At 44.2% G+C, this 892780-nt stretch overlaps 1 protein-coding gene and 1 long non-coding RNA gene across 3 annotated transcripts; both read left to right on the top strand.

Annotated features, from left to right (window-relative positions):
- Nucleotides 1–154735: 154735 nt before the first annotated feature.
- Nucleotides 154736–792660, top strand: SLC2A1 (solute carrier family 2 member 1). 2 transcript variants are annotated; one of them, XM_085603948.1, is made up of 10 exons: nucleotides 154736–154989; nucleotides 769879–769971; nucleotides 776903–777063; nucleotides 780176–780416; nucleotides 780982–781144; nucleotides 783631–783818; nucleotides 786302–786406; nucleotides 787573–787674; nucleotides 789424–789627; nucleotides 790412–792660. In XM_085603948.1, exons 1-10 carry the CDS (start codon nucleotides 154855–154857, stop codon nucleotides 790622–790624), a joined length of 1605 nt encoding a protein of 534 aa, XP_085460074.1. In that variant the 5' UTR covers nucleotides 154736–154854; the 3' UTR covers nucleotides 790625–792660. The 2 variants fall into 2 exon arrangements, with proteins under 2 accessions (XP_085460074.1, XP_085460073.1); XM_085603947.1 differs by lacking the exon at nucleotides 154736–154989 and adding an exon at nucleotides 743986–744354.
- A 52034-nt stretch (nucleotides 792661–844694) lies between these two features.
- LOC146867280 (uncharacterized) lies at nucleotides 844695–890667 on the top strand. Its single transcript, XR_014966083.1, has 3 exons — nucleotides 844695–844861; nucleotides 888359–888518; nucleotides 889956–890667. It is a non-coding gene; the product is annotated as an uncharacterized LOC146867280 (long non-coding RNA).
- Nucleotides 890668–892780: the final 2113 nt, after the last annotated feature.

The raw sequence follows: 892780 nt of genomic DNA, 5'->3' as shown, positions 1-892780 counted from the left end.
CGTCTAGCAGCAGCTAGTTATGTATAGTGACAGAAAAAACGGTAATACTTTTTTTGTATTCATATTTAGGAATGCATAAATGCAAAACGTTGGTCTCTTTTAGAACTCTCTATGTTGTCATTCATACCTGCTACACCAAAATCTGGGAAGATTGACAGCTGTGAGTGATGAAAGGAACCTTAAATAACTACAGATATGCAGAATTGTACTTTAATGCTAATGCTTTAATGTGAGCATTGGTGTATTATACGTGACTCCTTGTCAACAGGCATCCATGTTTTAGGGCACATTTATTGGTTAAATAAATGCGACAGCAGTCTAGTGCACCTTTCTCTTAACACAGAACAAAAATAAATATGGATAAATACCGAAAGGATGAGAACCAATTAAATATAGAGGAATACGGACGGAAATGTCAAAAAATAAATCCCAATAACCCTGCAGCCCTCATTATGAACCCGCACACTGTGGCTGCGGAGCACTTATCCAGCAGAGGCTCTCTGTGGGTAAGGCACACTTTTATCAGACCCCTTAGCATTTAGTGCGCACGCAACATCTTCACAAAAATCCCTTTTACTAAAACGCAGCCTGGCCTCTTGTTTTCAAAGCAGGCATGAAAGGCTATATAATAGCCTGTTTACCACACTGCCACTTTGGCATGGCTGTGTGTGCCTCGCAGTCATTGGCTGCCACATTAGTCAGGTTTGGCTGCACACCAGATGCACCACAGAGGAGCCCTGTGGCGTTAATGACCCACGAGCTCCTCAATCTGGTCCTGGCATAGATCACACGTTAGCTGTGATGTCGTTTCACGGCTGCGTGAAGTTTCTTTGGGTGGCAAACTGAGCGGAGGATGCCAGAAGCCGGAGTGAGGAGGGACCTGTCTCCTGGGCGTCCTGAAACCGACTCAACTAGGAGCGTCAAAAGGAACGTCACAGAGATCGATTTAAAAGAAGTGGGGGGGCTAACCAAGTTAGGCAATAGGCAGTATGCAAGTGACATCGCAGGTGCCATCACAGGAAGTGACCTCACAAAGAGTGCCATCAAATATTAAGAACTCACACATATGTTTGGCAGGTCTATCATGAGTGCATTTAAGTGTGTTACGAGATTTAACAAATGAGATTTTGTGTAGGGGTTGTGCCAAAAAAGTAGTGCAACCTGACGCAAAATCTGATCTTCAACTAATACATTAAAAACAAGGATTTACAATGCAATGGTCTCGGCATTGGTAAAGTTAGAGCTATTGGCATTGCTCATGACATTATTTTTGTTTATGTTTTTGTTTTTAAAACATTTAACCCCTTCGATGCTGCGCAGATTCCGCCGCTGTGCTGACGGAATCTTGCGCGGGTGTGCTCATGACGGAATGGTTCCGTCATGAGCACAGCTCAACCGTGGGTCATGACGGAACCATTCCGTCATGAGCACCGAAGGGGTTAAAGAAACGGCATTGTTATTTATAATGTCAATAGCTTAATCACTCTCCAATGCGAGACCTATTGCATTTGCACCCACACACAGATTAAGCTATTGACATTGTAAATAACAATGCCGTTTCTTTACATGTTTTAAAAACATAAACAAAAATAATGTCATGAGCAATTCCAATAGCTCTAACTTTAACAATGCCGAGACCGTTGCATTGTAAATGCTTGTTTTGCGTGGAAGTGGGCGCTTGGTGAGGGGCAGACTGCCTCTTAGAAAGCACTTGACACCAGGAACCGCCTCCTCCAAGGCACCGCCCCTCCTCACACGGTGAGGTTAGTTTATAAATTGGCAGGCATGCCTCTTCCCCCAGAAATAAAATCATGACAAGGAATATGCGCGCAATGACTGATGTAATTACCTCAGCTCTCTCAACAATGAAGGAGGGTACCCTAATGATTGCGAAAATGAATATTCATCCACTGTTTCGCTGCAACAGAAGGGGCTAGGAGGCTGTGTCACTCAGCCTACTGTTGTGAGGCAACTGGTGGCCGACCCTTGATGGAAGCTCGCGGCCCCGCCCCCTCGCAAGGCGTCACAAACGAACTTTGCTAAATACCCGCCCCCCACCCCATATGATCTCCCCACAGCACCGCCAGCGGGCAAGGTACGGTAAGAATAGCACAGTATGAAAGAACATCTGATGGACTCTTCCAAGCCACCTTAGTTTGAATTTTCTCAGTAGCAGCGTCATATAAAGTAAGTTCCTAGCAGCAAGGTTTATAAGAATACTAGTTTGAAGAAAGCTTCGCGTTTTTTTTTAATTGGTTCATCACGCTGTCATCCGCACATAAACTTCTCGCATCTAGGAACGCAGTAACAATTCTGTTCCTCTAGTTACTTTTCCCCTTTATACCCAGTACATATTAATTATTCAAGTTGAACATACTGATCTTAAAATGTGTTACTTCGGCTTCCTCACGATTTACAGCTTTGCCTACTGCCTACACGACGCTTCTCAGAAGAAACACTCACAGTGTTATGCAATCTGCAGTTCGGGTGGCAGGACGGGAAAAAAGATTGTTTCCCCGCAGCCCAGCCGCAAACAAACACTGTTCCTTGAAACGTTAAACTGCACGTTCAAGGAAATGTTCCCAACAACAGGGATTACAAGAAAATAACAAGGAGGAAGCTGCGAGCTGCACGAACCTGATGCTGGACACCACCGCCTTTCTCCGAGGCAGAGCAGAAATGCCTCGGAGAAACGCTGCGGCATTTTCGGATTCGGGGGCGTGTTTTGCTGTTATCTCCTCCTTGAGACTTCTTGCAAAAAACACGCCTCCCGATCCGAAAAGGACGGGGCCTAATCGGAATGACTGACCTCTTCTCCAATGGCTGGCCAGCATTCAAGAGGCCAGCCAATGGAGAACAGGAGAGAAGAGGGGTGGGTTCAAGCCCCTCTTCTCCAAGTCATTAAATCTCGGAGCTAGACTGCGCAAGCACAGCCTTCGCAGCCGAGACCTAAAAACAAAAAAAACTCTGCCATCAAAGAAATTGGCAACAAGGAGAAAGTTGGCATTAGATCTGTTCTGCTTAATTGCAGTGGCGTCACTAGGATTGGTGTCACCCGGTGCGGGTAACTCATGGTGTCACCCCCTCACGACTTACCGCATGGACCTCCTCCGCCCCGACTCCGCCAGTGGACACAGTTGGCAAATAACGGGACTATACAGAATCCTTAGTAACGTTTGTAAATGTAGGTCCTATATTTACAAAATGTGCCTGTTAACAACAGTGTGATAATGATTCATTAATCAGGTTGTACAGTGGGCTACCTGCTAGTCAACAGTTTATTGGAATTTATAACATCATAGGTATGGTACTTTTTACTGGTGTGGTGTTCCCACTATCCAGCAACACGATATATCAGTGGTCGAAGTGGGGGGAAAAAAGTAGGGGAACTGTGGGCAGAGAATCAGAGGGCAGGAATAACCCAAGGATTGGATCAGTGGGCAGAGCCGGAGGCGTGGCCAGAATGCGCAAACATCCCAATTTTTTGTATTTGTTTGGTTTCACTGCCCAGTTTTATCAACCAATGGATACACATGATTATTTAAGGTTATAAAGAGTTATTGACAGTAAAATGTGTTCACAAAGTGGGATATGCTTCTAATCACAGAATGTCCCCAAATACAATAAAATGTGGAAGCACAAGCCATTTGTCTCCGAGCCATGGAGTTTCTGTCATCAGCACTTCTCCCTTTTCCATAACAGTAGTTCAAACATGAATGGCTAAAAATCCTAGTTTGCAAATGTTTTCTAAATAATAATGGCTCTGCCATATTTGCCTCATAATGCAAGATCTGCAGCATGATCTGACCATTTAAACTAATAAATTGTTTGTAGCTCAAACGTATCAAAAGTTATTAAAAAATGTGACTTGTGTTGCTGAGGAGTAGATGACAGTTAATAGCTCACTGTTCTATGTTAGGATTATAACTTATAAACTGCAAGTAACAAAAGGATCTCTCTGACAAAAGCAGTAGCCCACTGGCCTATTTACATTATGTGCACTTTGTGATCTGCATGGTACATGTTCTTTGCAGCAGGTACATTAACCCTCTGAGCTACCTTTCCATGAGTCAAATCTTTCATGAGACAAAATACCGATCTCTCTCTAGGAAGAACATTAATCACCAGAGTCATCATGACATTTTTATTGTTACCGAAAATTACTGGAGGCCAGGAAGGAGGCAGCAAGCGCTTTAGAACCATAATATACTTGCAAAAATGATGCCTCCACCTAAAGTGAGCATCTGGTGCGGTCACACCGGTTGCACCGCCCTAGAGCTCGCCCTTCTCAAGGGTCCTGTGATCTCAGTGACAGGGTCACTGTTCTAAGGTGTACTGCTTCATAGGCCTGCCCGCAAGACTGGAGGTGAACTTCAGTATGAATAGTGGTGGACAAGCCTTGAAGGTTAACCTACACTTGTCATGCTAGGGTCCACCTGCTGGTGCTACGACACCAGGGCTTCTAATGTCTTGCGAAGCCTTCTAAGGTCTAGCATGAGATAGTGCTCTCTCAGGAGAGTGGTCTGGCGGACTGGTTATTAAGGCTGAACCTGGTTCCCCAGTTCCAAATTCAGCAGCTCTGGCCATAGTGCCACATCCTCTCCCCCACTGAACACCATACTGCCCCACTGAGAAAAACTCAGACTGTCTTCAACTACAACCCAATTGTTGCCAGCTATAAACACCTGGATGCGGGTCAATGTAAATTACGCACTGGGAAAGAGCAATATGTGGCCTGCAAAAAAAAGTGAAAGCATCCTGGAAAAAGCAAACAATCATAGGGAATGCAAAATTTTGCAAACCATGTGAAATGTAAGCAGGAACAACATGGTTACCTTAACACTTTTACACTCACTGTTCTGAAATCAGTGAGTGCTTTTGCCTGAAAAGTTAAGACATGACAACAGGGCCCTGAATGGACCCATTTCAATGGCCATTGCTTATATCCTTACAAAACGTAAGCAGTATGGTAAAAAAAGACAACATCCCTAGATACAGAGCAGCAGTACAAATTTTGTTTTTCAATCCTCACATTGCAGTACCTCCAGGATTGGTGCACTAGTTCCAAGCCCAGGGAAAACAAAGCCAAGACAACAAAAATAGCGCTTCACTGGCAAACTCTATAAAAGTGGCGCTAATTTGTTTGGGTGTGAATAAAATCAATCTGGACAGTTTGCTACCACTCTGTCTTACTTTATTTAGTTATTTATTTTTCATATTTTTAATCTTTTATTCCCGATGCTGAATTTTGGAATTAAATGTCAGAAAAATACGACATTGATTTCCAGCAAAAGTGATTTTCTTTTTTGGATCCATTTCACAGGGAAGCAAATAAAAGGAAGGAGAGGAGACAGTGCGCTCTGCAAAGCTTTAGGTTAGGTTGCTCTGCGCACAACGGCCCTGTTGGTGTCACCCATGTGAGGGTGTCACCCGGTGCGGTCCGCACCCCCCGCACCCCCATAGTGACGCCGCTGCTTAATTGGTTGCAATGTCTGCCTTCTAAAATATCTGATGGGGTTAATGCACCTGCTGCAGAGATCTTTTTGTGCCCAGTAAATCCCAGGGAATAATACTAATGGTAAGATAACTCTGGAGCTTAATGAATCTGCTGAAGAAATCTGTGTTTTGTATAGGCTCAGTTTTGAATCAAAGTAGCGTAGAGGGTTAATGTGTCACCTGCTAACCACATCATGTTACATGCGAATGACAGAGTTTTAGGTCTCGCCTGAGCAGGCGTATGCACTGCTCTAGCGAGACATTTAGTAAGTGGCCTTTAAAAAGTCCGACCACATGCTTTTGCTTGTGGCCTAGAGCTTGAGGTTACGTGTGCGGTTATGCGCACAGCCGCCATCTGGCTTTTCTCTCGCACAGGCGCCATCTGGCTTTCCTCTCTTGTGCGCGCCTCTCTCCTCGCCGGCAAGTTGCGCGAGCAGCAGCGTGGCTGGGTGCCAGCTGCATGCCTCTTATTCCTTTCGTGGCCGCGTGGCTGCGCTTGTTCTTTATTTGGGCTTTTGCTGCCAAAGTTCTTGTTTGCGCCTTGCTGCGGACTTTCGACAAAAGAGGCTTTATTGGAGAAAGGGCTCCGAAGGAAAGTTGGATGCAAATTGCCTTCAGGCGCGTCTGAGGTGCTGCTATGAGGCTCACTCTGCTAATTCGCGCCACCGTCAGCCTTCAAGAGCAGACAATGGGCAGAGCTGCCGCCTGAGGACCCGGGGAACCCGCTTGCAGTCTCGGCATCGGCTCAACATCCTGTGATCCTGGGCAAATCAATTAATATCTCGGTGCCTAAAAAAACGAATGAATGTGTCCTTCTGTAATGTAACTGGTGAGCATGTAACGCGCTCCAATGCTTTCCGGCACAGGATGAGCTATATAATTGCATAAATAAAAAACAAATAAATACACCTCTCCCCTCCATAGCCGTGCTACCTCTGACGTCATGTTCGAAATCTTTCAGGTCGCAGGGCTGCCCCCGACATGGTGCTCTCACAGGGCAAGTAAAGTGAAAGCATTGTACAAAAACACAGTTTAACGCTTCACTGCGCTATCTCAAAAGTCATAGGGCTGTGTTATAAAATTAATCGCAGGTTAGTGCCACACTGGCGTCTTGGCGCTATTTCTATCTTTAAATCCACGCAGAGGGAGTACCCGTAATGAACAGGATGCGTGCAGTGCAAATGTCGTACAACGTTTGGTGCTTACCCCACTCGCCTCTACAGATATTTAAACAAATGCCACATTGGAAAGCTAGGTTAGGTTCAACATCCTGTGATCCCGGGCAAATCACTTAATATCTCGGTGCCTAAAAAAACGAATGAATGTGTCCTTCTGTGATGTAACTGGTGCGCATCTAACGTGCTCCAATGCTTTCCGACACAGGACGTGCTATATAATTGCATAAATAAAAAACAAATAAATACACCTCTCCCCTCCATAGCCATGCTCCCTCTGACGTCATGTTCAAACTCTTTCACGTCGCAGGGCAGCCCCCAACATGGTGCTTTCACAGGGCAAGTTAAGCGAAAGCATTGTACAAAAACACAGTATAATGCTTCACTGCGCTATCTCAAAAGTCATAGGGCTGTGTTATAAAATTAATTGCAGGTTAGCGCCACACTGGCGTCTTGGTGCTATTTCTATCTTTAAATCCACGCAGAGGGAGTACCCATAATGAGCAGGACGCCTGAGGTGCAAATGTCGTACAAAGTTTGGTGCTTACCCCACTCGCCTCTACAGATATTTAAACAAATGCCACATTGGAAAAAGCTAGGTTAGGGGCCACAAATCATATATTCCAATGAAATCCTGTTGCATTTTCAGGGAAAAAGAGCGATGTATTTTTGGGACACATTTTACGTTTTTCTTCATTTGGGCTTTTGCTGGCAAAGTTCTTGTCTGCGCCTTGCTGCGGACTTCCGACAAAAGGGGCTTTATCGGAGAAAGGGCTCCGAATGAAAGTTGGATGAAAACTGCCTTCAGGCGCTTTTGAGGCGCTGCTATGAGGCTCACTCTGCTCCTGGGCGCCACCGTCAGCCTTCAAGGAAAGACAATGGGCAGAGCTGCCGTCTGAGGACCCGGTGAACCCGCTTTCAGTCTCGGCGTCGGCTAAACATCCTGTGATCCTGGGCAAATCACTTAATATCTCGGTGCCTAAAAAAACGAATGAATGTGTCCTTCTGTAATGTAACTGGTGTGCATGTAACGCGCTCCAATGCTTTCCGGCCCAGGACGCGCTATATAATTGCATAAATAAAAAACAAATAAATACACCTCTCCCCTCCATAGCCGTGCTCCCTCTGATGTCATGAACGAACTCTTTCACATCGCAGGGCAGCCCCCGACATGGTACTCTCACAGGGCAAGTTAAGTGAAAGCATTGTACAAAAACACAGTATACAACTTCACTGCGCTATCTCAAAAGTCATAGGGCTGTGTTAGAAAATGAATCGCAGGTGAGTGCCACACTAGCGTCTTGGCGCTATTTCTATCTTTAAATCCACGCAGAGGGAGTACCCGTAATGAGCAGGACGCCTGCGGTGCAAATGTTGTACAACGTTTGGTGCTTACCCCACTCGCCTCTACAGATATTTAAACAAATGCCACATTGGAAAGCTAGATTAGGGGCCACAAATCATATATTTCAATGAAATCCTTTTGCATTTTCAGGGGAAAAAAGAGATGTATTTTTTAGGACACATTTTACGTTTTTCTTAATTTGGGCTTTTGCTGCCAAAGTTCTTGTCTGCTCCTTGCTCCGGACTGCTGACAAAAGAGGCTTTATCGGAGCAAGGGCTCTGAATGAAAGTTGGATGAAAACTGCCTTCAGGCACGTCTGAGGCGCTGCTATGAGGATCACTCTGCTCCTCCGCGCCACCGTCAGCCTTCAAGGGAAGACAATGGGCAGAGCTGCTGCCTGAGGACCCGGGGAACCGGCTTCCAGTCTCGGCGTCGGCTCAAAATCCTGTGATCCTGGGCAAATCACTTAATATCTCGGTGCCTAAAAAAACCGAATGAATGTGTCCTTCTGTAATGTAACATCCTTGCGGCGTTACACTCTTTTCTTTATTACTTGGTGTTGGCATTTTTTTCATTTAAGTGAAGCTGCTTTCACGTTGCTGTGCATTTTTGTGTTGTGTTCATTCCTGGCAAAGGAAGCGCCCACTGTTCACCTATTGCTCGAAGAATAAGCCATGGACAGATTATTACCTTTGGGGCAATACGCTACGTGTCCACTGGAATAGGGCAAGCCATAAGATAAAGAGGGAGCTACAAGCGCACAGGGAGACAGAGCAAAACAAGCATTGGCATAGCCAATAGGTCTCGCCTTGGGACCTTATAAGTGTTAAGCCATGCAACAGTTAATGTTGTTGCAGTAAGGATAGTGTGCTGCATAACTAAATACTTATAAGGTCCCAAAGGCGAGACCTATTGGCTATGCCAATGCTTGTTAATTTATGTAGTCTTAACAAAGAGACCCTTTTGTTACTTGCAGTTCATACATTGTAATCCTTTTAGTTTAGCACAGTGAGCTATGAATTACACATGACTCCTATACCCTGTAACCCTCACAGTCCTATATAACACATCTTGTAGCTTGGTTTACAAATGTACATAATTTATTGTCAATGTATAATGTTTATGTGTGATTTAAAGTGCTCTGACACCCTGCGTTGGGATGAGTAGTGCTGTAAAAGAAATAAAATAGTTGTATTTAAATTCTTATTTGTGTAAATACGTGAACAGATCAACACATCTGACGTTCTTAAGGTGCATGTATATGTCTGACATACAGGGTCTGAACAAAGCCAAAAGGTTGCCTCTCTTAAGTACCTGTGAAGTGATAACAAGCTGGGTACATTTGTTTTTGTCTCTTGCATCCAGACCACACCCATCCAGGATAATATTGGATCAAAAGGAGGCCTGATGGCCCCTTAACTTCGGAATCCCAAGTACCTGTTGTTGCTACGACAGTGACAGAATCACAAAGGAGCTGGGAGCCTGTATTGATCCATGAAACAGGCTAAAGCGGTTTCTCAATCAGGTTTATTTAATGTAGAAATAAAGGTAATCACCCCACCGACAGAAGCTCACTGTTCCTCTCCATGGCAGGACCCCAACTGACCTGGCTTCAAACCTCAGCAATCTAACAGCATCTTCCTCGCATGACCCTCGACGCAATCACCATGGAAGCTGGAAGGTCCAAGTGAGGAACACTACTACAGAGCCAGAATCTGCAAATTTACCTCACTCCCAAAGGTTCTCATGCCTAGAACAGGTTAGTGTCCAGAACAATGACAAATAGTTTCTAAAGTACTTCTTGTTAATTTTTTTTGTGTTGTCAGAAATTGCATGTAATTGCTTTGAAATCACTATAAAAGCTCAGCCCACGTTGATTCATTTACTGACATTTTGTTTGCTCATGGTTCTTTGCCTCTGATGTATTCAGCCTCACTCTCCTTCTTGACACTTACAAGTGAGAATTCACAAATGACTAGCTCAGCATTTGGAAGTTTACATATCTTGTATCTTTTCAAAGGCGCTTTTTAGGTCTCGCCTGACCCAGCGCATGCGCTGGTCTGGGGAGACTTATTGAGAGGGCTCCAAAAAGTGCTACCAGGCCAGCCTAGAGCTACAGTGCATGTGCGCGGGCGCTCGCGCCACTTTTACCGCGATTACTTTCACTTTAGCTTTGATGTGTGATCGCGATCGCAATCACTTTCACTTTCGCGGCCGCACGGCCGCTTTGCATAGCCAGTAGGTCTCGCTTTTGGGACCTTATAAGTATTTAGTTATGCAACTGTTGCATGGCTAAACACTTATAAGGTCCCAAAGGCGAGATCTATTGGCTATGCCAATGCTTGTTCATTCTTTTCATGGGAAAGATGTGCACCGGCTGTCAGAGTTTCGGTTTCTGCCACTGGTACTATTGCTTGAAGTATATATGAAGAAAATCTATAAAAACTCCTGTTATTTGGGACGCGGTTAGCATTAAATGCTCATAGCTAACGGAGGGGACATGCTGCTTCTTTGCATAATGCTATTTCACCTCACTTGTTTTGCTGAATAAACTAGGGCAGACATTACACATGGTGCAAGTAGTCTGTGTTATCTTTGACCGTCGGATCACCTTGGAAAGTGCTATCCAACAGAAGAGCAAACCTCTTGTTAAACTACTTGAACGCCCTAGGAGACAAGTCTGGGAACTAAAAATTCTGCCCATCGTATCCCAAACCAATGGGCTGATTGAGTGTTGCAACAAAAAACTGGGGCAGCCTACAGGTGAATAACGTGGACAACATTGGGATTGTAGTTAAATTCAAGAATGCCTTGATCATAAAGTAGCAGTCATAGAAGGCCATTTAAATCCTGATTATCAGAAGACATTTCAAAGCTCTCAAACAATCCGGTATGATGCACTTGTGCTAAAATCTCCTTCCTGCTATCAGCTCTTTCTGGTACAGATGGATTCTTCAGAAAAAATATTTAAAAAAAAGTATTGGCATTGAAGCAGTTTAGGTTCATTGTGCTTGGGCCCTGATTCACTTTTCAAACAGACCACAAACCCCACAAGTCCCTTTTTACTGTGACGCGTAAGAATCCAAAGCTTTTTTGATGGTTCATTTCCTTAAGTGAGGACTTTAATTCACTGTGCAACACAAGGCAGAGACATCACATGTTAAGTAAAATTACATTTTGAAAAGATATACGCAGTCAGATTACTGGGACTCTCGCGGCCTGTGGCATAAAATAAGCCCCCTCAGCCCCTGTAGTGCGGGGGGCACCCAAGCTGCTCAGGGGGCCCCCTCAGCAAAAGTGGTAGGTGGTGGACTTGAGAGAGGGGCCCCCCACCATGTACTTAGCAGGAGACCCCTCAAGTTTCTTTATGCCACTGCTCGCGGCGCAGAGTAATTCATTACTCAACGGACCTGGGAGGAGTTTGTTTTAGCGAAATATGTCTTCTTCTCACACTGTGGAAAGCTATGCCCTCCTTCCCTTTTGTTGTTTCGCCCTTCCTTTCTGACTGACATTGGTTTATGCATTTCCCCAGTTGGCTCAATTTATATGAGCCCATTCAGGATACGCCATGTGTGTTTTGTGTTACTTTGACAGTAGAGCATGAAGCTGTGATGCATTAGTGAGTCTCTCAATGCACGCCCCCAACTCATAGCCGAGGACGTCTACTAACTCCTCAGTAGGCTTCGGGGAGAGTGATTGTTGGTAGCATCTGAGATCCTTGTAAAAAATGTACCCCGCAGAGAGGCGCCAACAGCTCATTCTGATTACAATTTAATCAGTACTGCATCACTGTGGTTGTTCTGTTCCCCATAAGTGTGTGGTGTGTGTTTACATTCACATGCTTGATTCATACACACTATACACAGCATTAAATGTGCCTACAACAAGATCAAGATGGTTCCATCATCAGTGTCAGGCCAGTGCATCTTCCATCTGTGGAAGCAGCCTATTGTTCTACACAACTGAGACCATCCTGTTTCCCTCTTCTTTGGTTTCTGTCTGCAGTACACATTTAGTCCAAAGCTGTGCCTAATCATTCATTCATTCATTTATCTTTATTTCGGTCGCTCAGACCATAAAAGAGTACACAAAAGTACAGTAAAATCATGACAATAAATAGGATCATATTTCAGTTAAAATTTGAACTTTGCAAAATTAAAATAAAACAACACATTAGTTCATCTCCTGTAGCAGTTTGAGGTGGCGCATACGAGTAAACCACATAGACGTCAAAAATTTAGATACAGCAAAGGCGATTGGGGCCGAAAGATCTGTCTTCAATATTCTAAAAGCAGGGAAGTACTGTCTAAAGCCCAAATTTTTAAGAAGAGGGCGGAGCCAGTAGATCCTTGCTCTTCGGTACGCTGGACAAAAGAATATGGGATGCAAATCCGTCTCTTGTGTGTGTTTGCAAAAAGGGCATAGGGCCGTATGGTCCGAGTGTACCCAAAGTGCCGTGTGCGCCCTAATCACAAAAGACCTCCTGTGAAAATCTGTTTCCATATCTGCTTGGAGATAGCTTTTCTCTGATCAGGGTAACGTACATCACGTACAGCTGTTTGTGACCCCTTCCTTTGGCGCTCTGCAGAGCAGACCTTTCACAACGTAGTGACACAACCAGGGCCGGACTGAGAACAGCAACCAGCCCTGGCAGATTGCTGCTCGACTGGCTCCCTCTTTTGTTACTGGGGGCCGATATTGCAGCACTGCTGCAAAATCGTCCGCCAGTGACAAAACCGGCAGCTACGGGCAAAAACCAGCTCCCACCCCTCGGGCCCACCGGGGAAATGCCCGGTACCCACTACAGCCAGTCCAGCCCTGGACACACTTCAAGCAGTCTATACTGCTTCTCATGGAAGTAACATTTATTTTAGTAGCTGGTTCCTATCATTCACCTTCTTTGTGAAAGACGTGGAACACAACCTTTGCAAGACAGTGTCACTATTCTTGGCCGGAGTTATAATTTTTTCATCCGACAACCTAGCTTTTTTGGCCACGGCTTCCCACCAGTACCTATAGCTCTAGTTAAATACTGGCTGCTGGGACCAGTAGACTGCGCTTGGCTGAACTGCGGGAGAAGCATTGCTACTTCCACACTGAGGGACATCATCATTAAGGGGACTCTGGAAGTTGTGGTTTTCCTCTAAACAGAGAACAGGTCAAGGTCTCTAAAGGATGGCTTGATTCTGTGATGCTCCCTATAAGAAGAAGACACTGTCCTGCCTGGTGTGAGCATTAGGTGGTCCCAGGTCAGGTGGACAAAGAAAGACCGAACATAATGAGTAACGTTAAAAGTCATCTAGAGGAAGCGAGTCATCCAGGGGTCATCAGAACTTTGCAGCTGCACAAGCCTATACTAAACCCAAAACAATTGCTTAACAAGAAAATCAAGGACTTTAAGAACCATTACAGGACTTTTACTGTGTTAATCCGGCATGAGAGTCACTCAATGCGTACCATCCTTAATTTGTAAAAGGCAATATTACAACTTTCCTTGCAATAGGAAAACATGGGTTTTTCTGTTCCTAATAGGCGCTAGGGTAGTCTCAATCAACTGAGATTGATAACCCTGACTCAGGAACGGTTTGATCCACCTTGATGATTCTAGAGACATTGGAATTCATTACGAGTGGACCTTTAATTCCTATAGACAGGGGAAAGGGAGTTCCCGGGCCCATCAGAATTATTAGTTTAGGAGGAACACTTCTGCTCAATGGTATTCCACCTGGAAATTTCATCTGCTGTAAACATGTAAAGTCATTGCATTTCTGCATGCTAGCCCCCAACATATAATATTTTCTGTTATTCCGCCTCCCCTTGAAATTACTGGGGACTCTGGGGAGGGGAATAATGAGGATTTTTATGGGTCACCCATTATTAAAGCCTTTGTGGTCTAAGGGTGGGACCACCAAGATCAAACCCCAACTTTATTTCTTGGAGCCAGAGTGTCTTGTAGGTGCTACAGGTTCTGCTTTGCCATCCAAAGGTTTGACTCCCGCCAGCTGTTCATGAGATGCAGGACCCTGGCGTTTATCTGCACTGAACATTTATCATCATGCATTGCTGTTTATGTATGCAGACCCCTAAATTTGTACATGATATTGGGTAATTGGTTTTTCTAAGACCAGGGTCAGAATATGGCATACAAATGTGTTGCTAAATCTAATTTTGGGATAGTTGGACAGTTACAAATTCAATGTGACACTTGTGGATTTTTTAACATTGATGCGGGTGAAGAAATGGTGTAAGAGACTTTCACATGGCTCACTTAACCCTCTGTAAAATTCACACAGAGTTTTCTTGTCTATGCAAGTTTTTATAGCTATTTCCATTGAGCCCTCTATCAGACAATGCCTTCAGGTATTCCTTTGTTATGAAGACAAGTCCTGCTTGATGGAGCTCAGCATGAAGTGTGCAGCCCAATCCTTCAAAGAACTGAAGAACCGTATTACTCGTGCTCCAGTTCTGCTCCACTGAAAGTTGAATGAGATGCCTCAGATTAGTCATCTCTCTAAGGATTCGAGAGATAGGGTAATGTTTCCCAAAGTGTGTTGTGATATCAACTTTGCTTAGAAACAAAGTACTCTGCAACGACAAATCAAAACTTGTAAAAGTTGGATGGGGGGCTTATTTGGTGGTGCAATTTTGGTTACAGAATCCTAAGAGGATCCTCCGCTGGTTCTTAGGAGGACACTTCGGGGCTTATTATGATGTCGGGCGGAATCACTTCCACCCGACATTGACTCAGTCATGGGACCGACCGACGCCCGGTCGTTGGTCCCAATCACCCCATTGTTCGGACGCATTCCTATATTTCACTATGGGAGCAGACATTACGGCCGTAAACTGGCCATAATGCATGGTCCCATAGTGAAATGGGAGGTGCAGTTCATGCACCCCGTGGCAGGCACCTCAAGGTGCCTGCCGCAAGGTGCATGGATCAACAGGGGGCACCATAGGTTCCTCCTCCGCCTCCAACCGGAGGCGGTGCACCAAAGGGGGCTCTGCTGGGGGCCCCCTAACACGCTTTCTGACATGGTTTCCATTTCGGACAGACCAGCATGGAAACCATGTTGGAAAGCGTGCATTGTAATCTCAAGGATGGAAAGAGATTACAAGTCGCATTCCGACTGGCTGACGGGCTCTCCGAGCCCGTCGGAAGCCAGCCGGAATGACCGGTCAGATTCCTTTCCGACCGCCTCCATCAAATGAAGGTGGTCGGAAAGGAATCTGACTGGCCAATTACGATGCAGCCCTACAGGCTCCGACCAAAGGTAGCTGGAGAGCTGACAGTAGCTCACAAGCTACTCAATGCAGAAGCCTGCTCAAAAGGTATGTTCCCTGGACTTTGGCCCACCTCGTACATACAAAAGTTCAAAGAAGAGAGAGCACTAGACAAAGAAGAAATGGACTCCTGGATAAATGGAAGATAAACAGGAGCTGTCAGTGCGCAAAAAAAGTAGGCTGGCAAGAGACACAATTTGATGATCGTATCATGTGACTGTGATATTAGTAGGAAATTTCACAACTTAATGAACCCTACACTTATTAGCTGGATACTTTTATAGTCACAGGAAAGGGTTCAGGGCGCACCTTCTAAAGGATGGTGACAGGGCCATAAACAATCTAATGAGAATAAGAAAAGGAAGAGAGATTTCAGAGAGTGAGAGAGAGAGATAGAGAGAGAGAGAAAAGAAAGCAAGGAGCAGGAGGGGTTTGAATACAAAGTATATGATATTGGGGCTAACGTCCCCCATGCTGTACATTATAACGATATTGCAAGTCACTGCGGAGTTCCATAACTATAAAGAGGAATGAGGCCGAAGGCCAAGTTTCTTTATACGGTTATGGAACTCGGAGGGGACTTGCAATAGCCTTATCATGTACGCCAGGGAGCACTTTATCCCATTTAATACATGGTCGCACCATCACCTTTCCCATACACCACTTAAAACCTTGGTGCATAGCTCTTTCATATGAAAGAGAGAGCATGTATGCAAACATGAAGAAAAAAAAATAGAACGTCTAGTGCACAATTAAATGCATAAAAAAACATTAGATATTTGTTTAAAAAATATGTCAGAAAAAGTTCAATACAAGTTAGTTGTAAAGCTGCAGTAGCTCGTAATATGTAGAAAAATGCTAAAAGATTCAAACTTTTCTATAATTATCCAAGGAGTGAAAAAATAAACATATTCTTTCTACTTGTCACTGTGAGATAGAAAAATAGGACAGGAGGAAGAAAAGCATGTTTCATTTTAGTTGCTTTAAACAGTTACTCCGTGACGTGACCTGTCTTTCACCTCAGCTGCTGGGTCTGGCAGCAGGCACTGTAATATCAGAACGCGACTGTAATAACTTATGAAAGTTGAGTTCTGACAATGTTTCTGTCACGGTAGTCCAAGCTCCTCAGGATCAGGGTGATGCTCATATGGGTCCACCTCCTGATTTCCCCACACTCTGACTATACAAACAATTACAGAGCATAGAGGTAATCAAGCGAGGGATAGGGTAGGGAAGGAACTGCAAGGGAAGGGATACTTGAAATGAGAGAAACAAAAAGGTTAGCAATATAATGTTCCCTGACTACTCTCATTTCATTCTCGCTAGGTCATTTCCGTACCATAAGCAGTCTCTTTCTCTGGGTGTTAAATCTCTCGTCAGTCGGGCTGATAGTAAGATGCGTCTCTCACCAATGGGAAGCTGTAACACACAAAAGGCAAGGTAGGTGTTAGTGACTGGTCCTTCCAACGTTCATGCTAACAGTGGACCCTTATGCCCTCTCACACGTACCACATTCCTACCCCCGATAAAGCCTAGAAGATCTCAGCCAACTCCAAGAACCAAGGAAAGGAAGACGAGGCCCCCACTGCGGTGGGAAATGATAAGGCAAAGTTTTGAGCTGGCTATTGAATGATGACAAAAATGGGTACTGTAGTTTCCAAACACAAATCCTTCTTCAAGTGTCCCAACACCACAGACCCTTTAATGGTTTCAGCAAAAATGGCCTCGTAAGGCAGAAGGCGAACTCTCTCATAGTTCGCCCGTGTATCAACACAGAAAAGCTTGTCTCTTTACCTCCTCACCGGAAGCATAGAGGCGGTGATCAAAAAGTACAAAGGAAACGCTACGGGTTTCTCTTAACCTTCTTGGCAGACGTTAAGAGGCTTACCGATCTTTTCCACGGCATGCCCATTGGTCCCGGGCTCCCTCCGGTATTCGCTCCTTACAAGGAACAGGGTCCCCCTTGGTATGTCTCTTTCAATCTGGCGGGAAACTGCTTCGGACCCGGGCGTATATTTCCACATCAGAGGAGGGGGGCAAAGCAGATGGTCCGCAACATCGGCAGAGGACACAGCGGTCTCAAGGGTCACCCGACGCTCAGCCGAGCGACGGGTCAGCAAAAGTGGCTCCGCAATGAGCCCAGGGTTTGCGATTTCTTCGCTCTTTGAGTTCGCTCCCAGAACACAGAATATCCTCGCCAACGCGTCCTTGCGACAAACTAGTCAGTATCACGTACGACGCTCCCAGCGCCGTACACGATTATATTCACATGGCTCCTCCCCTCCGGAGAGGGTCACTGGGAAAGGTAGTTCTCGCATTACTTTTGGGGTAGGCGTGGCTCGTCTTGTCACTGCCTGACAGTACGCCCCCCTCCCACGCACCTCCTAGCACCTGGTTTGTTCGGATTCCGGGAATAAAACAACCTCATTGCACGGGGGCATGGACACCTGAGCACAGCTCCCAAGAATCATCTTCCGATTGGTAACCCTTCCATGACAGCAAGTACCACAGGCATCCGAGGCGGTACTTGGAGTCTAAGATGCGCTGTACCTCATACTCCTTTTGCCCATCCACTATCACTGGTGGCGGTGCTCTGCGGTGTGCACTTCTTGCCGGTTTCAGCAAGCTGCAGTGGAATACCGTATGCACTCTCAAGGACCCTGGCAATTTCAGTTTATAGGTCACGGGATTAACTCTGTGCAGGACGGTATAGGGACCTATATACCGAGGGTGAAATATGCTGCAATAACGGAACCGTAAGTTCTTTGTGGAGAGCCAGACTCTATCGCCCTCTTGGTAGGTTGGACCCTCCTGTCGATGTCGGTCCGACCACTTCTTGTAGGATGCCTTGGCCTTTTGTAGATGGACTTGGATGCGCCGGTGACTCTTTAAGAGGGCTTTCATGTGTGCCGATGATTCTGCACTTCGCTAGGGATGGCCACGGGCAAGGTGTTTGCATGGAAACCGGTATTTGCCCGAAAAGGAGTTTCTCCTATAGAACAATGCCACGCATTGTTGTATGACAGTTCGGCCAACCACAGCAAGGACACCCACGACTTCGCTGCTTCGTTGGCATAGCATCTTAGGTATTTCTTGACTGTCTGGTTCAGCCTCTCAGTTTGCCCATCGGTTTGCGGGTGGAAGCTGGTGGACAGAGCGTCTTCCATTCATAGAGCCTTGCACCACATGTGCCAGAACCGGGCCACGAATTGGGGGCCCCTGTCGGAGATGATGACCCTAGGAATTCCGTGCAGCCGAACTATATGGGTCAATAGTAGTTGCGTCGTTTGATTCGTCGTAGGCAGGTTCTTACAGGGGATGAAGTGGCCCATCTTCGTCAGACTGTCTATAACTACCAAGATGGCGTTACATCCCTGATCCAGCGGGAGGCCCAAGATAAAGTCCACGCTGATCGTCTGCCACGGTTGCGATGGAGTGGGTAGCGGCATTAGCAGTCCTTTGCTCTTGTTCTGTTCGCTTTTGGCTCTAGCACAGGTTTCACATTGTTCTACCCACAGTTTTACGTTCTTGGCCATGTTTTCCCACCAGAATTGCCGTTGCATCATATGAATGGTTTTCTTGTGTCCAGGGTGGCCTTCTATAACCGCGTTGTGACACCAGTTGAACGCCTTCAATCAGAGGGCGTGGGTAGGTACATATAGTCTGTTCTTGTAAAGGGGGATGCCATGTTTGGGAATTCGACGAACATCCTGCGCGGCCCACTTTGGCCACTGTTTCTGTGATCGGTTATTGGTAACTTGTTCCATGAACTGGTTCGCGGATATGGTACATAAGACTCGCTCAGGGGGTATGATCGCTCTATGTTCTTCCTGTGGGGGTTTCTCCGCTTCCCCCTGCCTAGACAGAGAATCTGCTTTTTTATTGTCCGCCCCTGGTCTAAAGGTGATCACGAATTCATATCCCGCAAAAAACAGCATCCACCTCATTTGTCGTTGCGAAAGATGTCGTGCTGTTTTCATGTACTGCAAGTTTCGGTGGTCCGAGTAGACGGTTACGGGATGTTGTGCTCCCCAAAGATAATACCTCCACTCCTGGAAGGCTGTTTTTATGGCCAGAAGTTCCTTCTCGGCCACCGTGTAATTGACTTCTGCCACATTTAGTTTTTTGGATAAGAAAGCCACCGGGTGTAATTGTCCTGTGTGTTTATCCCTCTGTGATAGCACCGCCCCTATGGCCACATCCGAGGCGTCTGCCTCCACTATGAACGGAATATCGGGTTGAGGATGTCGTAAGATGGGTGCGGTACAGAAAGCCCTTTTCAACTGCACGAAAGCCTCCGTGGCCTCGGAGGTCCAGAGAAAGGGGGTTGCCTTTCGTAGCAGTCTGGTTATTGGAGAGGCCACCTGCGAGAAATGAGGGAAAAACCTCCTGTAATAATTAGAAAACCCCAAAAAACATTGCACCTCTCTCACGCTCTTTGGAATGGGCCAATTCTGTACTGCTTCCACTTTCCTCTCTGCCATTCTAAACCCCCGGGGATTCGGAATGATTCCCAGGAATTCTACCTCGTTTACACTGAACTCACACTTACTGAGTTTACAATATAAACCATTGTCCTGTAGTGCTTGTAAGATGTAAATGACGTGTCTGGTATGTTGTTCCTCTGTGTCCGAATAGACCAAGATGTCATCGATATATAGACGATCACAAACCGGGCCACAAACTCTTTTAAAACATCATTAAGGAAATACTGGAAAGCCGCCGGGGTGTTACACAACCCGAACGGCATAACCAAGTATTCAAACAAACCAAAATGAGTTTTAAAAGCCGTCTTCCACTCATCCCCGTCCCGGATCCTCACCAGGTGATAGGCCCCTCTTAAGTCCAGTCGGGTATATATCCTGGCCTCCCTTACCTGATCCAACAACACCGGAATGAGTGGAAGAGGGTATCGGTTTCTCACTGTGTTTTTGTTTAGTTGCCTATAATCGATACACGTTCGTAGTTCACCATTGGCTTTCGCCGTAAAAAAAAGGGGGGACGCCGCGGGTGAACAAGAAGGGCGGACAAAGCCGATGGAACAGAAGTGATCCAGGTATGCCCATAGGTGCCTAGTTTCTGGTTCTGATAAGGCATATACCCTGCATGATGGAATGACTGCGCCTTCTATTAAATCAATACGACAATCATTGTCGCGGTGTGGAGGTAGGTTCTCCGCCTTGGCTTCACAGAACACGTACCGATATTGTCGGTACTCCGCGGGCAACGTAACGTCTTTTTCGGCGGCTGTGGCTACCTGGTAACCCTGAACAAGGGACAAGACATGTGAGGTATGCTCTTTCATACAAGTAGACAAACAGTCTGGAGAGTTGAACTCAATGGTTTTCTGTCTCCAGTCCATTGTGGGATTGTGTTGCCATAGCCAAGGCATGCCCAAAATTATTTCATATTGTTGTGCCTCGATGATGTTCAGTGCGAGGTTCTCCACATGGTCCTGTGGCGAGCCCTCGAGCACCAACTCTAACACTTCCGTGTGCTCGGTAATGGGACCGGATTTCAACGGCTTCTGGCTTGTCGCTGGGCACTATACTTAGTCCCAGCCGCTGTACCAGCCCATAATCTATAAAATTTCCGGTGGCTCCGGAGTCAATCATTGTCTGGACCAGATGTTGCTGCAGCCCGGTTCTAAGAACCATTGGCAGCACTATGTGTGCCGCTGCCCCCGGCACCCCTGAGACTTCCAACGACGGCACTCTCCACTTGTATTCGGTTTCCTCCTCTCCGTTGAACTCCCCGGTTCTACGTTCTTCGGGCTCCGCTCTTACGGTGGCTACTTGTTTACTTGTTTCCCGGAGTAGGAAACGTTCCTTTTCTTGGGCTTCACGGGACAATCCCGAACATAGTGGCCCTTCTTTCCACAGTACATGCAGAGCCCCTGCACCCGCCTAGATTTGCGTTCGGTTTTGGACAGTGGGGGCCTCATCGCTCCGACGTCCATGGGCTCGGGAACTGCTTCGTTCGAGGGTGGAGAGGAACGGGTTATTCTCTCTATACCTGCCGGCCCTCTCTCCCTTCCCTTACGGTCCCCACCCCTTTCGGACATTCGGTGATCTAACCGCAGTCTGAGGTTTATTAAGTCAGTACAAGTGGTAGGTTGGGGGTCTATTTGAGCCAGCACGTCCTTGATTTTATCCCGTAACCCTTGGTAATAAAGGGCCATTCGTTTTTCCTCGGGCCATGCAGTTTCTCCCACCAACCTATTGAAGGTAGTCATGTAAGTAATCAAATCCTTTCTACCTTGACGTAGCTCCAATAATTCCTGATCTGCACTAAGGGTAGTGGCTCTCCTATCGAACACCCTCTTGAATTCTCTCCTGAACGCTGCCCAATCAGAAAGTAGAGGATCATCGTTTCTGACCAACGGAACCGCCCAGTTGGCGGCGTCCCCGGTGAGATACGATATAGCAAAAGCAACCCTAGATATGTTTGTGGAAAAAGAGGCAGGCCTACAAGAGAAATGTAACGTGATCTGAGTGAGAAAGGTTTGTATTTTGTGTGGGTCGCCGGCGAATCTTTCCGGACTAGCCAAGGGTATCGGTGGTGGAACCGTCACCTGTATCTGCGAACTGCCTGCAGACACATCAAAGGGGTTTCTAGTCTGTCTATCCAGTCTCTCCTTAAGTTCCGCATTCTCTGCTCGAGAAGCGGCTACTTCCTGTTGGACCAGACCTAGGGCTTGTAACACGTCCTCTAACGTAGCCATCACTGAGTATAACCCTGACCGGGAGGAGACGGTTTCGTGGGTACGTGATTCTGTCAATGTAGTCCAAGCTCCTCAGGATCAGGGTGATGCTCATATGGGTCCACCTCCTGATTTCCCCACACTCTGACTATACAAACAATTACAGAGCATAGAGGTAATCAAGCGAGGGATAGGGTAGGGAAGGAACTGCAAGGGAAGGGATACCTGAAATGAGAGAAACAAAAAGGTTAGCAATATAATGTTCCCTGACTACTCTCATTTCTTTCTCGCTAAGTCATTTCCGTACCATAAGCAGTCTCTTTCTCTGGGTGTTAAATCTCCCCTCAGTCGGGCTGATAGTAAGATGCGTCACACAAAAGGCAAGGTAGGTGTTAGTGACTGGTCCTTCCGACGTTCAGGCTAACAGTGGACCCTTATGCCCTCTCATACGTACCACATTCCTACCCCCGATAAAGCATAGAAGATCTCAGCCAACTCCAAGAACCAAGGAAAGGAAGACGAGGCCCCCACTGCGGTGGGAAATGATAAGGCAAAGTTTTGAGCTGGCTATTTAATGATGACAAAAACGGGTACTGTAGTTTCCAAAAACAAATCCTTCTTCAAGTGTCCCAACACCACAGACCCTTTAATGATTTCAGCAAAAATGGCCTCGTAAGTCAGAAGGCGAACTCTCTCATAGTTCGCCCGTGTATCAACACAGAAAAGCTTGTCTCTTTACCTCCTCACCGGAAGCATAGAGCCGGTGATCAAAAAGTACAAAGGAAACGCTACGGGTTTCTCTTAACCTCCTTGGTGGACGTTAAGAGGCTTACCGATCTTGTCCACGGCATGCCCATTGGTCCCGGGCTCCCTCCGGTATTCGCTCCTTACAAGGAACAGGGTCCCCCTTGGTATGTCTCTTTAAATCTGGCGGGCGACGGGTCAGCAAAAGTGGCTCCGCAATGAGCCCGGGGATTGCGATTTCTTCGCTCTTTGCGTTCGCTCCGAGAACGCCGAATATCCTCGCCAACACGTCCTGGCGACAAACTAGTCAGTATCACGTACGACGCTCCCAGCGCCGTACGCGATTATATTCACGTGGCTCCTCCCCTCCGGAGAGGGTCACTGGGAAAGGTAGTTCTTGCATTACTTTTGGGGTAGGCGCGGCTCGTCTTGTCACTGCCTGACAGTTTCTTTTCAATCGATGACTGGGAGCGTCACAAGTCGTCAATTATAAAGAAATTAGAGACAGGCCATTTATACGTGAATTATAATAATAATAATATTAAGAAACACTATAAATAATAAATACTACTTCTACTAATATTTTTAATGATTATTATTATTAATACTTTTTACAAGAATATGTGTGTGTGAGTATTATACTACTAATCTCTACAACTTCAAGTACGGGAACTCTAGTTTCCTCTGCTGGTTAAATAAGAGTAATGAGTGTGTCCCTTGGGGAGGAAAACAAACTCGGATTCACACAGGCTAGATTTCAATCACATTCAAAGGCCCCAAATGGCAGAGACTGCACATACACTAAGAGCACTCAACTGAAACACCACCAAGCCCAAGAATGTAGTGACAGAGTCTTTATTTATAAAATCTTAAAAAACAATTCCTATGATAGGTAGCACAGTATTCAATTAAAAACCTAAATTGTCTTGCACTTCTAAAAGAAAAAATGACTCTAATGTACAATCAAAACATTTCATATTGGGCACAGTATATACAAAGTATGTTTGAAACCAGCTTATTCCTTATGTTATGACACATATACATCCTATAAGAACAAATAGCCAAAAATAAAACATTTAAAACAAGGAACTACAATAACAGAAAAAATATTTTTCATAGAGAGAATTATGAAAACCTAGTAGGGAGACCCTATTGCACAGCAAAAGAGGTTCTGTTACAAGGCCTGATCCAACTTATTGCGTAGAATTCATGTCTTTGTTGCTGTCCATCATTGATTTGGCAATGTTCTTTCTCGTGGTTGGATTCAGTGATTTACACAGCGTTGATGCATTTCGGTGGTCTTTGCACTATAAGCCCCACCTTCTCTCTCTTTTCTTAGAACCGAGGATATAATTTAACCATACCCGGTAGAGATAAGAAGAAGCACTATATTTTAAAACTTTTTACCGCAAGGATCACTTGATGCCATTTAATAACACATCACCAATTTTTGGTGAGTGTAGTCTTCTTACATTTTGATAAAATTGATTGAAAGTAGTGAAGTGGAATTCTGAATCCGTTGTAGTCTTTTCATGGTCGATAAAGGTGATCCGTGGTAGAGGCTATTGACGTAATCGAGTTTGGACAGAACAAGGGAGATGGTAGCTTGGACCTTGTGTGGAAATCCCAAATGAGGGAAAATTCATTGCAGAGTTTTTATAGTGGCAAAGCTTGATCTTGGTGGTATGTCCACTTGGGCATTCATCGACAGCTTGGAGTCCATTGTCATTCCGAGGTTTCTTACTTCCTTCGATACTTTAGGCGGTGATCCCAGTTCATTAGGCCAGGCGGCAAGCGGGTCGTAATGTTTCCAATCGCCACACGTGAGTATTTCCATTTTTGAAGCATTCAATTTGAGATGGCTCCAAGTCATCCACTGATCCACGGCTCAGAGACAACTGAAAATTGGGGATTTTTTAATGTCTTTGGGGTATTCCAGTTGAAGGAGTATTTCCGTGTCATCTGCATAGTTATAGCACGTGAGGTGAAATTGATTGATCAGTACCAGTAATGACGTAATGTAGATGTTGAAAAGCATGGGCGAGATGATAGAACCTTGAGGGACCCCTGCTTTTGTGGAGTATGGTTTGGACGAGAAAGGTGGGGTATGGATGACATTAGTACTGTTTTGAAGGTAGGACATGATCCAGTCTAGAGCAGTTCCCTCTATGCTGGCTTCATAGAGTCTTTGTTTCAGAGTGTCATGGTCAACCGCGTCAAAGGCAGCTGAGAGGTCCAAGAGGAGTAGCGCAGCAACCCCGTTGCGGTCAACTGTATTCTTCAGGTCATCTCAGATGCCAAGGAGGGCAGATTCAGTGCCTCTTCCTGGACGGAATCCTGTTTGGAAGTCTGAGAGTATGTCATTCTCAATGAATTGTGACACCTGGGTGGATGCTGCTCTTTCTATCAGTTTGCCCAGGAAAGGTCCATTTGTAATGGGTCTGTAGTCGTCAGGGTTCAGCGGGTCCAAGTTTGTTTTCTTCAGTAAAGGGCGTATGTGTGATTTTTTGAGTTCTTCTGGAAATATTCCGGTAGTTAAGGAGTCGTGATGATTCTTCTTACTGGAGTGGCAGCAGAGGTTGTTAAAAGAATTGTCTTGAAAGTTTGTGGTGGACAGGTGTCAGAAGGGCTGCTGGCAGTCCTGCTTGCTTTGACCAGGTCCCTAAATTCATTGTGTGAGATGTGTTGGAAGAAACGGAGAGGCAGGGTTAGAGTATTCTTGGATTGTTGTTTTGTACAGGGGTTAGTGCTGGTGCTTTGTTTCTGTTTTAAGTACGAGTCCAAGGTGTCTGCTTTGTCGGTGTAATGATTTGCCAGTTTGTCTGTGAAATCTTGAGTAACAGGATGAGTTCCTTCTAGGCAATTTGGTTTGCGAAATTTATTGAGTATTTTATAGAATTCTTTATTTGCACATTTAGCATTTTGAATTCTGTCTGAGTAGTACCTTTTCTTAGCTTTTTTGATAGCTGACTTGTATAATCTGTTAATTTTTTTGTAGGTGAAGTTTGTCTTGTTTGACGTTTGTTTTGAGCCAGGTACGCTGCAGCTTTCTAATTTGTTGTTTTATGTCTTTTATTTCTACATTTCTCCAAGGCGCTTTTTTTCTTTTGTGCTGTTGTGTGGTTTTGAGTGGTATCAGGATGTCAAAAGCTTCCTGTAGCCACTCATATAGATTTTGAATCGAAGTTATTGTTTCCAGATTTGTACTTGATGTTAGTTGTGTTTCTAAGTGTTCCAAATTGAGTTTGTTCCACGGCCGATAGGTGGATGGATGTAGGCTAGTTTTAGGTGAGTCCCTTAGTGTTGTTTTATGTTGGAAAGCAAGCAAGTGGTGGTCTGACCATGTGACTGGAGTTATAGTTTGAAAGGTAACTAGTTCAGTATTAGCAAAAATGACATTGAGGATATGTTCAGCGATGTGTGTGGGTTTGTGGACAATCTGATGCAGGTTCAGTGCGTCTAGGCCAGTGATTATTGTTTTTGGATGGGTCAAATTGGGTTTGACAAACCAAATGTTGAGATCACCCAGAATGCATAAGTTGGAGTGTATATTGTTATCAGGCTTGAAACTGTGTATAGAAGTGCATCTGGGAATGTCACCTTGCTAGGTGGAGGTCTGTAAAGGAGCAGGAAGTGACAGGATGAAGACGGTGTAGGATTGCATTTTGTTAGAGGAGCCTCACAATTCTTTATGGTGATGTCATCAACTTTAGTGATATGTAATGTTTACCTGAACACAACAGCTAGACCACCTCCTTTTTTGCCTATACGTTTTTGGGTGATTGTTTGATAGCCTAGAGGAATGGCTTCAGGCAGGACTGGAGCCATATTCTCTCCCAACCACGATTCAGTTATGAATAGTATGCCTGGTTTTGCATCAGTGAGATGGCCGTAGATGTGATGTTTGTTTTTAAAGAGGGATCGAGCATTTATTAGTAGACAGTTTAGAGAATGGCCTTTGGTGATAGTGAGACTTTGTTTTGTAGTAGAGTGAACAGTATTGTATGTGTTTGTAGCAGGTGTGTTTTTAGTGCTGGCATTAGCTGTATCAGGATAGTAATTGTGTAGCTGTTCTGTATCATGTTTCTCATCCAGCATGCTAAGAAGGCATTTTGATGGGTCTGCGTGTGTATGTGGTGGAGATGGTGTTTGAGATTGAGTTGGTGTGCTGTGTTGTTTTCGTGGTGTAACATTGTTGTGCAGTAGACATGGGGAAGCAAAGTTGTGAGGTGTGGCACTTTGCTTATGTTGTTTGTGTGTGTTTATGGCGGAGGTGTATGAGTCAGGGGTGGTGGTGCAGCATGTGGGTCATGTAGTAAGGTTCTAAATTGTCCAATGGATGAGAGGCGGTTAGAAGAGAGTTGCTGTGTTGCTGTATCTGTGTTAGGTGTGGTGGAAGAGAGAGAGCTTGGCATTGGAGTTTGTTCCATTGTGTGGTTTGAAAGGTGGGTGTATGTTTGTTTTTTCTGATGGTAAGTATTTTGACGTGTTGCGCTTTGAAGATCTTGTTGTGCTGGTGTGTGTGATATGTTTTGTTTTTGAGGAGTAGTGAAAAGGGGTGCTGGTGTATTTCTTTCATGCAATGTATTTGGTTGTATAGTATTGTTTGTGAGAGTAGGTTGTGAGGTAGAGGGCTTGGTGATGTGTTTATGAGTAGAGTGTATGTTGTGTGTAGGAGGGAATGAAGTAGAGGTAAGAGTGTTTGTCTTAGACTGGTTTGTTGCAAGAGTTAAAAAGTGTGGTGGTGTGCAGTGTGTGTGTTGTGCGTTAGTGTTATTATGGTAGTAGGGAGAGGAGGGTGTTGGTTGGACAAATGATGGAAGGATGAATATATGCGTGTTAGTGATTAAAGGTGGTCTATTAGGTGTAATTAGAGCAGGGGACGTGTGTCTGGATGGGATGTAGTTATGTATGGTGTTAAATGGGGTTGTGTTAGTGATGATTGGATTGGTTAGTGGTATAGGATAGCGTTGTGTACTATTTGTAAGTGATGGTGGGTATGTGTGGTACTTGGGATAGAAGGGTGTATAGAAGTGGTTTGGTTGGGTTTGTAGTGCATGCTGGTATATTGGTCCGTGCATAGGTGCGGTGTACATTTGGTGTGCATGTGTTACTATGTTTGTGGATGGTGTGGGGTACCTATTGCTGAGTGTGGACATGGGCAGCATTTCTGGCCCGAGTACTGACCAGAGTTTGTCATACCCCTTCCTTGGGTATAAAGTAGGAACCCCTGACTACAGGACTTTAGATTTGACGTGGACTAAACTCTGCTACAGAAACCAAGTACTTTGACGATCTACACTACGTTGGATGACTGAAGAATCTCCCTTGGAGTAAAGGAGTTACTCCCCTGCAAGGCAGGCACCTTTAACGCATCTGACCAGTTTGCATCTCCCAAGCTCCTAAGGACTCTGAAGATTTCTGCAACACAGGAGGTGGGTTCCTGAGGTCTCTGAGGTTGATCTGCTCTCTCAGCAATTCTGAGACCAGTATCCCTTGTGTGTTGGCCGTGCAACCCGAACCTCTGTGCACCTCGTACTTTTGCAGCAGCATATGCTTTTTGGTGATTCCTGAGGCTGTGCTTTGGTCTATGTGTAGTCCTGATCCTGAGCAATATTTCCACTGAAGATTTCCGGTCTACACTCCACGAGTGTTCCATGGGCTGGTATTTCGTGATTCAGCTCGAGGTCCCTTTGCGATTCCTGGTCTGTTGGCCTGTGGGTCCCTGTGAAGGTAACTTTGACTTTCCGTGGGCTTTCCTGGTTGCTCCAGATGAACCCTGACTCTCCATAGCTTGGAGAGTCCCCAGGACCTTGCCGGTCCTCACCGAAGCTGATTCCCTCTGCCAGCATGGGTTGCAGTTGCCAAGGCTTGTTGGTGTTCGATCCGGACACTGACCCCCCCAGCAGTCGACATCCTTTGTGGCACAGCTCACCTCTGGACTTTGGTAATCACAGACGTCTCCTGGTCCCCGTGGCTGCAGAGTCAAGCATCGTATCATCTCACCTGAAGCACCCGACATTGGTGGGCATTCGTCTATCGTGCCCCTGGTCACCCTGAAGTGACCCAGACTCTGTCCCCTCTGCTTTCAGGCTCTTCTCACCTCGGATCCAGGCTTGAATTCCACGGGACACTTTTCATCTTCCTGGCTGCAGCACTTCTTCGCATCACGCCATTGAAAACGATAAGGGTATCCGACACCAATTGACCCCTATGCACCGGGCTCCTCTGGGATAGGTAACACGGGTACCTCGGTACTCACAAGGGTGCTGGCCTTAGAAACTTCTATGTTTGAAAGGGTTTGCTTGAAGTCCACTCCGAAGTGTCCTTAAACTCTAAAATTCCAAACGCGACTTTCCCATAGAGTTGTACGGAGCTCGCGCCTGTGTTCACACACTGCACCCATCCTCCGTGGGTTCCCTGTGTTACTACTTTGGGGGGTTCCTTGGGGTCCCAGCGATTCTACGTGCTCCAGGCACTGTGTCTAGTTGAGTCATGATTGTTATATCACTTTCTTGGTACATGGTTTGGTCTCCCCCTGGAGCCCACTGTGTATGGTGCTATTTACAGTCGTTCTAGTGATTTAATGTTGTGTGCTTTGTGCTATAATCTCATAAAGAGGTTAGTAGAGAGTGCTTAGTAATAAATACATATATTTTATATATCTCTTGTGTGGTTCTCCTTTCATTTGGACATTCAGGAGGTTCTGATCTGGTAAAACAAGCTGCTTTACATTCCTTCGAGACTTAGCCTGGAGGCTGCTCTCCATAGCTACCACTAGGATAGGTTTCAATAAAGGTTGTCTTTAACCTCATCATCAATAAGGGTTGGTTGGACTGGTACAAGGTGGCCACTATAACTAGTGGACAGCATATACCAGGCCAACTTCTCACACAACTAATCACAATAATAATAATACCATTTCATATTATTGCTGTTATTATCTTCATTATTATTATTACCATATTCACAAATGCTGCAGCTGCTAGAATGGGGAGCCCTGGCACCCACTGAAGCTTCCCCGCTATGTACTAGATCCCGCTGCACCCATCTTATAGCCAATCCATACCTCATCTTGCCGCACCCATGAGCCGCCACTGATTGTATTATCATGCTGCTGGGCACTGGCGTAACAAAAAGTGAGGGGGCCTCCCTGCACGGTACGTGGAGGGGCCCCCTCTGGGCTCAATCAGGGGCTCTCGGGCCAGAGTGCAGTGCCAAGGGGACCCCTTGGAGCTTGGGGCTCCCCGCACCGCGGGGGCTGCAGGGGCCTGTGTTACGCCCCTGCTGCTGGGTGGCTACAAGCTCTGAAGCTCTGCCTACTTTGAAAGTAATATAGCCCTGAGGCCTCGATGGTGATACATTTGTTACTAATAAATTATTCATATCCATTAAACCGTATTCAATTTAAACCAGATAAAAGAATACATGCGGCACACAAGGCTTTGGTATTTTTCTCATTTTCTGTCTGAATTTTATCATTCAAGGCACATTAATCACTTCTCTCTTAGCACTAGCACAGCTAATTCTTGCGTCAAAGGCCGCACTTCACAAGCATCATACTCCTGGGTATCAATAAAAGCCAGAACACATGAGAAGAGATTGCAAATACTGTATTTTATGCAGAATAAAAGATGCACGTTTATATGAAAGCATAATCCTTACATTTAGCCAGTAATAATCAACTGTTCTGAATAACACCAAATGGGACTAAAGAGAAGCAGGAAATATATATTTATGTTAGCTCATTAACATTTTTTAAGCTGACTTTAAGCATAGCTTGAACGGCCATCACATAAAACCATGGAAAGATAACTGTTTCTAATGTTACCGACCGCCGTTGTCTGGACATAAATAAGCATTTAGATATGGTGCCCTGTTACACATCAAAGAGGATGCAATAAAGGAGGGGAGAAAAAACACATTCATATTGTAGAATCACACACACAGGGTCGATACTCATCAATAAGGAATAAATAATGCCATAGGGCATAGCCATAGCGTGGGACCCATATTATTACGATAGACGCATGTTTAAGTCATTAATGTGTGCAGTCCCTCCCCTGCACCCTTCCAACACATGCTCGCCACGAGTATTACCGATGCTCGGCATAAATGAAATGAGATAACCAGCTGTGCTCTTTATTGGCTGCTGTCATGGCAACCCGGGAAGCGGGCGAGGAGTATTGGAGATTGTGGTCCAATTTCTTTAGCCCAATCCCCCTCCCGCCATTCTCGACGGAGCATCATGGAACCTAAATGTATGCAAATGTGGGCCCCTGTCCAGCGAAACCTGATTAAGTATGCGCTTCACGCAGCCCCTTAGTGTCATCTCCGAAATCATCTTGGGGGGATGGGGGAGAGGGCAAGTTATTAGACGGGGTGGACTGGAGCACATTCAGCCACTTGAACCATTACGTTTCCCTATCAGCGCAGGCAATGAGGGGGAATGGTCTTTTGTTGGGGAGACAGACAGCTGGCAGGAGGGGCGGAAAGGGCTGAGCAGGCTGCCCGGCGTTTAATGAGCACACATCTGCCGGGCACACGTCATCACGTCAGCACACGGCTGCTGAACGCCTGTCAGCCACGCAGCACGCAGTAGAGAGGATTCACTCAGCACGCATCTACTTAGCACCAGCAATCTACTGGGGGCTCACCTAGTAAACACAGGTAAATACGATCTACTCAGGACACATAACAGCTGTATTTGTAGAGTGCCCATGCACCCCAGAGGAGTGTGTGAGTAATATCGAGAGGTAAGAAGGATAACTGCTATTTAGAGCAGTATTTCATTTGAGCCGGTGGTTTCCTGTACTCTGCACCAGCACTTAATTGTCAACACTGGCGCTTGTGACAGTTTTTCACAAGGTGGCGCTGTCTGAGATGACCACAGCAACAGTCAATTCGATATACATTAAAAATGACTATTACTTGCCGCCCAAGCCATTCTTATTGCTTCGAGGTCCTGGAATAGTCAGAATTGTTACACTCACAGGAGTGTGATGGTTAGTAATTGTTTTGTTACTATTATTGGCAGCGAAAATGTGTGGTGCAAGCAGCAGTGGCCTCCTGACGAGAGCAGTGGCACCTATGTTTTATTCAAATTAAGCACTGATGTAGAGTTAGCCAGCTCAACGGTGCTCATTTATCAGCCTTCTAAGGATGAAAGGCTGAGTGGATTTGCTGGGATTTGAACCTGTGACCAGGAGGTCAAGCATGAACAGTTCCCTCCAGTGGATGCATTAGTCGACTGAGCCACAGACCCAGGTCCATCGGATCTCATATATCATACACTCAGTACACATCGCTCAGTACGCAACTACTCAGTGCATGTTGGTCCGATCATCCACTAAGTGCAATCTACTCAGAACGCATCTGATCACTACAAATTAGCCACTCAGAACACATCTTTTCAGCACACATTTCTACACAGTAGTTATCAACCACTCAGGGCACAGTAGACAGCATCTGCTCATTGCATATCCACTGAGTATGTCATCCACACACCTCCCAAGTTTTACAAAATATCACCATGTTTGAGGAAGGAGCAGGTCCTTGGAGAGGTAGGGCCTTGTTCCAAGCACCGCCAACTCTTACACCAAAAAAAACAATCGCTGGTGTCCTGTGGATGTTTCACATCCTGTAATGGACATTGACTGTATCGGGCGTCAAAAGATGAGCTGGAAACTCAATCTGTTAAGGGTTTTCCATCTCATCTTTCTTCCACCGTGTGATATCAGCTGTTGACTGGGAGACCATGTGAAGGAGATAATATTGTGTAGTATCTATGAGCTGGCATCCACTTAGAATATATCTACTTAGTATATATCATATTGGCAGGACACATCTACTCAGTATGTATCAATCCCCCGGGCCCACACATATCATCTACTGAGGACACATCTCATCAGCACATATCATCCACTATAATTTACTGAGGGCATATCTACTCAATATTTATCACCAACTCAGTCTAGATGAACTTGGTACACAACATCTATTTCAGTGCTGCCCAAACTGTTTTGCACCACAACTAACTTTTTAGACTGCCAAACTTTCCCAACCTACCTAGCTTTAATGGACATGAGGCAGATGATTTTTTATGTAACTAAAGCATCTTTTGGTAGCATACTGTCATGTACGGACTGCATATTTTTAATTGAAACAGCCACTAAATTTCCAGGGACATAAGTTTGACTGATTAAAGTATATTTTATACAAATGATAATGAGTGGACAGGGCTGCCTTTTTTTGTGCGGGCGAGCTGTGCGAAGGCCCCACGTGCCAAATTTCAGAGGGGTGCATGGAACTGTTTGCATTAAAGTCCTTCAGACAGCAGCGTCCCACTTACTTAACTCCATTGATTCAGACTAAACTACTTGTAATCCTCTTTACTTGCTGTTGGTGCAGTTTTACACATCATTAATCCTTCTTCTACCATCTCCCTCTCACCCACCTGCTGACACACACCAACACCACCATTCGCACCACCATCAACTTGGCACCAGCATAATTGAACTACTCCATGAGTGAATCAGAATGTTTGGAGAAGGTGCCGAGTAGTTTGTGTTCAGATGTCAGTTAAGGCTTTAATGTGTGAATGACCTGTAAACAATTAATCAACCCCCTGCTACCTTATTTTATTCACCAGCTGCAGGGAGGGTGACACACATCTTTCTGCCCAGTAGTGGAAGCCGCCACAAACAAAAAGTGGTGAGCGGGTGGGAGCGCAGGGGGAGTTTAATAAAAAAAGAAAGGAAAACCTATCTGAAGCTGCCGGTCACCTCCCATGTCGCGCGTAGGTGTTCTTCTTCCTGGTCCCAGCAGACACTGGGACAGCATCACAGACTCCCTGTGCAATCCCTATGCTGCACTCATGCTAGGAGAGCAGTGCGGGTATTGGCCTGAGCGGGCTGGATTGACGCTCCGCTCAGGCACAGGAGTCTCTGCTGTTTCTCCAACTTGGCTGTTCAATACAGCTGGGTTGGAGAACAGCAAGAAAACACATCTAACCCAATTCATGACTAACTCACACGTTTTTTAAAAGTATATTTCAATTAGATTAACCATTAATAGTTGCTCTTATTTTAACAGCCCTGCAAAGCATCATCCAAAGATAGATAGAAGCTTTATTCGATACAAAATATATCATAAAAGCAGAATCAATCCTTATACAATTAATGGAAGTAATTTGATATAGAAATAGCAATAACAATTCATTTACAAATTAAAATTAAAAGATAAAATCCATTTTATATAAAAACGAAAAATAAAAGAAATGGGGAAAAACCCCTAAAATTTAAGTATCATAAAAGTAATATACATCAGTATAACGCAAAACAGTTCGTATAGGCCTAATCCATATTTTTTTGTGTCAAAAACTTTGAACGTAGCACCCATGCGCATCCCAGGTATTTCGCCACCCCGCAGATCACAGTGAGGGAGGTAGTATCTGTCCTGAGAACACGTAAAACAGACAGATAATTTCTTGAGCCCAGCAATATACAAACAGGTCTTAACCACTTGCTTCTGATGTGTCTGTAAATTGGGCAAGCAAAGATAAAGTGGGCAATGCACTCGGTACGAGCTCCACATCCTGGGCATGGCGCTGCTGCTGTTACAGATGCCAATCGATCGATCCCCCTCCAGCTCGCTATTAAATCATTAATAGGAAGAGTTCCGATTCTCAGTTTCATATATGGGGACCTATCTCTAGGAGTTTGGATAAAATCAAGATATGCTTCCAACTTCCGAACAGGCTTGTATTCCATGAACCGCTCAGTGAGGTTTCCCCTGTCCGCATTGGTCTCTTGAACCCCCTCTACCCAATTCCAATAAGCTTTTTTTATAACCTGTTTGGGAGGTGGGGTCTGGCTAACCCATGCCTCCCCTAGACCTATGTCAGATAATAAACGCCTCACATTGGAGATCCATTTGACCCTCTGGCCTATGTCCGCTTGGATGATATCGCTAAAGGCTGCTGCATAAAAGGACAGCTCTGGGGTCGATCGGATACGGGCCCAAAAAAGTAGAGGGCGGAGGCGTGCAATATCTTTGATTGAACGTCTGCCCAGATCTAAATACAGGGGCTTTATGGAGTAGAGATTGGAAGGGAAACCAGACCTCTAAAAAACTTGTTCTCCGATCTCACTAGGTCAGTGGTGTTCTCAAAACCCCAGAGTTCGGCCCCATACTGGGCTGAGGGGAGTGCTTTACCTTCATAAACCACAAGGGCCGGGGATATTGGTTTGCTTGCAGAGAGTTGTTGTTCTCTTAAGATCACCCCGGATACCCGCTTGTGGTTTAGAAGCATTTTTGTCAAATGGGAACTCCACTTCATATCACTAGTGACCCGCATACCCAAATAGTCAAAAGACTCAGCTAGGTCTAATGGTTTTCCTTCAAGGGTGATGTTATTTCTAAACCGCTTCGAGGGGGATATAGTCAACAATTTTGTTTTAGCAGTATTAATGATTAGGCCTCGCCCAGAACAAAACAGGCAAAATCTATCTAACAGCCTCTGGAGACCACTTGGGCTTTTTGACAGCAGGAGGGTATCGTCGGCGTACAGAAGGGTCGGGATTTTTTCACCCGCCAGGACTGGAGCGTCGGCGGAAACTCCCTCAAATGGTCTACCACCCCATTCACAAAGAGGGAGAACAAGGTCGGCGCCAATACACAGCCCTGGCGTACCCCCCCTATTCACCTCGATCCTCTCTGTTAGCTGTCCCTGAGTCCCCACCTAATCCTGGCATAGTTGCCCTCATGGAGGCGTCTAATAAAATCCAGAACCATTGGAGGGGTATCCAACTCACGCAACACCTGCCAAAGCCTGGGGCGGGGGACCAGGTCAAAAGCAGTCTTCAGATCAATGAAGGCCAAATACAAACTGCCTTTCCCTATGACCACGGTCTTCCAATAGATCATAAAGAATCTAAAGACCTGATCCATCGTACCCACTCGCCCCCTAAAACCAGCCTGGAAGTGCGACAAAATATCACCTTCCTCCATCCACAGCCTTAACCTCATAAGGAGCACCCTGCCAACCACCTTTTGTATCACATCTATTAGACTGATCGGCCTGTAGTTGGCAGGGTCCTCCCTATCCCCTTTTTATAGATCACAACCACCTCCGCCCCCTTCCAGGATTCAGGGACTGCATGGCCTCTAACTATAAGGTTCATCAGCCTTAAAATAAACTGTGCCCAAGATTTCTGGTCATACAAAAGGAGATCGCCAGGTATGCCATCCTGACCCGCTGCTTTTCCGGGGGCTATATTTCCTATTGCCCGGGCTACCTCCTGTAGGTCAAAAAGTTCTACCGATAAGGAATCTCCCAGTGTATAGGGGTGATGTTCATCTTCTATATATGAAACATCCACCTTACCAGAGTATAGGTCATGGAAATGATCATACCATTGTTGCCCCGTAATATGGTTGGGTACCGGCTCAGATCCTTTACGTGTCCCCTTATTGATTATCTCCCAGAATAGCATTGGATCTTTCTGTCGTGCAGCTGACTTAAGCTCCTGCCAGTGGGCCTCTTCCCACTCGCGCTTTGCTGCCACTTGGGATCTAGCATAGTCCTTCCTAGCCATTCTAATTAAGCCCACATCTTTCCCTCTAAGGGCTATAGATAGCGCCTGCCTCTTGTCCCTGCATGCAACCGAATACCAAGGATTCTTGGGCGATATTCGGTTTCCTTTCCCTGTTTTACTGACCTTGATGGTAAAAAAATGTCCCAGCCTTATAATTAAATTTTGGTAAAAATCAGGAAAACAGGAGTCATGAGTTATTTCTAAATTGTCACCTATCGAGTCGAGCTCCTTTTTCTTGTGGTTTAACAATTCAGTTATGCTGAAAAGCTTGTCATCCTGATTTGCAACCTTGCGCCATTTAAGCCGACGGTTACAATTAGAGGGCTCATACTCTTTCCCGTTACCAATCTAAGGGGCTCCTTCGCTTTAGAATCATTGGGTCCCCATTTATTTTTTATTTGCATACAGAGTGGATTATGATCGCTATCCAGGGTGTCGTTTTACTACCATATCTATGAGATCACCCCATAGATGGGCGCTAATCAGGATATAATCTATGCGTGATGGTGAACTGATTCTATTAAAAGTATTAGCCCCATGCTGATCTGAGGGTGTCCTGCCATTTACTGCTCTTAGGTCATATTCAAGCGTTAAGGCGTTCATTTGAATAGCCCTTTGGGACCACTTCTTGATAGGAGCTATATTAAGAGTTGGGATATCCCATTTGTTATCTGCCTCATTCGTGCCCAGCAGGTCATCACTACTCAGTGGTTCGAAGGTGCAGTTAAAATCTCCCGCTACAATAATATTAGCAAGAGGATAAAGAATTGATAACTCTCGATCTAGAGCAGCAAGGGTTGAGGATAATTGGGCCCCAGGAGACCCTCGAGCATAGATATTAAAAAGCTCCATTTTTTTATTCGTAGTTGAACCTTTAATCAATAAATGTAATAAGTCTGCTGAATTGAGATTACCCTTGGCAATTGACCAATTCAGAGAAATATTAATCCATATGAGAAGGCCCCCTGATGGACGGCCTTTCCCTGACCAGGAAGCTGGAACAAAAAATCAAGTATACCCAGATTTGTATAGGGGAACCGTGCTCCAGGTCTCCTGGAACATGCAGACATCGTACTTCTCGATAAGTTCATTCCACTCAGGAAGAGCTAGTTTGGTTTGAAGGCCTGCTATGTTCCACGAGAGAACATGGGTCACCCTTGAGGTGTGTCTATTAGTCCCCTTCTCTTTAGCCTCGACTACCCCGTCCATCGGCTCAACAGTTCGTATAGCCATCTCCATTCTATTCACATGTAGGCTTTTTGAATGGGAACCCAAAACACCCCAACTGGCATCTGACCCTATATTGAACTTTGTTTGCTGGGTACCCTTTTCAAGTCAGTCTATGGCAATAATCCCAGACTCAATTCCCACCTTGCCCTGTTCGATCAACCCCACCGAGCTTGGCAATGTCCATACAGTGGAGGATCTGATCTGGATTGCAGAGTGCCCTGGGGCAGAGGTGCGATATTCCAAAGCCAATAAATTCTCAGCTAATCATCCAAAGCATGGCAGGTCTCAGGGGCAGACAGCATTTGCAGATAGAAAAAAAGCCAGTCAACAGCTAAAACATTTTCACATTTCAGCAGAGGCACATAATATCTGGATAATGCAGCTCTGTAGAAGTGGAAGGCCAACATATGATGAGTAATGCCCATAGTGACCTTCTTTAATACATTCCTTCCATATGTGTCAAAAACCAGACCCAAGTAAGTCTGGTCATTAAATATCTTCCTGGTGCACAACTACTCATTACATATTGCCAGAGAACACATTTATCCAGTTCACTGTATATTTCTGCGGGTAACTGATCCAGAATTCAACCTACTGTGTCTATATGCAGATATCACATCAGTGCTTGACATTTTAATTCCCTTCAAACTAAACAAAGTGAGATCTAAACCCTTAGTAGGCCACCGGTAATACACATGGAATAAAGATCATTGACGAGAACTGTCGAGCCCACAGATGAGCAATGGAAAAAGACCAGAGGGCTCCAGAACAAAAACTGTTGCCTTCTGCAAATGAGATTGTACGACAGAATGTTTGAGGTATTAGAAAGACCTCTACATATGTCCCATCAGGCAGGCCAGTCACTGAATGAGCAAACGGTTTAAAACCACAGACCTGGTGCCCTCTGAAAACAAATTGACTTGTTTCCCTCCTGATCACTGTGAAGATCTCTCATCAAGCAATGAAAATAAGATTGCAATTACTCAGTGCATAGTTTGGCCCAACCCAGAACAAATAGACGTTTAAGTCCCTCTAACTACTGACCCTCAACCTACTGTCACTTCCCAACCTCTTTAAAACCATGGACTAAAACCAAGTGATCCTATCAGATATCATATTAAAAGACTCTAAAATCCTAAAGGATCCAGTCTCAGCTTCCTTTGTCAGGCACCACATTGGAACACTGATGCCTGACATTGCAGAAATCATCATTGTGCCCCACAGAAGGGATCATTTCCTGTTATCCTAGAATATGTGATTTAACTGAAAACAAGCAAGGAGCTGACCCGAAAGTCCTTGATAACTACTGGTGAGTATCCAACCTTCTATATCCCAGCAACATCTTGGAAGGGAATGTCATGAAGCAGGTTCAAAGCTTCAATGATGCAGGCCAAAAATCAACATTCTGTTTATCAAGATGAGGAAAACTACCCAGATTGATAATAGCGCAGCCCCTCTCAAATCTCCAGGCAAAGACACTCTTGATGCCTTAGTGCCACATGACTTACAATGGCCTACAATACAGCTGACCACAAACTCCCTCTTGGGACACTGTATACCTGGATGTGGATGTTGGCACACTTTTTCTTCTTTAAATATCATTCATGGAGCACGCCAACAACTAGGACTGTGAGCAGTGTAGTCCCGATACGGACGTTGGTACTCCCCGACCGAAGTCATCTCCTACTATGTTTAGGTAGAATTCACATAGATATGCCAAAACATTCTCTTAAGAATGCAAACAAAGGTTGGCGTTTCAGAGCTTTATTTTAAGGAAAATATGCAAATTACAATAAATATGCCATCAGAAAGTTTAGCACCAAAGCGTAATTCATAAGTACAAACAATTCAGTACAGTTCTAAAACACATCTGGCATAGATTTGCCTTCTAAATAGGGGTAAAAGGGGCTCTCCCAGTTACAGAAATCAATGTCCTTTTCTAGGGCTCTAGACAAAGCTCTCATACATTTTGTAGGCATACAGGGTTATCAGGCTGTGTACCAATAGGGAACAAGCTAGAAGAAACACTTGTACTGAAAAATACATTCAAGAATTCTCTCAGGGTTGAAATATATTGAGATTCAGTCGTTCCCACAGCTTATAGATGAACAATTGAACAGATATATTGTTTGAGCAGGAGCCGAGGAACAATTGGATACGTCTTTGATACATTTCAGCGAGAACTCTCTCTGCCTAGTCATGCGAACATTTATAATACTTTAATTAGAACAGAAATCAGCAGTAGTCATCATGTGGCATACTGTGACGTGGAGGCAAGATGGAGAACTGTGTAAACACAACCTAATGTTAGCGTAAGCTAGTTTGCGATACTCTTGATTAGCAGAAAATGTACTCTCACATGATTAACAGGATCTGCCCTGATTTAATTTTGCTTATTGTTTTGCTAATCGCGGTCATTAAATCAGAATGAGTGTCACCTTCTAGTCAGCTGAAAACGATATAGGTGGAGTACCATATGCTCTATATTACTACCAATCTTGCCCGACTATTACATAGGTCTCTTGACAAAGGCATGGGAGAACATGCAAATCTACGTCCATCTGAAGGCAGGACAGAAATGTACTACAACCTCATTGAGTGTCTGAACCACTTCCTAATCTGGATGATGGGAAATTACCTCTGCCTCAGTGGTTCCAAATCAAAGATTTAACTGGCTATGAGGTCTGCAAGATGTGACACTATAGTCTAGACATCAAATAATGGCCCGGTAACTATCTGACTGATCTCTTTTATCCTGTAGACCAGTGTAATAGTTAAATCTACAAACTTCCAATTATTAGTGCTCGAGAGAGTACTCCTGCTGATCCAGTCTTTTCATCTGGTGTAAATCATTGCAGTAATTCTATCAATCCACGAGGACTAATGCAGCAGTATCTACACCCCAAGCAAAGTAAAGATATTTTCTTGGATTTGAAAAAACACAACCAGGTTGGCCCCCATTCCCAAGCTCACCAACTCCTGTAATCTCGTCACTGGTGGTCGGTGACTAAAAGAAGAAATTCTAATAACGTGTGTCCCATATTCAAAGCCTGTGATGGAGCATAATCAGTCTACTACCAGAAACTGGTCCTGCTACATGCATTCAGGGCATCTTAACTCCAGCAGTTCCAGATTAGCCCACCAAGGCATGTTCAAACAAAACAATATGGAGCAGTGATATCAAACCTGAAGGAAAAAGAAAGTAATCAGAGCATCAGCCACCTTCACTATGTTCAAGATGAACCAGAAAATTACTTTCTTCTTGGAAACCTGTTGCATTGCTCTCCTTCAGGACTGTGTGATGGTATATTTGGAATGTTCATATGGTTGACATGTGGAGTGTTCGGAGTTTGGAATCTGAGAGCATTTGAGAAGAGAGAGGAGAGGCGTGGTGATGGCCATTTGCCTCGGGGCTCCCCAGACAGTTTCCTTCTCTCTACAACTAAATAAATGTAATTGATCCTGTGGAATTTTTACATTCTTGGCCATCATTTACTCACCGCATTTGGCGATGAGCTGAAGGACGTTCCCCATTGCTGGCTTGTGTCATCTTTGTGTTCTTAATCAAGACAGCAACATTACTGGCTGCATCACGGCACAAGAACACTGGAGGTATGGAAGGAATAGGCAGCGGTGGGCAATAACCGGTCTCGACAAATGTATTGTCTATTGTAATCATTTCCTCATTTCTGGTGGTAACACTTTAATGCGCATTTCAAATCCTGCTGCTCATTGATCACGTCATATACGCGTATTGCGTGACACCATTTTGTTGCCTGTTTCTGTCTTCAGTCTGAAGTCAGGCAACATGTTCGTATTTTATGACTCATTTTGTGGAGCATCACAATTCATTCAGAGGCAGCTATCAGGCACAGATTTCTCCTTCATTGCATGTTAATTTACCAAAGGACATTACTTCATTATACAGTGAATTAACAGTTCTCATTTTTTCTCTCATTTCAGTAGTCTCCTGAGTGTTTACATTCAGTCATGCAAGCCCTCTCTCCCCCAACACCTTTTCTACAGTTGCTTCGTGAGCCGCTGATTCCTTGAAAGGAACAGTTTAGAGCCTTTAATGCATTTTAGGGGCAATTGATGGATTCAAATTTAAACCTGACAGGAAATGATGTTTGTTAGAACATTTTTAGTGATGAAAGGAAAATATATTTTTGCACATTTACCGCCTATTGTAGTCGAGGAGGATGAGGAAGAACGATGAATATGATGAAGCAGTGAAATGCTTAGAGAATCATTCTCCTAAACCTCCTAACCTATTGGTACGTAGGCATGCGTTTGTTTTTCCAGGGAACACGTCACGGAAACTGTGAATAAGTCTGTAGCAGCTTTAAGAATACTTGCTGGGAAATATGAATTTATCTCTTGTATGGATCAATTGATAAGGGATCAACTTGTTACGCTGTATTTCAATATAAAGATCCAAGAGTATTTTCTTATATGTAAATATCTTTCTCTTGATAAGGCCATTGACATTGCAAACAGCATCCAAGACTCTAAAGTATCAGTCATGGTCCACAAGAAAACCACTAATTAAGGTATTTGTGTAGTTAAAGAATTCAAGCCTGTTGTCAGAAATAAGTCACAAGGTGGTGGAGGTAACATGCGTTACTGGTGTTGATCGAAATTTCACTTGGCATCTCACAAGCAATATCCTGCTCTTGGTAAAGAGTGCGCAAAGTGTGGCATTAAAGGCCTTTTTGCCAGAGTCCGCAGGAAAACCAACATTTCTGGTGCTGTAAATACTGTATTGGAGGAGAGCAATTATGGATTAATTACCAGCTTGGAAAATTTAATATTGACAGTGAGAGTAAATGAGAAATATTTCCATCAATCAAAGGATCTCATTAAGGATTTTTAAATCGGCGATAAATGAGTTCTACTGTTGACGGATTCTGAAAAGAAGAGTTTTGAAAATAAAAAATAAATTGATGTTTCTTGCCTGTACCTGATGTGCATCCTCAAGGGTACAATGGCTCATCCACTGATTTGGAGGGTTGTTTTGACACTGTTGAAAGATTTAAAGACAGAGAAGTGGAAGGGAAGGTCTACTTGTCTAGGGTTGGTCCTGACATACTGAGTTGGCACCATCAAGGGAGTTTGGGTTTAAGACTTAAGCCTGGTTGTCCTCAACAAGATCTGTGTATAGTGGAAGATACCAGAAATAATTTTTGTGGTTTGCTGTGTACTTTAAACAAGCAAAATATGTTTTTAGTGAGAGATTGGGGAAGCTTTCGGGGTTTGAACATATCATCAAGATCAAGGAGGATAGTATACCTATCAAGCGCAAGTTGCTTGGTGTACCGATGAGTATCAGGGAGAGCATGAATGCGTTGTTAGATACAATGTGTGTGGAAGAGGTGATTGAACTGATCGAGCCATCTCTGTGAATATCTCCCATAGTGATAGCCAAGAAAAGGAATAATTAATTTAGGATGTGTATTGATCTCAGGAGTCTGAAGAAGGCTATTTGGGTGGATGGTTTCTCGCTACCAAAAATGTAATAAATGATTGTTAGGTTAGTTGGTGCAACTTTGTTTTCCAAATTGGACTTGCATTCAGCTTATCCTAAAGTAGTGCTGACTGAGGAATAAAGGGGCATATGTATCAAGCCCTTTTCCCGTTCGCAAACGGGCCGGTTCTCAGAATCGTCCCGTTTGCGAACGGGAAAAGGCCTTTTGGGATGTATCATCCCAAAACAGCATCGCAAATTAGAGAATCGCAAAATTTGCGATTCTCTATTTTGCGATTGCACTTAAGGAATCTCAAATTGCGATTCCTTAAATGCAATGTATGAAGCACAGAAAAAGTGCAAATTGGCCGTAAGGAATCGCAAATAAAGTTGGTGGTAATTTGCGATTTCTTTGAAAAATGCAGTTTTTGGCATTTTTCAAAGTGCCATGTGACGCACATACAGGCCCTTAGCGCATGTATGTGCGCCACATGTGCACACATACATATTTCAGGGGTGCAACAGGGTGTCCTTTTGACACCCTGGCACCCTTGAAATTGCATTCTCATTTTGCGATTCTCAAATTGCGAATCGCAAAATGAGAATGTCTTCCCATTCATTCCTATGGGCCTCCTAGCCCATAGGAATGAATGGGAAGGTATTCCTTAATTGCGATTAGCAATTTGCTAATCTTAATTACGGAATGCCAAGGAATCGCAAAACACTTCTCAAATAGCGATTCCCTAAAAATCTCTATTTGAGGATCGCAATAACGGAATTTGATACATATGCCCCAAAGACACCTTGCTGCTTTTGTTACTCCTAGTGGGGTCACCAATTTTGTAGGATGCCTTTTGGGCTTGTTGCAGCAGTATTTCAAAGAGTTATGAGTGATGTTTTCCATGGCTTACATGATGTGTTGATTTTCCAAGATGATATTCTTGTGTATGGCAAGGATGACATTAAGCATACAGAAAGAGTGGATGCTGTGCAAGCTATGGAAAACAGGGGCTTGCGGTTAAAAAGAGATACGTGTCAGGTTGATGTGGTTGAAGTGTTGAGGTGTTCCCCTGACAGCTGCCTTTTGTCTGCAACTCAATAAACTTAATTGATCCTGTGGAATTCTTGCATTCTTGGTAATCATTTACTCCCCAGAAAATCTTCACCATCTGAGCTAACCACACAAGCATCAAACAATCTTAACTCTTTAAACCTGATAGATTGCTCAATGTCTGGGGTCCAATCTCTCAAGTTAATCTTCCAACAGAAAGGGATTGAACTGTAATTTACTTCAAGCGCAGTATTGAGACATTTTACATGCAATTGACACTAATCCCTGATAGAAAGGGCTCAAACCGTATACTCTTGTGAAGTCAATTCCAAGCATAGTAATAACTCACAATGATCTCAGCCCGCCGAAATGGCTGAAATAACAATATGCATCTGCCACATAAAATATAAAAATAAAATAAATAATATAATAATATACAGACTCAGATCACCTTAGAAGCTGCCAATTCATCCGCAAAAGCTGTTGTTGTAGCTGGGGGAGAGACTGCATCTCCCAGCTTCCATCTGTCAAACCCAGGAAGAGGGGCTGCCAAGAGCTGATGAGCACGTCCTGCACATTTCAACGCGGGGACCTTAGAGGCTGCCATTTCACCCGCAAAAGCTGCCGCTGTAGTTTGGGGGGGGACTGCATCTGACAACTCACTATAGATATGTTCTTTTGAAGTGGGAATTGTGTGATGCTCATGTAGAAAAGAGATCCTGTTAAAGGACGAGAACCTCACTCACCCAAAGGTGACATGCTTCATCTTTGGACTCCCTCCGCACATCGGGCCCGCAAGGTCCCAGATGTGGGCTACAACTCCCCACCTAGTGTAGTTGGTGGAGAGCAGCTCAGGTGTTATAAGGCAAAGGGATGCCACAAAGTAATTATGGTGAGTGAGGGACAGAGTGCAGTGAAAAAGTGCATGAAAGGTTAAAACTATCTCAAGGGCTCAAATGATTTATTCGGTAGTGTCCTTGGATAGGATTAAAAAAGCAGAGGACAGGAGGTTCAAAACAAATATACCCCCTAAAAGGTCAACATGTTTCTACCTTTCTTAGACTCCAAACAGAGTTCATAGGCATTCCTCAGGACCAAATATTCGTACTAGCCACTCTGTACAGAATATATATATCCTGATAAAAGTCCCTGACTAATGCACATTAAAAACAGTTTGAGGGGGCTTGGTTAGACAGAGAGGGGTCTATGGATTTACCCGGAGAATATAGCTGGGTTTTCCAAGAGGGATCTTAAGGAACATGTACTGAAAAACAGTAGAGAAAAGGAACCTGCCAGACCAAAATAAGTTAACTGGGGTAAGATACATGGAACTGAATGACCATCAAGGATGCCAACAGGATGTATGTCGTTACAACGCACACTTTTACAACGCATGCACTTACAACGCATTTTTTACAACGCCAAATCCATTACAACGCATTGCATTACAACGCATGACACTACAACGCATTTTTAAAAACTACCTTTACAACGCATTCCATTACAACGCATACTACCTTTACAACGCATACCATTACAACGCATAATATTAAATTGCATTTAAGGTAAGTATTAGATAGTATAGGGGTAAAAATTACTTTTCTAACTCCAGGGGGTGCAACAGTAGGGTAAGTGTTGGATAGTATAGGGGTAAAAATTACTATTCTAACTCCAGGGGGTGCAACAGTAGGGTAAGTGTTGGATAGTATAGGGGTAAAAATTACTATTCTAACTCCAGGGGGTGCAACAGTAGGGTAAGTGTTGGATAGTATAGGGGTAAAAATTACTATTCTAACTCCAGGGGGTGCAACAGTAGGGTAAGTGTTGGATAGTATAGGAGTAAAAATTACTATTCTAACTCCAGGGGGTGCAACAGTAGGGTAAGTGTTGGATAGTATAGGGGTAAAAATTACTATTCGAACTCCAGGGGGTGCAACAGTAGGGTAAGTGTTGGATAGTATAGGGGTAAAAATTGCTATTCTAACTCCAGGGGGTGCAACAGTAGGGTAAGTGTTGGATAGTATAGGGGTAAAAATTACTATTCTAACTCCAGGGGGTGCAACAGTAGGGTAAGTGTTGGATAGTATAGGGGTACAAATTACTATTCTAACTCCAGGGGGTGCAACAGTAGGGTAAGTGTTGGATAGTATAGGGGTAAAAATTGCTATTCTAACTCCAGGGGGTGCAACAGTAGGGTAAGTGTTGGATAGTATAGGGGTAAAAATTACTATTCTAACTCCAGGGGGTGCAACAGTAGGGTAAGTGTTGGATAGTGTAGTGTAATATTATGCGTTGTAATGGTATGCGTTGTAAAGGTAGTATGCGTTGTAATGGAATGCATTGTAAAGGTAGTTTTTAAAAATGCGTTGTAGTGTCATGCGTTGTAATGCAATGCGTTGTAATGCATTTTGCGTTGTAAAAAATGCGTTGTAAGTGTAGTGCGTTGTAAAAGTTGCGTTGTAAAGGTTGTTCTCCATGCCAACAGTATATTCATTTAACACTAAACCCCTACCACAGATTCCTCCTCACCTGTTTCAACTTCCTTATTATCCATTGCATGGCATCATTCCCAAAGAGTGAAGGATGGGGTCAACTGACTCAAAAATGCACCTGTGATGACATAGCTGAACAATTGACTCAACAAATAACGCTTATTTGTAGTTTTTATCTGGTACATAGAAAGTGATATCACAAAACCCTTTGTTAAAAAGAAGATATATATAATCACAGTGAGGTCTTCCAGTATTTATATGAACTAAAAGATGAGAAAGTATGTTGCCACGTGGCAATGTTTCTAATAAAGGTGCTTCACACTAGGAGAAATTCTGTCTTGTATAGAAACTCAGAAATTAAACGACCTAGCGGATACACCTTTTTGTTAAAGTTCAGCTGGAAGTGAGCGATACCGGGTTCATATCAAGATTATCTTACTGAGTTCAGTACAGTATTTTTACCACTTTAATTGTGCTTTATTTTAATTATCGTATTTAAAATACTATCATGATTTTTCTTCTGTTTATATCTATTTAAATGCAAAGATTTGGATCTAATGATGTGATACTTTTTTGGTTTACCTATAAACCAAATAAAGAAATAGAACTGAACAATATGCATCTGCCATATAAAATACCAAAATAAAATAAATAGTATAATAATATACAGACTCAGATCATATATACATAATTTACGATACAGGTTTGTGATAGAATGATTAAAATCAAGATTAGTAGCTACTGGGCCTCGATTTCAAGAGCCACATTAATTATTATCACCTTTGCCAATACCTGTTTAAGCAGGGTCACAGTTAGAAGTTAGTCAGAGTTTACAGCACCCAATAATTATTAGGTGCCATAAAGTCTGCATCCCTGATCAATTTAGCAAGTCAAACTTGCTGAAAGATACCACAGCAAAATGGCCTGGTAAAAACCTGAATAGGCAGATTTTGATGTAGAAAGTACCAAGATCTGCACGTTATGCTACATTTTTTGGGTTAATCTTGTAATAGGTGCTATTAATTGCACTAATTTAATTCTAAATCCCAGGAAATTGGTTTGTAATGGTGCAATAAATATCACCTACCCCTCCGGGACACTCAAAATCGAGGTCCTCTACGGTTAGTGGTGCATGGGTATAATAATGGCAACATTATGCTAAATAAATGACCTAACATAACATACAGGCATACAATGTAAGAGCTTAGACATAAAATCAAATACACACACACAGCAAACACATAGAACATCATTGTTAGTAGAAGACAACACGTGTGAAAAGCTGTTAACACACCATCTTACTTATTCAATGCTTTATTTAACTAATCAGCAGCAGAGCAATCTATTATGGAAAGCAGGCATTGCTTATACTGTTTGGCAGAGCACCACATGCATAAAAAACAGCACAGATACACCTTATATTTAGGTATCACAATGCTACCTATAGCCCCCAATTGTGAGTAATTCTGCACATCTACCGATTACAAATCAGTCCTCTTGCCCTTCAGGACCTCCTAGTGGTGAGAAGAGCCATGCACAGCTTCATTGGAGCACCTCTCTGTTGACTGGCTTGCAGTCTCTTTGTGTTTTTTGCATTATTATGCTTCGAGGATTTGGCCTAACGGCTAGAACGGTCGACCTTAAAGCTGGAGAACCGAGTTCGAGCCTCGATCAGGACAGCTCAACATCTCGTGATTCTGGGCAAATCACTTAAACTCCCTATGCCTTACAAAATAAATGTGCCCGTCTGTAATGCAACTGGTGCTCTTGTAAAGCGCACTGATACATTCGGGTCAAGTTTGGGCTATATATAACCAGAGGTGGTTCCTCTGTGGGAGTGGAGGAGGGTCGCCCCCCTCCCCCACACAGCTACAGAAAGCTGGAAAAATAAAATGGTAATTAAAGGATTTTATTACCATTTTAGTTTTCTGGCTTTCTGTCGAACCGAGAGGGCAGGGCTTGGCCAGTGTGTCATTGCGCTGATGGGCAACAATGACCAGTGGCCCTTTCAGTGTGAATTACGCAAGTTGATTTGGCCGGCTAATTTATTACGGTCAAACAGACATGTGCAATTCAGCCTCTCCAACCCGGCTGTCATAGACAGCCAGGTTTGAGAGCAGGCACAGGCCTTCAGTGCTCTCCAGAGTGCTGAAGAATCCTGATCTAGCCAATCCAAACACTTATCTCATGCAGCATGAGAGAAGTGTCTGGATTGACTAAGGAGCTGTATGTTCTTACGCTAGGGAAGTCGGGAGCTGGCTGGAGAACACAGAGGATGGACTGCAGGCTAAACAAGCATTGAAAATGCAATAGGTCTAGCCTTTGATTAAGTTAAAGCCATTTGCTCTGCTAATGGTATTGTATAGCAAAGCAAATGGCTTTAACTTAATGAATGGCGAGACCTATTGCATTTTTAATGCTTGCTTTGTTTTGCTGCCTGCAATCCACGTATTGCACAATAGCACATGCTGTGGCACACATAAGATTTATTGTATTGTAATTGCATTTATATAGCGCTTACACTGTCATAGTTGCAAAGACAGAAAAATATAATGCAGCCAGGGTAGCATATAAAATCTTAGTTAACAAATGTAAGAAGGTGGTTCTGGCATTTTGCAAACGGCAATGAACAATGAGACGAGTGATGTTGTTCCGCTAGTACCACTGAATCGACATCCATCTGGGCCAAGCTGATAGCGCTAACGAAAACTAAGTGTGGGAGCCACGTGGACACAATTCATCTTTAAAAACGGAGTCAATAATGCATCACTCACCGCGCTTGGAACCCATTGCGCCAACATGAGGTCACATGGGGCAGGCACCATGGTGGTTGTGGTCGTGCAGTCTCCGACCCTCAAAGGTTTAAAATGCATAGTGGTCCTGCTGTTAGGGTAATCCATGGCAGTAATTCTGTTCCTGTTTATATTTCACATGCTCTACTGAATCTTGCATTCTCCATGTCGCGATCACGAGGACACTGCCAAAAAACTACATTACCCAGAAAACCCTGGGGCGAGTCGGAAGGACTCGCGTCATCTATGTGTGCATTCACCGGCTCCATAAAGGACCGCCTCCTCCTAGAGGAGGCGCTTGGCAATCTTGAGCCCAGTTCCGTGTTGCCTACGAGGAAAAACCCGCCGCGAGCACCGTGTGTGCCTTCGACCACCGACATCGAAGCAACGGAGAAACCAGACGCCTTTCCCCCGAGACTGCCGCCGAAGGAAGGAACCGTGTGGAGATAGGCGGGCAACGGAGACTGTACGACATTTACAGGTAACCCGCATGGTTGCGGGAAAGAGAACTCTGACCCCACAGGTACTGGAGTGCTCCCGCTGTGCAGGAACAGCGGAGGAGCGCAATTGAGAAAGTGCTATTAGCTTCTTGAGTGCTAGAGAGCTCCCGCGGTGCAGGAACAGCGGTCGAGCACTTTTGGTGGAGCGCCAGAGCTCCTCGTATCCTTGGGTGCTCCCGCTGTGAAGGAACAGCGGTAGAGCACATCATATCCTACAAGAAGTAGGAACATACTGCAAAGAGAGGGACAAGATGCAGGATTGTAGGGGGCCGGAGTTCCCTCCCTTGTCCTCTCTTCTTTGATTTTTCCCTACCTCGTAATTACCGGGGTATTTCTTGTTTGGACTTCCACCCTTTTTGATTTTGCCACGCATTAGAGGGTCATCGGGCCTGGATACAAAACGAGGATCCTGACTGTCATACGGCTGAATACCTCTGCCTCTTGGCTGTGGGGACCTACACTCTGATAACAGTAAGTTCCAGATAGGGGAGTTAGGGTGGGTAGGATTTCCTGTAAAACTGGTGCCTCGTTACTAGTCTCCTGTTTTCTTGCTCATAGTGCCCTGCACAAGAAAACCCATGAACATGTCCCTGACCTGCAGTCCCGACGGATTTTACCTGCTCCACTACTCCTGCCGTGAACCTTGTTCTCCCCCCTTTTCTCCCCCACCTGCTTCCTCGCACTGCTCAGGTTTTCTACCGTGGTGAGCGCTAGCGGAAGGGGGAAGAAGGGGGACAGCCAACACACGCATCGTTCCTGCTGGCCGGCTCAGGTTAGTGGGTTGTTGTAATACTGCTGACACTCTGACTCATCCGCGACAGATTGCCAAGCCCAAGATTGCATCCCAGCCCGAACGATGGATACCAACGTTGTTCTCGCTTCCCTTCTGGAGAGCCTAGCTGCTCTTCAGGTAGAGGTACAGGCTTCCCGCTCTGAAAACCGAGACCTAAAAAACGAACTAGGTACCCTACGTAGAGAAGTAGCGGGTTTATCCCGCCAAGGCAAACCCGAATCAAGAGGAGCGGGTGGTTACATAAAGGAATGGACGCTCCCTCCTCCTGGTATGGGACACAAACCGGAACAGCCAAAAGCGAGTGGAGTCTTTTCCCCTCAGGGCCTTAATCCCGTCCCTGAAACCGTCCCCACTGTACATGTGTTACAGAACACTAGTATACCACTGGCACCCCCTGAAAGGTTCTACGGAGATCCGAAGAAGTTTGAGACGTTCCTCAATCAGTGTAGATTGCATTTTCTTTGTAAACCTGCGGTTTTCCAGGATGAAGCGGCAAAAACAACGTTCACGATGTCCTACATGGGAGGGAACGCAGCCAGTTGGACCATACCCCTAATGGGAAGGAATGACCCAGTGTTACATCGCTTCTCAGACTTTTGCGTAGAGATGAGGAAGCTGTTTGATCGAAAGTCACACATGCTTACACTGAACAGGGAATTAATGACGCTGAAGCAGGGATCTCAGGATCTCCTTACTTACATCACCACTTTCAATCGTCTTGTGGTTGAGACGGATTGGCCTCAGGAAAAGCGCACCTCCCTTTTTTATCAAGGGTTGAAAGGGGTGTTAAAAGACGTTCTTTCCCAGGTGGTGCAACTCCCTCCAACCTGTGAGGAATTCATCACGCTCACGGTCCAATTGGAGCATCGGCTCCAAGAACAGAAGGGAGACAGAAGTAGGGGTGAAAACCGCCTTCTTTACGTCCGACCTAAGCTATCCTCAGATGACTCTCATAAACCTACGGATACCTCGGAACCTATGCAGATTGGAGGGATCAAGGGACCCTTAACCACAGAAGAAAGCGAAAGAAGACGGAAGATAAGACTTGGCCTCTACTGCGGTAAGAGCGGGCATTTTATACGGGAATGCCGAACAAGAACAGGACTCCCTGAGAAAACCAGCAACCTAAGAATGCAAGTGTCCTCTGTGCACCAGGAGGAGACGTCGGAAAACTAGCACACCCGAGTCAGGAGGAGATCCCTGGACCGGGTGGGAAACAAGCAGTGATCTCCCCCGCCGTCGCTAATACCATCCAACCTGCGGTAGCACATCTCAACGTAGGGATTACCCTCTGGGTTTACCCCGAAACCCCCTTGGGCATGCCTGCAATGTTGGATTCGGGTGCGACAGGAAATTACATGGACCTAAAATATGCCAATACCATTGGGGTCCCACAAGAAAAGAAAAAACACCCAGAGGAAGTCAAGGCCGTGGACGGCACTGCACTGTCCTCTGGACCAGTCTTATATCATACGCCACCTCTTCTCATGAGATTCGGTAGTGACCACTACGAATACATTCGTTTTGATCTCATTGACGCACCTCACTTCAGGCTCATATTAGGTATGCCCTGGCTGACCTTGCATGATCCCGTCATTCATTGGGCTGCACGTACCGTCTCCTTGCAATCCGCCTATTACAAGGAATATTGCACTAACCAAGTCGCTTGTCAGGTGGAGAATGAAAAGACACAAGCTCGCCTTCTGGCGTCCGGTTGCGCAGAGACAGGTTTCTGCTGTTCCATCACCTTACCTGATGTCTACCACGACTACCTCCAGGTGTTTGATAAAAAGACGGCCACGCAACTCCCTCTGCATCGCTCCTATGATTGTCGAATCGACCTAATTCCTGGAGCCGCAATACCGTGCAGTAGGGTATACGCTCTCACGGAGCCTGAAACAAAGTATTTACAACAAAACCTTGCTGAAAACCTGGCCTCCGGATTTATAAGGCACTTTTCTTCGCCCGCTTCGTCCCCGCTTTTTTTTATACAGAAGAAGGACTGCCAGGAGCTCCGTCCGTGTATTGACTTCAGAGCAATAAACCGAGTCACCATCAAAAACCGATACCCACTGCCATTGATACCAGTACTGTTGGACCAACTCAAGGGACCAAGATGGTTTACCAAACTCGATTTAAGAGGGGCCTATCACCTGGTCCGAGTAAAAAAGGGGGACGAATGGAAAACAGCCTTTAGAACCAAGTTCGGTTTATATGAGTACCTGGTGATGCCGTTCGGGCTGTGTAACGCTCTGGCAGCCTTTCAGTATTTTATGGACGAGGTACTACGAGGCTTCCTGGAAACGTTTTGTGTGGTGTACATCGATGATATTCTGGTATATTCCACCGCACTAGAAGACCATGTGCAGAACGTAACGGCGGTATTGGACAGACTACGACAACATTCATTGTTCGCAAAATTGGAAAAATGTTTGTTCTACACAGAAGAGGTCGCCTTTCTAGGTTATATCATCAACTCCCGGGGGTTTCAGATGGATCATGGCAAAGTACATGCTATTACAGAGTGGAAGGCACCCCACAACGTCAAGGCAGTACAGAGATTCCTAGGATTCGCTAATTATTACCGACGATTTATCAAAGACTTCTCGAGAATCCTAAACCCCATATCGAGGTTACTGAGAAAAAATATGCCCTTTCAGTGGGGAACGGAAGCTGAACAAGCTTTCCAGGCTCTGAAAGACAGGTTTACACAAGCCCCTATCTTAAGGCACCCGGATATTCAACTCCCGTTTATTGTTGAGACGGATGCATCACAATACGCCATAGGAGGGGTGCTATCCCAACGACAGCTCCATCCCGTGGCCTATTATTCTAAAAAACTAACCCCTTGCGAGATCAATTATTCCGTCACTGACAAGGAGTTGTTGGCGATTAAACGTGCTTGTGAGGAATGGAGACATCACCTTTTGGGAGCCCGCCACACGGTCCAGATCTTCACGGACCATCGTAATCTCTTATTCCTTAAAACTGCAAAAGCCCTGACGCCCAGACAACTGAGATGGACACTTTTTTTTGCTGATTATGATTTTGTCATCAAATACCGCCCTGGAACTCAGTATGGGAAGGCAGATGCACTGTCAAGGGTTGATGAGCCAGGATGCGACACTGAGACGGAAGAGAAGGAACCTCCTTTTATCCTCCCAGACAAGCCGGTATCCGTCAAGACAATCGCACAGATCGCCCCGCAAGACTTCTTGGAAGACCTGAGAGTAGCAGTGGCAGAAATAGACGCACAGGCATGGATCTCAGAACACCCTGAAACTAGAAAAGAAAAGGACTGTCTTCTGTATCACTCCCACGCTTTGTATATTCCAGACCCTCTTCTCCAACAAAGAGTGCTTACCTGGACGCACGATACACCTTTGGGGGGTCATGTGGGTATTTACAAAACCATCTCGTGCCTAGAGTGATCCTATTGGTGGCCTACGTTGAGAAAAGACACCCATGAGTATGTGACGACCTGTTCAGTCTGCGCTCAAAGTAAGGCACTTCATAGAAGACCCGCGGGGTTCCTACGGACTGTTCCTATCCCCCCCTCGACCATGGTACACGATCTCGATGGATTTCATCGTCGAAATGCCCCCCTGCGAAGGGTATACAGTGGTATTGGTACTGGTGGATCATTTGACGAAAATGGGGCATTTCATCCCTTTGAAAAAACTCCCCTCTTCTGCAGAGCTAGCTCTTGTTTTTCTTCAGCACATTGTTAGGGCACATGGAATCCCTAGTGTACTAATCACGGACAGGGGATCCCAGTTCACTTCCCGGTTCTGGAAGGCTCTCTGTGAATCACTCTGCATCGAGGCACGAACATCTATGAGTTTCCATCCACAAACCGATGGAAAAACAGAACGCTTAAACCAGACGCTTGAGCAGTACTTGCGTTGTTTCACATTGCAAAACCCCACACATTGGTTTCCCTTACTATGGATGGCAGAATTCGCGTATAATAACGCTGAACATTCCACGTTAGGTTGTTCGCCGTTCTATGGCCTATATGGATATCATTCCAACAAGCTCCCTTTTGACTGGCCCGTGCACTCCAGGCTTCCCAGCATCCAGGAGCATCATGCTCACCTCCGAGCAGTGTTGATTGATGCCAAACATAGTTTGGCTTCTGCCCAGGCACATCACAAAAAATGGGCAGACCGGAGGAGGGAGGAGGAACCTAAGTATAAAGTGGGAGACAAGGTATGGCTGTCTACGCGAAATCTCCAGCTAAAAGGGGTGGATAAGTTAAAGCCCAGATACATTGGACCCTACAGCATAGAAAGAATCGTGAACCCTGTGGCAATGAAATTGTCCCTACCCATTGCTTGGCACATACATCCCGTATTCCATGTGTCATTGCTACAACCCTGCCCTGTCAGCATGAGGCTCCCAGACAGGCCGCGTCCCATAGACATAGAGGGCCAGGAAGAGTATGAAGTACAGGAACTACTGGATTCCCGAATAGTAAGAGGTCGAGTCCAGTACTTAGTGGATTGGAAAGGGTTTGGGGTCGAGGACAGGACCTGCCAACCAGCACACAATCTCCACTGCCCTGACTTATTGGACTTATTCCACAGGGCACATCCTGGGAAACCGGGACGACTGCCGGGACGGCAGTCCTCGAGAGGGGGTTCTGTTGCGATCACGAGGACACTGCCCAAAAACTACATTACCCAGAAAACCCTGGGGCGATTCGGAAGGACTCGCGTCATCTATGTGTGCATTCACCGGCTCCATAAAGGACCGCCTCCTCCTAGAAGAGGCGCTTGGCAATCTTGAGCCCAGTTCCGTGTTGCCTACGAGGAAAAACCCGCCGCGAGTGCCGTGTGCGCGTTCGACCACCGACATCGAAGCAACGGAGAAACCAGACGCCTTTCCCCCGAGACTGCCGCAGAAGGAAGGAACCGTGTGGAGACAGGCGGGCAACGGAGACTGCACGACATTTACAGGTAACCCGCATGGTTGCGGGAAAGAGAACCCTGACCCCACAGGTACTGGAGTGCTCCCGCTGTGCAGGAACAGCGGAGGAGCGCAATTGAGAAAGCGCTATTAGCTCCTTGAGTGCTAGAGAGCTCACGCGGTGCAGGAACAGCGGTCAAGCACTTTTGGGGGAGCGCCAGAGCTCCTCGTATCCTTGGGTGCTCCCGCTGTGAAGGAACAGCGGTAGAGCACATCATCTCCTACAAGAAGTAGGAACATACTGCAAAGAGAGGGACAAGACGCAGGATTGTAGGGGGCCGGAGTGCCCTCCCTTGTCCTCTCTTCTTTCATTTTTCCCTACCTCGTAATATCCGGGGTATTTCTTGTTTGGACTTCCACCCTTTTTGATTTTGCCACGCATTAGAGGGTCATCGGGGCTGGATACAAAACGAGGATCCTGACTGTCATACGGCTGAATACCTCTGCCTCTTGGCTGTGGGGACCTACACTCTGATAACAGTGAGTTCCAGATAGGGGAGTTAGTGTGGGTAAGATTTCCTGTAAAACTGGTGCCTCGTTACTAGTCTCCTGTTTTCTTGCTCATAGTGCCCTGCACAAGAAAACCCATGAACACGGCCCTGACCTGCAGTCCCTACGGATTTTACCTGCTCCACTACTCCTGCCGTGAACCTTGTTCCCCCCCCTTTTCTCCCCCACCTGCTTCCTCGCACTGCTCAGGTTTTCTACCGTGGTGAGCGCTAGCAGAAGGGCGAAGAAGGGGGACAGTCAACACACTTCCTGCTGGCCGGCTCAGGTTAGTGGGTTGTTGTAATACTGCTGACACTCTGACGCATCCGCGACACCCCAAGAGTGCTAGCTATATCCAGCATGTGTGTTTCTGTATTTCATTTCACAGCATATTACTCTTGGATGATGCACCCTTTGTACTGAGTCACCTCCAGGTGTTTATAACAGGCTACAGTTGAGCATGTTGGATTTGAGGCTGCAGGCAGTACAACTTTCACACTGTGCCTGTCTGTGGGTCAAAAAAGGGTTCAGATTACATGACCATTCAAAATATGGCCTCTCTGCAGAGCACAAAGAGCAATGGTCCTGCATTGCAGTTGTGATTCTATGCAAGTGTGTGTGAAGGAGCTACTTATTTGTCAAAATAACAAGGTGAAAGTAAAATCATATATTGTAGTTACTCATTTAGCTTAAACTGCTAACAACCATTGACAAAACCCAGTCGTGGCCGGCATGAGTCGGCCGCGTCTGCGTTTTGTCAGTGGTTGTTAGCTGTTAATTGTGGGGGCGGGGGGTAATTTTAATTTAAAGGGAAAAAAAAACGTTCTTAGCCGGCCCGATCCGATCCCGCGTCGTGTCTGCTTAGGGGCCTCACATGTTCCTATTCTGCCCGTGGCCCCCAATATCCTAGGACCGGCCCTGCTTTTACCATAAATAATTATGTATTCCCTTAAAATGGATGACTTTGCACTGACAAATTTCGGGCAGGATGTGGATCCTGTCTGTACTTTAAATTACGCCCAGCAGCGCTCTCCGCCTTGGCTTTTATTGCCTTGGACGGTGCCAACCCTGTTACAATCTGCACTAATTGAAGGAAAACAGAGAACTGGGAGTGCTCGGGGGGGGGCAGGAGGGATGGGCTGGGCACCCAATGTGTACTTTGCACCATAGGAAAACTGAAATCTCCTAAATTTGCACCAAATAAGAGTCGAAATTTACTACAACGTCTGCGCATTCGTGACATTTTTCAGGGAGTGCTGACAGTGTGCCACTGTGATCCTGTACAAGTTTATCAGCGGAAATGTTGGGTGGCGTTTAAAATTTGGGGGGCGGGCGCAAAGGGTCTCAGAGAGTCTGAAGACATGGTCAGTGTATGGGGGCCACGGAGGGCCCTCCGAAGGAACATTATTTGCCACTAAAGGCGGAAGTCTTTGAATGGGGAGGGCCAAAGCACGGGAACTGGCCCCCCATTGTGGTCGCGAATTGTAAGAATAATGTTGATGCTTTGCATCCCTCGACATTCCAGAGCCCCGGTGCTAATGCACCTGCTGCACTACTAGAAGAGATGTCCCATCCCATTAAATGACATATGGGAGAGACTCTGGAATAATGAGGCTAGAATCTTTAATGTGGTTTATTTAACAGTTTTCCGCACAAGGCTCGGTCTTCCAAACAGAATGGCCGCCTTTTGTCGTTTTCTGTAAACTCTCACCCCTGCTGGCCGGGGAGAGGATGTGTGTCCGGGGTGACTTTAAGCAACCCAGAGTGGGGGATTGTAGGGCGAGAATGAGACCCGCTGCTGCTGGAGATTGTGGGACATCAATGTCACAAATCCGCACTGGATGCGGAGCAGAAACACCCCACGGGGCCCTCTTTACAGCGTTAACTGTTGTGGAATCAACGGTACTCCCAAGACATAAACGCGCACCCTTACATAGGCACGATGATACACAGCGCCCTGAGGTTGGAGGAATACCAGAAGGGGCCGTCCTACACATTGTGGAAACCAAAACAGAAAAAAATAAATGCATGGCAAGGTGGAATCGTTTGTCACACTTAAAAGGGCAATAGCTGCACAGGGAATACATTGCATTCTAGAAGTGGCAGGGGGTCAGTATGTTTATGCCAAAAAACACGTTGGGAATTGTCAGAATTATGTGTTAGTTTGTTTTATGTAAAGGGCCGTGTGGCTAAGGGCTTTCCTTTTTGGCCTCTCAGTAGCCACTTGTGTACTCTGAGAAATATATATGGGATGTAGGCATGTTTAAATATGCACATAACAATATGAGAAGTGTGCACAGTTCAAATGGGCTGTAACAGCAAGAAGGTGTATCTTGGACGTGTTAGAGATCCTTGTGGTAAAATCCGGGAGAAGAAATTGTGGCTGAGTCGCCCAAGTGTCACCAGTAGAAACAGGCGGCCCACTGTCCAGTCACACGTGTTCCAGAATCCCTACCTGCATCGTGTGATCCTGTGCAGATCAGCATTCTCTCTCTGTCTTGACCCCTTCTCCCATCGATATTTGAAGCCAGAGGAAAAGCTTCGCCCCTAGCTCTGGGGGTGTTTATTAATTAATAATACTAGGCCCGACAAAAACATGCATCGCCCTGGAGAGGGCAACCCGCAGTTCGGTTCCCATGTCCTGTCCTTTGCACACAGCTGTGAGTGCCCAAAACCCGAGTCTAGCCACTGAATGCACATCCGGTTCCACCTGGAGGGGCCATGGTTACTGGGAGTGTTCCTGCTTGTAAGGGAGAGTACTACTAACAGCAACAACTTGATAACAGCGCTCTTGTCACGTCTAAGCGCTGTAAATAATCGGCGTTACTGTTACTCAATGTAAAGATAACTGACCGACCTCAGAAGGATGGTCTGCCCATGACATCCGATGTCAGCAGCGAGTGTTCAACTCTCTAAGCCACCTAGTACAGTGATTGTGAGGTAATTCCACGGTTCTGAGTGCATGCATTTACTAACAAAGTCGTTAAAATTCCAGGTCTAATTTTTAACTCTAAGTTAATTTCAAGGGGAACCGTATTTTTCGTATAGTGGCATGAATATTAACGGGAAGGGTCACATGAAATTCTGTGATGGGCGACTGGCAGTAACAGAAATGAAGGTTTTGCAATAAGACATTCAGTCTCTGTTAAATGTTTATCAAATTGCCTACGTTTATTGACACTGTTGAAAAAAAATGGACAGGGGACATGCTCACATCTGCTGATATCACGTGTAATCCCCCAAAACCGCCGTGCTTTCGCCCCCAAAAAAGTGCCTTGTGTCACGCCGCCAGTGAAGCCTCCAGTGTGCGCGTGCACATCTTCTGTCTCTCGGCGTGCACATCAGAATCGTATTGATTCTAAAAGGCCCTTGCATGGCGAGGGCAACGTATGCGCGCTGCTAACCCCAGGCGAGACCTAAAAAGGTAAGTGAAACTTTTTTTTACATGCTAAAATATAAATGTTTATTCCTATCTTGTTTAATTGTAACTATGCCGATCTACCATTTTTGTGGGTCACGAACCGCGACTGAACAAACCCTCCCAATTTTCTTTTTTTATTGCAGTCTAAGGACTACATTTTTTTATATAGAACCAGAAGACCTAGTTTCTAATGGAATCTTCCCAACTTCACTCATTTTTTTTCATTATTAAGCAAATTGTTTCTTTTTCTATGGACCTTTAATTTTACACTGTAACAGTTGTATGTGTTTTAGAATGTTTTATGGACAATTTTCCAAATAAACGTGTTTTCTACCTACGTAGCTCAGCTCTCTTTGCTGCCAGGTGTAACACTGCTTGAATTAGTCTCTATGTACCTCTTTGTTTAGCCTTAAAGCACACATGGAGGGGATTCAGAGTGTAAATTACTCAGTACTGCTCAGTAATTTGTAGCACCCCAAGCTGCATCTGGTACGAAACACCCTTCAGCTTTTCTGTACTTGTGGCTCCCTCTGCTGTCCTAGTAAAGTACATCCCGAAAATGTCCACACAATCCTTTTTAGGACGTATTTAATATTTTTTTTATTTTCTATATTATCTATTTTTATTTATTATATCCGGCGGTGGTGATACGGCAGCGGAAATCCTATCGGAGGAAAGATGGCATATTCCTATATTTTGAAGACAATGCAGGGGAGATAGTAAATTACAAAGGAGACATGAAAGGTTCTGCAATCACGGGCCCTGTTGCAAAGGAATGTGCGGATCTTTGGCCGAGGATAGCCTCCAACGCTGAAAGCATTGCATAAACGTTGACTTCCTGCTTCTAAAAACAAAGTGGTTCTACCAAAAAAAATAATAATAGTAATTTTATTATTTTACAGTTTTACTGCGATACTTTGATTCAAGGACATTAGAGCACTTTATGTGCCCACCAGATTACATTTCACCAGCCCGGATTTTTTTTCAGGTAAGGGGAGATGTAGATTTCCCAGAATCTCGAGATATTGGGTGGACGCCGGACGGGAGTGTGGTTTCACACATCCGCACTCCGCAGCTCTGGTCGTTAGACCACATCTACGTCACCCGGGCTTGACTACTCTCAAAGCATGGCGGATACATCACCCTGAACAGCCTCAGTCATGTCCGTGATTGTTATACGTACGTTACGTGAGAGTGCCTTCTCTTAGTATCACAAAGGCACAAAAAAGGAACATTATTTTAGTTACGATTCGAAGAAGTGAAGCTAAAAGTTGCTGTTTCTACGTGGAAATGTGAATTGCCACTTCCTTTACCAGTACTGGTATATCAGACTATGTGCCGGGATACAGTGCTATATTGGGACCACATGTTCAAAGATAAATATTTTTTATACTTCATTTTGCCATGTCTGTAGTTCCAAGGGGCATATAATCAAGGACAGCGTTAAAATGATCGCTGCTTTAGCGGCAGAAAACTGCCGCTAAAGCGGCGATAATGGGCTCGATAATATGCCTTTGAGAATTCCAATAGAAGACCATGTTCTGGTGTCAACATGGGCTTCTATTGGAATTCTCACGGGCATATTAATAAGCCCATTATCGCCGCTTTAGCGGCAGTTTTCTGCCGCTAAAGCGGCGATAATTTTAACGCCGTTTCTTGATAATATGCCCCCTTGTTTTTAACATTTAGCAACCCTCCGAGACAATTCTACACTTCGAACAGACGCACTCAACTCTGAGTTGAGTCACCAAATTCATTTCCTCCAGGCAGCAGCCCATTTTTTTTATTGTTTCATTAAAAGAGCGAAACAATGCAGATTATCCTAGATAACATGGAAGCAGAGGTCTGAGTTTAATAAAAACAGAGGATGTCAAAAGATTGCAGTCTTTTGTTTTGTTTTTGAAAGAGCACAATTGCCATAACCCTCCTCCTCTGGGCAGGAACTTATTAATACAAATAAAGGACATCCCCACCTATAAACAAGGCCACTGGAGTTATGTGGCAGGGGAGGACCAAATTATGTGGCAGGGTTGACTAAATTATGCAGCGTGAAAATGCAGAAAATTTGACCAAATGTAGCAAATTTTGTGATGGCAGGGCAGGACTAAATTCTAGACCACTGGAGTTATGTGGCAGGGCAGGACTAAATTCTAGACCACTGGAGTTATGTGGCAGGGAAGAACCAAATTATGTGACAGGGTTGACTAAATTATGCAGCACGAAAATGCAGAAAATTTGACCAAATGTGGCAAATTTTGTGATCACTTTACTTCATATTTATACACGTCAACACTGTCTGGACAATGGTTTTACCTCTATATTACCAGTATCACAACCAAATATAGTAATAAGCAACTGAAGGATGGCCAGTCAACCTTTGCATAGGGCCTTACACTACGTGGCAGCGTGGCAGCATGGGCCACAATGATTTTAGTATCTTTTGATCTGTTTGACTAGAAACAATATTTTTTTGTTAAATTCTGCAGATTATGCAGCAGATAATGGATTATGTGGCAGATGCAGCAAATCCAGATTTAAGCAGAAAATGCTGTGCCCGAGAATCAGAGCTCCAGTCGGTCTGCCTACAAATAGCAATAATGCATAGACCATTTCCTCTTTTCTTGACAAGTAAGCGTCTCTAGCCCATGAAAAAAAAAAATCACAAACAGTAACAGAAAACCAATAAGCAGGCAAAGAACTACGGGCCATATTATCAAGGAACGGCGATAACATTATCGCCGCTTTAGCGGCAGTTTACTGCCGCTAAAGCGGCGATAATGGTCTTGATAATATGTCCTTGTGAATTCCCATAGAAACCCAGGTTCACACCAGAACCTGGGCTTCTATGGGAATTCACAAGGGCATATTATCAAGCCCATTATCGCCGCTTTAGCGGCAGTTTCCTGCCGCTAAAGTGGCGATAATGGGCTTGATAATATGCCCTTGTGCATTCCCATAAAAGCTCAGGTTCACACCAGAACCTGGGCTTCTATGGGAATTCACAAGGGCATATTATCAAGCCCATTATCGCCGCTTTAGCGGCAGTTTCCTGCCGCTAAAGCGGCGATAATGTTATCGCCGTTCCTTAATAATATGGCCCTACTTTCCTTTGGGCATTCTTGCCCAGGACGATTGTTCAACTTGCGTTGAAAGATATTGTTCAGCCAGATCATGGTCAGAAGCTTGAACCCATTGCTTGACAAGTCAAGTTTGGCACAAGAAGTAATCAAACAGATATGTTACCATGAACCATGGGGAGGGATAACTAATATCAGAGGTGGGGTAATATTTGCCTCCTTAGTCTTTAATAAAATCCTCCACTATTATCTCAGAAAATCTGCAATTTTACCATAAAATAGGAGGCTCTATTATGCAAGTTTATAGCATTTGCACAACTGCTAAACCTGTACACTCTATAGATTTGCAATTGAAAGTTTTAAATGTGGATACCCTTGATCAATATACTATTCTTAGAAAGTATCCTCCAAATAAAAGCCTTAGAAGCCATTGCACCCCGAGTGAGCCCCGAAAGAATCAGTATCTTCCCCTGCCATGACCATTATGCTTCTAACCCACCAACTGAGAGTAGTCGAAGATAAATACTTAAATGGCTTAGGCAAAGGTCACAAAAGTTGCGGATCAGATGTCCTCAAACTCTCTGTTACGTGCATATGTTGCTTAAGACATCTGACCACACACAACTTAGGTTGCAGAGGAAAGGCAGGGAACTTGATGGAAGCAGAGGCTTTTTAGTACGTCTTGATATTGTAAAATGAACCCCCATAGGATAAAAATGCATGGCAGGAATATCTAGTGCTCTAACATCTGATGCCCTTTGAAAAGAAACCAAAACCAACAACATTGCAAATTTTGCTGACAACAGTTACAAACATAGCCTCTCATTGCCCTTCCATGATAGAAAAACCTGCAAAACCACCTCTACATCCTGTAAGGAAAATACCTAGGTTTAAGTCGATGCATATACCTGATACACTTCAAACCGGCGTGCCTTCAACTTTCTGATGTCCTGCTTGTACAGCTGATCTATATGCATTAATAATTCTATAAGTCTCCTCCCCTCTCTTAAGGATGCCAGAAGATATATCTGCATGTTTTTTGATTGCTACAATGCCAAGTCCATTAAGCAATAACAAGATAGTAACCATAACAATGGATGAATAATTAACTGCCCACCACAAAGAGGAAAGTCTCAATGTAATACATCCATGCTTAGCTTACTGAACACTAACAATTATTTTTAAAAACATCTCCCTAGTGTTTTACAACAATTCTTTATTCAAGTTTTACAATGTATGGTGCACAAGCGCAACATTGTGCTGAATACCAACAGAGTGTAAACATCCCACAACCCTACCCAATGGAGCAAATTAATGTTTTTGTAATCAGGGAACATGAATTCTGCAATTGCATGCTAACACTAGGGGTCGCATGTATGACCATTTCATTTTGCGAGTCTCTATTTGAGATTTTTTGCAACTCGCAATTAGAGACTCGCAAAACGAAATGTACTACTGTGTCTCAGACACATTAGTATTCCCAATGGGGTCGCAATTTACCTGCCTCAACAATATTCATGAGGCAGGCCGCACTCTACGACCCATTGGGAATGGGCAATAACACAGGGATGGTGGCCTGCTGGGGTCAGCAGACCACCCTGTCTGTGTTTGCTTTTAAATAAAGCAACTATTTTTATTTTATTGCTGCCCATTTTCCTTAAAAGAAAATGGGATGCGTTTCAGAAAGAAAAATAAAACTTTCTGTTTCATTTTTTTAAGAGTAGGCAGTGGTCTGTGGGACAACTGCGTGCTCTTAAAAACGTTTTCACTGTCAGTCACAAAGGAGAAGGGGTCCCCCTGGGGACCACTTCCTGTTTGCGACTGGCTTACCACCTACTTGAAGAAGTCGGTAAACTGCGATTGTTTTGCGACTGCATTTCAGTCACAAAATAGTCTTACATGCCTTTGCGACTCGTACTAGGAAGGAACTCCATTGGCATGCCCCTTTCTAATAGTGATTCGCAAACCCTATTCTGCGAGTTGGTAATACGTTACTGACTCGTATATTAGGGTTGGTACATTGCACAGGTCGTTTTAGCGGTTGCAAACGGGCTGATTCCCCGTTTGTGACAGTTAAGAACAATCGTGCATGTGCCCCTAGGTCAGTTATAAGTTACCACCTAATGGTAGTCCTCATCTCAGGTCTGTCACATCTGTTCTCTTGCAGAAAATAAAAATAATGAGACATTTCTTAGAATGAGTTTTACTGCTGTATTCAGCCTCCCAGCATTAGTCCGACCTGTCCTCCTTACCCATAATCCTCCCACCCTCCATCAACTAGTTACTTACTTATAAGCAAGTACACAGAAAAAAAGACAGATGTGCCTTTAAATGGCATTCACAAAAATCCAGGCAGTTGCTTGATAAACACACGCAAGCATCTGCCGTGTAACAAGTAATACAATGTATCAGACCATGAAATGAATGTAGGCAACCCTTACTAGAAGTATAGAAGGGTTACAATGTAATTCTTCACACATGGACCTTGAAAAGAGTCAAATTCGACCTTAAATAAAGAAAATAGTCACAGTGCATTGAAACAAATTAACAATTTCACACACAAACCTTAAAAGAAGGCACCCTTGTGAAATTGACTCAAAACAAAGTAACAATTTCACACAGAACAGAAAGTAGGCACCTGTGTGAAATCAAAAGCTAAGCTTAAACGCCAAACAAATAACAAATAAATCTACAGTAAATCACAATCCAATGATAAGAAATAGCGGTTTTCTGATGCAGTTGTCTCCAACAGCAAGTAAAGAGGAAATTATGTATGGACTGCTGCTATTTACAGGCAGGATGTCCTAATAACTTCCGGCCTATATGGGCAAGATTACAGGAGTTGTAGTGTTCTTTTATGTGCTGTACAAAATAAAGCAAGAAGAGAGACTACATAATAGAGCTTCCAGTCTGGTAACAAAATTACAGAAATAGGTCAAATAAATGTTACCCTACACATATATACAACGTGTATAGTATTATATGGTTAAAGTACTAGACAGCATACAGCTGCAGTTGGTTGGGCGCACACCGTGACACAGGCAGAACCTGGCTGCCTTGAACTGGGCAGCCAGGTTCAAGTTCCCATAGTCAGCTCAACATCCTGCGATTCTGGGCAATCACTTAATCTTGATGTGCCTAAAAAACACAACAACAAAAAACTATGAATCTGATTTGTGTCATGTAATCTGGTGCTTGTGTAAAACACTTTAATGCCCTTGGACTAAATTCATACAATATTTACCTGCAAGAAAATGAATAAAAACATACACATAACATATAATGAGGCACCTGAGTCCACGAATTTGTGGACAAAGCAATCATGAGAATCAGGTATCAAAAAGTCCATCAGGATCTTTCTGAGGTGCCTGCTTCTTTAGATAGCTTCGAAGCACCTCCTAGATATCTTCTATATCTATTTTTTAGAGGCAGAGTATGGCATGTTAATTAGTGTTTACATTACACTATTATACATCAAGCACCCATTTGCTGGTTAATGCTTGTTGTTTTCACATGGTTTTTAATAAACTTTATTGTGTGACAAGCTACCAGGCCCTCGTCAATCTAATAAAAAATTAGCTAAACTCAAAACTAATTTTTAGTCTTTAAACGTACACCTTGCCATAGTTATTTCTGGCACTTAAAAGAACTGCTTAGTGCGTGGATGTGCTCCTTGTGTAAAAGGCAAAAAGCTGTCACTAACAATGAAATCAGCCAATGGCTAAAGCGGGATGACATATTGCCCTCTGTATGTTGTGGTGGCAGACGAAAGAAGTGCATGATGCAATAACAGGCCAATGGGTGAACAGGGATAGCTGAAAGCCCCTCTGTGTATATTATACATTTAATTTTTACAAAATCAAAAGGCCTTGGTTAATGCCTGATCTAAAACCCCTGTTACCAAAGCGAGCATATCCTAAAAATATGTTTTGCTATTCAAAATGGTCGAACTGGTTAAATCAATATTTATAAAGTAGTCCATGGTGAACCTAAAAGTTCAGATTTCTACTGATAATTCCTGAGCCTTTTTTTTTTAGAAATAAAGTTATTACTTGAACCATGAGCTCTAGCAAAACAACCAAAGCCCTCCGTCCCTTCTTAATAATGTCATGACTAGGTCTCCACCTCCAATTTGACCTGCTACTGCACCTTAGCACTGACATGTGTCACCCTCCTACTGCAATAAGACGCCCCGTCCAGCAGATCGACTTAATGTACTCAGTAATGGTCTGTGGAGTTTTTCAGTTAGGGTATTATAATTTCGATAATGATCATCAGAGGTATGTGGCCTAGCTGTTCCGGCTGCACTTTTTCTATTGGAGGAGGGCCAACAATAATTTGCATATGGTTGACAGGCTACGGGATGGCATGGTGTAATAATTCAAGATCCCAGGCGGAGCAGGAATCATGCAGAAATAAATGTAGGTTTCTATTCCTTACTTCATTTTCAGAATACAGACAGAAGCCCCCACAGAAGCTAAACATATATTGTCCAGTCTCCAAATCTAGACTCCTGGGCCCACCCTTAACTGATAACATCAGCACGGAGGGCACATTCAACAAACGGACATAAAACACTTAATGCACCAACTCAGTCATGCAAAGAACCCACTGCATACCAAACCCAACAAGCTAAAAACAATGTTTTGGAATGTGCCCAGAATAGTTATCAGAGGTACAGCATTTATCATTTATTTGATGGTTATAAAGCACATCTGCCTTTGGTATAGCCTCTAGCATTGTGCCCTGTCTGGAATGCGCGTTTCCATTGTGTTCTATGCTGTCTCATAGATCAAAGCGGTGAATGTCGCCTATTGTTATGTCTGGTCTACTAAGAGTGTTATTGGGCATGTTGGGTGGTTATGTACAGTGTGTCCATTGTGCATGGTCCTTTATGGTGATGTAAATGCCTAAGTATTGATTCTTTTTATTATATATTGACTGGCTAGGGCTATTTTTTCAGTCAGTGTGTGTATACTTAAGTGGCTATGAGATAAGCTGGGGGATTGTACCGTTTGGCTTCTTGTTCATTGACAATTGACCAACACCTCCAAGGTAGGTTAGGCTCTGCACGAAGCTTATATCATAAGAGAAGAGAGTTATGCCTCCCTACCACTACCCACAATGTGAGAAATACATTTGGATTTTCTGTATAAAGTATATGTCTTCACTTTATAATACTAATTCGTTCTGCTCGTCATGGTAATATTTTGAACAGTACATGTGTATAACATAGATAACCAAACAGTTGTTCATTTTTCAACCATCATGCAAGGAATGCTTAAGAAATGTTTCTGTTAGGAAGTTATTCTTTAAATTGATACTTTATTGCTTACAGCTTGTTGTTTTACTTAGTTTCTTCATGATTTACAGCCAGTACAATTTGTGCCCTAGTAGCTGGCATGTTTGGGAAATTTCAAGGCTATTGATATACATTGATACAAGAATTTGTTTTGTGAAAATGTTTTTATTGGCATTTATAATCACAAAACAATACATTCGCCCGGAGAAATTCAAAATGTATCACCTGCGAAACATAGTATATACAATATCTATCTATTTGGGCATTTGGGCTGTAGCAGGATATATTCCGTACAGTACAAAGATAGGCCTGTGGTTAGTCAATGCAAGCAATTGGTACACCTATTACTCCATGTGCTCTGTCGTAGTGTGTGAGAAGGGTGCTCCCCTCCCATCCAATATTTTGATGGTACCCATGCTACAACATCAGTTTCCCTCGCCATCCCTAAGGCCTGGCAATTACCAATATGATATAGGCAATCTATAGTCGGTCTTACTGAGAGCCAAGGTTCATATGCCAATACATAAAATAAACTATTAAACTGAAACAGAACTAAACAAAACCAGTTCTCACATATCCGTCTCTAACATTGCTACTCTGTTTGTGGGGGAGCCGCCCTCCATCAGTGGCCCTGCCAAGGGGGTTCCCCAGCCTTCATCAGGCCAGGCCTATTCTCAGGTGTTGTGAAAAAGGGGGGAGGGGGGCACTTGTGGGGGGGAGGGGGACCACCCAGGGGAAGCCCCTGCAGAGGGAGACGCGGCATGGGTAAAGCGGGCGCTCAGGGGCAGCCAGGGTCTATGTCAGAGGTCATGGCATTGCCACTCCAGCATTCTTCCGTCCTCCTCCCTTTATCCTCCCACAGCTAGGTCCTTTAGGTTGGGGTTGTCCACACTCTTCCTCCTCGCTATCGGAGCGGCTTGGATGCTCCCAGTTATACAATACCTTGCTCTAGGCTTCAGCAATAGGGTGTTTGCGTATGCCCTTCACTTCTTCCCTATGCAAAGCCCTGCCCTCATTCGCCGCCCAGCGCGAAACATCCAGGACCAAAGTCCTACATTGCGGCCCCATAGCAGATTTCCAGGTGATCGCGATACGCCTCTTGGCCAAGGTCAGGGACAAATCAATAAATCTGCTGCCAACCTTTCACTTAGGCAGTATGGGATATAGTCCCAAGAGGAAGACTTCAACCGATTGGGGCAACGTGCTGCCCAGTACGTCATTAGTTTTAGTCACCAAATGCCTCCCAGAACCGTTGTACCGGCATGCAGCTCCATGTCATGTGGAGAAAATCTGCATCCAGTTGCCGACACACGCGGGCACTCCCTGGGCTCACCTCCAAATGCAGTCTGTATATGATGTGGGGTCATATATGTCATGTGGACATAATTAAACTGTAAGTATTCGAGGCGGGAATTATGGGAGAACTTCTTGGGAGATTCCAAAACTCGCCCCCACTCAGCATCAATAAGTGTTCTATTAATTCCTCTCTCCCATTTTCCCCGTAGGTCTGTCAATGGGTACAGGGATGTCTCCAGGAGTGATGCGTAAAACCACTTAATTTGATGCCTGGCTGAGACCAGCATGAGCACTGAGTGAAGAACCCCATGTGTCGCCGGCTCCTCCCACCCCGCACCCCACAAACACTCAAATATCCTCACCAGTGTCTCATATAAGAGGAACTGACCAGGAGGTAACCCACAGCCCTCCACCAGCTCCACAAAGGGGAGCAGGCACTTGTCCTGATAGCAGTCCCCTGTTGTGTTGATTCCTACCGCAGTCCAAGCGGACAGCTGTTCTGCCCCATGATCACCTGGGGCTATCCATGAGGCAGCCCCACCAGGGTCAATGCTGGTGTGTATCTCGGGCCTGCCGGCAGTCCGGCCATGCATCTCCTCCAGCATCTTAAGGTGGTGGTTTGCAGCGTCGACACATAGGGCACTTTCGTGGCCGGGTTCAGTAGTTTGGCCAGCAATAGTCGAGTATGCTATCCTGGTTCCACTAGGTATGTGCCTTTCTGATTTACCTCCTCCAGCCACTGTGCCAACCACTGCAATTGTGACGCCGCAGGGTCCACAGTGTGACCCTTCTTCACCCATCCACCCTGATAAGGTCAACCACCAATGGCTTAAACCAGCCCGCAGCATCATAACCAGTAAATTGGCAAAGAAGTACAGTAAGCTGGGCAGCATAACCATCTTCTTCAAAGAGATCCTGGCCATCAAGGGCAACCACAACGAGCTCGAAAAACGTAGTGAGCGCACTGCCTTCCCCAAGTTGCCATCCCTTACATCCTCCAGGTAGTGGAAGATCTGGATGCCCAGGTATCGAAAGGAATCCGACATCCAGTTATACTCATCAGGGAGATCCTGGGGTCCAGGCGAGGGACCGGCCACCGGGAACAGGTGCGTCTTGCAGTGATTCACCCGTAAGCCAGACAGGTCACCAAACCTCTCTAGCAGAGCAAAAGCAGAATCTGCCCCCCTGGTGACATCATTAAAATAAAGCAGCAGATCATCTGCGTACAAGGAGATTGTGTATGCTCTCCCGCTCAGCCGTATCCCCAGTCCCTCACCTCCCACACGAAAAAGCGCTGCCAGCGGTACCACTGCCAGTGCGAACAGCAGCGGGGATAAAGGGCTTCCCTGACTGGTCCCACGGGTTATTCCGTATTCCGAGGAGGTGGTGCCTCCTGTCTTAGCCCGTGCTGTTGGGGACGTATACAACAGCTGGACCCACTTCAGCCAGCCCGCACCCAGCCCCATCCTCTGCATTACCTCTAGGAAAAAGTCCCAGCTGACCGTATCAAATGCTTTCTACAGGTCCACTGAGAGGAGCGCAGCCCGAGGCAGATCCCTCACTTCAGAGTGGTATAGGACCGAGTACAGCCAACGTAAATTAAATGACGTGTTGCGGGAGGAGACAAATCCGTTCTTATCCGGTTTATTCAGATGCTTCATGTGAGGGAGAAGCCGGAGTGCCAGTTGATACAAGAATGTTGATCTAGAAAATTAGTGGGAGTACTGGTACTTCACATCACATGTGAATCACTGCAAACAGGAACACTCATAATATTTCTTGTTCATGAATGTCACAAATTGACAGACTCCGTTACCTGCTGCCGCTGAGGGAATCGCTCACACCATCGCCACGCCAGCGCTGCTGGCGCTGCTGTCTTGGGTACTCCTTGCTGTTCGCCTCCCCCGCCGCCGCCATCACCATACTTGCGGTCGATAGCGGGGGGAGACTACAGCCCCCAAGCACCCCTGCGGCCGCTGACGCCGCCAACGCGCCCGGAGGCGCTTTAAAAACACGCGCCTTCCACGGAGGAGCGGGGGAATTGACAGACTCTGTTACCTGCTGCCGCTGAGGGAACCGCTCACACCATCGCCACGCCAGCGCTGCTGGCGCTGCTGTCTTGGGTACTCCTTGCTGTTCGCCTCCCCCGCCGCCGCCATCACCATACTTGCGGTCGAGAGCGGGGGGAGACTACAGCCCCCAAGCACCCCTGCGGCCGCTGACGCCGCCAACGCGCCCGGAGGCGCTTTAAAAACACGCACCTTCCTCCGCGTCGCGGGACGCGCGCGGGACGCGCGCGGGCGGCGCCGGGCTGAGCCCGGGCAGAGGGCGGGCCGTCTGTGGCCGTCTGGGGCAGGAGGAGGCAGGGCAGGGCCACCCCTCTATCATCCGCATCTCGTCTTGGTGAGTCTAAAGAACCTTTTAAATATGGAGTCTGTAAATGTTGGTATCACACAGGATGATTTTCCGTTCCCCCCTGCTACATTTGAGTCCCTACTTGAAAATGCACTGAACTTGGTATCAAGTGAAATAGCTGACACTGAAAGAAGAATGTCCATGAGCTGTTCTCACAATATTATTCAGTCGACATCACTGTCAAATAGCCCTGGGATTCCTCTATCACCAGCTGTTGTAATTACAAAACCGGTATTAGTACCACCACCACCCGTATCCCTGTTGTCTGAAACTGCTCCTACTATCACAATTGCCTCCCAGGATGATGTCATTACTGTGGGACCCACTGACACTAGTAACAAACAGGGAGGGGAAAAACGCAAAAGGGGTACTACCAAACCTAGTGCCAATAAAAGGAAAAGACCCCCAACGAGCAAGAATCAGCCGACGCCTCAGTGCCTGTGGAATAAACAAAAATTCACTGAGGCACAAATTGCTCATGTTGTGGACAAAGACATCGTGGTTGCGGATGAGGATACTCTTACCGCAACCACTGTTGACTCAAGTGGGCCTTCTAATACTATATGGACCCAAACAACACTAATGGGAGATAATTATCATCTCACGAAACAGAATGGGAACCTTATAGAAACCATAGTGGACACTATTTTTAATCGACTAGAAAAGTTAATGATCAATCAGTTTAATAATGTTTTTAAAAGACTTGATAGATTAGATAACCTGGTTAAGAACGAAGAAGCAAAAAGAAAGGGATCTGTCATCCTGGATCAAATCAGAGCTGACCGTCTCGTAAAACAACTTGAATCTGTAAGCAACACTATGTCACTAAAGAAACAGGAAGTTTCCATCTTACCGGGCGGTGGCACGAGTAATCCTGGAACATCAGCCCACTCTCCTGCACTACCTACAATCCAACCACGATCTGCTAATGGAGGGAAGAATCTGACAAAATCCAATTTACCTCCCAAATCTACCCCAACTCCTGCACCTAGACAAACTGCCCCTTCTGTTAGCATTAATAAAAACGCCAGCAACCTTAAAAACGTTCCGATCTACCCTATAACAGCAACAAGACCAACTGCTGATAACGATAAAGGTACTGGGCATGTAGGGACAAACAAGCCTTTTAAACACCAAGGGCCCGCCTTACACTTGCCACCGGATGCCTGTCCCTACCTTCTAGTTCTTGCAGGAGTACCACCGTTGAGGGAGGACCAGGGGGAATCATGGGTGCAACTGCAAAATAAATGCATAGACTGGCTAACTAAGCATAAAGGTGTTGGATTTGATATTTCCAGAGAGATTCTATCGGCTCGTAGGGTGTCCTGGGTTGGCCCCTTAATTAAAGATGAGGAAGGTGACTGTATTGTTCTCAACTTCAAAAACCCTGGTACCGTAAGATTTTTGCTCAACAGGAATGGTAACGGTTTTGCCATTTCTACAGTTGTATCCATGTTACCTTTGAGTTACTTTTACAGACAACCCACAATGCAATCACGGCCACCCTTAATGCAACACCAATTACCACCAATGCATTTCCAGTCACCCTTTACACAATTCCAGCCAACCCTACCTCCGCTCAATATGTTTAACAGATTTGCACCTTTGTCAGATTTGGATACGTTAGACTGACCCTCATTGACTAATTCAGCCGATTCTTCATCATTGGAATCAATTGCTGAAATCATGGAAGTCCCACAACCTCTATCTTGGACTGTAGAGAAAGAAAAACCCACAAACCATAGACTATTGTCCCAGGATTCCGAACTATCTTTTGTAAGTTGGAATATAGCAGGACTTAATAATAAAATGAAAATTAAAGAATGGTTAGAATGGGTTAAAAATAATTGTGACATACTGATGCTACAAGAGACTTGGTGTACAACTACACCTACAATGGAAGGTTTCTGTTGTTATAATCTAAAGGCTTCTGTTTCAACCATGGGTCGCCCCAGTGGGGGTTTATCTATTTGGACTAAAATAAAATCCGGGGTACAAACAAAATTGATCCCTACCCCGGGTAAATGTTTTATGGCTATGAAGTACACTAACAGGATGAAATTATGTTTAATCAATTTTTATAATAATGATTTTGTTACTCGCCCCAATGACAATTTTCTGTCATTGTTTAATTTTATTGATGAAGTTATGGAGGGGCAGAAGTATGGGTTTTTTGATGGCATCTGCATCGGAGGGGATTTCAATGCTCATATGTATCGTAACAGTCCCCCAAGTAGAAACGGTGAAGAGTTGAAAAATCATCTAGCCTCCCGTGATTTAGTAAATGCAATGGAAACTGCTGGTTCTAGTGTAAACAATATATTAACACCTACATATATAGGCCAGGGTTGTGCGTCCACGATAGACTATATATTTATCTGTCCCTCATTGTGTGATATAATTTTTAAAGCTGAAGTCATCTGTTCCGCATATAGTGATCACTATCCTCTTAGAATATGCTTAGACAATCCACAGACCACGAAGGTTACACTGAGAGCAGAGTTGGGGGAACAACATTTGGATCTATCCACCGATAGATTAAGATTAATATGGAAAGGGGTGGATAATAAAGATATTCTAGCTAGAGTAATCAAAAAGCACCCTATGATAGTAGAGACCTGTCTGTCGCATACTAGCCCAGGCGATGATGTGGTTATTGCTTTTGGTAACCTCTGTGGGGCTATTAAAAGAGAATCCTCTAAACCAGTTAGGCCTAATATAGATCACGGCTTCCGATGGTTTGACTCCTCCTGCTCTAGGGCCAATAGGGACCTGAGGGCTGCCTTAAAAACCAATCCGAGGGATGATCAATTAGTGAGAGAATTAAGATCAAAATATAAATCCGCGTTACGCATCAGATCTGAGGCCCTAGTGATTAATCACTGGGAATCTCTCACGCGCTTTGCCTCACTAAAAGACACGACTGGTTTCTGGAGAGAAGTCAAGTCCCTCAGATCTTTTGGTTCTAACATCAAACCAATCAATTGCAATATAACTAGTGAAGCGTGGGTAGAGCATTTTTCTAAAATCTATGCTATATTACCCTCTCCCCTAGATATTGCCTATTCATTTAACACCATTGATCGATTGAATTTTTTATTATCTGAGGTGGAGGACGCTATACTTGAGAGCACTGGTAATAAAGCCCCAGGCCCGGATGGTCTTTCTATCGACCAGATTAAATCTGAAATCAATTTTTGGGCCCCCCTATTATGTAACCTATTTAATAATTTGGCTGACAGCTCAACTCCCGATTCCTGGTCGAACAGTGTCATCGTACCGATATTCAAAAAAGGTGACAGGTCGGATCCTGCCTGTTATCGTCCGATTTCACTGATCGACAATACGTTAAAAGTTCTTGGAAGGGGAATTTTTAAAAGAATACGAAATTGGGCTGAGGATAATAATGTTCTACACTGCAGTCAACTGGGATTCAGAAGCCATGTGGGTACAGTTGAACAATGCCTTAATCTGAATTTGATTATGGCTAAATATACCATTGTTAAAAAGTCCCCGCTTTATTTAGGTTTTATGGATCTGAGTTCCGCATTTGATTTTGTTAATCGCTCTAGGTTGTGGTCACTTTTGCTTGATTATGGTTTAGATAGTTCACTGGTTTATTTTCTTTCCTATTTACACAGGGATCTAAAGGCGAGAGTACGTATTAATAATGATGGCGAATTATCAGATGATATTTTTATCAGCAGAGGAGTAAGACAGGGCTGTGTACTCGCCCCACTGCTTTTTATTTTATACATTAACGGGTTGAGCCGCTCTTTGAGCATGAACACTAAGGATGTACCAATCATAAATGGTTCCCCCATTTCTACCCTTCTGTATGCGGACGACGCAGTACTAATGGGGCGTACTCCGAATGCCTTACGCATTTTAATCACTGGGTTTGTTGCCTTTATGTCTGATTTGGGCCTAAGTACTAATTTAAAAAAATCTTTCATTATGAACTGTGGACCTAAAAAGTATAATATCACTTCGATAAAATCAGGGGACAATATATTAAAATGCACCAGCACCTTCCCTTATTTAGGGTTATTATTCTCTAATACAGGCTCATGGCAGCCACATGCTGCCTATGCGAGAAATAAAATTGGTAAATCGATTAACTCAATTTTATCTCTCCGACAACCCAAACTGGCCGATGTCATTTCCCCCTTGCTTAACATTTATCGTACCCAATGCCACCCAACTGGGACATATGGAGCAGAAGTGTGGGGTTATTGTAACAGCACTTCTCTCCAGCTGGAGGAAAATGGATTTTGTAGAAAGGTACTGGGGGGAGTTCCCTGTGCGCCCACATTTATTTGTCATAATGAACTTAGGCTGCCATATATTGCCGATTTTATTAGGTCAAGGCCTGCACTTTTCTGGATAAAAATTTGGTCCAACCCAGCTGCATCTTCAACACGCAGCATAATATCTGATTGTTTACTACTTGAAAGCTCCCACCTCATACCTTGGTTAAATGCAGTTAACAACAGCCTGTTGAGTGTGGGTCATGGTCTTCTGTTTAGCTCCCCAAATATCATTGCCCCTTCTCATAAGAACGGCGTAAAACGGGCACTGTTTGACTTATATAAGGAGGAACGTAGGAGATCTGAATTGGTAAAACCTGTTGTTATTAAATATCTGCCACTAACTGATCCAGACAATGATAATCTAAATAAGCCCTGCAGATACCTGTCGATTCCAACTGGAAGATGGAACCGGAGCCTTTTATTTAGGTTCCGGGAAGGAAGTATTGTCAATTTACTAAGCTTCCCCCTTGGCTTTAATAAAAAGTTAGAAGAGCTGGATTGCCCTTGTCCAGAGGGGGGAAAACAAAGTTTGTTGCACTTCTTTTTCTTCTGCGGCCATTATAAGTTGTATACCCGTCAATATCTAATGCCGATTCTTCGTAAACATAACTTAAGGGACTTTAATCTGGCATTAAGATTCTTACAAATGTTGCCGACAGACGAGGTTATACACACGGGAAACTGCTTTATAAAAACCTGTATAAGATCTAGGGCAAGTATGGAACACACATAATGGCCACTGAATGTACATGGCACTTTATCATTTTATCATAAATAGTATATAGAATTAATTATACGTGTGTTTGGATCTGTATGACTATTATAGAAGTGGATAAGGTGGAATCTACAACCTCATATATTAATAGACCATGTATGTCCTTATTGTGCACCTTGCACTTTATGCTATATATGCTGCTAAACCCAATTGGAAATCTTGTTAGACTATGTATATCCTTTCTATGCACTATGCACCTTACGTTATATATGCTGCTCAAACCCTATTGAAAATTTAGTTTTTAAAATTTTTTATGTGTTTTAACCTGGATGTACTTTTATGGATGTATGAATTCCGAATAAAGATCATTTGACTTGACTTGACTTGACTTGAATGTCACAAGGCATGATTACAGTACAAAGTATGGTCTAAAGTGGTGGTGTAAAGGTTGAGAGATTTGCAAAATAGGGGCTGAAAAATAATGTTGGAAAAATATAAAATACATATACCCTCCCTTGTGATGAGTATATTCTGCCTGTGAAGAAGATACAAAAATGAGTACACCTTTGAATTAATTTTAAAATATAAATTGGGACTGTCCACTCGAGATCCACTTATTGGAGATCCATGCATTTAGAAGACTCTGACAACCTAATCCAGAAGGCAGAGACAGGAGCAAACTCCACTATTTTCTACAATTCTTGCTTCTTTTTGCCAGTCCACCCAGTCTACAGAACAGGGCTATGCTTACTACACAGTGATGAAAATGTACAATTCTACGACATGAAACTAAATGGCTATAGTATATTTGAAATAGGTGTAAATCAGAATGATTACTAGGATTTTAATGGTCTTTAAGCTGGTTTAAAAACGACATAGCAGTTCAGCACTAATAACTAACAGTGCATGTTTTTTTACTGGTTTTGTCATTAGTACAACATTACAACTTCACAACTTCCCCACATCCCCCCTCACTTACCAACCAGGAGAAAGAGAATGCCAAAGCAGTTGCATATTGTTAACTGTTTGTATATAGCATCCCGACAGTACATTAAAGCATTTAGATTCAACATGCAAACATTCTGCACTACATCAGTTCTAACTCCATATCTTACAATCACCCATCTACAGGCTCTTCATCTTGCTCCATCACAGGACCCTTCATTTCCTGCTGTAAGCGAACCTCTACCATGTGCATGTCCCATTCCAATGTACACCAATCTGTGTCGCACCCCACATTCGTTAAACAGACATCTCGCATATTACCGCAGTCATTGTTTCCAGGTGGGTAGCCGATTTGCCAACCAAAGTAAAGCTAAGCATTTCTTGACCACAGCAAATCCTAGTTCTAGGATCTTCTCTGCATATTAAGTGTGTCACCAGGCCCAACAGGCAGAGCTGAATCGTGAGTTGTAATGATAGCTCGGTCAGGTCCACCCAGTGCCTTGATCAACTCACCCCAGAATTCCCTAACCCCCGGGCATGCCTACCACCTGTGTATATAACTCCCCACTGCGATCCTGCATTTGGGGCAGTGCTCAGATTTAGAGGGGTCTAATCTATGCAGCCATCATGGTGTCACATGTAGCCTATGAACACACTTGTAATGAATCAGCTTCAGTCACGCATTGCTTACGACCCTTCTGCAATTATTTAGGACAGACACCCAATTGTGTTCCCACAGTCCTACACCCAAAGATCCTTCCCATTGGAACCCCACCGTTGCCATGCATGTGGCAGTTTTGGGAAACGGTAATGTATATAACCAGGTAATTAGTTTCCCATCCCCCCTATGTCTGGTAGGGTTTAGTATGTGCATTTCTGGCTCCTGTGGGGACTCTACCAGGCCTTACGTATAGCTGCAACCAGACCAGTGTAATCCAGGAAGCAGCCACCAGCCACCCCCCATTTGGTACAAAAGTCTGCATAGCCTACCAGACGACTATCCTCATATAAATCTCTCAAATTCTGTGGGACATCTCCCTCTACCCTGCGTCTTAAAAAAAAGGCAACATGGGACTAATTACCGCATAGCAAGGGATCAGTTGCTGCATGTAGACATATTTTTCTCCGTCGCTTTTGAATGCCTGACCCCAAATATCTAACAAGGTCCTGACTGGTAGCGGTAAGGTTGCTCTTTTCTGTCTGGGAGACAGAGGTAGCTCTAAGACCTCCCATGGCTGGATCAAGCTTGCCAGAATCCCCATCACAGGGTTAGTACCCCCCCTCTAAGTATCACTGTACCACATGCTGTAAGTGGGCAGCCCAATAATAAATTTGGAAGTTTACACACATTGCCATGTGTTGTAACACATACAAAACTCTGGGCAGCACAATCATTTTACTGATTGCTATGCGCCCCATCAGGGATATCGGGAACTGTAGCCACTGTGCACACTCCGTTCCAAGCTATCAAGCAAGGTACCTACATTGGAGTCATATATTTCAGTCATATCAGAGCTCAAATACACCCCCAAATATTAAACTGGGGTAGTCTTAATCCTTATGTTAGGTAGATCCTCATGCACAGCACGAGCCACCTACATGGGGTAAGGCACTGATTTATCTGCATTCAACCTAAACCAGGATTGTGTCTTTACCTCAGTTATTGTAGCGTTGACTACACATCAGGTAGTCTCCTGATTCTGCAGGGTCAGCAGGATGTCATCAGCATACAGCAAGATGACCTCCAGTCTGCCTCCCACATTACGCCGTCTTCTTCAAATCTAGTGTGTATTACCAAACCAGAGGCTCGATGACCAGAGCAAATATCAGCGGTGAGAGAGGGCACCCTTGTCGGGTCCCCCTCTCCACTGGCCAGCTTTAAGACACTCTATTGCCTTCCTTCCATCTCACTTTTAGTGTATAGCAATTTCACCCACTTTAAGTAATCTACTCCCAGATGACAACGTTGAAGTGCTTGCTCCATAAACACCCAATCAACTGTATCAAAGGCCTTATGGGAGTCCAAACTGGTATAAATACAGGGATTCTCCCCTTTCTAAATGTGCTCCACTACTAAGAATGCCGTCCATATGTTAGTAGAGGTAATACGCCACTGACAAACCCTTCCTGTCCTGTTCTGTTTATATGATCTCCTCTGCTGCTTTGGCCAATCGTTGTCGATATGATTCATAATCAGTGGGGTCCCTACCTGGCTTAAGTAGGACCACTATGTTTGCCTCCCTAAGTGACACTTTAGATTTGAAAACCTCTTTATACATGGCCAGCAATGGTAAGCATAAGAGATCCACATACGCTTGATAAAATTTAACTGATAGCCCATCGTTAACTGGTACCTTCCCTGTGTTCATTGCCTTATAGCCCATCTGATATCTGTTGCATCAACCAGTGTGTTCAAAAGTGCTTTCATATCCTCATTCATCTTGGGTAGTTGTGCTTCATCCAGAACTGAGGTTATGCCCATTGTGTCACTTCGGCCCTGCTGTGCATTCAATGCTGAGTAGAACTCTGCAAAGCGACCCAGGATATCCTTCTGAGCCGTGAGGGTCATCGCATTCCCATCTTTAAGAGAGACAATTACATTTTCCCCCTTCTCCCTGTTAACCAGCCACGCTACTAATCTACCAGGTGTATCACCCTGGTCATGCTTGAATTCTGTGTATGTTTTGTAATCGTGTTTCCGTGTTTCCCTGATGTGTCCCCGGCCTCATCCAGCTCATCCTGTTATCTGTGTCGATCTTCCTAGATTACGTCCATATGCGGAGCCGGCCTGTTTATGTCCTCTATCTGTTGTATTAGAGTCATCACCATGTGCTCCAACAATTTCTGTCTCCCATCCATACAATATTGAAATGTGCGTAGGGCACCAAAAGGCGCATCACTCCTTCAAAGAAGCCAGGTGTATCTATATTGGGTGCATACATCACCGTTGGTTTTCCGCCAATCTCTCCCACCCCCCCTTATATAGCGGCCATTAGCTGCCTTTAATTTAATGTCCAGCTGGAGGGGGACACTGACATCCACCCATAACAACACCCCGGACGCCGAAGAAGTGAAACTAGCATACCATGGCTTGCCCACCCCTTTTCGTCCGTATCTTCTTATGCTCCTGCAGTAAGAGATGCGTCTCCTGTAACATCACTTATCTTGCCTGCTGCTTACGCGCACATGACCATATTGTCTGCTGCTTAATAGGATTGTGTGTCACCATAGTGTTCCAGGATAATAATACCACTCCTATGCGCGTATGGTGTGTTCCTCTCTTATCTCATGTCCTGCCCATGCTAGTGAGTGACAGTAACTCCGATAGCATAGCCCAATAATTGTAGTATCCCCCTCCCCTACTTGTTTGCCCCTCCAACCTGACCTCCACAATCAAAACACACAATGTTGACCCAACCCTTCCTGAATAGCAGTCAAACATTCTCAACACAGCACGTTGTTCCCTAGGTCTGGGGTGCTTCAAGAACAGCACCATTATTAGTCACACTCATACCAGAGAGCCTCGGTGTACCCAGACACCAACCCTCCCAGCCCGACTTGCGTAACATACTCAATCATCTGCAGCTCACCACCCCTCGGTTTTGTAATGGTTTTCATTGGCATTCCCCTCCCCATTAAAGATAAACCCATGTCCATAATATTGTATCCTCTTCCATGGAACTGTTCAGTGACTGTTAAAAAACTGCGTAGCGTCCTCAGTGTGTTCGAAAAAATGCCTATTCTCCTGTAAATCCACTCGCAGACGCGCTGGGGGCAAATAGGCATAGACCAGTCTGTGATCCCTAAGCTTCCTATTTACTTCCCTAAATGATCTACATCTGTTTTGGGTTGGTACACCATAGTCTAGGTAGAAGGAAATCCTGTTCCCATTGAATTCAACAGCACCCCGTTGACGAGCCTCTGCCAATGTACCCATTATATCTTTGTATCTCAGCAATCAGCATATACAGCGGTGTACTGGGTTTGGGTCTGCCATCCGGCGTTCTGGGTGCTCTGTCTACATGCAATCCCCCTCCGTCTGCAACCCTGGTAGTACAGTAGAGAGCCATGATTCCAGGAACTGCTCCACTGGCGTGGACTCAGACCCCTCTGGTAACCCAATGTGTGCACGTTGTTACATCAGGACCTGTCCTCCAAGTTGGGCAGCTTGGTCTTGTGATGCTGGAGACAGCTCTCCTGATCTGCCAGCTGACTAGTGTGGGCCCCCAAGAACTTATTTGCACCGTCAGCTCTAGTGCCCAGGTACTTCACACGTTTCCTTATATTATCCATATCTTGGTGAAGCAGCCCCACTGTGAAGGCTACACCATCACCATCAATCTTTTCAGTGATGGCCCAGTAGTACGTTTTTGATATCCAGGTGAGATGATGGCGCAGCCTCACCCAGTACGGGCCCCTAGCCTAAGGGAACAGATTCCCCGATTAGCCTCCTTGGCAGCCTTCAACCTTCCCTTCCTGATAGGAACGGCATACCTTCTTTATACATAGTCTTTGCGGGGGCTTGTATGCTGGACCATTATCTGCCCTCAGTCCCTCTTTAATTTGTTTTCCCACTGGAGACCAGAACTTATTTTTTTTCTCAACAAACTTCGTGCAAGAGAGAGAAAAACACAAAAGGGGGAAAGAAGGAGAAAGAGAAAAACAGTGACAAAAGAAGAAATCAGTGGGAAGAGAATCAGCAAGAGTGAGATCAAGGCACTGGGAGTGCCTGGCAGTTTATTAAAGAGCTATGAAGTAGATTCAAGGCTAGCCATCGTACTAGGCATCCCAGACTTATATATCACGGCAGCGGGGTTCTGAACAAAACTTTGGGACCTAGCACGTATAATTTCACAAATTAAACACCCAATGACATTTAGTGGAGGAAAAATATATTCTTTGCTACACAGACACTGCTACTAGCCCTCAGGAAACTTCATATAGTGTAATTGTACGTGGATTTATATAACGCTTACTACCCCTGACGAGGTGGTGAAGCACTTTCGGCAAGTAGCACGCTACTCTGGTTTGCATTTATATAGCGCTTGGTTCCCCTGATGAGGCTTCAAAGCGCTTTTCGGCGAGTAGCACACTACTCCCGAACCTAAACAGGATTAGTGGTGAATTAGTATAGGGAAATATGAAAATAATTTGAGCTGTGGACATGTGAGTCTGTTAGTTGGATTGAAAAGGATAGTGGAGGAATAGAAGAGAGAGTGTTTATTTGGAGCTCATGGCAGCAGGAGAAGGTTTGGGATGAGTAGATGGGAGGGGGGAGAGTTAGAGGGCAGGGTTTAGAGAGGCTTGTTTGGGAGGACTGAGTAGTAAAAGAGGTTGGAGAGGATGCATGGAGGGGAAGAGGAGGGAAGAGTTATTTTGAGGATCATAGCAGTAGAATGGGGATTTGGGTGAGTCAGAGAGCGGATGTAGAGAGGATATATTGAGAAAGGTATAGGGTGAGATATAGGTTAGCTCATTGGAGAGAGTAGTAGAATGAGGTTTGAGATGAGTCAGGGAGTGGATGTAGAGGATATATTAAGAGAGGTATTGGGTGAGATTTAGGGAAGTGCATTGGAGGTGCTGAATTAGGAGTAAAGTAATAAATATACATATACATACATACATGGAAGGTATACTAGCATCTAGCACTATGTTGTGCTACACAGTCACTTGTTAAACTCCTCTAGTGCGAATACTAAGCAGAGGCAGCCGGTTGCAGTTATTTCAGTCAGAAAAGGATGTCCAAGCGTAGGTCATGCGCTATGCAAAGGTGTTTGGAAATCAGCCAGCCATTGATTGATGAGGCAGTGTTGCCATCTACTGGACATTCGGAAGAATGACTGTATGTGCAACTAGAGGCTTGACATTGGAATGGGAAATAATAGCGTGTAGTTGGCAAATGGATTCAGTCATTTGACTGACAGATATAATGGCAAGGACCGAGCAACCAAGACTTTTGCGTCTTCTTAAGCCAATTATTGCATCGTATTAAAATATGATAGTCCCTGGTTTGTCAAAAGCGGAAGACACACGAGCATGTATTATAAAATGACAACTTTCATAAAATATGTATGTGGGATAAAATATACCCACATTATAAATTGAGTGCAAGTCACCGAGGCGTTTTATAGACCTATAGACACAAGGATGCAGGGAAAGTACTGCTACAGGTTCTAGGAACACCGGGGTCACTTCCAATATTCTTTTTATGTACAGTTGGGGGTATTTTATTCCTTTAATATAAGGCCTCAGTCTTTCCATACTTGCCAATTTGCTAAGTGCCTGCCCACGCTTTTTAAACAAGAAAACCGCACACTCTGGAATTGTTAAACTCAAATGTATGAATTCAAAATCTAAACTACATGTCCCAGAATGCACCATGTTGTTTGCTAAATGTCAGGGTGACATTTCAAGGTGTTACATTTCATATGGAGACATAAGGCAGCTGTGAAACAATAGCTCCAACCTCAAAACTAGCAGCACTGTCAAAGTGTGCATCCGAGCAAGAGTGTCAGGGGCACTCTGAAGTTCTTTAGTGTCGTTGTTTAAATTCTTACATGTAGTTGTTCAGAGCCTTTTAAAATGTTCCTTAGGAAAATAGCTAGAAGTTATTTTATCACACTCCAATACTGTTTTAACAAGCATTTGCAATGCAATAGGTCTCGCATTTGCAAAAGTTTGACCTATTGGCATTGTAAATGGCAAACTTTTTATCTATGTGTTGGTTTTGAAAACAGATAAATAAATGGCATTGTCATTTACAATGCCAATAGCTTAAACTCTTGCATTGTAAATGACAATGCCTTTTATATATGTTTTAAAAAAACAAAACATAAATAAAATGCATTGTCATTTATAATACCAATAGCTCAAACTCGTGTAAATGCGAGACCTATTGCATTGCAAATGCTTTTTTTGTACTTTGCTTATCTGATGGCAATAAAAATCCAGCATAGTGAAACACTAACTTAAATGCTGATCCTTCTTCCCAAGACCAGTTCCTGCAGAGTCTCCCAAACAATTACTGGTTCTTATCTGTACTGGATATTCTTCCCTTTACATCCTTTTGTGGGACACTTGGAGTCAGAGGGGCAACTAGAGCCAAATTTCGGGGGGTGGGGGGGCTACTAATAATGTCAGGGGGGGCTAATTCTTCCAGCAATAGGCAGAGTGGAGATGAAGGGGTGAAAAAACAACAAAGCCTCCTTAACACGTAAATCGTCTTTTAAAGGCCTGTGAAGTACCCAGGTGCGGCTGCAATAAGCTCAAAAACTGTCTGTGTGTGTGCCCAGGAAGCTGTCTCAGCCCGGGCTGACACACACAACAGGGGGGGGGGGCGAAGCCCTTTGAGCCCTATGGGCGTTGCGCACCTGCTCTGAGTTGTGAGTGAAAGTGGTGTATTTGAAATCGAGATGGTCCTTCTGGACTCTATGTTTCTGGTTCTCCAGGGGGGTGCACTTTGAGGTACAGAGATGGCATTTAACTCCCGGGCAGTGATGCAGTAAACTTAGGAGTTGGCAGAAGTTGTCAGAACACGTGAGAAAGCATGCATTCGTGCTTGCTGTAGGCTATATTTCAGCAGTGAAATGAACAGTAAAAACCAGAGAACCAGAATAAACAGACCCACAAACAGCCAAAAAGAGGCCCACACATTGACCTTTGAGGCCAGAGCTTCTGACACTGCTGGACTGCCCTGTGGCAAGAGCCACTCGAAATAAGGGAATTTGCTGCTGCGACTTTTTCTGCATAATTATGGACGTGCCGCATGTACAATATAATGCATAATATACTGAATGATTGGCAAATTTTAAAAAAAGTTTCTAGGTCAAGTTACAAAAAACGCAGCAACACATATTGACATTCGCAAAGATGGACTGGTCATCTCTCTGTTGCTTATTGCTGTATTTGGGTCTAAAATGGTAATAATAATGGGGATAAATTGACAAAACAATTAGGTAATACTATCACAAAATGTGCTGCATTATTCAGAATTCATTGCCTTGTCTTGCCACATAATTTAGTCAATCACCCCACATAATTTGGTCCTTGAGACTGGTCTACGTGAGAAGACAGCTGCTGGACTCCAAGGTGTGCTGTAAAGTCTGCTACGGCCCACGAATGTATTTAGTTGGTTGCCAGTGTGCTTTCTGGAGCCCAGCTGTGTCAGGGCTGATTGTAGGCCGGGGTGCTTTTTAAAGCACAGAGGTGATAGCGGGCATCTTGTGGAAAAGTGGGTGCTATAAAGGTCCATTCTCTCTAGCACTCACCCACCACATGTTAGGTGTAACTGGCACACACTAGTACGCTTTGGACGAAAATGTGTGTGTGAAATGTTATCCCGAGGGGGTACTAAAACGGAAGCTGTTGTTAGTTGCTCTTGAGACCACGTGCCCCAACGACGTTCAGAGTCAATGGACGTGAAGGTACTGAGCAAAACATCACAGGTCGCCATGTCATTTGGCGCATATCACTGTACCTAACAACGTCACTAGGCGCACAACATCAATGTACGTAACTCACTTAGGGGCAGATTTATGAGCCCCTTGTGCCACTTTTGCGTCACTTTTAACATGGGAAAAGTGACGCAAAAGTGGTGCAAGGGGCTCATAAATCTGCCCCTTAGTGCACAACATTACTGTAGGTTACTGAGCTCCACGTCACCTCGGTGCACTACATCACTGGACGCCATCAGGGCACTCGACGTTCAATGTCACTGGGGGTCAAGTCACTGCGCAAAACATATCTGTACGTCAGGTCACTCAGAGTACAAAATCACTTCTCAGACCAAGCCATAGAGGACACAGTGATGATAATGTTGTGCACCACTATGCACCTATAAGGCCAGCAGCCAGTTATCACAAATGTACATCTAGAGACCAGAGTGCCTACTTCGAGGAAAGCAGGGGTCCGTCCTACAGGCAACGACTGGGGTGCATTGATAGATCGGAGTGCAAGACTCATATCAGGTGTGTTTTAAGTCACGACTGGGATGCATTTGTTAAGCTGTATCTGGACCTCAGCACTGGAACGACAAGAAATACTACAGGGAAAGATTGAGGTGTATTGCCAGCGCTGTGTGAGGACCCTATTATGGAAACAGCAAAGGCTACCGGGGGTTATAACTGAGGCATAGCGCTACATGCGGATCTCCGTCCTAAAATTCCAGGAGGGTTGCGTGGCTGTGGAAGTCTGTCATGGAATAACGGGAAACGCTGAAGCTCGCGTTTACATGACTCGAAGATGTCTGAGGTGAGGTGGAGCCTGTTTAATTAGAAGTGCGTGTGTCTGATCTGGAATGGAAGGGGTCTGGAGGTCAAGAGTGAGATGACACAATAGAGCGGAGTGTTGCACGAGTCTTATGACACGTGCACTCACAGAGATTACACTGCAGCGCCTTCGGTGTACCCTGGTGTTATGGCCAACTCACAGAGGCTTACACTGCCCCAGCACTCTCCGCATTCAAAGGCCCCTCTCCCACACTGTCCCGTGCTCCCAGTCCCCTCTTTCTTCCCGCGCACCCCTGTAGTGCACCCCTGCAGCAGAGGGGCAACTGCGAGTGTAAGGGGACTGGGTGGGCTCCACCTCTGGCCGGCGGGAGGAGAACCATGGAAAAGGATCTCTGGCCGGCCCTGGAGTCAGCTTACAAAAGCTTCAAACAGCCCCTCCAAAGCTTCCTCGAGTGGCTGCAGCAGAACAGTGCGATTCCGAGCCCCGCCCCTCTCGGAGTAAACGTGTCACACGGCATTAAGTAGCTGCGTGGTGGTAACTGGGCTCATTGAGAATTATTTTCCACAAAGGCCAAGTTCACATGGTTCCATACGGTACCTGGCCCGAGAGGCACAAATGCAGCATACCACCTACAGAGTGCAACCTTTCATTTCACTGGCACGTTGGCAACGGGCAGTGATGTTACATGGCAGCACCCGGCTCACTTGCAAATACAGCCTTTGCTTGCGAAAGGGGAAAACGATTAAAGCACGATTGCACCCACTTGGTAAACGTAAGGGAAGGTTTCCACTGGGTCCACAATGGTGAATTGCAGGTCGTGGCCTGGGGAAAAACAACACAAGCACGGAGTCGAAACCAGTGGTGCGCGCACACCACAGAGGAGCGGGGGCGAGGGAGCGCGGCAGCAAAGCGAACACGTGCTAATTATAAACACATGTTTATAATTAAAACCAGATGCCGCTGCTGCGCGAAACAAACACCAGTAGGCCATGGGCGGTTACATTTCTAAAGGAAGCTGGGACATGCACCCGCCTTTCACCAATTGTGTGCTGTCTTTTTTAAAAAGACGCACGCAAAAGCCAATTGCAGCTGACAAAAACAAAAGCACACGCACAAGCGTGTGGTCAGCTTTCAGAAGCCCCTACATGAAGTCTCGCTGCGCACTGCAACGCTAGGCGCAAGACCTAAAGAGGGACACACTTCACTGTTACACATAACGAAAACAATCTGACGCATGTTTGCATTATCTGCCTCCTCTTCATGGATAAAATACAAAAAGTAAAAGTAAACATGGGCCAGTAACAGATTCAATCCGGATTTGGACATATTATGTAATTTAAATGAACAAACTTGCTTGTATTAATTTTGTAACCCAAACCGTAGTTGGATTCCCTGATGACCAAGACACTTTTTCTTGCGGTTGTACAGGTCTTGCAAGGCTCAGGACTATGACACTAAGGCGATGCATCAGGTTAACGAGGTCTTATTGACTCCAACATTGGAACTAGATGCTATTGACTTCTGACACCAAAACTATGCCTCTAATTAAGAAGCTCTTGCAAGGCTCAGGCATTTTACAGCAGAGCTGTTCTTCTGGTTAAAATGCACTTATGAACTTGAGCATCAGCAAGCAAAGTTGCGATTCATGTGGCACATATCTTACATGCTCAGAATTAGAACAGAAAGGCAACGCCTCAGGTTATAGGACGCGTACCGGCAGAGGCCACTGAGTGCCGAGAGAGCTACCTTTAGGGTTACAAAGATCCTGAATGTTTAGGCTGAAAATCTGCACCCATGGTATGCGCTTCCTGTCGGCTGTCCAGCATCAGGGGCCGTATTATAAAAAGTGCCCCCGAAGTGAAACTGTCTACTTCATGAGATCCTAGGTCACTTTGGTATTAAAGGGGCTGAAGAGGCTTGTGATAAAGCTGAAAACTGTTACTCAAATTCTACCACATGAATAGAAAAGACTATTTGGTGGTTAAAATGAACAACCACAAAATCAATCACAATAAAAGTATCACACATGACTAAAATTGGAAAATAAAAGCGTCAGCGATGACAATTCATTATGATCAAAGACGTCACTACAAGAGATACACACTTAAGATTACTAAAAGGCTGCCAAACAGTCTCCATAGTGTTCATTACAGCATCAGGAAGCAATACTTTAACGTATATTAATTGCTTTCGAGATAAAAAGTACAACATTAAGGCATACTCTAGAATCATTCAGCTCAAGCAAATATTTTAAGGCAACGATATATGAACTGATATCTTGTGTAAGCAGTAGCGGTTTTAAATAATAAGACCTAGAATTGAAATAAAAGACACAGAACAGCATAAAGTGCATGGTGCTTTATTTGCTCTGGCCGTCACAGGACATGGGGTCGTATCAGGTGGGCACGTTTTCATATAGGGAAAGGCAACTAAATGGTGGACAATCCCTAATCTAAATCTCGTTAATAACAAAGGTGCAATATATTTGAAACATGGGTCAAATAATTTGATAGCCCTCCTTCAATGCAAGTGAGAAATAAAATGCAACAGTTGGTTTCCCTCTCGCTTCTAATCCTGGCTCCCCTTTTATAATACATAAAATTATCTTTAATAGACCATTTGGAGAGTGTTAATATCGATCGGGGTTTAGGCAGGATTGGCATCTTAAACAACTCAATAGGGATGGAATTAGTGTAACCTAGCCAGGGAATGAAAAGTGCTTTTTTCAGAGACAAACAATCTTCTATAATTGACTTAGTAAAACAGGTCTCTTCTTTTGTCCAGATAGCATGCCAAAGCAACAAAGAGCAGAGTGCGGTTATATCAGCTAGGTACTGCAGCCCAACCTCGCTATGTATTACCTCTGTAGAGACGGACGTAGGGAGGCACAACAGGCATTTGAGGAACCTGTTTTCCTCAGTCTGCAGGACCTTACTCTTATAGTGGCACCCCGCCCCATATGTGGCAAAAGCCTATACCCTAGCCTTATAGAAAGCAAGCATGTCCTCTATGGGCCGGGGGCCTAACTTTGCTGAGAACCTTAAAATTCCATAAGCCCTCCCACTCACCTTACTCCTAACATTAATTGCGTGTGACCATGAGCCATTTCCTGCAAAGGTAATACCCAAATAGCAAAAAGTGTCGACTGTAGCTACCGGGGTATTATCCCAAAAACAAGTTCAACACTTCTATTGCTTGGCTCTTCAAATCATAGTATAGGTTTTGTTCTTGTTGACCACCAGTTTTTGTGCAGCTATGAATTCACCAAAAGTATTCATTAGAAGTTGTAGGCTCAGCAGGGTCTTGGCCAGCAAAACAGCATTGTCCGCATACAGTAGGACTGGTAATGGACTCCTGGCGACTTGGGGGGTCATCTGCATTTATAGCTTTTAGGGCCTTCTCCACCCCATTTATAAACAAAGAAAACAACAAGGGGGGCAAGAACACAGCCCTGTCCAATACCCAGTGGCGTAACTAAAGTTGAGGGGGCCCCCTTGCAAGGTACATGGAGGGGCCCCCTCTACGGATTTAATCGAGAGCTCTCAGACCGGAGTACTGAGCTGAGGGGGCCCCCTGCAGCTCGGGGGCCCCCGCACCATGGGGCTGCGGGGTCCTGTGTTACGCCACTGCAAATGCCTCTCTTGACCTTGAAGTTTTCAGTACATTTGCCTTGTGGACCAAAGCGGACAGTACTTGAGGGGGGATCATAATTAAAAAATAAATAAATTTAAAACCTACCTTTCCTCCAGGTCCCGTATCTTCACTACTTCTGCTCTCCTGCTTTCCTGCCTCCGACAGAAACAGAAAGCAGGCAGCTAGACTCCCTCCCCTAAGCAAGCAGCGTTGAGATTGGCCGGGACGGCGCCCAGCCAAGGGCTAGTGGGGTAGTCATGTTCTCCATGCAGGCTACAATGGAGAAGGGCAGAGTGTACATGACTGGTTTGGGTGGCCCAAGAGAGCCGACCAAACAGTGTTTGCGCACTCAGGAGTTGGCAAACCACTCCTCCCCTGCCCGACTCAAAGAGCAGAGCAGCCCCACTCACCCAACCACCCGCAATGTGCAAAGCAAACATAAAATGGTAATAACTAAAAGTTATTACCATTTTATGTTTGGCTTTCTCGCACTGCGAGAAAGCAGTGGGGTGACACTCCTCGACCCTTGTGGAGGAGCCGCCCCTGCATTTACTGTGGGACTAGAGGGTGAAGATGACGGACCATCAGAAGACTTCTTACTATTGGACGAAAATGATGAAATGCACCTGTTTTTGCAACATGTTTAGCTGCTTTCTATACAGTACGTGTTCCTAGCTAGGGAGCTCAAGACTCTTTCTGTACCTCCTTATCCTGCCATGCCACTTGGCACTTTGCTGTGCGCCCCCCACTTGCCATGAGGTACTACTTAAGGTGATTCCTTTGTTTTCCTACATATTGTGAAGAGAATCTTTAATTTATGCTAGTCATAGCTACTGCTGTGATTCTTTCCTTCTCTCTCTCTTTATAAATGATTGCCACCACAATTGTTAGGAGAACTCGGCTGAGTCTTCACCACAACCCTTTATGGGGAGTTTGATCTGCCTTTTAGCTATTTGAATATGCTTCGAAATATACTTGCTCTTTTCCAGAAATAACTCTTTATGGGTTCTTGGTAGGGTAGAATAGGCCCTTTAGTTTAGAATAGGGGCGATTTTCTGAATGGAAAACACTGATTTATTTTTCTGTGCTTGTTTTAATCAATTTTATTTCTTATTATTTCGGTATTCAATTTGCCACTAATTTGAACAAAAGATTAAAATCGACTAATCTACTAAATGAGAGAATGAACTTTTAAAACTTCACCAACTCTCTCTTTGTTGACTAAACATCAAATGTAATTATTGATGCCTTTTGATGCGTAATGCTCCATTCGAAAATGGTGGCAAAGATCCATTGGTCGAGAAAGGCGCAGGAGTTCCAGGTTCTCTAAGTAAGTTTAAGGTAACATAATTTGTGGTAATGTGTTCAAGATTTCCACGCTGGCACTTGTGCAGCCTCTTCTGTAATATTGATAGCGCTGTCACACTTGTGCTAGCATTATCTTCAGAGGGTTACCTCGTTTGCATGGGGGTGTAGCCTCATGCAACTGAGGGAATCATTTTACCTTTGCCAGTGCTGTATTGTAGAAGCAGGTTCAGAGGTAAATAGGATTTTAGGAGGTGCACTGACAACACGTCACAAAAACATGTTGCACTGTCAGTGTGCCTCCTTAAGACACACCTCTGTAGGTGGAAAATGGAGTCCCATGGTCCTCTTAGACATCACCTACAGGCAAATGCAGTTACTTACTGCACCCTCAAGCTAGAGGATCTCTCCCTCCTCTTCAAAGTGCAGGCTTGTTGCCGCCTGCACAGAGAAAACAAAGAGTGGCTTTGAAGCAGCCGCTCTGTATTTCACTGAGGCCACTGCCCCAAGGGCAGGTGCATGTTTGCATCTGTGCTGAGGGCAGTGTAACGATTGTTATAGGGCTCACTGTCCCTGTTTGTGCTAGGCACAACTGCTTAAAGGTGTGCTGTCATGTTTGTAATATGGACCCGGGCCTAAACTGTTATTCGGTGGTGATGGAGTGCGGGTCACCAGCTCTGGTCACACATACACCTAATACTCACCTGGGCCCAAACCACATTCACACAGTAAGCTAGTAAACCCCGCTGGCATCAATGTTTGAGTAATATATATATATATATATCTGTAATTTAGTTATTCACCTTTACCAAGTCTTACCAATTCGATAAAGTTAGTTTCCTTTCCTCGATGAATCAGGTTGCTGAGATAGTTTAAGGTAGAGTGACATTTACCTCTTTATTCTGAAAAACCACAGACTCAAGAAGTTTTGAAAACCTTTATCTAAATTGATGTGTGAGTCAAAATTAAATTACAGTAACCACCTTCATTTCAAGAGGCAGAATACAATAAATAATTTCATAGCAAACTAAAACGATCAATGATGACGGTACCTGAAAAGGGAAGAAGGGGGAAAAGGAGAGAACAGGCATTAAGGACAGATTTGCAAATTATATTTACCAATTGGTCAAGATGAACCCAACTCTGTAATGGATGGGGGGCCAGATAGAATCTCCAAAACAGGTCACAGGTAGAGGAACAGGCAGATTCAGATCTGGAAGGGTAACTTCTTCTAAAGTAAAACTCCAGCGTTGCACCCCTCTCTGGCACTACTCTCCTCGGGTGTCCCTGTTCCGCAATCCCTCTAGATGAATCGATTATTGATCAGAATCTCAAACTCTTGGACAGAGTTTCTGGCAGCAGCAGGGTCCGAGAGAGCGTCTCGGACAAAGACTGGAGCAGCATATGCGTTGGGTCAGTGACGAGTCGGAATGACAGATCTGACAAGTCGGACGAGGTCTCTAGCTATCTTACCTCAATTATACTTTTCTTGATTCGTGTACCACCCCCCATGTATCGATTCTTATGTTTTCCCCTATTCTGATTGGTCAGGATGAGGAGGTGAGTTCATCACACCACTTTGAATTTAAAATTTTCTCCATGAACATTGTTTATATGCCCGCCCCTTAATTTTCTTTTCCCATAGCTTTATTCCCACTCGCATTTCTCATTACTCAGTAAGTTAAACATTTTATTCAACATTGTTGCTCTCGCAGGGGTCATTAGTTGAGTTTCTCAGCCTTCTTCATGCAAGATGACATTGGCTGAGTGACACGGGAGCCATCTTTATTTCCGGCCTGTCTCTATGCGCATGTGCGCAGTTTATACGAGTTAGGGATTTCAGTTACCCTCCAGGCCCAAATAAAAACTATTAATAAAGTCAGAAAAAAACCCCACATTACAACACAGAAACAAATGATTTCACTGTATTCCACTTATTTCTTCTCTATCCCTATTCACTTATTTAAATCTTTTGCATTAGTGTTTAATTAAATTTACGAGGTTTAGTTTTAGCAGTAGCAGGTGCCATTGCGCAGCTGCAAAAGGTTCACACCAAAAACGAAAGAGTCATACTACGTAGATGCAGTAGACACATGCGCAATAGAATTCCCGCGTTTTGGTCGGCCATTTTCGGACATTCAAGTTACGGGTTAGTAATGGACATATAAAAGCTTCCCCTGGATAAAAGTGTTTGTGAAGTATTGCAGTTTTAGTATTCACAAAACAGATTGATTACATTGTTACATGTTATTTGAGAGGACTGAATCCAAGCAAGTTTTGTTTACGAATCCTTGCTCCATCAGTGGGCACAAAACCAGGAGGAGGCAGGGATCAGCCACACATTTGGAAGTCCTGTCTGTGCACTGGTGCTGTTCTGTCCACTGTCTGGGCAGTAGCATAGCTAGTGGGTCATTGGTCCTCATGCATGGAAGGAAATGGGCCCCTTGGCTACTCTTTGAATTATGAAATATATAGCAGTAAGCAGAGTTCTGTGAACCTCTTAGGCCTCTAGGCCCCAATGCCACTGCACCTCTGGCACCAATGGAAGCTATTTCACCTTTTTCAAGCCTGGGGACCCCAACCCCAGGGTCGCATTTCAACTTTTATGTTCCATTTTGATGGGCATAACTTGTAACAAGTGATAATTATTGCACCTTTTCAGTTCTGATCTTTGTGGTATATAGCACATTGTAGAAGATGCGATAAACTTCACGTCTCCGGCAGGACCCCTCTTAATGAGGGCCTAAATGATATACAGAGGCTGGCAAGTTTTTCCCCTGGTGGTACTACTGCCTATCTGGGTTACCATGCACTTTTCTATGTGGGTCTTAGTGTCTAGGTTGGTCAAGTATGCCATTATGTTTGTGCCTCAACGTGATATTTTTGGTTGATGAGTAGAAACCATTTAGAGGATCACCAATCAGTCAAAGCATTGCTTAGAATCCAATCATGTTTTAAAGCACCTTTTAATTTAAAGGGTGTTGCACTTTCCTTCTGGGCTTCCCTATTTTACATTCAGGATTTTCATCTAGCCGCTGCAGACTTTCTGCAAACTTGCTATGCATTTGTCATTTTGATTATCCAGAGTTCTTTTTGCAGTGTGCATGGAACCAGTCAGTACAGATAGTCTGTCTCTGTCGGCTGAGTTCCAGTTTCCACCATCTTTATAATGTTTAGGTGTTTTGTTATCTTTTAATTGAATTATTTATTATGTTGATGGAATCATGCCACCAGTATCCAAATGGCAGTGGTTGTGATCCTCTATTACAAACTGAAAGTACCATCCCCTGCTATTTCACATGCCATTGCAGCTATTGCAAGTCAGCTGTACAGATACAGCCTTTATTGGTCTTACATATGTGATTGTTGGTGGGTGTACTATAGGACCAGTGCTGTATTTTGCAAAGTAGTCCCCCTTGTTAATCTTCCAGTGCTATATATGTTTTTATTTGGGGTTTTATATAACACTGGACATTACAGTGCTTTACATAAGAACCAGTATTGATTTAGACACTTTTTTTAGGCTGGGGAATATTAAATGACTTGCCTAGAATCGGAGGACTTTGAGGAGTGGCCAGATTTGAACCTGGCTCCCTAGTTCAAGTGTTTTGCCATTGTGCAACATTCCGTCCATCATCTTGTGTGTTTTGCTGTTCACCCTATGTGGGAAGGGTATGCCCAGACGTGGGTCCCGTGCTCACTACGCCACTGGAGTCAAGCTGTCCTGGCTGATGACGGCTGATAGCCAGAAACCGGTCCTAGGATGCTTGATTCCGGTCCAGGGAAGACATGGCTTGGCAGTTCGGGCTGGACTGTTCCCATGAGGCACAGGGTCAAGACTGATTTGCATATGGCCATGTCTGAACTGGGGTGGTGTGGTGAGCAAAATAACGATGGATTAAACCCAGATCTGTGACTGGGAGTGAGTGTTTTGCCTTTGTGCAACATTTCGTCCATCATCTTGTGTGTTTTGCTGTTCTCCCTAGTTCAAATGTCAGCCGCTCTAGCGATTAGGACATATTGTAATTGTATGTATATAGCGCTTAATACCCCTGGCGAGGCATCACAGTTCTTTTTGGCGAGTAGCATGCTACTCTGGAACCCAACAGGATTAGTGGTGAATTAGTATAGTGAAATATGAATCAATTTGAGCAGTGGACATGTGTGTCTGTTAGTTGGATTGAAAGGATAATGGAGGGATAGAAGAAGGAAGAGTCTAGCAAGTGTTTATTGGGGGATCATAGTGGCAGCAGGAGGTGGAGTCTTCGGGTGAGTAAAGGAGAGATGGAAGAGGGAAGAGTCTCTAGGGAGCTCATAGGAGTAAATGAGGTCTCAGGTGAGCCTATGGAGGGATATATGAGGGGAGAATTTAGAAAGGGTTATTCGGGAGATTTTAGTTGTAAAATGAGGTTTTGGGTGATAGAAGGAGAGTTACAGGGGGGAAGAGTTTTTAAATGGTTATTTTGGAGATCGTAGTAGTAGAATAAGGTTTGGGATGAATTATAGAGTGGAGGCAGAGGATATATTGAGATGTATAGGGTGAAACATATGGTAGTGAATGGAAGAGACTCCATTGATTTTACATGTATGAGGAAAGTAATATAGCAATATGTAAGTTGTGTTTAATAAACTGAGAATTTCAAATGTTGCTGTATTTAAGCAAATGTATTTGTGGGATTTTCCTTACTTTATTTTATTTTTGTTATTAAATATGTTTTCTGTAATTTAATATCCCTATTTAATTCAATTTAATATTTTTATTATATCCCTGATTAGTATAATTATTCCACCATTTGTGATTCCACACTTGGAGGTCAAAATGAGTTACTTTTGACGACTGTGCTTTTGTGTAAACGTCGCTCCCTCACAAGGTCGCCTGAGGGATGAATGCAGAGAAAGGGCTGACTGTGGAAAGACTCGTGCTTTTAAAGGAATGCATGTGACTTCCAGATTCACTGTGCAACCCTCCCCAGATGGCCAGAAATAATTTGAAGCCAAGGGCTGCCATCTTTTGTCTGTATTAAAGTGACATTTGGCATTGGGATTGAACGCTTATCGGGGAAGAAATAGGAGAGAAATAGAGAGATTGAAAGAGACAGAAAAACAGAGGAGAGAGTAGCAAGCAAAGAGAGAAGAGGGACAGAAGCGAACACAGAAAAGAAGAAGCATAGCGCTAAAAAAGAGGGAGAGACAGAAACCAAACGGCAGTGTCACTCTCACAGTGAAAGAGAGATTGGGAGAAACATGAGAGAAGGAGGGGAAAATGAGAAGCTGAGACATAACAGAGAGAGAGAACCGGCACCTGTTTTAATTAAGAGGTAAATGCAGAGGTTATCTGAATCTTAATTTTGTACCACCTAGAAGGATGGCAGAGATTTGATGGAGTGATGATGAGGCCTGCCTGGCCTCAGCTCGTTTTGCTTAACTATTTGTATGTTCTGATAGTTCTGTTCCCATAAATTGCACATAATCGTCCCTCAGCGCAGAACTATTTTTTCCCAAGGGATCAATGGGGCGGCTCTGCGGGAGTAAACAAATCCTACCAGTGAAAGACGTGATGCAGTTCACAGTAACCTTATGTCTATAGTAACATATATCTTACTGCATCAGCCATGCTAAGTTTGTTCATCTCAAACCCTGTCTTGGGACAAGAGTTGACATTCTTTGCTTCTCATGTGGATTTGACCTTAGTGAAAAGTCAGTGGGGCAGGTGGTGTCATTATAAAGCGTATGATATAACGCATGAGAGAAATATGACAAGAACTACATCGACTACCACTAGGCCTTTAAGTGGGCCGGGTCTCACCGGGTCTGAGCAAAGGCAGTTTTTTAAAGGAAGCCTCAAAACCAGTCTTTATCGGGCTCTGTTTTGTGCCCTGACACAAACGGTCCGTTTTTAGGTCATGCCTAGCGTTACAGCGCATGCGCTGCTCGCTCTGTGAGACATATTGTGGTAGAGGAGATTTCAGAAGGGGACTTGAAGCCCCTCCGATTGAAAATGAGGCTTCTTTGTTACCGCCCTGTCTCCTTTTCGGACGGCCCATCTGGACTGGATTGTTTGCTTGACGGCTGTCATGAGGGTATTTCTTATCTAAAGGAGGCATGTAAGTGTGACGTGAGGGTATTTGTAATATAAAGGAAGCGTGTAAGTGTGAACACATCTGTTTCACTCGTCTTTGTTCAAGGCAGCCGCATGTTTATTTTTGCATCGCGCTTTCACTCAAAGTGAAAGCGCGATGCAAATATAAACAAGCGGCTGCCTTTTCGCAATGGCGAGCGCTTGTTTCTGTCAGTCCCGTGTTCTCTCCCGACCACCAGTTTCCAACCCTCGTTGCTCGTCAGTGCCTGCAGCCTCCTTAATGTGTTCAGTTCAGCACTGACCTCGTTTGCCTCTTTTGTGTTTCTGATGCGCTCGTTACCTGCCATACATAGGTGCGAGAAGTTGTTAAACTGTCCCCAGGGGGACAGGACGGAGCCGAGATCAGCGAATTGGCTGGGGAAAGAAATGGCTGCGCCGTGCAGTATTGGCTTTAGACAACTGGAATGGCCTAGCTCCAGATCGCAAGTTCCAACAGAAATTTTAAAATAATAGTTAGTTCGAAATGGCCTTAGCTTAATTTTGGTGTTGCTGTAGGCTACTTTTCGAGAGATGCATTCTTTTCATCACCTCTGGTAATTCAGTTCATGTTTTGCTGTGCAAACAAAGGCCAGTCTAGCATACAGTAATACGAGATTGTGAGAGGGCCTTCTGATGCCCATTATGAACGAACCCGTCCATTTATGAAGAGCTGCTACGCCCATCCCTAGTTTATAGCGTTCAAGTATCCGGAGTTCAAAATGGATTCCTTTATGAGCCATCATCATAGTTGCTTCTGACCCTTTAAACTTCCTTTTAGCGCAATGCAGAAATTTCACAAGATTGTACCTCCTGCTTCTCTTCTCCTCACTCTCCATTATGAATGATTCATGCGGCTCTTCTCCTCCTCACTCTGTCCTTGTGCCTCATGCTGCTCTTCTCCTCCTCACTCTGTCATTGTGCCTCATGCTGCTCTTCTCCTCCTCACTCTGTCCTTGTGCCTCACACTGCTCTTCTCCTCCTCACTCTCCATCCTTGTGCCTCAATCTGCTCATCTCCTCACTCTCCATCCTTGAGCCTCACGCTGCTCTTTTCACACTCCTTCCTTGTGCATCACGCTGCTCTTCTCACTCTCCATACTTGTGCCTCACGCTGCTCTCCTCCTCACTCTCCTTCCTTGTCCCTTGCCCTACTCTTCTGCTCCTCACTCTCCTTCCTTGTGCTTCACACTGCTCTTCTCCTCTTAACTCTTCTTATTCTTCATGCTGCTCCACAACTAATACAATCCAATCCACATAATTCCACTACACATCGCAAACATACACTCCATAACACATGAGTAAAATACATCACCATTTACAATGCCAAAGGCTCTAACTCAAACAAATGTGAGACCTATTGCATTTCCAATGCTTGTTTTCCGGACTGCAGTGACAGCAGGCACAGCATGTGTGTGTGCTCACACTGCTCAACTCTCACTAGTGGAGAAGAGACGGCATGACGTCATGCCAGGTGAGCTTTGTAGGGGAAGGGAAATCCTTTAAAGAGAATCATTTTCTCTCTGGATTTCCCTTCTCTTTTTGAAACTCAGGAGCAGCAACATTTTTGTGGTGTCACCAGGGCTTTAAGTGGAAGCTTTTTCAATATTATATACAAGCCATAGTTGCTGCTTATTTATCTTTTGTAACTAACAACCATTGACAAAGCCAATAGTCCTGACTTGTTTTAGGTATGATGTTACTTGTTGTATTATATATCTAGATGAAATGACAGAAACAGCAAAATACAAGTCGGGCCGCACACTATGCTAAGCACAGATATTTTAGATAAGTGTTTTTTTAAGCCACTCCCTTAATTACATTGGCCACGCCCCTTTGAGAGACCCTCCAGTTTTTTTAACCCACTTAAAGCCCTGACTACCACTATATTGTCAAATAAAGTAAATGTAGAGTTAAGAATAGTAAATCTATGCTTATCCAGTCATGCTTATCTTGACACTATAGTGGTAGTTGATGTAGTAGAAGCAAAGGTTTTTGCAGGTTGTTACTGTCAACCTCGATATGGTGATATAAAACTCTTCACCATTAAAAAAAGTTTCAGTGTCACACCTTGATGGTCGCTCTATTACTTGGAGCAACCCATTGCTTAGGTTCAAAGTGTTTATAAGACCCAACCTCCATTGCGGACAAATGCTGGGGCTGACAAAGTACAAGGATGTCTAGTCTTGATTCCACCTCATTCCTCTTTCCTTCATCACCTAAAGGCTATGGCAGGACATGGTTCTCCACCACAAACGCAACAGAGTACTCTGTCAGACAAACTAGTAGTTTACCAGCTCCGTTTCGATTTGGGGAACCCACATAATTTTGCCAGCGAAGCCTTCACTGGCTCTGCCAGTAAACCTTCAACTCACAACGTGACTGACTTTGGACGGCTTATTGAAGTACATCAGACCGTCCACCATTTTTAGGACGGATGCTCCTATGTGTTATTTCTCTGTTTGGCACTGCCAAGGAAATCCTGCCAGGCCTGACCAGGAAAACAAATAAAAGACTATCTTCTTCTCAATCTTTATTTCGACAACAGTCATAAAAGTACAAACAATTAACAAAGATACAATAAATTGATAAAATAAATAAAACAGCAAGAAGCAATAGAATTTGATTAGAATTACTATAAAAATGCGTATGCCAAATATAATATCAGCAAGACATGACCCACGCTTGTAAAACATGCCAATAATAATAATAGTCAATGCAGAGTACCTACGTGAGGAGTATAAGTTATTAGAAGCCCTTGTCTGAGATGGATAGCGCAAGCTAAATACATGAGCTTCAGACAAAATTAAGGCAGGTTCTTCTTTTCCTCCACATAGCTACGAGAAATGATGACATAGCAAAGACTATTATAGTAGTTAAATCTTTTTTAAAAACACGATAAGCGTGCATACAATGCGTAAAACCCAGGTTTTTACAGAGAGGAACAATCCAAGACTTCCTGCTCTTTTTCATTAAAAAAGTTTGTGTTAAACAAGAAGATTGAGATTTCTGAATAGAGACAGTAAGTTTGAATTCATAATAAGAATTAGCCAAGTGCTTTCCGGAGACACTAAAACAAGCTGTCTCAGGATTTGACCACATCTGTGAAAAGGCCTAGTAGCCCCAATCCCTCCTTCACATACCTAAGCCAGGGATGTTTCCCTGCTTTGGGTAATCCCATGACTTCCATAAGTTCTTTTCTATAGACCTGAAGCTCTGGGGTAATCCAAAGCCTCTGCCAAAATATTAAAGGTTTAAGGCCCAGTTCTTCATCTATGGGTCTGAGACCCAAATCAAGTCTCAATGGGAGTGAGGGAGAACTGGAGGGTAGGGCTACCAGTTGTCTTAAGAATTTACTTTCTATGGCAGTGATCTCTGGTCGACAATTAGTGCCCCAGAGTTCTCCTCCATAGACCAGACCTCCCCTTGCCTGTAATTTATATATTTCAAGGGGTGGGGCAGTCGGTTTTGCACATGATCTGTTAAAAAGTTTTATAATCCCCCCGACTGATTGGACTAATTTTAATTGTGCCCTAATTTGGTGTGGAGCCCATGTCATTGTCTCATTTAGGGTAAGCCCCAGATACTCAAAGGTCTTAACCCTTTCCAGGGCGGTTCCCCCTATGCACAGATTTGAACGAGTTGTCGCTGGTGGGTTAAAAATCATATATTTGGTTTTAAGAGTATTGATTTCTAATCCTCGTTCCAGACAAAATGCCTCAAAGCCATCCAGGACTCGTTGCAACCCCATCGGGGACTTCGAGAGTAGTAAAGTGTCATCTGCGAACATAATCGCAGGAACCCGATGGCCAGCAAGCTTGGGGGCATCACTGTTGATGACCTTGTTCAGATGTGAAAACGCTCAGTTTTCGTAGAGACAGAACAGTGTTGGAGCCAACACACAGCCCTGTCTGACTCCTTTGACAACGGGAAATCTGGAAGTTAACCCCTTCAGTGCCACGCCCTTTCCCCGCCCTGTGCCGGCCGTTACATTAGCGGGCGGGGTTTATGACGAGCTGGACTCGTCATGGGCACAGCGCAACCGCGGCCCATGACGAGTCCAGCTCGTCATGGGCACTGAGGAGGTTAAAGCCCCATTTTTGCCACACCTGACTTGTGCAAAATTCCCCTTGTGCAAACGAATTATGATATTCAACAAAGGAGCGGGGATGCCCAATTGTGAAAGAACGGACCACAGTTTTGATCTGGGAACCAAATCAAACGCTGCACGTAGATCCACAAATACAGTATATAGAGAGCCACCCTCCACTTTGACAGTTTTCCAAAATAGCATGGTGAGGTGGAAGATTTGGTCCAGAGTGGAGACATTCTTCCTAAAACCCGCCTGATAGGGGCTCAGAATGGAGAACTCCTCTATCCAGTCCCCAAGGCGGTCTAAAATCAGTCTTGCAAAAATTTTCTGGGGTACATCTATGAGGCTGATAGGCCTGTAGTTAACCGGAAGCAGAGGTAAGCCCTTCTTAAAAATTGGAACTATCTCAGCTCCCAGCCAAGTACAAGGTATCGCCATGCCCTTCTGAACTGCATTAAATAGGGCCGTTAAATAAGGAGCCCAAACCGTCGGTTCGTTTTTGAAAAGGTCACCGGGAAGTTTGTCCAGCCCAGGTGCTTTACCGGCTGGAAGATTGTATAATATATCAAGAACTTCTTGCTCCCTAAAATCATCACCATATTGAACAGTGATAATTTTGGGTGGTGTTGCCCCCTGGTCCTTATCATTGATGATAGTATCACTACCATATAGGGAGGAAAAATGGTCTTCCCAGACGTTTGGAGCGATGTTGGGTGTTATCGCTGATAAGGGTTCAGACAAGCCTGTATTGACAATTTGCCAAAACTTACGGGGGTCTTTTATTTTTAATGCAGCAGATAGATTATCCCAATTGTGATTATCCCACTCCAATTTAGCATGGTGGATTAAATGCTTATATTCCAATCGTTTTTGTCTAATTAGCGCCTTGTTAGTATTGGACTTTACAGCTTTGAGAAGTTCTGTTTTTAGTTTCCTACAAGCGGCATTATAGCAAGTAGGTATATTGCCACTCCTTCTCTCTTTGGGCGCTATAGGATTGAAAACATTAGCCAAAATAGCATTTAATTCGAGATTTAAAACCTCAAATTTTTTAAAAGTTTCAGAGGTAGGGCTCTGCAATGGTAAGGAACCAACAACTTCCAATACCGGGATTACCTTCTCATAAAGTTCTGGCAGTATCGCCGGATAATTGACTAATTTTTCCCACCTCAGCCTACGCTTATTGCTGGATAGATGGCACCCTATATCTGGGTCCTCGTTCATATTACATTGGTCTTCAAATTTCCCTGGGGAAAGAAACTCAAGGATCAGTGAATTATGGTCACTATCTTCCCTTGTTTCTATCCTAAAATCTAAGACCTTTTTCCAAGCGGAACTCTCAACAAATATATAATCCAGCCTTGATTCTTGGCCAGGTTTATTAAAAGTGCACTTAGCGGGGACGTCTGATTTAGAACGACCATTACATGCCCTAATTGAGTGCTTTAAAGTTAGGGCCATAATTTGAACAGCAAGAGGGGACCATGACCTCGGAGATGGGCCCACAACTGGGGGAATTGCCCAATATTCATCCTCCTCCTGGGTATCGCTGTCCAACAAACCCGAAAGCGGCTCAAAATGACAGTTAAAATCACCCCCAATTAAAAGGGTGGTACCCTGAGGAATCGTATTTAAAAATGTAGAGAGCTCTTCAATAGTGTCGGACTCCGCTGTAATGTTCACAGGTCTAGAATAGACATTAATCAAGGCGAGCCGAAAATCATTTGGCCATTCCAGGGTCACACATTGCACATCCTCTGATGACGTATCCACAACCGTGGCCTGACAGCCCAGGTGGGTACGCACCCAAATTGTCAAGCCCCCGGATGGTCTACTCCTACCGCCCCACCTTGCCGGGATTGAAAATGAAGCAAAGCCACTCCGATGATATTCATCCCTGGCTCAAGTTTCCTGAAAGAGGCATATGTCGTTTTTATCTATGAACAAGCCCCACTCAGGAGACATTATTTTATTGGCAATCCCTGCTAAATTCCACGATAGAAGTGTCAGAGAAGCCAGAGGAGGTGGCACCACCAGATTTAGCTCAACATTACCCTCAATAGGCGTTACATTCTCGACCCCATAGACATTTTCTACAATCCCATTCCCCTCAACTTGAGAAATTACGGCAGGAGAGACTCGGGGTAGAACCCTCTTAACTATATCTGTTCCCCCTAGTCCACTCCTGCTCACACATATGGATAGGCGCTCATTGTGGGTAATTTTGTTACTGCTAATGGCACTGGCTATCAGCTGACTCTTTGAATTAGGGTTACTGGATAGTCAGTCTATCTCGTTCAAGCAGCTGAACCTATTATAATCCAGAAAGTGCGGGGTCATATTAGAGTGGTGTAATTTATTTCTTAACCCTCTGAGAAGGCTTCTACCACCCACCCTCGTCCATCCCAATTCCAGTGCCTCATCAGAAAACCTAACATGTGGTGGGTAGAAAAAGGCCACCGGTAATGTCCGGATTAATGACTCATCCTGAGAGGGGGGACAGCTAAGAATATAAGAAACTGCCCCAGGATCCCTAAAATTTACTACAACACAATCACCCCTAATACTTTTCTTAGTTGCTCCCAGCCATGAGACCCTTCTAACCATCATAATCTCACCAAAAGACTGTAGAGGTAAGGGTCTATGCTTATTTAACCAACTTACTACTTTATTCTTTAGTGAGACAAAAGATTATTCTTTTGTATTGGTGAGTTCGGGAACCACAGCTAGGACAACTGCCAGCGGGGCTGCTTCCGGAGGAAGATTTAATATCTTATCCTTCCTCAAACTATTGCCCTCCTGATTTTCTTGCTCTACATTAAGAACGGGCTTATCCACCACCAACCTAGAGGAAAGAGGGGGGTCAGAATGTATAGTCCTTTTTGAGGCAGCTTGCACTTGGGGAGGGGAGTTTGCCAAAATTGGAATAATTGCTGAGGAGTTGGAGTTAGGTAAACACTCAGCTATTGAGGTGGCAACCCTTCCCTCTATCCTAGGCTCGATGGCCCTCTCTATATTTGCCAGCCTAAGATCTATTAGGTCAAGTCTGACTAATAGAGGGTCCAGAAGAGATTTCAAAAGACTTAGTTTGGAGGCCAGCCCTTACCTCAATGTTATCATTATTGGTCAAAATGGAAGGGTGATCTACAGAGGGGCTGTGGGCAAGAAGAGTAGCAGAAGAGATGCAGGAACATTTGCTACGGAGGGAGTCGCCTTGACTGTAATCCCGCCTAAGGAGCTAATACGGGATACAGAGGTAGACATCCTTGCCTTTTTCCCGCCACCCGCCTGTGCACCCCGCTTTCTTTTTGGAACAGCCCCCTCCCTATTACCTCGTTGTCGTTTGGTACTATTCACTGTTCCCCCGGCATGCAGTACATTAGCTGGGGGAACAAGATTAGGGCTGTTAGACGTTAGTAGGGGATCCGTGTTGTTGTCGAAGGATCGCACCGGCTCCGATATCATAATTAGCTCCAAAGGGTCACTAGTCGGTGCAGAATCGGAGAGCGCAATATGTCTCTCAGGTGTTCTTGCCTTAGCTATATGACCAAGAGACGATCGTTTCACATTATCAATACCCTGCGAGAGACGGCGTTCCAAAATGGTGATCTCATTAGAGATCAGAGAATTGGTTCTTAGCAGAAAACAATCTAGGGATCCCCCCATAGTTGCGCTAGAGGAGTGAGCTTTGCTTATAGTCTCCCTAGCCAATATTTTCTGAATAAATGGCGTCGTTAGGGCCCTAAAGTTTCAGATCGCTATACAAAGTAAGCAAGTTAATCAAATACGAACAGCCAAGAGAGATGGCCTGGTCCGGTCTTAAACGGTCTGTAACGGGCTAGAACGGGCCCGCCCTTTGCCCGGGCTTCGCCCGCGCTGCGTCCCGCGCTGCGTTTCTGTAGTCCCGATGTATACGTCCTGATAAGGGGGCGGAGTCGCTTTGGAAGAGGCAGCAGCTGTGGGATGGTGGGCTGCTGGTCCTCGCAGTCCTTTGCACTCTCAGCCCCAGAAATGGCAACACCAAGTAAGGCGCCCGCAAGTGGCACCCGCGAATCGGGGGCCGCGAGGCGTTTTCAAGTGTCCTGATGGGGGGGCGGAGTCGCTTTGGAAAAGGCAGCAGCTGTGGGATGGTGGGCTGCTGGTCCTCGCAGTCCTTTGCACTATCAGCCCCAGAAACGGCAACAGGTGATGAGAGAAACCCCTCTGAGTGCTAGGGATAATTATTTTTTTGTTTTTAAAAAACAAACTCCCTGTTTGGAAGTTTGTTTCTGAAAACGAAAGCTCCTGCACAGGAAAGCTTCAGCGCCATCAGACGGCTGTAGTAGCAGCAGCTCTTCTGATGGCACAGAGATGTCCACCTACCCAGCGGAGAATTCTAAATATGGCGGTCTGTACTCCGCCAGGCTAGCAGAGCACATCTCACTGCTGCCCTTTCGGAATGAGTACAGCCTGCCATATGCTAAATAATCCCCTGTGTGTTTTTATTTCACTCTTTTACCTTCATGCTTTCTCACGCTTTTTTTTCATTCTTTCTCCATTTTTTCCATTTTTCTCTCTTGGTTAAAATCCTGAATCGCCAAAAAAAAGTGCATTTTGTCCACCACCCTTAACTACTGGCAAAATGTAAGCACACCCTTGTATTTTTTTTAATTAAAAATCAAAATTATCTTCATTTTCTATGTTTAACCAGGCATACCAGTAGTGGAGGCTGCAATGGATCCGAAGCAGTGGAGTGGGGGAACAGACAAAATAAATAAAAATACAAAACTTACCTGCCGCATTGCTCCTCTCCCGATCCTGATGCTGGTCCGGTCCTGGGCTGATCGCACTGCGCAGGCTCCCAGATGCCAATTCCTGATGCTAATCTCATGCTGGAAAAGCTATTATCAGCATGAGAGCAGCACTGGGATTGGTCTGAGCGCCCTGGTTCTGTGCTCAGACAGAGACTGAGTGCCTGTGAATTTTCTCCAAACAGCTGTATAACACCGCCTGGTGGAGAAATGCTAAGTGCGCATGATGGTTTGACCAGCCGAAGACGGCCGGGCAAACAGTAATGCGCACTTAGTAGTTCCCGTCACCCATCCTCCCCACTGCTGTTGTAGAGTGCATTGCTCCACCCTATGACACACTCGATGCCAGCAGCAGGTAAGAAGAAAAATAAAATTACTTTATAATTAGTTTATAAATATTTTATTTTCAAGTGTTTACCTCTGCTGCCACCAAGTGGAGTGACGCTCCTCCACCATAATGGAGGAGCCGCCCATGCCTACCAGTATGATCTTGGCCAAAGTTTTCAAGCAGAACCTCGTTGCTTGTTAGTGTTTCGGTTTGGAATTTAAATTATGTGTTCTACCTCATTTTATAAATGCAATCAAGATTAGTATTAGGAGAAAACAGTCATGAACATACTTGCATCTTAGGTGAAGCCTGAGCCCTGCTGTGGAGATAATCATCACACTGTACAAAATACAGTCAATATAAATGATATCTACTCACCAATAGAAGTAACACAGAAATAAAGACATTTCTCATCATTCCACTTTTTCAAAACCATTGTGTATTTACGCAATATGAGACAAGGTGTCATGCATGGACCTCCTTTGGGTATCAACTGAAACAGGGCATGCGCTGTCGCTTGCAAGATCTTGTGTTAACTTAAAGGGGCGCCCACTACTTACCATTGGTTGGTTTCATTGTCACTTTCATTTTCTTGTTTCTTATTGGTCAAGGTGTGTCTGGTTCACTTTCTTCTTTGTGTGCTTGTCCCTTTGATGGAGTATGGACCAAGTACTGATTACTTGCTTTATTTCAGTCCTGCAACGGCTTGCCTCTGAGTCAGATGACCTTTTTTCTTCGTCAAATACAGTTTTTGTTAAAAATACAAAACTCATGGTGCTTCAACTTTTGTATTGGAAGGACATTTTCGATGACCAGGATCTCCGGTTGAACGCCTGTAATCCTCTGCTAATTACCTCTACACCAAATTTATCTGGAGCGGCTGGGGCAGTGTCCTAGATGTGGGAAAGCGGAGGCTTCATTTATTCATGTGGTCTAGCGCTGTCCGGAGCTTCACTCGTACTGGACTGACGTCCTGACTCTGTTACGAGAGGCGACAGGGTGGGATATATCAAATGAGACCTGGGTGGTACCACTTGATTTACTACCTCGACCTAAGAATAAGAATCCGAGCAGGAAGTTTGTCCTCTTGAGATTGGTTTTGGCAAAACGCCGGATAGCCATGTCGTGGCTGAGTCGCAGACCCCCCAGAATGCTGCAGTGGGTACGAGACATGAAAGAATGGGCGACAGCCGAGATGATTCGAATGCAACAGACTAGACACAACGAAAGTTAGAGGATGACCTGCAGGCGTGGAGAGCTATGATAGGGGAGCTACCAAACAAGGGGACAGATACCTAAACACAAGAGAAGATCAAGGGGACTCCACAAATGGGCAGTGGTCCAGAGGGTAACTAGAGGAGGGAGGAGACTGTTGGATGAGCTATACTAAACAGTGTAATAACATGAACTATAGGGGTAAAGGCAGGGAATATCAGCACATAAATGTATACCAAACATGGAAAAGAGGGTGGGTCTTAGTTGTGGATGGAAGTTGGGATTCCTTGATACAGGTTTTGTTTGTTCAGAAGTCTCGGGGACTAGACTCAGGTATGATAACCCCTGGGGATGAAGCTTAATAACGGAAGAATTTAAGAGGGTGGGACTAAGCGTACACTATGTGGGTTAATACATACGTACAGCATGTACCTAGTCCACTGAATACTGTAACACACAAGATTTGATGATCCTAATTGTATGATCCTGAGACTTTGCACATTGTTTTTGTTATATCTATTTCAAAATGTCAATAAAGATATATATTTTAAAAAAGTTGAGTTAGTGAAGAGAGATGGTTTGTCATCTGGGAACAGGGGAATTAAGTAATTACTTACTGGCAATCTTCATTACCCATCAACCATCCTCCTCGTTCCAGTCCTTACTATTGAGTGAATAAAAGGATAGGTCCAACCTATAATGGTTCATTAAGGTTTGTGGGGCAACTAGGTGGTGGCCCTACAAATCTTGATCAAGGATGCTTCCTCTGCTTCCACCCAAGCTGATAAAATGGCTCTGGTAGATCACCCCTGCACATTGTTCAGAGGTTTCATGTGTGCTGATCTATATGACTTGCTTATAGACCACTTTAGCATCTACTAAGTGTTGGAGTTGATACCCTTTTACCTTGATTAGCTGATCCAAAAGACACAAATAGAGGGTTGTCATTCTAAATGACTTGTATGATCATGATAAACCAAAAAGCACCTCCTAACATCTAAAGACAATATGTCTGAATGCTGCACCTCAGACTTGAAGGCTGGGAGGGCTATCTCCTGCAATAGGTGAAGATGTTTGGCACAAACTTGGGGTCTGGTCGTAAAACTAATCTATCAGCCAAAAAACATAATTAGGGAAAAGAAACAACCAAAGAATTTACTTCACCTAGTCTTCTCGCTGAAGTAATGGCAGTTAAGAATGCAACCTTAGAGGACAGCCAAGAAAAATTAGCTGACTACAAAGGCTCAAAAGGCGGTTCTTGGAAACTATTAAATACTATGAACAGATCCCATGTAGGGAGAGGGTTAGGAACCACTGGTTTCCTGAGCTTAAAATTCTTCAAAACAACTGGCTAACAGTAGGATTATGGACAAATCATCTGAAGGAGCCCTAAGCTCCCTAATCGCTGCCCACTGAGCTGCGATAGTAGCAGGTGCAAGGCATTTAAAAAAGCAGACCGTTAATAGATGCAGAATCCTAAAAAGATCTATAGTCCTTGGATCTGCAGCCTTGGCCAAACACCACAAGTGGAAAGAATGCCAGAGTTTTATTATATGATGCCAAAGTAGAAGGCTTCCTGTACGCTTGAATTTTAAGAGCCACCTGACTAGTGCAATCTAATTATTCTATCTTGTCCCTTTCAGTGTCCATGTTACTAAGTTGTGGTGGTAAAGAGATTCTGAATCCAGGTTTGGAAACTGAAGAGGAGGAGGATGTTATGGTACTTGAAAGGGGTTCTAGATTGACATCTGTAGGAGAATGGGTAACCATGGCCTTCATGGCCAATATGGAGTCACCAATATCAGTGATTGCCTCTCTTCTTGAATCTCCCGAAGCACCCTTGGGAGGAGGGGAATCGGAGGAAAAGCATACAGGATTTTAAGGCTGGGACATATGAAAGAAAGTGTTGCATTGCAGGGTATACAAACAATAGTTCAATTGTAGGGAGTTGGCGGCAGTTTTGGAAGCACTCCTATCAATCCAGGATCAGTTAGAAAGGGTGAATCTCATTGTGCCAATAGACATTCTTGTAGTCAGATGTTACCTCAACCAGCAAGGTGGGACAAGGGATTGGAGACTCAACGAATTAACAACAAAAAATCTTTGGTTGGGGAGAGCACCATACCCTTGCAGCCAGGGCACTCTGTGAACAGGGCAATCTCAACTTCCAAGCATGCTCTTTAAGTCACAATCTGTCATCGTCAGTGCCTATGCACATATCCTGGTCCCACTTCGATCAGATATGTGCCCTATTCGGGATACCCAAAATAGATCTGTTTGTATACCCTGCAATGCCACACTTTCTTTCATATGTCCCAGCCTTACGCATGGACGTGTTTTCAATACATTAGCCCGAGAAAATCCTGTATGCTTTTCCTCCGATTCCCCTCCTCCCAAGGGTGCTTCAGGAGATTCGAAAGGAGAGGCAGACAGTGATATTGGTGACTCCGTATAGGCCATGGGTTACCCATTCTTCTACAGATGTCAATCTAGAACCCCTTTCATGTACCATAACATCCTCCTCCTCCTCTTCAGTTTCCAAACCTGGATTCAGAATCTCTTTACCACCCCAACTTAGTGACATGAACACTGAAAGGAACAAGATGTGTGTTGACTTTGTCGCTGGAATGCTGTTTCAGTGAGAGCCCTTTCATGATCCATAACAAAATTATGGCCACAAAGATCCAATGCCTAATCTATAAAGCACTTCTACGGGTTCCCCTTGAGGGCAAACTCCCCTTCGTTTTCATAAATGTTGTTTGAGACAGCATGTTGTACACAGTGGCCAAACCTATAGCTAGGAGACCACAGAAGGTAACAGCACAATTTTGCCAGCATCTGACCGATATATGAGTTTACCATTGACACTCAACATTGTGCCTGAGGTTAGGTAGTATGTGGCCTAACAGCTAGAGTGGTTGACCTTGAAACTGGGGAACCGGTCGGACTCTGGGCAGGGACGCTCAATATCCTGTGATTCTGGGGAAATCACTTAATGCTCCTGCCTAACAAAATGAATGCATCCATCTGTAATGCAAATTGTGCTCATATAAAGCACTCTGATACCTTCATCGAGTTTGCGCTATATGAAACTCCCCAAAAAACAAAAGTGATACCGTTTTCCAATCTGATGCATGGGCAGACTGTCTAGGAGTATGACAAATTATCTATATATAGTTTTGTGGGTAACGTGGAAGCGAGAGTTAACCACTTGCAAAAATAAAAGCAAGCTCATGTTGAGTTCAAAAGAATACCTGGGACATGTCATTATGGGAGATGGGTAAACCTCAATATGGCGCTGGTCAATAGAACTGAACTTGGATAAGGGGCAGTGCTCACAATGAGAGTTGGCAGGTATAGGTTTTACTTCCAAGTTCTCCATAAGGATGTGTGTGTGTGTGCTACTCCATCCTAGTGTACAACACGCTCGCCATTTTGTGTGCAATAAGGAGGTTTAGTTTCTTTTTGTGGAATGTTATATTTATCACTGCTCTCCTGGTTCTAGAAGTGGGGCACTAGCATGAAAGTACAAGTGCACGACATGGAGTATTTTTTTGTGCTTGCAGTGGGTGAACTCTGCGGGCGTTCTGTGTTCCTGTTAAACTCTTAGGGCCAGATGTACGACAATTGGGATTTGTGACTCGCAAATTGTGAATCGCTATTTGTGAGTCGCAAATCACAATGTACAACAGTGTCTCAGACACTGTTTAGGATTCCCAATGGGGTCGCAAATTGCATGCCTCATGAATATTAATGGGGCACTCGTAATTTGCGACCCCATTGGGAATGGCTGACCTTCCCAGGTATGGTGGCCTGCTGGGCTCAGCAGACCTCCATGTCTGGTACTGCTTTTAAATAAAACAGGTTTTTTTAAATGCAGCCTGTTTTCCTTAAAGGAAAACGGGATGCATTAAAAAAAAAAAAAAAAAAAAACGTTTTCGTTTCATTTTTTAAGAGCAGGTAGTGGTCCCTGGGACCACTGCCAGCCCCTAAAACATATTTCCCCCTGCATTCACAAAGGGGAAGGGGTCCCCTGGGAACCCCTTCCCGCTTGCAAGTGCTTTACCAGCCTTCTGAGAAGGGTGGTAAACTGCAACTGTTTTACAACCGCAATTACGGTCACAAAACAGTTTTACGTAGGGTTCAGACTCACTATTAGGAAGGGAAGCCCTTGGAACGCCCCTTCCTAATAGTGAGTCGCTAATCCTATTCAGCGAGTCGCAAATAAATTGCAACTCGCTAAATAGGGTTAGTACATGGCCCATTTGTATTTTGCATGCAAAATAGGGTCGTACACCAGGCCCATAATTCTGATGGGCCTGGTAACAACTATCACTGGCCCCATGAGAATAAATGGATAGAGACAACTATTGACTCGTCCTTCCACTGAAAACCCAGAACAAAGCCACAGGACATCTCCATCAGCGCACTGGTATACGGAGGACCTCACTCTAGCAAAATAAGCTGCCCGAAACGTTAAAGGAAGTGGAGACACACCCAACACAATTCTGCTGGCAAAACATTTCACCAATGTGAACTATGCTCATGTAAACAATTAGCACAAAGAGCTCATGCTGCATACTTTCGTTAGTGTATTGCATTTGCCAACAACTCTGCCGATATGTTTTTTTCTTTTTACAACGCCCCTACTCAGCCTGAGGCAGCTTCTACTTCTGTAGTTTCCTTGCAGCTTCTCTGCTCCCAACTCTGACTCTTTTCACAAAAAGATATCGCAAATGAAAAACGATATCGCAAATCTTGAGTTCTCTCTCTCAGATAAACACATAGCGTCACCGGATTAGTTACCCTTCACTTTACCACTTTCCGGCCCCTTGATCTTGTCATGGACAGTTATGGCCCGCTTCATCAGGCTTATATTATGGCCAGGCTTAGCAATATCTCCTCTGTTCGCTTGCTGCATGCATCTTCTACTCTCTTATGTCTCTGAAATATTTCTATTTCCTCCAGCATGGTACCAGATTTGTAGGTTTCACACACTAGACAAGCTGTCTGTTTGCAAAACGACGTAATGTCAATTTATAGTGTGCTTAGAGCCTGCCTTTGTTTACCATTGGTTGGTTTTACTGCCACTCTTGCTTGCCTTTTATTTGTTAGCTTGTGTGGCCTGCCTTCTTCTTCTTGTGTTTGTAACTCCTTCGGACCATGAAAGCATTGCTGGTGCCCTTCCACTGCTTGCTTTTAAACTCTTCTTTTATGAGGGATTAAGCAGTCCATGAGGATGCATGTGTTTTCCCGGTGCCTTCCTCATGTATTACTCTCCCCTGGCCTTCGGCTCAGGCCTTTAACGCTGGAGTGGGCCTTTAATGGCCAGTAGCACCCGCTAGGTCGGGCTCCAAGGCTATATTAATTTCTGCAGTGGGTTCCGGAAGATGACTCATGATGCTATTGAGGCCTCTTCCTGGGTAAGGGTGGGAACGTATAAGACTGAAGAGGGTTTGATTAGTTAGCGGGGCTGGAGTGAGTGTTTTCATCTCTCTTAACCCCAGGCTCTCCTATGGATAGGGAAGAGTCACATTGATACTCCCTCATTTTTACTCTCACGCTTAGATCGAAAGTTATTTACAATGATGTGGATGGGGATGCCACTGCCACCGTGGCATCCTAATTGCCGGTGCAGGGCCGCCGCACCAATGGCGGCCGGTCCCAGCACCGCAGGGGTATGTCTGCCCGCCATCCTAAAAGGCCCCAAGGTCTCTGCTAATTTAAAGCTGCATTGGGCCAAAGAAAGGGGTTTACTTATAAGGAAATGGTGCAGCACAGCAGCACATTTTGCAACGCTGCATGATTTAAAAAACACAGGGATGCACTCTAGTTACAAGAATATGGCACACCCCTGTAGTTTCCCTTGCACTGGTGCTACAAATAGCTAGCTAGCGTCAACACAAACACCCTTGAGCCATAGTGCAAGGGTGCCTGCGTTGCAGGGATGATATCCTGCAATACAATCACCAGTGCAAGGGTACCTGCATTGCAGGGAATCGTCCTTGGAGCGCAGGCACCCTTGCACCATGGTGCAAATGTGTCTGTGTTGCATGGAATAATTGTTATGTGCAGGAAGGGACACCTTCCTGCACATAAACAATTTTTAAAGGCGATTGAGCAAAAACTAGGAGAAATCCAAGTATTTATCCTCATTGCGACATTCTAACGACAGCTCTTGCATAGCGTTAGTTTTTGGTGCTGCTTCAGATTTACAGATCCTTGTAAATCTGGAGCAGCATCAAAAAGCAATTGGTGTTGCAGTGAAACGCCCACAGCAACATCCATTGCATGCTCCTTTCATGCAGAAATCTGCGTGAAATTGGTACTATATTTACAAAGTAGCATTATGCCACGCAAAGAGGCTTTACGCGGCCTTGCAAATATGGTGCAGGGCATTGCACCACCGGAACGTCGGAAAAAGTGACGTTCCGGTGACGCAATCCCCTTGTAAATTTGCCCAAAAGTTTATAAAATGGGGTCAAAGAAACACTGTGTCAATTTGCCTTGCCCATATAAGGATGAAAATGTGTACTGTGTGTATTGCTAATGTGTTAACTGAATAAAAAGTGTTTGGAAAAAAAGAAATGTGCCTTGAGGGGTGTGGGGGCTCAAAAATCCTTAAAATGACCCTGAGCAAAGTGAAGTACACAAAGGTCGGATTCAGAAGGTTGATTTTCCCATAGACCCTCTTGGAAGGTGGGGGCCTTAAGCAATTGCCCTTGCCTGAGCGTCTCTAACTGCGTAGTTCCACGTGCTGTGCATGATGTTGTTTGAGAGCATAAAGCTGGTCATGGGGCATGACCAGGGGGCTCTGTCTGCTCTTTGTGGGCTGGCACAGACTATACAATCGGTCGCGCTGTCATCTCCTACAGCATGAACGGGATCACATCGATCCCCATTATCAAAAACAAGTCTGCATTGTCTAATATCAGACTGCTGGTTTTAGTGTTAAAAAACTTAGCACATGTGAAGGGTTCAAAGCTGTTAGGAAGACTAACACATCTAATGAACAGAATGTCTTTCAAGTTGATCTACTGAAGACATGGTTCATACCAAGCAGGAAGACTCTGTTAGTGGGATATTTCATTGGTCGATGAAATCCAAATAAAAAGTTATGTAGTTTTGTGATGAGTACATCCCTTGATGGTACAACATTAAAATCCACCATGTTCTGGCTTCCTGTTTCAAGGTCGATAGGTAGGACAGTGGCTTGGTCAGTGTGAACCAAAGAGGCGGGTAGCATTGCACTGCTGCCAGTAGCTGGGGTTGATGAATTCATGTATGGAGATGCAATTGGATTAAGGGAAGAAGAAGATGGCTCAAATCCCATTGCATTGGTTGCAGCGTTGAGAGGTTGGTGCATGATTCCTATAGTTAGCTGAGGGCTGTTTCTGTCGTTATTAGCTACAGGCGACAGTTTGCATTTGCCTAGATCCTCTGTGCAATGATGCTTGTTTCTTGCATGGTTTTTTTGCACCTTTCTTGTTATTTAACACATTTCGCTCCATTGTTTTTAATGAATATGTTCCCGTTGATGCAATGCCTGTAGATGAAGCAGATGCCATGCTGCAAGTCTCGGCCTCAAGGAGTTCATTGCAGGATTGGTCCTTAAACAGGTTTTTAATAAGTACATTGTGTCCTCAGAGATTTGTTTCCTTTTCTTTGCTGAACTTTACCTTAAGGTTTTTTTTTAGTTTTCAGTGACACTTGGGACCTTTTTACGAGTACAGCAGTCCACAGGAATGCCGTATTCGTGGTGGCGGTCCGACCACTGTCACACTGCGGGCCTGCCCACAGTAATATGAGTGTAGTGTTGGACCGCCACGAGACCACCAGCTAAGCTGGGATCAAGGATCCCGCTGTGCCAGCAGTCTGGAAATGGGCATTAGTATGCTGGCGCTGCTGCTGTGGCACCATCAAGCATATTATGAGTTGCCTGACCACCGCCCATTTTATGTCAGTGAGCCCACCAGGGTGTCAGAGAGGCAGCTAAGAGGGCCCTAACAGGACCCTGCTGCTCCTGGGCCTGGTGGTGCCCCTGTAATTGAACTCTTGTTCCTGCACACTGTGGCATGCATGCCACACCGTGCAGGTACGTGCTGCAGGCACTGTCACAGCGTCAGGCTGCATGTTAAACTCTCCTATGAGCCTAACAGCCCACAGCCATGAGACCACAGCAGTGCCACCCGCCTGCCCTGGATTCAACTCTGAATCTGGTTGGCGGGTGCACCATGGCCATGGCGGTCCTCCTGTGGACAGAACAGTGGCTGTGTCGCAGGAGGACCGCCAAAGTCGTAATAAGGCTCTTGGGAGCATATTATCAAGTAAGGCATTAAAAATTATTGCCGGTTTAGCGGCAGACAACTGCCGCTAAAGCGGCGATAATGGGCTTGATAATATGCCCTTGAGAATTCCAATGGAAGTCCATGTTTTGGTGTGAACATGGGCTTCTATTGGAATTCTCCAGGGTATATTTTCAGGCCCATTATCGCCGCTTTAGCGGCAGTTTTCTGCCGCTAAACCGGCGATAATTTTAACTCCATCCTTGATAATATGCCCCTTAGTATTCATTGCAACTGGCGATTTAGTAGATGTGAAAACTTTGAGCTTATGACCAACCAGCTATTGTTATCGCTATTATTTATTAGTAAAACAATTGTATTGACATTTATGTGTAGAACAACGTTTATCAGCAACATCCAAGCAGTGTACCCTCCTGACGTAGCATATGGTGATACAATGCAAAAGCAACAAGGTTCATCACTAGAAGGCAAAGAGGGTCCTAGTACATGTAAATGAAAAATCAACAATTATGCAATCTAATACAAACATGTAACCAACGAATTCACTTGATATTGGTGCAATAGTGCTTAATATAGGACTGTGATTGCCTAGTGCAGTTGTCAATGTGCAGATAACTGGTAAGCCTTAGTGCAATGGGGGCTCGGAGTTTCCGGCCTGCCAGTGGATACGAACCATGGCCATAGCAATTTATTAGTGACGAAAAATCTGAGCAGATCTGACTTGAGGTGGAAGTTGTTACCGCCTTCTTGCTCACAGTATGGGGTTGCAGTTGGAGTTGACTGTGAGCCCATGGGTTGTTAGAGCTCACAGTTTGTGTTGCTTCGTGCTAACTCCCAGGGTGGCTGATCATGTGCTATTTGGGTTTTTGCTGACCAGGACACTCAATACCACAGTTATAGTCGAGGAGAGATGATTGTTCCCAGTTATAGTGTGCTCTACCAAGGGCAAGCTGCAGGTTAGGATTATATGTATTGCATGCATGGCCACTGAGGCCACTTTGGCCTCACCACAGTTTTAAATGATGGATAAATCAGGTAGTAATGGTCTGATAGAAAGATTTGACTTGGCACCTAGGGCATGAAGAGGCATATCCATGACTATTGATGGATGCTCCCTTCTTATAGTAATCAACAAAATTATTTATTTCATGGGAGAAAATTGTGACAGAGTGATCAGCCCGTGGCCACTGGGGGACAGAAAAAGAGCTGGTATATCGGCAGGGAGACGAAAACGAAGGGACTGCGTCATGAAGCGTATATTCTAGCATCTGTGGGAAACTGGTCAAAGGATGGATAATGGCTCCCTATTAGAAGCTTTTAGATCCCCTGCAGGATTCAATCCTTGGCAGCCTATTACTTGAATTGTAGCTTTACTATCAAATTGTTGCTTACAGCATTGTTTTCAGCTAACAACACAAGTACACCGTGTTTGGGGTTAGTGCCGTGAATTTGGTATTGTTTTGAATGGACTGTATCTACCAAGTCTATACTGCCGGTATGAGTAATTGGTTCTAAGTTTATGTTAGGAATTCCCGGCCTTTCAACATTTTATGTGGGCTTCAAGGTGCTTCAACAGGTTTGAAAAATAGGCAGTGAAGATGTTGTTGGTGGGTTGCAGTGACGTCCAAAGAAAAGTGTCTATGTCTGTGGTTGTGGGTACTTGCAGTTTGACTTTGGTCACAGGTTTGCAGGAAAGGGCATTATCTTGTTAAATTACTCTTTTTGAACATCTTACCGGAAGCCTGGGTCATGATTTTACGATGATCATGCCATTACAGTGGTAAGCAGAGTGCTTTTAAGATAGTTTGCACTGTAAAAGAAATTTGTATTGCAAACAGTAAAACATTGCAGAAATAGATACTCTGGTGACCACAGTGTTTATTTTAAATCTAAGAACAAAATTGTAATACAGCATTTACCGTATATATGACAGAATGCCCGCATTCATTGATTTGCTACTGTATTGTGACCTGCAGTGAGAAACACAGGCAAAATATAAAGGTATTCACTGAAAAAAACATAGGTTTTACAGACGTTATAGTTAGGAATTAGCATTTAAAAACCTTTGAAATTCACAAAAAAAAACATAGGTTTCAGGGTCGTTATAGTTAGTTGGACATTTGACTCCTATAAAACCAGAGAAATACGCCTGTTATAGTTAGTTGAGCTAATTATAACACACGCGCCCGCAATGCACTGCTGATGATGTCACATATTACATCACTCATGACATGGCCAGTGACATCACTGATGACATCACTGATGACATCTCAAATGACAGCACTGATGACATCACTGATGACATCATCCAGTGAATGTGTGTTTCTGTAAAGTTTACATATTTTTAATATATATCTATGCCAAGGTGTACTGAAAAATGAATGCATTTGCAAGTGCCTGAAGGAATTATTTAGTAGGTGTGTGACTGACTGTATTAGCGAGTGATTGAAAGTGTCTTACTGAATGCATGGGTTAGTGACTATACTGTGTGAAAGTCTGTATTAGCCTCTCAGTTGGAGTGTAAGCAACGGCATGGGTTGCTGAATAGCTACATGAGTATCTATATGAGATATTGATTTGTTGTCTGAGTATCTGTATGTGTCCCTGAGTGTCTGTATGGGTGGGTGGGGGGGTGTATGACTCTGTGCATAGATGTCTGAGTGGGTGATTCACTGGTTGTATGGATTCAAAAGCGCATCTGGGAAGGGCTGTATGGATGAGTTACTGTGTGTATGGGTGTGTTGGTGAGTTAATGAATGTCTCAGTGGTATATGTGTGACTAACTACATATGTTTTAAGGCACTATATGTGAGTGTTGGAGTATATAAATGACTATACATGAGAGTAATTTATTTGAAGAGTTTGTGTGTAAATGAGTGTCTACTTGTATCAGTAATTGTATAAGACAGTAAATATGTGTTAGGATCTCTATAAATAAGTGATATGGTGTGTCTATAAATAACGGACTTGGTGTGCATAACTGTATACATGAGTAAATGGATATGTGATTGATTCTTTGCATTACTGACTAGGTGTGTGAGTAACTCTATGGATGAGCGGCGGAGTGTGACTGCATGTATAGATGTATGAGTGCATATTATACTACCGAATTGATGAGTAACTACATGTATAAGTGAGTGGATGTGTGTATACCTAGGAAACAGTGATTGGTATGTAGTATATGGCATTGTTGTGTGTATAGTTTCAAAAATTGTAGTCTGCATTTTAGAATGGGTGTATCAAAGTTTATATTAGGGCATCAGATGTGCATCAGATTATCACGTGGATGATGTCATCAGTGCTGTCATTTGAGATGCCATCAGTGATGTCACTGACCATGTCATGAGTGATGTAATGTGTGACATCATCAGCAGTGCATTGCGGGCGCGTGAGTTATAGTTAGCTCAACTAACTATAACAGGCGAATTTCTCTGGTTTTATATGAGTCAATTGTCCAACTAACTATAACGTCCCTGAAACCTATGGTTATTTTAGTGAATTTCAAAGGTCTTTTAAATGCTAATTCCTAACTATAACGTCTGTAAAACCTATGGTTTTTTCAGTGAATTTCGAAGGTTTCTTAAATATTAATTTCATATTTTAATGTTCATAAAACCTATATTTTTTTTATGTTTTTTGGTAATATTTTGGAACTCTATTATACTTCTTTTTTTTTTACTTTAAAAATTAAGTAATGTTTTATATCTTCCTCCAAAAATATGTATATCTTTTTTTTTTTTAAACTGCACTCCCATACCGGTAGTGTACCAAGCTCCATCACCAGGTGAATCACATCCGCCATATTGCTAAACTCGTAAACGATGTGCATTTTGTATTCGACGGATTCGTGGCACCGCGTCCCGCGTAACATCATATACGTATGAGTTTGCGCCAGCTGCTACATAGGTATCTGATGGGTATGCACTACCAAGCCACGCGTTACGTCATGTACATATGGGGCTCGCCCGCTGTGCGTTTTGTATGCGATGAGTGCACGCTGCCAGGCCCTGTGTTACATCATAGACGTATGGTGTCGCACCAGGTATGCCATTCCCTCAGTTTTTTTATGTCTCAAAACTATATCTAAATAACTTTAAACTGTATATGAGAGCAAGCGATAATCTAAAATAGTTTAAACATTTATATATTTCTAACTGTAATAAACTTATATTATGATAAATATATTTTCTCAAAATCTTGTCGGGTGCGGCCGCCCTGCGCCCTCGATGCGCGATTGTCATGTGACCTTAAAAACAAGCATTTGATTAGTTCATAACATTTCCAATTGTAACAGTTGGAGGACCCCGCCCATTTTAGTCATTCTCTCTACAGCGTTTGATGAGGCACACCCCTTCTGCTTAGAGAGCTTTTTAAAAAAGTTTTTTTGCTGTGTACACATATCTTCTACTACACACAACATGCAACGATCATCTTGATCAATATTCATGGTCTGTACATTAGCCTTCCACGTGTGATGGCCATGCATCTCAAACGTTACATCAAAAATCAAATGTGTGCTACACGATGCCCCCGGTGTGTGTGTGTGCACATTATTGTGCTGCCTTTAGGCCTGGGTATTGCTGGCCCAAAGGGGTATCATCAGCCATGGGCAGAGTGCACATCCTAGATCACATGTGACAAACAGTAAACAGTAATGTGTACATTTGTATTGCTGTATTCTCTGTTGTCAGGTTTTACCAGTATAGTAGTGTGTCATATGTGAGACTTTCAGATTCACGTTTGGCATGCATTGCTTGACTATAATGAACGTTATCACTATTTATGATGTAGCCTCACTGCTGATCCTCCCTCCATCCGAGCACATTCACATGCGTGCGCTTCGCGATAGCAACACTTTCAATAATACCGCACATCATTGACATGAGTGTCTGCGCATATCCACAATCTTGACAACGACATGCGATGTTGGCCATTCAATGTTTTCGAACAGCATCTCATTAGCGATAGTTGTCGCCCTCCCGGTACATGCTACATTAATGTAAATTGCGCCTTCTGCGACGTCAAAACTGCAACAGAAACACACATAAGTACACTTCCTGGCCAGGCAGGAACTGAACAACGCCCGGGTCCCTGGAACTATTATTCACACCCCTACGCTCACCTGGCGTATGCAAGCCCAGCCTACTTTGCGTACGTATAAATAGGATAACGATGACGCCACATGTCCCAGTTCTTCTACACTGCCTCAGGTGATATGGCCGCATCCACCTTGCATATCACAATGCGCAATAAAAAGGGGATCCATAAGGTGTACACCATCGTCGCAATCAACACTGCACCTGAATTGTGAATACTGCTGCCTGTCGTGTTTTTATACACAACAATGACAGCAGGTGAGCAGTGGGGCCTGGGTGCACAGGGGCTGCAATTGAGCGCGATGCTGTGGGAGGGGTGGGGTGCATTATCCTGGGTGCGCAGGTGCAAACAAGCAATATTGTCCTGCTTAATAATGTGTTCTCTGAACCTCATTCAGTCACATGTCTGTCTCATTTTAAGGACCTGCTGGACCGTACTGTAGGCCTGAGCCAGCGGGCAGCGCTGCCCTACAGACACGTGTTGAGCGCAGTGCTGCGGGAGGGGTGGGGTGCATCAGCCTGTGTGCAAAGGTGCAAACAACGGATGTTGCCCTGCGTACCGATGTGATCTCTGACCTCCTGCAGTCACATCTCTGTCTCATTTTAAGGACCTGCTTGACCGTACTGTAGGCCTGAGCCAGCGGGCAGCGCTGCCCTACAGACACGTGGCGTTGGCTTTTGGGGCATTGTAGTGAGCTGATTACTAAGTGTACATGCACACAGGCTTCCGCCACTGCATTACACCCGCACATTATGCTTCTACAATGCGCTCTGTTCCTTTGTATGTGAACGTTGGCATAACATATTATTATTTAACCTTGTGTAGTCTCGTGCACTCCAACTCCTCTTTGAACCACGATTACCACTAACAGTTCGAAGATCGTACTTCAAGAAGGAAGGATGCACTCAACTGGTGTTCTCTATTAACGTTGAAAGAACCCTTCATTTACCTCAAGACGTTTCCAACATTATATTTTTTCTCCCTTTTCAGACACTGGGTTAGTGGAGGCAAAATGGGCGGAGCTGGTGCTCACCCCGTGATGATGCCCTGGACATTCTGACGCCTTCCACTGTGGTATCAAGACACCATCCCCTACCGGAGACCTGCTGGGCCACCCTGATAGCGGCACCCCGGATTTGGAGCTCGCACCAGCACGTCCTTGGACACACCGGTTGTGGCAGGTGAGCAGTCAAGCCTCGGCGCACAGGAGCTGCAATTGAGCACAGAGCGGAGAAAGGGGCTGGGGTGCAGCAGCCAGGGTGCACAGGTGCAGGCAAGCAATGTTGCCATAGATAATAATGTAATCTCTGGCCTCATTCATATCTCTGTTTCATTTTAAGGACTTGCTGGACCGCACTCTTTCTCGCAGACCCCAGCGTCTCAGACACACGGGTGACGGGAGGTGAACAGTGAGGGCTGGGTGCAGTAAGCCGGTGCTCTGTCTCCTCCTCCCTCTGTTCTTTTCAATCTCCCTCCCCTTCTCCCTTCCACCCACTCGCTCTCTGTCCCATTCTCACTTGCCTCTATTCATTCTCACTACTTTTCTTTTTCTCTTAGACATGGCACACATACTTATGTTTCTTTTTTGTCTTGCAGGTTTTGTACGCTTCTTCCGGAGGAGTCCCACCCACTTCTTTCATGTTTTACTGTTGTTTGAATAAAGTTACATTTCTATTTATTTGTGTTGTGTTAATAAAAGTAATATTTTTTTACCAATAAATAACTGGGTGTATGGGTCTTCTTTTTCTGACAACACTTGTCTGTAGTTTATTGTGAAAATCGGCGGTTGATAGTAGGTTATAAGGGAAATTTTGTTTAATTTTCCAGTGCACCTACCAAATATAAACCAACAGACTATTACATAAACGAAGCCTGGGTAATTGTACAATGGCAAGAGTTCTATGAGTGTATCACTTTATAACACCATGAGTACTGCCCGTGTGATTTCAGAACCAATAAGGCACTGCCTAGGGCCACCGAGGCTTCAAGGACTGGCGAGGCCCACCCTGCATATTTAAATAAAGCCCCAGAGGTTGCTGATCCCCGGTCTTGAGTTGGCCTCGAAACCCCCCGAACAATTCATAAACAATATACCCGGGGAGGTGTTGATCCCTAGTCTGCGAAACGTCTCTGTGCCCTCCTGCGCCTAATTTACATCTGAGATTAAGATCCCCAGTGCTGCAGACACCCCGCAATATAATAATAGGATTGGCCCCGGAACATTACCCACCAGTGGGCTCATTTAAATGAACGGGTGAGACCCCGCTTCATTTTTTTTCTCCATTTTTCCATCCGGTTCTGCTTTATTGAAACGATACAAGGTTTTCCTCCTCTCGCTTCAACGAGGCAAACAAGAATTTACTATCACAGGGTGCAAGCAATGCTCCCGCCCTGTAATAGCAAACATAAATGTCCCGTGATTGCACACCCCGGTACATTGTATGACCCGCGCCTGGGAGGTGGCGCTCCATGGGACCATGATGCTTTGTTTAATGCATAACTACAGAATTAGTATAAACGCATACTAAAACTACTTGCACACATGTGGTACAGCAACCAGAGTGTAGTGAAGAGGCAGAGTAAGCCCAAAATCAAAAAATATAAATCCTACCAGAGGTAGGATCACATAGTTCGATCAGCCGACGACCCTGGGATGAGTAGAAACAAATTCATCAAGAAAACGGGTCTTCAGCACACGAACCTGGGATGAGTAGAAACAGATTCACCAAGAAAATGGGTCTTCAGCACAACGCAAGCAAGTGCAAAATCTTGGTGAGTGCTGCCTTCTTTTCACCTTCTCCCGCTCGTCGCCAAATTTATGTAGTGAACGGGAAGACAGCAGTGGATCCGATAAGTAGATTTATTGCAGAAAAAGAAGACAGCTTAAACAGCCACCAACAGGACAAGACACCAAGGTATCCGTCTTCTCCAGCACCGTGTACAAACTCCCCAAGATTCCCCTCATGACAGCCCTACATTCTAACAACACATACTTACATTATAGTATCATTACATACTAACATTGTACTATGACTTACATTGAAATAGTACACAGAGCACATCACTTTACAGCAATGAGCTCACGGTTTAATCCCCAAATCTCCAGACCAGTAGGGGTGAGTAGTTTGCTTCCCACTCCCTGTATAGTATAAACGCATACTAACACTACTTACACTTATACTACAGCGGCCAGTATGCTACAGCGCCCACAGCCCATCACTTTACAACAATTAGCTCGGTTTGATCCCCGAGTCTTCACACCGGTAGGCGTAGTACTTCGCTTCCCACTTCCGGTATAGTATAAACGCACGGTAGAGCTCAGTAGTTCACTTCCCACTCCCTGTATGGTATAAACGCCTACTAACACTACTTCCACAGGTATCCTACAAACACCACAGCACATCACTTTACAGCAATAACCTCCCGATTTAGGCTCTAGGTTTCATACTCGACTGTAGCAGCATCTCATCTCAGCACCATGTCACTCTGAGCAACACCGCACTTTCAGACCGGTAGATGTGACCGCTTCGCTTCGCACTCCCCCACAGAGGTTACAGTGCTCCTAACCTCCTGTTTCCTACTCTTTTCGCCCTTTTTCCCCCTTACTCGCTTCAATGGAATCACAAAATGGCGGCCAGCACTTCCTAGTTGCAACCGCTCGCAGTGCTCACAACCAATAAGCAGCAAGCTCGTGCTCGTAACGCCTCAGCCAATCAGATGGCAGAATTCCCAAATATCGATATCTGTAAATTTCGATATTTCTCCAAAACTACTGAGCGGATTTACACCAAATAAACAAAAGCATGCTTTCTAGACCAAGACCCTTCTCCCTGCCAAATTTGGGGCAATTCTGTTCACCCGTTCGACCTGTAGCCTTGTCTAAAGTTTCCTATGGAAATTAACATGGAGAAAACACGTTTTGGGACCCCCCTTGTTTCTCGGCCCCCCCTTGACGAATCACCCCCAAACTACCCACATAAGAGCTGATATGAACAAAGAATTAGTTTGGAAAATGTCATGAAGATTCATCGAACGACGCCAAAGTTATAAGAAAAACAAAAAATGCTCTTCCTATGGAAACTTGGTCCTAACTATAACTACCTACTGGCGACCGCAAAATAAACAAGAAGGAGGAATAGTTATAGCCAATTTGAATTAATATAGACAAGCTGATATGTTGATTGCTTAAAGCCTCAGTGATGTCACCTCATGAGCACCTTGTTGCTCCATAACTTAATCTCTCTGCCGAACATAGCTGGCTTCAACTCAACTTCCTTGCCATAAGGCACAACAGACACCACCTTCTGACCTGCCCTGCATACCAGCCTCTTCCCTTGTACGAACCGGCAGGAGAGAAAAGGGGGTGGCCATGCTTCCTGCACCTAGTCCCCTTCCATTCCTCATGTTCTGGTAGCCTCCAGGAGAGATCAAGGCAGAAGTGGGAAATTTTGAAAATTGTTAGAAACTCATTTGTTTCCTTTGTAGATTCAATGTCAAAGTTTAGTTCTCTACCACTAGAACATCCAGCTTCAGTAATCACACACTTTATAACGTGACCATATAGCAACTTCTCGGGACAATCTGCATTGATTCCTACATAAATTGGATGGTGAATTAAAGATATGTAGTTTAATGCAATCTTGTGACTCTATTAACTGAATTTTAAATGATCAGTTTAAGAAGCAAGCATTCGGCAGTTCTCACTACGGAAGCAAAACTGACATTTTACCTGTTTGACGTTTTCTGCTCTGTCCTCAGATTTTATTCTTTTTGAGAACAATTACAAAAATTGAAATTGTTGAAAAGGTTACAGAAAATAATGGCATAATCATACCCCCAATACAGCAGAAATGTACTGCAAGATTCTGATAAGCTAGAAGAAGCTCACAAGAGTCTACAGGAGCAATTTAAAAAACATATGATACCCAATGTTTCAAAATCTGCTACAGGCAAACTCCATGCAATTTTCAATTTAAAACTACTCATAGCAGAATTCGAAAAGTAACACGAGAAACACCTACTCCTGCTAGAAGATTTTAGGCTATAAATGTCCCCAAAATATAACCTTAACAAACACAGAGGACACTTTCTTTTTAAATGATAATGTCAAAAATGAAAGAAGAAGAATTATATATTCTAATAATAATAACTTATTTACATTTACTCAGACCAACATGTGGATGATTAACAAAATGCTCAAATTGTTTCCTCCACCATTATAATATCAAAACACACACATACAACTAGTCCATACACTTTTACCAAACAAACAAAGTGCAATGTACCACAAACTATTGAATGGAATAAAATCCAAAACTGACAATTACAATCCATAAAAAAATTATTATAGGCTTTGAGCAAGCAATAATTTCAACTATTTTAAAAAATACAGCCATTCAGAGTTGCTATTATCATTTTATTCAAAGTATCCGGAGACGCCTCCAAAATCAGCATTAAGGGGCCGATTACGATCCGGGTCGGAAGGGCACCGAACACGATCTGGCCGGAAAAACTACACGCCGTACGTGGGTTTTCCGCCCGACTCGTACAGCTGTACGAGCGAGCAAGTACGATGCGAGCTACATGAAATTCACCGACCGACTCGTTTCCGGGTCCGAACCGCTCACATCTCGGTCGGAAGCTAACTGTGGCGTGCAATGGATGCGATTCACGACCACGCCAGTACAATGCACGCGTCGGACAGCCTGGGCGAGCCGGAGTGTCCGGCTCGCAAATCGTCCGGGTGGTTTTCTTTTGGGGTCTGCGTCGGACCCCCTGTCACCCGCAGCGCTACGACTCGGACACAAGTGGAGACCCATGGGTCTCCCCAACACAGGCATGTATGGTGCAGATGGCACCGACGCGTACTCACTGTAGGGGGCGCACTTGTCCGTGACGTACCCATTCAGTCAATGGGAGCCCATGTACGCGTCGTTCGACCGGATCCCATTGACTTCCATGGCGAACCGAGTCCGACAGCATACGGCTGCATCGTGCTCGCTCGGTCGGACTGCAGGACCCTGGCTCGGTCAGAAAACACTCCGGATCCGGCTCGGTCGGAGTGCTTTTCGTCCCGGATCGGAATCAGCCCCTTTGTGTAGAAAACTCAACAAATTCTTAATTTGTCCATGAAATTAAAAAACTATTTGTCCTCACATACGTGCCAGTTTCTGAAGTAGCAAAACTCTACAAACTAAGAATAGAGTCACCCTACTACCAAGGTCATGAACACAAATTAAGCCCCTTATGGGACTACTTTGCAAATACTTGGGTTGGCATACTGTTCTGGTCAGAGACTTCAACCCAAGTACCATATACCCTAGTGGAATGTCTATGACTGTACCATGGCAAAAAGCAAGCAAAAACCAGCAATGGAAGAATGTTACAATTCCTTTCAAGGAACATTAGGACACACCCACCATATGCTATGACAGTTTTTAATAATTATAAAAAAGAACAAAGTTATCAAGAATTAAGAATCAAAAAAGCAATAACTGAAATGAAACCTAAAGTCTCAAAACAAACCAAACAAATCCATGACATTTTAAAAAACAAAGTATGACTTCTTGCTAACAATCAAGGACTTTCATACCTAGACTCCATATCAAGAACATTACTCTAATAAACCAAACCCAAAAAACACAACTGACCAAATTTAACCCTAAACAAAAAAAAATTAATTATAGCAATATATAAATGTATGTCTACTATTTAATCAATTTTAACAAATCAATCTTAAATATATATGTAAACGTTCAACATAGTCAACCAAGATTAAACAGTAAACATAATTTCAGTAAATATTGATAAATAAAAATTAAACACTGCAAATAAAAAACTCTAACAACCACAACACAAAATGCAAAATACAATAAAAAACTATAATGCATAAAACAATGATAATGCTCAGCTATATTTAATACATTGCAAAACAGTAACATTTCCCACTACTGAAAAAATAAATTAAGCATAACTGTTTTGAAGCTGAAGGCACCAAACTGAACAATAATGCAAACGTCAGTGATCCTCCAAAAATACAAAAACAAAAAAAATGCAAAATACTCAATAATGAAAACAAAATTCCAGTAAAGTAATAGCAATCCAAGGGCACCTTCCCCCCCCCCCCAAAAAAAATACTAAAAAGGCTCCAGGAATACTGAAAATTCAATGCAATTAAAAACAACTGTGGTTAAAATATAAGCACATTAGTTTCCTTGGAAAACAATACAAAAAATTGATACGTACCATGAACAAAATGAAAAACCTGTGGAAGATGCACAGGCACCACATAAAACCCCATACACATTACAATAGAATAGATACGCACTGCACAAACACAAACAATCACTAGCACAACACAATGAGTTCCACAATCAACTAAATAAACTACAATGATCTTCTAACACTAACAAACAATGACCTGTACTAACTAAACTAGTCCTAAACACATTTCCCCAAACACTAAAACCCTAAAAAGTAATCTAAAAGTAATCTTACCTGACTCAGAGAACAGGAGTGGAAAACACAACAGAATAGTATCAGGATCAGCTGAAAAAAACAATTATAGGCTAAAAAACGTCTAAAGTGGTACAAAACAAATGGTCAGAAAATGAATAATAAAACAAACCTCAAAGTCCATACAATACAATGCAAAATAAAAACATATTACATGTTAATATTACGATTTAATTTATGAACAATGTTTTAAAATGTATAGTGATGTAAAACATTTCTATAAGTGAAAAAAGTAAGCATATATTAAAAAGAGCCATGTTTTTTTAAAATACCTTATTGTAATTTTTAATACATTAAAATGGTTCTTACTGCAAAATGCATAAAATAAATTATATGTGCAAAGAAAATTGGTCTATGTTTACAAAAAAAGTGTTAAAATCTATATCTATATAATCGAAATGTGCAAATATGAAAAGACCAACATATATGTTAAAACATGTAAAAGATACAAAGGTTGACTAACAAATTAAAAATATATATATAAAAGGGGTATGTGTATGAAAGTTTTGTTAAAAAAACATGTGACAATATATGTTCTAATACACATACAGATTAAGGGTAAAAATACATGATAAAAAATATACAACTGTTTGTGGTACAAATATGATCAGATGTGAAAAATGAAACCTACCCTTCAAAACTATGGACCTGATTGCGATGCCGGTCACAGTGGCGGAAGCAGGACCGCCCCACTAGAAGTCGGCGGGCCCGCTGCCTGCATTACGATGTGACTGCCTTCACAGCGGTTGCACTGTGTATACTTTGCAATGCGGCGTGTGCTGCAGGATGCAGCACACATGGTAGCACAAAATATACACATTTTAAACATCCCTGCACTATGTGGCAGGCACCATTCGCTGCCTGCCACATGGTGTAGGGATATTTAGGGGGGCACCATAGGTGCCCCTCAGGGCCCATAGCGGAGGTCCAGGGGGGTAAAGGGGCCCTGCTAGGGGCCCCCAAAGTTACTGTCCACCTGTGGACTAACCGCCATGAAAGGGTTGGCGGAAAGGGACATCCCAATCCCTATGGTGGTGCCTGAGCAGGCACTGCCCCATTGTAGGGAATAGGAGTCTGACTGACGGGATCCTTGATCCTGTCAGACGTTGCGGTCTTCCCCATCCCAGCTGAGATCCAACCGCCTGCATCCTAAGGCGGTGGTCGGATCCAATGGGGTGGATGGGGGTGGGACCGCCACTGACGGCCTGAAAGTAGTGCTCCAACAGCCATTGTAATCAGGCCATATATCCTAACTCTAACTACAGAATGGCAACTCCCATTGTGTAATTAACATAAAAATAGTTGACCTTTGCTTTTTTTCTGGGAAAATAAATAAATATATGTACTTTAAAAAATACAACAGTAAAGACATATTTTTTGAAATACATTTAATTTAAAATAATAACAGGAAATTAAATGTGTGAAATAAACATAAAAGTATTATCACCTTATACAATTTAACAAAATTACAAAAACTGTATTAATAGTAATGAAAATTATAAAAATATATATTGCAAAATATAATAATGTATTAAAGTACTAGAATACAGATAAAAAAGTGATAACAAATTCAAACATTACAGAACATAAATTATAAAAAAATAAAAACAAACAAGCTTAAAAAACATTACAAAAAATAATTAATATAAATGCAATTTTACCAAGATAAGGGAACGTATTCGACTTGCATGGTGTTAATTTACTATTCCCACTCCAATCTAAGGGCCTGATTACCAGTTTGATGGTCTAACCACCTGAAGACCGCAGCAGTGAGAACACCGCAGCGCTGGCTCTCTTCTGACTTCCGTATTATGAGTTGACTACGGGGTCCGCGGTGTGGCTGTGGTGGTCTTGTGGCGGTGGGCAATGGTTTTTCATGTCTATCAATGCCTGTGTGTATATTTCGAATACACATGTGTCTACTGCACACATATGCATGACACATGTGGAAAAATATCACCTACCCATTGCTGGAGTTTGACCCATATGTGGTCAGTCCAGGCAATGGGTATATGGTGCAAATAGCACTTACGTGTGTATCGCCACAAACAGGTTTGTATTCCTTGGGATGAAGATGCTGCTGTGAAGGGGGACCTCGAGAATGGGAACCACATTGAACTCTGATGGAAAGAACAGGAAAGGGGTGAGCATGCACCCCAAATCTTATGTTTCTGCCGACCATTAAACGGTGGTCCCACCACCACGGCCGGCTTGTCGGAAAGCCTAGTCATAATACGGACAGCAGTGTAGATCCTCTGTACTGCACTATGGCAGCTGTTTCCCCCGACCACAACCTCGGTGGTCAGCAGTGTGCTGCCGGTGTCGGTGGTTCAGCCGCAGTCTTTGTAGAGGCAATTGTACCATCTCATAATACGGTGGCCGGACCACAGAGCTCGCGGCGGCCGGACCGCGACCACGGGTATGGAGGTCCACGGACCGCCAAACTGGTAATAAGGCCATGAATTGGAAGGGATAGATTTACTATTCCCAATACACTCTACGTAAAAGTAGGTGAAGTGTTGAACTTCAGAGACGCTAGGTTTACAATTCCCACTTCATCTAAGCAACAGCAGGGAACGTGCTGGCCTCCGGAGGGGTTAGATTTAATGTTCCCATTCCAGTCTAAGCTACAGTTGGGAAAGGGTTGGACTCCTGAGGGGTTTGATTTACTATTCACACTACAGTTTTAGCTACAGTTGGAAAAGTGTTGAACTCAGAGGGATTAGATTTACTATACGTCCTTCAGTCTAAGCAACAGTAGGGAAATTGTTGGGCTCCTGAAATGTTAGATGTACTATTCCCACTCCAGACTAAGCAACAGTAGGGAATGTGTTGGACTCCTGAGTAGTTAGATTTACTATTACCACTCCAATCTAAGCAACAGGAGAAAGGTGATGGACTCCTGAGTGGTTCCTACTCCATTGTACTGAACAGTAGAGAAAGCCTTGGACTCTGGAGAGGATACACACTTGCTATTCTAACGCCAGTCTAAGCAACAGTAAGGAAATTGCTGAACTTCATAGAGATTACATAAAATACACCTAATCATTAAGTAAAAAGAATGTAATAGCCTATAAAAATTAATTATTACATCATTTTACATAGTACAATATACTGTATAATTTTACCAAATAACAAAAACAAACAAATAGAAATTATTCTTGAAAAAACAACTTTAAATTCATTAAAATAAAATTCACTTCCTTACCAACATACAAAAAAACATCCAAAGGCAGAAATAAAATTATAAATACAACAATATTGAATTCATAAATAAAACCTACACAAAACCAAAACAAATAAACAATATGTTTTGCAAACATTATTTCTCAAAACATTTACCATTAATTTAATATATAGTTCAAATTAAACAGACCATTTACATAATAAATGAATAATTGAAAATACACATAATTAACTATCAAATAAGCTATTAAATATGATTCACAATTATTTAATGTACTATAAATATAACTTTAATAACAGCCCATCCTATCTTCATATAAAACCAACAACCCAGTATTAAAATATAAATTCTTAATGCAAATATAAACATTTAAAGATAAATAAAAAAAATATTAAACATCAATTGAACAACTGAACAGTCTACATAAATAATAAACAATAAAATATTTAGTTTACATTAAAAGATTCATTAACATTACAGTTCATTTAATAAGGAATTTTCCTACAAGCCCAGTTACTTAACCCCTTCAGTGCCACGCCCTTTCCCCTTCCTGGGCCGGGCGTTGCACTAGTGGGTGGGGTTCATGACGAGATAGTCTCGTCATGGGCACAGCGCAACCGTGCTCCATGACGAGACTATCTCGTCATGGGCACTGAAGAGGTTAAATAAAAATAACTAACAAAAATTACACAATTTAAATATACATTAAAATTAACAAATTAAACTTAATTACATAAAATAGCAATTAAAGATTTTACAGAATTAATAATGAATACAATATTTAATGAATTAACAATAACATGTAATTATTTATAATTTATTTCACTTCCCACCATATTCCAGTAAAAACACAGCAACCTATTAAATAAAAATTACAAAACAAATTAAAAGGTTAAAATATCCATAGAAATTAACAAATCAAACTTAAATACCCAGTATAACAAGTAAACAAATTAAATAAGTTACAGAAATCATTATCAACTCCTTATTTAATTTACAATAAAAATGCAAAATAAATTCATTATAATTTAATTAACTTACCTCCCTATTCCCTACAAACCCATCAACCCAATACTACATTATAAATTACTAATTACATTTTTAAAAAATAACACATTTTTATTTACAGACTATATTTAAAAAACATTATAATTATACTATCAACATTAACGCCTACAATTAATATTCTAATATACTACATTGATTAAAAGCGTAATTTTTTAAGTAAACAGTATTAAATACACAATGTTATTAAAAATTATATAAGAAACGATATTCTTGGCTATGATATTCTGCTATACAATATTTTCCTAGTAACAATATTCTTGACGTGATATTTAGGTAACACAATATTTATGCATTTGTATTTGAATCATCAACGGATGAGAGCTGCTTCTAGGTCCTACTCGGCCAATGCCAGAATCGCGTTTATTTGTCCTTGCTGCAAATGTCTAAAATCTCTTAAGATTTAAGTATGAAAACACTCTACTAACCCAGTAAGTGAGCTCCTGGTTGGTGGAAGGATAAAGGCAGAGAATTTCTGAAAGAATGCGAAAAATAAGAGGAATCTAAAATTGTTCAGACAAGACTGATGCTACTAGCGGCACTGATGATTTCTGGCTAATCACTTCAGGTGAAGGTATAAGTGCCATCAGCATCACCATCACTGTCGCTATGAGAAGACAACAACAGCAGCCTGATCAAGCACAGATGGATGTGGAATTTCATTTTCCTGATGAAAAGATCCAGGAAATTGACAAAGTAGATGAAATTTGCACAATCCATACCGAGTTCAACTCAAGAGGGAAAACTTGTGAGGAATAAATGTTTGGCAGAAAGGGAAGCAGCATGAACCATGAAGAGTTTGTGATGGCAGAAGGACATTCAGTGACCTTCAGCTTAGACCTCTGTTGACAAAGTGGATGACAGAATTTGAGAGCAATAAACTGCAAAACAATGGGATGACAATTTTATGAAGAATGGCATCCAGTGCAGCCCATATGGGGTAATAGTAGGCAGCCATGAGACCCAAAGTCATTGCTTACTATCTCTCTCTCCCTCATAATTACCGGCTTCGAAGGAACATTACATAGAAGTGTCACAATTTATCTTTTCCCGGTATTCTGCACTTTGTTCTCCAACTTTTGAAACTCTTCTTTAAAAACAAGAATCATGAAAGCCGCTAAGTCTGGCACTGACTACCACCTTTTGATTTTGTAATTTTTTGTTTTGACATGGTGTTTGTAAATGTTGTCATGTAGCTGCTAAGCACTCAACAATCTAAAAAAAAAAATTGACTAAAAGCACAAATGTATTTTTGGTCTCAAAAAGCACACATGCAATAGTACTCCCTGTCACTTACGGGAAATGCATTGCATGTGGATGTGCTCCTTGTGAAAAGGCAGAATGCTGTCACTCACAGTGAAGTTAGCCAATGCTTCAAGTATGCTGACCCAATGCTCCATGATGTGATGCAACAAAAGACCAATGAATGAAGAGGACGAGCTCAAGCCCTTGATAAGTATGTATACTATTTATGGTGTTACTAAAATCCAAATGTCTAGGGATCTAAATAGAAAAACTGTTTGCTTTTGTTTTCTTTTTGATTGAACACAAAAAAAGAAATCACCAAAAAGACTACAAAAACAAAAGTCACATATACTGGTTAAAAATAAAACTCAGTTTACCTTTTCTTTTGACTTTATATTTTATGTCTTTATATATAGGACCCTGGTTGTAGCCCCCTGACCCACAGCAACAGCTGGGCTTGGCCTTCTGTCAGAGGCCATAGGCTACCGGTTCTGTAGTCACAGTGGCTGGTGCAGGTCGTGGCTGAAGGCAACAGACTTAACTCAGAGCACACATTGTGCTTAACTAAGCAAAGCCTTGGCACAGTGGGTTCTGGGGCTGCAAAGGCTGCACTTGAACTTATAGGCCCATGTTCATGTTAAAATGCCAGGAGCAGAGGAGGCTGGTTTCATGGCGCTGGCTGAAGGTAGAGCCAAAGGCTCCCTTACATACCCCTTGTTAATGGAGCACAAGCGAAAGCCGCATGCAGTCAGTTTTGGGGGCCTGCCTGGGAATAGGGCACTGTTGAAGGCGATTCCTACTGGCCAGAGCATCCTGTGCATGATTAATGGCCCCGTTGTAAGGCATTTCTACTTTTTTTTCCAATCTCTGCGCGTGATCATAAAAAATGGGACATAATAAAAAAACACTTCTTTTCATTAATACATTATAACGCTTTTACTGCCCTTAGCATAGAGCAAGCCTCACAGAGGGTTTCAAAATGTTTCTTTTACTTTATTCTTGGCAGCCAAAGGGGATGTCACAGAGCTTTAAATAAATATTCACTGTTTCCCAGCCTTGCCCACGGGCTAGGGGCGGTGGGTGTGTTATTTAAGAGTAACAAAAAAAATTAACAGAGCAGCAGATGGCTGCTCTGGTCCCCTGTTTGCAATTACAACTGAGCACACGGACTGAGGTCTCCTGTCCTAGGCCCACTTCGTACTTTCACTCATTTTTTGGGGGTTGAAGTGGGTCTGGTAGCAGTAATAGCAGCTCTGGTGATTTCTTTGCAATTTCCCTATCAGTCCTTCTTAGCCAACAGTCCTTCTCAGGACAAAGAGGTCCGGGAAAACGGACATTTGAAACTGAGCAGGGCACTGTGGAAGCTGTGATGCAGAGCTCCGCCCCCCTTCAGGTGGGCAAGCATCACAAACAATGGTTCCGGCCGGAAGGAAGTGACCCGATTAGGGTCACCCGGGTTACTCATGACCACCTCTCTGCCTTCCCAATAAATAAAGAGTCGAGAAGACAGTAGAGAATACAAACCAAACAAATTTATTAGAAGTGCGCTTCAGTGGAGTTCGGTCTGACCAGCCTCATAGGATAGCTGCTGAGGGACTGACCCCCGTCTACATGGTAACACAAAATACACATTTCCAACATCTCTAAAGTCCCAACCAAACTGGAATTTTCTAGCTCAGGCCATGGTGGACAAAGAAGGCAAACAAGGATGAGCCATGGCACAGAGCTGGGTACATGCTATCTCGACCCCAAGGCCATTCGGCCGGTGTCTACCATTCTAAGATGTGGGAACGAGTCTATCTAACAGCAAAGGCATGCAACAATAGATAGTACATTCATTAGCGCAGCGAAGCTTCAGCCTTGAGAAGTTGTTGCATTGTATTCACATTATATTTCCTATGTATCTTTTTCTTTAATGTTGTTGTTTACTTATGATTGCAGCGCATGCTGCTCTGTTAATGCATTCCATTTCGAACTGTAAGTATCAACAGTTCTCCAGGTTATTCTGCTGGAGATCTTGATAGAAGAAGTACTGTGCCTCACTTCATTAAAACTATTTTTCTAAGTTTCATGCTTGGAACTCTTTTGAACTGTACAGAAGTAGAAGCTGGAGGCGGAGCGGCAACCTTTCTGCTGAGACAAGCATTATGAGACAGAATCTCGATCTTAGTTACAGAACAAGATGGTGCCAATAAAGATGGCGCCATGAATGCTAACTTAACGCAGAATAGAGTTTGAGCATAGCAAAGGGAGCATTTCGATTCAGTGCATTACGGAAATAACATTTCAAATCTAACAGACCCTCCTTTTAGCATTCATGCTTAGCTTTATTGGTGCATCAGGCAATTCGAAAATGGGGAGAAAGGAAATATTCACACATAGACTACCATCACTAACATATGAATTGTCCATTAGAGCTGACACTGTAGAATGTTAACACATAAAATCAATATTTGAATATTCCTTCATCAATATTTAGCAAACCCTGAATACCCTGCATCATCATAGCCTGTGCATTAGAATCACACCTCGGGGTCCTGGGACGTGTCTTGAACATTGATACACAGCAGTCAAAGCAGGCAGGGAGGCAGTGTATACACAGACAGCATGTCAGGATGATACCTGCTATGGCAACCAGGAAAGTGAGAATCTTCTAACCCCAAGTAGTGTACAGGCCCCAGAACCATCCCATGAATGACCATGTACCATTCTCCTGGTGTATCTCCGAGGCTATTTTATGGAATTTCTGTTTGGCAGCATACACAGTGGAGGTGTGGTCAGGAATGTACACATAACAGCTACTGCCGATGACGCAACAGGCCCCACCCCGGTCAGCTAGGATAACATCTAAAACCATACGATTTTGAAGGGCAACAAGTCTCGTAGCCTGGACCGCTACTGTGGTATTTGTCAATATTCCTGCAGTCATATTAATGACTCCTTCCACCACCCTAGTAAGCTGTCTAATATTAAGACTATTAGCCATAGGGCCCCAGAATGGTATGATGCCTTTCATTGCGTCAGTGAACTGCTGCAAGGTGGTGTCTGTCTGATCTAAGTCATCTGTGTTAAACATTCTCTTAAACCGGGGTACATGGGCACCTCTACGATGCAGACCATGGTCCTTATGAGAATTGGGAGGGGCTCTATACACAGGTGGCAGGAGGTAAGAAATGTAGCACCTTCCCGACCACCCTTCAGAAAGCCAGACATAACCTTGAGCTCCACAAACAAAATAAACATTAGGGGATCAGGAGTGGACTTTTTGTTGCTCTCAAAATATAAGTAGTGTTGCATCTGCTCTCCCCACCTCTATTTCTCCAACCCCGGGACACAGAAAGGAGCCAGGACAACCACCACTGACAAGGGTATTGGCTTATCTTCAGTAAAGTTGCGGGTCTGAAAGGACTGGTAGTATTCGGATGCGTTGAACTGTAGAAAATTGTCCCTCTCCACCTGAGACCACTTCCCTTTTCTCACCCCCTTTGACGCATGCATGCAGGAGCTCAAGAACAGCCTGCCAAATGGCTCTCTGCCTGTGGGAGCACCAGGAGGTACTCTATGCTTGAAACATACGTTCTGTGTCAGGGTACTTGCCCTGTTTGGTGACTGTCCGAATAATGCACCAATCCCCCTGTCCCTTAGCTATCGTTGGTACCACAAGTAGGGTACATGCACCCTATTCTTCAGCAATGCTGTCCATCCCTACTAATCTGACTTTTCCTTTGTTCCTCTTACGGTGGCGCAAATTGTACCTCAACACACCAGGCACAGCGGGGTCAGAGAACAAGGGGTCAGGCTCAAGGGGACCGAGGGGCAAAAGGTCAGACTCATGCAAATCGGTGTATTGGGGCTCAACTGGACGTGACTCAATCACAGGTGGGCCAACAGGCCGGGGCTCCTGTATGGCCTTAATTTCAGGTGGCACCGCCTCATTCAGCACTGCATGACTCTTCTCTTCCGTCGGTGCCCACGTGAGCCGGGCATCCGAGAAGGGAATGTACAGTGGCACCAGTTCCGTCTCACAGTCCCCAATCCTGTCTGCGACCCACTGGTCGTAGGGCAGCAGAAGGGGCACCCTCTTGTAATGGGTGCTGTGTATCCAAGTCTTCCGCCTGTCGACTTTTATCGCTGTCCTGGTGGCCAGAAGGACCTAGAGGGGTCCCTTCCCGAGTGGCTCCAAGCCATTCTACCGTTGAAAATTGCAGACTAAAATCCAATCACCTGGTTGTATCTCGTGGTCCGGACCCTCTGGATGTTGCCGTAACGTCTCAGTGACCTGTTGGTGAATAGAACGCAAATTTGTAGTCAACTCCTAAAGGTAATCTATAAGCAGGGGTATTCTATGTCGGAGAACCTACGTGGTCGCAGGACACCCCAGTCGTTTGACGGGCGTCCAAACACGGCCTCATACGGGGACAATCCTGTTCTAGAGTGAGCTGTGACTCTCGTAGACATTAGTGCTAAGGGTAAAGCATCAGGCCAGTACAATCCTGTGCTCTCTTTGATCTTGGTCATTTTCAGAATAGAGTACCATTGTACTTCTCAACAGGCCTGCTGATTGGGGGTGGTTCACTGCATGGAACATTTGCCTAATGTGCAAGCCGTTGCACACCAACTGGATGACCTTGGTATTGAAGTGGCTGCCATTGTCACTCTAAATCAAACGGGGCAAACCAAAACGCGGGAAGAACTCTTTCAAGAGCACCTTCGCCATGGCAGTGTACTCTTTAGTGGGGTAAGCCTCAATTAATTTACTGAATGCACAGAAAACCACCAAGACATATTTCAAGTTATTGACTAATTCCATTTTGATGTAATCTATCTGGAGAACCACGAAAGGGAAGGAAGGCGGTGCAAAACTGCCAACAGGAGTGGGGGAACCCATCCCAGGATGGTGCATCAAGCAGACCATGCAGTACTTCACCATGTGAGCTGCAACTTTGGGTATATTGTCATTCCACCAGACAGGATCTAGCAGCTTGCAAATCCCCTTCACACTAATGTGTGCTGGCCCGTGTGCCATGGTAACCACAGGGAGGACATACGCATCCGGTAGCATCCATCTCTGTTTTCCGGATTTGTCCATCCAACACCCATCCTCATCCAAATTAGCCATGCTCTCCTGCCATATTGCTAACTCCTCAATTGTTGCCTCACTCTGGATTTCTTTTACGTTCGCCAGGGTATCCTCAAACATCCCATTTTCCGGCACCCATCTAGCTGGACCTTCCACAAACATCCTCATCATTCTAGTCCGTGCTGTCTACTTTGCTGTCTGATCTGCAAATGCGTTCCCCCTCTCAACATCATCAGTTATTCCATTATGAGCACTGCACTTCACTATTTCTAGTCTCTTAGGGAGTGAGAGGGCTGACAAAAGTCTGTGTATTAGTGGGCCATTCTGTATTCTCATTCAATGGGACGTTAGGAACCCCCTCTCCGTCCAGAGCCGACCAAATTTATGAGCCACGCCGAACGCATACCGGCTGTCAGTATATGTATTGACAGCCAGTCCCTCACTCAACTCCCAGGCACGAAGAAGGGCCACTAACTCTGCAGCTTGCGCTGATTGGTAGGGAACACATGATGTCTCGACTACAGTGCGCACGGTGGCGATAGCATAGGCTGCTGTTGTTGTGCCATCTGGTAATTTAAAACGAGAGCAATTGTCATATAGCTCCCGTTGGCGTTCAGATAGGGGAACATCAGTCAGGTCTACCCGTCCCTTCATCTCTTCCCCCGTATGGAAGATGCAATCATGCCCGACCGTCTCCTCACTCTCAGAAGGGAGGGGTAGTAACGTGGCCGGGTTCAGGGTGGCACATCTTTTAATAGTGATATGTGGTGCAAACAGGGTCAGCTCATAGCCAGTCAAACGTGCACTGTTAAGGTGCTGCGTCTTCGCTCTGTTCAAAAGTGTGTCCACAGCATGCAGGACCATGACTGTGAGATCAGTATCAAGGACGAGCCCTGCCGATTGTCGGATAGAAATGGCCACTGCCGCGGCCGCAATCAGATAGCTCGGGAGGGCTCTGGCGACATTGTCAAGCAGAGCAGAGAAGTAGGCACACAGCCTTTGCTTACCTCCAAAGGCCTGTGTTAAGACAGAGAACACGCAATCAGCCGTTTTGTCTACATACAACACAAACAGCTTCTGATAGTCTGGCGTGCCAAGCACAGGTGCAGAGTAGAGCGCTATATTTAGTTGCTCAAAAGCATGCTGACAATCATGCGTCCACAAAAGGGGTTCTTGCACATCTTTAGTGGTTAATCATAGCAAGGGCTTCGTTAGTAAAGCAAAGTTAAGGATCCAGTGGCGGCAATACGTAGTGATAACTATAAAGGTTTGTACATCCCGTTGCGTCTTAGGGATGGGCATCTTAGTTATAGCAGCAATGTGTTCAGGTGTTAGTCTCCTTCCCTCCTTAAACAGTAGGTGACCTAAGAAGGTGACCACCTGTTAACAATATTAAAATTTAGTGAGGGACACTTTATGTCCATGATGGGCCAAATGTAGCAATAATTTAACCGTTGCATCCTTGCAACGTTTTTCAGTATCAGAAGCTATCAAGAGGTCGACCACATACTGTAATAGTACATTACCTGAGGGAAGGACAAGAGAGTCCAATTGACCTTTTAAAGCTTGGCTATAGATACTGGGACTTTCAGTATAGCCCTGAGGATCCCGACAGAATCTGAAACTTCTGCCGACCAAGGAGAACCCAAACAGATACCTGCTATCTGGGTGCATGGGGATGCTAAAGAACACATTCTTCAAATCAATGACAGAAAAGTATGTGGCAGAGGGAGGAATCATGGTCAGGAGAGCAGTAATGTCAGGAACAACAGGGAACTGAGGGACCACAATCTTATTCACCTCACGCAGATCCATCACAAAGCGGTAGATATCGGGATGATCATCTGGGGAACCCAAGGGTGCCCTTTTTAAGGTGGGAAGAATAGGGCTATTTCACACATTGAAATTCGTCTCCTCAACAACCCCAGCCACAATAAAATCCTGTATAATCTGCAGCAGAGCCCGTTCTCCTGCCTTTGGTATCTTATACTGTGGAAGATGGGGCAGGACAGCATTGTCCTTAACTCTGATGGAAACGGAGGGATCTGCCACAGCCCTACGTCTGTGTCACCTGTAGCCCATAATGTCGTCAGCACCTCCTTAAACTCAGCGGGAAGAGGCTCATCTTTTGACAAACATTGTTTAGAATTCACTACATTGGTTCCTATGGTCATGTACGCCATCTGGAGAGCACCAAATAGTCGCATGTACCTTATTCAACAAGTCCAAACCCATTAAATTCTCTCCACAATTGGATGTCAATAAGGAGGGCGAATCTACTGTAAAAGGACCAATAGTCAGGGCCAGTGGCTTAGAGATGGGGCTCACAACTGGTATGACTGAGAAGCCTACTGAAACATTATTTTGGCCAGACAGGGCACCCCGGGGACCAGTGAACGAGAAACAGAGCTATTCATTGCGCCTGTATCCACCAAGAATTTCTTCGCTGAGCCCAGCAGATCAGCAGTGACATAGGGTCCCTGCTGGTCCACAGAGATCTGGACTGATCCCCCACCCTGCCCTTGGCTGTCCTAGCCATGGGTAAGTCCCGTCACTTCGTCCAAAGCATAATCATGATGGTAATAATGTATCCCCCTCGGAACATCAAAATAGTTCTGCTCAGACCAACCTGGTTCTCCCTCACCTCCTCGGCCTCCGCCATAGCCACCTGCACCCCTTCCTTGTCCTCGGGATCCCTGTCCTCTAGGAGCCTCAACCATTTGCAACAGCGTCGGACACTCACTATGCCAGTGCCCCTCCTCCTTACAATACGCGCACTGGTTTGGCCCCACAGGCGTAGTATTCCTGCTAGTGCGGGGCAGCTGTCGGGCCAGCCCAAGGCCCCGTACTCTACCGTTGACCCGGGACACCTGCTGCAATTGCACCTTCGTCTTCAGCTCCTTATTTTTCTTCCCTACCTTCTCCTTCTCTTCGTTCTCTCTGTGCTCGTAATACGGCGCCATACTTAATATTACCAATGAGGAGGAGGTAGTCCAAGTGCTCTCCGAGGCCTGCAAACGAGTCGTGATCTCAGGAAGCAGACTTGTAACAAATCTGTTAACAAATAATTAGATACCTCCCTCCATCGACAAGTCTTGTCCGCTGAAATCCAAAAACAACCCTTCAAACCTAGTGAAGAAGTCAGATACACTTTCATCTTTCTTCTGATGACATGCTGTTAACTTATCCCAATCTACTCTTCTAGGTGGGATCAAGGAGTGCATACACATGATAGTTCGGCCTGGCAAAGCTAGTATGTCAACTTTAGGCTTCTCACCAGGCTTCCTCTCTTTATCCCATGCCCTAATCTCATCCCAAGTGCCACCCCACTCCACTACATGGTTCTGCATGTACACCTGCCACCAAATATCAACCAGCACCAGCAAACAGAAAAACATCTCAATATTGGCCAGTGTCATCACTGTCGAGGATGCAGCCTCCTTCAACTCTTTGTACTAGACGGATTTTTCCTAGGGTCGGGCAACTGGGTCTTAAGAGATAAAATCTCATTCCTTTTCAAGGAGTATAAACCCACTGCTCCTGGAAACGGGCCTCTACTCGCTGCCTGATAACTTTGTCCTGCCCATTTCGAAGCTCTGGTATTTCGGGGTGGTAGATGGGATGTACTTCCCTCATCGGGAACTGAGACACTGCATTCGGGCTCCTTTGGCTCAACCTGCCTCGGTATCCAATCAACGTGGCAACGTTACTAAAAACATCATTAGAAGCCATGCCAGCCGCATAGAAACTGTCCCTAATATCATAAATAACTTGGGGGCAACACCATTAAAACACTGCTCCCATAGCCCAATCAGAGTAGATGACATATGCTTGAGGGCATGCTGTTGCACGAACAGCTCATAATCTCTCAACACACTTCACACATCCCCCACACTGTAAATCGGATTCCGGGCCCACTGAGAGGCCTGGTCAGCCACCATCTTCTACTCTGCATCACCCACATCAGACAAAATCAACACTCTCCCCATTCTCTCCTTAGCAGGCTCCCGATCCCCATCATCCAATCACCACATCGGTGTCCCAGCATACAGCAAGGGCGAGGAGAGGGAGTGAGGGGAGGACACACTCGTAGATGTTATGGGAACTGGGGACACTAATGTTTGTGTGGTGGGTGTAAGCGAGAGAGATAGTGAAGAGCCAGGGTCAACGGGCACAGCAGATCGGCATATAGTTGCTGCAGTCTCGGCCGATGGAGCCAAAGAGGAAATGAGTGGTGCTCCATCGGCTGAGTCAGGGGCAGGGGAACCAGAGGCAGCAGCATGGGGCTAGGTGGGGCTGCTGTGTATACCCCTTGTGGAGCCTAAGGAGGTGGTGGCCGCACATCTAACAGATCCTCCACAAAAGGATCACCTTCTTCACGTGTGACATAAGACTTAACACATTGCAATCTTCCAGTCAGCACATTCTATGCCCTTCTCTATCTTCTCCCTCTCCTACACTATAGCCTTTTGCGTGACTGTCTGTATCTTCCCTCTCCGGGCTTCCTACTCCGCTCTTATCCGTCTTTGCTTAGCTTCCTTTTGCCATATCTGAAGATTGTAAAACATAGACTGCCTGCTCCTTTTTGCAAAAATGTATCCTGCAGGAAGTTCAATTTCTGTTCATCAAAAATATCTGTCAAAGACCACTGTAACTCGGCGTTGTCCCTCTTGTATTTTTGCCATAATTTACTAAACATAATACGGTCATGGCCATGCTTCACATACATGTCAAGGTTTGGGGTGCCTTCTGGAGGCGCAGGCTGCCTCTCTTCCAATCGAGCATCAGCAGAGCAACAACGGCAACCCAAACAGCAAAACTTGCCAAAACAGGGCATCTTCAAGAATAAAGAGAAACAGATTGGCTACTTGTACCCGTGTCAAGAATTCCTGTCATACAAGGGAAACACGCCCTTATGTAAACAGGAGAGCTGTTACATAACTCAAGGGAAACACGCCCTTATGTAAACAGGAGAGCTGTTACATAACTCAAGGGAAACACGCCCTTATGTAAACAGGAGAGCTGTTACATAACTCAAGGAAAACACGCCCTATAAAGGGAGGAACCGGGAGGTACAAGGCTGTCGGATATTGTGTTTACACCGACGTACCTGCTTCGTGAAGAGCAGTGTTCCGGAGTGGTGCTCCAGTAAGGCAAGAACGGAGGTAGGTCGAGTCGTTACTCCCTGGGCCGTGTCTTGCCCCATCGTCACCTGTGAAGGACCCGGAAGCTCTACCGGTCAACCATTGAGCTTCGCTTTTTGACTCGGCTGAGTCCAAGCGCAGTGGCGCTTTTGCTGGTTGGAGTCGTAACTCCCAGCCCGACCAGAGACACAGGGACTGCCAGCTGTAACGCACACCAGGAGGTGTTTGCCGCGTTACAGACTCGGAAGTCCACAGGATCGATCGAGCGGCTGCTCTCGGTTCAGTCTTCTTGCTTGTGATTGGGGTATCGGTGACGCATCACCAGGAGGTGACTCTGCGTCCCGGTGCAGTCTGAGGAAGAGGTTGAGCGGCTGCTCCCTTCAGGTAGAGACCCCGGCTGGGTGTTTCCCTGACTCCTCGATTCTCCCCAACACTCTTCGTGCCCCTCACAGCCTACCGATTGGCATTGTCGGCCATTTCATTTCTGCCCTCTGTTGGCATACGCCGGGATCGGCGTATATGCAGAGGACGGTTAGGACCATCCGTGCTGTGGGCTGGTAACGTACTTAGCCTGGAGGATTCCAGTGACTATAACTTTTGTTTGTTCTTTGTATTTTATTTGCCTTCATTAAAAGAACTAACCCTTCACAAGTGGTTGCGTCCTCATTGTCGTGTCTGTTAAACGATCCTGAGACGTTCAGGGCGTTACAAAATATCCGACCTTAATAACACTAACTGTCTCCCGGTCGATAACAGACATGGCAACACTTGATGATGTGCTGGCTGCTTTATTGGCCATGCAAGTTGAAGTGGCTGCCTCTAGGCAAGAAACAGCCGATGTAAAAGCCAGACTGGATGCTATCCAATTGGACCCGCTCACGCCCAGCACCTCCCTCACGAACCAGACCCCTGCGGTAGTAGTGGAAATGCCGGTAGCCATCCCCTTGGCAACACCAGAGAGGTACAGTGGGGATCCTAACACAGTGCAGGTGTTCCTCACACAAGTGGCGCTACATTTATCGTGCAAACCAAAGGCGTTCCCCACGAGTCAGGCTCGTGTGGCTTTCCTTATATCCTATTTGGCTGGAAACGCGGCACAATGGGGCGTACCTCTGGTGAGCAGGGACGACCCCCTCTTATGTGATTGGGGTGCTTTTCGCGAGGAATTCCTGAAGGTATTCGACAGAAGGGCTGACTCGTACACGGCGGACCGTGAAATGCTTGAGTTGAGACAGGGATCCAACGACCTGGTGCAGTATCTCAACGCGTTCCGAAGGCTGGTTGCGGAAACCAAGTGGCCTGTTGCTAAACAGACGGCGCTCTTCCATCAAGGGCTGTGCGATGAGCTCAAGGACGCCGTGGCTCATATTGACCCTCAACCCAAGACATGTGAGGGCCTTATCAACCTGGTATTACGGCTGGAACATAGGCTAAGTGAAAGAAAGGGGGATCATGGGAGAAAAGGAAAATCCCTTCCATCCTATGTGACGGTGGGAAGTCCTGAAACTTCCACCGCATCCAAGGGAGAACCCATGGACATCAGCGCAATACGAGCGAGCCTCACAGCCACGGAGAAAGAGTCACGCCGTAAACAAGGATTGTGCCTATATTGTGGCAAAAAAGGCCACTACGTACGTGAATGCCCTGCCAAACCGAAGACGTCACGTTATCGGGCCAACCGGTCGGTAACAGCCGTGGTGGACATACCGGCGGAAAACTAGAGGACTCCAAGACCAGAGAAGGGGCATCTCGGAGTCACTCATCCATCCCTTCACTTTCCAACTCGGTCACTAAGGGACAACAACACCTGTTTATCACGGTGCACGTGGGAGTGCATGACCAGTGGATACCCGTTGTGGCCATGGTGGATTCAGGGGCCACTGGCATGTTTATGGACCACAACGAGGCATGCAGGCTAGGGCTAGTGCTTCTTCCCAAAGCAGTACCCGAAGACGTCTATGCGGTAGACGGAAGGCGATTGGTGACGGGGCCCATCGGACAGCACACGGGGGTCCTTCCGATGAGATATGGGAGGAACCATTTGGAACAAATCGATTTTAACATCATCCGAGCGCCCCAATATGGCGTCATATTGGGATTGCCGTGGCTACAGAAACACAACCCCTTTGTGGATTGGCCAACACATCGCATCGAAATGACGTCACCGTATTGCATCCTGCATTGTGGAATAAGAACGGAATCCCTTGACGCAGATGAGAGCGGGAGTCAGACGGTGGCTACAGCGGCAGAAAAAGATGTGGCTCTCCCCCAGGCTTATCACAGTTTTGAGGATGTATTTGATGAGGTGAAGGCGGAAGTGCTACCACCACATAGACAGTTTGACTGCCAGATCGACCTGGTGCCAGGGGCCAGCGTTCCCAGCGGCAGGCTGTATGCCCTGACGGAGCCTGAAAACGTGCATCTCCGGGGGTACCTGGATAAACTCCTCAAGCTAGGATTCATCCGCCCGTCCAAGTCTCCGGCCGCCTCGCCACTCTTCTTCATCCCGAAGGCTAATGGGGAGCTGAGAGCCTGTGTGGACTTTAGGGCATTGAATGCGATAACCATAAAAAATCGGTACCCCTTGCCTCTCATCAGTGTACTTCTGGAACAGGTCAAGAAAGCTCGTATCTACACCAAGTTGGATTTGAAAGGGGCATACCATCTGGTGCGCATGAGGGACGGAGACGAGTGGAAGACCGCCTTTAAGACCAGGTTCGGCCTTTTTGAGTACCTCGTCATGCCGTTCGGTCTGTGCAACGCCCCGGCAGCCTTTCAGTACTTTTTGAATGAGGTATTCAGAGAGGAGTTGGATATCTACGTGGTCGTATATATCGACGACATCCTCATCTATTCGTCCAGTGTGGAGGAGCACGTACACCACGTCAAAGCTGTGCTCCAAAAGCTGAGGGAAAACATGCTGTTTTGTAAACTCAGCAAGTGTGACTTCCACGTCACATCCGTGGAATTCCTCGGAGTGATGCTGAGTCCAGAGGGACAGGAGATGGCAGAACGAAAGATCAAGGCGGTGAAAGAATGGCCGGTGCCCCAAAGCGTGAAGGACGTCCAAAGTTTCATTGGCTTCGCCAACTTTTACAGGCGGTTTATAGATGGATTTTCAGGAGTGGTGGCCCCAATCACACAGCTACTGAGGAAGTCCAAGGAGTTTGTCTGGTCCCCTGAAGCGAACAAAGCCTTTGAGGCCCTGAAAAGCGCCTTTGGTAAGGCGCCGGTGTTGGCTCACCCCGATCCGGATCTCCCCTACGTGGTGGAAGCGGACGCGTCGGATGTGGCGCTGGGGGCTATCTTGTCCCAACGCAACCACGACACAGGGGTGCTTCATCCCGTTGCGTACATGTCCCGCAAACTCAACGACGCCGAACGCAACTACCATATTGCGGAGAAGGAGCTTCTCGCAATCAAGGACGCCTTCACCGAATGGAGGCATTGGTTGATGGGGGCAAGACATGTGGTATCGGTGTACACGGACCATCGGAACCTACAGTTCATGACGGCCACTAGACACCTTTCTCCCAGGCAGCTGCGGTGGATGATCTTCTTTGCGGGGTTCAACTTCCGCATCACATATCGGCCGGGGACGGAAAACCGGAAGGCGGACGCCCTGTCCCGTCAATCTGCAGTTAAGGAACCATTGCCTGCAACCGAGCGTTCCATCATTTCCCCGAGGATGGTATTGGGGGTTATCCAACCGGATACTTTCCTGAGGGGAATAAAGAGAGGGATCAGGTCATTCGCATGGCGGAGGTGGCTCCTCAGTCACAGAGAATGGCAGCTGAAGGACGGGATACCCCTGAAGGGCAGGTGCCTATTGATACCCACGCCTAGGCTAAGGAAACAAGCATTCATCTGGTGCCATGACTCTCCATGCGCAGGTCATTTGGGCTTTGAAAAAACGGTGGCTAGCATGGGACGGCATTTCTGGTGGCCAACCATGAGAGTGGATGTCAGGAGGTGGGGACAGGAGTGTCCTACGTGTGCTACCATGAAGGCCGACCATGGCCGAACCCAAGGGCTCTTACATCCACTTCCGACCCCGGATAGACCATGGGATAGCATATCACTGGACTTCGTGGTGGGCCTACCGGTAGACCAGGGGATGACGGCAATACTGGTGGTGGTGGATTACTTGACGAAAATGGGGCACTTCATCCCCTGCAAGAGAGTCCCTACGGCCGGGGAATTGGCGTCACTACTCCTAAAGAATGTGGTACGAATGCATGGATTACCTGGGGTGATCGTGTCGGACCGGGGGTCGCAGTTTACTGCGCAATTCTGGAAGACTTGGTGCACTGCGCTGCATGTTAAGACCGCCCTGTCCACCAGCTACCACCCTCAAACGGACGGCCAAACCGAGCGCCTGAACCAAACGCTCAAACAGTATCTGCGATGTTTTGTGGACCAGGGCAGGGAAGAATGGGTCGACTTGCTATGGGTTGCAGAGATAGCCTATAACAACGCCACTCACAGCTCCACACAGTCATCTCCGTTCTATAGCAACTATGGCCAACATCCCAGGTTCTTGCCATTTCTACATCCGTTCAGAGAGGACAGGATTCCCGCCACAGCGGACAGGGTGGCACACATAAAAGACACGTTGATGCGCTCAAGGGCTGTCCTAATAGAGGCCAAGAGAAGATACAAGGCTGCGGCAGATAGGAAGAGAAGGCCCGGGCCACTGTACCGCACTGGAGACTACGTCTGGATATCCACAAGAAACATGAGGTTTCGAAAGAACAGTGTGTTCCATCCCAAGTACATGGGCCCCTATCGAATTACCAAGTGTATGGGTCCCGTGAACGTGAAGGTGTGCTTGCCCCAGTCATTGCGGATACACCCTGTCTTTCATGTATCATTGCTCAAACCAGCACCCTCCAAACCGTCTGGGACACCTAGGCCGGTATGCGTGGAGTCGGAGGTGGAGTATGAAGTGTCGGGCATACGGGCGTCCAAATGGCGCAGGGGGAAGCTGTGGTACCTGGTTGCGTGGAAAGGCTATGGCCCGGAGGAGCATTCATGGGAACCGGCTGAAGGGGTTCATGCTCCGCGCTTGGTCTCCTTGTTCCATCGGCGTTTTCCTGCCAGCGCTGGACCCGTGGGGAGCCGCTGAGAGGGAGGATGTACTGTCAAGAATTCCTGTCATACAAGGGAAACACGCCCTTATGTAAACAGGAGAGCTGTTACATAACTCAAGGGAAACACGCCCTTATGTAAACAGGAGAGCTGTTACATAACTCAAGGGAAACACGCCCTTATGTAAACAGGAGAGCTGTTACATAACTCAAGGAAAACACGCCCTATAAAGGGAGGAACCGGGAGGTACAAGGCTGTCGGATATTGTGTTTACACCGACGTACCTGCTTCGTGAAGAGCAGTGTTCCGGAGTGGTGCTCCAGTAAGGCAAGAACGGAGGTAGGTCGAGTCGTTACTCCCTGGGCCGTGTCTTGCCCCATCGTCACCTGTGAAGGACCCGGAAGCTCTACCGGTCAACCATTGAGCTTCGCTTTTTGACTCGGCTGAGTCCAAGCGCAGTGGCGCTTTTGCTGGTTGGAGTCGTAACTCCCAGCCCGACCAGAGACACAGGGACTGCCAGCTGTAACGCACACCAGGAGGTGTTTGCCGCGTTACAGACTCGGAAGTCCACAGGATCGATCGAGCGGCTGCTCTCGGTTCAGTCTTCTTGCTTGTGATTGGGGTATCGGTGACGCATCACCAGGAGGTGACTCTGCGTCCCGGTGCAGTCTGAGGAAGAGGTTGAGCGGCTGCTCCCTTCAGGTAGAGACCCCGGCTGGGTGTTTCCCTGACTCCTCGATTCTCCCCAACACTCTTCGTGCCCCTCACAGCCTACCGATTGGCATTGTCGGCCATTTCATTTCTGCCCTCTGTTGGCATACGCCGGGATCGGCGTATATGCAGAGGACGGTTAGGACCATCCGTGCTGTGGGCTGGTAACGTACTTAGCCTGGAGGATTCCAGTGACTATAACTTTTGTTTGTTCTTTGTATTTTATTTGCCTTCATTAAAAGAACTAACCCTTCACAAGTGGTTGCGTCCTCATTGTCGTGTCTGTTAAACGATCCTGAGACGTTCAGGGCGTTACAACCCGACAAGTGACTTACCAATTCCTCCCCACAAGTCCGTCCTCGGACTGTACTAAACACTCAAAAACCAAGTACCGGTCCGCAGGCCGCACCAATTCTTCAAATCGGACTCTGCATCACAAGTCTCAAACACTACTCAAACTCCAGGCGTTTTCAAGAGAAGGCCAAATTACCAAGTCGCCTGGCAGAGGGTCCACAGACACCCTGTATCTCTAAAGTGGTCAGCAGACCGATCGAGTTCACAAACAAACCAAGAAATGGTTCCCAGACCATATCCAAAATTATTCAAGATGGCGCTATTTTTACCAAGAATCAAGACAAACTCACCTGGTGCACACAGGTCGAACAAAGTTATTCTCCACTGCTGACTCTTCAGACCAAACGGCCAATTCCAAGGGTTTCGCCTTTCAGGACCCCAGCCGGGATGACCACTAGACAAGGTGCCGCCCGATAAGACAGGTGGGGCAGCTGCGAGAACTAAGCTCGGTCGTGTGGGGATGCTCGATCCGCCCGTCCGACCTGACAAGACCCCGCCCTCCACACCTGATTACGGGCGAGGATGGGACAACCGATGGAGTCCCTGTTCGGGCGCCAAATGAAGGAAGTGACCCGATTAGGGTCACCCGGGTCACTCACGACCACCTCTCTGCATTCCCAACAAATGAAGAGTCGAGAAGACAGTAGAGAATACAAACCAAACAAATTTATTAGAAGTGCCTTGCAGTGGAGTCCGGCCTAACCAGCCACATAGGATTGCTGCCGAGGGACTGACCCCCGTCTACACGGTAAGACAAAATATACATTTCCAACACCTCTAAAGTCCCGCCCAAACTGGAATTTTCCAGCTCAGGCCATGGTGGACAAAGAAGGCAAACAAGGATGAGCCATGGCACAGGGCTGGGTACATGCTATCTCGACTCCAAGGCCGTTCGGCTGGTGTCTACCATCCTAAGATGTGGGAACGAGTCTATCTAACAGCAAAGGTATGCAACAATAGATAGTACATTCATTAGTGCAGCGAAGCTTCAGCCTTGAGAAGTACAAGCTGGAGGCGGAGGGCAGCCTTTCTGCTGAGGCAAGCATTATGAGACCGAAGCTCGATCTTAGTTACAGAACAAGATGGCGCCAATAAAGATGGTGCCATGAATGCTAACTTAACGCAGAATAAGTTTGAGCATAGCAAAGGGAGCATTTCAATTCTGTGCATTACGGAAATAACATTTCAAATCTAACAGGCCCTTATGCAAAATCGGAAGCTTCTAGAACATGACAGTAACCCTGTACTTTGGCAGGGTGAGCAGAACATCTCGGTGAAATTGTGGTGCACAAAACACCGTTTTCGGCTGCGCCATCTGATAATGCCTGGTGGGTTTGCATACACGAGGGCCGCTATGTGCGGAGAAACATAATCACTTTCTCCACTGTTCAGGTTACAAGCCATTGTCTCACTTCCCAACCTATTTCTCCTCATCACATGACAAGCTGAACCCCAATGTACCATCGAGTTACAAGACCACCCCTCCCTCCTCCTGCGTGCTTCCATTTTAATCTCTCCTCCTAGGATAGCCGGTGATGACAATAAAGTAGAAGAGAAGAGAGACTAAGGGTGTCTTCCTGAAGCATCTCCCTGTTAGGACGTGGAAGGGTCATCGCGGTGCCTTAACGTAAAATTATGGGCCCCCCTTGCAGAATGTGACGAGGGGCCATAGTCTCCCAAATCTCACAGATATTCATTAAACTTGGGGTGGAAGGAGCCACCTTAAACATTTGGGGGCCCCTGGAGGGTTGGGCCCCACCCCTGAAGCATTTGGGGGCCACTGAAGGGTTGGGCCCCCTGAAGGATTTGGGGGCCCCAGAAAGGTTGGGCCCAAAATCCTTCAGAGGGTCCATCAGCGTTACGAGCCTAGGTCAGCAAGTTCCCAGTGCCAGAATTTCCTTGGACCGCGTCTTCATTGTATCTGGATGGACTGAGTAGACAAATGTACTGCTGCGTTAATTGGCTTCCTCAGGGCTGCACCAACCCCACCCTAACAGGGAGGGGATGACACACTGATCGTGCTACTGCTCTGCAGTCGGATGCCTGAATAATTTCTGCATGAGTCACATCCTATGTCCTCTAAATGTATAGGAAGCCTTTTCACCGCATAATAATACTCTGCGTGGAACGCTGACCATTCTTGCTGGACAGCTGAGGCATTGCATGTTTGTAGATTTTGACAAGTGATTTCATGTCAACAGACTGGGGAATAACACAGGCACCTGCAGCCCCTATGGCAATAGGAGCTCCTGCCCCAAACCCCTTAGGGGTGGTCCATTCTGACCAAGGACAGTGAAAATCTAGAGCGGGCGAGCCAACAAGTGAGCCAATGCCCAAGCAAAAAGTGTATTTCTTTAACACGCAAAGCATTTTACCTTAGTAGCTCAGATTATATCACTGTACTGAGTGGCGTTTATTAAAAGTGATGTTTCCATGAACATAGAAACATGCGCGCCCGCACCTCCCCTGAAGGCCGCAATGCAACTAGTGGAACTAAGTGGAAAGTCAGTTGTGTGCACTATGCGTGGCCTACAGTCTAGTTAAACATGAAGCAACATTAAAGTCTATTAAATAAACCTCACATCCTGAACTCAGTCGAAGGTGCTCTTTCATGTGATAATGAAGCACAAGGGGCTCAGTGGAATAAAATATTTGCCTAGGAGAAGCCTGAATTAACCCCAGGTATGCTAATTTAAAATTGTACTATTCAGCACCAAATAGTATTCTCTTTCTCTATCTTTCAAAAAAAAAAAATCATTGGTCAATGTTTTGTTTTTAATTACATGTGCATGTAGTTAGTGTGGGAGGGAAACAGAAGTGACATGAAGGTTCGGCTCGTTTTGGGCTCGAAGGTCTAAGGTGACCTCAAGCTGAGCCAGAGCCAGGCATCTGCCTCTACCCTGGTTCGAGCCTTCAGCGGTTCGCCCACCTTTATGAATATTTGTGGGATATGGGAGACTCAGGGGCCCCTCCTAACATTCTGCAGCCGCCTGAGTCACTGTTGTACTTCTACAAATCATTGTAGTCTAATGCTCCCAGAATGCATTAGCTGTTAATTGAGAGCCAGGACTGGAAGTTTTTGTCTCTGGTGACGTCAGGTGACGACAAACAGCAAAGCTATATATCCCAGGCGAAGAACAGCGGCACACCCTGTTCTGAAACCATATTCCCGCATCCCTTGCTGGGTCTTTCCTTTCATTATATTATTATTGGGTCTGGTTCGAACGAACTACGAACATGAGCTAAGCACGGCTCCCCGGGGCACTTTATCTATCTTTAGTGCGTCTCCCACGAGCAGCTAACGCATGCAGTGAGTGCCGGGTGGCTCTCTCTGCGCCCATATTCTGTTATCTGTGACTCTACTCAGCGAGGAAGGCGCAGCGGCCGCAGCATCACAGAATCACGCTATTTCCCATCTCGTACTGGTGACGAAGGATATTAAAAAAGAAATCAGAGCCGTGCAGATCAAGAAGTAACAAGGGCGAGAGAAGAGAGGAGGGCGGAGGGAGAAGAGGAGAAATTACAAACCGGCAGAGCAAAAGATACACACAGAAATCCAACAGAAATAAATAACCCTTCTTAGAGGGAGGAAGAGAAAAAAAGGCGGCGCTTGCAGAGGCGGACATGCTGTACGCTGAGAAGTGAGGTACATACAAGCTGCCGTACACTGCCGAGAGGGAAGCGGTGCGGAGCCGGCGAGGAAGGAAGACAGCACCTGTCCAGCGCTCACCCGGGAAGGATGGAGGGCTCCACGGCCACCTCGCCTACTCAGGACAGCGAGCCCTCAACGGCAGCCACTGAGGAGAAGGAGCCCGCCTCCAAGCCGGCTCCTACCGAGACCACGAGCCTGGTGCAGGGACCCGCGGGGGGAAAGGTAGGAACCCGGCACAGTGCCGCCTCCGAGCTGCTCACCTGATGTGATGGGGCAGGGAGGAGGGAACGCACCATGAGAGCAGAGAGAGCGTGGCTGCTGTGACTTCCTCAGGGTGGCAGGGTGTCTGGCTGTAGAGACGGTCCGAGATTCTGAGCGGTCACATTCATTCCTCGGTGTTTGCAGCAATTGAAGAGCAAACACGGGCTCTGGGTGTGTGTTGTGGGGCGCAGACTCTGCAGGAGGCCTGCACTCTGTTCTGATACAATCTAAATTATATCACCCTCGCTTAGCAACACCACAATTCCCATCACAAGCACAGATCCAATGGGAAGCCTGGGAAATTGTACTTAAAAAATCTCACACATGAGATACACATTAATGCAAAAAAAGTACAGAGTAATCAAACCGTCATCAGAAATACACAGACAGCTGACCCTCCGCCCACATGTGTTTGTGTGTGTAAATTGGCGGATGAACCACACCCTTCTAGCTGTGGGGATAGGATATACCTTACACCCAGCACACGCAATGACCCATTCAAGGGCTTTCATGTCCCACCCACCCACACCCCTTCCTCTTCTAGTTGCATCGTTTTAAAATGTTTACACTGGTAAAATACTCTGGATCACTATTTTTTATGAAAAATGCTCTTGCCGTTCCCTGGGTGATGTGACGGCCTTTACCAGTTTACGCTTACACAACAGCTCGCTTGGTGTTGTTTCATGAGCGTTTGCTTGATGAGACTGACTGAAAATGGTTCCTATTTTATTTCCCAGAAGTGCACGCTGGTTTTATTTTGTGCTTTTCGATGTAAACGGTCTTATTCCAATTTTTAAAAAAGCTTAGGTTTTAGTCGTTGCTGTACCAGGTCATCTGTCATTTGACCTTGAGGCCCTGCTTGTCTCCCGCTACTGGAGGCGACCATTTACTTTCATTGATCTGCTCTGTGTTCTATACTGGGCTGTGAAATGGCGGGCTGGGAATGTGGCTCACATGTCTATGAAAAATGGCTGTAATTTGCACCATCGAAGAAGAAAAAACACAATAAATTACATAATAAATTGCTCCTAAATATATTGTGAGGATAGTACACCAGTAGGCATGCCCAACCAAAGTGTTGAACCAAAAAAGAGTGAAATTACACCACCGCTCAGTAAAAAACGTGATTTACATTAGCGTGAAGGCTGACAGTTGTGGTAAATGGTGAACTCCAGGGAGCAACGGGCGTCAGAGGCTGACCCAGTGTGAACCTTTTGTCCAGTAGACACCTGACTGTTTCTTCTTCTGTCAGCAAGTCAGATTGAAGATATGAAGCTGTAGATAAAGATTTCCCTAATGGGTTCTCTGAAGGCATCCCAGTAGAGCTAAAGGGGTGCATCAGATAAAACAGAAGTCTCACATGGAGGCCTGACTGCTCTCCCAAAGTGAGAAGTACTGCGCGCAATCAGCCCAGCTTCAGATCCGTATTGTAAGATAAACTCTTAGGGCTCGATTACGAGTTTGGCGGTCCTGGAGCAGGCCGCCACAGTGGTGCCGTGCTCCAGGACCGCCAAACAGGACTGCCACCGCCTGCCAGATTACAAGTTAAATCGTGGTCTAGCAGGTGGGCGGCGTGTCAGTCCTGCGGTGGTGCATTAGAAAGGCTCATATGTGAGCTTTAAACTGCACTGCTGCGGGACCGCCAGTGCACATTCCAGCACGGCATGGACTGTGCAGTCCATGCCATGCAGGAATGGGCTCCGTGCACACAGGGGGCACAAAATGTGCCCCCCTGCATGCACCCCTGTGCACAGGGCCAAGAGGGAGTCCTGTAGGGCCCCCTATCTTTCCACACCGCCAGCAGTTTCATGGAGTGAGAACCCCCATGAGACCACTGGTGGGGAAGAAAGTCGTAATATGCTTGGCAGTGCCACAGGGCACCACCAAGTATATTGCAGCCTCAAGATTGCTGCGCCACCGCCAGGGATTGTGAATTCCTGGTGGTTGCGGCTGTGCTAGGGAGGTCTGACCACCGTACTTGTAATACAGCGGTTGGACCGCTGGTGCAGTGGGCCCCGACCACCATACCTCCACCGCAAGTTTAGCGGTCCCATGGGCCGTCAAACTCGTAACCAGCCCACAGTCATCGGCCCATCACACTCGCTTTTCATGGAAGATATTTGAGCGGTGATTAACAACATCCTGATTATTAATTAAAAAAGGAAAACAGAACAGTATTTCTGGGGACTATCTCTAACCTAGCCATTCATACAACACAGATTATAAGTGTCACTAGTGAGGGGCAGAAGTTGAGTGCATGATGTAGTAGGACCCAAGTATGACCCATAAACGGTTAATTTGTTTCTGATTAAGAATGCGGTTGGAGAACATAGTTTGATCCTCAACAGCGTAAAATTATGGGGCCCCTCCGCAGAATGTGATGACGGGCCAGTGAGTCTCCCATTCATCACAGATGTTCACTGGACTTAGGGGTTCCTGAAGGGTTGGGTGCCTCTCTTTGCTACGCTACAGCCCTGTTTGTCTCGGTAATGTAATAATTACAGCTAACAAGAACACTGTAAAAGATGATATTTTATCTGTTGCCTGTGATTTGTATGGGGAAAAAAATGGACAAATAAAGCAAAATGCCAGGAATGTCAAAAATAAGAGGTCATATCAACAACCCCCAAAATGAGCTATCCTCTAGCGCCTTTCCTATGCTTGAGCCTACGAAGTATCCAAAGCATGTACAGCATAATGTGATTTCTGAATCAGCCATTGATGATTCTAATACTGCAGTGCCGCACTCTATTTGGCTGACATGCCTACCTTGCTTCTCTCCTTCACGACTGGCTGCTCATCCCCCAAGATACCCTGCTTAACGTCACACATGTACAAAGTGTCTGGTTAAGAGACCAGCTAGTTTTAACAGGCGGACCTCGCATCTTTCGAATCAGTATTTCATATAGAGGACCCATCACGCTTCCTATTTGTGGCAATATGGCTTTCATCAGCTAGTCAACAGCACAGGGCACGCAACAAAATCATCGCACACCACTGTTCTAGACAAATATATTTATGGTCGCATTAAATGGGAAACAGCAAATACAACGACGGCCAAACCATGCGCTGCCTTTGTAAGGTGGTTGGAACAACAAATAAGACGTATTTGCATACATTGCTTTACCGAGCATGTTGTTACAACGACATGCCTTAGGTAAAGCAGCGTTGGACTTTAAAGCCCACTGATTTTCCTACTGTTGCGCGGACTGGAGTTGGAATAGTAAATTAGTCCAGCGCTTTCCTAATGCAAGTCATTGTAAAGGCTTGCGTGGTAAAGGAACGCTTGGTTAAGATGCATTTGTTTTTCCGACCGTGTTGTTAAGGAGCACCGTCAAGCACATTAGAAGTTTCCTGACCGCCTCACTTTCTATGATGGTGAGCCCACCATTAAAAGTGCGGCAGTGAGGAAACTTAGGGGCCCTAAAGGGCCCCCTGTTGCCTCAGGGCTATGGTATGAATGCAGGGGGGCACATGGTGTGCCCCGCTGTCTGCATGAATCCCCTTTCCTGCATGGGAACTTTACAGTCCATGCCATCCAGGAATGGGCTTTGGCGTTCCCACTGCAGTGCCTTTTTAATAGGCACTGCTGTGGGAATGCCAAAGGACCACCTGCCAAACCAGGAGAGAACTCCTAATCTGGTAGGTGGTCTGACTACAGGTTTGGCGGTCCTGGAGCCGGGCGCTGGATGGCGGCCTGCTCCAGGACTGCCAAACTCGTAATCCAGCCCAAACTCCTAATTTACCTTACACAGCCAAATACCAACAAAATAGATACAAAACTGATTGATGGCCCTCAGAGGTCTGCACGAAAAAGGTCTACATTAAAAAGATTCTACAATTCCATAGTAGTAAAAAAAAACTGCAGCAGGAATGCAAATAATATGAACTGCTCCCCAAAGGGGTGAAAACATTATTGGAAAGTAATTTTTCCAGGCATTTTTGAAAAATTTCAGATCTTAGTAGGTTTTGTTCATTTTCAGCCTATTCAGCACTTTTACAAGTACGTGAGTTATAAACTGCACACGTAAATGGCGTTTTATAGGTTTCATTAAAAAAAACATTGCAAATGGCAAGAAATGCACATTATGTTCTAGTACAGGCAAGCAGATTCTTCAGCCGTGCAAGCTAACTTGAAAGCAATCAGATACAAAAGTACAAACAGAGCTGTACTGTGCACTTCTAAAGAAGGCAAAGGTCCATTGTCGTCTACAGAGGAACTGTGCCGTTTTAGATTCTAGTCATAGTCTGGGTAGTACACCCTTACTTCCAAAGTAATATGTTCTTTTAGTGTTGAGTGATGCACTGGTCCAAATTTTTGGGAAACCTTGAGGCATCTTACAATATTTCTTCCTGGGCAAGTTTATGTAGGGTACCAATATTTTTAGACTTTGTTTAGTGCACACCCCTTGCAGGGCATATTAAGATGCAAAATTCACCTTTGTTGAGAGATAAGGGGCTCAGTGCTTTAATGTCCTCTCAGGCCTGTTTGCACATGACACTTAGAAGGATCACACTCTGTGTTCCTTCGTGAGTAAACTGGGGTGTATTTGGCATTTGAGATCGCTTGTATCGTTGGTAGGGCCGGACTGGGCACCAGAATCAGTCCTGGCAAATTTTGCCAGAGCAGCCCCCATACTGCATGTAGTGAATGAGCGCAGCGTTTCTCCGGGTCTAGGCTGGCTTCCGTGCTGGTGGCAGCTGGTTTTGTTGCTGAGGACCAGCCAGCCACCTTCGTGTCCATAGGAGACAGGCAGTCGTGGCCGGCATGGCTCGCGGGTGAGGGGGCGGGGTGTCACGCAGGGAGGGGGGATGGTTTAATTTAATAGAAAAAAATAATAATTAAACTTACCTTTCTGCCGGCCGAGTCCTGTGTCTTCTCTGGTCCTGCTCTCCTGCTCACAGGAACAGGAAGCAGAAGCAGGCAGCCAGGCTACCTCTCCTAAGCCAATCACAATGCTGCAAGCAGCGTTGTGATTGGTCTGGATGCCGCCTAGCCAGCGGCTTATGGGGAGGCCATGTTCTCCATGCAGCCTGCATGGAGAAGGTCATAGTGCGCATGATTGGTTTGAGCAGCCCCAGGGGGCTGACCAAACAGTCTTTGCGCACTCGGGAGTGGGCAGGCACATCACTCCTCTCCTGCCCTGGTTGCAGAGCAGTGCTGCGCACCAGCCCGCCCGCAACCAAACTGAAAGTTATTACCATTTTATTTTTCTGCTTCTCGCACTGCGAGAAGGCAGTGGGGTGACGCTCCTCCGCCCCTAATGGAGGAACCGTCCCTGGAGACAGGAACCTCCCAAATACAAAAGCAAGAGGTGTGGCTCACTGGTTAGAGGCGGCAGACCCGTAAGCAGAGGACGGCCTGGGACCAGGGTTCGATTCCCGACGCGGCAGGGTCGTGGACCAGGGTCAGCGGGCTCGATAATTCTCGCCTCGGTGCCTACTCCAGTCAGGGACCACACTCGGCAACTCTGGGCATTAGCTTGCCTCATCTTCACAACGGCCCCCCCGGACCGCCGGGGATGCTTGGTCGCACCTTAGAGATACCCATTAGGGACCATCTCTCAGGGTGAGCCAGGACGGGTTCCCCAGCGGTCGAAGCGCGGAGATACTCCTCCGGGAGTCGATTCTAGCGCTATATAAACCCACAATTAAATTAAATTAAATGGTTTTAAAGTGCGCTATAAACTCATACCTGCCAACTTGAAGAACAATCTCACTGTGGGAAGAGGGGACAGGGCCTTGAAGGGGGCAGGGCCTCGTGCTGAGAAGTAACAACAAGGCACTTTTGAACCATACCCGCCACCAAGTCCCCTCTCTCCCCCCAAAAAAACTTGCTGAGGCTCGTGCCGATGTCCTAGGGTGTTTTCACACCCTTTAACAGACGTCAGCAGTTCAAAGCCTCGGAAAACGAGCTGGAGAACCACTATTTACAGTGTTTTTCAGCTAATTTTCCCTGCCACTATGTGATATTGGCTCCTCACCGAGAGACCGTGTGATGGGAGTCGATATCGTGTGTCACATGGTGGCACTGTGTGAATTGGCAGGTATGTCAACCATTTATTTTGTATTGTTTATTTTTAAGAGCCACAGGCAGGAACGTGGACGCCTTGTGCCCAGAACTAAAACCAACCCCCACTTGCAGTGAAATCAGCTCCAATCCTGCCAGTCAACCAAGGAAACTCTTGACGTCCGGTAATGCCAGCACAGGGGTGGTCATTTGTGCCTATAACTCTGTTATTTCCAGTCCATATGTGTCAGCACTCCTGCTTGGTAGATTTAAACCATCTGGAAAGTGCTTCTGAAAGTGCCATGGAATACTTAATTCAAACTGCTCTAGCACCAGTCTTGTCCTTGAAGGATTTCTCACTTACGGCCATCACACTATTCGTAATGGGATGTGCACTGGCAGAACCAGTAATTGATATGAGACGTGCTGGAAAGTTGGGGGATCACGCAAAGTTGGCGGATCACGCAAGATACTGGCTCCAGGAGTTATTTCTGGGCCAGATCTGTGATCCAGCTGACCTAGGGAATTGTACAGAATTTGTTCTGGTGTCAATTTTCAACACCAGGACACAATTTAGCAGCACCCACATGTTGTCTGCATTCCATACGGTGCAGCAACCTGCAGGAAGGTAGGAGGCTTTTTTATTTTCACTTCCAGTGAGGCACAAAAGCCTGATTTAAAGATCAATTCTTTTGTTCAAGTATCACCGGGAGCTAACATCTATATGCCAATGCAATGCAAGGAAACATAGGTGCACAACTTATCTCTTCGCTAGTACTTTAGAGAAACTTTGACTTGGAGTTAGGATTTTAATTTTTTCAACCCCCATGTTAGAGATGTGCATGCACTCTAAGAAGGCAATATTTATCTGTGTGTTGTGAGTATTTACACTAATAATGATTTTAATGGCACCTAATAATTTATTTTCTATTTAGTTCTTTTATCGCTCTACTCTTCCCAGTCCAGGGTGTCTGAGCGCTTTACATCACACACACAGGCACAATAAATCCTACAAGTGTGGAAATCTATGTCCAGGAAATATTGCTTAAGACAACGAGGATTGTAAGGGACAGGAAACCCACATTGTCCTTACTTGGAGACATTATATGTTGAGTGAACGGTCAGGAGAAACACAACGTTGGAATATAAAACATAACGGAGTGATTGGGGTTGACTGTACTAACAAGGCGTTATTAATTCCCAGGGGAGCCATTCTTTGCAATCTTAAAATAACAACAGATTGAGGAAAAAACAACAAGGCTCTAAACCCATGCATGACTTACAGTGTGCATGCAGTTCTTTGATGCCGGTAAATAGATCCTTTTGCTATATAAGAAGGATTGCAACCTATGAACTAGAAATAACCACATGCTCTCAGTGTCAAAAGCAGCAGCCTACTTTCCTTTGGATTGGACAAAACACAGAACCCTCCCAGAACTGTATTAATAACATAACAGAGTTGTGTTACTGATATTATCATGGCCGGACTGGCCAGCCGGGCAAGCGGGCAATCCCTGGGGAGGCTGCAGCCGCAGGAGGCTTGTTTTGACACTTGGAGGCTGGTTTCGGCCTCCAAGAGTGGTGGCGCACGTTGCGCAATTCCCTCAGCAACTTGCAGGAGTTGCTCTGGTTCTAGCCAGCGCCATTCATCCCCGGGTCGGACCCTGTTGCCAGCGTGAGAAGAAAGTGTTTCGATAAATGTGGAGGTATTCAGGCATATTGTATTCAAACAAGCCACAAAGCTGGTAGTTTGTAAAGAAAAAAGAATCAATTTGCCGGGAGATTTATCTGCGCCGCTTGTTTAGCGTAACAGAGACTCAAAGAGCAGCTCAGCAACCCAACAAATCATCTCACTGTAATATGAATTTAACAACACACACTGAGGAGACACTAACGTTTTAATATAAAGCTGCTGGGATGGAAGCATTACAAAGACAGAATTCTTTTTGTGTTCTCCATTTACACTTTTATTCAAGGCTACCAGCAGAGGGAAATAAAACCAGTCCGGAAATGACCCACCCCGTTACAATAGCTGGTGGCCCGGTCTACAGCTTCAAAGCGAGCACTCGGTTCAAACGCCCCAAAGAGATCGGCCCATGATCCGTCACGTTAGCAGCGTGAACTGCTCATGGGGAAGGGAGTGATCCGTTTGAGCGTCCGATGGTCTCAGAGTGTAGCTGCAACTGAAGCGGGCGATATGTTAGCCCAAAAAAAAAAGACCGCCCTTCGGAAACATGACCCGTGATTACACGCCTACTAACATAAGAAAGATCGTCACTACAGCCGGAAACCCAGCCATCCAGTCCGGAGGGGCTGGAGAAAAAGGCGAAAGGGCGGCAAACGAAAACCCTCCTTTTTAATGAGAAGCCAGCGTTTAACAAAAACGCTGATGCTACCCAATGAAAAGGAGAGGTGGGGCTTAGAATCCCCTTCTTGAAACTGCCTTGTTGACTATAACTCTCTCAGGCGAGGAGCGCATGTGCGCTCCCACGCCAGGTGAGACCTAAAAAGGAAGAAAAACATCTGCAACAACCCTTAAAACAAAAAGAAGAAAGTGTCTGGCATTTCTGTTAAATATGCCACACATATTGAATACACTTCTTCGGAACAAGGAGTGGGCACGGACACTTCTGGACAGTGCAGCAGAGGTTATGATAGCTCGCCAGACCCTTCAGGAGTTTCTGGTTGAGAGAGCAACTAATGGTTTTATTCAAGTGGAAACACCAGATCAGCGGGTTAACTCTTCAAGTAGATTATTTTATTTGGACATCCAAATTGAGGGTGATATCCCTCGTCCCGTTAAAGTGATTTTTGGGGGGGAATTTGACACTTACATGTGACAAGCTCTTGGCTGAAAAGGATTGGTCACCCCAGTTTGTTAGAGAAGTTCTACAGGAGGAATATGTAATAACACCGTCTTTCTCTGTCCTCATTCCAGAAGCTGTAAAACAAGCGTATGCCACAGAGTAGGCTCTCACACATGCCCCGGCATTATACCACAACCATGTAGGCTGGGATAATGTTTTGCCTTACCACATAATATCTATAAGTCTAGCCCACAAGGTCAACCACAATACTCAATTAAAGCTCCAGTTAGAGAAATCCTAACACAGCTAGCCTTGTATCACACCAATGAACTATCCTTTGTTCCTAGTTGTGAAACCAAACCATTCTTATCGCTTAGGTTTAGACTACAGACATCTAAACAGTTGCACACGCACATTTGTGGTGCAATATACACTCAGTGCAGCACTAATGCACAAAATTTGGCACAAAAAACATAAAATTACCTTAGACATGTCAAATGCCTTTTTCTGTTAAAACATAGTGCCTGAAAGCAGGGATTTACCGTATTCACCAGATAGGGGTCTCAGAAAAGATTATGTCAACTCCCTCAAGTGTATAAGAACAGCCCTGTAACCGTACGACAGAACGTGAATATAATCCCTAACACTTTCAACTAAACCTCAATTGTGTAAATCTTAAATTCCCATTCACCAACCAGTGTATTAGACAAATCGTCAAGACATTGCTTGCTAGTTTAAAGAAAGTTCTTGGAAGGATGTGACTTGATTACTAACACAAATGACAATTTAATGGCAATACCTAAGTGGAGCTATGTAGAAATATGAACTACAAAGAGTTTAAAAAATGGGCAGAATAGAATAAAAACAGTCGAAGTGGATTTCAACAGTAATGGTTGGATCAATGAGGTCTGCAAAGTATACCACAATCTTACTCACATATCTTTATATTTTATAGGTCACACCATCATGATGATATTGTATAAGTACTGGAATTGAAGCATCTCAGACAAATCTATTTAAATCTTTTTAAAGAAAGAAAGCCAGAATTTACAGAAAAACAGTGGGAATTGATGATACAGATTATTTATGACCAATGTGCCCAAGTTGTTTGGTAGTCTAAGAAACAAACTGTCAATACAGTAACATAGATATCTTGCCATTGGTAAGTGTGGATGATTGGGAAAAGCATTTGATTGATATGCAGAGCCTATAATTTGCAGAAGCTAGGAGTAAAGTTTTTTTTAACTTTCTCCCCATGATCCAAGGCTTGCAATAAACAATAATCAGTTAAATACTTTTTTCATTTATCCCAGATGGCCAGGCCTAAAATGCTTGGAAGGATAACCCTAAGTGGGGGTGGTATGCCCTTCATCCCATATATCAGGAAGTTACAGAAGGGGGCCTCTACCCGTTGCATTGGGTAGTACTTTATTTAGTTCAGTACATAAAATGGACAAAAACTCTGCTTGTGGTGGCCCTGCTAAGGCTTTGGACCAAGATCCTGACTAACTTACTATTTGGAATACTCTATCAGTAGGAGGGTAGAGGCATACTACCACTTAATCACACACAGTTTCAGGAGGGTAGTGTAATAGGATTTGCATGGCCAATAGGCACCTCAAATGTGATGCTGCTCCCATACAGTGAGCATTTATAGGCAGTCTACTATTTGTAGACCACCATAGAGATCTGCAGTAAGCAAGACACAATACACGGTGAACAACCTTTACAACGCAACTGTTACAACGCACTACACTTACAACTAAATTTTTTACAACGCAACATCCACTACAACGCATTCCATTACATCGCATGACACTACAACGCATGTTTAAAAACTACCTTTACAACGCATTCCATTACATCGCATACTACCTTTACAACGCATACCATTACAACGCAATCCAACACTTACCCTACTGTTGCACCCCCTGGAGTTAGAATAGTAATTTTTACCCCTATACTATCCGTTGTAATGGTATGCGTTGTAAAGGTAGTATGCGATGTAATGGAATGCGTTGTAAAGGTAGTTTTTAAACATGCGTTGTAGTGTCATGCTATGTAATGGAATGCGTTGTAGTGGATGTTGCGTTGTAAAAAATGCGTTGTAAGTGCATGCGTTGTAAAAGTGTGCGTTGTAACGACATACATCCCTATACACCAATACTCTGACTGCTGGACGAAAGTGAACTGGCATAAAGATCATTACCAAGCACAGAAAGTGACCTGGCTCCCTATCCGTGCTGTGGAATTGAATATTTGAGCTTCACATTACTTTTCATAAGCGGTCCACTGCCTTGTGATTCAACAGTAATTGTTAAAGCATTACTTGCTATTTTCCCTGAAATCATGTATGAGGCGCTCCAATTTCCAGTCCGATAAGACCCCTAAAATCCTAGGGATCGCAACACATTGACATCGCTGTCTGGGGTGCTAGGCCTGAGGAACTTTCAAGGAAACCTATTTTAGAGGGAACACACTAATTGATTTGGGTTTCCCGCAGAACTGTGCCTAAGCCTCCTGTCGCTTTTTTGTGATGTAACGAGTTGAGTACGGTCTTGAAACAAACTTGCTTTTGTGAACATGGACCCTGCAACCAGCATTGAAAATTGGAACTGGAAATGTATTTTTAAAGCAGAATTAATATTGTGATACTGGTCTTGCAACACTGGTGACAGTTGTTGACACTTTACACTGTTTCCTATTTTTTTGCGCTGACCCCCACATCACATGCATTACGTTTTGGGATTTTGAATATGGCATCAATGGTCTGATACTGTGTATGGCAAGAACAAACAATAATACGTTTGTCTTGAATTGTAGTAAATAAACCTTGTTTGTTCTGTTGATCATGCAATTAATTGTCTTGGTCAGTCAGAATAGGATTATTAAGGATTATCAACCAAGGGATATATTAATATATTGTGATTAAAATTGTGGCCTAACCTCATTTGATTTTAAGGACCCAACCCCTCTTTTTGTTGTGGTCCAGTGAACAACGTGGCAGGAATCTGATGCCTAGAAATATATGACCCCCTGCCTTTATTCATATCCAATAAAATGGGGTCATTTAGAGATTACGGGATGGCCCATCCACTAGCCTACAATTACCCAGCCCCATTTGGAGGCGGGAAACTCCTGTGGTTTCTGGGGGTGCAAATCTAGCCAGCTCTTTCAATGGTAATCTTGGACCCTGCGGTCCATACTTGTATACCACCATATACTAGTGATGTAAGATGACACAGACACGCAAATCTAATAACATCTATGGAGAAATGATGGATAGACCAGTCCTGAAAGCTTACAGGGCTATGGTACCTGCTCAGTTCTTATATGGCGCTGAACTGCTATACCTAAGTTGTAAGAGGAAGTGGGATGCTGAAGAAGGGAAATGTGCAAAAAAATTACTGTCCCTACCTAGAACCTCCATGATACAGGCTATAAGACTAGAAACTGGAATGGTCTCGTGGGACAAAATGGCACTAATAAGATCCTGGCAACACCTGGGTTGTGAAGAGGTGCAAAAAGTCTCCTTTAGGTGTAAATGTGAGATCCTACAGAGTGAAATGAAGCGGCAAAGGGGGTCAGAGAAACAGTGGCTATGGTGTGTAGGGTACTGAGGGCAGCAGAACTTTCATCCGACCATAAGTAAGAAGGAATTTAGGACAGCCGGGAAAGAAATATCATGGGACCTAGCTAGGCAATACTTGGAAGGGAAAATATCTGTGTGTTTCATGATGAAATCTTGGCAAAAAGGCCAACAATTCCCATACATGGATATTCTTCCCATTCGCTGGTTAAGGAGAGAATTATTAAAAATAAGTATTGGGATTAATCCATGTTATGAGAAAGATAGGATTAAGAGGGCTATGATCGACCCCGAAGGGAAGTGTACCTGTAACATAGGGACAAAATGCAATATTTTGCACATCTTATTAGACTGTCTAAATGTTCTTGATGCACTAAAACTGTGGCTACGACCAATCTTCCTAAAATACGAGGTTAGGAATCGTGCACAGGTAGTAGATCTGTTATTTGAAATGCACACATTAGATGTAATGTGCAATAGGGAAGTTTATGCTTGCAGGTAAAAATAATTCTTAAAAATGTGTAGAGTGGATGTTTTAGCACTAGTATGGATTTGATGAAAAACACACCAGTTTTTATTAATGATATTGGGAAGCTAAACGAGACACTACCGATCATATCCAGAGAGTTATCTCATTGTTTGATTGGTGTGAAGTTTCAGGAGACCCTATGGCACTTATACTTTTAGATGCCGAAAAAGCTTTCGATAGGGTCTCCTGGAAATATCTCTGGATAGCGATGGCTAGATGTGGTATCGGTGATCCCTTTATTACAGCGGTAAAGATGTTGTATAGGAATCCATCTGCCGGTGTTATGGTGAATGGGCCAGTATCAGCACCATTGTCTATTACTAGAGGCACAAGACAGGGGTGTCCATGTTCACCCCTTTTATTTGCTATATATATTGACCCCTTTATCCGAAGATTGGATAACAATGCATTGATACCATCGATCTGGATAAGAGATCAGGCCACAAAACGTTAGCATACGCGGACGATATCGCGTTGGTTACCAGTGACCCAGCGATTTCGGTCGTGGTGATTGAAGAGGAAGCTAATATTTTTGGCCAAATATCGGGCTATAAACTTAATCAAACTAAAACTCAGATCATCCTTAACAGTAAAATTGAGATGATTGATACACGAGTTACCGAGAAAGTCATATATCTTGGCGTGAGTATTAGGGCCAAAATAGAGAATCTAGTTACCGATAATATTGATCCATTAATACAATGTACAAAAAGGGATTTGATTAGGAGTAACAATCTTCATCTATCTATTGTGGGTCAGTGTAACCTGATTAAAATGCTTTTCCTGACAAGATTTCTTTATTTTTTTAGATCAATCTGTCTAGAATTTCCACCACAAGTATTTAAAGATATGGATAGTATGTTTTCTAGATTCATTTGGGGCTACAAGAAATCACGTAGAGCCTTACGAACCATTACCCTCCCTAAAGATAGAGGGGGCATGAACTTGCCCAATTTTAAATTATAATTTTGGGCTACTATCTTAAAATACTGCAACAAGCTACTATTTACGTTAGCACCTAGCAGCAAAGGGGATATTCCAACACCACAAGAGCTGCTATTAGGAAATGAATCCAGAGGTTGCTTGTGGCGTCATCTCAACGATAGTTACTTTAAAAAAGTAAAAATTAAGTCCATATTTGGTATTTATAAGACCTGGAATTCCGTTAGAAAACTTACCAGTATTGGACAACTATCTTATTACACCTTAATCTATAAAAATAGTCTTCTCCCTGTGATTTTCAATGATTTATGCATGGAAAGATGGTTGCAGAAGGGGATTACGCAACTTGGGTGTTTTTATACTACATTAGGGATTAAATCTTTTGGTGAACTACAGCTGGAATATAATTTATATCAACAGGATTTTTTTAAATTTTTGCAAATTCGGGATTTTCTATTAAAAAGAGGGGGGGGGGGACGTGTCATTCCAAAAGATTCAGTCAATGGAGAACATGGCTTCGAGGAATAATCTCAAAATATGAGAGATATATGAACAACTGCTTCTTCGGCAATCCGATGATCTTGATAAATACATAATTAAATGGCAGGTTAAACTTGGTGTGTCTGGGGAAATTCTCCATCAATCTCTCTTACTATATCAGTCTATTTTAATGTCTACTAATTTGCAGGGCCAGTTCTACAAAACTTTTTTCTTTTTATATTATACTCCCTATAAGATCGCTAAATGGGGGACTGGGAAGGGAACCACTTGCCCTAGATGTGATCTAGCTGAAGCCGATAGCGTTCATATTTTTGCTACCTGTACTGCATCAACATCAGTAGCATTTCTCTCGGAAGTTTTTAATACAAGAATAGAAATTTATGTTGAAGAGATTATGTTAGGTGTTGCCAATACTTCAAGACCGAAATATATACAAGGGCCGGTATATGTGGCCATGGCTGTTTTCAGATTATGCATTGCGTCAGCATGGCTTGATACAAATGCGCCAAGTTTTCAACAATGGAGATCACGTTTGTTGGCTACCTGTAGTTTAGAAGTAGCTATCTACAGAAGAAAGGGCTATCGCAAGTGCAAGATAGGGCTTGCAATATGGGATCCTGTTTTGCTGTGGTCACAGAGACAACGGGGTAATACGTAAGTCATACCAGTCTATAGACCATTGTCAGTTTTGTATTATGTTACGCTGTTTACTGATCATAATTGTTGTTCTCTACGTTTTGTTTTTGTTTGTCTTTTTTTGGACTAATTTTCAATGTAACAGAATCTGAGCTGGGGGTGGGGGGTGGGTTGTTTGGTGGGTTTGTGTGTTGTAATGGGCAAAAAATTCTTCAATAAAGATTGGTTAAAAAAAAGGGAAGCTAAACGATTGTTAGATGGATGATATTTCTTTTAGAAGAATTTTTAATGTATTTGACGTATTTTACTGGTATTGTAAAGTCTTTATCTCGAGCTGGTTTTTAAATCGAAGATAGCTATGTTTATTTGTTTGTTCTTCTTTAAAGACCAATGGTCTAAATAAACAATCTTTTTTAATTGAATTGACATGCACATCCTGTAGCTAACCATGACCATGTGGGTCGTATAGTTGTAGATAATGCAGCACCATGTACAAGTCTCATCTGTGAGCATTTGTGTCCCTTTGTTATACTTGATGAATTCTTACTGGCTTACTGTACAACTGGTAGTCCGAACTCATATATTTGAAAGTGCTTTCATAAGTGATATTGAAGAAAAAAGAGATTTGGTGAAATAAAATATTTCCTATGATCAGATCATTTAAACGGGGAAGCCAGGCATTCTACTTGCACTTCGTACAAATCAGTGAGTAAATAAATACCTATTAGTCTTCACTTATGTTAAATCTTTCTTTTAACTCTTAGTGCATTTTTCAGCAGTTTTTGGAATGTATCGCAAGCTCGAACCAAAGGTAATCGAGTGCTTTACCTGAGCACCAGCTACATTACACAAGTGCACATGCATTGTTCATAGGCATGGAGGATTAAGTGATTTGCCCAGAATCACAGGCTGTTGATCCTATGCAGACACAAACCTGGATCCCCAGTACCACAGTCTGTAGCTCTTGCCATAGCTTCACATTCTGGGTAGAGGGAGGAAGGCAGACAGAAGCCATATGAAAGCTTGGCTCTTTATGGGATCGGGGTTCCAATAGGACCTCGAGCTGAGCCAGAACCAGGCTTCAGGTTCGAGCCTGGCTCAAGCTTTCAGCGGCTCGCCCACCTGTACCAGCCAGTCTGGTTTTATCAAGTGATGATTTGTGCAGGGTAGAAATGGTCCTGTGTTTCTAATTCGGAAATTCTCAAGGCTAGTTTTGTGGACCTGGTAATGTTGGGTCCAGAATCCCCAGCCCACTCGGAATCTGTGAAGTGATGCCTTCTTATGAGATAAAACTCTGCCTGACTCCTAATAAGGAATTTACAGTTGGAAATAGTTATTTGTAATTCTACTTTTCAATGTACTTTATATGACTGAAAAATAATTATGTGGATACTTTGTATTTTGATGCGCCTTTACAGCCCAAATAAATAAATAAATAAATGAACAAATAAATAAATAAAAGAGCATGAGGGTTTGTGTTCAGGCCGCTGTCTTCAAGTAGACCATGAAGTCCCTTGATTCACTGCCACGATACATTGCCATCAGAGGTTAATATACTCATATTAGAACTTCCTGCATTCCAGTCATATTAATTATAATTTTCTTCTGTGGATACATTGTCCACAGAAGAAAATGATAATTAATATGACTGGAATGCAGGAAGTTCTAATCCGTCACTTGAGAAATTATGACTGATCCCAAGCACAAAGTTTAAAAGAAAGTTAAAAATGACTGACAAAAAAATGAAGCTGCTGGGTCATGTGCCAGGTCCTGAAGTATTTCACTACTTCATAGGTTTCTTTTCAGAAATGCCTTTGCAACCTGTGGCTTTTAGGTAATATATTTGGAAGCATGTACAGTAAAATGTATTATTTCCTGCTGATTACCATGATGCACTTCCACCAACAAAATGGGCCCGGACTTCCAGGCCAGGGTTTACGTGGCATGGTAAAATGGCAGGATGAACACTGTGTACCTTAGAGTTGCTCAAAACGGTATCCCCTTGGATACCATTCCAGGCATCTAGTATCGAATGCCTTAGGAGATACACTCCAGATTTTTTAAAGCCTAAAATGGCCTTTTTCCAGCATTGTCCCTCTGGGAAAACCTCCATATCAATACAAGTCAATGGGTAAATTAATTTATTTTTATTTTCTAAATTTCCATCGTGCCAAGTCTCTGGTACTCTTCCTAGACAAAAAGACTCAACCTACATTCTCAAATCAGCACCATGACCAAAAACGTTTGCAAACAACTATGGACCTGATAACGACTTTGGCGGTCCTACAACGGATAGTGCAACCCGCCATCCAGTATAGGACTACCAAAGCCGTGGTGTGACCGCCTGCCGGATTAGGAGTTAAATAGTGGTCTGGCTGGCAGTCCTGCAGTGTTCTGACTGCAGATGGTGTTTAGCCAAAATATCGAGTTTTAAATTTCGACCTACAATAATATCGTGTTTTTAATATCGTAGGTACAGAATATCGAAGTCAAGAATATCGATGGACAGAATATCGATCCCAAGGTAAGTAATATCGAAGTTAATAATATCGAAGTAATTAATATCGATGCAAGTAATATCGAAAGCAAAAATTTCGATATCAATAATATCGATATTTATTTAGTGTAATGTAATTTAATATGTATTTTATTTGTATGTTAAAGATTATTGTAATGTATTTTAATACATTTAAAAATAAATGTGTAGAGATTAATAATTATTTTAAATTTAATTTAGCGTTTTAGTATCAGAGCGGGTTGTGGGTTTATAGGGGAATAGGGTGGGAAGTAATTTAATTATAATTAATGAATTAATATGTATTGTTTAATTGGTATTTATGATTAATTAATTGGTAATAAATTAATAATTGGTAATTAATAATATTAATTGAATAATTAATTTTTAATTAATTATTAATTGTAACATTGTTTTATTAATTGGTTAATTATATACATTATAATTAGTTTATTATTAATATTTATTTATTGTTATTGTGAATTAATTAATTGTTAATTAGTAATTAATTGGTGATTTAATTTTATTAAGTGATTAATTGATAATTAAATTAATTATATGAATGTTTATGTGTAGTGGGTTGTGGGTTTATAGGGGAATAGGGTGGGATGTAATTAAAATAAAATAAATAATGATATTTTTTATTTATTTGTAATTATTATTAATTAATTGTTATTAGTTAGTTAAATATAGTAAATATAAATAATGTATTATTTTATTTGTTGTTATTGCTAATTAATGTATTGTTAATTAATAATTAATAGGTGAATATTTGTAATTTCATAGTTAATATGTATTAATTAGTCAATTAATAACTATATTAATTATAAAGAATGTATTATTAATTGTAAATAAGAGATAAATTGATATTTACATCTATTGTGTATTTTGTATGTGTAGTGTGTTGTGTGTTAAAGGGGGAATAGTGTGGGATGTAATCTAAAGTTATTTATTTAAATATTTATTTTACATAATTGGTATTTAATAATAATTATTTTTAAAATACATTGTTAACATGCAATTTTTTTATAAGAAATTATTGAATTGGTTATAATGTTCATAGAATCACTGTGCTATCTAGTGCTTTTCCAACTGTTTTACTATCTGGAGTGGGAATAGTAATGTTTACCCCTATGCTATCCAGCGCTTTCCCTACTGTTGCACTCTCTGGAGTTGGAATAGTAATTTTTACCCCTACGCTATCCAGCGCTTTCCCTACTGTTGCACTCTTTAGAGTTGGATTAGTAATTTTTACCCCTACGCTATCCAACCTTTTCTCTACTGTTGCACTGTCTGGAGTGGGAAGAGTCATTTTTACCCTTACGCTATCCAACACTTTCCCTACTGTTGCATTCTCTGGAGTGGGAATAGTAAATTTTACCCTTACGCTATCCAACACTTTCCCTACTATTGCACTCTCTGGAGTTGGAATAGTAATTTTTACTCCTACGCTATCCAATGTTTTCCCTACTGTTGCACTCTTTGGAGTTGGAATAGTTATTTTTACCCCTACGCTATCCAACGTTTTCCCTACTGTTGCACTGTCTGGAGTGGGAATAATAATTTTCACCCTTACGCTATCCAAAACTTTCCTACTATTGCACTCTCTGGAGTGGGAATAGTAAATTTTACCCTTACGCTATCCAACTCTTTCCCTACTATTGCACTCTCTGGAGTTGGAATAGTAATTTTTACCCCTACGCTATCCAACGTTTTCCCTACTGTTGCACTCTTTGGAGTTGGAATAGTTATTTGTACCCCTATGCTATCCAACGTTTTCCCTACTGTTGCACTGTCTGGAGTGGGAATAGTAATTTTTACCCTTATGCTATCCAACACTTTACCTACTATTGCACTCTCTGGAGTGGGAATAGTAATTTTTACCCTTACGCTATCCAACACTTTCCCTACTATTGCACTCTCTGGAGTTGGAATAGTAATTTTTACACCTACGCTATCCAACGCTTTCCCTACTGTAGCACTCTTTGGAGTTGGAAAAGTAATTTTTACCCCTACGCTATCCAATGTTTTCCCTACTGTTGCACTCTCGGGAGTTGGAATAGTTATTTTTACCCCTACGCTATCCAACATTTTCCTTAATGTTGTTTTTGTTGGAGTTGGACTAGTAGTTTTATTGTGTCTGATATTTAATATGTTTTGTAATATTTTAGCTATTATAATATATAATTAATAATAAAAATTATTCAAATTAAAAATATTGATTATTATTTGCTATATGTAATTATTTAATATTTATTAATGTTATTGTTTTATGTGTATAGATGTATTGGTAATTTAAATAAATATTTAATAATTTATATGTTACAGAAATTATTATTAAAAGTAATTATTAAGTAAGTGTATATATTATATATTATATATATATGTTTAATTAAAGTTTTATTTAATTATATACATTTATTATAAATTTTACATATTATAAAATATATTTAATTATGTTTCTTTGATTTATAAGTATTATTTGGTTTATTTTACATAAAAAAAACGATATTTTTGAATTACGATATTTTTGACATCGATATTAAATTATTGATATTTTTGTACTTACCATGTTGTAGATAGGATGTCGATATTCTTGACCACGATATTTTTGTAGGTCGAATTTTTGTCTTTCGAAATTATGTCATACAACCACTGCAGATATCTGCTAGGCTCATGGAAGAGCATATCAAGCAGACCGCTGAAGTCAGAGCGCTGACTGCACCTTCTTGCACGCAGTGGCATATCACCGTGCAGGAAGGGGTGGAAATCCAGGGGGGCACTACATGTGTCCCCCTGCATGCACCCTCAGGGCTAAATATGGAATGGGGCCCTGTTGGGGCCGCCTTTGTTACCATTCCACCACCCTTTTCATGGCAGGTTCACTGCCATGAAAAGGCAGTTAAATGGTAACGTGGAATATACTCGGCTGTGCCGGCTACAGCACTGGCAGCATATTCCTGCCAGTGAAAGACTGCCAGCCCAGCTGGATCCTTGATCGTGGCGGTGTCGGTAGTTGCGTGGTGGTACGACTTCTGCAGTCATAATACTGCAGGCGGTCTCGCAGTGTGGCAGTGGTCCGGTCACCACCACTGGTTCGGTAGTGGAACTCATAATTAGGCCCATAGTCTTCTGTGGGGTAATCTGCTGTTACATACAAGAACACGATCTTAAATCTCTTGCTCATACACTGGTGCTCTCCAGAATAGACAGTTGTAAACTCCTGACTGGTTTCCCCAAAACCCATCTTACCCTCCTAAAAATGATTCTACACTCTGTAGCACGGTTCATCTATGGGGCCAAAAGAAATGACCACATTACCCCCATGCTGATCACTCTCCGACGTTTGCCAATTGAAGCAGGGGCTATCTGCAAGACTGCCTGCATCATCCATAAAGCCCTGCACACATCCACTCCCAGTTACCTTATGGACAAACTCAAGCTATCAGGCGGCTCCAGAGCATCGCAAAACAGTGCTCCTTGAACCCCTGTCCTTTAAAAGGGAACGACTGATGGCAACCAGAATCTGGAATTCACTACCTCAGAATCTCTGCCCAACTACCTTGCTGATGACTTTCAAAATAGACCTGAAAGCCCTGCTCTTCCAACGGTATTTTAGACAAACAGTATAATCAACTCTTGACACAGGCCTCTATACTAACTCAACTTTTTTATGGCTGCATACTACCTCAACCCTTTTACGGCCATATATACCTTTTGCACACTCTGTGTACTACCTCAACCTTTTAACAGCTTTTGGGCATTCTATTTGATGTATTGAGCTGTCTTCTTGTACTTACAAACAAATAGTTTCCCAAATATTGGCAGATATAGAGGTATGTTGCTGCAAATCCTTCACAAGGTATTCTTGACTAATCAAAGACAGCAAATTTTCGATCTCACATTCAACTTTTTTCTTCCCCCACTTTAGTCCATTGTCTTAGCAGATATAGGATAACAATGAACCTTTTATCTAATTATATATTTTGTATAAGAAACATAAGTGCTAGATAGCAAAGTTTTTTTTAAGACGCTGCCGCATGTGCTGCCCGATGCCGGAGTTGCTGAATATCAAGACTGCATCTTAATTCCACCTTATGCCTTTCTTTCTCCACCCTACACTTCCATAACTGGCTTGGCAGCCTAAATGCATTAAACTGTAAACTATCTCTCTTGAACTCAGTTGAATCACTAGGGATTACACTGGACAAAAGTGCCTTTTACACACTGAAACACCTAAAAGATCACTTCATCCTACTTGAAGACCTAAAGACTGTAGTGCAATCCACAGTCCTCTCTAAATTGGACTATGGTAGCGCAACGGTCACTGATATTCCAAAAAAAAAACACTTTATCCCTATGAAATCCAAATTTTATGCAGTAGCCAGACTTTTCTCTGTGGAAAGATGCTTTGATCACATCACTCCAACACTTGAGAAACTGAACTGACTACCAATCGAAGCGAGAAGCATATTCAAAAGGACTTGCAAAACCCTCAAATCTCTCTACACTGAAAAACCAAAATACCTCACTAACAAACGATGAAAGGCTGGCCAAAAGAGGCACTGTGAAATTCAAACAATCTACTCCTGATCCCGACCAAATTTAAGAAAGAAAATTCACTCACCCATTCCTTCGGTGAGAATGCGCCTAGAATTTGGAACGCTATGCACCCGTATCTACGTGCCAATCTATCGTTCCTCTACTTCGTAAAAAACCTTCAATTATTTCTTCTCAACAAATACCTGAACCCCCCCACTTAAAATAATCGTCGTGTTCTGATGCTCTTACCCCCCAATTCATCAAAGAGTCCCAACTTCGCTACCTCTGGGAATATCTGTTCATCTACTCCTCCAACTTCTGAAATAACCTTCCATTGCTACCTTCGAACTCTAACTCTGTGTTTTATTACTACCCTGTATACTTCTTGCATATTCCTTGTAAATGTTCTCTGTAAAGCACACTCTGACACCTTTGGGTCAAGTCCGCACTATATAAAACTAAAAAAAAAAACGCACTTCCTGGCGAGAGAAAGAGAGAGAACAAAAGAACTGGGAAGAGTGATAAAAAAAGACTGGAAGGGTGGCCTAAGACAGAGGTGTGGATTGGAATCATTGCTATTCAGTGACTGTGGGATTCTGCAGCGGGCTCCTGAGAAATGTTTGACTCCTAACAATTTTTTTGTAATTTTCAGCTTCAGTGGCCTAGTAAGAGAGGGGGGGCGGGGGCTCTTTCATGCGATCGCCAGCGGTGGCAAACACACAGACCGCCAGCACCCCCCCTTACTTACATCTACCACAGGTGGCAAACGTAGTGACCGCCACGAGCAGCACAAGGGCTAGCTACTGGTCAGCTTTATATAGTGCGAATCCGACCCGAAGGTACTGGAGTGCTTTACAGGAGCACCAGTAACATTTTCTTTAGACACTTGGGGACAGATGTACGACCAATTTTAGCATGCCCAAATGGGTTAGCGACCCGTTTGCGGATGCTAAAATTGGAATGGCCATGTACTAACACAATTTTGCGAGTCTCAAAAGAATTGCGACTCGCAAAAAGTATTTTAGAGACTCGCTATTTGCTAGGGGCGTTCGCTTCCAAATAGCGACTCTGTAACACATGTGCAAATGTTTTGCGACCGCAATTGCGGTCGCAAAACACTTGCAAATTACCACCCTCTTCAAAAGGGTGGTAATGGAGTCGCAAATGGGGACCCCTTCCCCTTTGTGACAGGTTCTGAAAATATTTTTTAAGGGCAGGCAGTGGTCCCAGGAACCACTACCTGCCCTTAAAAAATGAAACTAAAACTTTTCTTTTTTTAAATGCATCCCGTTTTCCTTTAAGTAAAACGGTCTGCAATAAAAAACAACTGCTTTATTTAAAAGCAATACTATACATGGTGGTCTGCTGAGCCCAGCAGGCCACCATACCTGGGAGGGCCTGTCATTCCCAATGGGTTTGCAAAGTGCGAGAGGCTCATTAATATTCATGAGCCATCTCAATTTGTGACCCCATTGGGAATCGCAAACCGTGTTAAACACACTGTTGTACATGCAAAATAGCACCTCGCATAAGACTCGCAATTTGAGAGGTGCTATTTTGCGCATCGTGAATCTGGCCCTGGGAGATTAAGGGCCAGATGTACGACCATTGAAATTGTGAGTCGCAAATTGCGAGGCGTTAAATCCAATGTACAACAGTGTCAGAGACAATGTTAGCGATTTCCAATGGCAGTACAAAATATGAGGCTCATCAATATTCGTGAGCCACTTGCAATTTGCGACCCCATTGGGAATGGCCAGCACTCCAAGGAATGGTGGCCTGCTGGGGTCAGCAGACCACCAAGTCTGTGGCTGATTTTCAATAAAGCAGTTTTTTTTTTAAATGCAGCCCGTTTTCCTTAAAGGAAAATGGGATGCATTTAAAAAAGAAAAAATTAAACGTTTTCGTTTAATTTTTTAAGGGCAGGTAGTGGTCCCTGGGACCACTGCCTGCCCTTAAAAAATACTTTCCCCTGCATTCACAAAGGGGAAGGTGTCCCCTGGGGAACCCTTCCCGTTTGCGAGTGCTTTACCACCCTTCTGAGAAGGGTGGTGAACTGCGAGTGTTTTGCGACCGCAATTGCGGTCGCAAAAGAGTCATACATACCTGGAGGACTCGCTATTAGGAAGGGACACCCTTGGAACGCCCCTTCCTAATAGCGACTCGCTCTTCCCATTTTGCGAGTTGCAAATAATTTGCGAATCGCAAAATAGGAATAGTACATGGCCAGCTAGTTTTTTGCAGTCACTAAGGGGTCTGAAACCCCTCAGCGACTGCAAAAAACGGTCGTACATCTGGCCCTAAGTGATTTGCTCAGAATCAAAGGGTTGTTGAGATGACGCCGAGACTCGAACCTGGTTTACCCCTTCCAAAGTCTGCAGCTCTGCCCATAAAGCCACATCCTCGACCCTTAAATTGAGCACTGGCACAGTTTAGGACTTTACTTCCGCAAGCACGTTGACATACACACATATACTGTATGACTTGGGAAGATAAACAGGGGGTGGTGAACAGGCATGACAGCATTGAAGTAAAGGAACATGCGTAATGTAATCATCGGCGCCGGAACTAGGGGCGCGTGGGGTACTGCAGCACCCCCTCATTTAATGAGGAAAAGAAGCATGAGGATAAACTACCATGCTGCCTTTGTTGTGCGGTCTCTTCAACACTTATCACCTGAAGTCATTTGTTAGGTGGAAATAAACCGGAACAATGATTGCTAACAAAACACTGCTTTTTTAATTAGACAAGTTTATATTTAGGATTTTTCACTCAAGAAGACCAATTTAAATTTACATTTGTTGTTTCTGCTAAATTCACAGTTAAAGCCATTCAGATAAGGAATGCTCTTTCTATAAAGAAGCATAACAAACTATGTCGTTCTTACGTTTTGTGGAAAATATGTGTTGAAAGGCACACTGTGCACATTTTTTCAGAAATGCCAGAGAAAAGGAACACATTGTTGCCGCTCTCCAACGGAAACAATTCAGCTATTTTAACATTTGCTTTCTGCTAGCCTCACTTTTGCCCCCACTGCCTGCGGCCTTTGTGAGATGGTGCCACTGGCCAGCACCCTCGCTCTGAAAATTGTTCCAGCACCACTGAATTTAATTGAGAGGGTGGGGCACACTCTGCTTAAAGTATTTACATTTGCAGTTCATTTGCAACACAGGAGGTAACACGGCAGCAGAGGGCGCTCTCCGTCCATAATGTTATCTACATTGTGTTGTTATAGCAAAACAACCAACGATTGTCTGTACCTAGCTCTTAGCAATAAATGAAGAGAGCATCATTGGGCCACAGCCCTCAGGTACTTCCGTTCCACAGGTGAATAGGGGATTTTTGGGATTGCGAGTTTATCTTGTTGCACGGTATCCGGTAAACACCACAGTGTGTCAGGATCCAGCGGAATTTTATTGTTATTACGGTAGACCTACTTGTGATAGCGGAACTATCTCCCACTTTTCTCCTCACGGCCTCATTTATTTGTCCGCTGTCATTTTGATGTGGCCGGAAAGTGGAGTTATCTGCCCTACTGACAGGGCTACTGGAATTATGAGGAGGGGGAGGTTCAAATTATGTGGAAGTGTTGATTAAATTATTCAGCAAGAAAGTGCAAATTATGTGCCACAATGTGATAGTATTGCTTCATTGTTTTGACATTTTTACTCACAGTAACACTGGGAAAATATTTTACCTCATTAGCACCAGTTTAACAATCAAATACAACCTAGCAATAAGCAACTGAAAGATGACCACTCAACTTTTTCAAATGGCTTTCCAGTGTGTTGGAACAACTGTTGTAACGTTTTTAGTGACTTTTGATCCGTTTGACATAGATATTTTTTGTTAAATTTCTGCAGATTATGCAGCAAATTATGGCTTGTGTGCCAAATTTGGCAAATCTATAATAATGCAGAAAACGCCAGGGTCACAAAATCCCTAAATTCCAGTGGCCCTGCCTATCAGTAATACGAGATTCATGGAAACACAGAGGATCCGGTGGATATAGGCTGAAATCTCTGGATGAAACTCTGGAGACAAATGAAGCGTTATCCGAGGAGTCCAGCACAGTATTTCCTATTCTTCTGGTAATATCTAATTTCAAAGTGACCCTCTGGGCCCCATTTCCGTATTATTGAAGTGCCCCAGGGGCGCAACGGGCGTTTGCACCCCATTGGGGCCCCGCAGGCGCTTTTGCGACCCCTTCTGTAATACCAATTGCTCTGGTGCACATAAAGTGGAAGTGCTATCACCAGAGGGCGTTCCCTCAAATGAGGGAATCGTTTTGCATCTGCACCCGTGCTGTATTATAGATGCAGGCACAGAGGCAAAATAGCTGTCAGGAAGTTCATTGACAGTTCTCTATCTAAAATGTGGCACACAGTCAGTGCACCCCCTGATGGCAGCCCTCTAGAGGGGGTGAAGGGGTCCCATGAACCCCCAAGACATCCCCTTGCAGGCGGATGCAGTCATTCACCACGCCCCCTTAAAGGTACAAGCGGGATGCCGCCTGCCCAGTGAAACAGGAAGCGGCTTCAAAGCCGCCGCTCCGCTTTTCACATGAATGCCCTGCCCCAAGGGCAGGGCGAGTTTGCGGCTGTCCTGGGGGCAGTGCATTTCATGTTCTAAGACACACTTTCCCTGTTTGCGCCCGGCGCACTGGTTTTAAAGTGCGCTAGGTGCAAGCAATAAGTGTTCACTTTACAAAATAGGGCTCAGGTAGTTCCCCCTCCCAGAGTTACTCATGTTCCCATCTCTGTACCTCCGAGTGGGCAGAGTTTCTGGGCTAAACTCCAGGGACCTTATACTGAGGCCCTATTTAGAATGTAGCTATGTGGATGAACGTTTGATTTTGTCCTGGTAAGGTTAGAATAAAAACCTTTACAAAAAGGACTGGACAAAGAGCCATGCAACTGGATCCAACTAAAACCTTTAAACACTTTAGGGGAAAGTTCCTATATTAACGCTATGAATAGCTCACTGCGGTCCTGGTAATTAGGTTAAATGTTGGCATTATGTTGAGTTCTACTTTGCCTAATTCTCATGCACAAATCCAAACACAAGAAAACAATCAACCCTGGCCTGGGTTTGGAACTTTTTAATCATCAAATTTTTTTCACATCGATCCTTTCGCAAAACCCCTTTTTTTTCCCAGTGAAATTGCCATTGCCGGTGCTTTTGCCCATAGGCTCAGGAAATAAATCAGCGGCTAGTACAAGATCAGTCAGTGGGGAAGAATCATCTACAAGAAATGTATAGTAAATAATGACTGTCTGACTTCCCCCTGCAGCTTCAAGAATGTCCACCTTCCATACTTATCAACCTTCGCTCACAAGACTTTGATATCTCATTGTATCCCTGATTAAAGGAGGAAAGTCCCCTTTATGTTTCGCCCACTTTTGACTGATTGATATTGTGAACTCATTTTTGCTTTGGAACTCAGCCATTAGTTAAATTGGACTTTTGGGACTTTAGTATGTTTTATATATTTTTAAATATGGCTTTATCATTCTAAATAATCCTGGTTCATAACGCTCTTAACACATACCGATATAGTTGTTTTCTGGTACACATTATCTTGCTTTATTTGCAAATATAGCCACATACAGTGCCACAGATATTTCAATGCAATCTGGATGTTTTTCACAAAATCATTTACTGTAATTCTATTGATTTAAATTTTTATGGTACCTTTATTTATTTGCCAGACCTCTCATTGGTCCCCTACCTGCTGCTTCACAGACCATTTCCAAAGCTGTTTTGAGGATGTCATAAATTTAGGAAACCATGCCATTCCAACTCCTCCTCATCTCTGCCAATGTGCTATTGAGTACTCATGACAACATAAAACAAGGGTGTAGCTATCAATATTGTAGCAGGTGCAGTTGCTTCGGAGCACAGGAGCACAAGGGGTACATGTACCCCAATAATAGCTGTATTTTACTTTAAGCTAGGGGATAGGAGCCAATTTTCCTTGCTTGCATTAGAGCCCATGGCACCCTTGCTACGCCACTGTCTTTAGTGTGACAGATCAGTCGGGGCACAACATCCTGTGACCTCCCCCCCCCCCCCCTGATTTAGGAACAGCTTGTCTGGCAAAAGAAACAAGCATTGGCAAAGCCAATAGGCCTTGCCAATGCAACCTTTTGGCTTAGTCAATGTTTTTGGCCAAGTTGCACAGCAGTGCATCTTGGTTGAAATTTAAAAAAACGTTATGATGCAGCCACCTCTCATCACCTCATATCGCTTTTTTATTGGTCGCATAAGGGTGGTGTAGGAGGAGTCTACACTCTACTTGTTGATGCTCTCTGTCTGTCCCAGATGACTCCCGCCCCCAATCGCTCATACCTGTCCAGGCAAGTGCGTGCAACATATCCAGAGAGGGCACAGTGGGAGTAAAAGATATCACTAGTTCAACATGCCATAATCCCAATAATGCAGCGGCGTACCAAGGGTGCCTAGAATCGAAAAGCAAGTAAGGAAACTACCCCCCTATTGGGTAGTAAAGGACAGGTATACCTGGCAAGCAGCGGGTTCTCAGACCTAAGGCCCTGGCACCACTGCACCTGCTGCACTGTTGATAGCCGTACCATGGAAATACCCAATCAGAGTACAGAAGGTTTGGTGGAATGTTGCCCTGTGGGCAATTAAATACTCCTTAACTCACCACCTGTCAGTCACTGGTCTTACTCATGCGTGAGCGTGTTCATTACGGTTTAATGTATGGTTCTGTATTGGTACTCACTCCCTACATCTAGCTAGAATGTAACTCTACGCTTATTCAAATGTTTCGTTGACCTCTCTTATGATGTACATAAAATGCAGCTTCGCATCTTGTGGGCACAAAATGCACGTATTGGGATACTTTTGTTTTTTGTATTCTTTCCTTGCTGTGCATAAAAAGTTGTGCACTATTAAATTGTCCCTGTATCCCATGTTAAAAAATCTTCTCCTCTGGGACTTTTTTCAAAACACTTATTCTTTTTTCAGGCTTTGAGCATGACTGATCTTAAGCAGTGGGCTCTTTTGTTGACAAACAGTGTAGGAGCACCAGACATTAACATCTTGATCTGTGTTGAAGGGATAGACTGATTTCTGCACAGTGGCTAAATTGTAGTGTGGGGCACTTGCAGAACCGCGTTCCATTTCCAGCTTCCCCACTTGATCAAATGGTGTGATTCCATCCAAATTACATCTATGCCCCAATCAATGGAAAGTTGGGAGCTGGCGGTAGTCCCTAATATTTCTTTACAGTGTTTGGCAGTTACTTGCATATGTTTAATTTGACTTAAAGACAGATGTATTTTGTTTGTGAGCAGAGGACAACACCCAGTAGTTGGAAGTTGCAGGGAATGAAAAAAGAATATTGGCAAAGCCAATGGTCCTTGCCTATGGTAGCAATTGGCTTTATCAATGTTCTTAGCCATGTTGTATAGCAGTGCGGCTCTTGTGCAGCATGGCTAAAAAAGCAATATGAGGCGGTCAGTGCTGGCTAGGTCATTGTGCAACATGGCTAAAAACATTGACAAAGTCAGAAGGTCACGTTGGCGATTTCTATTGGCTTAGGCTGTGCTGGTTTCAAACTGTGGACACCCAACAAAGATGGATCTCTTTGTTGACAATACTGAAAATACATTTACCCAATTTTTTTTCAAAATCTCCCACTTACCTGTTATAAAATGTTGGTATGTATGCTTAAATAATTGGACATAGCAGGATGGCAGAGGGCACTCAATGGGAAGGAGTGGGTGGGAGTGGGAGCAACAACACAGAGGAAAGGGAGGGTGGGAAGGGGCAAGCAACAACGTGGGAGTTAGCAGGAGGGAAATGGGAAGCAACAGCACGGCGGGTGGGACGGGGCAAGCAACAATGCAGGAGGGTGCAAGCACAGGGAAGGGATGGGGCAATCAAAAACTCGGGAGGGAGCTGCTGAAAGCAACACAAGGAGTAGCATCGGGGTGGGAGACAGCAATGTGAAGATATGCACTGTTATGGAATGCCTCAACAAAAAAGAAAAAAGTAGCTGCGAAAGTGGAAGCAGTGGAAGGACACTAGGCAAGGAAGCAGTACTGGGGCCATCCTCCAGGGAAGGTACAAGCACATGAAAAGGAAGTGAAGCCAACACGTGCTGACCAAAGAGAAGCAAGGAAATGAGAGTGATGATGAAGCCAACCAATGATACACAATGGGGCTCTAAGCCCTAGGTAAATCAACAAAATGTCTCACAAGTGACAGAGCATGCACTGCCTCAGGCAAGACATAAAAAGGGAGAATATAGATTTGTTTTATTTGTGCAGAAGTAAAAGTCACTATATCGGATAAATGTTGCCTTGTATTTTGTACTTTATATCTGATAAATGTTGCCTTATATTTTGTACTTCTTTCAAAATCTGTTTTGCTTTGGATAGCTCCTGTATAATTCGAAAAGAGCCTCTCCATAATATTGACAATTTGGATATCTGAATGCTATTTGATTGTGGTACAACCACGTCCATTTCTGTCTAAATGAGCAGTCAGAGGTGTGGCAACGATGCCATGGGCCCTAATGCAGCCATGGAGAGTGGGCCCAACCTCAGCCTTCTGTTAGGTAATCAAATGCACCCATACATGGGGCGTGAAGGCCTGCACCACAGATAGCTACGTCCCTGGTAACAGTAATCAACACATTTTTCAAAACACACCTCAAATATAGGAATTAATCTGATCCTTCAATCTTGACATCTGATTCCTAAACCGCAAAATCTGATTCCTAAATCTTGAAATTTTTCAAACGAGTGTAAGCTGGTGTGGGAACTCAATACACATTTGATGTAACATGTTCCCCATTTGCTGTGTTTCCAATATTGTGGCTGACCACAGCACAACCATCCTTTCTTTACCTTGTTTGACGAAGCGGAAAGGAAACGCATCCTATAATTCTACCTTATTCACAAAGCCAATTGCGCCTTCTTGTGAATTTATGGTTCCTTGTACTTCCTCTAAGGTTTTGTGGTGCACAGTGCTTATTGGGGAACTACATGGTGTGTCATCTCCAGTTCTGCTCTTTTTTAACTTGGTTAAGTTGCATGTTAGCAGGTCCTTTCTCCTCTTCTCCTTCACCTCTTCCTGCACCTCAGTGTCGCCTTTAGGAGTTACTTTATCCACCTCCTGCTCTTCTCCCTCCTCATCTTTATTAACTGAGATACTTATTCAGGCCTGGAGGTAAACAGTATATATAAGAGAGACTGAGTGCTTAGCAGCCGGAGGATCATATTGATTCAATGTGGCCGTGGCATACTCTAATGTGTTTGCATCATTTACACTCATTGGCATATTGCAGCAAACAAGCTACTGACTTTGAATAATTTAATTATCTTGGTCTGCCTCTATTACACACTCTTTTATCTACTGTATTAATACGGAGAGTGGCCATGGGCTGAGTAGAATGGGTTTCAGATATTTGCATCAGTCGTTTGTTCCATCCGCCCCTTGATAGGCAACATTAACGTCAAACTTACAGCATCCCTTGATGAATTTATACTTAATGGAACCAAGGACAGAATTTTGACACATTTTCACATCCTGGCTGGTTTACTTCATTGTTTAGTCTTTCTGGGACGCTGGTGAAATTCATCAAGCAGTTGTGGTTGCCCTTATTTTCTGATTATATTGGTCTTTTCACTGACTCTAGTGCTGGGTTTGCATGACCTGGTTACATATAGTAGACATCTCTGTAGATTCACTTGCCCTGTGCATTCTTGATACATTCTCAGGGGTTTTCAGAGCACCACTCCTTCTTCAAATTAGATGGCCTTAATTTGCCACATTTACTTCACAGGTGTTTGGGGATTCTGCAACAGTTTCCAACAATCCTCGCGAGCCCATCTGCAGATTGCGTAGACCAAGGAGGGCAAACAGGTCCTTTACTCAACCAGCAGACCGGGAATTTGCTATCATGGGAGCCTTCTAGGTGTAGTCAACACAATTTAATTCAGGAGGAGAAATTTCAGAGGTTAACCTATGGAATTACATATGGGCTGGAGTTAAGATCGGATGCTTTTTAAGAGAGGGGTTCTGAGTGACATCAAATATACCACATGAGTGAATTTTGCATTGTCTTTGCTTTAACTCTGAACTGAAAAACGTGTAGAATTATAGATAGCTAAAAGTGAATAACGGGACTGAAAAGTTCTGAGTGATATCAAATGGACAACAAGAGCAAAACTAGAGTTTTCTATGATTTCACTTAGAACCCCAAGGTGAAAAACATATAGAATAGATTAACTGAGATGTTTTCACCGAGGGTCTCTGTGTGACATCAAATCGCCAAGGGCGAAGCTCTATTTCTACGACATCATTCAGAACCCCACGGTTAAAAACATATGGAATTATAAATAACTCTGTTGTTTTAATGAGAGGTACTGAGTGCCATCAAAAAGACAATAAGGGCAAAGGTTGAGCAGCCTATCATGTCAATCAGGACCCCACGGTGAAAAACATCCAAATTAAGCATTGTTAACCATCTACATTTTTTTGTAATGTAAGTTCAACCCACATCATTTGCCCCTGTATTCAACAGCCATCCAGGAATAGAGAGTCGTGGGAGGAGCCATACATAACATGGGCTAACCTGCTTCCACTCCCTTTCCGATGTTACACCATGTGTCCTGCCATCCGCCACAACAGCCCTCTGGCTATCATGCCTAATAAAAAAAGATCCCTGACATCCTGCCAACCTCTTACACCATCGCCACCATTGCCTCCAAAATATTAAAAAAGTACCTATTGTCATCCACCATCTTTATTCACCACACCTTACATACCCAATTTCGATAAACACCACCTACTCACACAACCCTCTCTTCAAATCACCCATCTACCACACAAACATATAAATAAAAAATAATACATTTCCTGCCACCCAACCCCTACCCTCAGGGCCTTCCCTCCACTACCCTGCCCCAAACTGTGCTCTTTCATCTCCATAGCACAGAGAGCCAGTGCCCTACTGACTACTTTTGTTTCCCCCTGTTTCTATGTCATAGCAGTGAATAATATTATTTAGAATCTGGTATTCATGTTAATAGTTCTCTGAAAAGGCACATAAAATATGTAGGCCCTCATTACAATTTTGTTGTGGTAAAATATGTGGTAAATACCATAACCCCTGGGTGATATTTACCACATATGCTAAATATCTCTATTGCAAGTTTTCATTAGGAAAATAAGACATAATATGCTGAAATGTTTTTTAACACACCGAATTCCGCATGTTTCGCCTTTTTCACCGATACCTTTCTGCAGGCTTGACCAGCAAAATTTATGAGTGGGAAACTGCAAGGGTGTGTAAATTATCACACAGTTCATAATTCTGATCACTTTGTGAACACATGTTTGCACAGGGATCAGAATTTTGCCCTGAACTCATAATAAGGGCCATAGAATCATAGATAGATAACTGTAAATAATGGGGATGGTTTTCACTGAACGGTTCTCAGTGACATCAAGTAGACCTTCGGTGCCTTTCCTCCTCTCCAGCAGTTGTGCTCGCTTTTGGAGCAGAGAGCCAGTGTTGCGCTGACAGGCTCTCCGAGAGCCCTGACAGAGCATCCTGCAATTCTTTTATGAAGTAACAACAGTAGTAAACAGTAGTAAACAACTTTATTTTCCTACTGTTACTACATCATTGCAGTGAATAACCATATTTTGAATCTAGTATTCAAGCTGGTAGCGTAGTGCTCATGTAACAGCCTTTAACACGCTATTAAATTTAGCATCGTTATCCACTAAACTTTCCAAAAAGTTTTTTTTCCTAGGTCCTGAGAGCTTTTTTCCCTTGGGCCATCTCGGGAGCGAGTGCTCTGACCACCTGCCAGCAACATAAGAAAAATGTTTCTGGTAGCCATTACAGAACTCGAGGACTTATAAGGGCGAGGGTAGGTGTGGTATCCTGGGTGTCATGGTAATGTCTCTCTGGCACCTGGTTATCTGTGCTCGTGGGTAGGAATTCTCAGTTGTTGCCTAGGTGAGAGAATGCCATGTTTGAAGAGGGTTCTAACAACTGTGGCGGTTGGGAGAAAGAAACTGAGATTGTGCAGAGCTGGATGTAGGATTGGATGGGTCTTATTGTATTTGGAAATAAACCTGCTTTTACTTCACGAATTTCCTTCTCCAAGTGGTCTCACTTTGTCTAAAGGAGGATTTCACATTGGCGTAGTCGGCAGCTGAATGAAGAAGGACCCAACTCCCACGACACTCTGTTTTGAAGTTACCAAGGAACTGTGTAAAGGGCATTAGGGGCTGGGAGCTCTTCGCCGTGAATGACTGTGACAGTGCTATTTTGGAAATCGTCACGGGCTCGTCCCTAGTGGATTTATTCATACGCAAGAACGTTCTTCAGTTTTACCTCGTGATATCAATGGTGGCATTCAGGTTTTGGGAAAGATCGACAGTTTCACCAAAGGGTGTCTAATCTCACTGTGTTTTATTGTATGCATACACTGTCATCTCCCGGTCAAATTTTGTGCCATTCTTTTTGTGGTTTATGTGGGGATGTGATATTCTCTTAGTACTTTGTTCATTTTTCATTGTATTTTAACAGTTTCTATTGGTTGTTAAATTTATTTTTGTCTGGTATAAGCATGCAGAATGTGACTGCTCCTCCATTTTTTTTATCTGAACCTGGTGAGCCAATTATCAGATGGAAAAAATGGAAGAAGGTTTTTGAACGATATGCTAAAGTTTGTGGTGCGAATCTGGGTGCAGAGCGGAAAACCGCTCTTCTGTTACATTGTCTTGGTTCAGAGGGACAAGACGTTTTTGATCATCTAGCAGATCTAACTGCGGTGGAAGCAAGGGGTTTGAATGAATATGAGGTGTGTATTAAGAAGCTAGATAATCATTATTTACCAAAGGTTAGTACGATACTTGAAAGGTATCAATTTACTAAAAGGCTACAGAATGATGGTGAGTCGGTGGAAGTGTATTTTACACAATTAAGGAAACTTGCTTCTTCTTGTAAATTTGATCAATTATTAGAGGAAAGATTAAGAGATCAGTTTATGTTGGGATGCAACTTAGAAAAAGTTCGTGAAGAACTCTGGTTAAGAGATGAACCCGCCTTAGATGAGGTTTTACAGGTGGCTAAAAGAATTGAACATTCAGTAAAGTGTGTTGACACCTTGAGGAAGGATGTGAAAGTTTCTGTTCAAGTGGTTAAAGAGGGTGTTATTGGTAAAGATGTGCCGAGAGCGGATGATAGTTTCAAAAGCAAATCTAAAGCATTTGTGCCGAAATGTTTTAGATGTGACAAGCTGGGACATTATGCTAATGATAAAAAATGTCCGGCACTAAAGGCAATTTGTGCAAAGTGTAAGCGCAAGGGTCATTTATCTGTTGTTTGTAAAACAAAATTTGTTTCTAGCAATGTCAAAACTGTGGAGACAGAGTCTCGTGATGAGGATTTTGTATGTGGGCAAATTGTGGTCCAAATCAAATCTGATGTACAGCAAAGTATGAATGAAGAACAAAAATCGTGTCCTTTAGATGTCATACAAGTTGAGGGCGAATCTACTGAAGTACTTTTTGATTCAGGGGCAAAAATTACCATTGTGTCTAAAATGTACATTCAAACAAAACTTGCTGGGAAAGTCAAATTAATGAAACCGGACATACGTCCTTTAGCATATGGGGGTGAACCCATACCCCTGTGTGGGTATTTTGTAGGTTTAATTGAATATTGTGGACGCTATGTTGCAGGCAAAGTATATGTTTCACAGAAAGGTGATAGCATCATCAGCTGGTTTCACCAAGCGGATTTGGGAGTCATGTTAGATCCAGGTAGTCCCTCTCCAGTCATTCTTAAGGAGAATATTCAAACGATTCATTTGGATGCTGATAGAAATGTTGTGAGTGACAGAAAAAGGAAATTTTCAAAGGTGTTTAGAGAGGAGCTAGGGTGTCTTAAGGATTTCAAATTGAATATACCGTTGCTTTCCAATGCCCAACCTTCTACTTGTAAAGTAAGGAGTGTACCTTTAGCAGTTAGGGAGGAGATGAAGAAAGAACTAGATAAGCTCAAAGATGGGGGAATAATAGAAGAGGTATCGAGCACAGAGTGGCTTGCTCCGGTTGTAGCCACGCGCAAGGCCAATGGATCGTTGCGTTTGTGTGTGGATTTGAGACAACTGAACAAGTAGATGATTGTGGATAGGTATCCTCTTCCTAACATCTCAGAGCTACTCACATTACTTGGTGGTGCGAAAGTGTTTAGCACGATTGATTTAGCCTCTGCGTATCACCAGATTGAGCTTGAGATGTCTTTAAGAGATTTAACTTCTTTTATCATGCCTTTTGGAACGTTTAGATTTGTTCGGATGCCGTTTGGCTTAGTGTCTGCGGCATCTGTGTTTCAGAGAGCAATGGAGAGAGTTCTTCAAGGGTGTGATGGAGTTTGTGTCTATCAAGATGACATTTTAGTCTTTGCCAAAGATCACAAGGAGCATAGGAGAATTCTTTATGATGTTTTGGGGAGACTTGAAGGTGCCAATTTAACCATAAAGTTAGAGAAGTGTCATTTTGAAACTTCCTCTATTCATTATTTGGGACACATGATCTCAGGAGCGGGGATCTCTCCTAAGCCTGAGTTGGTTAACACGATTTCTCATATGCCACCTCCATCTTCTAGAGAGGAACTTATGACATTTTTGGGATGGCTGAATACTATAATAAATTTGTGAAAGGTTTTGCAGAACATTGTTCCAGTATGGGAGCACTGTTGAGGAAAGGTGTGGAATTTAAATGGTCTCGGGAGTGTGATGAAGAATTTGTTAAGCTTAAAGAAAAACTTCAGAATGCACCTAATCTTAAAGGCTTTAATCCATCTAGGACTTCTGTGGTAACCACGGATGCAAGTGTAAAAGGGTTGGGAGCAGTGTTACAACAGGAGGGTGAGGAAGGTTTGGAAACGATTACGTTCATTTCAAGAGGTTTAAAGGATACAGAAACACGCTACTCGGTGATTGAGCGTGAGGCTCTTGCTGTGTTTTGGGCGATCCGGAAATTAAAGAAATTCTTGTGGGGTACAAAATTCTTGGTTAGATCTGATCACAAACCTTTAAGTGAGATATTTTTGAGGAAGGGAATTGATCAGGTTTCTGGGAGAATAAGTAAGTGGGTCATAGCCCTTCAAGAGTATGATTTTGTGATGAAATATATCCCAGGCATTGAGAATACTGTAGCTGATGCTCTTTCTAGACAGGTTGAGGGGTCTAGTGATGAAGAAGACATGGATGATTGGGTTGGGTGTGATTCGCATGTGTGTTTAGTTACTGGAGGTATCATTGATGAGGAACAGTGGCGGTTTAAGTTGTCTAAGGATCCTGTTTTGTCGGAAGTGATGTCTTTAATAAAGAATGGTTGGAACAAGAAAAATGCTGGGTCTCTAGAAGCTATAAAGTTTTAGGGTGTGAAGGATGAGTTGGGTGTGTGTGATGGGGTCTTGGTACGTGGTACACATTTAATACCACCTTATGAGGTGAGGAAGGCTCTGGTGGATATGGCGCATGTTTCACACTCAGGTATGTCTAAGACGAAAGAAAGAATTCGTGCCACTTATTGGTGGCCCGGTATGGACCTTCATGTTGAAAGGGTAGTTAGAGATTGTATGGTCTGTGCGGCTAGTGAGAAGTCAAAACTTGTTAGGGTTCAACTCATGGTCATCAGGGAACTTCCAAGGGGACCTTGCAAGGATGTTGCACTGGATATTGTGGGTCCTATTCATCTCAATGGTCAACAGAATTTTATAATAGTGCTTTTGGATTTGTTTTTAAGGTGGCCTGAGATACAGTTTACATCTGGAATAGAAACTGTCCATGTTATTAGGTTTCTTGAAAATCTCATGGGTAGGGAAGGTTTTCCAGAGTCAATTCGGATGGATAATGGGGTGCAGTTAGTCTCGAAAGAGATGGAAACATTTCTAAAGGAAAGAGGCATAAAACATAAGAAATGTTCCTTGTATCACCCTGAAACCAATGGAATGGTTGAAAGATTCAACAGGGTGATTAAGGAGACGATTTCTTTGGCAAAAAGCTCTGGGAAAAATTGGAAGGATCAAGTCTTGAGAAAAGTTGAAGACTATAGAATGACTCCTCACAGCTCAACGGGTCAATCTCCCTTTGTTCTTTTTAGAGGGAGAGCTCCTTGTACTCAGGTAGGACCCTCTTGGGTTCGACGTATGGGTGATAATCTTTCTAGGTCATTTGAGAATACTGGTGAAGAGTGGAGAGGAAAAGAAGAAAGAAAGTGTTTAGAAAGGAAGGAGAATTTTGATGTGAGGAAATCTGCGAAGCAAACGAAAGTTAAGGATGGAGATTCTGTGGTGGTAATGCGGTTAGGACTCATGATCACAAGATCTGGAATTTGGGAAGGATTTTTGTATGTTCAGATGTTAATGTGGATCAAAAAAATATGTCAAGAGATGAGTCTGTTTTGTCTGAGCTTCCACGCAAAACCATTAGGGTTCAAAGGAGGCCGGATTATTTGAAAGATTATGTTATGTAATTTATTGTTGTTTTCTTTTCTGTTTGGGTTTTGGTTTTTCTTCAAAACATGTTTTGTTTTGATTAACGGCGGGGAGGTGTGTGGTATCCTGGGTGTCATGGTAATGTCTCTCTGGCACCTGGTTATCTGTGCTCGTGGGTAGGAATTCTCAGTTGTTGCCTAGGTGAGAGAATGCCATGTTTGAAGAGGGTTCTAACAACTGTGGCGGTTGGGAGAAAGAAACTGGGATTGTGCAGAGCTGGATGTAGGATTGGATGGGTCCTATTGTATTTGGAAATAAACCTGCTTTTACTTCACGAATTTCCTTCTCCAAGTGGTCTCACTTTGTCTAAAGGAGGATTTCACAGTAGGGATACCCTGCCTCACTGGGTCCACAGGAGGGGACCTAAGTGACCCCCCCATGGCCAAATCCTTTAAAAAATCTGTACATTTTGCTGCTATCGGTGTGGGATCATGACAAAACAAAAATGGCTGACTGGCTTGCAATGTTTTATTAAGAGGAGGAGGTGCATAGCCCCTCTCCCTGATCCATTTTTGGCCCTGGGAACCCCATCCCCCAAGGCCTGATTTATTTATATGGGTGTAGAGGGTGTGCAGCCCCCTCCCCGAGCCATAATCGTCCATGGGAACCTCATACCCTGGGGCCCGATTTAATAAATATAGGAAGGGGGTGCACAGCCCCCCTTCCCTGAGCTGGATTGGGCCATGGGGACCCCATCCTCTTGGCCATATGTTTTTTTAAGGAGTGGGAGCTCCTCTCTGAGCCTTTTAAAAGGCCCTGGGGTCCCCATCCACTAGGGCATCACTTTTTTAAAAAGGGAGTAGGGCCCCCTCCCTGAGCCTTTAATGGTCCCAGGGACACCAACTTCCAGGGCAGCTAACATTCTGCATCCCATGAATCCTACCCCAGGGACACAGTGGTTTCCCTGCTTGGATCAGAGTGGGCAGGAAAACTTGTGTTTGCTTCCGTCTGGCGGTAGCATTTTCAAATATAGCCCTTAAAGGCCATTATGACTTAGCAACAACGGGCAACACGTTTTGTTCTTAACTGTTGCTATGTCATAGTAGTGAATTATCAGACTTAGAATCTGGTGTAAGCGATAGAGGCTTCCCATGTCAGCCATGCATAACATACAGAATTATAGATGGGTAACAGTGAATTACAGGAATGTTTTTCACCTAGGGGTTCTGAGTGAAGTCAAATAGACAACGAGAGCGTAGCTCGAGTTGTGTATGATGTCACTCAGAACCCTGAGGTGAAAAACATCCCTGTAGTATACTTTTTATCCATATATAATTTTATGTTGCATATGGCCCCCAAAAGCATCTGCCCCTATCTTCAACTACTGCGCAGAGACAGAGGATAATGGGAGAGCTATACATTAGATGCCATCTCCTCCCTGCCACAAATGTGAAAAATAAATATTTGTTATCATTAGCCAAATCCCACCACCTTTCCCTCCTGTAGCCGTGCTTTTGCTTTCAGTCAAAGTAGACCAGCAGAGCCGCGCTGACAGGCTCCCTGAGAGCCCTGTCACCTGACTGGAAGGCCTATATGACATCACAACAGTTGGTATTCAGTCTTATGAACTGTTGTGATTTTATAGAAAGAAGATATGACTTTGAGAAACTGTAATGACCGATAGAGGCTCTCCATGAGAGCGATACAGAGCAAAGACATTTCCATGCAATAATCATTATTATGGTCATTCACATTGTTCACCAGACCAAAATGGGGCACCAGGATTTCAGAAATTACAGATATATCACCATGTTCTATCAAAGTGCCATGGGGGCCAGGGCAAGAAGTGCTGGCTCGCATTATCAGCAGTCTATAACTCTAGAAAGGCAGAAGACTAGAATCGACTTCCCTGATGCAACTAGAATTTCCTGACCGCTGAGGTGAATCCCCTGTCAGCAACATTGTGGGAGACAGTATTAGTGTCTGTGTTGCTTTTTCCCGCCCCTCCCTAAGAAAAAATGGCTCAGACACTGACGTTATCCCCACAATAATTTCCCATCTCACTACTTCTTTGGTGAGGTAAGAAAAAGCGTAGCATCTAGCAAGAAAGCGCTCAGATGGCTTCCTCCAGTGCCGTGACACCAGAAATCAAATAGCAGCTGATTTCATGAAGCTCCGCCAGCATCAATCTTTGCCCAAAGCAAGAGCTATCTTACCCTGTGTAGCTCCCCTTTCAATGGAAGGGGTTCGCCTCCTGTCTTTGCACCTCGAATGACGACTTTCGCGTTTTCCCCTATGTTTTTTTCCCCTCTAACTTACAGCTCTAGAAGAATCGATACATCATAACCTCTCTTGGAACCTATTACAATATGTTGAAAACAGTAAGCATGGTCATTGTTATCTTGGGTTTGACTGCTCATTAAATATTTATTGCATCAATAAGTGAACAAATAAAATTACTTTTCCCTCTTATGTTTCGTCTCATGCTGTATGTGTTCATGTCATCTGTTCCTTCAGGTTTGGCTTGGTGATCTGCCTGCAATCCATCCAATGGTCTCTCCTCCTTTAGTCCCATGGTAGATCACTTGCCCTTCTTCCTGCAGGTAGATCACTCTCCCGGACCCTGATTGGCTCTTGCAGTCACACGGCGGCCATGTCAGCTGTTCCACACTCCTTTACCTCAGGTGAATCTTGGCCAAGGGTCCTCCGCTTGCACTGGCATCCGGCTGCACGGTTCTGCCATTTTGCTTAAAATGGACCGGATCGCCCAGCCCTGTGCCAGTTCGAGAGCCAGTGGGTCCATAAACTGAGTGCAACTGGTTTCTGGTAATAATCACACTTATACTTAGCGTGCTTGTAATCTGCAAAGCATTGATAGCGACTGTATGAATACCATTCTATTATTATTATTTTTATTTTTATAATTACTACTACTAACACTAAAAATACTGAAAATGATAAGGATTCTTAACAACATTTAATTAAATGGCCCTCATGGGTGAAAGACGCAGTATTACAAGGATCTGGAACATGTGGTAATGTGTCCCCAGGCTATAGGGACTGAGATCCAGACAGTGAGGTAAATTTAGAAGTGGAACGGGTGCAGGAGTTTCCACTGCTGGGGGTGTAAGAACATCGTATGCCAGGCGTTCCACGCCTGTATGCTCTTCACCCTACACCATGCGTGTTTCCTCTTGGCACGCAGCCATGAGGTTGCGCAGGATAACATTATATCATATGTCAAAGCAAATGGTGTGATGGGAAATATGATGCCACGTCTGGCTCTGGGCATAAGGACATCTGCTCACACTCAGTGACCTAAAGCCTTATGGTTTGGCATCACATCCTCGAAGCAGCTGCGGCTGTACATGATGACCAGCCTCGGTACAGAGCGTGCTTAGCATTTCGAATGGACAGCACATGACCAACAAATCTCTATGTATCTGGTTCTGAGACCCCTATTTTAGCCCTTTGCTGTCCCACTGGCCTCTGTTGTGCCTACCGAGGGGCTTCAGTAGCCTCTCTTCTAGTCTGCCATCCTCTAGCCGAACAGGTAAGGCTTCTGTCTTCCAAGCAGAAGATTGAGGGTTTTAGTCCCTTTATGGTCAGTCTTTCGGGAGATGCGGACTAATGGGTCAGAGCTGCTGACTTTGGAAGTTAGGAACCAGGTTCGAGTCCTGATGAGGGCTTAACGTCTTGTGATTCTGAGCAAATCACTAAGGGCCAGATGTATCAATATTGGATTTTGCAATTCCATAATAGTGAATTTTACTGATTCGTTATTATGGAATCGCAAAATGCAATGTATGTAGGTTTCGCAATAATAATTGCGATTCCTACACATTCCTCATTTGCGAATCGCAAATTGTGAGTCGCAAATAAGGAATGGCTTCCCATTCATTCCTATAGGCCTAGAGGCCCATAGGAATGAATCGGAATTGCATGCGCAATTAGCGCAATAGCGCATGCAATTTCAAGGGTGCAAGGTTGCCAAATAGACACCCTGTTGCACCCCTGAAATATGCATGTGTGCATATTTGGCGCACATACATGCCCTAAGGGCATGTATGTCTGCCACATCGCACCTAGAAAAATGCAAAAAGTGCATTTTTCTTGGAATTCGCAAATTAGCACCAATGTGGAGTTGGTGGTAATTTGCGATTTCTTGAAGCCAGGTCGCAATTTTTTTTGCTTCCTGCATTGCATTTAAGGAATCGCAAATTGCGATTCCTTAAATGCATTCGCAAAATAGGTAATCACAAAAATTGTGATTCCCTATTTTGAGTATGCCTTTTGGGATGATACATCCCAAAAGGCTTTTTCCCATTCGCAAACGGGCCAATTCTGCGAATCTGCCTGTTTGCGAACGGAAAAAACGCTTGATACATCTGGCCCTAAATCTCCCCATGCCAAAAAACTGACCCTGTGAAATGTGAATTGGCACTCATGTAAAGTGTTCTAATGTCCTTGGGCCAAGTTTGCACTCCATAAAAACTTCTAAAAAAAGACAATATAAATTAAGGGCATCTTTACACTTACAGAGGTGCAGTGACTGAGCTCTCTTATTACATTTACGGGGTTTGTTTTTGACCAGTAATACGCTTTCTGGCATCCACAAAAGAACAGACAGAGAACAACTGCAGAGTCCAGCGTCGATCCAAGGATTTTGCATCTTTGTTTTTCATTCACAATTTCTTGCTCTTAACTGGAATTTGTTTCCCAACGTCTGTTTTCATTTCCCTGAGCAACCACTGACCTTTGGTCAGAAACAACAACAGAAGAACTGATAGGTACCACCTACAGAGTGGATTTGAGGATCTGACCTCCTGCTTTGGCCTCTTTCGGCACTTCAAAAGTTCTTGATGGCCAACTTCAGTCACCAGTTTGAGGACATATGGGGGTCAATTAGAAAGTCAGGCGGATCGCCACTGCCCGCATGGTGGTGGCGATCCGCCCGACATTCTCTCCCGTCTGCATGCCATTTCCCCCCGCCATATTATTATGGCGGGGGGACCCCGGAGGACGGAAAGACCGTCCGCCGGATTTCTGCCCGGTCAATGAGTCGACCGGGCGGAAAAGGTTTTATTATGGTGGCGGTGTCTGTTAGACACCGCCATCCATAGAACGATACATGCAGGGATTTGCCTTTCCGTGGCGGCGTTGCTGCCACGGAAAGGCATGCGGTCCTTGCCATTGGGGGCCTGTAGCGGGCCCCCAGGAATTTTGGGGGGTGGGGGGTGCACATGGGTGTTACCTATGGTACCCCCCTGCATTTGCATGCACAACATGGCAGGCACCGCGCGGTGCCTGTCATGTTGTGCATGCAAATACACAACATGCATTTTTGGCATTGCGGCGGGTGGTGCTGAAAGCACCGCCCGCCGCAATGTTAAAAATGCAGGATACGCCCGCCAGTGTGGCGGGCGCATACTAATCACCCCACGGGTCCTCCGCACTTATGGCGGGCGGTCCCTTTATACGTCGGGATGGCGGGCGGACAAAGTCCGCCCGCTATCCTAATGATGCCCTAAGACTTAATCCACAACCACCAGCAAGACACTCCCCCTTGAAATAACTTTGCTCCAAAAGAAAAGATATGTGACATGGTAACTTTATTCAGCTTTTCAAACTTTTAAAACATGGTACCAGATTTTCTTCTGTCCTGCCCACTGGCCTCATACATTGTTCCAGTAAATTCCTCTTTAGACAATTTGTAATTTTCTTGGCCCTTTTTTTAGCATCACAGTTTTAATGGTGTACTAAACTTTTTTTCAATTATCAATATTTTTAGAATTCTCTCTGGATTTCACATTCACTCTTCCTGATTGTTTCAAATTATACATGTTGCTTCTTGCAATACATCAATTCCAGCATAATCAAGTCTTGTGCGTGGCCATGCTACCAAAGGGGGAATTAAGGGTTTTTAGAGAGCCTTTGGCTCACCTCTGTCTTTGAGTACCTGAGTTGTTGTGCTATGGAATAGCCACAGCAGCCTTAGCTCCCATTCAGGGTTGGACTGGGACAGAAAATAGATTTGGGCACCAAATTAAAAGTGGCCCTCGTTCGTGAAGCAGATAGCTAAAAAATTGTAGCATATGGGAAATCAACAGTAAAAACCGTCCCACCTGGCCATAAAACCATCCGACAACTGCTAAATAAGCATTTGCAATGCAATAGGTCTTGTAATTGTGAGGTTTTGACCTATTGGCATAGTAAATGACTATTTCATTTATGTATGTGTTTTAACTGCAAAAATAAAAGGCGTTATCATTTACAATACCAATAGGTCAAAATTTCTAAAATGCGAGACCTATTGCATTGCATATGCTTCTTGTTTACAAGCACCCCATGCTGCGCTTTCACATTAATAGAGGCCATGCCCCTTTCTTTAGACAAGCCATTTCTAAAGAAAGGTCTGCGGCCGCTATTAAAGTGAAAGCTTGGTATGGGGTGCTTTTACCAAAAAAAGCATTTGTTTGTCAAGGTGACAATCAAACTCTTTTGTTTGTTGTAAAAGCGCCCCGTGAAAGCACGCATGGCATGCTGAATGTTGTAAGAACGCATGTAATGCCTGCTGTAAGAGAAACTCATTAAAGAAAATTGTGCTTACAGAGTAAATAACACTTATCATGTAACAACCGAAGAAAAAGGGCCAGTCCACATGGGAGGTTACAAATGAAGACAATGTGGTTTTAAAGAGGGACTAACAATTCCATTTACGAATCAGAATCCAGCATTTATGACGGGCAATGACACAAGCCAATGACAAATATGGTGGGAGAGTGGGCAGGGCTTCAAGTGCATACTCCAATACAGCATGCCTTGCAGAGCAGCGCATGTGCTGCTGAGGCTCGATCTAAAAACCGGCCTGTACACTGATCTGTCAGACCAGCCCATCGGGCACTGCCTCATTGCCCTATAGGCCAGTCCGACCCTGCTCTTATTCGAATTCTGTTAGGTCAGGAGCCTGCTCTCATTTTGTTTTTGTAAATGTATGGCGTATCCAAGCATTTCTAAAATACATTGTGAAATTAATTGTATGCCATGAATCAGTTGGTTTAATGACATCTGATATATCATTGGCTAAAAACCGTCCAGCACATGCCAAGGAGATGCTGCTTTCTCTTTGATAGTCAGTAGCATAATTTAATGTACTGTGAACCCCTATATTCTTGTACTGGAAATATTTCAGAAAGCAAAGTGTGTGTTTTTTATATGTTAAGAGAGGAATTGCTAAAGGGCCAGTAAAGATTTAGGTAGCATAGATTCCTGAATTAGGAATGAGAAGAGGGCTCTGCTCCAAAAACATGAGATTCAGGTCATGCTGAGGGAGCTCCGCTATGGGACAGATGAAGAGTTTCCATAATGATTAGACTGATAGAGGCTGGGCAGAAAAGAAGGCAGGACTAGGGTCGTCTGGATCCCAAAATCAGCCCTGGCGAAATTGTTCAAACATGGCACATACACCTGTAGGACGCAACCAGAATGGGGCCACTGGGGCAAGGTTGGGTGACGGCCACCTATTCTGCACTGAAAGCTGCCCTGTAGCCTGCAGCCCACTGGGAAAATGCAGAGCGGCAGCATGGCCTGTCCTGCCATGGTCAGGAAGCAGGAGAGCTCCTGGCACAGAGGGTCTTTGCCCTTGGATTCTGCCTCTGACTCTCTGTCAGAGCCTGTAGGGTGAATCCGGAACCCTGGCGAGGTAGTCTAGGGATCTGTGGTAAAGAGTAATGAGATGACATAAGCAAAACTAGCATTTAAACCAATTGCGTCATGTTTCAAAATTCATCCAGCAGGCACTGGCAATGATCCCCTTGTAAATGATAACCAGGGTCATACAGCTGCCCTAGAAGAAAACCTAGAATGCCTTAGGAATTCTATAGGCTGAGCACCAAATTGGCATCATGCATTGTGACATCACATCAAAACCTACGTGATTAGGATGGGACTGAAAACATATATCTAAGGGATTACACACATTTCAATCTTTGAATACGGCACGGCTAATGTCATCTTTCAGTGAGGACTCCAGGATTTCCTAAAGAGCATACTGTGCTGCTTTGTTTTTTTTTTTTAATTTTTTTTTTATTATTGAATCATCATCAATCTTAACAACTGTAATAATACATATTTCAAGACTTGGATTAATCATATAACACAGAGAAAGGTAAATGAAGGAGAGAAAACAAAAACGCAGATGAAAGTGAAGGATACCGAAGCATGGCACATATCTAAAAAAAATAAAAATTCAACCCAGTCTTAATGATGAAATCAGTATACCAATCTTTCAATCCGTCAGGTATCGTTTATCATTCCATCTTTGATTGCCATTCAGCTATTGGTGCCCAGATTTGATTTCCCAATTTTTTTTACTTCCTTCCCCTTTTATCATAGAGTGCTTTTTCTAAAGTATATATAGCCAGGATGCGCGATAACCACTGATGAAACGTAGGTGGATTTGGATCTTTCCATAGAGATGCTATACACAGTCGACTTACAGTCATAGCCAGAAATAAAAATTCATAACATGCTACGTCAGTGCCGTCTTTAACCACCCCTAATACCATGACTTTGTTTGTTAATCTGATAGAGATCCCAAGTGCCCTATCCATGAATTGTTCTATCAGTTGTTTATACAGATCTAGCTTAGGGCATGCAGAAAACATATGGATAGTGTCTGCCTGCGTACTCTGACATCTTGGACAGGTTATACCACTTGTTCCGCCCCAGCAAGCTATTCTATAAGGGGTATGATATAATTAAAAAAAGGTCTTGTAATATTGAGTTTGCAAGTTTGCTACTCTTAAAATTGTGTTAGCAAGTTTTTTTGTTTTTTTTTTTTGAAAAACCTTTATTACAATTTCAGAGAAATACAAGTATGGGCCTACAACCAATAGGCCGGCCGCTAAAATGCAGTGTGACCCTAGGTACAGCTGGAACATTCACGTCGATGAACCCAGAAAAGGGGGTCACTGGAGAGTAAATCCTTGCCGTCGGCCGCAGTTGTAGTCCATGAACAAACAAAGGTTTCATATTTTTAAGAAACGAAAAACAACAAACACACAAGGCAAGGAATTTTAAAGCAGTAGCATGTGCCCATCGTGTCGAGGGAGTAAACCAACCCGGGTAAACAGAGGGGGAGGGGGGCAAGGCCGAAGAAACCAAACTCGCATGTCGCAGGAGCGTACAGGAATGCGCGGGCTAGGGCGACAGCGCGGCATCTATCTCACGCGTCTGAGGCGGGGCACATATATCCCCGCGATAGGAGTTCCAAGGACCCCACACCTTTCTCCACTTGCCAGGCTTGCCTCTCGCCACGTACACCGTTTTCTCTCTGAACATACACCAGTCCATGTGTTCTTTCCACTCGCTGACCGTGGGCGGCCTCTGGGAGCCCCACAATTGTGCAATGTCACGCTTCGCTACCATATAGCCCAGAGTCACCCACTGCGTCTGCGTCGCATTGTAATCAGTAGGCTCCCAGACATTCAACAGACATCGCCGTGCCTCCGGCAACAAGGCCACATGCGTGACTTCTTCTAACACCGCATGCACTCTGCACCAAAACCGAGTCACCTCCGGACATTCCCACAGGATATGGAGGAAACTCCCCAGTAGCCCACAGCCTCGCTTACACAACCCATCCACCGAATATCCCATACGCATCAAACCAGGCCCCGTGACGTACACTCTGTGGAGTATTTTAAGCTGGACGAACCGCAATCGGGCCGGGATAGCCACCTCTTTCGGGGAGGCCACCGCTGACACCCAATCCTCGTCGTCCAGCTCCAAACCGTCGGCAATCCAAGTCTCCCGCAATGAGGCCAGCAAACCCACCCGATCATTAATAAGCTTCTTGTAAATCAGCGAAATGGTGCTATCCGGCACATGGCCGTCCAAGACCCTGTCTTCCAACGGGGAATTCTCCGGAATAGCCGCCACGTCCGGAAACACGGAGCACAGGGCATGATGAACCTGAGCATACCGATAGTATTCCCTATCATTCAACTGATATTCAGTTTTCAGCATGTCGAACGTCTTGAATTTCCCTTTCGTCCAGAGATCCCCTACCGTGCTGATACCAATCGTATCCCACTTCTCAAAGCCTTTCGTAGTATACAGATAGCCCAAGCGCTGAGATGTATACAATGGTGTAGCCCGAGTCAAGCGATCCCTCCACCCCATCGCCGCATTTGCTGCATGCCACACCTGTACCGCGACCCGCGTCGGGCCCGTCAACCGCGCATCGAGGGACCCCGAGTATAATGCTCGATTATAGTCACCGCCCGGCAATAGCAATTTGTCCATCTCAAAAGCCGGATTCAAAGCGGGGCCATACATCCCGTGATTGACGGCAGCCAACTGGGAGGCCCAGTAGTATCGCTTAATGTCCGGGAGGGCGACCCCCCCATCGTACCATGGCAGGGTTAGTTTGGCAAGAGCAATCCGCGGCCGCCCATCCCAAAACAATCGACGCTGGAGACACTCCACCTCCCGAAAATAACGGGCCGGCACCAGGTCCATGGTGTTCTGTAGGGCGTACAAAAAGCGTGGCAGCGACATCATTTTGAACAGCGCTGCCCGGCCAAGTGGCGAGAGCGGCAGCCGCCGCCAACCCGCCACATCCGCCCTTAGGCGCTGGAGGGGGGGAGAAGATTCCGTTCGTAGCGGGCCACTGGGTCCAGTGTTATAAAAATACCCAAATAAGTGAATCCCAACGTCGCAATCTGGATAGGGCACCCCCGCGGAAGGGGGGGGGCCTCCCCGGAAAGAACGTATACACAGGACTTAGCCCAGTTGATGACCAATCCGGAGTTGCGACCAAAGGAGCTCAAAACGTCCACCAACACAATGAGCGATTTGCACGGCGATGCAAGATACAAAAGTATATCGTCCGCGTATAGGGAGACCCGGTCCTCGTATTCCGGCGTCCATCTAAGACCACGCATCGAGGGTTCCCATCAGAACCACTCCGCAAGGGGCTCCAAACAAAGCGCAAATAGGAGAGGCAACAGCGGACAACCCTGTCGGGTGCCCCTGCCCAAGACAAAGGGAGCCGATACCCGTCCGTTGACCACTACCTGTGCCAGCGGATTGTCATAGAGCAATTTCACCCAACCGATGAACCCCGGGCCAAAACCAAACTTCGCCAATGCTGCCCAGATGTATGGCCATTCCAGGGTATCAAACGCCATGGTAGCGTCCAAGGACACCAAGATGGCCGGTTCACGAAGGAATGGCGCGCGAGCAAGGACGCCATGCAACCGCCGCAGGTTCAAGGCGGTATTGCGATGGGGTATAAAGCCGGATTGATCCTGATGAACCAGGTCGCCCACAACCCGGATCAGACGATTGGCCAGTACCTTGGCGAGGATTTTAGGTTCCGCGTTTAACAAGGAGATGGGCCTGTAAGAAGCACATCGATCCCGGGGCTTCCCCTCCTTATGGATAACAACAATGGTGGCGAGACGTTGGTCAGAGGGGAGGGAGCCTGCCGCCCTAGCCTCAAGGAACATGTCCCTGAGATAAGGCGCAATAACATCTGGGCGCAACTTGTATAATTCAATGGGGAGTCCGTTAGGACCCATGGCCTTGCCCGATGCAATCGAGCGGATGGCCAAAGCAATCTCATCTGGCGACAGGGCCGCATCCATCACTACTTTATCCTCATCGGACAAGGAGGGCAGAGCTACGTCTCGAAGCAGCAGTCGAGAGTCTTCCTCCGAGCGTTCCGAGACCGGAGAGTAGACCCCGTGAAAATACTCCGCAAAGCAATCAACTTTATCACCGGGGTCCGTCACACGCACACCGTCCACCCTCTCAACCTCCGGTACCACTCGACTCGCTCTCTCCTTCTTATCCAACCAAGCAATCAATTTCCCGGCCTTATCACCCATATCATACAAACGTCCCTGTTGCTCCCTGCTCATACTCCTAGCAGATTCAGTAACCAGCGCCTTGTAGTCGGCCTGCTTGAGCTCCAAGATATGCAATCTGTCATCCGTTACACCTTGCTCCAACTCACTCTCCAACTCAGTAATCTCATTTTCTAGCCGAACAACCTCCTGCGCAGCGCATTTTTTGGTGGAGGAAATGAGAGATAGGGCCTGTCCCCTGAGCACCGTTTTAAAGGCCTCCCAAAGGGAGATGGCGGAAGACACCGACCCCACGTTGTCCTTAAAGTAATGTTCCAGAGACTTGATCAAGTCTGCACGAATCGTGGGGTTTCGTAGGTACCAGGGGTTGATCGGCGCCACCCTCCCCTCCGCCCCCAGGGCGATATCTAGGTGCAACAAAAGGGGGGAGTGATCTGATATACCGCGTGCCAAGTGTCTCACCACCCCGATCATCCCAGCTTGGGCCGCAGGAACTAGCATATAGTCAAGCCTCGAAAGACTACCATGGGCCCCAGAATGGAAGGTATACTGCGCCTGCCCAGGGTGTTTCAACCGCCAGCAATCTATCAGTCCCAGGGCATCCAGAAAACCCCCCAGCCAACTCTGGGCCCGAGGGAGGTCCCTAGGGGGGTATCGATCCTCAACTCCGGAAACAACAGCGTTAAAATCCCCCCCCAGGACCACCACCCCCCCCGGGAGCCCAAGCAGCAGACGTCCCAAATCAGCGTAGGTGGCCGTCTGCAGGCCCGGCGGGACATAGACCGTGACCAGCGTAATCAACCTACCCTCCCACCTCCCCACCAGCGCAGCGTAGCGCCCTCTGTCGTCGTGGATCACCTCATCCACCACTAACGGGAGAGAGGTTCTGACCAAAATGCCCACTCCCCTCGAGCCAGAGGTGAAACCAGGATGGGCCAGAAGGCGATACCCTCGTCTGTTCATGGCATGGAAAGAGTTCCCTATGAGGTGTGTTTCCTGCAGGAACACAATGTCTGGCGAGATACGTTTCAGAAACTGCAGGACTACCCCCCGCTTTATCCTGTCCCCCAGCCCATTCACATTCCAGGAAAGAAGTTTCAGCCCCCTACCCCCCATCCCTCCCAGCACAGAACATCCCCCTCCCGGGTGGCACAATCATAGTAGAACAGCATGAAATATTATCCCACCTTGTGAAACAAACAAACAATCCCCAACCCCGTCCCATCAACCCCAACAAAACTCCCCCTCCCTGCACCCCTGCGTGAGCCCAAACAGCCCCCCCAACCTGCAGTGTGCCTGTCGCCCCATTATAAAATTCACTACAAGAAGGACAAAAAAAGAACCCCAGAAGGAGGAAAGGGCCCCAGCAAGCCCCCCGCAACCTCCAAACACCACGGGGCAAAGTGTCAACAACTGGAGTCCGGTGCAGCCACAGGCGCAAAACGTTACCAAAGCAGTCCAGCGCCAGAATCACAGTTCCATTCCTACTCCGGCGAACCTTCTCGCTCTCCGTCATCCGCCCCTCCGGCTCCCGACTCTTGGGCAGGGCATCCAGCCACTCTCCCACCGCCTCCGGCCGGTCGAAGAAGTGTGAGCGACCATCTAGCTCGACTCGCAGCCTAGCCGGGAAGAGCATCGCATACTTGAAGTCCATGTCTCTCAAGCGCCGTTTGATGGCTGAGAAACCCATCCGTTGCTTTTGAACCGCTTGCGTAAAGTCTGGGTAAAAGCTAACATTAGAGTTCTCAAATCGTAATGGCCCCGCCACCCTCGGCGCCTGCAGGATAGCGTCCCTATCCCGAAAATTAAAAAGTCGGGCAATGATCGGCCACGGGGGGGCACCCACCTTAGGCGCACCCCCTGGAACCCTGTGGGCCCGTTCCACGGCGAAGAATTTGCTCAGCCCTTTGGGTGCTAGATGAGTCACCACTAGATCCTCCACAAAGAGGTCCACAGCAGACTCCTCCGATCGTTCGGGCACGCCGATAATGCGGACGTTGTTCCGCCTGGCCCTGCCTTCAGAGTCCTCGAGGCGACGCTCGGTCAGGTCGCTTGCGAGCTGCAACCTCCGCACCGTCGTCTGCAAAGCGGCCACATCCACCGTTAGGCTCGACGCCGCTTGGGCCAACGAGTCGACCCGGTCGTTGGTTTTCGACAGGTCTGCTCTGACCAGGGTGACATCGATCAGCACCGAGTCCAACTTGTTGGCCAGAGTATCCAGTTGCTGGTTCACGGTCACCTTCATCTCCTCGATGGCCCCCATGACATCCAGCAGGGTCAATTCGGGTGATGCGCCCGAGGCCTCCTTGGGCGGCTTAGGCGATTTACGTGATCCACTAGGGGATCCCTTTGGCTGAGCATAGCGGTCCATATTGTTGGCCTGAGAATAGGCTCCCCTCCGGGTAGATTTGGGTTTTAGCTTGTCGCCATCCACTCTTGTCGTCATCGTTGGCGATCAGCAAGGTCAGCACCCTCCAGCACCCGGAGGAAGGCCCGGGGATCCGGGCCGCTAGCTGATGTCCAGGCTTGGCACTCCGCACTCGGTGCAGCTCTCCCGATGTCTCCTCAACAGTTTCGGTCGGTCAACTCGAAACCGAAAGTGAAAGTACGAGTTCCAGGGCAGGCCCAGCCTGGCATGCCGCTGTTGTTCACTTTGCAGCCGGGCACCTCACCAACCCGAGTCCGGGACCAAAGCCGGAGAAGGCCGCAAACTTCAGGTCGCCAAAAAACCAGGTTCACGGAGTCCAATTTCGATTTGGAATATGAGTGGCACCTTAGCGTGAGATCATAGACAAAAGCCCGTCGAAAAAATCAGGATTATGACAGGATAGACGTGGGAGGTTGCGGAGGCCCTCGGGAGCCACAAGCCTACGCGGCCATCTTGGTTGCGCGCTAGGCTCCTCCCCGTGTTAGCAAGTTTTAACGATTTTTCAGGTTCGGCCTTTTCTAAATTTAACTTTCTTCTCCATTTCTCATAAGTGTTTACTTGATCATCCTTTTTATATAGACAGATTACTTTATATAACTGAGTTATTGTGCAGCTCCCTTCGCTTCTGATCAGCTCCATTATTTCTTCTTTCTTAAAATGCATATCACCTGCTTGTTTTTTGGATAATACTGATCTAATCTGCAAGTATTTGAAGAAGTCTTTACTCTCTATTTTATATTCTCGTTGTATTTTTTCAAAAACCATCATACCGGTACTATCGATGAGATCTCCGATAACTTTGACCCCTAGATTATCCCAGCGTTTCATTACTGGGTCGTGGAACACTCCTGGCATAGCCGGATTCTTATAAAGAGGGGTATAAAAATTCATTCTTCCCATAGCTATCTTTTTCCGGACCATCGACCATACTGACCAAGCTCCCCCCAGAGTCTTAAACCTGGTTTTTTTATAATAGTTTGGGTCATAGCACAATAATGATCCTTTAGATCCCTCCAGTATCAATTCGTAGATATCTGGGATATCACCATTATCTCTCCACCTGTCTTTTATACTCCCTCCCAATAATCCCTTTATGTACTGCAGAGCTGCAGCAAGATAATAAGCCTTGAAGTCCGGGGTTGCTAACCCTCCCCTTTCTCTTGATAGGGAGAGAAATGATATAGCCCTGCGTGTTTTGCCTTTTGCCCATATAAATCGATTAGCAATCCCATCGAGTTCTTTAAACCATGCATTGCCAAATTTTAAAGGGATAGTGCGAAATAAATACAATACTTTAGGCAGAAAATTCATTTTTATTACGTTGGATCGGCCTATCGTTGTTAAGTGTAAATTATTTATTTTGTCTAAACTTTCCTTAGCTTTCTTTATCACAGGGCCTAGATTTTCTTCCACTATCTTAGTTATTTCTGCTGTTATGGTGATTCCAAGGTAGGTTGCACCCTTTGTTACTCTACTGTCAGTTGACACAGCATATTCATTTACCACTATCTGGGTCTTCCCTGCGTTTAATTTATACCCCGATAAAGACCCGAAAGACCTTGCTTCCCTCTCTATTTCTCCTAATGCTGTTGTAGGATCAGATGTAGTGATGGCAAGATCATCCGCATACCCCAATATTTTAGTAACATATCCATTTAAAATTATCGGAGGAATACTTCTATTTAGCTCTATTCTTCTTATAAATGGATCTATATAAAGGGCAAAAAGTAGTGGAGAGCAGGGGCAGCCTTGTCTCGTCCCTCGTTTGATCTTTATTAAATCGCTCTCTACCCCCATTACTCTCAGCCTGATAGTGGGTTTTTTATTTAGAACTTTCAATGCCTCGATGCAGCCACTTCCCAATTTTGCTTTATGAAGTACTGTCCAAAGGAAATCCCACGAGACCCTATCAAACGCTTTCTCAGCATCTAGTAGTATCAAGGCCATAGGGTCCCGTGAGACTGCCGTACCATCGAACAAAGTGCAGACTCTCCTTATATGATCTGCCGTTCCTCTTCCGGGTATAAATCCATGTTGTCGAGGGGAGACGATCTTGCCGACAATCATACTCAGCCTATTAGCTAAATTCTTAGAGTAAATTTTAGAGTCACTATTCAAGAGGCTTATTGGCCTATACGACCCAGGGTCTTCAGAGGGTTTATTTTTCTTAAGAAAAACTACCATAGTTGCCTCCCCCCAAGTACTAGGTGGTGTGGCCCCCCCTTGTACAGCGGCCATTTGCTTGAGGATATCTGACTGTAAAATATGAAGAAATTTTTTATAAAACTCCATTGGGATTGAATCCGGTCCAACTGCTTTTCCGGCGGGGAGTTCTTTGACCGCTGTCTGTATTTCTTCTACAGTAAAGCCTAATTCTAAATCATTTTTATCCTCTATTGACAGTCCCTCGACTAGGGCTGACTCTAAGTAACGCACTATCTCTGCATCGTCAGGTTTAAGATCATTGGAGTATATCGCTTGATAAAAATCGTGCATGACTGTACAAATCTCTTTAGGCGTTGTAGCGATAGCACCTGTGTTAGATATCAATTTTTTTATATCTCCTTTCGTGATTGCTTGACGAGTTCTGATCGCTAAGAGTCTTCCAATTTGCTCACTAAACTCGTATTGAACTTGTCTCCAGGCCAAATATTTCCCAGTGGCTCTTGTTGCAAATGTTTCCCCTACTGCAGATTTGGCTATCGATAATCTCTGTTCTATCTCTAACAGGTCTGATTTTTTTACGCTAATTGCCTTAGTTAATTCTTCTTCTAGGGCGGCAACGGCTCTGATCTTTCCATGGATCTCTTCCCTATCCATTCTGTTCCGTTTAACAGAGAAACTAGTGGTCTCTCCCCTGATGCCCGCTTTCATAGTGTCCCATACCACCGCTAATGAAGCGGAGCCTCTGTTTATCTCTAGAAACTCCCTAAGCCAATCTTCCATATGTTTGATATAATTACTATCTAATAGTAATGCTCTCTCGAAAGTCCAGCTTCTTCTTTCCTTTTGGACATTAGGCCATGCTATATCTAGAGTTAGAGGATTATGATCTGACATCACCCTTGGCAGTCTAGATATTGTAGTGATAGTGATTAGCGAGGGTGATGTTAGAAAATAATCTAGTCGTGCCGCCCTCTTATGTGGTATTGAATAATAGGTGCTGCCACCCCCCGGAGGATTATCCTGCTCCCACCTGTCGATCAATCCGTTGTCTCGCATTAATTGGATCAGAGCTCTGTGGCTTTTTCTTTTCCTTCCAATAAATTTATCAGGTTTGTTTGGCCATAGGCCGTCTAGCCCATTTAGATTCAGATCCCCACACAGAATGATTGGCAAGGGCCAGCTGGTTAATTGGGCATTAATATTGTTTATCATCTCTGGATCATCTTCTGTTGATGCGTATACGGAGCATAGCGTGAAGTTGTGCCCCTGTGTTTGACATTCAGCCAGAGCCCACCGTCCATATTTATCTGCCTGCTGCCTAGTTGATGTGATCATATTTGCCCGAATTAATATAGCCACTCCCCGAGTTCTAACTCCTTGTTTTGTACATGTTAGTAATTGAAATCCCAATTGTCCCAATAGATGTTTCTGGGACCACTCTATGTGTGTTTCTTGCAGGCATAAAATATCTGCGTGTACATATTTTAAATACTCGTTCAAATCTCTGCGTTTTTTAGCATTATTTAACCCACATATATTTATGGTAACTATCCGCATAATTTTTGGTTTATTCTCCTATTTCTCCCCCTCTTTGATATGCAGTATTGTATAAACTTGATAGTTGATGATGATTCTTTTTTTTCCCTCCTCGGTCCCCCTATGTCCTCCCTAGTCCCTCTAACCCCCTCCCTCAAAGACCCCCCCCCCTATTGAAGCAAGTGGACCTGTCGTCCCTATGATGGAGTCTGGCCCTCAGCCTCCCTATCCCATTTTTTTTTCCCCCCCACACTATCTCCTTTCCACTCTCCCCAATGCTTCTCACCCCTATCCCTTGTGTCAGCTCCATTTATGCCTACTCCTAGATATAATATGCTATAGAATAGAATGCATAGTGAATGCTTATCTTTCTTTTAAACCCTCCATTAATCACTTTAAATCTTCTGTGCTGCTTTGTAATGTAAATTTTTTCTAGATATGAGTGTTTTATGTTTTTTTGCTCACCGCTCTGAAGCGCATATTTCATAACATAGAGCCTCATTATGATAGCGGTCAGACAAGCTTCCGAATGTAATTATAATTGACCCCTTAATTTCTATAGAACAGTATGTAGAATGTATATGACGTGTTCATATTTATATATTTAAATTGCCACATTTATTGCAGTTTCTTCCGCACACGTTGACAGTTGGCAGCTGGGTTAGAAGTTTTTCTCCTTTACTCTCTTTGTGGTTGCCATCGGCAGAGCCAAGCTCTATCGAATGAAGAAGGCTTCACACCTGGAGCCTGGCTTCGTCGACCTAGCCCGTGCACCTAAAAAATGGCCATGTACATATCTCGCTGGAAACTTCATCATCAAAGTGTAGAAAAGCGTGAGTGCGGCGCCATGCTGAAAGCAGAAACAGGAAGCGGTGTTGCCTCCAATGCGGCACACATGCCCTGGTTTCCTGTGTAGACTACAGGCTCTCTATAGCGCTTCTTGGAAGACTGCTTGACTGAGAATGTTAAGAAGAACTGCTTGTAAGTTAGAATAACAAAAGTGTAGACATGTTACATCTCAGTTTTTTCGTTGCCAAATTTTCTTGCCATTGTTTTTGGTGTGATATTAATTATCAATTCATGTGTTTTCATAAATAATTATTTGCAATTCATGAAAAATATCCTTTAGAATTATAAGACTTTGCATATATTAGTAAAGTGAGTAATTTTTAACTAGTGCCTAATAGTAATGTGTGAACATGTACCAGCTTTGTGATAGCCATTGCCTACATAGAGTAGGTAAGACATCTCTTTTTGTAGTATGACATTTTATCTTCATGAAGATCCTCTCTGGGTAACGTATAGTGGGGTAATGTTCCAAAGCTGTTATAATGCATCCTTGGATAGGGACAGGGCAGGTTATTTTTAAAGACAGACTGTCTCAAAAGAGTTTGCCTGCAGCTGTTGACTTGAGTTGACTGCATTGCTTGGTTTTCTGCCATCCAGCGAGAAATATCAGAGAAATTGAGTCCCATAGCAAATTTATGCTAATTTCTCAGTTTGACAAGGTTCTATTCTTCAGAGGTTATGGGGTGTATTTTCTATAACACTTATTTTATTTAACCAAGTCACAAAAGTTCTTCAGCATCAACACAAAAGAAGAATTGTGGGTGCTGTTTCTTGCTAACGGTTAATCAATTGTAATTGCCTTAACATTCCATATCATCTTCATGTATGTCCTAATAACTTTCATCATGGCTCTATGACGGAGAGTCCATTTTCTGAGACGGGCAACTAACATGCACTACTTAATGATGAAACAAATAAGACTCACATAAGGTATCTATATCTTTGTTGCTACAAAACTGAACTAGAGAGCCAGGAAAAGGTGATCACCAAGACACAAAATCACTAGAACCCTTGCAGTGTGAAATCTTGTATCTCTACATACAGAATTAAAACTAAACATTGATGAGGTTGATGTGCATCTTGTGAAGCAATACATCCAGGCAAGCCTACAAAGATTGTACGCATCTTTTAACCAACTGGCATCCGCTTGTAGAACTTATTGGTGTTTACAGTACGTTTGTTGTTGGTTCCTGTTAGCAATTGATTTGTAATGCACAGGGTGCAGACTAAGGCTGCTCCAGAGCATGTGAATCCTTCCCAGTAGCTTTACATGAACAATTTGGCCATCTAGTCCAACTGACAATAAAACTGGACATTTCAAACTAAGATATACAAAATTGAGAATTGTAGATATCGTACTTTTTGTGCACAATTGACAATTTCATAATTGGAGCCCCTGTTTTACATTAAAATCTTAAGAAGTGGATTGTACTGAGTAGCTATTGTACATTGTTGAACAATTGTAATTTCTTACAGTGCACCAAGGACAATCTTTCTTGTTGCCAGTGCTCCAAAATGAATCTGTGGTCCATCTTTTAAAATGTGGGTGTCAAAAGTAAGTCGAGGAGAGAAAATTCATTGCTAGATTGTCTGAATAACAGGTGACTTTTAAATGAGTTCCATTTAGATTTAGAAATAAATGTACATTTTGAGGACATCCTGAGGATCTTGTATGGGTCAGACCTGCCTGCATCCCCATTAACTCCCCTTCATTAGACACAACTAGATCCCACCGGTCCTCTCACCCCAAGAACTCAAAGTTTGGAGATCTGAAAGCAATCTAGTTGACAATTCGAGATCCATTTGTTTCTCATGCTGCAAGGTCAGTGCCCCAATGTAAACGAATTACGTAGCGCGCCCTGCATCGCAAATTGCGATGCAGCGCGCGCTACAAAATTCGTTTTATTTATTTAATTGTTTACTTACCTCCAATTATCCATATTCCATTTTTTAGTACCCCCACGCTGCCCCTCCCCGCCTTTCCGCCCCACGGAACTCCCTCCACGGGCCGCGGCTGGAAAGAGCTGCTGCTGAGATGAGATCTACTCAGTCCAACGTAAGTGATGAAGGTGGAAAATCACGTGCACCTTCCATTGTGGAATGTCACTGTGAGCCGCTTGGGCACCAATAAGAACAGCAGGCACCGCCAATGCAGAGAGCAATGCAGAGTCCCTCCACATTGCAGCACTTCACCACCTTAGATACATCTAACTCTCTCACAGATGATAGGCAGCTGTCACACTGCTTATTGGCTAACCTGGGTACTTTGGTCTTATAAATTCCATCATTGTGAATCTGGTTTTTCTTAGGTAAATTTGTATCATGTATTTTTTTTAAACGTTATGTAGTCTGTTGTGAACCCCTGCCATGTTTGAGTAAAGGCACAAGTGAACCTGTTCAATTAAATAAAAAACATTTCCTGCCATCAGCACAATTTGTAGTGTAAGGGCCTTATTATGAGTTTGGCGGTCCACAGACCGCCAGACTCATGGTTGCGGTCGCCCGACCACCCTATTACAACTAGGGCAATCGGACCGCTGCGGCCCCGCCAAGCATATTGTAAGTTTCTTTACTGCCACACTTTTCATGGCGGTGCAACCTTTGAGGAAACAAAGGAGACCCTACATGGCCCCCTGGTGTATCATGCCATGTGGATGCACACTGGGGGGCACAACATGTGCCCCTCTGTGTACATGCACACCAGTACCTGCACAGCATGGATTGCGGCAGTCCATGCAGTGCAGGTTCTGATTTAGATGTTCCCATTGAGGTGCCCATTTCATAGGCACCACTGTGGGAACACCAAAAACAGCCTGCCCGACAGGAGAATATTCCTAATCTGGTGGGGGTTCAAGCATGGGTTTGGCACTTGGGACATAATAAGGCGCCGAGTGTTCTAAATAACTAAAAACTTCAGCATTTAGTGGAGCCAAGGTGTGAAGTGTCCCTTCCCATGTGCACCTACATTTATTTATTAGTAGTTTTTGTATAGCTCGGATTCTATCTATAAGACATTAATGCAGTTTATGTAATTGAATGAGTCTAGAGGGGTAGTTACAAATGAGGGATATATTAGCTTGATTTTTCTTGATTGATACTTTGACTTCACTGATAAAACCCAAAATTGAGGAAAGATTACATAGAGACGATTTGTCTAAAGGCAAGGATTAACATGACGTGAGTCCATCCAGTAGTTATATTTAAAGTATTGTGCAGAAATATTTTACAGTAATGCACATTTCCTTTTGTGTTTGACTCGAGTTGGTAATGATATTTGTAATTGGTTTTCTTTGGTTTAATGGGTTCAGCGGATGGAGAGGCCGGTCAATGTAATTACCTTAATAACTGCATTAAAGAAAATACGTTAGAGCCTATTCACAAATTGAATTTTGTAATACATTTAGTAGTATTACATGAATTCTACAAACATGCTACAATATGCTATTCACAAACCTATGTGCGGGGGTACTGTCTATCTTATCTTTTTCTTTGCAGACATCTCTGTCCCGAATGCGGAGTCTCCGCCAACATAAGTACACGTTTTGTAGTAAATGTGGGAGGAACAGTGGTGAGTGGCAGGAGACTACTTTCTACAAAATGGGAGGAGTTAAAGAAAGAGTGAGGAGGGGTTTAGGGAGGGACTCTATTCACAAACTGCATTTCTAAAAATTTATTACAGCCATAAAGGGCCCAAAACAGTGGTAAATGTACTCCAGCTCAGCACTGGAATATGTCCTGTGCCACAAACGGCCTCCAACAGTTACTGCAACACCCTTCAATAGGAAATAATGGCGGTAGGGATTTAAAATAAAACCCGATTGGAAATAATGTTAAATCAATTTAAATGATTTATACTTATTTAAAAATATAAATACATGTAATTTATTGTTAAAGAAGTATCTACAAATAAAACATGTTTCTATTTAACATAGTTTGATAACCTTTATAAATTTAAAAATTAATGTAACTTTAGTTTTTATGAAAATATAATTAAATTACTTCTATACATCACTTTTAATCATCTGTAATACATAACCTTTTTATTTTAGGTGGCAATATTTTTATAATTTCATCTTGAAGAAAAAATATTTTAATTTAATTTAATGTATACCAAATAAATACACTTTAAATCTAAATAAAACTGTTAATGCTGTAATATTTTAATTTGTTATACACAGTGCCAGCTGGTGGAATTTGAAAATGGGGGAACTTTAGAGCAATAAATGAATTATTGTGAATGGAGCGAGCAAGCCAGATGTTTAGGAGAGGGGTTCAGGGGTGATCTAAGATGCAAGACAGTAGCCATGTGATCCCTGTATGTGGCCCAGATTCTAAAAAATAGAGCAACATTATTGTATAGTAAATAAAACACAATAGGTTCATGTAAGGCTGGCATTCTGAACTCATATTTGAAGTTGCTTCCATATGTGATAGTGAAGAAAACTGTAGACAGGTAAAATAAACTATTTGCCTAAGATCACACAATTTGGAATGGGGAAGCCACAATTAATTCAGTTTCTGTTGTTTCACTTTGTACAAATCAGCCTCTAAATGTATATCTGTTTGCCTATCATTGTTACCTTAATTGTTAATGTTTTCTCCTCTGTGCATAATGAGGGTAGAGCGAGGGTATGTGTGGCAGGCAGGAGAAGCCGTATGAAAGCTTGATTCTCCGGTCTTCAGAGGAGCGAAAGAGAGCAAGAGAAGCAGAGAGATAATGCTCTGCAGATAAAGGTACTTAGGCTGTAAAATAAATAAATAAATAACCCCTCCCTTTCCCAACTCGTCAAAAAGTTAGGTGGGGTCAGTTATGCTTGATGACCTCAGCCAGTGACGACTAGTGAAAGGGCAGGGTACTTGTAACAACGTTTCATAGAAACAGGCAGCGCCTAGAAGTACAGGGCTGATACTGTACCTGCCTGAGGCTGTTGAAAACATGCCACTGCCTCGCGTCATTAGTGGACAGACTCCAAGGACCCCCAAACATTATATGACAGGGCTGACAGCATGTCAGCCCGTATTTGTCACTCACAACTATGTCGTGCGTGCAGCAGCAGCACTATTCTATTTGACACATGCGCACTTGCACATGTGTCACAGGAAACCTGCCTGACAGCAGCAGTCCAAATGGAAGCTGTGTGAAAGGCACTGGCATTCACATTTCTTTTATAATGCTAAGTGTCGCCAGTGGCAATACTTAGCATTCCAAAAGAAATGTCTGTGGATGCTGGTAATTGCTGTTTGCCATTACCATCTACACGCATGAAGATATTGGTGGGCATCACTCCAGCGCCCTCAAGAAGAAACCGCTGCTGGTTATACAATTAAAATAAATCTATAAAAATATTTAACAGTCATCTTTTACATTCATTTATTTTTCTATTGTTTTTAAGAGTAATTCACTTTAACACTTTTCCCTACACTTTACCATATCGAGAATCCTCTCCAGTGGTGGAGACCACTGCCTACATATGAAAAGTTACTAATAGTAACTTAAAACTAATAGCATATTTTTTTTAGATAATTATTAAATTAATTTAAAATGAATTACATTAAATTAAAAATAATTTCAAAGGATTTAATTAAAAAATGTAACACCTAAAGTAAATCGTTTGTATTCACTTACTATGAATAAAACATTACCTAAATTTGCATACAGAATTCTTTGAAATTCACTTACATTTTCTTGAAATGTAAATTTGCATTTATTTATAAATTAAAAAAGATTGTTAAAATATCTATTTTTTAAATATATCTAAATGTTTTAACTTTCAATTTAATTTATATAGAATTATACGAAGTTGGAGTAAATTAATGTATATTAGAACATTGGAATGCTGGAAGCTCCATTGAACACAATGGAGCGCTCCGGGCTTATAATGGCTGGTATAAGCCTGGAGAACCAACATTCCAATGTGTCTTTGTTCACAGCTCTGGCTGTGAACAAAGACTTCAGGGAGCCTGAGGGGATTGAAATCCCCTCGCGCTCCCTGAAGGCTTTGTTTTGTTAGAACATTCTGCCCTCTAGTGGCAGAATGTTCTAATAGCCTTATAGCCCTTCGTAGCAGGGCTATACCGGCTTTTAAAGTCCCTCTGCTTTGTTAAAGTCCCTCGCCTTCGGCTCGGGCCTTTAACGCTGCAGCGGGCCTTTAACAGCTGGTATAGCCCGCTACGGCGGGCTATAAGGCTATATTGATGTTATTTTCTATGGTGTTCTCTTTTTAGTCCCTATCTTATTTTCTATCAGAGGGTGTTACCGTATCGGTGCTCCTGCTACTTTTCGGCTGTTGTTACTTTCACTCATAAATGTTGCTCCACTGCTGTTACATGGGCGGAGACATGTAAATTACACACTTTTCAGTAACTTTATATTTGCAGATTGTGAATAGCCGAAAGTAGTAAAGTTACTAAAAAGTGTAAAAATAAAGTTACAGGTGTGGGTTCACTCACTTGCAAGTTTGTGAATTGGCCCTATTGTCTGGAGTCATTACCATGATCTTGAAAGCAGCTTCATCTGCAGGCAAGTTTAGGTGCGACTCCTGCTTGCTGGGTCCTCCTGAGACTCTAGCAGGCAGGTGTCACAGACACAATTTTCTTTGCTGAGGAATTTGCTTTTTTCTACTGTCGGGGCCGGGTGGTCCTATTACCTTGATGCAATTACCATTAAGGCTATTTAATTGCCTTGTCCCTGGCAGTGCTGGACAACAACACTGTTCATGCATTCCTTTTAGCAGAATGAGAATTACTTGTGCCTTAGGGCATTCCACCTGCATTCTGCCAACAGGAGGGTTTATCAACACATACGTATCCCCGGCATCCCACGTTTATCCTTCAATTGCACGATTGATTGATGTTACTTTTTTGGCTACAAATTTGACACAATACACTGGGAGGGATTTGTTTCTTCTTTATAAAACATTGTAGCTGAGCTTAAACCTACTGACTGCACACCTCCAAAAACCGAATTACTGGTATGCAAACTTCAAAACTGACTAGAAAGCTAGTCTAGCCCTGAAAGGTTCTGCAGTACTAACTAAAGACAGCCTGTATGGTATTAAAATGCCAATTAACAGCAACATTAACGATGACCCCGTGACTAATTTTGCTGTATTTTAAAAAAAGTTAATTTTAATATTGTATATAATAACAATAAACAGAAAATGTTCTCGCTTCATTAGCCTACAGGGATCACAAACAGGTATCTATTAAGTTGAGTTAATACACAGAACTGTTCACAAGATGAGCGCAGTAATCCGGGTCCGTCATCCTACATCTGCAGAAAACAACGTACGGTGCTATAAGCCATATCCATTAAAATGTAACTTATGTAGCTAATATTAAACTGTATTAGGTGAAGAGGGAGTGGCATGAGACAAAACGTACGAGCGTAGAGGGAGTCGTATATCTTTGGGGCGTGAAGTGCAGGGAAGCGTGGATGCGTAGATGTCTATATTGTCACTGCAGTAGACAAGGTCATTACCGCTTTAGGAGCTGGTAACCTTTTACTGACTCCTAATGTGGATTGTGACTGTATACTAATTCGATATTTGGATGGCGTATGTTGTGAGTGTCCCTGCCAAATGGGTATCCAATGTATGAAAGGTTTATGACCCTCATAACGATTGAAAACGATTGGAAAGTTACTGACTCCTAAGCTGGGGCAGTAACACATTTGCAACAGGGAAGGAGTCTCCTTCGGACACCTTCCTCTTTTTAGATTTTTTTTTTAAAATTCAAAGGGAGTAAGCAGCGGTCAATGGAATAGCTGCCAATTCTCTGTAAAACTTTAGGGAATTTTTTGTTGTTGTTATCAACATTGTTTCCATTGAGCAAAACGTGCAGCATTGATTAAAACACAATCATGGACATTGTGGTCTGCTGACCCTTGCAGGCCACCATCCCTTCAATTGTGTCCAATTGGAGGGAGCTGCAATTTATGACCAACTTCATGAATATTGATGAGGAAGGCTGGACTGCACCCACCCCTATTCAGGATTTTACGAAACAACCTATCAGTACACATGGCTGTGTAAGATATGAAATGGAGAGGGAGTGCACCCAATCATTTAGCCTCCCATGGGGGGTAAGGCAGGGCTGTGTGATGGCGCCAATTTTGTTTTTGTCATACATAAATAGCTTGAACACCTGTCTGATTGAAAACTGGGTTGACCTGCCCAAGATAAAGTCAGCTAGTGTGCCCACTCTGCTCTCTGCTGATGATGCAGTGCTGATGGCCAGAACGGCAAATGGGCTAAAGCTGTTTGTTGATCTCTTTGTCAATTTTATGGATGACTTGTATCTGGAAACAAACATCTCCAAGACTCACTATATGGTGTGCGCGAGGAAGGCTGCAAAAACTAGACCTATTGACATAATGGGGCATATAATTATCAGGGTCTTTACTTTTTCATATTTGGGTGTGTCATTGGACTATCAGAACAATTGGCTTACCTGTGTATCTGATCAATGCTCTAAATCCAGTCAAGCTTGCTGTGTTCTGTTTAGATTTTCCTCATTGACAGGCAATAAGCCTATTTTGCCCCTACTGCAAATCTATAGAATGAAATGTCTCCCGGTATTGACTGGTGATTCAGCAGGAGGAGGACCGACTTTGTAGAAAATATTTGGGCCTGGGTATAAATAGTGCATCCTTCTTTTTTCATGAGGAACTGGGATTGGATCAGGCGGAAGATCAAGTTAAATTGGCCCCATTGTTACTTATCAGGATGAGGCGACGAGAGACTGAATTTTAACAAGAGTGTGATTGAGGATTGTCTCGGGTAAATGTATGGCCGAAAGATACTGTAGTTAAATTATATTAAACTGTTGCTCGCTCCCTAAACTGTACGGACATTTTTAATAGGCCACAGTTTCTTTAAAAAAAGGAGATTGAAGCCTCCTTATGGAACAATTTTTAAACAAACAGAGGGGTGAGAGGGAAGCCAGGGCGCTTGAGAAACACTCCAACAGACCCCGCCTGCTCCTGAAAACTGTACAGGCATTGAACCGTTTCTTACAGCTGTTAGACATCCTAGGGACAGATCATTGCTTACATAATTTTGTTTGGGTTCTATCCGTACAATGATCTGTTTCCCCCCAGGTTAGTATGATCCCCATGCACTTTTAAGTGGTCCTTGTGACGGTTGCTCCCCCCAAGCCCGAATACATCTGGTCTTATTCTGTAAATGTTATGATTTTTTTGCGTAAAAAGTATTTAATACCGCTTTTAAAATCTAGGGGGTTCATTCAATTTCGTCCTGCCATTTTACATTTACAGCTATTACCTGATCATGTGGTGATGCTGGTGGTTACTGCCTATTTAAAAGGAGCTCTATATTGGAATAAAAATATGTTCACCTAATTTATAATGATTTGATTGATAGGCTGGCCTGTTTTACTTTAAATTATACCTAAGAACGTGCGATCTGAGTGCAAAACGATGGATTGTATATTTTAATGTCTTTAACGTATTTATGTGGTTCTTATGTTTTTATCCCTTATGATGATGATGCATAATTGAATATCTATCTATCTATCTATCTATCTATCTATCTATCTATCTATCTATCTATCTATCTATCTATCTATCTATCTATCTATCTATCTATCTATCTATCTATCTATCTATCTACATAGGGCAGTTAGCAGAATTCAATACTGATTGCAAAAAGAGTAATCGGAAACGTTTGCGACCAGTAGAATGATACATCTTGCCCTTTTCTATATGCCAGCTTGTCCGGGATATGCCACACTAATCATCCATTACAGGGACAAGAAGAGAAGTTGTATGCATTTTTTTTGCCTTAGGTAAGAGGGTGGCAGACACACCCTGTACTCTCTAAGTAAGCAGATATTGTGTGCAACCATGTAGCTACAAAATTCCATAGAATTTATTCTACTGGACTGAATGTCTCTACAGTTCTCTACGCTTCTCAATTGCCATCATATGGAGAAAATGCCATCAAAATAAATGGTAGTCTGGCCTGCTCCAACAAGGAATGGGGAAATATATTTTTCTCACAGTTATACTAAGCTCTGGTAAGTGGCAGGATTAGCAAATGGGTAGAACTAAGAGCAATGATCACAGCTCAGCTTTGACTCAGCCAGTTCCAATTTCCAACCATGGTGCTATTGTTGGAGCATAGGCATCGCTCAAGTGTCAAACCAACATTGCCATATCCCGCTATAACTGCCCAACCTCTAGTTTACACACGTTGATATCTCCCAAACCATTGTGTGCTCTTGAACTAGGAAAGTGCATCTCTTGCCTCCAAACAATCATGGTACTTTCAGCAGAGGTCACCCAAGCGATACTTTGGTCCAGTTGTGTTGATTAGCCTGTTAGACTTCGCAGCAGCAGTGGTTCAAAGGATAGTCCTAACATAGCTTGCCCTGTCTGACAATAACACTGTGCTTGGTTTGACATTTCTCTCTTTCCACGACTTCTGCTTAGTATTAACCACCGAAACATTGCAAAAGAGTCAAATATGAATTATTTAATCAGTGGCGGCTCCTCCGTAATGGCCCACTGCTCAGCGCAGCAGAAGAAGAATAAAATGATAACAAAACAATTTTATTATCGTTTAGTTATTCATTTCCTGACTGAGTGAGCCGATGCTGCGAGTGTAGTGTAGGGTGTGGCGGGCCGGGCCATTCTCCATGGATAGCAGGGAGGAGTGGTGGGCCCTGTAAGTCTTAGGACAACCAAACCGCCTTGCGCACTAATATTTCTCCAACCCACCTGTGTTGTACAGCCGAGTGGAGGAAAGGCACAGACTTCCTGTGCCTGAGCGAGCATTAAACCAGTCCGCTCAGGCCAATCCCGGCGCTGTTCTCATGCTGAGTAATAGACTGAGAGCAGATTCTGGATTGGGTGGGGGGCCTGGGAGCCTGTACTGTGTGACTGCCAGGAGCAGAGGAGCACCGAGGCGGCTGGCAGTGGGACCAGTAGCGGCAGCTGTAGGTGCGTGTTTTTTATTATTAGTATTATTACCCACATGCTGCCCACCACGTTCTGTTGCCAACAGCCGCCCCTGGATATAATTCCTACAATACCAAAGGACCAGTGGCAATGATAAAGAGATTGTAATCAGGAAGTCTTTACATGTTGTGGACAGTATTGTCATTGTTAAGTAACACTTATACAGCACTTCTGCTTGAGATAAATTGGTCATGCATTGATTGCCTTTTCATAATTTGGGAATTACTTTTCAAAGGTTTCCAGTCAGTGTGTGTTCAGTAGTGTGAGTATGCTAGTTTTAATGACTTCTAGTTTTGTAGCAGGTTGAGATCCATGGGCTGCTTAATTTGTGCAGATGGCTGGTGGTGGTGCATTCAGAAAGACATTTTTTAGGGTACGGGATTTATTTTTCATCGTCAGGCTTTGGAACAGAGCAAGATAGACAATGGCAGGAAAGGGAGAGAGAAGACACAAGAGAAAGAAAAACAATGCAAAAGGGAAAAAACAGGGATGTAAAAGACTGTAGGGTGGTGGAAGAAATTAGCATGACGTGGAAATTAAAACTTGGAAGCCCTTGTATTTGGCAACCCTGTGTTTGGCAGAAAAACTTTGGACCACTGCTCAAATTGAGTGTTGTACCATACATTTTAAGAGGTCCATGGTTGGTACTGGTGCACACTGCCCCCGGCACCTGCCTATGAGGCTGGAGGCTGTAAAATCCAGTTATCGCCATATTCTGGCTGGGCTGCTTTGGGAAATCTTCAGAGTTCTATTTTAATCAGCGGCGGCTCCTCCGCTAAGGCGGAGGAGCGTCACCCCACTGATCTCAGGGCAGGAGAAAGGAAAAATAAACTGATAATAACGTTATTATCATTTTTTTTCTTCGTACCAGCTATGGGGCTATGTTAGATCGGGGTGGGGCTGAGGTCACAGGGAGGAGGAGTGGTTTGTGCACCATAAGTGTGCATGACAGTTTGGCTGGCCGTCTTGCGCTGCTCAAACCATCATGCGCACTTAGCATTTCTCCACCTAGCTGTGTTTCATAGCCGGGTGGAGAACAGTCCCAAGGCTCCCAGGCACTATCTGAGCGGCCAAACAGGCTGCTCAGACCAATCACATCGCTTCTGTCATGCTGGTGACAGCAGCATCTTGATTAGCTTAGGGGAGCCTGTGTGCCTCCGGGAGCCAGGAAAAGAAGAGTACGGAGGAGAAGCTGCGCCGTGATCAGATAAGTGTTTTTTTTAATAAGTGTTTTTTTTAAAAAATGTATCCTCCTCCCTCCCACCCCCGTTCTGTAGCAGCCGCCACTGGGTTTAATGTGTGACATTGTACTCTGGTGTGGAATTTGCTAGTGGGCAATGCTGTTGTGACACCCAACTATATGGCATATATTTCTGTATTTTTGTAAATAACTAATATACCTTCCTTTTCAGTTTAGTAAATTCAGTCAGCCTTTACTTAGAAACTTCGTCTGCTATCAGGAAATTGATTGATAAAAAGCAATTGACCAAGATAGTGTCGATGATGACACTGGAGTATAAAAGTGTACGTCCTCTGCAATCTAATCACCCCCGTCTAGTCCAGCCCATTGGAAACGAGGAGGCTGCAAAGCTGACTATGAACTGAGGGTGTGGGACAGTGCACACAGAAGGGAGAGGACAAGACTTGAACAGATGCTCAGCTGCCTCAGGGAGCGGTAATCTAATCAGCTGATCAGGGCTCATAGATTCCATTTTACAATGTTTAAATACGTCACAGCGCAGATAATGTACAACGCACCATCCTTTTCATACAGGGCAAAAGGATCTGATGATCTGCCACTTTAAGCCTGTAGTGTTGAGGATAGGGTGGAATTTACATAACCCTCACTCTCGGCTGGTGATCACAGATCAATGTTACGGGGCAACCGGATGCAGAGAGAAACAACACTTTGGGGTAGTTGTCAAATGCAGTTTGGGGGACCACTGCTGGAGATGCAGTGATGGGAATACCTCTTATAAAGTGTCAACAGACTCATTTGTAAAATGATCCTTGTTCTTGGCATGGCACTCAGAGTGAGCCAATGGCATAAGGACCTTTGTAGCATAAGAAGTTTTCTATAAATTCATGAATAAAACAGATTTATTATGGCATAAGGATTTTTCATGGCATAAGGACTTTAAATCACAGCTTTTGTACCCTAGCACAGTAGGGTTTGCATGCGTGGCAAGACCAATCAGATAATAAAATGTGTTTCCTATTCCAGGGGCGGCCCGTGCAGGTAAGTGCGGTGAGGCGGGGGAGGGGTTCGGGACTCGACAGAGGATGAGCAGGGAAATTAAATAAATATTTAATTTTCCCTCACCATCTTCTGTCGAGTCCCCCCTCCCCCCCCCCCCCCAACCCTGCCCACCGCTCTTAGCTGCACGGGCCGCTCCTGTCCTATTCTCTCCCAACCAAATTAAAGGTCTGAGACAAATGGATATGGAAAAGAAGTCAATTGTGAATTGTCAACATTATTTAAAGTAACTGCAAACATGCTGCACCTTCAAAAATCATCAACACCCCTGCTGGCATTAGTTATTTATTTAACACCCTGCATTTTGGCTAGAATTGAATGACTATTAACTTTCTAAAATGTAATCCTTCCACGACAGAGGTTAAGCTTTAATCACCAAACACTGTAATGAGAAATTGGATTCAACTGTCTGGCCAATATCGTAGGTTCTGTACTTTACCCAGTGAACATAGTCAAACATCTTGGGGTCAAGTTCTAACTTGAACCCCAGATTTCTAAAGTTACTTCCACTTGCTTCTGGCATCTAAAACTGCAAAAAATATTCTACCTTTCCGTCCTGCTGATTTTCATGAACGAGTGATCACCTCTTAAATTCAGTCATTTCTGCACTATGGAAATGCCTGCATCTGGCCCTCTCAAAGGGCCAGATAAAGACGATTACACTTAATCCAGGATGCCGGGGTGCGATTTATGCTCAGATAATCCACAAAAGACCACACCTACTGTCTGCCATCTCCACTGGCTTTCAGTGGAAGGGCTCAGAGAATGCTATTTATACCTCTGACTGTTCTTCATTAAGTGGTACATGGTCAGGCACCACTTTTTCTCATAAGCAAATTTAAGATACATAATCTTCTTGGCACTTTGCGGTCTTGGGATGAACTCCTTTTAGAGGTGCCTAAAGGACACCAGTTCTTTTATGGTGGTAGAGCTTTCTGAAATGCTTCTGCCAAAGAGTGGAAGTGTCTTCTTCTGTATCTGCGTTCAATGGCAGATCTTACGCAATGGCGGAGGATCGTCGCCCCACTGTTCAAAAGGAAAAATAAAATGAAAATAACGTACCATTGGGCGGGGCTGGCCAGAGCAGGGGAGGAGTGGTGTGCATACGCTAACTGCGCATGAGCTGTTTGGCCGGCCCTCTTGGGCCGACCAAATAGTTCATGCGTACTTTGCATGTTCCTACCAGCCTGCATTACACAGCCTGGCCAGGAACATGCACAGGCTCCGTGTTCCAGTTTGTGCGCCGATCCACGGCGCTCAGAACAATCACAACGCTGCATTGCAGCGTTGTGATTGGCTCAGGGGAGCCTGTCGGCCCGGATACTTCCTGCTGCCGCTGGCTAGGACAGGAAGATGAAGAGGACGAGAACGGAGGAAGCAGAAGAGGTGGAGGCTGGCTGTTAAAGGTAAGTCCTTTTTTATTTATTACATTTCTCCCCCCACCCTACCACCCCCGTCCAGTACAGCCGCTACTGTCTGCATTACTAAACTTAAGTGGTCAGTTTAAAACAGGTCTAAAACACATTTATTCATGGCTACTTTTCCTCTATAATAATGCTTTCAGTTGTATGTTGGGATAGTTTTATCTAATGCAAAGCAGCTATGGTATCCTGGGACTTTAAAAATAGCTCATGACATTTGTTTATTTTGGAATTTTATATAGCATCACAGTGTCGTCTTTGGGCCAATACAGATTTCTAAAGAAATAACTGAGAGCAGATGATGCAGGAAGAAACTGCTGGTGTTTAGAGTCCAATGGGTGTGTGTGGTGCAGTGCCCCATCGCTCTATTGGTCTCAAGCAGAGCATTATTCTCCTGAGTCCAGTTTTCAGAAGTTTTCTTAACTGGAGTTGGTTTCGTTTACCTCTCAGACATTTATGGAACTCAAGAACAGGGAAAATGAACACCTAGAGATCAGCCAGCCTACATGTTTCAATTTTCTGAAGGATCATTGTAGGGAAACATCGTTTACATCGCATTCACTACAACGCGATGCTGTTACATCGCGGTCGTTACAACGAACGCGATGTAACCACGCAATGCCATTACAACGCAAGTCTTTACATCGACTTGCGCTAGATGGCATTCTAACATTACAAATAGTGTAGTTTACTATCCCAACACCTTCCCTACTGTTAAGTGGACTGGAGTTGGAATAGTAAACTACGCTTTTCTAATGTTAGCACGCCATCTAGCGCAAGTCGATGTAAAGACTTGCGTTGTAATGGCATCGCGTAGTAACATCGCAGTCGTAACGAATGCGATGTAACTGCACGCGTTGTAATGACTCGCGTTGTTACGTCATACATCCATCATTGTAGGGTTAGGTTCAGGTTAGCCAATCGTAGGTTCTTGGCCTGTTTGTATTGAAAAGTCAGATGTTGGAGGTAGTTCATAATAGCCTTTTTAGTGTTGTCACAACAAGCCGCCTAAAGAAATAGTTCAAAATCGCAAAGACAGCAGTGCTGGAATATCTGCACTGGACAACAGATGGTGAACAGCAACAGGACAACTTCTGTGAGCATTTTAATGCAAAGATGGCCCTAAATTTGGTGACACAAACACAGACCAAAAACCAGAAGCAAAATATGGAAAAGGCAGGAACTGAAGCAGCAAACGAGCAAACACTATAGTTGAAGACATTTGACAATCAAATGAGAAAGCACAGAGATACAGCAAATACAGTGGAAAAATGGCGATATCCACAGTACTACTGCAACCGCATGCAGATAAATAATTAAATGTAGGGATTACGCCAAACAGATTTAAATCAAATGGCCAAGAGTGTAATCTTGGCAAAGGAAAGCAGGTTACAGACAAGCAAACATTTGTTGTAGATCCCGCAATGAAGCTTCAGAGAGAGCCTCACCTCAGCTGCAGGCTCTGGCAGCAGACATTGAGACATCAAAACTTGACTGTAATACCTTATAATAGCCGAGCTCTGACGTCTTTTCTTTATAATCTGCAAATGGGTGTGTCACAGGCTGCTGATTATGAAGAAATTAGAAACACGTTTATACAAGGATTACAGAATCCCATATATTATATGAACGAAAAAAGTCACACAAAACACAATTTCAAGCCGTACAGTGACTTCAGAGTGGTTTCTCATGGTAGGCAGATTTCCAAGAATCATACAGCAGAGCTACCGCTCTAGAAGATGATTAAATAGGTCACCTTCCTCACAGATTTCACAGGAAAGTACATCACTCGTTATTAGCATGTGCCTTTAAGAGTAACAAGCATTAAAAAAGCCAATAGGTCTTGCCTATGCGAGGCCTATTACTTTGCCATGTGTTTTAGCCATGTTGTATACCAGCGTGGCTGCTATTCAGCACAACTAAAAGTTAGTGGAGTGGTTTGGAATGGCGTGTCATTGACTAGAATGGAGTAGTGTCATGGAGTGGTTTATTGCGGAGTAGGATATAGTGGTAGAGCGTTGTAGAGTGAAGTTGTGTAGAGTGGAATGACATAGAGTGGAGTAAGGTGAGTGGAGTGCTATAGATTGGAATACATTTTCATAGAGTGGAGTGTCCTGGAGTTGCTTAAAGTAGTGTAGAGGGGAGTAGCGTAGAGTGTTGTACAGTGGAGTGGGCTAGTGTGTCATGCAGTATTGTAGAGTGTCCTAGAGGGGAGTAGAGTGTTTTGAAGTGGGGGAGAGTGCCATCGAGTGGAGTGTCCTGGAGTGGCGTAGAATATCGTCGAGTGGAATAGAGTAGAGTGGAGTAGCGTAGAGTGAGGGGGGATAGAGTGGAGTGGCATAGAGTGGAGTAGAGTGTCATAGAGTGGATTTTTGTAGAGTGAAATTGCCCAGAGTGGAGTTGCGTAGAGTTGAGTGAAGTGTTGTGGAGTGTAATGGCATGGAGTGTCATATAGCGGAGTGTCGTTGAGTGGGGTGATGTGGAGTGGCATAGAGGGGCATGAAGTGGAATGTCATGGAGTAGAGTGGCATGGAGTTGAGTGCCATTAAGTGGTGTAGAGTGTTGTAGAATTTTGTCGAGTGGAGTGATGTAGAGCGGAGTAGATTGGCATAGAGTGGAGAGGCATAAAGTGTCATAGAGTGGAGTGGCGTATAATAGAGTTGAGTGTCTTAGAGTAGTGTGGTGTCTAGTGGAGTGTATATGGTGTGGCAGCGCACTGCCATTTCAGCTAACACATTTTCAACTGAAATGACCATTACATTTGCACATGAAAGATCAGATGCTAAGCAACTGTGTACCGATTGCACAGCTATAAATGTGCCTATGTATGTAATCCACTGAACCTACAATTATTATTGATAAATGGAATAAACTTCTGAATAAGCAAATGTTATACTTAGTTCAACTCATTTAATTCATGAGCTTATGAACCCTTAGAGAAAACAAACAATTTGCATCAACGATCTGATGAATAAACAATTATGTATGAAAAATTAAATTCCTTTTAAATGAACATTTCACAGTGTAAATACAAAAATGCAAATATTATTGTACAACATGACAGTAGGTGTTTTTGTAGCCCAATGCATTTCGGGATTTTCAGCAATCCCTTCTTCAGGGGCGTAGGAGCTGTCACGTTTCCATAACCGATTCCATTCAGCATAAACAAACCCGATTATCCTCCAAACCGAGGAAACGATGAGAGAAAGAAAATGCGTTGCAATGCGGATAGTTGATTCCTAACTGTTCGAATGCCTATGTATTTTGCCAATGACGATAAGCTTGTCGTTGTTGAAAGAGAACCACAAAAAGCACGGCCTCCGCGGACAAGGTTTAACAGCCTCGAATGGCACTCCAGAACACTTGATACTAAGAGGGTAAAGATGAACACTATCACCAAAACGCTCCCAATGTAGATTGCATTACATTTGCACAGACATACAGTTTTACTGAAAAAACAATACAGCGCTCAAATGATAATGAGTGGAAGTCGGCACCACCATTGCACTCTACACTACTGCACTCTATGCCACTGCACTTTACACCACTCTTTGCCACTGCATCATTCTACTCTATGCCAATACACTCTACATCACTTTACTCTGCATTACTCCACTCTTATGCCAGTGCACTCTACCCTGCATCACTCCACTGTACTCTGCATCATTCTATACCACTTCACTCTACTCTGCAACACTGCTCTCTCTGACACTAAACTCTACGCAACACTTTCCCTACTGTTGCACTCACTGGAGTGGGAATAGTAATTTCTACACCTACGCTATCCAACACTTTCCCTACTGCTGCACTCACTGAAGTGGGAATAGTAATTTTAAACCCCATGCTATCCAACACTTTCTCTACTGTTGTACTCAGTGGGGTGGGAATAGTAATTTTTACCCCTACGCATTTTATGCCAATCTACTCTACACCACTCTATACCATTGCACTCTGTGACACTACTCTGCAGCACTGTACTCTCTGTCACTCAACTGAGCGCCACTATACTCAGTGCCACTGCACTCTATGCTGCACCACTCTACTCCACTCTACTGCACTGTACGCCAATGTACTCAATGCCACTGTAATCTACTGTGAACCACTTTAGTCAAAACCAATGCATCCCACATCACTGCACCTATGCCAACTACTTTGCACTGCTGCACTTTACTCCACTGCACTCTACACCACTCTATTCTACTCTGCACTACTGTACTCTGTCACTGCTCTCTGCACTACTCTACTCTGCACGACTCAATGCCGCTGTACTCTACCACCCTGCTCTGTGACCCCTCTACTCTGCATGACTGTGCAGTATGCCAGTGTACTCTGTGCCACTGCACTCTACGCCATTGCACTTTACGCCACTCTACCCTACACTTCTGCACACTGCCTTGCAGCACTGAACCCTATGCCACTCTACTGCACTTTACACCACTACACTGCACACCACAACACTCTACGTCACTGCACCCTATGCCACTGCACTCTATGCGACTCTACACCTCTGCACTCTACTCCGCACCACTACACTCTATGCCATTTCACTCTACACCACTCTACTGCATTTTGCACTACTACACTCCACACCACTACACTTTACGTCACTCCACTGTATGCCTTTGCACTCTACACCACTGCAATCTACTCAGCACCGCTCTACTCTATGCCACTGCACTCTCCGCTGCTCGTGTGTCACTGCACTCCATGCTAGTGCACTTTGCACCACTTTACCCATAACAATGCACTCTAAGGCACTGCACTCTATGCCAATCTACTCTGCTCCACTGTACTTTATGCCGCTCTACTACACTCTACTACACTCCACTCTATGACCCTCCACTCCCTGATACTCTACTCTATAATGCTCTACTCAGTTAACTGTACTCCACTGGCACTCTGCTCCACTCTATGCCACTCCACTCTACAGCGCTCTCCTCCACTCTGTGCCATTCTATGACACTACTCAACTCAATGAATGACGCTCTATGCAACTTTCTCAATGTCATTCTATGCCACTTTACTCCACTCTTTTCTATGGCACACTACCAGGGCCACACTGTCCGTAGCGGGCACCTGCTGTTTTCCTGGTGGGCCAGAAGGGTGGTGCCGGATTTATAAGCAGTGGGGTCCGGTTTTGTTACTGAGGGCCAGTTTTGCAGCACTGCTGAAATATCGTGCCCCTGTAACAAAAGTAGCAGCAGTGGTGCTAAAGCGGAAGCAGTGCTGCTTCTCGCTAGCACCCCCCCCCCCCCGCCCCCAGAATTGCCAGGGCTGGCTAGTGTGCCCAGTCCAGCCCTGCACTACTCCACTCCACTCAATGACAATCTACTCCGCTGTACGCCACTCTACTCTACAACACTCTATTACACTCTATGTAACACCCTCTAAGCCACTCCACCCTGCTCTACACCACTCAACGACACTCTATGTCACTCCTCACTATCACACTCTATTCAACTCTGACACTGTGCTCCACTAAACCTACGCCACTCAACTCTATGCACTTCTGCTCTATGACATTTTACTTGCTCCACGACACTCCACAACATTGTACGCTGATCCATGACACTCCACTTGACTCCTCTCCACGCCACTCAGCTCTACTGGGCGCCAATCCACACCACTCTATATTACTCCACTTTACAACACTCCACTCCATGCCACGCTCCTTTAGCCTACTAACATTTAGCTATGCACAGCCACTGTGGTGTACAACATTGCTACAACATATTGGCATAGCCAATAGTTCTTGCATATGTGAGACCTTCTGGCTTTGCCATGGTTTGTTTGGAAGAGAAGCGAATCATTCTCTTTCAGCTACTGAAGTTCTGATTTTCGCCACTAAGGGGCAGGCTATCACCAGCAATTTAAAGTATTTCCCTGCACAGTGACAATATGCGTTACTTTTCGTGTTGTTTTCCACAATGGCCTCTGGCCAGGTTTATTAAATAAACATAGAATGATGGCCCTGAATGAAAACTGGTTATCAGAAAAGAGGCTATCAGCAATCAGAGCGCCGACGGCAGACAGAAGCCATTTTTACATTCAAGGGAGAGAAGGCCTCTTGACTTCGCCGAAAGACTCAGGTGCAAATTTTGTAGAAAATGTACTGGCACGAGCCTGGGGGCGGTTTGACCACGAGTCCACCACTGATTAGGGTTCGCCTCTCACACTTCCCTTGCTTTTCAGGTATCATTGGTGTGTTTTGGTATATGTTATATAATGCAGTTACTGGCTAAGTCCCCGGCCCGACCCTACCATTAATTCTTCGTTTCAGACCTTCCAATCACACGATGCCACACTATCACGCGACAGCGGCTCCGTGGAAACGGTCACCCGGTGAGCCAATATCACACGGTCTGCACACAGCACACAATTAATTAAAAGCTCCAATATCACACGGTCTGCACACAATTAACTGAAAGCCCCCTACAGAGAGGTAGTTTCCAGCTAATTGTGTGAAGGTTCTTCCTTGCCATGTTCATGATGGAGTGTGAAACCGGCTTTAGCGCCATTGGACATGAGCGCAAGCCTCCAAACTGTGGGGCAGCTCTACAAGAAACTAACGCAGCACGGTGCCACAAGTCCTTTTGCTGCGCCGCGCTGCGTTAGATTCGAAGAACAGGGATGCAACATATTTACAACAATACGTCACATCTCTGTGCTTCCCCCTGCTCTGGCGCACAAACTGCTGCCATGTGCCGGCGCAGGCACCCTTGCACCATGGTGCAAGGATGCCTGCGTAGTGGGGAGATTATTTTTGTGCAGGAAGGTGCCCCTTCCTGCACAAAAACAATCAATTCAAGTGATTTCCTCTTCCAATGTGTGCTGTAGAATGCAGCACGCATTGAAAGAGGAAATAAACGAGGACAAATGAAAACATTTCTCCTCGTTGCACCTCGCTACGCCACTCCTAGCATTCCGACGCATTTCCAGATTTACGATTTCTCGTAAATCTGGAAATGCATCAGTAGAAATGGGTGTTGCGTGGGAACACCAACAGCAACACCCATGCCACGCCCCTAACACGCAAAGTGTTGCGTGAACAGGGGCGATATTTACAAGCACAGGTTAAGTCACCTTTACCTGTTCTTGTAATTATCACATAACAGGCTACGCCACCGGTGCGTCACGCAACGTGATGCACCGGTGGCACAAGGGGCTTGTAAATCTGCCCCTGTATTTCTTTTTTGGTGGGAGGAGGAGTGAAACGTTACGCCCCTCCAGTTCACACAGTGAACATTTTTCACGAGTTGTCAGGCCTGTCTCTTCATCTGCATCTTGAACCTGACCAAATGAAGCTCAGTTGATGAATGCTTCACTTAAGTATCTATGGCTGCTGAACTCTTTGAACAATGGAGTAGCATGGATGTTTGATTCAGTCTAATGCAAGCAAGGAAAATGGTCTCTATACCCAGGGCCACTGGAAGTATGCGGCAGGAGTGGGCCAAATTATGCGTCAGGGTTGAGTAAATTATACAGCAAAAAACGCAAATTATGCAGCATAATCTGAATCATTTTGTAATAGTATTACTTTATTATTTCACCATTTTTAGGTCTCGGCTCTAGAACTGAGACATGCTGTATCTACATCTAGGTTTATAGCCCGCCCATATGCTTCCTATTTGCTGGCACCATCATCGCTCCATTTTTCGTTCTCCCCATTTGTGAAGGGTATGTATACGTCATGCCTCTTCTGGTGTTTAGCCCACCTGTGCGCTTCGCCCAACTACTTTATACCTATGCAATGACCATTTTTAGCCATTGTTTTAGGACTACTTTATTATTTTTTAAATGGGTGACTCGTCCCGCCACACATTAGGAGCGCTGTTGTTTTAATTTGCGCTGATTTTATTTATTTTTTTCATCCTGTGCCGCTTCCTGGTTTCTGTTTGCCCCATGGCAACCGCCCAAGATATTTGGAGTGTCTCATTGTGCAGGTTAAAGGGACAAAATGCAGTGAGAATACAAGCTAACTTTAAGCGTGATGTGTGCAACTTGTATAGGTCATACCAAAGCGTGCCTTTTCTCTTGGCGATTAATAATCATTTTCAACTTGCATGGCTGTAGTACTCCTTCTTTATCTGCCTTGGAGTGAAAAGCTGGAGACATTTGTTTGTGCTGTGCAGAGTTTTTGAATGTTTTGAGTGTTTAGTGATGACAAAATAGATTTTTAATGTTCAGTAATGTGTTATTGTGTCCTTTTCACCTCCCTGCTTGTGTTGTAGTTGACTCGTATTCATCTTTATGGGCCACATGTATGAAGCCTTTGTGAGGACGCAAATGGGCCATTTGTGAATGCAAAAAGGGCTTTTTACATGCATCAATCCCTATTTTGCGATTCGGTATCCTTTGCGATTCAAGTTGGTGGTAACCCATTCGCCCCTTTGGGAATGGTTGTACAAACGCTTTTTAAGAGCAGGCAGTGGTCCCATCGATCACTGCCTGCTCTTAAAAAATAGATAGAAAACACTTTTTTTCCCCCCAAATGCAACCCATTTAACCTTAAGGAAAACAGGCTGCAGCTAAAGAAAAATATTGTTTTATTTAAATGCAATCACGGTCATGGTGGTCTGCTGACACCAGCAGGCCACCACCCTGTGATTTTAGTGATTCCTAGGGGGTCGCAAATTGCGACCTGCCTCATTAATATTAATGAGGTAGGTTGATTTGTGACCCCCTAGGAATCGCAAATGAAACTCAAAAGAGTTTCATACATTTGAAATAGTAATTTCCTGACTGTAATAAGCAGGCAATCTCAATTAGGAACACGCTATTTCAAACTTTTATACATGTGGCTCTATGTGCGGTTTAAAAACTCAATGTCGTGTTTGTCCGCAGCTTACCACGAGGTAGAAAGCTGGTTGCGTGCAGGGCAGCCTATCACCATGCACTAGTATAGTTTATGTAGCATTCATTTTTAAAATTGAACCACAGTCGGAATAACAGCGGTTGTAGTGGTTAGCTTTAATTGCTCAGCCTGTGGTTAATAAAAATGTGTGACCGCATTGCTTGTCTGTTACAAGGTAAGGTATATAGGGCCAGATGCATCAACAAACCAATTTGCGATTTCCTAATTGCGAATCCTTGCATTTCGCAATTAGAAAATAGCAAAACGGAATGCACTTTCTGCGATTCCTAGGGGATTGCAAATGGCCTATTCATAAATATTAATGAGAGAGCTCGCAATTTGCGACCCCTTAGGAATCGCAAAAATCACAGGGATGGTGACCTGCTGGGGTCAGCAGACCACCATCTCCGTGATTGCTTTTTAATAAAGCGATCTTTTTTTTTGCAAAGTAGCCCGTTTTCCTTGAAGGAAAACGACATGCTTTGCAAAAGAGAAAATGAAAACTTTTCCTTTCATTTTCTAAAAGCAGGCAGTGGTCCGTGGGACCACTGCCTGCTCTTAGAAAATGCATTCACAGACATTCACAAAGGGGAAGCGGTCCCTTGGTGACCCCTTCCCATTTGCGAATTGGTCACCACCTACTTGAAGTAGGTGGTAAAATGTAAATGTTTTGCGACCGCATTTCGGTCGCAAAACATTCATGCATACCGATGCGATTCAGTATTAGGAAGGGACGCCATAAACACGCCCCTTCCTAATAGCAAATCGCAAACCCATTTTGCGATTTGGTAACAGGTTACCAAATCGCAAAATAGGGTTTCCTGCATCAGAAGAGGATTTTTTTGCGGTCGCAAACGGCAGATTCTGCAAATCGGTTGTATTCGAAGGCAAACACTGCTTGATGCATCTGGGCCATAGTCCCCCGCATTAGAATCATATTTTTGTTAATGATACACCTTAATGGGCCTGCGTTCGTGGCAAAGTGAACATGTATACTAGGGAAAGAATATGTATTTTAGAACTTAACACAGTTGTATAACATGCAACGCAAGCAAAGGCTTATCGCTTTGTAGAGGTTAGTCAAGTTAATTGCCCCCCCATAAGATTGAGCAGAATGCTAATTTTTTGTGTGCATGTAATATAAGCTCGCAATATGCCTATTTTAATTTGAACGGCGTTATATGCGCCCCATTTTGCCGTGCAGAATTTCGGTATGACCATTTTTGTGCCTCCAATCAGTTTCAAATTATCATTTGCTCTTTAATTTGTTAATACTCCTACCGGGAAGTGCTTTAAGGTGCTGAAGGAATTATAAAAGCACTAGGAACGGTGTTAGGCGATCAGGCCATTGTATAACAGGCTAGAACGTCCGTATTTAAGCTGCAAATGCTGATGGCACATTGTAAGTCTGAGCCTCATCCTGTACACTACATGTTCATTTTCATGTATGTGTCCTACATGGAAGTAGTTGATCTAAGCAATGTTAAAATGTCTGTAGACTCAAAGGAGTTTACTATGCAGTCAGTTCGACAATCACAGTAAGGGCTGCATACTACCCTTGGGCTGCATGGAGATTTAGAGCATATGCCCGCAGGCGAATGGAGGCTGATATGTTAGCCAGCGGAGAGGTGATCAGCCATGGCGTTCGCGCCTCCTGGAGGGTCATCAATATGGCTCCCACTTTATTCTAGAAACTCTTCAGCATAAAAGGAGGGCTTGCCTCCCCCATTGTCAGCAGAGACCAGGAGTTTATCGCCCGGCAACAGCTCAGTGTGAGTCGCGACTAGTGAATAATGATATAGTGAGGGACACATGTTCAAGCCACAGTAATTGGGACGTATGAATTCATTTATTCTTATATGCCGGGTGCTCCGAGCAGCTATGATTCAAAGGGATGTGTAGTGAACATTTAATAACAAGTTTTTCTCATTATTCACCGCTGGAAATGGTGGCTTTTGGCTTTAACAACACCAAAAGCTCTTAGCTCAGACATTGCAGAGACCTATTGGCTTTACCTATGCTTGTTAAAATTGGTAACACTCTGTGGGTATTGGGACCAGCATAATGGTGTGATTTTTGATTTCAGGCTGATTTGGTGTCTTAGGCAGTGGAGATGATCTCTGACATACCTGGAACTGGTAGGTTTAGAGTGTATTGGGTCGGTCATCGGTGTGCTGAATGGCAGCCCTGATGAGTGAAAAGGCTAAGCGGAAAGCAAGGTATCGTGGTTTAGCCTTTTGGAATTTTTCCCAGTTGTGTTGGTTGTGAGACTGTGGAGCGAGGAGCTGAGAGACGCGAAAGTGACATTTGTGGGGATTTAAGAGGCAGTGGCGCACTTTTGTCATCAAAAGACCATCAAGTGTTGTCTTTTGAGACTATTGGATTTGCTGTCTTTACATTGGAACATGATGATCGAGGTAGGGCACATACCCGATCTTAGCAATGAAACGACTGATAAATGATCTCATTCACAGTGGGAGAGGTTCCATAATTTGCCCACAGAGGCAGATTTGCTGGCGGCCCCAGTGCTCCGAGATATGCGGACGAACTGACTGTCAGACCTCATAAATTAGCTGAGAAATCCTTAGCTGCTCAACAAGGAAGGTATATTCCTTGCCACGTGGAATTTAGGGTCAGGGGGAAAGGTAGACAAGGGCAGGCTTTAGAAGGCAGGAGACAGAATGCCTGAGATAGAGTGTCTACATGGGTAAGGGAGTGTAAGACAGACAAATGAGCAGAGTGAAATGTGTGGGGATTGGATCAACAGGAGCGATTGACATATTCCCTATCAGGCTGTTGAAGAGTTTTCTGAGGATAAGAGAAGTTGCTGGGGGTAGGTTGTTTAAACATAAAGATGGAAGCAATGTGACTGATAGGCAGGTTTTGGAAGTGTTGAGAAAATGGTAAAGAGAATAAGAAAGGAGGTGGGATGACAGAAGATATGCAAACATTCATTTAGGATAGGGGGATCCACATAGGTTTTGAACTTGGGTATGGTGACACAAGTTGAAATGTATGGGAAGATGGAAGAGTGACTGCATGTGGAGATATACCCACCTTAGGCTGGTGGATTTAAGAAGCAGGTATTACTCTGATTTTTGGTCTACAGGCTTGGTAGACCAAAGTGGTAGGAAGACAGAGATTTAAATCTCTAGATACTCCATCATGAAATAGGCAGAAAAACTCGAGGGTATCATTTCTCTAGAGAACAGCCAGGGATGAATTTTGAAGGGTCGGTGTAACGTTCAAGGGAGTTGAGGTGGAATCAACTGGTGGCCATATTATGGGAGCTGAGCATGAAATTTTGAGACCAGACGAAGTATTATTACACCTGGCAAAACAACCTAGTACACTCAACAGGTCTACAATTGATAAACATGGAGAAACAAAATCTGGGCATGGCACGAGAAAGGTGGGATATGGCAGCACTGCTCTGGACACAAGTACTTCCCAGGAGGATTCGGAGAGGGGCTAGAAGCATGGAAGGAGGGAGGTTACGTGCTACTGCAGAGTGAGCGGGATTGCGGTGATAGAGATTTCTGGAGCATTTAAAGGATTAACAGGAGAAGTAGAGGAATTGAGGAAAGCCAAAGTGAGATAAGATGTAAGCCTGGTCCTGGGCCAGGCGATTAGAGGAGCAAAGCGCAACATCATGAGGTAGAAGTAATATACGGGGACAGTAAGAAGTCATGTCGGCTTGCTTAAAATGTTATTATTAAGAAAAGGTGTGGAAGATGTAGGGCTGGGAACCTGTTTAGAGGGTGCCAGAAGGGATAATTGTACGGCATAGCCAAAGGTTGTACACATGTGAGCCTCACTTGCTCCCAAATGAATCAGCCTTTTTCACACAACAAGTGTGACGTGGTTGATTCCTCTCCAGTTGTAAATATTGGTGATCCACTAAATTCAAGACTGTGAGAGAGACATAGCCCACTTACATTGACGTTGACAGAGGAGTAGTACTCACTGTTGGTGCAGAAGCCTAGGCAGACACAAGGAAGTAACGTAAATCTACTAAACAGATACTGAACTATGGACATGCCATAAGAGGCGGTGGTAACAGAGCTAGGATCGATGCAGCATGCTACAATCACTTGTGAAGTGGAAACCTCTGGACACTATCCCGCTTGTTGCGGAAATGTACCATTGGAATGAGGTGCTCTGTAAAATTCAGTTTGGAACCTCAGTTCGTTCATTAATTGCGGTGGCATGCTCTCAGTTTGTTGCAGTGCCTTTTCTAACTAAGAGGAACTCCAGATTGAGCTACTGTCTTTCATATACACCTCTGCGTGAGCCACCACTGAAAGACAGTGTATTTTCGGACCATAAACTCCAGTGATTCGTTCACATTATATTGTAGCCATTTCATATATCGATTGCACCTGATGCCAGGTGGAAGAATAAGGCAACTCTTCAGGGGCGGAGGTTAATCTCCATCATATAAGGCACATTAAAGCTTTTCTTTTACAAAAGGTCAGTCATCCATAATTAACAAGGCACAGGCCATGAGGGCTGGTTTAGCAAATGTTGAATCCATGAAGTGAGGCAGCGGTCTGACTATTCAAAGCCACAGAGACGTATGTAGGAGCCAGTGATGATGCAGCGCTCCCTAGGCGTCTCCTTTCTTTATGTTCAGTAAGAAAGGAGGTCCATATTTGGCTGAATAAATATGCATATTTGGTATAGCACGAACCTTGCCTGATGCAGGAGAGCTCTATGAGGGGCGGCTCCTCCTCAAGGGCGGAGGAGTGTTGCCCCTGCAAGTGCAGCAGGCACACAAAATAAATAAAATGGCATGGCAATGCCATGCTATTTTATTTTGTGCCTGCTCGCCCGAGTGAGGATAGAGGCAAGGCTGAAACCTGCAATTGCAAGATTACAGCTGCCCTGCAGTGCGCATGTCGGGTTAGCCTGGTGGCTTTCTACGGCCAGCCCCACATGCGCACCGTACACCCAGCTATCCCATGGGTGTAAAAACAACCAGAGGATAGCTGGCACAGGCCCCCAGCCTCAAAATGAGCGCTGGGTTACCCTGCTCCCACCAGTCTTGGAGTTGCTCTCATGCTGATGAGAGATGCTTCAGGATTGGTTGGATTGATGTTCCACTGGGCAGGAAGGAAGTCCTTCCATTCCTGCTCGTTGACGCCAGGAAAGAAGGGCCGCACAGGGAAAAACCGCATGTATGGTGAGATTGGTGCCGTCGCACCTTACCATATGTTAATATTCCTACCCGACACTGTCTGTACTTGCCAAGGGCAAAAAACTTAATCGGAGAGCATTTCTCAGGAGGAGAGGAGGAAGGAATGCTGACTTCTGAGACTGGAATTGGAATATCGATAGGTTCAGATGTAGTGTTGTTTGGAGAGGTGTTTCTTCAGCTCCTTCCTGAATAGATGCAGGGTAGGGACGGCTTTGGTGGGGAGCGGATTCTTGTTTCAGAACCTGGGTGCATAGATGGAGAAGGCCTTTTTCCTGCTTGTTTTCTTGTTTTCATGTCTTTGAATTCAATATGGTGGTGTTGTGATATGGGTGTGCTGAAACTGTTGACCAGATAGTCGGGTGATGGGCGTGATGGCTTTGTAGACAATGTAGCTGATGGTGCACGATGGAAAGGGGAGCCTCATCAGGGTAGGTTCGATGTGGTCGAATTTCTTCCAGGCCTTACTGAGGTACGCTATCTCAAATAAAGAGAGGGAAAGCTGTTCAGAGGCACTGTCTACAGCAGTTTTGAAGGTATTCATATGTGTGTCTTCTTGGTCACTGTGCCCTGGGACTCATCTCTGCATCAATGCAAAAGTGGCAGGAACTTGCTTAGGGTTACTTCTGGTGCCATTTAGGTGAGGCACGGCATAGTACTCCGGCCGGCACAGCAAAACAGAAAAGGTTCTGTCGCAGTGTGTTTGTCTCCTAATTCGAGGAACCTCCAATAGACCCAGATTTGTATAGAGAAAGGCTTGTTTGGGAGTTTACTGTTTAAGCTGTTTCTTAAGAAACTGTTACCCTTTCAAATGAAGTGATGTAAGTCCTAAAGAGAGCATTCTAATGGAGATGTGTGCATGAATTTGTATGTCATCAAAAAAGAATGGATCACTTGTACCTGTTATCCAGGGTTAGGTGGTTTTTCAACTGTTCCTTAAAAAACCCTCATTCACGTTCTAGATGGTTTGTGTGGCGGTATATCTTGATTCTCCGCCTAGAAAACGTGACAGCATCATCATTGGGTTTAGTATTGTGCTTCCTCCACCCGGAGGGAACCACTGGATATTTGCAGTAGTGATCAGAGATAAAAGTTGGATAAAGTGCTCATGTGCAGTGAATTTTCAATGATATCTGTATGCGTATTTGTATTCATATGTGACTGGTTTTGCTAAGGACATCTTTAAGGAAATTTAGTTGATCCCTTATGGTGTCATTACACAGTTGTTATGCACTAAATGCCCGTCCTGTACAACTTCCTCCCTTTTTATTCTTTTCCCATGCACCAGACAACAATAAAAATTATAGTCCAGGTAGCATGAGAGAATATCCTTTTTAATCACACTGATTCACTACGCATGAACACTTTATCCAACTTTTATCTCTGATCACTACTGCAAATATCCAGTGGTTCCCTCCGGGTGGAGGAAGCACAATACTAAACCCAATGATGATGCTGTCACGTTATCTAGGCGGAGAATCAAGATATACCGCCACACAAACCATCTAAAACGTGAATGAGGGTTTTTTAAGGAACAGTTGAAAAACCACCTAACCCTGGATAACAGGTATAAGTGATCCATTCTTTTTTGATGACAAACATATAACTGGAAGGTGAATGGATCACGTTTCCTTCTATCTCCCTCACAATTGATTGGTTACTTACTTACTTGCATGAATTTGTAGTCAGTGTAGTTTCTGCCAATGAGATGTTGCATAACCGAATGCAGATGTTCAAGTATCTCTTCTGCCTACTGCATTCCAGATGACATGCAGATAAATCATCAGAGTCTTCAGATGCCTTAATGGTGGTCATTTCCATAACCTAATCTGGAGCCGATAATTGCATGTACCCACCAGTGAGAGAGGACATGATCTTGTGCAGATGTTTAACATGGACTAAACCAATTAAGAAGATGAAGGACATTTGGGGAAAAACTTGGAATTGCAGTTTTTTTATGTAGTGCAAGCCTGACCGAGGGCATCAGAGCACCTTCAAACAGAACCAGACTACATTACACATTTTTTATTTGAGCTTACAGACAGCACAAGTTGTTTTGCTTGCAAAAAGAGCTATTGTGGGATTACCAATGATGTACAAGGTGCTTACAGCCCACCTATAGCTTACCATTGGTTGGCTTTATTGTCACTCTCATTTGCTAACTTCTTTTGTAATGGCTTGCCTTGTCCCAGATTTAAATCTTCGGTTTGCCCCTCCCCTGGAGCATAACCACTTTAACATCTCTCTGACTGGCTGGCTTCTATCCTTCAGCTACTCGCTTTTAGGGAACGATTTTTTTCTGTTTCTGTAACCACTCCACAAGAGTGCATGTGTTTTCCAGCTGTCTCCCTCGTGTGTTGCTCCTTACACTGGGCACCCATTTGCTCTCTTTCACCTGTATGTTTCACCCGTGCTCCTTGTTATACTCTCCCTTGTGTACATCTCTCCTTGCCCCTGACGTGTGCTTTTCCCCTTCTGTCCCCACGCACCTTTACTTTTAGTTTAACACCAACCCACTCGCCTGACCTACTCCCTCATTGTCCACTCAACCAATGCAGTCTTTTTTACAGTTTAAATGTTATTGTTTTGGCGATCCAGGTAGCAAATTTCTGCCGGCACTTCTACCTCTGCTTAAAAAAATAAATTAAATGCTATTGCGCTACTCCATTTTCATTTTATTAAATTTATCAAACCATCTCCGATCCGTAAATAAAAAAAAGAATGGCGCCCGCATCATTTCCTAGGCATGCAGATGTATCGTGATGCATGCATGTGCAAACGGCATCATGCATGTGTGCATGACTTATCTTGCCTTCAGCTGCCTCCAAAATTATGCTGGGACTGGCTATCAAGCCCGTGCACCATTTTGTTTTCAACCATTTTGACCTTGCTGCATGTCATGGAAAGTAATACCTTTTAATGATGCTTTACAGCATCGCCAAAAGGCATTGGCAAAGCCTATAGATCCCAAAGGCAAGAACTATTGACTTTGTCAATGCTTGTTTTTGTTTATATATATTTTTAGACATGGGATACTAAGGGCCTGATTTAGATCTCGGTGGATGAGTCTATCCCATTATATCATTTGGGATTTATATTTCGGCAGACGGGATTTCTGTCACCGTTGTGACGGAGTAACTGGTCCACTGAGATTTAAATCAGGCCCTTAGTGATTTCCCTAGAATCACAGGACATTGAGCCGAGACCAAGGTTCGAATGTGGCTTCCCAATTACAAAGTCGGCATCTCTGTCCAATAAGTCAGGCCTCTGTCAGCGGCGGCTCCTCCGTTATGGCAGAGGGGCTTCACCCCACTGCTTACAGCCTGCAGATGCAAACAAGAAAAAATAAAATGATAATAATACAATTATCATTTTTATTTTTCACTGCGCTGAGTCTTAGGATAGGGTGGGGCCATCCTGACGAAGAGCAGCAGGGAGGAGGAGTGCTGGTCACTGTAAATGCGCATGCCGGTTTCTCCGGGTGTCTTAGTATGGCCAAAACTGATATGCACAGCCAGGTGGAGAACAAGCACAGACTCCCTGTCCCTAAGCAAGCGTCCAACAAGCCCACTCAGACCAATCCCGGCACTTCTCTCAAGCTGGGTAATAGTATTACCAGCATGAAAGCAGCGTCTGGATTGGTATAGTGGAGTCTGGGAGCCTGCGCAGTGTGCCGGGAGAGGAGAAGAAGAGCACCGAGATGGCGGCCGGCAGCAAGGTAGGTACTCTTTTATTTTTTTTTTGTTACTTTCCCCCACCACTTTTTTTATTGACAGGAGCCTCCACTGATCTCTGTCCAATCTCAAGGAAACATGTTTGACATTCTTTGCTTAATTAGGAAATGAACCAAGCATAGAAAAGTCGGAGATCCATAGGTGGAAAACATTCATTACAACGCAGGCATTACATTGTGATGCCTTTACAACACAAGTCGTTACAACGACGCGTTGTTACCTTGCATGCCATTACAATACAAGTTGTTGCAACGACTTGCTGTGGGGGGCAGAAGGTGTTGGATTTGTTGAATTTTCAATCCAACACCTTCCCTACTGTTGCACACACTGGAGTTGGAATAGTAAATTATACTATTCCAAACTCCATCGCCCCCCCTACAGCAAGTCGTTGTAACGACTTGCTTTGTAATGGCATACGATGTAACAACGTGTCGTTGTAACAACTTGCATTGTAAAAGCATGCATTGTAAACGCATGGGTTGTAATAAGTGCTATTCCCATAGGTTGATAGGTTGGTACTTCCGCCAGACACGAGGATCCCCGTTGTGTCTAAGTTTATTGTGAGCCAGTTGGATCCCCTCTTCGCCATGAACTCTCTCATGCATTAGTTGAACAACTCCGGGGATAGCTTATAATACGGTTGCATTACTAGCAAAGTGCAGGCAAGGTAGCTGTGCAGCTGGCAGGATGGCTCAGTGACTTGAACGTTGGCTGCTGAAATGTTGTGATTGTCAGTTTAGATTTAGGGGCTGGAACCCAGGGGTGGCTGTTTCAGGATTCATCCTTCCAAGGGGCGGCCCATTGAGGACTCTTACATTGGATAATAACAACAAAACTGAAAAAGAGCTTTATGCAGGGCCGGACTGGCCGTAGCGTGCACCGGGCAATCGCCCCGGTGCGCTGCACAGGTGGGGGCCGGTTTTGAGCCCCTGGGGGCCGTTTTTGTTACAGGGCCGTATTTGCAGCATAGCTGCAAAATCGGCCCTGTAACAAAATCGGCCGAAAACCGACCCTGGCAAAGATCTCGGCGGCACCCCCAACCCCGGGGTAAGGGAAGGGGGGGGGGGGGCGGCCGAGCTCTTTGCCAGGGCCGGTTTTGGTTCCCGGTCCGGCCCTGGCTTTATGAAGCGCTATATAAAACCAAGGTGTTCTTTTGAATTGGAGTGTTTGTGCCCACCCTCTGTTCTCCTGGCACATGACCAGTTCCCCGAGCAGGCTGCAAGCTAGCATGCTGTGTGCCCTAAAGAGAAGACTATACGAACGAGCTGGTAGCTGAGCACGTGACAGACAAACAATTAAAAATACAAAGGGGAAAGAGGACTCGTGCAGATCGAGTCATGGAAAATTGATGAGGAGGGATCGGGTGTCACGGTGAGCCTGTAGGAGACGTGCGAGGCCTGCAGAACTTTTTGCTCCTGTCTTGTTCCGTGCGAGGGCATCTCTCCTCGCGAGAAGTGGGGTCTCGTGATTTCAAGGTGAGCCAGTGCCAGCACGTGACATGATGATGCAGAAGGCTAATTAATAGAGATCCTTATCACAGGTCACCAGGGTCAAGCAAGAGCTTAATGAAAGGGGCGGAGCTTAGGGGACCCAGGCAGTGCTGTGGGCAGTTGTTTGTCAAAATATCGAGAACGAGCATAGGTCTTCAAAATAGGGACTACCTCTATATAAAGCATAAATAGATATTCAAAATATATTTATTATTCTAGCTCCACAACTACAACTAAGACTATTCAGTGTAAGTCGATATTGTGATATCTGTGTAGGCAGGGCCAGTGGTTAGTTTGTGAAAAAAAAGCAAGTGTCGGGGCTCTCGTCAGAAGGCAGCTTGTACCAGCCCATTACTCCTGTTAGCGCTGCCTGAAACAGAATCACTGCGAATCATGAAAATTGGGAGAGGGTGCGGCTTAATGGCCAGAGCTGCCGACTTCGGAGTTGGGAAATCAGGTTTGAGTCTTGGTGTCTTCTCAACAACCTATACTTCTGGGCAAATCACTTAATCGCCCCCCAAATGAATTTGTCTTTAACTAGTGCTCATGGAAAGCACCACTGTTAATGACTAAGTGCCGGGGCTGAGCACTGGAAGCCACTTGCTGAAATTAAGCACTGGGGAGGTTAGACGGCGTCTACCCACTATTTTTACATGGTAGACGCCATCGACCCTGCCAAGTGGTTGGGCCTCACAGAAATATGCTAAACTTGTCCTGGACACCGGGACACATTCAGCAGCACCTTTCGTTTCGAGCAGCAACGTGCAGGTGGGGAGAAGGGGCTTATCAAATTCCAGCTAGGCCCATACAAAAGGCGGAAGTTAAAGGGCCATAAGGTCTCTTTTTTGTTGAAGTATCCTGGCTGGGAGCCAGAGGCGCAACTAGAGCCAAATTTCGGGGGGGCTGAGCAAAAATTTCGGGGGGGGGCTGAACTTTAAGCAATAGGCAGAGTGGAGCTGCAGGGGCTCTTAGAAGGGGTGAAACAACAGCGAGGCCTCATTAACATGCAAATGGTCTTTTAAAGACCTGTGAAGTGCTCGGGTGCGGCTGCTTTTTTGCCCGGGAAGCTGTCTCATCCCGGGCTGCCACACACGAAGGGGGGGGGGGGGGGGGGGGGGGATGAAGCCCTGTGAGTCCAATGGGTGCTGCGCGCCTGCTGGGAGCTATTGGGAGCCTGACACCTAAATGCAATGGAGGGGAAATAAAGGTATACAGCTTACCTTAAGTACCTAAGAGAAGCCGGCTTTGGACTTTGTTCAGTCCCTGTATATATGCGATATGCATGCACTATAAGGATGCCAGATGTGTTGTTCTGCCCTAGTATTTACACAAATAGCAAATTAAGGGGGATTGTGTAGTTATTCATTTTCAGCACCCTAGTCTTGCCAGTGAAATCTTTGCTAGGGTAGTGCCGCCATCTTCGTTCACTTAGAATATGGTCCTATTTCCCCTGGTTTTTTTCTATCATCATCTACGTAGCCCAGACCATACCTTCAATGCTGTATGGGACTCGCGGAGAGTGATAAGGCACCAATATCCTTTTTGCTTCGATCTAGCTGTGTCTAATAAATATCAGATATTGAGCTCCCTAGAAGGCAGCGACGGACTTAGTTGTCGGGGGCAGATCGACATGAGGGCTGTAGATGATAACCCTGGAGAACTCTTTACAGTTTGTGATAGCAACCTATCTTGTAACGTCTCTTTGGCTATCCGTGGGATGGAATTAGGTTGCCCTATGGGTAACCATGACCCTACCATTAACAACTCTGTTGGTAACACCAGTCTAAGATGTTTATATATCCATGCCACAACAAGTGATGAAATTAGCCACAAACAGGAGGGTAATTTTACATTTGCAGCCTGAAATGTGGGTGGGCTACTGAATAAACTAGGTAATGTTGATTGGGTTAACACCATATCCAACTTTGATGTAATCTGTATACAAGAAACCTGGTGTACGACCCCGACATTTGTGGAGGGGTTTTGCTCACATTTCTTGGGTGCCATAGCCTCTCAATTCGGGTGGGCTAGAGGGGCCTACAGATTCTTTTTCTAATAAACTCTCTGTAAAAGTTAAAAAGAGTACACCAGTGGGACCACATTCTCAACTATTGTGGTTTACTAGAAAGGGAGGAGGAGATCTGGTATTCATGAATGTTTACAATAATGTATTCAATGCTACTCATAGTAGAGTGGCTACCTCACTTGATCATGGCCTTGAGGACTTTTTATGTTCTATTCACTCTGATTTTGTATTATTATGGGCAGGTGATTTTAGCATTCTGGCTTGTACGTTGCCATCTACATGTGTTTGTGGTTTGTGGTAGGGATGAGGTGTGCTCACTTTTGTCATAATAAATATGAGGAGGTACTGAACTCCATTATTACTAAAGATGATTTACAGTTACTGAGATGCGGCTGTGATGCTAATGGGGAGCAAGCCCCATCTTTCATGGGAAGAAATTCATTTACAGTTATTGATCAGGTACTCGTGTCTGATTCGGTAACCGCTGTGTGCGGTACACGTATTTTTGGCCCTTCAGTATTAAGTGATCATAACCCCATTATCTTGCCTTCTTTTTTTTAGTGTAAAACATGCCACTCATTCACTATAGTAAATTATTTTGGTTCAACCAGGACTAATGTGGTACAAATTAAGTGGGCTGACATTGATTCCATCACTATGTTGCATAAAATAGTAATGGCAAATTCTATTGAATAAACAATTGTTTACAGAAAGATGTTTCTTTAACCCTTTCGGTGGATAATTCTAATCACATTATTAGTTCTATCAAAACTTACTTGAAGCACCCCTCCCAAATAATATACAGGAAATTAACTGAGGATGGTTTGACCATACTTGTACCAAGGGCTCGCGGTTAATAAAGCAGCTTTATGTCACCCTCCACAGGATATTTGCCAACCATTAAAACAGGCCTGGCTGCTAGGAAGAAAACACTCCAGGTTGAAGTGGGGAACAAACTGGCTCATGAGGCAGAAACTAAGGACATTAGGTTTTTTTTGGAAATTGTGAACGCACCATTTAAAAAAAATGAAAACATTCCAGAGCTTTGTTCCCTCGAAACTTGTGACGCTTGGGTGGCACACTTCTCTGATATTTTTAGACAGAGTATTAATGATACCAAAAATTAAGCTAGTGAAGTGATTCCCCAATTGAAAATCACTAACAAAGAGGTTACTTTAGCTCTACAGGCTAGTGTCGGGGGACGGTTCGCTGGACCCGACAGGGTACTAGTAGATGTTTTTAAATCTGCTACCGAACTCTGGGGGCCTATCCTCATGAGAGTGTTCAATGCAGCTGCCATCAACAAGATTCCACCCTTTTGGGGACTTTCAATAATTGCACCCACTTATAAAAAGGGTGACAAAGCAGACTTAAAAAATTATCATGCTATTTCTCTCCTAGACACATCAGTCAAAGTAATGAGTAGAGTTTTATTATTCAGAGTGTAGGAATGGGCACAAGAACAATCTATTTAATCCCCAGCGCAGTATGGTTTTGGAAATGAGGACTATTGAACTACGTATGCATTTGTAGCTGCTAATTGGAAAATACACTAGAGCCCAGTCGGGAGCCATTTATATTTGTTTTGCAGGTTTAAGCAGAGCTTTTGATTTGATTGGCCTTAGTCTTCATTGGTCAACACTGAGTACCTTAGGTGCACCCAGGCCAACTATAAGGGTTCTCACTCGTTTTTATGAGAATCTATCTAGTAAAGTTCGCTTGGGGCCTCAGGGTGAGTGCTCACCTACATTTAAAGTGTGTTGTGTGCTGACCCCTCTACTGTTTACTAAAGGGGTGTATATTCATTTGGATGCCCTGCAAGCTGATGTCCCCCAGGCTGCCAGGCGTCCTGTTCCAGTATTGTTCCATGCTGACAATGCTGTTCTGGTATCAAGGACCCCGGTTCGCTTACAAAGATTAATGAATGATTTTGTGGAGTATACGTCATCTAAGAAAATGGTGATTAATAAATCTAAAACATTTACCATGGTTTGTGGGCCTAAGCATAAACAATGCAGAACATTTTACATTGATACTACCCCAATTGTTACAGTAAATTAATTTTTTTATCTGGGTGTTTTATTCACAGGTAACGGATCCTGGGGTCAACAGATTTTAAACACTAAGGGGTCCATTAGGATGGCGGGCGGATCGCCCCCGCCGGGCCAGCGGTAGTCACAGAGAAGGGGGTGGTTCCCCAGAAGCTGCCAATAGGGGTGGAGAGGGATTCACTTTCATAATAAGGCAATGTCATCAGCCGTTTGCAGTGTAACTCAGGAGAGGATGACCGAGGTGGCACTAGACCGCGATGTGTCCGACTCCTGCCCAGGCGGCATCTCTTCTGAGTTATCAGTGGTAGGAGACATGCCCCAGTTGCAGACTCCAGCCTAAGCTGCCAGCTCCTGCATCTGTTTCTACCTAGCCTGAGTTGGTGTTTTGCAGTGCTGGTAGCTGGTTTTGCTTTTTTCTGCAGCCTGGGCCTCTTACATTTAGGCAGAGGGGTAGTGGGTGCTGCCCGTCACCTATAGGCTCCAACTCCGGTGCATAACGCCTCTGTTCCACCCAATCCCGGGTATCCTCCGGTTCCGTAAAACAAATAATTTTCGGTGTGCAATCACTTTAAGTTTGGCAAGGAAGCCCAGGGAAGATGTAAGGCCTGCACCCTGTAACTTTCTCTTCACTTTCAAAAAGGACACCTGCTTGTATTGGACTGCCAGAGTATAATTCGAGAATAGGGGTATGTTTGTGTTCTCAAAGGCAAGCTGGCCATACTGTATAGCAGCCGAAGTATTGTGTCTTTTTCAAAAAGTTTACGAGCCTTGCCACCATTGGCCGGGGGGAGGCACCAGGTAGAGCAAGTCGTGTAGAACGGAAACAATCCCACTAGGTCACAGTGATAGAGCGCCATGTCTCAAAGAAAGCAGTAATTTCAGTCTTCTAGGCCCCCTCCAGGAAGCCAATAATGTGGAGTTCACTTATCTGGCTAGCTAATTCCTTAGTTGTGAGTTGGAGAGCTTGTATAGAGCTTGAACTTCTGTGGGACTTGCAGAGTCTCTCGCTCCTGCAAGAGCAAGAAGGCTGTGGGTAAAAAAAGCCCTCTCAACCAATCAGTTGGCTCTATTTCTGATTTTGCGAGACTGCAGGACTGTTGCCCGACTCTCACAAACCTAATCGTCCAGATATAGAAATATTTTTTTACCCTAATGTCTCAAAAACTACCGAATGGATTTACCTCAGATCACAAAAAGCACGCTTTTTGGCCAAATCTATCATCCTGCCAACATTGGTGTAGTTCCGTTCAGCTGTTATTCCTGTTGCCCATTCTAAAAATCCCTATGAAATTGCATGTGGAAATTGTGTTTTGGGACTGGCCCCCTGTTTCCCCTCCCCCACTTGACTAACTATAATCACTCAGTAATATGTTGCAATATATCTATCTATCTATCTATCTATCTATCTATCTATCTATCTATCTATCTATCTATCTATCTATCTATCTATCTATCTATCTATCTATCTATCTATCTATCTATCTATCTATCTATCTATCTATCTATCTATCTATCTATCTATCTAGCTAGCTAGCTAGCTATCTATCTATCTATCTATCTAGCTAGCTATGTCCCATTGTCAACTCCAGAAGGGAAGAGATCGTGTGGTATATTTGCGTGTAGCCAAGACACGCAGAGACCTGTCCTGAAAGAGTCCAGAGGCAACATTGGCAAAAGCAAGCTTGTATTTCCGAGGTATTGGAAGCTTTGAGACTGTCACAAACTGTAGAGCAGCAAGGTACTGCTGTAAAACAGTCCGTGATTGCACAGAGTGACGTAATCACTGAATTGGCGTCTCCGGGTATGCTCCTAATTTGGTATTGCGGCAGGATGTAGGGAGCCAGGAAACAGATTACATTTGTACAATTTCAGACAGGGACAATGATAAAGAACTTTTGACCATAGCCAGGAATAAGTAGCCCATACTCACCCTGAGGATATTCATCAATGGAGCTATAACAAGAGACATTCACCCTACTAACAAATTAGATGCATGATGGGAGTTGCAGTTTGGGAAGAGATGCGGCAAATGCTCTTGTTTGTGGACTTTGGTCAGGTGTGCTTCCACCAGTAGGAGTGAGGAAGCACCTTTATATTTAAAAGCAATGAGAAGCTTCGGTGTTAGACATTTGAAAATGGCATTTTTGTTGAAATGAGTCATGCCGTTCGTGCAATAAACCGATTTTGCTGAGAAAAAAGTTTCCCCTTGTCAATTCCAGAAGGAAAGAGATTGTGTGGTATGTATGTATGTGTGTGTGTGTGTATATATATATATATATATATATATATATATATATATATATATATATATATATATATATATATATGCAAAACAAAGATCCCATGTTTGGAAACGCACTCAAAATCAGATAATTATAGGCAAACAAGCATTTTTCAGCTCTGATATTTATCTTTGCCTTACGCGTTTCAGTGTGAAAATCTCCTTGAACACAGGCAGTCCACAGTACTGGCACAGTTTAAAGAAAAGGCACTCTTCCCAGCATGTTTTTTTATATTTCGTTCTTTAATTAGCAACAGGTGCATTCAGTAAGTACTGCATGCTGGGGATTGTAGTGCGCAATTGTTTTACTCACAGTGAGTTTTGCAGTGCCCTTTCAAAATTATTCCCTTGGTAGGTTACTGAATGCACCTGTTGCTAATTAAAGAACGAATTATAAAAAAACATGCTAGGAAGAGTGCATTTTCTTTAAACTGTGCCAGTACTGTGGACTGCCTGTGATCAAGGAGATTTTCACTCCGAAACGCTTAAGGCAAGGATAAATATCAGAGCAGAAGAATGCTTTTGTGCCTATAATTATCTGATTTTTAGTGCACTTCCAAACATGGAATCTTTGTTTTGCATCACGTTTACAGCCATCCAGCCGTGGAGACTCCAACCCCCCACAAGTAAACAAAAAAGGGGGCCATGGAGACATTGAACTGTTCTGAGTCTCCCTATGGAAATCGGATGGCAGAACAATGAAGCACTTTTTATCACAGAGGCTCACTGAAGGGCTGAGACACAACACGGATTTGGTATGTGAGCACAGAACCTACCAAGGGAATAATTTTGAAAGGGCACTGCAAAACTCACTGTGAGTAAAACAATTGCGCACTACAATCCCCAGCATGCAGTACTTACTGAATGCACCTGTTCAGGGCTTAATTTGTGCCGGTGCTTTCCGGTGCTTAGTACCGGCACTTCTATGACAGGGCCGGGTCTACACTCTGCATCTGCAGCACTGTGAGCACGTCACATTTTTCAATAATTTAACTTGCACTACCGAGTAGTGTGTCTCTCTGTCAGACTCTCGTGCCGTAGCGTGTTTTTCGCATCACAATTGCATCTCCGAGGAGTGAGTCACACTCACACTGTAGTCTGTATCAGATTCTGTATTATTCATATATTTAAATTGTGTTGATTAGCCACTTACTTGTTGCTGCTGGGCGGGCCCCGGGCCGGAGGAGGACAATGGTTTGGGCGTTTTTTGGGCTGCATTTTGGTTATGATGGGGTAGGGGCTGTGCGGCAACGTGCGCAGATTTGTTACACATTGCCACGCCCCAGCATAACCACTCAGCGTGCAACAGGCATCTTGCTCACTACGACGAGGCAGTGAGTCATCGCATTCAAGTTGCCCCCTCCCCCTCCCGCTGCCCCAGGCCAGGACCGACAGTCATGGTGCTGTAAGCAGCAGAAGTAGCACCCGTCCAGGCCCTAAGTAAGTGCCTCGACCTTAGTTAAAGAAGCAATGCCAATCCTCAATCATGTAATTTTTCCCGGGGGGGATGGGTGGGCGGGAGCTAGCCGCAGTATGGACCTGCCGGGGTTAAGAAGACTCAATAGTACTCAGTGGTCGAAGTGTGCGGGATCGGCAGGGCACGGCGTGCCCCTACTTTAATTCCACGGATTCCGTTCCCCTACTTATTTATTTTGGAAATGCGTCCCAGGACGCAAGCCTATAAGTAAAGCTCGGAGTTCCTTGCGTTCATGACGGGCGGGGCGGCAGAGAACAGTAACAGGACTCTTCCCTCTCTTTCAGTGTAGCAGTGCTGGTCTTACTGAAAACCGTGACTCAAAAACGGGGTTCTCACTCTCTTTCCTCTCCTTTCTTTTATTTGCTCCACTGTGAAATGGATCCAAAAAAGAAAAACACTTTTGCAGAAAATTTATTTTTCTGACATTTTAATTTCAAAGTGCAGCATCGGTAATAAAAGGTTAAAAATATGAAAAAAAAGTAAATAAAGTAAGACAGAGTGGTAGCAAACTGGCCAGATTGATTTTATTCGCATCCAAACACATTAGCGCCACTTTTACAGAGTTTGCCAGTGAAGCGCTATTTTTGTTTTCTTGTCTTTGTTTTCCCGGGCTTGCAACTAGTGCACCAATCCTGGAGGTACTGCAATGTGTGAATTGGAAAACCAAATGTGTACAGCGGCTCTGCGTCCAGGGATGTGGTCTTTTTACCATACTGCTTACGTTTTGTAAGGATATAAGCAGTGGATATTGAAATGGGTCCATTCAGGCAAAAGCACTCACTGATTTCTGAATAGTGAGTGTAAAAGCTTTAAGGTAACCATGTTGTTCCTGCTTACATTTCACATGGTTTGCTAAATTTTGCATTCCTTATGAGTGAGGATGTTGTTACTTTTTCTTTGTAGGCCGCATATTGCTCTTGTCTAGTGCGTAATTTAAATTGAGCCGCATCCAGGTGTTTATAGCCGGCAACAATTGGGTTGTAGTTAAAGGCAGTGTGAGTTTTTTCTCAGTGGGGCAGTATGGTGTTCCATAGGAGAGAGGATGTGGCACTATTGCCAGAGCTGCTTAATTTGGAACTGGGGACCCAGGTTCAGCCTTAATGACCAGTCCACCAGACCACTCTCCTGAGGGAGCACAATCCCATGCTAGACCTTAGAAGGCCTCGCAAGACCTTAGAAGCTCTCGCAAGACCTTAGAAGCTCTGGTGTCTTAGCACCAGCAGGTGGAACCTAGCGTTGCAAATGTAAGTTAACCTTCAAGGCTTGTCCACCACAAACCATACAGAAGTTCACCTCCAGTCTTGCGGGCAGGCCTATGAAGCAGCACACCCTAGAACAACAGTGACTCTGTCACTAAGGTCACAGGACCCTTGAGAAGGGCTAGCTCTAGAGCAGTGCAACTGGTGTGACCGCACCAGGTGCTGACTTTGGGTGGAGGCATTATGTTTGCAAGTATGTTATGGTTTTAAAAGCGCTCGCTGCCTCCTTCCTGGCCTCCAGCAATTTTCGGCAACAATAAAAATGTTGTGATGACTCTGGTGATTAATGTTCTTCCTAGAGAGAGATCGGAATGTTGTCTAGTGGAAGTTTTGACTCAGAGGGTTAATGTGCCTGATGCAAACAACATGTACCATGCAGATCACACTGTGCACATAATGTAAATAGGTCAGTGGGCTACTGCTTTTGTCAGAGAGATCCTTTTGTTACTTGCAGTTTATAAGTTAAAATCCTAACATAGAACAGTTAGCTATTAACTGTCCTCTAAGAGCTGCATGTATAAATTAGTGCATTATGTTTCCCCCCAGTCTTTGATTATCCTAATGTTGCAAAAAAGTGTTCTTTTGGACAGATATCAATTCTGATTATTAAAGAGAACCCCCAACCATGGTATTACGTTTTAAATTCTTAGTTTGTGTTTCTCCAGACCAATCACTTAAACTATACAGCCTACTAGTATGGTTGTCATTTGACTCCTACACCTTGTAATCCTTAGTCTTAAGTAACATTTCCTATACACTGATTTACACACGTATTGATTGTCTCTGTGTAATGTTTGTGATGTAAAGTGCTCTGACACCCTAAAATGGTATGAGTGGCGCTGTAAATCATCAAATTAAATGCATCTGAGATAGAGTGTGGTTATGGAGACTTGAGAAGCACTGTTAAAGGGTGTTAGTGAGTGGATCCATGGCGGAGGTGGTCATTGGGGGGCACTAACAAACATTGTTGCACAGAGCGCCACGAGCGCTCCTGCCTTGTTTCAGCAGTAGTCGCTGCAACTCACCAGGGATTGGCAATGCTGGATTTGCAAGCACACCAAACTAAGTTCGCAAACTTCACAGTCTCTCTGCTTCATTCACTAGCACTTTTAACATGTGCTGCCTGCTGTGGGGCCACTGGAATTAATTATGCACCAAAGAAGGACAAAATTATGCTGCAGCGTAATGCAGTATATTTTCTGATATTTTATTATTTTGACATTTGTACACATGCTAACAGTCTCTGGAAAGATTTTGCCTCATTAGTACCAGTGTAACATACAAATGCAGCAGTGAGAAAGGTGATCAGTCAACCTTTGCAACAGCAACACAAGTCACATTTTTTATTAATTTTTGATACGTTTGAGCTATAAACAATTTATTAGTTTAACTGGTCAGATCATGCAGCAGATCTTGCATTAGGATGCAAATATGGCAGAGCCAGGATTATATAGAAAACATTTGCAAACTAGGATATTTTGCCATTCATGTTTGAACTGCTGTTGTGGAAAAAGGGAGAAGTGCTTATGAAACTCCATGGCTCGAAGACAAATGGCTTGTGCTTCCACATTTGATTGTATTTGGGACATTCTGTGATTGGAAACGTATCCCACTTTGTGAATGTATTTTAATGTCAATAACTCATTATAACCTTAAATAATCATGTGTATCCATTGGTTGATTAAACTGGGCAGTGAAATGCCAAACAAATACAAAAAATTGAGATGGTTGCCCATTCTGGCCTCCCCTCTGGCTCCGCCCACTGATTCAATCCTTGGGTTATTCCCGCCCTCTAATTCTCTGCCCACAGTTCCCCTACTTTTTTCCACCCACTTCGACCACTGATAGTACTACTATATATGTTTCTCGGGCCGTCCCCCACGAAATGCAGTTTGGTTTGGTTTCACTTTCTGGTGGTCTCTCACTCGACGTAAGTCAACAACAAATGGCTGGGTCACCCACTAATACATTCTATAGCAACATTTTCTACATACAATTTCTGTAAAAGCCATTGGTTTCATTGACATGCAAAATAATCTACGTATAACATTTAAGATGTCTCTGCTCATTTTTAGAAAGTACAAAACATATACCGTTGTCTTTATTTCTGTTTTAATTTCCTTTGATTTTCCTTATGCACATTCCATGTAAAGTCGGCGTTTATATCAAATGCTTTTAGAACTATTTAGACAGGCAAAGATGTGAAAGCGAGAAGTTACGCCAGAGACATAGGTGGCCGAGCTGTCTCAGTATGAACTGATTTTACAGGTTCAGCTGGGCAAGGTGGCGGTGACTGACAGTAAAAAACAGCCATCCGACTGCCCACTTTATACAGGGCGGGCGAATGGCTTACCTCCGATGGTACTGAGAGCATAAGATTTACTCCGTCAGCTTTCACCTGATGGTCCACCCACTTCTAAATCAGGTGGGCGTACTGAGAGTCTGGAGAAGAGGGTACTCCGTGGTCATTGCATGTGCACCATACTCTAAGTCAGCCCATATGTTTTTGGTGTTAGTTGTTGTGCAAATATTACAGCACGATTTTACAGTGTTGTGGAAATCTGCACCTGTGCAGTATAGATTTTTTCTGGAGTTGCATACTCTGGGCTCCATACATGCAGGGATATTTTTTTTTTCTTGAAGTTGTTTTTGTTTTCACAATATATGAACGATCAGATTGTTTAACACTATTCGTGTTCTCAGACGTGCCTGCCAGCAGTGCTCTGTGATGCAGAACAAACTAGAGAAGTCCTGAAACAGGATGTGTGTAAGGTAAAACATTACCAAGTATCTAAGTTCTAGAGTCCCAGGGTCAGCAGGTCAGACCTACCTAAAGAGTTCTCATGCAAAAAGCTAACGTGGCAAAGTACTGTTTCATGAAAAAGGAAAGGAACTGGGTGGGTACCGTGCGTTACTGGGTACTGGTGCTGGGCATGCTGCTCTGAACTGACATCAGTAACCCTTACCCTGCCTTGCCTGCCCTCCTACCACCTCTCTTCCTTCCAAGCTATGTATGCAAGATTGCAAGTTACTCGCTCAGCCTCAGAGTCAGAAAATCCAGTACTATGCTGGACGGGTCGGTGACGGACCGGGTCCGGGGTCCTGTTAAAATAACACTCTGAGGAGTCTGACTGAGTCCTTCTGAATTTCTGAGGACAGCGGCGGCGTCACAAATCTTGACCAATTATCTTTATTCTGATTCTGCGTCAGCGTCGCGCTCACTCGCCCAAATGCTTGGCGGCATCCTGCTATGGGTGCCAGTGTGGATTTGAGTTTTTAGCCAACACATCTGCATGCTGGGGCTTGTAGGACAACAACGTCTTTTTAACGATGGAGCAAGTGCAACATCCTGAAAATGCAGACAAATGGTGACATGACAACAAGGACTTGGCCATCATGATGCTACAACACATTTCTCTTGTTATATTCAAACGTGGTAGATGGATCACATTACTCAGACTCGCATGGTAGCCATTAATTAACTAGTCTGTACACCAGCCAGAACCTGAAGCAAGCGTCATTGCATCGCACATTTCAACTGTGGTGGCAGAAACTACTTACGGCATAATGGCAGTCGAGTGAGTCTGACTGCTGACCGATTCAGGCTCTGAGTCTGGCTTTAAAGTTGAAACCGTTGTGCGCATCTGCACCCCATCATCCAGCATGACTGAATGAATGGAATATATATGCAGCAACACTGGTGCAACAGTAACTTACTGTTGTTCCTTTGGGTTTCCCTATGTATGATGATCCATGAGTACAGGACAATGCACTCCATAGCTACGTTTCTTTGCATTGGAGCTCATAGCCTCTATTGACAAGCTGCAGGCAGGCCATATTCCTGTCCATGCTCACTCACTACTCACCCACATACTGCAGTTCTGGTGTCACGACTTACTAGAGAGACCTAAGTAAGGCAGGCAGATGCAATTAATGCAATCTACCCTGTGCCTGAATGATTGAATAACTGAATGGAAAGCCTTGGGATGGGAAGGAAATTAATGTAACGGCCTTGGCTCCATTGCCTGACTTTGAGCACTTGCGAGTTTTTTTTAGTATAAATCCATATATTTCGGGTCTTGTATGAAAAGATCCGTGAGAGGCCTGTAGAGCAACAGATTAAGGTTCCTGCTTGCACTGCCTTGGAAGACCTTTAGCACAGTTTCCTTGATATGTATGTAGTATGTGTGTGTGTGTATATATATATATATATATATATATATATATATATATATATATATATATATATATATATATATATTAAATCCAAACGCTGTCTCCCACTTCCAAACGGCGAGGAAGAAAGCACACGGACACCAGCTCGTGCTTCAAGGATTTTAATGAGCGTTCGCACCCACACAGCACGCCATTACGCGTTTCGGCCACAAGATGGCCTTGATCACACAAAGTAACTGCCGTTTACATTGTCCTTATGTACTAAGCACTCTATGGTCTTGTGATGCTAGTGATACTAGACATAAAAGAAATAAATACATAGTAAATAGACTTGATACAAAGTATACAAATACATTTTTCAATCAATGTGTTCCGGGCTTGTATAAAAACAAGGAACCACTATGTTGTCTATGACTGATATCTGGTTAGTGCCATTGTAATATTGCGAGCATGTTTGAGACATATCTAATGAACCTTTAAACACACTGGTTCTAAAGTGCGATTGTAGATTGTGCAAATACGCAGATTTTTATAGTGCAATTCGTAGCATTTAAAGTGCAAGATTTACAATTAAAATGTTAATGTGCAAAATACGCAATAATGATGTCAACTACATAGTATGTGCACATAGTAACTACGTAATAAGTCTAATACATAAAGTTCGTCAATAAATAGATCAAACAAATATAACTCTCCATTGTATGGCAGGGAAACCAGAAGAAAGAACTGATCGAAAAGACCCAGGATACGGTTGGAATCATATACATATGTATACATCAAAAGAACTTTATCGAAAGTGAAAAGAGTGCAAATAATAATAGGGTGAGAAAAAGGGAAAAAGGGAGGGGAGAAAAGAAAAAGGATACATGTATATATATATGGTAATAATATACAGAATGAGCCAGTATATATATTCAAAGTATAAACCTTGAATTTTACATTTACCAGTCCACCTGACCATTCGTATGACGAGACAAAAAATTAGGCAGATCCGGTTACGAAGATCTCACATAAGAGAATAGTTGGTAAGAATAACCAAAAGCCTAACTGAGTAGGTCATCAACTTTAGGAACCGGAAATCGCCACCATCAGAAAAAAGAAGATTGTTACCTTTATGTGAAGAAATAAGAGAGAAGAAACAAACAACAAATTACTACAGGCTGTAAACCCAGGATTTTCTTATAAAGTACTCATCAAGCAATATATATATATAGATATATCTAATGAAAAGCGGGATGTTCAATAAACTGGTTGCCTTTTTTCCTACTAGCGAGTAGTTGTACACCCAATGAATGAGCCCATAGTCTTAAACGCTCTTTAAGCAAGCGGCGTGTCATGTTTTGTGCTTGTAAATTTGTAATGTAATTGTACTGTGCCTTAAAATGTATTACATTTTATGTGCAAAAACAACTGACAGGAGTAGGTCAGCCTCGCAGTGTCCTCCATTAATTTAATTCGAACTTCAAAGCAATCCATATTGCGCATCACCTGAACTGCAGCATTTGATTAAAACAGGCAGCCCCGTGGACTCTTCGTGCCACTGGCTTTTTTTAGTGGCTCGTGCAGATTTATTTTTCCTAAGAATTGTTTGCTTTAATTTATGGCGGAGGCCGGCAGAGCTGCTGCAGTATGTGTCTACTTAAGGAAATACCTGGGGCTTAATGAAGTTTGTTTATGCCTCTACTTTCTTCACTTCATTATTACAATGAGCCGCAGAAGCATGGTAGCAAGAGTGAGGTGAGGTGAAGAGTAACTTTGACGAGGAAAGGGTAGGCAGCAGAAACAGAGGTAAAGAGGGGTGAACTCTGAGCCGTAAGGTCAGATACCACGAGAGATGACAGAGCAATAGTTAAAAATCTGTTAAATATGGTATTGTCCTTTCCAGAAATCGGCTCATAAAGCACTGGAATTGTCCCTTTTCAATGCATTAGCGATTTTAGCTAATTTATTTCAAAATTGTGCTTTAAATGCACTTTTGGTTTATTCTTTTTCAAAATGTTCACAGGGCAGGGGAACCTCCTTTCAAAACCTTACTATATGGAAGGCTCCCTTGCTGAAATTCAGATCGATTGGGTATAACATCTAACTTTTAGCAGTGCCAGTTGAGGATGTGGGTGGGGCTAATAGAGTGGGTGGAGCCAGTGGAGGAAATGGGTGGAGCCGAAAAAAGTAGGTGTGGCCTCCAAAAAACATTTGAGCACCTGCACTTCATATTTTACAAATTAAGCACTGCACCTGTTGCTAATTAAAGAACGAAATATAAAAAAACATGCTGGGAAGAGTGCCTTTTCTTTAAACTGTGCCAGCACTGTGAACTGCCTGTGATCGAGGAGATTTTCACTCCGAAACGCGTTAGGCAAAGATAAATATCAGAGCTGAAGAATGCTTGTGTGCCTATAATTATCTGATTTTGAGTGTGTTTCCAAACATGGGATCTTAGTTTTTCAACATGCAAGGCATGTAAATACGGGGAAAATAAAACCATGTACCATTCACCCTTTAACGATAAGCCTATCCTCATCAGTAAATTTCTAACGTGCAAGTCAGAGTTTGCAATCTACATATTGGAGTGCTCTTGTGGTCTAAAATATATCGGAAGCACACGCCTCCAGGTACACAAAAGAATACTTCAACACTTACGGGCTATCACCAACAATGATAGCTCTTACCCGGTAGCCCGGCATTTCAACGAGGTACACAATAAAGATTTGAACCAGTTGAAATATTATGTAATTGATAATGTCTGCCCGTTAAGAAGGGGAGGCAACAGAGAAGCAACTCTGAGACGACTAGAAACTAAATACATATTAGAACTAGACAGCAAAAATCCGCACGGTCTGAACACTACTGAAGATTTGTACACCTGGCTTTTTTAGAATCAAGATTCCGAGTAATAAGAATATAAAGATAAGCTTGTAAACATACAATGATATTTTACTCTGCCCCACCTCCCGGTCAGAATACCCGTTGTTTTTACTAATAGTACCATGGGCGCATGGCACACAGCAAATATTTGCACAAATAGTGGGTGTCACGGTAAATTAGCACCTTAACACTGTCTTTAGCGTACTTTGCACATATCACGTACTGTATCAAGACCTGGAATGTGAACCCCAATTCTAATATACATTTATTACAATGAACAAAATGAGTCAACAATTTGTTACAATTTGGTAACAATACTAAATATTGAAATGATAACCCAGTGTGAATTTGTTCAAATGTTTCATGCATGTCACATACATATTTGTTCATGGACAAAACATGTATTTTACAAAGATATCGATTATAAGATAAATCAAGGAAAGGAACAAATTTGAAACATTGGCGCATTTATGCAGACATATTGCAAATAGGGGTCATGTACAAATATCTGATCTTTTTAATGAATGTGGTGGTTTTAGAATAATTACTAATATTTATTAACATAGTATCACAGGGTATGTAAAAGATATGTATTTATTTATTTATCTATTTATTTATACAAACTGGATGTCAAAATGTCTTAGAATATGATACAAACATTTGGTTTTGATAAGTGATAAATGCAATAGTACTACAAACAATGAAAAAAGACGAGCAGTCTGTTGTTTATGTTTATAAACACTAATAAGCACAATGTCACTTTAAAAACGGGGAAAAAAACGAAGCATGTCATGTGATCAAGGGCTCTGGGTGGCCCGAAACACGTAATGGTGGCAGAAGCAAGAATAAATAATTGAATGCACGAAATAAGTGGAGTCCGTTCCGTTCTTGTTTTGAGAAAAACAACAGAAGGAGTATTGTGATATATATATATATATATATATATATATATATATATATATATATATATATATATATATATATATATATATATATATTACCTACTGGCGGTCGCAAGTAGGTAGTTATAGTTAGGACCCTGTTTCCATAGGAAAACCGCAACATTCTATTTTGAATAACTTTGGCGCCGGTTGACGAATCCTCGCGAATTTTTCAAAATAGGTGGGGCGCTACGCTCCGCTCCTACCCTGAAAGTCTCGGGGGGATTCATCAAGCGGGGGCTGAGATAAAAGGGGGGTCCCAAAACGCGTTTTTCCCATGCTTTTTTCCATAGGACCTTTAGACACAGCTACAGCCCGAACGGCTGAACAGAATTACTTGAAATTTGGCAGAGAGGTAGTCCTCAGGTCAAGGAAGTGCCTTTTGTAGGTTTGGTGTAAATCTGTTCAGTAGATTCAGAGAAAATAGCCTTTAAATCAATATATATATCTGAGCCAGCTTACGGTGCGCTTACCGTGCGCTTACCGTACGCGTACGGTGGCGTGCGCGAGCGCGATTTTGATTGGCTGTTAGATCTTAGTAAACATTCGAATCGGTCGAAACCAGGAAGCGGCGGCCGCCATTTTCTCTCTCGCTCTCTGAGTTGGGCAGCAAAAACGATGCCAAAAAATGTATAAAGAGGCAGTTTCTTGAGATCCTAACCACCCAGCATTGATATAGGGGTCCCCAAACAACCCCCAAGCCCAAAAAAAAATAATTTTTTTTTTTCGGAAAATCGGCGATTACGCTTACCGTACGCGTACGGTAAAAAATTTTTTTAAAAAAAATTATCCACACCCTCCCCACCCCGTGTGCAAATGGTGCCCGAAGGGCACCATTTGTGCATGGCTTATTAAAGGTAAGAAATAAACAAAGAATACATTTCAAAAAGAATCGGCATAATAATTCCCCCATGTGCGCACGGTGCGCGAAGCGCATCGTGCGTACATGGCCCATCCCGCATAACGTGGGCACGCGGTGCACGCAGCGCACCGCGTGACCACCGTGCGTGCACGGCACTAACTGCGTAAAGTGGGCGCGCGGTGCGCGAAGCGCACCGCGTGCTCACTGTGCGTGCACGGTGCGCGAAGCGCACCGTGCTCGCACGGAACGAACTGCGTTAATTGGGCGCGCACGCCACGAATGGCGTAAAGTAACTTAGCATTTAAAAAAACGTACAAATTCACTGAAAAAACCATAGGTTTCACACACGTTATAGTTAGGAATTAGCATTTAAAAAACCTTGCAAATTCACTGAAAAAACCATAGGTTTCACACATGTTATAGTTAGCTGGACATTTTATTGATAAAAAACCAATGAAATTCCCCCGTTATAGTTAGTGCAGGCAACTATAACTCACGCGACCGCAATCTTCTGCTGATGACATATGTGTCTTTATGAAAAAAAAATATTTGTAATATATGTATAGCTAAAATTTAATGGAAGAAGACATGGACAAATAAGTGTCTAAATACAGTATTAGCATCAGCAGAGGATTGCGGTCGCGTGAGTTATAGTTGCCTGCACTAACTATAACGGGGGAATTTCATTGGTTTTTTTATCAATACAATGTCCAGCTAACTATAACATGTGTGAAACCTATGGTTTTTTCAGTGATATATATATATATATATATATATATTTTGCTTGATAGAAAAGAAAAGGCACACACACTCTCCTCTTACTCTCCCTCCCACCCCTCCTTCCCCATCTTTCCCCTCTCCCCTTTTTGCCCTACTTCTCCCCCTTCCTCCCCCCTTCCTTCCTCCCTCTCCACCTCTTTCCCCTCCTTCCCCCTTCACCCCCCTCCCCCCCTTCTTTCCCATTTCTTCCTATTTATAATTGAATATTTATCCTTAGCACTGGCACTTTATTTGTCTAGCAATAGATTAATTCCTCTCTGATAAAATCATGGTCTTATTTAACTTATCCCCATTATAAACATAGATTTGTTCAACATCCCTATGAGCAACACTGTTTTATAACATCGTAACTATAATGCTAAGGTTTTTAATCTTAGAACTTTAAAAAATTTCCTTTCTGCATCGGCACTAAATATATTTTTTAAATAATCAAATTGCACCTCTATGAATGTATTGTATGACAAAATGTAAAAAGAGAACATGAATGTACTTTACAGTTTACAAAAAGTGAAAAAATGTGAAATTAAATGTTTTTACAATTTTATTATTCCTACTTGTCTTATAACATACAGCATTGATTTGCATTACTGGGTTGTTTTCGATATATATATAATGATTACTTTAAGCTCCAGAAAGATAAAACGTGTGTATAATATTCATGAATGTACTTTACACTGAAATGAAAAACAAAATAAAAATGGCTGAAAAACAAATCCATTAGAAAAATAGTGGGTTAGCAGTCTAGATAATGTACAAGGGTAGAAACAAACAAGGGATCTAAATGAGTACCTAGCACTTTAAAATGGCGATCTAGACAGCCGGACTCTATGGTCCTGTTGAAGGCATAGCGCCGAAACGCGTAGACCGTCCTTAGCTCTGCACAAAATGGTGAAATAAAATATACATTCAAAAAGAAGAATTGTACAGACCTGATTGCTTTCATGGTGCCGTTGATGCCTTGCTGTGGAAGTGAGAAGTGTTGGCGATTTCAAGATATATATATATATATATATATATATATATATATATATATATATATATATATTCACTGAAAAAACCATAGGTTTCACACACGTTATAGTTAGGAATTAGCATTTAAAAAACCTTGCAAATTCACTGAAAAAACCATAGGTTTCACACATGTTATAGTTAGCGGAAATTTTACTGATAAAAAAAACAATGAAATTCCCCCGTTATAGTTAGTGCAGGCAACTATAACTCACGCGACCGCAATCCTCTGCTGATGCTAATACAGTATTTAGACAGTTATTTGCCCATGTCTTCTTCCATACATTTTTAGCTATACATATATTACAAATATTTTTTTTTCATAAAGACACATATGTCATCAGCAGAAGATTGCGGTTGCGTGAGTTATAGTTGCCTGCACTAACTATAACGGGGGAATTTCATTGGTTTTTTATCAGTAAAATTTCCGCTAACTATAACGTGTGTGAAACCTATGGTTTTTTCAGTGAATTTGTACGGTTTTTTAAATGCTAAGTTACTTTACGCCATTCGTGGCGTGCGCGCCCACTTAACGCAGTTCGTTCCGTGTGCTTCGCGCACCGTGCGCGCACAGTGAGCACGCGGTGCGCTTCGCGCACCGCGCGCCCACTTTACGCAGTTAGTGCCATGCACGCACGGTGGGCACGCGGTGCGCTACGCGCACCGCGTGCCCACGTTACGCTAGATGGGCCATGTACGCACGATGTGCTTCGCGCACCGCGCGCCCACTTTACGCAGTTAGTGCCGTGCACGCACGGTGGGCACGCGGTGCGCTACGCGCACCGCGTGCCCACGTTACGCTAGATGGGCCATGTACGCACGATGCGCTTCGCGCACCGTGCGCACATGGAGGACATATGATGCACTTTGTTTTGAAAGGTAATATTTTAATTTTTCGTATATGTTATAAGCCATGCACAAATGGGTGGAGAGAGTGTGGATAATTTTTTTTTTATTATTATTTTTTTTAATATTTTAGTTTAACTCATCAAAAATAAGCCATGGACATTTGGTGCCCTTCGGGCACCAATTGCACACGGGGTGGGGAGAGTGTGGATAATTTTTTTTTTTTTTTTATAATTTTTTACCGTACGCGTACGGTAAGCGTAATCGGCGAAATTAGCGAAAAAATAAAAATTCCGTTTTTGGCCTTGGGGGATCTTTGGGGACTCCCTCAACATTGCTATGTGTGTGGGAGCTGTCTAAACAGCCCCTTTACATGTTTTTGTGCTTTATATTTTAAACATCACTCTCAGTGCGAGAGAGAAAATGGCGGCCGCCGCTTCCTGGTTTCGGCTGATTCGAATGTTTACTAAGGTCTAAGAGCCAATCAGAATCGCGCTCGCGCACGCCACCGTACGCGTACGGTAAGCGTACCGTAAGCGCACCGTAAGCTGGCTCAGATATATATATATTGATTTAAAGGCTATTTTCTCAGAATCTACTGAACAGATTTACACCAAACCTACAAAAGGCACTTCCTTGACCTGAGGACTACCTCTCTGCAAAATTTCTAGTAATTCTGTTCAGCCGTTCGGGCTGTAGCCCTGTCTAAAGGTCCTATGGAAAAATGCATGGGAAAAACGCGTTTTGGGACCCCCCTTTTATCTCAGCCCCCGCTTGACGAATCCCCCCGAGACTTTCAGGGTAGGAGCGGAGCGTAGCGCCCCACCTATTTTGAAAACTTCGCGAGGATTCGTCAACCGGCGCCAAAGTTATTCAAAATAGAATGTTGCGGATTTCCTATGGAAACGTGGTCCTAACTATAACTACCTACTGGCGACCGCCAGTAGGTAATATATATATTTATATATATATATATATATATATATATATATATATATATATATCTATATAAAATATTTTGCTTGATACAAAGATACAAAGAAAAGGCACACACACTTTTAGTGCTGATGAAGTAAAGTGCAATGGATTCAGCAAGAAACCTACCCGACGCCTTGATCATGGGTCAAAGGTGGTATGGAAACCAATGACTTTTATAGTGATAAAAAATTGTACAAATAGTGTCAGAAATAAACAAAGGACACTGATATATAATGACATACTTACATTGCAACAAACAACGACGAGGAGCTATTTATACACTTGGACTGATACCCCTGAACCCAAACACGCTGTTATGTAAATGAAAAGAAGGGAACTAATCCCTAAAAGACCATAAACAACAAACATGGAATAACTGAAGGAGGAGGATAATGTACAGACATTAATGGTCATACAAAAGCTTAATAAAAAGAGATAAGACTGACTATACACTGTGCAACGAAAAGACACTAAGGTCTAATCAAAATAGAAAAAAGACTTCCGTAATGTACTAAATATATTATGAATGCAGTCAAATTTTTGAACTTTTTGCAATAAGTGATTACTGAAATTAATTGACACCTGAAAACTTTGTAAATATTGTAAATATTTGTATATAATAAGCACTACGTTTCCCACAATGCCACATTGTAGGCAAAATGTGATTGGTATAAATAGTGAAACAAAAAACAGACTCACTAACCATGACAAAGGCCTTGCTGGGCTGAAACGCGTTGGTTGGAGCCAGAAAAGCTAATAATGAAAGCTTAAAAAACTGGAATTTGAGTGTGTCGCATCCTTGGTTAAAAAAATTATTTTGGGCTTGGATTGAGCCCCATCGTAACTGCACCCATTGGTGGGAGAGCAGCTGACCCTGCTTGAGGCAGCTGTAGTCAAATGAGAGACCACAGCTCCCAGAATGCAACAAGTAGGTAAGTCCAATGGCAGAGAAATTCAAACTAGATATTAGCTCTGCAAATACCATGTGAAGGGGGGCCATGTAGTGGCAGGTGCCATTCGCAATTTGAAGTGTCCGGGGCACCCTCGAGCCCCCTACGCCCCAGCCACAAATTCAGAGCAGACCGGGCCGTGGAAAATGCTACAATGAACCCTCTCCCCCGTGTAGTCACGGTCTGCCTCCTGGCAGCCGCCACATGAATGGTCTGTCTTCGTGGCGGTCCCAGGTTAACCAATCCATTGGTAAAAGCAAAGTTCAGTGCCAGTGATACCCGGGACTCTTGGTGGAATGGGTCCTTGTACCGCGTTTCTGGCCTATGCGGAAAACATCAAAGAAAAGACCACTCAGGAAGAAGTGACCCAAGGACACAGCGGGGATTCTTTCAGGAGCCCTTTATTCACGAGTTGCACAGCATAATGCATTTCGGCTATTGAAGCCTTCCTCAGATGCTGCCTGCAACTGGATGGTGCCGACTCCCTCCTTCATAGATTCCCACGGTGCTCCCATTGGTGGGAGAGCAGCTGACCCTGCTTGAGGCAGCTGTAGTCAAATGAGAGACCACAGCTCCCATAATGCAACAAGTAGGTAAGTCCAATGGCAGGGAAATTCAAACTAGATGTTAGCGCTGCAAATACTATGTGAAGGGGGGGCCATGTAGTGGCAGGTGCCATCCGCAATTTGAAGTGTCCGGGGCACCCTCGAGTCCCCTACGCCCCAGCCACAAATTCAGAGCAGACCGGGCCGTGGAAAATGCTACAATGAACCGTCTCCCCCGTGTAGTCATGGTCTGCCTCCTGGCAGCGGCCGCATGAATGGTCCGTCTTCGTGGCGGTCACAGGTTAACCAATCCATTGGTAAAAGCAAAGTTCAGTGCTAGTGATACCCGGGACTCTTGGTGGAGTGGGTCCTTGTACCGCGTTTCTGGCTGACGTGAAAAACATCAAAGAAAAGACCACTCAGGAAGAAGTGACCCAAGGACACAGCGGGGATTCTTTCAGGAGCTCTTTATTCACGAGTTGCACAGCATAATGCATTTCGGCTATTGAAGCCTTCCTCAGAAGCTGCCTGCAACTGGATGGTGCCGACTACCCTCCTTCATAGATTCCCACGGTGCTCCCATTGGTGGGAGAGCAGCTGACCCTGCTTGAGGCAGCTGTAGTCAAATGAGAGACCACAGCTCCCAGAATGCAACAAGTAGGTCAGTCCAATGGCATGGAAATTCAAACTAGATGTTAGCACTGCACATACCATGTGAAGAGGGGGCCATGTAGTGGCAGGTGCCATCCGCAATTTGAAGTGTCCGGGGCACCCTCGAGTCCCCTGCACCCCAGCCACAAATTCAGAGCGGACCGGGCCGTGGAAAACGCTACAATGAACCCTCTCCCCCGCATAGTCACGGTCTACCTCCTGGCAGCGGCCGCATAAATGGTCTGTCTTCGTTGCGGTCCCAGGTTATCCAAAAAACAGGTTTGCACCATTTGGAGAAAGACTCACAAGTGGGTGATGAATTCCTTGTTTGAAGATGCAGCGGGTGGGGGCGTGCAAAGGTGCAAATGTTCTTTGCCAGACGCGTTTCGGGCTGGACGCCCTTGTTCACAGGCAGCACAGGAAACAAACATGAAGAAATGCAGTCACCATTTTATTTTCAGTAAGCCCCCCCACCGGCCTCCGGGCATTCTGTTACTTGTAGTGCTGCTTCGTGTTACCACAGTGGGTTACATGTTGTTCCCCTTCTTTGTGAAAATTAAACCCCAGTGGGTTGGCCTCAATGTCCATCACTCAACCCCTGCCAATACCAAAGCCTCAACGAGGACACCCACCAGTCATCAACACCATGCTGTCGTGGTCTCTTGATCCGCGGCAGGCTTTTTCCACGACCGGGTCAGTCGTCAAAATATCCAACAAACAGGTTTGCACCATTTGGAAAAAGCCTCACAAGTGGGTGATGAATTCCTTGTTTGAAGGTACAGCGGGTGGGGGCAAGCAAAGGTGCCAAAGTTCTTTGCCAGGCGGAATTCATCACCCACTTGTGAGGCTTTTTCCAAATGGTGCAAAGCTGTTGTTGGATATATATATACAGGAACGACGAGTGCGATCCATGGAGGGTGTTATATGGTCAAGCTGGACTACTCTCTGCATACCCACTGGGGTGAGATCGAACATTTGCAGTGACGGCAGCACCCACTTGGGTTTAGATCAGAAGTGAACCACAAGTACCAGCATTCCACTTCGCAGACGCCCACTTGGGCGGGACATTTAAATTTGCGTAGGTGGTTCACACTCGCTGCTGTTTCTTGTGCCAGTGACCAAGGGCGGTGGTATGCCCGAAACGCGTCTGGCTTGCATTTATGCTGAGAGTGCCTGGCTGATGTAATCCCTGGATTAAATGCTTCAAAGCTCGCCGTGTGTGGCTCCTTCACTTGTGGCAACTTCTGTTTTTTGATATAGCGGCTCGTCCAAGCCACGAGGGAGCCCCACTGCTAATTGAGCGGGTCCGTAGCGTGAAGGATAAAGATACGCTACAGGAACGACGAGTGCGATCCATGGAGGGTGTTATAAGGTCAAGCTGGACAACTCTCTGCATACCCACTGGGGTGAGATCGAACATTTGCAGTGACGGCAACACCCACTTGGGTTTAGATCAGAAGTGAACCACAAGTACCAGCATTCCACTTCGCAGACGCCCACTTGGGCGGGACATTTAAATTTGTGTAGGTGGTTCACTCTCGCTGCTGTTTCCTGTGCCAGTGACCAAGGGCGGTGGTATGCCCGAAACGCGTCTGGTTTGCATTTATGCTGAGAGTGCCTGGCTGATGTAATCCCTGGATTAAATGCTTCAAACCTCGCCGTGTGTGGCTCCTTCACTTGTGGCAACTCGTGTTTTTATATATATATATATATATATCACAAAATTCCTTCCGCTTCTCCCTTGGTCTCCCTGAGGTTTACAGACAAGGATCACAGCACCACGAACGACACTTCGTATTGATGTTTATTTCTCACAGGTTAGCACAAGGCATCACATGCGATCAGGATGGTCAATATATATATATATATATATAGCAAAGATCCACGAGCTACACCAACCGTAAGTGTTAATAAAGTTAGTTTGTTTACTCCAGGCAGATAAACAGACACGTTTCGACCACAGCTGTGGTCTTGGTCACATGATCTTAACAGGTGATCATGGTGGACTTTGTTACTGCTTAATTATTTACAGTCCTTATTTTTACTTCTTTTTATACTTTTTAGCTTGATTTTTGTTACTTCAACTTCTCTTCATTGTTTAATACATTGAAAATAATATGCATTTTCGTTTATGACAAAGAATGGCCAAATAATAAAGTGTTACAAATAGTGAAAATGTGAAACTGGACCATGGTGCAGTAAAACAACCTCATTCATTGTACAGTTAACAATTTGTACGTATGTGATGTAACTTAGTTCAAGCTACATCTTGAAATGTTCTACGGTCACAATTGCTTGTGATATACAAGACATCTAAAACAGATTGTCAATCATTGTGGCATTGATGTTTTTATCAATTAAAAGTTGAAGAAATATACAAAAGTAATGGTATAGTACCCAATTATTACCAAACAGGTGACATGATGTTAATAGTATAAAGGTAAACGATGTAATCACAATGTATCTAACTCAGGGAATTTGCAAAAGAACACTGTCTGTGTTGCAATGCTAGGCTAATATGATGCATGAATTTACCTACATGGCATCAAAGGAAATAATGCGGCCAAGGGGACCAACTAGGACAATTGTTTATTAACCCACACCATTTGTAGATCAACATTTTGTGTAGTGAACAATCCTGGTCTAGTAACTAAATCATATAAGAGCATATCATGTTCTAACTTTCCATCCACACTCAGTTAGTGTATATAGTGTACTATGGTGCCTAGAGAGCAATCGTTGTTTCCTAAAACATTGCAGAGCTCCCGTGAGACAGTTTTATCCGGTGGTGTCCTCCGTCCATAATCTCATCCTCTAATGGCCCCTATAAAAAAGAACATAAAACATTGTTACAAAATTAAATACAGCGTAATTGTAACCTTATTCTGGCAATGTACATCATAACCATGTTGTCCATGCAATCTGAGATCAAAAAACCACGGGAGTATTCCAGTTCAAATTTGTGCAAAATGTGAACATTGCATGTGATACATTAGACAAAAGTAAAAAGAACGGTTGAGTTGAAAAAGACGTGAGAACATAATATAATGAGAGACATTTTAAAATTGGTTCTAACCGGGAGACCTCATCAATAGCTTATAGAGGCGAGTACAACTCCTCATTGTTATTCATCCCATTCGGGAACATCGTACCGGCCTGCAAAATGAGACGAGATTCTAATTTGCATAATGCAGATAAATGGTTACCTCCTCTCTGAATTTTCGGAATGCAATCTAACCTGAAGAATCTAGCTTTCGCCCAATCACTTCCGTGATGTTTGTGGAAATGTTTGGTATTGCTATAGCTGAAATCCTTATAGTGCTGGACCTGAGGTGTTCAAGGATACGCTTTTTACAGGAAAGGTGGTGGAACCTAAGTACCAACTATCACAAGGGCATGTGATCACGTAGACAATGAAATCAGTGCCACAAGTGATTAATTTGGGAATCTTCCATTTCCTGTGAATTTTTTGCAGTGTTACTTCTGTCACATTCTCACTAAACTTGCACGCCTTGTAGTTACCGCATTTCTGTAAACCTTTGGTCTTTTTTAGCCAGTTGGTTTCCTTTGGAAGAAGATGACTTTTAACTAGCATGTCTTTCAATGGGAGATTCCTCTGGAATGTAACAGATGGACGGATAGGATCCTGCCTGAGTATATTCCATCTTGCTTTAAAGATTTTCCTGAGTTGTCCTGCCAGGGTACTGAATTTAGCGATGAACCTGATAGGTTCATTCTGCTTCTTATATATACACACACACACACACACACACAGATCTCATAATATTTAAGGAGTTAAAAATCTTCTAATGTATACCTCTGTGTGCACTTTCCTTTTCAATATTTTGGTTTTCGGTTTATTGGTCCCGATATTGTGGCTACTGGAAACGCCATCTCAGATATTTCAGACTACAACCATCTTTGAATGGGCCTGACAATATATTTATTTTGATATTTTGATACCACACCTCATTGGCTTGGACATAGTGATATCGTACCAAGGGCTGGGCACAACAGTGAAGCCAGGTGGACAGAGGAAGGTTAGAATTGTGAGGTGTGAGCAAGACGAGGAGGAAGAATATTGGTCTCCGTAAGGAGAGTGAAGTGAGACAATGCTAAGGGGCTGGGCGAGACGTTGAGGACATCCCAAAATGAGGTGCTATCCGGTGGGAACACAGGATGGAAGTGGGATGGGCAGATGAAGATTTACATAGGTAGATCGTACTAGGGAAGTGTGCTAGAGATCATTAAAGTAGTGTTCAGGGGCCTCCGTATCTGTCCTATTCAACAAGTGTTCAAATGTGCCACATGGGCCTATGGTGAACATGGCTGCATTGCAACATCACCAACTCATCTTAGCCGTGACCCTTAGATCAGCTTTCCCTCTCCAAAGTGGGAAGGAACTCTTTTTGTTTAATTCGTGTCTGACTCTTCATGAAGCCAGGTGTAACTTACATTCATGAGTATTTCTATTTACGATATTTAGATTGTGGATAATGACATAACCAGGCTCCATAAACCCATGAACTACAAATTCAAAGTGTAATTAGATTGGTTTAGTGTCAATAGCAAAAAAAGAGAAAGGTTAATATTTACAGAGTTGGTCTAAAGATTTTCTGTATCCTTAGTTATTCTTTTGCGCTAATTAGCAGTGGTGGCTGGTGAATTTTGGGAATAGTAGGCTCCCTTGAAGCTCAAAAGCACTCTCCAGCATTCACACTCAGGCTTTGCCATTCCCCAGGCCAAATGCCTTCACAGGCTTTCAAATCGCACATACACACACATACGCTTAGGCAGGTCCATTTGCAGCTGGTCAGCTGGGCAGTTACAGTGGGGGCCTCTGGAAGCTTGTTGTGTCCTTGTAGCTCACACAGGAGGTCAACCAACTGACCTATAGAGTCCCTCTGGGCAGCCTGGGATCAAGGCAAGCAGATCCAATCAGACATCTTTCAATGCTATTCAACAATCACAGATTTGTTTTGTTTTTTGAGGTTCTCTTGAATTCACTGCTTTTGACAAGCTTGAGTCCTACTTAATACCAAACTCACATTATTGTTGCGCAAACTCAGCATATAAATTAGGCTTGGCTGACATTTGCCCAACTGTCAGGAAGTCATCACTCTTGGCGATTCAGTGGTGTGTCACAAACTGCAACAGGGCTGTACTATTTTTGCGATCCCAGTCTGGCATCAATGTAAGGCCGAAAAATATATATGATTAGAACAATGCATACAGGCCTTACTTCAGGTGGGCAATGATGCATTATGAGTACTGAGCGATATTTGTGTTTTCTTATTCTTCTTGAATTGTTGGCTGTTTTTAACACAGATAACCACAAGCTATCAATTGAATCATTTAACAAAAGCATGGACAGTGGCACTCAAGCTCTAAACTGGTTTACCATGTACTTGGCCCATCAATTTCATCAGCTTTAACTGGGCAAAGCTTATACAAGTCCAGTTAGTTCCCAGATCATTGGCATCCCACAAAATTGTTTTAACACCAAATTGTTTTAATGTCTCACTTGACCCTCATTTGGTCATCCTCAAAAACTCATGCATTTCAATTTGCTGTCAACAGTCCATTATAAAAATGTCTTCACTGGTTGACATTTCACAGCAAGGTAAAATGTTAGAAACTATCTGTGGTTGTATGACATTCCTACTTTTGAAATTGAATGTACTTAAGATCAATCTGAACCTATTTTAGTTTGGCTCAATACATGCCATGTTAGAGACTGCACATGTATGATCATTGAATTGCCCTCAGTCATTACATGCTCTAGGATATAATGCACTTGTAATATGGCAGACAGGATATCCTTCATGTTTGTGATGGATTATCTCATCCTACAAACTCTAAAGAAGGCCCTCCTATCACACATAAACAACATGGCCAAGACTGCCCATGTTCGATGGAATCCATGGTGCAACTCACAAAGAAATCTACAACTCATGAAAACTAAAATACTTACTCTACTGACAGCACATCTTCACAAAACTAAATCAGACTTGGTCTGTGATAGAGACTTTCAGAAAGTCATACCCAAGACTGTGGAAAGGAATTACGATGCAATGTGACCGATGGTGCACAATACAAGTGGTAGCGAACAATAACAAACCGTTGATCACATATAAAAACCTCAATAATATAGTACAGTCACTAGTTCTTCTTAGGCGTGATTGTGGAAACTCCCTTTTCACAGACAATCCCAAATTGTTGTTAGCCCCAGAGGTTACCTCTTTGCAGGCAGAGGCAGCTTTTGTTTTTGGGAGTAGAGGCTTCGATCAGTTTACTCCAATTATATTTTGATTACAATAATTCCCTTTGAAGCAGTATCCCTCTACAAAACTGCCTATGGTGCACATAAAATCCTACAAACATGTACTACACCTTTATGGTGAAAGGGCTAGTCTGGATCTGCTTTCCAGATATTGAACTCTTTTCCTGTCGTTCTCTGCACTTTACTTTCAATAAAGAATTCAGGCGGCTTCTGTTCCGCAGACATTTCCAAACTGGACCCTTCAAGCTCTGTAAATCCCATAGAAACACTCTATAATCTGTGAATCCAACTAACTGCTTGCAAACGAACCACCTGATTTGCTTTCTCTCTGTCTAATATAAGCTTTACCTTGACTTACTCACTTTCTTCTAATCCATTTCTTCATACATGGAATGGGCTGTAAAATTGTACATTTGTATAGATATAATATTTAGCAACATCTTACACTGTAAGTGCAGTAATCTGCAGTGTAGACTCACACCAAGTATTTTTTCTACCATTGTATTTATATAGATGATTTATTTTTTTACTATGTCAACCACATGTAATTTTGTTTTATTTCCGACTGCTCCGTAGGTTTTTGGGGGCATACTTGTAAGCCCCAATCGCCACCTGCCTGTCACTCCGGTGGCATAGCTCCTTTTCCCTTATTTAGACGGTGGTGTTAAACCACTTAACTTGGCTTAACGCCACCTTGTAAATATGACCCTTTCCGCCGCAGACTTCTGCGGAAAAGGGGCGTATAATGCATGTTGCTTTCGGCGTCCCACAGCAACACCCATTGTTTTTTGATGTTGCCCCAGATTTACAAGGTAGCGCCAAAAACAGCATCATTCTAATGCCATGGATTACGAGGCATTAGAATGGCGATACGAGGAGAAATCATTAATTTCTCCTCGTTTTTTGCTCTTTGCACGTGTGCTGTTTTCTGCAGCACCCATAGAAAGGGCAAATTACCATGAATGATTGTTTATGTGCAGGAAGGTGTCCCCTCTTGCACATAAACAATCGCCCCTGCAATGCAAGCACCATTGCAATATGGGGGCAGGGGGCCTGTGCTGGCACTAGGCAGCTTTTTTTGTGCCAGCGCTAGGGTAAACACAGGGGTATGCTGTTTTCTTGTGAATACAGCTCATCCCTGCGTTTTAAAAATGTCGGCGTGCTCTGTTGCTTTGGTGTAGATCCGGACTCTGACATTTCTTTGTAAATATGCCCCTTTGTTTGCTTTTCCACATTGCAAAGCATGCCTACGTCTATGAAGCATGTTCTTCCTATATAGAGTGTTTCTTTTCAATTTACTTCCTTTGAAAAAAAGCTGAATCGTCTTATTTCTCATGATCTATGTATGACAACTGTGCGTCTATATATTAACCATATATGAACTTCTTAAAACTCTTACCTGCCCTTTTCAGCTAGACAGTGTATGGTTGAAGCTTGAGTTGTCTATGATGTCACTCAGAACTCAGAGGTGAAAAATGTTCCCGTAATTCACTTTTTACCCATGCACACATACATATAACACTCACAGCAATGCATTCACACAATCTCACACACACACGCAAACCCATCCACACTCTTCATCAAACATTCATACATACACGCCATGCATGCAACAAACATTAATTTAAAAGAAAAACACACACTTACCTACAGCCAGCTCTGCCTCATAGGTTCCAGGAGGTTTGGGACTGCTGCCTTAACCTCGGTCAGCCAATGAGGGGAAGGAAGCAGTCCCAACGTCGCCACATAGTGGGATGGGGTCAGTGAGACTGCTGACCCCACCACATTCTGTGATGAAGGGTCACTGATTTACACTCGATCCTGGGCGCTTCAGGGCTTAAAACTGAAACGCCCAGGGGCTAGGCAATCAGTGACACTGCTCTTCGTCACTGAGAGGAGGGCCTCAGGGCCCTTTGCTGAGTTGAGGATGTCACGCTCACAGGAGCTGTGACTTCCCCAACCCAGCAAAGTTCAGCTCAGGCAGACCAGAGCCTGCACAATAGCGCATGTTTGACTCCTGGCTGCCTAACCTGAAAATGAACAGTTTCTGTCAGGCTGACTTTTGTTCAGCCTGACAGACACTGTTCCTGAGGGGCAAAAGGTGGAGGGGCGTGGCCCCTCAGCCTCAATGGACTGGCCGCGCCTGCAAGCATAGCTGCCCTGATGGGTTGTCAGCCTACCCTGTAAGGCCTTCATGCAAGCACATCAGTGGGTAACTAGTTGTGTTATCAACAGTTGCTATGTCACAGCAGGTGGTTTTTAGATTCTGAAACCGAAATTAAAGACAGTTGTTCTCTATGAGAGCCACCATATATAACAATTTAGTAAATTCAAAACTCATGAATTTCGCTGGTGTAATAAAAAATGTTGCACAAGCCTGATAAATCCCTTTAATTAAGTTTTTTTTTTAAATAATCGAAATTAAAGATTAGAAACGCAGGCATTCGTTTTCTTGTACGGTTTGTATTCTACCTGACAATACAGTGCATGAAAAAATGTGAAAGCACAGCTTAAAGGAGATTGCATCGAAGGTTACCCAGAGGCGTGGGCGCCGTCCACGGACCGCCAAAAACGAGTCCTGTCGGCGCTGACGCATTTTAATTAATGCAGCCTGCAGAGGCGCCGAGAAAGGGAGCGAGGGAAAGGGGTGGTACATGCACGTCAGGGACAGGCAGTAGCGCTGTTGCCTTAAGACACTCGACACTTCTTGCCTTGTGACTATGGCTGCCGTCCAGTATGAACCGAGTGAACCCGGCCCAAGGCCGAAAGGCGGTGGTATCTGAAAATATGCAGTAATATCACGAATCTAGAGAAATAGATTTTGTTTATGTAAACAATGGGTAGACTCTGACCTCGTAGTAAAGATCTAGCTGTAACTGAATGGAGATACAGAGGCTGCTAGGGAAATCTGCACATTTCATCATGGGCTAGGGTGCAGAATCAGTAAGGCCACTCTGCCCTTGTCTGTCCCGCGAATGACTCCGCCCCAGCTCTACCAGCCCGCTAGAGATATTAGACTATGGAGGGCTCTTTTGATTTGGCCGTACTATACGTCATCTCTCCTCTGAACACTAATGTGTCCTTCGTACATGGGGATTTGCTCTACTCAGTGCTTAATTTGTAAATAATTAAGTGACAGGGCCCTTCTTACATATTTTCAATCAATGTATATTCACTTAATAAACGTGGTTGTTGTGCTCATCTCTAAATTTAAAAGACAGCTCCATCATGTGATGGGGAATTAATCACTAGAGCTGGTACTGACAATTAAGGGCTGGTGCCGAGCACCGGAAACCACCGGCACAAATTAAGCACTGGCTCCATTGCAACAAAGTACTCTTGTTTTCCTGTAGCGGGAAACCGACGGTCCTGTGATGTTTTGGCTAACTAGGCCCAAGCTTATTTTATGGTTCAAGATCTGTGGTCACTGTATCTTCGCTTTCCTGAAGTATCGTGGATAACTGGCTGTGACCCTGTAGATTGACCTAGTTCTGAGGCCACTAGGGCTTAGGCAATGTTTACTGACATTTCATGGCTGTATGCAAATGAACTTCAGCCATTTTGTACTGTTTCTAACCAGTGCTTAATTTGTAAAATATGAAGTGCCAGGGCTCTGACCAGGAGGCCACTGCAGCTTGCACCACCGATCACCCTTGTCATCACTGCCAAAACAACTACCAACCATCTCTCTCGCATGTAAATGCGACAGATCAGATTGTTCCAGGACCCCAAAGCTGAAGGAATCTCTGGGGAGGCAGGTATTAGTAATGTTTTAATGTATATTGTTTTCCTAAACAACTGTTATATTGCTCATCTCTAAATTACATGAGCAGCGCCACCTTGTGGCAGACTGCCCTAAGAATGGTGTTGACAATTTGGTGCCGGTACCGAGCACCGGAAACCAATTAAGTGCCGGTGCTCAGCACCGGAAAGCACCGGCTCAAATTAAGCACTGTTTCCAACTGTTCTTAACTTTCTTGTGTTGGTACTAAGTATTGGGTCAGCTGATTTTGCCCCAGTTCCGAGGCTACTCGAGACTTCATGTACTGTCCTGGTCTGTGAGACTGGATTCTTATGAACTGGTCTAGACACGGAACTTTGGCCCTCCTGTAGCGTTCCATCGCTGGTAGCATCGAACCACTGCTTTCTTGCAGGGCTTTTTTTATGATTGGTCACTTGTCTTCTGTCTGTGCTGCACTACTCAGCTCCTGCTGTAACTGTACACTGCTGCTCCCACACTACATACTTCCTGCTGAGGGGGAGTCTGTGCAATCCACAGAACTAGGCTAAAGGAAGAGACTGACTCTTTTCTCCATTGTCAAGGATTCGAGTTCTTGGTCCTAAAAATGATCAGACTTCTAAAGATGTAGCGCAGGGCCTTTGACACTGGCGTGCTGAGAACAAAAACTTCATTTGGAAAGGATTGGAGGGGATACATCTTTTGGGAGCCTGCCACAGGACTCAATTTCCACTTGATGGATTCATGTGTCATACAAGACATAACAGTGGGAAACAAATAAAGAGTGACTAAATGAATACTGCCAAGTGGCAGTGATGATGTATTGTAATAATATAACATCGTCTCATCACGGTCCCTTACCTCAACTCATATTTTTTGTTGGTCTCACTTCATCCCTTTAGCTGGACAACTAATGGAAGAGCGATTTGGGAAAAAGGGGGTGGTGATGGACAGAGTTTCTGAATGATGCAGAATACTCTTACCAAGTCAAGAGATCATGGTTTTAATCCATCACCGTTTTTTAGCTCACTGCACCATCCCAGCTCAGAACCTGGCTACATGCAAACTAGTCTGTACCTGTCCCAGTGCATGATGGGAACAGGGCAAACCAAACTACCAAGCCAATTCTTATACTGGGAAGGAAACAAGCTTCCGGGGACCGGTTTCTGGCATCACAGCCTTCGTCGGCCCGGCTTGCCTGAATCCTGATGGTGCAATGAGCAAGGGACTCACGTCTGAGCATACCCTCCCACACTGAGTGTGGATAAAATCGAGTTGGGAAAAAGGGGGTGGTGATGGACAGAGTTTCTGAATGATGCAGAATACTCTTACCAAGTCAAGAGATCATGGTTTTAATCCATCACCGTTTTTTAGCTCACTGCACCATCCCAGCTCAGAACCTGGCTACATGCAAACTAGTCTGTACCTGTCCCAGTGCATGATGGGAACAGGGCAAACCAAACTACCAAGCCAATTCTTATACTGGGAAGGAAACAAGCTTCCGGGGACCGGTTTCTGGCATCACAGCCTTCGTCGGCCCAGCTTGCCTGAATCCTGATGGTGCAATGAGCAAGGGACTCACGTCTGAGTATACCCTCCCACACTGAGTGTGGATAAAATCGATTTGGGAAAAAGGGGGTGGTGATGGACAGAGTTTCTGAATGATGCAGAATACTCTTACCAAGTCAAGAGATCATGGTTTTAATCCATCACCGTTTTTTAGCTCACTGCACCATCCCAGCTCAGAACCTGGCTACACGCAAACTAATGGAAGAGCGCCTTCCTGCTTGGCCCCTACCTCTTCAACTCTATCGGTGTCCTTGCATCAAAAACCAACAAAAACCTCTGATTCCGGACGGCAAAACTGCCTCTCTTCTCTGAAAAAGGATCGGACTCTATTGCTCAGACAAGGTGGTATACTTCTTCTACCATGAGGTCATATTTGAGGCATGTCTACTACCATAAAAATACTAGGGTGAACTCGCCAAGACCTTTTGTTTAAAAAAAAAAAAATGACGTATACTGTGCTCACAGGGGCTTTCAGTCACGCCTCTGCTTCCATTGTGCTGTTACAATGTCATTCACATTTTGTTCTGCCCACAAGAGCATATAGCATGAGGCAGTGGGTCAGCCCCCTTCAGCCATTGACACACTTCACGCAGAGGAATCAACAATCTGTCCCTTCACAAGGAGCAAATCGACGCACAAATGAGTTCCTTTACGTACCATGACTACTATAGGAACATGTGCTTTTTAATAGCAAAAAAAGTTTAGAATTATTTGGTTAGATTGACGCGGACCTAGCTGTTCCCAAGAAAACAAGAACTGACAAGTCAAAAGGGTGGCAGTCATCCAAGAGCTGCTGGCTCTGCCAATGTTTGTTTTTTACTACAACCACCACTTATTTGGATATAATTAAAATATTCCAGATGTCATGAAGCTAGCTGAAGTCTCCTGACTTCACTCAATTTGTGTGAGATGCAGTAAAACTCCTTGCCGCCTTCCTTTGATAATTTCATGCCGCAGAATGTCCCCTATGGGAGTTATCATAGAGATGGATTCTGTCAGATATCATCACATGCGCAGCCCTTTTGCGGTTCACCAGGTAAATGTGCTTCAGCAGGTCAAAGGTGACAGTGTGGGGTGCTTGGAGAGGAAAAGAACTGGATCCATGTGCAAGGTCTGTCACCGCTCTGGGTAGGTCAGCAGCACAAGTGAGCCCCACTGGCTGGCCCGGCAGTCCTTCTGGAGTTTTGGAGTTGAGTGACGGGGTTTTGGATTTTACATGTATGGCTAGCATTCTTACTGCTGCTGAGCAACATTGCCCGTGAAATGCATAATATCGCATCCAGTTTCTCTGAAAAATTTAAAATTAACCCACATACAAATTCTCAAGGTAGGTTGAGGGTGTGTAAGTGTTGACTGTTTCTCTATGCCAAAGCTGAAACAAAATCTCAGCTAGTTAGGGCACACCCTGTTAATCCTGTTAAACGTTCATAACTTGAAATTATATAAAATCCAGGAACAGCACTGGTTTGACTAGCACCTCATGCCACCCTGCCTTGTGCGCCGCTCCATACTTTCTACATTTACAAGGAAGAATTCCGGAACGCCTTCAATCTCTCTCTGCTCGTGTCGTTTGGTTTTACATTCCTTCCAAATATTTTGATAGTGCGCTATTTTTTCACCTCTCTCTAAAGAGGTATGAGGTTGAATCAAAGATAGGTTGCCAGTGGCCAGTGGAGGGCTTCTAATGAAAACTGGGACGGTGCACGTTTTCTGGTACATACAGAGCACTGATAAAGGCCCTAGCCTGCACAAAATATCAGGACGTGTAAATCAGTCGGTTATTATATAACAATCCCAGGTACACGTCCAGCCAGCCATTTTGTTTTTGGGCGGGGCTATTCTTGATCCTTAAAATAGCACGCGCGCCTTAGAACAAGCACTTCGACGGTTGATTCGCTGTCATGCGGCGTGCTGTCAGGCCGATCCAGCTCTGGATTTAAGCACCCAAGAGGTTGTACGTGCGGCGGCACGAGCCCTCAGACCCACCCGCGGCATTGTGGGAACGCCGTGAGTGCAGTAATCAGGACGGTCATGCGAAAGGCATTACAGCTTGCGCTTCAAGGGGTCCTCTGTGGGAAGTGGCACCGCTGCCAGGGGGCCGCAGAGAGATCTGCAAACCTGACAGGTTCAGGCTGCATTGCTCACGCGAGGTGCGTCATTTTCTGCATTGACGAAAAATCCATTCGTGAATGTTGGCTTGTGTTGGAAATACAAATCTAGGCATTAGCCGGCTGCAGAGCTTGTCTCGCGCGGTACCAGCGTTCGTTTCCTAATCTGGCACGCATGATTCTGCGCCTTTGGTCAGGCCTCTCAGCCATGCCTCACCTAGGTCCTGGCACACTGAGGTATTGTGAAATGTCCGAGTGTATGGAATGTGATCACGGCCCCTAAACAACCTCTAACTGTCACAGCTTATAAAAAGTTCCAAGATGCAGACTAGGTGCAGTGAATAATCGCACGCTTTTATTGGCACAGTTTTCTTCACATTCACAGCATGTCCAGTGTTTTTCCGTTGTTATGCAAAGGGGCCACGACTCGTGATTTAGTTGAGAGCTTTCTGTTTTTTTAGAAAAAGAAAAAGCTTAATTTCTGCTTTCCCTGATAAACCTTGTTAATTCTAGCGCCTACCCACAGACATACCACACTGCACTACATCTCTCTGACTTCTGTTCACTCTCTCACTCAGCGCAACTCTACATTAATTCTACCTAAGCAGATCAAGAGCCTTAAATGGAAGTGTAACATAGGAAGGGGATGTGCCCTGTGTTCTTCCTCCTCCATCGACCCTCTACAGTGAGCTGCACCGCACTGCCCTGCACTCTAACCAAACAAACATAACATAATTTTCCGCTACTAGCCCAAGACCGTGAAATCCTGGCTACTAATGAGTTGGGGTCTGAGTGCCTGCTCCACATGTCCCACCACGCCCCGAACACAAGTCCAAGCCCTGGTCGGGCCAAGAACGTAAGAGTTCTAATTCAACAGCCACTTGGGCAACCTAGGGTGAGGCCGTACGTTCTGCTAGGCCACCTTGATCTTGGTGGGTGCCAAGGCAGAGCCTTCAGCACCATGGGGAGCACCTTGGAACCCCATCTCCTAGAAGGAAGAGCAAAACACACACAGTCACTCACATTGCTTCTATCTCTCTCAGGTTAGAATACTCTATACCAACTGTACTAAAAGGCTACCGAGATGAGAAAAGCACTTCAGTGCCACATTAAATCTTGAAGATGCTATACAAATGTCAGTAACAAAATATGAATCTGTATCTTGGTACCAAATGCCAGATTTTCTTACCATGAAAACACCATAGTCCAAAGCAAGGCAATCAATACTTTTGTATTCATTTGTTTTGTATTTATTAATGCCTTGAGCCTATGTAAATGATTTGTTTAGGGTTGTATGACACAACCACGCATGCCTTAGCAACGCAGTCTTTACAACGAATGCGTCTTTATTACGCACGCCTTTACGATGTATGCCTTTACAACAGATTTCATTGTAATGGCATGGTTGGTAAAGGTATATGTGTGGTAAAGATCCCACCCCTGCCCTCCTGCCCTGAGCCCCAAAATTCAGCCCTCCTGCATTATAATCTATCCACCCCAGCCCTAATAAATATCCTGACCCCCTACCCTGAGCCCTCAAACCCAGCCCTAAAAAACGAACCCAAACCCAGCACCCCCTTCCTGAGCCCTAAAAACTGCACCAGACCTGAGAACTGCCCCTTCCCCCTATCATGAGCCCTAAAATTCGGCCACCTGCCCTAAAATCTTCCCTGACCCCAGAACCCCCGCCCTGAGCCCTAAAATCCAGCCCCTGCCCTAAAAACGACCCCAGCACCCCCACCCTGATCCCTAAAACTTCCCAAGCCCTGAAAACTGCCCCTTGCCACCGCACTCAAATTCGGCCCCTTCCTTAAATCTACCTTGCTCTGAGCCCTAAAACCAGCTCCCACCCCTAAACCCTACCCCCACCTCCTCCCGGCCCAGCCCAATTTACAAAGCCGGGTCTCGGTCCTTCTTGCTGCGATCCTGGCAGGTCATCCCCCCTCCCATCCGCTCAGACAGCTAGTTCACCGATGCCTTAAACACCCATATGCGTGGTTAAGGCATCTGCGTGGTTTAGGCAAGCGGTGTTCCGCTTGTGGGGAAACGCCACACAAGCTTAAGCCTGCATTGTAAAGAGACCGTTTCCCCTTCTTTAGGGTTTGAATGTCATTTTCTTCCAATACAGCAGCAAAATATTGGATGGGGATATTTTGTGATGAAGATCCTACCATAGGCACACTAGCACACAGATTCATACACTACCTATCGGCTGTGTGAAGAAGATAGGCATTCACACAAGGATTCCTTGGAGCAGCAGTGCCTTCTCCCATTCTGGGGCTTTTCCCCAGGGTCCTAACATTTGACTAGCCATTGTGTGTGCCCAAAGTTTGGTGATTGTGGCAATTCCAATCTCACACGTGCACTAGCAGACATCTCTTTAGTAGTGTTTGGGACGCTAAACATGGTTGAACCTGTGTCTTTGACAAGTTTTTGGTCTCAGTAGGTTCCAAAGGCTTCCGTAAGGGCTTTGCATCTACTGCAAAGCTTTTTATTTATTTGTGTGTGCCTTCAAACCCGACTCGTAAATATGAGTGAAAATTCACCCCCCCCCAATCCAAACACCATTTATGCCTAGTGCTCTTGTACCCCATTTACTTCAAGAGGTTATGAAACAGAAGTAACGCATGCTAACAATAATTGCACTGGGGTTGTCCGTATTATCACCACTAGCGCAATGGAGTTGCACAGACTCAAAATGAAACAGCTCCAGAGCCTCTTTACCATAATGCATACACTTCTGCAGCCAACACTTTTGTGAAGAACTTAATGAACATAAGACACCCAACCAGCCTCTCTTCTGCTTGTAGTCGTACATTTGTTGGAATTTTCCACTAAAATGCTGACTCAAATCACTTTGGAGACTGTATTCCACTAACTTTCCTCATGTGCATGATGGAGATGGTCCTAGAACCATCCAGTCTGCCAAATAATAAAATCCACAACCCCCTATCAGGAAACCCACACAAGCGAATGCCACCGTTATAACTAAAACAGCCATATAGCATCAACAGACACAACCACTAAGGTCCTTTACACGGAAGTCTATTACACTGAAACACTCAACGGGCCTGCGTCACAAAGGTAAAGTGAGGCAAAATTCTAATTTTACGACTTTCTGTATTCACAAAGGGCATTTACTACTCGTAAATGCCTTTTGTGAATACCGAAAGTCGTAAAGTTAGACTTTTGTCTTACTTTTCCTTTGTGAGTCGGCCCAACGTCTTCATGTACAAGCATGTTGAAAGTGTCGTCAGACATGAACCACAGTATGGGCCTCGTATGGGAGCCGACATCTATCAGATGCCACTTTGCCAATCCCTGAAATTTACGAATGCACACATGCTGATTTAATGGTGAATGTGCTACAGAAGAGCTAACTAATATATAATAACAAAACAGCATGGGTAGTATGGCAGAATTTTGAGGACAAAATATCAACCAGCCGAAATACCGTAGACAATATATTGACTACCCAGCATACTGTGACGGTAAGCAGACATAGGTACGCATAGCGTTACTATTCTTAACACTACGTCTGTGTACCTGAAGATATATGTATTGTGGAGTTAAGTACAGTAAACCCACAGTTACCTATATATCTGTACCTTCACTATGATATGGTAGTCAATATTATGATCACAGTATTTTGACAGGTCAATATTTAAATGCTAACAGTCTGGTAGTAAGCCAAAATGTCACTTAAATCAAAATGACATAATTTAGAATACCCAAAACAACAGACCTCCACCCACCCACTGCTTAATATTCTAAAATTCCCTTTACCTTGTACACACCTGCTTAACAATGGCATAGATGTTACCTTTAGTGGTGTGATTGCTTGCTGGGAGTGTGCAATATTTTTTTGCAAATTTCGCAAAGTTCCACTTAAAGCTCTGCAACTTTACAAAGCTTTTTTTTTTAAAGAACCAACTTTTATTGATTTTCCAGTACAAGGATAACTTAGCAGACATGATCCAATGGTCCCCTTGCAGGGGTAAAACACTTGTCAAATCTACTAAAGTAAGTATAAATAAGACCTCTCACGTCTCCCAAGTCACTGACCAATCCGGAATATTCCCAACATCGTCCCTATATTTTTGCATGTTTACACGTGCAGCTTGTGGCTCTAGCAATAGGTTCCTCCATCTTGTTGCACCAGTGCATGGCGGTTTTCCCTCCAAAAGTCTGGGTGGAAACTTTTCCTTTCAATGTTGGACACTGTCTCGTTTTGCCAATAGGGTGGCGATACCAACCACGGCCCTTTCTCTGTGTGTGCCTCACAACTTTGCAGAGTTTTACGCTGATACATTCTTCAATGGACAGCTCTGCAAAAAATAAATTTTGTAAACAATATAATTACCAGATTTTGGTCATTGCCCTTAAAAAAGGCCTACAAAAAGTAAACTTGCAGATAAAATGTACGCAACTTTTTCCAACCTAGCACGGCTCCAAAAAAGAGAAAATCATTTTTACCATGCAACAAAAAGGTTATAGCTTTCTGCTGAAAAACACTTTTCAGGTGACGGCAAATCTAGACGAGGAATCTTTGCAAACGTTCGTGGAGAAATGGATCTTCAAAAAAATTTGCCAATGGAAAAAAAAATGTGTGCTTACCTTTTAATGGTACCCTATAAGCACTACATCAATTCTTTTCTGATAATTGAGCTCCTCTCTATGAGGCCACCACTCCATGCAATGTCATCATGACTCTGCATTTATGCAAACAGTAAGCGTGTGACTGTGAGAGCGGTTTTAGGGTGGAGTTTAAGATTGACTACACATGGCTAAGCTGCATACAAGTGAGCTACAGAGTGTTAATTAGTTTGATTAAAAGTGCTTCTCTGTAACTAAGGCCATGACAAACATAGGGTGACCCATCAGTGCCTTTGCTGTGTGACTAGTGCAGCAGACCTGTCCACGCCCACACAAAACATCAATCTGGCAAGCCTGTATCCTCAAAATCCTTTGGCTACTCAATTTGGAAGCATGCTAACAAAATCAAACTATGAATTGAGTGCTATTAGAAGATGATGAATGTATTTAAGCAGCCCCATCTTTCAATTTTTGAGCAGTGCATGACATCACGCCGAGAGGCAAGTTCTATTCAATTGTCCTATGGAGTTCAGCCTTATTTGTATTGCTGGAATCACCTGCAGGGAATCACCAATGGTAAATAAATTTACAGCAAAGTATAACCAGAAGCAGAAGTAGATGTTAGTGTTCCACCGTGCATGTCACAGAAGAGGCCTCACCTAGAATGTTGTTTTGAGTTCTAGAGGCCCCTTCTCATATTGGGCATGTCACAGCAGAGGCTTCATGTAGAGGGCTGAGTTCAGTTATGGCGGGCAAACCTCCTTGGTGAAGTTAGGAGCTGGGTATCCAAATAGTGCCTGGTTGAAACTGCAAGCCCTGTAATGAGAGGATGGAGAATGTAATTATGGGTAAATTGGTGGAATGGAAGCAGGGGAGGATACTGGTATGATAGGGACATTTTTTTTAAATGAAGAAATACAGGAAAGGGTTTCCCATTTTATGACTTCTTCTGGCTTTGTCTGTGCTGAATTAAATGGGTGAATCTCTTGCTCAGCAGTTTGTGAAGATCCGTGAGTCTACACCATGAGGGTCTGACTGATTGGCAGATCTTCATAGTCAGTGCAGTACCTTTATTTACAAAAAAGTTAATAATCAGACTTTAAATAGGGATAGAGGTGGAAGGAGGTAGTTGGGATTATGTTGGAGACTGAAGCGAGGAACAGATGGATAGAAAAAAAGAATGCGTCGCACATTATATATTCCCAATTGTTACGCTAAGGGAACATTTTAAGCACTGTCAAGGAAATTTATTTTATAGAAAAAAACATTAAAATTATACACATTATTTAAATTAACAATACACTCTTGCTGATAATGCAAAATGATAACTTCATTATTTAGAAACCCGTCTCAAATCACATTTAGTACAATTCATCACAATCGTAAAAAACAAGAAATTTTGCAAAGGAGCCACAGATTTATAAAGTGCAATACTCTACCGATAAGTAATTGAAAATAACTGGCTATTATATATTACACTCTATGTTATGTGTGCTAATTTATGATACTTTTATCCTGCTTGACCCAAACATTTTTCCTGCCTATTGCACGCATTACCAATATATTTTGGAAGGACAACTATTACCACTGTATTCTTTTTTATTTTACACCTCACCATGATATTCCTCGTTAAGCTAACGTGCCATGCATAATTCTTAGTTAAATTAATATTTCCTATGATCCAGGTACAAAGACCAAAAAACAGTAAGGGCCTTATGTACGAAACATTTTTGCTGTTGCAAACGGTAATTCGCAAAATTGGGCTGTTTGCGACAGGAAAAATGCTTTTCCAACTGTACAAACATTCAAACTGCGATTCTCCAGAATCGCAGTGTGGGTGTAGAAATTGCTATTTGGAAGGTTGGTTTTAGGGCATCCCTTCCAAATAGCGATACCTAGAGTTATGTATCAAGGTTTTGTGACTGAAATGCAGTTACAAAACCTTGATATTTTAGCACCAACTCAAAGTCGGCTGTAATGCATTCACAAATTCAAAGGGGTTCCCATGGGACCCTTTCCCTTTGTGAATATTAGAAAAACATTTTTTAAGGTCACTGCCTGCTCTTAAAAAATGAAATCAAAACATTAAAATTTTTATTGTAGAAATGCAACCCGTTTTCCTTTAAGGAAAACGGGTTACATTTCATCAAAAAAAAACTTTATTCAAAGGCAGTCACAAACATTGTGGTCTGCTGACCTCAGCAGGCTACTGTCCCTGTGATGGCAGTCTTTCCTAATGAATCGCAAACTGCAATTTACCTCATTATTATTCATAAGGTAGGTTAATTTGCAATCCCCTAGGAATCGCAAGTATGAAACAAAAAGTTTCAAACTCAAGGAAGAGCGATTTCCAAATGGCAATTCGGATAAAATCACTATTTGGAAATAACTACACCTACTCTTGGTACATCTTGCCTTAAGTGCTCAATAGTTTCTTTCCAGTCTGCATGATTTATACATCTGTCTAAAGACATCAGCCACCGGTAGGGTCTCTAATCTGAAACTTATGTAAAATTTGATGTACGCAAATTTATCTACATCAAGTCCCACTTTTTTATTATTGTTTTTATTTTTTATTTTAATTTTGTTATCATTAACTCTGTTTATTATTATTATTATTATTATTATTATTAATATTATTACTACTACTACAACTATTACTACTACTACTACTACTACTACTACTGTTATTCTTAATATTACTACTATTAAAGCACCATGTTCACTCTCAGAGAGGCTCTTGGCCTTGAACAATTAAATGCTATGATTATTTTTTAACAGGTAGATTATTTAGAACAGGGGTCTCCAACCTTTTCTGTAATGAGGGCCACTAATATTCAATGAAAAGCTACCAGAGCTACTCATATTATAGAGTTGTAATAGTGACCACTTCAGCCAGGATTACATTAGTGGCCACCATATGCAAGATTACAAGCAGTGTTCAAGTCAGGCGCAGTTACCAGCAGTAATATAAAAAATGCTTTGTCAATGTGGCCTGCCTCTACAAGGGTAATACATAACAGGGATAGTTATAATGCACCAAGTTAATTAAATTTATATTAGGTCCGCCCAACATCACATCATTTTACATTCATTTTATGTCATTAAATATATTTTGGAAATTCAACCATTTTTCTCCAAACACCAGTTTATGAGTTCTGAAAATGCACACATTTTTGTCCAGCATAAAACCTTTTTAATTTTGGAATACATATATCAATTCAACTAAGTGAAAGCTTCTAATTTAGTAATGCGGATTGCGCAATAGACAGATCCTTACAAGTTACTGGCGAGTTACTAGTAGCTCACGAACTACTCGTTGGAGAACCCTGATTTAGAATGTGAGCATCCAGATTTGTATTAGTTTCTTTCTGAATTTGTTGTGATTTGTTTTCGACCAAATATGCAATCACTGTTTGTTCCCAGCTTTAGTTCCTTTTACTTGAAAGGCCCTATTCCCCCAACCTTTGTGCCTTGTCTTAAAGACATTCCTGAAAACCATAACCAATGCTAAAGAGCATATTTTGACAATTTTTAAAATCTTGATTTACATTTAGGAATATAGCCATAGAATATTATTTACACTATATGAGATGCAGTAGCGGCTGGTCTCACAACAGGGTGGCGAGATGAAGGAGGTGTATAGGGTTGAGGGGGGCAGACGACAAAATAATTAAAAAAAAACAAGAAAATAACTTGTCTGCTCCTCTCTGATCGCTGCTCTGCTGCTCTTCTCCTTCTCCCCACAGCCAATCCCAGCACTTCTCTCAAGCTGGCCAGCTTGAGACAAGCACTGGGATTGGTCTGATTGGGCTTATTTTCTGCTCCAAAGGGGACTGGAAGCCTATGCCTGTTGGCCTCTCCATCAAGCAATGCAGCTTGGGTTGGGGAGATGTCAATGCGCATGCCGGTTTGGCTGTCCTAAGACGGCCAGCCAAATCGTCATGCGCACTGACTACAGTGATACCCCCCCTCTTCCGTTCCGTGCCTGGCGTTGCATGGCCCCGCCCCCAAAGACTCGGCTAAGTCCGTAGAAAAATTTAAATGATAATAATACTATTTTATTATCATTTTATTTTTCCTATTTCCTCAGCTGGCCAGCAAGGGAGGGGAGATGCTCCTCTGCCATAGCGGAGGAGCAGCCGCCGACGAGATGTCTTATAAATGATCAGAAGCTAGTGGATATTTTAAAGAGCTCTTGCTGTTGTATATTGTATTACTTGAAAGGATTTCGTGTTTTTGCTTGGAAGGCCCGCATAGACTGAATCTCCATAGCCAATATACAATTGAACAAAAGCATTGACTGTAAGGATTCTACAGTCAAAAATGTGGACAAAAATATAAGTCAAAGAATGCATAAATTATCAAAATGTGATTTAGTTAAAGTTGCAACAGTGGTTCAAAGGAAAGATCTTAGCATCCCTAAATTTTGGAACAGATTGCCTGACTTTTTGGAGATGCTGTAGACTACAGATTTATGGTACTAACCTATGTACTCAGTTGAATTTGAGTGAGGTAGATGCTCATTTTGGACTGATGAGGTATTAAGAAATTTATTTCCATCGTGGAAAAAGTAACTTCAATGGTACCTCCACTAGTGTTGCAGGGGAATGTTTCCAAAGACAGAATGCAATCTGTCTACATTCAGCGTATGTATATATTTTTATATTTATACTACACTCATGTAGCCAGTAAGAAACCAGGTTGCTGATATATATTATAGCCTTAGAGCCCGCCGTAGTGGGCTGTACCGCCCATTAAAAGCCCGCGCCATCGTTAAAGGCCCAAGCCGAAGGCAATTAGAACATGCTGCCCCTAGGGGGCAGAATGTTCTAATATGTAAAGCAAAGGCCTCATGGAGCCCGAGGGGGTTGGAATTCCCCCGGGCTCCATGAGGCCTTTGTTCACAGTTGTTGCTGTGAACAAACATTGGAATGTTGATGCTCCAGGCTTCTACCAGCCATTAGAAGCCTGGAGCACTCCATTGTCTTCAATGGAGCACTCAACATTCCAGTGTTCTAATATAGTGATAACGATTTAAAATCAGTGACTAGTAGCATGAAAACTGTTCTGTCATCAAGGGTGTCACTGAAATGTTCTTCACTTGCTTAAACAATAAGAGGTAACAAACTCATGGGAGAACCATGAGTGGTAACCAGTTTGTGTGAGCCCTACCAGACAACATTTAAATATGACACTAGTTTTTTGCAAATGGGTTTTGGTGTCAGTGCTTTCTCTTATTCAGTTTCCGTAAAACCCATTCTACGCATAATGTAACAATCAGGGTGCTCTGTAGTAATTCTGGCAACTGTCTCATAAAACGCCTTAGGTCCTTATCATCAGCTTTGAGTTAGGATGCCCTTCCACACCATATCAGAGTGCTATCTACACCTAGACTTTCTATCATTTAAACATAGGATCACTGCCTACTTTCCTACTGAGAGTCAGTACGGAACCCATTCTAGACCACTCTATTTGGTCTATTCTGGACACCTGACTGTTTCAACAAATTTACTCAGTGTTACGTGGTAGGGGATTAAGAGAATGTGGGAGAGCTTGAGGTAGATCAGGAGATGGACATTGGTGTTGAAACTATCGGGTAAAGGGCGTGCAGTATGAGGCAGTGTAAGAAATTGGTTTAAATGTCAACAAAAACGGGTTCAGCAACAGAAGGCAAAAACTTGGGGGTGACCCTGTAAAAAGGGTCACGTTGAACAAGTAGGCAAACATTAGAAAAGTATTTAGAAGATGGAGTTGGTAATAAGAGGAGTAGTTTGACATAGGATCCAGATGGAAATAACTGGTAAGAATTAGGAGCGAGAGTTAGATCTAAGGGTCAGGCTGGAGGCAGGATCTGGAGCGGGTGATTATAACTGGAGTTAGTGGTAGGGGATGTAGGTGACAGTGGCAGTTGAAGATGGTAGCCAGAGGTGCAGGTGAGGAACTTATTTAATGGACACCTATTTTAACTACTCCTTGGATGAATGTGTAAGAAGTAGATTTGAGGGCATGTGTGCTGCAGGAGGAACACTCCAACTTGTTTTCTGATTAGTATGAAATTGATATAGTTCCAGAAGAGGCATTGCAGAATCAGACAGACACTGGCATCAACAAGCCACATACTATGTTCAATTTGTCACCAGATATGCCGTCCAAATCCTCTACCACAGTATCATAGGGGCCTTCTCCATTTCTTCGTATTTGTATTGAGGTGCTGGTCTTTTCTAGAGTTAGAAAGACCTTTGTTTGTTAGCGCTGTGGAAATCTGCCATGTAGATGAGTGAGTGTCTTTCTTTATCCTCTCTCTTATTTGCGATAATGACTTCTCTTTTGAATTTTTCACTAATTGACTTTCTTCTCCGTTTACCATGTCTCTGTTCCTTTCTGCAACTGTGTCCTACCTTTGGATGCGAGTTCACCTTCGAATTACCTCCAAAAGCATATTGTGTCTCTCATCTGTTCAAATCTATGTACAGAGCATACATGTCAACTGTATGCGCATTAGTGATTCTTCTATTGAGGCTTGCTTTGTGTAGCTGTCAGATGTATATAGAGTTAAGAGAGATGTGGGAAGTGTTTCATGTGTTCCAGGGCAGTCAGGGATAACTGGAGTCAAAATGTGTCTATCGGATCCGTATAACATTGTTGTCCTGGATCCTATCCTTACTGTTGTTCCCTGTAAATGAGCAACAAGCACACCATATTACCACTTGAGCTTCAGGGTAGCGAATTTGAGCAGTCCAAGGTTTCCTTCTTTTTCAGGGCACAGGATGTACCTGTATTGCTGTGGCATCTGTGCTGTACCCACAGTGCTTAAATTGTCAAATATGAAGTGCAGGTGCTGAAATGTTTGTCGGAGGCCACACCTACTTTGCTCTGGCTCCACCCACTCCCTCCACTGGCGCCACCCACTCACTATATTAGCTCCACCCACATTTTCAACTGCCACTGCTAAAAGTCAGATGTAATACCTGGTCTGAATTTCAGAAAGGGAGCCCAATCCAGAAAGCATGGAAATGTCACACATAAGCACCCATGCCAGAAAGCATGGAAATCTCACACATAAGTACTCAGACAAGGAAGCAAGGAAACGTCACACAAAGGCACCCAGGCCAGAAATCATGGAACCATCACACAAAGGCACCCAGGCCAGAAAGCATGAAAATGTCAAAGAAAGGCACCCAAGCCTGTGGCGCTGGAACAGTTTTCAGAGCGTTGGTGCTGCCCTCAATGTAACATCACTGAAGAAATCATAATATTGTGAAAAATCTAAACATCACACTAAAGACAAACATAGCAAATGAGCCTTGCCCATTCCGGGGGAAGTGGTGAGAGTGTGGTATGTTGTAATGGAGCATTTTGAAGCCCACTGCTTGTTGTGGTGTTGGTGAACTGTATGAACCAAATCTTTCCACAATACTAAACTCACCAACCCCAAGTGCCTCAACTTCCTGCTCTATCCAGTGCTCTGGTAGAATTCCAGCATATCGGCTGATGCTTTGGACAGCTGAGTAGCTACCAGACATAGCTAGTTGTTATTTGTTAATATTATGCATGTAGGAATAGGCTAGCTCTAGGAAACACAAGTGAAGCAAGTTAGTCCTGTGAGCAAGGCAGGTTGTATAGAGACCCTACTCCTGCCGTCAAATTCGGTATGTTTACTTTGGTACCTCTATGGCTTGGCACTTTAACTTCAGGCAATCTCAGGAATGGACTGGCGAGGTGAGCTCAGCTGACCTCCCTCGAAATGGGGAAACCTCACTTACCCAGATCGGAAAAGCAGACCCGTGCCTTGGGTTAAGCAAGGTCTCAAGGGCACTTTGCGGGCATCATGTAGGCCATGCCTGTGTTTAACGGTAAGAAGAGTGAAACTGCATGCTATCCCGATTCCTGAGCCTATCCCAGAGATGCAGTGCTGGCAGGGATTCTTTGTTGAGCTTCCTGCAACAGCTGTGTCTTGTAGCTACGATTAGGTGTGTATCAGTGAGGGATAACTTTACATCTATGTTTTGGCGTGAGCACCTGTGCAGACTTATTTAACACATCAAACTTACACATTTGAAAAATAAACTTCAATGTAATGACATTCGGGAGTAGGAATCCAAGGCCTAAAGAATTCTAGATAATTTGGACTAGAGTTTTGTTGCGGGCCACACTAGAGAAATATTTTTTCTATGCAGCAAAATAGAGTACATTTTAATCACAACCTTTTTGTCCTAAAAATTACAAACATCGCTCAAAGTTGTTGAACAATCACAGACTGTTTGGGAGTATAATGTATTCTTTCTCTCTCTTACTCGTTCCTATTTTTCTCTCTAACCCCCACACCCTCTGTCTACCTCTAACACTGATTGTCTTTACTTTCTCTCTACCTATTTCTCCCTCAACACCCTGTCTTTCTATATATCTTTCCTTCTCTCCTCACCCATCTCTTGCTCCGTCATCTCTCTCTCTTGGAATCTGACCTCACGGCTCACCCCTCTTTACCTCTGTCTCTCTCTGCTGCCTACCCTTTCCTCCCTACCCTCTTCGAAGTTATTCTTCAACTCACCTCCCTCTTGCTACCATGCTTCTGCGGCTGGTAGTAATAATGAAGTGAAGAAAGTAGAGGCATAAATAAGATAAGCATCATTAAGCACAGGGTATTTCCTTAGCAGACACATACTGCAGCTCTGCCGATCTCCGCCATAAATAAAATCAAACAATTCTTTGGAAAAATAAATCTGCACAAAGTACTCAAGAAAGCCAGTTGCACGAAGAGTCTACTGGACGGGCCGCCTGTTTTAATCAAATGCTTAGGTGATGCGCGAAGCACGATATAGATTGTTTCGAAGTTCGAATTAAATTAATGGAGGACACTGTGAGGGCAGCTAACGCTGACCTACTCCTGTCAGTTGTTTTTGCACATAGCCTTTAATACATACTAAGGCACGGCACAATTACATTACAAATGTACAAGCACAAACCATGGCACGCCGCACACTTAAAGAGCCTTTAAGACTATGGGCTCATTCATTAGGTGTGCAACAACTTACTTACTGGTAAAAAAAAAATGCAACCCGTTTAATTAACATCCTGCTTTTCATGATACTCAAGGAAGCTGGAGCTAAAAGTCTTCCAAGGCAGTGCGAGCAGGAACCTCAATCCGTCGGTCTATAGGCCTCTCACAGAAGGTTTAATACAAGAACCTAAATATGTGGATTCATACTAAAGCTCTCAACTGCTCAAATGTCAGGCAATGGAGCCATGGCTGGCTCCCATCACCCACAGTTAGAGGTTCTAATTTCCTGTCTGTGCCATTCCCGGTAGTGGGCATTCCAGCCAGGACTGCCAGAGCAGCGAAACAGGATGATGGCACCTGTACTGGATGGCATGGCACTGGTCCAGGATGCTGGTGTCTGTGAACTTATGATGTGGGGGGAAAACACCATTTTGGAAAGGAAACCTGATCAGTGTGATACAGGTAATAATACATTCCTTCCCATCCCAAGGCTTTCCATTCAATTATTCAATCGTTCATAGGCACAGGCTAGAGGTAGATTGCATTATTGTGCACAAGTGATAGGCAATTTAGGATTTGCATTTCTAAAGATCGGTCAGAGGGATATTTATTTTTGTAGCAGTCGGTTGTTGAAAATGTCTTATAGTGCACTTTTTAATTGTTGTAAATTATGCTGCAAAATTGCCATTACTGCCTCAAATTGATGTAATTTGGCCCCCTTATTGCAAGTTGGCCTCTGCCTACTTAGGTCTTGTGACACGGTGGAACTGCGGTCTGTGGGCGAGAAGTGAGCATGGACAGGAGGATGGCCTGCAGGCAGCTTGTCAATAGAAGCTATTTCTATTCCCTACTAGCGGACTAGAAAACTCTCAAAAGAGTGCATTTGCCCTTTCGAAATGTATTCTTCAAAATGTTCCAAGGTGCCAAGGTTGTGGCCCCTGTGCACTAGAAACTCTCTAACTTTCTTATTAGATCATTTAATGGGATCGTTGGTAATCCAGTGGCATATTCTTGAAAATGGACATTTAACACAAAATAAGTGTTCGTAGCAAATCATCATGGTAGGCCCACTTGCAAACTCACAAAGACTCGACACCTGTCAAACCTTTCTAAGTCTGTACATTTATCTTCATTACACATTAAATGTATTACTTTTTATGTAGATATTTTATTTTCGCCAGTTTCACATTTTGAAGTACCTGCCTTCGTGCACTGGCGTGTATCATTTGTCCAATTGTTTAATAAACCTGTTCATAAGATCAGTTTTCCGCGTCAATTATTGCTAAAATATGCATGCTAACATTGCTAAACTTGTATTCTCTAGTATGAGCTCCACTGCAAAGATACGTAGCCACGGAGTGCATTCTCCTGCCGTGTACTCACAATAGTTGCTGTTGCACCAGTACTGTGTCTGTGCTGCATTTCATCCATGCTCAGTCAGTCCCATGCTTGCAAACTTTTTACAAGAAGTGCTTTTACAACGATGGGGTGCCGGATTGCGGGTGCATGCACTGTTCTTGCTCAAGGTTTCAACTTTAAAGCCTAGAATCAGTCTAGAATATGGCCGGTCTGGAGGACTGCCAGAAATCAGGATGCTGCCAAGCATTTGAGCGAGTTGCGAGTGAGGGCAAACTATTCTTTAATAAAATTCTTTTGGATGCGCTCAAGTTGATTATTCCAGTCAAGGTGTGTGTGACGTGACGCCTCAGAAATTCGAACGGAGCGTTATTTTACAGTTCATGATTTGATTTTAGTAACTCAACGCTGACGCATACTATACATACCCTGATGGAAGTTAGGGAATGCCTCTGCTTGCCTATCCTTTAGACAACGCCCGGGGTTACTGGAGCAGTTTGTTGACTGTGAAACGATGGTGACCATACCCGAGAAAGTGAAACGAAACTGTGGGAACCTAATTAGTGCGTGGCTGTGCACCATGTTTGGACAAATCAGTGAGCCTGCCAGGGGCTTTTAACTTAAACTCGGCAGGCCAGTACTGCGGCGCTGGCAGGCCCTATCGAGATATCCTCCAGTCACATAAGTAAGTGTACCGCTAAGGGCACCGCGCATTCATGCATTTAGTGAATCTGAATCACATCTTATTAATCGTATCTGGTAGGAATGATATCTTATGGAGCCGCCGGAGGCAAGCTGCCTGCTTGCCTCCCACGATGCCGGTCATCTGACAACCGGACCGTCATGCCACCACACTCCCAAAAAAGACAGCGTTAGTTTTGGCATGCCAGGCACTGCATATTATTGGAATTGTAATGGCATTGCTAGTTAGTTGGCTTAGTGAGCTACGCCTACTAGTAGTACTAAGTGAGTTAGTTTACTCCTTAACTTCTTACCGTTACTTGGTGGGCCGACCGACACTGCCTTTAATAACGGAGTGATTATGATTAGGCGGCCTGGTGCCTGCTACCACCAGACAGTACTGTACTGCTGGCTGATCGATGCCTGCACAGCACAGGCTGACCTGCCCTCAATGTCATCATCGGTTGGTCGGGTCGGGACTCGGGTTGACTTGAAAAACGACGATGACTCGTGGTGAGCTGCGGTGGTTATGCAGGAGCGTGGCAATGTAAAAAGAATCTGCGCGCGCACGCTACCACGCACACAGCCCCAACCCCCATCAGAATCAATTAAATCAGTGTCAGTGTGTGTGTCCTGCCTGCCCGCCCACCTGCAAGTGGCAACAGTGCAACACTGACTGAATTTGAACTAAGGGCCGCGGCCGCCATGTTCAACATAATATTTGATATTAATTTATATGAATCTTCTCTTCAGGGTAGGCTAAGTGACTAAGAAGTCGCACAGCCGCCCGCAACACTGTTAACCGCCGTCAGTTACTCGGGAGACGTGAAAAACACGCTGCGAGTACAGTAAGGTAAATTTTATAAAACATCAATATGTGACGTGCATAGCAGATGCGTAGACCCGGCCCTGATAATTAAGTGCCAGTGCTAAGCACCAGAAAGCACCAACACAAATTAAGCACTGCTGTACCCACCTTCTTGTAGGGTGTTCACCACACACTTCTCAGTGTCCAGAGAGCAACAGGCTTACCTGGCCCAACCAGCTGGTATGCGGTCTGTGGTGCCACACATGTGTCTAGTGAACAGCGGTAGCACCAACACCAGTCACGGAGGTGGTGATGGAATTGTGGTGCTCATGCCTCAGTGGACCTTGCAGCTTCGAAACTTTCTTTGGGTCCCAAACACAAACCCACCACCCAATAAAACTTGGTGTGATGAATTCGAAGCAGGGCGACACACTCGAGAGGCACACAGATGATCTTGATCCTTCTCAACACCCATCAACTTCTGCACGTTGCAAATAGTGGGAGACCAAATTCCAGTTCTCCAAAACAGGAAACAACCTTTACAGTGCAGTCATTACATCGCACAACATTTATAACACAGTCATTACATCGCAACATCCTTTACAACGCATGTCACTGCAACGCAGCCATTACATTGCATGTCACTACAACGCATGACACTACAACGCATGTCACTGCAATGCAGGCATTACATCGCATATCATTACAACGCATACCATTACAACGCATAGTACCCCTACACTATCCAACACTTACCCTACTGTTGCACCCCCTGGAGTTAGAATAGTAATATTTACCCCTACACTATCCAACACTTACTCTACTGTTGCACCCCCTGGAGTTAGAATAGTCATTTTTACCCCTACACTAGCCAACACTTACCCTACTGTTGCACTCCCTGGCATTAGAATAGTAATTTCTACCCCTACACTATCCAACACTTACCTTAAATGCAATGGTATATTGCGATGTAATCAATCAATCAATCAATCAATCATGGTATTTGTAAGGCGCACTACTTACCCGTGAGGGTCTCAAGGCGCTGAGAGGGGGGGGGAGGGGAGTTGCGCTACTGCTCGAAGAGCCAGGTCTTGAGGAGTCTACTAAAGGCGAGTAAGTCTTTGGTCTGCCGTAGCTGGGTAGGTAGGGTGTTCCAGGTCTTGGCGGCGAGGTAGGAGAAGGATCTGCTGCCGGAGGTTGTTCATTGGATGCGGGGGGCGGCGGCGAGTGCGAGGCTGGCGGAGCGGAGCTGGTGGGTGGGGGTGTGGAAGCTGAGTCTGCTGTTCAGGGAGGCTGGTCCGGTGTCGTGGAGTGCCTTGTGTGCGTGGGTGAGGAGTTTGAAGGTGATCCTCTTGTTGACGGGGAGCCAGTGTACGTTTGTCAGGTGGGGGTGATGTGGCTGTGGTGGGGGACGTTGACGATCAGTCGGGCGGAGGCATTTTGGATGCGCTGTAGTCGGCGTAGGTGTTTGGCTGGGATTCCGGCGTAGAGTGCGTTGCCATAGTCCAACCTGCTGCTGACGAGGCCCTGTGTCACCGTTCTTCTTGTTTCGGTCGGGATCCACTTGTAGATCCTGCGAAGCGTGCGGAGGGTGTTGAAGCAGGAGGAGGAGACGGCGTTGACCTGTTTGGACATGGAGAGGGAGGAGTCAAGGATGAATCCTAGATTGCATGCGTGGTTGGTGGGTGTCGGTGCTGTCCCGAGAGTGGTCGGCCACCAGGAGTCGTCCCAGGCCGAGGGGTTGGGTCCGAGGATGAGGACCTCCGTCTTGTCTGAGTTCAGTTTCAGCCGGCTGCTCCTCATCCAGTCGGCGATGGCCTTCATTCCGTCGTGGATGTTGGTTTTGGCGGTGTGCGGGTCCTTGGTGAGGGAGAGGATGAGCTGAGTGTCATCGGCGTAGGAGATGATGTTGAAGTTGTGGTGGCGGGCCACGTGTGCGAGGGTGGCCATGTAGATGTTGAACAGCGTAGGACTGAGGGAGGAGCCCTGGGGGATGCCGCAGATGATGTCGGTGGCTTTGGATCGGAAGGGTGGGAGGTGGACGCTCTGGGATCTGCCGGAGAGGAAGGATGTGGTCCAGTCGAGGGCCTTCTCTTGGATACCGGCTTCTTGGAGGCGTGTTTTAGAGTGCGATGGCAGACTGTGTCAAAGGTGGCCGAGAGGTCCAGGAGGATGAGGGCTGATGTTTCGCCGTTGTCTAATTGGCGCCTGCCGTCGTCTGTGACGACGACGAGTGCAGTCTCAGTGCTGTGGTTTTGTCTGAATCCGGATTGGGACGGGTCCAGTATGTTGTTGTCTTCGAGGTGGCGGGTCAGTTGCATGTTGACTATTTTCTCGACGACCTTCGCCGGGAATGGGAGTAGGGAGATGGGCCGGAAGTTCTTGAGGTCCTTGGGGTCCGCCTTGGGCTTCTTGAGGAGGGCGTTTATTTCGGCATGCTTCCAGCTTTCCGGGAATGTCACTGTTTCGAAGGAGATGTTGATGACCTTCCGTAGTTGGGGGGCGATGGCTGCGTCTGCCTTTTTGAATGTGTGGTGTGGGCACGGGTCTGTCGGCGATCCTGAGTAGATGGAGTTCATGACCTTGCGTGTCTCGTCGTCGCTGACATTGGACCAGGAGGTGAGGCGGTTGGCGTTGTTGGTGTTCGGAGGAGGGGTGGAGTCTGGCATGGTCGGGTCTGTCGTGGTGTTGAAACTGTCGTGGATGTCAGCGATCTTGCGGTGGAAGAAGATGGCCAGTGAGTCGCACAGTTCCTTTGAGGGCGGGATGTCGTTGTTGTTGGCGCTGGGGTTGGATAGTTCTTTGACGATGCGGAAGAGCTCTTTGCTGTTGTGTGCGTTGTTATCCAGGCGGTCTTTGAAGGAGGACCTCTTGGCTGATCTGATGAGGTGGTGGTGTCTGCGGGTGGTGTCCTTGTGGGCTGCGTGGTTGTCCGGTGAACGATCGTGGAGCCATTTCTTCTCCAGTTTCCAGCATGTGCGCTTGGAGGCCAGGAGCTCGTTGGTGAACCAGGTGGCTCTCTTGCTGGCGTGGCTGTTGGGGGGTTTCTTCAGTGGGGCGAGGGTGTTGGCACAGTCGTCGATCCACTGTCTGAGGTTGCGGGCTGCGGCGTCTGGGTTGGTGGGGTCGGTGGGTGGGTTCTGGGAGAGGGTGGTGAGCAGCTGGTCTTCGGTGATGTAATGGAATGCGTTGTAAATGTAGTTTTAAAACATTTGTTGTAATGGCATGCAATGTAAATGTATGCATTGTAAAGGATGTTGCGATGTAAAAACTGTGTTGTAAAGGCATGTGTTGTAATCTATTTTGTAATGTCATACATTCCTCCAAAACATATGAGCAGATTTGCAAATACCAATGATTTTTTTGTATTTTGTCCATAGCTTCATGGGCACCTTGGGAGAGGCAGATGCCTCCTGTGCCAATTTACAGAGTGGATGTAGATTCTCCAAAATTTCTGAGGTGGGGAAAGTGACAATGCACACCCTTAACCCCCTCAGCACCCTCCTATCCCCTAGTAAGTGGCTAGAGGAAGAACCAGGAGTGGAAGATAAAGAGATAAACATGAAACCTACAACCCAGCATGCTTCCTGCTGCTGCCACTGCCTTCTAAGACCAGGGCTAGGAAGGGCCGTGCCAGATGTCGTAAGCCTTTAAAGTCAATGGGGCCACCCTGTTTCCCTCGGAACCTGGGTATTGATATATGAAGCTACAATTGGTCCCTTTGGGTAGGAACTAAAGACAATTAGAACCTTACTATTTCTTTGAACAGGGCATTTTTTTTATCACATAATTATCGTGATTGACAGAAATTAAATACAGCACACTAACAAAAAATGTATAAAATAAAATACATATTAATTTATTTTATCTATTTTTGATTTTATACCGATCACATAAAATTCCCTGTAAACTCATTTCATTACGGGCTGTCTAGCATAAACCTCAAAGACACAATAACAATACACAACAAATTCAATAAGTGGCTGAGATGACAAAAAGGGAGAAAGTAAACATGTCAAATTCAGATGTAGCAAGCAGCCAGGCAAGAGGTGGCACCTGCTGGGCCTGGCTGCCCCCCATCGACAGCCATGGTGTGTACCGTTTTAAGAAACATTTCAGAGTGTTATTCTTTTCACGTTTACGTGCAGTGGAGTGGAACGTGTGGTATGTGCAGAGCTGAAGTCGAAGAAGTGTGTTGAGGTGGGAAGAAGATTGTGTGGGGATAACACGCACAAAGCTTCCCTAGAACCAGTTGTGATTCAAAAGAAGAAAAAACATATACAGTCTCCTGCCAACACGCCTTCGAGGTCATAAAAAAATTACTGTCCTTTTAGTCTGTAGTGCTTGCAAACATCCGTCAAAGCAATAAAACACGCAAGTCCTAACAAGGAAAATGAGCAGAGGAACAGAGCAAACAATTCGCGAGTCAGGAAATTACAGGCCACTAGATGATCGTTTTCCGGCTGTTAAGAGAAAACAAGTCACGAATGTCTGTCTAGTCGAGTGTCATTTGGCACAGAACGGTGTACCAGTAAAGCAGCACGTTCTCTTTCATGCTCACATAATTCGCAATCCTCGGTGTTACCACTGGAGGGCGTCTAGTGTTTTCTTCACACTTTGTGGCCTCCAGGCTCCTAGCTGCGCCTTCAGGACCAGCACACCCAGAAAAAATAGGGCCACAGCCTTAAGGCGCCACCACCAGGTGGCAGCAAATAACAAGCAAACAGGCCAAGAACTGGCTTTTTTTTAGACTTTGATTTGTGCAAAGAGCTTAGATCTGATATGTTCAGTAACTCCTGTAATTTCACAAATTCCAAGTTTGGTAATTGTGGCAATAGCCACAATTTTAATGTGATTTAAATGTGATGCTCAAGTTTACCAAAAACAATGTGATTTGCCTCATGTAAATTTCAGCAGGCAAAACCTGATAAAAAATGTACTGGGACAAAAATATTGACAATCTGACACTGTGAATATTCCACCCTTATTTGGGAAGAAAGGAGGTGGCCCACCTGTCGAGACCTGATATAAATTAATACAGAATAGTGTAGAAAGAAACCGATGGCTGCCTACCAGGCCAGTTGTGCTGTCTTTGTTCAGCAGGCAACAGACCTACTCGCCACTCACATTTCAGATAATGTAATGGCACCGACTAGGGTCCACCTGGTTAACCTCAGTAAGGTCCCACACATTCCTGCCATGGCAAAGGCCCACAGAGCAGTCGTCGAGGCTGAAACACTGGAGGATCACTGAACTGCTATGAAAACTCACTCAGCAGAGCACTAAAATGGCCACAAAACAAACAATGTGTTTCTGGTCTCGGCGACTGATTGTGATACCACTATTTCTCGCAACGAGTTGCTTAAGAAGTATTGTATATGTCAACATCATGTGTTGGGCTAAGGGCTAAGCCACCTAATTTGCTTTTTCTTACCACATAATTTTGTTAACCCTGTCAGTTTATCTAAATTGTACTAGTCTACAGTTGCTCTGTAAGTAAGGCAAAAAATCCAGCCCTGCAAAAGTTGATGCAACCATTCGTTCTACTGTGGTCTCTAATATGAGTTCTACATAGTAAATGTGAAGAAACGATTGGATGGAAAACGTCTGATTCAAGGCACGGGAATAACATTACTTGCAAATAATCATATTCATTTTATTATAAGCAGGGCCACAGGAATTATTAGGTTATGTGGCTGTGATGTTTTTCACATAGCTGTGGATTAACTGCATTTACCGTTCAAAGATGGCGGGCACCACGCAGATTGGTCAGTAAAAAAAGCAAGTGTAAGCTGACAAACGCTTTTGTGGAGCGCCACAGTAGCTTACTGTATGGTCCTCCAAAAAACAACAAATATAAAAAAAATCTACTTTAAAAAATAACTCCGACATGGAGATCTGCCCCAGGATCACATCTGACCATAACCCCATAATTTTTTCTTTCCTGGCTAACCCCACTCCCAAAGCTGCTCGTTTATTTACCTTTCCATGGTATTTGGTTACGGATTCTGAGTATTTGGCTTTTATTTGTAGAAAGATTTCGGAATATCTTACAGATAATATAGGGTCTGCCCTGCTTTGGGTTGTATGGGATGCTATGAAAGCATTTGTTAGGGGAGTCACTCAGCAGTTCGTCCGGCAACAGAATAGAGAACGGAAGAGACAAACTAAGGATGCTTATCAAAAGCTTATCAGCTGTGAACTTCAGCAGGCCGAGGCCATTCGACTGCAAAAGGTAGATCAAGACTCTCTGTACGCTTCCATTCTGGAGCAGAGGGTAGTGATAAATAGGGCTTTAAAAGAGAAGGTAGGGGCTTGCTTTATTAAGCATAAGACACTACAATATGAATATGGGGATAGGATAGGGAAAGTTTTAGCTCATCAGCTTATGGATAGTCGCCTTAAAACTAAGATTAAGGCTATTAAAGGAGAGGGTGGCGCTATTTATAGATGCCCCCAGGAGATAGCTAATCAGTTTTCTATTTTTTATCAACAATTGTATTCCCCAGATCCAGCACAGGATTTAACTGATATGCAGAGCTACTTACAAGGGAGTAATCTGCTGACTTTGACAGAAGAAGATTCTCTATTGCTGGAGCAGGAGATTACAGTGGAGGAAGTTTTGGAAGCGATTGGGGGGCTATCGTCAGGGAAGGCGACTGGGGATGATGCCCTTCCGGCAGAGCTTTATAAGTGCTGCAAAAGCCTCCTGGCCCCGGTGCTCCGAGATGTAATCTCTCAAGTTGGGATCACAGGACGAGTTCCAGATTCATGGAATATGGCCAACATATTTTTTTTGTCTAAAAATAGATAAAGCTCCAGAGGAACGGAATTCGTACGGTCCAATTTCTTTAATAAATGCAGATGCAAAGGTTTTTTGCTAAGATATTGGCCGCCCAGTTAGCTCGAATGTTGGCCAGCCTGGTTTCTCTCCAGCAACATGGGTTTATTTATGGGAGAGATGCCACTGCCCATGTTAATACGCCAATAGTGGCTTTTGATGCTGCGGGGAAGTTAAAAACTGAACTGGGCATGGTCTTATTGGATGCAGAAAAGGCATTTGACCGGGTGGCCTGGGAATATCTTTGGGCAACACTTATCGCATTTGGGGTTAAGGAAAATTTTCGGAAGCTGGTGAAGGCTATGTATCACAACCCGATGGCTAGATTACAGTATTCAATTGTTGAAACCATCCCTTTTTCCATCCGCTGCGGTACGAGGCAAGGCGGTCCCCTTTCCCCTCTTTTATTTGCTCTTTATATAGAGCCATTTATTTGGGCTTTGTTGGTTAATAATCTGATTTGCCGGCTGAATATTGGACAGCGCCCCCTTTAACTTACGGCATATGCCGATGATCTAGCTATTTTTACTGAAAAGACAAGGGAGGCTATAGAAAACATTAATAGGGAGGCAAAGTGGTTTGGATGCTTTTCCGGCTATATGCTGAATAGTAACAAAACTCAAGTCCTTCTTAACTTCCAGTCGGAAGTCCCGGTTGAAGGGGCCTGCCTGAAGGTTACATATCTTGGGGTACAGATTTCGTCTAAAATTGAGCTCATATATTCATTAAATTACGATTCTCTACTAACCACAGTTACTAAACAATTGAAGCTGTGGCACAAGCTTCCATTAAGCATCTTAGGCAGATGCAATGTTATAACAATTAAGATATAAGGTCCTGACGAAAGCCAGTAGAAGAAAAGGCCTGGCTGAAACTAGTTGACCGCACAGGACGTCGGAGGCCATAAGCCTACAGTGCACGTCCCACAGCCTTTGTTTTTATCGACTGCCTGGGGCCCACCATTAAAACAGTCTTTGGGACACCCAGGACAGTATTTTAAACCTCACTCAGAGCACACACACAGCACCCATGAACCAAAAAAACCGCTCCGCAGTAATCTGGCGTCGAAGCACACCTGAGGTACACTCGGTACCTCGGGTGGGGCCCAATGATGAAGCATGCCACCAACTAGGTTGGTGGGTGAGGGCCTTCATAAAAATGTTTTTTTTTTTCCCCACCCGCAGACATACAAACAATTTAAACCAGAGCTAGTTCTCATTGATTACTAACACATAAAAAAGCTTATTGATTGCCATATGTATATATGGATGGGAAATATTTTAGGAGCGCTCCCATCGCCTTGCTTTTTTTTGGTTTGTTTTCTTTCGGTTTGTCTCTGCATTCTCTATCATGCTTTTTTTTAATTGTATGACTGTACTTCTTTTTGACAATAAAAATATATTTTTTTTTAAATAGTGTGGGGGCAGTGGAGGTGCAGGTGTGTGGAGAAGGCTGGGGGAAAGCAATGGGGAGTGTGTGGCATTAAGAGGAAGAGAGCAACATTCGGGTGAGAGAAAACCACATGAGTGAGACAGCAAGAGGTGGGGTGGGGGTTCAAGCACACAAGGGAGACAGCAAGAAGAAGTACATGGAAGAAAGCACGACCAGCAATAAGAAAGAGACAAACAGCAAACAAAAAGCCATGAGGATGGGCATTTTGTGGAAGGGGAGAAATACAAGAGGGAAAGAGATAGAAATCAGAAGTGCTCTGATGGAATGCTTAACCCAAACAAAAAAAATCAGTTCCTAGAAAGCTGATAAATGGCACAAGTCATCCAGAGGATTGTAAAGAGGATATGCTTCATGGAATGGACAAACACTAGATGGACAGGGAAAGCCATCAAATAACAAGCAAGCAAATGATTTTGACAGCAAAGCCAACCAATAAGAAGCAATGGGTGGGCTGTAAGCCCTTGTAACTTCTTGGTAAACTCACAATAGATCTTTCACAACCGGACAACTTGTCACAAAAAAGTGCTTCACCTGGTGATTCACATGAGCAGGTCTTTAGTAAAAGTCCATTGATCACATAACAGTTGTTGAACTAGTAATAATGAGTTGAAACGTTTTCCCCATTTTGAATGTGTGTTAAAATGGCTAAATAAAAACATAACACAGCCACGGAATGACTACCTTTCAGCCATTTGCCTTTCGTGCCACATAATTTAGTTGACCCTAGAAATTGATTTGATTCTCCTCGGCTGCGTATTTCCAGTGGCCCGGCTTATAAGAAAAGAGAAAAGTCTAGCAGTGGTTTGAGAAAGTGGTATGTCCCTGGGATAGATGAGATGATGGGGGTAAGAAAGCAGGGGCGCAAAAGCATGAGTTTGCTGTATATTCAAGGGAGTGAGACTGGAAGAACTGTTGAACCAGGGATTGGAAGTAGGGGCAAGATGTTACAATTCCTATAGTTCTGTACAGAGTTTCTGGTGTGATTAATAAGCACCTGGGTGCAAAACTCAGTTTACAAAATGCCTGCAGAACAATTTCTTGTCATCTACCTTCCGCTACCCGTGGTTGCGATAACATTGCCACACCTGTAAGTGTGAGTCGGAGGTTGCGGTGCCTTTGTGTGAAATGGTATGACAGGTTAGGCAGCATTACTTTACTTCTTAGCTGGGGCTCTGCGGCTTAGTGCCTAGCAAACAATTATATTACACACACAACATTTAGCATATTTTCCCTGCTGAGCCTACACATTAGAAACCCATCCCCGCCGCTCCACCGCGTGACTCCTGTCATAATCCTTTCAAAAGCTTCAGGAACTTAAAATCGTGCTTTGGCGTCATTCATTAGTGCTCTACAAATTCACAGCAATTCATTTCTTTGCCCTAATTTGTAGGATTTACTCAAAAGCTGCAAGCGGTAACCTCAAATGTAACAGTAAATGTTTATAGTTTCCTTTCAGAGGATCGGTTCTGTGGTACCTAACACGACAAACTAAGATTTTGCTATTTTCTAACTTCATTGTTCGTTTTGTGAGGGTCCTAAGTCAGAGTTATTTCAAGTTCTTTCTTAAATCATACCCTTCTGGAATGGCCTACATGGTGGTCCTGAACAGGAAAGACTCAGGTGGACGCATTGTCAGAGTGTTTCTCTAAATGGGGCATCCCACCAATCGCTTTTCAACTGGTACTGGAGGCAACTTGAAGCACTTGGGGACATATTTACGAAAACCCTCCGAAGCGGAGTGCTACACCAAATTTGGCAACACCGCACTCCGACATTTTTTAAATGCGGGGATGCGCTGTATTCACAAGAATACGGCGTACCCTGTGTTTCCCATAACACTGGCGCTAAAAAAGCTGCCTAGCGCTAGCGCAGGCACCTTGCCGCCATGTTGCAAGGTTGCTTGCGTTGCAGGGGCGATTGTTTATGTGAATGAAGGGACACCTTCCTGCACATAAACAATCAATATTGCCGATTTGCTCTAATTAATAATTTCTACTTGTATTGCCATTTTAAGACCAGGTATTCACTGTCCTTAGTTTTTGGCACTGCATCAGCCTTGTAAATCTGAGGCAGCGTAAAAAAGCAATGGATCTTGTAGTGGAACGCCCACTGCAACACCCATTGCATGCCCCTTTGCTACAGAGGACTGCGGAGGAATGGGGCGTATTTACAAGGTGTGCTAAAGCACGTTGAGGGGCTTAGCTCCACCGTGTAAATATGTAAAGTGGAGCTATGCCACTGGAGCGTCACAAAAATGACCCTCCGTTGGTGATAGGGACTTGTAAATATGCCCCTTGGTTTCACTTTCTCAGTGCACAAGCCGGTGTGTCATGGTTCAAGTGGGGGCCGGGTCTGTGCTGATTTGCATGAGGTGGGACTGTTTCCAGAGTAGCACAGTGGATGAAAAATTATGGCATATTACCCTGTGGGATTGCCAGTGGGTAGGCTATTTGCAAACCTTTACCCCATCACCTTTTATGTGACCAGTGTGGTTGAGCCATTGTGATTCAGTTGCAGCACCCATATCATTGTCTCCCCATCCCAGTGAGAATGGATATATCTCCCGGTCCTTGCATCTGGGCTCATTTTGTCATGTCTCCCTGTCACAGTATCTGAATCAGTGTCTCTCTCCCACTGTATACATCCATGTCTCAGAGAGCATGCCTATTTCCCATTATACTAGCATCAGGGTTCATCTATCCTTGTCCCTGTGTTATTCAATTCTCTATACATGTTTCAGTGAACTTCAATGAACTTTCGGTCTCACTGCCATTGATTCCCCTCTCTAAGGGGGTCATTATGATAGTGGGTGTATCGCCACTGCCCGTATGGCGGTTGCGATCCGCCCGCCAAAAACAACCGCCCGCATAACTTTTCCCCCCACCACATTACGATGGCGGGGGGACCCTGGTGGATAGGAAGACCGTCCGCCGGTAGGCAATCTGCCCGATTGCCTACTGGGCGGAAACACCCATAAATATGGTGGCGGTGCCTGCAAGGCACCGTCATCCATATTATCATCATGGCGGTGAATTGCCTTTCCATGGCGAAGACTCCACCATGGAAAGGCATGCGTTTTTTTTCTTTGGGGGCCCGTTGCGGGCCCCCAGGGTGTTCGGGGGGTGGGGAGTGCACATGGGTGGTACCTATGGTACCCCCCTGCATTTGCATGCACAAGGTGGCAGGCACTGCGCGGTGCCTGTCACGTTGTGCATTCAAATGCGCAACATGCATTTTTCACATCGCGGCGGGTGCTGCTTGCAGCACCGCCCGCCGCATTGTTTAAAATGCAGGATGCGCCCGCCAGTCTGGCTGCGCATCCTGATGCCACTTGCGGGACCGCTGCGACAATGGCGGACGGTCCCGTTTCCCGATACGTTGGCGGGCGGATAGGCCCCTAAGTATCAGTATTTCTCTAGCCCCTTATCAGCACATTTCCCATCTTAGCGTCAGTGAGCTATTGTGCTCTAGTTTCTGTATCATTCCTCTCCAAATGTCATTAGTTTCCTTTCTCATTGCTGGAGTCCCCACTGCCTAAGCGCATGTGTATTCCCTTTATCTGTGCCCAAGTCTTCCTGTTGCTGAGTATGTCTTCCTGTCTTTGTGCTTATTTCGTCTTTTCTCAGGGCCTGATTCACAAATGTAACCGTACACTTTTGTGTAAGTTTACTAGTTTTTGCTATTCTCAAACTACGAGTTTCAATTTACGAACAGTAATTTTATGACTGCGGAGACTGCAGTCAGTGCAGGAACTCCGCTCATAAAAAGTTACGACAATTTAGACTTTTTCTTGCATAATTTCAACTGTTTTGACACCACAAAAGATCCAAAGGAGAAACATTAATTAATCCAAATTTTACGTTTGTGATACATTATAGCAACAATCTGGCCAATGCCATTTTATAGAAAAATGCCATATTTGCAGTATTTTTTAAGATATAGAAGGCCCTCTCATTCTCCAATCCGCCAGGGCTTGAAGTATCTGGAGTGGATTGGGAGAAGAGTTCGATATTTTGAACCCTCTCCATATAAAAACTGCCCGGTGTCATCTAAATCTCTTTTGATACTGTTGTTGAATGCAGCGTGGCTACCTGGTCAAACTATCTAACTTTAACAAGAATCTTATCTTGAAATAAAACCATTACCACCATTCTCCACAATCCACTTGAACAAAAGTTGAACTCACAGAACTAAATTTTCTTCATTAGTTAATGATTCCGAAAGGCGACATATTCGGGGTGAATGGCCGAATTAAAGCCAATGATCTGGCAATGGTCTTGAATTGACCTGTCACATCTTGTTACAGGAAAGTGCATACATTAGTAGCTCAGGGCCCAGTTTCCTTTTAAGATTATGCGACTTTATTGAGTAAGAGGCACCTCTACGAAGAACTTTACCTTCTATCCATCACTAGCACGCCAACAGAGGCAAGCATGGGGTGAAAGGATTACAGAAGTTATCACAGTTTACGCTTCCAAACTCTTGCCTTCCCCATTAAATTCTTCTGCCCCGCTGCCCAAACTTATGCACTTGAAAGTACTTTGATCTGTGAAAAAGAGGGTCAAGTTCTCAACCCTGACCACTGGATTACAGTAGACTTATTGCTAATGGACAGTGACAGTTTTGCATATTGCAATGCAGACTGGGCAGTTTTTAGTAGACAAAGTAGGATGGATGTTTGGCTAATGAGTCATAATGAGGCCGAGAACTACGTAGGCAGGTTTTCTAGCTGAGTGATGCATGCTGTATTGGGCTAAAAGATCTGAAAAGATCTATTCAATATTCACAATAGCGTGCCATGTCTTGTATGGGCCTCTGTGGCTGAAGGTAACACGGAGGCAATAACCGTATCCATCCATGCGTAGAAGGGGCTTGCGTTGGCTCTAGCCCGTGGAGCGGTGGTTTACAAGATACCCAATTTCCTCACATTATCGGTAAAAGTAACTCGAAAACAGTGTTGTACACAGCATGGATATTCATAATGTGTCTCCACACACCTGCTCTATGAAGTATGAATCTGCAAATTTCTATGCAAAGTCTATATAAAACACCTTTTAAGGACAATCCTGGCAGATTTCAATATATTGTTGTTGCAGCTTGCCACATTTTTCTTGTTCATCAGTGGTAAAAAACTAAGAAATCCTCTCGCAAAATAAAAAATTTACTTACTGCAAATTTGGCACAAATCTAATAATTTTGCCCACATGTTGTTGTTAACCTTTTTTGGTCTTCCCTGCATGGGCTGCGTCAAACAAAGAACTGCATGAGCATACTTTGTTGAAGGTTATGGGCCTGCAAAGTGTGTAGGCATTGGAGGTGTCATCAAGCCACTGATTTTACAAAAATCTCTAACGGTGTCCATTCACTTTAGAATGTGATTTGTTCATGGCACTCTGCACTAGTAGGTCATCTTTGAATGATCACTACCCTTTGCAAAACATTGTCACGCCACCACTATTTTGGAAGTATCTTTTGAGGGCTATGGGAGGAGAACCACTTCCAGAGATGTTTTCTTTTTCTTTTTTTTAAATGCATAGCGCCTTTCAAATTTTAGACCTATTTCCCTCGTACCAGCTACGTCAAAGATCATTGAAAAGATTATCAACAAGCAATACTCTTGAGTTTTCAGACACTTGCAATTTATTGCATCCATCTCAATCTGGTTTCAGAGCCCGACATAGTACAGAAACTGCCCTGCTGGAAATTACGGACTCTATCAATTTATAACTTGACCGTGGTCATAATGTCACCCTCTTGAATCACAGAGAACAAGCAGTGTGGATGAAACCATTTTATTCCCAAGTAGAGACACTGATGTGTGGGGTGCTACAGGGATCAGCATTGAGCCCCGCTCTTTTTTTTAAACATTTATATGTCTCCCCTTGCCTTTTAAAAGCATTAAGATTGTCTCAAATGCTGATTACAGTGACTTATTGCTCTCCTATGAGAGCGATTCCCTCTTAGCCAAGGAAACCTTTTTCAACATGCATAGTGACAGTGATCAAATAGCTTAGAGTCAACTGCCTACAGTGTAACCCAGACAAGACAAATTGTGCTTTTTGGCCCCAGCCTTACCAGGCTGGACAGGCGTCTGTCTTAGTATCTGTCCGCCGCCGCTTATGGAACTGGCAAGGAACCTGGAGGTGTTATTTGATGATCATCTTTCTTTCACGGTCCAGATTTCCTCCTTGTTGAACGCCTGCCTCTGCATACTAAGAATGTTGAAAAAAATCATGCATTTTCTGCCTTGGGAAGCTCTGAAATTAGTGGTCCAGGCACTGATATTATCCAGGCTGGATTATTCTAATGATCTCTATTTGGGCAGAATACCTCATACACTGGATCCATTTGGTCCAGAACACCACAGTCCAGCTTCTGTTTAAACTGTCAGTTAAAACTGTCTCAGTACCGAAATCAGCGGTATCGGTTGCCGGTGAGCAAAAGGATTACTTTTAAAGTCAATTGCATGCCGACCCATGATCTGAGAATACTGCCCTCCTATGGCCCTCCACTTTAGGGTTGCACGGCTGTTGGCAGTGCCGTGCTATAAAAGAGACTGGGTGGCTCTGCTTTCTCTGTCCTAGTTCCCAGGATTTGGAACAATCTCACTTCTAAATTCAGAACCATTTCAGACGAGGCCTCCTTCCAGAAATTGTTAAAAACCTACCTGTTTAGCTCATAATCTGGGTATTTCCCACTTGCACCTGCCCTAGCGCCGGGCCACTCTTGAGTAGCTGTGCACTTTATAAATCCATTCATTCATTCAGTTTTCTGCCACAACCCTCACTGTTTCATGTATTTATGACATGTTATCTTGGTCTTCTAAAGGTGATTATCTCTCCTCTACTTCTATCTTCATGCTCCATGTGCTTCATCTCATCTTCTTAATTATCGGTCTTTATACTACCTATAAGAATTTAATAAAATAGTATGTACATATTGCTTTAAGCCACATCTAGAGAGAATTCAAAGTATTCATCCCTCGCTCTAAAAGAGCACTCTAGCCAAATAACTGTGGTTGTTTAAAGATGTAGTCAGATTCTAAATCCAATTGTACATTATGCAAATTAAAAATATACCCCTGGGATTCACCAGCATGTGTACAACCGTAAGTGCACAGATTCCCGCTGGAATATCAGGTAGGCCTCTAAATGGTAAATGGTCTAATATTTCAGTATTCCAGGATCTGCATAGAACAATATGACCTGGGCAAAATCTCCATTATGCTGGCATAATTTTAGCAATTTCAATTTTCGCTTGCTACGCGAAATTCCTGAAAATCCGCTCTTATGCCACGTTGTGTAATTATGCACTGTTTGTTGCAAAAATGTACCACAAGTCAAGGGCACGAAGCAAATGACTAGAACGCAAGTGACTGCTGTTTGTGGTGCTTGTGTTTTTTGCAAAAATAAATTGCACAAAATTTATCGTGGCATCCAAAATGGACACAAGAACGTATTGTGCACTAAATGTATAGTGCCAAACGCCAGTTTTGTATTTTGTGTGATTATGTGCTATTTTTCCAAAAAAGCTGCATAATTACGTCAATGCAAATTATGTTAATTTCACACACCCCAAAAGCAATCCATCCCAACGGCCAGAGGTTCCGAGTCAGTGTTTCCAAAACACTCCTTTACTCGAAAAGTGAAAGATGTGGGCAGCACTTCCCCAGGAGCAAAGACATAAACAACTCCTATACAGGGGGATTACACACCCAAGACATCCGGATGTTGTCCTGGGACTAGAAACACATACAAACTAAGCACACTCACAGATGGACCCCTAAATGCTCCAAGACAATCAGGGTTCAGATAGTAAGATCAAGATGTCATCTTGCCCAGACAGATTTCAGCCTCACTCATCCTTCCACCGGGCAGTTCACTTACTCACACCTGACACATTGGCATTCCGGCCCATTCGACTTTGACTTCCAGATCACAACTCCGCTGCTAGGGAATATCTGTCAGTTATTCCACTCGACTGGGCTGGGTACAGCTCTGCCACCTAGAGTGCTCAACAGAAACACGCAACTAACTACATTCCCTCACCTGATAAAATGCATCATAGCGACCTAGTCACTGAATTCCTCCACTTTTTATACTTGCTGCATTGCTACCGTTCCTTGAAGTCAAAGTTGTTAGAAAGCTTTAAAATTTATAGTACTAAAGTTCAGGAATAAATGCTATTTTGTTTGTAAACATTAAAGTCATGGCTCACCCTTCGACTCCATGCATCATTTCTAGTCACCTCCTTTTATAGAGCAGCATTTATGAAAAGGCAACTTCTCAATGACGATATAATGCGATGTAGGCCAGGATATCCAGTCCCCAATATCAATGGGACAGAATACCGCTACAACAATATCGAGGGACAAAATATAAAAAGGTAAGTTTCTATACATTTTCTATACCTAACTCCACATATATGTGCCTTGGAAATATATATATCACCCATTGGCGGTCATCACTCGGTAGTTATAGTTAGGACCACTTTTCAATAGGAGAAGCAATTTTTGGTCTGCTTATAACTTTCCTGCCATTTGACAAATCTTCATGAAACTTTCCAACAAAGTCTCATTCACCTCAGCTAGTTCCTGGAAACTTTTGGGGTGATCTGACAAGTGCGGGCCTAGAAAAAAAGGAGGGCCCCAATATGTGTTTTCGCATTCATTTTTCCACAGGATAATTGTAAATGTAATTGATGTGGCGTCAAAACTCTTTTTGGCAAATAGCACGGTACTCCGGAACCTAAAAAGGATTAGTGGTGAATTAGTATAGGGAAGTATGAAATTAACTTGAGCGGTGGAAATGTGAGTCTGTTAGTTGGATTGAAAAGGATAGTGGAGGGATAGAAGAGGGAACGGTCTAGAATGTGTTTATTTGGAGATCATAGCAGTAGAAGGAGGTTTGGGATGAGTAAAGGAGAGATTGAAGGGGGAAGAGGCTCAAGAAGAGGATGAGGGAGAAAGATGAGGTATCGGATGAGTCTAGGAGGGATACATGAGGGGAGTGTTTAGAAACGCTTTTTTGGGAAATCTGAATAATAAAAGAGGTTTGAGATGATGCAAGGAGCAGTAGAGGAGGGAAGAGTTTAGAAAGGGTTACTTTGGGGTTCATAGTAGTAGAATGGGGTTTGGTATGAGTCAGAGAGTGTAGGTAGACGATGTATTGAGAGAGATATCGGGTAAGAAATAGGGTAGTGCATTGGCGAGAGTAGTAGAATGAGGTTTGGGATAAGTTAGAGAGTGGAGGTAGAGGATATATTGAGAGAGGTATAGGGTGAAATATAAGGTAGTGCATTGGTGATGCTGAATTAGGAGTAAAGTAATAAATATAAAGATACATAAGTACATGGAAGGTATATATGAAGAGGATATATTGAGCGAGAGGTATAGGGTGAGATATAGGGTAGTACATTGGAGATGCTGAATTAGGAGCAAAGTAATAAATATAAAGATACAGATGTACATGGGAGGTATATATGTATAAGGAAGGTATTATATCTAGATTTAACTTGTATTTAATAAACGCAGACTTTCAAGTGTTGCTGTACTTTAAGATAATGTATTAGTTTTCATAATAATCATTATTTTTTTTGTTTTCCTTTTAATAATCCAATAGTGAAGCAATTATAGCTAAATAGTTATGATAAAAATGTACTTATTTAGGTGGTGACCTATATAGAAGTTAAACATATAACCATAGGTAATATGTACATTTGTTAAGCAGACTTTACGAATATCGATATATTTCTAAACATAACTTTTATGCACATTTATACAAATGAATACATATATCTAGATACATAACTACAATCCAAATAAAAGCTGTATACACAGGGAAATGCTGGTTATGTGGGAATGGAAACTCTTAAGTAGTCTACTAAAGATAAGGTTGTTACCCGTGTATCTTATGTTTGGGGTAAAGAGTTCCATAGTTTGGCTGCTTGAACAGAGAAGATGTGCTATCAATGTTTTTTTATTGTATGGTGGGATTTTGAGGTGAGATGCCAATCTAGAGCGGAGGTTCCTTTGTTGAATGTATTTAGTGATTTTATTCTTGATGAAGAGAGGATCTGTTCCATGTATCACTTTGTGGGTGATACAAAGCGGCTTGAATGTGGATCTTCTGGCAACCAGTAACCAATGTAGGTTCTTCAAGGCAGGGGAGATGGCTTGTGGCTTTACATGTAGGAGTTGTCTGGCAGCTGAGTTCTGAATCTGTTGTAGTCTTTTCATAATTGTTAAAGATGATCCTTAGTAGGGTCTATTGGCGTAATCGAGTGTAGACAGAACAAGAGCGATAGTAGCCTGGACCTTGTATGGAAATCCCGGATGGGGGAAAGGCATTGCAGAGTTTTTATTGTAATAAAGCTTGATCTTGCTAGTTTGCCCACATGGGCATTTATTGTTAGCTTGGAGTCCATGGTAATTCCGAGGTTCCTTACTTCCTTAAATACTTAGACGGTGTTCCAAGATCTTCAGGCCAGGTGGCGAGTGGGTCATAATATTTCCATTTGCCACATGTGAGTATTCTGTTTTGGAAGCATTTAGTTTGAGAGGGCTGTATGTCATCCACTGATCAACGGCTCTGAGGCAACTGAAAATGTGTGAGTTTCCAATGACTTTGGGGCTTTCCAGTTTAAGGAATATTTGTGTGTCATCTGCATAGTTATAGCATAAACATTTGGTGTAGATCCGTTCAGTCATTTTTGAGAAATTATGGCTCAAACATTTGTATATTTCACATCGCGTAGGACCCGCGAAACCGACAGATCTTAAGATAAGGTCTTATTGGCTTCCACCACATCAGCAGAGATGTGGTGGAAGCCATTTTAGGACTCAGCAACTCAGTCCTCTGTCCTGAAAAAAAGGTAAAAGTACATATAAGGGGGCAGGGTATAGGTGCCCTGCCTCCCTAGGCCTCTGGCCCTCAATATATATATTTTTTAATTTACCGAAAATTTGCGGTGGAACTGTGAATCTACAGTTATATATATATATTTTTAAAGCAAGAGTTCCTGTACTTTAAAAAACCCACCCCTGGATGAGCTGAGGCCCTAGGGTTAAAGCTATCATATTTTTATGGGGAGAGGAGCATGCACCACTATTTCCAAAGCCTTTTGCTGGTCATGGGATCCCAACTCTGCATTTTAATAAAAGGGGAGGGGAATGCACAGCCTCCCTCCCTGAGCCTCTGTGAGGCCCTGCGCACCCCATTACCCAGGGCCATATTTTATTAAAAGGGAAGGAGGGTGCATACCCCCTTCCCAGAGCCATATTGAGGCCCTGGGGACCCCATCCACTTGGGCAGAGTATTAAATTGAGGGGAGGCGTTTGCAAACCCCTCCCAGACCCATACTGAGATCTCGGGTACCTCATCTCTCAGGGCAGACTCAGTCACAGTGTCCCAGGGACCCCATCTCCCAGGACACTATTGTTTCCCTCCCTGCAAGAGGTCAGAGAGGGAAGTGTTATGTGCTCCCACCTGGTTGGAGCAGAAAGCTGCTCTCACTGGGTGGGGGCACATAAGTTTCACCCTGCCTGTGCTCTCACAGGTAGTGAAATAAAGGATTGGTCCCACCTAGAGGAAGCAAAAGAAAAGCTGCTCCCACGGGCACAAGCAATGTAGGCTGCTGCAGCACCCGGGTTAGGTGTTGATGGGGGTGGCGGATGTGCTGTGGGGCATGGTCCTACTCCTGCAGCCCCCAGCCTTTCACATGTTTTGGGTAGCGCTAGGTGGGCACCGGGGAACCCACTATTAAAAAGTTAATGAATGGTGGCCGGCTCCTGTGAATCATGAAGCTGGTGAGCTCTGTTTTTTACAGTTGGACCAAAAAACGGACCATCAAACGATAAGTGTTCGAGGGAAGGGACGAGGAAGAGGAAAAAGAGGAGAGGAGGGGAAGGATACCGGAGAAACTCGAGGAGGGCAAAAAGACAGATCAATGCGCTCCAACACGAGAAAACCCTCAAAGAAATAACTTCCAAAATTACAATAATAAATCTAAGCGATATTGAATTATCTGAAGAAGACAAATCAGATTTGGAACTCGCCCTTTCATATTGTGAAAAAAATGTATTTAACCGCTTCCGTGCTCATGACGAGCCCAGCTCGTCATGAGGCACAGTGGAGCTGTGCTCATGACGAGCTGGGCTCGTCATAACGGTCACGGCCCACCCACTCGCGATTGATTCCTCGCCTGTGCGGGAGAATCAATCAGTGGGCGGGGTCGTGACGATCTCAGCTTGTCATGAGCACAGCTCCACTGTGCCTCATGATGAGCTGGGCTCGTCACGAGCACAGCGCCGCATCCGCCGCCCCCCGCACCGCAGGGGAATTACCCCCACGTCGAAGTGGTTAATTATGCCAATTGTAAAATGGACCTGCACAGATTTGTCCGCAAATTGAAGTTATCAAAAATGCATAATAATACAAAGAACCTCCCAGAGAACTCTGAACCTCTGCAAACTGACCCTCCCCCAGATGATGAGAACAATTTAACTACAACGGATATGCCTTTTTTAGAAGAACTATGGATATTACAAAATGAGAATGAAGTGATGGAACATGACATAATTGAGCAACAAAGAAGCAATGAAGTAATTGGTTCTTCTGTTTTATCATTGAAAGAGTTGGATCGTACTCCTTTCTGCCAATGATCACGTTTTATTCCTCAAATGGTAAGGGACAATATAGATATTTTCTCAGAAAATGTAACAACGGATTTGAGAAAACTGTATCACAAGATAGGCAACCAAAAACAAAAAATAAATCCAAAGGAAACCCAGATACAGAGTCTTCAAAAAATACAGAAGGAAGAAGGACCCTTGTGAAACCCTCAGACAAGGGAGGAAATGTCATGCTCTGGGGACGTGATATGTACAGAGCTGAAGCCTTAAATCAACTGAATAACACCGAGTGTTATAAACGGATTAAAAGACTAGAATATGATGAAGTGAAAGATACATTTTTTGAAAGACTGGAAACAACAGAAACTCCTAAGCTTTGATGAATTTAAGTTTATCAAAAAGGAGAATCTGGGCATCCCGGTCTTTTATATGGGGCCTAAAGTACACAAGAGCATAGACAATCCACCAGGAAGACCTATAATTTCCTCATGCAACAGTCTTTTCGAGAATGTCTCCAAATATATAGACTATTTTTTCAATCCAATAGTAAGAACTTTAACTTCCTATATAAGAGACTGACTTTTTAAAACATATATATAATATACGCTGGGAGAACAACATGGTACTATTAACACTTGATATAGCGGCACTATACACAAGTATAAGACATACTGATGGTTTAAGGGCCACTGAATATTTTTTAGGAACAAGACCTGTGAGATTTTTAAACCACAATAGAATGCTTTTAGAAATGATGAAGTGGTGCCTTATAAAAAATATTTTTATGTTTGGAAATAAGTTGTTCCAGCAGGAACAAGGAACAGCCATGGGCACCTGCTTCGCCCCCAGTTATGCCAATTTACATCTAGGCTGGTGGGAGGAGCAGGTGCTCCGAGGCAATACGCTGGAACAATGGACAGAAATGTTTTACTGTGGGTCAGATTTATTGATTGTTTTTGTGCTGTGGCAGGGCACAGAAGCAAACATAAATCTTTTTTTATCAATGATTTGAATGAGAATAATCTGAATCTAAAATTTGTGAGACAGTACAGTAAGACCACAGTAGATTTCCTTGATGTTAGGATAACCCGCAAAGGCAATAAGTTAGAAATCAGAAGCCCACAGCAGGGGACATGATTTTGCATGCAGGATGCTCCCATCCTGTGCCGCTCATCCGAAGTATACCTTTTGGTGAGTTCTACAGGGCTAGGAGAACCTGCAGCAGCCCAGAAGAGTATTTAAAAGTGGAAACAGAGATGACTAGTCGCTTTATTCAAAGAGGGTATCCACTGGAAACTATACAAAGGCATCAAATAAAGCGAGAGAAAAAATATTATTTGAACCATCAAAAACTCAGCAAAAGAAAGAACAGGAAAAGGCCTTGAAAACACACAGGTTCGTTACGACTTTTGATATTAGACACAATGAAATAACATCAATTTTTAAAAAACATTGGCACCTTATTAAAAGGGATCCTATATTAGGTCCTATTACTACAAAAAGTAAAGAAAGTAACGTATAGGAAATCAAAGTCTTTAAAGGATAGTATTGTAAGAAGCGTATACCAAGAGAACACAAGTAATCAATCATGGCTACAAAGAAAAGAGGGTTTTAGGAAATGTTTTAAATGTAAAGCATGCCAGCATGGAGAAAACCTCACAAATTTTAGAACAGATTTTAACAAAACTATTGAAATAAGAGGATAGCTTGCATGCAAATCTAGCTTTGTAGTCCACATGTTAAAATGTCCTTCCGTAAAAATCTATATAGGAAGTACTACATTTCCTGCCCACAAGAGAGTCCTGCAACACAGAAGAGCCATTATCTATAAAGATAGAAGCTATTCTATGGCCAGGCATTTTAAAAAAGAGCACCAAAGTGATCCTACATTGTTCAAGTACAGCTGTATAGCCGAAATCCCCCCAAAAAGGAGGGGAGGAAATAGGGAAAAGGAACTCAGAAAATTGAAAGCATACTTTATATTGGACTTAAACAGTAAGGAACCCAATGGACTAAACATTGATGAGGACCTGTTCACATGCCTATATTAAGTATTGTTAGGTTAACTGTACTTTCAAAGAAACCATTTTTACTATTTTTAAACTTTATGAAAAATTTGTTTTTAAGGAGAACGACTAAGGGCATTAGCACTTTATAAGTAGCACTTTATATAAACATAGGAACAACCTAGCACCAGCACTTTAGTTATTTATTCTCTGTAAATTGAAAGTATATGAATTTTAATATATAGAAACAGTGGAATAAGCATTGGCACTTTAGGCATCAGCACTTTAAGAAATACAAGTACTGTACATAGAGGATAAAAAAAGTTATAAATAAACAACAACAAAAGAAATAAAATGAATTAAAGAAAAGAAAAAATTGAAATGAGCACTTGCACTTTGAGGCCGGACTTAACTGTAAACCTAGTATCAATTCTAGGTGTATTATGGATAGCCTAGGAATGTTTTGCATTTAAGTATAGTATTTATAAATGTTAAAAAAACCTTTATGTATTCACCTGGTTTGTAAATTGGAGAAATGATGGATTACATTTTTTCAAAGGGAACAATTGTGCACTTGCATCTAAAAAATACAATGACTAATGCTATCAAAACATGTTCCAAAATGGCATCCTATTTAACACAGTTGCTGGCTCAGTTGTGCAAAAGATTTGTCCTTTGTCGCTGCCTATGCAACTTGAAAAAGTATTTATTGTTTAGTTAAATAGCGCACTGCATCGTGAACAAGGAACGTCCGCTCCGAAACGCATAGATGCCATCACCTGTTAAAAAAAATCAAGTGATAAGAAACCCCTTGGAGTGCTGTATTATCCTCTGGAGCCAGAGGATTTTGAAATATAAATATATATATATATATATATATATATATATATATATATATATATATATATATATATATATATATATATATATATATGCTAAAGGAATGGGCACAAAATAACTTGGAAGCCTCCATGACCTCGGTTCGTATTTTGATCAAATACGCAGCAATAGATCGGGTGGATATCATCAAAAAGATAGAAAACATCGAAGAAGAGTTGAAGAAATCCGCCAAGATCGATTTCATCAAAAGTGCAAGAAATGCCATTGAGGAAAGGCTGCGTAAACATGAAGACAAAATAAAACAACGCAAAGCACACAAGTTTGCCAGGGATGAAGCAGATTACAACAATGGGCAAATCTTCACATTCGCCCGAAAATACAACAATGAAAATCGTAAAAAATTCGGGGAACAGAGAAGTAAAAACAGTATGGAGACCAACGTGCAAAAAACAACCACAACGGAAGAAGCAGCAGCAGACAGCGCTAGCTTTGATTCAATTTCAACGTCAAGCGAACTAAGTACGGAAAGTGGAGAGAGGCCCACACCAGCTATAGTACTGGATGCAGGAGAAGAATTGGATTTTTTAGTAGCAGAGAGATTGCGATCACTGAGACCGAGAACAGAAAACAAGCAACAACAAAAAACACAAAAAGAAAAAACAAACGAAGGAAAGAACGAAGAAAAATCAGCAAACAAAAAAGGAAACAACAACAGAAGACGCAACTGGAATCGGAAGAAGTAGATTTGGACAAAACCATAATCAATTTGTCCAAAGTGTCTTTGTCAAATGATGAGAAAAAGTTGCTATCGTTAGGTCTGAATTTTTGCCCAGGCCAACCTTTCAATTACAGCTCCACGAGGATTGATGTCTTCAAATTCGTCAGAAAACTTAAATTAAAAAAACATTTTTCTTTGAAACATGTTAAAGAAAAAGACGAAGAGTTGCAACAAGAGGTTAATAACCATGATGAAAATCTTGGCATCAGGGCAGCTGATATTCCATTCTATCTAGACCTACATGATTTAAACACTGGCGAGGCAGCACTTGACGAAGTCGAGGATGATTCTTCAACGCAAACCAGACTTAAAAACATCAATCTGCTACAAAAGGGTGCTGGGATCAGCCCCTTCAAGAAAAAATCCAAATACATCCCCATGATGCCACGAGATGCATTAGATACGTTCCACGACTGTGTGGTGGAAGACATTAAAAAACTAAACAAACAAGTGCAGTCCAAACAAATCAAAAAAAGAAAACAAGTTGAAAAAAAGAAAAAAGACTATGCCCAGTTAATGAAAAAATTAAGTGAAAACAACGAAATCATCATTAAGAAATCAGATAAAGGGGGCAATCTAGTAATTTGGCCCCGAGAAGATTACATCAACGAGGCAAAACGCCAACTAAATAATAGAGATTGCTATGAACCATCCAACACCAAAAACTACAAAGGGGCCACAGATTCTCTTAAGAAACTGTTAGTACAACTTCGTGGTGATGGCCTCATTTCTAATGATGAGTTTAAATTCATGCATAATGAGAACCCTATTGTACCTGTGTTATATCTAATACCGAAAGTGCATAAAGGAGTTTCTCCCATACCGGGCAGGCCCATTATTTCAGCTATAGGGAGTGTGGCGGAACAAGTGGGCCAATACATCGACTTTTTTCTGCAAAATCATGTGAAAACACTGCCTAGTTACATCAAAGACACGGGTGATTTTTTAAGTAAGATTAAGAACATACACTGGTTAGATGGGATGTATCTAATTACATTGGATATTGAATCCTTATATACCAGTATAGATCACCAGGCAGGACTGGCAGCTGTAAAATTCTTTTTGGACCAAAAAGCATGCGAATTCTACCAGCACAATAAGGCCCTAGTGAGTATGATGAATTGGTGTCTTAATAACAACTTCTTTTTATTTGGAAGGGAGATGTTTAAGCAATTAAGGGGCGTGGCTATGGGTGCCTGCTTTTCCCCCAGCTATGCGTGCTTGCACGTAGGCTGGTGGGAAGAGCAGGTACTTAAAAGGAACTATTCTTCCATCTTTACAGAAAACATAGTGCACTACTACAGGTTCATCGATGATATTTTCATCGTGTGGCATGGTAATAAAGAGAAAGCCTTGGAATTCATTGAAAGCATTAATGTTAACAATTTGAATCTCCACTTTACCCACCACATAGACAATTCCAGTTTGGAATTTCTGGATGTCAAACTGTATGTAGCTAACAACAGAATAGAAAGCACCCTTTTCAGGAAACCAACCGCCGGCAATGTCACACTGCATGCCTCCAGTGCCCACCCCAAACACCTAATTGCGAGCATTCCCTATGGGGAATTATTACGCTTGAAAAGGATTTGCAGCACAGATGAAGAATTCAACATTTGCGCTGCAGAATCCATGCACCGCATGAAAGTAAGAGGCTACTCAGATGAGATTTTGACCAAAGCTCTGACTAAAACATCAACTAGATCTAGAGCTAGCTTACTCCCAGCTCCAACAATAGCCTTGGAGGTGTCATGTGTTTCATCAGTTACTCCTGAGGCAATAGTTAAAACTCAATGTCCTAGACTAATCACAGCGTACAGTGAGAGCGAACGTAAAATCCGATCTATTATCAACAAAAATTGGGGAATAGTACTAACTGATCCTGTCTTAAGAATGAGTCTGCCATCCAGCCCCACTATAACATTCAGTAGAGCTAAAAATATGGGGGCAGTACTAGATCTTACTAGCCCAGAAATAAGAACCAAATCAAATTGGTTAAAACCAAAAGATGGTTTCTACAAATGCTCATCATGCCGGGCGTGTAAGTTCGGGGTTAACACCACAGAATACTATACTCCATTCAGCCCAATACCACACAAAATAACGGGAAACTATAACTGCAAGACGGAGTTTGCAGTTTACGTTCTCACTTGTACCTGTGGACTTCATTACATCGGAAGTACGAAACTACAGGTACATGAGAGAATACTTCAACATCTGCGTGCCATTTTGCATAGTGATCCCAATTACCCAGTGGCGCGCCATTTTAAACAAGTTCATGGTAATAATTTATCTTGTTTAAAATATTATGTGGTAGCTGCTATTCCTAAACCACGCAGAGGAGGAAACAGAGAGGCTATGCTAAGAAGATTAGAAACTAAATTTATTCTTAACTTCGACAGCAAATGCCCAAATGGTCTGAATAATACCGAAGATATGTACACATGTCTGTAAATAGTTATTCTGTAGATAACCCGAAGTATTATATCCATATGTGGTACAGATTTTTTGAGTTTGCTTATTTTTGATTTAATTTTATACAATTTATTGTTTAAATTTTGTGAATATTGGTGAAACTTGTGATCATGAGAAAAGGATAGAAAATATATTAAGAATGATGGGTACATTTGTACTTACGATTTTTAATGGCGATATATTTACATTGTGGCAGAGATTTGGTATCAAAAGAATGGCACTGTTCTTCTGTTTGTTTCAAAAGAAATAATTAAATTTAGACATGATCTGAGTTTAATAAGATAAAGAAAATTTTCCAAATAGAAGTTAATGCCATCATGTATTAATACATAGTATACTTGAAATGGTGCCTTAGCCAGGTGTAGATTGCTGATAAATGTATATTTGTATATAAATTATGTTCATATGTACATAGTATATTCTTTTCTATCTGTGTGGTCATTCCATGTAACCAATATTCTTCACACTTAATATCACATTAATTTGCACATAAATGATTTGAAACATTAATTCTTTAATTAGTTCTGCTATGCACTTCAAAAACACGAACAAATTACTTTTGTACATCGCCTTCCGAAGTCACAAGTCTGTTAATGATTGTATGCATTTGTGCAGTTATAATGAATGAATTGTTTACATTTTTTTATAAATGTGAAATTGGATTTATCCAGGAATTTTTATATTACCGCTATGTATTCAGTACATGGGGTATGTTTATGAAGTCTGTTTTCTATGTCCTTCATTAACTTTTGTATCATGTGACTATTGTGGGAAGGGCGTATTATTTAAAAATGGCGAAATTAACTGCAGCCTTTATGTGAACAAGGGCGCTTGAGCCCGAAACGCGTCATCTGTCGAATGCTGCTGGGTATGAAATAAAACATCTTGCCTGAGAAACCAAGTGGTTCGTATCTCTTTCTTCGCTGCCGTGGTAGAGGTGGAAGGAGTAATTTTTGCAATATATATATATATATATATCCCTGTCCGCATAGTCCCTTTCTCCTAACCAGGTGGGCTGGTGCGTTCTGAGTATGGCAGGACCAAGGCGTTTCGATTTTTGCCACACTTTCCCAAAAGAGATTTCTCACAGCTCTGCGTATTCTTAAGTCGAATAAATACAATCCATTCGTTTGTTGTAGTTCATGGGTGTTTAATTCATAGCCTGCCAACACACCCCAACGCTTTTCAGTCTCAGCCGAGACCTTGTTCACGGGGAAAAACGACAACACAAAGCGGCATTCCATTTCTGCCGTATTTGAACAAAAATGACATCACATCCTGTTACTAAATCCACTGCATTGTGGTAAACGTAGTTTTACACTTAGATAGTTGTCGCTCAACCTATTCACTACATTATTTTATTAAACATATTATGGCAATGAAAATACCTCATGACATTGTGTTAGCATAACTTCATCTGCTGTTTCATACAATAATAATGATGATGGTACATTGGTCACTGCAATTTCTTATTACCTTTTTATGTTGCCACATAATTATCTGTGTTACAAAATAAAAAACAGAAGTAATGATTGTTAGTCTACGGAGATCCCAAACTCTCATGAGTTTAAATGAGTCACTACTGCCCGCCCGGGGCTCGAACCCATACCGCATTGCTATGTTTCAGGTGCCTGATCACACTGCGCTATTTTGTTAGTTCAACCTTTCCTGCAAGTATTATTATGCTAGATTAATTCATTGCAACTTCAACACCGGAGTGATCTATTCTCATTAAACCCATACATCTGGTAGATGGGACAATATGCTTTTAATTACAGATGATTTCTATCAGGGTTTGTATCCTAATCATGGCAATTCATTAATTTATAGCACACATTTCTATGTGATTTCACTTTGATATATCATTAAAAACGCGCAGGCAATTCATATTGTGTTGTATTACACATTATCAATTTAGCCCTCCAGTGGGCCATGGCTCATCCTCGTTAGTGTATATTACTCTGGGATAAGCCCTTGCACTTCCCTTTCCTTTACACTAACATTGTCAAAACATCATGAACAATTCTTAAATGGTTCAATCGTGACCATTATTTTTCTAGACTAATTTTGGCTTCATTAGTCATCTATGCAATCAACCAAGTCATGTTCAAAGCGATGACTACATTAGTTTAACATGATACTATGACCACAGTTAAACTTCATTGCCCATTATTTACAAATTAAAATCAGTTTCAGGGAGGTTAATGTTCATAACATTGTTATTGTTTCATTGGATATCATATTGGGTCTGGTTTTCCAAGGATCAAATAGTGAAGTAAACGTTTTGTTCAGTGTAGACTAGGATACATTGTAAGTGTGAATGTAGCTCCTCGTCTTGGTTCAGCCCTCTTGGGGTCAAAGTTTGAAAGTTTAATATGTGTCTTAATTCGTTTTGGCACAAGTTTTTTCTCTATTTCTGCCGCGTTGACTGTTGCCCTGACATGTTCCAGTATTCTTTTCTTCAGATCACATATTGTGCTGCCCACGTATCTAAGAGGGCACGGGCGCTCCACCATATAAATTACGAATTGACTTTTACAAGTTATGCGTTGATTGATTTTCCACGTCTTTTTGTTGGCCATTTAAATGTTTTAAATATTTTTGGCTATGGTACAAACGTTGCATGTGGTGCATTTATAAAATCACGTACTTTGTAGCCACGTTGTCTGGTTATTTTTATTTCTGAAGTGGCTGTGCACCAATAGATCCTTCAAGTTTGTGGCTCTACGAAATGCCACACTGGGATTGTCTCCCACGATTTTGGCAACTGTGGGATCCAAAGTCAGGATATTCCAATTTTTCCGTAGTATTTTTCTGATCTGTTTATTTTCTGTGGAGTATGTGGTAATCAACCTTATTTCCTGAGCAGTCTCACCAATATTCAAAGGGGGTTGTTTTTTGGAAATCAATTCTGAACATGCTTAACTTGCTGTTTTTTGTTGACATGCTAAGACCAATTTTTTGATGTAATTTCTTCTTCTGAATCTTTCAGATATCAATTTGCTGTTTTTATGCCACTCTGGCTCTTGTGAGCATATCCTTCTTGCCCTTAAAAATTCACCATACGGTATGTTGTTAATTAGGCTCATTTGATGACAGCTCTCACCATGAAAAACAGCATTGGTGGCAGTTTCTTTTCGGTGTAATGTGGTGTGGACTTTGTTTTGGATAATATAGACTTCTGTGTCCAAGAAGACCACTCTGTTATCACTAATCGTGTATGTAAATTTAAGGTCTGTTTCCGTATTATTAACGATGGCGAAATACTTTGCAAACTCATGTTTAGTTCCATCCCAAATACTAATCAAATTGTCGATGTATCGTAAACATTTGACTATTTTGTTCACATGTCTGTCATTGTTGGGGTCCCAAGCTATGCTGCATTCCCACCACCCCATTGTCAAGCAGGCATAGCTTGGGCTAAAAGAAAAGCCCATAGCCATCCCCTTTACTTGACGGTAGATCTCATCACCGAACATGAAGATGTTTTCCGTTAGGCAGATCTGTATCATCTCAAGTAACATTTTATTATGGTCAGTAAATTGGATGTTCCGTTCTTGTAGGAAGAACTCAATAGCTGTTAGACCAATCTCATTACGAAAATTCGTATAAAGGAATATCACGTCCATGGTAACCAGGTGATAAGGTGTTGCCCACGGGGTTTCTTGTAGATGTCGTAACAGGTCCCCTGTATCCTGAAGATATGATGTTAATTTTGTGACATAAGTTAAGAGAAAGGTATCCAAATAGTTGGCTATTGGTTCAAGTAAAGCCCCCTTTGCCGAGATGATCGGTCTGCCTGGTGGTCTAGTGGGGTGTTTATGAATCTTTGGGAGGAAGTAGATGGTTGCTGTTTTCGGATGGTCAATAGTCAAATATGTTGTTTCGTCATCATCCAAGAGGTTATTGTTTTTCCATGTTGTTAGTTTCTGATCTAATTCCAATTTGAGTTTCCTGGTTGGATTCTCTTTGAGTCGTTCATAGTATTCTTTATTTCTTAGTTAGGAATGTGCTTCTACTATGTATGCTTCTTTGTCCAGTATGATGATATTCCCACCTTTGTCTGCCATTTTTATTTCGATTTCTTCGCATGTTTTCAATCCTTCCAAAGCTTCACGTTCTTGTTTTGATAAATTGTCAGATTTTTTTTAATCCATTTCAGTTGGTAAAGTTCTCTTATGCCTGCTTCATGGAACATATCGATTTTTTTCCCATGTGGGTGTTGAGGATAGAATCTCGATTTAGGTTTCATGCCACTTACTTCTGCTCCGAGTACAGTACAGTACAGTACTGTGTACTGTGTACAGTGTGCCCCTACCCCTAAACTTGGGGAATCTGGATCTTGATTTAATTCCATTAGGAATACAAAGCTTGTAGAGTCCTTTGCTGTTAATTCCATAATAGGTACTGGTGTTTTTTCTTGTAATTGGCCAACTTTTCTGCAATTATTTTTAGCAACTTTCTTTTGCGGATATATTTATATAGGTCAATCCTGACTTGAGATAAATCCGTTGTATTGGTTGGACAGAAATTAAGACCCCGCTTGAGGAGTTTTGTTTCCACTTCTGTTGGGGTTTTTTTTGAGAGGTTGATTACTTCAAGATCTTGTGCTTCCATCACAGGCATTAGGTCCACTTCTGTCTCATGCTCCTTGTTACTGTTCCTATTCTTTTTGAGTCGGTGGAGCCGCTTGCCTCTCCTTGTTGGTTTTGGCAGGCGCATCTGCGTCCTCTGTCTCTTCCCCGATTTCCTGTTGGTTGAACTCCCGATGTTTTTGTCCCGGTTTTTTGGCTGGAGGGCCAACCGCATCTTGCCTAAAAAAGTATTCTTCGGTCGTACTATTACCTGATCTTGTTCTCCCTCACTTGTCTCAGTGGAGGTTAATGAAGAAATACTGCCCGTGGATGTTATTGCGAATCCTGGAATTGGAATTCGTTGAATTTTCTTGCATAAGTAAAAATCCGTCCCTCTAGATAATCATCTTTATCCCGCTGGAATTTGGTGTGCTTCCTCAGTTGGACCGTTTCTTCATGTTTTTCATTGTAGTCCTCTAATTCTTCTTTAAGTTTGGCTTGCTCCGGGGTTAGAACGATTAATGCCAGTTCTTTCTCCAACTCTTTGAGCTGTATTGTTGTTTTTTCTAGAGCGATTTCAATATGTTTAATCAGGATTTCCATTAATCCCGGTGAATGACTTGAGTATGTATTCAGCAGTTCGTTGCTTGTCTCCTGATGATTAGGCATATGATGTATCCGTAGTCCTCGTGGGACTCTTTTTACTTCCAAATATTTTTTAAAGGATGTAATCTCCCACCATTTGTTGATCTCTTTTTTTGAGAGCTTTTCCCAATTACGCAACTTATTTCTTGTATCCAACATTTTTAGGTCTCGCCTGCGAACGCAGCACGAAGCGCTGCTGTCCGCAGCGAGATCTATTGTTGCTGACTTGCCTCGGAAGTGGGACAGGAGATGGGCACGCGCAAGGCTTTTGGTGGATTTGAGCCGGTGTACGCGCACGTACAGCTATGCGGTGTGCACATCTCCTGTCCCACTTCCGTCCATGCAAGCCAGCTGCATGCAGTAACTGCGCCAACAATCACAACCAGCCGCCCCCAGCCAGTGCACGCGTACTCGATCAAACACACGCACCAGCCCCCATGGTACAACTGAGCCCCACTCACCGGGCTCTTTTGTGGCTGCTACAGGCTCCATCTCAGGACTCCCCTGGTCTAATATCCTTAGCCTCACATGACCTGGCACACGCGGGGCTTCCCTCACTCATGGGAGCCCCGCACTTGCATCGGCGGCCTCTGCCACCACTTCTTACCCAGGGCTTCTCATTACTTCTGCCGCCACCGCGGGGCTCTCCCTCAGGCATGGGAGCCCCGCGTCACCACTTCTCCTCTCGGCCAGCCACTCCGTGGGCGCGGGCTTCCCGCGGAAGGCGGAAGTCCCGCCCCACGACAGGCATGACGCTGCCTGACTTCCGGTTTCCGCGCCGAATCGGGCCGGCGGCGGTGATACCTTCACTCCAGATTCAGACAGCAGGGTCGGAGCACTGGCGCAGAGAAAGCACTGTAGCATGCAACTGGCTTTCCGCAGCCCTGCAGGCCTTTGACAGGCATCAATCAGCCTGCCAGACAATCTGCTGGTTCCCCCAGAGGGCCTGCACGCGCCACTGACTGGCACAGCGTGAGCAGCTCCTATCTAGTCACACGCTGTCAAACTTGCAAAAAAAAGCGCTTGATTTCTCCTTGCCGAAGCCCCTTGCCCCAACCACTCCCGGTGCTTAGTCAGCCACAACCAGGTCATTAAGATTGGGGATGGGGGAGGGGAGAATGAGCTTCAGATTTTCCAACACTCACACTGGGATATAACATAAAAGTACTTTTTACGAGGGCAGGGCGCATGAGGAGGCTTAAGGGGAAGTGGAAAGGGCGATTAATTTAGATTGGTAAGGGTACTAAGCGCAGTATTTTGTAAGCTTACCCGCAATTTGAAGACTTTGAAAACAGACAAAGGGAGTGTGTGTGCGTTTTTGCGTATGGGAAAAGTTGTGGTGAAATCCGACTTATACCTCACCATACAAGACTGAAAGCACTTGTACCCAACCATTTACAAGAAAAGAAATGTATTAGGGGGTATAACACTCAACCCCCCACGCTAAAACCACCCCTGACCACAGCAGCGCTGTTTGTGTCAGCATGCAACACATTCCCCACTGTACCCTCACCGGATGATAGCACATTGCTTCCAGGCCTAGTGCTGGACATGGGCCAGAGAAAGGGAATGTGGCCTCAAGCTAGTGCTGCTATATAGGACATGCCACCGGTTTATGCATGGCTCTCTATTTCCTTCTTTCTCCTCCTATCACTATGTTAGTTGCCAGTCGTTTTTTTAGGCGCCTGTGGTGACCACTTCGTTTAGGCCCTGTACTTCGATGTACTTTCCGGAGCCTGCTGTTGGGAGTCCACAGATGATGGTGGTGAGGCCAGAATAGTTCTGCTTCTCTTCCCAGTTCCTGGTAGAGCTGTGCAGGCTGAGAGGATGTGGGGTGCTGGATTCCCTAGCAGCGATTGTGCTCTAGACCAGTGCTTTCAAAAGTTTTAGAATATCCACCCACTCTTTTACATGACAAATATTCACGATCCGCCTAGTTTCAATGGACATGAGGCTGGCAATTTTTGAATACAACTAAAAGCGTCCTGTGGTAGGGCGCTGTCCTTTACAGATAGCATATTTTGCATTGAAATTGGCACTAAATTTGCAGACATGCAGTTTTAATGATAAAACTACATTGCACGCAAATGATATGTATGGAAACTGGGTTTCAGTGAATATTTATCATTTGCGTATCACCAAGAAACAGTGACTTCATTTGTTTAAATCCTATTATTTGTTTCAATCACATTTCAGAATTACCAACAAAATGTGTGCTTCATTGTTGCTTTCCAAACTGCTGAATGTGTACAGTTCATTTGCAGGTATTTACAGTCTGCTGTGTTTTATAAAAAAAATACCATCCTGCAGCCTTTCCTTTCACACTCTGTACTGCTGGGAGATTGTCACATAGTTCACTTTACTGTTCTTTCTTTGACTGCGAAGTGTGAGGAGTTTGTAAACCCAAGACCCATGTTAAACAAGCATATGCAATGCAATAGGTCTCGCATTTTAGAAACAATGACCTATTGGCATTGTAACTGACAATGCCTTTTATTATAGCAGGTTTTTAAACATAAGAAGGCATTGTCATTTACAATGCCAATAACTGAAAATCTTTCAATTGCGAGACCTATTGCATTGCAAATGCTTGTTGGATTACTTGCTGTTTCATTTCCAATTGTTTTGGTAATGTTTTCTTCAAAAAATGTGTCTAACATTGCTGATCTTTTGGCCTCTCTCTATATATATATATATATATATACTGAAAAAAACAGTGGCCCTCCTGCCAGAGCCTTGATAGACCTTGGGGACCACATTCCCCATGGTGACTTATTAAAATTAAGAGAATGGGGGCACCCCCTCCCTGGGCTGATTCTGGCCTTTGGGACCCCTTTACCTGTGCCCGGCGGCATTTTAAAGGGGAAGGAACGCATGCAGCCTCCTCCCTGGTCCGATTTCGGTTTTCCTTTGGGCCTGGCATTGATATTGGGGGAGGGGGTCATGCGGACCCCCTCCTCGGGCTGATTTTGTCCCTGGGGACTCCATTCATTGGGGACTCCATTCACTGGGGCCCAATGCTGAAATTAGGGGGAGGGGGCAGGGGGCCCCCCTCCCTGGGCCGCCACTAAATTTAGACAGTGCACAAGAGTGTGTTCATGGTGGCATAAACAATGTAAGTCAATAGAAACTGATTCCAACTGAAGACGAGAAAATTGTGTCAGCAATTCTTTTCCTCCTACATCAGCTACAGAGTACTTGAGGAATTCAGTCAGCTGCCTCAAACTCATTGACATCCCACGCACTCCTGCCCTCATGCAGAATCCTGCTGCTGGTGCCCAGAATGTGATAGAACTGCGATAACAAACACAAGGGTTGGCATTACATCAGAACTGGAACAACATAAATTGTGTAACTGCTGCGAGGAGAGCTGGATTTTCTCAATTCCTCCTGGAGATTTGTTGCTCAACTTTCCTGTGCCACCAAAAACCTCACTTACCTCAAAACAAGACCAGGGCCTCATTTAGGTCCCATCTTATGCCAGGTCAGCATGCCTGGTGGGAATCTGGGTGACTGAAGTGCATGTGCCAGTATGGAGGATGCACTTTTTTTGCAGCTAATGCAGAGCAGGCCTCCCACATTTCTTTCAGCCTGCTCATCATTTGTTTTGCTCTTTCAGAAACAAATGAGAGTTTGCTCCTGAAAACAAACAAGCATTGGCATAGCCAATAGGTCTCGCCTTTGGGACCTTATAAGTGTTTAGCCATGCAACAGTTGCATAACTAAATACTTATAAGGTCCCAAAAGCGAGACCTATTGGCTATGCAAAGCGGCCGTGAAAGTGATCACGATCAACATCAAAGCGGCCGTGCGGACGCGAAACCGAAGGTAATCGCGGTTAAGCGCGGCGCGCGCGCCCGCGCACATGCACTGTGGCTCTACGCTGGCCTGGTAGCACTTTTTGGAGCCCTCTCAATAATTCTCGCCAGACCAGCGCATGCGCTGGGTCAGACGAGACCTAAAAACGAATGGCCTTGATGTGCTGAGAGTTTTCTTTCTGCCCATGTGCACCATGATTGATTGCCCTACCTCTGATCACCATGGCTCACATGGTGATCCTGGGTAGAGCAATCCATTTGCAGACACCCCACCTTAAATAGATGGTACAACCGTTACTAAGACCTGGCAGACCAGTGACAGACAGATTGCAAGATCAGTGGTATCAGACAGCAAAGATAACTAAGGCTCGACCATCGGAAACCCACGGTTTTGCACAGGGCGAGGGAACTTCAAGGTTGGTGGATAGGTCATCCACATATTTTTTGCAATATAAGTAATACTTTTTGCGGGTCAAAATGCACACACCCTTCGTATTAATGCTTGGACAGTATTGGTGGTATCTATGGAGAAATGTAGCAATTCTTTAATCTCCTGTGTGCAAAGCAATCAAAACACACTGCCAAGAACTGACATATTTGTTCTGTACTGTTACCTGCACATTCCATTTTTGTCACAAATCACGAGCACTGGCACCACTCTCATGACAAGGTAGACAGAGCCACTTACTGATCAGCCCTGCGATACGCATCTCAAACCCACCAAGCACCTAGTGCTATCCTACCAAGTGCTCAACAGTTCTAGCTTCTCCAAAGAGAACGTTGCCATTGTTATAGAATTCACCTCCCTGTTACTTCCACTTCTATCACCTACTGACTAGAGCTTTGCATCAAACTAACTACTTCTCACAGAAAATCAAAACCATGTTTAATAACTTCTCTCCCCAACTGACTTCAGCTCCTATGACTTCCTAGACACATAGACTAGCACCACCCTGAGTGTCACCATGACATGCTGGTCCACAATCACCTCAAAAAAAGTTGCTGCCTGAATGCACACGGTCAAATGAGGGGGTCCCTCGGACCACTGCCATCACTACAAATTCACCTGTGGACTTGAACACATCTGCTCGGTGCTCACTTCCATACTCAACCTATTGTTCTCCACAACCACCTTCCCAGACAACTAGAAACACACCACCATCATGCCTCTGCTAAAAAAAACTCTCAGCAAGCCCCACGACCTGTCCAACTACAGGCCCATCTCTCTCCTGCCATGCCCAGCTAAAGATCTGGAAAAGCTCACCCACTCCTGCCTATCCAACTGCCTTGCATCTAACCAACCTGTTGATTTATTTCAATCCAGTTTCAGGTCAAAGCACAGCAAAGGAACGGCCCTGATCGCCGGCATCTGCTTCATCACAAAGAAGCTACAGCTGCTCTCATCCTCTTGGATCTCTTGGCGGCCTTCAACATGGTCTCCTGACTGATCCTCCTCACACAAGTCCACGAGATATGAAACTGCATTATTCTGGGTCTGCTGCTTCCTATTCAATTCCTCTTAGTTTGTCACCTTAGCCCTGTATTAGTCCAACCACACCAAGTTTATCGGTGGTGTGTCCCTTGGGCCCTCCCTGAGCCCCACCCTGTTCTATGCCTCACCCTCACCACCATTGTCTGCTCCTTCAGCATCATTTCCACTGCAGAAGGCACCCAGATAATCCCTTTTCTCTCAGAAAACTCACCTATCACTCAGTCCAACTTTGTTAACTACATGTCCACAGGTCCAGACTCGATGAGCATCAACTGCCTCAAACTCAACAGTGCCCAAATGGAAGTGCTTCTGTTTGCCAAACATACCTCCCTCTGGTCACCAGCTTGTGGCCTACCAAGCTCAACCCAGCTCTCTTTCTCTCTCTAACGCTGCCAGGAACTTTGGCATTTTGATCGACAACCAAACTCCATGTCCATTCAGGTCAACACGGTCGCATCGGCATGCTTTCACATACTCAGAATTGGGCTAAATAAAATATTTAAAATGCTTCTGCTTAATGTCTTCAGAACTGTAATACAAGTCCTGATCACTACCAGACTCGACTATGGCAACACCCTTAAAATGGGCATTTCCACCCAGCTCACCAACAGATTATAAGTGGTGCAAAACGTCAGCCGCTAGACTTATGTTCAAACTACTCCTTGGGACTGCCATAATTAGGCACCTGCAGAACCTCCACCGGCTCCCAATCCAGAAATGCTTCCTCTTCAAACTTCCTACCCACACCTACGGTACCCTGCACACCCTGGGCACCTCATAACTCTACAACCGTGCCCACTTCCACAACGTGACTAGACATCTGTGTACGGCTGAACTTCTTCTAGCTTTGGTGCCTCTCATCTGGAGTGCCAAAGCTGGAGGGCGCGATTTTTCCTACATAGCTCCCAAGACTTGGAACAACATCCCTCTTTCCATCCGCTTGGCCAGCACTCGCCTCAGATTCAGGAAGAGACTGAAAACCTGGCTCTTCCGATAGGCCTTGCTCTGACGGAGCAGTTCACACCTTTACCTCCAAGATGCCAGGGTACCGTCAAAGGTGATATAAGCGCCCCACAAATATTGATAACATAACATAACATTTAATGTAAATCCCTGTAAAATTAAAAAAAGATTTCCTGCGATCTCATTTTCTGTTTATAGCATGGGGACATGGCCACCCTCCGTTCTGATGTTAAATATGCTCTATAAATATGACCAATCGGTGAAAGGGGAAGTATCGGTCACGTTTTACAGCATGGATCCACTTGTTTCTGCCTGACAAAGTCTTTTTGTTCCAAGATGGGCAGTCCATCGTCTCTTCGGCAAAAATCATCACCAGGGCGAACATAGTCCTCTTACTCAAGTACCCATTTTTGATTGCCATGACAACGGCACTACTTAACTGTAATGGTGACTATTAGTAACAGACTAACCCTCTCTAGTCTTGCATACTCTGGGAGAGTGCGGCTGAGAGCCCTGAAATGAAGGCAGATTCACTTTTTTGTAAGCCTGAGGAAGGTTTTCAGGTTTCCTCAACAGACAGAAAACAAGAATCTGCAAAAAGGAAAATATTAGAAAACAGGTTATCTACGCTCCTAGAGTTGGGAACAACAACGTATCCCTGGTCTCACACACATGTTCTGCTCACTGTTGTTTCCTAGGTAGGTTTGCTCTCTTCAAATAAAAAGACAAGCATACAGTGTGGGTGCACCATCTTTGGCACTCAGGGTAATCTGACATTTTATCCCCCATGTCCCCCTCCTACAAAATGACACCGTTTGTGTGTCACCAACCAGTCTTGCACTCTGTTACTTCTTTTCCTCGTCCACAATTTGATGTTCCCTTGAGGTGTTGTGAAACGCTGTACAAATATTAAACAGAACATTTTCTAGAACATGAAAAGCTATGAGGCAAAGGCTGAAAGCTGAAGTCCCAAAGAACATTTTCATAAAGGTGTCAAACAGAGCAGAGACTAGCGAAATAACAGCCATCGTGCAGAGACTGCAGTTCATGCTGGCTTGCACGTACCGTTCTGTTTCAGACATGCCAACCTTTAAAATATTTTCACTGTGTGAAGGGAACAGGAAGGGCTTGGAAGGTGAAGTCAGCAGAAACGACACAGCTTTGATTCCATATATATATTCTTTTTTTTGCAGTTTTATACTGCGCACACTCAACTCGAAGGTAGTGGAGCACTTTGCATGAGCACCAGTTACATTACACAAGGATACATTCATATTTTTTGGGGAAGCACAGGGAGATTAACCCCTTGTGTGCTCTTGACGGAACCACGCCGTCATGAGCCACGGGCGCCGTGTGCTCATGACGGCGTGGTTCCGTCATGGAGCGGCCGTTGGCGGCCGCTCCTCCCACGCGGCTCTAATTCCCCGCCTGTGCGGGCGAATTAGAGAGTGGGCGGAGTCGTGACGGAACCACGCCGTCATGAGCACAGCTCGCCCGTGACTCATGACGGCGTGGTTCCGTCATGAGCACAGCGCCACCGTGCTGCCCCCAAACCCCCCCCCCAGCGCTGCGGCGGAATTCGCGCCGCAGCGAAGGGGTTAAGTGATTTGCCCAGAATCACAGGATGTTGAGCTGATGGGACCTTGGAGTGGTAGGACCAGGGAGAAGGAGTGGGGCTTAGGTTTCAGACTTCCAAACCATTCCTACCATCCCTCAAAAACACTAAAGAAGGAATCAGAGGCTAACACGCATATTGCTGGGAGGCGGCAAAAATCCTGATGTACAGGGAGGGTTTTAGGATTTTTGAAGCACCAGGCAGAAAGGGAATGTGGGAGGCCTCTCGAATGTAATACAAAGTGACACATTCAGGGCTGTTTGCATCTCAATAGACATCCCTGCTCCTGAAGCTGCTTTGTGCCGCCCCCCCCCCCCCTCCTTTCAGTGCCTCTTTTACAGCTCCTAAAAGGCTGAAGGTGTGAGAAGTGCTTTTCATCTGAGAGAGCTAAACTGCGGGACAATAGGCGTCCTGTGGTACCTCTGATTGGGCAGCAGCCCATGAGGCCTGATGCAAGAACAAACTTGCGGAATGTGTCTCCTTGCAACTAGGACTGTAGGAGGAAGGGCTGGAGTGGCCATAGCAGGCATTGGGCTCCCCCCTCCCTCCCCCCCCGGGAGTCTGGAAGGGTGGGGGGGCGGATTTGCCACAGTGGGACGGTTTTGTTAGGGGGGGGGACTTGTTTTGCAGAGGAGCTGCAATTTCATCTCCAGTAATAAGAGCAGCAGTGCTTCACACTTGCACGCCACCCGCTCCCTCATGGGCTGGTCGGACAAAATTGCCAGGGCTGCTTTTGGCCATGCCACGCTACACCATGGCTGCAAGGACCAGTGGGGGCGGCCCCCCTTCCCAAGGGCCCAACTGCAACCAGACAGACTCTCTTAATTGGATTGGCCAGGAGCACAAGAGGACTGCTGTGCAAGGCTGTGTTGAACTGGTGCTGAGCCCCATGTTGGTGGGCAGTGTGGGCCAGAGGCAGCTGCCCACACTGCCCAGGCCTAGCGTCAGCCTTTCTAATGTGTGTCAGCGGTGCAGTGCTTCCACACATTAGCTGCAAACCCACTCTGGGCAGAAGTTTTCAGCTCCCTTCCCTTTCAATGTGTGATATTGGCTTTTCATCGAGAGTCTTTGTCAGTAGTGCCAATATCATGTGACCATGCCACTTGTGTGTTGGCAGGTCTGCTGGCTAATGGGTTGGATGGCTAATGGATTGGATCCAGTACTTTAAATCGGCAGGTACTGTTCGGTAATGGGCACACGCACTGAGCATACCTGCACCTCTCAGCACTGCTGCAATACATTTAATGCAAAAAGAACAATTGATGGACAGAATGCAGAACAATGTCATACATTCACCCCAATACAGAGATCTGGGCCTAAATCCATCGTTTTTTTGCTCACCATGCCATTCCAGTTTGGACCCAGCCATATGCAAATCAGTCTTGACCCTGTGCCCAATTGGAACAGTCCAGCTTGAACTGCCAGGTCAGGTCCTCCCTGCACTGGAAACAAGCATCCTAGGACCGGTTTCGGGGTTTCACCCCTCTTCAGCCAGGATAGCTTGATTCCAGTGGCATGAAGAGCACGGGACCCACGTCTGGGCATACCCGTCCCGTTCGGGGTAACAAATGCAAAAAGAACAATTGATGGACAGAATGCAGAACAATGTCATACATTCACCCCAGTACAGAGATCTGGGCCTAAATCCATCGTTTTTCTGCTCACCATTCCATTCCAGTTCGGACCCAGCCATATACATGAAATGGCAGAGTACCAGCGCTTCTTAGGAGCAAAGAGATACTCTACATAGTGTGAGCCCCTGTACTTCTATACTTCCATTGATATCACTGGTTGAATCTACCCTTCCTCGAATACCCATTTCCATGGCAAATACTGTAAGCGCCCAGGGCACGCGCCCCGTTGCTCCTACTAACGAAATCATTTCCAGGGGCAGGCGTGGCTCCTCGAAGTGGCGTATGCAGGGTCTGGTGAAGTAGGTCGGCAGCTGCAGCGCCTTTCACAATCCTCATTACCATGACAATGTTCGGTACAGTTTGATACGCACGTCACACCCTCAACAGCTTGGCCCTTATCAACAGTGACGTCTCAAACCTTCTAGAAACTTCAGCAACGATTAAGCATCACTGGAGACGCTGCGGTCGCTCCTCCCCCAGCCTATCTTGCATTCTCTTCCGACACTGCCTCTCCTGGCCTCGACCCTTTCCCCCGTTTCTTGTCCCTTGCTGCTGACTCAGAAGGTGCTGCTGCCGGGACGGGCCGGTGCCGAGTCCGTCTGGGTGGGGAGCCGCGAGGGAGACGGTGCCAGCATGGGAGGCGGCAGGGGCTTGGCAGAGGCTGGGCAGCAGTTGCTCACGCCGTTCTGCTATTGGAGGAGGCTGGAGGTGTGCGCGGCACCTTGGGCGGCATCTCTTGTGGCGGAGACACTGTATGACTAAGTGACTGGGCATGCAGAAATGTGAGCTGTACACAAAGGCTGGCCTAGTTTATTCAAGTTTCCGTTTGTATTGTGCTCTGTGCCCGGGCAGGCCCTTTCTTCACCCTTCCCTGCAACGTGCTCATTGATGTTTGCATAGAATACCCACTACTGTACATTAGGCCATAAAACGTCACGAGGGCTTCCATGACACGGACTGTTATCCAAGGTTATACAAGGTTATTAAATGCCTCGCTGCGGTTTTTGTGTGTGCGTTACCACATACCAAGCGAACAAGCACCCACAAACATCTACCTTTTTGCCCATAGAGAAAGCGGTTTCTTTATTGAAACCAGGGATGTATATTGTATTGTAAGTGCGTTTATATAGCGCTTACTACTCCTGATGAGGCGTCTAAGCGCTTTTTCTGCGAGTAGCACGCTACTCCGATATGTTTTGTTTGCTGAATTACACTAAGATAACAGTTATTTGCTAAGGACAGCTTCGTTAAATATGTTTAGGGTGTGTGTGTCGTGTTTGATACTTAAATCTCCAAGGAAGTGATATCACACGACTTTGATCCTGATGACATCACAATCAGGGGTCGCAATAAATAAATCCAATAAATGCAAACCTTTTCCCCTCTTCTATCCCTCCTTCTCAATCCAACTCTTTATGGGGTCCGGAGTAGCGTGTTACTCAGCAAAAAGAGCGCTTCGACGCCTCGTCATACGTAGTAAGAGCTATGTAAATGCAATTACAATACAATGCAATAATTGACAGTGCTGAAGTTAAGAGAAAATTATATAATAGTGAAACCATTATTAACGCACATAAATATCTGTTTTATATATCACCAATGTTTAAATTAGGTATTGACATGATTTCTCTTTTTTATTGCAAGAAAACAGGTTTGTTCAAAAAGAAGAACATAGTGCCACAAAAACTTAGAACAACACTGTGAGTTCAAATTATTTATGCCACAGACTGTTATGTTTTATTTGTTCCTTTAGTGTATACCATAAGAATAAAATCAATAAAATATACTGGGAAATTACATGAAGACACACAAAAAGAGCTTTAATAACCAATAATAGTTTTGTCCACTCATATTAATTCATGTAGACCATGTATCAAACGTAAACTTTGTTCAAGACTTAACTTATTCCTTATCATTGTTCATACATTTTGATTATGATTACTTGTAAGGTAGTATCACACAAGTGTTGAAGCCACTTGGGGCCCAATTATGAGTCTGGCGGGCCAAGGACTGCCAGACTCATAAAGGCACGGCGGTGGGGGTACAGCCACCATCGCACAGGCGGTCGGACCACTCCATTACGAGTTGGGCTGTGGGACTGCCCTGGGACCCCTGCCACTGCCTGGGAACCGCTGTTCCCTGGAGTTGGCGTGGCAGCAGGAGGCCGCATGATGCATGACGGGACATGCCAAGCCTATTACAAGTTTCTTCTCTGCCGCTGGTGTCATGTAGGCTCCTCCACCATAAACTCTGTGGCAGAGAGGAAACAAAGGGGACCCTACAGGGCCCCCTGTGCTGCCTCCGCATGTGGATGCACACAGGAGGGCATACTCTGTGTCCTCCTGTGTGCATGCACACCAGTTCCTGCAGTCCATGCTGTGCATGAACCTTGAGTGGCGTTCCCATTGTGGTGCCTTTTTGAAAGGCACTGCCGACTTTTAAAGAGGCACTGCCTCAGGACTGCCACACCACCTGCCTGCCAGACCACTTTTAATTTGTAATCTGGTGGACGGCAATGAGTCTCGGCGGTCCGGGAGCGTGGCGGACCACCTGTCCCACACCACCAACACACGTAATTGGGCCCTTAAGTTGGAGGTAAGTTCTTTTTTTAATGGCAGGCCTTTAGGTTACAGTAAAAGAAGGTAGGTCATATCAGGGCTCCATCCTCCATCCAACCGTCCACATCTCCTAGTTTCCACTCCACTCCACACCGCACACCAACATTATATTACCTCATTCACTCTAAGCATTTCAGATACCAGCTGAGATGTGCAGGTAATGTTTACAAACAGGATACTATACATCTTATTGTTATTATTATAATAAATATTTTGTAAAGCGCATGGCTAACTAGGAGAAGGTTTCCCAGCGCAAGACCATTAGGAGGGGTCAGAGGAAGAGAACAACAATATTTGTAGCAAATAACGAAACAGGGAGAGTGGAGAGTAAACTATATTCTCTCAGTATCAGAGGCAGATTATTCCAAAGCTGCGCCCCCAAAAAGGAAAACGCTCAACCTCACGGTTGAGATTTCCTAATTTTAGGTATTGCAGCCAGACTAAGATGTCTGGAGCGCAGCAAAAGGCCAGGTTTGTTCCAGGACACCTAAGATAACCAGGTCCAGTGTTAGCCAGGCATTTGTGCATGCAGTACAGCTCCTTGAATTGTACCCTCCGTTCAATGGGCGGTTGCCCATTGAACGGAGGGTACAATTCAAGGGGTAGGTTCCTAAGCATGCTGGTAGTGGAAGTGAACCTAGAAGGGTGAGGCAAAAGTTGAGCAACCAAGTTTTGTACAATTTGGAAGCGTTTAAGCAGCGGTTTTGCCACCCCTAAGTACAGAATATTCCCAAAGTCCAGCCTAGACATAACCAAGTCATGGACTATGGTTTTCTGAGCAGAGAAAGGAAGGCAGTGAAGGATCTTCCTAAGCCATTTCAGGATCCCAAAGCACGTGGCTGCCTCCTTATTATTCTGTTGGCTCATGGTGAGTTTATCATCCAACCAGACTCCTAAGTTCTTCACAGCTGGCATTGGGCTAGGGAGAGGACCTATAATTGTGGGCTACTGTGCAGTCCCCAGAGATTGGAGAGATCGCCCTCTAACAAGATATCTGTCTTTGCTCCGTTCCGTTTTAATGAATTTGCACCCATTGAAAGTGAGAAAGGAGTTAAGGGCCTCTACCTTCTGAATGTCCTAAGAGACCAAAGTTTGTGTATTGTCTGCATATGAAAATGAGAGTGAGGCCAAAAGTTTCTACTATCTCAGCTACACCTTCCTTTCTTACAAAAAACAAATCAAAGAACAGCTGTTACCTTGCATATAAAGTACGGAGACAATCATTTACAATCGTTCAATTTCCAACATGTCTACCTTACACATTCACCCAACAACAACCCCTCCAATACCCACTCAGATACCCAAAGACAACAAAGGTCAGTCACAGAAATCTGCAACGGTTCAAGACATGATGCTCCTCACATCTCATGGCAACCAAGACAACAATAAGGATGTGACTACCATTGCACAACTGTCCTAGAAGTGAAATGTTTGTGACTTCTTGGACATGAAGCCCAACCATCACATGTCTGCACACTCACTTTAACACCATACAATATGTATGCATGTAGGACACATAGACACAGGTGCTCAGTCACGTGACATCCAGGGCACGGAACCCACTGGCTTTCTTTGACAAAGGGTTTCTCCATCATCCCTAAGACTACACATTCAAGGCACAGCCAAAACAAAAAAGGAAAGTTTAAACATACTTCACCACAATTCAAAACGTCCTTGTCCAGACTCCAGCACAAAAACTGTCCTTAAAACAACACACACTCCCTAGACTTTCACATCACCCTACTAAACTACTAAGATTTCACAGGCTCTCGCACTTTCTCCATCTTCCACAAGCAATACACATTACCCCTGAAGGAAAACACAACCCATCACTCACAAAAGAGCAGCCAGCACTCCAATAAGCCCAACACTCACTCACACTGGCTGGTCAGAGCAACATGACCAAGTGCCATTCCAAAGAAAGCACATAATCTTCACTTTGTACTACACCTCAATGCGTCCAAAACACAATGATGGCAGCCTCCAGTAGATGCGTACTGAGAAATTGATACAACCAATTACCAGATCAGTTCAGCAATACGACCACAGGTTGTGTCTCTGTCCCCCGATCAAACTAGCACACATTCAAGAGTACTACACTTGTATCTCTGGCAAAAGGGTTCTTCGCTTTCTGACATCCTCAACACTTGGACGTACACATCCATCCTGTATTTAGACAACAACACACAGATGGGTACCCTCTTCCACAAACTGCTAACTAGACTTCATATGGATCAAAAGAAAATGCGCACACAGTACTCCCAAAACAAACTTCAGCTGGATAATGTAAACATGCAAACCTGTCTTGCATTACGAAGTATTCAGTACACCACAACAAAATAATATAAACTGCAGTTCCCAAATAACAGAACTCAACTTACAAAGAAACTTCCCAACCTGACACATGCATTACCAATAAAATGTATATGGCACATGGCAACACACAAGAATATTCAATCAAACAGTTCTCCAACCTAATGAACTTCACTGTTAGTGGGAAACAAGGCACATTTCATAACAGAAGTACATAGAATAACACAAACTCCATATATGCCAAATATTGTAGCTGATTAACTGAATGTCATTTTTCAACATCACAAATTAACAGATTCCAGGCAGGCATGTTATTATTTCCCATGACTTTAGGACACATCGACCAAAACAGACTAATTTCTGTCTCCATTGTCCTTGGAGATGTCCCTTCTTCTTTTTCAGAATTACCAAAGAGGCCTGTGCTAGTCTTGTAGCTACTTCTCCAAACCTGTCCCAATCAAACATCAGCTTAGTCCCTTACTTCATGATGTCAGTCTATACAGCCAGCAATCCCACTCCGACACATAGGTATGGAATCCAAGACATTGGTTAGGGTGCTCCTGAGCAAATATCGCTGTGATGCCCTCAAACACCACACTCTCTACTCCCAGCGCTGATTGACTTGTGTGGGAAAGGAAAGTCACCATTTACCTTGTGCTGCACATTGTTACAAGATCTCAGTCCATTGCCTTGACCACAGAGCTAGCAGGAGCCACACCATCACCTCTGGTCACTCCACGCTGGGATCGTAGACCTCACACTGCCCTCCACAAACTTGGTCAAACCTAATACACTTCACAGGGTTACTGCTTATCCTATGCGTAGGCCCCTATAGTGAAGCAGACAGAGCTCATGCCTCTTAAAGGAGCAGCGACTGGCACATGAGCAACATATGAACAGAGGACATGTGATACATCAAATAAATGGAGCAATGTGCAACCACTGCATTAAATTAACAACATTCAGGCACAGAAGATCCTCTTTGGGTATGGACTAGACGGTGATAGAATCACCTTATTTGAGAAACTGTCTCCATACCATTGTCCTTAAACTTAAGACTATGCACTGAGACACTCCCCTCAGTTTATAGTTCCCCTTAGCTGGTTCCTTTTCCTTGCCAGACTGTGCCTACCCTCCTTCCTGGCCTCCTGCTGCGTTGCAGCAATTGCTGACCCCATTTAATGGTGTCATTGAGGGTGGGCAGCCCCAGGCTAAGTCGCCATGGTCACATCTTCGTTCCTCCAACAGGCATCCTCCCCTGCAAGAACTGATTCTCAACTGCCAGCAGACTCTTGCTGCATCTTGTTATCACAATGTAGAGAGCGAGAGACAGTAAGACCACGTAGTCACACACAAACGCAACTGGATTGTTTAAAGAGACAGGGGGAACAAAGAATTTGGATCCTACCATGAGAGAAGATGGCCCCTCCTCAAACCTTTTGAATATCCAAAGATATTGGATTAGACGCCTCACTCACTTATCGTGACATGCTTCATCATCAGCGCCTAGCCACACCCTGGTAGAATGATACCACCAGGGTGGACTCAACCAAAGATGGAGTGGGGGTTCTTAAATTAAATCAAATGGGATAAGCAGGGATCCCAAAAAAAGAAATATGGTTAAAAATACCTACAGGTATACCCAAATGGTTTTCTTTATTCATAGGGTACCTAGGGTATGGCAAAAAAGTTTGTTGTTTTTTTTAATTGAAAATGATTGTTCAATTAAACCTCCTATATTTATGCCAACATGTTTCGGCCCACACTACGAGCCCATTCGCTTTGCTTGTAACACACCTAGTCACCAAACACATTTTTCCATGTGGAGTGTATATTGAAAATATCATGTCACGATAAGTGTGTGAGACGTCTAATCCAATATCTTTGGATATCTAAGAGATTTGAGGAGGTACCATCTTGCTGCATCTTGACATAGTTTATTAATAACTCACCACCCAAAGGATTTAATTAGAGGGCAGGGTCTTTACATTCGAGTTTGGTAGGAGATATGCTCTGTATATCATGGAAGGCCTTTAGAGAACAGGAAGTAGGTCCTGTCCGAGCTCCATCTTACCTCCAACTGTCCATATCTCCTAGCTTCCACTCCACTCCACACCACACACCCACATTCTATTACATCATTTACTCTCAGTATTCCAGAGACTGGCTAAAACATATAGGGAATTAAGACACCCAGGATACTACAACTCAATCAAAACAAGGCGGATATCTTGTTTCCAGCATTTAGAATGCTATTGACTATAATGTACTTGTAATAAAGCATACAGGAAACCCATTACATTTTTGACAGAGTACCATGTCCCAAAAGCTCTAAATAAGCCCCTAAATCCATGCACATGCACCTTAGTTTGTGTGGATATAGAGGTCCTTTAGCAAGTGAACTGAGAATCATTCATAGAGATTTAAGCTTCTTTTTTTGTCAGCTTTTCGTTCTTCATTCATTTTGGTCTTTGGCAAAACTAGAGAGAGAACCTGAGTATCCATGTCAAGATTATCTGCCAAGTGACTGACTCTCTCCCAACCCCTGCTAGCTTTTTAGAGACATTTTTCTGTCTAAAGGTCTTGGAATGTCCTTATCAGCCAATTTGCCTCCAACAAACCTTCCACCTATGTTTTTTGTTGAAAAAGCAAATGAAGGCTTTGAAAAAACAATCTTTAACTTTTCAACAAGGACTTTTGCTATTTATACATTGATTGTCAAATCCACTATACAGAGTTACAGTTTGTAATTGTAATAGTAGGGATCATTACCCATTATTAAATGATTTTACCCGGGGTGTTATCGACCAATATCACTGATCGATAATACCCTGAAGGTCTTTGGTAGGGTCCTATTTGATAGAATTAGCACATGGGCAGACGATAATTCCATTATCCACCGTTGCCAGCTAGGCTTTAGGAGCAAACTTGGCACGGTGGAACAATGTCTGAACCTCAATCTTATAATGGCTAAATACACAAGAGCCAAACAATCCCCTCTGTATTTTGGGTTTATGGACCTAAGCTCAGCATTTGATTTTGTTAACCGTTCCCGCTTATGGTCCATTCTTTTAAACTACGGCTTAGATGAACCACTTGTCCACTTTTTGGCCAACCTCCATTGCAACCTGAAGGCCCGCGTCCGAATAAATAATGAAGGCGAGGTCTCAAACGAAATTTTAATAGGCAAGGGGGTCAGACAGGGCTGCGTTCTGGCCCCCTTGCTTTTTATATTATACATCAATGAATTAACCCATTCTTTATGTAACTTGACAAAAGACGTCCCTATCATTAATAAGAAACCAATCCCGGCGCTACTCTACGCGGATGATGCGGTACTTATGGGCCGCACTCCGAATGCTCTGCGTATTCTAATATCAGGATTTGTTGATTATATGTCTGACTTAGGGTTGTGCACTAATTTTAGCAAATCTTTTATAATGACCTGCGGCCCTAAAAATTATAAAATCCCAAAGATTGTGATAGGTCAAAATTCCTTAAAAAGCACTTGCACTTTCCCATATTTGGGTCTGCTATTTTCCAATAGCGGCTCGTGGCAACCCCACGCTGCAATGGGGAGAAATAAACTCTCCAAATCGATTAACTCTGTTACCTCTCTCCGTCAACCGCGCCAGGCGGACGTGGTTTCCAGTTTATTACAAATTTATCGGACCCAATGTCTCCCTACTGGTAAATACGGTGCTGAAGTCTGAGGGTTCTCGAACTGTTCCGAATTACAGAGAGAAGAGAATAGATTTTGCCGGAAAATCTTGGGGGGAGTCATTAGTGCACCAACCACCGTATGTCATAACGAATTAAAACTACACTATGTTGAGGATTTTATAAGAGCCAGACCCGCATTGTTCTGGTTAAGGGTCTGGAAAAACCCGGCAGCTTCCTTGTCCCGTGAGATTATTATGGACTGTCTGAATAGCGAGAATGTCGGCTTAATTCCTTGGATTAATGCAGTAGAAAAGAGCCTCGTGAGTGTTAACTATGGTCATCTTTTTACACACCCCGACCAGATCGATGGCTCCCACAAAAATTTAGTGAGAAGGGCACTCTATCAGCATTTCCATAAAGAGAGGGAAAGAGTAGATTCTGCGAAACAATCTACAATCAATTATTTACAAATCCAGGAACCATCCCCTGAATTCCCGATGTTACCACAGCCCTATTTACGTAAAAAACTGGGCAGATGGAAGAGGACCTTACTATTCAGATTTAGGGACCGGAGTATTGTTAATCTTATCTGATTTCCACTGGGTTACATTAAAAATCTGGAAAAATTAAATTGCCCTTGTGACCATGGTGGAACCCAGAGTATGTTACACTTTATTTTTGGCTGTGGTTTCTACATGAAATTTACAAGGCACTATTTAATCCCCTATTGTAGAAAACACGATTTGACCGATCACAATTATACTTATAGACATTTTTTAATGTTGGGATCTGATGAATTAATTTTTAGAGTTAGCAACTTTCTTAATGCTATCGTATGGTCACGCAGGTCTTTGAGAATTGAATAATTTTATATCGAGATATGCACTTTGCACTTTAAAACACGATTTGCACTAACCTAATGTGTTGTAACGCATTTGTCTTGTCTTCATAATACCCATATTTATCCTTTTCTATATACTGCCATATATTGTATCTAAGGTGGTTTTATGCACTGTATAGTATAAAGGTCATTTGAGTTCTCATTGTTGTTTTTATAAATTATATTTGTAAATGATAAGTTGTGGCCCAAAATTGTAGTATCATATGTGTATTTTAAAATTTATTTTGTGCTTTTATGGATGGTTTTTGAAATCCGAATAAGGTCTATTTGAATTGAATTGAATTGAAATGATTTTACGAAGCATTGGCAGAATTATGTTCTCTTCAACTAGTATAAGGCATTTTTGTATATGGGCACTATCAGAGGGTTCCTAATAATTGTATGGCTGAGGTTGGTGCCTGGAAGAGTATTAGAGGAGTGGCTAATTGAGATCCCTTTTTGTGTGTGTGCTAATGCAATGTGGATGCCACAAGAGACGTACTTGCTGTGCCTTGGGAGCTAATATCTGTGACTATTGTACGGTGTGCTCATGCAATGCAGTCTGACCGTGACCTAGTGACCAGTGGGTGCCACTGGGACTTTGAGGGAATATTTATGTGTTTATATAGTTATTATATAGTTTTATATAAAGGGGGCCAGGCCTCGTTGCAGAACTGTACAAATGTTTGGTTTAATTATGCATTGAAGAGAAAACAAGTGTATTGACAAACATTAAACAAGAGAAACCAGTGATCAGGGACTGGGAAAATACAGCCATGCCATGGAATTTAGTCACCAAAAGAACTCTTCCAGTTTGTGAATTTTCTCAGTCTTATGGCTTGGTCATCTAGTAATGCCTGGCACGGTCAATGTCATGCAGGACCTTATAGCACTGAGGTGCAAGTGTGTAGTACTGTTGCTTCTACATAGAATTTGGAGATTCTGTCATGATGCAGGAAAGCCCCGAAGAGGAGTGCTCAAGGGAAAGATGACTATGGCAGGCCAGCCAAGCCGCGAAGGGGACGTAAAGCTCTTTGACCCCGTTTCTGGTGTGAGGCGCCATACTACTGGTGCAAGAGCAGTATTTCTGTGTCTTGAAAGGTGAGAGAGACGGTGCAAGCCTAGAGAAGCTTGTGTGCAAGTATGTTTAGTGGACGGAGGAGGTTATGTCAATGGCCAAGATTTCCATTTTATTTATAGGTTTTCGGGTACTCTGTGAAGGCCCCCAATGATCCTCAGAACATGCCAAACCCAGAGGTGACTGTGTTCTGATACCGGACCTGACTCAGTGATGGTCGATTATTATTTAACCTTTCAAAATCAAAATGCACTTCAATTACTCATTATTGTGAACTGCTACACTGCCTACCGGTAAAGAAGAGAGTCATCTTTAAAGCTTTAACAGTGGCCCATTCGGCCTTTTACAAAATGGACTCCTACCTGCTAGGAAGACTGAGCAGCTACTGCCGGCAAATATCATTGCACTTGCAGATGGCTCATCTTCTGTCCATCCGCCCACACGAAAAAGAACAAGCATTGGCATAGCCAATAGGTCTCGCCTTTGGGACCTTATAAGTGTTTAGCCATGCAACAGTTGCATAACTAAATACTTATAAGGTCCCAAAAGCGAGACCTATTGGCTATGCCAAGCGGCCGTGCGGCCGCGAAAGGGAAAGTGATTGCGCACATGCACTTTAGCTCAACGCTGGCCTGGTAGCACTTTTTGGAGCCCTCTCAATAAGTCTCGCAAGACCAGCGCATGCGCTGGGTCAGGCGAGACCTAAAAAGTGGGGTGATTCAGCCTGCTCACTGCTAGCGGCTAAAAAAATGGAATGAACTCCCTTTCCCCCTCAGATGTATACCAGACATTAAACTGTTTCGTAAGCAACTCGAAACCCACCTGTTTAAAGAATAGACAGTCGCTGACCTCTACATCGGCCACGCGCCAAGTGCTGGGACACTCGAGTAAGTAGCTGTGCGCTATAGAAACCTATTCATTCATTTATTCATTCATTCATGGTCGATGCGGTTATTAGCGATCAACTCTTGGCTTTGAAAAGAAGAACTGGAATGATAAACACTGCACCACAATTGTGATCCCTACACAGGTAGGTATTTACATTAGGATTGCAATTCCCAGGATACTGTGGTAACCAGGCCCTGAGCATATATACATGGATATACACTCTTAAGTAGTGCGGGTGGGACCTCTGTTAATTGTTTGCAGTTGTCCTGCCGTTATCCTGTATCCCCCAAACTCTAAACATCCCTCTAATCTTCTAAGTCTGATACCCAGACTCTTTGTGCTAGTGTGCTTTTAATTACCAAAGTTGATGAAGGGCAGTTTGGTCATTTACAATTTCCTGGGGTGAAAAAAATAATGCTTCTGTTTTGTTCACCTTAAATTATTATGTGTAACCCCGAAACTGCGGAAGAAGTGCACCACATTTATATAAGGGTGAAATTATGTTGAACCACTGATCATATTTGTTAAAATGTTGTCGAGTCGTAGAAAATCTATTTCAAGTGTTGGTTTTCACACAAGTGCGGTGTTGTTTTGCACGACGTTTTATTTTTTGTACTATCTTTCTCATGATTTCAACACCTATGTAAAAAGCTACATCCACAACTACAAATTTTGTGCCTGGAAATCCCAAATGACTTCCCAGTCATCGAGCAAGCACAAGCTACTTTCCAGATAGCAGTCAATCTTGAATTACTTTTAAATCTATCTGCACCTTTTATGTCATTTCATATGATGTCAATCCGCTGTTGGAGGACCAACATTTTTAATATAAAGCTCCAACTATCAACTCATGATATTTCGAATGTTCCTGCTGCTCTTGCAAATGAACCATTGACTCGTGCTCCCCCAGGCCTTGGTTTCTACACGTTTCTACTAATGCAACTTAAATCTATGGCAGAGCCCTGAAATAGAAAGTGCAAAAGCTACATAGAATACACCATCAAGAAATCAGACTCTATGTAACTAAAGGAATCAGACCACTTCTCTTTACCTTCGAAAGTACTCCTCTGGATCCCAGCAGGAACTGTAATTGATTTGAAAATAGTATGCATCATGCACATAACATTAATGGTAAAGGATTTGAAAACTAAGGGACATATTTACAAGCCCTTGCACCGCTGGTGCGTCACTTTTTTCAACGCACCGGTGGCACAGTGTGGTGCTCCATATTTAAAATGCCTCGTAAAGCCACTCGGCGTGGTTTTTTGCGGCCTTATAAATACAGCCCCTTTGCACACAGCACTCTGCGTGAAAGGGGCATGCCATGTGTGTTGCTGTGGGTGCTCCCATGCAACACCCATGGATTTTGCCGTATTCCCAGATTTACAACATTTTGTAAACCTGGGAATGCGTCAGAATCCTACAGGAGGCACAACAAGGAGAAATGCTTATATTTCCCCTTGTTTTTTCCTCTTTCGATGCGTGCTGAATTCTGCAGCACGATTTGAAAGAGAAAAACACCTCACGTGATTGTTTTTGTGCAGGAAGGTATCCCTTGCTGCGCATAAACTATCTCACCTAAAAGGCTGACACCCAGGTGCCTGCGTTGGCGCATGGCAGCCAATTGTGCGACAGCGCAGGGGAAAGCCCAGCGATGCAACATATTGTTGTAAATATGACGCATCCCTGTGCTTTGAAAGTGACACAGTGCGGCACAGCCAAATGGCTTGAGGTGCTGCACTGCATCACTTTCTTATAAATATGCCACTAAAGATCTGTTTCCATTTGTTTATCACTGGGTCCAGTCTGAGATTGAGGCGAGCTGAGCTGGTTACTCAAACCAGGTTCAACTTTAAGAAGCAGTCCGTCGGACAGCGAGTTCCCTTGGTACTTGCCTCTGGAATACCATTCGCCCAAAAATTAAGTAATTCACTAAAATAGCTTTATTTAAAATACCTCTCACTGCACACTTGTCTTTTCAAGGTGACCTTTGGCTCACTTTGAGATGGCACCAGGAGTAATTGAAAAGCAACACACAACGTTATAAAAACACTCCTAAATAAATAAATATACACCTTGTAAAAACTGACCACTCCATGTTCTCTTGTGTAGACCCTCACATCAGCATATATAGGGCCATACTGCATAGTCTGACTGCACTTCCATCCAGCTTAGTAGTGAAATCCACGATCCCTGCAAAATGACAAAATGCAACAACAATCTTTGTACAACATATTTTATAAATAAATGTGCATCTATTCCCAAGGTCTTTTACAGCTCACTATTCCTTCTAATCCAGTGCTTTCTGCCAAGTATTCTGAACCCCCTTTTTACTGTCGGCCCAGAAGTAACCCCTACAGCAGGATGTATTTATCATAAGCACAGAATAAGGGTTAATACAAAGTTCTGATGTACACCTACCATTTGTGAGTGTACGAAGGTAGAGTATTAAGTGGTGGTGTTGGTTAGGCTACATCTAATCAAGAGGGGTGAGGAGGAAGGAATCGTGATCCATTCAGCTTCCTTGTAGTCATACAAAATATCAATGGGGAATGGATCACTTGACCTGAGTAACCAGGGTTTAAAACGTATTAGCCGACTATCGTTAGAAAACACTCATTCATGTACACAAGCTGTGAGGTGGTATATCTTGGTTCTCCGCCTTATTTAAAATGTGACAGCATCATCATAGGGTTTCTTTTTCTCGTGTGCTATCCTCCACCAGGAGGAGAAACCACTGGTTATTGCAGGAGTGATCAGTGATGAAAACATGAAAGTGCTCAAGCGAGGTGAGTTAAAAAAGGGTTAGGAGCCTCATATTACCTAAACTATTCCTTTAATAAGTGTGGAGTCAAGGTGGGTAAAAACAGGGTTGTGCGTGAAAAGACAAATTATTAGTCTTACCCACTGGATTGTCCATATAAACGGTTGACATGTTTCAGCCCCTTAGAATTGCCCTGACTGGTCAGGGGGCCTTCTTCAGGACCTAGAAAGTTTTACTGTAAAGGCTGCCAGTTGTCACAGCCTCGGGAAATCCGACGTTGGTTCACCTACTTCAGAAAAGGTCAATAAGTACCTTTGGGTCCAAAATTACGGACTACCTCGTGGTGCCTGCGGGCATGTTAACCTGCTGATTAGGACGCACAGCACGACTTGTGCTCGCTCTTCCTACGGTGCCCATCGCAGCCTTTACACTACAATTTTCTAGGTCCTGAAAAAGGCCCCCTGACCCGTCAGGGCAATTCGACTGTTTATATGGACAATCCAGTGTGTTAGACTAATAATTCGTCTTTTCACGCACAACACTGTTTTTGCCCACCTCGATACCAGACTTATTAAAGGAATAGTTTAGGTAATACGAGGGTCCTAACCCTTTTTCAACTCACCTCACTTGAGCACTTTCACGTTTTCATCACTGATCACTACTGCAATAACCAGTTGTTTCTCCTCCTGGTGGAGGATAGCATACAAGAAAAAGAAACCCTCTGATGATGCTGTCACGTTTTTAATAAGGCGGAGAACTAAGATATAGCGCCTCACGGCTTGTGTACGTGAATGAGGGTTTTCGAACGATAGACGGCTAATACGTTTTACAAGTGCTTCCAAAGTTTATTGAGATTTCCGAGAATTATTCCCAAATCCCAACAAATACAGAACAAAAACAAATGTGTTCTTCGGCATGATGTATTACAAGGCAAGCTCTTTTTAGGTCATGCCTAGGCAGCACTTGCACTGTCTTTGCGAGACATGCTGTATTCAGGATATGGGCTTTAAAAGTCCCGCCCATTTTCAAAGACTACCCCTGTTACATGTGTTGTTACTCAGAGCTTGTGAGCACTATTTTTTTCTTTAGGCTGGAGCAGTCGAGACCACTGCTTGTGGTTTACAGAGCTCTGTCATAAACAGGGCTGTACATCCTGCTCTTATCTTGACATATTTGCTGTGCATTCAAAGACCAAGGTGTTCTTTGGATGCAACTGCCTCCTTCTCCCTCCTGCTTTTGAAACGCAAGGTCTGGCATCCCGGTCCCTTCCTTCAGTTCTCATGGCTGCTGCCGCCTCCGTCTCAGAGCTCAACAAGCATTTGCAAGGCAATAGGTCTTGCATTTGCGAGAGTTTGAGCTATTGGCTTTGTAAATGACAATGCCTTTCATTTATGTGTTTTGAAAACCTGCAAGAGGTGCGTAAACAAGCACTTTGTACTTATAGTCGTTGCTCACTAGAAGCAAGGCTGGCATGCAGTAACTGCGCCTCTTTTACTGCCAGCCTTGCTTCTCGTAAATAAGTACTATAAGTACAAAGTGTGTGTTTACTTTCCGCCTGCCGGTTTTCAAAGCACATAAAAGGTATTGTCATTTACAAAGCCAATAGCTCAGACTCTCGCAAATGTGAGACCTATTACATTGCAAATGCTTGTTTTTCTTAGAAGTGGAAAAAGTTTGAATATGGCATTGTTTGCTTCTAGTGACGTTCAAGAACCACTACATCAACATTCATAAGCTTTGGAAAAGGATATAGGTCTGGCTTCAACAAACTGGTATGATGGTTATTTGTTTATTATTTTTATTACAAGTGAATGCTACAAAAGTAAAATAAATAAGAAAAAAACATACCACCACCAAACATGGCAGTACATGGATTTAGAAGAGGTATACAAACACTTGCTAGATTTATGCGCATCTCAGGAAATTATGATTTTTACAAAGTAAAGGCACTATTGGCTTTGAGTTACTATACCATGAAGACTAAAATGTACTTCTTTTTAGGTGGATTTGTATGTGAGATCAGGAAAAAAGCCACCACTCACAGTACAAGCGAGCCAACGCATGACTCACCCATTGCCCCAGTCTGTATGCTGTGGTGGACGGAAGCAATATATGAATGACAGCTAATAGGACCAATGGGTGAAGAGGGCTGACGAGACAACAAAACTGTCTCTATGACAGACTTAAAAATCCCCTTCCTCCACCCACTGAGCATGGTCCTGCAGTGTTAGGCTACCTAGGATTGGTGACAAGCAGACTATGGGTGAGTAAAGGGCTGAAGACTGGGATGAGGTGTCCCCCATTATTTTCTTTGATACCTATTCTATATTGCTGAGGAGGCTGCTGTAGACATAAAGCGAGGGCTGCCATAGGGTGCAAGAGAATAGCCACCCACCGTTCTCGAATGAGAATATTCTCTTGGCTATTCACTTGTGAATACAAGTGCATGCCACCCCCTTCAAGGAAATAACGTCGTTTGAGCAAAACTATAGCTTCAGTAACAATGTGATCAGAAGCAAAGGAGGAATGAGAAATTCATACGTTTTAGTACAATACACCCCGAAGTCTGTGCTACTGCCAATCCTCACAACATTACCTATGACAGCAGTCATCTGCATTATGTGGCTGAAAGCTGCGGTGTTTCCGTATAATTTTGGTTTTAACACACTTGCCACAAACTCCACCATCTGCTGCATAATTTACTAATTTCAACAAAAAATGCTTCCAGCTCAATCATATCAAACGGAACAAGACACAGATTGGCACGTGTGGTACCACCCACCGTCAGGCCCTTGCAAAGACTACCTAGTAACATTTCAGTTACCAATTACTATATTCAGGTGTTGAAATTGTAATGAGGTGAAGCATTTACCCAAACACTGTGTGTTAACACGAGAAAAGAGCTCCCTACCCTGCCACACAATGTGCCTCATTTTGCGTCATGCTTTGCTTTTCCTGCCCACAAAATGTAGTCAACCCTACCACATACTTTGGTCTGCCATTGCAGACTAATTCCACAGGCCATGCTTACGGTCAGTAGCAGGAGATAGTGGGGCATATGGCCTGCTGTTTCCAAGTGGACTGAATGGATTCACAGAATTATTTTATTGGGATATACGGTGCACCGAAACATTTGCTGCAAGTAAACCAAAGTTAAGTGGTGAGAGCACTATTCAAGATACATAAAATAGCACGCACACCCGTTACTTAAAGCACGCAACATTGGCTTCCACTTAGATATAGTAACATTTAAGGCCTTAACAATCATAGGAATACCTTTCTCTTTTTCTCTTCTTCTTTCTCTCTCTCTTTCTTCTTATCCTTTTCTTTCCTTTTTCTCCTCTTTCTCTCTTCGTTTTTCTTTTTTCTTGTGGGTCTTTTTATTTATCCTTTCTGTGATCAATTATTCTTACTTAAATGTAATACAAATGAAATGACATTATTAGGTTCTTATCTATCTGTTTTTATTAGGGTTTATCCATTATATATATTATTGCTCATATTTATTCTTTTTATTAATTATTTATTGTTCAAGATGGTTTTTTCTTTTTGTTTTTTTTATGTATTACATGCTGTAATACCTTAATTATTTATACTCATTCTCTTAAATTAATAAAAAGATTTGAACAAAAATAAATGTAATTTTTGGACGCTAGGTCTTAAACTGTAGGTACACCACATTTAAACAGAATACGGACAGCAGGTTGCTCCATTCCAGGCCTGGTCTCTGTGGAAAGATTTACCACAGGGCTTGAGAGCAACAGAACCTTGTATGCCTTTCAGGAAAAAATTAAAAACATCTCTCTTCCCTGGCTAGCTCTCAGGCTGTTGTGGGCCGAACGGGTTAGTAGTGCTGAAATGATAGTGATTGTAAAGTTATGTAAAGACTGACTTGGACACCGGATTATGTGAACAAGGAAATAACATTATTTGAAAAGATTGACATGGACCACCAGGCTGCTGGTCTAAGATTGTTGGCTTCCACGATGAGGAGCAGGTGAGGCGATGTCCACTTTCCTCCTTAGGTCCAGCCTCTCTTAGAACAATATGTGCTCATCCGGATACATTCAACGTAACAAGCGCCAAATAATGTTACTGCAAGTTGTATAGGTCGCCTCCCATGATAATACCACATCGAAGATTGTGTCCACGCCAACTCCAGGGGAGGTCAAAGATCAAGCCCCAGTTGCATCAGGAAGCCCTGTGCAGTGCATCAAAATCGCCATTCGTATGCGATGCCACATGAGAAGAAAGGCATAAGTTTAGGCCACAAGGCACAGGGATGCCTCCATATCAAGAAATCCCTTTTTAGCAAGTTCCAACCTGTTATTTTATTGTTTGTGACTACGTGCCATGATCGATAAAGCTGATCAACAGGGTGGCAGTGAAAGTGACGTTTCAAGGTCAAATCGAGGTCAGGTGGTATGGCTGAGAATCTACTTCCTGGAGTGCAGTCTGGGCCTATGCATTGTCCACTAGAATGCACTTACGCGCTCTACAGGACGGGCGATTAGTGCTCGCTAGAAACAAAGAGTCTGTCGTGTTTGACTGACAGAGGGAGATGTGATCGCTGTAAGTGAATTCATTAGGGCTGACCCTGGAAGAATGGATTACTGAAAGAGAGACGCATGTGCGTGCATCAGCAAAGAGCCGGGGCTTAGAGAGGCTCCCTGGCTACGTGAGCTCTGGCATGCATGGGATGGCGGCTGACGGCAGTGGAAGGCAGTCAGGATCTCTCTCTCTCTCTTGTGATCTCGCTCTCTCTCTCTCTGTCACTCTCTCTCTCTCTCCCTCCCTCTCTCTCTCTCTCCCTCCCTCTCTCTGTCACTCTCTCTATGTCACTCCCTCTCTCTTTCTCTCTCTCTCTGTCACTCCCTCTCTCTCTCTCCCTCTCTCTCTCTCTCTGTCTCTCTCCCTCTCTCTCCCTCTCTCTCTCTCTGTCACTCTCTCTCTCTCTCTGCGACTCCCTCTCTCTCTTTCGATCTCTCTCTGTCACTCTCTCTCTCTCACTCCCTCTCTCTCCCCCTCTCTCTCTCTCTCTCCCTCTTTTCTGTTTCTTGCTCTGCCTTCTATTCCCATAGTGAAACAATAAGAACATCATCAGAAAATGAATGCTGCGTTGGTCCCTGGGATATATTGCAGAACGCGTTCTGGGAGACTCAGGTGTTTTCACTGCGCGGGTCATTGAAGCGCTCTAACCATCTAGGGACTTGGTTTGCAGCAAGGCATTATGGGATCTGGACTGTCAACTTTAAAGGCGCCATCCAGTCGAACGGAAAACAATCACGTGAGGAGATGTAACAACTAGTGATTCTTGAGACTGGAGGGCTATAAGACTATTAGAACATTCCAATAATTGAGGCAGAGGATTAAAATATGAACGGGGAGAATAATGGGAATGCTTGAGCAGATGCGCTCCATAGGGCATTATTTGTCTATGACCACCTCATAGTCTTCAAAGGGCTTCCAGCATTCCAAGGTTCTAATAAAGATGGCAAGATACCACTTTGTTTGATCACCTTCGCCTGCTTCATAACTTCCTGTGAATTCAACTGTGTATTGTTTCATTTTTGTTTTTTCCTGTTACAGCGACTCTGCACTATTCTTCTCCATTCACCTATCTCTTCTTAATCCTACCCACTTCCGGATTCCACATGACACTCTACAAAGTTCAAACCACTCCCTGCACCAACTGAATTACCATCATGTAATGCCTGTGGTGTCTCTGCTACCCTTCCCATCTGAGAAGCCTGGGTTTGAAACACAGTTCATGACTGTTCCTCTTGCGTTGGTTCCAGAGTCTATAGATAGGCACCCCTCCCCGTGTGGGCACCCATCCTCTGTTGGCCCTATGCTGTATCCCTCTACCACTTACTGACAGCATCTGTGTCCAGTCCCAGTTCTCCTGCCTTCTCTTTCCTCCCCATGTATTGTCTTTTAGGGACCACCTTTATTCTAAATGTTCTAGCTCCTGGCCTACTCGATACCCTTGTAGATCTTGTATGGCTTTCACAAACCTACCATACTCACTTATTGTGGTAGGACACTACATGTCCTGAAAAATGCCAACTTTCAAGTGTATATTATAATTGTGCTTCTGTCGATTATGTGACAGTTAACGATGAATGACTTATATTTAATTACATTGTTAATGTTTGTTTTCATACAATTTATAGTAGGTTCTCATTTCTCCTGTTCTTCTGTTCATCTGTTCATGGGAATTGTCCATGCTGAATAGATGCCAACACACGTTATTCAGGCGGGAGATTCACAACTTTTAAAGCCAAATGTGACATTATTTCAGTTGTACCCTGCCTAAAATTGCCCTCACTTCAATGTAGGTCAATGGGTAAGATACTTTCCCCCATTTCTTTGTCAAAATCTCCCTCTTTCCTGCTTCCAAATGGTGGCATGCATGTTATACTGTATATGTCAACGCTGCTCAATTTAAATAGCATCTCCTCTCCCTTAGCTATGGGCAGATGTATGTTACTACTCTCTCCTCACTACTAATTACTTGAATCTGTCACTCACCTGCTGTCTGAGAAGGCACTGGCCAGGGCACAGAAATGCAGCACTGAAACAATGGCCTCATTAGTAGACAGAACCCTAGCCTTGTTCTCGAAATACCCAAACTACCTAAACCAAGCCCTAGTGGCTTTATATATGGACTTGCCTTTTTAAAAATCTATACATTTCTCTAAAGGTCAATTTGACTTAAACATTACCAAAGCCATGTTTAGTAGAAAGTGCAGTCGGGACATACTTCGTAAGTTTATGCGCAGTGCGGCTAGCCGCCCAATGGATTGGGCTCATGGTTTGGGTGCAGGGTCTGGACACAGAACAGGTACTTTGGCCGATGCGTGGTGCACGCTGCCAGAGGCCGTAAGGAGTATGCATAGTTATTGCTTGATGTGCACATATTCTGTATCCCATATGACAATGGTTCATACAATGATGTCAGCAATAATGCCATTGGTGATTTCATATGTGATCTCAGTGAGGTCATCACATATTATCTGAGATGTCACCAGGCATGTCATCGATGTTGTCCTATGAGCCGTTGTCACTGTGTGTGATGTCATGCGCAGTGCATGGGTGATGTCATGCGCAGTGCATGGTGTGGGCAGAAGTTATGATGTGCAGAGATAATCATAGCTGGTCAATTTCAGATTTATTTTTGCTTTGCTGTGTATGCATAACCTCGTTTCAAATGTTTTTCCAGGGGATGCGTATATTTATACACACACACAAACACGTGCACATACACACACACAATATTATATTACATATAGTACTTTCACATAATATACACACACATATATGTAGATGAGGTGGAAGTGAAAGGGTGATATTGTATTGTTTATACATTTCTTGATTCCTTTAAGCCCTTATAAACATAATGAATCAGATTAAATTCAACAGGCTTCCTATAGCCACAGCAAAAAGTTAGCATCATTTATGGAGGTAACCAGGGCAGGGAAATAAGTGTTAATATCTACGTGTATTCATTGGTTCTCTGGAATGATCGACAAAAAAAATTCTGATAGGTGGCAAAAAGGAAGAATCTCTAAGCCTGTCGTATCTGACAAGTTGCTGCCCTACTGCAGCACTTATGGAAAGTCAGCAGTTTCGGATTTTATCCAACTCTTTCTGCTGTTTGCACCTTATGCGCTTTTGGACGTTGTGTAGATAGGATGCGTTAGCGACCAGAGGCCAGGAAACTGATTGATGTGACCTCCACTGATCCATGAAAAGAGCTTTCACAAAAAAATCATGGGTATCAGTTACTATGACAACACCAGTGCTTGAAGGGATTGTAGTGGTCAGAAAGGATCTTATGTTGGGATACTGGGACTTATTTTTCGACATCAAACTTTGACCCAGAGCAAGTTCGAGAAAGGAAAATAGGGAGAAAATGTAACAATAAACACTGACTAGGGGAGGAAGTGCTAAAAAAAGCCTGCAATACTGAGATAAAGAGGCAGGAGGTGTAGGGTGGTGGAAGAAAGAGGCACATGATGGAATCAAGACTGGGCAGCCTTGGCATACAGCAACCCCAGAATCTGTCAGCGTCGGGGGCAGACACCTAAGGCACATGTTGGGCCTCTGACAGTATTTTTTCCATATCAAGAACTGGACAGCAGAATTATATATAACCTGGACAGCTCATTATAAATGGCCGCCCTTCTCCCTGCACTTTTCCTCTTCCTGTGAGCTTGCTGGAAGGCAAACGCTCTCAAATGCCACTCTGGATTATGGCGCGCTGATCTGTCCAGAGGAATTTCTGTTTGCAAACAGTTTATTGTTTCGCCGGCTTGAATCACATGGGTCAGGGGAGCGTTCCTAAGAGACGGGCGGCTGTGCCAGGCCAGCTCCTGTTACTTGTATTTCCTAGGCAAATTATTCTGAGAGCAGCGGGCGCTGCTCAGCACAGAGAGGCATGGCGAAAAGCAAGTTCAGGCATTATTCGTGTATATTTAATTATTGTTTTCCCTTTTTTTTTTTACACCAGCTGCATAGACAGTAAATAAAACACAGGAAAGATCATATAAAGCAATGATGGTCAGCCATGCCTATGCATCTCTTCGGTAACCTGCATTGAAAAAACATTATGTAATTTCTGGAAGACTCCTAAGGCCGCAATACATAATGTAGCGCATTTTCCTTGTTTGCCCCGGACGCACCTTTCAAAAGGTGCGCCCCGCACAAGCAAGGAGAGTGTGCCGTATTATAATGAATTGAATTGAATTGAATTGAATGTGGATTTGTAAAGCGCGATTGCTGCCCCAGGGGCGTCCAAGCGCTAGATGTACAGATGTGATCGTTGAGGAGGTGGTCAGGATCAGGGAGACTGTGTGAACAATAAGGTCTTCAGTTGTTTACGAAATGATAGCAGGTCAGGGTCGGAGCGAAGTTGTAGAGGGAGAGACTTCCATAGCTTGGAGGCATTTAGGGAGAACATCCTTCCTCCGGTTCCGGCTCTTTTAACTTTGGGCATTGAGGCCAAGAAGGCCTCCGTAGATCGGAGGTTCCTGCTAGGGTGGTAGTGGGTAACTAGACTGTCGCTAATTGCTGGGCTCTTGTTCCAGAAGACTTGGTGGGAGATACATAATGCCTTAAATGCAACTCTCTGTTTCACCGGGAGCCAATGTAGTCTTTTTAATCCGAGCCTGATTGACTGTCTGCGTGGGGTCTGAAGCAGGGTTCTAGCTGCACAGTTCTGTACCAGTTGAAGCTTCCGCAAGGTAGATTCGGGGGAACCCAGGTAAAGGGCGTTATTGAAGTCTAACCGGGATTGGATCAGACCCTGTATTGCTATTTGTTTTGCTTCCATCGGCAGGAGGGGCAGGACTTTCCTTACTGTTCTAAGTAAGCCAAAGCACGTGGCAGACAGGTTGGTGGCTTGGGTGGTGAACGAGAGATTTTTGTCTAACCAGACTCCCAAGCTTTTTACACTTTCCTTCGGGGTTGGTGGAGGACCTAGACAGGACGGCCAGAGGGAGATGAAAGGCACTGGTGAAGGTGGGCCCAAGAGCATAAGCTCCGTTTTGTCTCCGTTGAGCTTTAAGGAGGAGGCTGTCATCCATTCCTTAACATTCTGTAGGCATTTCATAAGGCCTGTTGTTATGTGCCTGTTACCCTCCTGCGCCAGAGACACCACTAGCTGGGTATCATCTACGTATGATATGATCTTGATACCGAACGGTTGGACGACCCCAGCCAGTGGTTTCATATATATGTTGAACAATGCAGGGCTCAGAGAGGACCCTTGTGGCACCCCGCAGCTCAGTGGTTTGCTGGTTGACACTGTGTCACCATCAAAGATTTGGAATGTTCTGTTGCTCAAGAAGGAATTGAGCCACCTAAGTGCATTTCCTGTTATTCCGATCTTCGATAAACGGTTCAGCAGAGTGGAATAGCTGACCGTGTCGAAGGCCGCACTTAGGTCGAGGAGGATCACTGCCACTGAACCACCTTGATCCAGTATCCTCCGTGACTCTTCGGTGACCGCTAACAGTGCGGTTTCGGTTCCGTGCCTAGGTCTAAACCCTGTCTGAGAAACATCCAGTAACGAGTGGTTTTCAAGAAATTTTATTAACTGGATGTTTATGTGTTTCTCAAGAATTTTGCTTGCCCAGGGGAGCAGTGAGATTGGGCGGTAGTTGGCGTGGTCTTCCGGGTCTAAATTGGGCTTTTTAAGCAAAGCCCGTACCATGGCTCTCTTCCATCCTGTGGGCACAGTACATGATGAAATGGAGGAGTTTAACAGCTCCAGTACCACGGGTAGGGTAACCTGACTAGCCTGCATCATAACATCTGGTGGTGCAGGGTCGAGTGGGGAGCCAGATTTGATTTGCCGGGCCAGAAGGTTAAGGGTATCCAGATCTAAGGGGAGAAAATGTTCTAGGGTAGGTTGGTCTGGGAGAGTTCTGTGTTTCAGTGGTGCCTGGACAGTTGTTATTGGGGTTACATCTACTGTTGGAAAGGAGAAGTAGATCTTGGTAACCTTTTTATGGCAGAAGTCCGCTAGCTCATTACATTGTGCTTGTGTTTTAGCTAAGGATGGAGCTGAGTTATTCACTTTTGTTAGGCTTTTTACCAAGTGGAAAATTTCCTTTGGTTTGGATTTGGCTTCCATAATTTTAGCCGAAAAATAGGCGGTTTGCGCCGTCCTAATCTCGTCTTTATAAGCCTTGATTGCCTCCTTGTATTGGGACTTTTTCTCAGGTAGAAAGTCTAGGCGCCATGCTCTCTCATGTTTCCTACATAAACGTTTTTTTGCTCTTAAGATATCTGAAAACCAAGGGGCTGATTTGTGCAGTCTTTTCGATTTGGATTTCTGAAAGGGTAAGGTGGCGTCCAAAGATTTTGCGATCCAACCCTCATATTCCTGGTTTGCTATGTTGGGTGGGGTGGGCAAGTGGATTCTAAGTTGCTTATCCAAACCTTGGTGGGTAATTTCGCCCAGTTCCTTGTGAATTTGGGTTGGGGGGTGGACCGGGGGGCTTTATCGGTAAACCAGGTGAAAGGTATTAAGGAGTGATCAGTCCAGGGAAGGGCAATGGGTTGACTGACCAGCAGCTCCGTGCAATTGCTAAAAATCGGGTCTAGTAGATGGCCCTTTTCATGAGTGGGGGCTGAGACATGCTGAATTAATTGCAATGCTGCTAGGTCATCTGTTAGTTCCAAAGCAGTGTGGTCTGTGGGGCTATTAAAGTGAAAATTAAGATCTCCCAGAAGAGTATGGTTGGCTGTTGACATGATGCGTTCGGCTATAATGTTCGGGAGAAGTCTATGGAACCTTTTTGCCGTCTCTGGGGGACGATATATCAGGGTGCCTGAGAAGGAAATATTTGAGGAGAAGTCGATCGTGAATGCTAGACTTTCACACTCGGGGATTGCTTCAGAGGTAGTACGACAACGATACTGACCCTTTAGTATGATAGCCAGGCCTCCTCCTCTCCCTTCCGACCGGTCTAGCCTGTGGATTTGATAGCCAGGGGGTAAGTTGTGACTAGGTACGGCTCAGAGTGGGAGGTGAGCCATGTCTCCGTCAGGAAGATGGCGTCCGGTTTCCGTTCTTCTAACAGCAGGGCAATTTCCGTGCTGTGTTTCGGAAGGGACCTACAGTTCAACAGGTACATACAATATTTCTGGATTGTGTCTGCCGGGATTTTGGTGTTGAGGGGATGTTTACAGGCCGGGCAGCGGGGAGGAAGTTTATCTGGTGGGAATCTGTGAATGCGCTGCCCTCACGGCAGGCAGGAATTTGTGCTGCCCTTAGGGCAGCTCATTCAAGTGAAATACAGAGTGGCTTTGAAGGAGTCTATCCGTGTTTTACCTTGCAGGCAGCAACCCACCTACACTTTTAAGAAGGGAGAGAGATCTCCTTGTAGGTGGGTGTAGTGAGTGACTGCACGCGCCTGCAAGGGAATATTCACCCCCTTCAGAGAGCTGCCATCAAGAGGCGAACTGACCGTGCGATTCCTCGCAGCTTCTTTCCATCTATGCCCGCATCTATAATATGTTGCGGGCTCAGAGGCACACAGACTGCCTAATTTGCATGGGGCCATGCCCCCATGGAAACAAAGGAACACCATCTGATGATAGCACCAGCACTATCTGTATTATAGAAGGGACCCGGGGCCCGCAAACACCTGTTGTGCACTTTGGATGATACATCCCCTGATAGGGAAACTGGAACTGAGTCTTGTTTTCCACTTGCATATTTCTCCTTCTGCTGTACCACGCTGGTCACCTTCACTGGGTGGCTGTACCATGGAATGATGTTCTCTGCCCCTGATTTCCAAATACCGATTGCCAACTTGATCCAATAGTTCCGACTTGTAAGAGGAAGCAGTCTGACACCACGCCTCGATATGTGGAAAAGACTGCTTTATGAGGGAGAAAGTTAGGCTCACAAAACACAAATCATTTGGCTGTATACTCTAACGATACCATAACAATGCACTAGCAAATAATGACTGCCCACCCCCAGTGAATATATATGTATGTTTTTTATTGTTAAAGTGATGTTATAGTTAGTTGAAAATGCCATTTGAAACATGCCATATTAAACAAACATAACCACAGAAATTCATCAGTTAGATTTATATTAGTTGATTCCTGTGGCTCATTTATCAATCTTTTTCTTCCAGCTTGTTTTTGTAATTATTTGGGTGCCTCGAAGACCACCAGGAGCAACAACACTTTGAAAAACTGTTTATAAGTTGGAGGCCGTGGGGGAACCCTGCGGCCCCCTACGGCCCCTTCCAGCTCCAGCCTGCACCCATACCAGCTGCTGGCAAGAGCCAGCATTTTGTTTTTTAAGTGGGTACCTCAAGGGTGAGTTCGGCACAGGGCCTGGATGAAGACTTGGCCCTGCAGCTAACTGAGCTGGGTTTGATGGAGTCTAGGGCTGGGTATTTGACCAAAGTCCATGTGCTGCAGAGGGAGAAACCTTGTGGCAAATATTTACTGCATATTGCCAAAGGCTTTTGCAGAATGGGGCTTCGCCACCCAAGGGCCCTTTGGCCAACATCGACAGCGCACTGCCGAAGGCTGTATGCAGCGGAATTTGGCAGAAAATGTGTCCAAAAGTACTGAAAGCCCAGATTGACAGGATGTTGATCAAACACTGAGTCTTTTCGGTACCCATATTGAGTTTTTTGTCCTGCCCCTTCTAGCACAAAAAAGCTTTATGACATGGCCTATGGTGGTCACATCATAGCGCTTTTTCCGTGACTTTCAGCCATGCTGAACAGCAGATGTGCGGCTAGACAACATGGCTAAAAGACATTCACATTGACAAAGCCAATAACACAGGCATTGCCATGATCAATCGGCTTTGCCAATGCTTGTTTGGGGTTGACGGGGTCTTGCTGAACAAATGTGGAAGTGATAGTGCGAAACAGTTGAGGAGCTTTGAAGTGAAGTGAGAATTTGGTGTAACGGCAAGAGCTTAATTGAAGCAGGACAGAATAAAAAATTAATGTGTTATTATAGCCTTATAGCCCACCGTAGCGGGCTATACGGCTATTAAAGGCCCGCTCCAGCGTTAAAGGCCCGAGCCGAAGGCGAGGGCCTTTAACAAGGGAGCGGGACTTTATTAGCCGGTATAACCCAGCTACGAAGGGCTATAAGGCTATTAGAACATTCTGCCACTAGAGGGCAGAATGTTCTAACAAATGAAACAAAGGCCTCTCGTAGTTCGAGAGGTTTTAAAACCCCTCGAGCTCCGAGATGCCTTTGTTCACATCAATAGCTGTGAACAAAAGCAACATTGGAATGTTGCTCTGCGGGACTTTACCGGCCCGTAGAAGCACGGAGCACTCCATTGTCTTCAATGGAGTGTTCCATATTCCAATGTTCTAATGTGTATTAGAACATTGGAATGTTGGGAGCTCCATTGAAAACAATGGAGTAGTTCCGGGCTTATAATGGCTGGTATGAGCCCGGAGCTCCAACATTCCAATGTTCCTTTGTTCACAGCTGTGGCTCGGACCTTTAACGCTGGAGCGGGCCTTTAATAGCCGGTATAGCCCGCTACGGCAGGCTATAAGGCTGTAATGTAACTGGTGAGCATTTAAAGCACTCCAATACCATTGGCTTGTGTTTGCGCTCTGGGAAGACTGACAACAGAGCGAGCACTCCAATGCCATTGTATCATGTAAAAAAACATGGTCCATGCGCTATCGGAGGACAAAACACATGAAGAGGGCTTGAACCCCACATGCCATGACGAATGGCATCAAAGAAAATGAGAGCGACAGTGAAATTTACCAATGGTAGGAGATGGGCATGATATCAGCACTGACTCCTACAATTCAGAAAAAAGTTGAAGACACACACACCTTCAAGGAGCACTACCCAAGACCTTCCATCGATGTTTATATCTTCCCGTGGACCATGCCCCAGTTCAGCGCTCTGTTGTTCGCTCTCTACAAGCACCAAAACTTACATATGTGACTAAAATGTATTTACTATAAAATAAAATCTGGCTTTATGAAACACATTTACAGTTTATTTTCATGAAGACATACAAGTTTCTGTTTTGGAAAATTACAATTATTCATCAGAAACTGGCAAACTGATGTATCAAACAAAAGGACTCAATTTCTGAAATAAATTCCAAGCTGATATTTGAATGATAATTCATGTTGAGTTCAGGAAACACAGGTCATCATTACTAGTGACCAGGAGTTTTGGCCATTATTGACTGGACCAAATTAAACATGACCCGGTTTCACTGTATTTTTTTTTTTGAACATTTCCGTCTGTATTTATCCATATTTATTTATTGCCCATTTTATCTGTATTTATTCATATTTATTTTGTGTTTTTTGTATAAATGAAGTTGAAAAACTGTACATTTCCATATCTATTTAACTGATAGACGCGCACTCATACTTTGATGTCTGTTGTGTTTTAGCTATTTAAGCTGTCAAATATTACATAACAATACAGCCACTAGTAAATACTAGCATTATATCATAAATGTATGTTGACATATGCCATTATTAAAAGAAATGTCATCTTGTCTTTTACTTTCCCATGCTGTCCATCTGCTCAGCTGCTGGCCTATAATTCATTAAAGACAGCACAGAGAGACACCTAAAAGAAGCAAAATATTCTGTATTTATCCACTTTTTAAAAATAAATGCAGACAGAAAACTTATTGGTTTCTGTCTGTATTTATCTGTAAAAATCAGTAAAAACGGAAAACAGGGAGCCTTAAACATGACTCAGCTGGACTGGAAAGTTTGGATCCAATAAATAACTTTCAATTACAAGCTTGTTTCTGATAATTGGGACCAACTTGTGGATTTTGGTTCTTAACATACCAAAATCCAGATGTCTGGATAATTATCTGGCATTTTTCCATAATACATTTCAGCAGGTTTAACAGCAAATAAAAAAGATTTTTCAGAAACACTGACATCTGTTGACCAATGACCATTGGCGGCTGCCTCGGAACGGAGGTGGTTGGCCAGGGGAGGGGGGAAAGGATAAAAAATAAAATAACGTACCTTCCCTTCGCTGCAGCCGCCACCCTGGGCCGGACTGGCCGTAGCGGGCACCGGGCAATCCCCCGGTGTGCCGCACGGGTGGGGGCCGGGTTTGGGCCCCTGAGGGCCGTTATTGTTACAGGGCCGGTTTTGCAGCATAGCTGCAAAATCGGCCGAAAACGGCCCGGGCAAAGAGCTACGCGAGGGAGGGGAGAGGGCGGCCGAGCACTTTGCCAGGGCCGGTTTTGGTACCCAGTCCGGCCCTGCCGCCACCACACTCCTCTCCTCCTTCCTCTTCCTCTGAACTAGCAGCACTGAAAGCAGACCTTCCAAGTCAATCGCAACTCTGCATGAGCAGCATTGTGATTGATCTGAGTGGTTTGTTTGGCCACTCAGGCCGTGCCTGGGAGCCTGAGTATGTTCTCCAATGGGCTCTGCAACACAGCCAGGTAGAGAACATGCTAAATACTCATGAATGTTTGGCCAGCCCAAAAGTGCCGTCAGAAAATGATGCGCACTTACAAAGTGCAAACCACTCCTCACTTTGCTTAGCCCCGACCCACCCCAGCTCCAGTCCCGCACAGAAAAATAAAAGGATAATAAAGTCTTGTTATTATTATTTTATTTTTATTTTTGCACTTATGTAATAGTAGTGGGGCTGCGCTCCTCCACCTTAGCGGTGGAGCTTCCACTGCCAGTGACCCTGTTTCAGCAAACACGGTGGGAGATCATCCCAGTATAATATATCACAAATGCTTTGTCATTACAATACTTACTGTATGCCACTTTACAGAAAAAAACATATCTGGGCCATCACAGAGATTCCAGCTCCCCAGTAGCGTCACAGTTCTGAGACCTTCAACTCATGGGTAATTGATGAGACTAAAAAGAACATTTTCTAAATCTGACAGAGCCAAAACAGTTAGGAAAGCTTAGTTCAACATATAAGACTAAGGACCAAACATCCCGATGAGGACAACTTGGATGAGGCTGGGCATCGCCTGAGGAATCTGACACAGTGGGCAATTTGGGGCCAGCATGGGAGGACTTTTTGAATGGTGTGTAATTTACAATTCATCCGTGTTTCACTGGAAGGAGAGCGGTCAATTGAACAAATTCTGGGAAGGTAGGAGCAGGGCTTTAAGTGGGATGAAAAAACTAAGGGGTCTCTCAAAGGGGCGTGGCTTATGTAATTGAGGGCGTGGCTTAAAACACGTTAGCTAAAAATCTGTGCCGTCCGACTTGTATTTTGCTGTTACTGTAATTGCATCCAGATATATGATACAAGTAAAATCATACCTACAACAAGTCAGGACTATTGGCTTTGTCAATGGTTATTAGTTGCATAAGATAAATAAGCAGCAACTATGGCTTGTATATAATATTGAAAAAGCTTCCACTTAAAGCCCTGGTGACACCACGACAATGTTGCTGCTCCTGAGTATCAAAAAGAGAAGGGAAATCCAGAGAGAAAATGGCTCTGTTTAAAGGATTTCCCTTCCCCTACAACGCTCACCTGGCATGACGTCATGTCGTAGCTTCTCCACTAGAGAGAAGTGAGCAGTGCGAGCACGTGCACACTAGTGTGAGGTGAGCAGTGTGAGCACACGAACATCGATGTGCCTGCTGTCACTGCAGTCCGGAAAAAAACGGACCTCCTGTGGTACAAACCAAAGCCCGATAGAGACCCATTTCGAGGTCCCCTTTAAAAAACTTCCGGTGCTCAGCACCAGTGAGACCCGGCCCACTTAAAGCCCTTGGTAGGAGGATTTGTTGGACAAGGTGCTGAACTGCTGGGGTGCCCTGCCTCCACTAGCCTTTTAGAGACATTCCTGTCAGAATTAAATGTTTGAGCCATTTTGCGTGAAATTTTCATCAAAAGTGCCCTCTCTGACACGATGGGAAGTGTTTCAGCAAAAATGTCAGTTCTTTCTTGTTTTACATATCATGGCATCCTAGATAGCACATTTTTGTTTTTGAAAACAGAAAAAAACACAAAGCAGCGGTTTATTCTGAAAACTAAAAAAAAAAGTCCCTGATTACCTGTGAGTTTATTTCCAGCGCTTAAGAGCATTTTTGTATTTGTTCTAATCACGATTGCTATGTCTTGCATGGCAGTGGTATATAGGAAAATCAGGGCTGGGCTGGCCGTAGCGGTCACCAGGCGTTTTCCCGGTGGGCCGCCCGGGTGGGGACGGTTTCGGACCCCTGGGGGTCCGTTTTTGTTGCCGGGGCTGGCAATATCAGCCACCTGTAACAAAATCGGCCGTAGCCGGCCCTTGCAAACAACTCGGTCGCACCCCCTCAGCCCCCCAGAGGGGCCGCTCAAGCAGTTTGTCAGGGCCGGTTTTGGTTCCCAGTCCGGGCCTGAGGAAAACTCTGAGTCAGAAAGACTACCCTAAACTGAGTAGGTCTTCCAATGCTAGGACTTGGGTGGTCCTGCATTGGCTGGCCCACCGGTGGATTGTTTCCAAAAGGAGAACTGGATAAGGTCCACCACCAGAAACTAAGTGATGCCCCGCCTCTAAATGAGGGAGGGAGGCATTGAGTGGGGTGAATTGGAGACATGCCAATTGTTAGTGGCATTCCTATTTCCATTGAGGGACCTTTTCTATGTTTTGACTAAAATGTGCATTAATAATAGTTGCAATACATTTGAGTCGCACGCGAGACATTGAGTTATTTTAATTGAAACAAACTCATTATGATGTGCTTAAATGTGTTTTCTGGCTTACTTCAAATTAGGTCTCAGATAGGCCACAACTCCACCTTTGTTTACAATGGATACCTCACCATGATGTTCCTTCGCTGTTTATTTTCTTATTTGACGCTTCATGTAGCAAGATGTGCATTGTTTATTGTGACATATTGGTCTCGAAGAACCTGCTGGAGGAAGCCTTTTGTTACTCTCAAGGCTGTTCCTCCTTGAACACTGCTTTATGTTCATTCACAATTGCTTTCTGTTGTTTGTGTAACTAGTTTGTTCCAACACCTCTGGATAATAGGTCAGAGGGAACAAATATTTTTTTTTAAATCTCTCTGTTAAAAAATATTAATGTAGTGGGGTAGCACAAAGATGGCAGGGTTAGATTATGTTTGTAAAATACGAATTATTATTTGTTAGAATGATGTGAGCGCCATGCTGACTTTGCAGTTACAATAAATTCCTATGCTGAAAAGGGCTATATAAACTCTTGAATTTGGGTGAGAGGGTTGATTTTTTGGGTCTCTACAAGGGATGCTACCTGATTTTCCATTGATTTGATGCACACTTGAGACTTAGTCTATTTCCCTGATTTTTGACATTATTTAATTATTCTGTCTTTAAGAGCCTTCGTGGCAAATAACTTTTATGCATTTCTATAAGATTACTGCTGCTTCTACATTTTTTCTATTTTCTGAATTCTACAGTGGCGGCTCCTCCGCGAAGGCGGAGGAACATCACCTCACTGCTTTTAAGCAGTGTCACTAAAGGAAAAATAAAATGATAATAACTCTAAGTTATTTTCATTTGATTTTTTCCTTGTTGCGGCAGCTTTGCGGGCGGGATGGGCTGGAATGCTCTGCTGACAGAGCAGCTGAGGGGAGGAGTGGTTTGCACTCCCTAAAGTGCACATGAATGTATAGCCGTCCCTCTGGGGCCGGTCAAACATTCATGCGCACTTTGCATGTTCTCCATGCAGGCTGCATTACAGCCTGCTTAGAGAAAATGCCCAGCCTCCCATTCTCTGGCTGAGCGCCGATCCCCGGCACTCAGACCAATCACAACCCTGCATTGCAGGGTGGTGATTGGCTATAGGGAGGCTGGGAGCCGGGTGCATCCTGCTTCCTGCCCTGGAAGCGGGGAAGAGGACCAAGAGGAAGCAGCAGAGATGGCAGGCGGCAGCGGCAGAATGGTAATTGTGTTTTTTTTTAAATTTTGTTTGATTCCCTCGCCCCGCCCCTGTGACCCACCCTCCCACGCCTTTAAATACCACCCGCCACTGGTATAGTAATTACGATTTGTAATAAACCTTCATGACTGTGTTACATTTATGATCGTGAACTCCCTTTTTGAGTCAATTCTTTCCTATTGACTGTTTTTTAAAACGCTGTTTGGAATCTTGCCTCTGGAACACATTACTTCATGGACTTTGAGGTTAACACTGTCCACGATGCTCCACAATTTTGGGCACGTCACTGCCATGCATTTTTTTCCAGGGATTGGCGACCCACACTAGTGCCTTCTAAATGAGGACCACTGTGTTTTTAAAAGGTTTTTGCGACTTAAGGGATCACATTTACCTTCTATGAAGTTTAAGCAGGGCTTTCAACCCAGCACAAATCACAAGCCGCTCAGCTAACGCACAACTGTGACGCAGTCCCTCGCCACTTGAAGCACTTGAATAAAGAGATTGTGTTGACAAAGGAGTGTTGGGCCGACCCAGCTCTGTTCCAGTCATATTCTCTGCATGTCTTTCATACCCTCGCAGTGAACCGTCATTATGTATCTAAACACAGCTTTCCATGCCCTGTCCTAGTTCTCATACAGGCCTGGCCCTGACCACTTCACACTGGACCAAGAAGCGGCCCCTGGAATTACAAACAGAATGGAGAGGCAACCAAGTGGAGGAGGCTTGGTTTAAAATGTGCTTCTGGTTTATTGTTTCATTTACTTCCAATTAGAGGCAGAACAATGGCCTAATTGATGATGTTTCCTATGAATTAGCTCTGCTGTTCCATTCCACACAGGCCCTCTTTGGGAAATAATCGGCTGTAAGGCAGGCTTTGGCGTGGAGTTTGGCCTGTTGGCTCTTAAATGACATTTCCATGTAGGAATATGGAATGGAAGACAAGATAAGGCTTTGTGTGCTATTGAGTTGAATAAGAGAATCGTCTGTTGTTTACAGCGCCTAGAGATCGCACAGGGAAGGAATGGACCGCTACAAATAAGAAATAATGATTACTCCTACGTTGTATTTTTTATCTTGTTGCCCCGCCTCCTCAAATACAGATTTGTACGACATCCTTCGAAAGTGCTTGTGTTGAACTGTTACAATAAGCAAAGAGACATCTCTACATTTCTGCTGGTCCAATAACACAACCCACTAAAAAATCACTTCTGCAGCCAATCCTACCAGAAGGAAAACACATCTTTTTTTAAGTTCAGAAAGGAAAACACATCTTTTTTTAAGTTCAGAAAGGTTTTATTAACAAGAATAAAGGTGTCAACATACAATTCACAAAATTAAACTCATGTCATTACAATTAAAATTGCTACAATACAGTAATTAGAAATGGACTCATAAATAAAAATGAAAAGGATAAAATGATATATGTAGATCATAAAAATCATGAGAACATAAAAAAAATCTAGAAACAGTTTAGAAACATTCTAGAAACAATGAGGGGGTTCAAGATTTTTTTTGGACTTCTTGTCGAGAAGGTTGCTGCTGGGAACATCGCTTGGCATTCGTATCAAGGTATATTGTGATAGGTGCCCATAATAAAGTCAAGCGTTTCGTTGCCATATGTAAGGGATGAACAAAAGCTGTGTCTAATCTGTGATTATGGCACACAGTGTACCACCATGCCTTATAAGAAATTTTTGTAAAGTCTTTCCAATTTGCAGTAATCTGTTGGAATGCAACCGCTATCAACAAATCAACGATTTTAACATTTGGCATAACATTCTCCCAACAAGATGATAGACTATCTAAGAAAATGTTGGTAAAAGAAAAAGAAAACTTAGTTCCATAAAACAAATTAATTTGAGCCCATACCTGTTTCCAAAAGTTATGCACAATCGGACAAGAGAAAATCATATGAAATAAATCAGCACTTGGGGAAGTACATGTCCAACAAGCATCAGGTACAGTCATAAATCGTTTGCTTAAAGCATTAGGTGTCAATAAAAGTCTATTATAATTGAAAAACAGTGTTTGTGTTATATTGGCTGCTCTGGATGATTTACGGATTTTAGTCCATATCTTATTCCATAGGGACGCAGGCCAAGAGATCGAAAAATCTCTTTCCCAGGTCTCCTCTACCTTGGATTTCTGCCTATCAATGTCTTTACCTTGTAGGTAACTGTATATCATGGAAGCTTTTGGTCGAGTCTTTAACGATATGCAAAGTTGTGAGGTGGAATTTAGGTTGGTGGAAGTAACAGGTGTGACAGAAACTCGATTATAGGTGTCCGTTACAACTTTTTTAAGCAGATTATATTTATGAATAAAAGAGGCAGGCAAATCGAATAATTGACTAAGTGAATCGAAGGGTAAAAAGTCTGATTGTGAAAATAGCTGATGGATCCAAATTAATCCTATTTTCCACCAAGATCTACAATAAAAGGATTTATTACGAATAAGTAAATTCTTATTATGCCAGATTGTTGAGTTAAGGAAGGAATCTATAACATTATGAATAGGGGGAGAAACAGAATCCAGAAGTTTAGAGGTCATTTTGAGTATGGGAGTGGATAAGGTTTGTGGTTTGCATGAAAAGGAGAGGTACTCAGAAAAGGAAAAGGGGGATATGAATAGACGTTCAATTGTAGTCCAAAGAGGTCAATCCTCTGTGGAATCCATCAACCAGAAAGAGTCCTGACGTAAGAGGAATGCTTTCTGAAATGTCTGAAAATCAGGAAAATTAACTCCACCTTCTGTTTTGGAGCGGGTTAATTTAAATAAAGACATTCGAGGCCTCTTATTGTTCCATAGGAATGAGGAAAGGATAGAATTAATCTTCCTTAAAAATTTAGCAGGGATAGGGACCGGAATATTAGATACGGTATTCATGTTCGATGGCAACTTAATTAATACATGTCTCTCTAAAGTCTTTTCCTGGTTGAGTCATAACCATCTAAAATGTAACTCTGAGAAGTCCGAGATTATTTTCTTTGGCCCTCGGCCACCCGATACTTGGCATGCATGGTGGCCCCAGAATATGTCCCCCCCTGTGTCGGCCGTTTCCACTGTGAAAAATCTGGGAATCAAGTTGGATTCAACTCTCTCTATGAAGGCCCACGTGCATTCGGTAGCTGGGGTTTGCTTCGGGCTGTTGAGAATGTTACAAAATCTTCTCCCCTTGCTCTCTATCCCCTACAGGAAGACAGTGGTTCAGGCTTTAATAATGTCTAGATTGAACTATGTTAATTCCTTGTATCTCGGCCTTCCTGAATATCTTTTGGGGCGACCACAGGTGATCCAGAACGCAGCGGCTAGAGCCATCTTTCTGACCGGATCTAGAACCCATACCACCCAGCTCCTGTCTTCGCTTCATTGGCTTCTGGTACGGAAGAGAATTCAGTTTAAAGCCCTGGTTCTGGTTTTTAAAGCATTCCACAAGATTGGAGCCCCTTATCTGAGGGATTGATTCCAACATTATCTCCCTCAGCGCACCTTGAGATCTTCATCCCAACTTCTGATTATTACTCCCAAGGTGCGACTCTCCCGGATAGGGGGTAGATCTTTTCATGCAGATGTCTCACGGCTGTGGAATAGCCTTCCTTTTTGTATCAGACAGAGTCCTGATCTCCTTACCTTCAGGAAAAGTCTTAAAACGTGAGTCTTCCAGTTATGAGCCCTTTAGAAGTGGTTTGTTTTGCTCTTTGTTGCGTGACTTATGTTTGGTTTTAGCGCCGGGACACTCCAGGGAGTAGCTGCGCGCTCTATAAATGTGCTTTAATATAACATAACATAACATGATTATGGGTGACAACATCATCTTTATTGTATCCAAACGACCCCACCAGGATAAGTATAAAGGATGCCATTTGGTGGATAAGTCCCACATTTTTTGAGTGCATTTATTCATGCAAAGTGCTACCGTATCCGAAATTGTAGGGGTAACATGTAATCCTAAATATTTGATGTGGTCAGATTTCCATTTAAAATTAGAAGCACTAAAATCAGCCTTAAAAGTAAACTTATTTAAGGGCAAAATCTCGCATTTATCGATATTCAATTTATAACCAGAAATATTAAAATAGGCTTGCACTTCTGTTAAAAAGGCAGGGATTGAGACATCCGGTTGTGACATAAAAAACAAAATATCATCCGCATAAGCTGCGAGTTTAATGTGGGAATTGGATGCCTGAAAACCATATAAATTGGGAATTTGACGTAATTTAGAGAGGAAGGGTTCCCAAGCCAGATTAAAGAAGAAGGGGGAAAGAGGGCAGCCTTGACGGACTCCTCTACCCAAATCAAAGAAAGGAGAAATTAAACAATTGGCGCATACTGCTGCGTGAGGATTAGAATAGAGAAGGGAAATCAAGGAAATAAATTTAGGTTGAAAACCAAACCATTTGAGGGCAAAAAAGAAATAGTCCCACTCAACCCTATCAAATGCTTTTTCGGCATCCAATGCTTTCTCCGCAAGGGGTTGTTTTAAATGGGAAGACTTAGACAAAACATTAAAAAGAATTTGTGTATTGTCAGTTATAAAACGACCTTTGACAAATCCAGATTGTTCTTTACCCTGTAGATCCAGTAGGTATGAGTCTAATCGTATAGCCAAAGCTTTAAAAAAAAATTTATAGTCAATGTTAACCAAGGAAATAGGCCTATAATTTTTACAGTATTTAGAATCTTTGCCTTCCTTGGGGATGAGGCAAATGTGTGCTTCTGAAAAGGAGCCTGAGGAACTACTCAATAAGTTAAAAGAATGTATTAGAGAATAAAGTTTGGACATTAGATATTTAGAGAAGTGGAGATAAAATTCAACAGTAAAGCCATCAGGCCCTAGTGCTTTGTCTTTCTTAAGGTGTTGAAGGGCCGTAAGTAATTCTTGTTGTGGTAGGTCTAACTCAAGGGAAGATAAGTCTGGAGTATTTTGTTGAGATTTTTGGATGTTAGAGAAAAATTGTGACAAAGAATGGTCAGTGGGTTGCGTTTCAGAGTTGTATAATGATTTGTAGAAAAGGGAGAATTCCTCCAAAATTTCTGCATCCTTGAATTTTAAATTTGATTGGTTATCATATATTGATTCAATATTCAATTTGTTGTGTTTAACTTTTAAATAGTTGGCCAATATTTTCCCCGCTTTGTTTCTTCCACCGTAGAATTTTGCGCTAGATTTTAACAAGTACAATGAAGCATCTTCAGTAGATTTCTTATTAAACTGCATTTTGGCATTAATGAGGGCTGTCAAACAATCTTTCGAATGTGAAGTATTATAAGAGTGCTCCAGTCTCTTAATATCCTGAAGGAGATCTTTAGTAAATTTACGAGCACTATGCCGTTTCTTAGCAACAAAACCAATTATAAAATCCCTTGCAGAGGCATTGAAGGCATCGAAGGCATCCCATACAGTTGGGAAGGGCATGGAAGGGGTCTGATTTATCTAAAAAAACTTGTCAAGAAAGGTAATAAAGGAGGCAGTCAATTTTGGGTCCAAAAGGAGAGCATTATCAAAACACCACCGTCTAGGACCTGTAGCCTTGGGCAAAATGTCTAAGCCAATTGAAACAGGCACATGATCCGATAATAAAATGGGGCCAATCTCTGCATGTGTGAGAGTTTGGGAAATGGTATGGGAGACAAATATATAGTCGATTCTAGATTGGGTATGATGCGAGGGGTTGTAAAAAGTATATTCTCTGGTGGTTGGGTTACAAAGACGCCAAGTATCAAGAAGCTTATACTGAGTAATAGTATGGACAAAAGATTTATGGGGTTAGTTAGGAACAAAAGAAACCTTGGAATTCCTGTCAACAAATGGGTCAAAACACTGATTACAGTCTCCAGCTAAAATGAATTTATCCTCCATACAATGAGATACTTGCCTAGCCAAATTGGACCAAAAGGAAGGATCACCACAGGTGGGGGCATAAACATTAAAAAGAGAGACTGGAACACCCTTCAGTGACAATTTAACATTCAACCATCTACCATCATTGTCTGATTCTTGGGATACGAATGTGAACAAAAGAGATTTGCAGCATAATATTACGACACCATTACGTTTACCATCACCTGGAGAATAGTAGACATCACCCACCCACCCTTTTTTTAATTTAAAAGATTCAACATCAGAGAGATGTGTTTCTTGCAAGAATGCAATATCAGTTTCTAACTTGGCTAAGTAAGCCAATACTCTTTGTCTGTTAATGGGAGAATCTAACCCCCTAACGTTCCATGTAACCAATTTCAATGACATAAGTAATTAAAAACAAAAAGATCAAATAGTAAAAAACAAGAGTTCAAAACATTGTAGCAACAGTAAAGAAAAAGAGAAAAGATGAGAAAGAAGGAGATAATTAATTCAGAGACAAAATGAGGAGAAGTGTGTAAGTCTAGAGGCCAATGCCGAAATAGCAAGTTAAAGGCAACTGTAGTACAAAGAAAAATTCAGGTAAATAGCAGAAAGAAATGTAGAGAAACACGGAGAGGAGGACAACATGAGAAGCAAAGGAGAAAAATGGTAACAACACCCATGAATAAAGTAGTAAGAGTATCCAGATAGACAGAGAAAGAAAAGATGAAGGAGGATAGACCAAAAAGGAGAAATATAAAGGTAACGTACCTACACATAAAAGACTCAAGGAAACAACACGAGGGAGGGGATGGAACCACATGGAACAAATGGGGCATCCAAATTCAGTCAACGGAGGACCAGGGGGAAACCACACCATTAAGGTGAAGGATCTGTGAAGACGAAGGACAATAAAAATTTAGACAACAATTATAGACGCAAGGTGAGCGCATGAAACCATGAAAACGCAACCAACATGCAAACGTACTGTAAAAGCAAGCTCAAAACACAAAATCCTCTAGGATTGTGAAGTATCATAAGTCATGCATAAGAAGGAGCAAAAACAGTGGAACAAGCAAATGATGCAATCAAAGAACAGGTAAATAATACAAAATAAGAACAAGAGAGTTAAGCAGTTGTGCATCACAGAATAGAGAAACTGCAGCTGCAACAGGCATTAAGAGTCAAGTAATGGTCGAAGAAGAAGATCCTGCAGAATCCATATCACCCGGTCCGCAAGAATTAATGAAGCTTTGCAATCTCACAGGATCTTCATATGATGTTGTCCTGTTATTATAAGTAAACTTGAAGAGGTAAGGATGGAAAAGATCACAATGTGCTCCCATCGACCTCAAAGCTGGTCTCATATCGAGAAACGCCTTGCGCCTGCTGGCGGTGGCTTTGGCGTAATCCTGTGCGAAGAATAGGGTGGAGCCAGACCAAGTGATTCGTTGAGAAGATCTGACTGCTGATAGCACCTTTAATAGGTCTGTGTACTGCAGAAAGTATAAAATAACTCCTCTAGGCCGTTGCGCAGATGAAGTACTTGAGGGAGGTCTGCCCAATCTATGAGCTCTTTGTATATTGAGAGAAATGTCATCTGTCATATGTAGCAGCTTGGGGAGGAAAGATTGAAAAAAGGTGAGAGGATCAGACCCCTCAATTCCTTCCGCCAAGCCGTAAATGCGCAAATTCTTCCTCCTATTGCTATTTTCAAGGTCCTCAAGCTGACGTTGGAGCACAGAAACCTGTTATTGAAGCTGAGAGACAGTCGCATTTGTATTCCTGCAGGAAGATACACTCTGTTCGACCGCAGTGACTCTCGTATCAAGTTAGGACCAATTGTCTGTAAGAATTTGTAACTTAGCATTAGTTTCCTCCATAAAGGGCCCGAGGGCTCTGATTTCTTCCAGCAATAACTCCATGGAAACCGGTGAGGTTGATTTAGGAGGAGAGGGTGGATTCTGTTCTAGGCGCTTAGTAACAGATTTGCCCAAAGGTGCAGTGGAAGGATCCATATCAGTCGCAGAAGTTTGGGGCAAAAAACACAGAGAATCCTCTAACTTAGAAAAAGTAGTAAAGATTCTGGAATTTTTGACAAAGGTTTGTTTTGGAGTTTGTTGCTTGGAAAAAGTGCCTTTCAATCTGCCCATCAATAATAACACTGCCTCATACAGCAATCCAGGGGTAAGTAAGACCGGGTTCCGTGAATGAAAAGGCAAGAACTATAGAACAGTCTTAGCCACAAATATGGACAAGCCCTTCAAAGGTATGCTCCCAATATGTGCATTATGGTGAAAAAATTCCACCGTGAAGCAGCAACAATACTCCCGGGAATAGAGAAAAAAAAAACGCATATATCAAAATGATAGCTGAAGTACATTAAAATGAAGGGAAGTGCGTTTTCAGCAGAAAGAGTGTCAAGGGAGTCACAAAATGGCCGCTGAGAAACCCTGCCATTTAGTAGAGAAACTGCAAGGTATTATAAACATATATTACAGCTTGCAGAGCATGGGGTACAACAAAAGGGGGCTCAGGCAGCTGCAGCTGCATGTGTGCTGAGAGGAAACCCATGCAGCAATGGGCGGAAAATGCCATAGAAGAGCGGAGCGCCGCTAAATATAAAAATAAATAAATAAACAAACAAAAAAAAATGGCGGCCGTTACCGCGATGTCGGGTCTAACAGAAGGAGACTGCAGATGTGAAGAACCTCGTCTCCTCACTGTTTACAGGAACATTAAGGGTCTCAGTCTGCTCACCAGACTTTCGGATGTCCTCCACACCTCATGTCTTCATGTGAGGCAGCCTGGAAGCACGGGACCTCCGAGTCCTGCCGCGGAGCTTCAGCCGGATGCCACCACGTTCGTCAGGCGCCAAGCCACACCCCCAAGGAAAACACATCTGAATTGTGTTTATTTAGATAGTCATCTGAATCGGTTTAGACAGACTATGGCTGAAATACAACTTTGAAACGCGAGAAAACCGGACAGACAAGAGTCCTTTGAAATGGCCTGGATGGCTCCATTGGTGGTGAACTCAGCAGAACAGCTTAAAATGAAATGTCTTCTGGTTAACTCTGAATAACGTTTTTATATCGCTCAGTCAGCACTATGGTATGTACGTGCTTTTAAAAGCATGTGTTACTTTTATCAATATAGTACCAAGGACCTCTGTAGGATGAAAGACAGTCCGGATCCTCCAAGATTTGGAATTGTGTCAGTCAGAGTGAATATATGTCAGCAGGGGTGGGGGTGGCGGGTGGGGGGTGGCTTGGTCACTGGGTAAGGTGGCTGCTTCAGATCAGAATTCTCTTTGCCCAACTTCCAATTAAGACATAGACATCCAAATAAACTAATACCCCTAGTGCCAGGGAAAAGGAAATCTCCCTGATGATTGTACACCATTTTATCCTACAGTGCCCTAAAGATAGTAGTAATACTCCCTAAGAAAGCCCATCTCTCTATGCAGGGACTTTTCTGAAGAACACCTATGCCCAGGCCTTTGCCAAAGAGCGCCTTGCTAAGGATTCTACAGCTCAAATGATCTATTCCAGCATGACGGACCATTTTCCAGGAGAACCACATAACAAATAGGGTGGTACCTGGTAAAGAGGCCCTTCTGCAGTCACTGAGGATCTCATAATTCTGATGGAGCTGCTAACTCCTGTAACCTCTCTTCGGAACTAAAAGGCCACTCATAATGAAGACCTTAGTGATTTCTTGCTCTGGATGTCACTCGCCAGAGGGGTGAAGACCAGAGTAGCAGAGTCTGTGCTAAAAGTATATAAACTGTTTTAGTCTTCATCTTTCTGATTCTCTCCGCTTATTCCTCAACTGTCTAATCATGTTTAATTGTGGGAAGTGGCAGCTCCTCCGCAATGGCGAAGGAGCGTTGCTCCACTGCCTGGCTCAGACAAAGCAAAGGAAAAATAAAGCAATGTTCTTGCATCGTTTTATTTTGCTTTTGCCGGCTCCGAGCTAGCGCTGTAGGGAGGGGCTGGTCCGGGGCATGGGAGGAGGAGTGCTACGTGCAGTCCACTCCCTGAGTTTTCATGTGTGTTTGGCCAGCCGTCTCTGGCCGACCAAAATACACATGCGCATTTAGGTTTTCTCCAGCCCAGCTACAGTGAGCAGCTGGGCTAGAGAAACCCCACAGACATCCTGGCTTGAGCGGAGTGTCTTCCTAGCCCGCTAAGGCCAATCCCCGTGCTGTTCTGCAGCACAGGGATTGGATGGGAGTCTGTCTCAGGTCTTGCTGGGACGAGTCAGGAAGAGGAGAGTCGGTGCGACGCGACGCTAAAGGTAAGTCTGTTTTTAAAATAAAGTATTTCTGACCACACCCCTCCCCTGTGCGACCACTCCTGCGTTCCCTCCACCAGCTCCACCACCCTTTGTTTATGGCGGCTGCCACTGATTTTGGGAGTGCTTAGGGTCAGGGCCTGGCTCTTGATCCACTGGCCCTTGCACGTGATGCAATAAGACTCTCAAAATGGTCTGTTGTTTAAAATTTGATTTTTCACGTGCCTCCTGCAGCACGCAGTGTGAGAGTTTGCACCCATTGTGGAGGCACGCCGTTTCAAGAACCTAGTGCTGACATGCAAATTTTACAAGTAATGTTGACGTCATTCCTTAAAAGTGCGATTTTTCGACCAATATTTTATCTTGATGTTTAGTTTCCAACCTAATAACTCTTTCCCTATAGCTTTATTATTAGCATTTTTGCAAGCATTTGTTTCCTGGATCCCATCAACTGTTGATTGTATACATAGAACGAGAAGTTTTATTGGAGGAGATCAGGAACTACAGTCTGTAAATCCACTGAAGCATACATTGCAACGTGACAGGCTGCATTTCTGGTTGGTGGAGAGTAAAATAACAGGTAGTCTTTTACTTATCACTTTTACTTTTGCATTAGCTTTGAACATTGAACTTTCTGCCTTCCTCTGATGTAATTTCTTTTTTTTATTTAAAAGCATTTTGTTAATTTAAAATAAAAGGCATACAATCAGACAATATTGAGATACAAGCAATGGGGATGATGTGCAGATTACACACAAAATGCCATTGGTTTACATACAGTAGTTGTTACTATGCAAATGATTATTGAATATATTAAAACAATCCAGGTTCAGAAGCACTCAAATCAAAACAGTGCCTTCAGTATATCTAGAAGAGTATGCGGGCTATAGGCACAAAGGGTTTGTAACTTGTCTGAATGGGATTTAATAGGGAAATTCCGTTCCAATGAATATGCCCTCATTTGTATTGCCTGTATACCAATACATTATCAAAATGCTTGGCCCATTTGGTGCAAAATAATTCATTCTTGTGATGGTTGAGGGTAAGAGAGAAACTTGTATATTTTGGAGGCCACATGCCCAGAGCGTTGCCAAAGGGCAAGATGCGTGAGTAGAGTCGATTTTTTGGAGAGATTAAGTTTGGAGAGTCTAACCTTGATTTTTAGAAAACTATAAAAGTCCAAAGTGGGGAGACTCTACTTTCTGGCTAAAGCTGAAAAGGGGAGCGGGCCATTATTATTATCATAGAGGTCTCTTATTAAACCTGACGCCTTTGGAGGCCCACACAGTTGCAATGGTAGGCGCAATTTCAGCATTAACTTAGGGATTAAACCATAATGATGCCTATCTTGCGTTATAGATGGACTCCGTAAAACATTTGTCTATTATTTTTAATGCAATTGCAGTATCGGTAAGAATGCTGTGAGAGTGTGGCGGGGTTAATATCGACATTGTAATAAAGGAGGATGTGCTAAAAGGGGAGCATAGCTCATGTTCAATTTACATCCATGGAGGGGTGTTTTGCAAGTCTGGGAGGAACCAGACAGCACCTTGGACAGCTAGAAAAGCTGATTGGTACAGGTACCTGTTCGGAAGATTGCATCTCCCGCGAGTAACTGTCGTTCTGAGGGATGGTTGGAGACCCTTGCTCTCTTATCATTCCAAAGAAACATGGAGGTGCGTTTATCCAATTCCTGGAAAAAGGAGGGGGAAAGTTTTAGAGGAAGCAAGGATGACAAGAAATTTACTATCGGAGTGATCATCATTTTGAGTGTTTGGAGCTTATCACCACCGGGAAATAAGTTTGGGTGGCCAGGCGTTCCGAATCTTTAACCTTGGCAATAGTGTGTGATTTGTTAAAAAGTAAAGTGTCAGTGAGATTTTTACAGCACCAGATCCCCAGATATTTAAGATGTGTGGATTGCTACTTAAGACCTGAGATGCCAAAGTGGGAAGGAAGACAAAGTGGATTCCAAGGAAATACCTCAGTTTGGTCCTTATTTAAGGTATATCCAGAGACCTCCGAGAACATACGGATAATGCTGATAATAGAAGGGATTGCCGCTTCGATAACCTCTGAAAAAATAAGGATGTCATCCGCGTTTGCTGCTGTTTTTTATATATTGGACCCAATATGGTCTGTTTTTTTTATATTGGACCCAATATGGTGGCCTCAGCGGCCATGGCAGAAACCTTGCCATTCAGAGCAATCAGGGACCATGAGCGATATTGAAGCTATCTGAGCCAGAGAGAATTATTCGAATGAAGCGGTGAAGTCAAACTGGGAAAACACTGGTTCTGGTGATGTTCGAAGATTCCCAGTCTCTCCTCCAAGGTCACGCAATATTCTGCCGCCTATATGCGTGTTTTTATCATGTAGCGGGCGTCCCAGATGGCCTTCTGAACAGGAGGTGCTACGGAGCATAGAATCAAGCAGCCATCTTAGCAGCCTCCCTCTGATGTAATTTCTGATTTTCAAAGTTGAGAGTAGAGGGCTGCCTCATGGATGTCAATTCACCAAAATTCCATGGTAGCAGAAGTGACATCATCCATACATTAACCTCAGTGACATCAGAGGAAATTATTTTATATTACCTTTGTCCCCATAGTAAGTGCACTATTAATCTGATAGCAAAGCAGTTACTAACATACATAAATGCCTATTTTAGATTCCACCAGTGTTTTAATAAGACCACTGACATGATATACTAATTAACCATTATGGTTCCCCTAGTGTACACCACAAAACGTAAAATGCATTGATATATTACAGGAAAACACTTAAAAATATATAAAGTTAGTTATGTCCACATCTACTGACTTATATGGCCATAAATTGAAAATGAACTATGTGATTGGTTTACAATGTTCCTTATCATTGTTGAAATGTTTTTATTTATGATGACCCGCAAGGCACTATCACTGCTCCTAATCACAACTGTGAAAGGTTTGTTCTTACAGATACTTTTTCATGCAGTAACAATAAATAAACATGCCAAGTTGTTTAACAATATGCATTTTTAATTTATTTTTCTCTTTATTCAGAATTGTGTGCATTGTTTCTTGAATGTATTTTTAGAAGATAGATCCCAGTTTGAGCAGCAGAAAATGAACAAAGCTCATCAGGAAATGGTTCTGCTTTTGGGACTGCTTTTGCCACTTTTGAGGCCATGGTTCCCAAAGACAAGGCCAGGGGTCACAAAGAACAAGCAATGGTGAGGTTGCAACCCCTGGCGACCCCTAAATGACGTCCATGCAGCCTGCATTTTTCAATCTATCATTTCTAGTCGTAATAGTCAATAATGCTTTTTATTCTAATATGCATTACACATTTTAGCAACAGAGATGCAAGAATTTGTAGAATTGGGTGCAGTGGAGGACGAGTGGAACTATATTACATCAATTTCAAATACCTTGCCATATTTAATGTAGTACAGACAGTGATGATTAGCCATCAGAAATGGCTTCTACAATTATTTGTTCGAGTGAATCTAAGGAAATTCTTCACCAAAAGCACTGTAAATATGTGAACACGCCTTCCAGCAAAATTGGCAAGAGAAATATCAGTCAAAAGAAGCATTGGCAAAGCCAACAGGTCAGGCTGCCAGCCTTTTGGAATTGCCAATGTTTGCTTTGTCATGGTTTTTGGAAAGTGTTATTATTAGGGAAGTTGCAGGGCCTTCTTAAATGTAAAATAAGAAATAAAAATATTGAGTTAAAGCAAAAATGTGTTTTGGTCTCATAAAGCACCTATTGCCATAGCAGTCTCTGGCATGTATGGGGCCTGCTTTGTGTGTGGATGTGATCCTTGTAAAAGGGATGAATGCCATCTCTCACAATGATGTTAGCCACTGGCTGAAGTGGGTTGACACATTATTCCCAGAAACTGCTAACAAGCATTGACATAGCCCATAGGTCTACCCTATGCAGGAACATTGGCTTTGCCAATATGTTTTAGCCATGTTGTATACCAGCATGGCTGCTGTTCAGCATGGCTAAACGTTAGTGGGGTAAAGGAGGGTGGCAGTAGAGTGGAGTGTTATGGATTGACGTGGAGTGGTGTAGAGTAGAGTTGAGTGTTGTGGAGTGAGGTAGAGTGGAGTGGAGAGTGTCATGGAGTGGTGTGGAGTGTTGTGGAGAGTCATGGAGGGTGTAGAGTGTTGTGAAGTGGAAGGGCGAAGAGTGGAGCAGAGTTGAGCGGTGTAGCGTCAAGTAGAGTGTCATTGAGTGGAGTGGCATAGAGTGTCATCGAGTACTGTAAAGCAGAGTGGAGTGATGTAGAGGTTGTTGCATTGAATGGAGTAGAGTGCTGTAGAGTAGAGTGGTGTAGAGCAGAGTAGATTGTCGTAGAGTGGAATGGCATTGAGTGGTGTAGAGTGTTGTAGAGTGGAGTGGCATGGAGTAGATTGGTGCGGAGTGGAGAAGAGTGGAGTAGTGTGTAGTAAAGTGGAGTAAAGTGGCATTGAGTGACAAAGATAGAGTTGGGTGCAACGTCGTAGAGTGAAGTAGTGTTGTAGAGTGGCATAGAGTGGAGTAAACTGCTGTAGAGTGGAGTGATATAGAGTGGAGTGGAATTAGAGTGTCAGAGTAGAGTAGAGTTTAATTGAGTAGAGTGTCATAGAGTGGAGTATCTTAGAGTAGAGTGTCGTAGAGTGGAGTAGAGTCAAGTGGTGTAAAGTACAGTGATGCAGAGTAGATTGCTGTAGAGTGCAGTGGTGTAGGGTGCATTGATCTTGAGTAAATTGGTGTAGAGTGCATTGACGTAGAGTGCAATGACGTAGAGTAGAGTGGCGTAGAGTGTGGTGGCATAGAGTAGACTGGTGCAGGGTAGATTGCAGTGGTGTACAGTGCAGTGGCGCAGAATTGATTTTTCAGAGTAGAGTGAAGGAGTAGAGCCAAGTGGCATAGAGTGAAGTGGTTCAGGGTAGAGTGGAGTACTGCAAGGTTGAGGGCAGAGGTGTAGAGTAGAGTGGGGTAGAGTGCAGTGGCATAGAGTAGGGTGGTGTAGATTGCAGTAGCATCGAGTGCACTGGTGTAGAATAGATTAGAGTGGCATGGAGTGATGTATATTATAGTGGCGTAGATTGCATTGTCGTAGAGTGCAGTAGAGTGGTGTAGACAGAGTGGTGCAAAAAGCAGTGACTTAGAGGACAGTGGTGTAGAGTACAATTAAGTGGCTTAGAGTGGAGTGATGTAGAGCGCAATGGTGGAGAGTTGCATAGCGTGCAGTGGTGTAGCATGCAGTGGTTTAGACTGGAGTGATGCAGAGTAGAGAGGCATTGAGTTCAGTGGCGGAGAGTGAAGTCTTGCAGAGTAGAGTGTCCTAGCGTGCAGCGGCAGACACAGCAGTCGCGCATAGTAGAGTGACACAGAGTAAAGTGGTTCAGAGAGCAGTGGCATAGAGTGCAATGGTGCAGAGTAGAACAGAATGACTTAGCATGTTGTGGTGTAGCTTGCAGTGGTGTACAGTGCAGGTGTGTAGAGCGTTGCAGAATAGAGTATAGTTGCATAGAGTGCAGTAGCATAGAGTGCATTGGTTTTGAGTAAAGTGGTATTTATTGCATTGGCATAGAGTGCAGTGATTTAGAGTAGAGTGGCATAAAGGGCGGTTTTGTAGAGTATAGTGTTGCAGAGTAGAGTATAATGGTGCAGTGTAGAGGGCAGTGTCATAGAGTTCAGTGGTAGAGAGTGCAGTGTTACAGAGTAGACTGTCCAAGAGTGCCGCGGTGTACAGTAGAATGGCGTATAGATCATTGACATGGAGTACAATGGTGCAGAGTGGTGCAGAGTAAAGTGGCGTAGAGAGCAGTGGCATAAACTACAGTGGTGTAGAGTAGAATCGAGTGGCTTAGCGTGTTGTGGTGCAGCTTGCAGTGGTGTAGAGTGCAGTTGCATAGAGTGTTGCACAGTAGAGTATAGTGTCATAGAGTGCAGTGGTGTAGAGTGCATTGGTTTTGAATAAAGTGGTGTAGAGTGCATTGGCGTAGAGTGCAGTAATGCTGAGTAGAGTGCAATGGTGCAGAGTAGAGTGGAGTTGCACAGAGTGGCATGGTGCAGAGTGCAATGGTGCAGAGTGCCGTGGTGTAAAAAAGATTGTTGCAGAGTAGAGTGGAGTGGTGCACAGTAGAGTACAGTGGTGTAGAGTAGAGTGGCATAGAGTGCAGAGTAGATTAGAGTAGTGTAGAGTGGATTGCATAGAGTGCAGTGTTGTAGAGTAGAGTGGCATGGTGAGGAGCGGTAGAGTGGTATAGAGTGCAGTGGCAGTGAGTTCAGTGGTGCATAGTAGAGTAGTATGGGGTAGAGTGCATTGGCGTAAAGTCGAGTGAGTGACGTAGAGGAGTGATGCAGAGTACAGTGCGGTGACACATTGTGGAGTAATGTGGAGTGGCGCAGTGTGGATTGGTGCAGAGTAGAGGGGAATGGCGTAGAGTGGAATATGCAGGGTGTGGTAGCACACTGACATTACAGACAACACATCTTCAGTTGAAATGAACATTACATTTACACAGACATAAAAGTATACAGCACACAAACAATAATGTGTGGAAATGTCATCACCTAGTTGTATTGATTTGTTTTCATTGTGTTAAAATATTGTTTTCCATCACACTTCAGCATTACCAAAAAATGTGCTTCATTTGTACTTTTTTTAATTTGTACTATATTTGTACTATATTCTGACATATCTGCCAAGTTCATTTACACACACTAAAATGTTGTTGTGAGCTAAGAAAAAAAATAACATCGGACAGCCTTCCTCATGAACTCCGCCAGTAACCAGCAGGATTGTCACATAAATCCTCTCACTTTGAAGTCAGAGAAAGAAAAGTAAACACCAAGCTCTCTGGATGACAGAGCCTGACAACTGACCTCTGTCTTTGAATGCACAGCAAATGCGCCGAGATAAGAACAAGGTTTAAAGGCCTGTTTACAGAAATACAATACTGGTGGAAAAACAGACTAAATAGGGTTTGGGCAAGGGAAGTGACAAACTCAAGCTGGACAGCCTAAAACAAATAGAGCCGGCAAATAGAAAGCAAGCAAATGTGAGTTACAAATCACTAAGTCTGGTAGGCTTTGCACTAAAAAACGGCCTACACTATGACTGATTGCCCTATAGGCCAAACCCACCCTGCATGTTATTTAATATATTATACATATAGGTTTAGAAAAATCAAAAGACATTGACTAATGGCAGACCTTAAAAGGCCTATTGCACACATAAAGGGGCAATTGCTTGGGAGCCAACACAGAGCTGAAAACTAAGCACACTCCGCGGCAGGGAAAACAGTCAACCCTGATAGACAAGGGGGCCACCAGCATATCTATTTCTAAATCGACTGAGTGAGGAAAACACGCTCCCTATTTCCCTTTTTTGCACCTCTCCCCCCCCCCACACTTTGCACGTTCACCCCATCACGAGGCTGGAGAGTTCTTAGATGGAAACAGAGAGGAAAAAAACCTAACCGGTGGCGAAGACGATGAAAAACACGAAATCTCCCAGGCAACTCCAACATCCCCGAGTTTCTTTTATCCCTGTGCGATTTCTTCATTTCTAATCTGTTAAGCGCTTTAGCTCCTGGCCTGGTATTTTCGGGGAAAGGTCGGCGCTAATTCCTCCTCGCCTCTGCATCACAAGGTGGACCAAAGAGCGGGGAAAACATTTCATTAAAGCAGGAATGCCCCTGCGTGGATCCAGGGATCCATCTACCGACACATACACCTGTTCATATAAATTATGTTATTGCATCTCTACTGCTGTTTTAGTTCGGGGCGAAGAATACGCCATCTCTAGCTGTTATTTACCAGCAGAGTGACAGAGACATGGCAAATGCCAGCATCTGGCAGCATTATTTGTTTCTGCTTAGTTAGACCCTGGCTGATCAAAATTAAGTCTGATTCTCAGAGTAAGAAGTACTGTTCTCGGGCTCAGCTGCATTTTCCACTGAATGCGGATTCGCACTGCTTGAGGCTCTGTTGCTTTTGACATTTAGAAACACTGTATTTTTGCATACATTATAATCATGGGCTTCTTGCTTAGAGAGGAGGGCAACAAGTAAATAGCAAACGAGTTGCATTTTTGTCTTAAAAGGATGTAATGGGGAGATGCCAGTTATGTCTTTTGCATTTTTAGGTCTGGGTTTTGACAGTGCAGCTGTCAAACATGCATGTTACTAACAATGTACAGAGTGGGCCTAGGCTCCGCCCCTTTCTACTATTGGCTTTTGGCGACATGTCTCTCTGTCTCTCTCTCTGCCATTGGCTTCAGGCAAAGCCATCAGATCTTGGCTGAGCCCAGTGGGCCCTATTCACAATGGTAGCTTTGGTTGTAAACATGAGTTCAAAGATAAAAAAAAAATCGTTGTTTACGTCTGAAAGGAACCAACAAAGGGATTCCTTGTGCGTAAAAATGCATTTACTTCTGTGGATTTCTTCATCACAATTTCAAAGAAAGCTGAAGTAGTAAATCCCATACAAGGCATGGAAAGTAGGCTTTCCAATGTGTGATTTGTCCTTGGAAGTTTTATGAATGCCCACAAAGGGACACTTGTGAACTTTCCTAAACTCCGCCCTGACTCGGTTCACTCCGGAAATTGTGGGCAATCTACTCCAGGCAAGGGGCGGAGTAATTCTCCTTCCAGGATGGGAATGGGAACAGGAATGTATCAATCACCCTCAGATTTCGATGGGGGTGGAGAAAGAGGTTTCTACTCGGGGATAAATGTTTTTCAGAGAAATCCCCCTAAAAAAATGTGTCTATGCAGAAGGCTTCAATCCCTCTGAACTATGTAGAATTCCACAAAGGGAGAGGGAGCAGGAGCCTGTAGGACTTGTACATCTGGATACCTTTGCCTGGCACAAGGTTTCTCTCATAGGAATACCAACCAAATGTAAAAGTATGCTTAAGCGGAGATCTTGTATTGGTAAATCTGGCCTTCTGTACTTTGATTCAATCATTCTATGGCTACGTGCCCAAAATTTGGAACTGTAATCCACTCCCATCCTTACCAACTCTTGCATTTCCGCCATCAAGAAAGATTTAAAACACCTTCTGTTCAATCGACAGCCCCTTGGTTCTACAATAAACTTTTTCCTGTTCCCAGCAGGCAGGGCCAGACCAGGGGCGTAACACAGGCCCCCGCAGCCCCCGTGGTGCAGGGGCCCCCAAGCTCCAGGGGCCCCCTCAGCACAGCACGCTGCAGAGCTCCTGATTGAGCCCGAAGGGGGCCCCTCCACGTGCCTTGCAGGGAGGCCCCCTCGAGTCTCGTTATGCCAGTGGGCCAGACTAGGAACCCAAAGCAGCCCTGGCAAATTGTATCAGACCAGCCCCCATACTGTGCGTAGCACACGAGCACAGCGAGCGAGCCTGACCACTACAAGGGGGGTTTGGGGGTTCTCCCTCCAAGAATTTGTTTGGAAAAAATTGCAACAATTATGCATTCTACAACACATTTGTCATTATATATTCAATTATATTTGTTTTTAAACCATAGTGAATGATGACCGTACACTGCACCAGGATACGGCAATCTTTAATGGGGCTCTTCAATGATTCCCTCACTATCATCCTCCAACAGTGCCTCTCGTTGCTCAATAGCCCCTCTTCCACATGTATTTTATTTGTTTCATAGTGCCACTCATACCAGTGTAGGGTGTCAGAGCATTTACATCCCACACACATAGACAATGAATCATACGTGTGTAAAACAGTGTATAGAAAACGCTACATAAGACAAAGTGACTACAAGGTGTAGGATTCACTTGTTAGCCATACTGGAAGGCATGTTTTTTAAAGAGTGCTTGGCCTGGGAGGCACTCAGGATTCAGAATGTAACTCGGTAGTTGTAGTTGAGTTTACTAATAAGAATTTATTACAACTCCTTTTTAGCAAAATTAGGAAAATGAAAGATTCGGAAAAAAACATAACTTTCTAACCTAGATCACGATTGTAACTTATGAACTGTACAGTAACAAAAGGATCTCTGTGACAAAAGCAGTCACCCATTGAGCTATGCACAAAAAAATACTGGTCTGTGATTTGCATAGTACACACTGTTTGTGGCAGGCACATTAATCCCCTGCGCTACCTTAGATGAGTCAAAACTGTCACTAGACAAAACTCAGCTCAGCAGGCACATTAATCACCAGAGTTATCTTGGCACTTTTATTGTTGCCTGAAAACTGTTGGCTATATAAGGAACTCTGCAATGCTTTTAAAACTGCTGCACTGCTGCAAAACCACCCTGGGCACCCTTCCAGCCTCCCGCGGAAATGCCCAATGCCCGGTATAGCCAGTTCGGCCTTACCAGTAGGACTGCTCTTTACACATAAACATCCACTTCTCCTTCCTCACCCTGCCTCTAGGGATCCACTTAATTTCATTTTTCTCTGTTGTGAAAACTTACTGACGCTATCTGAAAACACTGTATCATTTATTTTTTATGACTTATTGATGTAAAACTTCAGTGCAATTTTTGCGGTATCTTAGTTAGCATATTTCCATATCTTAAAAACCTTTATTTATGTTTGCCTACTCTGTGTTTAGAACTATAAAGATCTTTTCACGCTTCTGATGAAAAATGGGCTTGTATATACGATATAAAATAACAATGAAATGATTAAAAAAATAAAGCAAGAGTTATAGAACATATACAAATGCGTGGTTGTACAGGAAAGTCCAACAAGTAGACAGACTGACATTGTCTGACCTGGGCTGCAGATAAAGGTTTTGTATCTTGGATTGCAGGGTATTGATAGAAACAATGAACCTGCATCAGCTATATATACAGCAAATGGTTTGTTCTTCTTTCTAATTTACTGTAGGGAGCACACAGGAAGGGAAAGCAGACAAGCAATGTCATAGCCAATATGTCTCGCATTTGAGACCTTATAAGTGTTTAGCCAGAGCAATTGGCTTTGCCAATGTCTTTAAGCTATGTTGTAGAACATTGTGGCTGCTGAGCAGCATGTTGAAAAGTTATGATAAAAAGGTGCTATCAACATTTTTGTTACCTTATATATAACCACGAAGACATATTGTACAACTGAACGACCCTATTAAAAATATATTGAAATAAAAAATGTCTTCTAGTTTCCTTGTCCTTGCAATGCTGGCAACTTCTTCCTGCCTGTTCTAATGCTTGTTTTTATAGCATTTTTTTGTTATTGGCGGGGGGGGGGGGGCATAAACAACGGGAGAGTAGAGGTTGGGAAATAGTACCTGAATTGCCTCAGGAGCAGTGAACGGACACAAGGGGAATATCAGCAGATGCCAGAGTCATGCTGAGGTGTTTCTGAGGGGGTGGTGTGCTGGTACGGAGGTGATACTCAGGCGATGCTGAATGATACTCAGGTGGTACTGAGTGATGCTGATGTGGTGCTGAGGTGGTGGTGTGGTGCTGAGGTGGTGATGCTCAGGTGATGCCGACTGATACTGAAGTGGTGCTGAGTGATGCTGTGGTGGTGCTGAGTAATGCTGTGGTGGTAGTGCTGCACTGGTGCTCAGGTGATGCTGAGCTGGTGCTCGGGTGGTACTGAGGGATGCTGAGTTGGTGCTTGCTGAGGTGACACTGCGCTGATGCTGAGGTGGTGCTGCACAGATGCTGAAGTGGTGCATGAATTGGTGCAGAATTGCAGTTGAGGTGGGGCTTTGCTGGTGCTTAGGTGGTGTTCTGCTGCTGAGGTGGGGCTTCTCTGGTGCTGAGGTAGGACTGCGCTAGTGCTGAGGTGGGGCTGCGCTGGTGCTGAGGTGGTGGTGGTCCACTGATGCAGAGGTGGTGCTGCAAGGGTGCTGAGGTGGTGCTAAGTTGCTGCTGAGGTGGGGCTGCACTGGTGGTGGTGCACTGATGAGGAGGTGGTGTTGGGATGATGCTGAGATGGTGCTTTGCTGATGCTGATGTGGTGCCCATGGTAGTGCTCAGGTGGTGGTTTGCTGATTCTGAGGTGGCACTGTGCTGATGCTGAGGTGGCACTGCGCTGATGCTGAGGTGGTGCTAAGTGATACTGAGGTGGCACTGAAGTGGTGGTGTGCTTGTGCAGAGGTGGTTCTCAGGAGATGCTGTTTGATACTAAGGTGTTGCTGAGTGATGCTGAGATGGAGCTGAGTGATGCTTTGGTTGTGCTCAGGTGGTATTATGCCGGTGCTCAGGTGGTGCTGAGGTGTTGCTAAGCTGGTGCATAGGTGGTGCTGTGCTGATGCTGGCTTTGCGCTGCACAGATGCTGAAGTGGTGCTGCATTGGCGCTGAAGTGCTGCTTAGGTGGGGATGTACTGGTGCACTGATGAGTAGGTGGTCCTGGGCTGATGCTGAGATGGAGTTGTGCTGATGCTGAGATGGTGCTCTGGTGGTGCTGAGGTGATGCTGAGTAATGCAGAGGTGGTGCTGATTGATGCTGAGATGGTACTGAGGTGGTGTGGTGGTTGTGCTGAGCTGGTGCTCAGGTGGTGCTAAGCTGGTGCTGAGTTGGTGCTGTCCTGAGGTGATCCTGCACTGATGCTGAGGTGGTGCTGCACTGATGCTGAAGTGCTGCTGAATTGGTGCTGAAGTGCAGCTTAGGTGGGGCTGGGCTGGTGCTGCAGTGGGGCTGTGCTGTGGTGGTGCACTGATGCAGAGGTGGTGCTCTGCTGATGCTGAGATGGTGCTGTGCTGTTTTTGAGGCTGTGCTGGTGTTGAGGAGGTGCTGAGGTGGTGCTGCATTGACGCTGAAATGGCGCTGTACTGGTGGTGGTGCACTGATGAGAAGGTAGTGTTAGTGATGATGGTGAGATGGTGCTGTGCTGATGTTGAGGTGGTGCCCATGATAGTGCTCAGGTGGTGCTACGCTGATGCTGAGGTGGTGCTGCGCTGATGCTGAGGTGGTGCTGCGGTGATGCTGAGGTGGTGCTGTGCTGATCCTGAGGTGTTGCTGTGCTGATGCTGTGCTGGTGCTTAGATGGTGATGCAGTGGTGCTGGGTGATACTGAGGTGGTGCTGAGGTGGTAGTGTGCCTGTGTGAAGGTGTTGCTCAGGAGATGCTGAGTAATACTAAGGTGTTGCTGAGTGATGCTGAGATGGTGCTGAGTAATGCTTTGGTGGTGCTCAAGTGGTGCTGAGTTGCTGCTGAGTTGGTGCTGCATTGGTGCTCAGGTGGTGCTGTGCTGATTCTGCTGTGGGGTTACACTGGTGATGAGTTGGTGCTGCTTTGGTGGTGGAGCACTGATCAGGAGGTGGTGCTGTGCTGATGTGGTGCTGTGGTGGTGTTGAATAAAGCTGAGGAGATACTCTGCTAGTGACGAGGTGGTGCTGAGTGAAGCTGTAGGGGTGCTGAGTGATCCTGTGCTGGTGCTGAATGATGCTATGGTGGCATTGAGTCATGCTTGAGGTGGTGGTGCTGTGCTGGTGCTCAGGTGGTGCTGAGTGCTGCTTAGTTGGTTCTGTGCTGAGGTGATGGTGCGCTGATACTGGGGTGGTGCTGCGTTGAAGCTGATTTGCTGCTGACGTGGGGCTGTGCAGGTGGTGCACTGATGCGGAGGTTGTGCTGTGCCAATGCTGAGATGATGCTGTGCTGATGTGGTGGTGGTGTTGCACTGGTGCTGTGCTGGTGATGAGGTGGTGCTGTTTGAGTTGGTGCAGCAATGGTGGTGCACTGATGAGGAGGTAGTGCTGTGCTGATGCTGAGATGGTGCTGTTGTGATGCTGAGGTGGGGCTGTGGTGGTGCTCAGGTGATGCTGTGCTGATGCTGATGTGGTGCTGAGTGATGCTGTAGTTGTGCCGAGTGATGCTGTGGTGGCGCTGAGTCATGCTGAGGTGGTAGTGCCGCGCTGGTTCTCAGGAGGTGCTGAGTGATGCTGAGTTGGTGTTGTGCTGAAGTAATACTGCGCTGATGGTGAGGTGGTGCGTTGATGCTAAAGTGGTTCTCTGTTGGTGCTGAATTGCTGCTCAGGTGGGGCTGTGCTGGTTCGTAGGTGTGGCTGCATGAAGCTGAGTTAATGCTGCACTGGTAGTGGTGCATGATGAGGAGGCGGTGCTGTGCTGATGTTGAGATAGATGGTGCTGTATTGATGCTGAGGAGGATCTGTGTTAATTCTGAGTTGGTGCTGAGGTGGTGCTGTGCTGATGCTGTGCTGGTGTGGTGCTGCACTGGATCTGAGGTGGAGCTGAGTGATACTGAGTTGTTGCTGAGTGGTGGTGTGCATAGGTGTTGCTGAGTGATACTGAGGTGGTGCTTACTTATGCTGAGATGGTGATGAGTGATGATTTGGTGGTGCACAGGTGATTATGTGCTGGTGCTCAGTTGTTGCTGAGGGATGCTGAGGTGGTGTGGCGCTGGTGCTGAGGTGATGCTGCGTTGATGCTGAAGTGGTTCTGTGTTGATGCTGAATTGCTGCTGAGGTGGGGCTGTGCTGGTGTGTAGGTGTGGCTGCATGAAGCAGAGTTGATGCTGCACTGGTAGTGGTGCATGATGAGGAGGTGGTGCTGTGCTGATGTTGAGATAGATGGTGCTGTATTGATGCTGAGGAGGAGCTGTGCTAATTCTGAGGTGGTGCTGTGCTGATGCTGAGGTGGTGCTGTGCTGTGCTGATGCTGTTCTGGTGTGGTGCTGCACTGGATCTGAGGTGGAGCTGAGTGATACTGAGTTGGTGCTGAGTGGTGGTGTGCATAGGTGTTGCTGAGTGATACTGAGGTGGTGCTTACTTATGCTGAGATGGTGCTGAATGATGATTTGGTGGTGCACAGGTGATTATGTGCTGGTGCTCAGTTGGTGCTGAGGGATGCTGAGGTGGTGTGGCGCTGGTGCTGAGGTGATGCTGCACTGGTGCTGAAGTGGTGCTGTGTTGGTGCTGAGTTGCTGCTGAGGTGGTGCTGCTCTGGTGCTGAGACGGTGCTGCACTGATGTTGTGGTGGGGCTGTGCTGGTACTGCACTGGTGGTATTGCACTCATGCAGAGGTGGTGCTGTGGTGGTGTTGAGTGATGGTGAGCAGTTGCTGCGCTGGTGCTGAAGTGGTGCTGAGTAATGCTGTGGTGACGCTGAGTGATGCTGTGCTATTGCTGTGCTGAGGTGGCAGTGCTGCATGTTGAGGTAGTGCTGCGCTGGTAGTGAGGTGGTGCTGTGCTGAGGTGATGCTGCACTGAGAATGATGTGGTGCTGCGCTGGGGCTTAGTGGTGCTAAGGTGATGTTGTGCTAGTGTTGTGGTGGTGCTCAGGTGCCGTTGCGGTGGTGCTGCTGAAGAGGTGCTGAGTGACACTGACTGCCAGCGGCGTCACTATGGGGGTGCGGGGGGTGCGGACCGCACCGGGTGACACCCTCAAGTGGGGTGACACCAACAGGGCCCGTCAGGGGCCGGCTTTAGGGTGGTGCGACCGGGTGCTGGCTTCCTGGGGGCGCCGTGTTTGAAAGTTTATTAAGCTTTTGAAGCACCTGCTGCAGCGTTTCTTTCCGCCAGCATAACTGGTGTGATTAATTATCTTCCTGGAGAGAGATCAGTGTTTTGTAAAGTTGAGGTTTTGACTTAGGTGAAGTTAGTGCAGAGGGTTAATATGCCTGCTGCAAAGAACGTGTGCCAAGTAGATTACAGAGTGCAGATCAGCAGGTTACTGCTTTCAAAAGAGACATCCTTTTGTTACTTGCAATTTATAACTCCTAATATAGAATAGTGAACTATTAACTTTCATCATAGAACTGCATACACACCTCAAAATATACATTATTAGAACATTGATTGATTAATGTTGCAAAAAGGGTTAATTTGGCTAGAAATAGATTCTTATTATTAAAGAAAACTCCCAACTATGCTGTTTCTTTTTCGACTCTGCGTTTGTGCTTCTCCACACCAAGCACTATACTGCCTACCAGTATGGATGACATGTGACTCCTACACTTTCAGTCCTTTGGTTTATGTATCATTTCCTATACACGGATTTACACACCTATGATTGATTGTCTCTGTGTAATGTGTGTGTGATGCAAAGTGCTCGGACACCCTACACTGGTATGAGTGGCGCTATATAACTAATTCAATGCATCTGAGAGAGTGTGGTTATGGTGACTTGGTCACTGTTAAAGGGTGCTAGTGAGAGAATCCGTGGTGGAGGTGGTCATTGGGGGGGCGCCAACAAACATTGTCGCACAGGGCGCCACCAGCGCTAAAGCCGGCCCTGGGGCCAGTGTGCGCAGAGCAACCTAACCTTTTAGGAAGAGGACGTGCCTGTGAGCAGTGCACACTGTCTCCTCTCCTTTCTTTTATTTGCTTCCCTGTGAAATGGATCCAAAAAAGAAAATCACTTTTGCTGGAAATCAATGTCGTATTTTTCTGACATTTAATTCCAAAATGCAGCATCAGGAATAAAAGTTTAAAAATATGAAAAGTAAATAACTAAATAAAGTAAGACAGAGTGGTAGCAAACTGTCCAGATTGATTTTTATTCACACCCAAACACATTAGCGCCACTTTTACAGAGTTTGCCAGTGAAGCGCTATTTTTGTTGTCTTGGCTTTGTTTTCCCTGGGCTTGGAGCTAGTGCACCAATCCTGGAGGTACTGCAATGTGGGGATTGAAAAACAAAATTTGTACTGTATCTAGGGATGTTGTCTTTTTTTTACCATACTGCTTACGTTTTGTAAGGATATAAGCAATGGCCATTGAAATGGGTCCATTCAGGGCCCTGTTGTCATGTCCTTAACTTTTCAGGCAAAAGCACTCACTGATTTCTGAACAGTGAGTGTAAAAGCGTTAAGGTAACCATGTTGTTCCTGCTTACATTTCACATGGTTTACAAAATGTTGCATTCCCTATGATTGTTTGCTTTTTCCAGGATGCTGTCACTTTTTTTTGTAGGCCACATATTGCTCTTGCCCAGTGCGTAATTTAAATTGAGCCGTATCCAGGTGTTTATAGCTGGCAACAATTGGGTTAGAGTTGAAGGCAGTCTGAGTTTTTCTCAGTGGGGCAGTATGGTGTTCAGTGGGGGAGAGGATGTGGCACTATGGCCAGAGCTGCTGAATTTGGAACTGGGGAACCAGGTTCAGCCTTAATAACCAGTCCGCCAGACCAGCGGCGTCACTATGGGGGTGCGGGGGGTGCGGACCACACCGGGTGACACCCTCAAGTGGGGTGACACCAACAGGGCCCGTCAGGGGCCGGCTTTAGGGTGGTGCGACCGGGTGCTGGCTTCCTGGGGGCGCCGTGTTTGAAAGTTTATTAAGCTTTTGAAGCACCTGCTGCAGCGTTTCCGCCAGCAATTACCAGGCCTCACATAAATGTCAAGATAACTGGTGTGATTAATTATCTTCCTGGAGAGAGATGTGTTTTGTAAAGTTGAGGTTTTGACTTAGGTGAAGTTAGTGCAGAGGGTTAATATGCCTGCTGCAAAGAACGTGTGCCAAGTAGATTACAGAGTGCAGATCAGCAGGTTACTGCTTTCAAAAGAGACATCCTTTTGTTACTTGCAATTTATAACTCCTAATATAGAATAGTGAACTATTAACTTTCATCATAGAACTGCATACACACCTCAAAATATACATTATTAGAACATTGATTGATTAATGTTGCAAAAAGGGTTAATTTGGCTAGAAATAGATTCTTATTATTAAAGAAAACTCCCAACTATGCTGTTTCTTTTTCGACTCTGCGTTTGTGCTTCTCCACACCAAGCACTATACTGCCTACCAGTATGGATGACATGTGACTCCTACACTTTCAGTCCTTTGGTTTATGTATCATTTCCTATACACGGATTTACACACCTATGATCGATTGTCTCTGTGTAATGTGTGTGTGATGCAAAGTGCTCGGACACCCTACACTGGTATGAGTGGCGCTATATAACTAATTCAATGCATCTGAGAGAGTGTGGTTATGGTGACTTGGTCACTGTTAAAGGGTGCTAGTGAGAGAATCCGTGGTGGAGGTGGTCATTGGGGGGGCGCCAACAAACATTGTCGCACAGGGCGCCACCAGCGCTAAAGCCGGCCCTGGGGCCCGTGTTCGCAGAGCAACCTAACCTTTTAGGAAGAGGACGTGCCTGTGAGCAGTGCACACTGTCTCCTCTCCTTTCTTTTATTTGCTTCCCTGTGAAATGGATCCAAAAAAGAAAATCACTTTTGCTGGAAATCAATGTCGTATTTTTCTGACATTTAATTCCAAAATGCAGCATCAGGAATAAAAGTTTAAAAATATGAAAAGTAAATAACTAAATAAAGTAAGACAGAGTGGTAGCAAACTGTCCAGATTGATTTTTATTCACACCCAAACACATTAGCGCCACTTTTACAGAGTTTGCCAGTGAAGCGCTATTTTTGTTGTCTTGGCTTTGTTTTCCCTGGGCTTGGAGCTAGTGCACCAATCCTGGAGGTACTGCAATGTGAGGATTGAAAAACAAAATTTGTACTGTATCTAGGGATGTTGTCCTTTTTTTACCATACTGCTTACGTTTTGTAAGGATATAAGCAATGGCCATTGAAATGGGTCCATTCAGGGCCCTGTTGTCATGTCCTTAACTTTTCAGGCAAAAGCACTCACTGATTTCTGAACAGTGAGTGTAAAAGCGTTAAGGTAACCATGTTGTTCCTGCTTACATTTCACATGGTTTGCAAAATGTTGCATTCCCTATGATTGTTTGCTTTTTCCAGGATGCTGTCACTTTTTTTTGTAGGCCACATATTGCTCTTGCCCAATGCGTAATTTAAATTGAGCCGTATCCAGGTGTTTATAGCTGGCAACAATTGGGTTGTAGTTGAAGGCAGTCTGAGTTTTTCTCAGTGGGGCAGTATGGTGTTCAGTGGGGGAGAGGATGTGGCACTATGGCCAGAGCTGCTGAATTTGGAACTGTGGAACCAGGTTCAGCCTTAATAACCAGTCCGCCAGACCACTCTCCTGAGAGAGCACTATCTCATGCTAGACCTTAGAAGGCTTCGCAAGACATTAGAAGCCCCGGATGGTGTCGTAGCACCAGCAGGTGGACCCTAGCATGACAAGTGTAGGTTAACCTTCAAGGCTTGTCCACCACTATTCATACTGAAGTTCACCTCCAGTTTTGCGGCAGGCCTATGAAGCAGTACACCCTAGAACAGTGACCCTGTCACTGAGATCACAGGACCCTTGAGAAGGGCCAGCTCTAGGGCGGTGCAACCGGTGTGACAGCACCAGGTGCTCACTTTCGGTGGAGGCATCATTTTTGCAAGTATATTATGGTTTTAAAAGCGCTTGCTGCCTCCTTCCTGGCCTCCAGTAATTTTCGGTAACAATAAAAATGTCATGATGACTCTGGTGATTAATGTTCTTCCTAGAGAGAGATCGGAATTTTGTCTAATGGAAGATTTGACTCATGGAAAGGTAGCTCAGAGGGTTAATGTACCTGCTGCAAAGAACATGTACCATGCAGATCACAAAGTGCACATAATGTAAATAGGCCAGTGGGCTACTGCTTTTGTCGGAGAGATCCTTTTGTTACTTGCAGTTTATAAGTTAAAATCCTAACATAGAACAGTGAGCTATTAACTGTCATCTACTCCGCAGCAACACAAGTCACATTTTTTCTTAACTTTTGATACGTTTGAGCAACAAACAATTTATTAGTTTAAATGGTGAGATCATGCTGCAGATCTTGCATTATGAGGCAAATATGGCAGAGCCATTATTATTTAGAAAACATTTGCAAACTAGGATTTTTAGCCATTCATGTTTGAACTGCTGTTTTGGTAAAGGGAGAAGTGCTGATGACAGAAACTCCATGGCTCGGAGACAAATGGCTTGTGCTTCCACATTTTATCGTATTTGGGGACATTCTGTGATTAGAAGCATATCCCACTTTGTGAACACATTTTACTGTCAATAACTCATTATAACCTTACATAATCATGTGTATCCATTGGTTGATAAAACTGGGCAGTGAAACCAAACAAATACAAAAAATTGGGATGTTTGCGCATTCTGGCCACGCCTCTGCCCACTGATCCAATCCTTGGGTTATTCCCGCCCTTTGATTCTCCGCCCACAGTTCCCCTACTATTTTTCCCCCACTTCGACCACTGATATATCGTGTTGATGGATAGTGGGAACACCACACCAGTAAAAAGTACCATACCTATGATATTATAAATTCCAATAAACTGTTGACTAGCAGGTAGCCCACTTTACAACCTGATTAACGAATCATTATCACACTGTTGTTAACAGGCACATTTTGTAAATATAGGACCTACATTTACAAACGTTACTAAGGATTCTGTATGGTACCGTTATTTGCCAACTGTGTCCACTGGCGGACTTGGGGCGGAGGAGGTCCATGCGGTAAGTCGTGAGGGGGTGACACCATGAGTTACCCGCACCGGGTGACACCAACCCTAGTGACGCCACTGCTGACTGCTGCTAAAGTGGTACAGTGCTGATGCTGTGGTGGTGCTGCATTGGTGCTGAGGTGGGGTTGCACTGTCAACTTGCAGGATATATTGTTAAGTAACCTCACATTACATGCCCTGTTTGGAGAGCACAAGGAGGCATTCTTTGATATTGGCTTTATTTCACCAATGATTGAAGCCTAAAAGAAAGCATCAAAACTTGAAAGCGACCAACTTAAAGCTGTTCCATTTTCATAAAACTGAGGTATAACAGCATGCTTACCTCTTTAATCGTATCCAAATAATAATGCTGTAAAAGGCACAATGTAAATAGGTTTATCCTACTGTTGGTCCTCTTCTTAAACTACACTTCCATTAAGTAAGTATATTATTTAAGGTTTAGAAATTTGAGCTAATGAAACCAGAAATGTTATAGGATGAAAAACAACAAAGCCTGTGGCTGAAAAAGCGCTCTTGAAACCAAAGACAGTGTAAAACAAGATAAGGACATGAATTATAGCCCTCGGCAGAGAGAGTTCGGAAAGCCAAACATGCGAACGCAAAAAAAGAAGTAGTGCACCGAAACTACCATATACGTCAGATAGTGAAATGATCCGTGTAACAAGGCCAGTATTCAGGGCATGACCAAAACAGCAAAAGGAGGGATAAATGTATACTATTCACCAATGAAAACAAAGTAATTTTGCAAGGCACATGAAGCAACGAAGGAGAAAGGATGGGCATGTTGAAAGCCCATCAGTAAATACAGCATGTCTTGAGAAACAGCGCATGCGCTGCCTAGGCGAGACCTAAAAAAGGGGCGGGGTTCTGACTGATTGAACTGAGCTGCAGCTCTAGAGTATATCTAGAAAACAGCTTTTCATAAGGTATGGGGTGTGGGTGACTCATGTAAATGCCTTGGCTTTTTGTCTCATAGGAAGATGTGTTGGAATGACACATAATTTGTTCAGGGTCCATGTTAAAGAATTATGTTAAGTTTTCAACATTTGTATGTGGTGCATTCCTGTGATTGGTCTGGGCTGATAGTGCTTTGGGCTGCCCTGGCCATGTGTTTCCACATAGTACTGGGATTTCTATATTGACCAGCTGCATACATAACACATTGTTGTCCTCGAGTGTGGTAAACTTTGATTATTGACTAGGAGTAATCTGTTTTTGGTTTGGTAGCATATATTTGATCTTCTCTGTGTGGTGCTATTGGCATGTGAAGGTGCACTTCAGTTTCTTGGAGGTGTGCTATGTGGCTCGATTGGATTTGAAAGAGCCCGAAGGGTTTCAATCTTTCTGGTATGTGGCTTTCAGTCTGGGAAGATGAGCTATTTGATGTTGCCATTTAATATTTAATTCCAAGCTGTCAAAAGCCTGATGGGTTCTCTTGAATTGTTTTGTATTCCTGGTGTGTCTCATTGATTTCATATGCAATAATGCAAATAAGGAACATAGAGCCCCTGTCCCTCAGTTTGGCAGTACAAAACAATCATAATTGGTTGTCCCTGATGCCACTGGGCCCCCGTCCCACTGCACCTGCTGCACTATTGTAGCTACACCCCTGACATTGCCCTGCATATGACTTTGGTGCTGTGTCATCAGTGTGAGGATGTGGATGAGTTTTCAAATGTGTTCTGTTGGATATACTAGTGTTATGTATGTTTTACGAGAGCCTTCTTTGAGATTGAGTTGTTGAAAGGTCCTCTGCTGTTCTTTTTTCATTTTGGGTTATGCTGGTAATTTGAGATGTGGTTGCACTGTTCGGAATCATTCAATTTTCATCTACATGACTGCTGCTGCACTATTTGAACGACAAAATGGGTGTTTCTTTCTGAAATGTTCTGTTGGATCTCTGAATTTTATGTAGGTTTTGTAGTTGGTCTCTACTATTTGTGCTGCTTCAAGGACTTGTATTGTTTTTTTTATATAGCTTTGTGCCAGTTATGGGTTGATATGTTAGGTGCAATTATATTAATGCAGGCTGAACAATCACAGATTCTGTTGTGGACAGCTATGAAGTGTCATTGAGCTTGTTGTGGTTGAGAAGCATTGTGTTGCCATAAAGGTGACACGTTGCCCTTTGAATGGCCTGTGTTGTGGGGTTGTTAGGTTGCATTGTGGTGCATGTGATGGGTGACGAAGTAACGTTTGAATGCTCTATTTCATGTTGCGGCTTTATGATTTCTGGATATGCATATTGCTGTTAGAGAGCAGCCTATTGCTATATGAATGGCTATTATGTTGGTATACATCATCGTGTGTATTTGGTAGGCCTGTTGTACTGTTGCAGTGATTGCCACTATATTTCCACACATTTTCATTTTCATTCTCATTCACAGGCTAATGGAATAGTGTTAGAACATTGCCAAGTGCCACAAGGAGCAGCTCAAATTACCTCTAAACAGGAGACCTCTTTCGACCAATATTATGTTATGAGTAGGGGTGGGTGGAATTTGCATAGTTGCGCTACGCAAATCTCCGCGAAACAGTAAAAAATCTCCGTGAGCACACAGAGTTCCGCGAACACGCGGAATTGCTTGTTCCGCCCGTTCGCGATGCTTTTTTCCTGTTCGTGAACGCTGTTTGCGTGCTCGGAGGGAAACATCTTGTGAACACGCATTTTGAAAGCGCGAACAAGCAAAAAATTCTGTGAAGCCGCGGATCCCGGAATTTTTGGTAATTCCACGTTCTCCGCGGAATGCGACATCACCCAAATTCTGCAAATTCCGTGAGCGGAACGAAATTTACCGCCCAGGCCTAGCTATGAGGTCTTGGTGTAGTGTTGCCCCCTCATGTAAGAGACGTTGGGAAAAACAACTTCTATTAATGAGACACAGATTCCATATTGTGGCTCAGTTAGTTATGCTAATACACAAGTCTGTGACTGCTTGAGCATTTGGGGATGCAGTAATGGCCAACCAGGGTAGTTGGGTTGCCAGTGAAAAGTTATTAATTGTTTATAGGACAAAGTATGAGCTTTACAGTGATCATTGGTTCTCCAAGAAAGCACCTATTTGGAATATGCGGTCTTCTGAGCCTTGCTCATGTCTACATTTCTAATGCAATTTTAGTCACTCATTTTCTAGTGCAATGAAGTTACCACTTACTAGGAAAATGCCTTACTCATAAAGAACATTAGATTAGACTCAGTTGTACATTCGTTGCAAAGAGTACAACCCAGTGCTGATTTTGTGAAAGAGACAGTGCTGGTGCCCAAAGCTCTGCTCAGAAGCCAGCGGCCGGAGCAATTAAACATTGACGCACCTAATAGCAAGGCTGGTAGTTTTAAAACCACCCCATGCCTCTTCAATCCACTTCCAGACAGCCCTTACCACTTTATCTCACTCTTGCAGGCTTTTGCTTTGTCCCTTTGTGACGGGTTTGCCGTCTTTCCTTTCCCACTTCTTTCCTCATTGTATGTTTTCCCTCTCTTGCAATCGTTCAATATCTGATGCGGGTAAATAAGTGCTGGTCCCCAAAAATAAGGGACCCCACCGGCAACCACAGGCTCAAATTAAGCACTTGCTACCAACATTTTATAACAGTTAAAGAAAACAATTCAAAAATACACAACAACGTGTATTTGAGTGAGAACAGGTGCCAAAATGAAAGGGATGCATACAAATTCTTACAAATTGAGATTTCCTACAAAATGTGTAGGAAGGAACCCTCAGTCGAGGTTCAAAAGAAGCTATGCTGAACGGGAAGGACAAACACAAGAGCAAGGTACACCAGTCAATAAGAGACAAACAATTGAGAGTGGCAAGAAAAGCAACCAAAAGTAAGAAATGGATGTGCTCTACGTCCACTGTAAGCTTTTGATATGGTCCACAGGAGGTCTTTCACAAAGAGCAAGCTAGACGCTGTCTGTAGGCGAGATTTAAAAGGGCTCTTTTTGTCTCCGATTTCATATGAAAATTTCAGAATCTCATGTCGAAGTGTAGCTTCGCTTCTGTATGTTGGAGAGCTTCCTTACAAGTTAAGTATTCTGACAAGTAAGTTTTAAAATGCACCACCATAAAAGTTGGCAGAATTTTTTTTTTATGTTTCTGGGCAAAAACAGAGAGACAAATAAAACTCTGCATAGTTCCATGTAACATGATCAAAACGCCAGCTTCTTGATAGTGGCATAACTATAATAATTATTATAGCCTGGTGTTGGAAATGGCCCAATGGTATTCAATATATGTCCCTGATTTCATATTCATTGTTGTGTGACCGCATGAAAAAGGAAACGGTCAGTAGGGAGATAGAGATCCCCTTAAACACACTCTTTTATCTGGTGGGTAATACCTAAGATTATCTATACTATGAGTTTATTTTGTGAAGTATTAAATCTGGTGTGTGAGTAGAGAAATGGTCTATATGGTCATGCTTGGGTATAAATATGTGGCTCCTGTGGTTGGCACCAGTAGTTAAACCGAGACTGTAATATAAATGTTTTAATTTACGTCAAATGACATGCTTTTTGAGGATATTGTTGACTAACTGTTTTAATGAGTTTTGAAGTATAATATGAACAAATATGTGACTATATTATGGTTTTAATCATATAAAAAATGTTTTATCAATGTGTTTTTAGATATATGTGGTGGGAGACAATGTGTGAAAATCCTAAAGCCTGAAGAAGGTGGTGAATCCAATAATACCACCGAAACGCGTCGCTTGCTTTGGTTAACAACAGCACCCTAGTAGTGTTTGATCTGGACAAATAAGTATAAAAGAAAGAGTGTTATCCAATATTACCTTGGAGTCATCACAAAAATCTGCATCTATACTTGGAGTGTTGTTATGATCTATTGTGTTTTGAGATTTGACTTTTATTAGTTTGATGTATTCTCCCTGTTTTGTGCTATGAAATATTTTTAATGTACATACATACGTGTGTTTTTTATTGAAACAAAAAAGTTTTTTTGATTAAGTCTATAAAGATTTAAGAATAAAATATTTATAGAATTTATATTACGATTTTGGTCTCTATTTGGTGCTAACTAATGAATGGTTGAAGTGTTTTGAGAGTTACGTTGGTATGTTATAAACAAAAAAGTCCAAAGGGATTACTTTTTTGACAGAAGTGTCTTTGGTTGGTGTCCTATCCCTTTGGTCAAATAGGACCCCTCTCTTGTATTTTTTGGTTTTGGTTATTTTCTTGTTCAACCACCCTTTGTGCCTCTTCCTGTTTGTGAATTGACTGTCTGGCTTTGGAGTGACAGGGGCTGGGGAGGTGCAGTGGCTCCAGGAGTCTGGATGAGTCAGCACTAGGCTGAATAGGCCTGATCTGCATTTGCAGTGGTGGAGGAGTAGAACCTGTACCTGAACAGGGCTGTGCCTGCCTTCCACAATGCTGGATCTGCCCCCCTGTGGTGTCTCTGGAGCCAAGGCTCACACTGACAATGGATGTTGTTGTGCACTTGCAGAGTTACCCCTAGAACTGGTTTGAACTGGGCTCAGAGCCCCTTGCACAAAGAGAACTAAGACATTGTGGGGTATAAGTATCAGACCCAAAACTCCAGACTTTAAAAGACTTCACCCCCAGCTCCCCTGAACTCTTTTGCTGTGAGTTCTAGCCGGCCAAGAGGTGTCTGTGCCAGTTTAGGGCCTCTGGAGGTTGTTGCTGCTGTTTGGGAGTTGGACGAGAGAAGAAAACTCAAAGGACTACATAAATCGAAGCATTGCTCTACTTGCGGCTGTGTTTTCCGACGCATCTTTACGGCTCGAGAAGAATTTCCACGCATCGCCGTACCGCTGCAAAAACCGTTGCAGCGCCTGTCGACGCTGCAAGAATTAACGCGTTGAGGGATCACGGCTGAAGAGGACTGATGCAGCACAACGCCACCGCATCTATCGCAGACGCATCCAGGATTTCCCACGCATCGTACCTGTGTGGCAAGTTCTTCCAATGCATCATCTGCGGGCCGGAACCGGCACAAAGAATCTATGCATCACTCCCCATACAGACCGGAATCAACGCAACCCTTTCTCTGTGTGCAGCGGGACTGTTGCATCGCCTCCTCAGGGTCTCAGGAGTGTCACATCTCTTTGTTTTCCGACACTGCAGCTGTTTGGCTTGGTGAACTTTGATGCAACTACAGGGATTTTGGTGAAAAGTCAGGCATCTATAGTTTTATATGGTACAAGTTCTTGAAACCTTTTGAAAGTCATATTTTTAACTGTGTATGTTGGATTATTGTCGTTTTGGTCTTGTTTTGTTTAGATAAAGATATTTTATTTTTCTAAACTGTTGCGGTGTCCTTTTGTGGTGTTTTCACTGTGCTACTGTGAGTGTTGGTACAAATACTTTACACATTGCCTTTGGGATAAGCCTGTCTGCTTGTGCCAACCTACCAAGTGGGTGAGCAGGGGTTATCTAAAGTGTGTATCCCCCTTACCCTGACTAGAAGCAAGGGTCCCTATTTGGACAAAGGTACCTACCTCTGCCAACTAGAGAGCCCCATTTCTAACACCTGGAAATGAGCAAGAGGGCTTTTAGCTAAAACATCCAAATACAGCATTCCATGTAGACGAGATCTTGCCTACTGGCTGTGCTGCTACTTTGGATCATGCAGAGTTAGGTTCGAACCCTGTTCTTGCACTTCACTGAAATTTCTCTGATTTTTAACCAAATCTTTTATTCTCCTTAATCTCCTTGTACTTAAAAATGAAATTCTATAGTTCAAAGTAAGGTCATATTGGATGAATATGATCTTGTAGGTCGCCCATTACCCCTACTCACCAGCTAGGCTCACACTTTATATATGGTAGGATACATAAACTCCAGGATAGCATGCGGCCCCTAAGCCATTGTCTGAAATTCGCCTAGAAGGAGATAAGATTTCATTAAATGAATCTGGCAGCTCAACAGTGGCAAGTATTTGCTTGTAGGTCATGTCAAGAGCGGATTATGCAGAAACTGGTGGAAAAGCTGGTGCTGCCTACATTGAAAGAAAACTGTGAAATTCCACTGATACCCACCCCAGTTTGTGGGATGAATTTTAAAACCCACCCATTTGTAAAAATACCACGCCGCTTTCCAGAATCCTTTTTCACACACGCTATTAAAATCTGATATCTATTCCACCCTCTGGGATATTAGGTGTCTAATTTTTCAGTCGAATAACTCTTAAATTGTTGACGCCTTTTTTTACAGCCCTCTTACTCTGAAAGTGTTCCTCAGAGTTGAAGTTTTTGGTGATTCATTTTACGAGATGTCTCCTTGAAGTGTACTGTGACTTGGATTTTGGTACTTCGAATTAGAATTTTGATAAATTACACGGAAAAATATCTGACAACGCGTTGTGCAGGTAGATCTGATAGTGTACATTTAGTCCTCCATATTATTAGATTAGATATATTTTGTGACTAATGGTTGCAGCCCTCTACCTGGCCCTTTGCAACCAAAGTGAGCAAAATATTAAGGATGGGTAAAACAAGCCATTGGGGTTGCTTGTTCTGTGTAACTGTTGGGTATGAAAATGAGAGGTGATGGGACAATGAAGGTGTTGTACTGGCTAAGGGAAATCCTGAAGAAGTGCTTGAGGGTCTGTGGTCTGGATCAGAAAAGCTTTGTCTGGCACTGGCAGCAGCGACAGCAGTTGCGGCATCGCCACAAGAGAATGTGGCACCTTGGTTTGGGCTGGCATGTCTAATGGTTGGTGCTTTTATTGTAATATGGCAACACAAACAGGCAACCCTGGGTCAAGAGTGAAAAAGGAGTGCAGGAGATCCCTTTAAGAGGAGATCTCCCCGCACTCCTTTTTCACTCTTGACCCAGGGGTGCTTGTTTGTGGAGCCATATTACATTAGAGGGGAGTCGCGCCCTGTTGGTCATTAAATCTTCTCAGGCCTCTTTTGTGTGTATTGGAGCTTTTATTGTAAATGCAGGTCTGTCAGGGGACAGCATAAGAAAAGTAGGACAAATGCATTCAAAGAGGTCCAAGGGCAATGTGAGTTCATCAAATGTTTGCCGTAGGGAAGATAGAGAGATCCAAGGGTATATTGTGGTACCTCGTTGCCACTGAGGGAGTGACGGGCACACACATGTCCCTCCTATATGCTCCCCCTGGGGTTTCTAGGCAGGTAAGTGTGTTGCCTCTAACAGGCACATCTACAGTGTCATCAGTAGAGAAGCTAGGAATAATTACCTCAAGGGATCATAAATGCTGATCCTTGCACTGGTTGTCCCCTGAAGCAGTATTTTCTAAGCAGGATGCAGAAGGGGAGGCTGCACTACACCCCTTTTTTTCCATCCTGGAATGTTTGTTTATTGGGAGGAGGAGGCCAGCCGAATAGTAGTGAGTGGCTGAAATGGTTCTTGAAGTTGTATTTTTTTTACAAATGGGGGGTTGGGCCTCTATTCACGCTCAAACTAGGCCACCAATTAAACTAGTTCCAAGAGATTGTTTGGACGTGTTATTTGTCTGAGTCTATTTAAATCAAACCCCTTTTAACACATAAAGTGGATTTCACTGAATGACACAGTGTGCAAACAAGACAGTCAGCCTGTTGTAATTCTATTGTGGACCAGCGTTTTTTTAGCAGGTTGCAGTAACGTAAATCACAAACAAGTCTGCACCGCTACTGTTTCTTTTCCAACTCAAGGACTGGTCATTTATGTTGTCAATGGTTTTTTGTCATATATTTGTTAATTGTCAACTATATTGTATTCATTATTTGATGTAATGCTGAATGATAACATGTATGTCCCATTTCTATGACATGAATTTAATGACTTTTATGTATGCTATTTAAACTAATGTTTAACCTAAAAGGTGAAATAAAAACACCAAACCCACTTTATGTGTTAAAAGGGGTTTGATTTAAATAGACTCAGACAAATAACACGTCCAATCTCTTGAAGTTGTATGCCATGTGTTTGTATACATACTACAAGGGACGTAAGGGATCAACCTCGTCATTAGGAGTTCCTCGGTCGTGGTGTAACCAGGGGCGTAGCTTGGTCAGGAATATTGGGCGGTGTGAGCTTCAGATTTTCGAACAATCAGGCTGGCATACAATGTTTAAATACATAGTATGACAAGCAAGCTGCATGAGAGAGGGCCTATGGGGCAGTGGAAAGGGAGAAGAATGCGGATTTGACATCTGTACCCAACTATATATCATGAAATGCAACTATTAGGGGCATGTAACACCCCAACACCCCACCCCCGCTGCAACCAGTGATGTCACCTGGTTTCAATGCCTTAACCAGTATATGGGTTTTACCCAGGGCGACCGAGAGATGCTTTTTACAGCCTAGCAATGCTTGTAGTATTTTTATTGTCTATCTCCTGTTATTTAGTTGATTCGAGTCCTGGTGCATGTGTAATGTATGAAGTGTGTCGTGGGCAGTGAACTGTGAGAGGATGGCATGGGCAGCGGCTTGTCTTCCTTCCAGCACAATGCACTATTCATAGCTTCAGAGTCACGGCTACAGACTGCATCTTCTGTAAACCGAGTCCAGCATGGCTCCAGACCTACAGATTGCACCCCTGTGGTAAGTCCCAGTCCTGCAAGGACCGAGGCCTGCACATTGAAACCTTTTCCGTCAGTTACAGACGGGCTCAAATTCAGGCCTGCACATTTTCTGCATGCATTCAGGCTGGCACAATGCAAACCCAGTGACAATGCAAACCCAGTCTGGACTGGATCCAGGCCTTTAGGGGTTGCATTCTCTATGAAAAACCAGTCCAGACCTGCAGCATGGAGCTTTTATGGCAAACCAAAGTCTGGCACGGATCCTGGCCTGTCCAGCCTTTGTGCTAAACCAAAGTCTGGCCCTAACCAGTCTTGCAGATTTCAATCTCTGTGGCAAACAAAAATCTGGCACCAATCCACGCATGCAGGTTGAAATTCATGTGGTAAGCCAACGTCTGGCACCGATTCAAGCCTACAGTTAGCAACCTGTGTGACAAAGCAAAGTGCTGCACCCACCCACATCTGCATATTGCAACCACCATTGTGGTACGACGAAGACCGCCACAGATTCCGGCCTGCACAAAAACAAATTCAGAGGTAAGCCAAAAAATTGGCACGGGTCCAGGCCTGCCATTTGCAATGTCTTTGGGTTGTGTGGCGCGGTCCTCTCTTTGTGGTTTGGATGGCCGCAGATGCAGATAATGTATCCTCCTGGAGCAATTGCTGAGTGCATCTAGCTGCAAGTGTCTCTTTTGCTTTGCTTCTCTGCCAACCAGGAAGGTTTGCCCATTGTTAGTTGTGACAAACGCAACATGAAGAAACTGGGCTGTTGCTTAGGAAACGTGCTGGGCGCCAGCAAGTGTGAGCTTGCAGGAGGGCCCAGTTCTGTGTTCTTTTTCAATTAACTGTGACAAGGCCAGGACACATCACCCAGCTCTCAATGGCAAAGGCGCAGCTGTTACAGTGCAAACACACAAACCTCAATGCAACCACTCTCCAGTGAACTCTGTTGTTTACCTTTCCAGTGCCTTCATTTGCCATGTTTGCTCCAGTCCCAGAGAAGCCTCTTGCTGTTTCCATGAAAAATTGGTATGTAATGTAGATTTTCAGATGCTGCTCTGGTTGGCAGCCAGGAGCAAACACACTGGGAAGCAGGACACATGCAGAGTGCAAGCCAGTTCACTAGTGGCTTCCATGAACAGTCCTCCAGAAATGTTAGGGTGAAGAACTTGGCCTTTTTGTATCCAGCTGCCAATTTCCCATGACATCTAGGTCCTCGACCCAGGCTGACTTTTAGAGAAATAAACAGAACCGTTATGCTAGGAGTTTGTATGCGCTTTTAAACGACATGCACCAGCAATGCAAATTTCCAGCTTTGCTGTTTTTAGATGCAGCCCTGCAACCCACCATACACTTAATGCATCGATTCCATGCATTCAGTTGTTCTTCAGGAAAAGGCTAAGAATATGATGACTTTATAATGCAATACCTAACTGTGTTGGAATCAAAATTCACAGTGATAAAAAGATGGTTCCATGTTAAGCTGCATTATTTATATTGGACATTATGGGGAATATTATTATTTTTTTTTTAAAGTTAAACGTATATAGTAATCGGCTGGAAGGGGTTATTTCATGAAAGCTAGTTCCAGAGAAAACTCTGGCCTTGGAGTCATTGAGTGCTGTCTGTATGTGCCAATAATATTAGAACATGCAGCAAAACACTTGTGAACTCCTTCTAAGAGTCCATGTTAGGCGCAGAATTCTCTTTTCACAATATGGCAGATGAGAAAATCTAGCATGTCATCAATTGGTAGCCTCGTTTGTATAAAAAGTGGAATACCAGGAATGATATGCTGACATGCTACATGTTGAATAATATTATGAGAATGATTTGAGAGAAGGCACTGTGGAAGTGCCGTATTTTCTATTTACATCACTTAGGCAAGTACTGGAAATATATAAAAGAGACAGCAACATTTCTATGAACTAATTTAAATCAATATACAGAGAACATGCAGAGATCGGTGCAGTAGTGATTCACATATAATATTAAGCAGATCAATTCCAATAGCATGCGATATAATCTTCTTGACGTTGAATGATCAACAAAAGGATTTGTTAGAGTCTTAACCCCTTCGCTGCGGCGGGAATGCTGCCGCAGCGCTGGGGGGTGCGGGGGGCAGCGCGGTGGCGCTGTGCTCATGACGGAGCCACTCCGTCATGAGCCACGGTTGAGCTGTGCTCATGATGGAGTGGTTCCGTCATGACTCCGCCCAGTTGCATTGTCCCCCCGCACAGGTGGGGAAACAGTGCCGCGTGGGCGGAGCGGCCGCCAACGGTCGCGGCATGACGGAACCGCTCCGTCATGAGCACACGGCAACCGTGTCTCATGACGGAGCGGTTCCGTCATGAGCGGGGAAGGGGTTAATTCAACAAGATTACCCAGAGTCTGCTGGCGCCAGGGTTGAAAAGAGGCTCATATTGTGGGTGATGGATCAAACCCAGATTTGCTGACTGGGTGTGAGTGTTTGATTGGTTCTGATGCTCCGTCCATCACCACCCCCTTTTGTACCATATTGGGAAAACAACATGTATTGTAATTGCATTTATATAGCGCTTACTACCCTTGACGAGGCGTTGAAGCGCTTTTTGGCGAGTAGCACGCTCACCCGGAACTCAAAAGGATTAGTGGTGGATTAATATAGGGAAACACGTGCTGTAAATATCAATTTGAGGGCTTCATAGTATCTCGGTGAGGGACACCGATGCAAAGGTAGAAGCAGATACATTGAATAATAAGCTGCCTTCACCAGTTGCACCTCATTCATCTGTCTTTCTCCTGCAGTAATCTTTTTTTATTTTGTGATTTGGGTTTGTTTTTAAGAGCTCTTGCTGCCGGAAGTCCCCTCCAAGGGGCAGGAAGTTCCATGGAGGGATTAGCTGGGTGAAGAGTGAAGAGCTCAGTAAGGTGCAGACGAGCATGGAGTCTGTGACAGGTCTTCAACTCCTCTTTAACCCCTTCGCTGCGGCGCGAATTCCGCCGCAGCACTGGAGGGGTTTGGGGGCAGTGCGGCGCCGCCGTGCTCATGACGGAACCACGCCGTCATGAGTCACGGGCGAGCTGTGCTCATGACGGCGTGGTTCCGTCATGACTCCACCCACTGCGCTAATCGCTCGCACAGGCGGGGAATTAGCGCCGAGTGGGAGGAGCGGCCGCCACCGGCCGCAGCACGACGGAACCACTCCGTCATGAGCACAGCGCACCCGTGGCTCATGACGGAGTGGTTCCGTCATGAGCGGGGAACGGGTTAAACTTCTGATTGTTAGCTTTGAGACTGAAGTGCAGCGGAGAGGTTTGTGAATGTAGGATCGCCCCTAAAACAGAAAGGGGGTAATGTCGTACATGACAGACAAGATTGGCACTCATTTTTTTTCCATCCAAATCTTTGCTTAGCCTAGGACAGTTATATTGTGGTGTATGTAGTAAGTGCCTAGAACATTGTGCAGATTCTGATCTTGACTGTTGCACCACAGCGGCGCAGTAGGCAGCAGAACAACATCTGTGTACAGCATGAACACCACCATATTGATTCCCGGGTGCCTATGCATCTTTTCTGTTAGACGAAATGTTCAACCTGAGACAAGGCCCATGAGCAGGTCTAGTCGGCCAGCATCCAGGATTATCTTTAGAAGCTATAGGATCCCTTCAGAATAATAATGTTGATTATGCCCAATTCTCCAATCTCATGAGCCTGAGTAAGTACCCTACTCCAAAACTCTACATGGTCCTAACTGCTTCGAGGCAAAGTGTTGTTTTTATTGAGTGTGTCCCATGGGAGGAACATAATGGTGGAATCTTCACCTTCCTGAGTAAAGAGGTAACCCTTTGAAAAGATAGATTGTGTGTCTCAAATGATACAAGGTTGTAGGTGGCTCCTACCCGGAAGTTAGAGCCATAACACCAGATAGAATCAGCCACTTAGGCATAACAGACAAATGAATGGAGTCAGATTCATCGGGCTTAGATAGCCTGACTGGAGGTGCTGAGCAGCGGCACAGAAATCGCAAGACAGAAACTGCGAGGAAGGAGAAGCCAGGGAAGTAGCAGGTGGATACACAATACTGAATAAGGTAAGGATTGGAATTAAGTGGCATGAAGCCCCTTAGCTCAGAGAAAGAAAGTCGAGAAGCTGTGATGTGCTGAGCAATTTTTATCCAGTTCCACAGCAAGAAGCACCACACATTAAAAAGTGAAATAAAAAAAGCCAGAATGGATTGGGAGGTATTTAATGAAAAAAAGACCCTACCTCTGCTTTGGCATGGGAAACCAAAACAATGTTCTCTGGGACAGAGAATGATCATGTGGCTTGGATTGCTTTGTCACCCCTTCAAAAGAAAAAGACCACTACCAAAAGTGGGCAGCCTATGAAACATTCATTAGGAGCCATGTGCACCTGTGAGGGCAGATTGCTGGGATGCAGAGCATCTCAATGTTGTCTCATGGGAGAGTTATGCCAATGCACAGTTACTCTGTTTAGTCCATGTGTCAAACAAATATTCACATAGCACAAGAGCCCTTCTATGGCATATCAGTTTGGGCACCCAAATACTGTCTATTAGTACCACAGGAAGGTGCTGGTACACCCTCAATGCCAGAGAAACAAGTTCATTCAGGCCTGAAAATAGGCATTTCAAGTCCACCTTACCGGAACCCCTGGGTGCAAATCCAGGGTGAACCTTTATTTGAATATTCTCTGAGCAAACTTGGTTAATAAGGTGGCAATTAGACTCTTAACAACCTGCCCAGAGTCCAACAGCCTAATACAGAATCGAGTGGTAATGTCAATTCCTTCAATATTGTTTTTTTTAAAAAAAAGCTAAATCCAGAGAAGAATTTACCAGATGAATGTAGTTTATTGTAGGGATAGTAAGGTAGATGAAAATCTGCCACAGAATTCTGCCCTGGATTTGGCATATTATCTCCCCAACTTTTAAATTAATCACCAGGTTTCATATTCTTTATACCAGGATGGTTGGATGCCTGTCTTCCTCAGATCACCTTGTGAGAAACCTTTTTAAAACTTGTTGAAATTCTACAATTTGTTTTGATTTTTAACTGCTGCCTATAATAGTTTGTGGCAGGCAAAAACACGGCTAAGTTTTGAACTGCATGAAAAAAAATTACCAAGACAACTTTACCATAATCTTTTTAATGCATTTATGTCACCATAAGTGTCTGTTATTTTTTGGAAGGCCCTTGAATCTCCTATTTAGCCTGGTCACACATTTCTCTACAGGTCACACTGCAAAATTTGCTCCTCTTCCCAAACAATTTTATAATTCTGATTTCTTGGCATCAGGTCATGGTTATGAATTTCTTGGCGAAAATGTTAAGTTCCACTGCTGATAATGATAGGGCCGTTGGGCTAAATGCTTCAACACGTCGACCCAATTTAGAACATTTTCAACTGTCCAGGACTTTCAGGAAATGGCCCGAACAGAAACCTTTAAATATTACCCCATGCCGTGGGACAAAATTCCCGGGGCGTCAGGGCCATTAGTTATGCATTTTGAAAAACAAAAAAGTTTGATGAGCAGTCTCATGAAACATGGCCACTGCTCAGAGCCGCCATGGCAGCAACTCATCGTAAGACATGCAGATCTCCACAGCTTGTCTGGCAGGGATCTCAAATATGGTGGGCTATAATCCACCCTGGGAGCGGAAAAGATGTCTCCACAGTCCTGGTGGAATGGACTACAGCCTGCCAAACACTAAAAATAACCACCTTAGATGGACAAAATGTCATAGATCATATGCAAATGATCATCCAGTGTTGCATCATGAGCAGTTAGTAAAGGGAATTTAAGATCAAGTTGCAACCGCTACAAGGTACAACAAGTCATAATATATGTTACTGAATCTCAGTCTCTGAGTCACAAAGCAGACTGAACTTTCTCGCCCTGTTTATTCCGGCCCAAGCTACGACAATAGAAACAAGCATTGAAAATGCAATAGGTCTCGCCCTCGTTTAAGTTAAAGCAATTCTGTTTGTAATTAGGTGGCTTTTTAGCTTTGCCTTTATTAGTGTTTTTCAAACTTTCATGTACATAACATGCATATATGTATATGTATGCATGCATTTATATTTGTATTTATATAGATATGCAGATGTTTATATATGTATGTATGTGTATATATATACACATACATATATATAAATGCATATATATATATATATATATATATATATATATATATATATATATATATATATATATATATATATATATATGTGAATATATGAGCACATAGAAGGTAGAGGTAGAGGGAGGTAGTGAGGTAGAGAGGTAGAGGTAGAGAGGTAGAGGTAGAGAGGTAGAGAGTAGAAGAGAGAGAGGTAGAGAGAGAGGTAGAGAGAGGTGGAGAGGTAGAGAGAGATATAGAGGTAGAAGAGTAGAGAGTAGTAGAGAGCAGTAGAGAGAGTAGTAGAGAGTGAGTAGTAGAGAGTGAGTAGTAGAGAGTGAGTAGTAGAGAGTTGTAGAGAGGGAGTAGTAGAGAGTAGAGAGTAGTAGAGAGTGAGTAGTAGAGAGTAGAGACTAGTAGAGAGTAAGTAGTAGAGAGTGAGTAGTAGAGAGTGAGTAGTAGAGAGTAAAGAGTAGTAGAGAGTAGTAGAGAGAGAGAGTAGTAGAGTGAGTAGTAGAGTAGTGAGTAGTAGAGAGTGAGTAGTAGAGAGTGAGTAGTAGAGAGAGAGTAGTAGAGAGTAAAGAGTAGTAGAGAGTGAGTAGTAGAGTAGTGAGTAGTAGAGAGTGAGTAGTAGAGAGTAGTAGAGAGTGAGTAGTAGAGAGAGTAGTAGAGAGTAGAGAGTAGTAGAGTGAGTAGTAGAGAGTAGAGAATAGAGAGTAGAGAGTAGTAGAGAGCGAGTAGTAGAGTAGAGAGTAGTAGAGAGTGAGTAGTAGAGAGTAGAGAGTAGTAGGGAGTGAGTAGTAGAGAGTGAGTAGTAGAGAGTAGAGAGTAGTAGAGAGTGAGTAGTAGAGAGTAGTAGAGAGAGTACAGAGTGAGTAGAGAGTAGAGAGTAGTAGAGAGTGAGTAGTAGAGAGTGAGTAGTAGAGTAGTAGAGAGTGAGTAGTAGAGAGAGAGTGGTAGAGAGTGAGTAGTAGAGAGTGAGTAGTAGAGAGTAGAGAGTGAGTAGAGAGTAGAGAGTAGTAGAGAGAGATTAGTAGATAGAGAGTAGTAGAGAGTGAGTAGTAAAGAGCGAGTAGTAGAGAGTGAGTAGTAGAGAGTAGTAGAGAGCACAGTCCTGTGTCTGGTGAGGGGTGTCCTGTGTCTGATTAGCACAGTCCTGTGTCTGATGAGCACAGTCCTGTGTCTGGTGAGGGGTGTCCTGTGTCTGATGAGCACAGCCCTCTGTCTGGTAAGAGGTGTCCTGTGTCTGATGAGCACAGTCCTGTGTCTGGTGATGGGTGTCCTGTGTCTGATGAGCACAGTCCTGTGTCTGGTGATGGGTGTCCTGTGTCTGATGAGCACAGTCCTGTGTCTGATGAGGGGTGTCCTGTGTCTGATGAGCACAGTCCTGTGTGTGGTGAGGGGTGTTCTTTGTCTTGTGAGTGTGCTCCTCTTTCTGGTGTGTGGTGTCCTGTGTCTAGTAAGCACAGTCCTGCGTCTGGTGAGTGATGACTTTAGTCTGCTGAGGGTTGTTCTGTGTCTAAAGAGTTGTGTCCTGTACTTGGTGAGAAGAGTCTCGAGTCTGGTGAGGGATGTTCTTTGTCTAGTGAGTGGGCTCCTTTGTCTGGTGAGCAGTGACCTGTGTCAGGTGAGGCAAGTCCTGTACCTGGTGAGCGGTGACCTGTGTCTGGTGGGGAGCCCGCAAGGAAATAAAAAAACTACAAACAAACCCTCCTTCCCGGGAGGGAGGTAGGGCTGAAAGACTGCAAACAGTAGTGAAAGGGGCCAGCTGCTGCTTCTTGGGGGTGCGGCCGAACCAGGGCTGCAAATAAACTGAAACTGCACAACTTGAAACTGCACAGCATCAAGTTGCAAAACGCGCAATCCCCCAGTTAAGAACATTACCTACAGCAACATTTCAGGTCCAGTTCAGGCATTAAGTTACCCCCATAAAACGAGGCGTCACAGCATGTGGGTTCCTACAAATTTATCGAACTTCCATTGACATGGTGTCGACTTGAAGGGGTCCAGCTGGTCGACTTTAAGGAAATCATGCATGCGTTTTAACTGCTGAAAAATACCCATATTTTGCAGAAATATCCGCGCAAAGAGCAGTGTAAGGTTTCTCCGATCTCCCCTACCTCTTGGCCGGAAAGGCTAGTTCGTTGAAAAAAATATAAAAGGACACTGAACCTTATTGTTAGTAAACTTCTTTAAAAAAAAGAAAAAAAAGAAGAAAATGAAGAAATCTTGAGACACATTTTGCTGAAAACTGCAAACGCGCAGAGAACAGAGAAATGAAAAGCACCGAGAACAGAGAAATGAAAAGCACGTCAGCCATTATTGAAGGCAAACGCGGTAATACAAAAATAAAGTGCCTAGCGGCTAATTGGGAGACACTGTCTCCTGTCGCAAGTAAAAGATCAAGTCCTAGTGGGCGGGGCCAAAAGGGGACAGGGTGGCAACCCTCAGTGTAATGATTGCCTCTAGTGCAATCATTACACTGTGTTTTGCATCATCCATGACGCAAAACAACGCGCACCAATCACAATTGTAGGTGGAGCCACGACACGACTTCTGGAAGCGTATCAATTCCAAAAAGCCTCTGCATTGCAGTGCAGCGCATGCGCTGCTTTCGCCAGGCCAAGACCTAAAAAATGAAGCCATCTATTCCAATCTATTCATCATATAAGTTTGCTTTACATTATGTGTCAATCCCAGCAAAAGGTATGGCTTTATGGCTACCGAATTGAAACAACAGCTATACAGAGCTAGAGTGTGATTGCATTGCAGAGACGACCAACCTGTGTATCTAGATCCATTCGTCATGCTGGCTCACACAAAGGCAGAAATTGACTTTTCGATTTACAATGACTAGGGAAACCTGAACTTAACCCAATATCTTCCAAAGTGAAACTAATCTCTATTACCTCATTGATTTAAGCTTGTTTGAATTAATTTGCTTTCCTTTAATTAAATATAAAATTATGTGTCAGAAGCAGCCTAGATGCACAATACTGGCATTTCAAGAAGGCAAACAGAGAGCATCCGTGGATAATAGACACGTCCAGTCTATTTGCATGAAAGGAACTGGTTATATTGGCCAAGCACCCACCTCCCAATCGTTGCCAAAAGAGCATCAGATCTATTTTTACAGAAGGGGAACCATAATGCTGCCCTATACACTAAAACAGCCAGTATCCTAGCCATGTATGCCTTCCTTTATGTTAAGATTGAGTAACCAACATAGTTCTAATTGAACTTTGTAAGTGCCCCAGTAACGGCAGTCACAGATTGTCTCCTCACCAAACAACGGGGTCCAGTTCGAACTTTGATCCAACTACAGTCGAAAATATGTGTATGCTCTCACAACCTCTAATGTTATGGTACCCACAGAACGGCTATAACTATTTAGTTTTCACCCAACTTAAATGAGAGAACTTTTTTGTTGCAGATGGTAAAAGTGAGGAGGTAATTCTTAGTACAGGATTCAGGAAACCTTAGGCCCTATTGTAAACCAGTCGGTATCCTATCCATCAATACGAAGTTATCTTCATCGAACAAAGAACCTACAACCAGGTTAGTGTTTAACCAGTGCGCTAGTGCTCAGCATTAATTCATCAGACATGTAACACATTTATGATACACCATACTGCGTGCTCTTATCAAAGATCCCACAACGAGCTTCTTTTCATGATAATTTATTATTATGCTAGAGACACCTCCCACTGGTATTTTACTCGCTTGTCATCGAAATTTAGATGGTGCTAAAGATTTTGGAAATTACCGAAGAATAACAAACACATACAGTCGATGTGATTGCTGTCTTGTCTTGTCAGTCAGGGGGTAGAGTAGAAGAGATATGGTGGCTGGGACAATTTGTGACTAATCGATATGGCGTTGCCCTAATGTCTAATGATGACTTACATGTATCCTGCTCATCTAATTTCGAATTCATAAACTGAAAACTCTTCTAATAATGAAGGTGATTTTCCTAATCTTGGCCTGTCACTATGGTCTGACAACCTACTCTAGTCTTACTCTGTCATTATTCAAATTTGTCCTCCTTATCCCACTCCAATCATTCATGCATTTTCATTTCACTTCTAAACACTTTTCCCAGTGTTCCTCAATTCTCACACAACTAACACTCCAGTGTCAGTACTTAACCTGTGATCAGCTCTGCAAATTACCATTATTTTTATCATATCAGTGCTACTTCTTTTTCCTGACGCTAAAATCTTCTTAAGATTTACCTATTAAATGTCTTAATATACCAAACCCCATATAAGTAAGTATACCTTGTTTATCATACCACTTTCACCTTAGTAACCAACTCATTGACAGTGTATGTTCGGGGCGATTTAGAGTTTGACGAGACAGGTGTCTTTGGTCTCCCGCCCTGTTCATTTAAGATGGGCCAATCGCTGCTTGACCACCAGTGAAGCCACCACTGGCTGTGCCTGCAATCGAAAGCAGCAACGTGTCTGCAAAGGGCCGATGCCTTTCAAGTATCACCAGATCCATCCTATTTAGGGAAGTCCTCCCATTGTACAGTCTCCCTACACAGGTTTTGTATGCGAAGCATGGGATGACAGGAGCGAAAAAAAAGAACTTACCTGGTCCTCAACACTCCTCTCTGGCTCCATACATTGCAGGCACAGGCTCCCAGAATCCCCTGCGGCCAATCCATGCTGAGAGCAGCGTCAGGATTGGCCAGAGCGCTCTGAATTTGCACTCCCTGGTAGGCTGGGAGCCTGTGCCTTCTGTCTCCAACCCGGGAACACAGCTTGGGTTGGAGACAGCTTCAGTGCGCATGACGGTTTGGCCAAACCGTCATGCGCACTGACAACAGTGCAGCTGCCACTCCACCTCTTCCTGTCATCCCCATGGCCCTGCCCCCTAGACACGACGCTACGGAGAAAAATAAAACGATAATAAACACAGGTTTATTATCATTTCTTTTTGGTTACTGACGGGGGGGACGATGCTCCTCCGACATAGCGGAGGGGCCGCCACTGTTCTGCATATCAGGGCCAATTTTCCCTGTAACTAAACTTTCTCTTCAGGAGGTTGTGAACAACAAAAAATCAATTCAGAGCGGAAGAACAAAACAAATTATTCGCCCTGCATTCAGCTATTCTGAAAGTGCATCTGCCGCACTGGCTGATGCAATTTCAGCAAAGAGCTCCCCATAAGGCAGGCAAGGATCTCTAAATATTTGCAGGGGGTGCTTTACCTGATGGTCTTCGAAGAACAAGCGGGATGAAGGAGCGTCTGCCAAACAGATCAACCAACTTGGTCATTACATGAAAATTCAAGATTCAAGACATAACTGTGGGTATATTTATTCTGCGATAAAAAAATACATTTTGAGAGAGAGTGACTTTTTAAAACACATTGACATTGGACGCCATTTTGATGAAAACAGTGTAAATTCTGCTGAACAGTTCTATGATGTTTTCCTCTAATTGACTGCACTTCTCACCTGGGTCCCTTGTGTTATCAATGAATAACTGCGTCATTCATGGATTAATGCACGTTAAATGCACTTTGAAGCTTTACACAGGCAAGACGCTCACCATGTGCCCCTGTGTGTGTCCAATTTGGAACTCATTCATCAAATCTAATTAATGGGCTTCATGTGGGTGAAAAATACTCCTTAATGAGACCTTTAGGGTTGTGCAGATGGAGTAACCTTTGCATGGTGACTGCCTAACGAGGCTCAGCTCATTCTTCACATCACCTCTTGATCCATGCAACCATTGTAAATAATTAATAATGTAAACGTTTCTGCCTGTTACATTCATTGCACATACATCTGCAGACGCTATGAGTTGTGTGTAAAATGTAACATTGGTCACTACAAGTATTTGCACAGAGGTTTACTCTGCGCTCGTTACCAGATTAGTAAAACTATAGTTGACTCTCGATTTTTGATCAGGCAATTTCGTCCAGTTACAAACTAGAGGAAACAGGACTGACAAAAGGAGTGTGGTAGTTTTTATGTCATGAGTAAAAATAATTTTCTATGTTATTCCCAATTAGCACATTGGAATGTTGAGCGCTCCATTGCAGAGAATGGAGTGCTCCGGGCTTCTGTTGGCCGGTAGAAGCCCGGAGCATCAACATTCCAATGTTTGTTCAGAGCTGTTGCTGTGAACAAAGGCCTCATGGAGCCCGAGGAGATTTCAAGTTTTACAAATTAGAACATTCTGCCCTCTAGGGGTAGAATGTTCTAACAGCCTTCGAGCCCTCCGCAGCAGGCTCTACCGGCCATTAAAGGTATGTTCCCTTGATAAATAAAGGCCCTCGCCTTAGGCTCAGGCCTTTAACGCTGGAGCTGGTCTTTAATGGCCAGTAGAGCTTGTTACGGTGGGCTCTAAGGTTATATTAGTTAAGTAAGAATCAGACACAATAATGTTTTGATACCGTGTGCAAGCACTCTTTGAAATGTAGGATTTTATGCCTATTTTTACCAGAGAAATATGAATGACTAAATGTGATAGTTACTTATTGGCCATCTTGGGTTGGTATTGTGCATAAGGTATCGGTGTTAGCATTGTTTTACTGCGCCAAGGTGCTAATGCACTGGTTCTAAACATGGCAACCAGGTTGAAACTTTAAAACAATGACACGCCATGTACAACACCATTGAGAAATGGCCACCCACCGCTCCAAGCTGCGTATCTTCTACCCCCCAGTGTTTGTCAAGCTATGTCAGAGGGGGTGCCCAAGATGAAAAACCATGCCTATTATAGAAGTTTAGGACTCCATGTAACACAATACTTGTCTACAGATTGTGACATAAGTGTAATAGCAATCCACTCTTAAATGTGTTGTAGCTTTAAGATATGCTTTCACAACCAATAAGCGAGGCCTTGTACTTTTTTTCAGAACTTTTCAAAATAAAGAGATTAGACTATGGTATATGAAATAATGTTTCCCAATGAACGAATCATCAGGCCTATGACCTTATCAGTGGCTTGTCATCCAAACCAACTCAGGCCTACTGTATGGAGTTTAAGCTTTCCGGCCAGCCAACCATTTATACATTACAAATACGTACAAAATGACAGTTGCAAAACAAGGAACAACACCACTTAACATCACCAGCCTTTTCACAGTGCAACTATTGTACACCCAGGGTTTGTTAGATGCGAGCTGCCAACACCAAAAACATTTGCCTACTACAGTAATCTGCAAATTCCATATGACAAATTACTTCTTTGCAGGCTATGAGACCGACAAATCCACTCTTAAATGCCTATTTACTTTAACACGTGCTTTTAATAATAACACCACAATAAATACTTCAGACATATTACCTTTGTCATAACTTTTCATAATGAATAGATACAGATCAGACCTATGCTATCTGACATAATGTTCCCCAATCAACCAACCGGTCTAGTAGCCTTTATCATTGGGCTATCCCAAATATTTACTCAGGCCTCCTGTGTTACGCTTAAACTATCCTACAAGACAACCATCAAGCATACTGTCTTGGAATTACAAATATGTACAAAAATTTAAGTTGCCAAATCAATACATAACATCACAGAAGTTAACAAGTGCAGATCTTCTACCCCGGGGTTTGTCAGAGGAGGATGCCCGCAGCATAGTTCTTGCCTACTCAGTAATCTGTGAGATTCCATCTAACAGAATACCTGTATGCCTACTGGCTTTAGCATATGATTTTCACCAGAAAGATATCTCATGATACCATATGGAACAGCTGTTCAGGGGAGGGTGGGGGGTTGTTGGGGAAAGGTTGGGAGGGGGGACAATGCTTGCACAGCCACACACTGGGCAATGGCTCCAGGCCTAATTGTAACACGCTACGGAGCCCACGGTTATATTATGCAGCGAATGTATGTAATACGAGACCAAGAAAATAATATGGAATATGTAAGTGTACTGTAGAAATCACATGAGCACTGTGTAATGCAAAAGGCAATAAAATATGTTTGTTTTTTAAAAAAAACATGATTTTCTCTATAAATACAGCAGCCCTCCTGTTTCTGTTATAACGTTTCATAATAAACAGACCAGGCCTATTGATTACCAGACCAACCAACAAACTCAGAGCTGCTGTATTGAGCATACGTTGTCAGCAAAAAAAAGCAGTCTTTTTCCTTAGAAGCACACCACTTCTGACTCACTAAATGTTGGACGGCCTCAAGATATGAGAGGAGCCAAAGTCCCTCAATTTGTAGTGCTTATTCGAGCTCTTTTGCTGTTGATCACACAAGGTAAGCATCTGTTGTGATGCTAGGCCAATAGTTTGTGTTTATTTCAAAAGTGTGACAAGTGAAACAGAAAGGTCACAGAGGAACAGTGGCCTTGGGGCCGATGGGTCCTTATTACCATCCATACTCATGATAATGCTTTGATGGGCATTCATCCCAGGTCCAGGTTTCTTTGCCATGTTGCTCTGTCCAGCTTAGTGTTAACAGGTTGGAAACTGTCACTGATTGAAAGTTAATGCTATTTGTTTGGGGCGCACTTTCTGACATGTAAAACCTGTTTAACCCCTTGTGCGCTCATGACGGAACCACGCCGTCATGAGCCACGGGCGGCGTGTGCTCATGACGGCGTGGTTCCGTCATGCTGCGGCCGTTGGCGGCCGCTCCTCCCACGCGGCACTAATTCCCCGCCTGTGCGGGTGAAATAGACAGTGGCGGAACCACGCCGTCATGAGCACAGCATGGCGGCGCCGCGCTCACCCCTCACCCCACCCCCCAGCACTGCGGCGGAATTCGCGCCGCAGCGGAGGGGTTGAGGATGCTGTTTACTTCAGCAGACACCTATACCTACACACAAATAATTCAGGCCTAGAATTTAAGAGGGAGGATGTCTTGCATCCTTCTGTTTACATTGCCATAACTAATCAAAATAGTTATATTTTTCTTCACAAATTGTGTTTGGAGCTCCTGTCATGTTAAGTATTTAGGAGTAGCAATATTTAACTTCGATAAACACAAATTAGTGAAAAAAGGGCTAACTGTCTTCAAAACATTCCTGTGTCACACACCACAGATCAGCTAAAAACAGTATCCTCTTAAGGATTTAGGGTAGTTACCCTGATCTGTGCACTGATCTGATGTACTTTGTTAAGCGATAAGGGCCCAGTGCCCACATTAGACATACATCAGGCAGAGTCCTTTCATGAATGTGCGACTTCAAGGTCTGCGCGTCCCTAGTCCCCTATGGGTCCAATAAATACCAGCCTGGAAATGCAAAGAGCGATTTCTATGAACTTGCATATGTCTTGTATTGTAATTGTATTTATATAGCGCTTACTACCCCTGACGAGGTGTCGAAGCGCTTTTTCCGGCAAGTGGCACGCTACGGAACCCATAAAGGATTAATGGTGAGTTAGTATAGTGAAAATATGAAAGTAATTTGAGTGGTGATATGCTAGTCAGTTATTTGGATTGAGAAGGATAGTGGTGGGATAGAAGAGGGAAAACGGTTTGTATTTATATAGCGTTTGCTACTCATGATAAGGTGTTGAAGTGCTTTTTCGGCAAGTAGCACGTTACTCCGGAACCCATAAAGGATTAGTGGTGAATTAGTATAGTTAAAATATGAAAGCAATTTGAGTGGTGGATATGATATGTGAATGAGTGCATGACTACAGGAGAAAATTAATTGAGGTTTGGAGAGCTATATACCTGTACAGCATAATGCAGGGATCTCCTCCTGGTCTCAAAGAAAGCTGGGTGACCCTAGGGCTTGAAAAATGTAGATCACTGTCAGAGATTCTGGAGAAAAATATAGTCTACTGGCATCTCATAATTTGTTTTTAAATTTGGCTAAGCACCCTCAAAATAAATTTTCGGATTTAGGGCCTACCTTTGGACAATTTTAATTTCTGAAGAACCCCAATTGAGAACAAGATATCAAGATCTCACTTTAACAGAGAGGGAGGGCTCGCTCGGATGTATTTACATTCCAGGCAAGGGCTTGATGATAAAGCACGCCACAGAGTTATTATGGGTGAGAGGCCTTTTAAATAAGAAGTAAGGTCTTTTTCTGTAGGATACAGGGTCTAGAGGGTCGGTAGTTGTGGACAGCTCTCTAATTTAGTTTTTTCTCGTAATTGTCCTGGAAGTGGAGAAGCCCCCTAACTTCCACACCTTCTGCTTCTCCCTATACATTTTGGGTACTTTGTTACTGACCAATGCCCACAATGTAGTCGGATTGTCAGGTTCTAGCATTGGTCAGGCACGATCAGCAGATTGTCTTCATAAATCACTGGGGACAGGACTCTTTTGGCCAAGATCTCTAGACACACTTTGCCCCCCTTTGCTAATTTTTGATGAGGTCGGTAACTGGGGCTACCAGCCACATCAGAATTACAAGTTTTTAAGTTTCACTTGGGAACAAGCACGGTATTTCCAGTTCATCTGATAAATCCTACCTTCTCATTTGGAATCTCAGGGTTCTATTCATAATTCTTCATTGCTCCACACCCCTGTTGTTACTGCTACCCCAGGTATGGGTAACTCAAGGAGGTGTAGGGAGCAGCTTACCCGGTACAAATATTGAACACTCGTGACAAGGCCATTTGATGTGACAAGTGCATGGTATTAACAGTAATGAGGTCCAGTAATAGAGAAGCCGACGGGATTGTCTAGTATAGCCTGAAAATAAATTAATTCACTCCATTTCATTACTGAATTACTCTGTTACAGCTGTGAATTTTGTCAGTTCCAGCCCCATTGTAAACTTTCTTATTTTAGTTATGATAGGACGGCTAATGGCTGAACCCGTGACCTTTCCATTGGTTCCCATTTCATCAATGGGTCAAGATCTTAACCAATGCAAGAGATCTCTCAAAAAGAGTCCATATCAATAGATTTAGCTACAGTACAAACAATCTCAAATTCCATTACAATAATTATGGCTTTGAGTAAGGGTCATCGGCCCGGTCAAACTGCAAAAGTGTTTGAAATGGAAATAAAATGCTGACAAGTGACAGTCCTGTATTACTAGAGGTAAAGCACCCGCCCCCCCCCCCCCGCACTGATAGGTCCTGCTGTCTACATCACTTTGGTACAGGCATCACTAGTATTTTTTTTGTTTCCTTCAAATTCGCACATGCACTAAGTGATGGTGTACAAAATGGAGGAAAGCAACCCCTGCAGTGCTAATTGCCAGCCTTTATCATGTCTCTGAAATTCGACAAGAAACAGCATACACATTCTTTAGGGGTCGGTCGAATACATGTAAGGGGTAACATAAACACTGCACCACATGTGAAAAAAACAGACTGCATGCTGTTCCCTACATTTATTTCCAGTGGGGTTCTAGTCTACAAGGGTTTGTCCATTTCACTAAATGTGTTTGCAGCAACGCAGGAGAGGCAAAAAGGTCAGTTACTGAGCGAAGTAATGAGAGTAAACTGATTGGAGCCACTGAAGAGGAAGCATGGTGGGAAAATAAAGAAATACAGTGAAGCAATTACTGATGCATTCCTTGTGCCTAACATGGCGTCGCTGCACAGTGGCCCCTGATGGGGCCCAGCAGGAGGAGTCTTCTTGGCCGTGGGGTGGATTAACGTCTCCATGCCGCGTTCACCGATTAATTATTGCAGACCTGAAACTAGGAGGACCAACAGTGAGTGGGCTGGGTTCAAGAATTTATATTCCTCGAAAAGTAGCGACAGCTTTTTCTGTGAACGCCTGTCTCCAATTTCCCTCCGCCCGGTCAGCCACATCCATATGGAAATTTCCAAATTGTGCTTGTGTTTTAGGAGAACTTTCAGAAAAGGAACAAAGGAAAGGAAAAGGAAAAGGAACAAATAAAATGGAAGAACCCATCAACTTCAGAGGAAAAACCCTTTTGCTAATGAAGACTAGGGTGGCAAGAGTGAAGGTATCTATGTGTTGAGGCAAATGTGTGAAAGATTTCTAACCAAGGGATTGAAGGCGAAAGCAACAGTGGATCCAAAAATACCTACAGCAGAGAGGATGCTCTACTGCAGCATAAGGAAACCACAAAGGAATTTCAGATAGGATCCGAGCGGCCGGAATCAAAATGAAATGGACTGACCATGTAATTTTAGTTTTCTAAATGTATTCTTCTGTTGTTCATTTAATGAACAGTCCAGTGATGTTCAAGGGTTATAAATGCTTTCGGCCAGTGGCTTTCCATTATCGAACAATAAAATACAACTACTACCACGCATTGCATTTAATTAAAAATACAAAAAAAGAAGAGTAAAAAGAAATATATAAAGTGGTGACATATGCAAGAAATATAAAAGGAAGGGGAATGCTATTAGAGTAACTAAAATGTAAAGTTTCAGATTAAAACGTATATGGACCAATGCCAGTTTACAAACAATAGCATTGTAAATTCCCACTTGTCATTTAGTTCTTGAAGGAAGTCATTGGTGCTGCCTGTGTGTAACATAATTCCATAGAGAGTAATAGGCAGGGATGGGATGCCTTGCAGCTCATGTGAGCAAGTTCATGTTTGAGTTGTGGCTCAAAATGCTAGATTCTTCGCAGAAAGACTTGTCGATTACTGTGCCTATTCCTGACCATGATACAATCTGCCAATTGGTGCCACTCTGCTATATGTATCCTGTGGACAAACCCTAGCTTGCTGTTTACCGCCTTTTATTTAAGGCATGCTTGCGTTTTTTTAAAGCCATGCTTAACTTTTCTTTAAGTCATGCTTTTGTTTAATAGGGCGCCCAGGCATTCCCTGCCCGTATTTCGGGAGCCTTTGTTATTACACAGCTTCTCATGTAAATGACCATACTCCAGGTTTTCTTGTCGATTATGTGCAGAGTTAGATAATTTTGACCTCAACAATTAGCTAGCTAACCAAACTTGCGTCATATTCTTGTACGGCCTAGGGTTCTTAGTTAATATCATTTTATTTCCTTATTGCATGTCTTGTTGCCTCGTCACTGAGGGTATTGGTGGAGCTGAGTCAAATACTTCTGCCTGTATTAACTTACTACATGTTAGGGTATGTAAATTGGGGCAGGGGTGAATGATCGCTGGTGGGGCTCTTCTAGAGCATTAACACTTTGGTCATCTTCTTGAGGGCTTTTGGTGGGATGGAAAAACTGGGGGGGGTCTCTTAAAGGGGCGTGGCAAATGTAATTAAGGGCGTGGCTTAAAAACAGGTAAGCTGAAAATCTGTGCTTAGCACAGTGTGCCGCCCGACTTGTATTTTGCTGTTTCTGTCATTGCGTCCAGATATATGATACAACAAGTAATATCATACTACAACAGGCCAGGACTATTGGCTTTGTCAGTGGTTGTTAGTTGCATAAGATAAATAAGCAGCAACTATGGCTTGTATATAATATTGAAAAAGCTTCCACTTTAAGCCCTGGTGACACCACGACAATGCTGCTGCTCCTGAGTCTCAAAAAGAGAAGGGAAATTCAGAGAGAAAACAACTCTCTTTAAAGGATTTACCTTCCCCATAAACGATCACCTGGCATGACGTCATGCCGTAACTTCTTCACTAGTGAGCAGTGTGAGCACGCACACATCGATGTGCCTGCGGTCACTGTAGCTCGGAAAAAACGGACCGCCTGTGCCAGGGCACAAAACAGAGCCCGATAGAGACCCGTTTCGAGGCCCCTTTAAAAAAATTGACAGTGCTCAGCACCGGTGAGACCCGGCCCACTTAAAGCACTGATCTTCTTTAAGTGCCTAAGCTCTGCCGTAAGATCTGCAATCACCAGCCTTTGAGACTCTATCGGTGACGCTAATAGTTTGTTATAAGTGCGAAATTGGTACTGAGGTAGAACTTTGTCATGCTTGTTTAATATGCTGAAGGTTGTTTCTAGCACCTCCTCACCGGGGAGGTCCATTGAACCCATTCTGTTGTGGGCTTGACTGTGGGCTGCATTCTCTTTTGAGGTTGGCCCCATGCAATCTTCTGGATTGTGTTGTGTTGTGTGAGATACTACGGCCTCTACAGTTTCCTTCGATCCAGTGCTTAATTTGTAAAATTTGAAGTGCCAGGGCTCTGACCAGGACCAGGAGGCCACCTGCAGTACCCATCGCCCTTGGCATCGCTGCCAAAACCACTACTAACCATCTCTCTTGCATGTAAATGTGACAGTTCAGATTATTCCAGGTCCCCAAAGCTAAAGGATTGGCTGGGGAGATAGGTATTAGCAATTTTAATGTACATTGTAGTCCTAAACTACCGTTGTTCTGCTCATCTCTAAATTAAATGAGCAGCGCCACCATGTGGTGGGCTGTTCTAAGTATGGTGTTGACAATTAGGTGCCGAGCACCGGACACCAATTAAGTGCCGGTGCTGAGCACCGGAAAGCCCCGGCTCAAATTAAGCACTGCTTCGACCCCATTTGTGTCCTTGGAGTTTGATGTTTTACTACTCATCGTTCAATGAGTAAACCCAATGAGAGTGCCTTTATCCCTTAACACACTGACAATTTTCAATCTGGGCCATCAAGGGGGACACTGGCTTTGTTTTTCAGTCTTCTGGGCTCTTGGTTAGTATTTATGTTTGCATACTTCTTCTCCTCCAGCCTTCTTGTTTGTCTGGATGGCCTCTTGGGTATCTCCTTGAACAGGGGTTGTGGAAAGACTTGCTTTTTGTTACTTAAAATATGGGGCTAGAGCTTGATGCTTGGGTTTTCCGGGGGTTACAGTTCGCTTTAAAGAATAACATGCTGCTTACTGCAGAGGGGTCTTAACCCCTTCCTGGACTGCTCCCCCTTCTGTTACATTCCCCCCTCCCTGCATTAGCCCCCACAAATATTTCACAGATGCATTGCTGTGCATACCCTGCAAAGCAAGTTGGTAAGTGGGCGTTGCAAAATATGATTTGGTGCACTAGATGGACTTTTGGTTTTACGGAAGGTACCAGAGGCAATGTTAACCTTTGTATGGGTTTTGACCTGTAATGTAGAAGCTCTACTGCATTCATTTTGAGAATTTATTGGCATCTTCTCTGCTAACTGATCCATAGCTTCCTCTTAGTGTCACTTGCAAGACAGCCAATGGCAAGTAAACAGAGATCACTTTTTTCAACTCTGGGTTTTGCCAATTTTTTGGTCTGACATTAGCCAAGACCTTTTTATTTTTCTAACATATGTATGTTATACTTCAATAATGGGGCTTTCAGCCACATCTCTTCATTTATTGGTCTGTTCTTTTGTCATTCACATTTTCCTTCTGCCCATTACAGCATGCAGCGCGGGACAATGGTTCAGCCTACTGCAGCCACTGGCTAACTTCATTTTGAGTGACTGAATTTAGCCCTTTTCCATGAAGCACATCCACAAACACAATAGTTTCCTTTAGTGCCAGTGTTTTTGTTTTTACTTTATTATTACTTTAGTGTATGGGGAAGCCAACTGTATATTCAAACGTGGAATAGGTAGTCCCAGGAAACAATCAATTACATGGCCTAAGGTTATCTACCGTACTTTCACTTTCCCAATTCTTCAGGGAGATTTTGTATACCTGGTGGCAACAGATCATCAGTAGAATTAGTGAAAGTTTCTCTAAACCATGTGTTGCCTACTATTGTGTGCTCTAAATGAGTCTTTTAATCTTCTCTTTTTTGCTCAAAATATTTTATTCGAAACAAAAGTATAAAACGCAGATCAAAGGAATAAGGGAGATAAGAAATTTAAAAGGGAAACAACAATATTAAGACATATACATCAATACAATCATAATTTTACGTAAATTGCTATTTGCTTGAACGTATGTCAGAATGAATGTTACATAAAATTAAAAGGTAATGTATGAAAGAGGGGTGCGCCGGTGAGTGTTCAGCGATATCAGTGAGTCTTGGAGGGTACTTGGTAGTAGTAATTGTGTATTGTATATGTTATCATAAGTGTGATTAGAATAACGTCTAATAATCGATTGGGGTAGGGAGAGAGTGGGTGGGAGGGGGGATGGTGTCATGTGATTTAATAGGAGAATAGTTACATTTAAGGCAGTGTCAATGATGTAGAAGGCCTATGAGCAGGAGGTGTTGGTAGTAGGGGTGGGCGGAATTTGCGAAATCCACTTTCGCAAATTATCGCGAAAATGTTTAAAATTATCGCAAACAAGCGGAAATATCGTGAAGATGCGGAAGTTTTTTTCCCGCATGTTCGTGAGATTTTCTGCATGGTTGCGGGTCGCCAACTTACCCATCTGGTTGCTCGCGGGCGCGGCCATCTTGTTTTGAGTTGTCTCGCGGTGCATGATCGCGAGAAGAAAGAAGTGATCACGCGACGCATGACGTCACTGCGGACGCGAACTGTCGCGAGACAGCGCAAATGGCTAAAAACAATACAACATCTCATGGAGAACGCGACCGGATCAAGAAAACTTGTCGGCGAACACAGGGATTCAGGTAAGGCGATCGCGCGCGCGCGAGAATGTATTATTTTACAGCGCGAGCAAGAAACAAATTATCGCTAAGCTGCGGAAAGCGGAAATTTTGACATTTTCGCGCACTCCGCGGAACGCGAAAATGTCAAATTATCGCAATTTCCACGAACGGAACGAAATTTTGGCCCAGGCCTAGTTGGTAGGGAATGATCTCCCATTAATGGAGTGGGTTTCGAATAAAGAGGCCTAGCATTTCCCAAATACATTGTGATGTCACAGGGTAGGCTTTGTTACCAGGTTGCGCTATGTGTGTACTTCTTAAATAGGTAAACGCATTTGGCGTTTCAGCGCGTGCAATGAAATTCGTTCTTATTTATTTATTTATTTACGTTACTCCGGTCGGCCGTGAGCCGGGGTTTACTACCCCCCACCCTGGCCCTCCCCGCCCGCGGCCCTCCCTCCACGAGCCGCTACTGTAGGAGAGTAGGTGAGGGCAAGAGAAAAACATGTGATCTTTGTTACCAGGTAATGAGTCGCATGGCCGGCATGTGTGGGTGTCTTTGAGTTTTAGCGTGAGCAGTCTTGCTGGAGTCCAGTACATAAAGTGCGCTGCAAAGAATTTGTTTTGGGTTAGTGAGTCATATAGCTCCAAGGGTTTCTTGGAAGAGTACACAACAAAAGAGTTATTCTAATACTCCTCTCTCTTGTAAAGCTTGAGCGTTTTTCATAAATTAAAGATAAAGCATTGTATCACATAATTGTCCAATACCAATCGAGCAATGTGTTTCAATATCATCTCCGCCTGCAAGCTGCACCCAAAACCTACTTATTTTTTGTTGCTTTAGTGTTTATGTTTTGAATGAAGCGAACATCACCAATTGTTGGCACTTTGTACATTTAGGAAATTGGATGTATATTAACCTCTTCTGTGCCCATGACGAGATAGTCTCGTCATGGAGCACGGTTGCGCTGTGCCCATGACGAGACTATCTCGTCATGAACCCCACCCACTAATGTAACGCCCGGCACAGGAGGGGGAAAGGGCGTGGCACTGAAGGGGTTAAATCTCTATTTATTAAAAGAAAGGAAAAAGCACACTAGAATGAGTCTCTTGCGTCCTTGCCCTCCCTTACCATTTGAGCTATGTAAATACATATATCTGATTGGAAGATGGTTTGGGGACTTATGCCCAAAGGGTCTTGTCTTCCTTCTATACTCTAAAAGCCCCACTTCATAGAGTTGTTGCGCCCTTCATGATAAAGCCTGCTCATTTGACCTTGAAACCCCAGTTCTGCAATGAGATAAAACTGTATTTTTCGCCTTCGTACAGCTAAAAGGATTTTCACTTTCACAGTTTTCCCTATAGAGGTCAAGCAATGCTTGTTTTGAACTCTGTGGATTACATTAATAGCAAGTAACAGGGACTCCACACCTATTAAACAAAAAAACTAAAATGCCTATATATGTGTTGTGGTTCATATTAATCATTGCTGAACTTTATATGGTTCATTAACTTAATTCCAAAGATGGTATATACCACCTTCTTAATGGAAATTCAAAAAAGTCAATACGTTTCTAACATGGCACAACGCGCACCCTCTTCTGAAGCAAAGGGATCATGTTTCCCAGGAGTAAGTTCTCTCCATTAGTTGCTTGAGCTGGAAAGGCTATGGTCAAATCGTAATGCATTGTGCACCAAACTGTGTGCAAGATTACTTCCCTTCCTGAATAATAGTACAAGTTCTATAACTTCACTATAGAGCTCAAAATAATTGCAGGGCCACTTGAATTATGCGGCATGAGAGGGATAAATTATGCGGCAGGGTTGAGTAAATTATGTGGCAAGAAAAGGCAAATTGTTTGGCATAATGCGCACATTTTGTAACAGTATTACTTCATTATGTCATCATTTTTATACTTGGTAAAACTGTCTGGGCATTGGTTGCACCACATTAGTTCCAGTTTAATACTCAAATATAGCAATAAGCAACAGAAAGGTGATCAGTCCAGCATTGCAAAGGAACTTCCACTGCTTGGCAACACGTGTTGCTGTATTTTTAGTAACTTTTGATCTGTTTGAGGTTAAAACTATTTTTCTATGTTTGAAATCTGCAGATTATGCGGCAGATGATGGAATATGTGGCAAACGTGGCAAATCTATAATTATGCGAAAATCGCTGCGGCCGCACAATCACATAATTCCAGTGGCTCTGAATATATGTACAACTTTTAAATGCAGAGGGCACTCGAACTATGTTGAAAAAATGACAGTCTCATAGAGCTTGTAGAACTGGCGTTCCAGGATGACATATTTTAAGATGTGTTTAATATTCAGTTATTCATGTAGCACGGGATGTTTGCATTTAAATCCTGTTTCTGAGTCGTTCCAATTTCTCCTGATATCAGGTCTAGGGCACGGGGTTATGAAGTGATTTTCTCGGGATTACACAACGTGGTCACGGGAGTTAATTGGAACTATGATGGTTTTCGCTGTTATTATATGCACGTTTCATAACCTGAAAACAAGAGCCTGTCTGCAGTGAAAAGGGTTGATTTTGTTAATCCTGCGCCATTTTAGACATACAGGGATTTCAGTTGACAGACTGACTTTATGGTGATGTTCTGCAGAAATTAAATCAGTTACTGCAAATTACATTTATTTCTGATGAGTTTTGTTTCAGCTGTCTCATTAGACCACAGCAGACGTGGTACACAAATACTTATCTTTTTACTATCAGTGAATGTAATCATAGTAAACCAAAACTGCTTTCCAACACTCAGAAACGGCCTAGAGAAGGTTTCCTGAGAATATGTAATCTTTATTACATCTTTTGTTGCTGCAACAACCAACAAAAAAGAGTTGTTACAGTAACCATCTTAGATCTCGGTCCTTTGTTGTGATTTATGAAGTTTTTTAATGTGTTGACGTCATTGGACTATATTTACATATGAATGAAGATCATTAGATCATTTACAGCAGAACGGTTAGAGAGAGAGGCAGTGAAAGTGACTGGATATGAATGTGACAGTTCTTTGGCAGCACGTGGCACATATTTACATTCCTAATCACACGGATGGCACATCAGGGATGTCTTTTCAATCCTGGGCCCACAGGGAAACCAGTCACTGTCCTACATCCTGTGTTTGTGTATACATCAGTGCTTTAAATGGGGTGGTACTGTCCGGTACGGAGTACCAGCACTTTTCTATTTTGAGAGGGAGAGTACGGGCACTTCTCAAGATAAATGCTATACTTTCAATTGGAGAGTACCGGCACTTTTCAGAAACAATCAGGTACTCTGTTACAGAGTACCTGCACTTCTATTTTTCCATTTCAAGCACTGGTATACATCATGCGTACGACAAAGTATACCCCCACACACAGAGAATCAATGGTGAGAAGATAGGATGATATGGATGATACAAGCGATGTCATCGATGATGATATTTGTGATGTCATCTTTGACATCATGTGTACCATCAAGAGACGTGCTTTGAGAGTTGGGCAGTATTGCCTAGCTAACCATAGCTGGCGAATTATAGTGGTGTTCGACGGAAAAACAGATCCATCGCTTCACTTTAACTGCGTATAATTCAGGGAATATATACGTAACTTCCTGTGTGCATCTATTTTTTATGGGGGTGTGTGTGTTTATTTCGTTACCTGCTATACTTAATTTGCAAGCTCTGAACTCCGCCATATGAACTTTATACCATGTCCCATATATGCACCGTTTAACAATGCTGCAACATTATGCAATATTCACCACATCTCAATATAAATAACAAGGACCCCCTGTGAATACTTGAGATTCCTAGGGCAGGGCAATAATACAACTTAAAAGAAACCCTAGGCAACTAAAGATCAATAACAATCAACAGACCATATGAATTAAACACATGATATAGTAAACTCAGTAAATTCCTTTCTTTAATTCAAATTAGATAAAAACATTTCTTAGTATATATCATGCTGATAGCTAATTTTGGACATGCTTTGATCTTAGTACTTAAAGACACCATATACTGAAACACAATTGAACGAGATACAAAAAGTTCATACATACACATAAAGTACAAACAACAAATAATTTCTGATTAATGCAAATCTCAAAAAACATACACAAGAATATTGAACAAATAGTGGCTGCTAGATGGATTTTCTACGCACGTTTCGGCGCATACTGCGCCTTCATCAGGAAAGCCACAAAGTTTCTCAGCGTTGGTCATACAGCAGGATCCGCAGAGAGAATGATCAAAAGGCGACCAAATCACAACATATGTGCATCCGGGTCCTGTGCGAGGAATACGGATGTGTATACCTCGATTATAGTCCTGTCAGTATCCTTACGCCGAGTCAACAAGTCTGGACACGAGTGCGGCCTGACCTTTTCCCAGTTTATATTCTAACAGCAGGGCTTTGTTTTATCGAGATGCCCGCCATTTGAACACACACCGTTGTAATATCTACCTTTGGATTTTATCTTGATTCGTTTTCAATCAGGAATTATCGGAACCTGATTACCATATCTAGTTTTCATCAGATCAGTTTGAATTGCGCACAGGAAAGAAACAGAAAGAATTCCTCACTGGCCGCACTTGCCCACATAGATTGTGCTGCACTGGTGCCTATTCCTATTTACTCGAAGAAAAAAAAGACCATTTACAGATGGCCACAAATGCTTGTGCATGCATGCATTTGCATGCAATGTGATGCCCCAATGGCCATTTTGGAATTTTTATTTTTGCTCGTGCCAATGTAAACAAGCATTGGGAAAGCCAGTAGTCTGGCACTAACTTATTAAAGGCGAAATGAATTGGGTACTCATATTTTTAACTTGAAAAGACATAATTTCCCAAGATAATTTTTGATATCTCTAAATGTTAGTGTGGCTTACCCTGAAGTTGATGGCAGTAATGGCAGCTGTCCGAGTCACACGAGTCAAACTCATTAAAAGTGGGGAAAGAGAGCGTTACAGTTATCCTATGTCATAGTTGGGCACCCCCTGCATTGGCTGGAACAACTGTACACAATTTAATGAAGAGGAGGTGTCCACAGAATCTATTGTAGCATAGTTATTAGAACAAATGGCCAACTGTTTTAATGAAGGAATAGTGGAAGGATGTTCCAGGATATTCCTTGTCAAAATGTTAAATGATTGAGTTGCATCAAAAATGTTATGTTGGAAGGTCTATAAAATGTTATTTAAGCTGGCCAGCTCAACACATATGTGAGTGTGAGGTGCCAGGCTAAATAACACTTTATAGATCTTCACACATAAAATGTATATGTATACATTACCTACAGGACCATGTTTCCATAAAAAGTGTGTTATTTGACTTGCCTATTTCTTTGGCTTTGTTTGACAAATCTTCACGAAATTTTCCACTGAAAGTATCATAGTGAGCTTTATTGTGCTTCGGTGTGATCCGTCAAGCGGGGGCCGAGAAAAAGGGGTGTAGAAAAAGTGTGTTTTCACATATTGATTCCTGTAGGACCTTAAACATGCCTGTAGCCCGAACCTCTGGACAGAATTACACCAAATTTGTTAGAAAGGTAGATTTGATTACACAGATTGTGCTTTTTGTTATTTGGTTTAATTCCATTCAATAGTTTGGGGAAATTTAAGAAAATACAGATAGTGATATCTGTGGCAGCGACGACTTTGCGAAAAATAATGACTTGAGAAATGCAGGGAAATGCAGAGCTCTAATTGGCTGCCAACACTTCAAACAGGAAGTGTTGCCAGCCATCTTGGGACTTGGCTTCAGCCGAGTCCCAGAAAAAAACATTTTAAAAAATGAATGAGGGCGGGTTAGGTATATCTGACCCCAAGCCTTGATCTTGGGTTTCCCTTGGAACCCCACAACTGCATAAAAGCATTTCTTTAAAATGAAAAATTGCTTCAAATTTGCAATTTTTGCGTATTCACTGCAAGTTAAAAAAAGCGAGAGCTCCTGTGCTTGTTTTTAAAAGGGCCCCTGGTGGGCCAGGTCCAGAGAGCATTTTTTTTTTTAAATGAAGGGGGGCACATGGGGCCACCACTTCTTCAGATTAATAAAAAGATGAGGGGGCGCACGGGCCCCCCTCCATGGGCTCTATAAGCCCCGGGGACCACCACCTCCCCGTGCACAAGTAGGGAGAGGGGGTGCGCGGCCCTCCTCCTAGAGCCATACATGACCCTGGGGACCTGCAACCCCCAGGGCTGGCTTCTGCTAATTCCCAGTGTGCCCCCACCCTTACATAGTTGTTTGTTTATGCTTGGCGGGAGGAAACACTATGGTTCCAGCGGGTGTGAGCAGTCAAATTGCTTCTGCCCGCTGGAAGTGGGGTTTTCAACCCTTGCCCTGCCCACAGACATGCGGGCATGGTAAGAGATGAAACAGATTGCTCTTGCATGGAGGGAGCTGCCTTTCCAGCAGCTCCCTCTGTGCAGCAGCAGTGCCAGCTCCTTCAGGAGGCAGGAAGCTGGCTTGGACCGCGGGTGCCCTGAGGCTTCCACAGCGGTCCTGGAAGAGGGCAGAAAGAGGCAAAAAAGAGGTCAGAAATGAACAGAAAGAGGAAGTATAAAGGTCAGAAAGAGGCAAGATAAAGGTGAAGAATGAGCAGAAACCGCCAGAATAAAGGTCAGAAATGAGCAGCAAGAGGCAGAATAAATAATAATCCACATTTGTAAAGTGCGAACAATCACCCGTAAGGGTCTCTAGGCGCTGGGGGCCGTCGGGAAGATTAAGCAAGCTATTGCCCAGAGTCACATGGTATTGGGCTAATCTGCCGCCGGCGCCTGGGATCGAACCGTGATCCCCAGATTCTGGAGTCAGTCGCCCTGGCAGCGGCAAGGTGAGAAACAGTCAGAAAAAGGCAAAATAAAGGTCAGAAATGAGTAGAAAGAGGCAAAATAGAGGTCAGAGATGAGCTGCAAAAGGCAGAATAATGGTTAAAAACAAGCAGAAAGAGGCAGAATAAAGACAAGAAGAGAGCAGAAAATTCAAAATAGAGGTCAGACACGAGTAGAAAGAGGCAGAATAGAGGTGATAAATGAGCAGAAAGAGGCAGAATAAAGGTCGGAAACAAGCAAAATGAGGCCGAATAAAAGCCAGAAAGGAGCAGAAAAATTCAGAATAGATGTCAAAACTATCAAAAAGAGGCAGAATAGAGATCATAAATGAGCAGAAAAAGCAAAATAAAGAAGAGAAATAAGCAAAAAGAGGCAGAATTAAGGCCAGAAACAAGCTGAAAGAGGCAAAATACAGGTCAGAAATGAGGCGAAAGAGGCAAAATAAAGGTGTGAAACGAGTAGAAAGAGGGAGAATAAAGGTCAGAAACTAGCAGGAAAAAGGAAGAATAAAGGTCAGAAACTTGCAGAAAGAGGCAAAATAGAGGTCAGAAACGAGCAGAAAGAGGCAAAATAAAGGTCAGAAAGAGGCAGAATAAAGGTCAGAAGGAATCAGAAAAATAGAAAAAAAAGGTCAGAATTTAGCAGAAAAAGGCGAAAATAGATGTCAGAAACCAGCAGCAAGAGGCAAACTAAAGATGAGAAATTAGCAGTTTGAGGTAAAATTGAGGTCAGAAATGAGCAGAAAGAGGTAAAATAAAGGTCAGCAACAAGCACAAAGAGGCAGAAAAGAGGTCAAAAACGAGCACAATGAGACTGAATAGAGGTCAGAAACGAGTAGAAAGAGGCTAAATAAAGGTCAACAACAAGCAGAAAGAAGCAAGATAAGTGTGAAAATGAGCAGAAAGAGGAAGAATAGTGATCAGAAACTAGCAGAAAGAGGATGATAAAGGTGAGAAACGAGCAGAAAGAGGCAAAAAAGTCAGCAACAAGCAAAAAGAAGCAAAAAAGGTGAGAAGTGAGCAGAAAGTGGGTGAATAAGTTGAGAAACAAGCAGAAATGAGCACAAAGAGGCAATGTAAAGGTTAAAAACTAGCAGGAAGAGGCAGGATAAAGGTAAAAAACAACAGAAAGAGGCAGAATAGAGGTCAGAATCGAGCAAAAAGAGATGATAAATGTGAGATATGAGCAGGAAGAGGCAGGAAAAAGGTGAGCTATGAGCAGAAAGAGGCAAAAATGGTGAGAAATGATCAGAAAGATGGTGAATAAAGGTGAGAAACTAGCAGAAAGAGGGATGATAAAGGTGAGAAATGAGCAGAAAGAGGCATAATAAAGATCAGAAACGAGCAGAAAGAGGCAAACTAAAGGTCAGAAATGAGCTTGCGGGTAATTGCTCAGTCCTCGTCGGAAGCCATGCTCCCTTTACCAACCACTCTGCACAGGGGCCAACTGGTGCACTTCTGGTTGGGGGATGAAGTTCCCTTGGCTGCTGAGGGTCGCTGGGGGTCAAGAACCCCTATTGTTGTAACAAGTAAGTCCCCACAGACGGATAGCTGAGACGCCATTGGAGGCCCAACCTGGTGCTCTACTGTTTGGGGGATGATGTTCCCTTGGCTGCTGAGGGTTGTTGGGAGCCAAGAAGCCCTATTGTTATAACAAGTAAGTCCCCCAAAGTGGGATTTCTGAGACATCATCAGAGGCTGTACCCCCTTTCTCAACCACTTGGCACAGGGGCCTCGTGGGTCACTACTGATTGTGGGATGAAGTCCCCTTGGCTTCTGAGGGTCGTTGGGGACCAAAAAATCCTATTTTTGTGACAAGTAAGTCCCCTCACAGCGGGACTGCTGAGACGGCGTTGGAAGCCCTGCCTGCTTTCTTAACCACTCTGCACAGGGGCCTCATGTCACATTACTGGTTTGGGGATGAAGTCTCCTTGGCTGCTGATGGTTGTTGGGGGGCAAGAACCCCTATTATTGCTGCAAGTAAGTCCCCCACAGCCGGATTGCTAGGACATCATCGAAGGTCCCACCCCCTTTCTCAACCACTCTTCACAGGGGCTTCCTGGCACACTACTGGTTGGGTGATGAAGTCCCCTTGGCTGCTGATGGTCGTTGGGGGTCAAGAACCCCTATTATTGTCACAAGTAAGTTCCCCACAGCTGAACTGCTGAGACGCCCTCAGAGGCCCTGCCCCCTTTCTTAACCACTTTGCACAGGGACCTCCTGGCGCACTACTGGTTGGGGAATGAAATCCCTTGGCTGCTGAATGTCACTATGAACCAAGAACCCATATTTTTAAGAGAGGTAAATCCCCCACAGAGATTGCTGAGACGTCTCTGGAGGCCCCTTCCCCTTTCTCAACCACTCTACAAAGGGCCAAGCCCCATTGGTGCACTACAGGTGGCAGCCACTGTTGCTCACGCTAGCTATAAATTACAGCTCCGCAATGCACAGCTTATGACCTCACATATTACATCACTCATGACATCTCTTTTATTAATTTATTTTTTATAATTGTTTATTAGCACAAAGGGATCAGAATAGTTCATAAATAATTAACAAACAGTATGACAATGTGAGTTCACATATAGGAGTGTGTATCATAGATATTAAAAGAAAAAGTGTATAGATAAATCTAGAGCAATTAAGGATTGTAAAAATATAAGAATTAATAGAAAATCACATTGTTATAACATTCCTTGATCATTCTATGCCAGACAGCAATACATTTAAAAAATGAATGATACCTCTGGTTTTAGCCAAAGCCTTTTCTCTCTTGAAAATCACCACCACGATAGCCCACACCATTCTGCAATGCCACTAGGTTTTGAAGAGATCCAGTTGCTTGAAATAGGTAGCCTAGCGGTAAATAAAGTAATAGCAAACAGTGCTCGTCGCACGTGGCTGAAGTCAGCCTTATAACCCAACATAATCGCCTGTGTAGTAAAAGCCAGATCTAAGCCAAGGCGAGCTTCACAGACGCGGCTAATTCCCTGCCAGAATGTCAGTAGCAATAGGCATGTAGCAAACATATGCACAATATTTGCAGCATATAATCCGCACTTTGGACAATTCGTCTTGTTACTAGAATTATGTCCGCCTGACTCCCCCCAGCTAGCTATTTGTTCCGGTGTGTAGTATAACATGCATATTGTCCAGAACTGCTGGAGCCACTCATGACCTCTCAATTGACGTCACTGATGATATCATCCACACAACCACTCACACATCCATTCACACCCCTATACAATCTCTCACATACCCATTCATAGGCCCACACAACCACTCACATAAACATCCACAGACCCATACAAGTACGCACACAACCATACACTCAACCATAGAACAATGCACACACAGGGCCGGCTCTAGGGCGGTGCGGCCAGTGCCATCGCACCGGGGTCTGGCTTCCTGGGGCTCCATGTTTGCAACTTTATTATGCTTTTAAAAGCACCTGCTGCCGCGTTCCTTTCCTCCTGCAATTACGGGGCCTCACAAAAATGTCAACATAACTCCTGAGATTAATGTTCTGCATGGAGAATGAACCAGTTTTGTGTAGTTGAGCTTTTTGACTTATGTGAAGGTAGCACAGAGGGTTAATATGCCTACTGCAAAGAACGTGTACCAAGTAGATTACAGAGTGCATATAATGTAAATAGATCAGCAGGTTACTGCTTTTAAAAGAGGCATCCCTTTGTTACCTGCAATTTATAACTTGAAGTCCTAACATAGATTACTGAGGTATTAACTTTCATCATAGAACTGCATACACTCTGCAAAGTATAGAACATCGATTAGTGTTGCAAAAAGGGTTAATTTGGCGAGAAATCGATTCTTATTATTAAAGAAAACTCCCAACTATGCTGTTTCTTTTTCGACTCTGAGTTTGTGCTTCTCCACATTAAGCACGCTGAAACTATACTGCCTACCAGTATGGATGGCATGTGACTCCTACACTTTTAGTCCTTTGGCTTATGTAACATTTACTATAGACTGATTTACACAAGTATGATTGATTGTCTGTGTAATGTGTGTATGATGCAAAGTGCTCTGACATACTTTACTGGTATGAGTGGCGCTATATAACGAATTCAATGCATCTGAGAGAGAGTGGTTATGGAGACTTGTTCACTGTTAAAGGGTGCTAGTGAGAGAATCTGTGGTGGAGGTGGTCATTGGGGCGCCAACTAACATTGTCGCACTGGGTACCACCAGCGCTAAAGCCGGCCCTGTGCACACACCCACTCACTCACCAATACAGGCACTCACACCCCCTCACTCATTCAAACAGCCACATTACACAACCACTCATTTACCCATACAGCTACTCATAGAACCAGTCACTCACCCATACAGCCACACACTCACCCATACAACTACTCACACACCTACTTATTCACCTATACAGCCACTCACATACCCACTCACCCATACAACCTCTTTACACAACCACTCACTCACCATACAAGCACTCAGACACACTCACACATCACACAACCACTTACATACCCATTCACACATCCATATAAGCACTCACATATTCGCTTACTCACCCTTACAGCCGTTAACTCAGAGAAACACTCTACAATACAACCACTCACAAATCAACTCACTTAACCAAACATCCTCTCAAACTGCCACTCACTCACCCATACAGCCACTTACACACCATGGCACTCACTAATAGTAATTCAGACACCCACTTATTCACCTATACAGTCGCTCACACACCCACTCACTTACCCATACATCCACTCACTCAACCATACAGCCACTGACACACCCATAGACATGCCAATACAGCCACTCACACAGCCACCCAGTCACCCACACAGCTACTTGCACACCCACTCATACACCGATACACACAGTCACACAGCCACTCACAGAATGTGTTATAAATAGTAAAATTAATTAGTTGTACACCTTGTATGCTAATGTAACTTTTGTAGTAATGTATTATATATGTTTAACAAACATAAATTCTTAGAAAAACCATACTCACTGTATGATGTCATCAGTGATGTCATTTAAGATGTCATCAGTGATGTCACTGACCATGTCATGAGTGATGTAATATGTGACATCATAAGCAGTGCTTTGCAGTGGTGTGAGTTATATTTAGCTCAGTAACTGCAACAGCTGAATTTCTCTGGTTTTGTATTAGTGAAATGTGAGCCTAACTATAGCTTCGCTGTAACCTTTGTTTTTTTCAGTGAATTTTTAAGGTGTTTTAAAATTCTATTTCCTAACTATAAAGTCCCTGTAACCTTTGTTCTTTTCAGTGAATATATATAAATATATCGATGAGGAACACACTAGTTAAGAGCAGCCCTGAAATCAGCCCAACTACCACCTGGGTGGCTCCTAAAAAAGGCTTCTACAGGTGCAACTCCAGTAGGGCGTATACATTTGGTGTTAATACCACCCATTATATAACACCATTCAATACAGAACCAGTGCCGATAAAGGAGAATTAAAACTGCCAAACAGACCCTTCATACCCTGTAGCCAGGCACGTCAAAGCTGTACATAATAATGAACTTAAATGCCTCACTTATTTTGTCATAGGAGCAATACCACCACTTAGAAGGGGTGGCAAAAGGGAAAAACTACTCAGGAGATTAGAGTCACAAATGATATTAGAATTTGACTCCAAATTCCCATCAGGGTTAAATATTAGCGAAGATTTGCACAATTTCTTATGATGATACATGTATTCAATATTTTATATTTTATATGTAATATATATGTGCTTGCAATGAGTTTAGTGCAGTTTCAACCTCACACCTCAAATGTGTGATTTTTTTAATATGAGCAAAAGTGCAATTGAATTTGCATAAGATATGAGCAAAAGTACTATATAACATATATAATTATTGTTTTTAAGCAACGTAGATATGGTACGGTCAACTGTGTAAATGATGATTTCTTATCCCAATGGTAGTCAAAAATCAAATTACAATATAGATGGTTATATCAATGTGAAGTGTGTAACAAATGGTTCCTCTCAGGCCTGTCACATACTGAGCCTCTATGTTTTAACTTTTTTAACATTAGGCACATGAGACCTTGGGTAGCACAATGCACTTTATAATAATTTTTTATGTATTTTTGCACAGCACTTTACTGCAAGAATTAAAGATAAGAATAGATGAGCCTGGGGCTGTGTCTGATAAAAGCACTAAAGCAGTGATTTGGAACTAGAAACAGGCTCTAGCAAAGAAAATAATATGCCTAAGCTAGCAGTATCTTACCATATTATGCGAGCGGATACGAATATGCATTATGCCGGTAGAAATCGCAATTTCAGTATACATGCCAGCAGATATGATTATGCACTATGCAGACAATGAATGTAACCATCAGCATCAATTTTAATATTGTGAACTGGCAAGGGCAAGGCGTTAAATATTTTGCATCATACAATACTTGTTAACAAAGTCTGTTGTTAATGTCTATTGAATTAGATGTCACATGGTATTAAGGGTTTTTTTAAAGCACGAAGCCGCAGAGCGTCATTCATGTGATCAAGGTCATGTGCAGTTACCGAAATGCGTCAGGACTTGTTGCGAGAAATAAAGGATTATTGCACCAGCATTATCGGAGTACGTGCCCATTTGTATCCGTGTGGAAGTGGATCATTTTGGGAGTATTGGCAGATATCTATCTATCTATCTATCTATCTATCTATCTATCTATCTATCTATCTATCTATCTATCTATCTATCTATCTATCTATCTATCTATCCTATCTATCCTATCTATCCTATCTATCCTATCTATCTATCTATCTATCTATCTATCTATCTATCTATCTATCTATCTATCTATCTATCTATCTATCTATCTATCTATCTATCTATCTATCTATCTATCTATCTATCTATCTATCTATCTATCTATCTATCTATCTTATCTATCTTATCTATCTATCTATATATATTTGTGTGTGTGTGTATATATACACACACACATATATATACACACACACACATATATATATATATTCTCAGAAACACACCATCCCTGTTCACAGAAAGGTTACAGGGATGGTATTGTTAGGAAATTAGAATGAAAAAACCTTAGAAATTCACCAAAATCCCAATGGTCAATGCCATAGATGATGTAATGAGTGATGCAATATCTGGAGAAATTTGCAGTGGATGGAGAGGGTGAGAGTTATAGTGACCTTAGTGCATGAGTTATCGTTACTTGAGATAACAATAACTGCTGAATTTCTATGGTTATGTGTGTGTAAAATCTGAACCTAACTATAACCTTAGACTCAGCAGAGTCCCTCTAGATGTGTGGCCACATACACAGGTCTAATGTCTATATTACACCCTTGGGCTGTTCCTTAAAAGGAACACTTTTCTGGATCTGTCGTGATCAAAAATTGGCTCTTTAGGCAGAGCAGTTATTGTTCCCACCCTTTATTAAAACTAGACCTGTATAATGCTAAAGTAAACTTTATTCAGATCCAAAAATATTTAAGGCCCCCCGTAGGTGTTCTCTATGACTCTATGACTCTAACAAAAAGGTACTGAAACAATAATACAACATAAAGGTCGGGTGCAGTAGGGAGAAAGTGAGAGAAACTCACAATTCCACACCCTTTAATGCCCTCACTTCTGCTCAGTTTCTGGGATTTACTTATTCCAGCACATCCATGCCCCTCCCCTGAAAGTGGCAAATTGAAAATATACGAACACTTATTCCTTGGCTACTGACTCCTGGTATTTCTATGTTGTAGTGGTCATTTAGAAACTAAAAGCTTTACTAAAGAGAGAACTGAACTCGCAGACCCCCTCTGTGATTCTGCACCCTACAAATCAGTTTAAGCAAAAGGGAAGTTTCATTGCATCTGCACATGCTGTCTTGTTTGAAACCTGGAAATATATCTCTGTAATCTATGAAAGTCCTCACAGAGTTGGATAACGTTCAGAAGCCTCTCTAATTACCTATCTGGCTGACTATGGATCCCACTTAGAGGACGGCTCATGAATGCAGACTTTCTTTTAATTATTGATGAGATACCAATTAAGACTTTAATGCACAAAACACATTTGTTAGCTAGTAACTGAATATTAAATTGTGGCATTTGATGAAAAGTACTGTTGTGGGAGAGCAGAAAGCATAGAATCCCATTTGTTGTTGTGGAAGACAATGCTGTTCTCTACCCACTTTCTCTCCTTAATTCCGGTTTCTCCAAAAGGACAATGGGCTCGATTCACAAAAGGGTGAGCAACCTATGTTACTGGGATTTCCAACTTCTTCACCCAATTCACAAATCTATGATTTCCAGGAATAGGCCAGGGACATCTAAACCAAAGTGTATTTGTGGTGCAGCGAAGAGCGGCCCATTTAGCCCCTAGGATCTGTATTCAGCTGACAGCACAGCGACAGATTTTCTAAACTGAATTTGTGGTGCATTGCGTGACTTTTCATATAACATTGTACAGGGACAGGTCAGATTATGTGACATGTCACAACCTTCTGAAGAGCAGCTAACATATCAAAAATCAAGGCCCACACCCATGAGAGAAGATGTGTCATAGCTGCCGCCTCGGGATCTGGGTTTGAGTCTCGGCATCGGCTCAACAACTTGTGATTCTGGGCAAATCACTTAATCTCCCTGTGCCCATGGACAGCGCCTGGATACCCTAACAGGAGATAAGCTGCGCTATATAAATCTACACATTTAAATGTATGTTTGGACGAGGTTTAAGCTGAATATGTTGGCTGTCCCCACGGTTTACCGCCTGTGATCTCCAACAGAATTCTGCATTGTCACCTTCACAAACAGCACAGCTTGCATCACCATCAGACCTTGCTGGCAGTCTGCATGCATCCCCTATCTGGAGAGCGACCTATAAAAAAACACATAGAATGAAGGTCCAATGTTTTTTTAGGTTTTGTCTGAGTTTAGGGTTATCTCTCGAGCTCAGGTGTCTACAATTAGCCTTAATCCAGTATAATTATCATGTATGTGTAATGTGAGTCAATGTTAACTTGGGGTTAAAGAAGGGGAGGTACGATGGGGAAGGTATGGATAGAATAGGATGTGTTGACTGAGACCACGGTTTCATTTTTTGGATACAGCTAGAAATAAAGATGCTCACACTGGCAAACATTGGTGTAATGTGATTTATTTTATAAGTGCTAGACAGAGGTCATGTGCAATGTTAATGAAGAAGTGTTTGATATTCATTGAGTAAAGATCAATAACTCTCTATCAAAAATACTTTGTGATGATCTCATAAAGTATCCCTTGAGCATTAACATCTAAGTGTTGCTGTCCTTGTTTTCCTCAGCAGGATCATCAATCCTCAGGTCATTTCTATAGCCGACCTGCTTTGGCATAGGCACTTTTTTTAGGTCTCGCCTGACCAGCGCTTTAGCGCTGGCTCTGGCGAGACTTATAGTAAGCGCGTTTTGGAAGTGCAAACAGTGGCTTTGCAGGCCTCCAACTACAGTGCATGTGACCCGTCCGGGCGCGCGCACCATTTGGAGTCCTGCAACCACTTGTTTGCTTTCACTATTCATCGCACCATTTGGCAGCCTGCGTGCCCGCCCCCACTCCCCCTCCCACTCCGTCAGCTTCGCTTTCACTATTCATCGCACCATTTGGCAGCCTGCGTGCCCGCCCCCACTCCCCCTCCCACTCCGTCAGCTTCAGTGCGCGCTTGTTTTCATTTGTGAGTAGTTCAGTTGGGGCAGTCTCTTGTCCACACGGCCACGGTCTCTCAGAGGAAGGAAAGATGTGTTCTTTTTGTGACGGTTTCATGTTCCTGGGAGAGACCGAGGTATCTGATGTGGGGGGTGGGAAGGTTGCGCATCAAAAAGAGAACCCCATAATGACGGCAGACACCTTCGGCGTTGTCCAAATTTGGAAGCGTTTTCTATCAAATGTAAAATACTTTTTCTTACTCCAGCAGCCCCCGGTCGTCATACGGATTAGCGTTTTCAGATGGCTTTAGGAAGTGCTTGAAACAATTTCAGTGGTCTTGTGTACCAAATCCCATGGTGGGGTGGTACATAAATGGTGCCAACCAACTCCACCCCGTAGTCGCATAGGTGCACAGATTGGCCGATAGGCAGGCGTCATGCCAAGGGTGCTGGCAAAATTGTATGGGAGGAAATGAACAGGCCAGCCTTTAATTTTTTGTAATGGGGAGATTAGGGTTAAACTCCGGGATGACGAAATTCTTTAAATAGAAAGGAATCTGGTTTCCTATTTAATCCAGGCAGTTCTCTGGGAACCACAGTCCTTCCTGCCTGCGCATCGTGTGCGTGCATGCACCAAGAACTCGCACCCTGCACACCTGGGGCTTACTTAGAGGTTGATTGATATTCCGAAAAAAACGTGACAGATTATCTTTACAAGTGCCGTAAAATATTATCGGGGCCACTTCAATTATGCGGAAGTAGAGGATAAAATTATGTGGCAGGGTTTACAATAATATGCCGACAAGAGAAGGTAAATTATGAGGCGTAATGTGACTTATTTTCTAATGGTGTTACCTCGTTATCTTTTTAATTTTGTACATACTATCTGGGTAACGGTCTCACCTCATCAGTACTAGTCTGACACCCAAAGATAATATAGCAACAGTTAGCAGAAAGGTGAAACCATTGCGCCTTCCTCTCCACTGCGCATCAACAGGTTTTGCTTCAGTTTACTTAATTTTGATCCACGTGAGCTGGATTTTTTGGTGTCAAAATATGCGTTTTGTGGCAACTGGGGCAGATCTGTAATTTTGCGGAACGGCAGTGGTGGCGAAATCACATAATTCCAGTGGCCCCAAATAAGGTGTCAGATATCCATAATGCTTGTTACTGGGTAACCAGCCTGCCAAACTGTAAACAAGGCCCTGGTCTCTATGAAGGGGCTTTATCAGTGGTGATGCGTGGAGTTGATAGGTCAGGCGTGCTGGGCAGGGAGCCCTCATAGCAAGACTCCAAACATTGTTTCCCCAGCTACGAACTGCTAGTGTGTAAGGGAAAACGTAACTGCTGCTGAAAACAGCTGTTCTTGACTGTGCTGGCTTAGTGCACACTTATTCTCAATGGTGCTCCTGTCAGCATAGATATTTGTTCTCTCAGTGGTGCTAGTGTCTTCAGCTTTGTGAGGGTAGCGATAGTGCCCTAGTATATTGAGTACCCGTTCTCAATGGCGATCCTAGCATCACAGCAACCTTTGCGCACTCAGATGTGTTTGCATGGCACTCACTGCTTTGTATGGTGCTAGTTTGTTGCTGATGGGCTCTCTCAATTCTCTGGTGGCAATGTGCTGGGATAGTGTAAATCTGCTCTAAGTGGTGCTCAGTATTGTTATTTTTGCGCTATGTGGTGGCAGTGTGCAGTGGAGTCCAGTGTTGTCAGTATACTTGGGTGGTGGTGGCGTGTGCTGTCGCCTCTATCTTTGTACCCTCTGTGTTGGTGGTGTTATCATGGTGCTCGCTGTGGTGGTAGTCTGCTGGTATGCAGAGCAGCCTTTCTTTTGGCAGGCGCTGCCATTGTGTTTGTTTTGTGCGCTCTGTGGTGGGTGTGTACCAGTATACAACACACCCATTCCCTCTGCTGGTGCGGTCAGTATTTTTGTGCGCTGTGGTGGTAGTGTGGGTGCATAGGTGTTGCTGTGGTTGTAGAACTGCTGTTAGTCCTGCTGGGTTGGACACCACTACCCCACTTTGGCTGGTTTAGCAGCACTACTGACTGTTGTCACTGCCCTCTGTTGGTAGGATGATGTATAAAAGCAGCAACACCTAACCACGTCAGCTGTCTCTGTGCTGCCGATGATGGTCCTGGGCCGCTGGGTGTCGCTGCTGTGTGCGTGATTGGCGATGAAGTCCTAGTTGTTTCATCAACTAAGGTGACCCAGGCAAGCTGCTCAGGCTTTGGTGGGTAGGGGTCAGTCAGAGCACACGCTCTTTGCTCTGGAAAGCAGCATGTGCCACTTACATAAGAAGCTACGGAACACAGTATGCAGCGCCTGTGCTATTCACACATCCAACTGATTTCATTCTGAAAGCTGGTGGTCTGCATTTTTTGTTGGGGAACTATCATCAGCATCAGTTGGCAATCATGGTATGTGTTCTGCAACAGAAAACACACTTGGCAAAACATCATATTAATCCATGGCTATAGGGAGTGGCAGTAGTTGATAGCGTCTTAACCCACGTGCATAGACTCTATTTCCTATAACACATTTGCCCCACTATCACATACTACATTATAAATAACTGTGTATATATTTATTGCTTTTAAAACATAAAAGATCAAAAACAATGCCATTTACAATACCAACCACTTTAAACTTTGCTACTGCGAGACCTATTGCATTGCAAATGCTTGTTTAATACTGCAATTTATGGAAAGTGCAACAACCACTATAATTTTACAAATTATTTCAGTGGAGAGTGAAAGAACTCGACTACTACAATGTGGGTGTCTAAAAAGTCGCTTCTGTAGACCAACTGCGCATTCCATGGTACTGCAGGCCCTTATGAGGGCACAGTTGTATGCCCTCTTTGCCTCCGTGGAAGGCTCATTCAAGATGTCATCATGCACAGGTGTCTCCTGGAGGGCAACAACAAGTAAGTGAGATTTTAGTGAGTTTTTCTAAATTTGCCTCATTGCCAATTTATAGAAAAAATTACTCCTCACTACTTTGCACTGCGAATACCCGCTCTGCTGTAATCAGGCGTCGAAGCACACCTGGGATACACTCAGCGTCCCAGGTGGTAACCCGATGATGAAGCATGCCACCAACTAGGTTGGTGACTGAGGGCTCTTCTAAAAAACTGAAGAGTTTTCCAAATAATACAAAAAATATTTTACATATTTTTTCAGTACTTTCTGGATGTGGTAGAGTCAGTCAGGAGCTGTCTATCTTTGTTTATATACGTAGTTCCTAGGGGATAAGGACGAGTTCCATTTAATCCTATCTCTCTTCTTGTTGATCTAAGACCATTCTTAGACATTATAAGTGTATAATGAAGCCATACCAAGTACATGGTCTGGGAACTTGTCAATACGAGTTCCCCAGCTCCAGGATGGCTTCACCGAATCCCAAGATGTTTGGTACCAAACATCTCAGATTAATGAACCCACACCGATGTCAGTGTTGGATTCATAAATAAATGCACTCACAGGGCCCTCAGACGTGCCCCCTGAAAACCTACCCAACTGCTAGAGTGTAGCTGAGTGGTCTGCACCAACCTGCCCCTTCCCCTAAGGTGGGAGCCTTGTGCTCTCATGGGTCAGAAACAAAGCCTGCTCGGGTGGAGGTGCTTCTCGCCTACCACCAAGCAAGAACAGCATTCAGGGTGGTGAGCCTCAAACTCTTCCTGCCCTTTGTTATGCTAGCCAGGGCTTCTCATGCTAGTGGACATGCCCAACCCCTGACCAAGCAGGAGAGGTGTGTCCCTCAACCAGGACCACCTCTAAGATGTCCCTAGCTGAAGTGACCCCCCTCCTTTGAAAATCCCCCAAATTGGATGTGAGGATTTTAGTCAATAGGATTAGGGGTATGACCGCTCCCCAAAGGAAGGGGACATGCAAAGGATGTAGTCATCCTAAAGGTAAGTAGCCCATTGGCTACTACCTGCCAACACCTGTAATGCCCCTAAATTGAGTATTTAGGTGCACCCCTGAACCATGATTGTCCAATTCCTGGTGACCTCAAGAAGAATACATTCTGAAGAGCCATGCAGCAGTGAAGTCTCCAGACGACAACTGACTTGGTCCCAGCCCTAGAAACATGTCTGCAGATCTCGAAGAAACCTGCTCCAAACAGTGGCTCATCCTGCAGGCCCAGAGACCCCCACAATCCTGGGAGGACTGCCTGCCTTACCTAAAGATCAAGAACTCTAGAGGATATAGGCCCTGTCCATAAAGAAACCAACCACAAGACCTCCAGTGCCCTGTTGATCCGCCCAACCAGGCTTCCGGACCCACCTCTGCACTCGACGCCTCCGGCCCAAGTTGAAGTGACTCCAGAGTGACCTCTCCTGGACTACACAACAACAGCTGCAGCCTCAACATGAAGGGTCTGGCGACCGGCTCCAGTAAGACTTCTCCTATGTCCAAAGACACCCCTGCACTCGCAGCCCCCGGCCTTGGGGAGCTCCACCAACGGTGTCCCTGAGTTCTTCAGGATCCCAACTTATCTCCAGAACCACCGGTTTCCTTCATCCATCTTCCTGGTCTGAGCCTGCAGCCTTTGTTCAAGATCGTCAGTTTCCATTGATTTGCATCGGGCGCCCAACGCTCTGTAGGTACTCTGCACCCGCCCATCTCTCTGTTGCTGAGGGTGTGTGTTTGGTGCTGCCTCGTGGCCTCCCCAGTGCTGGTCAATAAACAGCAGAGATTGATCCCCAATTCTGATTTTACTTACCTGCAGTGGCACCTCTTTGAATGCCCCCTCTTTCCATTAATTAACATTGGGCCCAGTGATTGAATTTGACCTCTGCACCTGGCTGCCCCAGTGCTGTTGGTGGTGCAGTCAGTCTCTACACTTACCTGACTCTTGCCCAGTTTTGATCATAAACCCCAAAGACTGAATTTGTTAGTTATGTACTTACCTGTGAAATTGCTTTGTTGTTTTCCTCCCATAGGTTAACATTATACTGCTTGAAAAATGCAGTGTCCACTTTTTATATTGGAAAAAAAGGTGATATTGCTAAACATATTATACTGAAACGAAGTAGCTTTGGTTCTAAGTAATAAACATCCAAAAGTAATATTTCTATAAACAATTGGTCTTGTATTTAGTCATTGATTGTGTGTAATTATTTATTGCCTGAATGTGTACAACAAATGCTTAACATAGCCCTCTGTTAAGCCTAACAGCTCTCCCACACTACTACAAAAGAGAGCTTTTGGATTATCTACTTCAGCCTCTGTAAGACATATGGGGATCCACTGGACTCTGTGCACACTATGCCTTACTTTGGGATAGCATGCACAGAGCCAGCTTCTTATACAGCCACTATGAGGTGTAGGTGAATGGGTTTTTCATCCATGGTGTCTCGAAGTGTGTGTATGGTAGGAGGTTGTAGCGTCCCCCCCAAGCCCAGTAGCATGTAAATGGATTACACATCTTTATTTCTCAGAGTGTAACCGTTGACTGACACGTACTGAGTCATGAATTTTACTAACCACACTCAATAACTTATGTCAGTAGACTACGGAGTCCATTAGGGACCATAGGGGTTCAGCGATGTATATTACACAAGAAACTACATCTTCCCCTTTGTTAAATAAAAGTTACAAACATAATAGTTCCTCAATGAGTCATCAAGGCGCTCAAACCACTGTTCTAGATTTTGTGTTGTTTTGATTGAGGAAACACAGGAGAAACAACCGCAGCAGGCACTAGTGATATTGGCACTGATGCAGTCATAGAGCTCTCTTGGCCCTCTGATGACAAAGTCTCACTCCAGCTGTCTGAAGCCGACAAACTCCGAGGCAGGTGGTTGAAATGCGAGGAATCACTCGTAATGGACTTTCCGGGATGGTGAGAAGTCACCATGTGTCTCTTAGTTGTCACAATTTGCAATGGATCAATATTGAATGGAGCTTCAGATTTGCTTTTCCACCTCTCCTGACAAGGACACGGCCTCTTTCTGAAATGTAATGTCCTGAGGACATCGACGCTTGCCAGCATAAGTCTCATTCTGGACTTGTGAGATGAATCTGAGAGTTGAATTTTCTTGGCATCAGTTGTTCTTTCAGTGGTCCACTGGGGCAGCTTGGTACCTATGGCTCTCCCAAACATCAGGGTGGCCAGGCCTTCGCCGGTTGTAGAATGAGGGGTAGATCTGTAGGCACGAAGAGTAGAATGAATAACTGACTTGAGCTCAAGTCCCTCTTGCCCAGTGTGCTGGACAACATTTTTAAGAGTGCTCACAAAACGTTCAACAATGCCATTAGCCTGTAGCCATAGAGGTGTGTTTTTCTGATGCCTGGTATTTAAATGAGTAAGAAAGTCTTTGAATTCCCATTGAATGGTGGGCCAATGTCAGATTATAGAATGGGATGAACACCTCAGGTTACAAATATGCCTTCAAGTCTTTCAACTACTTGTTCATGAGTGATTGATGAAAGGTCTTCCACTAGAGAAAACCAGGAGTATTCATCTACGATTTCCATGAGGTAACGGCCATTTTCAAGGTATCCAAAGAAGTCAACTGCAATCTTCTCCCAGATGTGCTTTGGAAGATCTGACTTGTTCAAAGGATGCTATGTTGTTTTGGGAGATAAACAGTTATACATATGACAAGCCTGGAGCTCTCTCTCAATTTGCTCAAGATGCGAGAACCAAACATGGTTGCGGAGGGCTCGCTTTTTGGTGACAATTTCATAATGTTCCTCATGTGGCACTTCAATGACTTGTATATTTTCAGGATTAACAATTCTTTACCTCAGAAGATAATCCATTCTTGCGTGACTGACAGTTAATCTTGCACATTCTAGAAATTCTGATATTCACTGTTGTCAGAGGTCAAGCATGTGTTCTCCAAAATTGAGGCATAATAATGTCTTTGAGGATGAGCATATTCCTGTCTGCATCAGTTGCAGCACTTATTTGCCCCACGAAAACAGCTGCAGGAGTGCTGGATCTAACAAAGAAGTCAACATACACCTCGGCCACTTTAGAAGGAGATCCCTGACACTGTATGAGCAATTGAGAAAAATATTTGTCTTGGTTTTGATCTTTTCCCAGCCAATGCACAATGGTGGAGTCATACTCTTGCAGTTGCAGCCCCAATCTTGAATTGCCAAAAATAGTGAGCAGTGCTTGGTGATAAGTATCAAGTATAAAATGTTTCCCAAACAAGAAACAGATTAAAGTGTTTGCAAGTCCTCACAACAGCTAGGCTTTCTTTCTCAGGTTGTGAGTAAGCTCATACGGTCTGTGACAAACTTTGGCCAGCATAAGCTACAATATGGCAAGAATCATGCTCAAACCCACTGGACTGCCATCTACAACAATCTCTGTATGCAATTTTGGATCAACGTAAGCCATTTCAGTAGCATTTTCAGTCGCATGTTTAATCATCTTGAGACTTTGATCACACTCCTATGACCACTGGAATGAAATATTCTGTTTCGTTAACTCTCTCAAAGGAGCACTCACAGTGGTAAAGTCATGAATGTACCTGGAACCGTAGCTGGCAATACCAAAAAAAGAATGCAGCATGGTTACATCTTGTGGAAGGGAAGTAGATGACAAAGCCTGAACCTTGGCTGGATCTGGAGGCATTCCCCCTCTGAGAAAATGTGCCCAAAGAATTTCAGTTTTGTTTTATGAAACTTGCACTTCTCAGCATTCAATGTGAGACCTGCATCAGCAAGCAGACAGCACACTTATGTAAGGGCTCTATTATGTTCTTTTCAGGTGGCCTCAAATACTAATATCTCATCACTGTAGTTGAAAGCATGCGTGACAGGCTGGATAATGCGATGAATAACATCTTGGAAAAGTTTGCCAGTTGAAGACACTCCAAAACTCAATCTTTTTTATCTGAACAAACCAACATGAGTTCAAAAGATAGTAATGTACCTGCAATTTTCTTCCAATTCCAGCTGATGCTATGCTTTGTTTAGATGAAGGTGCGAAAAGGCTTTGGGACTATTCAACTGGGTGATCATATCAGCAATGTGCGGACTTGGATGCCGTTCTCTTTTGATTTCCTTGCTTGTTTGACGCATATCAACACAAATTCGCACAGACCCTCCATTGTCCTTTTTAGGTACCACCATTATTGTCATTAGCCACAGTGCTGGACCAGTAGAGCCCTCAATGATATCATGTTTTAGCAAAGTCTCAATTTTTGTTCAACAGCCTCTTGTAGATGAAACACAATTCAACAATGTCATTGGGCAATAGGACAAATGTCCTCGTTAATATGGAGCAGCACTTTCATGCTCTTAAGTTTTCCCAATCCATAAAACTGATTCACTATGTCGTGATGAGCATTGATATTGTATTTCACAAAATGTTGTCCCCTGTCAGCTGCAGTGCTGAAACTGAGTAGATAGGCCCTTGACGAAGTGCCCTAAAGACATGAATTGGGGCTTGCGACTTTTCCTTTTTATGTTTTATAGTCACCATGAATTAACCTTTACTTTGAAATTATGTTGTGCTGTCCACATGTATACTTTGGTTTTCGATGGTGTGAGACGGGGCACCAGAGACAGTTCATTGTACTTTTCGGCTGACATGATGTTTATCGATGCACCACTGTCTATAATGTACGCTATATAGCATCTGTTGACCTTCAGTTTGATTTTAGGACAGTGTCAAAAAGAATTTTGTGATTTCACTTGACAATCCTTTATACAGCTTGTCTTCTTCCTTGAAGGAAGCCAATCTACATGCCCCCATCTTTCAGTAGTCAGCATTGACATCACACACCCATTTTCTTCAATGTCGCTCAACAGTGATGTCCAAGAACTTCTCGACAAAGAATTAGATGACAATAAGCCTTTTTCAGCTTCTCCTTGCCTCAACTGATGTTGTTGTTTACTTCGGTGAACGTGACTGAAATGCTTCTGGTACTTTCCGGCAGACATTTTGTCTTTACTACATGACGCACTGGCAGCCGTTTTGTCTTCACGACGTGACACACTCACTTTTGCTCTTGCTTTGCAAACTGATACAAAATGGTCTTCTTTCCCCCAGCCTTTACACATGTGTTTAATTGCAGGACATTTACCTTCTTGTGGAAATGAATATCCCCATCGAAAACACAACTTCTTTTTCTTCATAGACATTACTTTGTGACCTTCTCCCTTGTGTTTTTTCTTGTTTTTCCTACTCAATGCCGATTCGCTTTGGGCTCCTCAGGCCTCCATGTCAGTGGCTTGTTTGTTGGCACGTTCTTCAGCTCTGGCCACCATGAACACATGCGCAAGACTGAGGTATCTCTCTCAGCATTTGGCGTCTGAAGGAATCGGACAGGCAATCATCTATGACTCTAAGACGAATGGCTTCTTCATCATTGAATTTGTTGAAATTACATTGTTTGATTAGCATTTCAAGTCTTTCAGCAAATTCATCCATCATTTCACCATTTCTCTATCTCTCCTGATTGAAGATGTACCTTTCACAGTCAAGATTAAATGTGGTGTTAAACACTTCTTTATATTAATGGTATGAAGTGTCTTCACCGCATGGTGTTTTCTTTATCACTTCCTTCACTCTGTCACCTGCCACGTTTTTATGGTATTTTATAATCTGTTTATCATCTGCTTTTTCAAGAGCATCAATTAAATCATGTAATGCTTTGATCCAGACTCTCCATCTAGCGCCAGTATTTGGCTTCTTGGCAACAATAGAAAATGGACAGAGGCTTTACGAAAGCAGCTGCGCTGTATCAGGTGCTGTATTCAGCAGCCATGGAGGAGCTGAAAAATTGCACTACTCTGACAGCCACTCTTTACTCTAGATGGTGGGTAAGTAGATGCTCATTTCTCGTATCTGAGGCACGATGCCCTTGGCGTTTCTTCACACTTTCTTACACCTGTTTGATCTCTGTTTCTTAGTGTTTCTTTATGCTTATCTACTTCTGTTGCAGCATTCTTACACCTGGCTGTCGCCTCTTGTTGCGGTTTCTGAACCTGGTTGATACTGCCTTTGATGTGTCCACACTGTATGAATGACATCTCTTTGTTAATTTGTGTCATTGCACTTCTTATCTCGGTCGCATTAGCAATTTTCGGACCACCATGAATTAAACTTTCTGTGGGGCCTTCACTTTCTTCGAAGCTTTCATACTTGGTGGAGTTGTGCTTTGACTCAACACACGCCAATTGCCAATTCTTCAGTTTGACTGAGGTGCAGGTGGCACTCATGAGCAGTTTGCTGAACCTCGGCAAACTCTCTGGGAGAGCACGCTCGACTCTTAGTTTTGCAGGGTTTACGTATTCCCTATCACGTCTCCAGTTGTAGTGTCCTCCCAAGCCCGATAGCATGTAAATGATTTACACCACACATGGAGCTTGGTATTACACGTACCTATTTCTCAGAGTGTAACCATTAACTGACATTTGCTGCGAAATCGATTTTATTAACCACACCCAGTCACTGCTCCTCTAGACTACGTAGTGCATAGGGGTCCTGCACTCTATAATACACAAGACAATACAAAGGTAAGTGCTGTTTTTTATGGTACTATGATACTAGGTGTTTGCACCTATTCCTAGAGATGATACTTTGTTACCTTGGGCCCATTGATATGTGTATGGATGTGTGTCGATGTGACATGGCTTTTAACTTTTCAAGAAAATTTTATCTCCACTACTTTGCTCTTTGTATGCTGGTATTTTGTATGGTCATTGGCACTTTAACTCTTGAAAATGTATTTATTGTTGATCTTATGTACTATTTCCTGATTTGACACCTGCTCTGAACAGGATAAGTTGTCAGTGTTCATTCCATCTAAGTTACCACTTCTGCCTCAACTTGGAATTGGTGTGCTAAACAGACACTGAAAAATCGGTCCCTTAAATATGTGGTTTGGATTTTCCAGCTGCAGTAACACATCTCCACCCAGTAATACTATCTGCAGCTTTGAATTGGATTTCTCTAATGGGAACTCCACACCTGGTGGTATTGAGTGTGGTATCACATCCGCTAAACACAGATCTAGTATTTTCTGGTATTTTTACTTACCTGAAAAAACATACAATATGCGGCTTGGAAAAACATGTGTTAATTTTACATTGGCCAACTAGTAATAGGGGACTTATGCCTAGCATTGTTGAAGAAATAATGCAGGGATGGAAGGTACATGAGAATTTGGGATACAGTCTGATCCTGTACAAAAATGGATCTCTTGAAAAAAAAAGAAAATTGCAGATGTACCAGTCCGCTTGAATGTTCTCTGCTTTGCTAGCACAATGTGGAGGAAAGAATGGGCTTGGTGTTAAAGAGAATCAATGCAACTTCAAACTTGCCTTACTGTTGGGCACTTGGGGACTTTCATTCTCTAAGGATGATCCCAGTACAAGAAAGTAGCAACCCAGGGCTCACCAAAATAGTTCAATTTCTATAAACTCACTAACAATCTCGCCTTGGAGAATCCTAGTGGCTCCGGAGGGGTCAATGGACCTTTTCCACCATCAGCAAATTTGAGCTATTCCAAAAACTTCAAAATATCATGAACATTCAGATTTTAGATGACTGGTCAATGATGAGAGGTTGGGGGAAAGGTTCAAAACCCTTTATTCATTTTAAGAGGTTAGTATCTCAAATTATCTTTATACAATTTAGTAAGTTTACAGAAATATAAAAATATTTGGTTAGAAAATCAGCATTAGAAAAATACACAGTGTCCCATAAAGACACCCCATAAACTAACTAAAGACCTAATCTAAATAAAAACCATAAAGAGTTCTTTTGGAAAAGAGCAAGAGAGATGATCTCATAAAGAGTAGTTCTTGAAATTCAGCAGAGTTCCCTACAGCTGCAGAAATAATCACCTCAAGTAATAGCTAAGGAAATCGATTCTCCATTGAGAAGAGTCTCAGGACAGAAAAGCAGCAGGACCTCCAGAAAAAGGTAAAGAGGTGGGAAAATGGGATGTGAAGTGGTAAACTATCTAGCTAAGAACACTCATCAATATAGGTTCATACGATCGTAACAATTTTAAAGGTGCCATCACGTAATGTCCAATAAGAATCGCCCGTTCGGTGGTGTCCTCGGTTGCATGATGCCTCTGCTGCCGATTCCCACAGTCTGCACTCATGCCGTCACATTTGATACAGTTTTGCTACAACACTTGTTACCTAAGATAAAAGATATACCATGAGCTCTATGTGTAGACAAAGACTAGTCAGTAATACAAAGACAACTATCGACATTATTGAATGAGAATTCATGAAATCTCTAAATCATCATTTAAGATATACAGTTTTAATATGCTCATTGTATTCTAGTGAATGATCTAACATGGGGTGAGGAGCTTAATGAACGTGATATAGAAGCCAGCACATGTCTAAGCAAGTCACTAATGCTAAACAGCTTCACAAATTGCCCACTTATGAAGCTGTGAGCAAGAGTCTAGGGAAAGGCTTTGGGCCTTATTAAAATACACTTTAAGGAATAGCTGCCTGGTGCAAGCATTTTTTTTTAATGTATTTATAAATATTCTAATGACATTCTGAATTCTACATGTGATTACTAATGTATTACACGAGGTTTATTTACTAAGGTTTCACACGTTATGCATTTACGTTTTGCTGACGAGTTATTGCCTAATGTAAACATTTCTGCAGCATTTAAACAAAAGTGCAATTATAACACAGTTGTCAAGTCGTTTTCTAATTTCGTACTAATTTCTCTCACAAACACATATGCATTTCCGATTGCCTGGCAACCGTATTTCTCGTGCCCCCATACATTCCTATTTTCTTCCATACCATGTCAGGCTAGGGATGAGTCTGACCTTCACTAGAGATCGAAGGAAAGCTGTGAGCAGTCTTCAGGTCTAAACTTAGACTCATGTTCTTTCCGTCTGTATTGATGGACAGGAAGCGTGAACTCTTAGCCCGCCCCTTCACACACACATACGCATGAAATACATACACGAACGAATGACGCCTCCGTACGTCATTGGGATCCCTAGGATGAAGGCAAGAATGGCGCACGGTGCACGTACATCACGCGCCCATAATTAGCACACAGACACACACGCACGCTCGCACTCTTTTCTTCACATATTCTATATTTTTTATAATTCAAGCAAAAGCTCTGGTTAAGACCAACGTTAAAAAGCAGTGCAACTTTAAATCTGTGGGAAAATATTTGTGAAACAAACAACCTGCTTTGTGTGAAAGAAGGTTTCGCCTCGTGAGTAGGACGGAGATAACAGGCTAAAAGATTGGGTATTTTATGAATGTCTAAATGGTGCAGCACACAACAAAATAAATAAATAGAAAAGGGTACTCTGTAGCCTGCAGAATTGATATACCTTTATGACCATTTGAGCATCACCTTCAGGGTGTGTTAAAAACGTACAGCCAGCTGTTACAAAGATTTTCGGAGCTCTACACAGTTGCATTTTTTCCGTTCAAATACTTCCTTTCCCACAGTAACAACTCTTGTTTTAAATCATTTTTTAAATCTGTTACCTTCGTTTGGCTATTTGTGGTGGTTCCATTAGGCAGCTGCCTGTGAGGTCCTAATGTAACACGAACCCTGTTTAGACCTGTGACGTACAACTCATGCCATCATTCAGTCTTGTTTAGATTCATTGCTAGAGTGAGGAAATACGGATTGTTCGAGTCAAATGTTGTGACTCAGTCACAAATTTAGATTTGCTCTGTTTTTTTGTGGCAGGGAAAAATAAAAGGGTTAAAAGCTGACATTAAAGAAAGATAATTATACTCGAGTATGCATGCATTATAAGTTTGCAACAAACTTGCACATTTTGTAGTATAACCAGTAACACTGGGAAAAATACAAAGCAATCTAGTTTAAATTAGGCCTTTGGGTAGCTGTGGTAGTATAACGTTTCCTTTATCATTATTAGGCCACACGTAGCTTCTGTGATTTCTTGTATTCTCTTGTTCCTAAGCTGACTGTGTAGATGTCTCTTCAGTTAGGGTGACCACATGTTGAAAAATAATTATTGTTCCGGACCACAGACACAGAAGTAGGACTATACGTTGTCATTGATAGTGGATGAAGAGGGACTACAGTAAAATCCCCCACTGACCTATAAGAACGACTACAAGAGCACTTCCTATTAATCTATAATACAGACTATATAGAACAGGGACACGGATTACCAATTTCAGAAGCTGTGCCTTTTTCACCCTTGCATAAAGTTTTGGCTAGCACATGTCAGAGATAAAGTAGATTGTAAAATGACCCATTTTACAAGGAGTTGCACATTCAAGATGGTTTCCTTGGAATCTGAGACTTGAAGTCCTTCATTTATGTTGATAAAAACAAAGCAACAAATGACAGAAAACAAATGATAAAAAACTGGGATGGATTAGTTTTAATGCGTGTTGCTGTGGAACAATAATGGTGGAAAGATGGACATAAACCCTAGATGCGGTCTTTAATTTGAGCCAGTGTTTGCCGGTGGAGGACACCGGCTCTCAGTTTTGGGGATCAGTACTTATTTTTTCTCATCAGACATTTTCTGAGGGCGAAAAACACACAAAGGGGAAAGAATAAGGAAGAGAAGGACTAAGAACCTGGCATAAATTGATAAAGCAGGAACCTGCAGGAAGGAGATAAAGGGTAAGGAGTTGTATGGTACTTGATTAACGAGGTGTGAGGTAGACTGAAGGCAATGCAGCCTTTGTATGTGGCATGCTGAAATGTATTAGTGCTGGCCGAGGGCTTCTAAGCAGAGCTTTAGTCACTGGCACTCACCAGTTTACAAATTAAGCACTGCCTAAATGCGAATTATTTTCACTCCCATACTTCTGTAACCAAAAGAATACATGTAGGGCCTTTTTTTCAGAATTGATACAGCTATTCCAATTGCGGAAGTGCATTTATAAATGATTAGACAAAAACTAAAAAAATCCCAAATCTATTAAGTATAACACCTCTCTCTTTCAATTCCCCTGCTGTAATGTAGCTCAGAGAAAGGCCCTAGCTACAGAGAATAGTATACGAGACTATTTGTAATTGTGAACATATTGTGAGTAGTGGGCTATCGTGAAGAAAAGTAACACAAGATTCACAATTTTCACAAGGCCCCCACCTTCATGTAGCACGTGTAAAGCCTGTATTCCTGAAGGAATTACACGTGCTACAAGCGAGGAAAAGAAACACACACAGCATCGCCCTTTTCTGGTGAAGTCTAATTCTAAAGCTAGCTTGAGAGACATATAATGTTTGCAAGTGGTACACAACAGATATGTGTTTCCTCAGCACAAACTTATTCAGTGTCCTGTAGAATCCACCCAAAGAAGTGCAAACCGGGGAAATGATGGATATCTAGGATTTGATCAAATTTCATTAAACTGATATTTTTAAATCCACAGAAAGTATGAACCTGATGCAAATCATCAGAGGAAATCTACAATGCATAGAATTGGAACTGAGTAATTTATTGAGTAAATTAGATCCCATTGGATTTTGTGAATTGGATCCACTATATTCACATCTCGGCTGTAACTGAATAACACATACCCAAACGCTTATCCCATTTTGCCCATGTTTCTCTTTAGTTATCACAGTGTCATAAATGCACAAATTAATTAAGTTTCCCCCGTCCTACAGCAATGCCCAATTGGGCCTTATTTCCTCAATGTTCATTAATGGCCACATTTGTTTATCTTTGGCACAAAGTGGAGTGCTGTAAACGAAAAACATGTAAGTAATTTAAAATGAGGGCTCCCACTTGCTACTTTTCCTTTTTCTGGGTCAGGTCAAGAACCAAAGATTGGCAAGAAGAAGGAGATGCACAGTCAGGCAGCAGAATGGGGGGATCCGGGACAGGCATGGCACATGACCTAGGGTAAATTAAGCACCTCCTCTTAGGAAAGAGGCAAAGGGTTAGTCTGAAATGTAAAAAAAAACAAAAATGCAAAGACAATGAAATAACAGTAACATTTAATATAGGCAGCACTTGCTCAGTAATAAATTAAAGTGTCCTCATCTCCACCTTACAGCAATGTATAATGTTTTCAGTTTGCTTTTCTGAATGTGGTATTAAAACCTGGTAGGTATCTTGGGGGTATATTTACAAGGGGGTATCGCCATCAGAATGTCACTTTTAGTGACGTTCTGGTGGAGATAACCCCTTCTCCTTATTTATAAAGTGGCGTTAAGCCACTTGACGTGGCTTAACGCCCCCATGTAAATAAGGTCCCTTTTCACGCTTCACTTGGCGTGGAAGGGGTGTGCAATGGGCGGTGCAGTGGGTGTTACGCCGCAACACTCATTGATTTTGGACACTGCTCCATATTTACAAGGACGGGGCAGCGCCAAAAATCTAAGGCCATATTTTGCTCTTTCTAGCACACATAGAAACAGCAAATCACCTTTCTAGATTGTTTATGTGCAGGAAGGTTAAGGCTGTTTTTCCATAGTAATAGACAGTTATATATTATTTTCAGTGAATATCATGACATATCACGGGCAGAAACAGGTTTTGTTTTCTGGTCACAGGGCTCAAGGTGTATTCTAGGGGAGCATCTGCCTTAATATATAAAAGAGGGCAATGCGAAGTTTCATATGACGGCCCGTGTCCGAGGTTTATACCTCTTCAGTTTACCCCTCAAAGCCTCTAGGAAGGTGCCTGCTTTGATGCTTATGCTTTTGGGAGGGCCTTTGGTCTTTTCAACCAAGCTTTTGTTCCTGTTAATGCTTTAGAGTGCTGCTGCCATCGCTTTCATTGCCTTCATGTGCACCTTTCAGATTGGTAGTCTTTCATCTCTTTCTATGGTGCTTCTCTTTTTTTCATTTTACACTTTGAAGCTGAATGCTTGCAAGGCTGGCATGGAACCAGCTTAAAAGAGCTTTATGCTAATTGACATCATCAATGTGTTGCCGTTGCGTTTTAAACATGGCGTTAACACTGGCTAGGAGAGGGAAAGGCTTGTTGATGGCTTTTGGTCCTAAATGTACAGCTTTGCTTGAGCGCCTACTTCAAAACAGACATGCTCATTAAGATATTAGAGTACAGATTTTGAAAACACACCTTCAGAGATCAAATCCCAGCTCCGACTGGAAGGCTGTTCAAATTGTGATCGTGTGCCAAATGTAATCAGACAAGTTAGTAGTAAAGGATCAGGCTGACAGGGTCTCTGCTTATTTCTCCAATAGAGTGCCAAGAACTATCTGACGACGGAAGAAACACAAGCTGCTAAAAAGTTAGCTTGTCACATCAGTATCGCAAACATTTATTTCGTTGCCTTCGGCCTTCCTCCTTTCTGTGTTCTCAGTAGATTCGTAGCTCCAGGCATAGCTATCAATGCTCTGGCTCAGGGCCCCCTGAAGCAGCCTAACAGATGGCATGCGCCACTAGTTACATCCAGAAAACATACAAATTACTTCAGGAGCCAAGGCTCATAATCAGGGGACTAGAATTATGTGATTTGTGGCTGCATCATTTCCCGCACAATTATAGGTCTGCCACATTTGCCGGATAATTCAAAATCTGATGCATAATCTTCAAATTTCAGCAAAAAAAAAATGTTTCTAGCTCAAATAGGTCAAAAGTTACTAAAAACGTGGTAACACGTGTTGCCACGCAGGAGACGGCCCTTTGTAAAGTTTGACTTGTCACATTTCTGTTGCTTATTTCTGTATATTGTGCTCGAAAGTGGTACTAATGAGGAGAAACCTTTGTCCAGAAACAGTATCGGACTGGGACAGTATATAGGACGTGTAAGAAAATAAAAGTGTCCCTCGGTAGTGAATCAGACAGTTTAAAAAAAAAATCCCATGTTTGTGGCAGGTTTGAACTTGTAAAGACAAGCTTTATAATTGTTGTGTGTGGTATGGAAGTCTGCATCAATTTGAGCGCGGGCAGGCAATGTGTATATCAGGGAAATTAACAATAAAAACCGTCCATAAAATATGCCCACAGCCAAAAAATCGACCCACACACTGACCTGTCAGACCAACCCGTGGGGTACCAACCCGTGGGGTACCACCTGATTGCTCTATAGGCCAGTCCGGCGCTGCCCAGAAAGTGTTACCCTGCGTGAAAAGGCCAAAACTATGAGGCCATACCAACACTAAATGTGCAGCATTCCGCCGCATAATGGAGAGTACCTGCACTTCTCAGTGGCAAACAGGTACTCAAGGATATTGGGTGCCTGCACTTCTATGTTTTCAAACACTGGCCAACATGCTGTAAAAATGGAAGACCCCTAAAAAATAAATTGATCCCCCCATAAATAATTTATTGTTCTCCCTACCCACCTAAATAGCATTGACGTGTGCCCGGGTAGTAAAAATGTCTTTTTTTCCGGTGGCTTTCAGACAGCAGTAATTTTATTCAGACGCTGACTGAACATCAGACTGTCGGGACTATGCGGCTGAGATAACAGGCAGCTCGCTGTTGAGTCACCTCTGCCTCAGCTCACACAGACAGCGAGCGACCGCTTCCTGCCTCTCCTCCTGCCAGCAGAGGAGATGAGCAGGCAAGCCACCATGTTTCCGCAAGCGTACGTGCTGTATGTGACCCTCGGCAGCAACGGGCCATGCTGCATTCTGTTTTTTCACGAATTGCAGCTTTTTAGGTTAATGTGATACGTTAACCTAATAAATATGTCTTTTTGCTACTTGAGCCTGAAATGACGGCACTTGGAGGGCAGCCGGAGCAATTGGGCGTGTCCCACATTTGTAATGCCGATGCAGTGCTCTGCAACATCGTAAAACCTGAAAACCGAAGTCGAGCGAATTCCCAAGTCACGAGAACCCATCCTTGTGACCAGTTACCTAATACGTGCGTTTCGTATCCCACAAGCCATTCCGTCGCCCAAGCTTCCCTGCCTTACGCGTTAGCGTTTTATCTAACGGCATGACGTCTGCGGACGTGGTAGCAATAGAGCAGAAGGCGCACCCAGACGTACAGGTGCGAGAGTCTCACTAAACTCCATCTAGGGATGTCTTTTACCAGCCAGTAAGGCAGAGGGGGTACTCTCGCTTACATTAGGACCCCATTCCAACACTGCTAGTTTGCTGCCATTGAGCATCATAAGATCCTGCAAAAAGTCAATGGAACTACCATAACAGCTGTGCAACTACACAAAGTAACATCACAAATTAATATTGACAAACTTTTTCTACTCTTTGCATTTTGTTGGACAATGCTCGAGTCTGCTGCTCGCTGGATCACACTGAAAAGAAAACACCTTGTGTATCAGTATACACAAGATATGTAAGAACCCTAACCCTTTCAGCATATTTTGCTCATTCTGAGTGGTCTAATTTTTGCCAATCCATGCACAAGAACGTGTTTGTACAGAGATTAAAATCACAACTTTATTAGTAATGATGCAATTTTCCCAAGTTGGATTTCACCATTGCTGAAATTTACAGGAGAAAATGCTAGGTAAATACTGGTTTAAGAAAATGTTGCCCGAAAAGCACCAATATCAGTCTGTTATTCCTCGGTTGAATGAGAAAAACTTGATCGAAATAACTGCTAAGACCTCAGTGATCCACTCGTGATGAGCCGGTACTCCACCATCAGGAGTTACTTGTACACTTGGAATCAGTAACTTCATTGGGGCTGGAGTTACGAGCCCATTTTCCAAGGCACTCGTTATGAGGCCCTGTGTAGCAAAAAGGAAGTATTAGTAAACAAGGAAAGGAGGGTGGTAATCATCGTACCCATTCGAGGGTTTCATCACCATCTTACATTTGTTGCTGGTGGCTAGATACAGCACTTTCAAAGCAATGGAGCAATGCAGCTCTCCTTCAGCAGAAACCATGCACCCATCAGGAAGCAAGGCCATTGCAATCCAAGTTAGCCTCTCTTCAGATCTTCTCACCCTTCAAAAAGCCATAAACTGCCAGAAACACTTTCTCTAACTTGACAGCCAAACACTGGAATAAAAGACCTATACGAATAAGGAAAATAAACAATCACTTTGAATTTTGGAGAGCACCAAATCCCTAGCTGTAGCCGGCCCCTAAATTACAGGATGCAGATGACTAATTATGTGGGCCCAAATCTGTCTAGTCTCACACTCCCTACAAAACCTCATCTTTAGTTGCAACAGTATTAGTAGCATTATGTTTGAAGCATATTTTTGAACCTCATGTATTTCATCGAACCACTCCTTCCAAAATGGTACCCAAGAATCCAACTCAAAATGCAGTGCTTAGCGACCTCGCCATGGATGAGATGTGCCTTACAAATTGTTCAATGTATTACAGTGGCACTAGGCCAGATTGGAATTAGACATCATATAACTTTGTGTACTAAGAAGCCCTACTGAACACAGAAAGGAAACTGGGCCTAGGCCTCATTACATAACTGGATCATCTAGCCAGTCATTCCTATGGCCAAAGGAACACAAGTGGAACACTTCTATTCACATAATAAGGTAGAGCCTTGCTTCTTTTTTCATTGACGGGAAACTGCTCCTACAAACAGCGAAGAAGAGTCTTTGGCTTAAATCTTTAGTACACAGATACTTTTTACAGTAACCTTTTCCTTCATCTCTCTTGGCGTGCGGGCCGAGTGGAGTGGGGTCGGTTTCCCACTTGGCACTAATTGAAGTGCTTGATGATGGGCAGATCAGCCCTCTGTCTCCCATTTGTCTAAATCTAAATCAAAGTGATGTATGGAGAATGGACAAATACATGGATTGGAGGATCTGATTCTATAAGATTCTGACGGAAGATTCATGGAAGAACTTTTAATTGGAATGGCGGTTGAATTATTTACAAATATTGGGTTGTTGTTTGCAAACGGTTTTCTTAATTGAATTCCCCACTTCTGTTGTGCTCTGAAGAAGTCCATTTATATATGGACGAAATGCGTTGGCTGCTTTTTTGCTGTATACACATGACGCACTTTAAAGGAAAAAAAGAATAAAGAGAAGATTTATATCGATTATGGAATATTGTGGAAATATTTCTCACATTTTGTAATTGTTGTAAAAGTGGAGCACCTCTGAAAATGTATTTTCACTTTTTAAAGCACCCTTTGTTGGGATGAAAGAATGAGACAGCTTGGTTATGGGGCCAGATTCCATTGACACTGGCACCAAGGTCACTTACATGAAAAAAAGCTGTTACTGAGTTTATGAGCACCATCCTTTTCTCAGCCTCAGAGCCAATGGCCACTGGCAAGCTTTTTGCTACCTTTTCACACGATGATGCCCACTTGCCAATAAGAGGTGATAACAATTTCCTGTGCTAATGAACCCAATGGCTGTTATTTCGTGAGGAAAGTCAGTAGTTCTAATCATCCTAACTCTCCAATCAAATCTCTCAGCGGTTTTACAATTGTGATGAAATTCCAATTCTCTTATAAGAATCTAAATGGACTTTCAGCAATCTGTTTCATAAATATCTTCATAATAGCTACTGCTCTTTGTGATAATCGATAAAACCTACCTAGATCGCCTGAAGATTTGCTCGCAAGAGTGGTCACTTCCCTTGCTTGTGAATTTTTTTTATTAAAGCAGTGTTTTTAAAAAAGGGTGAACTTCAATCGGCTGTTTCATTGAGAGGATACATAACCATTCACCGGAAGGCCACATTGATCTGTCCCTTTAATCAATATCACTCACAAGAAAGGTTTGCAATGAACCACTATGCCAACAATATAAAATAATCTAACACCATAAGAAGCTTTTTTTTTTGTTTTTTTGTTAATGTGACTTCAGAGATTGGATTTTGCTACTTGGTCGGGCGGTTCCATTCTTTTACCACTGAGAGTTCGTACTAAGGTACTGGGAGTTCTTTTTTCCACACATGACTGCTCTTGGGAGTCATATCCGCCCCTGCTACCATGTAGTAGGAGGGTTGTGCCTACAGTGTACTAAGGCAACTGGTATGCAGTGCAGTTGTAGGGCATATGTGTAAAGCAATGAGGACGGCTTATCTTTAGTGCAGTGGAATGGCCGATAGACGTGTACTGACAGTTGACTGGTGTGCATGCAGTGTGCTGTATGGTAGATGAAGTGGAATCAGTGTGCAGTTAAGTAAGAGAACAATTCAGTATTCCAATGCAATCGGTTAAGACCACATGCGTCGGAGAAATGGTGTGCAAACAGTGCTTAATTTGTAATAAAATAAGTGCCAGGGTCGCTGTCAGGCGGCCATTACAGCTTGCGTCACACTTTGCCCCTGACATGCTACTAATGATAAGCCCAACTCAGCTATTAACTGTCACATTCCTACAGGTGTGAGAACTCGGACTATTTCAGGCCCCCAAAGCTATAATAATGGCTTGTGCGGCAGGTGATTGTTATTTTTAATGTATATTGAATTAATAATTAACTGTTGTTGTGGTCAATTTTATATTAGACAGACAGCACCAACTTGTGGCAGACTGTCGCAAGCCCCAGTGTTGACAATTAAGTGCCGGTGACGAGCAGCGGAAGCCACCAGCTCAAATTAGGTACAGCGTGCAAAGAAAATGGTGGGCTGAAACAGCATTTTACAACACAGCCAGAAGCAACTGCAATGCTGTGTGAAAAGGGGTCAGCTCCTCGAAGCAGTACACTGGAATCAGCTTCTACTTTGATGTTGTTTCTCAGCGCTATAAGAAGTGTCTCAGAGCAGAGCAATTAATGCACTTGCTTTTAGTAGACTAACGAATATTGCCTGGTGGCCTTTGCCAAAGGATGGCATAGCTGGCATCAGCCTGACTCTCCAAACTCAAATAGGTGGAAAATAATCCCCTATAAAGCCTTTAATTATCAACCAAGCAGTAAAACATGTGCTTTTCCATAGAATTGAGAGCAAGGAAGGCTTAATTAAAAGGGGCTGGGCCACCAGTTGACTAAGAGGATCCACAAACAAGCTTTACAACATCCTCTCCCAAACTGTGATTACAAACCCAGGAGAACCCGTAATTCATGATTTCATTTACATATTAACTAAATCTGTGTTCTGGCTCGCTGAATGAAATGAAATGAAAATGGGTTTTGTAAGGCGCTCGAATGCCCAAGGGCGTCTTGCCGTTAGTCTATCACAGATCAGTTAGAACGGTGGACACAACTGGGGACCTATAAATTAAAAAGCTACGTTTTAAGATTCTTTCTAAAAGAGGACAGGGATGGATTAGTCTGTAGGTGGATAGGTAAGGCGTTCCACCGTTTGGTAGTTCCGGCGCAAACAAAATGTAGGTTTAGGAGAATAGCAGATGGTATACATACATTGATGCTTCTTTGTGACCTTGACTGTGATGTGTGAGTTGGGAGTGGGGAAGGGAGAATCCCTCTCAGGTTGAGGCAAAAAACTGAACAGATCACTATATTGTTGTTTACACAGAGGAGTGCAACAAAATGGGTCTACTGTACATGACGCGTTCTCGATTTCACATGACTTGACTACGCTAACACCCTAAATTTGGTAACCCCACTCACTACCACCAAAAAATTGCAGATAGTGCAAAATTGCGCAGCATGTCTGCTCAAGAATACTGCTAAACACCTCTCAGCTAAGCCGGCACTTGCATTGCTTCATTGGCTCCCTATTCAAGAGAGAATCCAGTTCAAGGCCTTGTGTATTACACATAAAGCACTCTCCGGCAAGGGCCTGCATATCATTAGGTCCATTATTCAACCCTATCGATCAAATAGGTCTTTAAGGGCAGATAATAAACAACTGGCAGTAGTCCCAAAAATAAGAAAAACACAAAGCGGAGAGCGTCGCTTTGCGTACAAAGCCACTAAATTGTGGAATCTCTTGCCCCTTTGTATCCGCCTTGAACCAAACTACCTGACCGTTCTTAAGCAGTTAAAAACCTATTTGTTTCCCTAATACTGCCCGAAGTTGAAGCTGCACCGCTAGTAGCACTGGGATGCCCCTGGGTAGCCAGCGCTCTAGAAATGCCTTTTAATTAATTAATTCATTCACATGGATATCCAACTATGTGCCATAGAATGACGTGGGCGTGAATGCTAATTTAGAGTAGCCAAATCGGTGTTTGAGCTCTTCCTCCTGGATTGCCCTGTAGTATCTCTGGTACTGCCCTTTCTGCCCCTGCGGTCGTAGCATGAAAAATGTGTGCCTGGGCAAAAATTGGTTTACTCACATCCATTTGCACAGGTTCCATCCATGCGCCTTAGCACCAACCCTTTGTTGCAATTAGAGCAGACATGCAGGTTACATTGTTTGTCAGTTAGTTCCCTTTGTATTAAATTGTTCCCAATTGCGAATATGGGAAAAAAGGAAGAAGCCTTTTTTTTGCCAAAATCGTTGCCACATTTGTAGCAGAGAAGGAGCCACTCTGCATATTCTCATCTGAGACATGGACAGTGGACGGCCTGCAGGTAAATTTCAAGTCAGGAAAGTTTACCTTCGCTCACTTCCTTTGCAGTCAACAAAAACAACCCACTTTTATAATAGTAAATCAGGAAAACTGGTACCGCCACGTATAAGTCATTATTTTATATTATTTACCAAATTCTGCCCATTAACATTTCCAAAAATACTTTACCAGCTTCCCATGTGAAAACTTGGAGCGAAAACTTTTGTGCTCAGAAAGTGTTTCAAGTTAAGACTTAATCATAGGAATATCTAGGGACGGGGCATAAGGCATTGAAAAAACACAATATTGTATTTGCATCTTCCATACCAGTTGCAGCCTTTGAAGGTGTGCACGTCTCTCTCTCTCTCTCTCTCTCTCTCTCTCTCTCTCTCTCTCTCTCTCTCTCTCTCTCTCTCTCTCTCTCTCTCTCTCTCTCTCTCTCTCTCTCGCTCTCTCTCTCTCTCTCTCTCTCTCTCTCTCTCACTCTCCCTCTCTCTCTCTCCCCCCCTTGTAAATCTCAAAGAAATGTTTCTGGTCCCTAATTAATACATTGAAATTCACATGCCAATCAGCACTACCACACAACCACAACACACCAATACAACATATGACACACAACACACCAATACAACAAATGACACACAACAGCAACAAGAACAACATCATGTATGTATGTATTTACAACCTAGCCAAAGGCAGCAGAACTGTATACAGTGTAAAGATAAAGATACAGTCAAGGTATGATAGGGGTGGTGACTGGGTCCTGGGAGAAGTGATGTATGTAGTGTTTGTAAAGAGGTGTTTCATGAGATCCTTCCTGGATTAGAGAAGTGTTGGAGTGATCCTGATGCATTCAAAGATATGGCTTGAGATACTTCGGATCACACCTACTAAGAAATCATGCAGCGCAGCAACTAAAGTGGCTGCACTATGTTACTAGAAAGGGAGAAAGAAGATCAACACCATATCTACTAAGATGTGTCGCTGCTCGACTCTCTCTTAGCTTAACGCCCTACCACCATACCATAAGGATGTCTGTGCTGTGGTAAGCACTCTTGTATGTATGTTGTACAATGCAGCACACACACAAAATGGGTAAAACTAGGAAACATGAAAACATTTCTCCTTGATATGCCTTCCCTCAAGAGGAGCAGGATTTTGGCACATATCAATGTCTACAATTCTTTGTAAGTAGGGATTTGCATGAAAAATAAGGTCGAACTGATCGTTCCGGGCATCGGGCAGTTCCCCAAGTTGCTGGATAGCTTTTCTTACCAGGGAGCCTGTTTTATAGCGTGGCAGCAGTTTTAAAAGCACTGCAGAATTCTCTGTATATCCAACAGTTTTCAGTCAACAATAAAAGTGCCAAGATGTCTCTTGTGATTAATGTACCTGCTTGAAAGAGATCAGAGTTTTGTCTAGTGGCAGTGTGACTCATCTAAGGTAGCGCAGATGGGGAATATGCCTGCCTCAAAGAGCATATACCATGCAGATCACAGGGCTGTATTTTATGTGTATAGCTCAGTGAGTTAATGCTTTTGTCACAGAGATCATTTTGTCACTCTGCAGTTCATAAATTACATTCGTAATCTAGGTTCGAAAGTTATATTTTTTCCCAGTCATTCATTCCCTTAATTTTGCAAAAAAAGTTTTGTTTGGGTAGACGTAAATTCTTATTAGTAAAGTCAACCCTAACCAGTGTGCTGCGTTCTGAATCCTGAGTTTGTGCTTCCCCAGATCAAGGGCTCTTAAAAATGCCTACCGATATGGATGACATGTGAATCCTGCACCTTGTAGTCCTCTTTGAATATGTAACACTTATTTTATAGACAATGATTTACACATGTATGATTCAGTGTCTCTGTATATGTGTGATGTAAAATACTCCGACACCCTACACTGGTATGAGAGGTGCTATAAAACAAATCAAATACAAGTGAGAGAGGGGCTATGGAGAGATGAGAGACACTGTTTGAGGGTGATATTGAGGGAATCATTGAAGAGCTGTAATAAAGATTGCCGTATCGTGTTGCACTATAAGGTCATCACTTCCCATGCTTTAAAAATGAATTCAATTGAGCATAGCATGAAAAATGTGTTGTAGAGGGCACCATTTTCCCCCAAGTTTTCTTGGTGGGAGGAACCCCCAAGCCCACTTGTAGTGGTCAGGCCTGCTCACTGCGCTTACTCGCTACGCACCGTGCGGGGGCATGTCTAACCTAATTTTCCAGGGCTGCTTTGGGTGCCTAGTCAGCCCTGGTCAAAACCCATGGTTGGATGCATGGATGCACTCAGGCACCACCCATCGAATGCCCCCTTGATGCAAAGTGAGCCATGGCAGTGCATTGCTCAGCTTTGGTTTACTTTTGGTTACAATCCAATATAAATCGTGATTTGCAATGGACTGTAAATACCTACCTAACGTGTGGGGTCTTATTTCTTCAGGTCCTGGATGAGACTTGCTGATACATATAGGATTTCCTTCACAGGGGCCAGTGTGGCTTTCTCCAATCAGATGGAAAAGTACAATGGCTTGAAAAGCAATTCTTGAAGTCGCTTTCTGGGACAAACAGTTTTAGTGTCCTAACCAAGGAGAGCCGGTACCAGGTCATCTTTGTTTTCTTGGAAATTTGTTCATTGAGGTAAGGTTGGTGTCAAGGATGAATCCAAGGACTTGATGTTTAGTGAAAGTTAGGGTTTGAATACATCTAGGTCAATGCCATTAACACCTTCGCCGCGGCACGAATTCCGCCGCGGCGCTGGGGGGGGGGGGAGTTTGGGAGCAGTGCGGCGCCGCTGTGCTCATGACGGAACCACGCCGTCATGAGTCACGGGCGAGCTGTGCTCATGACGGAGTGGTTCCGTCACGACTCCGCCCACTGCGCTAATCGCCCGTACAGGCGGGGAATTAGCGCCACGTGGGCGGAGCGGCCGCCAACGGCCGCAGCATGACGGAACCACTCCGTCATGAGCACAGCTCGCCCGTCACTCATGACGGCGTGGTTCCGTCATGAGCACGGAACTGGTTAAGTCAAGGTTGGAAAAGTTGTTGCTCGTTGTTGATAGCAAATAACAGGAAATCTGTCTTGGTTAGGGTGAGGTTTTTTAGGGGCTAGACATCCAGGGCTGAATGAGGTACAGACAATTTTTGTTTCCCTGGATGTCTAGAGAGGAGGAAATGTAAGTAGAATTGTGTGTTGTCTGCGTATTGGTGAATGTTGATGCTGATATCAATAAATACAGCCCGAGGGGCTCCATTTAGAGGCTGAAGATGAAGGAGGACATGGTGGAATGCCCTGGGACTCCGCATTCATAGAGAACTTCTGGGAACTGGAGGTGCTCATGTGAACAAAGTGGAGTTGATTTGATAGTAAGGAGGCGACTAGAATAGTAACCTAGCACAGCACAACAACAAAACAATATTACACTAATATAAAAGCAATTCAACTGATATAACACTTCACAGCAATAACACAAATGAAAACCAGCAGAAGACAATGATACACCAATGCCAAAAACAACAACAAAACACAGCAAAATATCACATTAGAATACAACGTCACAAGATAAACACAGCCCCTCTAAACACACCACACAGAACAGCCAACACATGTTTCATCTTATATGGTTAATACACCGACAGACTGCATCAGGGCTAGAATAACAATTTATAAATGGTCCACTATAAGACATATTTTGTATACATTTAACTGCTACCCAAGTTAGTCTGACCAGAAACACCATAAAAGTGCAAAATACAAATTATATTAAAGGGAAAGTATCATGCCACAAATTCCCAGATTTCATAGTACTGACGCTGTAAACCAAGTGCATGACTAAAAAATAATTCAAAGTAAATAACAAAAGTGAAAATTATGTTTTAGTATCAAGGTTAAATAATTGATTGATACACTGCTAATAATTGCCACCCATTTTGAAAAGAATTACAGTAAAAAATCAGAAAAGAAACCCACCAACAACCATACGTTACCAAAAGGTAATTAATATATTACGGGCGCACCTTACATCATATAGTCATCATAAATCAAGAATCCAAGTTCAATTGTGTACAAATATCCAATTCAGAAAAAAATGTAATGACTGTGAATCCATCTAGAGCAATTATCTCATCTAAAGTACTCACTACCGCTGCAAGATCCCAGCCTCCACAGCGCCGGCCCCATGATCAACTCGTAATACGGCAGCCTTTGGACCACCAGTGCCGTGGGCTACTGGCAGGGGCAGATACAGTTCTATGGCGGTCGGACTGCCAAACTCGTAAAAAGGCCCTAAGTGATGCTAATGCAAAAAAGTTCGCCCACACAGAACTCGCGAGACGATACTTATAACAAACCACCAGGTAAATTTCATATTAGTCTGCATCAAGCTCGTGGGGTCACAACTAATTAATAATCACTAGTGTGAGTATACATCAATCAGTCCACACCGGACTCCACTAGTAAAGGTTCAATCGTGCAAACACACTTTAGTCAGGCCACATCAGATTAAGGATCTTACACGTTTGGCGAGTACTCCTGTTACGAGTAACAAGGACCGTATCAGTGTTCGGCAGCCACGCCATCGTGAAGTAGTATTTATGGATGTAAGAGAAAGGAGTATAATTCATACACCATGCCACGCAGGTTAGATCAGCATTTTAAAGTTGTGCCATGTTTGAATGGAGTAAAAATGTGTTCAACGCACACTAAGTAAATGGCAACTTTATCAAGATAAAGCTAACAAGCGCAAATCAGATGTGTTAAAAGGTTTGTAAGAATTATAAAGTCTAGTTCAAGAATTAATAATTGGGGAAAATCAATGTAGTAAAAAATGTGCCATCAGTCAAGGTACAAGTACAAAACCAAGGTGAATATGGTGACCCATTTTCGAGAATACCAATGAAAAAAGATGAAACATAGAAAACAATGAGTATCTCAGACATTTCCGCCATGTTTAAACCACTTCAAATTATAATTCTGAATAAATCAGTATTGTGTGTTTCCCATTTTACTTAAACAATTATGAACTGGCATCATAACAAGTAAGGTCAAGTTCGCCCGTTAACGTTTTACAGACAGAGTTCATTAAAATAAAAATTGTACCATCAATCAGAGTTCAATACAGGTACTAAAAGGTTTTTTTTCTTTTTTATATAGTGAAACATATTTAAGGATGCCAGTGATCAATAAACCTGGAAATATGAAAACGACAAGTGTCATGCGCATCTATGCCATATTCGGGTCGAAAAAGTAGTTTCCATTATTTCACAAGATTTTCTCGCATTAATGAACCGTTATTGAATCAAAATAATTAATTTCAATTGAGAAAAAATAGCTATAAATGTACAATTGGAATTACATATCAATTGCATTGGTGCCAATATCGTTATTACTGAAAATCTCTAACGCACACTACAGTCAATTGCGATAAAAATCTCTGCTTGTACACTCAAGTTACATATGTTCAAAAAGGAGAAAAGGAGCAGAGAACACAAGATCCAGTATGGAAGAATGCGGTTTTCATATTGATGAGTGTCAAAGTAAACTGTGATCAGTCACCCAGATTCCATATGATATATATTTCAATAATTTGGCATCAGGTTTAACCATTTCTAATCCATGGAACTGAAGGTTCAAGTGGTTATCCTGCATTTCACATGCAAGTGTATGTAATGCAAAAGGGTATTTTCTATTGCCCTGTTTTACTGCTTTAAAGCGTTCAGAGGCTCTTCTTGCACAATTTTGGTAGTTATCATAAATCAATTTTTTTTAACAATGACCAAGAGGAAACCAAGCAAAACTTTGCTTTCTCGCCCTTAGTGCACCAGGTATGTCCAGACGTGGGTCCTGGGCTGACTGTGCCACTGGAATCAAGCTATCCTGGCTGAAGAGGGGTGAAACCCCGAAACCGATCCTAGGATGCTTGTTTCTGGTCCAGGGAGGACCTGGCTTGGCAGTTCGGGCTGGACTGTTCCCATGAGGCACAGGGTCAAGACTGATTTGCATATGGCCAGGTCTAAACTGGGGTGGCATGGTGAGCAAAAGAATGATGGATTTGACCCAGATCTCTTGACTGGGGCTGAATGTTTTGATTTGTTCTGCATTCCGTCCATCAATTGTGTGTCTTTAGCTTTCTCGCCCTAAGTGCGCCAGGTATGCCCAGACGTGGGTCCTAGACTCACTGTGCCACTGGAATCAAGCTATCCTGGCTGAAGAGGGGTGAAACCCCGAAACCGGTCCTAGGATGCTTGTTTCCGGTCCAGGGAGGACCTAGCTTGGCAGTTCAGGTTGGACTGTTCCCATGAGGCACAGGGTTAAGACTGATTTGCATATGGCCAGGTCTAAACTGTGGTGGCATGGTGAGCAAAAGAATGATGGATTTAACCCAGATCTCTTGACTGGGGGTGAATGTTTTGATTTGTTCTGCATTCTGTCCATCAATTGTGTGTCTTTTGCTTTCTCGCCCTAAGTGTGACAGGTATGCCCAGATGTGGGTCCTGGGCTCACTGTGCCACTGGAATCAAGCTATCCTGGCTGAAGAAGGGTGAAACCCTGAAACCGGTCCTAGGATGCTTGTTTCCGGTCCAGGGAGGACCTAGTTTGTCAGTGCGGGCTGGACTGTTACCATGAGGCACAGGGTTAAGACTGATTTGCATATGGCCAGGTCTAAACTGGGGTGACATGGTGAGCAAAAGAATGATGGATTTAACCCAGATCTCTTGACTGGGGGTGAATGTTTTGATTTGTTCTGCATTTCGTCCATCAATTGTGTGTCTTTTGCTTTCTCGCCCTAAGTGTGCCAGGTATGCCCAGACATGGGTCCTGGGCTCACTGTGACACTGGAATCAAGCTATCATGGCTGAAGAGGGGGTAAAACCCCGAAACCGGTCCTAGGATGGTTGTTTCCGGTCCAGGAAGGACCTGGCTTGGCAGTTCGTGCTGGACTGTTACCATGAGGCACAGGGTCAAGACTGATTTGCAGATGGCCAGGTCTAAACTGGGGTGGCATGTTGAGCAAAAGAATGATGGATTTGACCCAGATCTCTTGACTGGGGCTGAATGTTTTGATTTGTTCTGCATTCCGTCCATCAATTGTGTGTCTTTAGCTTTCTCGCCCTAAGTGCGCCAGGTATGCCCAGACGTGGGTCCTAGACTCACTCTGCCACTGGAATCAAGCTATCCTGGCTGAAGAGGGGTGAAACCCCGAAACCGGTCCTAGGATGCTTGTTTCCGGTCCAGAGAGGACCTAGCTTGGCAGTTCAGGTTGGACTGTTCCCATGAGGCACAGGGTCAAGACTGATTTGCATATGGCCAGGTCTAAACTGGGGTGGCATGGTGAGCAAAAGAATGATGGATTTAACCCAGATCTCTTGACTGGGGGTGAATGTTTTGATTTGTTCTGCATTCTGTCCATCAATTGTGTGTCTTTTGCTTTCTCGCCCTAAGTGTGACAGGTATGCCCAGATGTGGGTCCTGGGCTCACTGTGCCACTGGAATCAAGCTATCCTGGCTGAAGAAGGGTGAAACCCCGAAACCGGTACTAGGATGCTTGTTTCCGGTCTAGGGAGGACCTAGTTTGTCAGTGCGGGCTGGACTGTTCCCATGAGGCACAGGGTTAAGACTGATTTGCATATGGCCAGGTCTAAACTGGGGTGGTATGATGAGCAAACGAATGATGGATTTAACCCAGATCTCTTGACTGGGGGTGAATGTTTTTATTTATTCTGCATTCCATCATCAATTGTGTGTCTTTTGCAAGAGGAAACCAAGCCATCGTCCATAGGCAATATATGATCCATAAAAATAAACACCAGAACACAGGACCACTGTTGTTGTTTAATCTCTTCTTTGTACGGGTCTTTGGCCATCATTCCAGGGTTCCAGGCTGAAAGGTCATAAGATGTAATTTCCTGTGATGTCATTGAGCTCAAAGGGTTTACTGTCATGTCCGCTACTGCTGGTGTCTTGGTAAATTAACATCTATGCAACTAAGTCATTTTGAACATAAATGGTACAACCCAACTTTACAACATAGCAAAACAACACTGCCACCAAGCGCTATTTGAAATTCGTCCATCTTCACCACCAACTGAATTGCAAGAAGTCAATGTTTACTATGCTAAACTGCAGTGCACTACAAACAGTGCACACACTTCGACTTTAATAAAGAGGTCATTGTGTGCATGGACTAGACGGTGGCATGTCACTCTGCTCCTGGCCTGCGACTGCCCGAATAGCTGCTCCTTCTGGGGACTGGACTGCCTAGATTTGGCAGCTCTTTATATTTGCTGCCACACCCTCTAATCAGTGAATTGATTGCCAGGAAAGCATTTTACCCTAATGGAATCCCTATACACCGGATGTAAAATGAGAACGAGAGAGGTGATCCTGGAAACTTCTACTATTCCTCTGTTTTGGTGGCAAATGTTCCACATAGGCAGAGGGTGCAGACATTAAGTCCTGATGAAGACCCTGCCATGTCATAAATACGTTTGTGGGTTGAAACATCGACAAACCTTCAGTTTTATATTGACTTGGACAAGTAGAATGCTACAATAAAATAATTATGTTTCCTTCTCAGGTGGCAGTGTCTGGGGGGCAGCGAAACATGCAATAGCTTTAGCCAGGAAAAAGATGGAACTGCCTTCACAGTGGCACCATCTGTTATGGAATATTCTAGCAATGAATTGTGGAGGAGAGATACTTACAGTTTGAAGAGAGCTGGAAGGCATTGCTTGGATACCTTTGTAGGGTTATGCTAATGCCATCTGCACTTTTAGATTGAGAGCGGTCAGGCTGTTTTACGGAGAATCTTGGCGGCATTAAGTGCTGGATATCACAATTGCTAAACTTCGTACTGTTCCCACACAAGGACTGTAGGTTTGGTAACACTTAAGGGCTAAGGTATCATTAATAGAATTAAACTAATTACAGAGCATGTACTTTTGTTTGATTTATTTCTTTATCTCTCAAAAACACCAATAAAAATGCGTAGGGAAAAAAATAGGCTTTCATATATGAAATAAAACCTGCACTTTTCTGCCACACCGCACACATTTATGGATGCCTTGGAGGGTCACGTTGATCTGTGTCCTGAAGCCTTGTGCGATATAAACACTGTGATCTTCCTCTGGATTTCATAAAATACGCAATGTACATTCACTGCAGTCATGTGCCCTATACAGGTATATCTAGTGTATATACACAAATGTCCAAAGTGTTAATGTGCTATATGTTTCCATTAACAAGAACAGGGAGGTAAATCCTTTAAACGGTCATGATGCCCCTTTTCTCCTCATAAAATGTTAATAAATAATTACTGTTTGCAATTTCATTTACTGTTTATGCTGAATTCTGTAATTTGAATACAGTTAAATATAGTAAATCCTGAGATGTACAGCACTTACAATCCACAGAGCCCCAGCGTGCAGCACTACATTTAAACTAAACAAGTTATTTATTTATTGAAGTTATAATTACCTGCAGACCAAATTCTTAAATTTCATATGGAATGTTCCCCTAGGTCCAATTATGCATTTACTATTCTTAAATTATTGACGTTATCCGCCAGGGTCGATAACTATAAATTGGGGGCACAGAAGAGGCGGTGCATAAGGCCGAGTATGAACTGGATTTTCTTCTTTAATTATGTGCTGTCACTTTGCACTTTTACAGTTCAAAGACCTTAAAAATAACATGGTATAGCCCTTCATGAAAAGGAGGCGAAGGGCGTGTTTACATTTTACATTCTTTCTGGAGTGCCTGACCTTTCCCATAAACTTTCACACCGGGGATGTTTGTTTGGGCTGTCAAAGGCTTGAGGTGGTGGGTACATGTGAGGATACGAGCAAAGTCATTATTGCAAAACCATTGCTATGTCTGTCCCTTTGGAAAATAACCAGAATGCTCAGAGCGTGAAGCCTACTTTCTGCAAAGCACGGCGGTAACTATACATTTTAAAGTGATTCACTTCCCACTATCTATGATTGGACCAAAAAAAAAAAATACAGATTTGTTGCGTTATTCTTAGGTTAACCATACTTGACTAGCAAGCTGTCTTGTTGCAAAATACCTTATGCCAGCTTATCAGGATCTTTCATTAGGCTAAAAGCCTGCTCATTGCTTGCCATTGGCTGGCTTTATAGTCACTCACATTTGCTTGCTTCTTATTTGATGAGTTGCCTCCCCTGGATCATTGCCTTTTTAGGTCTTGCCTGAGCCAGCGCTTTAGCGCTGCTCTCGCGAGAGCTTTTGTAAAAGGGGGATCTGGAAGTGCAAACCAGTGCTTTCAGGCCGCCAAGTACAGTGCATGTGCGCCGGGCGCGCGCACCATTTGGCAGCCTGCGTGATCATTTCGCGGCCGCTTTGATGTTCTCAGTGAGCTGCGCGGCCACTGAGAACATAAAAGCGGCCGCGAAATGATTACTTTCACTTTGCGTGCGTTCTTTCGTTGTTCTGCCGTGGCTGCCTGGTGAGCACTTGTCATTAGCGCGTTCACGTTCACGCAGCTCGCATGTTGATGACTTGTTTCCCTTTGTTGTGAGGGTTTGCTGTTGTTGCATCTTTGGTGTTTCGTTAGTTTCAGCAGAGTTATAGTGTGATTGAATGTAGAATTGTCTGCACTTCTGCACCGTAGCACATTTTCCACTTTCAGACTTTTTATTCACTGGTAATATGTTTTCAAATTGTGCAGCTATTTTTACTGCCCCCTCCCCATTTTACATCATTGCCAAGTCTCGTTTACCCTGCCGTGCGTGTTTTTCAAGTATACACATTTTTCTCACTGAGGAAAACGGAAATGCTTAAGCACCTCATACAGAACAGATCAGAGCTGTAGCAAGTAGGGTTGCTTTTATTCACATGCTGTTTGTTCATAGACCTCGTCAATTTCATTTAAAACTTCTCGGTAACGGTGTCTATCTCCCGCAACAGAGAGACGCTGCGCTGAATCTCAAGAGGCAGCGACTCGACGCAGTCCAGGTATTCACGTATGAAGCAAGTATGGTGCGATCTTCCTCTACGCCAACTGGGCTGCTGCCACCGCCACCCCCGGGGGAGCCTTGCTGCGGTCCCAGCATCCTAACACAGGGCAGTTCAAACTAAAACCATGGCGGTGGACCGGGAATGGTCGTCCTGCTAGTGGGACTCTGCAGTCTTCCTCTGTTTCTAAAGTTGCAAGTACTTTACTCACAGAAATATAACCACAATTTTGCGTTCCACTGCCAAAAGCCGGGTTGTGGTTCTTATCTCCCCTCTGCCCTCCCTCCATATTTTGAGCATACTGCAGCAGAGCTAAAAAAAAAAAAAAAAAGCTGAAAGGGAACCACCGCCAGCACTCGTGGCCGATGCTGGGGTCTACTTACCTCCTCACAAAATATTAAAAGTGCCTGTATGCAGCTCTTTTGTAGTGAGTGGCTTACCCATGCCTTAAACAAATAACCAAAGCCGACATCTGGAACGAGCAGTTCCATCTGTATTTCATATTTAAAACATTTGACCTCTTAATTTACTGCTTTACTTCCAGTCTCCAACAGTGTTTTTCACAGCTAAGGATTTGAAAATATCTGATTCAACACAAAGAAATTAATCATTGTTTGCGATGTTCCACGGTGTTTCCTGTGAATCTTTGGCAACAACAAACCCGTTCACAAATATTTATTTTAACAAGCATTTGCAATGCAATAAGTCTCGCATTTATACGAGTTTGAGCTATTGGCATTGTAAATGCCAATGCTTTTTATTTAAGTTTTTTTTTTTTAAAACATAAATAAAAGGCACTGTCATTTACAATGCCAATAGCTCAAACTCGTATAAATGCGAGACCTATTGCATTGCAAATGCTTGTTATTTGCATGCTTCTCTCCCACATACTGCTCTGTGTTTCTCTCTGTCTCTTTCTCGTCCTGGTGCTTCTCTCTCTGCACCCCAGGCTTTAGGTTGCTTTCTCTCACCTGTGTGCTTTTGTGCTGTTCTCTTCATATTCCTTCCTATTGTGATTCTCCCCCTGCATTATGGGTGCTGCTTTTACCCTTTCTCCTCCCCACCTTCTCCTCCTTTACCCTTCATCCATCTAAACCAACGCCCATGGTTCTTTTTAGCGACACTTTCATGCTAAAAAATATAATGTTTTACTGTTCTAAGTGGTGTTTGCCATCTCAGATTGGTAACTACTAAATCGAAGCACATTATATTCCGCTGGTGCACACATGCACGCATACTCACTTCAGTGGAATGATGCGAATGCCATTGTGCCTTTTTTATTTTTATTTTGATGATGCTATACACAACTGCCAAAAGCAATTGGCGAAGCCAATTAGCCCCAAAGATCTATTTGCTTTGCCAATGCTTGTTTCACTGTGCATGGAAGGTCTTACCGTTAGAAGTGCACTTCCCTGGGGTACTTTTCGTAAATCCTTTTCATTTATTATGGAAGGTGCATTTTATTTGAAATAATGTTCAACAATCCAGCCTTGAGCACGTGCAGAGGCTCACTGAGTGAAACACGAGTGGGGTATTTCTCCAATAAATCAGGAGAAACTTTATTGGCCAGAATTTTAGGATTCGTTATTGAAGGACATCCCTTGTTACAAACAAAGTAATACAATATTTAAGACTAAAAAAACAAAATAATTTGTTTCATTTTCTTATTGAATGTCTGTAATCCGCCCCAGCTTCACCCTGATCCCATCTGCAGTGTTCTCCTTGGGCATCCTCACACACTCCCCTAGGCAGAAACTGCAAAAATGTATCTACCCCTGCATGTCCTCTGTAAACAGCAGGAGCGGCTGCTAGGGGGCGCTAGTGGTGGTGGTGGGAGGGGGAGAGTTAATAAAAATAAAGGAGAAAAATAAATCTCACTTACCTTTCCGGCAGCCACCTCTCCTCTGTCATCTTTAGTCGCAGCGAACCGGAAGCACACGTGCTCCCAGACTCCCCTAACCAATCATGATGCTGTGTTACAGCAGCGTTGTGATTGGTCAAGCGCTCAGAGAGGGAATTGGCGGCTGTCCATTTTCTCCACCCAGACTGTACAACAGCCGCGGTCGGTAGTAGGAGTAACTGCAGGGTGGTGACGTGGGGAGGGGGAGGGGCAGGGTGGGGGGTAGTAAACTATGGATTACGGGGGTTTACAGGTAAGTTAACATATAAATTAATAAAACTAATTTTGTTGCGTGCACTGCATCCCCAAATGCGATGCAGTGCACGCAACGAAATTCGTTTTATTAATTTATATGTAAGCTTACCTGTAAACCTCCGTAATCCATAGTTTACTACCCCCCACCCTGCCCCTCCCCACGTCACCGCCCTGCAGTTACTCCTACTACCGACCGCGGCTGCTGTACAATACAGCCTGGTGGAGAACATGCTAAGTGCGCGTGACTTTTTGGACGGCCAGTCAAAGGGTCATGTGCACTTAGAGAGTGCCCACCACTCCTCCCCCTGCTCTGTGGGCAGACCAGCCCCGTCCTGCCCCGCACCTTCAGAACCACCAGAGATAACTAAAATGATAATAACATGGTGTCATTATGATTTTATTTTTCCTGTGGGCGAAGCTCCTGCGCCTTAGTGGAGGAGCCGCCACTGGTAACCAGGCCTGCCAGAAGTGTTTATGGAGCTTTGGTCACAAGGTGATGCGGGGCCATTCTATCATTTTTCTGCAACGTCTGGCGGCAGACGTCATTTCCTGCTTTATCCAGACTATATGGCAAAAGCAGGATCTATAGAAATGTATTTATCAGAGGCAGCAGGGAGCGGCCTGGAGCATAGAGCCATGGCTGCTACCACTTTTGTTGGCCCTTACTTTCAAATGTGATTTATGCCCTCAGTGCAGCTAGGATTGTGACGGTATACCAGGACAAATCATGAAACTGCAAGTCAACAAATATTATCACTATTTTCTTGTTGATGGCCAAGGATCTCCCATCCATCCTTTTTGGTCTCCTTTGACTCCCAGTGCAGGGTATATCCAGGCTTAGGGTGTTGTTCAATTCCATCAGGAACATGCATGGTTTGGGCCTCACTGTATGTGCCCACAAGCCAAAATCTCCATTCAGCGACAAAGTGTGCAGCTCCATGTCTCTGGAGCAACAAAGAGGGTGGTTACATACTAAAATGCTTCCTTTGGAGGCTGCACATGCTTCACAAGAGAGAATCCCACTTCCTTGCATCAAACTCAATGCCTACATGCTCATCTTCAAAAAGTGACTCTTCCGTTATCCGTTCTACAAATCTTTTTATTTTATTTATTTAGATTAGTTCTTATGTGTAGTGCTTGGCTGTCAAATGGCCACTAGAAAGCACTTCTGAAGTGATTCCGCGACCCTCTTCTAGATATCATGTGGCTAGAGGGCTGCTGGGGGTTCCAAGGGTCTTTCATTCCTAATCCAACTTTAAATGTGTTAAAAGGGCTGTGTGTTAGCATGGGAAGGGAAAAAGTATCACCCAAAAGTTGGTTCCAAACTGTTTTACACACTGTTATACGCAGAAGATATCATTTTATTTGAGCAGACTCCTGAAGGTCTCCCATCGAACCTAGGGGTATTACAGAGTTATGCACAGAAGCACTTTTTAAAGATTAATTTAATACAGACAAAACTCTTGGTTTTACGGGGGAAGAAAAGAGCCCTGACATATTCTGTGTATCGGGGTAAAGAAAGGCTGGATGTAGTAGACGAGTACTCCTAGCTAGCTAGAACTTTTAGTAGTAATTTAAAAGACCCGTTGCACTTTAAAAATGTAAGCAATAAAGCACTTATTCAAACTACTTATCTGCAGTGATTTTATGATTCCATGGGGAGAAGACACTGTGACTTTTTAATCTAAATTTATAAAATCAAAATTCCACCTACATTAATCTATGCTTTGGAACATACTCCAATAGGATCTTGGTCAGTTTTTAACTTTTGCGAAAGGAAGATTGTAAGGAAATGTTGTACACTAAAATCATCTTTTCCAGTACAACTACTTAGAGTAGAAATTGGTATAGTCGGGGCTTTTTTTGTCCAGCAATTATTTGAATAATTGTAAATGTCGCTGATATCTGCTGTAGAACACTGCTGTATGTGAGCCACTGCTCTGTGTAGGGTCAGGCATAAACCTGCATAATCCCCAAAATATTGCATAAGGTGAAATGTGTGAATTTTTCAACATTTCGACTGATTTCTGCCCGTAGGAGAAAGGTCTGAGCAGAAAATGTATCTCAGAGACACATATTCTGCTTGACGGCATCTTGTCTGAGATTTATACCCTTATCTACCAAAATCACTCGAGAATCAGGCCAAAGTATTTTAAGCACCTCTGCTAATTCCTTGACATATCGGAAGAGTGGGTGGAAATATGTGGATTACCTACAGACCTTGCAAGCCGATCAGTTGTGTTCCAGAACGCCCTGGTCCAAGCTCCGTCTCTGTGCTTAGTACAACATAACTAGTCAGATTACTACCCACATAATTAAATACCCAGTTGTAGTATGTTTTCTACCTAAGTTGGTTACGGCTGAAAAAGATCTCCACTTCACAGAAAAATGCCAAACGGTAGACGTCATAGAGGAACCTATTAGTGGGGATCTCCTTGCTGTGTTTACTGTAAATTGGCTTTGTTTTCACGATAACTGGTGAATTCACTCCAGTGCTTGCAAGATATGCACGAGATTTGTCAGGGTAGGCATCCCAGACATTGCACCGAGGTCTGATCTGAAATACCAGAGTACTGACTTCTAAAAGACACAGATGGACTAACCCCAAAGATGTAAACATTGCAAGGAAATTCAGGCCTGGTGTTAGATTTTTAGCATCATGGGCGTAGCTATGTGTGGTGCAGCAAGTGCAGTGGCACCGCGGCTACGGACTTCAGGGGGGGCCTGAACCCTGATTATTGCTGTTTTTTTGCTACCCAACCAGTAGTGAGGGGGGCATTTTTCTAGCTTGCTCTAGTGCCCATGGCACCCTTTCTATGCCACTGTTCAGCGTGTTGTTTTACTTCAAGCGAACATAAAACAGTCATCAAACCTTGTGTGCGTATTTAGAACACCTAATGATGCAATGTCCTGACTATGGTAAAGCTAGTGTCTGATTACAGAAATGGGACAGTTTGGCTTTTAAAGTAGCATAGAGGTAACATGGAAATTGTAAACATGTGACCGAAGCGCGTGCAATGGAAGCTTATTAAGAAGTGTAAAAATGGTCCTATTAAAATAGCCTGAACAATTCTCTGGAAACGAGAGTCAAAGCAATGCCGATGGTTGGAAATATCCTGTATATAGGCAGAAAAGCTGCTTTGGACACTGGTGTGGAGCACAGGCATTTGAAAATGTAACTGGCCAGGATAACATTAATTGGCTTAGAGCCTTATCAAACTAGCATTGGCAAAGGCAATAGGTTTCATCTGTGCAAGAGCTATCGGCTTTTCCAGTGTGTTTTAACCATGTTGTACAGCAGCGTGGCTGCTGTCCAGCATGGTTAAATTTTAGTGGCATAGAAGAGAGTGGTGTGGAGAGGAGTGGCATAGAGTAGTCTGGCGTACAGTGTCATGGAGTAATGAGAGTGGGGGTGTCGTGGAGTGTTGCAGAGTGAAGTGAATGGAGTGTTGTGGGGTAGAGGGGAGTAGAGTGGAGTGGAGTATCACGGAGTAGAGTGGACTGTCATAGAGTGTAGTGGAGTGTCTTAGAGTTTAGTGTAGTGTTGTGGAGTAGAGTGGAGTGTCATAGAGTGGAGTGTGGTGTAGTAGATTGGAGTGTGCTGAAGTAGAGAGGAGTGACCTAGAGTGGAGTGGTGAAGAGTGGAGTAGTGTAGAGTGGTGTAGAGTGGAGAGGCATAGAGTGGAGGGCCATACAGTGGAGTAGGGTGTCTTAGAGCAGAGTGTCGTAGAGTGGAGTGGCATAGTTTCGTAAAGTGTAATGGCATAGAGTGGTGTAGAGTGGAGTAGACTGGAGTAGTGTGTCGTAGAGTAGAGTGAAGTGTCATAGGGTGGAGTAAAGTGGCATGGAGTGGCATAGAGTGAGTTGAATAGAGTGGACTAGAGTGTTGTAGAGTGGATTGGAGTAGAGTGACATACAGTGGAGTGGTGTAGAGTGGAATAGAGTGTGGTAGAGTGTCATGGAGTGGTATAGAGTGAGTTGAATAGAGTGGACTAGAGTGTTGTAGAGTGGATTGGAGTAGAGTGACATACAGTGGAGTGGTGTAGAGTGGAATAGAGTGTGGTAGAGTGTCATGGAGTGGTATAGAGTAGATTAGATTGCAGTGGTGTGGAGTAGAGTGTTATTTAGTGAAGTGAAGTGTCATTGAAGGAGATACAGCTTAGTGCCGTAGAGTGGTGTGTTGTAAAGTGAAGTAGAGTAGCATAGAGTGAAGTGGCATAGAGTGGAGTAGAGTGAAGTAAAATGTCTTAGAGTGGAGTGTCATGGAGTGTTGTGGTGTGTCGTGGAGTGTTGCAGGGTGTTGTAAGGTGTCATAGAGTGTTGAGGTGAGTCGTGAAGTATTGTAGAAAGGTGAGGTAAAGAGTGGAGGGGAGTGTAGTGAAATACTGTGTTGTAGAGTGGAGTGTCATAGAGTGTAATGCCATAGGGTGTTGTGGAGTGTAGTAGAGTAGAGGGGTATAGAGTGGAGGGGTGTATTGTAGAGTGGAGTAAAGTGTTGTAGAATGGAGTGGCGTAGATTGTCGTAGACTACAATAGAGTTTTGGAGAGTGGAGTGTCATAGAGTAGAGGGGCATGAAGTGTTGTAGAGTATATTGTCATAGAGCAGAGGGGTATAGAATGGAGGGGCATAGAGTGGAGGGGTGTAGATTGACATACCGTAGAGTGGAGTAAAGTTTTGTAGAGTAGAGAGGATTGGCTAGCGTAGAGTGGAGTAAAGTGTCGTACAGTGAAGTAGAGTTGAGTGGTGTAGGGTAGAGTGGAGTGTCATAGGGTGGAGCGTTGTAGAGTGGAGTGTTTATAATGGAGTAGAGATGTACAATGGAGTGGAGTGGCGTGCAGTGGTGTAGTGTATAGTGGCGTGGAGTGGTGTGGCTTAGAGTTAAGTGCCACAGAGTGGCGTGGAGTGGCATAGAGTGGCATAGAGTGGAGTAGAGTGGAGTGGAGTACAGTGTCAATAATAGGAGCGACGTACAGTGCAGGGGCGTAGAGTAGAGTTTCATAGAGTGGTGTAGCATAGAGTGGATTAAAGTGTCATAGAGTGGAGTAGAGTGGCGTAGCATAGAGTGAAGTGTCATAGTGTGGAATGTGGAAGAGAGGAGTAAAGTGGCGTGAAGTGGTGTAGAATAGAATAGAGTGTAGTAGAGGAACATAGAGTGTCGTGGAGTGACACAGAGTAGAGTGTCATAGAGTGGAGTTTCATAGAGTGGAGTTGCTTAAATGGAGTGGCGTATAGTGTCATAGAGTGGAGGGGCGCACATTGGCATGGAGTGAAGTAGAGTGTCATAGAGTGGAGTGGTGTAGAGTAGACTATGCATTTTGTGGTCGCGCACTGCCTCTACAGACAATAGATTTTCAATCGAAATGACCATTACATTTGCACAGACATACAGTTTTACTAATAAAACTGTACAGCGCACAAACAATAATGTATGGAAATGTCATCACATAGTGTACTGATTTGATTTTGATTGTACTAAAATATTTGTTCCCACCACACTTCAGAATTACAAAAATAATTGCTTCATTTGAGCTTTCCTAAGCTGATATATTCGGAAATATTTGCACAGTTTATTCACAGACATTTCAATTTTGCTGTGTGCTAGAAAAAAGCTGTTCCCTTCAGAACCCCTGATTGTCAAATAAACCCTCTCCCTTTGAAGTCAGAAAAAAAAAGTAAACACCAATCTCTCTCGGAAGACAGAGCCTGACATTTGACCTCTGTCTTTGAATGCACAGCAAATATAACTAGAACAAAATCTAAAGACCTGTTTACAGAAAGCGAGAACTTGTGGAAGAATACAGTAAACAGGCTATGCTTCCACTGATGGCCAAAGACATGCTGGACAGCATAAAACAAATAAACTCAGCAAGTAAATTGAGTTACAAACCACAACGCTAATGGTAAGCCATGGGTGTAATGTATTACCTGGGAAGATTTCAGAAAGTCCCCAAGAAGTCTTTGCAAACCAGACAGCTGTGCTGTCTGGTAGAGTTTGACATAATAATTAGTCTTTATTGTTTCCCACCTCATCATCTGATCATTAACATACACTTCTGGTAATGATGGTTATTTCAGAATATGAAGCCACGGGATACCAGTACAACAAACTAGTAGGAAAATATATTACTAGGTCATAGGCATAGGTAAGATCATAACACCTACACAGGCACATGCGACTGAGCAAAATTTTAATTTGAAATTTACATTATGTGAAGTTCAGGAAATTTCACATTATACAAGACTGTGGAATCAATGAAGGTGCCCGGGTCTGGCATTGCATGCCTAGTGTGTGTATCTGTACTGGTAGCGCGAGTGCAGCAGAACAGACAGTCCTTCTTCTTCTTCCTCCTTTTTCTGGTGGGACGCTGTCCCAAACGCCCCCATCGATAAGCCACCATTGGGGCTCCCAGTCCATATTACTGACTTCCTGCAACAATATGTACTTTACCATGAATGTTGCTTGCTACTCCATCCTTCATTTGAGGGCATTAGTTAGAGTTTAGCCGATACCAAACAGTGGCAGGTGTGTTTACCTTATTAATAGTTAATTGATGTCAAATGAAGTCTATATACATTGGAAGGGACGTCCTGCACTCCTGCACATGTCCCACTCCTCCAAGCTTTCAATAAGGCCCTTGGTTTTCTCCGGAAGTCTTCTCCTTACTAGGGGTTAAGGTTGGCTTGCAATTCTACTCATTTTATCCTCTTTTGTGACCCAACTCAATATTTTCCAAACTCAACCTGGCACAACACAGATACAATCAGGGAATAACCCCTTCTTTTCCAACTGTGTGGCACATCACACTATAACAACTAATAGATTTGTCAGACATTCGGGGCTTACTCAGAAACTGCTGTGGGAAATGCTTCCAGGGGCTTCACCGGGGTTCTGCCCTCCTGTTCACTGTGCCCATGATTGCCGCCACTTCTGCTGCTGCCACGGCAACTGTGCACGTGGTGCAAGATATCTTTGGGTTTCTTTGTGGCAGTCAGGATAAATGTTCTCTGTTACACACTGTGTTATGGTGTGTGCAGTGTGCTGACGTATGCAGGGGAGTATCTGGGTCTTCTGTGCTTTGCCAGAGCTTGCAGTGTTGTCTCTGGCACCAATGAGTTCATTTTAGCAGTTCACCTGTGCCTGAAAAAAATGTTTTGAGTGACACTGTTTCCTATAGGTGCAACGGACTATCTTGTAGCCTTAAACTGTGTTTCTGTATTTTCCCACTAGCCTAGATGGTTCTAGTGTCAATGCTGGTATATAATTTTGTGGACGTTCTGTGTATTATCTCCTGTTATTTCGAACTGCAGGGAAATGCTACATGCACACAATCACAGCTGACGGGACAACCTAAAATATCTTAGTGTGTCCCCAGACTAGTTCATTAAAGTATTGTGAAAAGAAAACGTTGCCTAAACTGTGAAATGTTGTTTGGGCGACCAAACAAACCAGGCAGCTCTCCAACCACCAGGTTATATCCGGTCACAATTAAAACGTCTCCCCCCTTTAGTGACCACTTATTTAAACGCCTGCCCCAGTCACCCGCCCAGTGACAGGAAGACAGCGTGTACAGCCAGCCTCGAGTCACCGAGGCACATGATGCAAGCAGCCTCAACTTGCCGAAATTCTTTCGGACAATATTTTGATTGGCTCCCCTCCTAGTGCAGCCGATTCGGGTTTTTTCCAGCTTGGATTGGCTGGCTCCGGAATCGGACACACTCCCTGCCACACCCCCTTCCAACGGCATTTTGCTTCAGCCTGGGAGCCACGCGCTCGCGTCATTTGTTTACATACAACATAAGACGCTTCAGAAGGGCGCAGTTCAAGCTCCTAGCTTCTGGTCGCACTCATGACTTTTATTGTGAAATACACCAAGAGAGAGGATGGCTTGTACGTATAGTAATGTGCAGGAGGCTCGTGATCATGAGCTGGCTAGACAGAGATGGGTGTGCGCCGTGTCACGGGGTTCATTGGTTGGAACAGGTACACTAATAATAAACTCATTTGCAAGTCTTTTTGGCGGCCTCGCCAAGTCATATTTTAGGAGGATGTGAGAAATGGCAGGAAATCCCCTGAATTCTTTTCTTTGGAACTTTAGTCTTACAGCGGAAGTGAGCGTGGGTGGAAATGAGAAGTCCCTGCGACACGTTCTGCGCCTTGTGAGTAGTTTCATCATCATAGCCGGGAAGTGTTATAAACACCCCCACACCCCCCCCCCATATTATGTATGCGCCAGACTGTGCTTCTGATCTTCTGAAAAACATCCACCAACATATTTATGCTATGCTTTTGAAAGCAAAATTGTTTTTCATTGAAATATTTCTTAACAAGAACTTATCGTTTACATTGGAATGCGATGACGTCCTTAAGACTGCAGACTTTGTAATCAGTTGGGGGCACAGACTCTTCCCTACATTATTCTGTTCAATCCAACTAACAGACTCTCATGTCCACCGCTCAAATTAACACATATTTCCCTATACTAATCCACCACTAATCCTTTAAAGGTTCCGAAGTAGAGTGCTTCTCAATGAAAAGCGCTCCGACGCCTAGTCAGGGGTGGTAAGCGCTATATAAGCAGTGGTCGAAGTGGGCGGGATCAGTGGGGCACGGCGTGCCCCTACTTCTTTAATTTAATAGATTCTGTTGCTCTACTTTCTTATTTCAAAAATACGTCCCAGAGGGCAGGAATCGCCAAGGCCGATAGTTACGGCTCGGCTTTTGGGGAGGGGCGGAATGAGCAGAGAAGGAAAAGGACTCAGTCTTTTCTTTCATGCCCAGAGAAGACAAGGACAGTGTCCAGTTCTCCTGCCCCTGGCAGCTGCCCACCCCCTCTTTGTTCCCCCACTACCCTCTCTTTCTGTCTCGCTCCTCCTCATTTACTGAAAACCGAGACTTCAAGAAACGGGTATTACCCTCTGTTTCCTCCTTTCATTTGTTTGCTCCCCTGTGAAATGGATCTAAAAAATAAAAATATTTTTGGTGTAAACGTCGTCTTTTTCTGACATTTTTCAATTTCTAAGTGCAGCTTCGGGGTGGAGAGAAATAACATTTTCTAAGTATGAAAAATAAATAACTAACTAAGCAAGACAGAGTGGTTGCAAGGTGGCCAGATTGATTTATTTACACCTAAACACATTAGCGTCCCTTTACAGTGTTTGCCAGTGAAGCGCTACTTTTGTTTTCTCGTCTCTCTTTGAACAACATTGTTTTCCCTCTGTGGGAAAGTGCACCCATTCCTAGAGGTACTGAAATACCTGCTTGATGGGTGAATTGGAAAACAAATTGTGTACCGTGGCTCTGTGTTCAGGGTTGTGGTCTTTTTAAACCATACTGCTTCCGTTTTGGAAGAATATAAGCAATAGGCATTGAAACGGGTCCCTTCTGGGCCCTGTAGTCATGGCCTTAACTTTTCAAGCAAAAGCACTCACTAATTTCTGAATAATTAGTGTAAAAGGAAAGGTAACCATGTTGTTCCTGCTTGCATTTCACACGCTTTACTTAATCTTGCATTCCCTATGAGTGTTTGCTTTTTCTAGGATTTTGTAATTTTTTTTTGTAGGCAGCATATTGCTCTTGTCTAATGCGTAATTTGAATTGAGTCACATCCAGGTGTTTACAGCAGGTCAGTGCAGTGCAAGTTTCTCTCAGTGGGGCAGTATGGTGTTCAGTGGGGGAGAGGATGTGGCTGCTGAATTTGGAACTGGGGAGCCAGGTTCAGCCGTCATGACCAGTCCACCAGACCCCTCTCCTGAGGGAGCACATTCCCATGCTAGACCTTAGAAGGGCCCGCTAGACCTTAGAAGCCCTGGTATCTTAGCACCAGCAGGTGGACCCGAGCAGTGGCAAGTGTGGGTTAACCTTGAAGGCCTGCCCACCACAATTCATTCTGAAGTTCACCTTCAGTCTTGCAGGCAGGCCTATGAAGCAGCACACCATAGAGTGACAGTGACTCTGTCACTGAGGTCACAGGACCCTTGAGCAGGGTGGCACTAGAGGAGTTCGACAGCACCGGGCCCTGACCTCAGGTGGGGGCATCGTGTTTGTAAGTATAATACTGCTTTAAAAGCACTTGCTGCCTCCTTCCTGGCCTACAACAATTTTCATCAACAATAAAGATGTCATGATAACTCCAGTGATTAATGTTCTTAGCAGAGAGAGATGGTGTTTTGTCTAGTGGAAGTTTTGACTCATGGAAAGGAAGTGCAGAGGGTTAATGTTAACGGTGTTGGTGCGACCGAAATGCAGGCTGAATCCAAGTAGATCCTCAGCGTCCTTCTCCGATCTGACATCTCGGAGAAACGAGCCTTGACGTCCCCGCTGATGAAGAGGCCAAGATGGCGCCTGCCGAGCGGTGAGGTCTTGCCCAGTGCCATGGGAGCTGCTCCGTGTGGCCGCCGGCTTCCATGTTCGCCCATCTATCAGTTCCCTCCCTGGGTCTACCTCTGGATCAGGGGACTACTCACTGCGGTCAACAGCCTGCATGACGAGAGGGATACCTGGAGGTTACACCAAATCCTAACTGAGGTGAGATCTCCCCCGATACCGGGGGGGAGGGACGCGCTATTACCGTACTGTCGCTTAAGTCTGGGCGATTTTGGTCATTTGCGCTGATGCTGCCAGTTGGCTATGAGGAGCGCTTCATTGTGAGGCCATTTTTAATCTCCTCGATGATCTCCTCGTGGATGGTGCCTGACCCTAAAATGGCGGCGGAACGAGGACTATTCAGTTTCTCATCCTCTCCTGGGGTGCTGCGCGAGGAGACCTGGGCATGCTGGATGATCGTTGCTATACCTGTGCCCACTGATTGGGAGATGCCTATCATTGTGGGGCCGCTTTTATCTCCAAGACGATCTTTATATGGCAAATGGCTCTAATTGTCTCTGCCCCAGCGTTTTCGACCGGATCTTAAGATGGCCGCCCTAACACTTTCCTTCTGGGCCATAGAGATTCATGGGGACTGACTGTATCCGAACTTGCTATGACTTGTACCCCCTGCCTGAGCTCTAGATGGCCGACTCAGTGAGACCCTCCGCAATGCTCTTTCCTCCCCTGATCTTTAATCATTTATCACCGTCGGGACCTCAACCAGCCTTCACCCGTCCCTGTCCGCGCCCACCCACCAGGACCTTTACCCTGCTATCTTCCCTAGACAGCTGAGACCTAGCTATTTTTGTCCGATGCCCGGTGGAGCTACTCGCGAGCTAAAGGGGAGATGGACTTTGGACTCCCTCCTTGACCATCACCTACCCAGCCAGACTTTGGGCAAACTCTCCCGTGTCTCTCCTGACCTTATCTCCCCCCTCTCCCTTCCCCCACCCCTCACCCCTCTCCGCTCTTACTCTTTCCAGTTTCTGACCTTTGCCCTCACCTGCCCTTGCCCTTTGACCCCCACCCCTGTTTTTCTGTGAACTTCTTCCCTCGCCACTTGAGACCGAACTATTTTGTCTGATGCCCGATGGAGCTACCTGGTTTAGCTAAAGGGGAGACGGGCCGTGGATTCTCTCCTTGGACGACACCTACCCAGTCGGTCTTTAGACAGACTTCCTTTTGTCTCTACTGTTGTCTCTTCCCTCATCCTCCCTTTCTCACCTCCCCTTCCCCCCTCCACTACTTTTCTCTCTCCTTTCTCTCCTCTCTTAATGTATTGCTTATTTTTTTACGTAATGTGTAATTGTTGATCTTTTTCTGTTACATTGTTGAACCTTATGTAAAGCACTCTGATGCCTTCGGGTCTAGCCAGCGCTATATAAAACTCTTTAAATAAATAATGTGCCTGCTGCTAAGAACATGTACCATGCAGATCACAAAGTGCACATAATTTAAATAGGTCAGTGGGTTACTGCTTTTGTCAGAGAGAGCCTATTGTTACTTGCAGTTAATAAGTTAAAATCCTAACATAGAACAGTGGGCTATGAACTGTCATGTAAGAGCTGCATGCAAACTCCAAGGTATAAATTAGAGCGTTATGGTTTTTTCCCCCGGTCTTTGATTATCCTAATGTTGCAAAAAAAGGGTTCATTTGGGTTGAAATCAATTCTGATTAATAAAGAGAACCCCAAACTATGGTATTATGTTTTAAATTCTGAGTTTGTGTTTTTTCAGACAAATCACTATTAAACTATGCTGCCTATTAGTATGGTTGTCATGTGACTCCTACACCTTGTATTCCTTTGTCTTATGTAACATTTCCTATACACGTATGATGGGTTGTCTCTGTGCAATATGTTTCATGTAAAGTGCTCCGTACACTGGTATTAGTGGTGCTGTAATTTTTCTGATACTTAATATTTATTATTGTGACATTTTTGCACATGCTAACAGTCTCTGCAAAGATTAGTCCTTAATAGTACCAGTGAAACATATAACTGCAGCAGTGAGAAAGGTGCCCTGCAAAGGGCCCATTTTTTAGTAACTTTTGATCTGTTTGAGCTTTAAACAGTTTATTAGTTAAAATCGTCAGATTATGCAGCAGATGATGTATTATGTGGCAAATATAGCAGAGCCATAATTTTGTGGAAAATATTTGCAAACCAGGATATTTTGCCATTCATGTTTGAACTGCTCTTGTGGAACAAGGGAGGAGAAGTGCTGATGAAAGAAACTCCATGGCTGGGAGACAAATGGCTTGCGGTTCCACTTTTAAGGATATTTGGGACATTCTATGATTAGAAACTTATCCCACTTTGTAAATGTATTTTAATGTCAGTAACTCATTTTAAACCTTAAATAAACATGTGTATCCATTGGTTAAATTAAATAACGTAATAAGCTGTAGCCATGTTAGTGAAATTGGAAACAAATACATAAAATTGAATATTTTGCTCTTTCTGACACACCTCTGACTCCGCCCTCTGACCCAATCCACGGGTTATTCCCGCTCTCTGATTCTCCGCCCACAGTTCCCCTACTTTTTTCCCCCCACTCCGACCACTGTATACAAGTACAATTACAATTACATCTGCTGATGAGAACATTTCATAGAATGGGCTCCCATTCCTACTTAAATAAACAGAGGGCTCTATTTTTGCAGAGAACCTTAAAAAATGTACATCAGGACATTAGATAGGCCAGCAGGTTGAAGAGACAGTATCAACAACATGCTACTTATCATATTGTGCTTTATGAAGCCCTAAAAATGCCTCAAATAGCTGAAGGAGAACAGAGCATACGCAAAGAATGGACAAGGAGGTAGATTAAAGAAGGAAGCAATGGCGGCTAGTTAGACTATTGTGGTCGGAATATCGACTTGCTACAATGTCGAATCCAAAATATCGACTTACACTATACCATCACTGTGAGTAGGTGTGGTGTTAGGAATAGTCAATCTATACATACTTTGATGACATAGAAGTAATAGATATTTTGGATGCAATATTGTTTGAGGTCAGTATTTTTCGTATCGGTATTGTCACATGCCAACGAAACAACGCATGCAACACTACATGCAGGACTAGTGCGCTGTGGGTTGTCAGCATTGAGCCTCTAATTAGGCAAGCAAGAGAGAAACTAGAAGAAGGAATTACATTTGCAATAAAATTTCAAATTATGTATTGAGTTTGGCCGACTGATGCTGCTAACATTCAATCACATCAAACTTTGTCAGGGAAGGAGGCCTAGACCATTCAGAGTGGTATACTGTGAACTAGGGAAGGCTCAAATGGGTATGAAAAACGAGGATGTGTGTGGCAAGATTTATAATGCAAATTCTTACACATATCATACACAAGCTATAAAAAACATAGAAAGGTGCCATCAAAGCTCCCTGATACCAATTTTATAGAAACTGTATAGACAAGGTACAAAATGCAATTAAGAACGTATTCTTAATTGCCAATAAATTATCCAGCCATTATTGCATCAAATCCAATGTAATACACTGATTCAGCCTCTTCTCGCCTTCTACGATCGCTTCATTGGCTTCCCGTGCACATTAGAATTATTTTCAAAATCTGCTGCTTAGTGTATAAATCCCTGAATGGCAAAGGTCCCAGATACCTGGCTGTGAAGCTTATTCCTTACCAGCCGAGCAGACCTTTAAGATCTAATGTCAAAGCTTTCCTTACTATTTCCTGAATTAAGAAAATAGGTACCGGGGTAGAGCTTTCTCCTAATTGGCCCCCTACTACTGGAATAAACTACCCACTCCCATATGGAAATCCACAGACCACCTGCTTTTCAAACGCTTCTCAAAATCGAGCTATTTCTAGTTCTGCCTTGCCCGTGGACACTCTGGCGCCGAGATACCCCTCCCGGGGTGATTCAAGCACCCTGCAAGTTAAATTAACATAACATAACATTGGAGCTATGCAACTCTGAATAGTTTACCTAAACATATTGCTGATATTAAGCATCTTGGCAATACCTTGCATAAGTTTACTGTCCTCCCATCTAAGCACGAATTAGAAATAAATAAACAGTTGATGGCATTGAGAGTGACGTGTAGGATCCAGTTGGTGAAAGCCTGATATCATTATGCAAAGATTCCCCTCTGGATATGTGTTCCATGAACCATCTGAAAGAGGTCGCTAACACACCGTTAGAACGCCTTGCTCAACCTTTCCATACCATTGGAATTATTTGATTATGTGGCTGCAGGGTTTAATGCATAATTTGCCATTTATTGTGCATTGAGGCTTCATTTTGGTTCTCCATTGCCACATAATTCCAGTAGGCCTACGTAAATGAGTTAAGGCCATGCTGGACGAGAGCTAGAACACAGCTTGAAGAGAAAAGAGCTTAAGAAATTGATGGATATTCATAGTGGATTGGGAGAGTATGAGCAGGCTTTGGGAGATCACAACGAACGTAAACCACCAGAGGCAGGAGATCTGCCTTACCACAAGGAAGGGAAGGGTGCTGATTTACAAACATGAGATACCCTTGTCAATAATATCAGACACAATAGCATATGCATCCCTACCTCTGCACACTCTTGGGCTGTCTTGGAAGAAGTCTGTGTAGGAGAGTAGGACCTGCTTCTTATAGTTACCCCCACGTTTTGCTGACGTTTCACTGTTTTTCGACTTAGTCTGACTGGGATCCTGCTAATCAGGACCCTAGTCTATTTGCTTTCTCTCTAAATTGATTACCAGTACCTTAGGTACGCTCCAGATTGGATTCTGGTGTTTAAGTCCCCAGTATATGGTATACTATATACCCAGGGCATAGGTACCCCAGAGGCCTCTCAGGGGCTGCAGCATGTATTATGCCACCCCTGGGAGATAATTCAAAATGACACAACAGGTCTGTTACAGCAGCCTCTGTAAGGTGGTGCATGCACCCCTTACTTAGATATAGGTTCACTATATATATCCATATCACTGCACATACAAATCTATCAGTCACCCCTATGGCAGGCCTTATCAATCCTGAACGCAGGGTGCAGGGTTTTATGTGAGAGGGTGCCCATGCATGAGCAGAGCCCCTCTGCAGCCTTTGGAACCTCTATTACGGGGTTGTTTGTGATGCAGCCATACCATGTTAAGTGCATTATAACCTCGCGGTAAATGCTAACTTTAAAACGGCTGCATGGAAACATGTTGTGTCTGGTGTCAAACACCTTGGAATCATACCTCTACACCAGTAACTGATGTGGGAGGTATGATTCCACCCTAATAGTGGGAGAAATATGACAGCACCGGTACACCCGGTATCAGCTTTGCAAGCCCTGGCATCACAAAATGGATGCTGACAGCCACAGACACGAGTCTGCCCTCCTGCTGCTGGCCGAAACTCCGGCAGGGGATGGCTGGACAATAGGTTTCCTATCACAGGGAGGTATGACCACCTCCCAGACAGGCTTTAGTGTATTGGGGCTGGGTGGGTGCACTCTGAGTGCTTTGATGTCTGCACTGGGGGCACATTTGGTATCCCTGTGCATAGTCCAGCTCAAACCGGTTGCAGGGGCTACCAGCCCCTGCTCTGGTGCGAAACTGGACAAAGGACATGGGTGTAGCCACCCCTCTGTCCTGACCCTCCCATAGGTGGGTCCCCAGAGTTTGTCCCACCCCTTCCTTGGGTATAAAGTAGGAACCCCTGGCTACAGGACTTTAGATTTGCCTGGACGAAACTCTGCTACAGAAACCAAGTACTTCAACTATCTACACTACGCTGGATGACCGAAGAATCTCCCTTGGAGTAAAGGAGTTACTCCCCTGCAAGGCAGGCACATAAAACGCATCTGACCGTTTTGCATCTACGCAGCTCCTGATGGACTCCGAAGATTTTGCAACACAGGAGGTGGGTTCCTAAGCTTTCCCGAGGCTAACCGCTCTCAGCAACCCTGAGATCCGCAGCCCTCGTGGGGACCTTGCAACCTGAACCCCTGGACACCGTGCATATTTGCAGCAGCATATGCTTTTTGGCAATCCCTGAGGCTGTGCTTTGAGCTACTTGTAGTCCAGATCCCGAGCAGTGATTCCACTGAAGATTACTGGCCTACACTCCACGAGTGTTCCATGGGCTGGTATTTAGTGATTCCTCTCGAGGTCCCTTCGCGATCCCTGGTCCGTCGACCTGTGGGTCCCTGAGGAGGGAACTGTAACTTTAAGTGGGCTTACCTGGTTGCTCCAGACTTGCCCTGACTCTCCATCGCTTGGGGAGTTCCCAAGACGTTGCTGGCCCACTCCGAAGCATCTTTACTCTGACCGCATGGGTTGCAGTTGCCAAGGCTTGTTGGTCTCTAATCTGGACACTGATTCCCCAGCACTCAACATCCTACGTGGGACAGCTCGTCTGTGGACTGGTCATTGCCGACATCTCCTGGTCCCCGTAGTTGAAGAGTCAAGCTTCACTTCATCGCACCTGAAACACCCGACATCGGTGGGCATTCGTCTATCGTGCCCCTGGTCACTGGCAAGTGACCCAGACTCTGTCAACTCTGCTTTTCAGGTTCGTCTCATTTTCGATCCAGGCTTGGATCACCCCGGACAGTTCTCATCTTCCCGGCAGATGCACTTTGCAGCATCTCGCCATTGAAGATTCCCGACACCAATTAACACCTATGCACCCGGCTTCCCTGGGTTAGGTAACACGAGCACTCCGGTGCTCACATGGGTGCTGGCCTTAGAACCTTCTAAGTTTGAAAGGGTTTGCTCAAAGTCCTCACCTAAGTGTCCTTAATCTTTAAAATTCCAACTGCGACTTTCCCATAGGATTGTACGGAGCTCGTAGCTGTGTTCTCACACTGCACACGTCCCCCATGGGTCCCCTGTGTCGCTACCTTGGGTGGTTCCTTGGGGTCCCAGTGATTCTACGTGCTCTAGGCACTGTGTCTAGTCAAGTCCTTTCGTGGTTCTTATACCACTTTCTTAATATATGGTTTGGTCTCCCCCGGGGGTCCACTGTATATTGTGCTATTTACTGTCGTTTTAGTACTGTAATATTGTGTGCCTTGCTCTCTAATCTCATAAAGAGACTAGTAGGGTGTGTTTAGTAATAAATACATATATTTTATATGTATACCTTGTGTGGTTCTCCTTTCATTTGGTCATTCAGGAGGTTATAATCTGGTAAGCCAAGCTGCTTTACATTCCTTCGAGACTTTGCATGAAGGATGCTCTCCATAGCTACCACTAGGATAGCTTTCAATAAAGGTTGTCTTTAACCTAATCATCAATAAGGGTTGTTTGGACTGGTACAAGGTGCCCATTTTAACTAGTGGACAGCATATACCAGGCCAACTTTTCACAGTCTGCATGATGAATACTTTTAGCAGCCTTACTGTTATGTCCCTGTTTACTGTTGAACAATCTTGTCTGCACCTCTCATGTCGATTACCACACTGTATTGATTAGGATCATACCCTTGTTAATTGAAGATGGAACAAATTATCCCCTTGTGTTATTGTTCTTTCTCTTGACAGCAGGATGAAGGGGATGCCACCATAAGTGATGTAACCAAAGATGAACTGCACCGCATTCCTAGGCCCTCTTTGGGAGTATGGCGGAGCATTATTCCCATCAGGTTACCTCTCCACCATGCTACAAATGGTTCCCATTTAAGCCAAAGCCCAGTATAACCGCAGGTGAAGTGAGTAGTGATTGTGGACACGGGCGAAGTCCTGCCATTGTCTGTCCCCTCAAGCTCCACAGACAAAGCAGACAGTGCTGCCGCTAGTGAGGCCTCAGCCGCTATTCACCATGGACAAGTTGCTCCAAATCCCTGCTGATCCGCACTGGAACCTCATCAGAGGACATGGTAAGTATCAGCGGGACAGTCTATGAAACCAGGAAAAATGTGTGGATGTTCACGCAGCATTTCCAGTTCTGCACAGTTATTCCCCAATTCAGAGACTAAATTCATCATGGCTGTGTTTAAGTGCCATGACACTGTCAAGAAACAGGCATATTCATTAATTGAATTGGAGGCAAAGTTAAATACATCTGAACAATGACAGTGAATGCAGAGTCAGATAGGGCATGTCTTAACAATGGCTGCTCAAAGTTTTTTTTATGCCAGCAAAGATTTGCGAAGTTCCTTATTTTCACAGTTCTGACGTTTTCAAAGTTTCCCGGTTTGAGTTTGCATTGATCCGTGAAAATGTACTTGTGCACACAGCAAGACTGTTTTTGTCTCATTCAAGGTTAATTTTGTAGAGTTTTTCAATGCACAGCAACAAAATATACGCAGCATTTTTCTCTGCAAATGTACTTTTTGCGACATAAATCCAGATTTGCATTTCAACAAATTTCGAGAAAGCATAAAAAAAGTTTTGGAAGATGCACAGTTTTCCATAAACCCATTATGGTTTCAAGAAAAATACATAGCAACTCCACAGATCCCTAGTCTTACAATTAAGTTACATATTGCGTGAACCCTGAAAGTCTTGACAGGCACCAATTGGAGCCAAGGATGATATGTTAAAATAAATGATGTGCATAATATATAAGGCCTTCATGGGGAATGATCTGAAATATCTATAAACATTATCTCTACTCAAGTTCCACAGGTAGACCATTAGATCTAGAGGTTCCAGGTTGATCAAGATAGCCAAATTTAAGAGGAAAACCATCTGGATAAAGGAGGGTCCATCACCCCATCTAGAAAAGCCAATGCTGGCAACCCCAATCCCTGGTCCAGGCTCCTGCTCTAAGGAGGGACTGGGCACCCATACATTTCCCCTTGTGAAGCATAGTTTAGTTTTACTGTTATTTTTTTCTTTTAATTTCAAGCCTACTAGAAAGCGCACAAGCTCTCTGTTGCGAGACGTACTGTGTACTTATCAAGAACGTATTGGTACTTGGAGCCCACCCATTGTTTGGCTTCCCCGTCACTCGCAGTTGCTTGCTTATTATTCAGTGGTTTGCCTTATTCATCTTGTGTCTGCTCCTCCACTGGAGCATTGTCCCCTTACCTGTGTCATTCCACTGCTCACATTTAGCAACCTACTTTTTTCTTTTGACTTTGGTGCTCCACAAGAGTACATGAGTTTTCCAGCTGTCTTCCTCATGTACTTCTCTTGATCACCTCCTCCAATCGACATTTTGCTCTCTCTCACTGCCTGCTTCTCCCAGCCCGTCTGTGATTCATTCGCCGCCATAAGCTTCTCCCTCTGCATAGCTTTCTCACCTGTGTGTTTCCCCCATGTTTCTTTCTTTCTGCCCGTTTGGTCACCGTGCACTCAATGTTGCTCTCTCTTCCTAGTGGCTTCTCCATCCCACCTCTAGCCTCTGTGTTGCTTCTGTCCTCCACGCGTAACTTCCCCACACCGAGTCCTTCTCCTCTCCTGCCTGTTTCTTCTGACCGCTCAGCCCTGTTGCTTTCCCCACCATTGCACTCACCCCGTTCCTCCATGTTACTCGCCCCCCCCCCACCGGCTCTTCAATGAAAAGACACAATCACTCACATTATTTTTGAGGTTCATGGATGAGTATTTGTATAGCATGACCCTAACCAAAAGTCAGTGAAGCACAGTGGAGGGTTAAAGGCAAAGTTCTGGTCAATGAAAGATTGGTGGGGGAAGCTGGCTCCTGATAATCGAGGTGGCATCGTGAGATAGTGTTCTTTAAACAGAAGTGTCTTCAGTTCTTTTCTGACCTGGAGTCGAGTTGGTTGCTCCCCCTCCCTAGTCCTGGCGGTTGTGGCAGTCCTATGGCGGTACGACCGCCCAACTTGTAATAGGGCAGTCGGACCGCTGGTGCCCACACCACCGCTGTGGCTACGGCAGTCCATCGGACTTACGTAGTTCTAATTCGGCCCTAAGTCACTAAAATAGAACATGTCACCCAATAACTGGTCCAAAGGTTGCATTTTAATATATAGTTGTTTAAGGAAGAATCCTTAATCATAATATGTGTGTGTGCCAAAAATAATCCTGTTAAGCAAGCGAACACATGCTTTACATTGGTTATAATTTCCTACTTTACACAAAATACGATCTGGGAGGGTGAAATGCTTTAACCTATGGATTGAGTTTTGCTAATCATTTTGTGCTCCTGTTGATTAGAGAAATGAGGAAACAATTGATTCACGTGGACTGAATTCTCTTAGCTTTGGAGTTCGTGGAAATGTGGAGAATTTCTAGCTGTGAAAACAATGTTTCGATTCAGATGGAAACGAATTAGTAAAGCTCTGTTAGAGATAGAAATGCATCTGTGGAGGAGAAATGAAACATTGTTTAAAAAAGTGATATCTTCAAGGTAGACATCTGAGTCCTCTTCAAACCTGTACTTGAATTTAGTAATAACACTCTTGAAAGGTAGGTTCAGCAAACCTTGTTGCCCATAATGTATACTCAGAATGTGTCCAACCTGTTAAACCACAATTCCTAATTGGGAACCACCATTTAAACCCTTGTGTGCTCATGACGGAACCACGCTGTCATGAGCCACGGGCGGCGTGTGCTCATGACGGCGTGGTTCCGTCATGCTGCGGCCGTTGGCGGCCGCTCCTCCCACGCGGCACTAATTCCCCGCCTGTGCGGGCGAAATAGAGAGTGGGTGGAGTCGTGACGGAACCACGCCGTCATGAGCACAGCTCGCCCGTGACGGCGTGGTTCCGTCATGAGCATGGCGGCGCCGCACTCACCCCTCACCTCCCCAGCGCTGCGGCGGAATTCACGCCGCAGCGAAGGGGTTAAAGTTCCCTATTGAGTCCCATGCTTTTGTAAATATATCATTTGACACATTTTAGACACAAAGCAGTTCAATTCTGCCTTACCAGTGTTTTGTTGCCATTTGATGTGTGTGCTCTGCCTTTTATCAATCTTCTGAGGGATGATTTACAAACAAAACGTTTATGATTATTATTATTGTTGGTGGTGCTGTTGTGGTTATTTTTATTATTGTTTTTAGATTGAGCCTGGGCAGCGCATGCCCTGCTCTGCAAGGCATGTTGTATTCGAGTATGGAGTTGAAGCTCCGCCTACTCTCCGCCCTTATTTTTCATTGGCTTGTGTCATTGTCCTTCGTATATGCTGGCTTCTGATTCCTTAATAGGTTTGTTAGTCCCTCCTTAGTACCGCCTTGTCTTCATTTGTAACCTCCCATGAGGACTGGCCCTTTTTCTTCTGTTGTTACATGGTATGTCTTATTTAGTCTGTAAGCACTATTTTTGTTAATGAGTTTCTCCTGCTGCAGGCACTACATGCTTTCCTGCAGCCTTCAGCGCGCCATGTGTGCTTTCACTTTACAAGCAGCCTGGGACAATGACGGCCGCTTCTTTGAGTTTCAGCTATTGGCATTGTATGTGACAATGCCTTTTATTTATGCGTTAATTATCAAAACAGATAAATAAAAGGCATTGTCATTTACAATGCCAATAGCTTAAACTCTCGCAAATGCGAGGCCTATTGCATTGCAAATGTTTGTTATTATTTCGTGTAAGAGCTAAAGCACTCACTACCATATAAGAATTGTGCAAATCTTCTTGGTGCTTCGTATCCCTGTAGGGGAACAAGGCCGATGGTGGTGATCCTTTCTAAGGTTATACAAACAAGATCTAAATTGCAATATAGTTTTTATGAATGTTTCGGGTAAATTGTATTCCTTTAAATATAATTTAGAGCTGCACATTATGCAGCAGGTAGTAGTGGGTTTTATGACAACCGAGTTCAATATATAATTATGTGAAATTCAGAGACGGCAGAAACGATGGATCCTAGAATCCACATCAGCACAGTTGTGGAAAAGTCAATCAGGGCTCAATACACTTTTTTCTCAGGCAGAGAGGCATCAACGTAGAAAGTGAACACACGACCTGCTGAAAACTGTTTATGGGGGTTATGTTATTGATGGATAAATATAGCATCAGTTGCGTCATCAGCCTAGCCAGGGTCAGCGTGATCAATTAGCGCGCGACCTCTTGGGAGCTCTGCTGCGGGGTGTGTGACAGCGGCGTCACAGGGCACGCGCTCCGTGGCTGCCACAGCTGGGACTGCCTTGCAGCTCAATGCGGGTCATGCGTGTCCTTGCAGCGCGCCTGCGCCAATCAGAGCTCACAAGTCAGCAGCTGAATCAATAATCAGCGCAGCTGCGAGGGATGAAACCTGGTTCACGAGACAAGGCAGGCGAGCTTGGCGTTTGCAACCAGGTGTCCTTAAGTGCCCCCGTGTCGCCTTTCTTCGTGCTGCCTTAGTTATTCCATATTAATCAAATAAAACACTGGGGGGAGGATGTGGTGAAAAGGCCAGAGCTGCCGACTTTAGAGCTGGGGATTCAGGTTCAAACATTGGGCGTCAGCTCAACATCCTGTGATTCTGGGCACATCACTTAATCTCCCCGTGTGTACCGAAAATGAATGTGTCCTTGTGTAACATAACTGGTGGTCATGTAAAGCGCTCCAATACCTTCGAGTTGAGTTCGCGCTATATAAAAACGCAAAAAGAACATCTAATGTACAGCAGCCATCAAACTGACTTCAAATGAGCAATGGTCAGAACCAACGTGTCCAGGATTGAAGTCCTGGTACACAAAGTTCCAATGGTTTCTTCTGGATTTAAATGCACTATATGGATTTTTGCGCATCGGTTTGCATTTTTTTATTAGACAAAACAAGGGGGAAAAAACCATAATCATTAGATAAAAATACCAGCCAAAAAATGGGGAGACAGCGCTTCGAAGGTACAAGGGGAATCAGTAACTGTCCAACTGGAGTTTCCACGATTTTATTGGTTCGATTTAGTTAGGCACAAGTTCAGTTAAGGACAGCTATGCTCAAAGTGGTCATGTGTGATTTAATATTTTTGCAGTTCTGTATACAGCGAACTCGGCCCAAGGGCATTGGAGTGATTCACATGAGAGCCAGAGTACATTACACAAGGTCAGATTCATTTTTTGTTTTTTTAGGCTCATGGGGATAAAGTGATTTGCCCAGAATCACAAGATGCTAAGCAATCTCTGGTACTGGACCCGAGTGCCCCAGTTCCAACGTCGGACGCTCTGGCCACATCTCCTCCCCTTGTGAATGGACAGGCCACAGAGAACTGTTATACACAGTAGAAAAAGCAACAGGTCGATTAGATATCTGTTTAAATCTGAAAGAAACTAGGAAATACAGTTGGAAAGGTGGCAGGTCCAATAAATACATGCTATGTGGTGACACTAGCTGTCTTGAGAAACCTACGGATGCATAATTTGTTTAAAAAGTCTAAGACTGCTCACTGCATCTACGACACCCATCAAACCACATTATTCTGTTCCTTTCCCTGAATTACCTACATTATTTCTTATAATATAAACAGTGCCCCAGTGCGCTTTGTGCAGCAGTATGAAAATACCAATGCATACATAACATTTTGCTGTTTGTTTCCTGTTAGCACTACATTTGTGGAAGGATGGATTTATACTAAGTTTTTATTATTTAACTGTTCGCAATTTATCCATTGCTATTTTTCTGTGGCAATCGGTTCCTTCAGTACTCCTGACACGTGTTGCTCTGCAGTGAAAGGCCCTTTGCAATGCTGGACTGGTCACCTTTCTGTTGCTTATTGCTATACTTGGGTGTTAACCCGGTACAAAGGAGGTGCAATCAATGCCCAGTGTTACCAAGTTTAAAGATGTTGAAATTTAATAAGTAATACTATTATAAAATGGGGCACATTGTGCCACAAAATTTGGCTTTTCTTGCCACATAATTTACTCAACCTGCCGCATAATTTGGCCCTCTCCTGCTGCATAATTCCAGTGGCCCTGAGAATAGGTACAGTGACAGATAGTTGGGCTGGGGTAATTGTTGGCGGACATTTGGAGTTAGGGGTAGGCCAAGGGGTAGGTGAAGATTGATGTATAATGAGGACAATAGTGTTGGAAGGCAATTTGCATATATTTATAAAATGTTTGATATGTGAACCGGCTTCATTAAAGTGCTCTTTTCCACACTACATCTTGTAAGTGGTCTGTGCTGTACCCTCTCGCCTCAGTTCCAGTTTTCAGAGAGGGATGACTAAGCACAGAGAGAGGCAAGTTTTCTTGTGTTCTAGTGTAGGATTTGTTAGCAGCGCTTATTAGAAAACAGTTTAATGAACACTGATCATATTGTGTTTAAAAATTGCATTGAATTACCCATGGGGTTTGTGTTTTCTGTGTTGGGTGAGTGGTTGCTATCAAGTCATATTGTGTCACTTGGTCAATGCAAAATTGTAGTCCTTTATTTTTATTTAATGCGTTTTTATATAGCACGGACTTTACCCGAAGGTGTCAGAGCGCTTCACAATAGGAGCAGTAATGATACATAAGGAGAAAAAATTACAAGTGAGCATGTTACAAAATCAAACAGTACGTTACATGAGGCAATAGTGACAATTGTGCAAGTATCAAGAGCAAACAAAATACAAGAGGTAGCAAACGATACGTTACAAAAGGAAAAAGTGACGTGTGCAGGTTAAAAGAGCATACAAAGTACACGTAGATGTAAAAAAAGGAAAAATTGCAAAAAATGTCAGACACTCAAAACACTAAAACAAAGGTTACGTTACATGAGGCAGTGGTGGCCGTTGTGCATGTATCAAAAGCACACAAAATACAAGAGGTAGCAAACGATACGTTACAAAAGGAAAAAGTGACAAGTGTGAATGTTACAAAAGCGTTCAAAATACAAGTACAAGTATAATACTGCCTTCAATGGCAGACACTCAAAACACAAAAACACACTGGGAAGGCAATTCTATAGGCATGGAGAACAGAATTTCCTATAACGGAAGGACGTCTTTCAGAAAATAGAGGGCGTGAATTAAATTTGGAAGTGTCTTTGGAGGAGGAGAGCTTTGAGGTCAGTTTTGAAGGACTGGGAAGAGCTGGTGGTCCGGAGCTGAGGCGGAAGTGAGTTCCAGATTCTCACCGCGTTGCCTGAAAAGGATTGGGCCATCGATCGTTCCTTCTTGAAAGTGGGAGGCTCAAGCAATACATTTTCTGCATTACGTGATGGTCTTGAGCCTCCAGAGAGTTTCAGATTATCCGCCAGGTAGCGAGGGGAGGAGGAGTGCAAGGCTTTGTGGGTGATACAGGCAGTCTTGTAGATAGATCTTGCCTCTATGGGAAGCCACCGGAGGGTGGATAAAATGGGTGTGATGTGGTCGCTTCTTTTGGCCCCATATATGAAGTGAGCTGCTGAATGGAGAACAGACTTCAGGGGGGACAGGTGGGATTTGGGGAGGCCAGTAAGAAGAGAATTGCAGTAGTCCAATCTGGAGAGAACCAGCGATTGGACCAGGGTTTTAGGGTCGTGCTCAGGGAAGAAGCGACGAATCCCCCAAAGAAGGCGCAGTTGGTATCGAGCAGACTTTGCAATGGAATCGATGTGGGAGAGTAGGTTGAGTTTTTTGTCGAGTATGACACCAAGGGATTTTGCGCTCTCGACAATGATGGGTTTATTGTTCAGTAGATTAATCTGATCCATCCATGAATGCACTGGGGGAGGAGAAAGTGAGGAGGAGAGGAGGACGAATTTAGTTTTGGAGGGATTCAGGATCAGTTGATGAGTTAACATCCAGTTTTGAATGGAGTCGAGAGTAGAGCTTAGGAAGGAGAGATCATGAGTGGAGGCCACCTTAAGGTAGATTTGAGTGTTGTCCGCATATAGATGATAGTGGATCCCGGATTTACTCAGGAGATTTCCCAACGGTTCTAAATAGAGATTGAACAGTGTGGGTGCAAGTATAGAGCCTTGAAGAACACCTTGACCGACCGCCAAAGGAGATGAAAGGCTGTTCTCTATTTTGATCATTTGGGATCTATCAGAGAGGAAGGAGGCAAACCATATGAGTACAGTGCCCTCCATGCCCATTCTCTGTTGAAGAGTGTTAAGGAGAGTGTTGTGATTGACAGTGTCAAAGGCTGCAGAAAGGTCAAGAAGAATTAGAAGACAAGACTCCCCTGAATCAAGTATCCGCAGCGCGTCATCAATCTCTTGCAGCAGGGCTGTTTCAGTGCTGCAGTTTTGAATGAAGCCGGACTAGAAATTGTCCAGAAGATCATTTTCCTTGATATGGCGAGAGAGTTGTTTCGCTACACATTTTTCTGTGATTTTCGCAAGAAAGGGTAGGTTAGTGATGGGACGGTAGTTGTTGGGGTCGTTCGCATCAGCGGTGGGTTTTTTAAGCAGAGGGGTGACCTGCCCAGTTTTGAAGGAAACAGGAAGGGAGCCTTGACTGAGGGAGAGGTTGACCAGAGTGGTCCAATAGGAAAGAGAATGGGTATAGAAGTCAATGGCAATGGCACTAGGGATGGGGTCAAGGGAATGGTTAGAGGGCTTTGTATCGAGGATGCATTTAAGGAGGGCATCATCAGAGATGGGGTCAAAGTTTTGCCAAATGGTTAAGGATTTGCGCTCCTCTGTAGGGGTAGGACGAATGACCTGATCTACAAGTGATGTCACCTTTTCGTCAAAGAATATAGCGAATTCTGCTGCTTTCTTTGTGGAATCCTCCAATTTGGAGGTTGGGGGAGAGCTGTTTGGGTTCTTGAAGAGGTCGAATAGTTTTTTGGGTCTGTTTTTGGCTGAGTCAAGGAGGGATTTGAAGTGCGACGCTTTACCCAGGAAGATGTGCTTGGATCTTGCTGAACGAAGCGTGGCCAAATTATCGGTGGAGGGCGCTTGTCTCCATTGTTTCTCAAGGACTCTTGGATACTTCCTTTCTTCATAGAGGGAATTGTTGAACCAAGGTGCTGAGGGAGTGGGCCTTTTCCTTTTGCTTTGGAGAGGAGCGACATTATTGATTTCGACTGCAAGGATTGTGAGGCATTGGGAGGTGAGTTTGTTAACATCTAGGTCCGGGTCTAGCCTTGGAAGTGATAGCAAAGCCGAATCACAGAGGGTACCAAGGTCAATATTTTTCGTGTCACGGAACCAGGAAGTAGCCCTCTTAGGCTGGCCAAGAGTTATAGAGTGTGATAAGTGAAGAGAGAATGGGATGAGGAGGTGGTCAGACCAATCTACATGAATAGGGGTAGCGATGGTCAGCAAGCCTGCTTTAGAGATAACAAGGTCCAGGGTTGAGGCAGAGGAAGTCCTACTTATATGTTTGCGGAATGGCCCCTTTTTGGGTTTCAAAATCTGGTCACCTTACTTAAGGAGAGCCTCTTTACAAAGAGAAACAGCTTCGTGTATCCTCGACTGCTTCTATCAAGAAAGTTCCCTCGCGAGCACTGTCATTCTTTGACCTCTGCTCCCCTCCCTATGCCTCTCGTGTGTCCCATATGTCGCCCTTTAGCATAAACTCCCCTTGCACCTTCTGGCTGTTTCAGGCATCAGATTAACACTTCTGCTACCAAATTCTGCCTCCTCGGGCTTCCATTTGCTGTTGCTGTGGTGAAAAATGAGGGGGTGTCTAATCACTTTATTATCTTCTCTGATGAATGAACTGGCCTGGCCTTTCCCTAGAGCAGCACTGATCAGTTGTACGTTACTACTGATCCACTCCAAAGATGTGGCCTTAAGACCAAAGCTGCTGCCTTTAGGACCAGGGACCAGGTCCCATTTCAGGCCACGGATTAACATTCCGTGATTCAGGGAAATCACTTAAACTTCCTGAGCATAAAAAAAGTGTAATGTAATCTGCTGTTCAAGTAAAGCCCTTTAATGCCTTCGGGCCAAGTTTGCACTATATAAAACTGCAACAAAAAAAACATTGTTAGGAGATTTGCTCGAGCCTGGACGATGAGAAATTGGGCTAAATAGTTGTCTGTATAATTATCATTAGCAACATTGTTTTATATTTAAGAGGTTTATCATCAATAATTCATATTATTTGTAAACACCTTAGCAACTTTTAAAATGCACTAAATGCCATATTAAGATATCCATAAAGTACAGACCAGCCTTCCACAAGATTCTGTTCAGGGTTTGACGGCGAAGAAGGGCTTTGGAAAAGTTGAGGTAGGACTAAGAGAATAATGAAGAATAAGAGAGAATAAGAAAAGAGTTGGCAAAAGGGTGAGGAAGAGTTAGAGAGAGAGTGTGATGGGGAAACGTAGAGTGCAAGATGAATGACTGGAGACAGGGAATTTGTGAGAATGGACTGGAGAAAGGTTGAGGACGGAATGTTTGGAGGATGAGGTAGGACTCTAGAGAAGGAAGCAGGATTGTAGAGATGGTGGGAAACGAACAGAGAGGGGGAGAAAGTGCTGAAAAGTAGTCATGAGAGGAGTAAGGAAAGACAGAAACTGAGGAAGGACTGAACAGAGTTTAAGACTCCGGAAGAGACAAGAAACAAATGGTGAGGAAAGACCAGAGGAAAAGACTTGTGAAAGATGAAAAGAGCTGAGAGGATAAGGACGAAAGGAGAGAGGCTAGAAGAACTAGAGAGTGGGTGGGGAAGGACTAAAATACGCCACAAAAGAGCTGGAGACACTGTTAGGAATGAACAGAGAGAGAGAATGAGGATGGACTGTAGAAAAGGTGAGGAAGGACCAGAGAGAATGCAAGGGAAAACAAAGACGATGAAGAAGGACTGGAGAGAATATCAGGAAAACCAGTAAGATTGTGAAAGAGGACCTAAACGAAAGGCGGCTGAAGGGGTGAAGAAGAAATTAAGTTAGTGTAAGCGGGAGATGTGAGGAAGAAATAAAGAGAAGGTGAGGATGGATAGAGAGAGGCTGAGGAAGTAATGGAGTGATGATGAATGAGGGAGTGAAGAGGAACAGAAAATAAAGACTGTTTTTGTTATCTCCGGCATGCGTTCGAGGACATAACTGGGAGCAGAGGGATGATGTCGTTTGATTAAGCAAAATCATTGATGTGCATCCTATGACTCAATTAGATGGAAAATAATCAAATAAAAGCCACTTTTCTCGGTTGTCCAGAATTATGATTATTCTGATACAAATGAAGTTGCGGCATATACAGTGAAGAGAGTGCAGACGACTCAGTGCTCATGAAAGTGAATATATATATATATATATATATATATATCAGCAAACTCCTCGTAACTCTCCTCGTCTCTTTGAGCAGAAAAAGGAGCGTAGACCACAGCAAATTGGCGGTAAGGTGCGTTTATTGTTCCTTCTTACAGCGATGTAGCAGCCATTACGCGTTTCAGCCCCGGAGGGCCTTGATCACATGACACGCTGGTCATAGGTCACATGCTTTTTAAACCATTTTTTTCATTGCTGTTTTTTTATAATTTAAAGTGCAAGTGTGCTTCAAAGTGACAGTGCTTTATACCACATAAGTAAAGTGACAACAAAGCATTAGCTTACTGACATTATCCCAGAATATTGAAAGCTCACACAAAATACGATATCCAAAAAGTGAATAACATCTCAGGGGCAGGAAATATTCCTTAAGTGCAAAATTCGCAATACAGTACAGTTGGGATAAATCCCTAGTGCAATTTACTTGAAGTCAAGCTGTGCAAACATTGCAAATTAAAAAACAACAAGTTGCCCACAAATAATTACTCTACTTAAAATCATAGCATATATATATATATATTCACTGAAAAAACCATAGGTTTCATACATGTTATAGTTAGCTGTACATTTCACTCGTAAAAAACCAATGAAATTCCCCCGTTATAGTTAGTGCAGGCAACTATAACTCACGCGACCGCAATCCTCTGCTGATGCTAATACTGTATTTAGACACTTATTTGCCCCTGTCTTCTTCCATTAAATTTTAGCTATACATATATTAAAAATATTTTTTTTTCATAAAGACACATATGTCATGAGCAGAAGATTGCGGTCGCGTGAGTTATAGTTGCCTGCACTAACTATAACGGGGGAATTTCATTGGTTTTTTACGAGTGAAATGTACAGCTAACTATAACATGTATGAAACCTATGGTTTTTTCAGTGAATTTGCAAGGTTTTTTAAATGCTAATTCCTAACTATAACGTGTGTGAAACCTATGGTTTTTTCAGTGAATTTGTACGGTTTTTTAAATGCTAAGTTACTTTACGCCATTCGTGGCGTGCGCGCCCAGTTAACGCAGTTTGTTCCGTGTGCGCAACGTGGGCGCTCGGTGTGCGCAGGGTGTGTGCACGGTGAAAAACCAGAAAAAAAATTAAAAATAAATACATAACTTAGAATTTAAAAAACCGTACAAATTCACTGAAAAAACCATAGGTTTCACACACGTTATAGTTAGGAATTAGCATTTAAAAAACCTTGCAAATTCACTTAAAAAACCATAGGTTTCACACAAGTTATAGTTAGCTGTACATTTCACTCGTAAAAAACCAATGAAATTCCACGTTATAGTTAGATCAGGTAACTATAACTTGCGCGACCGCAATCCACAATGTGTCATTTCAGATGTCATCATTGATGTCATGAGTGATGTCACTGACCATGTCATGAGTGATGTAATATGTGACGTCATCAGCAGTTTATTGTGGGCGCGCATGTTATAGTTACCTGATCTAACTATAACGTGGAATTTCATTGGTTTTTTACGAGTGAAATGTACAGCTAACTATAACTTGTGTGAAACCTATGGTTTTTTAAGTGAATATATATATATATGTGTACAAGAATTGTGAAGAAACACCAGACAAAGCCCCCTGTTGATGTTGTATCAGGTAAACCCTTTGGACACTGTAAAAAGCTGCATAAGTTAGTCGGATAAGAATAAATCATACTTTAACCATAGAGGGGGTGTCGACGTTTCGACCCATTATATATGAAGAGGTCTCCTTCGGACCTTGTCATTACAGTCAAGAGGCAATGCTCTTATTGAGTCCTACAGGGCTATTGTTTTGTTAATTATGATTACCCTGGTCACCGTTAGCATATGGGGTTGATAATTGTTTAGTTTATGCATTTATTTTTCTGCTGTCACTGTTTTTAACACAAGTTCATGGTCCTCTCCCTGTGTTGTGTTCCTTACCCGGATCTGGCTACACAAGCCTCATCAGGGAAGACAGAATCCTTTTGGAATAAAGAGTACGAAAAACCACATCATCATGCACATAAAAAGAGGAAGTTTGATTGCGTAAACTGTAAAGGAGAGATTTGACCTTGATTTGTTCTTCACGCTGAGGTTGTCGACTATGAAAAGTCAATGGGCCTCTGTATAGAGACAAACACTGCTGCCTTTTTTCATAAATTCTGCTGAACATACTGACCCACTTGACTTGAGCCACACAAAGGACCGGTTTAGAGAGAACTCTTGAGCCTGAAAAGACCCTGTCCAATGCAATGAAGGGCCTTTGCCGTTGATGGCCCATGAACGTCAGGGGCTTTGAAAAGGAAGATACTGAGGTTGATGATCCAGACTCCAACCATGAAAAGATGTTGGCATCAATTCTCTGCCGCAACAATCTGAAGGCTTGTTCACTTCAAACTGTGAAGCCAAAATTTACGTTGGCGGAATCTATTGTATGTCACGATGGCCATTCAGAAGAGTTTTGCATGGTTATGCATAAATGTGAACTATTATTCAAAGGTGGCTTGTAGCAGAGTGCTAAATGCTCAACTTACATTTCTTGTTCGATATTTGGATCTATTATCATTATTATATTGTGTAAACAATTATTGTAACCAATAATAAAAGTACCAGAAAGGAAGGAACCACACTTCAGGTAGTCAAATAGTATATTGATTATTATCATGATATCATACAATTATTGCATTTGTATGTGTAATATGTTTTTTTTTTAGGCAAGTCTTTTTTTCTGTGGATTGTCAAATTCCATTCTACGTGCCGACCTGAAAAAAACCGAGATTTATTATTTTTTGATTTTTATCAACATCTTGCTGACATTGTTTCACTCTTAGTTCAATGAGCCCTTCGAGCTATCTCATGGGTCATATAAATAAGTTGTAATTACAATATGTACTAAGCAGAACAAATAACATAAATAAAAATTCTCATATATGCATATTTTTATCTCAGAGGATATGAAAAGCATCACTCTACTACCAGTGCATATTTTTCGCAATGCCAGCATCACAAACATCTACATGCATATTTTTATTCTTTCTAAACTAGCATTTAAATTCTGATTTACTTTGGACATAGGGTGATTTGACTGGCACATAACAAACACACAGCAACCTCAATGTCTTAGCTTCCAAAATTCAATTATAAATTCAAGTAATATTGCTGTGAATTTGTAGTGTAAATGTAAATGTATGCAAGGTTCTAAGACGTGACAACTACATTTTTAAGCTGTCTTATAGTAAAAGTAAAAGTTAGGGGGAATTTCTTTAGACTCTCCAACCGTGTTAAAGTAATGGTGCTTAAATCGAGTTTTGAAATAACGGGTACATTTTGTGGCATTTATTTGAAATCTGTAACTTGCTTGATGTTGGTGAATTTGGTTAATGCAGTAGTTGGACTGCAGTAAGTTTTGTGGAAGTTGCGTTTCTCTTTCTTAATGACTGGCCACTAGACTAACGAGAATTTTAAAAGAGTGTTTGTTAGTCCAATTTATGAAGCTATTACTGTTTTTATATCTTTACTACTATTATTTCCAAGTATGGATTTCTTACAATATCTTGCTCACTGTTTCAGTTCACACAACGTTCACAGGTCTTTACAATATCTGGCTTATATTACTCAGATTTTTTTGCTTGTATCTTTGCCACAAGACTGGACACATTAAGGTGTGGTGCATCGGCCAGGGTGCCTGGCTCCGTACCACATGGTTCACGGTTCGATCCCTGGTGCCGGCGGCAGGTTAACCCAGCACCATGTGACTCTGGGCAATAGCTCGCTTAATCTTCCCGACAGCCCCCAGCGCCGGGACACCTCTCCTGAGGTAGCTGTGCACTTCAAATGCTGGTATAAGATAGCAAGGGCTAGATAAAAGAAAAAAATAGGTTTGTACTAGCTTCACACGAAAATGTCAGTATGTAACTGCCATGTTGGGACATGGAATACTATTTTGTAAATGCAGTTAAAGCACAATAATACTTTGGGCTGTTGTGAAGACCCCTATAGTCGTGTTCTTCAGTTATTAATTGCTTTCAAATTATATATTTACAACAGGGGCATCAGAAATTTTGATAATGTTCAAAATAGTGCTATCATTGAAAATGTTTTCAATAATTTATGAGTCTTAATCCTCAATCCTAATAATTACCTAGTCATTGCCAATGTGATTATACACAGAACGGAAAAATAAATGTTACTAAAAAGGGAGGACATGTGCAGACTTACAGGTGTACAATTCGTGATTTTGATTTACATTGTATTGTATTGGAATTGCATTTATATAGTGATTACTAGCCCTGACGAGGCATCAAAGTGCTTTTTCGGCGAGTAGCATGCGACTCTGGAACCCATAAAGGATTAGTGGTGAAATTAGTATAGTGAAATATGAAATTAATTTGAGCGGTGGATATGTTAGTCTATTATTTGGCTTGAGAAGGATAGTGGAGGGATAGAGGAGGGAAAAGGTTTGCATTTATATAGCGCATATACATTGATATATGGAACATTATACAGATAAACAGGTGCATATTCAATTATATTAAAATAGGCATATAAATAGATTCTGCATAACACATTATTTACAGTAGAAAATGATGAAGTTCATAATTTTTTGCACTGTCAAGAAGTATGTTCTACCTGCTGAATGAATTTCGCGTCCCTTTTGCGCCCTCTTTCCAGCTTAAATGTTTGTTCCACTTCTTGGAATTTGAAGGCCACTTTGTGGGAGGTTAAGGACCTCTGGGGTCTAATTTCAAGAACACCGTATTGTTCCTGTATGGTGAGGTTAGGTTATCTCTTTGTTTTTTGCTGAATAGGATTTGTTATAGATTATTACCTACTACAGCACACAGGTGTTTAACATCCTAGAAAAAGGTGCGGCTTTTTGGGTATGTGGACTATTGTGTTTTATTTTATATGGTTTCAGAACTCATAAAGTGTTATTTTTTCTTGCTTTCCTACTCCGGCCATAGCTGAATTTATGTTTTTCTTGCTGTACACTTTGTTTTGATTTCAAAGTATTTTTTATTATTTTTTGGAAAACAGGTACATTCGTTTTTACATTGAGGGTCCCCAGATAAGTGTAGTTGGTATTATAGAATTTCCATCATACTGTTTTGTACACATCCAGCTGGTCCCCTCCTCGTTGAGTAGCTGGGAAAATTAGAGACAAAATAGAAGAAGAGAAGAGGAAGAAGAGAATGAGTAAAGGTAAGTTACAAGAAGTGTTTTCTCGCTATGAACCAAGTCTGGGGTTGTAACCCTGTGTGGGGGCCGAGCTCCCTTCCAAAGGGCTCAGATGGGCACACTTTATCTTATAGGCTTGGGATAGCTTATTTTAACATTTCTTCAGATATTAACTCCTGAATAAAATATTCTCAGGCAATATTTATTCAGCATAATCTATAAAGCATCTGATGGGAAGTTTAACTCCAGCTTGGATAAAGTATTGAATTACAGGAAACTATGTAGTTTATCTTTTTCCTTGCTAGAGGACCATGATATCATCTCTATGCCTCCCACAATCTGCTGCCTTGTCTAAATATGAGCCCACATCGCCACATCAGGCTCAATCCCTCTCAAGCCCACCTCTAAAACATCAGCATATCAGTGGATCGCCCTAGTAGCCATTATAGCTCCATGTATTTGCAAGAAGTGACTAAAGTCACAAACTCAACTTCTAAGCTCAATGCTCCTTTGCCCAGAGCTCACTTTGCCCATGCTTTGGCTATGACTAGAATAATCTGGCTACTGGAAGAGCTTTCTTCCAGCTGCCCCATCAGCTTCAATGATGTCACTGATGATGTATTTTGTATTTTAATTGTGACATCATGCCTGAGGTCATCACAAGCGAATTTAGGGGGGTTATGATTGATTATCCCGCTTACCAATCATTAGAAAATATATATTTGTTTTAGTTTTCAGATTGCAACCTGCAACTAAAGGTTCTTGAGGAAATTTCTATTTTTTTAAACTAATTATATTTTCTCAAATGAGTAAATATCCATAGTTTCCATGCAATAAACTGTTTCAGTTAATTTATTTTTGTTGTTTTTAATCATATACTGTGGCCATTGGCTATAGTAAGTGTCAAGTGTAGTCCATTTCTGGCAGTGAGGTAGGACTATACAAGAGTGAAGTGCACTACAAAAGCATATGTTCCAGCTCCATGTTTAGGGTTAAGCATAAGCGAGAATCCCCTGCTTTGTGGAGTGCTAATGGCTTAGGCAATTAATGCATGTTGTTGTTCTGCTCATATCTAAATTACACAAAGAGCACCACCATGTGACAGCTCTCATAATTGCAGGTGCTGACAAATAAGTGCTGGTGCCGGGCACTTGTAACCACCGGCTCAAATTAAGCACTGACCCAATGAATCTGAACTCATTGTGCATGGGATTTGGGCTCAGGGTTCTGAGTGCAGGACATGGCCCTTGTCCATGGGTGCTTCCAGCAGTGCTAAACTCAGAACCTGCTGCATGCAATTTATAACAACGCATACTGCACTCTAGATGTGGGGCACGAATAATCGCCTTGCATCCAGCATCCATGCCTCAAATTTGCTGCATGAAGCATTCTGCCAATTAAGTGAAATCTTGTTGACGAAAGTAGGCATCTGACATGCCTTTCAACACCAATACCCCTTAGTCTTCTACGCATGGCATTTTTTTCTATATAAAGTGGAGACTTGGTGATTGGCATGGCCTTCCACCAAATCTTGCACCCATCCCACATTACCTCAATGACCATTTTGACACTGTGGTTTCAAATGGTTATTTCATATTTCTTTTAGTCGGTTGGACTCAAAATAAATCCCTGGATTGTGGAGGTCGTTTCAGAAGGACTTTAACTCATTGCGATACTTCAGTGTACAATCTGCAGATCTATCCAGCAACAACCAACAAACATTTGTCCATATTTTGGGGACAGAAATTGTACCTGTATGTTCCCTTTATCATCCTGGGGCTGTGAATGTGCTGCTCCACATTCCCCATAATTTATGACAATGTGGGGCTTTTAGATACTATGTGAGTCTTTCAATGTGTAATGCTGACAACAACAAATCTTTATTTTTGGGCTAATCATTCAGATTACTTGATCAATTGATCCCAAAATGGCAGATGGGAGAATATCAGATTTAAAAGTTTTCATTCTAAGATGGGGCATGGGTCTGGAGGTCAAGTCTGTTTTCATAATAGAACTACAAAGAGTTAAAAGATTAACCGTTAAAATCATGCCTGACATATATTTGTAACATATATATCTTAAACCCCAAGGAATTGATTCACACAAATCCAAAAGGAATTATTCTGGGTAAAGGTTTCTCTTCACATCAGGTGGGGTGTAATTCTGTCATCGTGTCATGATCTAGTGCAGAGCAAAATTCCCAATGGGACTTAAAATGGCCTTATCCAATGTAAATTTGCAGACAGGTAGCAGAGGTCAAAATATAACAAAATTGTAGTGGAACTATGTCTCTTGAGGAGGGCTGTGATGGAGGATGCTGGGGGCGTTAGGTAAGGGAGTAGGTTGCAACATATTGTAATTTAAAATGAAAGATGTGTGATTAAATTGCACACAATAAAACTTACAAGTTTGAAAAGGCCTTTAAAAAGTTCTTAAGATATTTATTAGTAAAAGTAAAGGATGTGGAAGACAGTTCCTATTTGCCCATGTTCTATCTGACCTCTAAAGGCAATATTTTGTAAGTCAGATGTACCTTAACAAACAAGGGCTTCTTTCTCATTGTGTATAGAGGCCTTTGGCAAGCACCCTTGACTGTGAATCAATCCATGATGATATTACATATCTATGTCTAATATGACATATCAGCAGATTTCGGTAGCATGTGAGATGCATAGCTTTGCATGGACGTGTAACATCTTCATCCCCCAGTGCGAAACTGGATTTAAATCTCATTCCTTTGATAATTAAGAAAGCTAGTCTCATAGCCGTCTTTTGTGTTTCTGAAAGAGGGATACAGTTTTAGGATTAGTATTCCAGTTTTCATTCCTGAAGGTTTCCATGTGGTCTTTTGTCTGCTTTGTTGTGAAGGAAAAGACTGTGGTTGCTGTTGACTGATTGTATGATGTCAAGTCTTGTCTGAACAGTTGTTTTCATTATTGCTAGCTATCCCTATGTACACACTGCTAATGAAGCACTTATGCATGGCGGGTGCCCATTGTTAGGTTAGGCAATGCTGAAGTGTTCCTGATTATAGAGTATCCGAACAATAAGTGCCGCCACCATGGCAATGCAAGAGCCAACAAGAGCTAAAGATGAGCATAGCCTCCCGTCCCGCGATACGCACATACACAAGGTGACCAGGAACTTTGGAACATGTAAGGCAAAGAAGGAGAGTATTCTGACCACACTCCCACGAGGATAAAAGATTAATATTAGTCACAACAAGCGACATAGATAGGTGAAGAGGGAGGAAAACTGGCCACTTTCCAGTTCAAACGAATGCAAAGTGCCGTCTGGAGCATAGAAAAACTAGATAACCTAAAGAAACACACAAACCAGAGCGCATGAAACCATAGCAACACTAGCTTTATAAATGTAACAATCTCTTAGGATGTAGGTAAATTATCAGCCGTGGTCGGTAGTAGGAGTAACTGCAGGGCGGTGACGTGGGGAGGGGGAGGGGCAGGGTGGGGGGTAGTAATCTATGGATTACGGAGGTTTACAGGTAAGTTAACATATAAATTAATAAAAACGAATTTCGTTGCGTGCACTGCATCCCCAAATGCGATGCAGTGCACGCAACAAAATTCGTTTTTATTAATTTTTATGTTAATTTACCTGTAAACCTCCGTAATCCATAGTTTACTACCCCCCACCCTGCCCCTCCCCCTCCCCACGTCACCGCCCTGCAGTTACTCCTACTACCGACCGCGACTGTAAATTATATGTGCTGTTCAAAAGCCAAAAGACATGGTCTGTAGGTGCTTTGCTTTCCGGTGAAATAAAGATTGAAATGTAAAAGATTAAACATAATTCAAAACACAGTACTGACAATACTTTGATCAGACAACATAAAAGACATCAGCAAAGAAACGCAATGCTTAACTAAAGTTGTTGAACTAGAGTTGTTTGGCTAAAGCAACATTGTTCTAGAAAAAAACTGCATCATATTGCAAACCGAGCAAAAACAATGTATCACCATGCACAGATTTGGGAAATCCAAAATAATCCTAGAATCGGTTTGTCTTTTTGGAAGATCATGACTGTTTTATGTTGTACTATCCTAATGTATGGTATTTTATGCTCAATAAAATTACTTTTCAAACTTAAAAATGACTGTTTTATGTTTAATTGCCCTTGCCCAATGGAGAAACCAAAAAAAACGTTTTCGTTATTTATTCTTGCTGATGTCTAGGTCAGAAAATATCATTGCTGTATGTTTTTGGTGAAGGAATATTGCAACTAGTTAAACCTGTACATCCATGAGTGATACAGATTGCAAGATTTGCACAAAATGACATATTTACAAATGAAGTACCAGACTTGGAAAGATACTTTGCAGATACAAAGCAAGTGGTGCCAAAATGCTCTCCACCCTTGAAGAGGCCTTTTGTAATGTTTGCAACTGACATTTATGATGTTCGTTGAGAACTTGAATGCGCACTGTGTGACTCGTTACAAGTAGGGGCAGCTCCTCCACGTGGGTGTCAGAGCGTCGCCCTACTGCTTTCTCGCAGTCCTAGAAGCAGAAACGCAGAAGCAGGGTATGCCTGGTTGGGGGCAAGCGGGTCAGGGAGGAGTGGCTAGCCCAATGTTATGGGCGCTGACTGTTTGGTCGGCCCCAGGGCCGATCAAACCAGTCATAGCGCTCTCCGTTTTCTTCATGTAGGCTGTTGCGCAGCCTACATGAAGAAAACGGCCTCCCCATAGACGCCTGTAAGGACGGCGTCCTAGCCAATCACAACACTGCCATTGCAGTGTTGTGATTGGTTTAGGGGAAGAGAGGGAGACTGCCTGCTTTGCTCCCTGTAAGCAGACAGAGAGCAGAAGGCGCGACGCAGGAGTCTGGGACCGGAGGCAAAGGTACGTTTTTTTAATTTAAATTTTTATTAAATTAACCCTCCTCCCCCTCCCTGTGTGCCCCGCCCCCCACCCACCTCCCGCGATTTATACCGGCTGCGACTGGTTACAAGTTGCAAAGAAAATAAGCTATCTACCCTCCATGACTCATTCAACAAGGACACATAGCCGTGCTTTGCAATCACTTGCACAGTTGCAAACCATTCAATGATAATTATCTGAGAGGTTCAAATGGTAACCATTGGTAGCATGGCTAAAGAGTAAACAAAAAACAAGCACTGGCAAAGCCAATCGTTCTCGTCTATGATACAGGGGCTATTGGCTTTGTCAATGTTTATGCCACTCCAAAAAAGGGAGAGGGGCAGAAGCATATACAGTGGATTGACTCTGCTTCCGATCAATTACACCTTAGCTAATCATTAGGGTGTGAATGCGCTTTTATGAGTGGTATCTACACTTTTGCGTTCACCCAGGTACAGCTCATGATTTTCCACAAATACTCATGCTTTTTAAAAAAAGACTTTCACTCACAGTTGGTTTCAATAGTGTCATGCTTTATCATTGAGTCCTCACCCAGACGCATTTCGATATCTGGGTCGGCTTGACCTTGAAAGGATTCAAGAGAGCTCTTCCTGATGTTTCTTAGAGGGATCTTATATCTAAATTGGCTTCAGTGTAACCAAGCAGAAAAATTCAAGTTTATTGAAGGCATATTAATTGTACCAATGGCAAGATTAATAAACAGAGGTGATGTTCTTGAAGATTGTTATGTACTCCAACCTCTCAGGTCTACATTTTTCAGCCTAGGAAATGCCACAAAATGGTCAGTAGGCTTTCTTTAGAACCAAGCTGCAAGTATATCCCTTTGCTACCCTAATTGGGATTTTATTATTCTTGGTTGGTCAAATACATGCACCCAAATCTGTGTCACATCACTCACTATCACAAATTCGTAATTGCACGCTACATTTACTTTTACCACACTTTCAGGGGGACTTCCCCAATTATTTCAATAGTTACACTTCCTGAGGTACTTCCCCAGTTATTTAATTTATTCCTGTGGGTGAAAGATACATACTCTTATTAGCGCTTCCATCATTCCAAGTCACTGTGGTGCGTTCAGTGAGCACGGCAAATCAAAATAGCTCCTTTTTGTGAGAAAAACCATGTCAACAAATTGATGCACTAAGAACAAAAGATTGTCAATGTTTTGCCATTTTGACAGCAGTAAGGCCAGCGGTATCCTCATCATATCGCTTTTTTTTGTTATTGTGAGTGGGGGACAACATATGGAGGCGGACAGGTGGGAGGGGCATGAAACACAGATAACAAGGGAAGAAGGCACAGTGGGTGGGGCAAGAAACATGGGCAACAATAGATGGAGGGGCGGGTAGGGACAAGCAACACAGAAAAACAACAGAAAGAGAGGTGGGTGGGGGCAAGCAACACGGACAGTAACTGAAGGAGGTGGGTGAATGAGGGTAAGCAAAATGGGCCTCAATGGAAGGAGAAGGGCAAGCAACACGGGCAACAGTGGAAGGAGGGAGGGCAGGTAGGGGCGAGCATCACAGACAACAAGTGAGGGAGGGAGAGAGTTCAGGTGGAGCAAGCATCACAGACAAGAATGGAGGAAGGGGGGCATTTAGGTGGGAAGCAACATGTACAAAAATGAAGAGAGGGATGGCAGGTGGGGTAGGAAGGGCGCTAAAGACAGAAAAAAGTAGTTCCTACAAAAATGAGCAGTGGAAGGACACAAGTAGTCTGACTTGGACAAACACCCGAAGACTAAGAAAGCCTACAGCAGCTGGCCAATAAGAAGCAAGCAAATGAGAGTGGCAATGAATCCAAACAAGGGTAAGCATTGGGCAATCTCTAATCCTGATAGAAAACTAAAGGTCTCCAAGAGGCTGTGCATGCGCTGTCTAGTCGGAAACTAAAAAGCGCTATGACACAGCCAGCGCTAGCTGAGTCATAGCACTTTTTATTGTTGTGCTCGTCTGAGGCAACATGGAGGGAGGAAAGGAAAGAAGGACAGGTGAGCGGGAATAGGGGAGCACACAACAATGGTAGGGACTCCAGCCTATGGAATACGGAGGGTGAGCATTTGCAAGCAGATGGACAATGGAGTATGAGTGGGCAAGCAGACGACAATGGAGGATCGGCATAGGGGCAAGCAGATGGAAGGGGGGGTTGGCGATATGGGCCTAGGGCAACCAAATGGACAGCGGAGAGTGGGTTGGAGAGTGGTAGAAAGTACACTGAAGAAATATATGAGGGAGAAAGCTGAAAAATAATCACTCTATTAGTTTGTTTAAAAAAGAAAAAGTAGATTAAAAACTAAAATATGAACAGTTTGTGCCAAAGGGGAGACAAACACATGAAGTGTAAGGAAGCCAAGGAAGCTGACGAATAAGAAGCAAGCAAATGAGAGTGACAAAGAAGCCAATCAATTGTCGGCAATTGGCAGCCTCTAAGCCCTTATAATGTAACAAGAGGTCTTACAAGAGACAACGCATGTGCTGTCTTAGGCTAGCCCTAAAAAATGCTATCATTTCACAGAGATCCCCATTGGTTACATCTCGGGTCTTGTGATAGCAGCACATCGGGTTCTGCACCTAGTGCTGCCTTATAAAGGGGTATAACCTGGACATTAGGTATGTTTGATGATGCTATGCTACCAACAACCCTTTTTAAACTGACCACTATAACAATCTGGCATGAATGAACTGGAAACCTGGTCATGGCACAATGCTTCAATTTAACAGTATTTTGCAACCACCAGACACTTTCGGTCTATAGTTCCATTGTTTTCTCCACAGTTGATAACATAGACCACTAAAAATGTGTATCTCAATTCCAACATCCTACTGACACGTGTGCTGCCATAGTTTATATTTTTACCACAGAAAGGAAATTAAGCCTTATAAAAAGTAAGCCCAAAAAGCAATAAAACACCTAGTCCCCTTCCCACGCACACAACAAAATGCTCCACTGTGCAAATCTAATACTGAACCTTTGCTTAAATAAATACTCACAGGCACACCTGACACAGATACACACATGCAGGGTAAGTGACACGTCATAAAGCCCCTCTCCTCTTTGTGTGATTCCACTGTAACTACACACAGATGGATTGATCCCTCACAAAACACAATCCCAGTGATCAAACACACACAGGTTTAGTTTAAGGTTGCAAGACATTTATCCCCTTTGGAACTCCAACCATTTATGACTATCTCACACAGTACACAGACCCACTGATCACAAGCGACACACAGGAACACGTGATCACACTCATACCCACTGATCTTACATAACACACAGACCCACTCATCCCACACAAAAACACAGACTCACTCATCCTGCACAAACCACAGATCCACTCATCCCACACAACACATAGATGTGCTTATCTCTCTTAAATGCGCTATCGCTCACTCAAAGATACGCACACACAGATTACGCTGAAGGTCACAAGACCCCTCTCCCCTTCAGAAGACCCTCCACTGAGACAACCCACAACTTGTAAACAACATTTTCCTCCTGGGATTCCCAACAGTGTCAAGCGATCAAGATATTATCAAATGGTGCACTAAACATTATACATCCACAGTACATAGTTTGATGTATTAAACCCCTTTTTAATCCCAAATCAACAGTTTGCAAAAGAAGAAGAGAAGGACCGGTGCAGGTGGGACAGAGCTAGTGAGTACAAAAATACCCTTCCCTACCAATGCTGTGCATAAGTTGATTGTATTTCTATATATTTAAGAGATCAGAAGCACAAAGAGCTAACAAAACAGTCAACCTGTCAAGATCTCGCAAGCACTTCTACACAATAGCCGTGGCCGCATAATGCACAGATTACATAGAATGGCGTTCCATAGATACCCACTTGGGAAGTATGGCTATTTATCGGCAGAGCTATTTTCAGTATCTATTATCCCGAGCCTTTGGCCCTTCTGTGATAACCAATGCAATCTTAAAAGGCTTCTACACAGAAAGGATTGTCATACAGGAATCCTGCGAGATAACATAGACTAAAAGGGGGCAGGGAAATGCTTAGACAATGAGAGGATGGATTTTATCCTTTAATCTTCTTTGAGGTTGTGTTAAACTATTTTTAAATCTACTGTACAAAAAAATGCAGGCTTAAATGTAAATGCACATAGATAAATACCAGGTAGGGATCAAGAAAGTGAGGAGAAAAATGTTTACACAACAAACCCTGCTAAATAAAATCAAACAAAGAAAATAATTCACCCGCAGGATTAACTGCTCAAAAGGGTTTAGGAGTTAAATTACACAGCTCGTCACACTATCTTGAAAGATTTAATCAGTGCCAGTCCTGAAAGATTGTTTCAGTGGTAGCAATAGACTGTCATAGTTTTATTATCAGCCCAACACATAAGCTAATTCTAAATGGTCCTTAAACGTTCCTCAAAAATAAATAGTGAAGGGGTTTAACGATTTTGGGCCCAAGAATTATACATGTGCTGTATTTCAAGGACTAGGGAGGAAATCAGTGGTACTATATCCCACTGAAGAAATCCCAGGAGAATAACTGAGAAGCATCACTTGCCCAAACAAATAGGGCAAGCGGTCCCATTGATGTACACAAGTTTGATACGCTCTCTAACAAAAGTATGAAGCCCTGGCATAATTGACTTATTCTGTCTGGACAACTGAGATACTTATGTTAATAACTACAAAATAATATATTAACCCCTTCAGTGCCCATGACGAGATGGTCTCGTCATGGGCCGCGGTTGCGCTGTGCCCATGACGAGACCATCTCGTCATGAACTCCGCCCGCTAATAGAAAGCCCGGCACAGGGCGGGGAAAGGGCGGGGCACAGAAGGGGTTAACACTAGGCGTTCTTAAAAGAAATAATTGAAAAACCCAACATTAACAATGATGGGCACCTTAGCTACATTGGTTTGATTTTATGTAGCACAAGGCTTAATATTGACTGTTGTATCAAACATACACTCTTGTTTCATGGGATTTTAACACCTAGGTGCTGTACACTCGGTACACTAGAGTTTCTACATTGCTCACATCCTTCATCTGGTAGCATTCATATTTTTGCTGCAGGAATAATTATCTTAGGAATTGGACTTTTTAAATAATTGCCTGATTGGCTAACTAGACAATATGTTTGCCAAAAATGTACAATGAAACTCCATCTTTAGGTCCCACTTCACATACAGCTTTTCACTGAGCGGTTGTGAAAGACCTCTTGTGGACGTTACCCAAAACCTACAGTGGGCTTAGTGTCCGTCCTGTTTCTAACCATTAGTTTGTTTTATTCCGATTAAAATTCCTTTTTTCCGATGCAAAAGCACCCATAAACGGGCATACATCTGATAAAACCAGAGTAAAAATAATCACACAGGATAAATTAAATAGACACATAATATAATAAAATCGATACTAAAAGTCATTAAATTTAAAAAGTACTCTTAAAGCAGTTCGTTTTATCGTCACTCTTACTTCTTATTCTACGGCTTGCCTTCCTCTCCTTGTTTGTACCTCCCCTGAATCATAGTCTTTTTACCTTCCTTTTGATTGGCTGACTTGTATCCTTCCACTGACCAAATTTAGAGAACTACTTTTTTCTTTTTCTTTAACCACTCCATGAGAAAGCATATTGTTTCAGGATCTCTCCATCATGTGCTACTTCTCCCCTCCACACCAAATCTCCTCAGTCCACTTCTTGAACACTTTGTGTTGCTCCTTCCTTCCACTTTTGTTCTCTACCTTGTGGGTTGCTTTTTGTTCCATACTCCCATAACCACATGTGCTCAGTGTTCCTCCCTCACCCCTTCATCCTGTCCATTGTCTCTTCCTCCTTACATTTCATTTTGTTTTAACAATTGTTATAATTATTTTCCCCCATTTAATGATCTCCATGCCCACTGTATGGGGCTTCTCTCCCACTCACTCCTTCATTGCTCCCCTACTCCTCATGGTCATTAAAAAAAAATGTTTTTGGAGGGCCCGGTGACTGCTATTTGCTACTGGGCTGCCCTGCTTTTTTTTAAATGCTTTCATGCAGATGCATGTGTGTGCTTATGGAATGACACCACTGCCATTAGAGTCATGATGAATATGCGCTGTGCATGCATCGCGTAATTAACTACTCAATATAGCAAACAGTAACTGACACATGACCAGTTAACCTTTCCAAAGAGTCTGGCTCATTGTTGCATAATTTTTAAAAACATTTAGGGGTCGATTAGGATGGCGGAAGGACCACCACCGCCGGGCCGGTTGTGGCAGTCCTTCAGCAATCGTACAGGAGTTTCCCACTGGCCAATTAGGATGGTGGTGGGTACCGCGGCGCCGCCGCTGTTCTGCTGGTAGCAATCGTCACGATTGCCCAGCGGAGCGGTCATCATGCTCACAATGGCGGCGGAGCTCAGCAGGCTCCTCTGGCACAATTATGATGCAGACAGAAGCCAGCCTTTCCGTGGTGGTTGAATCGCCATTGACAGCCTCGCGGAGAATATCTTCCAGGGCCCGGTGTGGGTGCACGGGGGGTACCATTCACTGCACCAAGTGGCAGGCACAGTGTAGTGCCTGCCACGTAGTGCAGCGAAATGCACAACATGCTCCTTTCAAAATCGCGGTGGTGATGCGGTCAGCACCCACCGACGCAATATTAAAAGTGCGGAAGCTAACCGCAGCGGTGGTGGTCCCATCATAATTGAATAGGCGGGACCGCCACACGCATGGCAGTTGCACCCAATCACTGCTTCGGTGGTGGGCGGATCAAATCCACCCGCCATCCTAATAGGCCCCTAAATGTGTTTGAGCAAAAATATATTTTTGATTGAAATATGAAAATATATGTGAAAGTCGCTGTTGAGGAAGAATCGCATAATTCCAATGATCTGGCTAGACTATCAATAATATAAGAGCATATTAAGAGACTCTGCTAAGCAGGGAAAGAGTGGTGTGAGCTGAACAAGGCAACAGATGCACTATCCCACCTGGGTGAGATGAGGACACCATGGTTTCCTTGTGTGTCACACTGCCCGTAGGATAAGTGATGTTCCGGCTGTCTAATCCTTAGACAGCATCACAGCATTTTGCAAGCAGCATTGCATCTTTAAAATGTTTCTGCTATTAGTTGAGGACTGAACCCTTCTGGCCAAAGTGCATTTGCAATGAATGTTCATATTCACATTTGCAGGTTATAATACCAGTACTCTCCCTCACAGTATATTTTCATTATTTTGTTATAATGCGTATTATTCTTATTAGGAACAAATAATATTTTATATTGTATTTTAAAATTGCTTTGCATCTCATTATTCTGAGAAGAAACACATAAATTGATACAAATTATAAAATTATTTGATTAACAATTTCACAAATGAGAATATGTATTATTTTAGTTAAATGTTCACAAATGAACGATAAAAACGAGATTGATGATTTATCTTACAACTTCAGAACAGATAAACACATTCTTTTCAAAGTATATATATATATACATATACTTTGAAAAGAATATCACATATACTTTGAAAAGAATGTGTTCATATATATATATGTCCCAACTTTGCTCAGCAAATTGAGGCCGCACACCACTACAGGTAAAAGAGCATCTTTTATTTGAAAGAAACAGGCAGCTTCCGATCCCGTCTTGGAAACCCCCGGCCTGACGCGTTTCAGAGTCTCTCACTCTTTTCTCAGAGGCCATCAGAGCATTCAGTAAGTTCACTTGCAAACACGACAAGGATTTCTGCGTGCTTTAATTAACTTCCATTGGCCTCCGGTGTGCCTCATTATTCATTAACATTCCCAAAGCACGCTGGTCCTTGTAGTTAGTTTCAGCATAATATAACCCTCCAGTGGGCCCGTTTGCTCCGATTTTATTCAGGGTTTTAATTTATAGCCCTCCATTGAGCCCCCGAATCGGACTCTGTCTGTTTAAATTAAGTACCTGCTGTGCCATTTGCAGAGAGAAGTTTCCCCCTGCGTGGTTCCTTCTGTTTTCCCAGACAGTGCGATCCCTCTGTGGCCTGGAGCCGCCACATCAAACATGTCCCAACTTTGCTCAGCAAATTGAGGCCGCACCCCACTACAGGTAAAAGAACATCTTTTATTTCAAAGAAACAGGCAGCTTCCGATCTCGTCTTGGAAACCCTCGGCCTGACGCGTTTCAGAGTCTCTCACTCTTTCCTCAGAGGCCATCAGAGCATTCAGTAAGTTCACTTGCAAACACGACAAGGATTTCTGCGTGCTTTAAATAATTTCCATTGGCCTCCGGTGTGCCTCATTATTCATTAACATTCCCAAAGCACGCTGGTCCTTGTAGTTAGTTTCAGCATAATATCACCCTCCAGTGGGCCCGTTTGCTCCGATATTATTCAGGGTTTTAATTTAGAGACCTCCATTGAGCCCCCGAATCGGACTCTGTCTGTTTAAATTAAGTACCTGCTCTGCCACTTGCAGAGAGAAGTTTCCCCCTGCGTGGTTCCTTCTGTTTTCCCGGACAGTGCGATCCCTCTGTGGCCTGGAGCCGCCACATCAAACATGTCCCAACTGTGCTCAGCAAACTGAGGCCGCACACCACTACTATATATATATTCACGCTCTAGTTTTCGTCTTATCTCCCCTTCACTCGCGGCCGGGTGCTTTTTTAGCGAGGTCACGGACACCGTGCAACAATTCTAGGCTCAGGGTAAAAAAATTATACCAGCAGTCACGGGAACAGTTATTTTTCAAACACAACAAGACGCGTTTGGGCTACCGCCTTTTTCTATTGTCGCGTTAGAAAAATCCCAATAAAATCTGGGATATAACTGTTCCCGTGAGTGCTGGTATAAATTTATAACCCTGAGCCTGGAATATATATATATATATATATATATATATATATATATATATATATATATATATATATATATATATATAAAAATATGTTAACCACCATCCTGTAATAATCGTAGTCTCGATCACACCAACCAGGTACGGACCACAACGTGGATATTCAATTCTTCTTTTTATTGTTGCAGATTTAAAAAGTGCAAATGCAAGTGCAAAAAATCTCTATAACAGCAAGTGCCCAGCATGACGCGTTTCGACTGCCCGACAGCAGTCTTGATCACATATATATATAAAAAAATATATATATATAAATATCCAGTGTAAACAGCTCCTGCCGGAGCGCTGGGACCCACGAAGGGTGGCATACACTCCGGTGGAGCGTGCCGGAACAATTATTCCAAACCCAAGAAAAGTCTATTACGTACGCTCTCATGAAGAACAGGCAAAACAAGATCTGAATATCCAGTTTAATCCACACAAACTGGATATTCAGATCTTTTACAGTTTTTTCGGAGCACACGTAAATTAATCAAAACAAATTGTTACACAATAGTACACATGAAAGGAATTAATTTCTTATTCTTCTTCCTTTAATATTCATAGGTCTTCTCATTCTTTGGTTTTCTGAGCCTTATTTCTGAACCATGCCTGAGCCAACGCGTTTCGTCTATAATGGCATTAAGCCTACGACTTTTTCAAGGCTGATTAATTGCTATATGTAATTGGATCTTAATAAAGGTAATTGAAATTCATAATGGTAATCCACAGGATAAAAATTAAGTATTCCCAAGTTTATGTAGTTATATTTTAGCTTTCCCAATAGTGCTCAGTCAAATCTCCGTGGTCTTCCCACTTTCAACAAATCACGGCATCCACTACCGTCGTGTATTCGTGACCCGATAAGGTTTACGAGGTTCCGCACCTTCAATTATGTGAGCATCTCCCGATTACAGGCTATTCAGATCTTGTTTTGCCTGTTCTTCCTGAGAGCGTACGTAATAGACTTTTCTTGGGTTTGCAATATATATAAATATATCACAACCAATGACTCCCCATCACAAGAAGAGTCAGGCGCACACACGGGCTTGCAGGAACCAGCAATTTATTGAACTGGGCATTACGCGTTTCGGAGTAATTCCTTCATTAGACGCCCATTAAAAACAAACAGTGTTGTCCATGTTCGATGTTTAAAAGGTGCTTGCTTCAATTCGATTGGCAGAGACCAGGAGGTGGGCGTGGCAGAGGTACCGGCACCAGGTAAGTACCTTTACTCCCATGTGGGTGGCGCTCTCGAACCTGTCAGCATCACCAGTTGGCCCAAGCTCCGCACTACCGGCCCCACCAGCCCTTCATCCTGCCGCTTTCCATCTCCCTCAGGAAGTCCTGGACTGGAGTCTCGGACCGTAATCGGTCCCAACGAGTGTTGCTTCGATGTTAACTTCAACGGCAGTGCGGCAGTTTTTCAAGTTCATTGAAAGTCACCAAGTTTGCCACTCTACCTGCCGCACGCTTAAGGATGGGGTGCCCGGATGGGGCGCCCAAGGTGCTTAGTGGCCACGCACCAATTCATCACAACTAATGACTCCCCATCACAAGAAGAGTCAGGCGCACACACGGGCTTGCAGGAACAAGCAATTTATTGAACTGGGCATTACGCGTTTCGGAGTAAAATATATACTTTGACAAAGGCTGGGATCAGCCGAAATGCGTCAGGACAGACACCTCGCTGTGAGAATATAATAAAACAATTTTGCTTACCGGGTGCGCCCACTTTCCTCTTCTTGTGGGAGTTGCTTGAAGTATATCTATCTATCTATCTATCTATCTATCTATCTATCTATCTATCTATCTATCTATCTATCTATCTATCTATCTATCTATCTATCTATCTATCTATCTATCTATCTATATCATATATATAAGTATATATATATATATATTCACTGAAAAAACCATAGGTTTCACACATGTTATAGTTAGCGGAAATTTTACTGATAAAAAACCAATGAAATTCCCCCGTTATAGTTAGTGCAGGCATCTATAACTCACGCGACCGCAATCTTCTGCTGATGCTAATACTGTATTTAGATACTTATTTACCCATGTCTTCTACCATACATTTTTAGCTATACATATATTACAAATATTTTCTTTTCATAAAGACACATATGTCATCAGCAGAAGATTGCGGTCGCGTGAGTTATAGTTGCCTGCACTAACTATAACGGGGGAATTTCATTGGTTTTTTATCAGTAAAATTTCCGCTAACTATAACATGTGTGAAACCTATGGTTTTTTCAGTGAATTTGCAAGGTTTTTTAAATGCTAATTCCTAACTATAACGTGTGTGAAACCTATGGTTTTTTCAGTGAATTTGTACGTTTTTTTAAATGCTAAGTTACTTTACGCCATTCGTGGCGTGCGCGCCCACTTAACGCGCGCACCACGCGCCCACTTTACGCAGTTAGTGCCGTGCACGCACGGTGGGCACGCGGTGCGCCACGTTTCGCTAGATGGGCCATGTACGCACGATGCGCTTCGCGCACCGTGCGCACATGCAGGACATATGATGCACTTCGTTTTTAAAGGTAATATTTTAATTTTTCGCAGTAGTTATAAGCCATGCACAAATGGTGCCCTTCGGGCACCATTTGCACACGGGGTGGAGAGAGTGTGGATAATTTTTTTTTTTAATATTTTTTTTTTTAATCTTTTCGTTTTTTAGTTATGTGATAAGCCATGCGCAATTGGTGACCTTCGGTCACCAATTGCACACGGGGTGGGGTTAGAGTGGATATTTTATTTTTTTAAATATTTTTTTACCGTACGCGTATGGTAAGCTTAATCGGCGAAATTAGCGAAAAAATAAAAATTCCGTTTTTGGCCTTGGGGGATCTTTGGGGACTCCCTGTACATGGCTATGTGTGTGGGAGCTGTCAAAACAGCCCCTTTAAATGTTTTTGTGCTTTGTTTGTTAATCAACTCTCTCAGTGCGAGAGAGAAAATGGCGGCCGCCGCTTCCTGGTTTCGGCCGATTCGAATGTTTACTAAGATCTAAGAGCCAATCATAATCGCGCTCGCGCACGCCACCGTACGCGTACGGTAAGCGTACCGTAAGCGCACCGTAAGCTGGCTCAGATATATATATTGATTTAAAGGCTATTTTCTCAGAATCTACTGAACAGATTTACACCAAACCTACAAAATGCACTTCCTTGACCTGAGGACTACCTCTCTGCCAAATTTCTAGTAATTCTGTTCAGCCGTTCGGGCTGTAGCCCTGTCTAAAGGTCCTATGGAAAAATGCATGGGAAAAACGTGTTTTGGGACCCCCCTTTTATCTCAGCCCCCGCTTGACGAATGCCCCCGAGACTTTCAGGGTAGGAGCGGAGCGTAGCGCCCCACCTATTTTGAAAAATTCGCGAGGATTCGTCGACCGGCGCCAAAGTTATTCAAAATAGAATGTTGCGGATTTCCTATGGAAACGTGGTCCTAACTATAACTACCTACTGGCGACCGCCAGTAGGTAATATATATATATATATATATATATATGAGAAGAAAAGGTTACCCTTGCAGTGAGAACGCTTCACACAGGTGAGTATTCCTCTCTTTATTGGGGTCAGTGAAATGGAACAGCACTCGACTTTGGTTCAAAATTCATCGACGCCTGACCGGTTTCGGACTCCCCGTCCTTGTTCACAGGCAAAGTCAGGAAACGGACACCTTGCAGCTCACCTGCTTAAATATCCAACAGTCACGCCCCACGTGGGCTTAGGCAAGTGCATCATGGTCTCAGCAGTTCTGCAAGGTCCGTAACTTGAAACAAATTAAAATATATCATACCCCAGTGGGTTGAATCAAAGTTCCATGTTGCCCCATTCGCCATACTGTAACCTCAATCCGGGCTCACCCATTCCGACCGCGCCTTGGTTAGGCGCACCAGATCCGCTGTTGATCGCGGCAGAGCGTTCTCGCGACCGGGGCTGGCCGCTAATATGAGAAGAAAAGGTTACCCTTGCAGTGAGAACGCTTCACACAGGTGAGTATTCCTCTCTTTATTGGGGTCAGTGAAATGGAACAGCACTCGACTTTGGTTCAAAATTCATCGACACCTGACCGGTTTCGGACTCCCCGTCCTTGTTCACAGGCAAAGTCAGGAAACGGACACCTTGCAGCTCACCTGCTTAAATATCCAACAGTCACGCCCCACGTGGGCTTAGGCAAGTGCATCATGGTCTCAGCAGTTCTGCAAGGTCCGTAACTTGAAACAAATTAAAATATATCATACCCCATGAATGTTGCGGATTTCCTAAGGAAACGTGGTCCTAACTATAACTACCTACTGGCGACCGCCAGTAGGTTATATATATATATATATATATATATATATATATATATATATATATATATATATATATATATATATATATGCACATCTTCCTCCACTTTACCGGGGGCCTCCAACTCTGCAGGGCGTGCTCCAAGACAGGAATGGAGAATCCTGTTATTTTAACACTCGAAAAAACGGAGCCCACAGCTTCTGCTTCATTTCATGCTGAGACTTTTATTTTTCTCTGTAGCGTGGCAGCAAACAACTCTCAACACCTTACGCGTTTCGACGCACAGCGTCTTGCTCACAGGTGAGTTGAATTCACTTTATATCTCCAAGTGGTCATGTGATCCATAGTTCCGACCACAATTCCCATAATGCATTCTTATACACGTTTAAAAGCTGGGCTTGACATCGTATCATATTTTGCATTAGTAGCATTGTAATATAGTCAAAGTCCAATTATATGCACTCTTTTCACACTGCATCTTAGGAAAATTATTTCAACTGCATAGTGCACTTCGCTGCCACGCAAAAGGATACTTGCTTGAATTGAGAGCATGAAGTCCGTCAGAAAGAGAAACCACTCCTCCTTCATTATCCCTTTCACTCGTATTCACACCAAATAGCTTGGAAGTCCTTTGTTTGCTGGTGTGACAGAGCGCGAGTCATGCCCCCTCCGTTAAATATGCACATCTTCCTCCACTTTACCGGGGGCCTCCAACTCTGCAGGGCGTGCTCCAAGACAGGAATGGAGAATCCTGTTATTTTAACACTCGAAAAAATTAAATTAAAATATATCATACCCCAGTGGGTTGAATCAAAGTTCCATGTTGCCCCATTCGCCATACTGTAACCTCAATCCGGGCTCACCCATTCCGACCGCGCCTTGGTTAGGCGCACCAGATCCGCTGTTGATCGCGGCAGAGCGTTCTCGCGACCGGGGCTGGCCGCTAATATGAGAAGAAAAGGTTACCCTTGCAGTGAGAACGCTTCACACAGGTGAGTATTCCTCTCTTTATTGGGGTCAGTGAAATGGAACAGCACTCGACTTTGGTTCAAAATTCATCGACGCCTGACCGGTTTCGGACTCCCCGTCCTTGTTCACAGGCAAAGTCAGGAAACGGACACCTTGCAGCTCACCTGCTTAAATATCCAACAGTCACGCCCCACGTGGGCTTAGGCAAGTGCATCATGGTCTCAGCAGTTCTGCAAGGTCCGTAACTTGAAACAAATTAAAATATATCATACCCCATGAATGTTGCGGATTTCCTATGGAAACGTGGTCCTAACTATAACTACCTACTGGCGACCGCCAGTAGGTTATATATATATATATATATATATATATATATATATATATATATATATATATATATATATATATATATATATATATATATATATATTCACCTTAGTTTTCCCTTTGAGGGCACCCTCGCGCACTCACGGAAGAAAAGCAGCTTTGCCAATGTATGTTTCAGTTCCTTTATTCACAGCATGCCAGTTACAAAGAAGGACTCTACGCGTTTCAGTCTCTACGGAGACCTTGTTCACGAGACTCGTGAACAAGGTCTCCTAATCTTAGTAACAAATTTGGAATATTCGTCCAGTATAGTTTTGTGATGTGGAGTGTTATTAAGTGGAGTGTGGTATAATATACTGTAGGAGGGTGCTGAAATGACTACTGTGGTATAGTACATTGGGGTATAGTGGAGTAGAGTAAAGTGGAGTCAGGTATACTGGAGTGACGGACATTGAATGGCATAAAGTGGAGTGGCATAGAGTAAATTAAGGGTCCGTACAGTGGCGTATATTCAAGTGGTATAGAGTGTAGTGGCATACACTACAGTGATATACAGTGGTATAGCATAGAGTGGTGTGTGGTAAAGTTGTGTTACGTTTTGTAAATATTATAGAGTATATTTGTGTCACCTGTCCTGGCATACAGTGGGTTGCTGTAAACTGGACGGTTGTACAGTGTAGGAGCATGTATTGAAATATCGTATGCTGAAATATTGTGCAGTCAAGTGGCATACAGTGTTCTCTGGCACAGTGGAGTGGCATAATGTGGAATAGTGAAGTGGATAACAGTGGAGTACCGTGGGCGTACAGTGGACTTACGTAAAATTGTGTGTGGTACAATGTAGTGTTATAAATTAAAATTCCATAAAGTACAGTGGCGGGTATTGGAGTGCCATAGAGTGCAGTGGTGCAAAGTGGACTAGCTTTCACTACAGTGGGGTACCGTGCAATACAGTGCTGTAATGTATACTGGAGTTGCATAAAGTGTAGTGTCAGACAGTCAAGTAGGGTAGAATTAGTAGTCTTCACTGTAATAACGTTCAGTTTAGTGGTGTGAAATCTTCAAACATATTTTGGAGTGGCATGTACCGGAGTACTTTATAGTAGTGTGTTGCAAAATTGAATAGGGTGACTTATTGAAGTGTAGACTCTAGTAATATACAGTTAACTGCCGTTTAGTGCAGTGACGCGTAATGTAGTCTTGTAAAGTGTAATAGCATACAGTGGCGTATACTGCATTTCAGTACAATTAAGTGTCACAGAATGGAGAATTGTATACTGGAATAGCGTACTCTCCAGTACTGTACTATGATGTGGGGCATAGTCAAACAGCATATAGTAGAATAGAGTAAACTAGAGATGCATACTGTGAATAACGTATAGTTTTGAGCAGTACAGTGTAGGGGTGTCCAGAAACTGTCCTACACACAAAAATGTAAAAGAATACAGTGGTGAACAGTATAGTAGCTTAGAATATAGTGTTGTAGACTGGAGTGGAGTTCAGTGGGGTACAGTGGACTAACGTACAGAAGATTAGCGTCCTACAATACAGGGGCATATACTGGATTATAATAAAGTGGAGTGGCATACTTTTAATAGCATACAGTGGAGTACTGTGAGAAGTTGGCCTGGCATATGCTGTCTCCTAGTTATAGGGACACCTTGCACCAGTCCAATTCGACTCTTATTGATGATAGGTTTAAGACAACCTTTAAAGAAAGCTATCCTAGTGGTAGCTGTGGAGAGCAGCCTTCAGGCTAAGTCTTGAAGGAGTGTTAAGCTTATTGTTTTACCATAAATAACCTCTTGAATAACCAAATGAAAGAGTAGCCCACACAGGTATATATATAAAATATATGTATTTATTCTAGACAGAATCCCACAGTCTCTTTATGAAGCTGTGGCAAAGTTACAATTCAAACAAGCATTTATAAACACCATAACTAGCACAGGAATCACAGGGCCCCAGGGGGGGACCAAACCATATATCAAGAAAGTGGTGTAAGAACCAAAACAATTCTACAGACAATGCCTAGGGCGTTTAGGATCGCTGGCCCCTTAAAAATCCACCCCAGGTTATGAGGAAGGGGACCCACGGGAGGCGCGTGCAGTGGAAATAGCTGCTATCGGGATCTCTATTAAAGCCTATGGAGAATGTTGCGGTTTGATTTACACAGATTAAAGTCACTTCTAGCAGGAGTACAAAGTTAAAACTTTACACTTAAGCTTTTGAGGAGCCCACTACCACGAGAGTACCGAGGTACCACTGTTACCTGCCCCAGGGAAGCCGGGTGCGTAGGTCGTTTTCGATGTCGGGTCGCGGGCTGATTTTCTATGGGAAAATGTTCAAAAGTGCTGCTAGGCGTCGATGATGCCGTGAAGATCAAAGTTGTAGAAGTTGAAGAGAAGAACCTGAAAGCAGAGGGGACAGAGTCTGGGTCACGGCACAGTGACCAGGGAGCTCAAAGCAAAGAGCCCTTCAATGTCGGGTGCTTCAAGTGGAAAGAGGTGAAGCTTGGATCTGCAGCCACGGGCTCCGGGAGGCTTCAAGGAAGGCCAGCTTCTGGAGGGCGACTGTCCCACATCGGATGAGGGTCGCTGCGGTGTTAGTGTCCGGATTGGATCCACTAAGCCTTGGCAACCGCAACCCACGCAAGATGAACAAATCAGCTACTGGTGCAGACCCACGAGGTATGTGAGAGGTTTCCCTTTGGAGAGACTGTAGAGCAGGCCTGGAACAACCAGGGGAACTCTTAGTTGTCGAGATTGTCCTCCGCTAGGGCCCACAAGTCGAGAGACAAGGGACCGCGGAAGGCAGCAAAATGGAGTGCGTAAAAGGGAGCCCACGGGCCACCGGAGGGGGTTAGGGCGCTGGTCTTTGGCATAAATGCTGCTTGATGGTTGGCTCAATAATGGGCCAAAGCACAACTTCCCCACTGGTCAGGGTCGTGTGCTACGCAAGAGGTGGCCGGTGTCCTGGGGTATTGGGAATCTCGGCACCCACGCAGTCCACGGTACTCAGGTTTGCTGAGCACACTCACTGGCCTCTGGGATGTTTAGGAAACCCACCTCAAGGGTGCTGGAAGTCATCGAAGTCCGTAGGAGCAGCGAGGTTCTAACCGGGTCACTTGCAGTGTTTCAGGTGCCTGCCAAGCAGGGGGGTAACTCCTTTACCCCAAGGGAGATTTCTTCCGTCAACTGGGCAGCAGCAAGTCGAAGGTCAAGACTGTAAAGTTCAAGATTAATCTGAGGCTCTGGGGCCACATTATTCACCTTTATCCCCAAGATTAGGGGAGTGTCCAGAGTAGTGTCCACCAATAAGAGGTGAGGCGGGAAAGGGTGGCTACACCCTCTCCCCTTTGTGTGTTTCCCGCCTGGGCGAGGGGCAGGATGCCCCTGAACCGGTTCCAAGCGGTGTATGCAGAATGAAGGCTCTGCAGCTGCCTACGTGCAACTCTGAAAGGACATTTGGTGCACCCACCCTGTTCCAATCCACATTATCTTGTCTGGGGAGATGCTAGCACCTCCCTGCCACAGGAGCCCTATTGCCCAGCAGGCGAGGCTGGGATTTTCCCCAGCAACAGCCAGCCAGGGTCGTGTAGGTGGCGGACAGTAGCCATTTTGTACTACTTGTGCACTTTTAAATTGGTGTCTAAATTCTGCCGCTTTTCCCATATCGCCCCTCTAGCAGGGGGGAATCGTACCCTCATGCCCATGGCTGGACTGGGGGTATGATTCCTACATATTTGACACCAAACACGTATGGTTCTGTGTAGCCATTCTCAAGTTATCGCGATATCGCGATAGACTTATAATGCGGTTAAGAGTATATGGTATGGCTACACTACAAACAACCCAGCAATGATTTTACGTAGGTTGCAGAGAGGCCCTACTCATGTAGGGGTCCCCCCTCACACATACCTCAGCACCCTGCCTTGTAGGATTAGCAAGGCCTGCTATAGGGGTGACCTATGACAGTATATGTGTTGTAATGGGGTGGGATATAGGGTACCTATATCCCTGTAAGGGGTGCTAGCACCACCTTACCCAGACTACAGTAGTGGTCTGGTGGTGTCAGTTTGTATGGCTGTCCCAGGGTGGCACAATAAGTGCTGCAGCCCTGGTAGGCCTACTGAGTGACCCATGCCCTGGGTACCTAGGGTACCATCTACAAGGGACTGTCAGGGCATCCTCAGCATCCAATTGGTTTGTACCTAGGGTACTTCACATTAGTTTTAAGGAGAAAGCAGATAGGCTGGGGTCCTGGATGGCAGGATCCCAGCCAGACTAGTCAAAAACCACTCAAATACCAGGCAAAAAGTTGGAGGCAACCATTAGTCAGATTCCACCTTCCTACAAGTACCGTAAAGTGAATTGTTATACAGTAGAGTGGCGTAAAGTGGAGTGTGTAAATTAAAGGAAACACAGAGTTAAAGTGTGTGAAAAAATTTACATTTTATATATACAAAATATATATTATAATATGTAAATGTTCTGGTTGTATATGTAAATAGTGTTCATAATGTTAAACTTGCACATTATATAAAACATACTTATATACTGCGCTGTGATGTACCGTGCTCAGTTCACGGTATACCACAGTACATGGGTCTCACAGCTGGGTATTTGATTGGTTCATGGCTGTGTTTACCAAAGGTGACAATCAGCCACATACTTTTTATCACAAATTTCCATTATTGTGCGGTCAGCGTTTTTCTGATTTATGGCTTAAGGTGTTACATATAAGTAAGTATTAATTATTATTGTTATTAACAGCCTATTACAACTTTATTTCAGTGGTATTAGGTTACCTGTTTTATTTATAAATATGTAGATATTATCAATGTAGGATTTGTTTTTATATTTTCTCTGTTAATAATTTTTGCCCCGTTTGCTAAATCTCTGTGAAATTTAGCATACTTATTCCACCTGTTTCATTGTGGAAGGAGTAAAAGATTTGAGGGGTTTACTCTAGGGGTCCAAATAAAAAAGGGGATCCAAAACCTTCTTAATTGCAATGTATTTTACATACACTTTTGTATTTTCTATTCAGCAAAAACTGTCAGGCACATTTTGTTACGATGTGGCAGAATTGCATATTATAGTGTCCACGTGATTATTTTATGTAGTTTAGGTAAGTAGTGTAACTAATGTATAAGTTTTTAGATACTTAAAGTTAGAGATATCTGTTGTTGCGTTAGTGTAGCGAAATAAGGGGGGATTTTGCAATAGTACCCCGGTGCATAGTGACTACAAGTCATTAGCTTAATGTCTAATCATTGGCTTTAGAAAAGTTTAATGCAGTTATGTGGTTTAAACATTACACACTCTGATGTCGGTAAGTATTAAGTGTGGTATTTTTGCCCTAACTTATACCACTTTTGAAAAGTGGCAATAGGTAGATGAAAATATTTATGAGTTTCTATATAGTTTTCTTTTAAAATACGCAGAGCGTGGTAGTACCGTGGTACCGAAAACACATTGTATGTAGTGCTGTGATCTTTAGTAATTAGCACGCTACTCTGTGCACTTTTTTTGTACATATTTAAATATGTAAAAAATTTAAAAAAAACTTTGGCACAATATATTTATAAAATATAGTGTCTTATAGTGTATTTGCAACTATTTTCCTTTTTCTTAATATATTTTCGGTACCTCAGTTCTCCTGATTTAAAATATATATATATATATATATATATATATATATATATATATATATATATATATATATATATATATATATACTTATAAATATTCTTCCCTACATATTACAACTTTACTAAAGAGGTAATAAGTATGGGAAAAATACCAAATGTAATACTTATCTACATTGAATGGTGTAATGCAAAACACAGGAAAACTCATGCTGCCTTCAACTTTTGTAAAGGTAGTCACTAGCCAATCAGCTAATGATTTGTCATCACTGTATACCTTGGGAGTACCAGGGTGCTACTGTGGCCACATATATAGGTAAATGAAAGACACTTACAATGTATAAAATACTTACCCTACTTACCTGCAGTACCCCCAAAGAATCATCTGTGCACCATAATATATAATCCTTCCGAAATTCAACAGATGGTTCTCGCACTACGCGAAATATAAAGGTTTATGCAAAATGCATTGGCTTTTGCGCCCATTTTCGGACACCCCCCTCCTCTCCCCTGATGAAACACAGCAAAACTTTCAGGACTCTAAGAATAAAACATGGGCACTAAGGGGCATATGTATCAAGCAAATTTTTAGTCGCAAACGCTGCGATTCGCAAAATACAGCGTTTGTGATTAAAAATTCGCAAAACGGGATGTATGAGCCACATCCCAACGCAAATTTAAGGAATCGCTAATTTAGCGATTTCTTAAGTTTGCGTAGGCATTTAAGAAATCGCTAATTGCGATTTCTTAAATGAAATGTAACACTCACCAAAGGATTGCGATTAATCCTTAAGAAATCGCAAATTACCACCAACTACTAGTTGGTGTTAATTTGCGATTTCTTTTAAAAATGCATGTTTTGTAATTTTACAAAGTGCCACGTGACGCACATACATGCCCTTAGGGCATGTGTGTGCGCCATATGACCACACATGCTAATTTCAGGGGTGTATCAGGGTGTCATCTTGACACCCTTGCACCTTTGAAATTATTCTCAAATTGCGATTAGCAAATTGCGAATCGCAATTTGAGAATTACTTCCCATACATTCCTATGGGTCTCCTGGCCCATAGGAATGAATGGGCAGGTATTCCTTAATTGCGATTTCGCAATTTGCTAATCGCAATTAAGGAATTTTAAGAAATCGCAAAAAGTTTGCAATTTTTTAAATACATCCCGTTTTGCAATTCTCAAATAGCGATTCCTTAAAAATCGCTATTTGAGAATCGCAAATGGTGATGTTGATACATATGCCCCTATGTCTGCAAAGTTTTGCGGACATTAGTCAAAGGGTTGCAAAGTTATTGACAAAAATCCAAAACATTCTTGCAAAGTTATTGACAAAAATCCAAAACATTCCAATCTCAGGCCTCCTTAACTATAATTACAGTGGCTACTGCTACTGCCACTCTGTAATAAGCATATATAGTCTTAAACAAAATAATTTGTTCTACAGAAAACGGCTAGAAATTCACTGGCGATTAGCATATGAGCAGTGATTTGTCGATAAGATGTCCTTCAGGAGTGTATAGGCCCTTGAGGGAGTCAGTGGCATTTTCAGACATCACATTGAACATGGGAGGTTCGGAAGGCTAGTGTTGCGGTTTTTGCAGCTAACATCCCCAGCCCCACATGCCTTTCAAAATCAGGGGTGTAGGACCCCCCCACCCCCACACACACACACTTGGTTACTTGAACAGGGCTGCCACTGGGTCCCTCACCTGTCTGCATATCTGGAGACAGACTGCTCATAGATAATACTATTAGCCACTAAATGACAGAGGGTTTTGGGAGGTGAGCAGATCTGCACAGGAAAGGAAAGAGACAAAAAAGGAAGCCCATGAAAATAGGGAAAAACAGAGAGGGACACATTTAAAAAAAATATGAGTGAAAAAAAGAACTGATGAAAGACAGAAGATGGTCAAATAGAAGTAGGAAAGAAAGAATTTGAGAAAAAGGAAGTATGAAGGAAATGAAATGTAAAAGGAAATAAGGAAGAGGATGAATGAAAGAGCAGAGGACCTATAGGTTATAGGGTGAATGAATGAAAGGATGAAAGGATGACGTATGGAAAATGGGCAAACGTGAAAGGATGGGTGGGTGAAAGTATGGCTAGATGGATATCTGGAGTTATTAATGGGTGGATGCGTGAAAGGATGGATGTATATTTGGATGGATGATTAAACGGTAAATGTAACTCTCCTCAGGAGAGGAGAGTTTGCTTGGCTCATGTGCTCAGTGTAGGACTGTAGGTAGAGGTTAGGTTCAAAAGGTTGGTATTTACATTTTCTGGCTACTCTCTGGTTCAAAAGCATGATTGGCTTGTTGGGAAAGCTCTACAATAGTATCTAATTGACCCTGTCCCAGAAGTCCCTCCTTTCACAGGCGCCACCGTCAGGTCTGCAGGGGGTGTCTTCCCATTAACCATACAGACCTGCCCACTTCAGCAGAGGGAAATTCCAACCAATCCGAAACGTAAAACGTCTGCGCTGTAAGCATTTTACAAAGCTCTAATGGGCTAATAGTAACAATGCTATCATTAGTACTAGTGGCAATTGCACGGCCCTTTGTCAGTGAAGTGATTACTGCTTGCCAACAACAGCAATGATAACAATCTAATACAGAGAGGGCAGGCACGAGAGGCGTGGAAATAAACCTAGACAGAAATAATGGCGCGAGGGGTTATGAATGTGGTTTGCCGTGACGTGTCGTCACTGGCCTGCGATGAATTATTCACCCACTGCCTTTGTTGGCGGAAGCTGCCAGGAACCCTCGGGAGGGCAGCCTGCCAATCACCCCCCGGCCGCCCATCTCTTTCCATGACTGCACGCCAGCTCGTGGGGGGAGGAGGGTCAGCCCGTCACGTAGCGCTCGTGCAGCACGCACGCTGCGGAACCTCCAGAGGAGCAGACACCGACTCACCCTCGACGACATTTACTGGAAGAGTACAAGAACACGGGGCATGATTTCACTACCAAATAATACACGGCCACATTTGGAAATGTTATTTGGAAGAGAATAACATTCTCATAGGCAACGGAATTCCACGGAAGTACCTATTCCGTCAGAGCAACGGTACACACCGTTTTATTGCCCGTTCTAGTGGATTGTTATTTCCCAATGTTTTACCAGGAATATTATAAAGTGTACGGAGTTTTCCACCACCTGAGTTCGTTTGGTGCAAAACATGTTGACTTCATCATGTAAAGCGCTCCAATACCTTCGTGTCGAGTTCTTGCTATATAAAACTGCAAAAAAAAAAAAAACTGCAAAAAAAAGAGAAAAAAAAAAGAAAGATAAGCCCTGAACAGACTCCCTAAAATGTTGTATGACATCATTAAAATACGCCGCTCTTCTGACGACACCGCCTGGAGATTCTAATATCTGTGACAATGTATTCAATAAAGTGCTACTTCGGCGTGTGCAGCGTGTCAGAGAAAGACAAAAAAGCCCACAACAGATTAAAACGCAAAATAAACATCTCTTTATTGTCCCTGTTGTAAAAGGTTACCTAATCACACTGGGTCAAATTTACTTAGGACTTTTCTAGAGGAAAGACTGGTTTATGCCCCAAAAGAGGAGCCTGATTTACAAAAGGTTTTACCTTGTGAAAGATAGTTTTTAAGAATACCTTCAGCAAGGGAAAAAGCTTCAGAAATTGGTGGACAGTTATCAAACTATCTTACGACGAGAAAGACAGTTTCCACAGTGTCTTAAGACAAAGTAAATCCTTTGTACAACAGATCCATCTCTCTTGGCTTAAGACAGTCTTGATTTGTGCAGGCTTGCTTTTGAAAAACGTTGTCAAGGGTGATGTCATAAGTGATGTCATCAACAATATCACTTGTAATGCTATCAACCAAGGCATCTGTAATATCATATGGATCGTAAAAGGGGTGGCATGAGTTATGCTTTCTGCTATGAACCATAACTGGAGAATTTAAGTGGATTGACTTGTTTAAGTCAGAATCACAGCTTTGATTGACATGTTTTGTTTACAACACACTTAATTTCCAACCCACGCCATTCACTACCTCCAGTGCAGTGGGGTTGGGTTTGAGGCCTGTCCTGTCCTCTATCCACTAATGGCAATCAAACCCTTTTGCACGCAGCCTTCTGCAGTGCACAGTAGGGGTTGCCTGCAGGGCCTTATGTGCCTAGTGGTTGCACTACCAAATAGCAGTGGGTGACCAACCCCCACAGCGCAGGGCTTTCCATCGATGGCCCTGCACTGTAGGGGTTGGTCACCTGCCGCCCACTTTGCTATGATGGGCAAACGAGATAGATGCTCAGAGTTATGATTCCAGGTCACCACCAGAAACCATTGTCAGGACATTCTTGATTTTCACCATTTCTCCTTGTCTTTAAATTACGTGACTTGCACTTTGAGCCAGAAACGTTTGAGCAGATTCATCCTATGAAAATTCAGCTTCTGAACCTCGTTGATGCAAAAGCATACTAATGGTTGTCATTTACGTATTTCTATGCTGAGAAGAGGAAGAGGGACGCAAAAGAAGCAAGTGCATTTCCTACAGCGTTGCTGCACATCATCAGTCCTGGAGAGAGGTTTGCCTGAAAAAGGCCTGCAGAAGGAGTAAGATCAAATTGATTCCTGCTTTGCCGCTGTTGGCTTGCATTGAGTGGTGTTTGGCAAGGTCATCTTTTGCAGGTAGCAAAGTTTAAGAGTGCACAAAAATCAAGTGCTTCTCCATCAGAAGACCTACAGAAAATATATTTAGGGTATTTTAAAGCAGTTTTTCTTCCTCTTGTTCATGCTGTTTTTTTGTTTTGCTTTTCCCCAAAAAAGAAAAATACAAAAAAAGTATAAAAATAAATGAATAAAATCCAAATAGAACGATCTTTAATGGTTTAAAACTGCTAAAACATTGTACTGTCTATTTTGTACGTGAGTGAGTGTGGGTGAGAAGTGAGTCAGAGGAAGTTAAGTAGGTGAGTGTGAAAAGTGAAACAGAGGGAAAGAGACGTGACTGGAAGTGAAGAAGGGTGTGGGGAAGAGATAGTGAGTGAGACATTTGGGGAGTGAGGAAATGAGAGACTTAGAGAGAGAGTTTGTGCACAGCCATCCATGCGGCATACACATTAGGGGTTGTCTGCAAACCGTCTGTGTGTGGCAAACCCCCTCTGCACATGGACTGTAGCAGCAGAAGTTGGCCACAGGGCATGTTCCCTATCAGTAACCAAAGCCCAATCCACCCCTAAGGGGCCAGTCCCCCTTGGCAGGACTTTGACCACCCACAGCAGTGGCTGTCCCCAAGGCCTGGAAGAAAGCCATGTCTTACGCCCAACCCTTCATAGGTACAGGACCCCTGAGGTGCACCGCTTTTGGCAGTACAAAGCAGGAATTTGCTGCAGAGTATGTGAGGGAGTATATGCGTATGAGGAGATGAATAACAGGTCGTGAGTGGGTGAGTGAGAATGTAAGAAAGAGAATGACTGAAAGATACTTACTGAAAGCGAAGAAGGATGTCAAGGCGGATGTGAGGGAGAGGAAATGAGTGAGACATTGGGTAAGTGAGAAATTGAGAGACTCAAAAAGACAGCGTGTGCAGAGAATGTTGTTCAGCATCAGGTTCTGTGCAGTGGAGATTGATTGCAGGGCCTGGTCAGAGTACACTGTGTGCATATTTGCAGTTGTGTAGAGTGTAATATGCAATCTATATTTTATTTCTGTTATGTTGTATTAAAGATTATTTTTATAACACTCTACTACCATTAGAGTGGTGCTTATGGCTCTTTCAAAGTTCTGATGCATTCACTCCCAAGTTCAAGGGTGTAACAGAGGCCTCCGCAGCCGCTGCGGCCCAGGGTGGGACAGCGTTACATGTTTTGGAGCGGGGCTCCTCGACCTCTAAGCCATGTCATCACAAGCTTTGCAGCATGTGTGCATGGCATGGAATAAGAAATAATTAAACGCTTGCGAATGCCACTCTGGTTTACCGTGCATGCCCCTGCAATGTAGGGGGGCGCAGCTGTTCAAGGGGTCCCTTTGAGCCCATTCTTAAGGGGGGCATAATTTTGTGTTACGTTACTGCCCAAGTCTTGAGGATTCCATCACAGAGCTGGGTTTAATGTGCTCACAAAGGACTCATCTAAGGTGCCCTGATATAGTCAAGGACATCGGAACTTGGGGTACATTATTCCTTTTCATATATGTTCAACAGCACCAGACTTGAAATCACACTTACATATCATATTATGTTGGGACAGAGAGCAAGCAATGTGTTTAATTTACATTTACGCATGGGAAGGTCTTTAGAGACTTCTATGGATGTTTCTATATGCTACCTTGTGAAACACATCTGCATTAGTCATCATAAATACATATAAATCTGCACAGGAAAAGAAAGAGACAAAAAAGGAAGACAAAGAAAATAGGGGGAAAACAGAGAGCGACATATTAAAGAAAAATACGTGTGAGAAAAAGTAATGATGAATGACAGAAAGAAAATGGTTAAATTGAAGTAGGAAAGAAAGAATTTGAGGAAAAGGGAAGGATGGGAACTTTAAAAGATATTTTTTCTCTGGCATGGCCAGGCAATTGCAAAATGTGGCATCTTGATATGCTAAACACAGAGTACCGGGGAGCAAACTAGATACACCCCCATTTTAATATGAGGACTAAATGCACAGATGTGCCGAAACACAGAATGGTAATTAATATCAAGTGAATAAACTTGCAGCAGACACTTACCTTCTTCCCTATTGAATACTTGGACACTTCATTCATGGAGTCAAAACATTTCCTGCCAAAATAACGTTTTATTAGATGCACTTACATTACAATACCACACAATACAACCATCAAATACATTTATGAGCATATAGAGCTAACATTTGGGAGCACAGTACATTACTTTCCTCCTGAATGTACACATAACACTAGTGAGAGCAAGGGCAATAAGAGACGCATTCAAAAGTACTGATTTCACATTACTTTAAAAACAATATAGGCATCCTTACTCCAGCCAATCATTATAGGATCAATGATAGTGCTAAACCAACAGGACGGAGTCTTGGAGAAGGGGACAACCGGTGACATGGCCTAATACAAATAAATAACTCATCACTTGTCAACCTAGGTTCCAAACATAAATGTTAGTGGACTTCCCAAGCGCTAAAATGTAAAGAGACTCGCGGTAAAAATCTATGAAGTTTTTAACAGAACGTCTACATATAGATGACATCTTCTAAACAGTTTCTTTCTTTGAATTTTATAATGAGACTTCTGGAGATGTGGCGGTCGCCACTAGTTAGTTATAGTTAGGATTGCTTTTCCATAGGAAAATCGTTTTTTATGTTGATAATAACTTTCGCACTGTTTCACGAATCCCCACTAAACTTTCCAAAAATGTGCTCCGCTTAACTGGTTTGTGCATGGAAAGTTTCGGGGTGATCTGTCAAGCACGGGTCAACAAAAAATGGGGGGTCTCAAAACGCAAATCCTCATGCATTTTTTATAGACTTCTTTAAGTTCAGAAAGTACGTTTATTAAGAAAACAAGTGATACAATCCAATACAATGAGAGGGGGGTAAAGAAACGGAAAAGGGAAATATAAAAGTTAAAAGTATCATATAAACATATCTAGGTTGGAATGAAAAAGGCATTAAAATATCAATATATATGTAAAAAACATTGCATTGCTTATAACAACCATGTAGCAACATAGCTTAACCAAAATATAACAACATATTATAAGATGTTAAAATCAAGGAAATTGAATGGCATGGAGGTCAAGCAACTTCTTGTTGAGCAGGAGACAAAGAGAAAGAGCGTTTAGCACGGATGTATGACGTTACAACGCATGCTATTACAACGCATACCTTTACATCGCATTTTTTACAACGCTAGTACTACTACAACGCATTACTTTACAACGAATTCTGTTACAACGCAAAACCTATTACAATACAGAAAAGAGCTGTTACAACGAAGTATATTACAACGCATACCATTACAACGCGATTTTTTTTTTTTTTTAAATTAAAAGTACAATAAAATCTGGCACGGGATGCAGGGAAATTAGGGGTTTTAGGGTGGGGAAGTGTATTAAAACGTGGAGAAGAACTGTACGTAAATCGACTAAAATGCGGTACCAAATTAATACTCGGGTATTAAAATTAATACTCGAGTATTAAAATTAATACTCAAAATTCCCCATAAAAATCAGTTTTAAGACATTTGTAAGTTTTTAAATAATAAGGAAAAAATAAATTACAGTGCATACACATTTTTAACATGAATAGATCGCCAAGTAAGTAAACTAACGAAAACATAACACACATACACGTAGGCGCCATTTTACCCATCTCACTTGTAAAACTTGTCCTACCACAGTTTCTATGTAAACAATACCAAAAGACATGTTCCAAAATGGATGCCAAAACGGATCAAATGATTAAAAACAATATTTCTTTAAAAGCATTTTTAAATTATCATTTTCCACAGTAAAACAAAGCATTAAAAAAAACACAACGAACGCAGTTTTTAAAAAAATTAATAGTGACACAGAGTAAAACTTATAAATACAAGTGAGACACCATTTTGCACTCAGTTGATTATCAACTAGCAGAGAGAGCAGACGTAGTAATCTGACCCTCTGTCACCTGCACTGCGACCTCCTCAGAGAGAGCACGGAATTCACTCGAGAAAGCCTAACAACAGAGCAATTACTAGTAAGTTATTAATATATATCTAAACGTTAGTTTTTTGAAAAATATATTTCCTTAAGCCACAAAAAATATTTTTTCAATTAAGAATAAAAACTGAAGAAATGAACTGTTTCCAATATATTATCAATAAAATAAAACACAAAATTAAAACAAGTAATTTATTTCCCTCAACCAGAAAATCGGAAGATTTTTACATTCCACAGCAGCTGAACCTATTTGGGCATCCCCACCACGTAAACGACTGACAAACTCAATTGTTAAGGTAAATGTTATTTATGTGTCATGGTTTTACTTGTAAAATTTATTTTTAAAAATTTCATAAAGTCATGTATGCCAATGGTTTTTTTTTAAAATACTCAATCTCACCGCATAATAATCTAAATATTACCATGATGCTGGAGTAACAATTTCTAATAAGACTTCAGTTACTTAGCACATCAGCAAAAGCGTTACATATTACTTAGAGAAATATTTCTAATCTAAGTCCAAGAATGTACAGTATTTTACTAGTTTAGTAATAGTTTGGAAATTACCTCTAATATTTTTGTTGAAAAAAGCATTAAATATGTAGTATATTTTCCCTCACCAATTGCTACTCATACTCCTTTTTTTATTCCAAATCGTTTTTTTTTTTTTTTTTTTTTAACAACGTTGACAAAGGATCAATTATTTATCTTTTTTTTTTCTCAAACAGTGAACATCTTTTCCCCAAAACCTTTTAACCTCCCGCAAGCATCAGGATAAAGGCACGATAACAAAAAACCTACTAGAAAAGGTATGTTATTTTTTCCATTTTTTTTAAACGATACATTACTCATTCTTCCTTTTGCAATAAATCCTCCAGTATCGTACCTAATTTGAAAACTAATTGATAGTTTTGAGAAACAATATTCAATTTCTTCTCTAGGACAGAGCACCATCAGTGATATTTTTGTGTAGGGTAGGGGTACATATCTCTATTTCTACTGCAGTAAGGTGCATTGATTAGGACAGTATCATGTAGTACTAGTTATATTGTATGTCTGTTTAATTTTAAAGATACTCAGGTACTACATTTCGAATCACCGTTAATTATCTTTTTATCCCCTTTTTTCCCCCACAGAAAAGAATTTTTTTCACAAAACTAAAATTTTGAGTCTACAAAGAAAAACATCTTCAGCGACCTCATCCACAAAAGCGAATTCTCCAAAACAAGGTATATTTTTACAGCACAGATTCTTTACCTCCTAAATATTTGACTAACTATCACATAGTTAATTTTCAAATAATTAATCAATGTAATTATGATTAAAATTTCCCTTTTTAGATTTATATTTCATGTCTAAAGGATGGTTTATCATTACGGAAATAATTATGTCCAGCAACTTATATCACATGTGCAATTTTTGTGGAATAATTGTACAAAACACATTTCTCAACATCGTACTGTTTTCTAATTTTTTTCTTTTTCCACATTTCCAGACATTTATTTATCCATTCCCCAACAAATCACCTCAAAAGTATCTACACAAGCCTACTTACCAATACCACTGAACAAGAGTCTTGCAGAAAAACAAATCGGAAAAAAAGGTAATTTAGACCAACATTGTAAGTTGCAACATTTTTTAAAATGTACGATGCTGTAGAGGTAACAATTTACTTTTCCAAAATCTGAAAGGTGCAGCAGTAGAATAATTGTTGAATAGTGTAGGGGTATTAATTTTCTATTCTAACTCCAGGAAGGTGCATCAGTAGGGAAAGTGTTGGATAGTGTAGGGGTATCAATTTACTATTGTAACTCCAGGAAGGTGCATCAGTAGGGAAAGTCTTGGATAGTGTAGGGGTATCAATTAACTATTCTAACTCCAGGAAGGTGCAGCATTATTGAAAGTGTTGGATAGTGTAGGGGTAACAATTTACTATTCTTACTCCAGGAAGGTGCAGCAGTAGAGAAAGTGTGGGATAGTGTAGGGGTATCAATTTACTATTCTAACTCCAGGAAGGTACTGCAGTAGGGAAAGTGTTGGATAGTGTAGGGGTATCAATTTACTATTCTAACTCCTGGAAGGTGCTTCAGTAGGGAAAGTATTGGATAGTGTAGGGGTATCAATTTACTATTCTTACTCCAGGAAGGTGCATCAGTAGGGAAAGTGTTGGATAGTGTAGGGGTATCAATTTACTATTCTAACTCCAGGAAGGTGCATCAGTAGGGAAAGTGTTGGATAGTGTAGGGGTATTAATTTTCTATTCTAACTCCAGGAAGGTGCAGCAGTAGAGAAAGTGTGGAATAGTGTAGGGGTATCAATTTACTATTCTAACTCCAGGAAGGTGCTTCAGTAGGGAAAGTGTTGGATAGTGTAGGGGTATCAATTTACTATTCTAACTCCAGGAAGGTGCTTCAGTAGGAAAAGTGTTGGATAGTGTAGGGGTAACAATTTACTATTCTAACTCCAGGAAGGTGCATCAGTAGGGTAAGTGTTGGATAGTGTAGGGGTATTAATTTACTATTCTTACTCCAGGAAGGTGCATCAGTAGGGAAAGTGTTGGATAGTGTAGGGGTATCAATTTACTATTCTAACTCCAGGAAGGTGCAGCAGTAGGGAAAGTGTGGGATAGTGTAGGGGTATCAATTTACTATTCTAACTCCAGGAAGGTGCATCAGTAGGGAAAGTGTTGGATAGTGTAGGGGTATTAATTTACTATTCTAACTCCAGGAAGGTGCATCAGTAGGGAAAGTCTTGGATAGTGTAGGGGTATCAATTAACTATTCTAACTCCAGGAAGGTGCAGCAGTAGAGAAAGTGTGGGATAGTGTAGGGGTATCAATTTACTATTCTAACTCCAGGAAGGTGCTTCAGTAGGGAAAGTGTTGGATAGTGTAGGGGTATCAATTTACTATTCTAACTCCAGGAAGGTGCTTCAGTAGGAAAAGTGTTGGATAGTGTAGGGGTAACAATTTACTATTCTAACTCCAGGAAGGTGCATCAGTAGGGTAAGTGTTGGATAGTGTAGGGGTATCAATTTACTATTCTAACTCCAGGAAGGTGCATCAGTAGGGAAAGTGTTGGATAGTGTAGGGGTATCAATTTACTATTCTAACTCCAGGAAGGTGCAGCAGTAGGGAAAGTGTGGGATAGTGTAGGGGTATCAATTTACTATTCTAACTCCAGGAAGGTGCATCAGTAGGGAAAGTGTTGGATAGTGTAGGGGTATCAATTTACTATTCTAACTCCAGGAAGGTGCATCAGTAGGGAAAGTCTTGGATAGTGTAGGGGTATCAATTAACTATTCTAACTCCAGGAAGGTGCAGCATTATTGAAAGTGTTGGATAGTGTAGGGGTAACAATTTACTATTCTTACTCCAGGAAGGTGCATCAGTAGGGAAAGTGTAGGATAGAGTAGGGGTATCAATTTACTATTCTAACTCCAGGAAGGTACTGCAGTAGGGAAAGTGTTGGATAGTGTAGGGGTATCAATTTACTATTCTAACTCCTGGAAGGTGCTTCAGTAGGGAAAGTATTGGATAGTGTAGGGGTATCAATTTACTATTTTCACTCCAGGAAGGTGCATCAGTAGGGAAAGTGTTGGATAGTGTAGGGGTATCAATTTACTATTCTAACTCCAGGAAGGTGCATCAGTAGGGAAAGTGTTGGATAGTGTAGGGGTATTAATTTTCTATTCTAACTCCAGGAAGGTGCAGCAGTAGAGAAAGTGTGGGATAGTGTAGGGGTATCAATTTACTATTCTAACTCCAGGAAGGTGCTTCAGTAGGGAAAGTGTTGAATAGTGTAGGGGTATCAATTTACTATTCAAACTCCAGGAAGGTGCTTCAGTAGGAAAAGTGTTGGATAGTGTAGGGGTAACAATTTACTATTCTAACTCCAGGAAGGTGCATCAGTAGGGTAAGTGTTGGATAGTGTAGGGGTATCAATTTGCTATTCTTACTCCATGTAGATGCATCAGTAGGCAAAAGAAAGGATTGAGTACATGTTATGTTTTGTATACATATATTTTAAAATATCAGGCTAAATTTTTTAACTTTTCTCCTTTTTCAGATAATGTCTAGCCTTGGAGCAGCAAACTTCATTAAATCCAGGAAGGGCAAAAATTTGTTAAACCATGGTGGATACATATATAGTAAGGAAAGAATAAGTTTAACTAGAAATCATTGGAGGTGCGTGCAATACTACACTACCCATTGCAGTGGCAGAGCGGTTACTGTTGATAATTTGGTTGTGAAAACCACAGAACATAACCACTCTGCCTCTGCAATGGATGTAGAAATCAGAGAGACAATAAATGAGATGAAAGCTATTGCAAGCACCTCCAATGATTCTACAGGATCCATTTTAAGGGAGGTTGCACAGCATGTCCCCAGTCATGTTGCTAGCAACATGCCTATAATACCCAATTTGAGAAGAATTATTCAGAGACAAAAGCAGGCAAGTAATATTCAATTGTCTACACCACATACATTTTCTGACATTAGAATTCCTCATGATCTTTCTATTTCTTTTTCTGATGAACCTTTCCTTCTGCATGACAATGAAAACCCTCAGAAACGAATTTTAATTTTTAGTACCCCCCGTAACCTTGCTAAGTTAGAAAGTAGTGAAATTTGGATGATGGATGGGACGTTTAAAAGTACACCCCATCCTTTCACTCAAATTTACACTATACATGCGAAAATTAACAATAGTGTAATTCCCTTAGTGTATAGTTTGCTACCTGATAAGACTTCTGCAACATACACTGAACTTTTATCAGTGATTAAAAGCAAAACATCTGCAAGTCCTCGAAAAATAATTATTGATTTCGAATTGAGCATGATCAATGTGATCACTAAAACGTACACGGATACCCAAATTCAGGGATGTTTCTTCCATTTTTCGCAGGCATTTTGGCGTAAACTACAGAAAACATCCCTAGTTGCAGAATATTCTCGGGATAGCAAATTACAGTTTGAACTAAAAAAATTAACTGCACTTTGTTTTGTTCCTCCCGATAGTGTGGACGAGTACTACACTGCAATTATAGAATCTGTTTATTATACGAGTAACGAGGAAAAATTGGCACCCATTCTAAATTATTTTGAGGACACATGGATTGGACACCTAAGCAGATCGGGTCGCAGGAGGAAGCCACGATTCCATGTGGAGTGGTGGAACTGCTACACGAGTTGTTTAGAGGGAGAAGCCAAAACAAACAATGCCATTGAGGGGTGGCATAACTCCTTCAATCATACAATTGGAAAACCACATCCTAACTTCTACTCATTTTTGGAAACTTTGAAGAAGGAGCAAAGTTTCCAAGAAATGAGATTAGCACAAACACTCGCAGGTAGTCTAAACCCACGAGTAACAGTCAAAACAAGGGAAATGTCTGAGAGACTATTGGCAATTCTACAACAGTTTTCGTTGTGTGTGGCTATAGACTACCTGGAAAATCTTTCTAACATTCTTTCTTTTTAAAACAATGAATTTGCTTACTTTCCTGCTTTGCCAAAAATTATACTAATTACAATAATTCAATTTGCATATAAAGTTTTTTTTTAAAAAATTTTTTACAAATTAACAAGTCGGGTTTTTTCCATTTTTTAAAACAAATCTACATTTCATCCAAAATAAACAAATGATGACAAATTTACTGTTCCATAGCATTTGAACCATTTATCATTATCGGTACGCCATTTTTCAAATTACCGAAAAAATCCAATTTAAATTCCGTCAAAACCAATCACCAAAACTCAATCCGATGTATAAAATACAAATAAAACCATATTCCTTAATGCACATTGCAGCTGAATCATCATTTGTATTTCAACGTTAGATATTCAAAATATAAAAGTACGCACAATTTTTGAACAAAGAAATGAAGATCGACAGTACATCTTTTTCTTCGAAAACAAACAAATCAACTGTCTGAACCGTAACTTTTTATTTAGAAAGAGTTACATACTTTTTTAAAATAACTAACTTAATTTTAATGACCCGACATAGGCATGTATTAATGACATTAATGTGGACATGTTTTCCAACTTTTAAAACATCTATTAGTTTTCCAGCAACCTCCCCTTATTCTTTCCTTACTATATATGTATCCCTTTAAAAGGTTTAATCTATAATATCAACTGAAAATATTTCCTACCTGGACGCAGATCAGCTTCCTGCTGCTTCCTCCTCCGATGCTCTGCAAAATGGCGCATTACGTCGACGCACACGTCCTTACGTCATCGCGTGCTTCTCTATTTATGGCGGACTACTTTTTTACATTCAACTGTAAATAAATGTTAATATATGTTATTAAAATATTTTTATTTTGTTATAAAAATGAAACTTACTTTGAAAAAGTAATGAAAAAATATTTTTTTTTTTTTCATGTTTTTTAAATCAAATAAAATTGTGAAATAAATAATTGTTTGCTGTCATTATTTTTAATTAAGTTTTATAAACTCCAATATTGTAATTTAATAAAAGTAAAATTACTAAATATGTTCCTTACCTTGGCTCTATTGTCTTTTCCTTTCAAAACTTCCTCTTACTTCACTTTCTGTACCTTCTTTTCTTGTTCCGCGGGTTGCATATACTGAGGCTGCCAAAATAAATGAAGGACAAACACGCTCATAGACTTAAATGGAAAAACGTGGGAAAAAAATTTAAACAGTAAGTTATAATTGTTATTTCTTATTTTAAAATTTTAATAATGTTAAATTGTTATATTTATTACTGTAAATATTTTTAAATGTTTGTGTTAATATTTGTAATATATTATTATTTTATTTATATATTAAATAATTCAAAAATTCAATTCCATTTCTATATAAAAGGACACTTTCTTTTCAACATATAAATACTCTTGTCTTTTCATATGTGTTAAAAATACTCTAGTATTTAAAATTAGGTACTCAAACATTTTTCTTAAAATTTTAATATTATATACTCTTTAATGTTTTTTAAAACTTATTTTTTAGTAGATAAAACCAAACTAAAAATACTAAAGTATTAATTTATCAGCAAACAAACCAAACTTTTCTACTAGTCACAATACTCAAGTATTAATATTTTAATAAACTACTCACTTATTTCAAATCAATATTGCATTTTTTAAAATTATTTTAATACTCAAGTATTTATTTAACTGCTAACCAACCAAACATTTCTACCAGACAAAATACTCAAGTATTAATATTTTTATTAACTACTCACCTTTTTTAAATTAGAATTGCCAACCAAACATTTCTACCACACAAAATACTCAAGTATTAATATTTTTATTAACTACTCACCTTTTTTAAATTAGAATTGCTATATTAAAAAAATAATAATACTCTAGTATTAATTTTACTGCTACCCAAGTAATAAACAAGATAAATATTTTGCAAAAAAAATGCGTTGTAATAGTATATGCGTTGTAAAAGTACTTACCATATAACATCTTGCGTTGTAAATGCATGCGTTGTAAATGCATGCGTTGTAAATGCATTTTCAAATAATGCGTTGTAAAGGTATATGCGTTGTAACAGTACTTACCATATAATGGCACGCGTTGTAAAAGCATGCGTTGTAAAAGTTTTTGCGTTGTAAAAAATGCGTTGTAATAGCACAGCGTTGTAAAAGTTGCGTTGTAAAGGTATTTCCCCGTTTAGCACTACACTCAATGAACAGTGTAACAGGTGACCATACAATGGAGCACTTCATGGCTAGATGAATGGGAGGAACACAAGCTGTATCCAATCTGTGATGATAACAAACTGCATACCACCAAGCCTGAAACGATCTTTCCAGTTTTTAGTGATCTGTTGAAAGGCGGTTGCCAACAATAAGTCTACAAGCTTAATATTGGAGGTATGATCCTCCCAAATAGGAGATAAGCTACCTAAGAACAAATGTGTGATAGAGAAAGGGAAACTGGAGTTGAAGATAGAGTTAATCTGACCCCAGACAGATGTCCAGAAGTTCTGTAAGAGAGGGCAAGTAAAAAGCAGGTGTTTTAAATCAGCTTGTGGATAGGTGCAGGTCCAACAGGTGTCTGGTACTGTGACATGTTGTTTGTGTAGTACGGTAGGGTATAGCAAAAGCCTGTTATAGACAAAGAATAACGTTTGCATAACATTTGCTGCTCTAGAAGTTTTCCTAATTTTAGACCATATTTTGTTCCATAGAGAAGAAGGCCAGTGAACCCCAAGATCCTCCTCCCAAGAGAGTTCAACCTTGGTCTTTGCTCTAACGAGCTGCGAGGATCGTATATGAACATAAATATTGGATGCTTTAGGAGATGAAAGTAGAAAAGACCGTAGACTACTTACCGGGGAAATTGTTGGGTTTGTTGAATTTGAGTGTATGCAGTTGAACGGCCGTGCAAGATTAAATTATATTTAGAATGAAAAGAAGGGGGTAAATGAAATAGTTGACTAGCCTCAGAGAAACACAAGATCCTATTTTGAGAAAACAGTTGATGCGTCCAAATTAAGCCTCTGTTTCTCCAAGGTTTCCAATAAAAAGTTTTCCCACCAATTAAAATAGATGTGTTATGCCATAAAGAGGAATTAAGAAAGGAACCTAGGTCAGTAGGCGATGGAGATGGGGAGAGACCCAGAAGTTTGCAAGTGTATTTGAAAATAGGAGTAGATAAAGATGGTGGTCTATGGGTAAAGGAGAGAAATTACTTAAAAGAAAAAGGGGAAATAAAGGAGCGTTCAAGCACTACCCACAAAGGACAATCCAGCGAAGAGTCAGAGAGCCATTTCGAAGCTTGGCGAAGTAAGAAAGATCTGTGGTAAGTGGGGAAATCAGCAAAGTTAACCCCACCTTCTGCTTTGGGGTTTGTCAATCGCTACAAGGACATGCAAGACGATTTTCTGTTCTACAAGAAAGATGATAATACAGAGTTAATTCTTGTAAAAAATTTTAAAGGGATGGGAACAGGGATATTAGAAATATTGAATAAAACTAATGGAGCTAGCATCATCTTGATGGTATCTAGACGACCCCACCAAGGAAGATATAGAGGATGCCATTTAGTGGTTAGAGAGGAAATTTTTTGTAAACAATTCTCCATACAAAGAGATAGCGTTGACAAGAATAAAGGAGTGAAATGAAGACCAAAATATTTAATATGTTGTGAGTTCCAAGCAAAGTTGGAGGAACTAAAATCATCTTTAAATGTATATTTAGTTAGAGGCAATATTTCACATTTATTGCGGTTAAGCTTATATCCAGAGACAAAAGCAAAAAGTTCTCCCTCTTGTAAGAAAGCAGGAACAGATGATTGGGGTTCAGAGAGAAATAATAAGACGTCATCAGCATAAGCTGCTACCTTAACTTGGGTGTCTTTAATTTCAAATCCCTTTATGTTGACATTTTGACGAATCCTGGACAAAAAAGGTTCCAAGGCTAGATTAAAAAGGAACGGAGATAATGGGCAACCTTGACGTACCCCCTTTTTAACTCAAAATATGGAGATGAAATTCCATTCACGAAAATGGCTGCTTGAAGATCAGAATATAGAATAGAACTAAAAGAAATAATTTTTGGGCCAAAACAGAACCACTTCAATGTGTGAAAGAGGTATGACCAATTTACTCAATCAAACGCCTTCTCTGCGTCCAAAGCTATTGCAGCTAATGAATGGGGTCAGTGTGGAGCTTTTGATAAAACATCGAAGAATAATCGGGTATTATCAGAAAGGAGACGTCCTTTAACAAAACCAGATTGTTCTGCGCCTAATAAATGGGGGAGGAATGATTCAAGTCTAATAGCCAGAGCTTTAGAATTTTTTTTATAATCAGTATTTACAAGAGGAATAGGTCAATAATTCTTGCAATATTTCAGATCCTTCCCATCTTTGGGTATTAGACAGATTAGAGCTTCTAAAAAGGACCCTGAAGACTTTCCGGTTTGTGTAAAAAGATTTAAGAGACTGAGCAGTTTAGGAAGAAGGATTGGAGCAAAGTGAATTAAGAATTCCACCGTAAATCCACCAGGTCCTGGGGCTTTGTCTTTCTTAAGAGAATGTAGAGCACTAAGAAGTTCTTGTTGTGATAGGTCAGTTTCTAAGGGGGTAAAATCAATCTGAGTGTTAAAAGATTAATGTATACCTGAGAGAAAATGTGTAATATCGGATTCTGAGTGTGTGATCTCAGGAGAATATAATGATTCATAGCAAAGAAGGAATTCATTTAGTATTTCTGGATCCTTAGTACGTAGTTTGTTGTGTTCATCAAAAATAGCTTCAATATCTAACTTGTTATGCTTAATTTTTAAATAATTCGCAAAAAGTTTGCCAGCCTTATTTTGACTACCATAGAACTTTGCACTAGACTTCAGGAGATATAACGAGGCATTATCTGTTGATTCTTTATTAAATTGAAATTTTTTCTTTATAAGTTGCGACAGACAATTTTTGGATTTCGCAGAGTAATAGGAGTGCTCTAGCCTCTTTATCTCAGCCAAAAGATCACCGGTAACCTTATGGGCATTTTTGCGTTTTTTGGAAATAAAACCAATGATGAAGTCTCTGGCAGCTGCTTTAAATGCATCCCAAACAATGGAAAAGTGAAGATTGTCGGTCTGGTTAAAAGAAAAATATTCGTTAAAAAAAGAGACAAAAGAGGAATGAAAATTTTTATCACAAAGAAATGAGTTATTAAATCTCCATCGTCTAGGTAAATTGGATTTTGAAACTATATCCAATTGAATGGAAATAGGAGCATGGTCAGAGATCAAAATAGAGCCAATATCAACACTTCGTAAAGTTTGGGATATATTGTGTGAAACAAAAAAATAATCTAATCTGGATTGAGTGTGGTGAGCTGGGGAGACAAACATGAATTATTTAGTGGTGGGATTACAAATTCTCCAGGCATCAATAAGTTTATATTGCTGAATAGTTTGAATTAATAATTTATGGGCTTTGTGCGGTTTAAAGGAGACCAGTGAACTTCGGTCTGTGAAGGGATCCAACACTTGGTTGCAGTCACCAGCGAGGATAAAGTTATTATTAATATATGAGGAAATTTGCTGAGATAAAGAAGACCAAAACAGGGGATCTCCGTTAGTAGGTACATAAACATTAAACAAAGATATCGGGACACCTTTCACTTGTATTTTAGTATATATCCATTTACCTTCATCATCAGACTGTTGAGAAAGCAAATTAATATCTAATGATTTATGACAAAGAGAAATAACTCCATTCCGTTTACCGTCACCTGGAGAAAAAAAACATCTCCGGCCCAACCCATCTTCAACTTTTCGGATTCTATAGCATTTAAATTGGATTCCTGCAAGCAAACAATATCTGCTCCTAACTTGGATAAATGCGTTAAAACTCTTTGTCGTTTAATGGGGGAGTTCAAACCTCTGACATTCCAATATATGATTTTCAAGGACATAAATTCAACAAGAAACTTGCAAAGAAAAGAAGGCCCAGAAAGACCTTCAAAGAACAAAAGGTAAGATTTATAACATTCCAACTATCTGAGCATAAAATGCAATGATAAAGAAAAATTAAAAACAATAGAAATAGAAATAAGCTAGGGAAACGAAACCAAGTAAAATGAGAAGTGAGAAACCTCGGTAGAAAGATGAGAGACAACAAGAAGAAAAAAGGAAAGAAAGAGAGGAAAACAGAAGAAGGTGAAAGAAGATAATGCAAGTAGAGAAGATAATAGAATAAGGTAACTAAGGAAAATAAATATTCATGTAAGAACAAAATAATGAACCAGGAGAGGGACGAGAAGAAAAAGGGAAATAGAAGAAGAAGATGTAATACCAGAATAGGAAACGAAAAGAGAAAAAAGAGGAGGGAAAAAAAAGAATGACAGTGCGAGAGAAACAACATACATAATTCAAAAGTCATCACAAAGGAGTGGGGGTAGGTGAAGCCACGAGGAATGGATGGCGTGTCCAGACTCAACGAAACGAGGATGAGAACAAACCACAGGAAGTCAAATAAGGTGAGGGTACATAGTGAATGCAAGCATCCAGGGACCTGTAAGGGAGAGGAGAAAAAAAAGGGCAACAGGAATTATTACTGCATTAAAAATAGAACAAGTATGATATAGACACAATATCATGAAAAAAGAGCCTATGAAACAAACTGTTAAGAACAAACAAATAATTTAAATAGAAGAATTAGACATTAATGCCTAGGACCCATAAGACCAAGAAGAGCATTCAATGTAATAAACATGAGAATCAATTAAACAGCTTAGGAAGAAGAAGCTCCAGAGATGTCCATAGAATCGATTTTGCTAAAATTAATGAAACTCTGTAGTTTGACAGGGTCTTCATAGGTCGTCGTTTTATTGTTATAAGTAACCTTGAAGAGGCAGGGGTGGAAGAGGCCATATCTAGCACCCATGGCACGTAAGACAGGTCTCGTGCTCAAAAACTCTTTGCGTCTATTAGCTGTAGACCTAGCATAATCCTGAGCAAAGAATAATGTAGAGCCAGACCAAGAAATACGCTGGATAGACTTGGCAGCTGAGAGAACTTTGAGTAGATCCGTATGCTTGAGAAAGTACATGACAACCCCTCTCGGTCTCTGAGAGGAGGAGGTATCAGCACGTTGACGACAAAGTCTGTGGGCTCGTTGGATATTGAGTGAAGTCAAATATAGTACTTTAGGAAGAAAGGATTTGAAGAACGATAAAGGGTCTGGACCCTCTGAGCCTTCCGACAAATCATAAATGCGAGGGTTGTTTCTTCTGTTTCTATTTTCCAAATCTTCGACCTGTTGCTGCAGTGATGCAATCTGTCTGAGACTGAAGAGTGTTAACTTTCTCATGTGTGTGAGAAAAGGAGGAAACACTCTGCTCCACTGTCGTAAGATGTTCGTTCATCTGAGACCAATTCTCCGTTAAGAACTGCAACTTTGTTGAGGTATTTTCCATTAAGGGGCGAAGTGCCCTTATCTCTTCTAGCAATGCCTCTAAGGAAACAGGCGAGGAGGCATTTGATGGAGAGGGTGGATCTTTCTTAAGTCTTTTGGTAGTGATTTTAACTGTTGTAGAAGTACTTGCATTCAAAGGAGGTAAAGCTTTAGACGCGGAATTCAGCAAATTCTCCATCCTAGAAAATTCAGAGAAAATTCTGGAATTTTTGAAAAACGTGTGCCTGATACGTGGCGCTGGGGGTCCCAACTTTTTCAGTCTTCCCATATGAGAGGCACAAAAATGATATGTTGAACCCAAAGGATACTACGTTTTGGTGAGGACAAAACTGCAACCTGAAAGAAGGTGTTAATGGATGAGGCACGACAAAGTTCAGTTCAAGCAGTCTTTATTCATCCATGTAAAATAACTAAGATGATTTGCCATACGTGAAAGTCTTGACAATTGTGACTTTACCCTTCCAAGATATAATAAGCCTGCTCTGGGTTTGGAAACACGTCAATTAAATACATTTCCCCTCATACAGTAACCTAAACCAAGGGTTTCTTGAGGCGCAGCGAGGAGGGCAAAGTAGAAAGAACCATGACCAACCAAGGAGTAACAAATAGAGTAATAACTTCAGCTCCAAAGGAATCAGGATAATAGCACTTCGCCTCAAAATGACTGCCTGAACAAAATGTAGGAGAGGCAGAGCCAGAGAGAACAGTAACTGCCCATAAGCAAGACTTCATAAGCAGAAAAAGGTGCGCAGGAGGCTTCTTAGATGCTGTGACTACATATTGTTAAAAGCACAGAATGCCAGAAGGAGAAAGAAATGCAGAGGCATAAGCGCGTTATGTTTTTCCTCACCAATGTGTCTCCTCAGAAGCGAGACGTCGGACCCAAAATGGCAGTCGCGCTCGGCGCCTCAGGAATGCTGAGCGCGACGTGTTTAAAAAGCAGAGACGCCGGCCGTAGAAATTCTTAAAATGGATGCAGTGCAGGTCAGGGCATCTTCGATTTTCAGAAACCGCTCATCGAAGGCAAAAGGTGAACAGCATGGCGTGGATATTCCAGCCCGTTTTGTGGAGCGTTACTCAAACGCCGCCATCCGCATCGGGCACTAAGCCATGCCCCCTTAAACCATATAGACTTCTTCAGCCAAGGCTACAGCAAAAACTGCTTAATTTTTGGCAGAAAGCTAGATCTTGGTGCACAGATTGTGCTTAGTGTGATTTGGTGTAAATCCGTTCAGTAGTTTTTGAGAAATTAAGTTAAAATAATAATTGTATATCTGGATGGTTGGGTCCTCGGGAGTCTCGAGAGACTCTACCAGGAGCAGCAATTTAAAAAATGAGTATTCTGATTGTCCCAGGGAACTTTATTTCCTTTGGTTTATCTCACTCCCATGGGAGTCAGACTCCTGTGGGAGCGAGCGCTCTGATTGGCTGCCAGTAACATGAGAAAAATGTTGCTGGCAGCCATTACAAGACTCGGGTATTTACTCTCTTGCCTTGAAGTTAAATAAAAAAATAATATAAGGTGGCAGAGTAAGGATACCCTGACCCCTAGGCTCCAAGGAGGAGACCCGAAGAGACCCTCCCAGGGCCAAAATAGAAAATAAAAACTGTAAAAAATGCTGCAATACTACTGGATCTCAAAAAAAAAATGGCAGGCCACCTTTATGAAGCTGATGCCATGGGGAGACCACCCCCAGGGATTTATTCATAAAGGGGTGAATGGTCCCCCTCTCCCAGCCTCCAAAGGCCGTGAGGACCCCACCCCGGGGCCAAAATTTGGCAAAATGGGGAGATCTGCCAAGCAGCCGCCCTCCCCAAGCAATTAAAGAACCCAGGGAGCTCACCCTCGAGGCCCATTACTTCAAAGGAGGGGGGCACATGGCCCTCTTCCCATTCTCTTTAATGGCCCGAGGATCTCATCCCCCTAGGCCGGCTCAGTAGCTATGTCTGGGGACCCCACCTCTAGGACACATCATTTTTCCTGCCCGCAGTAGCGCGGGCAGAGAAACCTGTGTTTGCTCTCGCCTGGCGGAAGCATTTTTGAATTTCCAGCCAAGCAGGAGCAAACACCAAATCAGCTACCAGCAAGCGGGAGCTTTGAAAATGCTCCAGCCTGCTGGGAGCAGGCTTTTGATCGGTTTTCAGATTAAACTATTGCTCCTGTCTGAAGGGCTCAACATTAGTAGCTGCTCCCTCCTGGTGTGAGCAATGCCGGCTCCCACTGAATATAGGGAGCTGGGTGGGTCCCAGGGACCGCAGGGCTCCCACCGAGGCCCCCAACAAGAGATGGCAGGTGACCTGGGTGGGCACCAGGGCGCCAACCTTTAAGTGTGGGGGCCTCAGAGGATGGGGTCTCTGAGGTTGCTAACGGCCAGGGGAGGGGTGCGTGTTCCCCCCTAGTCCTGAAAATCACACTGGGTCCCAGGGGACGGTGTCCCTGGGGCCGAAATAAGCCTGAAGGGGGTCACGTGCCCCCGCCCCATAAAATCACACCAGACCCTGGGGATGGGGTCCCCAGGGCCGAAATTGGCGTGAGGAGGGGGCCATACGTGCCCCCTCTCCTTTATTTAAAGGAGTGTCCCGGAGTTGGGGTCACAGTGCCTAATAATACTCCAGAATGGGGGCCTCACCGTCTACTCCCTTTTAATAAAAATAAATTATACTGAGGATAGGGTCCTCCGCGCCTAATAAGGCTCGGGGAGAGGGGCCAAATGGCTTGCCTCCCCAATAATTGGAAAAAAGGCCCTGGGGAATGGGGTCACTAGTGCCTAATGGGGCTTGGGGAGAGGAGCCATGCAGCCCCATCCCCTTCAAAAACAGAAAGGCCCTGGGGGATGGGGTTCCCAGGACCAGGCCCTGTGACCAACCCCAGATACGCATGGCTGTGTGCAGTGGGGAGCTAACTGCCTTTGGGGGGTTTGGCTACAGGCATTGTGGCCAACCCCCACTACGCACGGCCGAAGGCCTTCTGCTGCATGGGGTGTAGGCTGCATGTGGGGGTTGGGCACAAGGCCTGGCCACACTCCAGGCCCTGTGGCCAACCCTGCCCCATGCATGACCTATGGCCCTCCGCAGTGTGCAGTTGCCTTTATGGGGGTTGGTCACAGGGCCTGGCCACTGGCCAGGCTTGTAGCCAACCCCCAAATGCGTCTAAGGCTGCATGGGTTGTCTGCATTTGGGGGGTTTGGCTGGAGGTAGCCAACTCCCTGCCATGCATTGTTGAGGGCCGTGCACGGCAGGGGATTGGATTGACGCATCATACTTAAATTGTTAAAAAACCAAAGGCTAGTGTAACATTATATTTAGGTGACTTTTTTTTAACAACATTAACTTTTTTAATTAAAAAAACACAGATTCACCAGTTATAGTTAACAGAGCCAACTATAACTTGTGCCACCACCATGCACTGCTTATAACCTCACATATTGCATCACTTATGACATCACTGATAACATCTCAAATGACCTGATGTCATGTCTGCTAGCTATTTTTTTTGTTCAAAACGTTAATATTGGCACTGACAAAGTCACCTTACTATAACGTTACCTTAACCTTTGCTTTTTTCAGTGAATGAATATATATATATATATATATATATATATATATATATATATATATATATATATATATATTATCTACTGGCGGTCGCCAGTAGATAGTTATAGTTAGGACCGTGTTTCCATAGGAAATCCGCAACATTCTATTTTGAATAACTTTGGCGCCGATTGACGAATCCTCGCGAAATTTTCAAAATAGGTGGGGCGCTCCACTCCGCTCCTTCCCTGAAAGTCTCGGGGGGATCCATCAAGCGGGGGCTGAGAAAAAGGGGGGGTCCCAAAACGCTTTTTCCCCATGCATTTTTCCATAGGACCTTTAGTCCAAGCTGCAGCCCGAACGGCTGAACAGAATTACTTGAAATTTGGCAGAGAGGTAGTCCTCAGGTCAGGGATGGGCCTTTTGCAGGTCTGGTGTAAATCTGTTCAGTATTTCCTGAGAAAATAGCATTTAAATCAATATATATATCTATAGGCGCGCACCGTGCGCGTACGGTAATCCTTACCGTACGCGCACGCTGACGTGTGCGAGCGCGATTCTGATTGGTTGTTAGATCTTAGTAAACATTCGAATCGGTCGAAACCAGGAAGTGTCGGCCGCCATTTTGTCTCTCGCAGTCTGAGGGGGTGAAAAACAAAGGTGGATAACGTGAAAAGGGGGCAGGCTGGACAGTTCCTGACCCCCTAGCCTTGGTCAGGGGGTCCCAGAAGGACCCCCAAGGGCAAAAATGTATTTTAATTTTTTTACGAAAAATCGCGGAGTGCGCGTAGCGTACGCGCACGGTAGAAACGGAAAAATTCCGCGAACTACGTAACGTGGGCGCGCGGTGCGCGAAGCCCACAGTGCGCGCACGGTACGCGCACGGTCAAAAACCTTAAAATAAATAAATAAATAAATAAATAAATACATAACTTAGCATTTAAAAAAACGTACAAATTCACTGAAAAAACCATAGGTTTCACACACATTATAGTTAGGAATTAGCATTTAAAAAACCTTGCAAATTCACTTAAAAAACCATAGGTTTCACACATGTTATAGTTAGCTGGGCATTTCACTCGTGAAAAACCACTGAAATTCCCACGTTATAGTTAGTGCAGGTAACTATAACTCACGCGACCGCAATCCTCTGCTGATGACGTCAGATATTACATCACTGATGACATATGTGTCTTTCTGAAAAAAAAATATTTGTAATATATGTATAGCTAAAAATTAATGGAAGAAGACATGGGTAAATAAGTGTCTAAATACAGTATTAGCATCAACGGGTAAATAAGTGTCTAAATACAGTATTAGCATCAACAGAGGATTGCGGTCGCGTGAGTTATAGTTGCCTGCACTAACTATAACGTGGGAATTTCAATGGTTTTTCACGAGTGAAATGCCCAGCTAACTATAACATGTGTGAAACCTATGGTTTTTTAAGTGAATTTGCAAGGTTTTTTAAATGCTAATTCCTAACTATAACGTGAGTGAAACCTATGGTTTTTTCAGTGAATATATATATACATACATGAGAACTTTCATAGGATATGTCCCGGAAGCAGGTTTGTATAGAAACTTGTAAATAGTTTGCTGTTTGTAGCTCTACATTATATCTAGTAAAGTGCCAGTGGTGAGCTTTAAAGTGCTACCTAAGTGGATTGCTTTTGAGGACTATGCAGTGTAAATCATTTATGACGTTTCCGTTTTTTATCAACTAGTTTTGCCATTAAAACAAATCTTCAGTAAAGCCTTGATGGCCTGCTTCCACAAGTATTGCAACATTGGTAAGTATTACAAATCCGCCCTGTTTTTCCATCCAGTGGTTAACACTCACTCCTTTGTAAAACACCTCTGGCTCATATTTCGGGCAGTCATCCAAGGTGTGTCACACACCTGAAAGGAAGCACGTCCTAATGGATTGCAGTGGGACAAAAATCTAACGTCACACCTACAATATTCCAACCTGACTCACACGAGATGCCCCATGATGAACTGTGATAACAGAAGGCGGATCCTAACACGCGTGTCGTGTGATCTTTAGCAGCCTTTTTTGAAAATAGAAACACAGTTCAAAATCAATGGGTGAATCATTTACAGCCTAGTCAATAACGCACAATACTCTAAGGACTTGCGTTTATCTATTAACTAGATAACTCTAGGGCATTAACGTTAAGCGTCAACATTTACTTTCACACACCGTTAACTTTTAAAGCACTCCATGATTCTGCACACGACCAATTGCCCTTTGGCGGAAAATTGTGCAATTACCAGAATGTCCGATTTGCTCAACCCGGTAACTTCCCCAAGGCTCTGAAACATCATTCTTAGAAAGGTGAAATGAGTGGAAGTGTGCAGACACTCAACTCTACTCCTGTGTCGGCATTGTGCTGTACGCGTGCTTTATTTAACTGATCATAAAGGATCATGTCTTGCGTCACGCAGTGCAAGATTGTAGCCACCACAGGAGGTCCTCCAGCCATTCTTCAGTTAAGATCTCTGGAATATCATGCCAATAATATTTGCTGTCAATATTACGTAAGGTCTGTAGATGTCATAAAACTTCCAACTTACTAAAATAGTAGCCAACATTTTATCCTCTACCTCAAACGGCAGTGTGTTGAAAATATAATTCCCCATCATCATTCAATAACTCCTTCTAAAATAGATTGCAAATCGTATCTCCTAATCTAAAAACACCAGTTCTGCCACATGATGTCTACTGTGAAAGCATTCAGATTCTTAAATGTGGTTGGGTCCTTGGTAGTTAAAAATTGATTACCTCAGTGGAATTCTCAAAGTTCTCATAAATTCGAAATATTGGTATAATGCCTCCTTCACACAGTATCTCATAATGAATTTGATACAATTAGTAGGTATTGTATAGATAAGAACTGATGACAGATTAAGGATCCTTTAAGGCACTAGAATACACGTGCCTTATTGTATTAAAGATTTTCAAATACATTTAGAACTTGTAGGAAAAAATATTATGCCTTGTAGCAGAAGAGGGATTATGACTGATCTTCCCAATTCGAAACACTATTGAAGTATAGCATAGACAGTTTCTAACCAGAATATTATTTAATGTTTTTTTTTATGTTCTGAAAGGAGTCACACATATTTTGGGATTTTGAAAGAAAATTTCAATTTAGTACTAATGTAATATGCATGTTTTGTAGAAATCAGTAATATTAATGTTTTTGGTGATCAGGGAACTCCCAAGGAGCCATTCCCCTGACTCTGATGGACTACCACTTGAATTCTATGGCGCATATGAGTTGGCCCTGCTGTCTCATCTGTTGAGGATGTACCAGGAAGTGAGGGAGAGCAGCTCCTGCCCAGTCTCCACAATGCCCTGGTAGTGCTTGTCCCCAAACAGGGACAGACCTCGAACTCCCATCCGCCTATCGCCCAATCTCCCTCCTAACCACTGATTACAAACACATGATCTGGACGTGCCCTACGTTACAGCTGTATTGGGAAGAATTACACGGGAGACTGGAAAGGGCCATGGGTTGGAATATCACATGGGATATTAAGATGGTGTTACTGGGGTTACTGCCAACACCTTAGAATAAAAAATTAAGCAGACGATTTGTAAGTTTGGGTTTGGTGTTGGCCAAAAGACGGGTGGTCATTGCCTGGATGCAATCAAGATCCCCGAAGCACTCCGATTGGGTACGTGACATAAACGATTGGGCAACGGCGGAGCTAGTTCGGATGAATTTCACAAGGAAAGATGAAAAAGCAAAAGACGATAGACTGGCCTGGACGGTTATGATTTCTGGTTTGCAGGAGGTTCAGAATCCCTCCATACCGTGCTCTCAAGCTGGCGGTGATGGGCAGGGAGACGTTGTTACTGAGGACCCAGACGGACACACCCCGACGCCGGACTGATTCCTAGACACCTTACAGTAGACCAAGGTAGTAACACGCATGACTGTAAGATATGGAACTGAAGGAAGAAAAAAGAGGGGGGTAGGGGGACGGTTGTTGGATATTGTTTAAGTTTATGTTGATGTTTTTGTCAATAAAGTGTAAGAACACAACTGATGGAAATGCACAGCCTCATTGGATATCACTGGACAAATCCTAACTGTGTTTTATTATACAAAACGTGCATAATGTGCAAACTGTGTTGTGTTTATGACTGAAAATGCTAATAATTTTTTTTTTAAAACACTGATTTCAAAATCCTCGGCAAACTTCTTGCAGACCGCATCCAACTTCTATAACACTGTTGATCCACTTGGATCAAATGGGCCATCCCACAATGTAATACCACATAAAACATTTGATGCCTCTATGTGGTGAAAGAAATAGCAGCCCGAGAATGGCCCAGTGCGGCTTGCCTCTCCCTGGACTTGGAGCAGGCTTTCGATTCCCCGTATCTGGGACTATATGTTCTGGGCAATCCGTTGATTTGCCTTTGGCCTCCAATTATTTGGTTTGATTAGATTACTATACATCAACCCCACATGTGTAAATGTATATTCAGATGTGAAATTTCTTGAATGGTGCAAAGTACATACCAGAAAATTAGGAGGTGATGAGAAAAAACATAGATATCCTATCTCAACTAGATAGACTCAAGGCATCCGCAAGTTAAATTCTTTGGAGTGGGCCTCCAAGTGAAACTTTGATATTTTCGATTCTCTCCCACAGTGAAAAACGTCAATCGAGATGATGATCTGAACTCTTGTGATAAAGTATGAATTCATGGAGAGTTTGATTTTTTCTGTTGATGACATCTGCTTGACAGAAGCCTATGTATTCGCATGTCGTGTGCCATAACTCAAAGATTCTGGGGTTCCTTGGTCTGCTTCTGCATCTTATTTCACATTTTTGGGTCTGGCATTAGCTAAGACCTTTGGATTTTACAAAAATGATATGCATCATTATGTAGCCCTCTCTATCCATCAGTCTGTTATTGAGTCATTACCATTTTTCATCCACCAATTACAGCATACAGGATGGGGCACTGGGCCAGCCCACTTCAACGATTGGCTAACTTCACTGTGAGTGACAGTATTCTGCCCTTTCACAAGGAGTACATCACAAAGCAGTTCCATTTAGTGGCGGGGACTACTATGGCAGTGCATTGTCAAAAGGCTAGCAGCCAACACCAGACATATTGGTTTTGCTAATGCTTGTTCATATGCAGCCGAGGCCTGCCAAGCCCTGCCACAAAACATACAGCCCTTAAAACATCTCAATCATGCACTCCACCTCACCTACCCAAGTGTGTGTGTAAACTAGGTGCACACTTCACGGTGAACCTACTGGCGATATGATTGCAGTGCAATGTAGAGTTAATTATGGGAAATAACGAGGTATTAATGAGGTTTCATTGTTTTCACATCAAACTCAAAAGTAGAGTTTGCGAAAACGCAGTTTTTGATCATGATATTACACAAAATTATGTGGAATAACATAACATTTTGCAAACTTCACTTTACTCTACTGCACGTGAAAACTGAATACAAGGGCATACCCTGCACTCAAAAGTCCCCAAAAAATACAGATATTAAGCTGTTTTGTCTTCCCCAAAAACAGTTTATGCAAAATTTCACACCTACAAAGCTCACAAATATTTTGAAATGTTTTATTATGCATATTTATCAGATGTCGCAATAATATTAAAACACATTTCTCCAAGGCAATCATATTGGGGTATCTGAACGAGACTCCAGAGATGCTAATGCAGAAAGGTCTTATGGCGCTGAGCATAAAACCTAAATCCCCAGTATGGGAACCTTCTACCGGAAATGTTAGCCAAATTTAATGTTTCATCCATAGAAAATGTTTTTTTTAAATGACAGCATGTTTTTCTGTGCTGTGTCTCTATTCAATCTACTCTGACGTCGTCCAGGGCCTGCTTTTCTTCTATAAACAAGCATTGTCTAGGATCAGTCATTTTAAGCATATTAAACTCTAAAGAACTCATGTTTTACCGAGCGTTTCACAAGTTGTGCATTACTCCTTTTCATGTTAAATACCCACTTGCTTTTGTTATATTTTTTAACTTGCTGCACTGACTTGCACTTTGGCCTGCTCCCTGCGGTCCCTGCTCCACCACGGTTTCCGTTTGCGTAGAGGGGCCGTGGGAGAGGAGTCGGGGCTTGGAGGACCTACTTCCGGGCACTCACACAAGAACCGCATGGCAGCGCGGATACGCATCGGATGTGCAGCAGCAGGTGCGCTGCTGGCGTGCCCATAGCGCGTCAAAGGCAAGCCCATCTGCGCCCGTCCGCACCCGACTGGGTCCAGGGGCCAGAACCCCTGCCCCTCTATCATCAGGTAAAATCATGTATACACCATCCCAAATTATAGGGTTAAGGGACTTGGGTCAAGACAATTGCCTCCATTCTATGCACCTAGCTAATGGTGATTCTTCATGTGTCCACTGCCCATTCAGACTCTGCACGGCTTTGGAAACACAGCCGGAGGACATGCCCATCGCATGTATAAAATGTTCTCTTTGAACTGTAGGTCTCTGCCTAAACACTCTGAGGAACTATGCATATTTTTAGCCGATGCCCATCCAGATGTATTATTCTGAACAGAAACCTGGATGCACAAGGACTCTGCACCCGATGTGGTTCGAACGCTTCCTCCTGGGTATAATATCCAGCGCAAAGATTGCAAGAGGAAGAAAGGGGGTGGCATTGCTATCATCTGTAAAGACTCCTTTAAATGCCCAGTTGTGCTCAATCCTGTTTCCAACTGTGAAAGCTTATTTTTCTCTATCTCATTCAATTCTACTCTTACCTTCTCAGGAATCCTTATATATCGACCTCCGGGTGGGTGGACAATTCTTCAATTCTCTTCCGGAGTGGCGGCCTCTTTGGCAAGCTCATCCACTAACCTCACGCTTCTAGAGGATTTTAACCTACATTTTGATGGCCCAAGGAAAACAGATGCCTCGGAGCTCATTCAAGACCTATCAGCAATCCAACTAATACAAAAAGTCATAGGACCCACACACATTAAAGGCCATACTCTGGCTCCTGTGTTTACTAATAACACGGAGCTGGCGGTCAAGACATCCATTCCCCTGCCTTGGTCGGGTCACTCACTGATCCCTTTTTCCTTAAAATCTTCTAGTCAACGTGATCCTACGGAACCGAGCACTAGGAAAGTCCGCCCTTGGTCCAAACTTTCCATAGAGTCTTGGTCTACTGTGCTTAATAACTCAAAACCTACTCTAGACTCCAGCCCTGTCCTTTCATCCGAGGAATTTACACACTGGATAGAGTCCTCACTGGACACAGTTATCCCTGTTAAAACTACCCACCTTAGGATGAGAGAGAAAATCTCTCTGTGGTACTCGCCCAAGCTTAGGCTGCTTAAACAGGCCTGTAAACGGTTGGAGAGGAAATGGAGAAAGGACTCTAGCGAGACCAGTAAAATGAAATATAGAGAGTCCATAAAATGCTACCAAGCTGATATTAAAAAAGCTTGGCACTTTATTTTGAAGAAAAAATTAATTCAGCAGCTAATGCCCCCAGAGAAATCTTCCGTATTGCGAAGACCCTCCTGGAGCTCCCTTCCCCCGATACTTGTATGGGAATATCCTCTGATCGCTGCAATGAACTTTCAGAATACTGTCAGGGAAAAATTCAGAATATATATGTAACACATTCCCATATTCTCCATGTCCTAGTGACCTCCTTGTCCCATTGACCAGTGACCTCCTTACTATACACAGGCCTCTGGATCACATTAAGCACCCTCTGGAGGAATTTCCACTCCTGGACCTGGATACTCTATCAGAAATTTTTGTGCAAATAAAGTCGGTTTCACCTCTTGACCCGGCCCCTACTCACCTGTGTAAGGTTAAAGAGGTGGTGCTACCGGTCATTCTGGATGTAATAAATCTTTCTATCACCAAGGGCCACGTACCACCTTCCTGGAAACATGCCATGGTGAAAGCGTTATTGAAAAATCCAAGCCTAAATTCTGACGTCTTGAGTAACTATCGTCCCATATCTCTGCTGCCCATGATCTGTAAGGTCCTGGAAAAGCATATTAACTCCACTCTTTCCAATTTCTTAGAAACACATGAGCTTTTACACCATTCCCAGACTGGCTTTTGTCCCCATCATGGAACTGAACCCGCACTTATTGCCGTAGTCGAAGAAGCGAAAAAGATAATCGATCAGGGAGGAGCAGTAGCTATTATCCTCCTTGACCTCAGTGCCGCTTTTGACATGGTTAATTTTAACATTCTCCTTAACAGGCTTAGGAGGGCCGGTTTGTCAGGGGGAGCCGTCTCCTGGATCCAACCTTCCTGAATGGCAGAACATTTCAGGTCTTGCAGAGGAATCTACCTCTAGGTGTCTACCTATCAGTTATGGATTACCTCACGGATCTTTTCTGAGTCCAACGCTGTTCAATGTATATATGAGACCGCTGCTGATATCATCCTTCCATATGGGATTAAAATTGTCACATATGCGGATGATACTCAGCTGGTAGTATCTCTAAATCACCCGCACAGTGCTCCATACGACCTGAAATCCTGCCTGGAGAAGGTAGCAACCTGGATGCAACACTCATGTCTCAGACTTATTGGAGACAAAACCGAAATAATGTATCTAGGCAATCCACCCAATGCGGATCTCAAACTGCCATGGCCAACCTTTCTGGGACCTCCCCCGACTCCAAAGTCCAAGATTAAAAGCTTGGGCGTGTGGCTTGATAAGTCACTTAAATACGACCAACAAGCAGTGGAAGTGACAGGTGCCTGTTATGGTACCCTTAGAATGCTGCTGAAAGTTCTCCCCCTACTCCCTATGGGGGCTAGGAGAACTATGGTCCAGGCCTTGGTTCTTTCGCGCCTGGACTATGGCAACTCCCTGTACCTGGGAGCACCTAAACCCACCATAAGGAAACTTCAAGTTGCCCAGAACTGCGCCGCTCGACAGCTGCTGGGCTTTCCTAGAACGCAGTCAGCCAAGCCTTGTTTGAAGACCCTACACTGCCTGCCTATCGAGGAGAGGATTACATTTAAATCCCTCTGCATAGCCCACAAGACCCTCATGGGAAAAGGCCCTCTCATTAACTGGTCCCTTATCGCACTCTACTGTCCCAGGAAACTTCTCCGCTCTGCGAGCCTAAGTCTAGCCGTCATCCCTAAAATCCAAAGGACGCGAATTGGGGGTAGTTCCTTCTCTTACAATACAGCTAAGCTTTGGAACGCCCTTCCCCTGCATCTGCGCTCACAGACCCACCACCTCACCTCCCGGAAGCGTCTCAAAACTTGGCTGTTTCGGAACACCAACTGGTGAGCGACCTTCCTTCGCCTGTTTTGCCGCTAGCGCTGGGATGCCTCAGGGTAACTATGCGCTTAAGAAGTGTTAATAATAATTTAACATATGAAATCGAAGCAAAGTTTCTCCTGTACCCAAACAAAAGTCATATGTGCCAACTGTTTTCTCCTGGAATCAGTTGCAATATATGTTTTTTCGGCTTTGAGCAGAAAAAAAAAGGAAACCAACAGATACCACCATACACCAATAACCAGTCGAAATATGTTTTTCCGTAGCATTTTATCAATTGTCAGCTGGCAAATGGTTCCAGTTGAAGCCATTTGTAGCTGGCAAAACGGAATATTCACCAATGCGGATCAGGGAAGTGTAAAAGTTGTCTGTCACTCAAGAAAATGAGATGTCAAGTAAATGAGTGATATCAGTGATACTGATTATATTTTATTTTGTTTGATTTATGTGACACTGGCAACACTCCAAGCCATACATAACTGGCACATTCCCTTGCACAAATACATCAGAGGGCTCCATAGCATAAACATAAGCAACACCCCAGAGACATAAAAGTAGGCAACACTCCGAGCCATCAGTGGCAGGCACCTTCCCATGCAGAATATATGGAAGCGCTTCGAAGCATAAGCATCACTCCCCAGACATGAGTGTTAACGGCTGTGTCACAATAAACATTCTAGAGCATTGCACACGCATCACTCCCCAGATATAAGAGTTAACTGCTGTGTCATAATAAACATTCCAGAGCATTCTAGAGCATTCTTGAGCACTATCGGACATACGATACTCCTTTAGTGTTTATACGCACACGTGAAAGCGACTGTTATTTTTATTTCTGGCGCATGCGCTCTGAGGGGATTATCACTAGTTTATATGCCGTGGCACGTGAATTATGATGACGCGCCTTCTCTGCTGATGTAAAATCTTTCAGATGCCCTCTATTTATAGCACACACGATATTCTGGCCAGCACCCGGCGTCTTTACTTATCACGTGACTTTGCAGTGCACGCATGGATGGCTTTACTCCTGCAGGGCGATACTGCTCCCGGGTGCTGCGGGAAACCATAATGTAAAGGCTGATTTAATGAGACCGCCTTATAGATTAACTTTTATAATATAAGGACATGCTCTTCATTTTATAAGGAAAGTTATTCGAACTCATTGATTTTCACGATGAATAAAGAGAGAAGTAATCTGACTTCCTTTTCCTATTTATTTTTAAAAACGAAAGTGATGGAAGGTCTTCATTAGTGAATGTCTCTCAGCTGCCAGCCATGGCTATCAGCCTATCAGACAGATAGATGTGCACACTGAAGCACTCAGGATGGAGTATATGTGTGAGTGGGGTGTTAAACAAGCATTGGCACAGCCAATATGTCTCGCCTATGTTAGAGCTATTTATTAAGTCTCGCCTTGCTATCGCGTAAGCGATTGCAAGGCGAGACTATTGTAAGGGGCTCCCAAAAGTGCTCCGAAAAGCGGATTGCATGGCGAGCACGCGCATCGTGCCGCGATCCAATCCGTTTGGCATCGCACTTCAAAGGGTCTGCTCCCCCGCCTGGAATGTGCTCCCCCGCCCCCGCCAAGCGCGCGCGCCACGCTCCGCCGGGTTTGTCTTGTTTAGGAATGTATTCAGCATAACAACATCTCCTTCCTCAGCCGTTCAGCCGGGTTTGTCTTGTTTAGGAATGTATTCAGCATAACAACATCTCCTTCCTCAGCTGGAAAATGGAGATTTAACTGAATCACGACCTTTTTTTATTAGGGCAGACCTGATTTAGTGTACCATGTTACTTCATTTCTTGCAAAAAAAATATCCGAAGTGACACTAACACTCAGTTCTACTTCCAGAAATGTGTGCAGAATGCATTTGTTTTGGGGGCAGGAGAAGGGCATACGTGTTCGAGGACTTTGCTTTTTGTTTAATCTGGAACATCGCATTGCTTCTACCTTTATTGTCTTCGTGTTTCTGACCCCTGACTTTCCCGCCTTCCTCGTTGTTATTGTCACTGCTCTTCCTCTCTCCACTGACCACCCTCCTATTCATGTCTCATCGACACTGCTTCTGTGACTATATTTTCACACTGCCTGCCCCACTGGCCTTCACTTGTAGGTCTTTCCCCTACCTGTCTCGCTGTCTTTTGTTCAACCCCAACTCCCAACTCCCATGCCCCGCCACCTCAACCCTTCTCCTCGGCATATTTCTCACCTTCATGTTATTTACCCAACACAACTCATTGGACTGATTTTGTGCCTCACCCAATCTGCCTCTCTGGGCCGGCCATGCCTGCGATTATCCATGCCTGCGCCTCTCCTACACTCTGCCTGTCTCATTGTGCTTGCCTCGTATCCTTGCTTCCTTCTCTGGCCCTCTCCGCAGGCCTGTACTGCCACTGCCCTCTTTTACGGTGGTGTTTCATTTTGGTTGACTGCATCTCTCTTGCCTGTCTCTAGGTCACACGTGTCATGATGACGTGTGCAATGCGTGACCCTCACTTCTCCCTCTCGCCTCATCCTTGCCGCCACACTGCTTTCGTGGTGATGCGTCTCGCTCTCTCTCCTAATGCATTACACCCCCTCGTCTCATTCGCCCCGCTCTCTTGGTAAGTGTGCAGTATCCATCTATCGCGTTCAGACCTCGCCCCCTCTCGTTCGACGCCCCGCCCCCAGCCTCCCTCTAATTATCTCCTTTCCATCCGGCTGCACTAATGGGCCCTGGGCCGGGGAGCAGTGATATGATACCCGCGCTGTCCCCGGCCAGGCCCTCCTCGCGGACACCCTGGCTGACGTCAGAGCTGCCGCCGAGCCGACAGCAGGCTGCGATGCAATCATTAAATCAGGAACGGGAAAAAGCGAAACTGCAAAAACCCAAGCCGGCCCGGGGGACTTCAGTGTGGCCTCTCATCCCAGGCACAGGAAGCAGCTCAAAAAGTACGGCCTGCTGGCGCCGAAGCTCTCTACACTTGCCAAGGCCCCGTTGACCTTGTGGGGGTCAGTGCCAGGCCTCCTTACTTAGTAGTGGTTTGGTTTTGTCTGTGTCAGTGCCCACCCACTTTAAGAAATCATTAGATCAGTCTGTGGTACCACACAGCCCAACAGACCGTCAAAGGATCCTTCACTGAGCACCCACTTCCGCTGCTGGGACCCCAGGCCCGCACCACACACGTTCCGAGACCCCAATAAAAGTCCTTGTAAGACCTATCATTTACCACCAGCCTAGAGAGAAAAGACCACCTCTTACATTCATCCTTTCCTGAGTTGCACATCTGGTGCAGCCATGCAACAGTTGATGTTGTTGCACCAAGGATATTGTGCTGCATAACTAAATACTTATAAGGTCCCAAAAGCAAGACCTATTGGCTATGCCAATGCTTGTTGGCTTTGACAATGTGCTTTAGCCTTGTTGTAAACCATTGTGGCTGGTGTTCAGCAAGGCAAAAAGTTACTGGCGTATAGTGGGGTGGGGTAGATTGGAGGGGGTAGACTGGGATAAAGTGGAATGTGGGAGATTGATGTACAGTGGAGTGGGGTAGATTGGCATGTAGTGGGGAGGAATGGAGTGGGGTGTATTGGGGTAGATTGGAGAGGGGCAATTGGAGTGGATTGATGAGAGGTAGATTGGAGAGGGGGAGTTGGGCAGATTAGCGTGGAGATTGGTGTGGGGTAGATTGAATTGGGGTAGATTGGGGTGGAGTGGGGTACATTGGAGTGGAGTAGATTGAAGTAGATTAGATTAGGGTGGAGTGGAGTGGGGTAGATTGGAGTAGGGTAGATCAGGGTAGAGCAGAGTGGGATATTTTGGGTTAGATTGGAGTGAAGTGGGGTAAATTGGGGAAGAGTGGAGTGGGTGGATTGAGGTAGATCGAAGTGAAGTGGAGTAGACTAGAGTGGACTCATGCCGATTGGAGTGGGATAGATTGGAGTGTGGTAGGTTGGGTGGATTATAGTAGGGTAGAATGGAGAGGGAGTAGATTGGGTAGCTTGAAGTGGGGTTGATTGGGGTAGATTGGAGTGGGTAGATTGAGAGAATGGGGTAGATTGGGATGGGGAGTGGGGTAGAGTATGGTTGAGTGGAGTAGAGTAGATTGGTTTGGAGGAGGGGTATATTGCAGTGGGGTGGGGTGAAATGGGGTTGAGTGGAGTGGATTTGATTGGAGAGGAGTAGATATGGGTGGATTGGAGTGAGGTAGATTGGGGAGGGGTGGATTGGAGTAGGGTAAATTGGGTGGAGTGGGTTAGATTGGAGTGAGGTAGATTTGAGTGGAGTGTGGTAGACTGGAGTGAGGTAGACTGGAGTGGAGTAGATTGGAGTGGAGCGGGGTAGATTTGGGTAGAGTGGAGTGTGGTAGAGTGGAGTAGGGTAGATTAGGGGAGTCTGATAGATTGGAGTAGTGTAGGGTACAATGGTATGGGGTGGAGTAGATTGGGGTGGAGTGGGATAGATTGCAGTGGAGTGGGGTCGATCTGAGTGGAATAGATTGGCTAGAGTGGTGTGGCATAGACTAGGATGGGGTGGGGTAGATTGGAGTGGGGTTGAGTGAGGTGAATTGGGGTTGAGTGGGGTGGATTGGGGTGGAGTGGGTTAGGTTGGAGTGGAGTGGGGTAGATTTGAGTGGCATGTGTAGATTGGAATGAAGTCTAGTGGGGTAGATTGGGTAGAATGGAAGGAACTGTGGTAGATTGGGGTAGAGTGGAGTGAGGTAGACTGGATTGGAAAGATTGGAGTGGGGTAGATTGGAGTTGGGTAGATTGGAGTGGAGTGAGGTGGAATGGAGTTGGGTAATTAGAGGGGAGTCGAGTTTGGAGCGGAGTGAGATAGATTGGGGAAGAGTGGAGTTGAATGGAGTGTAGTGGGGTGGATTAGGGTGAAGTGGGGTTGATTAGGTGGATTAGAGCAGGGTAGATTGGAATGGAGTGGCGTAGATTTGAAGTGGGGTAGCTTGAAGAGGGATGATTAGAGTGGGGTAGTTTAGAGTGGGGCAGATTGGAGTGGAGTGGGGTAGATTGGAGTAGAGTTGGGTGGATTGGAGTGTGGTAGAGTGAGGTGGGGTAGATTGCAGTGGGTGGAGTGGGGCAAATTGGGGTAGATCCCCCCCACCAAGCATAACAGCAAACCCCACCACAACTGGGGCAAGTTAACCAAGACCCCATGGACCCAAGCCATTTACACCACACAACCCAGAACTCCAGCAGACTTTAACCAGGCCCTCCAGAACTTCTCCACTTGGATTAACAATTGTGTTGTCAGAGTCTCCCCATTCAAACCAGCAATATCGAAGAAAACCTCAAAACAAGCAAGCTGGTACACCATGGAGCTCGGAACCACTAAGTGCAACTGCTACCAACTCAAGAAGCGCTGGTGTACCAACAAGGACCCCTCAGACAGAGCCACCTTCAAAGCAGCCCTCAGCAGCTACCACCTGTGCATAAAAGAAACCAAGAGAGCAGCCCTCATCGTTTGCATCAACACCACAGCCAACTACACGAAGGAACTCTTCAAAAATTGTCAAAGAATACCCCAACCCGACAGCCACAGAGAACACAATCCACCTCACCCAAGAACTCTGCGACTCTCTCTCAGATTACTTCCAGAGCAAGATTTCCACCATCTACAACTTAAACACTCAAAGCCCCACTCTCTGCCTCAACAACCTCAACCAATCAACGATCACCAGCTGAACAAAATCCACCTATTATCCGCTCATCGCCCAGACCACCATAATCATCATAACCATCATAACCATCATGAAGTCCAGCCATTCCAGAGCGCCCAACGACCCCTGCTCCACCATCTCTTCGATCACAGAGCCAACCAAATCAGAGCGGAACTCACCAGCATCCTCAACACCCCATCTCCAAAGCAACCGTCCCAGACCTATGGAAACACGCAGCAGTCAAACCCCTCCTAATGAAGCCCTCTGCCAGCCCCATCAACCCCACACATTACCGACCAATCTCCCTGCTCCCATACCCAGCCAAAGTACTCGAGAAAGCCATCAACCAACAGCTCACTGAATACCAGGATCATAACCACCTACTCGACGCCTCTCAATCAGGATTCCGTGCCAACATCAGTACTAAGAGCAAACTGATCGCTGCCATAGACGACATCAGAACTCTCCTCCATCATGGTGAAATGGTGTTCCTGATCCTCCTCAACCTCTACGCTGCATTCAACGCCATCTCTCAACACAAACATCGACAGACTCCAAAACATCGTATACAGCAGAACACCCTCAAGTGGATCGCTTCCTTGCTTTCAGGATGCACCCAGAGCATTTGACTGCCCCCCTTCACCTCCACACCCAAGAATATCATTTGTGATGTACCCCAAAGATCATCCCTCAGCACCACCCTGTTCTACAGGACCCCCCTCGCAGATGTTGTCAGATCCCATGGATTCAATCACCTATGCTGACGACACTCAACTAATCCTCTCATTCTCCGTGGACCCCTCCAACACCAAAACTAACTTCTGCAATGCCATGACTAACGTAGCATAATGTTTGAGAGACAGCTGCCTCAAGCTCAGCACCGACAAAACAGAGGCACTGACCTTCAGAAAAAAACTTCCGTATGGGACCACAGCTGGTGGCTGATAGAACTTGGACCCACACCAACAGACCATGCACGCAATCTCGGCATCATCCTAGAAGTCAACTAACCATGAAACGACAAGTCAACGCAGTTGTCTCCTCCTGCTTTCGCTCCCACCAAATGCTCTTCAGACTCTTCAGATAGATCTCCATCAACACCAGCAAGACCATCATTCAAGCATCCGTTATCAGCCGCCTCGACTATGCCAATGCTCTCAACACCGGAATCTACACCTAGCTCCTCAAAAGCCTTCAGACCATACAGAACACCACTGCCAGACTGGTCCTGGACCTCCCCAAATGGACTCACATCACCCCTCACCTCAGAAACCTCCTCCGGCTCTCCTCCCAGAGATGACAGTTCAAGATCCTCATGCACGCATGCAGAGCTCTCCATGATCAAGGACCCTTGTATATCAATTATTGAATGAGCTTCCACCTGCCCACTAGACACTTGCCCTCTATCTCCCTCACCCTCGCACACACCCCAAGCATCTGTCGCAGCCACAGTGGAGGATGCTTCTTCTCATTCATCGCTGCCAAGACCTGAATTGACCTGCCCCTCCACCTCCGAACAACACCTTACCTAGTGGACTTCAGAAAGAAACTCAAGACCTGGCTTTTGAACAGAGACACGGCACCCTCGTGCCCAGAGACCCTGAGAGATGACAGTGCTACGCTATTCCAATGCTGTTTAATTGATTTATTGAGATTTGGGTAGACTGGAGTATAGTGGATTGGAGTGGAGGAGACTGATGTGGAGTAGATAGGGTAGATTGGATTTGGATAGTTTGGGGTGGGGTGGATTGGAGTGGGCTAGACTGGAGTGGAGTTTGGTAGATATTTGTGGCGACCCTTGACCCTGCCTTCAGACAGGTCGCTCCCCCCACGCCGCACAGCTCCACCAGTGCATCCGTGGGCCCCCGCTGCCTGTCACCGCTGCCGCAGGTTTGAGGCCCCTCTGCCTCGGTAGTAAGTTACTGCTGTATTTTACTCTCTGCTCTGTTGTTCTTGCTTGTGTAACTCTCTGTATCCTTCATTTTCCCCTTTTACTGTGCCCCCCTGTTTTGCCTTCTGTATCCCTTCATCACCTAGCTTTCCCGCCGCTGCGTCCCCTGTGGCCCCCCACCCCTGATCACCCATTCGCCGCCCCGCTCCCGCCTCCCAGCTGCTCCTCCCTCCCACCTCCCCTTATATGGCGGCCACTGTGCGGCCCCGCCGCTGGCGCGCCGAAGGCATGCCTAAGGCAAGCCCGTCTGCACCCGTCCGCGCCTGGACAGCGCCCTGCGCCAGACCTCCTGGCCCCCGCGAACACCACAACGCCCATCACCACTACGAATCCAGCACCCTCCATGCACTCAACACTGGACGACAGCACACCTGCTTCCTGGCCGCCCCAAAGCACACCCAAGGACCCTTCTCCTGCCGGAACTGCAGCTTCACCAGCATCCGTACCGCCAATCCACCCACAGAGAAAGGACGCAACCACCTCAGATGCATTCTACTCAACAGCCGCTCTGCCCGCAAACATGCCGTTAAACTCTGGGACCTACTCGAGTCCACCACCCCAGACGTCTCCTTCCTGACGGAGACCTGGATGAACCCCTCCTCGGCACCCGACATCGCCATAGCCATCCAGGACTGCTACAAGATCACCCGAAGGGACCGCACCAACGGAGTAGGAGGAGGAATCGCTATAGTCCACAGGAACACTCTCAGAGTCTCGAGCAACACCGACGACACCCTTAGCACCGCTGAACACCTGCACTTCCAAATCCACACCTATCCCAACACCAACCTCAGAGGAACCCTCGTCTACAGACCCCCGGACCCTGACCACAGTTCGGCGACTTCGTTAGTACACACACCCTCGCCCCCAACTGACTACATCCTTCTCGGGGACCTGAACTTCCACCTCGAGAACAACGACACCAACTCCACCACTCTGATTGACAACCTTGCCAACCTCGGACTCAGGCAACTCGTCACAACACCCACCCATTCTGCCAACCACACGCGTGACCCCATCTTCTCCGCAAGCTCCCACGTCTCCTTCAACCACACCACCGAACTCCACTGGACCGACCATCGCTGCATCCACTTCACCTTCCGGAAACCCACCACACACCACCACACCCAACAGATCCCCCGTCGCCACTGGAGCAAAGTCACCGAAGACCAGCTAACCACCACCCTAGCCCGAAGCCCACCCACCGACCCCACTGACCCCGACACCGCCACCCGCAACCTCAGACAATGGATCGACGACTGCGCCAACACCCTTGCCCTGATCAAGAAACCCTCCAACAGACACACCAGCAAGAAAGCCAGCTGGTTCACTGAGGACCTCCAGGCCTCCAAGCAAACCTGCTGAAAGCTAGAGAAGAAATGGCACCGTTAACAGACACTGGACAGCTACGCAGCCCACAAGAACGCCACCCGCAGACACCATCACCAAATCAGATCCGCCAAAAGGGCCTCCTTCAAAGACCGCCTAGACAACAACGCACACAACAGCAAAGAGCTCTTCAACATTGTGAAGGAACTCTCCAACACCAACGACATCCCACCTTCGCAAGACCTGTGCGACTCCCTTGCCACCTTCTTCCATCGCAAGATCGCAGACATCCACGACAGCTTCAATGTCACGACCGCCCCGTCAACCGCGGAGACCTCTGTCCCCACGGCCACCATCTGCACCGACCCCCTGCTCTCCTGGACCAACATAAATGATGACGAGACCATCAAAATCATGAACACCATCCACTCCGGATCTCCATCAGACCCTTGCCCACACCACATCTTCAACAAAGCCAGCACCACCATCACACCCCATCTCCGAAAAGCCATCAACATCTCCTTTGAGACAGCGACCTTCCCGGAGAGCTGGAAGCACGCCGAGATCAACACCTTACTCAAAAAACCCAAGGCTGACCCCAAGGACCTCAAAAACTTCTGGCCCATCTCCCTGCTCCCATTCCTGGCGAAGGTCATCGAGAAGACCGTCAATAGACAACTGACCTGCTACCTCGAGGAGAACAGCATCCTGGACCCATCCCAGTCCGGGTTCAGCAGCAACCACAGCACCAAAACTGCCCTCATCGCCGCCACCGATGACATCCGGGCCCTGCTGGACAACGGAGAAACCACGGCCCTCATCCTCCTGGACTTGTCGGCCGCCTTCGACACTGTCTGCCACCACACCCTACGAACATGCCTCCATGGCGCTGGGATCCGAGACAAGGCTCTGGACTGGACCACCTCCTTCCTCTCTGGCAGAACCCAGAGCGTCTACCTCCCCACTTTCTGCTCCGAAAGCCTCCGAGATCATCTGCAGCGTACCCCAGGGCTCATCTCTCAGCCTGACACTGTTCAACATCTACATGGCACCACTCGCCCACGTCAGCAGACTGCACGACTTCAACATCATCTCCTACGCTGAGGACACCCAGCTGATCCTCCCCCTCACCAAGGACCCCCTCACCGCCAAAACCAACCTCCACGAAGGAATGAAAGCCGTCGCCGAGTGGATGAAGAACAGCCGACTGAAGCTAAACTCGGACAAGACGGAAGTCCTCATCCTCGGCTCTACCCCCTCGGCCTGGTACGACTCCTGGTGGCCGATGGCACTGGGAACAGCCCCTACACCCACCGACCACGCACGCAACCTGGGGTTCATCCTCGACTCCACCCTCTCCATGACAAAGCAGGTCAATGCTGTCTCATTCTCCTGCTCCAACACCCTCCGCATGCTCTGCAAGATTTACAGGTGGATCCCCACCTAAACAAGAAGAACGGTCACCCAGGCCCTCGTCAGCAGCAGGTTGGACTACGGAAACGCCCTCTACGCAGGAGAATCGGCCAAACTCCTGAAACGACTTCAATGCATTCAAAACGCCAATACATGCCTGATCCTCAACATCTCTCACCGCAGCCACATCACACCCCACCTGAGAGACCTGCACTGGCTACCCGTCAACAAGAGGATCACCTTCAAGCTCCTCACCCACGCACACAAGGCACTCCACAACACCGGACTAGCATACCTCAACAGACGACTCAGCTTCAACACCCCCAACCGCCAGCTCCACTCCGCCAACCTCGCCCTCGCCACCAGCATCCGAAGAGCGACCTCCGGCGGCAGATCGTTCTCCCACCTCGCCGCCAAGACCTGGAACACCCTCCCTATCCTCCTACGGCAGACCCACGACCTGCTAACCTTCTGAAGACTCCTCAAGACCTGGCTATTCGAGCAGTAGCAGCACTCCCCCCCCCCCCCCCCAGCACCTTGAGACCCTCATGAGTGAGTAGTGCGCTTTACAAATGTTCTGATTGATTGATTGATTGTAGATTGGAGTGAAGTGGGATAGATTGGATTGTGGTAGATTGGAATGGAGTGAGGTAGATTGTGATAGGTTGGAGTGGGGTAGATTGTGGTGCAGTAGGGTAGATTGGAGTGGAGTGGGGTAGATTGAAGTGGTTTGGAGTGGGTTAAATTGGAGTAGAGTGGGGTAAATTGGACTGGGGTAGATTGGAGTTGAGTGGAGTGGAGTCAGGTGGATTAGAATGGAGTGGGTTGGGTTAGGGTACATTGGAGTGGGGTGGATTGGGGTAGATTGGAGTGAAGTGGGGTTCACTGGGATAGATTGGAGCAGAGTGTGATATATTTGAGTGGATTGAGGTAGATTGGAGTGGAGTGTGGTAGAATGGAGTGGGGTGGGGTTTATTGGGTTGGATTGAGTGGAGTAGGGTAGATTGGAGTGGAGTGGAGTCATGTAGATTGGAGTAAAGGGAAGTAGACTGGATTAGAGTGGAGTACAGTGGGGTAGATTAGAGTGGGGTAGACTGTAGTATAGTGGGGTAGATTGGATCATAGTGGAGTGGAGGGGGTAGATTGGAATGGGGTATATTGGGTGGAGTAGATTGGAGTGGGGTAGATTGAAGTGGGTTAGAGTGGAGGGGGTAGATTGGAGTAGAGTGGGGTAGATTGGGTGGAGTGTGGTAGATTGGAGTGGAATAGATGGGGTAGATTGTCTCAAAGTGGGGTGGGTTAGATTGGGGTGCATTGGCATGGGGTGGAGTGGGGTAGATTGGAGTGGGGTAGAGTGAAGTGGTGTTAGCGGAGTACAGTACAGTGGCGTGAAGTGTTGCAGAGGAGATTGGAGTGGAATAACATGGAGGATGCATGGTATGCTAGCGTATTGCCATTACAGACAGCACATCTTTAATTGAAATGACTATTACATGTGCACTTGTATACAGTTTCACTGACAAAAAGTATACAGTGCACAAACAGTGTGTGGAAATGTCATAATCTATTGTACTGATTTGATCATCACCACAGTTCATTTACAGACATTTAAAAAAAGCATCCTACAGTCACCCTCAGGCACTTCTCCAGAGCCAGCATGATTGCCACATAAATCCTCTCTCTTTAAAGTCAAAGAAAGAAAAATTAACACAAGTGTCTTGAAGATACAGTCTAACATTTAACCTTTGTCTTTGAATGCACATCAAATGGGACAAGATAGGAATAAGATTTAAAGGCCTGTTTACAGAAAGAGAGAACATGGGAGAATACAGTAAACAAGGTTTGGGTAACAGTAGCGACAAATTTGAATTATTCAGCATAACGCACATAAAGCCAGCAAAAGGAAAGCCAGAAAATGTGAGTCACAGACCACAAAGCCAATGGTAAGCAACGGGTGGAATTCAATCCTAGGTCAGCTTTCTGAATGTTTCAAGATGTCTTTAGCAAACTAGATAGCGGCGCAGTATGGTAGGCTGCGACGTAACCAAGTATGAAATGCCTTAATAGAGCTTATGCAGTTACAGATATGCTCATATTTGTACTAAAATGTTATTATGTTCAGGATGTATGTTATTATTATGGGGTACATTAACACAACGAATCTCAAGCAGACGTTCAGAGTGTGAGTGTGCATTCACAGTCAAGCAGATGTGCAAATATATATTTAAAAGCTGCGGCTTCACTTTTTCATCACCCAAAATAAACAGATTAATAAATAAAGGTAAATACCAATAAGATGTGAGAACTTTTCCCTTGTGCCTCAGCCAATCGCAGGGGGGCATGCAGCTTGAAAAGGTGGGCTGGGAAACAACTTGCAAATCTTGGCGGCATCTGAGGAAGTTTAATTACGAAACGCGTCATGCTAAATGCCGATGGTTATAAATAAAGTACAGCTTCCTGGAATCCCGTGTGTGCTCTACTTCCTTGTGGTGTCGAGGGAGTGTGGAGTGGATGTTTTAGGTGCAGCCACAAGCACCTATGGAGGGCCCACTTACCAAGTGTCCGGCGGACCCGGAATGTGCCCAGCCATTGAATCAATGGACTGCGACTTCGTGGGAACGCATTGTTTACTTAAGCAGTGTCTTCGGGCCTGATTCGGGATTCCAGCGGTGGGGTGAGGGACCCGGGGAGCTGCTATTCCACTCACAACAAGAAAATCAAGGCAAGCATGGGGAGAAGGGAGCAGACACCGCCCACTGGGGCCAGTACTTACGTTTTGGTGTCTGCTCCGCACAGACTCAGACTCCTGGGTTCGGGCTTTCCCATGTGCAACAACGCCAGCGGTGCCTCAGCCAATAGCAGGGGGGCATGCAGCTTGAAAAGGTGGGCTGGGAAACAACTTGCAAATCTTGGCGGCATCTGAGGAAGTTTAATTACGAAACGCGTCATAGCGAATGCCAATGGTTTTAAATAAAGTACAGCTTCCTGGAATCCTGTGTGTGCTCTACTTCCTTGTGGTGTCGAGGGAGTGTGGAATGGATATATATATATATATATATATATATATATATATATATATATATATATATCCACCACAATTTTTCCTTGATTTGGGGTCGCGATCATTGCAGATAAGCATTCCGCTTCATTCAACCAAAGGCGTGCAGCTTCCCTTTCCTTCGTGTCGTCCCTGGCCTTACGCGTTTCGAATTCTTTTAATTCTCATCAGAGGCCCGTGCAGCGATCCTTTTCAGTCCGACCACATTACCCAGCTTGAGTTTATATAGCGTTCATTTGGCTTCAGGTGTGCCTAATAATAATTCATTTGTTGAGCACTCTGGGAAATGTAGTCCTTTCACTTTGAATTTTTTAACCCTCCAGTGGGTGTTGATGCTGTACGCAGTATGGGACCAATTCCTCACCCTCCATTGGGTTTTAGAAAGAGACTCTGCATGTCTGTAATTCCGGATCTGCAATGCCCGATTAAAGAAAACAAAGGAGTTTGTTTCTTCCGGGTCCGGCATTGGGTACCGGTGATGCGTTATCCCACGCGGCCAGGAAATGCCGCTTATATATCCACCACAATTTTTCCTTGATTTGGGGTCGCGATCATTGCAGATAAGCATTCCGCTTCATTCAACCAAAGGCGTGCAGCTTCCCTTTCCTTCGTGTCGTCCCTGGCCTTACGCGTTTCGAATTCTTTTAATTCTCATCAGAGGCCCGTGCAGCGATCCTTTTCAGTCCGACCACATTACCCAGCTTGAGTTTATATAGCGTTCATTTGGCTTCAGGTGTGCCTAATAATAATTCATTTGTTGAGCACTCTGGGAAATGTAGTCCTTTCACTTTGAATTTTTTAACCCTCCAGTGGGTGTTGATGCTGTACGCAGTATGGGACCAATTCCTCACCCTCCATTGGGTTTTAGAAAGAGACTCTGCATGTCTGTAATTCCGGATCTGCAATGCCCGATTAAAGAAAACAAAGGAGTTTGTTTCTTCCGGGTCCGGCATTGGGTACCGGTGATGCGTTATCCCACGCGGCCAGGAAATGCCGCTTATATATCCACCACAATTTTTCCTTGATTTGGGGTCGCGATCATTGCAGATAAGCATTCCGCTTCATTCAACCAAAGGCGTGCAGCTTCCCTTTCCTTCGTGTCGTCCCTGGCCTTACGCGTTTCGAATTCTTTTAATTCTCATCAGAGGCCCGTGCAGCGATCCTTTTCAGTCCGACCACATTACCCAGCTTGAGTTTATATAGCGTTCATTTGGCTTCAGGTGTGCCTAATAATAATTCATTTGTTGAGCACTCTGGGAAATGTAGTCCTTTCACTTTGAATTTTTTAACCCTCCAGTGGGTGTTGATGCTGTACGCAGTATAGGACCAATTCCTCACCCTCCATTGGGTTTTAGAAAGAGACTCTGCATGTCTGTAATTCCGGATCTGCAATGCCCGATTAAAGAAAACAAAGGAGTTTGTTTCTTCCGGGTCCGGCATTGGGTACCGGTGATGCGTTATCCCACGCGGCCAGGAAATGCCGCTTATATATCCACCACAATTTTTCCTTGATTTGGGGTCGCGATCATTGCAGATAAGCATTCCGCTTCATTCAACCAAAGGCGTGCAGCTTCCCTTTCCTTCGTGTAGTCCCTGGTCTTACGCGTTTCGAATTCTTTTAATTCTCATCAGAGGCCCGTGCAGCGATCCTTTTCAGTCCGACCACATTACCCAGCTTGAGTTTATATAGCGTTCATTTGGCTTCAGGTGTGCCTAATAATAATTCATTTGTTGAGCACTCTGGGAAATGTAGTCCTTTCACTTTTAATTTTTTAACCCTCCAGTGGGTGTTGATGCTGTACGCAGTATGGGACCAATTCCTCACCCTCCATTGGGTTTTAGAAAGAGACTCTGCATGTCTGTAATTCCGGATCTGCAATGCCCGATTAAAGAAAACAAAGGAGTTTGTTTCTTCCGGGTCCGGCATTGGGTACCGGTGATGCGTTATCCCACGCGGCCAGGAAATGCCGCTTATATATCCACCACAATTTTTCCTTGATTTGGGGTCGCGATCATTGCAGATAAGCATTCCGCATCATTCAACCAAAGGCGTGCAGCTTCCCTTTCCTTCGTGTCGTCCCTGGCCTTACGCGTTTCGAATTCTTTTAATTCTCATCAGAGGCCCGTGCAGCGATCCTTTTCAGTCCGACCACATTACCCAGCTTGAGTTTATATAGCGTTCATTTGGCTTCAGGTGTGCCTAATAATAATTCATTTGTTGAGCACTCTGGGAAATGTAGTCCTTTCACTTTGAATTTTTTAACCCTCCAGTGGGTGTTGATGCTGTACGCAGTATGGGACCAATTCCTCACCCTCCATTGGGTTTTAGAAAGAGACTCTGCATGTCTGTAATTCCGGATCTGCAATGCCCGATTAAAGAAAACAAAGGAGTTTGTTTCTTCCGGGTCCGGCATTGGGTACCGGTGATGCGTTATCCCACGCGGCCAGGAAATGCCGCTTATATATCCACCACAATTTTTCCTTGATTTGGGGTCGCGATCATTGCAGATAAGCATTCCGCTTCATTCAACCAAAGGCGTGCAGCTTCCCTTTCCTTCGTGTCGTCCCTGGCCTTACGCGTTTCGAATTCTTTTAATTCTCATCAGAGGCCCGTGCAGCGATCCTTTTCAGTCCGACCACATTACCCAGCTTGAGTTTATATAGCGTTCATTTGGCTTCAGGTGTGCCTAATAATAATTCATTTGTTGAGCACTCTGGGAAATGTAGTCCTTTCACTTTGAATTTTTTAACCCTCCAGTGGGTGTTGATGCTGTACGCAGTATAGGACCAATTCCTCACCCTCCATTGGGTTTTAGAAAGAGACTCTGCATGTCTGTAATTCCGGATCTGCAATGCCCGATTAAAGAAAACAAAGGAGTTTGTTTCTTCCGGGTCCGGCATTGGGTACCGGTGATGCGTTATCCCACGCGGCCAGGAAATGCCGCTTATATATCCACCACAATTTTTCCTTGATTTGGGGTCGCGATCATTGCAGATAAGCATTCCGCTTCATTCAACCAAAGGCGTGCAGCTTCCCTTTCCTTCGTGTAGTCCCTGGTCTTACGCGTTTCGAATTCTTTTAATTCTCATCAGAGGCCCGTGCAGCGATCCTTTTCAGTCCGACCACATTACCCAGCTTGAGTTTATATAGCGTTCATTTGGCTTCAGGTGTGCCTAATAATAATTCATTTGTTGAGCACTCTGGGAAATGTAGTCCTTTCACTTTTAATTTTTTAACCCTCCAGTGGGTGTTGATGCTGTACGCAGTATGGGACCAATTCCTCACCCTCCATTGGGTTTTAGAAAGAGACTCTGCATGTCTGTAATTCCGGATCTGCAATGCCCGATTAAAGAAAACAAAGGAGTTTGTTTCTTCCGGGTCCGGCATTGGGTACCGGTGATGCGTTATCCCACGCGGCCAGGAAATGCCGCTTATATATCCACCACAATTTTTCCTTGATTTGGGGTCGCGATCATTGCAGATAAGCATTCCGCATCATTCAACCAAAGGCGTGCAGCTTCCCTTTCCTTCGTGTCGTCCCTGGCCTTACGCGTTTCGAATTCTTTTAATTCTCATCAGAGGCCCGTGCAGCGATCCTTTTCAGTCCGACCACATTACCCAGCTTGAGTTTATATAGCGTTCATTTGGCTTCAGGTGTGCCTAATAATAATTCATTTGTTGAGCACTCTGGGAAATGTAGTCCTTTCACTTTGAATTTTTTAACCCTCCAGTGGGTGTTGATGCTGTACGCAGTATGGGACCAATTCCTCACCCTCCATTGGGTTTTAGAAAGAGACTCTGCATGTCTGTAATTCCGGATCTGCAATGCCCGATTAAAGAAAACAAAGGAGTTTGTTTCTTCCGGGTCCGGCATTGGGTACCGGTGATGCGTTATCCCACGCGGCCAGGAAATGCCGCTTATATATCCACCACAATTTTTCCTTGATTTGGGGTCGCGATCATTGCAGATAAGCATTCCGCTTCATTCAACCAAAGGCGTGCAGCTTCCCTTTCCTTCGTGTCGTCCCTGGCCTTACCCGTTTCGAATTCTTTTAATTCTCATCAGAGGCCCGTGCAGCGATCCTTTTCAGTCCGACCACATTACCCAGCTTGAGTTTATATAGCGTTCATTTGGCTTCAGGTGTTCCTAATAATAATTCATTTGTTGAGCACTCTGGGAAATGTAGTCCTTTCACCTCGAATTTTTTAACCCTCCAGTGGGTGTTGATGCTGTACGCAGTATGGGACCAATTCCTCACCCTCCATTGGGTTTTAGAAAGAGACTCTGCATGTCTGTAATTCCGGATCTGCAATGCCCGATTAAAGAAAACAAAGGAGTTTGTTTCTTCCGGGTCCGGCATTGGGTACCGGTGATGCGTTATCCCACGCGGCCAGGAAATGCCGCTTATATATCCACCACAATTTTTCCTTGATTTGGGGTCGCGATCATTGCAGATAAGCATTCCGCTTCATTCAACCAAAGGCGTGCAGCTTCCCTTTCCTTCGTGTCGTCCCTGGCCTTACGCGTTTCGAATTCTTTTAATTCTCATCAGAGGCCCGTGCAGCGATCCTTTTCAGTCCGACCACATTACCCAGCTTGAGTTTATATAGCGTTCATTTGGCTTCAGGTGTGCCTAATAATAATTCATTTGTTGAGCACTCTGGGAAATGTAGTCCTTTCACTTTGAATTTTTTAACCCTCCAGTGGGTGTTGATGCTGTACGCAGTATAGGACCAATTCCTCACCCTCCATTGGGTTTTAGAAAGAGACTCTGCATGTCTGTAATTCCGGATCTGCAATGCCCGATTAAAGAAAACAAAGGAGTTTGTTTCTTCCGGGTCCGGCATTGGGTACCGGTGATGCGTTATCCCACGCGGCCAGGAAATGCCGCTTATATATCCACCACAATTTTTCCTTGATTTGGGGTCGCGATCATTGCAGATAAGCATTCCGCTTCATTCAACCAAAGGCGTGCAGCTTCCCTTTCCTTCGTGTCGTCCCTGGCCTTACGCGTTTCGAATTCTTTTAATTATCATCAGAGGCCCGTGCAGCGATCCTTTTCAGTCCGACCACATTACCCAGCTTGAGTTTATATAGCGTTCATTTGGCTTCAGGTGTGCCTAATAATAATTCATTTGTTGAGCACTCTGGGAAATATAGTCCTTTCACTTTGAATTTTTTAACCCTCCAGTGGGTGTTGATGCTGTACGCAGTAGGGGACCAATTCCTCACCCTCCATTGGGTTTTAGAAAGAGACTCTGCATGTCTGTAATTCCGGATCTGCAATGCCCGATTAAAGAAAACAAAGGAGTTTGTTTCTTCCGGGTCCGGCATTGGGTACCGGTGATGCGTTATCCCACGCGGCCAGGAAATGCCGCTTATATATCCACCACAATTTTTCCTTGATTTGGGGTCGCGATCATTGCAGATAAGCATTCCGCTTCATTCAACCAAAGGCATGCAGCTTCCCTTTCCTTCGTGTCGTCCCTGGCCTTACGCGTTTCGAATTCTTTTAATTTTCATCAGAGGCCCGTGCAGCGATCCTTTTCAGTCCGACCACATTACCCAGCTTGAGTTTATATAGCGTTCATTTGGCTTCAGGTGTGCCTAATAATAATTCATTTGTTGAGCACTCTGGGAAATGTAGTCCTTTCACTTTGAATTTTTTAACCCTCCAGTGGGTGTTGATGCTGTACGCAGTATGGGACCAATTCCTCACCCTCCATTGGGTTTTAGAAAGAGACTCTGCATGTCTGTAATTCCGGATCTGCAATGCCCGATTAAAGAAAACAAAGGAGTTTGTTTCTTCCGGGTCCGGCATTGGGTACCGGTGATGCGTTATCCCACGCGGCCAGGAAATGCCGCTTATATATCCACCACAATTTTTCCTTGATTTGGGGTCGCGATCATTGCAGATAAGCATTCCGCTTCATTCAACCAAAGGCGTGCAGCTTCCCTTTCCTTCGTGTCGTCCCTGGCCTTACGCGTTTCGAATTCTTTTAATTCTCATCAGAGGCCCGTGCAGCGATCCTTTTCAGTCCGACCACATTACCCAGCTTGAGTTTATATAGCGTTCATTTGGCTTCAGGTGTGCCTAATAATAATTCATTTGTTGAGCACTCTGGGAAATGTAGTCCTTTCACTTTGAATTTTTTAACCCTCCAGTTGGTGTTGATGCTGTACGCAGTATGGGACCAATTCCTCACCCTCCATTGGGTTTTAGAAAGAGACTCTGCATGTCTGTAATTCCGGATCTGCAATGCCCGATTAAAGAAAACAAAGGAGTTTGTTTCTTCCGGGTCCGGCATTGGGTACCGGTGATGCGTTATCCCACGCGGCCAGGAAATGCCGCTTATATATCCACCACAATTTTTCCTTGATTTGGGGTCGCGATCATTGCAGATAAGCATTCCGCTTCATTCAACCAAAGGCGTGCAGCTTCCCTTTCCTTCGTGTCGTCCCTGGCCTTACGCGGTTCGAATTCTTTTAATTCTCATCAGAGGCCCATGCAGCGATCCTTTTCAGTCCGACCACATTACCCAGCTGGAGTTTATATAGCGTTCATTTGGCTTCAGGTGTGCCTAATAATAATTCATTTGTTGAGCACTCTGGGAAATGTAGTCCTTTCACTTTGAATTTTTTAACCCTCCAGTGGGTGTTGATGTGGTACGCAGTATGGGACCAATTCCTCACCCTCCATTGGGTTTTAGAAAGAGACTCTGCATGTCTGTAATTCCGGATCTGCAATGCCCGATTAAAGAAAACAAAGGAGTTTGTTTCTTCCGGGTCCGGCATTGGGTACCGGTGATGCGTTATCCCACGCGGCCAGGAAATGCCGCTTATATATCCACCACAATTTTTCCTTGATTTGGGGTCGCGATCATTGCAGATAAGCATTCCGCTTCATTCAACCAAAGGCGTGCAGCTTCCCTTTCCTTCGTGTCGTCCCTGGCCTTACGCGGTTCGAATTCTTTTAATTCTCATCAGAGGCCCGTGCAGCGATCCTTTTCAGTCCGACCACATTACCCAGCTTGAGTTTATATAGCGTTCATTTGGCTTCAGGTGTGCCTAATAATAATTCATTTGTTGAGCACTCTGGGAAATGTAGTCCTTTCACTTTGAATTTTTTAACCCTCCAGTGGGTGTTGATGCTGTACGCAGTATAGGACCAATTCCTCACCCTCCATTGGGTTTTAGAAAGAGACTCTGCATGTCTGTAATTCCGGATCTGCAATGCCCGATTAAAGAAAACAAAGGAGTTTGTTTCTTCCGGGTCCGGCATTGGGTACCGGTGATGCGTTATCCCACGCGGCCAGGAAATGCCGCTTATATATCCACCACAATTTTTCCTTGATTTGGGGTCGCGATCATTGCAGATAAGCATTCCGCTTCATTCAACCAAAGGCGTGCAGCTTCCCTTTCCTTCGTGTAGTCCCTGGCCTTACGCGTTTCGAATTCTTTTAATTCTCATCAGAGGCCCGTGCAGCGATCCTTTTCAGTCCGACCACATTACCCAGCTTGAGTTTATATAGCGTTCATTTGGCTTCAGGTGTGCCTAATAATAATTCATTTGTTGAGCACTCTGGGAAATGTAGTCCTTTCACTTTGAATTTTTTAACCCTCCAGTGGGTGTTGATGCTGTACGCAGTATGGGACCAATTCCTCACCCTCCATTGGGTTTTAGAAAGAGACTCTGCATGTCTGTAATTCCGGATCTGCAATGCCCGATTAAAGAAAACAAAGGAGTTTGTTTCTTCCGGGTCCGGCATTGGGTACCGGTGATGCGTTATCCCACGCGGCCAGGAAATGCCGCTTATATATCCACCACAATTTTTCCTTGAATTGGGGTCGCGATCATTGCAGATAAGCATTCCGCTTCATTCAACCAAAGGCGTGCAGCTTCCCTTTCCTTCGTGTCGTCCCTGGCCTTACGCGTTTCGAATTCTTTTAATTCTCATCAGAGGCCCGTGCAGCGATCCTTTTCAATCCGACCACATTACCCAGCTTGAGTTTATATAGCGTTCATTTGGCTTCAGGTGTGCCTAATAATAATTCATTTGTTGAGCACTCTGGGAAATGTAGTCCTTTCACTTTGAATTTTTTAACCCTCCAGTGGGTGTTGATGCTGTACGCAGTATGGGACCAATTCCTCACCCTCCATTGGGTTTTAGAAAGAGACTCTGCATGTCTGTAATTCCGGATCTGCAATGCCCGATTAAAGAAAACAAAGGAGTTTGTTTCTTCCGGGTCCGGCATTGGGTACCGGTGATGCGTTATCCCACGCGGCCAGGAAATGCCGCTTATATATCCACCACAATTTTTCCTTGATTTGGGGTCGCGATCATTGCAGATAAGCATTCCGCTTCATTCAACCAAAGGCGTGCAGCTTCCCTTTCCTTCGTGTCGTCCCTGGCCTTACGCGTTTCGAATTCTTTTAATTCTCATCAGAGGCCCGTGCAGCGATCCTTTTCAGTCCGACCACATTACCCAGCTTGAGTTTATATAGCGTTCATTTGGCTTCAGGTGTGCCTAATAATAATTCATTTGTTGAGCACTCTGGGAAATGTAGTCCTTTCACTTTGAATTTTTTAACCCTCCAGTGGGTGTTGATGCTGTACGCAGTATGGGACCAATTCCTCACCCTCCATTGGGTTTTAGAAAGAGACTCTGCATGTCTGTAATTCCGGATCTGCAATGCCCGATTAAAGAAAACAAAGGAGTTTGTTTCTTCCGGGTCCGGCATTGGGTACCGGTGATGCGTTATCCCACGCGGCCAGGAAATGCCGCTTATATATCCACCACAATTTTTCCTTGATTTGGGGTCGCGATCATTGCAGATAAGCATTCCGCTTCATTCAACCAAAGGCGTGCAGCTTCCCTTTCCTTCGTGTCGTCCCTGGCCTTACGCGTTTCGAATTCTTTTAATTCTCATCAGAGGCCCGTGCAGCGATCCTTTTCAGTCCGACCACATTACCCAGCTTGAGTTTATATAGCGTTCATTTGGCTTCAGGTGTGCCTAATAATAATTCATTTGTTGAGCACTCTGGGAAATGTAGTCCTTTCACTTTGAATTTTTTAACCCTCCAGTGGGTGTTGATGCTGTACGCAGTATAGGACCAATTCCTCACCCTCCATTGGGTTTTAGAAAGAGACTCTGCATGTCTGTAATTCCGGATCTGCAATGCCCGATTAAAGAAAACAAAGGAGTTTGTTTCTTCCGGGTCCGGCATTGGGTACCGGTGATGCGTTATCCCACGCGGCCAGGAAATGCCGCTTATATATCCACCACAATTTTTCCTTGATTTGGGGTCGCGATCATTGCAGATAAGCATTCCGCTTCATTCAACCAAAGGCGTGCAGCTTCCCTTTCCTTCGTGTCGTCCCTGGCCTTACGCGTTTCGAATTCTTTTAATTCTCATCAGAGGCCCGTGCAGCGATCCTTTTCAGTCCGACCACATTACCCAGCTTGAGTTTATATAGCGTTCATTTGGCTTCAGGTGTGCCTAATAATAATTCATTTGTTGAGCACTCTGGGAAATGTAGTCCTTTCACTTTGAATTTTTTAACCCTCCAGTGGGTGTTGATGCTGTACGCAGTATGGGACCAATTCCTCACCCTCCATTGGGTTTTAGAAAGAGACTCTGCATGTCTGTAATTCCGGATCTGCAATGCCCGATTAAAGAAAACAAAGGAGTTTGTTTCTTCCGGGTCCGGCATTGGGTACCGGTGATGCGTTATCCCACGCGGCCAGGAAATGCCGCTTATATATCCACCACAATTTTTCCTTGATTTGGGGTCGCGATCATTGCAGATAAGCATTCCGCTTCATTCAACCAAAGGCGTGCAGCTTCCCTTTCCTTCGTGTCGTCCCTGGCCTTACGCGTTTCGAATTCTTTTAATTCTCATCAGAGGCCCGTGCAGCGATCCTTTTCAGTCCGACCACATTACCCAGCTTGAGTTTATATAGCGTTCATTTGGCTTCAGGTGTGCCTAATAATAATTCATTTGTTGAGCACTCTGGGAAATGTAGTCCTTTCACTTTGAATTTTTTAACCCTCCAGTTGGTGTTGATGCTGTACGCAGTATGGGACCAATTCCTCACCCTCCATTGGGTTTTAGAAAGAGACTCTGCATGTCTGTAATTCCGGATCTGCAATGCCCGATTAAAGAAAACAAAGGAGTTTGTTTCTTCCGGGTCCGGCATTGGGTACCGGTGATGCGTTATCCCACGCGGCCAGGAAATGCCGCTTATATATCCATCACAATTTTTCCTTGATTTGGGGTCGCGATCATTGCAGATAAGCATTCCGCTTCATTCAACCAAAGGCGTGCAGCTTCCCTTTCCTTCGTGTCGTCCCTGGCCTTACGCGGTTCGAATTCTTTTAATTCTCATCAGAGGCCCATGCAGCGATCCTTTTCAGTCCGACCACATTACCCAGCTTGAGTTTATATAGCGTTCATTTGGCTTCAGGTGTGCCTAATAATAATTCATTTGTTGAGCACTCTGGGAAATGTAGTCCTTTCACTTTGAATTTTTTAACCCTCCAGTGGGTGTTGATGCTGTACGCAGTATGGGACCAATTCCTCACCCTCCATTGGGTTTTAGAAAGAGACTCTGCATGTCTGTAATTCCGGATCTGCAATGCCCGATTAAAGAAAACAAAGGAGTTTGTTTCTTCCGGGTCCGGCATTGGGTACCGGTGATGCGTTATCCCACGCGGCCAGGAAATGCCGCTTATATATCCACCACAATTTTTCCTTGATTTGGGGTCGCGATCATTGCAGATAAGCATTCCGCTTCATTCAACCAAAGGCGTGCAGCTTCCCTTTCCTTCGTGTCGTCCCTGGCCTTACGCGTTTCGAATTCTTTTAATTCTCATCAGAGGCCCGTGCAGCGATCCTTTTCAGTCCGACCACATTACCCAGCTTGAGTTTATATAGCGTTCATTTGGCTTCAGGTGTGCCTAATAATAATTCATTTGTTGAGCACTCTGGGAAATGTAGTCCTTTCACTTTGAATTTTTTAACCCTCCAGTGGGTGTTGATGCTGTACGCAGTATAGGACCAATTCCTCACCCTCCATTGGGTTTTAGAAAGAGACTCTGCATGTCTGTAATTCCGGATCTGCAATGCCCGATTAAAGAAAACAAAGGAGTTTGTTTCTTCCGGGTCCGGCATTGGGTACCGGTGATGCGTTATCCCACGCGGCCAGGAAATGCCGCTTATATATCCACCACAATTTTTCCTTGATTTGGGGTCGCGATCATTGCAGATAAGCATTCCGCTTCATTCAACCAAAGGCGTGCAGCTTCCCTTTCCTTCGTGTAGTCCCTGGCCTTACGCGTTTCGAATTCTTTTAATTCTCATCAGAGGCCCGTGCAGCGATCCTTTTCAGTCCGACCACATTACCCAGCTTGAGTTTATATAGCGTTCATTTGGCTTCAGGTGTGCCTAATAATAATTCATTTGTTGAGCACTCTGGGAAATGTAGTCCTTTCACTTTGAATTTTTTAACCCTCCAGTGGGTGTTGATGCTGTACGCAGTATGGGACCAATTCCTCACCCTCCATTGGGTTTTAGAAAGAGACTCTGCATGTCTGTAATTCCGGATCTGCAATGCCCGATTAAAGAAAACAAAGGAGTTTGTTTCTTCCGGGTCCGGCATTGGGTACCGGTGATGCGTTATCCCACGCGGCCAGGAAATGCCGCTTATATATCCACCACAATTTTTCCTTGATTTGGGGTCGCGATCATTGCAGATAAGCATTCCGCTTCATTCAACCAAAGGCGTGCAGCTTCCCTTTCCTTCGTGTCGTCCCTGGCCTTACGCGTTTCGAATTCTTTTAATTCTCATCAGAGGCCCGTGCAGCGATCCTTTTCAGTCCGACCACATTACCCAGCTTGAGTTTATATAGCGTTCATTTGGCTTCAGGTGTGCCTAATAATAATTCATTTGTTGAGCACTCTGGGAAATGTAGTCCTTTCACTTTGAATTTTTTAACCCTCCAGTGGGTGTTGATGCTGTACGCAGTATGGGACCAATTCCTCACCCTCCATTGGGTTTTAGAAAGAGACTCTGCATGTCTGTAATTCCGGATCTGCAATGCCCGATTAAAGAAAACAAAGGAGTTTGTTTCTTCCGGGTCCGGCATTGGGTACCGGTGATGCGTTATCCCACGCGGCCAGGAAATGCCGCTTATATATCCACCACAATTTTTCCTTGATTTGGGGTCGCGATCATTGCAGATAAGCATTCCGCTTCATTCAACCAAAGGCGTGCAGCTTCCCTTTCCTTCGTGTCGTCCCTGGCCTTACGCGTTTCGAATTCTTTTAATTCTCATCAGAGGCCCGTGCAGCGATCCTTTTCAGTCCGACCACATTACCCAGCTTGAGTTTATATAGCGTTCATTTGGCTTCAGGTGTGCCTAATAATAATTCATTTGTTGAGCACTCTGGGAAATGTAGTCCTTTCACTTTGAATTTTTTAACCCTCCAGTGGGTGTTGATGCTGTACGCAGTATGGGACCAATTCCTCACCCTCCATTGGGTTTTAGAAAGAGACTCTGCATGTCTGTAATTCCGGATCTGCAATGCCCGATTAAAGAAAACAAAGGAGTTTGTTTCTTCCGGGTCCGGCATTGGGTACCGGTGATGCGTTATCCCACGCGGCCAGGAAATGCCGCTTATATATCCACCACAATTTTTCCTTGATTTGGGGTCGCGATCATTGCAGATAAGCATTCCGCTTCATTCAACCAAAGGCGTGCAGCTTCCCTTTCCTTCGTGTCGTCCCTGGCCTTACGCGTTTCGAATTCTTTTAATTCTCATCAGAGGCCCGTGCAGCGATCCTTTTCAGTCCGACCACATTACCCAGCTTGAGTTTATATAGCGTTCATTTGGCTTCAGGTGTGCCTAATAATAATTCATTTGTTGAGCACTCTGGGAAATGTAGTCCTTTCACTTTGAATTTTTTAACCCTCCAGTGGGTGTTGATGCTGTACGCAGTATGGGACCAATTCCTCACCCTCCATTGGGTTTTAGAAAGAGACTCTGCATGTCTGTAATTCCGGATCTGCAATGCCCGATTAAAGAAAACAAAGGAGTTTGTTTCTTCCGGGTCCGGCATTGGGTACCGGTGATGCGTTATCCCACGCGGCCAGGAAATGCCGCTTATATATCCACCACAATTTTTCCTTGATTTGGGGTCGCGATCATTGCAGATAAGCATTCCGCTTCATTCAACCAAAGGCGTGCAGCTTCCCTTTCCTTCGTGTCGTCCCTGGCCTTACGCGTTTCGAATTCTTTTAATTCTCATCAGAGGCCCGTGCAGCGATCCTTTTCAGTCCGACCACATTACCCAGCTTGAGTTTATATAGCGTTCATTTGGCTTCAGGTGTGCCTAATAATAATTCATTTGTTGAGCACTCTGGGAAATGTAGTCCTTTCACTTTGAATTTTTTAACCCTCCAGTTGGTGTTGATGCTGTACGCAGTATGGGACCAATTCCTCACCCTCCATTGGGTTTTAGAAAGAGACTCTGCATGTCTGTAATTCCGGATCTGCAATGCCCGATTAAAGAAAACAAAGGAGTTTGTTTCTTCCGGGTCTGGCATTGGGTACCGGTGATGCGTTATCCCACGCGGCCAGGAAATGCCGCTTATATATCCACCACAATTTTTCCTTGATTTGGGGTCGCGATCATTGCAGATAAGCATTCCGCTTCATTCAACCAAAGGCGTGCAGCTTCCCTTTCCTTCGTGTCGTCCCTGGCCTTACGCGGTTCGAATTCTTTTAATTCTCATCAGAGGCCCATGCAGCGATCCTTTTCAGTCCGACCACATTACCCAGCTTGAGTTTATATAGCGGTTATTTGGCTTCAGGTGTGCCTAATAATAATTCATTTGTTGAGCACTCTGGGAAATGTAGTCCTTTCACTTTGAATTTTTTAACCCTCCAGTGGGTGTTGATGCTGTACGCAGTATGGGACCAATTCCTCACCCTCCATTGGGTTTTAGAAAGAGACTCTGCATGTCTGTAATTCCGGATCTGCAATGCCCGATTAAAGAAAACAAAGGAGTTTGTTTCTTCCGGGTCCGGCATTGGGTACCGGTGATGCGTTATCCCACGCGGCCAGGAAATGCCGCTTATATATCCACCACAATTTTTCCTTGATTTGGGGTCGCGATCATTGCAGATAAGCATTCCGCTTCATTCAACCAAAGGCGTGCAGCTTCCCTTTCCTTCGTGTCGTCCCTGGCCTTACGCGTTTCGAATTCTTTTAATTCTCATCAGAGGCCCGTGCAGCGATCCTTTTCAGTCCGACCACATTACCCAGCTTGAGTTTATATAGCGTTCATTTGGCTTCAGGTGTGCCTAATAATAATTCATTTGTTGAGCACTCTGGGAAATGTAGTCCTTTCACTTTGAATTTTTTAACCCTCCAGTGGGTGTTGATGCTGTACGCAGTATAGGACCAATTCCTCACCCTCCATTGGGTTTTAGAAAGAGACTCTGCATGTCTGTAATTCCGGATCTGCAATGCCCGATTAAAGAAAACAAAGGAGTTTGTTTCTTCCGGGTCCGGCATTGGGTACCGGTGATGCGTTATCCCACGCGGCCAGGAAATGCCGCTTATATATCCACCACAATTTTTCCTTGATTTGGGGTCGCGATCATTGCAGATAAGCATTCCGCTTCATTCAACCAAAGGCGTGCAGCTTCCCTTTCCTTCGTGTAGTCCCTGGCCTTACGCGTTTCGAATTCTTTTAATTCTCATCAGAGGCCCGTGCAGCGATCCTTTTCAGTCCGACCACATTACCCAGCTTGAGTTTATATAGCGTTCATTTGGCTTCAGGTGTGCCTAATAATAATTCATTTGTTGAGCACTCTGGGAAATGTAGTCCTTTCACTTTGAATTTTTTAACCCTCCAGTGGGTGTTGATGCTGTACGCAGTATGGGACCAATTCCTCACCCTCCATTGGGTTTTAGAAAGAGACTCTGCATGTCTGTAATTCCGGATCTGCAATGCCCGATTAAAGAAAACAAAGGAGTTTGTTTCTTCCGGGTCCGGCATTGGGTACCGGTGATGCGTTATCCCACGCGGCCAGATAATGCCGCTTATATATCCACCACAATTTTTCCTTGATTTGGGGTCGCGATCATTGCAGATAAGCATTCCGCTTCATTCAACCAAAGGCGTGCAGCTTCCCTTTCCTTCGTGTCGTCCCTGGCCTTACGCGTTTCGAATTCTTTTAATTCTCATCAGAGGCCCGTGCAGCGATCCTTTTCAGTCCGACCACATTACCCAGCTTGAGTTTATATAGCGTTCATTTGGCTTCAGGTGTGCCTAATAATAATTCATTTGTTGAGCACTCTGGGAAATGTAGTCCTTTCACTTTGAATTTTTTAACCCTCCAGTGGGTGTTGATGCTGTACGCAGTATGGGACCAATTCCTCACCCTCCATTGGGTTTTAGAAAGAGACTCTGCATGTCTGTAATTCCGGATCTGCAATGCCCGATTAAAGAAAACAAAGGAGTTTGTTTCTTCCGGGTCCGGCATTGGGTACCGGTGATGCGTTATCCCACGCGGCCAGGAAATGCCGCTTATATATCCACCACAATTTTTCCTTGATTTGGGGTCGCGATCATTGCAGATAAGCATTCCGCTTCATTCAACCAAAGGCGTGCAGCTTCCCTTTCCTTCGTGTCGTCCCTGGCCTTACGCGTTTCGAATTCTTTTAATTCTCATCAGAGGCCCGTGCAGCGATCCTTTTCAGTCCGACCACATTACCCAGCTTGAGTTTATATAGCGTTCATTTGGCTTCAGGTGTGCCTAATAATAATTCATTTGTTGAGCACTCTGGGAAATGTAGTCCTTTCACTTTGAATTTTTTAACCCTCCAGTGGGTGTTGATGCTGTACGCAGTATGGGACCAATTCCTCACCCTCCATTGGGTTTTAGAAAGAGACTCTGCATGTCTGTAATTCCGGATCTGCAATGCCCAATTAAAGAAAACAAAGGAGTTTGTTTCTTCCGGGTCCGGCATTGGGTACCGGTGATGCGTTATCCCACGCGGCCAGGAAATGCCGCTTATATATCCACCACAATTTTTCCTTGATTTAGGGTCGCGATCATTGCAGATAAGCATTCCGCTTCATTCAACCAAAGGCGTGCAGCTTCCCTTTCCTTCGTGTCGTCCCTGGCCTTACGCGTTTCGAATTCTTTTAATTCTCATCAGAGGCCCGTGCAGCGATCCTTTTCAGTCCGACCACATTACCCAGCTTGAGTTTATATAGCGTTCATTTGGCTTCAGGTGTGCCTAATAATAATTCATTTGTTGAGCACTCTGGGAAATGTAGTCCTTTCACTTTGAATTTTTTAACCCTCCAGTGGGTGTTGATGCTGTACGCAGTATGGGACCAATTCCTCACCCTCCATTGGGTTTTAGAAAGAGACTCTGCATGTCTGTAATTCCGGATCTGCAATGCCCGATTAAAGAAAACAAAGGAGTTTGTTTCTTCCGGGTCCGGCATTGGGTACCGGTGATGCGTTATCCCACGCGGCCAGGAAATGCCGCTTATATATCCACCACAATTTTTCCTTGATTTGGGGTCGCGATCATTGCAGATAAGCATTCCGCTTCATTCAACCAAAGGCGTGCAGCTTCCCTTTCCTTCGTGTCGTCCCTGGCCTTACGCGTTTCGAATTCTTTTAATTCTCATCAGAGGCCCGTGCAGCGATCCTTTTCAGTCCGACCACATTACCCAGCTTGAGTTTATATAGCGTTCATTTGGCTTCAGGTGTGCCTAATAATAATTCATTTGTTGAGCACTCTGGGAAATGTAGTCCTTTCACTTTGAATTTTTTAACCCTCCAGTGGGTGTTGATGCTGTACGCAGTATGGGACCAATTCCTCACCCTCCATTGGGTTTTAGAAAGAGACTCTGCATGTCTGTAATTCCGGATCTGCAATGCCCGATTAAAGAAAACAAAGGAGTTTGTTTCTTCCGGGTCCGGCATTGGGTACCGGTGATGCGTTATCCCACGCGGCCAGGAAATGCCGCTTATATATCCACCACAATTTTTCCTTGATTTGGGGTCGCGATCATTGCAGATAAGCATTCCGCTTCATTCAACCAAAGGCGTGCAGCTTCCCTTTCCTTCGTGTCGTCCCTGGCCTTACGCGTTTCGAATTCTTTTAATTCTCATCAGAGGCCCGTGCAGCGATCCTTTTCAGTCCGACCACATTACCCAGCTTGAGTTTATATAGCGTTCATTTGGCTTCAGGTGTGCCTAATAATAATTCATTTGTTGAGCACTCTGGGAAATGTAGTCCTTTCACTTTGAATTTTTTAACCCTCCAGTGGGTGTTGATGCTGTACGCAGTATGGGACCAATTCCTCACCCTCCATTGGGTTTTAGAAAGAGACTCTGCATGTCTGTAATTCCGGATCTGCAATGCCCGATTAAAGAAAACAAAGGAGTTTGTTTCTTCCGGGTCCGGCATTGGGTACCGGTGATGCGTTATCCCACGCGGCCAGGAAATGCCGCTTATATATCCACCACAATTTTTCCTTGATTTGGGGTCGCGATCATTGCAGATAAGCATTCCGCTTCATTCAACCAAAGGCGTGCAGCTTCCCTTTCCTTCGTGTCGTCCCTGGCCTTACGCGTTTCGAATTCTTTTAATTCTCATCAGAGGCCCATGCAGCGATCCTTTTCAGTCCGACCACATTACCCAGCTTGAGTTTATATAGCGTTCATTTGGCTTCAGGTGTGCCTAATAATAATTCATTTGTTGAGCACTCTGGGAAATGTAGTCCTTTCACTTTGAATTTTTTAACCCTCCAGTGGGTGTTGATGCTGTACGCAGTATGGGACCAATTCCTCACCCTCCATTGGGTTTTAGAAAGAGACTCTGCATGTCTGTAATTCCGGATCTGCAATGCCCGATTAAAGAAAACAAAGGAGTTTGTTTCTTCCGGGTCCGGCATTGGGTACCGGTGATGCGTTATCCCACGCGGCCAGGAAATGCCGCTTATATATCCACCACAATTTTTCCTTGATTTGGGGTCGCGATCATTGCAGATAAGCATTCCGCTTCATTCAACCAAAGGCGTGCAGCTTCCCTTTCCTTCGTGTCGTCCCTGGCCTTACGCGTTTCGAATTCTTTTAATTCTCATCAGAGGCCCGTGCAGCGATCCTTTTCAGTCCAACCACATTACCCAGCTTGAGTTTATATAGCGTTCATTTGGCTTCAGGTGTGCCTAATAATAATTCATTTGTTGAGCACTCTGGGAAATGTAGTCCTTTCACTTTGAATTTTTTAACCCTCCAGTGGGTGTTGATGCTGTACGCAGTATGGGACCAATTCCTCGCCCTCCATTGGGTTTTAGAAAGAGACTCTGCATGTCTGTAATTCCGGATCTGCAATGCCCGATTAAAGAAAACAAAGGAGTTTGTTTTTTCCGGGTCCGGCATTGGGTACCGGTGATGCGTTATCCCACGCGGCCAGGAAATGCCGCTTATATATCCACCACAATTTTTCCTTGATTTGGGGTCGCGATCATTGCAGATAAGCATTCCGCTTCATTCAACCAAAGGCGTGCAGCTTCCCTTTCCTTCGTGTCGTCCCTGGCCTTACGCGTTTCTTATTCTTTTAATTCTCATCAGAGGCCCGTGCAGCGATCCTTTTCAGTCCGACCACATTAACCAGCTTGAGTTTATATAGCGTTCATTTGGCTTCAGGTGTGCCTAATAATAATTCATTTGTTGAGCACTCTGGGAAATGTAGTCCTTTCACTTTGAATTTTTTAACCCTCCAGTGGGTGTTGATGCTGTACGCAGTATGGGACCAATTCCTCACCCTCCATTGGGTTTTAGAAAGAGACTCTGCATGTCTGTAATTCCGGATCTGCAATGCCCGATTAAAGAAAACAAAGGAGTTTGTTTCTTCCGGGTCCGGCATTGGGTACCGGTGATGCGTTATCCCACGCGGCCAGGAAATGCCGCTTATATATCCACCACAATTTTTCCTTGATTTGGGGTCGCGATCATTGCAGATAAGCATTCTGCTTCATTCAACCAAAGGCGTGCAGCTTCCCTTTCCTTCGTGTCGTCCCTGGCCTTACGCGTTTCGAATTCTTTTAATTCTCATCAGAGGCCCGTGCAGCGATCCTTTTCAGTCCGACCACATTACCCAGCTTGAGTTTATATAGCGTTCATTTGGCTTCAGGTGTGCCTAATAATAATTCATTTGTTGAGCACTCTGGGAAATGTAGTCCTTTCACTTTGAATTTTTTAACCCTCCAGTGGGTGTTGATGCTGTACGCAGTATGGGACCAATTCCTCACCCTCCATTGGGTTTTAGAAAGAGACTCTGCATGTCTGTAATTCCGGATCTGCAATGCCCGATTAAAGAAAACAAAGGAGTTTTTTTCTTCCGGGTCCGGCATTGGGTACCGGTGATGCGTTATCCCACGCGGCCAGGAAATGCCGCTTATATATCCACCACAATTTTTCCTTGATTTGGGGTCGCGATCATTGCAGATAAGCATTCCGCTTCATTCAACCAAAGGCGTGCAGCTTCCCTTTCCTTCGTGTCGTCCCTGGCCTTACGCGTTTCGAATTCTTTTAATTCTCATCAGAGGCCCGTGCAGCGATCCTTTTCAGTCCGACCACATTTCCCAGCTTGAGTTTATATAGTGTTCATTTGGCTTCAGGTGTGCCTAATAATAATTCATTTGTTGAGCACTCTGGGAAATGTAGTCCTTTCACTTTGAATTTTTTAACCCTCCAGTGGGTGTTGATGATGTACGCAGTATGGGACCAATTCCTCACCCTCCATTGGGTTTTAGAAAGAGACTCTGCATGTCTGTAATTCCGGATCTGCAATGCCCGATTAAAGAAAACAAAGGAGTTTGTTTCTTCCGGGTCCGGCATTGGGTACCGGTGATGCGTTATCCCACGCGGCCAGGAAATGCCGCTTATATATCCACCACAATTTTTCCTTGATTTGGGGTCGCGATCATTGCAGATAAGCATTCCGCTTCATTCAACCAAAGGCGTGCAGCTTCCCTTTCCTTCGTGTCGTCCCTGGCCTTACGCGTTTCGAATTCTTTTAATTCTCATCAGAGGCCCGTGCAGCGATCCTTTTCAGTCCGACCACATTACCAATGATCGCGACCCCAAATCAAGGAAAAATTGTGGTGGATATATAAGCGGCATTTCCTGGCCGCGTGGGATAACGCATCACCGGTACCCAATGCCGGACCCTTAAGAAACAAACTCCTTTGTTTTCTTTAATCGGGCATTGCAGATCCGGAATTACAGACATGCAGAGTCTCTTTCTAAAACCCAATGGAGGGTGAGGAATTGGTCCCATACTGCGTACAGCATCAACACCCACTGGAGGGTTAAAAAATTCAAAGTGAAAGGACTACATTTCCCAGAGTGCTCAACAAATGAATTATTATTAGGCACACCTGAAGCCAAATGAACGCTATATAAACTCAAGCTGGGTAATGTGGTCGGACTGAAAAGGATCGCTGCACGGGCCTCTGATGAGAATTAAAAGAATTCGAAACGCGTAAGGCCAGGGACGACACGAAGGAAAGGGAAGCTGCATGTAAGGATACGTGGGTTGATCCGCAGGAGCGTCAGGTCCGTGAAGATAATTCCCAGTCTTCCCCTGCGGTTCCCCGTCTCTATCGAACACTAGAGAACCGGAGGACACGCCAGGGGAAAACAGGGAAACAAAACAAGGGAAGGAGGGTATGACGTCAAGATAGTGGCAGAGGCGGATCCAAGGGTGAGACTCTTCTGTGCTGTAACGAAAGTTAGATTATAGACCTTCCACATAAGAATACCTACAAATATCACTTTGCTAATTATACAATCCTACCTCTCGGTATGCTCTTTCCTATGGAGGATCTTGTTTCCAGTCAGGAGGTAGGAACCGTGGAAAGTACAGTCTAGTATCCTATGTAACATAAAACAATAATTGAGAGCCTGTCCCACGCCCAATAACCTCAGATCTGCCTTAAAATTAACTCACCCTTTGCGAACACCCAAGAGCCCCGATTCTGCTATGTGGATCCCGGTAACAGGTTAAGCACGTTGGTGTAGATAAAGAGCTGAAGACTAAAGTGGAACAGAACAACAATCGTTACCTCCCGCCCGCTCAAGGGTATGCCGTGTATATAAAGAAAGGTAGCGCACAGCGCTATTACCGTGTTTCTGACGTACACCGGTCAAACCATACCGTGGTCCACGCAAGTGCTCCACCTCCTTCCTTCTGTGTTCTATAGCCACGGATGGTCCTCGCGGAATGAGACCGTAAAGGGGGTCTGGAAGGGAAGAGGACCAACTGGCGAGCAAAACACTGAGGAACACAAGCTTTCACTAGTAACTAAAATACAGGGAGGTACACGGGGATGGGCGGCACCTCTCACTCCATGATATACCAGACCCGGTATATTTCCGCTGTATTGAGGGAGCGGGTTGTGGGGACCGAGGTGCAAAGAACAAAGTACTCAACAGGAGGTTATGGAAGTACTTGGGATTGGACCGAAATCACAGAGCCAGAGCACACTGAGGTACCCAGCCACACACACCAGACGCCACCAACAGGGAGTGATTGCAATACTAAGGAGGGTCGTAGAACAAAAAAAAGGGGGAACCAGCGCACTCACAATTCTCGCTGAGTTCCAGAAGACTGCTGAGATGCAAGAATGGAGCGCTAACCACACTCGAAGCAACAGACGAAACAACAGTGAGTGGCGCTTCCGAGAACGCCAAGGACGCGGAACGAGCCGCGAAAACCAACGAACAACAAAGAAGGACTCCCGGAACAGGAAACCCACAACCGGAAGACAGGCTACACTAACTAGGACGGAACAAGATTCCAGGCTAGAACGCTAAGCGCGTTCATGATATCTCGGAGTCCTTATATACTGGACCGTCTGCCGCTCCTAACCGCGGGGCATGACAGCACACTCCCCCCACAACGGTCCCCCACCCTTTTGGGCTTATCTGGATATCTGAGGTGAAACAGACGAAGGAGACGCGGAGCATGCACATTATCAGCAGGCTCCCAAGTGCGCTCTTCCACTCCATACCCCTTCCAGTGCAACAGGTACTGGAGAGCGTTACGCACTATGCGGGAGTCCACAATCGCTTCAACTTCATATTCCTCGGCCTCCCGAAGAGGGATTGGAGCTGGTCTTCTAGGGATGTGGGTACCAGGTACGACAGGCTTGATCAAAGAGGTGTGAAATACAGGGTGTATTTTGAAAGATGCAGGCAAATCCAGTTTCAGGGCTACTGGGTTTATCACCTTCAGTACCTTATAGGGGCCAATGTATGTAGGGTTGAACTTGCGTGGACCACGAAGAGCCAGATGTTTGGTGGAAAGCCACACCCTATCCCCCGGTTCATAGATGGGTTCCAATCTACGGTGCAGGTCTGCTCCCTCCTTGTATCTTGTTTTGGCGGCTTCCAAATGTACTAGGGTGGCCCTATGGATATCTTGCAATAACCGTATGAAGTCATTGGCTGCTGGTGTAGGACCTCCCGGGGAAACCCCTGTAGGCAACAACTTGGGATGAAACCCACTAGAACAATAGAAAGGCGAGTGGTTAGTGGAGGAGTGTGGGCTGTTGTTATAAGCAATCTCTGCTACCCACACCCACTCATCCCACTCTGTGGGCTTCAGCAAGACCTGAGTTCTAATGTATTGCTCGAAACATTGGTTGACCCTCTCTGTCTGCCCGTCTGTCTGTGGATGATGACTCGAGGATAACCTGACATCTATCCCCAGCAAGGAACAAACTCCCTTCCAAAACCGGGAGACAAATTGGGCCCCCCTATCCGATACCAAAACTGATGGAAAGCCATGCAAACGGACTATCTCCCGCACAAACACTGACGCCAGCTCAACTGCCGTGGGCAAGCCGCCTAAGGGGACAAAGTGGGCGACTTTAGTAAACAGATCCACCACCACCAGCAAGGTGTTGTGCTTGTGGGAGGTTACAGGTAGGTCAACAATGAAATCAAGGGACACCGTATGCCATGGACCAGGTGGAGCAGGGAGAGGTAAGAGCAACCCTACTGGATTTTGGCGGGACACCTTTGTCTGAGCACAGACGTGACAGGTTTTGACATAAGCTTCGATATCCTTAGTCATGCCTGGCCACCAGAACCGTTCTCTGATCATTCTGGTTGTCTTTTTTATCCCGGGATGGCCCGCCAGGGCATGGGAATGGTACCACTTCAATACTTGAGTCTGCAGTTCTTTGGTGGGCAATACCACTCCCCCCAATACACACACATACCCATCCTGGATGATAGTGGCACAGGAACCCACTACTTCCCCCATTATGGATGACTCCTGGCTCTGTCTGACCTGGGCGAGGAACAGTTCTTCCGTGACCACCCCACCTATAAAGGCTTCCCTGGGGACGATAGTCGGGGATTCCACAGGCCTCTCGGGAAGAGCAAAACCAAAACGGGACAAGGTATCGGCCTTTCCATTCCTTCTACCTGGTCTGAAGTGGATATGAAAATCGTACTCACAAAAAAATTGTGACCAGCGGATCTGGCGCATGGACAATGCCTTGGCTGACTTCAAATACTGGAGGTTACGATGATCGGTAATGACTGTTGTCTGATGTCGGGCGCCTAATAGATACTGTCGCCACTCCTCGAATGCCTTTTTAATTGCAAGGAGTTCTTTTTCCCCAACTGCGTAATTGTATTCTGCCGGGGAAAACTTGTGGGAAAAATAAGCCACTGGATGAATAAGGCCACTGACAGGATCTATTTGACTGAGAACCCCCCCCACAGCTACGTGAGATGCATCAACCTCTACAACATAAGGCAAGGAGGGATCTGGGTGGTGTAAAACAGGGGCACGAGTGAAAGCGAGACGCAGCTGTTGAAATGCGTTCTCCGCTTCTCTGGACCATGAATACAGGACACCCTTCTTTAGGAGGGCCGTAAGGGGTGTCGCCAAGTTGGAAAAGTCTTTGATGAACCGCCGGTAAAAGTTGGCAAAGCCCAGGAAACTCTGCAATTCCTTGACGGTGGTGGGCGCCGGCCAAGACAGGACAGCCTTTACCTTACCGGGGTCCATCGCCAACCCCCACGGTGACACCACAAAACCCAAAAAGGGCACCTCTTGGGTGTGAAATGTACACTTCTCCAATTTGCAGTACAATTTGTTCTCCTGGAGGCGTTCTAATACCCTCCGTACATGAAGTATGTGATCAGACAGGGAACCAGAATAAATCAACAGGTCATCGATGTAGGCTATCACATATTCTTCGAGCATGTCCCTCAGCACTTCATTAATAAAAAACTGAAATGCCGCTGGGGCATTGCAAAGCCCAAAGGGCATTACGAGATACTCATATAATCCGTATTTGGTACAGAAGGCTGTTTTCCACTCATCTCCTTCCTTGACTCGCACCAGGTGGTAAGCTCCACGTAGATCTAATTTCGTGAAGTATTTTGCGCCCCGAACCTTGTCAAGGAGGGAGGAGATGAGGGGTAATGGATACCGGTTTTTTATGGTCACTAGATTCAGCCTTCTGTAGTCTATGCAGCATCTTAATCCCCCTTCCCGCTTGGGTATGAAAAACAGGGAAGAGGAGGCAGGAGAGCGAGAGGGTCGGATGAACCCCTTTTCCAACATATCATCCAGATATTCTCTTAGGTACGTATTTTCTTTCTCTGTAAGGGAGTAAACCCGACTACAAGGTATTCTGGCTCCCGCCTCCAGATCGATACGGCAGTCATAGACTCTATGTGGTGGTAAGGTATCAGCTTCTTGGGGATCGAATACTGCCTTCAAATCGTTATAGCAGGTGGGCAGATCAGGTTCCTTTCCTCCGGTTTCCGAAACACTGGTTCCCTGAGAACTAGCTATCACGATCTCCTGTCTCTTAGTAGCTCGAAACTCCAGCGTGGACTTTTCCCAGTCAATTATGGGGTTGTGGAGCTTCAACCACGGAATACCCAACAACACCGGAATATGTGGTGACCTAATCAAATCAAAAGACAGGTCCTCTTGATGCTGGGGCTCTATACTCAAGTGAAGCCTCACTGTTTGATGGGTTACGGGCCCAGAAACAAGAGGACTGCCATCAATAGTAGTAACCTTATTGGAGTACGTCTTCTCTTGACAGGGAATTAGGTTAGCTTTAGCCCACTCCACATCCATGAAATTCCCCGATGCCCCGGAGTCTATCATAATCTGCACATGAAGACCGTAGCGCGCCAATGAGAGATAAGCAGTGACATACAAATGGGAAGCGGGCGATGATTCGTGCTCTACAGAGGAGACCGTATATTCAGCACTGCCCGGGAGCCTGGTCTCGGAAGACCCCGGACACTCTAGTTTCCCTGTCGATTCCCTGGTTTTGGCTTTACTGGACATGCTCTCAGGTAATGACCGGTCTTACCGCAATACATACAGAGATTTTCGGTTCGTCTCCGTTGTCGTTCTTCGGGCGTCAAAGGGCCCCGGACCACCCCTATCTGCATGGGTTCCGGTTCATCCGTTGACCTAGGTAAGTCACCTTTTCTTTCCTTGGAAAACACATAGCGGGGTTCTCCTTTCCCCTTTTCGTGTTTCCGCTCACATAACCTATGGTCGATCTGTACCACCAAGTCAATGAGATCTGAACAGTTACTAGGTAAGTCTACAATTTGTGACAATGCGTCTTTCAACTCGTCCCTTAGCCCCCTGTAAAAGAGGGTGCAACGTTTTTCCTCTGGCCAGTTTGCTTCTACCACTAATCGCCGAAAGGAGGTTATATACTGCACTAGCTCATGACTGCCTTGCTTCAGGGCCAATAATTCAGTGTCCGCAGCATGAGTATACGTATGTCTGTCAAAGAGTTTGCGGAATTCCCTGTTAAAGGCTGCATAACTGTATAATAAAGGGTCATCCCTATCCACCAAGGGAATGGCCCAATCGGCTGCGGTCCCGCTGAGATAGGATATGGTAAACGCCACCCGTGATTGGTCAGAAGGGAAACAGTGCGCCTTACATACAAAATGCAACTGGCACTGACTGAGAAACGCAGCACATCTAGTCGCATCCCCCGAAAAACGCTCCGGAGGAGCCAAGGGAATAGACTGGGGTGTAGTAACCTGTATAACGGGTTGTTGAACTACTCTTCTCTCTCCCGAGGACGCTTCTCTATGTTGGCCTTGCAGGGCGTCCACTCGGGCTGCCAAGGCCTGAGTCTCAGCTTGTAAATTTCCTATCATGTTGGCTACATCCGCCAACGTGACCGGTACTACGTCCATGACGCTCGGGCAGAACACACTCTATTAGGCTTAGCGTTCTGTAAGGATACGTGGGTTGATCCGCAGGAGCGTCAGGTCCGTGAAGATAATTCCCAGTCTTCCCCTGCGGTTCCCCGTCTCTATCGAACACTAGAGAACCGGAGGACACGCCAGGGGAAAACAGGGAAACAAAACAAGGGAAGGAGGGTATGATGTCAAGATAGTGGCAGAGGCGGATCCAAGGGTGAGACTCTTCTGTGCTGTAACGAAATTTAGATTATAGACCTTCCACATAAGAATACCTACAAATATCACTTTGCTAATTATACAATCCTACCTCTCGGTATGCTCTTTCCTATGGAGGATCTTGTTCCCAGTCAGGAGGTGGGAACCGTGGAAAGTACAGTCTAGTATCCTATGTAACATAAAACAATAATTGAGAGCCTGTCCCACGCCCAATAACCTCAGATCTGCCTTAAAATTAACTCACCCTTTGCGAACACCCAAGAGCCCCGATTCTGCTATGTGGATCCCGGTAACAGGTTAAGCACGTTGGTGTAGATAAAGAGCTGAAGACTAAAGTGGAACAGAACAACAATCGTTACCTCCCGCCCGCTCAAGGGTATGCCGTGTATATAAAGAAAGGTAGCGCACAGCGCTATTACCGTGTTTCTGACGTACACTGGTCAAACCATACCGTGGTCCACGCAAGTGCTCCACCTCCTTCCTTCTGTGTTCTATAGCCACGGATGGTCCTCGCGGAATGAGACCGTAAAGGGGGTCTGGAAGGGAAGAGGACCAACTGGCGAGCAAAACACTGAGGAACACAAGCTTTCACTAGTAACTAAAATACAGGGAGGTACACGGGGATGGGCGGCACCTCTCACTCCATGATATACCAGACCCGGTATATTTCCGCTGTATTGAGGGAGTGGGTTGTGGGGACCGAGGTGCAAAGAACAAAGTACTCAACAGGAGGTTATGGAAGTACTTGGGATTGGACCGAAATCACAGAGCCAGAGCACACTGAGGTACCCAGCCACACACACCAGACGCCACCAACAGGGAGTGATTGCAATACTAAGGAGGGTCGTGGAACAAAAAAAAGGGGGAACCAGCGCACTCACAATTCTCGCTGAGTTCCAGAAGACTGCTGAGATGCAAGAATGGAGCGCTAACCACACTCGAAGCAACAGACGAAACAACAGTGAGTGGCGCTTCCGAGAACGCCAAGGACGCGGAACGAGCCGCGAAAACCAACGAACAACAAAGAAGGACTCCCGGAACAGGAAACCCACAACCGGAAGACAGGCTACACTAACTAGGACGGAACAAGATTCCAGGCTAGAACGCTAAGCGCGTTCATGATATCTCGGAGTCCTTATATACTGGACCGTCTGCCGCTCCTAACCGCGGGGCATGACACTGCACGCCTTTGGTTGAATGAAGCGGAATGCTTATCTGCAATGATCGCGACCCCAAATCAAGGAAAAATTGTGGTGGATATATAAGCGGCATTTCCTGGCCGCGTGGGATAACGCATCACCGGTACCCAATGCCGGACCCGGAAGAAACAAACTCCTTTGTTTTCTTTAATCGGGCATTGCAGATCCGGAATTACAGACATGCAGAGTCTCTTTCTAAAACCCAATGGAGGGTGAGGAATTGGTCCCATACTGCGTACAGCATCAACACCCACTGGAGGGTTAAAAAATTGAAAATGTGAAAGGACTACATTTCCGAGAGTGCTCAACAAATGAATTATTATTAGGCACACCTGAAGCCAAATGAACGCTATATAAACTCAAGCTGGGTAATGTGGTCGGACTGAAAAGGATCGCTGCACGGGCCTCTGATGAGAATTAAAAGAATTCGAAACGCGTGAGGCCAGGGACGACACGAAGGAAAGGGAAGCTGCACGCCTTTGGTTGAATGAAGCGGAATGCTTATCTGCAATGATCGCGACCCCAAATCAAGGAAAAATTGTGGTGGATATATAAGCGGCATTTCCTGGCCGCGTGGGATAACGCATCACCGGTACCCAATGCCGGACCCGGAAGAAACAAACTCCTTTGTTTTCTTTAATCGGGCATTGCAGATCCGGAATTACAGACATGCAGAGTCTCTTTCTAAAACCCAATGGAGGGTGAGGAATTGGTCCCATACTGCGTACAGCATCAACACCCACTGGAGGGTTAAAAAATTGAAAATGTGAAAGGACTACATTTCCGAGAGTGCTCAACAAATGAATTATTATTAGGCACACCTGAAGCCAAATGAACGCTATATAAACTCAAGCTGGGTAATGTGGTCGGACTGAAAAGGATCGCTGCACGGGCCTCTGATGAGAATTAAAAGAATTCGAAACGCGTAAGGCCAGGGACGACACGAAGGAAAGGGAAGCTGCACGCCTTTGGTTGAATGAAGCGGAATGCTTATCTGCAATGATCGCGACCCCAAATCAAGGAAAAATTGTGGTGGATATATAAGCGGCATTTCCTGGCCGTGTGGGATAACGCATCACCGGTACCCAATGCCGGACCCGGAAGAAACAAACTCCTTTGTTTTCTTTAATCGGGCATTGCAGATCCGGAATTACAGACATGCAGAGTCTCTTTCTAAAACCCAATGGAGGGTGAGGAATTGGTCCCATACTGCGTACAGCATCAACACCCACTGGAGGGTTAAAAAATTCAAAGTGAAAGGACTACATTTCCCAGAGTGCTCAACAAATGAATTATTATTAGGCACACCTGAAGCCAAATGAACGCTATATAAACTCAAGCTGGGTAATGTGGTCGGACTGAAAAGGATCGCTGCACGGGCCTCTGATGAGAATTAAAAGAATTCGAAACGCGTAAGGCCAGGGACGACACGAAGGAAAGGGAAGCTGCACGCCTTTGGTTGAATGAAGCGGAATGCTTATCTGCAATGATCGCAACCCCAAATCAAGGAAAAATTGTGGTGGATATATAAGCGGCATTTCCTGGCCGCGTGGGATAACGCATCACCGGTACCCAATGCCGGACCCGGAAGAAACAAACTCCTTTGTTTTCTTTAATCGGGCATTGCAGATCCGGAATTACAGACATGCAGAGTCTCTTTCTAAAACCCAATGGAGGGTGAGGAATTGGTCCCATACTGCGTACAGCATAAACACCCACTGGAGGGTTAAAAAATTCAAAGTGAAAGGACTACATTTCCCAGAGTGCTCAACAAATGAATTATTATTAGGCACACCTGAAGCCAAATGAACGCTATATAAACTCAAGCTGGGTAATGTGGTCGGACTGAAAAGGATCGCTGCACGGGCCTCTGATGAGAATTAAAAGAATTCGAAACGCGTAAGGCCAGGGACGACACGAAGGAAAGGGAAGCTGCACGCCTTTGGTTGAATGAAGCGGAATGCTTATCTGCAATGATCGCGACCCCAAATCAAGGAAAAATTGTGGTGGATATATAAGCGGCATTTCGTGGCCGCGTGGGATAACGCATCACCGGTACCCAATGCCGGACCCGGAAGAAACAAACTCCTTTGTTTTCTTTAATCGGGCATTGCAGATCCGGAATTACAGACATGCAGAGTCTCTTTCTAAAACCCAATGGAGGGTGAGGAATTGGTCCCATACTGCGTACAGCATCAACACCCACTGGAGGGTTAAAAAATTCAAAGTGAAAGGACTACATTTCCCAGAGTGCTCAACAAATGAATTATTATTAGGCACACCTGAAGCCAAATGAACGCTATATAAACTCAAGCTGGGTAATGTGGTCGGACTGAAAAGGATCGCTGCACGGGCCTCTGATGAGAATTAAAAGAATTCGAAACGCGTAAGGCCAGGGACGACACGAAGGAAAGGGAAGCTGCACGCCTTTGGTTGAATGAAGCGGAATGCTTATCTGCAATGATCGCGACCCCAAATCAAGGAAAAATTGTGGTGGATATATAAGCGGCATTTCCTGGCCGCGTGGGATAACGCATCACCGGTACCCAATGCCGGACCCGGAAGAAACAAACTCCTTTGTTTTCTTTAATCGGGCATTGCAGATCCGGAATTACAGACATGCAGAGTCTCTTTCTAAAACCCAATGGAGGGTGAGGAATTGGTCCCATACTGCGTACAGCATCAACACCCACTGGAGGGTTAAAAAATTCAAAGTGAAAGGACTACATTTCCCAGAGTGCTCAACAAATGAATTATTATTAGGCACACCTGAAGCCAAATGAACGCTATATAAACTCAAGCTGGGTAATGTGGTCGGACTGAAAAGGATCGCTGCACGGGCCTCTGATGAGAATTAAAAGAATTCGAAACGCGTAAGGCCAGGGACGACACGAAGGAAAGGGAAGCTGCACGCCTTTGGTTGAATGAAGCGGAATGCTTATCTGCAATGATCGCGACCCCAAATCAAGGAAAAATTGTGGTGGATATATAAGCGGCATTTCCTGGCCGCGTGGGATAACGCATCACCGGTACCCAATGCCGGACCCGGAAGAAACAAACTCCTTTGTTTTCTTTAATCGGGCATTGCAGATCCGGAATTACAGACATGCAGAGTCTCTTTCTAAAACCCAATGGAGGGTGAGGAATTGGTCCCATACTGCGTACAGCATCAACACCCACTGGAGGGTTAAAAAATTCAAAGTGAAAGGACTACATTTCCCAGAGTGCTCAACAAATGAATTATTATTAGGCACACCTGAAGCCAAATGAACGCTATATAAACTCAAGCTGGGTAATGTGGTCGGACTGAAAAGGATCGCTGCACGGGCCTCTGATGAGAATTAAAAGAATTCGAAACGCGTAAGGCCAGGGACGACACGAAGGAAAGGGAAGCTGCACGCCTTTGGTTGAATGAAGCGGAATGCTTATCTGCAATGATCGCGACCCCAAATCAAGGAAAAATTGTGGTGGATATATAAGCGGCATTTCCTGGCCGCGTGGGATAACGCATCACCGGTACCCAATGCCGGACCCGGAAGAAACAAACTCCTTTGTTTTCTTTAATCGGGCATTGCAGATCCGGAATTACAGACATGCAGAGTCTCTTTCTAAAACCCAATGGAGGGTGAGGAATTGGTCCCATACTGCGTACAGCATCAACACCCACTGGAGGGTTAAAAAATTGAAAATGTGAAAGGACTACATTTCCGAGAGTGCTCAACAAATGAATTATTATTAGGCACACCTGAAGCCAAATGAACGCTATATAAACTCAAGCTGGGTAATGTGGTCGGACTGAAAAGGATCGCTGCACGGGCCTCTGATGAGAATTAAAAGAATTCGAAACGCGTAAGGCCAGGGACGACACGAAGGAAAGGGAAGCTGCACGCCTTTGGTTGAATGAAGCGGAATGCTTATCTGCAATGATCGCGACCCCAAATCAAGGAAAAATTGTGGTGGATATATAAGCGGCATTTCCTGGCCGTGTGGGATAACGCATCACCGGTACCCAATGCCGGACCCGGAAGAAACAAACTCCTTTGTTTTCTTTAATCGGGCATTGCAGATCCGGAATTACAGACATGCAGAGTCTCTTTCTAAAACCCAATGGAGGGTGAGGAATTGGTCCCATACTGCGTACAGCATCAACACCCACTGGAGGGTTAAAAAATTCAAAGTGAAAGGACTACATTTCCCAGAGTGCTCAACAAATGAATTATTATTAGGCACACCTGAAGCCAAATGAACGCTATATAAACTCAAGCTGGGTAATGTGGTCGGACTGAAAAGGATCGCTGCACGGGCCTCTGATGAGAATTAAAAGAATTCGAAACGCGTAAGGCCAGGGACGACACGAAGGAAAGGGAAGCTGCACGCCTTTGGTTGAATGAAGCGGAATGCTTATCTGCAATGATCGCAACCCCAAATCAAGGAAAAATTGTGGTGGATATATAAGCGGCATTTCCTGGCCGCGTGGGATAACGCATCACCGGTACCCAATGCCGGACCCGGAAGAAACAAACTCCTTTGTTTTCTTTAATCGGGCATTGCAGATCCGGAATTACAGACATGCAGAGTCTCTTTCTAAAACCCAATGGAGGGTGAGGAATTGGTCCCATACTGCGTACAGCATAAACACCCACTGGAGGGTTAAAAAATTCAAAGTGAAAGGACTACATTTCCCAGAGTGCTCAACAAATGAATTATTATTAGGCACACCTGAAGCCAAATGAACGCTATATAAACTCAAGCTGGGTAATGTGGTCGGACTGAAAAGGATCGCTGCACGGGCCTCTGATGAGAATTAAAAGAATTCGAAACGCGTAAGGCCAGGGACGACACGAAGGAAAGGGAAGCTGCACGCCTTTGGTTGAATGAAGCGGAATGCTTATCTGCAATGATCGCGACCCCAAATCAAGGAAAAATTGTGGTGGATATATAAGCGGCATTTCGTGGCCGCGTGGGATAACGCATCACCGGTACCCAATGCCGGACCCGGAAGAAACAAACTCCTTTGTTTTCTTTAATCGGGCATTGCAGATCCGGAATTACAGACATGCAGAGTCTCTTTCTAAAACCCAATGGAGGGTGAGGAATTGGTCCCATACTGCGTACAGCATCAACACCCACTGGAGGGTTAAAAAATTCAAAGTGAAAGGACTACATTTCCCAGAGTGCTCAACAAATGAATTATTATTAGGCACACCTGAAGCCAAATGAACGCTATATAAACTCAAGCTGGGTAATGTGGTCGGACTGAAAAGGATCGCTGCACGGGCCTCTGATGAGAATTAAAAGAATTCGAAACGCGTAAGGCCAGGGACGACACGAAGGAAAGGGAAGCTGCACGCCTTTGGTTGAATGAAGCGGAATGCTTATCTGCAATGATCGCGACCCCAAATCAAGGAAAAATTGTGGTGGATATATAAGCGGCATTTCCTGGCCGCGTGGGATAACGCATCACCGGTACCCAATGCCGGACCCGGAAGAAACAAACTCCTTTGTTTTCTTTAATCGGGCATTGCAGATCCGGAATTACAGACATGCAGAGTCTCTTTCTAAAACCCAATGGAGGGTGAGGAATTGGTCCCATACTGCGTACAGCATCAACACCCACTGGAGGGTTAAAAAATTCAAAGTGAAAGGACTACATTTCCCAGAGTGCTCAACAAATGAATTATTATTAGGCACACCTGAAGCCAAATGAACGCTATATAAACTCAAGCTGGGTAATGTGGTCGGACTGAAAAGGATCGCTGCACGGGCCTCTGATGAGAATTAAAAGAATTCGAAACGCGTAAGGCCAGGGACGACACGAAGGAAAGGGAAGCTGCACGCCTTTGGTTGAATGAAGCGGAATGCTTATCTGCAATGATCGCGACCCCAAATCAAGGAAAAATTGTGGTGGATATATAAGCGGCATTTCCTGGCCGCGTGGGATAACGCATCACCGGTACCCAATGCCGGACCCGGAAGAAACAAACTCCTTTGTTTTCTTTAATCGGGCATTGCAGATCCGGAATTACAGACATGCAGAGTCTCTTTCTAAAACCCAATGGAGGGTGAGGAATTGGTCCCATACTGCGTACAGCATCAACACCCACTGGAGGGTTAAAAAATTCAAAGTGAAAGGACTACATTTCCCAGAGTGCTCAACAAATGAATTATTATTAGGCACACCTGAAGCCAAATGAACGCTATATAAACTCAAGCTGGGTAATGTGGTCGGACTGAAAAGGATCGCTGCACGGGCCTCTGATGAGAATTAAAAGAATTCGAAACGCGTAAGGCCAGGGACGACACGAAGGAAAGGGAAGCTGCACGCCTTTGGTTGAATGAAGCGGAATGCTTATCTGCAATGATCGCGACCCCAAATCAAGGAAAAATTGTGGTGGATATATAAGCGGCATTTCCTGGCCGCGTGGGATAACGCATCACCGGTACCCAATGCCGGACCCGGAAGAAACAAACTCCTTTGTTTTCTTTAATCGGGCATTGCAGATCCGGAATTACAGACATGCAGAGTCTCTTTCTAAAACCCAATGGAGGGTGAGGAATTGGTCCCATACTGCGTACAGCATCAACACCCACTGGAGGGTTAAAAAATTCAAAGTGAAAGGACTACATTTCCCAGAGTGCTCAACAAATGAATTATTATTAGGCACACCTGAAGCCAAATGAACGCTATATGAACTCAAGCTGGGTAATGTGGTCGGACTGAAAAGGATCGCTGCACGGGCCTCTGATGAGAATTAAAAGAATTCGAAACGCGTAAGGCCAGGGACGACACGAAGGAAAGGGAAGCTGCACGCCTTTGGTTGAATGAAGCGGAATGCTTATCTGCAATGATCGCGACCCCAAATCAAGGAAAAATTGTGGTGGATATATATATATATATATATATATATATATCACAAGAGGAGTTCCCAGACTCCAGTAGATAGCTGGAACAGGTACAGACCACAGCACGCTGAAAATTGTCGTAGAAAAGGTTTATTCCTTAGAGTCAGTAGGCATGACGCGTTTCGGCCGTGTTACCACGGCCTTGATCACATGACACCATTAGGACCATACACAACAAATATAGTAAGTTGTAGACTCCTCCCATTTTCATGAGCCAATAGGAGTGCGGCATACAGAACAGCAAACCTCCATATTACATCAAGGGTAAAAATAAAAGGTAATGGAAAAAATACTACGTACAATGTGCACAAATACTACATCATGACGAGTAGCCACATCAAGCTGAATTGAACCATAGTGGTTATACAATAAAGCAATACCCTGAAGTAAAAAAATGTGCTCGCAAGTCCATAAATTTAGCCATGAATAAAATAGCTATAAAATAATATATATATATATATATATATATATATATATATATATATATATATATATATGAGCTTGCTTCGCTCACACGTTTCTTCCAAGAAAAACAAGAACGAACGTGGACCTCGTTGTGTGATTCAAAGGTTTTTTATTTCTCCTTGTCTGCCATTACGCGTTTCAGCCGTCAAAAGCGGCCTTGATCACATGACAATGTTCAGAGATTTTTTCTCAATATTTAAAGTGCTAGTGCTTCTAAAACCAACCTATCACACATGTTGAAGTTGATAGACAGTGAAGAGAGACTGAACTTGTATCCTATTAATGAGGATCCACATATGTAGTTCATGTACTGTAGACTTGTTTGTAAGAATACAATAAAAAACAATATTGGTAAAATACCTCCTTAGTACATATCATACATACCCATGAAGGCAATTATAACAATTAAAAACATTGATGGCATTCACAATTTAACTGTTTAACTGTTTAAATACAAAGCGGTAAATAACCCTCTTAGGACTATTCTCAATCCTTGTGGTATTTACAAATAACTGTTTAAATACAGATAAGTAAATAACCTTGGTGGAAATATTTTCAGTCGTTCTATTCCTACTTACATGTGTGATTGTGAAAAAAAGAATTATTAAGTGAATGATTGGAATCTACTTGCCGTTTATCTATATAAACTACTTCTTGAGTACTGCCTCGGTTGCAATTTGAAGACAATTGTCTGTATTAAGGGCTTAAATATTGAATACATTAGAGAGGTGCATTGATAAATAATCATTGCATTAAATTCCCATATTTACAAATTGTAAATTCATTAATGCAAACCAGAGGCACTCAATAATCGAAAAAAAGTGTAGAAAGTGCAAATAGGTTCTAATGAGCCAATAAAAATTTATAAAACAAGAGGAATTGATATTTTTACATACATGCCAATAGAGATGCTAATAGGGGAGTCAGGATGATTAAGCTGGTGTTTGCTATATCATATGATAACCTTGATCTATAAACCATCAGAACAAACAGTAGACATAAAAGGTATTAAAACCATATGTCTAAAATGTAAGTCTAAAAAGTTTAAAATACAATAAATATTGAGATAAGAGCAATAAGATATCCTATAAATAGACAGGGCCAAAAGTACATAGCAAATAATTCACAAATTCCTTATTTCAGGTACAATCCATTTTTCTAGTACAGTAGGAGATTACAAATAAGTGTAGAGGTCTTCGGTTGCATTTAGTCCTCTTGGGTGCTTACAGTCAAATTCTAATATATAGTGAGTTTCTAGCCGCCTAAGCTTCGCTTCTCTGTCCCCTCCCCTTTTGGTGACCGGGATAGCCTCTATGACAAAATATTTTAAATGATTGGGATCACTGTCATGAAAGGTCTGGAAGTGTCTTGCGACTGGATAGTTTTGATCTTTTTTAATGATCGCTCGTATATGCTGCAATATTCTCTTGTGTGCAGCTAATCTTGTACTCCCTATATACTTCAGATGGCAACTGCATTCCAAAACATATACTGCAAATTCCGTTTTGCACGTGAGATGTTGCTTGATCTCCCGGATCTTGGGTGAGAATGCTGTAGTATATGTTTTTGCGTTGTTACCGAATTTGCAGGCCTTACAAGTAGAGCACTTGAAAAAACCCTTTCTAGCAGTGAGCCACATATCCTTGCGACTCACATCCTGACTGTTGTTTGTTAATTTGTTACCCAGACTTTTTGTTTTCCTATAGGTGATGGAGGGATTAGTAAGCATATTGCCTCCTATCACCGGGTCATCTTGTATAAAATGCCAATTCCGCTTAATAATATTTCTGATCTGCCTTTCCTGTTTAGAGTATGACAGAATCAGTCTAACCGGTTGGGCGGAAGTATTGACCCTTTGCTCTGGACGATTGGCCCTGTAAATTAAAAGTTCCTCTCTTGCCTTGGAACGTGACCTTCTAATGGCTGCGTCAACCACTCCTGCATTATATCCTCTAGCTAGGAACCTGGTACGGCTCTCCTGCTGTTTGATTTTCATTTCCTCCTCACTGCTACATATTCTCCGAATACGTAGCATTTCCCCGTATGGAATGCTTTTAATTAAGTGAGGAGGGTGAGCACACGATGCATGGAGGATAGTGTTCCCTGCAGTGGGCTTTCGAAATAATGTAGTGGTTAAACTGCTATTTTCTACTGTTATCTGCAAATCTAGAAAGGACACTGTTTGTTTACTGATGGTATGAGTAAATTTTAAATTGATATCATTATGATTGATCTGATCAATGAATTCAACAGCTTCCCTCTCAGTTCCCCTCCAAACAATAAACAAATCATCAATAAATCTGAACCAACAAATAACATTGTTGTTATAGGTGTATTCATATTGTCGCATGAGGACCAGCTCCTCCCACCAGCCCATAAAAATACAGGCATAGCTGGGAGAAAAACTGGCCCCCATGGCTACACCCTGCGTTTGTTGGTACATTTGTCCATTAAAAAGGAAGAGGTTGTTGTCAAGACTAAATAGTAACATGTCCAAAAGCATTTTTGTGTGTTGAGCATACACGATGGATTTGCTACTGAGAAAATACTCTACTGCTCTCAAGCCATCCTTATTACGTATACATGTGTATAGTGAGCACACATCTAAGGCTATCAGTAGGTAATCTGTGCTCCATTCTAGATTGTTAATTTTGTTTAAAAAATCACACGTATCCTGAATATATGATTTTAAGTTCCTCATATATGGCTGCAGAAAGTAGTCTATATATTTAGATAGATTTTCCAGTGGTCCATCGCAAGCGGCAATGATTGGTCTGCCAGGGGGTTTATTCATGTTTTTATGTACTTTAGGTATAAAATATATACATGGAATCGTGGGATGTTCTCTTTTGAGGAATTTGTACTCATCCCCACTCAATAATCCCAGGCCTTTCCATGCCAGCAGATATTTGGCCAGCACTTCCTGTGTGCTCTTGTATTTGGCGGGAGTGCTCTTCCTGTAACATTGTTCATCATTGAGTTGGGTGTAAGCCTCTTTGAGATATTCCTCCATAGACCATAAAACAATATTTCCCCCCTTGTCTGAATTCCTGAGAACAATGTCTTCCTTTTGTAATTTTGCAATGAGCTGGTAATATTTCCTTTCTTTATTGGTATACTTCCTGTCCGGGCTATTGACTATGTGGTTAAGTTTTTTAATTTGATTGACCACATGTTCATTAAATGCATCAAGCCCATCCCTTGCCATGATTGGTACAAATTTAGATTTGTTTTTGAACGGGGTTGTTGGTCTAACACATGTTTCCAAGGGGGACATGCAGGCTCCATTGGTTTGCGCTACCTCACCCAATTCCAGAATATCATGATATGTTTCCGCATCAGACACCAACAATCCCGAATAGTTATCTTGTTCCACATTCGTAGCATTTCTTTCTGATTGATCGGTGGATGCTCTAAGCTGGTGAAATTTGAGTAATTTCAGTTTCCGTATGAATTGATAGACATCCACACGAGTAGTAGTGTACTGAAAGTTTGACTCCTGGCAGTGGGACAGTCCCAGAGTTAGAATTTGGGCTTCAGCTGCCGAAAGGTTAATGTTAGCCAGGTTTATAATAGAGTTAGTGTCATGCTCGTTGGTGGGGGGGATGACGCTGTCGTTTCCAGTACCTTTTACTGCCTCCTTCCCCTGCCTCGTCCCCGCTTCCTGAATTCTCCTTTTTCGGCTTGCCTGGCGTCGCTCCCTTCGCCTTTTTGATTTTGTTTTATTGCTGGTCCCTGGTTGCGTTGTCTTAGTGTGTCCCGCCTGCTTTGTTTTAAAATATTCAATTCTTCCCCCAGAGTCAGTTTGATTCCATCTTGGGTGATCCTTCTGCTGCTTTCATTGTCTGATTCACTATCCGGGGCCGAGCTAAGGTCAGACGCGGTAGCCAGTTCACTGCATTGCTGTGCTGGTGCGATTGTGTCTTTACCTTGCGTGCGTTTCCTTGCTGTCGCTTCTCGTAATGAATCGTAACGCCTGGCAAATGTAAAAATTTGACCACTCGCGTAGTCATCGCGGTCCCGTTTGAACTTAAAAGTCTTACGCGCTTTTATTTTTTCCTCCTCTTTGGCAAGTCTACCATTCATTTCTTCTCTAAGTCTGTGGTTTGCCTGTGAATCTCCTTCAGTAGCAGTAATGTCTCCCTCCAGGATATCAATTTTTCCTTGTAACTCTTCCCGGTCTATATCAGCATATTTGACCAGAATTTTTACCAGGCGTCGCAACGATTCCAGGTTGCATTCTCCCCATTCGGCCATCATAAGTGGATTAGGCGCCTCATAACTAGGGGCTATCATAATACGTAGTCCTCTAGGTATTCGCCCCACATCAAGATACCTTTTGAGGGAGCGTGCTTCCCACCATTTGGACTGCTCCTGTTTTTTTAGTTTTTCCAACATTTTGAATTTCTCCCTTACCCCAATAGCACCGCCATTGCCATTAACTTCTTTGTTTCTTCCTCTATTAGCACCATTTGTGTCCCCAGTGTCATCCGAGAACATCTCCTCTGCGGCAAGTTCTCGAGTTCTGAGCATGTCGGCAGACATATTTGCATATAAGGATGAAAGTTATTTATTTAGATCCTCCTGTATAATCCGGTCGTTCCAAATGAAACCAGAGGATTGTGCGAAGGATTGAAAAACCTCCCGACCCGTGTGGTGTTAATATTCAAGCAGCGTACCTTGAATGTGGTTTACCAGAAGATTTTCTCACGCCGTCACTTACAGAAAGCGCCTCCGTCCGTTGACCGCTCCGCCGAGCAGGACAATCCTGATGGAAACGCCGGTGAGTGTGGGCTGGGATGCTCCGGTACGCCTCGGTCTGCTTGTGAAATTCCGCGGTTAGAGTTCCATGCCGCTTGGTCTCACCACTCTGGGGGGCTCTGCTTCCTTTCGTTTAAACGAACTCCAAATAGTGCCCCGGGGGTCCCCGCTGAAACAGTTGCACAAGCCCGTGCAATCGAAAGCGGAGGCCTGGAACAGGGCAAGCGGCTGTCGTTAGCTGAGCCTTCTCCTCGGGGGGGGGGGTCCACGAGCCGGTAACAGTCGAACACCAGAAGGATATGAGCTTGCTTCGCTCACACGTTTCTTCCAAGAAAAACAAGAACGAACGTGGACCTCGTTGTGTGATTCAAAGGTTTTTTATTTCTCCTTGTCTGCCATTACGCGTTTCAGCCGTCAAAATCGGCCTTGATCACATGATAATGTTCAGAGATTTTTTCTCAATATTTAAAGTGCTAGTGCTTCCAAAACCAACCTATCACACATGTTGAAGTTGATAGACAGTGAAGAGAGACTGAACTTGTATCCTATTAATGAGGATCCACATATGTAGTTCATGTACTGTAGACTTGTTTGTAAGAATACAATAAAAAACAATATTGGTAAAATATCTCCTTAGTACATATCATACATACCCGTGAAGGCAATTATAACAATTAAAAACATTGATGGCATTCACAATTTAACTGTTTATATATATATGGATTAATGTACAGAAAAGTAAAAAATATTATAAAACGTGAAGTCACTTTATAATATAATTATTTGTGTGTACAGAGGGACAGTCTGCCTTAAAACAGTAGTCTATTTTGCTCTGTCACCCAAGGAAGCTCTCCACCCCTACTGTCCATCTTAAAAACTTCCAGATGTTTAGAATAATGTAAAAGTTGCTCATCACCCATATGTTTATTAAAAAAGGATGTCTGACAGTCTTCCTGGTTCCACTTGTAATCAGGGGTGTAGCTTCAGGGGGGTGTTTGGGGTGTGACACTCCTCTAATAAATGTATTTTCTCATTAATATTTGGGAACAGCAGGTGCTTTCAGTTGGGTATTGTGAGATATCAGTCGGATTTCACCAGCAATTTTTACATACATACATACAAAAATGCACACACTCCCTCTCTGTTTTGAAAGTCCTCAAAAATATTGCATATTTTACAATATATTGTGTTTTTTCTCTTAGCACTCCTACCAATCCGCATTCTTCTCCCTTTCCACTGCCCCATAGGCCCCTCTCATGCACCCTGCTCGTGGTATAATGTATTTAAACATTATATGCCAGCCTGATTGTTGGAAAATCTGAATCTCGCACCCCCCAATCTTACTGACCAAGCTACGGCCCTGCGGGTAGTTGTGTTTAGTAATCCCTGTAAGGAGGCTTGCACAGATTAGCCAATGGAGTTTGGCTTGTTGCTTCTAGCACCCTCCCTCTGACACAGTTCAATCCCTCAAATTAACTATAGGTCTGGGTATGAGTCATTGACAATTATGTTCATAGGAACTCTCGGTTCCCTTCCCCACCCTTTCACCAGGAAATGCATGCCATCAGAGTGGCACGCTTAATGGAGGTGACACGGCAGCCTTTAGCCCACAGCACAGCAGCAAATAGAACAGAAAAGAGAGCATGGTCGAGAGAGCTAGTAAACGAGCACTGGCAAACCAAGAGGTTCGGCCTGCTTTTGAGTCGTGAGCACAACATTTAAAAAAAAGCTTACTACAGTGCAAAATTATGACCTTCAGTACAGAGTGCTTCTATGGGACAAATGATTTAATTTGTGATGATTCTGAGTACTTTTGAGATGTAAATTCGCCCTCATGTGAAACAGCCACTTGCATGAGATAAAAGAGAAATACTCCTCTTGGCGGAGCCAATGCCAACTCTATGAATATTTTAAAGAATTGGTAGCAATAGGTATTCTAGGAAGTTGAGCTATCAAGCCAGAGCCAGTCCTAAAAATATGAAATTCTTCATCCAGAACGGATTGTGGTATTTGCCAGACACATAAAGCTTAAAACTGAGGGGTGCATTTTAAATCTTGACAAACCTCAGTTATTCAATGGAACTTAACGGTATCCCTGGGCGATTAACTCCGTTCGTGGAGTTTGCAGATTTTTCTGCACTCTGCCTTCCGCGGAGCACGCAGAGTTTTTTTCCTAACTCGTGCTCCTCAACGTCAAGTTAGGGAGCGCAAGCAAGGAAAATTCACCTCTTGGCGAGATTTTTCCACACTCGCGCTCGCCAAGGTCTAGTTGGCGAGTGTGAGTGAGGAAAATCAACCTCCTGGTGAGATTTCTTATTGCAGCGGTCGAATTTCTCAATGCGAGTGGCCATGGCAGGTCGCGACCACTCGCGTTGAGAAACCTCCCGTTCCTATTGAGAAAGCTGCTGCTTGACTAGAAAATCTACGCAAGCAGCAGAAAGAAGCTGTTCCCTCTTGTGCTGCGCACTGTGCTGTTCGTGATGATTTTACGGCGCAGGACAAACACCTGGTGCTCAAAATCACTGCGAACGGCATGACCCTAATGCACTCAGCCGCTTGCGGAACTCCGTGTAGCGCAGCGGAGTTCTTTTCCACTTTGCGGAGGTCCGCATAGCGAAACTCCACCCAGGCTTACTTAATGGATAAATCTTACAATCTCGAGCCATACAAAATATATAGTTGATGTCTGGAACACTGACTTGTTAGCTGTTGACTCTTGAAACTTGAGAGCCTAGGATTTCCTTCATGGACATCCACAAAGGGCAGCTTCTGAATTCCTGGCATAAACTGTGAATGGTGGAACTTACGTCTGAGGAAGTGACATCTTTGCGAGGGCTGGAAGGAGATCACCCGTCATAGCAATATTCTGTACATTTACAGCAAATGTGTGTAGCATTATAACCCCCAGTGTTGTCATTAACACCCAGTCTTTTGCTAAATAACCTACTGGTGTCATGAATGAGTTAGATGTTACCACATCAAACAGTACGGGCATGAGTGCTCTGGATAATACCATGTCACGCGACGCAACCATGAATGAACTGGGTATTAGTACATCCTACCATGCTGCCATGAATGCCCTGGAAATTGCCCTATTCCACAGTGCTACCATGGCTACCATGAATGCACTGGAAATCAGCACATCATGCAATGCTGCTATGTACGTACTGGATACTGCCATGTCACACAGCAATTCCATGGATACTCTGGACATTGACATGGCGCCCAGAGCTGCCATGAATGCAGTGGATAGTGCAACATAACGCAGCACTATCATTAATACACTGGATATTGCCATGGCACAGAGTATTGCGATGGATACACTGGAAATTGCCATATCATCAGGTACTGTCATGACTGTATTGGGTATTCCATGTCATACAGTTCTGGCATTTATGCGACACAATACTGTCATAATAAATATATAAATTCAGTATTTGTAAAGTGTGAACTAATCACTCGTAAGGGTCTCAAAGTGCTTGGGGCCATTGGGGAGATTAAGTGAGCTATTGCCCAGAGACACATGGTATGAGCTGAGTTGTCACCGGGGATCGAACAGTGAGTCCCTCGCTCCAGAGTCAGATACTCTGGCCACTGTGCCACACCTTTCCCGCTATAATAAATTGGCGATTACCGTTTCACACACTGCTGTCATTAATGCTCTCCTTGTTACCAGGCCATACAGTACTGGTATGAATACACCGAATATTACTGTGTCATACAGTGCTGCATGAATGCACTGGACAGAACCTTGTCAAATGCTACTGCATGAATGCATTTGATGTAAACCTGCTCCACAGGATTTTGCCATGTTACACTGTATTGTCCTGAATGAGCAGGATATTGGCTAGGCAGTGGCATGGTGACATCCAATGCTGACACAGCTTTTGCATATGGTATAAAAAAGCCTTAGTATGATATGGTCAGAACTCCTTTCAGAGGTCCATGGGGGAAGTAGGAGCTAATGGGCCCAACCAAGGGGAGTTGAAGTCTTTTACTCCTGATGTCCCAGGGCCTGACTTACTTTGGGCCCCAAAGCAACTGGGCCAAGTAACCTTCAGCACTTGACTCTCCGTAGTAGTGTAGATTGAGCAGTCCAAGGCTTCCCAAGGAGGATGTAGATGCAGAGGGTGAACACGGGTTCACAACTCAAATTATGTTCAATAGGTTTAAATGATTGCAGTCAAATAACTCCTATTATGAAAAAAAGAGAATTTATATACGAACACTGAGTAAATTAAAGCATACACAAATAATACACACAGTCACCAGAGGTCAATACTCTCCTGTTTGATAGGCAGGTCCCTGAGTCGCACTTCCCTCTCTCTAATGGTAGTGGTTATTCATTATACATGATAGGCAACATTCAGATTATGCCCAACTAGTAGTCTGAGTCTAAGGAGTCCCAGTCCATCTCTTACAAACTCAAAAGTGGTCCAGCGCTTATGGCACTATGAAAAAGTTCCCCTGGGCCCTTCGGCCCCATAAACAGTCTTAAGCGCTCCCGCAAGGGTTGTGCTGGCAGGGTTCCCAGAAGCATTCCACACTCTTACATTGCAGAGGAAATGCAGCAGCTGCTGATGGTCAGTAGCGCTCTGGACTTAGAAAGAACACTGGCTGGTCGCCCAAAGTGCTTCCTTCAATGACATTGAAGTTCCTCTGAGCCTTCATGCAGGCAGGGAGACAATCACTCGGGTTACGATCCATCGGTCAGGCCTTGGGCACCCAAGAGTTACAATGGCGTCCTCTCCTCTCGACTTCAGAGAAACCACGCAACATGCCTTGTTCTTCACGACAGCCCCCCCCCAGGTATACTGGGTCGGTGGCTTTACTCCGCAGGCAGGTGAAGGCCTAATCCACTCAGCAGTAATACATTCTTCAAGGAGACCCCCTCTTGCATATGGGGTCTCTAACTTTACTCCGCCTGACAGGCGATGGTTCAATCAGCACATCAATAATGCATTCTTCACGGGGGTTCCCTCTGGCATACAGGATGGCGGACTTTACTCCGAACACAGACGGCAGCTCAATTGTCACGACAATAATGCATTCTTTATGATGGCCCCACTCTGGCATATTGGGTCACTGACTTCTCTCTGCACACGGGCGACAGTGTGATCGGTCGGACAGTAATACACTCTTCATGACGCCGTCCCTCTGGCATACTGTGTGGCTGAATTTACTTCGTACACAGGCGATGGCCGCTTGGCATGGCAGTAGTGCACTCTTCCCGGTTGCCCCTTCCGGCATAAGGGGTCGCCGACTTTGCTCAGCACATGGGCAATAGTCCGATCAGAACAGCAGTAATGCATTCTTCCTGACGGACCCCTCTGGCACAGGGTTCACATTTTACCCTGCACAAGGGCCAATCTGTGCAGCAACTACTAGCTTCACAGCAGCCTCCACTGGCATACTTGCTCTCCGACTTTAATCTGCACAAGGGTGATCGGTGCAGAAGCCATCTCTTCACACTTTGCCATGGGGATACACTTGCCAGGGTTCCCCACTGGACCTTGCTACCTCCAAGTGCTCTCTTCCTCCTTACAGAGCACACCGGTCTTGGCAAGCAGGCATGCGCCGGTGTGCCATGCTCCTGAGCAGGAGGTTTTGGATTTCCCTGGGTGATATCCCCTCACCCAGCTGGCAGGCCTTAGCCACAATTCCCGCTCACAGGTAGAAGTCTTGCATAGCTTCTCCTCCTTGACATACAGCTTGACTGGCCACGGGACAGTTGACAATCTTGGGGGCTTGAAGCTCTCGTTCTAATAGTTCATTTCCCGAATAAAAATGAGATTTTAGTGTCTGAGTCTTTGAAGTTTGTGTCCGGGGCCTGCTTCCTTTTGAAGTGCACACTCGTCTGCCCTTCTCTTCCTTCAGAAAGCAGTCTGGCACAGCAGGAGCGACTCCAGATCTGATAGGCCCACTACACAGGTCGTGGGAGTGACTAGTGGTTCACACTTGAATGTCAGCCACAGTGATATGTTTTTTAAGGGCCCGCAACCTCAGTGGAGGCTGGCATCTACATTGGGGGTGTAAAATAATATATATTTTTTAAACTTACTGAACTCGGCTTCGTCCTTGCTCCTTACCTCTTTTGCCAACACTGGAACCGGATGCTGGAACTCACTTGGCCAATCCTGGCGCTGCTCTCACCAGCATGAGAGCAGCACTAGGATTGGTTGGGGTAGCCTCACTCTGCACTCCTCAGTGTTTTAGAGGCTTTTGCTTGTCCTAGCCCAGCTCTCTTACGACAGCTAGGTTACAGATGTTTAAAGTGCCCATGTGAGGCTGGCAGTTGCAAGACAGCTTGCCAAAAAGACATGCGCACTTTAACCAGTGCAATACCAGCCCTGGCTCCTCCCTGCTGCTGTCCCTTAGCTGCGGTCCGCCCCGCCCTGAAGCAGGACAGGAGATGAAAAATAAAATGGTAATTAATTACCATTTTATTTTCAGGCTCTGGGACTTTTGGGGGATTTCTACATGGGGAAACGCTCCTCTGCTCATCCTCTGCTCAAAGGGAGGAGCCACCCCTGCACATCTCTACTATTTATGATTCTCTTATCAGCCCCATCTCCTCTCTAAGATGTGTCCTGGCCCCTTCATAGTGACCTCTCTCTGAATCAAAGAGCACCCTTTGAAGTGTACTGAAGAGCCCGACTCTACCTTTCCAATACACAAATCTGCCTGGGGTGAATACTTTACTTCCTCATGCTCCTTTTGTCAGCTCTGGATCCGCCCCCCCCAAAAAACAGAATCTTCCATGTTTTGTATCACTCATAGGAACACATACACCCATCCCACACATGCAACCACACACACTGCAGAGACCTGAATACTAATGTGTTGTAGGTCAAGGATTAGTTAAGCACACAGCAGCAGAACTTCACATGAGTGGGCTTGTAGGTCTCGCTCCAGTGTCACAGGTAAAAAGGCCTTGTCACTCCAAGCGATCACTGCAAGGTATGCTGCCACCCCCATGCTTGATCTACTCAACTTCTGGTAATTCAGTAGTTTTTCACCATCATGAGGGTAGAACTTTGGGCACCCATCACAGTCCAACAAGTCCGCAATCCATAAGACAGGCCTAAGTCTTGTTACACATGCATGACCCTTGTTCATCCGTGACAAGAAAAATCAGCACCAGGGGTCCAGATATCTTTGCAGCTGGGCCACTCAGGGCAGGGGTACTCGTCCATCACCATGCAAGGGACTTTTCTGTCCTGATAGTTGGTGTTGGCAATGTACCACAACCACTTGTCAGAAATCCATTTAATATAGCTGCGCCACTTGAGCACCAGGACATTTGTGGGTCAGTGTGAAGATTTACTGAATGGGATGCATCTCTGCTCTCCTAACCAAAGGTAATTTGATGCAGGTGAAAGAAAGAACCGTTTTATAAAGGAATACAAGTCCCTTCAATTGTCACCGAGTTCACAACAGTGCCCAGCATAATACCAACCCAAGCTCCAACCGTACACATTGGTCAGAACAACACACATACATTCAACACAGGTGAAAAACACCATATAGTTTAACCTAATCGAGGTCACAAAAGTACTCCATTCGTTCTAAAACAATAAACTCTCCAAAACATAGCACACAAAACCAACACCCTGGAGCTAAACTTGGGGAGAAGAGTTGGCCTAACGGCTAGGGAGGTCGACCTCAAATCTGGAGAAACGGGTTCGAGTCTCGGCAAGGATGCACAACATTCTGTGATTTCGGGCAAATCACTTAATCTCCCCTTGCCTAACAAAAATGAATGTGTCCTCATGTAACACAACTGGTGCTTCTGTAAAGCGCTCTGATTCCTGATATCTTCTGGTCAAGTTTGCGGTATATAAAACTTCATACAAAAAACTTAATGTTGACTCTGAATCATGTCCACACTCCCAGCTGCCTCATTCACAAACCTGAAATGGGGCATACCACATATCAATTCTTCTGATGACAAGTATAGCAACTTTTAAAGATATTTGGCTACACACACCATAGAACAATACAGCCAAATACATATATGAAATACAGTGATTAATTTGAGCCGGTGGTTTCCGGTGCTCAGCACTGGCACTTATTCATTGACACCAGCGCTTGAGCACCAATTAAGGAGACATTCATGTTTGGTGAGCACAGGGAGATTAAGTGATTCGCCTAGAATCACAGGCTGTTGAGCCGATGCCAAGGCTCGAACCTGGTTCCCCATCTCCGACATTGGCAGCTCTGGCCATTATGCCACATCCCCTCCTCACTTGAAGGGATTGTTGGTTCTGTGTTAGGCAGCGCTAATGAGAGAAATGGGCTGGTCGAAGCTACCTCCTGACGAAAGCACCGGCACTTTTTTTTTTTTTTTACAAATTAACCACTGAAGAATTATGAACCACACCACACCACACCACACCATTGATGCCCCTACTGAAAGAGAAAACAGACTATATTCTGTAGTGGATCCTTGATTGGGGCTTGATGGTACCTGGATCCAAGAGTACTGTGAGGATGCTAACGTCAGTCAGTCAGTCAATACTTTATTTCGGCTAACAATAGCCATAAAAGTCAACACATAAAACACAATACATAAGTCCATGATATATAAAACACAATACATAAGTCCATGATAAACAAATTACATACAATTTATAAAGGTGGATATTTATCCATGATTAAGCAATACCAAATAAAATATAAATAACACATTAAATTAGCTAAAAGCCAGAATTCTTATAATAAGTAATATTAAAAGTGAGGTAGACTTGAGGATGATCTGGTAGCTAGAGTAATCCATAGTTCCTCTTTCTGCGATTACAATTTATGACCGCAACGTTTCCTAATAAGGTACACATTGAATAAATATCTACTTATGCCATATACCATTACTTGGGAGGAGTTAAATTTTAATATGCGCTCAGCTACTTTGTATGACTCAACCCCCATATTCCTACAAAGGGGTTTGATCCAAGAGGTCCTTGGTTTCTTGTAAGCCGGACAGAAAAAAAGAATGTGGGGAATATCTTCCCTAGCCCCAAGGGGACACATAGTACACGAATCCGTTCCATTTTCCCCAGCCCACCTACATGTGTAGGAGTTTAACAATAAAACCCCATACCTAAATTGTAGATAGAGAGATTTTGCTAAGGGAGGAGCAATCTCATCCATAAATTCCTCGAAATTAGGTGAATCTTTTGCGTTTAAAAAATTCTGGGTCAAAGTACCAATACGAGAGCCCAGAGTTAGTTCACCATTAACATGGGACCAAAAGGTATCCTTGAGGAGTTTTTTGAAAAACTGAGTCAAATTATGGGGCTCCTCCCAAAAATTAAGAAGCCCTAATCTCTTAAACGATGTGCAAATATATTTCAGCCATGGGGTTTTCAAATACACGTCCAATTTAATTAGTTCGATCAACCCATCCTTATAGTCTATCAGCTCAGGGGTTGACCATATCCTAATCCAGTACAATAATGGTCTTAATGAAGCTAAGTGCTCTGTTCTTTTGAGATTGATGTCTAAAAACAGGGGGACAACTGGAGTACGAGTCGGTATTTTAAGTAGACTACGCACAAATGTATTTTCTATCAACGCAAATTTGGTAGAATTACTGTATCCCCATATCTCGGCACCATAAAGGGCTGCTGATTGAGCCTTGGCTTTAAAAACCTCCAGTGCTGGTGTAATGGCTTTGGGGCTTCTTGCTCCGTGCACCTTTAGGATAGGGAAAGAGTTCTGTTTAAGGGACAGTAAGCTTTTATTTTGCTGGCCTTGCCAGGTCAACTTGTTATCTAATATCAAACCCAAGTAGTTAAAGCTTTCTACCTTTTCCAATATGCGGTTCTCTAAGAGCAAGTTTTTCCTAAACGTTTTGGTAGGGTTTATGGCCATGTATTTTGTTTTCATTGGGTTAATTTCTAGCCCCTTTTCCACGCAATAATTATGGAAAGTATTAACCAAATTTTGCAAACCTCTCGGGGTCTGAGAGATAAGGATAGTATCGTCGGCAAAAAGTAAGGAGGTAATTAATTCACCAACTAATTTTGGGGAGTCGTGGGCACAGTTCCTCAGGTATGTTGGAATATCATTAACGTACAATGAGAACAGTGTGGGTGCTAATACGCATCCTTGACGCACCCCTCTATCTACAGGAATCGCTTTAGATAGTTCTCCAGCTTTTCCCCATCTGATTTTTGCATAGTTCCCTGTATGAAGTTTGATGAGTTCATTAAGTAGCTCGCCAGGGATGTCTAGCTTCTTTAGTGTAGACCACAGCAACTTCCGGGGAACGAGATCAAAAGCAGCCCTTAAATCTATAAATGCAACGTAAAGACTACCCTGTCTGATCTTTATGTATTTCCAACAAATACACATAAATCTAAACACCTGGTCGACTGTACTTATTTTAGATCTGAAGCCGGCTTGGTATTTGGACAATAGTTTTGTCTCCTCAATCCAAATTAAAATCCTATTTAAAATATGTCTGGCAAAGATTTTTTGTAAAACATCGATTAAACTAATGGGGCGGTAGTTGCTAGGATCATGGCGATCACCTTTTTTAAAAATTGTTATAATTTCTGCCCCTTTCCATGATTCTGGAATTGGTGTACCGGCCACAATTGAGTTACTTAAAAAGTTAATGTACGGCCCCCACACTTTGACATCGTGTTTCAACAAGTCACCAGGAATTTTGTCAGGGCCAGGGGCCTTACCTATTTTTACAGCTAATAATGCCTGAACTGTTTCTTCTAAAGTAAAATGTAATGGTACAGTACTACTAACTGGATTAACGTCTACATTAACTAGGGACAAATCATCCTTACTAATCGTATAAAGTTTAGAAAAGTGATCACACCAGGTCAGTTCATCCAGAAAAATATCCTTGGGTGATCTACCCTTTTTATTTCCCTTAGTAATTAGATTCCAGAACGTACTTTGGTCATGTAACTTAGCTGCACTCAGTAAGTCATCCCAAAGATTAGCATCCCATACTTTTTTAGCTTGATTCAGGGTGTTTTTGTAAATCAGTCTTGCATTTTTTATGTCACATTGGCTCCCATTTTTTACTGCGCGAATCAATTGTGATTTAGCAACCCTACAATCTTGGTTATACCATTGGTTTCCTAGTTCGACCTGATCCATAGTTTTATTCCCTTCTTTTTTATAAACCTTACTCAGAAGGAGAGATAATGCGTCGACCAACTTCAAATGTAAATCAAGAACTCCCCGGGTGCCTAAAGATGGTATTTGGGGAGACCCTATGATTTCACTGAATTTATTATAAATGTTGGCCAGCGCTTCTTTTTTACCCGCAATGTAAGACCATTTTATGGCACGTCTATTATTAGAAATCTGTGTGTCTCCAATCGGGGAATTCAATGGGCCTTCTACAGGTAATCTTAGAAGGAAAAGAGCAGGGTCTAACCATAATTGGAGGGGGAAATGATCACTCTCCATTCTGGGGTCAACCTTAAACTCAATTAATGATCTCCATAAATTTCGAGAGGCCATTACGAAGTCAATATGTGACCTGATACTTCCCTTGAAATAAGTGGGAGCTGATGGAGTATCTGAAGGGAAGCGACCATTACATGATCTTAGATCATGTGACACAGTCATCTGTAGGATCTGTGTGGCGGCTGTTGTACTTTTAGCATAGCTTATGGCCTCCAGGGGCATGATACCACTAGCAGTATCTTGTTCATCAAATAGACTATCAAGAACCTGGATAGGTTCGTATTTACAGTTAAAATCTCCGCAGATTAAAAAACGAGCATTATCTCCCAATCCATCTAGGGTGGAATCCAGGATTTCTATCACCTTGGATTCTCTATTTGATGGATATGGTCTATTATATATGTTTAGTAAGTAAATAACACTTTTGTTACTGGTCACAATTTTTAGTCCTAACAAGTCCGGGCAAGGAGTAGACAGCTGACTAACCTCTATTTCTAGGGAAACTTTAACCCAGATAACCAACCCCCCTGATGCCCTTCCCCTATTGGATGGCATCGCTTTAGAGCCAAAAGTTTTATATCCTACTCTATGAGGGGGTTCTACCATCCAGGTTTCCTGAAGGGCAATTATATCATGTTTTTCAAAAAAAGAACATACTGCCACATCCATCAGGTTCCTAGAGAGGCCAGCAATGTTCCAAGACAATAGGCTGACATTAAAATTCTCAGTTATCTTTGGAGAAATTTCCCTTAATCCAATGTCATCACTAGTATTATTAGACACTGGCAAGTTATCTAGTACCATTGTATATTCATCAATGACAATTTTATTGCCTAATGTCTTTGCCTGTGCTGTAATTATCTTTGGAACAGTATCAAGCCCAGCTTCTACTTGCACTCCCCGCTTACTTCCAGAGGACCCATCTGTCTGTGACTGCTCATCCAGTAGGTTGGAAGGAAACCCCAGTGCCACCGTATTTTTAAAACCAGGGATTCCACTACCGTTAAAAGTCTCTAAAGGGTGAGTAACCAGCAATGAGACTAAGCTCTTATTTTTGTCAGCCTCTGGGAGTCAATCATTTTCATCTAGGTCCCTCAACACTGCATATCTATTTGCCATAGGGATTTCAAATTGTAATGAATTATTATTAATACAAATAGGACTACCCTCGATTGTTTTTTTAAATGATCTGTCTGGGTGTCTATAAAAAAAGCCCAAAGGGTGTACACGTACAGCATTTCCTCCTGATGCAAGGGAAGCTGCCCTTAGGAGTGTAGTTGCCACATGCTGGGGATGTCTGAAGTTTATTATGACACAATCCCCCTTACATGTTTTCCTTGTATTACCTAACCAGGCAACTCGTCTAGTGGACAATATTTGGTTAGAGAAGTTCGTGGGGAAACCACAGTTTTTATTTAGCCAGGCAACTGATTTCCTCTTAAGTGAATCATGTGATTCATCCGAGGATTTAGGAGTACCAGGAACAAGTGGAGGGACATTAGACAAAATAACCACATATGGTTCGCAAGCTGGTGGAAGATTGGCACAAATTGGTTTTTGTGCTATAGCTATAGGACCCTTGCTACTAGATGGATCTATGTTGGTTCGAATACCACCACCAACTGGTTGCAGTGTTGTCATGCAGCCAGTTAAAGTTCCCCCCTCTAGAGGAGGATCCGGGGCAGTATGAACAGGTTTCAATGGTACCTTAGGCGGTATAATATGCTGTTTCATTCCGTCCACAAGACCACCCAGCCTCGATACCTCTATTGACAGGGTTTCAATTTTATCTACAAAAGGCTTGATCATGAGCACCAGTTTTTCCTCCAAAAGTTTGGCTATAGCCTCAGCGAGAGTAGAGCTCTCGGCTTCATTACGGGTCTGTGTTTTAGCATGAACCACAGCGGGCCTCCGAGGTTGATCTGGCAGTGATTTATGATGTGCACTACCCTTCTTAAATTGAGACTTTCTACATTTTCTAACTGCTCTTTTCGGAGGAGAAGGAGGAAGTTCAAGCTCACTCTGGGACTCCAATATATCTTGGCTTAAAATATTGCCCTCGTTGTCCACAATGCAATCAGATGAGTTCCCCACTAAGGTAGCTTCGGTTAAAGAGTTCCCTATAGCTAACCCGTGGGCACCATCATCTATACAGAACTCTAAATTATCTTCCGGAGTCACCTTCCCAAGGGACTTACGTCTTTCGTTATTTATCATGCTGACCCTTTTGACCAAGTAATTGTCCATCGTTACTTTAGCCTTTGCCATCATAAACACTGATTAGATCATTAAACAATTACAATGTAGTTGATATCACAAAGTAATCCCAAGGAAACAGGGTAAATACTAGTACACTATTGCAATAAGTTTAAAAATTATACACCAACAAGTTAGGAGTTTTTTGAAGAAAGAACAGTAACCAATAGTTACTACACTTAAAGATATGACCTGTAAACAAGCGACTCCAAAACAATCAATAGAAGCTCATGACTGACTGAGTCCATTAAAAAAGGGGAATACTTGCAAGAGCGTGTCCACTAAGCAATCAAGGGGGGTGGCCCGACCCGACCGCCTACAACCTCCTAACGGCCTCACAACGGCCCGCCCTTTGCCCGGGCTTAGCCCGGCGTTGCCCGCGCGCGGTCCCGCGTCGCGGGGGTCGCGGTGGTGTTTTGTGCGCCTCCTGGCGCGAAAACTGCGTGGGCGGCTCCCCTGCCGCTACCAGTTCTGGGGGATGTAGTCCCGTCCCCACTCCGCGGCCGCAGATGGTGGAAGCGGCGGCGGGGGACGGAGCTTTCAGTGACAGGGGGTGTCCGGCGTCAGGGAGCAGTGGCGGAAATCAGCGACAGCGACAATCCCAGGTAAGTCCAATGGAGAAATTCGAGCCCGCTCTGCCGGGGTCGCGGTGGTGTTTTGTGCGCCTCCTGGCGCGAAAACTGCGTGGGCGGCTCCCCTGCCGCTACCAGTTCTGGGGGATGTAGTCCTGTCCCCACTCCGCGGCCGCAGATGGTGGAAGCGGCGGCGGGGGACGGAGCTTTCAGTGACAGGGGGTGTCCGGCGTCAGGGAGCAGCGGCGGAAATCAGCGACAGCGACAATCCCAGGTAAGTCCAATGGAGAAATTCGAGGATACTAACGACAACACAGCACTATACACATTTCTGTTAACAATGTTATGCAGTTCCCAAGACCCAGCTGTTCTTGAAAATTAGCAGACTGATTTGGGGTTAATTGATGTGGTATAATTAGATATCATTTGAAATCATCTTCTGATTTGATGTGCTGAGCTAAGCTATGCCAGCATCCAATGAGAAGTAGCATGCTCCAAGACTGACAGGAGAATATCACATTCCTCATGTTTCACACAGAGCTCTCCGGAATCTTCTCTTTCTTCTTCAAACTGATATATACAAAAGCTAGACTTGGGCTGAGGGAGATACCGAGGACAACAGCATCAATGCAGTCACCTTTTCTGCTCCCAGAATGTTTTCAGCCTTATATCAACACTGTTCCTGAAATTCTCCAGGGATAGAAAACATAACCAAATATGTCCACTTAGATTTACTTCATGCATTTCCTGGAAAATTGTAACTATCTTTCTTATACTGCCAGGCTGTTGTCCAGAGGGAAGAAAAATGCACACACAATCAGGGCTCTATTTATTTTAACAACGCCACCAATGTTCATGTCATGTCGCAAAACATAACAGGCAATGGCGGCTGCTACAAATAAAGGGTGGTCACGCGGGAGGGGGGGTTGCGCAGGGGTAGAAATATTAGATTTTGAAAAAAACGTACCTTTAGCAGCCGTCTGCCTCCAGTGTTGCGTCACGTTTGCCGCCTCTCCTCTTCCTGGGTCCCAGCAGCCCCTGGAACAGACTCCCATCCAATCCCGGTGCTGCAGAGTAGTGTGGGGATTGGCCTGAGCAGGTTGAAAAGACCAGGGAGTCTGTGGAGGTTTCTCCAGCCCAGCTGCAACCTAAGTGCACATATGTGTTTTAGGAGCACATGAGCACTTAGGGAGTGGAGTGCACATAGCACTCCCCCTCCCCCATCCATGCCTAGGCCCGCCATTCCCTACAGCGCTGGCTAACAGCCAGCAAATGCAAAATAAAATGATGCAAGGACATTGTTTTTGTTTACATTTGCTGGCTCTGACCCAGGCAGTGGGGCGATGCTACTCCTCCATTGCAGAGGAGCCGCCGCTGATAACAAGGAAATCCACTGACTCTCTCATCTGTTGCAAGGCCAGCCACAGTAACTTATAGCGGAAAGCAAATGTAGCCATATGCCTATGGTACATCCCAAAGGGGCACACATTCCAGAGGGGAGTAGACGACCACAGGACCTTATGTCGTTGGATAGCGGATATACCACATCTCCACCTGCATACAGTTCTGTTCTTTGTTACTCCATTAACAAACAACTCTGCCCAACTTCATGAATTCCTTTCTGTGATTAATGTATAGATAAGCACTCATCACATTTAAATTTGTGACTTTTGATTTTGTAAGTGCCTGGTGACCTATTGTAAATGTCCGAGGAGCTGTTGCCAATTTCTTTGACCAAGACGATCTAAATGTATTCATCACTCGGATATGATGCTTGTCACCAAAATCTGTTTCAGTGACTCTCCAGTCAACGTCAACTCTTGGCTTGTGTTCTTTACCTATTTTGATCACATTATTAATTGGACTTCCCAGTGAGGTTAAGGGAGAAATACATAATGCTCCGTGAGTTCACCAAATTCCAGTTATTGCCACTGAAAGTGCAAGTAAATGCAACCTCTTAGTCTTTGTTGCTAAGCATAATGTAAAGATCTTCCCCAACACAGAGATTGAAGTTGGTAATCTTTATTTGTAGTACACAGGATAGATACCTCCAGCTTTGCAATCCTAACAATCCCACTTCAAACATCAACATTGTATCCTAGCAACAAGCCTTACATTCTACTTATGTAATGAACTCTACACATCTTCCCCCTTACATATATTACATAAATAAAATGAATAAGAAAATAGCAATTTATACATCAAGAAATGAACCACATTAACACTCGTGGAATGAGATCAATCATGCACATCCTGATCAGGAGCACGACATTAGGAAACATTTCCTGTACTCCCAAGCGGAACCATCTGTCAAAATAAGAATGTTCTTCTTCACCGCCCTAACTTGCATAGGCTGTGAAAACTTGCTCTCTCCGTTGATAACAATTCCCCCACGCTTAATAGCCACCCAATCTCCAACTTTTATGTCATGATCTTTAACACCTTTCCGGGTATTATAATACCACGCTACAGTTTTCTGTTGTTCCGCAACATCGTTCTTGACTGCACTACGATCAACCCATACACACTCCTTATTCTTAAACCAACCTGGAATCTCTTTCACACCCGGTTCTCGCCCTTTAAGAGAGATAAAAGGAGAAACACCGGTCACTGAGTGTGGTGTAACTCTATACGACCACACTAATTTCTTCAGTTCTTCCGACCACGACAAGCCATTGGAAATCGAGAGTTGGATGTTCTCCATTATCAACCTATTGATCCTTTCTACTAAACCATTGGCTTGGGGCCTGAATAGTGCAACTTTCTCATGATTGATTCCCATTTTGGAGAGGAATTCTTTCATTTTGTTGGAAACTAACTGATCTCCATTGTCTGATACAAGTGTTTTTGGCATACCTTCATTTATGAACACTCTTTCCATAAAACCAATTACCTTCTCAGTTTCGATGCAGTCCGTACTCTCAACAACAAACCACTTAGAGTGGTAATCTACCAGACCATTAAGAATTTGCTCCGAGAGCCAAGCTTCAAAATGGGACCCAGAAAATCAATTGCCACTCTTTCCCATGGATGACTAAGAAATTCCGGACATGCAAGTGGTGGTTGCCTTACAATTTTCGTCTTGTCACTTCTGGCACACGCATAACAATCCTTGACAAGCCCTTCAACCTCATTATCCATGCCCGGCCACCAAAACGACTGCCGGACACGTCTTTTGGTCATATTTCTACCTAAGTGACCTTCATGAGCTATATTTATTATCTTGCGTCTGAGACTATCTGGCGGTACCAATTTATTTCTCCTCCACAACTTCCCCTCACTTACACTCAATTCTGCCCCTACATTCCAATAACTTCTGAAACGAGTGTCTTGACTATAACTCTCTTTCCATCCTGCCGACACGCATACCATTACTTCCTGGAACATCTTATCATCTAACATTGCACCCTCCCATTGTTCTTTATCAAATGCTTGCTCTTCATTACACTTAATCGCATTTACACCATCATCCAAATCTCCTTCAATGGCATCCACTGGCATTCTGGATAGGTAATCAGCTACAACATTCTTCAAACCTCTCATGTACTCCATTTCAAAATTATATTCAATCACAGATAGAATCCACCTAGAAATCCTCGGAGTGACATTTCCTTCCAATCCCCTACCACCCTTAAACAAATGCACTAAGGGTTTGTGATCTATGTGGACCTTAAAAGGCAACCCCCAAACAAAATAACGAAAATGTTTTATGCCCCAGCAACATGCCAAGGCCTCCTTTTCAATGACTGAATAAGATAGCTCTGCCCCTTGAAGTCTCCTTGACGCAAACCCAATAATCCTTTCATCACCATTATACACTTGAGTTAAAACCGCTCCAATGCCAACAGCACTAGCATCTGTGGTGACAAATGTCTTGGCATTTACATTGAAGTGTCCTAAAGTAGGAGCATGGAGTATACAGTACTTTATACGTTTGAATGCTTTGTCACACTCCTCATTCCAATCAAATACAACGCCATTTTTCAGTAATTGCCTTAAGAGTTCCACTATTTCTGTAATTCCACTCACAAATTTGGAGCAATATTCCGCTAGTCCTAGAAAGGACTTCAGTTGTTCCTTATTGATTGGAATAGGAGCATCATTAATGGTGGACACAATACTTTTCTTAGGTTTGATTCCTGCCTCAGATATCTCATGACCCAAATACGTCACACAACTTTTCCTCAGCTGACACTTTTCTCTTTTTATAGTCAACCCATGCCTTTCCATACGTTTTAAAACTTCCTCCATTACTGCGTCATGATGTTCACCATTTCTCCCTATAACTAACACGTCATCCTGAAAGAATAGAACATTCTCAACTCCTGCAAATACTTGTTGCATGACTCTTTGGAACACCGCCGAAGCAGATGCCAGGCCGAATGGCATCCTGCAATAGCGGAAAGCACCTAATGGGGTTACAAACGAAGTAAGGTGCCTTGATTCCTCACTGAGGTCAATTTGGTGATAAGCTGACGACATATCAATAACACTGAAAAGCACTCCACCACCCATAGCAGTCAACATTTCAGAAATGTTAGGTAGCGGCTGCCTATCTACCCATATGTTCCTATTCAAGTCGCGCAAGTCCACACATAAACAAATTTTATTTCCATCCTTGGGGCCGACTACAATGGGCGCCAACCATTCTGAGGCCTCAATAAGCTCAATAATCCTTTGGCTTAACAATTTATTCAACTCGTCTTGAAGAGGACCTCTCATTAGATGGGGAACATTCCTCACTTTATGGACAACTGGCACAGCATTATGTTTTAGAACAATTTTGTGAGAAAAGTTTACAAGTTTCCCTAATTTGTCTGAAAAAACATTAGAAAATGTTTCCATCACACTTGTTTCATAATCATCAATGTCATGAACGACAGCAGATTTAACCGGTTGATCAGTATTTGGATTTAGCATTATCCCAAGGTCCTTCTGGTGACGCCAGCCCAGTAAATGAGATCCCTGCTTTGTCAGGTATACTCGACCGTAAATTTGTTCCCTTGCAAAGCCTATTACCATCCACTTAAAACCTAGTATATCTATAGTTTTACCACTATAACCTACTGCTTTTATATCAGGAACATCCCAATCTTCCATCTTACTTGCTTCTTTCCATACTTTGAAATACATGTCCTTGGACAACAGTGTGTACAGGCTTCCGGAATCAATCAACATTTTCACATCATTCCGGTCAAACTGATCATTGAGTGAGGTTTTTTTTAACTTATCAGTGCTTTCCATAGCAATATCATTACTATTGACTACATTACACCTCGCTTCACTAGGGATGGGCGAACCATCCACACAGAGCATTAACTCATGAACACTCTCACATGTGTCGTCTATTTCTTGTACATACTGGGTTTTGGAATTGCACACTTTGGCAAGGTGTCCCCTCCTACCACATGCTCTGCAAATAGCATTTCTAGCCATGCACCTAGGACTCGAGGCAATATGACCAGGAGCACCGCACCGATAACATTTAAAACTGCGTGTAGTAGTTGTTTGTGTCATATTCCCTGATCGCGCGGTGGCCACTGGTGTACTATTTCCGGTACGTGGACCTTCTGTGGACTTAATAATTGGTTTAGACTGTGTTTTCCCTAAATATTTCACTGTTTTAGTTTCGTCAACCTAAGCTTGGATCTCTGATCCCTTAGGATTTAAATCTTTTGACCCTGAATCTTTTGACACTACTTGTTTCGGTACTATTGAGTTTGTCCATTTCTCTTATCCATAAGTCAGAATGTTCAAGTCCCTTAGCTATTTGTATTGCCTCTTCTAACTTACAATCTTTAATAAGGAGCTTCTCATGTACCCTTTTATTATTAGTGCATCTGCCAATTTGATCACGTATGAGTGAATCACCTAATCCCTCAAAACAACAAGTTAGAGAAAGTCCCCTTAAAGCAGCTACATAACTTGCGATATCTTCATCTGGCTTTTGTACACGACAAAAAAAGACAAAAAAATGTATGTCTCTCTAACACAACATTAATTTTGGTAATAAACCTCACTTCCAACATTTGCATGCTCATCTCATAAACGTTATTAGGTTGCCCATCACCCATTCCCAGGGAAATTTCAGGAAGATTTTCGTACAAACGTCGCCCCTCAACGCCTAAATGATGGAGTAAAATGGCCTGTCTGCGTATGGGTCCCTATTTGTCAGCCCCAGTTGCTAATATATATGTTAAGAATAACTTCTTCCATTCCTTCCAAGGAATGGGAGGGTCACCAGGTGTTGGAAGAAAGGAAGGAGGCGCTGCTAACCCCTGATCTGCCATAGTAGTACTGGTTAAACAATCACAATAAATGTATAGTTCACCTGGAAAAAAAAAACTGGTTAGTAAACACTAAAGGAATGTATATGTCAATATATTGTGAATTATCAGTTATTGAAGGGCTCCAATGAAGCGTTTAAGAGCAGGCGGTTGAAGCAGCACTGTAGGAAGATGAAAGCGCTGAAATGTTATCCCAACTTGTTAAAATGGCCGCCGTGTATGTAATGCGTCGTTTTCTAAAGTCGATTGGGCATGTTGAGAAGAACACTTCCTTGTCACAGTACGCGCGCATGCGCCATGCAGACAAGCCGAAGCGTTTCCAGGAAGATGATGAGCGTGTTGCGTCGCGAGGAGACTCCACGAGGGAAATCCAAAGTAAGTTGAAAGACGTTTGCCCCAACGCTCACATGCCAGCAATAACCATGCATGCGACAGTCATAATAATCGCCCACGAAATCGGCAAAGATTGGACTTTCAATGTTGCAAACACGAAAAGAATACGGAGTGTACACCATGCAATTCTCAAGACGTTGAAGGCACACTCGAGGTTGCCGCGCAAATCGCGCACGTAGATTGCCCAATCTTTAAAGTTTCAATTAAGGAAAACTTTGTAGCATTTTACAAAGTACGTTTTGTAGACGTTTGGGGATATTTTCTTAGTGTAATGAATGTTGGAAGAGCTAAATAAGGTCGAAGAAGGCACAGGATACTAGCAAGATACACAGTACATACCAGGAGTTGGGTATCTTGATCATTTATCCCAGGAATTAGCCAGTTCTTCTTCTTTAAGTAGTGGGTTCTTCTTGAAAAAATAAAAACCTCAGTGGTTTATCCATGGGTGGAGGTACTCGCAGTCTGCCCCCTGCGCTGCTCAAGTCCGTCGTCGCCAATCTAAAGATCTTCCCCAACACAGAGATTGAAGTTGGTAATCTTTATTTGTAGTACAAAGGATAGATACCTCCTGCTTGCTCTTCCAGCTTTGCAATCCTAACAATCCCACTTCAAACATCAACATTCTATCCTAGCAACAAGCCTTACATTCTACTTATGTAATGAACTCTACACATATACTGACCACATAATAGGTCAAATCTAATTAAATAATTATGACTTTGTGACTGATTACGACTTTGGCGGTGTGTCAGCGGGTCGTCACGCCAGTGACCAGCTGCTACACCGCCTAAAGTCGTCTGCACACCGCCTGCCAGATTACAAGTACAAATCCGGCAGGTGGCGGGGGGTGGCAGTCCTGCGGTGACAGAGCCTTAGAATGGTACTGCCGTGGGACCACCAAAGCATATTCTTACACAGCATGGACTGTTAAGTCCATGCTGTGCAGGAACTGGGGGTGCATGCATACAGAAGGGCACAACATGTGCACCCCTGCATGCATACCTGGCCCTGAGGCAACAGGGGCCCTGTAGGGCCCCTTTAGTTTCCACACTGCCATACTTTTCATGGTGGGCTTACCACCATGAAAACTGTGGCAGTGAGTTAACTCGCAATATGCTTGGCAGTGCGGGCAGTAAAAATACCTGATTTTGTTTTTCTAGGTGGCTGATTAGCTTTAAACATTTGAGCACATATTTACCTGCAGATGCCTGCAGCAGGTGTTTAACTGCTCAGCTGATCCACTAAGGCATTCCAGGTTATAGGCTGCTTAAAGGATTGGTAGCTGCCAAAGGTTGTTGAATTGGATCATGTTCCAAAAGTTAACAAAGTTACGCAGCGGCACAGCAGCCACAATATCCACATTGGTATGATGTAACATGTTATTAAGAATTCTTAGCGTGCTTTCTGCGATTATCATGGTGACACAGCAGTTTTAAAGCTGGGGATTCAATTTTCGACTGCAGTCTGATTTCTGTTTGAGTTGAATTATCAATGGTGTAGGCACTACCTAGTGCTACCCTTACAATAAGAATTGGACAGTCAGTGGCGGATGGTGATTAATTAAACTGGTGAGGCCAATATATGAGGCTAATATATGAGGCTAGCTTAAAAAAAAGGCTAGCTTAAAATAAATAAAAGGTTCACTTACCTTTGCCCTCGGTTCTCGCAGCTCCTCCATCTCCACTTCACTGGCTGCAAATTCCTGTTACCAATTAAGGTGCTGCTCTCATGCTCCACAGGCAGCATGACAGAAATACCAGGAATGGCCAGAGCAGACTGGCTCCACGCTCACTGAGGCACTGGCCACCTCAGCTTGCTCTCCAACTGGCTGTCTTACACAGTCGGGTGGAGAGGTTTACACTGTGCGTACCATTGCAAGATGGCCGGCCAAAGTTACCTGCGCAGTGTAAACTGGTGGAGTGAGCACCACTCTCCTGCAGCCAATCAGCAGTGACTGGTAATAAATTCCTTTTATTACCATTTTATTTTTTACCTTTGTGTCGCTGGCAGCGGGGGGGCGACGCTCCGCTGCCCTAATAGAGGAACCGCCGCTGGACATTGGTGAAACAAATATCACAAAGGTGAGCTTGCCATGGCTGGTTCTCATGACACTCCATTTAACTACATTCCTGCGCAGTCACCAACAGCCCAGTATATTACTTCTGTCCAGAGGTGTTACCTACAACTGTTGCCTCAGGAAGGAAATTAAACAGCGGGGATGTACACAATGCTAAAGAGCATTTCAAGAATGTGCTCCTCCTCCTGATTCTCAGGAAGAGAATTATCATAATCATTCTTTCCTCATAGTACCAAATCCCACCATAAGTATCTCGACAGCTGCTAGGCCCTCAAGAAGCCTGTAAAGGTGGCATTGTTAAAAATGTACAAAGTACTATGAATTTGCAGGATCAATTTAATCAGTGGAGGGATTTAGGGAGTGATGTTGTGAGTAGTCAGTCTATCAAACTTTATTGTTTGGTTAATTAAAACCATTACATTATAACATATAAATCATATAACAATCTTTAAAATGAAAGTACAAAAAGTACGTGATGGTAGGGCTCATTTTACAAACATAGGATGACAAAAGTTACTTAAAGTGCTATTTACAAAATAACAACCTTTTTCAAAGTTAAAATGCTGTCTCTCTAAGAGTTGCTCTTTATTGGTTTTGGGAGACCAGGCTCATTTCTAATAGTTGGAGGTAAAAAAAGAGACCTGTATGCTACTTTTTCAGCATGAAATGCTTTTTTTCAAAGCACAGTACTGTTTCCAAAAGAATCTCTTCTCAGAGGACATTGCAAACTTTATGGGACTAATAAAGGGGTTTCCCTACAGATATTTTCTGTTTTTATCATAATTTTTTTTTTTAATGTGTTGAGTTGAGTATTTACACCATTAAAGCTTTGTATCAATGCCTGTTTACAAGAATTCCCATTTGATTAAATGTGTCGAAGCAGGGATCTTCTTTCTTGAGCTACACTGAGACATCTACAAAGACTATGCAGACCATGCAGTATGATCCAAAGTTTTAATGCGTTTATATGTAATACTCAGGGACAATGACGCGTGTTTTAAATATTGTCACACATCAGGTCATTAATGTTACTGCAAATAATCTCTGTGACAGCCTCCCATTTCTCACATGTGATGGACTGTTTGATCTTAAAAGAATTTTTTTTTTATGGATGTTGCATGAAACATGAACACATTTTTCTACAAAATGTCCTTAATCGATTCTCACTCATCGCCTACATTAAAAATAAACATAAATGGTATTTAAAACAATCGGTTTAAGGATTACTCGAGGTCATTGGGGCAAGATTCTCCTCAGAACAGAGCTGGCTCTATCAGGGGACTCCCTGACAAGCTGGGGCTCTAGGCTAGAGCCCACTTTTCCCATGCCTTAAAAAGTCTCTGACTTGCCATGCCTGGGAAAAGTCACCTGTGCCATCGAACAGCATCAATGAAGCATTTGAAAACCGATTTGTATTTCGTATGTTTGGCACATTTAAATCGCTTTGATTGACAGCAACGCTCCACAAATGAGTTGTAATTCCAAGTTTCAAGAAATCTGATTGGCTAAAACAAACTATTCGCAAAACGTTTCTGTCTGCCATCAAGTGAAATTTAAAAAAAAGAATGCAACTTATTCACCATAGGGAGGAAGGGAAAAAACATAAGGTTTCTGCATTTTCATTTATGGGTGGAACCTTTGCACCTTTTATAGTTGGGGCGATAGTTTGATGTCTCCTTGTGTTTTAATTGTTTTAATTTGTCTAAGTCCTGCAGCACCGTTATAGGTTTGGAGATTTGCTCTAGAAAAACTTTCAGGAGATGCAGTGGCACACCTATCTCTTCAACCCCTTTCCGGGAGGCCTTTTCCATCTTGCACCCAGGACCCAGAGCAATGCCCATGTACCCTTCAGAACTGCACCAACGGTGCTCCAATTTATGAAAGAACTGATGATGCAGGAGCTTATTTACAAGCCACTTGCGCCGCCGGTGCGTCATGTTGTGTGGCGCACCGGCGGCGCAACCTGCTGCGTGATATTTACAAGCACACGTAAAGCCACCCTGTGCTTGTAAATACAGCTCCTTTTCAGGCAACACTTTGCGTGTTAGAGACGTGACATGGGTGTTGCTGTGGGTGTTCCCACGCAACACCCATGTTCACTGATGCATTTCCAGATTTACGAGCAATCATATACCTTGAAATGCGTCAGAATGCTACGCTGTCCCAGGGATGGCGTAACGAGGCGCAATGAGGAGAAATGTTTTCATTTCTCCTAGTTTTTTTCCTCTTTCAATGTGTGCTGCATTCTACAGCACAAATTGGAAGAGGAAATCACCTCAATTGATTGTTTTTGTGCAGGTAGGGGCACCTTGCACAAAAACAATCTCTCCACGACGCAGCATCCTTGCACCATGGTGCAAGAGTGCCTACGCATGGCAGCAGTTTGTGCGTCAGCGCCGGAAAAAGCACAGAGATGTGATACATTGTTGTAAATATGTTGCATCCCTGTGATTCGAAACTGACGCAGCGTGGCGAAGCAAAATGACTTGCGGCACCGCACTGCGTTCGTTTCTCGTAAATAGGGCCCGCACTTTTAAAAGAACACTACGTCACAACGCAAAACAGCGCACTTCTGCTGTCGGACCCCAGCACCCTCATCTATCACTCGTTGACTGTGTGCCTGCCTCTGTCCCTGTACCGGTTCTTCTGCATTTGGCAGGGTTTGTGATATACGAGTACTACATCCATAAAACCCCTTCTCTCTCTCTTTTTCCATAGCCTGACTGTGGCTCCAGGTTTTGGCTCAGATTCCTCTAGGCCCAAGGTTAGCAATGACATCACACAGATAACCGAGCCTTAGAGTCGGGGGAAGACAAGATCTGGAGAGAAAAAAACACAGAAGCAGAGAAAAGCATTACTTCTGGGCAAATGACATTAACGACCGTTTGCTTTCTGATAGTAAAGTTTTCTGAAAGCAGATGCAGAAATGTAGCTTCCTACTAGAGTAAAGTTCACCACATTTATGTTTTTTAAAGCATTAGCAGAGCCAATAGGTCTGGTGTTGGTTGCCAACATTTAGACTTTTTCAATGCCTATATTGTTTTGTTATATTTTTTTCAATTTGTTGTTGGGGGAATCTGCTGGACTTTTGCCAATATTAAAAAATAATAAGTATTACTTTAGCTAAAATCCAAAATATATTTGTTTGGTTCCAAAAGCCATACATTACCATATTAGTCTCAGGAACCGAAGGGACGAACATTAGATAAGGGTGTGCTCTTTTTGAAAGTGTAAAATGCTCAGTGCTTAATTTGTAAAAGGATAAGTGTCAGGGCTCTTGTCGGGAGCCCACCGCAGCTTGCATCTCACATAACCCTTGCCAGCTGCCAATGACAGTAAATACACAGCTACTAACCTTCACGCTCCTACACGTGTGACACGTTAGACTATTCCAGGCCCCCAAAGCCAGAAGAATGGCTTGGGAGGCAGGTATTAGTCATTGTTAATGTAAATTAAATAAATAAACCGCTGTTGTTGTGTTCATACCGAAATTAGCATGACAGCGCCACCATGTGGCAGACTGTCATAGCCCCGGTGCTGGTAATAAGGTGCCGGTGCGGCAAACCGGAAAGCACCGGCTCAAATTAAGCACTGAAAATGCTGTCACACAGTGAAGTTAGCCAGTGACTGAACTGGGCTGATCCACTGCCAGAGCTGTATGCTGTAGTGGACGGAGGAAAAATCTGAATGACAAAGTACCAGACCTATGCATGAAGAGGGCTGGCTGTGACCGCCCCTATAAGTGAGTTTATTAGATATGTAATTTTAGTAAAATCAAAAGGCTTTGGCTAACACCAGAACAAAAAATGCAACCTAGATTTCCACATACGCGGTACAGATATAATATTCCAGAGTTATTTAATTGCTATGATGCACAGTAATAGAAAACTCAAAACATATGCTGGAGGCCTCTGGTTGGGATATGCTGCCTTTTCTAAGATCTTTAGAGAAAAGCTATTTTATTACACATGTTGAAACAGATATGCCATAATTAAATAATGTCATGAAATCATACTGGTATTGAGGCTGCTGCAGTCGTAAGCAGTTATGCGAGGAGAAAAAAAACAGGAAGACAAGGCAGTAAGGTCAGGGAGCCTGGTAAGTTAATTTGTATTTGTTTTATTATATTAGGGTGATTTGTGGAGTGATCAGCAAATCGCCTAATGGTCACTCCAGGGCGTTTTAAATAAGAGAAGTGACATGAGACTCTCTGCCTGTGAGAGTAAGAATCAGGAGGCATGCCAGAACAGCTCTCCGTTAATAAACAACCACCTTACAAGTCATTTCAAAGGGTAGCCTGCAGGTAAATCGACATATCTGAATCACCAGCAGGAACAAAAAGCCAAGCATCATACACAATCTGCTGTAGATGCACATCTATCACACCCATCATCTATCCAGGTTTGGATAAGTCTTGCAACTGTTGTAGCTTATCATTCATAAGGTACAGCATCGCCATATGAAAGTGCATTTTCAATATGAACAGAAATAACACACCAAGTCAAATCATTTTTTTTTTAAGTACACAGAAGCCAAATTATATGCTATTTCCCCAACTCATCATTTTCAAATCTCTTGTAAAGCCTAAGAATGAACGACCTCACATTTGATTGTAGTTTTCTTCTTGTCTAATTGTCTTTAAGTCAGTCTTTGTTTGTGGCTGAATTGAATGGTGTATGTGAGTATAGTTTATGCGGGGAACAGCCATTACAACGCGGTTTTTACCACGCAGTGCAGTTACATCGCATGCATTACAACGCAATGCGATGTTACAAGGCTATGCCATTACAACGCAAGTCTTTACATCGACTTGCGCTAGATGGCGTACTAACATTACAAATAGTGTAGTTTACTATCCCAACACCTTCCCTACTGTTAAGTGGACTGGAGTTGGAATAGTAAATTACACTTTTTTAATGTTAGCATGCCATCTAGCGCAAGTCGATGTAAAGACTTGCGTTGTAATGGCATAGCGTTGTAACATCGCATGCGTTGTAACGCATGCGATGTAACTGCACGCGTTGTAAAAACCCACGTTGTAATGTCATACATCCAGTTTATGCATATATTCTACTTGGGAACGTCCTGCGGTGCCTCTGTTGGTTATAAAGGGCTCAGTCATCATACTGCCGTCCAGCCTTTTGTATATGGTCTACCTTGAACACTGAAGCAACAGGCTTGTGCTATTAGACATTGCCTACTATTAGCCAAGTGGCAGCTGTTTGTGGGAACTAACATTTCATGGAAAGATTATAACTCCCCCTTGTCTGCATTGTACAGACCCGGACACATCTTCTGCACAAGGTAAGGTGAATGGTAGCTTTGGAAGACCTAAAAATCTTGAACCTCTTTATAATAAGGTGTGCTCCTTGCTCGGAAGCTCGAGGTCCCACCCTCTGGCGTATAGTTTGCACATGACACCATTGCATGTGAACAATTCATTCCTTTTGGCCACAAACGCATTATTTTTTGAGAATTCTGTCTTGTGCATAATATTCAAGTAGAGTTGTGTGAAGTTCCCAACATTTCAAATGTTCAGAATGTTCTGCATCTTCACAGGTGCAATTTTAATTTAGCACCCCTTCTTTTAATCTTAATTTCTTAATTTTAATCTTTTAAATTGCTAAAAGTGTACATTCAACAAAATGGCAATATTGAATCAAGGCATGACTGACAAAAAGCAGTAAGCAGAGACCAATGTCAAGAAACTAAACCAAGATCAATGTGCTTAAAGAACAGTGCTACCATTGACAATGCCGATAGGTCTGCTTTAAAGGAATGTTGCATTATAATGTGCAGCATTACAAACAACACTTAAAACTCCATGTAGGTTAATGACTGCCTGCACTGCTGCCTAAGAAACCAACATAAATTATCTAGGAATCTAAGACACTTCAATAGCATTCCAATGTCATGTGTGTGCCCCTGAATGCTCACCTTTAGGAAGCTGGATAGTTAAACAAAATGATCACAGCTGCTTGGGGGAAAAACACTTTTTTTGGAAGCACACAACTCCTGCCCAATCAAAACGTACTTCTGGCTCCCTATATGTGGGCGGACATATTTGCCTACATATTTGTCTGGTGACAGCTGTGCTGTCAAGCCAGACCATACTAAACAAGCATTTGCAATGCAATAGGTCTCGCATTTGCGCATTTTTAAGCTATTGGCATTGTAAATGACAATGCCTTTTATTTATCGGTTTTTAAAATCAACACATAGATAAAAGCTTTGTCATTTACAATGCCAGTAGCTGAAAGTTTCGCAAATGTGAAACCTATTGCATTGCAAATGCTCGCAAAGCCCCTGGTGTCATGTATGAAAAGCCAGAGTCGGGGTGGGAATGCTGATGAAAAGAAAGGGCGCATGCGCCGAGAATGCTGTAATACCTCATGAAAAGCCCGAGTCGGGGTGGACAGTTTGCCTTTGAAGAATTTAAACACGGAAACGCGTACTGTTCTGTATGTTCTCTGCGGGAGCTGGCGAAGCCCCTGGTGTGATGTATGAAAAGTCTGAGTCGGGGTGGGAATGCTGACGAAAAGAACGGGCGCGTGCGCCAAGAATGCTTCAATGCCTCATGAAAAGCTGACAATTCAGTGCCAGAGGTGGCAGTAACAGTCCGCAACTTCACCATTATGACCAAATCCCCATCCTACTACATGTCATCAGCACACACGTTGTACAACCTGGGACAATTGCCAGGCAGTGGAGCAAGCGCCTTTCACAGACTGCACGGCTCTGTTCTGTCACTCTCTAAGCACTCACACTTCAGTCTGTTCCGTCACTAAAAATATGTTTTGGAATTCTTCCCCCTGCGAAAAGCGCACCTGGGTTGCAAAGGATTTAGTGACGCTTTCAGGAGAGGTATATATAAATTGCAGGCGGCGTCAGAGCTGCTTTTTTGTTTAAAGAAGGCTGCGCGTTCAGTTATTGCTCGCAAACACAAGGGTCCAGCATTGCATTACATCACCAGAGGGGCGGCCAGGGGTGTCCTGTTGCCAGGATGACTAAGCCCCCCAGGAATGTGTTATCACAGAGTACTGATAACGAGCCACTGCATTTTTTGCTGGGAGGGATCCTGGGGAGTGGGGGTAAGAGTCAGGAGACCGATAATTCTGCGTGAACCATGTAAGAAATGTCTATATGGAAATGGATCCAGGTCAGAATCCTGCTGTCTCCCAGAACCGCGTGTCTGCCGCTTGTTTATATATGCATCGCGCTTTCACCTTAAGTGAAAGCGCAATGCATATATAAACATGCGTGTCTGGAAGAGATGCCATGCACGAGCGTGTGTGAGCAAAATCTCCAGTCCAGGTGGGCGGAGCCTAATGCCGACAGGGCGGACACCAACCCCGCTTCCAGAGAAGCCGGACACGAAAGCGACGACAATACATCTCGCCAAGGCGAAGCAGCTCTTGCGTGCTGCAACGCAGGCGAGACCTAAAAAGAGCCCTCCACGTGTCAACTTTTTCTTTAGAAAAATCTAATGTTAACAGTCATTTCATTGAGAATAAAAAGAATTATAAGAAAAACCACTGAAGACAATTTAATCAATCAATGATCACTTCACAGTGGTTTCGGGTACACAACATACAAATTAGTGTTTCGCATGCTGAACTAAGGCAGTATAGATGGACATAATGGCTCTAAATGCTTTAAAAAAAGATACAAACATGTAAACATGCATTGGAATCATAAATAGGTGTGGTTTTCAATTTGAATCCTGCCTAAAACATTAGAAAGGTTTGCTGCAGCTTAAAGCAAAATAAATAAGGATTATTTTCTGTAAACAATTTTTAGCTGTTTCGGGCCTAAATTTAAATAGTCTGTATAATTGTCATGCGTAATAATGACAGCATTTTGTAAAATTACAATTTTACACATATTTCATCATAGAGTAACAATATGGTACAAGGTACAAACACTGCTGTACATCTTAATTAGGTAGATGTGAGTGCAGTAAATGAGAAACAATTTCTCTGGATCACAAACTCCACTAAAAGATCACCCAGCTGGTTAAGGCTCCTTCAGCAGAGATTTAGGTGTGTTAAGTAATGTTTTTTTAGTTTAATTCCTTACCTGCTCGGCCTTTTCACCCCAGTGCTTAGCCCCTTTTTTGGCTATTTGGGGTAGTTTGCATTTAGGTCTTCATAACTATTTTTCCACATAAAGTATCCACGCCAAACTTGCGTTCTTTTATTCAACATTCTGGGGATTCTAAAGGTACCCAGGGTTTGTGAATTCCCCTGAAGGGAACTGAGAAAATAGGCAAAATCTAGCAACATTTTTAGTTTGTTTAAAAAAATAGGAAAAGCGTGTTTCAGATAAAAGTGTCTATTTTTCCTAAGAATGACATCAATGAACAGTTTACTGTATTAAATTCTGTACTCCTCTCACCGTCCTCCCAGAGCTGAATCAAAAAACCTAATTTCGTACCACCGTTTTGAAATTTTTCAAAGAGGTAGCCCATTTTTCCTTTTTTTGTGTTCTCACCCTACTTCCAGTTTGTGGTGGAAATCCATGTGAAACCCATGGGTGATCCAAGAAAGCTATAGATTTCTAAAATGTAGATAACATTCTGAATTCAGCAAGGGCCATATGTGTAGTTTACTCAAGGTTTTCCCAAGAAAAATAACTCTTGAAATAAAGAAACATTGAAATTGTGTAGAAAACAACTGCCATTTTTTACAACATTTTCTTCTGTAAAAATGTCACGACGGCCGATTTACAAAAGCAATATAGCATTAGGCCTGCTAGACCCTTCTAGTTGTGGGGATATATAGGGTTTGCAAGTTCTTCAAGAACTCAACTTAATCTGAGCCAGCAACTGAAATGCACTGTACTATGGTTTTTCAATGAGTACCAAATATAGACCAATTCATATAGCAAAATATGTAGAGTGAAAAATGGGTATCAAGGAAACTTATGTATTTCTCAAATGGGCACAAGACAAGGAGTTTACGAGCAGTGATTATTTGTACATCGCTGAATTTATGCATACCCGTACTAGTGTTATGATTTACAAGTTATTTTTCAAAATGTCTTCTTTCTTATACACTGGCTTACATTTGAAAGGCCCAAATACAGCAAAATCCAATTGGTAATAACAAATGTTCAACTATTCTACCCTACCACAAGTCTTCAGACCACAATGGCACCTTACTTGTGTGGGTAGGCTTGGTACTGGCCCAAAATGCAACATGGATGCATCACATTTTTCCACTGAAAACTGACCCTTTTGTTCCAATGTGGGTAGCTGTTGATTTTGGACCCTAGCTCAGCCGGCACCAGGTAAAATCCAGCAAACCTGTACATTTTCTAAAACTAGATGCCTAGGGGTATCCAAGGTGGGGTAACTTGCATGGCTCTCACCAGGTTGTTTTAACCAGAATCCCTTGCAATTCTCAACCTTTGCAGGGAGCCGCAAACTTCAATCCACCCGGCATTCCCCCAAGCCTTCCAATAAAAATGATACTTCACTTGTGCCCGTGACAGAAACCAATCAAACCAAGGTCAATGGGAGTCCCCTGGCGAGCTCTCCCACTGTCCTTGGTTTGAGACATTCCTGTAGTAAGCACAAGGCCCAGCCACACAAGTGGGGCTGCATTTTTATTGGCACAACTGGGGTAATTCAGAGTTGTAGGAATTTTGTGTATTCCTGCAAATTCTTGAAGTTTCCATCACATTAATGGAAGGAAAATGTGTGATTTCAGGCAGAATTTGAGGCTTGCAGAGCCTTATGTGTATGAAACCCTTGTGGGTCCATGCAAGGCACATCACCCTTGACTCCCCTGGTTGTCTAGTTTAAAGAAATGTCTGGTTTGTAGAGTTGCATGGGTAGTGCCACAACACCACCCTGAACACAGCATCTACCCCTAATGCTTATCTCTCAACATAGCAATCTAGGCATTTTGCATCGTTTTCTCTTTGCCCACCCACACAAGTGGGATACCGTTCTATTTGGGAGAGGTGTGGGAACTCAGGGTGGTACAAAACCAGTGACTTCCTGCCGATTCCAGGTCTTTCCAGCACAGAAATGTGAATAAATTGTGTGTTTCTTACCAAACTTTGTCGTTTGGAAGGGCTTCTGGGTAAAAGTACCTGGGGGGACCCATGCACCCCTGAACTACCCTGGTTGTCTAGTTTTAAAAAATGTGTAGGTTTTCCTAGGAGCTGGCTGAGCTAGAGCCTAAATCCCACAGCTACCTGCATTGCAAAATAAAATTGAGAAGTTCTTAGTAAGGGCCATATTAACATTTTAGCTGACAAAGAAGTCTCTTGATTTCTACTGAGCCGGAACCCAAGCAGGATTCCAATTTAAAAAATGTTTTCTGTACTCATTGATGCAACATATGGTGCAGATGGATGGTCACCCACTAACAAAGACAAGAAGTAACCAATGTAAATATTTGAAGTACTCTTAGCAACTGGTGATTGCACTTGGATCATCCTATTCCATAATTTTGTGCAAGAGTAATTCTCCCCTCCTCTTGTTTTGCAAAACCAACTGCATCATCAAAACATGTTGAATTGTTATTCCTGCTGAGGCGTCCCATCTCCCTCTGTTTTGTAGTCATGGGCCCTGCTTTCCCCAGTGCTTAATTTTTAAACTTATAGGTACCAGAGCCCGAGGTATTCGCAGGTCACTTCACACTATACAGATAATTCCACCCCTGCAGATTTATTTTAACATTTTAGCTGACAAAGAAGTCTCTTGATTTCTACTGAGCCGGAACCCAAGCAGGATTCCAATTTAAAAAATGTTTTCTGTACTCATTGATGCAACATATGGTGCAGATGGATGGTGTTGGACCCGGCCTCGCGGCGTGGTCCTTAACCCCCTGGATTGTGGCCGTTCCCCGCCCCGGCCTCCACGGGCCACCCGTCTGAACTGCACCAAGGCCCTTCACCCGGAGCTGCACGTGGTCGCATACTCCTCGTGGCTCCGCCATCTTGTTGGCATCCACGTCACACCGTGCACCAGCCGGCGCGACCCCGCTCAACCCGGCCTCGACCCCAGCGAAGCCCCGACATCGAGGCACCACAAACTAGCCAGGGGGTGCCGCAGGAACCATTCATCGCCCCCGGCGGAGGACAGTATCGATGGGACCCCCAACTGTCCTCCCCTCTCGAGGTGTGATCGCCCTGCAACTCCCATGGGCCTGGCGCCTCTCCTGCTGGGCGTCTGGCCACCTCCACCCGGCCACTCCGCCCCCTCGGGCGCATAGGTCCAGACATCAAAGGGCTCCAGACCTATATCTGGGGCGACCCCACCACAGCTCGGGAGTTGTATCCCGGAGTCGAGAGCCCTGCTGATTGAATCGCGGCTGACCCTACGGAGAAGAACTCTTGTCGGAACCATCACGAGCCCTGCGGACTGCGTCGCGGCTCCTTCTTGTGAACCCTTTAAAGCCACCTGGAACATCGGAGCCCTGCTGACGCTGTCGCGGCCCAACCTCGCTGAAACCTTCCTCGGAGCCCTGCTGACGACGTCGCGGCTCGAGCCGAGCAGAAACCATCTTGAGAGCCCTGCTGATTGAATCGCGGCTCTCCACGAACTGTACGCCAGAGCCCTGCTGACGCCGTCGCGGCTCGACCCCTCCGAGATCGGAGGTCCTCCAGCTTGAGGATAAGAACTGGGCCCCAGGTACCCTCGTACCGCACTCCTGCCAAAGACTGTCCCGCTACCCCTACCCTTCCAAAGAGACACTGAGACTTTTGGTGGATCCCTCGATCCCTTCGTGTAAATATTGACCTCGTAACCTTTTTATTGCTGATAAAGAATTGCTTGTCTTGAGACAACCTCCTTGAGTCCTGTGTGGTGGTGTTACTGTGCTAGTACGTGATAGGAGAAGGATCTCTCAGGAGACTTCTCGGCAGCGCTCGGCTACTTCGTACAGTGTGAGGGCCCCCCCTTGGTGGTCTCGCCGACTCCTCGGGGTCCGCCTTCCAACATTTGGTGGCCAGCGACGGGATCCGAGCCGAACGCAGTACGTACCAGCCAGTACCCACTAGCTACCAATCCAAACGAATAGCATCATGAGCAGCCAGGAAAACAACGCGACAATGGAGTTCCAGCCCGAACGGCTGGAAGAATATACGCACAAAGAACTAAAACAGTTCTGCAAAGACAAAGGCATTGCAACCACCAGCCTAGGTACCAAAGAAGAGATGCAGAAAGCTCTGAGGGCATGGTTGGAGGCCGGGGCAGGCCCCTCCCAGGCAGAAGGGCCCTTGCCCCTGACGGAGACGCAGCAACCGCACTGACTCCGGCAACCGGAGGAAGAAAGAGCCTAGAAACCGGCCTCTCCGAAGAAGAAATACGAGAGCGGGAGAAGGTCTGGAACCACGAGCTGGAACTCGCCCGACTGCGGCTGGACGGCGAACTCCAGCTGGCAGAAAAGAAACTGGCCCTCGAGCAGCTACGCCTTCAAGAAGAGATAGAAGAGAAGAAACGACACCGGGAGTTGGAGGAAAAGAAACTAACTCTTGAGCACGAGCGCAGTCTCAAGGAACTCGAGATCAAGGCCAAGAACGGAGGGACCGACACCCCCAGTACTAGAGACACTCTACCGCCTTCCGAGGCCAAGGTACATATCCCGAAAGAGGTCGTCAAGGAGTATTACAAGAATGACGACATCCAACAATGGTTTAAGGCCTACGAGGTGGCCATGACCTCCCATCGGGTGCCCCGAAAAGACTGGGGCGCAGGCCTATGGGGGCGATTCCTGAGTGAAGGACGGGACACGCTGCTCCAGTTACCGGAGGAGGTGATGACCTCCTACGATCACATGAAGGAGGCCCTGCTCACCCGCTACGGGCTAACAGCGGAAATGTACCGCCAGCGGTTCAGAGACTGCAAGAAAATCCCGGGTACCACATGGGTGGAATATGTGGACTTTTTCAGTCGGGCCCTAGAAGGATGGATCAAAGGAAGCAAAGTAACCACCTACGGGCAGCTGGTCGACCTCATCGTGTGGGAACATCTTTCCAACAATTGCTTCGTGGAACTGAGACAGCACCTCCTCGACAGCAAAATGACCGACCCGCGAAAACTTGCTGTCGAGGCCGATCGATGGGTCAACTCCCGGGTCCCCCGGAGCTCAATGGGGGAGTACCAGAGGAACCCCAACAGACCCCCACGCCAGCGCGGTGGGGGGGGAGGGCCGAACAGGAACCGAGACCCTCCCGCCGGGGCCCCCAGGAGCCCCCCTCGAGGGCCACCGCAGCCACATCTCTCCCCGAGCCTAGCCCGAAGGGTGGGCCCGGCCCGACCCGGACCACGACCCCCAGTGACCTGCTATGGCTGCCAACAAACCGGACACTTTGCCAGCGATCCGACCTGCCCTCTGAACCGAAGAAACGGGGCCGGCGGGCCCCCACCCCGGCAGCTGACAGCCGCCGCCTTGGGGGGAGGAGAAGAGGAAGAGGAGGCCCTCGACCGAGAGAACACTGAGTGGGAGCCGGCAGCCATGTCCCTGGTCTGCCTGGGTAGCCGAGAGATGGTACCCTGCGCCCCCATCCCAACCAACACCCAGAAGTACCGGCAGCAGGTCACGGTCAACGGACAACGGGCCGAAGCCCTTCGCGACACGGGCGCCAGTATCACCGCTGTCCGCTGCCACCTGGTGACCCCTGAACAGATTCTACCGAATGTGCTGTGCCCCGTACGGACGGCCGACAACAGTGAAAGCCTATGCCAGATGGCCCTGGTCCCCTTCGAGTGGGGAGGGGTGACGGGCCTGCTGAAGGTGACAGTGCGCGACGACGCCCCGGTCGACTGTCTCCTGGGGAACGACTTGGAAAGTTCCCCCTGGGCTCAAGTAGAGCGACGAGAGCACCTCCGAATGTTGGGACTGGCTGATTGGGCCTGCGCCATCACCCGGTCCATGACCACCCAGGCCCCCCGCTCATCCTCGACCTCCGGGACCGCCCAACCCGAGGGGCTCACACCCCCTCCCACCAGCAGCGAGGAGGGGGCGGACACCGACCCTGGGCCCAGCGAATCCTCCCCCGAAGAGATGGCTTCTCCGAGCGTCCTACCAGAGCTGACGCACTGGCAACACGAAGGGGGCCCCACCCGAGAGCAGTTCCAGCAAGAGCAACAGTCCTGTCCCTCTCTCGAAGGGGTCCGACAACAGGCAACCGCGCAAGCCAACGGTGACCAGACCGGCACCCACTGGATCTACTGGGCCGAGGGCCTGTTGTACAGTGAACAGAAAGTAGCAGAACTCGGGGCCAGCCGCGTGTTGGTGGTCCCCCTCCGCTTCCGGGAGTTCCTTCTCAACCTGGCCCATGATGTGCCCCTCGCCGGACACTTGGGGCAAGACAAAACGTACAGTCGTCTGGTGACCCACTTCTACTGGCCCCGGATGCGGAGAGATGTGGACAACCACTGCCGGTCCTGCCAGACCTGCCAAGCCAGCGGAAAGACGGGGGGTCGGGTCAAGGCCCCCCTCCAGCCCTTTCCCGCCGTCAGCACCCCGTTCGAACGGGTCGGAATCGATATTGTGGGACCCCTGGACCCTCAAACCGCCCTGGGCCACCGCTTAATCCTGGTCCTCGTGGACCACGCCACCAGGTACCCGGAGGCGGTCCCGCTAAGAACTATAACGGCCCCTGTGGTAGGCCGGGCCTTGATGGGGATCTTCTCCCGAGTGGGATTCCCCAGCGAAGTGGTGAGCGACCGCGGAACGAACTTTATCTCCAGGTACATGCGGTCCCTGTGGCAACAGTGCGGGGTCACATACAAGTTCACGACCCCCTATCACCCTCAGGGGAACGGACTGGTTGAGCGGTTCAACCGAACATTAAAAGGGATGATCCAGGGCCTGGAAGAACCCCTCAGGCGGAAATGGGATGTCCTGCTGCCCTGCCTCCTGTTTGCCTATCGGGAGGTCCCGCAGAAGTCCTTGGGGTTCAGCCCGTTTGAACTATTGTATGGACACCCGGTCCGCGGACCGCTCAGCCTGGTCAAGGAGGGCTGGGAGATGCAACCCCGAGGCGCCCCTCCTGACGTCTACCGATACCTCCTGACCCTCCGAAACCAGACCCGCAAGTTCCGAGCCATGGCCGAAGCCAACCTCGAGGCCAGCCAGGAGGACATGAAGCGGTGGTACGATCGCAACACCTCTACTGTAGAATTCGAGCCAGGTCAGAAAGTATGGGTCATGGCCCCGGTCGAACCCGGCGCCCTCCAGGACAAGTGGACCGGGCCCTTCAAGGTGGTGGAGAAGAAAAGTCCCGTCACCTATCTGGTCGATCTGGAGTCCCCCCGGAACCCCCTCCGGGTCCTACATGCTAACAGGCTAAAACCCCACTTCGCCCGGACCGAACTGAGCCTGCTGCTGGCGACCGACGAGGGGGGCGAGGACGACTCCGAGCCCTTGCCCGACCTCTTGCAATCCGACATTCACGATGGATCGATCGAAGGGGTCCAACTCGCCTCGTCCCTGACCCCGGAACAGCGCAACGACTGCCAGCAATTGCTGCGGGACTACACAGCCCTCTTCTCTCTCACCCCGGGGGTGACCCACTGGTGCGTCCACGACGTCGACACCGGGGAGAGCCCCCCCATACGACACAGAGCCTACCGGGTGCCTGACCGAGTGCGGGCCTGCATCCAGGCCGAAGTAGCGAAGATGCTGGCCCTGGGGGTCATCGAGCCTTCCGACAGCCCGTGGGCCAGCCCTGTCATCCTGGTACCCAAGGCCGCAGCTCCCGGTCACCCCCCGGAGTTGCGATTCTGCGTGGACTATCGAGCCCTGAATACAGTAACCAAGACAGACGCACACCCGATACCCCGGGCCGACGAACTCATCGACCGCCTAGGGGCCGCTCGCTACCTGAGCACGCTGGACCTCACCGCCGGGTACTGGCAAATCCAGCTCACCCCCGGCGCACAAGAAAGATCCGCCTTTTCGACTCCGGATGGGCATTACCACTTTCGGGTGATGCCCTTCGGAATGAAGAACGCCCCGGCCACCTTCCAGAGACTGGTGAACAAGGTTTTGGCCGGGCTTGAGGCCTTCAGCGCGGCCTACTTAGATGATATTGCCGTGTACAGCAACCACTGGGCCGAGCACCTCCGTCACCTGAAGGCCGTCCTGGCCGCCCTCCAGCAGGCCGGGCTCACAATCAAGGCCAGCAAATGTCAAATCGGCCACGGATCCGTGACCTACCTGGGCCATCAAGTGGGGAGCGGGCAGGTGGCCCCCCTCCAAGCGAAGACAGAGGCCATCAAGACCTGGGAACCCCCCACTACCCAGACCGCTGTCCGGGCCTTCCTGGGCCTCACCGGATACTACCGGCGGTTTATCCGGGACTATGGGAGCATTGTTGGCCCCCTCACGGAGTTAACGTCCAAAAAGCAGCCCAAGAAGGTACACTGGACACCCCGCTGCCAAACAGCCTTCGACACCCTAAAAACAGCCATGTGTACTGCTCCGGTGCTGCAGGCCCCGGACTACCAGAAGGAGTTCGTGGTACAGACGGACGCCTCCGAGTATGGGATCGGGGCCGTCCTATCCCAAGCTGACGAAAAGGGGCTCGACCGACCAGTGGCCTTCATCAGCCGACGACTACTGCCCCGAGAGCAACGCTGGAGCACTATTGAGCGCGAGGCCTTCGCTGTGGTGTGGGCCCTCAAGAAGCTCCGGCCCTACCTCTTTGGCGCCCACTTCCGGGTCCAGACCGACCACCGGCCCTTGCAATGGTTAATGCGAATGCGGGGCGAGAACCCCAAGCTGCTGCGATGGTCCATCTCGCTACAAGGGATGGACTTTGACGTCGAACACCGGCCCGGCAATGACCACGCCAACGCCGACGGCCTGTCCCGCTTCTTCCGCCTTGACGAGGAGAATCCCCAAGGAGATGGGTGACTCTCCATGCCTTCGGCTGGGGGGGACGCCTGTTGGACCCGGCCTCGCGGCGTGGTCCTTAACCCCCTGGATTGTGGCCGTTCCCCGCCCCGGCCTTCACGGGCCACCCGTCTGAACTGCACCAAGGCCCTTCACCCGGAGCTGCACGTGGTCGCATACTCCTCGTGGCTCCGCCATCTTGTTGGCATCCACGTCACACCGTGCACCAGCCGGCGCGACCCCGCTCAACCCGGCCTCGACCCCAGCGAAGACCCGACATCGAGGCACCACGAACTAGCCAGGGGGTGCCGCAGGAACCATTCATCGCCCCCGGCGGAGGACAGTATCGATGGGACCCCCAACTGTCCTCCCCTCTCGAGGTGTGATCGCCCTGCAACTCCCATGGGCCTGGCGCCTCTCCTGCTGGGCGTCTGGCCACCTCCACCCGGCCACTCCGCCCCCTCGGGCGCATAGGTCCGGACATCAAAGGGCTCCAGACCTATATCTGGGGCGACCCCACCACAGCTCGGGAGTTGTATCCCGGAGTCGAGAGCCCTGCTGATTGAATCGCGGCTGACCCTACGGAGAAGAACTCTTGTCGGAACCATCACGAGCCCTGCGGACTGCGTCGCGGCTCCTTCTTGTGAACCCTTTAAAGCCACCTGGAACATCGGAGCCCTGCTGACGCTGTCGCGGCCCAACCTCGCTGAAACCTTCCTCGGAGCCCTGCTGACGACGTCGCGGCTCGAGCCGAGCAGAAACCATCTTGAGAGCCCTGCTGATTGAATCGCGGCTCTCCACGAACTGTACGCCAGAGCCCTGCTGACGCCGTCGCGGCTCGAGCCCTCCGAGATCGGAGGTCCTCCAGCTTGAGGATAAGAACTGGGCCCCAGGTACCCTCGTACCGCACTCCTGCCAAAGACTGTCCCGCTACCCCTACCCTTCCAAAGAGACACTGAGACTTTTGGTGGATCCCTCGATCCCTTCGTGTAAATATTGACCTCGTAACCTTTTTATTGCTGATAAAGAATTGCTTGTCTTGAGACAACCTCCTTGAGTCCTGTGTGGTGGTGTTACTGTGCTAGTACGTGATAGGAGAAGGATCTCTCAGGAGACTTCTCGGCAGCGCTCGGCTACTTCGTACAGTGTGAGGGCCCCCCCTTGGTGGTCTCGCCGACTCCTCGGGGTCCGCCTTCCAACAGATGGTCACCCACTAACAAAGACAAGAAGTAACCAATGTAAATATTTGAAGTACTCTTAGCAACTGGTGATTGCACTTGGATCATCCTATTCCATAATTTTGTGCAAGAGTAGTTCTCCCCTCCTCTTGTTTTGCAAAACCAACTGCATCATCAAAACATGTTGAATTGTTATTCCTGCTGAGGCGTCCCATCTCCCTCTGTTTTGTAGTCATGGGCCCTGCTTTCCCCAGTGCTTAATTTTTAAACTTATAGGTACAGAGCCCGAGGTATTCGCAGGTCACTTCACACTATACAGATAATTCCACCCCTGCAGATTTATTATTTTCTTAAGTATGTTGAATGCCTTTTCTTATTTATGTGCTCTGCTTCGAATTAGTCAGCATCACTATGCTGGTGTTTAGAAACAAGTGCTGGTGCTAAGCACCGGCAAACACCGGCAAAAATTAAGCACCGGCTTTCTCCCTTTTATTATCATCCTGCGTGCAAGTACTTCACTTAAGCTCAGGTCCTCATTCTTGGGAATGCGTGGTTAGATTGGTCCCAAAATCCAACGCCAAGATGTTTCTGTTAATGTATTCCTTTTGTCCTTCTATTCCATTGAACTATTACACACCCTCTTGTTCTTCCTCCTCCTTGGATTTGTTGATTTGCCCAGTGACTCTCAGACAAAGGGCACCAATTTATATTTATATATGCACATATAGAGGATACATGAAAGGTGACTGTGTAATATGGTCGAATGTTGCCAAGAAGGGGTTGTGGTGGCATCATTAACCAAGAGGTTGAAGGCTTAGTGATTTGTAGATGTCACCAAAATCCTGTGACTGCAGTATAAGACCACATTACAAATGTTACCTGTTATGTACTTTTTAAATTACACGATTATTTTGGTGTAGTCAACTTGACGAAGCTGTTTTCTTCAAAGTACAGCGAACAATGGACATGATTCAAATTAAAATGTTTAGGTTTTATCTACATTTTATGAATACCTAAGGACAATGGTGATGTGCGATTCTGTGGCTGTAGTGTTTACTGCATAATTATGGATTTGCCACATAATTTGCTGCATAATTTTTAGATTTCCTGAAAAGTGTTGCTTTAGTTCAGACTGATGACAACAATAATGCCACAGAATATGCCACATAATTTGTATGTTTGCCACATAATTTATGTAATCTCATTTTATAACGTGGCTCTCCATGCCTTATAATACTAGCAGCCCTGACAATAGCAAAGCTATGCCAAGTGATTTGGGGGCTGTCATTATGATAGCAGAATCCATGTTCCACATAGAACCTTGATACATATAAACACATAAATTTCTATTCTACTTTATCAGTCTACAAAATGATTGTGTTTTTCAAGCTGCTATTTGAGCTTGTAATATGTTTGCGGCATAGTTCAAGCATGGGGAGAAATGCACTACCCCTTTTAAAACATATGTTTCTATCTTTAGATTTTGGATTAGTCTCTCACATTTACATCTTGCATGCAGCAGTACCCAAGCCGCATTCAATAGTATTGCAATCTAAAGTCTTTGCTCACTAGAAATGAACCCCAGAATGTGTCTTTGGTTAGATTCTCCAAGTGAGGTCACGCCTCTTCTCTGGGACTTTAGTAGGAGTGCATGGCATAACAGAGGTAGAATTTGGTCCCACAAATCTATTTACTTCAGTGGAGCTGTCTGCCTATGGGTCAACCGGAATTTGCTGAAGAGCGTGATCAGCTGGTCATCTGCCACTCTCAGATTTGCTCACTTTTTCCCGTTGTCCTCCTCACCATTTACATCCTGTTTGCTCGCCTTCTCAGGGTTAGGTAATGTCTCCCGTGATGCCAATGTAAAATGTCATGCTGGTTAGGACTTTGAGGATCCAATCACGTTTGCTCTTGTTGAGCAGTGTCAATCTTTGTGGCATCAGGGTATGTTGACAAATGTGCCATGTATCTCTTCCTGACAGCTGTCCAGGATATTCAGAATCATGTCAATTGCCTATCGATCCCCAGGCTGTTGAGAAATGTGTTGTGATTAACAGTGAGAGGGGGTGATGGAGCAGCCTCATTGCGTGTGGCGCGGCGGGGTCTACATCTTTATCATTGCGAGCAATGTGGTCTGTGTGATTCCCAGAAGGCGGGCCTTACTGCAAATGACTCCCTCTTAATAACAGTAGTAATTGTGCTTTGACAGGCTAGTAAAGCCTCTGTATTTACAGTGGCGGCCGACACAAACAAACAGTGGTCAGCGGGTGGAGGGGGCGCCGGGGTGCACGGGGAAAGGAAAATGTAAAAAATAAGACTTACCTGAACCTGCTGGCAGCCTCACGCCTTGGTGCTCCACTTCTTCTTGGTCCCAACATACACTGGGAAAGCATCAGAGACTCCCTGTGCAATCCTAGCAGTGCGGGGGTTGGCCTGGGCAGGCAGGTTTAACGCTCGATCAGGCACAGGGAGTCTGTGCTGGTTCTCAAACCTGGCTGTGCAATGCAACAGGGTTGGGGAAACCTAACTGCGCATGTCTGTTTAGCCGGGCTAAGACTGCAGGCCAAACAGACATGCACACTTAAAAGTGCACGCTGGCTTAGCCAGCAGCTGAAAAAGAAAACAATGATAAAATATTGTTTTAGTTTTTTAGCCGCTAGCTCTGAGTCAGTGGGGCTACGCTCCTCCGCCATTGTGTAGGAGCTGCCACTGTGTATTTAAAAACAAGAAATAGCGCAAGCACCCAGGATAGTTGGAGCCAGCACGCCATGCTTATTCTTTTCCTTTCAACAAGAACAGGGGTATTGTATATATTGTTTCACACATTTAATTTAGAAGGGCATGCTTAAGGCTATCTCTGTGTACCATTTAAGGGCTAGCTAGAAAAAGCGTTAAATCGTATTTAGAGCTCTTGCCACTACGAGAAACAATCAGAACATGGAGTAAACCCATGGTGGAACATCTCTCTTGTCCGTGTTTAGATTCAAGTGATTTTGAGGCATTCCCAAGACGACCTCATGTAGCTGGTGTGCATGAGGCGATGTTTGTTCTTTCTGATGATGATTTTTGGGTCTTCAGTGTAGAGGTTGCATGTTTATATAAAGAAGTGGATTGGGGATGCCATGATGCTGTTGTTGATATTGGATAGGTGAGGGGACAAAGTGAAGCCTTGAGGGGCTTCTCTTCGCAGCAGAGTCAGAAGATCACTGGCAATTGAACTGGGTAGTCTGAAGAAAAGGGTCCAAATGCACTGCCAGTCGAACTGGAATGAGTAAATATAGTTATGGGCTGTGTAATGAACCCTATCACTTTAGGCACTCATTAAGCAAAGCATGGTCAATGGTGTTTAAGGATACCCATAGCTCCAGCAGCACAAGCACTTCCGCGCCTTTAATGTCCATCTGTTTCTTGGTGACATCCCTGAAGGAGATCAGGTCAATCTATGTGCTTCTGGGAAGTCTCAAACCCATTTTTCTTCTCTGCTGGAATTAATGAATTGTTGGAGTTGATTGTATAGACCAACGAAGAGTAAAAGACGCGTGGCCAAGCACAGAGGGGGCCTGGATGTATTTGAGTTTTCTTTGTTTAGTGTGGAATTCATTATCAGAAGTTCTATGCCTTCAGTTTTGATGTTTGAATTCCTTGGGGGTGGTGAAGAGCTGTATTTCGGTGTTGAAATTGTAGAAGTAGAATGTAGGGATGGATGTTAATGTCAATGATCATTTTAAGAGAGACTGTACTCGCTGGTAGGCTGACGATCCTGAGTTCTTGCTGTTCATAAACAATTGTGACCATGATATAGGGTTGAATGAATAGATGAGGTGAGTTGGGCATCTGTGCATGGATGGCTGTCCTTTATTGTATTTGGAGATCCATCTCGCAAATCTTCATACAACCGTTCACTACTTCTGCCCAATCACGAGTTTTATAGTTGTGCATACTATTCCTTTAAAGTCTGTTGTGCTTCCTCTGCCCTGACTCTCTTTTGTTGTTGGTGTTTCTGGTGCATCCTCACCGCCACCCTGGTTTGGCCCATTTGCCCTCTTCTAATCAGTACAATTCGATAGCAGTCCTAGTTTTCACATTTCTAGTAATGGACTTTGGCACTGGACTATGTTTAACAACACTGACCTGGAAACGCTTGACATTGTTGGAAGTTGATATTTGCACACGAAGGAACATTATAATAATAATCCACATCCACATTTGTAAAGCACAAACTATCACCCGTAAGGGTCTCTAGGCGCTGGGGGCCATCGGGAAGATTAAGCAAGCTATTGCCCAGAGTCACATGGTGCTGGGCTAATCTGCCGCTGGCACCACACCACAGTCAGTCGCCCTGGCCGCGGCACCACACCTCTTCCACTAGAAATCCACACTCAGCTCACGAGAAGAGAAGCTGGAGGCACACAGGAAGATGGGCATGTCATCAAGCTCCCCTCCCAGCCTTATAAGTGCTCTGCTGTCTCCCAGCAGTACCATGTCTGGATGAGAGGGTAACACAGCATGTAGTGAGTGTGGGGGCACATCAGGCAGCAGCGTCCCCTGGAGACAAGAATGATGGCTATGTTGTCAAGTCCAGCTCACAGCCTCATCAGTATTCTGCTGTCTCCCAGCAGTACTATCTCTCAGAAGATTCAGGAAAATGGAGATGTCACTGTCGTCCACGATGGAAGAATAGCATATACCGAATGTGACAAATCAGACAGCACCTGCCTTTTCTGGAAACAAGGAAAGCTTTGTGAAATGTGATAATGCCCCACTGGTTTGCTCAGATGAAGCTGCATGAGCGGTCTGCTGCAAAAACGTATTCCAGATGGTAAACAACGTTTTCCCCGCAGGCAATTACCGCGTTGTGATTCCGCATACCATTACTCCGCAAGTCAGAACAACGACTTGCGGAGGGGGGAAGGTGTTGGATTTAAAATCCAACACCTTCCCTAGTGTCCGCACAGACTGGAGTTGGAATAGTAAATTATACTATTCCAACATCCAGCCCCCCCCCCCCCCCCCCCTCCGCAAGTTGTTGTTCCGACTTGCGGAGTAATGGTATGCGGAATCACAATGCGGTCGTTGTAGCGACCGCCTTGTGATTCCATGCGGGGAAAAAGACTGCGGGATGACGACATTGATTCATTCCAGATTGCATTTGTTTTGTTGTTGAATCTTTCACCTGCAGCATGTCAGAAGTGTTGCTTCCCCCCACGTGTTAGAAGCCTCTCTGCGTCCACAAAAGGAATGAAGCAACAAAATACAACATAATTGTGGCCCATGGACTTTTTCATGGCAGCTCTCAAACAAGGAAAATGCTATTTTGCTACAAGCACTTGAACTTGTGCTTGTTTATCTCATAAGGTATTTGACCTTCTCGCTACAAAGAGAGACCCTTAAAGACTGAGACATTTTTTTTTTCATGTTGTGTGGAGATCACTCTAACAAGGAGATTGTTATTTTGGTAGGAGCGATCAACGTGTGCTCTTACTGTAAGATGGTTACCCTCCAATCTCCAGAAGCGAGTTGTACAAAGGCTGACACGCCTATGCGAAACACTTTTTTATTTCAAAATATTTTATTGAGTTATAACGGACAGATAATAGGTACTGTGGTACATGTTACATCCTGGATATAGACAGCACCTTATCTCGTATAATTGTAGCAAAGATATTTAATACAATGCTCATCACAGTATAGACAACAATATTGAGAAAGTGAATGTCAGTTCAGTGAAGTGAGTATATCAGAATCGATATGTGGTTCAATTATTAACATGCTGTCACCGTTGACTAATACTGTATCAGCATGTATCTTGCTCAAAAGAATGTACCAAACAGTCTAATAGAGTACACAGAATTGTGTGAGATAAGAACGGAAAAAGTTAAGTATTAACAGGGGTAGGGATAGGAAAAGAAGAGCCTGGGGGGAAATATTGCTGTAAGTAAATTGTTTATACTGAATGTGAATTGTGTAAATGTTGTTACAAGGTTCTAAAAATAGGATCTCCTTAAAAAAATTGATCACCATGAATTTTGAAAGATCAAGAGGGATCAATTTGTTACACATATACTCATCAAGAGCGTTCCATAATTTTCCTGGAAGAACCAAGCGAATGGAGTTTCTGAAAGTAAGTATTGTCAGCACATCTAAGGAAACACCGCCAAGCCCACCATGTGTGGTAGGAGATACTGAGAGATGTTTTTTTCCATTCATAAAGGATCAACTTAGTTCCTCAGGCTAGCATTAGGTCAATTTATTGAAGATGTGAAGAGTTCAAAGTCGGTTATGTGAGATAAAGCATAGATGCCTAAAATGGATGCAATGGCATCAACAGTGATTGTGGTTTTAAATAGCTATTGCAGAATTGCTTGAATATGATAACAAAGTGAGAAAATATGTCCTCATATTCTAATTTACAATTCCAACAGAGTTTTAAGTCTGCCGAGCCCCGCTTGTGAAGTTTCACCGGAGCCCAGTACCATTATGTTGCATTTTTTTATAATCTGTAATCTAATTTGTGTTTGAGCTGCATGATTTTCCCTCTTAACAGGGAACTCCAAATGTTTGGTCAGGCTAAGTGTGGGATGTTATTTCCAGAGAGGGATCCATTAATATCATTCCTTGAATTCATATGTTTTCAGTTAAAATGTGATTTGGATGTTAAAAGGAAATTGTATATTATTGAGCCTGTATGAACCGATTTCATGGAGCTCCCTAATAGAGATGGTAGAGCAGGAGTATGGAATTTTTCAAATTTTCTTATTGTTGCCTTAATCGTGAGAAATTTGTAGAAATCCAAATTAGAGAGTTTGTCTTTAGATTGTAGAGCAGAAAACATTGTAAGAGTAGCTCGGTTGCCCAGATTTTTAATGATGTTAATCCCCTTTGTTGCCCAACTTCTCACAAAGGACTGTAGTCTCAGCAATCTGAATATGACTGTTCAGCCACAATAAAACAGTGTCTGATCTAGGTCCTTTTTTAAGAAGTTTTTTATCCAAAGTGTGTAGGGTATCAATTATATTTTTAATAATGTCCCTTGAGAGTTCTATTTTGAGGCCATCAATATGACGCATTGTTAGAAGTGCATATAGAAGAAGAGGGAAGGACAGGGTTCTTTCAATGGGGCGCCAAGTTGAAATATCACTTTTATTTGTCAAGAACCACCATGTGCCTTGCATAGCAAGGAAGGCCAGTTGGTATATTCGAAAGTCCAAAAGTCTGACCACACTATCTTTCTTGTTTAATCTGAATATTTTTAGTAAAATCCTTGCCTTTTCATTTTTTTACAAGAAGTCTGTTATTAAATTGTTTAGATGTGTAAACAAAAACTGGAGAGAATTTCAATAGTAGCATAGTGGTAAGGAAATTGATTAGTGAACTTATTATTAGTTTGATGGTTTCCAATCTACCCCAACAAATTATAAATGTTGGTGACTATTGTGAAAGTATCTTTTTAACCCTAGCAATAGTTTTATTTCCGTTAAGTAGCAGAGTATCATTATTGCCTTTCTGGAAATAAATACCTAAATATTTTGTGCTTTGTTTTGCCCTTTTAAACTTGTATCTTGAATTTTTAGAAGACACGTTAGTATACTCAGTTATCATCTTTAAAGTATGGGGTGTTTCTCTATCTGCCTCTTCTGTAAAAAAGAATATGTCTTTAGCCTAGGCAACTTCTTTCTGTGTTCCTGAAGCAAAAGGGATCCCTTTAACAGCAGTTTTAGATCTTAATGATTCAAGAAAAGGCTCAATTGAGAATAAGAATAGCAGAGGGGGCAACCCTGTATAGTGTCCTGTTGTAGGCTAAAGGTTTTGCCCAGAGATCTGTTTACTCTCACAGATGCTTGAAGATTAGAATAAAGTGCTGGCGCCATTCTAATAAACCCCTTTCACAGGTCAAATTTATGTAAGGCGGCTCTGAGAAAGGTCCATGAAATTTTATCAAAGGCCTTTTGTGTATCCAAGGTAAAGGCTGCAGTAGGGAATGGAGTGTTTTTTCTCATTTGAAGACAGCAAAAGGTGAGTATGTTCTCCCATGCTAATCGACATTTTAGAAAACTAGTTTGGGCTGGGTGGTTCAGCACTTTCAGACTTTTTCTAACCTGTGTTCAAGCACTTTAGCGTATATTTTACAGTCAATATTCATAATATATAATATAATATATAATATGAAATGATATGATATGATATGACAGTGAAATTGGACAAGAATTCTTAATCCAAGAGGTCCTTCCCTTCTTTTGGAATTATAACTATTGTCGCCTTAGAAGTAGAGCCTTGGATGCTTCTGGCCTTCACAAAGGGCGCAAACAGATTGTGCAATGGAGTTAAGAGGGAAGGGGAGAAGGTAAAATTTTGTGGTAAATCCATCTGGGTCGGGTGCTTTCCCTAGTGTTAGGGTTTGGATAGATTTAAGGAATTCATCTTGGGAGATGGGACCACCAAGAGAGTCTTTGTCTTCTCTGTTTAGTTTTGGAAGTGAGAGTTTATTAAGAAATTCTTCACAACATGTAATGTTGATGATTTCATTTGGATAGTATACGTTTTCATAAAAGTTTTTGAAGGCTTTTAAAATGTCTTTAGAAGAGACTTGGTTTACGCCTATAGGAACTCTTCTAGAGGGGATGGTCAGTTTATTTTTCCCAAATATTAAGTAATTAGCTAAATATCTACTGGCTTTATTTTTTTAAATCATATTTCTGCTTTTCTCATTGAAACCCCCCATGTGCTCTGTTACATACATGTTTATGGTTTTTTAGCTTTAGTGTGATTGAGTGTGAATTCTAGGTTTTTAATTTTAATATCCAACTCTGCAAGATGTTGGAGATTGTTTTTGTTTTTGGCCACCATCAGGTTAATCATACAATCTCTTATGATGCCTTTTAGGGACGTCTCAGAAAGATTCAAGTGATTTCATGTCGTTCTCATTTCTATAAAGATCTATATTTACCTCTATCGGCTATCTTAATTACTCATCATCAACAATGATATTGGTCACTATCCATTGTTTAAGGGGATGCGAGAAAGCAGCAGGTGCTTTAGTAGCTCTAAAATTCATGCTTGATAATCTGTCCAAGGTCCCATCCATTGGGAAATTAAAGTCCGCTCCCAAAACCATGCCAAGGCCATATGGTATATTCAACAAAATCTTATTTAATGTGGACCGGAATGTCGAGTCTTCATTATTTGGTGCATAGATGTTGACAATAGAGAATTCAGTGCCATCTTTATTTTCTGAAGTGATCAGCCGCCTACCAAGATTTTCTCGTTGGTGTGGCATGGCAATGAAAGCTTTTTTAGAGATCAATATAATAATCCTGTTTTCTGTGCTGTGCAGAGAAACTGAAGCAATCACTGAGCCAATTGTAATTAAAATGTACTGCCACCATGCGGCCAATTCTATAGGAAGATAATATCCCCCTGGAGTCTACAACATTAGTCAACTTTTTTTCCCGATTGTGCCGGGACTATGGGGGATTCATGCAGGTTTGAATCGGGACACTCACCAAGACCAAATTGGGACATCGGAAGAGCACCCCCCCGATCCTCGATTAGCTGCCAAATATCTAAATATAGTATTTTTTTGACAAGTGTCAGTATGTATGCCTACACTTACACCACACACCTTATTGAATGTAGGTACCTCACTGGTTTCACGTGGCATTTTTCACCGTTGCCACTCGCTATTCTCACTCACCTGGTCCTGAAGAAAGCCCTATCACACATTTTTAATGGGCTGAAACATGTAGACCTCAACACCTAGTCAACTAACGGTAATAATCTCCTGATAGTTGCATCACATATATATCTTTTTACCATATCCTGAGCCGCCAATATGAAAGTCTAAAGGCAAGGATTCTCAGAGATATTTTTAACATAATCAATTCATGTCACATCACATATCTGCATCACACCAGCTCTTCTGCAACCAGGCATCATATCACAACCGGGGGGCACTCGGCCACCCTGTTGGAACCCCAATGATGAAGCATGACACCAACTAGGTTTGTGTGTGAGGGGTCTTTTAAGTACATCTAATGGGTCCATGTACTTACCACACATAGTGATTGTAACCCATACAAATAGTGGGTTCGTCCACATTGTTTAAGTCCAAGATAAACAAGTAGGCAAAGCACCACTTAGTATGTGCACAAAGAGACGAAAACCCTCCAAACCCACCCAGTGAGAGCCCTTCAACCCATCCTTACCTACCAATGAGGAGTAGTGGAGCACCACAAGGAGCCCCTTGACCAGAAAACATTCCAGAGGATTGCAGGCAGATAGCAATTCCTTGAAGTAAAAAAAAACATTTTTAAATATCGACAGAGTGTGTGAACTTCCACGATAGATATGAAAGATGTAAGTACAGTTTGTAGCAGTTTGTAACACATAACTGTTAGTCAGTAACTCAGGATTCATATGTGGTCTTAGGAGAAGTGCGTATATCAACCTACTTGGGATATCAGAAAAGGCATCATTAACGTCACATAAGCAAGAAAGCAATATGAATCAGTGAGACCGACCCATACAGTCAAAGTCAGTAGAAAGTATGTTCACTTCATGGAGCAATTAAGAGAATAAATCAGTCATTCACAGTGTTTTGTTAGAATGTTTGTGAGTCAATTATTATTTGTGAAGATAAATAAAATTAAATTGTCAATACTTGCTCCATTACGTGCTGCATTAGGTTGGCTCTGGAGTCAGAGACTCAGTTGAGAAAGCCATTACATGAGATATCATTTATTGATTCATGGCTAAATTATTGGAGATCATTTGGTTCACTGGAGGTTCTGGCTTTGTCAATGGCAACTATTTTAAATCTGGAGGTGCACACAAAGTAATGTGGAATGGAAAAATCCTTAAATTACTCCTGAACTTGAGAAAACCTTTCATATGTTGTACCGTAGCTCGGGCAAAGTCTTGGACAATACTCTTTTTGATCCTTTACGGGTTACATATTGATGCTTTTTCATGTATTGAAGGATTTCTCCTGCTTATTTGTATCTAAAAGGTTTGAAAACCAAAGCTCTCTGACGTTTTCTGGATTTAGATGGATCTGTGGGAGCTTTACCTGATGGGACTCCGTGTGCTATCTAACTCTCAAAACCTTTACTGAAGGACATTTTAAATGTAATACGGACACAGCATTCAATAACTCTGCATAAGAATTCCCTACATTATCCATGTATTCCGGAAGACCAAATATTTGTAGATTGCCTCTATCATTCAGATTTTCCAATTCTGTGACATCCAAACAGAGGGAGGTGAGTTTTGAGTTTAGAGTTTCAGCTAATTTTTTTGTCTTCAATATTTTGTCTTCAAGGCAGCTAGTACAGTATTCCGCCTTAGCGATCCTTAATAGTCTTTCCTTAATCCCTGCATATCAACTTGCATAAGATCTGTATTTGTCTTTGTGCTTTGCACCAGATGATGCAAGGAAGATACTCTCTGTAGTATAAGGTCGATATTGGAGTATTAATCCTTTTTTGTTTTAAGTGATGAGTCTGGTAGTGGAGGAGTAGACTTAGGCCTCCTTTGTCCCACCTTCATGACTTTGTATTCCTTCTTGTCTTTCTCTCTAGGTTCAGCTATTTTGTGAGGAAGGATCTGTGGAGCATTAGTCTGTGAGATCATGTTCTTGTGCAATAGAAACACCCTTGTAGAATGATACACTGTGATCAGATGTCTGACAAATCGAAGTTAGATCTTGGTAACTCAGAAGCCCTCCCGATATGGTGAAAGAAGTCTGGTGTCAGAGGAGGTGAGTTGAGGGTAGGAGATAGTGATTCGATTAGATAGTGAGATATAGACCCTCCAGAACATTTGACCAGTCTTAGCTCCCAAAAGACAGGTCAGAGTTACTTGGGTATAAGCAGAGAACCACAATTGCATGGAAAACAGGCAATACCTAACACAGGATTGTGTCGTTGGATGCTGGAACAGCTGCCTGACATATCAAGGAGGGGAAAGCATGATTGAAGCTAGATGAGATTCTTTATATGTAGGAATGCAGCCATCAAAAGAAAACATAGAAATACCTCATGGCAGCGGCCATTTTGTCTTTGGAGTGCTTGCATTTCCTGTTGTCAGCATCCGTGCAATTTTTCTTTTAGTTGATTCACTAATATAATCCTTCCTTCAAGGAGAGAACAGTATACAATCTTACTCTACCATAAGCTGGATTGGTCATTTGATCATAGACGGTAAGTTTAATATAAATCAATAGAAATTCTTACACGGGTGACAGCGGCCATCTTAGGTGCCTGACCTGAAATCCTGCCATCTGAATCAGATTAAACAAAAATATTCCCAGGGGTTACCTGGTGGACTCAATGCATGCCAACAGATCCTCTATGAAAGGTTCCATCCTCAGCTTCCAAAATACTAGCATCCAACTACATTTAAACAATGAAAGAGTGCATGGTTGCGAAGAACGACGGCTTCAAGTGGCCATTTATCTCAGCACCAAGCCACCCTGCCCCTTTTGGGTGCAAGCCTCCTCCTCCCCCCACTGGGGTGCAAGCCGTGCCCCTTCTATTGCACAAGCCACGCCCCCCATATGGGAAGCACTTTAATGGGAAAAATATTATGCTGAAAGAGTTTTCTCTTCTTATATGGAGGCTAGCCTTCAAGCTCTAGGATGCTTGCCTTGTAATGTATGAGGAGCTATTTTATAACAAAAAAGCACACTCAATCATCACATACTTTGTCACATTCAATACTTTATCTCATATATACATTATATCCAGAAGGTAATCTTTTTTTTGCTGCACCTCACATTTTTCCTTTGATCCTGAACCTTCTATGGTATCCTTTGGCTTTTTGTTTATCATATCGCCAATGAATCACTGACTAAATATCAAAGGTCATAATATCGACCTACAAAAATATTGCAGGAAAAATATCGAAGTCAAGAATATCGACATCCTATCTACATTATGGAAGTACAAAAATATCGGGAAAAAAACTATCAATGTCAAAAATATCGTTGTTAAAAATATCGTTATTTATTTAAGTAAAAAAATAATGTAAAATAAAGTAAAAAATACATATAATTAAAAGAAACATAGTTAAAAATAATTTAACATGCTTAAAAACTTATAAGTAATATATATAATTTAAAAACACATTAAAGATATACGTATAATATATATACTTATTGTTTTAATATTTATATTAATAACATAAAGGGGCCGATTCCGATCCAGGTCGGCAGGGCACCAAACGCGATCCAGACGGAAAAACTACGAGCCGTACGCGTGTTTTCCGGCCGACTCGTACAGCTGTACGAGCGAGCAAGTACGATGCGAGTCGTCTCTGGGTCCAAACCGCTCCGTACGTCTCGGTCGTAAGCTAACTGTGGCGTGCAATGGATGCGATTCATGACCCAGCCAGTATGATGCACGTGTCGGACAGCCTGTGCGATCCGGGTGGTTGCCCCCTGTCACCCGCAGCCCTACGACTCGGACACAGGGGGAGACCCATGGGTCTCCCCAACACAGGCATGTACGGTGCGGATGGCACCGACGTGTACCCACTGTAGGGGGCGCACTTGTCTGCGACGTACCCATTCAGTCAATGGGAGCCCATGTACGCATTGTACGACCGGCTCCCATTGACTTCTATGGGAGTCTGACCGAACCTAGTCCGGCAGCATACGGCCGCATCGTACTCGCTTGGTCGGACTGCAGGACTCCGGCTCGGTCAGAAAACACTCCGGATCCGGCTCGGTTGGAGTGCTTTCTGACCCGGATCGGAATCGGCACCAAATTGTTTCAATTTTTTAAATAAATTATAAATACATCTATACACTTAAAACAATAATATAAATAAAATTTAAATAAATATATGTAACAAATTTCAAAAAACAATTATTTTTAATCTTTTTCAAATTAATTATACAGTACATTAACTAAAATAATACAAAAAATATTATATAGCAGAGGAAAAAAAATTACTATTCCAAATCAAGTTACTGCAACAGTAGGAAAAATGTTGGATAGCATAGAGGTAAAAATTAATATTCCCACTCCAGTGAGTGCAACAGTAGGGAAAGTGTTGGATAGCGTAGGGGTTTAAATTACTATTCCCACTCCGGTGAGTGCAACAGTAGGGAAAGTGCTGGATAGCGTAGGGGTAAAAATTATTATTCCCACTCCAGTGAGTGCAACAGTAGGGAAAATGTAGATTAGCGTAGGGGTGACATGAACATACTTAAAACATATTAATAATTATTTAACAAAATAATTATTAATAAATACCTATTAAATTAAATTAATATGTACTTAAATAACATTAAATTACTTCCCACCCTATTCCCCAACATACACACAACGCGCTACACATAAGTAATAACACAATTAATGTAATTATCAAATAATCAACTAATAAAAATGAATGTCCAATTAATAATTAACAATAAATTAATTCACAATAACAATAAATAAAATTATAAATTAATTATAATTAATATGATTTTAAACTAACCAATTAATAAAAATTAATTTCCAGTTAATAATTAATTATCAATAAATGAATAATCAACAAGAATACATAAACACATATTAACTAATTAATTATATTTAAATTACTTCCCACCCTATTACCCTGTAAACCCACAACCCGCTACACATTAAAAATAACATAATTAATTTAATTACCAATTGATCAATTATTATAATTAATTACCAATTCATAATTAATTTACAATAACATGATTACCAATGACAATACATAAAAATTAATAAAAAAGTATTCATAATTAATTTAATGATAAATTAACCAATTAATATAAATTAATTACAATAATATTTAATTAGCAATAAATTAACAATCAATAACAAATAAAAACATATTCATTAATTAATGATAATTAAATTACTTCCCACCCTATTCCCCTATAAACCTACAACCCGCTCTGATACTAAACCTCAAAATGTACTTTAAAAACAATTACTATTTTCTAAACATTTAATACATATATTTTAAAATAATTTAGAAACTTTAAAAAAAATGTTAAACATACATATAAAATACATAATAAAATACATAACACTAAATAAAAATCGATATTTTTACAACTATATTTTTGCTAACGATATTATTCACTTGGATATTACTTACTTCGATATTAAAAAAATCGATATTACTTACCTTAAGGTCGATGTTCTGGTCAACGATATTCTTGACTTCGATATTCTGTCCCTAAAATATTTAAAACTCGATATTAGTGTAGGTCAATATTAAAAATTCGACATTTTGACTGCGCACCATCGCCAATACCACACCACCACTACCACAAGTTCCAATAGCGCCCCATCCCATATATCACACCATCACCAATAACACAACAATACGACCACCAGTTTTTCAACCTCTAATACTGCATTGCTAACAAGGCTACCAGCAGTAACATAGACAACACAATTGGTGCCAACAATGCCACCACTACAGAGACCACCAATAACACTGCCACCAATATCTCCAAATACAGCCATGAATACCACAACAGTAACCTCAATACTACCACTAAACCCACCATTATCACAAAAATACCACTTCCAATACAAACACCACAACTACCAATATCATCAATATCATTAATACAGCCTCTAGGTACCACAAATGTCACCTCTATTATCAATAAAACCGCTACCAATACCACTAGTACCACCACCAATGCCAGTGGCCCTAGCAATATCATCAATATATCACCACAATACCTATACCACACCCGATTCCACACATCAACCACTAACACCACCATCCCTACAAATAATTCCACAAGTACCACCATGAAAACCAATATCATCATCACTAATATCATACCACTACCATGCATTACCAAAGTCAATAAGTCAGACAACTGTGCTATCACAGGGAAACATCATTTCATCATGCATGTGTTTGCAAGTGTAGGACCCAGACCATTTGGCTTTCCCAAATCTTGTTTTGTAATATTAGGCTGCATAGAGAAGAAGGGGAAAAGAATAGATGTTAACTGCACAATGGTTTCTGCATTCCACCTCTCAATTCTGAACAATAGCTCTGTAATCTCCCAAATAAATTGCAGGCATTTTGAGATTGTGACCTGTGGACCTTGATTCTAATTCGGGGTGGGTCTGCTCTTCCGGAAAAGGTTGCAGAGTTTTGCCTGGCAAAACTCCGCCAAACGTCGCATGGCGGAATTTTACCTCGACTGTGGCTTACCAACTTTAGGTTGGCGAGTGCGAGCGAGAATTCATGTTCCGTGGCGTGATTTTCAGATGCTTTCTCAACATGGGCAGTTGCAGCAGCTCTCAACCGTTCACGTTGAGAAAGATGCTGCTTGAGTAGAAAATCTACTCGAGCGGCATAAAGAAGCAGCACCCTGTGGCAGGCTGCATGATGTAGTTCATGCTGATTTTGCAGCACGTTCCGGGTGCTAAAAATCAGCGTGAGCAGCGCCACGTGACTAATTCCGTCCACTTGTGGAACTCTGCGGAATCTCGCAGAGTTTACATGTAACTCTGCGGTATTCCACAGAGTGAAACTCCACGAGTACCGCCTACCTCTAGTTCTAATCCGGATAGCGACATGTGACATAAAATAACGTTATTGTAGGCAAATTAAAAATGTCCCTGAATCACAAACTGTAAAAATGTGTAATGTAAAAATGGTACTGTACTGTGTGCTTCTCTAATAGTGTCCTCGGAGCCTGTCGCTATCCCTCACATAATCACTATATTCTGTTTTTGTCAGTTGTATGTGCAGAATCTTAAGTTTGAGTTTATGTGATTGACGTAAAAGTGCTCACTCACACACGTACACGTTTTGTTCAGCAGGCGTATTAGCCTTCGAAGTTTTTTACTGGAGTTTGAACCTGAGACTTGCATGGTACACAAATAACACATCAGCAGACATTTAATCCCCTGAGCTCTTTAGGACTAGCACAACTTCTATGGCAGCATTCAACTCACGATCTCTTTATTACCAGTACACTTAAAGACCTCCATGGCTGCCTTGTTTGAAGGGCTATAATAATGTTTCAGGATATTTTACTCGCTTCTACTGGCACTAAAATCCTTATCCTTTTCCCTTCTAAAAACGATTTACCACTGGCATTTTTGCATCCCTTCTGATCCCACATTTTGTTTCACGGGACCCCAGCATTTTGCGGGCGGATACACTGTGCCATTGACATTACATTATGGTTAGGTCTCGCCTGACCCAGCGCATGCGCTGGTCTGGCGAGACTTATTGAGAGGGCTCCAAAAAGTGCTACCAGGCCAGCCTAGAGCTACAGTGCATGTGGGCGGGCACGCGCGCCACTTTTACCGCGATTACTTTCACTTTCGTGGCCGCTTGGCATAGCCAATAGGTCTCGCTTTTGGGACCTTATAAGTATTCAGTTATGCAACTGTTGCATGGCTAAACACTTATAAGGTCCCAAAGGCGAGACCTATTGGCTATGCCAATGCTTGTTTTTGGTATGCAGTCAAGCTGTTCCTTACTGCACATAGAGTCAACACAGATCTGTTAGTCGCAGAAGCAGATTCTCCAGACGTGGCAGGAGCTTCATATCAGAGCACAACACTTTGACTTTGCCAATACTTGTTTATTCGTCTACTGAAGTCATTTTGGGAACTCTCTGGCTCTCCACTCTCACCCCCCCAGATCATGGACAGAGATATGTCCGTGAGTAGCCATTCTTACTGGGAAACGGCCTTTACAACGCGGGTTAAGCCATGCCTGCTGTTTCCCCGCAAGTGGAACCATGCTTGCCTTATCCATGCAAATGCTTTAACAACACATATGCATAGTTAAGGCAGTCTAGATGCAGATGGGAGGGCACAGCCTTCCTCTTCGGGAGACGTTGATGTGGCCGGGTATGTGGGGCTGGGTTTTGGGGGCTGGGTAAGGTTTTAGAGATGGGGTAGTTTTTAGTGCTGGGGGTTGGGGTAGTTTTCAGGGCTTTTCAGGGGTCGGTGGAGCGGGTTGTTTTTAGGGGTTGGAGTAGTTTTTAGGGCTCAGGGGGTCGGGTTTGTTTTTAGGGTTGGGGGTTTGGGGTTGTTTTTAGTGATGGGGTCGGGTTTTTTTTAAGACGGGGGGTCGGGGTTGTTTTTAGGGGTTGGGGTTGTTTATAGTGCTCAGGAGTGTCGGGTTGTTTATTGGGCTCCAGGGGGACAGGTTATTTTAGTACTCGAGGGTCGGTTGTTTTTAGGGCTCAGCGGGGTCGGGGTAGTTTTTAGGGTTTAGAGCAGGTTGGGTAATTTTTAGGGCTCAGGGTGGATAATTTTTAGGGCTCAGGGGAGGGTCAGGGTCGTTTTTAGGGGTCAAGGCAGGGGCTGGGTAGTTTTTAGGCCTTGGGGGTGGGGTCGTTTTTAGGGCTCAGGGCAAGGGAGCTAGGGTGTGATCTTTACCACACGTCTCTTTACCAGAGTTGCCTTTTTCACGAAATTGTGTGGTAAAGGCATGCGTGGTAAAGGAACACATTGTTCAGACGCATTTGTTGTTTAGTCAGCATTGTACAGGCATGCATAGTTTAGCCATACATGCCTCTGTCATACAACCATTCTTACCTATCTGGTCTGGAGGCAGAGAGATAAGAGGATTATGGAGTGCGGGAAAGGCAAAAAGGGTATGAGAGGGAATGAAAAAATAAGGGAAAATATTGGGTCACAGTTTGGGGAAAACCCAGAGATCAACTGGGATGCACAGAACTACAGCAAAAAAAACAGTGTGTCTAGTAAGTAAACTGATACAGCCTATATGATGCTTCCACGAAAGATGCTTAAATAAGCATCCGTACAAATACAAACTATATTAAAAGTTTGGAGTTCTGAGTGCAGTCCACATTTCACATTACAAATATATGTATATACTGCAAATTATTAATATGACCCACAACTCTGCCTATGGTCCAGCTAAATTTTATGAAAAGAGATGCATGGCGAATCAGGTCGTAGCGCCTGGGGGACCTACATCAGTACGGACGCCTTCTGGGCTCTGCAGCCTTCTGCACTGAAAGGAGGATCCTCGAAGTCAGCTTTCTAGCTTTGCTAGGATAGCAGCGGTGGTAAGACAGTGTTCGCCTAATTTTTTTAATCAGCCGAAACACATCAATTTAGCCAAGATATGGTGCCCATGGTGGGAGAAGAAACTGGTTACAAGACTATATCGGATATGACTGCCAATAATTAGGCAGAAACTCGATAAAGTGAACGAGAACTTGGCTATAGGTCTAGGTAAAGCTATAGGAACACAAATGTGGCACTGTATACTTGCGTATTTCAGGGAGGTCACCAAAAATGCCAGTCTCAAACTTATACATTATCAGTGTATACACAGAGCTTACATGACCACTCAGCTGATGAAAATGATTAACTTTGACAATAGCAGTGAATGTCTCAAAAGTAGGATATATGAGGGAACTTACATACACTTGTGAGGGGGTGCAGAAAAATTTACAAATCCTGGCAGGAAGTGGTGCAGAAACTGGGGCCCTTGGTTGGACCTACACATGATGTGTGGGTCCGGCTGTGCCTGCTGGGACTAGTACACATCAGCGCACACACACACATGTGGTGAAAAAAGGTGATAATACCTAAGCCCAAAATATGGAAAGCAGTTATGATTAAATGTCTGACGGGTTAATGTGGTGTGAGGGAAATGTTACAGTACCACAGTGGGATTGAAGGCAACCTAATAACATGGGAATTGGTGCCAACTGATATGGAGCAGTACAGTGATTAGGAAGAAGAATTTATTTATGCTTTTTTATAAAGCGCATACTTTACCCGAAGGTGTAAGAGCGCTTTACAATAGAACCTGTAACATTACATAAGGACTTCAGAGTACATGGATTACATATAAGATACAAAACTGATACATGAATCTAAACACAAAAGGAAAACGTTGCAATGGTGTTTACGAAAGATGTGCAATTTAAACTAAAAGCGTAGATATAATCTGCCAGTTTTGGCAGGAAGTGAGCGCAAAGAATAGAGACATAACAAACTGATATTATATAGCATAACATTATGGTCTCGGCTGGTTGGTTAGTTCGAAGATATGTCCAAACAACATCCAATGGTCCCAGCGCTAGTCCTGTGCCCACGGTTGCGCTACATAGGGGGGAGCAAGCCAGGCTATAGTGAACCGCCCCAGGCGGGACAACCTTACAGGTTGTCCCTCAGCACTACACCAGGCATCAGGGAGGCACATTAGTCCGACCTCTTCACCGAGGGCTGGCTGAGCACCGCAGGCTGGGGAGGCCGAATCATAGAGGCATGCAGCAACAGTCTCCTCACCTCCAAGATGGCTGCCATAGCCTCACCATTCTCTGCAGCTCATTTCCTGAGGCGTCCGGGAGACTGGAGAGTCAGCAGCAGCCCGCACCCGCAGTTGGTTCCAGTTCAAGTTCATCGCCTTCCTGTGAGACGGGGACTTTCTTCTCTTGCTGGGAGAGATGGTGAAGCAGTCTAATGGCCATATCATACATGCCAACATTTCAGAGAACCATGGAGCACAATGCAGGCAGAGAGAGGGTGATGCAAGTAAGGGTTGTGCACTGGCCTGGCAGGTTGCTGGCAGTGCATACCAACCTCCCCCTTCGCCCCCCCCCCTTCGTGTGGCAGCCTGGGCTGAAACAGCTTCCTGGGCACAGCCCCCCCCCCCCCCCCCCAAGTACTTCACAGGTCTTTAAAAGACCATTCGCTTGTTAATGGGGCTTTGTTGGTTTTTCACCTCTTTATAGCCCCTGCATCGCCACTCTGACTATTGCTGAAAGAATTAGCACGTTACACAATACCAAGCCCTGTCAGCTGAAACCCCCGAGGAATCGGGATTTTGCTTACAGGAATCGGGAGGCGGGAGACTAGCCTTGAAATCGGTAGTCTCCTGCCTGAATCGGGAGGGTTGGCATGTATGCCATATGCAGGCAGAGGAGGAGGGCGTTGGCAGGCTCTCCCACTCGGTCTGGAGACAGGGGCATAGGAGAACGGGAGTGGCAGCGGGCCCCGCACCTAGAGCTTGCCCGGATTCCTGTTCACCTGGGAGCCAGCAGGGTGGAACTGGAAGGCAGCACTGGCGGTCGTCTGGAGGATCCCCCATCGGCCCGGGTTCTTTCCCTCCTCACGGCTAAGGCATGTGTAGTGTTCGGCGCGCGCGAGGCGTTCTAGCCTTCCGCGCTGCCGAGGTGCGCTAGCGCTGACGCGTGACGTCAGACGCTAGCTTGTTTAAATAAAGAGGCGTGGCCTCGGCGCGGCAGTCGGTGCCGCGTGTGTGACCAAATAATACTGGCTCCTGTGTTTCATTTAGCGCCTATGCGCAGCCATGCTTTCTAGGCCATTTGAAATGCCACACTGGCGACGAGGGGTCTATTGAGCCCTGATGTGCTGCTTTTGTGCCCCACCGTGTATATTTTGGCCACCCATGTATCCTGAGCCTGAATGTGCAGCCCCTCCTCATGGTGACCCGGCTGTGCCTGCTGTTAGGCCTGGTGGGGAACACTGCAAGTGCCCTGGAGGCCCATCCAGCCATTGGTGGTGACGCTGTGTGCGCCCTGGTGCCCCATTCCATAACCTGTAAGGGGTATGTCTCGCCCAGGTGATGCCGCGCCTGCTCCACGAGGTGCCTGACGACGACCGCGCCTTCCACCGGTTCAGGCCTACGCCGGGTGAGATCGCCTAAGCCCAGGAGCGCCTGAGGAGTCCCGCGGATGACGTCTGGAGGTAGGCGCGCCCACCGGTTGGTGTAGAAGCGCGAGGGAAGTCAACGCGCAATGCCCATAGGGGGTGCACGCCTGTTGGCGTCGACGCAGAGGAGAGGGAGCCAGCTTCCACCGCGTGCTGCGCACGTGCCAAGATGGCGTCGATTCCCGCCATTGAGACGTTTGCCGTTGACGGTGCCCCGTCGTCCCTTGCCCCGCGCTGGAGGGATTGGACAGACCGCCTACAAATTTACTTCGAAGGGGCTGGCATCGCGTGGGAAAGGCGCAGAGCACTGCTGCTCCATCTAGGAGGCAAAGACATCCACCGCATCTACAAGTGCAAGTGGCGGAAGCGGTGAACGTAGTGCGGCCAAAAGGGAGGCAAGCCGGAGGGAAACGGCAACCGGAGGCAAAGAAGAAAGACTGTGGGTACTGTGGCGGCCAACCCCACCGCATGCAACACTGCCCGGCCAGAGGGAAAAAGTGCGGCGCCTGCGGGTGGATGAACCACTTTGCGGCGGTGTGCCGGACCACCAGAGTCAAGAAGGAGGCGGCCCATGCGGTACAGGGAGAGGCAGACAGCGAAGACATGGACGACGACACTGAAGAGTATCCAGTCCATTATGTGTTTGCGATCCACCAGCCACAGAAGAAGAAGCGTAGACTTCCGAAATGTCGCATCCTAGTCCAACAACAAGAGGTGAAGGCGACAATTGACACTGGGGCCTCCATCGAGTTGATGGCCGCCAATGTCTACCACCAACTGCGTGTCAAAGCCCCGCTGCGAGAGGCGAAGATTCGGGTGTTCGCGTACGGCCAGAAGACGCCCATTCCCCTCATCGGGTGCTTCAAAACAGAGTTACAACAGGGTGAGAGGAGTATCAGCACCACCGTCTATGTCACGGAAGAGGGCAGCGGGATGCTGCTGAGCGGGCAATCGGCCGAAGAGTTGAGACTGATCTCGTTTGCCATGGCAGTCCTGGAGGAAGAACTGGATACTATCATGGAAGAGTTTGGAGAAGTTTTTAACGGCATCGGGTGCCTGAAAGGAAAGGAGGTATCCTTACACATCGACCCGTCGGTCCAACCAGTGGCGCTGAGGCACAGGCGAATCGCTTTTCACCTGAGGCAAAAGGTCGAGGAGGAGCTGGAGGCCCTGGAGAGGCAAGGCATCATCGAAAAGGTCAGTGGGCCAACCCCGTGGGTATCCCCGATCGTCATCGCCAGGAAGCCGAAGCAGCCAGGACAAGTCCGCATCTGTGTGGACATGCGCCTCCCCAACGCCGCGGTCAAGAGAGAGCGACACCTGACGCCCACCATTGATGACATCCTGGGAGAGCTGAACGGGGCCAGGTGGTTTTCGAAGATGGACCTACGGTCAGGCTATCACCAGCTAGCACTTCATCCGGACTCGAGGTACATCACCACCTTTTCCACACATGTGGGCCTCAGACGGTATCGGCGCCTGAACTTCGGCATCTCGAGTGCCGCCAAGGTATTCCAAAATACCATTAGAGAAGTACTCAGTGGGCTCCCCGGCGTGCTTAATGTGAGCGACGACCTGCTCATATACGCTTCAACCATAGAGGAACACCACCAGCGGTTGAGAGGGGTCCTCAAAAGGATTCAGGAGTCAGGTTTGACCCTGCACCGGGAGAAGTGTCAGTTCCTGCAGAACAAGATCAGTTTCTTCGGGTACACCTTCTCGGACCAAGGGGTGGCCCCAGACCCGGACAAGGTGAAGGATGTCCAAGATGCCCCAGCTCCGACGAACATCTCGGAGGCCCGGAGTTTCCTGGGCATGGTCAACTTCTGCGGCCGCTTCATTCCGGACCTCTCCAACCTCACCAAACCCCTCAGGGAGCTGACCAAGTCGTCCACCACGTGGCAGTGGGGCCCGGAACAGGAGCAAGCGTTCCAAGCAACGAAGGCGGCCCTGTCCGCGGACACTACCCTCTCGTACTTCGACCCGGCAAAGCCCACCAACGTGGCGGTCGACGCAAGCCCGTTTGGGTTGGGAGCGGTATTGACACAACTCCAGAACAACGAAGAGTGGGCCCCCATTGCCTATGCCAGCCGGTCCCTGACCGAAACGGAGCAGCGTTACTCGCAAATCGAGCGAGAAGCCATCGCCATCCACTGGGCCTGCCGGCATTTTCACGTGTACGTGTATGGACATCATTTCACGGTAACAACCGATCACAAGCCACTCATTCCTCTATTCCAAGGGTCGTCCTCGAAGCCACCATCCCGGATTGAAAAGTGGATACTCCAACTACAAGGGTACGACTACCGGATGGAGTACAAACCAGGGGCCACGAACCGGGCGGACTATCTGTCATGGCACCCGAGGAAAGCCACAACAGAAGAGAAGGAGGAGGCCGAGGACACAGAGGAGTACGTCCGGTATGTGACGGAGCGGTCACGACCCCTCCCAATGAGCCTGGCCGCCATCATAGAAGCCTCAGAAGGTGATGAATGCGTGAGAGCAGCGGCGGAGGCCGTCAGGTCGGGAGATTGGAGGACAATCCAAGACTCGCTCAACAGAAGAACGCCCCAAGCCAAGCTGACACTGGAATCATTCTTGAAAGTGAAAAGTGAGCTGTCCGTTGACGCCCAAGGAGGCCTTCTGCGGGGCCCGAGGCTAGTCATGCCGGCCAGCCTCGCTCAACAAGCGGTGGACCTCGCCCACAGGGGACATCAAGGAATGGTGAAGACGAAGGGCAGGCTCCGAGGCAAAGTATGGTTCCCAGGCATGGACGCGATGGTGGAACAGACGGTGAGAACCTGCACGTGGTGCCAAGCCGCAGGACAGCCGGAACGCCCTCACCCGGTGGCGACCGAAGATAATCCTCTGCGACCGTGGGAGTGCGTGAGTGACGACTTCGGACATCTCCCCGATGGACGGTATGCGTTGGTCATTATCGATGATTTCACCAAATACCCAGAGGTCGAAATCATGGGGAGCCAGACAGCCACTGAAGTGATCGCGAAGTTCGAGAAAGCCATCGCCACTCATGGCATATTCGGGGTGGTCAAGACCGATAATGGACCACCTTTCCAAGGGCAGGAGTTTGCAGAGTATCTCAAGAGCTGGGGGATCCATCACCGCAGAATAACACCACGGTGGCCCCAAGCCAATGGAGAGGTGGAGAGGTTTATGAGGACACTCAACAAAACCATTTGCATCGCCATGGCTAACGGTTCTCCACTGGAGAGGGCGATCTACAGTTTCCTGCGGGAATACCGGAGGACCCCCCATGTCACATCCGAGGCAGCGCCAGGAACAGCCACCATGGGAAGAATCGTAAGTGACACGATCCCACACCACCCTACTTGGGTTCCGGCACAAGCCACCAATGAAAAGACCCTAGCCAATCGGATGCGCTCGAATGACCACGCCAGCCGGCGAAGGGGAGCTAAGGAGTCCACGATACAACGGCAGGATCGAGTGTACGTGAAGGACCGCTACCCAGGCAGCAAGTTCAGACTTCCTTTTGAACCACAACCATGGGTTGTCACCCGCCGGACAGGCACGATGGTGACCGCTCAAAGGGGTGCTGAAACGGTCACGCGAGATGTGTCTTTCTTCAAAAAAGTCCACCCAGGAACACCTTCACGTTCTGGGGCCGAGCCCAAGGGGCCGGACCCCGACCAGCCGAGCGGAGATCAGGAGGGGGAGGACGGTCGGAGCGAGGATGGTGGTTCCCAGTCCATCCCAGCCACCCCGGGGGGTAACCCGCCTGGCAGCTCCCCAGCCCGGGTAGAGCCTAACACCCCAAGGCGCAGAACCCCCGATGTGGCCCTTTCCAGAGGCGGCCCATCCCACTACAACCCGAGGAAGAACCCGGCACCATCATCCCAGCTGGCGGACTATATGGTGTAACCTGTAAGGACTGGCAGACTGGTAACAGACTCATCGTTGGTTTTAGTTTTGCTTAATGTTTTATAAAGGTTGGAAGGAGTGTAGTGTTCGGCGCGCGCGAGGCGTTCTAGCCTTCCGCGCTGCCGAGGTGCGCTCTAGCTTGTTTAAATAAAGAGGCGTGGCCTCGGCGCGGCAGTCGGAGCCGCGTGTGTGACCAAATAATACCGGCTCCTGTGTTTCATTTAGCGCCTATGCGCAGCCATGCATTCTAGGCCATTTGAAACGCCACAGCATGGTCCTCACCGTGAACACCGTCTCCTCTGTCGTTTCGGCCCTGCAAGATCACGGGACGCTTCCCACAGATCCCGGCGGATGGAGGCTGAAAGGGGGCCAACTCCCGGGTGCAACTTCCTAAGGTGATCCCCGGTCGGGGAGCTCCTGATGGGAGTTCCCGAGCAGTCGGCCATCTTGGTGAGAGAGTAATGTTTTAAGATTTAAATGGACAAGTAAATGCTCCAAGGGATAAAAAATCCATTGACGTTTGTCAGTAGCGTTTAAAGTAAAAACCAGTTGATTGCTGATATATAAAGTGCAGAGGGGGGCTGATTAAGACTGAGCACTATGGAGGGGAGGGTCAGAATGATGCCTGTTTTACAGGTTGTGCGTTGTAATGCAAAAACCAATAAAAAGATTCTAAAAAAGAAAGAAAGAAACCACCAACTGCGTGTAGATTAATGGGAATGCAAACGTTTACACTACTATTACAGAAAACACAGAGTATGGCAGTATTTGTGACGTGCGATGTTGCATGTAGGCGGCAAACCAGAAAACAGAAATAGGAACATGTTCGAAAAAAAAAAAATCCACTCTAGGGACATGACATGTTGTGTGTATATATTTTATGAATATGTCGTTGCTTGGCAAGCGTGGTTTTGACGTACAGAGATACTTTGAGTTAACAACGTGGCCTACATTCCACAGACGCTTAGGGCGTGCAATGTTCAGTCATGTGCACACCCAGCAGCCCTGGTGACCAGTGCTCGAGTTTCCTGGCACTGATTTTAGACCCATCGTGCACTAAATATTGGGATCGGCAGGCAGTTCTTCGTTGGGAATTGACCTCATAATGCCTCCACGAAAAAAAACTAAGTAAGATAGAAGCAGAGCCAATGGAATTATGCGGCACAAGAGGACCAAATTATGCAGAAGAGTGACAAAGAAACGAAAAGTAAAATTATGTCGCATAAGGAGGATTTTTTTTTGGCCATATTATTATTTTGACATTTTTTGTATGTCTGGAGTTAACCAAGGCCTTTTGATTAGCCAATAGTTATACATATAATATTCTTACTTATATGGGCTTTTGCCAGCCCATTCGTCCATTCCTCTGTTTTTTCGTCATTTATATTTCTCTTTCACTCACAACAGCACAAAGAATGGAGCTAATGAGTCAGCCCTCTTTAACTATTGGATAACGTCGCTGAAGGCTTTGGCATTTTTTTCTTTCTATTGTGTCACATCCTCTTCTCAAAGTAGTTCCCTTCAGTGTCGGAGAATACACTGGCAATTAGTCCTTTTTGTACCCCAAAAGGATTTTTACTTTTATTTATATTGCAGAGGGACCAGCAGCTCCCAATACATTACATTTTTTAAAAAAAAAACCTTTACAAATCAAAAACACGTTAGCAAGGCCAAGAGGCTGGCAGTCATCACCAGAACTATATAATTTTCCAAAGCCTACTACATCTTATAATACTGTTTGCATACAAAGGTTTCACCTCATTAGTATAATTTCAAGAGCTAAATTCACCTTAAAACGTAATTCTCAGAAGACTGAGGGTCATATCATCAAGGGCCTTATCTCCGCTTTTTTGGCTTGAAAAGCGGAGATAATGTTTTCGCCCTATTAACAAGAGGGTGCTAACATGCATAATCACATGTTAGCACCCTTTTTCCCTACGCCTCCCTTTGCATCTCTAATGAGATGCAAAGTGGGCGTTCCTTCCCAAAATAACCGGAGAAATGTCGCTAACCGACATTTCTCCAATTATCAATAGGCACGCTAACAAGCATAGTGATAAGAAAAGTAGCGCTAACCGCGGTTATCGCTACTTTCCTTATGCCTGCTTTTAGTTTGACTTAGCCATGATATCCAATGGAAGAGGGATATCATGGTTAAGTATGCCCTGCCCTATCAACAACGTAGCGCCAAATGTTGTGCGATTATCGCTGGAATCCAAGTGATAATTGCATATTCAGCAGCTAACTCGGTTATTTTTATCGCTCTGGAGATAAGCGTCGCTGATAGCGCTCTATCTTCGCGATAAAAACAAGCAATAGCCGGCGATAATTATCCTAGTGCTAAGTGCTCTTAGCGATAATTATCACTGGTTGTTGATGATATGCCCCTGAGTTTCTTTTTTGGGGGGGTAACAGGCCCTCCATCTACTTAACCCCCGGGTGGCCTGAGATTCTTGGAGCCCCATCCCCACCTGTCCTTAAAGTCCACAATTTGCCCTGCTTGATTGACAACGCTTTTTCAGTTACTCCTCAAGTAAACATAGATATCTTCTCTCTGGTTTGGCTAATTAGGAGGTTGAGTAGAAGGCCTCCCGACAGGGTTCTTATTTGTTTCAAGAGATCTTCCATCTCATCGGACTATGGTAATCTTCACTGGTTCTCAGAGCAGAATCAGGCTTTTTTAAAACCCTTTGCAATGAAGCCTCGAACAAGAAGTGATCATCTCCCTTTCCATCTTCACACATTATCCTTGTTAGCAATCTCAGTAGAAGAGCAAAGCGGTTATTGACCAGGGTTCCTGAGCTGTGCCATTAAGATTGCCGATGCTAGAGGAAACTGATCCGGACCCCTGGGTGTTTTAAGGGATTATGCACTGTAGTGGGGTACAGTGTAACAGAGAAGTGTGGGTGCAGATGGACTGGAGTCAGCCCCTGATGCAAAGGCATCCTTGAAACCTTTAGCAAGCAAAAATACTACACAGGAAAAGAAAAATGCTCTTTGTCACCCAACCTTGCAAGTTTATCGATTGTGTCAGTGAAGAACAAGTCAACAAAGCCATATATCTGTCTGCACCACACAAGTATGGTGCAAACAGACTGTTGTATTTAACCCTTCAATAATTTTTAACAGGGAAGCCATAAGGTGTTTAAACAAATAAAAACAGAGAGAGGCCTTGGTACAGTATCTCAGCCCAAGCATCACTTCTTCATATGCATGTAATGTTTTCAGAATATCCTCCTAAAATGCATTTATAAACATTGAATCTATGTAGAACTTACTACATGGTGATCATCCAGAAAACCTGGCATGGATCCTGCTCTCCTGGTCATATATCGTACACCCATGCTCTAGAAGTCTGAGTACATCCATTTACTTCTCCCACAGGGTGGCAAACAGTGGATAATGTTAATCATAATTCACTGGATTCATATTATGGCTGGCTACTGGTATTGTATCCTCGAAAGAGACTGTAAACATGCACCAGACACCCGCACCACAATGTGCCATGTATGCCTTGCAGTGTCTTTGACAAGTTAGGCAGCAGCACCACACACAGAGGCGGTTGACGCAGCAGGGAAATGAAGACACCATGAAAACATCACAATCAAACTAAATCCGCCTAAAAAGTGTTAGCATTTTGTCGCTCTTCCAATGTGACAGAAATGTAATGAGATGTTGTGATGGGGACGCATTGGTTGATCTGCCTGAATACCTGCATTGAGGAGCCATTTGTTGGAAACAGAGACCTTTGCATGTCAAACAAACATTGTACATCAGTAGCTTTGGTGGCCTTGTAACCTGGAAATGAGGCACAATTGTTCAGAGGAGACACTGACATCCTCAACTGATTGCCAGCGGATATGCTCCTAGTGAAAGAGCAGACGTCACTCATAGTGAAGTTACCCAATGGCTGAAGTGGGCTGTATATACATACAACTAGCATCTTCAAATGTCCTTTTTATCCGACTGGGAGTCACAAGAACTCTTTCATACTGGGATGTCGATGGCTAACTCTTCTTGTTTACCAACAAATTGTTATAGGCAGGGTGTCCCTGAAGTGCGTGGCCTCATTACATGGGGGTCGATGGGGCGGTAACTGGAGTCAGACGCACCTTCAGGATTACAAGTTCCCTGGGATCACCGCATATTCAATGTCTTTCACCCAGACTCTTTGCCTGCTGAAAAGCACGTCAATTGTCTTGGCGAAATACCTAGTCAAGGCTCCAAAACTTGATATGGGTTATGGGTAGGCTTCTGCTTCTCCACAGTCGACTACCCGTAATTTTCGGAAAGAAGGGACTTTAAAGGGCTGTTTTCCGGCCTCCTCATAATGAGCCTAGATGTAGTTTATTTTGGACTTTTTAGGGAGCCTGGAGGGAAAAGCATGCATTATATTCAGTCTAACATTGGTGGAAGCTTCAGTAAAGTTGGGGTGTCCATTGACAAAATGGCCGAGAAATTTTGCAAAAACAGCCAATTAGGTGTGCCTTGACCTGTGACACCTTTGACATGCTAGTGTGTTTATATAAATAAATATCCACTCCAATCATCCCAACACCCTGTTTTAAGTGCTTCCCCACTGTTATACCTGGCATCTTTCGGTGTGGTTTCCCCAGCCTTTTTGCTTCTGAACTCCTGTTTTGAAAGTATGCTGTATTTTATTTTTACTGATGTTAAGACTCTGGACACTTTACCACATCTGATTAGTGCTAAAGTGCAAGTGTTCCACATCTAAAATGTAATGGTATTTGGTTTCTCCACAATTGGCCGATTTGATTTACTAGTAAGCCACTAGTACAGTGCACCAGGTGTGCCCGGGGCCAGTAAGTCAAATGCTGAATAGTGGGCCTGCAGCACTGATTGTGCCAGTAGCTTTGCAAAGATGTCTCAGACCTGCCACTGTGGTGTCTGTGAGAGCAGTTTTATACTGTCATTTCGTCCACCCACTTGCCAGCCCCAACCCTTCCCTCTTATTACATGTAAGGCAACCCTAAGGTAGGCCCAAGGAAGCCCTCTGGGCAGGGTGCAGTGTATTTAAAAGGTATGAAATCTACTGTTGTGTTTTTCGCGGGTCTCGTGCTCACCATGCCATTGGAGTCAAGCTAGTCTGGCCGATGGGGGGTGATACCCTGAAACCGGTCCCAGGATGCTTGTTTTCGGTCCAGGGAATATCTGGCCTGACTTTTCTGGCTGGTCTGTTCCCATGGGAGGCAGGGTCAAGACTGATTTGCTTATGGCTGGTCTCAAACTGGGATGGCATGGTGAGCAAAAAACACAAGGGATTTAGGCCCAGATCTCTGTACTGGGGTGAATGTTTGACATTGTTCAGCAATTGTTCTTTTTGCATCAGTCTGGATGATGGCAGCTTGCCCAATATTTTAATATCCACATTAACAATAGACCTGAGGCAGTATGCCTTAAAATTTGCTTCCCCCGCTTCAAAAATAGCACTATTAGAGCTCCTCTCATGGAGTGCGGCGGGATAGTGTTCCGCAATGCCTCCCAATATACTTTTACTCAAACTGTCATACCACAGGAAAAAAAAATTAATAAAAAACAAATAAATTAATTGGTTTGATTTTTTATTCATAAGTGAAGGTCAGTGTTAAGAAAGAAAATAAGGTAATGGTCTGTATTGCCTAACATGTAGGCGGACTAGGTTAACATCTGCAGAGGAAAAGAAAGTAGGCAACAGGGGGACTGCATGTGACATTGCGCAGGGATTTAGTTGACAAGTCTACCTTCATTCAAAATGTTCCTGATAGGATGTAAATTGCCTCCATATGTTGTGTTTGTGTGAACAATAAACTTAGGGGCAGGAAACAGATGGGGAGGCGGCGGGGGTTGCAAGTATTCACTGGCCAGAAAAAGCAATCATTCTATGGTGTGTGTTCCTTCTTTTTAAGCCTGGGCAAAATGTATGGTTTGCCGGCATAATCTTGTGTAATTTCATGAATTTCATGTTAAACTTGTTATGCAAAGTTCCTGAAGTTTAGGCAATGGACTACATGGCATAGTTATGCCAAAGTATGGTGCGCTGGAACAATTGGAAGGCTGAACAATCGCGGCACTTTTTTGCAGAATGTCACATATTTACGCAAATCACGCAGATTTTGCTTACCATTACTTCCTTTCAACTTGCCTGTTAATTTGATTGGCCAAGCAGTGGCATTATTCACCTACGTCAAATGTTAATGGAGAACTAAATCCCCAGGAAGACCGTAGCAAAGCGTTTAAAGTGTGCCAACCTGGGCATGGAGCCGTTTGTCACACGAAACCGCGTGGAACGGCCATTTTAGAGATTTCGAGTCCCTGAATCTCTCTGAGAGGACTGCAGCACAAACCCTGCACAGAACAGTGTGTTTATAAACTCCACCTGTGGTTCGGCCCCACCCCCGGCACAATCAATAGCGCACTGTACTTCACTGCGACCTTGAAAACCTCTTTGCAGCCGCAGGGGTCAGTTCTGCGGTTATTAAGAAACAAAAGCGCGATTGGTTGGTGAAATTCAGAGAGAAAGCGCAGTTTGCATGGATGTAATTGAAAGTGCATATCTGGAACGAAACTAGCCAATGGAAGGAAATCAGTTGAGTAAAGCAGTAGAGACACTGATTAAAAAAAAAACTGCACTGCATCTAATGAGTGAAAAACCAAAGCGGGAAACCAGGCAAGTGGTGGTCACCTGCCGATGCTTTCTTTTCAGAGCCAGGAAGAAGGAAGCATGCCTGTTTTGCAGACTATTTTGCTGCGCCTTTCCTACTATAACAAATGAAAACACATAAAATGGCGCCGCTGTGTGCCTTGTTTTGCATTACCCAGGCCTTTACAGAAGGTGACACACACAAGCTACAGAATTCTTGGTTTGGAAGTCGAAAACTCGGAGATTCTTCTATCTTATGCGCAGACCTAACCTTACTTTTCAGTCAGCAACATTTTAAATCCTGGGCCTTGATTTCGTCATTGTAGGTAAGGGCCTAACCCTTGCATGATCCGAGTTGATGGTTAGGAAGCTGCAACGTACAGTGTCGCACATGGCAAGGGGCTGCCTGACCGCCATGCTTGGTTGACTCATGGTTCCTATGATCAGCAATCTGAGCCCTTGAGCGGGCCTTTCCAGAGGCACCACTCTTTCTTGCCGGCTGTGAGCAGCGTCTCTTGTCTTCTCTGTACATCACCACATTTTTCCTCATTTTTATTTGATTTGTATATTGTTTTTATCTGATTTGAATATTGTACACTATTTTTATAATGCCTAAAAATACAAATTTTGTTTTTATATTTTTTATGCTTGACTGAATATTATCGTGACAAATAACATTGATTGACTTATTGATGTCAACATGATCAATAACATCAGAAAAAGGCGTGTGGCTGAGCTCTATATCCAACAAGCAGGGTTCAAAGCTCAACGAGCTTAAAAAGGAGAAAATCATGTGACGAAAAAGGGGCCCGCTTAAAACTCACCTACTATCCCCTGTTCCCTCTCCTATTCTTTCACCTCATATCTCTTTTTTTTCCTGTCTACCTTTCCTCTTTCTTTCTTCCCTTCATATTTACTACATGGAACCTTCCATCCACTGTAATGCGATTCTTCTAAATGACATACTCTTGTAATCTTCCTTTCTAATATGATCTTGTAGACCGCATACTGATCATGTCATCTACTTTATTACTGTATATTGTTCTTATTTATTTTTCTTCCAAATTAATAAAATAATTTTGAAATCAAAAAGCAAAGAAACCGGCATTGAAGGCAATGTCCCTCGTTTGTTAAAGGGGCTATTCCTGGAATATGATCTACAATAGGGCGTACAACCCAAGCTGACATCATCAAGAAAATAAAAATTCTGGAATACCTATTGTTGGTGATTGATAGCAATACAGGACCCAGTAAACATAAGGTTTTTACCTCTAAACTGGATGGCCCCTTTAAAATTCAGTCAGGTGGCATTCTTCCAATGTGCACCTTAAACACATTACGTTGTCCCTTGATCGCAACTTACAGACAACTTGCTTCTGTCAAGTTGCTCATTTTCCCACTCCCTGTTGGTTATCCCTCCCACCACAGATCGCAGTGCCGTCTTACGTCTTATCCATGCCTCGGTGTAAAGTGCTCCGCTTTAAGATGTCGTCCGGTGAGCTCTTTGGTCTGCGCTATTTTGGTTGTGAAATGTGCTTGAGCTCTAAGTGCCTGTATTTGGGATTTGTTATCTCTCTTTCCTGCAGTGATAGTGTACACTGCACTGGCCAAGGTTATGCATGAGCAGGGAATAGTGGGACAAAGGCTCTTTCCTTCTCTCCAAACAGCTCACAATGCTAGGTTGAAATTCTCTTGAAATGGGAGAGGCGTTATGAGTTGGGCATTCAGATATGCCTTGTAAGTTTAGGACACATAGGACATTTGTTCCAGTACTAAAGCCTCACGATGGCCTCCCGTAGTCTGAACCCCTAAAAATTGTGGATGACCTTCTAAATTACAATTTCAGAAAATAATCTTTCATTTTCTGCGTTTGACTTGTATTTTGAGAATGAAGAAGATAGAAACGCCCTTTTTTTTTATATGAGAATTGTGAAAAACAATCAAGTGTAAGGAGTGGTTTATTAAGTAGTTAATCAAAAACGGGTTCAACCTTTGGGCATTTAGGACCATATGTATCAATATTAGGAACAGCAATTACCTAACTGCAATTTTCTGCGAATCGCAATTAGGAAATCTCTATTCCTAATGTATGAAACCCATAGAGTTCCATTTAGCGATGAACCCTGCACCCTAGTGGGTTACAAATAGACCTACCTCAAGAATATTATTTGAGAGCCATTAGGAATGGACACCATCACAGAGATGGTGGACTGCTGAGGTCTGCAGACCACCCTGTCTGTGACTGCTTTTAAATACAGCAGTCTTTTTAAAAAAATGCAACCACTGCCTTCTCTTCAACAAACTTTTTTTTACAGGCACAAATGGAAAAGGGTCCCCAGGGGACCCCTTCCCATCTGCAAGTACTTTACCACTACACTTCGGTAGTCAGTAAATTATTAATGTTTTGCATCTGGAATTCAGTCGCAAATCATTAATACATACCATTTTGTTTTGGTATTTTGAATGGAATCCCCTTCCAAATACCAAACTGTTATATGATCGCAAACCAAAATTGAGATTTGGTAACATGCTACTGAATCACAGTTTGGGTTTGGTAGATACCGAAATACTGTTAGGCGCTCATAAACAGGCCAATTTGCGAACCGGCCCATTTGCAACCAGATAAAAGGTTGCTACATGTGGCCCTTATTTCTAAAAGAATAGAGTTCCTTGCTAGTCATTTTTAGAGGAATTAGATGTGTTTGGAGGTGTTTCAGCTAATAATCATCAATAGGCGTCAGTGCTTAGCAAATTACTGTATCACCATTTCAATATTCCAGTTGTCAATGGATAAAACTGTGAATGCAAAAACCACACTAATTTTAGGTTGTTATCCTTATATGCATTCATAACAAGATTTACATTTATCCAGTAGGGTGGCAACAAAATGCTATGCAGCAAATGTGCTACAGGTATTTGAGAGGTGATGGCTCATCACAATGGCGGTATGTAAAGGATCAAGCAAGATAATACGTTTTACTGTAATGTATTGCCAATGCTTGGGAGTCAAAGTGAAATCCGGGTTCAAATTCCAAGCTCACAATTTGCATTTTGGAGACCAATGTTTCATGCCTTGTCAATAGGGAGGGCACTACTGGTGGGGATGTCAGTCAGGGCCGGACTGGCCGTAGCGAGCACCGGGCATTTCCCCAGTGGGCCGCCAGGGTGGGGGCTGTTTTTGGACCCCTGGGGGGCCTTTTTCGTTACTGGAGCTGGTTTTGCAGAAAAGCTGCAATATCGGCCCCCTGTAACAAAAGGTGTTTTCCACGGGCCCCCTTTCCTACTCCCTCCCCACGCGGACAGTTCAACTCAATTGCCAGGGCCAGTTTGCATTCCCTGTCCGGCCCTGATGTCAGTGGTTTTACATGAAGTGTACTCATAAGAATAATCTTGTCCTATGTGCTTTGCCCTCTGAGGATTCATTGGTTTTTGAGATTCTGAATTACCAAAAATCATTAGTTCACTGCAATCGACGATCACAGACACTAAATTATGCAATGCAAAAGTAATGAAACCGTATCAGATCTCTCCCACGTAACTCATCACAATGTATATTGATGCTACACTTGAACAAGTGACCTCTCAAATCAGCACAAACTGGCATTGTGAACTAAAATGATGAAGCATACAAGCAATCTTGCTTTCTTGATCAGTTATAGGCAAATTGCCAAACTACCCAGCCTAACTAAGGTACTTGACATGAAGATTAATGCACAACTCTGAGCATCTTGAGTAGCTTATCTTCCTTAGCAACTACCAATCTGGGTTCCGTCTGTGATGAGGGACAGGAACCTAGCCGAATAATATCTCAGAAGATCAGTCAAAGTTTTGACCTAGGCCCGGATGAAGCACTTACCCTCCCGGACCTTGTATGTATTTTGCATTCAACACAGATGAGCGCAAAATTTTGCTAGGACAGTTCTCAGCTATCTCAGCAAGTAATGCTGTTCCTTACGATTCCACCAACACCCCCTGAGGGGTCTCACAAGGTGTTAGTGTTTTCAGTGGACTTCTGCATTGCCTACATAGTACCTCATGCAAACATACTAGACAATTCCAGCATGATCTATGTCATACGCCCCAACGGACATATGAACATCAGAATGTTGAACCAAACCCATGGATCGTTTACAAGTCATGATCATCACAGCAAAGGAGAAAATCTGGATGTGTGGCATCAGGCTTTGTCGGACTGCCTCAAAAACTGAGGTACAGGTCTGAGGCTTAGTCAACTTTGCATCACTTCCATTTGGAAGTCCACACCTGTGACCCCTGGCATGTCTTTCACAAAAATCCTGCAGCTTGTGAATGAACCTAGATAAGTTGTTCATCAGAATATGTACAACCAAAAATATTAGCCTCCTAAACGAATGTACCCAGAATATCGTCATATTATCACATATCACCAAGGTTTGTAGATATGTCGTTAAAAATAGTACATCAATATTTACCTATGTATACTTGCCATCACAATATTACTGCGGTAGTCATTTCTGTACACAGTATTCTAGTACAACAATATGGTCGTAGTACACTCTCTGGATGCAACGCTGTCATTTATACCAAAGCTTAAAAACATTGGCAAAACAAGTTCTACCACTGATTCATCCTACGCGGAATCCTTAGCTTTCTTGCTCCAGCTTAGTTAGAAATTATTCTTGCAAACTTCATCGTTAGAATTGACATTTGCAATGGATTCTGTAGAGGCATTTCTATCATGATGGTGGTCAAACTCCCACAAATGCCCTCCTCTTTCTTGTTCTGACTCATAGTGACAGTTTCTCATGCATAGTTATGTCAGTACACTGGCTCTTGACCAAACAGTATGCTAAATTCAAGGCCTTACACCACATGCAGTTGGCACTGGATGGGATGAGGGAAAGCTGTCAATGCTTTGCAGACTTTGGATTTCAGCGCTCCCAATACAGAGCAAACATTTCCCAGAATCCCCTAGGAAGACATTGTTTGCAAATCCAATCGATCTGTTGTTGGCTGCCAGCCTTAGTTCTTTGTCGAAGCGTGTTTTCTTTCTGTAAAACGCTATTGTTTAGGAAGCTGACAATCCCTTACCAAGATTTTTTTTTAAATTGCCTGAGGACAAAAATATTTTTAGGCCTCAAAAAAGCTTACATTTGCATAGTAGTCTTTAGCACTCAATTGAACTACTCCTTATATGGATGAGGTCTTTTTGAAGCAGGATGTCGTCACTCATAGTGAAGTTAGCCAATGGATTGAGTGGGCTGACCCACTGCTGTTTGCTGTAGTAGTTGGAAGGGTGATGTGAATGACACAACAACAGACCAATGGATGAAGAGCGCTGGTGGGAAGCCCCTTTTAGGTAAGTCTATTATATATCTAACTTTGGTACAATCATAAGGTCTTCGGTCATGCCAGACCTAAAAGTAAACTAGTGGAGGGCCCTTACAATCTATCACAACTAATTTGAGGTCATTGATTCATTGATAAAGTATATTAGAATCTCAAAAGAGCAGTTACTTTTAACTACCTTCGTTCTGAGCATGGAGGTTAAACTATTTCTGACTGAAAGCCATCATACTGATCTACCCAATCCACCAGACGTCATTACTTGAGTTTGCAATGGAGGAGCAGTGTGTGAGCATTATATATATATATATATATTTTATTTTTTTAGATTTGCCAGATAGCACAACCTTAGTCATACAATTCATTCCACATAAACCTTGACTCTCATGTACATCACTAATGGATACATCACATACATATGTTTGTTTGATAAACAGAGGAGAGAACACTACAATATATAGATGAGAATTATTACATCCGGAGTGTTGAGTTTTATTCCATAGAAGATAAGCTGTTAAATCGCACCAGCGCTCCTTGGGCCTAGCAGTGGTGGTAACTAATTCACAGTATATCTCTCGAAATTCATTGCAATAAAGCTGATACGAAAGCGATTTGTCGAAGAACCCTTTAGCCATTGGATCGCAGCTCTTTGCTTAGCCAACATCGAGACTGAGGCACAAAGTGCGTCTTGAGACCCAAACATGCGTCAAGCAAGCCAATAAGCATAGCTCTGCAAAGTAAGGGAATCTCCTTGCTACTCATTATATAAAACACATCACTTACATCTTGGTGTTATGCTTGTATGGATGGGTATTGTATGACTTTTGGAGGAGTTACCATAATAAATAGCCTTCCCAAATAGATGTTTTCGATTGTCACTACAATTTATTTAGGAAGATGGGTGTCGGGTGTGAAAATGCGGAGGTTGGTGACCCTCAGCCCAGACAGAGATGCTACAAAAGGAAGCAGGGTTTGACAATTCTTGATTTTTACCCAGTAAGTAGTTTACACACTTTATGGCAATCATGGATGGTCCAGTCCTTACCCGACAGAGGAGTGTAGAAGCAGCCTATGCCCTAGGGAAGTGATACTCAAAGTACGGCCTGCGGGCCACATGCGGCCCTCCTGACATTTACAGGCGGCCCCCTTGTCAACAGCAGTACTGGGCTGCTGTGTGCTAGACTCAGCACTAAGATTTTAACAAGATGTTAAATAAACATGTAAGCATGTATTTAAAGGTTAATTGAAGTTAAAGAAAGGAAATAACGCGGGAGTCCTGTACCACTCAGGTTTAGAAACACCTTCCTTTTTAAAGGCATCTGGCTGCAAAAGTGTAAAAGTATAATGTCTGAACAAAATTCAAAAAGTATATTTTATTAACATGTAGAACCAATTAACCATAGTACATCAGATTATCTTATTTCATTGAATACAGAAGTATATTTTTAATAGTGATAGTTTTCAAATATGAATTCAGAAACATTCCTTCTTTCTTCCACCCTCACAACGATGCCAATAGTGTACTAAGAGGCAAGTCAGTTGTTATGTGCACTGATTGTGTGGCTGGGGTTGCTATTATACATGAACATTACACTCTATTAACTCAAGCACAGGAGAGGTTTTTGTACAACACACATTCTGAAGACATGTATTTCAAGTTCCTCATAGGAAGAAACTGGAGGGAAAGTAAAATAAAACAACTGCCTAGGATCACACAGTTTGGTTAAGTGGAGAAGCCAGGAATAAGTTTTGGGTTTCATATCGTGCAATTCAGACACTAGATCTCTATGGTCTGCTTCTCATACATTTATCACACATAAAGAAGGGGAGAGAGGCTGATAGCTCTACTCGGGCCCCCTAAACACAAACTTATACACACAAAGAGGAGTAGAGAGTGTGAAAAAGGAAAAGTCTTGGTGGTGGCACGCTGCCCTCACACAGAAGGTTGTGATATGCTTGATCATCGGGCTTTGCTGCAGTACAGCCCTGCACAGACCGATGCCTGGGGTGGATCAAAAGCGAGGGGTAGACAATACAAACATGTAAAATATACAAATACTTAATGGCAAATAATAATGGGATTACCAAAAGAAAATTGCAATGGAGGTTAAAACTAGCTCTGAGGTGTCACTACTCAAAAATGTATTCCTGGACCCTCCGGCCAGGGCTAAAAACATGAAGGATGGTGGTGACAGGAAAGAGTAAGGAATTCCTACACCCCTCCTTACTGCCAGTTCGTCAACACGTTTCTGCCGTATTTGTGCCCGCAGTTATAGGTCACATCGGAATTAGTTAAGACCTTTCTTGATCCCACTGGTATTATGTCGCCATTGATACCAGAATATGGTATTCCATAGGAACCAGTTGTTCCTAAAATGGGGATACGCCTACGTAACTTGCTCTCGGTTTACTGTAAGGGATGAGAACAAGCAAGAGACTTATTACTCGCACTTGGAATACAACCTTTTATTCACACTAGTATTAGCTCGCTTGTGCCTCCGAGTAAAATATGTATGCCCATAGTTTGTCCATTACACTCAATGCTTGTCCACACTCAGGCATGTCAATCATACATTGGGTAAGTTTACCTCATACATTGCTGGACTTGTGTTCATCTCATATCAGCTCCACTCTTACACACTCTAAAATAGAACGTTCAACTCACCGAGTTTCACAAGCAAATAGGCTAAAACTGGTGAGAAAGAGGGAGAGCCCCCCTGTAGTCACACACTAGGGAAGACAGGTAAAAAACAAAAATTCCAATGGTTAATCAGTAGTTCATCACATTGCCCTTCTGAATTGGACCCAATCGTTTAGTGTTGATCAGATCGCTAATGGTACCCCTTGGAGTAAATGCACTGATAGGAAAGTGTAAGAATATTTATCTTGATGTCTATAGTCACATCATGTCACCCTTAAAGAAGTAGGCAATATCTGGTCACTTCCCATGCCTCTCGCATTTGTGTAGTTGTTACACCCCGCGTAATGAACGCCAACAGGTTATGCTGTTCAGTACCATTAGCGCATAAAACAAGCATTGGCATAGCCAATAGGTCTCGCCTTTGGGATCTTATAAGTGTTTAGCCATGCAACAGTTGCATAACTAAATACTTATAAGGGCCCAAAATCGAGACCTATTGGCTATGCCAAGCGGCCGCGAAAGTGAAAGTAATCGCGGTAAAGCGCTGCGCGCGCGCCCGCGCACATGCACTGTAGCTCTAGGCTGGCCTGGTACCTCTTTTTGGAGCCCTCTCAATAAGTCTCGCCAGACCAGCGCATGCGCTGGGTCAGGCGAGACCTAAAAAGGCTGAGTGCGTGTAAAGGCCTACGAGACCCAGGCGTCTGTCGGCTATTTCTGTCCCATGCTCCTTACTTCGTCAAGGTGGGTGCTCTGCCCAAGGATTCCCTGATTCTGCCGTTTGGTGACTGGGGATCGCGGTCAAGCTGCCTTATCATGCCTGCACTTCCCATCACGTGTGGAGGCATAGCCTGTTACATGGTCGACCCGCAAGGGCGCGTGAGCGTCCAAGCGTTTCCTAGGTTTCTGAGGCTTGTGCTGCGTCTATTTCTCCTCTTGCAAAAAGCGAATGCTTTTATTTCGCTCATTTATTTATCTGAGTTTAGCGGGCACTCCAGCCTTATTAAACAAACCCGGATACCCTTTATCTTTTTACATTGTGGGCAAAGCCGAAAACACGTTCTGATAATAATTTGTGTTAACTTAATGATATATCCATGGCGCATTTAAAACAAAGGGTGCTATCCACTTGATGACATATCAATGGCTTCTCATACACTCAATTTACCACTGCCCCTCCTCCCCCCTCCAACCTGCTGCCATTAATGCGGCCCATGGTCACATCACAGACCAAACCTTTGTGGCCCCAGGGAAAATGTTTGCGGGTGCCCATGCCCTAGGGGGTTCCCTGTCTCAGTCTGTGACAATGGGGTATACAAGTTTGTGCATTGTAGTCAAAATAAATAATATAGGAGCGGAAAAGAAAATAATACGACAGTTGGCCGCCCAAACTATTACATTATTAACAACAGCTTTCATTCACTTGAACGTATTCGACATTTGCTGAATGAATGTAAATAAAGTAACATGTAGACATCTTATTTTTTATAGGCCGTCTTACTTTTTCGAGTGCTTCAAAAACCGGGTGTTTACCCCACCTAAAGACAACTCAATTTACCTACCTTTGACAGCTGATTTAAACTTCTCAGGATTCGAACTCATGACGTGCAGATTAGGATTTATTTTGACCGCTATGATACATACATTGTATTTGTTGTCAGTAGTGTGTCTTCCGGAAAGGATAATAATCTGAATAAAGTAAAGTCAGAGGGCGGAGGCGGGAAGTTTTATTTTATGTCAGTGGGAGTGAAAAGCGATACAAATATCTACGGATGCAAATTTCCTGAAGAGAGTCACATCGGGAACGGGAAAAATGTACAGGATGGAGGCAGAGCAGAGGAAAGGTGAAAAAAAACTCCAGTGAGTCAAAGAAAGCACACATTGCAGAATGGCTGATGACGCAATGTGCTGTCAACCATGAACTAGGTCAAAGGGAACAGACCAGAGGAAAAGTGAGACACATCCTTCCCTCAAGAAGAATTTCCGGTTTGTTGCAGTCGCGTTTCCCTGGTAATATCTTGCTCGTTTTTCAAGTCTCACAAATGCCTTAAGGTACGTTTCGCAATGCAAGCCTCGGTCATTTTAGCAATAGCAATATTTTAAAAAATGTAAGAATATTTCATATATTACACAACTACATTTGGGAGGCCCTCTACCTGAAATCTGAATTATGGTATGCCTTTGCGTACTTATCTGTAAATAAATAAATGTCAAGGTACTTATAGAGCGTACTGTCACCAGACGGCCACCTTGCGGTGTCGCCTTTGCGGTTTCCTGGCGCTGATACTCATACCGCTGTGGAACCCCTCCTGGCTTTCCCTGTGAAGTGTCCACTCCTGGGCACCCCCAGGGTGAAGCCAGGCATCCTTAGCGCTGTTGGGGCCGGTGTGGAGGCTAAGCAAGCTATTGCCCAGAGTTGCAGCGTGGGGCCCGTGATTAGAATAGGCACCGAGGCGAGAATAGACAGGTCCGAGGAAATTGAGCCCGAGCCCCGCCGAGGAGGGAATCGAACCCTGGTCCCTGGCCAGAACTCTGCTTCAGGGTCTGCCGCTCTAACCATTGAGCCACACTCCTCCACACAGCAATATTTAAGAAAATGTAAGAATATTTCATATATTACACAAATACATTTGGGAGACCCTCTACCTGAAATCTGAATTATGGTATGCCTTTGCGTACTTATCTGCCCAATGTATTTTCCATAGTTTCTAAAATCACGCTGCTAGCACAATGCACATATCCAGGATCACATTTCACACAAGACCTATTTGCTCAGACCAGTCTCCTGTGGTTAAAAATGATGGCAAAAAAGATAAACGGAAGAAAACCAACAAATGTGCGGAATAAGCAAAACCCAATCATCAGGATTTTTGCAATGGTATCCTTACATACAAATAAAAATCTCCTGTGCCTATTTTTTGTACCCCTAACAAATGTGGTGAAGGTGCAGGAATCAGGAGGTATGCGACCCAAGTCAGGTAGAACCGATTAATACAAATAGATTTTGTAGCATATGTGTGCCCCGTGTCTTTTTAGGTCTCACCTGAGACACCATATGTGCAGTCACTTGCAAGCAATTTCGTTGCTTTAAAAAAATCTAAAAAGAGCTTAGAGCTCACCCATTACTTACCATTGGTTGGCGTCATCGTCACTCTCATTTCCTTGCTTCTCATTGGTCAGGGTGTGCTGGTTTCACTTTCTCTTCCGGTGTTTGACTCTTCAATGGAGCATGGACCACGGCACTGAATAATATCTTTATTAGTGTCCTTCAGCTTCTCGTGCTCGGATTGAGGTACTTCTTTTCTTCCCATTTCCTCTGAGTTGCTAGTTTTATTTTCCGAGTGTATTTATGATCAGAGTGTTGTAGCTGGTAGTTAGAAATAGGTAATTTCGTAATGCTCACTTAGAAGTAGTGGATTACCTTTGTGAGACCGTGCCTTATTCAGTCCATATTTATAGACTTTGATTATTTGGATGTCTTGTGTTCTGTAATGGGTATTCATGCTTTCTATTACGTGGGATATTGTTTTCCTTTAACACTGAGGTTGTTTAGTATAATTAAATATATTAAAAGTAGCCAAATGCATTCAGAGCAGAATAAATTACGCGTTATAGGTGATCGTCCTTCACTATAGTCCCTGAAAACGTTGTTTGCCTTCTGCACTGTGGTTAGGGAAGAGCCGGTGGTTGCATGGACTCATCTTTGTAGACCAGGGCTTATTCCTCCTCATCACATTTTGACGCAGAGCAAGAAGGAGGGGGGGAAATGGAGAAAAAAGGATGAAGAGAAAGATCTCAAAACAGTAACAAAAAGAGAAATCATGGAAGAAATACAACCCATAGAGTGAGAAAAAGGGAAGTGTAGGGTGTTGGAACAAAGAGGCATGAGGTGGAATCTAGACTAGATCTGTGATGGGCAGTAACACAGGCATTTTATGGCACCAGTGGCGAGTTCCTAAAAAACTTCAGCCATAGTTATTTATTATTTACAAAGCGCAAGGTAGCCGTATTAAATCGGAACTGCAGACCAAGTGATGATGAAGCCACACCTGCAGGTGCTACTGCAAAATTAGCACTACAAGGAAATGGGTTTTCGGGGTGTGGGATCTTTCACAATACTGAAAGATCGTAATTATGTTGGCCCTACATATGTAATAACTTTGCTGTATGAGTAACAAGATTCAGAAATTCTAATTTAAAAATTGTAGGGTGTAACCAGCATGGCAGAATTGGGTGGTGGGGGCAATCTGTCTGAAAACTCTGTCTTATCTTCTGCGTGGGTTGGGCATCTGGTGGGCATGAGTAAGAGAATATGTTGATAAATGTTCTATCTATTTAAGGTTTTGTTAGGGCCGGCTCTGGAGCGGTGCACCCGGTACTACCGCACCGGGTGCTGACTACAGTGAGCCACCGTACTTGCAAGTTTATTATGGTTTTAAAGCACATGCTGCAGGGTTCTTTTCCTTCAGCAATTTCCAGGCAACAAAAAATAAATGTCAAGATAACCGAGTGATTAATGTTCTTCCTGGAGAGAAATGGGAGTTTTGTCTAGTTGAGGTTTTGACTCACTATAAAGTAGCACAGATGATTAATGTGCCTGCTGCAAAGAACGTGTACTGTGCAGATCACAGTGTTCATATAATGTAAATAGGTCAGTGGGTTACTGTTTTTAAAAGAGACTTCCTTGTGTTACTTGCAATTTATAAGTTAAAATCCTAATATACTACAGAGAGGTATTAACTTTCATCAAAGAACTGCATCCACACTGCAAAGTACAGATTAGAGCATAGATTAATGTTGCAAAAAGGGTTAATTTGGGTAGAATTTGAATCTTATTATTAAAGAGCACGAAAAATGCATCAAATATTTCTTTCAAAGCGTGGTGGTATAATGTCTGTCATAACCATAGACTTGATAATGCCTTTGTCTTTCCTGTTCAATTAGCAGCTAAACGTGCTGACTTGTGGCTCCCCATTACGCTATATTTAGATAACTGTGTTGCTCACCCCCCCGTCCATCACCTGCTCAACAAGAAGTTCCTAAGCCCCCATGATACCCTCTTCACGTTCAGAATTTTCCAACCTGTTGTTTTATTCTCATGCTCTTTGCAATTAGCCGCTTAATTATGATTGATGTAATTTCTTTTTCTTTTTTCTTTTTTTCTCAATACCCATGATCCCATGATCATTGTTTTTTTTAATTTTTTTTTTTTAAAACCTTTATTCATCAAAAAACAGGGACACAGCTATTCAGCCGACAACCCGGAGGTTCGGCAGCTTCAAGAGGGCAGTACAAAGAAGCGTCCACAGTGCAGAAAAGGAGAAGCAAAAAGGTTCTATTTTAAATAAACACAAACACACACCAAACCCAAGCAAGGCGAAAAACACTGAGTACAACTGGTGAATGCCCCTCAGGGGAGACCGGACCCCCCTCGTCTATCAGTCACAGTGCTGTGATAAGAGGAAAAAAGGGGAAAAGCAGAGACCCAAGAAGTCAATTAACAATCAAATATATGTACAGAGCTGGAAAGAATGCTAAGGAGAGAGCTGCTCCTCGGGGGGATCCAGATCAGGGGCAAGACATATGCCCCCCCTATATTGGTTCCACCGCCCCCAAATGGCATGCCACTTCCGAGGGCGCCCTCTAGCGTAATATACCGTCTTTTCCCTGAGCATACTCCAGTCCATGTTTTCCTTCCACGCAGCCAATGTGGGGGGTCCCGCGGAGCCCCACAGGTGCGCTATGTCTCGCTTAGCCACCATGTTACCCAGTGTCACCCACTGGGTCTGTGCCTCATCGTGATCAGTAGGCCCCCAAACATTCAGGAGACAACACCGCGCCTCCGGCTGCATAACAATGCCCGTCACCTCCCCCATTACCGCATGGACTCTCCTCCAAAATTCCATGATGACGCCACATTCCCAAATGATATGCAGGAAGGTACCCACCATACCACAGCCCCTCCTACATAAGCCCTCCTCAGAAAATCCCATATAAACCAGCCTTGGCCCCGTAACATAGCCTCTGTGGAGTATTTTGAGCTGCACCAGCCGCAGACGCGACGGGATCGCGACCTCCTTAGGAGAGGAAACCGCTGACTGCCAGTCCTTGTCGTCCAGCTCAAGTCCGTCCCTAGTCCATTGGTCCCGCAGCCCCAATAGCAGGTCCGCCCGAACATTAATCAATTTCTTATAGATAAGAGAGACCGTACTCTCTGGCATATGGCCATCGAGGATCCGGTCCTCCAATGGAGAGGACTCAGGCACCTTCTCTCCTTCTACGAGGACTGACCGCAGGGCATGACGCACCTGAACATAGCGGAAAAACTCGGATTTCCCCAACTCATACTCCTTCTGCAGCTCTTCAAAGGACTTCACCCTCCCCTTAATCAGCAAATCTCCAACCCTGGAGATACCGATCAAGTCCCATTTCTCAAAACCTTTCGTATGCCAAAGCTTCCCCAATTTTTCAGAGTCAAACAACGGGGTAGCAAGGGTGAGCCTATCCTTCCAGCCCAGCGAGTCAGTCGCCAACTTCCACACCCGCACCGCCACCCCAGTGGGCCCTGTGAGGGACGAGTCCAGCGACCGCGAGTACAACGCTCTGTGATAATTACCGCCGCGCAACAACCATCGGTCCATGGCGTAGCCGGGGCTTAGAGCCGGACCATAGAAACCATGATTAATCGCGCTCAACTGGGTGGCCCAGTAATAGCGTCGAATGTCCGGAAGCGCAATACCCCCGTCGTACCACGGAAGCGTCAACTTAGCAATCGCTATGCGCGGCCGCCCATCCCACAACAACGATCGTTGGAGGCTTTCGACCTCCCGAAAGTAACTGGCCGGTACCCAATCAAGAGTATTCTGCAAGGCGTAGAGGAACCGGGGAAGAGACATCATTTTGAACAAGGCGGCGCGCCCGATGAGGGAGAGCGGCATCCTCCGCCAGCCCGCAACATCCCACCGCAAACGCGCCAGGGGAGGGAGCAGGTTCTTCTCATACCGCAAAGTGGAGTCAGTGGAGATAAAAATCCCCAGGTACACGAAGCCCTGCTGGGCGATCTGGATCGAACAAGTTCGCGGGACAGGCGGAACATCGCCGCTCAGAACATACAGATATGATTTACTCCAATTGATGACGAGACCCGAGTTCTTACCGAAAGATGTCAGAACGTCACAAACCACTATAAGCGAGTTCTTGGGCGAGGCGAGATATAACAGGATGTCATCGGCATAGAGCGAAATACGGTCCTCGTGATCGGGCGACCATCTAAGTCCACGTATATCCGGGTGCCAGCGTATCCACACCGCCAGCGGCTCGAGGGCGAGGGCGAACAACAAAGGCGACAGGGGGCAACCCTGCCGGGTGCCCCTCCCAAGCTGGAACGGAGTCGACGCCCGCCCGTTTACCACAACACTCGCAAGGGGACCCTCATAAAGCAACCTCACCCAGCTCACAAAACCAGGGCCAAAGCCGAACTTGGCAAGCACAGCCCACAGATATGCCCATTCCACCGTATCAAAAGCCATCGTGGCATCAAGAGACGCCACAATAGCTGGTTCTCGCAGCGTGCTCGCCCTGGCAATCACTCCATGAAGACGCCTAAGGTTTAACGCAGTGTTACGGTGCGGGATAAAACCCGATTGATCCGGGTGGATCAAGTCTCCAAGCACCCTGACCAAGCGGCCCGCCAGAATTTTAGCCAGAATTTTCGGCTCAGCATTAAGGAGTGATATTGGCCGATAGGAGGCACACTTGTCCCGGGGTTTACCATCCTTATGTATCACAACAATCATCGCCAGTCGCTGGTCCAACGGAAGGGACCCACTCCCCCGCGCCTCCACGAACATGGCGCGCAGGTGAGGGGCAACCCTATCCGGGAACAGCTTATACAAGTCAATCGGCAAACCATTTGGGCCTGAGGCCTTGCCCGAGTTCAGCGCGCGGATAGCACCCGCCACCTCATCAACCGTTATATCTCCATCGAGGTCATCTCTATCTACGTCAGAAAGGCAGGGCAGAGCGATGTCACGCAGGAGGTCACGCGAATCCTCAGTTGGCCTATCCGAAACCGAGGCGTAAACCATACGGAAATAATCCGAAAAACACTGTACTATACCCTCGGGATCAACAACCACCTCTCCCCCCTCTCTCGTCAGCTCCGGCACCACTCTATTAACACGTTCTTTTTTGTCCAGCCACGCTAGGAGTTTCCCGGCCTTATCGCCAACATCGTACAAGCGACCCTGCTGTTCCCTACTGAGGGTCTTGGCGGCATTCGCCACCAGGTCCCTATATTCCGCTTGCTTCAAGCTCAGATTATGCAGTGAGGCCGCTGTAACCTCCCCCTCCAGGGCCACCTCTAAAGCCGCGATCTCACCCTCAACCTGTATAACCTCGCCATCTCTCCGTCGCTTGGCGGCCACTACCAAGGAGAGGGCCTCCCCTCTCAACACGGTCTTAAATGCTTCCCACAACGACACAGCCGAATCAACGGAACCCTGATTGTCCTTAAAATAGTGATCAACTGTCTTCAACAGCGCACTGCGCAGCTTGGGATCACGAAAGTACCAGGGGTTAATAGGAGCAACCCTGCCCCCTCCCTCGCGGCCGACATCCAGCCGGACCCACACTGGCGAATGATCAGATATGCCCCGCGCCATATGCCTAGCCTCAGATACCAATGAGGCGTGCACAGCCAGAGTGAGCAGGTAATCAATCTGAGAGAGACTACCATGCGCCCCGGAGTGGAAGGTATATTGGCTCTGTGTGGGGTGCCGGAGCCTCCAGCAGTCTACCAAGCCGAGTGTATCTATAAAGTCTGGAAGCCACTTCTGAGCCCCCCCGGTGTCCCTGGGCGGGTACCTATCCAGCAACCCAGAGCCGACAGCATTAAAGTCTCCCCCCACCACTAGCATACCCTCCGGGAGGTCCAGCAAGGCCCTACCCAGATCTGCAAACGTGGAGGCCTGCAGGGCAGGAGGGACATAAACCGAAACCAAAACCAACGTTCTTCCCTCCCACCTCCCCGTCACCGCCACAAACCTCCCCCTATCATCAACAATGGTGGAGTCCACCTCGAAAGGGAGTGAAGCTCTAACAAGGATGCCCACACCCCTGGAGCCTGAGGAGAATCCCGAGTGAGCGATGAATTTGTAACCTTTTCTATTAAGAGCATAGCAAGTATTACCTATAAGGTGTGTCTCCTGCAGTAGGGCCACATCCGGCAAAGACCGTTTCAAGAACTGCAAGACTATCCCCCGCTTAATACGATCTCCCAAGCCATTAACATTCCAGCTAATAATATTTAAGCCCCTACCCCCCATCCCCACACACAAAGAGGCCCACCCCACACCCGAAGAGCCACCATTGAACAACCCTGACAACCATTACTACGCCTTGCAAAAACAAACCCCCCAACAACAACCCCAAAATCCCAACTCTCCCCCCCACCCTGCACCCCTGCTGCAGCTTACAAAGCCCCCCCAACTTGCAGTGTGCCTGTCGCCCCACCATAACACAAAGCTACAAAAAGTACCCTGAGGGAGGAAAGAGCTCCCATCTTCCTCCCGCAACCCTCCGTATTACTGCAATCAGCTCAAGTCAGTGTCCGGAACCAAAGCAAGTCAGTCCGGCTCCAAAGGCATCAACCCTGCCCATCCCGGTCACCCTCCACGTCTGTGGCAGCATCCCCGCCAGTCCGTCGTCGGGGCAGAGCGTCCAACCAGTCTCCGGCCATAGCAGGCGACTCAAAGAAGAAAGTCCGGTCCTCATACACCACACGTAATCTGGCAGGGAAAAGCATAGCATACTTCAGGTCCCTCTCCCGAAGACGTCTCTTCACCCCCAGGAAACTCTGCCTTTGCTTTTGCACCAGCTGGGTGAAGTCAGGATAGAAACTCACTGATGCGTTCTGAAAAGGGACCGGGCCCGTCACCCGCGATGCTTGCAGGATAGCGTCCCGATCTCGGAAGTGAAAGAGCCGGGCGACAATCGGTCTCGGAGGGGCTCCCGCCCTGGGCCTCCCGCCAGGAACTCTGTGAGCCCGCTCGACTGCAAAAAACTTTCCAAGGCCCTTAGGCTTCAGATGGTTAAGCACCAAGTCCTCCACGAGCAGATCTGCGGAGAACTCATCCGAGGATTCCGGGACCCCAATAATGCGCACGTTGTTGCGCCTGGCCCGGCCCTCAAAGTCCTCCAGCCGGCGGGCGGAGAGGTCGTTCTCGGCCCGCAGCTTACGAACTTCGGTCTGAAGTTCCGAGACATCATCAGCGAGGCCTGTGGTCTTGAGATCAAGGGATTTAACCCGCTCATTAGTTTTGCCCAAATCCGCGCGGATCAGGTTGACATCCACCAAGATAGTATCCACTTTATGCGCCAGGGCATCAAACTGTCTCCCAATCAAGGCCTGCATCCCCTCGAGCGCACCCATGACATCCTGCAACGAGAGCTCCGAGGTCGGGGATGAGGCAGCCTTCTGTACGTCCAGCGACTGGCCCGATCCACCAGGCGATCCCTTCTGCTGGGCATAGCGATCCATATTATTGGATTGGGTATAGGCTCCCCGCCTGGTAGCCTTGGGTTTCAGCCTATCCACCTCTGCTTTACCCGACATGTCTGGCACCGAGCAATCCGGTGCAAAGAGACGACCCTCTCTCAGTCAGAGGGAACAGGAGAAGCCAGATCTGCAATAACCAGTCAGAGTAGGGCGCAAGGCGTCCAGAGGATAGTAAAGCATCAGAAGGCACTCCCGGGCCAAGGCAAACAAAGGGCGAGAAAGTGAAAGTGAAAGTACGGCGTTCTCCGTCCGCCAGTTCACACCTCGCCAGGCCGCTGTTGTTCAATTAGAGGCCGGGCATCCTGCCAACGCCAGTCCCTGGCATCCCTCGGAGATAGGCCTCAATCTTCCGCCGTGCACAACTCCGGTTCCCGGTGGGCGATCCGAGCCCGGGCAGCATCAATCGCCTCAGCAATGAGTCATCTGCAAGATGCCGTGCATATAAAACAGGCTTTAAGACAGGATAATCGATGGAGGGCGCGTGGGTCCCGGGAGCTCAAAGCTCACGCGGCCATCTTGGTCAGGCGCTAGGCTCCTCCGGCTTGCCATGATCATTGTTTTGTTGTGTACTTTCTCTTACATATTGTATTTTGCAATTCCCTTTTTTTTTTTTTCCCTTTTTCCATCCCCTCCCTCCCTCCCCCCTCCTTCCTAATTGATACTCTCTATTGCATTTTCCTTTTTCATTACTTAATAAAATTCTTTTAAACTTAAAAAAAAAATTATTAAAGAGCACCCCAAACTATGGTGTTCCTTTTTAAGTCGAACCTAGTGCAGTGCATGCGCTGCTCTAGGAGATGACCTTTTGGAATCGGTCTGCACTTTTTAGAAACTCGTGCATGCCAGGGCATCCACCTTGCAGGAGCGAGCCTCAGGAGCCATCTGTTTGTTATTAGCGTGGCCGCACGGCCGCGCTTGTTTACATTTGCCTTGCAGGCAGGCTTTTGCTCTTTGAAGATATTTATCAAGCTCACAATTTGGTTCTTGTTAAAATCCATTTATTTCAAGTTGTAGAAGTGTTAATCACAGGATGTTAAATGTCAAAACTGTTGGATTGTCATGAATCTTCTAGCTTGCTTTCTTCAGATGTTTCCCTAATATTTGTGATGCATTTTTCGTGAAAAAGTGACACCTCGCATGTCTTCTCATTGCAATCCTAAGTGCACATTAGCACTCATTAAAGAGAAGGGACTGAACAGTGCAAACTGCAGAGGTGCACAGAAGAATATTGGCTGCGCATCTATGGTCAAGCCGTTAATAAGGTTGAACTAGTTCTCTTATACCTATAGAGGAGAGTTTACATTTTTTTTCACTCAAACGTGGTTTTGTTATCGGACAGTTGGAAGTGGCCTATATTGCCGTTCACTGCCTCTGTTCTCTTCCCCCACAGTAGGGTGCTGTGTGTTTGGTAATCTTGCCATAAAAATTTTCCTCCTTACTTGCATCGAACAACCTTTTGCTATAGGCTCTGCGGATGTTTGGTTAGACGAGCACATTCCATATATAGGAGTGACTGCAGACAGACATCAGCGACTTTGTCCTTTTGGCTTTCTGCTGATAGTGAGTGAAGTGTGTCATCAGAGACCAAAAAATAGTGGTAGCATCAGAGCTCCAAGTTTTTCATTTGTCTTCTGCTTGTGGGTGGTGGCATTGTACGGGGGGATGATCTATGATTGTGCTTCTAGTATTGTCCATCACACTGACCTTTGAGAAAGGATGGCAGCTTCATTTACCCTCTAGAAGACTGCTGCGTTAGATGCTCGAACAACTCACTCTACCGAATAACATCGAGGGGCAGCCGTCTTGAATTTAACAAAATATTTAAGCAAAACGGTAAGCAATGTTTTCTGTCGTCGCAATAGAGGTACTTTTAGAGTACTTGGAGTGATTGTTTATTTAATCCAAAAAGGCTGTTCGTGGGGTTTGAGGAGAGACAGCTGACTTACCATAGATGCTACTAAAATAATTGCCTGGAAGATGGCATTGGCAGTCTCAGTGTGGGAGACTAGAAAAGACAATACCAAAATTAACCAATCGGTAAATCGCCACTCTGCGCTGTGTGATAATGTTCCTTGTTTTTCTTCAAAAGCATAAAAATCGAGTGCAACACTCTTACATTTTGAGAAGTTGTATTTATTTTGTTCAACTGCCGAACGTGTTTTGGGGAGTGGGGGGGTGCACGCGGAGTAGTGTGAATAATATTTAATTACGAGGTAATCACACATGAAAGTGATAGGTAAAAGTCTAATGTGTTTTGAAAACGTCATGGAAACTTGTTGTTTCTTTTCTCTTTAGTCGCTGCAACGCAGTGCTAGCAGGGAGCCCGCTTTTACCCAGTGGTTAATTTGTAAAATAAAAAGTGCCGGGCTCTCCTTAGAAGGCAGCGCTAACGGGAGAAATGTGCTGTGCAAAGTGCCTCCTGACTAGAGCCCCAGCACTTATTATTCCGGAGAGAACTTTGCCTAATGACTAGAGCTGCTGATTTCGAAGCTGGGGAATAGGGTTCGAGTCTTGGCGTGGCTCAAAATCCTGTGTTTCTGTGGAAAATCACGTGCTTTCCAAATGAGTGTGTCCTTAACTGGAGCTATAAGCACCGGTGCTGAGGATTAGGTGCCGGTGCTGAGCACCGGAAAGCACCTGCTCAAATTAAGCACTGCTTTTACCTGTGCGGGTTGTGCACCTCTCGCTTTCTCCGGTACACACTGCCTGTATTGAGCCCACATTCACCAGTGCATGCTGCCTGTAGTGAACCCCTATTCACCTGTGCACACTGCCTGTAGTGTCCCGCTTTTCAGCAGTGCCGGCTTTCCTACTCTCAGTTTCATCGGTACACATCTATACATTTTGCTTGTGTGCACTAGTACCTGCTGCAGGCAGATAGTATGATTTGAAGCAGATCACCCCCCTTTCACTGGTGCCCCTCTCTGTTCATGCAAATGCTGCACTCACCCGCTGAGGCTCCGAGCAGCGAGCTAGGCTACTTTCCTCTTCACCAACTTTACATTTAGGAATCCGGTGCAGGGGTGTGTCATGTACACAGCATGCTTTCTCTCCAGCAGTAAATCTCGCTCAGACAGGTTCTTCTGAAGCCCAGCATCAGAGCAGGGCTTTCAGGTGAGGCGCCTTATCAGCAAGTACTGTCAACGCTCTTCCACCGTTTAAGTGCAGAAAGATAATTTTATTTTTGTGCCACACAGATTTCAACATTCGAGGCGTGCACTCAATAGCGCCAAAAGGACATGGTAATAAGGAGTGCTGTAAAATCATTTGTATCATTGACAAAGAAGACCATGCCTCTTTCGCTCACTTCTAGGCACTCATAATGCGCATGTATGCAGCGGGATTACAAATGACCATGAAAGAGGTGAAATGCACTAACCAAGCGCTTTACCAGTTTGCCAATTCCCATCCCCCCCGGCTAGAGATTAGGGTGTAGGGTAGTTTAATTCCAGTCAGGCTTTAAGAATTTATGTTTTACTAGATATTGTCCATGGCGATAGTTTGTAATGAAAATAGTCGTTCCTCGGCTGGTTTGCTGGTGGCTTTTTTTTTTATTCCTCTGTGTCGGCTTAACATTCTGTGATTCTGGGCACTGGAAGAGTGCTGCTTTTTCCCGTCTCCCACCCTCTTCCCGTGGATGCCCTCTCTCAGCCTCCTGCTGCTGATCACTTCTCACTCCAGTTGCTGCCCCCTAGTCCCACCCACGCTCTTATTTTAAAGTTATTATTTTTGGGATATGTGCTGCATGATTAAACTCTTATAAGGGCCCAAAGGCGAGACCTATTGGCTATGCCAATGCTTGTTTAATTCTGAGTTTGTGCTTCTTTGGACCAAGCACTCCTAAACTCTACTGCTTACCTGTATGGACAACATGTCAATCCTACACCTTGTAAGCCTCTGTCTAATGTAACATTTCCTATGGACTGATTTACAAACTTATGATTGACTGTCTCTCTGTAATATGTGTGTGATGCAAAGTGCTCTGACTCTCTACACTGGTATGAGTGGCGCTATATAACTATTTAAATGCATCTGAGAGAGAGTGGCTATTGAGACTTAGGAACTGGTAAAGGGTGATGGCAAGGAAATATATGGTGGAGGTAGTGATTGGGGGACGCCAACAAGCATTGTCGCACCGCGCGTTACCAGCGTTAAAGCCAGCCATGGGTATTTTATAACGCAGACCACATCACCTGGATGTCAGAGTACTTTATAATGGAGAGAGACAATGAGAGGAATCCCTCACTTGAACATACAAGCATGAATAAATACGCAATTTGTAGTGTATATTTAGAAAGTTTATTGTACCGAAACTACTCGGCACAGAGAACTAGTTTAAATACTTAAGCAGTGATAATAAATGCACACATCGGTAGGTGTTCAAAGTGGATCTTAAGGTCTCAGATAGAACTAAAAGGTAGTAGCGGCTGGTGTTGCAGAAGAGTGGCGGGGGAAACAAAATAAATAAATAAATAAACTTCCCTGCAGCCAGCCGCGGCCTGCTCTTCTCTCAGGCACAGGCTCCCAGACTCCTCTGCGGCCAATCCTTACTCTGTTCTCGTGTCATGAGAGCAGTGTCAGGACTGGCCTGAGCGCTCTGAATTTGTGCTCCCAATGAGACTAGGAGCCTGTGCATACTCTCTCCAACCTGGGAACGCAGCTCGGGCTGAAGACAGCTTCAGTGCGCATGACGGGTTGGCCGTCCCGAGTCAGCCCGCCAAACTGTCATGCACACTGGCAACAGTGCCCACCAGTCCTCTTGCAGCCTGCTACTAAAAGCAAAAATAAAAGTATAATAAAAGGTGTTTATTACCATTTTAGTTCTCCTTTCCTGCCCTTTTGAGGCAGCTGGCGGGGGGGGGGGGGGGGGACAATCCTCCGCCATATTGGACGAACTGCCGCTGACTAAAGGTGAATAACGTCAGAGTCATGTAGGATGTTGCAGTATTATAGTGGAGAATCTGGTTTGCCCAAACAGTGGGATGGTGATAATGAGAATTTGGAGTTGAGATAGGAGCTTTTTGATTTCTCTTTTAAATACGATGTACGAAGGGCCTTCGACAGGGCAGGATAAATGTGATTCCTGATTGGGTGCTGTTCTGGAGAATAATAAGGTAGAATTCTTAGCGTTCATAAGTTTGGAAATTCAAGCCCAGGTCCCCTATTTCTAGCATTACTTTTTTTCCCGGGATATGCGGTTTTGTGCTAAATAACTAGGCATTTTAGGATGTACAGCCCTATTGGTTATTCACTCTACTCGAAGTATGCACCGTTTGGCAATGGGGAGCAAGTTCAAAGAATTCAGTTCAGGTAAGATATGCTCAGTTATATTTGTGTACATGATAAACAATGATTTAGAGATTATTGCAATTGTCGGGAAAGTCAGTGAGAAACATTATCCAATATTCTGATCTGGACATAACTAAAGACTAGACTATCCTTTTATGGCTTTTTTAGGGGTCAGGTATTTCAAACTGTGAATGAGGTTGGGTTTACAGCTGAAGTCGAATGTATTTATTCTCTTGCTATATTGATAGTAGGGATTTTATCCACTACAGCGCGAGGGGTTATTAGAATGAGGTTGTTAAAATTGATATGGTTCGATTTAAAACATTGAGTATGGGAGATAGTGTAAATAATCTCTTTAGGCAATCTCTTTAGGCATTTTGAGTGATGTATTAGCAGAGATGAGGAGTGGTGTCTTCTGTAGCGTGGATGTAGGATTTTACAGAGAAGGGCAATTTTCCTAATTTTTGATCAACATTTTCGTGAATCTTTAAGCTACAGTGATTCAAGGATTATGATATTGATAGTCAACGACTGGACTTAATAATCGTTGTATATTCAGTTGTTCATAATTCACTCATGCCCTCCATCAAGTGCTTTCTGTAGTGAAGTCTCCCCTGGACATCAAACTGTTATCAGTTTTGCTCCCTAAGGAATCTGGTTGTTTCAGAGCGTTTAGGTCCGAAAGGAAAGGTATAGATTTATCTTTGTTAGTAGTTTTAACCAGTGACGGCCCGTGTAGGGCGTTTTACCGGGGTAGTGACGTGGCGCAGAGGAGGGGCAGGGTGGAGGGTTGCACAATGCGGCAAACGGCCGATTTCAGGTAAGTTACAAAAAAAATTAATAAAACGAATTTCGTTGCGCGTGCTGCATCGCATTTGGCAATGTAGCGCGCGCAACGAAATTCGTTTTATTAATTTTTTTCGTAACTTACCTGAAATCGGCCGTTTGCCGCATTTTGCAACCCCCCACCCTGCCCCTCCTCTGCGCCACATCACCGCCCCGGTAAAACGCCCTACACGGGCCGTCACTGGTTTTAACATCAGGCCTGGCAGGTATTCATGCAGAAATCTTGAAGGTAGACAGATGGTGGTTACTGGTTTTTGCTTGTTGTCTCTGTGCTGGTGGTCTAATTTAGTGGAAGAATACATTCCTAGCTGATAGTTAATTTCTTGGTGGGGCAGGAGCGCTCGGATTTTGTTTGTTTTTGGCGATACCAAGTAAGGCTCCGAGGGAGTATGGTGCAGTATCATTTATAAGTCCTGTGTGGTTGATTACAGTCTCAAAGAATTCAAGAAAGACATCCTTTGTCAATTAATCAATCAATTAAGATTTATAAAGTGTGGCTAATCACCCAATAGGGTATCCATGTGTATGCAAGCCCAGAAGGCATATTCGAACATCCAGGTCTTGAGGGCCATTAGGAATTTCGGAAGTGGTAGGATGGTCCTGAGGTGCGTGGGGAGGCTGTTCCAGGTCTTTGCTGCGATGTGGGAGAAGGATGTCCTCCACTTCTGCTTCGGTAGATTCTAGGAGTCTGGGCAAGTGAAAGGGAGGCGGAGCTTAGTCTCCTCGATGGTTGTGGAAGTTCAAGTGGTGGTTAATGTAGGTGGGTCAATGATTGTGTAGAGCCTTGTGTGTGTGGGTCAGCAGCTTGAATTGGCATCTCTTTTTTATGTGGAGCCCCAGTGGAGTTGCCTGAGGGTGGGTGTGATGTGGGTTTGTAGGGGCAGGCTGAGGATGAGTCTGGCTGTGGCGTTCGGTATGATCTGCAGTCTCTGTAGAAAGTGTGTGGTGATTCCTACAAAGAGAACATTGCTGTAGTCCAGTCGGCTGGACATTAGGGCTTGTGTCACGGTGCGTCTTGTGTGTGGGGATAGCCACTTGAAGATCGATCGTACGTAGAATTCGTAAAGAAGGGAAACAGGCGGAAGAGACTTAGTTAACCTGTGATTTCATGGTGAACTTGTTGGCAATGATGCTCCCGAGGTTTTTGCCATGGTTGGAGGGAGTGGGTGCGGGTCCAAGGTCTGAAGGCCACCACGAGTCGTTCCAAGTGTTGCTGCTATTGCCAAAGATCAGTCCTTCCGTCTTGTCTTAATACCTCTTGTGCATGAATCACACCTATTCTTTTGTCTATAGCTGCAGCACTAGTAGCTTCCGTGTAGCCTAGTGTATCATTATTTGCATCTCTTATTGGCAAAGGGTGCGTTTATAGAGCCATTAAATCGAAACATTGGTCGGAGAGTTAAAGGTTTTTTTTATCACTTGAGGGGAGGGGATACACGAAAGCCCTTCAATCTGGTGCCCTGACCCCTGAATCTGGCCTGTGTGAGGGCCCAGCAGGAACACTGTGCAAACTGTGCAAACTGCATACCATGAAACACAGTGTGCACAGCTAGGGCGCGGAAGTAGAGGAGAGGATGTAGAGTTCCCATAGCCTTTCTAAACATAAATATTTTTTCAGAATGTTATCTCCCTACTTGTTTTAACGTATCATCGTGCTGCACTTGTGATCCACTAGTGCCCCTCCCCCAGATATTTATCACGTACAAGAAATAAACTACTGAAACCGCATCTTTTTTCCAGTACAAACTGGGCGTAACCACTTCCCCATGGGGGTGGCTTCCCATCCCCGAATCCTCTTCCTCACCTCCACCCTCCCAAGTGCCAGGCTTGCGACCAGTGCTAGCGCTCTTGTCCTTCCCTGGTACCAGTTCTGCACTGACAAGGGGGGGGGGGGGGTGTCGTCGGCCGAGCGCTTTACGTCTCACAATGAGTTTGGTAAGCGCTATATAAATTCAAGCTAAGTAGTACAAAACACGTGCTCGGGCAATCGGATCTTTGGTGCTGCCATTATAAAGGTGACAATGAACACACTGAGAGGACTGTGACAAATCTTGTGACACTTCCGTTGATTGGTCCAATATTTCAGGCTAGTTTTCCTCTCTACTGCACCTTTCTTTTGCTCTGTTGCTGAACAGGTGCGCGCATGTACTAGTTTAGCGCAGCTCACGGGAGTTAGCCGGCCTGGCTCGACATTCGCCCATCTTAAATCACTGCAGTCATCTGCCTCCTGAGTCACACAAGGATATCTGAGAACTTGCAAGGCCGTTGGGTTCATGGGGCGGGGCATGGCCCTGCAGACACGCCCACTGCATCGCCGCTTGGCAGGATTTCACTGGGTGTGCAGTGAAACGAGCCGGCGACGCTAGCGCTGGCGAGTTCGCCTGCTTTGAATGGGCAGGTACTGTCAAGTACTGGGTACTGACTCTTCAAATTGAACTAGAGGGCACCAGCTCGCAACGAGTGTACCAACACTTCTCATTAATAAACACTCGGGGTAGCGAGAACGAGCACGTTTCAATGTAAGCACACTGATTAACTAATCGAGTCCATGTTATTTTTTGCAAAGTGGGCTCCGGCCCGTCCTTAAGCCTGGACGAGCTGGGCCCCCGCCCAGGGCGTTGACATTCCGAGCGACGCATGGCGTGGTTTACAAACTCGTAAGCTAAAAATCTGTGCGTAGCACAGTGCGCCGCCAGGCTTGTTTTTATTTTTTATTTTAAAAGTTTTATATAGCGCTAGTTTGACCCATGGGTATCAGAGCGCTTTACAGATACACAAGCGATAAAGGTTGTATTACATAGCATGATCTAAGGAAGCAGAAATATATAAGCAAAAGCATAATAATTAGGCAAAACAGTGAGAGAGAAAGGTAGCATTACATAGCATAATCTAAGGAGGCAAGAAAGATATAGACAACAAAAAAACCATAATAATTGGGCAAACAGTACTGGGGAGGGAGACAAAATAAAGTAGGTGGATGGCGTAGTCCAGTAACCACCAATCCTTGATGATCAAGTGGGGGGGGGAATCCACTAGGTTATCAGAGCCAGAGTCTAGGTTAGTAGACCTTGGTCGGTAAAGAATTTGTTGAAGAGATGGAGTTTCAAGTCCCTTTTGAAGCAGGAGAAGGAGGGGTTGCATCTGAGGTCTGTAGGGAGTGAGTTCCACATCCTGGGCACATTACCAGAGAAGGATCGGCACCGAGTGGTTTTCTTTTTCACTTTCGGAGGGATGAGAAGAAGTGAGTTGGAGCTTCTCAGCGTTCTGGCTTTTCCTGCTTTTACTAGTTTGTTGTTAAGGTGAAGGGTTTTGTGTGTGATGCAGGCCAGTTTGTAAAGACATCTACCTTCCATGGGAAGCCATTTGAGGGCGTAGAGAGCTGGTGTGATGTGATCAAATCTTTTTACACCAGTAATGAGTCGGGCCGCCATGTTGAGGACTGACCTTAGTGGGGCTAGGTGAGCTTTCGATGTCCCTGTTAGGATGGCGTTCCCATAGTCCAGTTTGGAGAGGACTAGGGATTGTACTATTGTCTTGAGATCATCTTGGGGAATGAAAGGTTTAATTTTCTTGAGGTGTTTTAGTGAGTAAAGTGCACCTTTTGCAGAGTTTTTGATGTGGTCTTTCATTGATAAGTTCTTGTCCAGGGTAATGCCTAGTGACTTAACCGAGTCGGATAGGACGAGGGAGCAGTGTAGGGCATCGAGATTCTTGATCCAGTCTTGGATTGGTCGGTGGTTACTTTTTGGAGAGAACAGTATTAGTTCTGTTTTGTCTGGGTTCAGCTTTAAGTGATTTACGTTGAACCAAGATTGAATCTTGGTTAGTGTGACATTGAGGTGATGGATGTCGCTGGGAGATTTGATTTTGTAGTAGATTTGTGTGTCGTCTGTATATAGGTGGTAGTTAACTCCTGCTTGTTTCAGAATGATTGTCAGGGGTTCCATGAAGAGATTGAAGAGGGATGGTGAGAGGATTGATCCTTGCGGGACCCCAAGTGTGACTTATGTTGGCCTCGAGAGACAGGAGTTGATTTTAATTTGTTGCGAACGGTGCTGAAGGAAGGAAGTGAACCATTTTAGTACTAAGCCATTAATGCCAGAGCGCTTCTTCAGAGTCTCAAGTAAAGCTGGATGATTTATCGTGTCGAATGCCGCAGATAGGTAAATAAGGATGAGGAGACAGGCTTCGCCTTCATCTAAGGCTCTGTGGATATCGTCAGAAATATTTAGCATCGCTGTTTCGGTGCTACAACCTTTCCTGAATCCCGATTGAAAGGTGTTGAGGAGGTTGAAATCGTCAATGTGTTTGTTGAGTTGTCGGAGCAATCACTTCTCCAATGTTTTAGCTAGGAACGGGAGGTTGGAGATAGGTCTGAGGTTGTTGAGGTCGGCTCCTGGTTTCTTGAGTATGGGTGTGATTTGTCCGAATTGAAGGGAGTCTGGGACACAGCCTGATGTGAGAGAGGAGTTTATGATTTTTGTCCAGAAAGGGGTAATGATGTGATTGAGTTGTTTTACTATTGTGGAAGGGAGGGGGTCCATAGTGTGGGAAGAGTGCTTTAAGCTTGCAATTATGTTGAAGACCTTGTTTTCCAACATGAGTTCGTAGTCTGACCAGTGAGCATTATTTTTTGGTTGGAGGCAGACTTGGTTGTTCTTGGTCTGATCTCTTTCTGTTTGGTCCATGGAGCTTGAGGGGATAAGAGGGAGGGGGGATTTGAGGTTTGAATGAAGGATTGTTCAATTTTTGTTACTTTATCTGTGAAAAAGCAGGCAATTTCTTTGCAACGAACTTTGGTGGCTTTGATTTCATGTGAGGATGTGCCATTTGTTTGACTTTTAACAATGTTGAAGAGCTCTCTAGGTATATTCTTCGCCTGGTCAAGTTGGTTGCGGAAGTAGGGAGCCTTTTCTCTGAAGATGTGTTTTTTTTATAGGCCAGCTGCGCAGATCTGAGTTGCGTTAGATGTAAAGTCGATGGGTTTAGTCTCCAAGTCCTTTCCGACTGTCTGAGTTGTCGTCTTTCGTTATTAAGATCCACGTTGAACCAAGATTTAGATTTGATTGGTCTCAGCTGTTTGAGTTTGAGTGGCGCTACTTGATCTAATACCTCCGTCATTGTAGAATTGAAGTGAGCTGTGAGGTCCTCAGCCGACAAAGTGGAAGGCTGGGGCTGAAGAAGGGCATGAATCCTGGATTCAAGTTCGGTTATAGGGACTTCTTTGATGTTCCTGTTCCAGTGCTTCGGTATGCCAGACTGTATTGGTTGGTATCTGACTTGCGAGTCAATATTAAACAGTATAAGGTGGTGGTCAGACCAGACAATGGGGGAAATCACTTACAGAGAGATCAGCTCATTTTTGGTGATGATCGCATCCAGAGTTGCTCCTTTGATGTGAGTTGGTTCATTGCAGAGTTGTTTGAGGTTGGATATTTCAAGCAGGTTGGAGAGGGTCTGGACTGTGGTGTCTTCTGGGTTATTCCAGTGGATATTGAGGTCACCCAGGCAGACGTATTTCGTGTCTGTTAGGGAGCAACGTGTTATTAGGTCGGTTAGTTCTTTGGTGAAGAGGGCCCGCTCCCCCGGGGGATGGTAGATGGTGTGAAATGTAATAGGCGTGATGCCTGTGAGTTCAACACCCAGGTACTCGAGAGTCAGGTATTCTGTAGGTTTTAGTGTGGTAAGCAGTATTCCTACTTTGTGGATGATGGCTAGTCCGCCACCCCTTTTGATCGGTCTTTCGTGTCTGATGATGTTGTAACCTGGGGGGCGAGAATGTCTAGAATGGGGGTGGAATGGTCATTGAGCCAACATTTGCTCTTTCTGTCATTGCATCTAGATATACAAGTTGCAACATACCTACAACAAGTCAGGACTATTGGCTTTGTCAATGGTTGTTAGTTGCATAAGATAAATAAGCTGCAACTATGGCTTGTGTATAATATTGAAAAAGCTTCAACTTAAAGCCCTGGTGACAGCACGACAGAGTTTCAAAAAGAGAAGAGAAATCCAGAGAGAAAATGACTCTTTAAAGGATTTCCCTTCCCCTATAACGCTCACCTGGCATGACATCACCCCGTAACTTCTCCACTAGTGAGAAGTGTGAGCAGGCACGTTTCGAAGACTCCTTAAACAAGCATTGGCATAGCCAATAGGTCTCGCCTTTGGGACCTTATAAGTGTTTAGCCATGCAACAGTTGCATAACTAAATACTTATAAGGTCCCAAAAGCGAGACGTATTGTCTATGCAAAGCGGCCGCGAAAGTGAAAGTGATCACGATCGCAATCACGATCACACATCAAAGCGGACGCGCAGCCGCGAAAGTTAAAGTAATCGCGGTAAAGCGCGGCGTGTGCGCCCGCGCACATGCACTGTAGCTCTAGGCTGGCCTGGTAGCACTTTTTGGAGCCCTCTCAATAAGTCTCACCAGACCAGCGCATGCGCTGGGTCAAGCGAGACCTAAAAAAACTGCAGGTGAGACCCGGCCCACTTAAAGCCCCGCCTGTGGCACTTTCTGGCCTCCAATATGCCCACTTTCGAGGATTATCCGTGCTTACTTGTATTTATATAGTGCTAACTGCCCGCGACGAGGCGATGGCAGAGTAAACGCTATATATTTACAATTGAGCCGAGGAGCTGTGGCAGCAGCACCGTGTACCACGCAACGCCCCCACCCTACAATATCACCCAAGGAAACCGTGATTCTCAAATCAGCTTTACTGTACTTCTGCAGCATTCGGGTACTTATTGCAACAAACTAGCAAGCAGGAATGTAAAGCCTAGAGACGACAAGGGGGAAGAACAGGCTCACTGTGTGCAGCTGGGAAGGGTGTGGGGAGGCATCGGGTGACAGGCTAGGCAGATGACGTCTGGGCGCACACCCTCGGAGGCAAAAGTGGGTTCGGTTCCTGAAGACCAATCGGATGCGACGGGGGCGCGGTCTCGGCGTATAAACCGGTCCTGCCAGCCAGCCGGCTAGATTTCACCGCAGCTGAACATCACATGCGCAGGAGGCTCGACTGTAGGCAGTATCTGCGACCAGCATCCTTCAGAAGCATCTCTGACCACAGACCAGGCGTGGCGCGCGACCTACCAACCACGGGTTGTGCTCTATAGGCGCGAATATCTCAGGGGCACCGGAAACCCCGCGTAGTGGCCGGGCAGAGTATACCCAGAACTACTTTTTAAACGAGTCTTTTACACCTCTTTCTACTTTGAGAATACCGAGCCCGGGAAAGAGGCGGTTAATTCTACATAGAGCGCTACATTAGCGCCGATCGGACAGGCTTCCAGGAGCATCAGCCCCTGTGACGAGAGTGAACTGCAGCATGGAGTCAGGAAGTAAGGTGAGTGAACGGGGAAGGGGGGATTAAATATAGTATTAGGACTATTCCACTATAACAGTGCCAACAACGCCACTTTCTAGAAACGTAACTAGCGTGTTTTTCTTGTTCGTTTTGGTAATTTGAAATACCTATGACACGTAGACATGTTACCGTAACAAGTCGATGAAAGCAGCGTTAAACCAATATACCAGAAAGAGCGTGGGCCAGGAAGAGTACCCGCGTGCGGTATGAGCAGGGGGGGAATATTATCTGACTGGAAATGTACCCGCTCTGGTATGTTTCTGCGGCTCGGTATGAGTCATGGTGGCATCACGCCCTTGTATGTGTGCCTGCGGACAAGACGCAATGTTTACAATGTTCTCTGTGCAGGGCTTGCTGTCTGCCTCTGTTTTTAGCGTTGTGCCATGCTGTGATACATTTTGTTTGCCAAGTTTGTATTATATCGTGCTATGTTGGAATGGAGTGCTATGTCGTATGTTGTGTTCTATTATGCTGTTATGTTCTTCTATACGGTCCTAACCGTCTCCTGGTAATGCTCAGCTGTAAGAGACTATCGTGTTATACGGCCATGTGATATGTTATGGATTAAGCGCAGCGTGGATGCAATGGCGCCATGATGTATAGTTCCTGTAGCGGACTGGGTCCGAGGACAAGGCATAGTGCCCGGATCACTCTTTAATACTGCTGTGCTGGGCATGCTACCCTCCGGTGCATGGGTATTGTCAGGGCGTGCTTTGGGACGGTACTGGTATTTCTCTGCTACTTTGATGTGGTCTTAATTTTTTTTGGGGGGGGGGGGGGGGGAGGGGTGCATAGATATCAACAGTGCACCAGAGTGCCCTGGGATGAAGGGTCCAGTGTCATCTTCAAGAACTTCGGGGGCCCGGGCAAGACCCAATTTGGGGCCCCCTGTTAGGAAAAGAATTACATTGTATTACCAATTTCCAGTTAATTCAAGCCCATTTTATATAATCGATACTAAATTATCTGAAGATGTGTACAAAAAAAGAATCTCAAGATGACGCTGGGTAGGGCGAGAGACATAGGCAGCGAATTTTAGATAACAAAATGGTGGTCTAGACAGATGTTACATTGAGAGAAATTCAATTTTCCGGTGTGCCCCTTTGGAAGGCGAGGGCCCTGGGGAATTGCGTAGTTTGCCCCTACATTAAAACGTCTATGGAGGGGTCCACTTCAGCCAAGTGCCTGTCTTCTTTTACAACTAAAAAACAGGGCATGGTTTTTTCTTGCGCTGGGGCCCAGGGTAACCTTGCGTCGCCACTCCCTTTGTGGAAGGTGATGGAGAGCAGCAGTGAGAGTCAAACAATGCAGGCAGTGGGGCCTGAATCCTGGCTTTATTTCTTCCCTTCGGGTGACGGGCTCCTGGTCGGAAGCACCGGACCACAGAAAGGTGTTTTGGGGGGGAGGGATGCGGACTACGGGGAACCTAGTCAACTCAGTTGGTCTAAAACTCCCCCGCCCTAACCCCAAATCCATCACTCGAAAGTTTGAGGTGAGAAGGAACCAAAACTCCAAGTTCCATCCAGGTTGCACTTTTTTATTGTGGGTCGAGTTATGATATTTTCAAGTTTCGGAAGACGAGGGTGGAACCTTGCCTGCAGGAGTTACTCCCTCGTGTATGACATACGGTAGACCCCTGCTTACCGTCATCGCTGGGGAGCCAAGTAGATAAACGACGTTTTAAGCCTTTAGTAGGACTACGAGCAACAAACAAACAAAAAGAGGGCATAGAAATGGAGCAGATAGGTGGTTTGATCTATGTTGGGGGCGTAGGGTGTGTGTGTGATCATTTTCGTCTCACTGAAATATGTATTGGTTTTTATACAACAGTGGTTTACAACGAATGCCATTAAAATGTAGACGGCCTTCATTAACGTATCTGGCTGATGGTAAATACACGTCCCAATAGCCCAGCCAGGTTTACAAAATTGGTAGACCCCCGAAGATTGAAATTGTTTCTGTAGCCGGCCTCTGTGTTTTCCCTGTGCGAGTCGTCTTGCTGCGATGTTCCTCGCTTCTACTGACTGCAGGGGCGGGGAGAAGCGTTATGATTTTTAATACAATCGGAAATGGAAATGCATAGCAGCTGCATCTCCACTAACATTGCTCCAGCTCTTCGTCCTCAATAGCAACTTGTTGCTGCAGTATTTTTAGCCGGGTTTCGTAGTAACAGCAACATACACAGACCGTGCGTGGCGACGCAAGTCAGGCGAGGCCAGGCTTACGTCTCTGACGTGCGTAGCCTGGAAAGGATGCAGCATCTCCAAGAAGATGGAGTCTGAGTGCGCATTGGGGAACAGGGGTTAAGCAGCGATTGGCTAGTGAGCCCCAGATGCGCATTGTACCACGGGAAACGTGTAGCTGTTTCCTACTGGCTAGCTGTGGTTTAGTCCGCGGCAGTGACGCTCCAGGTTCAGCCAATTGCTAAACTGAGGAGTTTCCTCACAGGCTGTGCTCCAGACAGACACTTAGGGCCGTGTCAGTATGTCACGCGCCATTCGTAAGAGACCAAACCTTTGTGCAGGACATGTTTTAGGGATTAGTCAGTGTCGGAAATGCCTTAGTTTACACCCCGATGCAAATGGGGATATTTATCGACTTGTAAGCTCTGCTTACAATGAGGCAGATTTCTCTGCAGACCAATTACTCTATAACTTGTATTTCTGAAGCAAACTGTTGCCATGTTGGGGATCTACCATTAAAGGTTTGGGGAGATTACTCAATACGACTGTACCATTGAAAGATGATAGGGTAGGTTCACAGCCAGCCACATGTCAGATTCTGCAAAGCGGGCAGTGACTCTGACGCAGCGATGCAGATACATCGTTGGCTAAACAGCGCATTCGGCCCTAGTATGTCTTAAGTCGAAAAGGGTTGCCACCAGTGCTTTGAATGGGCACAAGTGAGTGCAAGTACTCTATAAAATAGAGGTGTGGGCGGGGCTAGGGGCATTTGACGAAGCAAAGTAGAGGTTATTTTTTATGTTTTTGCTCCATTCTGATCCATCATTCTTTCAGTCATGCCCATTTAAAACGTTGCTTTTTGGGCAGGGTTATTTATGTTACACAGAACCGCATAAAAGCATACGTTTTTCTACTTTGCTCTCGATGGTTTTGAGTACCAACACTTAGGTTTGAGCATCGGAGGGTAGCATTTTTGTGTGAATCAAATTAGGTTTTTCGATATTAATAGAGAAATAACTGTCTTGCTGGCCACCACTGCCTCTAGCACAGCATAAGACCTTATTAGGTAAACAGCTAGACATCTCCGAGGTCAGAGGCAGAGAGGGGTGTTTTTTTTTTTGGTTGCAACGAGAGTACGCTGTTTCTGGTAAGGATTAGGGCTGCAATGCTCAATTCTCCACTCCAATAAGTGACTATAACCAGGGTGGAAATCTCAGTTCTTGGGTCGAAACATCCACACACAGACTACATCAGTGTGAGATTGGCCTGCCTGTTGTGGCACGAGTACACATTCCCAACTCGTCTCTGGTAGCTTCTGTCAGCTGTGGTTTCTTCATCCGATCTCTTGTTTCTGAAACTTCCACCTCATGTCACATGGGCTGACTAGACACACCTCGTGATTTGTTTATAACGTCAGATCTCGCATTCGGCTTTCATGACATCACAGTACTTTCCACTCGCCTCGTGCTACATAACTTCCCCTTCCCCAGTTGTCTCTTGTGACCCCTGTGCCCTCACGACCCATCTTTCGTGACGTTACTGACCTGTCCCTGTTAATGTTTCAATACTCTAGTGCCCTGTCCATAGTTTTCACTGATCATTCTATATTCGTATCTTGTGAGATCAGATGCCAGTCCACAATCATCACGTGTGTCATGAGTTCCCACTCCGTTCTGTCGTGACATCGATCCCAGTTCACAATCGCCTCTTCCTACTTGAGTTTTCACTCCTTAATAGTCTCTTGTGTCTTTATTACCCACTCACTATTTTCTATTGTGACCGTCCATTCTACACTTCTATGACATCATAGCTCACTTCACACACATCTTTTCTCTCGCACCTACCATTTCACTTCACGTGACATCCCTGCTCATACTACAGTCCTCTCTCGTGATCTTTGTGCCCATTCCCAACTGGTCTTATCACGATAGTGTCCACTCCAGGCTCACCATTCCTCTTGTCACGCTGGTGCACACGTATCCCTCGCGACAGAGTACTCACTCTTTCCCCATGACATCAAGGCCCATTCCCTCTCCTGAGCCATCCCTCATGCCACTCCGCTCATATCTTGTGTGATTACAGCTTTCTCATACCGTGACCTGCGAGCAAGTGCATACTCATCCCATGGCTCCATGAGTGCACTTTGTAGTGAACTGAAACAAACACATTTTTATTTCCCCGGTGAGCACACGCGGGTGAATGAAGGTATGAAGCATGTAACGGGCGCGTGCTTAGCTTTAAACTACATGTACCACAGTAGGCGTAGCGCAGGAAGCATTGGAATGAAAAATGCCCCCCCCCCCCCCCACACCTTACCCCCCTGGGCATCATGAAAGGCGTGCAGGTGTGATTGGGGCGTCTCACACATCATTTGCAAATGTATTCTCAAAAACGCTGAGTACTCCTTTTTTTTTTTGTATTCTCCCCCCCCCCCCCCCCCCCCTAGATTCTGAGGTTCGAACCACATTGTAAAATTCAGCAAAAATGGACCCCTTCCGGTCTAATCAATACCAGCGGCCCCTGGTTCAAACTGTATGATCTGTTAACGTTCTTACAACCCACGTATGCAAGAACTCGAGGGCTGTGAGCAGTAACGATTCTTATTCGCCCCGTGCTTTTCTGTAACTCTTCCTAAAATTGGTCTAAAATAATCCAAGTGTCTTAAAAAAAATGTTAGAAATGTATTAAACATCGCACGAAATTGCCGAAAGGAACCTCCCACTTCCAATACAGCAATGGTTGACATCTATGGAATTTTAACTTGATCAGACACATCTGTGACTAAATTGTTGTTTTCATATTTGGTTGCATCGGTTTGCTTCCTGCCCTGGTTTCATACGTATGACGTGTTTCTCTGAAACCGTGTTTTATCTCAAAATCCTTTAGGTTTCTTATCTAAGAGCTTAGAAGCAGACTGGGCCCAAGTAATGTGTTCCATGTAAAACCCCAAAATATCCAGTCTGGTGAGGTTGCTGTTCTACATACTTATGTTTTTTTTCATTCACTTTATCACAGTTTAGAGTTTACAGAAAATCCTTTGAAACACAGATCCGAGGGCTTACACCGCCTGGGCCTCGTAGCCCATTACAACATATGAGCCTTGCAGAAGGACTGGTCACATTGTTTATATAGGGTATAATCCATGACTACACACAAGGATTTCTGTTCCGCCTAGAACTGTGTGTGTGACTGTTAATGAGGCCGCAGGTCACAAGGATGGTTTAGACAGTCTTAGTTTATTCGAGAACTGTCAACGCTACCAATAGGAATGATCACACTACAATTCCCAGGATCCTTTGGTTGTCACTAAAACCAGCACTGTCCGAAAGCCCCTAATATGAGACGAGAGTCGACAGCGATACAAAGCATTGTATTCCCTGTTTCTGCTTTCGCTTCTGACACCCCCTTCCCACACAAACACTTCTTCTGCTCTCCCCCACCCCCACGTTTCTCACAAGTCCCCGAGTTTGCCAGATGTGCTTTCCAGGGAACAGCGGGAGGGGGAAGGGGATTCGGCTTAAGAGCAGGAGGCCATTAAAGGGCTCGGGGTCTGCAAGAACAGGTGGGGGAGGGGGCCGTGGAGGTAATTAGGTGGCGTCACTGTTGTGCTCCTCACCTCCTTGATTGGTGTGAAAAGATAAGAAAAGGCACAGCAGGCAAGGCTCCCACGACCTTATTGACCCCAGGCCATCTGCCGAGCTAAGGAACACCGGCCCCAGTGCAAGATTACAGCCTGGCGACCTCAGCTCCACAGAACACCCGTGGCAAGGACGAGGAATGACCTCTGACCTCGGAGCCCAGTGGCATGAGAATGTATTGTGGTGGAGCTACCTATTATAAGACTCGGGTCTTCAACAATGGCTGCTTTAGCCTGCGGGTGGGAAAAGTCTACATCTCAGCTTACACTAAGCCCGCAACACTTCTCACATAGTCCGCACTGTGAACCCTACACATTTCCACACAAGCAGAGTAGATGTATTAGGAAGCTATACAGTGCTTAATTTGTGCCGGTGGTAGCAGGTACCGGGCAGCGGCATTGTTTGTTGGGGACCAGGACTTATTTTTCGTCACTCAGACGTTGCCCCTGAGCAAGAGAAGCAGGACACTGAGAAAGGAGAAGATGGAAAAGAAGACCTGATACAAGGAGAAAGCAGGGGTGAAAAAGAAGCCGCGAGAGAGATTGTAGTTTGGTGCAATAAAAAAGCACGGTGCGGAATCAAGGCTATGCCGTTGGTCTTGTGCAGCAACCCCCCGTTCCACAGCGACTGTAGTCGGTTCCTGAGATTTCGCTCTTGGTCAGGCCCGACTCTGCCATCGTCATTCTGTCACTGAAGACATCAGTGTGCGCGCGGAAGAATGCAGTCGGACCACTGAAACACCCAAATGTTTACACGTTCTTAGGAGAATGTATTCGTCCCGCACTGGCCACCATTTTCTGTCCACGCAGTCTTCCCTGTCATCACACCTGTGACTAGCGCCTTGAAGACAGTCTAGAGTGAATCTGTGGTGGGTTGCAATAGCCACCGTCAAAACAGATCCCGTAAAGTCTTGTTAGCTGATGTGATGTCACACGACTACTGCCACCACCTGCCCAACTTCAGACATATTAAAACATTTTCCCAAATGGTCTCGGTGTGGTGGGGGCGGCGGACCTTGTACAGGTTGCAACCTCCGCAGTCACCCTGCCTCTTTCAGTGCAGGCCCCGGCGTGGCTCCGAAGGGGCCTGATGTCGAAAATGCTGACTGTGTATTGCTGTTCGCTGAGGACTTAGGGTCACTAACCATAGTTTGAGGAAAGGGGACCCAGGAAGGGCTACGGTGGGAATATTTATTTATTTTCAGAGTTTAGTGTTTTTGAGTCACACACTTCTAGGCTCTCTCAAATTCTGTCAAGAAGGGAAACTAGGCACAGAACAACAAGGGTCCTAGAATAAGTCAATTTTATGTAGTTGTGGAGGGCACAACGTGGAATAAACTGTCATATTACCTCTAAAAACCCAATTGCCGGGGCTGGCTGCAAGTTTCATTTTGATTATGTCTCCAAATATATGTTCATTTATATAATGTGGTTCAGGCGCACAACATCCATAGGGCTCAAAGGGCTTTAGCCCCCTTCCCCCCCGCCTCCACCCCCATCGTGTGTCAGCCCTGGCTGAGACAGCTTCCTGGGCCGGCATGGCGACCGTCTTATTGCAGCCCCACCCGATTGCTTCACAGGTCTTTAAAAGACCATTCACTTGTTAACGAGGCTTTGTTGTTTTTTCACTCCTAAAGCTCCTGCATCTCCACTCTGCCTATTGCTGAAAGAATTACACCCCCCCCCCCACCCCCTAAATCTGTATCACCCCCCCTCCCCCGAAATGTGGCTCTAGTTGCGCCTCTGATGCTATTATAACGTGATTTGTCATAAACCTCCCTTTTTAATCTCGACCCCTTCCTTCAGCTTCTGTGTAGTACCAGAGACTCTTCATGCATACAGAACTATACGGCCTATACCATCCTGTCTCGGTGCCCGGGGTTTAGCTTCGAAACTGTCAATACTAAAAGCACACACCACCCTCTTCTGACAGGTTTGGACGACGCCTGTTTTCTGGTAACAATAATACCAGGAAGCAGGGCTGGTTTCTGAGCACTTCACACTTCCTCTGGTATAAAAGGAAAAACCGCATCCAGAAAGCTGCCGGCCCGCGCTGTCTTTCCTGTTTTGGATAACACAGGATTATTTAGTGTTTTCTTGTTTTGGGTAACACAATCGTGGCCTGCTTTGGCCTGGCGAGAAGGTCACTCCTCAGTAGGGGTAAGACTGCCGACTTTGGTGCTGGAAACCAGGGTTCGAGCCTCGGGGTCGCGTCCACATCCTGTGATTCTGGGCAAATCACGTAATCTCCCCGTGCCTGAAAGTGTAATGTAAATACGGTGCTCGTGTAAAGCGCTCCAATATCTTCGGGTCGAGGTCGCGCTATATAGAAGATGCAAAAAAATAAAAATGAGGCCCTACACCGAAAATGGCTTCACTGAAGGGGATTGGCCTTCCTCTCTAGATGTGATTCCTCCGCCCAGCCCCGACCATCCTATGGAAGGGATAGAAGTGGATGATGGGGTGTGCAGTCTGTCATGGGAATGCTGAACTAAACTCCTGCCTGCCCTAATTGTCGCCCTTGCATTGGCGCAGGCTCACCACATACCACTAGGAGACATTGCCTACGGTGCCACGCGTGTAGCGGTGAGGCCTTGGCTCCGCGTATGACACAAGCTGTTAGGTCTAGATGTTAGCGGAATGTAGAAATCTCCATTTTAAGGCGGAGAGTGGTACTTCTAGAACGAAGAATGACCCCCCTGTAACAAAAAACAGGGAGCAGGGGGTGTACTACTGAGCCCCAGAATACACTGAATTGTGATAAGGCCATGTCGACACACCTTGAGAATACAACACATTTTATTGACAGGGCAACAGCAGTTCACATCAGACCCCAAGAATCGTAACTGAAAAGTCCCCCTTTAAACCCAGTAGGCAACCCTTTTGTGTGCAGACTACAAACAGAGCAAACTGTGGTGCAAACACAATGTAGTGCAAATCCTGGTTACACAGCAAGTCATGATAAAAAGACCAGCCACTGCTTAGCATTGGTCTTTTTACACTGAGATTACACCCAGGGGTGCAGTTCTAAAAAAAAACAGAAGAGGGGGGCTCACCAAGTTAGGCAGAATGGGTGTGAACCTCACTGCGCACAATATCACAGGAAGTGACATCACGGCATGAGACATCAAATGGGCATCACGGGAAGTGGTATCACAATCCATGACCTCACAGGAAGGGGCATCAGATCTTAAGACCATACACAGGTTTAGCAGGTCTATCAGTACATTTGATCGCATTACAATAATTTAAAAAAATAATTTTTCATTGGGGTTGTGCCAAACGTACAATCTGGGCCTCAATTTATCCTTTTTTTTTTTTTATCTTCAAACAAAACACATTGGCAACATGGAGAAATGTGAGGTAAATTAGTTCTGCTTTTTTGTGCAGAGTTTTATATAGCACGAATTTGACCCGAATCCAATCCGGTCTCCGAGCGCTTTACATAGCACCAGTTACATTACATGAGGACACATTCAATTTTTTTGTAAGGCACAGGGAGATTAAGTGACTTGCCCACAATCACAGGATGTTTAGCGTCATTACCGAGACTCGAACCCAGTTCCTCCAGGTCCGGGGTCGAGCGCCCTAACCGTTAGGACAACTCCTCTCCCTCGTTGCAGTGTTTGTATTTTAAAATTACGATTTGTACTTTATGTAAATGGGTAAGTGGGTTACTGCTTTTAAGACAGAGATCCTTTTTAGGTCTCGCCTGACCCAGCGCAAGCGCTGGTCTGGCGAGACTTGAGAGGGCTCCAAAAAGTGCTACCAGGCCAGCCTAGATCTACAGTGCATGTGCGCGCGCGCCGCGTTTTACCGCGATTACTTTAACTTTCGCGGCCGCAAGGCCGCTTTGATGTTTGATCGCGATCATTTTCACTTTCCCGGCCGCAAGGCCGCTTGGCATAGCCAATAGGTCTCGCTTTTGGGACCTTATGAGTATTTCGTTATGCAACTGTTGCATGGCTAAACACTTATACGGTCCCAAAGGCGAGACCTATTGGCTATGCCAAAGCTTGTTGTTACTTGCAGTTCATACATTGTAATCCTAATATGAGGTATAAAGGACATATGGCTCGTACACCTTCTAGCCCACGCTGTTTTATGTAACACATCCTTTATATTTTTGTACACATGATTTATTGTAAACGTATAATCGGTGTGTATGACGTTAATCACTCTGCCACCCTTCATTGGGATGAGTAGCTCTAAAGCGCTATGAAAAAATAAAGAAAATAGTAGTACTTAAATTATTTCTGTAAATGCTAGGGTCACCAACAAACACATCTGACATTCTTGTGGTGTTTGCATATCTCTTATATAGGGACTGAACAAAGTCTGAATCATTTCTACCTGTGAAGTGATAAGGAGCCTTTGTTTCCCCTTCATTGCATCTAGGTGCGAGACCCCCTCCTGCCCATAGCTCCTAGCCAGGATACTCCAACAAAAAGAGGCTTCGTGGCCCCACAACTCCAGCTTTTGTTATGGGCGAAGCTGGAATCTGATAAGCCCTGCTGAGTGTCCCAGTGTCAGAAAATTACACCAGGACCAGTTCAGCATATTTGAATTCTGGGAGAAATAGTAAAGTGTCACTAAGTGGCCAGCTTTGCAGCCTCTGAAAATAGTAAGTGGACAGCGTCTACCCTCAACTGGAGCCGTTGGCTACACTGAATTTTGGTGAACAGGGTGTTGCAGTAAAAAGCATTGTATTGTGCTGACCTTAACCCCTTCGATGCTGCGCAGATTCCGCCGCTGTGCTGACGGAATCTTGCGCGGGTGTGGTCATGACGGAATGGTTCCGTCATGAGCACAGCTCAACCGTGGGTCATGACGGAACCATTCCGTCATGAGCACCGAAGGGGTTAAGAATGCCCACAATGTTTTGGCAAAAGCCCACTGTAGTTTAGTGTACATGCCCTGAGATTAAAGTAAAGCTCTGAGAACAATCAGTACATGCCATTGCACCGTACGACCACAAAGAATACACCCAATTGGTGGCGTTAAGCAATGCTGGCAATCATCACTGTAGTCCCTTAGATTTTGATGGCAAGACCAAGACCGCGTTCTTGAAGGCATCCTAAAATGTTTACTACAGACCTTGCGAATACCCCAGCTACTCTGTGGACACACCGTTGTGACCTCTTAAGCTTGTGAGGATTTTTAATACAATCTTCTCCAAACAAGCCCCGCCAGGCAGCCATCCCTGACTGTGGCATTCTAATTGTTACCACAAATTTATCTGCAATCTCAAAGTATACTCGTCTCCTAGGCACCCCGTGCATACTATTGTGTAATTATAACAATAATTATTTCTATATTCAATTGTACACGCCCAATGCGTGGCTGCCCTGATTTGACCAGGGTGGCGCTGTACGATACAATATATATAGATGTACACGTACATTACCGTCCCGGAGCTGCCTACGTCACCGTACAAATGGTATAATGTATTGTAATTGCATTTATATAGCGCTTACTACCCCTGACGAGGCGTCGAAATATATATGACCAAAGAACGGGTGCCGTAGGGTGGTGTATGCCTGCCTTTTGTGCTCTAGACCACAGTACTCAGCTGGCCTGTTACAGTCCTTCGCATATATAAAAGACTCTCGCTATGCCACACCGCCTCCTTTGTTTTGTATATTTGTATGTTTGTGTTTGTTTTCATTTTCAGCTTTACTGTGAGTTCTCTTGAACTCATGGAGCCCAGTTCATCTCATGCTGTCGTCCTGAAAGTGGAGTTTTCAAGGCCTGAAATAGCCGTGACGTGTGAGTAAATATTTCAGCAGGGCACCGGCGTCAGCGGCCAGGTGCGTGGAATATTTGCTCGGACACGTTACACTTCCGCCTTGTAGGGGCGGGGTGGGGCGCGGCAGGCTAGCGGGACCTTTCTGTCCCAGCAGCAGCGCGCCTGAGCGAGAGAAAGAGGTGACACCCAGTTCTGCTAATAGCATGAATCCTGGTGCATAGCAGGTCACCTTTTACCTGGCGGAAAGCAGCATTTTCACCATAATGCACAGCTTTTCTGATGCCAGGGTAACTTGAACATCAAATACGAAAGATGAAGAGGTGCGAAAAAGTGCACCATTCAGTGAGAATGTACCTCAAAATTAGACGAGGTTGAAAATTATAAACAATGTACATTTCCCGATGTCAAATAGCACTTAATACTTCAATTCAATCTAGATTTATGCCCCTCGGATTACTTTTCAGGACCAAGGCAAGGGAAAACTAATTTATCAGGGCAGGATCACACATTTTGGAAGCCGGAATGCCGAGTTCGTTGGTTCCGCATTCTCCACTTCTGCCTAAAGCCCCATCAATACTAATATCGCGTGTAAATCAAAGGGCGGGGTCGTCAGGCGCTATAATGAGTGCGACTATTGTCCCTTACAATGTCAATTCTTTTTAACGACGTGACGTCTACGCCAAGCAAGGAACATGTTCCAAGCCTCAAACTACATTAGATATGGGGTTCTACGGAGAGCCGTACGTGACCGATTTTGGAGGGTATCCTTAGTATTCCAAGATTTCAATATTACGTCTCAAGAGAGACATCTAAATCGCACCTTCCAGGGATGTGACGTAGGACACCGTAAAGTACGGGATCCTTTTTGCTGCAATCACGATGATGCAGCATCTTTTCCGCAGCAGCCAATGGGATGCTGTGTACCGTAGACTGGAGGCTGCCAGAAGCACACCGTGTTCCGCAGTGCGCCCTCCTCCTACCAGTGAGCCCCTCGGGTCGCATGCATTTCCTGTTCGGATCGTGGGGAAGGGAAAGGGGAGCAAAGGCTCTCAGCTGGAGCTGTAAATCAACCCTCTGAGCCCTTGCCTTGGTATGTAGGGGAAAGGTGAACTGAACCAAAGGAGGGGCGGTGCTGAGTGGGAAACTCCAATCCCATTGGCTCTTCCGATCGAGCCTCCCGGAAGTCTGGGGCGGGAGAGAAGACACACAAGGCCGCGTGTGTAGACCTAAGGACGGCATTTATAAACATAAAGACAACGATAAAGCAGGATTGCTCCAGCTGTCTTTTATTTCACGAAATGAAAGAGTTAATCCATGCAAATGACTGCACAACAGAACACACCGCTCGAGCTCCTAGAGAAATCTATTCTGCCTTTGGCAATGGAAATTAACGTGAAAACATACTCGTTGGCAAAGTGTGCGTTTACTGTTTGTTCTTTAAGGGGTGTCTAGCTGAGAGTGCTTCGTCCAAACAAGAGCTCCGCGTGCAACTGCGACGGAGTTGTATTTATGTACAGGACAAAGGGGCAAATGCCAGAAACAAAAGCTTAGCAGGTTAATGCACTTGGTATATCGGGCAGAGTCATTTGTAGGTCACAAGTTGTAGTTGTGACAAGGTAGGTCACCTAGGACCTATCTCAGCAGCCTTGGTCTATGTGTAAACTTGATTTCTCAAGCTGCAATCATGCCTTGATAAGTAAAGCTGGCACCATGTCCACTCTTTGGGCCTATGTGATCCGCTGGTCACAAGACTGCCTCATGGCATAGCAGACTGCTCCTTGTCTTGTAGGGTTGCCACCTTTCCCAGAGAAATTTACTGGACGTTTGGTCACCATATAAGATTCTGAAAAGGCAGGAAGTAATATTTCAGTAAAACTTTCTACAAAGTCTTCTGTATTTATTTTAACATAGTCTTCCTACCTTTTTTGTTTACTTTAATTATCATGCAGTGATCATTACAGCTTTAGAGCACATTTTAAAGTGCTTTCTTCTTATTTTGAAGTATGTAATAATAAGGGGAAATACCGGCTTAAGGTGATTTTTGCTACAATTTGTACCAGCTGGGATATTACAATAATGGCCATGCTGTCTGCTGTTGACAGTACAGTACAAATAAGCTATTAATCCATTTTTTTTACGGTACTTTGTATCTGCAAAATGATGCTGAAACTGGTCTACTAGCACAACGGTGTCCGAATAAATCTGCTTTTTTTTAAAACTCTTTAATTTAATCCGCAGATGCATTGGAGTGATGACAACCATAATAGTCAGTCAATAGTAAAGCATAAATTGGACAAACCAAGACTTTGTTAGCCAGATCAGGAACGATTCTGTTTCTGTTGGATTACCTGCTATTGTGAGATTTGTATACGAGTCATCATTTTTTTTTTTTAATTTTTTTTTTTTATTGGTATATGGGGCAGAAGTTAGCAGTGAACTTAAAATATTCAATTTCCGAATAAAACTATATATCCCCTTTCAAAAATTAATGGAAGAAAAAATGTACACGCTCAAATTTATATGATTTGGTACCTGAAAGATTAGTGTACAGGCTGTTCATGTATGTATCCGCCTAAACTTTATGATCACACACTTCAGCCACACTTACAACAAAAACAGAAACAAAATTGCCCATTATCTGTGTTAAATTTTCGGTTTTTCAAGGCGGAATGAATCCAGTGTAGTGGTAGAGGAGGGGGTGGGGCTGTTTAACAAGGATCTCCCCAGCAGAATATAAAGGTGCCAGGTATTTTTAAAGAGGACCCTTTGTTAAGCACTGTGCAACTATAGATGAACTATGAAGGCACTGTCTCATAGGAGCTTTCTTCATTACCGATAACAAAACTACACAAACCACGAAAGGAATACTATTCTTCTATAGAGTTTTGGGCACCTCAACAAAATCTACGACATCCTTCCCATTTTCAAAGCTCTCCAGCAATAATTCTGACACCACAGAGAGTGCAAGGAAATTGCTGAAATGTGTTCTTGGAACTGGAGAAATTGATGCACAAGGAAGAAAAAACCTGCTCTAGGTCTAACAATGAGTTTATTAATAGAAGGTGTTGCTTCATTCAGTAACACCCAGTTATTAAAGGGTGACTCGGAGGTTGCCTCGACCAGTTTGTATGGTCTTTCCAATCCTAGGAGAGGACAATGCGTTCCAAAGAACAAAACTGGGCTGTATACTTAGGTCTGGGATTCACAGGTTCGATTCCTGGAACGGTGGATTCCTCTCACTCAAATTTTGATCGACAGAAGGATTGCGACAAATCCTGCCCCATTATCTGTGTTTCGCAACTTGACAAAGTCAAGTCTGAGGTGTCCTAATACAGTCTCTTGGCATTTAGCTATATCTCCACAACTGACATATTGAAAGCCTGTTTCAAGCTAAGCGTCACCATGAGAGAGTTTGAGCGTATCAAGAATGACTGAAAATGACAGGATAAGGTAGGCTCCTCGGGAGAACTCTTGACGACTTCACTCCTCGACATCACCAAGTCCTTCAGCGTGTACAATGAGACCAATCTCCCCTTCAGGGAACGCATTGCACTCAAGATAGAGTATGTGACATCAACTGCCCTGCAGCAGAAGGTGAAGATTCTTCTATTGGAAGCAGATTTCCAAACTGCAACCCAGTCTCTATTTCCCATCTCTTTGATGCCAAACTTCTAGCAGGTATCAACCCACCTCCACCGAAGAGCATTATTCATGCAGCAGCATGCCTCGAAGGTGTTCACAAGCACAACACGACTACAACAAACCTCAACTCCACTGGCAGGCAATGACCACCGGCATCACACGAGGGACCTGTTGCACATTCCACAACGCCATCATCAACCGTGGCACTCCGCGCTACATTGGTGCCAAAGATGAATGAGGTGGAGCCTGCAAGATGCACAAAAGCAGCATGGCCGGCCTGAATACGAGGGCCTTGACAGCCTGGATCCGAGAAAAGAAACATTTGGATGATGTCAGGTGTGATGCAAGTATCCCGAAGGACCAGGAATCCCATCCGAGTCCTCATTTGCCATTCTCCATCTCTTAAGGAGGGGAACCCCATTACTCTAAGCAACATTCAGTCAGTGTGCTTACTGTTGGAGCTCAATATCACCCTTCCTTTTTTGGGTCTCGCCTGACCCAGCGCATGCGCTGGTCTGGCGAGACTTATTGAGAGGGCTCCAAAAAGTGCTACCAGGCCAGCCTAGAGCTACAGTGCATGTGTGCGCGCGGTCTTTACCGCAATTACTTTCACTGTCGCGGCTGCATGGCCGCTTTTGATGTTTGATCGCGATTACTTTCGCGGCCGCACGGCCTCTTGGCATAGCCAATAGGTCTCGCTTTTGGGACCTTCTAAGTATTTAGTTATGCAACTGTTGCATGGCTAAACACTTCTAAGGTCCCAAAGGCGAGACCTATTGGCTATGCCAAGGCTTGTTTTCCTTCACGCACTGCTTTAATCTTTGCTGCCCCAACCCTCCCTAATGGCACCCCCTTAAATCCCACCTTCTCTCCTGTATTCCTTCCTCCCTGCTAATATAACCCTCTTTCTCTCTTTTTATATAGGAACCATATTGACACCCTCCTTTATTTATTGTGTTCAATTGCCTTCTGGCTAGGTTTGAACTATATAGCACATAAGTAAATGCACAAAGAGTTAAAAAGATGTGTCGCATACGGCTGTCCCTACTTTCGTCATTCAAGTTTATATCGACTTTCCCTTTCAATTGGCAGAAATAAACAAGCCTGAATGGCTAAAAAGCAGTGTCAATGCAAATTGGAGTTTGTAAACTGTATAGACTGCTGTGTAGAGCCAGATTGGTTACCTATCACAGTGGGCATTTGCCCGGATGTCTGGAGACATTGACGGCCAGTTTTTGAAGTCCAAGTGTGGCTTCCAATCTCTTCAGTTGCCCTTGGTTATTGCAACAAGCACAACGCGGGCTTCAGGAAGGAGAGAGAAAGATAAGAGAATGGAAAGGAAACCAACAGAAAGACAGAGTGGCTGGATGAAAGGAGATGGGGGAGGGGGGGGGGTAAGAAGGGCTAGTTTGATTTTTAAACATTTTTCCAGGTGCGTTTGGACCCCAGGCCTTCTGTGCTTCCTTGTACTATTATCTCATCCACTATATTCCCCAGAATGCCCCAGGTTTCAGTTGACCTTGTCAGTAATGAAACTAAACTGAGGTGCTCAGGTGTTTATTTATATATATATATAATTTCCTAAAATAAAAACCGCAAATAAATCAGAATTGGGATGTACCCGGGCCTAGAAGATTAAAATGTAACCACAAAAGGTTTTCAAACCACCTTCTGAAGCAAATTCAAATAAAATAAAACTTGAGAATTACTGATATCTCTCAAATTGGAGGCTAAAACATCAAAGAAAACAAAAACCAACAAAGGAAAAGAAACATGTGAAATAATGTGGAAGTGAAGTTGTAAAAAACAGTGCATAAAATGATGTGGCAGCGCAATACTGCTTTATTGTGTGTTTGAAGCGGCCTCTGTTTACAAAGATTGTGACTGTTCTCTGAACAAAGGGACTCTATCTGTGTGGCAATAGGAATGAGATGATGAAGCAGAAGGCAGGCAAGTGCGTCTAAAACATGTCTTGACTTCAGTAATCAAAGTCTGCGCAACCCAATCTTAGGTAAATGCCATGGGAAGATACCAAGATTGTGCAGACACGACATTTTGCTTGTGATCCATTTTGTTCTCTGTAGAAAGAAGCTATTAGCCTGGATATAAACAGGGAACCAAACCAAGTTCCCAGATACCAGGGTTAAAATAATGTCTTTGTTACAGACTGACCCAAAATGCTTAACGGATTTTTATTTCCAGTGAGGTTCATTCAGCAAAGGTACATGCAGTAGGTCAAGTGACATCCAATGACCTCCTAATTTTGACCCTTTGACCACCCATCAGCTCAGCAACAGCTTCCTCTTTAGTATTGCCACACCTGCCAACTTGAAGAACAATCGCACTGTGTGAGAAGGGGGCGGGGCCTCGTGCCTAGAAATACCTATGAGGCACTTTTGAAACCCACCCCGTCCCAAGTCCCCTCCTCACCATTAACACAAATAAAAGCTTGCCGATGTCCTGGGGTGTTTTCACACCCCTAAAGGATGTTAGCAGTTCAAAGCTTCGGGAAACATGCTTGAAAACCGCGATTTACAGTGATTTCCAGCTTTCCTGCCACCGTGTGATATCACCTCCTCACTGTAAGACCGTGTGATAGGAGCCAATATCATGTGTCACGCAGGGAAGGGGTATGTCCCAAAAGTTAACAGGACCCTCTGGCGCTTGTTTACTTTTTGGTCTTTAACTTTCTTCTGTATCGAAGAGATTACCCCAGTCTATCCATAGCGGTCAAATTAAAACTGTGCCATATGATCAGTATTGGCTGCTAAGGGGCAGTAGTGGTGGGGTGGAGGGGGTTAAAAATTAAACAAAGAAAAAAAAAGACCGTTTTAGTTACCTGCCAGCTGACGACTTTCCTTCACCCTCTTCGGTCGACGCAGGACGCACATAGGCTTTCAGACTCCCCATAGCCAATCATGATGCTGCTCTCATCAGCATGGCAGCGGAGTCGTGATTGGTCTGAGCGGCTTGGTTCTGCACTCAGACTGGTCAGGCCTGTGCATGTTCTCCACCAGGTGGTGCAATACAGCACTGTGGGGAACATGCTAAGTGTGCATGACTGTTTGACCGTCCCAAGACGGCCGGCCAAACCGTTATGCGCTTACATAAAGTGCCCCACCACTCCTCCCCCTGCTCTGTGGGCAGCCCAGACCTGACCCCTGCACCTACAGAGCCAGAACTGGAAACAAAAAATGATAATAACATGGTGTTATAATTTTATTTTTCCTCCTCCACCTTAGCCAAGAAGCCGCCACTGCATATGATCCAGGCCGCACCCTACTGACCGGGCCCAACAAAGCTGGAGTTGTGTTCTTGTTCAGAGGGGTGTGGCAAGCAGCTGCCATTGGTTAAGCAGGGGCTGTGGCACAGGGGCCAAGAGCCCTGATGAGAACTTATTTATTACCACAACAGCGGGCATGCAATGTCCACCCCCCCCCCACCCCCCCCCCCCCCCCCCCAACCTCCACTCCTTGCTAAAGGGGGTGGTCTGGAGGTCCAGGCTGTAAGTCCCTTTAAGGAGCAGGACCAAGACTGAGTGCCATGTGGGCACTATTTTTTGACCTTTTATCAACCCTAACTGAAGTCCACGTTTGGGTCACAAGGAGCCCAGCCCCCTTGACACGAAAAGAGTCTTTCTAACTTTCATGCAATCTCCCCAAATTCCGGTCTGGAACTAAAGTGTCACCAAAACTTATCTAGGAACACAACCTCTCCCGGGAAAAGATAATGTCCTCAAGGCACAAAGAAATGCCCGTCTTCTCGAATGTTCTTGGAATTGAGCAAACTTTTGAGAATGAGAGGTGCACTTGTGGTAATCAATTTGCTGATTTGGGATTTCTACCAACCAATGGGCCTTTTTCATCAAAATAAACATTTTGTTCACTGCTGTTAAATTGCACGCCTGGTGTCAACTGATTACGCTGTTCTGGGACAGAATTAATGTTATCACTGCCTGGCACCGTTACTGTGTTCTTTTCTAGGAAAAGTGATCTGGTGTGCGCTGAAAATATTCATGTGGCCATCACGCTGTTGGCTGTGGTAACCGCGCGTTAGGAGCTGTATAACATAACACAACCGCTTTAAACAGAAATATTTCCGAACCTCACAATTCTTAAACTCGTCGGCTACTATGACGCAATGCTTATGGCTCAACTATTTTCAGGAAAAAATCTTTTAAAAAAAAAAAAAAATAACCTGTTGACCAGGCCAACATTCTCACGCGTGAATTTTTGTTGTCGTCAAACTGTTTAGGTAATGAGCTTCTTGCAGATCGGGGGGGGGGGGGGGGGTCCGACTGAGGAATGTCAGGAAAGGGCGAAGGCCACAGCCCACAACTGACTGGACTCTTACCTCTCCCGTTTGCACGCTAGCACACAAATGCTGCAAAAAACGGATTGTAGCGCTTTAATTGGATACAACTGGATCATAACACTGTACAAAAATCAAATTATTAACAATACCTGCTTCAGTGCACGGCTGGTTTCCACTCCTGCTGGACTTCTTCCTGTAGTAATGAATTCCCTGTGTTTGTAGCTCGTAAACGTGTTTAGCACGTTGCTAGGCACACACAGGACGCTGAGTAAAAAAAATAAAATCTTGGAAGTCCAAAGTCAATGTAGATAAGGAATCTCATATTTTGCAAGCACATCAGATTAAAACAGTATGTAAAGTTATAGGCAAATCCGAAGTTGCAGTTTGGTGAGGAGCCCCAGACGTTTGACTTGGGTTTGCAGCTTCATAGGTGTGCATAGGCCTTGGGGTGAGTGTCTTCCCCTAGACAAGGTGTGGGCCGCCATGCGACAAGGGGGCTGCAGAGTTTATGCCTGGATAAGGGTAGATATTGCATTTGCGCTGTGCAGTCTGTGCAAGATTTACAAGTGACGGGATACTGCAGACTCCCATCAGGCGGGCTTCCGGCACCTGCACTCAATGGAATCTGTAATTCTTTTCATAGTAGACAGCATGAGAGAGGAGGCGCACAAAGGTCAGCCCCAGTCATTGGTCATTCTGCATCTTTTGGCGGCCTTCGACAAGGTGGATTATGACATTATTTCGGACTGTCGCGGCTGCTGGGCTGCAGGCCTGTGTTCTGGATTGGATAGTCTTTTCTATCAAACCATTCAGAAATTCCCCCCCACAGGGATCCTTTTTATTCCCCATCCTTTTTAGGTCTCGCCTGACCCAGTGCATGCGCTGGTCTGGCGAGACTTGTTGAGAGAGCTCCAAAAAGTGCTACCAGGCCAGCCTAGAGCTACAGTGCATGTGCGCGGGCGCGCGCGCTGCGTTTGACCGCGATTACTTTCACGGCCGCTTTGATGTTTGATCGCGATCACTTTCACGGCCGCTTGGCATAGCCAATAGGTCTCACTTTTGGGACCTTATAAGTATTTAGTTATGCAACTGTTGCATCGCTAAACACTTATAAGGTCCCAAAGGCGAGACCTATTGGCTATGCCAATGCTTGTTTAATCTCTAAATTCGCCCACTGGTAAATGCCCTACACAGGCGGAAAGTGAAAATATACAGCTATGCTGATGATATGCAGCTAGTATTTAACCTCATGGATACTCCTGGTTCGACGGCATTCTTCCAGAGCACTATGGTCTTCATCTGACTGGATGGACAGTCACCAACTAAAGTTGAACTCCGATAAAACTGAGGTGAAGATGGTCAAAAACAACCTGCACTGCGGAGTCCTTTCTTTTGGGTTAGTTGGGGAGTTAGGCACCTTTTCCAGTCAAAGAGCCTCGGCATACTTGTTGATGAAGATCTGTCAATGAAACCCCAGATCGCAACAGTTTCTTTCCGCTCAGTAAAATAAAAAAAATCTGCATTTTTCTCAACTGAAGTCTTCATCCAGATCGTAGTTGCACTAGTGATGTCCTCCAATGACTGTTAATGCCCTTTATCTGGGCCTCCCAAAGGGTGTGAGCCAAAGACTGCAGCTAGTCCAGAATCACGCAGCTAGATTGGTCTATCGACAGCCATGATACTGACACACTGCACCCAGGGCCGGCTTCAGGACCGTGCGACTGGTGCGGCCGCACTGGAAGCTGACCAGTGGAGGGGGCGCTGACTTCAGGGGGGGCACTATGTTTAGCAATAACTTATGATTGGAGAGCTGAGGAGCACTTTTGCCTGATGATTGTCAGAGAATCTGAGGAGGCAGTCATGGGGTGTGGGGGGGTGCCAAAAATTATTTTCGCACCAGGTGCCAACAGCGCTAAAGCCGGCCCTGACTACACCCTTAGTAAAGAAACTAAGCTGCCTTCCAATTGCACAAAGAACATTGTTTAAAACAGACTGCACGATTTTCAAAATCCCCACTTTTGTTTCCTGTATAATAAAGAACTATACTCCTAGGCGCAACCTCAGATCAGCACATCTCTATCTCAAAGAGAGTCCCAAATTCTACAGAAAGTGGCTAGGGGGGGACCAGGTTCACTGTGTTGGCTTCCGGCACTTGAAACTCTTTTCTGGCCAACCTAAGAACAGCAACCTCCTATGAGCAATTCAGAACTCTGCAAAAAACACGGCTCTTCAGACAAGTTTATGACTAAGCTACATCGCTACCCTGCCACTAGTGCTCCCAGTGCCATGAAACCTTTCGGTGAACATGCGCTTCAGGAGTTTCCTATAACATAACAAGCAGGTGAGTAGAGCACAGCCTGGCAGGGACTGGATTGGGTAGCTGGTTGGTCAATGAAATAGTATTTCGCACTGAAGCTGTGAGCACTCCAAGAGTGCAGAGGAAATCACCTCATTGGCACAAATGGCCTTGTTGTTTGGGGAGCACACAAATGGTAAAATGCGATTTTGCTGGGGTTCTGAAAATCCTTGTACCGAAGCTGATGGCACTTCAGGAACATCAGTCTCTAGATTACATTTACGAATCCAAGTCACTTTCCATATTGAGGCTGCACCTTAGTGGGAGTCCGTGCAAAACTTAAATTCTCTTACCTAAGCTTCATTTAAGACCCTGAAGCATTTGTCTATCCTCGTGTCTGGCAAGCACATCTATTAAATATTTTTAATCGAGCTTGTAAATGAATACATAAAGTGAATGGCCGAAGCAACCATTTCCCAATATCGGCCAGTCTGCATATTTATGTTGTGCATTTGTTCCCCCCCAGGTTTGTCAGCTAATTTAAAAAAAAAAAAAAAGTTACTTACAAAGTTAAATGAGAAACTGGGAGCAATCCCTACAAAACAATGTAAGGGGCCCTTTCAGCTTGCCACCACCAATGGCGTAAGTGGGCTGAAGGCTCCTCCACTCTGCATTTCCCCCCAAAAATGTTATTACATTTTTTTTCTGAGTATGTTAGTAGCTTGCTGGCAAGAACTCTGAGGAAGAACTGCTTAGTGGATATCATTGGGGAGCTCTGGCCCCTGCACTGAAATAGCTCCTGGGCTGTGTGTTTGAAACCTGCAGTAGGGCTCGCGATTAATGTCACGTGACTAAATTATGCAGTGATCTGCAGGGTACGAGTTCGAATCCTGTCATGGCCGACTTGGCTTTCGGTCCTCCCGAATTCTGTTTTACAGCATAAAGTGTATATATATATTTTTTTTTTACGGAAAATATTTTAACATTTAGTTTGCTAGTACCGCTTTTATTGTTGAAACCATTGCAGAGGCGAAAATCCCGGGATTTGGTCTGCACCTCCTCTTCTCGGCCTTATGGCGGGTTTAACAAATGTTGTTGTTAAAGGAGCAAATTCCTTCCCTCTGACGAGTGAGACTCGTGCCTTAGGTTTTCTGTAAGCTGCAAAAAAATCTGCTTAAAGCACCTTTATTATCAGAACTTCCTCAGCCAGGTTGCAGTTGGTGGTAATTTTACAGGGTGGAAATAATGCAGCTATTGATAGGGGTCCAATGCCCGCCTCCACCCCCTCCTCTCCACAGAGCCCAGAGTTTTTGCGGTACCGTAGCACACAGAGCTGTTTCACCCAGGACTGCCGCTTTAAGCCCTTGGGCAGAAAAGTTGCCCAAATCCTGGGGTTTTGCTTAGTCACTATGCGCTGGCGAAAGGACGACAAACGGAGACCTTTGAGTCCCAGCTGAGCCGGGTTTGACGTGCAAAGGCTTGAGTGCATTAAAGCGCTTCCTGCTCATTCCACCTGACTCGGAGCTATGCTGTCCAGTGATGACAAGGCAACTTTGGACATAGAGGGGCTGCAGCAGGGGGTACTAGGTAGTGCTCCATAGGGAAGGGGGGGGGGGGGGGAATAAAACATATGTTGAGGGGCCCGAAGTTTTTCCGAGGAGTCGACACTGATGAACCCCGGGATTGCTGAATTCCAATACTGCCAAGTCTTGAATCGACTGCCCTACACTTCTTGTTTCTTTAGCTCACTCTTAAAGGGGTTTGTTAACGTTCTTGCTTTCTTTTCTTCTTTTGTTTTTCTATAATTCTCTCCCTCCTTTTCTGCTTTCTCTCCCCATTTGCCCTGATCCCCCAAAAGGCCAACACATGCTGGACTTGAGGTTGCCGTCATCTCAACATAAGCATTCTTGCTTTCTTCTCACCCTTTGTCATCGTTTTTTAGGTCTCACCTGACCCAGCGCATGCGCTGGTCTGGCGAGACTTATTGAGAGGGCTCCAAAAAGTGCTACCAGGCCAGCCTAGAGCTACAGTGCATGTGCGCCGTGATTACTTTCACGGCCGCTTTGATGTTTGAACGCGATCACTTTCGCGGCCGCATAGCCAATAGGTCTCGCTTTGGGACCTTATAAGTATTTAGTTATGCAACTGTTGCATGGCTAAACACTTATAAGGTCCCAAAGGCGAGACCTATTGGCTATGCCAATGCTTGTTCTACCGTTCTCTCCCTCCTTCTTTTTTCTGCATTTCCCTCTCTGGCACTCAGTCAAACTCTGATGAAAAATGTGTCCTGCCCCACCAAATGGTCAACAAATGCTGGGCTTGAGGTTGCCTCCTCAACCTAATTTGCCATGAGTAGTGATGACTATGGAAATGATATTCACCATCAAGAAACCCAGACATTTGTAAAGCACATCACCTCACCCGCTGCTAGAATTTGGTAAAAGATATAGAGATTGCCATAAACTGTTATCCTTGTAGAAACCACTAGATCAGGAGATGACTAAACACTAGGTAAAGGTCTTTGAAATAGAAATCACAAGTCGCTGTGTTGCAAAACATAATGTGAAACAAATATATTTTTCCATGTAGGTTTTCGCTTTACAGAGCATGTGCCTTGTCTTAGTTAGCGAACTTTGATGGGTCAATGCACACTTTGTTCATGAAGGGCACTCTTGATTTTGAGGAAAGTTGGCCTACTTCTAACCGGGCTGATTAAGATAGTGGGTTGAATTCATTTGCACTCTATACGTCACATACAAATGAGCCCTCATAGCTTTCAGGTTACTATTGATTAAGGCCCAGACCTCGCCTGCGAAGCTGATATTAGTGGTAGCAGCGTATAACAAGCGTTCACCGATCACTGCTATCCAAAATCTGACACACTGCATTTCAACTGTACCCATTTTGTCAACCAGTCCTGCAAATACAGTACCTATATAACTGTTCAGAGAGACCTAACACACCTTTCCCTGAAAAAAATCACTTTTTTTTTTCCAGTAGGTCATCCAGTGGGCCTGCTTACGGGTCAATGAAGTTTTATTGAATTATGGACATTTTAGCTAAAATAAACAGGTTAACAACCTCCCCCCCCATCCCACGCCCCACGCAGTCCATACAAAAGAGATGTACTCTTCCGCTAAACATCCGGGTCCAGTGCAAACGTTTGATAACCAGTTGAGACCACTGAACGAGCAGATCTTAGCAAAACAACCAAAGCCTGATCTTGAAGAAACCAGCAGTTTTATATATTTATAGACAGTTTGTTTGGTTCTGAAGGGGCACTAGCATGTTACAACACAGGGCAAATATGGAGAAAGTCAATTAAAATGCAAAGAGGGTGCTAAATGACAAACTCCATCTTATGGCGCGTGCAAACGTCAGTGTCTGCTACCATGCAAAGGCGCAACAAACTCAAACAGTGGACAGGCACACTGAGGTGTAGCACATGATGCTCAAGGGCAGAGGAAGTTAAACTATCCTGTACCAGTGCATGTTTCAATAAGGTCTTGAGGGTATACTATGTGGACGGAAGAAAGCTAGACTCTGTATTACTACCAGTCTGGTCGTTTGGGTAATGAATGATTGGTCTTGCCCGAGAACCTAGGTGCGTTCCTGGTGTTGAGCTTCTGTGGGTGGATTTCATCTTTTTCTTATCGCTCATGGCTCTTTCGCTCTTTTTCAGATGACGTTCCGGCTCATGCTGTCGGTGGGAGTAGCGGTGATTGGATCTTTGCAGTTTGGGTACAACACTGGAGTTATCAATGCCCCCCAAAAGGTAAGGACTATTTTCCATAATGTATTACGACCTTCAAAAACATTTTGCTATATGTAGGACTACCATGTTTATGCAAACTTTTTTACATTTCTGTCCACAATTATCTATCTTATGTTTAATAAAAAAGTGTTTTATTCTCTTTTAAAGGAGACAATTAAGTTGCAGGTTGTGTATTTCTGAATTTACCTAACCATTCTATACTTGCAAATAGTATATGTAGGGTTTTAGCAGTATAAGCAACCTTGTACGAAACCACAATACACTCACCCGAATATACCCCATTGTAGTGCAAACTTATGACCCCATCTACAGCTCTTTATGGACTCTCCTCCCCTTTTAAACTCCCCATGAATCATTCTGCACAAATAATGGCCATTATAGACCTTCTCCTGAGTCTTTGGCCTATAACGCAGGAAGAGGGCTTTCAATGGCCAGTATAGCCCTCAGCGGCGGGCTATAATACTATATTAGGTCATTGAAATGCCAACGAGCCCATTGCGTAGAGGGCTAATAATAGAGAACCTAGACATTCTGCTACTGCATTCCTATAGTTTCTTTCCTTTTTCCCTGTTTAATTTGGAACATTGAACCCTCAGTTGGAATATTCTAACCGCATTATAGCCCTATTGGCTTGGTGTATGCCAGTCGATACAGGCAGTCTTCATTTTTATGACCATGCCTGTGGCTTGGGGCTCTAACTTGAATAGAGGCCTTAACTACTGGTACAGCCATTCACGCCAGATATATTATTGAACTGGTATTCTTCGATTTATAACGTGAGGGCCAAGCATGACCACACAACAAATCGAACTTGGTTTATAACTTACTATTCCAATGGCAATCCTTGATATCTCTGCCATGTTTACAACACACACAATCCAAGTCTAAAGCCCACATCTATATGACGAGAAAACAAAACAAACACACAAAGCTCCTCCCAAAATAGCACATCCTGTTAGAGAGATTACTGCTAATGAGATCTTCTAAGGGTCCTTGGCTTTTCAGCTTCAGGGAGGAATTAAGAGTTCCCCTTTAACTTGCTGCTCGTGAGAGACTTCTGGGAGCGTGTTATATAATCTGTATAAACTGACCTTGAGCTTGGAGCTGCATTCAGTCTGTAACTGAAATCCGTCAAGACCAAAATATGTGTCGGAGCAGCATCTGTTTGCGACCAACAAGCCAGTTTCCCGATTGGGGAACAAACCGTGCAGGCCTCAGCGGTGTAGACTCATAGCTGCCAAGTTTCCAAGGGCAATGCTGGGCGTGCTGCTCCAGTCCAGACTTTTCCTTTTGGATTCTGGGACTTGTAGTCCTGTTTTTATAATTTAATAAACAAGACTACAAATCTTGCAAAAGAGCATTTGCAAATCTTACCAAATTGCAAACAGAAGGAGGCCTGAAAGAGGTATCCTCCTTCAACAGACGAAATTGCTTATTAAAATGCCTTCCATACTGTTAAAACTCCTAGTAATCACGAGTTGAACAATTCAGTTAATTAAGCAAACCCAAGATGATGATGGACGGAGCACTGAAACTTTTCAGACACTCGCCCCCCAGTCGCAGATCTGGGTTGAATTCTCCACCCCAGTTCAGACACAGCTATATGCAAATCAGTCTTGACCCTTTGCCGGTTTCGGGCTAACAGCTCTCATCAGCCAGGCTAACTTGAATCCAGTGGCAAAGTGAGCAAGGGACCCACGTCTGGGCATACCCTGCCAACTTAGGGCGAACAAAGCAAACACAAGGTGATGGACGGAGCGCTGAAACTTTTAAGACACTTGCCCCCAGTCACAGATCTTGGTTGAATCCATCGTTCTTTAGCTCACTTCGCCCTCCCAGTTCATACACAGCTATATGCAAATCAGTTTTGACCCTGTGCCTCATGGGAACAGTCAAGCCCGAACTGCCAAGCCATGTCTTCCCTGGACCGCAAACAAGCATCCTGGGACCGGTTTCGGGCTAACACCCTTATCAGGCAGGCTAGCTTGAATCCAGTGGCAAAGTGCGCAAGAGACCCACGTTTGGGCTGGACTGTTCCCATTGGGTGCAGGGTCAAGACTGATTTGCATATGGCTGGGTCCAAACTGGAATGGCACGGTGAGCAAAAAAACGATGGATTTAGGCCCAGATATCTGTACTGGCGTGAATGTATGACATTGTTCTGCATTCTGTCCATCAATTGTTTTTGCATTTTCAATTTAGTTCATTACCAAAATAGTTGAAAATCGGTAGTGTTGCAATTCTAGGAAATCATTTAAAGCATTAGGTATATAACCTTGTAATACATAGGTCGCATTCGCAAACCAGTTCTGGTTTGGGAATGGCACATTGTGCGCTTTGTTCATTTTAATCTAAAGAGCTGGAAAGGAAGTGTTAACTCCTCTACCACCAAATGCAAGGGGCATAACTTAGCTTATTTGTTTTGAAAAATAGCTGATAAGCCTACTAAAGGAGGAAGTTCCTCTTCTGGGACTTTTCGATGTGACATAATTTCTAGAACAATGCATACCATGTCCTTACACTGACACAGCCACAAAATCCCAAACACGCTACTGTACTTGTTTTTGTGATCCTGTGCATATATGGGTGGAGCTCACTTCAGGCAACCTCTGAAAAAAATATGCCAAACGTCCCAACCAATGAACATTAAGTTTTGAAACACTGATGTTGGTAACATGACAACGACTCCGATGGATGAATGCTTAAATAGCCGACGGCTTTGCGTATGTATCCACGAGCCTGCGTGCCTAAAGTTTGAGTCCATGCATGGCCTAGTCAGAGCTTGATCCTTCTGTGGTCAATAAAATGAGTGGAATTTCCCCAACTCCCAACTTTATACACCTACGCATTCTTTCCAGCAGAAGAGAAGGTAAAGGGAGTGTGTTTAAGAAATGAAAAGCCACCGGAGATCTCTTACAAGACTGGGATTGGCTACGTCACAAATCAGAAACGCTCTGGTGGCTGAAAGTCTTTTAAACCCTTGATAAGGGAAAATTGTGGCCTGTATAATGGACTCCCTGACTCACTTTATGGGCTGGAGGATTTTAAGTAACTGGTCTTCCTCAATTAACAGAATGGCTGAAAAAATAAGGGGTGGATGCCTTGCATGTCACCTTACAAACCAATCTTATCGCACATGAAGGAAATGGGCACTGGAAGTTACAGTATTACTCAATCAGCATACTGAGATTTTCACTTCCTGTAAGCCTGCATTAATGTAAAATCCCCACTACATGTTTCCCTGTTCACTGAAATAAATACAGTGTATGTATTGTATAAGGCGGGGCATGCACACGTCGCACAAATATCAGGTAGATTTGCAATAACAATGAGCCTCTTGTGTGCACTAGGCTTTATAGATGGAATAAGGAGTAGGCAACTTGTTTTATCGATTTTCAAAACAGTCCCCAGTTTGTGGATTGTCATCACTAGTAACTGGTATCTGTTTTCCTGTAGATTTGGCGCTCAAATCTATAGCTCGTTTTGGAAATTGTTTCAGACAGAACAGAATGGCAAAGATAACTTGTGTGAGCCCCATGACTGACTTCTGTTTTTTAATGCAATCATGTGTTACAAATTGGCTTCCAAATAACAAATCATGATGTGAATTTCCTGGGTAGACTTGAAGAGGGAGTCTCGCTGTTGAGCGGGTCTGTGTTGTGTTTTTGTGAACGTTGGTGGGTGAGTAGGGGGGCTGCGAGTCAACTGCTGGTCAATCAACTGACTTGGGTGTCCTCAAGTTTTTTTTTTTTTTTGTTGTTTTTGTTTTTTAACCAAAAATGTCCTCTGCTTAATTTTGGCAATTAAGCCTTCTTACCCATTGGTGGACATTTCCGCAATATGCTTTGGGCTGTGTTCATTAGAATATGGAGCGCGAGCCGCCCGAAATGCTATATTTGCAAATGTCACTGGAGCAAACCGTAGGGCCTCTTAGGGCTCTGGACCCCACAAGGCTACGACAGGGTCATAAGGCGGTCATTGGATGACGTCACTGTTGACCCTGTTCACACTTCTCCTGAGGTCACTCCGAGAGTAGGGTCCTTTCTGTGACCTCAGTGAAGATGGTGGGTGGGGGAGCTTCACTGGGGAAGTAGTGTGATAACTATCAGTCAAACAAGTCGAAATTTAGACCGAGCCGCCAGACAGCAAGATGGAAAGAGTAAAGTCTGGGCTGGTGGAGCAAACACTTTTATTGGAGGACTTCTACATAAAGTGGGAGACTACGCGTAAACTACTGGTCTGTATTACGCATCACTAATTCAATCCTCAATTTTTTTCTCATATTTTGACATTATAAGAAATGTGTTGATCCAAGTGTGCATAGGGTTGAACGGAGAACGTGAGACAAACAACGCAGTAAAACTTCTCGTGTACTAGTTAACCAGCTGCAGGCTACAGTACCGTAATCAATGGGGTATCGCCCTTTGCATATGAGGGATAGCTGTTATTTATAGCTATTAGAAAACAACAGAAGTGTGGGATGAATTACCGTTTAAAAAGTTGTCCTTATGATATTTTTTGGCCCTGCACTGCGTTCAGTGGCTTGTCACATGACCATTCTCTGACTTAATCATGAAAACAAATGCAGAATTTTAAAGCTACGAAATGCTTCGAGGCAATCCTTTAAGCAAATATTTTTATGCAAGAACGGAATGTCTTTGGCAGTTACTAGTTGTGGTGCAGATGACAAGGGAGGGCTGCGTGGATCCTATTTTTATCGGTTCCTATGAGAAAAACTTGACTTTTCACTTTTCTTCAGTTTATTTACAAAATTAGAATTGCGACCCATGGGTCAGTGAACGAGGACAGAGGTGTGGTGCAAATTAATATTAACAATGGTGTTTTCTTTAAGGGTATTACATGCCTGTTGTGTGGTTTGCCGGATGGAGTAGTGCCCCTTGGGTTGGCGGTGGACACTATCTCCATCGTACCAATGGCACTGTCCTATTTAGAAACCCCTGCCAGGCCAGCTACCATCTCTGTACACTGGAAGGAACTGCTATCATGACCGTTCTTTTCAATGTACATCAAAGTTTGGTTGACTGTCGCCGTTGGTTTTGAAGGCCGTCGACCAACATTTTTAATTTATTTTATTTTTCAAAAACTACCAAGGGGAGAGAATGTTAATCAAAATAAAAAAATCTAATGACCCCCCTGCCACACTCTGAGTTTCTTCTAGGGTGTGGCGATCAGTATTTGCTTTCCTGTCCCTCACTGTCAGATTTTTGTTAAATTGTTAGATTTGGTGAGTAGTGTCTTGCACACTATTGGCTGCTACAGTCGCTCCTCGCACCAGCCAATCTTAAATGCTGTTTCATCACGTCACCAAAGTTCTAAAGTTGCATCAGCCAAAGGCAACACAGTAAAGTTTAAGCAACACAAAAAGGGAGCACAGTAAATTGTTATCTGGTTCCACCTAGCGGAGGCATTGAGGAATAGCGACAGAATTGATTATATTACAAAGTGTAGGTGAGGGCAAAATTCTACCGAGCTCCTCGCAGATGTTTCTATCCATCGTACCTCACTGCACTACTTTTATTTGAATAAGTCACTCGAAAGAGACGGAGTAGAGAGACAGACTTTAATGAGCCTCCTAATGGTGTGTTGATATAGCAGCAAGCTTCATGGCCATGACTTGGAAACACTATTGAAAGCACCACGACGTGATGTCACCTACCGAGCCCTATACCCCATGAAGGAGGGTGGGGTGGCGGGGGTTGGGGTGATCACAGTTCTCACTCAAATAACATTTTCCTTAGATAGCAACCAGCTGTAGCACCCCCCCCCCCCCCCCCCCCCACACCCAATGTGAAGAGTAGTACACACAACTGGATCAGCGACTTGATGTAAGGTTTTGGTTTTATGCGCTTTATAAATGTAAAATTCAAGTAAACCTGTTTAGTTTAAATGTTCTAGTATTGTGAAGTGTGCAGCGCAGCACAGATCCCTACGGCTTTGAGCAGTCTGGAGCAGGGACATCTTAAGAATTTTGGGGGCCCTGGGCCACACGCAATTTGGGGGCCCATGTTCGGGACAGCTTTGAATTAATATTCCAATTTCAGCTCTTTCATACCCTTTTTACCAGGTCACTGACAGTGAACGAGAACACTTGTCCAAATTATAAATGTTTCCTTCTAATATTCAGGGATAGTTATAGTTGTTTTCAATATTGTTACTCAGCAGGAGCTCACTAATATTACTGCAAACATTCTAAGTGACATCGTTCCAATTTGTCATACGTTCTGAAATAAAAAAATTTTTTTTATGGATGTTGCATGAAACATAGACACAGCATTGTGTCTGCATTAGACACACACACACATCACTCACATTAAAAATACATTAAAGGAAAACATTTAAAACAATCTGATTAAGAATTATTCAAGGTCATAAGGGCAAGGCTCTTTGCAGAACAGAGCTGACTATCAGGGGGCCACCTGAAAGGCTGGGGCCCTGGGCCAGAGCCCACTTTGCCCATGCCTTAAAACGTCTCTGGTCTGGAGCACAGTCTGCCACATTCCCACCAGACTGATAACCCATGAGCGAACACATTTTCATCAGGTCAAGTTACAAGACCTTATCTCGCGGATTTGGGACTTTCTCTAGCTCTGTGTCTGTGTAAAATACCTAGGACTTCTGTGTTCTGTTGGAATGTCGAATATGTCTGGTATTATTAGGGTACCCATTTAATATAACTCCCTGACAACGATTTAGTTTTGGATCTAAATAATAATGGTTTAATACCACCGAAGGAACCCATTTATCAGAATTAGAGTTAAGAAAAGGTTGAGTTAGAATACATTTATGTTGCTGGAAGACTTACACTTGTAGAAAACTTGTGTTAAAAAAAGCAATAAGAACACAATCAAAAATTTCAATTCTCGCCATGAAATGCATTCTAATGGATTGATTTTTTATCCTATCCTTGCAGGTGATAGAAACATTTTTAAACGAGACATGGGTATCCCGATACCAAGCTCCCATCGAAGCCACTACACTCACAACACTTTGGTCCTTGTCTGTTGCCATCTTCTCTGTTGGGGGAATGATAGGATCCTTTTCGGTTGGACTTTTTGTGAACCGATTTGGCAGGTAAGATTCAAGTGACGAATCGATTGGCTGATATTTTTTTTACCTACCATTTGATATAGACAGGGAAATGGCACTTTGAAAGTACAGCTTATATTTAACGTTTCCACTCCTTAGAACAGGCTACACCTTTTTTTGTTATGAATCAAAATAGAGACGTCGTTGTAGAGAAATGTGCTGTACGTATTTTACCCTTAGTGTGGCCATGCAGTGCTGTTGGCGTTTGGCACCATCACGTCCTAGTTTTCAGGTTTCCTTCGGACGGAGTCTAATTTCTAGCTGAGTTCAACTATGCTTATTTTTGATAGCTTTCTTATACATTGTTACAATAGTTTGTAGTGGTGTGTGCAGATCTTTGTCAATTTGGGTGTGTCTCTCTGGTTATCTTAAAAATCGTTTTTTCCTTCCATTGTTATTAATTCTGAAGTTTTTCTTCCCAAATTCATTCATGAAATAGTCAAATTTTTGCCGCACAAATTCGAAAACAGGATAGAGAAGCAAGTGGAAAACTGAAAATAGGAGGGGGAAATGGAAGGGAGTTTATGGGGTACTGGTGGCTACCCCGCAAGAAAAGGAGGAAAAATAATAATAAACTGACAGAGGAACAGGTGGAAAAAGAAGCCGAAGGAAAACACTGGTATGGAGGTAGCCCCAAAAATAAATTAAAACATACAGAAAAATGCAAGAAGAAAAATGTTAAAACAGGAGCAGAAATAGAAATACACAAGAAGGAGGAAAGATACTAAAGATAAAAAATGAAAGTGAAAATCGAAGACATACTATCGAATTAAAAAAAAAAAATGTAATTCTAACCCCGGAAAATTGATATGAAGTAACTGAGTCCCATGGCATGGACATGCAGCACATTATAGTAGGGCCTGTGACTGATTCCATCTTTATAAGATGAGCCCTGGACCTTTTGCATGTATGCGTCCTTGACAAGGGACCTTCGTTTGCGCAGCTCTGAACATGCCAGCTGTGGTACACTACCTTCTTTGGATAATGGAGTCAACGTTCCTTGTTTGAACAATGAAATTCATTCAAAATAAAAACAATATGGAGAAATGAGATAATGGAGCTACGAGTATTAAAACCTCTTTTCCATCTTCTGTACCAACTCTTTATATTCCTCCAATTTTCTTAATGCAGCAGGCAGAACTAGAGTACTGGCTGATCACATTATTTTTAAAAAGACTAAAACCTTTATGCTCGGAAAATTGGCTGCAAACCTGACCTGACACAACGTTGGGAATTGATACAGATCGGATGAGAATTAACATTTTTTTTAATGCAATATTTTAATCTTTCAGAAGATTTAAAGCAGCTAGCTTCCAAAAACTGCTTTATTCTCTATTTACATGTTTTCATCATAAATTATTATCTAAGGTCAGAAAACTGTAGGTGAAACTAGGCATCCTGGAATCAATGCTGGGGGTGGAACGGGGGTACACAATGCACCCTCTTGTGATATATCTTATTCATGACAGATTCTTTCATGATTCGAGTTAGACAGGAGTCTCAACCCCCAGCAGATACACTCCTAAATGTATTTGGGAAATATCACTTTATGTGGTAACCCCAAGCACCTGTCTGAATCCAGCCCTTTTATTTTTAACTCTGAAAGGGGCTCTCCTACTTAAAATAAATTAAAAAAAGAACCTCTTAATCCAAATTCTCCCTGCCCCCTCTTTTTGTTAAAGGGCACGAGGAGGGGAAACTAATCTTTAATGTTTGATGTGAAATGCTTCTCCTCGCCAATATCTTCTCTATCAGTCGTCTTGAGTTTCCAGGGCCCACCCAGTAACATCACCATCTTGTGTTCCGGTGCTGGCGATAGTTCTCATCTAGGAAAAACAGATAAGAGCAGTTCCTCTAAGTGGCCAATTTGGAATAGATCGTTGTGAATCGGCTGTTAAGTCTAATCTGGGAGGGGAAATTTAAATTTCAGATCTTGTTGCCCTCACACACCTGTTAGGGTGTCATGCTTCATCATTGGGCGCTCCTCGTCGGACCGGCGCTGCAATGTCCAACGGGCCTGGTGGCATCTTTAGCGGAGATCTTTTGATCTGAGAACGCCGTTTATGTGAAGACCATGTGTGTGACTGTGGAGGGTAATAACTCCTAAAGTATGTGGGGATTTGAAAAAGCTAAAATAGACCCTGGCCCCTCAATATTTTTAATTAGGTTAGGTAGGGCTGGGACTAGGTAAAACCAGGGAGGCTACTCAGGTGATTCTAGGTATCAGGGTAGCCTATAGTTGACAGGGGTCAACATGTTTCGTGTCGTATATGCTCAAAATCGAGCGACACTTCTTCAGGACCGTGGGACCACCCATAAATAAATATACCACAATTCTTATAGAGGGGTATCTTTGGTCAACCACACGTAATGCTGAACCTAAATATGGTCCGCAATTGAAGGCTCCGCCTCAGAATGAGGAGGTCAGAGCTTCATAGGTGAAGGAGTAGCAACCGGACCACTGGAACGGTCACACCGAATGTGGTGGTGGCGGGCAGGCCAGAACAGGACGTGTCTGCTCCTCACCTGTATCTAGTAATGTCCTCTATTGTTCACCATGGTTCCTATCACGTAGATGGTCAAGTGACGAAGAAGACGGCAGAAAGGGAATAATGATTCAGGGGCACTCATCCGAGATTCTTGCTAACAGATTAATCAAAATACTAAGATATGAAATTCTGAGACACCACTACTCTCTAACCTTGCAAGCAAATGTTCTTTTTCATTTGTGTCAATGTGCACACAGTGTGTATGTATGAGAATCACATTGCAGCAACAGTTAAACTGTGTTATTCTGATGAGCATCTGTTTTATCTACTGTAAGTGATAAGTAAGGGTTGATGGTCTCTCGACTTGGCAACACTAAGGCGATTTATGGTACAGTTCACTGCGCCGCTGTAATGTAACAATTAATGGCTTGCCAGTGTTATCTACTATATGAACAGGTAACCGTAGGAAGTCTCCGATGTTCGTATGGTTACTGACTATGAGCCAACGCATTAGGTTTGTCTACGTTGACTATGCCACTGCTAGTGATAGGATCTTATTTGTTAATGATTCACCTCTTCTGACCCCGTTGCGATGCCTTGCCTTCTAGACGGAATTCCATGCTAATTGCGAACGTCCTCGCCTTTGCAGCAGCCATTCTGATGGGTTTCTCCAAGATGGCGTCCTCCTTTGAGATGCTGATCCTGGGCCGCTTCGTTGTTGGCTTATACTGTGGTCTCACAACTGGGTTTGTGCCCATGTACGTGGGCGAGATTGCCCCAACAGCCCTTCGTGGAGCTTTAGGAACCCTGCACCAGCTGGGAGTTGTGGTTGGAATCCTGATTGCACAGGTAAATGAATCACAGATGTGACATTGGGTGGAATCGGGAAAACTTGTTAAACAATTTCTGACAGCTAAGCAAGTTACTGTGGCCTTTTTGGCTAGGTTCATGCTATAGAAATAACCTACACAGATTCGATATTCTTGGGTGTGGAGGTTGGGATAGACTACCTGTATGTGGGCAGAGGAGGAGGATGCACAGTGCACATAACTCCTCACCTGTAGGTAGGCGGTTTCCATGCCCACTTGGTTCTAGAGTATACGCTTGGTACCCATTCCCAGAATGAAAGCTTGTGTAATGTTGAACACTGTAAACATCTAGCACACTCATTGATTAGAAACTGTGCTGCCCAAGTCTGAGTACTGAATCACTCCTGAAAAGAATAAACCACCTATGTTCCCAAAAATGGATGATACATGTCCAGTATATTTCAAGTTGCAAGTCCAATTTCTGATGTTTCCAGAGTAGAAAAACTATGTATTTGTGCACAAGTTATTTCAATTGAATATGCCTGTAAGTTGCACCTGAAGTCCGCTCCCTCATTAATTTACACGTTGAATTCTGCTCTCCGCAGATATTTGGACTGGAGTCGATAATGGGTAACGAGACCCTGTGGCCACTGCTCCTGGGCCTGGTCTTCCTTCCAGCCGTGGTCCAGTGCATTTTGCTGCCCTTCTGCCCCGAGAGCCCCAGGTTCCTGTTAATCAATCGCAATGAGGAAAGCAAAGCTAAAAGTGGTAAGTCTTACAGTAGGCGGTCAAGTGCAGCACAAAAAAAATAGGTGAAATGTGATTTTATATTTTGGGGAGTTTTATATAGCGCAAACTTGACCCGAACGTATCGGAGCACTTCACAGGAGCACCAGTTGCGCTATAGATGGGCACATTCATTTTGTGTTAGGCACGGGGAGATTAAGTGATTTGCCCAGAATCAAAGGATGTTGAGTGTCCGTGCTGAGATGCTAATCTGGGTCTCCAGCTCCGTAGTCGACCACTCTAGCCATTAGGCCACATCCTCTCCATGAAATCCACGAAAATATATTTAGCTACTGGTAATTACTCGGGGCCACATCCTAGTCCATGGTTTTCAGCTTGTCTGTGCCATTGCATACTGGGACCAGCAATATGCAAGTCATTGTCGGATCCACCCTGTGATGGCCTGCAAGTATACATATGGAGGCAAGGCCTATATTATGTGGCATACAAATAACAGAACTACCACGCAGCTTGATCGTGCCAGGAGATAACCCACGTGCGGGTCCTCCCCATTTATTTAACCCCGCAGGCCACGCCTGTGGATGACGTGGACCTAGTTTTGGTCAACATATGGAACACTGGAATGCTAACCGCTACACACCCCACAAAAGAGGGTTGAGATCAAAACTGCCTGGTCAGGTCCCTGCTTTGGTTTCTTTCTGCGGTCTGATGCCGAATGCCCACCCATTCCCTCCCAAGAATAGGTATGATATGATATGGGTATTTATGTAGGGATTACTACCCTATATAAGGTGCTCACTCGCTCTGCAGATGGGTAGCATCTACTTCATTGGTGCCCAAGTATTAAGGAGTTTTGCTATGAATAAGGAATTCCATATTGTCATACTACTTAGGACGTAGTTGGTATGCCATTTGCAGCAACCTATCACATAGTTTGGGGGTGCCATTTGTGATATATAGAAGTTCCAGATTGTCACTCAGTTTGCGTTCAAGGCATAGTCACCATTTTAGCAACTTCGTCATGCAAAGAATATTAGTTTGGTGCATGAGTGATGCCTGCTTGTTTGCAGACTGCACATTTTGTATCCACTCATGGAAAGATGTGACACTACGCACAGTTCCAACAGAGCATGGCATTCTCATAGACCTCCACATAGGCGGTGTTATGTCTGAATAAATAACACTGCACTAGCCATAACTGCCATATTCTCGAATATGGGTATTTGCCTGCCTGACATTAATAAAATAAACTGTAGGTTGGAAGAGCCTTGCGGTAGATGTTGTGTCTGCGGTGTAACTAGGGAAGGCATGGAAGTGGGGTGTGTTGGGCAGGTATCCTAAAACAACAAAACCCACTTTGGGGAGGGAAGTAGTTTAGACCTTTTTAAAATAAGAGGGGATCGGAGAATAGTGACTTGGTGCGGTTGAAGGGATGTGATTTTGTGTAGTAGGGAAAGATGTGCTCATGTGAATTAGCCGCACAGCCCCAAGAGAAAGGGTCCATTGGACTGCTTATCGCCGTGGGCGAGGCATGACTTGGAGCATTAGGAAGGGGTGCGGTGCAGCAGGATACCTGTGCTGGTGTATGACCTCGATTTCAGCAGAACATTGTTAACATTGCTGATTTTCACCAGTAAAAAGCAAAGTATGTGGGAACTGATGCACACAATGTCCTCATTCATTTATAACTTGCTTTTCTATAGCACTTCATACCATTCTGCTGCTGCTACTAAGCACTGCACATAGCATTCTTTCCTAATCCCCAATATGATGCTCAGTGATTTATTTGTAAAACAAGAAGTGTTGGTGCCCACACCTCTGCTCAGAAGCCCGCGGTGCTATGAAATGTTGGTGCCTCAACCTAGTGCTTCGAAGTCCTGAATACACCTCATGCCTTTTTATTCCAATGCTAGACACTCCTTGACCCTATATGTAACTCTTGCAGGTTTCTATTTTCTACCTTTTGTGGCAGGTTTTCTGTCAATATTTTTCCTTTTCCCCTGTATGTGTTTTTCCCTCTTTCACTCTCACTAAATGGTGAGGGTAAGATGTGCTGGTGGGTCCCACTCACAACCAATGGCTCACATTAGCCACTGATCATGCTACTCAACTTACTGACCGCACAAAGAAGCCACTGGCCTTGCCAGGATTCAAACTTGCAAACTGTGGATTACTGATGTCGGTGGCAAGCGTTCAACTTATGAGTCACATTGGTGCCTCATAAAGAGAGCCTAATGCTCGTGTCGAATAAAAGTCCACTTGAAATGTAAAATAACAGGATTTGTGGGTTTCATATTTTCTTTTTAATTCTCCACCAAAGTTGATTACATTGTAACTTGATGGAACTGTGAGATTGAGGCTTGCAAATGTAATGTTTCAGTGAAGGATGGTTTTGCTCTACTGACTTCCCTGGTCACCTCTCACCCATGTTTTTATTGTTTCATGAACTCTAGATTGCTATTAGCTTTAATTTTGCTAGCAACCCACACTCTCCTTTTGTGCCACAGTGCTGAAGAAGTTACGCGGAACGACGGATGTTACTAGCGACCTGCAGGAGATGAAGGAGGAAAGCCGGCAAATGATGAGGGAGAAGAAGGTTACCATCGCTGAGCTCTTCCGCTCTTCGCTCTACCGACAGCCTATCTTTATCGCCATTGTCCTACAGCTTTCCCAGCAGCTCTCGGGAATCAATGCAGTAAGTGCAACCCAAAATCATCTCTGTGCTAGGGTGGCACGTCAGAACGCTAACACAACATAGTATAATATGATGGCCATTGCAATTATGCAGCAGCGGAGGACCAAATTATGTGGCGGTGTTGACTTAAGTATGCAGCAAGAAAGAAAAATAGCAATTATGCTGCATAATGCAGCATATTCAATAGTAGTATTGTACTTTGACATTTTAACACACATTAATGTAGTACAGGCAAAGGTTTTAACACATTAATAACAATGTAATACCTGAATAGCCAGCAGTCAGTAACTAAAAGGTAGTGAGAAACCTTTGCAAAAAGTCTTCCACTGTCCGGCGCCATGTGTAAAAAGGTAGCAAGTTCACCATTGCAAAGAGTCTTCCACTGTCCGGCGCCATGTGTAAAAAGGTAGCAAGCTAACCACTGCAAAGAGTCTTCCACTGTGCAGCTCCACGTGTAAAAAGGTAGCAAGTTAACCATTGCAAAGAGTCTTCCACTGTGCAGCTCCACGTGTAAAAAGGTAGCAAGTTAACCATTGCAAAGAGTCTTCCACTGTCCGGCGCCATGTGTAAAAAGGTAGCAAGTTAACCATTGCAAAGAGTCTTCCACTGTGCAGCTCCACGTGTAAAAAGGTAGCAAGTTAACCATTGCAAAGAGTATTCCACTGTCCGGCGCCATGTGTAAAAAGGTAGCAAGTTAACCATTGCAAAGAGTCTTCCACTGTCCGGCGCCATGTGTAAAAAGGTAGCAAGCTAACCACTGCAAAGAGTCTTCCACTGTGCGGCTCCACATGTGAAAAGGTAGCAAGTTAACCACTGCAAAGAGTCTTCCACTGTGCGGCGCCATGTGTAAAAAGGTAGCAAGTTAACCATTGCATAGAGTCTTCCACTGTGCGGCGCCATGTGTAAAAAGGTAGCAAGTTAACCACTGCAAAGAGTCTTCCACTGTGCGGCGCCATGTGTAAAAAGGTAGCAAGTTAACCATTGCAAAGAGTCTTCCACTGTGCAGCTCCACATGTGGTTCTTTTTAGTAACTTTTGATCAGTATGAGCTCGAAACTACTTTTTGAAATCTGCTAATTATGCAGCTGATGATGGTTTATGAGAAAGGCGTTAAATACATAAATATGCAGAAACATTTGGGGATGCAGAATCGCATAATCAAGGTGCTCCCGAGTAGAAGACAAAATAGCATAAATTTACTTAATTGGACTTAACATTGCAAAGCACACAACATTGTGGGGCATACAACTGTTGTCCAGATCAAAATCGGGATGTGACTGTAGCATTGCATCATCACTGCTGACGGCACAAGCACCGACAGGCCACATCACAATCCCTAGTAATCCTTTGTGGGCATGTAGCCCAACTCCATTTATTCACACATGAGGTGAAGCTCAAGTACAGGTGCCACAAAACTTATAACTGATGCACTGTATTCAAGAAGTAATTTTAAATGCGAAGATTTGCCTTTCAGTGGCATCACACTGATATGCACCTGCTTTTGGATGAACTCTGTATGAAAGGGCCAGTGCCAGAAACCTAATACTTTGAGTATGGGAACTCATTATATAGCTCTACTGAGGAGGGCTAACTAATAAAAAAAGCACCTTGATATTTAGGAGGTGGAGGTACATCCTAGGAAGGAACGATACAGGGATTTTGAGTGTTTCAGGCAAACTAAATACAATATTGCCAATGTACGGCTTCCCATGCACTGAAAAGGGTATACTTATTTGTATACAATTTGGAAACCTCACCAAGTTTTGCCCAAGAGTGCTGCTTTTCTTTACATTGTGGGAGCATCAGATCTGAATCTTTCAATGCCTGCTCATTGGAATAATGTACTTAACCCCTTCAGTGCCCATGACGAGCTGGACTCGTCATGGGCTGCGGTGGCGCTGTGCCCATGACGAGTCCAGCTCATCATGAACTCCGCCCGCTAATAAAAAGCGCGGCACTGGGCGGGGAAAGGGGCGGGCATGCAAGGGGTTAAAGAGGGGGGGGGGGGTCACAAAAGGATAGAGAATGCGGTTCCCTATGCCAGAAGGCAACACTTTACGACCGGGTTAAAGACCTTATTCATTCAATAGGTTCTCTGAGAATCAAATTTTCCTCATATTGCTTCATCCCTTCTAAACCAGAGCATAGAGCTGAACCGGGCAATTGCTTAGAGCCTGGACACACCCCATTTCCAGAACTAAGTGATCCTATCCTAGAAAAACAGTCCTACACAAGAGCAAGTGATAGCTTGTTACTGTCAACAGGCCTTAACCATTCCATTAGCATCCAGGTTGGAAAACACAGAGCTAAACTGGCTGCAGTGATGCATCCCATATCATCATTCAGTCGAATGGTACAATGTCCACAAAAGCACCACTACTGGAAACATTGTACCCTATTATCAAACTGTTTCGGTTATAAATCTTGGCTTGGCTAAGTTCAATTCATAACAAACTAAACCGTGTTCTGTTTATTTCCCACCAGGTCTTCTACTATTCCACTCAGATATTCGAGAAGGCGGGAGTGCAGCAGCCGGTATATGCCACCATTGGAGCTGGAGTTGTGAACACTGCTTTCACAGTTGTTTCGGTGAGAACGTTTGCTCATTAGTCAACAGAGGCAGACTTGTGCAGTGTATCCGCAACATCAGCCCTTATTAGTACTAGGGGTGTACAAAAGTATTTTTTCTTGTTGTGAAATTTTGTGAAAATTACACAACTGTGGGAAATTACATGACTGGCACAAAATATGGTTTGCTGGTACTTCATGTGAAATGTTCACGCAAGGGCATAACTTGTATACGAAATCATGCTGGACAGCAGAACAAGAGTGTTTTAAGCAGAAGTTGTCACTTGGCAAGACATTTTCAACTCCAATCAGTATCCCATGAGCAAAAAATGCTGCAAAATTGGATAATGTGAAATATTATCAAATTTGTGTAACCCTTAATTGACGAATTTTTAAAATGTCATTAGTGTAATTACATTTTTACGAGCCTTGCTACTTATTACTAATACCTGCCCCAAAGGTGCAATTGGCATAAAGGCTGATGTGCGTTAGAGATTTAACTTCTAGGCAGAATCGTGTCCAATATGGATGTGAGAAAGTATTTCACCCTAAAGTAAATTTCAGGTTTTGCATTTTGCGCAATTGCACTTAATTTTCAGAAATTTTACCAAATTACACATTCACCAACATGCAAAAGCAGCAACCACTTTAATGTCAATTTATGAATCGAGCCCAAGTCAAACTCCTTAAAGCTGGACATACAGTGTAGAGAAAAAAAGCAGTTCTTTACTCCATCTTGCATCACAATCCCCGACAATAAGCATTCTAGAATGTTGCTTTGTCCAGTGATGTCTGCTTGGGTTTTGAGATGTGTTGTGACGTCATTTACTGGTCGGCCTCTCTAACCAGCATTCCTGCAAATTATTTAGAAAATACGTTACAAAAATACGGTAGGATTTTCCATGTCTAATGAAGCCATGTTTGATGTAGGTTTCACACTTAACTTAAGTTGTAGTTTGTGCATTGAAGGGATGGTTAGATAAAATTCCATGAGATATTTGCTCTTAATATTGGTTCAGTGAAGATCCTGATGCTACTCTAGCAAGATGAGACTCATGGCACCAGTGCCCTTTATCCGTTCTTCTCCATGGGACTGTAAACTCACCCTTATCCCTTGGCTCTGGGGGTACTCTATGCTTATAAACAGTGTGCAGTTCGTAATACTTGTGGTATTTACTCCCTCACAGCTTTTCATAGTGGAGCGAGCCGGACGTAGAACGCTGCATCTTGTAGGCCTTGCAGGAATGGCTGGCTGTGCTGTTCTCATGACCATCGCCCTACTGTTATTGGTAAGTAGGCTATTCTTGCTGGAGGGAACATCTGCTAACCCCTGAAAATGTTTGACATTGAGCAAACTAGGAAAAACATTCAGGTGTTTGGCATTGCCGGTATGTTTTTTTAAGGGTGCAAATGTCTGTTCTCCTATGGAGATTTACAACTCGGGAAGTGGGAGTTTGCACCAGATGCCATATTTTCCATTTTACACAAATTACTTTAAGATCAACCATATCTGGCAATTTTCTATTTCTGTAGTCGTGTGTACCATGGATTTTTTCAGCATAGACGTCTTCTCGAGTCACATACTGTGCATATTCAATATCCACCATAGCTGGCACTTCTCTATGTGTGTATTCATCATGTTTACCCTGGTGTTCTTAACTCGTACTGGTGGTTGGAGGTGGTGGACTCTGACTAATGTTTGGAGACTTTGGGCCTGATTTAGATCTTAGTGGATGGGCTACTCTGTCATAACAGTGACGTTTATCCCGTCCGCCGAAATATAGATCCCATTATATCCTATAGTATTTATATTTCGGCGGACGGGATATCTGGCACGGTTGTGATGGAGTATCCCACCTGCCGAGATCTAAATCAGGCCCTAAGACATATTTTTCAGCTTCAGACGTTTGACCCCAAAATTTGCACATTTACTGGAAATAGCACTGGGCTCAGGAAATCCTTTTTTAGGAGCCACTGATTTCAGTGTTGCGGCATCTAGTTTCCCTTCAGTACTCTTTCTCAAAAAGGCTTATTGCTCCTCCTTTTGAGATTGCAAAGGCACTTACTCCTCCCTCTGTATCTCCTTCGAAACACGATGTGAAAGAGTCTGGCCTGAAAGGCCATGCATTATATGCTATTGAAGCTGCCATGTAGTTTTTTTTTTTATCTTGTCTCTAACCACCTCACCTATTACATTTTGTAATAACATTAAAAAAAAGTTTGACAAATCTTAGTAGTACAATGTACAGTGATGCGAGTCCCCACCCTATTAAAATAAAGTAATAAACTGGTCACGGTCATGTAATAATACATTATGCTTAGTTGGTAACTGTATTTAAAGTTTAGTAAGTCTCAACGGAAGACTACCGAATTAGGAAAGGAGTCTGTCAGAAATTATATTCTAGTGAAGTCTACCCCGACTATAGCACCTTATTTAATCCTTCTGACCAGTTCTCATGAGAGGTTTTTAATAACTCGTTTAAGATTAAATCTGATAGACTACATCCTGGGATCTCCAGGGGGGTTTATGGGAAATGTAGGAGAGGGCCCTGTGACTGCGACGACCTGACTCCACAGGATACCTCGCATTTTCTTTTTATCTGCTCATATTATACTTATCCAAGGAGAAGGTTTTTAAAGAATTTACTCAGGAATACTGGCATTAAGCAGATCTGTGTTGCCTTGTTATTTCTAAAAATGTCCTCAGATGTTCTTACCCTCCACTGTGTTGTACATTTTTTTAAGGATTGCATTTAAATTAAGAACCTCCAGAGGGATTTATAATAATTGGAATTGAGTGTGTTGTCACTTCTGATCATTGATAATTTTTACAGTGTTTTTAGAGCTTTTAATCTAGGAGGTGGACTATAAAGTTAGGGGAGATATCAATATAGGGAAGAAATTTTGATATGTTTAATTCTGTTTTAACATTGTGAATGCTTTTATGATTTATCGCAAATCGAATAGAAAACTATAATAATAGTTGGTAATATGTTCATCACATTCTATAACCATTTCTTTCTATTTTCTTGCAACAGGAAAAGTTGGCGTGGATGTCGTATATCAGTATTGTCGCTATCTTTGGATTTGTGGCATTCTTCGAGATTGGACCTGGCCCAATCCCGTGGTTTATTGTGGCAGAACTCTTTAGCCAAGGTCCAAGGCCTGCGGCGTTTGCAGTGGCTGGCCTCTCGAATTGGACCTCCAACTTTATAGTCGGATTTTGCTTCCAATACGTTGAGGTAAGAATCAATACTAACTTTGTCCATGGATGAAGAGATCTTGTAGCTTGTTCGATATATTCTAATTAAGTATGAATATCTGCCTATCCTGACAGTCAGAGAAACTTGGCGCTAAGAATTGTCGGTTACTAAACTAAAGATTAGACCTCCTATCCAGTGGCGGCTCCTCGTGGGAGTGCTGCGGGGCAGGGTGGGGGAGTAGTAAACTCCGGCTTACGGCTGAACAGTCAAGTCAAAAAATAAATAATGCGCACGCAATGTAATTTTATTTATTTTTTGACTTAACTCTGTTCGGCCGGAAGCCGGAGTTTACTACCCCCCCCCCCCCCCCCCTAAAGTTAAGCCAAACCACCTTAGGTAAGCAGCCTTCCACCCAGATATTTCACCTGCTTCAGACTGGAAAAATCTCCAGGTGAAATACTGGTGAAAAACAAGTCGGAATCAGCATGGTAAATCCAATTCCCACGTAATTTCCCCAAAACATGTACTCACTATTATTTTTCCCATCGAAGATATGTCATGGTCGCCGGTAGGGATAATTCTGTGGGAGGAAAATTACAGGCGTTATTAGGGGCCACTCGTAATGAGGACTGGAGTGCTCTTTTTCTTTTTTACATGCTGGATTATATTTCTAGATCCTTAGCATTTTTGGGTTTAAAAGTCATGTGAAGGTAGAAGGTTTTTGAAGAGCCCAACCTGTACGTTGGCATTCAGTGTGCTGTTTTCATTAAAGGTGCAGTGCTTACCTTTGCGTCCCTTACCTCATGTCATTTTTGTCTTCCAGCAACTTCTCGGTGCATGGGTCTTCATAGTCTTCACGGTTTTCCTCATCCTGTTCTTCATTTTCACGTACTTCCTGGTACCGGAAACGAAAGGGCGGACCTTTGACGAGATCAGTGCCGGATTCCGCCAGGGGGGCGCGAGCCAGACTGACAAGCAGGCGAACCAGGAGTTCGACAGCCTCGGCGCCGGCGCCGACTCCCAGTCCCAGGTGTAGAGCCGGTGGTCACTTCGCATTTCACGTTAGATGCTCACTCTTTCCTTTGATTGTCACACACGTACAGGAAACGGGGGCACAAGAGAAGTCCATTGGGGTGTCGTGTTGTCTGTGTGTGCTTGTGACATCTGCCAGTCTCTCTGCTGACCTACGTGTTCATCAGCATCATTACCAGGACTTGAAAGCAACCGATTCTTTAGAAAACGTCAAAACATCTGCAGTTTGTTTTTGGACACAGAAGAGTCCCTTTCAATCAAGTGGGAGAATATTCAAACAGAAACGAAACACTAACCTTAGACAACGATTTTTAATACGTTTTTTTTATATTCATTTAAGAGATTTTTTTTATACTTCGTTCAATAGTCTAGAATTTCAAACGCAAGTGGTGGTTACAGGGTCATTTAGAATTTCCTTTTTTTTTTTTAAAGTAACTGTCAATTGATGACAGTTACACAAATTTCACATTATTTTTTTTAAATTCCATTCCTCTGCCTGCATATGTATAAACTGTTAAATTTGCAGCAGAAACGGTTTTGAAGCAACAATAGCTGCGGTGAGAGGAAAGCGCTGTGGTTGTGCCTGGTACCAGCGCGAGCCTCCCAACTCGCCGCCTCACGCATAGGTCACCCCTGACCTTCTTGACCAGTCAACCTATCACATGCTGATGCCACACCGGCTCTCCTCTTTCTGCTAACTGAACAACTCCTTAAAAGTTTGGAATTTTTATTGTTGTATACTTTTGTTTGCAAGAAAAATAGAAGCGGCTATTATGTGTGTATCTATTGTTGTGGAACGGTTCTGCTGTCAGTGCTGGAGGACATTTCATTTAGCTCAATGTTTCTCACTGTATAAAATCTAGGAGCTATTTTTTTATGTTGATCACTTCAAATGATTGCGACCGTAACGTGTTACCTGCCTTCAATAGGACCTGTCATTTGTGGGTCTTGACTGTAGAGTCTAATTGCTTTTAATGCACAGTACATCATTTTGCAGCACTTGTGCTGTCTTCATCGCTATACTGTTTTACTAACTTTCTTAACACGTCGACAATTGTGAATTGTGGGCATCTTGAAAGAAGTTAATTTCCACATACAGCCAATATCTAACCTGTCCATTTTAAGCTTAATGACCTCCGTACCAAAACAGATGTGTGTAATGCGCGTCTACACCCCTACAGGTATCCTGGTGCTGAAATAATAGATGTTGATTGTTACCCGTCTCTATGATCCTCAATATATTGACCTCAGAAGGATGAAAGGCTGAGTGGACCTGCCAGGATGCAAACCTGTGACCTTGAAGTCCAACACAGATTCCTGCAGGGGGCACTCTGGTCCACAGACCCAGCAACTGTTGCTTTAGCTGTCTGCAGCCTTGACACCCATGCCACATGTCCCCTTTGATGACTCGCACAAAGGCAGCTATGCCTTGTTTATGGAATAGTGCAAGTGATGCAAGTTGATAAGAGCTAGACACAGTACAGGTGAACATAACTCCAGCTCACACCAACAACAGACCAACTGGCCTGTTACAACCACAACAAGCGCTGAACCGACTGACATTCCTAAATGAACAGAATCATACATTTCCTGCTTTCTGTGTATAGTTTTGAAGATATTTATATATAAATATATTTTTTTGTTCTTTGATGTTAATATTGGTAGGTGTAAGTTATTAGTGTCAGATATTAACGCCTGTAAATATGGATTATATTCAATGTCAATGTAAAATGTATAGTAGAGGTCATTTCTAGTTTCTTACAGCGATGTAATATCAAGTGCTTCTATATTATTAGAACATCTTTGTTTTATTTCCTTGTACAATACATGCCTGCACTGTAGGTGTACCCTTTGCACTGAGTTTTAGTGAAAAGAAAACTGACCTAACGGATGATGATACAAGTGGGTCAGTGTATTTGCTCACAACCTGATTCCAGACCGCGTACAGCTATTTATTAGTGTTTTTTTATTATTTATTTGTGAGTTTTTAAAGTGACTAGATGACACTTGAAATAAAATACTTTTAGAATGAAATAAAAACTAGTCAAAAACTTGAATTTGTGTACAATACAGGGATAAGGGTATATTTGCCTGCAAAGAATGAGTGATACGAATGAACGTGTCATGAGGGTGGATCATAACGTAAAAACCCTCAAAATACCATGCCATGCTGCAAGAATAAAGGCATGATGAATGGTGTATAGACTTTAAAATGGAGGGTGTTTTGCCTCATATAGTTTCTCTCCCAATGTCAGAACTGACAATGGAAGGTAGAATTCTGTCGCTGGGCGGTGTCAGTTTTAAAGCCACGATTGTATCACCAATGCAGGTTTTAAATTAAAGAGCCAGTATGGTACTCATTCATACTCTATGGCTCCCCAACACCTAGGGATCATTGCTGGCAAAAATATGAAATGTTACCTTTCATATAAAAAACAATAGAAATTAGAATTTGCTTGCTCATGGTTTTGCCAAACAAATTCTTACTTGCGCTTGTCCCCCAGTCAGAGAGCCGAGCCTGGTATGGGAAAAGAGATTTCATTGCTGTTAAGCCCAGGGCTAGATATGAATCATCAGATTTTCTGCTGGATACTTAATAAGCCTGTGCTTGAGTACCCATCCCACGCTATGAGAATGTAGGGACCTCCAATGAGAGGATTCGGTAGTCTCCACCTTCCCTCCAGAGACGCCGCAGTAGGTAATAGTTATATTTTTGGTTAATTGTTGGTGCTTGCGTGGATGTATGGTTTCTATGTGATGTGAATGGGTGTGCCTGCATGTGAAGGCATGGGTGTGAGCGACTGCATGTGTGCGTGGGACCTCGCCCCTCTGCTCTAATTAACGTCCGCAACTGACAGCCAATACAAGACTGCCCTGCCTGTATTAATGTGCAGAATCATTAGGTTGGGGTATTATATGTAAACCTGGGCGAAGCACTACGCTACGCTCGCGTAGTTTGCGCTACTTCGCACTACGCGAACTGCACGTAGCACAGTGCGAACACGCGTAGCGTAGTGTTGCGGTCATGTTTTGCTTGCTCGCGGTCCTCAACGTCAAGTTGGCGACCGCGAGCAAGCAAAATGACATCCCGGCGAGACTTTTTCCTTGTTCGTGATCAGCAACGTCAAGTTGACGATCGCGAGCATGGAAAATTAACCTCCCGGCGAGATTCCCAACGCGAGGAGGTCAGGTTTCTCATTGCGAGGGGTCGCGTATGCTCGCGACCGCTCGCGATGGGGAAACTACCAGTTCGCGTTGAGAAAGCTGCCGCTCGAGTAAAAATCTACTCGAGCAGCAGAAAACTACAGCTTGCATTGTGCAAGATGCCATTTTCAATGATTGCACAGTGACGGTTGCTTGTCCGCACTGTGCAATCATTGAAAACAACATCTTGCACAGTGCGAACATGTTACTACGCAGTTCGCGAAGTGCTACGCGTAGCTCGCGTAGTGCGAACTTCACTTTGCATAGCTTCGCGAAGTGCTACTTCACGAACTACGCCCACCCTTAATTATATGGCCAGTCAAATACTGGATTCACATGCTTTAGTGATTGAGTGGTAATTCCATTACAGGGATTCATTCTTTGTCCTCTCAGTCCAGAATTGCTCTCTCAAATGTGCAGGCCTTCCCTTGGGAGGGTCTCCTCTAAGAGCGGACACCACAGCTGATCTCACTCCTATGTAACTACCAAAGAGCCATCATAACAAAACGATGATACTCGGGGGTCCTAAGGACTTAAAACGAGTAAAATTAATTTGAAGTATCAGCAGGGATTTATGCATTACTCTTGAATCTTAATCTGTGTCCCATTTGTTACTAAATTGTGGACAAACCGAAGCTGAAATTGCTTTTAATTAAACCAAAATCACCCCTAGCACAAACGCATGCGATTTATAACAAATTCAGGAAATAAATCCAATTAACAGTACGCAGCACATAAGGTCATCCCAGCAGAAAATTCCCTAGTACCACAATCGGGTGTTCCATACTGCTCTCCTGTAATGACTGCCAAATATGGGTGGGGAGTCCTACATAGCCGCTGTACCTCCCTTTATGAGCCAGACATCTTATGCCTGCACCTAAGGGCCTTTTGAAGCATCCCTGAATCTGTTCAGGCAAGAGAAACCACACTAGGTTATCTGTCATGGAGATGGTGTACCAAGGCCGTTGATCGCATCACCACAGAGAATTTAAGAGCTCTACAGGCACACTTAAATTGACAAAGATTCGCTCTGTTTGAAATTGGCAGTACACACTACATAAATTATCAGTAATCTATTAACGTCCACCTAAATAGAGAAGCAAATCTTAGAAAGGAAAGATTTTGAGAAAAAGGCATATTATATTTGTCTATGAAATACCAAAAATGCACCATTTAGAAAAATGCAACTGTAAAAAAAATCACAGAATTTTAGACACATGAAAATACCCTGCTCAAACTCGACGATATAATGGTCACCAAAAAGTGTTACAGTATCTGAACGAGAATAGACGTAAAAGTAAATTATTGTTAGTCTGCAAAAATCACAATGATATACAACAAAGAAGTCAAGGCTTTGAACCACACAAGACAAACACAACTGGCTTAGAAGTGTGGAAGCAAAATCTTTGGTTTCCCCCAGAACATCCATAGCTGTTAACATGTTAATATCGCGGCCCGTGCTTAGAGCGGCATGACGGACCCAGCTAAATTCCCCTTTGAAGGAGTACTAAAACCTGAGACATTCATGCTCCAAAGAACAGCGACAACTTCTTTCTCCCCCAGTTCTGGAAAGACACCAAACAATTCGGTCAGAAAAGCTGCCAGTGGAAGACCTGTAAACCTGCACCTGTCCAGCTTCTTCCCAGGGGATTTCCCCTTTTTGGACCACCAACCTCTACTTGCATGCTGAAAGCTGCACTGTCTGATAAGACTGACACAATGTAGTCTGCTTCAACAGCAGACAAGGGAGGTCAGCAATACACACTCTGGCCTTATGACTAAATGATTTCACACTTGCCACTCATCTGCAGTGACCTTTGGGTCACAGGTTCGAAACCTAAGAAGGGCATCTGATTTCTTCTGTCCCAGGTTAGTAAATGCAGCCTTAAATAAATTGAGTATTACCTATACCAAAAATGTATAGTGCTTAGAAATGCAATTGTGGTATTACATGTTCAATCAAAAGACATTGCTTCTACTGATGCACAAGGGTAAAATAACACCCACTTCCATTGAGAAAGAATCATATTTAGATAGAAATGGGAATCTGAATTGGAAACCAGACTTAGTCAGAGCACAGAGTTCTTAGAAGTGGCTGAAAAACACAAAGGGCCAAATTACGACAGTGGTGTCTCAGCAGTGGCGGTCCAGCCAGCGCTGCACCTGCTGTCCGACCGTCTCATTAGGAGTTAGGCAGTTGGACTGGCCTGGGACCACTGCTGCCACCAGGGAACTGCTGTTCTCTGGAGGTGCACATCGGTCAGAGGCCGCAATATACTTGGCAGGACCACCTCAGTCCAGCCAAGCATATTTCGAGTTTCTTTTCTGCTGGTGGTGACATGGAGGTTTCTACTCCATGTCAACCCTGGCAGACAGGAAACAACGGGGGCCCTACTGGGGCCCGTGTACCTCCTTCACTTTTGCATGCAAACAGGAGGGAAATAATATGAGTTTTCAGTCCATGCCGTGCAGGAACCTTGTGAGGAGTTTCCATTGTATTTCCTTTTTCAAAGGCACCTTGACCTTTGAAAGAGGCACCGGCATGGGAACGCCACCTGCCTACCACACTACAAATAACTTGTAGTCTGGAGGGCGGGTTGCGGCGAGTCTTGACGGTGTGGGGGCACGGCGGTGGAGTACAGGCCGCCTCCCCACCCCTGAAACTTGCAATAGGGCACAGAGTAGGGTTACTCACTGTATGAGAACATTTCTTTCCACTGAGGGTGATAAAAACCTGGGAAACAAGGCATTCTACATCTCCACTAAAAGAGTTAATATGGATACTTTGATCTTAGCTCACACATTACAAAATATTCTCTGGGCAAGGCAGAATCTCCTTTGTAGAGTGAAACCCTTAGCTGAAACTGTCTCTTAAGGCTTTCTTATCGCTCTCATATGAATTGTCAAGAGACTCAAAAGATGACTTGTGTCCTAAACACCCATTTATATGACCAATTACATCCTTTATAGCAAACTGATGGTTTCCTCCTGACAGTAATGTGAAAGAAAGTATACTTCCTTTGCAAAGAGAAGAGTCCATAGAAGGACCAGGGGGAAAATAGGTAGCAATGTGTACATCTTGAAATGGATTGCTCAGACATACACATTGACCCGCTTCCGGTTGTCAGTCACTCTACCAGCCTGAAACCCTTCGTACAAGAAAAACCAAGGAGTAAACGCTCCAGTTTACCACTCAACTGGACTTCGTCCACAAGAGGTGTGGCGCTGCGGCCAGGAAAACTGACTCTGGAATCTGGGGATCACGGTTCGATCGCCGGCGGCAGATTAGTCCAGCACCATGTGACTCTGGGTAATAGCTTGCTTAATCTTCCCAACGGCCCCCAGCGCCTAGAGACCCTTACGGGTGATTGTTCGTGCTTTATAAATGTGGATTATTATTATTATTCTTTTGCAGCAGGTCCATGATTCGGCCAGTCCGCGCCAACCTCTTAAGTCTTAATTGTTTTGAAACCAACCTGGAAAGACCACCCCAAACCGGACTTTATGGCCTCCTTGAATTATATCCAGCACCCACATGTTTGATTGTGACTATTGCCAAACTGACAGGAAGTACTATAGCCTGTCCTCTACTGGGATTTGGGATTGTAGGAAGTATTAGTATAGACAAACACACATTGCACATGGACCACTGATTGATACTCTACAGCCATGCAACCTTAAGTATCGAATGCAGAATGAAACCCTGCACCTTCATTATTTTATAACTACAAATGACAAATGGTGATGGGCATTAGCCAAAGACAACACGCCTTGAGAAAGCCACTGGCAGAATTGCTATATGGGGTGAAACCTGTGTTGTGTCTGCAATTTAAGACTAGCATTGCAAGAAGAGAAAGAAGAATATATTGAAGTGAAACTAGAAGTATGTAATGTGTTCTCGTTGACAACTGTAAAAACAGAATGTAACAATAATGTATATTTCTGCGGGGTGCCTAAGCTGATAATTTATACTATAGAGTATCCATATCAGTGGTGGCCTGCTAGCAGGGGGAATCGGTGGGAAAAAAGTAGAAACAAAACATTCCTGGAGCCTGACGTCCACCGCCTCGCCACCTCTTTTGCTCAACTATGTTCACACAGGTTCCCAGAGTCCACTGAGCCAAATCCAAACGCTACTCTCATGCTGGTATTACTCAGCAGGAGAGGAGTGCATGGATTGGGCGGAGTGGCCTGGTTCCACATTCCAGCAGGGACCTGTGCTCCAGAGCCCTGCTGATATCGCCAAGCAACAGCCTGGTGATATCCAAGTGCGCATGTTGGTTTGGCTGGCTGTGGACAGCTGGCCAAAGTGACATGCAGTGCCCGGAGCCCACCTCCTGCTGGCCCCGCCCTCAAGACGCCACTGCAGTTTGGATCTGGAGTAAAATAAAATGATGATAAAGTAGTTTTAGCTGCTAAATTATCATTTTATTTTACATGCGCCTGCTGGTTACAACAGCTATAAGGGAGGAGCCGCCCCTGATCCATATGGGAAGAAGGCGCTGCCCATCAAGGCAGTAAAACAGCTACCTAATGTGCCTTGTTTTTTAATCAATATGCAATTATGAAGTGAGTTATCCCAAGTCTGAGGCACTTCTGCGAACATTTAACCTTACTGGGGTTTGTACATCCCCAGCAGATTCAGGGACAGCATGGAGGCATTAACAGATGGGCCTGCTGAATGTTTACTCGGACTCCGCTTGTCTTTCCTGAAATTGTGTCTAGCATGTCCCAACCCCCGAGACTGAGAAGAAAAAGTTCTCTAATGGTTCTTTGGCAAGCGCTTAGATGAGGAGGAAGACCACCACTTAAATAGAAACATACTGTGTCTGCTTCTGTACTGTCAATGCTGTTTACTATTTATCATCTAAAGCTGAACAAAAGATAACATTAAAAAAAATGGCAGTTTAATCACATTTGCTTTCAGCCCACCCTCCACCGCTGATCCTACACTTGACATATGTCATGATGAAAGAACCTGATGCCACTGATACTCACCTCAAGCCATCAAATAAGAGGTCTAATAAAATGTTAACATTTCTATTTTGTTGAGATCACCACAGTTGGTTACTTCCAGCAGATGCTCCACCTGTTTCTCAATCTTTCACCATGCACTGGGAAGCATAGGCGGCATATGCTTCCGCATGGAGGGTCCTCTTCAAAGCTTGTAGAACTTCCACAGGGCTGCGTCCACCTTACGATCCACTGGATCAGTCAGGTTGGAATTCTCAGGGGTCAAAGTGAACCCCCTCACTGGGTTAACTTCCCTGTGACCCACTTTCAATCACTGTCAGAAATCTGAATCCGCCCCTTTAATAGGATAAAGTTGAGCCATAATCTTTCATTTGGATGAGACGTTTCATAGAGTGTATAGTCAGTTCTAAGGATGAAGTGTGAGAAAATCCATTGGTAGTACTAAATAAAGGCTCTGCCAATGAGAGATCCTAATTCTCCCTCAGATAAGTCATCAAGTCTAGGAAATCCTGCTTCCTCATTCATTTGCTCCTGCTAATAGTGTCATAGTTATCAGCCTCAAGTTGTACTTGGTAATGGACATGCTTTATGTTCGTTGCTCCTTTGTCCTTTTCGCCTTAAATTGTGGCCAAAGTCTAATTTATCAAGACTATGAGAACTGGGATTTGGAAACTCCCAACTGACCATACTCTGGAACCAAACAGAATCTGAAGAAGGGGATCTAAGGTGTTGGCGTCTCCTGAAATGCTTCGTCCCAAAACACACTTATACCAGGGAAAACACACTATACTATAGCCTAGGCTATTTTTTTGCTTATCATTTTTCTTTCATTTTTGTCTCAATGCAGCCAAAACGGTCACAGTACTCATAACATTCATCTGATACATTCTGAACCTACAGAGAACCCCCATCCAAGATGGTTGCCAGCATCTTTTTCCACAGTGTCCCTGGCAACCCTCCAGATGAATCAGCAAAAGACAATGCTCAGACATAATGACCTTGCTGTCACATGTGCTAACCAAAATATCTGTGTCCATGCTCAAATAGTTTAATATAGCCTTATAGCCCGCCACTGAGGGTTACATTGTTTGTTAAAGGCCCGGAACCCAAGTTATAGGTCTGACCCACAGGGGAGGGCCTATAACGAGGGAAAGGGCCTTTAATAACCGGTATAGCCAGAGCCAGAAGGGCTATCGGGCTATTAGAACATTCCACCTACTAAGGGTAGAATATTCTAAATTTAAAAGGGATATAAATAAGACAAACACTGGAATGTTGGAGCAGAAGGCTTATTTATACCAGCCATTCTAAGCCCGGAGCTACTCCATTGTCTTCAGTGAAGCTCTCAACATTCCGATGTTCTAATAAATATAATAAAATTAACTTGGTACTGGTATATTATTGCTTTATGTTGGTATTAAACTTGGTGTTAATACATTTAGAGGTAGAAATGTTTCCTTCCACGGACACACCCCATAGCTATATATGTCGCCTTGGAGGGAAGGTGATGGTCCCTCTACAGAACGTTCTGACTTTGATTCCAGAAGGTTTCATATAATTCACAAAGTGTAGTACATTTCTTCAAAGGACAAAGTTTCAAACCAAAGTTTTTAATTTATGAGTTCTTCATTATAGCTCAAGTCCTCTTTTTATGCATGTCAGTTTTATTCCTTTGTACAAAACTTTCAATGTAGACTCTTTCCATTATCCCCACTGCATTTTGGAAGAGAAAATTCATCGTGGTTGTATTGTATTTTAGTATAACATTTATAGTGCACTTCATTCCCTTGCAAATGATTCCGGATCCTTGGCACCCATTCAGAGTGCATGTTTGAGAGGGATATTAAATGTAAAATGGCTTACATGGGAGACATGCTCTGAACAGGGTGCTGTGGTGGTGTTAAGCATGATTTGTGTCCCAGAGAGTGAGAACAGACTGTCATAAATGTGAAGACTTTACCATTTTTAGGAGACCGTTACCCTGGCATTGGTTGTTTCCAAGGGTAAAGGGTATTTTGGGTCTATCCCTGGGAAACATAAGCTCAATTCCGGAACCACTGTTTAATGACCTTTGTGAAAATAAATAGGGTCCAGCCAGGAGACACATAACGAGGTCTGATGGAAACACTCTTAAGCAACCAATGGTGGATCTTCCCGGAGCAAACAGAGGCCCAACCCTAACGGAGGGACTGTAAGCAACTGAATGTGGCAAGGGGCCCGCTCAGGAACGAGAGTTAAAAGCAAATAAAAGTTCTGTAAGCAACCAGTGAAATTCTACCTGAGGTCCAATAGAAGCACGAGAAGTCAAGCCCACATTGGGGACTTTATTTTGCACACAATACCACCTCAATTTAAACCCAGCTATGAGCCAATCGGTTTTGACGCTGCTCCAATTGGAACAGTCCAGCCTGAATTGCCAAGCCAGGTCCTCCCTGAACTGGAACAACCCAGGCCCAGTTTTGCCCCAATTATGGACTCATCAGCTGGGTATGGCTTGGTTCCAGTGACACAGTGTGCACAGGGCCCATATCTGGGCATACCTGTTCCACGCACGGCGACGGCGACAAACTGAAGTATACATAAAAGTGATGGATGGAATGCTAGAATTAATCTCAGCCACTGGTAATTACTCAGGCTGCGTCCCAGTCCATCGTTATTTTGCACACCATGGGCCTCCGTTTGGACCCAGCTATATGCAATCAATCTTGACCTTGCTTCAATTGCTACAGTCCAACCTGAACAGCCAAGCCAGGTCCTTCCTGAAATGGAACACAAGCAACCCATGACCAGTTTCGCCCTAGTCATGGGCTCATCTGCTGGGTATAGCTTGGTTCCAGTGACAGTGTGCACGGGACCCATGTCTGGGCATGCCCAATCTGACTCAGGGCGACAAACTGAAGTATACAAAAAAATGATGCAATGCTTGAATTCAACTCAGCCGCTCATGGCTGCATCCCAGTCCATTGTTATTTTGCACACCATGCTGCCTCAGTTTGGACCTAGCTGTGTGCAAATCAATCTTGATCCTGCTCCAATTGGAACAGTCCAACTCAAACTGCCATGCCAGGTCCTCCCTAAACCGAAAGACAAACAACCCTGTACCAGTTTCTCGCTAGTTATGGGCTCATCAGCCAAGTACAGCTTGGTTCCAGTGGCGCGGTGTGCACGGGACCCACATCTGGCAAATCCCATCCCACTAAGGGTGACAAACTGAAGTAAACAAAAAAGTGAAGGATGGAATGCTTGAATTAATCTCAATCACTGGTAATTGCTGGGGGCACATCCCATTCCATTGTTATTTTGCACACCATGCCAACTCAGTTTGGCCTCGGCTATATGCAAATTAATCTTAACGCTGCACCAGTTGGAACAGTCCAGTCCGAACTGCCAAGCAAGATCCTCCATGAACCGGAACACAATCAACCCTGAGCGATTGCCAGTGGCTGGAATTAATTCAAGCATTCCATCCACCATTGATTGTGTTGCAGAAACAGTGGTATGGCATCTGAAGAGGTTGGTGTTAATGGGTAACCATGGTAAGGCAGCAGCAGTTGGTGATCTTCTGGGAAGGTTGGTCATCTAAGGAAACTGAGAAGGAGTGACAGGGCAGAGAATCAGGGGGCAAGCGGGTGAGAGAAATGAATAGAGATTCTTACCATAAGACCTTACCTAAGGGCCTAAACTGGGAAGTCCCCACAAAAAGATGTCCTTATTCTTCCCACTCTTCGAATCAAGACCTGCTGACCTTCAGGAGGGTGCTCAAGACCTGGCTGTTCGATCAGTAGTGCGCCCCCCCCCCCACCAGCGCCTTAAGACAGCTGCGGGTATGTAGTGCGCTTTACAAATGACTGATTGATTGATTGACTGGACAGCGCATCTGGACACCTTGGGAGACGAGATTAAGAGGGGTCAATGGAAACAGTGGGGTCACCTACTGACCGTCTCAAGACGGCACACTGTGTGATAGAGAACCGAGAGGTAGGAAGGAGAGCAGCAAGAGGCAAAGGCCAGAAAATATCATGAGTCCAGTGCAGCCGTTACTGCCCACCAATGTACTATAACGAAGGATACCTGTATGACAAGGGACAAATAATGCAGCCTTGAGAAATAAAATAACACCCTTTCTTGAGTGAATCAACATTGTTTCCATACTGAAAGGTTTTGGAGCAATCTCCATGTTGTTCATTGAGATGTCATGTCACATGTGATGCTATGTTATTTTTTCCTAATATGCAATTAATGCAGTTTCCATCTTGTATGTGGTTTTATTATAGTTGACTAATGTAATTAATGTTGTAATCTGCCTAAGTGTGAATGGAACATTGTGTCTACTTTTATGATGTTATTGCAGTTTGAGCAATTCAAACAAGGATGTATTCATTATGTGTTTTTCTTGTCTTTTTTTTCTGTCTTGGTAAATAAATATTTGAAGTTTTACGGTCTTTCGATGAACAAATAACAGTGGTTAGTGAAAACGTATTAGTAACCCTTTATTTGAATTGAATGATTTCTCTGTGACTCATGAATATGGTTTTTCTGTTGAAATACAATTGACTACCCGTTCATGTATGTGAAAATTACTATTTGTTGTTCTTTTACTTCAATAAATTCTGCCTACCCTGACTGCTAGCTTTTATTTCTGCTCTTTAAAAAGTCTCATTGCTGTATCCTCAGTATTAATCTTCTCTCTTTCTGTTCTTGTTGCTATTATGTTTTAGAAAAGGACAATAGAAAATCTTCAGCGATATACCTCTGAGGTACTGCCCTAGTTGCTTGGGAGGAGTTAGTTGGGAATTCCATCTTGTAGGTCGGTCCCTCCCTGGTGAGGGCCTTTGATTGTATGGGATGGCAACTAAGATGAAAGGATGAAGGTGCACTAGTAGTTGGTGATCTCAGTCCACACTGCGATGGGCAGATTACAGGGATGTACCCTGATCTTCCATTGCCCTGTCTCTTTGACTCAGTGAGAAACGCAGTCAGTGTGTTGGCCTCAGTCGGTCAGTGGCATGTTGCTTTGAGCAGCTGGCTATGCGTTCATGACACTGTGAGAGCAGATTTGACCACTTAGTGGTCCTTTCTGCTGATCCCACTTCTTGTCCTATGAGGTGTATCGCTATTTGGTTACCTTCTCCTACTGAGTGGCTCACCTCAAGTCTGAGTTCTGCAGCAGCAGCAGTAGCCGTAGGAAAAGAACTGAGGAGAAAGTCACCCACAAAATGGCGGCCCTGTACTCCCATGACAATGTATTAAGCTGTAGGGGTACACCTTCTTTGAGCAACAAAATGTGCTTGTGCGAGGGCTGACACTGCAGCATTACTGTTGGCCAGTTTGCGGTAGGTTGGTCACTTAAATCCATGTTGTTGCAGACACTCTTTCTATCCTAGATTGTCATGTAGCAACATAAAGCATTATGTGTTTTGTAGTTATGGTTTGTTTCCTTTGAACTAATTAGACTAACACACCTGATACAATGATCGGCATGTAAAAAGTGCAGAAATAGAAACAGCGCCAGTACTGACATGTAGTGAGGTGATCACCCTCGATGCTGGGACGATCTCCTAATGCCCTCCTACCTTTTCTCTCCTCACCTTCGTTCCTCTTCCTAGACCAAATCGTTTTCTCCCTTTCTTCCTTGATTATGATTTTCCTTTTTATCCCAGCCTTCAATTTCTCTAGTCCTCGGTTTTTGCCTGTAACCAAGTAACTCTACCCCGAATAGGTCACGTTACAACGCAAACATTTACAACACATGCCTTTACAACGTGGCTTTTACACCGCAACATCCATTACAATGCATGATTTTACAACGCATGCCATCACGATGCATTTTTAGAAACTACATTTACAACGCATTCCATTACAATGCATACCATTACAACACATACCATTGCAATGCATAATACTTTTAGGGCAACAGTGGTGGATAGTGTAGGGGTAAAAACTACTACCCCCACTCCAGTGAGTAAAGCAGTAGGGTAAGTGTTGGACAGTGTAGGGGTAAAAATTACTATTCCCCATTACTTACCTTATAATGCATTGCTATGGCATGTGTTGTAGTGACATGCATTGTAATAGCATGCTTTGTAGTGACATGTAACGGCTGCGTTGCAATGGCATGCGATGTAAAGGCAGTTGTGTTGTAATGACTGTGTTGTAAATGTAGTGACTTGTAATGACTGCTTTGTACTAGTTGTTTCCCCTCTACCCGAGCTATTTTCTATAATCTCCATTACCCGTTTTTTTTACCTTACCTGTTTCTAGTGCCATTTTCTTGAGCGATTTATCTAGAATTTATTGGTGTATTTCGTCGAAAAATTTACAATGAAAATGGGTTTCCTCATTACATATATTCTCCAAAAGGCAGTTTCACCAGCATAGAATGTATTCGGCTGCTGTGTTTTAGTTTGGTTTCTCACCAAAATGACACAGACATGCAACCCGAGGAGGTCTTGTGCAACGAGGCTAATATGGGCTTCCTCATGATGAATACTACTACTATTGACTGTTTCCTTGGCTGCCAGCAAAATGGAAAAGGTTGGCTTATTAAAACTTTCACTTAGTTAAAGGTAACCTTCTTGGGCAGCGCTTAACCAATAAATGCTTTGCTGCCGCATGTCCCTGAAGGCTGAAAGGATGTGAGAAGCCTCTTCCCTTCCTCCTCTGCTTGTGAATCTCAAGGAGTTACAATGGGGCTATAGCACATCACACAGTGGGATTTGTGGATACAGAAAAAAAAGCCAGTTTTAGGTCGAGCATGCGAGAGCATGGGCTACAGCATGCTTCTCGCTTGTGAGACAGTCTTGTACACGGAAAAGGGCTTGGAGCTTGCTTTTTGCTTACCATTTTTTTGCTTGCGTGGCACTCCTCTTTACAGCCCCGTAATTCATCAAGGCAGGCGTAACATCTTTTATGTTCCTCTCTGTTGAGCAGGGACCAAGCACTGGTTGATTCAACGTAATCAGTGCCTGTCCGCTGCTCCCGACGTGTTTGAGGTACATTTTGTTCTTTTTAACTTTTAGTGCACTGCAAACAGAAGGCGTGTGACTAGCAAAAATTTGCCCAGCAGGACAGCAAAATTGCAAAGATTTATTTTCAATTGTTAACTTTCTTTTATTTTGGCAAGTCTTCTTTTCTCACTTTGTAATAATGTTTTCTTTTGTTTTTGCTCATGGGTGCTGTTCTCAAAAGATGAGGATTATTTTATTGCAAAGTACATTGTTTTTTTTTAATGTGTAATTCTAATCCGCCCCACTCCAATTAACGCCAATCCAATCCACCCCTCCTCACCCCACATAAATGCGCCTGACTAAATGCAATACAACCCAGACCAATCCAATCAACCTCCCTCCAGTTCTCCCAACCCACTTCAATCTCCCACACTCCAATTCGCACCACTCCAATCTAAAACAATCTGCTCCACTTCAGTCCAAAACCATCTGTCCCACTCCAATCTTCTGCACTCCAATCTGCCCAGCTCCAATACAAAACAATCTGTCCCACTCCAATCCAAAATTATCTGCTCCACTCCTATCCAAAACATTTTGACCCAGTCAGTCCAAAATAATCTGCCCCACTCCAATCTGCCCTACTACAACCCAAAACAATCTGCTTCACTCCAATTTACCCACTCTAATCTGTCCCACTCCAATCCGCCCCACTCCAATACACCCAACTCCAATCAGCCCCACTCCAATCCGAAACATTCTGCCCACTCCAATTCACCCCACTCCAATCTGCCCCACTCCAATCCAAAACAATCTGCCCAACTCCAATCCATCCTATTCCACACTGCCCCACTCCAATCTGCCCCACTCCACTTTGCCCCACTCTAATCCACTAAAATCTGCCTCACTCCAACCTGCCCCACTCCAATCCAAAACAAATTGCACCACTTAAATCCAAAACAACATGCCCCACTCCAGTCTACCCCACTTCAAGCTGCCCCACTCAATCCCAAAAAATCTGCCCCACTCCAATTTGCCCCACTCCAATGCACCCCACCCCAATTCACCTCACCGCAATCCAGTCCAGCTCACCAGTGGCGTACTGAAAGTTGAGGGGCCCCCCTGCCACGTACACGGAGGGGCCCCCACTCCAGATTTAATCCAGAGCCTTTGGGCCTGAGAATTGTGCTGAGGGGGCCCCCTGCAGCTAGGGACCCCCCGAACCGTGGGGGCTGCGGGGGCCTGTGTGACACCCCTGCAACTCACTCCAATCAAATCTAATCCAATCCACTACAATACAGTCTACTCCACTCCAATACACCCCACCCCACCCCATGTCAATCCAATCCACCCCGTCTCCAGTTAATCTCACTCCATTTCACCATGCTCCACTCCACCCACACCATTCCACCTCACTCCATTCCACCCCACTCAGCCCACCCCACTTCAATCCTCCCCACACCACCCCACTCCAATCCAATCCACCCTACTCCAATCCAATCCACCCCACCCCACCCCAATCCAATCCTCCTCACCCCATTTCAATCCACCCCACTCCTATCCAATCCACCCCACTCCAATCCAATGCACCCCATCCAGTCCACCCACTCCAATCCCACCCGCCCCACCCAAACCAACCCACTCTACCCCAATCCACCCCAATCTACTCCAGTCAAATCCACCTCACTACCTCCATCTACTCCAACCCACTCCACTCCACTCTATGATGCTGCACTCTATGACGCTGCCCTCTACGACACTCTCTGCCACTGAACTGTATTCCCCTCTACTCAACTCTACGACACTCAACTCCCCCTACACCACTCTAGGACACCCTAATCCAACGATTGCAGTCTATGAAACTCTGCTCTCACCACTCCACACCACTAACGTTTAGCCATGCTGAACAGCAGCCACACTTGTGTACAACATAGCAAAACCAAATTGCCGAAGCCAATAGCTCTTGTATAGGCGCGAAATATTGGCTTCAGCAGTGCTTGTTACTTTTGGTTGAACTGTTGTACAGATAGTGTATTTTAAGACAGACAGGCAAGACATTCTATCCATGAAGCCTTATCCTCGCACAGTTAAAATTCATGAGTTTGGGATTTCCCTATTAGTGCCCTAAGGTCATTTTTTTTTTTTAATTGCTGCACAACCATCATTTTTCACGAGGATGGGAATCCTGGTTTTTAGCATTAATGACCACATCCCTTCACTTTTCCTCTGAGTGATTCATCTGGGAAAACCTCGCAGAATTAATTGGAGGACAATTCCTAGTAAAAAAAGGCAAAATATAGTTTTCAGAACAGTAACACTCATTCCATGTGTTATTCCTGGTATTGAAGTAAGAAACTCAAATTCTGAGGTGTTTAGCCCACCTGTAGGAGTATTCATTGGCATTTTTGAAGACATAACAGGAAATGTTGGCACACAACATTTGACACATATTGATGCACAGGAGGCTAATCAGTAAAATTATAAAAATAGTAAAATAATAAAACTAACATGAAAACATTACATCTTCCTTACAGTCGTGCTAAATCAATATAATAGATTATTGTCCGGATGATGTGCTGGACATATAGTATCCCTAGCAGTGGTAAGGTGTTGTTGAGGGCTCCTTCTCTGTTGGGTGAGCTTTACACAGCCTCCCCATTACGCAGAAGTAGATTTAAACACCACCAAACACCGAACAGATCCACATTTAAAAGCAGGGTTTAGCCATTGTTACCAAGTGTAATGTTTAGCCTGGTGCAAGAACTCTAACAACGTGCCAAATACGTGACTTTTACTCACAATAAGTGAGGATTGAGGAGCATGTCATATAAAGGAACTTTTGCTAATTTTATGGACGTCAATTTGCCAAAGTTCCAGGGGTAGCGGAAGTGACATTACATACCCCTTGACCTTATTGACACCACAGGAAGTGACATCATATGACCCCGAATCATTCCCGAAAGTGATGTCACATGGCCTGACATCAAATAATTACCATTGATGAAGTTCCATAATAACTGCTTGTTTAATATAACAACACAACAAAGACAAAGTGTGTTTTGGATACCACCTAAAGGAGGGCAGCGACATGTTCTTGGGAAGGGGTGGCTGAAATAGCTCCGAATTGTAGTGAACAAGCAAAACGAGCGCACCTGACCTCTTTTGAAGGTCTCAAGGAAGTTTCCGCCCCATAGAACATTTGGAAAAACTGGATGATATAGTGCATTTTAAAGCAGAACTTTTCACATGAATGTGTTAAAATGTCATGAACTCTGTCAATGAACTTATTAAATATTGAAGTCCTCATGGTTTCCCAGAAGTTTATTCCATTTTGTCTTTCAAAATGTGCTGCAGATGCCCCCATAGGTCAACAAATACCTCCACTGTGCCAGGGTCTGTATTTTGTCATGGGTGGCACTCATATGGCATAGGTGCAATTTATGCCAAAAACACATGCAATATTCCCATACCAGGATCTTGCCATTAATGCCATTCGTGTGCCTTATGTCAAAAATTATCTCTAGTATGTCAAGGCCAGCATTTTGATAAGGTCTCCCTTTCCCATTTGCCACAGTAGTCAACCCCTATGACAAGAATTACCTCAAAAGTGCCAACACCTGCATTTTTCAGAAAGCGGTTAACATGCTAAGAATTAGCACCAGTATGCCAGTACCTGTATTTTACCAAGTGTACCCTTTATAACAAATTTGCCTACTATGCCTTGCCAGTATTTTAGGGAAGGTGCATGAAATGCTACGACTTGCCTCCAGTATGCCAATGCCAGTATTCCACAATGGTAGCCTCCATAAGCCAAGAATGACATTCAGTATGCCAAGGCCAATGGCAGAGTCGCATACATAACACCACATTCTTACTCACCCTCACTTACAATCATTCACTCACACTCTTTCTCACTTACTCTCATTCATTTACACTCACTAGTACGCATTCATTCTCATTCACTCTATTGCACTCACTCACTCACTCATTCTTACTCTCACTCATACTTACTCTCACTCACTCATACTTTCTTGCTCACTTACACTCACACTCATACTCTGATTTCGTCCTATTCATTCACTCTCACTTATTATCACTTATTCTCCCTCATTCATTCACACTCACTCACATACTGTCTATCACTCATTCATACTTTCGCTCTTACTCCCACTCACTTGCGCTCACTCTTCTTCATACTCACTGACTTTGACTCATTTTCACTCACAGTTACACTTACTCACTGTTGCTCACTTTCACTCACATTATTCAATCTCACTCTTATTCTTATTCATTATTTCTCATTTATCCGCTCTCTCACAAAATTTCAGTCACTCTTACTCTCATTCACTAACTCTGACTCGCTCATACTCATTGACATTCAATCTCTCATTCTCGTTCACTAGTTGTCACTGACTCTCACCCACTCACTTGCACTCATACACACACATGCTCACACATACACCCACACCATCTCTCACACACAAACTCTCACCCACAATCATGCACACAACAAACAGTTAAAAGTATTTTTCTACATACCTCAGTTGCAAGTGGAAGGCTTGTTGCAGCTCCCGGTGCACCATTTTTTAATACACTAATAGTGAATACCATACTATTATTCACTATTAATGTAATACAAAAAGATGCAGAAAGTAATGAGAAGGGATCCCCAAAGACAATATAAATGAACTATCTCTGAATGCTTGACACTGATTTTGCCACCTCTGAGGCCATCGACCTCAAAAGCAGTGCCAGGGGTCGCAAGGGGCAAGCCAGGGGTCACAGTTGCGAGCCATGGTGACCCCCAAATGACATCAATGAGCTTTTGGTGCTCCATTTTGTATTACACTAATAGTCAATACCATACTATTATTCACTATTTATGTAATAAAAATAATATACAAAAAATAATGAGAGCGGATCCCTAAAGACAATAGATGGCAGAGTGGGCTAAAGAACGGTGATGGATTAAACCCAGATCAGTTGACTGGGGGTGAGTGCTTGCATTGTTCAACACTCCGTCCATCATTTCCTTTGGTTTTTGCTTTGTTCGCCATAAGTTGGCAGGGTATGCTTAGACGTGAGTCCCTTGCTCACTTTTCCACTGGATTCAAGCAAGCCTGGCTGAAGACGGCTGAAATGCCAGAAACCGGTCCTAGGAGGCTTGTTTCCGGTCCAGGGAAGACATGGCTTGGCAGTTCGGGCTGGACTGTTCCCATGAGGCACAGAGTCAGACTGATTTGCATATGGCCATGTCTGAACTGGGGTGGCAGAGTGGGCTAAAGAACGGTGATGGATCAAACCCAGATCAGTTGACTGGGGGTGAGTGCTTGCATTGTTCAACACTCCGTCCATCATTTCCTTTGGTTTTTGCTCGACCCCCAAATGACATCAATGAGCTTTTGGTGCTCCATTTTGTATTACACTAATAGTCAATACCATACTATTATTCACTATTTATGTAATAAAAAAAATATACAAAAAATAATGAGAGCGGATCCCTAAAGACAATAAAAACAAGCCACTTCTGTGTGCTTGGCACTGATTTTGCCATCTTTGAGGCCAGGAGTCGCAAAAGTGGTGCCTGGGATTGCAAGGGGGAAACCAGGGGTTATAGCTGCGAGAGTGCGCTGGTGCGTGATTTCCAATCTCTCATCTGATGGATCTTTTCAAGTTGACATAGACACAAAGGGAGTCAGCAATAATAAGACAATTCAACTTTCGGAAAGCCCATTTGGCCCCACAATAAGCACCAGGCATCAGTAATTGAAGTTAAGTAGTTTTATTACTAATTAACAATCAAACCAGTATATGTACATATCAAGAGAATATTAAAAAGATACAGAATTACAGCTTCCAAGCTGAAATATCGCATGAGGTTCAGTCTCAATAGAATTAGACATTAAATATTCACAGCCACAGCACTACAAAAACTGAGAAATAGGAATATGTGTTCCATAAAGAAACTCAGATTCTCTCTCCTAAACATGATTACGTTCTAAAGTCGTCTAATCAGGGCTCTAAGTTTCGAGGATGGTTTGTAAAATTGGGACTGAAGAAAATTTGGAAATGCAAGACGGTATCTGCATAGTAAAGACTCCAGTAGAAGTCTTCCAGAATTGTAATAACTGTTTAGAATGAAGCTTCACACTTTGAAGAATAAAGGAAGCAGAGGAGTCTGTACCCCTCCAAGACTAAGGGAATCTGCCTTAACATCTAACAGTGGGAGCACGTATTAAACCAGTAAAACTTCAACAAGAATCATATCTCTTCCCAAACTGCCAGGAACCAATAATTTCTCTTCTTGTGCTGTGCAATATCAACATTACCAGACTTTCTCACCCCCCTGAATTAGGACAGTTACTGCATCCTTGAACATTCTCTGTTCCTGATACGCGATGAATAGGATGCTTCATCTGCTCATTTCGACATCATGTGTCTTGCCAACATGTCTCTTCTAAGACCTTATTATCAAGAAACTAGCACAGACAACAATACTCCTTTCCTCTAGCCAATGAAACCTTGAGAATGCACCTGCAAAGGAAAAGAACAAACTGGCAAAGCAAAATACATTAAAATAAATAAGGCATAACTTAAAAAAAGCATTTACACATTCATTTCAAATACGTGGTTATAATTGTGCACATGTAACTCAAAAACAAATGCAGTATGTGAGTAAAAGCATACATGATTGCACTTTCAAATATGACTTTCAGAATATATGCAAATATGACTTAAAGTATAAATGTAAACGTGACTCCAGAATACATCTTCATGTTAAACTGAACATTAGTGCACACGCTTATAAAACTCTAGTTTCTACAAAAAAATACATTTCATTAATGAGTTTAAATGTACTCACAAGTTAATAAAGTTGTGGCACAACGTAAATATAGAGACACACAAAGGTGCATAAGGGCATTTCTGTGAGGGGTGGAGTCTAAATTGTGCTGCTCCAATCTCCACTCGGATGGCGATGCCATCACAATAACACACAAATGAATCCCGATAAGTGAAATGAAGTCAAAGCTTTGATTTTTATTTTGAAACTTTATTTTCATTTTCAAAAACCACACAGCATAAAGATTGACATAATAAACACTGGCAAAGTACATACTTTACATTTTCAATAGAGACAGTTGCCTTGATAGCATTGCAATATTCAGGGTAGGTTATGGAAGCACATGATCCAACACACAGCGAGAAGTGAAAACATTCCCATCACAGGTTTCTTAACTTCCACACCTTCCAACCCAGGGGGCCCAGCGGCTGACCCCTTCACAATTGTCTCCATATGTAGGCACATCCAAAGACTATCAATGTTTCATTGGGCAGCATCATGCAGCATGGTATCCACAGATCCATTCATCTGATAGACATCTGGCTATAAGCCCGTTTCATTGCCTAAGACCCCACTTTGCCCTCTCCCACATCTGCAGCACCATCATCCCCATGTCATATTAGAAATGCTTGGCAAGGCCCCCAAATATCCTTTGGGCGCCTGTGGATCGGCATGAGGTCATGATAACCATCAGATTGAGTATTACAATATGCCATATCCACATGCCATTCCTGAAGTGTTGGAAGTGGACCCTTCGCCCAGTGCATCACTATCCTGCACCTCGCCAGAGGCAATCCCAAGGCTACTAGGCACTGATAGGTCTTCAGGACATCCCTTTCAATACCCATCAGCGCATAGAAGGGGGTAGACCCAATGCTTTCGCCTGTGATCTCTTGTAGTGCCTCCAAGACCACAGCCCAAAAGCACTGCACACCCGGGCGGAACCAGACCACATGACCAAATCCCACACTGTCCACACAGCAACGTGGGCAGCATGAACTGTCACTCAGACCATAACTAAACAGTTGAGCCAGAGTGTAATACATCTGATTAAGATACTTGAAGTGGCTCAACCAGTGTCGGCTGTTCAGGGAAATGGTCAGGACTACTGAGCAGCAATAAGTCTATTGTTTGCCACTAATTATTAGTTAGAAGTTCTCCTGTCAGTCCAAACAGGACTTAATAACTCCCGGCCGCGGCAGTTCCTGCGAGCATGCATACAGTATCGTGATCATATGCTGCGTCGTCACTTACAGTACATAAGTCATGGTGGGCAACTCCGGAGGCTCCACCAAAGTCTCCCCAAGTGGTTCACGGTGCACCCTATACAAATGAAACTGAGCAAGGATGGTAGGCGTGCAACCCTGTGCACTTGTTCCCAACTACAGAAGAATCCATCTGTGAAAAAAAATCACAGATGCGTTGTAGTTTCAGCCCCTGTAGTGCGCCTACTGCTGACTTTTCCTGTGCAAAGGGGAACTTCATGCACTACTCCAGTGGTATTTGAGGTGAATAAAGTAGGGGCCCAGCCTATAGTTAAGCTAACTTTTTCCATGAGTATTGCGTAGTACCTGTGAGGTCCACAAAGATAGCAGAAGAGCGGCCTTACGTTCAAGCCAAAGGGAGGGATAGATCCCCAAGTCCAAGCTTTTAAGTCCTCAACAACATTTGTCTAGTGTTTTCCAGATGTTTCATGTCATCATATAATCTACATTGATTGTCCTCCATTTCCACATCCCTTCCAGGGTGAACACCCTAAATATCGATTCCAAAATATCGACTGCCCAGAATATCGAAGTTAAAATATAGAGTGGACAGAATATCGAATTATCAAAATATAGATAGGTCAGAATATCGAAATTGGGGTACGAAATATCGATTTCCATAATATAGAATTTAAAAATATAGAATTCCATAATATCGAATTTTAAAATATAAAGTACCATAATATCGAATTTTAAAATATAGATATCTATAATATCGATTTTTTTTAGTGTTATGTATGGTAGTATATGTGTTAAAATTATGTATTATTTTTGTAATGTATGTTTAATTTATTTAAACTAATGAATGTTATGTAATTTAATTTTTGCATAATTTAATTCCATAGCGTGTTGTGGGTTTATAGGGGAATAGGGTGGGAAGTAATTTAATTATGGTTAATTAAATAATAATTATATTTATATGTTTTGATAATTAATTGATTGATAATTATTAATTGGTAATTAATTTGTTATTAATTGGTAATTAATTTATATTAATAGATCAATTGATAATTATGTTAATTGCATTTTTTATTATTAGGAGCGGGTTGTGGGTTTGTAGGGGAATTGGGTGGGAAGTAATTTAATAGTAATAAAGTAAATAATTATTTTTTTATTTATGTGTATATGTGTATTGATAATTAATTGATAATTAATTATTATTTGGTAATTAATTTGTATTAATGGGTAAATAATTTGTATGAATTGCTAATTATTTTTTAATAATTGCAACATTATTTTTATTAATTGATTAATTGATAATAATTTTAATTGTATTTTTTATTATTGGGAGTGGGTTGTGGGTTTATAGGGGAATTGGGTGGGAAGTAAATTAATTGTAATAAACTAAATATTTTTATTTATTTATGTGTATTGATGATTAATTATTAATTGGTAATTAATTTGTATTAATTGGTAATTAATTTTTATTAATTGCTAATTAATATTTTTCAATAGTAATTCATTGTTATTAATTGGTAATTATTTTTAATTAACTTTTTATTGGTATTGATAATTAATGTAATCTTATTTTACATTTAAATCATTACTTTCCCTACTTATGCACTCTCAGGAGTGGGAATAGTATTTTTTACCCTCCGCTATCCAACTCTTTCCCTACTGTTGCACTCACTGGATTGGAAATAGTAATTTTTACCCTCCTGCTATCCAACGCTTTCTCTACTGTTACACTCTTTGGAGTGGGAATAGTAATTTTTACCCTACACTATCCAGCATTTTCCCTATTGTAGCACTCTTTGGAGTGGAATAGTAATTTTTACCCCTACGCTATCCAACGTTATCCCTACTGTTGCACTCACTGGAGTGGGAATAGTAATTTTTACCCCTACGCTATCCAACGCTTTCCCTACTGTTGCCCTCATAGGAGTGGGAATAGTAATTTTTCTCTTCCTGCTATCCAATGCTTTCTGTACTGTTGCACTCTCTGGAGTGGGAATAGTAATTTTTACCCCTACGCTATCCAATGCTTTCCCTACTGTTGGAGTCACTGGAGTGGGAATAGTAATTTTTCCCTTCCCGCTATCCAACTATTTCCCTACTGTTGCACTCTCTGGAGTGGGAATAGTAATTTTAACTCTCCCGCTATCCAATGCTTTCCCTACTGTTGCATTCTTTGGAGTGGGAATAGCAATTTTTACCCCTACGCTATCCAACGTTTTCCCTACTGTTGCACTCACTGGAGTGGGAATCATAATTTTTACCCCTACGCTATCCAACGTTTTCCCTACTGTTGCACTCACTGGAGTGGGAATAGTAATTTTTCCATTCCCGCTATCCAATGCTTTCCCTACTGTTGCACTCTCTGGAGTGGGAATAGTAATTTTTACCCTCCCGCCATCCAACGCTTTCCCTACTGTTGCACTCTCTGGACTGGGAATAGTAATTTTTACCCCTACGCTATCCAACGCTTTCCCTACTGTTGCACTCACTGGAGTGGGAATAGTAATTTTTACCCCTATGCTATCCAACGTTTTCCGTACTGTTGCACTCACTGGAGTGGGAATAGTAATTTTTACGCTCTCACTATCCAACAAAAGCTCTACATTTTTTACATTACTTTTATTATGTTTACATTTTAAGCTTTTTTATATTATGTATGTTTTATTTAATTGTTTTTAATATTTAATTACTTTTATAATATTTTTAATACATTTAAAAAATTCGATATTTTAGCTAACTATATTTTAACATTCTATATTTTGGAATCGATATTTTAGTACTTACCTGTTTGTAGATAGGGAGTCGATATTCTGTCCTTCTATATTTTGGCATCGATATTTTGGGCATTCTATATTATGTCGCTCGATATTTAGTCACTGAACCCCCTTCCAGTACTTTTCAATCCTATCTCATGTTGTCCCTCCTTTGAAGATAATGAACAGACATTGCACACAGAGAGCAATTATACTAAGAAGTCTCAAGATAAAACCCACTATTACATTTCCTAGATTTCCAAACCATTTGCCTATTGCAGAAGATCCATTTCCAATTGTTTCCCAAGTACCTGTAGGTTCTAATTCCTTCAAATCTCCTTTTAGGTCAGTAGATAGGTATAGCATTGCTGGACCTTTAACATCCTGCAGACTCCACCCTCTTTCACAAGGAGGATGTCTAACTCACAATGATTCTGCAAAACCATGGGTCTCTTAGGTACCATTTTAGTATCTACATCTAATAAGGTTCTTGCTGTAGTCGTGGTCAATTTATCTATATAGGGGACACTGTTCTAATTTTAAGATCAATCAAGATTACACCTACAGATAGAATCATTGCACCAAAAATATATCCCACAATTTCAGCACCACTACTACCTCGTTTATTTCTAGTTTTCATCTCCCACATTGGATTATTTAAATGTTCTACATGATAAATCTTTTGTAAAAGTACACCTAAATAACATGTGCCATACCATCCCTTGGGCAAATTGAAGTATGCATTCTCTCCACACACAAAATTAATTCCAGGAATAACGGAATCTTGTCTTCCAAAGAACAGAAATCAAACTTCTACATACTCAAATATATGGTCACAATCACTTGTACCCCTGAACGTAGTGTTAAGGGTTGATTTTCTCTAGTCACACATAATTTGCCTTTATGTTGCCAGTCTAGAAGTAGTGCTGGCATAACTCATGAATCTTGATGTTCCGCTTCTTGTTCATCCCATGGTCCTTTATATCTCTCATTCCCTCCTGTTTTCTCCCTTGCATCTATTGCTCTATTCCTGTCTTCTGTTAAAACCAAAACATTCTTCTCAGGCTCAGTTAAATAACAGGTCAAATTGTTTCTATGAGCATAAGCTTTGTCCAGTTTCATTTTCGGCCTAAGGACACTGTTAACTGTATCTATTATATTAGCATGGTAATGCTTCGTTATGATAATACTTGAGCAAAGGAACTTCAGAAAGTACCAAATCATAAGTGGTATAATAATATAGGAAATTTCTCTTTCCACAAAACAGACTTAACAGAAGGCTACACGTAACACCATACATAAGAGGAAGGTGGTAGTAGGTAATTACCTTGGCTGATGATGCAGGTAGCTTCATACAGACATAACAATTCTTTGAATCCATAGTGTCAACGTATTCATAAAGCTATTTAAAATAGGCATTTGAAACATAATCTCCTCTAGATGAATTTACATGCAAAGTCACATAATATAGTGTGTGCAAATCATGTTATGTTATGTTATAGAACTTGTACAGCGCAACTGTTACCCGCAGGTGTCCTGACACTATGGCGGAAGTCCTCCTTCAGTTGAGTCGGATTATCAACGATACCAAATAAGACGCGAATAGCCAGGTTTTCAATGCCTTTCTGAAGCTAAGGTGGTTTGAAGTGTCTCTGAGGTGTCGTGGTAAAGCGTTCCAGGCCTTAGTTGCTCCCACCATAGAGCTTTGTCCACCCGAGTTCGTTTTTTTAACTAGAGGGGTTGTGGCCAATTTGGCCTCAGCGGAGCGTAATGCTCTTCTGGGTGTATACCACCGAATGTGCTTAGTCAGGTATGAAGGCCCCTTACCCTGAAGTGACCTGTGCACTATACACATGGCTTTAAACAGTATAAGTTTTTTCACTGGAAGCCAGTGTAGTTTTTTGATTTCAGATGAAATGGCAGCATATTTTGGAATCCCTGAAATCAGTCGAGCGGCTGCATTTTGTAGTAGTTGGAGTTTATTCAATAGCCCTTCCCGAATATTTAATTAAAGGCTATTACAATAGTCAAGTTTTGAGAGGGCAAGGGCTGAAACCACTATTCTTAGACTATCTTTAGGAAGCAGGGGCAAGATTATTTTGCAGGACCTCAAAGTAAATGAGGTGGCCGAAACCACCGCATTAACTTGATCTTTATAGGAAAGCTGGTTATCTACCATTATCCTTAGGTTTTTAACTTTTCTACTAGGTGAAGGGAGTGGTCCCAGTGAATCTGGCCACCATTCTGGGGTCCAGAAGTTTAGATCGTTACAGAAAAGAACCACCTCGGTTTTGCTGGAATTCAACTTGAGGCAATTTTGAGCCATCCAATTACCAACCTCTGTCATACAATCTTTAAACCCAGAGATAATATTCTGCTGTCCCCCCGGGAGCAGAGACACCACAATCTGGGTATCAGCTGCATAAGAAGTAAGATAGAACCCGAAGGATTCTACCAAAGGGGCCAGCTGCTTTACGTAAATATTAAAAAGTGTTGGACTGATGGAAGAACCCTGTGGAACCCCACAGGGAAGGGAGAAGGGTTTAGCGGAGAAGTCTCCTAGAGTAACCGTTTGTACTCTATCTTCCAGGAAGGATCTAATCAGGTTCCAGGCCTTGCCTCGAACTCCAATTTCCTCTAGGCGGTCCCATGATGGACCGTATCGAAGGCTGATGATAGATCCAACATAATCAGAGCCGCTTTTCCTCCTTGGTCCAGTGTGGCTCTGATCTCTTCAGTAGATTTAAGAAGTGTCGATTCCGTGCTATGTCCTGCTCGGAAGCTGTATTGAGTGGGATCCAGCACCCGACCTTCCTCCCAAAAACTACTGAGTTGGATGTTCATAATTTTTTACGCAATCTTAGCGGGCAGCGGAAGCCTAGATATTGGCCTAAAGTTATTAATATCATTGGTGTCCAATTGAGGTTTTTTTTAGAAGTGGAAGAATGGATGCTGATTTCCAATCTAAAGGGAAGTGGCCTTTTTCAAACATAGCATTGATGATGGATGCTAAAAGTACTGTAACTGGTTCGAATGCAAGTTTCAACACTGATGAGGGACGGGGGTCAAAAGGAGATCCTGAACTAATTTTAGCCAACAATTTTCCAACTTCTGGAACTGTGATAGGGGTAAAATTAAGTAACTGATCCGAAGAGGATTTCAAATTGTTCTGAACTGGCAAGCTCGGTAGGGAAATTTTAGATGAATGTGAAAAGGTAGAAAATATCACATTGACTTTGTCAAATAGGTGATTGGCTATCCTATCGCAAAGCTCTTGGGAGAATTTTAAAGGGGGGGGAACTGGGTGAGACAGCATCATTACTGTTTTAAATAATTCTTTGGACGAGTTTTTTTGCCTCATTGATTATCATTATTATCTGTATTACTGTATTATCTGTATTACTGGGGGTCTTGGGGGTAACACAATGCTTCAGCTCGGCTACTGTGGAAAATGAAGGAGAAAACAACCCTACAAGGAAAACAAATACTACTGCAACAATAGCAAACAACACTACTACTAATATATATCTTTGTCTATTTGTGTGAAAAGTTTCCATGACTTCTCTATAATCAGACTGTTTAGCAAGTTTTTCAGCAATTGAATTTCTCCTCTGTGCTTCTACTTATGCAGATGATATTCAAAGTCCATAAATCATGTGATGAAGTTATTTACAAAGTCTTTGAGACTCTTCCTTAGCACTACTCTGTATTCTTCTTAATGACACCCTTACAGCAGCCTCAGGACTCGTTTCTTAATACTTTTTAACAAAGTTCAATCAAAAGTCTCTAATAAAACCAAAGTTAAATTCAAAGATCAAATCAATGACATCTCGGGTCAGTCTATTCAATGGCACAGAAATTTCAAAACAGAGTTCATCAAGGAGTGCTGTTTCACTGAGGTTCACCTGGGATTTCACCGTTATCCTCCAAATCACATACTCTCCTCTCATCGTTTCTGCTGCAAAGTATGTCCAGTCAGAGGATGAGTACCTCTGACATGGCAATCTGGGTCTTTTAGATCTCAGAGTATAGGTCGCTCACTTTCACTGTCACTCAGGCCAGAATCCTCAGCATCCTCTGGGACAGCATTCAGTTCTCATTTTGTAGGCAATCTTGATCTCTCTGTTTCTTGCCTTCTCGGCCAACTGTCCTTAGTCTCCACTCGGTGTGATATAGCACAAGGTCCTTAATCAGGATCTAAATCTGGCTCAGGTAGTGGTTCAGGCCCAGACTCCTCAACTGTCAGTTCGTCAAGACCCCCTCAGGCAAAGTATATGCTGAGCCTTAGCACTCTGTGCACACTCTTCTCACTCGCTGTTGTGGGTTGCACTTCAGTTACAGGTACTGTCACATCATCAAGAGGACACTTCACTCTTCGGGTGTGGGCTGCATAAATCCAGTTGGGAAGACCCCCACACTTCACAGCAGTATTCGTCACTAGGATAACCTGGTACGGTTCACACCACCTAGGTTCCAGACACGTATTCCGAATGTGTGTCTTCACCAAGACCCAGTCATCAGGACTGAGGTCATGGCATTGCTCCAGACATGGAGAGGCGGCAACAGCTTCAACTTGGTGGGACACAAAATGGACCACACCAGCTGGTCTCTTGCAATAGTCAAGCACCATGTCATCTGTAATGTTCACAAGCACCATTTGTATGCACTGTAGGCAGTCTCATTGCTCTCCCCATGATTACTTAGTGGGTGAACAATCGTAGTTTTCATCAGGGACACTGTGAAGGCTCATCACTACAAGACGCAAATCGTCTGGCCACTTTAGAGATGTTGATGCACACACTTTGGCCAACCGGGCTTTCATCGTCCCATTCACCTGCTCCACAATGCCAGAAGCCTCTGGTAGATAACTGCAATGTAACCTCTGTTTCAATTGTAATGTTGCACACAACATTTTCAGGACCTCATTATTGAAATGAGTCCCCCGGTCAGACTCACGCAAGATTTGGAATCCTTGGCTACTGAGACTGACATTTCTTCTGATTGGGTAGGCCTCCACCCAACGTGTGAAGATGCACACAGTCATTAGTACATATCTCAGCCAGTTGCACACAGGCATCTCGATAAAGTCCATCTGTAGCCTATTGAATTGCCCTCCTGATCACCCGATATGAGTCAGTGCCACTGGAGTTCTTTCCCTACTTCATTTGTTGACACACAACACATCTGTGGCACTGTTCTTCAGTCACCAATCTACATTGTGGGTTGAATCAATGCTGTTTAAACAACTGTACCACAACATCCCTCCCAACATGAGCCGGTCCATGGCATTGTCTTGCCATTGGGGATAGTGTGCTGTCTGGAAAAAACACTGGTCTGCCATCTACAGAAACCTATATACCATCATCTCTCTTCATACATCACACTCTGATCCAGCCCCGTAGTTCTACCTTCGACACTTTCTCCTGCAATCTCTTCACTTCCTCCCAAGTTTTAGTTGCTGACAACAAAAAGTTATAGTTGGTTTCACCTTTAGACTCATTTGTATATTCACCATTAAATGTTCGTGACCCATGAGCACAGTATCATGCAACTTCATCAGCGTACTAGTTGCCTACTGTGGCATTATCATCACCACTGCGGTGAGCGGGACATTTCACAACTGCAATGTTTGCAGGTAGTTCTAGTGCTTCAAGTAATCGCATGATATGTTCTCCATTTCTGATAGGGTATCCTGAAGAGGTCATAAATCGCATCTGTGACCATAACTATCTAAAATTATGAACTACACCAATGCTGTACTATCTGTAAATATAGTTACTCTGAGGTGTTCAGAGCCACAGCAAGCTCTAGTAAGAGCTATGAGTTCAGCCACTTGTGCAGAGAACACCCATCGAAGCCAGGAGGCTTCCACTACTTTTGAGACTGTGCAGACTGCGTATGCATATCACAAATTTACTTCATTGTCTCTTAAACATGACCCATCCACAAACAATATGTAATCATTTTGTACTAGTGGCTCATCTCATATATCTAGTCTCTTGGTGCATAGTTCAGTGACATAGAGCCAATCATGCTCAAACTCCCCTCATCATTTTCATTCTACGGGAGAGGCATTAGGGTGGCAGGATTCATAGTAGCACATTGTTTAAGGGTGGCATTTTTCGCTGCAAGTATAATTGTTGTATATTTGGTCAAACGACTATTAGTTAAGTGCTGTGTGCGGGTACATGTCAACAAAATTTCAACCAAATGGGGCTTAGGAACAGTTGGGGGATGCCCCATCACAATACTTTCACACCATTCTATGCTGACACCAGCTGCTGCCATGGCTTTAAGGCACCCAGAGAGTCCAACAGCTACAGGATTAAGACTATCAGAAAAATATGCCGCATGTCAACTAACATTTCCTTGAATATGTGTAAGCACTGAAAGAGCGCAGCCCTCCCTCTCACTACAAAAAAGAGAAAACGCTTTATTGTAATCAGGCATTCCTAGTGCTGGGGCACGATGGTGACTTTCTCATAGCTCTAGGAAGGCAACCAAGCAGTCGATATCACATGGTATCGGACCAGACACTTGCTCGTGTGTCAGCCTCTGTAAAGGCTTTGCCACTAGGGATAAGTTGGGTATCCACTGGCGACAGTAGCCAACATTTAAAAAAAATCCTTACTTCTCTCTGTGTGGTTGATGGATTCATTTTAAGAATCGCTGAGATTCTTTCTTGTGATACCTTCCATGCTCCTACCTCAATGTTATATCCGAGATACAAAACTTCCTTCTGACAATACTGCAACTTACTCGGGAACAATTTATGTCCATTCTCAGCCAAGTGGTTCAGCAATGCAATGGTATCTTTTTTATAAGCTTTCTATGTATCTGAAGTGATCAGTATGACATCTATGTACTGCACAAGGACTGAGTTACAGGGCATGACTAGAGCCTTATGATTCTTTTTGATGATCTGCTTAAAAATTGAAGGGCTCTCTGTATACCCTTGTGGGACTCTGCACCATGCCAAATCACAGTTCTGGAACCGGAAAGTGAAGAGAAACTGGCTGTCCTCATACAATGGTATAGAGAAAAAGACCTGAAACAAATCAATGGCCATGAACCCCTCAGCCTCACATGGAATTTGAAACAAAATCACAGCTAGATTAGGTACCATGGGACAACAGGCAATAGCGATGCTGTTAATTTTCCTCAGGTCCTGCACTACGCGGTATTTACCGCTAGGCTTCTGCAAGCCCAAAATGGGTGGGTTACATGGACTCCCCATTATCTACTTCAAAATGCCTTGTTGTATCATTGACTCACTCACTGGAGTAATCCCTGTAATGGTTTCAGGGGTCCGATTATACTGTGGGGTTCTTGGATACTCAACATTGAATTTAACTTTTAGGTGGACAGGCTCAACTCCCTTTTTGAGACCAATATCTTTTCCTGAAAAGTTGCAGACCTCAGGCTTCACCGTATTCCTAAAGTCCGGTGGTAAGTCCTCAGATGTCCTTATGAGATACAACTAAACTTCTGGCCCTTGACTCATCAGTTTAAAGCCTACTACTTCATCATGTGGTTGAAATTCTACTGCTTTCGAAGTACAATATATGGTGCAATTTAATTGCACAATAAATCTTGTCCTACTAAGCTCACTGGACTCGAATCACTCACCACAAACTGGTGATTCTCTTCAAAGGACCCTATTTTAACATGTATTTCTTCTGTTACGGGGTTTGTCATTTGCTTATTTTTCAACTCTACAACTTGGATTCTTTTTCCCACGAAGGGTAGGTCTGGAACTTCCACTATTCTGACAGTAGAGCGGGTAGCATAAGTATCAATCAAAAATGATACAGGGTGGCCATTCACCTCATGTTCTACAAAATGGACCATTCTGGTCTACTGCTAACTACACCAAGTACGCAAACTTCTTACCCCCTCAGGCACTGTCATTGTGACTGATCAGAGCAGTAGCCCTCAAGCGTCTTCAACATAGGAAATTGCAGAAACAGATTCTGGCTCTGGAAGGAATTCTGATTTAATTGTGGGAGCTGATTTCAATTAAATTGGAAACCATTTGTATTTTGCTGCACCATTGGGCTTGTTGAACCTGCATCACTGGAACTTGAGGCACTTTCGAATTTGGCATTCTCAGTCTTGGTACACTCTGTGACTGTACAGATTTATTTCTCTGGGGCTGTGTAAACCCTGATTTCTGAACCTGGTTCTCACTCATCACTCTTTTGGTATTAGGACGACATTCTCACTTCCAATGCCTTAACTTATTGCATAGAGACAAGGGGCCCAATTCACAGAACTAACTTAAGACAAAATCCTAAACTTACTACCATTTTGGTATTCACAGATTGCACTTACCCATTTTGGTATTCACAGAAGGCACTTACTCATTTTGGTATTCACAGAAGGCACTTACTCATCAATGAGTAAGTGCCTTCTGTGAATACCAAAATTAGTAAGTTACTCAAAATGAGTAAGTTACTCATTTTGGTATTCACAGAAGGCATTTACTCATCAATGAGTAAGTGCCTTCTGTGAATACCAAAATGAGTAAGTGCCTTCCGTGAATACCAAAATGAGTAAGTGCCTTCTGTGAATAAGTGCCTTCTGTGAATACAAAAATGAGTAAGTGCCTTGTGTGAATACCAAAATGGTAGTAAGTTTAGGATTTTGTCTTTAGTTAGTTCTGTGAATCGGGCCCAAGGATTCGATCTCTTCAGAGTTGCCACATCAATCCCTGTACCCGGGTCAATTGGAACACCTCAGCCTCTAGCTTGTTGCAGGAACCCATTTCCACCTTGCATCACAGGAGCATCCTGCAGATACACTCATTGCCTATGACCAACATTCCCTACAAAAGGTTGACTCTGACTTCCTCTATGTGCTGCTTTCATCTGTGTCATCATCAATTTTTCCTTCAATCGCTTCTGCTTCATCTTCAATTCATCAGTACAATATTTCACATATCTCAAGATCTCATCAAGCAATTTATTTTGACAACAGATCAAATGTCATTGAATCATCAATCTAATCTCAGGTCTCCATCCTGTCACAAACTGGGACATAGCATTTCTCATGTCTTTAGCTTTGAGAGTCTCCATTCGATTGTGCTGCTTAAACACCTGCAAGAATCTTTCATAATAGGCATGTACTGACTTTTTGGGCTGGATTGTCCTGTCAATCTTAATGCAATCAATGTCTTTGGCTGGTATCCTCCCTTTCACAAAGGTGCTGATACTTTTTCATCACTAATGGTGACGGGGCATGTGATATTAGATTTCTCGTAGGTTCCTTCTCTGGCCACTCTACAGTCACTTTACATTCTGCCTACAAATCACTTTGTACCACACCCACAAGACTTGTGAAATCTTCACGAATCGTTCAACCTGCTTATATCATTCCACTGGCTTTCTATCAATTTTGGTAAACTATTTGTGAAAGACACAAGATCACTCCTACTCTAGGGTACATGGACATAATCTCTACCAGGCACTTCCCTCAATGGAAACTTTGAAGCTCCCTATACATCTATTAAAGACAGAGGAGGCTCTCCCTTTGTTTTCTTTTGATCTTTCTTCTTTGCCCACCTGCCTTCCTACTTGTCTAGCGTTACAACAAACAAATGATGGACGGAATGCTGACAATGCAGACATTCTCCCCCAGTCAAGAGATCTGGGTTAAATCCATCGTTCTTTTGCCCACTACGCCACCCTAGTTCAGACATGGCCATATGCAAATCAGTCTTGACCCTGTGCCTCATGGGAACAGTCCAGCCCGAACTGCCAAGCCATGTCTTCCCTGGACCGGAATCAAGCATCCTAGGACCGATTTCTGGCTATCATCAGCCAGGATAGCTTGACTCCAGTGGCGTAGTGAGCACGGGTCCCACGTCTGGGAATACCCATCCCACTTAGGGCGAAAAGCGTTACAACAAACAAATGATGGACGGAATGCTGACAATGCAGACATTCTCCCCCAGTCAAGAGATCTGGGTTAAATCCATCGTTCTTTTGCCCACTATGCCACCCTAGTTCAGACATGGCCATATGCAAATCAGTCTTGACCCTGTGCCTCATGGGAACAGTCCAGCCCGAACTGCCAAGCCATGTCTTCCCTGGACCGGAATCAAGCATCCTAGGACCGGTTTCTGGCTATCAGCCGTCATCAGCCAGGATAGCTTCACTCCAGTGGCGTAGTGAGCACGGGTCCCACGTCTGGGAATACCCATCCCACTTAGGGCGAAAAGCGTTACAACAAACAAATGATGGACGGAAAGCTGACAATGCAGACATTCTCCCCCAGTCAAGAGATCTGGGTTAAATCCATCGTTCTTTTGCCCACTACGCCACCCTAGTTCAGACATGGCCATATGCAAATCAGTCTTGACCCTGTGCCTCATGGGAACAGTCCAGCCCGAACTGCCAAGCCATGTCTTCCCTGGACCGGAATCAAGCATCCTAGGACCGGTTTCTGGCTATCAGCCATCATCAGCCAGGATAGCTTGACTCCAGTGGCGTAGTGAGCACGGGTCCCACGTCTGGGAATACCCATCCCACTTAGGGCGAAAAGCGTTACAACAAACAAATGATGGACGGAATGCTGACAATGCAGACATTCTCCCCCAGTCAAGAGATCTGGGTTAAATCCATCGTTCTTTTGCCCACTACGCCACCCTAGTTCAGACATGGCCATATGCAAATCAGTCTTGACCCTGTGCCTCATGGGAACAGTCCAGCCCGAACTGCCAAGCCATGTCTTCCCTGGACCGGAATCAAGCATCCTAGGACCGGTTTCTGGCTATCAGCCGTCATCAGCCAGGATAGCTTGACTCCAGTGGCGTAGTGAGCACGGGTCCCACGTCTGGGAATACCCATCCCACTTAGGGCGAAAAGCGTTACAACAAACAAATGATGGACGGAATGCTGACAATGCAGACATTCTCCCCCAGTCAAGAGATCTGGGTTAAATCCATCGTTCTTTTGCCCACTACGCCACCCTAGTTTAGTCGTGGGACCCGTGCTCACTACGCCACTGGAGTAAAGCTATCCTGGCTGATGACGGCTGATAGCCAGAAACCGGTCCTAGGATGCTTGATTCCGGTCCAGGGAAGACATGGCTTGGCAGTTCGGGCTGGACTGTTCCCATGAGGCACAGGGTCAAGACTGATTTGCATATGGCCATGTCTAAACTGGGGTGGTGTAGTGGGCAAAAGAACGATGGATTTAACCCAGATCTCTTGACTGGGGGAGAATGTTTGCATTGTCAGCATTCCGTCCATCATTTGTTTGTTGTAACGCTTTTCGCCCTAAGTGGGATGGGTATTCCCAGACGTGGGACCCGTGCTCACTACGCCACTGGAGTCAAGCTATCCTGGCTGATGACGGCTGATAGCCAGAAACCGGTCCTAGGATGCTTGATTCCGGTCCAGGGAAGACATGGCTTGGCAGTTCGGGCTGGACTGTTCCCATGAGGCACAGGGTCAAGACTGATTTGCATATGGCCATGTCTAAACTGGGGTGGTGTAGTGGGCAAAAGAACGATGGATTTAACCCAGATCTCTTGACTGGGGGAGAATGTTTGCATTGTCAGCATTCCGTCCATCATTTGTTTGTTGTAACGCTTTTCGCCCTAAGTGGGATGGGTATTCCCAGACGTGGGACCCATGCTCACTACGCCACTGGAGTCAAGCTATCCTGGCTGATGACGGCTGATAGCCAGAAACCGGTCCTAGGATGCTTGATTCCGGTCCAGGGAAGACATGGCTTGGCAGTTCGGGCTGGACTGTTCCCATGAGGCACAGGGTCAAGACTGATTTGCATATGGCCATGTCTAAACTGGGGTGGTGTAGTGGGCAAAAGAACGATGGATTTAACCCAGATCTCTTGACTGGGGGAGAATGTTTGCATTGTCAGCATTCCGTCCATCATTTGTTTGTTGTAACGCTTTTCGCCCTAAGTGGGATGGGTATTCCCAGACGTGGGACCCGTGCTCACTACGCCACTGGAGTCAAGCTATCCTGGCTGATGACGGCTGATAGCCAGAAACCGGTCCTAGGATGCTTGATTCCGGTCCAGGGAAGACATGGCTTGGCAGTTCGGGCTGGACTGTTCCCATGAGGCACAGGGTCAAGACTGATTTGCATATGGCCATGTCTAAACTGGGGTGGTGTAGTGGGCAAAAGAACGATGGATTTAACCCAGATCTCTTGACTGGGGGAGAATGTTTGCATTGTCAGCATTCCGTCCATCATTTGTTTGTTGTAACGCTTTTCGCCCTAAGTGGGATGGGTATTCCCAGACGTGGGACCCGTGCTCACTACGCCACTGGAGTCAAGCTATCCTGGCTGATGACGGCTGATAGCCAGAAACCGGTCCTAGGATGCTTGATTCCGGTCCAGGGAAGACATGGCTTGGCAGTTCGGGCTGGACTGTTCCCATGAGGCACAGGGTCAAGACTGATTTGCATATGGCCATGTCTAAACTGGGGTGGTGTAGTGGGCAAAAGAACGATGGATTTAACCCAGATCTCTTGACTGGGGGAGACTGTTTGCATTGTCAGCATTCCGTCCATCATTTGTTTGTTGTAACGCTTTTCGCCCTAAGTGGGATGGGTATTCCCAGACGTGGGACCCGTGCTCACTACGCCACTGGAGTCAAGCTATCCTGGCTGATGATGGCTGATAGCCAGAAACCGGTCCTAGGATGCTTGATTCCGGTCCAGGGAAGACATGGCTTGGCAGTTCGTGCTGGACTGTTCCCATGAGGCACAGGGTCAAGACTGATTTGCATATGGCCATGTCTAAACTGGGGTGGTGTAGTGGGCAAAAGAACGATGGATTTAACCCAGATCTCTTGACTGGGGGAGAATGTTTGCATTGTCAGCATTCCGTCCATCATTTGTTTGTTGTAACGCTTTTCGCCCTAAGTGGGATGGGTATTCCCAGACGTGGGACCCGTGCTCACTACGCCACTGGAGTCAAGCTATCCTGGCTGATGACGGCTGATAGCCAGAAACCGGTCCTAGGATGCTTGATTCCGGTCCAGGGAAGACATGGCTTGGCAGTTCGTGCTGGACTGTTCCCATGAGGCACAGGGTCAAGGCTGATTTGCATATGGCCATGTCTAAACTGGGGTGGTGTAGTGGGCAAAAGAACGATGGATTTAACCCAGATCTCTTGACTGGGGGAGAATGTTTGCATTGTCAGCATTCCGTCCATCATTTGTTTGTTGTAACGCTTTTCGCCCTACGTGGGATGGGTATTCCCAGACGTGGGACCCGTGCTCACTACGCCACTGGAGTCAAGCTATCCTGGCTGATGACGGCTGATAGCCAGAAACCGGTCCTAGGATGCTTGATTCCGGTCCAGGGAAGACATGGCTTGGCAGTTCGGGCTGGACTGTTCCCATGAGGCACAGGGTCAAGACTGATTTGCATATGGCCATGTCTAAACTGGGGTGGTGTAGTGGGCAAAAGAACGATGGATTTAACCCAGATCTCTTGACTGGGGGAGAATGTTTGCATTGTCAGCATTCCGTCCATCATTTGTTTGTTGTAACGCTTTTCGCCCTAAGTGGGATGGGTATTCCCAGACGTGGGACCCGTGCTCACTACGCCACTGGAGTCAAGCTATCCTGGCTGATGACGGCTGATAGCCAGAAACCGGTCCAGGGAAGACATGGCTTGGCAGTTCGGGCTGGACTGTTCCCATGAGGCACAGGGTCAAGACTGATTTGCATATGGCCATGTCTAAACTGGGGTGGTGTAGTGGGCAAAAGAACGATGGATTTAACCCAGATCTCTTGACTGGGGGAGAATGTTTGCATTGTCAGCATTCCGTCCATCATTTGTTTGTTGTAACGCTTTTTGCCCTAAGTGGGATGGGTATTCCCAGACGTGGGACCCGTGCTCACTACGCCACTGGAGTCAAGCTATCCTGGCTGATGACGGCTGATAGCCAGAAACCGGTCCTAGGATGCTTGATTCCGGTCCAGGGAAGACATGGCTTGGCAGTTCGGGCTGGACTGTTCCCATGAGGCACAGGGTCAAGACTGATTTGCATATGGCCATGTCTAAACTGGGGTGGTGTAGTGGGCAAAAGAACGATGGATTTAACCCAGATCTCTTGACTGGGGGAGAATGTTTGCATTGTCAGCATTCCGTCCATCATTTGTTTGTTGTAACGCTTTTCGCCCTAAGTGGGATGGGTATTCCCAGACGTGGGACCCGTGCTCACTACGCCACTGGAGTCAAGCTATCCTGGCTGATGACGGCTGATAGCCAGAAACCGGTCCTAGGATGCTTGATTCCGGTCCAGGGAAGACATGGCTTGGCAGTTCGGGCTGGACTGTTCCCATGAGGCACAGGGTCAAGACTGATTTGCATATGGCCATGTCTAAACTGGGGTGGTGTAGTGGGCAAAAGAACGATGGATTTAACCCAGATCTCTTGACTGGGGGAGAATGTTTGCATTGTCAGCATTCCGTCCATCATTTGTTTGTTGTAACGCTTTTCGCCCTAAGTGGGATGGGTATTCCCAGACGTGGGACCCGTGCTCACTACGCCACTGGAGTCAAGCTATCCTGGCTGATGACGGCTGATAGCCAGAAACCGGTCCTAGGATGCTTGATTCCGGTCCAGGAAAGACATGGCTTGGCAGTTCGGGCTGGACTGTTCCCATGAGGCACAGGGTCAAGACTGATTTGCATATGGCCATGTCTAAACTGGGGTGGTGTAGTGGGCAAAAGAACGATGGATTTAACCCAGATCTCTTGACTGGGGGAGAATGTTTGCATTGTCAGCATTCCGTCCATCATTTGTTTGTTGTAACGCTTTTCGCCCTAAGTGGGATGGGTATTCCCAGACGTGGGACCCGTGCTCACTACGCCACTGGAGTTAAGCTATCCTGGCTGATGACGGCTGATAGCCAGAAACCGGTCCTAGGATGCTTGATTCCGGTCCAGGGAAGACATGGCTTGGCAGTTCGGGCTGGACTGTTCCCATGAGGCACAGGGTCAAGACTGATTTGCATATGGCCATGTCTAAACTGGGGTGGTGTAGTGGGCAAAAGAACGATGGATTTAACCCAGATCTCTTGACTGGGGGAGAATGTTTGCATTGTCAGCATTCCGTCCATCATTTGTTTGTTGTAACGCTTTTCGCCCTACGTGGGATGGGTATTCCCAGACGTGGGACCCGTGCTCACTACGCCACTGGAGTCAAGCTATCCTGGCTGATGACGGCTGATATCCAGAAACCGGTCCTAGGATGCTTGATTCCGGTCCAGGGAAGACATGGCTTGGCAGTTCGGGCTGGACTGTTCCCATGAGGCACAGGGTCAAGACTGATTTGCATATGGCCATGTCTAAACTGGGGTGGTGTAGTGGGCAAAAGAACGATGGATTTAACCCAGATCTCTTGACTGGGGGAGAATGTTTGCATTGTCAGCATTCCGTCCATCATTTGTTTGTCCTTACGCTTTTCGCCCTAAGTGGGATGGGTATTCCCAGACGTGGGACCCGTGCTCACTACGCCACTGGAGTCAAGCTATCCTGGCTGATGACGGCTGATAGCCAGAAACCGGTCCTAGGATGCTTGATTCCGGTCCAGGGAAGACATGGCTTGGCAGTTCGGGCTGGACTGTTCCCATGAGGCACAGGGTCAAGACTGATTTGCATATGGCCATGTCTAAACTGGGGTGGTGTAGTGGGCAAAAGAACAATGGATTTAACCCAGATCTCTTGACTGGGGGAGAATGTTTGCATTGTCAGCATTCCGTCCATCATTTGTTTGTTGTAACGCTTTTCGCCCTAAGTGGGATGGGTATTCCCAGACGTGGGACCCGTGCTCACTACGCCACTGGAGTCAAGCTATCCTGGCTGATGACGGCTGATAGCCAGAAACTGGTCCTAGGATGCTTGATTCCGGTCCAGGGAAGACATGGCTTGGCAGTTCGGGCTGGACTGTTCCCATGAGGCACAGGGTCAAGACTGATTTGCATATGGCCATGTCTAAACTGGGGTGGTGTAGTGGGCAAAAGAACGATGGATTTAACCCAGATCTCTTGACTTGGGGAGAATGTTTGCACTGTCAGCATTCCGTCCATCATTTGTTTGTTGTAACGCTTTTCGCCCTAAGTGGGATGGGTATTCCCAGACGTGGGACCCGTGCTCACTATGCCACTGGAGTCAAGCTATCCTGGCTGATGACGGCTGATAGCCAGAAACCGGTCCAGGGAAGACATGGCTTGGCAGTTCGGGCTGGACTGTTCCCATGAGGCACAGGGTCAAGACTGATTTGCATATGGCCATGTCTAAACTGGGGTGGTGTAGTGGGCAAAAGAACGATGGATTTAACCCAGATCTCTTGACTGGGGGAGAATGTTTGCATTGTCAGCATTCCGTCCATCATTTGTTTGTTGTAACGCTTTTCGCCCTAAGTGGGATGGGTATTCCCAGACGTGGGACCCGTGCTCACTACGCCACTGGAGTCAAGCTATCCTGGCTGATGACGGCTGATAGCCAGAAACCGGTCCTAGGATGCTTGATTCCGGTCCAGGGATGACATGGCTTGGCAGTTCGGGCTGGACTGTTCCCATGAGGCACAGGGTCAAGACTGATTTGCATATGGCCATGTCTAAACTGGGGTGGTGTAGTGGGCAAAAGAACAATGGATTTAACCCAGATCTCTTGACTGGGGGAGAATGTTTGCATTGTCAGCATTCCGTCCATCATTTGTTTGTTGTAACGCTTTCCTACTTGTCTAGCTCATACCATTTTTGGATGCAAGTAATAAATTCCTCAATTAGCATTTTCGTCCCTGGTGTTCTCATACTGCAAATGTCAATCTCATCAAAAATGTACATGATAACGTTTCTGTAATGACTTAGTTCGGCTTAAATCAACATCATATTTTGAGCCAATTCAGACAATTTATCATAAGCTTGTCCTGCACATTTTGTAACATCTTTTTACATGAACACAAGCTTGTTCTCTTGGTAGGCATCTAATCAGGAAAGATCAAGATTTCCTGAAATCATCTCACCCAATTGAAATTTTAATTTAACCACATCCGCTGTATTTTCTCTCACTGGGGTCTGAATTATTACCTTGCCTAATCCTGAACCTGCACTTTCTCTTTGGGACCCATTGAAAATTCTAATGCTATCATCTATTTCTCAGGCACTAATACCATTCTGTACTACAGCACTATTAGACATTAACCTTTCTCTGGTACTACTGTGGTTAACACTCTGAGGCAAATTCCAAATAGGCAGGTCAGAATTTTGCCATCTTTGAGTGGATTCTCCTCCAGGAATAAATCCTGTTGACGGACTGGTCAGCTCTAGATCGCAAACGTAACTGAGAAGAGTCACGGAAAACTCAGGGCAAGATGGCGTCCGCAAGCTCAGACGTGTGAGCTGACTGCTCCTGTGTTTCCCTGCATCTGCACTGACCGGAACCCTGCCTAGAGATACTGTCTTAGTGATTGTCATGCAGCCGTCGGAAGGTTGGGAGTAACATCCAAAGTGCGATAAACAGTTTTATGGACTTCGAAATGACGGAAGACTGCCTGCTCGGCATGTTGCTCAGAAGGCTGCTGTGGCTGTGACACCCTGCTGTTATTGCTTCGCCGTCTGCGTGTGTCTGCTGTTATCGACGGGGCTCGAACTGCTCGGTTGAATAGGTGAAGCGAGCAATCAGAGGCGTGAGGACGGAGGGGTGTGAGCGCTGAAGAAGGGGTGTTAAAAACTGCCTTAAAGTCATGAAGCCATGGAAAACTTACCTGTTGGAGGTCTCCCGGTATGTTGAGCATCGCAGCAGCAGTGGTATCTGCGGGACTGCGGCGATTGCAAAGAGGCTATTGGAGCACTCTGCTCTATTGACAGTGTGGTCTTCTCGTGGCGGCAGCGCTCTACGGCGGCTGACAAGGTACACGCTACATTCCTCTGGTGATGCCTCCCAAAGCTGCCAGAGGGAGAGCTCGCTCCCTGGCTGATGCAACTGGAGGTGGAGCTGGAGTTGGACCAGTGAACACTAGAAACTCGGCAAGACTCAGTCATGGTAGTTAAGTTACTAAGGTGGATACAGCTTTAACCAGTGAAAAAACAGCTAAAGATACCACCGGTAAGCACATTATTCCTCTGTTGTTTTCTGGGGGAAAAGAAAGGAAAAAAGCTACTAATTCCCCTCAAACTGAACCTTCAGAGGTGGGGGTCATGAAGGCTTTTGATGCTGTAATCGACCAAAGCACGGGGGAAGTAGATGCTATTATCTCTCATAGTAATACAGTTCATGCCAATCTGGTGCCATCAACACCAACGGTGGAAGGCGCTGTAGGGGGGGGTTTAACCATAACACTAACGGATTTAACACCCCTTTCACTGAGGGAGCTCCGGTTCGTTCATTAAACACTGTAAATGTCTAAAATGCAGAAAAATTGGAGTCAGGTGCTAAAAAAGACTTACGAAACACAAAATCTCCCTCGAAGGAAACCGACTCTGGTGATTATTTCTATTCTTTATCAGACCACTCTGACTCCTCCAGTGAAGATCTAGAGCTAAGCTTAGAGACCCAAGATGGACGGCATGGGGCCTGTGGCAGTGACCTTAGCAGTGCACAGCTGGAGGATACAGGAGGGGATACATCTGATAATAGCCCCCGCATGGTACGAAAGAAATATGAGCTTAAAGAGGGGCTTACATTGGTAGATAGCAGCAATGGTGGCAATGCTTAACAGTGGGATTACTCCTTTATAACTGAGAGTGGCACTGGTACTGAGGTAGTTCAAGGAAATGCACCAGGCCCATCCGAAGAGATCTCACCAGCCCTGATCTATCAAACTAATATGACCCACAGGGAGGAGACACTGACAGAGAGTCAGAGAGTGCAAAGTTCCTGCCATAAGCTTCAAAACTTGGTGCGTCGTATAGCAAACACCTGAATGGAATTTACAACTAGATTCAACAAAGCCGAGGCATGGATTTCCTCTCTAGAAGAGGAACTTGTAGCACAGAAAGCTATGACTGAGACCTTGCGCTCTTTAAAAGACGACACTCAGTGGAAACTGGACGAAAATCGTTCCCGTAGGAATAATCTCAGAGTCCTGCAGATTCCTGAGGGCATGTAGGGCCAAGATCCTCGCAAGTTCATTATTGAGTTATTTTCGGAGGCCTTTGCTGAACTTAAACAGTGGGACTGGCAGAGAGAGGTTCAGAGGGCACACAGATTTCCCATTTCCATTCGTCCCAGTCCCCGTCAATCAACAGCTAGACCCAGAGCTATTCTAATTTCTCTTAATAATTTCTTGCTCGGGAAGCCTTGTACGAGTTGGCCTGCCCTGATAGAAAGAGGGACGGTAAGGGGCTGGAGTTCTTTGTTCGGCCTGATTATTGTAACCACACTGTTGAAAAGCTCTGGCAGCTTCGTCAGCTTATATCACCATTCCAGGCGAAAGGGGCACAAGCCTTTTTACGAAACCCTGCAAAGTTAAAAGTCCTATTTAAAGATCATACCAGATTTTTTATATCTGAGGTCCAAGCTAAAGAGTTTTTACAGTCTTTGTAATGTGTCATGATTCAGCTTAGAGTTAATGGTGAGATATAGTCCGTATGATTGTCTGGTTTAACTTTATTCAGGACAGTTATATATATATGGGGTAGGTCATCATAGCTGGTATATTCTCACTTTATGAGTATCAGTATTGCACTTTCTGGATGATGTGTTTAGCTATAAAAATGCATTCTAGGCATTAGTAATAATTGGGTGCTATCTAGAAGTTGGTTTTGTTTTCCTGCTTGTTGTAATGAAGGGTTTATTAGCACATAAGGTGGTATATTAGTGTGGGCTGGGACACCCGGTTGGTGGGAGCTTGTCATCACTGGGACCATGGGTCCTATTGCCCTTTTGATGGGTTGGGAAGGAGGGTTGAGGGGAGGGGGGGGATCCGGGGGTTGTGGGGGTGTGGGGAGGGGGGTGTATGGAGGTAAAAAAAAGAAAATTAATCCACAGTATGGCTAAGCCTATGAAAACTCAGAGATTTCAGACGTTAATTAAGGGAATTGAGCGAGGGATGGTTTACATGTCTATCTTATGGCAAAGGTAGGCATCCGAATGTGTTTGCTAAATGTCTGTGGGCTCAATAACTATAACAAAAGACAGAGGGTTGCTGCAGAGCTATGGGTGATTCATCCGGACCTAGTCTGTTTACAGGACACACATATACCTTGGGGGAAGCGTAAGGTCCTACCGGAAATGGGATATGTAGCTTTACCTTCTTCACAACAAACGACAATGATTCGTGGGGTAGCGGTGCTGGCCAAATCGAATATACAATTTTCTGTACGCACCTTAACGGATAGTCAATGGCGGTGGGCAATAGTGGAGTGCATCGTGGGGGGTGCTAGGTTCACGTTGCGTACAGTGTATGGATCTAATATTGATGAAACCCTCTGTTCTTGAACAGCTAAATCTCGAGTTAGCATTATGGCCCACACCACTGGTGCTATGTGGGGATTTTAACATTAACTTGGCGGGGGGACTACAGTTAGGTATTCAGAGTTATAGTGGTAGGAAACATAGGGTGTTCAAGGCTCTGTATCATTTATTTTCAGATCACGGGTTGATAGATGTCTGGGGTACGCTTAATACGCCGAACTCGGGACATTCGCTTTACTCTCACCCACATAACAAACTTGTGCGGCTTGATTATTTTTTTATTTCACCTCTATTACTCACAGAAGCTCAGATACAAGTGTTCCCCAGCATTACTTCTGATCCAGGAGCTGTACAATAAACTAAAAGCTGCTGAAGAACATTTCGCACGTGGGATCATGCAAGGAAATAACATTATTGAGCTGCAAACAAAGGTTGCTAGATGTAAAGCCAACATTAATCTGGTATGGAGTAAAGAAATTGCTACATGGTATCAGCTTTTAAAGAAAATTTTTTATGAATATAAGGAGGCGACAGGGCGGTGTCTAGCTCAGAGACGACGCTCTAAAAAGGCAGCACAAAGAATAGAAGGTATGAAGAATCTGGCCGGTAGCGTGGTACATGATCCCCACCAGATTCTGGAGATTTTTTGTAATCTTTATCAAGAGCTTTATACAGAGCAAGAGATAGAGCGGGATGTCAGGGATTTGGGGCTTTTTAACACTCAATTTCAGCAGCTACCCCAGGCGGAAAGCGCTATATTGGATAGTCCGATTACGCTGGATGAACTAGAGCAGGCTATTGATAGTATGACTAGGGGTAAAGCTGCGGGTCCAGATAAGCTTCCATCTGAAGTCTATTGGGCTTTCTTTTAAGATCTTAAAACAGACCTTCTGGCTGTCTTTCAGGCTGCTCAAAGTGGTCTGGCTCCACAGTCGTGGGATGATGCTAACATTGTTGTATTTAAAAAGAAGGACAAACCATATGATCTCCCAGGGTCTTATCTACCAATCACACACACCAACTGTGAAGGCAAGATTTATGCGAAAATACTTGCTAATCGACTGGCCAAGGTTATATCTCCATTGGTTTCTTTAAGACAGCAAGGATTTATCACCGGAATAGGAACCATGAATCATATTGCTAGAGTTATCACCCTACTCGACATTGCTCAGGTTGAGTCTAGAGACGTAGGAATAGTGCTCCTTGATGCCAAGAAAGCGTTCAACCGCGTGTCGTGGGATTTCGTTTGGGGAATTCTACATTCGATGGGGTTTAGCCAGGGGTTTATTCAATCTTTGCAGGTTTTATATCGCTCTCCTGTAGCTAGGATCTGTTCTATGGGATTGACATCTGAACCAGAGCCCAGGGGTGCCCCGGCTCCCTGCTTTTGTTTGCGTTATATATTAACCCCGTTTCTGGATATGCTGGAGAGAAGCTCTAGGGTAAGACCATTTATGGTAGGGCAAGATCAGTTTTGTGTCTTCGCTTATGCGGATGACGTAGCTATTGTAACATCTGATCCAGTGATGGCTCTACCCGAAATTGAACATCTGGCACACAAATTTGGCCGTTTGTCTGGCTACAAACTTCACTCGTCAAAAACCCAGATCCTTTGTACTAACCATATTATGGATAGTGATCCGAGAGTTGTTGATGAGGTTATATATCTGGGTATTAAGATACGGGTGTGCCTGAAAGAGCTTGTTGATGTAAACTGGGGGGCCATCACTGGAAATATTAAACAAGCCCTTGGGAGATGGGAATGTCTATATTTGTCTTTGGTAGGTAGAGCTAATTTTCTTAAAATGAACATACTGCTGAAAGTGCTATATTTTTTTTAGATCCGTACCTTTGGAGATATCTCACCTGCAATTACAACAGCTTTAACAACTCTGCTCTAGATTCCTGTGGCCCCCCGGGAAACCACGGAGAGCTGCACGGTTCATGACTATGCCGCGTGATAAAGGGGCGTGGTCAGTTCCTGACTTTGCATTATATTACTATGCTTGTATTCTATCAAATATATGTCTACTATTGACTGGGGAAGGAGTTGATAACCTCGCTGAGGCTCCATCAATTTATCAGAGGGTGTTGGGGACTTATAAAAGAACCTGCTTTAAAATATTGGGCACAGTCTACAAGGTTTGGAAGTTTGTGCGATAAAAGCTTCAGATTGAAGGGTTATCATTTTATACACCGATGTCTGTCTCAGTGATCCTTCCATCGATATTTCGACTTTCCGGCATCACGCAATTGGGGCATCTTATGGAGGCCGGGGGCTCCCTCTCCTCCTTTTCAAACTTGGCGGACAAGTATCAGTTACGTAAAAGCCAATTTTGTAAGTTTTTGCAGTTACGTGATTTCTTAAGTAAACATGTAACAATGCTTAAACAACATAAGATAGTCGAAATCATTAGACGTCAGGAAAAAAATGGGGTTCTCTATAAAGAGCTGCAAACTTTCAAAGTACATGATCTAGAGAAACATAATCTTAAATAAGGGACCATTCTAGGAGAGCAACATGTGTCCCTAGAGAAGTCGATTGAAAGAGCAGGAAAAATTCTTATGGCAGCGAATTTAAAAACACAACATTATAAAACAATATTCAATTTGTATCATACTCCCGCAAAGATGAAGAAATGGGGGGTTGTCTATGATGGGAAATGTTTCTGATGTGGATCAGATGACGCTGATATCCTTCATGTTTTCTACTCCTGTACCAAACGGTCGGTGCTTATACAGCACATTGAGAGGTTGTTATCAGAGATTACTGGAGTAGCTATAAAAATGCTTCTATTTTGCTGCTTGGGATTGGGGAAAATCTACTGCTAGGGAGACTGATGTATAAGTCTAGGTATCTTGTTTTTATTGCTGCGGCTGTCACACGGTTGTGCATAGCATCCACATGGCTCCATCCAGAGGCACCATCTTTTGAAATGTGGCGCGCAAGATTTTATAATACATTCAACATGGAGTTTAGTTTATATTCTGTCAAAGGGCCAAGAAAACGAAAGCTAGGCATGTACATATGGGGGGTATGCTTGAACATTTGACCAGTTGAAAGTAAGTTTTTCTGAGGAAGGGTACAAATTGATTTTTCCCCATTATTATATCCTGGTTTGTGATTTGTTTGTAGTAATTGGCTTGATACTGTGGACTTCAATAAAAAAAAAGAAACAAAAAAGAATAAATCCTGTTTGATTCATGGTTGGTGTTGTAGTAGCAACAAAAGAGGCATTCACCTCAGGACTAAAGGAGTTACCTTTCCTGGAACCACATGACTCTTAGCTGATATATCTACTCCAGTAGGAACTGTCAAAGTATGTGTCATGCTTCCTGCTGACTCTGGCATGTATAAAGGAACTGCAGGGCCAATAGTGATCAAAACAGCAATTGCATCTGGGGCATTTTGAACAGTGGGGTTAACAAGGGTGCTAATCCCTAGACTCCCTCCCATAGGGTTCTGACTCATATTTACTTCCGTATTTACTATTGCGGTGGCTATTCCAGAGTTTCCTCTGGGAACTGCACCATTAACCCCTTGCATGCCCGCCCCTTTCCCCGCCCAGTGCCGCGCCTTGCATTAGCGGGCGGAGTTCATGACGAGCTGGACTCGTCATGGGCACAGCGCCACCGCAGCCCATGACGAGTCCAGCTCGTCATGGGCACTGAAGGGGTTAATTCCCTTGGATTGGACCGCAGTATATGGAGGTGGATGCGTCGATAACAACACATTTGGAAATCATCGCAAGAATCACTACCACTGTCTACGCCTGTACTTCCTGGGTTCCATGTTTTTTCCTCCTTCTTCTTCCCTTTCTTTTCTCTTTCTCAGGTACTTTACTCATCAATACAGGGTACAGTCTAGTTCTCTCTACTATATCACTTCTCCACTGCCGTTGTTCTGCATCCCACCTAGCATAGGCACAGCTATCACTGCCTTTCGGACTCTTCCCTGATACTTTTCATTTTGCCTAACATTAGTTGCACGCTCACAAGCATTAAGTACTTCATACTGTGCAGGTCTGGGAGGTGGTTTTATTTTGTACAATACCCTTCTCGAATTTTCAATAATTTTTATATTAAATGTGCCATAGCGTGGAAGCATCACTCCACCTTCTTTCTCTATGATCTTATGCCATTGATTCAGCCAAATACATGAGTGAAGGCCCACGTTATTGTCCATATAATGACCTGGTGTGTCTTTGGGTGGTGCCTCTTCTCCTTCTCAAACAGGTATTCTCACATCTCTCCTAATCAGATTTCATCGAACTTTAAAGAATTTCATGTTTCAACAGTAATGCCTACAAGTATAATTTAGTTTCACACCAGGAAATAATTCTTTACCCACAATTCTCATTCAGTGTCAACAACCAATACCAGAATGGAACCCTATGACGTAGTCAACCAATAACAGTGCCACTCTAACACCAAGGCTCCAATCCCAGCACTGCAAACTATGACGCACTTCTTACCCCTTGCAGCAGCTCGCCCTCCTTTACAATTCTTCGTGAATGTTGCAATACAAGCACAACAATGCAAAGCAAAATTCAACAACTTTATTTACTTCACTAAAGAATCACTAGCATTCAATCACGCAAAAAATGGTCCGGAGAGACCCTTTCTGCCCTACTTTGACTAGCACTCGAGTAAAACCTCAACCAGCCGGGAATCACCCGGATTCGTGTCACTTTACCCTGTGCAAAAGGAGCTACCACACCAACAACTCCTCTCTCACAAAGGTATATATCTCTAGCTCAATCGTGCCATCAACGGTACCTCATGACTAGCACCAGAAAACTTAGCAGACAATTACAACACAGTGTTTTCGATACTGATAATTTATTACAATCCCGGGATCTTAGGCTAAGTTGAGCCAGTAACCACTTCAATTTCTAAGCATTAAGCACTTCCACATCCACACAACAACTTAAAACATCACTGCATCACACCATGCAATCTCCGCAAAACACTGCAAGCTAAACATAAGCAATTGAAATGCGCAACCCTACTGATACTCACTCCTCCATTGCTGCATCTTGCTTCCAGACCGCTGGAACTGCGACTCGAGATATGGGCTTTAGAGGCTTGGACAGAGATAAGGTAAGACTGGGCTGTCACGTGGATGCAGGCACTCCCTCTGTCTCAATAACTAAACCATCCGACAAGCTACTATCTGAGAGGGTGCAGGAGCGCAATTTACAACCTCTCATCTGATGGATTTTTTAAAGTTCACTGAGACACAAAGGGAGTCAGCAATAATAAAACAATTTAACCTCTGTGAAGCCTATTTGGCCCCACAATAAGGGCCAGGAATCAGTAATTGGAGTTAAGTAGTTTTATAACTAATTACAACCAAACTAGTATATATGCATTTCCAGAGCAACCGGTTCAGTCTCAACAGAATCAGATATGAAATATTCACAACTACAGCAACACAAAAGCTGAGGAATAGGAATAGGTGTCCCTTAAAGAAACTCAGATTGTCTCTACTAAACATGAGTAAGTTCTAAAGTCATCTAATCAGAGCTCTAATAAGGGTGGGTTGTAGGATAGGGACTCAAGGAAATTTGGAAATGTGAGAAGGTGTCAGCATAGTAAAAACTCCAGTAGAAGACTTCCCGAATTGAAATAAGTGTTTAGCATGAAGCTTCACACTTGCAAGAATAAAGGAAGCAGATAAGTCTATACCACTCAAAGCCTAAGGGGATCTGTCTTAACTTCTAATAGTGGGATCACTAATTTATACCAGGAAAACTTCAACAACTATCATATTGCTTCCCCACCAGGAACCAATCAATTCTCTTCTTGTGCTGTGCAGGTGCAACATTATCAGGCTTTCTGATCCCACAGAATTTGGACAGCTACTGTAACCTTGAACATTCTCCGTTCCCGATATGTGATGAATAGTAGGCTTCATCTGCTCATTAGGTCGTCACGTTTCTGCCCAACATGTCTCTTCTCAGGCCTTACTATCAAGGAACTGGTACAGACAACAATACTCCCTTTCTCTAGCTAATGAAAACTTAAGAATGCACCTACAAAGGAAAATAAAAAACTGGCAGAGCAAAATACATTTCCAAATTAAGGCCTTTAGTCAGGCTAACTTTAATTAAGCATTTAAACGTACACTTCACGTACGTGGTTGTACTTGTGCACATGTAACTCAAAAACAAATGCAATATGTGCGTCAAAGCATTCATGATTACACTTTCAAGTATGACTTTCAGAATATATGCAAATGTGACTTATAGTATAAATGCAAATGTGGCTACAGAATACATCTTCATGGTAAACTGAACATTAGTGCACACGTTTATAAAACTAGTTTCTACAATGATTACAATTCATTAATGTGCTTAAAAGTTCACACATGTTAATAAAGTTATGACACACCGTAAATATAGTGTCACATGTAGGTGCATAAGGGCATTTCTGTGACGTGTAGGGGTGGAGTCTAAATTGCACTGCTCCAGCTGTGATCCCTAGCAGCCTCTAAATGGCATCCATGGCTAATTTAAGGTAGTTCACATGTTTGAGTTGTCTGATGTCTTTAGGTTTTGAGAAGGTGGACAAGCACCATTTTATTATCATCTCTAAACTAAGTTCAGAGGACACTAGTACTGTTAGACTGGACTTGTTGGATAGGCTGGCACTGACAGATGGTCAGGCATGAAAGGGCCAGTGTGCGTCTGTTTTTTCGAGTCCCCTGGGCTGTGAAGGAACTAAAAAAAACAGACCACGCATTGACTCTTTCAAGCCAACCCACCTGGCAGTGCTAGAGGACTGAACACTCCAGTCGAACATAGCACACTAGAACTCCCCTCAATAACATACCACAAAGCACAATAACTACATTCACTAGGCAGGGCACGGCCCAACAAATCACTCTAAACAGAACACAACAACCACAATACAATGTAACATTCCAGCACAAAACAAATCACAAAGAACAGCAGAACACCACCACAACAAAATGCAGCACAAAAAATATGCCCCTTAAGTTTTTGTCATACATTACCATCTCCCCAAAACCTGCTTTCATAATTCGATGGTAAAAGATGTTTGTACCAAACCCTCCTTTTCTTACCAGCAAGCATATGAAACAGCGCCAGTCAAAAATGTTTGTGTCCTACCCGAGGCTTCTGGGAAATTACCTAAATGTGCCATGGAAAGGTTGGAGACTGGGTTTCAGTCAGGCGCGCAACACCCATTGGGCTCACCGGGCTTCAGCCCCCCCCCCGTCGGGTGTGTCAGCCCGGCTGAGACAGTCTCGCGGGCTGGCGTCCGTCTAATTGCAGCCGGACCCGAGTACTTCACGGGTCTTTAAAAGTCCATTTACTCGTTAATGAGGCTTTTTTTGTGTTTTCACCCCTTCTTACAGCCACTCTGCCTATGGCTGGAAGACTTAGCCCCCCCCAAAATCTTTTTCAGCCCCCCCCGAAATTTGGCTCTAGTTGCCTGCCTGGTTTCAGTTATATGGAAGAAACAACGGAGTGGCTCTGCTGTGAAAGATGAAACACTAGCGCACTCAAAGGTTTGTTATAGCACTCTTGAATTTACTTCCGATTTAATTGCCAGGAACCATGGTAACAACTGGGCATTGTGCCTTGATGGGAAAATCACACAGCCTCTCGTTCAGAGGTGCGTCTGCAGTCACCGCAGTGGAAGCCGGCACTGGGCAGACAGCTGTGAGCCGGGCGCACGAGATCCTGTCACGCGCAGCATGATGCAATGTCCAATACAAAGCTCTCGCGTCCTGCCTCTTGTTCCCCCAGGTGGAAAATACAATATTTTAACCTAGTAAGGAAGTCTTTTCCGCTCCTCCTGGCTGCATGCCGAAGGCGATGACTCAACCGGGACTTAAGGTCTGACCGGGCGCACCTCCCGCAAAGTGAGTGTCACCTGCCCTCTGCTCACTGTCTCTTTTCTTTTACTGTCTTTTTGGTTTCTGTTTATTTAAAAGCGTGATTTCTATTTCGTAATAGCCAACCAACTTCACATGGATTAGAATAAACATTCGCATTGGTTAATAATATTTGATGCACGTGCTTGCGGAGCTAGTTAGTGACGTATTTAAGGGCCCAAATGCAAGGAAGGAAATGGGCTGTTTGGCCGCAGTTGGAACTGTAAAATACAGCAACATTCAGGGTTCTGAGCCCCGGTGCCGCTGGCTAATGGAAGCCACGCTTCTGAGCGTAGATCCTCCTCCGGAGCCCACTACTCACATTTCCAGAGAGGAAATGATCAAGCAAACTATGTGCCTAAAATGTGGCCATGTTTAGAGACTCTGATGATACCCTGTGGCTGCAAATTTTACATCCCGACCATATATCCCACAACATAATCTAGCTATTATGCGTGAATCACACAGAATGGGGAATAACCACGCAGACTCACTTTTTCCTCGTGAAAGTCTGCATGGAATTACTATTTCTGTTTAAATTGAAGCCCTTTTTAGGTCGAGGACCGTCCGGTCTGCCGAAGGCTGAACCGGAAGTCGGAGATTTAATGTTTTGGAGAAGAGGGGCTTGCACCCGCCCCTCTTCTCCCCTCTTCTCCATTGGCTGGCCTCTTGAATGCTGGCCAGCCATTGGAGAAGAGCTTCGTCACTCCGAACAGGCCCCGTCCTTTTCGGATTCGGGGGCGTGTTTTTTGCAACTTTTCTGATTATCTCCTCCAGCCAATGGCAAGAGGAGAGAAAAGAAAAACACGCCCCCGATTCGAAAACGCCACTGCGTTTCTCCGAGGCATTTCTTCTTGACCTCGGAGAAAGGCAGTGGTGTCTGCGCAGAGCGGGTGCTAGTCAGAAGCTTCTGCCATGATAACCATTCATTGCACAACCCCCCACAATATGTTTTACTATATACATACGAAAGGCGTTTGAAAAAATGCACAACCTGGCGCTTTCTGCCGACCTGCAAAGCTGCACGTGACTCGCCCGCGTGTCAGAGGTGGTATGTGACCTGGTCCCTTCCGATGTTATGACCTGACAAAAGTGACATGGACAGCAGACTCCTTTTCAAGAAAAAGACAATAAATTTGAGCGGGTCAATAGCGGTTTATTTGGACCCCCGGCACGTTAGCTGTCGCCTTTTCCCGCCACCTCGCTTAATCCAAAGCGTGAAAAATTAGCCTTCAGAGCATCCCCTTCATCCCGCAGGCAAATACCGGGGCCTCGAGAATTCGGGGGGCGACCTAGCGTCACTCGGGAGACCTGAGCGCTGTCGATGTCAACATAGACAGACGGAGGATCGGATCCCGTTGCAGTTGCATTGCCCTTACCATCCCTATTAACAGCAGCAGCGGGAACATGGCTTGAAAACGTCTTGTTAGGAGAGCTTGGCGGAACGAGAGCAGGCCTCTGCCTGGGCCCTGCCCCTCCATGCGGCGGGCCCGGATATCCGGTCTGCTGTTATCGTTTGCGGAGTGATAGGGTGTTATGTTCCGACGCTGGTGTTGTACATCCGGTGGGTGCAGTGACTAATGGAGCTGCTTAGAGCCCGCCTTGGTGCCAGCAGGTGTTGGCACGGCTTACCCGCCAGCTCAGCTGCTCTGCCCTGCGGGGACTTTAGCCATGCCAACCGGGGGGTCACGGCACAGCCAATCTGCGCAGCCCTTTCCTGGGTGCAGCACAAGAATACCGTGGGCACAATATTGTCTGATGAAATGTCTTGAATATCGCATAAGTGTCGCCCCACTGAAGTTCATGGAAGCAATATTTTTGTTTTGGCAACAGTCTTTGGGCCATGATGATGTTTACGTCCCCAGATATGCTGACCTATCGCCACTTAGGCCCGCCGATAGGCTGACCTATAGCCACCACCCTCTGCATCTTAGTCGTGACCGCTGCTACGTCACTGTGACCTGGGCTCTGCCGGTGCACCTCAGTCCCAGCCTGCAGCGCCGCTCACAGTGCCATGTGTCACGTGTGCATGGTTTTGCCACTTTCCTGTCTGTGGTGCCCGTGAATGTCCCCTTGCTTCTCCTAGTTCGGCCCAAAACGCTTTCCAGGTGAATCGGGGTACGCAGGGGTTCCAGGAATTGGTAGTAGCAAGTCCTGCTCGGTGTCGTAGTAGCAAAACCCTGCCAGGTTTTGGCAGTGCCAGATGTATGTTAGGAATTCTGCCTTACGTGTTGTGTAGTATGATGGTGCGTCCTAGCCACAGTGGTCATACTCGGCTGTGCAGTCGGTGTCTGCGCTGCAAGGCCTGGACATGCAGGGTTTGGTTGGATGTTGACCGGTTTCTTTCTATAGTGTATTTCCTTAGATACATGCTACCCCCCCCCCGAAACCCCTCCCGCTACATTTTAAGCCCTGTCTGTTCGAAAAAATGACTTGAATCATTCAAGAGTTACTCCTTTATTTTAAACGGTCTCCCCCCTTACCTTCAACCCTCTGCATGCCTGCTGCTCTCTGTCACAAGCCTGCCCCCTCAATCTCGTTTATTGTATTTTTGTAAATTTCCAACATCTCCTGTCATTGCACACAACCTACCCTCTTTTGAACCATTCTCACGCAGTTTAGCAAACATGACCTCCTCTCGTCCATCTGTTAAGTCCACCATCCGCTTCTAAGAACCCACACGGACCCCGGAGATTAATGAGGACACGACAGACATCGTGGTCTGCTGTACTTTGTCTGACATTCTGTCTGTCCAAGCTCTCAAGATCCGCGGATTTACCATGGCGTACCCTATGCCTAAGCCTAAGACACTTCGATTGTCCTTGTATGTTTTTTGATGTTGCAGTTATATATAGCGCAAACTCCACCATAAGGCACTGGAGCGCTTTACATGCAGTAGGTCACATGCGTTTGTTGGCCGAGATTAAGTGATTTGTCCACAATCACAGGATGGTGAGTCGACGCCGAGACTCGAACCTGGTTCTCCAGTTCAAAAGTCAGGAGCTCTGTCCGTTAGCCACGCCCTCTCTCCTAATAGCGCTTCAAGCGTTTATTTTCTTGGGGGGGGGGGGGGGGGGTTGCTGGATGATAGGTCACGCAGGATCCACCCTATGATAAGCGGCTGAGACTGGCAGAGGAACAGCTGATCTCAGACTGGGTGGAGGGGTAATCGTGTGTTTACAGTGCGTGACCTTTGACCCCCTGCATGTGGGTCTGAACTATGGAGTCACGAGCAGGGGATTTGCCGCGCTGGAGCACCGGGTGAAGCCATCTGTCTGCACGGGGTGGTGTTAGATGACCTGGATAGACAGGGTGGATCTGGGGCAGAGCGGCTTTCTAGGACCCGGGATAGCGCTGTTATCTGGGAAGGCGCTAGTTCTCGGAGCACTGCTGGCACCTGGGGCCCTAGTGGTACCTATGGCTCCTAGGGCACTGCTGGTAGTCCGGCCATGGCTCTGTGAGACAGCACATGGCGGCCGCAGCAGCCATGAGCACCCGTCTTACACTGCCCCCCATGACATAATGACGGAGCCGCCCCACGGGATCAGTCCCCCAACAACTGATGGCAGGGAACATGATGACGCGCACCTTTAGAGGTAAAAGTGAATTCTCTATTTTGTTACTCATGTATGCAATATGTGAACAAGTTAATGTCTGTTGCCTGTGTATGGAGCCTTTAGAAGCATTACGCCGATTTAATATAATCGTTAATATTAATTCGTTAATATTAGTAGATAACGATGTAGAGGTAATATTTCCGCGTTCTTTAGGTCTCGGCTAGAACAAACCGCCGGCAGCATTACCTGCCACACTATTGTTTGTCTTAAAACAGCTTATATTGTGGACTCCGAACAGCATACTGATACATGTGCCCGAACCCCAAATGCTGATTTGCTCCCCTTTTCATGTCAAGTTGGTGATGATTTGTAAAACAGTTCAGCAGGTTAGTGCACATAAACAAAAATAATGTCATGAGCAATGCCAATAGCTCTAACTTTAACAATGCCGAGACCGTTGCATTGTAAATGCTTGTTTACCACCTGCTCTGGGCGGGTTAGGAACAGGAGTGGGGGCGCACGGAAGGAGGCGAGTGGACCAATTTGTTTGTGATTATACCAGCAAGATTTTCCGGCTCATAATATTTGACCAGATGTACCCACACATCGGATATGTGCTTGTTCCGGAACACCAGGCCATTTGCAATCGTACTGAGCAGTACCCCACTTGGGCATACCGCTCTACTCAACCAGTAATGATCTACATTGGAAGATTTTTACTCCTATGCTATGTATGTATTGAACTGGATGCACTCATGCACGCTCTGTGAAGAACAGGAGGGTTCGGACAGCTGTGGAGAGATTATGTGGAACTAGGTTGACCAACTGGCATGGGTGCAAATTCTGAATGGTCAGTGTAAAGATTCAGGACAAAAGGTCAAAATTCAGGACACAAATTCAGGACAGAAGGTCAAAATTCAGAACAAAAATCTGGGACAAAACATACGTTTTACAGACATATCAGAGGAGGTTCCACAATGGTATATAAGTAAATAGACAACCAAAATAAGTACAAGTCAAAATAAGTTTATATAAGGTTGAGACAATCATGCACTTCACAGTTTTTCAGTATGCGCACAGCTTTGCAAAGGGACATCAGGCCCTTTCTGCAATCAAGATTTGTGCAGGTGAAGGAACACCACATGCTGTCACTATAATAGTCCCCATTGTCATTCTATCTGTGATGATCGTCTGCAGTCTCAAAATGACAATGGGCCAGTCCACAGTCTGTGAGAGGTTTGTGAGTGGCTGCTGCAGGCAGCCTCAGTCTACAGATTAAAAGATAAGAGCAAGAGGCCCCAAGTGGAGAGTTTTAAACTCATGGTGCCTCTGGCAGGGGAACCGCACACCTTCCTGAAATTACCCAATTTGATTTTAGTATGATGTCTGTAAGGCGTCCGTAATTTGGGGACCCTAAATTACGGAGGCCTTTCAGAAATCATACTAAAATAACGGACGGTCCGTAAAATTTACGGACGGTTGGTCACCCTATGTGGAACCCTAAGATACCCCTGGGGTGCCTGTCTTCTGTTACATGCCACCCTCATTTAAAAACTCTTACACAAGGAGAGAGGCCTTTTTCTGTTGTACTCTGAACACTGAGACTGCGACGGCGGCGGCAGCAATGGACAACTGGAAGGACAAGCCCCCTGATGTCCTGAAGGATTGAGTATGCTGTCACTAGTCATCTTACGCCAGCATCTTCTGGACACCACCAACACATTTTCAATACATAACGCATTAAAGATTAACTTGAAAAAAACAAAAGTCATGTCAGCAAATTATAACAAATTATAACAAAACAAAGAAACACGAATGGTTTCTCGACGGACAGAGGTTAGACCGTGTAGCCACTTATAAATACCTAGGCGTACTTCTAGACAGCAGAGGCTCATTCAAAAACCAACTAGAGGCCATTCGACGGAAGGGTACAATATTCCACCTTTCAATGAGGCCCTTGAAGAAAGTCCTCCCTGATCGGTCATTGGATCCCCTTTTACAGGTGATTAGAGCACGTTTACAGCCTATGCTGACATACGGCAGCGAATCAATGCAAGGGAAAGACGCCACGGTCTTAGACAAAACCATCAGTCAAGCCTACAGGGCAATCTTCCATCTGACTAACTACGTCTCCCCTGCCCAGATTCGACTCGAATTTGGACTCCAGAGACAAACGGTGGAGAGAAGAGGAGCCTACATAAAAAGCTGGCGAAAAATCAGAGGCGCCGAGCAAGGATCCTTAAACGCTCATCTTTGGACCGAACTCTCCACCCGAGAGAACTCTCCCGCTAGGAAGTATTTAAACGAATCCCTGGAGTCCCTGGGATTAATAAACCTCTGGGAGTCATCAACAGACATCAAAAGCTTTAAAAACGTGGTTACAAAAGTAACCAAAATGATATCATCAATTGACGATAAAGAAATTCTGGCCAAGAGGGCTCATGGATGGGCAGTGTTGAAAGACTATAATGCTCTGAAATCGCAGGCTTACCTGAAAACGGGCCTTACGCAGGTGACAAAAAACAAATTTTTAAACTTGCGTCTCGGCATCCTACCAATACTACCCCACTTGCCACCTTGGAAAAGGGGAACAGAAGTCCATCTCTGCCGACTTTGTAGAGCAGGGAAAGAGGACCTTATACATATAATCTGCATCTGTCCAATCTTGATGGACATAAGGCGCTCTTTACTTCGAACTTCATGGAATCAAAAGGGCATAAGAAGCTGCAGGCAGGCTGTGATGCTGTGCTTCAATCCAGTTGAAACTCAGCTAAACTGCCGACTGACAAAGTTCTTTGACATAGTGGCTAGAAGACTTCCGAACTAGCCACACGGCTCGCTTAATGAACAGCAAGCAACGGCACCTCAACCAAATAAAGGACAGCGGGTTACTCACCTGCCACGTTAAAGCTTCGACTGGCAAACCAAGTCACCTTGACTCTATAAACTTACAAATGGACAATACTAAAAAGTAATGAAACTCATGATTTTATTGAAAATAACTATTTTTCTTTTATAATTGTATTACAAACGTATATAAGTCTTAATATGTACTCTTTTGAAGTTTTTATATTGTGAATTTTTATTAATTGTACAATAAACCTTACCTTACCTTACCTTACCCTGGGGTGCCTGTCTTCTGTTACATGCCACCCTCATTTAAAAACTCTTACACAAGGAGAGAGGCCTTTTTCTGTTGTACTCTGAACACTGAGACTGCGACGGCGGCGGCAGCAATGGACAACTGGAAGGACAAGCCCCCTGATGTCCTGAAAGATTGAGTATGCTGTCACTAGTCATCTTACGCCCCCTGGGAATCAGATGGGGGTAAATCTGATGTTCCGTGTCCAAGCAAAAGGAGAAGAGCATTAGAGACAGGGGAGGGGAAAAGATGAAAGCTGGTGCAGGGAGCCAGTTAAATAAGCTCCCTACAGAATGCGCCAACGTGGAGGTCAGGTGGTCTGCTGAAACTGCTCCGGGTGACTAGAGCTCACCAGCAGGAGTAAAATGAGCCCTAGAACTTTTAAATTGTCCCATCTGGGCCAGAGTTATGGCTTTAAAAAATGTGTGACCATTGACCCCTTTGCGAGCCATGGAACGCATGTGGCTCCACCGCACGCCTTAATTCAACACTCAGGTTGGGCCAGGACCCGAGGGTGGGCGCAAGAGTAATTTAATTGTGTAGCGGAGGGGGTGTGCACAAGGCCCCTTTCCCACATCTTCAGTTGCCCCTGGGAACCATATCTACCTGGAGGCCAATACAAGAAAGGGGCCCGGGACCCCGTCCCTTAGCCCTGATAAGGGAATACGAAGGCAGAGCACAGCCTCACCCCCCTAGTGGCAGTGGGCTCGCTCCCACTCTCCTTTCCATGTGACTAGTGCGGGGTTGGCACCACAATCCATTTATCCTGCCCTCAGAGAGATTGAGGAAGCTGACTCTCGCACCAGTAAGGACAGAGTCGGTTGCGCAGGAAAAAACTGCTGAGCTTCACCGGAGTGGGCTCCCTGCACGGCCTCAATGAATACAAGGACAGAATTAATTACCAATTTAATATTAACATAAACTATTAATTTGTATTTGTAGAAATAAAAAAAAAAACGATTAGAATTTGAATAACTTTTTACCCTGTCCCCCTATAAACCCAACAACCTTCTACAAATTTGTAGATTATTCATTGAACTATTGAAAAAAAATCCCATTAAAAAAGACTAGGACCTAGGTGCAAATTCTGGCTGTCATCTATGGAACGCGGGTCTGATACACCTACCAGGTTCATCCAAGTAAAAGATTTTACCTTCTGATTTAGGGGCATATCAGCAACAACCGGCGATAATTATTGCTAAGCGCATTTAGCACTAGGATAATTATCGCCGGGTAACATGGATTTTTATCGCTGAGATAGCATGCTATTAGCAACGCTTATCTCCTCAGCGATAAAAGTCCTAGCGCTAACTTCCTAACGTGAGATTATCGCTGGAAACCCAGCGATAATCTCATGTAGTGTGGCGTTAGCTTGCTGATAGGGACTGTAGGAGAGTGAAATCTGACTAATGGTTGCCCCCAACTTTTTGCCTGGTATTTGAGTGGTTTTTGACTAGTCCGGCTGGGATCCTGCTATCCAGGACCCCAGCTTATCTGCTTTCTCCCTAAAACTGATGTGAGTACTCTAGGTACAAACCTAATTGGATGCTGGGCATGCCCTACCAGTCCCTTGTAGATGGTAGCCTAGGTACCCAGGGCATGGGTCCCCCAGTAGGCCTACCAGGGCTGCAGCACTTATTGTGCCACCCTGGAACAGCCATACAAACTGACACCACCAGACCACTACTGTAGTCTGGGTAAGGTGGTGCTAGCACCCCTTACAGGGATATAGGTACCCTATATCCCACCCCATTACAACACATGTACTCTCATAGGTCACCCCTATAGCAGGCCTTGCTAATCCTACAGGGCAGGGTGCTGAGGTATGTATGAGGGGGGACCCCTACATGAGTAGGGCCTCTCTGCAACCTTCGTAAAATCATTGCTGGGTTGTTTGTAGTGTAGCCATACCATATACTCTTAACCGCATTATAAGTCTATTGCGATATCGCGATAACTTGAGAATGGCTACACAGAACCATATCGTGTTTGGTGTCAAACATGTAGGAATCATACCCCCAGTCCAGCCATGGGCATGAGGGTACGATTCCCCCCTGCTAGAGGGGCGATATGGGAAAAGCGGCAGAATTTAGACACCAATTTAAAAGTGCACAAGTTTCACAAAATGGCTACTGCCCGCCACCTACACAACCCTGGCTGGCTGTTGCTGGGGAAAACCCCAGCCTCGCCAGCTGGACAATAGGGCTCCTGTGGCAGGGAGGTGCTAGCATCTCCCCAGACAGGATAATGTGGATTGGAACAGGGTGGGTGCACCAAATGTCCTTTCAGAGTTGCACGTAGGCAGCTGCAGAGACCTAATTCTGCATACACCGCTTGGAACCGGTTCAGGGGCATCCTGCCCCTCGCCCAGGCGGGAAACACACAAAGGGGAGAGGGTGTAGCCACCCTTTCCCGCCTCACCACACATTGGTGGACACTACTCTGGACACTCCCCTAATCTTGGGGATAAAGGTGAATAACGTGGCCCCAGAGCCTCAGATTAATCTTGAACTTTACAGTCTTGACCTTCGACTTGCTGCTGCCCAGCTGACGGAAGAAATCTCCCTTGGGATAAAGGAGTTATCCCCCTGCTTGGCAGGCACCTGAAACACTGCAAGTGACCTGGTTGGAACTTTGCTGCTCTCACGAACTTCGACGACTTCCAGAAACCTTGAGGTGGGTTTCCAGCGCATCCCAGAGGCCAGTGAGTGTGCTCAACGAGTTTGGGCACCGTGGACCACGTGGGTGCCGAGATCCCCAATACCCCAAGACCCCAGTCACCTCTTGCATAGCACACGACCCTGACCAGTGGGGAAGTTGTGCTTTGGCCTATTTACGAGCCAACCACTCTACAGCAATTGTGCCAAAGATCAGCGCCCTAGTCCTCTCCGGTGGCCTGTGGGTGCCCTTTTACGCATGCCAAATTACCGCCTCCCGCGGTCCCTTGTCTCTTGACTTGTGGGCCCTAGCGGAGGTCTATCTTTGAAAATAAGAGTTCCCCTGGTTGCTCCAGGCCTGCTCTACAGTCTCCTTGAAGGAAACCTCTCCCAGACCTCGTGGGTCTGCACTGTAGCAGATTTGTTCATTCTTCGTGGGTTGCGGTTGCCAAGGCTTAGTGGATCCATTCCAGACACTAACACCGCAGCAACCCTCATCTGACATGGGACAGTTGCCTTCCTGAAGCTGGCCTTCCTTGAAGCCTCCCGGAGCCCGTGGCTGCAGATCCAAGCTACACCACTTTCCACCTGAAGCACCCGACATCGAAGGGCTCTTTGCTTTGAGCCTCCTGGTCACTTTGCCGTGACCCAGACTCTGTCCCCTCTGCTTTCAGGTTCTTCTCTACATTCTTCACATCTTTGATCTTCACGGCATCATCAACGCTTTTGGCTAGCAGAACTTTTGACTATTTTCCCATTGAAAATCAGCCCGCGACCCGACAGCAGAAACGACCTATGCACCCGGCTTCCCTGGGGCAGGTAACAGTGGTACCTCGGTACTCTCGTGGTTGTGGGCATCTCAAAAGCTTAAGTTTAAAGTTTTAACTTTGTACTCCTGCTAGAAGTATTTTTAAACTGTTTATTTCCAACCGCGACATTCTCCATAGGCTGTAATAGAGATCCCGATAGCAGCTACTTGCACTGCACGCGCCTCCCGTGGGTCCCATTCCTCCTAACCTGGGGTGGATTCTTAAGGGGGCAGCGATCCTGAATGCCCTAGGCATTGCCTGTAGAATTGTCATGGTTCTTATACCACTTTTTTAGTATATGGTTTGGTCCCCCCCTGGGGCCCAATGTTAATAGTGCTATTTATTGTGTCTATCAATGCTTGTTTGATATTGTAACTTTGCCACAGCTTCATAAAGAGACTGTGGGATTCTGTCTAGAATAAATACATATATTTTATATATATACCTGTGTGGGCTACTCTTTCATTTGGTTATTCAAGAGGTTATTATGGTAAAACAATAAGCTTAACACTCCTTCAAGACTTAGCCTGAAGGCTGCTCTCCACAGCTACCACTAGGATAGCTTTTTTTAAAGGTTTTCTTAAACTTATCATCAATAAGAGTCGAATTGGACTGGTGCAAGGTGTCCCTATAACTAGGAACAGCATATGCCAGGCCAACTTCTCACATTGGTGTGCAGCGGTGGGATTCAAGCTTGCCATTGTTTTACCAGATAACAAATTGAATTTCTAAAGTGAAAGCCGCTTGGTACCAAAGGTACATATAAATTCAAGCTAGAATACAATAAGTTCTACTGAACTTAGGAGTTGTGTGTAGAGGGTTTAGCACACCTTGACTACAACTCAAGAAAGGGTTCAGTAGGCCACACTTAGTGTAGGTAGATACACCACTATCACTACACTAGAAATGTCTTTAGGATCAGGTGCCCATAAGGCTCTGGAAGGACCCCAAAGGGTCCCAGTCGACAAGTATGATCATCTCTCCTTTGCTGATCTCAGGGAGATGTGCACAGTTAGGAAACTTAAGACAAACAAAGGTGCCAATACCCAACGTCTCAGGGAAATCCTGCTCATAGCAGACTTTATGCAGACTTTAGGGTCTGGTGGGGTAGACAGGTTGGGTGGGCATCCATCAGAAGAGGACCCTCCAAGAGAAGACTCTGATGAGGACCAGGAAGAGGATGACGATCCTGACCTGGAAGAAACAAACCCCTCACAACATGGAGGTGATGGCCCAGGAGGCACTCCCTCCATCCCTAAAGGGAGAGTGGTGGATCCAAGAAGGAACAGATCCCCCTCAGTGGGATCCAACCATTCTGGGAGATCCAAAGGGACCTCTGCCTCTTCTCAGAGAAGAGAATCCTCTCATGAGAGGAAATGCAGACTGATCAAATTTGAGCAGGCTAAGCTACAGCTTAAGAGAGAACAGTTAGCATTGGACAGGGAAGCCCTGGAGCTTCAGAAAGCTTCAAGAAAGTGGGGTCTAGAGACCCCTGGTGGCAGTAATGAAACCCCTAGAGTTAGAGAGAAAGTCACTGACGATAGGAACCTCCACAAGATTGTGCCCCCCTATAAGACAGGGGATGATATCCACAAATGGATCTCTGCTCTTGAGAGGGCCTGTAAAGTACAAAGGGTCCCATTAGAGAAGTGGGCAGCAATCCTGTGGCTCTCCTTTGCAGACAAAGGTAGAGACAAGCTCCTCTCTGTAAGAGAAGAGGATGCTGATGACTACTATATCTTGAGAGATGCTTTAATAGATGGGCTTGGCTGAACCACTGATCAATACAGACTTAAGTTCAGAGACACCCAAAAAGCACAGGATCAAGATTGGGTAGACTTTGTTGATTGTGCTACCAAGGCATTGGAAGGTTGGTTAAATGGCAGTAAAGTTAATGGTTATAAAGGATTGTATAATCTCATAATGAGGGAGCAGATTCTTAATAATTGTCATAGCCAACTCTTACACCAGCACCTGGTGGACTCTGATCTGACCTCTCCCCAAGAATTGGGAAAGAAGGCAGACAAATGGGTCAGAAACAGGATCAGGCCCAAGAACCAAGGTGGTGACCAGAAGAAAGATTCTACCAAGCCCAAAGAGAAAGGTGGGGAGAATAAAACAGAAAAGTCCCCTGAAGAGCCCCAAAAACCCAGTGCTGGGGGTGGGTCCCAAAATCCTTCCTCTTCTAAAAAGAAACCATATTGCCATGTGTGTCAGAAACCTGGCCACTGGAAAACTGACTCCAGTTGTCCAAAGAATGGCAATAAAGAAAATGTTCCTCCAGTTGCAGCTCCAACACCTCCTGTTGCTACTAGTAGTAATCCCCCAGGTGGTGGGAGTGCACCCAAAAACTTAGTTGGGTTTTCTTGGGGAACGCAGGTGGACCCTGGCCTAACCAGGTCCCCTGCACAAGGAACTCTAGTCTGTGATGGTGGCATGGGGTTTGCCAATTTTACCATGAGCCCCAGTATCCTGGGCAGGTACAGACAAGAGCCCATGATCAATGGTCAGAAGGCTGTGGCCTACAAGGACACAGGGGCCAGTGTCACCATGGTGACCAAGAGGCTAGTGCCCCTAGAACAGCTTTTACCTGGGTTTAGCTACCAGGTGACCAATATAGATGGTATCAGGACAGACCATCCCATGGCAGTGGTAAATCTCAGCTGGGGAGGGGTCACTGGCCCAAAGAGAGTGGCAGTGTCCCCAAACTTGCCTGTAGATTGTCTACTGGGGAATGATCTGGAAATCTCAGCCTGGGCTGAGATTGACCACAAGGCCCATTTGAAAATGGTAGGAATCGCTGAGAAAGTGGATGAGACCCTGAGGGCCTCACCTCCACCCCAGGAGAAAGTAAAAAGAGTGAAGCCTGAAACTATGGATCACTCTACCCAAACAGAGAGCATAGGGGAAGGGGAACAGTCCTCCCCCCACCAGACTAAAGGTAAGGGTCAAGTTTCTCAGGGAACTGATCCTGCCCCTTGTGAAGTAACTGCCCCAGAAGTGGACAAGCCTGGCCTGGCCACCTCTCGGATGGCAGGGGAAACTTCCAAGGTGGCACCCAGTCTGGAGCAGGTATCCTGCCCCTCTCTACCCTGCCTCAGTCAGCCCAGAGCTGCAGAGGTCAGGGAGGTCAGTGGACCCTTAATGGGCCCCTGTCCAGAGGAACCCCCTCATCAGCAGATTAGGGACACCCAGCAGAGTAGTTTCAGCCAGGTGAATATTCCTCTACAACCTGAGGGATCCCCCTTACCCCTAGGCATAGGTACCCCTCAAATGGATGATGTTGAGCACAGGGAAACCTGGGGCATAGTTGCCCCAGACCTTCCAGTGCCCTCCACTATTCCAACCAAAGGGATCCAACCCCCAGCTGTAGGCAGCCAGAGGTTGACCCTTAGGGCCAGGTATGACACAGTCATGGGCAGAACGGCTTCCATAGTGGCCAGTGATCTGAGGAGGTTGAGACCAACCCAAATAGGACCTCACTTCCAGACTCAGACACCCCACCAGCCCACCTCTGACCCAAAAACCAATACAGGTAATTTCCCTAGACTTTGGAGAAACTCTAGAACCCCTTGGGGTAGAATTTCCCAAGTGGACCATGAGACAGGGAGCAACCATGCTAGTGCAGGTTCTTCCTTATATGGCCACTCAGGAAATAAAGGCTTATCTGGACAAGGTTAGCCTTATCTCCTTTCGTTTGGGGGGGGGGGTTATGTAGGAGAGTGGAATCTGACTAATGGTTGCCCCCAACTTTTTGCCTGGTATTTGAGTGGTTTTTGACTAGTACGGCTGGGATCCTGCTATCCAGGACCCCAGCCTATCTGCTTTCTCCCTAAAACTGATGTGAGTACTTTAGGTACAAACCTAATTGGATGCTGGGCATGTCCTACCAGTCCCTTGTAGATGGTACCCTAGGTACCCAGGGCATGGGTCCCCCAGTAGGCCTACCAGGGCTGCAGCACTTATTGTGCCACCCTGGGACAGCCATACAAACTGACACCACCAGACCACTACTGTAGTCTGGGTAAGGTGGTGCTAGCACCCCTTACAGGGATATAGGTACCCTATATCCCACCCCATTACAACACATGTACTCTCATAGGTCACCCCTATAGCAGGCCTTGCTAATCCTACAGGGCAGGGTGCTGAGGTATGTGTGAGGGGGGGACCCCTACATGAGTAGGGCCTCTCTGCAACCTTCGTAAAATCATTGCTGGGTTGTTTGTAGTGTAGCCATACCATATACTCTTAACCGCATTATAAGTCTATTGCGATATCGCGATAACTTGAGAATGGCTACACAGAACCATATCGTGTTTGGTGTCAAACATGTAGGAATCATACCCCCAGTCCAGCCATGGGCATGAGGGTACGATTCCCCCCTGCTAGAAGGGCGATATGGGAAAAGCGGCAGAATTTAGACACCAATTTAAAAGTGCACAAGTTTCACAAAATGGCTACTGCCCGCCACCTACACGACCCTGGCTGGCTGTTGCTGGGGAAAACCCCAGCCTCGCCAGCTTGACAATAGGGCTCCTGTGGCAGGGAGGTGCTAGCATCTCCCCAGACAGGATAATGTGGATTGGAACAGGGTGGGTGCACCAAATGTCCTTTCAGAGTTGCACGTAGGCAGCTGCAGAGACCTAATTCTGCATACACCGCTTGGAACCGGTTCAGGGGCATCCTGCCCCTCGCCCAGGCAGGAAACACACAAAGGGGAGAGGGTGTAGCCACCCTTTCCCGCCTCACCACTCATTGGTGGACACTACTCTGGACACTCCCCTAATCTTGGGGATAAAGGTGAATAACGTGGCCCCAGAGCCTCAGATTAATCTTGAACTTTACAGTCTTGACCTTCGACTTGCTGCTGCCCAGCTGACGGAAGAAATCTCCCTTGGGATAAAGGAGTTATCCCCCTGCTTGGCAGGCACCTGAAACACTGCAAGTGACCCGGTTGGAACTTCGCTGCTCTCATGAACTTCGATGACTTCCAGAAACCTTGAGGTGGGTTTCCAGCGCATCCCAGAGGCCAGTGAGTGTGCTCAATGAGTTTGGGCACCGTGGACCGCGTGGGTGCCGAGAGCCCTAATACCCTGAGACCCCGGCCACCTCTTGCATAGCACACGACCCTGACCAGTGGGGAAGTTGTGCTTTGGCCCGTTAACGAGCCAACCACTCTACAGCAATTGTGCCAAAGATCAGCACCCTAGTCCCCTCCGGTGGCCCGTGGGTGCCCTTTTACGCACGCCAAATTGCCGCCTCCCACGGTCCCTTGTCTCTCGACTTGTGGGCCCTAGCGGAGGTCTATCTTTAAAAATAAGAGTTCCCCTGGTTGCGCCAGGCCTGCTCTACAGTCTCCTTGAAGGAGACCTCTCCCAGACCTCGTGGGTCTGCACTGTAGCAGATTTGTTCATTCTTCGTGGGTTGCGGTTGCCAAGGCTTAGTGGATCCATTCCGGACACTAACACCGCAGCGACCCTCATCCGACGTGGGACAGTTGCCCTCCTGAAGCTGGCCTTCCTTGAAGCCTCCCGGAGCCTGTGGCTGCAGATCCAAGCTACACCACTTTCCACCTGAAGCACCCGACATCGAAGGGCTCTTTGCTTTGAGCCTCCTGGTCACTTTGCCGTGACCCAGACTCTGTCCCCTCTGCTTTTAGGTTCTTCTCTACATTCTTCACATCTTTGATCTTCACGGCATCATCGACGCTTTTGGCTAGCAGAACTTTTGACTATTTTCCCATTGAAAATCAGCCCGCGACCCGACAGCAGTAACGACCTATGCACCCGGCTTCCCTGGGGCAGGTAACAGTGGTACCTCGGTACTCTCGTGGTTGTGGGCATCTCAAAAGCTTAAGTCTAAAGTTTTAACTTTGTACTCCTGCTAGAAGTATTTTTAAACTGTTTATTTCCAACCGCGACATTCTCCATAGGCTGTAATAGAGATCCCGATAGCAGCTACTTACACTGCACGCGCCTCCCGTGGGTCCCCTTCCTCCTAACCTGGGGTGGATTCTTAAGGGGACAGCGATCCTGAATGCCCTAGGCATTGCCTGTAGAATTGTCGTGGTTCTTATACCACTTTTTTAGTATATGGTTTGGTCCCCCCCTGGGGCCCAATGTTAATAGTGCTATTTATTGTGTCTATCAATGCGTGTTTGATATTGTAACTTTACCACAGCTTCATAAAGAGACTGTGGGATTCTGTCTAGAATAAATACATATATTTTATATATATACCTGTGTGGGCTACTCTTTCATTTGGTTATTCAAGAGGTTATTATGGTAAAACAATAAGCTTAACACTCCTTCAAGACTTAGCCTGAAGGCTGCTCTCCACAGCTACCACTAGGATAGCTTTCTTTAAAGGTTGTCTTAAACCTATCATCAATAAGAGTCGAATTGGACTGGTGCAAGGTGTCCCTATAACTAGGAACAGCATATGCCAGGCCAACTTCTCACAGGGACTCACAAATTTAGCCATGATATCCACCTTCCATAGGATATCATGGCTAAGTCAGTCCTGAAGCAGGCGTAAGGAAAGTAGCGATAACAGGGGTTATCGCTACTTTTCCTGCCGCTATGCTTCATAGCTTGTTGCTTGATGATAGGAGAAATGCCGCTTAGCGACATTTCTCCTGTCATGTTAGGTCAGGAATGCCCACTTTGCATCTCATTAGAGATGCAAAGCTGGGCGTTAGGAATCCCGACGCTAAAGCAAGGTTTCATGCGTTAGCGTGGCCTTGCTAATCAGGCGATAAAATTATCGCCGCTTTTCAGGCGAAAACGGCCGCAAAAGTGGCGATAATTTTTTATCGCCAGCTTGTAAATATGCCCCTTAGTCTTTTAAGTCCAAATCAACCACAGGAATGCACTTCTAAAGCCACCAGGTCCTATGGAGAGACACTTACAGATGCACAGGGTGTCAGGCACGGGTCAACAGCAGGGTCCAGTGCTGGTCCAGTTGGCACTGGTTAGCTGGGTACCCCCATTAAAAGGCCTCTTGCAGCTTGTTGTCTCCCTGCAACTACACAATAAGTCAGTCAGCTGCCTCTTTGAGTCCACTTCTTTGTCCTGGGTATAAGAGGGCGGAGGTCCATTAATTCATGAGTTATCTCAAGTCACAGACATGAGGTCCAACCCTCTTCTGATCTTCCTCAGGTTAAGAAAGTGCTCTGAAGTGGGTGCCTGAAAGTACCACATTTATGCCTAGCAGAAACTAGTTGGTGGGAATGACTCATGGGCATACCCTAACTAATGGGTTGAATGTTTCTGAGTTCATAACTATCCACTTTTTTGTAGTTGCTGTTTGCCTTACTGCAAACAGGCCCGAAATGCACTGTGTCAGAGTAAATCCAAAATGGTGAAAATCTTCTGCCCCACTAAACCTAGGCTCTTAGTGCTAGGGGCGTGTATGGTGAGTGTACTATGTAAATTCCAGCGTCCACCCACATCTAACACTAAACTCCAGGCACTGTACCCATAATCAATCCAGAGACAGAAGCCTGGTAGGACAAAAGCAACTAGACAGGGGATCCAAGAGAATTGTCTTGATCTACTGTTCTCTCCCTTTCAAGAGTTCTGGGAGAGCACATTTTCCTTTTTCTGCTTCTATTTTTTGTTTCCTATAAACTTTGAGCAGGTATCTATGGGTGAATGTAGGAATTTCAAAAGGTCAGGATCGTGGAACTTTGTATTAAAGTGTATATAAAGGTGCAACCAGCCTTTGAAGTAATGTATAAATTATCATGTGGTATTGTTGTTTCACAGACACCCGTCACTCGTCCTTAATGGGATGCCTATGAGTGTTGTTTTGGTCCTGAGGAAGGTGGTACCATTGTGAATCCCACCGCAACGCGCGTAGACCATCACTATATGGACGGAGAGTCCCCACAGAGACGGACACAGCAATTATGTTGAGCGTGGAATACATTCACTCATATCTGTCCCTGCTAAATTGTTTGGGATCTCCTTAGGAGAATGTTTTGAGTCTCTGTGTGAATGCCAGGCTGTATGGGTTTATTTGAGGAGAGAATTCAGTAGAGAGGTGTAGTGTGGGGTGTGTCCATTGTACTTATTCATTGACAAACAGCTGTTGTTTTGAAATCTTATGTATTGTCCTTCTTCTTATCACATAGCCATAGAGGAAGAACCGATTATAATGTGAGACTCTGCACTTGTTAGATGTGTCCTAACATTTACTGATTGTCTAATAACATTACCTTATATCAACAATGTCAGATATTCAAATGTATCAATACATCCTTCTGTTATGTGATTACTAGGACAACTGTGTATGAAATATAACTTATGATTAATTCATGTTTTAAAGATAATAATGAATAAAGATGCTCAGATCATTTGTATATAAATTGTTCCAAGTGATTCTACTTTGAGCTGGTTGCTTAGTTTGAACCCTTTGAGGTCGCATCATAAAGCAATATAGGTCAGTCTAGAGGTTAATTTTATTGATTGCTATTTTCCCCCTCCTCTTGGACCTAAAAGCACTTGGGGGGGCGCCTTTTCCCTTATGGATATCAACAAACCTGACAAGCAAGATTTGATGCTCTAGTGTATAACAGGATGCACTCAGGTTTGGCTCTGCATATTCTGTGGAGTTCAGAGGAGGCATCTCTGCACAGTGAAGGCAGCCTATTGTTTGCTTCTGGGGGGAATTTCACACCTTTTTCACACCTTCTCAAGACTGAGCAATGGCAGAGTGCTGGCAGAGCTTATGCCAAATAGTATTTTGACAGCTGAGGCTGGAAAAAGGTCACTTTCTAAAAGGCAACTTTTCTTAATAGTAAAAGGCAACATTTATTAACAATTATTAAAAATCCAACTTCACCATTGAATTGGATTTTGAATAACTATTCAAAATAGTGATTTGATAACTGAGATACAGTGTTAGTGTTTTAATCTGTACTCTGATTTTCTACATAGAAAACCAACCTGATGGGTGACGAGGCTTACTAATATTTAAAAGGGAGGTTTTTACCTGTCAAAAAGGGTTATTTTAACAAGTTGTGTTACAGCAGTTAGTCTACACAGTGTAGGCTTAAAGCTGTGTGTTTTTTTTTTAAACTCTGTTTATTGGCATTTTTCAGTATGGCAATATCACCATCACAAGGTGCAGTAGACATTACAGTAGTAGTCCATAAATACAGCAACACAATACATTGAAAGAATATAACTACATAGGGTCCAGCATAGAACATACGTTACGGGCATGAGAAATGGACTAATCATTTCAACAATCGCCTCCATGGTCAACCTTCTGATCTTGTGGCCTATCATTCTCTTTGTGATGGTGCGTCCTCAACTGCCGTACCTGTTGTATTCCCTCTAGGCAGATAGCTAGTGAGCAGTTCCCAGATGTCACATGAACGGGGGGTGGGGGCTAGCAATTCAGCATAAATATTGTTTTGCTCCTGGCAATAAGTAAGATCTCTCAACCAGTCCTTAAATTTGTGGGCCCTGCCCCTCCCCCATCTGCAGGCGATCCTGCGTTTGGCCACGAGAAAGCCTATCACCAGAAATCTTTTAATGCTACCCTGGTGTCCTGGGAGGTATCCCAGTATACTCATTTCTGGGGTGATGGTGAGTGGCGTCGTAATCATTTCCCCCAAAGCGTTTCCCACTTCAGCCCAATATTGTGCCATGGTCCTACATTCCCACGCCAATTCCCTCCTGTCTATAGCTCTCACATCTGTCGCTCTCCCAGAGTTGACGTCTGTAAAGCCTGACCGGGGTATGATAAATTCTATGAAGGAATTTAAAATGAATAATTCGAAACCTGCTGCTAGCGGTGATGCGTTCGGTTTGTTGGCAGCAATAACCCCATGCCTCCTCCGTGATCGGATGTCCCAGTTCCACTTCCCATCCCTGTTTTGCTTTCATTGCATTGTATGTCTCCGCCCCTATGGATGTCTTATAGATGCGGGACACTGCGTGTGACGCCCCTGCCTGTAACGTGTGTTGTAATGGGAGCAATGTAGGAGGTTCCTCCAGAAATGCGGGGGTAGCAGCTCTGACAGCCTGTCGCAAGCGAATGTATAAGAAACGGTCCATGGCAGTGGGTGACGTGGCACTCAAGAATGCGGTCGCAGTTTTGAACTGCCCCTGATGATACATGTTCCCACAGGTCTGTATGCCTAATCGGAGAAGTATGCGTTTACAGATCCCTTCCTGTGTAACTGGCAAGTTGTGTTGGTCGAGTAAAGGGAGCAACGGGGAATAGAGCATGGTAATGTGGGACCTTTTGGCTATGGCGTGCCACTCATTATTTGTACAGGCCACAGTGGATGTCCTCCCTCCAGCAGTCCTGTCGTCCACACCTAGGAATCCCGACAGAGACAATGGCGCCATTAGCCCCTGTTCTACAGCCAGATGTGTCATGAAGGGCGGAGGAGCGAGCCAATACGCGGCAAAGTGCGCCTGAGCACTGAGATAGTAGAGTTCAGGATCTGGCACTTCAAACCCACCCTGGGCAAATGGCAATGTTAGAGTGCGCCATTTGATCCGGGGTTGTTTCCCTCCCCATGCAAGGCGGATGAGTTGGCTCTTCAGCCGAATAGTGAAGAAAGGGCGTCCCGGGCAGTAAGGGATGTTTGTGAATAAGTCTAAAAATTTGTGCAGGGCGATCATCTTCATGAAGGTTATTTGACCGGCCATAGAGAGCCTGAGGGCAATCCATCTGTTAATTAGGTCCTCCACCCTAGCAAGAGCCACACCATAGTTGGCTTGCAATAGTTCTTCCCTATCTCTGGTGACGGTTATCCCCAGATATCGAACCTCATCATCGCTCCACAGCAGCGGATAGTCCATTGGGAACCGAAGAGTGTAGTTTGTTAGCGCATGACTTGGGATTTACCCCAGTTGATAGTAATGCCCAAAATGTTATTATTTCACGTATCATGGGGTTTAATCCGTCTGCAGGATTATGCATATATATAACGTGATATCGTCTGCATAGAGTGATATTAACACGGACCTTATGGGGTAATCGAGTGCATTTGGTTTGTGGTGCTGTCATAGCATGGTGGCCAATGGTTCTATGGCTATCGCGAATAGCAGGGGTGAATGTGGGCACCCCTGCCGCGTGCCTCTGGTGATGCTAAAAGGTGGGGAGTGGTCTCCATTCAGTAGCAAGGAAGCGCAGGGTTGGTTGCATAACAGTTTAATCCACATGAGGAAGCCCGGAGGAAATCCCTTGTGTGTCAAGACTGCGAGAAGGTACCCCCATTCCAGGGAGTCGAACGCTTTGGTGGCATCTAGAAAGACTGCCACCTGTTCTTCTTGATCAATACCATGCAGTGGACGTGCGCTAGAACTTGGTCACGCTATCTGCTACAGGTTGTGCTGCTGTTTCCTATTGATTTTAAAAATTGCTTTTAACATTGCCTGTGTATTTTAAATTTACCTCTGTGTGCCTCACTCACTCCGCTCCTACCCCGGTCCACCAAGGGCTTGCCCGATTGTTGTGGAGGGTAGGGCGGCCAATCACCACGCTGGGAGGGTGGAGCCAGGGGTCAGCGCGTCAGCCACTTAAGGCAAGGCTGCTTCCTGTTTGCTGTGGACGCGCGCTAGAACTTGGTCGCGCTAGCTGCTACAGGTTGTGCTGCTGTTTCCTACTGATTTAAAAAATTGCTTTTAACATTGCCTGTGTATTTTAAATTTACCTCTGTGTGCCTCACTCACTCCGCTCCTACCTCGGTCCACCACGGGCTTGCCCGATTGTTGTGGAGGGTAGGGCGGCCAATCACCACGCTGGGAGGGTGGAGCCAGGGGTCAGCACGTCAGCCACTTAAGGAGATGTATTTCCGGATGCGCAGCGGACGCGCCGGTGGCGCGCCAAAGGCGCGCCTAAGGCAAGCCCGTCTGCGCCCGTCCGCGCCTGTGACACGACCTGCGCCGGGCGTGCTGCCGGTGGCCCCCCAACCTGGCGAACTTGCTGGTCGAGGTCTCAACTATTAGCACTGAGGCCTTTGCCCGGCTGTGAGAACACCAAATGCAACCCTGCACAGCTACTTACTAAGCACTTTGTATGTAAGGACTGTTCCTTCTCTCTCGCCTATGTATCAGACAGTCCGCGAGTATGTAGCATAGAGAAGCCACACCAAGCACCACCTAGAGAAATAAAAGCCTGCCTCCTCAACTGCCGGTCTCTCCCAAAACACGCGGGCGACATCTGGCTATCTCTTACATCTCACTCTTGGGACCTGATGTTTCTGACTGAGACCTGGCTTAAAGATACTTCCAAACCTCATATCACCCTAGCAATCCCCCTGGACTACCACTTTGCTGGTATTAGTTGGCCAGGTACCAAAGTGGGTGGAGGGATCGCCATAATATTGCGAAAATAATGGAACATCACATCTAGGAAATTAGCAAATTCCGGCCCTATCGAAGCCATGTATTTTAGTATTTCAGACTCAACGCATCTGATTCTTGCAGGAGCCCTGATTTACAACCCTCCGGGCACACAACCTTCGTATCTCTCGGAGCTATTAGTGACCCTAGCAGACCTATCATTGAGACATCCCCACTTTACCATTCTAGGCGATTTCAACCTGCATGTTGATGACATGTCATGCCCAAAAGCGAGGTCTCTAGTAGAAACTCTGGAGGGTATAAACCTAGACCAGAGAATTCACGGTCCTACGCATAAGGCGGGTCACACCCTGGACCTCATATTCACGAACCTACCAGTCCTTTCTACCCTGCAGCCGCTTCCCCTGATCTGGTCCGACCACTTTTTAATCCCGTTTAACCTGACCTCCATTCCCTTGCTGGCCACTGACAGTAGGAAGGAGGGCTTGGGGAGAAAGTGGTATAAAGTCACCTGTGACAAAATCGAGCCCAAATTGGCCAACCTGAAATGGCATTCTTCGGATGATCTAAACGCCGATGTTGAGAAGTTTAATATGTACCTCTCCTCAGTTGTTGACACTATTGCCCCCTTACAACCCATCTCTTCGGCTCGTTCAAAACCCTCTGCCCCCTGGTTCTCTCCAATGCTACGTGAAGAAAAAAGTAAATGTAAGAAGCTCGAACGTCGATGGCGACTAACTTATGACCCTGCTGCTAAGGTTATTTACAGAGCTGCTGTGAAAACATTCCACACACTCAAAAAGGACACTATGAAATAATATTTTTCCAACTAAATTATTACTGCGGAAAATTCGGCCAAAAAACTATGTCAAATCGTGAAGAATTTTACTAAACCGACAGCCCCTACTTGCCTTACAAAACCTAGTCAAGAACTCTGCGACGGCCTCTCTGACTTTTTTCACAATAAAATTATTGATATATTCTCTTCTTTTAATCCCAGGGAGAGGGCAGGTGAGGCCACACCTCCTCAGGATCCCATCCCCTCCAACGTAATATTGTTCCATGCCTTCAAAGCAATCCCACATGACACTGCTTTATTAAAAATACAGCGGTGCAAATCAGGTTCACCTCTCGACCCGGTTCCCGCTCAGGTGTTTACGACCCTAGCCCCAGCTATTATCCAACCGCTAATTTCAATTTGGAATTCATCTCTCTCCTCTGGCCAGTTCCCTATAACATGGAAACAGGCCATGTTGATCCCTATCTTAAAAAAGGCAGAAGCTGATTCGTCAGTCTAATCTAACTATCGACCCATATCACTTCTACCCAAACCATCCAAAATATTAGAAAAAGTCGTGCAGGAACAGCTGGCTGACTATTTAGAGACCCAAAATCTCTCCACGACTCACAATCAGGTTTTAGATCCGGTTATAGTGCTGAGACAGCACTATTAGAGGTCACTGAAACAATTAGGGAAAGCGTGGACAGAGGAAAGGTAGCCATGTTGGTACTCCTTGATCTGTCCGCAGCTTTCGACACCGTCTCGCACTCCATACTGTTGGACAGACTCTATAATATAGGGATACGAGACATGCCTTTGGCCTGCATTAAATCCTTTTTAACGGATAGAACGCAACAGGTGTGGTGTCATCTCTATATGTCCAAAGACAAAAAAATCCTCAGCTGCGGAGTCCCTCAAGGGTCGGCTCTCAGCCCCCTTTTTTTCAATGTTTACCTGTCACCATTGGCAAAGGTGGGGGAGTCCTCTGGAGTCAGAGTGGTCTCTTACGCTGATGATACACAGCTTATTTTTTCTTTCAGAGACCACTCTGACACCGGACTCTCTAATTTTAAAAACTGCCTCTCTAACATTGTATCTTGGATGACCTCCAATACCCTGAAGCTAAACACCGACAAAACCGAGGTGCTTTTTTTTAACCAAAAATCACCTTTACTTCCATCCTTATGGTGGCCGTCGGATTTAAACCCTCCCCCATCACCTGTTAAAACCGCCCGTAATTTGGGCTTTCAAATTGATAACGAGTTGTTGGGTAAGACCCAAATTCATAAGGTCACTTCTGCCTGCTTTGGCAAATTGCGCATGATAAAAAAGATATCCCCCTATTTGCCCACGGATTCTTTGAAGACTATCGTGCATGCTCTCATTACTTCCCACCTGGACTATTTTAATAGCCTATTCATGGGTGCACCAGCATATCTCCTCCACCGATTTCAGATGGTTCAAAACGCGGCGGCCAGGTTGATCTGTAATATCCCTTACCGCCATTCGATCTCCCCTCATCTGAAGAACCTTCACTGGCTTCCGATTTCCTCCCGCATTCAGTTTAAAGCCCTGGTACTGACGTTCAGGGCCTTGAATGGTAAGGGGCCAGGATATCTCAGACATAGGCTGAAGCGAGTTCATTCCTCTCGAGTGCTTACATCCAATCACATCCGTCTCCTGCATCCCCCCAGGTTCTACAGATCTAGGAAAGGTGGCAGAGCTTTTGCAGTGATTACTGCAAGGCTATGGAATGCCCTCCCACTTAACATCCGTATGATCGACTCAGAATCTCAGTTCAGATGTAAACTGAAGTCATGGCTGTTTGCCAGCTATTAGCTTTTATGTTCTCTGCTGCTGCCGTCCTCGGCGCCGGGACACCCCCGTTGGGGGTAGCCGCGCGCTTAACAAATTTCATAATAATAATAATAATATAGAGAAGAGTGTCCGCAAGTTATGTGAGGTTGATCTACCGGGTATGAAACCCGCTTGGTCAGGTCGAATTAGCCTATCCATCAAGAACGTAAGCCTATTGGCCAAAACTTTTGCCAGAATCTTGACGTCGCAGTTTATCAGTGAAAGTGGTCTGTACGAGTCTGTGGAGTCAGGGGGCTTTCCAGGCTTCAGTAATGACACCAACATTGCTTCCCGCATGGTAGGCGGGAGTGTCCCCGTTTGGGCCTCCTGCTCATAAACAGCCTTCAGGAAGGGAGCCAGTGTGTCTGTATAGGTTTTGTAGAATTCTATACCAAGGCCGTCTGGTCCCGGAGCTTTGCCATTCCTTATTTGCATTATTGCGTCCCGTATTTCATCTAGTTCCAAGTCAGCTGCTAAGAATTCCCTCTGTCGATTGCTAAGCCAGGCCAGTTCCACCTGCTGCAAGTATTGTGGAGTCTCATCCTGTCGTGCTGCGCATGACGTATATAATACATGGTAGTGTGCAGTAAAGACTCCCAGTATGGCCTTCGTGTCCCTGTGTGCCCCCCCTTCACTATCTCGGATAACCAAGATATGATTGGCTGTTCTAGGCGGTCGATTGGTTTCGATAAGCGCTTTGCCAGGGAGCTCTCTCTCACCGTATCTCCTCACCGTGTGATATTTGCCGCGGAAGAGACATTCCCTTTCCTCTTCAGCTTGCTACTTTGTTAAGGTCTCCAATATCTGAGGGTGTGTGGGACCTGCATGCGTTCCTTGTGCATCTGTCTCCAGATGTTTAATCTGATGTTCTAGACGTGCTATTGTTGTGCGAAAGTTTCTAAGGATTCCTCCCGCCTTGGCTATGCAGTGGCCTCGTATAGTAACCTTCAGCGCTTCCCATACAGTGGCAAGGGACGGCACTGAGTCTACATTGATGCGTAGATACTCTTCTAGTGTTTCCCCCAATTCAGATTGAAACACCGCATCGTGGAGCACCGCAGCAGAGAGGCACCATTGTCTAATTTGAGGTGATAGCCCCGGGGGTGTGATGGATATAGGTACAGGAGAGTGGTCCGAGTAAATGCGGGCTAAATGGCGAGAGTTGAGAGCACGTATGGCAATGTCTTGTGATACGAGCCACGTGTCTAGCCTGGACCAGATATTGTGTACTGCCAAGTGAAATGTGCCCTCGCGTTGGGCCGGGTGATGGTGGCGTCAGACGTCTACCAGCAAATTGTCAGTGACTATGTGTCAAAGCTGGCACTGCGCTTTGAAGTAGTGGTGCGGCAGTGGGTGGGAGCAATCTTCTGTGGGATCTATTGTTAGATTGAAGTCCCCCTCCCATATGATGTGGGTCGAACCGATATTGTCTATGCGCGCCCATAAAGTGATGTATTAGTCTTCATCGTCCACGTTGGGTCCATACCTGCACACCAACTGGACAGACGCCAATGCCAACCTCCCCCAGGTAATACAATATCTCCCCTGTGGGTCAAGTGTGGAGCCCTCCTCAAAGTACGGTACAGTTTTACTGATAAGAATTGCCGCCCCTCTGGAGAAGGCAGAGTACGAGGAGAAGTATCTATGTGAGGCCCATCTGGTGGCAAATTGTGGTTGTTTGTGGGGCAGTGTATGTGTTTCCTGCAGCAAAGCTATGCTAACATGGTGCCTGTCTAAGTAGGCTAGAATGTGTTGCTTCTTTCTGGGGTCCCCCAGCCCTCGAACATTCCAAGTGAGGAGGTGCATTCCTGTGTTAATGTTAGTCGTCTGTCTCTCACCTGTCATTTCTCAATCTCTAAGATATGCATGGACGTGTTAATTCTGCACTGATGGCTGTATGTGTGTGATATTGATGCAAGCTAAATAGTAGGACTGTGACGATAGATACCAATTCAGCAATGTCTACGTTTCTACCACAACATTCCCCCCACAACGGCGACCCCAACTTACCATGTACTGCTCCCTCCCTCCGAATACCTCCTAAGAACCTCAAAATCAATAGGAACATTTGTGTCATCATTTCCCTCAGTTAGCAGTGTACTAGCCATGCAGTTGAGCTGAGTGACATTGATAGTTTCAGGTAATTCCAACACAAAAACCGGCTAACGTGGTGTAGTAGCTGATTCAATAGTAAACATGTCTTAGAGTCATTAACGAGTCGTGATGACACTGTCCTCCTGGTAAAACAACAACAGTAAACGTTTAACAAAATACCCCTCACATATGAGGGAAAGGGGTGCTCCCTTAGAGATGTGTGACCCAGGGGGCATGGCGGTGCCTCCCACACCATGGTGGCGTGTATGAGGGGTTCCTGGAGTGCTGGTACAGTGTCCGATGGGGTCCTCGCCATCCATGCCAAAAGATTTAGGACTAGGCAGGATACATTACATCAATCACATTTAATGTTACCTGTGTGTTTCAGCGAATGTTCAGTCCGACAAAGTCAGCATGTCTACTTGTTGTCAGTTACACGGCTCGGCGCCTGCTGGTCTTTCAGTCCTCTTCAAGATGCGCAGGACTGCCTCCACCTCCCGACGGGGATCTTTCCGCTCTCCTTGCTTCCCAACGTTTTTTTAAAGAAGTCTGGGGATTGCTGTGGGGTGTTGCATATGTGTTGCTGACCTTCATGGGTGACCCGTATACTAGCTGGGTAGAGCATTGCGTATTCCACTCCTTCCTGCTGGAGCTTCTTCTTAATGGGGACGAATTTCTTTCTTGCCTCCTGAACAATTAGAGTAAAATCTGGGAAGATTGAAATGGCATTGTTCTCGAAGATAACATTTTTAAGTTCTCATGCCTTGCGCAGGGCGGTGTCTTGGTTGCGGTAGTTGAGTAATCTCGCCACTATGGGTCGAGGCGGTGCTCCCGGCGGAGGTCTGGGAGCTAATGTGCGGTGTGCTCTTTCCACGATGAGCATCCTGGAGAAGGCCTCCTGACCAAAGCAGGTGACAAGCATCCATTCCACATAATCTTCAAGTTTTCCCGTGTTGGTACCCCAGTTACGCGAATGATGTTCCGCCGCGAGCAGGCTTTGATGTCTTCATTTTTGGCTGCAATCAACTTTAGTAATTTGTCCATACCCGTGAGCTGCCCTGCTGCCCGCACATGGTAATCCTCTAGGGTGCAAATGCGCGTTTCAGCCTCCTTAATCTTGCCATCCTGTTTTTCAATTTTTTGAGTGATCTGGTCCATTCTGGTGCACATGGAATTCATCATCCCCTCTATGGAGGCAAAACTAGTGTTCATTGTGTGGAGGAGCGTTTTCATGTACACTTCGTCTGTGCTTTGTGCGTCTTGACCCGCAGTGTCTTGTTCTGGATCAGGCGGTTGCCCTCTGGGCGTCTTACAAGTGTCGAAATTGAGTTTGGGTTGCTTGTCGTCTGGTTTTCCCATTGTTGCGACTGACCTGACGAGTAGGAAGCACCGCTACCGCCCCAGTGTCTGTCTTCTGACCACTCATCCCCGGCGATGTATAGAATTACGATGGGTGTCAGAGTCGGCCGTCTCCACCACTGGTAGCATAGTGGCAGAACGGGAGCAGCTCCACGACGTTGGCAACACCTAGTCTCTGAAGGGTGGTAGAGCCATGGATGGTTGTGGGTCTAATGTGGGCGGCAGCCAAAGGGGTGAGCACCAGGGCAGGTCAGGTCCGAACGCCACTAGAATGTGGCGGAGGGTGCGAGCTACCTCCCCATTTGACAAAGTCTCCCCGATGCCTTCAGACCCCTACTCTCCTCTCCAGGCGCCACGTGGCAAAGGGGACTATGAGCACAGCTCCGGCCACTCTTGCTACACTCTCTTAGCGAGTCGCTGCCTCTGATGTGGGAGGTGAGGACTGCTCTCTAATGGTAGGCTAGGGTTCTATGAGGCAGGAGACCTCCTTGACTCTCTGTAAATGTTATGATGGCAGCCACGAGTGCGTAGTATGGGGGCAAGGCGACAACCTCCTTCACGGAGCCGAGCGTCTCTGTTGTTTGGGCCTCCGTTATTGATCCCCCCAGTCCGACACACCGCCTCCGTCGATACACTCTGCCAGTTCACCGATACTTCGGCCCCATGTGTGCCCAATCTAAACAAATTACAGGCGTTTCGGGCAGCCACACCTGCCTACTATGTCCGGATCGACGAGGCGCGTGGTAGCAGCAGCGTGCATTATGCAGTCCTTAGATTTTAGCTGCTCATACCGCCTAGCGCTAGATGAGGGGGAAGCAGCCGATACGGAAAATTTAGTTTCGTACTGTTATTTCTCCTGTGCTTCTCTTTCCTATGGGGTCTGCCAATGTAATGCCAGAGGGGTGTGCCAGTTAATATGGGTACAGTGGGGTCATGGCTTACAATCAGGCCTCACTCACGGTATGCAGGCCTCGATAACCGGCCTTGGGTGGCCACGGCTCCTGCCACGGGTGCTGAACGGACTTCGGGGTGCACGCAGCCTCTCTTGCGCGCCTTCCTCACGCTGCTCCCTTCGTCTCACCAGGCATCCGCAGCCCCGATGGCACTGCTGCGGTTGGCCACAGGGGGAGACTCCGTCCAGCAGCAGGCTCCCCGGCGCCGTCAGTAGCAAAGCGGCCTTGCCAGTCGCAGCCCAGTCAGACACAGTGCACCTCGGATGTGATCAGCCCCCTACAAAGCCACCGCTGTCCTCAGTGGTCCGCAAAGGGGTCTCTCTACCTCTGGCTGTTCTCCCGGTATCGCTTTCTCCCGGCTCAGTTAGCATCAATGATGGCGAGGTTCATCCCCGGATGCCAGATACCTGTTGAATATTTCTTCCAGGGCTGACAGAGCCTCGCTACTGTGCGGCCATCTTGTCGGCCCGCCCCCTAGCATCTCCAAAGCTTGAAGTTGTGTTTGCCTTGTCACTGTAGGGGATGGAACAATAGAAGCTACTGTCCACTAGTTGTAATGTCCGGCGCGCGAGGAGGTGTTCTACCCTACCGCGCTGCCGGAGTGCGCTAGCGCTGACGCGTGACGTCAGACGCTAGCGAGTATAAAATAAGGAGGCATGGCCTCGGCGGGCAGTCGGAGCCGCGTGTAGACACTAACCACCGGCTCCTGTGTTCCTTTAGCGCGAGCGCGCTAATATGCAAATGAGCATAAGGTGAATCACCACACTGGCGACGAGGGAGTGTTTCTGGACCCTGCGTTCGATGCATGGGCCTCATGGGGCTGAGTGGCTGCCCCCATGTGTTTAAACAGAGACCAGTGTTCTCTCCAGGGAGGCCCTGTGGAGGCGGCTGGTGCTGCACATGGGACAGGTGGTGAGAGGCCCATCCAAGAGGCCCGGGAGCAGTGCCCCACGACTGTTGGGTGGCAGGATAGGCCCAACCATTAGCCAGCCGATGCCTGTCCTGTGCCACGGAGCAGGCCCGCGCCCTGTTGGAGCGTCCAGGCCCCGAGGACCCTGCGACTGGATCCCGGAGTGACGTGCCCCACTTGATGGTGAGGAGGAATGGGGGGCCAAACCAGACGCGCACTAGGCGTTGCCCACTATTTGCGTTCGGAGAGGGAAGAGAGGCGGACGGCCTCCGCAGCACGCTGAGCACGTGCCAAGATGGCGTCGATTCCCGCCCTAGAGCCGTTTGTCGTTGATGGGGCCCCGTCGTCCCTTGCCCCACGCTGGAGGGATTGAACAGACCGTCTACAAATATATTTTGAGGGGGCAGGCATAGCTAGGGAACGACGCAGAGCCCTACTGCTCCACCTTGGCGGCAAGGACATCCACTGCATCTACAAGACCATCGTGGAGGCAACGCCAAAGACGTACATCACACTGCTGAACGCGCTAAATGCCCATTTCGAACCCATGGCCAACAGAGACTATGAAAGGTTTATCTTTCGTCAAGCCAAGCAGGAGGCCGATGAGTCGCTGGATGCATTCCATGGCAGACTGAAGGAGCTTGCCAGCACATGTGGGTTCCGAGATGAGCAAGAGGAGATCCGAGGACAGATCATACAAGGGTGTTACTCATCCAAACTCTGAGTCACCATCCTCCAGGAAGACGGCAAGCCCCTGGCGGACATCCTCACCTTAGGTCGGTCAAAGGAGCTGTCGCAGGCGAGGGCCTCACACATGGAAGCAGCCCTACATCGCACCGTAAAGACAGAACAAGCCCAGGTGGCAGAAAAGGTGAATATGGTACGCCCCAAGGTGAGACCAGCAGGAGGAAAGAGACAACCGGACACAAAAAGGAAAGACTGCGGGTATTGTGGAGGCCAGCCCCACCGCATACAAGAGTGCCCGGCAAGAGGGAAGAAATGCAGCGCATGCGGATGGATGAACCACTTCGCAGCGGTGTGCAGGTCCACCAGAGTCAAGAAAGAAGCTGCACACGCGGTGCGGGAAGAGGCGGAGAGCGAAGACATGGATGATGACACCGAGGAGTACCCAGTCCACTACTTATTCGCGATCAACCAGCCACAAAGGAAGAAGCGCAGACTTCCAAAATGTCGCATATTGATCCACCAACAGGAAGTAAAAGCGACCATTGACACAGGGGCGTCCATTGAGTTGATGGCCGCCAACGTCTATCACCAACTACGCACCAAACCCCCGCTACGAGAAGCAAGGATCCGAGTGTTTGCATACGGTCAAAAGATGCCCATCCCACTCATCGGGTGCTTCAAGACAGAATTGCAACATGGGGAGGTGAAGGTAGGCACCACCGTCTATGTCACAGAAGAAGGAAGTGGCATGCTGTTGAGCAGGCAATCGGCCGAAGAGCTGAGACTGATATCGTTTGCCATGGCAGTCCTGAAGGAGGAGTTGGATACCATCATGGAGGAGTTCAGGGATGTGTTCAAAGGAATCGGGTGCCGGAAGGGGAAAGAAGTGTCCTTACATATCGATCCATCTGTCCAACCGGTGGCGCTGAGGCACAGGCGAATTGCGTTCCATCTGAGGCAAAAGGTCGAAGAGGAGCTGGAGGCTCTCGAAAAACAAGGCATCATAGAGAAGGTCAGTGGACCAACCCCATGGGTGTCCCCGATCGTCATTGCCAGGAAGCCAAAACAGCCCGGACAGGTCCGTATCTGTGTGGATATACGCCTCCCCAACGCCACCGTAAAAAGGGAACGTCACCTGACGCCCACCATTGATGACATCTTAGGGGAGTTGAATGGGGCCAGGTGGTTCTCAAAAATGGACCTCCGATCAGGCTATCACCAGCTGCCACTTCATCCAGACTCGAGGTACATAGCCACCTTCTCTACACACGTGGGCCTCAGACGGTATCGGCGCCTGAACTTTGGTATCTCGAGTGCCACCGAGGTATTCCAGAATACCATCAGGGAAGTCCTCAGCGGACTCCCTGGAGTGCGGGATGTGAGCGATGATCTGCTGATCTACGCGTCAACCGTCGAGGAACATCACCAGAGATTGAGGGGAGTCCTCAAGAGAATCCAGGAGTCAGGCCTGCACCGGGAGAAATGCCAGTTTTTGCAGACCAAAATTAGTTTCTTCGGGTACACGTTCTCGGATCAAGGAGTGGCCCCAGACCCAGACAAGGTGAAGGACGTTTAAGAAGCCCCCGCCCCAACAAACATTTCAGAAGCAAGGAGTTTCTTGGGCATGGTAAACTTCTGTGGACGCTTCATCCCCGACCTCGTCAAGCCAAGCAGGAGGCCGATGAGTCGCTGGATGCATTCCATGGCAGACTGAAGGAGCTTGCCAGCACATGTGGGTTCCGAGATGAGCAAGAGGAGATCCGAGGACAGATCATACAAGGGTGTTACTCATCCAAACTCTGAGTCACCATCCTCCAGGAAGACGGCAAGCCCCTGGCGGACATCCTCACCTTAGGTCGGTCAAAGGAGCTGTCGCAGGCGAGGGCCTCACACATGGAAGCAGCCCTACATCGCACCGTAAAGACAGAACAAGCCCAGGTGGCAGAAAAGGTGAATATGGTACGCCCCAAGGTGAGACCAGCAGGAGGAAAGAGACAACCGGACACAAAAAGGAAAGACTGCGGGTATTGTGGAGGCCAGCCCCACCGCATACAAGAGTGCCCGGCAAGAGGGAAGAAATGCAGCGCATGCGGATGGATGAACCACTTCGCAGCGGTGTGCAGGTCCACCAGAGTCAAGAAAGAAGCTGCACACGCGGTGCGGGAAGAGGCGGAGAGCGAAGACATGGATGATGACACCGAGGAGTACCCAGTCCACTACTTATTCGCGATCAACCAGCCACAAAGGAAGAAGCGCAGACTTCCAAAATGTCGCATATTGATCCACCAACAGGAAGTAAAAGCGACCATTGACACAGGGGCGTCCATTGAGTTGATGGCCGCCAACGTCTATCACCAACTACGCACCAAACCCCCGCTACGAGAAGCAAGGATCCGAGTGTTTGCATACGGTCAAAAGATGCCCATCCCACTCATCGGGTGCTTCAAGACAGAATTGCAACATGGGGAGGTGAAGGTAGGCACCACCGTCTATGTCACAGAAGAAGGAAGTGGCATGCTGTTGAGCAGGCAATCGGCCGAAGAGCTGAGACTGATATCGTTTGCCATGGCAGTCCTGAAGGAGGAGTTGGATACCATCATGGAGGAGTTCAGGGATGTGTTCAAAGGAATCGGGTGCCGGAAGGGGAAAGAAGTGTCCTTACATATCGATCCATCTGTCCAACCGGTGGCGCTGAGGCACAGGCGAATTGCGTTCCATCTGAGGCAAAAGGTCGAAGAGGAGCTGGAGGCTCTCGAAAAACAAGGCATCATAGAGAAGGTCAGTGGACCAACCCCATGGGTGTCCCCGATCGTCATTGCCAGGAAGCCAAAACAGCCCGGACAGGTCCGTATCTGTGTGGATATACGCCTCCCCAACGCCACCGTAAAAAGGGAACGTCACCTGACGCCCACCATTGATGACATCTTAGGGGAGTTGAATGGGGCCAGGTGGTTCTCAAAAATGGACCTCCGATCAGGCTATCACCAGCTGCCACTTCATCCAGACTCGAGGTACATAGCCACCTTCTCTACACACGTGGGCCTCAGACGGTATCGGCGCCTGAACTTTGGTATCTCGAGTGCCACCGAGGTATTCCAGAATACCATCAGGGAAGTCCTCAGCGGACTCCCTGGAGTGCGGGATGTGAGCGATGATCTGCTGATCTACGCGTCAACCGTCGAGGAACATCACCAGAGATTGAGGGGAGTCCTCAAGAGAATCCAGGAGTCAGGCCTGCACCGGGAGAAATGCCAGTTTTTGCAGACCAAAATTAGTTTCTTCGGGTACACGTTCTCGGATCAAGGAGTGGCCCCAGACCCAGACAAGGTGAAGGACGTTTAAGAAGCCCCCGCCCCAACAAACATTTCAGAAGCAAGGAGTTTCTTGGGCATGGTAAACTTCTGTGGACGCTTCATCCCCGACCTCTCCAACCTCACCAAGCCTCTCAGGGAACTGACAAAGTCTACGACCACATGGCAATGGGGCCCCGAACAAGAGCAAGCTTCCCAAGCAACAAAAGCAGCTCTGTCAGCAGACACCACCTTATCGTACTTCGACCCTGCGAAGCCCACCAATGTGGCTGTGGACGCCAGCCCCTATGGTCTGGGAGCGGTGTTGGCGCAACTTCAGAGCAATGGAGAGTGGGCCCCCATCGCCTACGCCAGCCGATCTTTGACTGAGACGGAACAACGCTACTCGCAGATCAAGCGAGAGGCCATCGCCATCCATTGGGCCTGTAGACACTTTCACGTATACGTGTATGGCCATCACTTCACGGTAGCGACTGACCACAAGCCACTCATACCTCTCTTCCAGGGGTCAGCGTCAAAACCTCCACCCAGAATCGAGAAGTGGATACTCCAACTGCAAGGGTACGATTATCGGGTGGAGTACAAACTGGGAGCCACAAATCCAGCGGACTACCTGTCTAGGCACCCGCGCAAAGCCACCAAGGAAGAAAGGGACGAGGCGGATGACACAGAAGAATATGTCCGGTTAGTGACTGAACGCTCACGACCCCTTCCTATGAGCCTCGACGCGTCAAGAAGAGACGAATGTCTGCAAATAGTGGCGGCTGTAGTCAAGTCAGGGGACTGGAGGGCCATCCAAGAGTCACTAAATAGGAGGACACCCCATGCCAAAATGACACTGGAGTCTATCCTGAGGATAAAAGGGGAACTGTCCATTGACAGCCAAGGATGTCTGCTACGAGGCCCCAGACTGGTCATGCCGGCCAGTCTCGCCCAGCAGGCGGTAGACCTAGCCCACAGAGGACACCAAGGAATGGTAAAGACCAAGGGCAGGCTCAGAGCCAAAGTATGGTTCCCTGGCTTGGACGCAATGGTAGAGCAAACGGTGAGAACCTGCAATTGGTGCCAAGCGGCAGGACAGCCGGATCGCCCCCACCCCGTGGTGACAGAAGAAAACCCCCAGAGGCCGTGGGAATGTGTGAGTGCCGATTTCGGGCACCTCCCCGATGGACGTCATGCACTAGTCATCATCGATGATTTTACCAAGTATCCAGAGATCGAAATAGTGGGGAGCCAAACAGCCACAGAGGTGATTGCAAAGTTTGAGAAAACCATCGCCACTCATGGCATATTTGAGGTGGTCAAGACTGACAACGGACCCCCTTTCCAGGGGCAAGAGTTTGCAGAGAACCTCAGGAGCTGGGGGATCCATCACCGCAAGGTGACACCACGCTGGCCTCAAGCCAACGGAGAGGTGGAACGATTTATGCGCACCCTAAATAAGACCATACGCATAGCCATGGCGGATGGATCTCCGTTGGAAAGGGCAATTTACAGTTTTCTGAGGGAATACAGGATGACCCCCCACATCACAACGGAGGCAGTGCCAGGAACGGCCACCATGGGCCGAATAGTGAGTGACACGCTTCCCCACCACCCGACTTGGGTTCCGGCACAGGCCAGCAATGAGAAGACTCTGGCCAATCGGACTCGCTCAAATGATCAAGCCAGCCGGCGGAGGGGAGCTAAGGAGTCAACGATCCAAGTGCAAGATCGAGTGTATGTTAAGGACAGATACCCTGGAAGCAAATTTCGACTTCCTTTCGAACCACGACCATGGACTGTCACCCGCCGGACCGGCACGGCGGTGACCGCCCAGAGAGGAGCTGAAACAGTCACCAGGGATGTATCCTTTTTCAAGAAAGCCCATCCTGGAACACCTCCGGGTCCCGGGTTCGAGCCAGAAGGATGGAGCCCGAGCCAACTGTGCGGAGATCGGGAGGGGGAGGAAGCTCCGGAGGACGATTACGATCCCAGGGACCGTGACCCCCAGTCCCGGCCGGCCACGCCCGGGGGTAACCTGCCCAGCTGCGGCTCGCCCCAGGATGAGCACAGCACCCCAAGGTGCAGGACCCCGGAGATGACCCGGTACAGAGGAAGCCAATCCCACTATGGTTTGCGGAGGAATCCAGCACCATCCTCCCAGCTGGCTGACTATCTGGTGTAACCCGCAAGGACTGGCGGACTGGTAACAGATCCATCGTTTATTTTGCATATCGTGTTAATTGTTTGCTGTTTTGATAAAGTTGGGAAGGAGTGTAATGTCCGGCGCGCGAGGAGGCGTTCTAGCCTACCGCGCTGCCGGAGTGCGCTAGCGCTGACGTGTGACGTCAGACGCTAGCGAGTATAAAATAAAGAGGCGTGGCCTCGGCGGGCAGTCGGAGCCGCGTGTAGACACTAACCACCGGCTCCTGTGTTCCTTTAGCGCGAGGGCGCTAATATGCAAATGAGCATAAGGTGAATCACCACACTAGTGACACTTAAGTCCCAGGTCTTGGGAACACTTTGTACACCATATACGTGGGGCTTATAGGCAAGTTAAATATACCAATTAGGAATAGGCCAATTCAACCATGTTTAAAGGGGGAGCGCAAGCACTTTACTACCGGCTAGCAGGGGTAAAATGCACAGTTCTAAAGTGAGAAGGTATGTTTTTAAGAGTAATTCCACATATTTTAGTTACAGACAATGGCATTCAATTGTCTTCCAGGGAGGTTAGTACATATTTGGAATTGCAAGTAATGTAACATAGACATAGGTGTGTGGCATTATATGACCCCATGGCTAATGATTTGGTGGAAAGAGTGACTGTGATGGTGGTGAGAATTTACAGTTGGCTTGGAGAAGTCATGTGTCATTTAGAAGTTGAAGAAATGGCTGATGGTGTATTGGACCACACTGCACAGTATAACAGGAGGTTCGCCTTTCTTGCTTATGAGAGGACACAGTATGGAAATCAAATTGTGTCCAGCTTGGTTGGGGCATAATACAGGTGAAAGAGAGAGTGTAAAAGATGCACTTAAGACAATTTCGAGACACCAGATGAAGGACAAAGGCAGGTATAAAAAGACAATGGTAATGAGATTTGGTGACTATGAATTTGGTGATATGGCTTGGGTAAGGCAACCTGGTTTGGTGAGGAAGCTGGAATCAAGATAGATGGAATCTCTTAGGATTGTCAAAGTAGGCTGCAGCCACATAGTAGTAGAAGGTGGGAATAAATACATAAAGATCATTTTGTTATAGTGGAATTAAGCAGTTCACTGGGCATGTGTGTGTGTGTTTCTTGTTTTGTATCTGTGAGTATGTGGATTTTGTTGTGAGTGTGTTATGGTTTTAACAGGGTTGGTAGTTTTATTGAACTGTATTTGTGTTGTACGTGCAGACATATTAACATGTTTTTCTGTAGTGTGGATCATATGTTGTAAACGTTTCTTAATCTGTAATTCTGTTGAACCAATTGTAAATAAATGTTTCTTTAAGAACTTGGAATGTGTGGTCTCTGCTGTGAGGTTTCTAGGGCGCGGTTACTCTGGAGCTGCTCTATTGGGTAGTGTTCAAATGAATCTAATCTTATCTACAACCCATTTGGACGTGAATTATCATAACTGCGCTTGCGATAGCCCCCTTTCGTGTCTGAGCTTGAACATACCGCTTTTCCTGGATAAAGCTGCACACTTACAGGTTTTGAAAAAATATTTATTGTAAATGCATACAAATGTTTTGTACACAAAAGTTCAGCAATACACTCCACTTTATCCCATTATTATATCACTTATGGCCTTGTTCATAAGGTTTTGGAAGGAAAAATCTGAAAAATTCTCCCGTAAAATAATTCCTACATTTAGAGCAAAGCCCCAAATTCTTTTTTAGGGAAGTGCATATAATTCTAGGCAAATTTCCAGAATTCCGATAGCCATACGTTTCACAGAGTACTTCATTGTATTTATTGTGCGAAACCTCTTTCCCTAACCCCAATAAATATGTGAATAGCTCCATCCCATTCTTATTTACGAAACAAACCTAATCTTGAACTTTACAGGAGCAAATTTGCATGTATTGCCAGGATAGGCAATTGCCTCAATGAGTTATGTGAATTCAACTAACTTTTGTACCATAGCTCACAAACCCAACCAAATGCTTTAAATTTGTGAATTTGCCAATTCAACCATCATCGCAGAATTTCCTTATTTGTTAATCCAATTTCTAAATGGAAAATGTCTCATACTCCTGAATCCCTGGATGAGGACTGCGAATCAAGGATTGCAAAAAAAAATTTGCACATTGATATTGAACTGACTACATAAAATGCTTTGTGATTTTAAGCTTTGATTCTCATTGCTCCATTTATGATTGGCGAGATTTGTGGTGATCTGTGTTGCGAAGGAAGGCATCTCCAGCAAATCAGGAATAATCTATCATTTAGGCCTTAAATGCAAGTGCCCTTGTGTTGAATATGATAATTATCGCACCCAAAAAAATCTGATGCTGAGGAGTTTGCAATTTATTGGGTCAATAATTATTGCTTGTCCAGAGCTTTGGCCCCCAAAAAGGGCATAATGTGATGCTTTTAGTGCTGAGCATAGGAAACTCTGCATGTCTCAGTTCTTACTGTTCATTTATCCCAAGTAAAAATGTGCTTATTTGACCTGTCAAAATGTACCTGGGGAAAATTGCAGGGTGCAATGCTTATTGCAAAACATAACCTTCTGATATGAGTGGTAACCAGAGTTATCGGATTATGAGAGCCATTGTAATCGGGGTCTTAGAGCAGAAACCACCTACCACCTCTGTTGCCCTTTCACACTTAATAAGTCTGATCTAATAATCAATCCTAAACCTCCAGTGACACTACTGTACCTCTTGGATTAACCAACCAAATGCATTTATTTATGATGTAAATGACATTGCATTGCAAGTTTGCAGGCCTACGCTCCCATCCCTTTTAGTCTCGCTCTTCTTTCATGCTGTATCTTGCCTTTCCTTTTAGATGTTCTTATAAAAAATTTTTTTAGACCTTTTAACCATTTATATATATATATATATATATATATATATATATATATATATATATATATATATATATATATATATATATTACCTCTTGGATTGCTTAATCTATCGCAGAACCAGCAGAACCAGCATAACATTTTCCTTCAACTTCATTATTCTTTAAATTCTTTCAATGTAACCCTGTGATTGGTAATCTCTCAAGAGGAAAGATGGCTTCCAGCAAAGGTTAGAATTAAGTAAGGCACTTCGAAACTGTAGCTAATCAGACTGTTATCTACATCTAATGACCATAAAAAACGTTACCAAAAAATCCCCCGTCTTCATGAGCCTTAAGGAAATATCTCATATTCTCTCTAAGCACTGATCAAAATAACCCATATTTAATCAGGGAATCAAGACTTGAGAATACAAGTCTCATATTATTAAAAAGCGATTCTAGGAGCAGATTCAGAATTTGGAGCGATCCAGGATAAGATACAGCCTGTGGAGATCCTTCCAGCTCAGGCATTACATCTTCTCCAAATCATTGCATACCTATTCATTTGATATCTCTGCAATATTCCTAGAACCTTGCGCCTACTGCGGTTGTTAGAGGTACCAACAGGGAACCTCTGTGTAAGAAATTTTCACTAAGTCTACTGGGTAGCATGCGCCTTTTGGCTAATCTGTAGAGCATTCCAGGTTTTTGGCCCTCATTTTTGGAATGCCCTTTGACTGAATATTCCTTGTCACTATGATTACTGCAGTGGTGTAAGGTGCCACCGAAGACCTGTTTGTTTTGTTAAATATATGTGAAATACATAGGCAAACACCAGGGGTGGCTGGTGACATTTAAAAGTGGCGGGGCGTAAAATGATTGCAAAGGAAGCAAATAAACGAAAGGAGGAAAGAGAAGGTAATACCTGTTTCTTGAAGTCTCCGACCGGTTTTTAATACATGAGCAGTCGCGAGGGGAGGGGGGGGGGGGCGCGAGTGGGGGGCATGCGCGGGGGGTGGGTGGTCGCACGGGAGAATACATTTAAAATTAAGAGGAAAACTTACCTGACCGCCTCTGCTCCTGGTCCGCGTTGGCGCCTCTGCCCTCCTCAAACTGGAACAGCGCGTCAGCACTGCAGGGGCAACTCCTCAGCCAATCCTGCCGCTGCTGGAGCGCCAGGATTGGCTGAGGGCACAGCCTACTCTTCGCCCGCCGCCTGCCCCTTAGGAGACCGAGGGGCTCCTAATGGGCATGCGCAAGTCCGTGAAAACACAAGTGCGCATGACTGGGCACGGGCTAAAAATTAGCTCACCATGCCCACTCATGCGCACCTGTGCTGCAGTGCTGCCTGGTCTGACAATGCATGTCAGTCAACATGACGCAGGACCGCCCACGGTCCAACGTCATGCTGACTGACATGCATCGTCAGTTCTCCCCACCCTCGGCGTCTCTGAACTTAAGTAAACTAAGTTCAGAGACACCGAGGGAGCTGCGGGTGCGGGGGGGCAACGCCCCAACGCCCCAATGGACGCACCGCGCCTGGCTAACACATAAATAAACATATGGCTATTTTGGAATTATTCTTTACTGAGAACAGTGTATTCTATAAGAGTTGTAACTGTACTAAATTACTATATTCTAATGCTGAATCTTTCTTTATGTCTGTGTACAATGCACATTTTTATGTTACAATAAAAGACTTTTAGGCAGGTACTGTATTTCCTATTGGAAATACCTCGAATAGTTAAATTATGGATGTGTTTCAGTGTAGGTTTTGTTCGTTTGTCTTTGGTCATGTGAGTCTGTCGCTGTACTTAAGTGAGGCATGCAGCCGAACTCTAAACAGTGTGGCAACAAGGAGAGGAGCATGTCAGGAATTCCGACGTTGAGACCCATACTACCCTCCTCTGACGAAGAAGCACCTTTTCTAAACTTATCTTCACTTTACATTTCTTTCAGTTGCTTCGAGAACACCCACTTGGATTGAACAGATGATCTCTTAGATCATCTTAACCAAAAATAAACAACTTCATTGGCTATCCTTGTTCTTTTCCCAAACCCTGAAAGAATGCAATGAAGATAACCAAGTGGTTAATAGAAAACCTCCCCTCTTGATATGGCAGGTCAGAACACTGCTGTGATGTTGGAACACAACAAAATTACTATTTGATCGAACAGCTAGTACAGGACATATGAGAGGCTACATATCAGCATGGACTTAGGTTAGGTCTGAGGTTCTGCAGACCTCCTGGAGAGGATATTTCCAGTACCTATTGTTTTCATTATTTGTCATGTACCTATATGCCGCTTATTGGGCTTCGCCCACTTGGTACTATAAAATCAATAAAATGTGTTGTTAAACAAAAAAATTCTATCTGGTGTGAAATGTATATGATGCTAAAGTTGAATGGACTTGCAATGCTGCCACTTATCTTCAGACTGATAAACACTTTCTATTCCATCCGTCCTGCAACCTTTCAACCTTGCCATCATCACTTCTATCCTAATGAAACTTTCAGTGGAAGCTGCTAATCTGTGACATTACAGACCTAACCTTTGTGCACTCATTGTTACTGAACGATGGAACCTGTTGTCGCCCACCAGCTCTCCCCTCACTTGGAATCAAACTGCTTCCAAGGTGTCTCTCATTCTGGCTTTAGACCTGATAAAGTAACAGAGTGTATGCTACTAAAAATGAGGGAAGAGTTAACTCACACCAGGACCAAGGTCCTTCCGCGCCCTCATTATGCGTCACCACTTTCCAGTATTTAACACAATTGCCAACCTAATATATATCTTGATAGTCAGAAACATTATGCAGACATTATTGGACAGCACTATCCTGGTTTTCATCCTTCGCACAAAGCCATAGCCATAAACCTGGGCAAACTGCCTCCTAGGTCGACAAATATCCCATTTGGAACACCTCATGGATATGCATTATTTCAAAGTTATTCAACATCTGCAAGGTCCAAGATCTTACATTTCAATGAGGTAGGATACCATATGCATATGGATCACATGCAGCTATATATTAAGTTTGAAGATAACAAAGGTGAACAATCAGATATATGACACTGTCTATCCCATGTCCTGTCCTGACTGCATAAAAAACAGTGACGCTTGAAAAGGCAGAAAACGTAAAAATTTGGGGGCATATTTATGAGCCCCTTGCGCCGCTGGAGAGTCTCTTTTTGTGATGCTCTGGTGGCACAAATCACAAAATCATATCTATGAGGCCAAGCAAAGCCACAATGCGTGGCTTTGAATGGCCTCATAAATATGGAGTAAGGCAAGGCAGGTCAAATCAGTGCGTTGCCTTACTCTGCACTCTGGAGGCATTCCATGGGCGTTGCCGTGGGGTTCCCCATGCAGCACCCATGGATTTTGACATGTCCCCAGATTTATGAGAGAATGTAAACCTGGGGAAGTGCCAAAACCTTACATCTCCTGAGGTGATGAGTAACCAGGAGAAATATTTTTTTTTCTCCTAATTTTTTCCTCTTTCTATGTGCGTTGCATTCTGCAGCACACATAGAAAGAGGAAAATGTCTTTTAGGATTGTTTCTGTGCAAGAAGGTCCCTGCACAAAAACAAACCTGCCGACAACACAAGCACCCTTGCACCATGCACCATTCCACCATGGTGCAAGGGTGCCTGCATTGACACTAGGCTGCTGAAATGGCACCAGTGCAGGGGGAAAGGACCTAAATGCACCATATTGCATAAATAAGTTGCATTCCTGCCCTTTCATTTTGGCATAGGGCAGCGGAGCAAGCTGACTTGCTGTGCTGCCCTACGCCAAATCCCCATAAATGAGGGCCTTGGATGGGCAGCTCTGAGCATCAGCTTTTCTCTTGGCCTGAATTCTGAGCTTAAACCCCCCAACCAGTGGTAAAAGTCCACAATGTAGGAATGATGCCCAATGATGCGCTTTCCTTTGAACCACAAATAAGTGTCTGTAAATTTGCTTTTCTCCACTTACATTTGCTAAGATTCACTGTGATGTGATTATCCTAAAACTCAAAATATCTTGTTTCCAACAGAGTTAAAAGGGACGTGCAGTTTGAAAATGTTCTCCTATACAAACTGTCTGGGGAAGCCCTTATGCACACTCATAGAGGGTCACTCCAGGAGATTCTGAGAAATTGTAGGCATGAGTGGGTGTAGCCTACACCGAACTCCAAAGTCACTTCAATCACTGATGTAAGTATGGAAAAAATATTCATTGCTTATTCTGCAACATGATGGCACCCATCTTGTATATACTTTCATGGCTCCAATAAATTACTTTCCTTTTCACAAATCCGTGGCTACTCTGATTTCTGCAACAAAGCTATGCCATTTGAATGGTCCCAGTGGAAGGCTGAGAATTATTTATGAACTTCTCTGTTTCTGGTTTTCACCCATTCCCCTCCCTGTGTTCATAGCAGTGTGCCAGCTAGGAATATTGCTTGATGAATTCAAGGACTCTTTAATGGTATATTTTCCTTATTTCCACGAGGGGTGGTGCATGTTTACCAGCTGTCACCTACATCAATGCTCTGCCCTCAAATAAGATATTTGCCGAGTTATTTCTGATAAATTTTCCAGAAGATGGGCTTCTCCGACACGCCCACATGGGGCTAGGCAGCAACCACCCTATCATTTTCAACTGTCTAGTACTGAGCCATTTTGCACACAAATGAAGACTTAACCTCTTCTATGCCCATGATGAGATAGTCTTGTCATGGAGCGTGGTTGCGCTGTGCCCATGACGAGACTATCTCGTCATGGACCCCGCCCGCTAATGAAAGGCCCGGCACAGGAGGGGGAAAGGGCAGGGCACTCAAGGGGTTAATATCGCTCCTCCATTTTTCTGTGGGATCTTAGGCATGGAGAGAACTTTAAGTGTGAGCTGTCCAATTCTTACCCAGCCATACGTGGGAGCCGGGTACGGCTACAACTCTGAAATTACCACACAAAAAAGAGTCAACAGGGATGCTCATTAGTTCCTTCTTTGTGGAGCTGTTAGCAACAGATCTTGCAGGAGGAGCACAGCATTACTCAAAAGTTGGAAACATGCTGCAGCTTTATTTTATACCACCGATATGGTCGTTTTAGTCACGCAAATCTTGGGCTCCATGGTTTAATAATGAAACTAGTTATTTAGCATACTACGAATCATGTGAGAATAAACACATCCAAGATAATGTAATTGGTGTGAAGTTCTCAGATGATCCATGTTGGCCTAACAGACAAAAATTGAAAGTCACCCATGAATATTCTTTTCTCGGTCTTGTGATGGACAACCAACTCACTTGGTAGAGGGCTGCTAGATTGTCCCTGGGAACATTTACTATGTGTGTTTGGTTCAATGAGCTTTTATCATTAAACGTGCCCATTAAAGTTTGTATTGCTAAAATAAACCTCTTGGTAGTATATGAAGCAGAATATGCGATCTGCAGTCTTATTTGATGACCAAATCTTCCTATTGCAGATATTGTTTATTGTTATTTTCTAAGTTTTTTTATTCACCTAGTCTTCTCCCATACTATGTATGTGATCCCAAATTAAGATGTTGATGGATGTGGGGTATCTATTCTGCTACAAAATTGACAGATGCACCCTCAGCTAACCTCGCATCTCTCCTTCTCCATTTAGAGTTGTGAAACCTACAGGATTTCTACAGGAGGAGCGTTAGGTTGCTTCACTAGCAGAAAACCATAAAAACGATGGCTGGTACACCATTGGGCAGCCATGTCACAGTCATGGCCGCCTCCCTCTATTGAGCGCAAGATGACCATCGTGGGACTGGACTGCATGAACCGTCTTGAGAGTAATTACTGTTTTAAGCATGAAGAACAAACAATGGCTTTCAACAGATTTGGGAGTATATTTCAGTAAAACAAAATGTGACTAGTGAGTAGGCAACAAACCCAAAATGGTGACTGATCGGCATTAATCAATGACTTCAGTGCATGTGGTACATTTTCAATTGATGATAAAACCGAGCAGCATGGTTTTGATGAGGAAGGGAACAAATATAAATGTCCTTGTGAAGGGCATCTGTTATATCCTACCTAATTGAATAACATTGTAGTCCAGCCCTGCTGCCACTAGCTGCTCAGCCAGAGCGTGAGATGGTCATAGAATGTTGGTGTGCCTGTGATGCATGGAATGCCTGGGTGTCTGAGTGGATGTGTGTTGGCAGTTGAAGATGGGCTGAGCAGCTAGGGAGGCTGCTCCTGGTGGGGCTGGTACCACACTAGGCTGGCTGGAGTAGAGATAGATGTAACCAGAACTGGAGACTGAATAAAGATGGCTTAAGAATACCTCCTGGCTCCAGGTGTCTTTCTACAGAGATCACAACATTTATTTTGGCGACAAGCGGATTTTTCGTTGTAGTTGTTGGGTATGCTATCTTTAGAGCTACTTTTAGTTATACTTTTGGGCATTGGTTTTGTGGGGTCTGTTACCCTTTTTCGTTGTAGTGCATCACGTCACAGGGGTTGATGCAGAATGCTTCAAATGTATTTCAGGAAATGTTATGCTTGCTTCATAATGTTTTTAATTCTTTTTAGGGAGGGATGGGAGATATTGCTGTTCAAATGTATGTATCTTATCCGTCCTTTCTTGCTTTAATGGTTCTTGCTCCTGCGATGTTTGCTTTAAGTTTGCATCCGTGGGACTTGTACTATTATTCTTTTTTCTTCTTGATGCTCCTGCGATGTTTGATTTATGTTTGCATCCGTGGGACTTGTACTATTATTTATTTTTCTTGTTGATAGTTCTTTCTTCTTGTTTTATCATTTGTAAGTTTCGTTTTTGTTGAAGAAAAAGGGATAATGTTATATCCTACCTAATTGAATAACATTGTAGTCCAGCCCTGCTGCCACTAGCTGCTCAGCCAGAGCGTGAGATGGTCATAGAATGTTGGTGTGCCTCCCACTGTTTAAACTAAAGAGTTCTGATGTTTATAAAGCTTCAAACTGACCACTCGCCGTGCAGTGTTTTATCTGCGAGTGAGAAACCTGCTGTGCACCAATGAACGGATGGGATGGAGTATCAGAGTAGGTACATCCCCACATATCTGGTAGCTTTGCTACAACTGATGGCGTTGAGCACACAGCTTTGACTTTGCCCGGCAACCCTCATGACATGAAGACTGTTTGCTTGCCGACTGAAGGAGAGCGACTGGGCACAGTCATCAACCACATGGAAGCAATTTGAGATTGTGTGTAGCATGTGTTTAATGAAACCCAGACTTTTGGTGCTGCCAAGAGACAGGACACAGCCTGGACACATTGGGAGGACAGTCAGACCACAAACCCAAGTGTCTAGAATTTGGAAGCGAAGGAGACATTGTAGGACTGCGAGGAAGGGTTGTGATAGCCCTGACTACAAACAGCGGATCAGGAAGCGATGATCTCCTTGTGGACACAACAGTACATCGAGGAGGATTCCGCTTGTGAAGAAGACTAGTTGGCAAGTTGTAACTGAACTGGTATTTGGGAAGATCATTATTGACATTTGGGAGTGAGTGACAACATTAACTCCCATTCACTATGAGCTGGTGTCCAGAAGAAGGCAGGAGGCAGCCTGGTGCTGGAAATCATGACATGGTACAGAAGTAGAAGAAAGCCTCTAATACCCTCATGTGAATACCAGGCAGAAATGTTCAATTATTATACATGCAGAGCAGAAAAGAAGTGTGGAGTTGAACTGTTACTTGGAAACCTTATAGATTTTAAGAGACTGATTCAATTTTTGTCATTTTAATAATAAATACATAATAAATTAGCTAAACTTTTGTGGAAGCTTTACTGAATGGTTATTAATAATATATTATGTTAGTACTGCTGATCCTTAACATGTGTTCTCAGTATTAACATTCTGGGATCGATTCCGATCCTGGATTTTTTTTCCCCGTACGACTCGTATCCGTATTTTTTTACGTACAAATCGTACAAGTCCCGTACAAACGGCGAAGTACGATTCGTACGTGGAAAATACATACAAATCGCCTCGGGAAAAGTCTACGAGACGTCCACGGACAGGTTTACTTACAACTCGTAAAACTGAAGTCCGAGCGCGCAAGTACGATCCGTACCGCCCGTCCGAAAACACAAGTGCATGGAAAAGGCCCCGTACGGAGCGAACTTTGTACGACCCCTACCCCGAGTACACTTGTGCCCGGGGTACGAGTAGTACGTACCCCCCAGCCTCCCACCCCTCCCGCGTACGTCCGCACCGTACCCCCCACCCCCCGTATGTACGGACCGTACCCCCCACCCCCGTATGTACGGACCGTACCCCAGGCGTACCCCCACCCGCGTATGTACGGACCGTACCCCAGGCATACCCAATCCTCGCGTATGTACGGACTGTACATACGCGAGGATTGGGGTACGCCTGGGGTACGGTGCGGACATACGTGGGTGGGGGTACACCTGGGGTACGGTCCGTACATACGGGGGGTGGGGGGT

The sequence above is a fragment of the Triturus cristatus genome, chromosome 1_2, assembly GCF_964204655.1.
Source record: "Triturus cristatus chromosome 1_2, aTriCri1.1, whole genome shotgun sequence".
In the NCBI taxonomy this organism is placed as follows: Eukaryota; Metazoa; Chordata; class Amphibia; order Caudata; family Salamandridae; genus Triturus; species Triturus cristatus.
The sequence above is the reverse complement of the archived record's forward strand: the minus strand, read 5'-3'. Positions and strand labels throughout refer to the sequence as shown.

What these genes read in the sequence shown, in the direction of transcription:
- SLC2A1 (XM_085603948.1), top strand. Translation starts at nt 154,855, where the DNA reads ATGGAGGGCTCCACGGCCACCTCGCCTACTCAGGACAGCGAGCCCTCA. An exon ending in AGGGACCCGCGGGGGGAAAG is followed by an intron (nt 154,990 to 769,878) that starts GTAGGAACCCGG and finishes GCTCTTTTTCAG; the next exon opens with ATGACGTTCCGGCTCATGCT. An exon ending in TTTGCTTCCAATACGTTGAG is followed by an intron (nt 789,628 to 790,411) that starts GTAAGAATCAAT and finishes TTTGTCTTCCAG; the next exon opens with CAACTTCTCGGTGCATGGGT.